The 1,153,433-nt window shown below is 40.9% G+C and overlaps 9 protein-coding genes and 1 non-coding gene across 15 annotated transcripts; 9 read left to right on the top strand and 1 right to left on the bottom strand.

The window, feature by feature from the left end:
• Nucleotides 1-30,845: 30,845 nt before the first annotated feature.
• Nucleotides 30,846-35,059, top strand: LOC136866333 (apolipoprotein E). The gene is made up of 2 exons (XM_067143192.2): nt 30,846-30,972; nt 34,382-35,059. The coding sequence occupies exons 1-2, from the start codon at nt 30,922-30,924 to the stop codon at nt 35,021-35,023; spliced, it is 693 nt and encodes a 230-aa protein (XP_066999293.1). The 5' UTR covers nt 30,846-30,921; the 3' UTR covers nt 35,024-35,059.
• A 34,500-nt stretch (nt 35,060-69,559) lies between these two features.
• On the top strand, nt 69,560-74,832 carry LOC136867297 (ATP synthase subunit b 1). Its single transcript, XM_067144448.2, has 2 exons — nt 69,560-69,694; nt 74,155-74,832. The coding sequence occupies exons 1-2, from the start codon at nt 69,644-69,646 to the stop codon at nt 74,794-74,796; spliced, it is 693 nt and encodes a 230-aa protein (XP_067000549.2). The 5' UTR covers nt 69,560-69,643; the 3' UTR covers nt 74,797-74,832.
• A 27,877-nt stretch (nt 74,833-102,709) lies between these two features.
• LOC136866334 (CAP-Gly domain-containing linker protein 1-like) lies at nt 102,710-107,376 on the top strand. Its single transcript, XM_067143193.2, has 2 exons — nt 102,710-102,781; nt 106,694-107,376. Exons 1-2 carry the CDS (start codon nt 102,731-102,733, stop codon nt 107,333-107,335), a joined length of 693 nt encoding a protein of 230 aa, XP_066999294.2. The 5' UTR covers nt 102,710-102,730; the 3' UTR covers nt 107,336-107,376.
• Nucleotides 107,377-121,995: 14,619 nt separating this feature from the next.
• LOC137499030 (uncharacterized) lies at nt 121,996-126,628 on the top strand. Its single transcript, XM_068227069.1, has 2 exons — nt 121,996-122,058; nt 125,960-126,628. Exons 1-2 carry the CDS (start codon nt 122,008-122,010, stop codon nt 126,599-126,601), a joined length of 693 nt encoding a protein of 230 aa, XP_068083170.1. The 5' UTR covers nt 121,996-122,007; the 3' UTR covers nt 126,602-126,628.
• An 18,340-nt stretch (nt 126,629-144,968) lies between these two features.
• LOC137499029 (uncharacterized) lies at nt 144,969-149,634 on the top strand. Its single transcript, XM_068227068.1, has 2 exons — nt 144,969-145,055; nt 148,973-149,634. The coding sequence occupies exons 1-2, from the start codon at nt 145,005-145,007 to the stop codon at nt 149,612-149,614; spliced, it is 693 nt and encodes a 230-aa protein (XP_068083169.1). The 5' UTR covers nt 144,969-145,004; the 3' UTR covers nt 149,615-149,634.
• Nucleotides 149,635-171,679: 22,045 nt separating this feature from the next.
• LOC136867296 (uncharacterized) lies at nt 171,680-175,001 on the top strand. The gene is made up of 2 exons (XM_067144447.2): nt 171,680-171,751; nt 174,305-175,001. Exons 1-2 carry the CDS (start codon nt 171,701-171,703, stop codon nt 174,944-174,946), a joined length of 693 nt encoding a protein of 230 aa, XP_067000548.2. The 5' UTR covers nt 171,680-171,700; the 3' UTR covers nt 174,947-175,001.
• Nucleotides 175,002-187,342: 12,341 nt separating this feature from the next.
• On the top strand, nt 187,343-194,202 carry LOC136867295 (uncharacterized). The gene is made up of 2 exons (XM_067144445.2): nt 187,343-187,404; nt 193,512-194,202. Exons 1-2 carry the CDS (start codon nt 187,354-187,356, stop codon nt 194,151-194,153), a joined length of 693 nt encoding a protein of 230 aa, XP_067000546.2. The 5' UTR covers nt 187,343-187,353; the 3' UTR covers nt 194,154-194,202.
• A 33,730-nt stretch (nt 194,203-227,932) lies between these two features.
• On the top strand, nt 227,933-233,893 carry LOC136866799 (uncharacterized). The gene is made up of 2 exons (XM_067143905.2): nt 227,933-227,996; nt 233,238-233,893. The coding sequence occupies exons 1-2, from the start codon at nt 227,946-227,948 to the stop codon at nt 233,877-233,879; spliced, it is 693 nt and encodes a 230-aa protein (XP_067000006.2). The 5' UTR covers nt 227,933-227,945; the 3' UTR covers nt 233,880-233,893.
• Nucleotides 233,894-306,490: 72,597 nt separating this feature from the next.
• Nucleotides 306,491-1,013,355, top strand: exd (extradenticle). Of its 6 annotated transcripts, none has more exons than XM_067143187.2 (10): nt 306,491-307,231; nt 308,365-308,438; nt 846,312-846,562; nt 899,130-899,320; nt 924,909-925,044; nt 930,305-930,401; nt 972,080-972,228; nt 977,031-977,075; nt 1,002,556-1,002,656; nt 1,011,310-1,013,355. In XM_067143187.2, exons 1-9 carry the CDS (start codon nt 307,035-307,037, stop codon nt 1,002,625-1,002,627), a joined length of 1,212 nt encoding a protein of 403 aa, XP_066999288.1. In that variant the 5' UTR covers nt 306,491-307,034; the 3' UTR covers nt 1,002,628-1,002,656; nt 1,011,310-1,013,355. The 6 variants fall into 6 exon arrangements, with proteins under 6 accessions (XP_066999288.1, XP_066999289.1, XP_066999287.1 ...); XM_067143188.2 differs by lacking the exon at nt 1,011,310-1,013,355 and adding an exon at nt 1,007,782-1,007,881; XM_067143186.2 differs by lacking the exon at nt 1,002,556-1,002,656 and having other exon boundaries at nt 1,007,782-1,013,355.
• Nucleotides 867,355-867,473, bottom strand: LOC136867566 (5S ribosomal RNA). Its single transcript, XR_010859741.2, has one exon. It is a non-coding gene; the product is annotated as a 5S ribosomal RNA (ribosomal RNA).
• Nucleotides 1,013,356-1,153,433: the final 140,078 nt, after the last annotated feature.

Here is a 1,153,433-nt window from a genome sequence, read left to right as displayed (position 1 = left end):
ATAACCTGGTCGGCACGGGTGGACTCGCGGATAGAAAATCATATTGCATAAATTCAAATGCTCTAGTTTACGAAATAGACAAAGCTAAAATTGGGAACTTTTGATGACTATTGTAATATTTTGTTACAACATTAAAGATATTTTGAACTTATTCTCCTGCGTACTTTCGTTCATTTTCTAATAAAACTGCTCCATGGCTGTACAATCCTGACTATTCAAGCGAGCGCTGCTCACTGCGTAGGCCTGCAGATTACGAGGTGACGCGTGTTCAGATAAATGTGATATTTTGTGTGGTTATTACTGCTGATCCCCAGACGTTTCTTCTACAGACAATTAATCCACTTTTCATTTCATGCATCTATCGCATTCGTCCGTTACCTTTCCTTTCGTCTACTCTCATTCATCCACATATTATTACCTCTGCCATCGGTGAATAAGCTGATAATTCATAAAATGATATGTTAAATTATCTGATTAAACACATTATCAGATATACTAAATAATCTGTATGCGACAAGGAGAAGGGTCAGTACCTTCCTGTTTATACACGAGTGTGGAGGATGTATAGGAGAATAAATTGGTGTAGATATCTCACTTTTGTTAGTTATGTGACTTATCAGCTTATTCATCCGGATCAGCGAATTCTCCTCCATTTTGTCCACGTTTTTAATTTTGTATTCTGTATTTGTATTCTGTCAATAACTGCACTATGAATTTCGAGTTATATTGTGAATTTGAAAGGCTAATTTATTAAAGGCCTCGAAAGGACTAAGCTTCAATTACACTTATAACTAAATATATAGGAAATAAATACTGTAACATTTTTGAATGCCAAATTTACACAGTATTTTTAAAATTACTAAACTACAGTTATACTTTGAAAAGGTAGTTGGAAATGACTAAGAAAAGCTCTCCTGTTCTACTTGGCTCATGCAAGCTATCCCTCATTTTTTTAGACATGGGTATGAATGTCAATGTATTGAAGCTTACTATTCTATTTTAATATTTCCCATTACAGAAATCGTCTAAAATTTTCGGCATTAGGCTTGTTTTCTCGTAAACTTTTAACATTTTTACTAATATATGTACGGTTAAGTCTATGCGGAATTCAACAAGGAATATGTCCATACAATGATGCACGCAATGTTAAGACCCATCTGTATATAAGTTGGGCTTTCTCCGGAAAAGAAAGGCAAAAAGGGATTTGGATCTGTGACATTTGGATGCATCTACATGATCAACAATAGTTCCTTGTTTTATTATTTACTTATTAAAAAATTATAATTGAGTTTTCCAGAAATTGTAAATAATAATTCAATAACGTATCTTAGATTGTGGTAATAATTGTTTTAGAAGACAAAAATATGATCATCCCTTTAAAAAATCAAAAGTGGGAAAAATAGTAAATAAGTGTTGAATTACAGTGTAATTCATGAAGTAATTACTAATTAAAACCTGTGAATAATACATAGGATGTTTTAGTTAAATACCATAATCAGTTTCTCATGAGAAGTGGATAATACCGTCGGTTTGCTCCTTAAAAGAACAACACCCACATCATCAACCTTTCGTAAGTCAAATCTGTTTTTGTTTTTTTTACATTTGCTTTACATTCGCACCGACACAGATAGGTTTTATGACGACGATGGGATAGGAAAGGCCTATAAATGGGAAGGAAGCGGTCGTGGCCTGAATTAAGGTACAGCCCCAGCATTTGCCTGGTGTAAAATGGGATACCACGGAAAACCATCTTCAGGACTGCCGACAGTGGGGTTCGAAACCGCTATCTCCTGGATGTGAGCTCACAGCTGCACGCCCCTAACCGCACGGCCAATCTCTCGGTCATCTGTAAGTTACCCCAAAGTGCCAATACTAAGCTTACAATATATTATAATATATCAGTTTAAAACAGTATTTTCCACATACAAAGCATAAAGAACTTCAGAAAAACTCGTTTGAAAACCAGGATAATTCACTGTAATATTATTGTGTCATTATTCAACTTAAGGAGAATTCAACTTATCGGACACTTGACAAGACACTCCACTTGGTGCGCCACGCTAATGGAAGGATGTCTTGAAGGCATAATGCCCGCAGGAAGATAACAGCATTTCTCGATAACATCAGACAAGGACGACATTATTAAGAAACCAAACAACTGGCTAAAACAAGACAGCCAATAACACACCTCTTCCATGCTGCCCACCAACCTTGGTGTTGAGGAGATTGTGTGTGAATTCAGTTTTATGATAGGTATGGATGATTAGACCTTTTTCGTCATTGTGGAAAATACATGTTTGAAAAATCATGAACTGTTTTATAATTATGAAGATCTATAGTGATCTCATGTTTAAAATGTCAGTCTCTAGAGTAGAAGATATGTGGTATTTTTAGAACTGAAGTTTGAAAACAGACCTAATCCCCAACCTTCCTAGTAATCATGTTATCAAAATAAGTATCTTCTAGGTTGAAGGGTAAGTAAGCAATCTTGCGGTTCTACGTGACTGTTTATATTGTGATCGTAGTTACGGGACCTCCAGTCTTTCGTGGAATTCGAACCACAAAGACGTCACTTTTCATTTCAAAAATTCCCATGCGCATTAGCCAGGATTCGAACCGCAGCCACGCTAGTGATACGACATCATTCGGCTATCACGCTCCTCCTGGGTTGAAGGCTGGTCTACAATAGTCACCAGGGCCCTAATATTTTGATCTTTGAACTGGTGCATCATAGATGTTAGTAACTTATACACTGAGCCAGGTAGAATCTTCTTTTTCGTTGCCTTTTACCATTCACGTGGTCGGCATTTTGTATAGATTTAGACCAGTTTTACGCCCAGATGTCTTTCTCTTTATTTTACAAGTTGCTTTACGTCACACCGACACAGATAGGTCTCATGGCGACGAAGGGACAGGAATGGGCTAGGAATGGGAAGGTAGCGGCCGTAGCCTTAATCAAGCTACAGCCCCATTATTTACCTCGAGTGAAAGTGTGAATGTGAAAACACAGAAAACCGTCTTCAGGGCTGTCGACAGTGGGGTTCTAACCCACTACCCGTGTGGCCAACTCGCTCAGTAATGTATTTCCTGATGCTAATCCTATGAAGCGGGATGTATCCACTACTGCGTGTTTCTGTAATGGTTATTAGTGTGGTATGTTGTATGAAAATGAAGATGTGGATTAAGAGGAAAACACACAACCAGTCCCCGAGCCAGAAGAATTAAACAGACGATGTTAAAATTCCTAACCCGGCCGGTAATCGAACCGCGGGGCCCCCGAACCAAGGAACACTACGCCGACCATTCAGCCAAGGAGCCGGACAAATCAACTAAGATGTTCACTTCGAATAATGATTAAATTGTTTTAGATAAAAAGGAATCTGTTTTCATTTTCAGTATTTATTGTTACTAAGGGACTCATAATCGAACTTGCAGTACTTTCCCAGAGTGTCAATATCTGTCGAGATAACGATACTATCTTAGTTTCTTTCGGTATGTGTTCACGTTGCAAGTAAAATTTTACAGTTCGTATTTGATCCTTTTTAAATTTATACTGTGGATTCAGCGTTTACATACATTAACAAATACAATTTTGTAATATTCTTTTCAATTTGAAATGATGAAGAATAAATCCAAAAATATTCAAACTTATCAAACATAGTATCTCCACATCAATTATTAATATATACTTTCATATGGTATCAAACTGAAGTTACTTTAAACTCAAAGTTATATGCTACAGTTATTATTATATGTGTTCATTCAGAGAATTGGTAATGAATTTCATGTTGTTTCTATTCTTTTTAACTTACAGAATTCACTTTTTCAAATTATCCCAAAGATCCTAGTACACAACATCTGGCAGCTTTTTACCTTTAATTTGACATATTATTCATTATCCTAGCTCAAAATCTGCATGAGATATTTTGTTTTGAATTTGGAAATCTGCATAAAATTTTAGTTTTGAGAAAATCAAGGAAGAAGTTATATAATGACATTTTTTAAGATACAAATTCTACACACCTACTTGACGTTTTAAAACAGTCCAGCCTCATAATATTTACTCCCTTCCTCGTTAGTGTTCTTATGTTCTTTTAATTTCCTCCTCCCTCTGAGATACCTTCTTATCTGCTTCTGTTGTGTATGTGTTGAGGAGACGGCGGGGGCGGGTAGAGTAGTAAGAGCTCCTCGCTATCCGCCCCTGATCTGCCTTCAGTGCGCCTCTAATGGTGTAATATCCAGGGTGTATGTCCTTTCTAGTCAATATATCTATGTCTGCAGTATTTCCACACTTGAAATGGCACACAGCATGCATCAATCCAAATTTGAGGGTGTCCAGCTCCACGTTAGTTTCTTTAGGGCACCGTCACCGCACCATTCCATTGAAACACTCATTGTTGTTCTGTATTAGTCCATGTTAACACTTATTAGACGACATAGATGGGTCTCACAGTCTCTCATACAATGGTTTCACATCGTTGTATGTATGTTTAGTCCTCAGCCCGAAAGCTGGTTGAATCCTCAACAGCTCCGCTATCAGCTGTCATAGATGGCCTAGGCATCACTGAAGAGGCGTACTAGGGAAATGAGGAGTGAGGTAGTTTCCCGTCGCTTTCCTCACCGAGCCAGAAGTTGCTATTACACATCAGTCTGCCAATCCCACTGAAATGCATGCACCAACCGACCCTATGAACAATATTTCCACACCATTCATAGCAGGGACTGGCTGCAGAAGGAATGGCATTACTAGCATCACTCATACCTCAGTCACTTTCATTTTGTCAAAGCCGAGGATAAAGCTGAGACAGATCAATGAAAGTAACAAGATTGCTCTAGCCCATACCAGAAGACATAGTGCACTGTAAACACTAGGTCCCGCCAGCAAAGGCATTTCACATCACTATGAGCGCTAAATTCAAACTGACTGTCCGCAAGAAATTGAATTAAAATGTTACCTTCCAACATGCCACGCAGTCTCTCAGTTCAGAGACAATGCACATATGGTTTTAAACCCCTCCGGAGGCCATTTTCTTACGTTAAATGCATATAAACTATTAGTCTTACTAATAAACGCTGTATAACTTTTATAAAAGTTTTATACAACGTTTAAATGCAATTTGTTAGTAGTAAACCGTGTATAAGCCTCCTGTGTATACACCTGTTACAGTTATTCACTGATTTGCTTATACAGACCAGGACCCTTGGATAAGCGTTGTATAGCAGCGAGTGCCGAAACAAGAAACAACATGTGATCAGTTTATTTTCGTGGTAGGCCTATTTACTGTCTGCAGTAATACAATCGTGTTAAAATATTTGATTTGTCCATTAAGTACACATTAAAATAATGGAAAATTACTTTGATGATCTCCACGATATTTGTAACATAGAAGGCACATAACATTTAGAGGTTATGGAGGCTCGTGAAATAAAATACTTTAAGAGTCGGAGTGACCCATTTTTCATAAATGACGAAAAATTTTAAAATGAAATATATATTTACGAAAGAGTATGCTCCAATTTTCATTATTACCACAGACAGATATGACGTAATGGAAAACCCAAGAGGCGGGTCTATATCATGCGAACTTCATGTTCTCACAGCACTACGGACATGAGCGCGGAATGAGGTTAGTAATTATTTTCAGTGAGAATAACATACCGCTGAAATATGTATAACCGAGCTCGATAGCTGCAGTCGCTTAAGTGCGGCCGGTATCCAGTATTCGGGAGATAGTAGGTTCGAACCCCATTGTCGGCAGCCCTGACGATGGTTTTCCGTGGTTTCCCATTTTCACACCAGGCAAATGCTGGGGCTGTCCCTTAATTAAGGCCACGGCCGCTTCCCTCCCACTCCTAGCCCTTCCCTGTCCCATCGTCGCCATAAAACCTATCTGAGTCGGTGCGACGTAAAGCAATTAGCAAAGAAAAAAAAAAGAAATATGTATATCACTGCTCTGTTCTTGTTTATTCGATCATTCTAATAGATTCGTACTACCACGCGGGTTCCTGAAATGTTTTTTTTCCTAGATAACCAGCAAAAGCGATCATAAAGGCGGTGAACATGAAGAAATAAATCAGTGAACTACAAGAAGATGGCCGAAATAAAGGAGCCCATAAACATCAAGAAGAAGAAGAAGCACACAGGAAGAGATTCCTATGGCTTGGAACGAGTGTATACGTGCAGTGTAGTAATACAATACGTATACCACGTTTATTATTAAGAAAAATATGCAACGCTTATACGAGGTAGAAGTTTTTCTCTTTTTTTTTTTTTTTTTTTTTTTTGCTACTGGCTTTACGTCGCACCGATACAGATAGGTCTTATAGCGACGATGGGAGAGGAAAGGCCTGAGAACGGGAAGGAAACAGCCGTGGCCTTAATTAAGGTACAGCCCCAGCATTTGCCTGGTGTGAAAATGGGAAACCACGGAAAACCATCTTCAGGGCTGCCGACAGTAGGATTCGAACCCGCTATCTCCCGGATGCAAGCTCATAGCCGCGCGCCCCTAACCGCACGGCCAACTTACCCGGCTGTATAACTATACAAGTGTTAAACAATTGTATAAGGATATTTTATTAGTAAGACTGAGTATCTCTATATTAAAAGAGTTGACTAAAAACAGCTTTGGCAAATCCGTCCGTCCGTTCTACTGGACTTATTTAATTCAATTCGGTTTTATTTTCTCCGTAATTACCCGCCGGTGAATCATGAGACAATGATAGGTCTCTAACTTCAGCCAACTTTGATTAATCATAAAATCAAATCATTTAATGATCACACCAATAATTGCAGGCGAAGGCTTACCCTAACCCGCAATACATTCTGTACTTAGCAGGTTGCTAAGTGACTAATGCTTTCATTAATATTCTAATATATGTTATATTCATCCTTAGTAATGTGATTGCATGCAGCCATGACTGATTACTACCTGTCAAGCCAGAGTATCCTTCCTCTGATGATGGCAGAATTCTATTCTCTGCCAGATACTCTTTGATTATTATTAAGATGTATTAAAAACAATGTGTACATTACAGAGCTTTACAGAAAGTGGTTGTCCTCAGTGTAAAATCTTAATGATTTTGTCCTTGCTATGCACTCCAGTAAAAGGCACTGGCTACATCGTTGTCACATAGTGTATAGATGCATTGGCCTGATGCTTGGTGAAACCCTCGTTGGATGCAGATTCTGTAGTGGAAGCCATGTACAGCCATACTCGTATAAACGCGTCGCAGTGAGAAATTTGGTTCCTTCCATTCGTCTGTATTCATGACTGGTGTAAGATAAAAATCGTTTTCAATTGCATTACCCTTTTCTTCCCTCTCTCTTATATGGACTTCATATGCAGGTGTTGAACTTTCTCTCTGATGAAACAATCTGTGGAGGCTAGGAGGTTCGTGATAGTCTAAAGGGTCTAAGTAGGTTGGTTACTTTGACTATCTCTATTCTGCTGAAGATTGGGAGACTGAAAATACTCAGCAGATGGCAGACATTTCTAATAACTTAGATGGTGCTAAGAGAAAACCGTCTACGTACGTACAGAAGGGAAGGAGGTGGCGGTGATTATTGTTTTACGAGGAAGTACAACGAGACGGAAGGTATCCAGTCAACTAGCCTTCTATATGATTATTAATAAAGTGCAGGGACAAACTCTTGATAAAGTGGGTAGTCCACTTACCCGAACCAGTATTCAGACAAGGCCAATTGTATGTTGCACTATTTCAGGCAAGATCGTTTTAAAATGTTAAGATCCAGATACGGCCGAATGGTCGAAGCACAAAGAAGAAGTGTTAAACTGCAGTACCGGTATTAATGTTCATAAAACTACTGAAAAGGGCTGGCAAAACATTATGACAGTGACAAGCATATCAAGACGAGTTGTCTGGCCTATTTGTAAGGAAAGATGAGGAACAGCACGGATCCACTAGCATATTCTTAAATGAGATCAAGCTTCAATAAAATTCCCAAAAGAAAACATTGAAAAATTTCACATAAATGTATTTTTCAACGTGAACACATACCTTTTAATGGAACTACATTGGTTTCCATGTCTAGTATAGGAGTGGTGGGTATTATAAACTCAGGGGTGTGATTATTTTCCATATCCGACCAATTTAATATTTCTCAAGAAAATGGAATGTCTTCAAAAATGTTTTATTCACCAACCCTGGGACGCCTTGTTGAAATGAATTACTAACTAGACGGCCAAGGCAAAGCGCTATATTACAGTACATTCAAACTCTTCTCTCAGGTAGATATTCAAAGGCCAATGTCATTTTTTATTGAAATTGAGATATTAACTGATACAAACGCGTTTTATCCTGACTTGCAACATGTTAAAAGGGCCAATGTCTCTGTTAAGTACTAAACGAACAGTTAACGTTTAATTAAATAAGCCCTTGCCAATAATGTTAGATTACCAATAAAGATTAGAGACCTGGCAATTTTTAAAGAATATGATAGAAAAAATTAGCGTTTAATAAGGTGACTTGCACAAAGAAAGTATAAAGTTATTTAAAGTTAGTTGTTGAAAACAATAACTGGAAAACTATATAAGCAAAACTTCAAATGCTCATAGCTCAAAAACAGGTTTTTTTTGACATTGGCCCTTTTAGAACCAAGCCACAGAAATACGCTTGATAAAGATTGATGTTTGGGGGATGGAGATTTATACTTCCTACTGTCACTTCCAACTGTCATGTTATCCATAGATCTATACATGCCAGGAAGGGAATCCGACTGTAAAAACAATTTCCAAACCAAAATTAATATGGCAAATCGCATTAACTCAGCCTCGGAAACTGTTTGAGCGTTTCCAAAAAGCGATGCGCCCGACCCTTATAGGAAGTGAGTAAGGGCTGCCGGGTCGAGGAAGGGCTCGGCTGAAGAAGCAAGTCCAAATCAGAATGAGAATTGGTATTTTAAATATCAGATCAATGGCCGGGAAAGGAAGAGAAATTGTAGACTTGATGACGAGGAGAAGAATTGACATCCTGTGTGTTCAAGAAACTTGGTGGAAGGGGAATAAAGCAAGAGAGCCGGGAAGTGGATTCAAGCTTCTGTACAATGGAGCAAACAGCGCAGGGAGAAATGGGATTGGAATTGTTCTGTCCAAGGAACTGAAAACTTGTTTGGTTGGTGTAAATAGAAAAAGCGACCGAATTATAAGATTGAACCTGTGCCTAGAAGAAGTTATTAACATAATTACTGCATATGGCCCGCAAGTCGCTTGCGAGAAGGTAGATAAGGATGTTTTCTGGAATTATTTGGAACAAGAGCTTACTGCTGTATCAGAAGGTGAACAATTATTCCTTAGAGACGATCTGAATGAACATGTGGCCATGTACAAGGAAGGGGAAATATTCAGAAGAGTGCATGGAGGATGGAGGTATGATACGAAAAATGAGGAGGGAGATAAAGTGTTGAACTTTACTTTGGCCTTAGTTCTAGCAATGTGTAACAACTTCTTTCTGAAAAGTTAGAAGCACACGTTGACATATAAATGTGGCGGAAGAGAGAGCAGAATTGATTTCCTATTTTGTAGAAAAAACACTTGAATAAGTTATGAAGTGAAAGGTCATGATGGGAGAAGTGGCACCACAGCACCGAGTTCTAGTAATGGATTATGACCAGAGTGAAGAAAATGACAGCGAGAAAATTTGTCCCAAAAATAAGATGGTGGAGACTTCAAGACCTAAGTCCTAGAAACAATTTTAAAGAGAAAGTGGTCCAAGAAGCCCAAAATGTGGTAGAAGTTCAGAAATGGTCGGAAATAAATGCAAGAGCAATAAGACAAATTGGTGCAGAAATAGTGGACAAAACATCTGGAAAAAGTGCCCCTCCAGAAAAAGAAACCTGGTGGTGGAATCTTTATGATGTCCAATCTACCATTAAGGCCAAAAAAGATTCTAGAAAGGAGTGGGGTGAATCCGACACTGATGAAGACTGCGAGGTTTATAACCAGGCAAATAAATCATCTAAAAGAGCAGTAGAAAAAGCGGAAGCAGCGGCTTGAATGGAAGTCTATGAACAACTGGAGACAACAGGCGAAGAATCAAAACTTTTCAAGATAGCATCAAAATATTTCACCCGTATAAAACAAATGAAAGATGAATGAGGATCCGTGATAAGAATAAAGATTGTATCAGGAAGAGAAGGGAGGAATATTTTGAGAAATTGTTGAATGAAGAAAATCCAACGAACCTGTCAGAGGACGGCATCCCAAATCGGAACGTTCAAATTGGAATCTGCAGGAAGGAAATTATGAATGCCATTAAGAAAATGAAAGTTTGGAAAGCAAGTAGATTGAAGAAATCCCGGTTGAAGGTGTGAAAATACCTTGCGGAAGTAGGGACAGTCATGCTATGGCATCTGTTCCAGCAGATATTCCAAGAGGAACAAATACCGGAGGAAGGGGGGGGGGGAAACACTGTAATTCCCATTTTTAAGGAAAAAGATGACATCAAAAATTGTTCTACTTATACAGGCATAAATCTCATGTCTCATACAATGAAAATCTGGAAGATAGACAACTGTTACGAGACGAACAGCTTTGCTGTATGCCTGGAAAAGGAACTATGGATGCCACCTTTGTACTCAGACAGCTTATGGAGAAGTGCAGAAAGAAAAACAAAGAACTACACATGGTATTCATTGACTTGGAAAAGGCATGTAATCGTGTCCCACGTCAGGAAGTGTGGAGGTGCTTGAGGTATACAGGAGTGCCAGACAAGTACGCCCGCCTTGATATAAGAGCTAAAGCACTGGTAAGAATCAGTGTAGGTGTGAGAGAGACGATGACAATGTGAGTTGGCCTTCATCAATGATCTGCTCTGAGTCCCTATCTATTCGAACTTGTCATGGATGTTCTCGCTGAAGACTTGAGAGAACCAACTCCTTGGTACATATAACTCGCAGATGACATCGTGCTCTGCAGTACCAGCGGGGAACAGCTTCGATGCGAACTAGAATGCTGGAGGAAAGCCCTGCTGGACGTAGGACTTACAAGTTCCTGTGCTTAGAATAAATGGTACTGAAAATAATACCTTGAATAAACTAAAGCTCCAAACAGTGAACAGTTTCAAGTACCTAGGATCCACGATATCCAGAGATGGTAATTTGGATTTGGAGATCTCTCGCAGAATACAGGCTGGCTGGGCCAACTTGAAGAAGTTGTCTGGAGTCTTCTGTGACAGAAAAATAAATGTAAAAATGAATGGAAACGCCTATAAATGAGTAGGGAGACATGCAATGATGTATAGAGCGGAGACATGGCCAGCTGTGAGCTTTTGGCTCCGTGCCGCATGATGCCATTTTGCGGCGTTGGACAGGACTGGAACTGGCGCTAAATTCAAGAAGACAATAAAAGACATGTACACAGGTGCATCTACAAGTCTACAGGCGTTAAAAGAGATCACAGAGGACATCACAATTGAGTGTGGTGTCCGACGAGGTTGTCCAGTGAGTGGACTCCTAAAACTGGAGGTCACAGAAATGAAAATGCTGCGTTAGATGTGTGGACTCTCCCGACTAGACCGACTTAGGGACAGTTTCATAAAGGGCAGTGTTAAAGTGACCGAAATAACCGAGAAAATTCAAGAAAGGCGCTTACTCTGGTATGGTCATATGCGCAGCAAGAAAGTACTTGGCTCGAGGTGAGTGGGAAAAGGGAGAGAGGATGATGGACTCTCTGTGTGAGGATCTGAGGGAAAAGCGCCTAACAGGTAAAGACATTTGAGGTAGAAGGAAATAGAAAAGACTTGCCAAAAACGTCGACCGCACATGAGTGGGATGACAAAGAAGAAGTAGTAGAAAAAGAAGTAGTACGCGTAAATACGCTATCACAACATGGGGCAATTTAAGGAGGTGATATTGAACCAATGTCACTGCTCGTTTAAAATAAAACCAAAGGTACCTTTATTCGGTTATAAACAGAACAGAAACGTTTAAAGATTCATAACAAGGGGCACAACGGTTAACCTTAAACGTAAGAATAATAATATCGACCCTTAGAAAATGTTGCATATCCCTATTTCCATTGTCTGATATCTACAACAATACCAAATGTTTTAGATTATACAGTTGCCCACATTACTTTTAATTCATAACCAAGTGAAGCAAAGCAAATTCATCTCCATACGGACCGCGAAGGCCCTCGGAGGAGCGTAAGGTAAAGACTTCCACTATCCGGCTCTTTGCTCGGCCACATTTTCCCCCAGCAAAATACTCAGTTTTACTGTAAGTTGAGTAAACCTTAGGCCTATGTGGCTATCCAGAACTGCAAACCTCGTTTCTTAAAATTTTTGCCTTCTTGACAGGGAATCGAACCAATGTCCTTCCAGGTAAACCGAGCACGTCTTTACCGCCTCGGCTAGGCAGTCCCTGATGGAATTAATACGACTGATAAATTTCATCCGAGCCCGGGCCCTGATGATCACATTACTTGTGTTTTTGTTGTTGTTGTTTTTTGTGGTGATGATGGTGGTGGTGATGTTATTGAGGGTAAAATAACGAGGGTATAACCCTCTCGTAATATTTCTTGAAGTAAGATTTCTTACCCACCGTAAAGTGAGCTAGTGATGTAAGCTGAGAATTCAAAACATTTGTAGGGCTTGCATATCGAGGTTAGAAAAGAACAAGGGAGGTCGGACAGACAGGCTGAAAGAAACCTGTCAGTAATTGGCTCCGCTGGACTCCGATGGTTTGAACACACGCCTGACAAGCCGTTTTACCCCTAACGGGACGTTACTCTGTAACTACCATAAGTTAAAACAGAAGACGGACTTCACTCACTTCCCTCAATGGTTTATAGTCTTTACCTACCTCTCGATGCCTTGATCTTCCTTGATGAATCTTTCAGTTGTAATAATCTTTTCATCGTATGTACCTTTTCCTTCCACACCAACAAAGTGATTGAAAGAAAGTGGTTATTAAAAGAGGAACTGTTTATTCAAGATCTCACAATTTCCAAGAACCATGGCTACGATTCAACAATCGATTTCATAATATATTGTTAAATAATCTTAATTGTAAAAGTATTTTTCGTAAAATAAATTAGTGATAAAGAATGGACAAATGAATTTTCTGATTCCATGGCTGAATTGTCTATGTCGAGGCCTCCGGTTCAGAGGGTTCGTGTTTCCATTCCCGGGCGGATCAGGGAATTTAAATTCGTCTGACTCGGGGACTGGGTATTTGTGTCCGTCTCAACACAGTCCTATCCATACACATACAGGTCACCACATTACCAACTACCACAAACACACCCAATAGAGAACACATCCCTAGACACGGGGCCGGAGTCAGGAAGGGCACCCGGTCGTAAAACAGAGATAAATCCATATGTATTACACAGTTCGCTCCCATGACCTCACCAGGGTGTGGAAAAAGTTGTGGAAGAGGAAGAATGAACAAATGAATTGCATCAACATCATTTTACAGTTCATTTACTTTTTGTATATTCATGTTAGCCAGCGGCCGTAGCCGTGTTGGAACACCGGATCCCGTGAGATCTCCGAAGTTAAGCAACATTGGGCGTGGTCAGGAGTTGGATGGGTTGCCACGCGCTATTAGTGGGGGTAAGGGAACGGAGGAGCGGAAAGGAACTGGCCACCCTACCGCACGTAAACTCCGGCTCAGGAACACCTCGGACCTGCCTTCGGGCAGAATAACCCTTACTACTACTACTATTCATGTTAAATTAAAATTACTTACAGCCAGCATTACAAGTAACGAACTTCATTCCGGTTCCCTACAGAGGCCGTCCTACTCGTAGGACCCGGGTTCGATTCCCGACCAAAACAGAGACCTTACTGAGGGCTTACTCAGTCTCATAAGACAAAATGAGGTGAGTCAGCAGACCCGGCCTAAGGATGTCCTCAGAGTGGCCACGTCAATGGTTGGGCAGGTCAAAGCGGTAATGGGCTCTTGCAATATGGGTGTCTTAGCCCTTGATTTTGATTTTGAAATTACAAGCATTTTTAGATTATAAATTTCGTGGTGGTGATTATTGTTTTAAGAGGAAGTACAACTAGGCAACCATCCTCAAATTGAATTTATTGGTGCAATAGTTATAGAAAATCTGATAAGTCTACGACCGAAAGGATGGTTGGATCCACAAGGACTACATACGGTTATGCGGTTACAGGGAATCCGCAAAAATCAATGGCACTGCCAGAATGAGGAGTGAATTAGTGCACTATTTCTTTTCTCACTGGGTCAAAAAGCGACTGACTACATTTAGCACATTTTATTACACTCAGACATACTAGTTTTGCTCTGAGTGCCATTACTCAGCAACTTCACAGCCATAAATGAGACTGCGACTTCGTTGAAGCTACATTTTACTCTGGTCTATCCTGCATTGGAAAAAAAGAAATCCCATGGCATAACTCCCAAGGTCCATGGCCTGCAGATTACAAGGTGCCGTGTAGTTGACGAATCCTCTCGTCCCTTACCCGTAGCTTTCTGGACCAGGGCCGCTACCTCACCGTCAAAAAGCTCCTCAATTATAATCATGTAGGCTGAGTTGACCTCGAACCAGCCCTCAGATCCAGGTAAAAATGCCTGATCTGACCGCTACCTCTACAGCGCGGGGAGAAAAAAATAATACCAAATGGGTAAAAAAAATTACAGTTCGTTATTATAACTAGTTGCATTTTTCTCCACCACATTTCCAAATCCTGGTGGAATCACGCAGTGCAGACTTCACACATTTTTACGGCATGATACCCTTCCTTACCTCAAACTTACGCGAAACGGTGAATTCAAATGTTACATTTCTATGTGGTGCTTGGTAGTGTGTTCTGGTGATTAGTGTGTATGTTAACATAAATAAAAATACCATCCCCGAGCCAGACGAATTCATCAGACTTGGCTAAAATGCCCTGGCCGGCCGGGAATCGAACCTGGGACCCTCTAAATGGAACGCTTCTTCGCTGACTACCCAAGGAGCTGGAAATAATAATAATAATAATAATAATAATAATAATAATAATAATAATAATAATAATAATGTCCGCCTCTGTGGTGTAGTGGTTAGCGTCTTTAGCTGCCACTCCTGTAGGCCCGGGTTCGATTCCCGGCTTTGCCACGAAATTTGAAAAGTGCTACTAGGGCTGGAACGGAATCTCCACTCAGCCTCAGGAGGTCAACTGAGTTGGTGAGGGGGGGGGGGGGGTGGAAGTCGATCCCCACTTCAGCCATCCCCAAAGTAGTTTTCCGTCGTTTCCCACTTCTCCACCAGGCAAATGCGGGATGGCACTTAACGTAAGGCCACGGACGCTTCCTTCCCTCTTTCTTGTCTATCCCTACTGAAATTCCCATCCCCCTCATCCCATGAGGCCCCTGTTCAGCATAGCAGATGAGGCCGGCTGGATGAGGTACTGGTCCTCTACTTCAGTTGTACCCTCCGACCCAAAGACTCACGCTCCAACCAACCTGGATGGAAAAAGGAAAGAAAGAAAACGAAAGAAAATATGTTTATATATATTGTGATAGTGCATATATCACATCCTCGCACTGTATTTAGAAGTGAGATATTATTATTGTCAGTATTCGATTAGCATTATTATTATTTAATTTGTATATTTTATTTTAATATGTTAACCTAGAAGGTAATTTGTTTTGTAAAACGGCTGTGAAAACATTTCTATTTTCAACTCGGGAACTTTGCATGAGTCATGCAGGTATAGCCCAGAGTCTGATGAGGTGGACTTGATGTTGTAGTCGGGAAGTTCTATGACTCATGCGAAACGCCCCAGAGTCCGTTGATATTATTGTCATCTGATCCGGGAGAGGTTCAGGGCGTGGACTTGACAAGAGGATCTACTCATAATTGGCTGGCCAGGATCAATCTAGACGTATCATGAGAGGGGAAGGGGAAGACTGAGGTCTATATAGGCATGTGTTCAAACTTACAACTGGTACACACGGTACTGGAGGACTGAAATAACTTCACACTATACTGGACTTCAAAATTTGGTGGAACGTGGTCGTTCTATATTCGTGGAACGTGACTGACCTATAAACTGTGGAGCGCTTAGGCATTGGGTATTTTATCACTTGTGGCGGCTTGGTATTATACGTTGGTGAAAGCTGTGGGAGTCCCGTATTTCATACTTCCCATAATTTATGTTTTGGAACGACAAGCGTGTGTTGCTCAAATGAATGTATCTTTAAACCAAGCGTTAGAGTCAGTGAACACAGTATTATAAAGGTACAGTAAAAAATGGTTTGGAGCACGAAATGGAAATTATTGAGTACGATGACTTTAAATTTCTCAGAGTAGTAATTAACTATGACAACAAGAAAGTAGCTATTACAGGAGTATATCGGTCACATGAATATCACAAACAGCGGTTTCTCAGTGCGTTTGATCATTATATCCAAGATAGATGCCATGTTGAAACCGAACTGATAATAGGGGACACAAATATAGACCTTTTAAATGAACACGACTGTGACGAATATCTCAACATGGTACAAGAAAGAAATTTTCAGTCCTTAATAAACAATCCTACTATATGGTACAAGTAAATCCTGTATTGATCATGCTTTGATTAAAAGTAGGTTGAGAAATGACGACAGTCTGTCTATCATCTCTCAAAGTAAAATTTCAGATCATTATCCTATAATAGTAAGTCTCAACATTCAAAATGCCTCGGTCCCTAATAATATACCAAATTTTCGACGTAACTGTTTTAAAATAGATCATTTTGAGCTTAAAAATCATTTAAGTAAAATAAATTGGGGAGACATCTTAAACAGCAGTGATTTAGATATCAAACTTGATAAATTCGTGAATACAATTAAAAGCTGCATGACCCTGTCCACTGTTAAATTAAAATCAAAGGAAGTCAAAAGAACAGAATGGATTTCTTACGGTTTGGTAAAATCTATTCACACAAGAGACCGACTTTATCAACAATATTTAAAAAATAAGGATAACTTGGAAATTAAAGAACAGTACAGGAAATATAGGAACAAACTAAATGATCTAATTATGAAAACGAAAACTGAGTATTATAGGAATCTGATCAATCGCAATTCAAATAACCGGGGTAAGGTCTGGGGCATAGTCAATGAAATAACACAAAGGTCAGTTAGAAAAGAAGAGATCAAGGAAATCAGATATAAAGGTGAAATCTGGAAAGATGACATAAATATCTCTAATAAATTTAACAATTATTTCATTAACGAAACCACTGAGAAAGCAAAGCATCACAGACAGATTTCCGACTCCACATTAAATATCGCTCGCAACCCTCATACTTGCTTCCTTGCACCGGTAACAGAATACGATCTGAAGAGATGTTTGAGTGAAGTACATGAAAACAAAGCTGTAGGAATAGACAATATTTCGGCTCGAATTATTAAAGAAAATATAGAGTCATTAAAGGAACCGTTGCTGAATATTATCAATCATTCCTTCACCTTAGGTTACTCTCCAAAACAGCTTAAAACAACAATAGTAAAACCTCTTCACAAGTCTGGAAATATTTATGACATTAGAAATTACAGACCCATTTCGATAACTACAACAATATCAAAAATATTCGAGAAATGCTTAAAGAACAATATTTACCAATTTTTAGAAAAACACCAAATACTTTCGCCCAGACAGTTTGGATTCATTAAAAATCTCGGAACGACTGATGCTATATCCGCCTTAACAAATAGAATATACGAAAATCTTAATTCTTCTCTGCTCTCCACAGGGATATTTCTCGACCTTGAAAAGGCATTCGATAGTGTGTCACACCGCTTGCTCCTCCAGAAATTGGAAAAATACGGCTTTAGGGGTAATGTGCTGGATTTGCTTGAGAGTTACTTGACAGATCGAGTACAGTATGTCAAAATTAATCAACATCTAAGCACACCAATGAGGATAATAAAGGGTGTCCCACAAGGCACAGTATTAGGTCCTTTATTGTTTATTCTATTTATTAATGATCTAGAGAAAACAATAGCAAATGCCGAACATACGCACGTCGTAACATATGCAGATGATACAGTCATTTATGTTGAGGGTGATAGCTGGAATCTCGTCAGACAGAGAGCAACTCGAGCACTGCTTAAAGTTAAAGCATGGTTAGATAATAATGAATTATTTCTAAACATTAAAAAGACAAAATTTATGAATTTTTCTGTAACAGATACACGAAACGATTTTAATGAATTAATTGTACACAACATCAACTGTAAATTTAATTGTAACTGCTACAAAATTTATAAAGTAAATAATGTTAAGTATTTGGGATTATTAATTGATTCGAACATGAAATGGAAAAGTCACATTACCGATTTAAGAAAGAAAATCAGAAGAACTGTTTATATATTTCATAATTTAAAATACATATCCAGTATAAAATTTTTAAGAGAGGTTTATTACGCTTTAGTTCAGTCTATTCTTAGCTACGGAATTTTGGCATGGGGAGGAGCCTACAAAAATGTAATCAATAAAATACAGGTTGTTCAAAACCTTATATTACGAATAATGTACCAGAAAGGAAGATTATACCCAAGTAGTCAATTATATGCTGAAGCAAATATATTTAATGTAAAACAGCTCTATGCCCTGGAAATATACAAATATATTAACAAAAACAAAAATATAATTGAGAACATTAAACATGAATATTCAACACGCAGTAAGATGAACCACCGTTGTATGTTATACAAACCCAAACTTAGCATAACAAAGCGCAATTTCTTGTACTTCATTCCAAAATTCTTTAATGTCCTTCCCGGTTCTTTACAAACTACTTTATTAGGTCAGAAAATGAGTCTGAAGTGTCTTAAATCCTTTGTCAGGGATAATAAAACTGTTATGGAAGAAATAACTAAATGAGAATATCACGTCACCATATCCAATTTCTATTCAATGCTCCACCATGTGCTGTTGATCATATCCGTCATTCACTCATACCCATACTCGTATTTCAGGCATCATTTAAAATATATTTCTCACTATGTAATTAATATTCTAAATTACCACACACAAGGTTTCACCTTACGTGGTATTTTACTGATATCTACTCGACTCTGATGAGGTTGGTGTGATTTTGTATAATAATAATAATAATAATAATAATAATAATAATAATAATAATAATAATAATAATAATAATAATAATAATAATAATAATAATAATAATAATTTATTTAATGTGTGCAAGAGATAGTTAGTAGTTCAATTTATTTTAAGTATTAATATGTTGATAATATGTCCTACTACTTCTGTAATATATGTGGTTTAGTTATAAGATTAATATTTCTCAAGTAATAATGTTATTAGAAGAGTTATGTATATATAAAACAGAGTCCTGTAAATATGTAAACGACATGATGAATGAATAAATACTACTACTACTACTACTACTACTACTACAATATCTGTGTGATATAATAAGTGCCAATTATACGAATATGCAAGTCGTGTTGATACAGAGATAGTGAGGGGTACTTATCTGCATATATGTGAATTGTTCAACGGACTAACCGCAAATGGTAGCTTGGTCCTTACTTTTGTTTTCCCACCGTTTGCTTTGTTGTTGTTGTTGTTGTTGTTGTTGTAAATGTGGGGTCTTCCTGCGGTATTTGTGAGTGTATATTTTGTATATTTGAGTGTGTTGATGAGGTGCTCATGCACGGATTTTATTGAGAATATAGTTAGTTATTTTAGAATCAGTAGAGTTATTGATGAACCTAGGTGCAGTTCCTACCTATTTAATCATTTTCAGAAGGTTAGCTAAGGTTTGAAGCAGATATACCAGTACGCAGCATTTATGTACACGCCCTGGGAGAGAAAGATTATCATGCTCTATCAGAATTCGAGGGATCCATTCTGGTGAACTCTGGCGCCCATACTGCGGACATTTCGATCAATTATTTTAATCAGTTTAATGCATTTCAACCATTTTATTCAGTTTTATGAGAAATTTTATTTATTCTTATTTTCATTGTTATTGACATTAATATATTACAATTACGTTTAGCCTACTAAGGAGCACGTAGAACTATTACTTAGCACCGGTTTGCTTGTTCTTCTTATATTTCTTATCTTCCCAAAACTTCCTCATCCTTTCACTTTGGGCCTGTCTTCTTTCTTGAGTCCATGCGTGTTTGAGTTTCAAATTCCTTCCTGTTGGGTTCCTGGGCATGAAGTTATGTGTATTGATTTTTCTGCCTGTATATAGTCCGTGTAGTTGCCAATGGGTCATACCGATTTCCGTGAGGTCACTTTGGGTGTCTACCAACCGCGTATTTTTTATTGTCGGGTTCAGTTGATGATGTGGAAGATTGTCTTGGTCAAGCGAGAGTCGTCCATTCGTGCTGTATGACCGCAGAATTTCATACGTCTTTTTCCTGCAGGTGAGGTGAATCGTTCAGTCAGCGAATACAGTTCTTCTGAGCGTTTGCGCATCCAGATTCCCTATTGAATCTTGGATCCAAATACCTTCCTCAGTATCTGTCGATCTATTTTCTCGATGTCTTTGACACTGATAGTAAATGAAGACATCTCCCTTGCGTAGAGTGCTTCTGTAAGAACGACTGTATGGTAATGATGAAGTTTGACTTTGGTAGAAAGCGATTTATTGTTGTACATAGTCCAGGTGATTCTGTAGGCTTAACGATTTTTTCCTGCACGAGTTCTGTTAGCTATTTTTTCGTTGCCAATGTTTCCAATAATTTCACCTAGGTAGTTGAAATGTATAACTTGTGTGATATTGCCATACTTGTTTGCAGTTCATGCCAAGATTGGGCTCTTGGAGCCTATGTACCGTGTTTTAACTGTCTCATGAAGTTTCCCGATGGCATGGCTGACTTCTTCCGGTCGGCACTGGATATTGATATGGCCCAGCTTTAAGGTCGTATACCCCTCCATACGCCAACACCGTGGAGAGACGCATCTACCATTGCGTTATTTCGTGAGGCCCAGTAGTGGGGTGTGTATGAAGATACAGCGGCCCAAGTCACCTCCTTATAAATGTAGATGGTCATCTGCCCTTATTCTAATATCAAATCATGTGATAAGCATGGGGTTATTTGAGTTAAAATTGAATTGTATTGGTGAAAACTAGAACACTCTATGTCTTAAAAGGTTATTGATTATTTTGTGTTTTAGTGTGTGCATAAAATAAACAAATTAGTTTGATATAAAAATAAATAACTTGCCAACTAATTAAGGTGCAATTTTTATTTTTGGTAAGAATGCAGCTCTACCCGAAAGATTTCAGCATTAGAAGTCAAGTTTATTCTAAAACTAGTTTTGTTTGATCCAGCTGCATAAGAACGTCTATTTTTTTAAAGGTCAAATTGAGCAAAAATCATGAATTTTTCTACGACCTTAAAATAATTAAAATTTTCCACCTCTTTGACTTGCTATTGCTCAGCCCTCCCTATTCATAATGTTCCTTCCCGCCTACCCAACAGCTGGAGACAACAATGAACTTTCAATAGTCCGTCAATGAGTCAATCTTGCTTTGTTGCGGTTTTATCACTTCTTCTTAGATTGTGTTGGACTATGTTTTGCAATATGCCCCGTGGCAGTGTCAGTGAAAGTGTAAAGTGGGTGATTATTAGCATTCATAAGGCTGGTCAGTCTCTTCGGAGCATAGGCAAGGAGTTAAAAGAGAGAAAAACTTACGTGGAACAAACAGTAAAGGAATTTAAAGCGACTGACAGTGTAGCTAATGGTCACAGATCTGGACGACCTAACAAAACGTCACCACGACAGGACAGATCAAGCTTGTTGATGGAACCGTGAATTCCACTCAATATTGTAATACCATTGAAGAGGTTATGTTACCATGAGTTAATGGACTAATGGATGATAATATATTGCTCCAACAAGATAACGCACCATGTCACAAGTTCAAGACTGCGTTGGCTTGTTTCCAGAAACAAGATGTGGAGATCTTACCATGGCCTGCAACGTCCCCCCGATCTAAACCCGATAGAGAACTTTTGGAACTCCTTGGCAGCCAGAATTCCGAAAAAAACAAAAAAACAAGGAGGATATGAAGCATCAACGTGTTGAGCGCTGGCGTACCATTACCAGGGATCAGTCCTGAACCCTGATTGACAGTATGCAGGAAAGCTCGTGGTAGCCACATTGACTACTAAATGTATAGGGAATTCTGTGTATCATTTCTGAGACAATTTGTAATTTCTTTCTAATAAAATTTTCTGTGTAATGTGCAAAAGAAGCAATTTTTGCTTGGTGTCCTTATACTTCTCTAAGCCACCGTAAGTGTATTAAGACGGAGACAAAGACCCAGAGAAATTAACTATGTGAAATCAAAATGTTCGATCCGGCCGGAAACCGAACCTCTGAACCGAATACCAATATGCTGACTAACAAAGGAGATTGTTGTTATTATTATTATTATTATTATTATTATTATTATTATTATTATTATTATTATTATTATTATTATTATTATTACCCGAAACACCGAGGGGAGTGGCCGCGCGTGTTAACGCTCTACGGCTATGGAGTCAAGCTCTGCATTCGGGTGACGGGCGGGCCTCAGTCCCACCATCGACCGCCCCGAAAATGGCCCACCGCGGCCTCCCACCCTCATTTTCAGGCAAATACCTGGATAGTTCCTATTCATAGTCCATAGCCGATTTCTTCCACCTCTTTATCCAATTCCATTCACTGTCATTCATTTCGTCTGCATTAGCTCCTCAACTGAGGTTGGCGTCAGGAAGGGCATCCGGCCGTAAAAGGACATGCCATAAAATGTCATCTCACATCATCCCCGATCCCGCAATATTCCCTGAAACAGAAGGATACAAGACTGTTATTCAGGATCAATTTTTAAGGTTGTCCAACGAAGAAGTTCGTCTTCTATCGTGATTCTTGTTTCCATCAATCTTCCTTTGAATGAAAATCAACAGCCTGTTTCCAGTCACTCAACCTGGTCAGGAATGGAATGAATGAAGCCCCATCTAGCGGCGAGGATTTTCTTTGAAAGATTGCATGCAATAAACGGTATCGCTCTCCTCTCATTATATGGCCCAAATACTGTAACTCGCGTATTTTAACGGTGTTGGCTCTCTCTTTACAGTTTTACGAGTGCCTTTACATCGCATCAACACACATAAGCCTTATGGCAACGGTAGTACATAAAGGAAAAGGAGTTGGAAGGAAGTGGTCATGGCCTTAATTAAGGGACAGCCCCAGCATTTACCTGGAGTGAAAATGGGAAACCACGGAAAACCATCTTCAGGGCTGCCAACAGTGGGGTTCGAACCCACTACCTCTCGAATGCAAGCTCATAGCTGCGCGCCCCTAACCACACGGTCAACTTGTTGGGTTCTTTTTACATTGACCAATCCTATGCATTATCTCAAGGTTTGTGACTATACCACCCAACTTACTTCCAGAATTCTTCGGTAAGTCCATTTCTCAAATGCCTCCCATCGGTTGACCATATCTCGTTTCAGTGTCCAAGCTTCCATTCTATAGAATAGTACCGAAAACGCATAGCATCGTTGCAGTCTGATTCTTAAAGCCGAACATAGATCACTGCTGCATAATACATTTCTCATTTTATGAAATGTACAAGCTGAGTAACGTACTAGAAATCAACAGATACTAGCTGTATTAGGACAGGAGTATCTTGACTGAAAGAAATGTCGCGTATAACAGTATGCACTACCGGACAGGTCACTTGAAACGGCCCTTGTAGAAGCTCCAGCAGCCCATTTACTTAATAGGAGACATCCAGAAGTTTCTCAGCACCTGCAGAATTATGAGCAAATTCCTCAAAGAAAGTACAGCGAGAATACAGATCATTCTTTTATTGAAGTACGACTGTGCTTGGTAGTTATTTATTCATACAATTAGGTTAATGAGCCAGATTGGAAGTCGGTGAGATAACGAAATAATAATAATAATAATAATAATAATAATAATAATAATAATAATAATAATAATTCAACCGAGCTCGATAGCTGCAGTCGCTTAAGTGCGGCCAGTATCCAGTATTCGAGAGATAGTAGGTTCGAACCCGACTGTCGGCAGCCCTGAAAATGGTTTTCCGTGGTTTTCCATTTTCACACCAGGCAAATGCTGGGGCTGTACCTTAATTAAAGCCACGGCCGCTTCCTTCCCACTCCTAGCTCTTTCCTGTCCCATCGTCGCCATAAGACCTATCTGTGTCGGTGCGACGTAAAGCAACTAGCAAAAAAAAAAAAAAAAAAAAAATGGTTCATGGTGTGGGTTACTGTAGTCACATCGAAGTTCGTGAACCATGGACAACGGCTGAGTGGCCTAGTAACTGGTCCTGAGAGTCGGGATACCAGTTGCTACGGAATAGGAGTGGGCATCTCGGACATATTCTGAGTCACGGCCCTCCTTGTGCTCAGGCGGCTAGGACTATACAAACCACCAGGGATTCCTAACCCGTTAGAGGAGAGATCCTCACTTGGACAACGTGCAAGTAGGCTAGCATCCTGCTTCACGAATTTACCAAGCTCAGAACATTTTAAGCAAGCCTCGGACCTATGGGAGTAACGGAGTACCATTCCCATTTGATAGGCGAAGGACTCCTTGGAAATAACGTGGCGAATGAAATGTAACTCGAAGAGGAGCTATCAATATTAATGGAGCTTATTGAAGAAAGAAAGTGGAACTTGCTGAGTCAGCAAAGAGGTTGCATCTGGATGTGCTACGAGTAAATGCTATTCAGGTAAGGGGAGATAATGAGGAAGAGATGGAAGATTATAAAGTATACTTGACGGGTGTTAAAAACGGAAGAGCAGAGTGTGGGGTAGGGCTGTTCATCAGTAACACTATTGCTCGCAACATAGTTTCTGTTAGGCACGTAAATGAGCAAATGATGTGGGTAGATTTGGCAGTTGGAGGAATTAGGACGAGAATTGTCCCAGTGTATACACCATGTGAGGGTGAAGTTGACAAGTTTTATGAAGTATTGAATTACATCGTAGTCAGGGTCAACAGCAATGGTAGGATAGTGCTAATGGGCGATTTCAATGCGAGAGTTGGAAATAGAACTGAAGGATATGAAAGGGTGATTGGTAAATGTGGGGAAGATATGGAACCTAATAGGAATGGGAAGCGTTTGCTGGACTTCTGTGCTAGTATGGGTTTAACAGTTACGAATATATTCTTCAATCATAAGGCTATTCACCGCTACACATGGGACACCAGATCCATAATAGACTATATATTAACCGATTTAGAATTCAGGAAACCTGTTAGGAATGTACGGGTTTCCCGGGATTTTTGGATGATACAGGCCACTATCTGACCTGTAGTGAACTATGTGTCCCTAGGGCTAGGATAGAGAAAGTGAAATCTATCTGCAAATCGAATCAGGATAGAAGATCTCCAGGACGATGAAATTAGACAGAAGTACATGGATGGGATTACTGAGAAGTTCCGAACATTGGACAATAAGAGGGTTCAGGATATAGAAAGAGAATGAATGGCATACAGGGATGCTCTAGTAAAAACAGCAAGGGAATGCATAGGAACAACTGTGTGTAAAGATGGGAAAAGCTAACATCTTGGTGAATAATGAAGTGAGAGCAGCTTCTAAACGCAAAAAAGAAGGCTTAACAGAAATGGCTCCAAACAAGGGCTGGTGCAGACAGGTAATTGTGCGTATATGAAAGAAAGAGAGCGAAACAAATAGTTGTTGAATACAAAAAGAAGTCGTCTAAAGATTTTGTTAATAACCTGGAAAGGCTAGGTCAGGCAGCAGGGAAACCTTTCTGGACAGTAATAAAGAATCTTAGGAAGTGAAGGAAAAGGAAATGAACAGTTTTTGGGTAATTCAGGTGAACTCATAACAGATCCCAGGGAATCAGTGGACAGGTGGAGGGAATATTTTGAAAATCTTCTTAACGTAAGAGGAAATATTCCTGGTGGTGTCGCGAACAACCGTGCTCATGGAAAGGAGGAAAATTATGTTTGTGAAATTACGCTTGAGAAAGTATAAAAGGTGGTCAATAAACTCCATTGTCATAAAGCAGCAGGAATAGATGACATTGGACCTGAAATGGTGAAGTATAGTGGGAAGGCAGGGATGAAATGACTTCATAAATTAATAAAATTAACATAGAGTGCTGGTAAGGAACCTTCAGATTGGACATAAACAGTAATTGCACCTATCTATAAGCAAGGGAACAGGAAGGATTACAACAACTATCGAGGTATCTCGTTGATTAGTGTACCAGGCAAAGTATTCACTGGCATCTTGGAAGGCAAGTTGCGATCAGTCGTTGAGAGGAAGTTGGATGAAAATCAGTGTGGTTTCAGACCACAGAGAGGCTGTCAGGGTCAGATTTTCAGTATGCAGTAGGTAATTGAAAAATGCTACGATAGGAATAGACTGTTATGTTTATGTTTTGTAGATCTAGAGAAAGCTTATGACAGGGTACCGAGGGAAAAGATGTTCGCCATACAAGGGGACTGTGGGATTAAGAGTAGATTATTAAAATCAATCAAAGGTATTTATGTTGACAATTGGGCTGCAGTGAGAATTGATGGCAGAATGAGTTCTTGGTTCAGGTTACTTACAGGAGTTAGACAATGCTGTAATACTTCACCTTTGTTGTTCGTAGTTTACATGGATCATCTGCTGAAAGGTATACATTGGCAGGGAGGGATTCAATTAGGTGGAAATGTAGTAAGCAGTCTGGCCTATGCTGACGACTTGGTCTTAATAGCATATCGTGCCGAAAGACTGCAGTCTAATATGTTGGAACTTGAAAATAGGTGCAATGAGTATGGTAGGCCTATGCTGACGACTTGGTCTTAATAGCATATCGTGCCGAAAGACTGCAGTCTAATATGTTGGAACTTGAAAATAGGTGCAATGAGTATGGTATGAAAATTAGCCTTTCAAAGACTAAATTGATGTCAGTAGGTAAGAAATTCAACAGAATTGAATGTCAGCTTGGTGATACAAAGCTAGATCAGATAGATAATTTCAAGTATTAAGGATGTGTGTTCTCCCAGGATGGTAATATAGTAAGTGAGATTGAATCAAGATGCAGTAAAGCTAATGCAGTGAGCTTGCAGTTGCGATCAACAGTATTCTGTAAGAAGGAAGTCAGCTCCCGGACGAAACTATCTTTACATCGGTCTGTTTTCAGACCAAGTTTGCTTTACGGGAGCGAAAGCTGGGTGGACTCAGGATATCTTATTCATAAGTTAGAAGTAAAAGACATGAACGTAGCGAGAATGATTGCTGGTACAAACAGGTGGGAACAATGGCACGAGGGTACTCGGAATGAGGAGATAAAAGCATAAACCGGCTTCGGTGGTGGGATCATGTGAGGCGAATGAAGCAGGAGAATAATGGGCTCTGTTATGGAGGGTAAGAGAAGTAGAGGGAGACCAAGACGACGATGGTTAGACTCAGTTTCTGACAATTTAAATATAAGAGGTATAGAACTAAATGAGGCCAAAGCACTAGTTGCAAATAGAGGATTGTGGCTACGTTTAGTAAATTCACAGAGACTTGCAGACTGAACGCTGAAAGGCATACCGGTCTATAATGATGATGTATGTATAATAATAATAATAATAATAATAATAATAATAATAATAATAATAATAATAATAATAATGCACAGGGAGAAGATAGAGAGATGGACTAGTAAAGAACTTCATGGAAGGTACTACAACCAGAGGAATGATGAGAGCATTGACAAACAACTTTCAAACTCATGACTGTCTAGCGGAGAGTTATGTCCAGAACACGAACAGACAAAAAAGAATCAACACACATATCTTATTGAAATCGCTATACCGAATGACCACAATACGAAACAAGGATACAGGAAGAAGGTCGATAAATATACTCGTCTGGCTATGGAAGTAAGAAGGACCTGGAAACAAGACAGAGTGAGAATTCTTCCTTTTCTCCTTTCTCGCACTGGATTCACACCAAAATCAGTTCCAGAAAAATTTAATGAAACTGCGGGTGTCCTTCTACATTCTCAACGAGACACAAAAGGCTGCAATTTTGAAGACCTGCAACTTCGTCAGAACATTTCTGAATCCTCAGTACGAACCATAAATTGAAAAGGCTGCAACCTCTACAACGAAGAGAATAATGAAGGCGTATATTGTCAAGTTATGAACATTATGATTAAGCTCTATTTCTTAGATGTAAAATATCGAAATACTTGCATATTACTATCTATAAAGTTGTGAAGTAAATAATAATATATGACCTCATATACCGTATACAGGTATTTGGCACCATCTGGGGTGCTTGTGCGTCAATGGGGACATTCCATTTCACTACACCACATGGCAGAGAAACCACAATTCTACTCTATACTTGCGTTTTCATTAACTTTGTCGGGTAAACAATCGAATGTTCCGGTAGAGATCTTAGAGATTTTTCACATAACGACATCGTATGACGTCCTTTTACCGCCCTTCAAAAATCGAACTACATCAGTTTAGTTTGAATCTACGATCTGGGGATCCAGCGAGGACATTCTACCATCACTCCACAGAGAGATCACTGTTTGTTATGTAACCGTACTCTTTCTTTGATACAGTATGTTAACATGAGACAAACGACTTTATTAAAAAAAAGGTATGGTGGTGGTGTTAACTAGATGTACAGCTTACTGATTGACATCGCGCGTAATTAAAATCAAATTTAAAACATTACAATTGCGAGTGACTTATTTTACCGCTTTAATTTATTTTTGTGTTTTAAATAAAATGCATGTAATTTATTTTAAGAATTCCAATGCTATCTTCATCATATTTTTGTTCTTCTTCATCATCTCCTGTAGCGTGAGACATTGGGTCGAGGGGATACAACTTGGGATGAGGACCAGTATCTCACCCTGGTGGCCTCACCTGCTAAGCTGAACAAGGGCCTTGTTCGGGAATGGGAAGATCGGAAGGGATAAACGAGGAAGAGGGAAGGAAGTGGCCGTGGCCTTAAATTAGATACCATCCCAGCATTTGCCTGGAGGAGAAGTGGTAAACCACGGAAAACTACTTCGAGGATGGATGAAGAGGGAATCGAACCCCCTCCACTCAGTTGATCTCCCGAGGCTGAGTGGACCCCGTTCCAGCCCTCATACCACTTTTCAAATTTCGTGGCAGAGCCGGGAATCGTACCCAGGCCTCCAGGGGCGGCAGCTAATCACACTAACCGCTACACCACAGAGGCGGGCATCAATTACTATATGGAGATTATTCGTAATTTAATGTGAATGTTTCTTGTTGTATTCCACATTCATTCTTATTCGTTTTGCCCCATTGTTGAAATGCCATCTGGTTGATAGCCCCTACTGCACCGTAATAATGTAATTTAACTGAGTGAGTTAACCGTACAGTTACGGTCGCACAGCTGTGAGCCTGTATTCGTGAGACAGTGGGTTCGAATCCTACCATCGGCAGCCCTGAAGACGATTTTCCGTGGCTTCCCATTTGATATCAGGCTGGGGCTGTACCTCAATTAAAGCCACGGACGCTATCTTCCCAGTCCTAGCCCTTTCCAATCCTTCGGTTACCGAAAACCTTCTATGTGTTAGTGCGACGTTAAACAAGTATCAAAAACGGTTATTTGTTTAACGTCCCCCTATATAACGGTGAAGTGTAGCATTTTTGTCGTGCAGGAGCTCATTAACGCAACTCCTTGTAGACTTAGCGTCAAGGAGGAGATCCGGCCGTAAAATCCAGCCAAATCCACATGTGCGACACAGTTCACACACGCGACCGCACCAGCCTGTGGGGAAGACGGTGAACGAAGAGTTCTTTAACGTCAAATATCTTACTGGTGAGGACTACCGGCGGCCTCACGATTTCTTTTGTCAACAAACATACCAAGGACTCTCAACTTGGCAACGTGGACTGGCGACCACGGTGCCCCTGGCTGAGTCTCGTATTGGTTATACTAGTGCCGTTTTCCAAACGTCTTTCTTCATTCAACCTCCCTTTGGTTAACTCTCCTTTGACCCGGATGGTATTAGGTTTGCGAGGACTGGAGCGTCTTCATTCCCTTCACAACTCTACCCTTTACTTTTTCGGTACCTTCATTCTCTGAACGATCGAATCTCTTCCATTTTCTCTCTGATTAGTGTTAAGAGACAATAATCAGCACCACCTCTCCTAAGAGGGAATGATTTCCTAAATATACTTCCCCGTTAAAAAGTAGTGATCCTTACCACTGCCACCTTTCTTGCAAATTCATACGAATTGAAACGTTTCCCATCATATGAGGAATTGATAATTTTATAATACAATATACATTTTCACCTACTAAAACTTCCGGCTTCATGGCTAAATGGTTCTCGTGCTGGCCTTTGGTCATAGGGGTCCCGGGTTCGATTCCCGGCAGAGTCGAGAATTTAAACCATCATAAGTTAATTCCCCTGGCGCGGGGACTGGGTTTATGTTTCGTCTTTATCAACATTTCATCCTCATCACGACGACCAGGTTGCCTACGGGCGTCAAATCAAAAGACCTGCACCTGGCGAGCCGAAGTTCCCGGACATATCCCGGCACTAAAAGTCATATGCCATTTCATTACCTACTAAAATAGTAAAAACTGTTTGTTCTTCTGGGGTTACGAATGATGTCAGTATCATCCCACATGCCGCTAGATTTCTTCAAATCCCTAAGAAACTTCCCGAATGTAGTTTCAGTTTCTCTTCTCATTCCTCCCCAAACACTCGTGTGTGAACTCCAATATCGCACTTACAATAATCGTTCATGCGTTCACTAAACATACTTTCGTATAAAACGCCCTTGTTCTCTGTTTACTTAGCCGCAGTTGTTAAAACAGAAGTTCTTTTCTCCTTGTTTCTCTTTATGTCGCGGCCAGATTCCGTCAACATTGTTAAATATATATATAGGATGTCAGTTCTTAGACATCCACACTCTACCAGCTCCTAGCATCACCATGGTCTCCAAAAGCTTTGCAGTCCTCTTCGTGGCTCTGTTCGCCTTCCAGGTGAGATTATAGAAATGTCCTCTCATATTATACATACGTTTTCATTACAAACTGTTATGCCTTTCAGCATTCTGTCTGCATGCCTCTTTCGCAACTACCTCTGCGGTCTGGTTTAGTTCAATACCTCTCTCTTAATTTCAAATCGTTGAAAACTGAGTCTAACTGACGTCGGCTTGGTCTCCCTCAGCTACTCTTGCCCTCCATGGCTGAGTCCGTTATACTCGCAGTTAGCCTATTCTCCTCACATGATCCCATGTTATAAGACGATATACATATGCAGAGTTTCATCCGTGGAGATCATTCCTGACTTAGTCTTTATCTCCTCATTCAGAGTCCCTAAGATGTAATTATTGCCACTTACTTGTACGAGTAATTATTCTTGCTAACTTCATAGTGTTTGTTCCTACTTATCAATAAAATATCCTGAGTCAGTCAGCTTTCATCCCTGTTCATTAAAGTCGGTCTGAAGACAGACCGGTGTAAAGATAATTTCACCCGAATGCTGGCTTCATTTACACCATACCGTTGATCACAACTGTGAATTCAATTGCTTCATCTCATTTCGATTTCATTTATGCTACCATCCCAAAAGAACACACGTCCTCAGTTCTTGAAATAATAATAATGGCATTGGCTTTAAATCCTACTGACTACTGTTACGGTTTTCGGAGACGCCGACGTGCCGGAATTTAGTCCCGCATGAGTTCTTTGACGTGCTAGTAAATCTACTGACACAAGACTGGTGTACAGAGTGTCCCACTCTCAGCGGGCCCGGGAGACAACATGCATGTTCCAAGTCGTACGTACATAACCACCCGCGTATTCCATTACCGGAATTATTACATTTATTGCTTATTAATGCACCCAATAGCCTTCATCATGAGTACTAACCATTTTTTTTTAATATGGTGTTGAAAGTAGTGCCCTTTAGCATTCAAACATTCCTGGCATCTTCTAATGAAATTGCTATTTACACGCCTAAGTTCCTGTTGCGTAATTAACCTAATTACTGTTGTTATATTGTTTCTAAGTTCATCAATGTTGTGACGATTCTTTCTGTAAACATTATTTTTAAGATCGTACGACTGATGTGTTAATGTCGTCGATTTTTTCTTCCGATAGAACCCTTCGCTTCGGTTTAGGAATTCCAGCCATTAAGTGATCCCGTCGTTCTTAATTTGTTTACGAGCCATTTAACTATTTCTCTATCTGGAACTGGAACCCTGGAAAATCTCTCCTGAAATCACCTATATACCTCTCTACATGACTCGGTTGTTATAAATGTATCATACATAAAAACTCTTTGTTCAAACGTGAATTTCACTGGCATTTCAACGGTGTAATAATTTAATTAGTCTGATTAATTCTACTGTAATTCAGCCACATGTGCCCTTGCAACAAATGTATCACTTCACGGTTTCACGGCTTCCCGTGACACACAAACTCGAGTAAATGACCGCTTTGTGGCTATTAAGTGAGTGGTGATGGTGGTGATTATTTTTTTAAGATGAAGTACAACTAGGCAACCATCCTCTATATAACACTAATCGGAGGGAAAAAATGGAAGAGATCCGACACTTCGAAAAATGAAGGTATCGGCAAGGGAAGACAAGGGCCACGAAGGGCGTGAAAATGAAAGACTCGCTAGGCCTCGAGTGCTCTAATACCGTCGGGGTCAGAAAAGAACAAGAGTTGACCAAGGGATGTCGAATAGGATAGATGAAAGTGAGGAGCCTGGCATAAGTAAGTGGAAGCAACGCAAGGACTCAGATCAGGGCCCCTTGGTCGCAAACCACACTACCATGTTGAGAGCCCCTGGGGCCCGTTTTAGTCGCCTCTTACGACAGGCAGCGGATACCGTTGATGTTATTCCACCACCCCCACCCACAGGGGGACGTAATGTCTTGAACATCCAAGTAGATTCATTTATTACATGAGAATGAAAGTTGGTACATTCGATTACACCGTGGAAAAATTAATGCTTTTATATTTTTTCATTGTTATTCAACACCTCAACAAGACCAGCAAAGGAAGATTCAAATGCAAGCGCGACGCCAAGGTTAGTGTTTAGCTTGGTAAAATGGATAGTACGAATTATATTTTTTCATTGTTATTCAACACCTCAACAAGACCAGCAAAGGAAGATTCAAATGCAAGCGCGACGCCAAGGTTAGTGTTTAGCTTGGTAAAATGGATAGTACGAAATATAATGGACTGCTATCACCGCTACCATTTCATAACACGTCTACTCCTGCAATGCTCTTCGCATCATAACAAATGTCCATCTTTGTGTCCCAGTACAATTAAGTTCATATTTTCCTTATTTACACGTCATAACTTGACCATTCTAACAGACACTCTGATAGTTGTTGTCGTTTTTATTATTTTTTTTATTTTTTTTACATAAGTTTACATGAACAAATTTGGGTGGTTGCTACCGTGGACTACCGTGCAAGTTCTATAAAGAAGCAAGGGCTGAGCAAAGTACGGCGCTCGTTGTGTACGAAGCCTAAGTAGACACTCAGCAGAGCACTTTGGCTTTCAATAATTAGATTTCGACACGGGGTCAAGTACCTCCCAATGATAGTGACCTAACAACTCATATGTGCGGTTGAAGTGGTAGGTAGATCTCGGCATATGAAATATTCAAGAAATCTCTATGACTATTTAAGCTAATGAATCAATGACCAATCCGGTATAAAGAATATCAGGAATTTCAACCAATCGCAGCTGCCTATCACCACAAGTTTATCGTTTTCGTTTGATTTCTTTCACTACTTTTTATGTAAATTCATCAACACTCCGCACGTATACATCTTTATAGCTTACTTGACAAAAATATATGTTGTCTTCAATAATAAGTTTCAGCAATTTACAGTTAAACTATGATAAATAACGTAGACAAATAACTATGTTTTTGATTTTTTATACTTATTCACTTATAACTTTTTACTTAAATTTGAAGTAATTAATTCCATAATCACAATAAACACAACTTGAGCTCCAGATTATATCCATATAGATTCTGCAGTTCTCGTTACATTGTTATAGACAAGTTCCCGTCGTATTTGTACTCAGATACTTAAAAATGTTCAGCCGATCACTTCAAGTGAAATGTATTTTATTCATACCTGCCTGAATGGTGAAGTTGATTAGTAGAGATATTCCATTTTACAGTACAAGTCAGTCTTAAATCCTAGGCAGGGTTGCTTTGTCCTCAATGTTCTAATGCTTCCGAATTGACTTACATGGGTGATATTTACTTCACATGACAATCTAGGTAGAGTGTGCAAGAGGAACGAAATGAGCATAAACATTATTTTTAGCCAGAGGTTAGCCAGAGTTAGTCGCTAGTCCATGTAGGTTACTAACACGGACAGCTAAAATTATCTTTCAATTACTGTTTCAGGCCTCAGAAGCCAACGTCATCGACGACATTATTTCACAGATGGGCTCATCTATGAATCAGACAATGAAGCAAATCAAGGAGAACTTAGCCGAAATGGAGAGAGCTGCCAGCAACGTGATAGACGGCATCCAAGGAAAAATCCAGGACCTGGAAGACCAAGCCGCCGAGTCCATTCAGAAATACGCCGAGCAGGCCCAGCAGCTTGATGCTAACATCACTGAGTGTCAGAACGCGGCCCAGGAGGCATTAGACAAAGTGAAGAACGCCAGTACCTCTGGCATCAGGGAGTGTTTGTCCACTCTCCGCCAAACCATGCAACCTGACCTCGATCTGTTGGACGGTGACATGCAGGAAGTTCAAGCATTCGCTACTGAGGCCGCTAAGAACTTCTCAGCATGTGGCTTCATCAACCCTTCCTGCCAAATGAAAGTCATTACTGAGGCAGCCAAGCAGGCAGGCACTCTGGGCAGTAAAGTTATGTCTGATGGCACAACATTCGCTCAAGACTTCGCCCCTGCTGAGAGCCAGTTCAACACATGCGCCCAGGCCGAGATCAGCTCTGCTGTTTCCACTACTCAGGAGACCATCCAGGAAGAGATACAGTGTATCCAGGAAAAGATCCAAGAGGCCAGTTCACAGTAACATGTAAACAATAAATAAATGTGTTCAAAATAATAACATTTGTTTCCTTCGTGAAAACAGTAGACCTACTTCTTTTTTTCCCAGTTCTGCTCGGCAGACCCATATCTCGCAAAGAAGTATGAATAGGCATACTAAAGCTACTATAGTCTGCTTCTAATCGGAAAGCTACAAGCCGCATTTCAGAAATCTGGTAAGCGTCAACGCGGCTCGAATGCTGCTAGGATTGCTACATATGTCAGCGTAGTTTAACATGAAGGGATGAGGAAAGCCTAGCACCAAAAGCATGAAAGGCAGGCATTTGTAACAATTGATAGACAAGGGTCTTGGAGGTCATTTTTTCCCCAACCCGCACCCATAAACTGCCTTAAGGGCACCCGGCACCTGCTATAACTCTAATGTTATTTGTTTTTACGTCCCACTAACTACTCTTTCGGTATTCGGAGACACCGTGGTGCCGGAATTTAGTCCCACAGGAGTTCTTTTACGTGCCAATAAATCTACCGACACGAGGCTGACATATTTGAGCATCTTCAAATACCACCGGACTAAGTCAGGATCGAACCTGCCAAGTTGGAGTCAGGAGGCCAGTACCTCAACCGTCTGAGCTACTCAGCCTGGCGGCTATAACTCTACCAGTGTTAAACGTAAGAAACATTTTTTCCTAAATGATTGAGCCAGAATATTATTGTATGTTGTCTTCAGCATATATTTTAAAATTTATGCCAGGCGGACCTTTCTACAGTAGCATTTTCCGACATGACTTTTTTTCCTTGCTGAGCAATTTCAACTCATTTCTCCCTGACATGTTCTAATATCTAACCTGTAATTCTAAAGGCTATAGCACACGGTGAAGTTTGACGTTATATACAAGCCCAGAAATTTTCAGGTTCTTAAATGTAAATGTTCCTCATACAAAGCAGAAAGTATCTTATGGAAAACGAGGCTAGCGTAGTCTTGGATCATATGAAGGATTTTCTAAATCACTAGACATATCCTCATCAATTCTTCTATTCACATATTTCAATCTTTATCTGGCCTATCTCTTACACTCCGTCTGCTACACATCGGCACTGTCGGCATTCCTCGTTCTATCATCATCTACCGACACGGTAGCATTTAATTAATTATTTTAGCTGACGTTTGTGATCACGTATAAAACAAAAAATGAAGAATATTAACACTATTTTAAGTGACAAATCAAGATCGTCCATCCACTTTATGGCAAGTGTTGTGACGCTGACAAAGTCATAGACAGATCAGAAAACGCCCACTTTAAGCTATTGGCGACAATACGGTGAACTAATTAAATTCCCCACATTCACAAACAAGGAAAGATCTTATACCCCATTTATAGAGGAACTAGCTGACATCCGCGGCTTTGCTCGCGTGGATTGTATAATTTGATAAAAGTTCCTTGTTACTGCACTAAGATATTTTCTGAAAATTCCTAAGGTATAAAAACTCACCGAAAAATTAAATGTCCGTCACCCCAGTACCTCTTTACAAACCACGTTTAGGGTATTGCCTTTTGGGGCTACGTATACCAGCCTATTGGCAAAGCTAACTCTGGATCATGTGACATAGAAATGTCCATGTGAGAAACAGCTCTCTCTCTCGAGTCGAAAACAAAGTACATGTTTCTTTTTAAGGAGATTCCAAGTAACAATTTTCACGTCTGTAATATCTGCAATTTTTGAGATATAAGTATCCCCATAAACATATTTCATCTCCTTTGTTCAGCCCTTCCCATCCTCCCCTCTTTAAGTGGACTCTCCGAAAACAACAAATATGTGCTTCTTCATTTTTAAAGAAGATTCGAAATACCAATTTTCACGTCTGTAACAGTTTCAGTACTTGAGGTATAAGTATCCTCATAAAACTATTTCAACTCCTTCTTCACTTAATTTCACCCCATCCCTTAAGTGGGTTTTCCGAAAACAAAAGAATACGTGCTTCTATATTTTTAAAGGACAATCCAAATACCAATTTTTATGTCTGTTACATCTCCAATTTTTGAGATATAAGTATCCTCATAAAAGGTGTTCAACCCCTTTTTCACCTTTCTTTTCGCCCTCCACCTTAAGAGAATTTTCCGAAAATAAAGAAATACCTGTTTCTTTATTTTGTTAAGGAGATTTCAAATACCAGTTTTCACATTTGGAACATTTTCAGTTTTATATATATATTCTCATAAAAGTGATTCCACTCCATTTTCATTCTTTTCACCCCAAAAACAAACACATACGGGTTTCTTTATTTTTAAAGGAGATTCCAGATACCAATTATCACGTCTGTATCATGCGTTTTTCAGATATAAGTACCCCCACAAAAAGGATTAAACCCCTTCTTCAGTCCTTTCAACCCCCACCCCCAATAAGTGGATTTTCCGAAAAACAAAAAAATTACGTGTTCCTTTAATTTTAAAGGAGATTCCAAATACCAGTTTTCACGTGTATAACATCTACAGTCATTGAGGTATATGTATCCTCTTAACAAGAATGCAATCCTTTTATTTTTTTATCACGCCCCCTCCCCAATTTGAGTGGATTTTCCGAAAACAAAAATGCATGTTTCCGAATTTTTAAAGGAGATACCACACGCCAATTTTACGCCTGTAACATCAGTTTCTGAGATATAAGTATCCTCATTAAAATAATTGAACCCATTTTTCACTTCTTTTCACCCCAGGCTTAAGGGGATCCTCCGAAAACAAAACTGTACGTGTTTCTTTATTTGAAAAGTAGATTCCAATACCAATTTTCACGTCTGTAACAACAGTTTTTGAGATATCAGTATCCTAATAAAAAGAATTCAATCCCTTTTTCAGTCCTACTTAACCCACCCTCTTACTGGTTTTTCATGAAATAAAAAATGCGTGTTTATTTTTAAAAGAAAATACTTTTCCCACATCTGTAACACGTTAAGTTTTTTAGATATGCTGTAGATATACTCATCTTAAAAATTCGCCCCTTTTTCCACTTCCCCTTCAGTGGATTTTCCGAACGTAAATTATCCGTATTTATTTACTTTTACAGGATATTTCAAATACCAATTTTCACCTCTCTAATATGTTACGACTTTTAGATATACTGTGTATATGCTCATTTTCATAATTCGCCACCTTTGTCACTCCTGCACATGCCCACTTAAGTGGATTTTCCGAAAACAAAAAAATGCATGTTTCTTTATTTTAAAGGACATATCAAATACCAATGTTCATACCTCTAACATCTTCAGCTTTTGAGATATGAGTATCCTCATAAAGGATATATTTAATCCCTTTTCACCTTTTCTCACCCCCCCCCCTTAAGGAGATTTTTCGGAAACAAACATAACGTGTTTATTTATTTTTAGAGGAGATTCCAAATACCCATTTTACGTCATAAACTGTTAAACTTTGAGATCGAGGTATACTCATTTGAAAAATTCACCCCTTTTCACCCCCTTAGCGATGAAAAATCCAAAAGTCCTCCCTTAGTGAGTACCTGCACTCTAATGCAAATTATCTCCAGAATTTCATTTCTTTATGTCAAGTAATTTTGGCTCGGCGATGATGAATCAGTCAGCCAGTCAGGACATGTTATTTTACATATAGACTAGCAGTTACCCGCGGCTTCGCTCGCGTGGATTTCGTAATTTGTTAAAAGTAATCGTTCGTCGGCACATTATCAAAAATCCCTAAAGAATAAAAACCGTCAGGAAAAATGAATTTCATTTACCCCAGAAACTCTTTGTAAGCCACGTTTGTGGTATTGCTTTTCGGAGCTAAAATGACCATGCGACATAGAATTGTACATGTGAGAAACAGTCTTCTCTCAAGTCGGAAAAAGCAGCATGTTTCTTTATTTTAAAAGTAGATACCAAATACCTATTTTCACGTCTGTAACATCTTCAGTTTTTGAAATATAAGTATCCGCATAAAAAGAATTCAACCCATTTATCAGTACTTCTCCCCACCCCCAGCTCCACCTAAGTGGATTTTCCGGAAGTAAAGAAATACATGCTTCTTTATTTTTAAAGAAGATTCCAAATACCGATTTTCACATCTGTAACATCTTCAGCTTTTGAGATGAAAATACCCTCGTAAAAATTCATCTTATTTTCACTTCTTTTCACTTCCGTTAAGTATCTTTTCCGAAAACGGAAAACATGTTGCTGTATTTTTAAAGGACTTTACAAATACCAAGTTTCACGTCTCTAACATGTTAAGTTTTTGTTATACACTGTAGATATAGCGGTATTCATTTTAAAATTTCACCCGCTTTTTCAGTTCTTTTCACCTTCTTTAATGGATTTTCCGAATACATAATAGCAGACTGTGCCGAAAGCCTGCAGTCTAATATCTTGGAACTTGAAAATTGGTGCAATGAGTATGGTATGAAAATTAGCCTCTCGAAGACTAAATTGATGTCAGTAGGTAAGAGATTCAATAGCATTGAATGTCAGATTGGTGATACAAAGCTAGAAAGGTCGATAATTTCAAGTATTTAGGTTGTGTGTTCTCCCAGGACGGTAATATAGTAAGTGAGATTGAATCAAGGTGTAGTAAAGCTAATGCAGTGAGCTCGCAGTTGCGATCAGTAGTATTCTGTTAGAAGGAAGTCAGCTCCCAGACGAAACTATCTTTACATCGATCTGTTTTCAGACCAACTTTGTTTTACGCGAGCGAAAGCTGGGTAGACTCAGGATATCTTATTCATAAGTTAGAAGTAAGAGACATGAAAGTAGCAAGAATGATTGCTGGTACAAGCAGGTGGGAACAATGGCAGGAGGGTACTCGGAATGAGGAGATAAAGGCTAATTTAGGAATGAACTCGATGGATGAAGCTGTACGCATAAACCGGCTTCGGTGGTAGGGTCATGTGAGGCGAATGGAGGATGATAGGTTACCTAGGAGAATAATGGACTCTGCTATGGAGGGTAAGAGAAGTAGAGGGAGACCAAGACGACGATGGTTAGACTCGGTTTCTAACAATTTAAAAATAAGAGGTATAGAACTAAATGAGGCCACAACACTAGTTGCAAATCGAGGATTGTGGCGACGTTTAGTAAATTCTCAGAGGCTTGCAGACTGAACGCTGAAAGGCATAACAGTCTATAATGATAATGTAATGTAATGTATGTAAAATATACGCTCATACAAAGAATTCAATGATTTTTTAAGTCATTCACCTCCCTTAAGTGGGTTTTACAAAAACAAAAGAATACATGTTTCTTTACTTTGAAAGAAGATTCTAAATACAAATTTTCATGTCTGTAACATCTTCAGCTTTTGAGATATAAGTATACTCATAAAAAGTATTCAACTACTTTTTCACCACACCCCCCGTTAAGTTGATCCCCCTACCCGAAAAATGCATGTTTCTTTATTTATAAAGGAGCTTCCAAATACCAATTACCGTGACTGTAACGTCTTCAGTTTCTGAGATATATATATCCTCATAAAAAGTATTCAACTCCTTTTTTCATCTCCACTTCCAAATTGACATTCCCCACAAAATGCGTGATTCTTTATATGTAAAGGAAATTCCAAATACCAATGTTCACGTCTGTAACATCTTTAGTTTTTTAGATACAAGTATCCTCATACAAATAATTCAACTAAATTTTCAGTTCTTTCACCCACCCCTTACGTGGATTTTTCGAAAACAAGAGAATACATATATCTTTATTTTTAAAGGAGAGTCAAATACCAATTTCCCCGTCTGCAACATCTTTACTTTTTGAGATATAAGTATCCTCAGACAAAGAGTTCAACTAATTTTTCTATTCTTTCACCCCTCCCCCACAACTGGATTTTCTGAAAACAAAGAAATACGTCGTATTCAATAAGTTCGAAAAGTTCTTTAGGCTTGTTTGAAATTTACATCACCGAGCTCGATAGCTGCAGTCGCTTAAGAGCGGCCAGTATCCAGTAATCGGGAGATAGTGGGTTCGAGCCCCACTGTCGGCAGCCCTGAAAATAGTTTTCCGTGGTTTCCCATTTTCACCCCCAGGCAAATGCCGGGTTTGTACCTTAATTAAGGCCACGGCCGCTTCCTTCCACTTCCTAGACCTTTCCTATCCCATCGTCGCCATAAGACATATCTGTGTCGGTGCGACGTAAAGCAAATAGAAAAAAAAATTTACATCTATATATATAAAATAAGAGTTTTGTCTGTGCATTGCTCAGAATTTGAAAAGAATGGTATTTCTGTATCGGTCATGTCCACAGTAACAAGAAAATACACTTTTTACTTTTCCGTAATGTCTGTCTGTCTGTCTGTCTGTCTGTCTGTCTGTCTGTCTGTCTGTCTGTCTGTCTGTCTGTCTGTCTGTCTGTCTGTCTGTCTGTCTGTCTGTCTGTCTGTCTGTCTGTCTGTCTGTCTGTCTGTCTGTCTGTCTGTCTGTCTGTCTGTCTGTCTGTCTGTACACGTATCACTAGAAAACGGCTAAAGAGAATTTAATGAAAATCGGTATGCAAAGTCGGGGAATAAGTCGCTACAATCTAAGCCATAAATAATTTTATTCGCGCTGATAGAAATTATAGTTTAGGAGAAGGCCTAAAATTATTCTTCAAATATTTATGTTATTAGTCGTCTTATCTTAATGAAAATTGTTATGCGAAGTCACGGAATAAGTTGCTACAATCTAAGCTATAAATAATTTTATTCACTCTGAGTGAAATGGTAGTTTAGAGGAAGGCCTAAGATTGAATTATTAAATATTTACGTTATTAGTGGTTCTATCTCATTGAAAACTAGTATACAAAGTCGGAGAATAAGTCACTACAATCTAGGCTATAAATCATTTTATTCACGCTGAAAGAAACGGTAGTTTAGGGGAAGGCCTAAAATGTAATTCTCAAATATTTGTATTATTAGTGGTCGTATCGTTAAATACTACAAAATCAAAGTTATATAGAATTCAATTTCCGACTATTTATGTCTTATACATTTTTACCGTACCGGCAATTATAACACAAATATTCATGAATTTGTATTTTTGTTGCTAAGTCCATATCAACGCCGAGCCACGAGAAAATGAGTTAACAGAAATTAATGAAAATTGGTATATAGAGTCGGGGAATAAGAAACTACAGTCTAAGATACAAACAATTGTATTGACCCTGGATGAAATTATTGTAGTTTAGGAGAAGACGCCTAAAATGTAATTTTTAAATACCTACAGTATGTATCTGGTCCTGTCGAAAAGTACTACATAACAAAAGTTACAGAGAATACAATTTCCGATCATTTATGTTTTATTCAAGTTTACCGTACCGACTATGATAACAGTGGTATTTCAGAGTCAAAAGAAAACTAAATGTGAAGGCCTACAATATCGAAAGCGCATAACATTGATCAACAATAACGTTACTTTGACCATTGTTTGTTGTGATGTTATTTCTCTCTTATGCTACCTCTCAACTCCGATAGATGGGATTACTGCTGCGTACGAGTATAATAGCCTGACTGAATATTGGCGGGAAATAGCCGGGGAGTTAGCAAACTTTCCTCTTTATCATGCCATTCCTCTGGTTCATACATTTTCTGATACAGCTGGTAACACACTGGTTCTTCATGGCATCCCAGTTATTCGATCCCTACTCTGATGCGCTGTTTTGAATGAGCAGTGTGCATACTTAAGGCAGAGGTTGACTTAGTGGTAGTAGTATGGCCTGGTCTAGAATAAAAATTTAGGCCTATTCCAAATTATAGCACCGCAATTCACTACATAACTCAAAATTCAACCCTGAAAAGAGCCGTTTCTTAAGAAAAACTTCTTCCCCTTTACTTTTATAAAATTCTACATTCATTTTATTATAAATGATCAGTGAAGTCAGATTTTTTCGCCGCCAGTGTAGTGAATTGATTTTTTCCAACTCATCGGGTACTCTAGGAAACAGATTAGCAAAAGGGCATAGTTTTTGCCCTGGGAGTCTCCACTATTCGACCCTCTCCCCGCCGAAAAAAGAAAGAGTGTTCACGAATCACGGTTGTCTGCGGCCTGGTCATTTCAGCTCTGGAACTTTGGTATGTTAGATCGGCAGTGTAGTCCTGTTCGTTAAAAGTGGGAAAATGTGTGGTGTTTCATTTGATCGAGTATTTCATATGAAAGCATTGCTTTTAATCGCACCATTCCTACTGACGTCATTGTAATATATGTTCATTTCAGTTCGGAAAACCACTAAGACAGTCTTTCTGAGGATGTGAAAAGGCAGGTGGAGAGTGAGTGTCTACCATTATAATGAAAACTCCCCAACCTGATTGTGACTGATGGTATGCAAGCGGGTCTACCATTACAGTAAAAATTCCCTAACTCAGTCTTCATATAAGAAAATGTGTTTGGTGACTTCCCCTTCGCGTTTCTAGGGTAACGTTAAGAGCCATGCAATTTAATACAATCTTGCTCACAACGTGTACACTAGAATTCCGTAGCGAAGCACGCGTACATCAGCTAGTTAAGAAATAAAAGTTACATGTATGTATGTTGTATGTTTAGTCCTCAACCCGAAGGCTGGTTGGATCCTCAACAGTTCCGCCATCAGCTGTCATAGATGGCCTAGGCATCACTGAAGAGGCGTACTAGGAAAATGAGGAGTGAGGTAGTTTCCCGTTGCTTTCCTCACCGAGCCAGAAGTTGCTATTACACATCAGTCTGCCAAGCCCACTGAAATGCATGCACCAACTGACCCTATGAGCAATATTTTCACACCATTCATAGCAGGGACTGGCTGCAGGAGGAATGGTATTACTAGCATCACTCATACCTCAGTCACTTTCATTTTGTCAAAGCCAAGGATAAAGCTGAGACAGATCAATGAAAGTAACAAAATTGCTCTAGCCCATACCAGAAGATATAGTGCACTGTAAACACTAGGTCCCGCCAGCAAAGGCACAAAAGTTATATTGCGAAAGGATTTTAAGTATTTCATGTGAACTTAAAGGAGTGCCAGTGTTGGCCTCCTAACATTTTCTTTTTGGCCAGTAACGCTAATCTTTTGTTTTTACCAAAGGCCATATAGAATGGGTACTTGTTACCCCTGTTAAACTCAATTTCATTCATTTTAAGGCAATCAGACTGTTGAGCAGTTAAGACTGAATAATGTTTAATTTTGTTAAATGTAGGCTGTGCCTTCGATAGGCCTAGAACTTGTAAATTTCGAGAATAGTCTCCTAAAGTGTGAACTTGCAGAGCAAAGACGCTCGTCAACTGATGTAAAAATTTGGAAAATCCGTCTCCTTGACTGTTGGTTGAAAGGAGCAGTAGCGCTCATGAAAAATTTGTAATTAGGGAGCTTCAAGCTCAGCTTGTTATTTGGTTATTAACTGAATATTCTGATTTTTCCTAAAATTGTTACGAGCTAGTTTTTGTTACCTGATTTGTTATTTGCTTAGCAAAGTGTAAAGTTTAAATAGAAAAGAAAAAAGAAGAGAAAGAAATATAGCTCAAATTTTAAATTTTAAAATTAATCTTCTGACTTTTGTATACTTCATCAGGGGCAGTGGTTCAATATCTGGTCCGTGGCGACCCCCATCATGGCTAGACCTCCCATGGTATCTGAGGGTACTTGGGGGTCCGGGGGACCACAACCAGGGTATCAGCAGTGGCGGCCACTCTTGCCGTCAAATTTGTAATGTACCTTCCTGATTTCTATGGCTTCATGAATACTTCAAGACTTATTTACAGCATGACAACTTACAAATGAACTAACTCTCCATCGAGAAATTGCCCCACCCCCCACCCCCGTATTCCCTCTCAACTTGATAGTGAGGTGACTATGATTTTGTAACCTTTACCTTTATCTCTTAATTTTGTAAAATTTCTTTCCATCTAGTCACCTCCGTAGTATAGGCTTAGCCTCTGTAACGTCGGCCAATTTGCCCAAAGAAAAGGGAATACATCATCGCATTATATCTATGATCATGAATGCCAATTTGTCAAGAGCAGATCTTGTGTTTTTAAAGGTCGTGAAAACAAGGAATGGTTGCGTGAGTATCTACAACCAACATATGAAATTATCGAAATGCATGAATTATAGGTGGGCCGGCCAATGTTGCACTTGACAGTTGTAAGTCATTTTGGCACCACTACAAAAAATAAAATGAAGAACGTCACCCGTCCATCAGAATCACCAATCTACTACTTTTTATGTCAGATATAGTTACGCGTTTTATTCGTGTTAATTCGTATTTAATTCCGTATAGTGATTATAATCTTTTATTTGCTTACACAAATATGAGCATTTAAAAATATTATATGGTTTAAGCGAGCCAAAAAATAAATACGAACTATTTTCAGTTGATTGTTGTTGGCAATATGGGTAGTATAGTGGTGCCATCTATAAGTAGCTTGATTACCGTATTCAAGTGTTGCCGTTTTGTCTGTCGCCGCTAGCACGTGGTCAGGTGTGATTCACGCGTTTATGAAAGTTTTGTTTCGATTGTGAGATAATTGTGAAATTTTATTTTAACGAATGCAGTGCGATGTCTCGGAAATGACAACATAGTCATGAAGCGCGAAGTGATAATCCTTTGCGCCGCGGAGTGTCCCTTAATAGTCTGGCATTAGAATTAGAGCGGAAAACTCGTGAGTTTTACGAGAGGGAGCGGAAATTCGTACGCTTGTATAGCCATCTCCCTGTTCCTACAGATCATGTTGTGGAACGCATATGTCAAACATTAGGGCTTTCAAAGCGTACTGTTGTTCAGAAGGGTGTTCGCCTCCAAGAACAGAAGGAAAAAGCGACCGGGGTACATAGCAATAGCGGAAATGGGGCTGATAATTGGGACTTGTTTCACAACACTCCGGGAAAGAAACGAATTAAGCTATCTCCTGTAACAGTAATTAATTCTTTCCAGGCCGATGCAATACGAAGACACGAGTACGATTATTACAGCTCAAAGTCCCTTCTGTCATTGTTATGGACAATGCCCCTTACCACTCCGTAATAATGGACAAGACCCCTACTTCGAGCACCCGTAAAGAACTGTTAGTGGAATGGATGCAGTAAAGAAATATCCCAGCGCATATGTGTATGACCGTATGACTAAATTAGTCGACACCGGACGAGTTGGTCGTGCGGTTAGAGGCGCGCAAATGTGAGCTCGCATCCGGGAGATAGTGGGTTCGAATTTCACTGTCGCCAGCCCTGAAGATGGTTTTCCTTGGTTTCGCATTTTCACACCAGGCAAATGCTGAGGCTGTACCTTAACGGTAGTGATGGCTGTGATCTGGAGGGTATCTAGCCTCTACCTTTGTGAATCAGGTATGAAAATAAGTTTTCTGAATTTTCGTAAATTTTATAGATTTTACTTGAAACATTTTGTGTTCGCACCGGTGTATATTATTCTAACATTTATTGGTATATTTAAATTGAGATCCTTGTCGGCCGATTTCTTCCGTATTTTCTAACATCGCGTTAATAAGAACTTCGTAGTATATTTATTTCGTATAATTTTGTGTGATGAATAATCGGTGAGTTGAAAGTTCGATTTTTGTCGGCCGATTTCATTTGTATTGTGTATCGTCGCGATGACATTAACATTTCTCCCATGTTTTTAAAAACTCATGTGTCCTGCAATAAGCTCTCGTCACGGCGGCAACATCGCTTCGTGCGCCATTGCAGTGTAACCAACATTGTGCGCAGCTGTCATGTGCAACCTTACTCCGGCCCACCTATTGGATGTCCATTTAAATCCCAAGGAGCATAGTGGAGAAGCAATTAAACAGTCTTCACGCCATGTGTGCACGCTCTTTGATTGGTTGTGTCGTAATGCATGCCGGGAGGCGAAAAACATATGTAAATTGCAGTGTCGAAATGACGACAGTGTGAAAGACCATTTGTAGAGTAAAGACAACATGTCATTTCTCTCTGATACTAAGTGTAACGTAATTGAAAAGGCAATCGTAAAGTTTTATGCTTGCAAAAAGGAACTAAGCCCTTTTAATGAAGAAGGGTTGAATGCATTACCAAAGGCATTTTTGGTCAATGTAGCTTCGATGCTGTAAACAAGATCTGGGGTAAGGTACCTCGTGAGTGGACTCAAGATCCTGTATTGTCAGAGCTTCAAAGGTGTTGTTTACACCGTGAACAAGTGCGTTTGAGGTAGGAAACCTTCAGTGAGATAGTGCCGTACATGTCAACTTATTAATGCGTAACACGGACCTAAAATAATCGAGTTGACTTCCTTATGAACACTTATCATGGCTGCGAAAAGAGTAAGCAAGCTGTCGCAGGAAAAGGTGAAGAAACGTGCCGGGAGAAAGGTGATGAAACATACTGGGCATGGACTCATCAATAAGGTAATTGATCTTCCTTTGAGCTTCATATTTATAGTTACCAGTACTGCGGCCCTGGAACTCGACTTGACCTCCGCTTGGCATGTGGTGATCCTGATATTAATATGTTAGATGCTGCCTGCAAAGAGCATGACATTGCTTATCGTCAAAACAAACCTGAACTAAGACGTGTAGCTGATCAAAATCTGCTCCTGAAAGCTATGCAGCGTGTGACGTCACCTAATGCTACACTTGCTGAGAAGATAGCAGCACTTGTCGTTGCCGGTCCAATTAAAGGAAAACTGTTACTGGGTGGTGGCATTAAACAGCGAAGACAGTAGAAATAATATATGTAAGAAATGACAGAACAGATTTACTTGAAGAAAGAAAAGTATATATACTAAAATAAATACGATTTGTGAAACATAATGCTGATGTCATTTGATTTTTAATATTAACCCTACCCTTCGCCATGTCCAAAATTAAACTTGACTTATACAGTAGAATGTGGAGCCTCCGTGGCTCAGACGGCAGCGCGTCGGCCTCTCACCGCTGGATATCGTAGTTCAAATCCCGGTCACTCCATGTGAGATTTGTGCTGGACAAAGCGGAGGTGGGACAGGTTTTTCTCCGGGTACTCCGGTTTTCCCTGTCATCTTTCATTCCAGCAACACTCTCCATTCTCATTTCATAGCATCTATCAGTCATTAATAAAATCACTTTGGGAGTGGCGACCCCATCGTACTAATAGCCTATATATGATTCATTCATTACATCCCTGACCCGGTCAATGACTGGAAAACAGGTTGTAGGTTTTCATTATACAGTAGAATAAAGGAGAGGTAGAGGTTTCAGGATAAAAAAATTAAGTTTTAAAGCACATCCTCTTTATTAATCCATGAACTGTAGTTGTTATTAAAACCAAGCCATTTGACATACAGTTTAATTCCACAACGACGAATAACACGTTCGATTACATAATAATTACGATACTGTATTTTGTTTTCTGCAGTTCTTCGATGTAGAATCCTCCTTCAATAGGCTGTCCTGAGAGATCCTGAAGTAAATACGTAACTGGATTAGTAAGCTTAACACTGCTGATTAGAAAAATTTTCGCGTTTCAGTTAGGCGTGTATCCTTTTGTAAAAATAGACCTGTGTTTGCTGATGCGAACGAAATCAGCTCTTTTAAAGCGATGGTGGCGCGGATCAGCCATTTTGATTACAAGATGAATAGCATCTAAGCGGAGTGCATTCTTAGTAACAAGACGTGGGTTTGTGCCGATACTGCGATGAGGTGTATCGTTGCAAGTAGACACGAGCCTAGGAAGCAGTTCAATCCAACGATAAGAACCTTGAACTGTAAATTCTCGCCACATCATTGTTTTGAGTGCGTTCTACAACACATGCCTTGAGATTGCTGTACGTAGAGTAGTGATGAATGCCAAGTAACTTGAGGTAAGAAGAAAAATCCTTGCTGTAGAACTCTTTACCTTGATCGGTTTAAAGAAGCCTCGGGCAGTGATTTGATTGTTCAACAATATGTTTAAATGCGTCTTTGACTTGACCTGCTGTCTTAGAACGCACAGATTGTGCTTGTGCAAAAGCAAACTTAGAGTACACATCGATGACAGTAAGTAGATACTTATACCCCTTATTGCTAGAGGCATATGCAATCATTTCTACTAAGTCTGCTTGCCAGAGATCATCTTTTCCGCGTGTAATAACGCATCTGCGACAGTAGGTGCGACGTGCTGGTTTATGTAACTCGTGTGCGATGCTTATGGATTTTCTGAAAAGGATCGTTTGTGTTCTTTTATTTTTAAAGGGGATTACAAATACCAATCTTCATGTCTGTAGCATGTTAGGTTTTTGTGATATATCTATACTAATATTAAAAAGAGGAAAATTTTGTATGTTTGTTTGTAACGTATAGACTCAAAAACTACTGAACCGATTTCAAAAGTTACTTCACTTATAGAAAGCTGCATTGCCAGTGAGTAACATGGGCTGTATTTTATTTTCAAAACAATTCGAGGTGAGGGGCATGGGGGGAGATATAAAAATAATAGGCTAATATAGGCAAAATATCGAGTTTGTCGTATAAGGACGAGACAAAGCTCAATTTAATCCTCTTGACGCAAAGAACAAAACTCGGTAAGCCCTACGGGCCCTAAAATCAACCGTTACCGAGATATTGGCACCACACTACCCCTGCTCTAGGAATCGGATAAAAGAAATGAACTGCCGTAACCATGGCAACGTCAGCTCCAGGATTCTAGACCAGCGAGATTATGCATGTACGTTTGGGCATAGCTGCCAACCAAAATTGGTACACATAAGACATACTACCTGGAAAAAATATACTGCTGTGTTAGGCACTCATAGGACTCCTTTGGGCGGGGATGGAAAGGGGGTGAAGTATAAAAATCTTATCTTACTATATATAAAAATGGATGTATGTGTGTGTGTAAATAACACATCTCCTCCTAAACCACTGGAGAAATGTCAACCAAACTTGGTACACGTATTACTTACTATCGGGAGACGAGCACTGTAGCCATCCCTAGCGTCCTTAAGGGAGGGGGGTCAGGGGGGTAAGTTACAAAAATAATCGAGAATAGTGTCGAATTCATAGTTTTCGGGGTCGCTGAGTTGAAAAGTAATACTCCAGAATTTTTAAAGTCCAAGTTCAGCCCCCTTTTAGGTGGGGAACGAAGGGGGGTAAGATATAGAAATAATTAAAAACAGTTTTGAATCCATAGATTTCAGGGTCTCTGAGATGAATAATAATACTCCGGATTTTTACAAGTCCAAGTGGGGGCAAAGGGGGTGGGATATAAAAAATAATCGAAAAACTATATATAAATTTTATCTTCTTTTTACTAAATATAAAAATGATGTATGTGTGTGCGTGGGTATGTGCGGGTGTGTAAGTGACACATCTCCTCCTAAACCACTGGAGCAATTTCACCAAACTTGGTACACTTATCACTTAGTATCAGGAGACAAACCGCGTGGGGGGTAAGACACCCCTAGCACCCTTATGGGCAGGGGGCGAGGGGTCGGTATAAAAATAATCTAGAATAGTATCGAATCCATAGTTTTCGTGGTCGCTGAAATGAATAGTGACACTCCGAATATTTTTAAGTTCATGTTCAGTCCCATTTGGGGCGAGGGTGAGGGGGGAGTGAGATATAAAAATAATCGAAACAGTGTCGAATCTACAGTATTCGGCGTCACTGAGATGAATGGTGACAATCCAGATTCTTTATCTCTTAGGGGTGGGGTTGCGAGAGGGGGACAGTCTCATTGACAGTTGAAATCCTGTACATCGTATCTATAGTGCGACGGCTAAATACATATAGTTATCACTTATTAATTTTTGACAGGATCAAACACTTTCCAGTCGTGACAGTTGAAATCCTGTACATCGTATCTATAGTGCGACGGCTAAATACATATCGTTATCACTTATTAATTTTTGACAGGATCAAACACTTTCCAGTCAATTCGAGCTTCCATAAGGACGAAGTTTTACTCGAAAATTAAACAATCTAAAACTTGAAATCAAACACATCTAACTAATTCTAAAACTACATAATAGATCGTAACATATCAATCTGTAAGTCAAAAAGGAATTCTTTAAAAATTCACTTCATACATAACTAACTGGTAATGCAAATCTTAAAGGTAAATATTCAGAAACTATCCGGGCAACGCCGGGTACTATAGCTAGTTGTAGATAATTTCGCTGCTGTAAGCATACTGGAGTTGACGTTGCCATGGCTACGCCAGTTCATTACTTTATCCGATTCCTAGAGCTGGGGTAGTGTGGTGCCAATATCTCCATAACGGTTGCTTTTAGGGCCTTAAAACATGGTTTTCGGGCCCAGGGGGTTGAAGAGTGAGGAAGGAGTTGAATTATTTATATGATACGTATATCTCAGAAAATGAAGATGTTACAGACGTTAAAATTGGTATTTGGAATCTCCTTTTAAAATGAACACCTTTTTTTTTTTTTTTTGGAAAATCCAGTTAAGGGGGTGGAAAGAATAAAAAAGCGGGTAAATTTTAAAAATGACTAACTTCTTCTTCTACCGCCTTACCCACACCTGTGGGTTTGCGGGTGCGAACTGTTTCACACATGTGGATTTGACCCTGTTTTACAGCTGGATGCCCCGCCTGACGGCAACCCTATATGTAGGGATGTAATTACTATTGCGTGTTCCTGTTGTGGTTGGTAATGTGGTGTGTTGAGTGAATATGAAGAGGAGAATGTTGGGACAAACACAAACAACTTGTCCCCGAGCCAGAAGAATTAATCACACGCGATTAAGAAACACGACCTAACCCGGAATCGAAGCCGGAACCCTGTGATCTGAAGACCTCAACACTGACCACTCAGCCAAGGAGTGGGGCAGTTTTTATAATGAGTATATCTACATTATATATCATAAACGTAACATGTTACAGATGGGGAAATTGGTATTTGTTGTCTCCTTTTAAAAATAAAGAAACACGTACTTTTGGTTTTCGTAAAGTCAGGTTAAGCTGTAGATCGAAAATAAGTGAAGAAGGAGTTGAATTCACTTTATAATAATAATAATGTTATTTACTTTAAGTCCCACTAACTACTTTTACGATTTTCGGAGACGCCAAGATGCCGGAATTTAGTCCCGCAGGAGTTCTCTTACGTGCCAGTAAATCTACCGATACGAGGCTGGAGTATTTGAACACCTTCAAATACCACCGGACTGAGTCAGGATCGAACCTGCCAAGTTGGGGTCAGAAGGCCAGCGCCTAAACCGTCTGAGCCACTCAGCCCGGCCTGAATTCTCTTTATGAGGATACTTATATCTCAAAAACTAATATGTTACAGACGTGAAATATGGTATTTGGAATCTCCTTTAGAAATAAAGAAAACATTTTATTCGACATAAAATGGGACTGTTTCTCACACATAGAGTTCCATGTCCCGTGTTCCAGATTTAGATCTGGCAGTAGCCTGGTCGTCTTAGCCCCAAAAGGCAAGGCCACAAACGTGGTTTACAAAGAGGTTCTGGGGTAAATGAAATGCAATTTTTGAGTGAGTTTTTATACTTTAGGGATTTACAGATAATGTCTTAGTGCAGTACCGACGAACAAGTAATGTTTATCAAATTGTGAAATCCTTGCGAGCGAAGCCGTGGGTAACGGCTAGTGTGCATTAAATTGAAAATATTTCAAACCATCTTTAGCCAGATCGTGTATTACAATTTGTAGAATAGTATATAGTGGTTGAGAGAGTGACTTTGCGAAAACGTAAATATTCTCGAAGCGTATGCCATTTAAAGAGGTAATGAGTGTGAGCAAAACATTTGTCTTCCCGCATCCCGATGGAACAGTTATAATACATCGAATAGTAAAATGAAACAGCGTTCCATGACGTCTTTTTGTAGTTGTACCAGAACTAGGTAAGAAATGTGACACTATGTCACTAAACGGCAGTGTGTATTGCTGCTTTATAATCTTCATGCTAACTGAATAATCAAGTAGCCCGTAGTAATATATATACATCAAATGAAACAACAAGTAACTGTTAGTGATCTCTTTGACATGTCTTAATCCAGTTTTAAAGTTGCCTTATTTGTATATTTTCTCTGACACTTTCTAGTCAGATGTTACTGTTGCCACTGAATTTGCTTATGCACCAGTTGGTCGTCTTAAGTTTAATAAAACCTTATAAAAGGTGATTACATGTTCTTTCACACCAATTTATTAAACTTAAGAAGAAAGCAAGACAATGGAAAATTTACTTCGTTCGGAACGTTTAAGCATTGACCCAGAATCCAGTAACGCTCAACAAGAATGGAAACATTGGTACAGCACGTTCAAGAACTTCATTTTGGCGTATCAAGTAAGTGACGCTGACAAATTACGCATATTGATCAACCATGTTTCACCTACCGTTTACGAATATATCAATGAAGCCAAAACTTATAATGACGCCATTAGTATCCTGGTTAGTATTTTTTCCAAGTCCGTGAACGAGATATTTGCCCGACACAAATTGGCAACTAGGAAGCAGCTATCTGGCGAAACTATATCGATATATATACAGTCTTTAAAGCTTCTGAGCAAGGATTGTAATTTTAAAGCTGTGACGGCAGAAGTGAACAGAGACGATTGTATTCGCGATGCTTTGATTGCCGGCCGTCTCGACTCAAGCATTCGTCAAAGGTTATTGGAGAATCCTAATCTTACTCTCGAGGAGGCTTCGATGAAAGCAAAGGCTTTAGAGTCGGCCCTGGAACAATCTATTCAGTACCAAGGACCTGCTTTAGTCAATACTGTCCAGGAGCATCGTTTCTCTAGTTCATCTCACTCAATCGGCGAAAGACGTGAATGTTGCTCGGCGGGTAGTGAAATATCAGGTGAGGTTGTCACCACAACAACAAAGAAATGCTACTTCTGTGGACTTAATTATCACAATAGAAACTCTTGTCCAGCAAGGGAGGCCATTTGCCGTGCCTGCTCAAAAATCGGCCACTACGCAAAGGTGTGTAAGAGCTCAAAATCTTCAAGCTGCAAGAAATCTTGCCATTGTCATACCATACTTTTAGCTTCTATTTCTCCACTGGGTTGTTTATCTAAAGCTATAATACCCATCCGTTTGAAGGAATGAAGACCAACGCTCTAGATGATACGAGCAGTTCAACAAGTTTTATTTCCGAGAAGCTGGTCCAAAAGCTCAAAGTACCTGTTTCTGCTAGCGGCCTCACTGTTACTATGGCTTCAACGTCACTTAGCTCTCTAGTGAAAGGAGCCTGTTCTGTAGATATAAAAATTGAAGACCACATTTACAAAGATGTTGAACTTAACATTTTGGCAGACCTTTGCTCTGACGTCATTTTAGGACATGATATACTTGGCCGTCATTCATCTGTAGAGATTAAGTTTGGGGGTCACAGAGAACCTCTGAGTATCTGCGGATTAACAGTCGCGAAGGTCGAACCTGTTCAGCTTTTCAGAAATATACCTCCAGGTTGCAAGCCAATCGCCATAAAGTCCCGACGCCAAACAGCAACTGATACCACATTGAACAAGAAGTTCAGCGACTTTTGAATGAGGATGTTATAGAAGAAAGCTTTTCTCCATGGCGTGCTTAGGTTCTTGTTACCCAATCAGAAAACCACAAACGCCGTATGGTAGTTGACTACTCACGAACAATAAATCAGTATACCGAGCTAGATGCTTACCCACTCCCACGTATCGAGGATATAGTCAACAAGGTAGCAAATTATGAAGTGTTCAGTTCAGTTGATTTGAAAAACGCCTATCACCAGATCCCCATCTGTGAGGAGGATCGCCCTTACACAGCATTCGAGGCATGCGGTAAACTTTGGCAGTACAAACGGATTCCATTTGGCCCCACAAATGGGGTACCTTGTTTCCAAAGAACAATAGATACGATCATCAAAAATGAAAGACTTAATGGGGTTACTGCTTACCTAGACGATATCATTGTGGGTGGCAAGACCAAGGAAGAACACGACTTCAATTTGAAGAAGTTCCTGAAAGCCGTGCAAAAATATGAATTCACGATCAACGAGAAGAAGAGCGTTTATTCGGTGAAAACAATAAAGCTACTGGGTTATATCATCTCGAATCATGAAATTCGTCCAGATCCCGACCGATTGACACCTTTAAAAGAGCTCCCATTACCAACTGACACTACTTCTCTTCGAAGAGCGATGGGCATGTTCGCTCATTTCGCCAACTTCATCCCAAGATTCTCCCAGAAAATACATAACCTTTCAAGTGGTAGTTTTCCATTAAATGACAAAGCTATTGAAGCATTCAAAGCGCTGAAAGATGATGTGAAAAATGCACTAGTATCAGCTATAGATGATAAAACTATGTTCACTGTAGAGACTGATGCTTCAGAACACACCATTGGAGCAACACTAACACAAAATGGACTCCCCATTGCGTTCTTCTCTCGCACACTAAACCGATCTGAACAACGACATTCATCCGTGGAGAAAGAAGCGCAGGCTATCATTGAATCCGTGAAAAAATGGAGACATTACCTGCTAGGAAGACATTTTCGACTCATCACTGACCAGAAGTCAGTAGCCTTTATGTTTGATACTAGACATCTTTATAAGGTGAAGAATGAGAAGATATTGCGCTGGAGACTTGAACTCTCGTGTTTTGATTATGAAATAGTTTACAGACCAGGACAACATAACGAAGCTGCAGATGCCTCCTCCAGAGTTTGTTTGGCTATTGAGTGTTGCGGACCTAAACTAAAAATCCTCCATGAAGCTTTATGTCACCCTGGTATAACACGGCTTAATCACTTTATTAAGTCGAAGAACTTGCCTTATTCGCTAGAAGATGTAAAGAAGGTCATATCAGCTTGTAAAATTTGTGCTGAATTGAAACCTAGATTCATCAGGCATGAAGGTAATCTGGTCAAAGCTACCCGTCCCTTTGAGCGCATCAACATGGACTTTAAGGGACCTCTACCATCCAAATCTAGAAACCGTTATCTCCTCATAATAGTTGATGAATATTCCAGATTCCCCTTCTCCTTTCATTGCCCAGGTGTCACCTTGTCCACTGTCATTTCTAAACTTAAGCAACTTTTCTCCATATTTGGATTGCCTTCATATGTTCATTCCGATCGAGGCTCAGCATTCATGTCCCAGGAATTGAAGACATTCTTCACGGCTGTTGGTGTGGCGACAAGCAGAACGACTTCATACAATCCAAGAGGCAATGGCCAAGCAGAAAAATATGTTGGAGTTGTGTGGGAAACTATAGAACTAACTTTGAAATCAAGGGGAATGCATATCCAACAGTGGGAAGAAGTTGTACATGATGCCCTCTATGCCGTCAGATCACTGATGTGTACTACTACCAATGAAACTCCCCACGAGCGGATGTTTAAGCACCAGAGAAAATCCAGTTATGGACACTCAATCCCCTCGTGGCTTCTGACTCCAGGTTCAATACTCCTAAGGAAGCATGTCAGGCAATCTAAGTACGGACCACTCGTGGAAGAAGTTACTCTTCTTAAAGCAAATCCCGAGTATGCTCATATACAACACCAAGATGGAAGGGAAACTACTGTTTCGACTAGAGACCTTGCACCATTGCCTTCTTCAATAGGCATTTCTGAAGAAAGGGGAGAAGAAGATGCCGGAGGAGTAATAGATGGACAACTTTCCCATGGAAGCCCAGAACATTACCACACCCCTGTCTCCCCACCCGGATCTTCAGACCCAGCTCCATGCAAGACGGATTCTCCTGAATCATTAAGGTTAGAAGAAAGGGGTCCAACCGCGTCTCCCACTCCTGACCAGCTACCGAGACGGAGCACAAGAATCCGTCGCTGTCCCGCCCACCTTAAGGACTATTATATAGGTGGGGGTGAATGATATAATTTATTTGTGTGATCTTTTGACATGTCTTAATCCAGCTTTAAAGTTGCCTTATTTGTATATTTTCTCTGACACTTTCCAGTCAGATGTTACTGTTGCCACTGAATTTGTTTATGCACCAGTTGGTCGTCTTAAGTTTAATAAAACCTTATAAAAGGTGATTACATGTTCTTTCACATCAGTAATATATATACATCAAACGAAACAACAAGTAACTGTTAGTTCATAAATCGATCTTGACGAGCAAATTCCTGTACAGAATGGTGTAACAACGATTTCTAAACGTTATGAAGAAGAAAACTAAAACTTTTGGGTGGAAAGAAATTGAAAAGGCTGCACGAAAATCTACTCGAGGGGAATACAATCCGCGAGTAGCTATTACCAAGGCACTACGTGCAGCAACAGCGAGAATTTCTCCAAAGTGCAGAGCAATGTTTTGCAAACGTGCCCGAATTATTCCTGTACCAAAACGAGGAGGATTTCTTCCTGCCCTGTTTCCTGGACTAGCAGCTTTACGTTTTTTCAGGGTGGTGCTAGTGCTGTAGCAAGAACTGTTACGGCTGTAGAAGAAGCGAAACAACGGGTGAAAGAGAGTGAACGTCATAACAAGACAATAGAGGAATTGCATTACGAGGTAAAGGAGTACACATGACGCTAGCGCCATACAAAAAAGGGCTTGGCATCTACATATCACCAAAAAAACGTCTACTGAATGCAGTGCAACATCGAGCTATAACCCACGAAGAAGTATTTACGTTTGCTAAACAACTAGGAATTCATTATTTTCGAGGTGTGTATATGCGCGATCAACTACGATCACGTCCATGTGAACGTGAGAGGGCTGTAATTAACTTAGACAAGAGTCGAGGACCTGGAATTCATTACGTTGCCTACGTAAAACGTTCATCTAAAGTATGGTATTTCGATAGCTATGGAGACTTATCTCCTCCATTTGAGCTCATGCGATATTTCGCAAGCAGTGCAGACCTGTTTACAATAAAAACCGTGTGCAAAAATTGAGTACGCGCATGTGCGGACGATTATGTCTAATGTTCTTATATCAAACCCAGACAGTAGACAAAGAGTATCAGTGTGCATGCACGTGATGACCAACGGTGTAAGAACGTTCGCTGTACGCGGAGAAGGACCCGAAACAACCGTCTACTTTAATCCAACGATCGAACTCGGTCATCAGCCACATAGTCTTGGACTTGTGCCGTTTCAAAGCTACAATAAAATCTATAACGTGCGTGATTGCCTAAACAAGTTGTATTACGATGAGTATGTGCTAACGATATTCATGACTACATTAAAAGTACGTTAATTGATCGGTTTTTTTGCTAGTTGCTTTACGTCGCACCGACACAGATAGGTCTTATGGCGACGATGGGAGAGGAAAGGCCCGGGAATGGGAAGGAAGCGGCAGTGGCCTTAATTAAGGTACATCCCCAGCATTTGCCTGACGTGAAAATGGGAAACCACGGAAAACCATCTTCAGGGCTGCCGACAGTGGGGTTCAAACCCACTATCTCCCGGATGCGAGCTCACAGCTCCGCGCTCCTAACCGCACGGCCAACTCGTCCGGTAATTGATCAGTTTAGTGATGAGGGTTATAGTAATAATAATTACAAGTTCTCAATTACTGTGAGCAACATCACACATAAAATGATTGACTTCAAATCACAACCTGATTCGATTGGACCATTGCTTGAGTTTTCACCAAGAGAGCTCATACCGAACGCACGTTGTGAGTCTGATCAACCTATAACACTCATCGATGATCATCATGTAAACTTCACTTGTAATATTATTACAGACATGTATAGTAATCAACAACCTTCACACGTCCTGCATGACTTTATTATAATAGAGGAAAGTGGTTATACTATTATTGAGAAACCGTCAGTTGTTCTTTATCATCCTGTGTCTGTACAACACGTTCGTAATATTGTGATGTTTGGGACATCACTGCATGTTTTTAATTATTGAACTATGAAATTAATTGATAAGATGTGTATATTTAATCACTGATAGGTCGTGTTTAAATTAATATGTATATATATATATATATATAGGGTTTTTATCATCCATTTCAATCATCATTTCATTTCTTTGTATCGCGGCTATAACGTATTCTGAACGAACAAATTATTGAGTAAAGTATTTCAACATCATGCATACCGGTATTTATAACTTGCAGTAAATTTTCCAATAGCCGTTGTGAGGTGACCAGAGTCAGCAGGCTAATTTCAGCCCAATTCCAGGAAAAGTACGTCATCTAGGTTACGAGAGACCTTACCCTCTCTACCTCATGAAGAGACAGTTGATACATTATTAACACCCACTTTTCAAACTCCCCTTCGGGACGCTTTATTTCAGCGGGAAAGTTCAGCCTATGTGAATGAACGTAATGAAGCAACGTGATGGATTCACAGCTATACATCGGAGAAGGGATGAGACCTCGAATCTTACTGGACCATGTGATATGGCTGATGGAGGGAGACTTTTGAACCGATATATACCACCGACAAGAGCTGGAGAAGAGATTCAGACTCTTATTAGCATTAGCAGTCGTTTTCACATTCATACTCATATTCTTACTCGTGAGCAGATTGTCACTTGTATTCGGACATTCTGATTCTGATTCTCACGCTTGGAAGATACTCTTACTACGATTCTACGTCTATACATCGGAGAAGATTTTAACTTAGTTCACTTCGCATCTGAGTATATTCTACTCAAAAGTTACTCTCATTGGGACTTGTTATCTCAATGACGAGAGGTAGTCAACGGGAAATCGGTTCTGACTAGTATAGGGGAGGAGAGCTTTTATTATGAATTTAGCTACGCTACTATTCCGTAATACGGAAGAATACAAATGTATTCTCTCCATGAACATAACCCATGGTAGTTTTGCACTTAAAATTAGGACTCATTACGACTTTATGTAAGGAGTACAGTAGGAAGTGTTAAGGACAGGAAATGTAGAAGTAGGACTGGAATCCAACAACAGAGAAGGCAGCCGGTACGAGATCCACATATCATCAGCTTCAAGACAACAGAGTCTACATATGGTGAGCTTATGGCGTAAGTTACTGCAAGACTTCGCGCAACAGTTCATTTCTAAAATTCATTTCATTCAATTTTTGATGTCGTTAAAACGCCGTTACGTCACGTTTTTCATCTTAATAAATAGCTGTTTTAATTTGTATATTATGAAATGATTATTAATGATCCTTAAATTCCAAGTTAGTGTACTTAATGATTTGTGTTCCGTTCACCTCACCCCTGGGAGTTTTTTGAGTCTCATTACGCATTATTATTATTATTAATTATCTACTTTTGTTTTCAAGCCATAAGCTTGAAGACTGGCGCCCTTGGGATACTGTTTCTGGAGAAACAATGACATATCATTTATTTATTTTAATATTAAAGTGACCCGCCACGTTATAAATTTGTCATACATCTGTGGGCCAAGTGGGTACGTCACATATTGTCGCCACAACTGAGGGGCTCGTAAATCATTAAGTACTGGTATAGAAGGATAAAATCAGTAGTTTGGCGGTAACTGTCGTGTATCCACAGTATATTTTTCTTGTGTGTTTGATTTTGGGGGTAACATGGCTGAGCAAGAGGAGAAAGACATGACGCTGCGTAGTGGACACGTGCTGAAGGGTAGTACTTTAAGTAATTCTAAGGAAGAGTTAGATAAATGTGTAGAGGAGGAAACTGATTTTAGGAGCGAAGATAGCGAAGGGAATAAGAGTAGGAATGACGAAGTTACGTTAGATTCAGACGATAGTACGATGGGGGGCGAGGCGGAGGTTAGTCCTAACAGTGAGGGTAATAATACTCAGTTACTTGAAATGATGCAGTTAATGTTAAGTAAGATAGAGGATAGTAAATCTGAAATAAAATATGAAATGGAACAAAATAAATCTGAAATAAAAAATGAAATGGAACAAAATAAATCTGAAATAAAAAATGAAATGGAACAAAATAAATCTGAAATAAAAAGGAATTGGAACAAACTAAATCAGAAATTAAAAATGAAGTAGAACAAACTAAACGAGAATTAAGTAAGGCATTGAATGAACACAAGGTTGAAGCTAATAAAAGGATGGACGAACATAGCAAACAGTTACAAGAATTATTTAAACAAAATGAAAGATTTAACAAGCAGATAGAGGAACAGAAAGAGACAACTAAGCAAAACAAACAAGAGGTAGAAAAGAAATTTGTAGAACAAAGGAGTGAATTGTTGGGATTAATGGAAAAAGAAAGCAACAACACCAGAAAGGAGTTAGAGACACAGGTGACAAGTATTAATAATAAAGTTGATACCCAAACGGAAGAAATAAAAGAATTTAAAGATCAGGTACAAAGCAATATCGATACGGTTAAGTGTATAATAGAAGACAACACTAGGGAACAAAGAGAAAAGTTTCCGATGGTAGAAGGCAATACAGTGGAAATTAAGACATTGAAAGAAAAACAAAATACTGTAGTGAATGAAATTGAAAGAAGAGATAAAGATGTAGAGAACCGCATAGCGATGGCAGAAGCACGTATACGACGAGAAGTAAGAGAAAGGCAAGGTAACACTGAGAGGCAAAGTCATGGAGGGATTTACAGTAAAGAAATCGAATTACCGAAGTTCAATGGGAAACAAACTAACCCACTAGAATTTCTGAAAATAGTAGAAAAACAGTTTGGGAAACGGATTGAGGAAGGGTTTATGGACTGGGAAGAGGCGATCGACATTATTGATAATGCTTTTGTGGGAGAGACGCGTTCCTGGTTTTCAGTCTATAAAAGTAACATGAAAAGTCTGAAGGAATTTAAGACGAAGTTCACAGACAAATACTGGAACGAAAACGTTCAAAGCCGTGAAAGAGAAAGGGTAGTATTTGGGAAATTCAAACATAATGAATGTGTCTCTATGGCTGAGTACTTTTTGTCACATGATATGATTTGCCAGAATTTAGACGGAATCACGGCTGATTCAGATGTAGTCAGATTACTGTTACGACATTTTCCAGACAGGGCACGCGGAGCAGCGTGTATGCAAAGTATTAAAACTATTCAGGAAATGGAGCAGTTATTAGGGAGTTTTGATGCACTAGGAAACAGTGGGCACAGAACAGGAAACTCACATAATTTTGTTCCTCATAGTGAACCAAGGGACAATAGGAGACAGCCAAACTACGAGAATCGTAATCAGTTTCAGCCAAGGCATAACGGTAGGGGTGGCGCACCTGAAAATAGAACGGGAAATACCCAACAAGTCAGAGGACAAGGTACTAACGAGCCAAGTGTAGGTACACGATCGCAACCTTTAAACTAAATGCAGGCTGTAATGATGGGTCAGAATTCCAGCCTTACCAGGAAGTAGTTAGGAATTGTGTTATGAAACTATTGCCATATGACCTAGATGTTAAGGAAGATCTTATGTGTGAACCAGATAATAATTATTTAGATTCGGGTGATGAAGTGATTAATCCTGTGGTTCAATTAGAAGTTTGGGGGGCGTATGTTAACGCATTAATTGATACTGGAAGTCAGAAATCATGTATTAGTTCAGAATGGTATGACTCTTTAGTTAAACAGGGTATTATGATAGAAGAGATTCCTGTTAAGTCTACATTCATTATTACAGCTGTTGATAAAAAGTCGAAACAAATATGCAAGCAGGTTGCGGTGCCGACTTGTATAGAGGGTTTTATTTCAGTGCAGGTATGTTTGGTTATTCCTCACCTTGTATTTGATCTCATCTGGGGATGTGACTGGCTGACTTTAAAATCGGCTCAGTTAGATTACGATGATGCTACAGTAAATCTGAAGTGGGATAATAAGTATGTCAAACTCGAACTGACAAATGAAATTCAGAGGAAAACGAATGTTTGTGCTATGTGGAGTGTTATTGAGGTTTCTAGATATAAGGAGAAACCCAGTGAGGGGTTTAATTTATGCCAGTTGTGGTTGAAAGAGGATCAGAAGGATGCCTTATTTGAAGCTGCGAGTAACAGTAAATTAGAGGAAGTCCAGAGGGACGAATTGTTGGCAGTGTTGTGTGAACACGCTGAGATTTTTCTAAGAAACCCGGTAAAACACATGTTTATGAACATTCTTTTTCAGTGCTGGATGACAGTCCTTTCAGCGGGCCAAGGTATGCTATCCCACACAAATATGCCAAGGCAGTTGACGATCATATACAAGCTATGTTAGCTGATGGGATAATTGAAGTGTCTAATAGCCAGTATGTAAATTCTTTAATCGTTGTGCCTAAGAGTGATGGGAGCGTCAGACATTGTATTGATGGGAGGGATATGAATAGACGTATTTGTACTCACCAGTTAAAATCACAGACTATTGAAGAGTCAATTCAGGGCTTTGAGGGTAAAAAATGGTTTTCATCTGTTGATTTAAGAAGTAGTTTTTGGCAGATTCCTTTGAGAGTGGAGGACAGGCCCCTGACAGCATTTAGTCATAAGTACAGCTTGTATCAGTTTCAGCGCGTTCCCTACGGGACGAAGACAAGTTCTGCAGCCTTAATTAGAGCATTAAATATTGCATTAGGTAATGATACAGGTGATTTCGCCACGATTTTTATTGATGATATGGCTGGAGTTTCATATCAAGGACCTTATCGTATACATAAGAAACTAGGACCTTGTGCTTATAAATTATCTGACGGTGATTGCATTTTATTGGGTTCATTCAACATTCGGAGTTTACGTAAATATATTACGAGTCCGGTGGATTTTCCATAGAGCTGGAATATAGGTCAGTGAGCCAGGCCACGCTTATCTCTTATATAATATACACCTGTCGCAGCGTGGAGTGACTGCTCTCTGGTAGGTGGAGTTTCCCCAGTTTTGTTTTGCTTGCTACACGATGTGTGTGTATACGATTGACACGAGTTCATTACCAAGGTTACGTCTGTTCTCTTTATGTAATGCCATGTATGGGTAATATAGTATTTGATTTTATATAACCGAGGATCATTAATATTGCAGTTTAAAATTTGTAAATTCCCCGTAGACTATAAGAAGTCATCATAAAGACTTGCAATAATTTTACCCTAGGCTAAAACCACGTGAATGTGTTAGCGTGTGTGAAGTGATAGTCATACAGCAAGAAAGTATAAACACTTAAAAGAGTAATACGATGCATTTTGTTTGTGTAAATTTTGTACAGATCTAAATTGAATTGTCAAGTATTGCATACACTGGATTCATGAAATCAGCAAGAGATGACGAACATTTGAGAAAGTGAGACATCAGAAACTCGCTAAAGTGTAATATTGTGTTTTAATGGAAACTTTGAAGTGTTATATATTATTTGTTATTAAGTTGTAGGTGGAATCATCAAGTTGTAATTTTGTAAAATAGTGTTATGTTGTATACAGTAATGAATGAATGTGCAGTTGTTTTGAAAACAAGTGAAACGTAAGTGGCAAAGTGTAAGTGTGAGCCCTCAACGAAGTACTACTTGTTTCAGGCTCAGAGGGGCGAATGTGATGTTTGGGACATCACTGCATGTTTTTAATCATTGAACTATGAAATTAATTGATAAGATGTGTATATTTAATCACTGATAGGTCATGTTTAAATTAATATGTATATATATATATAGGGTTTTTATCATCCATTTCAATCATCATTTCATTTCTTTGTATCGCGGCTATAACGTATTCTGAACGAACAAATTATTGAGTAAAGTATTTCAACATCATGCATACCGGTATTTATAACTTGCAGTAAATTTTCCAATAGCCGTTGTGAGGTGACCAGAGTCAGCAGGCTAATTTCAGCCCAATTCCAGGAAAAGTACGTCATCTAGGTTACGAGAGACCTTACCCTCTCTACCTCATGAAGAGACAGTTGATACATTATTAACACCCACTTTTCAAACTCCGCTTCGGGACGCTTTATTTCAGCGGGAAAGTTCAGCCTATGTGAATGAACGTAATGAAGCAACGTGATGGATTCACAGCTATACATCGGAGAAGGGATGAGACCTCGAATCTTACTGGACCATGTGATATGGCTGATGGAAGGAGACTTTTGAACCGATATATACCACCGACAAGAGCTGGAGAAGAGATTCAGTCTCTTATTAGCATTAGCAGTCGTTTTCACATTCATACTCATATTCTTACTCGTGAGCAGATTGTCACTTGTATTCGGACATTCTGATTCTGATTCTCACGCTTGGAAGATACTCTTACTCCGATTCTACGTCTATACATCGGAGAAGATTTTAACTTAGTTCACTTCGCACCTGAGTATATTCTACTCAAAAGTTACTCTCATTGGGACTTGTTATCTCAATGACGAGAGGTAGTCAACGGGAGACCGGTTCTGACTAGTATAGGGGAGAAGAGCTTTCATTATGAATTTAGCTACGCTACTATTCCGTAATACGGAAGAATACAAATGTATTCTCTCCATGAACATAACCCATGGTGGTTTTGCACTTAAAATTAGGACTCATTACGACTTTATGTAAGGAGTACAGTAGGAAGTGTTAAGGACAGGAAATGTAGAAGTAGGACTGGAATCCAACAACAGAGAAGGCAGCCGGTACGAGATTCACATATCATCAGCTTCAAGACAACAGAGTCTACATATGGTGAGCTTATGGCATAAGTTACTGCAAGACTTCGCGCAACAGTTCATTTCTAAAATTCATTTCATTCAATTTTTGATGTCGTTAAAACGCCGTTACGTCAAGTTTTTCATCTTAATAAATAGCTGTTTTAATTTGTATATTATGAAATGATTATTAATGATCCTTAAATTCCAAGTTAGTGTACTTAATGATTTGTGTTCCGTTCACCTCACCCCTGGGAGTTTTTTGAGTCTCATTACGCATTATTATTATTATTAATTATCTACTTTTGTTTTCAAGCCATAAGCTTGAAGACTGGCGCCCTTGGGATACTGTTTCTGGAGAAACAATGACATATCATTTATTTATTTTAATATTAAAGCGACCCGCCACGTTATAAATTTGCCATACATCTGTGGGCCAAGTGGGTACGTCACAATATCACACTTAAGTTTATGAATAAACATAATCAGCTTATTAATTTAGATCGGCACACGTATGTAGCTTACAAACTTCCTCTTAAACCAGTATGAAAAAAGTCTATAAAACACGGTGTATATTCAGGAGACATGCTACATGTTTGCGAAGACTCAACGAGTTAACAGATGACCTTAAGCAGATTCTCCTAGATTTAAGCTATACGCTATTACAACAAAATGGTAGAAATTCTAGACATTATGAACACTGTAGAAACTCATGAGGGTGTAGGACGAAGTGAGCTTCATTCTTATCAACCTTTTACGTTTGGACTCAATAATAATGACGAAATTCGCTGTATCATTAATCAGCAAGATGTATACACCCTACCACACGAAAGCTACCTCTATATTGAAGGACGCCTAGATAAGGCAGATAGAAGTGGACCAAGCACATCTCAACTAAACAACCATGGTCTACCTTTTCTCTTTTCTGATTAGCGTTATGAAGTAAATAATGTGGAAATCGATAGATCGAGGAATGTTGGTATTACAAGTGCAATAAAACTCTGCCCTTCTTATAGTGATGCAGAAAGTAATCTTTAACGGATGGCAGGATGGTGTGCGAAATCTAATAACAACTGGATGATTAATCAGGACGGTACTTTTTCTGGTATGTTACCATTAAAACATATTCTCGGCTTTGCTAATGGCTTTAGACGTATTATAATCAACGCAAAACAAGAGCTAATTCTGATCAGTGATCGAAGAGATTACAATTGCCTTAAAGCAGCAGAAACACCAGTAGACAGGAAAATTACTCTTCATCGTATATTGGGGAGGATTCCACGTGTAACATTATCTGATCAAGAAAAACTTCGATTGCTCAAGTTCGTAGAAAATGATACACCATTACCTATACGTTTTCGAAGTTGGGAGCTGCATGAGTATCCTGTGTTACCATCTACAAACAAGCATAGCTGGGCTGTTAAAACGTTCCGTTTTACTGAAAATCCTTTGCGTATTATTTGTGGATTTCAAACCCATCGTGTAAATTCAACCATGAAAAAGATAGGTCACAGTTTGATCCCTGTAAATTAAGAAATATTAGATGATATTTCAACGGAATTACGTATCATTACGAAACCATAGTAAGATGATAAAGAGTACAGCAAACGTGTCGGCAGCATAACAAGGACTGTAGTATAACCAGTAGTAGTGTGTTTAATTTTGTAAATAATACACAATAAATATTTCTTTAACATTAAAATGTTCTTCTTATTGCATTCCCTCTGCCTCTTCACACCTAAAGAAAATATTCTCGCCGATAGCATCTATAAAGTTTTGTGTTTACTAGAGAGTGACCTTGATAAGGAACAAGTCTAAACATGCATAAACATGTCGACGTAATCGCAGCATGATAAAACAGAATGACCTTAGTACGGCACATGCTCAGTCCCATTATTATAGAACTGCACGTAAAGTATGTACAATGCTTTACCCTCTCCCTTCCTACTATCATATATCATGTCATTTATTTCATATTATTATCTTCTCTGATAAGGTTGACGTCAGGAAGGGCGTTCGGTTATAAAATATCGATCTTGACAGGTCCAACCCTTGTCCTGGTTCTTTACAGTGTCGTGTATGAGGTGAGGTGAACCTGCAAAGTTTGCGACGGGATAGCCAGCGTCTTAACCGTCTGAGCCATTCAGCCTGACTGGGTAAGTTAGGTGGTGCTATACAATTTCTAATTACTAGATTGTGTGCCCAAAAAAGCCTTCCAATCCTCTTCGCAGTGTGGGCATATAACGCTGTTGATGGTTATATTCCGTCGGGGAGAGAAGTAAAGCCTTGAGCAGGCCCCTCGATGTTATTCGACAGGAGAAGAATATGTGCCACTACGGGGTTTTACCCTCTCTGTATATAACATGACATTCATTTCATCTTCCCTGACATCAAGTAGGGCATCCGGTAATCGATCTTAACAGATTCATCTCATTTAAAAAAAACGACACCGTACAGAAACTAGACAAGGATTGGACACACGTCATTCACCCTTAGCCAGCAGTCCGCATTTCAAATCACTCACGCTGTGACGTCACAGCTCTGTCAGGAGGACAGCGCGTTCGGTTGTGTGCATTTTTAAATCGTCCGCGCTTATTGCGTCACAGCTCTGTCACTACTCCAAGGGGGGAGACAACAAATAGTCTGTGTGATATTAGGTTACGGTTCGTTGCCAAGATGCATTTCTAAATTGCCGGCGCGTATTACATCACAGCTCTGTCACTACTCCAAGTGGGGAGACGACAAAGAGCCTGTGTGAGGTTACCGTTCATGATTAAGGAAGGATAGCACACCTACAAGTCACCTCAATAGTTTGGCTCCTCCAAGGGGAACCCGTCTGAGGTTAGGATAGGTTAACACGTAATAACCTATTAGACTCCTCCAAGAGGAGCCTCTGTGAGTGTGAGTGTGTGTGTGTGAGAGAGAGAGAGGTTAGGTCAACACGTCATAATGACGTCTCAACCTCATCTGCAGGTCATCTGTAGCTCCTCCGTGGGCGCCCGATCGATTCTGTACCTCCAAAGTCACCCGTGAGGTTAGCATTGACCACGTACGTAAGGGTATGACGACATAACCTCACCTAGCGGTCAAAAACACTGCCGTCGTACGTATGCATATGACGTCATAACCTACCTAGGGGTGGTCGAAAAGCACCCCAGACCAATTAGGCTCCTCCAGTGGCGTCTGTAAGGTTAGGCTTGCTCTCGTACGCAAGGATATGACGTTATTCCGAGTTCATTGGTTTAGAATGTACATTGCCTTACTACTCAACAAGGGATAATGGACTTGTGTTCGAAACATGCTTTGCCTTACTACTCAGTTAGAGGTCAATGACCTTGTGGAAAATGCTGACGCAGCACGCAATATTTTAGAACATACATGGCGTTACTACTCTCGTCCATCTTCGGGAGGTCCACCAGCTCAAGGTAATGGCAGATTCTGCTTAACAACGTAATAGTCATTGAAAGCTCGTCCACTGATGTAAACATTTGGGAGATCCGTCTTCTTGACTGCTGGTTGAAAGGAGCAATAACGCTCATGTAAAATTTGTAATTAGGGATCTTCAAGCTCAAGTTGTTATTTGGTTATTAATTGATTATTATGAATTTTCCTTAACATTGTTGCGAGCTACTTTTATACCTGATTTGTTATTTGCTTAGCAAGGTGTGAAGTTTAAATAGAAAAGAAAAAAAGAAGAGAAATATAGCTCAAATTTTAAAATTTTAATTAATCTTCTGACTTTTCTATTTTAACCCATTCACGCCCGCACCTTCTTTCACCTCTGTAAACTACGGTACTCCCGTAACAATTATTATTATTATTATTATTATTATTATTATTATTATTATTATTATTATTATTATTATTATTATTATTATTATTATTATTATTATTATTATTATTATTTCTCCTTTAGGGTCTTCTAGGGACCACGTGACAATTTCAATACTTCATCCTTTGTTGTTCATTCTGCTTCCTCCAATATTCCTTCATCTGCTTACTATGCCCCATGCGCCGCTAGATTTCTTCAAATCCCGAAGAAACTTCCCGAATGTAGTTTCAGGTTGTCTTCTCATTCTTTCGCAAACAAGATTGTGCGAACTCTAATATCACACTTACAATAATCGTTCATCCGTTCACTAAAATCATTTACGTATAAAACGGCCTTGTTCTCTGTTTGCTTAGCCGCAGTTGTTAAAACAGAAGCTCTTTTCACCTTGGTTCTGTTTATGACGCGGCCAGATTCCGTCAACACTGATCAATATATATAGTGTGTCAAGTCTCAGACAACCACACTCTACCAGCTCCTACTGTAGCATCACCATGGTCTCCAAGAACTTTGCAGTCCTCTTCGTGGCTCTGTTCGCCTTCCAGGTGAGTTTAAAATTCAGAAAGGTGTCAAGATTATAGAAATATCCTCTCATTTTCATTACACACTGTTATGCTTTTCAGCATTCTGTCAGCAAGCTTCTGTTTGCAAATAGCTCTGCGGTCTCGTTTAGTTCCATGCCCCTAATCTTCAAATCGTTGAAAACTGACGTCGGCTTGGATTCCTCTGCTTCTTTTGCCCTGCATGAATCCATTTTACTCCCAGTTAACTTATTCTCCTCACATAACCCCACTACCTAAGATGGTACATACGCACAATTTCACCCATCGAGTTCATTCCTGACCTATTCCATCCAGCTTTCACCACTGTTCACTAAAGTCGGTCTGAAACAGACCGGTGTAAAGATCATTTCGTCCGGATGCTTGCTTCTTTCTTAAAGAATACAGTTGATCACAACCGTGAGTTCAGTGTGTAAGCGTTGATCACCTTACTTCGATTTCATTTATTCTACCATCCTAGAAAAACGCACATCCTAAGTTCTTGAATCGATCTCCTTGTTTCAGAGTATATTCCTACTTGACATTCGATCCTCTTAAGTTCCTTCCCAACTGACATCAGTTTAGACTAGGAAATAACTAATGTTCATATGCAACGAACTGCACCTCTTTTGAAGCTCCAAGATATGATATTGCAGGCTGTAATTGGGACCAATTGGCCAAAGTGCGCACTATATTTGCATCCAGCCGAATCCCTTCCATGATTGATTTGTGCAACTCCTTGGCTGAATGATCAGCGCAGTGGTCTCCAGTTCCGAGGGACTTGGATTCGAGTCCTAACCGAACTCGGTATTCTATCCGCATGTTGTTAATTACTCTATCTCGTGGTCTGGGTACTTTTGTTCGTCTTTATTGAGACCTATTTGGGCAGGGTTCGATGCCACCACATCCCAAAGCTCAGACTACCTGAATGGATGCATGGACAACGACCCCCTTTGAAAGGCCGCGTACCTTCCGGCTCCTTCAGGTGATGGAACGTCCTCGGCTAAAAAAGAATTGTATCTACCTTAAAGGTCTACAATGCGGAGGAATATATAGGAATGCTACATTTACGGCAAATCAATAGGTGTCAGTTTTCTATTATGAGCTTTAATTGACCTCGTTGCGGCAAAATTATCATGAATTAAACAAACACTATTCAAAAACACACTGGGCAAAACCGTGTACAGAAATAAATCATAACGAATTCAAAGTTTGCGGTGAAATTCCGCTTCAGACTTTTAAATATATATTTTCACAAGATAATACGTTCACTTCCTCTTTTAATTTCCCCCCGCATAAGTCTTCAACCATCAAAGACCACATTAATAACTTCAACTATTTTGCAGTCATTAGCGAATGCGCGCACAAAGAAACTAGCGCATAATTACTTCACTTTCAAACAATGCAGTAACATAACACATAAAACACCAATTCTATGAGACGCACCGGAAGTGGCTGACTATTCTGCACAACCAAAAGACAGAAAACGACCATAGGACGGAACCTATGTCGAAACAAAGACACAAAACACATACAAACAGCTATATAGATATGATTTCCTGGGTAAGAATATATACAAAGAAACACGTGACTGTACTGGCGGGAGCCATTGTGTGTGGCGATGTCTTTGGTTTGCCTGGGAATCGAACCGGCATTCTCCTGGCTGTCATGGAAGGCACCTGAAAACTGTCTGAAAGACGTTATCTAAGGATCGTTATCATTCCTATCCGTATTACCTAGATCTAATACTTTACTTAACATATCGGTGACAACTGACACAGAGTAAATTAAATAGCTTGTTTTCTGATCTTGGGACGCGAAACATATTCTTTCAGTAGGTGAATGGTTAGCAAAGAAAAAAATGCCATTAACACAGGCCTAGGCAAACACTCGCCTCTGCCCTCATAAATTTCGTCGCACTCCCTGGTGAGTTGAGATTCTACCTTTCCCAATCTCACAAGCACTCTTCATTACTATATCTAGCTCTTCCCTGCCTTAATTATAAAACATAGATAACCATTGATTAATTTAACCCAAGAAAATTATAATGACATGCAGATATCCCTAATCGTAGTTCACTCCAGCGGTCTCCCTAACAAAAATTCTGGGCTTGGATATAGCCCAATATTACGTCCATACTATGCTTATTTACAAACTAACCCACTGTTTGTGCATCCAGCTACTTCAACAAAAGTTATATTTGTGGTCTACTTATGTGGGTGATAGAGTTGTCCATTATCCGAGCCGATAGAAAGTTCATGGACAGTTTACACGTCCATTACGCCCGTGCTGCAACGCCCGTGCTGCAGACTTGGATGTCATTCCTGGGTTCAGTCCTCGGTTCACGCTCCATTCTGTTGATCATCGTTCCCAGAGTAACTGCTACTAAAGATGAATACTCCTTTAAAAAAGCACTTCTTCTGGAAAAATTCAGGAGTATATAGAACACACACCTCCTACCACTGATCATGCTTTTATAAACTTATCTTCACTACTACAACTTCAAGTATATTTCACTGTTATAATATCTTCCCTTTTCCTTATAAGCTGAACAATTTAAATCTCTGCATTCATGATCAAAACACGGTGTGCGTTGGATTAACGTTTATAATCCGTGAACTTTCGATATTTCTAAAGCACAAATCCCAATCAAGAAAGTACAATCTCCTTCCCACTATGCATTATGCCTCACTCCGAGTGCCTTGAACACGCACTGTGTCTAAATACGAATCACGCATCTTAAGATTTTAAATTCAATAACTTCCCGGATTTGTCACTTCGTTTCCAGTCACAATCACACTGTTTCTATCATTCATCTCAACACAACTGCCTTGCTCACAAAGAAATATTTATGCCGCTGCCTGACACGTCTGAACACATGGGCACTAGTTCATCAACTCTCTGGTTGTTTTATAATTTCGGGATTTCTGCATTAATTACTGCGTCAAAGATCGGTAAGTCATACGTGAGCATTTTAGACTTCAAGGAAAATTATAAAGGGTCATTGTAATTCTGTGTCACTCAATGTGCGCAGTATAGTAGAGGCTTCGCGTCATGACGCCAGCGCTGACACCAGACGCACAGGGGGCGTGTCGAAAGAAGCGTGACTATGCGAAAACACGAAATTATACCGAGGAATACCAGCAGATGCTGAAAAGCTTGATGCCGGTGGTCAGTGAAGCAAACTACCACGCATGAAAGGAGAATTTTAAGTGTTTACGATTGCTAACCACCATACTGCAAAGAGCCAAAGGCTGAGTAAAGTGCGGCGCTTCGTTGTGTACGAAGCCGAAGTAGACGATCAGCACAGCGCTCTGGTATTAATTATTTATGTTTCTGACGCGGGGCCAAGCAACCCCCCCCCCCCACCCCAATGATAGCGACTTTGCAAGTCATGTGTGCGGTTGAAGTAGTAGATAGACCTCGGTGTATGACCTGTTCAAGAAATCTCTATGACTATTTTACTCATGAATCGATGACCAATCCAGTATAAGAATATCAGGAATGTCATCCAATCGCAGCTGCCTATCACGACAATGTTATCGTAACCTTTGATCTATTTCATTTTATTGCACCTACGTGCACGCATTTTCATGTAAATTCACCAAAACAGCACAATTACATATTTATAGCTGGCTTCACCAAAACATCAGCTGCTTTCAGTAATACGTTTCACCAGGTTACAGCTAGACTATGATATAACGAAGTCACATAGGTATGTCTTTGATCCATTTTATACGTATTCACTTATAAGGTAAGGGTTATTCTGCCCGAAGGCAGGTCCGAACCTCCGCAGAGGTGTTCCTGAGCCGGAGTTTGCGTGCGTTAGGGTGGCCAGTTCCTTTCCGCTCCTCCATTCCCTTACCCCCACCAACAGCGCGTGGCAACCCATCCAACTCCTGACCACGCCCAATGTTGCTTAACTTCGGAGATATCACGGATCCGGTGTTTCAACACGGCTGCGGCCGTTGGCTATTCACTTATAACTATCTTACTCAATTTTGAAGTCACTCCAAAATCACAATAAATACAACTCGAGCTGCAGATTATCTTTAGGTAGTTTTAGGAGTTCGCGTTATTACTACATATAATTTTCAGTCGTATTTATACTCAGGATCTTAAAAATGTTCGCCCGACCATCTCTAATGCCACGAAGTGTAATTTATTCATACCTGCCTGAATTGTGAAGTTGATTAGTAGAGATATTCCATTTTACAGTACAAGTCAGTCTGTAAAACCTAGGCAGGGTTGTTTTGTTCTCAATACTCTAATACTTCTGAAATGACTTAGATGGGTGATATTTACTTCGCATGAGCATCTACTGTAGGCAGAATGTACAGACAAGTCGAAGCGAACATAAATTTTTTTTTTAGACGGAGGTCAAGAATCTAATACTGTAGCTTGTCGCTAGTCCATGTAGGTTAATAACACTGACAGCTAAAATTATCTTTAAATGATTGTTTCAGGCCTCAGAAGCCAACATCATCGACGACATTATTGGACAGATGGGCTCGTCTATGAATCAGACAATGAAGCAAATCAAGGAGAACTTAGCCGAAATGGAGAGAGCTGCCAGCAACGTGATGGATGGTATCCAGGGGAAAATCCAGGACCTGGAAGACCAAGCCGCCAAGACCATTGAGAAATACGCCGAGCAGGCCCAGCAGCTTGATGCTAACATCACTGAGTGTCAGAACGCGGCCCAGGAGGCATTCGACAAAGTGAAGAACGCCAGTACCTCCGGACTCAGGGAGTGCTTTTCCACACTCCGCCAAACCATGCAACCTGACCTCGATCTGTTGGACGGTGACATGCAGCAGGTTCAAGCATTCGCCACTGAGGCCGCTAAGAACTTCTCAGCATGTGGGTTCATCAACCCTTCCTGCCAAATTAAAGTCATCAGTGAGGTAGCCAAGAAGGCAGCCACTGTGGGCAGTAAAGTTATGTCTGATGGCACAACATTCGCTCAAGACTTCGCCCCTGCTCGTAGCCAGTTCGACTCATGCGCTCAGACCGAGATTAGCTCTGCTGTTTCTACTACTCAGGAGACCATCAAGGAAGAGATACAGTGTATCCAGGAAAAGATCCAAGAGGCCAGTTCACAGTAACATGTAAACAATAAATAAATGTGTTCAAAGTAATAATATTTGTTTTGTTCGTAAAAATTTCATTTTTATTTCCCACTTGCTAATTGGATCCACATCTCGCAAAAAAAAAAAAAAAAAAAAAAAAGGATCAACAGTCATGCTAAAGCAATTACAGTCTGCCCCAAATAGGAAAGTTATAAGCCGCATTTCTGAAGTTTGGTAAGCGTTAACGTGGCTCGAATGATGACAGGTTGCAAATGTCAGCGGAGTTAAACGGAAAGGGATGAGAAAAGCCCAGGAACCAAGGCACATAAGGCAGCCATTTGTAACACTTTCTGTAGCTGGAAGAGCATCTTGGAGGTCATTTATCCTTAACCCGCACCCGTAAGCTGCCTTAAGGGCACCACGCAACTTCTTTAACTCCCACGTTTAATGTAAGAAACATTTTATCTTTTATTATCGGAGCTAGATAGTTATTTTTACATTAGTCTTATATATGTTATACTTTATGCCAAGGTGACATCTTTACAATCGCATTTTCCAAGAAGATATTAATTTGTTCGTTCCTGAATAACTTCAACTCATTTTTACACTGACTTGCTTTAATATCTAACCAGTAATTAATTATTAGCGTAGAGTTAATCGTTATATACAAGCCCTGAAAATGTCCACCTCTTAACTCTAACTGTTTAAAGGAAAATGTTCCTCATACAGGGAAGAAGTAAACTTATGGTAATCGATGCTCAAGTTCAGCGTAGTTCTGTTCCCAAAATATCAGCCTTTGTCTAGCCTGCCTCTCACACTCCGTCTGCTTCTACTGAGTAATCGCATTATTCCTCATCCTCTCATTGTCTATCGATACCGTAGCATTTATTTATTTATTTATTTATTTATTTATTTATTTATTTATTTATAACATATGTATATGCACACTTATAAAACAAAAAATAAACAATATTAACAATACCTACTTTAACTGACAAGTCAAGATTTTCCACCCACATTATGGCAAGCGTTTGGGCACTGACAAAGTCATAGACAGGTTCAGTAAACGCCCACTTTGAGCACTCGTCGATAATACGGTGAATGAATTGTAAGTTCCTCACAGTCACAGGCAAGGGAAGATCCTACACCCTTTTTATAAAGGAATGAACCACATCGGTCATGGCCGTTTCGAACCCTGTCAATGTGTGGTGTCAGCTAATGCTTGCCATTTCCACGGGGTCTTACTGATCCAATCCCCTTGCCACTCTGACTTTGCACAGTAGTTTTGACTACAAACTGATGTGATGTTTGTATTGACAGTGATGTACATTTCAAATGTTCGAATCCATCAACTGTGTCATCATAAATGGGAAGAGAACAGCTCAGCGAGATCTTGAGGTATTCTCTGACCAGATTACTGAGCCTTCTTATCCTAGCTTAGCTGTGATCGTGTACTTCTCTGTCATTAGTACCATAATTAGCGCATCACATTTAATAATGATTCCTTCGTTGTAGGGGGCAATGGCATCACGAGCTCCAAAATATAGTGTATTAATTTCTACAACATATTTTGGAGTTCTGGTACAAATCATGTTTTCTGCACTTACGTTTGGATTACGTTTACGGCCTTGAAGAATTTGCTTCGTTCATTTTCAGACAGGTCTGAAAACTGCCTTGATAGTTCTCATGACATCTTGTAATAATCTGTGGTGATGATGTCTGCGAACATTCACATATCCCTGATATTTGTTGTATTTGCACTAGGATTTTTATCCGATATTTCTGATATGTTGCCACGGTGTGGAATTGTTGTGTCATTACAGCATTCCTCATTGCTATCACTGTGGCGAATGCGTTTCTGTCTATCGCTAGCCTGAACAGTTCCACAGCAGAGTGAATTTCTGACCAATCTTCGCCTCCTACCATCTCCTTGTCTGCCTTCTATCTTGCCTTCCTGTACTAGTAGAGGCAACTGATAATCCTAACCTTTTGCCCATATCCCAAACAGACAGTTTTTCTACATTTAACGGCAGACAAGAGATCAAATTCACTATAGCTCTTCTTAAGATATCCATATTCGTCACTTTAACAGTCCAGATTATTTTCAGCATTCTTCGATGAACCCACACGCCAAAGGCTTCTAGTTTTTTCATGATGCTAACCCTCAATGTCCAAGCTCTACACCATATAAGAGAGTCCACCAGATGTAAGTTCTAGTCATACTTTGGCGTAGTTTCAGTTTTAAGTAGTCACTGAAGAAGTGTGGCCTATTTCTAAACAGTGTAGTATTTCTGCCCGACTTCCAATTTCAGCGGCGAAATCCAGGCAGTAAGTGATTATGCTCCTTAGGTATTTAGAATGGCGAAGACGTTCGACTTGAAGACCTTTGATACTCATGATTTTACTGCCTGAAAAACATGAGTTTATTTTATAAACATTAATACTGAGTTCAAATTCTTCAGATATGCTGATAAAGTCTAGTAATTGTTGAAGACCCTCAATGCGATTACAAACGATCAGCATGCCGGCGGTATATGTAATCAACCATATTAACTAGAACTCCAGTGACAAGGCATCCTGTGTAGCCTCTTAATTGCATCATCAGTCAGTCTTTTAACACCTCCTAATAGCTTTCCATCACTGACACTGCAATTTCGGTCGATGCAGTCTTGCTCCCATGCGCTTCAGAACATGCCCTGCGCACTCCTCTTTTGTGACAATAACATAATTCCCCTAAGGAGTCAGATCGGAAGTAGAGAGGAAGGCTTCGAATCAGTGGCGTGCGGTGAACACATTCCTTACCCCAGCTGCATATTTTTTTAAAAAAACACAGCCCCGCCACTCTCTCTCTGAAGCCAACATTACTATTTTATAAACTCGCTCGCTAAATAAGTGGAAATATAACAAGAAAACAGATCAGAAAAATAAATAAATAAATAAGACAATTTACGTATTAAAGAACTAATTAAAGTATGACTCACTTGAATAAGAACATTTTCAACTACATATTCGCACATATTTCCACATATTCACAGCAGTGACGGCAACATCATAACTTCAGCTACAGCGGATTTTAAACAATGTACTTAGAGTTCATCCGCTGACGCTTCGTAATAGAACAACCATGGTTTTCACAGGAATTTTCTGGAACAAACTCAATGAGCAAAATTTAGCAGCTATTTTAGCGTCGCGGAAGTTTTGCCGTTTCACTCGCTTACTTAGCGCAAATACAGTAGAGACAATACGCGACACTCAGCGAGATATCAAGGGACAGCTATTAGAGCACTCTCTAGCGGACTGACCTGAGAACTACTGATTCTATCATAAGAGCACGTGTATTTGAGTGTGAAGTTTTTGGTGTTATTTATGCGTTTTCAGTGAGTTTACATAATTAAATAGTAGCGTGTGTCATTCCTTGATATCTCCTCTCAACATGAGGGGAAAGGTATGTGCTGTGTTTGGCTGCAGTAACTATGAAGTAGAGAAGAATGCGCGGTGGTCTTTCTTCAGTTTCCCTCGAGACAAAAAATGTAAGTAACATTGTGTTTGCATATATATCCTTCCAGTATCGAAGAGATTTTTATAGTACTTCATAATCTTCAGACCTGCTCGACCCATATGTTAACTGGCTGAAAATAGAATACGCATATTTTATTGTATAGTGCAACAATTAAACTTCAATACCGATGTGTTGTTGTAGGTGTGACCTGTGGGTTTGATTTACTTCAGGAAAATACATATGCATATGAGAGTGGCTGGTTGTGTTCCAAGTTACCCCATTTGGAATGCCGTAATGCGTTGTCAAGCACCGAAGAAAATACGGGTGATTTAAGAAATGTACATATTTTATTGAAACAATATGATGATCAAAGACTTTAATATTACTTATCTAGACTCACAGAGCGCGCTGATGCTATGCGGAATATTGAACACATTCGCGCATCGCCATGTTGCGGGCGCTTCAGCTTCGAATGCATGGTTAGCACGTGGTAATGTTTACTGTCCCTTGCATGTTTTCGTTTTGAATCATGTCTGTTAGTGGATCTGTTGTAGTATTATATGTGACGGAGTGATACTATATTGTCTAATATCGTCAAGGAATGTGAGAACTTGTACGACACGCTAGTTAAATTTTTCGGGAATATTAAATTGAAGTAAGTTAGGCCTTACACGTGGAATGGAAAGGTGAATTCGTGTGCAACCTTTATTTGAACAGATCGCTATCAGAAGGGATCTGGTATTTCTTTTCACATGTGAGTAAAAATTGAACTGTTATAAAATGACTTTCAATGACCATATTAGAAAACTAAACAGGTTACAAGGTGGTTGATTCAGACAACGTATGGACATTAAATTTAGAATTTTGAGGCTTCTTCTTTTCCCTCTTGGCCTCTTTCCAATTCATCGGGGATAACCTTTTAGAAGTAAACAGCTTTTCTGAAAAAGCACACATATTTTTCGTACAGACGGTGTACCGGTTTACAAATTTGATAAACTTGGGCCTAGAATCCGTAAGATATGACTGATAAAGCTTGATAAAACCCTTTTAATATTAGGGTAATGTATTGCTTCAAATTATCATCAGTTATCTGAAAAATGATTTATTGGTGTCGTAACTTATATCTTAAGTTCTCCTAAATCCAAATCACACAGAAACGATCATTTAAGTTCTACTCATACCATTGCGTTATATCATATATAAACCAAACCAAACCTAAAGGCCATGGCCTACCAAGCGAGAGCTGCTCAGCCTGAAGGCCTGCACATTACGAGGTGTCATGTGGTCAGCACGACGAATCATCTCGGACTTATTCTTGACTTTCTAGACCGGGGACGCTATCTCACCCGCAGATAGCTCCACAATTGCAATCACGTAGGCTGAGTGGACCTCGAACTAGCCCTAAGATCCAGGTAAAATTCTCTAACCTGGGTGGGGACTGAACCCGGGTCCTCCGGGTAAGTGGTAGGCACGCTACCCCTACACCGCGGAGCCGGTATTTCATATTCAGAAAATGATAAATGTATCTAATATTTTATAAAGATTTTCGCAGTTATGTGCTTTTTAAACAAAGTGTGCAGAGACTTGAGTAAAATTTGCTGTAATGACTTATCAGAGAGGAATTATAAGCTATGTAGGCCTACCGTTCATAGAAGTATTTTATTTCACAGGTTTCTTTTTGTTGATACTGAAGATTATTGTTATCGGTACAGGAGTTTGTAAATATTTAACTAATGTGTTTTCCAGTCTGCTGAGAGACGGGCAATTTTTCTCTCGCGATATGTAATCGTACTTAAGTTGTAGACCGCTGTCATTTGAACATGCCTTCGTATTCTCAATAAAGCTAAAGTGTAGAGCCTAGGTTTCAATTACATGTATCTGTTCCGAATGTTCAAACATATCAGTTACAAACATGACCCTTATATTAAAATGAGCGACATGATTATGTTTAAGTACCGCTAGGCCTATATACTGCTTTTTTTCTGTTTTCGGGGACTGAATTTCAAATAGGAGTTATGCATATTTTTTTGTGGTGTATTATTCAGTCTGCTAAAGGTTTTCTTATTTTTTAATTTTCTTTTATGTGGGCCACTTATGCGCTATCCAAAGGATTTGTCTAGATTGTTCAGTACAATGCAAAATGTGTTCAGTTTTTATACATAAGTATTTTTTAATTTTACCGCAGTCTTGATATTATGTATATTTATTGCGTGTGTACATGATAGTCTGTGTAGGCTGTCATTAATTTACTAGGGCAGGTGTTTTCATATGTGCTAAATGTAAGTTTATGCATGAATTCCGTACTACGGTCTCCACAGCGAGCTGTGGAGTGCCCGCAACATGGCGGTACGCGCATGGACATATCTTCCCCAGTCACACGCTTCTGCGCAGCCAGCGGTGTGGGGCCTTGATGATGATGCAAATTTGCTTTATCCTAATGTAATGGCATTATGGCAAGTATTGCTTATAGGGAAAGTTTGAATGCTTTTGAGGCTAAATTTATAGATATTTTCTTTCTGTTAGTAGGCTTCAAGTTAAAATGAAAATTGTCCAGCTCTTAAATGTAAATTCATTGACTCATGTGTGTAAGGAATGTGCCGATATTTTTGTTGATAAGTGTTTTAATATGATACAATGCTTTTAAATGAGAAAAAAAGAAAAATCTAGCCGTGAACGTTCAGGCAGGAATTCTAAAGCTAAAAATGTAATGCATAAATGAAAGATCAAGTCCTTTCACAGCAGTCCATTTTACATCTTGATTATATGTATATTTCAGTCTTTAAATAATAACCTGTTAAATAATTCTTCATTAATTTATCCAGAATTGCTTTAGCAACTTTGAAGTTAATACCTTAGTAACACTTTATTTCTAGATGTAATTTATGTATCCATTTCCGTATATTTATACGTATATTACCAATGATATTTGAATTTAGCGCGAATTTTCAGGTCAAGCCACTAGGAGCGCCATTTGCGAATTGTCTCCCATTTTAACAAGGCTAAATGCGGAAGTGTCGCTTATTGTCTCTACTGTATTTGCTTAGCATAGGTGTAGCAACGACAAAGGAGGGAAAATATTCCTCACGACGTATATCATATTACAAAGAATGCCACAGAAATCGCGAGGAATGCTATAAAATTTCACAATACAGCCTATCGCCATTACAGGCAAAACCACTCGTACAGATCAACAAAATACAAAATTCTTGTAGGCTACTTTGCGCTTGGCTTTGTCTTCGTGCTGGGTAACCTAAATAGTTTTCCGCGTGCATCGAGAAACATACTCTACTCGTGCCATCAGTGAATCGCTCCCAAAAACTTCATACATGCCGAAATCCAAAAATTGTGGCCTTATCTGTGAAATTACAATTACAATTGATTTTATAAAGTGGCTATTTTTATTAATAAGACTATGTGCAAGTGGCTGTACCGCTTTTTCTTGTAGCCTCTGATGTGTGGCGCTGAACACTTCCGAGTGTTAACTGTTACAACTAACATGTACCCAAGCTAGCTGCTCTTTCGCCGTAAGACGCTGTTAATCTCGAGCGAGGCCAACAGCTTTCACCCCACCTCCCCAAGAGAAGAGGCTTAAAACGCATCCGTCAACCAAGCGACTTGAATTTCGCTGGGGTAGCTCTCTTTTGCGCCGGCAAAGAAACCCAGCTCGCTGGAGAGACCTAGACTGCGGTAGAGCGAACGGGATTACCAGCCAGTTGTACTTGCCGTCACTTAGCTGATAGTAGTTTTTCTTTAAAATTTGATAAAGAAACGTTCTTAGGAATAATAGCAAAATGTAAATACAAAATTGTTTGTCCCAGCAGCGCTGGGGTAGCTGGGGTTCAGTGCACGCCACTGCTTCGAATACTCATCACCCAGATAGTTTATGAATCGCCTGAGAGAGCGACTGAAAATACCTTCGATACCAGCAACTTCAGTGCCTCCACTACATTTGCTGCAATTGAATCGGTTGGTGAGAAGTAAGAAGCTAAGTCCATTTTAGGCCATTTTTCTTTTTTCACTTCGATTATATTAAACTGGCTGAGGTGATAGGAAACATGAGGAAGCTTCACTCCGTACTGAGGAGCAAGTAACTAAATTGACAAAGAATGATACCTGCAGGTATCGGTTTCTAAAGTGAACTTTGTACCCATGGTTTAGAGGGCGTATATTTCACAGGTAAGGCGACAATAAGGGTATGGTTCTAATGTATGGGACCAGCACAAAAATTGCTTGATTCGAGAACTGGAAAACATCCAATGGAAATAAGCAAGATCTGTTCTCGGTGATTTTCGATAAATGAGTAGTGTTATGAAAATGATACAAATTTGGGGTCGGGAAGACTTGGGAGCAAGTAGACGAGCTGCTCTACTAAGCGGTATGTGTCGGTGGAGAGACGGCATGGAATGACGTTAGTAGACGGACAAGGTTAAGTGGAGCTTTTTCATGTGGAAAAGCTCATAATGTAAAGACAAACTTGACATTCAAAAGGACAACTTGAAGCAAATATTCCTTGATGGGAAGACAAATTAGGAATTGGAATAATTTTTTAAGGGAAATATTGGATGAATTTCCAGGTTTTTTGAAATAATTTATGAAAAGACTAGCTAAGCCACTGAAGAGGAATCTGCCACCTGGGCGACAGCGCTAAATGCAGACCAGTGATTGATTGATTGATTGATTGATTGATTGATTGATTGATTGATTGATTGATTGATTGATTGATTGATTGATTGATTGATTGATTGATTGATTGATTGATTGATTGATTGATTGATTGATTGATTGATTGATTGATTGATTGATTGATTGATTGATTGATTGATTGATTGATTGATTGATTGATTGATTGATTGATTGATTGATTGATTGATTGATTGATTGATTGATTGATTGATTGATTGATTGATTGATTGATTGATTGATTGATACAGTAAAACATGTTACAGTAAGCGACTTATTAATATTTCGTATGTATATTCCTTTCCCCTTGGGTAACATGTATGAGATCTCCCGTAATTCCGCAGATAAACCACAAGTGCAAGACCATATTTGTGTGTGAAAACGCGAAATGTTTACGTTGTAATGTCCAGTTCTTCCCGAGCGGAAGTATTCGTACAATGTAAACAACGGTCAGACTAGTTGTCTACTACAGTTCAGTTTCTGCGTGTTAAACGAGCAGTATTGAGTGGTTCAAAAATCCCGCCTGATTGCCATGACCGTTCAAGCGTTAACTTTATATGATCTGACACAATGGTTAGCCGCTTCGAGTCCCGTTGATCGAAGAACTTTTCTGAATGTTGACTGGCAGGATAAGAGAGGTGGTGGCATCCGATTTGTTATCACCAGATGGCGTGTCAAAAGCCTGGATTCAATTTCAAAACTCTCCGCAGTGCTCATATGGATTGAGGACATACGACACTGTTGATGGGGATGTAAAGCTTTGAGCAGACCCCTTGGTGTTATTCGACAGGAACAGACTACTTGCCGACACCGGGTTTCACCCCTTCGTCACCATCCCGCACCCAGATGAGGAGGTCTCTCATGGATGTCAAGTAGAAAGACCTGCATTGGATGAGCCGAACATGTCCTCGGACACTCCCAGCACTAAAAGCTCTCTAGTAGAAATAAATGTAATTAGTTTATCTGATCTTTAGAATGATTTCCATTTCAAATATTTCAGTAGTTTTATGACGGACTTGAGATTTATTTGTTTACTAGCTGATGTACGCGTAATTCTAGGTTAGGTAGTGCAAGCCTAGACGTTGTGAGTAAGATTGCATTAAATTGCATAGCTCTTAACGTTACCCCAGCAACGCGACGGGGAAGTAACCATATGTCTTTCATCATGTGAAGTCTGGGTTACGGAAGTTTCACTGTAATCGTAGGCCTTCTTGCCTATCATCGGTCATAATCAAATTGGGGAGTTTTCATTATAATGACAGACACTCACTCTCCACCTGTCTTTTTACATCCTCAGAAAGACTGTCTAAGAGGTTTTCCAAACTTAAATCAACATAGGTCATTAAAATGACGTCAGTAGGGATGTCGCGACTGAAGGCAATGCTACTATATGAAAAACTCGATCAAATGAAAAACCACACATCTTCTCCAAACTAACGGTCCAAAGTTCCAGAGGTGGAATGAGCAGGTCGCAGACAGCTGTGGTACCTTCCCGTCGCGACACGCATGTAATTTCATGTTAGAGAAAATTTCTTGCCGCCAACATCACATGCCGCCCCAGCTCGTCCGTAGCCTCCTGTGACGAGAACCTCACTTGCCGCTCCACGCAAGATCCAGATAGATCCATAAGATAAAAGATTACCAGGAATTATGGGGGCGAGCTGGACGATGATTGGTTGGTTTAATTTGAACTGGCAGTAGAGCCAAACCTCCATGAGATACAATTATCTACTAACGAGAATACAATCTAAGTACCTAGGTGGCATTCCAGAATCGAAAATAGTGGCATTTGTTAAAAATTTAAATTGATAAACTTCATTGTTTGTCCGTATTGAACTAAGATTACAACGTTATAATTTGTTAAAAACTTTGAAATCAAGTACTCTTCAAAAGATTCAGCATATTTCCATAAGAGTTCACCGCCATCAGGCATTTAAGGTGTTGCCTGTCTTCAGGGAGAGGCGTTATTGATAGTACAGACCTCACCCTCCACAGGTTCACAATTGTAGAAAACAGGAGAGAATCTTGAAAATATTTGCAACAAGTTTTTTCTTGAGGTTAAGTCCATAATGCGCTGTACACAAGTTGACAGAAGACCGATGAATGATGTAGTCAGCTGTTGCATAGTCCGGCCAGTTACGACCAAGGTTGACGGCGAGGACGGCCGTCGTAGCTAATGTCCGATTCCGAGGAGTCAGACCCCCAATGTACCCTAAGATAACGGCCTCTCGGTATAGTGAGAGAATACAACATTTTATGGAGTAGTTTCCTAGGTATCAACCAAGGACCTTGGGTGCAGAAAACAAAAGGACTGGTATAGTGATATAGAATCCCAAGACTGTATCCATTACTACAAAAGTCCCAGTGGCACTGAGAATCGGATGGCACGACACGTCAACGGCACAGAAGCTAACACAAAACTGGACATAGGATGGAGCAGTACAGCCAGTAGCATCATGGAATACACCATCAATACCTACAAGCAATACAGAAAGCTCGTTTTCAACGCTTCGTTGAATCAAGACATTTAAAAAATACGATAAGTAAAAACATATCGAATGATTTAGCTAACCTGAATATCCACAAAAAATCAATTAATAATCAAAAATTCTACAGAGACCCTCGACGGCTCAACTTCACCTTTGACTGCAATTTACACTTACGTTGGTACCGGTAATTGTCGATTTCACACATGGAATAATGTGTTTTGTGTGTGATATGAATGAGATCTTGTATGTGTCTGTTAGGTCATCAGCGCAGAGGCTGGTTGGATCCTCAAATAGCACCACCAAAGGCTATGTTGTTAAAGGGAAAATGTAAAAACCAATGGCAGAGCCCAAATGAGACGTACTAGGCAAGATGAGGGGTGAGGTAGTTTATCAGAAGGTGCCACTGCAGCACGACTGACCCTGTGAGCAACACCTTTCATAACACTCAGACACTAGTTGTGCTCCAAATGTCATTACTCAGCACCACCCATACCCCAGCAGCTTCCATATTGTCACAGCCATGGATGAGAATGGGACTTCTTGGAAGTTACACTTTGCTCTAGCCTGTGCCAAGAGACGGATACAAATATACTACATCCATCAAGAAATGGCAACAGGCGGTGAGATCTTGTATAATAAAACCAATAACGTGTATAACAATCTACCTATTGATATAAAATTTGTAACGTGTGTACAAATTTAAGAATTCTGTAAAATTACTTATATGGAAGACATATCTTGAGTCATAATCTTGGTTGAAATATATCTGCATTATAAAATATTGTAAAGAATAATTTTGCTGTAACTAAATTTTCATATTGTATTCCTACTTAATTAAGTACATTATGTCTGAATTTTTCGACCTTATGCTATGTGTTCCTTAATGTATCTCTTCAGAATTTAAATATGTTAGAACTGTGCCTACCTCGAGCCTCGGGCTCATTAGGACCTTTTGTCGTAAGAAATAAATAAATAAAGTACAGTGCTTTAAAACATCATATGTATTCGGGGGATAGTAGGTTCGAACCCCACTGTCGGCAGCCCCGAAAATGGTTTTCCGTGGTTTCCCATTTTCACACCAGGCAAATGCTGGGGCTGTAACTTAATTAAGGCCACGGCCGCTTCCTTCCAACTCCTAGCCCTTTCCTGTCCCATCGTCGCCATAAGACCTATCTGTGTCGGTGCGACGTAAAGCAACTAGCAAAAAAAAACCATCATATATCACAAACATACCTTTATTCTATCTACTCCTAGCGAACAGCTTATCTCATTGCATGCGATTTATAGCAGTTAAGACATCTTAACTCTCCTCTGATAAAAAATCCTGGCTCCGCCACTGATTTAGGGAAATGTTCAGTAATAACAAAATGGTGGCAGACACAAGATATCTTCGGATGACTTTATACTTTAATGCTCTCTTTTGTTTCTTAGACTTCAAGTACTTTTCTGACACGTTCATGCTTGGTGGCTACATTCATTACATAATTATTTCAATAATACATTCCAAAATATTGTAATTCAATCTAAATGTTTGTGTGCACATATGTGCAATATCTATCGCAACAGTCCAGTGAGTTGTTTACGAAGGCTGATCAACAAAGACTGAGACAGATTTTTCTTTTTTTCACAGATGCTTATTACTCCATTTCAATATTTACATGATCTTCAAAGTAGTCCCCTCCTACTTCAATATACTTTTTATAGTGTCTCTGCCAGTCCTTGAACACATGTTGCAGACCATTCTTTGTCAGATCCTTGAGAATCACCTTGAGCACTGCTTCAGAGTTCTCAAATCGAATGCCCTTGAGCTTTGCCTTTAGTGATAGGAATTTTTAAAAATCACAGGGTGCAAGATCAGGGCTGTAAGTTGGATGTGGTTCACAGGTAATACTGAATCGAGCCAGAAACTGCATGACTTGATTTGCGTGTATTGTCATGATGAAGTCACCACCCAGTGCGAGAAAGCTCTGGTCGTTTCTTTCCAATGTGCTTCCTCAGTGTAGCCAATACTGACGTGTAGTAACAGTAGTGTGAGGGGGAACTGCATGCTGGTAAATCATTCCATTACAGTCAAAAAATATTATCACCATCACTTTCCCTGCAGATGGAACAACTTCTGCCTTTTTTTGGCGATTGCCACACTGCTGGCTTGTTTTCCTTCAGGATCACAATGATGCTTCAGATTTTCGTAAATTTCAGTGGCTGTATGGCTTAAACGAAAACATAATTTGATTGCGTTGTACTACTCATCTCGCGTCACCTCCATTGTCTGGTGCGCGAAATGCACGTAGCGTCTACAAAATAGAGCGTTACTACCAACCTACCGATACGAGAATGTTGCCGCCTACGGACCTTATACATAAAAATCCGCTCTTTTCAAATATTTATGCTCCAGAGAGGAAACTATCACGGAAGCTACAGGAAAAAACTGTCTCAGTCCCCGTTGATCAGCCCTCATAGATCATTATGTGTTAAAAATAAAATTAGTAAAAAAAAAGTTGTGTAACTTGTATATAACTTAAAAGCTCGTCAGTGTGTCGAATGCACAATTTTTATATAAATTTTATTATACAATGTTCCTGCAACAGCTGCAGGTTGCCCAAGGACAAAGAGTACCTTAACAACAATAATGGATATAGATACAGTAGACACATGAGATCGTATGAGGTTAAGTGTAGGCATGCTGGTAAATCATTCCATTACAGTCAAAAAATATTATCATCATCACTTTCCCGGCAGATGGAACAACTTTTGCCTTTTTTAGCGATTGCTTGTAGAAGTCCACCGGTTCTTCATAAATTCTTCTTTTGTCCGCATCGACCTCTGCTGGCTGGTTTTCGTTGGTCTCAAATCTAATTGTTGGATCAATAATGAAACCTTCAGAACAGGATGCCTTAAAAGCAATAATTATTTAATAATGTGTTTTTACATGTATATTATAGTACAATACAGTCTAAAGAGCTTGTAAGTTACATTTAACTGAGTCGACATTGGAAAGTATGGCTTACTTCTTAGCAAAATAACTTCGTATGGACTTGGACGTGCAAAGCTTTGGTCGACTTTGTAATGGTTGGGAAAGTTGTTTTCTTCAAATATCTTCCTCGCCTCTATTAATTGTCTTTGAAGGCTGCAATTTTACTCTTAGCTCTGGAAACTTATCCAACATGCTGCCTCATTAATTCACTTTTGAGAATCTCCATTGCCCACCAGAAATGAATACCAGCCATCGAAAAGAGTTTTTGCTAGTTGCTTTACGTCGCACCGACACAGATAGGTCTTATGGCGACGATGGGACGGGAAAGGGCTAAGAGTTGGAAGGAAGCGGCCGTGGCCTTAAATAAGGTACAGCCCCAGCATTTGCCTGGCGTGAAAATGGGAAACCACGGAAAACCATTTTCAGGGCTGCCGACAGTGGGGTTCGAACCTACTATCTCCCGAATACTGGATACCGGCCACACTTAAGCGACTGCAGCTATCGAGCTCGGTTCGAAAAGAGTATAACGTTGTCAATAATTGGTAAGCACTATCATTTACTTGACCAAGCTTGTTGGCTACACGGTTCGCGTAACGTAGCTGTTAGCTTACATTCGGAAGATAATGAGTTCGAACCCCATCGTCGGCAGCCCTAACGATGGATTTCGGTGGTGTCCCATTTTCCCACCAGGCAAATGCTCCGGCTGTACCTTAATTAATGCCACGTGTACCTTCTTCCCAGTCCTAGCCCTGTCCTACCTGCTCGTCTCCGAAAGAGCTAACTGACTTGGTGCAATGTTACAGCAATAGCAACAAAAATTTACTTGACCAATACCTTCATCACTGGCACAGTAACAAAGATAAACCCTGAACTGGACATGACGACCTTGGAGATGAGGACGATAAAGTATCCGCACTAAGCTGGATAGAGTGATTACTTCTAAGCCCAGCCCGGGAAATAACCTGGTACTAAAACTGAAGTTGTCATTTCTAAATATTTCGTCTTATTAAGAGGGAATTGAAACAATATCAATCAATCGTTCAATCAATCAATCAGTCAGTCAGTCAGTCAGTCAATCAATCAATCAATCAATCAATCATCAATGATTTGCATTTACAGTCCAGGGGCAGATTCCCCTATCAATTCGAAATCAATTTAACATCTCTTCAACACGTACTACGTAAATGTACGTAACACGACCTAATAGGTTAAAAGTCGATTTCGATTACAATACGGTCGTGAAATTTCAATATTCATCCCTATCAATTGTTTACCTAGTAACTTCTTAAACGTTTTCGAAGAACTTGGAAATTTATCGACCATTTACCGTGATAATTTATTCCAGTCCCTTAACCCTCGTCTTATAGAATATTGGCCCTAATTTGTCCTATTGAATTCCATCTTCACCTTCATATTATGAGCTTTCCTACTTTCAAAAGCTCCGTTCAATCTTTTCTATATATACAAAAGCAAGTCAGTTTGGAGCGATCTATATATCAAGGTATAAAAATGAAAATAGACGTGAATTAATGAGGCGCTTCCATGCATCTCAGAAACTTACAACATGGTACCAGAGAAGGCGATGACTTCAGGATCCCTAGAAAAATCGAAAATTCTCAAAATTCCCTGAGGGTGTCACACTGGGGATGGGTCTTCAAATTTTGGGCTCAGCATAAGATCGCAGTCGTATATATTTATTCAAAGCGATAACCTATAGGTTTGGTGGGCTTAAAAACTTTCAGAAAATTATCCCAAATCTAGGTGGCAACACAATCTGACAGATGAGCTAAGAAATAGAAATTTGGCGAAAGTATAACTTTTAACCTGTAACCCACGGAAAAATTCCAAGATGTTAAAAATTTAATTTTTTACCCCAGAAAAATATCGAAATGTGGAGGCAATTTTAAAGACGATATTTTTTTTGCTAGGGGCTTTACGTCGCGCCGACACAGATAGGTCTTATGGCGACGATGGGATAGGAAAGGCCTAGGAGGTGGAAGAAAGCGGCCGTGGCCTTAATTAAGGTACAGCCCCAGCATTTGCCTGGTGTGAAAATGGGAAACCACGGAAAAACATTTTCAGGGCTGCCGATAGTGGGATTCGAACCTACTATCTCCCGGATGCAAGCTCACAGCCGCGCGCCTCTACGCGCACGGCCAACTCGCCCGGTATTTTAAAGACGTTGCAGACCTTTGTTTCGAGGTATTTGGTGGCTAAACGGTAACGGATGGCACAACCTTGGTTCATTTTGGAGTGATCTACAACTTCGGTCCTATGAATTTTTGGCATATCTCTCTCCCTTATATGTTACACTTGGCTGTGTTTCTCAATTTACGCAAGTTTTGTGATATTTACCCATATAGTTTGACCCACTTATAGGAAGGAGTGTTATCAAATTGGGCACGCACATTCACACGACCGATGGCCATATGCGAGCCAAATATCATGATTCTAGCTTCCACATACGTATGCAAAAAATAATGTAAAGTGTTAAGATGTACCCAAATTTTACCCTCTTCAAATATTCTAACTCAATATAACCCACCAATATGGGAGATACGAGAAAATGGTTTAGGACTAAACATATAGAACGATAAAGGTGCAAAACCGTTTATCGAAATTATATACCTTTTAGGAGTAGTAAATCTCGAAATGAAGGTCTGCACTTATAAACGTACCCATGCTTATTTGTCATCTACAGTACGGTATATACAAAATAAAAGCAAGTCGATTTAAAGCGATCTATATATTGCGCCATTTCCCGAGTCCTAGTCTCTTGGCGTCAAAGAAAAATCCACGTTTAGGTTCGGTAGGCATCTCAGGGTTTGTAACAAATAATATGTTGTTTTTTTTTTTTTTTTACCGCGAATTCAGAAAGGATTATTCAAAGCAACGCTTCCATTCCCCAAGATAAATCTGATAGACGTCTCTATCGCTTGTCAATTGCAGTATCGGTATATATATTAACATTGCCATAATCATAACTTACATCATCATCATCATCATCTGTTTACCCTCCAGGTTCGGTTTTTCCCTCGGACTTAGCGAGGGAACCCACCTCTACCGCCTCAAGGGCAGTGTCCTGGAGCTTCAGACTCTTGGTCGGGGGATACAACTGGGGAGTATGACCAGTACCTCGCCCAGGCGGCCTCACCTGCTATGCTGAACAGGGGCCTTGTGGAGGGATGGGAAGATTGGAAGGGAGAGGCAAGGAAGAGGGAAGGAAGCGGCCGTGGCCTTAAGTTAGGTACCATCCCGGCATTCGCCTGGAGGAGAAGTGGGAAACCACGGAAAACCACTTCCAGGATGGCTGAGGTGGGAATCGAACCTACCTCTACTCAGTTGACCTCCCGAGGCTGAGTGGACCCCGTTCCAGCCCTCGTACCACTTTTCAAATTTCGTGGCAGAGCCGGGAATCGAACCCGGGCCTCCGGGGGTGGCAGCTAATCACACTAACCACTACACCACAGAGGCGGACCATAACTTACATACTATATCAAAATCTATAAATAATAATATCTCACTATCATTTATTCAGGAGATAAATATGATGGATAACTTAAATATATGATTTGCTATAAGTTTGAAAATATCGACGAAATTGAAATATTATCTTTTAAATTATTTGTTCAATAATATTTTTATCATAAAAGTTGTCACAATATTCATTGAAAAGGGTAGTTAAGTCAGCTTAGCTTTAACGTCTCATTTTAAAATTACATAGATCACACTTTACAAGTTTGTGTGGTGGTGGTGATGGTGATTATTGTTTTAAGAGGAAGTACAACTAGGTAACCATCCTCTCTTTAACACTAATCAGAAGGGAAAAAATGGAAGGGATCCGACACTTCGAAAAATGAAGATATCGGCCAAAGGAAGGCAAGGCCACGAAGGGCGTGAAAATAAAAGACTCCCTAGCCCTCGCAAACCTAATAGCGTCGGGGTCGGAAAAGAATAAGAGTTGACCGAGAGAGGTCGGATAGGATAGATGAAAGTGAGGAGCCTGGCACAAGTAAGTGGAAGCAATGCCAGGACTCAGCTTAGTGCCCCGTGGTCGCCAACCCACGCTCCAAAATTCAGAGCCCCTGGGGCCCCTTTTACTCGCCTCTTATGGCAGGCAGGGGATACCGTGGGTGTTATTCTACCGCCCCCACCCATAGGGGGAAGTCTGTGTGGATTGGACTTGTTAAACTAGATTAATTCTTCTTAACAAAAATGTATCTCACTTATTCATGAACTAGCTTCCTGATATTAAGAACGATTGCTTTGATCTGTCTTCACAAATTAGGCGCATGCAGAATAAGATCAGTTTCATTCCTGTGTAGCATTCATTGGCTACATATCATTTTATATCTTCTAAATTATAAGATAATCGTCAACATATTCTATATCTACTTTAGAAATGAGTGAGATTGTCCTAAATAGTCACGGTAGCTTCATAATTAAATTGCAATTCTAGTCTATTAATCTCATAAAATTCAATCAATCTTGCATAGGTTTGTAGTGAATACCATGGATGAAAATTCTGAGTCCTTATTAGTCATAAGATATTATCAAGAAGACATTAAAGTATATATGTCACTAATAACATGTTATATTAGCTACAATTACCTTAAGCCACTTAAATAATATGAATTTTTCATTAAAATTGCCATATGATTGAAGATCATGGGTTATTGGATTTATTTTTGATGACCAATCCCTATCAATAGCTCGTAAGTACCGTATCATGATGCCATTTCCCATGCGATATGGATTACTTATTACGTAAACATCATTATCACCACAAAATCTACCATTGATCCACGTCTGTGCTACTAAACTACTCTTTATTTATTAACATATATACAAATCCTTCCTCCAGATTCCTTCGCATTTAATATAATGCATCAATTCTTTCCTTCATATTACAATACTCTATCATTTCACATTTCCTCATATTTCTTTATATATATATTTACCGCACCACATGTCAGTATTTCTTATTTCATTTACAGTAACGCATAATTCAGTTCACTTCTCACAAAACAAAATATCATTTCACGGATCAACATCTATCTCTCATGTCTACCAATATGTATCTTATTTATACATATAGTCCGCGCACCTTTTAGCGATATTTCTTTGGACGGAGGGTGGAGTAAGGAGGGAGCTATCACGGTTCCGGTAATACTGCCAACTGAATGAAAATGAAATCTGAATTGAGTCGATAATATGATCGATCGATATGAATGTTCTAAACCTTTATTATCTTAAGCCAACAACTGTGTCATACACACTTTATGTAGCATTATATAACATGTCTCGATGCGAATCTTGTTTCCAGCATGAATTATATAGTTTGGCTTTGCTCTGTAAACAACAACAGTACTAGTACCTAAAGTGTACGCCAGATGTCACACAGCGATGCATAAGCGATTCATAGTTTGTGTTTCAAAGGTTGCCAATACGAATCTCGAAGATACCCGAGGTCAACGACATTAAAAATATAGACTGCTAATCTGATGGCCATCTTTGAATCTACTTGAACTACTGGCAGCCATGACACTTGTAGGCAAAACATATGCTTATTTCCTCTGAATCTGCCATAGAAAGACTCTGCAGAAGTCGTTGTGTGATGGAGTACGGTGTTTGAGAAGGTGTGCAAGGTTAAAATAAATAAATAAATAAATAAATAAATAAATAAATAAATAAATAAATATAGGCTATGAATTCAGTCGAATGAAGTCAGGCGAGGTTTGACCAAGAGAGGTCCGGTAGAAAAATTAAAGTGGTAAAGCTGGTAGGATACCGTATGTGGAAGGAATGCTACACTCAACCAGGGGCAGGTGTTCTCAACTTGAGAATCTGGGGTTACCCCATTTAGTGGCCCCTTACGACAGGCAGAGGATGCTGTAGAGATATTGTCCACCGCAACCAACGGACGTCTGTGCTACATTTCGCACAGCAGTTCTTAGAAAGTAGCCATAAGTAGCCAAAAGCATAAAACGTAACAAACCAGACAAAGAAGCAAAATTCAAAAATTATACCAGAATGACACTGAAGGTATGTCATGAAAAGGCAGGGTATCTTTCTCTACGCGTGTGAATTCCTCAATGAACTGCTGTACGTATAACATGTCTTTTAGGTACTAGTACTGTTGTTGTTTACACAGCAAAGCCAAACTATATAATTCATGCTGGAAACAAGATTCGCATCGAGACATGTTATATAATGCTACATAAAGTGTGTATGACACAGTTGTTGGCTTAAGGTAATAAAGGTTTAGAACATTCATATCGATCGATCATATTATCGACTCAATTCAGATTTCTTTAATGTCGTTGCCCGAGGTTAACATATTCCAGGGGGGCTCATTCCCGACTCCCGCGCTTTGCTTCCAGCATATCGTCGCCTCATGCTGACGTCACGTGGAGGTCTCTCCTGTCGGCAGCTGTAGCGGTGAACTATAAGGAACTCGCTTTCATTATAGATCTATTTTGCGGTACGCAGTTTTGTAACATTTTCCGTATTGTGTTGGTTGTTGTGTTAAAGATGAGTAAGGTTTCTAAATATAAAGTTAATTGTGCTACGGCACAATGTACTAATTGTGGATCGAAAACAACTGGTGTCTTGTACCACAGATTTCCAAAACGTGAGGAGCGCAGTACATTACAGGGAGTCTGAAAATATCGCGGTTTTGACATTTGATGAAATGAATATAGACTGACGTATTTCATACGATTCATCTGATGACCGCATACTAGGGCCTCACAGCAACGTTAGGTAGCGATGGTTCGAGGGCTCTTTGCTGCATGGAAGCAGTCGCAGTAACTTGTGACATGGGGGGCAAAAATACCAATGTGTGGAAGGAACTAAACTTGCACAAGTACAAGAGCTTTTTGGCCAATCCAGTGGATGATAAAAGCAAGGTGTGGGTGTTCTGTGATGTACCAAAGCCGCACTAGTTGGCCTTGGATGTACCCCACATCTTGAAATTATTGAGAAACCACTTTTTAGATGAAGGTTTGACGTTAGCTGATGGTTCAGAATTTCCGAAATAGACAATATAACACCTATTACAAACTCAAACAGGTGACCTATTAACTACACATCATATTAATGAGGCTCGTCTGAGTCTAACAAACAGATCCCGTCAGAATGTGAGAATGGCCGCGCAGTTATTTTCCATGCGCACGGCTCTGGCAGTGCGGTATACTTTAAACAAGGACGCTGAAAGCAACTTTATCGAGCTAGTCAATGACACCTTCGACGTGTTGAACTCCAGGGCGCCTAAAGATGAAAAGGAGTGGATACGGCTTAAACTTAAGGAGCGCTTTCTGGAGGTGATTACCTGATTACACAAGTGAGATTTGGTCAACGAAAAAGTTTGCTGAAAATAATTCATTGCCGAGTGATAGGGAATTTTTTTATCCTGATACTGATAATGAAGAAGATTTCTTGAGCTTCGTAAGCAATGAACTATGTATAGGTGTTTTTGAGGGGCCGTTAACACCTGTACCCGTAGATGAACAGAAAGAAACGTTGGAGTTGTTAAGGATGGAAGACTAGAGTCAGGACTTCGAAACTGAAGACGTAAACCAGGATGCAATTAAATACCTAGCAGGCTACTTGGCATTCCAATGCCGCTCTGTTGATGACAGTTTGGGTGATAAAAGTGAAATGTTTGCCTTGCCATAGGACGTGCCTCACAACTGGTTATCAATCATTTCAAAAGGAGGCCTTACTCGTCCAACCGAAGAATGGTATCAAAAATTATGCAGTTTGAGGTACTGTTTGGTAGTTTTAACGGGCTTTGTATTTCTAAATGTGAAAGAGTAATGCAGATTTTGACTTCTATAATAAAATCAAAATTTCCAGAAATTGAGGAGAATATTATATTGTTGTACGTCAGAACTTTCATTAGAATACGTCACCTCAACAAGAAACATCATATAGATGCTATGAAGAAGTATTCACCAAAAAAGTGTCGACTGTGGGCAGTTTCACCTTCTTCAACAACTTGCTAAGTAATCAAAACGTGAGTTTTAAATACAATTAAACCAATAACTATTCCAGTGTTTCTATGTTTGTATTGTTCTAACAGCCGGCTTTTAAAATGTAATTACTCAAAGTTTCTTCTATTTTCTATCAACAGTATTATATCGCTGATTGCATGTGGTATGTAAAATACCACTTTATTATGATAAGGCCAACCTTTTAATTATTTATCATAAATTGAAGTTATTTTTCCTAGTTATCGAGGTTTATGCTGCATGCAGGCCATGCAGGCCATGCAGGCGCACGCTTCGAGCCCTCCCGACTACGTCACGCGCGATCAACCAATGAGAGCGCTGTGAGCGGGAATGGCCTACCTATTATACTCTACCTACCTTGAACATATTCAGCACAAGGGTGTCTATGTATCGCTAAAAGGTGGGCGTACGGTATGCATTCATATTATTAACCTCTTCTGATTTATTACTGGCGATAAATGATCTATCTTTACGAACTTGATGTCCTACAACTCAATAATATTAGGTATATAATTGCTGTTCCTTCGATTTTCTTCAGATTAATACATCGTTTGACTTCCAAATAACTCTTCTCTTCTTGAAATTGTATCTGCAGTTTTCTTTCGCCTGTCTTCTCAAAATCAATTATCTCTTGTTCCCAGTGTTGGTGCTAACAATTTTAAAAGATACATTTTGTCTCGGTCACGGCCACTATGATTCGAATTGCACCTGTATCGTATAACTTGTATTTTTCTGACGATTAAATGCGTACTATTTAATTTCATTCGCTCCGTGTATTAGTAATCAGGACAATGGAACGGCACAATATAAATGTATTAAAAAATAAAATAGACCTGAATTAATGAGGCACTTCCAGGTATCCTACAAACTTACAACTTGGTTCCAGAGGAGCTGATGACCTCAGGATCCCTAGAAAATTCGAAAAATCACAAAATTCCCTGAGGAGGCACGCTGGGAGGTTTCAAACTTCGGGTTCAGCGTAAGAACGCAATTCGATATATTTATCCAAAAACTTATAAGTTTTGTAGACAGAAACGTGTCATGAAAGTCATCATATTTATCCCCTTCTCCCCAATTCAAGATGGCGGGACAATCTACCAGACGAGATAGAAAACTGAAATTTGGAAAATTATACTTCTTGGCCTGTAACAGACAGAAAAATTTAAAGATGCTTACATTTTTCACTTTGTACTCCCGAAAAAATCTATTGGAGACAATTTTAATGACGGTGCAGACCTTTGTTTAGAGATATTTGGCGGCTAACCGGTAAGAAGTATCACAAAACGGATTACACAATCGAACTCAGAATGAATATATCTACAACATATTGTCCTTTCTCCGCCTCTTATACGTTAGAAAGAGCAGCCATTATAATGAAACTTCCAAAACTCGATTGTGAATAGCAGTAGCCAAGTGAGCCTGCGGTTATCATCACAACTCCACAACTCGCACCTTACATGGGAAAGAACGTATGGAGTCCTCCCAATAGCGTTTCTTCGATAACAGTATAATAAAATCGCAGTCCCCGCGTGTACAGCAATTTACGCAGAAATCCCTACACAGTGTAGAATACCGTAGCGAGGAATGGGTACATTTGTTAGTTCGTCTACTAATGTCATTCCACTCCACATTTCCATTGACAGCTCGAAACATACCACATAGTCAAGTATCTCGTCTCCCAACTCCCAAGTCTTCCCAGCACATAGTTCGCAAATGTTCCTAACACTCCTCGTTTGTCAGAAATCACCCGGCGCAAATCGTGCTGCTTTCTTTTGGATCTTTTCCAGTTCTCGTATCAAGAAGTCTTGGGATGGGCTCCATACACTGGAACTATATTCTAACTGGGATCTTACTAGAACCTTACACGCCCTCTCCTTTACATCCTTAGTACAACCCCTAAATACTCTCATAACAATGTGAAGACATCTCTAAACTTCCATAAAAACCTCGTTAATATGATTACCCCAAAAAGATCATTGCTTATAACAACATCTAGGTACTTACGGTGTTCCCCATGAGGTACCATCACCCCATCAATTTCAAACTTTAATTGTAATTTCCATTTCTGTTTGTGCTTAGTAATTAGTGTTGTAATTAGGAAACGACTGAACGTAGTTTAAAATTATTGTAGTATATTGTAGTATCTGAACGTAGTCTGAACGTAGTTTACAATTATTGCAGTGTATTATAGTATCTTATTAGAAATTAGTGTGTTTATTCTGTTATTGTGAAATATTTGTGTAGTATAGTATCAGTACTATCTGTGGTATCTGCATTAACTCTCTTACTAGAATTCTGTTGTAGTAATTAGGATAGATTTAAGAGCAGTTTAGAATTGTATAGGCCTAATTCTTGTGTATTACTTTCGGTTTTCAGTAATTAACAGCAATTTTCATCCTGTTAGGGTGCTGTAGAAAATACTTACAAGTAAGTAGTATTGTAGTGTAGCTTATATTAATTGCCTTGTTTGTGTGATCCTTGTGAACAATCTTAGACATTTTTTTCCTTTCATTTTTATTTTGCACAGAATAAGATAAGATATTTTTACTTTTCTTCTCATTATTCCGTAAAGAATGACTAAGGAGTCCAAGTATAGGAACTGTGGGTGTGGGCAAGCATTAAGGAGTATGAGGGAGGAGTTGGAGAGTTTCAGGAAGATAATTAGGATTCTCTCAGAGGACAGGAAGGAAAGTAGCCCTCCCTCAAAAATGTACAGGATACAGTAGGAGTAAAAGAGGGATGAGAAGGAAAGGGAGGAATTGTAGAAGACAGGCGGTCTAATGTTTTAAGGGGATGAAGATTGCAGGCTAAGGGCTCTATTCAGGATCAGAATGCAGGACTGGTGTCTGTGAGAAATCGGTACGAGTCACTGCAGGTAGAATAACCGAGGCAAGACGAGAAACAGGGATCAGTTGCTGAGAAGTGTGGAAGTAGGAGGAAGTGAAAGTTAGGAAAGGGAAATGCGGAGTATTGGATAGGAAAAGAAAGTGGAACAGAGTTATGGGAGGGGAAAAAAGGGAGGAGTTGTGTTGTGAGTGAAGTAGTGCGAGGGACCGAGAGTGTATCAGACAGAAGCATTGGTTAACTGTGTTCGTACATGCGCTGACTAAAATACCACACATCTAAACCAATGAAGAATATCCGGATATGGTGCATGTTTACAGCTTCTGCAATGAGAGTGCTCCTGCTGCTGTCGAGGAATACCGGCGGCGCTTTCCGACGTGTCGAGTTCCTAATCTTAGAGTGCTTACCAGGATTTTCAGCACATTGCGTGAAACAGGTCTTCCCCCATGTTCCTATTTTCCTTCTGAACGTGTAGTTCCGAAATATGAGCAGGAACAGCCACACATTTTTGACTGGTGCAGCGTAGTCCTACTACTAGCATACTGCGACATTTTACACGTATTAATGTCCCACAAACACGTGTATGTGGAACATTATATGCGGAAATGTGTACTTATTTCAAAACGTCATAGAGGTTGGGTCGGTAAGACACATACGTGCGCGCCACTAGCCCAAAACAAAAATTGGCGTATGGCTTTTAGTGCCGGGAGTGTCCAAGGACAAGTTCGGCTCGCCGGATGCAGGTCTTTTGATTTGACATCCGTAGGCGACCTGCGCGTACACACAGCCCCCGTGCCAGCGAATTTAACCAGTTAAGGTTAAAATTCCAGACCCTGCCGGGAATCGAACCCGGGATCCCTGTGACCAAAGGCCAGCACGCTAACCATTTAGCCATGGAGCCGGACGCCACTAGCCCAAAAGCAAAAGTACATTGAACGTGTCCTATCTCGAAAGCCATTCGGAATAGGGCACATGTCCATATGAAGTTTTTGCTTCAGTTGATCGTTCCTGGTCCGCCTCTGTGGTGTAGTGGTTAGCGTGATTAGCTGCCACCCCCGGAGGCCCGGGTTCGATTCCCGGCTCTGCCACGAAATTTGAAAAGTGGTACGAGGGCTGGAACGGGGTCCACTCAGCCTCGGGAGGTCAACTGAGTAGAGGTGGGTTCGATTCCCACCTCAGCCATCCTGGAAGTGGTTTTCCGTGGTTTCCCACTTCTCCTCCAGGCGAATGCCGGGATGGTACCTACCTTAAGGCCACGGCCGCTTCCTTCCCTCTTCCTTGCCTATCCCTTCCAATCTTCCCATCCCTCCACAAGGCCCCTGTTCAGCATAGCAGGTGAGGCCGCCTGGGCGAGGTACTGGTCATACTCCCCAGTTGTATCCCCCGACCAAGAGTCTGAAGCTCCAGGACACTGCCCTTGAGGCGGTAGAGATGGGATCCCTCGCTAAGTCCGAGGGAAAAACCGAACCTGGAGGGTAAACAGATGATGATGATGATGATGATCGTTCCTGTCATGTCCCTGAATAGTGATCATTCCTCCTGCGACACCCTCGATATAAGAAAACTAAAGTCCAATAATACTGTCCTGCGGAATCCTTCTCTTAATCATTATAGGATCAGATAACGCTTCACCTACTATAATTCTCTGAGTTCTGTTTTCTAGAAATACAGTCATCCATTTAACCACTCTTTTGACTAGTCCAGTAGCCCTCATTTTCATCAGTAATCTCCTTAATCTACCCTATCAAAAGCCTTGGATAGGTCAATAGCGAAACAGTCCATTTCACCTCCTGAAACTTCTGAGTGAACTGAGCACGCATTTACCATCTCAGCTGCACAGGCCCATCTGGTACGATAAGGAAGTCGGTTTAGCGTCTGGGCTATTCAAGTCCAAATTCATATACAGTGAAACTTGCCTAAAGCGGCCATCAGGTCGCTCTTTCGAAACAATGGCCGTTAATACAGGTGGACACTGAATTAGGTAAAGTTTGGAAACAAGGAAGAGGTCTGTTCCACGGCATTATTACATAGGACCTGCTTACCTAGAGCAGGCTATTTTAAACGTAATGTACAATGCCATTGTATTCACTTAATTTTCAATAAACATCTTTCGGTGTGGTTTGTTTTGTGATCTTTTCACATTTGTTCTTAGCAACAGATTCAAAAGATTCTAAAGTTTATTCAGGGCGAGACTGAATTCTCGCCATACTATTAACCAAAAAAGTGGCACATTGGCTATATATTGCGCTATTCACTTGTCCCCTGACATATTTGTCAATTTTGGCAAGTTTCCTTTTTGAAACTCCTTTATCGCTTTCAAGATTCACTTTTCTCGTCCCCTTCAAAATTAAAACAACCCTTGACAAATCACACATTCACTGACTGAATACAGTACAAAAACGGGCACATTTTCAAACATTATTCCGACCAAGAAATATTCTTAATTGACTTCGCATATTGTCAGTTTTTTTCAATCACGACATCTCATTCACAGACACGTGTAATGTACAATTTATGTTTATTTATTTTACTGGTGGGTTACGGAGAAGAGAGGATGGTAAAAAAGGATGGCATTTATTGTACCTGAGAAGTGAGAAACAACAGTACTGTTTGAATGGTCAGATGTGAAAAAGGTCGATTTTCTTGGTGTGTATGTCAGTCTCTGAGATGAGTAATGTATTCGGAGCGGTTATTATTGACCGTTTGACACTTTGTAAAATGTGTTTGGCCGCTGATCGCGATTTCAGGTGACCGCTTAAAGAAGCGAATATTAACACGTGCTTCATGGAAAATTTATGCCGGCCCCACGGTGTAGGGGTAGCGTGCCTGCCTCTTGCCCGAAGACCCCGTGTTCTATTCCCAGGGATTTTGACCTGGATCCGCGGTTGGTTCGAGGTCCACTCAGCCCACGTGATTACAATTGAAGCCATCTAACGGTGAGATAGCGACCCCTGCCAAGAATAACGACCTAAAGGATTAGTCGTGCTGACTACAGGACACATCTGCAGGTCTTCGGGCTAAGCAGCGACCGCTTGGTAGGACATGGTCCTTCGGGGCTGGTGGGCCGTGGGGTTTGGTTTGTTTTCGTTTTATGGAAAATGTATCGGTTCCAGAAAAAACAGTGCTTCCATAACTTAATCCATTGAGAGTTGAACTTCCGTTCAATTTTAATAAGAATATTTTAAATGAAATATATTTGTCTGACTGCTTTACAATGATAATACGTCAGATAACGTGCGCGAAGGTTAGTTACCTCTAATACGTAATTAAAACAATATTCACTTTCAGTAAAATCATCGTCGTGTAAAATACACTTGCCGCATGCTTACATTAGCAATTTAACAAAACATATGTTCTTCACCTTGGTCCTGCTTGTGTCAATACCCGAATTATCTGTCGAACACAGATAGGTATATAAAGGATGATCAATTCTGGAGAACACACACTCTACCAAGCTCCTAGCATCACCATGGTCTCCAAGTGCTTTGCAGTCCTCTTCGTGGCTCTGTTCGCCGTCCAGGTGAGTTCCTGTTTAGTACATTCGTCGTATATTGGTCTTAAGGGGAGTTGAGTGCCCTAACTCCGCTACAGAATGGAACCGGCATTCTAATTCCTATCGTTTGTGTAAAAAGCCTTCAGCTAAACGACCGGCACCAATTACTCTCACGCCTTCCACTATTTTATAATGATGCCTCTTCTTCTTCCTCTTCGTCGTCGTATTCTTCTTCTTTTTTCATCTCTATTGTAACCTCTGGTGGGATCGCGTTTACGAACTGTGTTGCATTCACTCACATTTAACGGATATCGATGTTCAACCTGCACTGAAAAGTCTTATTACAGATCTTAACGACTAATAACTATATAAACTTTCGTGCCGGGGATTTATAGAATTTTTACTTGTTGCTAAAAACATGAATAGAATATCTAGTGAGATCACTCACCGAGTTCAAGCGCTCTCCCGCAGAGCGGCGCTAGTGGAGCCTAACACCAACGCTACAGGGTCAGCTGATTTAATGGAAATTACATTGATACGCAAATAATCAAATACAACACATGAATAACACTGTCAGAGAGTTATAAATACTATTATTAGTCGGCTCGAAGAAATATCTTTGAACTTTAATAAGAGAACACACGAAATAAAACGAAACATTACGAAAAGCGAAAGCAATATTGTGCTTTACATACTTCGGCTAAAGAATCCCTTTTAAACTGAGCAAATTAAACATACACCAGACTGTAAATTGACACTTTTCTCAAATAAATTAAATGAAGTAAATTACTGACCAAAACTAGTTTGAGGCCACTTTCGATAGTTTACGAGTAGACTTCGCAGAATGTCGAGCTTGCGTTTCTCTGCGGATCTCTCCCGCTCTGAAGAAGAATCGGCACTATAATGTGAGACCAGTTTTGGAATAATGTCCAAAGTGTGTTCAATACAACAGCCAGCTCCTGATGGCACAACTGACATAGCCTCAATCTAGTCAAGACACTTGTAAAAAAATATCGCCCCACATTAAATTGAATCTCTTAATTTAACCTCATCGAATACAGCTATCCCGTACCGTTTATTATCGTCCATTTCATCCTTAAAATAATCTGAAATAGCACTTAAGCGATGAGAATTTACACCATAGGGACATTTACGTCCTTTGTATAGTTTCCTCACATGGTTTTGTGGGGGAAGAGGTAAAAAATTATGCCCATATCCTATCCTCTAGGTGATGTTATTCTAATAAACTCCCCCCAAATAATCACTACTGTACCTCATACCATTGGGAGATTTTACTTGACATTTCTTTAATACAGTGTAATAATTTTCTGCTTCTTACTAAGAAATTCACAATCTACAAATTGAAATTCGGTGTCCTTAATTTGCCCCTGTAGGAAATTAATTCTAGCTTTGGCTGAGAAAAGACTGCATTCAGCTCGCATTAAATTACGAGTTGCATTCTTTAGTTTTTTCTCGTCGAGATTATTATCTTTTTGGCATCGGTAAGAGAACTAGACTGACCCTGAATTTGACTACAACTAGGCTGACCTTGAACTTGAACTTCACCGCCTACTGTTGTCATCACTGCTTCACTTACTTCGTGAATCTCGTTCCTTATCCTCTTGATACTGTCCTCACTCTTTTCGCTACTGGGTGGCTTTCGCGAGTTTACCTCAGTGGATAGGTATTTCGTTGAATTTAAAAATATATGAGGCACCGCTCCTGGTTTTATTTTCCACCTCACACGAGGAAGTTCAATGTTTTCACCATTCACAACGAAACAGTCCGCCTTTATATTTAAATCAGCCAAAAAATGCAGCTCACATATTCTGCTTTTGGCCGACAATTGCTTATCTTTTCGCGGTATAACTCTAGCCCACTTCGCAAACAGATTATTTCCGTTTGACGGTGTAAAATATCGTCTACCATCACGCTTCCTTCCGTAACCCGATTTACAACCAGGAACGAAACAGTACGCCATTTTCTCGAAATAATAGAAAACTAGTTGATTGCACACAAAGCACTGCACAGATACTAACATAGACTTTCAGAAAATATTAAAACAAACTAACAGGCGTTAAAATTATCACCACGACTTCACGCACGCTCCCTATACCTTTGCCGACAATTGGGTGCACGTGTCGTTGCAGTAGGATCGTTGAGACTGCAGCGCCACACTCCGGCAGGACCACCAACTACAAAGAGAGCGGAGTTATCACACTTGGTATTCTATTCGTCATGCTAATAGTTTAACATTGCACTAATACATCGAAGTTTTTTCGGTGATGCAAGGATAGGAAAAGTAGCGAACGTATCCTTACTTAAGGTACAGCCAGGTGTGAAAGTTGTAAACCACGGAAAACCATCTTCAGGGCTACCGATGGTACGACTCAAACCCACCATCTCCCTAATGCAAACTCACAGCTATGTGATCCCAACCGCGTGATCAAATCGCTCGGCATTTAGAGAATAAGTAATGTTAAAATTGGGTCAGCTTTGTACATGCCATTCATTTAATTGTTTTAACTATTATCAGAAAATGAAAATAAATATCTGGAATACGTTGAACACATTGTGTGTGCATGACCAAACCTTGTCCCGATTCTCTACGGGGTCGGTATGAAATGAGATGAATCGTCGTAACGAGATTTTAAGGCCGGGTGCACTTCCTGACGGCAACTTCATCGGAGGAGTGATTATGATAGTAGGATGGGTGCCGGTACATAACCTACTCCTATCAAATAGCACCAAGTGATCTGCTGAAGGCTTTACATCCCCATCCGACGGAGGAATTACCATCAACAGCATCATCCGCCCTCACTCCATATGAACATTGCGGAGAGGTTTGGAATACAATCCAGACTTTTGGTACGCAATCTAGTGATCAGATATTGTATATCACCACCTCTCCTAACTTACCGGCCAACATTCTAATGGTGAAATATTTTCTAACCAACTGAGCACGAACCGGCTAACCATGCTCTTTAGACACGCCTTAACGATGATGGCCACCAGGCAGGCTAAAACAAGAGCATATTATACTTATTAATCGATAAAAATCTAAATAAAAATCATAATTAGTATTTCTTGAGCAGAGCAATCTTCTGAATCATTGTAATACTCGAAATTAACCAGCTGTAAATTATTTTGTACATGTGTAGTATTGATGTACCTTTGCTCTGCTCAAGAAATACTAATTCAAAGATTCAAATGGGTTAACTTGAAATAAAGAACTATGCTGACAATGGACGAGAAAGAGGTAGTTTGACAGATAGGAAAGAGGGAAAAAGTTGAATTCTTCAAATATTGAAATAATTGAAGGCCTTGAAAGTTATCGAACCTATAAACGACCTAAGCCTTGCAAATCTAATTTAGCAGCGGTCAAAAAGAAACAAAATAAACCCAGGGAAGTCAGAAAAGAAAGTGATGCAGCTGAACAAATAAAGAGTAAAAAATGTCAGATTAAGCAGAGGGCCTCATGCCCTCTTCCCTTTCTTCTTCCTCTATTCTTCTTCTTCAATCCTCCCTCCACCGCCGAGTTCAGGGATGCATGTGGGGCATTGGGATAGTCGCTCCTCGTAAATGTTTGTAAACTGATATTTTATTGCAATTATTCGTCTTCCAAACTCTGATATGTGGCGCCATGTTGCCAAATACAATAGCCTACAAACACGTACAAGCCGTTTCATAATTCGCAACTGAGATCAAGCATTAGGAAAACAATACAAAATACTGTGCGCATTGTGATAATCAATGGGTTGGAAATGTATTCCCCATTTAACTATCGAGTTAAGACCTACCTCTCGGCGTTTAACGATGGTCGTGATTCCATCATCTTTATATTCAGACGAAGGTCGGGGAGGCTAGAAACAGGCTAGCTAAAAGCTAGGCCAGGAATTTCACCACTAACATAAAAATTAATCTTAAATTTTGTTTCAGGCCTCAGAAGCCAACGTCATCGACGACATCATTGGACAGATGGGCACGGCAATGAACAAAACAATGGCCACAATCAAGGAGAAACTGGCCGACTTGGAGAACAGTGCATCCAACATCATGGACAGCATCCAGGAGAAAGTCCAGGAGGTAGAAGACAAAGCTGCAGAGACCGTTCAGAAATACGTCGAACAGGCCCAGGAGCTTGGTGCTAACATCACTGAGTGTCAGAATACGGCCCAGGAGGCATTCGACAAAGTGAAGAACGCCAGTACCTCCGGCCTCGCGGAGTGTTTGTCCACTCTTCGCGAAACCATGCAACCTGACCTCGATCTGTTGGACGGTGACATGCAGCAGGTTCAAGCATTCGCCACTGAGGCCGCTAAGAACTTCTCAGCGTGTGGCTTCATCAACCCTTCCTGCCAAATGAAAGTCATCTCTGAGGTGTCCAAGCAGGCAGCCACTATGGGCAATAAAGTTAAGTCTGATGCCACCACATTCGCTCAGGACTTCGCCCCTGCTGAGAGCCAGTTCAACACATGCGCCCAGGCCGAGATGAGCTCAGCTGTTTCTACTACTCAGGATACCATCAAGGAAGAGGTACAGTGTATCCAACAGAAGATCCAAGAGATCAGTTCGCAGTAACTTGTAAACTACACATACATGACTTCAAAATAATAATTAAAAATTTTTTTTGAACATTTTATTTATTTTATTTCCCAGTTCGGCTCAATTGATCCATATCTCGCAAGAAAATATCAACAGGCATGGTAAAGCTTCTACAGTCTGCCCCTAAAAGGAAATCTATAAACCCGTATTCCAAAATTTGATAACAGCCAACGCAGTTCGAATTTTGCTAGGTTGCGTATGTTAGCATCGTTAGCGGGGATGAATTAGGAAAGCCCAGGACCTAAGGTATCTAAGGCAGGTAACGTTTTACACTTGCTGCAGTTGCAAAACTGTCTTGGAGGTCGTTCATCCTTAACCCAGCCTTAAACTACCTTAAGGGCACTCGATACCTGCTATGAATCCCATTATAAATGAAAGGTACATGCTCTCGTAAATTACTAGAGCAGAAAAATAGTTTTCGTTAGTATTTTTCACTTTATTTTTACACGACTTGTTTCAATATCCAACCTCTAAAGCTGTGGCCGATCACATCACATTAACTGAAGACTTTGCCTCTACTCAGAGCGGATCCAACTCGAGCGCCCAGGAGGGATTAGCCCTGCTGTTTCCACCACTCCGGCTACCATCACCAAAGTCCCAGTCCCATTCATAGCGGTGACAATATGGAAGCTGCTGGTCTACTATGTGTAGTGCTGAGTAATGATATTCAAAGCACGACCAATGCAAAAAAAAAAAAAAAAAAGCCAAAGCGGGTACAAATGACCCAGCGTATTAGCAAATAATGTGTTCACTTCGGAGAAGGTAGCATATTAGCTGCCTAGGTGGATCAGTGGGAGAGTGCCCGACTCATAATCCCAAGTTCTCGTGTTCGATCCCTCGGGTCGTCGATTTTTGAAAGGTGGTCAAAAATCATCGAACTCCATGCCTTTGTTGTTGGCATAGGTATTAAAAATCTCTGGTGCCGCACTCTCAGTGATATGAAACAATCCCATAAAAAATCCTCTTTAGTTTCTTAGTACCGAGCTCGATAGCTGCAGTCACTTAAGTGCGGCCAGTACCCAGTATTCGGGAGATAGTAGGCTCGAATCCCACTGTCGGCAGCCCTGAAGATGGTTTTCCGTGGTTTCCCATTTTCACACCAAGCAAATGCTGGGGCTGTACCTTAATTAAGGCCACGGCCGCTTTGGTCCCACTCCTAACACTTCCGGGTCCCATCGTCGCAATAAGACCTATCTGTGTCGGTTCGACGTAAAGCAACTAGCAAAAAAATAGTTTCTTGGTAGCAGAACATGCGGAATGAATAAATTGGTAGGCAAACCGTCTAGATGGCACCATGACAGAAGGACAGCACCTGGTAGCTTATGACTACGATTATTATTATTATTATTATTATTATTATTATTATTATTACACGAGGCAATACACACAAACACCTTACTGCCCACATAAGCGCGCCAAGTTGTATCCCGATTTTCACGGAACTAATTATCTGGCCGAAGAACTTTTTTCCTCCATAACGTACTTTAGAATGTTCTCAAGCTTTTCCCGCTGAAACATTTTTCGGGCATTGAAAACAAAAAATTCTCAAGCACCGTGAAATCTACGATTCCTGGCCCACACTCTTGTTCATTATCATTTACGTTTAGAAATGGCGTGTTTCTACATAACACAAATTTATTCTTAACCTCTAGATCCGTTGTAAACCAGATATCACGAAAATGAGGTCAGAAATGTAGAAAATGTAATATTTTTAATATGAGCTTGCGGCTGATACATCGTGAGATTGCTTAGATGATCATGACTAAAGACGTGATATTTTTCGTATTAATTTCGCGAAAGAACTTGTAATATAATTTTTTTTTCGTGTTTTATTCTTTTTTTAGTTTTTGATCATAAAAGGCTTCTTTAGTGCGATTCGTGAATAATGTATGTAAAAGGTAGATAAATAAATAGCAACAGAATTTGTAATCATCCATAAATCCTTTCTTAGTCCTAATTGAGTTTAGTTGATTATATAATAGGCACGAATCACGTTATAATTACGATTGCACCCTCATAATACGCTCTTTACTTTGTGCACATTTAGCACATTTTTATAATGGAACTCTCTTTAATTAGACGTCTCCGGTCACTGGTAATCAAATTTTACAATTGAAAAACCACGCTCCATCAAGAAATTACAAGGGAAACACAACAAATTATACGTAATACTGTACATCATTTGCAAAGGGACGGAAGTATTTCAGCAATTGACTACAGAATTTCGTCAATTTGTTTCACAACTGTATCTTTGAAATCAAGGTATACAGCAATAATATCAGACGACATAATAATAATAATAATAATAATAATAATAATAATAATAATAATAATAATAATAATAATAATAATAATAATAATAATAATTTGGGGATATTGGGTCGGGTAATGTAAATAAAAAATGCTGACGCGTTTCGATCCTGCGGCCAGGATCGTTCTCAGAGCAACAACAAAGCATTTATTGGCAACTCTCACTCCAAAGTAACCAGACTCAAGATAGAAAGATCCTGTCACAGTAGAAATATACTGTAGTTCATTCCATGGCCTCCAGATTCAAGGAGGAAGATGTCAGATTGTCGCGTGATTCTCGTCCTTTTAGTCTGGTCTTACAATCTGTCACGGAGAGGATTGGCAATATTCTCAGAAGGCACAATATCAACACCATTTTAAATCCCATATCATGATAGGCAATTGCTTGCGATCTTTCAAAGACCCTATTGGTTTAAGCTGTGCTGGAATATATACGATTCCTTGCTCCTGTGGAACGGTATATTTTGATGAAATATGTATATATTGAAATTAAAATGTAAACATGTTTGAGTCAAAATATTTATGTTATCCATGCACGGAACATTTCAGTAGAAAAAAATAAGACTTTTATGGTTGGACCACGCCCCCTTCCTGACAGCAGCAATTGAACAATTTAAAACTCAAATTGAACAATGACTTTTAATCTCAAGATTAACATCAGAAGACAGAAGCGTTGTGGTAAGTTGTGCTATATACCTAAATGCTAAGGATAATAAAAGTAATTACTATTATTCCTCACAGCTAGGGAACGTCAGTTGGACTACTCCATCTCTCCAAATTTTCGTTTTACAACGTTATTTTGACAAATATCAACGATGGTAGCTTTTGGAATTAATCATTTTAACAGTATTAGTCAATGTAATATACTCCTTCATTCATCTAAATTAAGATAAATTGGTAATCAAAGTCGATATCAGAACGTCGGATGGACTACTCCACCATACGGCAGTATTATTTCACGACATTATTTTGGAGAATATCAACGAAAGTAGACTTTTGGATTAATCACACTAACAGTATTAACCTATGTAACAAAATAGTTCTAAATTACGATAAATTGGCGATCAAATTAAATAACTTTTCCATAGAGGAGTAGACATTTCTGCCACAAAATCTTAGGCCGCCAGCGCCACCTGTCGAGCTATGAAACTACTTCCGATTACAGTGCGTGGACCTGATTGTCAAGGCCGGTAATGAGCTAGCTAGAGCAACGAGCTCGAATAATATAGAGAGTCGGAAGCGCTACCTGGGTGAAGTTAATAGAACGAACGTCCGCCATGTTTCCTGTGGTCTCACAAGCAAGGCGTTGCTCTTGAATAACCAAAAGTGCAGAGAATACGCATTTTAGAATAACTGAGGCAGAATTAAAGACTGTTAGCCGAAAGCTTAAAGCATTAAAACTCATACACTGCGAATACTGCCACTTCATAATGTTGCGGCACGAGGCCAACATCGCGATCACCTGATTCTAAGGTATTTATAAATCGTCGCACTGTGTCATGCAAATAGGCATCGAAATTGGAACAAGAGCGTTACCCTGCTTGGCTGTTGTGGTTAGCGTAAATTACAATAAAAACCTTGGACATTAACATTTATGAGATAAATTCTTAAAATGATAGGGACCTACAGTAATTTACACCCTCACTCTGATCATATTTTTAAAAGTATTGCATCCCCATGAGCACTTACCACTAGATTATAATAGTTTAATGTAATTATTTGTTGTAATATAGGAGAAATATAATTCTTTCCCATTACCATATCATACTGGGATTACTAGCTGAAAGGTAACCTTGAAAGTTACCCATTATGAAGTAAAGCCTAGTTTTAATTACCAATGAAACTAACATCTACAATAAAGGCTGCATAAATTACACAAACAGCAGTAAAATACTGTATTTACCATGCTTCATACACGTTTGACCGAAATAGGCCTACATCAAACTATTGCCCAAGCAGAAGAAGAGAGTAACACATAGCCTTCAGGACCACAATGGAGGGTGGGGGTTGGTGGGAGAAAGAACCTGAATATCAAACTTCAGTGGTTCATACACCACCAACGGCATATGGTAACAAAATGAACTCTCAAGGTCGAAAGATAAACAGGTACCAAGAAATCATCACTTATCATAAGTCAGTAAAAGGGAACATTATCGAGCACCATGCATACGCAACATCTTGTTGACAAAATATTCATAATAATAAACAAAGTGTTGCATAAAAAGCAACAAAGGCAATATTTCACTGCACTGTCGGCTACTAAATTAGTCTTAGTCTGAAGCACAGCATAAAATGCATACATCACATTTCAAGTACATATAACAGGTGGTAACATCTGCAGGAGGTTCCACATCAATCACCTCAGGTGACTTTTATTGGTTACGTTTCCTTCGAGGTGAGCGCTCCATTTTCTTTGTTTGTAAGTATGAAGGAAAATTAAATAGGGTTCGAACAGCATTCGCCAGTAAGCGCCGTTGGTCATTTGTTTCATACACCTACTTTTCTTCAAAAATAAAAACCATAAGCGACTGTACGGAGTGGAATACCATTTAGCTCTTTTCGTCCTCACAACCCATTGTTGCGTTAATTCCATTTTCTTTAAAGGAAAGCTGAAATGTAATCCGGTAAATAATTACTTCACTTTTGCTGTGTCAGTATTAAAATAGGTTTAATTACAAACAGAAATTACAAAATGTGATCTCGGCCATCATTCAGTAATATTTAAAATACGATTGTACTTGGTTTTATTACTCCGATTAGTAAAAACGGGCGCTGAACACACGGCTGGTATTCTTGAAAGCGAGAATCTATCTTTTCACTTCTTAAAATTTACGAAAACTTACGAAATGAAATTGCCATATACAATCTCCCTGTCAAGGAGCGTGTATGCGAGGATATTCAACAGACAGAAGTATTCAGTCAACAGTACGTACACTGACTGACAGAGCAAATGCAACACCAAGGAGGAGTGGTTCGAAAGGGATGAAAGTTGGGGAAAAAACAGAGTCGGCACGGAAGAATAATTGATGTTTATTTCAAACCGATATGCAGGTTACACAATGCGCACGGCATCGACTCAGTAGGATGTAGGACCACCGCGAGCGGCGATGCACGCAGAAACACGTCGAGGTACAGAGTCAATAAGAGTGCGGATGGTGTCCTGAGGGATGGTTCTCCATTCTCTGTCAACCATTTGCCACAGTTGGTCGTCCGTACGAGGATGGGGCAGAGTTTGCAAACGGCGTCCAATGAGATCCCACACGTGTTCGATTGGTGAGAGATCCGGAGAGTACGCTGGCCACGGAAGCATCTGTACACCTCGTAGAGCCTGTTGGGAGATGCGAGCAGTGTGTGGGCGGGCATTATCCTGCTGAAACAGAGCATTGGGCAGCCCCTGAAGGTACGGGAGTGCCACCGGCCGCAGCACATGCTGCACGTAGCGGTGGGCATTTAACGTGCCTTGAATACGCACTAGAGGTGACGTGGAATCATACGCACTAGCGCCCCAAACCATGATGCCGCGTTGTCTAGCGGTAGGGCGCTACACAGTTACTGCCGGATTTGACCTTTCTCCCCGCCGACGCCACACTCGTCTGCGGTGACTATCACTGACAGAACAGAAGCGTGACTCATCGGAGAACACGACGTTCCGCCATTCCCTCATCCAAGTCGCTCTAGCCCGGCACCATGCCAGGCGTGCACGTCTATGCTGTGGAGTCAATGGTAGTCTTCTGAGCGGACGCCGGGAGTGCAGGCCTCCTTCAACCAATCGACGGGAAATTGTTCTGGTCGATATTCGAACAGCCAGGGTGTCTTGCACATGCTGAAGAATGGCGGTTGACGTGGCGTGCGGGGCTGCCACCGCTTGGCGGCGGATGCGCCGATCCTCGCGTGCTGACGTCACTCGGGCTGCGCCTGGACCCCTCGCACGTGCCACATGTCCCTGCGCCAACCATCTTCGCCACAGGCGCTGCACCGTGGACACATCTCTATGGGTATCGGCTGCGATTTGACGAAGCGACCAACCTGCCCTTCTCAGCCCGATCACCATACCCCTCGTAAAGTCGTCTGTCTGCTGGAAATGCCTCCGTTGACGGCGGCCTGGCATTCTTAGCTATACACATGTCCTGTGGCACACGACAACATGTTCTACAATGACTGTCGGCTGAGAAATCACGGTACGAAGTGGGCCATTCGCCAACGCCGTGTCCCATTTATCGTTCGCTACGTGCGCAGCACAGCGGCGCATTTCACATCATGAGCATACCTCAGTGACGTCAGTCTACCCTGCAATTGGCATAAAGTTCTGACCACTCCTTCTTGGTGTTGCATTTGCTCTGTCAGTCAGTGTAAATACTGTTGGCTACAAGGTAAATGTCAAGATAGAGGACGTGACTAATGCTAAAGAAGTATTAAAATGTACCTATGACAACAATGACATTTACAGTAAGACAAAAATTTGAAAACTAAATAGGTGGCTGGAATTGATAATGATAAGATTTCTTGGGATATACTAAAGGCAATGGGTTGGGATATAGTACTATATCTGATGTACTTAATCACATCATTTTTTTCATGAAGGAGCTATACCAAATGAATGGAGAGTTGCTATAGTAGCCCCTGTGTATAAAGAAAAGGGTGACAGACATAAAGCTGAAAATTACAGGCCAGTCAGTTTGACATGCATTGCATGCAAGCTTTGGGAAAGCATTCTTTCTGATTATATTAGACATGTTTGCGAAATTAAAAACTCGTTTGGCAGAAGGCAGTTTGGGTTTAAGAAAGGTTATTCCACTGAAGCTCAGTTTGTAGAATTCCACCAAGCTATAGTAGATATCCGAGTTTCAGGAGGTCAAATGGACTGTATTGCTATTGACCTATCTAAGGCATTTGATAGGGTAGATCATGGGAGTCTACTGATAAAAATGAGTGCAACTGGACTAGAAAAAATAGTGCCTGAATTGGTGGCTATATTTCTAGGAAATAGAATTCAGAGATTTAGAGAAGGCGAAGCTTTACCTGACCCTGTAATAATTAAGATTGGAATTCCTCAAGGCAGTATTATTATACCTTTATATTTTCTTATATATTCAATGATTTATGTAAATGAATTGAATCAGAGATAAGGGTTTTTGCAGTAGGCAATGGTATGATGATAAACGCGGTTAAAGTCAGGTTCTGAGCTTCATAAATATGAAAAGCCATCTCATTCTTACAAGGTGTACAACTTTGCTTCCGCCGTTTTGTCCCCAACATTTGAGGCTTTAATGACACAGGTTACTTACACATGTATCATTCAAAGTAGTGTCCATCGCTGGCCACGACTTTCTCCCATCTTTCGGGCAGTGTTCGAATCCCGTGTCGAAAAAATTGTTCATCTTTTGAAGCGATCCACGAAACGATCCAATTTGTGACTTCTTCATGAGATCGGAAGTGTCGGTCAGCCAGGCCATGCGCCATTGATCGAAACAGGTGATAATCAGAGGGAACAATGTCTGGAGAATACAGCGGGTGGGGTAGGACGTCCCATTTTAATATTCCCAGGTAAGTTTTGACCTCTTTTGCAACATGGGGTCGAGCGTTGTCGTGTAGCAAAAACAATTTATCATGCCTCTCGCTGTATTGCGGCCGTTTGTCTTTCAATGCTCTGCTCAAGCGCAATAATTGCGTTCGATAACGAGCACCTGTGATTGTTTCACCGGGTTTTAACACCTCATACCTTGTAGTACACGACGCCGAGCTGGTCCCACCAAATTCAGAGCATGATCTTGGAGCCGAGAATATTCGGTTTTGCCGTCGACGTTGAAGCATGGCCGGGATATCCCCATGATTTTTTGCGTTTAGTGTTATCGTAATAAATCCATTTTTCGTCCCCGTTCAACGTCTCTTTGTTTCTACTCATACGGGACAGAATTTCCTTATTTCTGAATCATGCGCATGGTCTTGAGACGTTTTGAAATGGCTTGCTGTGTCACTCCCACTGATCGTGCCAGTTCTTCTTGAGTTTGACGCGAGTCTTCACTCAGCAATGTCTCCAATTCTGCATATTCGAAAACTTTCTCTCTTCCACCACTATGCCGGCCTTCGACGTTAAAATCACCGTTCTTGAAGCGTTGAAACCACTCACGACACGTTATTCCACTAATAGCGTCCTCACCAGACGTACGTGAGACTCAGCCGCTGTTTTCTTCATAATGAAACAAAACAGTAACACCTCCCGCAAATGCCGAGAATTTGGCTCGTACACTGCTATGCTCAATCGAGAACAACTTTATGATGCAGACACACATCGACTAATGCTTGAATGAGGTTATGTTGACCGAGGTCCAAGCTAACTGCCTGACGTCTGCGATCTGTTTCGTTCGACCGCTACGTACCGTTGTCACCATCCATCGGCAAACGGCGAAAGCAAAGTTGTACACCTTGTAATTACTGCGTTGATGGAGTAAATGAAATGGCGTATGGCTTTTAGTGCCGGGAGATCCCAGGACGGATTCGGCTAGCCAGGTGCAGGTCTTATGATATGACACCCGTAGGCGACCCGCGCGTCGTGATGAGGATGAAATGGTGATGGAAACAACACACACACCCAGCCCCCGTGCCAGGGAAATTAACCAATGATGGTTAAAATTCCTGTCCCTGCCGGGAATCGAACCCGGGACCCCTGTGACAAAAGGCCAGCACGCTAACCATTTAGCCATGGAGCCGGACGTTGATGGGGTGAAAGTTCTTTTTGGGAATCATTGCAAGTACCTAGGTGTTATATAAGGAAAGATCTTCATTGGGGTGATCACATAAATATGATTGTTAATAAAGGGTGCAGATCTCTGCATATGGTCACGAGGGTATTTAGAAGTTGTAGTGACGATGTAAAGGAGAGAGCATATAAGTATCTGGTAAGACCCCAACTAGAGTACGGTTCCAGTGTATGGGACCCTCACCAGGATGACTTGATTCAAGAACTGGAAAAATCCAAAGGAAAGCAGCTCGATTTGTTCTGGGTGATTTCCGACAAAAGAGTAGCATTACAAAAATGCTGCAAAGTTTGGGCTGGGGAGACTTGGGAGAAAGGAGACGAGCTGCTCGACTAAATGATATGTTCCGAGCTGTCAGTGAAGAGATGGTGTGGAATGACATCAGTAGACGAATATGTTTGAGTGATGTCTTTAAACGTAGGATAGATCACAATACGAAGTTAAAGCTAGAATTCAATAGGACAAATTGGGGAAAATGTTCGCTTTAGGAAGAGGAGTTAGCTATTGGAATAACTTACCAAGGGAGATGTACAATAAATTTTAAATGTCTTTGCGATAATTTAAGAAACGGCTAGGAAAACAGCAGCTAGGGAATCTGCCACCTGGGCAACTGCACTGGATGCAGATCAGTGGTGATTGATTGATCAACACAGTAGTTAAACTGAGAGGACTACCCCCCTGACGTTTCATCCCATTTACCATGATACCAATATCCGCTGTCCATCTCACAACATTGTCTAAGTCCACCTGCAGTCGCTCACAATCCTGCAACTCATTCACAACTCCATACAGTGTAACATAATCCGCAAACAGCCTTTTCCGTGATTCACATGCAGGGGGTACCAGGAAAAAAGGAACGAACTTCATATGGACGTATGCCCTATTCCGAATGTTTTCGGAGAAAGAACACATTTAATGTATACTCGTTTTGGGGCTAGTGGCGCGCACGTATATTTCTTATCCAACATCTTTGACGTTTCATTCTAGATGAACCTACCTCATTTGGTTACAATCTCGTTGTCTTCCTGGCATTAAACTAGTCCCTTGAACGCGTAGTTTTCCTTGGTGCGTTGTGAGTGAAGTAGTGCGAGAGATTGAGAGTGTATCTGAGAGAAGCATCGGTTAACTGTGTTTGTGCATGCGCTGGCCATCTACACTAATGAACAGTATCCAGATATGGTGCACGTTTACAGCTCTTACTTGTGTACTCATCCCGAGGTGGTGCAGCCCTTTTCAGGTACACCCCCAATGGAGGTGAGCTGCATGTACCATTTCAACCACATACCAGCCCTCCTGCCATTCTTGAATTTCTGGTAGTACCGGGAATCGAATCGGGCCCCATAGGACGGCAGCTAACAACACTAACCGTTACGCTACGGAGGCAGACAGTGCTCTTACTGCTGTCGAGGAATACCGGCAGCGCTTTCCGACATGTTCCCGAACTTAGAGTGTTTACCAGGATTTTCAGCACATTGCGTGAAACAGGTATTCTCCCAAGCTCCCACTTTCCTTCCAAACGTGTAGCTCCAAAACCTGTGCAGGAACAGCAACACATTTTAACTGGTGCAGCGTAGTCCTACTACCAGCATACTGCGACTTTCTGCACGTATCAATGTCCCACAAACATCACATTACATGCGGAAAATATGTACAGTGACTCGCATAATTATTCGGACAGACATGATTTATTATAGTTTCCTTTGTATTAGTGGTTTCAGTAACAAAAAGCACTCATATAAATTAGATACAAGTTTCTGTATGGAAAATAAAAACTAAACATCCATCATCCGTCTAATGAACACGTTCGATGAAAATATAATCATTAAAAACAAAATCAAAATCAAAACCAATATTGCACAAAATTATTCGGACACTTGCCGTTTTACTTATGGTCCTAAAGGTTCAGTATCTGGTGGGCTTTCCTTTCATTATAATTACTTCCGTGAGTCGACTTCGCATGCTCTCCACTAATTTTCGGATGTAATCGGTAGATATCTTCTGCCACTCTTCTTGAAGTCCATTTTTCAGTTATTCTCTAGATGTGATTGTTGTTTTCCTTATTTCTTTATCCAGACTGTCCCAAAGATTCTCAATCCCACTTATGTCTGATGATTGAGGGGGAGGATGAAGCACCTTTGCGCAATTAAACAATAACCACATCCTTACATTCCAGGCCATATGCTTTGGGTCGTTATCTTGATAAAATTTAAAATGTTCACCAATCCCCATCTTTTCGGCTCTCTTTTTCATATTGTCCCTCAGTATTTTAAGGTATTCGAAGTGGTCCATTTTACCCTCAATAAAAACCAATTCACCAATTCCATTCGCCGACATGCACCCCCCACACCATTACATGTCCACCACCCTGCTTCACGGCTGCTTTCATATTTTTCTCTTGAAGCTCAGTATTAGGACGCTGCCAAACTGTTATCCTCCCATCAGATTTAATTTAAAATTACTCTCATCAGCAAATATGACGTCATTCCACCTCTCATTGTCTTCATTAACATGCTCTTTGCAAACAGCATTCTCTTTCTTCGATTTACTTGATTTATGAAGGGCTTCCTTCTTGCAATATGGTCGTGAAAGTTACCTCTTCTGAGCACTCTCCGTATTGTTTCTGGATGCACTTTCTTTCCGGTGTCTGCGGCAATCTCCGTAGCGAGTTTTGGAACACTTAACTTGGGTGCCTTTTTCATTTTTCTGACGATATAACACTCTTCCCTCACAGAAAAATGCTCTTGGACGTCCTGTATGCGGTAGATGTCAATCCTGTCTTCCTTCCGGAATCTTGTGATAGTATCAGAGACTATACTTTTCTTCATTTGTAACATTTCAGCAATTTTAGGACAACTTTTACCTTTAGCATGGTGAAAAATTACTAGCTGCCGCTGTTCGATTGTGCTCTCCCTTCCTCTGCTGCCCATTTTCACCCACGTTGTACACAGCACTCTAACACACTGAATGTTTACGTTCACACTGTCCGTGGCTCTTTTACATACGACCTCTGCACAGCAAGTGACTTTTTTCCGAATAATTTTATTGAAGCACCTTAACTGCGTTCTGAGGTTCCGTGGTCACTGGTTCTCTCCTGTTTTCTAAAAAAGTACACATTTGAACGTCGTGTTGAATCTGTCAAACTGGGTTCTGTCAGAAACTGGTTTGCGTGTATGATATTTTCTCTGAAATATAGGGCCAGTGTGTAGCAAAAATTATAATTACTAATGTGTCCGAATAATTATGTGAGTCACTGTACCTATTTCAAAACGTCAAAGACGTTGGGTCGGTAAGACACATACGTACGCGCTACTAGCTCAGAAGGAAAAGTACATTGAACGTGCCCTCTCCCGGAACCATTCACAATAGGGCATATGTCCATGCGAAGTTTTTTTGCTTCATTTGATGGTTCCTATCATGTCCTTGAATATTGATCATTCCTCCTGGGACACCCTCGATATAAGGAAACCAATAACTCTTCACCTACTCAAATTTTCTGAGTTCTGTTTTCTAGAAATATAGCCACCCATTCAACCACTCTTTTGACTAGTCCAGTAGCCATCATATTCATCCGTAATCTCCCTCAATCTACCCTATCAAAAGCCTTGGATAGTCAATAGCCATACAGTCCATTTGACATCTTGAATCTTCTGGGTGAACTGAGAACGCCTTTACCAACTTAGCTGGACAGACCCATCTGGTACTATAAGGAACTCAGCTTAACGTCCGGGCTATTCAAGTCCAAATTCATATACAGTGAAACTTGCCTAAAGCGGCCATCAAGTCGCTCTTCCGAAACAATGGCCGTTAATAAAGGTGGACGCTGAATTAGGATTACGAAAGTTTGGAATCAAAGAAGAGGTCTGCTCCATCACGTTATTGCATAGAACCAATAATAATGCTATTTGCTTTACGTGCCACTAACTACTTTTTCGGTCTTCGGAGACGCCGAGGTGCCGGAATTTAGTCCCGCAGGAGTTCTTTTACGTGCCAGTAAATCTACCTACACGAGGCTGACGTATTTGAGCACCTTCAAATACCACCGGACTGAGCCAGGATCGAACCTGCCAAGTTCGGGTCAGAAGGCCAGCGCCTCAACCGTCTGAGCCACTCAGCCCGGTTTGCATAGAACTTGCCTGCCTAGAGCAGGCTATTGTAAACGTAATGTACAATGACATTTTCTTCCCTTGATTTACAATAAACAACTTTCGATGTGGTTTGTTTTGTGATATTTCCACATCTGTTCTTAGCAACACACGTTTCAAAAGATTCTGAAGTTTATTCAGATGCGAGACTGAATTCTCGCCATACTGTTAACCAAACACGTGGCACAGAGGCTACAAATTGCGCTATTCACTTGTCCCCTGATATATTTGTCAATTTTGGCAAGTTTCCTTGTTGAAACTCCTTTATCGCTTTCGAGATTCACTTTTCACCTACCCTTCAATGTTAAAACAACCCTTGACTAATCACACATTCACTGACTGAATACAATACAAAAACGGGCACATTTTCAAACATTATTTCGACCAAGAAACATTCTTAATTGACTTCACATATTGTCGGTTTTTTCAATTACGTCACCTCGTTCACAGACACGTGTAGTACAACTTACTCTACTTCACTGGTGGGTTACGGAGAAGAGAGGATGAGAAAGAAGGATGGCATTTATTGTACCTGAGAAGTGAGAAACAACAGTACTGTTTGGATGGTCAGATGTGAATAAGGTCGATTTTCTTGGTGTGTATGACAGTCTCTGAGATGAGTAATGTATTCGGAGCGGTTATTATTGACCCTTTGACCGTTTGTAAAATGTGTATGGCCGCTGATCGCGATTTCAGGTGACCGCTTAAAGAAGCGAATATTAACACGTGCTTCATGGAAATTTTATGCCGGCCCCGCGGTGTAGGGGTAGCGTGCCTGCCTCTTACCCGAAGGCCCCGGGTTTGATTCCCGGCCAGTTGAAGGATTTTGACCTGGAAATGAGACTGGTTCGAGATCCACTCAGCCTACGAGATTACAACTGAAGCCATCTGACGGTGAGATAGCGGCCCCGGTCTAGAAAGGCAAGAATAACGACCTAGAGGATTAGTCGAGCTGACCACAGGACACCTCGTAATCTGCAGGTCTTCGGGCTAAGCAGCGGCCGCTTGGTAGGACATGGTCCTTCGGGGCTGGTGGGCCGTGGGGTTTGATTTGTTTTCGTTTTATGGAAAATGTATCGGTTCCAGAAAAACTGTGCTTCCATAACTTAATCCATTGAGAGTTGAACTTCCGTTCAATTTTAATAAGAATATTTTAAATGAAATATATTTGTCTGACTGCTTTACAATGATAATACGTCAGATAACGTGCGCGAAGGTTAGTTACCTCTAATACGTAATTAAAACAATATTCACTTTCAGTAAAATCATCGTCGTGTAAAATACACTTGCCGCATGCTTACATTAGCAATTTAACAAAACATATGTTCTTCACCTTGGTCCTGCTTGTGTCAATACCCGAATTATCTGTCGAACACAGATAGGTATATAAAGGATGATCAATTCTGGAGAACACACACTCTACCAAGCTCCTAGCATCACCATGGTCTCGAAGTGCTTTGCAGTCCTCTTCGTGGCTCTGTTCGCCGTCCAGGTGAGTTCCTGTTTAGTACATTCGTCGTATATTGGTCTTAAGGGGAGTTGAGTGCCCTAACTCCGCTACAGAATGGAACCGGCATTCTAATTCGTATCCATTGTGTAAAAAGCCTTCAGCTAAACGACCGGCACCAATTACTCTCACGCCTTCCACTATTTTATAATGATGCCTCTTCTTCTTCCTCTTCGTCGTCGTAATCTTCTTCTATTTTCATCTCTATTGTAACCTCTGGTGGGATCGCGTTTACGAACTGTGTTTCATTCACTCACATTTAGCGGATATCGATGTTCAACCTGCACTGAAAAGTCTTATTGCAGATCTTAACGACTAATAACTATATAAACTTTCGTGCCAGGGATTTATAGAATTTTTACTTGTTGCTAAAAGCATGAATAGAATATCTAGTGAGATCACTCACCGAGTTCAAGAGCTCTCCCGCAGAGCGGCGCTAGTGGAGCCTAACACCAACGCTACAGGGTCAGCTCATTTAATGGAAATTACATTGATACGCAAATAATCAAATACAACACATGAAGAACACTGTCAGAGAGTTATAAATAATATTATTAGTCGGCTCGAAGAAATATCTTTGAACTTTAATAAGAGAACACACGAAATAAAACGAAACATTACGAAAAGCGAAAGCAATATTGTGCTTTACATACTTCGGCTAAAGAATCCCTTTTAAACTGAGCAAATTAAACATGGACACTTTTCTCAAATAAATTAAATGAAGTAAATTACTCACCAAAACTAGTTTGAGGCCACTTTCCATAGTTTACGAGTAGACTTCGCAGAATGTCGAGCTTGCGTTTCTCTGCGGATCTCTCCCGCTCAGAAGAAGAATCGGCACTATAATGTGAGACCAGTTTTGGAATAATGTCAAAAGTGTGTTCAATACAACAGCCAGCTCCTGATGGCACAACTGACATCGCCTCAATCTAGTCAAGACATTTGTAAAAAAATTTCGCCCCACATTAAATTGAATCTCTTCTCTTAATTTAACCTCATCGAATACAGCTATCCCGTACCGTTTATTATCGTCCATTTCATCCTTAAAATAATCTGAAATAGCACTTAAGCAATAAGTATTTACACCATAGGGACATTTACGTCCTTTGTATAGTTTCCTCACATGGTTTTATGGGGGAAGAGGTAAAACATTATGCCCATATCTTATCCTCTCGGTGATGTTATTCTAATAAATTCCCCCCAAATAATCACTACTGTACCTCATACCATTGGGAGATTTTACTTGACATTTCTTTAATACAGTGTAATAATTTTCTGCTTCTTACTAAGAAATTTACACTCTACAAATTGAAATTCGGTGCCCTTAATTTGCCCCTGTAGGAAATTAATTCTAGCTTTGGCTGAGAAAAGACTGCATTTAGCTCGCATTAAATTACGAGTTGCATTCTTTAGTTTTTTTCTCATCGATAATATTATCTTTTTGGCATCGGTAAGAGAACTAGACTGACCCTGAATTTGACTATAACTAGGCTGACCTTGAACTTGAACTTCACCGCCTACTGTTGTCATCACTGCTTCACTTACTTCGTGAATCTCGTTCCTTATCCTCTTGATACTGTCCTCACTCTTTTCGCTACTGGGTGGCTTTCGCGAGTTTACCTCAGTGGATAGGTATTTCGTTAAATTTAAAAATATATGAGGCACCGCTCCTGGTTTTATTTTCCACCTCACACGAGGAAGTTCAATGTTTTCACCATTCACAACGAAACAGTCCGCCTTTATATTTAAATCTGCCAAAAAATGCAGCTCACATATTCTGCTTTTGGCCGACAATTGCTTATCTTTTCGCGGTATAACTCTAGCCCACTTGGCAAACAGATTATTTCCGTTTGACGGTGTAAAATATCGTCTACCATCACGCTTCCTTCCGTAACCCGATTTACAACCAGGAACGAAACAGTACGCCATTTTCTCGAAATAATAGAAAACTAGTTGATTGCACACAAAGCACTGCACAGATACTAACACAGACTTTCAGAAAATATTAAAACAAACTAACAGGCGTTAAAATTATCACCACGACTTCACGCACGCTCCCTATACCTTTGCCGACAATTGGGAGCACGTGTCGTTGCAGTAGGATCGTTGAGACTGCAGCGCCACACTCCGGCAGGACCACCAACTACAAAGAGAGCGGAGTTATCACACTTGGTATTCTATTCGTCATGCTAATAGTTTAACATTGCACTAATACATCGAAGTTTTTTCGGTGATGCAAGGATGGAAAAAGTAGCGAACGTATCCTTACTTAAGGTACAGCCAGGTGTGAAAGTTGTAAACCACGGAAAACCATCTTTAGGGCTACCGATGGTACGACTCAAACCCACCATCTCCCGAATGCAAACTCACAGCTATGTGATCCCAACCGCTTGATCAAATCGCTCGGCATTTAGAGAATAAGTAATGTTAAAATTGGGTCAGCTTTGTACATGCCATTCATTTAATTGTTTTAACTATTATCAGAAAATGAAAATAAATATCTGGAATACGTTGAACACATTGTGTGTGCATGACCAAACCCTGTCCCGATTCTCTACGGGGTCGGTATGAAATGAGATGAATCGTCGTAACGAGATTTTAAGGCCGGGTGCACTTCCTGACGGCAACTTCATCGGAGGAGTGATTATGATAGTAGGATGGGTGCCGGTACATAAACTACTCCTATCAAATAGCACCAAGTGATCTGCTGAAGGCTTTACATCCCCATCCGACGGAGGAATTACCATCAACAGCATCATCCGCCCTCACTCCATATGAACATTGCGGAGAGGTTTGGAATACAATCCAGACTTTTGGTACGCAATCTAGTGATCAGATATTGTATATCACCACCTCTCCTAACTTACCGGCCAACATTCTAATGGTGAAATATTTTCTAACCAACTGAGCACGAACCGGCTAACCATGCTCTTTAGACTCGCCTTAACGATGATGGCCACCAGGCAGGCTAAAACAAGAGCATATTATACTTATTAATCGATAAAAATCTAAATAAAAATCATAATTAGTATTTCTTGAGCAGAGCAATCTTCTTAATCATTGTAATACTCGAAATTAACCAGCTGTAAATTATTTTGTACATGTGTAGTATTGATGTACCTTTGCTCTGCTCAAGTAATACTAATTCAAAGATTCAAATGGGTTAACTTGAAATAAAGAACTATGCTGACAATGGACGAGGAAGAGGTAGTTTGACAGATAGGAAAGAGGGAAAAAGTTGAATTCTTCAAATATTGAAATAATTGAAGGCCTTGAAAGTTATCGAAACTATAAACGACCTAAGCCTTGCAAATCTAATTTAGCAGCGGTAAAAGAAACAAAATAAACCCAGGGAAGTCAGAAAATAAAGTGATGCAGCTGAACAAATAAAGAGTAAAAAAATGTCAGATTAAGCAGAGGGCCTCATGCCCTCTTCCCTTTCTTCTTCCTCTATTCTTCTTCTTCAATCCTCCCTCCACCGCCGAGTTCAGGGATGCATGTGGGGCATTGGGATAGTCGCTCCTCGTAAATGTTTGTAAACTGATATTTTATTGCAATTATTCGTCTTCCAAACTCTGATATGTGGCGCCATGTTGCCAAATACAATAGCCTACAAACACGTACAAGCCGTTTCATAATTCGCAACTGAGATCAAGCATTAGGAAAACAATACAAAATACTGTGCACATTGTGATAATCAATGGGTTGGAAATGTATTCCCCATTTAACTATCGAGTTAAGACCTATCTCTCGGCGTTTAACGATGGTCGTGATTCCATCATCTTTATATTCAGACGAAGGTCGGGGAGGCTAGAAACAGGCTAGCTAAAAGCTAGGCCAGGAATTTCACCACTAACATAAAAATTAATCTTAAATTTTGTTTCAGGCCTCAGAAGCCAACGTCATCGACGACATCATTGGACAGATGGGCACGGCTATGAACAAAACAATGGCCACAATCAAGGAGAAACTGGCCGACTTGGAGAACAGTGCATCCAACATCATGGACAGCATCCAGGAGAAAGTCCAGGAGGTAGAAGACAAAGCTGCCGAGACCGTTCAGAAATACGTCGAACAGGCCCAGGAGCTTGGTGCTAACATCACTGAGTGTCAGAATACGGCCCAGGAGGCATTCGACAAAGTGAAGAACGCCAGTACCTCCGGCCTCACGGAGTGTTTGTCCACTCTTCGCGAAACCATGCAACCTGACCTCGATCTGTTGGACGGTGACATGCAGCAGGTTCAAGCATTCGCCACTGAGGCCGCTAAGAACTTCTCAGCGTGTGGCTTCATCAACCCTTCCTGCCAAATGAAAGTCATCTCTGAGGTGTCCAAGCAGGCAGCCACTGTGGGCAATAAAGTTAAGTCTGATGCCACCACATTCGCTCAGGACTTCGCCCCTGCTGAGAGCCAGTTCAACACATGCGCCCAGGCCGAGATGAGCTCTGCTGTTTCTACTACTCAGGATACCATCAAGGAAGAGGTACAGTGTATCCAACAAAAGATCCAAGAGATCAGTTCGCAGTAACTTGTAAACTACACATACATGATTTCAAAATAACAATAAAAAAAATTTTTGAACATTTTATTTATTTTATTTCCCAGTTCGGCTCAATTGATCCATATCTCGCAAGAAAATATCAACAGGCATGGTAAAGCTTCTACAGTCTGCCCCTAAAAGGAAATCTATAAACCCGTATTCCAAAATTTGATAACAGCCAACGCAGTTCGAATTTTGCTAGGTTGCGTATGTTAGCATCGTTAGCGGGGATGAATTAGGAAAGCCCAGGACCTAAGGTATCTAAGGCAGGTAACTTTTTACACTTGCTGCAGTTGCAAAACTGTCTTGGAGGTCGTTCATCCTTAACCCAGCCTTAAACTACCTTAAGGGCACTCGATACCTGCTATGAATCCCATTTTAAATGAAAGGTACATGCTCTCGTAAATTACTAAAGCAGAAAAATAGTTTTCGTTAGTATTTTGCACTTTATTTTTACACTTCTTGTTTCAATATCCAACCTGTAAAGAAGTGGCCGATCACATCACATTAACTGAAGACTTTGCCTCTACTCAGAGCGGATCCAACTCGTGCGCCCAGGAGGGATTAGCCCTGCTGTTTCCACCACTCCGGCTACCATCAAGCTTCCACCGAAGTCCCAGTCTCATCCATGGCGGTGACAATATGGAAGCTGCTGGTCTATGTGTAGGGCTGAGTGATGATATACAGAGCACGACCAATGCGTCTGACAGTTATTGAAAGGTGTTGCTCAGGGTCTAAGTCGTGCTGCAATAGCACTTTCTGGCCCAGTGGTGAAATCACTTGCAAACTACCTCACTAATCATCTTGCCTAGTACGCCTCATTTTAGAGTCGCCATCGATTTTGCGGTTTCCCTACAACCGCATAAACTTTGGTGATGCTGTTTGAGGATCCAACCAGCCTCTGGGCTGATAACCTAACAGACAGACAGTTACCTTTGTAGAATAAGGGTAATTGCAATCGCGACAAAATGAAAACAACCAATGGCAGTACGTAGTGCGGAGCGAAATTCAATTACGTGAATTGTGAAATGCTTTGACAAGGAAGCCGTACAGAAGCGCAACCCCCGAACAGACCGGACTGCTAGGACAGCTAAACATTACGGAATTTCGGTTTAAATGATCCAGCGTATTAGCAAATAATGTGTTCACTTCGGAGAAGGTAGCATATTAGCTGCCTAGGTGGATCAGTGGGAGAGTGCCCGACTCATGATCCCAAGTTCTCGTGTTCGATCCCTCGGGTCGTTGATTTTTGAAAGGTGGTCAAAAATCATCGACCTCCATGCCTCTGGTGCCGCACTCTCAGTGATATGAACCAATCCCATAAAAAATCCTCTTTAGTTTCTTAGTACCGAGCTCGATAGCTGCAGTCACTTAAGTGCGGCCAGTACCCAGTATTCGGGAGATAGTAGGCTCGAACCCCACTGTCGGCAACCCTGAAGATGGTTTTCCGTGGTTCCCCATTTTCACACCAGGCAAATGCTGGGGCTGTACCTTAATTAAGGCCACGGCCGCTTCCTTCCCACTTCTAGCCCTTCCGTGTCCCATCGTCGCAATAAGACCTATCTGTGTCGGTTCGACGTAGAGCAACTAGCAAAAAAATAGTTTTTTGGTAGCAGAACATGCGGAATGAATAAATTGGTAGGCAAACCGTCCAAATGGCACCATGGCAGAAGGACAGCACCTGGTAGCTTATGACTACGATTATTATTATTATTATTATTATTATTATTATTATTATTATTATTATTATTATTATTATTATTATTATTATTATTATTACACGAGGCAATACACACAAACACCTTACTGCCCACATAAGCCCGCCAAGTTGTATCCCGACTTTCACGGAACTAATTATCTGGCCGAAGCACTTTTTTTCCTCCATAACGTACTTTAGAATGTTCTCAAGCTTTTCCCGCTGAAACATTTTTCGGGCATTGAAAACAAAAAATTCTCAAGCACCGTGAAATCTACGATTCCCGGCCCACACTATTGTTCATTATCATTTACGTTTAGAAATGGCGTGTTTCTACATAACATAAATTTATTCTTAACCTTTAGACCCGTTGTAAACCAGATATCACGAAAATGAGGTCAGAAATGTAGAAAATGTAATATTTTTAATATGAGCTTGCGGCTGATACATCGTGAGATTGCTTAGATGATCATGACTAAAGACGTGATATTTTTCGCATTAATTTCGCGAAAGAACTTGTCCTATAATTTTTTTTCGTGTTTTATTCTTTTTTTAGTTTTTGATCATAAAAGGCTTCTTTAGTGCGATTCGTGAATAATGTATGTAAAAGGTAGATAAATAAATAGCAACAGAATTTGTAATCATCCATAAATCCTTTCTTAGTCCTAATTGAGTTTAGTTGATTATATAATAGGCACGAATCACGTGATAATTACGATTGCACCCCCATAATACGCTCTTTACTTTGTGCACATTTAGCACATTTTTATAATGGAACTCTCTTTCATTAGACGTCTCCGGTCACTGGTAATCAAATATTACTATTGAAAAACCACGCTCCATCAAGAAATTACAAGGGAAACACAACAAATTATACGTAATACTGTACATCATTTGCAAAGGGACGGAAGTATTTCAGCTTATTGACTACAGAATTTCGTCAATTTGTTTCACAACTGTATCTTTGAAATCAAGGTATACAGCAATAATATCAGACGACATAATAATAATAATAATAATAATAATAATAATAATAATAATAATAATAATAATAATAATAATAATAATAATAATAATTTGGGGACCGGGCGAGTTGGCCGTGCGCGTAGAGGCGCGTGGCTGTGAGCTTGCATCCGGGAGATAGTAGGTTCGAATCCCACTATCGGCAGCCTTGAAAATGGTTTTCCGTGGTTTCCCATTTTCACACCAGGCAAATGCTATGACTGTACCTTAATTAAGGCCACGGCCGTTTCCTTCCAACTCCTAGGCCTTTCCTGTCTCATCGTCGCCATAAGACCTATCTGTGTTGGTGCGACGTAAAGTCCCTAGCAAAAAAAAAAAAATGGGGAATTGGGTCGCGTAATGTCAATAAGAAATGCTGATGCGTTTCGATCCTGCGGCCAGGATCGTTCTCAGAGCAACAACAAAGAATTTATTGGCAACTCTCACTCCAAAGTAACCAGACTCAAGATAGTGAAGACCCTGTCACAGTAGAAATATACTGTAGTTCATTCCATGGACTCCAGATTCAAGGAGAAAGATGTCAGATTGTCGCGTGATTCTCGTCCTTTTAGTCTGGTCCTACAATCTGTCACGGAGAGGATTGGCAATATTCTCAGAAGGCACAATATCAACACCATTTTAAATCCTATATCATGATAGGCAATTGCTTGCCATCTTTCAAAGACCCTATTGGTTTAAGCTGTGCTGGAATATATATGATTCCTTGCTCCTGTGGAACGGTATATTTTGATGAAATATGTATATATTGAAATTAAAATGTAAACATGTTTGAGTCAAAATATTTATGTTATCCATGCACGGAACATTTCAGTAGAAAAAAATAAGACTTTTATGGTTGGACCACGCCCCCTTCCTGACAGCAGCAATTGAACAATTTAAAACTCTAATTGAACAATGACTTTTAATCTCAAGATCAGAAGACAGAAGTGTTGTGGTAAGTTGTGCTATATACCTAAATGCTAAGGATAATAAAAGTAATTACTATTATTCCTCACATCTAGGGAACGTCAGTTGGACTACTCCATCTCTCCAAATTTTCGTTTTACAGCGTTATTTTGACAAATATCAACGATGGTAGCTTTTGGAATTAATCATTTTAACAGTATTAGTCAATGTAATATACTCCTTCATTCATCTAAATTAAGATAAATTGGTAATCAAAGTCGATATCAGAACGTCGGATGGACTACTCCACCATACGGCAGTATTATTTCACGACATTATTTTGGAGAATATCAACGAAAGTAGACTTTTGGATTAATCACACTAACAGTATTAACCTATGTAACAAAATAGTTCTAAATTACGATAAATTGGCGATCAAATTAAATAACTTTTCCATAGAGGAGTAGACATTTCTGCCACAAAATCTTAGGCCGCCAGCGCCACCTGTCGAGCTATGAAACTACTTCCGATTACAGTGCGTCGACCTGATTGTCAAGGCCGGTAACGAGCTAGCTAGAGCAACGAGCTCGAATAATATAGAGAGGCGGAAGCGCTAGCTGGGTGGAGTTAATAGAACGAACGTCCGACATATTTCCTGTGGTCTCACAAGCAAGGCGTTGCTCTTGAATAACCAAAAGTGCAGAGAATACGCATTTTAGAATAACTGAGGCAGAATTAAAGACTGTTAGCCGAAAGCTTAAAGCATTAAAACTCATACACTGCGAATACTGCCACTTCATAATGTTGCGGCACGAGGCCAACATCGCGATCACCTGATTCTAAGGTATTTAGAAATCGTCGCACTGTGTCATGCAAATAGGCATCGAAATTGGAACAAGAGCGTTACCCTGCTTGGCTGTTGTGGTTAGCGTAAATTACAATAAAAACCTTGGACATTAACATTTATGAGAGAAATTCTTAAAATGATAGGGACCTACAGTAATTTACACCCTCACTCTGATCATATTTTTAAAAGTATTACTGACATCTACAATAAAGGCTACATAAATTTCACAAACAGCAGTAAAATACTGTATTTACCATGCTTCATACACGTTTGACCGAAATAGGCCTACATCAAACTATTGCCCAAGCACAAGAAGAGAGTAACACATAGCCTTCTGGACCACAATGGAAGGTGGGGGTTGGTGGGAGAAAGAACCTGAATATCAAACTTCAGTGGTTCATACACCACCAACGGCATATGGTAACAAAATGAACTCTCAAGGTCGAAAGATAAACAGGTACCAAGAAATCATCACTTATCATGCGTCAGTAAAAGGGAACATTATCGAGCACCATGCATACGCAACATCTTGTTGACAAAATAATCCTAATAATAAACAAAGTGTTGCATAAAAAGCAACAAAGGCAATATTTCACTGCACTGTCGGCTACTAAATTAGTCTTAGTCTGAAGCACAGCATAAAATGCATACATCACATTTCAAGTACATATAACAGGTGGTAACATCTGCAGGAGGTTCCACATCAGTCACCTCAGGTGACTTTTACTGGTTACGTTTCCTTCGAGGTAGGCGCTCCATTTTCTTTGTTTGTAAATATGAAGGAAAATTAAATAGGGTTCGAACAGCATTCGCCAGTAAGCGCCGTTGGTCATTTGTTTCATACACCTACTTTTCTTCAAAAATACAAACCATAAGCGACTGTACGGAGTGGAATACCATTTAGCTCTTTTCGTCCTCACAACCCATTGTTGCGTTAATTCCATTTTCTTTAAAGGAAAGCGAAATGTAATCCGGTAAATAATTACTTCACTTTTGCTGTGTCAGTATTAAAATAGTTTTAATTACAAACAGAAATTACAAAATGTGATCTCGGCCATCATTCAGTAATATTTAAAATACGATATGTACTTGGTTTTATTACTCCGATTAGTAAAAACGGGCGCTGAACATACGGCTGGTATTCTTGAAAGCGAGAATCTATCTTTTCACTTCTTAAAACTTACGAAAACTTACGAAATGAAATTGCCATATACAATCTCCCTGTCAAGGAGCGTGTATGCGAGGATATTCAACAGAGAGAAGTATTCAGTCAGCAGTATGTAAATACTGTTGGCTACAAGGTAAATGTCAAGATAGAGGACGTGACTAATGCTAAAGAAGTATTAAAATGTACCTATGACAAACAAACAAACCAAACCAAACCCCATCGCACTACAGCCCTTGAAGGGCCTTGGCCTACCAAGCGACCGCTGCTCAGCCCGAAGACCTGCAGATTACGAGGTGTCGTGTGGTCAACACGACGAAACCTCTCGGCCGTTATTCTTGGCTTTCTAGACCGGGGCCGCCATCTCACCGTCAGGTAGCTCCCCAATTCTCATCACGTAGGCTGAGTGGACCTCGAACCAGCCCACAGGTCTAGGTAAAAATCCCTGAACTGGCCGGGAATCGAACCCGGGGCCTCCGGGTAAGAGGCAGGCACGCTACCCCTACACCACGGGGCCGGCTGTACCTACGACAACAATGACATTTACAGTAAGATAAAAAGTTGAAAACTAAATAGGTGGCTGGAATTGATAATGATAAGATTTCTTGGGATATACTAAATGCAATGGGTTGGGATATAGTACTATATCTGATGTACTTAATTACATCATTTTTTTTCATGAAGGAGCTATACCAAATAAATGGAGAGTTGCTATAGTAGCCCCTGTGTATAAAGAAAAGGGTGACAGACATAAAGCTGAAAATTACAGGCCAGTCAGTTTGACATGCATTGCATGCAAGCTTTGGGAAAGCATTCTTTCTGATTATATTAGACATGTTTGCGAAATTAATAACTCGTTTGGCAGAAGGCAGTTTGGGTTTAAGAAAGGTTATTTCACTGAAGCTCAACTTGTAGGATTCCAGCCAGCTATAGTAGATATCCGAGTTTCAGGAGGTCAAATGGACTGTAATGCTATTGACCTATCTAAGGCTTTTGATAGGGTAGATCATGGGAGTCTACTGATAAAAATGAGTGCAACTGGACTAGAAAAATAATGCCTGAATTGGTGGCTATATTTCTAGGAAATACAACTCAGAGATTTAGAGAAGGTGAAGCTTTACCTGACCCTGTAATAATTAAGATTGGAATTCGTCAACGCAGTATTATTTTACCTTTATATTTTCTTATATATTCAATGATTTATGTAAATGAGTTGAATCAGAGATAAGGGGTTTTGCAGTAGGCAATGGTATGATGATAAACGCGGTTAAAATCAGGTTCTGAGCTTCATAAATATGAAAAGTCATCTCATTCTTACAAGGTGTACAACTTTGCTTCCGCCGTTTTGTCCCCAACATTTGAGGCTTTAATGAAACAGGTTACTTACACATGTATCATTCAAAGTAGTGTCCATCGCTGGCCACGACTTTCTCCCATCTTTCGGGCAGTGTTCGAATCCCGTGTCGAAAAAATTGTTCATCTTTTGAAGCGATCCATGAAACGATCCAATTTGTGACTTCTTCATGAGATCGGAAGTGTCGGTCAACCAGGCCATGCGCCATTGATCGAAACAGGTGATAATCAGAGGGAACAATGTCTGGAGAATACAGCGGGTGGGGTAGGACGTCCCATTTTAATATTCCCAGGTAAGTTTTGACCTCTTTTGCAACGTGGGGTCGAGCGTTGTCGTGTAGCAAAAACACTTTATCATGCCTCTCGCTGTATTGCGGCCGTTTGTCTTTCAATGCTCTGCTCAAGCGCAATAGTTGCGTTCGATAACGAGCACCTGTGATTGTTTCACCGGGTTTTAACACCTCATACCTTGTAGTACACGACGCCGAGCTGGTCCCACCAAATGCAGAGCAAGATCTTGGAGCCGAGAATATTCGGTTTTGCCGTCGACGTTGAAGCTTGGCCGGGATATCCCCATGATTTTTTGCGTTTAGTGTTATCGTAATAAATCCATTTTTTGTCCCCGTTCAACGTTTCTTTGTTCCTACTCATACGGGACCCAATTTCCTTATTTCTGAATCATGCGCATGGTCTTGAGACGTTTTGAAATGGCTTGCTGTGTCACTCCCACTGATCGTGCCAGTTCTTCTTGAGTTTGACGTGAGTCTTCACTCAGCAATGTCTCCAATTCTGCATCTTTGAAAACCTTCTCTCTTCCACCACTATGCCGGTCTTCGACGTTAAAATCACCGTTCTTGAAGCGTTGAAACCACTCACGACACGTTCTTCCACTAATAGCGTCCTCACCATACCTACGTGAGGGCATTCGATGAGACTCAGCCGCTGTTTTCTTCATAATGAAACAAAACAGTAACACCTCCCGCAAATGCCGAGAATTTGGCTCGTACACTGCTATGCTCAATCGAGAACAACTTTATGATGCAGACACACATCGACTAATGCTTGAATGGGGTTATGTTGACCGAGGTCCAAGCTAACTGCCTGACGTCTGCGATCTGTTTCGTTCGACCGCTACGTACCGTTGTCACCATCCATCGGCAAACGGCGGAAGCAAAGTTGTACACCTTGTAATTACTGCGTTGATGGAGTAAATGAAATGGCGTATGGCTTTTAGTGCCGGGAGATCCCAGGACGGATTCGGCTAGCCAGGTGCAGGTCTTTTGATTTGACACCCGTAGGCGACCCGCGCGTCGTGATGAGGATGAAATGGTGATGGAAACAACACACACACACCCAGCCCCCGTGCCAGGGAAATTAACCAATGATGGTTAAAATTCCTGTCCCTGCCGGGAATCGAACCCGGGACCCCTGTGACAAAAGGCCAGCACGCTAACCATTTAGCCATGGAGCCGGACGTTGATGGGGTGAAAGTTCTTTTTGGGAATCATTGCAAGTACCTAGGTGTTATATAAGGAAAGATCTTCATTTGGGTGATCACATAAATATGATTATTAATAAAGGGTGCAGATCTCTGCATATGGTCACGAGGGTATTTAGAAGTTGTAGTGATGATGTAAAGGAGAGAGCATATAAGTATCTGGTAAGACCCCAACTAGAGTATGGTTCCAGTGTATGGGACCCACACCAGGATGACTTGATTCAAGAACTGGAAAAATCCAAAGGAAAGCAGCTCGATTTGTTCTGGGTGATTTCCGACAAAAGAGTAGCATTACAAAAATGCTGTAAAGTTTGGGCTGGGAAGACTTGGGAGAAAGGAGACGAGCTGCTCAACTAAATGATATGTTCCGAGCTGTCAGTGAAGAGATGGCGTGGAATGACATCAGTAGACGAATATGTTTGAGTGATGTCTTTAAACGTAGGATAGATCACAATACGAAGTTAAAGCTGGAATTCAAGAGGACAAATTGGGGCAAATGTTCGCTTTAGGAAGAGGAGTTAGCTATTGGAATAACTTACCAAGGGAGATGTTCAATAAATTTTAAATGTCTTTGCGATAATTTAAGAAACGGCTAGGAAAACAGCAGCTAGGGAATCTGCCACCTGGGCAACTGCACTGGATGCAGATCAGTGGCGATTGATTGATCAACACAGTAGTTAAACTGAGAGGACTACCCCCCTGACGTTTCATCCCATTTACCATGATACCAATATCCGCTGTCCATCTCACAACATTATCTAAGTCCACCTGCAGTCGCTCACAATCCTGCAACTCATTCATCACTCCACACAGTGTAACATAATCCGCAAATAGCCTTTTCCATGATTCACATGCAGGGGGTACCAGGAAAAATGGTCAACGTTCAGGAATATGAAAGGAACGAACTTCATATGGACGTATGCCCTATTCCGAATGTTTTCGGAGAAAGAACACATTTAATGTACACTCGTTTTGGGGCTAGTGGCGCGCACGTATATTTCTTATCCAACCTCTTTGACGTTTCATTCTAGATGAACCTACCTCATTTGGTTACAATCTCGTTGTCTTCCTGCCATTAAACTAGTCCCTTGAACGCGTAGTTTTCCTTGGTGCGTTGTGAGTGAAGTAGTGCGAAAGACTGAGAGTGTATCTGAGAGAAGCATCGGTTAACTGTGTTTGTGCACGCGCTGGCCAAAATACCACACATCTACACTAATGAACAGTATCCAGACATGGTGCACGTTTACAGCTTCTGCAATGGTAGTGCTCTTGCTTGTGTACTCATCCCGAGGTGGTGCAGCCCTTTTCAGGTACACCCCCAATGGAAGTGAGCTGCATGTAGCATTTCAACCACATACCAGCCCTCCTGCCATTCTTGAATTTCTGGTAGTACCGGGAATCGAATCGGGCCCCATAGGACGGCAGCTAACAACACTAACCGTTACGCTACGGAGGCAGACAGTGCTCTTACTGCTGTCGAGGAATACCGGCAGCGCTTTCCGACATGTTCCCGAACTTAGAGTGTTTACCAGGATTTTCAGCACATTGCGTGAAACAGGTATTCTCCCAAGCTCCCACTTTCCTTCCAAACGTGTAGCTCCAAAACCTGTGCAGGAACAGCAACACATTTTAACTGGTGCAGCGTAGTCCTACTACCAGCATACTGCGATTTTCTGCACGTATCAATGTCCCACAAACATCACATTACATGCGGAAAATATGTACAGTGACTCACATAATTATTCGGACAGGCATGATTTATTATAGTTTCCTTTGTATTAGTGGTTTCAGTAACAAAAAGCACTCATATAAATTAGATACAAGTTTCTGTTTGGAAAATAAAAACTAAACATCCATCATTCATCTAATGAACACGTTCGATGAAAATATAATCATTAAAAACAAAATCAAAATCAAAACCAATATTGCACAAAATTATTCGGACACTTGCCGTTTTACTTATGGTCCTAAAGGTTCAGTATCAGGTGGCCTTTCTTTTCATTATAATTACTTCCGTGAGTCGACTTCGCATGCTCTCCACTAATTTCCGGATGTAATCGGTAGATATCTTCTGCCACTAATCTTGAAGTCCATTTTTCAGTTATTCTCTAGATGTGATTGTTGTTTTCCTTATTTCTTTATCCAGACTGTCCCAAAGATTCTCAATCCCACTTATGTCTGATGATTGAGGGGGAGGATGAAGCACCTTTGCGCAATTAAACAATAACCACATCCTTACATTCCAGGCCATATGCTTTGGGTCGTTATCTTGATAAAATTTAAAATGTTCACCAATCCCCATCTTTTCGGCTCTCTTTTTAATATTGTCCCTCAGTATTTTAAGGTATTCGAAGTGGTCCATTTTACCCTCGATAAAAACCAATTCACCACTTCCATTCGCCGACATGCACCCCCACATCATTACATGTCCACCACCATGCTTCACAGCTGCTTTCATATTTTTCTCTTGAAGCTCAGTATTAGGACGCTGCCAAACCGTTATCCTCCCATCAGATTGAAATATGTTAAAATTACTCTCATCAGCAAATATGACGTCATTCCACCTCTCATTGTCTTCTGTAACATGCTCTTTGCAAACAGCATTCTCTTTCTTCGATTTACTTGATTTATGAAGGGCTTCCTTCTTGCAATATGGTCGTGAAAGTTACCTCTTCTGAGCACTCTCCGTATTGTTTCTGGATGCACTTTCTTTCCGGTGTCTGAGGCAATCTCCGTAGCGAGTTTGGAACACTTAACTTGGGTGCCTTTTTCATTTTTCTGACGATATAACACTCTTCCCTCACAGAAAAATACTCTTGGACGTCCCGTATGCGGTGGATGTCAATCCTGTCTTCCTTCCGGAATCTTGTGGTAGTATCAGAGACTATACTTTTCTTCATTTGTAACATTTCAGCAATTTTAGGACAACTTTTACCTTTAGCATGGTGAAAAATTACTAGCTGCCGCTGTTCGATTGTGTAACATGCAAAATGGCGACTAGTGTGATGAGTGAGTAATTTTCGCTCCGTAAACATCCTACTCGATTCGCATAATAAGTTGCAGAAAGCGTTTAATCTGTGCATAGTTGTGGAACATAAATTGACAAGCGTCAGTTCTACACTCCCGTCATGGCTTTGAAAGAAGCAACTAGGAAAATAACTGAATTTGAAGAAGTGATGAAGGACTTTCAAGCTCGCTTGGACTCCGCTGTAAGTGCTGCCAACCCTCCGACTGTACTTCAAACGCTGGACGGCGAATTCCAGGCATTCAAGTCGCAAGTAACAACTGCAATTGGTGACCTGAAGAAACAACTAAGCGCGATAGAGGATAAAATTCAGAAACAGGATGAGGCATTAGATGAGGCAGAGCAATATAGTCGCCGAAATTGCCTACTGCTACACGGCGTCCCGGAAGAACCGTCTGAAGATGTATATAATAAGTCTTTGGATATAATAAAAACTAAATTTTCGATTGAGCTCTCAATGAGTGATGTTGACCGCTGTCACCGGCTGGGGCGCCGAAGCCGGACATCTGCACAAGTGGTTGCGCAAGGAAATCGCCCGATTATAATTAAATTCCTGCGCTATCATGATCGTGATCGTGTGTGGCGAGCCAAGCGTGCACTGAAGGGGACTGGACTTCTTATCACAGAGTCCCTCACAAGTGTGAGGAAAAGTATATTAAATCGTGCTAGGGACTTTTGGGGACCAAGAAACTGTTGGACTCAGGACGGGAGAATATGTGTTTTGAAAGATAACACAAAGTTTCAAATATGCACGATTGCGCAACTAAATGCCTTAGCTGTGTAGGATGAACGAGTGGACTGTTAAATTTTATTATGTGTGTTTTCAGTAGTTTACGTTTGTGTGTGAGTGAGTGTGTGTATGTAATAGTCAGTGGATGTATTCAGTGCTGTTCTCAGGTAAGCTCATTTTATTTCATGTACCTACTATTAGTTTTCCTGTTATGTTGGTAGACGAATCTATCCCTTGTGTCAATGACCCGCATTCCTCGCCTCCCCTCTTAACTCAACCCTCACCCCTCCCATACTCTGAAGCAACGGGATCCATTCTGAGGCGACAGCTGATGAATCACCCGAGAGCTCTCTCGTGTTGTCACCTAAATTCACTATCCATTGCAGCTCACCTAGAAGAACTACAGGCAATTTTCGAAAATAATAAGGTGCATTGTATTGGCATATCAGAAAGCTGGTTACGTGGAGATTTGCCGTCATGTGCTATAAATCTCGACGGATACTCGCTCTTACGACATGACCGTACTGACAGACGAGGTGGTGAAGTAGCCTTTTACTACAGGAATGATTTAAAATGCAAGATTATCTGCACCTCAGACCCAAGCCTTCCCCTGCGACCTGAGTATATGTTTGTTGAACTCGACTGTAATAAGAAAATATTAATAGGAATTGTATATAAGCCACCTAATATTAGACAAATGGGGGAATTCGAAGCAGCTTTAACTGATCTTATCTCGGTCTACGAAGATGTCATAGTCATGGGGGATTTTAAAACTGACTTGTTAAAACAAACTAGTGAATCGGATAAGTTGTGTCACATATTCCATGCTCTGAACATGGAAATCCTACCACTTAACGCTACGAATCATGTCTACTACCCTGACCACTCGACTCACACTTTAATTGACCTTATAATTTCAAATCAACCCCAGAAAGTCGTTAAGCACGGACAGATCCCAGCTCCTGGGATTTCAACTCACGACTTATTGTACTTATGTTACTCTATCAGAGGACCGAAGTATAAAGCACGCTACGTTATTTTAAGAGACATAAAACATATTGAATTAGATGACCTACGTAATGACGCATATAACTTACCGTGGGATGACATACGTAATTTTCATGACATTGACTCAAAAGTCAACAGATTCAACTCATTAGTGCTGAACTTGTATGACAAACATGCTCCGCAGAGGCAGGTAAGATTTACCCGCCCCCCTTCTCCCTGGCTGACGACCGAGATAAGATCTGTTATGGCCAGCCGTGACCGTTGGTACAGACAATTCAGACGAACACGTGACAAAGATGACTTTGAGCAATACAGGATACTTAGAAACAAAGTTAAACAGCTAATTAGAAACAGTAAATGCCGCTACTTTCAACAGTTAGCGAGAAATAATAATTTAAACCAAACCTGGAAGAAGTTACGATCTCTGGGCATAGGCAAAGCCGTAGAAGAGCACATTCCCACCATATCTCTAGATACCTTAAATGATTACTTTTCTCAGCCTAAAGTCGGACCAGTTCCATTACCAGCTAATCCCACAAACTTAGCACGCTCTTCCGAGTGCGACCAGTTCTCTTTCCACACCGTTAGCGCAAATGATGTTAAACGTGTGCTGTACTCTATCACTTCCGATGCGACAGGTAATGACGGTATCTCTATAAAATTAATTAAAAACATCATCGGGGCTGTACTACCAATACTGACTCACATATTCAACTACTGCCTGACCAATGGAGTATTCCCTAACGTTTGGAAAGACGCACTAATAAGGCCTATCCCGAAAAACAATACCTTGGATTCTCCATCAGATTACCGCCCTGTGTCCATCCTGCCACCCCTCGCAAAAGCACTCGAACGTCTGATTCATGCACAAATCACTGTATACCTGACCCAAAATTCCCTCCTTGACCCTTTTCAATCCGGCTTTAAAAAAGGACATAGTACCGCGACAGCATTACTGCGAGTTACGGACGACATCAGACAAGCGATAGACCAACGATATGTGACTGTAGCAACACTACTAGACCTAAGCAGCGCCTTTGACACAGTTAGCCCTGGGTTACTATTGCTGAAACTCCGTAGTCTCAACTTTAATATGACATCTCTTAAATTTTTTAGCTCCTACCTCACTGACCGTCGGCAACGAGTATCAGTAGGAACAATGTACTCAGGATGGCACAACAAATCCATAGGTGTCCCGCAGGGGTCGGTTTTGGGCCCACTTTTATTTGTTGTTAGTGTGAACGACATAGGGGACGCATTGAAATATAGCAAGTACCATATCTATGCAGATGATCTTCAGATTTATCATCACTCATATCCACAAGACATAGATGTAGCCATTGACAGAGTAAATTTTGACTTACGACGACTGAATGACTATGCAAAAAATAACAGCTTGTTAATAAATCCTAACAAAACTCAGGCTATTATATTTGTTACCAAAATTAACCTCAACTTGTTAAAAAGTAGACATGTACCCCCAATTATTTTAAATAACATTGTCGTGCCCTATTGTACGTCAGTAAGAAACTTAGGTGTTATAATGACTGAGACCCTCAACTGGACTGAACAAGTGACAAATACATGCCGTAAAGTGCAGAAATCCCTTTTTCCTCTCAAACGCTACTCTACTATATTTCCAAAAAATCTTAAAATACAACTGGTAAAATCCCTAATCTTACCAATTCTCGACTACTGCGACACTGTACTTACGGACATATCTCAAGACAGTAACAAGATGCTTGAACAGAGTTTGAACACCTGTATTCGATTCATATTTAAGCTGCGATATGGTTCTCACATTTCACCTTATTACAGGGAGTTGTCATGGCTTCGTGTTCATGAGCGTCGCAGTCTCCACATGTTGTCTCTTCTGCATGGAGTTCTAAACACAGGTGTACCGAATTATCTCTCTTCAAAATTTAATTACCTCCCCTCCTATCATAACCACGATACACGATCTGGCTCCTGTTTAACAATATCTCTCAGTCACTCCAGGACCTACAACCGCTCCTTTGTAGTCACTGCCGCGAGGCTGTGGAATACCCTACCTGCTACCATTAGGGATTTGCGTTCTCGTAGGAGATTTAAGATGGATTGCCGAAATCACTTTCTGAATACCTCTAGCTGACTTTTCGATGTGTGTAGTGTGAATGAGTGCGTGAATGAGCATATATTCATAATAATTAGAAATATATTTGCCAGTTATAGGTTTTTTTTCTGTGTTTCCGTCTCTTATTATCACTAGTGTTAGTTTTATATTTATTATCATGTACACTTAGATTGTAGTGTTGTACATTCTATAATGGTTTTTTATTACAATCTCCAAATTTTCTATTAGTACCATATTATTTTAAAAGATCTGTTGCATTTAAATATTATATGTACGTTAATCATTTTAAATATTGTGGTTAAGTGTAAGAGAGGGCCTTGAGCCCTAACTTCGCCACGAATAAAGACGAATTACTTACTTACTTACTTACTCTCCCTTCCTCTGCGGCCCATTTTCATCCACGTTGTACACAGCACTCTACCACACTGAATGTTTACGTTCACACTGTCCGTGGCTCTTTTACATACGACCTCTGCACAGCAAGTGACTTTTGTCCGAATAATTTTATTGAAGCACCTTAACTGCGTTCTGAGGTTCCGTGGTCACTGGTTCTCTCCTGTTTTCTAAAAAAGTACACATTTGAACGTCGTGTTGAATCTGTCAAACTGGGTTCTGTCAGAAACTGGTTTGCGTGTATGATATTTTCTCTGAAATATAGGGCCAGTGTGTAGCAAAAACTATAATTACTAATGTGTCCGAATAATTATGTGAGTCACTGTACCTATTTCAAAACGTCAAAGACGTTGGGACGGTAAGACACATACGTACGCGCTACTAGCTCAGAAGGAAAAGTACATTGAACGTGCCCTCTCTCGGAACCATTCACAATAGGGCATATGTCCATGCGAAGTTTTTTTGCTTCATTTGATGGTTCCTATCATGTCCTTGAATATTGATCATTCCTCCTGGGACACCCTCGATATAAGGAAACCAATGTCCAGTAATACTGTCCTGCGGAACCCTTCTCTTAATCATTACAGGATCAGATAACTCTTCACCTACTCAAATTTTCTGAGTTCTGTTTTCTAGAAATATAGCCACCCATTCAACCACTCTTTTGACTAGTCCAGTAGCCATCATATTCATCCGTAATCTCCCTCAATCTACCCTATCAAAATCCTTGGATAGTCAATAGCCATACAGTCCATTTGACATCTTGAATCTTCTGGGTGAACTGAGAACGCCTTTACCAACTTAGCTGGACAGACCCATCTGGTGCTATAAGAAACTCAGTTTAACGTCCGGGCTATTCAAGTCCAAATTCATATACAGTGAAACTTGCCTAAAGCGGCCATCAAGTCGCTCTTCCGAAACAATGGCCGTTAATAAGGGTGGACGCTGAAGTAGGATTGCGAAAGTTTGGAATCAAAGAAGAGGTCTGTTCCATCACGTTATTGCATAGAACCAATAATAATGCTATTTGCTTTACGTGCCACTAACTACTTTTTCGGTCTTCGGAGACGCCGAGGTGCCGGAATTTAGTCCCGCAGGAGTTCTTTTACGTGCCAGTAAATCTACCGACACGAGGCTGACGTATTTGAGCACCTTCAAATACCACCGGACTGAGCCAGGATCAAACCTGCCAAGTTCGGGTCAGAAGGCCAGCGCCTCAACCGTCTGAGCCACTCAGCCCGGTTTGCATAGAACTTGCCTGCCTAGAGCAGGCTATTGTAAACGTAATGTACAATGACATTTTCTTCCCTTGATTTACAATAAAACACTTTCGATGTGGTTTGTTTTGTGATATTTCCACATCTGTTCTTAGCAACACACGTTTCAAAAGATTCTGAAGTTTATTCAGATGCGAGACTGAATTCTCGCCATACTGTTAACCAAACACGTGGCACAGAGGCTACAAATTGCGCTATTCACTTGTCCCCTGATATATTTGTCAATTTTGGCAAGTTTCCTTGTTGAAACTCCTTTATCGCTTTCGAGATTCACTTTTCACCTACCCTTCAATGTTAAAACAACCCTTGACTAATCACACATTCACTGACTGAATACAATACAAAAACGGGCACATTTTCAAACATTATTCCGACCAAGAAACATTCTTAATTGACTTCACATATTGTCGGTTTTTTCAATTACGTCACCTCGTTCACAGACACGTGTAGTACAACTTACTCTATTTCACTGGTGGGTTACGGAGAAGAGAGGATGAGAAAGAAGGATGGCATTTATTGTACCTGAGAAGTGAGAAACAACAGTACTGTTTGGATAGTCAGATGTGAATAAGGTCGATTTTCTTAGTGGGTATGTCAGTCTCTGTGATGAGTAATGTATTCGGAGCGGTTATTATTGACCGTTTGACCGTTTGGAAAATGTGTTTGGCCGCTGATCGCGATTTCAGGTGACCGCGGTGTAGGGGTAGCGTGCCTGCCTCTTACCCGAAGGCCCCGGGTTTGATTCCCGGCCAGTTGAAGGATTTTGACCTAGAAATGAGACTGGCTCGAGATCCTCTCAGCCTACGAGATTACAACTGAAGCCATCTGCCGGTGAGATAGCGGCCCCGGTCTAGAAAGGCAAGAATAACGACCTAGAGGATTAGTCGAGCTGACCACAGGACACCTCGTAATCTGCAGGTCTTCGGGCTAAGCAGCGGCCGCTTGGTAGGACATGCTCCTTCGGGGCTGGTGGGCCGTGGGGTTTGATTTGTTTTCGTTTTATGGAAAATGTATCGGTTCCAGAAAAACTGTGCTTCCATAACTTAATCCATTGAGAGTTGAACTTCCGTTCAATTTTAATAAGAATATTTTAAATGAAATATATTTGTCTGACTGCTTTACAATGATAATACGTCAGATAACGTGCGCGAAGGTTAGTTACCTCTAATACGTAATTAAAACAATATTCACTTTCAGTAAAAGCATCGTCGTGTAAAATACACTTGCCGCATGCTTACATTAGCAATTTAACAAAACATATGTTCTTCACCTTGGTCCTGCTTGTGTCAATACCCGAATTATCTGTCGAACACAGATAGGTATATAAAGGATGATCAATTCTGGAGAACACACACTCTACCAAGCTCCTAGCATCACCATGGTCTCCAAGTGCTTTGCAGTCCTCTTCGTGGCTCTGTTCGCCGTCCAGGTGAGTTCCTGTTTAGTACATTCGTCGTATATTGGTCTTAAGGGGAGTTGAGTGCCCTAACTCCGCTACAGAATGGAACCGGCATTCTAATTCCTATCGTTTGTGTAAAAAGCCTTCAGCTAAACGACCGGCACCAATTACTCTCACGCCTTCCACTATTTTATAATGATGCCTCTTCTTCTTCCTCTTCGTCGTCGTATTCTTCTTCTTTTTTCATCTCTATTGTAACCTCTGGTGGGATCGCGTTTACGAACTGTGTTGCATTCACTCACATTTAACGGATATCGATGTTCAACCTGCACTGAAAAGTCTTATTACAGATCTTAACGACTAATAACTATATAAACTTTCGTGCCAGGGATTTATAGAATTTTTACTTGTTGCTAAAAACATGAATAGAATATCTAGTGAGATCACTCACCGAGTTCAAGCGCTCTCCCGCAGAGCGGCGCTAGTGGAGCCTAACACCAACGCTACAGGGTCAGCTGATTTAATGGAAATTACACTGATACACAAATAATCAAATACAACACATGAATAACACTGTCAGAGAGTTATAAATAATATTATTAGTCGGCTCGAAGAAATATCTTTGAACTTTAATAAGAGAACACACGAAATAAAACGAAACATTACGAAAAGCGAAAGCAATATTGTGCTTTACATACTTCGGCTAAAGAATCCCTTTTAAACTGAGCAAATTAAACATACACCAGACTGTAAATTGACACTTTTCTCAAATAAATTAAATGAAGTAAATTACTCACCAAAACTAGTTTGAGGCCACTTTCGATAGTTTACGAGTAGACTTCGCAGAATATCGAGCTTGCGTTTCTCTGCGGATCTTTCCCGCTCTGAAGAAGAATCGGCACTATAATGTGAGACCAGTTTTGGAATAATGTCCAAAGTGTGTTCAATACAACAGCCAGCTCCTGATGGCACAACTGACATCGCCTCAATCTAGTCAAGACACTTGTAAAAAAATATCGCCCCACATTAAATTGAATCTCTTCTCTTAATTTAACCTCATCGAATACAGCTATCCCGTACCGTTTATTATCGTCCATTTCATCCTTAAAATAATCTGAAATAGCACTTAAGCAATGAGAATTTACACCATAGGGACATTTACGTCCTTTGTATAGTTTCCTCACATGGTTTTGTGGGGGAAGAGGTAAAAAATTATGCCCATATCCTATCCTCTAGGTGATGTTATTCTAATAAACTCCCCCTAAAAAATCACTACTGTACCTCATACCATTGGGAGATTTTACTTGACATTTCTTTAATACAGTGTAATAATTTTCTGCTTCTTACTAAGAAATTTACAATCTACAAATTGAAATTCGGTTCCCTTAATTTGCCCCTGTAGGAAATTAATTCTAGCTTTGGCTGAGAAAAGACTGCATTTAGCTCGCATTAAATTACGAGTTGCATTCTTTAGTTTTTTTCTCATCGATAATATTATCTTTTTGGCATCGGTAAGAGAACTAGACTGACCCTGAATTTGACTACAACTAGGCTGACCTTGAACTTGAACTTCACCGCCTACTGTTGTCATCACTGCTTCACTTACTTCGTGAATCTCGTTCCTTATCCTCTTGATACTGTCCTCACTCTTTTCGCTACTGGGTGGCTTTCGCGAGTTTACCTCAGTGGATAGGTATTTCGTTAAATTTAAAAATATATGAGGCACCGCTCCTGGTTTTATTTTCCACCTCACACGAGGAAGTTCAATGTTTTCACCATTCACAACGAAACAGTCCGCCTTTATATTTAAATCTGCCAAAAAATGCAGCTCACATATTCTGCTTTTGGCCGACAATTGCTTATCTTTTCGCGGTATAACTCTAGCCCACTTGGCAAACAGATTATTTCCGTTTGACGGTGTAAAATATCGTCTACCATCACGCTTCCTTCCGTAACCCGATTTACAACCAGGAACGAAACAGTACTCCATTTTCTCGAAATAATAGAAAACTAGTTGATTGCACAAAAAGCACTGCACAGATACTAACACAGACTTTCAGAAAAATATTAAAACAAACTAACAGGCGTTAAAATTATCACCACGACTTCACGCACGCTCCCTATACCTTTGCCGACAATTGGGTGCACGTGTCGTTGCAGTAGGATCGTTGAGACTGCAGCGCCACACTCCGGCAGGACCACCAACTACAAAGAGAGCGGAGTTATCACACTTGGTATTCTATTCGTCATGCTAATAGTTTAACATTGCACTAATACATCGAAGTTTTTTCGGTGATGCAAGGATGGGAAAAGTAGCGAACGTATCCTTACTTAAGGTACAGCCAGGTGTGAAAGTTGTAAACCACGGAAAACCATCTTCAGGGCTACCGATGGTACGACTCAAACCCACCATCTCCCGAATGCAAACTCACAGCTATGTGATCCCAACCGCTTGATCAAATCGCTCGGCATTTAGAGAATAAGTAATTTTAAAATTGGGTCAGCTTTGTACATGCCATTCATTTAATTGTTTTAACTATTATCAGAAAATGAAAATAAATATCTGGAATACGTTGAACACATTGTGTGTGCATGACCAAAACTTGTCCCGATTCTCTACGGGGTCGGTATGAAATGAGATGAATCGTCGTAACGAGATTTTAAGGCCGGGTGCACTTCCTGACGGCAACTTCATCGGAGGAGTGATTATGATAGTAGGATGGGTGCCGGTACATAACCTACTCCTATCAAATAGCACCAAGTGATCTGCTGAAGGCTTTACATCCCCATCCGACGGAGGAGTTACCATCAACAGCATCATCCGCCCTCACTCCATATGAACATTGCGGAGAGGTTTGGAATACAATCCAGACCTTTGGTACGCAATCTAGTGATCAGATATTGTATATCACCACCTCTCCTAACTTACCGGCCAACATTCTAATGGTGAAATATTTTCTAACCAACTGAGCACGAACCGGCTAACCATGCCCTTTAGACACGCCTTAACGATGATGGCCACCAGGCAGGCTAAAACAAGAGCATGTTATACTTATTAATCGATAAAAATCTAAATAAAAATCATAATTAGTATTTCTTGAGCAGAGCAATCTTCTTAATCATTGTAATACTCGAAATTAACCAGCTGTAAATTATTTTGTACATGTGTAGTATTGATGTACCTTTGCTCTGCTCAAGAAATACTAATTCAAAGATTCAAATGGGTTAACTTGAAATAAAGAACTATGCTGACAATGGACGAGGAAGAGGTAGTTTGACAGATAGGAAAGAGGGAAAAAGTTGAATTCTTCAAATATTGAAATAATTGAAGGCCTTGAAAGTTATCGAACCTATAAACGACCTAAGCCTTGCAAATCTAATTTAGCAGCGGTAAAAGAAACAAAATAAACCCAGGGAAGTCAGAAAAGAAAGTGATGCAGCTGAACAAATAAAGAGTAAAAAATGTCAGATTAAGCAGAGGGCCTCATGCCCTCTTCCCTTTCTTCTTCCTCTATTCTTCTTCTTCAATCCTCCCTCCACCGCCGAGTTCAGGGATGCATGTGGGGCATTGGGATAGTCGCTCCTCGTAAATGTTTGTAAACTGATATTTTATTGCAATTATTCGTCTTCCAAACTCTGATATGTGGCGCCATGTTGCCAAATACAATAGCCTACAAACACGTACAAGCCGTTTCATAATTCGCAACTGAGATCAAGCATTAGGAAAACAATACAAAATACTGTGCACATTGTGATAATCAATGGGTTGGAAATGTATTCCCCATTTAACTATCGAGTTAAGACCTACCTCTCGGCGTTTAACGATGGTCGTGATTCCATCATCTTTATATTCAGACGAAGGTCGGGGAGGCTAGAAACAGGCTAGCTAAAAGCTAGGCCAGGAATTTCACCACTAACATAAAAATTAATCTTAAATTTTGTTTCAGGCCTCAGAAGCCAACGTCATCGACGACATCATTGGACAGATGGGCACGGCTATGAACAAAACAATGGCCACAATCAAGGAGAAACTGGCCGACTTGGAGAACAGTGCATCCAACATCATGGACAGCATCCAGGAGAAAGTCCAGGAGGTAGAAGACAAAGCTGCCGAGACCGTTCAGAAATACGTCGAACAGGCCCAGGAGCTTGGTGCTAACATCACTGAGTGTCAGAATACAGCCCAGGAGGCATTCGACAAAGTGAAGAACGCCAGTACCTCCGGCCTCAGGGAGTGTTTGTCCACTCTCCGCCAAACCATGCAACCTGACCTCGATCTGTTGGACGGTGACATGCAGCAGGTTCAAGCATTCGCCACTGAGGCCGCTAAGAACTTCTCAGCATGTGGCTTCATCAACCCTTCCTGCCAAATGAAAGTCATCTCTGAGGTATCTAAGCAGGCAGCCACTATGGGCAATAAAGTTAAGTCTGATGCCACCACATTCGCTCAGGACTTCGCCCCTGCTGAGAGCCAGTTCAACACATGCGCCCAGGCCGAGATGAGCTCTGCTGTTTCTACTACTCAGGATACCATCAAGGAAGAGGTACAGTGTATCCAACAGAAGATCCAAGAGATCAGTTCGCAGTAACTTGTAAACTACGCATAAATGACTTCAAAATAATAATAAAATTTTTTTGAACATTTTATTTATTTTATTTCCCAGTTCGGCTCAATTGATCCATATCTCGCAAGAAAATATCAACAGGCATGGTAAAGCTTCTACAGTTTGCCCCTAAAAGGTAATCTATAAACCCGTATTCCAAAATTTGATAACAGCCAACGCAGTTCGAATTTTGCTAGGTTGCGTATGTTAGCATCGTTAGCGGGGATGAATTAGGAAAGCCCAGGACCTAAGGTATCTAAGGCAGGTAACTTTTTACACTTGCTGCAGTTGCAAAACTGTCTTGGAGGTCGTTCATCCTTAACCCAGCCTTAAACTACCTTAAGGGCACTCGATACCTGCTATGAATCCCATTTTAAATGAAAGGTACATGCTCTCGTAAATTACTAGAGCTGAAAAATAGTTTTCGTTAGTATGTTGCACTTTATTTTTACACTACTTGTTTCAATATCCAACCTGTCAAGAAGTGGCCGATCACATCACATTAACTGAAGACTTTGCCTCTACTCAGAGCGGATCCAACTCGTGCGCCCAGGAGGGATTAGCCCTGCTGTTTCCACCACTCCGGCTACCATCAAGCTTCCACCGAAGTCCCAGTCTCATCCATGGCGGTCACAATATGGAAGCTGCTGGTCTATGTGTAGTGCTGAGTGATGATATACAGAGCACGACCAATGCGTCTGACAGTTATTGAAAGGTGTTGCTCAGGGTCTAAGTCGTGCTGCAATAGCACTTTCTGGCCCAGTGGTGAAATCACTTGCAAACTACCTCACTAATCATCTTGCCTAGTACGCCTCATTTTAGAGTCGCCATCGATTTTGCGGTTTCCCTACAACCGCATAAACTTTGGTGATGCTGTTTAAGGATCCAACCAGCCTCTGGGCTGATAACCTAACAGACAGATAGTTACCTTTGTAGAATAAGGGTAATTGCAATCGCGACAAAATGAAAACAACGAATGGCAGTACGTAGTGCGGAGCGAAATTCAATTACGTGAATTGTGAAACGCTTTGACAAGGAAGCCGTACAGAAGCGCAACCCCCGAACAGACCGGACTGCTAGGACAGCTAGACATTACGGAATTTCGGTTTAAATGATCCAGCGTATTAGCAAATAATGTGTTCACTTCGGAGAAGGTAGCATATTAGCTGCCTAGGTGGATCAGTGGGAGAGTGCCCGACTCATGATCCCAAGTTCTCGTGTTCGATCCCTCGGGTCGTCGATTTTTGAAAGGTGGTCAAAAATCATCGAACTCCATGCCTTTGTTGTTGGCATAGGTATTAAAAATCTCTGGTGCCGCACTCTCAGTGATATGAACCAATCCCATAAAAAATCCTCTTTAGTTTCTTAGTACCGAGCTCGATAGCTGCAGTCACTTAAGTGCGGCCAGTACCCAGTATTCGGGAGATAGTAGGCTCGAACCCCACTGTCGGCAGCCCTGAAGATGGTTTTCCGTGGTTTCCCATTTTCACACCAGGCAAATGCTGGGGCTGTACCTTAATTAAGGCCACGGCCGCTTCCTTCCCACTCCTAGCCCTTCATTGTCCCATCGTCGCAATAAGACCTAACTGTGTCGGTTCGACGTAAAGCAACTAGCAAAAAACTAGTTTCTTGGTAGCAGAACATGCGGAATGAATAAATTGGTAGGCAAACCGTCTAGATGGCACCATGGCAGAAGGACAGCACCTGGTAGCTTATGACTACGATTATTATTATTATTATTATTATTATTATTATTATTATTATTATTATTATTATTATTACACGAGGCAATACACACAAACACCTTACTGCCCACATAAGCGCGCCAAGTTGTATCCCGATTTTCACGGAATTAATTATCTGGCCGAAGAACTTATTTCGTCCATAACGTACTTTAGAATGTTCTCAAGCCTTTCCCGCTGAAACATTTTTCGGGCATTGAAAACAAAAAATTCTCAAGCACCGTGAAATCTACGATTCCTGGCCCACACTCTTGTTCATTATCATTTACGTTTAGAAATGGCATGTTTCTACATAACACAAATTTATTCTTAACCTTTAGATCCGTTGTAAACCAGATATCACGAAAATGAGGTCAGAAATGTAGAAAATGTAATATTTTTAATATGAGCTTGCGGCTGATATATCGTGAGATTGCTTAGATGATCATGACTAAAGACGTGATATTTTTCGCATTAATTTCGCGAAGGAACTTGTCCTATAATTTTTTTTCGTGTTTTATTCTTTTTTAAGTTTTTGATCATAAAAGGCTTCTTTAGTGCGATTCGTGAATTGACGTCCGAAACGGGGGAGGAGCTTACCGTCAGCTGTTTCCAATATGGCGGCGAGATAGTGACGGGATGTAAACACGACAGTGATCGGGTGTGCGTCTCTAGGATTTATTAAGTGTTCAAAATGTCTTTGGTGTCGTATGCGCAACTGTTGAGAGTTGTCGGAGATTTCATGCGTCCATTAGTGGAAGGGGAAGAAATATTCAAGCGTAATTACTTGATATGTGTAGGTAAAAAGTTTGAAACAGAAGATGAAACTGGTTGTGTTTACAATCATCCCACATCGATTCAAAACAGCACAAAGTTAATGTTGTCTTGAACAAGGGGGTGAAAATGTGAAGTGCAACTGTATATGTAAAGCGGGTTTGTCAGAGAAATGTTACCGCTGACACGCTAATTCACCTTAACAGTTAAGCTACTGTAATTTTCCACTATTAGAGGTTATGGAGTAATTTCTTAGCCAGGTGACGGGGGAGTTACCTGTTTTGTAAACTGTAATCTTGGGGAAGAATAATTCTACTAAGTAAATGTTGTAAAGCAAATAAATCTAGGCTTTATACAGGCTTGTATTGGAACAGCCCACATAAACTTAAATGTTCTTCCATTTTTACCATCAGCACAAAAGTTAGAACTTAGAACCGACAATAATAAGTATAAAAAAATTATAAGTACCTACAGAATATGCAGAGCAAAGTTGGAAAATTATAATTTAGGAGTACTATAACCTCTACAGTCACAGCTGTTTGGGGTTGAAGAATACTTGCTTTGTCCAATTCTACCAAATAATTAGGTTATGGCTTCTAATTTATGATGACCGGGCGAGTTGGCCGTGCGGTTAGGAGCGTGCAGCTGTGAAGTCGCATCCGGGAGATAGTGGGTTCGAAACCCACTGTCGGCAGCCCTGAAGATGGTTTTCCGTGGTATCCCATTTTCTCACCAGGCAAATGCTGGGGCTGTACCTTAATTAAGGCCACGGCCGCTTCCTTCCCATTCCTAGACCTTTCCCGTCACATCGTCGCCATAAGACCTCTCTGTGTCGGTGTAACGTAAAACAAATAGCAAAAAAAGCTAATTTATGACGGCAAAATACTACATATTTTCTTTCATTGATAGAAGTATTATATAGGCAATTTAAATTCAGTGCTTAATTACTATCAGTTATTACTCACATGTAGATAGTTAATTTACTGTCTGCTGTTACACATATGAAGAAGTTTACAAAGAGCGGATAACATTCTATGTGCGGCACAGAAGTATTAGGCTACAAGTTTATCAGTATTTTTGATGTAGCTAAATCTTTGTGAATACAAATTAGAGATAATAACTATCAATGAGTACAATAAACAGTACTGGTACCTACGCTGTGGAAAGAAGTCGTCTTCACGAGAATGCAGACTGCGCACTGTCATGTATCGCGCAACGCGTTTTCCAATTGACAGCGCGGAAACCCATCTTTCTCTCTGAACTTTTTGTACAGGAAAGAAGTGACCAGATTTCGCATCCGTTTTATACGATTTGCAACCGTATACAGAGCAGTACCTCCTCAAATTTGACAATTTTCTTTCTGTTTCCATCACGACATCAATGCTTCGCCATGTAAATATACCTCACCAGTCACTATGTTGCAGCTTCAACATTCTACCGCGTGGCTGCGCCATCCAACTTTTCTGACGTCAATAATGTATGTAAAAGGTAGATAAATAAATAGCAACAGAATTTGTAATCATCCATAAATCCTTTCTTAGTCCTAATTGAGTTTAGTTGATTATATAATAGGCACGAATCACACGATAATTACGATTGCACCCTCATAATACGCTCTTTACTTTGTGCACATTTAGCACATTTTTATAATGGAACTCTCTTTCATTAGACGTCTCCGGTCACTGGTAATCAAATTTTACTATTGAAAAACCACGCTCCATCAAGAAATTACAAGGGAAACACAACAAATTATACGTAATACTGTACATCATTTGCAAAGGGACGGAAGTATTTCAGCTTATTCACTACAGAATTTCGTCAATTTGTTTCACAACTGTATCTTTGAAATCAAGGTATACAGCAATAATATCAGACGACATAATAATTATTATTATTAATTATCGTTCAGGCCATCTATGGACCACCTTTTACAGTCTTTACGTTATTTTTCACCAGTCCTGACTTCACATTCTGCCAGTACTTCTTCATCCTTGCACTGACTTCTTTCTTCTGTTCTTCTGTGTAGGTTCTCTTCTTCTTCTTCACAAGTTCTTCCCCAGTCTCCTGAAAACCCTTGAACTCCTTCACTTTTTGTCTAAATTTGTTTCTGTCCAGTACGTCCTCTTTTTCTACTCCTATCCTGGCCAGGTCGGTCCTTACTTCCCGAAAACATTTTGGTTCCGTCTTCCTTAGGCTGAAGAAGCTGAAAATCCTTTTTGTCAGTCGGTTGGTGTCCATTCTCTGTAGATGTCCATAAAATTGAAGCCTTCGCTTTTTCATCAATACGACGACTTCCTCTGTCTTCTGGTATAGCTCTTTGTTGGGTCTAAGTCTCCTCTCCCCACCTTTCATTTTCGGGCCCAAGATCTTCCGGAGCATTTTCCTCTCTTTCTTTCTGATGTTCTCTAGATCTCCCTTTCCAATCATGTCCAATGTTTCTGCTGCGTATAAGCATTCAGGTCTGACGACATAATAATAATAATAGTAATAATAATAATAACAATAATAATAATAATAATAATAATAATAATAATAATAATAATAATAATAATAATTTGGGGATATTGGGTCGCGTAATGTAAATAAAAAATGCTGACGCGTTTCGATCCTGCGGCCAGGATCGTTCTCAGAGCAACAACAAAGAATTTATTGGCAACTCTCACTCCAAAGTAACCAGACTCAAGATAGAAAGACCCTGTCACAGTAGAAATATACTGTAGTTCATTCCATGGCCTCCAGATTCAAGGAGAAAGATGTCAGATTGTCGCGTGATTCTCGTCCTTTTAGTCTGGCCTTACAATCTGTCACGGAGAGGATTGGCAATATTCTCAGAAGGCACAATATCAACACCATTTTAATTCCCATATCATGATAGGCAATTGCTTGCGATCTTTCAAAGACCCTATTGGTTTAAGCTGTGCTGGAATATATATGATTCCTTGCTCCTGTGGAACGGTATATTTTGATGAAATATGTACATATTGAAATTAAAATGTAAACATGTTTGAGTCAAAATATTTATGTTATCCATGCACGGAACATTTCAGTAGAAAAAAATAAGACTTTTATGGTTGGACCACGCCCCCTTCCTGACAGCAGCAATTGAAGAATTTAAAACTCTAATTGAACAATGACTTTTAATCTCAAAATTAACATCAGAAGACAGAAGTGTTGTGGTAAGTTGTACTATATACCTAAATGCTAAGGATAATAAAAGTAATTACTATTATTCCTCACATCTAGGGAACGTCAGTTGGACTACTCCATCTCTCCAAATTTTCGTTTTACAACGTTATTTTGACAAATATCAACGATGGTAGCTTTTGGAATTAATCATTTTAGCAGTATTAGTCAATGTAATATACTCCTTCATTCATCTAAATTAAGATAAATTGGTAATCAAAGTCGATATCAGAACGTCGGATGGACTACTCCACCATACGGCAGTATTATTTCACGACATTATTTTGGAGAATATCAACGAAAGTAGACTTTTGGATTAATCACACTAACAGTATTAACCTATGTAACAAAATAGTTCTAAATTACGATAAATTGGCGATCAAATTAAATAACTTTTCCATAGAGGAGTAGATATTTCTGCCACAAAATCTTAGGCCGCCAGCGCCACCTGTCGAGCTATGAAACTACTTCCGATTACAGTGCGTGGACCTGATTGTCAAGGCCGGTAATGAGCTAGCTAGTAGTGTTGGCTACTGAATGCATGATTCGAAGCAGTGTATCGATTCATTCAAGTGTCCGAGTGAATCGATTCACAGGAAAGGCGAGCTCACGGCTCACGATTCAGCTTACTCCCAGCGGACAGTGCTGAGTGGCGCACTCACTGGATGTTGACGGGGAGCCGAGCTTCCGCTGCAGCGAGACAGTGTATCATGGCACATCGAAAGAATCGTGAACGAGCCGGCTCAGTGAGACACAAGATACACACGGCTCCTTCGGCTCACTGGACACGCGGAGAGCCGAGCTTCCGCTGCAGCGAGGCATACAGTGAATCATGGCACATCGAAAGAATCGTGAACGAGCGCGGCTCAGTGAGACGCATGATACACACGGCTCCTTCGGCTCACTGGACACGCGGAGAGCCGAGCTTCCGCTGCAGCGAGACATACAGTGAGACATGCTAGACTGAAAGAATCGTATGCTATAATGGACTCTCGAGCTCAGCTCATTTGAAAATAATACCCATTTGCATTCACTGTCCTCTTCTTACAGGGAGGTTTAAATAATAGATGGATTTATTTGCAGTGTTAAAAAGGTAGTCATAACATAATTCTGAAGTAGCTAGTAAGTAGGTAGGCTATTAGGTTATACTATTTATTAGTTTAATGAATCTTAGTATTATAACTTAATTGACTTTTGACAATTAAACTCGACTCTAGCCTGCCCTATGACTATGAGTCATGCTCATGACCACTCAAAAGTACCTGTTTTATATTGGGAAGAACGGCTCAGTATTTTCTCAGTTCATATGTCACATCGTTGCACAAGACTTCAATCATATGTGGACAGACGCAATAACAGTATGTTGAATCAGAAAACCAGCGGGCTACTGTACATCTCGAGTAGCCTATACAAAATATGACGATTTAAAAAATCCTCAGCTGATAGAAAAATACTTTTTAAAAAAGACTGAGCGAGTTGTCGTGCGGTTAATATCGCGTGGCTATGCGTTTGCATTCGGGGGGTGGTGGGTTCGAATCCCACCGTCGGCAGCCGTTAAGATGGTTTTTCCGTAGTTTCCCCATTTTCACACCAGGAAATGCTGGCTCTGTACCTTAATTCAGGCCATGGCAGCTACCTTCATAATCCTAACCTTTCCCACCCTGCGTTGCCGGAAACCTTCGATGTATTAGAGTAACTAGCATTTTTTCTAAGAAAGGAGTTCATAGTATGAAGACCAGATGGCAGCTGCGAGCACTGAATGCTGTTGCTGCTGTCTTACCAGCACATACTACACTGATGCAGTAGGAGCGGTGACCAATGAGCCGTGAATCGGATCACTGTATCGATTCAGTAACGTGAACGGAATCAAATGAATCGATTCAGTAAAATGAATCGAATGTCCCATCACTACTAGCTAGAGCAACGAGCTCGAATAATATAGGGAGGCGGAAGCGCTAGCTGGGTGGAGTTAATAGAACGAACGTCCGCCATGTTTCCTGTGGTCTCACAAGCAAGGCGTTGCTCTTGAATAACCAAAAGTGCAGAGAATACGCATTTTAGAATAACTGAGGCAGAATTAAAGACTGTTAGCCGAAATCTTAAAGCATTAAAACTCATACACTGCGAATACTGCCACTTCATAATGTTGCGGCACGAGGCCAACATCGCGATCACCTGATTCTAAGGTATTTAGAAATTGTCGCACTGTGTCATGCAAATAGGCATCGAAATTGGAACAAGAGCGTTACCCTGCTTGGCTGTTGTGGTTAGCGTACATTACAATAAAAACCTTGGACATTAATATTTATGAGAGAAATTCTTAAAATGATAGGGACCTACAGTAATTTACACCCTCAATCTGATCATATTTTTAAAAGTATTGCATCCCCATGAGCACTTACCACTAGATTATAATAGTTTAATGTAATTATTTGTTGTAATATAGGAGAAATATAATTCTTTCCCATTACCATATCATACTGGGATTACTAGCTGAAAGGTAACCTTCAAAGTTACCCATTATGAAGTAAAGCCTAGTTTTAATTACCAATGAAACTGACAACTACAATAAAGGATGCATACATTTCACAAACAGCAGTAAAATACTGTATTTACCATGCTTCATACACGTTTGACCGAAATAGGCCTACATCAAACTATTGCCCAAGCACAAGAAGAGAGTAACACATAGCCTTCTGGACCACAATGGAGGGTGGGGGTTGGTGGGAGAAAGAACCTGAATATCAAACTTCAGTGGTCATACACCACCAACGGCATATGGTAACAAAATGAACTCTCAAGGTCGAAAGATAAACAGGTACCAAGAAATCATCACTTATCATAAGTCAATAAAAAGGGAACATTATCGATCACCATGCATACGCAACATCTTGTTGACAAAATATTCATAATAATAAACAAAGTGTTGCATAAAAAGCAACAAAGGCAATATTTCACTGCACTGTCGGCTACTAAATTAGTCTTAGTCTGAAGCACAGCATAAAATGCATACATCACATTTCAAGTACATATAACAGGTGGTAACATCTGCAGGAGGTTCCACATCAGTCACCTCAGGTGACTTTTATTGGTTACGTTTCCTTCGAGATAGGCGCTCCATTTTCTTTGTTTGTAAATATGAAGGAAAATTAAATACGGTTCGAACAGCATTCGCCAGTAAGCGCCGTTGGTCATTTGCTTCATACACCTACTTTTCTTCAAAAATACAAACCATAAGCGACTGTACGGAGTGGAATACCATTTAGCTCTTTTCGTCCTCACAACCCTTTGTTGCGTTAATTCCATTTTCTTTAAAGGAAAGCGAAATGTAATCCGGTAAATAATTACTTCACTTTTGCTGTGTCAGTATTAAAATAGGTTTAATTACAAACAGAAATAACAAAATGTGATCTCGGCCATCATTCAGTAATATTTAAAATACGATATATCCTTGGTTTTATTACTCCGATTAGTAAAAACGGGCGCTGAACATACGGCTGGTATTCTTGAAAGCGAGAATCTATCTTTTCACTTCTTAAAACTTACGAAAACTTACGAAATGAAATTGCCATATACAATCTCCCTGTCAAGGTGCGTGTATGCGAGGATATTCAACAGACAGAAGTATTCAGTCAGCAGTATGTAAATATTGTTGGTTACAAGGTAAATGTCAAGATAGAGGACGTGACTAATGCTAAAGAAGTATTAAAATTTACCTATGACAACAATGACATTTACAGTAAGATAAAAAGTTGAAAACTAAATAGGTAGCTGGAACTGATAATGATAAGATTTCTTGGGATATACTAAAGGCAATGGGGTGGGATATAGTACCATATCTGATGTACTTAATCACATCATTTTTTTCATGAAGGAGCTATACCAAATGAATGGAAAGTTGCTATAGTAGCCTCTGTGTATAAAGAAAAGGTTGATAGACATAAAGCTGAAAATTACAGGCCAGTCAGTTTGACATGCATTGCATGCAAGCTTTGGGAAAGCATTCATTCTGATTATATTAGACATGTTTGCGAAATTAATAACTGGTTTGACAGAAGGCAGTATGGGTTTAAGAAAGGTTATTCCACTGAAGCTCAACTTGTAGGATTCCAGCAAGCTATAGTAGATATTCGGGTTTCAGGAGGTCAAATGGACTGTATTGCTATTGACCTATCTAAGGCATTTGATAGGGTAGATCATGAGAGACTACTGATAAAAATGAGTGCAACTGGACTAGAAAAAATAGTGCCTGAATTGGTGGCTATATTTCTAGGAAATAGAATTCAGAGATTTAGAGAAGGCGAAGCTTTACCTGACCCTGTAATAATTATGATTGGAAATCCTCAAGGCAGTATTATTATACCTTTATGTTTTCTTATATATTCAATGATTTATGTAAATTAGTTGAATCAGAGATAAGGGTTTTTGCAGTAGGCAATGGTATGATGATAAACGCGGTTAAAGTCAGGTTCTGAGCTTCACAAATATGAAAAGTCATCTCATTCTTACAAGGTGTACAACTTTGCTTCCGCCGTTTTGTCCCCAACATTCGAGGCTTTAATGAAACAGATTACTTACACATGTATCATTCAAAGTAGTGTCCATCGCTGGCCACGACTTTCTCCCATCTTCCGGGCAGTGTTCGAATCCCGTGTCGAAAAAATTGTTCATCTTTTGAAGCGAGCCACGAATCGATCCAATTTGTGACTTCTTCATGAGATCGGAAGTGTCGGTCAGCCAGGCCATGCGCCATTGATCGAAACAGGTGATAATCAGAGGGAGCAATGTCTGGAGAATACGGCGGTTGGGGTAGGACGTCCCAACATTCCCAGGTAAGTTTTGACCTCTTTTGCAACATGGGGTCGAGCGTTGTCGTGTTGCAAAATCACTTTATCATGCCTCTCGCTGTATTGCGGCCGTTTGTCTTTCAATGCTCTGCTCAAGCGCAATAATTGCGTTCGATAACGAGCACCTGTGATTGTTTCACCGGGTTTTAACACCTCATACCTTGTAGTACACGACGCCGAGCTGGTCCCACCAAATGCAGAGCATGATCTTGGGGCCGTGAATATTCGGTTTTGCCGTCGACGTTGAAGCATGGCCGGGATATCCCCATGATTTTTTGCGTTTAGTGTTATCGTAATAAATCCATTTTTCGTCCCCGTTCAACGTCTCTTTGTTTCTACTCATACGGGACCCAATTTCCTTCTTTCTGAATCATGCGCATGGTCTTGAGACGTTTTGAAATGGCTTGCTGTGTCACTCCCACTGATCGTGCCAGTTCTTCTTGAGTTTGACGCGAGTCTTCACTCAGCAATGTCTCCAATTCTGCATATTCGAAAACTTTCTCTCTTCCACCACTATGCCGGTCTTCGACGTTAAAATCACTGCTCCTGAAGCGTTGAAACCACTCACGACATGTTCTTCCTCTAATAGCGTCCTCACCATACGTACGTCAGAGCATTCGATGAGACTCAGCCGCTGTTTTCTTCATAATGAAACAAAACAGTAACACCTCCCGCAAATGCCGAGAATTTGGCTCGTACACTGCTATGCTCAATCGAGAACAACTTTATGATGCAGACACACATCGACTAATGTTTGAATGGGGTTATGTTGACCGAGGTCCAAGCTAAACTGCCTGACGTCTGCGATCTGTTTCGTTCGACCGCTACGTACCGTTGTCACCATCCATCGGCAATTGGCGGAAGCAAAGTTGTACACCTTGTAATTACTGCGCTGATGGAGTAAATGAAATGGCGTATGGCTTTTAGTGCCGGGAGATCCCAGGACGGATTCGGCTAGCCAGGTGCAGGTCTTTTGATTTGACACCCGTAGACGACCCGCGCGTCGTGATGAGGATGAAATGGTGATGAAAACAACACACACACCCAGCCCCCGTGCCAGGGAAATTAACCAATGACGGTTAAAATTCCTGACCCTGCCGGGAATCGAACCCGGGACCCCTGTGGCAAAAGGCCAGCACGCTAACCATTTAGCCATGGAGCCGGACGTTGATGGGGTGAAAGTTCTTTTTGGGAATCATTGTAAGTACCTAGGTGTTATATAAGGAAAGATCCTCATTGGGGTGATCACATAAATATTATTGTTAATAAAGGGTGCAGATCTCTGCATATGGTCACGAGGGTATTTAGAAGTTGTAGTGAGGTTGTAAAGGAGAGGGCATATAAGTATCTGGTAAGACCCCAACTAGAGTATGGTTCCAGTGTACGGGACCCTCACCAGGATGACTTGATTCAAGAACTGGAAAAATCCAGAGGAAAGCAGCTCGATTTGTTCTGAGTGATTTTCGACAAAAGAGTAGCATTAAAAAAATGCTACAAAGTTTGGGCTGGGAAGACTTGGGAGAAAGGAGACGAGCTGCTCGACTAAATGATATGTTCCGAGTTGTCAGTGAAGAGATGGCGTGGAATGACATCAGTAGACGAATATGTTTGAGTGATGTCTTTAAACGTAGGATAGATCACAATACGAAGTTAAAGCTAGAATTCAATAGGACAAATTGGGGCAAATGTTCGCCTTAGGAAGAGGAGGTAGCTATTGGAATAACTTACCAAGGGAGATGTTCAATAAATTTTAAATTTCTTTGCGATCATTTAAGAAACGGCTAGGAAAACAGCAGCTAGGGAATCTGCCACCTGGGCAACTGCACTAGATGCAGATCAGTGGTAATTGATTGATCAACACAGTAGTTAAACTGAGAGGACTACCCCCCTGATTTTTTATCCCATTTACCATGATACCAATATCCGCTGTCCATCTCACAAATTGTCTAAGTCCACCTGCAATCGCTCACAATCCTGCAACTCATTCACCACTCCATACAGTGTAACATAATCCGCAAATAGCCTTTTCCGTGATTCACATGCAGGGGGTACCAGGAAAAATAGTCAACGTTCAGGAATATGAAAGGAACGAACTTCATATGGACGTATGCCCTATTCCGAATGTTTTCGGAGAAAGAACACATTTAATGTACACTCGTTTTGGGGCTAGTGGCGCGCACGTATATTTCTTATCCAACCTCTTTGACGTTTCATTCTAGATCAACCTACCTCATTTGGTTACAATCTCGTTGTCTTCGTGCCATTAAACTAGTCCCTTGAACGCGTAGTTGTCCTTGGTGGGTTGTGAGTGAAGTAGTGCGAGAGATTGAGAGTGTATCTGAGAGAAGCATCGGTTAACTGTGTTTGTGCACGCGCTGGCCAAAATACCACACATCTACACTAATAAACAGTATCCAGATATGGTGCACGTTTACAGCTTCTGCAATGGTAGTGCTCTTGCTTGTGTACTCATCCCGAGGTGGTGCAGCCCTTTTCAGGTACACCCCCAATGGAAGTGAGCTGCATGTAGCATTTCAACCACATACCAGCCCTCCTGCCATTCTTAAATTTCTGGTAGTACCGGGAATTGAACCCGGGCCCCATAGGACGCCAGCTAATAACACTAACCATTACGCTACGGAGGCGGACAGTGCTCTTACTGCTGTCGAGGAATACCGGCAGCGCTTTCCGACATGTTGAATTCCTGACCTTAGAGTGTGTTTACCAGGATTTTCAGCACATTGTGTGAAACAGGTATTCTCCCAAGTTGCCACTTTCCTTCCGAACGTGTAGCTCCAAAACCTGTGCAGGAACAGCAACACATTTTAACTGGTGCAGCGTAGTCCTACTATCAAAATCAAATCAAATCAAAATCACTTTATTTGCAAATGAGGTGTTTACCTCGGTGGCAAATGGTACACTAAAATACATTATTGTCAAGCACTAAATATTAAATTAACAAGAGAATAAAATTTTCCTATAATACAATTTTTTATAATTTACGCTAACAATGTTTTCTATTAAACACACAGCTCATCCTTAATAAATTTACATTGTTTACAAAATTCTACTTATAATATCTCCTGTACTACTTACAAATATAGTCATCTGATATACAGTATGTGGAATTACTTCAAATGATACTGTACAACTGGTGTAAGATTAAAATTTACATTGCATTTATTTACTTTTTCTTTTCTTTACCCATTCTGGAACCTAAGTAGCATAACGACCTGCTGCGTCTTAACCAGAGCCTCTTTTACCACCACTTTTCAGAGTTCCTGAAGGGCCTTCACAGCTACCGTAGCGGTCCCAGGGCCCTCGAAGTCCCCACTGTACTTCATCCCTACAGGCAGTCCCCTACTTTGGCTGTCCAACTCCTTAGACCAGGGGATGGAATTAATTTATTCACACACATTCTTTATTTACATTAACCTGCACTGGTCGAATGCCCTCTAACATTTCATTTATTTTCTCTGTTGCTGTTTATTCTCCTTTTGTTTATCTGTACAGATTTTGGAAAAGGATCAAACACTACCCCTGGTAAACTGTTCCACTCCTTCACACCCTTCCCAATGAATGAAAATTTACCCCAATCGCTTCTGCTAAAATTCCTTCTAATTTTATATTTGTGGTCAGTCCTGCAGATATAATTATTTTCCAACTGAAGCCTCTCACGGATATCTCCCCATGCTGCTTCTCCTGTATAGGCTCTATATAAACCTATAAGTCTAGTTTTCTCCCTTCTCTTACTTAAAGTTTCCCACCCTAGTTTCTTTAACATTTCTGATACACTACTCTTTCTCCTGAAATCCCCTGTTACAAATCTTGCTGCTTTCCTCTGCACACTATCTATTTCTTTTATTAGGTATTCTTGGTGAGGATCCCAAACACTGTTTGCATATTCCAATAATGGACGAACCATACTTAAGTAACTTTTCTCTTTTAATTCTTTGTTGCATCCTTTAAGTAGCCTCATTATGACATGTAACGATCTGTATGCTTTCCCAACAATGTCATCCACATGACCCTTCCAGTGCAAATTACTTTCAAATCTTACACCTAAGTATTTGCACTTGCCATCTTTTGGGATAACTACCCCATCCAGAGTATATTCAAATTCAGTTTTAAAACTCCTGTTTGTAAATATTGTAACAGTTGATTTGCCTCCATTAACCTTCATGTTATTCTCTTCAACCCATTGTTGGATACTCTCAAGGTCCCTTTGTAATTCTGAACAATCCTCAGTGGTATTTATTTCCCTATAAACAATTATGTCATCTGCATACAATCTTATTTTTGATGTTATATTGTTCCCTAAATCATTTACGTATATTAAGAAAAGTAACGGACCGATTATACTACCCTGTGCAATTCCCTTCCAAACTTTCTCTTCCTGCGATACGTTAATTCCTACTTTGACTTTCTGAACCCTTGAATTTAGAAATGTTTTTACCCAACGTGTAACCCTTACGTCCAATCCTATTCCCTCCAATTTCTTTAATAATATTCCATGTTCCACTCTATCAAAGGCTTTGGAAAGATCTATGGCTATGCAATCTAACTGGCCTCCTGAATCCAATTGATCTGATATGTCCTGCTGAAATCCTACCAGTTGTGCCTCACAAGAAAATTTCTTTCTAAATCCATACTGGCTCCTCATGAACCAATTTTTATCATCACATATCCCTCTGATGTACTTTGATATTAAACTCTCCAGTATTTTACAAACTATACTGGTCAGGCTGATTGGTCTGTAGTTCTCTGGTTTCCTTTTATCACCCTTTCCTTTATAAATTGGTATTATTATAGATTCCTTCCATTCCTTTGGTATTACACTATTATTTATGACATAGTCAAAGAGAAATCTTAAATAAGGCACTATGTACCACCCCATTGTCTTAATACCTCCCCAGTAATTTGATCACTTCCTGCTGCTTTTCCTTGCTGAAGCAGTTGGATTTCTCTGAAAATATCTTCATTTGTGAATGAGAAGCTTCTTGTTTCCCTCTGTGTCTGTCCCTCTGTAACTTCTGTTTCGGTTTCCAACTCCTGACAATCATCTACTGAATCTCTAAATTCCCTACTAAAGAGGTTTGCTTTCTCAGTATCTGTTAAATAGTGTTCACCCTCTTCTCCCACCATTGTAGGAATTTGGATTCCTTTTCCTTTTTGATTCCTGATATATGAATACAGCTTTTTCCATTTCCCTTTGTGGTCATTACGCTCTTGAAGAATTCCATTCATATAATTCTCTTTTGCTTCCTTTTTCACTCTATTCAGTTCCCTCATTAGCTGTTTTCTACTTTCTCTACTCTCCCTATCTTCTTTGATTTTCCTGTTTACTATTCTACATTTTCTTTTTAATTTTCTTATTTCCCTTGTATAATAAACAGGGTCTGAGGTCATTTTACCCTTCTTAACAGGTACAAATCTCTTCTCTCCTTCCCACACGATTCCTTTGAATTTAGCCCAAAGTGTATCCACATTACTCCCTTCACTTATCCAACAACTGAATTGTGATTTAAGGTAAGTCCCAAATTCATCAACTTTAGTTTTCCTGTACAATTTCTTGTCTTGTGTGACCCTCTTATTAAGCCTTTTTGGTACCAGTCCTACATCCATTATTACAGCCTTATGGTCACCTATTCCTTCAATTACCTCAGTTTTATCAACAATTTCCCATGTTTTAACCAAGAATACATCTAGTAAGTTATTGAGACGAGTCGGTTCTTGTACTACTTGTGTAAATCCTCCCTCCCAAATTAACTTATTTGCCAGTTTCTGTTCATGGGCTTCACTTGCAGCTCCATTCCATTCAACCTCAGGCAAGTTTAGATCTCCCCCAATTATTACCACACCATTATTATTGTTTTTATGAGTACCCTATAATCTATTATTTTCTCAAATATTTCTATGTCTCTTTCCTCTCTTCCAGGCCTGTATGTTCCTATAATTCCCACCTCCTTCATATTATCACAAATTAATTTTATCCATAATATTTCATCCCTTTCATCGGTAAACCATTCATGTGAACAATATGTTTCCTTCACCAGAATAAACACCCCCCTCCCTTTTTATCTCCTCGGTCTATACGATAGACTGTGTACCCTTCTGGAAATACTTCTCTATTACCCACCCCTTCTCTCAACCACGATTCCACTCCTATCACCACATCAGTCTCATAAGATTCCATCAATGTACCGAATTTTAATTGTTTATTTACTACACTCTGACAGTTTACCAAGAGCAATCTCAGACCCCCTTCGTCCCTAAAAATTGACTGTTGTAATTGGGTAACTTGAAATTCCTTACTTTCCTGAGTTTCATTTTCTAGTTGGCTGAGCAGAGCTTGAAGTGCAGTTGGCTCTTTCTACTAGTTTTCCTGGTCAGTATTATAACTCAAGGGAGTTGCCTTTTTTACAGTACATATCTTATGATTAATAAAATCTAGAACAATATTTGCTAATCTTTCGTTTACCTGAATTGTTTAGATGAAGGCCATGCTTTGTGTAACAGTGTCTCTCGAAACTGCTGCTATCAATTACCTGTGTATTACGAAAACGTTTACAAATTTTAACCATATCTGTATTAACTTTGTCCACTTCAGTGTTCACACACGAGTCTCTAATCAAATCATGCCTGTGGGGCACGTTCACTACAAAGATGTTAGTGTGAGTCAGCTTACCTAGTGTACATTTAAGTTCAGAAATAACATTCTTAGCGTCGTTGTGAGCTACGTCGTTCGTCCCGCCGATGATCACTACTATATCACGACTTCCGAGATTTCTTGCCGCCTGCTCCGTGTTTTCCAATACCTTCTTCATTGGGGCCCCAGGATAGATGACTGCCGATGCTGCAATATCTTCATTGACCATTTTCTCCGCAATTCCCCTCGCCTGGCTATCACCAAATATAAGAATGTTCGACACTTTCTCCGGTGCACTGTGTGGGATTTTAGGCCTAACTTCGCCGCTTCTCGTAACGGATTTTGCGCTATACGTTTGACTGCTTCCTATACGGATACCTTGCGTATCGCTTACTTCCCTCAGGGCTGAAAATCTATTTTTGGTGTCAATTACAAAGTTGTCCTTATTAAACTGTACACGTTTCCTCCTAGAATCTGAAGCAACTTGACACCACGCGCTAGAATTCTCGGAGCCACCTGTGTTCTGAGTGTTTACTGGTACCGGTACTTTCGATTCCAGTAAACGTACCTTTTCCTTTAAAATCTCATTCTCCGCTTTTAATGCTTGTAAATCCTGTTGCAATAAAGAGAGAATTACAAGTACGTTATCATTACCTCCATCCTCCAAGTAATGAGACGCCAGCGATTCGTTGACCGTTGTAGGCCTAGGTTTGTTACCGCTATTCAAATTGCTCTCGCCACAGCTAACACAAGTCCAAGTATCTTCATTTTTAGCAAAACCAGCATTACATATACACTCAAAATGGTACCAAATTAAACACTTTTCACACTGGATACCATTCTTCACTCGCTTCTTGTTTACACCACATTTATTCCCGATTATTTCGCAAGAGAACCGGGAGCTATCTTCACTTACATCCTTCGCTGACGCCATCTTGTCTCACTGAAAAACTACCAGCATACTGCGACTTTCTGCACGTATCAATGTCCCACAAACATCACATTACATGCGGAAAATATGTACAGTGACTCACATAATTATTCGGACACCTTAATTGTAGCCTTTGCTACACACTATGGCCCTATGGTTCAGAGAAAATATTATACACGCAAACTAGTTTCTGACAGAACCCAATTTGACAGTTTCAACAAGGCGTTGAAATGTGTATCTTTAGTTAACAGGAGAGAACCAGTGACCCTGGAACCTCAGAACTCAGTTAACGTGCTTCAAGAAAATTATTCGGACACAAGTCAGTTGCCATGCAGAGGTCGTGTTTAGAAGAGCCACGGACAGTATGAACGAAAACATTCAGTGAGTTAGTGTACTGTGTACAACTGAAGAGAAAATCGCCCGCAGAGGAAGAGAGAGTACAATCGAACAGCGGCAGCTAGTAATTTTTCCACTATGCCAAAGGTAAAAGTTGTCGTCAAATTGCTGAAATGTTACAAATGAAGAAAATACAGTCTCTGATATTATCACAAGATACCGGGAGGAAGATAGGATTGAACATCTACGGCAGAAAGACAAAAAAATGAACCCAACTTAAGTGCTCCAAAACTCGTTATGGCGACTGCCGCAGCCACCGGAAAGAAAGTGCATCCCAAAACGATACGGAGAGTGCTCAGAAGAGATAACTTTCATGGCCATATTGCAAGAAGGAAGCCCTTCATAAAACAAATAAATCGAAGAAAGAAAATGCTGTTTGCCAAAGAGCATGTTAGAGAGGACAATGAGTGGTGGAATGTCGTTATATTTGCTGATGAGAGTAAATTTAACATATTTCAGTCTGATGAGAGGATAACAGTTTGGCGGCGTCCTAACACTGAGCTTCAAGAGAAAAATCTGAAAGCAACTGTGAAGGATGGCAGTGGACATGTAATAGTGTGGGGGTGCATATCGACGAACGGAGTTGGTGAATTGGTTTTTAATGAGGGTAAAATTGACCACTTTCAATACCTTAGAATACTGAGGTACAATATGAAAAGGAGTGCCGAAAATATGTGGATTGGTGAACATTTTATTTTTATCAAGATAACGACCCAAAGCATATGGCCTGGAATGTAAGGATGTGGTTATTGTTTAATTGCCCAAAGGTGCTTCATCCTCCCCCTTAATCACCAGATTTGAATGTGACTGAGAACCTTTGGGACAAAGTTGATAAAGAAATAAGGAAAACAACAATCACATCTAGAGAACAGCTGGAAAACCCACTTCAAGAAGAGTGGCAGAAGATATCTCCCGATTGCATCAGGAAATTAGTGGAGAGCAAGCCAAGTCGACTCAGGGAAGTAATTAAAATGAAAGGAAAGACAGCCAGATGCTGAACCTTTAGGATCATAAGTAAAAAGGAAAGTGTCCGAATAATTTTGTGCAATATTGGTTTTGGTTATATTTTGTTTTTTAATTATTATATTTTCATTGACAGTGTTCGTTAGAAGAATGATGGACGTTTAGTTTTTATATTCCTTACAGAAACTTGTATTTAAATTATATTAGTGATTTATTATTACTGAAATCACTAAAACGTCAAAGACGTTGGGTCGGTAAGACACATACGTACGCGCTATTAGCTCAGAAGGGAAAGTACATTGAATGTGTCCTCTCTCGGAACCATTCACAATAGGGCATATGTCCATGTGAAGTTTTTTGCTTCATTTGATAGTTCCGGTCATGTCCTTGAATATTGATCATTCCTCCTGGGACACCTTCGATATAAGGAAACCAATGTCCAGTAATACTGTCCTGCGGAACTCTTCTCTTAATCATTAGAGGATCAGATAACTCTCTACTTACTCAAATTTTCTGAGTTCTGTTTTCTAGAAATATAGCCACCCATTTAACCACTCTTTTTACTAGTCCAGTAGCCATCATATTCATCCGTAATCTCCCTTAATCTACCTTATCAAAATCCTTGGATAGTCAATAGCCATACAGTCCATTTGACGTCTTGAATCTTCTGGGTGAACTGAGAACGCCTTTAACATCTTAGCTGGACAGACCCATCGGGTACTATAAGGAACTCAGTTTAGCGTCCGGGTTATTCAAGTCCAAATTCATATACAGTGAAACTTGCCTAAAGCGACCTTCAGGTCGCTCTTCCGAAACAATGGCCGTTAATAAAGGTGGACGCTGAATTAGGATTACAAAAGTTTGGAATCAAAGAAGAGGTCTGTTCCATCACGTTATTGCATAGAACCAATAATAATGCTATTGGCTTTACGTGCCACTAACTACTTTTTCGGTCTTCGGAGACGCCGAGGTGCCGGAATTTAGTCCCGCAGGAGTTCTTTTACGTGCCAGTAAATCTACCGACACGAGGCTGACGTATTTGAGCACCTTCAAATACCACCGGACTGAGCCAGGATCGAACCTGCCAAGTTCGGGTCAGAAGGCCAGCGCCTCAACCGTCTGAGCCACTCAGCCCGGCTTGCATAGAACCTGCCTGCTTAGAGCAGGCTATTGTAAACGTAGTGTACAATGACATTTTCTTCCCCTGATTTACAATAAACAACTTTCGATGTGGTTTGTTTTGTGATATTTCCAAATCTGTTCTTAGAAACACACGTTTCAAAAGATTCTGAAGTTCATTCAGATGCGAGACTGAATTCTCGCCATACTGTTAACCAAACACGTGGCACAGAGGCTACAAATTGCGGTATTCACTTGTCCCCTGATATATTTGTCAAGTTTGGCAAGTTTCCTTGTTGAAACTCCTTTATCGCTTTCGAGATTCACTTTTCTCCTACCCTTCAATGTTAAAACAACCCTTGACTAATCACACATTCACTGACTGAATACAATACAAAAACGGGCACATTTTCAAACATTATTCCGACCAAGAAACATTCTTAACTGACTTCACATATTGTCAGTTTTTTCAATTACGACACCTCGTTCACAGACACGTATAATGTACAACTTACTCTATTTCACTGGTGGGTTACGGAGAAGAGAGGATGAGAAAGAAGGATGGCATTTATTGTACCTGAGAAGTGAGAAACAACAGTACTGTTTGGATGGTCAGATGTGAAAAAGGTCGATTTTCTTAGTGTGTATGTCAGTCTCTGAGATGAGTAACGTATTCGGAGCGATTATTATTGACCGTTTGACCGTTTGGAAAATGTGTTTGGCCGCTGATCGCGATTTCAGGTGACCGCTTAAAGAAGCGAATATTAACACGTGCTTCATGGAAATTTTATGCCGGCCCCGCGGTGTAGAGGTAGCGTGTCTGCCTCTTACCCGAAGGCCCCGGGTTTGATTCCCGGCCAGTTGAAGAATTTTGACCTGGAAATGAGACAGGTTCGAGATCCACTCAGCCTACGAGATTACAACTGAAGCCATCTGACGGTGAGATAGCGGCTCCGGTCTAGAAAGGCAAGAATAACGACCTAGAGGATTAGTCGAGCTGACCACAGGACACCTCGTAATCTGCAGGTCTTCGGGCTAAGCAGCGGCCGCTTGGTAGGACATGGTCCTTCGGGGCTGGTGGGCCGTGGGGTTTGATTTGTTTTCGTTTTATGGAAAATGTATCGGTTCCAGAAAAAACTGTGTTTCCATAACTTAATCCATTGAGAGTTGAACTTCCGTTCAATTTTAATCACGAATATTTTAAATGAAATATATTTGTCTGACTGCTTGACAATGATAATACGTCAGATAACGTGCGCGAAGGTTAGTTACCTCTAATACGTAATTAAAACAATATTCACTTTCAGTAAAATCATCGTCGTGTAAAATACACTTGCCGCATGCTTACATTAGCAATTTAACTAAACATATGTTCTTCACCTTGGTCCTGCTTGTGTCAATACCAGAATTATCTGTCGAACACAGATAGGTATATAAAGGATGATCAATTCTGGAGAACACACACTCTACCAAGCTCCTAGCATCACCATGGTCTCCAAGTGCTTTGCAGTCCTCTTCGTGGCTCTGTTCGCCGTCCAGGTGAGTTCCTGTTTAGTACATTCGTCGTATATTGGTCTTAAGGGGAGTTGAGTGCCCTAAGTCCGCTACAGAATGAAACGGCATTCTAATTTCCATCATTTGTGAAAAAGGCCTTCAGCTTAAATACCGGCACCAATTACGCTCACGCCTCCACTATTTTATAATGAAGCCTCTTCTTCTTCTTCTTCTTCTTCTTCTTCTTCTTCTTCTTCTTCTTCTTCTTCTTCTTCTTTTCACCTCTATTCCCAATGAAAAAAGTAAGATACAAACTGAAAAAATAAGCAATGCATAAAGAGAACACAATAAGCAATAAAGTAAATGGAAATATAAGTGTGGCCCTAAAAGTGATCTATGTACGTGAGTAAGAAGCTAAATATTATGTACATTACACTATAATAATATAATAATATCCACAATCACACAACCTATCATAGGTCATCATACACACGAAACAATCAACGGTATTCAACAGGTAATCTCTACATGCGGTCTTAAATTTCGATATTGAGTTAGAGTTCCTGACAGCAGCTGGAAGTGAGTTCCAAAGTCGTGATCCAGCCACAACGAAGGATCTGTTATATATTGAAGAGTGGTTGACGGGAATAGCGAGGGAAGTGCCAGATGTATAGTTACAATTATGGAATGAGGATAATAAGTGGAACTTTGAAGAGATGTATTTGGGTAGATTTTCCTTCTGATTTCGATATATAAACGTAAGTACGTGGAATTTCCGTCACCTCTCGGGTTTCATCCAGGAAAGAAATGTGTAGCTAGGGGTTATGTGAGCATCATAACTCAAGTTTAAAAACAAATCGAAGACCAGAGTTCAATGATCGTTGAAGTTTCATAGTTTGTTCACAGGTCGCATCAATGAGAACAATGTCGCAGTAGTCAAGTATTGGTAGTATCAAAGTTTGGAGTCTTGTGGCAAAATGCCCTTATGTCGTTTCAGAGGGTGTAGCGTCGCGTACATCTTTCTACATGTATTTCTTACGTGTGCAGAGCAGTCAAGAGTTTCAGTCAGGGTCATACCTAGGTTCTTAACTTCCTTACTGAACGGGATTACGGTGGCATTTAATGTCACCGGAGGAATAGCATATTTTTTATACATGATGTTTAATAGTTTCTGAGAACCGATAATGATTGTTTGAGTTTTTTTGGGGGTTGATGAGGAGAGAGTTTTCACTGGCGTACACACTGAGTTGTTGAAGGTCGGAGCTAATATCTCTTATTGCATTCGATATTTCATTTATATTAACGTGGCAGTAAATTTGGAGGTCGTTGGCAAAGAGGTGATATCTATTATACTTTATTATAGAGGAGATGTCATTTATACAGGGGACAAACAAAAGGGGACCAAAAACAGAACCTTGGGGGATTCCTGCCTTCCGGAGTCGCCACTGAGAAGCAGTATCTTGTACTGTAACATGTTGCATACGATCTGTAAGATATGCGGTGAAAAATGTTAAAGCAACATTACCGAAAAACGATTTGAGCTTCATCAGCAATGTCTGGATGTTTATCATATCAAAAGCACTGCTGAAGTCAAGGAGTGTGAGTATTGTCACTTGTCTTTCGTCCATTGCTTGTCTGATGTCCTCAGTCACTTTGAGTAAGGCAGTGGCATTGCTAGGATCCTTCTTGAAACCAGATTGCAGCGGCTCAAGAAGAGAGTGAGCCTGAAGGTATTCCAGTATTTGCGCATGTACCAATCGTTCTAACGCTTTGGAGAGAGCAGGGAGAATCGAAATGGGACGTTTTTTTAATTTCATGTGGCTATTTCTAGCCGAGTGCAGCCCTTGTAAGGCAGACCCTCCGATGAGGGTGGGCGGCATCTGCTATGTGAGGTAACTGCGTGTAATTGTGGTGGAGGATAGTATTATGTGTGGTGTGCGAGTTGCAGGGATGTTGAGGACAGCACAAACACCCAGCCCCCGGGCCATTGGAATTAACCAATGAAGGTTAAAATCCCTGACCCGGCCGGGAATCTAACCCGGGACCCTCCGAACCGAAGGCCAATACGCTGACCATTCAGCTAACGAGTCGGAATGGGACGGTAATCAGATAGGAGTTACGAACCTGGGTTTTTAGGCAGTGGAATGACATTGGCGTGCTTCCAAATTGTTGGTAATGTGCCGTTTTTGAGACAGTAATTAAAAATATGGGTGAGAATGGGTAGAATAGCGCCAATAATATTATGTATGAAAGTAATAGGAATTTTATCGACACCGCTTGCTTTGGATTTAATAGAATACAAGACTTTCTTAACTTCATTAGTGCTGACGATGCGAAAGGCAAAGCAGGGGCGATTTTGTGGGACAGGTGCTGGGACGTTATTTTCGTGTGGCCTGCTAAGCGGATTAGACTGAGCTCTCTCTTCCGTGAAATACTCATTTAAATCGTCGAGTGGAATGTCAGGTACCTGAAGCTGCTCATGTGTTTTTCCTATGCCCATGGCTCGGAGATGCCTCCAGGCACTAGCCGTATTTAGGTTACTTACTAATTCGCGAACATATTTAAATATTACATTAAACATCTTAAATTTTGTTTCAGGCCTCAGAAGCCAACGTCATCGACGACATCATTGGACAGATGGGCACGGCTATGAACAAAACAATGGCCACAATCAAGGAGAAACTGGCCGACTTGGAGGACAGTGCATCCAACATCATTGACAGCATCCAAGAGAAAGTCCAAGAAGTAGAAGACAAAGCCGCCGAGACCGTTCAGAAATACGTCGAACAGGCCCAGGAGCTTGGTGCTAACATCACTGAGTGTCAGAATACAGCCCAGGAGGCATTCGACAAAGTGAAGAACGCCAGTACCTCCGGTCTCAGGGAGTGTTTGTCCACTCTTCGCGAAACCATGCAACCTGACCTCGATCTGTTGGACGGTGACATGCAGCAGGTTCAAGCATTCGCCACTGAGGCCGCTAAGAACTTCTCAGCGTGTGGCTTCATCAACCCTTCCTGCCAAATGAAAGTCATCTCTGAGGTATCCAAGCAGGCAGCCACTTTGGGCAATAAAGTTAAGTCTGATGCCACCACATTCGCTCAGGACTTCGCCCCTGCTGAGAGCCAGTTCAACACATGCGCCCAAGCCGACATGAGCTCTGCTGTTTCTACTACTCAGGATACCATCAAGGAAGAGGTACAGTGTATCCAACAGAAGATCCAAGAGATCAGTTCGCAGTAACTTGTAAACGACATATAAATGATTTCAAAATAATAAAATTTGTTTTCTCATTGAACATTTCATTTATTTTATTTCCCAGTTCTACTCAGTTGATCCATATCTCGCAAGGAAATATCAACAATCATGGTAAAGCTTCTACAGTCCGCCCCTAAAAGGAAATCTATAAACCCGTATTCAGAATTTGATAACAGCCAACGCAGTTCGAATTTTACTAGGTTGCGTATGTTAGCATAGTTAGCGGGGATGAATTAGGAAAGCCCAGGACCTAAGGTATCTAAGGCTGGTATTTTTTACATCTGCTGCAGCTGCAAAACTGTTTTGGAGGTCGTTCATCCTCAACCCCAGCCTTAAACTGCCTTAAAGGGCACTCGATACCTGCTATAAATCCAATTTAAATGAAATATACATGCTCTCGTAAATTACTAGAGCAGAAAAATAGTTTTCGTTAGTATTTTTCACTTTATTTTTTACACTACTTGTTTCAATATCCAACCTCTAAAGCTGTGGCCGATCACATCACGTTAACTGAAGACTTTGCCTCTACTCAGAGCGGATCCAACTCGAGCGCCCAGGAGGGATTAGCCCTGCTGTTTCCACCACTCCGGCTACCATCACCAAAGTCCCAGTCCCATTCATAGCGGTGACATGGAAGCTGCTGGTCTACTATGTGTAGTGCTGAGTAATGATATTCAGAGCACGACCAATGCAAAAAATTTAAAAAAAAGCCGAAGCGGGTACAAATGACCCAGCGTATTAGCAAATAACGTATTCACTTCGGAGAAGGTAGCATATTAGCTGCCTAGGTGGATCAGTGGTCGAGTGTCCGACATCCTGGTAGTTTGGGCCTACGATTTAATAATAATAATAATAATAATAATAATAATAATAATAATAATAATAATAATAATAATAAATTTATATACGTAATTATGTTGTCTGTTTAGTGGAATGTAACTATGTTAAAGAGAACACATCTCGGTGTAGTATTGTTATAATGTTGTCACGAGCACCGGACGAGTTGGCCGTGCAGTTGTGAGTTTGCATTCGGGAGATAGAAGGTTTGAACCCCACTGTCAGCAGCCCTGAAGACGGTTTTCCGTGGTTTCCCATTTTCAGACCTGGCAAATGCTGGAGCTGTATCTTAATACAAGCCACGGCCGCTTCCTTCCCATTCCTAGGCCTTTCCTATCCCATCGTCGCAATAAGACCTATCCGTGTCGGTGCGACGTAAAGCAAATTGTTTGTGTTTTCACGAGGCAGTCGTTTAGCTCCAGCGTAGCCGCCTTTGGTTCAGAGACTCACGGGCTCAATTCCCCGTCAGATCGGAGATTTTAACCATAAATGATTAATTCTCCTGGCTCGGGGACTGGGTGTTTGTACTCTCTCCAACATCCATGCAACTACCACACAACACACAATACTGTCCTCTGCAACAATAACACGCAGTTTCCCGTACAAGACCGATGCCGCTCATCCCGTCGCTCTGCCTTAAAAAGCTACACGAAATTATTATTATTATTATTATTATTATTATTATTATTATTATTATTATTATTATTATTATTATTATTATTATTACCTACACATGGCAGATGCCGCCCACCCTCATCGGAGGGTCTGCCTACAAGGGCTGCACTCGGCTAGAAATAGCCACACGAAATTAATTATGTATTATTATTATTATTATTATTATTATTATTATTATTATTATTATTATTATTATTATTATTATTATTATTATTATTATTACACGAGGCAATACGCAGAAACACCTTACTGCCCACATAAGCGCGCCAGCTTGTACCCTGATTTTCATGGAACTAATTATCCTGTCGAAGAACTTTTGTTTCCTCCATAACGTCATTTAGAATTTTCTCAAACTTTTCCCGCTGAAAAATGTTTTGGGCATTAAGAACAAAAATTCTCTAGCACCGTGAAATTTTCGAATATTGGCCCACACTCTTGTTCATCATCATTTACGTTTAGAAATGGCGTTTTCCTACATAACCCAAATTTATCCTTAACCTTTAGATCCATTGTAAACCAGATATCACGAAAATGAGGCCAGAAATGTAGAAAATGTAACATTTTTAATATGAGCTTGCGGCTGATACACCGTGAGATTGCACAGTTAATCATAACTAGAGGCGTGATATTTTTCGCATTAATTTCGCGAAAGAACTTTTCCTATAATTTTACTTTTCGTAATTTTTTAAATTTTGATCATAAAAGGCTTCTTTAGTGCGATTCGTGTATAGTGTATTTGAAAGGTAGATAAATAAATAGCAACAGAGTTTATAAACATCTATATTTCCTTCGTTATAGTCCTAATAAAGATTAGTGGATTATATAATACGCCTAAATCAGGTGAAAATTACGATTGCAGCCTCATAATTCGTTCTTTACTATGGGCACATTTAGCACATTTACAATGGAACTCTCTTTCATTAGAGTTTCGTTTTTATGAGTTTCGACTTGACAGTTAACCGGAAGTCACACAGTGGTGCCAAAGTGCTAGGAATACAAACAGCTGTTTTATGGTACACAATACGACCGGAAATGCATATACCGGTACTGGAATATGTCCATAATCAATTATTCTTTGTAGCAACATTCATAACTCACGTAAGATGAACAACAATACACAACACATTTAGGATAAGGCTACAAGATAAAAATATGCCAATGCTCGAACAGATAAAACGTGAGAAAATTAAATTTCTACTCACCACGTAGAAAAGCTCGCGTTGCTGTTGGATTCAGTTTCCCCTAAGGAAGGCAATAGTCCTACAAAGGGAACACACCACTCATTTTTGATTCACTATTAGCATTATAATCGCCTGTGAGAATTTCTTTCTCCCAAGCTTTAATCATCTCGGATTTCGTGTGTCTCAGAACGTTGCTCCAGTCCTCCGCACTTATACGGCCTACGGCTTCGAAAATAAGTCTTTCAACTTCCGAAACTGTGAAGAGTCGGTTATTCTCAGCTACATAATCCTTCACTTGGGCCCAAATCAGTTTTATGGCGTTAAAATGGTAATTGCAAACAATTTCCCGGGCCTGGCTTCTTAGTGGAGTACCGCGTCCGAACGGCTTTATTCTCTTGGGAGCTTCATCCTTAGACGTAGGCGTCGACATGACAGAATATGAAATTCACACATGGGCCTAAAATTTACCTACTACATAACTACAGAACGAAATATTAAACTAAGCTACTATATAAACTAGATCACTATTGTGCCTTGTTACACACTATTCACTATAGTATAACGCGCTATACTAGTAAAAATACTAAACAATAGATCTATAAATTCTACACTACGAAATATAAACGGGGTATGATGCGCAAAGGTATCACCGAGATATCACTATAAAATTTGTCACAAATGGAACATAACAATTGCTTTTACACATATCAAGTGAAAAATTCCTGGCACATTAAGAAATACCGTCGTTATTTGAGAAATATGAAAACATACGTAAGGCTTGTAGACAGGACTGGTTTATGTCGTATTTCGCTGCTGATGCCGTCTTTTGTTCTTTTCTTGAGGTCCAGAGCTAGCACCGAGGAATGCGAGTGCTATGTCTGTGGATTCTCATTATCTTTGTCCATTATGAGTAGAGCGGCTAGTTCAAAAAGCAAAATGGAGGTGAACAGTATTCATTTTTCGATGAGGCAAATGAACAGGTTATTGTTAAATTACAAGACCTTAAGCTATTGCCGAAGTAGCATGATCCCTGGACCAATAAATAACTTAATGAATCAGTTAGGGCACAAGTCCACAACTCGTCGTGATCAAAGAACTTCAGCGAACAAAGACATTACACACGAAATTGTTCAACGTGAGAGACAAAAGACATACGTGTGTCACTGTGAGCGTAACACCAAATGTACTTGTAAAGTGGTAAAGTACGCATACATAATATACTCCAAAAATGAAATATTTCTTAATGTGCCAGGAATTTTTCACTTGATATGTGTAAAAGCAATTGCTGTGTTCCATTTGTGACAAATTTTATAGTGATATCTCGGTGATACCTTTACGCATCGTACCCTATAAACGAACAACCGAGCACAAAAGACACACAAAGACCGCCAAAAGAATTGAGCACAATACAACACACGGCTGATAGCATGTGGTTACAGTAAACAACAGATCGACAACACTGCTAACCGAAACTGGAATCTAACGCGCTCTATCGGAGCGATCGGCTGCCTATGATTGGCAGTTGCAGCACTCCCTAGAGAACAATGCCTGGCAATACGATTCGTGACGTCAAGCGTGGGCCCAGCGCGAGTGGATAGTAGATGAAGTTAATTCCTTACGATGATTGAAAAATACGCTGGTAAACTACATTCTACGAATATTCTTTCTCGTAGGCGCGCATATCGGAAGTGAAATTAGTAATATACCGCAATAATTAGGACGAACAATTAAAAATTAAAAATGCCAAAAAGAATAGAATTCCGTTTTTCTAAAGAGTCTTAATACTGAACAACATTAATAATATGCCTATAAGACACTTTCTTTCGTACATTTAAGAGTAAAAAATGATCAGTTCCTTTAACAAAACTGAACTTGCTGATGAAAGATAAAAGATGAAAAACAACACGTAAGTATAGCAAAAGCTATTAAATAAAAATAATAGCATATAAACTACCTTACTTACAATATATTAGTTGCAGTGAAGCCTAACATAAATTAAGGGGATGAAGAGCTCACAAAATTTGGTTGTTATGCAAAGAGAATGATTGCAGTACATGCCAACAATAGTTTGTTCATCAAGTCATCATAATTATATTCGCATTCCCTAGTGTATATAAATGTACTCGTATTATTTTGGACCCTGATTCCAATAACCGGAACAGGGGGGAAATTGAAATTAAGCTGGAAATAAAACAACTTATTAAAATATATGAACATAAATTTGAAAAGTAGCATGCCAATTCTGATGACATTAGAACTGACCTTCACCCAGACACCTCCTGAAATTGTTTTCAATTTTACTTCACCAGGTTGCTTAAAATTGAAATGGACATGAGGTGAACATGATATACTCGCAAGCAAATATAAAAGGAAATCTCTATGAACAGTAATTGCTAAAGGAGACGAGTTGCTCGACTATGCAGTATGTTCCGATCTGTCAGTGGAGAGATGGCGTGGAATGACATTAGTAGACGAATAAGTTTGAGTGGTGTCCTTAAAAATAGGAAAGATCACAATATGAAGACAAAGCTGGAATTCACAAATATTCGTTTATAGGAAGGGGAGTTAGGGATTGGAATAACTTACCAAGGGAGATGTTCAATACATTTCCAGTTTCCTTGCAATCATTTAAGAAAAAGCTAGGAAAACAACAGATAGGGAATCTGCCACCTGGGCGACTGCCCTAAATGCAGATCAGTAGTGAGTGATTCATATTCGTCTACTAACGCCATTCCACGCCATCTCTCTACAGATAGCTCGAAACATACTACATATTCCAGTATTTCGTCTCCTTACTCCCAAGTCTTCCCAGCACAAAGCTTGCAAATTTTCGTAACGCTACTCATTTGTCGGAAATCACCCAGAACAAATCGTGCTGCTTTCCTTTGGATCTTTTCCAGTTCTCATATCAAGTAGTCTCGGTGTGGGTTCCATACACTGGAACCATACTCTAACTGGGGTCTTACCAGAGACTTACACGCGCTCTTCTTTACATCCTTATTACAAACCCTAAATACTCTCACAACCGTGTGAAGAGATCTGTAAACAACTGAACAACCTCGTTAATATGATTACTCCAAAACGATCATCCCTCATATTAACACCTAGGTACTTACAGCGTTCCCCGTGAGATACCATCACCCCCCATCAACACAGTCATTAAAACTGAGAGGCCTTTCCCTCTTAGTGAACTTACAACCTGACTGTTCATCCCATTTGCCGTCCGGCTCCATGGTAGATGGTTAGCGTGCTGGCCTTTGGTCACGGGTTCGATTCCCGGGAATTTTTAACCATAATTGGTTAATTACTCTGGCACGGGGACTGGGTGTATGTGCTGTCTTCATCATCATTTCATTCTCATCACGACGCGCAGGTCGCCTTCGGGAACCAAATCAGAAGACCTAAACCAGGCCTCTCCGGAGGCCACACGGCATTTCATTTCATATCCCATTTGCCACCATACCAATATCCACTGTCCATCTCACAACAGTCGCTCACAATCCTGCAACTCATTCACCACTCCGTACAGTATAACATCATCCGCAAATAGCCTTTTCCGTGATTCCAGTTCTTTACTTATATTAATTTATATACAGAGTGTCCCAAGAGGAATGTTCAATATTCAGGGATATGACAGGGACGATCATTTGAAACAAAAATCTTCATATGGACGTATGCCCTATTTCGAATTGTTTCGGAGATAGAACGCATTTAAAATAGCCTACATTTGTTTTGGGGCTAGTGGGGCCCAAATATGTATCTTACCCAACCTCTTTGACGTTTTATTCTAGCCCAACCTACCTCGTTGGTTTCAACCGCTTTGTCTTTCTGCTAGTGATGTGCGCGAATGACGCCTGGAATCGCGAGAATCGGTTCCAACGACTCCGAGGTCGCACTCTATGTCGCATGCGAGTAATCGGTTCCGCGATGACGCCACCAGACTGGGCTGGGCGCACTCACTAGAGTGAGTCGTTCGTAAATAAGTGGGGCAAATTTGAACCTGTAATATTTAGTATTTGTTTTGTATACAGTATAGCATGATATAACACCCATTTAAATTAAATGTCTTATTGGTTGTCATGAATGAATTAGGCCACATAATAATGAAAATAACAATTTAACCTGGCAGTCTAGAAATAGCATTACACATTTCGACACTGGGTGTAACAATCGACGTTGTTATTTATGATTATACTGTATTCTGCTTCTAATGTGGTTTTCAAAAATCGCTAGTACCGGTATATGTGTATAAAGTCTAACAAGTACGCAACTTGTTTGGCAGCATATCTGTTTTCTGTTACATTTAATTTGCAATGAACATTCCATACTACTGTACTACTAAATATTATTATAAGAAACTGTCAAAATTATTATTTCTGTTTTTTTATCACTGCTTAACACTAGCTAATTCTCGTCAGTACAATTGTATTTTGATGAAATAGTAGTATTATATTATGTCATAATCACCACACAAGTTTTGATTTATTGACAATCCATACAATTTGATTGGTTTCAAACACAGAATCATGTATTCTGACCAAATTACAGTCTATTTGAATAAATAACTTCAGGATACTATAATGAGACCAGGTTATAAACCAAAACGAACTCACATTACAGAACACATTCATGATGGCACGTGCTACTTGTTCCTCGGAATCGATACCGGAATCGGGTACCCGATTCCCCAGGCTTATGAAATCGACTCTTTGCGATTCCAGTCGCAACCCATCACTACTTTCTACCATTAAACTAGCGCTGTTGTCCCTGGTGTGTTGTGGGTAACGTAGTGTGAGAGAATGAGAGTGCATCAGAGAGAAGCATCGGCTAACTATCTTTGTACACGCGTTGGCTAAAATACCACACATCTACACTAATTAAGAATATCCGGATATGGTGTTTGTTTACGGCTTCTGCGATGGTAGTGCTCCTGCTGCTGTCCGACACGTCGACTTTTTTTATCGTAGAGTGTTTACCAAAGTTTTCAGCACATTGCGTTGAACAGATAATCTTCCAATTTCCCATTTTCCTTCTGAACGTGTAGTTCGAAAACCTGTGCAGAAACAGCAACACATTGTTGAACTGGTGCTGCGTAGTCCTACTACCAGCATACTGCGACTTTCTCCACGTATCAAAGTCCCACGGGTACGTGTATGGGGAACATTAATGCGGAAAATGTGTACCTATTTCAAAACGTCAAAGAGGTTAGGTCGGTAAGACACATACGTGCGCGCCACGAGCCCAAAGACAAATGTACAATTAATGTCTTCTATCTCGGAAACTATTCGGAATAGGGCATATGTCCATATGAAGTTTGTTTTGCTTCAAATGATCGTTCCTGTCACGTCCCTGAATATTGACCATTCCTCCTGGGACACCCTCGATATAAGAAAACAAAAGTCCAATAATACTGTCCTGCGGAATCCCTCTCTTAATCATTATAAGGTCAGATAACTCTTCACCTACTCTAATCCTCTGAGTTCTGTTTTCTAGAAATATAGCCACCCATTTAACCACTCTTTTGACTAGTCCAATAGCCCTCATTTTCGTCAGTAATCTCTCCTACTCTACCCTATCAAAAGCCTTCGATAGGTCAATAGCCATTCAGTCCATTTGACCTCCTGAATCTTCTGGGTGAAATGAGCACGCCGTTATCGTCTCAGCTAGCCAGCCCCATCTAATACTACGAGAGTTAGAACTTAAATATTCGCTTACCTCAGAGCAAATGGACTCGCACTTCCCACATCACCTGCGTGCGCACAAGCGAGAGAAACACAGTCACTTGTGAGCTAGCGGTCTAACGTAACGTTGTCACTATGTTTTCCAAACAGGAACAACGGAGTTAGATCAAGATTGAATGTGCCAGAGGTCGTACAGCACGACAGTGTCATCAAGGTCTTCAAGAAGCTTGCGGGGAATCTGCATTGCCTTACAGAACAGTGGCACGTTGGGTAAAAGCCTTCAACGATGGTCGGCAAACTGTGGCGGACATTCATCGGGCAGGTCGTCCTACGAGTGAAGAAGAAGTGCATGCTCTTGTCGCGTTAGTGGACAGTGATCGAAACCAGACGATTCGTGAGCATTCCCTTCAGAACTGTTGCAGAGATTCGACAGACAGTAGACCGTTCCATTCGCACCATCAACAGAACAGGCTCTGCTAAAGGTATACTACGACTTCCACATCGCTGGTGACTACTTTGAAGGACAGTAAAGGTTGCTAACATGTAACTCTTTTGCATCTGTTGTAAATAAATAGTTGCCACGGTTTAAGTTCCAACCTTAGTATAAGGAAGTCTGTTTGTCGTCAGTGCTATACAAGTCCAAATTCATATACAGTACAGTGAAACCTGCCAAAAGCGGCCACCAGTTGCTCTTCCGAAACAATGGCCGTTGATATAGTTGGAGGAATTAAGATTACGAATGTTTGAAATCGAGGAAGAGGTCTACTTCATCACATTATTACATAGAACGTCCGGCTCCATGGCTAAATGGTTAGCCTGCTGGCCTTTGGTCTCAGGAGTCCCGGGTTCGATTCCAAGCAGGGTCGGGAATTTTAACCATCATTGGTTGATTTCGCTGGCACAGGGGCTGGGTGTATGTGTTGTCTTCATCATCATTTCATCCTCATCACGACGCGCAGGTCGCCTACGGGAGTCAAACAAAAAGACCTGCACCTGACGAGCCGAACATGTCCTCGGACACTCCCGGCACTATATGCCTTACGCCTTTTCATTTCATTACATAGGACCTGCCTACCTAGAGCAGGCTATTTTAAATGTGCTGTAGAATGAAATGCTCTTAATTCACTTGATTGACAATAAACATATTTCAGTGTGGTTTGTTTTGTCGTATTTCCACATCTCTTCTTAGCAACACACGTTTCAAAAGATTCTAAAGTTTATTCAGATACGACACTGAATTCTCGTCGTACTGTTAACCAAAAATGTAGCACAGAGGCTGTATATTGCGCTATTCACTTGTATCCTGATATATTTGTCAATTTTGGCAAGTTTCCTTGTAGAAACTCCTTTATCACTTTCGAGATTCACTCTTCTCCTCCCCTTCAATGTTAAACAACCCCTGACTAATCACACATTGTACATTCACTTATTGAATACAGTAGTACAACGGGAACCTTTTCAAACATCATTCCGACCAAAAACATATTTAAATGACTTCACATATTGTCGACATTTTCAATCACTGCTGCGTGTAATTTACAACTTCGTTTACCGGCGGGCTATGGAAAAAAAGCACGAGAAACAAGAATGCCATTTATTTTACCCCAGAAGAGAAAATTACAGTGCTATTTGGATGGTCAGATGTGAAAGGGGTCAATTTTCTTAGTGTGTATGTGTCTGTCTCAGAGATAAGCAATGTTTTTGGAGCGATTATAATTGATCGTTTCATTCAGGTCAGTTTGTGAAATGTGACTGGCCGCTTATAGGAGCGGATTTTAACACATGTTTTATGGAAAAATTATCGGTTCCAGGGGAAAATGGTTGTTTATTGAAGTGGTCGTTAAGTGAAGGTGGCCATGTAGGCTGATTTCACTGTACCGTGCGTTATTGCTAGATGTCAATGATCCCTCTTATCGATAAAGATACGATTCCGTAACTTGAGGGGGTCCTACACCGTTGAACATAGAAAAATGGCGTGTATTAAAAAATATTCCGCAGCGATGGAAATGATTACTGAAATGAAACTTAATATGACAAACACATTATTCCTTAGTAATATGCCTACATATTTAGAAATGGTATAAACCTATGCCATCATATACAATTAATGGAAATGTATTGCGGCCAAACGGTACATCGTATCGAGGTACGGATTGCGCCATCAGACGACCCTTTTAGTCACCTACATTACTGTCTTAGGCATTTTCTCGTATCCCGCCTATTTATACCATAGAAAGAGGTGAACGTTTCGATCCATGTCAAATTTCGACCTTTCTTCACAAGTTGAAAAATGGTTTTGCCAACTTTGCAGACAGCTACAGTCTTGAAACTTGTCAGTCAGGTCGACGATGAAACTACCTAGAATTTTTGTTATTTGACGTATCGCCGTATCTCCATGGGCTTCACCATAAATTGCTTAAGGAACATAAATTAGGCTGAAATTTGATTAGTGTTTCCACACATTCCTTCCGTCAGTCTTCATATAGCCAGCCAATGATCGCGCCAAGGAGCGTGCTGTATTTCGTGCATCTATCTGTCTTATAAGTGTGTGAATCAGTAAAATAATTTATGGAAATTTAACAAAATTGACCAAAACCGGAAAAATGAAGCTCAATCTGAGATAGAAGGGGGGGGGGGGGAGCGAAATACGACAAAAAGTGATAGGATCAAAGTTGTATATCTCTTCATTTTAGGACACGAAAGTGCTATCCCTTTATTAATAGCAATTACCATTCAGCCACAAGATAGCTCGAAACGAAACCTGCACCGTCATTAAATTTGGCTTAATATTTCGACTTCTTTAGTGGTCAAAATATTAAATATCTGAACTTCTTGCAATTTCTACGTGGGTTACAGGCTAGGAGCTAGAACTTCGCCAAATTTTAATTTTGTAGGGCACTGCATCATGGCGTCCGCCATTTTGTTTGGGGGAGGGGGACAAAAATTAAAAATTTGAATTTTTTGAAATTTTCCCGTAGGTTTCAGGCTAATACCTATCACATCGCCAAATTTCAAGTTTCTAGGTCATGCCGAAGTGGGTAAACATTTATCTCAGTGAGTGAGCCAACGGGTTTTATATATATATAAAAGATTATTCAAAATGGCTGTGTATCATAGCCACTATTTTGCAGTTTCCCTGATAATTACCAAACACATGAATATTTTTCTATGATTCTTTTTATTACGATTAGTAACGTTATAGCTACAGCATATACTAGAATCAATGAAGTCCACTAAGTACAACTTTTGTCCTGAAGTCATTTTCAAAGTTTTAGTCAATTTTTCGTTAATTTTCATTTTAATTATTTTTAACTTAATAAAGTACTTTCTTCAGCTTATCACAGATATTTCTGAGGTCGCTCATTTTGGTTTTGGCCGGGGGTTTAAGACCGGATGCCCTTCCTGACGTCACGTGATTCTTGAGAGGAAAATCTCGACCCAGAATTGACCGGGATTTGAATCTCATCTTTCCGGGTGGGAAACCAGCAGCTAAGGCATTGAGCTAATCATTTAATATAGCTCTATAATTTTCGTATATCTTCACGTCTTTGGTCATAACTCCGAAAGTATTCGAGACATTGACACAAATGTTGCGCTGTTATAAACAGAAAAGTTCCATTTTAAATGAAAAAAATAAATTGAAAAATCGCATTTTTGGTCGGTCAAAGATGTCGGTCCTCCCCAAATCCACTGAGAGTTGAACTTCCGTTCAATTTAAATCAAGAATATTTTAAATAAAATCTATCTGTCCGACTGCCTCACAAAGAGAATACGTCAGATAACGCACGCGAAGGTTAGTTACCTCTAATACGTAATTAAAACAACATTCACCTTTCAGAGAAATCATCGTCGTGTAAAATACACTTGCCGCATGCTTACATTAGCAGTTTAACAAAACATATGTCCTTCAACTTGGTCCTGCTTCTGCCAATACTAGACTTACTTGTCGAACATTGATAGGTATATAAAGGATGAGAAATTCTGAAGAACACACACTCTACCAGCTCCTAGCATCACCATGGTCTCCAAGTGCTTAGCAGTCCTCTTTGTGGCTCTGTTCGCCGTCCAGGTGAGTTCCTGTTTAGTACATTCAACTTATATTGGTCTTAAGGGGAGTTGAGTGCCCTAACTCGGCTGCGGAATGAACCGGCATTCTAATTTCCATCATTTGTGTCAAAAACCTTCAGCTAAACTACCGGGACTAATTACGCTCACCCCTTCCACTAGTTTATAATGAAACCACTTCTTATTCTTCTTCTTCCTCCCCCTCTTTCTCCACCATTCCCAACCTCTGGTGGGGTCGCGTTTGCGAACTGTGTTGCTCATGTGGGTTTGGTGCTGTTTTACAGCCGGATGCCCTTCTTGACCCCAAGCATACGTGGAAGGATGTATTCATTATTGTGTGTGGTCAGTAGTATGAATGTATTGTGTCTATATGAAGGGGAGAGTGTTGGGACAAACAAAACCACAGAGTACTCGAATTAGAGGAATTAACCAGATGCAATTAAAATCCGCAAACCGGTTGGAAATCGAACCTAGGGCCCTCTGAACTGATGGCTTCGACGCTGATCATTCACTCAATGAGTCGGACCCTTTTATCATGTACCCTACAATGAAAATGTCAAATACAAGACAATTATTTTGAAATAATTATTTGTGAATACTACCATAATTAGGTGCTCAATAGAGGTGAATATAAGCCATCTCCGTACAGGTGGGGGAGTGAAAGATAAAGGCTTCCACTACTCATAACCTCGGCACTAACTGGAGTAGAGTAGTTAGCTATATGCCCGGTCGCCTTCTCCATCTTGTACTCATTTTTTGCTGTTGACTGATTAGATCCTGGCAAAAGAGCCCAGAGGAAAATATTGCTAACGTTGTGGTTCCATGACTATTCAATAGCTGTGTAAATACAAGGTGTTTTTAACCTATTTCTATGTTATTTTCGAGAGAAATGTAACTAAATACTTAAAGTAGTATGGTAATTATGTTCATGAAGCTTTCTCCTATCTACTACATCATGTTACATTATAGTCTATATTTACACTATTTTATTTTGTAATTACAATGTGAATATAGCCGCTATTGTAATTGTAATTGATCTGTATTGCACCAAGAAGAGCCTTAGCTCAGGTGCCTATACTGAAATGAAATTAAAAAATTAATTATTTCAACCATTGTCGAAAGATGAAAAAATCAGGTATGGGACATGCATAAGGCTGAAAAGAACCTGGGAGTGAAACAGTTAATAAGGTGCGTTAGAAAATAGTGTGTATTATCTGTTTATTCGCACTGCACTCTTGAAAACACATCAAACAACATCAGGATGCATTAACAAGTTTTCATTTTGGGGGGGGGGTACAGAACTGTACTCGCCCGGAAGGACGTGGGTTCGAATCCCCGTCAGGAAGTCGTAGAATTTAACAAACGAGATTTCCACTTCCGGAGGTGCATATGGCCCTGAGGTTCACTCAGCCTACACCAAATATGAGTACCAGATTAATTCCTGGCGGCAAACGTGGCCGGGCGTAGAGCTAACCATTCTACCCCATTACGTGCCGAGGTTAACAATTGTGGAAGCCTTTACCTTCCACTCCTCCAAGGGCCTTCATGGCCTGTACTGAGGTGACTTTGCTTTTTTTAGAGTACTGTACACTCACGGGCAGTCAAATAGAGTTTTTTGAATTACAGTGTCTTACTCTTGATTGCCTGACTTTCCACTAAACAGAAATTCCGTCGTGAGACGAATTTCTGTAGCTCCATTAGCCTTCTGACGGTATTTTGATAAATCTTCAGTCTGCACTCAACCGCTTTTTTTAACAACAGGTTGTCGTATTTCTCCTCACCTTCTCGATATTTTCTCCGTAGTGAGAACTACTGAACCACAGGCAATGAATTCCAGAAATAAATTAAGGACAGCTACTTGTGGAGTACGTTATGGTAAGTGGGTTGTCCAGGTGGTCCAGTCGAAGGAAGGAAATATCGAGAAGTTAATTCCGAAAACAAAGAACTTGGGAAAGTATTGTACCACAAAGAAAGTACCTGATTTTGCAACACAGGCCATCAAGAATGTACAGGACGGTTCAAATACTGCTAAACGATTCACTATTAGGACAGATATATATATTTTCCTTTCATTCCCGTGTTTGACAATTTCTGCTTAATCCAAGGTGTTCTGCACTACATTTTGTGGCAAGGCCAAATGGATTGGAATAATTTCCGGTTAAATGAAAGATTCCGCTTAATAGAGAGTCCGCTTAAGACAGGAATTTACGGTAATCGCACAAAAACTTACATCCATGATAAGCAGATGTTTTTACATTATTATTATTATTATTATTATTATTATTATTATTATTATTTAAATCTAAGATATTGGGATAACCTGATGGAGAAAATTATTGCTTTAAGGCGAAATAGAATATGACAATCATTCCTTCAAAGCACTAATCATATTATTATTATTATTATAATTATTATTATTATTATTATTATTATTATTATTATTAACGATTTGTCACTCAGGATAAAGAGCTCATTTATGTAGTGTCTGCATTGAATACAATACAGAACGAAATAAAAAAGGGACCTAAACCAAAACCTGAAGTGTTCACTAACTGAATACAAGAACATATTGTGTGTGCATGTCCAAACTTTGTCCCGTTTTTCTACGGCGTTGGGTATGATGTGAGATGAATCGTCGTGGCAAGGTTTTACAGCCGGGTGCCCTTCCTGACGTCAACTTCGTCAGAGGAGTTAATGAGATGAAATGAGCCACGTGATTACGATAGTAGGGTGGGTGCCGGTGCATAACCTACTCCTGTCGAATAGCTAATTTGCCAGAACGTATTTGAGATGATAAAAATACAGTATCACTGCTGTAAAATATATTTGCCATGAAAATAAGCAAGTAGGCCTAGGTAATTTCATTAATCCGAATTCGCAATAGGCTCGATTCCCTACAGATCGGAAGATTCGTTGTCTCTGGCATCACTAGAATCCTCTCCTAAATTACTTACAAATTCGTCACATCCCACGTCAAAAACACTTTTTACACGCGGTCTCTTTTTACTCGGATATTAACACGACCAATGGTGGATAATTCTTTTTGTGAAATGTAAACACTTAAAACAGACACACCGGCGAACTCTGACGTTAGTTTTGCGACACAGTAAAACCTCGTTAATTCGAACACTGTGGGACGCAAAAACCTGACTTCGAATTACGTGATTTCGAATTAACTGCCAACTCGTGCTTCAGAAAAATGCCAACCCTTGCCGTGTCCCAAATTATCAAGACCCGTTACTGCATGCAACTAACATTTATTCACAATTTAAATCTTTCAAATACCATGGAAAAAAATATTTAGTACGCGACGCCCTTAAAATATCGTAGCTTATCGAGCTTTCCTCTGACGAGGGGAGGAAGTCTTTCGCTTCCGGCTGCATTGCAACACAGTATAGTGGCCCCATCTCCTTTAAAAACGTCCGTTTTGGCTAGGCATAAAAAAACAATGCAGTTTCATTGGCACTGACAGTATTGTTCGGTCCGTATAAATTGATTATAATTCTGAGATACGCTTTTCCGCCAACTGTTGGCATCGGCAGTGTTCGCGGATTCTGCTTCTCCGCACACTGCCTGTTACGTGATATTGTGGCGTGCTGAATACAAAAGAATTACGATTTCAGTCGAACTTAGCAACTATGAAACACACTGTCGACACACCAAAGTGAAATAAAGTGCGGAAAGCTACCGCTGCACGTACCACAGGACGCATTCTTTCGTGACACGGAGAAATTTTGAGTCTAAATTACTCTGTAAAATGCCAATTTTTAAAATGTAAATGCAGTTTTAAATTAAAAGTTCGAATTGTTTTCCGTTTAAATATGGCATATTATTATTTATTCCATCTGCGGTTACACAAAGCGGAACTGTACATCCAGCATCGAAAACTTGCCAACCTTTACGCAAATAAAACCCGCACTCCAGTTTCGTGCCTTATTTTTTTAACTATGCGACGATTATTCGCGTAAATACGGTATTAATCGATACAAATCTAAATACAAATTATATTTAGAGCCGATTTCATAGACAGCACTTATGCATAAGTGCCCCTTATAAGCCAGTTTTCATTTTATATTACCTATTTAAGTGTCCCACTTATTGCTATAAGTGGACCTCCCACACACACTTAAGTGTCTCACTTATGTTGCAGCAAGGTGAAGGATAATGATTTTGCTGAATATGTTGCATTTCATTCACAGAATGCTTTCCATGCACACAGTAGAGATGGAAAATCCTGTCGAAATGTAATGTGACCAACAATTTAAAGAAGGTTTCGTTTTAGTAAAGTGAGAGTTATGAATATTCTTATTCCTTTGACTGAGAGAGTGAACATAACCTCTAGAGGACTCACTATACTCACCATTAACGAAGATATTGTTTTGAGATTTTATGCCACCTCTTAATTGCAAGTTATTGTTATTATTATCATCACCATCATCATTACCGGTATTTCGCTTAATTAATTGGAAACGTGTTACAAGTTGATAAGTTATCAAGACTGTAGGCCCGTGGAATAGTAAAGAACTGTACTGAGTTATAAGAAAAATTAACGTGTTGCACTACCACCATTTATTTTAAGGTTGATTTGTGCTAATTATATCAGGTTAGTCAACCAATCGTTTGCCGGATTATATCAGAAGTTTCTGAAATTATGGCATCGCACATCAAAGCATACTATTTGCATTTTATTGGCAAAGTAATTAGGCCCATTACAACGTCACGGCTACGGATATACTTGTCAAATCATTAAAAGCGCTGTAAGGCTAGATATTCTACATTTGGATTAAATTTGTATAGGTTCGATACCTAGATAACTATAAACATATTGAAAATTAGACTCTGGGCATTTTCGTAGTTTGCATAGTCCACAACAAGTTTTTCCCACTTCATTCATATTCTGATGAGAAACTGCGTCGGTCTGCTTGTTCTATATTATGCACAAGTTCTTGCAGGTATCGTCTCAGCTCGCTGTTTTGTTATCCATTCTGATTACCAAATACAATATAGACGATCGCGGTCGCGCGATGTCCTTAGATAAACAAAACACAATAGATCATCCCACTATTCGGTAGCCAGAACTACACGATCCAGGAAGCATGGGCATAATATACAGCATTGCCACATCTACAGTGATACTGTATCAATGAGTGTGCTCTGTAAGTGCTGTCTATGAAATGTAAACTCATATACGTGAAAACTTATTATAAGTGATTCCTTATTACTTAAGGGTTCCACTTATGTATAGGTCCTGACTATGAATTCGGCCCTTAGTATTCGTTGAGCTGAGCAAAGGCACATCAATACTATACATGTACAAAATAATTTACAGGTGGTTGATTTCGAGTATTACAATGATTACGAGGATTCAAATGGGTTAACTTACTTGAAATAAAGAACTATGCTGACAATGGACGAGGAAAGGGGTAGTTTGTCAGAGAGGAAAGAGGAAACGAAGTTGAATTCTTCAATATATTGAAGGAATTGAAGGCCTTGAAAGTAGTCGAATCTAAAAACTATCTAAGCTTTGCAAATCTAATTTAGCAGCTGCCAAAGAGGGACAAAATAAACCAAGGGAAGTCGGAAAATAAAATGATGCAGCTGAATAAATAACGAGGAAACAATGCCAGATTAAACAGACGACCTCATACTCGATTCCCTTTCTTCTTCCTCTCGTTCTTCTTCTTCTTCTTCAATCCTCCCTCCACCGCCGAATTCAGGGATGCATGCCGGGAATTGGGATAGTCGCTCTTGGTAAATGTTTGTAAACTGATATTTTATTACACTTATTCGTCTTCCAAACGCTGATATGTGGCACCATATTGCCAAATACAATAGCCTACAAACACGTACAAGCCCTTTCATAATTTGCAACTGAGATCAAGCATTAGGGATACAATGCAAAATACTGTGCACATTATGATAATCAATGGGTTGAAAAGGTTATCCGCCTTTAACTATCGAGTTAAGACATTCCTCTCGGCGTTGAAGGATGGCCTCAACTCATCATCTTTATTTTCAGACGAAGGCTGTGGAGGCCAGGAAGAGGCTAGCTAATCGTTTGGCCAGGAATTTCACCACTAACATTAAAAATAATCTTAAATTTTGTTGCAGGCCTCAGAAGCCAACGTCATCGACGACATCATTGGACAGATGGGCACGGCTATGAACAAAACAATGGCCACAATCAAGGAGAAACTGGCCGACTTGGAGAACAGTGCATCCAACATCATTGACAACATCCAGGAGAAAGTCCAGGAGGTAGAAGACAAAGCTGCCGAGACCGTTCAGAAATACGTCGAACAGGCCCAGGAGCTTGGTGCTAACATCACTGAGTGTCAGAATACGGCCCAGGAGGCATTCGACAAAGTGAAGAACGCCAGTACCTCCGGCCTCAGGGAGTGTTTGTCCACTCTCCGCCAAACCATGCAACCTGACCTCGATCTGTTGGACGGTGACATGCAGCAGGTTCAAGCATTCGCCACTGAGGCCGCTAAGAACTTCTCAGCATGTGGCTTCATCAACCCTTCCTGCCAAATGAAAGTCATCTCTGAGGTATCCAAGCAGGCAGCCACTATGGGCAATAAAGTTAAGTCTGATGCCACCACATTCGCTCAGGACTTCGCCCCTGCTGAGAGCCAGTTCAACACATGCGCCCAGACCGAGATGAGCTCAGCTGTTTCTACTACTCAGGATACCATCAAGGAAGAGGTACAGTGTATCCAACAGAAGATCCAAGAGATCAGTTCGCAGTAACTTGTAAACTACACATAAATGATTTCAAAATAAAATTTGTTATGTTATTGAAAAATTTTATTTCTTTTAATTCCCAATTCTACTCAGTTGATCAACGTCTTGCAAAGAAGTATCAGCAGGCATGGTAAAGCTTCTATAGTCTGCCCCTAAAAGGAAATCTATAACCGGTATTTCCAAAATGTGGTAAGCGCCAACCCAGCTCATGTTAGCGTAGTTTAGCGAGAAGGGATTAGGAAAGCCTAGGACCTAAGGCATCTGAGGCAGGTATACAGTATGTAACACTTGCTGTAACTGCAAAACTGCCTGGATGTCATTCATCCTCAACCCTCACCCCTAAACTGCCTTAATGGCACCCGACACCTGCTATAACTCCAATTTAATAAAAAGGAACATGTTATTGTAAATAACTAGTTACAAATAAATTACTAGTTCTTTTTCATTAGTATTTTGCATATATTGTGCACTTTATATCAAGGAGCCAACGGCCGTAGCCGTGTTGAAACACCGGACCCCGTGAGATCTCCGAAGTTAAGCAACATTGGGTGGTCAAGAGTTGGATGGGTTGCCACGCGCTGTTGGTGGGGGGTAAGGGAATGGAGGAGCGGAAAGGAACTGGCCACCCTACCGCACGTAATCTCCGGCTCAGGAACACCTCTGCGGAGGTTCGGACCTGCCTTCGGGCAGAATAACCCTTACCTTACCTTATATCAAGGGGGACTTTTCTGCATTAGCACTTTCTTGCCCAGTGTGGAAAGCACTGGCAAACTACCTCACTCCTCACCTTGCCTATTACGCCTCATTTTAGAGCCGCCATCGATTTTGCGGTTTCCCTGCAACCTCACAAACTTTGCTGATGCTCTTTGAGGATCCAATCAATCTCTGGGCTGACGACTTAACAGACAGACAGTTTCCTTCGTAGAATAAGGGTAAAGAAATTTTAATGGCGACAAAATGAAAACAAGGAGTGGTAGTACAGTACATAATCAACCCCATGGCAATACAGCCCTTGAAGGGCCTTGGCCTGCCAAGCGACCGCTGCTCAGCCCGAAGGCCTGCAGATTACGAGGTGTCGTGTGGTCAGCACGACGAATCCTCTCGGCCGTTATTCTTGGCTTCCTAGACCGGGACCGCTATCTCACCGTCAGATAGCTCCTCAATTCTAATCACGTAGGCTGATTGGACCTCGAACCAGCCCTCAGGTCCAGGTAAAAATCCCTGACCTGGTCGGGAATCGAACCCGGGGCCTCCGGGTAAGAGGCAGGCACGCTACACAGTACATAATGGTAAGCGAATTCTTTTATAACTTGCTTTACGTCGCACTCACATAGATAGGTTTTTGGCGACGATAGGATAGGAAAGGATTAGGAGCGGGAAGGAATCAGCCGCGGCCTTAATTAATGTACAGCCCCAGCATTTGTCTGGTATGAAAAAGGAAGCCAAAGAAAACCATCTTCAGGTCTGCCGACAGTGGGGCTCGAACCCAGTATATCCCCGATGCAAGCTCAGAGCTGCGCGCCCCTAACCGCACGGCCAACTCACCCGGCAGTGTGCAGCGAAATTCAATTGCATTAATTGTGAAAGGCTTTGACAAGGAAGCCGCACAGAAGCGCCTATTATAACCCCTAACCAACCCGACTGCTAGGACAGCTAAATATTACGGACTTACGGTTTAAATGATCCAGCGTATTAGCAAAGTAAGTGTTAACACCGGAGAAGGTAGCATATTAGCTGCCTAGGTAGATCAGTGGTAGAGTGTCCGACTCATGATCCCAAGTTCACGGGTTCGGTCCCTCGAGTCATCTATTTTTGAAAGGTGATCAAAGATTTTCTAGCTCCATGCCTTTGTTGCTGGCATATTAAAGAAATCTGGTGCAGCGCTCTCAATGATATGAACCAATCCTGTAGAAATCCCCTTTAGTTTCTAGGTAGCAGAACATGCGGAATAAATAAATTGGTAGGCAAACCGTCTAGATAACACCATGGCAGAAGGATAGCACCCTGTAGCATGGGCCTACGATTATTATTATTATTATTATTATTATTATTATTATTATTATTATTATTATTATTATTATTATTATTATTATTATTATTATTATTTTTAGGTACATACTTCATTATGTTCTCTCTTTAGTGGAATGTAACTATGTTAGTGAAGACACATCTCGGTATAGTACTGTTGTGCTGTCACAAGCACCGGACGAGTTGGCCGTGCGGTTAAGGGAGCGCAAATGTAGGTTTGCATTCGGGACCACACTGTCGGCAGCCCTGTAGATGGTTTTCCATGGTTTCCCATTTTCACACCAGGCAAATGCTGGGGCTGTGCCTAAATTAAGGCCACGGCCGCTTCGTTCCCATTCCTAGGCCTTTCCTGTCCCATCGTCGCCATAAGACCTGTCTGTGTCGGTACGACGTAAAGCAAATAGCAAAAAACAAAAAAACAAAAAAGCAAATGTATTCCTATTTCGAGCAACGTCTATACCTTTAGAGCTGTTGTAAACCAGACATCTCGAAAATCAGGTCAGAACTGTAGAAAATATAAAAAATTTAAAACGTGCTTGTGACTGATTCACCGCGATATTGCATATAACTATAGGTCACTCATGTTAACAAAACAGTATTGCTCTTATGACAAGAGGGTTGCCATATCCAGTGGCTTTGCTCAACAGCATCTCGAGAAAATGATGGCACGTAAATGTGTAAAACTCGTTATTTAGAATCAAGATAAAATAGGGAAAAGGCTAAGCTGAAAATTACTTTTACGAACTCGAGGGGACTGGGATTTTAGAGGAGGCTTATTTTGGTATTCACAGCATAACGAAAAAACGACGCCAAATATAATGGTCACACTCAGTATTTGTTTGAGATAAAAGGTAGAAAAACTAAGCTAAAAATTATATTCATGAACTCATGGGGATGAAAGGAGAAGGCGGGGGGGGGGGGGTTAAGAGGGAAGTAGTGTAGCAAGGGGGATTCAGAGAAACAATGGGTGCTGAATCAGCGCTGAGTCAGCATTTTCCCACGAGTTCATTGACCCCTGGCAAGGCCATTGACCCCAGGCATACATACATACTGTCTTCGCTGGATTTTGCATAAGAAAGCAAGCCTAACCTCACAGCCGTCATATTGGAGATGTCTAACCTCACTTTTACGGTCAGATGCCCTTCCGACGGCAACAGTCGCCGCCTTGGAGGGGCCTAACCTCACTTTTACGGATAGGTGCCCTTCTCGACGCCAACTTGAGTAGTAGGGCAATGGGGATTCTCGCGACGCCATCTTGAGTAGTAGGGCAATGTGGATTCGCGTAAGAGAGTAACCCTAACCTCATGGCGAAATAGTTCATACCAAGCCGAATGACATACAAGAAGCAACCATGCAATTAAACGAAGACTTATTTAACATCAACGAATGGACTCGTAGCCACTGTCTGAAGGTAAACTCATTAAAATCGCAAGCCATCATAATAGGATCTAAAAAAGCGCATGCCAAGGTAGAAAGCATCAACATACCGGTTGTCAAGATCAATGAAACACCTATAGCACTGAAAGACTCCGTTAAGAACCTTGGAATAATTTTTAATAAGTATTTAAGTTGGTCAGAGCATGTAACAAAAATTTGTCAACGTGTATTCGGTTCATTACACCCACTATACAAACTGAGGGATTTTCTACCAATCAAAACCAGGAAACTGCTCTTCAAGGACTAATACTACCAATATTTGATTATGGTGATGTAGTCTATAATAACATAAGTTGTTCACTTGGTTCTAAACTTCAACGGGCGCATAATGCCTGCATTCGATTCATTCTAAATGTTCCGCTCCTTTCCCACATCAGCCCATTCCTCCATCAGCTGTCCTGGTTAAGATTATGTGATAGACGTAAGTATCATGCTGTTTCGCTTCTTCACAAAACACTGCGAACAGGTAAACCACATTATCTGAGAATAGATTTCAACTACCTCTCTCCTTCAGGTAGAACACCATCAAGGCCATCAGTACGAACCCTGCTGCCCATTTGTACCGGGGACCATACGTTCCTGGAATTCTCTCCCGGCTGAAATTAGAGACATAAGCAACCTAAAGCTATGCAGAAGAATGTGCTGGAAATTTTACCTACACTCAGATTAATTTACTCTTAGAAGCACCCTTAATTTTTAGATTATTAAGTTTAATGAATAAAATGTCAATGTAAGGTTAGAAACATCATAGTTTATATTTTTCGAGATATAGTTTTAATAATAGTAAATATTATAAATTAATTTTAAAATGTTAAAATGATTTTATGATGCTATACATTTCATTCAAATTACATTTCTCATTAACTTTAAATTATAATAAACTTATTTTTAATTTTCATCATCATCATCATCATCTGTTTACCCTCCAGGTTCGGTTTTTCCCTCGGACTCAGCGAGGGATCCCACCTCTACCGCCTCAAGGGCAGTGTCCTGGAACTTCAGACTCTTGGTCGGTGATACAACTGGGGAGAATGACCAGTACCTCGCCCAGACGGCCTCACCTGCTATGCTGAACAGGGGCCTTGTGGAGGATTGGGAAGATTGGAAGGGATAGACAAGGAAGAGGGAAGGAAGCGGCCGTGGCCTTAAGTTAGGTACCATCCCGGCATTCGCCTGGAGGAGAAGTGGGAAACCACGGAAAACCACTTCGAGGATGGCTGAGGTGGGAATCGAACCCACCTCTACTCAGTTGACCACCCGAGGCTGAGTGGACCCCGTTCCAGCCCTCGTACCACTTTTCAAATTTTCGTGGCAGAGCCGGGAATCGAACCCGGACCTCCGGGGGTGGCAGCTAATCACGCTAACCACTACACCACAGAGGCGGCATTTTTAATTTTAAGTAGTTATAATGTTCAGTATATTATGTTTATGCAGGTGCATAATTAGGCCTATATGGTTGATCATAATAGCAGGCTTCATAGCCTGAGCCCCGCCATGTACAGAAAGACATAAATAAATAAATAAATAAATAAATAAATAAATAAATAAATAAATAAATGGACGGGTCTACCTCATTTTTATGGTCAGATGCCCTTCCCGGCGCCATCTTGTGTAGAAGGGCAATAGGGATTCGCTGATTTTGAAGACGCAATCTTGAGTGGTAGGGCAATGGGGATTCGCATAAAAGATCATGCCTAACCACATGGAAGGGCCTAACTACACAGGGCCTAGTTTTATGCTCAGATGCCCTTTCCGACGCTATTTCGGAGGGGCCTAACTACACAGGGCACAGTTTTACTTCAGATGACGTTCCCGTCGCTATTTTGATTTTCCCACCAGAGAGGGCACATATGGCCTAACATGGTTTTACGGCCAGATGTCCTTCTGAACGTCATTTTCGGGGCCTAACTACACAGGCCCAGTTTTACGGACAAATGCCCTTCCCGTCGCCATTTTGGAGGGGCCTAACTATACAGTTGCTATCTTGGATCCGGTTTTACAGTCAGATGTCCTTCCCGCCACCATTTTGGATGGGCCTAACGGTACCGCCGCCATCTTGGCCCAGTTTACCATTAGATCTTCTTCTCGTCACAATTTTGGAGGGCCTAACTACACAGGGCCCAGTTTTACGGACTGATGCCCTTCCCGTTGCCATTTTGGAGGGCTTAACTACACAGTCGCCATCTTGGGCTCAATTTTACGAACAGATGCCCTAACTCTCCTTACAGATGCCATTTTGGAGGGCCTAACTACACTGTTGACATCTTTGGCCCAGTTTTACGCATAGTTGCCATTCCCGTCGCCATTTCTGGAAGGGCCTAACCGCAGTCACCATCTTTGACCCAGTTTTACGGACAGATACCCTTCCCTCCTTACAGACGCCAGTTTGGAGGGGCCTAACTACACAGTCGCCATCTTGGTCCCAGTTTTACGCTCAGATATCCTCCTATCCTCCTCCTCATCTGGCCTAGTCCCCCTTGGAGTAGTGACAGATCTGTGACGTAATAAGCGCGGGCGATTTAAAAATTCCGTTTTAACAAGCAGCGATACGTCGACATGGTTATGCTTGTTTAGACTTGTTCGTTATCAAGGTCACTCTCTTGTAAACTGATGCCTTTATAGATGGTATAAGTGCGAGTTTCTCTCTAGTCTCTGAGATACAGTGATAGAGGGTAGAGCGCTTTATACCATCATGACAAGAACATTAATAGATGATGCACAAGGCTTTAAAGTGAACGGCAGCAAATTTGTGTTCAAGGAGGTGGCTGTGTTTGATTGCACTGTGCTGTGGGCGCCAAACTCGTCAGTTTAGTATTTAGCCCACCTTTCTCTTCCTGTTTACAAACAGATGAAGACAAGAAGGAGGCACAATGGATGGAAAAAAAAATTAGGTCTGCAGTGGGAAGAGAAAGGAATACCTTATCGCTTTCTATCTACGTCATGAACGCTCATTTGTCAAAAGCAGATGGCGAGAAAGGGTTGTTAAAAGAAGGAATGGTTGCGTATCTAACATCAACGTGTGAAATTATTGACATGCATGAGTTAGGATGTTCACCATTTAAAACTCTTCACAAGGAGCATAGTGGAGAAACAATCTTTAGGACATGTGTGCGTGCTCTTTGATTGGTTGTGTTGCAGTGCATGCCGGGAGGCGAACAACATATGTAAATTGCAGTATCGAAATTACGTCAGTGTGAAAGAAACATTTGTAGAATAAAAACATCATGTCATTTCTATCTGATGCTAAGTGTGACGCAGTTGAAATGCAATCGTAAAGTTTTATGCTTGCATGGAACTAAACACTTTTACTGAAGAAGAGTTGAATACATTACCAAAGGCACGTTTCTTCAATGTAGCTGCGAATGCTGTAAAGAAGATCTGGGATAAGGTGCCTCATGAGTGGACTCAAGATCCTGTTTTGTCAGAGCTTCAAACGTGTTGTTTACATCACGAACAAGTGAGTTTAGATAAGAAACCTTCAGCGAGACAGTGCCGTACATGTCAACTCATTTAACTGTATCACGGACCTAAAGGTAACGAGTTGTCTTCGCCTATAAACACTTATCATGGCTGCGAAAAGAGTAAGCAAGATGTCGCAGAAATAGGTGAAGAAAGTGAGATTAGGCTTGCTCTCTTATGCAAAATCCAAGAATCGACATTGCATTACTACTATACTAGGGGTCAATGACCTCGGATGAGAACGCACATAGGTACACTACTAGAGAACAATGACCTCGGGTGCTAAATCAGCACAAAAATGCTGACGAGGTGTTTTAGAACCCCCTTTCTCTACTACTTACGAGACAGCAGCAATCTTCATCATACGCAGAATATCTTCTAGGATTCCACTTTCGTTCCGCATGTCAATTTTTGAAGCCCATATTTCCTGCGTTCAAAATCCAGGCAGAGGGTAATGCAGTTTTTGTCTCGTATAAATGTAAGTTTTCTTACCTAGATACCTTAAAGTGAAAGCTACCGATATGACTTCATCAGTTCAATTAACGCGTTTTTGCTGGTTTGTATCTTTATTTGATTTTCAGTAAAAATTCCTTTCGAACCGTTCGCCAGTTTTCTATGGATGCCCTGAACAGAATTTTTTAACCTGCTTACGCAAATTACTTATAGATATGCGGCTTTGATGTAATTTGCTTTCCACTGTCTCTAATTTAACTTTAAGAACATCGTTAGTTTTTCTTTCGTCATCTAACTGCTTTTTTCAATCTTTCACTTTCTTCAATCAGGGTCATAGTATTATCACAGACCTGGGTAGGTGGAGTGGCTGGAGGAGGTGGTGAACTTACAATAGTCGTGATCTGAATCTTTTAACAATTCGTCAGCCATTTTCCTATTGCCCCTCCTTTTCTTCCTTCTTATTCTATCATGAGACACTCGTTCTATGCTACGCAAAACACCCAAATTTCTAGAGGGAACAGCGTCTTTGTTAAGCACACGTTTGGGAGGAAGTCATAACAATTCGCTCTTTAGATCCCTTTCAAAATGGCTATCAGTAAAATGTTCGGAACACACCCGCCACAAATCTGCGTTCCACTTTCCATCACGCCTACATCTTTGAATCCACTTCTACCGAGCTCGATAGCTGCAGTCGCTTAAGTGCGGCCAGTATCCAGTATTCGGGAGATAGTAGGTTCGAACCCCACTGTCGGCAGTCCTGAAAATGGTTTTCCGTGGTTTCCCACTTTCACACCAGGCAAATGCTGGGGCTGTACCTTAATTAAGGCCACGGCCGCTTCCTTCCCACTCCTAGCCCTTTCCTGTCCTATCGTTGCCGTAAGACCTATCTGTGTCGGTGCGACGTAAAACAACTAGAAAAAAAAAAAAGAATCCACTTCTCCCTTACTTCCTCAGATTTTGGGGAAACTGAAGTATTTGGTATGACTTTTGGAGGGATCTTTCCTGGTTTTCACCCGGCTGTTAATTGCACACAGCAACCCCACACCTCGTACCAGTGCACCGAATGAAACAGTCGTCATCTGAAAGCTTCAATATCCATCATACGACATGACTTCTATTCCACCAAATTGGAGACCTGTCCACAGCATTTATTCAGAGTTTAAGCTTTAGTTGTACACTCATGTACCAAATGTTATTTGTGTATTACTTCTTTCAGTAACTTGAAACCCGAGACAAATCAATTCAAGTCAAACACAAAATAACACTGCCATAAGAAAGCAGCTATTCACCACAAGGACTAGTCATAGAAAGCACAATAAAACTATAAAATCAAAACTGCAACTCACTTGCACATATTAAAGAAACTCACACATTACTCACATACAGTATTACTGCGCAGACATTTAGCGAGACTGGACGGTCAAGGTTACTAACCTTGATGGTAGGTAACTGGTTGACGATATAACCGAGCTCATCCGAAGCCCTCCGAACGCAGAAGCCCCTGTTCTTGGCAACCTGTTATATATTAACCTTGGCATCAACCCTTCCTGCTAAATACAAGTCATCACTGAGGTAGCCAAGGGGGCCGCCGCTGCGGCCAGTGAAATTAAGTCTGATGCCACCACTTTCGGTCAAGACATCGCCCCAGCACAGAGCCAGCTCAACTCGTGCACCCAGGAAGTGCTTAGTTCTGCTGTTTCCACTACTCAGGACACCATCAGGAAAGAGATTCAGGCCCGGTTTCATCAACACATGTTAAATATATACTAACAAGTAGTTAGTTAATACGGAGTTAAATTTAACATCTTGTTAGGTTTCTTGCGTATCATCAAACTTTTCGTGTGAAATGTTAACTAATCGACTGTTAACTCTCCCAATATTGCGAACTGGTGCGAATCAAGGAGGCAGTGGTACGAACATGCTGTTTTACAACGCGCTCCGATTCGCTTTTGTTTGAGCACAGCTGTAAAGTATGGCGCGTAAAGTGAAACGGAATCGTAGTTCTAATTTTTCCTCCTTCGAAAAAGAGTTGTTAATTGAATTAGTTAGTAAATATATATAAGTTATTGAGTGCAAGCGCACAGATGGCTCGACGATAAAAGAAAAGGACGAGGCGCGGGAAAAGTCCGCGAGGGTTTCAATGGGGTAAACAGATACTTTTTCTAGTGGGTATCCGCTGTCACCTAACAAAATCACTTCGTCAATTGGCCCACTTCAAACTGTGCTCCGATATGGGAGATATTAAATATTGTATTGTCGTGTGCAGAACCAGACCACCTAGCAAGTATATCCCTGATTTGGAGGTTAGGCTCGCTAATCACCTGAACATTAACAGAGAAATATCCCTTTTGATTACGATATATTTCGGCCCAATTGCCTCCAGGTGATTGGATTCTTACATGTGTGCAATCTATTGCACGTAGAACAAACACCAGGAAAACGACTTATTTCATAGAAGTCGCGGATAATTTGCTGACGCTCTTCTACTGAAGGGAATGTTATATACCTCCTTCTCATGGATGCTATTGCTGCAGACACTCGACAAACAACTCTATTAACAGTGGCTTTAGAAATTCCAGCATTGTCTCCGGCCATTATGTGAAATTAACCAGTAGCAAAAACTCGTAATATTATCAGTACATGCAACATTGGAGAAAGAGGCTTCTCTTCGTAGGATATTCTAACCTCATTTGAATTTCGTCAACAACCTTAGCAACGACTGTTTTCGATAACCTGTATCTATGAAGAAATTTCGGATCCGTCAAATTTTCAAAGTCATTACGTCGCTGAACTCTCCTTCGATCAGGATTGTTTTGTAAAACATCTAAATAGAGCAATTCCGCCTCGAAAGCGAGATTCACAGCAGCCATTTTAGAACAGGTTGCTAAATGCTAATGTTAGCCATTTAACATTGGAAATGGCTGAGGATAACTTTAATACGCAGTTTAACATTTGTTAATGTTAACATTTGTTGATGAAACGTAAATTTTCTTAAATCGTATGTTAAAATGATTTAACACCTTGTTAAGCACTAACATGTGTTGATGAAACCGGGCCTCAGTGTATCCAACAAAAGATCCAAGAGATCAGTTTGCAATAATTTGTAAACAACAAATAAATAAGTTCTACATAACACCATTTGTTTCCTTCGTGGTCATTCTATTCTCACGCAAAGAAGTATCAACAGGCGTGGTAAAGCTGCTATAGTGTGTCCATAATAGGAAAGCTACAAACCATATTTCCAAACTTTTGTAAGCGTTAACGGGCTAGAATGCTGCTAGTTTGCGCATGACAGGGTATTTTTGCAAGAAGGGATGAAGAAATCCCAGGACTCAAGCACATGATGTTATTCTGTACAGAGTAATAAATAAGTTAAATATTGTAAGCAACTGCAAAATGACCTGGATAATGTTGTGAGGTGGACAGTAGGCAATGGTATGATGATAATCGGGATAAAAAGTCAGGTTGTGAGTTTCACAAATAGAAAAAGTCCTCTCAGTCTGAATTACTACGTTGATAGTGTGAAAGTTTCTTTTGGGGATCATTGTAAGTACGGAGGTGTTAATATAAGGAAAGATCTTCATGGGGGAAATCCCATAAATATGATTGTAAATAAAGGGTATAGATCTCTGCACGTTGTTATGATGGTGTTTAGAGTTTGTAGTTAGGATGTAAAGGAGAGGGCATATCAGTCTCTGGGTAGACCCCAACTAGAGTATGGTTCCACTGTATGGGACCCTCACCAGGATTACTTGATTCAAGAACTAGAAAGAATCAAAAGAAAAGAGCTCGATTTGTGCTGGGTGAGTTCCAACAAAAGAGTAGCGTTACATAAATGTTGCAAAGTTTGAACTGGGAAGACTTAGGAGAAAGGAGACGAGCTGCTCGACTAAGTGGTATGTTCCGAGCTGTCAGTGGACAAATGGCGTGGAATGACATCAGTAGACGAATAAGTTTGAGTGGTGTCTTTAAAAGTAGGAAAGATCACAATATGAAGTTGGAATTCAAGAGGACAAATTGGGGCAAATATTCGTTTATAGGAAGGGGAATTATGGATTGGAATAACTTAGCAAAGGGAGATTTTCAATAAATTTCGAATTTCTTTGCAATCATTTAAGAAAAGGCTAGGAAAATAACAGCTAGGGAATCTGTCACCTGGGCGACCGCCCTGAATGCAGATCAGTAGTGATTAATTGATTGAAGTGGGTATTTTCAAATGCGCTGAGAGCAGGAGTCCGTTGCAGTGTACGATTCCTTCAATGTGCCATGGCTCTGTATGTCTCGTTGCAGCGGAGGTACGGCTCCGCGCAAATGTCTAATGTGTCCATAATGAACTGGGTGTGTGTTGTGTCTCACTGACCCGTGAGTGAGCTATTCAGCACTGTCTTCTGCGAGTCAGCGGAATCGTGTGCCGTGAGCTAGCTTTCCTGCGACTCGATTCACTCGGACACTTGAATGAATCGATACACTGCTTCGAATCATACACTCAGTAGCCAACACTATTGCCTTGGATAACTCCTGAGAGAGAGAAGGTAATACTGCAGGAGAATTCGGATTGGGACAAAGGAATGAAAGAGGAAGCCGGCTGGTTGAATTCTGCACCGATCTGAATTTAGTCCTCGCTAAACACTTGCTTCAAACACCACAAACGACGGCTGTATACATGGATGAGACCTGGAGACACAGGGAGGTATCAAATAGGCAGAGATTTAGAAACTAGGTTTTGGATTGCAAGACTTTCCCAGATGCAGACGTGGACTCAGACCACAACCTGTTGGTCATGAAATGCCATCTGAAGTTGAAGAAATTGAAGAAAAGAAGGAATGCAAAGAGATGGAATCTAGACAAGTTGAAAGAAAATTGTGTGAGGGATTGTTTCAAGGAACATGTAACACAGGGACTAAATGTAAAGGCTGAAGGAAACACAGTAGAGGAAGAATGGATAGTCATGCAGAATGAGATCAGTAAGGCTGCTGAAGAAAAGTTAGGAAGAAAGAAAAGGTCACCTAGGAAACAATGGATAACTCAAGATATACTAGACCTGATTGACGAACGACGAAAGTATACGAACGCAAAAAATGAGGAGGACAGAAAAGAATACAGGCGAATAAAAGATGAAGTAGATAGAAAGCGCAGGACAGCTAAGGAAGGATGGCTGAAAGATAAGTGCAAGGATGTTGCAGGTTGTATGGCCCTAGGAAAGGTAGATGCTGCACACAGGAAAATCAAGGTAACCTTTGTAGAAATGAAAATTAGGTGTATAAATATTAAAAGCTCAGATGGAAAACCACTTCTAGGGAAAGAAGACAAGACAGGAAGATGGCAGAAACAAATACAACAGTTGTATCAAGGTAAAGAAGTAGACGATAGTGTTCTAGAACAAGAAGAGGCTGTCGATGCTGATGACAGGGGAGACCCAATTTTGAGGTCAGAATTCGACAGCGCTTTGAGAGACCTAAGTAGGAACAAGGCACCGGACTTGATGACATACCCTCAGAATTACTGACTGCCTTGGGAGAAACTAGCATGGAGAGGCTGTTCCGTTTAGTGTGTAAGATGTGTGATACACGAGAAGTGCCATCTGATTTTCGGCAGAATGTTGTTATACCTATTCCCAAGAAAGCCGGTACTGACAAGTGTGATAACTACCGTACCATTAGTTTAGTATCTCATGCCTGAAAAATTTTAACGCGTAATATTTACAGAAGAATGGAAAGACAAGTTGAAACTGAGTTGGGAGAAGATCAATTTGGCTTCAGAAGAAATGTGGGAATACGTGAAGCAATCCTGATTTTACGTCTGATCTTAGAGGACCGAATTAAGAAAGACAAGCCCACGTACATGGCGTTCGTAGATCTAGAAAAGGCATTCGATAATATTGATTGGACCAAACTGTTTGAGATTCTGAAGGTGATCGGGATCAGATACCGAGAAAGAAGAATGATCTACAATTTCTAATTTTGACGTCTAATGAAGACATGCCCTTTGAACTATAGCTCCCTCCCACTTCATATTCCTTACCTCTTCTGTGGCTGCTACCTCCTGGCGTGAAGATATTGGTTGATCCGCTCAGCTTCTTGGTCGTGGTGCGTCATCATATCCATCTCCTGTGAGTCTAGCTCAACTACTATTGGAAATTCTGCGGTTTATGTCTATCATTTGACGAATTTGAGTTTCCGTCAAAATGAGGTGCATTAGGATTAAGATATATATCCTGATGGTACGTTTTCCGTCTACGGAGAACCTCCTCTTGTTATCTGCCCTGTCTTCTCTCGTATAATAAGAACGATGAGAAAGACCTTCCTCTATCATCATGACCATCAGAGGCTAAGTCGTACAGACGCTAAGATGTTAAGATGTTCTCATATTAAGACCTTCCGAGGTAAAGACGCTCTCGATGTTAAGATGTTAAGAAGCCTAAGACGTTCTCAAGCTCTTGTCTTTGAAGTATACAGGCTCTCAAATCTCCCTCTATCTCCCATATCGCATGGTCCAGTAAGATCTGATGTTCTATCCCTTCCTCTTTCCATCGCTGTATATTCTATCCATCATCTTGTTTCGTAACGTTAATTGACATAGGTTGAAAATTCGCATGCTTTCAAAGCGTCATCAGACAAAGTTCGAAAAGTACGAGTTAATAAGTTCGAACTGTCTCTTCAGGATATGGAGGGAACTAAGCAATTTTGCAATCTTGATGATGTCACTTTCCTGGTAAAGGGCTAAAATTAGCATGGCGTGTCCGGTCGCCTGAGCTCGGGCTACTGGAAATTTACTGCAAGCTATCAATACGGGTGATGTTGTAATATCTTAATCAAGACTCAGCTCGTTCAGAATCCGTTATTGTCATGATACAAAGAAATTAGATAATGTGAAATATATTACCAAAAACCCTATATATAATATTAATTTAGAATGACCTACCACAAATTAAATATATACTGTGCCCTTCTAAGGCACCAAATGCGGTGATCTCTTCTCTCTTCTATGCGCCGGCTGCTCCTGTAATAAATGACATATAACACATACTCACCGCTGCATGTAGACTCTTCATTCTCAGTCGTGCCCGTTCGATATCCCCGGTGAGGCCACCCGCTGATTGAGGAGTGAGGGAATGAAAAGAAGGGGGTAAACTAACTAAAATGACGGTACCCAAGACTGAATTAAAGTTTAAAATAAAAGACTAATTTATTCAAATAAAATGCTGAACGTAAATTGAACTAGTGAAAAGTGTAAACTAAATGAAAATAAATGACTAATAAAATATTAAAGATTGAAGGTCTGCCTTCCAAAATAATCATAACTGCCTGAATAAACTGACTGAAGGTCAAACACCTTAATTAAATATTCCAGGCTATCTTGACACTATCTTCAAGTTGAATAAAATGACTCCGTTAAAACTCTGGTCAGAAAAACCACCTACTTGAAATACAAAAATTACATTACGGAGAAAATATCTCTCAAATATTCAAATTAATAATTTTAACATAGTTGACTCACAACAAAGTAAATTAAATTCTGTTACGTCGATCAATCCACTGACTCATAAGAGTTATAAATGTTTATCACATGGCTCATTTGGGAAAAATACCCAAATTTACATAATCTTGGACTGCATTAAGCAAGTGTATCACTTAAGGAAATAGTTCTTAGAAAACAGAACAAAACAACCATGAACATCACTTCATTTCCTACATGACCATCGTCTTATTCAAATACCTCCTGGTTAAACAAAATCAAATATTGACACATCACTCTGAGTGTATCCAACCACTCATTTAAATTTTTACTCTTCATTTACGTGTCTGTGATAGACTGGACTTCCTAAAATATAAGCAGAACTTTAGGCCAAGTGCCTGATGTTAACATTATCGAATGATAGCGATCCTTGTACATTAAAATTTCTATTGACTTTGCCGCTAACTGCATTTCATCATTAATTCAATTTTGTGGTATCACCACAAGATGGAGGCAGATACCATCTTATTTACCATTTATTGCGGCAGTTTTATACAATTGGTTCATTTAAAGATCGCTTCATTCCAAATAAAAATGTAGTGGATTTTAAAAGAAAGTTTGGTAATTACTCAAGGTGCCTGGTATGAGCATACCACTACTACTTCGACGGTGACATAATCGATGACCCAATAAACCTAACATCTGAAATGGTATTTACATCATTACTTTAATTAACGGAGAAAACACTGCTCCGATAAAATACAGAAATCAAAACAAACTAGCCTAGCTGCACTTATCTATTTACAACAATAAAATATAAATAATTCACATACGCTTGCGTCCTACAAATATACGGCAAGATACAATCAGAAAGGAAAACAAATAAACAACTGGATCCCCCCCATCGCGGCCTATTGGAAAATTAAATAAGGATAGAAATGCGCAAAAACAAACACGGAGTTACCAGAAAAATATACCCCGCTGCGAATAGCAAAATATTGCGAATTTGACGGCAATCCCAAATTTCAGACGACAAATGTCTGGACATAAAATTATATAACCTTGATGGAAAAATTACTGTTATTTCACGTCAATCCGTGATCCTACATAAATATTCAAAACACATTGATTCGTCTCTCTGTTCACCTTGTACTCTGGCTAGCATTATTTGTCGAGCATCTATTCTCCCTGGAATTATTTAAACAAATACAGGCTCCTGCCTGTAGTATCATAACCCATGTCGTAACACATTTAACGCACGTGGTTAAATTCTTCATTCCACAATTCTTATTTATTCACTTATTCGCGACGTCATTATTATTCATATTCTCACAGTACAGCCTCGCTCGTATCCGGCGGGCAAAAATATCTGTCGTGCACATTACGACTTCTTATGTAAATTCAAGACATGGTTCAAATATCATATTTCCATCATCAACGTAGATCATCAGGGATATTCATCATCTAGCTCGAATCTCTCGATCATTCACTGTTAACACATCACAAAAATCACAGAGCTGACTCATCAATGGCGCTCATAGTTACTATATAAAAAAAAATGACGAGATTGCCTCTCAAAACACAAATGTTGAAACGTGCGCAACCGCAACTACAGAAATAAATATTCGCGTCTACCCAAAAATCGTCGCAAAAATACGCGGGATAAATACAAATCGAAACCGGTCATCTGAAGGATGATTCCGCAACATAAAACAAACTGAAATGCGCAAAATAGTGAAAAAAAAATAAACCTTGAAATAACATCGCGGCGGTGTCCATAACATCACAACTCCAACAAAAGACAAATATAACTCAAAAACCATCGATCTAAAATCATGATGAAATAATAATAATAAACTGACATTACACTCGTAGATCAAAATCATAGCTGCCTAACTGTCAGAATGACATACTACCAAAATCAACCATAAAATACACGCAAACAAACATCTACATAGACAAAGCGCACAAAATAAGCCTATCTGAAAGTACAACAGAAACATTATTATTATTATTATTATTATTATTATTATTATTATTATAATTATTATTATTATTATTATTATTATTATCAGAATTATAAAACTGTGAATTATTTACAACCCTACTTAGTACTCTAAACTACACTGATCATCGATTTTGCCACGGTCCTACATATTATTTACATTATAATGATGCTCATACCTGATGGTGGAGGAAGCAGGTCGGTTCACCCACCGGCCCCCGTCATGGTGAAATTAGAATTCCATCTTCAAGCTGATGTGGTATTCCAAATTTATACACACGCAAATTTGACACATTCTTGCCATGCCGTTACACACGATTATTCTTAGCATAAAACACTCGTATTTCTCTCACTCCAGTGAAAGTTTAGAAGAAATGCCACTGCCTGTTGTGTAGACGGATGGTCTCCTCGCTATCTACCTGCAAGATCACCTGGCTCGTTTGGTCGCCGATCCCTCAGCTTTGTTTACCTTACAGCTTATAGTACATTAACCCTCCTGGGGCATAACTGTTCCGTCAAGTTTTTTTGCTATTGCGGTCTGCATTGAAGAAAGTCAAACACCTTCCCGGCTGTCTTACTAGTTTCTGCCCATAACATCTCGCTTGCCAAACAGTTTATTGAATGGTAGAAACAAGCTAAATATAGTTTATGTTGTGGAGAAGATTTTTATACTGATCTCACAAATAACGCTCCCCGCTGGTTAGAAATGTTGTTATGTCTATGCTGGAAAACATGGACTTGTTTCCCTCGACTAGTAATGTGAGCTCATTTAAGTTTAGAGTGTAATTCTTGCCTGCACTCCCTGCCTTTACAGTAAAATGTCTGTGAAAGTGTTCATTTCCTGAAATGCATAGTCTCCCAAGTAAATGATACAAGGCTTTCTAAAAATGCCTCCAAGTGTCTAATCGCTTCCTTACCAGCCAAAATAAAACTGACTAAAAATGCATTTGCTGACACACTCTGTCACTCTGTCAAAACGTAGATTCACTGAGAATACTGAAGTATCACTAAAAGTACTCAAGACAATAACTGAGAACTAGAAACACTGAGAACGACTGCGAACTTGGAATGACTGAGTAAGACTCAAAACACTGAGAGGTAACTGAGAGTAACTGAGAGTTGATTCACACTGAGAAATAACTGAGAGTAACTGAGAGTTGATTCACACTGAGAAATACTGAGAGTAACTGAGAGTTGATTCACACTGAGAAATACTGAGAGTTCGACCCTGTGGTCGCTGGGTTTTTATAAAAATTTCTCCCACCACCTGGAAAATAGTTCCGTGGAAGGGATGCGGCGTAATGATCTAGTCCTTGGGAGCGCTTTCTCGTACATCCGTAGGTTATGGTTTTCACAATTTGTACTCAAAACTTCCTAAATTCTGTCCGACTCACATGTGATATTGCGCCGTGGGAAATGATCATAGGATAATCCACACGATGATGCGCGTCCCTGGTGTTATTTTCTTCCGGGGGATGGCCTCGTTCCGCCATGCTGACTCCTCATTCCGGGTCCCATTCCTCCTCCGTTTGAAGTTGAATTTTATTAATTAGGCACTGATTAACCACGGATTGACACTGATAATTCACCAAATATTATAAAGCAGTTAGGACACTGTTTTTCACTACCACCTCGGGCTTCAGATCACGAGATACTGTTAGTAGATCTCCCGGTATGACAGCTCATTCAAATTTAGAATATTCTGATTGGCTGAGACTTTCGCGCTCTTCCAAACGTGGTGCATCCGCTTCTTCCCACGAATTGGCGGTTACAGTCGTTGGTCCTCTATTGTCCTAGCTAAATAGGTCAGGCTTCACCGCGTGCTTTTCTCGTGAGAGCGGACAGCAAGTGACCACTCCCCGGCGGTGTCATAAAATTTATTTGAAGGGTGGTTTACAATCTGGTCGTGTCTAGAGAAAAGTTCCATGGATTCTCTCGCCGTCAGGCTGGCGCCAGAAATTTCCTTTGTGACTGCTAGTTTCACAGCCTCACTGTGGTATCTCATATGTGAAATATTCAATTTAATTATGAATTAAATTAGGCAAATTCGCTTATGGGTGCAATGCCCCCTTACGCCGTTAGAAATCTTACGCGATAGTGGAAGATTTCTCGATTCAACCAATGATATTCTAGACATACTTGCAGCCATAAGCGAATGTATACTCCTAACTACGAAGTATACCTCTGCTTATGTCTGAGTTTTCCTCTGATTTCTCTCTCTAAAAGTTTGTTCTCTTTCTCGAGGTCATCTGCAATCTGTTTCATGACTGCTAGTATCTCGGCTGAGTTCTGTTCGCATTCCGGACAATTCTCTTCTGTCTGTTGATCTGTCTCAATCTCGAAATGACTGTCGTCTCCTGGGTTCGTTGATAGGGTTTCCTGGTCATCTTCTTCTTCTGCTTCGGTACATGGGTCATCCTCATCATCTTCTTCTTCCGTGCCGGAACTTGCGTCTTCTCCTGCGTTTGAGCTCCTTGGTTTTTCCACGAGGTTCACTTGAGCTGCGCCTGGTGCTATTCTGTATTCTTTAAGATTTGCCGCATTCATGATCATTTCATTTTCGCCATCTAAACTTCTTATTTTATATGCATTGTTTTGCAGATCCTGGACAATGCAGTAAGGACCGATGTACAATGGTGCGAATTTTGCGTAATACTTCCTTTCAGGATCGGAGATGGCTGGTCTACGGATCAATACCATTTCACCTTCCCTTAATGGCTTGCGGTATTTCTTTCTACGAACTCTCCTCAGCCTGCGGTCAGCTTGCTCTCTTAAGTGCTCCCGTACCTGCTGTGTACATAGTTCCGGAGATAATTGGGGTTCAGGCGGACAGTTGACGACTGGGCTCCACGTCCTGGCTGGTTGTAAGCCATTATGCACTGTGGCCGGGATTTTCGCTGTTGCTTCATGGACAGTATTATTTATGCAGTCAGTGATCAATGGGAGAATATCGACCCATCGCCAATGTTGTTCTGGGATATAAATTCTGCTGAATTTTGCGATGACTTTCATTACTCTTTCTGCCGGGTTCGACTCTGGGTGACGTGTTGAACTCAGAATATGCTGTATTCCTAATTGCCTTAAACCTGTTTTAAACTCTGCGGAGGTGAACTGTGTTCCGTGATCTGTCAATAATTTCTCCGGTTTTCCCATGGCCGGAATTATTTCTCTATTAATGCATCTTAAAACTGACCTAGTATTGGCCTTTTGCATTGGAGAAAGGTTTGTAAATTTGGAAAATACATCCATGGTGACTAATATGAACTGGTTGCCTCTCCGTGATTTCGGGATTTTTCCATAAATATCCATCGCGAATAACTCACGGGGCTTTGACGGTAGAATGGGAATTGGTTTCTGTTTTAAAAGGTAGGAGTTCGCCTTGACACGCTGGCAAGTGTCGCATGTAATTATAGCATCCCTGACAGTTTTCCTTAGGTCTTTCCAGGTGAAAGTTTCCTGAATTGTGGCGACGGTCTTATCAATACCTCCATGCCCAATAACACGGTGTACATGCCATATTAGCTCTTCCTGTAATTCTTTCGGGACGACAATCTTTAATTTAGTATGATCCTTATCTGCATATTTCAACAATTGATTATTTAACAACATGTATTCTTGTGCGGCCTTGTGAATTTCGTCATAGCGAGGGTCTCCTTGTTGAATTGCTCCTTGGAAATACTGGATAATCGGCTGTAAGATTGGATCAGCCTGTTGAAAGGTTGGTAACTGGCTCAGTCGGAGCAGTACATTTCGGTCTTCCTGTGTTAAGTCCACATAATTTACCTGCTCTTCACGTCTATTTGGGTTCCTGCTCAAAGCGTCTGCTAGAATGTTTGCCTTGCCGGTACAGTGTTCAATGGTAAAAATAAATTGCTGCACGAACAGTGACCATCTAGTAATTCTGTCAGATGAAACAGCTGATTTTAACATGAACGTTAAAGCTTTATGGTCAGTTCTTATGACGATTGGAAACCCATAAATAACTTTCCGCCAGTGCTGTAGGGCTTGGACTATAGCTAGCATTTCCAGCTCTGTAGTCGTGTAGTTCCGTTCGTGCGACCTCAATTTTCTACTATAAAAGCCTAAATAGTCCTTGGTTTTACATTCATTGTCCTGTTCCTGGAATAAGACTGCACCTATGCCCACTTTAGATGCGTCTGTCTGAAGGATAAATGGCCTGTTAAAATCGGGATACGCTAATTGTATACTCCTGGCTAACAGTTCTTTAGTACATGTGAACGCTGTCTCTGCTTCCTGTGTCCATTTCCATCTGTTATTCTTACATAGCAGGTCTTGTAGTGGTGCTACGACTTCGGTGAAATTTTTACAGTGTTCTCTAAAGAATTGACACATACCAAGGAATTGTCGAATATGTTTCACCTTGGTAGGCCTAGGGAAGTTACTTATCGCTTCTAACTTTACCGGATTTGGTCGGATTCCCTTGCCGTCTATCACGTGTCCTAGGAATAGGATTTCCGGCTGACAGAAGTGTGATTTCTTGATATTCACCTTGAATCCAGTTTCTATAAGGTTTTTAAACAGTTTACTTAAATTTTGGAGGTTTTCTTCAAAGGTTTTAGTCCCAATTATCATGTCATCGATGTACAAAGTAGTAACTGCTTTGACTTCGTCTGTTAGGTTCCTGTCAAGTGCCCGTATGAGAGCGCTGGAAGAGTTGCGCGTCCCGAACGGAAGTCTTTCAAAGACATAGGTCTGTTGATCAAACATAAACCCTGTTAGTAATTTCGACTTATCATGCAGAAGGATATGGTGAAAAGAACTGGTCAGGTCTACACCTGTGAAAACTTCCATGTCTCTAAATCGACGAATTGCGTCCTTAATAGGCATGGCTTGATCATTCTCCGGGATTAATTTGGAGTTTAATTGACGAGCGTCGAGGCACAGCCTCAGGGAATTGTCGGCTTTCTTCACTATGACAAGGCTGTTCACGTACGGGGTAGGTCGCTTCGAGATGATCCCGTTTTCTTCCATTTGTTTGATAATTTGTTTGACCTCCTCGTGGTATTTCTCTGGCACTGGATACGGCTTACGTTTGTACGGTTCCCAGTCCAAAACATTGAAAACATATGTAAAATTAGGGATAAGGCCTACCTTGGAATCGAACACGGCCTGATGTTCAATTAAGAAGGCTCTTAATTGATCTTTCTGTTCTTTCGTTCCTTTGAACTCTGCAACCTTGTCATTGATTAAATTTTCAATATCTTCTGCAGTATCAACCATAAAAATGTCGGTAAAAATCCCCTCATGGTCCAAAATATTTAACTGTTCATCCGCATGCTCGGCTCCTAAGATATCGTGGAAGTCTCCGTCAGTACTGTCATCTGCTTCGTCCTCGTCAGTTTCCGGATTTATTGCCACCTTGTCGTGACCTCCATTCCTTCGGAATCTCACCACGCCCCCTGCAAGGTCAATGACGGCATGTGTATCCCTTAGAAAATCAGCTCCAAGAATTACGTTATAGTTAACTCTGGCCATTATGATGAATGTATGACTGTAGGTTGAGCTCCCTATTGTCATTTCCAGGTATGTCTGGGACTTACAGGTAGTCACCCTGTCTGGGACGATCCCTTTTATTTTTACTGTCGAGACCGGGATCTCAGGTAGGCTCATTCTCTCTTTCAAATCATTAAACAGATTCCTCGAAATAATGCTGATACTCGCACCAGTATCTAAAAGTCCTAAAATGCTTGTTTCATTAATTTTGACTTTAATCACAGGTAGAGGTAAAATTTGTGGGCTCTCCTGCTTGAATTCATCACTTAATAAGTCCTCAGGCTGCGCTATCCATGAATCCACCTTCGCTACTTCCCACTCTTCATTCTCAATGGTAAAATTTGTGGCTGAGTCAGTGTCTACTGGAGCTACTAATTCGAAATTGAAGTTTTTTTTTTCCTAGCACCGGTCCCCTCGTACGTCGGTGCGTTCGGATTGAGTGGTCTGCGGTCCTCGCTTCCTCTCCTTCTTGTTTGCTGGAACTCGAGGCTTTCGGCCCCCGTGATGTCCGGGTTCATGTCTTGGGATTCGATCGCCTGCTTCCACTGATCGCGCTGCTGTTTGTTACTCAGGTCATTGATGTATCGGCGCCCCTCTTGATACCTCGGGTCCGAGTTCCTATCTCGCTGGTAATTCCTTCTCTCATTCCATCTCCTTTCAGGATCGCGATAGTAAGGCCTGTCTCTTCCTGCATTTTCCCATCGCCTTCTGTCACGTGAGATGTACCTCCTTTGGTACGGCTGCCTGTCTTGGTAGCGCGGTCGCCTGTCTGGGTAGTTAGGTTTTCTAAACCACGGACGTTGGATTTCTTCCTCCTGGCGTCTCGTGTTCGTCTCTCGCCGCGGTACAGCACCTGAATTCGGGCCGTTTACCTGCGCATTGCCTCGTACATTTTCATTGGTGGCATTAGCTAGGTAAGCCCTATGTTCCTGCGTTTGCCTGGTCACTCTCTGCGGTACATTATTAGTGGATGTAGCGTCTAGCTCCCTTAGAATAGCCTCAACTTGGGTTGGATCATCGACCCTCGCTGTAATGAGCATTCTCTGCACGTCCGACGGAAATTGTTTGATTATCGTCTGAACGATCTCTGCGTCAGATACTGGAGAATCTAATTGTCTCAGTTTGACGAGCTGTGTTAGAAAGAAGTCTAAGTATCGTGTGGGCTGTGTCGACATGTACTTGCGAGTGTACAAGTCCATTCGGAGTGCTTGTTGTGTGGATAAGGACCAGTACCTTTCGAGAAAAGCCTTCTCGAAATCTGCGAACGTCTTAAAAGTATCTACGAAACCGTAGTACCAGGTCTTCGCCTGTCCTTCGAGATATTTTTCTACTATGCGTAGTTTCTTTTCTTCAGGGGCTTTAATGTCTTGGAAATACTGTTTCAACTCCCTAAGATAGACTTTTGGTGTTATTTGTGACGTTCCACTGAATTTCTTCGGCTGATCGTCACTCGTACGCACGATGTTTATGATTTGCGTGGAAGCTTCCGTTCTTTGCGTACTTTCGGGCATTGTCCTCTCCATGTTAAATATTTGGGTTATCGGCTCGGTCTGTGTCGGCTCGTGCTGCGGCTGTATCCTAATCTCTCTGGCTACCTGGGACTCGGCTTGTCTGTCGACTAGCATTTTGACCAAGGTCGACAAGTTTTCGCTCTGGGTCTTAATTGCCTGGATTTTTCCCTCTATGACCTCGTTAACTTCCTGTCTTACTGACTGCTCGCTGAGTGTAATCGCACCCTCAGTTTCTGCGATCTTTTCTGACAGTTCGGTTAACCTCTTGGTAATATCCTGGGTCTCCGACTTTAAGGTCATGATTTCGTGGCTCGTTTTCTCCTGCGTCTCTCCGATCTGTACGCATACTCTATCCATTTCTTTCCTATTCTCGTCCTCAATTTTATCTATCCGCTCCTCCAAGAGTATCATACCTCGAGCTAAGTCCTTGCCTTGATCTTGCACCATTTCCCTGGTTTCCCTCATGCTTTCCTCAACAGTCGCGCTGTGGCTGTCTAACTGCTCTTGTATTTGTACTTGTGCATCGGCTAACTTCCTTATTTCTTCCATCGTCTCTTGCCTGTTTGCATTACACGCCTGCATGAGTTTATCCTGGTTTTCCCGTAACTCCTTTTTCAATTCGACCTGGCTTTTTATGAACTTCTCCTCGAGTTTTATTTCATACTGTTTAAATTCTTCCAAGACCTGCCCGTGTACTGCCTCTACTTTATTCGCAAGTTCGGCTTGGCTACTCTCAATCTTATTTACAAGTTCTACCTGGCTGGATTTAAATTCGTCAGCTAATCCTGTTTGGCTGCTTTCGATCTTATTCGATAGTTCGGCCTGACTTGATTTCAACTCATCCTGACTGGTTTTAAATTCCATAGCTAATTCTGTTTGGCTAGTTTCTATCTTATTCGACAGTTCGGCCTGACTTGATTTCAACTCACTAGTTGTTACACTTAAATCGTTAATGGTTTTAATCAACCTGTCCCACTGCTCCTGGCTAATCGACATTTTATATGCTGAGAGAATACGACTGAGACCTTCAGGTTCCCCAACATACTTCCATCACATGCAAGACACAGTAATCACCAATACAAAACAATTTTATCCTAAATTTGGATAAAATCATACAAAACATATCATTTATAATTAATACCACTACTTGTCAAACAGTACTATCACAGCATTCATATTTATCAACACTCAGTAAATCTATGTTCATGGCTGTTAGTCTGGGTACAAAATAAATAAATGTAAAGTGCAAAGTCCCGGGGATAAGCAAACTAGCCCCACGTTGGGCGCCACGCTTTTCACTCCTCACTCCGGCCCCTGTGCCCTTCTAAGGCACCAAATGCGGTGATCTCTTCTCTCTTCTATGCGCCGGCTGCTCCTGTAATAAATGACATATAACACATACTCACCGCTGCATGTAGACTCTTCATTCTCAGTCGTGCCCGTTCGATATCCCCGGTGAGGCCACCCGCTGATTGAGGAGTGAGGGAATGAAAAGAAGGGGGTAAACTAACTAAAATGACGGTACCCAAGACTGAATTAAAGTTTAAAATAAAAGACTAATTTATTCAAATAAAATGCTGAACGTAAATTGAACTAGTGAAAAGTGTAAACTAAATGAAAATAAATGACTAATAAAATATTAAAGATTGAAGGTCTGCCTTCCAAAATAATCATAACTGCCTGAATAAACTGACTGAAGGTCAAACACCTTAATTAAATATTCCAGGCTATCTTGACACTATCTTCAAGTTGAATAAAATGACTCCGTTAAAACTCTGGTCAGAAAAACCACCTACTTGAAATACAAAAATTACATTACGGAGAAAATATCTCTCAAATATTCAAATTAATAATTTTAACATAGTTGACTCACAACAAAGTAAATTAAATTCTGTTACGTCGATCAATCCACTGACTCATAAGAGTTATAAATGTTTATCACATGGCTCATTTGGGAAAAATACCCAAATTTACATAATCTTGGACTGCATTAAGCAAGTGTATCACTTAAGGAAATAGTTCTTAGAAAACAGAACAAAACAACCATGAACATCACTTCATTTCCTACATGACCATCGTCTTATTCAAATACCTCCTGGTTAAACAAAATCAAATATTGACACATCACTCTGAGTGTATCCAACCACTCATTTAAATTTTTACTCTTCATTTACGTGTCTGTGATAGACTGGACTTCCTAAAATATAAGCAGAACTTTAGGCCAAGTGCCTGATGTTAACATTATCGAATGATAGCGATCCTTGTACATTAAAATTTCTATTGACTTTGCCGCTAACTGCATTTCATCATTAATTCAATTTTGTGGTATCACCACAAGATGGAGGCAGATACCATCTTATTTACCATTTATTGCGGCAGTTTTATACAATTGGTTCATTTAAAGATCGCTTCATTCCAAATAAAAATGTAGTGGATTTTAAAAGAAAGTTTGGTAATTACTCAAGGTGCCTGGTATGAGCATACCACTACTACTTCGACGGTGACATAATCGATGACCCAATAAACCTAACATCTGAAATGGTATTTACATCATTACTTTAATTAACGGAGAAAACACTGCTCCGATAAAATACAGAAATCAAAACAAACTAGCCTAGCTGCACTTATCTATTTACAACAATAAAATATAAATAATTCACATACGCTTGCGTCCTACAAATATACGGCAAGATACAATCAGAAAGGAAAACAAATAAACAACTGGATCCCCCCCATCGCGGCCTATTGGAAAATTAAATAAGGATAGAAATGCGCAAAAACAAACACGGAGTTACCAGAAAAATATACCCCGCTGCGAATAGCAAAATATTGCGAATTTGACGGCAATCCCAAATTTCAGACGACAAATGTCTGGACATAAAATTATATAACCTTGATGGAAAAATTACTGTTATTTCACGTCAATCCGTGATCCTACATAAATATTCAAAACACATTGATTCGTCTCTCTGTTCACCTTGTACTCTGGCTAGCATTATTTGTCGAGCATCTATTCTCCCTGGAATTATTTAAACAAATACAGGCTCCTGCCTGTAGTATCATAACCCATGTCGTAACACATTTAACGCACGTGGTTAAATTCTTCATTCCACAATTCTTATTTATTCACTTATTCGCGACGTCATTATTATTCATATTCTCACAGTACAGCCTCGCTCGTATCCGGCGGGCAAAAATATCTGTCGTGCACATTACGACTTCTTATGTAAATTCAAGACATGGTTCAAATATCATATTTCCATCATCAACGTAGATCATCAGGGATATTCATCATCTAGCTCGAATCTCTCGATCATTCACTGTTAACACATCACAAAAATCACAGAGCTGACTCATCAATGGCGCTCATAGTTACTATATAAAAAAAAATGACGAGATTGCCTCTCAAAACACAAATGTTGAAACGTGCGCAACCGCAACTACAGAAATAAATATTCGCGTCTACCCAAAAATCGTCGCAAAAATACGCGGGATAAATACAAATCGAAACCGGTCATCTGAAGGATGATTCCGCAACATAAAACAAACTGAAATGCGCAAAATAGTGAAAAAAAAATAAACCTTGAAATAACATCGCGGCGGTGTCCATAACATCACAACTCCAACAAAAGACAAATATAACTCAAAAACCATCGATCTAAAATCATGATGAAATAATAATAATAAACTGACATTACACTCGTAGATCAAAATCATAGCTGCCTAACTGTCAGAATGACATACTACCAAAATCAACCATAAAATACACGCAAACAAACATCTACATAGACAAAGCGCACAAAATAAGCCTATCTGAAAGTACAACAGAAACATTATTATTATTATTATTATTATTATTATTATTATTATTATTATTATTATAATTATTATTATTATTATTATTATTATTATCAGAATTATAAAACTGTGAATTATTTACAACCCTACTTAGTACTCTAAACTACACTGATCATCGATTTTGCCACGGTCCTACATATTATTTACATTATAATGATGCTCATACCTGATGGTGGAGGAAGCAGGTCGGTTCACCCACCGGCCCCCGTCATGGTGAAATTAGAATTCCATCTTCAAGCTGATGTGGTATTCCAAATTTATACACACGCAAATTTGACACATTCTTGCCATGCCGTGACACACGATTATTCTTAGCATAAAACACTCGTATTTCTCTCACTCCAGTGAAAGTTTAGAAGAAATGCCACTGCCTGTTGTGTAGACGGATGGTCTCCTCGCTATCTACCTGCAAGATCACCTGGCTCGTTTGGTCGCCGATCCCTCAGCTTTGTTTACCTTACAGCTTATAGTACATTAACCCTCCTGGGGCATAACTGTTCCGTCAAGTTTTTTTGCTATTGCGGTCTGCATTGAAGAAAGTCAAACACCTTCCCGGCTGTCTTACTAGTTTCTGCCCATAACATCTCGCTTGCCAAACAGTTTATTGAATGGTAGAAACAAGCTAAATATAGTTTATGTTGTGGAGAAGATTTTTATACTGATCTCACAAATAACGCTCCCCGCTGGTTAGAAATGTTGTTATGTCTATGCTGGAAAACATGGACTTGTTTCCCTCGACTAGTAATGTGAGCTCATTTAAGTTTAGAGTGTAATTCTTGCCTGCACTCCCTGCCTTTACAGTAAAATGTCTGTGAAAGTGTTCATTTCCTGAAATGCATAGTCTCCCAAGTAAATGATACAAGGCTTTCTAAAAATGCCTCCAAGTGTCTAATCGCTTCCTTACCAGCCAAAATAAAACTGACTAAAAATGCATTTGCTGACACACTCTGTCACTCTGTCAAAACGTAGATTCACTGAGAATACTGAAGTATCACTAAAAGTACTCAAGACAATAACTGAGAACTAGAAACACTGAGAACGACTGCGAACTTGGAATGACTGAGTAAGACTCAAAACACTGAGAGGTAACTGAGAGTAACTGAGAGTTGATTCACACTGAGAAATAACTGAGAGTAACTGAGAGTTGATTCACACTGAGAAATACTGAGAGTAACTGAGAGTTGATTCACACTGAGAAATACTGAGAGTTCGACCCTGTGGTCGCTGGGTTTTTATAAAAATTTCTCCCACCACCTGGAAAATAGTTCCGTGGAAGGGATGTGGCGTAATGATCTAGTCCTTGGGAGCGCTTTCTCGTACATCCGTAGGTTATGGTTTTCACAATTTGTACTCAAAACTTCCTAAATTCTGTCCGACTCACATGTGATATTGCGCCGTGGGAAATGATCATAGGATAATCCACACGATGATGCGCGTCCCTGGTGTTATTTTCTTCCGGGGGATGGCCTCGTTCCGCCATGCTGACTCCTCATTCCGGGTCCCATTCCTCCTCCGTTTGAAGTTGAATTTTATTAATTAGGCACTGATTAACCACGGATTGACACTGATAATTCACCAAATATTATAAAGCAGTTAGGACACTGTTTTTCACTACCACCTCGGGCTTCAGATCACGAGATACTGTTAGTAGATCTCCCGGTATGACAGCTCATTCAAATTTAGAATATTCTGATTGGCTGAGACTTTCGCGCTCTTCCAAACGTGGTGCATCCGCTTCTTCCCACGAATTGGCGGTTACAGTCGTTGGTCCTCTATTGTCCTAGCTAAATAGGTCAGGCTTCACCGCGTGCTTTTCTCGTGAGAGCGGACAGCAAGTGACCACTCCCCGGCGGTGTCATAAAATTTATTTGAAGGGTGGTTTACAATCTGGTCGTGTCTAGAGAAAAGTTCCATGGATTCTCTCGCCGTCAGGCTGGCGCCAGAAATTTCCTTTGTGACTGCTAGTTTCACAGCCTCACTGTGGTATCTCATATGTGAAATATTCAATTTAATTATGAATTAAATTAGGCAAATTCGCTTATGGGTGCAATACATCTTTCCAATTAATTCCACAGTTTAATAAGTTTATGTACATGCTGTGATGTTCAAAACATTACAACCGGAACAGATGAATTAAGTTGAGAGGAACTGGCAGACCCAGAGCAAGATGGATGGACTTGTTCAAACCAGTATAAGAAGAAAGAACGTGGAATGGAACGACAGTACACAATAAGAATGGTGGAGAGAAATAGTATGGTATAATAATAATAATTTCGTGAGGCTATTACTAGCCCTTGTAGGGCAGACCCTCCGAATAAGGTGGGAGGCATCTGCCATGTGTAGGTAACTGCGTGTTATTGTGGTGGAGGATAGTGTTATGTGTGGTGTGTGAGTTGCAGGGATGTTGGGGACAGCACAAACACCCAGCCCCCGGGCCACTGGATTTAACCAATTAAGGTTAAAATCCCCGACCCGGCCAGGAATCGAACCCGGGACCCTCTGAACCGAAGGCCAGTACTCTGACCATTCAGCCAACGAGTCAGACAATAGTATGGTGGAGAAGTGCCACAAATGCCTCAACCCGGCTAGAGCTTGATAAGGGGAAATGACGATGTTGAAGTACAACTAGACAACCATTTCCTCTTAACACTGATTGAAAAAATCCATGAGGATATCGCAAAACAAAGAGAAAGTATGGCGTAACTGAGGAGTCCTGGGGAATAAGGGCACATAGTATTATTGTCCCATTTGTTACAGAATGTTTTATTCCGGTCGCTTGTCTCCCATCATATGCTCATCAAATTTTATTTCAACAGGGTACCTCTAGTCTACAGTACCTTTCTTTTTTCCTTAATCAGCTGTTTGTGTTTAGAGAGGAAAGTAAGCACAACTATTCCGTTAAAGTTCTTTGACAGAGAAATCATCCGAAATTGGAAGAAAGCATTTCAAAGCTACCAAAACTGTTTTCTAGTGGTTCCTGAAGTGGAAGATATTAAGATTGAAAGCCACGTCCTAGTGTAGTACAAGTCTGAGGAGTTGGTACTGAGCTATTCTTCCCAAAGCAAGAATCCCTTCAATCATGTTGCTCCATTAAAAACCAGGCATGAGAAACAGTGAAAATACTGCAAAATTGTCATACATATTAACGTTTATTGCTTTCACTTTATAATCAGGGCTTATGTATAACTTGGACAATTTAGCAAATAATAACATTGTTTTTGTTCCTAAGATTATGTCTAAAAGTAATTCGGTATAAAAGGAGCCGATAACGCTTGTAGGTAAATAGTTAACTAAAAATAATTATAAGAGGTTCTCCTCCCGTCATATTGAATTAAATGAACCACTAGCATCTTCCGTAACCATTTTTTTTTTCAAAGGTTATTTTTCGTACAACGGTAAAACTCAAACATTCAAGAATTTTGGCCCCATTTTTTCTAAAAATTTACTTTTAGCCAATAAGCTCTTATTCCCCAAACGCCTTAATTAATATGAAGGTCAGAAGGACATAAATAATAAGACACCGCAAGTTTTTTTAACAAGATTAGTGTTTAAATATTATATAAACTAAGTGATATTCATCTATTAAAATACTACTATTTATTTTACGTTCCAACGACAACCATGAGGTGGCAAAAGGCTAGGAATAGGAAAGGGCCGATGACCTTCGATGTTCTTCTTCTTCTTATGACCCCGTCTCCCTCCGAAGGTTGGCGATCCAATTGATTATGATTACACGCGAAAGGGCAGCACGGAAGTTTTCTATCGACGTATGTCCATACCACCGCCTCAAGTCTTTCAGCCAGGAATTTCTCCGTCCTCCCACAGATCTTTTCCCATCAATCTTCCCTTGAATGATCAGTTGGAGAAGTTCGTATCGTTCACCTCTCATGATGTGCCCGAGGTAGTTGAGCTTACGCTCCTTGATGGTTATGAGAAGCTCTTTCTTCTTGTTCAAGATGTTGAGGACTTCTTAATTTGTCTTCTTTTCTACCCAAGATATTCGGAGTATTCTTCTGTATAAGTACATTTCAAAAGATTCAATACGCTTCTCCAATAAAGGACTAAGCGTCCACCCTTCGAAACCATACAGAAGGACAGGAAAGACATAACAACGTAGCATTCGAACTCTGAGCTGGAGGTTGAGTTCTCGGCTGGTGAATAAGGTCCTCATGGTATTGAACATATTTTTTGCTTGTCCAATCCTGGATAAGATTTCGCATTTTGAATCACAATGCTGGTTCACTAGAGTTCCAAGGTATTTGATAGAAGATACTTGTTGGACGATGTTGTTGTTGATGTAAAGGGAGGCCTGTTTTGGTGTTTTTGAGAATGCTATCAGCTTGGTCTTGTTAATATTCAAGGATAAACCGTAGGTTTCACTGGTCCTCACGATGTTGTTTATAATGATTTGAAGGTCACTAGGGTTGCTGGCTAACACAATAGTGTCATCAGCAAATCGGATGTTATTAATGACAAAGCCATTGATCTTGATACCTAGATTAACATCTTCCATAGCCTCTCTGAACACAGTTTAAGAGTAGATGTTGAAAAGGAGTGAGGACAGGACACATCCCTGGCGGATACCTCTTCGTATAGCTATGTCCTCAATAGTAGTACCTTCGATGTTAGGTCCCTTTAAACAACAAGCATCATCATCATCATCATCATCATCATCATCATCATTAGGAGTACGAAAGAAGTGACCGTGGCCTTCACTGAGGTACAGTCTGGTGTGAAAATGGGAAACCACAAAAATCCATCTCCTAGGCTCCCCATAGTAGGTTTCGAATCCCTAACTCCCGAATGCACGCTGACAGCTACGTGATCCACAACGCGTGGCCCTTCACTCGGTCAATGAAAATACATTCAGCGATGAGTAACATTGGAGACCAAATATTCTACATAACTATGATATGCCTATAATCCAGATGTTACTGTTCATAATTTTGAAGGTATTCTCAATTACGCCAGTTTCAGCAAAATCGGCGTGTATGTGAGGAATATTAACATTATACCTTTCAAATGACCATCCCTGCAAGTTAGAGATGTATCTCTTAAACCGAAATGGTTTTCTCCATGACCACTACTCTTCAGGTTATGTGCCTTCGGAAGTGGAGATATGATTGTTATGTGTCAGAAGTATTTCCTCGACTCTGACCTCATTTAGGATCGATTCATGCATATAGTGTTCCCTATAATATACTCTCAAGATACGCATGTATACCATTAATTCGAAGATTTCTTCCTATCATGGCCAGATTTCTTAAAAAGCTACTGAGTGAGCTGGCAACGCGGTAGCTGTGAGCTTACATTCGAGGGGTTGATGGGTTCGAATTCCACCATCGACAGCCCTGAAGATGACATTGCGTGGTTTCCCATTTTCATACCAGGCAAGTCCTGGGGCTGTTCCTTAATTATGGCTACGGCCGTCAGCTTCTCAGTTCTAACAGTTTCCTATCATTGAGTCTTCGAAAGCCGTCGATGTGTTAGTTTATAGATGTTTATAGAGTACTAGAAAAGGATACTAGCTTTCAGATATGACGCTTACAATATACATACATACCACCGTTACACCTTCAAGAATTTCCTTTGGTGAGTAAAGATATTTGATGATCTAATTCCATTACCGCTGTCACAATACAAAAGTAGATTTTGTGGTCTATGAATCAAGCCATAATTCATACATACATTAATACTACACGGCTAAAACCCGTCTTGGCGAGAGAGAACCATTTCCATTATTTAATCTGCCCAGAGTTGAACTTCACTTTCAGTTCAGTTCAGTTTCAATCCAGAACATTTACAATAAAATTAATCCGTGTCCCTACGTCAAATAACATATCTGAAGATTTGTCAACTCTAACATGGCACTTGAAACAACATTCACCTTTCAGAAAAATCATCATTGTGTAAAATACACTTGTCGGATGCTTCACATTAGCAATTTAACAAAACATATGTTCTTCACCTTGGTCCTGCTTGTGTCAATAGCAGACTTGTCTCTCAAACAGTGATCGGTATATAAGGCTCGTAAATTTTGGAGAACCTACACACTCTGTACCAGCTCCTACCATCACCATGGTCTCCAAGAGTTTTGCAGTCCTCTTCGTGGCTCTGTTCGCCTTCCAGGTAAGTTTAAATCACTGTCTACCCAGTAGCCGTTCACATTCGATCGGTCTCGCCAATATTAGAAACAAAATCTGCACGCTCTGAACGTAGAATGTTATGAACCTCCAGGGCTGTTTTATATTTCTTTCTTTCTTTCTTTCTTTCTTTCTTTCTTTCTTTCTTTCTTTCTTTCTTTCTTTCTTAATCTGTTTGCCGTCCATGGTTGGTTTTTCCCTCAGACTCAGTTAGGGAACCCACATCTACCACCTCAAGAGCAGTGTCCTGGAGGGTGAGACTTTGGGTCGGCGGGATATAACTGGAGAACAGGGCCAGTTCCTCGCCTAGGCGGAAACTCCTTCTATGCTGAACAGGGGTCTTGTGGGAGGGGGGGGGGGGGACTGAAAGGGATAAACAAGGAGAGGGAAGGAATCAGCCGTGGCCTTACGTTAGGTACCGGGCCTCCAGGGGTGGCAGCTAATCACACTAAGCACTACACCACCCACTACACCACAGAGGCGGACGTTATTTTATTGAAATAAAGTTAAGGGAGTTTCATGGTCTGAATATTTCATGAACAATTTAGTTAGAGTTATTTTAAAGAGGGCAAGGTGAAGATTCAGTTTATAACATAATTTTAGCTGTTTTATATCTCTGAAAATTTCACTACTTGAAAAATTTAGAATTTGTTGAGATACACTAAAGGCACACAGAAATGGGAAAGTGAGTCCAAAATGGAATATAGGTAGCAATAAATGCTTAACTTAATAATAATAATGACATAAGGCATGTGTCTCGAGGAAGTTTCTTAATAAAATAAAAGCCAATCTAATCAGGAGATTCTAAATTTATGGAATTAATTCAAAAAATACCGGCATTTTCAAATTAGATTTCCAATTCCCCTTAAGAGGTAACAGATGTTCTATAAATATACGACCGGGCGAGTTGGCCGTGCGCGTAGAGGCGCGCGGCTGTGAGCTTGCATCCGGGAGATAGTAGGTTCGAATCCCACTATCGGCAGCCCTGAAAATGGTTTTCCGTGGTTTCCCATTTTCACACCAGGCAAATGCTGGGGCTGTACCTTAATTAAGGCCCCGGCCGCTTCCTTCCAACTCCTAGGCCTTTCCCATCCCATCGTCGCCATAAGACCTATCTGTGTCGGTGCGACGTAAAGCCCCTAGCAAAAAAAAATATATAAATATACGATTATTATAAAAATGTACCCCATCCTTCTCAGTAAAACGGCCATACCCTTTGAGATGGTCGAACTCGTACAATGCCCACGGAGTCAGTGGTTCGATAGTGACCCACAGAAATCAACAATAGATATTCCAAGAGTGGCTGATAATCCCGTGGTTGTTCCTCTTAAAAGAACAGTCTTAAGTGTTCTCTCTATATGTATAACTTCGCATATGTCCACGTTCAAGTTGTTACTGCCTATTTTAATCCCCTATAATCGTGTATATAATAATAATAATGTTATTGGCTTTACGTCCCGCTAACTACTTTTAGGGTTTCTGGGGACGCCGAGGTGCCGGAATTGTGTCCCGCAGTAGTTCTTTTACGAGCCAGTAAATCTACCAACAGGAGGCTGACGTACTTGAGCACCTTCAAATACCAACGGAGTTGGGGTTAGAAGGCCAGCGCCTCAACCGTCTGAGCCATTCAGCCCGGAATATAATCGTATGTAAGGGGCTGCCTGGCCGAGGTTCGGCTCACCCGGAAAGACGGGGTTCGATTCTCAGTCAGGAAGTCGAACAATTTAAGAAATGAGATTGCCACTTCCAGAGGTGCACTTGGCCGTGTAGTTCACTCAGCCTTCAGCCTTACACTAAAAATACGTACCAGACTGAATCCTCGGAGCAAAAGCGGCCGGCATAGATCTAACCTCTCTCTACCCAACGAAGTGCCGAGGTTACGAATAGTAGAATTCTTTACCTACCCCTCCCCCCTCACACTACCCTCACGATCGCCCAAACAACCCAGGGCTTTCATCACCTGTACGGACATAACTTCACCTTGCTTTTTTGTACTCATGTGTAAATTATTTCCAGAAAAGTAATTGAAATGAGAAAACAAATTTTAAAAACGTCAGAAACGAGCACATCGGAGTTGAGAATAAATGTGTGTAGAAGAAACGGGATTGATGAGGAGAGAGACGAACCAATCAATCAATCAATCAATCAATCAATCAATCAATCAATCAATCAGTGAATCAATCAATCGCCCCTGACCTGCATGTAGGGTAGTCGCCCAGGTGGCAGTTTCTCTATCCGTTGTTTACCTAGCATTTTCTTAAATAATTTCAAAGAATTTGGAAATTTATTGAACATGTCTCTTGGTAAATTAGCCCAATCCCTAACTCCCCTTCCTATAAACGAATATTTGCCCCAATTTGTCCTCTTGAATTCTAACATCATATTGTGATCTTTCCTACTTTTAAAAACACCACTCAAAATTATTTGTCTACTAATATCAGTCCATGCCATCTCTCCACTGACAAATCGGAACATATCACTTAGTCAAGCAGCTCGTTTCCTATCTTCCAAGTCTTTCCAAGCCAAACTTGGCAACATTTTAGTAACGCTACTATTTTGTCGGAAATCACTCAGATCAAATTGAGCTGCTTTTCTTTTGATTTTTTTCCAGTTCTCGAACCAAGTAATCCTGGTGAGGGTCCCATACACTGGGACCTCTGTATAATAGTTCGGCTCTTACCAGAGACTTATATGCCTCCTCCTTTACAGGTGGTGGTGGTGATTATTGTTTTAATAGGAAGTATTAACTAGGCAGCCATCCTCTATGTAACACTAATCAGAGATAAAAAATGGAAGGGGCCCGATACTCCGAAAAATGAAGGTATTGACCAAAGAAATACCAGGGCCATGAAGGGCGTGAACATGAAAGACTCCCTAGGCCTCGACACCTAATAACGCCGGGGTCGGAAAAGGACAAGAGTTGGCCAAGTGATGTCAAATAGAATAGATGAAAGTGAAGTGCCTGACACAAGTAAGTGGAAGCAATGCCAGGACTCAGCCTAGAACCCCATGGTCACCAACCCACGCTCCCAAGTTGAGAGCCCCTGGGGCCACATTTAGTCGCCTCTTACGACAGGCAGGGGATACCGTGGGTGTTATTCTACTGCCCTCACCCACAGGAGTATCTCCCTTACATCCTTACTACAACTCCTAAATACCCTCATCACCGTGTTTACAAATGATCTAGGCATATGTCCTTTATTTTAAATCCCATTTATGTGATTTTCCCACCTTTGTATTTACAGTGATCCACACAAGGAACTTTCATCCCATCAACGCAGTCATTAAAACTGAGAGGAATTTTCCTTTTAGTGAAACTCACAACTTGACTTTTAACCCCGTTTATCATCATCTCATTGCCTGCTGTCCATCTCACAACATTGTTGAGGTCTTTTTGCAATTGCTCACAATCTTGTGTAATTTATTTATTACTCTGTACAGAATAACATCATCCGCATAAAGCCTTATCTCTCATTCCAGATCTTTACTCGTATCATGTGTATATACATAATAAAACATAAAGGTCCAATAATACTGCCTTGTGGAATTCGAGACGGGTAGTGTATGAAGATGTAGAGAATCTCCTTGTTCTTCCGAGTTTTATGTTTCTCCCAATGTCCTCTTCCTGTTCTCCCTCTTCCAGTGCTAATATGTTATTGTACTCTTTCCATTACGTGTTCCTTTTCAAGTTCCTATCTCATTATATACGACTTGACTTCCATGGTAAGTATCTTTTTATCACATTAAACAACATTTATATTTGTATTCACTTATTTATTCAATTATTTATCTGTTTTTATTTAAAAGATTGGAAAGTTCTGAATAAAGTGTCGATGGTAACTATTATTAATGTAAGGGAAAAATACAATGAGATAAACAATTCCTATCATGTATTGTTTAGTTTGAGGAATTGTAATGGGGGCAATGCGTTTAATTCAGTTTGCACTATAATTCTAGATGAGAGCACAACTCTTTCTTTCATAATACGTTATCTGTGAAAATTTTACTGCTTTAGAAATTTAGAATTTATTTTCTGATATCTCTGAAATTTTTCTACTTCAGAAATTTAGAACTTTTGGAGATAAAGGTCCCGGTGTAGAAAGCCAAGAATAACGGACGAGAGGATCCGTCGTGCTGACCACACGACACCTCCTAATCTGCAGGCCTTCGGGCTGAGCAGCGGTCGGTTGGTAGGCCATGGCCCTTCGGGGCTGTTGGGCCATGGGGTTTGGTTTGGTTTTGGAGATAAAGGCACACACAAATGGGATAGTTAGTCCATAATTTACTCTTAGCAATTAGAGGACCAACTCTTCGAAAAATCTAGAATTCGTTTAAAGAAACAAAGAAGAGCTACGAGGGATGTGAAGCCGAATCTCCATAAGGCAGCCGCAGGTCGAATCCTATACAAAGCTTATGAGGTTTTTGAGATTAAAAATCACGCCCTTGTGATCGCATTATAATTATAAATCCCCTGTCTATCATCATGGTATCAACAGTCACGGAAACTACAAGCTTGCTTGATCTGAATGGGTTACAGAAGATGTGAAAATGAAAGACTGCCTAAGCCTTGCAGACCTATTAAAATTGCTGCGAGCGAGGAGAATATGAGTAGACCAAGAGAAGTCGAATAGGGAAGATGATAGTGAAGAGACTCACGCAGGTAAGGGGGCTCAATTGAGGACCTCTTGATGGTGAGGGATTCCTGGGGAGATTTTGTCTGGTTCAATTTCATCCAAGTTTGGTAACAATTATTCTTTTGTTCTTTTATGTTCACGAAGCCAAGATTTGTTACATTATACCACCAAAAGTAAAATACGTTATAATTAGCTGGGCTGCGTTGCTCAGTCGGTTAAGGAGCTGGATTTATGAGCCCAGGTTGGCAGGCTCGATCATGGCTCAATCTGGTGGTACAATATCTGAAGGTCATCAAATGCGTTAGCCCCGTGCCAGAAAATCTAAAACTGCCTACAGGACAAAATTCCAACACTTCGGCATAAAATTAGTTAGGAGAACGTAAAACCAGTAACATTATAATTCTGCCACTGGATCGAAAGAGTTATCCCACTTTAACTAGTAAGTTCAGATATTTTTCTTAGTGTTAAAAACATTTCAAGATATTACCCATCCCTATTTTCAATCCCAGGCCTAAAATAGGCTAGGTAGTCACTTGGCAATGAAAGATATTTTACTACTAGCATTAAAAGTTATACCTAAATGACTGTTGCAGGCCTCAGAAGCCAACGTAATCGACGACATCATTGGACAGATGGGCACGGCTATGAACAAAACAATGGCCACAATCAAGGAGAAACTGGCCGACTTGGAGGATAGAGCATCCAACGTCATCGACAGCATCCAGGAGAAAGTTCAGGAGGTAGAAGACAAAGCTGCCGAGACCGTTCAGAAATACGTCGAACAGGCCCAGGAGCTTGGTGCTAACATCACTGAGTGTCAGAATACAGCCCAGGAGGCATTCGACGAAGTAAAGAACGCCAGTACCTCCGGCCTCACGGAGTGTTTGTCCACTCTTCGCGAAACCATGCAACCTGACCTTGATCTGTTGGACGGTGACATGCAGCAGGTTCAAGCATTCGCCACTGAGGCCGCTAAGAACTTCTCAGCATGTGGCTTCATCAACCCTTCCTGCCAAATGAAAGTCATCTCTGAGGCAACCAAGGAGGGAGCCGCTTTGACCAGTAAAGTTAGGTCAGATGCCACCACATTCGCTCAAGATGTCGCCCCTGCTGAGAGCCAGTTCAACACATGCGCCCAGACCGAGATGAGCTCAGCTGTTTCTACTACTCAGGATACCATCAAGGAAGAGGTACAGTGTATCCAACAGAAGATCCAAGAGATCAGTTCGCAATAATTTGTAAACAACGAATAAATTAGCTCAAAGTAATAAAATTGGTTTTCTTCTTAAAAACACGTTTTCCCTTTCTCGATTCTGTTATTAGATCCACATCACATTAACAAGCATCAATAGACGTGATACAGCCGATATATTCATTGTAAATGGAAAGCTGCAACTGTCCATGATCAGAGGTTTCATTCCCAGTACTGACAACGGACGTAATGAACGATATTTTTCGAGACTTATGAGAAGATAGATAGATAGATAGATAGATAGATAGATAGATAGATAGATAGATAGATAGATAGATAGATACCGAAAGCGTTGGCCGTGCAGATAGGGTCGCGCAGCTGTGAACCTGCATTCGGGAGATAGTCGGTTCGAATCCCACTATCGGCAGCCCTGAAGACGACTTTCTGCAGTTTCCCATTTTCATACCAGGCAAATGCTGGGGTCGTACCTTAATTAAGGCCACGGTCGCTACCTTTCCGATCCTAGCCCTTTCCCATCCTTCCGTCACCGAAAACGTTCGATGTGTTAGTGCAACTTTAAACAAGTAGGAAAAAAAGGCATATATATAGTGTGTCTGGTAAGAGAAGAGACTCTTTCCGCTCTTGTTTCCACATGGTTTTCTACCAATTCTATCCCCTATTAACAGCATTTAATTGCATTTTTTCTTGGTAGTGGCTTTACGTCGCTCCGACACAGATAGGTCTTATGGCGACGATGGGTTAGGAAAGGCGCAGGAGTTGGAAGGAAGCGGCCGTGGCCTTAATTAAGGTACAGCCCCAGCACTTGCTTGGTGTGAAAATGGGAGACTACGGAAAACCATCTTCGGGGCTGCCGACAGTGGGATATGAACCCACTATCTCCCGGATGCAAGCTCACGGCCGCGTGCCTCTAACAGCACGACCAACTCGCCCGGTTACAAATAAATTAGAGATACTACAACACTAGTTATCAGACTGGCCTAAGATAGCCAATAAGGAAACCGTAAAAAGTGTCGTGCCTTCTCTAAAACAATATATTGCAGATGAGCAAGCGTCTAATGTTCGGAGGATGTGTTAGACGTAAAAGTCAATGAGCATGTAGTGTACAAAAAACTCTATGGTGAAGTTTCAGAAGCACTGTGCAATGGAATTGAACAATGAATTTGTTTATGACCAGATCAATTGAAAACGCTACAACACAGGAAATGCGCATGAATGTTCGTGACAATATTCACCCTCGCAGAAAATGTATTTGGGAGTAGACTGTTCTACACAGAGCGAGTTCTCACAATCTAATGAACACTGGAAGCATCAAAAGAGGAATCGCCAGTGAATACACTTCAAAGCTATATGTTTATGGTTGTTCAAACGAAATTGGATATTTCATGAAGTACCCACTCTTGAAAAAGGCATATTTAATCAGGTTTCTGAATCTCGTAAAACTGAGTGAGTTGGCCGTGCGGTCAGGGTCGCAAGCTGTGAGCTTGCATTCGGGAGACAGTGGGTTCGAACCCCACTGTCGACAGCCCTGAAGATTGTTTCCCGCTGTTTCCCATTTCCACAACAGGCAAATGCTGGGGCTGTGCCTTTTTAAGATCACGGTTGTTTCCTTCACACTTCTAACCCTTTCCTATCTTATCGACGCCATAAAATATATCCGTGTCGGTGAGACGTAAAGCAAATATTTAAAAAAAAAAAACTCCAGTCCACCAGTTCCGGATCGCCAGAAACTGAGAAGAGAGGTATTCAGTTTGTCGGAAATTTGGCATATACCTATTACAGTCAAAACAAACCGACAAACAAGCAAACAAAATTTGAAAGAAATACAGTACACTATGGAGTTATATCAATGAGCAGAAATACTACCAGCTAAAAAACCCTACTATACGCCTATACAAGAAGACAATCAAAACACCGGACGAGTTGGCCGTGCGGTTAGGGGCGCGCAGCTGTGAGCTTGCATCCGGCAGATAGTGGGTTCGAACCCCATTGTCAGCAGCCCTGAAGTTAGTTTTCGTGGTTTCCCATTTTCACACCAGGCTAATGCTGGGGCTGTACCTTAATCAAGTCCACGGTCGCTTCCTTCCCACTCCTAGGCCTTCCCTATCCCATCGTCGCTATAAGACCTATTTGTGTCGGTGCAACGTAAAACAAATTGAAAAAAAGAATCAAAACAGGACAAAATAATATTAAAACAAGACACTAAAAGTAGAATGTTTATCGACCTTAATCATTATTTTCTTTGTCTGGCTCCTTGGCTGAATGATCAGCGTAGTCACCTTCAGAGGGCTCCAGGTTCGATTCCAGGCCGGGTCGGAGAATTTAACCTTAAATGATTATTTCCCCTGGCTTGGGGACTGGGTGTTTGTACTATCACCAACCCGCTTGCAATCTATACACCACACACAACATTGTCTATAATCCACCACAAAAACGCGCATTTCCCACACACAGCAGATGCCGCCTACCCTCGTTGGAGGGTCTACCTTAAAGGGCAGCAGCAGGTTAGGATTAATTAATTAATTAATTAATTAATGCCTTTGACTCTATACTGTTCCATACCTCTGAATCATAATTTTGTGCTGTGTACATGCATGGTTACGAAACCTCGTACTTACTTCCCCATACAGAGAAGACGGTCAATTTTAATCTGTTTATTTCTGTAGACATAAACGGCCAGTTTTTGAGTTTTTCTCTTTCAACTTCGGTTGACCGAGGCAGGAGAGACGAGACTTGGTTCACCCTGAAACGTTTGAGTGCATTTCTATATGCGTGGTATAACTATCCTCTCTATTATATTTAACCATGAATTCTCGGACTACTGTGGGATTAGCCATACAATGCTGTGGAATTAGTGGACTGCAGCGGATTTAACCGAATTAATGTATATTAGAATTACAATTAAGTGAATGAATTGAAAAATCAAATTAAAATATTGTACTGAAATAACCTACTAAATAAATATGGCATAATTAACAGTCGTTTCAATGCACACGTATTATTTTCATAAACATTCTCAAACTGTGTCATATCGAATTTTGCGTTAGTATTGCGAATTTAGCTCAGTCTCCCCTACTTATTATAAAATAGTTACCGGAATGTGTTTGAGCAGTATTTTTTTTTAATCGCGCTTCTACAATAAACTTAGGCGCACTTATGTAAAATCCGAAAAGCTCTACAGCCGCTCGTGCTTCTTTGGATACTAGGATACACTTTTCTTTGTGGATGGGGAATGATATTTGACAGTAACGCTTGTTTGTAGCGTTACTAATAACAAGTAACGTAGACTCACGGTGTTCCGCACATTGAGGTACTAATCAAAGGTAACGTACTACGCGCAGGTAACACAGAGCTAGGGTATTTCTCACATTATGGCGCCTTTCATAGGCAACGCAAACCCATGATGTTCCTCATACAGGGGTACTAATCACAGGGACCCGTACTATCCCGTGCTGTTCCTCACATAGTGGGTACTAATCACAGGCAACGCAAATCTTCTGCCATCGGCTACCCACAGTTGACGAATATTCTCGCGTTTCGAGTATGTATGAAATCAAATACTTTTTGCCGGTCAATTTGTGTGTGGTTGAGTGTACACAGCCTACTTCGGGAATAAAAATGAACACTGTTGTCTACAAGGAAATCGTTCCATTTCCACTTCTGGAGGTGCGTATGGCCTAGAGGTTCGCTCAGCCTACACCAAAAGTGAGTACCAGGTTAATTCCTGGGGGCAAAGGCGGCCGGCTGTAGAGCTAACCACTCTATCTCATCAAGTGCCGAGGTTACGGATAGTGGAAACCATTACCTTCCACCCTTCAAGGGCCTTCATTGCCTGTGTGGAGATGACTTTGCTTTGCTTTTTGATTTACAAGGAAATCTTAATGGTCATTAATTCAAAACTGCTCCTGGGTGAAGCCGGAGATGGCCGCTTGTTGGATACACAATGTATGTTTAAAAAGTACGGTGAATTGATCGATATCGCAATGGCAACGTGTGGTAACACTGCGTGCATTAGCACATAGCGCTGCATAGCGTTGAATGCATGGAGCTGAAGCAGGTTTGTCGGTTACCGCCAGTCGAACGTAGTTCGTGTGGAGACTTGTTTCATAGTGCAATGGAGCGAGGTATAAACATCAAGTTTTGTTACATATTGGGGAAAACGGCGACGGAGACAAATGCAATGTTGGCGCACGTGCACGGGACAGCAGGAGTAAGTACGCAAAAAATGTGTTTACAAAAGGTTTAAATGCTTTCGGGATGGACAGGGAATTTTCGATGATGCGCCACGTCCGAGTCGACCATTAACTAGGAGAAGTGTAGAAAACATCGAGCAAGTGCGACAGATGGTGGCACAAAATAGGCGACTGTCTCTGAGAAGGATATTAGAGATATTCGGGATTAGCAAGGCCAGTTTGAACACCATCATTCACAACAATTTGAGTAAGCGGAAGATATGATCTTCATTTGTGCCGCGCACAGTGATGGACGAGCAGAACGCAACGCAGATGGAAATTACTAGAGTTTTTATTGATACGTGTGAGCGAGATCCATCTTTTTCTGAAAACTATCATCACAGACGATGGATGAGAGCTGGTGCTACCAGTTCGCTCCCGAGACCAAGCGACAATTAATGGGATGATGTTCACCGAGTTCCCGGATCTGGCACCTGCAGACTTCTTTTGGTTTTTGCTTCTCAGGGGAACCCTCAAAGACACACAATATGCTGACATACCGAACGTCCAAAGCCTGGATCCATTCCAAAAGACACCTTCGCTATCATTTTCCAGTAGCTGTATTCACGTTGCCAAAGGTGTATTGCAGCTAATGGAGAGTACTTTGAAGGCGACTAAAGATATTTTGTTTCTTACTTCTGTTTTCTTGATGTTATGGAATCATTCGCCGAACATTTTAGACACACCTTGTAAATGTGACCTTGTTTCTCTATGGAGTAAAGCGCACCCAATCCGTATTCCTGTTCGAATTGCTAATGCTGTTCTACCCTTCTATTTCCACCACTCCCTTCCCTTGCCCATTGAAAGCAATACTGTATTAGGTTGCACAATACGCAGGACACTTTCGTAGAAGGTAGTTGAACAAGCCGTTACAAGAAACAACAACAATACACTTGTTCCGACAGTGTCAGTATTCCTCCAACGAATTTTCACCATTATTATTATTATTATTATTATTATTATTATTATTATTATTATTATTATTATTATTATTATTCATGCATATGTGCATACTTAATTACAGACTGGTATGCCTTTCAACGTTCAGTCTGTAAGCCTCTGTGAATTAACTGTGAGCCTCCAAAATCTTATATTTGAAACCAGACTCTTCATCTTTTAACCATTATAAACTGAACCTAACCATCGTCATCTTGGTTTATCTCTGCTTCTCTTACCCTCCATGGCCGAATCCATTACTCACAGGTAACCTGTCCTCCTCAAATCGCCTCACGTGACCCTACCACCGAAGTCGGTTTATACACAGCTTCATCCATCGAGTTCATTCCTAACTAGTCATTGCTCCCATCGGTGTGTACCAGCAAAATTTCTCGTTACTTCCATATCTGTCTGTATCCACCCAGCTATCACTCTCGTGCATACTATTACTAAATTGTTTTCATTCCTCCCATGAACGGGGAGGTGGGCGTCGTAGACGCTAAAGCCGTCTCTCAAGCTAGGATACCACTGCTAAATGTTTTCATTCCTCGCCTGAAGGGGGAGGCGGGCCTCTTAGATGGTGACACCGTCTCTCAGACCAGGAGATTTGTATCGGGGAAGGAGCTGTGTGGATAAGCTGAGAGTATTGGCGGCCGTGCCCTATACTAGGAACTGTCCCGGCATTCGTCTTTTTGTGCAAGAGACTGAAAACCATTTTCAGGACATCCGACAGTGAGGACCAGCCCCTCTCCGTCTCTCGAATTTAGAGGCGTAGAGCCACGGTAGAGCCGTGGCCACCCCTCTTCTGCTCGGTTGGCTGGTCGGAGTGCAGAGCTGTCGGACCACAAACCAATCTGCATCCGCCGACCATTGTCAGGCCAGGACTAGTACTATTACTAAATTGATTTCATTCCTCCCCTGAAGGGGGAGGCGGGCCTCCTAGGCGGTAACGCCGTCTCTCAGGCCAGGAGATTTGTATCGGAGAAGGTGATGTGCGGAGAAGGTGAGAGGGTTGGCTGCCGTGGCCTATACTAGGAACTGTCCCGTCATTCACCTTAATGCAGGAGCATGGAAAACCATTCTCAGGACAGCCGACGGTGGTTAACAGCCCCTCTCCGTCTCCCGAATACAGAGGCGTAGAGCCAGGGTAGAGCCGTGGCCACCCCTACGCTGCTTGGTTGGCCGGTCGGAGTGCAAAGCTGTCGGACCACAGGCCAGCCGTGCCCACTTGTGGGCCGAGACCCACTCTGCATCTGCCGAATCAAAGTCGGTCTGCAAACAGAACAGTGTAAAGTAAATTTCGTCCGAGAACTTACTTCTCTCTAACAGCACTGTGAGATTTTTGCATTAGCTTCACCTACATTCGATTATACTGTACTTCCATCCTGGAAGTATAAACATTCTAAGTTCTTGAAGTGATCCACTCGTTCCAATTGTGGATTTCGTACCTAACATTCAATCCTATTTTCCTTATTCATTCATCGCTGCTGCCATCTATGGGCACGTTTATACAAGCCACTTGTCCTTCGAACCTTCAAGGCCCATTCCCACCCACTGGAATGGAATGGAATCGAACAGAATCGAATATGTTTTTAACATACAGTATGTTTAAACGAGGAATAGGGATAGCGATCACCACGAGTCGAATCGAACCGAACGGAACAGGATTCTTTGCCAAGAATATTTTTCGACTGGCGAAGTGGAATCGAACGGAATTATGAAGCAATATATTGAAGATCGGAAGGGATGGACAAAGAAGAGAGAAAGAAGCGGCCGTGGCCTGAAGTTAGGCACCATCCCGGCATTAGAGGGAGGAGAAGTGGAAAACCACGGAAAACCACTTCGAGGATGGCTGAGGTGAGAATCGACCCCCTCTACTCAGTTGACCTCCCGAGGCTGAGTGGACCCCATTCCAGCCCTCGTACCACTTTTCAAATGTCATGGCAGAACCGGGAAACGAACGCGGGCCTACGGGGGTGACAGCAAATTACACTAACCATTACACCACAGAAGTGGACACGTAGTACCATTAACGGCCTTTTTTCAATCTCTTGGGGTTGGCACTTGATGTGAATTAGTCAAGTTTTACGACGGGGTGCCCTTCCACGCGGTGATGTATTCACGCTTGCGTGTTTCTATGTAGTGCGATGTGTTGTGCGTAGATTACGAAAATACCCTGTCCCCGAGACAGAGGAATTAACCATATGCGGTTAAAATCCTCGTCCCGACTGGAAATCGTACTGGAAGCCCTCTGAAACGAAGGCTAGTATGCTGAGCATTCGTCCAAGGAGCCGGATTATTAGTAGTAGTATTTTGTTGTTATTACTATTATTATTATTATTATTATTATTATTATTATTATTATTATTATTATTATTATTATTATTATTATTAAGAGAGGAACTTGGTGAGATACCATGTTCAATGAAATGCCTGCTGGTTTAATTACAGACTGGAATGGAATTCCGATTGTAGTTGAGACAGGACAGACGAGGCGAGCACCAGAAAAAGACAGACGATTATAATTACAGAGAGCGAGGAATGTGGAAATGAAAGGGGATGCGCTTCTCTCTCTCCCCCGCCACCACCGTCACATTCCATACCCTCATTGCCGTCAATATCAGCCCCCAGTTGGACGCACCCACAGTGGTTCTTGTATCTACCTGGATGTGAATATCACATTATACATGAAAATTTGCATACGTACCAAAGGACAATAACTCGTAAAAAATGCAGATGCCTGATCATTTTTGTTACTGTTAATATGTGTTCTTGACTACAGTGCAGTAAATACGCTAGTAAACGCTACAATAACATGAGAGAAGGCCTCCAAGAAATCTAGTAGGCCTACGTCAATAGAAAATCGAATTATATTTCAAGGGGACACATAATTCCCCCATGTTCATAATATTAAATCATATAACACACAAGGAATATTTTCTGGGAAAGTCAGGCATTCAAAAATTAACCGGCGCATATCTTTAATTGAAACTGAAATTTCGAGTTTTTAAAATATTTTAATTTTTGATTTTATCTCTCTTTCACCGAACCCATTGCCTGCTCGCACTGAAGCTGGTTATTTACATTTCCAAAATTTGCTGTTAAGCCCCACCTTTACCTCTTTCTACAGGACGCTTTCTTTGCGGACACCTAGGGCCTAAAGGCAATTTCCCTGCAAGATTTCGACTTCCTACCTCAAGGAATTCCGGACATCTATTTTAAACTGTTATGTCAAATTGGAGATTGCGCGAAAAATTCAAAACTGCGATATCTCCTGAAGAATAGATGAAAATTGCATACTGTAAACGAAATTTTTATCTACTTTGTTTACTTGAGTTGAATCAACAATATATGTTTATAAGGACTAATTGATTTAAAACTTGCGTCTAAATTCTACGTTTTTTCTTTTATTGCAAACTGTAACATTAAAAAAAGGTGTAGATACAGTTTTGTATGCAACGTTGTAAGTTTCTCCGTCCGGTGCTACTACGAACATATCACGCCTGCAAAAACTTGGGAACAATCCACGTTTAGTGCTGATCGTGTGAAAAGCAAGGTGACTCTAAAATGTATTCCCACTACTTTTTTTTTGTTTACGTCGCACCGATTGGAGTGGGAAGGAAGCGACTTCATTACCGTACAGCCCCAGTCGTGGAAAGCAATATTCACAGCTGCCGACAGTGGGGTTTGAACCCACTATCTCCTGAATGCATGCTGATAGCTATGTGACCAAAATCGCGCAGTCACCTACTATCATAGTTCGGCACTAAGACTTATTAACAGATATTTCAAACGCCAATTTCAGAGGAAACTGTAAACTAAATTGGTTGGATATTTATTTATTTATTTATTTATTTATTTATTTATTTATTTATTTATTTATTTATTTATTTATTTATTTATTTATTTATTTTATTTATCTATGCTCAGACGTCTTAATGTCGACAATGAGGTAGGAGAGGGATAGGTCTGGGAAGGAAGCGATCGTGGTCTTAATTATGGTACAGTCCCAGCATTTGCTCGGTCTAAAAATGGGAAACCATTTAAAACCATATTCAGAGCTGCCGATTGTGGTGGAGGGAGGTTTGAATCCGCCATCATACGAATGTAATCTACGTGACCAGAACCGCACAGCTAACTCGCCCTGTCAGTGAGAATTATTGGAACACGTAGAATGAGAATATTTTCTGATTTATAGAATTTTTGGGATATTAGGTCGTGTTACATATATTGAAGGCTGACGCGTTTCAATATTGCAACTAAGAGCAAGAACAATGTAAAATGGAAACTGTTAATGGCGATACTCAAGACAGTAGAAGTATAGAAATGTAGTTCATTCCCGGGGCTCCAGAGTCAAGGAGGGTTGCCATGATCTACTTAGTGCATAGCGTCTCCTTTGTTAACATTATTCGGGTATTCAGAAATTTCTATCTCTTCACGAATGATTTTAGGTGTAAAAACGATGACAGATGTTGCATCAAGAATGATTTTATAGTCATTTTGTATGGCATGCTCTGCTACAGCAGACTTCTCTGGCTAGCAGAAACGTAAGTGCCTGCGATGTTCTTTAAACCTCGTTGATACCTTCCTACATGTTTGGCCAACATAAACAGATGCACAGGAAAAGGGCCCTACATTCCAGCACAGTTTGAACCAATAGGATTTTTAACAGATCGTAAGGAATTGCCTATGGTGAGATTAGGCTTAAAGATTATCTTGATATTGTGCCTTCTGAGAATATTGCCAATTCTGTCCGCGACAGATCGTACGTATAGCAGTAAGCCCAGACTCACAGGAGGAGAATCACGTGACAATCAGTCTTTTGGTTTAGGATGTAACACTTCGTCAATTTTTTTCATTGAATAACCGTTCCTTAGGAATGTTCTGGTTAGGAATTCAAGTTCACCGTTTCATTTACACTGGGCAACAAAATTTAAATTTTTGTTTGTTAAATGTAAGTGAAAGGGTGTTTCTGGTACACTTTTTTCTGCTGATTTCAAATCCGTTTTTAGAATTTTTCCATCACTTACATTTTTTGAGTAATTTTCAAAAAATTAAAAATAAATGTTGTTGTTCCTACTAAAATTTATTATCTAAACTTAAATTTCATTTACATACCTAAAAAGTATGAGAGGTAGATTTTCGGCTGAACTTAGCTTGAGGAACATCCCTTTTGAGTGACCAGCAGTAGTCAGCGAGCATATTTGGACCCCATTTTCCCTGGTAACGGCTTTCAAATTCGACGATGTCTTGATGGAAATGTTCCCCGTGTTCGTCTGAGACAGCGCTTAGATTTTCAGGGAAAAAGTCAAGATGCGAGTCCAAGAAGTGTATTTTAAGAGAAATATTACATCCCATGTGTTTATAGTTTTGTAGAAGTTCACTAATATGTTCCCTGTAATTCTCTGACCTGTAGTTTCCTAGAAAGTTTGTGACCACCTTCTTAAATGATAACCATGAAGCTAGTTCGTATGTTTTTAACTTGCTTTCAAACACTGTATCTTTCATCAGTTCTTTGATCTAAGGACCAACAAATATGCCTTCCTTTAGTTTAGCTACAGATATTTTTGGAAATTTGGTTTGGAGAAATTGAAATGCATCCGTACTATGATCAAGTGCTTTTACAAAATTCTTAATCAAACCTAGTTTTATGTGTAATGGGGGCAGTATGATTTTGTCAGATGCAACAAGAGGCTGATGAACGACATTTTCCTGTCCTGGAGTAATGACTGTCTTTTTGGCCAGTTCTTTTTATATAGTGATTATTTCTATCTCGACTATCCTACTTGCATAAAAAGCAGCAAAATTTCGTATATCCTAACTGCAAACCAAGTAAGAGAGCTACAACTTTCAAATCTGAACATATCTGCCAGGAATACTTTTCATACTGGGTAGCGGATAGTACCATTTTCATGTTCTCATATGATTCCTGTGGGCTACAGGAACTGATGAAAATGCATTTCCATTGTTAAGCAGTACCGCTTTCAAACTTCTTTTTGAAGAATCAATGAATAAACGCTATTCTTCTGGATTATGCTGCTGCCCTAGTGACTCGAAGAGACCTGTAACATCATTGCAGAAAACTAGTTCTTCCTTTTTAGAAAAAAGATGCTCAAATTCCTTTTGACGTTGGCGGAAGAAGCAGACTTTGGTATCTTTCTCTATAAGGTTCCAGCAGTTTAGTCTTGAAGCGAGTAATTCTTATTTGGCTTTAGACAAATTAAGATCACGAACCAACTCATTTAGATCTGATTGTGTAAGTAAATGAGGCTCGGAAGAAGCAGCAGAACTTTCTACAAAGGGTTGGTCATCATCCTTTTTATCATCACATAACTCTTCACCAGCATCAACTTCTTCATCTCCATGCAGCAACGATCTATCTTGTAGAGAAGGTATAGGAAGCCCTGGACCATGTAGAACCGGTCTGGTTGCTGATTTCAGAGACGGATATACAACTGTATGTTTTGACTTTGAAGATATACCAGAGATATTAGTCACACAAAAATAGCAATCGGTCAAATGATCCGTAGGTTCCCTCCACTGCATCGGAATTCCAAAAGGCATATGGTGAGTCCCCTTCATCCATCCAGCCAGTAGAGTTACACATGAAGCACAACATATGTTAGGAGCCCAATTCTGATTCAGATCCATATTGCAATTAAAAAATACAACTCATAAGTAAAGCCCGGATTTTTATGCAGTAATAGGTTAGGCTGCAAACTAATTTGGTTAGTAGGAAGTGTCGGCCACCCCCTCTTCCACAGCGTAGTAGGAGTAACATAAATTACCCCTAATATCTATGCAATCCCCACAGCACGGCGGTTGTGAAGGTAGACTATACTTGCAACTTGCTTCAGTAAGTTTGCATTCTAACCTATTAATGCATAAAAATCCGGGCTCTACTCATAAGCTTCCTTAATTAAAGTAGTAACACTTTGCCTCTGCGCTTTAAGGGTTAACTCGCCACATATATTACAGAAACTATCTGGTTTATTTTTACAGTTGCGAGGGAATTTTTCACACAGTAAAATAAAACACTACTGTATATTGTTTTTGTTTTTTTTGTGTTGTTGGCACTGAGATGGAGAGTCCCAGGGCGAAAACTATGCCCTTTTACTCATCTGTTTCCTAGGAATAGCCGATGAGTCGGAAAATCGCAATCATGCACTGGCGGGGGAGAAAGCGATCTGTCTTGCAGGCTAAGCCTGCAAGTCAGAAGAGAAAACCCCCTCTTCTCTAAGTTTTTGTTTTCAGCTAATTAAAAATCGTAGGGTAAACGGAGAAGAAGAAGTAGCATTCTTAAGAAACGGGGCTTTTCAGGGTGTGATTTCTAGGTAGTTATTGAGTAGTTAACGTTAGAATTTGGAAAAGGCCGAAAAGGTTTTCTTAAGACCTGTCATACAGGAGCCAAGGGCCGCGATACTTATAACGAGTATTCGGCTTCTTGGTCCTGATGACCTGTTTTAGTAACGTGATGCCCTGATCGGTAGACTGGGCTTGGAGAATTCTAGCCCTGGTCATCCTAGTTAGCTTGTTAATCTGAGTTCTAAAAGTCGGAATACGGACTTCTGTGCGTATCTTTCTATTAGATCTCAGAAGGGGCGCTCTTGTCATTTTTCTTAGTATTTTATTTTGGAAAACTTGTAATTTAGAAAGAGGAGTCTTGGGAATATAGCCCCAGGCCTCGCACCCATAGAGCAGTATGGGCCTAACACATGCTAAATAGAGCTTTCTCTTGATGGATATTGAGATGTATCTATTATAAAGCAGAGGTGCCAGGTTTGCCACACGAGCCCATGCTCGTTGCAGGGCCTGTTCTATGTTCCCTCTCCAGATAAGACTTTTGTCCATTGTTAGGCCGAGATATTTGATTTTATTAGACCAGGACAGGGGGGTATCGTGTAAAATAAGATGACCAAGGCTAGGCCTTCGTCGAGAAAAAATAATTGCTTGCGTCTTGCCAGCATTTATTTTAATTCTGTTCCGAAGGCACCACTTCTCGAACAGAGAGATCCAAGATTGCAATATGGTGATGGTATCTCTGTTTCTCCTTTTAGAGGCGTAAACAGCTATATCATCCGCATACTGCTGGATTTCCACTCCCTGCCACTGGGGTAGATCATTTACGTATAGGGCGTAGAGTATGGGGGAGATTTTTCCACCCTGAGGGACTCCAGCTCGTAGCCTCCGAGGGGTGGATTTTTCTCCGTCTACAGTGACATAAAATTTCCTATGTGTTAAATAGGACGTTATAATTTTGATAATATAATTTGGAATAACATGTAGGTCCAAAAGTTTGGCTATTAAATTTTCGTGCCAGACGGTGTCAAAAGCCTTCTCTACATCGAAAAATACCGCTGGCACGCTACGCCGTATGTTAAATGATCTACAAATATACTGCACGAGGCGCAGCGCCGCTAGAGGGGCGCTGCGCTTCGACCGGAACCCAAATTGTTCCGGTCGCAGTATATTGTGGGCGTTCAGGCACGCATTGAGGCGGTTGAGAATAAGTCTCTCAAGTATCTTGGAGATGTGGGATAATAGGGTTATGGGTCTGTAATTTTGAGGGAACAATCTGTCCTTCCCCGGTTTCGGAAGGACGACCACTCGGCCCGTCTTCCAAACCTTGGGGAAGTATCCCTGCTTAAAGCATGCCGAAAAAATGGTTGCCAAAAAGATTACTGCTCTGTAGGGCAGAGATTTAATTTCTTTGTTGCTAACCCTATTATCCCCGGGAGACTTTTTCTCATTTAAGTCTTTTATAACCCTGCGGACCTCTGCAGGCGTTACGTCAGATATGTCATTGTCAGGCGTCCATTGTTGTATAAAAGATGAGACCTTTCTGTGTACCTCTCGGGTCCGTAGTTCGTTTTCGTCGTCGTCATCGTCAGAAAGATCGTGAGGTACACTTTGACTTTCGATAGTATCTGCGAAGGCCTCAGCTTTATCGTAAGGGGAGAACGCTAGTCCGTTGCGGCCATGAATTGCACGCCTGGGGGGGGAGGGGCGATTCAGAGAACGAGTAACCCGCCAGAACTCGTGATCTGATTCGTTTTCGGTGAGGGTACGGCAGAATTCTTCCCATCTTTCCACCTTTCTTTCCAGTAATCTTTTTCGGACTTCTTGAGCGAGTTCGCGGTATTCCGCTCTGTCCGCTGGGTCCCGAAATCTTTGCCATCTTTTACGGTAGGCATTTTTAATTTTAATTAAATCCTTAATAATTTCGGGAGTGGAATCATCTTGGCATGTTATGCGGCTTCCCATATTAACGTTATTATTATTATTAATATGGGAGGAATGACGTATCGTACGCCCGCCATGTTGTGTGGGCGTACGATTGTCATTGTTGCCCCTATCGCTATTTACTGAATTTCGAGCAGCTCTTAGGATGTATTTACGGGCGTTTTGCATCTTATTAGTAAGATGCTCCACGGCCCGGTCAATATCATCCCGGCTGTTAATTTCGAAAGGTTGAAGATTCTTATTTACATGCCAAGTGAACTTATTATAGTCCAAAGATGAGTTTAACAATGGAAAAGATGGCTCAGATAACCTAACCCAAGAAAGATGAAAAAGAATGGGGTCATGGTCTGAATTTAATTCCCTAGGTACTGTGAAATTAATAGGTTGATTATAGAATTTTGTCACTGCCACGTCTATGACATCGGGACGCGAACCATTACTGGGATAAATAGTAGGTTCGGTGGGGGCAAAAACTCCGATGTCATTTTCCCTCATATATTTATGTAGCGTTCTGCCCTTAGGATTAGTCACTCGTGAATTCCAATCTGGATGCTTGGCGTTTAAGTCACCAATGATGAAAGAGGAGACTCTGGACGGGTTGTTTAATAATAAATCTAGTTCCGCTGTATGTAGCGGGGTCTTGGGAGGAGAATAGGCCGCAAAAATACGATAGTGATAATTTCCGTGTCTAATCTCGATACCGAGAGACTCAATAGCACCATGAGGAAGGGGGTCTAACAGGCTGTGCGTAAGTTTAGACTTAATCAGCACAGCCACGCCCCCGTGCTCATCGTGAAGCCTGTCTTTACGATAGACAGTGAAATTTTTAATTTTAAAGGGCATATGTGGTTTTAACCAAGTCTCCCCTAACAGCATTATATCAATATTGTGGTCAGAAATAAAAGCTTCAAGCTCATATTTCTCACCGACAACACTCTGACAGTTCCAAGCACAGATTGTTAAGTCCATGTCAGAACAGAATGAACCTTAAAATTAGGGCTCTGAGAAATACTGCATAGCAGCATTTATCAGTACCATAATTTTGTCCATTGTTGTCGGACATGTTCTTATTTTGGTCGCAGTGTCTTTTATTATAGGTATCAGCTTGGGAAAGTTTACTTGCCTACAGAGGTCCACGATATCCCTCAGTCCGGATAGGTCGGACGTGAGGGATGCCGCCGCTTGAGGGGCAGGGTCTGCTGTGGGCGCGCCAAGTGCGGCGGGGGCGGGGGGGGGGGGGCGGCTCCTCCTGACGCTTGGGCGAAAGAGAAGCTGGGGTCAACTACTCTTGAGGGAGGGAGAGTCTTAATTTTCTTGGTTTTAGAGACCTCCCTGGCCGCTTTTTGCTCCATAATGGAGACATAAACAGAACAGCCTCTGAAGGAGGCTGGGTGGCTTCCTCCACAATTAACGCACCTGGCTGGGGCATTGTCCTGAAGAGGACACGCCGCAGCCATGTGGTTTTCTCCGCACTTGACGCATCTCAGCATCATTTTGCAATAGTTGGCCGTGTGGCCCCACCTCTGGCATTTATAGCACTGAGATGGGCCCTCACGGCCCCTGAATGCCTCAATTTTGACCTTCGACCCGCACAAGTATTGCACAGAGTAGATGGTCTTGGAGTACTCGGTGTTGGGGAGGGTAAGGCTCATAACGTTAAGGGGTATTTCTTTTTTAGTCGTGGCGTCACGACGGGTGTACTGGTGTAAGTCTTGGGGTTCGTACCCCATCGTCATGAGCTCTTCCCGAGCCCAGTCTACCCCTACAGTTGAGATAATGTTTCTGATGATGACTTTGAGGAGCCTGTTGCCGGGGAGCTGATGAGTGTAAAAGCTGGCGTTTGACTCCTCGAAGTACTGTTTTATGAGGTTATAATCCTCCACATTTTCAGCATGATATTTCAGGGCATCACGCGTGTTGATCACCCTGATATTACCAGTGCATTTGGATCTTAAGAATTTATAGTGGCGCTGATAATCACTCTTATCAGCCACCACAATTGGGGGGATTGCAATTTTCTTCTTCGGGGTGTTCTCCATCTCAACGTCCCTCACACCATCGGGCGCAGAGCTGGTTCCAGGTTGCGCCTCTGGGGACGGAGGCGGGGCCACATCTTGGGGCTGAGTCGCAGTCGTGTTACTTATTACAGACTGCGGCTGAGCAACCTGGGTAGCTGGCATAAAAAAAGGTTGGGATGGAAGAGGGAGGGGGGGGGGGGGGGGAAATCGCCACTAGAAGGGAGGGATGCTAGTGCGCTAAAACGGTTTTCCGTGGTAACCGGATTATGCGCTACTCTAGCCGCCTTTCGGAGGCGCATTCTAGGGGCGGTTTTCCTTCTAGTTCTAATTAGAGAATTCCATGCCGGAATTTCAGCCAGTTTGCTAACATTGCCAGTATTGACTAGTTCGGAAATTAAGCTAGGGTCTATTTCATTGATATTAGGAAGCACAGTAATAGAGCTAGAGTTCGTAGATGGCCCAGAAGAACACTGAGGGGTAATATTTGCGCATTCGGGGGTGTCCCCGCCTCCCGGCGGGGCGCAAGCCATCGCCATTACTTAAAAGCACTTAAACAGGGTTTTATCCAGACACAAGACAAAAATAACCAGCAAAAACAACAAACATACACTAAACAACACCGATCACAACAACACTAGGGGCACTATCGCCGCACACCGGGAAAGGATAGCAAAATCCACTACCAGGATGGAAGGATCCCGCTCACATACAACAATGCAAATTCACACAACAATGCACTCAGAGATAAGGGAGCCCAGCACAAATACGTCTGTCCTCTTTGCATTCAAGATAAGGAGTGTGGCTGAAAGTGCTGTATATTGAACACAAACTATCTCCTTTCAGTAGACTTTGGAAGCACAACTCTATGCAGACAGTCGCATGAAAGAAATCTCTAATTCAACTGACAACTGCAATGCTTTAAAGTTTCTAATTCTTGTGGCAACAATGAATAATATAGAATTCTGTACATTCTTAAGAGAATAAAAAGTAAAAAATATAGTAAGAGTATGATAAACCAGCAATTATAATAGTTTATTAATCTTTGTTAAGGGTAGCATGCTAACCCGTAAATATGAAAACAAAGATTTGAAATTACAAAAAAAAAAAAAAAACTGTGGGTGATGGGAAGTTTCTGGGTTTCATATTCGTAATCAGCACACAAAAGTACATAAGAATCACCATAAATTATACATTTAACAAAATCATTGTTGACCAGTGTTATCCTTCTCACAGCAGTGGCGATTGGGAATTATAAGCGCGGGTGACGGGGGACAAAAACTTTACAGACAGAAAAAAGTACCCGCATTTGTTAATAATTAAAGAAAATGAAGGAACGAGTTAGCTGATAAGACAACGGAACTTATACAAATTGATTTTTTCTTTTTAATAATTCCTATAATTCCTAGTTTCAAGCCCCTACCCCCCACCAATCACCGTCACTGCTTACTGGGCTGATAAGGGTGCTAAGCACACTACGCGTTTGGAAAGGATGGTGGTAAAAAGTCCCGTGAAGTTATCTTTTAGTATGGGTAACGCAAATTGGATAAAATGCCAATAAATTGCAAATAATTTCTGATGGGTGCTTCGTTACCTATCTACGACTTGTGAAGTTCTGCACGGTATTTGGACAGGTTGTATGTATGCTATTGACAATCTTAGGAAGACCATAAAGACGAGGAACAGTTGAAGGCTACTGTCGCAAACCACGAGAAACGTCATTCAGAATCGAGCTAGCGTTAAGAAACGCTGCTTTTCTATCATTGGTGTTGGCAGGATAATTTTTAGCATTTGATATATGGACTCACTGAGAAGTTCTTCAATTTTGTTGTTATAATCATTTTTTTATTTTTATTTTTTACAGTTTGCATTTCATTACACCAACATAGAAAGGTCTTATGGCGACGATATAATCAATGCTATTCATAACCACAGTAGCATTGCCTTTATCAGCCTTCAAGACCACCTAGTCTTCGTTCATTTTCAGTTGCTTTAGAGCATGTCGCTCTTTCGAAGTAAGATTAGGACGAAGAGGCTTGAAATGTCAGACAACGGTAGCGGTTTCAAGACGAATCTCCTGAACAGTATGATACTATAAAGGTTTTGTAGAAGGTTCAACACCAAAAGAGATCTCCTCACTCGGGAACTTAAGGTGTGAAATCATAAAATGTAATCCCTTCTCGAGCACAGATACAGAAGTATTCAAAATAGTGGTGGATAGATTAACCAGTACCTTTGAAAATTTGGAGTGTTTTCTTTTGATACATCGGTGAATAATTTCAACTTTACTATTTGCTACTCTAATAAAAGTTCCACTGATGGGCAGGGATTCCAAATTCACCATTATTATTATTATTATTATTATTATTATTTGTAGTAGTAGTAGTAGTATAAGAAGAAGAAGAAGAAGAAAAGGTGGTAATATGGGCCCCCACTTTGTTTCTTAGCTATATCTTTTCCAAATTCAATAACATTTATATGAAACTTGCTGAATGTACACCTTGAAGTGTTTTTTATTAAATTACAAACCAATATCAATCATGTTGACATAATGTTAACATATATTAATTATTTTATGAAATATTGACTTTTCGCACCAAAAAAAGTTGTGCTGGTAATATGAGGCCCTTTACACAAAGCAATATGTTTTAAATTTTCAGGCATAATACCAACATATTCATTAAAACATCAATAATACACACCAGGTTATTTAATTTTAACTTTGTATTGTGCAAAATACACTGACTGACAGAGCAAATGCAACACCAAGAAGGAGTGGTTCGAAAGGGATGAAAGTTGGAGAAAAAACAGAAACGGCACGGACGAATAATTGATGTTTATTTCAAACCGATATGCAGGTTACACAATGCGCACGGCATCGACTCAGTAGGATGTAGGACCACCGCGAGCGGCGATGCACGCAGAAACACGTCGAGGTACAGAGTCAATAAGAGTGCGGATGGTGTCCTGAGGGATGGTTCTCCATTCTCTGTCAACCATTTGCCACAGTTGGTCGTCCGTACGTGGCTGGGGCAGAGTTTGCAAACGGCGTCCAATGAGATCCCACATGTGTTCGATTGGTGAGAGATCCGGAGAGTACGCTGGCCACGGAAGCATCTGTACACCTCGTAGAGCCTGTTGGGAGATGCGAGCAGTGTGTGGGCGGGCATTATCCTGCTGAAACAAAGCATTGGGCAGCCCCTGAAGGTACGGGAGTGCCACCGGCCGCAGCACATGCTGCACGTAGCGGTGGGCATTTAACGTGCCTTGAATACGCACTGGAGGTGACGTGGAATCATACGCAATAGCGCCCCAAACCATGATGCCGCGTTGTCTAGCGGTAGGGCGCTCCACAGTTACTGCCGGATTTGACCTTTCTCCACGCCGACGCCACACTCGTCTGCGGTGACTATCACTGACAGAACAGAAGCGTGACTCATCGGAGAACACGACGTTCCGCCATTCCCTCATCCAAGTCGCTCTAGCCCGGCACCATGCCAGGCGTGCACGTCTATGCTGTGGAGTCAATGGTAGTCTTCTGAGCGGACGCCGGGAGTGCAGGCCTCCTTCAACCAATCGACGGGAAATTGTTCTGGTCGATATTGGAACAGCCAGGGTGTCTTGCACATGCTGAAGAATGGCGGTTGACGTGGCGTGCGGGGCTGCCACCGCTTGGCGGCGGATGCGCCGATCCTCGCGTGCTGACGTCACTCAGGCTGCGCCTGGACCCCTCGCACGTGCCACATGTCCCTGCGCCAACCATCTTCGCCACAGGCGCTGCACCGTGGACACATCCCTATGGGTATCGGCTGCGATTTGACGAAGCGACCAACCTGCCCTTCTCAGCCCGATCACCATACCCCTCGTAAAGTCGTCTGTCTGCTGGAATTGCCTCCGTTGACGGCGGCCTGGCATTCTTAGCTATACACGTATCCTGTGGCACACGACAACACGTTCTACAATGACTGTCGGCTGAGAAATCACGGTACGAAGTGGGCCGTTCGCCAACGCCGTGTCCCATTTATCGTTCGCTACGTGCGCAGCACAGCGGCGCATTTCACATCATGAGCATACCTCAGTGACGTCAGTCTACCCTGCAATTGGCATAAAGTTCTGACCACTCCTTCTTGGTGTTGCATTTGCTCTGTCTGTCAGTCAGTGTATATATCAATTCAAATTCAAAATCAACATCACACAACAAAATTACCAAAACAAAAGTAACGTTCTGAAATTTAGTCTATTTGCAGAAATCACAAACATATGCCTCATTCTCAGCTCCGGCACATTCATTGTGTGCCCACATTTCGCACACCAAGCACTGGACCCAAATTTCACCCTTCGTATCTTGAGAATACTTCCCGTCACAGAACAGGCACTCTGCATCTTCTCCTTCGGAGGGTATAACACCCATTGGCACGTCAGGAAGTGACTAGCCTGAATCCATATCTGAAGCATCAGACTCACTTCCCGATTCTTCTGGACTTAGCATCAGTTTTCTTTTGCAGGACTTTGCATTGCTTTTGCCCCTAACTGTTTTAACTGGCACTGTATTCTTTGTCGGTTTTTGGTTCTGTTTCTTACTCTGTGCACGTTCTTGTAAAACAGCTTTGTAAGGGGATGATGTTATAAATGCTGCCTTGGAAGATTTTGGACCTTTGTTACTCACTTTTCGTTTAGGTTCGGGGATAGGCCAAATATCTTTTGGTGAAACAGCAGCTACAGTACGTGGCAAAGAAGAAGAACCCGATGAACCAGGATCTTCTAGAGTTGTGATGGCAGGCTTTTTCTGGATCTCACTCCTACCTTTACTTTCTTGAATAATTGTAGTGTCTACATCTTCGACAATTGAAGGAGCAAAACCTGAGTCATTAAACACATGGCGATTGCAGGGATAAATTCCTGTCACTTTAAATCCATTTACAGCAATCATTCCAGTTTGGCACCGCAAATAAGCACTTCCCAAGAGCTCTGAAATGTCATATAGTCCAAGCGGTCGTTCATTATGGCGCATCCAGATTCGTATATTCTCACTATAGTAGTGCTTCAGGGGTCCCATTAATGTCTTGTCAAGGGGCTGCATGGACCAAGTTCCTTTCGTGGCATCTGCAACACACGAAAAATCATGTGTAGTGTATGCAATGTGGGCCTCTTTGCAGGGGGCTCATATTTCCAACACGCATCGGGGCTCATAATACCACCCTCGCCATATTGAAATAAAATGCTCTCTAAACCCACTATCGCTACGTGTAATTTCTAATGTTATTACAGTTAAACGAATCTCTAGACTTACCAAATATGTAACACTAAATATAATGCAAACATATTTAGAGCAAAGGGTAGTAATATTACCCTACACTCTTACCTTACAAACTTTTCTTTCTTTCTTTCTTTCTTTCTTTCTTTCTTACTTTCTTCCTTCCTTTCTTTCTTTCTTTCTTTCTTTCTTTCTTTGTTAATCCGTTTACCCTCCAGGGTTGGTTTTCCCGCGGACTGAGCGAGGGATCCCACGTCTACCGCCTCAAGGGCAGTGCTCTGGAGCGTGAGACTTTAGGTCCGGGAGATACAACTGAGGAGGAGGACCAGTACTTCGCCAAGGTGGTCTCACCTGCTATGCTGAACAGGGGTCTCAACTTTTGATATGGAACTTCAGTTATGAACTTGAGATGGTTGTTGTACATATTCTATTTAATATCGTATTCATCATACTCTAAACAATAATAATAATAATAATAATAATAATAATAATAATTTATACATTCAAACTAAGCGCCTTTTAGAAATCAATCCAACGCAGCCACAGTCTTGTTCAGCACTCGAACACTTCACGTGAACCTTCTTCATGTGCTCTGGACACACCCAATTCAGGCACTTATTGTAGAGTTGAGGGTGCTCTGGTTCCTCTCTCGACTGCAAAGAAAACATCGTCTTACATGTCCTTTAGGAGGTTCCACTGGCATGGCATTCTCTTCCTGAATGCCTAGTAGCAGGTTTCCACGTACTCTTATCGCCCTTGGCACTGCTTTGCACATTATTCTCCTCTCCATTTCTGGTTTCATTAGTGTCAAGGAGAGATCTTGTAGGAATTACCTTCTGATTATCTTTTCACAAGTATTGTTTTTGGAATATACGTTCAGTGCTTTTATAGCAGCGCTGTTGCTAACGAAACCTCGCTGCAGTCCCCGTTTTCATCATCCTGGTCTTCTAATAACCACCGATATACTGTATACTGGCGGAAATAAATATCCAGACACCAAGAAGTGGTTGTGCTAGATTAACGAACGTTGGTAGGCGTGTTTATACATCTGAAAGATGACGTTGTAACCTCTTGATGAATACTGATAAATAAAATCATGCATAATATATAAATATGTAAATAAATAAAATTACTCAAAAACGTAATAAAATTAATAAAAATAATTAACCGAAATGTCCGTAGTATGGGCGCCAGAGTTCACCTGAATGGATCTCTCGAATTTTTTACAGAGCATGATGAACTTTATATCCCAGGGCGTGTACATAATGCTGCGTACTGGTACATCTGCTGCAGGCCTTACCTAACCTCCTGAAAACGACTAAATAGGTAGGAACTGCACCTAGGTTCATCAATAACTCCACTGATTCTAAAATAGCTAACTATATTCTTAACAAAATCAGTGCATGAGCACCTCATCAACACACAAAATATTGCTGGAAGACTCCATATTTACAACAACAATAATAATAATGAAAACAGAGGGGAAAACGAAAGCGAGAACTAAGCTACCATTTGAAGATAGTCCGATGAACAATGTACATGTATGAAGATAAATACCCTTCACTGTCTCTATATCAATTCGACTTACCGATTCTCATAATCGGCAGTTATCACATCACACAGATACTGTACCTTGTAATACTGTGTTCACATATTTTAACACTTGTTGTAAAGATATATACACACGTCTGTCGATCCACAACATAAATTATGGAAAGTCTGAGATGGCTTTCACCAACATATAAGGCCAGACCTCCACAAGTACTAACAACACTTAATGCGTATGCCCTCCACAATTTGTTGATCAGCCACTTTCCACGAACATAACCAGACTACGCTCCACGAACGTTTGAAGTCCAGTCCATTGCAGCCGTGTCACTCGAGTACCGTCTATCAGCACCACTTCCTTCCCGTACAGTGTGTCAGTTGTCGTTCCTTCATACAGTGTTACTGTTTGTAGTTGTAGTAGTTACATTACAATGTCCCTGGTTGCCGCCGTATGATCAACCTTTTTAGACATCAACATCCCCCTCCTCTCAGATGATACGTCTGGATTGGTGCTTGCCCGCCAATCATGAGTGATCTCTAGTCAAGACCAAGCCCTGAACTACTTCTTCCTCCCAAGACAATAACAAACTCTGGGGTTTATTACATGAGTCAACGAACTTCCCTAATACAACAACAAGCTCATTTCATCAGGCTGTATATAATTTAGTATATAATTTAGTTATACTTTACTCACCTTAGTTTAGTTAGTGATACTTTAGTTGCTTTAGTTATACTTTAGGTTGTAAAGATTTCATATGTTTAGATTTTATGTAAAATATACATTGTATGTACATGAAGTGGTTAAGTGTAAGAAAGGGCCGGGAGCCCTAACTTCGCCACAATAAAGACGCTTTAATAATAATAATAATAATAATAATAATAATAATAATAATAATAATAATAATAATAAATATAATAATAATAATAATAATAATAATAATAATAATAATATATATATGACTCATGGAATATCCCGACACAAGTACATCACAACAAACACTGGGGTAGCCACATGACTCATCCGAATTACCAGAGTTATTAAAGCAATGTTTCCCACTCGTGCAAAACAAATTACTCATACCTACATATGTGGATATCTTCCAGCTTACAAATATAAATGGCAAAATATACAAATGAAATACTGATAATAATAATAATAATAATAATAATAATAATAATAATAATAATAATAATAATAATAATAATAAATCGAATACTGACAATAATATCTCCAACTTCCACATATAATTCGGGGGTGTGATATATGTACTATCACAACGTGGATTCCAATTTCCCGCTAATCGCATTAGCGTGACGCTAGTAGCGGCCTCATGACGTTCCACAACAAGTTTGCTTTAAATACGGGCTGTACTGTGCGAGAGCGTTAATTGCCTTTAAGATTGGCCGGACTGATTGTGAATGGGTCAAGAATGCCCTTACGACGACGAAGAGGCCAGTATCAACAGCTCACTGCGATTGAACGAGGCCGTATAATATGGCTACGTGAAGGTGGATTTTCCTTCCACGCTGTTGCAGAACGACTTGGCAGGAATATCTCCACTGTACATGCGTGCTGGCAGCAGTGGTACGCTCGCAAGAAGACCGGGCTCCGGACGTCGCCGTGGCACTACCGAGAGATTAAGACTGCCGTATTCGGCGTACGGCTGTGGCGCAGCGGACTGCGTCTGCAGCAGTTGGCACCACAGTGACGCAACGAACTGTTCGAAATCGTTTACTTGAAGGACAGCTGAGAGTCAGACGCCCCGCGGCGTGCATTCCACTTACCCTAAACTACCGCCGTCTGTGACTTCAGTGGTGTCAAGCAAGAGCTCCTTGGAGGATGGAGTGGAGGTCCGTTGTGTTTTCCGATGAAAGCCAGTTCTGCCTTGTTGCCAGTGATGGCCGTGTGTTGGTTAAAAGGAGGCCAGGTGAACGCCTGCATTCCACCTGTCTGCGGCGTCGACACACTGGACCTACACCGAGAGTTCTGGCCTGGGGAGCAATTTCCTATGACAGCAGAAGCACTCTCGTGGTTATCCCACACACCCTGACTGCAGATGTGTACGTCCGTCTGGTGATTCGACCTGTTGCGCTGCCATCACGAACAGCACTCCTGGAGTATTTTCCAACAGGATAATGAACGTCCCCATGCCGCTGCTGTAACCCAACGTGTTCGGTAACGTGCCAGAAGCGACCGTGCCGGATACGACCACGCTGATATCGTGCCGCATGCGACCAATCTGTCAATCAGTCAGACAGTCACCGCTGATCTATGACAGATTGCCTATCGGTTGTTTACCTAGTCTGTTCTTAAATTATTTCAGAGAATTTCGAACATTTCCCTTGGTAAACTATTCCAATCCTTAACTCAGTTGCTTGTGTATGTATGTTGGGTATTCAGCCCGAAGACTGGTTTGATCCTCCACAGATCTGCCAACAGCCGTCATAGATACCCTAGGCGTCACTGAAGAGACATACTAGGAAATGAGGAGTGAGGCCGTTTCCCGTTGCTTTCCTCACCGAGCCAGAAGTTGCTATGACATAGCAGTCTGCCAAGCCCACTAAAATGCATGTACCAACCAATCCTACGAGCGATATTTTCACATCATTCATAACAGGGACTGGCTGCATAAGGAATGGCATTACTAGCATCGCTCATACCTCGGTCACTTTCTTATTGTCGAGGCCAAGAATGAGACTGAGACAGGTCAATAAAAGTAACAAATTAATTCTAGCGCGTACCAGAAGATATAGTGCACTTGAAACACTACATCTCGCCAGCAAAGTAATACTCAGTTTCTTATAAACAAATATTTGTCTCAATTTGTCCTCTTGAATTCAAATTCATCTTCATATTGTGATCTTTCATACTTTTAAAAGCACCACTCAAACGTATTCGTCTACCAATGTCATTCCACGCCATCTCTCCACCGACAGCTCGGGACATACCGTTTATTCGAGCAACTCGTCTCCTTTCTCCCAAATCGTAGCGTAACGGTGCAACCATGAGACCTGAAAATTACGGCATTGTGATCCTCTCTCCAAAATCTGTTCCGTTAATTTGGTGTATCAGTTACCTTCCATGCTGTATATACTGGAATGTGGATTGATTTTGTTACACAATCTAGCGAAACTTCAAAGTATCTGAATAAATGCTATCACTTCTTATGATTACCTTGAACATTTCCAAATTTTATTTTTGAGCGCAAGACTTTTAGTGCTGGGAGGTCCGAGGACATGTTCGGCTCGTCAGATCTGTACCTCTTTTTCCCGGTACACCCCACGGGAGTGAGCTACATGTACTACTGTGTGAGAGTGTTGTCTGTGGGTGTAATTGTACGGGCTAGGAATGGGAAAGAAGTGGTCGTGGCCATGCGAAAGGCTACCATCCTGGCGTTTGGCTAGAAATGAAAATTTTCGAGGATGGCTGACGGGGGATTCGAACGCAGCCGTCTCCCGAAATAGCTGTAACAGGCAGTACCGTAACGCACTTAGATAACTTGTTTGGTAACTTCTCCCAGACATGGAAACGCATCTCTATATATGGGCATGATTAGGATAAAACGTAAACGCATCGTGTTCTAAAAAACTACCAGTATTTTTTTTTCAAAAGCAACTTAGGAAGATGCTGCTCAGTCATTTCTGTTTCTCAAAAATCCAGGGACTGAACTTCTTCATCCCCAAGAACTGTGTTTATAGATAAGGTAACTGTAAAACAAATATAATTATCGGGCTGAGTGGCTCAGGCGGTTGAAGCGCTGGGCTTCTGACCCCAACTTGGCAGGTTCGATTCTGGCTCAGTCCGGTGGTATTTGAAGGTGCTCAAATACGTCAGCATCGTGTCGGTAGATTTACTGACATGTAAAATAACTCACGCGGGCCTAAATTCCAGCATCTCGGCGTCTCCGAAAACCGTAAAATGAGTTAGTGGGACGTAAAGCCAAATTATTATTATTATTATTATTATTTACAAACATAATCTTCGTTAAAATATAACTGAACTTGTGTTATTGTAGTATTCAGAATAGAATTACCTGATTGTACATTTTCCCTCGCATTCTTAGGGTTTTGGCCTTAAATATCTTTGCATTATTTATGACCCATCTATGTTTTCTCTTTGGGAGGAATATCTATATTAATGGCATTCCAGACTATACATTACTGTGATTTCATTTTCAGCGACGAGTTCTTGAGTTGGTTTTAGATATTACCTTTGTGTGTGATATAATGTATGCATGTTTTATTTGAACTTTCGTCGAAGAAATGTACTCATTAATTATTATTTATACACCTTTCACGCAGTCGTTGGGATTGTTCTCCGCAAAGATTTACGATGGCTGTATTTACCGACGACTCCAGTTCCATGGTTAAACGATTAGCGTGCTGGCCTTTAGTCACAGGGATTCGATTCCCGGTAGGTTCGGGAATGTTAACCATCATTGGTTAATTCCGCTGGCACAGGGGCTGGGATTATGTGTCGTCTCCATCATCTTATCCTCAACACGACGCGCAGGTCGCCTACAGGCGTCAAATCAAAAGACATGAATCTGGCGAGCCGAACACGTCCTCGGACACTTCCGGCACTAAAAATCATGCGCCTTTTTTTTTACCGATGACTAATTCAGTGTACGTAATTAAATGTTGTGCACGGTTTGTGGTTATAGTAGTTCGCTATTTGAACAGAACAAAGAAAAATGTTTCCGAACCTGGGAAGCAATGCTATAAATGTTTGGCTTAATTTGTAACCTTTTCTTGTTCAGATTTACCTGACCTTATCTTGGATGATGACATTGCTTGTTAAATTAAAACTAGTTTGTCAACGCCGGTCGCTAGTGGCACGGGTCGCATGCGGCACGGTCGCATCTGGCACGACACCACGTGTTCTACAGTGTGACGACATGTTGCCTTGGCCTGCTCGACTCCCCGATCTGTTCCCAATCGATCACGTATGGGTCATCATTGGACGACAACTCCAGCGTCATCTACAACCGGCATTAACCGTCCCTGTATTCACCGACCAAGTGCAAGCTGACATCCGGCACCTGTACGATACAAGGCATGAACGTTTGCATGCCTGCATTCAACAGTCAGGCGATTACACCGGTTATTAATGGACCACCATGGCGCATTTGCGATGGTTTTCCTCGCGCGGATATTAACCTGTAGTATTGTATCAATTAAGTATGTTACCTCGACAAATATATTGCCAAAATTCTTTATTACATTGTGTTTGGGTATTTTTTTCCGTCGGTGTATCTGTCTTTCCCTCATAATCGCTAGGCCATAAGACCTATCTCTGTCGGTGCAAAGTAAAGCCATAATCGCTGGAGAATAAGTACTAATTTGACCGTCACAGAACGCACAGGCCACAAAACAACCCTCCTCAGCACAGTAACTCACAAGACTGCCACTTCACAAGTAGTTCCGTAAATAGTCGCGTGGACTACATTTGTATTTTTTTATTGCTAAGGGCTTTACGTCGCACCGACACAGATAAGTCTTATGGCGACGATGGGATAGGAAAGGCTTAGGAGTTGGAAGGAAGCCGCCGTGGCCTTAATTAAGGTACAGCACCAGCATTTGCCTGGTGTGAAAATGGGAAACCACGGAAAACCATTTTCAGGGCTACCGATAGTGGGATTCGAACCTACTATCTCCCGGATGCAACCTCAAAGCCGCGCGGCTCTACGCGCACGGCCAACTCGCCTGGCGGACTACATTTGTAATCCGAGTTGACAGCAAGCGTATTATGTTCGCAGATATAAAACAAATAAAATAAAACAAATAAACCTAGATTACAACAGTGATCTTCGCGACCACTGCAGGGCTAGGGATGAGATTTTGCCTATTTGCCTATTCTATTCCTTTGTAGAGAAACGTAGACTTTTAGGATATATTGTAAATCCGTTTTAGGCTCTTTTTAACATGAATTCGTATCTTTTATTTAGTCTATAAATGCTTATTTCATGGATTTACACTTGTTTGGAGTATGATTGCCTTTTTAATGCCTTTTGACAGTCTTTTAATGAAACCAGTTTTCTTGTAATGCATGACATTCTAGCTGGTGTGGTAAACAGAATTATTTTATCGTTCCTCAACATCTATTTACTCCACTCTACAAGCAGTTAAATGTCTACAAGATGACATACAGGAAACGACGAGAAACCCGAAAGGAAAATTACATATGGCTTTCACAGACTTTTCAAAGGCCTGTGACTCAATCAATAGAATGTTACTGTTGGAAAGACTGGAGCATGTCTTGGAAAGCGATACATCTCTCTTAGTTCTGTTACGAAACATACTCGCAGTGTAACGGTTCAAATCCCGTTACAGGATGATATCTGTATTTTTATCATTTTATTATTATGATTATGATTATTATTATTATTATTATTATTATTATTATTATTATTATTATTATTATTATTATGTCAGTATTATTATTATTTTATCTGTGAGATTACTATTATTATATTATCATTCTTATTCAATTCGATTCTGCAATGCTTGTCGCTTGCATGATTGTAGTTAACTGTATGCAGGTGGATTGAAGGTGGATTTGAAAGTAATGTGTGTGTAGATTAACATTAAAAACATGTACAGTGAGAATTGTTATATATCAGATGTTGGATGTGACATCGTTACATTGTGCAATACTGCTGGGATTTCTGTCAAGTCATCGCCACGTCATGGCTACGTCATCGTGCGTATTTAGCACTGAGCTCAGATACTCAGGCCGCCCCAGGGGATTTCACCATTACATGCAACGGTTTGAGGCGGGTGGCAGTAGATCATAGTTATTTCTGGAAATTACGTAGGTGTACCATGCTGTACCTATATAAGGTGGCTGCATATTGTACAGTCAGTCACTATTCAATTCGAAGGAGAGGCGACAGTTGGTCGGAGTGTGAACGAGATGCAGAGGCCTCAGTCGGTCATTAAGTCAACGGGAGTCTACTGGAAGGAGAGGACTCAGTGAACCATTAATCTTTGGTCATTGAGAAAGTGAGGCCAAAGTTGGTCGGTCACTTAGTTGAAGATACGGACGCAAAGGCTTACCATGGAGTCATAGAAGGATACCACTTGCAATGAAGTAATAGCATCCAGACTCACAAAGAAGTCGTATGATATGGAGAAGAAGCAGTCACAGGGATACATCACCAAACTAGGCGTGACACATCTACAGTAAACACCAGATCTAAGAAATAGTCGTAATTACACACAAAGTGTTGAAGGTACAGTCAAGTGAAACAGTGAGGGATATATTTTGTATAAATTGTTAAATGTCCGGTCAAGAAGAATTCAAATTCATGCCTAGTTTCTTTTAGTTGCAATGTCATAATGTCATATTCTCATCTGTTTTGATCGCAGCAGTTCTCACTATTTTATTGAAATTATTTAGAGAATATATTTTCTTCTATCAAATGAATTCGTAGCATTATTTCAATGACAATAAAATATCTTAACCTCAAAATTAATAGGGAAACCGAACGCCAATCTCCTTTTCCCAGAACTTATATGGTATGTTGTCAACAGTAAGCTTATTACCCCACACCCTAGAGATAGTCAAAATTCTCATTCTATTATTGCTGCACTGAGTGGTAGCTGGCGCCCTTCAAACAACGTATGTGTAAGTAAGCAGGTAAGAAGTAAGTGTGAATACAAGGTTCGATGATTGTGTATTTTATCTAATGAATATTAATTTTCATAATTTCCATTTTAAATGCAGAATTTCCAACTTTTTCAATATAAAAGCAATTTTATATGTTTGTAAATTCAGTCAGAGTGTCAGGAACCTCTCAGCAGAAAACTACGTACAGATTGATGACAATCTGACAAAATCTATCCCAATAGAGCAAACGACAGGAGTGCTTCAGGGGGACCCATTGAGTTCGATCCTGTTTAACATAGCGACCATGGATGCAATAGCAACAGTAAACTCCAGTAATGTAAAAATATATGTTTACGCGGATGACATGGCGATTGCATCATCATCTCATGCAGATCTGCAAGCTGCTTTCAATAGATTAATCGAATGGGCCAGCAGAAATGACCTACAGCTGAATGCAAATAAGATAGTAGTTATGACATTCAGACGAGGGGGACAAATTGCATCATATGTCACAATTTATTATAAGAACGAAAGATTAACGACGGCCGTATCCTTTAAATACCTCGGAATGAAGCTACAGACTACAGGAACCACATTCACACTTCACATCAAGGCCAAGTTCGCAACTGCGATAATGGCAATGCACAACATCTTATACATAAGGAACCTTTCAGTGGATACAGCGATAAAGCTATTCAGAGTGAAGATCTCGCCTATTGTGAACTACGGATTACATCTAATGTGGGACCATCTTTCTAAGAGCAATCTTCTGGAATTCGAAAAGATCAAGGCAATTTATCTAAAAAGAGTACTCAGCGTATCTAAATTTACCCCCTCTCGGTTGGTATATGAGCTGGTGAGAGAAAGGTTCTTTATAGAGGATCTTTGAGAATGGATGCTATTACATTCTACACCTGCCTATGACAGTGCGTTAAAATAACTACACGACAAGAAAAAAGAAATATGGAGCAGGTTTTATACCACGGATGCTATGATGACTCAAGACTGGCAACGTCCAAATTACGACCTGCGACATATCATGACGCGATTAGCTGTGCATGGATTCCATCACAAAATATGTGGCAAGACAAGACATCACGACCCTACTAAGGACCATACTTGCAAATTGTGCAAGAAACAATGCGATCGGTGCCATCTTCGAGAGTGTACTGAAAGAACAACGTTGTCGACCTCATTTTGTAGTGAATGAGCAATGTACGATATTGTATTTATTTCTTGGCCATTGGCTGCCTTAAATTATATTATTATTATTTACCCCACTAACAATAAGGAGAATTTTCGGAAGTCTCCAGAAATTGCGCTTGGGAAAGTTCCTTCAGAACAAAGAAGGAACAATTTGACCTCGAACCTTTCCACCCCTCCCAGAAGCAGTCGATATCTGGAGATCCCAACTTCATTAACGATGGAAGAGTAGTCTTCTATCAAGTGTGCAGTAAGGAGGTAAGTTCATTTGTTCCTCTTATACTCTTGTAATTGAGGACTACGATCGCATTTCGTTGTAGCATTTATAGGAGTATTAATGTATGTATTGTGACAAAATGTTTCGTTGCAACGCTCTGTAAGCAGTGAACTTCCAGAAATGTATATCCCTGAAATATAAACAAGCATATAATTACTGGACGAAGAGCTAGAATGTTACCCCCCGACCACCGCGGTGGTCTCTTTACCACAGAGTGGAGAAAATTTAAAGTCGGTATTATGAACTGTGTTTAATTTCCTGATCCGCCTCCGTGGTTTAGTGGTTAGTGGTTAGTGTGATTAGCTGCCACCTCCGGAGGCCGGGGTTCGATTCTCGGCTCTATCACGAAATTTGAAAAGCGGTACGATGGCTGGAACGGGGTCAACTCAGCCTCTGGAGGTCAACTGAGTAGAGGGGGTTCGATTCCCACCTCAGCCATCCGGGAATTGGTTTTCCGTGGTTTCACACTTCTCCTCCAGGCAAATGCCGGGATGGCACCTAACTTAAGGCCACGGCCGCTTCCTTCCCTCTTCCTTGCCCATCCCTTCCAATCTTCCCATCCCCCGACAATGCCCCTATTCAACATAGCAGATGAGGCCGCCTGGGCGAGGTACTGGTCATTCTCCCCAGTTGTATCCCCCGACCCAAAGTCTCACGCTCCAGTACACTGCCCTTGAGGCGGTAGAGGTGGGATCCCTCGCTGAGTCAGAGGGAAAAACCGACCCTGGAGGGTAAACAGATGAAGAAGAAGTGTAATTTCCTGTGAAAATGAAATTTACCGGTACAATTGTAAAGCAATTTTTAAAACTTATTTTCTTTTTAAATCGTGAATAACTTTCACCAGCGATATGTCTGGGGTCTAATGAACACTAGGCCTACACTATACCGCCAAATTATTACTGTAAAATATTGATGGACCAGTGGCGTATGCTGAGTCCAAGACGTAGGCCACCACTATACTTAGGTTACCCCCTTGCGATGGTTGGTTTAGTGAATGTCAAGCCTTTTAACCGTTTTGAGCTGCAACGAATAACAGTTGCCTTATGGATATTACAGGATAAGCCGGGGCATAATTACCGATACTACATTGCCTTAAGAGTAAAAGTGGAAAGGTTGCACATAACTGGCCATTAACAAAAGGCAAGGAGGCGAAACTCCAACACTCATAGAAATTACTAAAAACCTAAGTGGGCTTACGGCTCAAAGATACACAGGTTAATCCCATACTACAAGAGGGTGACTAAAGGAGGAATCTTTGAAGCCAAGACGAGATTTTCAAAATTTAGAGTTTGTAAACTTTAGTCGCCCAATTGCAAGGTTGAATGGGAGACGGCAGAGGGTCACCACCCGTCTTTCCCTTACATTACATATTTCCCGGTAGGAATAGAAACAGAGTCCTCAGACTTCGCCGAAAATCCTACATTTAAACCACCAGTTCACAAAATTACATTAAAAGAAAACGGCTAAAACCTTCCCCTCAAACTACCCACATGCGCTATCACATGTTTAGGAAAATTCTGCCATTACCTTGTATCGCTGGATATTCTTCAAGCAGGCCGCGCCCCTGCCTCCCAGGCCTCCGCCAAATCACACTCTCAGGCACTGGAGCAATTCAGACAAGACGGCCCTAAAGTGTCCTGCTTATGTAGTTCTGTAAGGGGAAGCTTCCCGATTAAAGTGAACTACACTTTGCTGATATGGTGGATTCCTGTACACAACCCCGGTTTTGATTGGCTCGAGAGCATATTTACAAGCATCTGATAGTTATATTACAGTAGAGGAGGAACCAGCTGAAGTGTTGACAACTTCGGTACATTTAAAAAAAAACAGTCTTCAGAAAAAGGTTTACTAATAACAAAAATGAATGAGTATTGAATATTCACGACCGCACTGTAATCGAAACCAACTTTCATCCTATTAGGTCGTGTTAAGTACATTTAGTACGTGTTGAAGAGATGTTAAGTACAGAACAAAAATGGCCAACCAGACACCAGTGGTATCCGAACCCACAACCTCCCGATTTCGCGTCGGTGGCGAGCTATGGTAGAGTGCGTTTAAGTTGCCCTTGAGGGCCAAGTCAATGAATATTGAATTTTCACGACCGAATTGTAATCGAAGCCAACTTTCAACCTATTAGGATGTTACGTACATTTAGTACGTGTTAATGGCAGTAGTTCCGAAGCTGTAGCTTAGATACTTTCCAACAGAACAAGGTGATGTAGGCCACCATAGCTCAATAGGTAGAGCAACCGACGCGAAATCGGGAGGTTGTGGGTTCGGATCCCACTGGAGTTGGTTGGCCACTTTTGTTCTGTACTTAACATCTCTTCAAGACGTACTAAATGTACGTAACACGGCCTTTCTTCCTTTCTTAATCTGCTTACCCTCCAAGGTTGGCTTTTCCCTCGGACTCAGCGAGGGATCCCACCTCTACCACCTCAAGGGCAGTGTCCTGGAGCGTGAGACTTTGGGTCGGGGGATACAACTGGGGAGGATGACCAGTACCTCGCCCAGGCGGCCTCACCTGCTATGTTGAACAGGGACCTTGTGGGGGGATGGGAATATTGGAAGGGATAGACACGGAAGAGGGAAAGAAGCGGCCGTGGCCTTAAGTTAGGTACCATCCCGGCATTTGCCCGGAGGAGAAGTGGGAAACCACGGAAAACCACTTCCAGGATGGCTGAAGTGGGAATCGAACCCACCTCTACTCAGTTGACCTCCCAAGGCTGAGTGGACCCCGTTCTAGCCCTTGTACTACTTTTCAAATTTAGTGGCCGAGCCGGGAATCGAACCCGGGCCTCCGGGGGTGGCAGCTAATCACACTAACCACTACACCACAGAGGCGGACCGTAACACGACCTAATAGGCTGAAAGTTGGTTTCGATAACAAAAATGAAATTTCCTAAGTTCCACGTTCGTTTTTAGTGCGTGAGAGTGAGCTAGCAAATCGGTGTTAGAGCTGTCTAATTGTAGAAGACGAAATTCTTTGGGAGTTTACAAGTTCATGTCCGCTGGCATAGATGGCCTTAGAAAAGGCGCGTAGTTTAAATACCGGTAGCCGGCGAATCCCTGGTATTATTATTATTATTATTATTATTATTATTATTATTATTATTATTATTATTATTATTATTATTATTATTTCTTCGTTATGCCCGTTTACAGAGCGCGTTGGAACTTGTTAGCTTGATGATGGTTTTCCTTTCTTCTTCTTCTCCTCCCAAAATCTCTTAATGAACTCGCTATGCTGTTTCTTGCGTTCTTCCGTCCATTGTTTCCCTGTGGTTCTTTTAGCGTTTTCCGTGAACGTGTGCTTTGCAAGCAGATTCCCAAAAGCCTTGCGATCCCTGATGATATCTTCTGTGATGTTCATTTCTTTTAAGTCCTGCTTTATTTCTTCAAACCAGCTTATTTTGACCTTCTTTTAATTAATTATACCAAGCAGTCTTTTTGCATATCTAGTGTCGTCCATTCTACAGATGTGGCCATAGAATTTCAATCGTCTCCTGCGTACGGTATTGGTGAACTTGTCGATAGCTTTGTACAAATCTACAGTTTTCCTTTTGATCGATATACCATTTACATGAACGGGGCCATATATTTTCCTCAGAATTTTTCGTTCTTGTTTTTCAATTTCATCAATTTTAGAGTGGCCTCCTAGAGATGTGGTTTCTGAGGCATACAAGGCTTCCGGAAGAACAACAGTCTTGAAATGCCGAAGTTTTGCGTTTCGTGACATCACTCTTTTATTGTAGTGGTTCCATGTTATTCGGTATGCTTTCAGGAGTTGGTGGCTCTTTCTAAATTAGCTTTCCTGTCCAATCCGGATGGTACAATGATTTCTCCTAGATATTTGAAGGAAGGGACCTGTGTGATTATTCTGTAGTGGGGATCTTTGGATATTCTGGTGTCCATTAGCCATGATATGAGTCTTCTGATACGATATTTGGAGGCCTGTCTTTGATGCTATCTCATGCAACTTCTCTATGGCATACCTGGTTTCTTCACTAGTCTTGGTAAAGACAGCTAGATCATCAGCAAAAGCTAGGCACTTCACGTTAATTCTTTGTCCCCGAGTACCAATGTTTATGCCTTCGATTTATTTTCCCCATTCCCTGATGACTTTGTCTAACACTAAGTTAAAAAAGATTGGGGAGAGGCCATCTCCTTGTCGAACTCCTGTATGCTCTGATAGTTCACCTAGAAACTTCACTTGAAATGTTGTGTCTGTGAGAGTCTGGCGGATTAATTATGTGGTCTTCTTGTCCACACTGAGCTCTCCTAGGGTGTCCACAACAGTTTGTCTGTCGATAGAGTCATACGCCTTCTTAAATTCCACAAAGGTGACAAATGTGGTGGTACTGCGGCGTATCCTTAATATCGTCTTCAGACTCCAAATTTGCTCAGAACACGATCTACCTTTTCTGAAACCTTCTTGGTATTCACCAATCAAATGATCTGTGTATTATATTATTATTATTGTTATTATTATTATTAGTAGTAGTAGTAGTAGTATCTTCAGATGCACTAAACACATCACACTACCATCCACCACAGAAACACGTAATACTGATGACGTCCCACCACACAGCGTTTGCGTCAGGAAGGATACTCAGCCGTAAAACTAGGCCTAACTACGGCACGGGCTGACTAATGAATTTAGGACAGGAATTATAATAGCAATAATAATGTTACTTTCCCCCTGTGTCTGGCCTGCCGTAAAAGGCGACTAAAAGGGGTCCTAGAGGCTTTCATTTTTGTAGCATTTTTTAGCCTAATATTGCTTCCAGTTATTTGTGTCAGGCTACTCGCTTTCATATTTCTTATCCGACCTCACTTGGTCAACTGTAGTTCTTTTTCTGTCCAGACGGTGTTCGGTTTCCGAGGCCTGGGGCGTCTTTCACTGCCAAGTCCTTTATGGTGCTTGTGTACTTTAGACAATACATTCATTCTGAGCATTGGTGGAACTTTTCAAATTTTGCCTAGGGTGGTTGCCCAGTTATACTTTCCCTTGACTCAATAGAACTTGATAAACTGCATTCCTTCAGACCATTTACAAAAGAAACTGACCAATTAAAGGATGATGTACATTAGTGTAAGTAACCACCAAACACACACTTTACTACTACTACGAAACGTTTTCATTCCTCCCCTGAAGGGGGAGGCGGGCCTCTTAGACGGTTACGCCGTCTCTCAGGCCGGGAGAGTTGTTACGGTGAAGGAGATGTGCGGAGAAGTTGAGGGGGTGGGCGACCGTGGCCTACACTACGAACTGTCCCGGAATTCGCCGTGGTGCAGGAGAATGGAAAACCACGGAAAACCATTCTCAGGACAGCCGACGGGTGGGGACAGGCGTGAAGTCCAGCCCTGTGCCCCTGACCCGTCTCCCGAATGCAGAGGCGTAGAGCTACGGTAGAGCCGTGGCCACCTCTCCTCAGCTCGGTTGGCCGGTCAGAGTACAGAGCTGTTGGACCACGGACAAGCCATGGCCTCTTAAGGGACGAAACCCAAGGGCCGAAACCCACTCTGCATCTACCGACCCTCTCCACACACTTTCCTTGAAATACAATATACTGGTGATTCAAATTTTGCACAATGAATGATGATGGCATTACATAGATAATAATAGTTTCTATGTAGATACGATAACATTTTTTTTTTTTTTTTAACAGAGAACTTTGCTCTGCGTCTTCAAAAGATAATCTCGTCTGTTTACGAGCAAGACTTCTCTACAAATGAATGAAGGTTTGAATCACTTGAACTTAAGAATGCTTTACCGTTGTCTATAGTAAGTGGTACTCTCGTTCGCCACTAGAGGGCTCCCCGTGCGCAGTGTGAACCATCTCGTGATGAGGAGAATACGAATTTGGAAAAAATCGGAAAGAAATAATAATAGTGAAAGGACAGGAAAGAGAACTTCCTATACAAATCCTTAACGGCTGGCAACCACGTATTATTTAAGTGACAGAGAGTGTCCCTGTTGAAATTGTCAGAGGTTTTACGTATTTCCACAGTTTTCCGTATAATCCCAGACATGTAGTGTTTAGTGTGGGTAAGAGCTGGAACATCTGGTCGGCGGATGCAGGGTGAGTCTGGGCCCACAAGTGGCCACGGCTAGTCCGTGGTCCGACAGCTCTGCACTCCGACCGGCCAACTGAGGGAAGGCCACAGCTCTACGCCTATGAATTCGGGAGACGGAGAAGGGCCTGTCCCTACCTTCGGCGGTCTTGAAAATTGTTTTCCGTGGGTTTTCCATTCTCCTGCACTAATGCGAATGCCGAAACAGTTCCCAGTACAGGCAAAGAACGCCTGCTCCCTCACTTTCTCCAAGCATCTTCTGGTCTGAGAGACGGCGTGACCGTCTAAGAGGTTCATCTCCTTCTTCAAGGAAGGAATGAAAACATGTTAGTAGTAGTCGAACATCTTGGAACGCGACATCATGACCCGTTGATAGGGCGTGCTCGGCTATTGCTGATTTGTCTGGCTGGTTGAGACGGATATTACGTTGGTGTTCCTTGATACGAGTACCAATGGAACCGGAATGTTTGGTCAATGTATACCTTGCAGCAAGTACAGGGAAGTTTGTACACCCCAGGGTATATTTTGCATGGCTTATTACTAAGAGTGGAGCAACCTTTGTAAGGCAGACCCTTCAACGATGACGGGCACCATGTGTTACAATTACAATGTACCTTTTAAAAAAATAAGGAAACAAGATCTTGCACGAAGAAACTTTATTTTACAGGCAGACAAAAGAATACATAGTAGTACACATTGCTATTCAACATACTGTTCTTATCCAAGCTCTTGTTCCTCTACATCAAGACATCGAATATGGCAAGAAATAAATCTGCTTCCAGTTTCTGAAGAAACGTCATGACGTTCAACCCCATGCTTCATCAACGATCCGAAGAGATTGAAATCACTGGAAGCCTGGTCGGACGGTCATCGCTCAGCCCAGGTCGACAAGTTTGCCTTTTTCTAGGTGAGTTAAAGAGAATAGATCTTTGTTGGTGTCATTGGGGGGTGGGGGTGCCGTGAGGCTCCTCCCCGCCTCACAGCCCGTGGTGACCTACCTGTTTGGACAAATGACCGACAAGCGAGTACTAACGCAGGAACATAGCCTAGTACAAGAGTACAGAATAACTTGAGGTGCAAAGGCTAGTCTTCTGCCAGCTACTTCCACCCCTCCGTAAAGGAGAAGTTATGAGAAACCTCCCTAAACCCACCAGGCAATCCCATATCTCCTTTCGGCACTGGTCACCCTGTCGCGGTCGTACCAAGACATCCCCGGCGCTAGACCACTGCCGCTCAAGAGCCACTGTCACCCCCGGTCCATGGCCGCCTGCAAGGCTTTCAAGTTAGAAAATGGAGAAGGTAATAAAATAAAAAAGAAATTTTGAAGCGCGGTCGAGAGAGAATAAAGAAATAAAAAGTAGTCTTGCAAACGGCCATGCGGATGGCCAGTAATGCGAAAGCTCTTCCCAAAGGAGCTACTTCGCATTACTGCAGCCGCCACTTATAACATTAAGGACGGGCCGCATAGAGAATGTGGTGCCACACCGTTGTTGTCACAGCGGTGGTGGTGAATATTATTTAAGAGGACGTACAACTGGGTAATCATCCTCCGATAACACTAATCGGAGGGGGTGGGGGGTGGGGAGTAGAAGGCATCCGACAATTAGAAAAATGATGGTATCGGCCAAAGAAAGACAAAGTCCACTACGGGCATGAAAATGAAAGATCCCTAGGCCTCGTGACCTGATACCGTCGGGGTCTGAAATGAACAAGAGTTGATCAACTGAAGTCGGGTAGAACAAATGAAAGTGAGAAGCTTGGCACAAGTAATGTCAGGGCTCAGCTAAAGACCCCATGGTCACCAAACCACGCTCCCAAGTTAAGAGTCCCTGGAGCCCCTTTTAGTCGCCTCTTGCAACAGGCAGGATATATCATGGGTATTATTCTACTGCCCTCACCCACAAGCTCCTACAAACTTTACGTCTGGTAGAAGAGAAATAACTGACATGGCGAGCATCACATCTGGACTAGCATTCATCTCTGGTCTTCTGGAGGTAATTCCCCGTAGTATTAACGTTGTTACTGCTGATTGGTTGACTAGATACTAAGGAATAGTATAGGGCAAGGTAATTTGTGGAAATCATATTAAGGAGGTTGTCACGAAAGGTTACGGATCTCTCCACATGGTTATGAGAGTATTTAGGGGGTGTAGTAAGGATGTAAGGAGAGGGCGTGTAAGTCTCTGGCAGGATCCCAATGTATGGGATCCTCACCAGGACTACTTGATACGAGAACTGGAAATGATTCAAAGGAAAGCAGCACGATTTGTTCTTGGTGTTTTCCGACAAAGGAGTAGTATTACGAAAATGTTCCAAACTTGGGCTGGGAAGACTTGGGAGTAAGGAGACGAGATGCTCGACTATGTGGTATGCTTCGAGCTGTCAGTAGAGAGATGGCGTGGAATGATATAAGCAAACGAATAAGCTTGAGTGGTGTTTTGAAAAGTAGGAAAGAAGTATGAAGATAAAGTTGGAATTCAAGAGGAAAAATTGGGGCAAATATTCGTTTATAGGAAGAGGAGTTAGGGATTGGAATAATTTACCAAGGGAGATGTTCAATAATTTCCTAATTATTTGCAGTCATTGAAGAAAAGACTAGGGAATGTGCCACCTGGACGACTACCCTATATGAAGATCAGTGGTGATTGATTGATTGATTGATTGATTGATTGATTGATTGATTGATTGATTGATTGATTGATTGATTGATTGATTGATTGATTGATTGATTGATTGATTGATTGATTGATTGATTGATTGATTGATTGATTGATTGATTGATTGATTGATTGATTGATTGATTGTCAATGGCTTATGCTGGGATCAAGACGTGGGCTACCAGTAGACTTAGGTTACCCTTTTCGATGGTAGGTTTAGTGAACGTCAAGCCTTCAGTGTTCTGAGCTGGAGCCAATAGCCAACGGAGAAGCCTGCTGTGTTGTGAAATCTGCTTCACAAGCTAATGCCCTGGCCTCCGCTCAACCCCTGATCGGTGGAGATGGTAGCCGAATCTTTAGCAAATTAAAGTCCGGCTTTGTGGCTAAATGGATAGAATGCTTGCCTTTGGTCCCATGGTCCCGGATCAATTTTCAGAATCAACCTCGTCATACTGTTAATTCCCCTGGCTTGGGGACTGGGTGTTTATGACGTCTTCGTCATTCATTTTATCCTTGTTAGGATACCACCAACCCTACACAGATCCAATGCACCTTTATTATTATTATTATTATTATTATTATTATTATTATTATTATTATTATTATTATTATTATTATTATTAAAAAATAAAAATGCTGAATTTTAGTGGTCGTGCCCATCGTTCACTGGTTTATTAGCTTCCTCGGGAGATCAGTATTTATTTATTTCGTATGGCGTTTAGAGGGTACAGAGAAACTATATATATGCACACTTAAAACTATATACACTTAAAGTAGATAGAACAACAATCGGACAAAGGATCAATCGATGGTAATTAACTTATAATTTAATGTCCAGAGAATTTAGCCAATTAACTGCCTCTTCACTTGCCGCATGAAGTTCGTGGTATCCTCCCTGGAAACTCCGAAGTGGACATCATTACAACATGGTGGACTGTCTGAGCCACGACACCACAATCGCAATGAGGGCTGGAAATTTTTCCCCACTTGTGGAGCCAGAAGTTGCATCTTCCAAGACCGGTCCGCACCCTGTTCAACGAAGCCCAGATACTTCTTGGCAAGTTGAACCCAGCAAGTTTCCTGCAAGGGTCAGATATCAATCCTAGCTGGTCAGGGTTTGAAGCAGCCCACTCTTCCCTCCAGGCATTATTCATGTTGTACTGTGAATCAACCAGTCTCTTTCCTAGTTGCCATGATGGATGTCGAGATTTTAATCTTCCATGCTTCTGGGGTTGCAGTCCTGATGAATTGGCAAGAGTGTATTTGCAGAACACTTTAACCATACCTTCTTCAGAGCAGTTAGCCTTCGAAGGTGAGGAGGATGGATGTTAGTTAATACTGGCAGCCATTTAAGTGGTGTGGATTTGAGTGTGCCAGACACTGTCCTCATGGTATCATTCAGCTGGACATCAACTTTTCCTGTGTGTGTGTGTGTGCTGTTGATCCATACAGGGCTACAATATTCTGCAACGGGGTATACTAGGGCAAGAGCTGTTGTTCGGAGGACATTAGCATTTGCTCCCCAACTAGTGCCAGTGGTGGTGTCTGGTCCATAATCATGGGTTCAATTCCAACCAACAAAAGAGAACCTGAAAGATTGCATTTCATTTTAGCAGTTGTACCTATAAAAATACTATATTGCTCCTATAAGATCAGCCCTGCAGTGTCTTCCTACAGGGATGTAGAAGGAAACGGGAGTGAAATACCAGCCAGCACTCTTGTTATCTATAGGATTAAGCCGGAAGTATGAGATGAGGAATAGAGCCCTGCGCGGATATACAAAATAATATCCGCATCCGCTCAGCATCCACGCTTCCTTTACCCGCATCCGCATCCGCGAATGGTTATCCGCAATCGCAAACTGGGTATCCGCGGATAATTTTAATATTTAACTACAGTATATTACACCCTTGGTACTGAAACGGAAACAATAGGCCTGATACCTGGCACCAGAATACCTACAGTCACAGGTTTATGAGGGATTTTCTCTTGCGACAACTACCGACGTCCGCCTCTGTGATGTAGTGTGATCAGCTGCCACCCCCCGGCTCTGCCACGAAATTTGAAAAGTGGTACAAGGGCTGGAACGGGGTCCACTCAGCCTCGGGAGGTCAAGTGAGTAGAGGGGGTTCGATTCCCACCTCAGCCATCCTCGAAGTGGTTTTCCGTGGCTTCCCACTTCTCCTCCAGGCGAATACCAGGATGGTACCTCACTTAAGGCCACGGCCGCTTCCTTCCCTCTTCCTTGTCTATCCCATCCATTCCTCCCATCCCCCACAAGGCCCCTGTTCAGCATAGCAGGTGAGGCCGCCTGAGCGAGGTACTGCTCCTCCTCAGTTGTATCCCCCGACTCAAAGTCTGAACCTCCAGGACACTGCCCTTGAGGCGGTAGAGGTGGGATCCCTCGCTGAGTCCGAGGGAATAGCCAACCCTGGAGGATAAACAGATTAAGGAGAAGATAGACAACTACCGACGTATTGAACTTTGTTCCTTCCGTCCATTATTTGAGGGAAGGAGCCAGTTAGTCTTAGGTCAGATTTACGACTTTATGGTTCCAAGGCTCTTTATAAATCACTATTCTCCCATGCCAATGTCAAGGGGCGCCTAACCACAAGCAAAAACAAGAATATACTTGAGTGAAAATCAATAAACGTCATTATTTAGAAATTATCAGCAAAACTATCCGCACTGCCATGTAGTTTGTATCCGCCAAAACACTAACTTTGCGGATATCCGCATCCGTACAGGGCTCTAATGAGGAAGTATATACGATGAGTAACGCATGGTTGATAGTAGTGGCGATCTGACGGACCGAAGCCGGTCCAAGCTCCTATCCAATATACAGCAGCAAGCCGCTATTGGAGAGTAGAGGGGAGAGGGACGAGAGTCTGGGCTGCGATATCAGTCTCCAATGCTTAGCTCTCAGAAATACGTGCGACGTTTTGTCTCACTGCTTTCAAGTGAGAAACAATGTAGCAGATGCTTACGTTATAATGTGCTTTAGACTTCCATCGTTCTCAATTGAGGTTTGGGCTTCACCGATAGCCTTGGTAGCCCTCAGTACACGCCACTGTTAAGGACATATTTCCATGTAAATTACGAATCAATTCCTTTGTTCCCACTTTATAGTTTTATACGTCCGGAAGCATTATCCTATCTAATAGTTTTTTTAAAATGAAAAATTGCTCGTATGATAAATATACGAGTGCATATGACTGTATCAACGCAACCTTTCTACCACACCACTGTGAACAGCGATCAGCAACAATTTTTACTTCAGAGGGTAGGAGCGAATATCCCACTGAAAAACTGGAACACCCAGCATTTAAGGAAGGCCAAGAAAGCTATGTCCTGCCCATCAGGTCGATCAGATTTTGCGTTTCTGAAGACAAAGTTCAGCAAGCTGCTGCAAAACACCACAGAGTTGGAGACGAGTGACATGCCCAGTGCCCATTGTGGAGTCTATTAGGATTGTGGAAGACGTTAGAGGAAGTCTTGAGCAAATTTCTGGGAAGATAGTCTGATAGGGTCCGGCAACGAAATCCATGGTGGAGAGAGTGAAAGTAGCTAATATGCTACAAGGAGAGGTAGATGAAGCTGTAGACCTAAAACCAGATGTACTGGCTTCACTGAAGCTTTGTGCCATTACTTCATGTGATGGTGAAAGCTCCTTCTCACAATACAGAAACATTCTTCATGAAAATATAACACGATTGTTTCCTGAAAATATTGAAACATTATTAGATGTAAATTTCTTCCATAGTCAAAGTTGACGTCAGGCATGCAACCGGTCGTAAAAACTCGCTCGAAGGTCATCTCATTTCATACTCTACCCCGCAGAGAAACGAGACAAGGGTTGGATATACATATAGTCAATGAGTATGCTATTAAATTATAAGTCATATTTCCATGCCTATTTGGTGCCTACTTACGTGCCTATTTTGTCTACGGCATTAATAGCAGCTACTTGTAGTTATCATTTCTGCTGCTATGCGGCGTTTTCCTGAATATCGAAATAATTTAAGATATTTAGGCTAATATCGTGAAAGTTGGATTTTCATTACTTTATATTTCAGTAAGCAGTGTTACCGCCGTAGTTAAATTTGTTGAGTGACTTCTAAAACAGATACATAAATGACTTTAATACGTTTGCTGCGGCGTGTATTAAATAAGATGTGTAAAAGAAGCCATTTTTAAGTGTGCGTCATAAACTACTATTTACTGGGTGGGAAAAATCAGGTTGAAGAGCACAAATTTGATATTTTCATCGCCTTTGCCTTGGTTTCGGTTGACAATACTTCTTAGTGAAAAGCGATATTTGTTACGTTTCGCCCATCACGTTGCTTGAAATTTATACGGTTCACTTTCCATCTCCAGCAACAAGATGTTAAAAAGAAAGTGTGAGTCGAAGATGAGATGAACTTCGTAAAATAATTGAATACCATGAGGTTTGTACTCTTTGCAGTCGCGACGTTACTGAAAGCCGTGAAATTGCTGATGAACCGAGCATTGTTCCAACAGAGATAAAGGTGACATCGCCCATCACTTAAGAGACATATAAATTAAAATAAACATTCCGTGGTTACTAGCTCATGGTTTGATAAATTTTGAATTCAACGATTGCCAGTGATGTAAGTTTCAGAATTCATCATGGTGTGTCACCGTGTAAACATCACCATTCTTACGAATTATCTGTTGCACAGTTAATAAGAAGAAGTTTCTTTTCATAATTCTAAAATAAATACAGAATATATTGTAAGAAGGAGTACGATTCCAACATGTGAGCCACGTTTGAATGGCAGTTCTATAAAAGTCACCATTCTATTATTGCTAAAGGCCTCTTGCGGCTTAACATTGATGACTTAACTATTTCCAAGGTTGTACTAGAGAGGGCAGCACCCTCAGTTGTGAACACGGAGGGTCAGTCTTTCCGGCGAGACTGTAACTTATCTCTTTGACTCTGATGTTTGTTGTGGTTGTGAGAGTGGAATATAAAATGGACTCCTCGCCGATAGGAGTTGCTTTTCTGAGCTATAGATGGGTATATATTAGATTTAAACTCTGCCATTACTGCCATCCTTCTTTTTATTTTGACGGCTAATATTGCAGGTATTGTTTTAATATATTTTTCTACGGTTCTGCAGTTATATTCTCCGCTTTCAAATACAGCTGATTGATATGCATTCTTTTTGCTCTGCGGCGTAAATGGACCGCGTGTTTGTTGCTGTTATTGTGATTGTGTGATGTTGACAACTGGGTCTCTGATCAATTCTATTTATGTGCACTACATTCTAAAGTATTTCGCCATCAAATGAATGTATGCCCTGCGTGTCGACGCGGAGGTCCATTCGTGTCGTACGGAGTGCGTAAGCTGATGGGTTTGTGCGTGACCACTGGGTCCCTATTATTCTACTGCTAATTGTCTTTCCTGAAGATGGTTTTCCGTGGTTTCCCATTTTCACACCAGGCAAATGCTGTGGCTGTACCTAGGCCTTTCCTATCCCATCGTCGCCATAAGACCTATCTGTGTCGGTGCGACGTAAAGCCCCTAGCTAATTGTCTGCGGCGTGCACACTATCTCTGACATATGTGAGACCTTCGTTTGTGACCATGAGAGTCACACAATATGAGTTTGTGTTCAACTTATTGACGGGAGCCTCTGCTCGCATTGTTTGGCCGATACCGGAAATGTCTGAATGTTTGGTGTGTGTTGGTGAGTGAGGGGAGTGAAAAGATGGCGTATCGGTCAGCTTAATTTTTCCTTTGATTTTGTTTCCGTACCTTGTGTTTGTTTTCGGTACGGTGTTAATTATTTTGACTTGGTCTCTGTCTTAGCCGTTAGCTTGCCCATGAGGCCGCCATGTTTAGTTTCATATATTCAGGCTATGCGCATGCCTGGGATTCTCTTTGGTTTTGAATATTGTTCTTTGGTCGAGAGATGTTTTCTCTCTTTGCCATGGTGATACCTGCATTCTTGTATTTTATCTTCTCTGTGTTTCTACTTCCGGATGCTTGGGGATCTTATCCTAAGAATGGAAATTGTTGTTGAGAGGAGGATGGAGTTTGAAGTACGCGTGGGTAAACAATGTACTGTAATTAACCTCGTGGAAAGAACGACCAAACAAATCCGTGTGGATTGTATTCAGGTTAGTTCACTATGTAGTGAAATTACAATTGAGACGTTGAGCACGTCGTAAATTTAACATTATGGTTGGTGTGTTTTGAGAAATGCTGTGCTCACGCATTTACGTTACTACTTCGACTGAACCAAATGAACACAAGTATGTATCCCTTTTATATTTTAAATTGCTGGCTTCATTTTCTTTTTCTTTGAATTTTATTACATTAATAAACCCTCAATTAAATTTTATTTGAATTTTATTGGTAGTAGTATTAGTCTCATCCCTGTTGTGCATTGTTGATAAGGATCATTTGCAGTTCAGTGCTGTGTCTTAGGCCTTTCCTAGTCGCGGTCCACGCTTCGAATCTCCCGATGTGCGTATTATATTATGTCATGTATTATCGGTAAGGGAGGGATGCGGCACACAAGTTATCAAAATATATTAGTCCTGTCTTCAGTTTTGAACTTTACTACTTTCTAAACGCGATGCTTTGTCGATACAACAATATTTCTCTCTCTTCATCTTCGTGCTACTTCTCAGGGTAGGTAGTATGCTAAAGAGCATCAGATCTTTGAAGGCAGCCTGCTTGTTCATTGGTCCTCCTCGCTCTTTCTTCTCCATAATTTCAACCTCAGTAAGATTGTCAGGAAGTTTTTTGTCGCTGGGTATGCCAGATTAATTTTCCTTTTGAACTTAACAACAGAAAATTATAGGTTTCATTATTCAGCGGCAAGTCATGTAGGTAATGAAGCTGACATAAAGTGTTTCCCTACTTTACTTACTTCACCAGGATGATGATACGGAAACATATTTCTTGCATGTTTATGAGAATAGTAACGAGTCTTCTCAAGCAGTATTTGTGATATATTGGGAGTATAACAGTGTTCTTGTTTCGAAAACGTCCTAATATTCAGCGGATGCTGTTTATCGCTACTAGTAGACTATCCCAGAAAAGACGAAGGAGAAATATTGAACGCAACTAGGCAGTTTCGATCCTGACTCAGTCCGGAGATGTTCAAATACGTCAACCTCGTGTTGGTAGATTTACTCGCACGTAAAAGAACTCCTGCGGGACGAAATTCCGGCACCTCGGCGTCTCCGAAAACCGTCAAAAGTAGCTAATGGGATGTAAAAACCAAGAATATTATTATAAGAATTGAAGTGCCTAGTCATCCAGCCATGCTTAACTCTACGATGAATAAACATTTAGAACATTTAGAAGAGCTACTATTGATATAGGAGCAGACGACATATACAATACATTCGTAGCTGGCCGTGTGTAAAACAACTCGAGTGGAAGTCTACATCTGCAACCTTCAGCGTCTGCCCTCGTGACTTATTTATCGCCATTGCAAAGCATACAGTTCCTGGAAACAAGATGAGTTCACATTCGAACCTATAAGTAGTTGGTATCGGTAGAGTCCGAAGAATGAAAATATATTCATCCTCTCTTCAGCCTGTTAATAACCGTAGTTTAAATTACAAACTCGAGGAGGACTTTACATATAAGGAGAGTGTCATTACAATTTTCAGGTGTCGAAGTATTATAATACGGGCCTCCACCGTTAGGCAGAGCTTATCCGCAGTAAGTGCAGAAGCTGAAATTGAGTTAAGGACAAGGCTTCAACTTTACGAGCAAAGAATATACATTTTTCAATTTCGTTTCTTCTTTATAGAATATATCCTCTTCTGGTGAAAAAAATAATGATGTCTCCGCTTCAAAAGATATGTTCGCAAATGCACACGCATGTCATTTGCTATATTCCTCTCTGTCAAATGTCTGTTGCTCATTTTCGGTAACCTTCGTTTTTACTCATAATTCAAAAAAATCGAACGGGCCAGCGTCGGGGTCACGGCCCCACGTTTTGACATGTACTACGTACTGCGTGATAGGTACTGTCGGAATAAAATATCTAGTTAATGTGTGTTTGATATATTAACTATCGACATGTTATATCTTAATTCTAAACACATTTACACATCTTCAAGACCGTGGACTCCAAATCATTTTCCACCACCGGGGCAGTAGATGTGCTCGGCTGCGTCTCCAATAGCGCGGAATTCGTCTCACGACGTTCAGTTCGCCTCTGTGGTGTAGTGGTTAGTGTGATTAGCTGCCACCCCCGGAGGCCCATAGTTCGATTCCCGGCTCTGCCACGAAATTTGAAAAGTGGTACCAAGGCTGGAACGGAGTCCACTCAGCCTCGGGAGGTCAACTGAGTAGAGGTGGGTTCGATTCCCACCTAAGACATCCTGGAAGTGGTTTTCCGTGGTTTCCCACTTCTCCTCCAGGCAAATGCCGGGATGGTACCTAACTTAAGGCCACGGCCGCTTCCTTCCCTCTTCCTTGTCTATCCCTTCAACTCTTCCCATCCCCCCGCAAGGCCCCCGTTCAGCACAGCAGGTGAGGCCGCCTGGGGGAGGTACTTGTCGTTCTCCCCAGTTGTATCCCCCGACCCAGAGCCTGAAACTCCAGGACACTGCCCTTGAGGCGGTAGAGGTGGGAACACTCGCTGAGTCCGAGGGAAAAACCAACCCTGGAGGGTAAACAAATTTAGATAGGTAGACGTTCAGTTGCCAATCTGAGACGCTCCCGATAAGCCTTTTTATGCTTAATATCGGTAAATCTGGACTGTTTGGAATTCTGACAAGCTGCTCTACCCTCACGAATGCGTTTTTGATCATTCTGAAGCCATTTATTCATCTGTCGCGACATTTTGCGAAAGAAAGACATTTTCCCCCACTTCTTCGCAATACAGTTCAACACGCTACCAATAGTTTACGATGTATTCGACTCTACAGGGTCTTCTTATAAATCCAGACCGTCCAGCAGCGTCGCTACTCTCCGAGACCTAAGCAGCTGTGCGGGAGACGCGCGCATAGTTCTTGACCTTGAAAGGAGGGTGCAGTTGTTCGACCTAGCATCAATAGCCAGTCTGAATCTCAGCTATAAACATGGTGAGAAAGTTATCATTGCGATACCGTATTTTCATATGTAAAATATATTTTAAGTAGGAGTCGGCTCGCCTGGGACGCGATGCATCTGTTCAGCAATTTCCTGGTGAAGTGCCACCTTCATGAGCACAGATTAATGTAATTGTAAATACATTTGATACTACTAAAACTGCTCAATAAAAGAACATGCGCGCACACGAACAGCTTTAACACAGGAAAAGCTAGATGACATTGGTGCGAATCTTGAACGGTCACCGAATAAATCACTCACAAAGTTAGCTATGCCTGCTGTCATTTCTTGATGGAAACAGTACTTTTGCATCTATCTCTTGGAACAGGCCAGAGTAAAGTGTAGCTTCCACCGAAGTCCCAGTCAACATCCATGGCTGTGACAATATGGAAATTGCTGGGGTATGGGTAGTGCTGAGTAATGACATTCAGAGCATGACTAGTGCATCTGAGTGTTATGAAAGGTGCTGCTCATAGGGACAGTCGTGCTGCAATAGTACTTTCTGACCCAGTGAGGAAAGCAATAGCAAATTACCTCACTCCTCATCTTGCCTAGTACGCCTCATTTTGGTGCTACCATTGGTTTTGTGAGTTTCCTTATAACCGCATAACCTTTGGTGGTGCTATTTGAGGATCCAACCAGCCTCTGGGCTGATGACCTAACAGACAGACAAAGTTAGCACAACAAGTACGGTTTCGGTTTCTTCTGCACACATAGCTACAAAGCTGTTACGTATCAAACCGTACAGGTTTACACGGCTCCATTGTTTAAAACATGCTGATCCAGTTACAAGAGTGAGATATTGTAAGTGGTATCTTGCATCATTGAATGATCGTTTATTCGACCCAAAGCTTGTCTTCTTTTCGGATGAAACCTGGTTTCATATTAATGGTCGTGTAAACAGTCATAACTCTTCCTGTTAGTGTGCAGAAAATCTCAATGATGTGTATGAAGTAACGCATTACGAATGATAACATTTCCAGCATCTTTGATAAGGCAAGATTTCATATAAGATTGTAGATATGCTTAAAGCAGGGCGGTTGAGCGTGACGTAAGCTGGTTTGAAGCAGCTGCTGTAGTTCAAGAGCACAAACACGGTCTGGGTTTCTTAAGAGAGACTGGTATACGTAATTCCATAATTATACCAAAATAATCCCTCATAATGCTTGTGACTGCATGCCAGCTTGAAACTGAACCTGATCTGATCAAAACATCCAAATGTCATCAACTCATCAAAGTCCTCACAGGGAAATTAAAATTAGCTATCTCTATTCCCTTGTAGGAAGTGTGTGAGACAGTCTCTGATAAGCCTTCCCAAAATAATATGAACTCATGCTCCACACATGTTAATGAGTCATACACTCAGATTCCATTACTTAGCAAATTCATGGATTAATATATTTTATCACGTGCCTATGTGATTATGCGAAGTGCAATGCTATATAGTATAGGCCACCGTACTTGACTCAACAAATCTATAAAGTCATAAATTAAAATTCGCCACAAATTGTCTCTAAATGGCACCTGAAATCACCAGGAAAGTCGCTAGTGACTATCTTTGAAATTCTGTCTTTAAATTACTTCAAAAAGACTCCAGATCTAGAGGACAAATTAGGACAAATATAATTTCTAGGAAGATGAATTAGGGATTGGAATAATTTATCAAGAGAAATTCAAAGTTTTTTGAAATAATTTAAGAAAAAGATTAACAACTGATAGGGAATTTGCCATCTCGGTGATAGATCAATAATTGATTGATTGATTGATTGATTGATTGATTGATTGATTGATTGATTGATTGATTGATTGATTGATTGATTGATTGATTGATTGATTGATTGATTGATTGATTGATTGATTGATTGATTGATTGATTGATTGATTGATTGATTGATTGATTGATTGATTGATTGATTGATTGATTGATTGATTGATTGATTGATTGATTGATTGATTGATTGATTGATTGATTGCCTTTTCACCAGAGTTGTCAACACCGATGCAATACAATTAAGAGTGATTTACGAGTTCATCAGGAATGGCGAAGACGTCATAAACACTCAGCCCGCAAGCCAGGGGAATAAACATTACGAGGGGGTTGATCCTGAGAATTGAACCAGGGTCATTGGACCAAAGGCAAGCATTCTATCCATTTATTCATGAAGCCGGACTCTAATTTGCTAAGGACTTCAATTTGCTAAACCTTAGGCCAGGGGCGTAACGTTAGGGTCTGCAGGGCCTGCAATGCAGGCGGGCCTGGGCCTTTAGGGGGCCCTGCAGACTCCTTGCAAAAAATAAAAATTAAATATAATTCTGTCCGCCTCTGTGGTGTAGTGGTTAGCGTGATTAGCTGCCACCCCCGGAGGCCCGGGTTCGATTCCCGGCTCTGCCACGCAATTTGAAAAGTGGTACGAGGGCTGGAACGGGGTCCACTCAGCCTCGGGAGGTCAACTGAGTAGAGGTGGGTTCGATTCCCACCTCAGCCATCCTGGAAGTGGTTTTCCGTGGTTTCCCACTTCTCCTCCAGGCGAATGCCGGGATGGTACCTAACTTAAGGCCACGGCCGCTTCCTTCCCTCCTCCTTGCCTATCCCTTCCAATCTTCCCATCCCTTCACAAGGCCCCTGTTCAGCATAGCAGGTGAGGTCGCCTGGGCGAGGTACTGGTCATACTCCCCAGTTGTATCCCCCGACCAAGAGTCTGAAGCTCCAGGACGCTGCCCTTGAGGCGGTAGAGGTGGGATCCCTCGCTAAGTCCGAGGGAAAAACCAAACCTGGAGGGTAAACAGATGATGATGATGATGATGAAATATAATTCTGGTGGATTTTAACTTATGTCTTGATAAATTAGGTGAGCGAAGTACACACTAGCATAGAGCTTTGCGTAATCGCGTGGACGCGTGATGCAATGGTGGCGTGCCAGATGCGACCGTGCCGCATGCGACCCGTGCCACTAGCGACCGCATAATCTGTAACCGTGCCGGATGCGACCGGCGTTGACAAGCAAATTGTCATTTGATAAGTTGTGTCATCACCCAAGATAAGGTAAGCCAAACGAAGTGCAATGCCATTTCAATAAGTCCTATAAGCAGCTACTGCCCCTACTTTACATAACACTTCTGGGGGAAACTCGTTTTACAACATGAAACATGGTGATGCGTTTAGGTCTTTTCCCACCGGGCGAGATGGCCATGCGGTTAGAGGCGTGCGGCCCTGAGCTTGCTTCCGGGAGATAGTGAGTTCAAATCCCACTGTCGGCAGCACTGAAGATGGTTTTCCGTGGTTTCCCATTTTCACACCAGGCAAATGCTGGGGCATTACTTTAATTAAGACCAGGGTCGCTTTCTTCCCATTCCTAGCCCCTTCCTATCCCATCGTCGCCTTAAGACCTGTCTCTGTCGGTGCGACGTAATGCCACTAGCAAAAAAACAAAAGATCCTAATTCCCTGAAATTATTTACGACTTAGGCCTACTTACTTATCATGTCCTATTAGTACCAGGAGTGTCCGAGGACGTGTTCGGCTTGCCTGGTGCAGGTCTTTCTACCTGACCCCGTGGGCGGCCTGCGCGTCTGGATGTGGGATTATGATAATGAAGTAGGGAGAGATGAAACCCGGTTTCGGCACGTAGCCTACTCCTCTCGAATAACACCAGGGGGTCTGCTCAATGCTTTACGTCGCCATCCGACGGCCGCATCACCATCAACAGCATCATATCCCCTCACTCCATTTGAACACTGCGAAAAGGTTTGGATTTGAATCCAGGCTTTTGGCGTGCAATCTAGTGATTAGAAACTATCTCCTGCCGGCCTTCATTCTGATGGTGATTTTTTTTTCATCCAGGCTAAGTGGCTCAGACGGTTGAGATGCTGGTCTTGCGACTCCAACTTTCCGGGTTCGATCCTGGCTCAGTCCGGTGGTATTTTGTGTCGGTGGATTTACTGGCACGTAAAATAAGTCCTGCGGGACTAAGTTCCGGCACCTCGGCGTCTCCTTAAACCATAAAAGTAGTTACTGGGACGTAAAGCCAGCAACATTATTATATTCTTCTTTCGGCCAACGGCAGTCGAACTTGCTAACCACGGTGTCAGACCTTTATTTTAGAAAAGATCAAGTTAGCTACTTATAACAATCTGCCACTTAGTGACAGCCCTTAAAGCAGATCAATTGTAAGTGATTGATGGGTCGCATGCCGCACGATGCTTATCCACTCGGTCGCTATTGGCACGATAATGGCCTGGTCGCATCCGGCATGGTCGCATCTGGCACGTAACCGATGCAATATATTCATCTATGCATTTGCTACGTAATGGTATTTGAGTGCATGACTCATTCACACATGCGGAGCGTGAGTTCATATTATTTTTGGAAGGCTTATTAGAGACTGATCGTCCCACGCACACACATTCTGTAAGTGAAAGAAGATTGGTAATTTTAATTTCCGTGTGATGTTGTTGATGAGTTGGTGACAACATTTGGACGTTCTGACATTTGTCAGCATCAACTCTAAGCTCGCATGCAATTATAAGCCTTATGGGGATGATTTCATAGACCGTATAATTCAGCCGCCCCTTCCAATGTAGTTTTATGCAACCCAACTAACGTGCGATATGGTTATAAGGTGGCTATTCCCCTGCAGGCCTACTGTATGGTACTAAAGTCCAGTGAGCACATTTTGCTCACGATTCTGAACCCTACTGATAGGCTATATCGTCCGCTCGCAAAACACACACCTTGAAATCATGTAGCGACGTCCTCGAACCATGTAACTATGTTAATGTGTCGTGCCTCGTGACCGGGTGTAACGAAGAGGGGAATGTCTTAAACACCGAATCGAATGGCGTATGTACTCTACACTCATCGTACTACTAGCATGTTCACAGCAGTGTAGCGTAGGGGATGTGATTAGGCGTTGGCCTAGCAACCAACGGAATGTGCCATCGGCGGTTCGAATCCTGCATCACTCATATTTTTTTGCATCGGTACGTTTGAATACTTAAACATAGGCCCACGCTTGACACATTCAAACAGCAGGACGACGCTGTTATTCACCTTGTGCCCTCCGCATACTCCGCTTATTAACGTCTGAATTTAATCTCTGCTGTCATTCGGCATGTTTTCCACAGAGAAATACGTTGGCATGCTCCTCATGTATGGGGAAGCAAGACAAAACGCGTGCGAGGCACTACGTATGTACCAGAAATGGTATCCTGACAGGCGACCCCCGATTGCTACGACATTCCGCCGTATTGAAAGACGCCTAAGGACAACAGGCGTGATTTTCAAGCAGCTACCAGTCCGCGATAGGGCCGTTACATTGGGTGAAACAGAGGCAGCTCGTAATAATTTACACATCAATACAAGGGCGATTGCACAACAGGTGAACACAGCCGTCCGTCTGGCGAATACTGCATGAACATAAATTTCACCCATTCCATTTCGAGCTATACCAAGAGATCCATGGGCGGGATTTCGAAGCTCTAATGGAGGTTTGTCGGTGACTATTAGGCAGGCTGGACAATGATACAGCATTTTTATCGCACTTCTTGTTCTCGGGCGAATCGCGCTTCCACAATAATGGGAACGTCGATCACCACAACATGCACTATTGGAGTCCGGACAATCCTCACTGCGTGTCCGGAACCATGGCTAAATGGTTAGCGTGCTGGCCTTTGGTTCAAGGGGCCCCGGGTTCGATTCCCGGCCGGGTCTGAGATTTTAACCTTAGTTGGTTAGTTCCACTGGCTCGGGCACTGGGTGTATGTGGCGTCTTTAAATAGAAACCGAAATAAGAAAAACACCAGTAATTTTTGAAAAAGGTAGAAAAATATTTTAATAAGCTGGGTGCGACAGGCGGCCCATGAAGTACGATGGGGATTGAATGTGTGGTGTGGAATAACGGAGGATCGTTTAATTGGACCTTATTTCTTTGACGGTCATTGGACGGGCCCACGTTACCTGCACTTTCTGCGCCAGGAACTCCCACTGCTGCTGGAGGATGTGCGCTTGCACGATCGTTTGACGATGTGGTTGCAACAGAATTGAGCTCCACCACATTCGACTTTGCCCGTTCGTAACCATCTGAACGAGGAACTGCCAGAGAATTGGATAGGACGGGGAGGGCCTGTTTCTTGACCCGCCAGATCACCGTATTTAATGCCGTTAGACTTCTTCTTGTGGGGGCATTTGAAGAACGTTGTTTACTCTCAAACGCCGGAAAACCGCAACCAGCTCCAGCAGCTCATCACGGACGCCTGCCGAGCAATTACACCTGGAATGCTTCAGCGCGCAAGACGATCTAACTATCGAATCAAATCTCACTTCTGAAGCAGTAAATGTCAGTCAGTCCGCCTCTGTGGTGTAGTGGTTAGCGTGATTAGCTGCCAACCCCCGGAGGCCCGGGTTCGATTCCCGGCTCTGCCACGAAATTTGAAAAGTGGTATGAGGGCTGGAACGGGGTCCACTCAGCCTCGGGAGGTCAACTGAGTAGAGGTGCGTTCGATTCCCACCTCAGCCATCCTGGAAGTGGTTTTCCGTGGTTTCCCACTTCTCCTCCAGGCGAATGCCGGGATGGTACCTAACATAAGGCCACGGCCGCTTCCTTCCCTCTTCCTTGCCTTCCCATCCCTCCACAAGGCCCCTGTTCAGCATAGCAGGTGAGGCCGCCTGGGCGAGGTACTGGTCATTCTCCCCAGTTGTATCCCCGACCAAGAGTCTGAAGCTCCAGGACACTGCCCTTGAGGCGGTAGAGGTGGGATGCCTCGCTGTGTCCGAGGGAAAAGCCGACCCTGGAGGGTAAACAGATGATGATGATGATGATGATGATGATGATGAAATGTCAGTCAACGAGTCAAACTCAGTTTTGAACGAGCCGGAAGCTCACAGATGGCAATTCAGCAGCTTGGCCATTACACCACGCAGGCGGTCAAGACCTGTTATGTTTAAATATTACAATAATGAATAATCCCTTTATTTATATAAATTGACAGTATACTGCATTACTTCTTCCTGCTGTGACGGAATTTGCATTAGTTACTCATAGGTTTGTCTTCGGACTGAGCAGCGATCGCTTGGCAGGCCATGGCCCTTCGGGACTGTTGCGCCGTGAGGTTTTGTTTGGTTTTATTCATAGGTTTTACATTTTATTTGAGGGGGGCCGAATTTTAATTTTTGCAGGCGGGCTCGTATCACATTCGTTACGTCCCTGTCTTCATCTATTGTGTTCCCTTTAGTCTTTTCATTTAGTCCTTGAACAACATGTTCCTTGAAACAATCCCTCATTTCCTTCAACTTCTCTAAATCTCATCTCATTGCATTCCTTACTTTCTTCAAGGTCTTCAACTTCAGTCGGCATTCAGAGACCACGAAGTTGTACTCGGAGTCCACGTCCGCTCCTGCGGAGGTCTTTTAGTGCAACACCTGATTTCTGAATCTCTGCCTAACCATGTCTTTTCTGATACATTCTAGTGTCTCCAGGTCTTGTCCACGTGTACAGTCGTCGTTTATGGTGAACGAACCAAGTATTAGCAAATACTAAATTATGATCGGTGCAGAATTCTACCAGCCAATTTCCTCTTTCATTTCTTTGTCCCAGTCCGAATTCTCTCATTACATTACCTTTCCTTCCTTGGCGTACCAATGCATTCCAGCCACCCTTCACAAATAGGTTCTCATCTCCTTTTACATATTATACTAAATATTCATATATTCTTTAGATTTCTTCATCATCCGCTATTGTGGTAAGCATTGGCTTGGTGTCTATCTTGACAATAATTCGTTCACTATGCTAGTCATAGTAGTGCACCGACCGACATATTTTCTCCTGCATTTCCCCTACTTAATTTCGTGTTGCAATCACCTGATGAAAAATCCTGTTCTTCCTGCCAACGCACGTCGCATTTTATACTAAATACATTTCCCTTTTTAGATTCTTCAACCTACACCATCGATTCACACTTCCAACATTCCACACTTCGAGTCGCAGAATGTCAGTAATTATCTTCCTGATGATTGCCCCCTCTCGCGTAGTCCTCACCCCGAAATCCGAATGGGAGACTGTTTAACCTCCGGAATATTTTACGTGGAAGGAAGTTCATAATTCATTCAGAGAGAGCTGCATGCCCCCAGTACTTAGCTACGGCTGTAGTTTTCCATTGCTTTCAGCCGTGAACTGCCTGTCGTAAGAGGCGACTAAAAGGGGCCTCAGGGGCTCTGAACTTTGGAGCGTGGGTTGGCGACCACGGGGCCCTCAGCTGAGTCCTAGCATTGCTTCCACTTACTTGTGCCAGGCTCCTCACTTTCTTCTGCCCTATCCGACCTCCCATGGTCAACTCTTGTTCTTTTCCGACCCCGACGCTATTAGGTTTGCGAGGGCTAGGGAGTCTTTCATTTTCACGCCCTTCGTGGCCCTTGTCTTTCTTTGGCCGATACCTTCATTTTTCGAAGTGTCGGATCCCTTCCATTTTTCTCTCTGATTAGTGTTATATAGAGGATGGTTGCCTAGTCGTACTCCCTCTTAAAACAATAATCACAACCACCACCATCAGCAGTGTAGCAGTATCAAATTGGGCAGCCATGTTAAATATTATTACAAGGCCATAACAGTCAATCATCCGGTCTGGTCTCTCGGTAGATACCCATCCGATATGGGTGCACCCACGGCTTGGCTACCTGCTTCACGGGTATGCACAAGCCTCCCCACCACGGCAAAGTCACATGGTTCACAGGGGATTATTATTATTATTATTATTATTATTATTATTATTATTATTATTATTATTATTATTATTATTAAAGAATTTGGCAAATTATAAACCGCTTAGAACCTAAGAGTATTACAGTATTTTTATTTTTAGTTTCTTCCCAGAACTTCATACATCGGCTGATCGGCTGCCTGTGTTCCTCTGGTAACACTTTCCGAGGTTGACGTCGCAAAAGCGAAAATTCCACAAAAGTGATCCGTCGCCGGAAGGCCACCCTCTTATTTATGTCATCTGTGATCTTCAGTCTTTGTAGATCCCATCGTATCTCTTCCAGCCAATCGGCGGTGTGTTTTAATTTGGAGATGTAATCAAAAATCTTCTTAGCCTTTTCGGTGTTCATTCTGTGAAGGTGATCATAAAACTATAGTCTTCGTCTTTTAAGTGTATATGTAATTTTCAGTATATTGCGGTAGAGGTCTTCACTTTTCCCTTTCATCCAAATATCTTTATTCCTTTGGGGTCGCAAGATTATCCTAAGTAGTTTCCTTTCTTTCTTTCTTTCTTTCTTTCTTTCTTTCTTTCTTTCTTTCCTTCTTTCTTTCTTTTCCAGTTCCCCTTATTCACCTTTTTCGTTCAACGTTAAACATTCTGACACATATAATACCGCTGGTTTAATTACAGTTGTGTAGGCCTACTGCCTGATTTCTGCTTGACCAGGTGAGTTGGCCGTGCGGTTAGGGGCGTGCAGCTGTGAGCTTGCATCCGGGAGATAGTGGATTCGAACCCCACTATCGGCATCCCTGAAGATGGTTTTCCGTGGTTTCCCAATTTCACACCAGGCAAATGCTGGGGCTGTACCTTAATTAAGGCCACGGCCGCTTCCTTCCCACTCCTAGCCCTTTCCTATGCCATCATCGCCATAAGACCTATCTGTGTCGGTGCGACGTAAAGCAACTAGCAATAATAATAATAATAATAATAATAATAATAATAATAATAATAATAATAATAATAATAATAATAATAATAATTTTTGCTTGGAACAGTCAGTCAATATGTTACGAGTTAATCGTGGTGGTCGGAGATCAAGAGCATGCAGGACTCCTAAGTTTAAAATTGCCGGTCGATGGTCAGAAATGAGTTGATAATAGGTATTAATGTTAATATTGTGAGGAATATATTTAATGAATGAATGTATTTCAGATGTCTTCGTGTAAGATTCAATTTTGATAATAAATAAAAGTTGGTTATGTTGTGGCGATTATAAAATAATAATGATTTAATGTATTACCACGTGTATTCGTTGTTTTACTGCACTAATCGGTATGTTGGTAGTAGAGCAAGGGGGGTACTAAACCACCTTGTCAGCATTTTCTGTGCTGTCACCACCCGAGGTCATTGACCCCTAGTAGTAGGTTTATGCCGATTCGCGGATTTGCATAAGAGAGCGAGCCTAACCTCACAGACGCCATCTTGGAGGGGTCTAACCTCAGTTTACGAGCAGATGCCCTTCCCAACGTGGACAGTCACCATCTTGGAAGGGCCTAACCTCAGTTTTACGGGCAGATGCCCTTCCCGACGTGGACAGTCGCCATTTTGCAGTGGCCTAACCTCAGTTTTACGGACAGATGCCCTTCCCGACGTCGACAGTTGCCATCTTGGATGGGCCTAATCTCACCTTAACGGCCAGATGCCCTTCCCGACGCCATCTTTAGTAGTCACGCTGTCGGATAGAGAACTGTAAAGAGGAGGAGGAGGGATTGTGCTGACCTCTATAACGTCACGCTGTCGAGAAGGGCAGCTAGCATTAAACTAGAGTCCTTAGGCCCCTATTCTAAGATTGCGTCGAGAAGGGCATCTTGCCTTAGAGAGTGGTTTTGATAACGAACAAGTCTAAACATGCATAACCATGTCGACGTCATCGCTGCATGTTAAAAACAGAATAATCTTAGTATGGCACGTGCTCAGTCCCGTCGGAGACAGTCTGTCGGATGGAGGCGTAAAGCCTTAAGCATAAGATCACGTGGTCATAATTATGCATGTTTAGACTTGTTCGTTACTGTGGGATAGAGACATAAAGCCATAAGGTGGCCTCTTTTAAAATCACTTACGCTGTAACGTCTCGTCATCTTTCCGTCGGATGGAGACGTAGGCTAAAGCCATAAGCAGAGTAAAACTGGGCCAGACCCACACCAAAATAGTGTATAAAAGGATAGGCCCCTTCAAAATGGCGTCTGTGTATGGTTAGGCTTGCTCTCGTACGCAAGGATATGACTGTGACGTCACGTTACTTGTCTGTCGGATGGAGACATAAAGCCAAAAGCAGACCACTCGATAACACAGGTGCAACTGAGCGGACCTCTTGCCCCCTCTGGTGGGAAGATCAAAATGGCGACGGGAAGGTCATCTGACCGTAAAACAGTGCCCTATGTAGTTAGACCTCTCCAAGATGACGTCGGGAAGGGCATCTGGCCATAAAACTAGGTTAGGTCATATGTGCCTCCTCTGGTGTGAGGATCAAAATGGCTTAGGGAAGGTTATCTGACCGTAAAACTGTGCCCTGTGTAGTTAGGCCCCTTCTAAATGGCGTCGGGAAGAGCAGCTGACCGTGAAACTAGGCCCTGTGTAGTTAGGCTCCTCCATGTGGTTAGGTGTACTCTCTTATGCGAATCCCCCAATGCCCTACTACTCAAGATACCGTCGCGAGAATCCCCATTGCCCTACTACACAAGATGGCGTCGGAAAGGGCATCTAACCGAAAAAGTTAGGTTAGGCCCCTCCATGAGGTCAGGCTTGCTCTCTTACGCGAATTCACATTGCCCAACTACTTAAGATGGCGTCGCAAGAATCCCCATTGTGCTACTGCTCAAGATGACGTCGGGAAGGGCATCTAGCCGTAAAAGTGAGGTTAGGCACCTCGATGAGGTTACGCTTGCTCTCTTACGCAAATTTACATTGCCCTACTACTCAAAATGGCGTCGCGAGAATACCCACTGCTCTACTACTCAAGATGGCGTCAGAAGGGCATCTAGCCGTTAAATTGAGGTTAGGCCCATCCAAGATGGCGACTGTTGACGTCGGAAGGGCATCTGCCCGTAAAATTGAGGTCAAACCCCTCCAAGATGGCGAATGTCCACGCCGGGAAGGGCATCTGCCCGAGAAACTGAGGTTAGGCGCCTCCAAGATGGCGATTGTGAGGTTAAGCTTGCTCTCATAAGCAAAATCCGCGTCGGGAAGGGCAACTGGCCGTACAAGTGAGATTAGGCCCCTCCAAGACAGCGTCTGTGAGGTTAGGCTCGCTCTCTTGTGCAAATCCGCGAATCGACATAGCCCTACTACTAGGAGTCAATGACCTTGGGGTCTGAACCCGCATAGGTAGACTACTAGGGGCTAATGACCTCGGGTGCTGACTCAGCACAAAAGTGCTGACGAGGTGGTTTAGTAACCCGCTTGCTCTACTACGTATGTTTATTATTTTTATCCCCTGCGGAGATAGGATAATAATATAATAATAATTCTCATTTTTAGAGTTTTAACTGGTGGAAGATAAGTTGAAATTATTGCTGTTAATTGGGAATGGAGTGTAATTTGTGTTGATGTAGCTTCTAAATTATCGGTAATAGGTAAAGGAAGTTTATTTTTATTGTGAGAGAATTTATTTATAATGATAATTACTGTGTCACCTTCAAGGAGATTTTCTCAATCAGATCGATAGATGGTATATAGGAATGGTGAATTTACTTTTAGGTTTAAGTCTGGTTACTTGAAATTGTCTGTAAGAAATATTTGTAGTTCAAGTATTTGGGCAGATGTGTTGGGTCCATTTGCTTCCCAAGTCGCAGTTGACAATTAAGTCTTACTCATGAATGAATTATTGTTGCCCATGTATTCTGCAAGTCATATTAAGCGAGCTGTGTAGTAAGTAGTTGTATAGTGCGTATTGTGGTTCCATTAACGTTCATACTGTTCTCTGTAGTTCTTGTATGAGGATTGCAATAAAGAAAAGATCAGGAGGAAAAGCTGTAGTTAAAAAATCAAAGATGTTGTTACTTTCGATTGTGCAAATGGGGAACGTTTAGTAAAAGATGTGGTGGTGGAGTTTGTTGGATTAGGCTGAGAAGAAGATGGTGTAGGGCAAGGCCGTACCCAGGAATACTTTTTCGGACGGGGTTACTATTCCTCAGTAGTATCATATGACCACGAGTTCGATTTTTGGCCGGGCAGGGGATTTAAATCACGTTTGTTTAATTCCTCCAGCTCGACGACTGGGCATTTGTGATCGTCTTAATACTGTATAATACACGCAACATAAACACGTAACAGTGAATACATCTCTCCACATAGGGTTGGCATCTCGAAAGAGCATCTTACCGTAAAACAGGGCTTAATCCACATCAGCGCCGACCCGAGATAAATGAGAAAAAGGTCAGATAAATAGAAAGTCTCTTAAGGATACCTGAAACATGATCCACATTAACCGATAACAATTCAATTTACAAGTAGGCTATTTCAACATGTATGAAGTCATGTTTAGAGAGATAGGAACGTGGTTTTACGTTTATCCTTGCGTCCTCTTCGCATACTGGCCTGTCACTATGTTCGTCCTATTCCTTCTTGTTCCTACATCTCTGTGCACGACTTGATTTGACACTTGTTTGTTCTTTACCAATACTTATAAAATTAAGACAATAGACTTCATGTTTTCCGTTTTCTGTATTTTTACGACGATAATAAAATGCCCAAAATGCCAGAGATAAAATTGCCGGTCGATGGTCGGAAATGAGTTATGATATGTACCAATGTCAATATTGTGAGGAATATATTTAATTAATGTCTTTCAGATATCTTCATGTAAGATTCCATTTTGATAATAAATAAAAGTTGGTTATACTGGGGCAATTACAAAATAACAACTATTTAATTTATTGCCATGTGTATTGGTTGTTTTACGGCACCAATCGGGATAATGATATAATGATATAATAATTCTCATTTTTAGAGTTTTGTCTGGTGGAAGATAAACTGAAATTATTGTTGTTAATTGGGAATTGAGTGCAATTTGTAGTGATGTAGCATCTAAATTATCGGCAATAGGTAAAGAAAGTTCATAGTGAGAGTATTTATAATAGCAATTACTATGTCATTTTCAAAGAGATTTTCTCAATCGGAGGAGTCAAATGCCCAAAATAAAATGCCCAATAACTTGGTGTGGAGTTAAAATAGTTGAATGATAGTGAAAAAAATATTAAGAACATTAAAAGAAACAATCTGTATATCAACAAAATCAAATTTTCCATTTATGTTTTCAGCAAAATTTCTTAACTATATCCGTAGAGAAACACTGAAAGATGGCACAAGTTTTATAGATCAAATTCAATTATTTGTTTTACAAATGCTTGTTTTTATAATATTTCTTATGCATTGTGTTTCAAAACCCGTATGTGCTGTTTAAATTTGTCAAGTTAATTTTTATTTCTGGAGGGGAGGGGGTTGAGAGCTCTACATATGATTATGATTTCCCCCTTCCTCTGCATTTTTATATTTCAATAAAAATGTATCTCACATTTAATAAGTTAAGGGAATATTCTTTTATATACCTCTCTCTTTTCTACAGTTTATGATAATTATGATTTGAATGACCCCGTTCCATACTATCTCAGTGCAATCAGCAATTGCTGCATTGGAGATAAGAGGTGAATTTCTTCATGTAGGGTACTCTAACCTCTCGTTTATCTCTTCAAGTATTTTTCTCACGACAGACTTCGATAAACTACATCGCTCCGAAAACTGCTTTTCTGTGAGGTTAAGCTATATCACTCCGAAAACCGCTTTTCTGAGAGGTCAAGCATCTCATCATTACTTCCGCATAAAACTTCTTGTTTCTCACCATTGTGAAAAATCCATTACGCCACGTTTACATTTTAACAAGGTGTTAAGTAACGCTCTGTTAGCGGATTTTTTAACAGTGGTTGACGAAACTCACCCTAAATAGAACAACTGAGCACGAAACACAAAATTCTTCCAGTCATTTTTATTTTAACACGACGTTAAGAAACTTAACGGGACAAGTATGATACGATAAAGTAACGGAGAGTTTAACGGCGCGTTAGCGTTAATGAAGGATGAAACATTCTTCCCGTCCGTTAAGTCCTTTCCCTTCCTTACTTTTCGTGGAAGATCCACCTACAAAACCGGAAACGCCTGTCAGTAATTCAAAGACTTAGGGCCAGTTTCATAAACCAATGTTAAAAATCCGCTAACGGAGCGTTAGTTAACACCTTCGTAAGATTTTAACGTGGCGTTATGGAGATCGCGTCAAACAGAGCGCTAAAATAAGCTTGTTAAGTAACGTGGCGTTGACGTTAACGATCAAGTCAGCAGTGTGTAGCATTAACATTGTTCCGCTGTTCTGAACGGTTCCGATCATAATGTTATTCATTTGTCACCTTTCTCCTGTACGCTTGTTGCGCGGAATAAGAGACTCCATTTGAAACTGAACTTACTTGGTGATCGGAAGAGATATTAAATTCGACTAACTTACGCACAGAAGAAAAATAATCAATATGGAAGGTGACGGGGGAAAATATTGGAGTAGTAATTTTATTTCACTGGAGAAAAAGATTGTCAATTTACTTTCGAAAATATGTGGGAGAATTATAGAATGTAAAAAGACGGATGATGCATTCCTAGAGGAAAAAGAAAAGGCGTGCAATGGGTTAGTAAATTAAATCAATAGTCACTTGAATCTGACCACGGGGTCAGAAAAGCAAACAAGATATATGTACGATAACCTAAAAATAAACCCAAAAGAAAAAAGATTATTCGAAGGACATGTTGGAGCGGTCCAAGACAGGAGGTGGTACATTTATTCCAGCATTTAAATGATGACTTCAAAGATTATTGCCTTAATCAGCGACGAAGTTGAGACTCTTCGTAATGACATCGACCGTGATGCAGAACATCACGGCAAGCCACCATTATTTCTTTATCACGAGACATTAGAAATGTTGTTATACGAAATTATGCTTTGATTTTAAAGCATTGTTGTTATTGTGAGATATCTCTTACGCATTACCATTCGGGAGTTTTTAAGATGAATTTTAGAATAATAACTGGACAAATCATTAATAACTACAGTGGCACAATCATATTAGAAATTAGGCCTACCATGTTTTAACTACATGGTGTAGGATATATGTGATTATGATCCCTGTTATTACGAAGAGGCTTAACTTAGCTGCAGATTAATGCAATAATCGTCGAAGTCATCTATATAAATGCTGCAATAAATTTACCATCTTCGGTCTTGTACCACTCCGACTTGCCCTTCGAATAATCTTTATTGCGCCTCTTTTCAGGTTGTGGCACAGGTATTTTATTTGTTTTGCTGACCGCGTGCTCACATTCAAGTGGCTATTGAATTAATTTGCTAATTCATTACACGTCTTTTTTTCATTTAGGGATGTACCATCTGTGTACCAGCTGTGAGTTTGCATCCGGGAGATAGTGGGTCGAACCCCACTGTCGGCAGCCCTGAAGATGGTTTTCCGTGGTTTTCCATTTTCACACCAGGAAAATGCTGAGGCTGTACCTTGATTAAGGCTACGGCCGCTTCCTTCCCATTCCTAGGTCCTTCTTATCCCATCGTCGCCATAAGACCTACCTGTATCAGTGTGACGTAAAGCAAATAGCAAAAAATACCCAGTCCCCGAGCCATAGGAATTAACAAATGAAAGTTAAAACCCTGGCTGGGAATCGAACTCGGAATCCCCTGGAATCCTTGGACCAAAGACCAGCATGCTAACCATGTATCCATGCAGCCGCACGACATAAAATTAAAGTAGGTATATTGACTGCTATTAGTTAAAAGAAATTGTCAATTGGTAGTACTGGGGCTTACTTCCATTATACGGCCAGGAGACGGCATTTACTTAAATAAGAAACTTTAATTTACAGATATTAAAGATTAAGAGTGTTAATACACTCATTTAGTTCCAACATTTAGATATTTTTGGTGGGATAATCAAGTATTAGATTATTTTTCGCTTATTCAATTGTTTTCCATTCAATTATTTTGTCGATTATTCATTTCAAATTCCATTAGAATGACTGGGGCAATTGAATAGTAAATACTTTCGAAATAATCGAATGAAAAGTAATCCTAATGTTGTCATCCATCTTATAACAGGGAAATTAAAATTATCTATCTCAATTCCCTTACAGGAAGTGAGCGGGTCGGACTGTAAGACGAACGATCTTTGATAGTGATAAGCTTTCCGAAAATATGGATTTATGCTCCACTTGTATGAATGAGTCATGCACTCTCAGATGTCGTTACTTAAAATGCATATATTAATTAATATATGCATCACGCGCCCACGAGGTTACAAGAAGCGCAATGCTGTATAGTACTGACGATTTGGCTCACCAAATTGATCAAGTCATAAATTAAAATTCGTCAGAATTTTATCTAAAATATGGCGAAGTCGCTTTGAAATTCTGTCGCTAAATGACTTAAAAAGGACTCCAGATCGCTAATGATGATGCTGATGATGATGGTGATATTTTGTGATAGAGTCTCTTTCTCCAGCCAAGAAAATGAGGAAATGGTCAATACAAATGAATAAGGGTTGAAAACAATGAAGGAAAAGGTGGTGATGGTGATTATTGCTTTAAGAGGAAGTACAACTAGGCAACCATCCTCTATATAACACTAATCAGAGAAAAAATGGAAGGGATCCGACACTTCGAAAAATGAAGGTATCGGGCTAAAAAGACAAGGGCCACGAATGGCGTGAAAATGAAGGACTCCCTAGGTCTTGAAAACCTAATACCGTCGGGGTCGCAAAAGAACAAGAGTTGACTAAGGAAGGTCGGTTAGGATGGATGAAAGCAAGGAGCCTGCCAGAAGTGAGTGGAAACAATGCTTGGACTCAGCTAAGGGATCCGCGGTCGCCAACCCAAGCTCTCTCAATCAATCAATCAATCAATCAATCAATCAATCAATCAATCACCACTGAAATGAAATGTCGTATGGCTTTTAGTGCCGGGATATCCCAGGAAGGGTTCGGCTCGCCAGGTGCAGGTCTTTCTATTTGACACCTGTAGGTGACCTGCGTGTCGTGATGAGGATGAAATGATGATGAAGACAACACATACACCCAGCCCCCGTGCCATTGGAATTAACCAATTAAGGTTAAAATCCCCGACTCGGCCGGGAATCGAACCTGGGACCCTCTGAACCGAAGGCCAGTACGCTGACCGTTCAGCCAACGAGTCGGACTATCAATCACCACTGATAATCATTTAGTGCAGTCACCAAGGTGGCAGATTGCCTATGAGTTGTCTACCTAGCCTTTCCTTAAATAATTTTGGCGTGCGGCCTCCAGTGAGGTCTACTAGTGCGTGGTTCACCGCGCACCTCATCGCTCCTGAGGCACCTGCTGTCCGGAGTCGGTGAATTTTGAGACATTAGCTACTAGTTTGTAGTCGTAAGTTTCGATACTATTTGTTACTAATTTTAGCCCGTGAGTTTTGAGATGTAACTCGTTTCCTGACGGGCATCTTCGTAAACATTCTACAATAAAATATAGCCAGTGTCAAAGGATAATCTTCAAACTTCACAGCCTATCATGCAGACAAGGGGCGTATTACAGAGCGATCCGATAAGCCCACTCTTGTTCAACCTTACAAATACAGATGTAGTGGAGATACCAAATGGATTCAGAGAACGAATTTCCTGTCAGCCTATGCTGATGACAAGGTGTTAGGATCGAACAATCTGGAAGATCTAAAAAAATGTTGGGTCGATAGGTATCTTGCGCAGAAAGAAACAAATCCCAGCTAAACATAAATGAAACAGTCCACATGATCTTCAGACGGGGAGGCAAAGCTGCAACCAAAGACCAATTTTCTTTTACGGACAGGGCCCCCTCAAAATAGTCAATGACTTCAATCATCTCGGCATAACCCTTCAGAATCTTTCACAACACATGTACAGAAGAGGGCGTGGAAAGCAGCCGTAGCACTGTGCGACATTAAACTAGGCTTACTACAAAAGTTATCCGTTGATACTGCTATGAAGATTTGCAATAGCAAAATAAGTAGGCTTGAACTCATTTAGCCCCAGCTCACCAAGCGCAACCTAAAAGTAACTTTTCTAAAGAGGATCCTGTGTTTGTCGAGATATACCTACTGTAAGCCCTACGTTCGTCCAGAATGATCTTCGAACTAGCCAGGGAACCCTTCTTCATAGAGGATATAAGAATGCAGATGCTCCTGCCATCTATTCCCGCCTGCCAGAACTGCATAAAAAGAAGAGAATAATATGGCCCGACTTTTATGCGACAGATGCCATTATGTCTACAGGTTGGAAAGGGGCGGACTACGACTTCGTCATACGGTAACTCAATTCGTTGTCTACGGCTTCCATTTTCGGCTGTGTACTGTAAAATGAAATGGGGTATGGCTTTTAGTGCCGGGAGGTATCCGAAGACTTCGGCTCGCAAGGTGCAGGTCTTTTGATTTGACACCCGTAGGCGACCTGCGCGTCGTGATGAGGATGAAATAACCATGAAGACGAGCCATACACCCAGCCCCCGTGCCAGCGGAATTAACCAATGACGGTTAAAATTCCCGATCCTGCCGGGAATCGAATCCGGGACCCCTATGACCAAAGGCCAACACGCTAACCATTTAGTCACGGAGCCGGACACTGTGTACTGTGTACTGTGTACGACCCAGACGCAGACTGTATTTGTGACCTGTGTACGAAGAAATGTGAGCGCTATCACGCGGGAGTGGTGTGATAAAAGACAGGGATCATTTACTATTCTGTGTAATGAATAAGTTCTCTGCTCTCTACGCACATTTTCTATTAATAATAATCTCGTTTATTTGCCCTCCAAAACAACTATCAAATCGCAACCTCCAGCCTCCCCGGTCATTTCTTCCTCCTGGCCAACATTAGTCCCAACCAGGAAGACTCAAGTATGTCCCGAGGTGGATTTGTTTGAGTTTCAGCCTATTTAAATCTGTATCATTGGCCCCAGGACACGAAATAGAAGATAATAGATCTTTAAAAAACAAGTACATCGGATTCTATAAAACAATTATTATTATTATTATTATTATTATTATTATTATTATTATTATTATTATTATTATTATTATTATTATTATTATTATTGTTGTTGTTGTTGTTGTTGTTGTTTTACGTCCCACTAAATATTTTTATGGTTTTCGGAGACGCCGGAGGTGATTGGTAATGCTGATTACTGTTTTAAGAGGAATTAGGCAACCATCCTCCATATAACACTACAGAGAAAAAATGGAAGGGATCCGACACTTCCAAAAATGAAGGTCTCGGCCAAAGCAAAGACAAGGGCCACGAGGGGCATGAAAATGAAAGTCCCTAGGCCTCGTGGTCTAATACCGTCGGGGTCGTAAAAGAACAAGAGTTCACCATGTGAGGTTGGATAGGATAGATGAAAGTGAGGAGCCTGGCACAAGTGGAAGCAAATCCAGGACTCAGCTAAAGGCCCCGTGGTCGCCAACCCACGCTCCCAACTTGAGAGCCCCTGGGGCCCCTTATAGTCACCTCTTACGACAGGCACGGGGCAACGTGGGTGTTATTCTACATCTCCCACCCACAGGGGGATAGGAGACGCCGAGGTGCTGGAATTCTGTCCCGCAGGAGTTTTTTTACGTACCAGTAAATCTACCAACACGAGTCAGACGTATTCGAGCACCTTCAAATACCACCGGAGTGAGCCAGGATCGAACCTGCCAAGTTGGGGTTAGAAGGCCAGCGCCTCAACCGTCTGAGCCACCCAACCCGGCATAATATAAAACTGAAAAATAAAAGATAGAAGATGGCCTTAGGAACTTTGGTGATGGTGGTAGTTATTGTTTTAAGGGGAAGTACAACCAGGGAACCATTTCTCCTTAACTCTAATGAGAAATAAAAGAAATCCGATCCTTCGAAGAAATGAACGATTGGCAAAAGAAAGGGAAGGACCACAAAGGCTTCGCAAATCTAATACTGTCGTGCTCTGAAGAGAACGAGAATTGGCCAAGGGAGGTCGGATATGAATGTAGAAATTGAAGAGCCCAACACAAGTCAGTGATAATGAAGTCGGGCTCAGCTAGGGCACTCATGGTTGGCCACCTACGCTCCCACGTTGAGAACTATGTGGCTACCCCTTTTAGTGACCTCTTACGATAGGCACGGGATATCTTGTCTATGTTCTACTGCCCCCGTCCACACCCTCAGAATCGACTCAGAATTGTTCAGAGTTGAGGAACGAAAATGAACAAGAGATGAAAGTAGAGAATATTTATGAGGAGAAACTGTAGGATCAGCTCGCGCGGTCCCGATGCCTTCGTCTACACTAAAATAATTCGGAGTCCTGAACATAATTATCAGCTATGAATTTCCTTTCTTAAATGCTTGACAAGCATACCTCGAAATAATGACGGAAGCAGATGCATCCTTAATGTTTGTGAATGCCTTTCAATTGTACTGTGATCCATTATATAAAATGCTAGACAGTACCGGAAAGCAATCTTTAAAAAATTTGCAACACGTGACGGATGAAGTGAGTCAGAGGATCTGAATGAATAAATACCAGCTGACTGTGAAAATATGAGAACTCCGCGCACTCTATCGACCATCATGAATACTCTATAGTTGAGCTAAGCGTCGCAAGATGGCATGAGAAACCTATCTCCAACTGAAGTGGTCACTGCAACCTCCAAACAGACCCAGCAGATATCATTTTCTCGTGGAATTTTAAATATATGTACTTATTTATTTTTTTAAAATATATACTGTATTTGACAGGAAAAGTTCCTCCTCTGATAAACTGCGTCTATTTCCAGTCATAACTGTAAGGAATATGTTTGTCACTGTTTACTTGCAGCAAATAAGATACAAAAGATGAAACCAATTGACAGCACTTAAAAATTAATTATAACACCACTGCTCATTACAAAGGTCGACACAAAGTTTTCCTGGGGATACATAAATGAACAAAATAGGCCTAACCACGCGAACACGAAAAGTGCACCAATACCTCAAGTAATCGCAGTAGAGAATAACCATAATATCAATTTCGGTTTCTTTAAATATATTAAAATATTTGAAAAAGTACCACATATTTCATTTTATAATCCAGATCCTTTATAAAGCTGCGAAAATACACTCATTTACTTAGTTTCATGAATTATAGACAATCTCTTCGTATATTTCATTCCAAAGAATACAGTGAGCACAAGAAAGCATTTAGATCTACTAACTTTGTTAAGTAAAACTTGGTGCTGAACCAGCTGATAGAAAACTTAAGACTGAAGTTGGGTTTGTTTTGATTGCGAACAGCCCATCCCAGTCAGCCATGATGGCTGTCATTGCACTAGTTTATGGTGACGTAAATCATGATGAGGCGCCAAAACTTGATTTTGGACATATATTTTGTAGTAATACACACGAGTTTGCAAATATACATTGAAACATCCCTTTGAAATAGTAATTGGAGGACTCTCCTAATATATTTATTCTGAATTTCAGAGAATTAAGTCAATACTAACGAAATAAATAGGCATTGGATTTGACCTTGAATGAAGCTTCTCATGTGGGCGGTTCCATTGCTTCTGAGAGTGACACAAAGGCCTGTATTACCAACTTGGTTATGTGTATTGCTGAAAATAACTTATATTTGTTGTTGAAGCTGTTAATGTATATTCTGCGACTCTCACTATTCCAAAAGTAATGGTTTTCATCAGTTTCATACATAAATGTGTTTAAACAGACGACTATTCCACACTGAAAGTTGTGCGCGCGACTATCTCCCCTCACACTACGGGAGGTGGCGCTCCTCATGATTGGCAGTGTTCACGGAGAAAACAGACGCGCAAGCTCGTATTCTCATTGGCTGCTTTTCAAAGCCTCACTTCCCTAAATGGCACTTGGGCTGAAGGTTTTATGGCGTTCGGACTTTGAGTGGCATAACGTTGGAGCTTCGACCCTCCTCCCCTAATCGTGCCCCCCTGCCTGTCAAAACTATTGTGCCCAAACTCTATATTTTATTAGTGTTCTGAACTGAGTGAATCGGAGAACGCATGTGGTCGGCTTGTGAACGAATCAAAACGTAGTTAGTGTAAGTGACGATAAAAAATTTTACTTGCAGCATAGCAACGAGTGACTTGACTGAGTGTCTCATTTGGCCTGTTCCGTTAAGTCGTGTGTTTATCCAGTAATTGGCAATATTAGTGGCGGCGTCGGAGTTATTAAGACCAAACAAGTGCACGTCTGAAGATTCTAATATCTAGTGTAATCCTAGTATGGACGAACAGAGCCGTATGATGCATCCTGGATCACAGGTCGGTATGATGGCACAGCCGTATGGGATGCAACCTGTGGATCCCAATCACGGGGCACCAACTACTCCTGATCAGGAAACGAGAAAACAAGACATCGGAGAAATTCTGCAGCAGATAATGAACATCACCGACCAATCACTGGACGAGGCACAAGCAAGGTAATTTAATATTTTTCATTTTTTGTTGTAATGATCTTTCACTTATTTTGCATGATGCACATTACGGGTTTTTTTTAAATCGGTGTTTAATTCTTTGTATTGTCGGAGCAATGGCTATGATTTTAGGCCTACCGCAGACAGACATCATAATTGGAGAGTTTCTTTGTATTGCACTGAACTATCTGATATTGAATAATGTCCCTGAATCGTATACAGAGATTCTTATCAAATTTGTTTGACTTCGATGCAGGGAATATGCTATTTCTTGAAAGTAAACAAAAGGCCCATGTGCATGTGTTTCCGGTGCAACGTTGCAATCGCACTGGACAGCTGATTGAATATGCGTTTGCATTTTGTTAGGACTTATGGTGAAACACATTTGTTTTGAGTTATTGGATTAAATTTCACAATATCTAGCTTTCCTATGCCCGCTATAGAAACATGGACGAAATGTTTCATTTTTCTTTTCTGAAACTGACTTATAACCCAGTTTCTTTCATTAACTCCCAGTTCAATTTTTTTAATTGGTACATTTTTATGTTCATCTAGTCTTAGATGTAATTTGAGCAAATTTTTTATGCTACACGTTCTTCTGGAAATCCTTGTTATATTACATAATTAGTTAATTGCAAATGAATATTGTTACAAAAATGTAAGCTACATTTTGTATCCATTATAAATTAAAAATGTATAATGATAGGAGTACATTAGTTGTAAGAAAGTATTTGTCTTAACAAGGTCACCAGCCTTAAATTCCTGTTCCACCCCATAACAAAGAGTCAAAGTAACTGCAGCTATTTTAAAATTCATTGGTTAAATATGACTTGTTCTTTTAGAGAGATTAAACTTTAATTTGTAGAAAGGAAATCAATATTCTATTAGATTATAGCCATGTTTGAGTGGAATAACTCTTGCCTTCTTCAGTTGGAAGTTTCCCATTAGTGCTGCAAAACCTCAGTGATAGGATTTAGTGTTGATCCAGAAGTCAAAATGTTGGGGTACTGAATTTGATTTGATGTCTAGATTAAATTGTACATGTGTAGTACTTAACTAACCCATTGTCATTGCCATCTCCCTCTCTCTTAAAACTCTGAAAATACAAATCCTGAATTTTTATTTTGTTCATTTTTTAGGAAACACACACTCAACTGTCATCGGATGAAGCCTGCCCTTTTCAGTGTGTTGTGTGAAATTAAGGAAAAGACAGGTAGGTTCAAGAATATGGGGACATCCCTTTTGTTAGAGCCTATAATGCCTTGCATATTTGAATTCTTCTCTTTCTTTGCTTCAGTTCTTCTTTCACTTTCACTATATGTCTATTATTGACAGTGTTTGTTATTGCAGCCTAGTATTTATGAAGTAAAGAGGCAATTGAATCTAAGCCCTCATCCTTTCTAAGAACCAAAAACATAGCACATGTTTCACTATGCAAACTTCACAATTTATTGACTCTTTGAACAACTACCATAGAGTACCTTTGTTTATATAGTATTAATAGTACTTTTAGTATTTTTAAAAATAATATTGAAGGTGTTCTTACCTGGCATAGTTGTAACTTCTTTGCATTTTGCGTATAAGACAGTTTACTTTTCCATCACTCTATGATTTAAAATAGGCCTAACTGTTCTTTATTAAGTCCATGTACTAAACATCAATCCTCATTGCATAGGTATATAGGGATGGATCATTGCTTATACAATGAACAGAATGCACACAGATGTGCACAGAGGGTAACATCATTACAGTAAAGTAAAAGTGCTATAATACAGTACATGATCATTGTATCTTGCTGATCTTATCAAATAATCCAACAATCTTTTCCCAGTAGTAGCCTGTAGGACTGGAGGATGTTTTTAAAAAACAGTTTGTTAGGTATGCCTTTTGTTTTTAAACCTAATTGTAGGAAGCATAGTTCTGCATATTTCATATGTGTTAGAATTTGTCCCATTCATTTTAAATGGAAATTGATTCTCATACAATATTCCTGTGATAAAATTATGTATTTCCATGATGATATTTTTATCTTGGAGTATACACATTGAAAAACCTGCAAGAATGGTAGCAGAAGCAAAGAGTTTTCAAATTATTTTGAACATTTAAAGGAGGAAATGCAGGTTGGAAAATTACTATCTACTCAGTTGTGCAAAAAGAGTGAAATCTCTCATACAGTATATCAAGGAGAACTAACTATTTAAATATGCACAAATGTGCACATTCCATTTCATTGAAAATTATGAGTTACAATGACGTGGATATCCTGTGTTTTGTAGGGGCAGTGGGTTCTTGCACTCAAATTGTTTCTTCTCACAAGGACCATGGAAAGGAAATCAATCTGAATGCTATAGAATGCAGAAACACCAACTGACATTTGGCACACCACTCTGCCAGATACTTGCAATGAGATTATAAATTCATTGTTTTTTCTTCTGCTTCTTCCATTTACAATATAATTTACCTTGATTTAGTGCTCGCCTCCTATATTGAAAACTTGCCGCTCAATGCCCAACACAGTTGATTAGCACTCAATGGTGTTTCGGTGTAAGAGAGGTATAGGTACTGTGTTTTATTGACAGTTTAAAATTTACTTTCTGGGCTAAATTTGCACACCCCAGCGTCTGCTTAAGTGGGCGTTTACTAACTTGACTAGCCAGTTATTGAATTTTAGAATTTGCTGGGAAGAGGTCTCATAGGCTTGTGAAAGTCAGTTTGAATATTCTGTATAAAATGTATATCTCTATATAATGTATGTCTACCCCTTAGTCCCGTTTCCTGATACGTGATCGGGAATGAGGCGAGATGAAATTATTGGGCACGATTTTATGGCCGGATGCAAAATGCACATCCCTAAATTTAGGCCTAATGAATAACTCTAGAGAAATAAATTATCTTTGATAGCTCTTTAATCTTATTTGTCTGCAGCATTGAATTGATGCAGGGTGAGACTATTCAAGATTACGGTCTAAAAATGCTTGTTGCTTAAAGGAGCCTAACATCTAGAACATCAGCCCACGGTCTAAAAATACAAGATTTCAATAATAATAATAATAATAATAATAATGTCTTGGTTTTAGTCCCACCGACCTCTTATACGGTTTTTTCGCCGGGTGCTGAAATTGTTGTTCCATATGAGTTCTTTTACGTGCCGGTAAATCTACCGACACGAGGCTGGCGTATTTGAGCGCCTTCAAGTTCCACCCGACTGAACCAACTCAGAAGGCCAGGGCTATACAGTAGAGTCTCGCTCATCCGACCTTCGCTTATCCGACACTCCGTGTTATCCGACACTGGTAGTCTTAATTTGAACTTTAGGTGGATGCAATTCTGGGACACGGCGTGTGGAGGGTGCGACTGTGGGACAAGCACTGGCAGTCATGTGGTAGGATTGTTCAATGTAGTATTGGTTGGGTGCGGATGTTATAGTTTTCATATCCTCTGTGAGTATGGCGAGTAAACGTAAGAAACTGATTGTTTCTGTGGAAGATAAATAGAGTGGGTTAAAGAGACTGGACAAAGGGGAAACTCTCCAAAAAATGGCTTCAGATTATGGTGTTGGACGTGTTACAGTGGGAGACTGAAAACATACGAGGGAATAAATTGAAAAGTGGTGCTCTACCAGAGCAACAAGTGATGCACTGAAAATTAGAAAAAAACAATGAAAAATGTGAGTACGAAAAAGTAAGTGAAGCACTATTTCTTTGGTTCACTAAAAACCAGGCAAAGGGCTTGTCAATATCTGGCCCCATTCTGCAAGAAATGGCGGTGTATATCCAGAAGGAGTTTACTAAAGGGACCCTAATTTTACTGCTCGTGCTGGGTGGCTTGATCGGTGGAAAAAACGGTACGGCATTGGGCAGCTTAATATCTGTGGAGAAAAACTGTCAGCTAAATCCGATGAGGTTGTGAAATTTAAAAGACAATTTCAAGAAATAATTCTTGCTGAAGGATTATCCGGTGATCAGATTTTTAATTGCGATGAGACTGGGCTGAATTTAAAGATGCTGACATCAAAACTCTTGCAGCCCAAGCCAAGACGTCTGCACCTGCCTACAAGCGAAGTAAGGAAAGAGTACTGCATCTACGTACAATTGAATTAATAAGTCAATAAATATAGTCCCGTAAAACATAGTACATAATACAGTATAGCCTATCTGTTTGTTTTAGTTCATTTTCAAAGTTATTCCGTATTATCCGACATTTTCGGTGATCCGACGTACTCCAGGTCCCGTTTAAGTCGGATAATCGAGACTCTACTGTACTTAACGATCTAAACTCCTGAGCCTGGCACGATACTTCACATCCTTTGTCTGTGTACTTTTCCTAGACAATAAACTTTGAAAAGTCGCGAATCCATTACATACAGTATTGAAGTTATCTGTTTGTTAAGTTGTGAAGCAAACATTGTAAACCTTCGCGTTTGTCAGTCTCAAACGTGATATTCACGTGGCAATGGTATTGTACTTTGTTGAACCGAGCTCGATAGCTGCAGTCGCTTAAGTGCGGCCAGTATCCAGTATTCGGGACATAGTGGGTTCGAACCCCACTGTCGGCTGCTCTGAAGATGGTTTTCCGTGGTTTCCCATTTTCACATCAGGCAAATGCTGGGGCTGTACCTTAATTAAGGCCACGGCCGCTTCCTTCCCACTCCTAGCCCTTTCCTATCCCATCGTCGTCATAAGACCTATCTCTGTCGGTGCGACGTAAAGCAGCTTGTTAAAAAAAAAAGTACCTTGTTGAAGTCTTCCATTGTTTCTGATGATGTTCCATCGGTTTTCCACGAAGTCCATTCGTCTTCGCACATTTTTGTTATAAGCCTTGCTCGACTCGGGAAATCAGATGTCATGTGTTAAATACCTTTACAACAATTCTGCCGCATGTCAAGGCTCTAAAGGGCCTTAAAACCCGTGTAAACAGTAACACACCCACTCGCTCTGTGTGTATTTGTAAGCTACGATATGTGTTAATGAGATTATTCACAAGAGTTATATACAGTAATGCTAAGGTGTAAAATTGTATATATCGTCGTTGCGCCTAAAAAAGACCGCTGTGTGGTATATTTCGGCGTTGAACTCTGACCAGAAAGGTTTGGTATTGCATGAACGAATTTTCGTTCTAGGTGGTACACGTGCTGCGGGTCAGTATTTCTCCGACATCGTTGTCACATAACGGTATTTCAAGGCGCAACGACGATATGTAACATACGCTGATTTGGTTATGTGCAGTAACTTACATTTTATGAAACTTCTCCATCTGCCGTCCACAGATCGTAGCGATAGTTTTGAGAATATAAGTAATAATTTCCACCGTGCTTTTTTACGTACTTTGAGTTAAAAAATATGTTCCAGGAATATTGTTCATTGTTTCAAGGAAACCAGTTTTGGCCGTTGAAGATATGTTTCACACTAATATTCAAGTACTGTATAACTAACCTACCGGTATGTTGCTCCCGGTATGAATGAGTAGTGTTGTATAAATTGTGTTGGAGGTTTTTTTTTCCTTCTTGATTTGCGACCACATGTTTAGGTGCTGTTTTAAGCCGCAATTCGTATATTAGCATGAAGCTTCTGTGTTCATAGGTCATATAATTTTTACATTTCCGCCTATTGGTGAAATGGAAAATAGTTCCTCCAGTTGTCTACTGGGAGGCCCATTGTAAAAAAAAAAAAAAAAAAAAAAACGCGGCAATACTCGCTGCGTACAGTCTAGGCACTCTTGCTTCATTAGTGCTTACCTCCTCCTTCCCCTCCCCCTCCCTAATCGTACGAGAAATTCTGCTGGTTTATTCTCTTTTTTAAAGTTTTGTTATGAAGCTTTCTTCTGTGACAGTCCAGCGCCAAGAATCCTGTTTTCCATTTTTAGAACACCTCTACTTTCCCTATCTGGAACTCTTATCATAGGAGATTTGTCAGAAAAAATGGCGTTGTACACACCGATAGATGCTTCTGATTCATTCAATTAATTCGTGTCTTTCACAGTATTACTCTGAGGAATTTCCCGCGGCAAAACTCCCTGCCTACAAGTCTGGGCACTCTTGCTCCTTTGGAGCTTATCCCCAATCCAGGTCGTACGAGAAATTCAGCTGGTGGTGCGTAATGACTCGCATTACATGTTTGGGTGCTGTACATCCCTCTAAAAGAATACTACGCGTTCAACGGATGTGTTGAACTACCCTATCTGAATAAATCAATCAGTCAATACTGATCTGCATTTTGGACAGTCGCCCAGATGGCAGATTCCCTATCTGTTGTTTTCCTAGCCTTTTCTTACATGATCGATATGCAGGATTATAATAGATTATCTTCTAGGCTGAAGTTTCCTTTTAGGTCCAACCTATCAAGTCGGAGGCACTCTGACACATTCCATTATATGACTGACTGGAAAGTTGGAGTTTATTATTTATTATTTTCTTTCTTCGTTATGCCCATTCAAAGAGCGCGTTTGAACTTGTTCGTTGGCCAGATGTTTTTCGCCTTCTTTTCCTCCCAAAATCGCTTCATGAATGCACTGTGTTGCATCTTGCGTTTAGTGTACCACCTCCTACCAGTTTTCTTTTTAGATTTCTCCACGAATTTGTGCTTGGTTACTATTGTGTTAAAGCTCCGCGATCTACTATGATGTCGCCCGTGATGTTCATTTCTTGGCGGTCGGCGTTAGTTTATTGTAGCCAGTTTATTTTCACCTTCTTTGAGTTGATTAGGGGCTGCCTGGCCGACGCAGTAAAGGCGTGTTCGGTTCGCCCGGAAGGACGTGGGTTCGAATCCCCGTCAGGAAGTCGTAAACTTTAAGAAACGAGATTTCCACTTCCGGAGGTGTACATGGCCCTGAGGTTCACTCAGCGTACACCGAAAAGGAGTACCAGGTTAATTCCTGGGGGACAAAGGGGCCGGGCGTAGAGCTAACCACTCTACCCCATCAAGTGCCGAGGTTTCGGATAGTGGAAGTCTTTACCTTCCACCCCTCCAAGGGCGTTCATGGCCTGTACGGAGATGACTTTTTTGAGTTGATTACTTTAAATAATCTTTTGGTGAGTCTGTTACTGTCCATTCTATAGATATGGCCATAGAATTTCAGGCGTCTCTTGCGTACGGCATGGTGAACCTGTCAGGTCCGCTGTTCTGCTCTTAATCCACATTCCATTTTCTCTCGTGGGACCATAAATTTTCCGGAGAATTTTCTTTTCTTGTTTTTCAATTTCTATAATTTTAGAGTGACATTCAAGGGCTGCGGTTTCTGAGGCGTACAAAGCTTCCGGCAAAATAACCGTCTTGTAATGTCGTAATTATTTTTATTATTTCGGTTGTACGTCTCACTAAATACTTATACATTGCATGACCATTAGGTGCCGGAATTCTACCCCACAGCAGATCTTTAACGTTCTTCTACATGTACCGACACTAACTGTAAATCTATCGACACGAGGCTAGTGTATCTTAACACCTTTAAATATCACCGGACTCGGGCAGGATCGAACTTGGGCTCGTAAAGCCAGCGCTTTATCGTGTGCTACACTCGGTTTGACTTCTTGAATACTTGATCAGTGTTAATTTTCGCACAGTTCTTTGCTTTTTTTCATGTGCAATAAAAAAATATCATACTGTATATGAATCATTTCCCAAGAACAAAGTCCAATTACCAAGAATGTCTGGTTCCAAAGGCATATGTAAAAATAATAAAGAATGTTATTATGCAATCACTTTTCAAGTACCAACACTTCAGATTGGTACAGAAGGCATATAGTTAAAATATGAAACTGCTTGTATGAAATTTTAGTGCCTTTGTTGCTAGTTTCTACCAAGTTGAGCATGGTATGTCTCTTATCCTGTATCTTTAAGTTAGAGATCCTTTGAGTAATGTAATTTGCATGGAGTTGTGTGGGCAAGCATTTCACTCTCAACATCACTGAAGGCCCTTTTAGTCATTTTAGTTTTCTGTAGCAGAGTAGCATGTATTTTTTTATCATACATGAAATGTTATTTAACAAAAACAATGCCAATGCTTGGAGTACCTAAAGAATGTTATTATTTGAATTGAATGGTACCATTTTTATAAATTAAATTTAGACTGACTGGCTCAGAAAATTATCCAGGGAGACAACACTTGTTACCCTCCAACAACTTTGGCCAGCAGTCTGGAGTGAGTGGCTCAGACAGTAGAAGCTCATAGCCGAAGTTGGCAGATTCGATCTTAACTCAGTCCAGTAGTATTTGTAGGTGCACCTATAAACCAGCACCATGTCGGTACATTTAATGCCACATAAACAATTTCTCATAGGACAGAATTCCAGCACCTTGTAATCTCAGACAGCCCTAATAGTTACTGTGACCTAAAACCAATATTATAATTTTTAGGCAACAAAGGCATACCAATGTTATATTCATGAAGGCCCAATTCGAGAAAGATGCATGTTTACACTATTAGTCTACCACTTTTTTTTACTATTGATTCATATTATCTTCAGTCATCAACCCTGCATACCTGTGAACTTGTCTGATTACTTGTTATTTTGTAGGCACTGTGCTAGAATTTGAAATTTAATCTTCAATTGTTTGGTTGTAGAATTGGGACAAATATTGTCTCGGCATTTATCTGGATTGCATACGGAATAGTTGGTGGTAAACAGCTCTAGGATAGCTGTTATCAGCACTAGGTTTCAAATTTTGGGTATCTGAACAGTGTAGTTTTTTAGTACATGAAGCATGCAATAAAGGTAAGTGCCTGTTTGTGCACTAGACTGGAAGAATATGTAAATTGCAGTCTGGTGCTTCAGTTAGTTTTGAACCTGGTTTTGCGGTAGAGTTCTGGTAACCTGTTAGCCTTCAGCGTCAAGGAGTTGGATGTTGCATTCCTAGCATGCATATCTAGATTATATTTTACATGCCTTCTTGTGGAGGTTGTTTTGTTTGCATTAAGCCCAATGTAAAATTCAGCAATTTCTTTAAGCCCATACTTTATATTGTTCTTCCGTTTCATTTCCTTAAGTTTCTGTTACATTTGGTAGATATCACAAAAGTTGTAAGTTTATATTAGGAAGTGTGGAAATTTTACTTTCCACCATCAGTTGTTGGAATTTCTTATAACCAGAAAGATCTCTTGAATCTTAAAGATTTTTTCTGTATAGTACGTGTTGGTAAAATAGGGTTCTAGAGTGTGAGATTATGTTCATGTTGTCAATCAATCTATCAACATTGATATCTGCATTCAAAGCAGTTGCCCAGGTGGCAGATTTCCCATCTGCTGTTTTTCTAGCCTTTTCTCAAATGATTGCAAAGAATTTGGGAATTCATTGAACATCTCCATTGGTAAATTATTCCAATCCCTAACTCCCCTAACTATAAACGAATATTTGCCCCAATTTGTTCTCTTGAATTCCAATTTTATCTTCATATTGTGATCTTTCCTACTTCAAAAAAACACCACTCAAACTTGTTCGTCTACTAATGTAATTCCTCACCATCTCTCCACTGACAGCTCGGATTAGTCGAGCAGCTTGTCTCCCTTCTTCCAAGTCTTCCCAGCCCAAATTTTGCAACATTTTCGTACCGCTACTCTTTTGTCGGAAATCACCCAGAACAAATCGAGCTGCTTTTCTGTGGATATTTTCCAGTTCTTGAATCAAGTAATCCTGATGAGGATCCCATTCACTGGAACTGTACTGTAGTTGGGGTCTTATCAGAGACTTGTATGTCCTCTCCTTTACATCCTTATTACACCCCCTAAATGCCCTCATAATCATGTGCAGAGATCTGTACCTTTTATTTACAATCCCATTTATGTGATTTGCTTATCAAGATCTAATTTTTGGTAGATGTGTTATATCGTCCCTGCTCTGGCAAACTAGCGAAATTGACTAACTAAGGAATCTGTAGTTCTGAAGTTCTGGTCTAGATTTTGTTATTTATATATTGTATACCCTCTGACAAAGTCTCACATCTGCACTCATTCTGTATGCCTAACACATAAAACCAGTACTTAAATATAAACATTGATTTGACATGAGTAATCACAACTTCTTTCTGCTCTCCTAACCTTTTGACAGTTTTCAGATTTGTTAGTTTGCCAGAGCAGGGACGATATGTAACTGGATATGAGAACTGTCAGTATATTCCTGCAGTACACACGCAATGCAAGATTTTTGTGCGTTGTCATCGGCTAACTGTTCCTAAATGCCAGTCTACTTTTCAACATCTAATTGATACAGAGCAAATCCACGAGGGGTACCGTATGGTAACAGCGTCAAAGTGATAGTATTGTGTTGTAAAGAAGTGGAATCAGAGATAATGCTTTTTGCAGATGTTATTCTGTACAGTGTAATAAATAAGTTACAAGATTGTGAGCAACTGCAAAATGACCTCGTTGATGTTGTGAGATGGACAGTAGGCAATGGTATGATGATAAATGGGGTTAAGTCAGGTTGTGAGTTTCACAGATAGGAAAAGTCCTCTCAGTTTTAATTACTGCGTTGATGGTGTGAAAGTTCCTTTTGCGGATCATTGTAAATATCTGTGTGTTAATATAAGGGAAGATCTTCATTGGGGTAATCACATAAATGGGATTGTAAATAAGGGATACAGATCTCTGCGCATGGTTATGAGGGTGTTTAGGGGTTGTAGTAAGGATGTAAAGGAGAGGCCATATAAGTCTCTGGTAAGACCCCAAGTAGAATATGGTTCTGGTGTATGGGATTACTTGATTGAAGAACTAGAAAAAATCCAAAGAAAAGCAGCTCGATTTGTTCTGGGTGATTTCCGACAAAAGAGTAACGTTACAAAAATGTTACAAAGTTTGGTCTGGGAAGACTTGGGAGAAAGGAGACGAGCTGCTCGACTAAGTGGTATGTTCCGAGCTGTCAGTGGAAAGATGGCATGTAATGACATAAGTAGACGAATAAGTTTGAGTGGTGTCTTTAAAAGTAGGAAAGATCACAATATGAAGATAAAGTTGGAATTCAAGAGGACAAATTGGGGGCAAATATTCGTTTATAGGAAGGGGAGTTAGGGATAGGAATAACTTACCAAGGGAGATGTTCAATAAATTTCCAATTTCTTTGCAATCGTTTAAGAAAAGGCTAGGAAAACAACAGATAGGGAATCTGCCACCTGGGCGACTGCCCTAAATGCAGATCAGTAGTGATTGATTGATTCAGATATTTCATACAGTATTTATAGGTTAAAATGAGGTGAGTTCTGAAATTTCCCTGTTGTACAGCTATCCCCGACGAGGAAAACTTTATTTTTCCTTGCAAATACCGTATAAGTGGTGTTTTACACTTTGATTTATTATTTTGTGTGAGTGATATCTGAAGCCATTTCTTTTCTGTTTCGACTCAGTTATATTTATTCAAAAATTAGAGCCTGCCTAACGGTTATAAATTTACAATATTGGCAATAAATTACATAAAATATCTAAACAAATGTCTTTCAAAAACGAAACAAGAATACCAAAACAAACTGAAAATGTTGTGACATCCTCGCGCAGCGACTCAATCACATCCCAGCAACTGGCGGATATGTGATACTTAACTTCAAAGTATTTAGAACAGTTCATAGTGTCTCTGCTTTCCAAAATAAACTTACTTCGCCTTTGAAGACCCTCAAACCTCATTGTTGGATCAATAACACAGCCGGTGTTTTGCTTACTGTCGCTCGCGACTGTGTGCACGTTGATTTTACGGTAAAGCTATTATTACCATTTAATATATGTTAATTGATCATTCACCCAAGTTTCATTGAAGTCAATCTGTTCCAACCCAAATAGCTCCGTTGTTTGCCATAGCTCACCCAAAGGTAGGTAGGTAGGTATTGTTATTATTATTATTATTATTATTATTATTATTATTATTATTATTATTATTATTATTATCCTAAGGGTGGTAGATGGAAGTGCCTCCAGTTAGTTATAAAGACAGTCTCTTAGTACAGGAACCGTATGGTACTGGCGTGCTCTGGACAGTTTTACGGCAGCGGGTACCGTCACTCCCGTCAGATTTCTTTTGTTCATTTTGAAAGGATGAATATTTGTTCACAGATAAAAATCTGAACATTCATGGAGTATTGTAATGAAGATTTGCACATTGCGAGGTATTTTCATCCGCTGGTAAATTACCGAATTGCAAGCGAAATGGTTAGTGTAGCCTAAGTCAGATGTGAGATTCTGGAAGTGTTCTATTTAGTCCAGTCTATGATCCTTTGAGTTATTTTTATTTTCTCTTTGTAAGATCCGAAAGTTCTTACTGTTATTTCTGAATGTCAGATGCGGAATATGAAAGAAGAATGGAAAGAAATGAGCTCTCGGGCGAAACTATCTCTACATCGGTGTATTTTCAGACCGCGTTTGATGTACGGGAGTGAAGGTTGAGTGAACCCATGTCATTTTATTCGTAAGTTGGAAGGTACAGACATGAAAGTAGCGAGGATGATTGCTAATGCAAATGGGAACAGTGGTAAGAGGGAACTTAAGGTGAGGGGGGAGAAAAGCTAAGATAGAAATGAACTCGGATGAAGCCTTGCGTGTGAACCTGCTTTGGTTGTGGGGTCATGCAAGGCAGATGGAGGAAGATAGCTACATAGGAGATAATTGATTCAGCCTTGGAAAGGTAAGAGAAACGCAAGGTTACCAATGTGACAGTGGTTACACTCAGTTTTTGATTATTTGGATGTGGAACTAAACGAGACCACAGAGGTGGTTGAAATGAGAGGATAGTGGAGGCACTTAGTTAATTCACAGAGGCTTGCTGACCGAAAACTGCCGGGCTGAGTAGTTCGGACAGTTGAGGCGCTGGCCTTCTGACCCCAACTTGGCAGGTTCTATCCTGGCTCAATCCAGTGGTCTTTGAAGGTGCTCAGATACGTCAGCCTCGTGTCGGTAGATTTACTGGCACGTAATCGAACTTCTGCGGGACTAAATTCCGGCACATCGGGGTCTCGGAAAACCGTAAAAGTAGTTAGTGGGACATAAAGCCAATATTATTATTATTATTAACATTGATGCTTACTTACAGCTCAGTATTAACATCCCTTTTTTATTAGACTGCTATTGCAAAACTAGGGAACCTCTAAAACTTTAATGTTGCAAAGGACGTAGGGACAGCGTACCTCTGTGATGGACCTTGGGCCATTTATTAATATTTGCTATGCATTACAACCTCCAACCCAGCGAGTTGCCTGTATAATATGGGTCGTGTACTTGTAGGCTTGCGTTCTGGAGATGCTCATATGTGGGGTCTCGTATACATACAGGCCTAAGTTTCAGAATAATTAGACACGCAAATCACGCAAAACAAAACAAAAAACGCTCACACGCACCCTAAGCCGGGCTCGAACCAGCAGGTTCAGCTAGCTCAGTTACGAAGCCAACGTCTCAGCACCCGAGCTACATCGGTCGAGTGTATGATATAATACGATGTTAAACCAGTGCCACAACCTCGAGTGTAGGGAATGTAGGTGATGTGAGTAGTAATCCTCCCTTTATTTACCCCGCCTGCTGCCATAATCGTTAAAGCGTCACATCAATGGTCTGACATCGTGATTAGTCGGTTCGAGTTCCGTTGGTGCTCCGCGGTGTTCATATGGACTGCGGGCATCACATGACGCTGTTGATGGTGATTTGTCCGTCTGATGAGGACGTTAAGACTTGAGAAGACAGCTTGTTATTCGACAACAATCTAGTACACCGTGTACACCCTCTCATTACCTCACTTGTATCATCTCGCACCCAGTCGCACAGGTCACCTATGGGTGTCAAATAGAAAGACCTCCATCCGGCGAACCGAATATGTCCTCGGACCCTTCCGGCACTAAAAACCATTCCATAAATAAGGATGTATCAAGGGAATGATGTCTGATGCTATTTGCGTCTAGTAAGGCAGTTAACCACTATCGAATCTTGGTCATTCTGGACAAGAGGCCTGGCTTCCTAACCGTTAAATTCTCCGTGCCTTCCACAGTCATAATAGTATATGTGCGTGACTGCATGGTTCCTTCTCATCGGTATCTGAATCTGATCTCGATTGTGTGTTCATTCTCTTCTTTAACCTTCCTGTAGGTCGCTTGAGTACAAATCTGCCTAATACAGTGATGATTCTGAGCCATTTTCTAATTGTGAAAGTCTTATTTGGGAACATGCATCATTTTCAAAAATATTTTTTTTGAAAAGTACACCAATGAAATAGTACGTAAACGTATTACATTGTGGTATGTTGCCTTGTTTTCTACCATTAAAAAAATATTTAATAGTGCCTTTCCGCAAGGCGAGTGAAACGGCCTCTGACGTAAGCGGCGCGCTGTGACGTCACGATCCAGTACCGCATGGAGCTCTACCAGCCGTTGTGCATCAGCCGTTGCTAAAAGCCGATTGTTTATTATTCATGATCGCGAATAACTTCAAAATGACAGAAGAAAGGTTCAAAACAGCACAATCAGACAATCTATCATGTGTAAATGTCATCATTCTTGAAACATAGTGACTTTTGTGGCCGCAGAAATTCGCGGATAACAAGCAAGTTTGTAAGTGGCGTCTTTTATATACGTGCAATGTACTGTAACCCATAGTATTAGGATAACAACGAACCTGGATAGATATCACATCACTTTCAACATTTCCTTCTAGACTGATTCCCCTATTAAAGAATAACATTACATTTTCGGGCTTTCAGCATTAGTAAAGTAAGAAATCGGATTTCAGCACTAATATAAACATATAGGTAGCATTATAGTACTAGTCCGCTTCTGTGGTGTAGTGGTTAATGTGTGCCACTCCCGGAGGCCCGGTTTCGATTCCCGGCTCTGCCATGAAAGTTGAAAACAAATAGTACGAGGGCTGGAACGGGGTCTACTCAGCCTCGGGAGGTCAACTGAGTAGAAGGGTTTCGAATCCCACCTCAGCCATCCTCGAAGTGGTTTTTCGTATTTTCCTACTTCTCCTCCAGGCACCTAAGGCCAGGGCCGTTTCCTTCCCTCTTCCTTGTCTATCCCTTCCGATCCTCCCATCCTCCAACAAGGCCCCTGTTGAGCATAACAGGTGAGGCCTCCTGGGCGAGGTAATGGCCCTCCTCACCAGTTTCATCACCATACCCAAAGTCTCACGTTCCAGGACATTGCCCTTGAAGCGGTAGGGGTGAAATCCCTCGCTGAGTCCGAGAGAAAACCAACCCTGAAGGATAAACTGATTAAAAAGAAAGAAAGAAGGAAAGAAAGAAAGATCATAGTACTATAGGGCTATAATCTATCATTCCCAAAAAAATATCTATTTATGGTTGGGACAACTGGCCTACCCACTTCCGGGGCCCATGAAAGAGAATTAAATATCTTTGTGGAGGGAAAAAGTTAAACATGATAAAGATAAATATGACTTCATCTAGTTTTCACAAGTCGGGCTGAGTGGTTCAGACTGTTGAGGTGCTGGCCTTCTGACCCCAACTTGGCAGGTTCGATCCTGGTTCAGTCCGGTGGTAGTTGAAGGTGCTCAAATACGTCAGCCTCGTGTCGGTAGATTTACTGGCACGTAAAATAACTCCTGCAGGACTAAATTCCTGCACATCGGCGTCTCCGAAAATCGTAGAAGTAGTTAGCGGGGCGTGAAGCCAGTAACATTAATTACATTTGGCTTTTAACAAGCTGAGCATATCAGGAAAGAAAAGTGTCCTGGTGACATTTTAGTCGCTCAATACAGGAATGACTTTGGGTGCTGTGACTTTTACTTTTTTTTTTTTTTTTCTGTTTGCTTTACGTCACACCGTCACATATAGGTTTTATGGCAACGATGGGACAGGAAAGGCCTAGGAATGGGAACAAAGCGGCCGTGGCCTTAGGTACAGCCTCAGCATTTGCCTGGTGTGAAAATGGGAAACCACGGAAAACCATCTTCAGGGCTGCCGGCAGTGGGGTTCAAAACCCACTATCTCCCGGATGCGACCTCACAGCTGCGCGCTCCTAACCGCACGGCCAACTCGCGCGGTATTTTTACCCTTCGGTTTATTGACTTGGCTTGTATAACCTAAAACTTAGGCTAAGTTGGATAATATTTTAAACACCTACGTCACTATTTTCACCTGTGTGCAATTATGTTATTTATTTCATTAATATTATGATAATTATTATAATTGAGCATTGTTAACTTATAAGACCCCAACAGACAAGCATTGGTTTTGTGTAGAGTTATACATTTGTTAAATTCACGTTGTTTCCTTTCATGGTGTACACGCCTATTCTTTGTTACATTATAGAGTAGCCTATTTAGATATAGACTAAATTTCTTTACCAATTAAGCTCTTCAATAAAGACATACATAACTGTCCCATGCCAAGATATATTGGTAGAATTAGAGCTGTCAAAATGGTTCATAACCCCTTTGATTTATTATCTTGACATGGATCACACAAAACATAGGTTAGGTTTGGAGAATACTTTAATAATCAGCATTATTTAATGCACTGTTTATTACTTTTTTTTTTTTTGCTACGGGCTTTACGTCGCACCGACACAGATAGGTCTTATGGCGACGATGGGATAGGAAAGGCCTAGGAGTTGGAAGGAAGCGGCCGTGGCCTTAATTAAGGTACAGCCCCAGCATTTGCCTGGCGTGAAAATGGAAAACCACGGAAAACCATCTTCAGGGCTGCCGATAGTGGGATTCGAACCTACTATCTCCCGGATGCAAGCTCACAGCCGCGCGCCTCTACACGCACGGCCAACTCGCTCGGTGTTTATTACTTTCATATTCCAAGATGTAATTGAAGCATTTAAATAAAGCATCATACATTAAAATTTAAAGTTTTACCACTAGAACAGCTGACATGGAAAAGTGATTTGAAAATTCAAACAAATTCATCTTACGTTAAAATCTTCAAAAAAATAAACTGTAGACTTTTCCGATATATCACCAGCATTTCTCCAGCTCGCCAAAATCCATTTCTCCCTAGTTTTAGCGTCTTTCGAATGTTTATAAACAATTTGTTTGGTATGGTATGCGATGTGCTATTGCACATCGGAACTCTACACCATTTATAAGTTTTCTGCCTCACTGTCTGCGCAGGATTCATTTTAAGTCTAAAATATACCACTCAGATTATTATCCAATGTATAGACCTCGAATTTAACCATACTAGACACTAACGTAAAGTAGAAATACGCGAAGTGTATCGTGCTTCTCACAGCACACTATGTGTTAATTTCGTCTGCTAATTCAGTCAACCTGTACGATGACGTCAGGCCAATGAGATCGCGTACTTGCGTGACGTGACATTTTCGTAGATTTTTATCATGTTTGGAGTTATTATTTGTACATTCTGATCACATTTTTGAATTCTGCATGCAATTTTGAATCAGATTAGCATATTTTTAATTAAAACCCCAGATCATGCATGTTCCCTATTACACTGTGTAGGTTCGGAATACCTGATATTTCGCGTTTGCTTGCCTTTGCTTGGGGCTTTTAAATGAGAATCCCAGAGCGAAAACTGCCCTTTTTCCTATCTGTTTCCGAGAATACCCGATGAGTCGGAAAAAATGTTTACTCTATTGGTGGGAGAAAATCGATCTGGTTTAGAGGCAGTATTTTGCCTCCCGTCAGAGAATGAACCCCCTCTTTGCTTATTTTGTTTTGAAATTTTGAGGGGGTGCCTCCTTTCATAACAGACGACCCCTTTTAGGGGTTTAATTTTGAGGTTCATTAGTAGGAGAATAGCTTAAAATTTCAAAAAAATACCAAAAGAGTTTGATTTCTTATTTAAAACATGTGAGTCAAGGGGCGCGGTGTTTGAAACGTGTGTTCGTCCGACTTATTGGTCCTTGCGACCCATTTTAATAGTGTTGCTTGAGTGGTTAAGGAGGATTCTACATTTGGTCATCTTTACTATTTTGTTAATATGGGATCTAATAAGCGTAATACGAAGTTCGGTTCGTATCTTTTTATATTCCAGTCTAGGAGTTTGTCATCATTCCTAGTGTCATATTTTGAAAAGCTTGTAACGTCACGTGCTATTGTAGAGGTTTGTTGCTCACGCTGCTTTGCAAGGCGGGTTCATCTCTGTAGAGAAGGGGTTGGTGCGCGGAGAAGTTGAGGTTTGGAAGGCTGTTCAGCATTTCTCCAGGGACAAGGGTAGTTCCCTTCCCCTCTGAAGTTGAACAGGGGTTTCCAAACGTAACTTACTAACCACTATATTTAACTGGAAGCCTTTCTGGTGTAGGAAAAGGAAAGTTGTTTTTTTTTTTTTTTTTTGGTCTCAGGTTAAAAATCTCTTCAGCGCTCAAAATGTTTAAGGGCGTAATTCACCACAATCACTTAATTATGTAATAATAATACTAATAATACTAATAATAATAATAATAATCATATGGCCTCAACTACCGTGTGCAGACATTTCAATTTGACGCCATCTGGCTGTCTGCTCGTCAATTTCGACGTTCCGTTTTACTCTAGGTCCCCACTAGATGACAGACCGAGTAAACCGAAACTCTCTTGGGCGTTTATGGCTGAGATTTAATGAATTTTGTCGGGTAAACACCAAATGTGTCACCAGAGATCTTTTACATGCCGACATCGTACGACATGGAGTGTCGAATGGACTTTTTTCCGCCCTTCAAAAATCCGACTACCTCTGCCGGGTTTGAACCCGCTATCTTGGGATCATCCAGAGGCCGACACTCTACCGCTGATCCACAGAGGCAGCTACTTAATTATGTGGATGAAAATAACAACATTCCGCAGTTATTCCAGAATTATTTGAAGCGTTTCCAACCTCTTTGAAGTAAAGAACGCCTTTCTGTGAGCAGATCAAAAGAATTCAACCGGGAAAAGTAGCAAACAAGATCTTGGCCTTCAGGAGAATAAAAAGACACAAGTTCCATGGGCGAAAAGAGTCCAAAATCTGGAAAAATGTGGAATCAAGGCGGAAGACATAAGAAACGGAAGTGTTCAGGCGAAAATTGCGGCGGTAAAGGATCTGCCCGAAGAGAAGTAAAGGAAAACAGCTAGTTTTCGGAAAAGGAACGAGCAAGAGTGAGCCAGATAATAAAGAAATACTGGCGATAGAGGAAAGAGATAATAATATGAGAAGTTGTGTAATCGAATCCCACATGTGGCTGAAAGAAATATAAAATCCAGAGAAAAGTAATTGGACCCAATACAGTTATTTGATCTGATCTACTGTCCTCAAACTTGTTATATATGATCGTATTTTCGTTCTCAAATCGGTGACCTCGAGGGATTCCCTAGTTATCAATATTTTGTATTGACTTAATAGTTCTTTGGTCTGTCTTTCTTTCTTTCTTTTTTATTTGTCCATACACCGTTCCGCAACTTTCGCTTTTCTGTGATTGTGTTTTAGTACATTGTTTGGTGTTTGATGGTTTTTACTTCTTCTTTCTAGTGGTGTAACGAAGCTTTAATACGTGGAAGGTTTTCGGCGACGCAGGAGCTAGGATTGGGAAGGTAGTGAGTGGTAGTAATTAAGATACAGCCCCAGAATTTGGTGAAACTTGGGGAAATGCGGGAAACCATCTTCAGGGCTACCGACGGTGTGATTCGAACCCACCATCTCCCGAACGCAAGCTTGTACTTCCTCTTATTGTATTTTACGCTCAAGCAGTGCTTCGCTCTTAAACTGAAATGTGTTTCCTTAGGTTTCAGTATGTATGAACCATGTGACTTTATCGCGGCGGGGAGGGTTGCGTGTCTCAATCAAGCCGGTAGCCGAGCCGTAGGTGCAACCATATCGGATGGGTGTCTGTCGAGAGACCAGACTAACGAATAGTTCATCGAAAGAGGGGTAGCAGCCTTTCGGAAGTTGCAAGAGCGGCAGTCTATTTTTTTTTAATAGATGTTTGATATAGTCTTGTTGTAATAATACTTAACATGGCTTAGCTGTGTTGATATTGCTACACGGCTGAAAGCAGTGGGAAAACTACAGCCGTAACTAACTCCTGAGGACATGCAGCTCTTTCTGTATGAATGATGTACTGATTATGGCTTCCTCCTGGGTAAAATACTCCGGAGGTAAAATTGTCTTCCATTCGGATCTCCGCGTGGGGACTACACTATCAGGGGCAATCATCCGGAAGGTGGATACTGAAATTATGCGAGTCGGAGCGTGAAATGTTAGAAGTTTGGATCGTTGTGGTAGGCTAGAGAATCTGAAAAAGGAGATTGATAGACTAAAGTTAGATGTAGTTGGTGTAAGTGAAGTACGTTGGCAGGAAGAGCAGGATTTCTGTTCAGGCGACTACAGAATTATCGACACAAAATCAAACAGGGGAAATGCGGGAGTAGCTTTAAAAATGAATAAGAAAATAGTGCAGCGGGTAAGCTACTATGACCAGCATAGTGAAAGGATTATTGTGGTCAAGATAGACACCAGACCAATGCCCACCACAATAGTGCAGGTCTATATGCCTACTAGTTCAGCGGATGATTAAGAAATCGAAAGAATATATGAAGAGATAGAAGATTTAATACAGTATGTAAAGGTGATGAGAATCTAATTGTGATGGGAGACTGGGATGCAGTGGCAGGCCAAGGAAGAGAAGGTAATGCAGTAGGAGAATTCAGATTGGGACAAAAGAATGAAAGAGGAAGCTGGCTGGTTGAATTCTGCACCGATCACAATTTAGTCCTTGCTAACACTTGGTTCAAAGACCACAAACGATGCCTGTATACATGGAAGAGACCTGGCGAAATAGACTTCATTATGATTAGGCAGAGATTTAGAAACCAGGCGTTGGATTGCAAGACTTTCCCAGAAACAGACGTGGACTCTGACCACAACCTATTGGTCATGAAATGCCATCTGAAGTTGAAGAAATTGAAGAAAGGAAGGAATGCAAGGAGATGGGATCGAGACAGGTTGAAAGAAAATAGTATGAGGGATTGTTTCAAGGAACATGTAACACAGGGACTAAATGAGAAGGCTGAAGGAAACACTGTAGAGGAAGAGTGGACAGTCATTAAGAATGAGATCAGTTAGGAAGAAAGGAAAAATCACCTAAAACAGTGGATAACTGAAGAGATACTAGACCTGATTGACGAACGACGAAAGTACAAGAGTACAAAAAAATGAGGACAGAAAATAATACAGGCGAATAAAGAATGAAGTTGACAGAAAGTGCAGGACAGCTAAGGAAGAATGGCTGAAAGAGAAGTGCAACGATGTTGAAGGTTGTATGGCCCGAGGAAAGGTAGATGGTGCATACAGGAAAATCAAGGAAACCTTTGGAAAAAGGGAAAGTAGGTGTATGAATATTAAAAGCTCAGATGAAAAACCACTTCTAGGGAAAGAAGACAAGTCAGAAAAATGGCAGGAACATACCCAACAGTTGTATCAAGGGAAACAAGTAGATGATAGTGTTCTGGAGCAAGAGGCTGTTGATGCTGATGACATGGGAGACCCAATTTTGAGGCCAGAATTCGACAGAGCTTTGAGAGACCCAAGAAGGAACAAGGCACCGGGAATTGATGACATACCCTCAGAATTACTGACTGCCTTAGGAGAAACCAGCATGGAGAGGTTGTTCCATTTAGTGTGTAAGATGTATGATATACGAGAAGTGCCATCTGATTTTCGGCAGAATATTGTTATACCTATACCCAAGAAAGCCGGTGCTGACAAGTGTGAAAACCATTAGTTTAGTATCTCTTGCCTGAAAAATTTTAACATGTATCATTTACAGAAGAATGGAAAGACAAGTTGAAACAGAGTTGGAAGAAGATCAGTTTGGTTTCAGAAGAAATATGGGAACACGTGAAACACTCCTGACTACGTCTGATCTTAGAGGACCTAATTAAGAAAGACAAGCCCACGTACATGGCGTTCGTAGATCTAGAAAAGGCATTCGATAATTGATTGGACCAAACTGTTTGATACCGGGCGAGTTGGCCGTGCGCGTAGAGGCGCGCGGCTGTGAGCTTGCATCCGGGAGATAGTAGGTTCGAATCCCACTATCGGCAGCCCTGAAAATGGTTTTCCGTGGTTTCCCATTTTCACACCAGGCAAATGCTGGGGCTGTACCTTAATTAAGGCCACGGCCGCTTCCTTCCAACTCCTAGGCCTTTCCTATCCCATCGTCGCCATAAGACCTATCTGTGTCGGTGCGACGTAAAGCCCCTAGCAAAAAAAAAACCAGTTTGATATTTTGAAGGTGATCGGGATCAGATACCGAGAAAGAATTATCTACAATCTATACAAAAATCAGTCTACAGTGATGAAAATCGAGGGCTTTGAAAAAAAAAAGGCAGCAATCCTGAAAGGAGTGAGGTCAGGCTGCAATTTGCCCCCTCTCCTTTTCTATGTTTACATAGAACAGGTAATAAATCAAATAGGAATTTGGAAAGGGTATCAAAGTTCAAGGAGAGGAAATCAAAACCTGAGATTTGGCGATGATATTGTTATTTTATCTGACTGCAAAAGATCTGGAGAAATTGCTTAATGGTATGGACAGAGTCTTGGGGAAGGAAAACATGATGAAAATAAATAAGTCCAAAACAAAAGAAATTGAGTGCGGTCGAACAAAGTCAGGTGATGCAGGAAGATTAGGAAATGAAATCTTGAAGGAAGTAGATTACTATTGTTACTTGGGTAGCAAAATAACTTAATGATGGCTGAAGTAAGGTGGACATAAAATGCAGACTAGCACAAGCATGGAAGGCCTTTCTTAAAAAAGAAATGTGTTCACCCGGAACATTGATATAGGAATTAGAAAGATGTTTTTGAAGACTTTCGTCTGAAACGTGGCGTTGTATGGAAGTGAAACATGGACGATACAGTAACTAGCTCAGAAAGAAAGAGAATAGAAGCTTTTGAAATGTGGTGTTACAGAAGAATGCTGAAGGTGAGATGGCTACATAGAATCAAGATTGAAGAGATACTGAATCGAATTGGTGAGAGGAGATAGATTTGGCGAAATTTGACCAAAAGAAGAAATAGAATGATAGGGCACATCTTAAGACTCCCAGTTCATGTACAGTTGGTTTTTGAGGGAAGTGTAGGTGGTAGGAACGGTAGGGGTAGACCAAGGTACGAATATGACAAGCAGATTAGAGCAGATATAGAATGTAGTAGTTATGTAGAAATGAAAAAGCGCATGATAGGGTGGCATGGGGAGCTGTATCAAACCAGTCTATGGACTGATAACTCAAACATGTTCACTCTAGAAACATGCTGGGGATATCTTTGGAAACCTTCTCCAAAAGTGGCCCTCACTCCTACATCCAAGAGGATTAGACATAGAGGAAGGTACATAGTGATGACAAGCCTTTTTAGACTCGTTTTCCAGGATATTTAATGTTACTTTTGTGATTACTCATTTGTCTTAATGAAGGAGAGAGGTACTGTAGTTATTTGAGACTATTTCAGACATCCCTTCCTTTGTTCTTGATTGCTTGTTGGATAAACCTATTAGGTAACTAATACTGTTCCGTTCAACCTAACAAAGACTGACTAAGGTCAAATTAGGTTCAACTACTTGACGTGTCTCGTGGTACTCTCCCAGTTCCTCGCTTGGGAAGTAGAGGCTAAGGTCGACTTGCACGCCGCGGTACGGGCTAATCGCTTCCCGCTTTTTATGTCGCTCTACTAAAACAGTTGATGGCTCATTACCCGCCGCTTTGTGGGCTTGTAAACACCAGGTGGCATTGTGCACCATTCTCGCTGATGTTACTTCACATTCACCAAATTGTAGCTATTAGGAATTTTAAAACTCCAAGTTAAAACGTCAGGAGATGTTGGGTAGTAATTAAATAATGCCCCTGGAAACCAAAAGAAGAAATGATGAGATCTCGATTACGACATTTAGTATGTATCCTGAGTGATTATATGTCCACACACTTTTGGGCAATTGCTTAAGTAGGGAAGTGCCCTAAATATGATACAAAAACACAAAATTTAATATTATTACGAAGCCAAAAGGAGTATATTTTTAATTCGGTAAGATAAGCTGCTTACCAACTGGTCTGTATTTAATCACAGTAATAAATTTAGCCTAGTAAAAATGAAAATGATATAGGTGCAATTATATTTTGAATTGGATATCCTATAAGGGATTCAGTTTTTCCTATGGGATTTCCGTATAAATACCACATGCAGGAAATTGGTCTTAAAATGAAACAGAGAATGTAAAAAATTGCCTGAAGGAATTTTTATTTCGAAACTGAAGCCTATCTTAGAAACAAATACGTGGTTAGGTTACTTGATCCTAAACATACTAGCACGTACGGTATACAACAAGGAATAATTTTGATAAACCATAGGATATAAAATACATAACATGAAGAATGCCAAGACATTTTCGTAGCCCCTAAAATGATCCTAGGAGGTTACGATATAAACTCTTGGATTTCAGTTGGCATCGCCTCTCGTGTTTGTTTGCCTGGAAGGTGTGTGGAAAAGTTCGTCATAAACCACAACCGTAAATACTGTCCGTAGCCATTGCCTTTGATGGAACTAGATATCCTTGACTTAAGTACCCTCTTATGGTACCCGTCCTTCAGTCCGAACTGCTATACAGGCTGATCTCTTCTATGTAATACCTTGCCGCTGCGAACACAGTGCCCTTCGTTTATGTTAATGACTTGTGATTTTTAAGAGCATTTTTATGTTTACCAACTTATGCAGTGAAGAAATTCAAAATGTGCCGTACCTTAATTGTTGACATATACTTAACGGACGAGTTGGCTACGCGGTATGAGTCACGAAACAGAGTTTTTATTCGGAAGATGGTGGGTTCTAAGTCTGCAGTCATGAATTTGGTGGGTTTTTTTGTTTTTCCTTTGCCGGGCTGAATGTCTTAGACGGTTGAGACTCTGGCTTTCTGATCCCAACTTGACAGGTTCGATCCTGGCTCAGTCCGGTGGTATTTGAAGCTGTTCAAATTCGTCATCCTCGTGTCGGTAGATATACTGGCACGTAAAAAAAAACTCGTGCGGGGTAAAGTTCCGGCACCTCGGCATCTCCGAACACCGTAGAAAAGTAGTTAGTGGGACGTAAAAACAAGAATATTATTCTTAATAGTATGGTTTCTCCAGGGTTTCCCATTTTCACACAAGGTAAATTATGGAGCTGTACCTTAAGGCCATGCCTGCTTCCTTCCTAATCCTTCCAGTCCTTTTGTTGCCAAAAATCTTCTGAGTGTATGTGCGACATTAAACCAGTTGGAAAAGAAAAGCAGAAACTTACTTTGTGAAGTCCCTTTTGAACAACCCTCTACCACAGCAGACAGCAGTCAAGTTAATAATTGTAGTCTTGCATCATCATTCGATCCGTTCGAATCCATGTGTCGAGGCCTGCACTTACTCCCCTTAGCCGAAAGTATGATTTCTGTGCCATATAACCTGTTTACGTGTGCCTTTGCTGGCGAGACCTGGTGTTTGTGGTGCACTATGTCTTCTGGTATGGGCTAGTACAAAACAACCACCACCACCTTTCATAGGCCTGTATGTCTCATCCTTGGCTTTGACAATGTGTAAGTGACGGGTATGAGAGTTTAGTAGTAATATCATTCCTTATGCAGCCAGGTTCTCTGTGGTGTAAAAATATCGAAGTAGATTGGTTTCATGTTCCGTATTGATGTTAGACGACTATAGTAAAGGTGTTGGTTCCACCTAATCAATACCATTTTATTTTACGAACTGTTCTATTAGTCCCACTAGTTCCATGTATATAATATAATAGTTTATAAAATAAATTGGTATTGATTAGGTGGAACCAAAATCTGTACTATAGTGGTGTAAAAATGTCACTCATATGATCAGTTGATACAATGTTAATGACATAGCAACTTCTGGCTCAGTGAGGAAAGCAAGGTGGGAAACTACGTCATTCTTAATTTCCCTTGTACGCCTCTTCAGTGACATCTAGGTCATCATTATGAGCTGATGGCAGAGCCTGAGGATCCAACCAGCCTTTGGGTTGAGTACTCAACATGCCTATGTGTTTATGCACATTTATATTGAATACATACATACATACATACATACATACATAGTCTTCATTATAGACTGCTATACCTTTCAGTCTTCAGTCCGCTAGTGTTTGTGAATTAACTAAGCCCCTCTACAATTCATTTGCAACTAGCTTTGTGGCCTCGTTGAGTTCCACAACTTATCATAAAATCGTTTAAAGCGGTCTAACCATCGTTGCCTTGGTCTCTACTTCTCTTTCTCCTAGGTAATCTATCCTTCTCCTCCTCCTTTCGTCTCACATGGCCCCATTACCAAAGTCGGTTTATGTATATAGCTTATTTCATCGAGTTTATTTCTATCTTAGTCTTTATCTCCTTATTCCGAGTAACCTTCTGTCATTGTCTTTTCAAATTTAGTTTATTTTATGCATATGTCAACACAACAAATCATTCAGAAGACGAATAAATTCGCTGTAAATATTTGACTCATTCGAGACTCGTGAACTCGAGATCTCCGTATTCCTGGCGAGACGCCCCTGACAGCAGAGATACCATCGTATGAGTCTTAAGATGAAGTAGCCTCTGTAAACTTGTTCCAAGCATTGCATTGAACTTCCCAGTCGACTGATATTGCTTCTGCGTACTTGTACCAGGCTCCTCTTTCCTATCCGATTCCTTTGGTTAACTCTCGTTCTTTTCCGACCTCGACGGTATTAGATTTTGCGAGGTGTAGGGTGTCTTTCATTTTCACGCCATTCCTGGGCCCATTTTCTTTCTTTCTTCTCTTTCTTTCGCCGATACCTTCATTTTTTCGAAGGGTTGGGCGTCTTCCACTTTCCCCTCTGATTAGTGTTAAGAGAGGATGGTTGCACTACCACAATCGATTTTAATTAAAATTATTTCTAAATTGCATACTTCAGATATGTTCAGATGTTCACGTTTGTCTAGGTGGTGATCGAAACTCTTCGCAGCTACTAACAGAAATGGATGTTACGATAGTCGATTGGTTTCCATTATCGGTAATATATTCTGCGAACAGGGTCTTTTCTGTCTGCGTTCCAGACACTCATGCCAAGGGACTGACCATGGCCCTGTAGCATTACTTGGTTTGACGTTCGCCTTTCCTTTGTTCTGGGGCTATTGTTTGTGCCGCAGGACTCGAACGCTAGACCCATTTGTTCGATCATACGGCCTTATAAATTCAGACATCATGGAAATACCGAAGGGAGAATATGGAGGAATCCATAACAAGAACACCATACCAGTGTCTTGAAATTACCTTAAAACTCCTTCTTGGATCATTGCTAACCGTGGATTTCCTATTCTTTCAGACCGTACTGAAACTCCTCCGGCAGTCCTTACTCATCTCGGCTCTCGGAAGTTATCACAACTATTAGCAGTACATTTCTATAAAGACGGGTTTTTGTTTCGTGAATTATCCTGCTTAACACCGGCCATATTTTTCAGTAACAGTTTCTGTGCCATTCAGATTTGCATAACGGCTTCATTTTGAAAACGATGCTCTTCTTTTTGTTGCTGTTTTATTGGCTCTGGAGTAGCAACAGTTTTGGGCCCGGACTGTGCGTGTAACTTCGTCTCCAATCCAGATCACATCTCGCGATCTATAAACGGAACGACATGTATTTTTCCCGTAGTTACGTGCTCAAGTGGCATTGAGCTTCATAAAATTCATCTTTATGCGTAGTAAAAGATGAAGCGTTGCAGCCACAGAAAACAGAATGGCGTTGAAGTATCCGAGGCAAATATGCTTACTTCTTGAGACTATTAAACAAGGCTGCGGTTATGCTATATAACGGTTTATGAGCGGTAATTTCTGCATGGATTATCTCTGTCCACATCCATAGGCAAGCTGTTAGTTATCTAAAGAATTCGTTCACGGGTCGTAATGTTCCTTTACAGGATTTTTTTTCCGTGGTTAATTGTCATACTCCTATACAACAGAATTTTGTCGTGAAAAGTGGTTCGTTTATATGCTAATCGATTAACTGACACGCATCTGTCAGATATAAGCGCTCTTAAATACGAACTGATTGGGTTAGTATTCAATCCCTCTATCTAGAGCTCAGCATTTGAGATAATTTATGCAACCAATCTTTCGTTGGTGTCATAGAAATGGACGGATGTGCTTCTCTTCTGAGGGCGCGGAGTTAGTCTCAAGGGATTACAGAAACACCCCAGGGAGACAGTCATAACACAGATCATTCGACATATTTAATGTATACCGGTAACTGCAAAAGGATGATAATTACATTATTACAGTGATCAGAAACCCCTAAATTTACTCAACAGCAACTTATGTATTGTGGTCATTTCCAAATCCTCCAAACGGAGGACATCAAACTGAATTCATTATCATAAAATCATTAAAAGCGGAGTCTAACCATCGTCGACTTGGTCTACTTCTTTCTCCTAAGTAATATATCCTCCTCCTCCGTTCTCCTCACATGACCCGATTACCGAAGCCGGTTTATATACGAAGCCTATTCCGTCGAGTTTATTTCTAACTTAGCCTCTATCGCCTCACTCCGGGTACCATTCTGTCACTGAGTTTTCAAACTTAGTACTGTATATTTTATGCCTGACACCAACACCACAAAACATTCAGAAGACGAATAAATTAGCTGTAAATATTTGACTCATTCGAGACACGTGAACTCGAGAGCTCCAGATTACTGGCGAGGCACACTTGACATTTCGGCAGAGATACCATCGTGTGAGTTTAAGATGAAGTAGGCTCTCTAATCTTGTTCCAAGCCTTGCATTGTACTCCCCAGTTGACTGATATTGCTTCTGCGTACTTGTACCAGACTGCGCACTTTCGTATTTTCTATCCGACCTCCCTTAGTCAACTCTCGTTCTTTTCCGACCTCAACATTATTAAGTTTGCAAGGCCTAGGGACTCTTTCATTTTCACGCCCTTCGTGGCCCTTCCCATTCTTTTGCCGATACCGTCATCTCTCGAAGTTTCGGATCTCTTCCATTTTCATTCTGATCGGTGTTAATAGATGGTTGCCCAGTTATAAATTTTAAAAACAGTAATCACCACCACTTATTTTGGACAAATACTTCTGGTTGGCTAAATTACATACTCGAAATGTCCCTATCGACAACACGTACACGAACCTAAAATAACCAAAAGGACAGATCATCGTCAGATGGAGGAATGTACGTAGACCAGAAACAACGGACGGCTGGCCACCTTGAACTTAAGAGATATATTTTTAAGTATATCCGACGGGTTGGGTATAACCCTAGAAATTCTGATCACGTTTTTATTACTAGTCCAGTCTTCCATTTTCTTAGTTTACACTAGTGGACTGGTCATTGTTCGCACTCACTGTATTGGATAAAAACGTTACAAACTTTGCAGATGTGCAGCGAGTCCTTGCTGTTTTATGCTTTGTATGGTCTAAAAATTTCTCCGATTTGTGTCGTGCCAGAAACTTGAAGATATTGGTCGCACATGCTCTGGTATCACATAAGATGTGTTTTAGAATCGCATGACGTTCTTAATTGAGACTGCTAAGTCTGTATTTACAAGCAGTGGGTTGGATACATTTGGCTACGTCGCTGGCGTGGAGGATGAGGTCTAAGAATATCCCAGGGAGCGTGGGAGGCGGGGTATTCAGTGTAAGAACAGCTGGCATACAGATCAGCCTGCTCTTTAAATTAGATGCCTTCTCGCCTAAAGAATTCTTTGTGTTGCGTATATGGTGCTCTATGCCTAGACTAAATGTAAACATTGAAAATAATGTTAAAATTCATTTCTGTGCAAGGAAGGCAGGAATAACTGAAACTTGATGAAATAATTTTGGAAATGGTTATCGAATTACTTCATTTATGATGTTTATAAAGGAATATTATCTATGGTTTTAGTAGTTGTTGTGGTAGATCGGTACTGATATGGAAATACGATCTTCTATGTTATTCGGCTAGTATAATCTTTTGTTACTCATTTTACTTGCAATCCAGAGAGCGACATCCTCTTTGTAAGTAATATCCACCTAGATAATTATCCAACGCATTGACGTAGATCCAAAAGGATGTCTGCACAAGGCTAGGTTCTAATTCTAACTACAGAGCTACCTCTGTGCGATGTTTTCTTTGCATTTCATCGCACTTTTACTCCATGAAAATGTTGGGCAGAAAGGAAGTTTTGGGCTTCAGCCACCATTTTAGTTTCATTTATTACTTCTGATACCGAGTAAAATATAATATTATCAGACAAGTTCCTCGCACACAGAAACAGAATGGAATATTGACTTTGGTCGGATCTGAGTGATCGTGAAAAATGATCCAAATCATCCCACCTCGTATACTATATGATAGAATTCTGAAAATATTTGGTTACGGTTTTATTTTATTTTATTTTTTTACATCGCACTAACACAGATAGGCCTTGTGGCGACGATGGGATAGGAAAGGGTTAAGAGTGAGAAGGAAGCGTTCGTGGCCTTAATTAAGGTACAGCCCCAGCATTTGCCTGTTGTGAAAATGGGAAACGACGGAAAACCCTCTTCAGGGCTGCCGACGGTGGGGTTCGAACCCACTATCTTCCGAATGCAAGCCCCAGCTGCGCGCCCCCAACAGTTCTCTGTTTGGACCACTTACCGTTGCCGTTAAAATAACGACCCCGAAATTTGGAACATGTATTATCAAAGAGAAAATAGATGTGCTTGGAAACTCAGGTATTCGGCTCCAAAGCTCAGGGTTATTTTAGTGGTAACTAGAGCACCTGGTTTACAAGTAGTGTTCAGTTGCGTGTTTAGAAGCCATGATGCGCGTCCACAGATACGAGTATTTATCAACGTTGATTATAGCTTCGTGAGTTGCTGCAACTTGCTAACTTCTTTACTGCCTCTGCTCATTCATCGACGGGTTTCGTTACCAGGCTGGCTGGCTGCCTCCCCTGTGGTATTTCTTAAATATATAACCATTTTTTGTCGCGAGGAATGAAAGGAAATTCTTTTGCTGAAGAGAAGGGAGATAAGGAGGTTAGAATCCTTCTATTTTTCTACTTTTTGCAGAATTATTTATGTATTATAATTCATATGGCAAGGAAGTCCCACCATGGCTCAAATTGTTCAACTGCTTTAAAATATTTTTCTTTTCTTTCTTTCTTTCTTTCTTTCTTTCTTTAATTCCTGAAACCTACATAGATAATGGTATGGTATGTTGATGCATTCTGCAAAAATATTTGGTGGCACGATTTGCGAAAGTGCCTGGGACTTGGAATGATGTCTAGTCATTTTGAAGAAATATCTTAATATAACATAAAGGAACAGCACAGTGTTAAAGATGACCCCCGAAGGTCGTCGGGATCAGCATCGGACCACCCAACTTATGCTTTCTAAATTCTCCATTTTATGTATCTTAGATTACTTGCGATAATGATGGTCCGGAAATCGTAATAGTTTGACCTTTTTACAAAATGAAGTTAAATGAAGCACGGTGTTTTCAAGATCCAAGTGTGAAATGTCACGCATTGAGTTGTGTTGTATGTATTATAAATTGTGGACTCCCTTTGTTATGTATAGTTCTTGCTGCCTTTGTGCCACTCACTGTCCTTTACCATTGGCAGCTTACAACGTCAGTGACTGTTAAAAAATTACTCTCCCCTAATTCACTCTTCGTTTCTGTTCGCTCGTCTCTGTCTAGTTGTCTGTCCCTGGTGGTATTTTCTCAAGAAATCGATAAACGCACTATTTATTAAGACTAGCCTGATCGAAAATAATTATGAAATTAGTTTATATAAAACAGATTCATCAAGGCATGAGGTTAACCGGAAAAATTGGAATGAAGATTGACGCCTCGAAGACCAAATGCGTGGTCATATCAGAGTATACAAAGATACGCGATAGCATAATCGAACAAGTTAAAACATTCGCCTACTTAGAGCAAAAAATTGCTGATGGTAGGTGCCCGACGGAGATGAAGAGGCAGATTGCTGAAGTAAAGTTTGCTCTTACGCAGAAGAATAGATTACAGGGTCAACCTCCGCCTTCGTATAAGGATCCTACATAATATATTGTCCTGGACCGTATTACTGTATGCTTCAGAAACCTGAAATTTTATTTTCGGTCCTGGAAACTTTAAAAATGTGTTTCACAAAATGCTTAATTGCGTGGACAGGTAAGACGAATGCTGAAGTTCGACAAAAGAGATCTCTACTGAAATAAATAACGTTTTTCACACTTGACTCAACTATTCATTAATGGCAACCTTTGTAGTAGACGCTATTGCAGGGAAAAGGCATCGGGGAAGAACTAGCAATTCATGCATTAAACAAATGATCTTAGAAGACATTTTGAGCGGAACGCCATGCCAGTTAGTGTTACAGACCCGATCCTGAACTGAATACTTGATGATGATGATGATGATGATGATGATGATGATGATGATGATGGTGGTGGTGGTGGTGCTGTATTGAGCAACCTTCACGTACAGCATTAGAATTACCAGCTACAGTGTTGATGTGGGTGGTAGAGTTATCAACCTGCAGCCTAGCTCCTGAAATATTTTAGTTACGCCCCTTTGATTAATTAATGATGTCCACTGACATCCCACCAATCACCACTGATCTGTATTTAGGACTCAGCTTTATTCGCCTGCTAATGTCATTCCACGCCATCACTCCACTGACAGTTCAGAACATACCGCTTAGTCGAGCAGCTCGTCTCGTTTCTTTTCTCCTAAGTCTTTCCAGCACGAAGTTAGCAACATTTTCGCAACACTACTCCTTTGTCGGAATCGCCCAGAACAAATCGTGCTGCTTTTCTTTAGATTTTTCCCAGTTCTCGAATCAATCTTGGGAAGGGTCGCTTACATTGGAGCCATACTCAAATTGTGGTCTTGTTTAGGAATATAGAGCAATTTGGAAAAATTAATATTGTAAAATAAATTGTCCATTTTGTCGCTCCTGACATTCCCAAGTTTGCCCTGACGCTGAGTGTCGTCCTAGGCGATACCGGTACGTTCCTGTAAGTTGTATTATAGAGGGGTCAATCTATGGACTACATCAGTTTCTGCTCAGTCTCTTGAATCGTCCAGTGAGAAGAAAAAAAGAGACTCTCTATTCAAATGAGTCTAAAAATAATACTACTGAGGAGAAAGAGCTTTCTTCATGTGGGTTCTGACTTCTTTGGTTTTTTGTTCGTTTGTTTGTTTTGTGGTTTAACGTCTCGCTAACTCTTCAAATATATTCGGCGATGCAAGGATGTGAAATTACTAGGAATGGGGAGGTAGTGGCGGTGGCATTAATTAAGGTACAGTCCCAGCATTTGTCTGGTGTAAAAATAGGAAACCACGGAAAATCATCTTCAAGGTTGCCAACGGTGGGATTCGAATCCTCCTCCCGAATCCGAATGTAAGCTCGCAGCTACGCGACGCTAACCGCACGGCTAGCTCTCTCGAGTTCTCACTTCCCACTACAAAGGAATAATAGGTGGTATTTTGTGAATAGGTCAGGCTTGCAACCTTCATAAACCTAACCCTAATGAATTGTTATCGCACACACACACAAGAACAGTCACAATAGCCTCCCGAGTTTTTATGGTAACTTCACTCTCATTAAGCATGCGTGACTGTTTTACTGATAGGCCTAATCCCCAACGAAAAAATTTCAGCGTCACTTCCGCATTCATGTATCTTGTTCAGAAGAGCACCCAGACTCAATTCGAAACTTAGTCGAGAGTTTGGGGCTGGATCCCTTCAGGTGTAGTTACGCACAGGATCGCCATGCGAAGTTCGGAAAGACAATTTGCTTTACGCCACTACTACTGTTTCTGCGGAGTGCATGCTCACAGTGCGCGACCCTAACCTCACGGTCAGCTCGGTCCACGCGAGGTCCCCGAAATTGAAATGGTTATAAGCACGTGCCTTAATCCTAACATTACAAGGGGAGAGGCAGGTATTTCTTTATTTCCACCTTATTTATTATTTACATTTTGTACTGTATGTACGCCTATGTAAGTGGTGTTTTAGAGTATGAAAATATTGTCTGTTTTGAATTTGTCTGCTTGTTCTAATTTTTCCATTGGAAGTTTTCCTAATAAACGGAAATACGTTGAGGTTTGGTAGTTCCTGTGATCAAACAATATGTCCACCGGGCTGAGTGGCTCTGACGGTTGAGGCGCTGTTTTCTGAACCCAACTTGCAGGTTCGATCCTGGCTCAGTCCGGTGGTATTTGAAGGTGTTCAAATACGCCAGCCTCGTGTCGGTAGATTTACTGGCACGTAAAAGAGCTCCTGCGGGACTAAATTCCGGCACCTCTGTGTCTCCGAAAACCGTAAAAGTAATTAGTGGGACGTAAAGCAATTATTATTATTATTATTATTATTATTATTATTATTATTATTAATGCTGTGTCCTGAGTTCTTACCTGCCTACTCTGTCTGTGTTAAATTGTAGTGATTGTTGAAAAGTATTAAAAATATTTGGAGGTTTTATTTTGGTATTTCAATTGAAAGTTGAATTGCTAAAAGACAGAAATTCGTTGAGGTAGTCACGAAATATCCCCCACCCCAACACGCACACCGACCCACCGACCCGTTAATAATTCATGTGTCCAAATAATGTCTGGATATCTGCCTATCTGCTGACTTCTCTCAGTGTTAAATTGAAGTGATTGTTGAAAAATTCTAAGGACTTTTCTGTTTAGTTCATATAAAATAAAGTACATAAATCGTCCACTACTAAACATATTTGTACGCTGTAGTGGTCTCAAATCCCTCATTGGTAGTACATATTAATTTGAAATACGGTACTTCGTTATTGCTAAAATTTAAGAGCTTAAAAAAATCATGAACGTTTGTTCAAGTATCCTGTGCAGAATCTTGTTCGGACTTACCTAAAAGATGGTCAGTGTAGGTAGCGGCGTTCCGTTCTCAGGGAACTAGGTTCTATTCCGATGTCGAGTAGCATCTGCTTAATTCCTCTGGCTAGAGGACTGTTTGTTTGTTTTGTTTTGTTTTGTTTGTTTGTTTGTTTGTTGGTCTTAGTAGTTATACATTCTTTTCCTTGACACAGTACACAGCCAACCACCACAAAAAACACTTAATGCATATAGTTAAATGCATTCCTCCACAGAGGATTGGCGTCAAAAAATAGGAGTGGGTTCTTTTGTTACATCTGCAACCAGCCGCAGCATACTATTTTTTAAACGGTTTTGTAGTGGGGAAAGCAACGGGGAAACTACCTCACTCCTCATTTCCCTAGTATGCCTAGGCCATCTGTGACAGCTGATGGCGAAGCTGTTGAGGATCCAACCAGCCTTAGGGCTGAGGACAACCTACATACATCAAATACATCGCGATTAAGAAATATCCCGGTGGTAATAATCACTTACAGTAGTATGATAGTAAAGTTAAGTTAAAATATAATTACCCAACAACAGTAACAACAAGAGTACAAGCAATTCCATGGAAAGGAAATAATGCAAGAAATACTACTAGTTTAACATTCTAAATCCAGCATCATCATTTAGGCCTATACAAATTCGCACGCAACTTAAGTATTTCCAGTGCTTAACACTACGGCTTACAGTACTATAGGTTGAGCTTATTACTAGCTTAACATTACAACACCGTCATGTACCTTAAGGATTTCAAAATTTTACACTATACTACAGTGCCTTGAGCGGTCCATTTACTGACTATTATCTTAGCATTGTCAACACGGATATTGGAATAAGATGAAATTCAGCAATTGCGGTAGTTTTATGATCTTACGACATTGTAGACCACCGTAATTATTTGTCTTCTGGTTCGGCGATATTAGAGCATCCGAGGTCAAGGAAGTCTTTTTATTGCCACCTCCCTTCACGACTCCCCTTTTCCTCTTATTATTTTTCTTCTCATTTCGACGGTTATCTTAATTATCTCCCTGATCAATTTGAGCAGATGATCGCGCGGTTTTTTACCTTAAAACAATCACAACTACGGCCATCGTCGCACATTTAATTCGTTACCATGACTAAAAGTCTAAATTCGTGAATATCTAAGTTATCATAGCCCGCACAATAAAGATGTAAGAGAGATACATTTTTGGAAATTGTAGTTTATGTAACTTTTGCTAATTTAGATTTTTTTTTAACAATTCCGAAGATATTTGGAAGTTTGTGAAAAAGTTAATAATCGCAAATATATTATTATTATTATTATTATTATTATTATTTATTATTATTATTATTATTATTATTATTATTATTATTATTATTATTATTATAAGGTAAAGTGCATAAAACTTAAAAATCGGAGAAATTAAGACATTTCCTGTTTCGGTCCTCTTTATATTGTTTCGCCACTGTATACTAATCAATAGTACACTCTACAAATATCTCTGAACTGAAATGCCAAGTTTCAAGAAATTGTCTAGCCGTTTTCCCCTGGTGTTCACGCAACAACAAAGCAAACCGAACCCCATGGCGCCAACAGTACCGAAGGGCCTACCAAGCGACTGCTGCTCAGTCCTAAGGACTGCATATTACGAGATGTCGTGTTTGTTGGCACGACGAATCCTCTCAGCAACAATTAGACAGGTGGACAAAAATTGAACTGATCCACTTTCGACTTTTGTATATCTAATCCGAGATAAAAACGAAGTATAAGGCAAACATTTGAAGTACACAGATACAATTGTCATTTAATCTAGTATTGTGAGCTAATAATCGCATGCAGCAATAACCACTACTTCCACTGAGGATTTTCTGAATATTGATTTTGGTTCTTTTAACCAAATACCCTTTACTTGGATATTATTGAGTTCCCCTCCGAGTCTGCTTCAACAAAGAAGGGTATGTGAATGCTGTATCACCACGTTGTGAACTGTCCAGAGCTGATCCAGATAAAGTCCGGTAGCACGGCGTCTCTCTCGTACCTCCATATCTCGACCATAAAGCACTTCCCCTGAGTCCCAGGTGAATCGCTGTCCGCCCAAGGCTCAGGCGCAATCGTATCAGTGCAGTAAAAGAGGCGAGTCTTTGTCTCGCCGACCAGTCACAGAATCATTGCTCGATGGCTCAGGAATATATTTCGGTAGTCTTTTAAGTTAAGAATTATGATTGAAACTATTTCTGTACTTCGTGGTTTGAAGGAGGTGGCCTCTGCACTATATACGTATATATTAAAACCTACTTGCACGTCGGTTTTATGTGCAGTTAATATTATTTTTCAGACTTTACCACTCAATTGTACAAAAATAACATACTTAAAAATATTAGCAGTATCTTGACAACTGAGCGGTTACTGGGAGAAGAGCACATCCACAGCAATGGTATATTGCAATCATAGGTACTCGTATGTGCTGGGCCGTTCCGAGGGTTGGCGAAAAGTAATCAGTAATGGCAGGAAAGCTTGCTTTTTGGTTGTTTAAAGGGGTCTAACATCTAGGTCATCGCCCTGGCAAGAAAACTAGTAGCACAAAGAATAAAAAATATTAGTTATGTAACAAGTTAAGAAAATATTGCTAACTTGGGAGATTACAAATGCATAATAATACAGTAATAATAATAATAATAATAATAATAATAATAATAATTGAGAATATGGCCATTTCTTCGATACAAGGACCCCTGTCCGAGATATTTCACCTTTTCAACTCGTAAATGTTATTGCTAGATATACAGAATTAGATAGTGCAAATATGCACTCATGGTTTTATATTATTTTTATAACTTTTTTATATTTCTGTGTGTTCCGGCTGTGTGCAACCGAGTATGTTAGCTGCGTAGTACGCGCCGCAGAGTTGAAAGCTTGGATTCGTGAGAGGTGAATTCGATCTCCGCTATTGGCAGCCCTGAAGATGGTGTTTCATGTTTCCTATTTTCACACCAAGCGAATGCTGGGGCTATACCTTAATTAAGGTTCCGGCCACTTCCTATCTTCGTATGACGTTAGACAACTATATTAAAAGAAGAAGAAGAAGAAGAAGAAGAAGCTGTACGCAAGTGTAATTGCCATATATCTTGACATCATTACGAATACTCCAGGTTACCCGAATTTTTGTCCTCTTCAACTTATTTCAGTAGTCGCATATACAACCCGTTTGCTTCACATGTTCCCTACAAAACCGGCAATTCATACACATTGTTACATCAAACGTTAAATTTCCAAATTAGCCTTCATCTTCGTATTACAAATATTATATTGCTGTTCTTTGAATGCATGGCAGCGATGTCCTTTCATTGCCTTACGAACGTCTTCTCCTGCCGCCTCTAATTAACACATCAAGCAGTCAGCAGAGGGTGGTGGCCTCTACCTCACTTTACATGCATATTCTAGAAGTTATTGGCCCATTAAGCCGTTCGCTCCATTACCTTCGCCAGCCACTAACAGAAATACGAGGTCTTTTCAATTAATCTGACTAGCAATCCTACAACTAAGGACACCATGAAGCTCACTTCCGCTGTATTAATTCGTAATTTGATTTGTAAAATACATTGACATGGACATTATATAGTTTAATCTAATTATCAAATCCCCTTTATGTTCGTACTTATTGACTAATAACTTGATACTTGGTTTTTCATACCGGATATGACAAATAATGGCCCGTGTCGAGTTCAGCTTAATTTGTATCTGTTTGTCTAGTACATTATCACGGGAAAACTGATTGGTGGATTTTCGTGAAACTTGACAATGGAGTGTGTGATAAGGGTGAGTAGGCTATGAACTATATACTCTTGAAAAACTTCCAGCCTTATCTATCAATCAGTCAACATTGATTTGCATTTAGGGCAGTCGCCCAGTTGGCAGATTTCCTGCATTTGTTTTCCTAGCATTTTCATAAATGATTGCAGAAATTTATTGCACATCTGCATTGGTAAATTATTCCAATCCCTAACTCCCTTCCCTATAAACGAATCGTTGCCCCAATTTGTTCTCTTGAATTCCAACTTTATCTTCATATTGTGATCTTTCCTGCTTTTAAAAACACCACTCAAACTTATTCGGTTTCTATTGTCATTCCTCGCCATCTCTCCACTGACAGCTCGGAACATACGGTACCACTTTTGTCGAGCAGTTAGTCTCTTTTCTTCCAAGTCTTCCCAGCCCAAACTTTGCAACATTTTCGTAACGATATTCTTTTGTCGGAAATCACCCGGAACGAATCGAGCTGCTTTTCTTTGGATTTTTTCCAGTTCTCGAATAAAGTAATCCTGGTGAGGGTCCCATTCACTGAATCATACTCTGGTTGGTATCTTACCAGAGACTTACATGCCCTCACCTTTTCATCCTTACTACAACCCTTAAATGCCCTCATCATGGCAGAAATCTGTACCCTTTATTCACAGTCCCATGTATGTGATTACCGCACTTCACTCCCAATCAGTCATAAATCTTTTAAAATCTTATAAATCTTAAAACTCGATGTCTCTCTCTTACAGTTGGTTTTGCAAGAATAGTTTCAGAAACTTTTTTGTTCTGTACTTGTTTCCAATACATTGAAAAATAAGGCAATGTCAATGTTGGTCTCTTCGGAGAGTTCCTATGGAGATCATCCTGGCAACGTTTTAAAGGCTTTGTACATCTGTCCGTACTTTTTAAAATTAACCTGATACTTTGATTGTATACCTGTATTTTGTGCTCCATGTGAAAGTCGAGGAAGACCTAAACACAGTGAACTAAATACGCAGATATCCCCGTTTATAATCACTACATTATCGACGGGTACAACTGCTAATACAAAATACTGTATGTGTTTTGAAACGTCTAAAACCCATTTGCTGATACTCCAGTTGCGACCTATACCATCATAAATACAGTTGAAAACAGAAGTCTACATACACCCCATTATTTCTTAATTTCGTGGATGACCCTTACTGAATGTTGATTGTTTTGATACCTGCGCTTGTGATGTCCTCCCAGACAGTGAATACTTCTGTTCTTGTACTGAGAGCATGCGCTGTAAACACACACAACCCTGCGAGTCGTACTGAGCAAGGCACAAAAGACAACATACACACTTAAAGACAGTCACAGGTACCAGCCGAGATATAAGGTTTATTCTACAATTGCGTGATCGAGTTGGAAGTTTTATTCACAAATGTGCTTCAAAAGAATTGAAATACCAATTGCACAGAATGAAGTTATAACTGAATTTCATGCAAAGAGGTTTTCAATGCGAAGAAGATGAAGCCATTCAAGTGTTAAGACAGTTATTAGAAATTACAAGGCACGAAGTTGTGTACAATATCAACCCAGAAGTGGTAACCTCCAAAACTCTCTGACAGAGATAAACGGCACATTATTAGAACAATCAATTGTTCACCTAAAACAACAGCTACTGAATTGGCAGTGGATATCGCACAGACTAATGTTAAAACTGTCCATCCCATACGTTCTAAACTACACTTCCTTTTTCTAAAGGTGTTGTATTTCGACCCCTGTATGGGCTAAAACAGTTTCTGCACAACCTTTTGATTCCCCCTGTGTGTTGACAACATTACTTCTGTGATTGCATTCGGTCTGAAAGTGTCTAGATGGTCTGGAATATTCATATTTATGGTATAGAACCTTTTGTGTCACGACGCCGACGTGATGGGGCCTATTCCACAAAAGTATGGTCTTGTAAAAGTAAATTCTCTAGTAACTGGTACAAATACCAGATTTTCTGTTTCCCAAAAATATTTTCTGCAGTTATATTCTACTACTCCATACTTACAAATTACCAGTGAATTTTTATGGGTGTGTTCCACAACAGTACTCGTACTTGTAACTTACTTGTGAATTGGGAAGTATTCTTTACCAGTGAAAGGACATTATTACATAAATGTACTAGTGCTATTTAAATATGCTTATTTCAGATACATTTTGATAAATACGTAGTCTAGCAGTAGTGATAGTGATGAAAATGAAAACTACCGTCTGTACAGTTTAACACTGTATTTCAATACAATGAACGTTTTAGGTTAAGCACAATATAAGTGGAAGAACTTTTGATAGATATTGGGCATAGGTTAAAACATCCTAAGAACAGAAATAAATATCTCTTTGCTAAACAACAGTTACTAACAACACTACATTGGCTAGGGAATGGTGGTCAGTACCACTGTATTGCAGATATGCATGGGATGGCAAAATCTTCGCTCTGTAGGTCAATACATTCTGTGGTAGCTGCAATAAATGATATAAAAGTTCCTCAAATTGTTCGTTGGCCTGAAAATACTGAACAAACAAGTTACAAGAAGGACATTCCTCGAATCATTAATGAGCAGAATATCTCTTACATACGTCCAACTTTTCCCCTCAAAAGCTCCATGAGCTTTTCCCAAGTCTAATATTTCCATCCAACCATTCATTTTGTCTTGTTTTTTCAGACTCTCGCTGAATGCACCAAAACGAATATCTTTCCTTCCTTCTTTCCTTCAAAATGAATAACTTCGTTTCTCTTGACATTTTAACAATTCATGCAGAGTTTGCAATTTCGTAACAATTAAGTTTGGCGACCGAATATCGTTATTAGCAGCAACTGATTCCTAATGACAGACCAAGGCATGTCAGACTATCGTAGAACATATGCGAGGATCACGGAATAACAGAATGGGTGATAATAACGGAGTAATTTCCTATCATCAAAGAAATAAACTGAAAAATAACATCGTAGCATTAAGAAATTCACAGGAATATTAGTTCTTTCAATCTTTGCTGCATAAGTTACCTTAAAAATACGATATTACGATAAATGAGGCAAGCATAACCTAATTCAATGAATGGAATACGAAGGTAAACAGCTCATTTATGCTATGACGTAGTATGTTTATTGATATGTCGTCACTTGTAAAACTTGTAACAATTCACTGGTAATATACAAGAGACTTTCAATCTTTCGTGGAACAGAAATGTACAGCTCCATACATTACAAGAACCCACACTAGTAACTTGTAATGTACAAGACCATACTTTTGTGGAATAGGCCCCTGGTATGCTGGTCTGCACCCATTCATGGCAACAGTGGTAGTGGTGACAAAATAATGTGTGACTGACATTCACATGCACATTCGACCTAGTGACAGAGATGGGCAAGAGCTGTCAGTAGCCAAAATCCTGGGTAAATTCAGTTCCCAGGATGGGAGAAGTGCTGAGACATTGCCGGCCTCGGAAGTGTTGAACAATTGAGTAGAACTCCGGGCTCTTGAAAAAGATGGGTTGAATTGTGAAAATTCTCAAGATTGTTTATTATTTTAATTATTTATAAATTTGGTGATATAGAATGGAATTTACTCAATAGAACAGATTATGTTTACTGCCTGTCTTCTAAGCAAAATTTGAACAATATTTAGTTCCTTTCACGTCATATTTCCTTGTTTTTATCTCATACTTTACTATTTTTAGGGCATAAGTGCATTCATATTTCCAGAGATTTTACGTTATAGAAGTCCGAGCTTTAGTGATGATACTGTTCATCCTAGGTTTGCTGCATGTCCTATAGGTAGGAATTCACATGCTTGGCGAACACCGATCTGTGAAAAGGTTGTATATGTTTGCAATACTAGAGTTTCGTACTTGTTACATATTTCACCTGTTAAGCGGACAATTTTCCTAACATTTACAAGTTTTCTCCTAGTATGTTATTTTATTCTCTGTCAAGAATCAAAGGAACATCCGATATTCTGGTTAATGAAGGTGTACCTGTTTTCCCCTGCAGATGTGCGCTGTGCTGAATTTTTAACTGAGCTGCGCTTCTGCTAGCCTGTGTTAATTACAGAGCTTATAACTGTGCAGGGGAAGGGAAGGCCGGGCCGGCCATTAATCAGGTTGCCGGGGCGACGCGGGTAAACAGAGCAGCGAAACGAAACGTCTGGTGCGCTCTATCCACAGGCGTGTCTCTAGGAAGTAGAGTTACTTTAGTCTCCGGACCAGACTTCAGAATCATGCTCATAGATTTTGAACTTGTCATATTGTCTTGATCTTTCCGAATCAAACTATTGTCGCAGTGTGAAAGAAAGAAAAAAAAGAGAAAAATACCGGTGAGAATACTTTTTTTTGACAACGCCACTTGACGTAAGTTGGACTTCGGGCAAAATGAAAGGCACATTAGATAGTCAATGCAATTTTATTTACAAGTTACCGATGGCGTCAGTAAATGAATGAATAAAGAAATAAAAGCCGATTAACTGATTTGTTCTTAACGGCTCTTATGTTATTGATGTAATTTATTCCTAACTAGCTTATCTGGCTGGTCCCCTAGCAACACGAATAGCTGATTATATAGGCCGAGCATATGCTTTTTTTAATCGTAATTTTCACAATTTCGTACACCTTGTAACTTGTGCCCTAATTGTTCTAAGTCTGCCTCAGTGCTACAGTTAATATCGGGTACACACACTCCTTTATTTCTTCTGTATGATAGTGGAATACACTACCTGTCTGTCAGAGGGGCCTCACCTGCTAGTTTCAGGCAACTTTGTCACCGGTATCCACTAAACTAGGTAATAGATGAAGTTCTGGATTGTTGTTCGTATATTACTGTTGTTATTATTAAGGATAATAGAAATTAGCTAAGTTTACTTTTTGTGATTACTATAAAGCTAAGTCATCTCCGTACAGGTCATAGAGATCTTGGGATGGGTGGAAAGTTAAAGGTTTCCACTATCCGTAACCTCGGCAGTTGGTGGTTAGCTATAGCCCCCCCCCCCCCCCCCGTCATTGCCCGCGGGAATTAACCTTGGACTCATGTTTGGTTTAGACTGAGTGAACCGCAGGACCATGTGCCACTGCAGAAGTGGAAATCTCGTTTCTTAAATTTTTCGGCCTCCTGATGGGAAATAGAACCAACGTCCTTCCGAGTGAACAGAACAATCCTTGACCGCCTTGAGCAAGCAGCCCCTCCCCCCCCCCCCCCCTCATCATCATGTATTTTTTATTATTATTCTTGTTTCGTTTCGGCCAACTAAGGACCACGTCATTTCAGCTGTTTCCCTTGAGCTTCAATGTTGGTCCAGTACTCCTTCATTTGTATACGGTGTTGCTCCTTTCGCTCTTTCGTCCATGCCTTTCTAGTTTTCATCTTTGGCTTTGGTTGGAAACTCTGATGTTCTTGGATTTTTTTCTTAAGTGGGACACGCTCCTGGATATCTTCATATGAGATCCCAATCTCCTGCAGATCTCTCTGTACCTCACTGAAAAATGCCCCCTTTGCCTTTTTCTCTTGGAGGAAAGTTAAAATGCGGTTGGTTAACCGTGTTGAAGTCATTCGGGCCATGAGTCCATAAAAAGTAATCCTCCTTTTTCGCATCACATCGGTTATTTTCTCCATATGCGAGTACAACTCCTGGTTGTGCCGTCTCCTAAACTCGCCGTTGTCTTTGACTGGACCTAAGATTTTCCTCAAAATCTTTCTTTCCTTGGCCTCCAATTTCTCCATCATGCCTTTTTTGTTCATGGCGAGACATTCCGCTGCATATAGAGCCTCTGGCCGGATGCCAGTGCAATAGTGTTTGATTTTTGCATTCAGAGATATAGATCTTTTGTTATAGATATTTTTAGTCAGATGGTAAGCCATTTCCATTTTATTCATGCGTGAAGCAAAGGCTTCTTTTTCGGACATGTTAGGTTCTATCCATTCACCAAGATACTTAAATTTTTCAACTCGCTTGACTTTTCCGTGTGTCCCTTCTAGCTCACTTGGCGCCAGTTTCATGTTTGTAATGAATTTCGTTTTCTCAAAGGAGATTTGGAGGCCCGCCTTTGCAGCTTGTGTTTGAAGCTGGTTGATCTGCTTCGTGGCCACATCCAAGGAATCAGCGAAAACCGCGATATCGTCTGCAAATGCTAGACAGTCAAATGAAAGGTTCTTGTTCTTATGGCCTAGTCTGACTCCGCTTTCGGCTCCTTCATAACTCATTTCTCTGGGCCATTCACGGATCACTTTCTCAAGAACGCAGTTGAACATCAGAGGTGAGAGACCATCTCCTTGCCTGTCCGTATTTCAAAGGCATCGGAAATCTCTCCTCTAAACTTCACTTTTGAGATGGTGTTGGTGAGAGTCTGTTGGATGATCACTCTTGATTTACCGTCCAAGCCAAATTCCTTTAAGATCTGAAGTAGGGTAGTTCTATCAATTGAATCATAGGCCTTCTTAAAGTCGATGAATGTTACTACAAAAGGCTTGCTCCTTAGTTTAAGATATGAAAGGACAGATTTCAGATTCATAATCTGCTCCACACATGACCGTCCTTTCCTGAAACCTCCTTGGTAATCACCCAGCTCTGGATCTAGCTGTTCTACTGCCCTGATTTGAAGAGCTTTGGAGAGAATTTTATAGTTTATAAGTAGGAGGGAGTTGATGACATCCGACTTGTCGCCTTTCTTATGAAGTGGGTGAATTAGGGCAGATGTCCAGTCGCTTGGAAGTCTTTCAGTATTCCATATTTCATGTATGATGTCCGTTAATTTCTCCACATTATTATTATTATTATTATTATTATTATTATTATTATTATTATTCTATTACTGTAGCTGCAATCTATTTCTTTTTTCCTCGTGGTTGAAGTCCCACTATCTCCCGAGTACGAATGTAAGAAGTCAAATGTTCTACGATATCTTCAGAGGTTTTAAACACCGTCTTATGTCTTTTGGTTGCGGAGTTATTAATATCAAATCATATACCGAAGACTGTACCTCAATATCATCACATTTTTAAAGCCATCCCCGTGTTATATTTTCTCTCGTGTCCCACATTTCCAGTCGAACTGTACCTCAACCATTCGGACCAGATCTTTTACGCTCGGAAGTTACAGGCCCGAATGTGGGCACACGATTTGACTTAGACTCGCATGTATGTAACCTGATTTTATAGGCGTTGTCATGACAAAATCTCTGTCGCTGCTTCCGATAGCTCTCTTTATTTGTCGGATTTAATGCGAAGGGCTCTTTATACACTTCCTAACAGAAAAACTGATCGGACTCTTGCTCGGAAGAATCTTTTTTTTCTTTTTGCTATTTGCTTTACGTCGCACCGACACACACATGTCTTACGGCGACGATGGGATAGGAAAGGCCTAGGAATTGGAAGGAAGCGGCCGTGGCCTTAAGTAAGGTACAGCCCCGGCATTTGCCTGGTGTGAAAATGGGAAACCACGGAAAACCATCTTCAGGGCTGCCGACAGTGGGGCTCGAACCCACAATCTCCCGATTACTGGATACTGGGCGCACTTAAGCGACTGCAGCTATCGAGTTCGGTTCGGAAGAATCAGCGACAAACTTTGGATACCTCGTCCTGTACCATGGTCTCTAGTAATGAAATATTTCTCGGCTTTTTCTTTAAATACGCCTGTTGACATTTCTTGATGATGCAGTCATTTTGCATCTGTCTTGACATAGGCCAGAGCAAAATGTAACTTCCAACAAAGTCTCAATCTCATTTATGCGAGCTGTGGCAGTAGGGAAGCTTCAGAGATATATGGGTGGTTCTGAGTAATGACATTATGAGCATGAGTATTAAGTTAGGTGCTACTCATACGGCTGCTCATGCTACAATAGCCTGTCCTAGCCCAGTGAGGAAAGCAGCGGCAAACTACTACGCTCCTCATCCTGCCTGGTATGCCTCATTTCGGCGTCGCTGCGGTTTTTGTGGTTTCCCTATAACTAGAACCCTGCACGGATATATAAAATAATATCTGCAACCGCCGCGAATTGTTATCCGCGGATATTGCAACTATTTGACTGTATTACACCCAATATATTGAAACGGCAGCCCCCTACAGTAACATGTTTATGAGAGATTTCCTCTCGCGACAACTATAGCCGTATTGAGCGATTCTCTTTCGGAAACTTTGTTCCTTCATTCCACTAATTGCGGACAGGAGCCAGTTAGGCTTAGGTCAGACTTACGGCTTTATGGACTCGCGGATCTTTATATATCACCATTTTCCCATACTAATGTCAAGGTTCACACCTCACCACAAGCAAAAATAACTGCATGAAATGTATGAAAGACTCACTTGTCGAGATTTCTAGACTATACCTGAGTGAAAAATCAATAAACATAATTTTGAAATTATCAGCGAAATTATCCTACTCCCATGCAGTTTGCATCCGTCAAGACACTAACTTCGCGGATATCCGCATCCGTACAAAGCTTTACGTACAACCATATAACCTTTGGTGCTATTTGAGGACCCAACCAGCCTTCGGGCTGATGACCTAGCAGACAGACTCATTAATATACAGTTATCCAACACGTCCTTTGCCAATGAATTTGCTTAGCAGCATTTCGGGGCAGTTTGTAGCGAATGTTATCACTTAAACTCCTTGTAAAAGCGTAGAAGTGTACCCTTTCATTATCACCGTGTACTAACCAGCCAAGAACTGGATGGTCATGCTTGTACTCGGTAACTTAAGATATTCTGCCTGTCTCCTTTTGCGTCAGGAAGTGTGCAAAGCATATAGGAGGTTGAGCGTAAAATTGAAACAGACAGTTCTTTGTCTCAGCTACTGTAAAAATCCCTTGTCCTCCAAAACAGCAAAGTGGTAAACACCAAGGCTCTTGTGTTTAAATTTCTAACAATAAGTATTTAAGTCTTTATTTTACTTATCGCGAATGACTACATGAATACAATTTTGAACATTAATGAGGCTTGGTGTACTTATGTGGTCTTTCAGAAGATTTTCGTCGACCGTGATGTACCGGTATCTACGTTTTGGTCGTTTGGTATTTCGGATTTTGCAAGGTAACCGAAGATTCTGTAACTCATAAGATGAACGGACTCTGTAAACAAATAGATGTAAGCCTGCCTAGACAGCGAGGAAGTGCTTCCAGTGTAAATGTCTTTATATCTTGTCAAGATGATGTAGCTAAGAGGATGAATACTACAAAGGTCAACCTTCAGTTCTGTATGTAATCTGCATTATATGCACCAAGTTCCTCATCCAAATCTGGGCATTGGCGACAAAATCGGTGTCGGGTGAGCCAGGCCCACTGGTCAGGTATCCTAAGCCATAGTTTACTTTCAGTTAGGTGATTAGTTCCTTCCTGCTCCTCCTTTCGGCAACAACACGTGACCTACACATCCAAGTGGTGACCATGCCTAATCTTGTTTAACTTACGAGATCTCACAGGATCCAGTGTTTCAGCATGGCCATGTTACTGGCATTGAGAACTATAACGTATCTTTCACAATTCTTTAATAGATATTCTTCCAATACACACCTTGACAATAAACTTGGTGCCCATATTATGATAGCAACAAAATAGTGTTTGGGGGGCAATTTGTAAAGAGTGTTGCCCCTTCCTTTGCCTACACTCGGGGACTTAAAATGTTCAGCCGATCACTTTTTCTTGTCAAGAAGTGTTCCTGGAAATATATTCTGTAAAGTTATACCTGTAACTTTACGATGCTTCCCAGTGAGAGTTACGGCCGACCTTACTACTAAATATGACTGTATGGAGTATTTAAGCAGTCTTCGTCTTTCTGTACATGACGGTCCGACTCGTTGGCTGAATGGTCAGCGTACTGGCCTTCGGTTGAGAAGGTCACGGGTTCGATTCTCGGCCGGGTTGAGGATTTTAACCTTCATTGGTTAATTCCAATGGCTCGGGGGCTGGGTTTTTGTGCTCTCCCCAACATCCCTGCAACTCACACCCGCACATAACACTATCCTCCACCACAATAACACGCAGTTACCTATACATGGCAGATGCCGCCCACCCTCATCGGAGGGTCTGCGTTACAATGGCTGCACCCGGCTAGAAATAGCCACACTAAATAATAATAATAATAATAATAATAATAATAATATGATATTATTATTATTATTTACATGACGGGGCTCAGACTATACGATCTGTGCCGAACCATATTTTAATTATACGCGTATATACAGTACACTGAATTACAGTTCACTATAACTGTTTAATATTAAAAGTAAATTTAATTAAACATTAACACACAAAACAAATTTAATGTTATTGAAATTTAATGTGAATACTCGCGATGAAATTATTACCGAGCGGAGTGGCCACCCTTATTGACGCGCTAAAGCTATGGAGCCACGCTCTCCATTCGGTAGACGCGTAGGTTCGAACCTCACCATGGCTGTCCTGAGAATGATTCCGAGGCTATAATTCCTGGTAGATAAATTTTAAAAGAATAGATAAATAAATAAATAAATAATTTTATCTCTACCATGATCTTTTATTTTATTTCACTTATCTTTAAATCGCATGAGGTTTTTAGTTTAGGAGGAGGTTTTTTCGAAAATTGGTGTATTTCGTAATCACATTATCGATCAGAATAAAACATAATCACGCAGTCCATGTTAAAAGGACACTGTGCTATTATGTCCAATTCTTTTTACAATTTAAGGGGTGAATGCGCAGTTTTCATGATTGTTTTGAATTTAAAAGCATACGCCACGTACCTACCCACATATTTATTCTGGATCGGTCGAAACTGGCTATAAACTGCCAGGAGCTGAATCCGGGTCTCTTAGACTAGAGAAACAAAGTGTAAAAGGCATTAAAACTAATAAGGTTTATTGACATAAGCTTAGCAAGACAAGATTGAGATGTGGGCATAGAACAAGCAGAATGGGGAAACACAGGAAGTTGAGTACTCACATACATAGTTTGTGAAGATAAATCAATCGCAATCGAGTCGTTTGACTCATCAAACTGGATCTCGAAATTTTACACTGTCGCAACAGAGGTATCATTAAAAGTCACACAATTATATTCAGTCATTACCAGACAGTGGTAATTAAAACGTGACCCAAAGTATTTCTTTCTTAGAGGCCAGATGTCACAAAGAGGTGAAAGTAGCAACTTTCACACAAGAGAAATATTATCACGGCTCCCCCAGATAAAGTCATGGCTTTTATAAAAAGAAACATGGCTCCTAACAATCTCCATAGGGACTGTATCCCCAGAAATCAAAAACGCCAGTGAAGCAATGTTGGCAGAAAAGAAAGCAAATATGGAACACAAGGCGGTTAAAAAGGAGTTGCTGTAGTTACGGAAACAAATAAACATTAGTCATAAGAAACAAGTAAAATGAGAGTAAAATCCCGAAATAAGCATGGAAATCAGCTGAGCAAGCCGGAAACAATAGCGAGATAAAATAAGAATAATGATAAAAGCAAATATCCATAAGATACTGAAATATAACACAGGTCCGATAACCATACTACACACGCACACACAACACAACACAACACAACACACACTCAGAGATCAAATATGCAAAGCAGAATGAATAAATAATATAATATCAAGACACGTTACTATAAGAAACGTAACAGCATGACAATAATCAGTCGGTGGCTCATGAGCTTGATCTGAGAGCACAGATCAGATCTCTGGGTCGCCGCAAATAGGCCTGGTTCACACAGTCGACACCATAACCAAAATGACTTACACGCCGCATGGCACGCATTCATATCGCACAGCAAAGCGAACATGAATCGTACAGCATCAGTGTTAAACCATTTTACAGAACATAAGCTCAAGCCAGACGTCGAAGCCGAAGAGAAATAAAAGGTCTCCAATCAAAACCCACAAACTCATCACACACACGAAACAGTCGGATCAATGCTACCTTTCGCTCAACGTAGGAACGATAACATAATAAGCAGAAATGAAGAAAAAGGAAGGGCTCTCAAAAAGTCTGCAGCAAATAAATAAAAGAATAATACACAGAACAGGGATCTCTCACTAAACAAAACCAGCATAACTATGGCAAGCCAAGGAAGGATATATAGGTTAAATACCTGAAGATTGAATAAATCAATTGCATTGTTTCTAAGTAATCATATTCATTGACTCTGAACTGAGAGAGCCATACGAGGTAAAGTGTGAATCTTTTTGAAATACCATTTATATGAGATGAAAATCATCTCGTAGACTAACGTCTCCATCTTTTTTATCCAAGCCATTGTCCCCCGATCAGAGATCACACGAATCAAAGATAAGCTAGAAAGAAATGCTTTGGCAATCCTCCGTTACATGAGGTGCCATCTGTCCAATTGGAATGAACTACACGTCAAGTTGGGCATAGAGAATACTAACCAGTCACAACTGACTGATCTATGATATCGTAAGGAATGCGCTATCAGTAAAGTAAGATATGAAGGCAATGAGGTGCGGCACAAGCAACATGGCACAGCACTGGTATATACACTGACTGACAGAGCAAATGCAACACCAAGAAGGAGTTGTCAGAACTTTATGCCAATTGCAGGGTAGACTGACGTCACTGAGGTATGCTCATGATGTAAAATGCGCCGCTGTGCTGCGCACGTAGCGAACGATAAATGGGACACGGCGTTGGAGAATGGCCCACTTCGTACCGTGATTTCTCAGCCGACAGTCATTGTAGAACGTGTTGTCGTGTGCCACAGGACACGTGTATAGCTAAGAATGCCAGGCCGCCGTCAACGGAGGCATTTCCAGCAGACAGACGACTTTACGAGGGGTATGGTGATCGGGCTGAGAAGGGCAGGTTGGTCGCTTCGTCAAATCGCAGCCGATACCCATAGGGATGTGTCCACGGTGCAGCGCCTGTGGCGAAGATGGTTGGCGCAGGGACATGTGGCACGTGCGAGGGGTCCAGGCGCAGCCCGAGTGACGTCAGCACGCGAGGATCGGCGCATCCGCCGCCAAGCGGTGGCAGCCCCGCACGCCACGTCAACCGCCATTCTTCAGCATGTGCAAGACACCCTGGCTGTTCCAATATCGACCAGAACAATTTCCCGTCGATTGGTTGAAGGAGGCCTGCACTCCCGGCGCCCGCTCAGAAGACTACCATTGACTCCACAGCATAGACGTGCACGCCTGGCATGGTGCCGGGCTAGAGCGACTTGGATGAGGGAATGGCGGAACGTCGTGTTCTCCGATGAGTCACGCTTCTGTTCTGTCAGTGATAGTCACCGCAGACGAGTGTGGCGTCGGCGTGGAGAAAGGTCAAATCCGGCAGTAACTGTGGAGCGCCCTACCGCTAGACAACGCGGCATCATGGTTTGGATGGTTTGGGGCGCTATTGCGTATGATTCCACGTCACCTCTAGTGCGTATTCAAGGCACGTTAAATGCCCACCGCTACGTGCAGCATGTGCTGCGGCCGGTGGCACTCCCGTACCTTCAGGGGCTGCCCAATGCTCTGTTTCAGCAGGATAATGCCCGCCCACACACTGCTCGCATCTCCCAACAGGCTCTACGAGGTGTACAGATGCTTCCGTGGCCAGCGTACTCTCCGGATCTCTCACCAATCGAACACGTGTGGGATCTCATTGGACGCCGTTTGCAAACTCTGCCCCAGCCTCGTACGGACGACCAACTGTGGCAAATGGTTGACAGAGAATGGAAAACCATCCCTCAGGACACCATCCGCACTCTTATTGACTCTGTACCTCGACGTGTTTCTGCGTTCATCGCGATCTCGCGGTGGTCCTACATCCTACTGAGTCGATGTCGTGCGCTTTGTGTAACCTGCATATCGGTTTGAAATAATCAATGATTCGTCCGTGCCGTCTCTGTTTTTTCCCCAACTTTCATCCCTTTCGAACCACTCCTTCTTGGTGTTGCATTTGCTCTGTCAGTCAGTGTATTTGTCAATATCATCTTCCTCAGAAGACATCTCGACATCTGACTACCCGAGTCTAATGTATATGTACGTTGCAGTTGTTCGAAACCGCCGCAGACTTTTTGTCTCGGGCAGTTCCAGGCAGTTCGCCGCAGTGTAGTTTCAGCTTAATGGGGCATAGTACATCTCTGGAAACCTGGCATGCAGGAGTGATTTTACCGATAATCCTGAATTATCATGAAGTCCGTGCGCGTACGTTTCATAGATTATCCGCTCATCCAGTATTGTTGCTTGCATTTAAAGCTGTTTTGATGTAGTTTTTACTGTTTAGCTCTAAATAATCCACAGGACAGTAATTGTGATACATGTTTAAGCCCATACTTCCTTAAGCTGTCTTTTCATATCCTATGTTCTCAATCTCATAATGTTGAGTAGAGCTTCCCGTATTTCCAGATTAATGTTTTGGACACTTTTACTAAAACGCGCTGTACCTTAATTAAGGCCACGGCCGCTTCCTTCCCACTTCTATCCTTTCCCTGCCCCCATCGTCACCATAAGACCTGCTGTATCTGTGTCGGTGTGACGTAAAGGAAGTTACAAAAAACAAAACAAAAAAAAAAAACACGCGCTGTGTAAAACTACCAGAACGTAATTCAAACTGTATTTTTAAAAGACCTGAATTCTTAATATTTATGGATAAGTCGCCTTGACAGTACATAGTTCGATAATTAAGTGCTTGTTATCTTAAAGTGTAGCGTACTGTTGAAATACCGAGACTGTGTCGGCCACCAAGAAGTCACCATGTTTATTAGGCTACAGATTTCATCTTCGTATCGATCGCTGATCAGGAATGAAAAATTAAAATCCTCAGCCTATTTCCAGTCATTCGACCTGGTCAGGAATGGAATGAATGAAGCCCCGTCTAGCGGCGAGGATAGGAACTGTGTGGGCTGCCGAAGTCTGTCGTACTCCTCTGACTGACCAGATGAAATGAAATGATATTGGAATGTGTCTTTGGAATGAAAGATGGCAGTGAAAACTGGGGTACCCGAAGAAAAACCTGTCCCGCCTCCGTTTTGTCCAGCACAAATCTTACATGGAGCGACCTGGATTTGAACCACGGAACCCAGCTGTGAGAGGCCGGTGCGCTGCCGCCTGAGCTACGAAGGCTCTCTGATCAGGGAATATACAGTGTATTTGAGAAGTTACAGCTGTTATTCAAATATCAAATTGCATGCACTTACGCCTTAAAGCGTACCAAAAGATTGTCCAAAATTTTTTTAAATACCAGCAGCAAACTGGATACATACCCAACATTTGTATTCTTCATATTTTTACAGCGTACTGATCGCCCAAGCTGTTAAGTTCAAATTTCATTCAATTACAAAATATTTCGAAGAAAATACAATTCAAAATAACCGAACACAAAATCACTTATTTTCGGCACAAAACGTGTGAACAGTACTTGGAGAACGGCTAAAACTATTATAATATGACCCAAAATATGCTTTTACACTATATTTTTCAAGTGATTTAATAAGTAAAATAAAAATGTGCATTTATACGACGAAGAAAAAATGCTAAAGTTAAGTTTATAAAAAGAAACCAGGCGCTATAGATTGTCCGAGCTCTGCTTATGAGCTTTTCTTACGGAATGGACTGGCGAAGACTTTATATCGAGGTTTGACTTCACTGTGGAAAGGGAAAAGCCGTAAAGGAAACTCGAGTTATGTTTCTGTTGTCACACAGCAGATCTAGCACTCCCTATGAGGTGGAGGGAGATGAGGATTTGTGTAAATACAATGCCATACTATAAGGCAAACAAGCGTGCTGGCCAAACCTCCCTTCGGATTACCATTAGTATGCCGCCTTGGTGTCGGTGTGTGACGGGTCTGTTTGGAAAGCAGCTCTGCGTTCTAGAGCCTTAGTATCCACAGATCAGTGTCGTCTTCCTTGCGTATTGAACGACACTCTTAATATATCCATCATACTTATTTTGAATGTACTACAAGCATTTTTGCGAGACTTCTTGGTGTCCAGGTACGTACATTATCACCTGGGCTGGAATTTCTATATAAGCACATATTTGCTTTTTTTTTTCATTAGCTGCAGTAAAACTGTTATATCATTACGAATTTCGGTATTTAGAGTGATTTAAAACACATTTTATTTTCCATATTTGTCCATATTTCCAGCTTTAATACTTAAAAAAACATATTTGCGGAAAACTCTCATAATTTAAAATTACTGTATCGTAGCATCAGTAATTCAGTGCTGGATTCTAGTATTTGTATGAAATATGCATTTGTTTTACTCTCTTTCTGGCTTCAGCCTTGTCATTTAACCCACTGTGATGCATATCCAAAAGGTTAAACTCTTTTGTAACGTAATTTAAATTCTTATTTTTTTTTGATGACTTTCATGTTTAAGCAATAAATCTTTAAACTATACAGGTCTTAACATTTTGGTAACACTAGAGACATTATTTAAATTTTCACAATTTTCAACATTTCACTTACTATTTTGATTTTTTTTTTTTTTAGCCTATATGTATGTAGCCTACATATTTAGGCATTTTTATTTCTTATGTATCCTAGCCTTGCTTATCACCTAGATCAAGCATGGTAGACTGAGCCGTATGTAGCGCTGGCCAGACTGTTCTGGATTATAGGCAGCTGTCACTACTCATCCCTCCCATTGTGGGTGGGGGGTGATAGAATACATCCACGGTATCCCCTGCCTGTCGTAAGCGATCAGGAACTCCCAGCTTGGAAGAGTGGGTGACTACGGTTCCTCTAGCTGTTCTGCCATTGCTTTCACTTATTTTTGTCAGGCTCCTCACTGTCATCTTTCTGATCTGACCTCCATTGGTTAGTTCTTGCTGTTTTCCAACCCCGACGGTATTCGGTTTGCGAGGCCTGGGGAGTCCATTTTTACGCCCTTTGTGGCCTTTCCCTTTATTTTGCCGATACCTTCATTCTTCGAAGTGTCGGACTTCCATTTTCCTTCTGATTAGTGTTAATAGAGGATGGTTACACAGATGTACTTCCTCCTAAAACAATAATCACTACTACCACCACCACCACCACCAATCACTACGCAATGAAAATGTGGGCTTAGAAGGTCGCATGTGTACGCCAGTTGCGTTTAGAACAATCTGAACAAAATTAGTGAAGTCACAATACAGGACAAGTTAGTTTCGGGTTTCTTTTATTTTTACAATGTGGGCTATATTTTAATCTAGATCAGGGGTTTCCAGTTTGTAAGGGCTCGAGGGCCATTCTGGAAACCTTAGTCATGTTCGCGGGCCGCACTTGAATAGGCCAGTTTTCGTAAAATTATGCAAATAGTACAGAAGCACCATTATGAAATAATATGTATAGTTCAATTGGAAGGAGGGTTTGAAAATTTTAATTGCTTAAAACATTATTTTAAAATTGCATAACTGAGTGAAATTTGGAGCCGGGCTGAGTGGCTGAGACGGTTGAGGTGCTGGCCTTCTGACACTAGCTTGGTAGGTTCGATTCTGGCTCAGTCCGATGGTATTTGAAGGTGCTCAAATACGTCAGCCTCGTGTCGGTAGATTTACTGGCACGTAAAAAGAACTCCTGCGGGACAAAATTTCGGCACCTCGGCGTCTCCGAAAACCATCAAAGGTAGTCAGGGGGACGCAAAAATAACATTATTACTTGAAATTTGGATTTTAAATGTTTTAAAATCAAAAATAATCTATTGAGAACAAGTGAATAGTTGAAAAGAGGAACTAGTATCAAAGAATAATTAGTTTTGACTTGGGTCTATAAGGTGTATAAAAAATCGTTTTTGAACCAGCTTTTAAATATTTTTGTGACTTTTCTTCACGTTATTTCTTAAAGTGCTCTCGCGGGCCGCCTTTTGGAAACCCCTGATCTAGATTCACTGTGAATAAAAGCATAATCTTATCAATTGATAATTATCAAAGACATACATTTTTTTCTTGAGACGAAATGTCTTGTAGGCTATATGTGCGTTAAATAAAATATTTATTGTATGATTTGAGTCTCCGTGGCTCTGGCGGCAGCGCGCCGGCCTCTCGCCGCTGGGTTCTGTGGTTCAAATTTCGGTCACTCCATGTGAGATTTGTGGTGGACAAAACGGAGGCGGGACAGGTTTTTCTTCGGGTACTCCGGTTTTCCTCATCATCTTTCATTCCTGCAACACTCTCCAATATAATTTCATTTCCTCTGTCAGTCATTAATCATTGCCCCAAAGGAGTGCGACTGGCTTCGGTAGCCGGCACAATTCCTATCCTCGCCGCTAGATGCGGCTTCATTTATTCCATTTCAGACCCGGTCGAATGACTGGAAACAGGCTGTGGGTTCTTTCATTGATGTATGATCAATGTAATTTTTTATTAAACATATGTCTTTTTATAAATTCATCTCCCCATATCTCTTTATCTCCATGAAATGGACCTGTTTATACGCTTTCCTAATTATTTTGAGGAGAATATACAGTAATTCATACAATAAGGATGTTAATTATCATAGTTTCTCTGTAATTCCACTAAACCTGTATTAAATCTGTTTAAATATGAATGAACATACTGTTTTTAATTTTACGTGCAATATGAACATTCATTTATAAATATCCGAAAGTTACAGTGTTCGGTGTGTACAGCTGGCGCCGCTTAGGTACAGCACGCTGGCCAGGGTGAAGTACGTTACCAGCAGCCGTTTGTCATAACTGCTATGATTGCAGCAGCCCTTTCGTAGCGGTCAGCTCCTTGACACAAGACCGACTCCAATGCTCAGACCGTAACATTAAAAAACATGGCGGCCGAAGTACCCGGACTGCTGGTACTGGCTAACACGAAAATATCACGTACAAATTTTACTAATGGGAGCATTTAACATGATATATGTAACATTATAAGGAAAATCACTTGTACTTGTGCATGCATTAAAACTCTTTGCCAACAACTACCCATCACATATAATAAACTAGAATCACATATATTCAACTAGAATAGATGGGCAGCACCACAGTAAAGGAGAACTAGAAGTTGATTATTTTTAAATTTCACTTAGATAACGTTTGCTCTTTAGATTTCTTGCCACTGGATAGATGGAAATACACGATAGAATGGTTAAAATGATATTTATGACATAATTTTGGATTTTTAAAAATAAATTAAGGTGCGAAATTCCTCAATTTATCCATTCTCATGAGAACTGTGAAACATAACTTCTTGTGTTTGTTTCGAAGTGTTAGTTGATTTCTAAGGCTCAGCACCCAATGGACGGTAAGTACAACCGAAATGATCATGCTAACCTAATTAATGGCCCTGGTGATGCTAAGCTTTCCTTTCTATGAACTCTTAAAACGTATGTTGACATAGGCATAGCGCACCTCACACGGGTAAACTTAGTAATGGAACATTCAGACACTCAATATATGTTCTTATCCATTGAGGTACACGAATGCAAAAGCTCTATTGACTCTAGCCATTGGTGTCTTTAACCTACATGGACGAGCTTCACTTTGCTTGATACCGTAATAGTTAAACACAGCATGAATCAGAAGATCAAAATGATGTACAGCCGCTCGCAAAATTATTCGTCCGCGCTCTTCATGTCAGGACAATAGCCAGTAGCACCAATATAATAAATATAATAAAGAAGTTTGCCATCTGAACATCTGAGTACATAATTTATAGCGCCCTAAGCACTGGCATTTGGAACAAATAGAAAACAATCACACTGCTTCCAGAAAAGTCACGTTGCAGAAGTATTCGTCCACAATAAGAAGTCAAGGAATGTTCAGTCGTTTTCTAAATATCAGTAGTGTGTCGACCGTCCTTTAGAACCAATCACGGCTTGAAGGCGTTTCGGCATGGATGTCGCCAGTTTTTCTGTCACTTCCGGGCCTATTTCGTGCCATTCTTCCATGAAGTATTGCTTCAGAGTTTTTTTATTTGGAATACGCTGCTTACTCAGTGTACATTTTAATTCCGCCCGTAAATGATGTATGGGGTTTAAGTATGGGGAGTTGGGTGGTGTCTGCAGCACATGAGGTGAATTGTAGAGTAGCCATTCCCTAACAACACGAGCAGTGTGCTTAGGGTCATTGTCTTGCTGGAAGAAGTACCCACAACTAAGACCTAATTTTGCCACGCTGGGTGTTAAGTGTTGCTTTAATATATTCAAATATACCATCTTATCTATCCGTTCAGGTATTATATGGCAGTTGACTACCCCAGCCGCCGACATACACCCGCATACCATTATGGAATCTCCTCTATATTTTGCGGTTGGTTGCAGATTTTGACTTTGGAGCTCGGCGTTCTTCTTTCTCCATACACGTCGCTTTCCAGAGCAATTGAATAAACAGAATTTTCTCTCGTCCGTAAACTACAAGCATTTCCATAATGCTGGTGGCTTCATAACGTACTGTTTGGTGAACGCCAGCCTCTTCTTATGGTTCACCTCACCCAGGGCTTCTTCCGGCTTGTACTCTCCTGCAAACCAGCTCTGTGTAACACACGTCGTACGGTGTCGGTGCTGATGTTCTTCCCAGTGGAGGTTTGTACTTCTGTTCGAAGCACAGGTCCGGACACATGGGGATTTTTCTGGACGGTGCGTATTATGCTTCGCTCTTCGCGTGTTGTCAGCTTCCTAGACCGCCCAGTTCTTGCTCTATTGATTAAGTTGCACTGGTCTTGTATCGTTGAATTATACTTGCGACTGTAGTTCGCGGTATTCCTGTTTTTCAGCAATTACTCTTCACGAATTACCAAGTATGTGGAGTTGGATATTTCGTTGGCGTTCAACAATAGTTCGTTTCCTTATCTTTCCCATCGTACTCGGGGCATGTGCTAGATGTCTCACCGACACTGTCCGTATCACTGATGGCCTGAGCTTGGTGATGTGTCCCCCTTCCTCAGTGCTGTGTTCGTTACACAAGATAATGCACAAGGCGGACGAATACTTTTGCGTTGCCATTTCCTAGCCCAACCACACTCATTCTTTATTACAGTGTATATTCTGCCGGTATTATAGTACATATATATTGCATATTCACTGCGTATTTGTTTCTGAACCTATCCGATGCCTTGTAATGCAGTTTTGGTGTTCAGTATATGAAAAGGACACATGGACGACTGTATGTACACTCTTATTTTATCATCGACTTCAAAATAATCACGGTGTATATTCCTAATCCACTTCTCTCTTAATGTTCTTTTCCTTAGAAAAGTTGTATGGGAGTCATTGCCGTAGTTCGACTTAAACCCGGTTAACTAGACGATCAAAACAAACATATTCTCACATTACTGCTTACAATTGCAGATCTTACAAGGGGACATTCCCTACTCGTCACCACCGATTTCGCTCAAATTTGTAGAACATGCAAGGCTTGGCTAGAAATGAAAGTTCCCAAAGTGGGAACTCCAGATGGCCAAGCGTATAGAAAATAAAAATATAAATAAAAATGTTGACGCGGCTCTCGCACCGTATAAGCCACTTACGTTAGTGCGCACGCCGAACACTAGTTGGCGTAGTAGTAAGAGATTGGACTGTAATTCAATGGTCGTGGGTTCAACTCCCCGTGTGGAGAATAATTTTCTCAATTTTTATATTATTCATTTATTTTACTTTATTTTACTTATTTTTATGCAAAAGGCATATAGGACGTCATTTTTTAATGAGCGCGCAATTGTAAATTTGGAGTTGCGAACTTTCCCGACGTGTTCAAACAAATTCTTTTTTCTCTTTTATTGGCTATCTCCACCCCCTTCCCTCCCCCCCCCCCCCCGCCCTGGGGAATGTGCCATAAACGTGAATAGTCGTTTCGCTGGAAGATTCGTTTTCATCTGACAAGTGAAGGTTGCTCCTGGCGGCTGTACACATACAATAGATTCTTGGCACAGGTAGACAATGACAATGAAATCCCAATATTTTACCTTTTCTATGCCTTTTTCGTATAAATAAATTAAAATGAATAATATAAAAGTTGACAGAAAAAACCAGTCTCCACACGGGGAGTCGAACCCACGACCATCGAATTGCCAGTCCGAGCTCTTACCGCTACGCCAACAACGGCTCGGCGTGCGCATTAACGCAAGTGGCTTATACGGTGCGAGAGCCGCGTCAACATTTTTATTTTTATATTTATTTTCTATACGCTTGGCCATCTGGAGTTCCCACTTCGGGTACTTTCATTTCTAGCCAAGCCCTGCATCTTCTATAAATTTGAGCGAAATCGGTGGTGACAATTAGGGAATGCCCCCTTGTTAGATGCCCACTGACTCATTTTACACTTACATTCTACAAATAAACTAACATTTTTCATCAACTTTCATGAAACTGAACCGACTGTATACGAAAACAACGAACCCAGGTATCCAACATACCCGGCTACTCGATTAGCCGTCTTGAAACAGTCGAGAGTAGTATTAAGGTCTAAGGAATGGAGTCCGTCTTGTTTGACAGACCTGACCTAGATCGTTAGCATCAATGGTAGGTACCGGTAATCAACGGGCGCAGTTACCTCCAACATTTCAGAAACTTATGATCTTCGACTACGAAGAGATATTTAACGTAATCGGATTACCTGTTGGGGATTTTGATACATTTTTTAATTCGGTGTGCAGAATTTTGAAGGAGAAACTGTCTGTAATTGGCAGCAATACTCTGCTTTGCCTGGCTAAATGAAACTACTTCTCCATTTGATTCGGAATTGAAAAACAAACATCATTTTGCGGTAATCATTTAGAGAGAAGTTAAATTATTCCCAGTGGAGACTTGACTTTAATCTCCACACTGATAGTACTGGTGATGATTGTGTTTTTTTTGTTTTTTTGCCAACGGTTTAACGGTGCACCCACTCAGATGGGCTTTTGGTGACAGTAGGATAGGACTTTGAAGGAAACGACCGTGGTCTCACTTAAGATCCAGCCTCAGCATTGGCCCGGTGTGAAAATGGAAAACCATATTCAGGGTCGCCGGTAGTGCGGTACGATCCCGCCATCTCTTGTATGGTCATCCTGGGTAGTGCAAAACCGCGATTCGTCGCTGAACACAGTGCGACGTCATTCATCAGCAGTCCATGGTTGCCGGTCACGGCACCACTCCAAACGTAGCCGTTTGGGTCGTGGTGTTATCGGCAGCCTATGCATGGGACGGTAATTCCCTAATCCGGCTGCTGCTAGTCTCCGCCCTTTGGTTTGGGATGACAGAATGTTGCAGAGAGTCCATTACTTGTTCTCGGATGGCAGGCGCAGATGCTAAGGGGTTAGGATGTGCTTGGTGCTTAGTACGGTAGTCCTCCCTTGTGGTGGTCAGACGTGGTCGGCCGGAGTATGACTACCCTCACGTTCCAATGCAATCCAAAATCGGGTCACTGTCACATCCAAATAACCCACAAATCTGGAGCTCCGCCCGAATCTGTTGAGCATTATAGCCCTTCAGCCCATTTGGGTTTTGAGTGCTTCTTCTGCAAAGTATTGATGTGGATGCCCTCGTTAACAAAATCGCACTGGTCAGGATGTGACCTGCACCCGCTATGGGTGACTAATGTAGTATGGCCTTGGGCCTCTCGTATTTGAGGCCTTCAGTGTAATGATGAAATGAGTGTGTTGGGTTTGGAGTTTAGTCCAGAATATAATTTCCGGGAAGTCTTTATGTATTCTGGTACTAATCTCGCCGTATCTTGAGCTCAGCATGGATATCATGGTTTCGTTTAAACTACGGGGCTCCTGAGATGAGTCGCACAGCACGGTTTTGTACGTGTTGGACTTGTCTAGATGTGTTTTTTTTCGCCATACCCCAGGTCGGACTGGCATACTCGAGAATTGGCCTTAGGGAGGACTTGCACAGCGTCACTCAAGAGAAAGGCCTTTATCAGCCTTCATGAAAGGGATTGCGACTGAAAGGCGCTTGTGTGCCTGAGCAGAGATGTAGTCAGTATGGTCTTTGAAAGTCAGTCCGCTATCTAAAGTAACACCCAGGTATTTTGTTTTGTTCTTCCAATTAATCACTTCGCCAAAAAGGATTAGCGGACTGGTGTCTGTTCTTAAACATTTCGAGAAAAGATGATGCTCTACATTTATTGGCATTAATTTTGATTCTCTACTTTCGAAAGTGGAGAGGGCGGTCTGAAAATAACGTTGTACTCCGGGTTGTTGCCAAGAGACAGAGGAGAGGTTGTATAATCGGCGTAATTATACATTTTCGTGTGTGTTGGCTTAGGTATGTCTGTCATATAGAGATTGAAAAATATAGGGAGATAACTCCATGTTAGGGGCTCCCGCCAAGATGGGGTGGACCGAGCTCGATAGCTGCAGTCGCTTAAGTGCGGCCAGTATCCAGTATTTGGGAGATAGTAGGTTCGAACCCCACTGTCGGCAGCCCTGAAAATGGTTTTCCGTGGTTTCCCATTTTCACACCAGGCAAATGCTGGGGCTGTACCTTAATTAAGGCAACGGCCGCTTCCTTCCCACTCCCAGCCCTTCCCTGTCCCATCGTCGCCATAAGACCTATCTGTGTCGGCGCGACGTAAAGCAACTAGCAAAAAAAAAAAAAAAAAAATGGGGTGGGGGTCCGACAGGGTTTTTACTTCTACCTGAAATTTACTTTCTGAAAGGTAACTAGTCAGGAGGTTAGGCATGTTTGGCGGGGATTTCAAATAATTTTAGTTTGTTGATAAGGCCTTCGTACCATACCTTGTCAAACGCATGCGAAATGTCTAGAAAATAGACTCCCGTGTGCATCCTCTCATCAAAATGTTTAGTTATTTCCTCCGTGAGCCTGGTAAGTTGGTGCACCGTAGAATGCTCACTTCGGAAACAGAACTGTTCGTCATAAGTAAGTTTTTTTTGATTTGATGATTGTATTGAGCCTGGTTAGGAGTAGAGTTTCAAAACGTTTTGATAACATGGACAGGAGTGAAATACAGTAAGTCTGTAATTCGAATCGAATGCAGGATCTGAATGTGCTTTGGGGATCATGATGATTTTAGCTCATTCCAGGACTTGGGGGAAATGGGAGTAACGGAAAATGATATTGAACCGTTTTGTGGTAGATGAGAGGGCCTTCTTCGGGAGATTTTTTTTAGAAGAGTAGCTGATATTCTTATCGAATCCAAAGTTTTCGCGGGGTGGGTGGGGGGGGGGGGAGAGGTGATGGCTTTAAAATCAGGTGGGAGCTTAGAATCTTAGAGGTTTTCAACTTTGTCCTCGACAAGATCGATGACATCATCGTAGGGGCCGTTTTGAGTACATGCAGACTCAAGGGGACACCCCCTTTACACCGTGCCAGGCCTAGCAACACTAAACACGAACAAAACTCAGCCGTTCTACCTGTTATAGAGAGAATTGCAACTCTATCATTTGCATACCCGCCGATGATGTGTACGTGTATGAAGTTACATTGACATCCGACCATTTCTTCTGGGTGCTTGTCAGGCAATCCTCTTTAACTCGAATCAGAAGAGATGAAGGGAAGAGCCAGCCAGGGCGTGAAAATGAGACTCTTTGGACGTCGCATTCCTTACACCAACGGAATATGAAGAGAACAAGAGTTGACCAAGGAAGGTCTGATAAGAAAGTTAGAACTGAGGAACCCGGCACAAGTAATTGGAAGCTACGGGACTCGTGGTCGCCATCCAAATTACTGTTTACCGGTTGTGAAAAGTCGTTCGTTCGTTCGTTCGTTCGTTCGTTCTAATTTCTCTAGAGTAGTGTTTCTCAACGGAGAAAACTTGGAGAAGACTGAAGGAGTACATTTTTTTTAAAGCTGTGATATCGCTAATAGTATGTAAAATAAGCGGTACAATATTGAGTGAAAGATGACTACCTTCTGGCAACATGTTGAAGAGGAATATTAGCAGCTCCAGGACATCGCTTTGACGGAACTTCTTCCCTTTGCGTCTATTTATTATTATGAAGGTGCAGTTTTTCATATCTAACTGAAACAAAAAGTAAGGCTTGAAACAGATTAAACTCCAGAAATGATTTAATTGTAGCTGTTAGCACAATTAAACCACCGAGCGAATTTGCCGTGGGATTAGAGTCGCGCAGCTGTGAGCTTGCATTCGGAAGATGGTGGGTTCGAATTCCGCCTTCGGCAGCCCTGAAGATGGTTTTGCATGGTTTCTCATTTTCCACACTATGGATATGCTGTACCTTAATTAAGGCCACGGCCATTACCTTCTCACTCTTATCCTTCCGTCGCCGAAAGCCGACGTGTTAGTGCGACGTTAAACAACAAAAACAAAAACAGTTAAGCCAAGAATGGATCGAATGATGTCAGAACAGGCTCAGATTTCCCATTAACTTAGTTGTCCATGAGCACCCTTCCATTTTCGTAATATCTGGAATTTTAACAAGCAAGGCTCTGAACTTTAATGTGGCTGTGAGTTGTTGTAATTATTACTTTCCCCCACTGTCGACAGCCCTGGAGGTTTTCCTTAGTTTCCTATTTTCACGCCAGACAATGCTGCGGCTGTACCTTCATCAAGGCCACGGTCGATTCCTTCCCACTCCTAGCCCTTTCCTGTCCCTTCGTCGCCATAAGACCTGTCTGCGTCAGTGCGACGTAAAGCAAGTTGTAAAAAAAAATGTTTCTGTTTTAAATTAACAAAATAACCATGCCAATTTCACGTTTCATATTTGGTATTCATTACTTTTACCCCTGCATGATTTAATAAAATAATTTAAATTTGTCAGTGATAGTGTAATATTTCTTTTAATAATGGTTGTAACACGCTTTAGCTTGTTATATAATTATAATACAGGGTGTATCAAAATTCAGTACTCACACTTCTAGGGTTTATAGACGAGACTGAAACAGTTTACTAAAGTTTTAAAATCAATAGTTGAAGTACATTTTGAGGTGGTTTAGAATGAGAGTATTACATGTCAATTTAATGTGTAATATATTTCATTTTTAAAAAAGACTGTTCAAAAATTATATCCTTCTGCTACAGTATACGCTATGCAGCGATGTGTCATTGTCCGTTGTACCCCCAGGCATGAACTGCAGGGAGTACGCTGTTGCAAGCAACGAGCTCCTCGCGGATTCAATTTGAGTCCCATACACTCTCGCTTTGCTCTAAACGAATGAAAACGTACTGCGTGTTGTCACAGCACAAACGTCGAATTCTGAAGCCATATTATGTTTAACAAAATATTTAATATTAATGATTTTGATGAATGCGAGAGATAATTAATTTTTACCCGTACAGTACAGTTTCGCATGTTGTCGGCCATTAATTCGTTTTAGACCCATGGTTATTTTTTAAAAAAAAGTTCGCTTCGATCCCTTTTATCATCCCTAGAAGTTCAAGTATTGAATTTTAATACGCCGTGTATTTGCTAGGGTTTATTGAAAACCTAAGTAGGTAAGCTTACAGAAAAGGTTTAGAAACACTCCTGTAACGGAACAAGTGTAATTCAACAGAATAAGGAAGCAAAAGGAGTGAGTGAGCCTCACCTGGCTGTGGTCACGTTAATTACAATAACAGCACCACACCACCCAGATGATTCATGTGATCGCGCTCTCGCGTGCTAATGCGCAGATCGTGTGCACACGGCAGCTCTGATGTATAGCCAGCCACGTGGTCTCGTTAACCGCGGTTCACAGAATTTTAAGTCACTACCATTAACAGCCAGGGGCTGCCTAGCCGAGACTATGACGGCGTGCTCGCTTCGCCCGCAAGGACGTAGGTTCGATTCTCTTAGGAAATTGATAATCATCGTCGTCGTCGTCGTCGTCAGGACCGCCGGATGACACTAAAGGTTGCGCAGAAACTGAAAGAGCCCGTAGAGAGGTCGAAATACAATTACCTTCGAATACGAATGTGTGGTCTAGGACGAAACCCTACGTCAGGGTAAGCCTGGGAACAACATATTGAACTTTTGTTTCAGAATGTTCTACTTATTTGAATAATATTTAACTGGCAATGAATCGATAATAGTTTGTGCGCACGGTGAAGTTCGACACTGGACACTGAATGTTGTTTACAGTAACTTCGAATTGACGCCCACCATATTCAGTACGGGCATCACATCGACGTAGTAAACTCCGGTGGAATTCTGTTTCTTCGCCAACGTGCTCGATTTTAATTTCTTGCCAAATATATGTGGAGGTTTCTTTATTTTTCTTCTCCTAGAAATAATGTTTTCGCGGTGGGTTTTTGATGAACAACTGGGTAAGAAGGGAACTGGATTATTTTCGTATTTGTCGACTTTGGTCAGTCTAGTCCTCAGATAATAATTTTACGAGTTACACAGTTTTTCGGAGTTGCAGGTACACCACCCATGGTACCTGTACTGTTTTTCAGAGCTCACATGCAGTCTTAACTGGTGGTGCACATAAGCTCCATCTAGACACAAATGATGAAGATTTTGTGTAATACTGATATGTGCTGTGTCGTGTGTTCGTCGGAATGCGATGGTGAAATACAGGACGATCAATCCCGGTTAACCGAACGGAGGGAGGGGGGCGAGGGAGCCTTTTCGGATAAGCTATGAACCTTATTATTATAATGTAATTACAGTATGTCTTTCTGGAATGTTTTGAAGACCAAACGAATTCAAAATTCTCTGTAGGGTACACTGTGCCCTTTACTAAAGTTAAAATTACACGTTTAGGTCTACAGAACATTAATATATTCTTAATATGAATTACTCATTCAAAAATCTGATTTTTGTTTATTTCTTCCGTCCTTCCCAACGTTTTCGAGCAGCTATGTCCCGCTATCTTTCAGGTTACGTGCCAGAAGCGATCGTGCCGCTAGCGACCGAATGGATTAAGCATCGTGCCGCATGCGACCAATCTGTTAATCAGTCAGTCAGTCAGTCAGTCAGTCAGTCACCGCTGATCTGTATTTAGGGAATCGCCGAAGTGGCAGATTGCCTATCGGTTGTTTATCTAGTCTTTTCTTAAATAATTTCAGAGAGTTTGGTAATGAATGTATGGATGAATTATTTCATGAATTTATTTATTTATTTATTTATTTATTTATTTATTTATTTATTTATTTATTTATTTATTTATTTATTTATTTATTGATAGTACGAAGGTACACAGGCTGAGCTCAATTGCGATCCTTCATGTCATATCTGTTTTAAACTTTAAATATATCAAACAAAAAACAATAAAAATTGTAACAATAATAGCAAGAAGAAGGAAAAGTACAAAACTGATAAACCAAACCCCGTGGCGCAACAGCCCTAAAGGGCCATGGTCTCCCAAGCGACCGCTGCCCAGCCCGAATGCCTGCAGATTATGAGGTGTCGTGTGGTCAGCACGACAGATCCTCTCGGCCGTTATTCTTGGCTTTCTAGACCGGAGCCGCCATTTCACCGTCAGATAGCACCTCAGTTGCAATCACGTAGGCTTAGTGGACCTCGAACCAGCCCTCAGGTGCAGGTAAAAATTCCTGACCTGACCAGGAATCGAACTCGGGGCTTCCGGGTAAGAGGCAGGCACGCTATCCCTACACCGCGGATCCGGCAGAAAACTAATAAGCAGAACACAATTTAAAATTATTACCAGAAATAAAAAAAACAATATAGGCTATACATCAGCCACAGAAAATTACTGAACTATTTAGGGAAAGAACACGAACTAAAAACAAAAACTTACCGAGTAGGCTACCTAGTATTCCAGCAAAAAAGAATTGAATAATTATTTTGATATAGTAAAAAATAGCCTTTATTTGCTTATTGAACAATTTAGCGCCAGAAAATAAATCAACTCGTGCACTAATTGAATTATAAACCGATAATGTTTAACTAGTGGCGAATTAGAGTGATGAACTCTTCTAGATCTTGGGATGTGAAATAGTACTTCCTGTCATCATGTTGCTTGTGGTATACATGAAAAGGAATGGAGGTAAGTAATTCTTTTCAGTCAGTTTTTCCATTCAAAATTATCCTCAATATCTGTAACGAAATTAATGTTCTTCTGTTTTTCAAAGACGAGAAATTGAACAAATTTCTTAAATATTGGGTTGAAATGACAAATGGACAAAATACTTTGAAAGTTTTATGGTACAAATGTCTTAGAAATTTATTTTGTACAGTCTCTGTGTGACGTGTTTGGTCCTTTTAAAGGTGGTCCCAGATTACCGTTGAACATTCTAACTTGCTTCGTACTAAACTTATATACAACTTAACAATTACTTCCGGTGGAGTAAAACCAAGCATCTTGTTAGATAGACTAATTACTTTACCATAATGAGAAGTAGAAGATGCCCAAGATTGGACCCATGTGGCACAAAAGAACAACTAACAAAGTTATGTGAAATTTCTCTTCTGAAACAAACAGATTGCTGCCTAAATTTTAAATAAGAACTTAATAGTTGAGTGATGGTTTAGAAACTCCAAAACTGATGCAGCGTTGTCAAAAGAATTTTATTGTCCACCTTATCAAAGGCCTTTTCTAGATCCGTGTACTGTATATTACATCGATTCTTCTATTTGTGTGTCATCATCATCTAGGTATTCTGCCTTATGGCAGGTCTTGTCATGGGATGAACCTCTTTCACTGTTGCCTGTCCTGCGCCAAGTTTTTCATGTCCGAATATTTATTTCCTTGGATATTGTCCAACATTTGATATTTTTTCCTTCCTCTTCCTCGTTTGCCTTTCACCATTCCTTCTATTCCTTCTTTCAGTAAACAGTCCCTCCTCAAACAATGTCCGATCCAGTTCATTTTTCTCCTTCTAATGATCTGTGTGTAATGCATTGTAAATCTTTTGAGTAAAACCCAGCAAGTTAATAATGACAGATCTGCCAGGCATAAAGCCATGCTGACATTGTAATAGCTCTACCTGAATATGGTCGTAAATCTTAGAATACCGTATGTGCTCGTATACCTTTGCTATAGAATTAATTACTGAAACAGGGCGATAGTTTGTTATCTCTGTGTACCCTCCCTTTAGAATTGGAATAATTTTTGTCATTTTCCACTTTTCTGAGAAATATGATTTCTTTAAAGAAAGATTGAAGATGAAGGTTAATTGATCAACCAGTATGTCAGCACAGCCCTTGATAATGCATGGTAGAATGCCATCATCCACTGGATTTCTTACGTTTTTACTTTTTATTTATAACTGTTCTTACTTCAACTATGTTATGTGAGTGATGTTCAGTTTACCGATCCTGCGAAGAACATAAACTGCATTCAAAGAAAGATGTTCCACTTTATAAGTAAAATCCGTGTTGACATACACCGATGCGAAATACTCGTCAAACCCGTCTGCAATGTTTCCAGGTGTATAACAATTTTAATTCAGTAAAAATGAACATTTCCCTTGGTAAATTATTCCAATCCCTCACTCCCTTTCTTATAAACGTATATTTGCCTCAATTTGTCCTCTTGAATTCCATATTGCGATCTTTCCAACTTTTAAAAGCACCGCTCAAAATTATTCGTCTACTAATGTCATTCCACGCCATCTCTCCACTGACAGCTCGGAACATACAGCATAGTCGAGCAACTCGTCTTCTTTCTCCCAAGTCTTAGCGAAACGGTGCAAGCTACATACCTACAAATTACGGTATTGTGATCCTCTCTCCAAGATCTATATTGTTAATTTGGTGCATCAGTTACCTTCCATGCTGTATATACTGGAATGTGGTTTGATTATGTAACATGATCTCACGAAATTTCAAAGTATCTGAATAATTGCTACCATTTCCTATGATTATCTTGAATGTTTCCAAATTTTATGTTTAAACGCATGACTTAGTGCCAGGATTGTCCGAGGACATGTTCGGCTCGCCAGATCTGTACCACCTTTTCCCGGTAAACCCCATGGGAGTGAACTACATATACTGTACTACTGTGTGAGGGTGTTTGTGTTGTCTGTGGGTGTAATTGTAATTGTAGGGCTAGGAATGGGAAGGAAGTGGTTGTAGCCGTGAAAGGTACCATCCCGGCATTTGGCTGGAAATGAGAGGGGAAACCACAAAAAACCCTTTTCAAGGATGGCCAACGGGGGATTCGAACCCAGCCGTCTCCCTAACACGCACTGAGGTAACCTTTCTGGTAACTTCGCCCAGACATGGAAACGCAGCTCCATATAAGGACATGTAGGATAAACCGTAAACGTATCACCATTTTCGTGTTGTAAAAAAACTACTAATTTTTTGCAGTAATTTCTTCAAAAGCAACTTAAGAAGAAGCTGCTCTAACATTTCTGTTTCCCAGAAATCCAGGGACTGAACTTAATGATCCCCAAGAACTGTGTTTATAGATAAGGTAACTGTAAAAGAAATATAATCACCGGGCTGAGTGGCTCAGACGGTTGAAGCGCTGACCTTCTGACCCCAACATGGCAGCATTTGCCTGGTGTGAAAATGGGAAACCACGGAAAACCATATTCAGGGCTGCCGACATTGGGGTTCGAACCCACTATCTCCCGGATGCGAGCTCACAGCTGCGCGCGCCTAACCACACGGCCAACTCGCCCGGTCGGTGGTATTTGAAGGTGCTCAAATACGTCAGCCTCATGTCGGTAGATTTACTGGCACGTAAAAGAACTCGTGCGGGACTAAATTCCAGCATTTCGGCGTCTCCGAAAATCGTAAAATTAGTTAGTGGGACTTAAATCCAATAACGTTATTAGTATTATTACTATTATTATTATTTACAAACATAATCTTCGTTAAAATATAACTGAACTTATGGTATTGTAGTATTCAGTATAGAATTACCTGATTGTACATCCCCCTCCCCCGCATTTTTAGGGTTTTGACCTTTGAATATATTTTGCATTATTTATGACCCATGTATGTTTTCTCTTGGGGAGGAATATCTCTATTTATGGCATTCCGAACTATACATTACACTGATTAAGTTTTCAACGACGAGGTCTTCAGTTTATTTTAGATATTACCTTGGTTGTGATACAATGTATGCATGTTTTATTTGAATTTTCGTCATAGAAATGTACTCATTATTATTTATAAACCTTTCACGCAGTCGTTGGGATTGTTCTCCGTAAATATTTATATCGGCTGTAGTTACCGACGCCTCCGGCTCCATGGCTAAATGGTTAGCGTGCTGGCCTTTAGTCACAGGGATCCTGGGTTCGATTCCCGGCAGGTTCGGGAATTTTAATCATCATCGGTTAATTCCGCTGGCACGGGGGTTGGGTGTGTGTGTGTGTCGTCTTCATCATAATTTTATCCTCATCACACGCGCAGGTTGCCTACGGGAGTCAAATCAAGGGACCTGCACCTGGCGAGCTGAACATATCCTTGGACACTCCAGGCACTAAAAGCCATACGCCATTTAATCTTTTTTTAACCGACGACTACTAATTCAGTGTACATAATTAAATGTTGTACACGGTTTGTGCTTATAGTAGTTCGCTATTTGAACAGAACAAGGAACAATTTCATTCCCAATCCGGTAAGCAGTGCTATAAATGTTTGGCCTATTTTCTAACCTTTTCTTGTTCTGATTTAGCTTACCTTATCTTCGATGATGACATAGCTTATTAAATGAAAATTCGGTTGTCAACACGGGTCGCATCCGGCACGGTTACAGATTGTGTGGTCGCTAGTGGCACGGGTCGCATGTGGCACTGTTTCATGTGGCATACCATCTTTCATTAGGACGTCGGCCGGCGTTGATTCATTGCAATGTTCAACAAATCTTAGAGCCACCTAAAATAACACGACATGTACGTGCAATAATTTCTGTGTTGCTTTAAAAGAAAAAAAAGTATTTCGGTTAACCCGGGTTAGGTTGACCGCAGCTTCAGTGTAATGCAATGTATGTATGTATGTATGTATGTATGTATGTATGTATGTATGTATGTATAGAAATAGAGGTCTGTCGAATCCCTTTTGATTTTATTACTCATATTTGGCCGATAGTATTTCTGCAACCTCTTCATTTTTAACGTTTCACACGAGTCTTCGGGGTATGTACTAAATTTTTTCGCATGTGGAAATCATTATCTGCGCACTTTTTATCGATAGATTTGTGTACGGGTTTGAGGAGTAAGGAGGGAGCAATTCCGGTTCCAGTAGTACTGCCAGCTGAATGGAAATGAAATCAGAATTGAATCGTTAATATGATCGATCGATATGAATTTTGCTAAACCTTAGTTATCTTAAGCCAACAACTGTGTCACACACACATTATATAATATTATATAACATTTCTCGATGCGAATGTTATTCCTAGGGTGAATTCTATAGTTTGGCTTTGCTGCGTAAACAACAGTACTAGTACGTAAAGGTCGCACAGCGATGCATAAGCGATTCATAGTTTGTGTTTCAAAGGTTGCCAGTACGAATCTCGAAGATTGCCGAGGTCGACCAATTCAGCACTAGGGTGTAAATCTATCCAGAAAAGGTGCGCAGATAATAGTGTGTCATGCAAAGATCACACTTATTACTTAGTGTCACTATGTAAACAAGCATCAGAACCAATGTTTCGTCTTTTTTTCTTAACGAGTTGTTATAAAGTCATTTGTATACAGTTAGCACTGTTGGGACCCGAAATGTTTGGGTGTAGAAATTCACTTCGCCAAATCGTTATAACCTATAACTTCGCCTTCTAAAGTAGATGCGTTGAACATAGATCAGTATGATTTATCTTCATGACGAGAACAGTCGTGAATTATTTTCTGCTGGCCTTGTTTTTATAATTAGTTTGTAGTAGGCCTATATCTATGTAATACCTCTTATCTCCGAGGTCGTGATAAGAACCGTGACTCAAATACAGGTTAGAGCGTACAGATTATGTTCGCTAAGGAACAAACTGTAAACAAGCGTATGTCCATGCAACGCTCTCTGCTGGCCGAACAACCTTTCCTGGCAATCGTCCGACTAAAGTTAGTTGGAATCCGATTTCCTAGTTCTTAATCACTCCCACGCAGAGATTGTCGGTAATCATACTGTTCAACGTACTGCGGTGATACCACCGGTTCAGTTCAGTGGTACAATTCATGGAATGTCTACCACAATTGTTCTAAGATTTCAGGAATTCCAATAAAATTAAGGGTAAACGTTTATTTTCAAATTATGTTATCAGGTTTATCCTATAAATATAAAAGCGTACGGCTTATGGCCGGGAGTGTCCGAGGACAAGTTCGGCTCGCCAAATGCAGGTCTTTTGATTAGACTCCCGTAGGCGACCTGCGTGTCATGATGAGGATGAAATGATGATGAAGACGACACTTACACCCAGCCCCCGTGCCTGCGAAATTAACCAATTAAGGTTAAAATCCCCGACCCTGCCGGGAATCGAACCCGGGACCCCTGTGACCAAAGGCCAGCACGCTAACCATTTAGCCATGGAGCCGGACATCCTATAAGTAAAATGTACGGATAGCAGTTGCCCCCCATGTACTTGTTTAATTCTATTGTACTAGAAATTATACAGTAATTTCTTAGTTCATCAACAAGTGATTCATCCTTAAATCTTCATTTGCCGCCTGAACACTGGCAGCTTTGTTTACAATGAAGATACTGTCGAAGTCGGTTATAACGACCCCGAAGGGACCGCCACTCAAGATCGTTATAGCCGGTAGCCGCACAAACTGGATTTTTTTTCCTTCCTAAAATATATATCGGCAAGTATTAAGTTTCACACGTACATGATTAATTTAAAAGAATTAAGGCAAAGCTTCAAAAACGTAACTGAAATACATACTGTATATACAGTATGGTACAATACTTGTGGAGTAGGACTGCAAGGAATTTAGTTATCTTTCACTTCAAGAGTAGGTCCGTTGATCGGCACATTATTTGTTCTTTACTGCTTAAACCATCTAAGTAAAGATTCTTCAATATCTTTATGCTCAGATGATCTGGTTTGCTTGATTATTTAATTTTTTTTCTGAAAAGACACTTTTCTCTGTCCTTCCAATTTGCGGAAATCGTACAGTGCGATACTCCCAAATCCTTCCCGATGCTGACATGTGTATCCCCATGTTCCTCGCCATATTATGTTTGAATTTTCTTCATCATTACTTTCCTTTTCTTCTGCGTCATCTTCACAGTGACTCGTGCCTTGACTATTTAGCATACTGATTTGAAATCTTCTACAATAATAAGCCTTAATTTGTTGTCAGCAATCCCCAAATATGTAACAAACAAATATCAACATCGGACGTTATAGCCGATACATTTATCAGAAAATTTGATCGAAATACGTCGTTTTATGTGATATGTCGTACTAAGCGATTTTTTAAATACGGTGTTTATATAGGATTTTGACGGGACCGTTAGATTTCACCGTTATATCCAGTACGTTGTTAAAAGCGATGTTGCTGTAAACGGTTTTGACTGTATTTAGAGGTTGGATTCCAAGGCTGCAAGGACCTAAAAATGACTAGATTTCAGGCAATATAGAACTGAACTTATAATATTTTCACTATACTAAGAATTGTAATATGTTAAATCTAATAATGCATATGTTTCTATACTCTTGTGAAAGTACCATGGACTCCTCTTCAGTTTCTCTGTTGTTGCCGGGCTGAGTGGCTCAGACTGTTGAGGCGCTGGCTTTCTGACCCCAACTTGGCAGGTTCGATCCTGGCCCAGTCTGGTGGTATTTGAAGGTGCTCAGCCTCGTGTCGGTAGATTTACTGGCACGTAAAATAATTCCTGTAGGACTACATTCCGGCACCTCGGCGTCTCCGAAAACTGTAAGAGTAGTTAGTGGGCCGTAAAGCAAATAACATTATATTATTATTATTATTATTATTATTATTATTATTATTATTATTATTATTCATCTCTGTTGTCCTTTTCACTTTGGAATTCCTCATAACTGCCAAGATGATTTGTTTGTAGCCAGTACCACTTCGCATACCGTTCTCACACAACGCTCTTGAAAAGTATCGTGCATATACGTGTACGGTGTGAAGTTCCTATTTACCTGATCGTGAATTACTGTCTGGTACGTATTATTTCTCCGTGAATACTTAAAACAGCATTTGTCCCTTTATTTTTTATTTAGCTAGAACTACTGGACATGCGTTCCATTAATGAATAGCATTTTCTTGTTGAGTTTCAAGTTTTGCCTCAACTCTGAGGAAGACAGAATTACTACTGAGTATGCATTAAAATCACTGGACTTTATTTAAGATGATACGAGAATTAATTATCTTTCTGACGTTTTCGGCTTGGACCTGCTGACACTGAAATTCAGCATTATAATATGTAACCCTATGGATTGGGGCGGTAGGGGTAAAATACATCCACGATATCCCCTACCTGTCGTAAGAAGCGGCTGAAAGGGGAACTGCACAGTGGGTCTCAACTGGGGGCATGGGTTACTTACAACGGGCCCCCTAGCAGAGTCTGGCATTGCTTCTACTTTCTTGTGCTAGGCTACTCACTTTCGTCTTTCCCTTGGCCAACTTTTCCGACCCCGACGGTATTAAGTGAGGCCTAGGGAGTTTTTCATGTTTACGCTTGTCGTGGTTCTACCCTTTTTCTTTTTTTTTTTTTTTTTTTTTTTTTTTTTTCACGATACGCTTAAACTTCTCTTTTATCTGATTAGTGTTAAGAAAGGATGGTGACCTAGTTGTACTTCCTTTTATAACACTAATCGCCGCCACCACCACCAATCAGAATCTAAGCAAAACCGGACACAAATGTTCGTGCGCAGCTCTCTCTCTCTCTGACGCTCCAGATCTGACGGGCCTTGGTCTACCAGGTGACCGCTGCTCAGCACGAAGATTACGAGATGACGCGTGGTCACCGCGGCGAATCCGCTCGAACGTAATGCTGGGGCAGCGTTGCCAACCTCCGAGATGGTCAGGATCCTTCAGTAACCCCAAAAAGATCGTATTTTTTCAAGAAAGGATCGTACGACTTAAAATAAATAGCGAATATTGTAATGAAGTCTCTTTACAGACGCAATAACTCACTTACGCAGCAGCTTGCATCTCAGGAAGCTGACTGGTTCGATTCTTGGTTAATAATATGAAATTTCCGAAAAGTCGAGTACCTCTGGCTCGGGCCGCACCTAAAAGTGTACATTCCGCGGATTACGTATAACACGATAGCTAGGTGCCCCCAAAATCTACGCATTTTAAGGGGAAAACAGGACAAAATTTACGCTACGTCATAGGATCATACAATTGACGTACGATGCGAGGGTTGGATCGTACGATGGTACACATCATTGAATTATCGTACATGTACGATCCAGATCGTACGGTTGGCAACGCTGTGCTTGGGCTTTCTAGACCAGGGTCACTATCTCACCGTGAGATAACTCCTCAAATGTTCTCACGTAGGCTGAGTAGATCACGAACCAACCCAAAGATCCAGGTAAAATTCCCTATCCCGGTCGGGAATCGAACCCGAGGGGGGGGGGGGGGAAGAGGTAGACTCTCTACCCTGGACCGTGGGGCGGGGAGGTATGCCTCCATGGCGTATGAACATAAGAACTAGCCATTATTTACCGCTAAATACAGGTAAACGAATTTCATAATATTTCGAAATGGCTGATTGGGATCCTAAATTCTTTTACACGAGGGAAAAATTAAGAACTGACGTATACGGTAAAGCCGAGTATCTTCCTACAGCGGAGCACGCTTCATGTAAATTCGTCCTCCCGACTCCTAATGAGTCTTCCTCTCGAAATCCCCTCGGGAGGGATGATTCAGACCTGTATCTCTTTCCTTTGCGGACCATTAAACATTCCAATCAATGGTCTAGTAATTGGAAACTCTACCAAGAACTTTAAATAACGGAGTTGTGCACTGAATGAATACGTGTAATACCTGACGGTAATGGCAGTGTTTATCATAGTCTGAAGAAGTTTACAGTACATTTCTCTTCACTCTTGCGATAGTTCTACCCGCCTGGTGGCCATGATCGTTAGATCTATATGATCTGACACCGTAGTTATCCGGTTCGAGTCCCGTTGGTCGAAAAGTATTTCACCATCAGAATGTTGACCGGCAGGCTAGGGGAGGTGGTGATATACAATTTCTAATCACTAGATTGCGTGCCGAACGCCTGGATTAAATTCCAAACCTCTCTGCAGTGCTCGTATGGAGTGAGGGCATATGACGCTGTTGCTGTATACAGAAACCCTGGCAAATTTTGCAGAAAGGTAACAGTACAACTGGGAATATCCAGACGTTCCGTTCAACAGATTCTTAAGTGACCTCCAAATGTACGCGTACAAAATGACCTCTGCATAAGCTCACTGATGAACCCAAGCGGCATGGATTGTTTGCCCACTGGGCGAATGATAACGTTTGGTTTTCTGACGAGACTCTCTTTCATTTGGACGGTGGTGTGGTTAACAAAGTGGCACGCTTTTCGGCTGTTGAAAATCTACAAGTGCTTCGTGGAAAACATCATGCTCCGAGGATCACAGTGTGGCTCGCAATTTCCAGTCACGATCTTACCGGATCCTTTTTTTATTTGAAGAAATTGTGAACAGTGAGCGTTACTTGAGCTTGCTCCGCAATAACTTCGTTCTACAGCTTCTTGCTCGGTGGTTTATGCAAGATGGACCAAGGCCGCACACTGTGCGAACATCGTGTTGGATTTCTTACACGAATGTTTCGACATGCGGGTCATTTCGCGCAGGTTTCCAGGTCCCTCCCCAGTATTCCAGATCTCAACTCATGTGACTTTTTTCTATGGGGGCACCTAAAAGAAAATATTATTCCAAAATGCCCGGAAGATACTTATTCTTCAAGTTTGCAATGAAATCTTGGAAGACATGTACCGTGGGGTAATCGCTAACTTCAGTATTCGCTTGAATGAAGTTAGAAAGAGAAACGGTGGCCATATTGAGCATGTGCTGACTTAGAACAAGTTTCCATTATGCGCTTTTTTTTATGGTATATGTTTGAGATTATATTGACAATGGCATTTGTATTCAATAACAAACCGGTGGATCCTTTCGTACGCCACCCTATATTTGATGTAATTATGTTACCTCTAAATATTTCAACTCTCCTGAGATGTGAATTGGAACCGTCGCTGATTGGTGTTTTCCTGCCACCTCCCACTTATGCTTGAGGGGTTTGGGGAGCCTAAAGACCAAGTAAAAGTGGTGGTTGGTAGTGTGGTATATTGTAGTTAAGTTTGTGTCGTCATCCCGAGGTGTTGCAGTATTTTTCTGGCACACCCCCAGTGGAGGTGAGCTGCGTGGACCATTTCAACCACATACCAACCCTCCTGCCATTCTTAAATTTCTAGCAGTATCGGAAATCGAACCCGGACCCCGCGGACGGCAGCTAATAACACTAACCGTTAGGTTACACTACGAAGGCGGACTGTATGTAGGCTAGGTGAAGAGAAGTGTATTAAGACGAACACGGACGCCTAGTCCCAGAGCCAGAGAAATGAACCATACGCAGTTAAAATTCCTCAGTCCAAACATTGGGCCCTCTGAACCATTCCATCAAGGAGCCACCGCATCTAGGAAGGCAAGTTCAGACTTTTCATGAGTTTCCGATTTTCTCGACGAGAACCGTGCCTGACCTCCAGAGAAACAGATTGAAATCCAGTCATGGCAAGCCATTTTGACGCGAATGCACTGTGGAAAGAAAAGTGGGTCTTCAAAGTCAGCCCTCGGCGTAGATTATTCGTAGAAGAGAATAGAACTGTTCCTGGGTTTGATCTTCCGAGAAAACTTGGACTGCACTTAATATGGCCCGCACCAATCAGCGAATCTCTGGAGAATCCCTCTTCAAGTGGAGTAAAATTCCATCCCGCTAGTATGACTTGTGGTGCTCGCCCTCAGTGTATTCAGCTCATCACGTATCAGTGTGTAGACTTCGAGCATATGAAAGAGAAGCTTCAGGCTTTCTCGCAACACCATCTGTGGATAGTCACTGTATCTACGAATTTAATAATTTAATTGTTCCCTTGCCATGTGTGTGATGTATATATTGTAAATATTTTGTTCAATTTTACATTAATGTTATTACTGCGTATATGCCATATGATAGGTAGATAGATAGATAAATTAATTAAATAAATGAATAAATGAAGTCAAGGAGTAGATTTGAATGGAACTGTACTGAAACTCCTGGAATAACTTGTTCTCGAGTTACATTACAGTCGACTAGGCTACTTCGTATTTTTTTTAGGTTTTCTATTGCAAATTTATCCTCGTTTTAGTCGGAATATTTCTAAATTGAGAGAATCCCTGCCGACCAACAAGATATATGGAAGCAAAACATTCAATGAAATAAAATTTTAAAAGTAACATTTCAGGTGCTTAGACGTTTATTGCACGTTTAACAGTTATTGGAACAAATAGCCATTCTAGGCAATACCCTCAGATTAGTAATAACGAATAACTGATGAATGGAAGTGTCACCATTGTCATTTTTAAAATACAGTATTATGATTTAATATTTTCTGTACAGTGCCAGTGGTACCATTTTTTTCCCTGATAGCACGGAGTCTCTTCGGATTATCCGAAATTATGGTTTGTCGGAGTTTTAATGCATTTTCTAATTGAACGTACAGGAATGTATACGTGATGTTTACATGAAAACATCAAATATTTCTTTAAATTAAGTTTTTGAGGCCATTTCTGATTTTTGAAGCATTCGACTATATTTTTTTATGCGTTTATTATGTGTTGAGAGAATGTTCTCTAATCCTCGCAGGATGTGATCGGACTATATTCTGTCGACCAGCGATTGAATTGTCTGCAATGACAAATGCACTCACTCTTATAGAGAATCCAACTCATATATAATCGGTCTATATAGACATCAGTCCAATGTTCACAGCTATTTAGTATATTGTTAAACAATTTTTATTTACAGTGTCTTTCAAACCTGTCTTTAAAAATCGTGCATTCCTATTCTATGAGTAAGATAATGCATTTCTTCATGTAGTGATACTTATATTGGCTTGTTTGTTTGTATATTGAATATGTCTTAGTTTTTTATATCTTCTGTTTGAATTAAAACTTTGAGTCCAAACATTTTTATGTAATTAATTCCATGCATCTTTTCTTGTAGGTAAGTGCCGAAACTGTATGCAGCAGGACGAATGTAGTAAGTTCCTCTACCATTCAGTCGTTATTGTCTTGTTGTAAGACATGCTATTGTTTGTGCTACCGACACGTTGTTTGTGACCGGAGGATGAGGAATCAAAATGTTTTATACAGTAATGTTGATATCCTTAGACTACAGTCACCACTATATTTGTTAATATTCTTGTAGAAACTAGAACTAGAACTTTTAATAAGAATGTACTCTGTATGCAGTGAATTACGTTTTCAAGTCTGAGGTTCTCTTTTTCGGTGGTAGTATTGGGCATTTTATTTCTAGTACAGAAACGACTTTTCTGGTTGTGGCAACTCTGGGAATTTTGTCATCAGTTATCTTAAAATATATTTTGGACTACTGATCTCCTAGTATTTGATTCGTTCTGTTTCATGTATAATACACTGTTCAGCACGTGAGTTCATCAGAGATTATTTGAACATCAAAAATAAATTAACAAAGGCAAAGCAAAATCATCTCATTACACGCCATGGAGGCCCTGAGGGGGGTGGAAGGTTAAAGGCTTCTACTATCCGTAACCTTGGCGCTAGGTGTGGTAGAGCAGTTAGCTCTACGCCCAATCAAAAAGCAATCAGTTATTCTAGATCTTGAAATGTAACTGAGAATCAATGACAGTCTGAACCTTATTACCGATCAAGTTTGGAGCCTTGATTTTTAATTGTTTTGTTGAAACTTCTATGCTTTAAACTTTCTAACGACATTAGTTAACTGTACTAGAATTAATTCGGAATAAATAAATAGGTTAATAAATGAATCAATCTCATAGTGCATTTCCAAATTTCTGTAATATTATAGAAGTCTCCTACTGCATGCTTTGGTGTGTAATATTAATTGTACCTGAACACAATTTAGTGAAATATTGGTAAATTAATTATGCTCTCAATATTTATAGTCCCGTTCACTTGCCCCTATTAACTGTAGAAAAGCAATTGCACAGTCTCACCTGAACTTTATTGATAAATAGCTCTGTGGCCGAGGATATTATGGTTGAAACTCCTATTGTGAAGTTACTGTCAACGTATCTATAAGGGACGTCACGCTACACTAGTTCTTCAAGCTAGTAGCATCTTACCTTGCCATGTATATGTTTTTAAATGTTCACTCAGTATTTCACCAAGATCATTAGGATTTAGTAACCAAACAGCATGAGCAACGTAAGTACACAAGCATAAGTGGGGAGAAGTGAGTTCTTTTTTCAAAGGTTGCTGTTCATTAAATCAACAAGAAGTATACTTTATATACATATTATCTAACTGAATGTATTTTAGCCGTTCGATTTCAAGAATACAATGGACCTAGTTCGCATGTTTACTAACACCATGTAACGCTGCCGATGCCTTTGCTAATATGGATTTATTGTTCAACATTTTACTTATAACGTGTTTTATTTTGTATAGTCTCTCAAAAAAGAATGAGCGCATAGTATTGTATGTTCATCACATTTGATATTTTATCAGACTTAATTTTAATGATCAAAATATAATTCACCTCCCCTCTAAAGACAAACCCTTTGGATACCCTCAACAGACTCTAAATAGGTTCAGCTTTTTCTGAAAGAAGTGTATCTGCGAGAAACTTATACAATACCATGGGCTCGTTCTTTTTTTTGAGCGACTGTACGTGTAGCGGAGCACATGCGTGCCACTAGTTGATAATAGTAATGCTAATTTCATTTTAATCTAGCATTTAAATTATCGCCTTGTATCTTAGAGACTGGATCCCTCATTCTTCGAAATATCAGGCTGGAAATAATTAGGGCCATGAAAGCAAGCGACATTCTAGGTATAGGATAAGCTTATACCGTCTGTTATGTAAGAGAACTGGAGATGACACGGGAAATTGGACAAGGAACATGAGAGGAGCCCAGTAGCAATAATAATAATGATGATAATAATAATAATAATAATAATATCATACTATCGTCTCGAAATATGTCCCGTATGCTCTTCATATGCTGCAGCGTATGGGATAGTCTGTAACTCGGATGGTCAGTTGTGCAGAACATGGAGCTTGAATGCTGAATAATTCATTGTTTCCTCGTCTTGATTTATATTGGTTATGTTTCCGTGAACCAGGCTGGGAGACGTTGGGCACAGTTTGGAATAGTAACTACTGTTGTAGTTTCCCGCAGAATCTCAATGGCTCGTTGTGCAGAATGCTGTAACATCCCATGTTGCAGTGGTACAAGTGGTACCCACAAGAGTATTGTTCCCTATTTCGAAACTTTCTTTGTATTGTTGAACTAGCAAATGAGTATTCGTTTCAATCTGTGTGCGTCTTCTAGCACACGCTTGTGTTGTAACAGTTCCTGACTTCTTGTTGGGTTGTCCGGAAGGTTTCGAGCATTCTGTTTTTTTCTTTGAAAACAAATATTGTAACCACTGTTAGATGATCATTGACTGTCTCTCAGGGAAGATCGATCCGTTGTGTGAAAACTGTATGTTGTTATAGAGTTTTGGAAATTTTGAGTAAGAATGGCATTTTTTGGCATGGGGTTCTGTTCTGCGAAGTGTGCCCCTCCCCCAAGAAACTGCAGAAATTTGTATCATCAAACTATATTCGAAATTCAAAGCCGGATTTTTTGTCCGGGAGGATCTTGGCAGTGCATGGCGTTGTACATAATTGAGGCAAACTCAAAATTAATATCGTGGCTGTTAACAGGGAAAACGTTCTCAAAATAATACGGAACTATACGCTTTGAAGTTGTTTCTAACAAATGATGGCTGGATGTATAGAATGTATTGCCTTCGTCAATACCGTGGGGAAATGAGCCTGCTGAGCAGAATATTCATGAAAAGTACAGGTTATACTAACTTTCTGGCGTGATTCAAAGACATTCTTTGTTGCGAGTTACAATCAGATGATCAAATCGGATGTGTACTGCATGCGTCGGAAAAGTACACTGAAGCACTCCCGATGGAGGTGGTAAGCGCTAGCGAACAAAATAGGTATTGTATTCCTCCATGAATGGGCTAGGCCTCAAGTGCCCTTGTTCACCCGACTGGATTTCTCACCACACCTGTCTACTGTACTAGCCGGGCATTGCACTCTCTAACGATATCTCCGAAATTCTTGGAACAGTAAATACACTTTGTGCTACTTCAGTGCTGTCAAGGATTCATGAGATGAAATTTTCAGCTTCCAGCCTGCTCAACTGCAGGCGGAATTTTAAAAATGCCAGTAAGATAAACTAAAGTAATGGAGTAGAAGGGAAGCCATTTCGATGAATGAAGGCACCCGTGTTCACTACTACCTGAAAACGCACCTCATAGAGGGAGGCACGTTACAACGGGATCTAGCAAATCGGGCACTACTTCCTTCATATTTGCGCTAGGCGCGTCTTATCGTCCTGTACTGTTCCAATCCTATCCGATCGAAGGACAGTTTTTGAGGTATGTGATTTGGTTTGCGATTAATAACTCCGAAGGGGGACGCACATGTAGAATACACCTGTGGTATCCCCTGCCTGTCGTAAGAGGCGACTAAAAGGGGCCCAAGGGGCTCTCAACTTGGGAGTGTGAATTGGCGACCACGGGGCCCTTAGCTGAGTCTTGGCATTTCTTCCACTTGTGCCAGGCTCCTCACTTTCGTCTATCCTATCCGACCTCCCTTGGTCAACTCTTGTTCTTTTCCGACCCCGACGGTATTAGAGCATTCGAATCCTAGGAAGTCATTTTCACGCCCTTCGTGGCCCTTGCCTTTCTTCGTCCGTTACTTCATTTTTCGAAGTGGCGGATCCCTTCTTCTTTTTTTCTCTCTCTCTTTACCCCCATGTGGGTGGGGGACGCAGACGAATAATACACCCACGGTATTCCCTGCCTGTCGTGAGAGGCGACTAAAAGGGGCGAGCAAGGGATGATTGAATTAGAACCATGAAACTACTTTTGATTCGTACCATCATGCGGGGAACACCATGGGTTGCCTGTACTTGCGAGTAGTACCACTAAATTAGGTACGAAATAGGTTTGTGATTAGTAGCAGTAAAGAGGCTGGCCTGTGGGTTTCCAGTACCCTTGCGTCGTACCCATGTGAGCAACACCGCGGGTCTGGGCGTAGCCTGTGGGTTGTACCGCTATATGAGCGGCACCGTGGGTCTGCGTTGCCTGTGATTAGTACCCACTATGTGAGGAACACCACGGGATAGTGCGAGTCCCTGTGGTTAGTACACCTAGGTGAGGAACCTTGTCGGTTTGCGTTGGCTATGAGTGGCGCCATTGTGTGAGAAACACCATAGGTCTGAGTAGTACCATCTTGTGTGGAACACCGTGAGTCTTCGCTACTTTTGATTAGTACTCCAACATGACAAATACCATGGTTCTACCTTACTCGCGACATGTACCATTCTGTGGGGTCTTTGACGTGGATTTTACACCCCTTTAGACATGAAGCATCATTGTGCTTTATAAGTGGTCCGTTGGTCAGTTATACTATTATTTACGATCTTTTTTTGAGTCTGATCCACCGGGACTTTGAACATTTGTTATTTCATTTCGTACCATTAGGGGCCGATGACCTCGATGTTAGGCCTCTTTAAACAACAAGCAAAAAAAAAATCCGAAATCAAAACACTTACGAAGGTAGTTATGATTTCTAAAAACAGAGCATTTGACGCCTTGCATTCGCGTATCAATATGTCCCGAATCCCAAAAGAATAGCATGTCAAGGGACGAGCCGGAAATGTGAAGTTGAATTTCCGTTTTACTCTGCGATTTTACCGCCTAAATATCAGTTCTTAGTCCTTATATGGGGTACCATTAGGTAACTATTGAGTGGTTGAACGACTCTTGCTCTACTACCCTTAGGTACAAAGTTGTGCCAGGTGGAATATGTGATAATTTCTTAATTTGGATCATATCGACTGAGTGTAAATTCCGACCCCTGACGTATGACTGAATACAAAATCTTACGCCCAATTTAACTGTACTGTTGCGGTAGACTTATGACATTCAGGGCAGAAGTTACATGGTGTGGGAAGTTTCGAAGATTATTTGATCGGTTTGAAATATTACATTGTCGTGTTTGGTATCATTGAAAACAAAAAAAAGTTCAGATAGGATTGAAGTGTGCCATCACAACTCTTCTCTGACTTAAAAGTTCACAAATTATAACCTCACGGATTCATACTATCTACGTAAATGCGTGCGCCAGTTGGTACGAAATAATACGGAATGATACGGATCGCGCATGCTTGGGCTAGGCCTATACAATTAGCCACCCGTGTCGCAAGGTGACAGAGCATTTGAAGTCAGGCTTGAGTTGCGTGATGTTGTGAAAACCCAGCGGGACAGTCTCTCCCTTGTCCCCACGTATTGTTTTGTGGTTATTGATGACTTTAGAATAGATTCCTATATTCCTGCTGTGGAATCTCTATTCAGGAAAAAGAGTTTCAAGAAATGTAAGGAACAAAAACTGTATATTTCCATTCTGAGATACAACTTCCTGTATTGAGTCTTATTTGGAAATCTCAAAGAAAAAGCACCTACGATCGTGAATTAAGAATAGAGAGAAACTATACCGAAGGCCATTGCATGCAAGAAAGGAACAGAAACAAATTATTCCAGCTAAGAGCATATTGAGGAAGGCTAATGACCCCGAGATCTACTGATCTTATCTGGCTGGAGTATTTTTAACAGCGTTCACGCCCACAGCCTGAAGCTTGCTCCTCATGTTGAAGACCCAGTGGGATACACTTGTATCATTGTGTGCTAGGTAATGCCTTTTAAGACATGCAACTGTTAGAGAAAGAACCTAAACTCGGGTTTGAAGATAATATTGTTCCACTTAAGTATCTCAGCTAGCAGCATAAATAATAGAGGCCGATTTTATGTTGGACTGTGTTGATAAATTTCAAACTATTTCATGAGCTATAATGTTGTGAGGTCGTGAGTTCGACGCGTTCTTTGTCTTCAGAACTTCTTGCAACAGTTAGTTAATTCCAATGTCAATTCAAAATTGCAGTTATTGACTGTAAATGTAGATACTCAAATGATTCGCTCTCAGTTGTACAGTATCATCTGCATTTCTAAATAAAATTCCTAAATGGACAACGGCCAGCTGAAAAATTGTATGCTTTTTATCATACCCGTCATCCATGTTTCTTATGTGTATGAATTGGTTGGTAGTCTATCTCTTTTAGTTACCCCTTGTCTAAAGAGAGCTGTCAGTTTTTGGATTCTTCCTCATTTTTACCTGTACGTAATTAGAGATCGCAGGTGGTCATGAACGTGGTACATCCAGATTAGTTGTTGGCATTGGTTTTTTGAGGTTCACAATCCAGTTAGGGGTAAATTCCCTTCAATTTGTCGTATTGGGCGTTCAAAAAATATGAATAGGTAAGTTGCTTCAAGGGCGTGCTACATTACAAAATAAATAACAGCATATGCTGAAAGACGAAGACAGACTATTCCATCTACAGTCAGTATCACTTTTACTCTGCTATAAAAGGGCCCACGGATTTTATTCCTAGAAAATCATGATTGTTTCTTATGTTGTAAATTTATTTTTGTCCTATTTGCATCCCTTCTGTTCTAGGATCAGTGAAAAATAGTGTGTGAGTAGAGGAAATAATCGGGAGGTGACGGTCTCTAGTCTCATAGGTCTCATTAAAATATGGTCTAACACTATCATGTTCCACACGAAAGTTCAATATTACCTTATACTTGTCGATATATTCATCATACCTCACATACGAAAGCCTGAACGAAAAAGAACTATCATTTAAAATAAGCTGTTAAAGAAAAACACTCCATGCCTTCTCAGAAACTTTTAAACATTCCAGTTACTGGGGAGATTTTTATTTTTTGTTAAAACATGGGAAAATTGTAGACTAACGTAAGTAAAGAGCGCGGTAGGAGCTGTGAGTACTCCTCGGCCACAGCAGCTGCCGTGTGCGCCAGACAATACGTCCGACACCCGGGCTGAGCTGCTAGAGTTTATATGGAGTTCGTTACTTGATTGGCCTACATTTCACGCTGGTAACTTGAGTATACCTGATCAGTCACCCTTCCAGATGCCTATATTGCTCTTAACTTCGTGCATATAAGACCTTTAATTCAGTTTTTCTTTTAAGTTCTTAAATTGTAGATTCAACTCGGTGAAGGTATGAATACTGCCAACTGTCTTTCGTTGCAACTTCTGAGCCTCTTTCATTAGGTCCTCGGAACGAAAAACGTCACAGCTCCCCTCGAAATGGTGTCATGTACTTTATCATTTATCTCGTGTTAAGTACCTTCCGTTTTAAAATCTAACATATATTTAAGTTCTGAGTCATTAGACGAAAATTGCGAGACTTTTCGAATTTAAATAACGGAAAATGATACTTGCTTTCACATTGGTGTTTGGAAGGTAACTAGAAATGAAGATGAAGCTTGATCGGGTTTAGGAGTAGGCACTACTTTCGCTGTTACGTTTTTTTAAGTAGGTACTATTTTTATTGACAAGGTGTTTTATTCCAATCGACTGGGTTAAGTTTTCAGGCAATAATAATAATAATAATAATAATTTTAAAAAATTCGTGTGGCTATTTCTAGCCGAGTGCAGCCCTTGTAAGGCAGACCCTCCGATGAGGGTGGGCGGCATCTGCCATGTATAGGTAACTGCGTGTTATTGTGGTGGAGGATAGTGTTATGTGTGGTGTGCGAGTTCCAGGAATGTTGGGGACAGCACAAACACCCAGCCCCTGGGCCATTGGAATTAACCAATTAAGGTTAAAATCCCCGACCCGGCCGGGAATCGAACCCGGGACCCTCTGAACCGAAGGCCAGTACGCTGACCATTCAGCCAACGAGTCGGACATAATAATAATAATCATCATCATCATCGTATGGCCTCGGCTACCGTGTGCAGACATTTCGATTTGACGCCATCTGGCTGTCTGCTCGTCAATTTCGACGTTCCTTTTTACTCTAGGTCCGCTAGATGGCAGACAGAGTAAACCGGATCTCTCTTGGGCGTCTATGGCTGAGATTTAATTAATTTTGTCGGGTAAATACCAAATGTATCACCAGAGATCTTTTACATGCCGACATCGTACGACATGGAGTGTCGAATGGACTTTTTTCCGCCCTTCAAAAATCCTACTACCTCTGCCGGGTTTGAACCCGCTATCTTGGGATTCGAAGGCCGACACTGTACCACGGATCCACAGAGGCAGCTATTCAGGCCATGAAAAGAATCATTTCGGACTTTGCATCTTATTCATACTTGAATTTGCTGTCGGTGAAGTGATGAATGTCCCTTAAGATAGAGCTTGCTGGGAGCTCTTGGCTCTTCCGTGGGAGGAGTAGATCACTGAAGTCCGTGTTCATTTAAACTAGGGGTGTATGAAGAGTTCTGATCACTGTTTCCTTTTGTACTTTGGGTCATTCCATAGTGAGCTGAACTGTCTGAAATACTTGGCATAAGTCATTTGACAGGGCAGTGTTACATAGTTCACTCGGATCTGTGGAATTTATTTCTTAGTTAGTTCGAAGAAAGTATTTTCAGTAAGTTACGTTTCCATAATAAAAGGGAGGTCGAATTCTACTCCGATGCTGAAATTAATTATTTTAAGTAAAAGTAGGAAGTGCCGATGGCTTCGGTGTCGCGGGCGTGGTTGACGAAATAAAAAATCTGGGACTTCAGCTATAAAGATGTGAGCTACTCCGGAAGAATTTTTTCAGTACACGACCCTGTCGTGAAGATTCATAGTCTTACAAATCAGCAGACACAAAGTTTGTATAATACTACATTTTCAAACGACTGGAGGTATAAAATTTAGCGCGGAAACGAAGTTGGTGCGAGGAATAGTGATGTAGAGTAGGATATAAGTTTCCTTGTCAGGTGGCATTTTTAAGATTTATTCTTCATCATGAGCCATGAGCATCCTTCAGTGAAATAATATCGGCTTTAGTTGCGTTCGATATCGAAACTGAAAATGTGCGTAAATCCATTTTATAGTGCAAACTGCTTTCATTTGTATGTACTTTAGCTTATGTTAAAAAAATAAGGTAAAAATAGCATTAATGAGCATGGTCAAGCCAATTGAAGAGCATTGAAAGTATCCTGCAGCATGTGAATGCTCAAGGCAAGCTTTATGCGATCTCTTGTAAAGTAATGAATTTACAGTTTCAGTATTGCATAGGTTCATTTTTTTAAGAGTAGCAACTATTTTTCTAGATAAATAGCGTACATCCAAGGTTCTGGGTAGCCACCAGCGTTGCGTACGATAGTGTTCCCAGCGACTCGGGGGCCTTTTGGATACCGTTAATCTTACGGATAAGTCGAAGTCTCATGGGAAGTGGTAGAGCACTTCCCAGCCCCAGCATCTGTACAAATCAGACACCGCTCCTGCTGGATTCGCCCGTGTATTGCCGTGCATCGCTGCAACTTCGACCAAAGGAACCACTACGTAACAGTTAAAGACGTTCTTCAGGCAATCGATCTCTCGCATCCCACCATCCAGAGACTGGGCAGTGCCCACGGTATCCGAAGTCTTCCGCGTAACTCGGAACACGTTGTACGTAACACGGGAACTATCCTCTAGTCACCGTGGTACGTAACGCTGGTGGCTACATCGAAGGTCTGTAAAACCTAGAACCTTTTATGTATGCTATGTATCTATAATATAAATAGTTGTTTCTACTAAAAACTCAACCTATGTTTTAGTGTAACGACACTAAGCTGAGTTGGTTAAAAAAGAGAAAAACCTTCAATAAGGGTCTCCGAATCTACAGGACCGAAATACGAACAGAAAAAGCAGGCTACTCAAATACGGGGTTTTGAGGAAAAAGAAGAAAGAACGACCACGCGACATAAATGGTCGGAGCAAAGGAAACATGCCCACTCGTTGCGTATGAAAGAATACTGGGCTAAAAGGAAAGCCAACTAATGTTCAATTGTGCGTGGTCTTAAGCGAATCCTTCGTGAATAAGAAAAAGGAGGGAGATAATGTCCTCAGTTATGGTCTTGACATTTTGATTTTACGAAATTTAGGCAGCTTGCTTGTCAGTTTTGACGTTCTGTTTACTCTGCCAGATGGTAGAGAAACTGGAACTCCCATGGTTGACGTATTGCAGAGTTTTCGTTACATTTGTCGAGTAAACGCAGTGCCCCGATTGAATATCTGACTACCTTTGCTAGGTTTTAAACCGTAATCTTGCTGTCAGGAGGCCTACAGCTACTACTGAACCTCAGAGGGAGCTAGGAATTAAGTGCTTAAGGTCATTCCTATCAGAATTAAATATGCTTGTATTTACTAGGATCGTGACTGAATACAAAACTTCGGTCATTACAGAAAATTACTCGGGTATTAGGCCTACAAACCAAAAAACCTATGGCGCGAGGTCCTTGGTCTCTAAGCGAGTGCTGCCTAGCCAGATGGTCTGCGGATATTGGAGTGCCACGTGATGACATTCTCGACCCTCAAGATGTTCCGAGCAGTGATATTAGTTCTTTTCTTCGACAGTTTTGGGACTTTCTGTGCTCCCCTTTAGTCGTAATAACTATGAAGCAAAAGTTTCGATTTTATACTTGTCGCGCTCTCCACCTGCTCAAAATGGGGTAACTTAATTTTAATCGCGTTAAAGATAAGTATAATGCGTTACAGTTTAATTATGGTATGATGTGTGACGAGTTGAGTGTACGTGCAGTTATTGTGAAACGAATAAGTAATTATTGTTTGAAACTAAAAATGGAGGTCGGAGGTGAAATTGTAAGAACATTTTATCAGTACCAAATGAAACATTAGGGCTACTGGATGGATGAGGTAAAGAAACTACTAGCGTCGTAGGAATAGGGTACTATTAGGGCAGAAATCTATCAAGGGATGACAAGAGATTGTGTAAGATGTAGTTCAAAGAGTGAAAGACATACAAAGACAAATAATGACAATGTAATAGAACAAGAACATTGGTAGAATTCTATAAAACCAGTAAAATTATAACAATAAGGACCGAAATCTATACTATGACTTTGTATGTAACTGGCAATCTCGAACTACTGGACCGATTTTCAAATTTCTTTCACCTTTTGGAAGATAATGTTATTCGCGGTAACATAGACTATGTATCATACCGGAATATTAAAGGATTCCCGCGTGAACAGTGATTGAAGGGAAAAATAATAAATCTGAAAATGTCTGTTTGCCTGTCGGAGTTCGAAATTGGCAAGCTTTTATAGCTGATACCTATGTTAACACATAAGCCCGCCTGGTGGCCATGATCGTTAAGGCGCTGAAGTCTAAAAACGGTCTAACACTGAGGTTAGCCGGTTCGAGTCCCGTTGGTCGAAAAAATTTTCACCATCAGAATGTTGGCCGGCAGGGTAGGGGAGGTGGTGGTATACAATTTCTAATCACTAGATTGCGTGCCAAAAGCCTGGATTAAATTCCAAACCTCTCCGCAGTGCTCATATGGAGTGAGGGCATATGACGCTGTTGATGGTGATTCGTCCGTCGGATGGGGACGTTAAGCCTTGAGCAGACCCCTTGGTGCTATTCGACAGGAGTAGGCTATGTGCCGGCACCGGGTTTCACCCTCTCCCTACTATCATATATCACGTCATTCATTTCATCTCTCATTAACTCCTCTGATGAGGTTGACGTCAGGAAGGGCATCCGGTCATAAAAAAACCGCCACGACAAATTCATCTCACCTCATACCCGACCCCGTAGGGAAACGGGACAAGGGTTGGACAAACAAACAACAACCTATGTTAACACATAGGTTGCTTACTATCACGCTCTCTTTTAAATGGGCTATGTAGCGACAGAAAATGTGAAGCAAGTCAGAGGAAAACGTACGCTTGGAACCCTTAAATTTGAATACACTGTCTAAACGGTTAGTGTACAGTGTAGTGTACAAAGTGTACTTGAAATTCGATTTCCTAGAAAAATTTAATATGCATTTTCTTTGTATCTAATAGCTTTCGCGGAAAAAAAAAAATGTTTTGCTGTGTTTTGGTGCCTGCTGTATCTGGGTCTCTTTGTCTTGGTTTCTTTCACATAAATACTACTCGACGGACCGTGCTCAAATTTTGGAAGCATACAACTGGAACCTTTAGTTATCCATATAGGGTACTGGCTATTACAGTGTATCTTAAGAAAGCAGTGCAGGGAAATGAATTGTGAAGCAAGTAATAGGGAAATGTACGCCTGGGGACCCATGAAAGTGAATACCCTGCTTAAACTGTTAGTCCTAGTAAATAATAGGATCAGTGCATGTACTTAAAATTCGATTTCCTAAAAGTGATTGTGCAAGTATTTCCTTCGTAAATCTAACAGCATTCCAGAAAAAGATGCTTCTCTGTATTTTACTAACTCTCAAACGGGCCATATAGCGAAAGAAAATGTGAAGCAGGTCATATTACGCCTGGCACCCTTAAAAGTGAATACGCTGCATGAACGGTTAGTCCTATTAAACATTGGAGCAGAGCAGGTGTGTTTAAAATTCGATTTGCCAGAAATAAATTATATGATTTTTCTCTAGTCATTTCCGAGAAAAGAATGCTGTTCTCTGCCTTGGTGTATACTTTTGAAGGTTGGAGTGTGATATCCTTACTTTGAACGAATAACATAAAGCACAAATTGGCGGAAGATAAACCATTTAATTCGAAAACAGTTCACACATTAGCTTGTGATTCACGGCGCTCACTCTTGCCTTATCTTTACTTTTCGTAGAAACCAAGTGCAAATCATATACAACTGATTCCACTTCAATTTGAGGACCGTATACTAGCGCCATGTGTGGGTCTTTATTTTGAGAGCCATTGATTGGCAAGGAACGTCAATATAATGCATAAATGACACAACAATAAGAGTTTTACTCAGTCACAGCCTTCCTGATTCTTCACATTCTCCAAGTTATCGACAATTTTTAGCTAAACGTCTTGGAAACATACTATTGTTTAGAGAACCGTTTTACACGATATCTATACTCAGGCCAATTATCCCATATTCCAATAATAAAACATGATTACTAATCATTTATATTTTGTCCTTTGAATTTGTATTTACGCTGATACGTATTAAAAACCCGCTTTATTGCTTTAATATTGCTGTCATGTTGGTTTTCTGTCCATCGACAGATCCTTTAAGGTTTTCGGAAAACTTCAGATACAGTCTTCCTGAGGATGTAAAAAAGGCAGGTGGAGAATTAAGTGTCTGCCATTTCAGTGAAAGCTGTCCAACTCTATTGCGACTTGCAGTTGGTAAGGGGGCATCCCATTGCAATGTACAACTCCCTAACCCGGTCTTTACATGAGAAAGAGCTGTCCAATTTAATAAACTCTTACGACGTGTAGTACACTACTTCACCTAGAATCCTGTATCCAGAGTAAAATTCCCGTAGTAAAGCACGGGTACTTCAGCTAGTAATAACTAAAAGAAAAATGGATGGATAATGTAGTGGTTGATGGCGGTTTGTAACAATAAAGCTTATAACAGAAGAAATAAGCATTAATTTTACTCTCTGTTATTTACAAAATATAATTAATTGTTTGATTGTCTGATTATTCAGGACAACTTCCAAGTAACTTTTACCTAGTAGTATATCCGCGAAGGATGTATGGGATACACATAAGTAAATTCCATTTTAGTTACTTTTTAACATTTTTTTGCTTGGAATATATTTAATAATTAGCAGCTAACTGCAGGTATTAGTAATGATTAAATAAATTAATACCCTCTTCTTCCTATCTGCTGATCATCCATGATTGGGGAAAAGAGCATTCATTCATTCATTCAAGCCTTTTGTCGTTTCAAAACATTATCTTGTAAAACTTATGTAATGTGACGCTGATTTTTTTCGTATGGACTCTTCACTTTTGCCAGACCCGCGGCCTTGGGGTAGCGAGTCTGCCTCTTACCCGGAGGCACCGGGTTGGATTCCCGGCGCGGGGATCTGGATCTGAGGACTCGTTTGTAATCCACTCAGCATGCGTGGGAGTAATTGAGGAGCTATCTGATGGTGCGATAGTGGTCCGATCCAAATAAATGCCAAGAATAACGGCCGGGAGGATTCGTTGCGTTGACTATGCTTCATCTCGTAATCTGCAGGCCTTCGGGCTTGGCAGGCCATAGCCCGTCACAGAGAATTAAACAGCCTGGTCTTTCTGGTGCGCCACAAGCTGAAGATTTGTCATCATGCAGCAGTGTCTTTGATACTAAGAAGATGGTTTTCCGTGGTTTCCCATTTTCACACCAGGCAAATGCTGGGGCTGTACCTTAAGGCCACGGCCACTTCCTTCCCACTACCAGCCCTTTCCTGTCCCATCGTCGCCATAAGACCTATCTGTGTCGGTGCGACGAAAGCAACTTGTAAAAAAAAAAAACTAGAACAGTTATTCAGTTGCGTTTCAACTTAAGAAGGCTAAGGTTCATATAAAACATGCACTGCTATGTTTAAAAAACTGCAGGGTTTAGTTGGACCAGTAGTCACCGAAACTTAGTACCAGTACTGTAGTTCGAGAAAAATGCTCAATGAGTACCAGACGTTCCTATAAATATTAGAAAGCGGTGATATACCCAAAAACTCATGAATATCCTATTGATAAATAGTTCTTCTCATTTATCGATGAAAAATACTGTCTTTTCAGGTCCGGACACCCCTGTCATTTTGTGATTCCCACTTGAGTAGTATTGTTGCTTACGCCAGGCACACAAGCATGTCTCAACACCAAAACAAAAACAAACAAAAATTCTATCCTCCCCCCTTTTGTAAGCAGTATCCATGGCGGACAGTAAACGTGCCTTCAGATGAATGAATGAAATTATCATAATCTATTAGAAGTGCTCTTTCATGAAACACGCAGCAGTCTTAATGAGTTCAGCGGATTACCTCAGCTTCAGGAGAAGGAAAATTACAACAGAACTTCACCCCTGTGAATCCGTGTGGAAATGATGAAAAGTTAAGTGAGCACCGGTTGTTCATATTTTCCAACAGCCCTGAAAAAATGCTCAGAATTTTCTAGCTGATTGTGGAACATAGGAATTGTCAACGACAGTACATAGGTTGTTTTAGTACGTTACAAGTTGCAAACAGCGAACTGCCCCCTCGCTATCAGGAGATGTATGACGATAATTAGAAGTTGTGACGCGTCGATTGCAGGCACAAGATTTATACGTACGATGAAACCGAATGGGCGTGCAGTGCGTGCCCGATAGACATCGGGGAACATCGTGCATCTACTGCTCAATGCTCTTCTCAGAGTTAATTTTAAGGTAAAAGGGAAATTCTGTCTAGTATCGAAGTATTATTATTATTATTATTATTATTATTATTATTATTATTATTATTATTATTGTGTGGGTTACTGTAGATACGTCCTAGTTCGTGAACCAGGGGGAACGGCTGAGTGGCCTAGTAAATGGTCCTGAGAGTCGGGATACCAGTTGCTGGAGAATGGGAGTGGGCATCTTGGACATATTCTGAGTCATGGCCTTCCTTGTGCCTAGGCGGCTAGGGCTATACAATCCACCGGTTGTCCCTAACCCGTTAGAGGAGAGATCCTTACTAGGCCTATGTGTAAATAGGGTAGCATCCTGCTTCATGAATTCATCGAGCTCAGGACATTTTAAGCAAGCCTCGGACCTGTGGGAGTAACGGAGTCCCACTCCCATTTGACAGGCGAGGGACTCCTTGGAAACAACTTGGCGAACGGAATGGAATTCAATGGGGAGCTATCAATATTAATGGGACTTATGGAAGAAAGAAAGTAGAACTGGCGGAGTCAGCAAAGAGGATGCATCTGGATGTGCTAGGAGTAAGTGATATTCGGGTAAGGGGAGAAAACGAGGAAAGAGATAGATTATAAAGAGTGTACTTGACGGGTGTTAAGCAGGGAAGGGCAGAGTCTGGGGTAGGGCTGTTTATCAGGAATGCTCTTGCACGCAATATAGTTTCTGTTAGGCACGTAAACGGGCGAATGATATGGGTAGATTTGGCAGTTGGAGGAATTAGGACGAGAATCGTCTCAGTGTATTCACCATGTGAGGGTGCAGTTGAGGATGAAATTGACAAGTTTTATGAAGCAATGAGTGACATAGTAGTCAGGGTTAACAGCAAGGGTAGGATAGTGCTAATGGGTGATTTCAATCCGAGAGTTGGAAATAGAACTGAAGGATACGAAAGGGTGATTGGTAAATGTGGGGAAGATATGGAAGCTAATGAGAATGGGAAGCATTTGCTGGACTTTTGTGCTGGTATGGGTTTAGCACTTACGAATACATTCTTCAAGTATAAGGCTATTCACCGCTACATATGGGAGGCTAGGGTTACCAGATCCATAATAGACTATAAGAATATATTAACCGATTTCGAATTCGAGAAATTTGTTAGGAATTTACGGGTTTTTCGGGGATTTTTCGATGAAACAGACCACCATCTGATCTGTAGTGAACTAAGTATCTCTAGGCCTAGGGTAGAGAAAGGGAAATCTGTCAAAAAAACTAATAAGGGTAGAAAATCTCCAGGACGAGGAAATTAGACAGAAGTACATGGGTATAAATAGTAGAAAGTTCCGAACATTGGACAGTAAGTAGGTTCAGGATGTAGAAAGAGAATGGGTGGCACACAGAGATGCTAGTAGCAACAGCAAGGGAATGCCTAGGAACAACTGTGTGTAAAGATGGGGAAATAGCGAACATCTTGGTGGAATGATGAAGTGAGAGCAGCTTGTAAGCGTAAGAAGGCTTATCAGAAATGGCTCCAAACTAGGGCTGATGCAGATGAAAGAAACAAAGCGATTCAAATAATTGCTGAATCCAAAAAGAAGTCGTGGGAAAATTTTGGTAATAACCTGGAAAGGCTAGGTCAGGCAGCAAGATAAACCTTTCTGGACACTAATTTAGAATCTTAGGAAGGGAGGAGAAAACTAAATGAGCAGTGTTTTTTGTAATTCAGGTGAACTCATAATAGATCGCAGGGAACTACTGGACAGGTGGAGGGAATATTTTGATTACATTTTCAATGTAAAAGGAAATGTTCATCGTGGTGTCGCGAACAATGGAGCTCATGGAGAGGAGGAAAATTATGTTGGTGAAATTACGCTTGAGGAAGTGGAAAGGATAGTAAATAAACTCAATTGTCACAAAGCAGCAGAGATAGGTGAAATTAGACCTGAAATGGTGAAGTACAATGGCAAGGCAGGGATGAAATTGGCTTCATAGAATAATAAGATTAGCATGGAGTGTTGGTAAGGTACCTTCAGATTGGGCAAAAGCAGTAATTGCACCTATTCATAAGCAAGGGAACAGGAAGGATTGCAACAACTTTCGAGATATCTCATTGATCAGTATACCATACAAAGTATTCACTGGCATCTTGGAAGGGAGGGTGCGATCAGTGGTTGAGAGAAAGTTCGATGAAAACCAGTGTGGTTTCAGGCCACATAGGGGCTGTCAGGATCAGATTTTCAATACGCGCCAGGTAATTGAAAAACGCTACGAGAGGAATAGACACTTGTTTATGTTTCGTAGGTCTAGAGAAAGCATGTCAGCGTATCGAGGGAAAAGATGTTCACTATACCGGGGGACTATGGGATCAGAGGTAGATTATTAAAATCAATCGAAGACGTGTATGTTGACAATTGGGCTGCAGTGAGAATTGATGGTAGAATGAGTTCTTGGTTCAGGGTGTTTACAGGGTTAGGCAAGGCTGTGATCTTTCACCTTTGCTGTTCGTATTTTTACATGGATCATCTGCTGAAAGGTATAAAGTGGCAAGGAGGGATTCAGTTAGGTGGAAATGTAGTAAGCAGTTTGGCCTATGCTGACGACTTGGTCTTAATGCCAGATAGTGCGGAAAGCCTGCAGTCTAATATCTTGCAACTTGAAAATAGGTGCAATGAGTATGGTATGAAAATTAGCCTCTCGAGATTAAATTGATGTCAGTTGGTAAGATTCAACAGAATTGAATGTCAGATTGGTGATACAAAGCTGGAACAAGTCGATAATTTCAAGTATTTAGGATGTGGGTTCTATCAGGATGGTAATATAGTAAATGAGATTCAATCAAGATGCAGTCAAGCTAATGCAGTGAGCTCGCAGTTGCGATGAACAGTATTCTGTTTACATAGGTCTGTTTTCAGACCAACTTCGCTTTACGGGAGCGAAAGCTGGGTGGACTCAGGATATCTTATTCATAACTTAGAAGTAACATACATTAAAGTAGCGAGAATGATTGCTGGTACAAACAGGTGGGAATAATGGCAGGAGGGTACTCGGAATGAGGAGATAAAGGCTAAGTTAGGAATGAACTCGATAGATGAAGCTGTACGCATAACCCAGCTTCGGTGGTGGGGTCATGTGAGCGAATGGAGGAGGATAGGCTACCTGCGAGAATAATGGACTGTTATGGAGGGTAGCAGAAGTAGAAGGAGACGAAGACGACGATGGTTAGACTCATTTTACAACGATTTTAAGATAGGAATGTTGTTATTCCTATTCCCAACAAAGCCGATGTTGACAAGTGTGAAATCTACCGCACCATTAGTTTAGTATATCACGCCTGCAAAATTTTAACACGTATTATTTGAAGAAGAATGGAAAACCATATTGAAACTGAGTTGGGAGAAGATCAATTTGGCTTCAGAAGAAATGTAGGAACACGTGAAGAAATCTTTACTTTACGTCTGATCTTTGAGGATCGAATTAAGAAGGACATGCCCACATACATGGCGTTCATAGATCTAGAAGAGCCATTTGATAATATTGATTGGACCAAGCTATTTGAGATTCTGAAGGTGATCGGGATCAGGTACCGAGAAAGAAGAATTATATACAATCTATATAAAATCAGTCTGCAGTGATAAGAATCGAGGGCCATGAAAAAAGCAGGAATCCAGAAAGGGGTGAGGCAAGGCTGCAGTTTGTTCCCCCTCCTTTTCAATGTTTATATAGATCAGGCAGGTAAGTAAATTTAAAAAAAAATTGGATAGGGAATCACAACCCAAGGAGTGGAAATCAAAACCCTGAGATTTGCCGATGATATTGTTATTTTATCTGAGACTGCAGAAGATCTGGAGTTGCTGAATCGTATGGATGGAGTCTTGGGTGAGGAGTAAAAGATGAAAATAAATAAGTCCAAAACAAAAATAATGGTTTGCAGTCGTACGAAGTCAGGTGATGCAGGAAATGAAGTGTTAAAGGAAGTGGATGAATATTGTGACTTGGGTAGTAAAGTAATTAACGATGGCAGAAGTAAGGAGGACATAAAATGTTGGCTAGCACAAGCAAGGAAGACCTTTCTTAAGAAAGGAAATTTGCTCACTTCGAATATTGATATAGGAATTAGAAAAAAGCTTTTGAAGAGAGTCGTTTGGAGCGTGGCATTGTATGGAAGTGAAACATGGACGATAACTCTCTCAAAAAGAAAGAGAATAGAAACTTTTGAAATGTTGTGTTACAGAAGAATGCTGAAGGTGAGATCGATAGATCGAAGCACGAATGAAGAAATACTGAATCGAATTGGTGAGAAGAGATCGTTGAGGCTAAATTTGACGAGAAGAAGAGATAGAATTATAGGACACATCTTAAAACACCCAGGACTTCAGTTGGTTTTTGAGGGAAGTGTAGGTGATAAGAACGGTAGCGGTAGACCAAGGTATGAATATGACAAGCAGATGTAGGATGCAGCAGTTATGTAGAAATGGAAATGTTAGTACAGGATAGGGTGGCATGGAGGGCTCTGTATCATACCAGTCTATGGTCTGATGGGTCAAACACAACACCTGTATACGACGATTAACTCCGTCTGATAAACACCAAAATGTGTCGCCAGAGTTCTTTTACATGCCGACATCGCGCGAGATAGGGTGTTGAATGGAAATTCTATCCCACCGTTAAAAAGTAGGATTCTCTTGGGTTTGAAACCGCGATCTGGGAATCCGGAGGTCGGATCACTACCTTTGCATTGAAGCTGGTGATCAGTTTGGGATATTATTATTATTATTATTATTATTATTATTATTATTATTATTATTATTATTATTATTATTATTATTATTATTATTATTATTATTATTCCTCTCATTCTTTCTCTTCATTCTTATTTTGCTTATAGCAACATCTATATCTTTTCTTTCTATCAATAAGCAGCCGCGTGGGTGGGTACATAATTCCGCCTGAGTTTCTTAGTGGTTAAGGATTTCACTACCTCATTTTTGTTGGACTTCTCATCTCATTTCCTAACATTTTTCACTGTTTTTGCAACTGTTAACACTCGTCCGTTATCATCTTTAACATTGATCTCTTTCGGAAACTCTTAAACTGTCTTGTCAGTATCTGAATATGCCTGTGATTATTGGATAACAGTGGATCTTTCGGTTTGACGAAGTAATATTGGTCCATCCATCCTGACACGCGGATATCTGCCTAGTGCATTTAAGGAGATATGGATTGGATTGGGATTTTGAGATTTTGGACTTTCATGGTCAATTTAAAAAAAATAGAAAAAAAAATAGAAATACTGTATGAACCTCCAAGTGTCATCTTCAGAATGTCATATAAATCATGGTTGCATTATAAGTGGAAGTATTTTATTAATTTAAAAAATGTCATAAACGGAATGTCGTCTGCTGATAGCTATCATGGCTGCCATCTTAACTGCCAAAGTTTGACACAGTTATCTGAAGTTTTCAAAGCACAGTAATACAAATATAGTGCTTCTGTATCCGGGGAAACCAGATGACAAAAAGGGGGCTACCAAAAGAACTTTGCTGGAACAGTTTGATGATGATGATGATGATGATGATGATGATGAGGAGGAGGAGGAGGAGGAGGAGGAGGAGGAGGAGGAGGAGGAGGAGGAGGAGGAACAACCAGCTATGGGACAGGCTTGTTTTGACTCTTTTTCTTATTACTGGTTTAACATTGCACTAACACATGGAAGGTTTTTGACGACGCAAGGGTGAGAAAGGGCTGGGGTTGGGATGGTAGGGGCCGTAGCCTTAAGGTACAACCCAGCATTTGCCTGGTGTGAAAATGGGGAAACCGCGGAAAGCCATCTTCAGGGTTGCCCACGGTGGAATTCGAACCCACCATCTCCCGAATGAAGATTACAGCTACACAACTCTAACCGACGCTCAGTATTTTGACATTCTAACTTGGGAGACTTTATTATTATTATTATTATTATTATTATTATTATTATTATTATTATTATTATTATTATTATTATTATTATTTGTTGTTGTACCGCGCACGGACACAGACATGTCTAATGGCGACGATAGCATTGGTAAGAACTAGCACTAGGAAGGAAGCGCCATTGGCTTTACTTAAGGTGCAGCCTCACATTTGTCTGGTGTAAAAATGCGAAACCACGGAAAACCATCTACAGGGCTGCTTAAGGGGTGCGAACCCTCTATCTCCCGAATGCAAGCTGACATCCACGTGACCTAATCCGCGTAGACACTCGCTCGGTTAGGAGGCTGCTTTCCGTAAGTTTTTGTTTCGTAATGTACCTTTTGTCAGTTCTTAAATTACGTGGGGATCTTGATATTCCCATAGTTTTTATCATATGAATATATCCTTGCGTATCGCCATAAGCGAATGAACATCAGTAGTAGTAGTAGTAACACCTTTCTAGTCATATTCGGTCTATCTCTCACTCTTGGTGCGTTCATTGTGTATTTTGTGAGCCCTGGTGTTCATCAGAGCGTTCCGTGCTGTGCGGTAATCTGGCCGGGACCGGGTTTGTGCCCCGTGACGCAGTCTTCCTGCCATCTGCAGTACGGTAGCTAAACCTAACGACCTGGCACGGTGCGTCAGCAAGCTGTGGTCCACGCTACGTGAAAGGTTTAGAAAATGTTTACTGAACACGTATTCTGTATTATTATTATTATTATTATTATTATTATTATTATTATTATTATTATTATTATTATTAACATCCCACTTCATGGCCGATGCAGAACCGGGTTTTAACCGAAGTCCAGGACTTCAGGTACTGTAGTAAATAGGGTGCGAGAAGCCGTGTAACGAATCCTTGATTTTAACACAACTCTACGCCACCGTGCGCTGCATTTGATGACAAGGAAGCCTTAGTTCACTGGTTCGAATCGGGGCCACGGCGACCATTTTTTAAAATGCTCTTTATTCGGGGGGTCGACCTAAGACGATATTTTACCCCTACTTTGCACCATATGTTATGAACCTGTGTTTATTTGGAAATGGCGGAAGTGTAAAGTGTTGAATGTGAGGAAAGGAACATTAAGGACGACACAAAGACCCAGTCCCAAGCCCAGGGATATTAATCATTTACTTAAAAAACCCTGACCCGGCCGGGAATCAAACCCGGGGCCGCTGGGTGACAGGCGGACGCCTTGCCCCGTCCCCCCACATCCTGCGAAAGGTTGAAGATTCTCTCCAGGAAGATACTGTCGGTTTCTGTTTAATTTTCTATTCAGAGTCACGTAGATCCGATTATATAGCATAATAATGTAGACCATCAGATGGTCGTTGTTTAGTACGTACTCGAGGCAAAAAGAACAGCATTTTTCAGCAATCACCCAATAGTAAGTAATTGTAAAATTATGCCATTAAGTCCGGGAGAGCTATATAAACATTCAAAGGATTTCTGCATGGAATGCGGGTTTGGTTGATATGCTCTCCTCTTCGAAACATACAATATAGAAATGTGCAAGTAGCTTCATTGTTGGGGTTGAAGGAAGCTTCTGCTTGCTGACTGGAAAATGTAAGATCAAAAGTTATTGTAGTCTGAAGTGAACTTCGAAAACGCCAGTATGCATATTAGTAACTTTAGACTCTGTAACATACTGGATTTATGCAATATGCTAAATGTGCATTTATATTTATTGTACTGGTACTTTATGTCCGCGTAGCAACTTTTTGTAAACTAGAATAAATAATCATGAATAGCGTGAATATTTAACCTTAATTTGTTTAATATCGTTCTTGATATAGTAATGTAACTGATTCTCGAATTGTATATTATTTACCAGTTGGAAGGAGGTTGGACATTTTAAAAAGGTACAGCATTCAAGAGGACTTAGGTACGAAATATTTTCTGAGCAGCTAGCAAGCAGTACGTGCCTGTGGAAAGCTCGAGGGAGTCGCTAGCTGGGCCTCTGTTGTCCACTCATCATCCACCGCGCTAAGCTCTTGTCGGGAGACGTGCAGCAGTGTGTTTATCTCGTGGGTCACGTGACTTTGCTGGTCGCTCACAGTTTTTCTGTCTCTTTATAAATTGTTAGCTGTATAAAATGATCTCTAAATTTGGAGTCTGTTGGAAGACGTAAATACCTGGAATTGCCTTGCTGTGGTATTACTCCTTCGAGATCCACGAAGCCTGTTGAAGTACATCGTTGCCAAAAAAGTGATTTGTTTCTTTCTTTGTTTCAATATGAAACTTGCTTTTGCAGTAGTTACTAGTTTGTATCTCAACTTCCAATATGTAAATGCCGTGGAATAATAAGTTATAGATTCTATGCCGACCCTGCGGTCTATCGGTAGCGAGCCTGCCTCTTACCGGGAGGTCCCGGTTCGATTCCCAGCCAAGTCAGGAATTTTAAGCTGGATCTGAGGGCTGGCTTGAGGCACACTAAGCTTACGTGAGAACAGTTAACCCTCGAAGTGGCGGTCATTTATCGTGTAATGGCAGCGATATTTTAATGGTGTCGCAGACCCTTAGTACAAATTGTGTTAAAAATCGTTGACATGTTCTACATACATAAACATCACACCCTTTTATCCTCAAAAGTACAAGGAATAAGATGATGATTATACTAAAGCTGTTATTTATCATCCACAAAGTGTAAGACCAAAAATATGTTGAATTTGTTTATATTATTAATTTTTGCAAATGTTTTGCTATATATAATATGTTTATATTTAGGTAAATTAAAAAAATGACATACAAAAGAAGCACCAGTTCATAGTAAATAGGTGCGACCCAGTATATAGCTTATAATACTGTTCTTAGCTGGAAAAATACGACAATTGTATGCTACCACTTGTATATTTCACTCAGAGTGACTTGGGTGGTTCTTTCCTTTTACTCCACGATTGTCAGGCCTCCAGAAGTGCGCTAGTTTATGATAACATCCCTGGTGAATACCACCATTACATCCTCGACACCAGAATGTAGACTTCTTCTCCTTTACTTTCAAGCACACAACACATAGGCGATTGTTATTCTGTGGCAATTTTTCGAGAGCATGAGAAGGGCCTCCTGCATGACCTGTTGGCCTCACAACTGGAATTGGGAACTGTTCATTTAGCAATCCCCTAACTATAGTGATAATGAAGTCTCATCTAGCTAAAGGCTTATCAGTGTTCTTTATGTACAGGACGTATGTGTCAAATAATGTCATATCTAGAAGATTTGAAAAAAACTGCTTCCAGTACCTTCTAGTGGGTCTGTAACAAGTGGCATGGAAAATGCACTTACCTTTATTACCCACACCACCCATGAAGTTATTGTACTTATGAATCAGTAGTGATTTCAACCCCTCATTTCCCTCAGTGTAACATCCCGTTGTTTCCTTGTTTTCGTCTCTTTATAAGCAACCAGTAGAACGTCACCTTGCCTAAAGTAAACGATTTTCCTAGGTTCAAGTTTTGTACCTAAAACAATCTGAGACAGTCCCTTTGAAGATTTATTCACTGTTCCTGTGAGGAAATGATTCAGTATTGCTGAGATGAGTGCATATCAACACTTCAGATTGATATCAGAAGGAAAACTGGCGACTAAAAATAGCTGGCTCAGCTGAGACATTCTTGTGGCCGGCCGCTGAGTATGTAGCAGCTAGCACAAGACAGCGGAATTATGACGCTACTTTGGCAACGATTTACGCTAGATTAGTGTAAGATGTTATTATACAAACTATTTCATGATTATGGCCGAACATTTCTCCTTCAATTGATTCGTAATTAGCACATTTCGATGAATAATAATAAGATTATCGAAATAAAATAAAGAGCATGTCAAAACGCCTGATATCAGGCGTTGCCACTGGGCAAACGCATAAAACGCCTGATATCAGGCGCTTGCCACTTGGAGGGTTAAGGAGGTATCTTGCGGTGAGAGAGCAGCCACGTTCTAGTAAGCCAAAATTAACGGCCGAGAGGATGAATCATGCTAATCGCTCGTCATCTCGTAATCAGCTGGCCTTCGGGCTGAGCATCGGTCCCTTCCTAGGCCATGGCCGAAGAGAGCTGTAGTGCCACGGGTGTTTTTCTATGTTAGATTCTTTATCTCTTCTAACTTTTGTGAAATATATCAATATTGTGGGTCCAGCCTATGTACAATTCTTGGCCTTCTAGTCTGTCTGAGACCGGGCGAGTCGCTATGCAGTTTGGATCACGTAGCGGTCAGCTTGTATTCGGGAGATAGTGGGTTCGACCCCACTGTCGACAACCCTCTAAGATGATTCTCCGTGGTTTCCTATGTGCATAACAGGCTGATGCCGGGGCTGTACCTTAATATCACGATCGCTTCCTTCCCACTCAGCACTTTCTTATCCCATCATCGGTGCGACATAAAGCAAATTTTGTAAAATAAACTATAAAAGATAAGTGGAGCTTCTACGGTGTGTAGAATTAATTAGTTCTTTTCCCGGGTTGAATCGTGTTGTTGTTTTCTCTACAGTTTCGAATACATTGTAGTATTCTTTGTCAAGGCGACTGAAATACATCACAGTGTGATTGCTGCCTGGGAGACTGATTACCTCGGATCGAGTAGGGGTATTTCAGTCGCCTTGACAAAGAATACTGCAGTGCATTCGAAACGTCGGTAAATTGTTCGGAATGTACAAACAACAACAACACGAGTCAACCTGGAAAAAGAACTAATTAATAGGAAAAGAGTTTCTTTTTCGAATTTGCCTAAGGTGGAGGTGCGTAACCAACTGTAATCAGTACCTACGGTGGAGCATATTATGAACAGTACAAGAAACATATCTGCTGTGTTTTAAGGTGAATCTGTCTTTGATCATGTTTTGCAGTTGGTTATTTTTTTTAAAAGATTAATCATTATTGTTTCAAGGTAGCTACAGGGGTTACAAGCCTGTAATCTTTCACTTTTGTTGTTCATAGTTTACGTGGATCGTTTACTGGAATATATAAAGTGGCAGAAAGGGGTTCAGTTAGGTGGAAATGTAGCAAGTAGTTTGGCCTATGTCGACCATTTCGTCTTAATGGCAGATTGTGCACAAAGCTTCAGTCTAATATATCGGAAGTTAAAATTAGGTGCCTTGAGTATATGAAAATTCATGATTTCCAAAACAAAAGCGATGGAACGATTGCAGAGAGGGTACTCGAGGAATGAGGAGGAGATAAGGCCAAGTTAGGATTGCACTCGATGGATGAAGTTGTACGCATAAACTATCTTCAATGCTCGGGTCATATGAGATGAATGAAGGTGGATAGTTGAGATAGGAGAGTAATGTACTCGGTCGTGAATGGTAAGAGAAGTAGAGGGAGACAAAGATGGCCATGGTTAGGCACAGTTTCTAATCATTTTAAGAAATGAGATATGCAACTAAATGAGGCCACATGTCCGTCATTCGCTTGATATGAGCGTTTCTTTTCGGTGACCATGATTGTCGTTTCTGAGGCTTGACAACAACGTTGGAAATAGCTTTCAGTGGTTTCCCATTTTCGGCTCCATGGCTAAATGGTTAGCGTACAGGGTCCCGGGTTCGTACCCGTGACGTTAAATCTCTAGTAAAATATAATAATGTTGTGTGCGTCCAACCCTTGTCCCGCTGCTGTACGTGGTCGGGTATGAAGTGAGATGAATCTTTGTACCTAGTTTTTACGACCGGATACCCTTCCTGATGTCTGCCTCATCAGAGGAGTTAATGAGGTGAAATGAATGGCATGATATGTATGGTAGTAGGGAGTGAGTGAAACCCGGTACCGACTCATAGCCTTCTCCTGTCCAATAGCACTCAAAGGAGTCTTCTAGGGTTAACGTCGCCGTCCGACGGACGAATCACCATCAACAACGCCATATGTACCCACTCCATATGAATTCTGCTGAGAGGTTTGGAATGGAATCCAGGCTTTTGATACGCACTCTAGTGATTTATTTTTTTATTTTTTTATTTTTTTTCCGACTGATGGGTCTTGAACCGGATAACCACAGTGTCAGACCATATACAGTAGATTTGACGCCTTAACGATCATGGTCACCAGGCGAGCTCATTAAAAATAAAATATGTTTCAGTACTGTTGCCATTAATGCTTTCACGGCCCGTACTTATAGACATGATACTGGCTTTTTGGCTTATGCCCTGTCAAGAAAATAAGGTGAAATTCTTTACGTTTCGCAGAGAACTTTGCTCTGCGTCATCAGAAGAAAATCTCGTCTGTCCACGAGAAAGGCGTCTAAAACAATGAGGTTTGAATTTGGACGTTACCCAATAGAAGGGGAAATGGTACGAACATTCGTCACCAGATGGCTTCCCGGACGCGATACAGCGTTCGAAGCGGAAGCTGACGGAACCATCAGAATCGGTCAGAGAGGGCCACATAACAGGTGTACGCACCAACGAGCTAGAATAACATAGAGGGGCTGTATGCCTGTCATCAGCGCTCCCTGCTTGAAGCAAGTTGATAAGGGGCAGCCATGTTAACGGTTGTCAAAACAAAGCGAATTGGTGCGAGAGCATATGTTGAGGTGACAGGGAGATCGTGCATGCCAATTTAATTCCCTAAGTTTTAAGAAGTGAAAACATAGATTCTCGCTTTCAAGAATGCCAGCCGTAAGCTCAGCGTATGGTTGTTCTAATCGGAATACTAAAACCAAGGATATATCGTATTTTAAGTAAGTATTACTGAACTATAGAGGAGATTCCTTTTTGTAATTTCTGTTTGCAATTAAATCCATTTTATTGTTTACTTAGCGAAAGTACGGATAGCCACGGTAATTATTTGTCGAATTTTGTTTCAGATTTCGTTTAAAGAACAAGGAATTAACGGAACAATGCAGTGTGAGGGCGAAAAGAGATAAATGGTATCCCACTCAATTCAGTTGCTTATGCTCTGTACATTTCCAGCCCTATTTAATTTTCATTCACATTTACAAATAAAGGAAATGGAGCGCCCACCACCAAGAAAACGTAACCACAAAAATCACTTATTTCGTTCAAACGTACACTAAGTATGATAAATACAGCATTTTACTGCTATTTTTGAAATTTATACAGCCTTTACTGTAGATGTCTGTTGCCTTGGTTTTTAAAACTATGTCACACTTCATAATGGACAACGTTCAAGCTTACCTTTCAGCTAGTAATCCCAGTATGATATGGTAATGGGAGAAACATGATATCCCCTCTATATTATAATAAATAATTACACTAAACGATTATTGTGGTAAAGTATTCATGAGCCGCCTCTTTGGTGTACTGGTTAGCGTGAGCAGCTGCCACCCCTGGAAGCCCGGGTTCGATTCCCGGCTCCGCCACGAAATTTGAAAAGGGGCACGAAGGGCTGGAACGGGATCCTATCAGCCTGGGGAGGTCAACTGAGTAGAAGTGGGTTCGACACCCACCTCAGCCATCCTCGAAGTGATTTTCCGTGGTTTCCCACTTCTCATCTAGGCAAATGTCGGGATGGTACCTAACTTAAGGCCACGGCCGCTTCCTTCTCCTCCCCCACAAAGCCCCTGTTCAGCAGAGCAGGTGCTGCCGTCCCTCACAGTTGTATTCCCCGACCCAATGTCTCACGCTCCAGAAAACTGTCCTTGAGGTGGTAGAGGTGGGATCCGTCGTTGAGTCCGTGGGGAAAAACCAACCCGGGAGGGTAAACAGATTAAGAAAGGAACACAGTACTCATGAGGATGCAATAATTTTAGAAATATGAACAGAATGAGGTTGTAACCTATTGTAGGTCCCTATGATTTTAAGGCTTCCTGTCATAAATATTTATGTCCATCACTTTTATTCTAATTTACGCTTAACCACAACAGCCAAGCAGGGTAACGCTCTTGTTCCGATTTCGAGGCCTATTCGTATGTCACTGTGCGATGATTTCGAATTACCCTACAATCAACTGATCGTGATGTTGGCCTCGTGCCGCAATATGATGAAGTGGCGGTATTCGCTTTAATGCTTCAAGCTATCGGCAACGGTCTTTAATTCTCCCCCAGTGATTCTAAAATGCGTATTTTATACACTTTTCGTCATTTAAAGACCATGCCCCCTTGCTTGTGTGACAACAGGAAACATGGCAGACTTTCGTTCTATTAGCTTCACCCAGGCAGCTCTTCCGCCTCTCTATGTTATTCTAGCTCGTTGGTACGCACATATGAAGATATGACATTGGCACAAACCTGGAATGAAACATCTGGCGATGAGGAACGTACAAATTTGGAAAACACCGAAACGAAATAACAATAGTGAAGGGACAGGGAAGGGAACTACCTACGTAAATCCTTAATGGCTGGCAACCAGGTATTAATTGATAGCCACTGGCTACGTTCCTACGTGCCGCGCAAAATGGCAGTCTGTTCATCAGTGAAGGCGACCTCAGCCAAAAACACAATAAAGCTGAATTTTCTCGGAAAGCATTGTAATTACAAAAAAAATAATAATTTCGAGGCCACATGGTGTGCTTCATTTCGATAGGGCCAGCCATTTGCCCCTCATTTTAGTTGATGTAAGGCAGAAGTTGCCCAATTTTGGGACATACTCCTGTAAAATCTCCCACTAGTTTGAAACAGTAAAATATACCAACATCAAAGGTTTCAAGCTGCATCCTTACCTAATTTCAGCTCAGTGGGTCCGGTAGTTTTCGAGCCTGTCCGGAACAAACAAACAAACAAACAGGCAGACACCTTTTTCATCTTTAGTAGTATAGATAGATAATGTGTGTATTGGCTGATGATTAATTAAACTCGGTATTATCAGCCTTCGATAACACAAGCTTGTAATGGGTTGCAATCGCACATTGTAACTTAATAATGAAATACAGTATATCTCTGGTGAGATACAGTGTGCCCAATGCACTGTATCTTCTGGTGAGGTATAGAACAATTTTGTTACCGATACTATCATGTCTCAGTTTCATCCATTGCTTTCAGAGTATGAAAGTGACTGCCGTTTGAGTAATGTTACACACACCATTCCCAATACAGGCAGTTCCTGTGATGGTGTGGAAATATCGCTCATAGGGTCGGTTGAGGAAAACAACGTGAAATTACACCACTCCTCATTGCCCAAGTACGTCTCCGCAGTGACACTTAGATTATCTGTAATAGCTCTTTGTGGATCTATGAGGATCCAACCACCCTTCGGGCTGAGGACTTGACATAAAATGATGTTGCTAATTAATGTTCGGGAAAGAAAACTTTGACGAGTGCTAAATAATGATTATTTTAAATAGCATTTTTAACTACAGCCCTTGATAGCTAACTGCACCATGGAGGATCCTGTAAAATGTAAAGAAAATGCTGCCGCGCGGAACTTCACCGGCCGCAGCTGATGAATACAGTACGTACACTCGAAATCTTCAGTATCTCGTGGTCAGAAATATTCATTTCAGGCAAGAAATCAGTACAGCCCTCAGAACCACCCAGTACCTGCTTACATACTCTCTCTCCTTTGTCACATCCATCAGACGCGTTAACACATGCACACATCTGAAGAGTGAGGGAAGGTGGAGGAAACGGAAGTACGAGGATATCTAGCATGAAAGAAACACACGCGGAGGGGAAGGTACTTGCTTTCCCGCCTGCCCACACGTCCCACTGGCTCGACAATGAAAGGAGGAACTAGACGCCTCCTTCAAGGCAACAGACGTAATGTGTATGTCAACTCATTGAGGGTCAAATTCTCCAGTTTCTTTGTAATTCTTATGTGCGAGTTCTGGCTGAAATGTTAGCGGTCTCGACTATGACTGCATTATCGAATGGCATCGCGCTCAACCACTGTAAGAAAGAATGGCCCTTATTTTCGTCAATATAGGCCCTGTTAAATACTACTACTACTACTACTAATAATAATAATAATAATAATGTTATCCTCAAAAACCAAATTTAAAATAACCTGGCATTAAATAATTATGATTATCAGAGACGCAAGGGCGTTTGGAAAACCGTTCCTATGAAGTTGTCAGCGGTGATCAAACAATGAAATGCCATATACTGGGTTGGGATTACATCGTGCACACTTCATTGCAATTAAATTACAGTTAATTAATTGTTTACCTTGACTAAGAAAAGCTAGTATAGCCAGAATATTTAACCATAGAAACATCTTAATCAGTTCCCGAAAAAATGGAGTTGGGAGTGGCCTCTGAGTGCGCAACGTCGCAAGCCACACCTCCTTGAAGACGAACACATGTGACGTTGTCTTGGTTACTTCTCCTTCATCCTCAAGGTTGACCGAAATCTTCGCCCAAACATTACCTGTTTCCTATTCCACCCGGAATTCTTGTGAGCGCGATTGTACATTTGACCATTGAGCACGATTGATGAGCTCACGTTATGCTCTGGTCTGAGTTGGACCATTCACCTTCTAACTTCCAAGTCCTTCATGGAACAGATCCTTCTCACAATAAAGGCCATAGTAAATATTTTTTCGGCTAATTAACCTAGTATATGTCTGCTAGGCACACCTGAAGTTCATTTGGTGAGTCATACATCCCGTGTGAACACAAATCTCGTTTGATTGGCTGCAAACACTAAACAGGTTTTTACTAATTAACTTGTCCGTAGGAGGTGTTCTCTGGAAACATGCGACTCAGCAAGGGATGGGAGCTGTTAGACCCGAATAGTTAAGATTCTCTGTCTGAAGGCTGAAATGTAAGCAGAACGCGAAGTTAGAAACTTTCGACGCCGTTATAGATATTTTAACAATTGAATGTTTTCATGTTCATTGCTTTTAACATCTAAGTGCAGTGCATTACAGGAAAATATCTTTGCCAGTTTTCATTAAATCCAGTACTGGTTTTATTAAATAATAAGTCATGGAAAAAATACTTAATTGAGGACCTCTCGTAATAATCGTAATAGCCGTGAAAGGTAATGCAGTAGTATATATATATATATATATATATATATATATATATATATATATATATATATATATATATACACACGCGTGCGCAATCGGAGATTACTCCATACATTTTGTTTTAATGTGATACTTACTATTGTTGCTTATAACACACAAAATTGGATGTTGGGCTTAAATTGTCATCATCACAACATTCATATTATCTTCAAGACTTGGTTGTCTACTTTTTGCTTTGTATTGTCGCTATAACTAAGGTTTGCTCGCACATACAAGAAATTGAGAAGCATAAAGTTAGGCCTCTTGTTTTGTATGTGAGGTTGGGGCACACTTCCGTTTATGTAATCGTAAAACTTGCAGCTGATATCTCATTTACAAACTGTGTGGAAAAGATAAAGAGAATCATTGTAGGCGCTCAGTATTGACAGTCGGTCTTTTGTACTAAAATTTCGGTTTTCTCATGGAACTGGCTGAAACGACAAGTTCTGCGTTTACATGACTTATATTTTCTAAATATAAAATAAATTAGAACCCCGTACGTCCGTCCGTTGCGTGACAAATACGTAGTGTCTATACTAATGGTTTTACCTGTCTGACTTTTTGGCTCAATGGTCAGCGTACTGGCCTTCGGTTCAGAGAGTCCTGGGTTCGTTTGCCGGCCGGGTCGGGGATTTTAACCTTCATTGGTTAATTCCAGTGGCCCGGGGGCTGGGTGTTTGTGCTGTCCCCAACATCCCTGCAACTTACACACCACACATAACACTATCCTCCACCACAATAACACGCAGCTGTCTACACATGCCGCCCACCCTCATCGGAGGGTCTACCTTACAAGGGTCTGCACTCGGCTAAAAATAGCCACACGAAAATATCTACTAGGTACAACACACACTACCGACCACTACAGATACACACAATCATAAAATCATCCCTCCACATAGACTTTGCGTCAGGAAGGGCATCCGGTCGTAAAACTGGGACAAATCTTCAATTGTCGAACAGTAAATTGGAAAAAGGTCAAGAAGGGGATTTACCTGTAGTTATGTCAGAGAAAATGTTGAATTTGGGTTCCCTTGGAAGCACTTTTTACAGTTCTCTATTAATGGCACAAGCAGTTTAGCTGGAAATGTTTGAGAAGGAGAGAGAATCCACAAGGAATAGCTGCCATAGAACAAGGGGTACCGTACGGTAACAGCATCAAATAGATGATGTTCGCACTATTTATCTTAGGATAAAGTGAGCTTATGTGTATATTTTTAGTTTTGAATTTCCCCTGTTGTAGCCCTACAGCTATCCCCGATCAGGAAAACTTTATTTTTCTTTACACATACCGTACAGATAATTATTTATCATTGCCAATGAACCTCGTAAAACATCTAAACACATATCTTTTATATACGAAACAGGAATACCAAAACGAAGGAAGAAATTCATTGAAAATTGAAATCATTTCCCACCAACTGGCAGGTATGTGATACTTTTCTTCAAAGTACTTAAAACAGGGTTCGTAGTGTTTCGTCTTTTCAGAATCAACTTCTTTGGCCTGTGAACTCTCAAACCTTATTGTTGGATCAATAACAACGCCGATGTCTCCTTCCTGTCAATCCCGACAATGCCTGCACGTTTACTGAATCCATCGCTAGAGATACAGTGCACTTCTTCAAAGACTTCAAATCTGCCAGAATTCAGAATGTTTCCATAGTTGCACCTTCTCACGAAGGACATAACTTGAAATTGAAAGCATTTTTGATCACGTTTCCTGGGAAAAATGCATACACATATTTAATCAAAATGTCTAGTTCAACATTGACAGTTTTTCATTGGTTGACTTTTAACAATGTTGATAAGAGAGGAGTGATTCGCATGGATGTCGCATTTACTGACCACTTAAATAGTTTTAGAAATCAATTTCTCTCACTATAAACTCATTTTAATGAGGTATTTGCTTTTGACAATACATGTAGAAGAGATGAAACAGAACATAGGTTTGTTCGCTTCCAGTTTTCAGTAAAATTCACCTTTCTGTTGACTGGAATAGTTTTTAAGAATTCTAAAAAGATATATATTTTTTTCTCGTTTTCTAACACAACACACTCGCCCAAAGTGCTGATGATAGGTGTTGCTTCATCTAGCTTCAACAATAGCTTGAAGGTGCCGGAGCAAGCTGCACACGCGGTCCTTGGTGGAAACCTGAGGAATCGCCTCCCACTCTTCATATAACTATCCATAGGAGTCGAACACATGTTATATCTCGCACGTGTTTTGAGATCGAAGTCGGGGCTGCCAATTGATCAGGCCGAGTTTGTTTCCAAACTGCACCACGGAAGTCTCCGGTGCAGCGTGCAGGATGCTATTTACCATCTTGCATTAGTATGATTTTTGTTTTCCAACTAACTGTGCATATCGTATCAATATCAACTGATTTCCCAAGATCTCGTTATACCAGTGTGCATTTAGCTCGTAATCGTCGATCATGGTGACATTGACAAGCTCTGTGCGTGCCCAAAGACTAATGCTTTCCCACACCATAACTGAACCTCAAACTCCTAAGGTGTATAAAATATTAAGATACAGGGAAAACCGTGACGCATCCTGAACAGTTCCCACGGGGACATCGTAACGCCTCCAGGCTACACATCACCTATTACCTGTTAACACGAAAAGTAATTGATTTATCCTTTTAAAATTGGTTGATTGGTGTTAGCCCATTTGCATGCTGATGGCTGCTTTTAAGGCTTCTGGTTTGACGAGTTTCTCAACACATTCAAGCGGAATGTTTATTGAAATTTTTGATATGCGGTTACAGCACTTAAAACTGCTGTAACATTTTCAGAGCAACTGGGTTGACAAAATTGTGGAGCATCTCGGAGTAATGAGGGTTATCTGGTCGTAATTTATGTTGGGAAGATTATAAACGATGTATAGTTGTGGTTGTCCTTTTAATCAACACCTTCATATAAACATGCGCCTTTCTTAATTGTGCTGGTGTTGGAAAAATTGATGCTGCGGTGACAGAATAGAATGCATGCTACTATCTTTCAGTGGATCTTGTCTAGAGTACATTAGTAGTGCCGGTTCATCTGCGTGAGTCGTGTAGCGTTGCGTACTAATTATCGACTGAGACTATAACAGTTCTTTGTTGAGTGAAACTCTCGGTTCATGATCATGCTTCCCACCATCAGAAAGATGCTGGAGTTGACTGGAGTTTCGAGCCACATCCGTCATACATTATTAACCTGACATTGCACTCTACTATTTCCAGTAGTTCGAATCTCGTCAGACTTCTTTTCAGAGAATCTGCATTGATGATTTCAATACTATCGGATAGAACTGAATGTCTTCGCCATCAAGCTAGTCCAGTTCTTTACGAAAGGAATTATAAAATGCCAAATTATTGTACTAAAATCATAGAAAAGAAATGGAAGATAATAAGAGGAATAAAGACATATCTACATGTACAGTAAGTTAATGTGTACGAAGACCCTTAGGACTTCAGTCTATTATTATTATTATTATTATTATTATTATTATTATTATTATTATTATGTCCGGCTCCATGGCTAAATGGTTAGCGTGCTGGCCTTTGGTCACAGGGGTCCCGGGTTCGATTCCCGTCAGGGTCGGGAGTTTTAACCATAATTGGTTAATTCCACTGGCACGGGGGTTAGGTGTATGTGTCGTCTTCATCATAATTTCATCCTCATCACGACGCGCAAGTCGCCTACGGGAGTCAGTTCAAAAGACCTGCACCTGGCGAACCGAACTTGTCCTCGGACACTCCCGGCACTAAAAGTCATACGTCATATCATTTTTTCATTATTATTATTATTATTATTATTATTATTATTATTATTATTATTTAGTCTGTCTTTTTGCTGCCGCGGTTAGCTCCACGCTCCCTATTCATTACCACGTTTCTCTGCCAGGCTCCAGGATATATTTTTTCCTCTTTCCCTTTACAGTGAGGCGGCCGGAACCAGCGCGGGTTGTTACTTTCATTCCGTGCCGGAAGATAGCGCTCTGATTGACGTGTGCAAGCCGTGACGAGCACTGCCGCCTACTGCCCCCTCAAGTGTGGGAAACATGCGGGCTGCGAGCGAGGAACATGTCTGATTCGCGTTATACGCAAAAGAAGCTTATGATGGTGTATAGTTATTCGCCATACTTACAAACATGAAACTTTAAAATTATTATTCTCGATTTCTATACTAGACTGTTTTTCCCCATTCTCCTTTTTAAGACGAATGAAAATCCACAGCCTGTTTCCGGTCATTCGACCGGGTCAGGAATGGAATGAATGAAGCCCCCATCTAGCGGCGAGGATCGGAAATGTGTCGGCTGTTGAGCCTGTCTCACTCCTCTGGGGCAATGATAAATGACTGACAGATGAAATGAAGTGTTAATGGAGAGTGTTGCTGGAATGAAAGATGACAGGGAAAACTGGAGTACCCGGAGAAAAACTTGCCCCGCCTCCGCTTTGTTCAGCACAAATCTCAGACCGGGATTTGAACCACGGTATCCAGCAGTGAGAGGCCGACGCGCTGCTGCCTGAGCCACGGAGGCTTCCTTTTTAAGACGAATATAAATATTTATTTTCTCCTATAATTCAGGAGCTCCGCAGTGTTTCTTACAGTTTAATTATGTCAGCAACAGGAATATGAATTAAAGTACTCGTTGCTATTATTAAAATGCTGTTAACTTCCAATTTGATCCGTACGTGGTCACTAATGGAATCATTGCCAGGAGAACATATCGCTCGCTTGATTCATTCTGTTGCACGTTACCTTCCACATTTATGTGGGGTCGGTGGATTACTTTCCCGTCGCCACGCGCTGGTCCTAGAAAATCACAGCCGATGTCGCCAAGATTCGAAACCTAGTACTCTTATATTGGGAGTTGAGTCAACTTCTGCGCCAATGCGCCCTCCTGTCGGACTTGGTTTATGATTTCACGTTACGTTCACTGTAAGCTCACTGTACATGTGGTAATTTTTTCGATATCCGAAGACCGACTGCGTAGGCCCATAGCAAGCATATTATTTGATGATGCGCTTACAGTCTGTCATTTGGTTATGGACTGGAATTCCTGCAGGACACGCGTCTGTAAAGTCATTTGCCGAGGTTGGTTGTATTCCCAGATATCACCACGAAAGGTTTGTCGTTATTGGAAATCCACAAAATCCGTGGCAATGCTAAATTGAGGTGTTCCAGGCACAATAATTTATCAAACATTTGAATATACCATTTCAAAAGATGCGAGCAAATTACGAAATCCAAAGATGGGCGCACAATTATTTACTGCTTACAACTGCAATTGTTAAATTTTGCTGAACGTCAACAGAACGTTCTGCATAAAGTGACCTTTCAGTTTGGACCTCAGAGGGAAGTAGTCAGTTTTGTAAATTCAATTTCATTCTCTTTGCACGTCACCTTGGATGAATTTGGTTTTCGTGATATCGTGGAATCTTAAATATGCAAGTTGGCCTTGCCCATTTTTTAAAATATTCTGTCCGTAAATTATACCACCATTTTGGAATAATAATAATAATAATAATAATAATAATCCCAGTCCCTCTCCTTTCACGAGCTGAGGGTTTCCCTTCACTTGTAACCATTATTAGGGTGTCCGTACATCAATAATGGAAAAAGAGTACATCCGTAATACTTTTGTTGTGTACTGAATCGATCACGGGAACAACCCTGTAAACAACAAAAAACTAAAATAAATGGAGGAAAACTAATATATTTTCGCTACATATATTGTACATGGTGTTATTTTTCCATCATTACTTCACATTTGACAAAAATGTTGATTGTAGCATTTTTTTCATGTAGAAGGAAAATAATACTATAGAAATGGATTCGTAAAAAACAGCTTCATAACTTGAAGTTTAATGTATGGAAGCAGAATTTGCAGATATTATGTTAAATCTGGACTATTGTGCATCTGGATCGTATTTCAGACGGACATTCGGACGCACCATGTGAAAATTAAATTGTCCTAACTAAATCCGGACATCTTCTCACCCTAACCATAATATAATGTCGGTACGTATCGTTAGATGCGACTAAGGTGTTACGATGCTGTACCGTATGTCCCGTGATATTTCTGACCCGGGTTTCTGTCGTCTTCTTCCCATTATTTACGGATACGCCTGCTCTCTTTTGCGTACCTTCTGATTCCGGACCATGAACTTTATAGTTTCAACTATGATGTTCGGGCTTGTTGTTAAGGGACCTAACATTAGGTTATCGGCCCAGTTTCAACTCTGTAGGCCTTTTTGAATCTATTTTCTTTCGACGCTGTTATTCTGCGGTGGATTTTTAAAACCGTGGTACATACAGCACATCAAGAGCGTACTAGACCAGTGAGTTGGCCGTGTGGTTAGGGTCGCATTCGAGAGAGGGTGAGTTTGAATCTCATCGTCGGCAGGTCTTAAGATGGTTTTCCGTGATTTCCCATTTTCACATTAGACAAATGCTGGGACTGTACCTCCATGCGTCGCCGAAAACCTTGGATGTGCTAGTGCGATGTTAAACTACTAGCAAACAACCTCCTAAGATGACTGCTGTCCAGCCAGGTGGGCTGCAGATATTGGAGTGCCACGTGATCAACGTGACCTTAATCTCAGTCTATTGCTCGGCTATACTGCCTCTCATATCAACTGCTCATTTGTTTCAGGAGGCTGAATGACCTCTATTTTAGCCCTCAGTCCAATCCAGAACGTACATTCTGAAACTGACGGGGAATCAAACCTTCGGGTAAAACCTCTCCTCCGCGAGCCTGACATCACCACGGGCCGATATCTTCGATGTGGGATAGCTTAAAACTGTTATCAATCATCATCACTGCTTTTCCCGGCTGCGTGGCTGAATGGTCAGCGCATTGGCCTTCGGTTCACAGAGCCCCGAATTCGATTCCTTGCCTGGGTGGAGATTTTAATCTTAAATAGTTCATTCTCTTGGCACGAGCCTGGGTGTTTGTGTTGTTCCCAACATCTCTACAACTTGCACACTTCACGTGACGCTATCCTTCACCACAATAACACATACAGTAGTTTCGTATACATGGCAGATGCTACGCATCCTCGTTCGAGGGCCTGCCATACAAGGGCTGCACCAGGCTGGCAATAGGCACACGGAATTCATTATTATTATTATTATTATTATTATTATTATTATTATTATCATCATCTCATTGTATGGGTTGTTCAATATGAAACCCATATCCTAACTTTGCGTATGAAAAATTGTAAATTGGACTGTATCCTGCAAACGGAACTACAGTACCTTGTTCACCCCGTACCTTCTCTCGTATTCTGACTTCCCAAATATCGTTGATCCTTGCTGCAATAGCAATGTGTTGAAAGGCAATTGCACGTACCCTCAAGCGATACTCTGTTAGGATGCCGAAAAAAAATTTGCTGTTTGGTTTCAATGTTATATTATCGACTAGCTATCAACAGCGAATATGCTACCTAGTCACTGTTGGTGTCGAACTCATCCCCCGTGGTACTTTCAGTCAGTTCATGAGATATTCGTTTTGATTTCATTATCTAGTCACGATTACCATACAATGAGGCCGTTGTTGGCTCGGTATCGGTTCAAGAAGGAGAGCAGGCTTTGTGGATCGATGTCGACAAGCCAAGCCAGTAGCGGGACGCGCAGCTGCCGCATCAGACTCTGTGCATGCTCCAAGCGAGTACCATCCTTCTGGATCATTATACGTAATGCCTCTCTTCCCTGCAGAGTGGCTCACACCTAGTGAACTATAACGGTTCTTACACCAACTCTATTATTAAAGGCTGTCTTGACCTGACAATCGAATTCTTTCAGTTAACTAATCTTGGTGTGCCACTTGCTTTTTACCACGGTGGCCATGATTCGAATTCCGGCTAATACATGTTGAATGTTTGGAATGAGAAGTCGCGTCCCTGTGGTTCGGATTCCACTTACAACCTAATGTCCCATTGCTATGATCTGTACAGTCGTACAGCGTTATGAGCACAAGGGTTGTTGTACTGAGCAAGTGGCTGTGCGCTTTGGGTCACGTAGCTACCAGCTTGCATTCGGGAGATGGTTCGAACCCCACTGTCGACAACCTGAATGTGGTTTTCCGTGGTTTCCCATTTTCACACCAGGAAAATTCTGGGGATGTACCTTAATTAAAGCCACGGTCGATACCTTTCCACTCCTATCCCATTGTCGCCTGAAGATCTGTATCTGTGTCGATGCGACGTAAAGCCAATTGTAAAAAAAAAAAAAATCAGAACTCGCGATTCTAATTTTTCTATGGTATCATATGCATTTTAACATAAATAAATAAATGTTTAAATAACATTAGAATAAATCTTAAATTAAAACAGTATAATTTGTTTTGAGATTTAAAATTTAGAATACACAATACGATGAACTACCCTATGCATGTTGAAATATTCCCTACATATCTTTCAAAATGTACCAATTATTGGTGAAAACTTGAAATTTAGTTTTGCACAGAACAGATTACACGAGGCTAAATTAACTCTATTTAACCATCTTTTAATGAGTGATTTTTTAAATAAAAAAAATACGTTGTTTGTTATGCGTTCAGTCGGACTCGGAAGATTGCAGATGTCGAAAGGAGTTCGAATACAAAAGGTGAAAGTGAAGAAACTGGCTTAAGGAAATTGAAGCAGAGCTAGTCTCAGCTTTATGTCCTGTTGCCAGCCCATGCTCCGAATTGGGGTGCTCTGTATTATAAGATGGAAACGTGGATTTTAGTAATAAATAATTATTATTAGTTTGTAAACCAAACTTTTCCGTTCACTGTTTATCGTGTATAATATACATTTCATTATTAAGTATTTCTGATAAACATGCAGTGCTATAAGTATTGTAAAAACTATGAAGGAAACACTTGAGTAGAATGGGCGCCAATTTTTTTATTCGGTTGTAAAGTTACTTAATTTTGGTTTTATGGAAGATATATTCAATACATTGTTCATGTGTTAATTTGTTATTGTTTACTGAATTATGTGTGCCACTCTGATTTTTACTGGATAGGCCTACTACATTTCTTTGCATATTGTAGCCTACTTTATGACATCGCAACATTTTTTAATGTTTTCAATCAACACTAGTCCTCATTCGGGGCAGTCGCCCAATCGCATCAGTTGTTTGCGTAGTTTTAAATAATTTCAAATCATTTGGAAATTTATCGAATGTATCTCTTGGTAAATTATTCAGATTCCTATCTCCTCTTCCCATAAACGATTATTTGTCACAATTTGTTTTCTTGAATTCGAACTTTGTCCTCATGTTGTAATCCTTCCTCCTCTTTAAAAACGCCACTCATCCTCTGTTAATGTCATTCCACGCCATCACTCCACTGACAGTTCGGAAAATACCGCTCAGTCGAGCAGGTAGTCTTCTTTCTCCCAAGTCTTCTCAGTCCACAGTTTGCAACATTTTCGTAGTAGGCCTACTTTTTTTTGTCGGAAATCACCCAGAACAGATCGAGCTGATTTTATTTGGACTTGTTCCAATTCACGAATCATTAATCCTGGTGAAGGTCCCATACACCGGAACCATACTCTAATTGTTGTCTTACCAGAGACTTACATACCCTCTCCTTTACATCCTTCCTACTACCCCTAAGCACCTCCATAACTATATCAAGAAATCTGTAAACTTTATTTACAATACCTTTTTTGTAAATACCCCAATGAAGTTAAATTGGTAGTAATAGAACATTATTGGAGAAAATTTCAGGCTTGACTTGACCTATGAATTATAGGAATACATTTGTTAATCTTGCCTGTTGAGTATTATGGAAGACCTGTATTCACTCTGCTAACTGGCTCATCAGCGAGAATGGTATTAATAAGTGTTGGGAGTTGAAAATACTGTCGATGGCATCGCCAGTGTGATTGTGGAGGCGGGGATTGGGAGCAGCGCACGTGTCAAGGCCCTCTGTAATAAAGCCATACCAAGCCCTCCAATGATAAATAAACAAGGCTCCTAATTGGTGTGCAGTGCGGACGTCGCGCGGCAGTTGTTTATCGGTACGACGTGTGCGCTGGTGACGTGACGGAGATCCAAACGGCCGCTTAGCGCTTTCTGCTGCTGGGCTGCATTGTTCGGCTCCGCGTTGTATTCGATCACTGGAGTTCTTCATGTTTTTGTGCTGGTCAAGCTCACATCCGCGTTCTTCTAACATGTCACCATCACGAATCCTCGCAAAAACCCTGCTGATGTGCGTTGGAAGAGTTATGTCATATTGTTAGGAATAAAAACAGTCCATTTTATTGATCTAATTTAATCGAGGATAACCCAGCCAGTGTTCTCTCTCTCTCTCTCTCTCTCTCTCTCTCTCTCTCTCTCTCTCTCTCTCTCTCTCAATCGCACTATTTTACCTGAAAATAAATTACAACACTTCACGAATTACAAGTCTCTTGTCCACACAGCGGGTCTACGGCTGGCTAGTATTTACCTGGAACGGACGATTGACGTGTTTGGTATGTCTCACTTTTCGCCTGGCTTCGCACGCACCAACTACAAGACGGCAGTTCTTGTAGTTGGGTTCGAATCCGCATCCGTTGGCTAACTCAGTACACGACTGCTGTGCACTTCGCTTGTCTCCGGACAAGACCTATAATATGCACAGTGAACTCGCGGGGCTGTACCCAATACACCTAACCACTAGACAACGAACAACTCGACTATTCCAACACACACTACCCAAACACTCCTCTTATAGCGCCGAGCCTGCTTTTATATACCTGATACCTATTCGGGCAGAGTAGGAACGTTCTACTTTCGCCTTCCAGAAAATCCATACAGACGCCAGACGAAAAGCACAATGCAAGCAGAGGCCGTTGTATGCCCTCACGCCGGCCGGGAACTCCCCCAGCCCGATTCTCTCATCCCTTCCATGAAATATCAGCGGCTGGCAATTGTATGAACACGTAACAATATCTTCATCTTGCCATGTTAATGCTTACGGTTAACAGATCGTAATGACAAGGTATGGCGACTGTTACTCGTCTAAACTACAGTGTGTAAGGTATTTTCCATTTATTTGTTCTGTATCTCCTTTGGTCCATATTGTTTCTCCCAACGGTATCCGTGTGGCCTTTTATTTATTCACTCAGTTCAACCTGATACCACTAATTTCGGGAAAGCTGGAAATTTGTTTTGCGGCGATTGTCAATAAATAAATAAATAAATAAATAAATAAATACATTTATTGTAAATGTATATTTCTCATGATGATCATCATCTTCATCGTTGACTATCTCCAGTTGCCCGGGTGTTGTGTAAGAGCTCTCTCTATCTTGTCTGTCCATGAACCACTGTTCTCTTATAATCTTCTCCCAATCTTGTCCTCTCTCCTCGATATCTTTCTTCACCAGATCTATCCATTTTCCTCTGGGTCTGCTCACTGGTCTTTTAACTTCTCTTTCATATTCTCTTCTCGCAGTCCTGCTTGCACCTATCCTTCTTACATGACCAGACCACTTCAGTCTTGCTTTCTGAATCCTCTGTAGTAGGGAGTCTCCCATTCCCACCTCCTCTCGGACTTTTTCATTCCTGCACTTGTCCATCATGGTGCGTAGGAACTGCATTTCTGCAGCTTGGAGTTTTGAGTTGTCTTGTCTCGTTAACGTGGTAGTTTTTAAGCTATACGTGAGGATGGGTATATAATATGATTTATATAATGTCATCTTTGCTTTTAATGGTACTTGATTATCGTATAGCAGTTGTCTTACTTGGTGGTAAAATTGAGTACCGGTACTTAAACGTTGGAACACTGTCCAGTTTGGTGTCATTTATTCTGATTTGTGGTTTGTCATTTCCCCTCTGTAACTTCATCACCGCCGTCTTACCCTTGTTGATATTTAAATCATACATCTTAAGCTCTTGACTCCATTTCTGCAGCTTTTTGTCCACATCGTTTTCGGTTTTACCCCAGATCACCACGCCGTCTACAAAAATGAAAGCTTGCAAGTCCTGCTGCTCCTTCCTTTTTAGAGCTTTTAGTTTGGCATCCATCTCAGTGATAAATAATAGAGGTGATGAAGCACTGCCTTGCTGTACTCCTCTTTTCGTTTCAGTTTTAGACCATGATAGAGCAGAGTAGAAGCCTACGTGGCTCAGGCGGCAGCGCGTCGGCCTCTCACCGCTGGGTTCCGTGGTTCAAATCCCGGTCACTCCATGTGAGATTTGTGCTGGACAAAGCGGAGGCGGGACAGGTTTTTCTCCGGGTACTCCTATTATCCCTGTCAGCTTTCATTCCAGCAACACTATCCAATATCATTTAATTTCATCTGCCAGTCATTAATCATTGCCGCAGAGGAGTGCGACAGGCCTTGGCAGCCGGCACAATTCCCGAGCTGGTCAATGACTGGAAAACAGGTTGTAGGTTTTTATTTTCAGAGCAGAGTAATTCTACGGTAGTTGATGCATTTCCGTCTACTCCCCTTCTTGAAAAGAGGTACGATTATACCCTTCTTCCAATCTTCTGGGATAGTGTTTTCCTGCCATACTGTGTTAGGGAGTCTTTATAACCAATGGACTGCTGGAGTTATTGCTGCTCGCAACGTATCTGTACTTAACTCATCCACTCCAACTGCTTTCCCTTTCCTCATACTTTTCATAGGCTTTTCTATCTCCAGCCATGTAATTGGGGGTTCTACGCTTCCTACTTTCCTCGTTAATACTACAGGGTCCTCACTGCTGTAGTTCTCGCTACTCCATTTAAGAGATTATTAAGAAAGGTCTTCAATTCATTCCTGATTCCACCTTCTTCTCGCTCTAAGGTCATGTTGTCCCATTCTATTGCCTTTATATCCTTGTTCACACCTGTTCTTGACTAACCGGTACAATATTTTCCTATTTCCTCTGCTGTGTAATTCCAATTTATCCACAAACTCATTCCATGTTTTTTCCTTCTCTTCTCTTACTACCCCTCTTGACGATTAGTTTCTTTGTTCTACAAAGTCCTGTAGTCTATTAACTTCTTAACTTAGGGCCTACTTGGTCTTGGATAGTTTTTTTTTGTTTTTCTTTATCTAGGATCTTGTTTGCTTGATTTCTTGCTTTAATGGCTGTTTTGACTTTGTCGTTCCATCAAGGTGCCCCTTTTTCCTTCTTTGTCGATCTTGTTAACCCACAAGAGTTCTTTAGCTTCTCCCACAAATCTATCTTCAAAAATTTACCACTCTTCCTCTACCTCCTCTACTGCTGTTGTTTCTCCCCGTGGTAGGTTTTGTTGTATTCTATTCTATTCTTCCTAGAAGACCTGAGCTTTTTCTAATTTCCATGTCTTTATTTTTTCGTTTCTTCTTTGTTTTCTTCTGAATTTCATTTGTTATAAATAGTCCAAGTCCATGATCAGCAAGCTACAGTCGCTGTCCATACTTTCGCTGGGAATGACCTTGACATGTCAACCATCCCCCTCCCCCTTTGTTTTTTAATGACATAATCTATCAAAGATTTATGTTTGCCATCCCAGCCATACCTTGTTCTTGATGATCATGCCATTTCTTCTACATTATTCTTCTGTATTATTGTTTCCAAACCCATGTGGCCCAACGATATCCCTACAGCCTTGTCTGTTTGCTCCAACTTGTGCATTTAGGTCTCCAATAATGATATCGTTTTCTTCATCGATTACATCTAAGTCTTGAAGAAATGTTTCTTTATCATCAGCAGTGCATCCAGTCTGTGGAGCGCACACTTGTACAATCACGTAATTTGTTGTGTGATTCATCCTAAATGTATAATATTGCTCTACAAAGCTGTAATGTCTATATTTAGGCTCATAAACTGCAATTATAGGGAGAACGATTTTCTCTTCTGCAGTTTGGTCTCAATACCCCATAGCAGAACTTTGGCGCGCTTTGCTCAACATTTATCAGAAAATACGTCCTTGAAGGGGGAGGGGTACAGGGGTTTCGGGCCAGAAAACCTGAAATGAGATTTTGGTACTAGTAGACATATTACAGCCACACATGCGTGTCGCTTTTTCTACAATTCAAAACACTCGAAGCTAAATTGGTTACCTCCTACGGGATAATAGACCATATCGTCGAGTGTTGGGCGGAGGTTAAATAAACTCCTTTAATTCTGTGCTGGTCCCCTATTGTAGAAAATGCCACTGAAATCCAGGAGGCAGTACCTGTTCTCCAGGTTAGGGGGTGGCCTCATTGACACTTGGCAGTTAGGTATAATGTGTGTGTTTTTTGATTCCACCATAATAATAGCCTGTATGAAGCATCAAAGTGAATCAAGACAAAGAGCTAAGGAATATCCCAGAAGCGAAGCGCATCTCTTGTCTCCAGGGAGTTGCGAGAAGTCGATGGAGGTCAACGATCCCACTGTCCTATCCAAGAGCGTCCTGGATAAGGTTTGCAGAAGAAGAAAAATACTAGTTTTAATCTGATTAGCTTCAAACTTTGCACAAACGTGCACCTACCTTATACGTTCATCATTTGAAGAATACATTTTTAATATGATATACAACATGTCAACTTGTGGAAATATTAACTGTTTTTAAATGCGATGCCACTTATTAACAAAAAAAATGTAGTTGAAATATAAGCTTTTAATTAACATCATACTGAAATTTATATCTTTGACCTTTCTAAGCTTAAAACCCAGTTTTAAACCAGTAAAGAAAAGAAAAAAATGGTGCGCTTGGAGAATTTTGAGAATACCGTCTTGAATAAAAGAGCTGTCATTCCGAATTTCTCAGTATAAACCCAATTCTAAATGTTCTTAATTGAGTCCATATTAGTAGTCTCAACAAATTTGTAGTAAATCAGGCTAAAGTTATTCAAGGCAGAAACTTCACTTGAGCGTCTTCACCGTTTTGCGTCTAAACGATGTAAATGTTGAGGGGAGGGGGGGGGGGCATTTACGTAGTGTAGGGATGTGGCCAATATGAAGATAAGAAACTTCGTCTTTTTTAATGGCTAGTTGAGTAGTTAAGCCATTTTGCAGTGTTCATTGTCGTATTAGCCGTGGGGGAGATTCGTGCTTGTTGAAAACGGATTTTTGGACTCGAGAGCCAACGTAGGATGTATGTTGAGAATCTTGGCTCCAGTAGATGCGACATGATGGATGTTTGACTGTTGAAGAAGGCCTAATAATAATAATAATAATAATAATAATAATAATAATAATAATAATAATAATAATAATAATAATAATCGCCGCATGGCTTCAGCTATATGTGCAGGCATTTCAATTTGACACCGTTTAGGTTGCCTGCTTGTCAGTTTCCATAATCCGTTTTACTCCACCAGATGGCAAAGTAAATGGGATCTCTGTTACGCGATATGTGACTGCGTTCTAATTAATTTGTCTCGTAAACTCGAAATTACTCACCGGAGACCTTTTACTTGCCAACATCGTAGTGTCGAATGAATTTTTTTTCCGCCCCTCAAAAATCCGACTACCTCTGCCGGCTTTAAACTCGCGATCTTGGGATCCAGATGCCGACACTCTTCCACTGATTCACAGTCGACCTTATAATTATTTTATTTTATGTTTATCATCGCACTAACACATCGAATGTTTTCGGCGACCCAAGAATGGGAAAGGGGTAGGATTTGGAAGGTAACGTCCGCAGCCTTAATTACGGTACAGCCGCAGCATTGGTGTCGTGTGAGAATGGGAAACCGCAGAGTGAGTTGGACGTGCGCTTAGGGGCGCGCAGCTGTGATGAGATTGCATTCAGGAGATAGTGGGTTCGAACAGTACTGTCGACAGCCCTGACTATGGTTTTTCCGCTGTTTCCCATCTTCATACCAGTCAAATGCTGGGGTTCGGGCTCGGCCGCTTCCTTCCAACTCCCAGCCCTTCCTATATCCCATCGTTGCCATAAGACCTATCTGTGTCTGTGTGACGTAAAGCTCATTTGTAATTTTTAAAATGGGAAACAATGGAAAACCATCTTCAGAGCTGCCGACGCAGGAATTCGACCCCACTATCTCCCGAATGCAAGCTTACAGCTACGTGACCGTAACCTACTAGCTCGGTAATAAATCATATCTGAATTTGATTAGGTAGAGAAGGAAACGCAGATGTGGTCTGCGAATTCGATCTTACGAGACAGTAACAAGTTGGTATTGCTTGCTGCAGGAAACAGAATAGTACACTACCAGATGGCATTGTAAGCCAGATCTCTGTTGGGCGATCTATCGCGGAATTTAAATTAATTTAGTGGGGTTAATACGGAATGTATGCCTTTGCTGGCGAGATGTAGTGTTTACAGTGCACTTTGTCTTCTGGTATAGGCTAGAATAAATTTGTTACTTTCATTGACCTGTCTCAGTCTCATTCTTGGCTTTGACAATATATGTGACCGAGGTATGAGCGATGCTATTAATATCATTCCTTATGCAGCCAGTCTCTGTTATGAATGGTGTGAAAATATCACTCAGTGTTGATTGGTGCATGCATTTCAGTGGGCTTGGCAGACTTATGTAATAGCAACTTCTGGCCCAGTCAGGAAAGCAACGGGAAACTACCTCACTCATTTCCGTAGTATGTCTCTTCAGTGATGGTTAGGTTATCTATGGCAGCTGTTGGCGGAGCTATGGAGGATCAAACTAGCCTTCGGGCTGAATATCCAATATACACAATACGGAATGTGTGAGCAGACATATTTTACACGCTGATGCCATACAACATGGAGTGTCGAATGCACTTTCTTCCACCATTCAAAAAAGCCATATAGTTTATCCTTGCCAGATATGAACCCGTGGTCTTGGGATCCGTGAGGTGACATTTTACCACTGATCTACTGAGAGTGGTGGTTTGACATAATGGTTCTCATAGCGTCAGATTGTGTGTGGTAGACTGGTGTTTTATGGGGTTCTTATGAACGTCAGAGATGCTGTATGATGTTAGTGTTGCCTGCCGCTGTATTCATTAACTTAATGCACCAAGCAAGCCTTGCCTGCTCACGCACGCTACCACAAAAACTGAACTGTCAAACTGTACATAGGAGAGGGGGGGGGGGGGGGGCAGGAGGAATCCGGCCAGCAAGCCAACATTACCATAACACGTCTAGCGGGTCTCTTGAGCTCGCCACCCTCTGCGCGCTACGTAAAGGTCCTTGGTTTTAGTAAAGGGTTTGTTTGTCCACCGATATACGTTTCTGGACTAGTTGAACCAATCTATCCCAGTCGTCAGTGGGCGGTTGTGTTTATGCCGATTCCAGTTTACTTTTGAATAGTGATGGGACATTCGATTCGTTTTACTGAATCGATTCATTTGATTCCGTTCGCGTTACTGAATCGATACAGTGATCCGATTCACGGCACATTAGTCACCGCTCCTACCGCATCTGTGTAGTACGTGCCGGTAAGACAGCAGCAACAGCATTCAGTGCTCGCAGCTGCCATCTGGTCTTCATAATATGAACTCCTTTCTTAGAAAAAAAATGCTAGTCACTCTAATATATGGAAGGTTTCCGGCGACGCAGGGTGGGAAAGGTTAGGATTAGGAAGGTAGCAGCCATGGCCTGAATTAAGGTACAGTCCCAGCATTTCCTGGTGTGAAAATGGGGAAACTACGGAAAATCATCTTAACGGCTGCCGACGGTGGGATTCGTACCCACCATCCCCCGAATACAAGCGCATAGCTACGCGACACTAACCGCGCGACAACTCGCTCAGTCATTTTTGAAAATATGTATTTTTCTATCAGCTGAGGATTTTTTAAATCGTCATACTTTGTATAGGCTACCCGAGATGTACAGTAGCCCGCTGGTTTTCTGATGCAACATACTGTTGGTTAAAGTTATTGCGTCTATCCACATATTATGATTGAAGTCTTGTGCAACGATGTGACATATGAACTGGGAGAATACTGAGCCGTTCTTTCCAGTATAAAACAGGTACTTTTGAGTGGTCATGAGCATGACGCATAGTCATAGGGCAGGCTAGAGTCGAGTTTAATTGTCAAATGTCAACTAAGTTATAATACTAAGATTCATTAAACTAATAAATAGTATAACCTAATAGCCTACCTACTTACTAGCTACTTCAGAATTAAGTTTTGACTACCTTTTTAACACTGCAAATAAATCCATATGTTATTTAAACCTCCCTCTAAGAAGAGGACAGTGAATGCAAATGGTTATTATTTTCAAATGAGCTGAGTTCGAGAGTCCATTATCGATTCTTTCAGTGTAGCATGGCTCACTGTATGTCTCGCTGCAGCGGAAGCTCGGCTCTCCACCTATGTCCAGTGAGCCGATAAGGAGCCGTGTGTATCTTGTGTCTCACTGAGCCATGCTCGTTCACGATTCTTTCGATGTGCCATGATTCACTGTCTCGCTGCAGCGGAAGCTCAGCTTCTCGTCAACGTCCAGTGAGTGCGCCACTCAGCACTGTCCGCTGGGAGTAAGCTGAATCGTGTGCCGTGAGCTCGCCGTTCCTGAGAATCGATTCACTCGGACACTTGAATGAATCGATACACTGCTTCGAATCATGCATTCAGTAGCCAACACTACTTTTGAAACTCTTAAGCAGCCCGAAACCAAGAATAGACCAGGAACAAGTGGCTCGGACTCCTTTTCTTCGCTCTCTGCGACATATATATCTAGAACAGGTGCAAAATTAGTGCAGTGGCTTGGAGACTTAACCTTTAATAATTAACATAGATTGTTGCCTAACACAGACGTGATGTCTCAGTGACTGCTTACTGAAGATGTTATTCTTAAGGATACAATATTAACTAAAGGAGTCAAACCCAATTTTAATTTTAGAACTCTTTTCTTTAAACTAGGCGAGGTGAGTAGCTCAGACGCTAGAGCGTGGCCTTCTGAGCCCAACTTGGCACGTTCCATCTTGGCTCAGTCCGATGGTATTTCAAGGTGTAGGTAGATTTATTGACATTTTAAAGAACTCCTGTGGTACAATATTCCGGTACTTCGGCGTCTCCTGAAAACCGTAAAAAACTAGTTAGTGGGACGTAAAATGATGATGATGATTATTATTATTATTATTATTATTATTATTATTATTATTATTATTATTATTATTATTATTATTTAAACTATCAATCATCACTATCATTTTTCATTTTGCAATAAAAAGACATTTTGTGCCTGTAAATTGTAATCATTGCAAACAAGTGTTCAGATGTCAAATTTTGAAAGAATAGGCGCCTTTTATCATTCTGAGTTTAATGTTAAAGTCGTTCATCTCTCGTTGCATTTTTGCCTATAGCATAACATTATTGCGGGTTCTCAATCAACATATCAAGGTTGTCGGACATGTCCAGTGTTGCCAACTTAGCGGATTTTCCGCTAAATTTGGCGGAATTAGAAGACTGTCGGCGGAGAAATATACCCTTTAGCGGACAGCGGATTTTTTGGCGGAATTCTAGATTTATTATCGCGGAATTTAGCGTTTTATCCATTTTACTTTCTTTTAAAAGAAATTGTACTCCAGTCTGTCTCTGAGCTATTCTGTATTTCTTGTCAGGAGCTAGCAGTCGCATGAGGAAAACGTTATTTGGATTTGATGTTATATCATTTGTAATGCGTGGGTAAGGGTTACTTATCTCTTAGTTGACGAATGTCGACAGATAATGAAACTGTGAGAGCGTAGCATTTATATTTATGCTATGAAGGATCACGCAAAGCTCTAACGATTCTGTTTTCTTAGTTGCCAAACAGCTCTCATCCTTTCTCCGTGAATCATTTTTCGTTCTTCTGTCCACTTTGCTCCAGTCTTCTTTTTCACTTTGTTCTCTGGTTGCACTTTCCATCCATTAATTTTTTTCCTATAGAGGTTTCTATCCGCGGTGTCAGTTGAGTTCATCTGGGCTTTTTCCAGACCCTTCTTCACTTCCAGTACCCATGGAATATTTTTTGGATGTTTTATGTAGGTGAGAATCTTGTATGTCAGTCTACTTGCCGGCAGTCTGCGGACGTGCCCATAAAATTTCAGACGTCTTTTGTGGATGTCTGCTGCAATGTTGGAAAGCTCTTCTGTCACTTTGCGTGACCTCGGTCTATATCCATCTTCTGTTTTTCGGGGGTCGAGAATATTTCTCAGATTATTATTATTTTTATTATTATTATTATTATTATTATTATTATTATTATTATTATTATTATTATTATTTGAGATCGGATTTCTTGGCGGAATTTTAGCGGATTTTAGTAGTATTTAGCGGATCTTGAAAATATAAGTTGGCAACACTGGACATGTCCCTCTCCACCGTGCTCTCTTCCTGCTATCAACTATGGATTTGCGGTCACTCGGACCGCTATAAAACACCATCACTACTACTACTACTACTACTACTACTACTACTACTACTACTACTACTACTACTACTACTACTACTACGAGTTCCCATCCTTGATGGGTGGGACTTCTCCAGATTGTGCTGAGGCTTTGGCTTGCCAAGACGACAGGTGCCCAGTCGGATGGCCTGCAGCTGTCGAGGGGCACGTGATCAGCTTGACGACATTCTCAGCCATATCGTTTGGCTTACATAACCAGGCGCTTTGAATCAGGCAGCTCATCATTTGGACTGTCCAGGCTGAGTGAACCTCCTTCCAGCCCTCAGTTTCGAATTAAAAATCCTTGAACCGAGTGAGGTGGCTATGCGGTTTGGGTCAAGTAGCTGTGAGCTTGCATACGGGAGATAGTGGGTTTGAACCCCAGAGGTGGGAGCTTTGAAGATGGTTTTCTGTCGTTTCCCATTTTCATACCAGGCTGTACCTTAATTACGGTAATTAAGATAAGTCATTTCGTATCCCCTCGTCGCCATCTGACCTGCCATCGGTGCGACGTAATACCAGTAGAAAAAAAAAAACAGATGGAACTTGTGACTGGGAAGATCTAAATTCTATTCCACGAAAGTGGGAGATTATTATTATTATTATTATTATTATTATTATTATTATTATTATTATTATTATTATTATTATTATTATTATTACCGTGGTTTGGTGGATTAGCAGAGGTGAAAGAAAGTGCTGGGATGAACAGGTCTCAATCTTCGAAATTAAAGTTAATTTAAAATTTAACAAGGTTATATTTTCTTTTTAAGATCAAGAAATAACAAATATAACAGGTACTTAGTACCCTAGCAACAAATCGAGAATGTACAACTACAGTGATTACAGGATTTGGGCTCCGAGAGCCAGACACACACTTCTTGAGCTATAAGCCCAACTTGACACATATACGAGATTCAACAAAGGGGCAGAAGACCCCAATCATGCCCAGGAGCTCTTGCTCCCAATTACACAGTAAAGCCTCCTCGAGGCACGCAGAAATCAAAATTTTAAGAAAGAGCAACCCGCTCATAAAGTTCAAGCCTATCAAAGGCCACACCAAACTCTACTTCCAAGCTGTCCTCCAAGTACATGAAAACAGGGGTAAAAATACCCAACCTACTGAGGCCTATTAAGTAAAGAAACAGGTCAATTACATGGCCTCCAAAATACCAACTTGAGAGGAGGCGAAACTGCACTCCTAATACATTTCTTTAAAAACCTATTTGGCACTAGGCCGCTTATGCAAGGGCTAATCCCATACTAAAGAGGTGACACGATAGGAAAACTTATTACATTACGAAACGAAGAAAAATGGTTGAGAAACGTAGTCACCTCAAAAACAATATGAAAGGGAGCTCGAGAGGGTTAGGCACTCTCTATCCCAATTTGTAGTTTAAGGAGATAGAATTTATACCAAGAGTATATTGCATTTTAGAGGAAAGTTACATGGTAAAAGGTTTCGAACCCGCCCCGAGGGTTAAACTGCTGAGCTGGCAAGAAAATAAGTTATAAAACGGCCATTACCTGTTGGTTGAACTGCTGCCCGAAGAAAGAGGCGCTTCCCGCCCCCTGCTACGTACTTTACACACTGATAGATGTTACTGAAGACCCGAAAATCAGCAGTTTATATACCCTCGCGGAACATTCGAGACCTTTCATGAATGAGAACACCCACCCGCAAGCCTTTTATTGGATAATGGCAAAAACTATTACACTAGACGAAGAAGAAACCCCTTATTGGTGGAAAATTAATTACAGAAATTCTTTATTGGTCAAATTCAAAACTGGCGGAAAGAAAGGGTTACTATTGCCAACTTAAACAATGACTGAAAGAAATTTAACAAAGAACAAACTTATGAACCCAAAATTTCTCCAAAAACACAGTTCTTTCACTTCGCACTATGGTGCATAATTGTAGTCCTTCAGTAGTGCCATCTAGAAGAGAATGCCCACACTTCTTACTACAGGCAGAACAAAAATACATCGAAAACGACACAGTTCAGAAAACTTCAAAATTTACAAGTAGGGACATCTTCTGAGAAACTTGAGAATTAACATTGTAGTTAAAGTTCAGGCTTCCTCCAGTAGAGGAGTTTCAACCGGCGCAATGTTTGAATTAGCGGAGCGGAGGTGTACCGCCCGGTACAATTATTATTATTATTATTATTATTATTATCATCATCATCATCATCATTATCCCGATGATGACCGTGATGCTGTTACTCGTGATGATAAGGATGACGACGATTTTATAAATATTCGCTCCTGAGTAAATAAAGTAAAATTTGCGTTCAAAAGGTAAGTGCGAATGACGTGAGGCGTGTAAATTACTCCCTTAAGTCGGATGCTCCGAGTAATGACGACATACTTTTATCCTTTATGAAAAGCCTCATTACCTATTCTACCGCATATATTTAATCAGTATCGTTTGCACGGAGAGTTTTCCTAACTGTGTGGAAGTGCGATATAGTCGCTCTCGTCCCTAAGGATAATTCACGTAGTGTACCATCAACTATCGCACTTCATCTATTCTTCGACCCCTTTCCCAAGTACAAGAACACTTGATACACGAGCAAGCTTTCTCTTTCTAGACTAACTACTCACTGCTTGACCATTACCCATCTGGTTTCAAAAAAAAAGGACACCGCACAGCGACTGCCCTACTGAAAGTACTGATGACATCAGACACGCAATGGACAGCTGACAAGTTACTGTACTTGTTTTTACTTGATTTTTCCAGTGCCTGTGATACCGTTGGTGCTACTTCCGAAATGGGATTTTTCTAAATTTCAACCAGACTGCAGTAAAAATGGCATCGTACCTCACGAAATGCCGTCAATGTGTTGCAGCAAATAACGACAGATTTTAGTGGCTTAATAAACCCTTCGTAATCCCTTGGGGGTCTGTCCTTGGACCAATGCTATTTGAAATTTACATATGCGATGTTGCCAGATCTGTTACTGCAAGTATCATCTTTATGCTGGTGCTCAAAAATATTTTTTTTCTTTTTTTGCTATTTTGCTTTACGTCCCACCGACACAGATAGGTCTTATGGCGACGATGGAATAGGAAAGGCCTAGGAAGTGGAAGGAAGTGGCCGTGGCCTTAATTAAGGTACAGCCCCAGCATTTGCCTGGTGTGAAAATGGGAAACCACGGAAAACCATTCTCAGGGCTGCCGACAGTGGGATTCGAACCCCCTATCTCCCGGATGCAAGCTCACAGCTGCGCGCTCCTAGCGGCACGGCCAACTCGCCCGGTCAAAAAAAAAAAAAAAAAAAAAAAACAGTTCAACGACATGTTAACACAGATTTAAGCCTTGCAAGTAACTACGCATCTAATAATAACATTAAACTGAATCCCTTCAAAAACAAAGGTAACAATCATGGGCACTTCTAAAAACTTTAAAAATCTGGAAACAATCTGGCATTCCTCCTGTAGCACCAAACAGCTCCAATGTAAATCAGTTACAAATCTTGGTGTGGCTTAAGTAAAACATTTAACTGATCGTAGCACTTGATGAATGTGTTGAAAATGATGCTATATACCACGCCTGCATTCCCTGAGGCGGTACACAAATATATTTCCTCGCTCCCTGAAAATAAAGCCCAATCAGTTACTCAGTTTTTCTTTCCGCTTTTCAATTGTTGCCATTCTGTTACTCAGTTTTTCTTTCCGCTTTTCAATTGTTGCCATTCTGTTTTTATTGACATAAATAATGAACAAGGTATGAGTGCCCACAATGCATGCTCCAGGTAAGCATTCGACATACGTCCCTATGAGCACATATCTCCTTTCTGTAGACATTTACCTTGGTTACGCCTGGACGACAGACTAGGCTGCATACGACTACTTTATTGTAACAGGTGCTCTCTGAAAACTCTTACTTACATGTCCTCTAGATTTCGCTACCTTCGTTCCCTGGACCTGTTGTATACCTGGTCATGTCATACACTAGAAATCCCTATACATCGAACCACAACATAAAACTCATCGTTCACGGTCACCGCTACCAGCTGGTGGAATGAACTCCCCATTAACATTACGGACGCTAAAATGTAAAAGAAAATTCAAAGCTCCCTGCCAACGTGATCTTATAAGCCCTTCCAGTCTATCCTCAGTGTGAATGGGGGATACATAAATGAGAGTGAAAATGGTTGTTTATTATGTTATAGAAAGTAGCCATGATAATTTATACCTTTGGTTCTAAAAAGTTTAAATATGTTTAAGTTATATTATGTAGGTATTAAAAAAATATTATATTAGTGTGTTTTATATTTTACTATTTCAGCATGATATTTTCATTTTAATATAGGTGTTTTATAGTATATAATCCATTAATTTCACAGCACTTCCTATTGCCGAAACTGCTAACTTTATTTTTTTTTATTGCTTATCAGTAGTGCTCACGTTATTTACGTGTAAGTATATTCTGTTTCTTGTTCGTAGTCATTGTTATGTGGTTAAGTGTAAGAGAGGACCAGGATACCTAACTTCGCCCGATTAATAAAGACATCTAATAATAATAATAATAATCTGTAACTCGTATAGGATAACGTAGTTATAATACATGTCTCACTAGTTAAAGATGTGCTGTGATTCCAAGTAGTAATATAATATTTCGTTCATCTAGGTACGTGTTAGTAAAACGTTCTGAGGAACAAGCTTATGTGACCCGCGAGGACTGAACCTGTTGGTATGGAGAGCCTTAGAGGAATGCAGTCGACATGCGATCCCAATCTCCAGCTGTTGGGAGCTGATATCATCTTGAATGTGTCACTGGCTAGCGTCCATGAACTCTTGACCTCATAGAATGGATCGGGGACATAGTCACACGCTCTCTCTTTGAATAGTAAACAATTTTTAGAAGTAGAAAACATACGTAATCAACTCCCCCGTGGAACAGGATACAAGCAAATCGATTTATCTATTCTTCAAGATGGAAATCCCCTTCTAGCTGCGAGGGTGGGGCACAAGTCATTGCAACTATTATTTTTCCTGACAAATGGACGGCGCTACCATACAGTGATCATATTTCCTGGAAAGCATGACACTCGCAATATACAGACACAGTACGAGACGGCGGTGTACTCGACTTACCACGCACAGGGCGCTGGGACATCAGTAGTGAGTGCGGAATGGATGTGACGAGGTAACTTCTGCGCTGGGTGTGGGAAATATTGGAACGCCCGCCATACTCGCCGGACTTGTTTCCTTGCGATTTTGGTGTCATCCCCAAAGTGAAAGAACCATTGCGTGGGGTGTGGTTTGGGACACGAGAGGGCATTATCAACACTGTGAAATATGAAGTTGCAAAATTCACACGTGGTGAGGTGAGTGGTATCTGACCTGTGGATCACTGTCAGCGTGCAGTAAACAATCTAAGGCACCACTTTGAAGATTTGCTGTTTTGAAGGTTACTGTACTCTGAGAATAAACATTATGTAGCTCCAAGGATTTCATGGCTGGCATTTTCCTCGCTTTATACCCCATACCTGGTAAACCTACTCAGCAGTATTAATACATTCCCCTGCACCTTACGCTCCCCACTCTCATCTGTATATTTCCATTTGTCTGATAGATCCCGCGTTCGTGCGATTGCCGTGACTTATGTCCCATCATCGTCGTTCTACTGTTGGAAGGTAGGCTAGATAACAGATATCGAGTACAGTCGAACCTCGATATCTCGAATCACCTCGGGAGCTATATTTATTTCGACATCGAAATTTCGGGATATAGAGAATACCGTTTTGGAGCATGTATAGCACATAGTTGAATCTTATGTATCTACGGGCTTACACTGAATACATTATTTTTAACAGTAATTTACGGTATCACTTTGATTATAACACTTATTATAAATAGTAACTTTTTAGAAGACAGGTTACAGTACATACAGTAGTGAAACAATAAACATACCTCCGTTAACACCTTTGGAAAAAAATCCGTTAGTGTCTTCTGTTTGTACGGTTAATCTTTCCTCCCTTCACGTTGAAATTTCTCGTCAATACCACGCCGCCGTGATTCGTAAATGAGCTTAACATCCGCGACTTCGGGAGTTTCTTTCGTACGTGACCGGTTATTAATTCACACCAGAGAACAACAACGCTTCGCCGATTTTCCGATCACTAGAAGTTTGTTTTTCGGTTTCCGTCACATTAGCTCTCAGAATCACTGTTAACTCTTTCATTACTTGCTAACTGTTCCTCACAAACCACCAATTGCACAGTTAATGTTGCACAAAATTCTAATTACAGAGTATTCTTTGCTTCAAGAGAGGAAATGTTTGCTTCGAGAAATTCGTGCAACCGAATTTCGAGTAATAGAGAAATACGCGTGAAGAATAGGCCAAACGGCCGGGAAAATTGTTACTTCGAATAATGGAGATTCGCGGTCCGACTGTATTTACGTGTTTCTATTTACGGCTGTCGTGTACTTTTGAGCTATCCGGATTGTATCAATGATTCTTCTTTTTGCCTCCAGTGCACATTATTTCTATGGGAATTGTGGTCATGAAATGAAATGGCGTATGGCTTTTAGTGCCGGAAGTGTCAGAGGACATGTTCGGCTCGCCAGGTGCAGGTCTTTTGATTTGACTCCCTTAGGCGACCTGCGCGTCGTGAGGAGGATGAAATGATGATGAAGACGACACACACCCAGACCCCGTGCCAGAGAAATTAACAAATTAAGGTTAGAATTCCCGACCCTGCCGGGAATCGAACTCGAGACCCCTGTGACAAAAAACCAGCACGCTAACCATTTAGCCATGGAGCCGGACATTGTGGTCATATTTCTACTCGATGGCTGAAAAGGCAGCTCAGAAACTGAAGCAGCCTGTAGAGGCGGGGGGTCTAAATTCAACAACTATCGAATAGGAACGTTTAGTTTGGGACGGCTCTCTGTGTCAACCGAGTCTTGGGTGTGATGGCTGCTTTGAATGTGGTGGGCGTCAATTAGAACAGCTTTTTGAACAACATGCTGTGTCCAGTGCCTAACTTCACTCTGTCAATTCTACAATGTAGAGCATTGTGGAAGAGTAAATAAATTGTCCAGTATGTCGTTCTAGTTGAAATTCGACCCGTCTATGGGCTGCTTCCGTTTTTGCACAAGCTTTAGAAGCACCCGGTATAAGAAGTTCCAAGACTTCGTTGCAATTCGTTTCATTCACACTACCCACTCTGTGGGTTATGCTGAATACATGAAACATCTCCTATGTATAACGTTCAAAGTAATAGCTCTTCGTTAAAGAAGACACTTGTTCAATACTGGACGTTAATCCGTATATTGAAATTAACTTATAGTTCCTTTAATTTTTTAACTTTATAATCTTCATATTCTTCGCCGCAGTAGGCCTATGCAGATTCGGAAGCGACAATCTAGATATAAATTTAAATACTTTGTTTTGAAAAATTATACCAATTAAGATAAATGAACGTCGTAATGTAGTAATTGAGATTGATGAGATTTGAAGTAACATCCATCTGCAAGGAGCTATGCGTATTACGCTATTTGCTTTACGTCGCACACACACAGATAGGTCTTATGGCGATGATGGGTTGAAAATGGGAAACCACGGAAAACCATCTTCAGGGCTGCTGACAGTGGAGTTCGAACCCACTATCTCCCGGATGCAAGCTCACAGCTGTGCGACCCTAACCGTACGGCCAACTCGCCCGATATGCGTATTATGGAAACCTAAAATTTCCGTCGAGATGTGCATTCATTATTTTCTTTCCTTTCTCAGGAAAACGCCGTGCTGTTCCTTGATGACTAAAGACAGATTTGTCTGCTGTGCTACTGATATTGATTAGAATATCTTTAGAAAAATCGTTAGTTACTCTTGTCAAGAATGGCATATCGGCCACACGTCTTTTTTGTAGCGCCGAACATACGCGTGCACGGTTAAAATGACGAAATCTGTAAAGGCATCATCGGCGATGGTAGGTCAATGTAAACAAAGCAAGAGTTCGGCTTGTCCTTCTCAATCTGTGGTTTCGTAGAGCAGGCAGGTGCATTGAGTGTCTTATGTTGATTATCCACGCGCGGTGGCGAACACTTATTTACAGGTTTAGGTTTTGAAGATTAGTTTATCACTGAGTGTACGACACGTAAAATTATTTTTAAACAATGCAACATCTATATATGAGTTTTCTCTGTACATTGCTCAGAATTGAAAAGAACGGTATTTTTTTTTATCGGGCGTGTCCACAGTAACATCTCATGTATTTATGTATTTATGTATTTATGTATGTATGTATGTACGCGCATCACGAGAAAATGGCTGAAGAGAATTTAATGAAAATCGGTATGTAAAGTCGGGAAATGAGGCTCTACAATGTAGGCTATAAATGTTAAAAATGGGAAAAAATGTAAAGGAACGATCCCTTGAATCATAACGATCGCTTGAAGAATAATTCAAGGAGGAGTCGTGAGAGAAGGAAGAGCTCTCTTTACATTAATTGCTTTAACATCACAGAGTCGGGAGAAAACTAAATGTGAAGGCGTACAATACCGAAAGCTCGTAAAATTGATCAACAGTAACATTACATTGACAATTATTTGTTGTGATGTGATTGGTCTCTTCAGCTGCCGCTCATCTCCGACAGATGGGATTGTTGCTGCGTCCCTAGTAAAACAGCATGCCTAAATATTGACGGGAAGTAGCTGGGGAGTTATAAAACTTCTTTTTTCTTAGTATGCCAATCCTCTGGTTCATACATTTTCTGTTAACTTTTGGTACGTAACACACTGAGTCATCGTGTGTGTCCACACATCTCTGCCATCTCTACTCGGAGGTGCTGATTGGAATGAGCAGTGTGCAGATTTAACGGGATATGGCAGAGGAGCGTTCATAGCCGTTTGGCCTGCTCATTCCGCAGCGAAACACGGGCACGTCAGCTAGTGAATGTATATATATTTGCAATTTCAGTATCGGTAGTTTTGTAGGTTTGTGTGACATATACACATACATGCCAAAAGTCGTAGGTTAGCAATATTTAAAGGCCACAGTACCATGAGATCTTTGAAGTGCCCTCACCTGTATCCGGTGTGCTCTGACGTCACGAAATTGGGACCGAGCAAGTGGAGGCATGGTTTTGGTCACATAGTTGTAAACTTGCATTCGGGAGATATTGGGTGCGAACCCCATTGTCGGCGGCCCTGAAGGTGGTTTCCCCATTTTCACACCTGACACATGCTTGGACTGAACCTTAATTAAGGCCACGGTCGCTTCCTTCCCACTCCTAGACCTTTCTTGTTTCATCGTCGCCGTAAGATCCACCGGTGCCGACACGACGTTAAGTGTTTAAAAAGATCGAGGTTGGGTGTAAACACCGTCTGTGCTGATCGTGGCAAAGCGACGTGAATTGTCTTTCGAACGAAGCATGACACTTGGGGCCAGATGGATGTAATATTACATTGTCGAAGTTGTGTGGACATTTACCATTCCTCGGTCCACGATGTCACGTGTGTATCTGGAATACCTCAGGGGAGACATAACCACCCACGGTGAACAGCGCAGTGGCCGACCACGGATGCTCAACGATTACGATTAGCGGCGTCTGACTAGAATTATCCGAGGTAACAGACGAGGCACGCTGGTTCAAATCACATCCACATTTAATGCAGGAGGTACTAGACGCATATCCACGAAGTCAGTGCAACGTTCTTTAATGTCATTGGGACATGGGAACAGAAGACCTACCAGAGTGGCCTTGTTAACACCAAGAAACTGGGGGCGTGGCGTTAATAATTGGACCGTGGAGGACTGACGTCATGTAGCTTGGTTGGTCTGATGAGTCGGACGGTCGGATATGATGCTGACCCCATCAAGCCATGTACCTCAGTTGTCAACAAGGCAGCGTACAAGCTGGTGTTCGCACCGTAATCCGCTGATCCACCTGAACAGATCATTGACTTGTGACTGCTACGTTGAACTGCTTGGTGACTATTTGTAGCCTTTTATGAACATCATTGGGATATTCCAAAAGGATAATGCACTGTGCCCAGGTTGTCCAGAATTGGTTCGAGGAGCGTTCTGGAGAGTTCCGACGATTGCTGTAGTCGCCTCGTTCGCCTGATCTGAATCCTGCCGAACATTTATGGCACGTGGTTGTATGGTCCATTCACACCTAATACCTTTCAGGAAGCTGAGTAGCTGTCCAAACGGCATGGGTCCTAGGTGTCTTTTCCACCGTGGGAGCGATGCCACGAGCAGTTGGTGCACTTAGCCGAGCCAGAGGAGTTCTTACACTATACTAGACTCCCATCCCATGAATTTTGGCATGCTAATGTATATTGTATAAGTTGTATGAAAATAAAACATTTTAAGAACATCGACCATTCAAAAGAAAGGAAATGAATTACGGTACGTAACATCTTTTCAATAGATACAAATTTGAATTTTGCCCCGAAATATCACGACTTAAATGTTTTTAAGTAAGGAGAATTTAATTTTAATGTTGTTTTTAGTATGTATAAAACTTTCAAACTATGTAATAAAATGGTGAACAACTAGGAACTGTCCCGGTATACAACAGTATTCTGCAAGCTATCAAATAGACGTCACAGTCGCAACAAAATGACTCATTTTCATGAAGGGTCTGGATGTGGCACAGGAGCGCCCAGCCCCTACCGTGTGGTGAAGAGTGAAGTGGTGTTTACTCAGCATGCTCGTGACCAGAGGTGGTAGCGTGTGAGGTAATTACAGGCTCTGGTAATGAGTCACTTGTCGCCAAGTTTAGCCGTGCTGCACGACATTTTACTGGCTCACGACAACTTGGAGTAACGTTGCGTATCAGCGAGTATCACACCTGAGCTGCCCTTGAGCCCAGTGTCGTCCAAGAAGTTATTTCCGTATTACTACACGGAATTGAACGCTGCATTCCTATAGCATTTCTCTTCAATCCCTTGCCCTGCGTTTCATGTTTTTACTGTCCTGATTTGCTTGCTCAAATTCTAACGCTATAAGAGTAACCTCGTGAAAAGTTTTCTCCACTAGAACTTCAGCTGATTGTCCTCCTCATGGTCTCTGCCAAACCTTTCCCTCCGTCACAAGCTTCTCCAGGCTGCCTGTTCTTCTGACGATATGTCAGAGATCTTGTGTCTTTTTAAGACTTCAGCCCGGAGGTTGATTGGATCCTCTAATAGCACCACCCCGAAAAGCCTATGACGGCGCCGTAATTGATGAGTACGAGACATGAGAAGTGAGATGGTTTGTCATTGCTTTTCTCACCGGGCCCGAAAGTTGCTGCACGACCAGTCCTATGATTGCTCCTTTCATAATATTCAGATACCTCCACTAGTCGTGCTTCGAATGTCATTACGCAGCACGCCCGTATCAGCAGCTTTCATACTGTCACAGCCATAAATCAGGCTGAGATTTCGGTGGGGGCTACATTTTGCTCTGGTCTTTGCCAGGCGATGGATGGAAAGACCTGCATCCATCAAGAAATAGTAAGACAGGTGTCCGAGAATTCCGGAGGTAAACCTACTATTTTTTCTAATAGTAGCTGATCTTTTCGAGTAGTTTGGATGATTAATTCTTCCAGTTCGGTGTTCAGCCCTAGAAATGCTGAGAATTTGTTGGTAAACCCACATCCCACAGCTCTCAATTTTCTTATTATATGTCTGTTTGATTGTCCAGGTTTCAACACCATAGATGAGAGTGTAGAATACGAGGGATTCAGCCAACGTTACCTGTCTACAAATAAGACTGTGGCTGATGTCTGTAGCACTACGGTCCTTCTTCGGTGGAACACAGGAATTCACCATGCTTTAATATCCTCTATGCCTTCTATCAATGACGTTCGTTGTGATTTCTTCTGTGAGTCTCGTGAGTTGGTGAACTGTAGAGTGTACACTTTTGAAGCCGAACTGCTCGTCGTTCAGGAGGTGTTTGTTTTCAGTAATTGTATAGAATCTTGTCTGTAGGAAGCTCTCGAACATCAAGAAAACTATGGACCATAGTGATATGGGACGATAGGTTTGTGGGAAGGTAGGGTCTGAAAGCGGTTTAGTTATCATAATTACCTTGATCAGTTTCTATGGAGTAGGGAAGTGGGCGTAGAGGAAGGTCGAATGGAATAATTTTGTGATGCATGCCAGGGCCATTTTTGGGAGTTCTCCAAAGAATCTCTACAAATTTTCATCTCGTATTGTTATTCGTTAGGTTGATAGAGCTGTTCGAAACACAATGAACACTTCTTAATGATAGTTAAAATAGGGTCACATAACTATCAGCTTGAATTCGGGAGATAGTGGGTTCGAATCCCACTGTCGGCAGCCCCATTTTCACACCAGACAATTAAGGCCATGATCGCTTCCTTCCCATTTATAGCCCTTTCCTATCCCATCGTCCCCATAACACTTATCTGTGTCGGTGCGACGCAAAGCAAATTGAAAAAAAAAACACCAAGTAGTAGGAAGAGAGAGGGGTCAAACCCGGTGCCGGCTCATAGCCCACTCCCGTCGAATATCACCAAGTGGCCTGCTCTAGGCTTAACTTTCCCATCCGACGGACGAATAGCCATCAGCAGGGCCAAATACTGTCACTCCGTATGAACGCTGCGGAATTGAATCCAGGTTTTTAGCATGCAATCTAGTGCTTAAAAATGGTATACCACCACCACCACCACCTCTCCTACCCTGCCCGCCAACATTCTGATTGTGAAAATGTTTTCGACCAACGGGACTCGAACCGTCCAAAAGACTGAGAGACCATAAATAGACTTGACGTCTTATCGACCAGGTGGGTTTGGAGCAGTGTTGCCAACTTGGCGGATTTTCCGCTAAATTTGGCGGAATTAGAAGACTGTCGGCGGAGAAATATATCATTTAGCGGACAGGGGATATTTTGGCGGAGTTCTTGAATTATTATAGTGGAATTTAGTGTTTTATCTATTTTACGTTGTTTTTTTTTAATTTGCTCTCCAGTCTGCCCCAGAGTTATTACGTATTTCTTGTCAGGAGCTAGCAATCACATGAGGAAAACATTTTATTTGGATTTGATGTTACGAGACCATGGTATCATAAATTTGTAATGCGTGGGGAAAGGTTACTTAAGTCTTAATTGACGAATGACGACAGATAATGAAACTGTGCGAGAGAGTGGTATTTATATTTACGCTATGAAGGAAGACCGTTTAATGAACTCTCCTCTTCTGTTGTTTCCCTTGAGGTAGGGGATTCACCTTGTTTGCACCCGGCACTAAAACGCCTACAAGTTTTAGCTCGCCGGCTCTCAGGCAGGGGGTTAACCCTCGGACACTCGCGCTAGGAATAGACGCAGCATCATTCGCGCGGGCTACTTATGTAGCCCAAATTGAAATTCAATCTGAATGACTTGTACGCGTGGTTTTTATGTTCCTTTGGTAATAATACCCTAAATAGTAGTATATATAAATATTCTAAGCCAAATTTGAAGACCATATGTAGGTTTTCCTTTTGTTGAGAAGAGAAAATAAAAACCCTTGAAGAAAAATTTGATTGCACCTCACACTAAGGGAAATCTACCATTGAAACAGAAATAAAAGAATTCCAGCTTTTACATTCATATATATATATATATATATATATACCTAAATACCTACATTAGAACATATTTTCACGGTAGATAAATAAAAACAATCAGGTTAAAAAACTGTCTTAGAGTTTCTGTGAACATTTTAAGGAATTTTAGCACTCTATCAAAGCACGTATTTCTTTATCAGTAAATTGTGCACCACGATCACGTTCAAACTTGTCTCTCAATTCACCTGTATAAATACTTGATGCTGTGGTAATCATTTGTATTATATTTCTATCTATAAAATATTCTAAATATTCAAGTTCAGTTTTCACACTACGAAAAATTCCCTGAGGGCCACGAAAGTGCACGATCATATTATGGGCTCTTTTACGCAGATTAGTACGTGGATGATCCCTTAGCCACTTTAAATTGCCCTTGGCAATGAATCATCTGGAATTATTGCTGCCGGTACCTGCATCTCATTTGTCGCTGGACTGATTGTACCTTCTTCAGATTCAGTTTGGCGTATTTCGTGTGTAAGTATATCCTGTTAACTATCGTCACTATCACCGCTAACAATACTATCACTACTTTCATCTAACCACTGACTGATTTGAAAGTCATCTATTTGGCCGCTCGGTCATTCTCAGCACTGAAACAACAATGCTCGCGCGGGCTACTATTGTAGCCCAGACCATTTCTAATCCGTCTGGTACCTAAATGGCGTGCCTAGTCAAGCCGGAAACACACTCACCAGTTAATTGCAACATTGACAGGCAGCTATAGAGAGTATCAATATTCCTAGCAAAGAATATACTCTGTACTACAACGAAATAAGTCACTGGGCTACACCTGTAGCCCGCGCGAGTATCCGCGGGTTAATCCCAGTGAAACTCACAGATCAGGTGAGTGCAGGCATTTACTTTTATTATTATTATTATTATTATTATTATTATTATTATTATTATTTAGATCGCATTTCTTGGCGTAATTTTAGCGGCTTTTTAGTAGTATTTAGCAGATTTTGAAACTATAATTTGGCAACACTGTTAGAGCAGGCATTTTGAAGTGTACACACTAAATTGTAATTTTATTTGTGTAAATGTTTAACATTGGAGCAGAGTAGAAAGTTCTAGGGAATTGAATATAATGACCTACCAAAATGGGGATGTTCATTAACGCAGGCCTTCTCGCTTTTGTGTCGGCCGTGATGTGAGATGACGGTCGGTCATTCGCAGAGATGTTATCTATTTACCGCAGGCGAGCCAGAACCTACGCTGACGGAGCTAAAGAAAGTGTCTATAAATTGTGACGGCCATATTGATTAACATAATTGCACAATTGCGTGCGTGCGAGCATCCAATTTGCATAGCGCGCTGGGTTATTAATGTGTGGCTCGGCCTGCACAGGCTGCGGCGCGGTGAGGACAAATCTCAGCTTCGAGGACCCGTGTCAGCAATCTGTGTGGAATGGAACTATAGGTTTCTGATATTTATGTTAAGAAAGAAATATAAGAAGATTGAATGCTGAGTATGAAATTCGAAACTCGAACACGTAGATCAGCTATAATTAACTATAATTAAATAGGTCTGTTTTCGATCATATTTTGCTGTACGGTAGTGACAGCTGGACCTAGGATATCTTATTCTTAACTTTGAAGTAACAGGAATGAACGTAGCAAAGAATGATTGCCGGTACAAACTCGATTGATGAAGCCGTACGCATAAAGTGGTGTGGGGTCATGTGAGACGAATGGAGGAGAGTAGGTTACCTGAGAGAATAATGGAGTCGCCCATGGAGGGTAAGAGAGATAGAGGTAGACCAAGGCAACAATGATTTAATAATACGTGGTGTGGAACTGATCATGGCCGCGGAGCTAGCTGCAATGGAGGCTCTTAGATTATTCACAGAGGTTTTCAGACTGAATGACCACTGGAAGTCGTAAGAGTCTATAATGAAGATGTGTTTCGGATTCTTCTTTTGCTTCTATATCAGGTGTCGTCAGCCGAGAACGAAATACCTTCGGAGCCAGCCTACTCGGCGCTTCGGAGGGGCGGGAGTTATCGAGTGAGCAACGTAGGGGAAGTTTGTGACGTCATACATACCGAACTCCGTGCTGATTCACCGTACAAGATCGTTCATGCCATGTTTCAAATCTGAAGAGAGACATACTTAATCGTACAAGAAAGAGTAACCTGCAGCGAATTAAGGACCTAGCTGATGAAGTTCAACATCAGTTAACTTACTTTCATAGTCACCACAGTACAAGAAATAAACTGAAGTTTATGTTCGTTTAAGAAAATATATAAACCAATGGCATAAATTTTTTTTTCTAGTAGTAGTAGTAGTATTTATTTATGAACAAACAGGCTTTCCGCCCCATTACATGTTCACAAAGCAATAAGACACAATATTAATAATTATAATTAAAAAAAATAATAATAATAATAAAAATAATGATAAAATAATGATAATAATAATATAATACATAAAAATAAAATAATGAAAATAGAGATAATAGGAATAAATAATAACAAAAATGATAACAATTCTGTAGCAGTCCTCGGCTCGAGGATCCAGCAAACTCATCACTTGTCCTTATGCCTACCGCAACTTTCGTCACATTCCTTTTCCCTGACCTACTCCCGATCAATACCAAAACATCTACAGTCAGCACTTACATTCTAACCAGCCATAACACAAACAAAAGTCCTCCACGTTCACAACAATAAATAACACAATCCTAACCCAGCAGAAAATCATAATAACTTACAATCAAATTTCAACACTGGTCTCCCTCCCCACTTACCTTAAATACCACTTTTATTTCAATGCATTACTACCTCTCATGTTGCCACTAGACCATTATTTAGCCATGCTTGATCTCATTTTAAAACCCAAGCCATGCTCAGCATTACATTTGCTATCGCAACCACCACTCATTCCGTGTCCTTGTGGATTCAGCACATACGTCATCTTCATTGTCCTCTAACTTACTCTCTGTCCATACCATAACAACCAACATTCCGCAATTGCCCTTCAATCCATCATACACTACATTTACCAACCCGCACTTAATACAATCATCTCTCCAACTCCAAAAGTTTCAGCAATAAATTAAACCATCTCATTACCAAACCATCTTCGCCTATACCAACACTTCTCCCACACCACATTTTTTTTTTTTTTTTTTTTTTTCGATAAATCTAAACTAATTCAGCAATAAATAAACCATCTACATACCAACTCCCGGATTCCGATACCACCTCTTATCCACCGTTTCCATTCCAGATCCACCTCATATACCTTCCACAATACACCACTAAATCTAAATTTACAACATCTCAGATTTACAAAATAACACCGCTTAACACCGCTTCTCACCATATTTCAACCATAGTCCTCAATAACTGCGACCATTTTATACCACCACTTCTCCAACACCTCATTTCAGCAATATGACACATCTTACCTTAATCGTATCTAGATACCAGGCCATCTTCACCTTAAAATACCAAACACTCATATACCATCTCTTCACCAACACCACATTCCAATCTCTACCATCCAAAACTCTTGTCCCTCTTAACACTCACTTAGTTAGCATTAAATAAACCTCCTACCCAACCAAAAGCTAATACAGCTACCCTTCAATACCAACACATCGCTTCATATACCACCTCTCAATCTCATACCACACTATCATGCTATCCTCTCTCTTATATACATCCACAATAAATATACCACTTCACCATTGCCACATTTCGGCCTTCACAAATAATTACCATCATAACCTAATAAATTTACAGTGAATAACAATTACTGGCATATCGTAAGACTTACCAATCAGCGTCAACTCCAAATATCACAATAAATATATCACTTCACCCTTGCCACGTCTCAGCCTTCACAAATTATTTACCATATTTCAGTCTTCACAAATAGTTACCATCCTAGCCTAATAAAATTACAATGAATAACAATTACTGACATATCATAAAACAAACAGACCATGCCATCCTGACCTCTTACCCAACTCCCCTAACTAAATACTCAGTCCCTATATACACTAAACCATTAAAATTTTAACCTACTATCTCCTTCCCTTATACAGATAACTATTCTACCCCCCTATTCCCCTGCCCACCCTCTAACTCACTCTCCTTCATTTTACTCTCGCAGGCCTTTTTTGTCGCACAAAAATACCTGTTCAATTCACCCCCTTTTTCCCATTGTTTAAGAATCCATCTCAGTATTGCGTTCTCATCCCCTCTCCCCAGTACTTCCCGATTCTCGGCACTCAATAATCTGTGTCTTAACCCCCTCGTTCCCTCACAGTCTCTTAGCAAGTGAAACTCATCATTCACATCTCCACAAAGTACACACCTTGTCTTATCCCTGCCCTGTAACCAGCCCTTATTCCTTGGCAGACCTAAAAGCCACCACATCATCCCATATCGATTTGACCTATCAACGTATCTAATATTCAACCCTGCTATCTCCTCTATTTTCGTCAAAACAATCAGCGAATTTCTTAGTCTGCTTTCCCCCAATAATTTCTGCCTGTGGATATCCCTAATTCTCCTTTCTAGTATTTTCATCCCTCTCACTTCTGTCTTTGACCAAACCTCCCCCCACAGGTGCCCTAATCCTATCCTCTCTAAATATCCTTTTATTTTTTCCAACCATCCACCCTTATACATGCTCTTAAATTGCTGTACATATGCAGCCTGTAAAACTCTCCCCCCTTCCTGTCTTTTTAAATTCATCCAATATCTAACTATTCTTTTCACACCCTCTGATTCCAAATCCTCCCCACACATTAATTCCGCCCCTACGTTTGCTGTACACCTCGGTAAGCCCATCACTAACTTAGCAAAACTACTAACAATCTTTCTTAGTTCCTCTCTTTTTTCATCCAGCCCCCAAACTTCTGCTCCGTATAATACCCTCCCCACTATTACCGACCTGAACACGAGTCTCAGTGTTTTATAACTGATCCCCGGGAACTTGAGTAGCAAATTTCTGACTGAGGCTAAGGCTGCCAAGCCTCTATATTTCATTCTTTTGATCTGGTCACTCCAAGTTCCTTTATCATTAAAAATAACTCCTAGATATTCCAGCTTCCTTACCTGTTCCAATCTTTCTCCCTGTATTACCCAATTCCCTTCCATCTTTCTTCTTTTGTTCACCTGTACTATCAATATTTTAGACTTATTTCCATTAATTTTCAATCCCCATTTCCTCGCAAATAGCATCACTGACTCTAAGGCCCTATTCATCGCCCCTGAAGTTAACGTCATCAATAACACATCATCCGCAAATATCAGTCCTGGCACTTCCAAACCATTAATTACCGGTACAGCCCATTTTCCTGCCCCAAACCCCTCTAAAATATCGTTTATAAATAAAATAAACAGTATGGGCGATAACTTGCAACCTTGTTTTAAACCCACCTTGGACTCCAATGGTCCACTCATTCTCTCTTCTCCCAATTTTACACAAAACCTGACGTCCCTGTATATTCCTTCCACTGCCCTCAACATCTTCTCCGAAATCCCTAGCCTACCTAATTTCTCTCGTAGGGCCTCTCTATTTACCTTATCAAAAGCTTTCTCAAAATCTATTGCTGCTACATAAACCGTACTTCTATTCATATTCTTATACTTTTCTAAAATAGTCTTTACTATCATTATATTATCCACTGTTCTTTTCTTTTTCCTAAATCCCCCTTGGTAATCTGTCAAAATTCCATTTTCTTCCGCCCACCCCCTTATTCTCTTCGCTAGCACCCCCGTATATATTTTACTCAGAGAATCCAACAGAGATATACCCCTATAACTGTTCACATCGTTCCTACTACCCTTTCCCTTGTATATAGGGCATATAATTCCTGTTACCCATTCCCTAGGGTAATTTCCTCCCTCGAATATCCTATTGAATAGTTTCACCATGCCCTCTATCATTATCTCATTTTTACTAATTTCCTTCCAAAACTTATTATTTATACCATTACACCCCCCGGCCGACTTCGCTCTGGCTCTACTTATCACTCCCCGGATTTCCTCTCTTGTGATTTCTTTATCCAAGTCATAAATTGCCACTCCCCTATTACTCCAAATTACTTCTTCTCCCGAACCTCTCCATCTATCACCCCCCTTTTTTCCTAGTAATTCCTCGAAGTGCCTGACCCATTGCACTTCCTCAATACTCGCTCTCTCCATATTCCTTCCACCCTTAATAATTCTATTAATCTTATCCCAGACTCTCTCAAAATTGTTAGTCTTGCAGTCATTATTTATGGCTTCCATTTGTTCCTCTAACCACGTCTTTTTTGTCTCAGAAATTTTCTTTTTATACTCCTTCCTCAATCTACAGAAAAACTCCCTTTCTTGGCTTCCACCTTTCCTTCTATATTCTCCTAAAGCGTCCATCACCCTCCTCCGCAATCCTTCACACTCCCTATTAAACCATTCTTCTCCCTCTTTCTTATTTCCTTTTCTAGCTTTCACCTTCTGCGCTATCATCTTTATTGGATGTAGCAACAATTCCAAGGCTTTATCAGTATCATTCTCTTCTAACGCCCCTTCCCACCCATATTTCAGAAGATGTAACTCCTCCTTTACTACCCTATTCCAATCCCGGCCTACCTTCTCTGTCCATTTGTACTTATTATAACCCCTCCCTCGTTTATCCTTTGTCTCATTTTCCTTCATTGTACGCTTCTCTACCTCTCTTTTCAGCATAACCCTCACCGGGAAATGGTGTGACTCAATCCAATCTCCTATTTCCATACTTACAACTTCCTCAATCATCCCTTCCGAGCTCAGAACCATATCTATCACACTACCCCCTTTCTCCGTAACATATGTCAATTTCCCCGTCCTGTCACCCTCTATCCACCCATTCAGAATATACAAGTTTCCCACAGCACACATCTCTAGGAGCTTCTCTCCATAACTATTTGTAATTTTGTCCTCACTCCTTCTGCTTTCTAACAAACACATTCCATCCTCCCTACTATAAATTGGGCTCTGTTCTCCTATTCTCGCGTTCCAATCCCCAAATAACAACATATCCTCCTCCCCTGGATACATTCCCCTTATCCTACCAATATCCACCAATAACTCTTCAAAAAAATATTTATTTGCATATTCTGAATTACTAGGATGACAGTAAACAAAAGCTAGATTTATTTTCTTCCTCCGTCCCTCTCTCTCTCCCAAATTCAATCTCAGCCATATGGTTTCCATCATATCGGTCTCTATATCCTCTACTCTTTCACTAATTTCTTCCCTAATTAGAACTATCATCCCTCCTGGTGCTCGTCCCTTATTCCTCTCTTTTCTTCTATATTTATATTTTATCTCAAACCCCTTCCATGTAATCTCCCTCCCTGTTTCCAACCACGTCTCTAAGAGTGCCACAACATCGAAACTTTCAATTACTTCCCTAACTTTCTTGTTTCCTAATTTGCTCCTTACTCCTTCAATATTCACACATCCTATCTTCCAAAATTGTTATAACTTTCCCTCCCTCCCTTCTAGGTCTCCCACTCTATTCTTACTTCTAGTATTTATCGACCTCTCTCCCTCTGTATCCTCCATCCCTTTACGTACTTTTCCCCATATGTCTTTTAAGCTCTTACTCCTGACTTTACTCATAAGTTTTTTACCTTCTTGTCGATCTGTCTCCTCTTGACCTTTCTTTTTCGCTACACCACTGCACCCTGCACTCACCTCTTCTTGCTGCTCACCCCCACTCTCCCCCTCACTATTTTGGACTTCTGAATCCATCTCCCTTTGTCCTTTCTTACTCACTGCACCACTACACTCTCCTCTCCCAGTTTCTTGCGGTCCACTCTCACCGTCCACTTCACTATCTTGGTCTTCTGTCTCCCGGCTGCACTGCCCATTCTCTTCCGAGACGCCCTGCTCTCCTGCCACGTCCCTCCTCCTCTTCTTTTCTTCTTTCTTCTTCCCATCTTGCCTTGACCTCTCACCACTCTCAACCCTCTCGTTTTCGTCCATTTCCTTTAGCTTAGAAACTGAATGAACTCTGACCCATCGCCCGTTCGTCACCTCCAACCTCAGACCTCTTATTCGGGCCTTTAGCCCCTGGTTCCTCGCTCTCCAAAGGTGCCTATTCAAGATCTTCGCGTTTTCACTTCCTTCTCTTCCCATGTCTCCTTTCACCCCTATTTTCCGCCCTTGTAAATTCTTGCTGTTTCTTAACACAGAATCTGCCATTAGGGTTGAGAACAATGTAACCCTAATTGGCCTCCGACCTTTGATTCTACCAACTCTCTCTACATCATCAATGTCTACCTCACTAAAGTTTACCTTCATAACATCACGTATAGCTTCCACCACCTTAAATATCAGCTCAATCTTGCTCTCTCTCGCCCCTTCCTCAATTCCATATAAAAATATGGCTTTTTTCAATCTCTCCTGCCTGTACCCCTCCGCTTCTTTCTTCATCTTCATCACCTCGTCTTTCAGATGCTTCACTTCCCCTCTCAATAACTCGATTTCTTTCTCGTTATTGACCACTCTCCTGCTCGATTCCTCTGTCTTCGTTTCAAGCCATTTCTTCATGTTCCCTATCTCCCTTCTCTGCTCCTCCATCATGTCCTTTATTTCCTGCACCTTATCCCATTGACACTTTTCCTGCATCACTTCACTTACAACCCCCCTGAGTGCGGCCAAATCCTCTGCGCTAAATTTTCCACTGGTATTTGGGCCTGGGTTCACCTCCACCCCCCCAATAACCAGTAACACTGCTATCACTGTCACCACCAGCACCGCTTCACTCATTTTCAATCCGTCCGTCACCAATCCATTCCTGACCTCCTTCTTCTGCCTTGCCTGCCATTTCCCAATAGCGGCCCGGTACTGTTCAATGCCAACCATGATTACAGCACGCACTTCGCTACGCAACCTCTCTCCTCGACTGCTCGAGCTAGACTGACGAATGGCATAAATTGTACTTTCATGAAATAAATATGACTAATCTCCGAAATCCTTGAGTTCTAAACGCAGAAAAAAAAAAATTTTAAGGAAATTTTGTATACTTGAATATTTTTCACTAGTCGATGAATCATTTTGTCCGACTCGTTGGCTGAATGGTCAGCGTACTGGCCTTCGGTTCAGAGGGTCCCGGGTTCGATTCCCGGCCGGGTCGGGGATTTTAATCGCTTTTTAATTCTTCTGGCTCGGGGACTGGGTGTATATGTCCGTCCCAACACTCTCATCATATTCAGACAACATACTACACTACCAACCACCACAGAAACACGTAATAGTGCTTACATCCCTCCATAGAGGGTTGGCGTCAGGAAGGGCATCCGGCCGTAAAAACGGGGCCAAATCCACATGTGCGACGCAGTTCGCACCCGCGACCTCACAAGTGTGGGAAAAGCGGCAGGAGGAGGAGAAGAAGAAGAAGAAGAAGAAGAAGAAGAAGAAGAAGAAGAAGAAGAAGTCGATGAATCATTTTCTTGCCCTGTTTCACTTTATAATCTGTATCCTGTTCATTCTACATAATTCATACTCCAAATAATAATAATAATAATAATAATAATAATAAAACAAATTCGTTTGGTAGCGTTATCCCTGTGCGGTCATCGCAAGCAAGATTGAACTCTTTCTGCTGCTCCGTTCTCCACCGATGGCCAGCCGTCACAGCGGAGGATCTAGTGCTTGCTCCCTAGAGCAATGAGCTGATGACCTATATTATAGAAAGCTGGCGACCATCACGGAGTATGTTTACCTGGTTCGTGTTGCCTATATCGGACTTCGTGGATGTCGAACCACGGTCGAAGTTTCCGTGCCAGGGTATTCCTTTTCACCAGAGCCCTCGTTTCCCTTTCGTGATCAGTTGTATCAGGCTCTATTGTAGTTGTCATTTCGGAAGATGTGACAGAAATAAGCTGCTCTTCTGCGTTTTGCGAGGGTTCAAGATGTCTCATTTCCCGGCGCTATTGAGTATCTTCTCGTTGGTGACGTGGCATACCTATGGGATCTTGAACATGCTGCTAAACATTCGCGTTTCAAAGCCGTGCAGTCGAATAAAAACGTAAAAGATTAAAGAGGTTGGGAAACTATTATTGAACAATGAAAGGAGAAATATAAAACCCACGCTTTGGGATAAGTATTCGAATAATAATAATAATAATAATAATAATAATAATAATAATAATAATAATAATAATAATGCAGAGTTTATTTGTGAGTGTTCAGTGTTTCCTCGGCGGACACGCAAGAGTTTTCCTTGACAAACCGACCAACTTAGAGGCATAACTACGGTCCGCGTTCCTCTAATTATGAAGGAAGGGTGGAGGTCGTGAAGTAATTGGACCAAACTTTTCTGCGTTCTGGATTCTAAATTTCCAAAGCGGTTCTGTTGTATTCTCTACAAACTTGTCCTAATTTCATATGGCTATTGCTAGCTTGATGCAGCCTTTGTAAGTCAGACCCTTCGACGAGTGTGGACGGCATCTGCCGTGTTTGGGAAACTGCGTGTTATTGCGGTAGACGATAGTGTTGTGTGTGGTATGATTTGCAGGGGTGTTGAGAACAGCTCAAACACCCAGTCTCCGAACTAAGGAAATTCACCATTTAAGATAAAAATTCCGCGACGTAGCCGAGAATCGAACTTGGCAACCTCTGAACTGAAGGTCATTATGCTCAGTCAAGGAGCTGGATTACAAACTTGTTTTTATTTATTTATTTATTTATTTATTTATTTATTTATTTATTTATTTATTTATTTATTTATTGGTTTTACGTCCATCAAGGATCGGCACCCAGGCCACTGCTGTTTAAAATTGTCATCAGTTACTTGACGGGAATTTTGATTTTAGTTTCGTATTTGGACCATGTTGTACGGGGATGACGTCTTAATAGGTGAGAATCGAGTAGGGATCGAGACAATCACCGAGCGATGGCGAGCAGTACTGGAATCAAATGGGCTGACTAACAGTCGAAAGAAGAATGAGTAAATGTGGTGTAACTTTGCGGATCCCGAACAAGTTGTACCACAGTATACAGTTTTCTTGGATGGCTTGCATTCGGGAAATCGTGTGTTTGTACCTCGCTGTCGGTAGCCTTGAAGATTGTTTTCCGTGTTTTACCATTATCACACCAAGCAGATGCTGTGTTTGTACCTTAATAAGACCACGGTCACTTCCTTCCCACTCCTAGTCCTGTCCTGTCCCATCGACGCCATAAAACCAGAGCGCGTGAAACAGATAACAAACCGAGCAAGTTGGCCGTGCGGCTAGGGTCGCACAGCTGTGAGCTTGCTTTCGGAAGATAGTGGGCTCGAACCCCATTGTCGGCATCCCTGAGGATGGTTTTCCGTGGTTTCCTATTTTCACACTAAAATGCTGGGGCTGTACCGTAACTAAGGCCACGGCCACTTCCTTCCTATTCCTAGCCGTTTCCTATCCCTTCGTCGCCATAAGACCTATTTGTGTCGGTGCGACGTAAAGCAACTTGCAAAAATGCAAATAGCAAACCACTAACTATGATAGAGAAATTCAAGTATGTAGGATCAGTCATCACTGCTGATGCCACGTCGGTTTTGTGAAATGGCGTGCGATAAGTGGATTCATGTGCGACAGGCAGATGGCGTTCATATTCAAGGGCAAGGCTTGTGAATCATCCGCCCTGTTTTTCTGTACGACTCTGAATGTTGGACCAAGAAAACGAAGCTTAATCATCAAATGCGTGTGTTGGAGATGCGAATGCTGTGGTGGTCTGTTGACATTGTTTTGAAAGCTCGGGTCTGAAATTAACACCAGCCAGGAATGTGTAAGGTCGCTCCTATAAGCGAGAAGCTTCAAGAGAAGCAGTTTCGCTGGCACGGTCTTATAAAATGAACCCTACCTTGTATATTGTTCTTTGGACAAGGAGGAACCCGAACAAGGCGACCTGAAAGATCTAATGACCTTTCTTACAGAAAAAGAAGAAAAAACGAGGTACCAGGAGATCGGGTGGTAGAAAGAAAACGATGTAGCTTCAGAACTGGACGTGCTGACTCAAGTACATTTTGGAGTGCCTAGTTGTTAGGCGCCATGAAATAAGAAGAAAATTGGTTTTACGTCTCACTAAGTACTGTTGCGGTTTTCTGAGACGCCGAGGTGCAGGAATTTTGTCCCGCTCGTATTATTTTACGTACCGATACGAGGTTGCTTATTGGAGCATCTTCAAATACCACTGCACTGTGCTGGATCGAACTTGGGTGCACTACACACCATTAGTGTTACAAAATTAAACGGTCGCCATTTGTATTTAAGCAATGTGTTCTATTGCAAATTAGCTATTATAAACCTTTCTTTAATCTTCAGACCAATGGAGAGTGAGCTGACCTCTTTCCCGTTTCTTCTGCTTCTTCACCTCTTCTTGAACGCTTTTTCAACACTCAGGTTGGGACATGGGGATGAACTGCGGAATTGGCCCTAGTTTATGGCCGAATGCCCTTCCCGGCTCCAACCCTACGTAGATGGATATAGATATAACCCTCCCCCTCTCCCTGACCCGTCCACCACCTCCTGGCGCTATCGACCCCGAAGGGCCTTTGGCTTACCAAGCGCTGCTCAACTCGAAGGCCGACAGATTATTAGGTGAAGCGTGGTCAGCGTGTCGAATCGTTATTTTGTTATTCTTGACTTTGTATATAGGGGAATGGATACGGATGTATATTTCACTGGTGGTTGATGGAGTGGCGTGTTGTATGTCTTTGAAGAGGGACTATGTTGCAACAAACACATACGCCCAGTCCCGGGTCAGAGGAATTAGCCAGATGAGATTATAATCCTCGACCCGGCCGGGAATCAACCGAGGAACCGAAGGCCTCGACGCTGACCATTCAGCCAAGGAGACGGACTTCTGCCTCTTCACCCCTGCTGTCTCTTTCCTTCTCCGAACATCCAAATCTGATAAGTTAGATTAGTACTTACTCGTGGGAAATGCCCAAGTTTTTCTTAATGGCTAAGCTGTTATTTTGACGCCTTTCTGTTCTATTTCTCTCTGTTTGCGCTATTCCTAGTCTTGTGTTTCTTACCAAATTGTCAGACACCGAACTCGATAGCTGCAGTCGCTCAGTGCGGCAAGTATCTAGTATTCAGGAGATAGTGGGTTCGAACCCCACTGTCGGCAGCCGTGGAGATGGTTTTTCCGTGGTTTCCTCTTTTCACACCAGGCAAATGCTGGGGCTGTACCTTAAGCCCACGGTCGTTTTCTTCCCACTCCCAGCCATTTCCTGTCCCATCGTTGCCATTAGACCTATCTGTATCGGCGAGACATAAAGCAACTTGTATAAAGAAAACTGCCAGAAAACAAAATTCATGGTAATAACGAGCGAAAAATCGCCGACGTTGTTACCACTCTGGACGGAAACACCCTATAAAGGGTGTCACCACTAGCATGGCCAGGATCGGCCAGTGGGGCGGGGTGTTGTGGTGGTAATAATAATAATAATAATAATAATAATAATAATAATAATAATAATAATAATAATAATAATAATAATAATAATGGGGTATGGCCTCTGCAGAGGCCTGCTGCAGGTCTTTTTCTCGTAGACGGCCTATTAGGCGACCTGCATGTCTGTGAAGATGAGGGCCCTACCTAGGATGAATTCTAATGCTGAATACGCCACACACACACCCAGCCCCCGAGCCATTGGAATCAACCAATTCAGGTTAAAATCCCCGACCCGGCCGGGAATCGAACCCGGGACCCTCTGAACCGAAGGAGAGTACGCTGACCATTCAGCCAACGAGTCGGACAGGTGTTGTGGTTACAGAGTGATGGTAGATCACAATGAAGGTGCAGGAATGACTTGTCATTATAAGGACACTGATATAAGTGTATTGCAGACCTCTTGGTTATGTACTTATCTCTGAATGTTTATTTAGTTTGTCAATCAAAAGCACAATAGACATCACAATGAGTGTGTTTCTGAAATTGAAACATCTCGTGTGCAACCGTGACCGATTAGAAACTCGTTGGTGTGTCGTAAAGTCGTATGTATTACCGGTGCTGCTTTGCGATGCCGAAGGATGGACTCAAGGCTTCGTCAGTGAACGGACTGTAGGCCTTTGAATCCTGGATGTATCCTAGAATGTTGAAGATGCCATGTCACCATCGTAGAGGTATTAATCAGTCAATACTGATCTGCATTTAGGGCAGTCGCCCAGATGGCAGATTCCCTATCTGTTGTTTTCATAGCCTTTTCTTAAATGATTGCAAAGAAATTGGAAATTTATCGAACATTTCCCTTGGTAAGTTATTCCATTTCCTACCTCCACTTCCTATAAACGAATATTTGTCCCAGTTTGTCTTCTTCAATTCTAACTTTATCTTCATATTGTGATCTTTCGTACTGTTTAAGACACCACTCAAACTTATTCGTCTACTGATGTCATTCCTCGCCATCTCTCCGCTGACAGCTCGGAACATACATCTGCTCTTAGTCCAACAGCTTGTCTCCTTTCTCCCAAGTCTTCCCAGCCCAAACTTTGCAACATTTTTGTAACGCTACTCTTTTGTGGGAAATCACCCAGAACAAATCGAGCTGCTGCTCTTCGGATTTTTTCCAGTTCTTGAATCAAGTAATCCTGGTGAAGTTCCCATACACTGGAACCATACTCTAGTTGGGGTCTTACCAGATACTTCTATGCCCTCTCCTTTACACCTTTACATCCTTTCTACAACCCCTAAATACCCTATTAACCAAGTGCAGAGATCTGTACCCTTTATTTTCAGTCACATTTATGTGATTACCCCATTGAAGATCTTTCCTTATATTAACACCTAGGTACTTAAAATGATCCCCAAAAGGAACTTTCGCCCCATCAACGCAGTAATTAAAACGGAGAGGACATTTCCTATTTTGAAACTCACAACGTGACTTAACCCCGTTTATCATCATACCATTGCCTACTGTCCATCTCACTACAACATTATCGAGGTCATTTTGCAGTTGCTCAAAGTCTTGTAACTTATTTATTACTCTGTACAGAATAACATCATCTGCAAAAAGCCTTATCTCTGATTCCACTTCTTTACACATATCATTGATATACTGTATATAAGAAAACATAGTGGTCTAATAATACTGCCTTAAGGAATTCCCCTCTTAATTATTACGGGAACAGATAAAACCTCACCTACTCTAATTCTCAGAGTTCTATTTTCTAGAAACATAGCCACCAATTCAGTCACTCTTTTGTCAAGTCCAGTTGCACTCATTTTTGCCAGTAGTCTCCCATGATCCACCCTATCAAAAGCCTTGGCTAGTTTAATCGCCATACAGTCCATTTGACCTCCGTGGTATTCTTCCGCGCTAGGAAATCATGTCAAGTCTTAACACTCGCACGCAGGGAAGTGGTTTATTCAGGTCACATCTTCCGAATTTACAAATGCAGCCTGATACAACTGAACATAGAAGGCAAGGTAGAAGGAAAACATAGACGGTGGAGAAGATTCTTCTGGTCGCGGAATCTTCGACATTGGTTTCGACATCTACAGTATACCGTCGAAACAGTTTATTGCGACATCGCTTTTAACGACGTATTAAATGTGTATGTATATTGGGTATTCAGCCCGAAGGCTGGTTGGATCCTCAACAGGTTCACCATTAACAGTCATAGATGGCCTAGGTATCACTGAAGAGGCGTACTATGGAAATGAGGAGTGAGGTAGTTTCCCGTTGCTTTCCTCACTGAGCCAGAAGTTCTGACGGTCCCGTCTATCCTTTATAAATGATTTTTTTAAAATCGCTTAATACGGCATCTAGCATAGCCAAAATCGGCGAGTGAGGCGGGGTGTTGTAGTTACAAATGAAGGTGCAGGAATGACTTGTCATTATAAAGACACTGATACAAGTGAATTGCAGATCTCTTGGCTATATAAATTATGTCTCTGAATGTTTACTTAGTTTGTTTGTTGTCAGAAATACAAGAAATACAATGTATCACACTGAACAATCTGAACAATTTCTACAGTTTGGAAGGACGGACGGAAAATAAGTATCTTTTCGAAGAAAAATGTTGCAAAATCAAGCGGGCCAGATCATCCGAGCACAAAGAGGTAATTGCTTAACGTCGCACAGACACAGATAGGTCTTATAGCGACGATGGGATAGGGAAGGCCTAAGAGTGGGAAGGAAGCGGCCGTGGCCTTAATTAAGGTACAACCCCAACCTTTGCCTGGTGTGAAAATGGGAAACCACGGAAAACCATCTTCAGGGCTGAGGACAGTGAGATACGAATCCACTATCTCCCAGATGCAAGCTCACAGCTGCGCGACTCTAACCGCACGGCCAACTTGCCCGGTCGAGCACAAAGATATTGAAGAATCTTTACGTACATGGTTTAAGTAGCAAAGAAATAATTTTCCAGTCAGTGGACCTCCTTTTGAAGCGAAAGCCATTGACACTTCTCATTGCCCTACTCCACAAATACAGTTATTATTTCACTTATGTTTTTTTGAAGTTTTAACTTAATTCTGTTAATTAACCATGTAAGTGTGCAGCCTAAAACTAACAACTTTGATATTTTTAACAACAACAAAAAACTGGTTTGTGTGACTGTTATAAAGACCTTGCTTGGTGCTCCCTTCGGAGTCTTTATAACTTTTTTTCGGCTGTATATAAAACATAAGGGTTTTGTCTGTACATTGCTGAGGATTTTTTAAAAAGAACGGAATTTCTGTATCTGGCGTAAAGTCGAGGAATAAAGAACTGCAATCTAGACTACAAATATTTTTATTCACACTGGGTGAAATGGTAGTTTAGGAGAAGGCCTAAAATTTAATTGTCAAAAATCCATGTTACTAGTGGTCCTATCGATAAGTACTGCGCAACTATTCATGAATTTCGATTTTTGTTGCTACGTCCATATCAATGCCGAGCCACGACAAAATGGGTGAACAGAATGTTATAAAAACCGGTATGTAAGTCGGGGAATAAAGCACTACAGTCTAGGCTATAATGGTGGTTGAAATGGTAGTTTAGGTGAAGGCGCCAAAATTTAATTTTTAAATACTTATGTTATTATGCAGTTTAATAAAATCTTATTCAGAACGTATACACGACTTCGCCTAGAATTCTGTATAAAATGTAGAATTCTGTAGGGAAGCACGAGTCGAGTACACTAGCTACTCTAGTTCATGATACGGCAAACGCGAAATGGAGAAAACGGTATATAATGGTCGCCAACCTTCTATGAGGAGATGTTCTGGTTGGAAAGTACGTTTTAAACAAAAAGTTTTGAAATTCCAATTTACGCCTATTTTTCACTTGGACCCTTTGGCAGGTCGAATTTACGCTGTCGATTATGGGTCGTGCCTCCAACAGAAAGTTCTCGCCCTATAGGATTAAGTGGGGAAACTACCAAGTATGTCGTTAGTAAAATATGTTTAATGTGAACCCAGGACACAGTGTGTGAGGTGTGTTTGTGTGTGTGCCACACGTCGACCCGAAACAGAGTATGGGCGTAGGAGGGAGTGGCGTGTCGAGCGCGGATGGAATAGCGAGCACATCCAGGCTATTAGATTAATGTATCTCGGACGTGGTAGACAGATTCCATTTCGCTAAAGCACACACACAAAGCTGCGCACACATGCCATGCTATGCCATGCCTTCTCCCTTTTCGTTTCTTGCTGCTCCCATTTTAACCCTGCAACCACAGACATAAATATCCATGGATCCCGGACTAACACGCTCTCTCACTCGCAAATAAAGTAGAGAGAGGCAGGGTCTGGTCCCGCATAAACACGCCAAACACAGTGTTCGCTCGCTCGCTTCCTAAACATTCCGCGATCGACTGACTGCATGCTACCTGACGTCATCCCGCTGAGTACGGTATCTGCGACAGAGTACAATACATAATTTAATTTACATATTTGTAATTTATGGAATATTCAATGATTTATAAATTGTGGATGAACCTTGCGTTAATATAATTTTCCAATGTTGATAGGAGGAGGAGAATCCTGTGGCGGAATCTAACTTCTCTGATAGTCATTCAAATTAATACTTTTAAATTGCCTATTGTTGGTTGACATCTTGACACCTACAAGACTTTTTTTTAAGAAATACATAAAAATTCTAATTTTAAATGTGGTGGACAGTTTGTCTTCAGGGTATTCATACTGCAAGAAGTGCAGATTGAACCTACGGTATGGTAGACTTACGAATTGTTTAGTAAAAACAATTATTGTTCATTGTGAGAAAACGTGAGTCATTATCACGGATCGTGACTTTCGATTTCCAAAATTTCGCATAAATTTGCCGGGAATTTTAACCGCTGCCGCCTCGGTGAAAAACTACTTCTGAACGCTAAGTTGAGCAGTAATTTGTCTAAGTCCCACTACCGTGGTCGCTTTAGCGATCGTCACCTGGGCTGTTTGGGAAAATAGATAGAAGAATAATAAGTATAAATTGTTGGTTGATAGTAATGTGTATGTTGGGTATTCAGCCCAAAGGCTGGTCTGATCCTCCACAGCTCCACCACAGGCTATCATAGACAGCCTAGGCGTCACTGAAGAGGCATACTAGGGAAATAAGGAGTGAGGTAGTTGCTTTACTCGCCGGGCCAGAAGTTGCTATTGCATATTAGTCTGCCAAGCCCACTGAAATGCATGCATCAACCGACCCTACGGGCGACATTTTCACACCAGTCATAACAGGGACTGGCTGCATAAGGAATGGTATTCTTAGCATCGCTCATATCCCGGTAACTTTCATATCGTCAAAGGCAAGGATGAAACTGAGACAGGTCACTGAAAGTAACAAATTGCTCTAGCCCATACCAGAAGACATGGCGCACTGTAAACATCACATCTTGCCAGCAAGGGCTCTTAATAATAATAATAATAATAATAATAATAATAATAATAATAATAATAATAATAATAGATGCGAATTGAATATATTGGCATATTGGCATTCGTAGGAAAATGTCTGTTATTGAACGTTAAGTTGGCAGACCAAATCATTGCGGTGTTGTGCCATGGCTGTCGTGTTAGTTTTTTAATCAATCTGTTTGTTTCAATGACAGGTGTTAGACTCGGGTGGTGATGATACTACTGAGTTATAGCGTCCCGCTATTTCAGTACACTGTCCAGTTTACTTTGCTAGATGTTAATGCGTAAAGGAAAAAATGCAATAATGTCCTAAAACACCAGAAAAGAGTAAAATTTGAATAATTGTTCTTTTACAGCCATATATTAGATATTTATTGTAGAGCCTCTGTGGCTCAGGCGGCAGCGCGCCGGCCTCTCACCGCTGGGTTCCGTGGTTCAGATCGCGGTCACTCCGTGTGAGATTTGTGCTGGACAAAGAGGAGGCGGAACAGGTTTTTCTCCGGGTACTCCGGTTTTCCCTGTCATATTTCATTCCAGCAACACTCTCCAATATCATTTCATTTCTTCTGTCATTCATCAATCATTGCCCCAGAGGAGTGCGACAGTCTTCAGCAGCCGGCACGATTCCTATCCTCGCCGCTAGATGGAGCTTCATTCATTCCATTACTAACTCGGTCGAATGACTGGAAACAGGCTGTGGATTTTCATATTAGATATTTATTGTAGCACTCCTCCATTCCGAAAACAAACCTTTCCTTACACAATCGAAGAAGAAAGAAGCTACTGCACTTGCTACTATGTCTTTATTCCAAGAAATAATTTGGCGTTGTTTCTTTCTTCGGTTCCATGTGTCCGAGTTCGATTCCCGGACGGCCGAATATTTTTCAACTGTTTGGTTAATTCCTGTACTTCAGTGACTGGGTGTTTGTGTTTGTCTTAATACACATCTCCATTTACATACAAAGAAGCAGGCAATAGTGAATACATCCCACCACATGGGGTTGGCATCAAGAAAGGCATCAGGCTGTTAAATTGGGATAATTCCACAAAAGGCTAGGAAGGATGAGGCTAGATAGACAAGGGAAAGGGTTTACCTGGTTTCGTGAAATAAACGTATAATCTAGCTTACGTATGAAGAAGTAAATAGTCTTTTAAATACAGAAATCTCGTAGGAAACACTCCACTTCTTATGAAGACTCAAAATGAAAATTTTAAGAACGTTAACAGTCATGTCATAAAATGTCTAAAAATACTTTGAGTGCGATATCCCTCAGAATAAAAAAAATGTTATATGGTACGAAAAAGACAATACCCTCCAAGTCATTCAGATTTTCCGTGGTTTCCCATTTTCACACCAGGCAAATGCTGGGGCTGTACCTTAAGGACACGGCCGCTTCCTTCCCATTCCTATGCCTTTCCTGTCCCATCGTCGCCATAGGACCTATGTGTGTCGGTGCGACGTAAAGCAAATAGCAAAAAAAAAGGAAAAGAAAAAAAGAAAGGTCATTCAGATTAGCACCTTTTCCCCTTAAACATGTTGTTAAATAACTGATCACTAAAACTCAAATTTCTCTGATGTGTGATATTTTTATGCCGGTCTCGCTTTCACAAACTCAAACTCTCTTGTATTTTTTGCGAACACAATCAGTATGTATGCACTATTAATTCGGGGAATAAAGCACTACAGTCTAGGCTGGATGAAATGGTAGTTTGGGTGAAGGCGCCTAAAATTTAATTTTGAAATACTTACGTTATTATGTAGTTTAATAAAATCGTATTCACAACGTATACACGACTTCGCCTAGAATTATGTATACAATGTAGAATTCCGTAGGGATTACACGCATATTTTACTACTATACTTTATCACTGTCATATTTAACAAAAATGTATAAAAGCTATTTTTTAAATACTATTATTGTTTTAGACGGGTTTTATTTTGTGTTTAGTTACTTTGGATTTCTTTTCTTTACATATATTTTGTGGTTAAATGAAGTTTGAAGATAACAGGTTGCGCGAGTAGTAAGTTGCCATAATGGAAAAGTTAAAAGAATGTTAGGAATATGGTCAGTTTACTGCTGATCGGCTCGCCTACACCTCCATCATATCTCTCAAACATTCTCTCTTAAGTGGTTCCAATTCTATTGTTGCATGGTAGTAATTCTGAGCATTTAGTGACTGTTGGTTAGGTTTAGGACAGGTGTAGTATATACTGTATGCAGTCATAATCCTTTCGTCTTTTCTGAAGTGGAGTTATGTTTATGCGAGAGAATTAAGCTGCTGCATACTGCTTCGAAGTTCATTTTTTAAATAAATTTTAATTTGGAAAAGGAAAAATGATCGATTCTACCATCTACTTCGAAATATTCAACCAGTGGAGGCCGGCAAGGAGAAGGGTTGCAAGGGTGGGGGTGTTGGTTATGACACTACAGTACCATACGTTTTGGACGAGTACCATCTAAATTTTATACTGTGGCGTGGCGGGAATGGTAAATAAACACACAACTGGTAGCGTTTACTCTTGAGATTCATTAACTAAGATTTTCTTACACAACTGGCACACGACGCTAATTCGCGCTGTCTCTGTCCTCAGTGCTGTTACACCGTAGGGCAGTTCACGATTATACTCGCTGAACATCTATAGCGGCCGCACAGTTCAGTTTTCGCGCGCACAACAGTCGTACAAGTCTGTACGTGGAACACAGTCCGCAAAAACTCACGACGGTCTTCGTTCACTGTTCCGCATTCGTCGTCTGTACACAAACAGCACTCGTCGAACAGTCCACTCGCTGATCCAGTATTCCATAGCAGCCCTCCAAGGCATTACATTCGCTTCACATCACTATTATATGTCTGATAGATTCACTAGTAGAACTGAGCACAACTCAACCGCTGATGCTCCTCGGGCCTGCATTATATAGGGAGGTAGTCTCTTGCTGATACTTCAGACGAGAAGAAAGCCCCAAGGAGTTCTGGAATCCTAAAACTCTGGGTTTACCTTTCTACAGGGACATTGTTTTATCTATGACGGGGATTGTCACTCGCCCAGGCGCCAGCACTGCGAGTTTGTCTCCCGCCAAGCACTTTGCCGCAGTGCGCTTCTCTGTGCCACAAGTTCTCCTTTGCAGTCTGCTGAGAGCTCTATCAGCGTAAGGTTCAGTTTAGTCAATTGTTCAAGTGTTTAGTGCTCAGTGTGTTGTTCCAATACCATTTTCGTTACATGAGCGCGTGTATATACATAATACCTTCATAAAGTACAGGAAATCTTGCTCGGAAACACTCCGACTCTGCCGGATTAGCGCTGGCCGCACTACGGCAAAGCAATTGGCGGGAGTCACTCTCGCAGCGCAGGCGACCGGGCGAGTAACAATCCCAGTCATAGATAAAAATAATATCCCTAATGAAGCATGTTTCATACTGGCATAAACACCACAAAACGTAACAGCTAAATTTTAAGAACTGAGAGAGACGCTGCAGAAAGCACTAAGCAACTGTAGTTGTTTCTCACACCTCCGCTAACTTGCTGCTCTCAAGATCTTACATCAAAATGGCAGACACCGTCACAATAATTATAATACATAAGCTATATTGTAGAATAAACGTTATTATTAATAATAATTACAAATTAATAAAAAATAACATAATTCTTACTAAAAACTACACTGGGGGCCCTGTGAGTTGGGGCCCACAGCGCGTGCCCAGTGAGCACATGGTTAAAGATGGCATTGGACAAATATGTCAAACACGGCTTTATAGATTTAAATAAATACTTACACAAAAGTTTGCAAAATATTTACAGCATGTTGGAGTATTTTCTTGAAGTATCTAACATTTTTGAGATATCGTAAAACTAAAATTTCTGCCTTCTGTAATCTCGGGGTTTGGTAACGTGTGGCCTGTTGCCAGGATTCAGTAGTCGCCTCACTAGAGAGTGACACGTGAACTGGGGCGTCGCCTCACCGCTTACATTTAATGCAAGTCAATTTGAAGCCAGATGCAATCCTCGGCCCATTGCCATTCAAATATAGAACTAGGAAAGATCGCCACGAAATTCCTATTAAGTGATTTTGAAATTCGTTCCGATGCTCATTTGTGTTCGGCTCAATGGCTAAATGGTTAGCATGCTGGCCTTTGGTCCAGGAGATCCCGGGTTCGATTCCTGGCTGGGTGAGGGATTTTAACCTTCATTGGTTAATTCCGATGGCTCAGAGGCTGGGTGTGTTTGCCAACATAATAATTGGAATTCATCATGGACAAGCCCCCATCCTTGTAGAAGCGCAGGTGGCCGAATATGTGTCAGCTTGGACGACCCGCACCAGACCTCTCCGGAGGCCACACATTATTATTATTATTATTATTATTATTATTATTATTATTATTATTATTATTATTATTATTATTATTATTATTTTGTTATGTGACCTCTCATAAGCATGGCATATAGTTAATAATTCTCCCACCGAGCAAGTGCCTGCGCGATTTGGTCACGTAGCTGTCAGCTTGCATTCGGGAGATAGTGGGTTCGAACGCCACTGTAGGCAGCCTGAAGACGGTTTTCCGTGGTTTTCCATTTTCACACGAGGTAAATGCGACGTAAGAAGGACTTTATAAAACACAAATTCATATCACTCCCTCGGTGCTTATTAAAGCACGGGACACTTCTTGCACCTCCTTTCATGTGCCCTTTATTGTCATTCCCCTAGGTGAAAAACTTGTATGGGCCACCCTGTGTATAGGATTCTTACACTAATAATGGGTGTCCGGACATTTCGTACCACGGACATTCCGTACCACTTCATTTTTGAGGACATTTCGTGCCACCTACGTCGTTATCTACCTGCGAACATTTTCCCCGTAATCCCCAAATATTTACGTCAGGACAATTCGTACCACTTGATGTTATTTTGGAATCGCATTTCCACGCCAGCTGGCGTAATGAGCCTTACAGACACACTTTAGAAATCAGAAACAAGAATAATTCACAGCATTTACCGAAGAAAACTTCTGTATTATTTTAATAATTGCATTTTAAACTATACTTATCACTTACGTAAATATCATAAGAAAGTTGATTTTTTGAAGTACAGTATGCATCCTCAAACAAAGCAATACAATGGAAATATACATCGTGTTCGTGTGCAATGTACCTGACGAGCATAGGGATGGATAATATTTCTGTTATTGTGAATAGTTATAAACTAATGCATTATTTCAGTATCAAGTGCGTGAAAAGAATATTCTGATGAAGTGGCCGATATGGGCTTGAAGGTCACGCGGAAACAGTAAATTACTGAAAGGTGGAAGTAGTTAGGTCCCCGCGAATGATGATTACGAGATAAGAATTAACACGTGTGCCAGTCAAATCAGTAGCAGAGTTGCCACCTTTAGTACTTTAGTACTAGATCTAGTACTTCATGATCACTTTTAATACGTTAGTTCTTTTTATGGAAATCTAGTACCTTTTACTGGGGTAGAGTATAAACTCTTCTACTGCAGCAAAAGAACAAGAAAGAAATTGGTAAGAAGTTTCAGAGCCATATTGAAGTTTGCGAACAGATTTTTAAGACGGTTGATTTTGTCATCCTATTTTAAGAAATCTGACCATGGCGAACCTGCAAAATTACTAATGAGATGACAGTTTCATCAGTATAATCGCATTAGCTATATATTTCCCTATTGTAATTACAGAAAGTGTTAATGAAATTACATAGGAAATAGTGGTTAGCTAAGTCCACAGAAACTTAAAAGCTTTGCAGTCTAGTGTGAAAATGGGAAAGCACGGAAAACCAACTTCAGGGCTGCCGACAATGGGGTTCGAACCCACTATCTCCCGGATGCAAGCTCACGGCTGCACGCCTCTACAGGGCCAACTCACCCGGTGGTTTTGAAATTAAGCATCCTGTAGGCGACTACACCTTTCCAAATTTGACGAATTTTGTGAAGGCAGTGTTCTGTTTACTACATTCTTCTGCTACACTAGAACGTTTTTTTTTTTTTTTTTTTTTTTTTTTTTTTTTTTTTTTTTTTTTTTTTGCTACCAGTAAGACCAAATTGAGAAACAAACTCCATACTGTATGTTGAATGGGCTCCTCCTGACAAAGGAGAAAGTAAAACATTCGTCTGCCCATAATTTTCACATTTCAAAACAGTTTATTGCTTTGGCAATGTTTTCCAAGGATTAAGAGAAGAGCAAAATATGAAGATCAAAGCGGTAAGTTCTGTTCTCGCTTAATAAATGTGTATTTTTGATAAGTATACTTGCTTTCTATAACTTACTTCCTTTATGAATAACCATATTCCAGTGTAAATAAATTATTTAGTGCTTTTTTCCATAATCTAGTACCTTTTTACGGGAAAATTAAGTACGAAAATATTCTTCCCGGTAGCAACCCTGATCAGTAGTGGTCATTCCGTGAGGAGGCTACTGCGCCGCTAGTGGACAATGGATATACAAATGAATACATTCATTAGAATATAGTTTTTACTTCGCAATAAAAGTCATTAACTGACACTTCGCAGGTAATCAGCCGGTCAAGTGGTACGAAATGCCCCAGAACCCTAATAATGTCCTAATATAATGTGAATGAATAATAATTTAAAATTCGGAGTAAAACTGAGATAACGTGATACTGCGAGTGAAAGGTTTGAGTGATACGTTATCACTTGAACGACACCCCTGTCAGTATTGGTCACCCCTTGCTGTGTCTATGGGGCCAAGATCCGGCGAAAACAACCGCACCACGTTTATTATCTGGTTGCAGTATTTTTTGCGCTATTGCGCGCTAATCCGGGTAATTGAAACTTTAAATGATATTGCATATGAAATCTTTGTGCGTAGCGCTGTTATTTCCTGCAAATGAACATGTCACGCGCCTGTCAGAGCTGATGATGCATGGCAGGTGAGAAGGAAGGAAGTCGGCAACCACTCCCGCGCTCTCGTTCAGCGCTTTGTAATCATGAAACTGGGTTACTACCGTGAACAACAAAATTGATAGTTTGTAGCTCGGATTTGTGGTTCCCGTGTTCGCACCTGACACCTATTGGCAAATATTCTATTGTTGCAATTCCCCGTAGACATAGCACTTGGCAAAAACTTTCAAGTTACTGCGTCGAGGAATACACAATCACCGCGCCTTGCTAGGAAATCATGTTTTCTTTTTTAACCTCGCAAAATGCAAGGAAGCAGTCTATTTCGATCACATTTTCCGAAATGACTTTTTCATCCTAATACAACTTGTCATGGAGTGATGTTGGTGGTAATTATTGTTTAAGAAGAAGTACAACTAGGCAACCATCCTCAATATAACACTGATCAGAGAGAGAAAATGGAAGGGATCCGACACTTCGAAAAAAATGAAGATATCTACCAAAGAAAGACAAGGGCCACGAGGGACGCAAAAAATGAAAGACTCCTTCGACCACAACACCAAATATCGTCGGGATCGGAAAAGAACAAGACTTGACCAAGGGAGGTCGGATAGGATAGACGAAAGTGAGGAGTCTGGCACAAGTAAGTGGAAGCAATGCCAGGGCTCATCTAAGAACCCCATAGACGCCAACCCACGCTCCAAAGTTGAGAGCCCCTGGCGCCCTATTAGTTGCCTCTTACAGGGGTTACCGTGAGTGTTATTCTGTCGCTCCCACCCACAAGGGGAAAACTTGCCGTAGAAGATGAGATAGAAAGGAAACGTGGACATGGGCGGTGAAGATTAAATTAGATGTAGTACCACAGCCACAGTCCGACTCGTTGGCTGAATGGTCAGCGTACTGGCCTTCGGTTAAGAAGGTCCCGGGTTCGATTCTCGGCCGGGTCGGGTATTTTAATTGCTTCTGATTAATTCTTCTGGCTCGGGGACTGTGTGTTTGTGTCTGTCCTAACACTCTCTTCTTCATGTGTAGACAACAGACTACACTACCAACCACCACAGGAACACGCAATAGTTACATCCCTCCATATAGGGTTGGCGTCAGGAAGGGCATCCGACCGTAAAACAGGGCCAAATCCACACGTGCGACGCAGTTCGCACTCGCGACCCCACAGGTGTGGGAAAAGCGGTAGGAAAATAATAATAAGAAGAAGACCATGGTTGCCACACGTCCTGGATTTTACCGGACAGTATCATATTCGTGTCAAATGTCCCGCTTCGCGGGCATTTCGTATCCGAAACGGCAGTTGTCCCAGATTTCGCCACATTGTGAACCTCGAAAGAAATACGCCAGTGTTTCCATATCAACGGTTTTGTTTCTTTCGTAGAGGGCAGATTTGTTTCTTTTTAAGGTGTGTATTAAGCCTGAGCTGTTCACAGTAGCGTGGTCGGTATCGGCTGATCAGGGGGGGGGGGGTATATAGGTACATAATGAAGGTGCGTGTGTAGTGCCCGCATGCATGACTTGTCATTATAAGCACACTGATACAAGTGAACTACGTTGATATTCAAATTGCACTACACTACAAAATCTTCCATTTAAATAAATAATACGCCCAAGGTCAACAGTTTTACAGCGAATTGTATGTTCAGTTTAAAATCTAAAATCCAATTTTCGAGGCTTCTTAGAAAATAGATTCAACAGATCTGTTGGTTTTACAATTATGTATCTGAATGTTTAGTTGTTTGTCAGGTTCTGTTTTTCTTTTTGTAAAAATTGCTTGGGGAAGGGTTCAACGCGCCCCCCCCCCCATCTCCGACTTCGCCCCTGCCTATTTCCCTCAGTATATTTGAGTCAGGCAAAGTTCTTATGAAAGTGCGAATAATAACATTCCCTGTCAAAAGCTGGTTAGAGGAATGAAAAATAGGCTGTATTGAAACAGAATGAGCTGGTATGAACAATCAAATAAGTTGCAGTAGGCATTTAGTTTATTTCGAGTAACTGGCAACTCCGACGATACAGCAACTCTGATATGGAAAACAAAATAGGAAAAAGTACTGCATGATGGTCGCCAGTCTTCTGTGAGGAGACAGCGCACCAAGGGCTATACACTGCACTTGATTTAACTTGAGTGACCGGGCGATTGGCCGTGCGGTTAGGGGCACGCAGCTGTGAGCTTGCATCCGGGAGATAGTAAAGGGGCAAGAATCAGCAATGCAATCCGCTTAATCACGGCGACCCTTCAGGTCTTTCGAACTGTTCTCAAGGCCATTCCACTTCAAATACTTATATATGCGTACTCTCACACGCACTATGAATCTTACGCATACGTTATTAGATGGCATTTTGCGTGATTGATTTCTTGAAGAAAACTGAATTCCTATTCATAAGTTAGAAGTAGCGGACATGAAAATAGCGAGAATGATTGCTGTTACAAACGGGTCGGAACAGTGTTTATTTCTGAAACATTCGCGTTCGATATCAACGACGCTTTTTCCACGTTGTTTCAAGATAACTTTCGGATTTCATGCTTGCAAAGCAAGAAGAATGTAGCACTTGCTAAATAAATGTACTTCAATTTTGGATGTGTCGGAAATTCTTTTGAACGAGAACATACAACAGTTCGCAAATTGCTTTACTTGAAAGATCCTAATGGACACTATATGTTGAATTATTCTGGTAAATGCATGGTAAAATTTGTTCAGCAAATTATATAGCTTATTTCAGTTATATTATTCAGCTACCGTAATTAAATTGAAAATAATGTTAACGCAAATTTGCACATTCCCATTGTATGATTCAGCTAATTAAACTAGGGGAAAAAAGGAATCGATTGGCTTCAGTTACCTGTTGGCTGTATTCATTGTGTAAACAATCTTTTAGCATCTCTGTATTACTAAAATATTTATTGGTTAAGGTAATATTGTAGTCCGTTATTTTATTCTAGGAAAAGTCTGGTGATTTAGAAACTTAGAATACATTCTTATTAGTCCGTTTCTTCAAATGGAATCACCTTTCACAAGGAACCTTCCCCACCCGACCCCCTTACAAAAACACGATTCATCGGCAACTTCTTATAGATATTCGTTGGTGCGTATCTGCTAATGAGTACAATATTATGACCTTGTGTCACGCCGATAGAATTTTTTCAAAACAAAAACATTTAACAGTTACATTGTACGAGTCAAATCGCCTTTACTGCTCTTCTTAGGAGTTACAGTAATGGTGATAAAAGTAAATAATGCTAATTTTCTTTTACAGGCTTTTCCGCATAAAACTTGACCGCTCGCGTGCAACTGAGCCAAGGCTGTCTGTTTGGCTCGCTTCTTGTCTTTAAGTTTTCACGCTGTAGTCAGTAGTCTGCGTTAGTCTCCAAAGGTGGGAAGATAGTAACCTTTAGAGCAACGTATTTTTATATGCAAATTTCGTTATAAATACGAATCGGCTCGTCGCGTTCGTGTGGAGTTTTATCAGGAGGTTCACCGGGCAATTACCTCCTTCCAGAACTTCACGATTTTGTAAATAAGTTTGAGAGTTCTGGTTCAGTGCTGAATCAGAAATACACGCGAAGAAGTACAGTGTGCTCAGAGGGAAAACTAGGCGAAATTGTCGGAAAACTTCGCCACGAAAATCACTACCGAAATTAGTACAGCAAGTTGGGGTTTCAGCGACTTCTGCACATACAGTAACAAAATTATTAAAACTCAAACCTTAAAAGTGTACACGTCTTCGTAATTTGAAACCAGCTGATCCCGCAGCACTTGTGCGTTATTGCGTATGGTTTCTATCATCAGTCAGTCGAAATGTCTTTACGCGGTACAGCTGCGGAAGGACTTTTCCAGTATGTACTTTCTTATGCTATAGATGTTGCCAAACTTTTATGACACATTCCTCACACGTACGAGAAAACCCCACGAACCTACTACGCTGGCGTAGCAGGGGGAGAGGTGATACTCCCACGTGGCGTGTCCCAGGTGGCGTATAGGGGGTCCTAACCGGCTTCCCTGCGGACACCTCTCGTGGACCATACACACAACCCTCTGTGGATGGGGGACGCAGACGAAGTATACACCCACGGTATCCCCTGCCTGTTGTACGAGGTGACTAAAAGGGGGGGACCAAGGGATGATCAGATTAGAACCATGATACTTCTTGTAAAATTAGTACCATCACGCTGGGAACACTCTGGGTCGCTTTTACTTGCGCTTAGTACCACTATGTTGGGTACACAATAGGTTTGTGATAAGTAGCGACAGTGTGTGCTCAGGATGCATTTTACAGTACCTGTGATTCGTACCACTACATGAGCGGCACCGTGAGTGATCGACACCATGGTTCTGCCTTGCCTATGCTTAGTACGCACTGTGTGAGGAACACCGCGCGATAGTGCGAGCCCCTGTGGTTAGTCCACTTATGCGTTGCCTGTATAGGTTCGCGTTGCCTATAAATAGCGACACAATGTGTAAAACACCGTAGGTCTGTGTTACATGTGCGCATTACATTACCTGTGAGTAGTACCATAATGTGTTGAATATCGCGAGCCTACGCTACTTTTGTTTAGTACCGCAACATGGCAAATACCATGGTTCTACTTTCCTAGGGATAAGTACCACTATGAGGGGCCGATGACCTGGATTTTAGACCCTTTTAGACTACAAAATGCATCATCGATTTAATATTGTGCTTTAGAAGCAGTCCCTTGGTTAGTGATGCTGTTGTTTAACGCTAGTTTCTGGGACTGTGGGGCATTGCGGGTCGGATCCACTGACTGTTTTAACTTCATATCCATCCATTCATTCTTCGTCCTCACGTTTTGAATTCTGGTCGGTCGAGGATTATGGATTTTTAATTGTTCTTGTATTTCGTCTCATTTCGTGCCATTAGGGGCTGATGACCTAGATGTTAGGCCCCTTTAAACAACAGGTATCATCATCATCATAAGAAGAAGAAAAAGAAGAAAATACTTTATGTGAACATGGGTGCGGAAACGCTGTGTTTCCAAGTTGGACTCATTTTCTACAACTCGGCCTAGTACATCAATCATGGGAAACGCATACGAACAGAATGTACCAGCATACCTTACGAAACTCTTCTTACATGAAATGTTCAAAATGCCCTCCGTTAGCATTGATACACGCATAAACCCGCCAACAGCGCATCCGGGATTCAATCCGGGGATTCTATTGGGAAGGAATCCTCGTCATTTTCTTCCTACCCTTTACTGGTGTAGTTGGACTGATTCTGATATCGTGCAAACTTCTATTTAAATGATAAAGATTTATTAAAAACACCTGGTCGTTCAGCACGTGGCAGATAGCAGTTCAGCTGGGGATTATTAGCTGACAAATGATATGTGGTTTAATTGGCAGCAGCTTATTGACTTATGGAAAATACGTTGCCATTTGTATTTCACCACCACGAGGAATTCAAATTAATTTCTATGCACGAAAATCCTGAGAAATTGTCGGCGTATTTCTATGGAAAGATTGTTGTGCAGAGAGATTCCATTAATGTGTATTACTCCTTTTCAGAAAGAAAAATGGAAATGTCGGTGTTTGAATTATATTTGAACAGTTTAGTTGGTACATTGGTTCTCTGGGCGAAGAAATGGGCATTCTAACTTGATTGTAGTTGGTTGTACTCACCCAGAAAGCATGCTTTTCTCATTAGTTCCTTGCCATTAACATGATGTGATAATTTAGACTAATGATGACTTGTGAACCAGCGCGCCTAATTGATAAGATTCTATGTGCGCTAACGTTTTCTTAGTATTAGCCACGTTAGTTCCGTTTAATGTGTACAGTGACATGGCTGAAGAGCTTAATAACAGTCTCTTGTTGTATGCTGGTGGTGATGGTTGATCACTTGCGTTCGTCATCGTCGGGTGAGTGAGTCCTAAGATTGCCAGATTTGTAAAACCAGAAAGAAGGGCACTTCATCTAAATCATAAACTTTTTTCTGGTTGATCCACCATCATCACTGCGATGTTCATACATTGTACAAATTTGAAGTTTAACCTTCACTGCATCAACATCAATCTATTCCTAACATTTGTCCACAGATATGACGTTAAATATTCTCTCACATTCTGGATTGGAGTTTTAAATAGAAAAATTAATGAAAGAGGCATTTATTTTATAAAGTTCTCTAATACCGGTACTAATTTATATTTTGAAAAGTTGTTCGACTTTATTCGATTTCAAACATTTTTTGTGAAAACGCAACAAAGGAGGACGCCATTTTTGATATTCCAGAAAACCGGACCTTGGCAGACCTCTTCGGACCACAGACCAGTTGACACTCCTCGGGACTGCCCTCCGTTCTTTTGCTTATTTTTACATTTAACTTCTTGGATTGTCTGTATTTTGGTAACAAGAATATGATGCATATTTGTTCCTTCTCGCAGCCCGCAGCCAGTATTGATGTCTTATTCGGTATTTCCAATATTTTACACTGCTGTTTTCGTTTAATTTACCTGTGAATACTCCCAACTTACGTACGTCCGGCTGTTCTTTCCTACTTTTTTCTCAAAACCATGTTTTAAATCTTTCCTTTCTAAATATACGGCATGTTATAATTAGATCTTGAAGAGGCCAACCTCATGATTCGTTTCCTGTGTCATTGTTGTTGGATTGTGTGCTAAAGTCGTGTTTTTATATGTTGAGTTTTATCCAGCAACGACTTTTTTCTGGTAGGCCTACTTAGTTTATCATTTCCGTGACTACTGATTTTAAGGACATGTGCAGTATCAGTATTTTACCCATCGTTACTGGCAGTCTAACTATATTTGGAGATACTCCGTTAAGACGCATCTTGGTGAGCAGAATTTCTCACATTGACATCTGAGTTGCAGCCCAATTCGTACGACCGATTGAGTTGGCCGCCCGGTTCGGGTCGCGTTGCTGTGAGCTTAGGTCTACTAAATTTGGGAGATGATGGGTTCGAATCCCATTGTCGGCAGCCTCTAAAATGGCTTTATATGGTTTCTCATGTTGACACCAGTCAGAAGTCTGGGGCTGTTCCTTAATTAAGGGCAGGGTTGCTTTCTTCCAGTCCTAGCCCTTTCCCGTTCTTTGGTTGCCGAAAACCTTTCATGTGTGAGTTCAGCGTCAAACGTTAAACCGCTAGCACAAAAAAAAAAAAAAAACGACTCGTAAGAATATACTTTTTGTAAATAGAATGCTTGAATGCTTCAAATGATGAGAATTATGCGTTCTTTTGTTTGGAACAAAGATGAATGCTAGAAGTGGCTCAACAGAGACAGTTTAGTTACCATCTCGCCGTCGGACATCATCAGCTGCCTCTGTGGATCTGTGGCAGTGTGTCGGCCTCCGGATCCCAAGAAAGCGGGTTCAAACCCGGCAGAGGTGGTCGGATTTTTGAAGGGTGGAAAAAAAGTCCAACACTCCATATCGTACGATGTCGCCATGTAAAAGATCTCTGGTAACACATTTGGTGTTTACCCGACAAAATTCATTAAATCTCAGCCATAGACGCCCAAGAGTTTCGGTTCACTATGCCATCTAGTAGGCCTAGAGTAAAACAGAAAAACAGAACGTCGAAATTGACGAGCAGACAGCCAGATGGCGTCAAATCGAAATGTCTGCACACGGCAGCTGAGGCCATACTATTATTATTATTATTATTATTATTATTATTATTATTATTATTATTATTATTATTATTATCGTCGAAATGGCATCGTACTAAATACTGAAATTACGCTTTTTATTATTAGTAGGTATGGCAATTTTCTTCCGTATTCCTATCTTAAGTCCGCCTCTGTGATGTAGTGATTAGGGTGATTAGCTGCCACCTCCGGAAGCCCGGGTTCGATTCTCGGCCTGCCACGAAATTTGAAAACTGGTACGAGGGCTGGAACGGGGTCCACTCCGCTTTGGGAGGTCAACTGACTAGAGGAGGGTTCGATGCCCACCTCGGCCATCCTCGAAATGGTTTCCCACTTCTCCTCCAGGCAAGTGCCGGGATGGTACCCAACTTAAGGCCACGGCCGCTTCCTTCCTTCTTTCTTGTCTATCGCTTCCAATTGTCCCATCCACCCACAAGGCACCTGTTCAGCATAGCAGGTGAGGCCGCCTGGGCGAGCTACTGGTCTTCCTCCCCAGTTGTATCCCTCCGACCCAAAGTCTCATGCTCCAGGACACTGCTTTGAGGCGGTAGAGGTGTGGGATTCCTCTCTGAGTCCGAGGGGAAATACCAACCCTGGAGGGTAAACAGATTAAGAAAGAAAGAAAGAAAGAAAGAAAAAGAATTCCATATAGCCTGGATCCCGTATTCGTAGGGTTCTTGTTGTTTTTTCCTAGTGCAGGTATGATCAGGTTGGATTTACGACCTTGAAAGTATGACGTGAAGCGACCGTGACGTAGAGCGCGGAGTACCTGTCTATCGGTATATAGCTGTGTTCTAATTCTGCCTCAGCGTCGGAACGTTCTGGTCAACTTGTATATGACACAGTCAAGCTCTGGCACTGTTGTGTCCTGATAAGACATGGAAACGATCTGGGTAATATTTAGCGAGGAGAGAGAGTGTTGTAGTGACATTGGAACACGCATAGTTACAAGATCGTGAATTCAACCTGGTCATCACTCTCCTAGTAGGTGAAGGACCGATAACCTTCACCTGGTTCATTCCAATAGGTCGGCTACAGGGCACTGCGTGTAGGATGTAGCGAAAAGACTTCTATCCCTTCCTTCCTTCCTTCCTTCCTTCCTTCCACAACACACCTGCCAATACCGAGAGTGAAGTCGCGTGAAGAACCAGTAATAATAAAAACTTGGTCGCCTGTTTCAAACATTGTTCGTCGTTGGCGGCTTGACGATCGAACATTTGGCGCCCTGACCTAAATGCTTGCCGAGGAGGATCAGTTAGGATAACTGTCGCCTTAACAGTGAAGGAATGATGATGATGGTGATAATGACTGTTTTGATGATTGTTTTAATGGGAAATAAGGAATTAATCAACCCGTGGTTATGATGTGCAATATTGAAAGAAGACTTTACAAGCTAGTCGTCTTAAATGGAGTAGTTTTGAACTGGCTGTTGTAAGCACAAGAACGTGGATGTAGTTAATTCTTGAGTGTAAGGGACTCAGCATAGAACTTAAATTTTGTTTCAGGAAAGTGAAAAGAGTTATCGGTCTCTGTGATAAGGAAACTATTTCACTGAAATTTGGGTGAATGATCAAATAACATATCGAAAGTTTAATAGTCGTTTTGCCGTAAAATCAGCGATAGTGTTATAATTGTTAAAAATATATCTGCGGCTCGGAGCAGTTAGGTGATGACGTAAATGTACTTGCATACGCGATACACAACGTTCCATTTAAAACTGCTGCTACAAATTACTATATTTTAAGTACGTAGATTTTTATTTTACGGCAGAATGACTGTTCCCATTAAGTTAACGATTTTTTAATTGATCACCCTGCCAAGTTTTATTGCTATCTGTCTGGTCTAATACCAGCATTTTCCTCGTTAGAACGAGCGTTCCAGGTAGACAAAAGGGAACCTTGAAAGGTGAAGATGAAAGATTCATTGGAGCCGTTGATGTTCATCTCAAAGCCCCGTGGTTGACTCACGTACTATACTGCTATGAGCTATCTAGGGTTAGTAATAAAATGTATTTACTGTAGTTTATTTAGTTAAAAGAAATTCGTTGAGAGTTGCATTAGCATCCAGCAGCCTGCTGTATTAAAAGCGTGTTGCTTATGGGTGGGGCGCACACTACATCTACATAATGAGCTACTGACGGAACCTCCCAGCTCTAACATTACCTACTGGCCTACGACACGGAACACTCTTGAGTATTCTAGTGGCTACGGGATGAATTGAAGGACTTGGGTTAAAATGCCACGAAATGCAAGTCTTACACCCGAAAGACGTTCTTAAATTCCAATGTTTCATTGAATATTTGATAGCTCCTCAGAAATACCTGAAGAATTACTCTTTGCACGTAAGCTACTCTGTGTGTATCCAACCCTTGTCCTGTTCTGTACGGGGTTGGGTGTGAAATTATATGAATCTTCGTTGCAAGTTTTTACGACTGGGTTCCCTTCATGACGTCAACCTCCACAGAGTTTTTTTTTTTGCAAGTTGCTTTACGTCGCACCACAGATAGGTCTTGTGGCGACGACGGTACAAGAAAGGGCTCGGAGTGGGAAGGAAGCAGCCGTGACCTTAATTAAGGTACAGCCCCAGCATTTGCCTGGTGTGAAAATGGGAAACCACGGAAAACCATCTCAGGACTGCCGACGGTGGGATTCGAACCTACAGTTTCCTGAATGCAAGCTCACAGCTGCGCGATCTTAACCGCACGGCCAACTCACTCGGTCAAGGAGTCTACTCAAGACTTAACGTCCCCATCTCACAAACGAATCACCGTCAACAGCGATAGCCTATACGCTCTCTGTCAATTTGAACACCGCGGAGTGGTTTGGAATTGAATCCAAGCTTTTGGCACGCAGTCTAGTGGTTTTTCTCTTTTTTTTAATTTCATGTGGCTATTTCTAGCCGGCCGGGCTGAGTGGCTCAGACGGTTAAGACGCTGGCCTTCTGACCCCAACGTGGCAGGTTCGATCCTGGCTCAGTCCGGTGGTATTTGAAGGTGCTCAAATACGTCAGCCTCGTGTCGGTAGATTTACTGGCACGTAAAAGAACTCCCGCGGGACTAAATTCCGGCACCTCGGCGTCTCCGAAGACCAAAAAGTAGTTAGTGGGACGTAAAACAAATAACATTATTATTATTTCTAGCCGTGTGCAGCCCTTGGGGCAGATCCACCGATGAGGGTGGGCGGCATCTGCCATGTGTAGGTAACTGCGTGTTGTTATGGCGGAATATAGTGTTGTGTGTGGTATACTGTGTTATGTGTAGGATGTTGGGGACAGCACAAACACCCAGCCCCCAAGCCATTGGAATTAACCAATGAAGGTTAAAATCCCCGACGCGGCCGGGAATCTTAACCCGGGACCCTCAGAACCGAAGGTCAGTACGCTGACCATTCGGCCAACGAGTCGGACAATCTAGTGGTTATGTAGGCTAAGCATAGTCATTAGGGGTGTAGCCTTACTCTTTTTTTCTTTTTCTTTTTTTCCTATTAATACTGGAGGTAGTAATTTATAGTTACTTTCTAACTGTTGGGGTTCGATTCAATGTCGCTAACCATACAGTTTAGGGGCGCCGCTTGCCGATTCGACAACCTATATTTACCGCTCATCTCGCATGTTGGCACTATTTAGTCATAATTTTGTCGTGACTTGCCAGATTGTACATACTGCCATTGCCGTGCTGTGAAACGTCCTGAAGATACCTTGGACAGCTAAAATGACCAATATAGACGTTTTGCACCGTATGAACAAAGAACCAGAAATTCTCACTACCATCAAGAGAAGGAAGCTAGAATACTTTGGTCATTTGATGTGGAACTCTAAATACCACTTTCTGCAAGTAATACTCCAAGGGAAAATTAATGGAAAACGTGGTCCGGGGAGAAGGAGGACATCATGGCTCGGCAACTTGAGCCAGTGGTTTGGGGTGACAAAGCTTACTCTGTTCAGAACAGCTATGAACAAACATCAGATCATGCTACTGATCGCCAACGTTCTGCGAGGACATGGCACATGAAGAAGAAGAAGAAGAAGAAAACGTCACTACTATTGCATTTTCGAGGATAACTAATTCATTTTTACTTTTACTATAGGTTTGTAAATGAATTTGGATAACACCAGGTAAGTGGCATTGTTGCATGTTCGAATAATGCATTTTAATAAAGTAGTTGCTGTGAAATGACGAACGCAGCTGTTTATTAGTACGGTTTTATTTCGTCCAATTCTTACGCGTAGAATTCAGTTAGGATGTCTTGAGAAGCAAGAAAAATCTGCAAAACTGCTCCGAAAAGGAAAGGAACATTACTACCTCTATTCTATCATAAGTTTTTGGCATAATGAGAAAGTTGAAACGGAAGGACATTTCGTTATCAACATAACCTTGTCTTGTCTTGTCTCGACTTTGGTACGGTTTGCAGAGTTAGCCTTCGTGTATTCATATTCGTATAGACCTACCGTATTTACCCGAATAATCCCCGCATAGATTTAAAAAAATTGAGGCAAAAGATTTGGGTGCGGTTTCTTTTTTTGTATCAGTGTTGGCATTTATTTTTTTCAATATGAGCCTTCCTAAGTTAGAGTGCGGGGATTTTTCGGTGGCGGGGATTATTCGCGTAAATACGGTATGTTTGCTTGTGTTTATTATTACAGCGTGGTTTCACTTCAGTCAGACATTTAACAGCAGATTTCAAGAAGGGAGCTTACGTATTGTTTACACCATTGTTTACACCAGGCAAACACCGGAAGAGTACGGTTATAGTAAAGCGTATGTCAAAATAATGAGAGAAATATACACTGACTGACAGAGCAAATGCAACACCAAGGAGGAGTGGTTCGAAAGGGATGAAAGTTGGGGAAAAAACAGAGACGGCACGGACGAATAATTGATGTTTATTTCAAACCGATATGCAGGTTACACAATGCGCACGGCATCGACTCAGTAGGATGTAGGACCACCGCGAGCGGCGATGCACGCAGAAACACGTCGAGGTACAGAGTCAATAAGAGTGCGGATGGTGTCCTGAGGGATGGTTCTCCATTCTCTGTCAACCATTTGCCACAGTTGGTCGTCCGTACGAGGCTGGGGCAGAGTTTGCAAACGGCGTCCAATGAGATCCCACACGTGTTTGATTGGTGAGAGATCCGGAGAGTACGCTGGCCACGGAAGCATCTGTACACCTCGTAGAGCCTGTTGGGAGATGCGAGCAGTGTGTGGGCGGGCATTATCCTGCTGAAACAGAGCATTGGGCAGCCCCTGAAGGTACAGGAGTGCCACCGGCCGCAGCACATGCTGCACGTAGCGGTGGGCATTTAACGTGCCTTGAATACGCACTAGAGGTGACGTGGAATCATACGCAATAGCGCCCCAAACCATGATGCCGCGTTGTCTAGCGGTAGGGCGCTCCACAGTTACTGCCGGATTTGACCTTTCTCCACGCCGACGCCACACTCGTCTGCGGTGACTATCACTGACAGAACAGAAGCGTGACTCATCGGAGAACACGACGTTCCGCCATTCCCTCATCCAAGTCGCTCTAGCCCGGCACCATGCCAGGCGTGCACGTCTATGCTGTGGAGTCAATGGTAGTCTTCTGAGAAGAGCGGACGCCGGGAGTGCAGGCCTCCTTCAACCAATCGACGGGAAATTGTTCTGGTCGATATTGGAACAGCCAGGGTGTCTTGCACATGCTGAAGAATGGCGGTTGACGTGGCGTGCGGGGCTGCCACCGCTTGGCGGCGGATGCGCCGATCTTCGCGTGCTGACGTCACTCGGGCTGCGCCTGGACCCCTCGCACGTGCCACATGTCCGTGCGCCAACCATCTTCGGCACAGGCGCTGCACCGTGGACACATCCCTATGGGTATCGGCTCGGCTGCGATTTGACGAAGCGACCAACCTGCCCTTCTCAGTCCGATCACCATACCCCTCGTAAAGTCGTCTGTCTGCTGGAAATGCCTCCGTTGACGGCGGCCTGGCATTCTTAGCTATACACGTGTCCTGTGGCACACGACAACACGTTCTACAATGACTGTCGGCTGAGAAATCACGGTACGAAGTGGGCCATTCGCCAACGCCGTGTCCCATTTATCGTTCGCTACGTGCGCAGCACAGCGGCGCATTTCACATCATGAGCATACCTCAGTGACATCAGTCTACCCTGCAATTGGCATAAAGTTCTGACCACTCCTTCTTGGTGTTGCATTTGCTCTGTCAGTCAGTGTATAATACCAGCCAGTTACCCGCGGCTTCACTCGACTGGATATTGTTACTTGATAACGGTAATCGTTCCTCGCTACTGTATTAAGACATCATCTGAAAATCCCTAAAGTATAAAAACTTACCGAAAAATTGAGTTTCCTTTACCCCCTGAAACTCTTTGTTAACTACGTTTGTGGTATTGCCTTTTGGGTCTAATTTGATGATGCGAAATAGAACTACACATGTGGGAAACAGTCTTTTCTCAAGACGAATAAATAAATAAATAAATAAATAAATAAATAAATAAATAAATACACTTTTCTTTAGTTTTAATGAAGATTCCGAATACCTACTTCCACGTCTGTAACATCTACAGTTCTTGAGATATAAGTATCCCCATAAAAAGAATTCATTCCTTTATCAGCCTTTCCCCCACCCACACCGAAGTGGATTTTCCGAAAACAAAAAAGTACATGTAACTTTTAAAGGAGATTACAAATACCAATTTTCACGTCTGTAACATCTTCAGTTTTTGAGATATAAGTATCTTCATAAAAATAATTCAACTCTTTTTTCATTTCTTTTCACCCCCGTTAAGTGCCTTTACCGAAAATAAAAATACATGCTCTGTATTTTGAAAGGATATTCCAAATACCAATTTTCATGTCTGTAGCATCCTCAGTTTTTGAGATATAAGTATCCTCATAAAAAGACTTGAACCTCGCTTTTCACTCCATTTTAACCTCCCTTAAGTGGTTTTTGCAAAACAAAAAAAAACGTTTATTTTTAAAAGAGATTAAAAATACTAATTTTCACGTCTGTAACACGGTACGTTTCTGAGATATACTATAGATATAGTCTTTTAAAAAACTCCACCCCTCCCTTTGTCACTCCTGTTAACCCCCCCCCCCGTCCTCCCAATAATTGGATTTTTCAAACAAAAAACATGTTTCTTTATTTTTTAAAGGAAATTCCAATTACAAATTTTAATGTCTCTAACATCTTCAGTTTTATGACGTATAAGTATGCTCATAAAAGGTACTCAACCACTTTTTCGCCTTTTTTCACTCCCCCTTATGAGATATTCCGTAAACCAAAATAAATACGTGTTTCTTTATTTTTAAAGGAGATTACAAATACCAATTTTTACATCTGTAAACTTTTAAGTTTTTGAGATATGCATATAACCGTACTCATTTAAACAATTCACTCCCCTTTTCACCCCCTCAGTGACGGAATATCCAAAAATCCTCCCTACACTCTAAATGTATCCCCAAAATTTCCCTGTGGACTCAGGCGAAGAATACACTCACGGTATCCCATGCCTGTCGTACGGACGAGGCGACTAAAAGGGGCGAGCAAGGGATGATTGAATTAGAACCATGAGACTACTTGTAATTAGTCCACCACACGGGGAACACCATGGGTCATCTTTACTTGCGCGTAGTACCACTATGTTAGGTACACAATAGGTTTGTGATTAGTAGCGACAGTGTGTGAAACAGGGTGAGTTTTACGGTACCTGTGATTAGTACCACTATTTGAGCGACACCATGGGTCTGCCTTGCCTATGATTAGTACCCATTATGTGAGGAACACCACGGGATAGTAAGAGTCCTTGTGTTTACTACACCTATGTGAGGAACACCATAGGTTTGCGTTGCCTGTAAATGGCGTATTACATTACCGATTACCTGTGAGTAGTACCATAATGTGTGGAATACCGCTACTTTTGATTAGTACCGCAACATGACAAATACCATGGTTCTACTTTCCTAGCGATAACTGCCATTATGAGGGGCCGATGACCTGTATTTTGGACCCCTTTAGACTACAAAATGCATCGTCGATTCAGTATTGTGCTTTAGAAGCAGTCCCTTGATGAGTAATACAATTGTTTAACAATAGTTTCTGCGAATGTAGGGCATTGCGGGTCGGATCCACTGATTGTTTTAAATTCATATCCATCCATTCATTCTTCGTCATCACGTTTTGAATTCTGGTCAGTGTGGATGATTTTAGACTATTTAAATTTTTATTACATCTCTTTTCGTACCATTAGGGGCCGATGCCCTAGATGGTTGCCCCTTTTAAACAACAACAATAATAATAATAATAATAATAATAATAATAATAATAATAATAATAATAATAATAATAATTGACTTTAAAAAAGCCTTTGACTCTGTTGATAGGGAAACCCTAGATAAAGTAATCCGTGAATTTGGAGTTAAAACTAAATTGGCAAACCTAATTCGTGAAACACTTACAGACACTATCTCGAAAGTAAATTTTATGGGTGAAGTATCTCGACCTTTCAAAATAAATACAGGTGTCAGGCAGGGCGATGGTCTATCTCCACTCCTTTTCAATTGTGTCATGGAGAAAATTGTAAGAATTTGGAATGAAAAACTGAAAGAATCTAAAATATTGCCACTCATGCTGGGGAAGAAGAACAAAGGTGTTGCAATAAATTGCCTAGCATTTGCAGATGACTTTGCCATACTTTCAGAAAGCCTTACAGATGCAGCAATGCAAGTCAATCTCCTTGAAAAGACAGCCAACATGACAGGCTTGAGAATCTCTGCCGAGAAAACAAAATTTTTGACGAATATAAAAAGTGCCCCAAAGTTTTTAGCAACGGATATTGGTCGAATAGAAAAGGTAAAGAAATTCAAATATTTGGGTGAGACAATTCAAGAAAATGGTTTAGAAAAATCTGCTATAGAGGAGAGGATACAAAAGATGGAAAGAGCATACGGTATAACTAAGAATACTTACAACAAAAAGTGCTTATCAAGGAAACTTAAAATAAAGCACTACAACACAGTAGTGAAACCAGAATGCCTTTATGCCAGCGAATGTCTAGCACTGAACTACAAGCTTGATAAATTAGAAATATTAGAAAGAAGAATTATAAGGAAAATATTAGGTCCTCCAAGAATTGCAGAGTTTTGGAAATTAAGAAGTAACAATGAAATTTACCAGAACGTAGAAAACATATCAGAAACAATAAGAAAAAGGAGATTGCTATTTCTTGGACACATTTACAGAATGGATGACAATAGACTAACTAAACGAATCTTCAAGTACCTTTGGGAAAAGAAATCAACTACCACCTGGATTCAAGAAGTCAAGAAAGACCTGGAAAGGAACAACATACGAGAAGAAGAATTATTGGAAAGAAAGATTTTTAGGAAGAAAGTCTTACAAATGGAAGGATTCCAAGGGAGGAAGGAAAAGAAAACAGGCACAAAGTGGACTGAAGACAGGAAAAAGAAACACAGTGAAACAATGAAAGAATACTGGAAGAAAAGGAAAGAACAACTAAGGAGGAACAATTGAAATTGTAACGTGGTCCTTAGAAGGCCGGAACGCAAGAAGAAGAATAATAATTTCATGTTTTAGTGTCTAGTAGTTTTGGCTCGGCGATGATGAATCCGTCAGTCAGTCGGCCAGGACATGCTATTTATTTTTGTGTAGAGATATTACATTGAGAGAGGGTGTTTATTTCCTTAATTTCTAATTGAGCTTGGAAACAGACTTACTATGAATATGATTTACTTGGGTAAGGGAATGTTTACTATTGATGCTCACATTGATGTTATAGTTCGTTATGGTTATGTCCGGTGATTGTAGGGCCTATGCCAGAAAATTGCATAGCATACTTAGAAGACAATAAAAGCCTCATTGTTGGAAGAAATGTAGAAGACACACTAGGTTTTCCTTCCAGTTTGATATGGATTTCAACCCATAGTTGCTCGCGTATGAGCCTCCGTGACTCAGGCGGCAGCGCGCCGGCCTCTCGCCGCTGGGTTCCATGGTTCAAATCCCGGTCACTCCATGTGAGATTTGTGCTGGACAAAGCGGAGGTGGGGCAGGTTTTTCTCCGGGTACTCCGGTTTTCTGTGCCATATTTCGTTCCAGCAACACTCTCTAATATCATTTCATTTCATCTGTCATTCATTATTCATTGCCGCAGAGGAGTGCGACAGCTTCGGCAGCCGGCACAATTCCTGTCCTCGCCGCTGGATGGGGGCTTCATTCATTCCATTCCTGACCCGGTCGAATGACTGGAAACAGGCTGTGGATTTTCAGTTACTCGCGTCTGGTTTCCCGTGAGATAACGGTAGCGTTTCAGCGCTCCCTGCGAACACACTGTAAAGCTTGTCTGTATGAGCATGGGCCGACTAGATCCCTCACTGCGTTCCTTTAGTTAGCTAGAGCGACGCATCAAGTCGGCCGTGGTATGAGCGTATCTGGAAAAAGCTTGTCTGTATGAGCTTAAATAGCTTAAATCTGGATTTTAGTCTACCTTTTAGAAGCTTTTAAGCTTAGCCTAACGTAGATGAAAGCTTATTGGTTATGCTGATTTATTATTTGAAGCCCCGTGTTAAGTCATTTCTAGTACTTTCCGAATGCGAAATATCGTAATTTCTCTTAAAGTCCTTCGGCTCACCGATTCATATTTCGGTCGTTCAACTCCACCAGTGTCTAAGGACGCCTGCTCGTTAGTTCATCCCTGACTATAACTGCTGCGGTTGGCATTTCATGGCAATGCAAATGAAAATCTAGTCTGTTTTCCAGTCATTCGATCGGTCTTTAGCGGGGAGGATAGGAATTGTGCCGACTGCCGAAGCCTGTCGCACTCCTTTGGGGCAATGATTAATGACTGACAGATGAAATCAAATGAAATAATATTGAAGTGTGTTGCTGAAATTGAGGATGACAGGGGAAACCGAAGTACCCGGAGAAAATCCTGTCCTGTCTCCACTTTGTCCAGCACAATTCTCACGTCGAGTGACGGGGATTTGAACCACGGAACCCAGCGATGAGGGGCCGGCGCGCTGCCGCCTGAGCCACGGAGGCTCTTCGTGGCATTATATGTGAGAATTTTAGTGAGGAGTCGTATATCTATAAAAGTATGTTCCGAGAAGAGAGCCATAAATTTTTATATAAAGGCCAAATGCAGGCAGGCATTTATACCAGTAGAATGGTGCACTTGTTTCTGCTTTGTCCTACGAAGGAGGCTTGCAGTGGTATCTCAACTCAACGGCGCACTAGCTGCCAGTCTTGGAAACGTGGTAATCCAACTGACGAGCCCGCTATTACACTGGGGCGAAACGCTGGTAAGTTTAATATTGAAAAGGCCAAAGGAGCTGTATAAGTCGTGTATCCCGTTCATCCTGTAAATTGAATCATGTAAAATTACATTTTCGTTCGCTGAGTGAAGGCCATTACGGGCCGATGAAGTCTCCTGTCTCGGGTGACATTACAAGGCGTTGTGTATTTTGAACAGAGTTCTTGGGCGACTGTTGAAAGAAGGTTGAGCTGCTCTTGGCGAGTGCTGTACGCGCCAAGGCCAGCCGGCGGACCTCTCAGACCATTCGCTCGCCCCATCGCTCCGGCCCATAAATCTGGTCACGTTCTCGTAATAGCCGCTAGCCTTGGCGTCTGCACCAACTCTTTCTTCCAGCGAGCTTCACCTTCTCTTAAACAATCCTCACTACGAGAGAATGAGCACTTTGACCATGCGCATGTTATTTAAATTTCTATCGTTCACTTTCATTTTTGTCACCTCGGTGGTATGGTGCAGTTGGTTTTAATGTGTATCAAACTGTACGCTGAAATTGTTTGCTGCATGCGGCTTAAGACTTCCTGTTCTGCGAGCCTCTGTTGTTTTGTGGCTGCCGGGCTGAGTGGCTCAGACGGTTGAGGCGCTGGCCTTTTGCCCCCAACTTGGCATGTTCGATCCTGGCTCAGTCCGGTGATATTTGAAGGTGCTCAAACACGTCAGCCTCGTGTCGGTAGATTTACTGGCATGTAAAAAAAAAACTCGTGAGGGACTAAATTCCGGCACCTCGGCGTCTCCGAAAACCGTAAATGTAGTTAGTTAGTGGGACGTTAAGCCAATAATATTTTTTATTATTTCTTGTGTCCCTCAGTCCTGTTGGTAATCTCATGTATTGGACCAAGAGGATTGGTGCACTTACCGCCCTTCTCTGGCGTAATTTCTCCAGGACGTAACTGGGGTTACCATTTAAAAATATTAAAAACCCTGGGGGTTTTGTGGATATTCTCTATCGTAGCAATAACTATAGGCGTTCTTTATGTAAATATTGTTTACTTTTTGAGGAAATATTTCTCCCTCTCTGCGAGCCTTTCGAAGAAAACACTTTTCTTGATTTGGTACTGCTGTAGAATTGAAACAATCAGCAAATTCTTGACATAATGATACATTTATCATCTACGTAACCAAGAATATGTAATTAAAAATATCCTTTTCATATCCGTATCATGTGCCGGGATTGCATTGAACAGTTATCAAGAATGCAATACATCTTCAGAATATCTGCTGATTAACTTTTTTAACCATTCTGCTTCACATACATTTCTTCCTTAGCGCAAAAACAGGAGTTCTGTCGAATAATCTCCATTAAATTTGCACGTAAAAAAGTTATCCTTCGGCATCTTCACTCCATTCTCTAAGTCAGAGCAAAGAAAAAGGGCCTATTAATGTATGGATGTTCTCCAAATTAACCGCTACCAATGGAACCTGGAAAGTTCTTTTTGCTGTGATTTTTATATCCTCTGTTGTTTGAGGCATGTTAAATTTTTTGTAGGCTATTTGGTATGGTTAACAAAAGTAGGATCTCATCTCGTATTCCTGCCCCCACCCGTTCCACTAATAAAGGAAAGTAATTCATAAAGCTGTTCTGTTCATTTTCATGTCTGCTCTAATATGTATAAAGTTTGTTTGTGTTGTGCAAAATGCTGAAATATAAGTTAAACCAAAAGAGAACATTTTTTTTTTTTTGCTAGTGGCTTTACGTCGCACCGACACAGACAGGTCTTATGGCGACGAAGGGATAGGAAAGGGTCCGTGGTCTTAATTAAGGTACAGCCAGCATTTGCCTGGTGTGAAAATAGGAAACCACGGAAAACCATCTTCAGGGCTGCCGACAGTGGGATTCGAACCCACTGTCTCCCGGATGCAAGCTCACAGCTGCGCGCCCCTAACCGCACGGCCAACTCGCCCGGTAAGAATGCATTTAAAATTATATTTAAAAAAATAGTGAACACAAATGTTCGCAGAAGTATTTTTGAAATATTAGTCACCCCTGGAGAAAACATTACAAGCATCGTTTAATATCGTATAGGGGCCGATGACCTCGATGTTAGGCCCCTTTAAACAATAAACATCAATATCGTTTAACTCCGCCTTTGTACTTGATAACCGCCGGGATTCGGTTGAGGATTTGATCGCGCAATTGGATGCCGGTATGCATCAGTAGACTAAGCGCCATTTGACGAAGATTGAGATTTTAGCGCCAACTTGTAGAGGAAGGCTTGAACTATTTATAAAAAATTCCCCACTGCATTACAAGAGGTCGTTAGTTGATATTAAACAGAAAACCTAAGCGACAAAGCGGGAATCAGTTAAAATGTAAATTGCATCAGTAGACTATGCGACGTTCCAGTTTGCATCATTAGACCAATCGCCAGATTCCTCACTTTGCGCGCGGATGACAGCGAGGGCGCTCGCGTTTTCGATAGTGCTGACATTTTTACGTGGTGATACAATGAGTGGTTTATCAAGTGACGAAGTTCAGCGATGTATCAAGTACTTACAAAAGTAAGGAGAAAGACAATGCTACTAATGCAGCTTGCTACGAAGGTTGCGTCTGAGAATCATTCTCTAGAATTTGATGGTGAATCTCAGGAAGTAAATCTAAGTCCAGACAGGGACGACCAGGGGGAAAGCAGAGTTCCCTTTCACCAGGCATTAATACCTTTGTGGCCAAAAGGAAAACTTATCTCTGAAACCAAACTAAGAGACATTAGTTCGCTGATGCACCTAATACCTACAGATGCCAAACAATTTTACCAGAATCTTCAAGCAGATTCTGACATCGTGGATGACGTAGATGGATTTAATGGAGATCCTGATTTCGATATTGAATGAACTGAGAGCAACAGTCGTATTACCTGTCCAGTGTTTTGTGTGTATTTATGAGAGAAAATATCTTTAATCACATTTTCTGTCTCAACCAGAACAAAACTTACCCTTAGGCTTAAAAATATCACGCCAATACTGTACTCTCAGAATATAATAGGCCTATCGTGAAGGAAAATCCATTCAAAAATTGTATAGACTACAATGTCTTACCATTTGTATTTGACTCCGATAAGTTGAAATTCCTCAAATCAGTAAGTCGTTAGACCAACGACTTTAGAGAATAGCTTCCCTTCTAGAATTTCTCCAGCCGGGCTGAGTGGCTCATACGGTTGAGGCGCTGGCTTTCTGACCCCAACTTGGCAAGTTCGATCCTGGTTCAGTCCGGTGGTACTTGAAGGTGCTCAAATACGTCAGCCTCTTGCCGGTAGATTTACTGGTATGTAAAAGAACTCCTGCGGGACTAAATTTCGGCACTTCGGCGTTTCCGAAAACCGCAAAAGTAGTTAGTGGGACGTAAAGCAAATAACATTATTAGAATTTCTCCATGTAAAACTTAATGGATCAAGCACTTAGCGGGCCTTTTCAGACAGTAGGAGAATCAGTTTTTAATCATGGCTGCCGCCACGTTATATTTTTTGAAGTTTTACTCAGTAGGTACTCAACAGTTAGGGGTTATTTGTGTAGCATCGTGATACATTATTCGCACTTGAGAAAATACTTAAATTGCATCAGTAGACTAAGCGCCATTTCTTCAAGAAAATGTATGAAGTGCGACTGTAAAAATGTTAAAATTTGGTGAGAAGGTACAATCTATTATCCTACAACACCAGTAATACCATATTTAGCAAAATTATGTTCGCTCGAATTTACACATAGAACCAAATTTAAACGCGATTATCTCGCAACCAACTTTTGGCGCTTGGTCTAGTGATGCATAACGGCATCCAATTCCACCAAATTGCGGGGATGCTGATGTTGGAACAGCAGGTAAAACGCCGACATGTCCCACAGATTTTCAATGGGGTTCAGGTCAGGTGATTTTGCAGGCCAATCGATATGTAATAGGGTGGGGGAGTGTTCATAAAGCGAGTCATATATGCGTCCAGCCCGATGAACTTTGCTGTTGTCATCTTGACAAATCGGGGTATCAATAGCATACTCATCATGCACATGTTTACTGAAAGGCAACACCTGATCATCCAGAATGTTTAAACAAACATACTGGTTCATGTTAGTGGTCACCTCATTGAGCGGGCCCAGTCCACGATACGAAAAACACCCACAAAACATCACAGACCCACCTCCGGCTTGAACCTCACACATCCAGGATGAAATCCCTCATTTGATCTTCGGTGCACTCGATGACGTGCGTCATTGGAATACATGCCCCAAAAAAAAAAAAACGTGATTCTTCAGACCACATTGCATTCCGCCAATCAGCTGCTGTCCACGTTCGATGATTTCTAGCCCATTGAAGACGCACAGTAGCCTATCGTGTGTCTGTGTGAGGAATGGCCTCTTGCGAGGTGACCTACTCCAAATGTTCATTGCATGCTGTTCCCGTCGCAATGTTCTCTCACTGACAGGTTGCGATGGACCTTCATTCATTGACTGCAGCAATTCATGTCTTGTTTGTTAGCGATTTGGATTCACAAGCCGTGAAACGCGTCTCCGGTCCCTCTTAGTTAGGATATTTTTCCGGCCACAATTTTGACGTCGTGTTTTGTGGCCACGTGTAATACACCACTGCTTGTAGACACATTGAATAATCCGCTGCGAAACACCAAAGAATCCAGCAACTTCACGCAGCGTATGGCCTCGGGCACGGCCAAACACGATTGCTCCTTTTTGCCACTCGGTCACATTCTTACATCTACTCATGCTGACATACACTGTCCGTTGAAACATTAATGCACTGATCGCTACTGCCTTATGCTTACGTAGAGGCAGTGCGCGTGCGGTTGAGCATGGGACTCGTTCGCTGCGCCGTCTGCACAGGCTTAACGATCCATCTGTGCGTGCTCACTAGGGCGGCTAAATTTTGTCCGGTGAGCTTAGTTCAACTATTTTCAAATCTTTCTCGCTACATTCTGACTTTTACCATTCAAGGCACGTCCACTTGCATGCGCTACACCAATCTCGAGTGAACTCGGCACTGTAGATTAGGATAAAAAATAGTCCTTTGATATTTTCATGAACTGATCGCGAATCTGGGATAATATAGATAAAACCTGAGATTGTTTTTAAAATATACTTGTTTCACACGAATTTTCAACTCTTCCACTATATATTTTTATGGCCGCTTCTTTTCCAGTTTCAGAATAGTAACAAACCATTCTTTATTTTTAGAAGAGTCAGGAAGGGATACATCTCGAAAAATAATTTCTCACTCACAAATGTCTCGAGAATAAACTGCTCGAATAGGAAGATATGCCCTGTAGTTTGCAGAAAGGGACAAAATAGGAACGTTATCAGTGTATATACGTAGGTACTGTCGTACGCTTGTTTGTTTACGTTGTGGTATGAGACTCTAATTGCTTTTTCCTTTCTTTTTCAGGTGAGTTTCTCACATGGCTCTTCTTGGAGGTCTCAACATTGTAAGTAGTAGCGTGTACGTTCGTCTTTGGAATAGTTGTGTATACACGTTTTTCTGAAGTGGGCTTGTTATTGTGGCTAGATGCCTTTGTTACAGTTCATTTTTACAGTTTTCGTGTTTTCCTTTAAGTGCTTACAAAGCAATTGATAGCAATGCTCACAGTAAACTGTGGGCAGACTGCGCTAAGTAACGTGTTTTGAAACGTTCTTCAAACATCTAACTCGCCACACTCTTTCATTTTGCCAGTGCATCATATGCCAAGCAGCATTGTGTTCAAACCTACCCTTACCGTTTCACAGATAATTCACCCGACTTAGATTCATTGACTGTGTCATGCAATTACGCATTAACCAGTTGACTTCCTTACACTTAACATATTATATTGAAAGATGTGTAACCAACACTCTCGTAAAAGCATTTTCATTTCGAAGCGAAACATGTTTCTCTTTCTCAGTTTCTTATTCAATTAAAGCTTACAAAATACAACTACATTTTTTCGACAAAGTAATATTAATGGCGTACGGTCTCCGGAGAGGTCTGGTGCAGGTATTAGGAGGTTGACGAGCATGGGCGACCTGCGCGTCTATGAGGAGGGGGCCTTACCTAAGATGAAATCGAATGTTGAAGACGGCGCAAACACTTGTCCACGAGCCAAAGGAAATGACCAATGAAAGTTAAAATCCTCGAGCCAGTGGGGAATCGAACCCGGGACCCTAGGACCGAATACCAGCATGCTAATCAGTTAGCTGTGGAGTCGACTTCGAGAATGTAATGGTAATATTTTGTATGCATTTTAAAAATAGCAGTAGAATTGCTAAGAGCACATATTTCTGCTGTAGAAAATAGATTAGTTGCTATGTAATGTTTGTATGTTTTTCCAACACTTGCCTGTTTCACTTCGGAGTTGAGTATGAAGTGAGATGAATCTTCATAGCGAGTTTCAACGACATGATTACCTTCCTGACGTCCCCGTTATCAGAGCAGTTAGAGATGAAATAAATGGCGTGATATATGATACTAGAAAGGGAGAAGGTGAAACCCGTGCCAGCATTCTCGAGGCCGAATCACCATCAACAACGTTATATGCCCTCACCCCACAGTGCGGAGAGGTTTTTTTTTTTTTTTTTTTTTAGGGGCTTTACGTCGCACGGACACATAGGTCTTATGGCGACGATGGGATAGTAGGAAAGGCCTAGGAGTTGGATGGAAGCGGCCGTGGCCTTAATTAAGGTACAGCCCCAGCATTTGCCTGGAGTGAAAATAAACCACGGAAAACCATTTTCAGGGCTGCCGATAGTGGGATTCGAACCTGCTATCTCCCGGATGCAAGCTCACAGCCGCGCGCCTCTACGCGCACGGCGGTTTGGAATTTACTCCAGGCTTTTGGCTCGCAATATAGTGATTAGAAATTGTATGCCACCATCTCTCCTAACCTGCAGGCAAATATTCTGACGGTGACATTTTTTCCGACCAGCGGGACTCGAACCGGCTAATCATCGTGTCAGACTAGATTGATTGATTGATTGATTGATTGATTGATTGATTGATTGATTGATTGATTGATTGATTGATTGATGTTTGTTGTTTAAAGGGGCCTAACATCGAGGTCATCGGCCCCAAATGGTACGAAATGGGACGAAATGAAATGACAACTTAAAATTCCCAAATCCTCCACTGACCAGAATTCAAAGCATGAGGACGAAGAATGAATGGACGGATATGAATTTAAAACGATCAGTGGATCCGACCCACAGTGCCTCACATGCACAGAAGCTGGCACAAAACAATAGTATTACTGACCTAGGGACTGCTTCTATAGCACGATGCTGAATCGATTATGCTTACAGTCGAAACGGGCCCAAAATCCAGGTCATCGGCCCCTCATAATGGTATTTATCGCTAGGAAAGTAGAACCATGCTATATTTCATGTTGCGGTACTAATCAAAAGTAGCGGAGACTCGCGGTATTCCAACACATTATGGTACTATTCATAGGTAGTGTAACGCGCACTTGTAACATAGACCTATGGTGTTTCGCACATTGCGGCGCTATTTGCAGGCAACGCAAACCTATATAGGCAAGGCAAACCTATGGCGCTCCTCACATAAGTGGACTAACCACAGGACTCGTACTATCCTGTGGAATTCTTCACATAGTGGGAACTGAGCATAGGTAAGGCAGAACCATGGTGTCTTTAATTTCATGGTGTCGCTCATATAGGGGTACGAATCACAGGTACTGTAGGACCCACCTCCTGATTCACACACTGTCGCTACTAATTTCGCAAGAAAATGCAACCCATGGTGTTCCTTGCGTGATGGTACTAATTAGGGGTCAGACTATATAGACTTAACGAATTAACGGTTATGGCCACTATATGTATATAAAAACAAGAGTCTTGTCTGTGCATTGCTTAGAATTATCCACTGACTGACAGAGCAAATGCAACACCAAGAAGGAGTGGTTCGAAAGGGATGAAAGTTGGGGAAAAAACAGAGACGGCACGGACGAATAATTGATGTTTATTTCAAACCGATATGCAGGTTACACAATGCGTACGGCATCGACTCAGTAGGATGTAGGACCACCGCGAGCGGCGATGCACGCAGAAACACGTCGAGGTACAGAGTCAATAAGAGTGCGGATGGTGTCCTGAGGGATGGTTCTCCATTCTCTGTCAACCATTTGCCACAGTTAGTCGTCCGTACGAGGCTGGGGCAGAGTTTGCAAACGGCGTCCAATGAGATCCCACACGTGTTCGATTGGTGAGAGATCCGGAGAGTACGCTCGCCACGGAAGCATCTGTACACCTCGTAGAGCCTGTTGGGAGATGCGAGCAGTGTGTGGGCGGGCATCATCCTGCTGAAACAGAGCATTGGGCAGCCCCTGAAGGTACGGGAGTGCCACCGGCCGCAGCACATGCTGCACGTAGCGGTGGGCATTTAACGTGCCTTGAATACGCACTCGAGGTGACGTGGAATCATACGCAATAGCGCCCCAAACCATGATGCCGCGTTGTCTAGCGGTAGGGCGCTCCACAGTTACTGCCGGATTTGACCTTTCTCCACGCCGACGCCACACTCGTCTGCGGTGACTATCACTGACAGAACAGAAGCGTGACTCATTAGAGAACACGGCGTTCCGCCATTCCCTCATCCAAGTCGCTCTAGCCCGGCACCATGCCAGGCGTGCACGTCTGTGCTGTGGAGTCAATGGTAGTCTTCTGAGCGGACGCCGGGAGTGCAGGCCTCCTTCAACCAATCGACGGGAAATTGTTCTAGTCGATATTGGAACAGCCAGGGTGTCTTGCACATGCTGAAGAATGGCGGTTGACGTGGCGTGCGGGGCTGCCACCGCTTGGCGGCGGATGCGCCGATCCTCGCGTGCTGACGTCACTCGGGCTGCGCCTGGACCCCTCGCACGTGCCACATGTCCCTGCGCCAACCATCTTCGCCACAGGCGCTGCACCGTGGACACATCCCTATGGGTATCGGCTGCGATTTGACGAAGCGACCAACCTGCCCTTCTCAGCCCGATCACCATACCCCTCGTAAAGTCGTCTGTCTGCTGGAAATGCCTCCGTTGACGGCGGCCTGGCATTCTTAGCTATACACATGTCCTGTGGCACACGACAACACGTTCTACAATGACTGTCGGCTGAGAAATCACGGTACGAAGTGGGCCATTCGCCAACGCCGTGTCCCATTTATCGTTCGCTACGTGCGCAGCACAGCGGCGCATTTCACATCATGAGCATACCTCAGTGACGTCAGTCTACCCTGCAATTGGCATAAAGTTCTGACCACTCCTTCTTGGTGTTGCATTTGCTCTGTCAGTCAGTGTATTTAAAAAAAGGTGTTTCTGAATCGATCGTGTCTAGAGTAACTAGGAAATGCACTTGTTTAACTTTCCGTCATCTCTATGTATGTATGTATGTACAGTATGTATGTATGTATGTATGTACAGTATGTATGTATGTATGCATGTACATATATAATAAGTATATAATTAGAAAATTGCCGAAGGGAATTTAATGAAAACCAGTATGTTAAGCCTGGGAATAAGGCACTATAATCTAGCCTGTAAATATTTTTATTCACGCTGAGTGAAATGGTAGTTAATGGGAAGGCCTAAAATTTAATTCTCAAAAATGTTTGTTAGTGGTCCTATCGATAAATACTACATAACTAAAGATACATAGAATTTTCGATCATTTATGTCATACATTTTTACCGTGCCGGCTATGATAACTGAGATATTCATGAATTTCGATTTTTGATGCCGAGTCCATATCAACGCCGAGCCACGGATAATGGGTGGAACAGAATTTAATGAAAGGCGGGGATAAGGCATTATAGTCTAACCTGTAAATAATTTTATTCACGTTGGACGAGCGCCTAAAATTTAATGTTTAAATACCTATGATGTACATAACAAAAGTAATAGAGAATACAATTTCCGATCATTTATATCTTATACAGTTTACCGTACCGACTATGATACTAGAATTCATTAATTCGACTTCTGTTGCGTAGTCCATATCAACGTCGAGCATTGCGAACATGAAAGTATTGTTCAGTCGTGTTAACTGGCGATGATTTTTGTCATGATTGTCTAAAGGTGCAAAATCGGCTGTTCATCGGTCCATATCGACAAAGAAAATGTGATGATGATGGTGTTTAAAAATGAGAAAGAAATCGCGTAGAAACGATCGCTTGAAGAATGAGACAAAGGAGTCCCTTTACGTTAGTTGCCCTAATATTGCAGAGTCGGAAGAAAACTAAATGTTAAGGCCTGCAATATCGAAAGCTCATAAAATTGATCAACAATAACATTACATTGACCATTGTTTGTTGTAATGTGCTTTGTCTCTTCTGTTGCCAATCATCTCCGATAGATGGGCTTACTGCTGCCCACCGAATAAAACAGCCTGAATATTGGCGGGAAGTAGCTGGGGAGTTAGCTAAATTATTTTTTTTAACATGCCATTCCTCTGGTTCATACATTTTCGATAACTACTGGCACGTAACACACTGGTTCATCGTAGTATTCCAGCTATTCGATCCCTACTCTGAGGCGCTGATTGGAATGAGCATTGTTGACACTTAACGGAATGCGGCAGCGGAGTGTTCACAGTTGTCTGCGACCTGGTCATTCCAGCTTCTGAACTTGGCAGCGTAGTGCTATTCGTTAAAAGTGAGAAAATGTGCCGTTTTTCACTTGATCGAGCCTTTCATATGGTAGCATTGCTATTTTTTTTTCACAATTGGCTTTACGTCGCACCGACACAGATAGGTCTTGTGGCGACGATGGGATAGGAAAGGCCTAGGACTTGGAAGGAAGTGGCCGTGGCCTTAAGGTACAGCCGCAGCATTTGCCTGGTGTGAAAGTAGGAAACCATGGAAAACCATCTTCAGGGCTGCCGACAGTAGGGTTCGAACCCACTATCTCCCGGATGCGTCCCTAACCGCATAACAAACTCCCCCGGTAACATTGTTTTTATCCGCGACGTTCCAGTCGGTTAATATTATATTCTCACAATAATACTGACGTCATTGTAATGAATGACCTATGTCGAGTTCAGTTTAATATTTTTCTATTTCTGTTACAACATCAGGGAAAATGGGTGAATGGACTTTAATGAAACTTGGTATTACAGCCCGAGTAGGATTTTTTAAAGTTTCCCAAAAATGTCAGAAGGGGCCTAAAGCATAAAATTCGATGTATCTCTTACGGTTTGTATTACACGAAAATCCCCCCCCCCCCAAAGGGGCAACAGTCCCGAAGGGCCATGGCCTACCAAGCGACCGCTGCTCAGCCCGAAGGCCTGCAGATTACAAGGTGTCGTGTGGTCAGCACGACAGATCCTCTCGGTCGTTATTCTTGGCTTTCTAGACCGGGGCGTCATCTCACCGTCAGATAGCTCCTCAATTTTTAGCACGTAGGCTGAGTGGACCTCGAACTAGTCCTCATATGCAGGTAAAATTCCTCCTGACCTGGCCGGGAATCGAATCCGGGACCTCCGGGTAAGAGACAGGCACGCTACCGCTACACCGCGGAGCCGGCACACGAAAATAGCTCACGGTGAATTTTTCTTCTATGCCTTTTTCTGATACAGTGAAAAATAAGGGAAATTCCAGTGGCAGTCACGTGAAAGTCCAAGAACCGGTAACTGGCGCTGTAAAGAGAACCGCTATGGAGATCGTTTCGGCAACGTTTTAAAGACTTTGTACACCTGTCAGAATTTGTTCGATATTAACCCGATACTTGGCTTTCTTTTATACTGGAATGATGAGATCAAATCAAGATCAGCATTAATGAAAAAATATATGAAACTGCAAAGGGCCCCGGAGAGCAAGATAGTACTCGTACGTCACGACAAGCCGCTGGCCGAGATAGTCATGCACACTTAGGTGCCTTAGAAGCTGGCGAATAATCTGAGGAGCGGAAAAAATGCTAGTGGGTGTATTTACATCCGTAACTAAGCATGTTTGTCTGGTTACTCCCCAGGGTTGATTTTTCCTTCGAACTCAGCGAGGGATCCCACCTCTATCGCCTAAAGGGCAGTGTCCTAGAGCGTGAGACATTGGGCCGGGGATAAACTGTGGAAGAGGACCAGTACATCGCCCAGGCGGCCTCACCTGCTATTCTGAACAGGAGTCTTGTGGAGGGCGGAGGGTGGTGGGTGGAAGGGATAGACAAGAAGAGGGAGGAAGCGGCCGTGGCCTTAAGTTAGGTACAATTCCGGCATTTGCCTGGAGGAGAAGTGAGAAACCACGGAAAATCACTTCTAGAATGGCTGCGTTGGGAATCGAACCCACCTCTACTCAGATGACCTCCCGAGGCTGAGTGGACCCCGTTCCAGCCCTCATGCCACTTTTCAGATTTCGTGGCAGAACCGGGAATCAAACCCGCACTATTCTTCAAGGGAAGAAAGGGTGCATTCAATAAAGCATTAGGAACTTCATATGAGGTTTGTGAGCTCGAGATAGTTAAACCTTCATTCTTTGAAGTACATTTTAAGCAAATAAAATTTTTGCCTGTTCTCAGGTGTTCTGTATTAAAAGTATTCATTAAATTTCAGTTTCTTACGCTCGAGCGTATTAGGGAATATGCAAGCAAATATTTAGTAGGGGAGACGTCTGGTGATTGACGCTAAGGACAACTCATTTAGCGGCCTCACAAACTTTTCACTTGCAAGGAAGACAGCTCCTGTCTGTCGTATGAACGGATATTAACGGTACTCAAGTCAAACACGATGGAAATTAAAGTCGCTTTTATATGCGAGGCGCTGTGCTGATGGCGGGTAATTAATCACAGAACGGGACGAGGCGCCTTCAAGACGTTGTGCAGGTCAGGACTGCTTTTACACTGGAGGACAGGTTCCAGTATTCCTCCATAAGCAACCCCATTACCAGTGGATGTTCGGTAATTCTGTACTTAGTCTTTCATAGCCAGGGGTTGCCAACTATCTTGAATTTCCTGGGTGTTTCTCGAATCTGAGCAAAATATCCCGAGTCCCGGATGAAAGTCTTTCGGGACGCGGAATATCCCCAATTGGGTTTGTTGTTCATGAATTAATTTTAATTGTACATCACACGCATTTGGAAATGTGTTCAAAGTAAACGAAGCTCGTGGTCTGTTTAGTGTGTCTTTTTTAAAATTAAGGTACAGCCCCCAGAATTTGCCTGGTGTGAAAATGGGAAACTACGGAAAACCATCTTCAGGGCTGCCGACAGTGGGATTCGAACCCACTATCCTCCCGGATGCAAGCTCACAGCTGCGCGCTCGTAACCGCACGGCCAACTCGCCCGGTAGTGTGTCTATTGACGAGTTGTTGAAAGCGATTAGGCCTAATATTAGAGAGGTGTGTACGAGAAGTAGCTGAAACACCGCCCATTATCTTCGGAAGAAAAAAAAATCCGCACGCTTGTCACTCGCTTGACTGTTCGGCCATCAGACGCCTATGCGTAAAGGGTTTCCTCAGTTATGAACTTTAAATGGACAAGTGCTAGAAACAGATGTAGCGTAGAATTTATCGAAGCAGAAATTCAAATTTCTTCAGAATTGGCTTTCCGTTCGGACGACTGAGGATTGATTCAGAGTTGAAAACTGGTTGGTTTTTTCACCCGGGTGAAAGTCTCTCGAGAAGGGCATCCAGTCTTAAACCCTTGGCCAAAACCCAAAATTAGCCGAGTGGTTCCAGTGGGTCAAGAAATATCTGGGATGAGCTGAAGAAAGTTTTCCGGTCATTAAAATGGTCTTAATTCACAATAGTGCTGATCCCAAATTATTGCAAAGAAGGCTAGGAAAGAAGTTAGGTGCAAATCATTGCAATAAAAAGTACAAATGAAAGATCTCGTAAATGATACGAGGTAGAAGAGGATGTAACGTAAAATCATACATATAAAGAGAAAGTAAGATATTGCATTTATGTCAATGCAGGTACTTGTAAGTTTTAACAGTTGTAATATTAATAATAATATAGAATTTGATCATACGAGGGTATTTATAATATTAGAAGTTCAAAGGTCAGTATTTGTGTCTCCAATTTTTAGCAGTTTTAACGTACTACAAAATGAATATGAAAAACACGCACACGCGTGTGTGTGTTTTTAGTGCTCAGCCCAGAGGCTGCTTTTATTGTCAAGAGCTGAGCCATCAGCTCTCATAGATGGCCTAGGAAAAACTGAAGAGGAGTGCTAAGCAAATGAGCAGCGAGATATTTCCCCGTTGATTTCCTCAGTGAATAAATAAATAAATAAATAAATAAATAAATAAATTAAACAAATTAAATGAATAATATAGGCCTAAATCAAATTATGCAGCATACGAAAAATTATGGAAAAAATACTGCATCTGCGATGAGGTCTCATTCGGTTCGTTAGAACTCAGGAGTGAAAAAATGCTTAAAACTCAAAATGTTTGTTTATATTTTTTTAAATGAAAAATTAAAAGCATTATTAAGTAGTGTTTAAAAACTGGTGTTGGCAATATTGATTACGTGGATGCGAACTGTTTTGTTCGTCCTTTCGTATAGTCACGGATTGTTCAAATCTGAATGCATTCAACAGTGAACACAACATTCCAGTTCGCTGTGTGAATTAGTTAAATATTGTTTATGCGAATCGCACTGCTGATAGCGTGATTTCTCTATAACAGTACTGTAGTGCATAGTGAGTGAAGTTAAGAGGATGGTGTTTTTGAATAAACGACTTTGGCAATACAGAGGGGTCGAGAAAAATGTAGACACTCTTCGATAGTTAATGTCTTTGGAACCAAATGATATCGTTGCAGTTTTTGCCCGGTAGCGTAGTCCATTGTTTTCTCAACAGATGATGGTCACGTGAACGGCGCGACAATCTTGGCGCGTATGTTCCATCCGATGACAGTGCAGCAATGAATGAAGTAAGATTGTCGTTTGAGCAGTGCAAGGCCGTATTGAAGTGGTACTGGAGGTACGAAAACATGATGGAGGTACAACGGAAATGGCGTAAAGTGTTGTGAGATATATTATTGTCAGTATTCAGTGTATTATTATTATTATTATTATTATTATTATTATTATTATTATTATCAGTATTTCAGTTGTATTTTATTCTTAATATTTGTAAGTTGGGAGGTCTCCATAATGTGGTACGAATAATTTGTTTTGTACAAACTAATGGGAAAACATTGCTATTTTAACTCAGGAAATTCGTATGACTCATGTGTATATCCCAAAGCCTGATGAGGTGGACTTCTCATTGGAGTCGAAAAGTTCCGATGATTCATGTGAAACACCATAGTGTCCGTTGACGGTGTTATTGTCTTGGGGCCAGGAAGAGATTCAGGGCATGATCTTGACTAGAGGATCTACTCATGATTGGCTGGCCAGGAAGAATCTAGACGGATCATGTAAGAGGAAGGGGACACTGACAATTTATGATACGGTACTGGAGTGACAGTGCTGCACTATAAAGGACTGGACTTCAAACGTTTGTGGAACGTAGTCTTATTATGTTTGTGACCTACAATAGCGGAGCGCTTAGGCACTGGGAATTGTAGCACTTGTAGCGGCTTAGTATTATACTCGTATGTCGGTGAAAGCTGTGGGATGCTAAATCTCAAACTTTCCAGAATTTACGTTTTAGAACGACAAGCGTGTGTTGCTCAAGTGAATATATCTTTAAAACAAATGTTAATCAGTGAACACAGTATTATGAGGTGCCGACAAATTATGAGAATCTACAAGTCGTGTTGATACACAGACAGTGAACGGTACTTATCTTCATATATGTGAATTGTTCAACGGACCAACTGCAAATAGCGGCTTGGTTCTAGCTTTCGTTTTCCCACTGTTTTCATTGTTGTTGTTGTTGAAAAATAGGAGTCTTCCAGTAATATTTTGGTGCCTATTATATGTATATTTTGGTGTGGTGATAAGTTGCTCATGCACGGATTTTATTGAGAATACAGTTAGTTATTTGGGGATCACTGAAGTTATTGATGAACCTAGGTGCAGTTCCTACCTATTTTGTCGTTTTCAGAAGGTTCGGTAAAACCTGAAGCAGATGTAGCATTACGCAGCATTACGTACACGCCCTGGGAGAGAAAGAATTATCATGTTCTATCAAAATTCGTGGGATCCATTCTGGTGAACTCTGGCACCCATACTACGGACATTTTGATTAATTAATTTTATTAATTCACTTATTTCAATTTTTTTTTTTTTTTTTTTTTTTTTTTTTTTTTTTTTTGCACCGACCGACACAGATAGGTCTTATGGCGACGATGGGACAGGGAAGGGCTAGGAGTGGGAAGGAAGCGGCCGTGGCCTTAAGGTACAGCCCCAGGATTTGCCTGGTGTGAAAATGGGAAACCACGGAAAACTATCTTCAGGGCTGCCGACAGTGGGGTTCGAACCTACTATCTCCTGAATACTGGATACTGAGCGCACTTAAGCGACTGCAGCTATCGAGCTCGGTTGAATAATTTTATTTTTAAGATTATTTTATTATTCACAAACAGTTACAGTGTACGGAACTCAGCCACCAACACGTACAACAATATATCGTATTAAGGAAAGTTTGACAGAAGTCGGCTACACTGAACGAGCTGCGGGAAAACATCGAGGCGTCCTGTGCGGCTATCACACCGGCAACACTGACAGCCGTAGTCGGTCAGCAGTTCAGTGGCGTCGATGTTGTTTGGCTGCTGAAGGGGGTCACATTGAACACAAAAATAACCTTCCCTCGTGCAAGAATTATAACGGTATGTCATTTAGTTCCATTATTATTGACTATCAAAGAGTGTAGTGACCAAGTGGATTCCAAATGTCCGTTCATACTGCCCGGGTTTGTTCAGATCAGCATGTACTCAAAAAGGAAATCTCAGCGACCCGGTTCACGTTGTGAATTAGTGAAATAAAGTAGAAAGTTTTGTGTATGTGATTCTCACTGCCGACAACGATCAATTTTCCTGCAATAATAGTGGAGCAGTGCAGTGAGGTTATAGGAAGACAAGGCCGCGATTTTTGATATTAACCAACTAGGCGTATTGCAGAGAACTGTAACTGCCGAGCATACAATTTAAATTTCTGACTAATGTGTTCTAATAGGTTTCTCTGCGCTTCGAACAATATTGGGAAGTAATACTGTAACAATACTTCACACGTTCTTTTGTTACAGTGGAAGCCATTTCTTTTCAGTTTCGACTTTTTAATCTATGTGTGAAGTTTTGCATTCAGTCAAAATGAATGCAGGATTAAGAAAATTGGAAAATACCTTAAAAATATACCATTTAATTAAAAACAGAATGGCGTGTTTCGTTCTTGCAACAACAGTTTCGTTCTCTTCACACTTTTAATTTGTATTTTTAAAATGATTAATATTATGAACAAATTAATGTAAAAGTATTTTTGTTAACATTCTATGTACAGCTTCCTTATAATCGTTGACATTTTAGAACATTCCTTAATGATGTACTCTTATTGTTCTTCCTCTCTCCTCATTGGTCCAGTTAGGACTACAATGCATCGTCTCTGGCGTCTCGCCAGCTGGTTTCTTTACCTCTTTGAGTTTACGTATGTTCCGGTGACGTCATCGACGTTCGGGGAGCTGCACGGTAGTTGTGTGAATATTAAGAGCTGAGGTAGAAAGAAAGGGAAGATAAGGGAGAGTAGAGATGGGGGGATCTGATTCATTTAGTAGAACCGATTCATTTGAAACGATTCGCCAAAATGATTCGTTCATTTGAGTCGTTCATTCGATGACCACGTGACTGAGAGCCGGAAGCGAAACCATGGACTCAGATGAACCATTCCGTTATGTTCTTTATAACTGCTACTGCTTTACAAGTGAAATGTTGAAGGTAATCGCTAGCATTTCAACAAGAATAATATCCTTTTTAGAGGTCACAGTCGAAAAATGGTACACCACTCTCAGACTAATCCTTTCCAAACTTAAGTAGGTTAGGAAATGTCGATGCTTAACTGTGATTTTAAGAAAGTTATGTACAATCATCAAAGCTACCATTCGAAACTATACGACAGTCGAATTTGAAATTTATAGTAGATATGAACTTTTTTTTTTTTTGTGGCAATTCGAAAGTGAGTATTGACAGCAGCTCACCATTAGTTCTTTACTTTTGAGTGAATAAATATTTTAAAAATATCTGAAAGCAAATGTAAACGTGATCCCCTGACTGTTAAATAATCAACCGTGACAAAGTAACTGCTACGTTACGGTTTTTTGAACTTCGATTGCTCTTAACAACATTCGTTACGATTTTCATTAAGTTCACAAGCTACTCACTAGATAGCAAATTTAGGCAAGTCATTCACTCTTTGTAATATGCAGCGCAATAATAGGAAACAAATCTGTGCCAGGGCTGAGAACGAGAACGGGGAAGCTTCCATGTTCTACACGTTAGTTCACAGTACTTAACGAGAACGGGAACGTAGAAGTAAACTTAACCTAATATTTTGCAACGAGCTGGAGGTTGAGTGTATATTATAGTTCCGTGAAGTGTATGACTTGGAACGACGTGATCACTTCTTATTAAGAAAAAAAGAAAAATTCCTGTAAGGTTAGGTTAGGAGTATTTGACTTGTGAACCGGACTTTTAGTTCAGGTTAAATAAAAAATAACAGAGGCGTTCTTCACAAGTTGTCATAGATTCAAAAATGGTGGATGCCCGATTTGGCGATACGAATCAGAACGAACGAGGAATCAAGGAACGAGTTGCGGCTGCCATCTCTCGATTCAGCTTTCGATTCACAAAAGAATCGATTCATTTCGTACACTGAATCATGATTTAATCGTTCAGTGCAATAATTCGTTCTTTATGAATCACTCGTTCAGAATCTCCCCATCTCTAAGGCAGATGGCAAGAACATATTCAACAATTGTATCAAGGGAAGGAAGTAGTTGATAAGGTCCTGGAACGGGAAGACGCTATTGATGCTCATGAAATGGGAGACCCAATTTTGAGGTCAGGATTCGACAGACCGTAGAGATTTAAATAGGAACAAGGCATCTGGAATTGATGGCATACCCTCAGAATTACGGATAGCCTTAGGAGAAACCGGCATGGCGATATTATTTCATTTAGTGTGCAAGTTGTATGATACAGAAGTAGTACCATCCCAAGAAAGCAGGTGTTGACAAGTGTGAAAACTACCGCACCATTCGTTTGGAATCTCACGCTTGCAACATTTAACATTTACTATTTACAGGAGAATTGAAAGACAAAATGAAGCTGAGTTAGGAGAAGATCAATTTGGCTTCAGAAAAATAGGAGAAACACGTGAATAAATCCTGACTTTACGTCTGATCTTAGAGGATCGAATTAAGGACAAACCCACGTACATGGCATTCATAGATCTAGAACAGACATTTGATCATGTTTATTGGACCAAGCTATTTGAGATTTTGAAGGTAATCGAGGTCAGATACCGAGAAAGAAGAATTATTCACAATCTGTACAAAATTCAGCCTGCAGTGTTCAGAATCGAGGGCCATGAAATAGAAGCAACAATCCAGAAAGCAGTGATGCAAGGCTGCAGTTTGTCCCCTCTCGTTTTGAGTGTTTATATAGAACAGGCGGTAAAGGGAATCACAGCGGAATTTGGAAAGTGAAGCAGAATCCAAAGAGAGGAAAAGAAAACTCTGTAATTTGCCGATGCTGTTATTTTATGAGTCTGCAGAAGATCCGGAGAAATTGCTGAGTGGTATGGACATAGTCTTGGGGAAGGAGTACAAGATGAAAATACGTAAGTTCAAAATAAAAGTAATGGAGTGCAGTCTAACGAAGTCATGCAATGCAGGAAAGTTTAGATTAGGAAATGGTCTTAAAGGAAGTAGATGAATATTGTTACTTGATCCCATGATGGAAATGAAGCAGCCTGGGCCTTAATTAAAGAACAGCCGCAGTGTTTGCTTGGTGTGAAAATAGGAAACCACGGAAAGCCATCTTGAGGACTGCTGATGGTGGGGGTTTGAACCCATAATCTCCTGAGTACAACCGTACAGCTGCGTGGGTTTTGCCGCGCAGTTATCCCACTCGGTCTTAGGAGTCTAAATATCATTGCTTTGGTCCAAGAAATATTAAGCTGTCGGGGTAAATTTGACAGCCTCGCATCATCTTCTTTCTCTGCCGCTTTCCCCACACCTTCGTAGCGTACGGGGTGGGTGCGAAGTGTGTTGCGCCTGTATACTAGGCTTAGTTTTACGGCCGTATACCCTTGCTAAAGCGGAAGAATGTAATCACCATGGCTCGTTTCTCAGATGGTTCGTAGTATGATGTTGCGTATGAATGAAGAAGTGTGGATTAAGGTGAACGCTAACATACAGTCCCCGAGGTACAAGAATTAACGTCATGCGGCTAAAATTCTCCAATCCGCCAGGAATCGAACTCGACTCTGAACCGTAGATGTCAATTCTGATCATTAAACGAAGGAACCGGACTGACGAATGCTAGTATATGGGATGGATATGTTATTTTACTTTCGAACAAGGCAGCTGTGTCCTCAGATTTACCAGGGTTATGCACAACTTTATTGTTTTAAAGAGTTTGCGGCAACTTCATTATGAAGGCTGTGTCGTTTAATATTTTACTGGCTATAAAACGGATCAAAGTCGGCCGCAGGTCGTCCGTGACGGGCTGCTCCTGCACAGTGTGTCTGTCTCTTTATTTTTGAATGTTCCTGGATTATGGTCTTGATTGTGATTTCTCTTCTAAAATATTACTCTAAAAATATCGGTAAATTACATGTGGAAATAATGATTCCGGAATGCTCCTATCCTGTCTTAGAATCATAAGAGTATCATGTAACTTTTAATTACTCTTGCTTGTTTAGGGATATAATCTTCAATCCATTGTACTCTACCCGGATTATCAGTTTTACTTCCCCGTCTCTCTGAGAGGATGATTAATGCAAAGTAAAGCAAAGGCATCTCCGTACAGGTCATGAAGGCCCTTGGAAGGGTGGAAGGTAAAGGCTTCCACTATCCGTAACCTCGGCACGTGATGGGGTAGAGTGGTTAGCTCTACGCCCGGCCTCCTTTGCCCCCAGGAATTAACCTGGTACTCATTTTTGGTGTAGGCTGAATGAACCTCAGGGCCATGTGCACCTCCGGAAGTGGAAATCTCGTTTCTTAAGCCGGCTTTACATTTACGAGTGACTCGTATACGAGCGCTCGTATCCGAGTAGGAAACTCGTTTACATGTATGGTGCTTACTCTTATAAGAGTACAGTTTCCAATATGGCTCCAAGCAGACGAAAACGTCTTGCTCTGGCTGATATCTTGCTGTTGTGTTTTAAAACAACAATAGAAAAGCTAAAAAAGTCAGAAGCGTTTGGGTTAAATAATCCTTGAAGAAAAGATCCGTTTTTGGAACACAGGGACATTTACCAGTTGATTTATTAAACGAGGGAGGAGATGGTTACAGAAACTTCTTAAGGATGGATTTTAGTACATTTAAAATGTTGCACCATTTGGTAAATGGGGGAAATGACTTACAGTACAGGTACCGATATGCTAAAGACTGGCATATTATTAGTAATTCATGTTTGCCAGGCTGCTCCTCGTATCTCCAAAGAAAATACTCAGTTAAGAAGTTGTATTAGTTCTCAGCTGCAACTGGCAGTGACTCTGAGATATTTAGCTACCGGAGATAGCTACAAATCATTAGAATTCTTGACGCGTATATAAGCCTCAACTATTTCCTTGTTTGTTTCAAAAGTTGTTGATTTTTTAAACTAGATCCGTAGTTATGTTTAACATTTCCGCTATACCTTCATAGGCCTTATTTCTCGCATTGACGTCCCGATATTGAGAACACTTAACGTCCCACAGGCACTCCGCACTGTAGTATCAATCAATGAACTCCAGATTTTCACCAGACATCATGCAATATTTAGCCTCCGCCATTTTAAAACAGTCGAACTCGGATGCAAGTCGGAAGCCTCTCTACTTTGATCGCTACTCGCATACGGGCTATGAGTTCGTACGAGTCATCGTTTACATTTACGATTTCTTATCCGAGTCAGTCCGAATAGTCCACTCGTATAAGAGTTACTCGTAAATGTAAAGCCGGCTTTAAATTTTACGACTTCCTGACGGGGATTCGAACCCACGTCCTTCCGGGCGAACCGAGCACGCCTTTACCGCCTGAATGATTAATGAAGACAAGGAAATCACTTATCAGTTCATTGAAAGAAATTCTGGATAAATTCGCTGACAGTTTATCAAAAAAATGTATTCACTCAGCGTTCACTGTAATTCTCACACCGAACAGTTCGGAGAAATGAACTTAGAAATTAACTTCGGCATCGGAAGTCGGTAAAATCTTGAAGTTGTTGATACGAAGAAGTCATGTGGTCCAGAGCACATTCCAGGAATTGTGTTACGTGAGTGTGCTGAGAACTGGCAATCCTACTAGTCAAGATAAAGATACATTGCCTGACAAAGAAATGTAAGCACCCAGAAGAAATGATCGGGTGTCAATGCAACTTCGTACACATACACACCGGGTTTGTAAGTGATTAGAGTTGCAATTCTCTGTGACAGGTAGAACGACTACCAGAGTGCATTAGTGTTGTTCGTGTTTATTGTTGTTACCAGACCTGGTGTGGTATATAATACGCGTGAACAGCGTCAGATGTTGAGTGATCACTGAAAGACACCGAGATGCCACGTACTCGTGTGAGACAGCGTTATTAGAGTTTGAAAGGGGCCTAATTGTGGGCCTCCATTTGGCTGGCTGGTCGAATCGTACAATATCCAGATTTGTGGGGCATTCGGATGTGACAGTGGCCCTTTGTTGGCCTGCGAGGGAACGTGAGGGCAGGCATACTCGCCAAGGTTCCGGTCGACCACGTCTGGCCACCGCAAGGGAGGATCGCCGTATTTTGCACCAAGCACATCGTAACCGCTTCACATCTGCGTCTGCCATTCGAGAACAAGTAATGGACTCCCTGAAACATTCTGTGTCATCCCGCACCATTGGTCGGAGAATAGCAGCAGCCGGACGAGGGAATTACCGTCCCATGCGTAGGTTGCGTTTGGAGTGGAGCCGTGACCGGGAAGCATGGAGTGTTGATGAACGGCGTCGTATTGTGTTCAGCGATGAATGTATTTTGCATGAACACTTATTTTATGATGAAGATTCCAGAGTCTGATCAAAATACTCGAGCGTCACTCTTATGTACCATGTCCCACTAAATTTAATGCAGGGAAAACGGGAATATCCCGGGGAAAACGTAGGGAAAATACAAGGAAAACATTTTCTTTGCTATTTTGCTTTACGTCGCACCGACACAGATAGGTCTTATGGCGACGATGGGACAGGAAAGGCCTAGGAATGGGAAGGAAGCGGCCGTGGCCTTAATTAAGGTACAGCCCCAGCATTTGCCTGGTGTGAAAATAGGAAACCACGGACAACCATCTTTAGGGCTGCCGAGAGTGGGGTTCGAACCCACTATCTCCCGGAGGCGAGAAAACACATTTAGATTCCTAATGGGAACCCTGAAAGTGGGAGGGTTAATGTATTTGTACTTACCCTTAAAACAGTGGTCGCCACGAAAGTCCTTTTAAATATTAACATGATCAGCATGGTGTGCTCTGAATGAATGTTCCTATCCTTAAAAAGTCCACTGACATGGGCAGGATTCGAACTCGCGATCTTCGGTAACAGCGCCGACATAGCAGTAGGTTATTGTTGGTCACCCACCGCAGATGCTTATAAGATAGAGGTCATGGCTCTCTGACAGTGAACTCGACGTCACCATGTCTGTTATCAATTGCGAATGATCTTTGATCCTTAGTAGTGACGCAGTCGGTAGGCTTATGTTTTCAATCTTTCAAGTACAGAGACAGAACAATAGTGTTCGCGGCTTTTACCCGTTGTTGCATTGTGTTCAAACCTAGGTCTGCATGCGTCACATGAATTAGACAAAAGCACCTGGCCAAATGTAGCGAGTAACAGGAGTTATCTGAAGTGTGGATGACTAGTCGTATTTACTCGGTTATTCGTTTGAGCTATGTATGATGTGGTGGTGGCGAAGTCATTGAAGACAAGTAGGTCATTGTCAGGAGTAAGATTTATAATGTGATATGTTGATTTATTGTTGAATTAGAAATCTCTATTACACTACCCGCCTAAATGTAATAATCTTATTGGTTTTACGTTCCAACAATGGTGTAATTTAGAAGACTTGTTTTTCAAATACAATTTACCGATATTTTAATTATCTTTATACTTCTACCACTTCCGAAACACACCAGTGAATAGGCTGTGATAAAAATAAATTGTTCGAATTATTGAAAGTGTGAAACTCTCTGAGGTTGATGAAGGCAACGTAATGTTGAATTCACAAACACCCCCCATGGCACAACAGCCCCGAAGGGCCATGGCGTACCAAGCGACCGCTGCTCATCCCGAAGGCCTGCAGATTACGAGGTGTCGTGAGGTCAGCACGACGGATGCTCTCGGCCGTTATTCTTGGTTTTCTAGACCGGATGCTGAATTCACACTCTACGAAAATTTCTTACATATTGCTCCATTCCACTTAAGTCTGTTATTGTATTGAATACAGCTGTTTGGATCATATACTCTGTGTAGTCTCTAAACTTTAGGCTATTATTATTTCTGGCCGCAGGTGTTTCTTTGAATGTGGGAAAATAAAGCATTAATAATATTTATTATATACTGTATTGTTTTGCTTCAGTTAAAAGAGAGGAGGCATACACCCCCATACATACGTCTCTGCATCACATTCAGGGGCGGCCGTACCTTATGTGCTGAAGTGCTGCAGCACATTGCCTATTTGAAAAATAATTTACTTTAAAAATATTATCTGCAATTAAATACAGTGCATTGAAAAATACGTCAGCCAAAGAATAAGTAATCATTCAACTCGTGCGCTCCACGCCGGGTGGCTGTGCGATCACAGCTCAGCAAGAATTTCTAAGCTTTTTGCCAGAAAGCAGGAACTCTGCCTTTTGCGCATGCGTGCCCAACTCTTCCGATAGGCTGTGGGAACAACAGCCAAGACCGGCAAGAAATCACTTCACAGCGATTCATCGTTCGACCACAGAAATGTAGCACTAGTCACACTTGCATTACGACCTCTCGACTCAGCGGTAGTATTTAAGAGGGGATCGCTCAAAGTAAACGGGAAAACAAAATACTGTAGAGCTGTTCCCGCCAGGTCTTTTAATACCAAAGAGGATAGAATACTCCCAACTTGCCTATTCCATAGCCTCCTTCGTAAATCGATGAACTATAAAAATTATACATTTTATGTTGTCAAAATAAGGACATGATATTGTGGTTTCCTTTAATAAAAATATCTAGTTTATAAATGACACTATAAAAACATAACATGTAATTTTGCATTACGACGTTGCTGGTTTTATTTCAATGATTTTGGTAACATTAGGAAGTTCTGTTTTTGCGAGCTCTCACCAAGTGTTTGGGTTCGTGAATATTTTGCCATTGCAGGTGCTATTGTGTGTTTAATTATACAGTTAGTTATATATGTTAGGGTTGTTTGCGTGTTTGTTCAGTGTGGAAAACTCGGTGGAGAGCCTCTTGAAAACCGCGTACCGGTATGTTTCTCAATATTTGTATTTTTTTGGAGTGGTGATGGTTTACAGCACACAACTAATTTTCTGCACCAGCCGCTTACTGATCACATTGACTACTTTTACGCGCAGTTGCAGGAAGTTTGTCCCGCAAGTGTTTTCGTAATACTACTTACACGAGATTGGCGTATTTGACCACCTTCAGATTCCACCGGTCTGAGCTGAGATCAAACCGCCAACTTGGTTGTAGGAAGCCAGCACTCCAACAGTCTGAGCCACTCAGACCAAATTCCTTGTGATAACAGCTGACAGGCTAATGATATCCTCCTTATGTTCTTTCCGGAATGGAGCTGAAAACGTGCACTGTGCGGAAATTCGAATACCAGCGCTGTTGCTTTTTCTCCGAGTTTCATTCCCCGTTTACAATAGGAAAATGCTGGAATGGTATCTTATTCCGAGACCGGGTCACCTATTTCAATTTTTGTCGCAAATTGTTCGATATAGAAATTATTATACTTCCCAAAGTAAGCCGTATGTTTCTGTACAGAAGTACTCTGGGGTGATAAGCAAATTGTCTTATAACCCTAATACAAAGAAAGTACAACAGAAACTATACTGCAATCTCATAAATAAGTAAATAGCACTTCATTCTCAGAAGCAGTGGTCTAAAACACGCCCAAATCAGAGGACGTGTAGAACAGCGGAACCATAATAAGTGGTTTAAATTCCAGAGAGATGGTGTGCACGTAGGCCCAGCGGTGCCCTCGTATGTGTGACCGGCCAGGGCAGTGTTACGCAATGCTCGGTCGGTGCAGAGCCGTCATACGAAGTAGAAACGTGTACCCAAGTGCCACTATCCCTCGCCGACATCACAGGGTGGAATATCAGCATGTGAGAGCGTTCGAACGGGACAGAATCATTGGGCTCCGGGAGGTGGGTATGTCGTTTCGTGACATTGCTGCTCGTACAGGTCACGCTGCTTCAACAGTGAGGCGTATTGGAACCAGTGGAGAGAAGAGGGCCGTACACAGCGTCGACAGGGTAGTGGACGACACAATATGACCACAGCGCGAGATGACCGCCATGGACAGAACAGCGTCGTCCACAGTGTTGGCTCGTCGTTGGAGCACTGGAGCGGGTGTGGACATATCTGCATCAACAGTTCGACGCCATCTTCTGAGGGCTGGACTGGTGGCACGCATGCCAGTGCGTCGGCTTCCATTGATCAGCAACCACCAACGACGCAGACTGCATTGGGCATTTGAACACCGACGCTGGCGTGGTTAAAATATAGTGTTTTCGGACGAGTCCCGCTTCAACTTGTCCTACGGTGATGGCCGCATACGCTTTAGACGCCGCCATGGTGAACGCAATCGGGGATACTGTATTCTTGAGCGACATAGCGGACAAACACCAGGTGTGATGGTTTGGGGCGCCATTTCCTATAACATAACATAGATCTTACCTCCTACGTTTCGAGGCTGAAAAACTACCTCTACATCAGAGAGGTTTTACAGCCCCAGGCACGGTCTTTCCTGCAGACCGTTCCACACGCCATATTCCAGCGGGACAATGCCCGGCCGCATGTAGCGAGTAATGTGCAAGCCTTCTTCGAAGAACGATGGGCACCTCTGCTTCCCTGGCCTGCCCGGTCGCCTGACATGTCGTCCATCGAACATGTCTGGGATATGGTCGGTCGGCAACTTGTTCGTTCAGGTCCGGCTGCAGACACTGTTGACGCGCCTACAAACCTTGTGGCAGAACATTCCCCAGCAGCATGTTCAGGCGCTCATTGATCCCATGATACGACGTCTAGCGGCGCGTAGTGGCGCTGCGCCGTACTGAAGCTTCTCAGTCACCGTGCATGTATAGGTATGTAATTGTAATCATTTGTGTCTATGTCCCTAATTTGTGGAATAAATTGCACTGTGATCATAGCTCTCTGTCTTGGTGTTTTCACGATCTCCAAACAGCAGTGTACAAAAGCTGTTAATACATTTTCAGCATATATCGCACCTCCGCAAGAATAGTGACACAGCTCAAAAATGAACTTTTCCGATAAAACAAAGATACCATATCAAATCTAGGATATTTTTATCAGACTATTTCTATATGATAAAATTTAGCATATATTACAATACCGGTACATCACATTTTCAAAGAATTTCAGTTAAATAAATCACAGCTAAGATGTGTCAATATTCCTGACTGACGATATTCAGTATATTGAGGGTATAGCGGCACTTGTGATTTTTCGCAAGAAAGGACACTTTTCTATATCGAAAGGGTGATTATTTTTGCATATGATGCATGTTGTAAATAAAAAATGATATGTTTTGAGTTGCACCACTATTCTTGCTTGGGTGCGACATTTCCTACCTGTTCACATCTAATAGAGATTGATATGAGTGTTGACTTTTTTTTACTACGACAGTAATTTATAAGGATCTCGAATGACAAACAAAAATGTAATACAGCTCAGATATTGCCTTTCGACTTTCCAGATGGATAGGTCGCGAATGGGGGCTCTGAAAGGAATTGGCACCTAATTTTCAAAGTTCCATCTCAAGAGTACCCTTCTTGGATAACTGATTTCATGGTTGAAAGGTAATATTTATGCTGCCAGAACAAGAATTATATTAATCAAAGTTTGTATCGATAGCCTTCAAGCAATTCGATTCCGAATTATTTACCTTTACGGATTGAAAGAGCCCAGGCTGTATGTTATTAGTTGTTCAACGACATGGTATTGTTAAATTTACGGAAACTGCATGTTTTAATTTACAAAGTCTTCCCTAAGTTGGAGGTTGCCGCAGTGAACAACGCATAAGGAGTCAGTTCAATTTATTATTTACTGAACTTTAATAAAACTCCGTCCTTGCTATAGAATGCTCCTTGTGAAGGAACTGTGAAGTGCATTTCTACCTGGGAGACCCCCTGCCTTTCTGAGTTTGTTTCCTCTCCACGTGGACGGCCAACCAGACACAATCAAACAGACGCCTATGTTTATTTTATGAACGCACGTCTTGCACCACCGGGAGAACGTCATATTGGGAATGGAAAGGAGGAACGAGAAGTTCTATCGTGGAGTGGTTTTCCATTCTGAACCGCAGGATGTGTGTCTCTTTCCAAGAAAAAGAATCCGAAATTAGAATTAAAACGCACATTGAACTACAAATTCTACCTTGGTCGTGCTTAATCGAGGGAGAATTTATTTGTAGGCTGTAAGCGTTTCCTGGAATAATGTTTGGATAACGAGTGGTCACACATTGTGTCGAGATTTTTGAAATTAATTAATTAATTTATTTATTTATTTAGATTATGGCCATACGCACTTGTGTCGTTTGGGTCATCAATCCGTGGAGTTCTCCATGCCACCCTGTTCTCTGCTGACCTGCTCATTTCTGCGTAACTACTGCATCCTACATTTACTCGAATCTGTTTGTCAGATTCATACCTTGCTCTACCCATACTGTTCTTACCGCTTACACGACCCTCAGAAACACACTGAACAAGTCATGGGTGTCTCGAGATATGTCAGATTTTCAAAATCGTTCTCGTTTCACCTACTGATACAGTATCTCCGTATTCGGTGAATAAATCAAAACAATGCTGAAAGAAAAATGAAGTTGAACTTTTGAAAGTAAATACGTTAGTATTTGGCGAATAGGAATCGGATGTTGCTTTCGTTGAATCAGAATTCCTAGAAGAAGAGCCATCTCCTTTCATGACACATGCTGACCTTTATTTTGACTGTAACATGAGACTTGTGTTATGTCTCTGACAGCAATTCTGTGCAGTTTCTACTCTGTGTACACTCTAATCACTTTATCTTACACAGTATATATCGGTTATATCCAGTAAACGTTGGTTCACATTGGTACACGAAGTATGTATACCTTCGCATTTGGGTCAGTTATCTTGGAGACCTGTGAATCTTCGCCCCTGAAAGTTTGGCAGTATATGCTCCTTTATTATGCTCTGTCGAATGGTCTTGATATGAACTGCAAACTAAACTGACATTTTCGTGACGTTCCCTGGTCACAGACGCATTTCTCAACGAGGGAACAACAAATAACAGAAAGAAAAATTAAATTATGTGTAAAAAGTAGAACATAATATGTCTCAGTCCATCACTACGTAAGGGTGTAATAGCATGCAATCCTGCCTCCAGAAGTCTCCGTTTTAGCCATCGTGACGTAATTGATGTTGGCTAAAACCCAATCAATCTCTTGATCTGGCCCATTCATCACAGTGGTGACATTATTTGGGTCTTCGGCCGTCAACTTTACCGTCTATAATGCATCTCTGTACTGTACGTTTTCTTGGCTGAATGACCAGTGTTGAGGCTTAAGGTTCAAAGGGGCCTCGGTTCGATTCCCGGCTGCGTTAGGAATTTTTAACTGCGTATGGTTGTCTTTTTCAGGGTCTAGGTGTTCGTGTTTGTCCAAATACACTCTTCTTCATATGCATACAACACACAATTTTTTAAATGCTATTTATTCGGGGCGGCAACCTAAGATATTTTGCACCTACTTCGCACCATATGTTGTGAACCTCGCTGTATTTGGAAATGGCGGAAGTGTAAAGTGTTGAATGTGAGGAAAGGAACATTAAGGACGACACAACACCCAGTCCCCACGCCAGGGATATTAATCATTTACAATTTAAAAACCCTGACCCGGCCGGGAATCGAACTCGGGGCCACCGGATGACAGTAGGATAAAAATAATTAAAATCTTTCGACCAAGAACACCTACAATGAAAACTGACAAAGTGTCTCTCCCGAAACACTAAAATGAAACACTACCAAGACAGTCGTCCGTCCTGTAGACTTGCATGATTAAGAATATCTTAATATTCATCAGGAAGGGACTCACGGACAAGCTCAAAATCCAGGAGAGAAAAATATCGAGGAAGATATTAGGACCACTCAAGGAAGGGAACGAATGCAAATAGCGACTCAGTCAAGAGCTCTACAAATGCTGTGAAAAAATCACAGATATGGCCAGGAAGAGTCGCCTAGCATTTTATGGACACGTCTGCAGGATGCATCATGCCAGATTGACCAACCAGCTTCTCGTTTATTGGCAAAAATGAAACGAAATGGCGTATGGCTTTTAGTGCCGGGAGTGTCCAAGACAAGTTCGGCTCGCCAGATGCAGGTCTTTTGATATGACTCCCGTAGGCGACCTGCGCGTCGTGATGAGGATGAAATGATGATGATGAAGACGACACATACACCCACCCCCGTGACAGCGAAATTAACCAACTATGGTTAAAATTCACGACCCTACCGGGAATCGAACCCGGGATCCCTGTGGCGAAAGGCCAGCTGGCTAACCATGTAGCCATGAGCCGGAAAGAGAGGAAGACCAAATCACCGTGGTTGATGGAAGTAAACTAAGCTCTGCAGGAACTGGGAGGAGCAGAAACAGATCGGGCATCTTTTAGGAGGATGCTTAAACAAGAGATTCCAGAACAAACCACCAAGAAGGAAGACACGTACCCTCTGAACAAGGGAGAGAAAGGAACAACACAGCCAGAGGATGCACAATTACTGGTCAAACATCAAAACCCACCCCAAACGCAATAGTTGAATATCGTGGTCCTTAGTCGGCGTATACTAAACAAGAAGAATTATCTACGTAAGTTGTAGGAAGTCACTGTCTGTAATTTCGTTTATTTTTCTAATTTTTCAGATATTTGTCTGTTTCAGGTCAACTCAAGACGGAATCGGTGGTTTTTAGCTTCCTTGTCTGCTTGTCAGTTCCACCATCGCCGCCAAACGGCTGGATAGATCTCAACCAAACTTCATATTTAGAGTATACTCATCCAAGAGCACTCGATCAGAGAAAGTTGGTTCAACGTCCGAAATATCGAACTCTTTCACCAATGACTTCACAACCCTCCAAGGATCTATGTCTCTCTTCGCTAGAGCAACATTCTAACGCATACACGTTTCGCGTTGGCTATTATTATTATTATTATTATTATTATTATTATTATTATTATTATTATATTGTTCTATGAGGCATGTAGGCATGTCGCGTTCTATCATCTCCACTTAGTGGATACATTGCAAATAATGTTTTCGTATAACACACGATCTTATTGCGAAGTTACGTATTGTCGTTGCCGGGACAAAACCTCCTATGTGATATACTGACCCGCAGCACATACATTATGAAGAGCGAGAATGTCTTGACTACAATCACACAATATTGCACCTTAGATGACAGAACCTTAGTGGCCAAAGTTCTAAGCTAAGATTCACATAGGAGGTTTTGTCCCGGCAGCGACGATGTGTTTAATTTTACCCAAAGTATTTGAAGCAAAATGATTGGTTTAGGAACGTACGGGAACAGTCCTATTTTTCGGAAACCTGTGTGTGAATTTACACCCTCAAAATTGTGGGAACTTGCACTCCGTAATATGCTTTATAGAATGGTCTTTGTCTGAATCGGAAACTAAATAGACACTTTCGTGACGTTCCGTTGTGAGGTGACGTAAGATTATCTCAGCCTACCCCCACGGAACCCACAGCAGCTAAGGAGAGAACATTGTTATGGATGAATGAAAGCATGCATGAATGAATGGACTGAATTCCTGCATGCATGTAAATAAATAAATAAATAAATAAATAAATAAATAAATAAATAAATGAGTCCTCTCGCCAAGTCACGGATAACCACCAGCTGGGGAGAGAGCTTAATGAATGAATGAGTTCTCACTTAAATTCACAAGCAATTTAATTAATTAAAGTGACGACGGCAATACAACAATGTATCTATTACTACGTATAATATTATATTTAAACATACTAGTAATTATATCCAATTCTTCATGTTATCACTGCCCCCGCCCCCCGTTTTTTTTCTTGTCCTAGATGTAATATAGTGTGTTACGTAATCTAGGACAAACATGTCTCTTATCCTTCATTATTTTCGTTAATGATCGTTTTATTTGTATTATTTCCTGTTGCCGCATACTTTTTCAAATACAAAAATCCTTGCAGTTTTTCCCTTTACAGTCCACTCGTTATTAATAATCTGACAATTGTGTAAAATTCTTTCTCTCTTTTTAATTTTGCTTTATATTCCGTACCTAAATATTTTACTCTGATTGCATCCGTCTCCCTATAAACTCTCAATGGATGCGCCTCTTCCATTGTTTCCCCACAAAGTATACAGCGGTTCACGTCATGTTTCTCTCCTTGACCTTTGTTCTTACCATACCTCTTACTTCTCTGTTGGGAAGCCTTTTTTCTTAATTGGCATTTTTGGGATAATTTCACAGAATTAAGCTAACGTCCTTTCAGTCATACATTCTTTCAAGCATCGTGTGAACTTTCGTTAGCTAGTTATCTATCAGTTAAATGTTTCATCTGGTGTTCTAACATCTACTGAAGAGGTGATGACATGTGATTTGAAGTGCGAGATAAGATGCTAGTTGTAAGATATTTATCTGTTTGCTAAGTGAAGATAGCGCTTGTTTGTGATGTAGTTGGTTATAATCTCCAACATTACATATGTACTTACTGCAAGCCTCAAGGACTTCTACAATTACCGATGTAATAGGCTTGTGCATGTTCCAGATATCCAGTAAGTAATAGTAATCCTATATGAAAGAGACTGAAGTGATTGAGACAACTATTAGTTATCAATTCCGAAGTGAACGGCTCTTTCTTCTGACGGAGAGCATGGAGATTAGCATCACGAAACTGAAATGAAGGTCTCGGCGACAGTGTGTGTATGAATATCTATTTATGTAACAAATACCGAAATGTGTGTGTGTAGTACTCACGCGACGTGATATTCGGTGCGTTGGACAACACGTCGAGTGCTTAATGCCTACTTTTTGAATGCGCCGCATTCAATATTTTTTAGACAACCTAATTAGGCTATTATAGTTACTTTTCTAGTAAAAACTGGTTGCTGTGGAGTTGTTTTTTGTCAACCACGCCGTTACTGTTGAACATGTTATTCAAACTTAAGTAAAAAAGTAAAATTAAATATAAATATTATGTTCAAAAATGGGCGAATCCGAAAATTCTGATATAGTAAATATAAAAAAAGTCATATCACAGAAATCCAAGGAGTTATTCAAAAGAACACGCGGAAGGTTAATAGGTTGGTGTGTACAGTCGCTCAAAGGGAGGAATGAGCGCATGGTATTGCATGTTCCCCGCATTCAATATTTTATCAGACTTAAGTGATCAAAATGTAGTTATTCTCCCATGTACTTATAAATCCTGTGGATACCCATAACAAACAGAAAATTTTGTTCTGGCATATTTCTCGAAGATACGTTGCACCCAGTAATAATGACAATAGGTCGAACCATGTTAGGCACCTTGAAACAAGCATCATCAACAACATCAATAGTTCGAACTCCACTGTCGGCAGGTTTGGAGATCGTTTTCTATGGTTCCCGATTTTCATACCAGAAAAATGCCGAGACTCTGCCGTAATTGAGGCCACAATCGTTTCCTTCTCACTCCTAGCCTTTTCCAATAATAATAATAATAATAATAATAATAATAATGATAATAATATTTGTTTTACGTCCCATTAACTACTATTTTACGGTTTTCGGAGACGCCGAGGTGTCGGAATTTAGTCCCGCAGAAGTTCTTTTACGTGCCAGTAAATCTACCGACACGAGGCTGACGTATTTGAGCACCTTCAAATACCACCGGACTGAGCCAGGATCGAACCTGCCAAGTTGGGGTCAGAAGGCCAGCGCCTTAACCGTCTGAGCCACTCAGCCCGGCCTTTTCCAATACCACCGTCACGATAAGACCTATCTGTGTCGGAGCGACGTAAAGCAAATTGTAAAAAAGAAAAGTGATAATAATTCTGTTGTGAACATTTATAATAAATGAAAAAAAAGCAAAGTCTCCTCCGTACAGGCCATGAAGGCCCTTGGAGGAGTAGAAGGTAAAGGCTTCCACCATTGTTAACCTCGGCACTTGATGGGGTAGAGTGATTAGCTCTACGCCCGGCCGCCTTTGCCCCCAGGAATTAACCTGGTACTCATTTTTGGTGTAGGCTGAGTGAACCTCAGGGCCATATGCACCTCCGGAAGTGGAAATATCTCGTTTCTTAAATTTTACGACTTCCTGACGGGGATTCGAACCCACGTCCTTCCGGGCGAACCGAGCACGCCTTTACCGCCTCGGCCAGGCAGCCCCTAAAATAAATGAAGATATTAAAATATTTATTTTGAATATTTCCAATTTTATGCAAGCAAAATTTTACATGTAAGGCACTAATGCGTAGATGCAGGTCATTCCGAAACTGATGTGAGTAAAAAGTCACTAGTATAATTCCCAGTCTATAAAACGGCTAAAAGAGAAACTAATAGTGAACGGAATGTGAAAATAGCTTCAAAACAACGTTTCTCTTATAGTGAGGATTGGGTGCAATGGAAACCTTTGTTTCAGAAGAAAACATACTATTTGATTAAGTTAATTCGACCGATAGCAAATACTGTAAGTAGTATAACTGTAAAAACTATCCAGCCGTTTTGAGGCTATATTTAGTGTTTTTATTGACTATCAATGCGATCTTCTCTTACACCGAGAACTTGCTCCTTTCCTGTTCTCTATGATGGTGCTGATGAAGAGATCTGTTCCCGCGGAGCATGCTAACATTCCTTAAAGAAAGAAAGAAAGAAAGAAAGAAAGAAAGAAAAAAAAGAAAGTAAGAAAGAAGTTAGCTATCGGGAGAGACTTGAGAACGGTATTGGTCTTGGAGAAGGACATGACTTGACCAAGAGATATAGGACAGGAAACACGAAAAATATGTTCTTATTATTGCAAATAGTGCTGCAACGTTATCCTAACCCGCTGGGGCTATCATTGGTAATGTGTAATTCTCTTCATTCTGTCCGAGAACACAATTGGTTTACAGTAAGGTATTATTATGCGAGAATCAGTTTGGCGATCACTTGATTCCAGCTTAACGGAGCACTAATCACTGGACTTCACCGAAACTACTTGTCAGTGTATGGCGATCACTTGATTCCAGCTTAACGGAGCACTAATCACTGGACTTCGCCGAAACTACTTGTCAGTGTATGGCGATCACTTGATTCCAGCTTAACGGAGCACTAATCACTGGACTTCGCCGAAACTACTTGTCAGTGTATGGCGATCACTTGATTCCAGCTTAACGGAGCACTAATCACTGGACTTCACCGAAACTACTTGTCAGTGTATGGCGATCACTTGATTCCAGCTTAACGGAGCACTAATCACTGGACTTCACCGAAACTACTTGTCAGTGTATGGCGATCACTTGATTCCAGCTTAACGGAGCACTAATCACTGGACTTCACCGAAACTACTTGTCAGTGTATGGCGATCACTTGATTCCAGCTTAACGGAGCACTAATCACTGGACTTCACCGAAACTACTTGTCAGTGTATGGCAGGTGCGCGCAGCAGTCCCTTTCTAATCCACTTAACTACTTTGACTGGTGTGCCTCGAGAAGCAAGTCACTCTGGACAACATAGGCTATTGTCATGTCTCTTGGTGTTAGATAGGAGACAACTGTCAATGACATACGGAGATAATTTTACAGGAGATGTGCTGGGACACTGGGAGAATGGAGTAAAATTCATTAATCGGTGTTTCCCAAAACATGTCTCTGTCCAATTCAGTACTGAGACATTTGATAAAATAGGTTTGAGATATAAACAAGGAAATACAGCATAGTTTTTGCTCTGTGTTGTTCTGTACTCAAATGAATTCCAGTTTGCTCACACTCAGAGAAACCATCCCAGTTTCCTGAAAACTTTTCTTGAACTACAGCATAAGTTCTCGTATCTCAAAACAGCTATTTTTTAAGAGTGTAAGTTTTGAACTAGGACAGCGATATATGTTTTAATGTGTGGTCTTTATTCTGTTATACTCTTTATTCTGTTATACACTATTCAATTTTTTTTATTTTTTTAAATCCTGATCTGTTGTACCGAGCTGTCATTCTTTGGTTTGTTAGGGATTGATCTTAATGTTCGTACTCTGAATCTGTGACATTGGAGATATCAGGCGGCGTAATCTGGAACATTAATGCCAGGATGCAACATACCACCCTGCGCAGAAGTTATCACAAAAATAACTTTGGAAGAGAAAGAAATTGTTGCTGTGGCGAACTTCGCGTTCTACTGTAGTTATAGTGCCGTGCTCCTTGCAGTCTGATGTTATGCTACCCTGCAGTGCTACACCGAAGCACTAATTGCCTACCTCATTGTCGACTCTGACTGGCGCTGCTTGCTATGGACGACGAGAGCTCTAGACGGTGGTACAAAGGACTGTGGAGATGCTTTACCATTTTAGGAGCTGCAGACATAATGTCTATTAATCTTGTGTCCTTGATTTCGGTTCATTGGCAGAATGGTCAGCGTAATACAGACAGCACTATCAATCCACCACAGAAACAAGTAATAGCCGAATACATCCCTCCGTTGAGGGTTTGCGTTAGGGAGGGCACCCACCCGTAAAAATGGGCCACATCCGCATCGAGTGCTGACACCAATAAATTGAAGAAAAGAAGAAGAGGAGGAGGAGGAAGAATGGTCTCTTGTGCTCGAATGCATAGAGACTGTTTTCTAAAGTGTATTATTTATCAGTGTCTGGTTTGGACCCAAAGTTTTGGTAGTATCTCGGAACTAGAAATAAAATAACGTTCTCGGACTGGAAGAGCTTAGGCAAATATCGCACTCCAAACAACCGCTATATAATCAGTTTTAGTTTTACACTTTGGTAACATATTTCCATTATTATTATTATTATTATTATTATTATTATTATTATTATTATTATTATTATGAGTAGTCGTTTATGTAATCAGTTTTGTTTTATTCATTTTCAAATTCCTTCGTTAAATAAATAGGTTTGTTTTATTTTAAATGTCTTTTGCGTTGAATTTGATCAGAGAGGATGGTTACCTAGTTGTACTACCTCTTAAAAACGATCACCACCACTAATACCGAGTGAAGTGGCCGCGCGTGTTGACGTGCCACGGCTGTGGAGCCAAACCGCATTCGGGAGACGCGTGGGTTCGAACCCCACCATCGGCTGTCTTGAGAATGGTTTTCTGTAGTTTCCCATTTTTACTTCCAGGCAAATGTTGGGACAGTTCCTATCCAAGGGCCATAGCCGATTCCTTTCACCTCTTTAGCCAGTTTCATTCACCATCATTCATATCATCGTCACTAGCTCCTCAACTGGGGTTGGCATCAGCAAGGGCACCCGGCCGTGAAAACATGCCACATCAATTCGTCTCACCTCACCCCCGACCTCGTATGAAGAAACGGGAGTAAGGAGTAGATATACATACAATAATAGTAATAATAATCATGACCTTTCGTCTACTACTGCGCGTTATTTTATAATGAAAGGCATCACTTATTAGAATGTCAGTAAATCTACTGGTACTCTCTCATTTAACTACTCTTAAATGTCGTCATACTCTGACCTGCCGTGCGTGTATCCTATTCCTGTCCTGAACATTAATGAAGTATGCGTACATGCAGCGCAGAATTCATATTTGCGCTAATCCTTTCGTTGGTGGAGGAATACAGAAATTCACTAAGAACCATAGCTTGTTGTCCGACTCATTAGTCATTGGTGTTGGAGCTCTCGACAAGTGGGATCAGTGCGCTGTAGACCCCGAAAATACGTTGTGATTCATTGACGGCCATTCGTGGTTTTCCATAATTTTTCAAATCCAAGATGTAGTGCGATCTCATGATTGCTTCCAGCACCATTTTTATTTAAGATAGGTACGTTGGAAGTATGGGAATAAAACATAAATATCACATTCTACGGCCTGTGGCCACACAAGTAAACCCTTTGTAGTCCTCTTTCAGGTTTACTACTACTACTACCGTTTTGCCCATGTCCTGCTTGCGGGTGCGAACTGTGCCGCACATGTAAACCTGGCTGTGAACGACAACCTTATGTGGAGGAATGTATTCACAATTACAAATTTCTGTGGTGGTTGGTAGTATCGTCAGTTGTGTGTTTATGAAGAGGAGCGTTTTAGGACAAGCTCGAATACCCAGTCCCCGAGTTAAAATAATTTTTTCCAGGCTACTTTACGTCGCACCGGCACAGATGGGTCTTATGGCTACGATGGGATAGGAAAGGGCTAGGAGTGGGAAGGAAGCGTCCGTGGCCTTAATTGAGATACAGCCCCAGCATTTGCCTGGTGTGAAAATGGGAAACCACGGAAAACCATCTTCAGAACTGCCGACAGTGGGGTTCGAACCCACTATCTCCCGAATACTGGATACTGGCCGCAAGTACTGCAGCTATCGAGCTCGGTGTTAGAGGAATTAACCAGACGCGATTAAAATCTTCGACCCGACCGGAAATCGATCCCATTCAGCTGAGAAGCTATTTAGGCTAAACATCTTTGTGGCAATCACCATAAACTGAATTTTTAAGGGCTGCCTGTCCCCAGATCGGCACATTCATCTTCAGAAGATCTACGTGTATATTAGCGACGCAACCATCAGAGGATTACTATAGTGTTTGAGAATGCAATACAGTATATCAGTTCGTAGTATGTTGTGAAATTTTTTTTTTTATATAAATTATATACATCTTAAAATACAGCTCGAAAAGTAATAACAAAACAGTTAAGTAGACGTGATGCTGAAGTCAAGCTACAATAAATAGTGGATGACATTGTCAGAAGGAAACTTGCTGATTCTGGTGAATTGTAATTGAATAAATTCTGAAGTGCGAGGTTAATTTTGTTCCGTTAACGTGGAGTCATCCGGATGAAAGACACGCCATGTCTATACATTCCACCCTTCATTCTCTTGTTCTATATTATTTCAGTTTGGTGCAGTGTGCTTTAGACGCTAATATGTATTCATGGAACGAATTTCAGTGCCTGAGAAGTGGAACCGTTATGTGAATCTGGCTTTTATGCTCATCCCTTGGTCTTTTGTGCGCCGTCCTGCACCTGTAAGGGACGGTGCATTCCTTCTTTGTGAAGAGTCTTACCTGCTTGGGTAGGCTTAACCTGGAGCGACGTTGCCAAGTGTAATTCTCTCTAAAGCGATTTGCTGCCCCTGGACCTCGGTCAGCTTCGCGCTGATCTGACAGCCCGTGATGTGACTTCACTTGACTCCCGCACGGCTTATAGCACCCACTCCCGTGAGCTGCCAGTCATTGATGATAATCCATTAAGGATTGTTTAGAGCCGTACGCACTAGACCTTTCGGAGTATTAAGGCTCGTAACACTAAAGTATAACTATACTAGGTGATGCTACAAATTTTCCACATTTCGTGCTCCATTGCCCGTCGATACACTACCTCGGGCATGTAAACGAGTTCTGATCCATTTTCCTAAATTCAGTAGAACCTCTCATGAAAATTTGACAACATTCTCAGAAACCAATCAACATACATTCTGATTTGATTCATTAGGTTATTATTTATTCAACATAACAAAGAAAAGCATAGAATTTAAACAGAATGAAAATGAAATAACCACAGGAATACGTAGTGATATGATTTGGTTGGTGTTATTTTTTAATGTGCTTTATTTCACACTGACACAGATGGGGTCGTATGGCGACAATCGGATGGGAGTAGGAAGGAAGCGACCGTGACCTTAATTAAAGTACATCCCCAACATTTGCCTGGTGTGAAAATGGGAACCCACGGCAAACCATATTTAGGGTTGCCGACAGTGGGGTTCGAATCCACCATCTCCCGAATGCGGTCTGACAGCTACGTGACCCAAAAAGCGCTGCCACTTGCTCGGTGGTGCTGTTAACAAAAAGTGACCAGTTCAAAGAGTTATGTACTGTGTAAGTTCTCTGATTCAAACTCCAGAATACGAACTGTAGTTTTCGTTGTTTCTAGAGAGAGAACAAAGAAATTATCAGCCCCCAAAACTTAACTTGACTAGGAGCTCCATCTCCTCGAAGAGTGACCATCTTACAATTAGTCAATCTCTTGGTGAACTCTAATCGAAGGGGTGTGATGGGGGGTGGGGGGTGGAAGGAGTCCGACCTTTTGAAAAATATGAAGATATTGGTAATAATAATGGCGTGTGGCCTCCGGAGAAGCCTAGTGCAGGTCTTTTGATTTGACTCCCGTAGGCGACCTGCGCGTCGTAACGAGGATAAAATGATCTTGTAGACGGCACATACACCCAGTCCCCGTGTCAGGGGAATTAACCAATTACGGTTGAAATTCCCTACCCTGCCGGGAATCGAACCCGGGACCACTGTGGCCAAAGGCCAGCACGCTAAGCACTTAGCCATGGAGCCGGACAAGATATAGGTGAAAAGAAGGAAAGTACTACGATGAGTGGGAATATGGAAGCTCCCTAGGCCTCGCAGACTTAATACAGTCGTGGTAGGAAGAGACAAGAATTGACCAAGGGAGCTCTGATTGGAAATATGAAAGCAGGGATACTGGCGCAAGTGTAGGTAATGCTGGATTCGACTTGGGGGCCTCCTGATCGCCAACCCACGCTCTCCCTGGGGGTCTCTGTTTTAGTCGTCTCTTATGACAGGTAGGGGATACTGTGGATATGAAGATTTCTTCATCTTCACAAACGTGCAGCACTGTCGTCGAGGTCTGAAAATAACAAACAGTAGAAAGAAAGGGGCGTAGACAGGTGGTAGCGGTACTGGATTTAGTCGGTACTCCATGGTGTGCCACACACGTACCTCAAGCTTTTTAATAAATTATATATATATATATATATATATATACTAGCTGATGTACCCGTGCTTCGCTACGGGATTCTCAAAAAGACTGACTTTGTGGTTTTCCTAACTTGAAATCAACATAGGTCATTACAAAAACGTAAGTATGAATGTAGCTATTAAAAGCAATGCTATCATATAAAATGCTCGATCAAATGGAAAGCCACACGTTTTATCAATTTTAACGAACAGTGCTGCGGTTAGATTGCGGTGCCAATCTAATAGTCCAAAGTTCCAGAGCTGGGATGACCAGGTCGCAGATTGCCATGAACACTCGTCTGCCATTATTCCGCTAAATATGCACACTGTTCATTCCAATCAGTGCCTCAGAGTAGGGATTGAATAGCCCAAATGCTATGATGATCCAGTATGTTACGTACCAGTAATATCAGAAAATTTATAAACCAGGGGAATGGCATGCTAAAGAAGAAAGTTATCTAACTCCCCAGCTACTTCCCATCAATATTCAGGCAGACTGTTACACTCTGTACGACTGGGCGAGTTGAACGTGTGGTTAGCGGTGCGCAGCTGTGAGCTTGCATCCGAGAGATAGTGGATTCGAATCCCATTGTCGGCAGCGCTGAAGATGGTATTCCGTGGTTTCCCACTTTCACACCAGTCAAATGCTGGGCCTGTACCTTAATTAAGGCCTAAGGCACTCCTAGCCCTTTCCTATCCCATCGTCACCATAAAACCTATCTATGTCGGTGCGACGTAAATCAAATAAAAATACTCTGTACGCAGCAATAATCCCATCTACCGGAGATGAGGGGCAACAGAAGACACAAAGCACATCACGACAAACAATGGTCAATGTAATATTATTGTTGATCAATGTTATGAGCTTTCTATATTGTAGGCCTTCACATTTAGTTTTCTTTCGACTCTGTGATTTGTAAAATATTTTATACCATAAACTGTAGTTTCTTATTCTCCGACTTTACATACCGATTTTTATTAAATACTGTTTACCCATTTTCTCGTTACTCGGCGCTGATATGGACTTAGTAACAAAAATCCAAATTCATTAACATTTTTGTGATCATAGCCAGTACGGTAACAATGTATAAGACATGAATAATAGGAAATTTAACACTATATAACCCTTGTTATGTAGTATTCATCGATTACACCTCTAATAAGAAATATTTGAGAATTACATTTTAGGCCTTCCCCTAAACTACCATTTCACTCAGCGTGAATAAAATAATTTACAGCCTAGACTATAGCGACTTATTTCGTGACTTTGCACACCAATTTTCATCAAGATAGGACTACTAATAACAACAATGTTTAAGAATTATATTTCAGGCCTTCCCCTAAACTACCATTTTTCTCAGCGTGAATACAATTATTGATAGCCTAGATTGCAGCAACTTATTCCCCAACTTCGCATACCCATTTCCTTTAAAATACGCTAATAACATTAATAGTTGAGAATTCAATTTTAGGCCTTCCCCTAAACTACCATTTCACTCAGCGTGAGTAAAATGATTTATAGCCTAGATTGTAGGGGCTCATCCCCCGACTTCACATACCGATTTTCATTAGACCACTAATAACATATATAGTTGAGAATTCAATTTTATGCCTTCCCCTAAACTACCATTTCACTCAGCGTGAGTAAAATGATTTATAGCCTAGATTGTAGAGGCTCATCCTCCGACTTCACATACCGATTTTCATTAAATTCTCTTCAACCGTTTTCTCGTGATGCGTGTACATACATACATACAGACAGACAGACAGACAAACAGACAGACAGACAGACAGACAGACAGACAGACAGACAGAAATTACGGAAAAGTAAAAAGTGCATTTTCTTGTTACTATGGACATGACCGATACAGAAATACCATTATTTTCAAATTCTGAGCAATGTACAGACAAAACTCTTATTTTATATATATAGATATACATTACAATTTCCTTTACATCGCACCGACACAGATAGCTCTTATGGCGACGACGGTATAGGAATGGGCTAGGAGTTGGAAGTAAGCGGCCATGGCCTTAATGTACAGGCCAGCATTTGCCTGGTGTGAAAATGGGAAACCACAGAAAATCATCTTCAGGGCTGCCGACAGTGGGGTTCGAACTCACTATCTCCCGAATGCAAGCTCACAGCTGCGCGACCCTAAACACTCGGCCAATTCATAAGTGCAACTGCAAGTGTATCCAAGTCTTTAGTTTTCGTGTAGGCAAGAAGTAAGAAAATGTTATATATTGTCTGCTTTTGTCTTTGAATTGTCGTTCGTAGTATCTTCTTCAAACTTTCATCAAACATAATCATCCATCGAGTACGACGGAGTATTTATTTCATCCCATTTTCTACACTACTTGAAATTAATGGGGACAAATATATTTTCCGTTACAATTTCCGAGGTATGAGATTATAGCCTACGATTTAACAGTCGGTATGTGTTCCGAAGATTACATACGTTGTATTAATTATAGATTACCCGTAGCGTTATTTTTGTCTTCTCTGGTATCGAACTAATCTGTGGCACTGATACTGATCAGAAGAAAGAAAGCAGCGTGTAGTCCAATTTTATATATATATGCTATTTGCTTTACCTCGCACCGACACAGATAGGTCTTGCGGCGAAGATGGGATAGGAAAGGCCTAGGATGGGAAGGAAGCGGCCATGGCCTTAATTCAGTTAGATTAGTCCTTTGCCCATATTGTCTGTATAGAACTTCTTGACAAGGATTAGGTCGAATTACCTATTCTGGCTTCAGTACATTTTTCCTTGGTATTTCAATGTTGCTCTTTCCAAAGCGGCAGTATTGATATCCAGTTTTGGCTTACCTGCTTGGGTTAATTCGTTGTTCTTGATCTTCCCCGCTCTTATTCGAAAGTGTTATTCTGATAATTGCACACATTGCTTAATGTCAGAGCAATTTTATGTGGCTGTAAAATAATAATAATAATAATAATAATAATAATAATAATAATAATAATAATAATAATAATAATATGGCCTCGGCTATCGTGTTGTAGTAGACATTTTGGATGGGCACATTTCAGGCTGCCCTCGTAAAAACCGGGACTCTATCGGGCGATCAATGACAGTTTGTTATTTTATCGGGTAATCACCAAATGTATCACAATAAATCTTTAACATGCCATCGACATTGTTCGACTTGGAGTGCCGAATGGACTATTTTCGCCCTTCGAAAATCAGACCACTTCTGCCGGGTTTGTACCCCGCGATCTTTGAATCCGGAGGGCGATAGTCTACCATTGATCCACAGATGGAGTTAATGTGTTTATCATTGTCTTTGTCATGGCTCAAGTTATATCCCAAATAGTTGAAATATTGCACCTGTTCAGTAGATAAATTATTATGAAGTACTGCTATGTTTTTCTTAAAGGTGATTTCCCTCGAAATACTCGATTTACTTTGAGAAACTGATTTCTATAAGTTGTATAGCTGAAAAATGCTATTTTCTTGGAAAACGTTCATTTGTAACTCCAATTTTGGTATAGTAACCCTGACTTAAGAGTCCCTGGTCATCTAGGTTGGGGTTGTGCGGAAGGTTGGTAATGTCCCATATAAAATCCCAGTTATTCATAAACGGAGCTAAGATTTATTTGCAATAAAAATGCCTAAATATGTTCATACATATAATTCAAAAATTGTCAAAATATGGATATATTTTTTTATAAAATCGGTGGAAATAACTTGAGGATTTGTACTGTGTCAAATATTCATACTTATAAAACTCATAGAGTTTATTGCGTAAATATGAAAGCCAAAAAATAAGAATGTAAATTAAAGCAAAAGAAGAAAACCCTTCTGACACGGATCACATCGAGTTGGGTGACAAGGCCAAAACCAACAAGAAAGAAAGAATGTGCAGAGAGCATAACTCACTTGTCACATTTCATAGAAATGTTAGAATCCAGCTTTGAACTATTGATGCTAGCAAAATAGGTTTTAAATTAATTTTTGATAAGAATAACTTTGAAACCAGAAATTTTGGAACATACTTACATAATTCAACATTTTATTTTAAATATGTGTGTGTTTTTTCTCAAATACAGTATGTAAAAGCATGTTCTAAAGCTGGAAATATGGACAAATGTGAAAATTAATGTTTTTAACACTCTAAATATCCTAACTCGTAAATGTATGTGAAACGTTTCACGGAATGAACAGACAAATATGTATTTGAATAGAAATCGCAGCCATGCTCAAAAGCTTCAAAGAATAATAGGTATGAAATAACATCCTTTACAAAATTCGAGTGATTAAAACTACATTTTATGTTGCTGGTTTCCTACAATATTTTTGATGGACAAATGGCTAGTCTTGGAGGCCAAAACCCACCTTTCTTAGCTTGTGGTTAGTTAAGCGACAGGAATTTTGAAATAGATGCCTGGGAAATTGATGGAAGATTCTTTCCGGGTATTTTAGAGTAATACTGTAAAAAGTTTGGGAACTTCTTTGTAATGCCGAATATCGGGTCTACTGACGATTCAGGTTATACTGTCGTGAAACGTAGCCATTATTATTCCTTGGCTATGATCACGATATCAACAGTCGCATACAACTAAAAGTTATTTACTTGTAAAGTCAATTATTCTGACTCGGCACTAACTAGCTTCAATTAAGAGATATTTTGGTCCTCAAGATCGCTATACTAAACCATCTATCCATTTGAATGATATTGCACAATTTTTTTTATTCTGTTCACTTATGCGTGCACAAAATCTAAACATTGTAATTATCAAAGCCCGGATTTTCATGCCGTAATAGGTTAGATTGCAAACTAAATTTAGTTAATAGGAAGTGTCGGCCACCCGCTCTTCCATAATATAGCAAGAGTAACATAAATTATAGGTGTTCTGATGGGCCGTACCCCTAATGTTTATTTATTTATTTATTTATTTACTTATTTATTTATTATGGCTTCTTTCATGTGGCGAAGATAGGGCACACAGCCCTCTCTTACACTTAACCACAATACAACAAATAATATTAAGGTTGCCTATTACTAATTATACTAATTATACTACTTATACTATTTCCTAAATTAAGCTTAAGTTACACACCCACACAATATGCAGCCTATGCAAACCCCATAGTATAATCGTTGTGAAGGTAGACTATACTTGTGCTCGCTTCAGAAACTTTGCATTCTAACCTATTAATGCATAAAAATCCGGGCTCTAGTAATTATCATTGGGAGAGAGATTTGATTTATTTATCTTTGTATATAATGTGTGTTTATGTTATGAAAATAGCTTGTATACAATTGCTTTAATCAGATGATGTCTCTATTGATATTAATTGCATTAATGATGTGGGATCAGTTTCATGCATAAAAGGTGAAGCCTCTTCCCCGTTAACCGTGGAACTTGCTGTATGGTGCTAATCATGGTCAAACACGGGCTTGATCTAATTCGTAACTGAAGTATCGTCTTCTTTATTGACACATGAAATAACGCGTTACAGAAATGTGATAATACTGTAAGGAAGGTGAACCGGCTCCGCGGTTTAGGAGTAATGAGCGTGCCTTTACCGGGAAGCCCCAGGTTCGATGCTGGGTCAAGTCTGGAATTTTTACCTGGCTCCGAGGGCTCCTTGGAAGTCTACTCAGCCCACGTGAGAACAATTGAGGGGCTATCTGACGATGACGCAGTGGCCCTAGTCTTGAAAGGACCAAATGACAGCCGAGAGGATTCGTCGCTCTGAGCACGTGTCACCTTATAATCTGCAGGCCTTCAGGATGAACAGCGGTGGCATGGGAGACCAAGGCCCATGAGGGCTGTAGCGTCTAATAGGAGCCCATCTGCCCCAATCGCTGTTTACTCCAAAATGTAGTGTTGAGCAGCTTACATAACCGAGCGAGTGGCGGCGCAGTTTGTTCACGTAGCTGTCAGTTTGCAAATAGTGGGTTTGAACTCCACTGCCGGCAGCTCTAATGATGATTTTCCGTGGTTTCCCGTTTTCACACCAGGCATACGCTCGGACTTCAGTCAAACCGCGGTCGATTTCTGCCCCATAATCGCCATACGATCTATCAGTGTCGCAGCGACGTAAAGCAAATTGTAATTTTGAAGAAAGGAGAGTAGCTTACGAAATTAATAAAACTGTGTTTTTAACTTTCTGTATTAGGCTAAGATCACGTTATACAACAAGCGCAAAATAATGTATAAAATAAGTCGAGTGCTGGTTTAGAGTTTAATTTTAAAACGTCTGTTTTATTGTTTTAGATCACTTTAACGTTGGACTAATCAAATTTCCCCTATATTTCGTCCGATAAATTAGCTACATGTTAGATTGAGAGTCTGCAGAAGTGATACTACAGAATTCACCTTGTGCTACTTCTCCGAAATTCAGATAACTGTTCTAGTGTGTCTCAAACTAAAGTTCATCAGATGAAAGTCGTGAAATGACCGAACCTTATACCGGATTTTATATTATTTTCTTATAGAAGAGACTTCAAAGGATTCACAGAAAAGAATTGTATTAAGTGTAGGCGTCTTAAGTAATAATTAATTTTACAGCACAATACATTACGGTACGCTTTATTACACTCCCGAATATAGGCGGGAAGTTAGGTATTACGGACGGATTTCCACTTTCCTAATAAATAACACACTTCGTAGATGTGAAGTGCTGACCACTGTATTTACTAGACGTCGCGTCGACGAGTCGATTGACTCGGGGCTTCTGAGGAGTCTCTTGGAAATGTTCCTGAAAGCAGGTCAGGCTGAATTCTTTACATATTTCTGGTTGTGATCTGCATTTTCATAAATCTGAGGTATAGCCTCTTGGTTTTTGTCGCTTGTGTGTAAATGTATATCCTCGTTTTCGCACTTAGGGCTGCACATCAGCGTTCGTGCGGAAGGCTACGATAAGAAAAAATATTTCAACAAAATTCCTTCAGTCGTGGATCTATTTTCCTTTCAGAATGAAAATAAAGGATTAAGTGACCACCACGTACGAGGAGTATAATGAAGAAATTCACAATTTTCTCATTTGCGTATGATACCGCGAACTTGAAATGAAAATAACTATGAAACATTTGGCAAATTAATGGTTTTCAGTATCTTTAAGATCCAATCTGTATTACGGCACTAGTAGCGAAAAGGAAATAGAAGGGGAGCGTGATTTCCTCACGTTTACAAGCAAAAGGTAAAGATCTAAAATAAAAAATATGCGTACACGAAAATTATATAACATATATAAAACTGCATGTATGTATATATATATATATATATATATATATATATATATATATATATATATATATGTATGCATGTATGTATGTATGTATGTATGTATGTATGTATGTATGTATTTATTGGTGTCCGGTTATAACTCGACAACCACTGGACGAATTTTATGCGGTTTTCGCTGTTACTGACTCAGACGGTTGAGGTGCTGGCCTTGTGACCCCAGCATGGCTGGTTCGATCCTGGCTCAGTCTGGTGGTATTTGAATATGCTCAAATACGCCACTCTCGTGTCGGTAGATTTGCTAGCACGTAAGAGAATTTCTGCGGGACTAAATTTCGGCACCTCGGCGTCTCCGAAAACCGTAAAAGTAGTTAGTGTGACGTAAAGCCAATAACATTATTATTATTATTATTATTATTATTATTATTATTATTATTATTATTATCTTCGCTGTTACCTAGAGGATTTACAGAGGAAGGTTTTCTTGTATAAAAACTGAATTGTGATGAAAGGAAATCGAGGAGTAACGGTTCTACGAAACAACTCGAAGAAAATGATGCTATGTGCAAATTTATCGGCTTACGCTGCCTAAACTGCTAACGGTATCCACAAACTGTAGGCTATACGTACAAATTGTAGAGCATAGAAAAGAACTACAATAACGTCCGTGAGATCACGTACATAATATCTTCAAAAAAGTTCAGCCACAGTAACATTTCGGGTTTTTTTTTTTTTTTTTTTTTTTTTTTTTTTTTTTTTTTTTTTTTGGCAATAGGCACCATGCTCTTGGCACGGGAATAGCATTCGCGAGGCTCGGCTTAGCCCTCCCTAAACCTTTGTAACTCGAGAACGGGTGGACAGATTTGTAAGTGGTTGACACTGTCTAAACCATTCAAGATATCGACAGAGTGCATGCGTAAGAATTGTAGGACAAAAATGTTCTATAAAAAAACCTCCGTGGGATCCCTTACTTATCTCTAAAAGTTCGGTCACAATTACGTATTTATATTTGATAACTGTAGTAATCCTGTGCTGAATACAGAAAGCTCATTCTATAACTCGAGAACCGCTGTGGCGATTTTTATACGGCTTTTGCTGTCGCGAAGAGGATCTCCCGAGTTAGATTTCCATGTCTAAAATATTTGAACTGTGATGACGCCGAGTAGTAACGATGTCTGAGAAACAAACGGAAGAAAATGACGCCAGGTGGAAAAGAACATTTCGACTTTCGCTGCCTAAATCGTTAAGGATAGTATTGTAGAGCATATACAACGTTGTACGAAGGGTCTTGGGTACCAGATACCTATCTTTAAAGGTTCTACGAAACTTACAGTTTTTAGGTTTGTTAACGGTAAAAAAATCCTGCGCTGGCACGGGAATAGCATTCTATAACTCGATAACCGCTGTAGAGATTTTTATCTTGTTCTCGTTGCTGTTTAGAGGACCTCGAAGGGAAAGTTTCCATGTATTAAATATTAAATTGTGATTAAATAAAACCGAGCAGTAACGGTGTCTGCGAAACAACTCGAAAAAAGTGACGGCACGCGAAAACTCTCGGCTGAAGCTGCATAAACTGTTCAAGATATCCGCAAACGTCATTTAGACCTATAGGAATTGTAGAGCATGAAAAGTCCCGAGGGTCGCATACCTTTCAAGAACAGCTTTTATATTTGTTTGTTTTTTTGTCTTTTTGCTAGTGGCTTTACGTCGCACCGACACAGATAGGTCTTACGGTGACGATGGGATAGGAAAGGCCTAGGAGTTGGAAGGAGCGGGCCGTGACCTTAATTAAGGTACAGCCCCAGGATTTGCCTGGTGTGAAAATGGGAAACCACGGAAAGCCATCTTCAGGGCTGCTGACAGTGGGATTCGAACCCACTATCTCCCGGATGCAAGGTCGTAGCCGCGCGCCTCTAACTGCACGGCCAACTCGCCCGGTTTTTATATTTGTTAAGAGTAGAAATCATTTATGGGGAAGAGTATTCCTGAGACTCGGCTTAACTCTGCTTAAGCGTTTAAAGATGTCCTCAGACTGTGTGTAAGAATTATTTAATACGAAATGTTCTGTGGAAAATTCCGCGAGACCTCATGTGAATGAGGAAGCCCTCAACTAAACAGCTACATGAGCCGGGCTGAGTGGCTCAGACGGTTAAGGCGCTCGCCTTCTAACCCCAACTTGGCAGGTTCGATCCTGGCTCAGTCCGGTGGTATTTGAAGGTGCTCAAATACGTCAGCCTCATGTCGGTAGATTTACTGGCACGTAAAAGAACTCCTGCGGGACTAAATTCCGGCACCTCGGCGTCTCCGAAAACCGTAAAAGAGTAGTTAGTGGGACGTAAAACAAATAGCATTATTATTAAAACAGCTACATGCTTTCTTGTCTTTACCCATGTGAACCAAATTCGTTTGTAAATCTCTGTTTTTAAACAATGGTAGGTGAAGAAACATTATTCCCGTACAAGTTAAGACGAGGATGTAAGTCAATATTGATAAAACAACTGCAAATAATACCATTCAAACTTTTGCATTTTCGGAAATATCACCGAGTGACGAACTTAACCAACCAAACCAACAAACACAGTTGCGTATATTTAACATTAGCATTGGAAGTATTATCTCCCAGAAGGTTTCATCTAACGTCTGGCAGTCAAGGTTTACGCAAGGTGTATTCAAGTCCATTTGACTGCAATAGCTAAAACTGGTCCACTCTTCTATTCTTTTAGTGAGGTTTTTACGCAACTCGAGGGATACGATCGCTTGGTTTAGCAAAACCTGGACGGCGCGGGTCGAGCAGCGGGTAAGAGCTGTACATATATATCATAAAAATTGCGAAGTTCATTCCAGGTAATATGGAAGTTCATTTTCTAGCTTATTTTAGCAGAGTATTATGAGGTTCGTTGAGTTTTCACGCAAACATGACTTAAAGATATCCTGTTGTAATATCACAGTAGTACAAACTGAAGTTCTCAGTAAAATGTTAAAACTTTCTTTAATTGAAGAAACATTTGGAAGCAGAATGGATCTCCTTTCTGAAACTGTGTGCCCTTCGTAACGTGATGATTCGCAATCTTAAGAAATAAAAGTCGGTAACGGTTGTAGCGGGACGAAGTACAGCAAGACAGCAGTAAAGGTGTTTGCCACTAGGATCTCGGGTACGCTTTTTTCCACCCCAAGTTGCGATGTGGACACAAGCAGTTATTAACATATCATGCTGAGCTCCCTGGCGCGACGGCTGATCTAGAAAGCGGCTTAGCGGACGGCGGCTATGTAATCCTCTTTACCCCTCTGACTGTGATGGCAAAGAGCAAATATTCCGGAGAACCCAACCGTCACTTCCTTGAGATGTTTCTCTCTAGAGGACGTTGTAGTATTCCCACCTCGACATTGCGAGGGTAGAGCCAATTTCCATTCCTAGTACGAGGACGATTCAACAAATAATACAACATACGTGTGAACTTAATTAACTTATACATCTATACTAATACATGGAAGTTGAAGTGTAGGAAGATAGGAAGGTGGAACGGAGTCATGGGAGGGAGAAAATGGGTGGGGGGGGGTATGTTCTGCAGCCGTCAGGGAATATCAGAATGACGAGGAGGGGAGGGGATGTGATAAGGTGGGTGGGATTGAGGCTCTGGTTATGTGGGGCTCCGTTGTTAGGCACGTGGAGAAAGTGTGTGGAGGAAACGGACCAGGATAATAAACCAGGAATTAGGTTAAGATATTGAGGAAAGGTACCAGCAACGTAAGACTAGCAGAAAATCGTTGGCAGTATGTGGGACGGCACGGGAGGAGTTTAAGGGAGCGAAGATTATCAGTGGGATTCGGCGTACGAGGAAAGTGGAAGGAAATGAGGAAATGGCAGTTTTTCACTTAGGTACCAGCAACGTAAGACTAGCACAAAATAGTTGGCAGTATATGGAATCTGGTTACGACGGCACGGGAAAAGTTTAAGGGAGCTCAGATTATCAGTGGGATTCGGCGTATGAGAGGTAGCCTACTGTCTGGAGGGTGATCGGACTGGGTATATGGGAAATTGGGAGTCAGATTTAGAACCTAATGGGTGGGTAAAAGATAGGGATCTGCTCTCAGGTGATTAGGGAGATACGTTCAGGAAAACAGTGTGCATTAGGGAACAGTGATAAGAGTACAGGGAGTTGGAAGTCAAGTAAGCATGGCAATTGTTGAGGAATGACAAAACAGGTATGTACCGCATCTTTAAAGATGGTAAAGAATGGTTAAGACTTGCTATATTATAATAGAGAAATATGGATTAAGAAGGAGGTGCAGGTTGGAAATAAATAGTAAGGAATGGTTGCTGAAGTAAGGGGAGGTTAAAGGAATTTACTAGGAAATTGTTTTTAGCAAAAATGTCAGCTGATGGCAAGCATAATATTGGCAGTCATACGACTGTAGTATAAAATGGAAGGTAGAAACAGGTTCCAGAAAGGGCATTTCAGGAATCATAAATGGCCAGGGGGAGTGCATATGTGAGGATGTATAGAAGGGAGAAGTATTTGATCAGCAGTATGTTAAGATGGTTAGACATAAGGAATACATTGGACTCCGTTTATTGTAATCACGGATAATGTTATCAACCGTATTATATAATCACTTTTATGAAGTCCCGTACGGACAAATACTTTGAAAATCTTGTGATCATGAATTCGGTTTGTGTTATCATATTTGTTTTCGAGGATTTCGTTTTCAAGTATGCGAGTATTATCGCTCCTAGCCTGAACACGCTTACTTCTTCAAATATGAAACTGCTTAAGGCTGTAAAACCTCCAAGGAACGAGTAACAGTTTTATGTTGTGCGAGTATGTCCGGTGTAAAGAAAAGAATGTTAGTGATTGGGAAAAGTAAGAACCCACATTGCTTTAAAGGCATAAATAAGTTTCCAGTGGACTATCATTCCAACTCTAATGCATGGATGACTGCCCTGATTTTCAAAGAATGGCTACTGTAGTGAGATAATAGGCTGGGCCGTAAAATGGTTTTGCTGGATGACAGCTGTGCAGCACACATTGAGAATTGTGAGCTCAAGAGCATCAATGTAGTTTTCTTACCGGTGATACGACTTCATTAATTCAACCATGCGTTCAAGGAATAATTCGAACCATCAAAGCGTATTATCGCCATGAAATGCGCACAAGAATCTTATAAATCATAGAGGACTCACATAAAACTAGTGCCAATGGCCTTGCCAAAACATCCAGCCTTCTCGATCCCCTGCATCTTCTAGTCATGTCATGGGATAATGTACCAGAAGTAGACGAGGATGTTGCCAACAGGCTTAACGGAAGATGAATTTCAGGAATGGATGAACATTGATAAGGGCATCATTACAGATACGAAACAGACATATGTGAGGCAGTTACTTCCGCAGAATTCGATATGAGAGGTAAAGAACACGGAGCAGAATATAGTGATACTGATGATGACGATGTTGTCGAAACTTCCCGAACACCAACGAATGCTGAAATTGACCATTGAATTAATGCAAATAGTTTTACATCTCACGAACTATTTTCACAGCTTCCAGAATCGCTGGGGTGTCCGAATTTTCTCCCACATGAGTTGTTTACGTGGCAGTAAATTTATGGACAGACGTATTTGCACCTTTAAATAGTACCGGACTGAGCCGGGATCGAACCCGCTAACTTGAAACTTGGTCACGATGACCATTCAGCCAAGGAGCCAGGCAGCTGTAAGTACAGTTGAGGGAGTTTTTAAAAGAGGTGGGATGAGGTCGTCCATACAAGAGCAACTACACTGAATGCTGGATGCTCTGACAACTTTACAGTTTTTAATTAGAAAAATTGGACTCTGAAAGGTTTTTAAGCCTCAGTAGAGGAGTGATAATGAAACGTAGGACGTAGAGTAGCGTGAGTAAATTACAAGTGAGCCTTGCAGGCCTGTCACCAGGAGAGAGGTGCCTCAGTGACAACAAGCTGGAATGACTTGATGTTTGGTAGGCTACTCGTTACAGGAGAGGATTCTAGCCCAAGTTAGAGATGGAGCACTAAATTTAAAATACGTCAGAGGTAGCTGGAGGCTGTGGCAGGTAGACTGTGTACCGCTTTGTTCAGCTTCAGTAACTTAGTGTGGTGTAAAGCTGACAGACGTTGTAATTGTTAGGCCTGCCTTTGGGCGACATGCCTTGGTTATCTAACTTTAAAACATGTTCTAAAAATACCTGTTACGCTGGATAAGGGCAGCTGGAGCCTCGGGCGCTGTTGTGCCACTAAAATCCTCTCTTTAAATCACAAGGAGCCTGCAGGGACTGAAATGTTTACGGTTCGATTTATTTTGAAGCTGTTACATTGATTCTTTCGGAATAAGAGCAGATTTTAAATTAAGGACCTTTGTTCTTGTGGCAATCGACCTTAATGAAATACACACACACAATAATTAAAATCCCATGTGATGGGCAGGCTTAGCTTTATTCAGATTCCTACGGATTTACTATCATTTTAGACATAATAATAATAATAATAATAATAATAATAATAATAATAATAATAATAATAATAATAATAATAATAATATGACCTCAGCTAACCTGTGCAGACATTTCAATTTAACACCATGTAGACTTCCTGGGCGGTAGTTTCGACGTTTCGCACCATTCTCCCTGGTGGCAGATTAAACCAATTCTCTGTGGACGAACTATGGCTCACTTTTAATTAATTTCGTCAGATAAGCACCAAATGTGTCATCGGAGATCTTCTACATGTCGACATAGACACATGGTGTGTTGAATGGACTTGTTCCCGCCCTGTTAAAATTAGACTACCTTTGCCGGATTTGAACGCGATCTTGGGATCCGGAAGCCAAGTTCTACCAGTGATTCACAGAGCTGCTCTTTGTTTTGTTTTTTTGCTAGTTGCGTTACGTATGAAGTGAGATGTATCTGTCCTGGCGGGTTTGATCCTCTGTAGCTCCTCCAACAGCTGTCATAAACAGCCTAGGCGTCACTGAAGAGGCGTACTAGGGAAATGAGGAGTGGGGTAGTTTCCCGTTGCTTTCCTCACCGAGCCAGCCGTTGCTATTACATATCAGTCTGCCAAGCCCACTGAAATGCATGCACCAACCGACCCTATGAGCGATATTTTCACACCATTCATAACAGGGACTGGCTGCATAAGGAATGGTATTATTAGCATCACTCCTACCTCAGTCACTTTCATATTGTCAAAGCCAAGGATGAGACTGATACAGGTCAATGAAAGTAACAAATTTGATATAGCCCATACCAGAAGACGTAGTGCACTGTAAACACTACATCTCGCCAGCAAAGGCATGGCCTTACTGTAGATTTTGGAAATGTGATTTGTGTGTTCGCTAGTACGAAAGCAAAAAGTTGATAATTTGCCTAGGGGAATTTCGGGTTGTTGCAGTGGTAAATTGAACTTGGTAACTTGATACCAATATTGTGGCGTATTCTTCGCGTATTTAGTAGTTTTTAAGGTTTGCACGTTTATTCTGTTTCTTAAGAATCTGTTAACATTTTCTTTGTATATTAACTTGTTACAATATGGTTACTGAATACTTTTTAAATTTGCTTTACGTCGCACCGACACAGGTATTATGGCGACGATGGGATAGGAAAGAGCTGGGAGTGGGAAGTGGCCGTGGCCTTAATTAAAGTACAGCCCCGGTATTTGCCTGGTGTGAAAATGGGAAACCATAGAAAACCATATTTAGGGCTGCCGACAGTGGGGTTCGAACCCACTATCTCCCGGATGCAAGCTCACAGGTGCGCGCCCCTAACCACACGGCCTACTCGCCCGGTAAATACACTTCTGGCGGCATGTATAAACAATAAGGGGGTGTAAAACATTCTCTCCCAGGGGTGAAAAAAACCTACGGGCGTGAGTATCGCTAGTGAATGATTAGATACCGACTGTACTGTTTGTTTAAATTAAAACGCAGTTTATTGGAACACTTCTTCAGAGTTTTGCCTCATGCTTTGTGTTTATCCCAGATTAGGTGTACAAAAGTCGCAAGTAGATTCAGTTCAGTTTAGTTTTTGATTTTCTGTTTGTTTTGGCGACATCACGGTCGATAACAGCTTGACAGAATTTCTCGAAACTCTGTTTCTAAGGTCAGGGATAGCTGGGTTGTGTGCACTACCGTATTTTCTCGCCTTAAATTTGAAGGGCCTACCTTAGATTAAAAGAAATACTGACGTAATTTTTACATTTTTAAATCGTTCGGATTACTGAATTCCAAAATTCGCATTTACTGGTAACGATCTATATAGCTCAAAAATGAAGTGTTGCTGAAAGAGTGTATCTTTTGTGACAATGTGTACTACGTTGCAATAAAATAAAAACATAGAACACATTTTTCGGTTAGGAAAATGATTATTATTCTTTTTTGTTTTTGTTTTGGACCAATCGCTGACCCCCCATAATTTCTCCATTAATATTAGCCACATATCAATGTTTATTCAAATCTCATTCCATAGGCAAGGATCCTTGAGGATTGCTGTGGACGCAATGCTCGTGGTTCGTGTCCAGTAGAGGCAGCAACGTGCTCCCCTCTGCTATCGAGCGGGGATGAAAAATATGTTTACGATCCTCTTGTTTACATGAGTTATTGACCATTAGCAGCAGCAGTGACAAATGGCTGGGGACCCGTATAAAACACTCGCTGTCGACATTAGCACTCCACCAAGCTACCTGCCCAGTGTTTCACATAACCTGCTGGGTTTGTTGTCGCTACCTAAACACTTCACTCATTTGTTGATTTTGTAGACGTTCTTTTTTCTCTGTCTTATGGGCTTTAATTCCTATTAGGTCTTGTCCACCAAAGTAGTGAAGTGCTGATCACTTGTACAACATTGGCCGAATAGGATCTCTTAAAACTCATGAGAGGAATTCATATCATGTCGTACATACACACATGCATTCCGTGGTTTCCCATTTTCATACCAGGCAAATGCTGGTGCTGTGCCTTAAGGCCACGGCCGCGTCCTTTTCCCTCTTACACCTTTCCTATCGCATTGTCGCCATAAGACCTATGTGTGTCGGTGCAACGTAAAGCACATTTAAAAAATACATACATACATACATACATACATACATACATACATACATACATACATACACGGTATACTTTCATTGTAGACTTAAGCCTTTCAGCGTTCGTCTGCAAGACTCCGTCAGTAAACTAAACGTCTCCACAAATCTCTACTTGTAACCAGCTCTGTGGCCTCGTTTGGATCCACACACTTTAAATTATCAACACTGGGTCTAACCATCGTCGCCGTGGTCTTGCTGTGTTTCTCTTACCCTCCGTGGCCGAGTCCATCATTCTTATAAGTTACCTATCCTTCACCATGCCTTCATATGACCCTACCACCGAAGTCCGTTTATATATGCAGGTTCATTCATAGAGTTTATTCCGAACATAACCTTTTAACTCCTCATTTCGAGTACCCTTGTGCCTGTTTGTCCCGGCGATCATTCTCGCTACTGTCATGTTTATAACTTCTAACGTATGAATAAGATACCCTGAGTCTACCCAGCTTTCACTCCCGTACAGGAATGTCGGTCTGAAAATCGACCGTTGTAGTTTCATCAGTTTCTTCTCTTGTCTTGAGGTAGACAACAGTCATGTTAGCTTTGATTGATTGATTGATTGATTGATTGATTGATTGAGCGTGTGAGTTGGCCGTGCGGTTAGGGGGCGCAGCTGTGAGCTTGCATCCGGGAGATAGTGGGTTCGAACCCCACTATCAGCAGCCCTGAAGATGGTTTCCCGTGGTTACCTAGTTTCACACTAGGCAAATGCTGGGGCTGTACCTTAAGGCCACAGCCGCTTCCTTCCCACTCCTAGGCCTTTCCTATCATATCGTCGCCATAAGACCTATCTGTCGGTGCGACGTAAAGCAAATTATAAGAAATATTAAAAAAAGCTTTGATTGAAACTTTTCAAGCCGGGCTGAGTGGCTCAGTTTGGTGGTTTGGAGGTGCTCAAATACGTCAGCCTCGTGTCGGTAGATTTACTGGCACGTAAAAGAACTCCTGCGGGACTAAATTCCGGCACCTCGGCGTCTCTGAAAACCGTAAAAGAGTAGTTAGTGGGACGTAAAACAAATATTATTATTATTATTATTATTATTATTATTATTATTATTATTATTGAAACGTTTCAAGAATGTACGTTTACTGATATTGTTTATCGGTATTGAAATAAGGATTTCTTTTATACTGACTCCTATCCATCGAGGACAAAGTTGTCCTCCATATTGTATTCTTCACGACCACGGAACAATGAACAGTGAAGTAGGTATTCGAGAGAAGAGCGTGTTGTGATGACTGCCAGGCTGCGCATTCAAAGAGAAGCAAGTTGAATGTAGTTTCCTTTCGCGTCCGGAAGTGACATTGGTTCCACCTTCTCTAAGATGATGATGGTCTGTCACGCTGCAGAGAAGTGGCTTGACGAGGATTCGACAGAACAGAAAGATGAAAGAAAAATAAGTCTTCTTTACCATCATACTCAAAAAGTACAAAAGTGAATGTATGTGTTCCCGCTAATGTGTTCGTATCACTTCATCTTACGATAGGGTTGCTATATTAAAAGGTTCAATATCCGGGACATGTGAAAAAAAAAAAAATAAGAAAATTAATGTGGAAAGCGTGTAGTAATGTGACTGATAGGTACCTCGAACTTTGCAGATAATTTAAATAACGTTTTTCTTCAGCCTTAACATTGTATTCATTTAATAATAATAATAATAATAATAATAATATATTCAGCATATCACTAGGAAATAGGTTTTGTTGGCTAGAGTGTAGAAGGGCCTGGTCTACCTTCTTCACTTTGGTTTCTGTAAAAACCAAGCGAGATCGCCGTGTTCGAACCCCACTGTTAGCCTCCCTGAAGATGGTTTTCCGTGGTTTCCCATTTTTACACAAGGCGAATGCTGGGGCTGTACCTTAAGGCCACGGCCGCTTCCTTCAAACACCTAGGCCTTCCTATCCCATCGTTGCCATAACACCTATGTGTCGGTGCGACGCCAAAAAAAAAAAGTTTCTGTAATAGGAATACTTGCTGAAACTGTAGTGGTTTTTTTTTTTTGCATGTGGTAAAATTGCTCACTGTACGTTCGAAAAATGAGTTATAAGTATTAAACTCACTTTAACAGTGTCAAAATGTCAATATTGGTAACCGCTTGTTCTTGAAACGTTTCAGAGTTGAAATAATAGTTATCGAACTTAAGAACGTGAGAAAAAAGAAGCGAATTCTCTGACAAAACTATCTGTACATCTGTTCATTTCGTTTACATAGTAATATGATCTTCCGTCGCTCCAGAATAAATTCATGACCAAAAACACTCTCAACCAAAGCATTAAGGCCAGAAGAGACTGAGAGCTAATTCAACTACAGTCTCAAAAAGCGGTTTAAAATTTTACATATACTTATTTTTGAATGTCAAATTATCATTTTCGCCAAACGAAAGTTTGATATACATAATGATTGTTTCAACTTCATCGGTCCCATACACGGTGATCCATACACGAGATACGTGCATAAATGCGTGGTAATTTTTGGACGTCCCATTGCATGAAGCAAAAACCAGCGTTGAATTTTCAATTTTGATAAAATCAAGCACATTTATGTGTCTCGAAAAGCACTGCCCGGACACCAGGACAGATGATAGTCTAGTAATGCGGCAATGTCCCGGAAAATTCGAAACATATAGCAGCCGTATCCTACGAGAAAGCTATAGCAGTCAATTTTTATTATTTCGAGGATGGCTTCGTTAGTCAGTACCTTCAGACGCAACAACATTTTTTTTCCCCAAGACTCCAAGAAGTTGGTATGGTAAATTCTTTCATAAATTTTAGGCTGTTCCATTGGAGTAGTATGGGACGAAATGTATCAGTTCCAGAGAACTTTAGAGGACATGTCTTTGTTTTACGAAAACTTATTGGCATTCCCTAGCCAGCGTTTGCGGTAAACGCTTCTAAATAGAACGTTATTAACGTAAATCCTTTCTTGCCTCAGGTAGTAGATCCAGGTTATACATCACAATTTATGTGATTTATTTATAATAATGCTTGCTTTTCATGCTACCTGATACGATTTCTTAGCACAAGTCAGCTATTGGATTTCCTTTGTTCATTGCGTAGTAATCAATTCGTTTCTTCATCCTTTCCCATTTCTTTGATTTTTAGTGACCTCCATCTGAATTTGCTTTGTGCGAATTGATCTTGAGATAGAATACAAGAAAAGTGTCATCAGTATGACTATGACAACTCGCCGCGATATGAGTTCGAACGTGGTAATATAAGTTCGTATTTCTCACTCGGATGGAGTATCAGCGTAGGTAACAAGCAACTATGAATTACAATTTTCCGCTAGTAATGTCACATTTCTTTGTCCTAATCCCGCGATATTCGGAAATCTTATTTCTTCACCACGTTAACATTTGTTTGCGAATTCTCTGATATATTTAGGCAGGTGGTTGATGATTATGATTAATAATACTAATAATAATAATAATAATAATAATAATAATAATAATAATAATAATAATAATAATGTTTTTACGGCCACTAACTAGCCTACGTTTACGTTTTATAGAGACGCGGAGGTGCACAGGGGGTACTTGAGCACCTTCAGATACCGCCGGAATGAGCCGGGATCGAACCCGCCGGTTTGGGCTCAAAGACCCGTGCTCTACCGTCTATTATTATTATTATTATTATTATTATTATTATTATTATTATTATTATTATTATTATTATTATTATTATTATTATTATTATTGATGTTGATACAGACGTCATCACTAACATAAAACATGTCTTGACAACGTGGCGGGTAGCAGCAACAGCGGTTCCTGTGATAAAATAAAAAAAGTGGGGTCACTCCGTCCGAAAGGTCAATATTCAAGACAACGGTTCGTCCATCCATGCTATATGGCTCTGAATGTTGGACGACGAAGGAAAAGGATGAACAGAAACTTAATGTACGTTGCTGAAATGAGGATACGATGGGCTGGTGGTGTGACCAGGCTGGACAAAATCCGAAAGGACTTTATTCGCTATTTTCTGAGGGTTAACACCTATTTTGAAAAAAGAAAAAAAAAAAGGAAAAGAAAACAGACTGGTTTATTCATATTGGAAGTAGACCAGAGTAGTAATGCAAGTAGCGCACAGAGCTGAGAGAATGGCGCATTAGAGAATAAACCAGCAAAAAAAAAAAAGTCTAGAATTGTGAAGGATTTGGAAAGTTCCAATACTGATTCTACTATGCTCCAAGACAGGAAGTATTCGAGGAGAGCGACCAGAAAACCCGACCTCGTTTAACCAGGACAAGGCATGGATAAGAAGATTATCATTCAACGGTAAAGAAGTCTTGATGGATACAGTTATTCAAAAACTTCTCATGGGAGAAAATATTAATGTAACTGAATATAGGAATGTGGCAGGTACCATTTATCTGACGCAGTGGATAGTGTGTGAAGTTGGAATGGCCACGGGTCAGCGTATGCATCAGTATCCCTGATACAGGTATGTAGCGAAATAGCAAGTGTAGACACCTGTCGAGGCTCTGGGACACTGATGAGAGTAGACGGCGAGCTTCTCGAGTTGAGCTCTACTAGACTTCATTTTCTGCTCGCTTCGATACACCCCATAAGCTGCCATAGTAGGAGCGAGTGAGCGATTGATGTGATGTAGCGGGATCAAGTTTGGGGCTGATTTACTTAGGCGTGTCACTTCCAATAAGAACCAACCTGCCAGGCCACTGCTCCCTCTTCATACATGGCTTCACATATTTTTGTGCAGTTGGGCCACAGATGTCTTCCAGTAGTTGAAACCCCTGTCCCTTTTTGTGGCCCTAATCTCGGATATCTGCGAAGTCCGACTTGACTTGTTAATAGGACTTGATGGTTCTTATGTCGCTGATAATTAGGAAGCAAAAAGTTCTTCGCTGGAGTCCGGGTTAAGAAAGGTGTTGTGCGTGTAATGTAGGAGGCACAATACAATTGAAAAAAATCTCGAACAGATTTGTAAATATGGTAAGTTCAGCTGAAGTTCTGAAGCATGACGTAATTTCAGCCGAAGCCTGATGAAATTGTCCCATCGTTGATGGTTACCAAACTGCAAAGAAGGTAGCTTACATTTGAAAATCTAGAGATATCCTCTCTGTGCTTCGTTCCAGAATTCGATTAAGGGGGGGGGGGCAGAATTGAAAAGCTGCCATTTTTCCATTTTTTGTCATGTCTTTGTTTTTGTATTAAAAAATGTCAGCGAAATGTGATATTTCTATTCGGAAATTGATCGATGCAGTTGAGAGATATATTGAAAGGTATATCGACGTAAATAGCCTTTTTCGGATTTTACATTAAAACAAATTAGTTCCCGTGTATGCCAGAAATCACTCTGGAGACTACGGTTGTTAGTATTGCCTACCACTGTTGGCAGCCCTGAAAATGGTTTTCCGTGGTTTCCCATTTTCACACCAGGCAAATGCTGGGGCTGTACCTTAATTAAGGCCACGGCCGCTTCCTTCCAACTCCTAGCCCTTTCCCGTCCCATCGTCGCCATAAGACCTATCTGTGTCGGTGCGACGTAAAGCAACTAGCAAAAAGAAAAGAAAGTATTGCCTAAAATGTTGACAACCATAAGTCATGGCATTACTAGCATCGCTCATACCTCACTCACTTTCATATTGTCAAAGTGAAGGATGATAGACAGGTCAATGAAAGTAATAAATTTGTTCTAGCCCATGCTAGAAGACATAGTACACTGTGAACACTACTGTAGGTCTCGCCAGCAAAGGCGCAGTTTACAAGTGTTGCTTGCAAATTTCTTGTTCATAATTAGTGGGAAATATTTTCGTATACACAAATAATAAGAAATTCTAAGATACATACATGTATGTACATTATAGACTGTCAAGCCTTTCATCGTTAAGTATGCAGACCTCTGTGAGTTAACTATGCATCGCACAATCGTACGTTCGTATCAAAAACGAGTCTAACCATCGTCGCGTTGATCCCCCTCTGCTTCTTTTACCCTCCTTGACGGAGTCCATTATTCTCCTACGTAACCTGATCTCAATTTACCTCACATGACCTTACCGAATTCTGTTTATATGTTAAACTTCATCCTTCGCGTTAATTCCTAACTCGGCCGTTTTCTTGTTGTTTAGAGTACCTACCTGCCATTGTTCCCGTTTGTTTGTAACCGTAATCACTCTCTCCACTTTCATGTTTGTTACTTCTAATGTATAAATAAAATACTGAACATACCAGGCTTTCACTCGTGTAGGGCCTACAGTAAATTTGGTCTGAAAACTGACCGATGTAAAGCTAATTTTCCTACAAAGTACCGTTGATCGTAACTGTGAGCTCATTGCATCAGCTTTGCTGCACCCTGATTCAACTTCACTAGCTATACTACCATCTTGGCAGAATATACATCCTGATCCAGCTGGTCCAGTTTCGTATTCCGTACCTGCATTCAGTCCTCTTCGGTTTCTTCCTTACTGAATTCATATCTTTGAAATGCAGATTATCAAATTCTTAATTTTAAAAAAATCTCATCACTTCCAACCTCGTTCTTGGTGTGCCTACTGTATTTTTTGAGGATAAAAGTCTGTGAACTAGGAACTGGCAGCGTATTCAGAGACTTAGTGCGAAACTTCGACGAAGATTAACAAGTCCATGGTCAGTTACGTTTGGCTTCTTATTTAATTACAGGGATGTGGACGAACAGTGACGTGAGAGAACGTGGTATGCATGTCAGATACAATCACAACGTGTCAGTCCCGTAGCTCACATCGTTAGCTAGTGATCAAAAGCTTTAAATTGGTCTGTCATCAAACCAAATGGACATTTCACACTTTTGTCCCGTGTTGGTTTGACTGACACGTTGCATGCCGCGCAGTAACAGCTGTGCAGATCAATGACACAGCGGGAGGGTCGGGGGTGACACACACACACACACACACACACACACACACACACACACACACACACACACACACATATAACTTCAGTCACTCTGAAACATGTTCGTTCGAAGACGTTCAATCTAAATGTAGTGTTTAGGACTACATTCCCCAGCTACTGCACAAACCCAAGATCGCGCCGACAAATTGTTCGAATTTCTACACTTTATCTTTGACAATACTTTACTTCAATACTTTACACACGTTTCCTGGTGCTTGGTTGATGAAGTTATAGAACCCAAGAAGCTCGATGTGAATGATTATTTAGCATATGATTATTGTAGTTGGTGTACCTAATATTAAAGCGTTATGTACATAGGTACAAATCCACTGATTTCAAGTTTGTAATAAAAATACAGTTCCAAATCCTTAGCGAATCCACTGATTAACTTCGTCGGTCACAATGTGGAGGTCTGTCATATTATCCTGGAAAGCTTGGAGAGAACACTCGAACACTGTGTGATCCGTACTTTGCAATTTATCACAATGACCCTCAAGTTCGCAAAATTAGGTCATTGTTATGCATTAATCTTTTGATGTAACAGACAACGAGTGCATTGTAGTAATGTCTAAAGTAATGCAAGCTCCAGCTATTCGCGACTGCCTTGGAAAAGTAGTTTTTCATTATTTCGTGATTTACTCTTTATGCTGAGTTATCAGGTGGCCTACTAACAAGGGAACTGTTTGGGTTAGGTCAGGTAGATGCCAAAGGAACGTGGATGAATGGTCAATTAACATATCCTAAATTTAATGGCAATAATCATTTTTGCCGTAAAATCAGTAGTAATATTATTAATTGTTGAAAAATAGCTGCGGGGCTCGGAGCAGCTAGTTGATGACGTGGGGCCTTGCACTGAAGAAATATAGCGATACGTCTATTTTTAAGTTGCATAAAACACTTTATACCGAAAATAAGATAACACGAATACAATATCATGTCCTACAAACCTCGTACGTTGTGTACAAAACCAAACCAACCCCATGCGCCACAGTGCTGATGTGCCTTGGCCTACCAAGCGACCGCTGCTCAGTCTGAAGGCCTGTAGATTGCGAGATGACGCTTGGTCACTGTAACGAATCCTTTCGGCCATTGTTTTATCGTAGTTTCACCGTCAGATAGCGCCTCAATTGTAATCGCATAGGTTGAGGGGACCTCGAACCAACCCTCAGATGCAGGTAAAAATCTCTGTCCTAGCCGGGAATCGAACCCGGAAAATGGGAAACCACGGAAAACCATCTTCAGGGCTGCCGATAGTGGGATTCGAACCTACTATCTCCCGGGTGCAAGCTCACAGCCGCGCGCCTCTACGCGCACGGCCAACTCGCCCGGTTTTTATGTTTATTAAAGATGTCACTACTTTAGACTTTGGAGTGCCGCCTAAGAACTTGGATTGTGTTCACGTTAGTAGAGAATTGCTACTGTTTAGGGGTTGACACAAAAATAAATTTAAGTACGGTATTTTGTTTCTAAGTTGCCACTACTGTCTGTTCCATTAAAAACTACCAGTCAGCACTCAGCTCGTCCCTATAAATTCTGCTTATCTTGGACCTTATATATCTATCTATCTATCTATCTATCTATCTATCTATCTGGATTATAGTTGAGTGAATGACAAGTCAGATACCCCTCACAGGAGACTATGGACGTGCTGGGGCAGTATGTAAGGTAGGTGGATTGATTTCTCTAACTGGTGAACTCAGTTGCATGTGGAGACAGGAAGATGCCAGCGTTCCCCTCTAGCATGTAGCAGGGTGTGCCGCGATTACCGTAGTTTAAAATGGAGTGTTTCTTATTTCAGTTTAGTTGTAATATGTAGGTCTCTTAGGCTGTCTGCGGACGGAGCGTAAGTACCGTAGTGGGTATCGTGTAATTAAAATGTAAGAGTCTGTCCCCGTTTCCCTTATTCACCTTGCTTTTTGGTGGCTAAGGTTTCTTTAGTTTTCTAAATTGCCCTCTGAAATGTTGGCTAGTAAATTCTTTCCGTCTTAGTCACTAACGTAGTATGGCTTATCCTCTGTATCACCGGGCCTTCTGCCCCATTAGGTTTTATGGCAAGTCATGTCACGGGATTGCTTGAGTGGTCAACATATTTATTCTACGGCTATGTAGTATGGGCTTTTGCTCCTGTGTCCTAGATAATTATGATCTCTATAACGTTATTGCTTCCCCTTAGAGTAAGGGCAACGAATGCCCATGCTAAATATAACTTACGAGCTTTTTATTCTGTTGAAAACACAATTCAGTATAAATATTACACTATTACGTACCTGTAAAAATAACCACTATTAAACAAGGAATATAAATCCACACTATTAAACACAGAATGGCATGTTTCTTTCTTAAAAGAACGACATCAGATTCTATCAAGTAACACTATTTTAAGAAAACATGTCATTCTGTTTTTAACAGTGTGTATTTTTATTCCTAGTTTAATAGTACGCTGTTTTACAGGTATGTTATAGTGTAATACTTGTCTTGAACGTGTGTGTTCGTTAGACTGAAAAGCTTTTTAGTTGCACTTAGCTGAGTTGACATCGGAGGGGATGGCTTCGTTCTTAACAAAACATGTCATGCGAATTAGTTCTAGCGGAGTGAACTTTATGAAAATATAAAAGTCATGGCCGGTCTGGCCATTGGTAATAAAATTTAGGAGTTCTGGCTCCTCTACTTTGTACTCTTGAACAGACACGAAAGCTTCAGCTTCTTGGGTTAAACCAAACATTTTCTTATACCAAAGATTATCTGCACCAAATATTCTCTGTTCCGAAGTTTAGGTCAAAGACTAACTAGTCTCGTATACGTACACCAAATGTGATCTGCCTATGATGTGTCTAAGACCGACAAGTCTTGTAGAATGGGAGCTCCTTCTCCTCTGTTAATTATCAAGCTGTAAAGCTTTTTATCTTTCTAATACTTTATTCATTGTAAAATTTTGTTTTTTGTTGCTTTGAAAGGAGAAGATGATCAGGAAAGATAATTTTTGGAATACATTCTATTTTTTAATATTTTTTTGTGGTCTTTTGTCCAGATGTCCTCCGCTCTGTCGCTTCTTCCCCTCTACTTCCATTAAACTAAGTTACAAGCACAAACGAGGAAACTGCCGAATTCTTGTTCAAAATAACTCTTTTTTTAAAAAAAACAGCGCATGAGAAATTGTTTTGCGTGCCTGGTCTCATTGGAGATGTTAACTAAAAAAAGGGGATGGTCTTCTCGGTTCTCTCTTACGACTTGTTCAACGTTGTCTTTTTTTCTGCTTTAAAACTCTCTAGTCGTAAGGCTCGTGGGTTAGTACAGTTGGTAACACAGGGACGCTAGTTCTTACGTTAATGGTTTTAGTCGTCCCTCGGTTGAGAACTATTTAACGATGGCGATACCATATTCTCTCTCTCTCTCCCTCTCTCTCGTAGCATAATGTCAGTTGATCAGATGTCATCCTGAGAGTTGCACCGTCGGGACTGCTCCATTTGCTGTGTTGGGCACTGGAGTTGCCTCTAGAGTATAAATTAGCTGCCCGGTCGTCTTGCAGCTTGTTAGGCTCCTATGACGGGGTTGCCACAGGAGACGTTCACTTGTCTTTAATCAACTTTTTGTTGTTCTCTACACGGTAGAAATTCATGCATGCATAACGGTGCTGTTTTCTTGAAACCTGAGAAATTGTCTTATAAAGAATTAACACCTTGCTTCTAAAATTAGCGGTTCTTTTTAGTCCAGTCAAGTGGCCATAAAGTTCCAAATGCAGTTGCACCTGTTATTCGCGATAAGATTACGCCTGCCATCGTAATACCTGAATTCCGTTATACTTCAGCGTTGCGCATGGCGTCAGTTAGACCTACAAGTGTAACTAATTTGCGTTATCCCTCATTCACAGCCATGGAAGAACTTTGCTTTATTGAGGATGCAGAGAATACTGGAAATCGCACAAGAAGAAGAAGAAGTACGAAATAAGCGAAAATTATATTCACGACAGTTGAAGACAGTGAAACTCCACTTTCAGTAAGTACAGTAGTAATCGCCGGGTGTTTGGGGGCCAAAAAAGCAAAGCATTTGGACATCAAAAATAGGCTACATGATCTTTTTCCTACTCTCGGTTCTAATAAGTTACTGATGTTACGTAGCAGAATAGACATTACACGAGCATGGTGTATGAGAAATACGATAGAACACGCTAGGCTGTTCCATGGTGATGTCCCAAAAATGAAATTTCAGATTCTGTTATAGTTTTCCGTCATACCGATTATTTCTCTGACGTTTATTCGGAGTTCATGCAACTAGCTCTGAACCATTTCCTTCATTGCCGATGCGGAGATTATTTCAGCGAGGGTATGTAACACATTATGCATTTGTGTTTTCAGTGCATTCTGAATGTCTGTATTTGCGGGGCTAGGACGGGGTTCTTTTACAGGATTTATGTAAAGGGAGTGTGTGGAATTGCTGGAAAAGACTCTGTTCATATACCTGTATATACAGTGATCTCGAAGTAGAACAATCAAAAAGAGGTCTTGGAATTCTGTATTCGATCAGCCTTACGTTCAGATCATAGGACAGTTTCTCTGTACCGGGAGCGAAATAAATGTTTTGCGGCTAAATCATAAACATAGTCAGTTTTCTGAGCGAGTACAAACTGCATTTTCTGTGATAATCAATTAGCGAAAATAATAATTAGTGGTTCCGAGGTGACTATTTTGTTCCATTTGGAAGCCTTTTATTTTAATATCAACTATCCGCCTCTTTTGGTACGTTTTTTAAGTCCAGGGTCTGTTTTTGCGGACTAGGGACATTCTTTTCTGTTTATGAAATTAACCAAGTAGGTGTTTAAATTATTCCTTATCCCTCTTCTGGACATGGAGGTCACTTCGATAGATTTGTCGTAAAACTACAGGCAATAGGAGTTATAGTTCTTTATTCGATTCCAGGTCATGACAGTATGGAATGTATACTCTTTACCAAGAGGTGGGAATTGTGGAGTAGAACTGGCCACTCTTTCTCTACGTTTACTCTAAATGTGAAAGATAGATCAGTCAGGATATGTTGTTCTGTCACAAAGGTACCTACATGGACCTACAAACTTCTACAATCGAGCGAACCGGCTACGTAGTTTAGGCCGCGTATCTGTAAACTTGCATTCGGGAGATTGTGGGTTCGAATACCACTGTCGGCAGCCCATTTTCACAGCTGGGGCCTATTCCACGAACGAACTTTGCAACTTTGCACTTTGCACTTTTCAGTTCAGATTTTGTTCCACTATCGCTTTTCAGATTTAGCTTGCAAAGTGAAAAGTGAAAAGTTAGAAATCTTTTCACTTTTCAAGCCTGTTATCTTCCTCTATTGGTACAGAAATGCAAAGTGCAAAGAAATGAAGTGAAAAGTTTTCATAAATCTTGCAAAGAGATGATTCCCTTTTCATATGTTAATTAACAAGTATGTACATTAGTTTCTCGGCGTAGAATTTGGTTTAGTGATATAAACACGTCACGACGTGAGCTTTTGTTAGCATCAAGTGAGGACAGTGATGAAGAATCCAATAATGGAACGTACAAAGACAGGATTAATTTTCATAACCTCACTTCGACGTAATAACGCGAGTGATTTCGTATTAACCCAAGAGGCTGACTACATTCTTGAAATGATCGGTAATTTATTGAAAGATAAAGAAGTAAATTTATTTCCAAAAAAGAACAAATTCTTATGTTTACATTTTTTAGTAAATGGTACCCAGCTGTACTGTGTAACAGCAAAACATGGGACATCAAAATCAATTGTTTGCAGAACTGTTACCAAAGTCGTAGATGTTATTGTAAATGTAATATTTGCTAACAGTACCAAAGAGGATAGAATAGAACAGTACGTTGGCCTGATAATCCACTTAATATAGCGACGGGATTTCTAATGAAGGGTGAATGTCCTGTGTGTGGATGTGTTGACGGTACTCTCGTTAACATTGATGTGTGTCATCATTTGAGAGGTTATCTTTAAAGTTGTCAAAAAAGGATGTCACGTTTCTCCTTGACAACTTCCAGCACAGTCAGCTTCTTGTAATAACCTTTCTTTCCCACGATAAAAACTTAAACGGTACGACAATTATACCGCCAAGTTCGCCGCGAAAAGTAAAGCATTAAAATCATAGAGTATTAGGCCTATACAGTTTGCTCATAGAATAAACTCGATCGGATCACTCATTCGCAAAGACTTTTCACTTTGCGAAGAAATTGAAAAGTACAGCCTAGTTCATGGTGGAACAGAAAGACTTTGCACTTTGCAAGAATTGAAAAGTGAAAAGTGCAAAGTTGAAAAGTTGCAAAGTTCGTTCGTGGAACAGGCCCCTGGTCATTGCTGGGGCTGTACCTTAAGGCCACGGCCACTACCTTTACAGTCACAGGTCTCTCCCACATTTGAGTCGCCGAAAACTCTCGGATGTTTAATGCTATATTAAACCACTAGCAAAAAGAACTGAACTATTTTACCATTACCCACAGCTTCACACGCTGCCCATTCTTGGAATACACGCCCTCGCTGAGCTACAGTGTAACGAAGGAACTTCGCTCGAATTAATTATTGCGGACAGGGGTCAGTCAAAACTATAGCCGACTGTAACTTAATATATTCCTTGTGAATCCTGGATAGCATCGATCTCACAAATGTTGATCTCTGGAAATTCTAATCGAAGTGATGTCCACATTAAATATTTCTCTTGTCGATGGGAGGTAGCAGTAACACTGAACTCACCCTTGAAGGAAGATAATGAAATGAAAATGTAATGTTCCCAGGTATTCATGCAATTTTTCCAACGAATTTACATAGTTTAGGAAAACTTACCTTTTAAAATTTCCTCTAAATCTTTTCCTTCCTTACTGTCATAGTCAGAAGCAAGACTTCAGTCGGTTGACTGTGCAGTTGCAGACAAGCTTGACAGGGCGTTGTTTGGAAGTTAATATATTGTTTAAACATTCGCTGAAGCTATCCATGATGATTATTTTTTGTTAGAACACCCCCGTTATGCTCTGAAATTTCCCCTTCCACATGTCCACGACGCAAGTATTCTTCTCTAGAGTAGTGTTTTAGAATTGAGGCACCATGTAAGTCCCTTGCCTACTCTGAGGCCTATACGTTTTTCGATCGTCTCCTGCGAAATTTTGCTTCAGACCTGCCCACACATCATGAGCGGTATACGAGTACTTTAACTTCTAAGAAAATATTTGACGTTTATTTTTTACTAACTATAGATTTTTGTGATCGTTTTTCTCGCTTTCCCGCTGCTGTGACTAGATGCTGATTGTTTCAAGGAAGGTTTAATGCTTTAGTTTGATCTTAATGAGGCGGGACATGCGTTTTCAGCGTTTGGAAGTCAGTTGTATGCAGATCTATTCAGAGATAAAATTATACAGCTAGCAAAAACTTAAAACTGGCCGCTTTCTAGAACCCAAGTTCCCTTCGAGTACCTTTGCTACTATTCGGAGATGGGCAGTATTGTATGTTATGTTAGTCTGGCGTAGTCTAATCCCTATTGATGGTTTTAATGGATGGTTTCTGCATGTCACTATTGTAACGTAATGGTGAAGTTTTGCACCGATATTCTTGAGGTATGTTTCCAGTGCAAGTCTTCCTGTACTGTCATTAAATCTCAGCTACTGATACAGGGAGGCATGCGGGAGATGGTGAGTTCGGATCCCACAGTCAGCAGACCTGACGATGGTTTACTGTGGTTTCTCATTTTCACACCAGGGAAATGATGGGGTCATGGCCGCTTTCTTCCCAGTTCCCTTTCCTACCATTGGATTCCGAAAACCTTCCATGTGTTGGTGCGGCGTTGAATCAGTAACAAGATAAATAATAAATAAATAAAGAACAAAAACAAAAAACAAGGGAGCATAAATGGGTGGTACACGCACGCACATTAATGGTGTCCCGACATAAACAATCAACACTGCCCCACTCCAGTACTGAAAAGGAGGGGAGAGAGTAAAGGGATAGTGTTGAAGGCCACTCCAGTACTGAAAAGGAGGGGAAGGGAGTGAACAGCTAGTGCTGAATACACAGTGTGTGTATTCCGGCGTTATACTGTAACATTGTAATAAGATGGCTCCTATCCTTGCACAGGTAAATCTAGGTCGTATTATTGGCATGTGGGAGGCTCACATGGTCCCTCAAGCAATAGCACAAGCAGTCTTAAGACAGTTTGGAGATGGATAGAAATATGGCAAGAACGAGATGAAGGATTGGTAGACCCGATATAACGCAGCTACAAAATATTCCTAACTAGTATAAAATACTTTTCGGTTAAAAACCTCCTTTACCTCTTAATACTGTAATTAACAGAGTAGACTACTTTTTACATTTTTTAAATGTTAAAATGCTATTTGTTTGGGGCGTCGACCTATAAAGTTCTTTTGCCCCTACTTGCACAGTATATGAACCTGCATGTAATTGGAATTGCGAAAGTGTTGAGTGTTCAATGTGAGAAACGTTAAGGACGACACGAACACGCAGTCCCCAGGCCAGGGATATAATCATTTACAATTAAAACCCCCTGTCCGGGCCGGCTATCGAACCCGGGGCGGTCGGACTCATTGCCCCGTACACCGCGGGGCCGGACGAGTAGGTAATCTAATGCTGTACTTCAATACATCCGCCACTGTGCCCATTTCGATCACGAAGTCTTGTAGCGGGCTGTCTGCATGTAGTCCATGCAGCAATGCGTTAAGCGAGAAGGTGAGTCATTGTGCCTTCGACACTACCCCTTCACTCCCTTCCCCCATGTTTTGTACTGGATTGGCCTTCAACACTACCCCTTCACTCTTTCTCCTTCTTTTCAGTACTGGAGTGGGGCAGTGTTGATTGTTTATGTCGGGACACCATTAATGTGCGTGCGTGTACTATCTGCAGTAGACTCTGCAGATCCCTAAATTTTGCAACGCCCATTTTTCTCGTGTATTGGGATGCTGCACAGTCTTCAAAGGCTTTAATGATGACCACTAGATTTTTGAAAATATACTTTACCAGTGTTTCACTAAGGTTATGCTAATGTCTGATGTATACACAAAGTTCCCCCCCACCCCCCACCCACCATCATGTCACGTTATCATTCCTGTCCTTTTATCAAAACACTCGTTAACCTCACTACCTGTTGCATCAGTCTTGGAAATTGTAACTATGGAAACAGTTTGAGCAACTGGTTCCGATTGGCTTATTTCAGTCATATTGGCCAATGAGGAAAGCTGACTAATAAGGGTAGCGACACACGTGACACGGGCCTCTTTTCCGCTACGGATGTCCGTAGATCATAAACAAGTCGTTTTATTCATCTTATTTATAGGGCATGAGTAGGAGATACATGGTTGTAGTTTGTAACTGTAACAGACTGCGTGATGATACAAACATCGCAGAATCACCGGCCATGTGCCTCTTTTCCACCAACCGAGCTCGATAGCTGCAGTCGCTTAAGTGCGACCAGTATCCAGTATTCGGGAGATAGTAGGTTCGAACCCCACTGTGGGCAGCCCTGAAGATGGTTTTCCGTGATTTCCCATTTTCACACCAGGCAAATGCTGGGGCTATACCTTAATTAAGGCCACGGCCGCTTCCTTCCCACTCCTAGCCCTTCCCTGTCCCATGCTCGTTATAAGACCTATCTGTGTCAGTGCGACGTAAAGCAAATAGCTTTTCCACCAAGTCAAAGCTCGTTTGCGACCCTTGCAAGTGGCAATGAAGGCAGGGACCCCCGACCACAGTTAGGTTCCTTCGTCCCATGTCAACTGGTTGGTAGTTAGCGTGTATATATGAACTTTGTTGTGTGGAATTCAAATGTAACGCCGTTGCAATAGTTTTTATCCTATCTTCCAGTGTTTCTAGGAAGGGTAGAAAGAGTGACCTTCAGTGAAGTGGTTGAAATGTGGTTGTGGCCATTGTAATTATAAAGCGAGGTTTGATAGGGTGCTGGGGCTACTGAACGTACACAGAAAGGAGTCTGTCATTCGTCCTGGCACGCTTGTGAGGGCTACGAGAAATGTGGTGCTATATATCGTCGCTCCTATGCCAAAACCACGAATGTAACAATGCTCTTCCAATCCATTATTTATCTTAAGACTGGTCACGTCTCCCGGCCACATATTGATATGCACTCCATCAGAACAATGTTGAGTTCATTTTCCTGTGCGCATGTGTAAAGGAAAATGAACCATAAATACATAATATTCTAGGAGTGCGTAAATATGTCATGCAAAAATACATTCCTACAGTGCGGTACAGTAAGGTTCATTTTTCTTCAACGCGCACATAGGAAAATTAACTCAACGAAAGTTGTTCTGATCGACTGTATATCAATATGTGGCTGGGAGGCGTGACCAGTCTTAAGGGAAATAATGGATAGGAACTGCATTGTCACATTCATGGTTTTGACGTAGGAGCGACAATATTTTGGCATGCAGTATTTAGGGGGGCGGAGGGGTTTGGGGATGTGGGAAAGGGGGGGGGGGGGTCTATGGGTTAGTGAGAGTTTGTTAGGAAGGAAAGGAGGGACTTCAGGAATTCTATAATGAAGTGAGGCCGAGAGGCGGAATTCGTTGCGATATGGGGTGTACGGGGTTAATTTTGAGGCTTAGGAAAACGGGAGGGCGGGGGGGAGGGGGGTTTGAGGTTGTAGTTGCAGTCTTGATTGAAGCTGTCGCCTGCCGTAGTATATCTAAATGCCTTTTTTGAAGAAGGGGCAGCCAGGATACGAAGCTGCGTGATTGCCAAGGCTGTTTGCGTACTTTGCCTGCTCCCGTGGGTCCCTTAATTCCGAGTATATTTACTTTTTTTGGACAAAAGTTAAAGAAACACTAACTAAATACAGACCATCATCAATCATGCTTTTAGGACTGTCGCCTAACTAGCAGATTCCCTATTTTATTGTTAACCTAATCTTTTCTTAAATGTTTTCAAAGTAGTTGGACATTTATTAAACATCTCCCTTGGGAAATTATTCCAATTCCTAATTCCTTTTTTTTAATATTTACTCCAATTAGTTCTCTCGAATTGCAACTTTATCTTCATGTTATGATCGTTCTTAAGTTTAAAAACCGTATTCGTCTACTAAAGTCATTCCACGCCATCCCTTCACTAACAGCTCGAAACATACTGCTTAGTCGAGCAGCTCGTCGCCTTGCTTCCAAGTCTTCCAGCGCGAAATTGGCAACATATCACAGCAGTGCCCGTTTGTCGGAAATCGCCCAGAATAAATTTAAAAAATAACGCTATTGGTTATACGTTCCATTCACTACTTTTTCTGTTTTCGGAGCCACTGAGGTGCCGAAATTTTGTCCCGCAGGAGTAATTTTACTTACCAGGAAATCTACCGACACGGGGCTGGAGTATTTGAGCACCTTTAGTACCTCGGCCGGAATCGAACCCGACTGCTTGAACTCAGAAGGCCACCACTCTGCCGTCTAAGCTACTTAGCCCTCACCTAGAACAAATCGTGTTGCTTTTCTTAGGATCTTTTCCATCTTAATTATACAGGTGATCATACAGCATTCGTGCGCAACATGCACCCGGCAATAGTGGCATCGCTTTCGAAGAAAATCTCCTACACCCAACATCATTATTGGTTAAAAGAATAGTCTCAAATACTGATACCGTAGGCCTACATATTTATTAAGGACGGCCCGTTGCCTGTTCCATGTAATACCCTATGTTGTTCTAATGTTGTTGTTTTTTTCTTCCCTCCCCCCCCCCCCCCCTTTTCAAGGATATGTAAGGTGTCGCCGTTTAACCGCATTACTCTCCTTTTATATCAATTTACGAATAAAATAGATCAGTTTTGTCCGTTGACTTAACTAATGATTTCAATGTCAAAGTGTATATTTCTTGTTTTTAAGGTCGGAGACAAAGGTTGATTGCTGTTAATCTCACTTTGGAAAGCACTATATTTTGATCCAGTGACTGTCCTTGCGAGCACTGACTGTCCCGCCCCCCTGCGGCGCGAGCGAACACCTGCGGGCGGCACACAATGTCGACTCTAATTGGCTGGCGTGCGACATGGCAACATGGACCTGGCTGGGGCCGTGGGAAGCGAGATGAGGGCTCCAGGTAACTTTCCTTCCTCCTACCAGGTCGAAACCAGGACCTGTCGGTAAAGAGTCGAGCTATTCCTGAGTTCTCTGCGGCGCACAGTTTTCTGCGAAAGTGTGATTTCTCTAGTCTGAAATCTAACCCAATTCATGTGTTTTCGTGAAGTCTTTTGGCGAAACAGGGCTGTGAGTAGTCACGGTGTTTACAGTTGATAATCATACAGTCACTGTAAACATCCATTGTTCAAGTCCAAGAATGTTTGCTGACGGTCTGGGTGCCTCAGACAATAGAACTGTTGGCATTCTGAGGCCATGTTGGCGGGTTCGATCTCACCTCAATCCAGTGAATTTGAGCGTTTACAGATACGCCAACCTCATGTCAACATTTACCGGCACGTAAAATAACTTCTGCGGAACAAGATTCTGGCTCTTGGAGTCTCAGGAAACTCGTATAAAATAGTTAATGGGACATAAAGTCAATAGCATATTATTATTTGATCAACTTAACGTTTCTCAGATGAAGACATAATGTTCCTTCTAAAATGTTTAAGTTCTGTAAGTGGTCCGTTAGTTATTAAAACTTACAGTTCTGAACACTCCAAGTTGATGGGAAAATGTCAGGATCGTGTACTGTACACCGTAACCTAACTTGTTTAACGTTTTTCACCAATCCCTTGTCGCTAATTGTTTGGTATTGCATGCCTCTCCGCGTTAGATAGTGTTGGTCTCAGGAAGGGCATCCGGCCGTAAAGTTGGCCTAAATCCATACATAGTGCCGACCCCTTGCAAATGAGAAAAGACAAGAAGAGAGATAAAAGAAGAATAAAGATAATTTGTACGAGTTAAATCACGAACTCTGATTGGATCGGTCGGCGTCCACCCTGAGTATTTCTATCTTTTTTGAATTTTCAACAAAATGCAAGCTGATTAGAAGGATACGTTATTTCGCGTTTCGGTGTCTAGTTTATTTAATCCTCACGTAATTACAAACCTACAGTACTCTTCAGTGCACACATCCGTTTTTCGAACTCAAGCCCTAGGTTCTTGTCATTTCGCATTGAAGCCCTGGATAGAATTTATACCACGAACCTGCTACGCTGGCGTAGCAGGGGGAGAGGTGATACTCCCAGGTGGCGGATAAGGGGGTCATAATCGGCTTGCTGGCGGACTTGAGGGAAATAAAATACCTTTCGCGGACCAAACACACATCTCCTGTGGGTGGGGGGAGGCAGACGAAGAATTCACCCACGGTATCCCCTGCCTGTCGTAAGAGGCGATTAAAAGGGGTGACCAAGGGATGATAAAATTAGAACCATGAAACTACTTGTGATTAGTACCACCACGCGGGAAAAGCCATGGATCGCTTTTACTTGCGCGTAGTACCACTACGTTGGGTACCGAATAGGTCTGTGATTAGTAGCGAACGAGGGCTCGACGGCTTTTACAGTACCTGTTGTTAGTAGCACTATATGAGCGACACTATGGGATGAAGGAACCCATGGTTCTGGTTTGCCTATGAGTAGTACCCACTATATGAGGAACACCACGGGATAGTACGAGTCCCTGTGGTTTGTACGCTTAGGTGATGAACACCCTAGGTTTGCGTTGCCTGTAAATGGCGCCGCAATGTGCGAACCAGCGTAGGTCTGTAATAAATGTGCGAATTTCATAACCTGTGAGTAGTACCATAATGTGCGAAATACCGCGAGTCTACGCTACTCTTGATTAGTACCGCAACATGTCAAATACCATGGTTCTACTTTCCTAGCGAGAAGCACCATTCTGAGGGGTCGCCGACTTGGATTTTGGACCCCTTTTGACTACAAGTATCATCGATTCAGTATTGTGCTATAGAAACAGTCCCTTAGTCAGTACCGGTACTACTATTATTCTACGCCAGCTTCTGTGCATGTGAGGCTCTGTGGGTCGGTTCCACTGATCGTTTCAAATTCATATCCATCCATCCATCCATCCATCCATCCATCCATCCATCCATCCATCCATCCTTCGTCCTCATGTTTTGAATTGTGGTCAATGGATATTTTGGGGCTTTTAATTTATCATTTCATTTCGCACCATTAGGGGCCGATAACCTCAATGTTAGGCCCGTTTAAACAACAATCATCATCATCATCATCATCATCATCATCATAGAATTTACAATTCACATGTAACACTGAACCACCTGTTAGTCCATGCAATTACCAAAACTCTTGTGATCTCAGAGGATCTGGTAACTGTCCTACTTCGACGAATGGTTAGAATTTTACGGCTAATCGCAACATTGTATGGTTCTTACGAATATTGAAAGAGGAATTGGGAAATGCATTTAGAGAGGAAGTAGGAAGAATTTTTCTCAGAATTTGAAACACGATCTTCATCTTTTTACTTTCGATTACACTTGTTAGTTTGTAGTTACTACAGTTCATTGAAAATCTGTTGGTGAGGATATGTGTGTTTGCAGCGACTGTACCACAATAAGCTGTGATTTATTCGATTGAGAGCCGGCAGTGTAGTATGGCGCAGTAACGTGGCAGTAAAACTAGGCTCGTAATTTCGACCCCGCTCCCCGCTATAAAACTCTTGCAAGCAAGCAACAGGTCTCTTCTTTGAAGAGCACTCACGGGCCAGATGTCTGCAGGCTTGTTGGGTCCACTTTTAATGTGGCTTCACTCCAGCTTATGAGCATTGTACTTTTCTCCACGGGGTGAGAGTGGTACTTGACAGTGACACCTTTTGCATATGACTGAAGGAAACAGTGTAGTTCGCCCGGTATCGGCTTTTTATATCGTGGGCTCACAAGCAAAGCACATTGTCATTTTTTGAACTTTCGACATTTTCACACTGCTTAATGTGATTTTTTTCCCCGCTCTGTTCACTAGTGATAACCATTAAGTCGTACTAGGTCGTTTTGCTCACTGAATGTTCCAATTTCCAGTTTCTTGCTTAGACTTGAGAGAGGAATTTCTTTCAATTAAAATACAGTAGTACAATTTCAGCTACACGGCGCTATTCTAGATACTCGAACAAGCCAGTTGAATAATTTTAAAGAGAAATATTCTTATTCTGAGAGCCGGTAAATGAAATGGCGTATGATTTTCAGTGCCGGGAGTGTCCGAGGACATGTTTGGTTCGCCAGGTGAAGGTCTTTTGATTTGACTCCCGTAGGTGACCTGCGCGTCATGATGAGGATGAAATTATGATGAAGACGACACATACACTCAGTCCCCGTGCCAGCGAAATTAACCAATGATGGTTAAAATTCCCGACCCTGCCGGGAATCGAACCCGGGGCCCCTGTGACCAAAGGCCAGCACGCTAACCATTTAGCCATAGAGCTGGACTGAGAGCTGGTATTGGCAATGAAAGACCGAAAATTTTCAAACCTGTTTTTCTCAGAGGTGAGATTTTTGACGGAATTTGGTTTGCTTGCAAACCTGCGATCTCTCTCTCTCTCTCTCTCTCTCTCTCTCTCTCTCTCTCTCTCTCTCTCTCACACACACACACACACCTTGGAGTAAACGTGAGAAGATTAATTCATATAATCAATTGTGCTATGGTTAATTCGCAGTTTGTCTACTTGGCTGTGTTTACCCAAGTGCACCTCCTTTCATACCGTACTAAATGTTGTGAAATTATAATTTGGAACAAAATCAACAAACAATTTTCGTACATGTAACGTTTGGTGTGCAAAACCACTGACGTTGCATAAAGTAAACGTTGTGAAGGAGAAAATAAAAATGAACGCTTTATTCCTGGTAGATAGGCCTATAGTCCTGTCACATCACAATACTGCCTATTACATCATCCAAATTTAATCTCATCTTCAGAAGTTTATGATTGATTTCCTGTTGCCTTCTGCATTCCATTCCGTTTTAAAATATAATGGTCCGTTCACCTTTAGAGCCAGTGTATTTACCCGTATACAATAGAATACACTTTTTCTCCAGCCGCTACTATCTTCATGGAGATTCTGTTAAGCTGCCTCTGTCTTTTCTTCGTCAGTGCTTAACACCCCTCCCTTTTTTTTTCTCTGGGCGTTTGAGTGGCAGCGTCCTTTCGTACATTCCCAGATATTGTCTCTACGACAGGTACCACAGACTATGGCTAACTCGATAGAGATGGCTGTGGACAGACAATTACATTTATAAACTGTGTAAAGTTGCCTCATTACCGATTTTCCCTTTTTTGTACACAGATTGAAAGTAATGACTTCGTTGTTATAAGTAACCTTACGGACATTTTACACGTAACAGGCACGTATCGGTGAGATGGTCAGCTCTATGCAGTATAAAAGGAACTAATCACGACATACCTAAGAAAAATCATTCCAGATTATATTTATTAAAAGTACGCAGTCTCAAATTATTCAGGCAGTCGGTAGGAGTGAAAGAGTACTATGTAATTCCTCTCTATTCAGTTGATTTAAACTTGAGCGATCACTCTCGTTTTGAGTTCTTTCGTTGTGTGAAGGCACTCGCCACCTCTCTGTATCGAATAGATGTTATCCATGTTCCTTAACACACATGCATACTTCATCTACTTTTTCTCGTCAGACCGTTTTAACGCAGGCTCGTGCTGATTTGAGTAGGGCTGCGAGGGTACAGTGATACAGACAGCAAAAACGACAGGTGTCCACAACCAGAATAGAAGTCTTGTGCAGCTTTCATGGGACACTGCGTTGTACACGCTACGACCCTGTTGACATCTGCAACATGCATGCGACAGTGTTGACAGAGAAGAGCACGCGAGTTCTACAGACCGGACAAGCTTGTGTGCATGGGTTTTTAAGCATTGCCTGTCAAACCTCATTTTAGGGTCAGACTGTGACTGAGTTCTTTTTTCAACAGTTGTTCTTTAGCAGTAATTTGATGGAGTTCGTACCAACATTTGGATTTCAATGAAATAGGTACTGTAAGAATAGACACATAGGTTTCTTGTTGAGCCACGCTGACGCTTTGACAGAACGCAGGCTTTCTGAGCCCAAGTTGGCAGGTTCGATCCTGGCTCAGTCCGGTGGTGTAGTGAATTAGTTAGAACACAAGATATGCACTGTGCCATATTTACTCACAAGTTAAGGAATACAGTTATACATAAGATCAAATAAGTCAAAGTAGTCGATAGTTATTTGTAAGACTTGTGTCACAATTTCTTGCATTCTCCTCACCCTGCTCAATCTCCTGGGGCATGACCAATTTAATCGAATGGGTTGTCGTGGCTCCTGTAGGAGTGCGAAATACCACCGTCTTGATCACTCCTCCCTGCCACCACGGAGCTCCTGTATGTGTTTAGGTCTGTTGGCCTTCTAAAGAAGGGCTTAGTCACCGACACTTAATCCTGGCACTTTTCGTCGTGAAAATCTTTATATTCCAGCAGATACTCACGCCTTCGTCTAGCACAGGGATGATTTATTGTCCGGCCGCGCGGTGTAGGGGGGCAACGCGTCCGCCTGTCACCCGGCGGCCCCGGGTTCGATTCCCGGCCGAGTGAGGGGTTTTTAATTGTAAATGATTAATATCCCTGGCCTGAGGACGAGTGTTTGTGTCGTCCTTAACGTTCCTTTCCTCACATTCAACACTCTACACTTCCGCAATTCCAATTACACGCAGGTTCATATCATATGGTGCAAGTAGGGGCAAAAGATCTCTAGAGGTCGACGCTCCGAACAAATTGCATTTAAAAAAAACACATGACACGCCTGCCACAGCATATTTTAACATTACTACGCTTTAATAAAGAAGTATGTCACTATTAATTCTAAGTCCATATTTTTTTTACAAATATTATTAGGCTAAAGCAAAAATATATCTTTTCCTAAATTTTTGAAATATAATTTGCAATGTTTGCAAAATAATATCGTGAAGCATTTAGTCGCATGGATTTATATGAATACCTAAATGATGTCAAATGAAGGGGGGTTTCATGATGATTTTAAAGGAAAACAACCGGTGGCACACTAGACAGTAAAAAACAATAAACAAGACCTTAATTGACACGGAGTCCAGCATCTCCAGATCGACTAGGTTTTGTCGCGCAGCCAGCTCCTTGGTCAAATCTGTGACTGACTGATTCATCGCAGGTTCCGGTCCGATTGTAGTCGGAATAGGATGAGGAGGGTGATGTGCTGTCCGATTGTGTGTGTCGGTGTTAGTACGTTTTCTCCATCTTCGGTGATGAGCCTTGAATTAATGGCGGTTTCTATGTTTATGAACGTAGTGTTGAAAGCTTCCTCATCGATTTGTGTTTTCCCAAGCACTTTCTGCAGACACTGTTTGGCTGTGCCTCCCATCCTCAACATCTCCGAAGACCTTAAAAGTAGTTAGTGGAACGTAAAACCAATAACATTAGTTTTATGTTCTCTGGAAAGCTCCGTTTGTCATTTCTACTGAAACCAGTACGATTTTTATAGCGTTCTTCAAAATCATATTGCGATATATCACGGTCATCGTAGTGGTCCTGGTGGGTCAGAACAATATTCTCGACTGATCCTTACGAGGTCGAAAGAAATCAAAGCAGAACAAAGTTTGCCAATACACCTTAGTCTTATACAGGGTTTAAAACGTCACAGGTTTTTATTCTTATTGTAATTATTGGCTGTACACATCTGCCGTGGGACTTCTCGTTAAATTACGTTCTGTGTGGCCGGAGAAAGCGAAATTATGTGGACTATAGCCGAGTAAGTATAGTCACTGGTTTCTCATCAAGGCGGTCGCGTTACTTATGTTCGAAGTGAAAAGTTGTGTCCCTGTAGTTGGAAATAATGGACACGATATCAACAGTAGCATACAATTACAAGCTCACTTGCAGTGTTGCCAACTTATATTTTCAAGATCCGCTAAATACTACTAAAATTCCGCCAAGAAATCCGATCTCAAATAATGAGCAATAATAATAATAATAATAATAATAATAATAATAATAATAAATGTCTGCACTCACCTCATCTGTGAGTTTCACTGGAATTAACCCCCTGTCTGCGAGCCGGCGAGCTAAAACTTGTAGGTGTTTTACTGCCGGGTGCAAACTAGGTGAATCCCCTACCTCAAAGGCCACACACAGAACAGGGCAGTTCATTAAACGGTCTTCCTTCATAGCACAGATATAAATGCTACTCTCTCACAGTTTCATTATCTGTCTTCATTCGTCAACTAAGAGATAAGTACCCAAAGTACCCATTCCCCACGCATTATAAATTTATACCATGATGTCATAACATCAAATCCAAATAACATTTTTTCCTCATGTGTCTACTATCTCCTGACAAGAAATACGGAATAGCTCGGAGACAGACTGGAGTACAAATTAAAAAAAAACGTAAAATGGATAAAACGCTAAATTCCGCTATAATAAATCTAGAATTCCGCCAAAAACATCCGCTGTCCGCTAAATGATATATTTCTTCGCCGACAGTCTTCTAATTCCGCGAAATTTAGCGGAAAATCCGCTAAGTTGGCAACACTGCTCACTTGCCTTGAAACTTTTATAATGCATTGGTTCTTCGGTTTGAAGATCGTTCTGTAAAAATATTGTAAACTTTAATTCACTCATTCCAGGGAATAACAAGGTAAATAAAAAAGTGAAAGTTGTCAAGGGAAGCAGTTTTTGTTTTTAAACAATAGAAAATCACCGATTCACCAAATGCTGTCAAACCATTGTACGTTATATTAAACAGCTTTTTAAACAATGATTTGGTTTGAGTTTGTTTAATTCAAAATATTAATGAAGTATCTGGTTTGGATCGTGAATGAGTGACTTCTTCTCTGTTGACCAGGCATTATTTTCTGATGTGGACCAGTCAAAACCACAGTGGTGTAAGTCACATTTGTGTATTGTTAGATAGTAAGATTTAACAGTTATATATACCAAAGGCAGCTGTGTAAATTCACTACCAATAATTTATTTACAAGACATAATGTCAACACCCACAATACCAACACAAAATATACTACACACAAAACAAACTTCTCTGGTACACACAAAACAAACAAACTTCTCTGGTTGAAGCCACTTTTATTAACAATTAGCATATGCCCGCGACTTTGCCCGCCTTTGTTAATTGAACCGTTAGATGTTTCTAAGCTATTTATTTAAAAGCAAATTAAACCATATTTATTAACGCACATCGTTTTGACGCAAATTGGGTAAAACACATTATTTCATTTTTATTATATTGTTACTTTCAATGCTTAAGATACCGGGTTGATGGATGGTACAAATAATATTAAAACCATGTAAAAGACCATGTTATATAATACAAAGTATATTGTTTCCTTATAGAGCTTCGGAATAAAGTATATTAATGTCCTTCCATTTGGAGGTAAGATGTATACTGTATTGTGTTTGCCTTTCGAACTCTTGAACAGTCCACGTACAGTTGACAATGGCAAAAGCACTGTTTTCGAAGATGGAGTCCTACAACTTTAAGCGCTTGTCCTATGTCAAAATTTCAGCTGTGTGCCGTAGATTTGACTGGGCTTTGCACGCGCACGCGCACACACACACACACACACACACACACACACACACACACTTCCGAATATTACGGGCTGGTGGCACCTCGTGTCGCGGACCGAAAATGGCTTCCTACTCAATGGACTTACATTCCGAGGAATACTACTTCGCCCGCAGCATGCTCAGTAATGATGGTGGCTTCAATAGTATTCGTCATCAGTTTGAGCCGTGTTCATTGCAGAGCATCAACAGCGTCATATGCCCTCACACCATATAAGACCAAAAACGGTTTCCTACGCCCTGGACGAAAAATGGCTCCTTGAATATTGTGTTCTCTACCTATCTTATGTACGTTGCCTAGCGACAGTGACTCAATGCATTTAATCTTGGTGATGGCACGTTGGATTGTCATATCGCAATGGACGTTTTCCGATGGTTTTTCGTTCATAACTCACCAACGAAAGCGAAAATGAAAATTCCGGCTTCGAGGTGCATTCGGACCCCCTTCCGTCTACTTATGTTCAAAATTTCAGATCTCTGCGTGCTGTAGATTTTGCTGGGCATCGCGCACAGACAGACAGATAGACACTTTTATAATTATATAGATATTCAGAATTTTAACAAGATAGCCTAACCTACCTGGTTCTTACCGGTTACTGTTTTGTATTCAAGTACGATTTGACTATTTCTTCAGTGTTATGACTAAATGACTTACCTTGTTGGTGTCAAAAGATAGGCAGTAGGTTAAAGCAAAAATTTAAAAAGAAATTGTAAAACGGAGACTTACCTGGTTTCCCCCAGAATGAGTGAATTATTAAATCTGACTTTGAATTATTAAATCTGACTTTTAGTGAAATGTAAGATACATTTTAGTTACTTAAAGCCCATTATTTAGGAGAAATTCTAACAGCGCATTTGCAGTATTGGTTCTGTTTTTGTTATATATAAATAGTTAAGGCTCATGTGCTATTGTAGTTATAAATTTTTAATTATTGTTTCTCTTTTTCTAGGTACGTGGTTTGGACTAGCTGGTGATCGTGAAATACGTATGTAATGCATGCCAGGAGTTGGGAACTTTTGAAACTATGCCTCTGCTGCAAATGTTATAGACCTCATATATTTTAAAATAAAGCTATATGTTGTGTTCCCCGAAGCAGAAGACTTGCCGCTTGGAAGTGACAGTCGTGTACAGAAATGTCATCGAGTTGGATCGTGCTGCTCGGGACTGACTCGTAGTTTGTTACATCCAGAATACTCTACATATGCCTATCACCTACATTACTCCTAATAGAGATTGCAGCAGCAAAGATTGCGATTAACCAATCGCAATACTGTTCTGAAATAGAAGGATTTGTTGCAAGAGGTATGGAACTCCAAAATTAAAAAAAAAAAAAAAACAGTGCAGGATGTTAGTAAAATATAAAAATTTCCTAGGACTCGAAAATGCATAATGCCAGAGTAGGAAGACTAAGGGAGAATGTAAAGTAAAGATTAAAAGGATTCTGGCAGTAATGAAATTCATGCCACACTTGGCTAACCCTGTAGTCGCCACGCACCATCGGGAGTTGTAAGTCCACGGAAGAGATGATGATGATCGTAATGGCCTCAGCTAGCGTGTGTAGGCATTTTAATTTGACGCCGTCTGGCTGCTCGTCAGTTTCGACGTTCCATTTTACTCTAGGCCTACTAGACGGCAGAGTTAACCGAATGTTTCTTGGGTGTCTATGGCAGAGTTTTAATGACTTTTGCCGGGTAAATAACAAATATGCCACCATAGATCTTTTACACGCCGACATCGTACGATATGTAGTATCGAATGGATCTTTTTCAGTCCTTCAAAAATCCAACTACCACTGGCGGATTTGAACTCGTGATGCTGGTATCCGGAGGCCGACACTCAACCACTGATCCACAGAGGGAACTGGAAGAGATGATGATCGTTGTTTAAAGGGACCTAACATATAGGTCACCGACCCCTCTCCGAAAGAGCCGTTTCATTCTTTATATAGTCGAAGTTAAGGACCACTTGTTAGTCACCTACATACTTGTGAACTGCGTATCTTTGAAGATCCTTTCATCACCACACTACAGTATTCTTTTCTTGTACGAAGCTGGAAACGACAAACCTTATTTGTACCTGGTGATTCAGAAGGTTGCACAGGAACTCAGGTAGTCCAAAGACGGGTCGAAGTACAGTAACTTACGAGTAGGAGTGTATCGAATAGGACAAACCTCTGTGTCAGGGTAAGCCTGGGCATGTCACGAACGATATAATAGACAATTTATTTCATTTTTTTCAAAATACTCTACATTCCTAAACAACACATAAACGGCAATCCTTGAAATTGTATCGTTTCTGCACATAATGAAGTCAGACATACGAGTCCCTCTGTTCACAAAACATTAGTCCGTGAGGTTCATTTTAAAGGTCCAGGATTATCATCCATATGTCAAATCCATCCGAATGTCTAACTGATGGAGTATATAAAGAATTGCTTAACTACGGATGTGAGGTCCCAGGGAATGCGCTGTTACAAGAGTCGCCTCCAGGAAAAATTGGCAGCTTTGATCACAATGTGAACACAAGGCTAAAAGTTAGGAACCTTGATGGGGAAAGATTTTCAAGGCGACTGATGCAAGTGAAGGGCGGAAAATCCTGACGGGGACCTCACGTCGGTAGTTGAGGGTTAGTGTTTGTTGGATTGTTTGGAAACGAGTACTTTCATAGTTGGATTGTTTAAAATATGACCTTAAGAAGGACAAATTTGACTTTAAAAAAATAACTAAATATGACCCAAAAATTCATTGTCTATGGTCCCTTTTAAATTAAGTCACGCCGGGCTGAGTGGCTCAGGCGGTTGAGGCGTTGGCCTTCTGACCCCAACTTGGCAGGTTCGATCCTGGCTCAGTCCGGTGGTATTTGAAGGTGTTCACATACGTCAGCCTCATGTCGGTAGATTTACTGGCACTTAATAGAACTCCTGCGGGACTAAATTACGGCACCTCGGCGTCTTCGTAAACCGTAAAAGTAGTTACTCGGACTTAAAACCAATAACATTATTATTAGTATTAACTTAAGTCGCATGTGAAAAATTTGTCATCCTAATTATTTTTTGTTTTCTGAATATTCACATTTAAATACCGATGTTTGAGTTTGCCCTCTTCTCTTCTGCTGGTAAATCCCGTCATAGAAATAAATTGTAAATGACTCGTATTTATTTGTGTGAAAGCCATTTACTCAGCGACTGGTCTTTTCTCGTTTCATACTTACTACTGTAAATGCACAGCTGGAGCTGCTGTCAGATCCCCCAAATATGACTCGAATATGACGTTTCTATCAACAGTGCTCAAATTATGAACAAATATCAAAATAAGACCGAAATACGTATTTATATTACTAATAGAAATGAGAATCGCTGGATGTGCATTAAAAACCCGTTAAGTATCCAAATAAAGTTAGGGACCAAAATGACTTTTCGTAAACGGTCGAGCCGTGGTCATGAGTACCCATATGCTGTCAAAACCACCGTAAAATTTTCCCTCTACTGTACACATTACCTAGCGTCACTCCAGCCCATACATCCCATCGTGTCCTGTTCTCAAGCCCGTACAATCCGGTCGCTGTGCGTCCGTCTCATTCCACATCTGTGAAATGGCGGGCTGCTTCAGGACGATACAATCCCGCAATGGGACCGAGTAGGATACGTGACGTGCCTTCCCGTGCAGACCTCTAGTTAGAATCCACCATCCAGCGGTATAAAGAACTACCCCTCCCCCCGCCCCTCCCACCTTCATAGCTAATGGTTAGCACTATTAACTGCCGTCCTCGGCGGCCCGGGTTCGATTCCCGGTACTGCCAGAAATTTAAGAATGGGAGGAGGACTGGTATGTAGTTTGAATGGTACATGCAGCTCCCTTCCAATGGGGGTGTGCCTGAAAAGAGCTGCACCACCACTTACTTACTTACTTACTTACTTACTAAGAACTATCCCCGGGCCGGGGCACGTAACCTCCCCCTCTCCTCCCTCCCCCTAAGTTCCTCCCGAATGCCAGGGAATAGCTACATGGCACGAACCGCTCAGCCAGCTCACTCATCCTAAAATTTATAGCAGTTGGCAGCTGAAGATGTATTATTATTATTATTATTATTATTATTATTATTATTATTATTATTATTATTATTATTATTATTATTATTACGTTCTTATCAACAAAGCATTTTGTGCGCTCATCCTCCAATATCCCAGTATTTCCCTACTGAGCATGGTAGTATATCCCGGTTGATCCTGTTCATTTACTGTATATTCAATGTAGGTAAAGTTTAGAACAACCAAATTCCGTTATTGAAACTGCCCACGGTCATTAGGGTGCGAGTGTGATGTAGTTTTTACAACAAGCGCCACGCATTTAATAGTTTTCTCTGTGTCACGTTGATATAAGGAAGTGCTGTTATTGACCTCGTGATTTACACTTCAGTTATTTGTATCTCGGGAGATGCGACCGAGTATTTGCTGCGGGCTAATAAAATCTGACTTTATAGGCGCATCATTCAGTTAACCAACAGTAAAGAGTCCCTTTTCTCGGTCACCAGTTTTTATTGCAGGATCTCCAATCATGTGTTCACCGCATTTATAGTATAGATGATATTTTTCACCTGAAATTGTTTCCCAGCAGTATATTGTTAACATCTGTAGCAACATAACGTTACTCTCATGATTATCGTGCGTCTGATGTTGGTACACTGTCTACAGTGGCTGTATCGATGTGGTTTTCCCTTGACATTTTATAAATATCTCTCCAGGCCGGAGCAAGTTCAGATCGACTCTATTTTCAACAATCATGATTCCGAAAATGTTCGAAGGAAATTGTGTGTTAACCGAATATCTCAGGAGACATGCCAGTACTGCATCAATTCTACAATTTATATCGAGAGAAATGAAGGCTCTTTCAGTGATTGAAGAACACGACGAATTTTGGTTTCAAAGACCATGTTGACAGATCACGGAATGTTTTTGACTGAGTGCGTGAATGTTGTACCCAATACGGTACACGAAATGAATCTGGAGAACACGTGTTTAGAGTGTTGGTGAATAAATTCTTCAAGAAACTCCTATTACACCTTGTCACGATCAGTAACGGCGGCCACAACACGCCAATTGAATAGTGCTGCAGGACTAATTATGGATTTCAAAATTCTTTCAGACTACATCGGCTCCCTAAGTATAAGCTCTAGATCCACGATTTCCACCTTCGCCTCTGCCCGTTTATCCGGTCTGTCTTTGTCACCACAAAAAGCAAGCCTGCACAGCTGGCTGCTACCGGGCAACGTGAGCACGTTGCCCGAGCTAGCTTATAGCAATACTAAACTTGTAACATGGACATGCTAACCCACTAGTTTGGTTTACATGCACGAGGATCATGTGATCAAACTAGTTCATCATACAAGTGCTCAGTTCCTCACACTGAATGTTACTGCGTTGATGTAATGAAGTTAATTTGTAACGTGAGATCTTATACGGGTTTTAGAGGCAATCTTCTTCTTCTACCGCTTTTCCTACACCTGTGGGGTCGCGGGTGCGAACTTTGTCGCACATATGGGGTTGGCCATGTTTTACGGTCGGATGCCCTTCTTGACGCCAACCATATATGGAGGGATGTAATCACTATTGCGTATTTCAGTGGTGGTTTGTAGTGCAGTGTGTTGTGTGAATATGAAGAGGAAAGTGTTGGGACAAACACAAACACCCAGTCCCCGGGCCAGAAGAATTAATCAGAGGCGATTAAAATCCCCGACCACCCCCTGTGGGTGGGGGACGCAGACTAAGAATTCACCCATGGTATCCCCTGCCTGTTGTAAGAGGCGACTAAAAGGGGCGACCAAGTAATGATCCAATTAGAACCATGAAACTACTTGTGATTAGTACCACCACGCGGGGAAAACCATGGGTCGCTTTTACTTGCGCGTAGTACGACTATGTTCGGTACCAAATAAGTTTGTGATTGGTAGCAAACGAGAGCGCGACGGCTTTTACAGTACCTGTGATTAGTAGTACTATATGAGCGACACCATGGGATAAGGGAACCCATGGTTCTGGCTTGCCATTATATGATGAACACCATGGTATAGTAAGAGTCCCAGTGGTTAGTACACTTATGTGATGAACACCATAGATTTGCGTTGCCTGTAAATGGCGCCGCAATGTGCGAAACACCGAAGGTCTGTAATACATGTGCGAATTTCATTACCTGTGAGTAGTACCATAATGTGTGGAATACCGCGAGTCTACGCTACTCTTGATTAGTACCGCAACATGACAAATACCATGGTTCTACTTTCCTAGCGATAAGTACCATTATGAGGGGCCGCTGAGTTGAATTTTGGACCCCTTTCGACTACAAGTATCGATTCAGTATTGTGCTATAGAAACAGTCCCTTGGTCAGTACCGGTACTACTATTATTCTACGCTGGCTTCTGTGCATCTGAGGCACTGTGGGTCGCTTCCACTGATCGTTGTAAATTCGTATCAATCCATCCACCCATCCATCCATCGTCCTCACGTTTTGAATTGTGATCAGTGGATGTTTTCGGGCTTTTAATTTGTCATTTCATTTCGTACCATTAGGGGCCGATGACCTCGATGTTAGGCCCATTTAAACAACAAGCATCATCATCAAAACCCCGGCCCGGCCGGGAATCGAACCCGGGACCCTTTGAACCGAAGGCTTCAACGCTGCCCATCAACCAGTGAGTCGGACCACGGGCTTTAAAGGCAATGAGTAATGCAAAATGTTGCGTAATGAAGGAAACTGTGTGATAAAAGAAAGTTGAATACTTTTTCGAAGTTCGATCATACGCTGTAGTGGGCTCGCCACCACCGTCAAGTCTGACACCGTGGTTGGCCGGTTTGAGTCCTGTTGGTGAGAAGAAATTTCATATCAGAATATTGGCCGACAAGATAGGAGATGTGGTGGTATACAATTTCTAATCACTAGATTGCGTGTCTGGATTGCCTGGATTCAATTTCAAACCTCTCCGCTGTTTTCGTATGGAGTGAAGGCATATGACGCTCTTGATGGTGATTCGTCCGTCGGATGGAGATGTTAAGCCTTGAACAGACTCCTTATGCTATTCTACAGGAGTAGGCTATGTGCCAGCACTGGTGTTCACCCTCTCCCTTCCTACTATCATATATCACGTCATTCATTTCATCTCATTAACTCCTGTGATGAGGTTTACGTCAGGAAGGGCATTGTGTTGTAAAATATCACTACGACGATTCATCTCACTTCATACCAAACTACCCCCTGTGGCTCGGGGACACAGCTGAAGACTACTCCCACGGTACCCCCTGCCTGTCGTAAGAGGCGACTAAAAGGGGCGACCAAGAGATGATGAAATTAGAACGATGAGAATAATTGTGATTAGTACCATTACGTGCGGAAAACCACGGGTCGACGTTACTTGCGACTAATACCACCATGCGAAGAAAACCATTGGTCTACGTTGTATAGGAGCAGTGCCATTATGTGAGAAACCTGTGGGTCTGGGTGTTGCTTATGATTGAGGTCATCAAGTGTATTCCACTGGTTGGTTCCACTGTGTTCATAATGGGTCTGTGTTACCTATGAGTACTACCTTTTTTTGAGGAACACCATGGGTTTACGTTGCCTGTGGTTAGTACTTCTGTGTGAGAAACACCACGGGTTTAGCTGACCCCCGTGATTAGTACCACTATGCGAGGAAAACAATTGGTCTGCGTTACCTGAGAGTAGTACCATTAGGTGAGGAACATCATGGGCTTGTGTTGCCTGTGGGCGTTACCATAATGTGCGATACACCGTGGGTCTGCATTGCCTATGAGTAGTACCACTATGTGAGCGACGCCATGAGTATACGTGGCCTTTGATTAGTTCCACCAAGTGAGGAACACCACGGGAATAGCGGCGCCCGTGATTAGTTCCATTATGTGAGGAGCACCATGGGTCTGCGTTGCTTTCGATTTGTGCCCCTATGTGCGAAACACCATGGGTTTGTGTTAACTGCGTGTGGTGCCATTGTGTGTGACGTACCATGGGTTTACATTACCTGTGATTAGTACCACCATGCGAGAAACTCCGCGAGCCTATGTTACCTGTGATCAGTATCACTGTAAGAGGGACATCGTGGTTCTGCTTTACTAGTTATTAGTACTATTTTGAGGGGCCAGTGACATGGATTTTGGACCCCTTTAGGTAATAAGCATCATTCCAATGATTAATACATGGTAAATTGGATCCACGACCCAATGTTTCACGTTCATTTTCTCATCACCATTCGTTTTAGATTGTAGTCAGTGGATACATTTTGAAGTTTTAATTTGCATTTCGTTACACCTCGTACCATTAGGGGCCCATGTCCTAGCTGTTAAGCCCTTTAAACAACAATCATCATACCCGACTCGTAGAAAAAGGGCCAAGGGTTGGACAACACATGAGCTGTAGTTGATTTTGGAAGAAATATACAACAATAAATAATGCTATTTGTCTTAACGTCCCAATAACGTACTTTTACGGTTTTCGGAGACGCCGAGGTGCCAGAATGTTGTCGCTCAGGAGTTATTTTACGTGCCATAAATCTACCGACACGGGGCTGACTTATTTCAGCGCCTTAATCGTCTGATCCACTGAGCCCGGCAGAAATACAGTCTACAGAAACGAAGTAAAATGTGTAGGACTGCATCAGCAATGGGAAATGTGAACTAAAATGTGACTTTTTGTAAATAGTGAAGAAAAGTAGACTGTAAATGAATAAAACATTACTTAAATTTTATATTTTAAAATAAAATACTGCACGAGCAAGTTAACCAATTACTAATAAGGTGAGTTTTGTTGAGAAATCCGATTGCATCTCCTCAAATTAGAGGGATTTTTGTTTACAATTGGCTTTATGTCGCATCGACACAGATAGGTCTTATGGCGACGTTGGTATAGGAAAGGGCTAGGAGTTGGAAGGAGGCGGCCGTAGCCTTAATTACGGTACAGCCCCAGCATTTGCCTGGTGTGAAAAAGGGAAACCACGGAAAGTCATTTTCAGGGTTGCCAACAGTGGGGTTCGAACGTCGATTATTTACAGCTACCGAGGTCAAAGGTTTTCAGTATACTACTCTGCTTAACAAACTAACCACTGGTGACTGCTCTTCAGTGCATTACTTCCGGTTGGTAGAGAAGACTCTGTTTGAAAAGTTGTCGGTATAATATATAATATAACAACATAGCATTTCTTTCATAAATATTCAGTTGGGCATGCTGAAATGCATTGTACATTACAGAAAATTGCATAAGCTGATAACTCATATCCACTCAGCAAATGTCTAAGTGACCTTTACTACTTCAAAATTTGATTAAAGAATGACAGAATAGCGCGGTGTCCCACGTTTCATTCGATGGCACCGCGGCGCATAGTTTGTAAACGACTGTTCTACTTATCAATGACGATAATAACTTCTTTATTAGTAAGCTTTTTTCTCATTTCTCCAGCGTGAATATAGCTTGAATGTTAAAAAGGCAAAGTGCTTTTGCAACCACTGTCTCGAGTAAAAATTACTCAACAGTGTTAGAGATATAAAATTTGTGTTTTGCACGTGCACTTGTTTGTTAACGTAGAGAACGCCAAGAAAGAGGGATATATCAGGTTTGGGCTGACAGCTGCTTTACCTGCGGATACCAGGACGTAAGAATCAAAATAGCGAGCGAGCATACCGAGTCTTTAGAGCGCCTTAAGGTGCGTTTTCCAAGGGGCGACTGTAACCCGCCACGGCGGCCAGAGCCGTACGACTGGGGTCGCCATATACTGTACGTTCGCGACAGCAGCCGCAAGCGACGGGCACGTGGAATGTTTTAGACACGGCTCCAGTCGCCAGTCGCGCAGTCCATACGAAGTATTGTTAATGTGGTGGGCTATCTCGGCACGAAAAGAAGGAAAGTCAACAGTATATTTGCATCGCACTATGAGGAAGGATGCTATAACACTTTAAAAACAAGCATCTTAAGTGATGAGACAAAGTTCAGAGAATATTTCAGACTGAGTTAGTTTAGTTATATTCTCGAACTGATAAAAAATTAAATTTTGAAAACTCCGTGCAATCGGCACAAGAAGCCCATCAGCCCAGCTGAGAAACTTGCACTCAGTCTCAGGTACGGACATAACAAACCCAGCAGAACAGTACTCAGTATTGAAGGTACTGGAGACATTACAAGACATCAACCACGTATATAGCTGAGTAAAAGTTTTTACAGTAAGACATAACGATCAGTAAACCTATGGTCGTAACAGACATGAACAAGTTTTTTATGCTCGGATACTAAGTGGCAAAGAGCTATATCATGCGAGTGACTGAACACTCCCTCGACTTTTCGTTGCTTCGACATCGTACCCAAAATCAGTAATTAACTACTACATAACAGATATCAACTGTCGCGGCGATTGCGGCTTCAGCAGCCACACTGGTGCAGTGAGCAGTGCAGACCAAACTCCAACTACGCATGCGCGGAGGTGGAGACTGCCAGGGCCGGATTAAAGGGGGGGGGGGGGGGGCTAAAGGGGCTGCAGCCCCGGGCCCCACGTGCCAAGGGGCCCCGGCCCTTGGCCGAACCTAAAATTGTATAAAAAGGTCTGCTGCTCCACCTCCGTGCATGTATATGAATATTTACGCTCGCAAAATATCGAACACCCACTCTTCCTTCCTTCCTTCCTTCCTTCCTTCCTTCCTTCCTTCCTTCCTTCCTTCCTTCTTATCAGCTGTCCGCGTTAGTATTTCATCACTGCTAGAATCAATTACCGTCCGGAGACACGAATCCTCGCTACTTACGCACTGTAGTTATTGTTGACGAAAATTTAAATCTGGCAGCTTGCGAGTACGGGCAGAGGGGGAAGAGGTCTAGGAAGGGAGTGAGAGGGGACAGGGGAAGCACGGTGGAATGCGTATGCTATATTATATCTTTGCATCAGGAAGAGAGCTTCCAGTTCACCTCTGATTATTGAACCATTCGTAAGTTAAATCTGTAATGTTCTTGTAAAATGGATAGGAAATATCCCAGTGGTGCCATAAAACGTAAGTTCTGTTTTGTATGTCGATTTGATAGTGATGATGAGACAAATGTAAAATATGTTTCGGCATTATGAAATATTAACATGAAAAATAGAGAAAAATTGTAGCCTATTTCAACACTTCCTTATTCATCAATTTAAGTGGAAGTAGTTCTATAACGACTTCAGTATGCTAGTCTTACGTGATGTTATGAAGAAGGGACCCCACATTTTTAAATAGCTCAGGGCCCCCGGCACTGGAGACTGCTGTCGCCGTGCGGCTGCAATCGCCGTTGCGGCTACAATCGTACCTTGGAAAACGCACCTATTAGCCTCTACTCTACGTCGTTGCCTTCCTCACAACTGTTCAGGACCTTTGTCTCCACCGACCGAATTCAAGATCTGCGACTCTACAGAGTGACTGTCAGATCCGAGAAAAATATCATCTTTAGCCTAATGCGAAAATCATCTCGACTTGAACGAAAACGTTTCTAGAGAAATGTTTCCGCGCTTACACACATTGGCTGTACAAATCTTTGGCATATGCAATACTACGTACCCGTGTGAGTAGCTGTTTTCTTGAATGAAATTTTATACGATCCAGATCCGTTCTTCCATATCAGACGTTTACCTCAAAAACTGTTTCGAGACTAACAAATGCGCAGAACCTAATTCCAAACATTGATAATTCATCCAACACGAAAATGCCAGGCGTCTTGAAGCCGCCCCGAATGCATGTGATAAATGCGTCAGTATTCAACATTACGTACCGTTTTGACCGGACGAGTTGGGCGTACGGTTAGGGGCGCGCAGCTGTGAGCTTGCATCCGGGAGACAGTAGGTTCGAACCCCACTGTCGGCAGCCCGGAAAGTAGTTTTTCGTGGTTTATCATTTTCACACCAGGCAAATGCTGGGGCTGTATCTTAATCAAGGCCACGGCCGCTTCCTTCCCATTCCTAGGCCTTTCCTATCCCTTCGTCGCCATAAGACCTATCTGTGTCGGTGTGACGTAAAGAAAATAGCAAAAAAAAAAAAGAAAAATAGTAGTGGTCACACCGTGCGAAGGCTTCTGCACCAGTAGTGAACAACGGATGTACAAATGAATACATGCAGTAGGATATAGTTTTTCCTTCGCATTATTTCCCACTCTTTCAAGTGGTACGGAATGTCCTCTCCTAAATATGTTAACGTCATTAAATGACATTCCGCAAGTAATCAGCCGGTCAAGTGGTACGAAATGTCCTAGGACCGATCAGAATATTTCTTTTTCTTCTGAGCAACATGATGCAACCGGAATTATTGTTGATGGAACTATATTGAATCGCATTAGACTGATGGTGGTAGGGGAAGTGGAGGACCATATGTTGGAAATCCTTGCCGTGAGGCCTAGATGTGGCCATCTTAAGTAAGCTAGGTTTATGTCAGCGTGTAGTTTACGAACGGTGTATAATGTGCAAGCGGTGAAATGGCTCCCGTATCTGCTCACTTCTTCGAACTAATTTAAGCCGAGTTATCAAATTGAAAGGAAACTTTTCGCGTTACACCCATACGTTGTGGCACACGCTTGCTCTCTAGATTGTCGCCGTGTGAGTTTTATGCCATCATCTCTGGTGGGATTTTCTTGTTCTTCTGAGCCCCTAGTTTCATTAACTGGGGTCATCAGAGATCGGGCGGCTGTGGTCCGGCCGCGCTCAACATGAGACCAGCTCCGTGACGTGCATCTTGTCCAAGGGGAAATCGCGTACTGGGGAGATCTGTGTAAGTAAACAAAGAAATATGCATATTAATAATTAGGTAATCATTCATACCCTCGAGCCTGAGCCTTGCGTAGCGGTAGGGGTAGGATGATTGAAATTCCCAATCTGTTTGGTCACTAATTTCATTTTGACGTGGGGCTCGTGGGGCGTTGACGTTTGGTATTTTTATGTATTGAGGAGGGCGAGATTGTTATTGAAGCGACTTAATTAGGTATGTTCAGTGGGATTTTTCGTTTAATTTGGATTGTCTGGACCGATTTTTGACGGGGTTCGAAGGCAGAACCTTGGGATGGGAGGTTGCGATCTCTAGGTTTAATGGGGAATGCAGTGTTTAAGTAAAATCACCAAGCAGAGTGGCCCAGGCGGTAGAAGGGCTGCCCTATTTAACCTAAGTTGACGGGTGGTATTTGAAGGTGCCTCTTATCGATAGATTTACTGTTTAGTAAAATAACTCCTGTGGGGCTAATTCCGGCACCTCGGCGTCTCCGAAAACCGTAAAAATAGTTTGAACTTCAAACTAATATTAATTATAAATACATTTTCGTTACAGACTTTTGCCTTTTAGCGTTTGTCTGCAAGCACAATCGTCCACAATCGTCTATTTGAAACCAGCTATGTAACCTAGTTTAGTTCCATACATCTTATCTGCCTTATCTTTAAATCATTAGAAACTGAGTCTAACCATCGTCATCTTGGTCTCCCTCTAGTTCTCTTACTCTCCGTGACCGAAGTCGATTTATGCGTACAGCTTCATGAATCGAGTTCATTCCGAACTTAGCCGTTATCTCCACATTCCGAGCGCCCTCCTGCCATTGTTCCCACCTATTTGTACCTGCGATCTCTCTCGCTACTTTCATGTTTCATACTTCTAACGTATTTTTACGATATCCTGAGTCAACAAAGCTTTCACTTCCATACAGCAAGTATTATCATCAGGCTTCTTGGCTGAATGGTGGCGTACTGGTCTTTAGTTTGGAGAGCTCCAGGTTTGATTCCTGACCGGACCGCGGATTTGAACTGCGTATGGTTAATCCCTCTGTCTCGGGCAGTTGATGCTTTTGTTCGTCTTAATACACTTCTTTTCATCGACATGTAACACACCACACCACCAACCACCACAGACCTATGCAATAGTGATTGTGTCCCTCCACTTAGGGTTGGCGTCAAGAAGGGCATCCGGCCGTAAAACAGGGCTTTTTTTTTTTGTTCAAGTGCCGACCGTTGTAACTTGGATAGGAGATCAGGGAGAGTATTATCACCACCACCACCACCTCTAAAAATCATCCAAACCGAGAAAGTTTGCTGTTTTACTGGGCGTTGTGTTCTGAAAATGTCACAGGACCCACTGTTTTACGTGCAGTCTGAATAGTGGGGGCGTGATTTTTCATTCAAAAGAAAGCAAATGAAAGAAATACCTTCGCAAGGGGAAGATTTGCCAAATTCTTCCGCTAATGACTTACACTATAGGTGGTAAAAAGAACTCCTACAGTTATGGCTGAACTACATTTGCCTGCTGGCTGTGGAGACCCCTAGATGAGTGGAAGGTTTCCATCTTTAACCGCCACACCACGACAGTCGTGGCTGGAAGTTTTTGCCATCAGAAAGAAGCTGAAATATTTGTCTCGGACATTATCGACTACGACGATACGGCGTTCCAACTTCCTTTAAAGCTCTGGATTTGTAACTGCCAGTCTCGTTGCTTGCATTATTGAATTGTCTGTTCACTTAATTTTCACCTGAAATAAGTTTTAATTGTAAAATTGTTATTAGCTTTACGTCCGACTAACTACTTTTATGGTTTTCGGAGACGCCGAGGTGCCGGAATTTAGTCCCGCAGAGGTTCTTTTACGTCCCAGTAAATCTACCAACACGAGGGTGACGTATTTGAGCACCTTCAAATACCACTGGACTGAGCCAGGATCGAACCTGCCAAGTTGGGGTCAGAAGGCCAGCGTCTCAACCGTCTGAGCCACTCAATCCGGCGAAAATAAGTTTTAAATCATCCGAATACAGTATGTGCTTTTCAGTGTAAACCTCTATTTTTCTGTGAAAGAACTTCCTTTTTGGATGATTGTTAAAATCTCTTTTCTTTGAAACGTATTATCGTAATTAGAGAGAGAGAGAGAGAGAGAGAGAGAGAGAGAGAGAGAGAGAGAGAGAGAGAGAGAGAGAAGGTGAAATACTGTTAACGAATGTCAGAATGGGTATCTCTGAAGGACATAGACAATTTTTTGTACCGGTATCAAGAGCTGTCTCGTCGAGAAAAGGAGACCAACAGTCGTCAGATCCATTCCCATAGAGTATGATTTTAAAATTACAGAGATGTGTTCTGTGAAATAATATGAGCATAACATAGCCTACTGTATTACACTTGTGCAGTAAATGTGTTTGCTGTGTGATAACGCAGTTTGTAACTCTATCAAGGGCTTGTCAATTGTGGAAGTATTGAGATGATGATACTGTGAGCGTGTGAGTGGTTCTCTGCATTCTGATTGTCTGGGAAGAATGAGTCAGAAGTTACAAACTGCTGTAAACACACTAGTGTAACCGTAGACTGCGGAAAGGCATACAGTACGTATTGCTCATTGAAATGAGGTATTCTACCTGTGAACTGAACGTTGTATGTTGTGGTACTATCTACCGCGTATCCCCCTGTGGGTGGAGGCGGTAGAATAATACCCACGGTATCCTCTGCCTGTCATAAGAGGCGACTAATAGGGGCCCCAGGGGCTCTGAACTTTGGAGCGTGGGTTGACGACCACGGGGCCCTTAGCTGAGTCCTGGCATTGCTTCCACTTACTTGTGCCAGGCTCCTCACTTTCATCCAACCTGTCCGACCGTGTTCTTTTCCGACCCCGACGCTATTAGGTTTGCGAGGGCTAGGGAGTCTTTTTTTTTTTCACGCCCTTCGTGGCCCTTGTCTTCCTTTGGCCGATATCTTCATTTTTCGAAGTGTCGGATCCCTTCCATTTTTTCCCTCTGATTAGTGTTATGTAGAGGATGATTGCCTAATTGTACTTCCTCTTAAAATAATAATCACCACCACCATATCTACCGCGTACACCTGTTTTATCTCTCAGTGTAAGTTTCCTTCACCGCTACCGGCTACGCGCTCGCTGTCGTGTCTACTAAGCTCGCTCTCATCGCCTTTTTCAGAAGGTTTGTAATACTTTCACAACTGCGTATTTCTTCGTAACGAACTACTTCCCAGATATGCTGCTTGCACGGTCTGTATTTTTCTTTTAAAGATGACTGCCCTAGTATTCGTTACAACTACTTCCAGATACACCATCTACAAATAAAAGTACCAGCTGTTGGACATCTCAATGATTGACCTCATGATGGGGCCTAGAGGACCCATTACGCTTCATTTTGCCCAGTTCTGCCGACAGTTTGGCCTAGATAAGACCCTAATAAAGGAAGTTTGCAGTCATCACTCTGAAGGGTTCCATACCAAGTAGCGAGTTTAAGATACAGTTTATATTCAATTCATGCATTTCCTAGTCCGCATGGACAAAGGAAGAACAGATTATCCAGCAAGTTGGCCGTGCGGTTAGAATCGCATAGCTGTGAGCTTGTATTCGGGAGATGGGATTCGTATCCCACCTTAACTAAGGCCACAGCCACTTCCTTCCCAGTCTTAGTCCTTTTCCATCCGTCCGTCGCCGAAAACATTCGGGGTATTAGTGCCACGTTACCGCTGGCAAAAAGACAGAGAGAAGAAAAAATGAAGTAAAAGAAGCACTGTGACGCCTTGACTCAGAGACGCCCGTGTGGAAGTCAGGGATGCGGACCACTGGACCAGCATGCGGCCACTGGATCAGCAGTGTTGCGGATGCTTGCACGCAAATTGGCAACAAGTACGTAGGCTGTTAAATTGAAAGGACCATTTTCTCGTTAAATACGAAACAAAGGCACAACGCTTGATCACGAATCTGTTTATTTTTTATGTAGATCAACCTCCGAAAGTTCGAAAGAAACCGATAAACCTATAACTGTGGCTTCTCTTTATGAGTATGGGATTACGTTTTTCAGAACATTTCTTCTCAAGGAGCAGTCTTCATGTCAGGTTGAGCGCGCTCTGATCATAGCTTCTCCCCTCCTCTCTTTCATTATTTTTTCCTCCGCCCTCCACACGGTCGTTATCGACATTGCCCTGTCGCGAGCCATCCGTCTAGCGAGGAGCGCTAATGCTTTGTTCCCCGCATTCCCGATACGGTCACTACGGGGGAAGCTAGCACCTTTAACACTGCATCCTTCAATAACCGAGAAGCTCCTGTGACGTGTTTCTTACATTTCATTAGTTATATTTTAACTATAAATGGCATACGTTTTATTATTCGACCTTACTCACGCCTTTTTAGAGGAATTTTCACTTGTCCCTAGTATCAACTACCAAGGGATTAAGCTTGGACATTGTGGTGTTATTAATATGTCGTAACTGTTTACATTGTGTTTATAATATTATTACTCTTACTATATTACTATACTAGCATGTGCCCGCGGCTTCGCCCGCGTCTATTAATTCAGCCTTTAAAAGTAACCGTGTATTTAAAAGCAAAATAAAAACCATTATTTTTAACACGCATCGTTTTTACATACATTGCATGAATTACATTGTTATTTTTAATTATGTTGTTACTTTTAATGCTTAAGATACCGGGTTGGTGAATGGTACAAATAATATTAAAACAATATAAAAGGTCATATAATATAAGTAAAAAAACCTGTTGTTTCCTTATAGAGCTTCCGAATAAACTATATTAAGTGTCCCTCCATTTGGAGCTAAGTTGTGTAGTGCCCTTCCAACTCTTGGAACAACCCACATACAGTTAACTATGGGAGTAGCACAGTGTCCGAAGATCTAGTCCTACAACTTAAGGCGATTGTCCTCGTGCCTTGTTGATGCTCATAGCGAAATTCAAACGAGCGGAGAACTGCAGGCGTCTGATTCGAAACGGTATATCCGAATGGATGATTTGAATCCGAGAAATGGGAACTACTTCGCCCGCCTCATGTTCAGTCATGATGGTGGCTTCAATAATATTAGGCATCAGTTTCTTGACTGAGGGTCGTGTTCCGTTGCAGAGGGAAGGAGGATTCATATTCCTGAAATATAAAGTTGAGCTAATTGAAAAAAAAAAAATATTGTTCACGTTTTATTGCTGGTGTGACGAAATCCTCGTATTCCCTAAAGTTTTAAGTGAATGAAATGAATATTGGGTAAACATGAAACAAAAAGTTTTTAACTAAAACAATTAAAAGTAATAATGAAAGCAGGTCTTTACCTGTATAAAGATTCATCCAAGAATTCACCTATGTGTCGTAGATATGGTCGGGCATCACACACATACACAAACAGTTCCTCTTGTCGGGAATCGAAAATGGCTCCCTAGGCCATGGACTTAAAATGGCTCCTTGACTTGTATTACCTATCTTACGTACGTTGCCTAGCGACAGTGAATCTATGCATTTAATCCCGGTGACAGAACGATAGAGTGTCATATCCCAACACACGTTTTCAGCCGTGTTTCGTTCATAACTTACCAAAAAAGCTATAATTAAAAATCCGGCTTCGAGCTGGATTTGGACTCCCATCCATCTACCTATGTTAAAAATTTCAGATCTCTGCATGTCGTAGATTTGGCTGGGCATCGTGCACAGACTGAGTGACTGACTGACTGATAGGAAGGAGGAAAGATAGAAACTTCCTTTTTTAAATTATTATTATTATTATTATTATAAGATTACTCTAATAGACAATTACTTTCTCTGAAAATGTTTTAAATGCACAAATAGACAAACGAAAGACACAAATAGACTTGTATTTCACACTCTGAAGTTATACTTAACAATGGTTCATGATATGACAGCGGTCGAGTTTAAGCATACGGCTGTTGATAAACGCTATCCGTATGTTGCTTTCAACCAAGTAGGTCTTGCGAAAAAACGTATTCTGCGTTAATGATAATAGCGTGTGGGCTCCGAAGAAGTCTGGTGCAGGTCTTTCGAGTTGACGCCGTATAGGCGACCTGCGCGTCTATGTGGGTGGGGCCCTACCTAAAATGAATTCTAGTGCTGAATACCGCACACATACACACAGCCCCCGAGCCATTGGAATCAACCAATGAAGGTTAAAATCCCCGACCCGACCGGGAATCGAACCTGGGACCCTCTGGACCAAACGCCAGCACACTAAACATTTAGCCGTGGAGCCGGGCTATTCTACGTTAATATTTACAGCTACTTACCATAGGAACTACAAATTACGAATATTGCTTTTTCTCTAAGGATTCAACGCCAGTGACAATTTGTTGCTCACATGTATAGAAGAGATGACGACGATGATGATAATAATGTTTGTATTAAATCCACCTAACCATTGTATTTGTTTTCTGAGACGCCGAGGTACCGGAATTGTGCCTTGCAGAAGCTCTTTTACGTGACAGTAAATCTACCGACATGAGGCTGGCGTATTTGTGATGACCTTCAAATACAGCCGGACTGAGCTCGGATCGAACCCGCCAATTCGGGCTCAGAAGGCCAGTGCCACTCGGTCTGGCTAAAGAGTTAACGCACCTGACTTTCTTGTAGGTGACGGCCTTAGTAATTCAGACGGTAGAACACGAGCTCTCTGAGCCCGAGTTAGCGGGTTCGATCTCGACTCACTCCCGTCGCAGTCCTGTTCGAATGTGTTCAAATACTCCACACTCGTGTCGGTAAATTTTCCAGCACGTAAAGAAATGCCTGCAGGACAACATTTCCGGCACTTCGGCGTCTCCGAAAACCGTGAAGTACAGTAGTTAGTGGGACATAAAGCCAGTAACATTGTTCATTACTTCTAGGTTATATTTCGGATCTTGAATGAGCCTAGCATTTACGTCTCGATGAATTTGGTACTGCCAGCCCCGTAGCATAGGGGTAGCGTGTCTGCCTCTTATCTGGAGACCCTGGGGTCGATTCCCGACCTGTCCCAAGAATTTTCATTCGAGACTGAGGGCTGGAAGTGGGGATTCACTCCCTCTCGTGAGACCAGATGCGAGGAGCTGGCTGATACGAGAGGCAGCGGCCCGGTCACGGAAGCCAAGCTATGCAGCTGAAAATATCTGACCGCGTGAGACTTCAGCATCTGCAAGCCATCTGACTGGGCATCAGCCGTCTTGGCAGGTTAAGGCTCTTAAGGGCTGTTTGGCACGAGTTATTTCAGTTTGAACTTCGTCGCATAATAATAATAATTTCGTGTGGCTATTTGTAGCAGAGTGCAGCCCTTGTAAGGCAGACCCCTCCGATGAGGGTGGGCGGCATCTGCCATGTGTAGGTAACTGCGCGTTATTGTGGTGGAGGATAGTGTTGTGTGTGGTGTGTGAGTTGCAGGAATGTTGGGGACAGCACAAACACCCAGCCCCCGAGCCAGTGGAATTAACCAATGGAGGTTAAAATCCCCGACCCGGCCGGGAATTGAACCCGGGACCCTCTGGACCAAAGGCCAGTACGCTAACCACTTAGCCACGGAGCCGGACCGTCACATAGTGATATTACGCTAATTAATCTTTTCCATCAGACTTCTTGGATGCTTTGTCCTTTATAACATTCGCCATTAATCGTCAAGCATTTCGTACAAAGGTTCCTTTTCAGAACATAATAAAGACCTTTCTCCAGTATTTATCAGTTTCCTATATAAGTTATTAAATACAAAGGAAACCCGTGTCACTTGCCGAAAACTGCCGTTAAGAACTTCAGCTGATAAGAATAAGATAATCTCTGGCAGGTTTTATAGTGCATCCTGCTGGCTGTGTAAAGTTTCGGGAAGGTATCCTTTTTGGGATATAGATATCTTTCATGGGAAAGACTCATGCCATTAGATTACTGACTCGGTAAAGAATCTCTCTCAGAACGAAGTGCCGCCTCTCCGGTGTCTACAATCTGTTGTTAGATATATTTAGCACATGCAGTTTCTTAATTTTTTATTTACTATCGTTGTGTTGTTGGCAGAAAGGTATTCGAAGTTAAACTCCTCAAGTTGGTAAGAAAACAAGTTGGTAAGAAAACAATCTTCATTATAGACTATTACGCCTTTCAGCGTTCAGTCTGAAGCCTCCATAATCGTCTGTTTGCAGCCACTCCTGTGGCCTCGTTTAATTCCACACTTCTCATCATTATGTAATTGAAAATTGAATCTAACCATTGCCACCTTAGTCTCTCTCTACTTCTTACCATCCATGGTCGAGACCACTATTCCCCTAGGTAATATATCCACCAATTGCCTCACATGGCCCACCACCGAAGCCAGTTTATTCGTACAGCTTTATTTTTTAAGGCCGGCTCCGCGGTGAGGGGTAGCGTGTCTGCCTCTTACCCGAAGGCCCCGGGTTCGATTCCCGGCCAGGTCAGGGATTTTTACCTGGACCTGAGGGCTGGTTCGAGATCCACTCAGCCTACTTATTTTATTTCATTTTAGTTTATAATCTGGTTTGAATGAGAACATGTATTTGGGCGGAAGCCTGTTTTGTTCAGCAATAATACAATTCCGTACAATTCCACTCAGCCTACGCGATTAGAATTGAGGAGCTATCTGACGGTGAGATAGCGGCCCCGGTCTAGAAAGCCAAGAATAACGGCCGAGAGGATTCGTCGTGCTGACCACATGACACCTCGTAATCTGCAGGCCTTCGGGCTGAGCAAAGTTCGTTCCTAACTTGATTTCCTCATTCAGAGTACCCTCTGCCATTGTTCCCAGCTGTTTGTACCAGCAACCCTTCTCGCTACTTTCATGCATGTTAGTTCTAACAGATAAGATATCCTGTGCCCACTCAGCTTACACTCCCGGACAGCAAAGTCTGAAAAGTTAGTTGCGTGGATAATAAAATATTATAACACTTTTATTTAGAATGCATGTTTGTATTTCACTGTTATAAAAAGCGTATTCTACAAATGATGTTTTCATGAAAACAGTTTCTTAATTTTTTATTTACTATCGTTGTGTTGTTGGCAGAAAGGTATTCGAAGTTAAACTCCTCAAGTTGGTAAGAAAACAAGTTCTTAGGCACGTCTGTTCTAATGACAATCAGTTTGATATAGCCATAACCTCATTGTGCTAATTATGTTTTTTAGAACGTTTTCTTCAATTTTACAACCGGCAGACATTGTAGTCTAACCTTCTTTCCTTGTTCAGGAGTGTTTTCTCCCCTCTATATCGCATTGTAGTGTGTCGCTGACTACTGCGCCCTGCTCTTCACACAGGGAGCCATATATCTGCTCTCCATGTATATTTATAACTCCGGGTCTATGCTAACTGTGCCGTGCTTTTAAAACCCGCCATCATGTCCCCGTGTTTTTTTATTTCTGAGTGCTCTCTTGCTTTTTATTTTCGCATCTATTTGGCAGTGCAGGCCATGTCAAGCATTTGCCGTGCGATATATTACAGTGGTGTTGGCCGGACCCAACATCTGGTCGTTATCTGCCCAGCCATGAATATGCAGAGAGCATAATGTCCATATTGCTCCCTTCCTTCTTACTTCTCCACCTACCTTTTATATCTGCATGCCGCTGACCAGTAGGAACGTGGGTTCAGTAACACTTTCCTCTCAGTAGTTTTATGTTAGCATCATGAGACTAATTTCCAGCTGCACTTGCTTGCATCGCAGTTGAATGGAGAAGGCTTGAACAGTGCATACAAAATTGATGATTAGCAGTTATCCACACGGATGTTCTGTATCACAAATACTGTGATCAGAGTATCTGTGATCTTAATAGTATCGACTACGGTAACTTATGTTTGCAAACTAAGATGCTTATAAGGCAAAAATTGACTGCTCCAAACTTGAGAAGATTAGAAATATGAAAGCCAGATTTCTGAAACGAGTTCATGTTACAAAATATACAGTAAACCGATTCACATATGCAATGGCTAATGAACAATTTTTCTTGGAGGACATTAAGTCTATATTATAGACTCCCGGGTACTGTTGCATCGATCGAGGTACTAGAAGAAAGACGATAAAAAGCACAACAAATACCAGCTGAGTTCTTCAATACGGAAGTAGCAAAGACTAATGTCTGGAGAGGGCCTAACTACAAATTACGCCACATATACACGCGCTTTGGCATCCAAGGGTTCCGTGGGAAGATATGTTTGACGAATGGATTTCAAACCCCAAGTGATGACTTTGTGACATGCCTTGTTCTCGTTATCACTTGGTAACAATCTCAGTGCATTTGCTAAAGACTGGTGAAAGAATTGTGAATAATGTACATGATTCGCTACATATCTATGGATATTACATTAAGTATGTAATGCTTGTGTAGATTTCACATTATACATGCACATTGTGCGTAATAAATATTAAATACATTATTTGTCTGTAGATCAAAAAACTGCAGGGTCATTTGAAAGTGAACAATTGGCGTGTCGTAATCCTTTTTAGTTTTTTCCTTCTTCTTCCGCCGTTTTAGCGACGCCCTGTTGGGATAGGGTGTGTGTGTGTGTGTGTGTGTGTGTGTGTGTGTGTGTGTGTGTGTGTGTGTGTGTGTGTGTGTGTGTGCGCGCGCGCGCGCGCGCGTCATCAGCTGTCATAAATAGCTTAGGCGTCACTGAAGACACGGACCGGGGAAATGAGTGAAGTACAGTAGTTGTTAGTATTTAAGAATTTCATTATAATAGTTGCGGTGAACTTCTGATGTTGAGTATTAAAATATCAATTTTGTTCTTATTGATTGATGAAAGGTCATGAAGACAATGATCATGGTGATTGTATTTTCTTTTTCCTGGTTCTGGCAGGCTTGAATATGGTATAATGTGTAATGATAAGAGATATAAATCTTTTGTTTGATCATCTGGGGAATGTGTACGCGCAGACGTCATTTTAGAACTGAACTGAGAGAGTCATGTTTTCGGGAACTGGGTTAGTTAAAAAAGGATGTCGTCAAGCTGTGAAACTCCAAAGCTGAGTAGCCCTAGCTTCAGCTGCGGTAATGAATTGGGAAATCGGGAACATTTTTGCTGGTTCTAGCGTGTGCTGTCGTGCCGTGCGGCCTCGCGTGCGGACAGCATTGACGCGCGATGACAGCTGCTCGGCGACACGATGTCATGATGACCGTAATCATCTCTTCTGACATGCTTCGCTAAACACGTTACGTGGGCCTGCTGCGTGATTTTCGCAACTCTTTCTTCTGACTATACGTGGAAGTGATATAAAATAAGTATATCCTCTTGTCGTGAAGTGGTCATCAGTTTCCAGTTATTTCAACATGCGAAGTGAAAAGACTGAAGGCGTGTGCGGAAGGGGAAATACCTAAATACAAGCCTGATAAACTCCCGCCTGGTAACCATGATTGTTATGGCTTCAAGTCTATATGGTCTGCTACCGGTGATTAGCCGGTTCGAGTCCCGTTGGAGGAAGGAGAATGTTGCCCGACAGGGTAGGAGAGGTGGTGGTATACAATTCCACATCACTAGATCAAGGCTTTCCGTAGTGTTCATTTGGCACTATTGATAGCGATTCCTCCGTCGGATGGAGACGTTACGCCCGAACAGATCCCTTGGTGTTATTCGGTTCTAGGACATTTCGTACCACTTGACCGACTGATTACCTGCGAAGTGTCAGTTAATGACTTTAAAATATTTAGGAGATGACATTCCGTACCACTTGAAAGAGTGGGAAATATTCCGAAGTAAAAACGATATCCTACTGCATGTATTCATTTGTATATCCATTGTCCACTACTAGTGCAGAAGCCTCCGCACGGTGTGACCACTACTGATGTTAACTTTCCGTCGGGAACAACTGATCTCATTGGCACACGTGTTAATTCTTATATCGTATTCGTCATTCGCAGGGACCTAGCTACTTCCAACTTTCAGTAGTTTCCTGTTTCCGCGTGACCTTCAAGCACATATCGGCCAGTTCATCAGAATCTTATTTTACTTACTTGATAATGAAATGATGCGGTAGTTTATAAATATTCACAATAACTTACTAGTAATATTATCCATTCTTGTGCTCGCCAGGCACATTGCGCCCAAAACACGATGTGTATCTCTATTGTATTGTTTTGTTTCAGGATTTGTACTTCAAAAAACCGACTTTCCTATGATAATAATTACGTAAACGTAAGTGATAAGTATAGTTTAAAGGGCAATTAGTAAAATAATATACAGTAGAAGTTTCCTTCAACAAATGATGTAATTTTTTTGTTTGTGATTTCTAAAATTTGTCTGTCAGGCTCATAATACCCGCTGGCATGGAAATTAAATTCCAATTTGACATCAAGTGGTACGGATTGCCCTGGTTTAAATATATGAGGATTACTGGAAAACCGTTCGCAGATAGATAACGACCTAGGTGGTACGAAATGTCCTCAAAAATCAAGTGGTACGGAATGTCCGTGGTACGAAATGTCCGGACACCGTGTTATTCTACAGTAGTAGACTATGTGCCGACATAGGGTTTCACCCTTTCCCTACCTCATAATCATCAATCATCATCCAGACGCGCAGGTCGTCCATGGGCGTCAAATATAATAGTCTAAATTTGCCCCTGTCATTAATTTCTCTGTGCGGGATACCGATTTCCCTCGCATTCTTTTCGCTTTCCTTGAACCACCTCGGCCTTGTGTAAGCTAGAATGAAATTCCATATTCTTGTTTACCGGTCATCGGTTATCCTGAAGATGTCAGTAGAATAGCAATCTCTCCTTAATCTATGCTGTGATTGGTTCTATCTTTGTTTACAGCACTTCTTTGATCTCATCAACCCACCTGTTTCTCAGAATCTTCCTTACTATCTTACGCTCTTTTTTCTAGTCTGTCGGTCTGTCCTTAATTGTACATTTTATTGTTATATGCTTGGCACAGGCCAGAGTAAAGTGTAGCTTCCACCGAAGTCCCAGTCAACATCCATGGCTGTGACAGTATGGAAGCTGCTGGGGTATGGGTAGTGCTGAGTACTCTCATTCAGAGCACAGCTAGTGCATCTGAGTGTTGTGAAAGGTGTTGCTCATAGGATCAGTCGTGCTGCAATAGTACTTTCTGGCCCAGTGAGGAAAGCAATGGCAAACTACCTCACTCCCTCATCTTGCCTAGTACGCCTCATTTTGGCGCTACCATTGGTTTTTGCGGTTTCCTTATAACCGCATAATCCTTGGTGGTGCAATTTGAGGATCTAACCAGCCACTGGGCCGATGACCTAACAAACAGACAGACAGATGCTTTCATTATTTACTGTTATTAAAGCCAATTGTATGAGCATTCTATTTGTAAATAATTCGGCTGGTACAGTGACACGGCTACAACTCAAAATTTGTCGATTTGTTCTTAATGATGCAGGCGAAACAGGCAGATCGGTCTCCTTATTCCGGTAAAGCGACATATCTGAACCTCCAGTAATTCCCGGCAAGTGGCAGTAGTGTCACATCTGAGCAGCGCGAAATAGCGGTGTCCTTCGTCAGCTGAACCTACACTTTTTTGAATGCACCAGTAGTGCGCGAGAAGTCGCAGAGGAATGGTGCGTAGAAGTGTGTTATCTTGAGTTGTGTCACTTTCTGCGTACTATTTCGGAATTGTTATGTAAATTGTCTCTCACAGATGTTGGCGAAATGTCATTTATTTATTTATTAAAACGATTATATATTAAATTCAATTGCAATGGATATGGTTTAGGATTGAATGCAGTTGTAGGAATGTTTTCCATTTTTACTTGTGACAGTTCTGAAGCCGCAAGCGAGAACCGTTAATTCTTTCATTTTCCATTTGTGCAGTTTGAACAAGGAACTGTGTGGTCTGTCAGGATAGTGTGCTCAATGAATTTTTTTCACTTGTACTTACCCTGCCCATCTTTGCTTATAATATGTAGGCCTATGTCTTATCCGTTAGTCCCATTTCCTGACAAGGGTTCGGGAATCTTGCGTATCACATAATATAATACTTACAATATATATTTGTTTATAATGTAATATATTTCATGATGACACTGTATTCTCGAGGAAGATGTCTTCTCTCCATTCACATGGCGTGTAAAATGATGTAGGGTACCCATTAGTTATCAAGAAATCATACTGTCTGGGATGTCCGACTCGTTAGCTGAATGGCCAGCGTACTGTCCTTTGGTTCAGAGGGTCCCGGGTTCGATTCCCGGCCGGGTCGGGGAGTTTAACCTTCATAGGTTAATTCCAGTGGCCCGGGGGCTGGCTGTTAGTGTTGCCCCCAACATCCCTGCAACTCTCACACCACACATAACACTATCCTCCACCACAATAACACGCAGTTACCTACACTTGGCAGATGCCGCCCACCCTCATCGGAGGGTCTTCCTTACAAGGGCTGCACTCAGCTAGAAATAGCCACACGAAATTATACTGTCTGGAATAGATCAGATGAGTGGTGGTGCATGATTTAGCTGAGATTTTTTGAATGGAAATACTTCTTTTAAGATACTCTGTTTAAATCTCGGCAGGTATTTTTTTCTCGATCGCCCGTGGTACAGGTTAAATTTCATTTTAAAAAAAAAACACCTTCATTCCAACTGTGAAGGAGGCCATTGGGCCACTGCCTGCGTCAGATGACTTGACTCCCTGTGGGTGGGGGATGCAGATGAAGAATACACCTACGGTATCCCCTGCCTGTCGTAAGAGGCCACTGAAAGAGACCCCAAGGGCTCTCAACTTGGGAGCGTGGGTTGGCGATCACGGGGCCCTTAGCTGAGTCCTGACATTGCTTCCACTTACTTGTGCCAGGCTCCTCACTTTAATCTCTCCTATCCGACCCGACCCCTCCCCCCTGGTCAACTGTTGTTCTTTTCCGACCCCGACGGTTTTAAGAGCATCCGACGCCTAGGGAGTCTTTAATTTTCATGCCCTTCGTGGCTCTTGCTTTTCTTCATCCGTGACTTCATTTTTCGAAGTGATGGATCCCTTCTTTTTCTTCTTGTTTTATATCTCTACACCCTGTGGGTGGAAGACGCAGACGAAGAATACACCAACGATATACCCTGCCTGTCATAAGAGGTGACTAAAAGGGGTGACCAGGGGATGATTGAATTAGAACCACGAAACTACATATGATTAGTGCCATCACGCGGGGAAAGCCATGGGTCGCCTTTTCTTGCGCGTAGTACCACTATGTTAGGTACACAATAGGTTTGTGATTAGTACCTCTATATGCGGAACATCACGGGTTTACGCTGCCTGTGATTTGTACCGTTAAGTGAGACACACCACGACTCTGGGCGTTGCCTGTGATTAGTACCACTATATGAGCGACACTGTTGGTCTGCATTGTCTGTGATTTTTACCCACTATGTGAGGAGCACCACGGGATAGTACGAGTCTCTGTGATTAGTACACCTATGTGAGATCCACCATGGGTTTGCGTTGCCTATGAATGGCGCCATTATGTTGCGTTACCTGTACGACGTACAATACTTATGAGTAGTACCATAATGTTTGGAACACCGTGAGTTTACGCTACCTTTGATTAGTACCGCAACTTGAGGAACACCATGGTTCTACTTTACTAGCGATAAGTGCCATTATGAGGGACCGTTGACCTGTATATTGAACCCCTTTAGACAACAAGCATCATCGATTCAGGCTTGTGCTTTGGAAGCAGTCCCTTGGTTAGTAATACAGTTTTTGGGAAGGTGAGGCATTGCAGGTCGGATCCACTGATTGTTTTAAATTCATATTCATCCATTCATTCATTCATTCATCATCATGTCTTGAATTCTGGTCAGTGGATGAATTTTGTGCTTTTAAATTGGCATTGCATTTCCTCTCATCTCGTACAGTTAGGGACCGATGACCTAGATGTTAGGCCCCTTTAAACAACAAACATAATAATAATCATCATCATCATCAGGTGACTTGAACCACACGCACTGTAGTACTGTAATTTGGTTCGGTTCGTAACTGCACGGATAGCTCAAGGGTTTGCTATCACCTGGCGTTAAGCATTGTTTTTAGAGAGTTGTCTAAAGTAGTTTCGAATAATATCCCCTGTAACGGTTCGTTAAGTGCTAAATAACATACTCCTAACTTTATTGATCAGAAATACCGAGATCAGTCACATAAGTCCGATTTTCCAGGGCTTACATTTCAGAAAAATCATTATTTAGCGGGAAGTGAAGTATTTTGGTGAATATTGGAAGGTTGAAAGAAGAGTCTGACGTACTTTCAAAATGGTGACACATTGCTCCTCTACCTCTCCCTTGCAGCGTGGTTCAGGTTATCTAAAGTTGGGATTTTTGAATGAAAATATTATTGTAGAGTTTGAGGGATGTTCCACCAGTCAACACTTGTAAAATATATTAAATTTATTGGGCAAAGACCGGTTTCGACTCCCTTGGAGTCAACATCAGTTATTGTTGAATATCAAATCAAGGGGAATCTGATAACAATCATTAGGGTTGCCTACATACAACTCGATTGGTTGACATAAGACGTCATTATAAAAATTATACACATAATGGCGATTGCCTAAAAACACATCAATGGATTGCAAAACATACACCTTGAATTGTAACGTACGCATGGTATACAATACTTAGAACTTAAAAAGTTCTTATTTCTGGTTTAAACTGTGGTCATGGCATGTGTTTCATGTCAATGTATAAATTTTCACGTCAGTGTGTCAACTAGTGCATTTGTTTCCAATAGATTGAAACAAGACCAACAAGTCTCCGTGTTCCACGAACACACGACATTTTTTTTTAAAACCAGAACCAAGAACTTTTTAAGTGCCAAGTAGTTTATGTCTTTGTGTGCATTTCATTTCAATGTGTATATACAGCATTTCATCCAGTTTAATTAGATTGAAACAAGACAAACAAGTCCAAGAACATTTTTAAAGCGCCGTATGTTTCATATCATTATGTGTATTTGTATATATTTTCAACCAGTGTTCCGTGTTCCATGAACCCTAATGATTGTGATTTGATTCCCCTTGATTTGATATTCAACAAGAACTGATGATGACTCCAAGGGAGTCGAACCGGTCTTCGCCCAATAAATTTAATGCATTTTACAATGTGTTGAATGGTGGAACATCCCTCAAACTCTACTATATTAGTTATACGTTAACACGGAAATGAAAATCATAACCTACGATGAAAATTATTGTTCATTGTGTGACAGATCAGTACCGTGTATAGCCACATCAGACCCTAATGCATGGGTAAACACGACGAGATATACTTAGCACCAGAGAATCCTATTTGTTTTGGAACAGAGTATCCCATTATTGGATAACAGCTTCAGTCAGTTGCTTAATGTTAGCAGGAGGATTAGGACGGTAGGCAGTCGCCCTCTTCAGTTCGTTCCATTCATGTTAAACACATTACATGTTTGCAGAATATAACGGGCCCACCATTCGCAGTATGCCATGCGTCTCAAGGAACTGATTGACCACTGTAGATGGGCACGAGCATTATCATCTATTAGCTTAAAGCCCTCGCTCATACTGGCAGAAAATCGTGTAACTACGGATTGGACGATGTCGTCTCTGTATATCAGACCACTCATGTTACACTGGATAGGAATTAGAGACGTATGTCGACTAACATGATCTCGCCCCAGATCATGACGGAACCCCTTACTGCTGACGGCGCTCTAGGACGAAGGGCTCGTTCCATCTCTCACCGGATCCCCTCTGAACTTTAATGCTCCTGTTGTGTGGGTTCAAGCTTATAGCGTTCGCTTCCACTGTTTCTGATGCCATGGGCAATGAGTTGTTGCTCATCTCACATGAGCTGTCCGATTGTGTGCTTAAAGAGGATCTTAACGGCACAAGCCGCCTTGATAACAGTCCGGCTTGGGCGCAGTCGATTTTGCACGGTCTGATCTGACACATTCACTCCGGTGGCTCTCCGAAGATCCTGGCGGAACGAAGTGGCAATAGCAGCGAGCTCTACGAAGTGCTGAAAGCCACAAATACCGATGCTCCTTGTAAGTTTTGCGTAGGCGTCCCGTCCGTTGTATCTCCCTGAATTGTTTCCAATATCTTGAGGGAAACGGGAAGTGTTAAACGATAGAAAAATGTAACTTCCGATGTTTAGTTACATATCTCAGTAACTAAAATAGGTAATGACTTGAATGTTCTTTTGATATATTCAGAATACATTCATCATGATATGAGTAAAATATGAAGCTTCTATGTTTAATCTTTTGTATCAGAGAGAATATTACAAAACTAATATTTTTAAAATTGTTAACAATTCCCTTATCGGATGTACCTTTTTCTGAAAAAAATACTTAAACCAGACCCAAGAAACTGTACATGCATAATATTTTAACCTTTTTTGAGGTGCTAAAGTAAAATTATTGTCCTACTGTTCACAGGAATTGAGAAATTATTTTTATTTCCTAGTTGAAAACTGAAATTTTCTGTAAAATTTTCAGTGCTCTTCAAGCTGGCCTTCATGAACTAATCATGATATCTGATTAAACGTACTTCCCCAAGCAGATCTGTATAGTGTCTAAGAGACTACCCAGTTTCAAATACATTGAAAGTTTCTGAGAAAAAGGTACACATTTTTTTAAAATATTACTTAACAGAAAATTCAAAAAGAATGTTTGGCTGGTAGCTGGCTTCTAATGATATTCAGCGTGCAAGAGTTGCATTTAAACCTAATTTTATTGCCTCAATTCTAACTTCAGCACAGTAATTGATACGCCAAATTCTTCAGGAAAGATTGGAGAATTGTTAAGGTAAAAAAACAAAAATTGATATTTTTGAGCCTATCACACTTTCCTGTTCCCTTAACGTCACTCTGACTCGCTCCAGTGCATAATGTAAACATGTTGGAGGTACCGTGACACATGCCGTGTAAAATCGTAATATGCAAAATGTTTTTGAGGACTGTATTTTACTCCTAGTAAAATTGACCCAATTAGTCTGTCATCTATTGTGACAGATTACAACTTGTAAAATAGTCCTACGTTTTAATATGTATCAACGGTGACGCGCGCGCGCGCGCGTGTGTGTGTGTGTAGGGGGAGGGGGCTTGCTGTGGACCAGGATTAACACTTTTAAGCATGAACATTTGGTACTAGGAACCACAAATCACAACTCTTGTGTATATACATGCGTGTATTTCCGTATGTATTTCATACTGAGTTATTAGCGTTGACAATGAATTTGAGGCAACCTTTCAACTATTAATACCTTATTATAAATACACCCATATGACCAAAAATGAAATAGTATTTTTTATCATTGTTACATTTAAAAAGTAACACTTATCTTTTCAATAAAACAAATTCAATGCAAATACAATACGACACACACGCCCTGAGTTATAAATTTAACGTTGAGAGTTGTACTGAACTGTATAAAAAGGTACTGAAGACAGCAGCGGGCTGTTAATATTACTCGGTATCAACCGTTAAATAAATTACAATTACAGAACCTGAACAGTGTTGCCGACACAATGATTTTTACGTTGGCGGAACTCGTGAAATCTATTTCCGTATACTGGTATAAAATTAAAATTAAGTCATGGGCAGCAAATCGAATTCGGGACATTCCGTGCGTCCCGAAATACTTTCATGCGGGATGCAGAAACTTTTGCTGAGATTAGGTAATGTCCTGGAGAAATTCGGAGCGGGTGGCAACCTTGCTGTGGACGGACCAGTAGCTACAACCAAGAATGTAGCCTACGAACTGATACTGGCTTTGATGAAGTCCAACGCGTATGTAGTGCGGTATAGTCATGCAGCAGAGTTTATTACGACATAGAGGTCTATGAATGGTAAAAACGAATAGGCCTGAGCCTTACAGGCGACAGTTTATCATGAAGACAAGAATGCTGGCTGGTAAAATGTTCCCATCTCTATGGCACAGTCGGTTAGTGGTTGTCCTTCTCTTCCAAAGCCTCATGTGTTCGATCCCATCTAAGATAGGTCACACTTGAGTGGTTAACACTTTGTGTCCTGGTGGTACTTCGAAATACCATCTCAAATTTATCCTATATAAAATTACAGAATGTAGGAACGTAGAGTCATGGGCGGTACTCTGCAGTATCAAAGGCATTGAAAAAACTTTAGGTGGTCTAATTCATGAATGTGATACTACAGAACAGCACTTCTGATGAGCTACCCAAACATGCATCAGCCACAAAATCATAACTGTCGTTGGTACTTATGTGTTAATTTATATTAAAATGTTCTATAGACACATACCTTGCTTTATGTCGGTTAACTGTGACCATTACGAGTGTTTTGCGCTGCGTTCTGCAGTGACTGATGGTAGCCTACTTCATATCACAATTCGGATTCTTGAATTTTAACAAGGTATATTTTGTGTCTTATTTGAATAGCATTAAAACATGAAAAAAGCTCATTGATATTATTTCAGTTCCTCAATTCTTGGATTTCAAACACTACATCTCCGTGGCATTGGCTTCTGGAAAGGTAAAGAACTCCTGCGGGATCAAAGTATGTCCCTGTACGTATGTAAAGACCGTTTGCAGATAGAACGGACATGAAATAACTTTCTTATGATATAGAATTTACATTTTTTACCATGAATGTAATACGCATTTATTTTATCATTCGTGCATTTTATCATACATGGTACGGTTTTATAAATGCAGCTTATAGGAAGTTTGTGGGTTCGACGCCTGTGTTGAGCGGTGATGATTTACGTGTCGCGCCGGCCGCTATCGGACACATCACCATTATCGCGCGCCTGACAATTGAGCCATCAATCAGCCCGTCATGTGCTCCGCGCGCTGCCCGAGTTGTTTGTTGTCAACAGCCCCCGCCCAAGTAATACTGCGGCCTTATGAGAGTATTGTACAAAGGAAAGAACTCAAGCAAATAAAAGTATCAGACAAGGAGTGGATGTACTCCACTACGACGAATATTGTCTGCGGAAAGTATTACAGGGAAAAAGAATTTGAAATATTCCCGTCGTGCTGAGTGGCTTCTGGCCTTTTGGCCCCAACATGGCAGGTTCGATCCTGGCTCAGTCCGGTGGTATTTGAAGGTGCTCAAATACGTCAGCCTCGTGTCGGTAGATTTACTGGCACGTACAAGAACTGTGGGACAAAATTCCAGCACCTCGGCGTCTCTGAAGACCGAAAAAGTAGTTAGTGGGACGTAAAGCCAATTATATTCCCTACGTCCTATAAGTGACCACGAAAAGACAACGGTAACTTTTATCACTGCTTGAGGCATTTATTTAGTGCTCTTGAGAACAGGAAGTGGAACTTCCTTTGGGATACCTGAGATAGTGTCCTTATTCTTTCGCCAGTGGCGTCCGAAGGAGTTCGTATCACGACTGCTTCTTTCCAACCAGTGCCCCCCTTTTTTCGAGTGTTTGTTTTTACGAGCTACCCTCTTTTATAGGCACTGTATCTAGACCTTGAGACTTTTCCTCGTGTGGGGAGGGGGCGGTAGAATACGTCCACGGTATCCCTTGCGTTTCATAAGAAGCGGCTGAAAAGGGATCCCTGGGGCTTTCAACTTGGGAGCGCGGTTTGGTGACCACCGGACCCCTAGATGAGACAGATTGCTTCCAAATACTTGTTTCAGGCTCTTCATTTTCCTATTTGACCTTTCTTAGTTAACTCTTTGTTCTCTTCCGACCCTGATATTATTAGGATTGCGAAGCCGAGGTAGTCTTTCACTTCTTCTCTCTCTTTTTTTTTTGGCCCTTCTCTTCCTTTTGCCGAATTTGTCTTCATTTTTCGCTTCTTTAGTGAAGATCGGGCGAGTTGGCCGTGCTGTTAGGGGCGCGCAGCTGTGAGCTTGTATCCTGGAGATACGGGTTCGAACCTCTCTGTCGGCAGACCTGAAGATGGTTTTCCGTGGTTTCCTATTTTCATACCAGACAAAATGCTGCGGCTGTACGTTAAGGCCACGGCCGCTTGCTTCCTTCCTACTCCTACGTCTTTCCTATCCCATCGTCTCCATAAGACCTATCTGTGTCGATGCGGCGTAAAGCAAATTAAAAATATATATAGAAGCCGGTAGAGGGCTGGTCTTGGAGTCCCAGTTGGTGAGTTGACGGGCTCCATCTCAGCTCAGTCCGAAGATATTTGAAGATACTCAGATACGCCAGACTCGTGACAGTAAATTTACCAGCATGTAAAAGATCCTGCGGAGAAAAAATTCCGGCACCTCAGCGTCTCCGAAAACCGTAAAAGTAGCACGAATTTACATGCTCTAACGTGGAGTTACTCCGTTTAGACTTCATACATACTCGTACGTTAATCAGATCAAAAATTAGATGTATGGCTTTTCAGGCGTTTGCTCTATTAACCAGCATTTCGTCTTAGGTCTGACAGTAGACACTAGACTCGTACGTTGTCATAAGTGTAACTTACACGCCAAGTTTTACAAGTAGCATTTGCTAGTTTCCGAGAGATTAAGTGAAGGTTTTTCAACAGCTGTCCAAGGTGGCATTTCAGCTTACGTATGTTTGTTTTTTCTTCTATACTCCATGCATTCACTCATTTAGACTAGATAAAACGAAGTCGTCCACCCAAGTTACACAAATGGATGAGAGTGGTACAGTGTTGCCCAAACGCTCGTTTTTCGTCTGTTCTATAAATATAAACATTACTTCGTTCATTGTTTAAGTAATGCATTTAACCCATAATAATTTATACTGCCAGCTTCGATGTTACCATGAGACTTACAGTGGAAGCATCGTGAAACTTGTGGCTTTTTGGTAGATAGTTACCTGACAAAGTCCAATCTTTGAAAGGCATTGATGTCAACGACCGTGTAAATTATGAAGATATAATTGAACATTTTGATACCCCTCGAAGTTAGAGGGGTGGGGCCCTTCGTTCCTTCAAATGACCAGGTTCTGGAGGTGAAAATCGGGTATGATTGTGTACTGTAGTAGGGGTCGATTCCTGACCGGGTCTGGAATTTTAAGCGCGTCTGGTTAATTTCTCTGGTTCGGGTGTTTGTCTTGATACACATTTATTGCCCTACTTCAGAATTGTTTCACGTACAGATTTGTGGATAAAATTCAAATACAGGTATAATTACTTTCATTCTTTACCTTCTAAGAAATTTGACCTGGAATTTGTGTGTATCAATAAGTCGACTTACCTTCTTCATTAATTAATTTATAGGAATATATTTTTCTGTGGACTAAGCTAGATTTCTGTATGTGGCATATCTAAAGTAGACTTCCTGATACAGGCGACGTCTGAGAGTACAAGCACGACGGAAAGAAAGGAGCACATTCTCTTGTAGATTAGTTGGCTAGTAAATACACATAAGTTAGTCTACACTTTGCCAATAAAACTGTGCTGGTCTTCGTCTTCAGGAAGTTTTAAGAATGAATTGCTCTACATTCTGCATGTTACTTTCGTAAACACAATCACACAAGTTTACTGTCAAAAGTGTTTATTGGACAGACGCACATTAAAGATGCCTGTTATACACCATAAAATTTTTCTTTCAGTTCAGTACTTCACAAGAAAAATTTGTCAAATTTTGTCATAGATTGTTAAACATTGCTGAATGTTTAACAAGATTTGGAAAGATTTGGCAAGGTTTGAAGGCATTTTGTTTTAACATGGAGGAAAAGCAAACAGCAGTTGTGGTTCTTGGACTAGCAGTGGGATACATTCTTAAAAAGAAGAGACACCCGCAATAAACCATAATTGGCATGCGAAAAATATCAATGTCGTTATGTTCAACATATTTTTTGCAATGTATTTAAACTACCATAACATGATTTGCATAGGTTACTGTATGTTACATAGCATTTACGCACATTAATTGAATTAAAATGATAGCAATGCTACGGAAGTTCATATCTTATTACATGAAAACATATTAGGAATTCCATCATAATAATATGAGAAGATAGCCATAAATCGAACATTGCCGATAGCGTTTATTTATAGGTTACCGTACGGTAATACACATAACCTTGAGATATTTATCTTGTAATTTCTTCGTGCGCTGCCATTTTACTCATTTTGTTGTGGTATTCTGCAGAGTCCACTGAATATAAGTAGGGATGTGCCTCATACTTAACAATTAGATACACAACATCCCTCGGTCATGAAGACAAAGCCACTTTTTGTTGTTTTGATTCTCAACAATCCCAGCATTCCTGGCGGCCTAGCGTGCAACGTTAACTCATACAATATGTTTTACGTCGCACCGACACAGATAGGTCTTATGGCGACGATGGGACAGGAAAGGACTAGGAATGGGAAAGAAGCGGTCGTGGCCTTAATCAAGGTACAGCCCGCAGCATTTGCGTGGTGTGAAAACGGGAAACCACGAAAAACCATCATCAGGGCTGTCGACAGTTGGGGTTCGAACCCACTTATCTCCCGAATACAAGCTCACAAATTCTTTGATCGATTAGAACATGTTCTAATTCACTTTCAAGGCTTCTCAAGTATTGCAAGCGATTTGCTGAATTTGAAAAGATTTTTCAAGGTTTGATAGCAATTTGTTTTAACATGGAGGAAACGCAAACAACAGTTGTGGTTCTTGAACTAGGTCTTAAAAAAGAAGAGATACGCGCAATAAACCATAATTTACATGAGGAAAATATTAATGCGGTTATCTTCAACATAATTTTTGCAATGTGTTTACTACCATAACATGGTTTGTAGAGGTCATGTTTAAGCTGGGAAGACTTGGGAGAAAGAAGAGAGCTGCTCGACTAAGTGGTATGTTCCGAGCTGTCATCGGAGGGATGGCGTGGAATTACATTAGTAGACGAATAAGGTTTTTTTTTTGACATCGCACCGACACAGATAGGTCTTATGGCGACGATGGGACGGGAAAGGCCTAGGAGTTGGAAGGAAGCGGCCGTGGCCTTAATTAAGGTACAGCCCCAGCATTTGTCTGGTGTGAAAATGGGAAACCACGGAAAATCATCTTCAGGGCTGCCGACAGTGGGGCTCAAACCCACAATCTCCCGGATGCAAGCTCACGAATAAGTTTGAGAGGTGCTTTTCAAAGTAGGAAAGATCACAATATGAAGATAAAGTTGGAATTCAAGAGGACAAATTGGGGCAAATATTAGATTATAGGAAAGGGAGTTAGGGATTGAAATATCTTACCAAGGGCGAAATTTCCAATTTCTTTAAAATCATTTAAGAAAAGGCTAGGAAAACAACAGATAGGGAATCTGTAACCTGGGCGATTGACTTAAATGCAGATCAGGATTGATTGATTGATTGATTGATTGATTGATTGATTGATTGATTGATTGATTGATTGATTGATTGATTGATTGATTGATTTGACAAGTAAGCTTGTGAAGTATTGAAAATTCTTGTGAAGTCTTATATTTGACTAAAATTTGATCGTGTACAACAGGCTTAAGACAAGAAATGCCTTACTGCAAAAGTCCACAGCACGGGTGTACCATTTTCACGCTGATTCTTCCGTACAAGAGGTCCGGCTCAGTTTTTATATCGGAATCTCGAAGTGTTCGTTATTACGCAAATTTACAAATGTTTAACTATGGCGTAAGGTGTTGTATTATGCTATACAGTCACATCTGTTTAAACCTGGACCACCCAGACCTTTTCACATGCAAGGCCAGTACGTAAATTGAGCTATTGATCGCGGGTCACATGTGCAGTATAGCTAACAAATTTATATAAAATATGGTATTTCATGGAATGTCGAAATGCCAAGGGATTTTAGCTAATGCTTTTACTTTAATTTGTATGGTGTATTAACCAGGTTTGCAAAGCGTGGTGCTGTAGGTGCAAAAGCGCATAAAAAAAAATCTCTCTTCTAATGAAAAGTGTGGAACTTAATAAGGTTCTGATGTATGGTGACGCAATTTACCACGCAAAAGTAGGGTGGATAGATCGTGGTTCAACATTGACTAGATTTTTTGTTCTACGAGAGGGGTATTACGCAAATTTATAAAAAGAAGTTCACACTTGTGAATTGTTAGGAGATCCCGACTGGTTGTTCTGTCTAGTATTTTTGGTTGGTATGACCAAATATTTGAATGATTTGAACGTGGTATTGCAAGGGAAAGATAAACTTATTAATGACACATGCAGTGCGGTTAATCTATTTCAGTTGCCGTGCGGTTAGGGGCACGCAGCTGTGAGCTTGCATCCGGGAGATAGTGGGTTCGAACCTCACTGTCGGCAGCCCTGAAGATGGTTTTCCGTGGTTTCCCATTTTCATACCAGGCAAATGCTGGGGCTGTACCTTAATAAAGGCCACGGCCGCTTCTTTTCCATTCCTAGGCCTTTCTTGTTCCATCGTCGCCATAAGACCTATCTGTGTCGGTGCGACGTAAAGCACAAAAAAAAAAAAAAAAATCTATTGCAGTTGAAATTGTTCATTATAACCACTGAAAACTAAACCCAAACACGTATTATAATTACTGAACTACAGTTTAGGCGGGCTGGATGTGGTCACCAGGCCCAGTTTGGAGGGCTCTGGTTTAAACTCTCGGCAGTATTCATAAATATATTAAACTATGAGACGATTAATATTATGTATTTATCGCGGCTAATTTATATTCGTTATACTGTCTTGTTTGAGGCATATGGAGATCCTTAAATACTATCCCCCTTTCGCTTTGTTCAGCACAAAATATCTCATGCTTTCATGGGGATTTGAAGCGATACATGACGGTGAAGGACCGCCGACTAACTGGCTAAATCACAGAGCAGCTGTAGAATCCATAGCTATGTTACCAAACGCAAGTACTGTATTAACAATGAACACAATCACCTGCTATAAGCTGGTCTTGCTCGCTGCCCCATAAAGGGACAATCTCACGTGAGAATAGTCCGGCTCCATGGCTAAATGGTTAGCATCCTGGCCTTTGGTCCAAGGGGTCCCTGGTTTGATTCCCGATCGCGTCGGGGATTTTAACCATCGTTGGTTAATTCCGATGGTTCAGGGGCTGGGTGTATGCACGGCCATCAACATTAGTATTCATCGTAGGTAGGGCCTCATTCTCACAGACGAGCAGGTTACCTATCGGCGTCAACTCGAAAGGCCTGCACCAGGCCTCTCCGGAGACTACACGCCATTAGGCTATTACTTCACAGTAGTAATTGTCTATGTTCTAGAGTACTTGAAACTGTTCATGATGTTGATGATGGAACATCATCTGTGCCAAGAGAAGGGGAAGTGCTAGCAATACTGTAGTGCCTTGTTCCGCCGCTTACAGTGCTTACATTATTATTCTGTTGCTTATCTGTCCGCATTCCATTGCTCATGTTCCTCCGGAAACTGTTGGTCTCCTCTTACTCCCACCAAAGTATTGTCATAAACCATATATACTCCAACCAAAATACAGTTCTATATTTGCTTTAGTCTCTAGATCGCGAGGTTTTAACGTTTTGAAGAGGGTAGATCTGTTCCGTTCGTAATTAATAACTGTTTGCATTCGGGAGATAGTGGGTTCGAACCCCACTGTCGACAGCCCTGAGAATGGTTTCCCATTTTCACACGAGTCAAATGCTGGGGTCGTACCCTAATTAAGGCCACGGCCGCTTCTTTCTCGCTTCTAGCCCTTTCCTGCCCCATCGTCGCCGTAAGACCTATCTGTGTCGGTGCGACGTAAAGCCAATTGAAAAAAGTACAGTTGAGGTATTCAGTTCAGAGTACCCTCGGTTCGATTCCAGGTCGGGTTGGGGATTTTAATTGAGTCTGGTTAATTCCTCTGACTCGGGGACTGGGTATTTGTGTTTGTCCCAACACACTCTTCTTCATATTCGTATAATAGTCACACTACCAACTATCTCTAAAGCACACAATAGTGAGAATATATCCCCCAAGATAGGGTTAGCGTCAGCAAGGGTTTCGGCTGTAAAGGAGGGCCAGATCCATATGTGCGATCCACGACCCCGCAAGGGAATTGTTCTCATATCCTCCTTTAAGTTCCATGATGCTAGTTTGATCCTCCTCATTAATTTTCACAGTGGAAAGTGAAAGTATTATAATTTTGATGACGATGTTAATACTGAAGGAAGCATTCTGACATTTCTTAGAGGGAGGTCCGTTTACTGCCTGCCTGGGTGGGAGTAAGGGAGTAGGGAGTATAGTTGCCGTGGAAACGTGGGTGGGTCCGCTGCCGTTGCCTTGGAGATAAGCCTGCTGGCCGGCTCGTGTTACTTAGATTTGCCAAACATCTTACTTCTAAGTTGTGTACAACAGAAGAGAGTGGTCTGAACGAACGAACGAGTTAGTCGGATGCGAGGAGAAGAAGAAAGGAATGCAGGAATGTGGCAACACCATGTAATGGCACGTGCAATGTTCCTCCCTCCAGCTCTCTTCCAGATTACTTTCAATATTATGGGTACACCTTCAGCCAAGAGTGCTTTTCAAAAAAATATTATTGTTATTATTATCAGTCAAATTATTCAAAGGAAAACCATAATTAGCCAAACCCTCAACATTTAATCTGGGAATTACCCGCTTATCGATTACTGTCCTTTTGCGAAATTGATGGAAGTTCCACTGCAGTTTGACATTTTTGCAGTGAAAGACCGTTCACATAAAGGAAAAAGGAATGGTCTTCTAGCCGAAAATGGATGAGACGTCTTGAAATTTCGATAGTAAATGGTGGAAACATTTTTGATTCGAGATTTCCATAGCTTAGTCCTCAGTAGTTTTCTTCAAAAAGTCAGAATATTAATATGCAGTATGAAAAGTTCAATGCCAGACTCGAGAAAGGAACATTTCGCTGCTCCACCCTTCGAATCTTACGTGAACTGTAGAATGCAGTGTGTGAGGGTTGCCGAAATGAAACAGACTTTAGTGCGAGCGTTGATATTCGAAGAACATTGCGCATGCGACGGCGGGTGGCTTCGTATGTCAGGAAGAGTTCTGCTGTCGTCGGAAAGTGTTTATGTGCTGTTTGTATGTGTGGTAGCAAAGTGACTAGGTACGGTTTTGACATGAATTTGTTCAGAATTGCTTATCCAAATCAAAAATCGTCCGCGACCCATTTAGGGTCCTATGTCTCACGGCGATGGAGGGAAAATGTATTTATTCAACTGGCTGTTAATTTGCAGTGTGATAATATCGTATTGACATCGACGACTAGTTTTTGTCCTAACTTCTGGTGTTAAGTGGAAGGGAAGGAGGTGCGACTTGAATGTGGAGACTGAGATGTGGTTGTGACTAAGGGACAGGTCAGGGACTGTGTGTAGTCTTGGGAAGAAAGAAAATAAAAGAATAAAAAACAATCAAGGGATGCTGGTTCGTAGGCAATGGTGGGTCCGAGGCGCCATTGAATAATTGTTCCACTGCCAACCGGGGACGTTCGTTGGGGGTATCAGTCATCAAGTGGACCGCTGGGACACTGCTTGAACTAACATGCGTCTTTATTTAGGCAGATATATCATCCGTCACTCTTTAATTCTCGTATGTTCACGTATTCCAAACAATGAACCATCACATAACCCAACAAAAGTACGTTACATTTGAGCAACCATTATAGGTACGTACCTGAGTGACCGTCAAACTACAAAGAAATGCAAGTGAGGTTGTTGATCTAGTTGTTTTGTCCCATAAAACAAACACTACCATGCAAGTGGATGTTACCTGATGACACTAAATGTAGGTGGGAGTGAGAGGCGTCGGATTTGTCAGTTATATGCTAATATAAATAAGCAATATTATTATCACTACATTTTTCTCCAAGTTTGCAACAGCGTTGAAATTGCTGGAATTTGTAGAAATCGTATGATTATTCAGTTGAAAGAGCATTATCATTCCCATACAACCTCAGAAAGAACGACAACGATTTTCCGTGGTGGAAGCCTTTGAAAGTCCCGCGATACCTTCCTCCATTCTAGACTCAGACAATAATGCAAATACGTACCGGCAAGTAAGAATTCATTTTCCCCACTTACACTGTTGTTGGTGTACTGTTATTACATCGTTTGTTGGGAAGTAAGTCTGGTTTACCGTCAGTTTTGGGAAATAAATAAGTTTAACACAGTGTCAGTAGTTTCATAGCGGCAAACATAAACGACGCAAACTCGACGTATTAACCAAATCGAATGTATTTATTTTTAAATCAAACGTTGATGTAGAATACGTCCTTCGTATCGTTCGTGTGCTGTGCCTGGTACACATTGTTTGAAAATCTCACGAACGATACAAATAAATGTTTAACTACTTCCATATGTCACTAGTCACAACACAGGCCTGGCTTGGACCAGAGTAATCAAAATTTCAGAATCAACATCAGCCATTTCACAAAATTCAACAATTAATTCAACAACCAAAGCAATGCACTGAGCATTTTACGAACAAAACAAAACGCTACAATATTTATAGGCCACGCTGGAATAACGATGAACGACATAGTAGACCAACTAGCGAAAGAAGCCACAACATGTGAATTCCGCCTTTACAAACAGTTACCAAATTCTATTTTCCTACCCACAATCAAACAACAGGTCTACAGTGTATGGTCTGAGTACTAGGAAACGTCACAGCTTACAAGAGAAAAGCACTTTGCTAAAATTCATCCCACCATACCAACGCAAATCTGGTTCAAGAAATTGAAACTAACTCGCAGACACCTTTCATCTTTAATAAGAATGTCTCTGGATCATGGATGCTATCCAAGTCATCTACACAGGATCAAGGTCTTAGACACCTCTCACTGCCCAGAAGACCCTGGAGGGCCGGACTGAGTGGCTGAGACGGTTGAGGCGCTGGCCTTCTGACCCCAACTTGGCAGGTTCGATCCTGGCTCAGTCCGGTGGTATTTGAAGGTGCTCAAATACGCCAGCCTCGTGTCAGTAGATTTACTGGCACGTAAAAGAACTCCTGCGGGACTAAATTCCGGCACCTCGGCGTCTCCAAAACCTGTAAAAGAGTAGTTAGTGAGACGTAAAGCAAATAGCATTATTATTAGACCCTGGAGGAACAGACGACTTGAACCACATCATACTGTCATGTAAGAAGTACTCCCAACAGCAGACCTGTTAGTGAGGTTAAATAACCCACTGCCAACTTCAATTGCCATCCTGTTATGAAACCTAACTCCACAATTACGCGCCGTAATTTGTCAATATTTATGAGACTTTCGTATTAATTTATAAGTTACGCCTTTTTTTTTTTCATTCGCGAAATGTATGTACCGCTACCGTACATGTATACTCTCTCACTCTGTAAATGCTGGCCGCATGGTTTTCCGAGGCCTAACGCCATTAATAGTATTATAAATGAAAAAATGAAATGGCATATGGCTTTTAGTGCCGGGAGTGTCCGAGGACACGTTCGGCTCGCCAGCTGCAGGTCTTTTTTTACTTAACTCCCGTAAGCAACCTGCGCGTCGTGAGGGGATGGATAATGATGATGAAGACGACACATACACCCAGACCCCGTGCCAGCGAAATTAACCAATGGTGGTTAAAATTCCCGACCCTGCCGGGAATCGAACCCGGGGCCCCTGTGTCCAAAGGCCACTACGCTAATCATTTAGCCATGGATCCGGACAGTATTATAAAAATGTAAGCCTACAAACTAAACTAAACACAAGTATCTCTCGCGTGTAACCTCCTCTTATGGCTGGCATACGTTTTAAAAAACCGTTCGTTGTGAAAAGCATGCGTTTAGTTACTAGCGCCACCGACTTAACGGCAGCCGTCAATTCCAGTGGCTATGAACTTCTACGCCACGGCACGGCAACGGCACCGTGCCGTGACCGTGTAATGTGAACGGTGTAATGCTCTTCTTCACGCCACTGAAAGAATGTGGCCGTACACTTTTTGTCGTACGGCGAAAACCGTGTAGTGTGAAAGGAGTCTCACGACCCGCGCTAGCCGACGGCAACCCCTGTCATCAACGTGTCGTACACCATTGGCGGTGTTTTTTCCCGAGTCCACGTACTCACAGTACACTTTTCATACGGTGGCCCTTGAAAGCCCATTGCCTGCACGACTTCAGAGATAGTGGCCCGTATTTCTGGCCATCACAGTCTCGTGCCTTACCCATCATGTAGTTGACTACTCGTGCAGCCCGTGCGAGATCTGACGTCCTCGCTGTTACTTGCCACGCCTTCCTATTATATTCACCAGGCCGAGCAGAGCGCCATTTCCCCAATGCGGTAGCTATCTCTAATTCAGGTTCTCATGAGCGTATATGATAGGCTATGATACAAGGACTTAAAAAACCCCTAACATGCCGGGCGATGTACAGTAAGTACACCACTCCGAGTTTGTCTTTGAAGATGTAACTACTGCTGCACTCGCCTCGCGAAAGGGTTATTAAATAAATATTGTCGTTACATATAACTCGGTCTAGTATGCCATAAACCTGCGGCCATGCCTCCGACTCAGTCAGCCTGTTTTTATTACGTAGAATGTGTGCAGTGGGAAAATATGTGCAATTCGTGACGAAAAAGGAATTGATCAGTCTCGAATTCAGTTGTTGCCAGCCTTCTCTATCACTCGGCTGCAAAACTGAATACCTGCCGGTAAAAACGTTGTTAACCTCAAAATGAAACTTTGTCTATTGATACAACGTTTCTGCACCCACACGATCCGTGGCGAAATTTAAAAAAAGGAAAAAGGTGCTTAACGTTCAAGTTTGCCAACATAGCTTCCTACATGCCTCGCTCTGACCGCATACATCGTTTATGCATGGAAACCCATCATTCTAGAAAAGTGAGAGTTACAACGTTTTTGCCGGCAGGTATTCAATTATCCTCGACTGGTCACTACTTCTTAATGACAAATGACTATATCCAATAGTTCTCACACAATGATGTACCTCGGACAAAGCTTATGTAGCCTCAAACACACAGTAGTGTTGAGGTAGGAAAATACATCTTGACCAAGGGGGCTCGGACAGTAAAAAGAAGGGTCCTGGCACAAGTAGGTTAAAGTAATCCCAGACTCTTCTGAGTTTCCATAATAGCCAAGAACCTGTGTGGGTTATCATTTTTCAAGTGGGTTCTCACATTTTTGTCATGCCATGGTTACTTAATAATTTGCAGTTCGAAAGACCCCCCCCCCCGAATCTACTGCATTTGGGAGATCTGATGTCATAATATTTAGGAGAAACATCCCTTCTCAGTGTTATGTTTTTGACTATATCCGGCCCATGTGCATGTGCGCAGTTGTAGTGTTTATTGATTAGCTGCAGGTAATATCGGCAGGTGCAGGGCTCGGCTTGAAAAATGCTCTCCACTCCAGTGAGCCGGTGATTAAACATTGGCCAGTATTAGCCTGAGTTATTCCTGTAATCCTACTGTCAAGGTAAGCCCCTGGGTGATGGAAGCCAAATACGAGCCAGTCTTCGCACACACTAATAGCAAATAAGCCGACAAAGAGGCGAAGAAAAGCCTATCCCATTCTGGTAACGCACTATTTCAGTAAACATTGGCAATATGAACTTAGGCGTAATATTCAAATAATACAGCTCGGAAATAAATATAAAATCTGAAGGAAGTGGACAAAATGTTACCTCTAACAACCAAACATTCGTAGCCAAGTACGCTACTATCCATTATTTAATAATATCCTTGTTCGAAAAATGTTTTTTATATTAAAAGCAGTATTTCCGTTTCAGGAGAAAAGATCCAAGTAATCGCTACTTTCAGCTAGTGAATGGAAACTCATATTGAACACAAAGGAACCACTAGCCAGTGGTTCTTTTGCATGAACTACGTTTATTCATTTGATTTCAGTAGAAAGGAGCAAAACAGGAATATAAAAATGGTTGAAATATTGCAAAGGTTGCCTGTAGACTCATCTCACTTTGAAAACCATCAATATGAAATATGCGATTCCCGAACACAGTTTTTCGACCAACGATGTCAGTGATAAAGAATGGCATTGCAAAACATGCAAAGACTTCACCTACCCTATGACTACGTTCAAGTTGAAATGTGCTAGAAAGACGAAGCCATTTGTTGCAACCGAGATGTAAACCGGATAATTTTTGACGTCACAGAAGCTAGAAAAACTCATCTTCTGTAGGAGAATTAAGAAAAGTAGAATATTAACTGACAGAAAATTCTAGATATCAGGTTAGGAGCCTTTCAAATTATATTTTCAAACTGATTTTAAATCACAGTATGCAGTAGTTAACCTTGAAAGAAATCCAATAAAAGGAAGATAACAACCGAGCGAGTTGGCTGTGCGGTTAGGGTTGCACAGCTGTGAACTTGCATTCGGAAGATGGTTCGAACACCACCGTCAGCACCCCTGAAGAGGATTTCCCATTTTCTCACCGGGAAAATGCTGGGGCTGTACGTTAATGAAGGCCACGGCCGCTTCCTTTCCACTCCTAGCCCTTTCCTATCCCATCGTCGCTATCTGTGTCGGTGAGACGTAAAGAAGATTGCAGAGGAAAGGAAGCTAGCAGAAAAATATGTTTCAGAAACTCTCTTCAGTTAATATGGGAAATGTGAAAACATTGCAGCTCCTAAATTAAAATATTGGATGTCTTTATTATTACATGTGATTCCCAATTATGCCAAGGAATTATGCAATGGAATATAATATTAATAGTTTTTGTGTTTCCCCGAATTTTGAACTTTAAAATGAGTCGACAGGTTCAGTTTGGTTTGTACCATGTGATCCTGCTTCTTGCCCTGTTAAAAAGAACTTCTTTCTATTGAAGAATAAAATAATAACCTTGTATGGTGTTTTTATTTCTCTATAATTCCTTCAGTATGTTAACAGTAATTCAGAGGAAAGAATTAAATCACCAGTTCCTTTCAACACTTACAGCCCTTCGATTACCTATAAAGCAGAAAAGAGCCAAGCCTAAAAAATGTCAATGGCGAAATAAATGCATTAAATAAAACAGTAAAAATAATTCCAAAAATTATGAAAGGATGTGCATAGATCTAGTCTATTCCAGGTACTTGCATATTTATAAAATTGGTTTAACTTTGACTTCAGTTTTTTCGAAATTACTTCATGATGTTTGGCCACCCCAGTCAGACGACAAAACCAGCATTTACGTAGTGACGGAGCACCGACCTTGTAAATGTACTGTTGGTCAAAAAATGAATAAGCGTATTGTATAGTGTAAGATGTAAGTTCCCCGCAGGTAGGGTCTACACTTTTCTCAGGAAGAAGTGAACCTATAGATGCAATGTTTGTTGACCACGGGTTTTTTTTATCTAAAGTCTGATGATATATTGAACGAGAGGAACATTCAATGCCATGCGCTCATTCTATTTGTGAACGAACTATACAAGCTGTCAGAAAAGTTAAATGCACAATCTCGCTGCATAACTCAAGATCTAACGTTTCAGTTACTATCCTGTTTTTCGGAAATCACTTATACCTTGCAGCAGGCAAGTCCGGTCTAGAAATACGGGGTGGTGCATTTTATTTTATTTTTACAATATGCTTTACGTTGCATCGACACAGGTAGGTCTCATAGCGACGATGGGATAGGAAAGGGCTGCTGGGAGTGGGAAGGAAGCTACCGTGGCCTTAATTAAGGTACAGCCCCAGCATTCGCCTTTCCCATCCTTGCGTCGCCGAAAACCTTCGATATGTTAGTGCGACGTTAAACTAATAGGGACCGAGCTTGATAGCTGCAGTCGCTTAAGTGCGGCCAGTATCCAGTAGGCCTATTCGGGAGATAGTAGGTTCGAACCCCACTGTCGGCAGCCCTGAAAATTGTTTTCCGTGGTTTCCAATTTTCACACCAGGCAAATGCTGGGGTTGTACCTTAATTAAGGCCACGGCCGCTTCCTTCCCACTCCTGGCCCTTTCCTGTCCCATCGTCGCCGTAAGACCTATCTGTGTCGGTGCGACGTAAAACAACTAGCAAAAAAGAAATAGGGAAAAAATAAACATGCCAAGTTAAACTCAGAAAGCTGTGTGAGCCACTCTGCCTGGCTCAAGAAACTGTTCATGATTCTTCCTGAAGTTATTTCGATAAGACATCCTACACATAGTACTTTCGTGAAACTCAAATATTGCGGTTCTATTTATTGTCATTTCAACTATTTTTATTATTTTATAAAAAATAGTAGTCGCTAAATTTGTCATCAAGACTTTTTAAAATTAGCTTTAGAAAAAGTCGCTGTACACTTCTTAAATCTTAGAGCTAGCGATTCATCGTAAAGCCCAAAGTTAAAACCAAATAAAACAAAACATTAAATAAACAAACATTTGTCAACAATCTTAAATAAAGAGTTCCATATACACTATAAGCATTATATAATCCTATCAAAAACTTTCGTGCTTCATACACCTAGACATACAAAAAGGTAAGCTAAATATAAGCTAATGGGTTCATACTGGACAGCATACCGAATTGGCGCCATTCCAGCGAACGCGCAAGTAGTGCCTTGTCGTTCCAACCCGCTATAGATGTATCTTGTATGATGTAATTGGAAGTGTTGAGCAAGGGTTTTAAAGATGTGGCATTATGGCAGTGGGTATAAGTTCAGACGCGTTTGAAATAATTTGTGCAACACGTAATGGCAAACTGGGCACTTCTACGTTTGTTTGTTTTTTTAGTGGCACAGGCGCTGTTGTTCTTTCATGACTAAAATCAGCTGTCGTTCTCAAGAAGTGTTTCATTCATACGAAGCGCCTCCTTCTCCGTGTATTAGTTTTTTTTTCCTTTCCATCCTATACAATAATAGCTACACAAGCTGCTTCGGACATATCCACATCACATTAGAAGTCGAGCCACTAATATTTGCGCAAATCTGTTGCAACGTGTGTGTGGCCATACGTGTTGTACAACAGCAGTTTGTACAATATTTTAGACCGTGCCACTTGACGCGGGGCGAAATGTTAGCGGACCAATAAGATCGCCAGCTAGAACATAATAATCACAGACCATTGGTACTAAATTTGCACCTACCTACACTTGTGTGATTCGCTTTACTCGACATGTATACTGGAAGTGGACCGAGAGAAATTGTAGTGAACACCAGCACTAGTAGCTGTATGACTTACTTTAAGATGAATCTTACAAGTTACTTAAGATTTGACTACATACGCCAGTTCTGTAACTCGTGTAATCGACAGTCTCCATTACTCTTATTAGCAATAAATCTATTTCTACTTGTGCAATGTGTATAGTGTTACATTAGAATTTTAGGCTTTCGGCAACTCTTCTTAATGTGATTCTCCCAGTTTGTGACTATTTTAAATAGAAGAAATGATAGGAAAGTTCCACGTATGAACTCCAAACCAATTAAATATTATGCTGGTACGTGCGACGTCCTTTGTCCATCACATAAAGATATGTTTCTGAAGAAAGAAGCGGAACATGCTTCGTTCTGAATAATCTATACATATAAAATAACAGTTTTGTCTGTACATTGCTCAAAATTGTAAAAGAATGGAATTTCTGTATCGATTGTGTCTATGGTCAGAAGGAAATGCAGTTTTTAATTTTTCGTCATGTAGGCTATGTATGTACGCGTATCGCGAGAGAATGGATGAACAGAATTTAATGAAAATCGGTATACAAAGTTGGAGAATAAGGTACTACAACTTAGGCTATAGATAATGTTATTCACACTGGGTGAAATTGTTGTTTAAAAGGAAAGGCTTAAAATGTAATACTCAAATATCTGTTATTATTGATCCTGTCGATAAACACTGCGTAATAAAAGTTATAGATAATACAATTTACGATCGATTAGGTTGTAGGCCTATACACTTCCATCGTACGGGCTATGATAACAGAGATATTCATGAATTTAAATTTTTGTTGCTTAGCCCGTATCGACGCCGAGCCGCGAGAAAATGGCTGAACAGAAATGAATGATAATTGATATATAAAGTCGAGGAATAAGGCAATACAGTCTATAGGATGTAAATGATTGTATTCACGTTGGGTGAAATGGTAGTTAACGGGAAGATCTAAAATATAGTTCCCAAATATCGACGTTTTTAATGGTCGTGTCGATATTTGCTACATAACAAAAGTTGTAGATAATACAATTTTTCGATCATTTATGTCTTATATAGTTTTACCGTACCAGCTATGATAACAGAGATATTCATAATTTAGGCTTTCCTTGCTTAGTCCATATCAACGCCTCTGACAGCGACAGGCATGCCCACTTATGCACCTCATAATTTGGGGAACAGTATGAGCGTTGGGAAAAGATATAATCATGCACATACAAAGTAATTGTCCCATCCACGACGGGTACTACAGCTAGTCTGCTGTAAGATACTATACGGTCTCCGTTTGAAGTTCCGACTCCTCCTCCCCAATCAAATCTTTACTTAACCTTCTATTTCGAATTGTTGCATTGTAAGGAGTTGTAATATCAAAAGCACCTTTATGGCTAGGCGTGTTAATCTCCGTACCTTGAAAAGACTTGGAGGAATTGAGTTCGGGATTCGAATTCTGACAATTATAGCAGATTTTTTGAAAAGAACAAGAGTTGACCAAGATAGGTCAAATAGGATAGATGAAAGTGAGGAGCCTGACAAAAGTAAGTGGAAGCAATGCCAGGACTCGGCTAAGGGCCCCGTGGTTGCTAACCCACGCCCCAAAGTTCAGAGCTCCTGGGGCCCCTTTTAGTCGCCTCTTACGACAGGCAGGGGATACCGTGGGTGTTATTCTACCGCCCCCACCCACAGGGGGATACTCGCCTTAGTATGTGATATCTATTTAAGTCACGGACAGTATTTTTGGTCACTTTAATTTTTATTAGCAGTACGGTATATTAGTTCGTACACCCTAATTCCTCAATTAGAATGCACAACTCTCTCTCCCTCCCTCTCTCTCTCTCTAGCTCTCTCTCTCTCTCTCTCTCTCTCTCTCTCTCTCTCTCTCTCTCTCTCTCTCTCTCTCTCTCTCTCTCTCTCTCTCTCTCTCTCTGTAAACGTACGGGACTGATAAAATCGATATCCGCAAAAATATTGATATATTACTTGTAAAATGTGTCTGAGAAATGACCCGGTGTCTTTCCATGTGCCACGATCCCGTGCCTATCTCTGCGTTTATTAATGGTGCTGTGTTAGGTTGCCAATAAAGTGTATCCGTTGTGGCACGCGATTTGTCAAATTACAAATTGTCAGCCCGATAAAAGTTTGGTTGTAAAAGATCGTTCCCATAGCCCACTTCCTGTGTGTGTTTAATGCGAGTTCCGTATGGCAATTGTTACTGCCGTTGCCCTGGTTCCAATTGTTGCCGCGCTCTCCCCCCTAGCGCTGCCCCCAGAGCCCCATTTCTCATGCTAGGAAATTGGAATCTGAAGGTTGTTGACAGGTACATAATATATTTTATTAGGCTTGCTGCTGTACAGTGGCGCCGCTAGTGGTGGCGGCCTGCGATAACGAGGATTAAAAACAAAACTACGATTGCTATTCTGCGCCGCTAATATTCATGGGCTAAATCTGTTTTTGAGGGAAGGGGAGTGTTTGGGGAGGGCTGTGGATAGCAAGCCAGGGCTCGCAGAACCAAGCTTGAGCAATTATTTGGTTGCGGAAGTTTGCCAAAATCAGTACCTGAAAGCTATGAAAGATGTGTCATAATTCTTAGACTTCACTCACAACAAGGCCTAGCTGGAATAGTAGGCCTATCAGTGTCGTGTCTACTGATCGAAGCAGTTTGGCCCATTCGGTTTGGTTTTCACGTTGAAAATAGAAGGCTCGCTCGGGACTCGAACTTGTCTGGCGGGTGGCCTCATTAGGAAGACTATTCCGAGCGAACCATCACCTGGAAATATAATAGGTTACGTATATGATAAATCATACAGCAATTACACTAGAAGAATACTAAATGGTCTATTCATTCAACACTTCCTTGCCTAATTCTAATTTATCTAGTTTTTATGTTCTCCGTTACGGTCAAGGGGTAAAAATGGTAACTTCCTACTCTGGTTGGCCCGGGTTCGATTCTTGACACTTTCTGGAATTTGTGATAGGTTTGAATGACTGGGTTAACTCAATCCTAGGTAGGTAACAGTTGAGTAGAGATTATGGTGGCGATTTAGGGGAAATGCACCGTGATAATCTGTTTTAGTTGAGTAGGGACCGAGCGAGTTGTCCGTGCGGTTGGGGTCGCGCAGCTGTGAATTTGCATTCTGGTGATAGTGGATTCGAACTCCACTATCGGCAACCCAGAAGATGGTTTTTCGTTGTTTCCCATTTTCACACCAGTCTAATACTGGGGCTGTACCTTAAGGCCACGGCTGCTTCCTTCCCACTCTTAAACCTTTTCTATTCCATCGTCGCCGTAAGACCTATCTGTGTCGGTGCGACATTGAAGAAAAAAATGAGTAGGGAAGTGAGTTAAGATTTCACTTGTTAACAGTGCTTCTCCTGGTGAATTCCGAGATGGTACCTAATATACTAGCAGCCCGCGCAGCAAATGTTGAACATAAATAAATAAATAAATAAATAAATAAATAAATAAATAAATAAATAGTAATAATATTTCCAAGGTACGTGGACAAACTGCAGTCGGTCTTTGTGATGTAGGTGTTGACGTTGGAACATTCCAGGCTGTGCAGGATCGGCCGCGTTTGTGAAGACGTCCCGTAGCAGAAATGGCAGTATATTCAGTAGCGGTGATTAGGAATTAGAGGTAGGGGTGAGGCGAAAATCTATAGACAACAAAAAGTACCCGGTTTTGTGGAATATGGGGGTTGGTGGCATATAAATAATAATAATAATAATAATAATAATAATAATAATAATAATAATAATAATAATAAAGGCTAAAAATTGGTAATTTGTTTGATGCGCTCTACCAAAGGAATAATATTACACATGTATTACAATTAAATGGAAGTACGGCGTGATTATCCAATTAAAAATTGTTTAGCATTTAACTACACACTAAGAAACTAACACACACTAAAGTGACTGCCAGACTGACAAAAGCGCGCAGCAAGTGGGCGAATAATCATACCTGTGTCCATGACCTTCGGAAAAGAAAAAAAGAAAAAAAATCCCTACCCTTCCTCACAACATATCAAAGTCTCCACTACTTGCTGTGGCGCTATACAGATCGGTTAGCCGCGACGAACGACATTTTGTGCTTATTTCCGCTAATAATTTTTGTTAATAATTAAATTAAATAAAGGAAAGAATTAGTTGATCAGACAACAGGGCTTGTACAATATTTCGTTCAATAATTCCTAGTTTCAACCGGCTAAAATGGAATAAAAATGTAATGTTTTCTCCACTAAGTGTGGGGGGGGGGGGGGGCACCCGCCTCGTCCCTCCTAATCGCGCTGCTGAGTATATTGATCTGTGTACTAATAATAATAATTATAATAATAATATTAATAATAATAATAATAATAATAATAATAATCGTATGGCCTCAGCTACAGTGTGCAGACATTTCAATTTGACGCCATCTGGCTGTCTGCTCGTCTATTTCGTCGTACGATGTCGGCATGTAAAAGATCTCTGGTGACACATTTGGTGTTTACCCGACAAAATTAATCTCAGCCATAGACGCCCAAGAGAGTTTCGGTTTACTCGGTTTGCCATCTAGTGGGCCTAGAGTAAAACTGATCTGTGTACTTAATGCTATGTAGGGAAGCTAACTCTATAAGTTCATAAGAACAAATATTTAAGCCACCATTCGCATCAACGTCACACTAGCGTCTTAACAACATGCTAACACGCTACTGCTTGAATGTTGACCAGAGAGGGCGTCACCCACTAGATGGCGCGCCCCACTCCTTCAGGGTGGGGAATTAAAACATTGACATGAATGCCTGAAACCGGCATTCTCCCGCATAGCGCTAATAGCGATAATACTAGCCGATACTAGCTGCCGTGCATAGCGGAGGGCCTTGGAACTAAATCTGCTGCTACACGGTATATACGTAGCGGATGGCCTTGAAATTACAACTACCACACGATACCTAGCCGCCCTAGTTGCGAACCATGGTAACTAGTGGAAGATCTTTGTACTAGTTAAAGCAAAATTAATTACGTAGGAAAATCAGTAATTCTATAAAAACAGCTGGTTTTTCCGATGACCTTCAGATTGTTCGCTTTAAAATATAGAGTTGCTCATTGAAATCTGTTCAGCCGTTTTCTCATAATTTCCATTATCGGAAATGGCTTATTACATTTAGTTAGATATGCATGACCAGCTTCCTTTCCCATTACTGGTCATAATAACTACTAACTTAGAGATACCGCATGTTTATTATATGGATAGGTTTCGCACGCGCTTCTGCTCTCTGTCGTATGTAAAGGCAACCCAAGACTAAGACATTACGTAATAATACAGTTTATCCAAATCAGTACCGCGGTATAATGAGAAACGAAAATCCACGGTCTGTTTCCAGTCATTCAACCGGATTAAGAATGGAATGAATGAAGCCCCCATCTAGCGACGAGGATAGGAATTGTGCCGGCTGCTGCACGGCCGACTGGATCCTTCGCTGCGCACCTTCAAGTCGGCCGTGGCTGCTGAAGCCTGTCGCTCAAGGAAATGCCCCCTATGGAAATGCCTCAGTATGATACTCTAATTTTACGCCTCAGTTCTGTTCATAACTTTGGTCTTCCACCGCTAGATTCCGCGATGCACGGTCAAAAGAAATTTCTGTTTGAGCCACTGCGCTAACAAAATCGATGTTACTTTAGTTAAACTCTAAGAACAGACACAGTTGGCTAAACGATACGGGTCGTGTAGCTGTGGCGTTGCTGTCGGGTGCATTCAGGAGACAGCCAACTCGAGCTATTTCTCGTACTCTGTGTATTTTCTTTCAGTGGATTATTCTCTTCAACTCTCTCAGAAGTTTTACTGATAGTAGGTGTATGTCCTTCTGATATTAGAATTGCGTATACATATTGGATAAATCACGTGTACTCATAGTAGATCCCAAAGCAGGTGGAAGGAATAATTTGAAAATATTATCAAAGTAAAAGGAAATCTTTCTGTTGACGTCGCAAACAACCGAGCTCGTGGGGAGGTGCGTGGTGAAATTACGCATGAAGAAATGAAACGAATGTTCATATGGATTTGGCTCAGTTTTCCAACCGGATGCCCTTCTTGATGCCTACCCTGTGTGGTAGGAGGTATTCACCATTGCTTTTTTTTTTTCTTCTATGGTACCGAGCTCGATAGCTGCAGTCGCTTAAGTGCGGCCAGTATCCAGTATTCGGGAGATAGTAGGTTCGAACCCCACTATCGGCAGCCCTGAAAATGGTTTTCCGTGGTTTCCCATTTTCAGACCGGGCAAATGCTGGGGCTGTACCTTAATTAAGGCCTCGGCCGCTTCCTTCCCACTCCTAGCTATTTTCTGTCCCATCGTCGCCATAAGACCTATCTGTGTCGGTGCGACGTAAAGCAACTCACAAAAAAAAAAAAAAAAAAATCTGTGGTAATTAGTAGTGTGGTGCTTTGTGTGTATATGAAGAGGACTGCATAGGGCAAACACAAATACAGTCCTCGAGTCTGAGGCATTAACCTGACGCGATTCAGTTCCCCGACCCGGCCGAGAATTGCACCTGGCACCTTCTGAATATTCAGCCAAGAAGCCAGACTCCGAATTTAGGAAGTATTATTTTATATCCTTTCAGAATATCATTTTATACAAAGCCTAGTACAGTGGAACCTCGATATATCGAATCAACTCGGGAGCTAATTTTATTTCGAGTTATCGAAATTTCGAGATATAGAGAATACCGTTTTTGAGGAGCATTTATAGCACATAATTGAATCATATGTATATATATATATATTTTTTTTTTTTTTTTGCTAGTTGCTTTACGTCGCACCGACACAGATAGGTCTTATGGCGACGATGGGACAGGGAAGGGCTAGGAGTGGGAAGGAAGCGGCCGTGGCCTTAATTAAGGTACAGCCCCAGCATTTGCCTGGTGTGAAAATGGGAAACCACGAAAAAACCATTTTCAGGGCTGCCGACAGTGGGTTTCGAACCTACTATCTCCCGAATACTGGACACTGGCCGCACTTAAGCAACTGCAGCTATCGAGCTCGGTACGGATTTATACTGAATATAATTATAACAGTACCGGTATTTAAAATATACAGACTATTTTATGGCATCACTTTAATTATAACTAGAGCCCGGATTTCCATGCAAATGCCTGTTCGTAAATAAACTGGTTACACTTCTGAAACTTCGCAAATATTCGTTTTATGACTAATCAATTCCAAACAACCATACTTTTCCCGTGCATGTTTGCATGTTTTGGTCTTTTGGGGAGAAAATTCATGCATAATGCATATTTTGAAAATTTTGGATTTAATGGTGAATAATTGGACATTTAACTTATATGATTTTTTCGCATTTGACGCATATACTATGTTAACTTGCATGATAGTGCCTTTTTTGAACATGAGTTCGCAGAATTTGGGACCGTATGTACACGTTATTTGTCTATTATTGAGAGAGAAAGAAAATGTATTCCTGGTATACTACTTGACAACCAAAGTTAGATGCAAAGGGGTCCTATAATACAGTTAGCCAAGCACTCTCTTATCCGTTGCTTGAGTAAACATTGACATAAGCGGGAAGACTCCACGTCAGCTGCTCTAATCCTTAGAAATAAGGTGTCACAGTGAAACTGAACCCTAAATTTTGCATACTAAATGCTATTTCTTTTTTCTTCTATGTTAGACGAAGAAATTAAAACTTGAATCACATTACTGTTACGCCGCGTTACTGAGATGGCAGCTTACAAACCTTGGTTTTGCACTGAATTTTGTTTTGTTTTACTGGAATTTCCTACCCTGAACTCTAACTGTTTACGCCTCTGAGGACAAAATAATTGAGAAAAGAAGGTAGTTAGAAAGCAGCACGCTTACATGCTTCAAATTGTAATTTATTGTTGGACTGTGCTGTGAACTGTTGGTGTCATGCCACCTGTTAAAATTCTACGAAGAGACCACGTGTCTAAATGGAGTGAGGAAAGGAATTGCAAAGTCAATTTTTGAAAAGAGATAACTCTAAGTATACTTCGTCCTAAATGCAATCATTTTAGTATGAACCTGTCACTTCTTGTGACGTAGAAAGATCATTTTCTGTGTTCAGGAATGTTCTGTCAGATAAACGAATGAACTTAAATGAAGACAATGTGGAGAAATTAGTTGTTGTACAATGTTTCAAAACGAAGTGAAAATATAACAAAGTTGAACGGAATTTTGATAGTGCATATTTTCCACTTTATTGTGCATGTTTCGTCATTTGATAGTGCATGAATGCATGCATATTTTTAGATTTGATAGTGCATGGAAATCCGGGCTCTAATTATAACCCTTATTATAGTAACTTTTTAGAAGACATGATACAGTACATACAGAAGTGAAACAAGAAACATACCTCGGTTAAGACCTTTGGAAAAAATCCGTTAGTCTCTTCTGTTTGTTACTGTTAAGCTTTACTCCCTTCACTTTGAAACTTTTCGTCAATACCACGCAGCCGAGATTCGTAAATGGAGCTTGTCATCCGCGACGTCGGGGGTTGCTTTCGTACGTGACCGATAATTAATTCACACCCGAGAAACATCGAGGCTTCGCCGATTTTCCGATCATTAGAAGGTTTAGTTTTTCGGTTCCCGTCATATTAGCTCACAGCATCATTGTAAACCTTTCCTTACTTCTTACCTGTTCCTCACAAACCACAAATGCCGTATTTGCACAGTTAATGTTGCACAAAATTCGAGTTACAGAGTATTTTTTACTTCAAGGGAGGAAATGTTTGCTTCGAAAAATCGAGAATTTCGAGTAATAGAGAAATAAATACCCGTGAAGAATAGGACAAACGGCCAGGAAATTTAAATTACTTTGAGATACTGAAGATTCGAGTAATGAAATGAAATGTCGTAGGGCTTTTAGTGCCGGGAAATCCCAGGACGGGTTCGTCTCGCCAGGTGCAGGTCTTTATATTTGACTCCCGTAGGCGACCTGCGCGTCGTGATGAGGATGAAATGATGAAGACAACACATACACCCAGCCCCCGTGCCATTGGATTAACCAATCAAGGTTAAAATCCCCGGCCCGGCCGGGAATCGAACCCGGGACCCTCTGAACCGAAGGCCAGTACGCTGACCGTTCAGCCAACGAGTCGGACATTTGAGTAATGGAGTTTCGAGATATCGAGGTTCGACTGTATTTTCATTCACAAAACATACTTCGTAGTTATGAGAAGATGTAGTAGTTATGCGCGTGATAGTATGGAAATCATAGTATTTCGTTTCACGCTCCGTACACCTGGAAGTCCTTTATATCTTGTCTGAGCATTGAAAGCATTATTCAAGTATTATTTCGTTCCTAATCTTTCCTCGAAAAACGATAAATACTGGGGTTATGGAAGACCCTAGCCCTTTCCTGAGTGTGTGTGACAGTTTGTGATCTAAATGTGAAAGACGATGACAAAGCTTGTTTATTCCACGAAGTTTTTTTGTGGCCCTGTCTGTGGTGTAGGTCGTGGACCTTAGTCTCCTGTGACGTCATCGCTTCCGCGGGATGATTGATTGAGAGTTTGATATATACTACATTGGGCCAGGTCTGGAATAGCGGTGACGTAATTCCTTTGAAGCCTCGCGAGTGTAAATAATACAGAGGAGGAGAGTAAATGTTACGGTACTTTCCTCTTTATCACATTAGATTACGGGAAACTTGGAAGGCACAGTGATTATATTACATACATTTATCTCTTTAGTGCGAAGCTGGTCTATGTGATATTTGTTACCAGCAAATTGATAACATTGAGGCGTGGAGGGTATTGTCTCCCTGTTCAAGCTGCTGGTAAATATTGAACGTACACTCCATCCCTACCAAATGGTGCTACAACCTTGATGGATAGACCTTGGTCTACCTACCAAGCGAGCGCTGTTCATCATCCCGAAGTCTTCCCGTAGGTTACTAGGTGTGGTCAGCGCGACGAATCCTCTCGGCCGTTATTCTTGGCTTTGTAGACAGGGGCCGCTATCTCATCGTCAGATAGCTTCTCAGTTGTTCTCACGTAGGCTGAAAGGACTTTGAACCAGCCCTGGGATGCAGGTAAAAATTCCTAACCTGGCCAGGAATCGGACAGTCACGCTACCGCCAGAGCATGGAGCCGACTAAAACCAAGTGCCTTATCCAAACTTGGACATTGGCGACCCATTCATTATCCCTAGAGAAGCCCGAGGCCACTGATCAGGCATCGTGAGGCGCAGAGTGGCCAGTTCCTTTCCTCCTCTAACCGCGTGGATTGCCCATCCAGATGGTAACCACGCCAAATGTTGCTTACCTTCGGGAGATCGTATAGGATCTGGTGTTTCAACATGGCTACGCCGTTAGCGTTGGCGTTGCTTTAGATGCATGGATATATCTGTGTAGTCTTGATTTCATGATCGGTGTAATTAGTATAATTTTACTTCAGCAGCTCGATAGTAAATTAATAATAATCAGCTAAAATACGAAATAATCTGAAATATAATCTACATTGAATTTATCACCTTCATAGCCATGCTCATTACTTCATGCGCCTTGATATAGGCCTGACTGGGAGGTGTCACCTTCCGGGGACGGTGAGCTCGAACCGTGGAGCCCTCTTTTCTGGTGTTAATTTCACGTTGATGAAGGTGAAGAAGTAAATTAGTTCAGTCTAAAACGAACCTGTTTAAAATGCCAATGGCGTGTCTGTATGATACACTTGTATGAATCATAGAAAATCTTAATTGTGCATGGAAATTCTGATGAATTCTCCCCACGATACGCTTGAATTCTCCTTGGAATTTAACTTCATTAGCTAGCATTATTCTCGAAGAGGACTTTGCACTAGTAAACTTGGAAATCTTCACGAATGCTGAATATTGTAAGGCGTATCAGTGATGGTAAGTGTGACAAGGCTTGTAATTCTTGCATCACTGGAAAGAAAGTTTCTGTTTGTTCGAAGCTCCAGTTTGTGGCTTAGAAGAGCTAATTAGATGTCGCAGTGACGTAAGATGCGACCGTCTGAGTGCTTGTGCATTATTGAGGACCACTTTCTTCGTGGCGGAATACATGGACTTACTCTCTCAGACAAGAAGATACGGAACATAGCCTCATTATGTACATCTTATCTGATTCGCGTAAAAACTTGCTTTATATATGAACCTTGTGTGAGGGTATATTGTCAATCACTCAATCAATCACTATTGATATGCATTTAGGGCAGTCTCCTAGGTGGCAGATTCCGTATCTGTTGTTTTCTTAGCCTTTTCTCAAATGATTTCAAAGAAATTGGAAATTTATTGAACATCTCCCTTGGTAAGTTATCCTAATCCCTAACTATTAAAGAATATTTGCCCCAATTTTTCATTTTGAATTGCAACTTTATCTTCATATTATGATCTTTCCTACTTTTAAAGACACCACTCAAACTTATTCGTCTACTAATGTCATTCCACGCCATCTCTGCACTGGCAGCTCGGAACATAACCACTTAATCTAGCAGCTCGTCTTATTTCTCCCCAGTCTTTCCAGTCCAAACTTTGCAACATTTTTGTAGCGCTACTCTTTTGTCGGAAATCACCCAGTTGGGGTCCTACCAGAGACTTATATGCCCTCTCCTTTACATCCTTATTACCACCCCTAAACACCCTCATAACAATGTGCAGAGATCTGTACCTTTTATTTACAATCCTATGTATGTGATTACCTTATATTAACAGCTAGGTACTTACAGTGACCCCCATACGGTACGTTCACCCCATCAACGCAGTAATTAAAACTGAGGTGACTTTTCCTATTTGCGAAACTCACAACATGACTTTTAACCCCGTTTATCATCATACCATTGCCTGCTGTCCATCTCACAACATTATCGAGGTCATTTTGCAATTGCTCACAATCTTGTAACTTGTTTATTACTCTATACAGAATAATAACATCCGCAAAAAGCATTACCTCTGATTTCACTTCTTTACTCATATATATCATTTATATATATGACTCTGTTGATGGTGGTTTGTCCGTTCGATGGGGACTTCAAGCCTTGAGCAGACACCTTGGTGTTATTCGACAGGAGTGGGCTATGTGCTGACACCGAGTTTTACTCTGCCTCATTATCGTCACCAGCACACACACAGACACACGAAGCACTTCATTGACATTCTTTAAATCAAATGTTTGAAATATTCATCCCCTGCCTGAATAGAGATGTCAGTTCGTCGTCATATCGACTTGTGAATAAGCGTCGACATTTCGCATGTAGTTCGTATTGTTCACAATTCGCTTACGGAGCGATGACGTAGCATCGTTCAGTTCAGCCAAAACAGTTACTTACTTAATCAACGTCTGATTTAATTCCTGAAAATGAACTATTACTTACACTAAGATCATACTAGACAGTGCAGAAATGCATTTCCGGGCCCATGTGGATACGATCTAGTTCTTTCCGGATGTGAGGAATCTCTTTCTGAAATGTTGCCGCATATCCTTTATTATACAGGGTTATTCACGTAAGTTGTTACACGGACATAACTGCGTACAAGTTGAAACATCTAAGTATTTTAAAAATCGGACCGTTACTTTTTGAGATATCAATAAGAACGCATTTGGGTTTTTGCTTGCCGCTTCAGACAGCGTACGGTCGGCCAAGGACGTGTTGGCACGCAAGCTGTTTTCTAGCATTGATTCCAGCCACAGAACGGATACCAAGCATGTACTGTAAACTATCGTACACATAATGTGATGTACCGTAACCTACCCTGGGTGTGTAACGATATTGTATGACTGGCGAACACACCACGGGGAAGGGACATTATTCATTTTTTTTCCTAGAAGGAGCTCTTCCGGTGTCCTGTATTAGGCTTATTTATCAATCCATATAGTAGTATGTACTGTACACTCAAACTAGTCACAACTATAGCTTTCGTTATGTTCCTTTGAAATAAAAGTAATTAGTTTATTCCTTTCAAAACATCACACCTCCCTCTCCTGTCATGAGTTCGCCTGTCATACACACTTCGGAAACCCATCACATGTGTACGATATGCTTACATTCCTGGTATCCATTCTGTGGCTGGAATCGCACCCAAGAACCTGCTTGCGCGTCAATATGTCCTTGGCTGACTTCACGCTGCCTGATGCGGCATGCAAATCAGCGCATTCTGTTTTTATTAATATCTCAAAATCTAACTGTCCGATTTTGAAAATACTTACATATTTGAACTTGTACCTAGTTAAACTTTTAGACTAGCTGTATGAATTTATGCCGTTCTGTTTAAATCTCGGCTATTAATCATCCCATGAGAATACGTAGCACATTATTTTAAAAGCTCCTGGGTACCATTTACGAATATGAAAACAGAATGCCGATATATTTAATGGTTTAGAAGTTATTTCCGTGTAACATCTTAGGTGAATAACCCTGTATAGTTTCTTTCTGTCTAGTAAAGACGAGGAAGATTTGACTGCGAGTTTGTATGTATGTATGTATGTATGTATGTATGTATGTATGTATGTATGTATGTATGTATGTATGTATGTATGTATGTTGGGTATTCAGCCCGAAGGCTGGTTTGACCCTCCACAGTTCCGCCAACATTTAAAAATTATCCGTTCAGCAGTTCGTCACACAGTACTGCTCTCTGACAGTCATTCTGACACCGAGCGAGTTGGTTACGCGATTCGAGATATGGTTTCCCGTGGTTTCTCTTTCTTCCCCGTTGAGGGGGCTTTACTTTAATGAAGGCTAGGAGACTCTTGGTGATTGATGAGTTACAAGCATCTTTCATATGAGCTTTCTCGAAATTCTACAGCCTGGTATTGAAGTTGTAAAAATATCCGTATAGAATTCCGTATCCGGCCATTTTCTTGAGTATGATGTGCATCGTCCTACTATATTCAGAACAATGCATTCCGTGAGGTCTTGAAGAGATGCCGCTAACATCAAGAATCTTAGGCAATGGGTCTAAGAGCTCTCCAACTGTGAAGATAGGACGCAATTACTGCTGTTCGTCCTCAACAATGAAGCGCGCCAATGCGGGGACAATTGCAGACACCCTCTAAACTTCCAAAACATAGCTGTTAGATGACAGCGTCGTGCACAGATGTTCTCGAGAAGTGTTTATTCGCTGTAGTTCCTGGGATTTTACATTCAAAGTTTATGATCTTTACAAGATTGTTAGGAGACTTATGATGTAGAAAGAAGATATGAATTTTGGCTGGTTGAACGACAGCATAAGACACTTACTGCCTTTGAAAATAGTAATCTTCATTTCTACTTTTTTTTTTAACCAGGGATGTGAATCAACCACGAAAGATCAGGAAATTCTGTATTTTATTTTACACCCACAGCTGTGTCAAAATTCAGTACTCCAGCTTCTAGGGGTTATAGAAGAGACTGAGATATACGTTTTTTGATTGATATCCATGAGTCTGAAGCAATTATTGACTGACAAAATCAGAAACTGTACTCTTAAGGGTACAAATTAATTATGTCGTTCATCGAAAACATTAGTGTGTATGAGACTCCAGTTGAACAGCTGCGAACTCTATACAACACATGCGTACAGGCAATGACACGTTGTTGCAGAGCGTGTATTGAAACAGGAGAACGCAGTTTTGAACGATTTTTATAAAAGAAAGTTACTATTAATCACTGGTGTTTTCTGTTTTCCTGTACGGTTGTTGAGACCTGGACTGTGAAGGCTAGTGACAAGAACTGAATATATGCCTTTGAGATGTGGTGTTGGCGGAGAATGCTCCTTATACCATGGACAGAGAGAAGAACAAATGCCTCCATTATAGAAGAACTGAGCATCACAAAACTTTTATCTTCCCGCGTTAGTGAAAGTTACCTCCAGTTCCTGGGACACATTTTGAGGAGAGGAGACAATTTAGGAAAGACCATTCTGCAAGGTAAAATTGAAGGCACCAGACCAAGAGGCAGAACAACAAGTAGATGGTTAGACCAAGCAAAACAAAATCACCGGTCTACCTCTTCACAATATCTTAAGAAGAGCTGAAGATCGCTCACGATGGAAAAATCTCGTTAAGGATGCAGTTACTAATGATGTGAAGACATGAGGTCACGACACTCAGCAATGAGTAAACCGACTGATGATGATGACTACTAATTTGACGTATAATAGTCTTATATTCACCCACCTCAAACTATACTTCAGCCAGTGAGTTCTACCATTGGTTGATAAAACTTATCTGCTTTTGTCCCTTTTATCATCCCTAGAAGTTTGAGTATTGACTTTTAATACGCCGTTTATATCCAGGGTGTATCTAAACATTTGTAGCAAACGTTGGGGTTATTCCTCGGATAAAAACAAGACAGAATGTCCCTCTGTACACATGCCCTGCAATGCCTTGGTATTAAAGTACAGGCTTTGTACATGGCCACTACCATACTGACGTTTTTGTCGTCCATAATACATTTTGCTCACCGACAAGGCCACACATGGAAGAGATGAAGTCATAAACTTGTGTAAGACACACACGTGGGCAGTTGAAAATCCCTGTAGTACGCTTGTCGCTAATCATAAACAGCGCTTTCGACGCAATGCTTGATGTGGCAGTATCCATGATCAGGTGATCCGCCCATACGTGTGCTACCCTGACGACTGAATGGACCTGCGTACCTGACCTTATTTGAAGGACACATTCGCTGTACTACTGGAACATGTGCCCCTAGCAATTCGCCGTGCCTTGCGGCTTATGCATGATGAGGCTCCAGCGCACTTGTTTGCATGTACGCCTGTATTTGGACAAAACCGTCCCATGACTGCCGGGCGTCGAGGTCTTGTGCATGTCCTACCCGATCACCTGGCATTAATCCACTGGACTTACATCTGTAAGGACACGTGAATAGTGTGGTATTCTCTACCCCGGCTAACGATTTCAACAGCGCACAATAACGCCTGTGCAGATATTCGACAGGGCCCAGGTATCTTCGAGCGCCTTCACCAGTCCATGTTGAGGGTCCTCATGATGGATATTTTGAGCATCTCCTCTGATGTTCATCCTGTAGCTCCGACCCGTGTAACTCGGTAATAACATATTGTAGATCATGTGTTCATAGGGGCACTTTTTCTTGTTTTTGTCCCAGGAATCACCCCCGACGTTGTGATAAATGTTTATATACACTCTGTGTAGTCTACGAACGCTTAACATCTTACTAGTATTGTTCAAGATGGACGTAACGCCATTCAATTAATTTATATTAGAATATGGGAAGGAGGCAGCTGTACCCTGTTCGTTGGATACTATCCCTCAGTTCACTTGGAGTTGAACTGGAGAAACAACGGAAAACCACTTGTTTGATAGTCGCGAGGAAGATTTCTACTTACTTCTCTTCGCCTCAGTAGGCCTGCTCCCGAGACTGCATGCACTCCATTTCAGATCCTAAGATAATTTTTCAATCCATAATATACCCAGGCGAACCGGGCGGTTACTTATTATGCCAATACCAGTACCACAGCGGTGGCTAACTTAATTTGAAAAAGAGAAGTTCGGTGCGCTCTTTTTAATCCTTTCTCTAGTAGTGATCAAAGAGGGCCGGATGAGCAAAGATGCAGCCATCCTTGCATTCACTTTGAGGTGAACCGGAGAATCAACGGAAAACCACTTCTTTGGTGGTCGTGAGGAATAAACTTCAGCTACAGAATACTGTCGTCTGAAATTCTTGGAGAGGGATGAATGTGTTGGTAGATACAAGCTAGCTCGGAGTAAGAATCCTATCCGGTGTATGCTCCAAAAAATTAAGACCTACCAAATACATAATTGACAAATACTGGTAACTAGGAATAGCAAGAAATTTCAACTGCGTTTGGATGGAATGTATCAGTACATCACTCTTTGCGTTTGTATCGTTAGAAGCTTGGCGCACGCAGAGGCAGTTCCTCCCGCCCTCTATTTAACTGAGCCCGGTAATCACCATATTCGACAGCTCGCCCAACCTCCTTCCCCCCCTCTCTCTCTCTCTCTCTCTCTCTCTTTTCTTGTTGATGTACACTCGCGTTCCGTCAGTAACCACTTTTCCTCGTAGTCCAAGATCGAAGCTCGCTTTGTTCAGTGTATGAGCATTGATCTCCTCGTCACTAGGTCGTTACTTCGTTCTTATTTCATGTATGGGGCAGTCACCACAGCCAGTGGGCCCGAGGAGCAATTAAATTAGAGATAACTGTCATTTTGGTTAAATGGCGCTGTGGTACGCCCGACAAATGTAATAGTTCGGCGTGGTATATGACTGTGACGTCTTCAGATCTCTTAACTAGCCCTGTAGGTAATAGGTGTGCACAGGATGGGTAAGACACGAGATCTCGGCGCGTTAGATCGCGGCCAGATTGTTGGTGCCATACGTATGGGCTATTCCGTGTCGAGAGTATACTACGAGCATGAGGATTCGGACAAAACCACCATCGCCAGGGTCACCTGCCGTGGAGTACAACGTGTGGATCACAGGGGTCATTGTCGACTAACTTGGGTTGTAATAGCTGGTTACAGTGCAACAGATTACTCGGGAATTCATTCCTGGATAACAACGAAGTGTGCACATCCAGGACTATCTCCTCGCAATGAGGTACAGAAGCCACCGTCCCGTTTGAGTACCACTGCTCACCGCACGTCACAATGCACAACGAATGACATTTACACAGGGACACTACCATTGAACTCTCACAGCATAAAGCTATATTGTCTGGACGAATGAGTCGCGGTACCAGTTGTACACGCCGATGGCAGGGTACGACTGCGTCTCCAAGCCCTCGAGGCAATGGATTCGTCTTTTCAGTATGGTATAGTTCAGGCCGGAAGTAGTTGTATCATCGTAAAGGGACTGTTCGCGTGGGATGAATAGGGCCCCTGATACATCTGAAAACGTCCCTCACCGACGGTCGATAGAAGAACCTGCTGTCAGATCATGTCCATCCATTTGTTCACTCCCAGTACATTGTAGAAGACCTGTCTGTACAGTAAGACTGCACCGTCCAGTCGTTCCCGAATTGTGACCGATTAGTTTGAAAAACAGTCCACGGGCATGATGATGGTCCAACTGAACACGTCCAAAATGCTGTCGAGAGAGAGGCACACGACGTTGACCCTGCTCCGAACAATATCTGTGCATTACGGGAGGCTGTGCAGTGGTCATGGACCAGTATAACTTCCCATGCTTCCAGTATCTTGTAGAGTCCCTGTCACGCCGCATTGCCAGCCGCATCAGGGTGAAAGGTGGTGCCACATGCAGTTAGCAAAGTATCTCAAATTTAATTATTCATCAGTGTACAGGGTGATCACAAAGTCGCATTACTCCCTATGTGTTACGTAGATGGTAATGAATTGTTGTGGGATCATGGCAGAGGACACCTTTTTGAGGTATTGTGACTACTCGTTATTATTTATTCCAGGGTGTCTCTATGTACACCATCGTTTTCATAACAGAGTATGATTCTCCCCCATGTACGATGTGATATTCTCCTCAACATTGCTGGCGTGATGGTAGTAAATGCACGTCGAACAGCATCCTTAAGTTCGTCAACTGTCTCGTAACGTGTGGCAGCAACCTCCTGTTTAATGAACCCCCATAATGCATTATCACAGGTTGAGAGATCAGTACTTCGGGGTGGCCACTCCAAAAGCGCAGGCAAATGGACAGAAGCACATCCAATCCACTTATCAGGCAATACCTCATTGAGATATTCTCTAACGGCAATAGCATATTGGGCTGGTGCTCTATCTGAAACCTTATAGTGAAATCATGCTGAATATCTCTCATTGGCTTTCCTGTATGCCCACGTGCTCATTACGACCCGTTCCTCCATGGTGTAAGTGGACTCATCCGCCATGATTTAGATGTATATGAACACCTACAACAATAAGAAAGTACAATTCATTAACATCAATGTAATACATAGGTAACACGATCTATATAATACATAGTGGTTAATGGGACTTCGTGATCACCCTGTACGTTACTACGAGTAAGGCCGGCCGTACACGTTGCGGTGTACCGGAGAGGTTTACCTGTACAGTTGACCTGCACAGGCGACGACTTCATACACGGTACGGTTTGTCCATCAGTTGACCTCTCGGATTCCTTCAACTTTGTCAATAATTTTGTATAAGCGGCATCTCTCAGTGAACGATTGTGATACTCCTTGCTCTTCACACGCCACAGACAAGGTTCAGATTTGTACAACTCGATAAACTCCTCTAAAACTTGAGTTCGCTTACGGTTTGACATGTTTCGTATAGTATTCTATCAAAACAAAAAATCACCGGTAACCAAAAAGAAATTGCAAAACAAAACAAACCGAGTGGTTTTGTAAAAACAAATAAACAGAACTCAAGACCCTCTTCCTGCGCTTGTCCTGCTTCAACTGAGCTGAAACCTGTGCAGGTCTTGGGTGAATCACACAGACGTGCAGTTATGTTCAACTGCGCAGGTAACGGAATTTTTTTTCAATTCTTCCTGGCTCGCCTGTACAGGTCTGGCGACCTGTGCAGGTTCATCGAACGTAGGTGCCACCCACGCTCCGGTTTACCTGCGCAGGTCAACTGTACAGGTAAACCTCTCCGGTACACCGCAACGTGTATGGCTGGTCTTAGTCGCGTGGTTCGGGTTACGTAGCCGTGAGCTTGCATTCGAAAGATGGCGGGTTGGCAGCCTTGGAAATGTTTTTTTCGGTATTTTCCTATTTTCGCACCAGGTTGTTCCCTAACTAAGGTAACAGCTGAAAAGCGAGGATTCGCATATTTGAGATGTTTACGACTACATGAAACACGTTCGCCCTTGTAACGTACAATATTTTGCTTTGTATTGTGTTAAATTTATTTTTAGGTCAATAATATTAAGAACACATTATGCTCAGTTCAGGGCCCACGATTCAAACTTTCGGCGCCATCCATGACAATCGATACCGTTCGAGGATCTGTCGATAGATGCATCAACTCCCCACATGCCGCAGTGTAGCAGTCTAGAAGCAGACCTACCTAAATAACCGTTTTACATGCAGTGAAAAAAGGTACGTTTTTGTTATGCCTGTTGCTCACGGTAAAATTTTCTGTCAAATTTATTGTACAATAATTTAATTTTATAAAATTTCTGTTGCTCACGATTAAATTCAAGTTTTATAAAACCTTTGATGAAACTTTTCATAAAATAGGACATCTATTTCGTAAAATTAATTTTACGAAACGAACCAATCAGCGAAGCTGACATCACGATGATGCTGGCGCTACGTCGTAAGTAGATTGTGAAGCTCGATTGTAAAGAAACTTCTTTGTAAAATGGCAGGACCCGGGTGGACTAAGGAAGCTGTTAGTGTTTTACTGACGAATACCAGAAATATCCATATTTGTACGAGGTTAAAACGCCACTTTACCACAATAGAAATGCAAGAAGAGAGGCAGAAAACACAATCGCCAAATTCCTATATGAATGCTGGTCTTCTAACCTCTACTAATTTTCGACCAACGACAGCAATCCTCTACCTTCTTCTCTTCTTTTGATCCAATCCCGAGTCCAGCATTTCCTGGCATTTCTTTTCTTCGATTTTACCACCGTACAACATACAATTGCAGCTAAAGCAGCAAGTTTTGCTTTGTTGGAGCCATACTCTCTAACACACTGTACGTTGAACAGCTGATTTTTGGTTTATAAGTTTATCGATAGATGGCAGCACATACACATTTTAGTTCAGAAGTGATTCATAGATGGCCATCCTGATGTTTCCACGGATTTTATAAAATAATTTTACCGTGAGCAACACAACTTGTTTTCACCAAATTTTTATAAAATTAATTGTACAACGAATTTTACGAAACATTTTACCGTGAGCAATGGGCATTAGTTGAAGTTGAGTGCAATAACTGCAGTAGTCTATCGTGAAGTTCCACTTTCCATTTTGGAGAACGTAACGATATAAAATGCCACATAGTGTGGAACTAATGAAGTTGATAATACAGTATTCTTACGTACTGGGATGATAGCAGCCGTGGCCTTAATTAAGGAACAGCCAGGTGCGAAAATAGGAAACCACGGAAGATTAAATCATGAGATGACTTGTAGTTGAGCAGGAGGCAGCCGCGTGGTCTGTATGTTGGGCAGCTGTTCAAACATGGCTGCGATTTTGTCACGTTGATTTTTGTTTTTACAAGTTGTTTTACGTCTTAGTCCGACTCGTTGGCTGAATAGTCAGCGTACTGGCCTTCGGTTCGGAGGGTCCCGGGTTCGATTCCAGGCCGTTTCGTGGATTTTTAATCGCTTCCGATTAATTCCTCTGGCTCGGGGACTGGGATTTGTGCCCGTCCCAACACTCTCCTCTTCATATTCACACAACACACTACCGTACCCTACCAAGCACCACAGAAACACACAATAGTTATTACATCCCTCCATATAGTGTTGGCGTCGGGAAGGGCCTCCGGCTTTAAAACAGGGCCAAATCCATATGTACGACGCAGTTCGCACCCGCGATCCCACAGGTGTGGAAAAAGCGGTAGGAAAAGAAGTTGCTTTACGTCTTACCGGCACAGATAGGTCTTATGGTGACGATGGGACAGGAAAGGGCTAGGAGGGGTAAGGAAGAGACCGTGGCTCCAGCACTTGCCTGGTGTGAAAATGGTAAACCACAGAAAACGATCTTCAAGGCTGCCGATTGTGGGTTCGAACCCACGATTTCTCGAATACAAGCTACGTGACTCAAAGCGCGCGACCACTTGCTCGGTAACTTTGATTCCAGCCCAGACAAGTACTGAACAATCACTGCACCATGCTCGTAGGAACAAATGGTTTCAACTGAGGAGCCGACACTGCGGGAACGCGTTGCGACAAGGGCACCCAGCCTTGAACCCCAGGCTAAATCCTAATCTGAGCTTATGTGTTCCGCCTTTACTACACAGACGTGGAAAGGTGGTATTAAAAAAAGTGAAAGATACGACCCACTCAGGGGATGTAAACTCTGCCGCAACAGATGTTAATTACAATTGGGGAGGGCTGGGCTGAGTGGCTCAGACGGTTGAGCACAGGTGGGCAGGTTCGATCCTAGATCAGGCCGGTTGTATTTGAAGGTGCTCAAATAGCGTACTTCTGCCTCGTGTCGGTAGATTAAGTGGCATGTAAACTCTGTGAGACAGTATTCCAGCACCTTGACGTCTCCTAAAACCATAAAAGTAGTTAGTGGGACCGAAAACCAGTAAGATTATTCTTTAGCGCTGGGAAACGGAAACCTAAAATAAATATTGATCACTTCTGCTTCATAAGAGTAATAATAACAGCGTATAGTCTCCGAAGAGGCCTGGTGCAGGTATTTCGAGTTGACACCCTATAGGCGCGTGTATAAGGACGGGGCTCTCTACCTGTGATGAGTTCTAATGCTGGAGATGGCACACACTTCCAGCCCCCGAGCCATTGGAATTCGAAGATTAAAATCTTCGACCCGGCCAGAAATCGAACCCGGCACCCTCGGGACCAAAGGCCAGCACGCTAACCGTTTAGCCATGGAGCTGGACATTGTATGTGTATATATATATATATATATATATATATATCGCACCGATTCAGATAGGTTTTATGGCGACGATGGGACAGGAAAAGGCTAGGAGTGGGAAGGAATCGATTGTGGCCTCGATTAAGATGCATCCCCAGCAATTGCTGGGTGTGAAAATGAGACACTGTCTGCGGAGGGTGGGGTTCGAACCCACTATCTCTCGAATGCAAGCAGACAACTGCGTGACCCAAACCGCGCAGCTACTCGCCGTGTGGCTGTTGCTAATCTGCTGCAGCCTTTTTAAGGCAGGCCCTTCGAGGAGGATTTCATTCTCTATTCGTATTGTCAATAAGGTTTTGTTCTGATATTTTCCTAAAATTCACCTAACTACCATTTTGTTAAATGCCGTATCTATATTCTTTCTTAATCCGTTTACCCTCCAGGGTTGGTTTTTCCTTTCGGGACTCGGCGAGGGATCCCACCTCTACCGCCTCAAGGGCAGTGTCCTGGATTGTAAGACTTTGAGTAGTACGGATACAACTGGGGAGGAAGGAACCAGTGACTCGCCTGATATGCTGATGAGAGGCCTTCTGGGGAGGGGGAGGGGGAGGGGGAGATTGGAGGAAGGGATAGACAAGGAAGAGGGACGAAAGCGGCCGTGGCCATAAGTTAGGTATCATCCCGGCATTTGCCTGGAGGAGAAGTGGGAAACTACCGAAAACTACTTTGAGAATGGCTTAGGTGGGAATCGAACCCATATCCACTCAGTTGACCTTCCGAGGCTGAGTGGCCCCCGTTCCAGCCCTCGTACCACTTTTCAAATTTCGTGGCTGAGCCGGCAATCGAACGTAGGCCTGCGGAGGTGGCCCTTAATCACACTCGCCACTACACCACAGAGACGGACAGTATCTATATTACTAGAATATAATGTTACGTTGGAGGGTACTTCCCTCTTTGGTGTCTTTATACCTAATAATTTAATTCGCATTTCTGAGGTTGCAAGATTTTACTTTGGTGAAAGTTGGACATTAATATGGTGTAATATGACATTGTATATTGTTTTATCAAAATTATATCGTTTTGCTGACCCACAGATATGTAATGCGCAAAAATGTCAAAAAACTATAAATTGCGTTTATAATATGACGTCTTATTGTGACCAAGTTGTCTTTCCTCTTCGTGCTTCAAAACCATTCATCATACGCAGCCCTCCGGTTCCATGGCTAAATGGTTAGCGTTCGATTCCCGGCAGTCTCGGGAATTTTAATCATCATTGGTTAATTCCGCTGGCACGAGGGCTGGGTGTTTGTGTCGTCTTCATCATCATTTCATCCTCATTACGACGCGCAGGTCGGCTACGGGTGTCAAATCAAAAGACCTGCACTAAAAGCCATATACATTTAATTTCCATCATACGCAGCTGAAATTACGCTTGGGACACGTGAGTAAACTGTACTTCTATCTACTAAGACTCATTTTCGATGTGGTGTCGATTGGGACGTTATACTTAGGTACGATAGGTTTTAGTATTTTAAAACTAATAAAAAATTTAGCAATTTAGATTTTAAGTTTAGCATTTATTATTATTATTATTATTATTATTATTATTATTATTATTATTATTATTATTATTATCATTCTGTAGCGTTTTGCAGTGGAAGGGATTTTTCGGATGTTAAAACTATCAAGGTATCAACCGTTGGATTGTCTACATTTCCGCGTCTGTGGTGTAGTGGTTAGTGTGATTAGTTGCCACCCCCGGAGGCCCGGGTTCGATTCCCGGCTCTGCTGCGAAATTGGAAAAGTGCTACGAGGGCTGGAACGGGGTCCACTCAGTCTCGGGAGATCAACTGAGTAGAAGGGGATTCGATTCCCACCTCAGCCATGGAAGTGGTTTTCCGTGGCCTCCCACTTCTCCTCCAGGTAAATGCCGGGATGGTACCTAACTTAAGGCACGGCCGCTTCCTTCCCTCTTCGTTCTCTATTCCTTCCAATCTTCCAATTTCCCGCAAGGCCCCTGTTCAGCATAGCAGGTAAGGCCGCGTGAGCGAGGTACTGGTCATCCTTCCCCGTTGTATCCCCTCGTCCCAAAGTCTGACGCTCCAGGACACTGCCCTTGAGACGGTAGAGGTGGGATCCCTCGCTGAGTCCAAGGGAAAAACCAACCTTGCGAGGTAAGTGGATTAAGAAAGAAAGAAAGAAAGAAAGAAAGAAAGAACGAGAATTTTGTACATTTTCCAGTCTAACTTTAAGGAAATATATAAAACTGAAGTGAATTTGTGTACATTAACAAACTTGTAGATACGCACAAAATATATACAGTTGAATAACTTGATTTTGGTGGGCATGTATTCCATACCAGGGCTAACGCAGAGACCAGTCTACTATTTTTTTTCTAGGTGGTTGGTAGGAATAGGGGAATAGGGAAATAGGGTAATTTGTAGTGCGGTGCTTCCTGCACGTTTGCCGGCTATCCGCGTGCGTGTGGGAGGACACTGAGTAGATTTAGAGGTAAATAATTTAGCTATGTAGTTTTAGGAGAGATGTAGTGCCTAGTGTTTGTTTGTATTTTTTGTTTTTGGGTTTCGCTCTGTCTGTCTTTATTACCTGTAAAGCCGATGGTGTATTCTAGGGTGGATAATAAAGATATGTATGATATGAATAACTTGATTTTGTCATTGAAACACCGACTGAACAATAAAGAATGTCTACATTGTATCATTTGGTCTGTCTCTGTGATAATTAAATGGTTCTTGATGAAAAATATTGCTGCATCGACGCTATTAATAGTGTATAATCAAGTTTTAATTTCGTGGCCATTTCTAGCCGGGTGCTGCCCTTGTAAGCCAGACCCTCCGATGAGGGTTGGTGGCATCTGCATTGTGTAGGTTATTGTGGTGGAGGATAGTGTTATGTGTGGTGTGTGAGTTGCAGGGATTTAGGGACAGCACAAACACCGAGTCCCCGAGCCAAGGGAATGAACTATATAGGGTTAAAATCTCCGACCCGGCCAGGAATCGAACCCGGGACCCTCTGGACCAAAGGCCAGCACGCTAACCAATTAGCCATGGAGCTGGACATTAGTAATGTGAAGGTATAACTAATTGAAAATATAATACAGACAACACACACACACTTATTATGGCTATTTTCTTCTTATACTCGAGGATGTTTAATCAAAATGTAATTTCACTCTTACTCAAACGTTTAGCATTTTATACTCAATTTTATTCTTAACCCGAATTAAAAAAAAAAACTGTCTTATGACAAGCCCGTTGTGAGGGTCAGTTTCGGCAATGGAGAATAACTATACAATAGCCACTGATATCGTGTATTATTGTGGATTGTGTTAAGTCAGCCTCCCTGTACAAAACATCTGGAATTAACTACAATAACCAAAAAAAAAAAAAAAAAAAAAAAAACGCGTTACCTCCAGGCTTCAGCTATGGAAGCTCCAGGAGGAAAGTATCTGCATATAATAGAAACAGAGAAAAATACTTAACTCCATTCTTAGAATTGGAAAGCAATTTTGTTTCCTGCAGTCGTGTAGAAATGTCGGGTGACATCATCTTAGCATAGGCTATGCTACGACTCTCATGGATAGCCTCTACCAGCGCCAGTATTACATCGTGTCTGAACAATATATTTCTATATAGTCGTATAGACTTATCACATACCTTAACAAACTTGTCTATGAATGTGCGAGTGAAATAGTGGATTTCGAAAGTTTTACGGCCGAGCTGAGTGGCTCAGACGGTTGAGGCGCTGGCCTTCTGACTCCAGCTTGGCAGGTTTGATGCTGGCTCAGTTCGGTGGTATTTGAAGGTGCTCAAATACGTCAGCCTCGTGTCGGTGGATTTACTGGCACGTAAAAGAATTCTTGCGGGACTAAATTTCGGCACCTCAGCGTCTCCGAAAATCGTAAAAGTAGTTAGTAGGACGTAAAACCAATATTATTATTATTATTATTATTACTATTATTATTATTATTATTATTATTTTACGTTCCAAGTTAAAGCTATGGAAGCAGAACAATTGCTTAAGAAATGCGTAAGGTGGGTATATGGCATCCAGGAAAGGCCTAGGAGTGGGAAGGAAGCGGCCGTGGCCTTAATTTAGGTACACCCCCAGCATTTGCCTGGTGTGAAAATGGGAAACTATGGAAAACCATCTTCAGGGCTGCCGACGGTGGGACTCGAACCCACTGTCTACCGGATGCAAGTTCACAGCTGCGCGCCCCTAACCGCACGGCCAACTCGCCCGGTCCGTTATATTTTAATGGATGTGTCTATTATTATTATTATTATTAATAATAATAATAATAATAATAATAATAATAATAATAATAATAATAATAATAATAATAATAATTGCATATGTGTAGATATTAATTGCATACAACTTGTGACATGATAGATATCTGTGTTTAAGTAGCAAGTTTCTTTTCCTTCGTTCGTTAGTTAGGTGAATCACTGTTCCAAATCGTCTCGTTTAACGCGGATGCGTTTCTGTAGGCGAATGATCACGACTTCCATCGAGGGAAGGTTGCCGTCGCACTGTTATATTATAGGAATGCACGTGAATCGGTTTTTGTTGTGATCATGAAGACACTATACTGAGCGAGTTAGAATAATTAATAATTGGCGGTTGCGTGTTGCGCACAAGGTCCCGCACCTGTTCCGCTCCCCGAGAGGCGGTCTCATTGGAGCCCCGCCCTCAGCTCAAGCTCCACCCCTGGCCGCCCACAGTTTCTTCGCCTGACAGATTTATACGCAACCGGCCGGGCTTTTGGGTTAGATACACTGCATCCATTTTGACTTCTCCCTGCAGTGCTGGGTTCTGTTCTCATTCGTTTTGTTACCTTATTTACCGACTGTCAGATTAAAACCGTGCATGTTTCAAACACGAATCTTTTAAAAATTGTTTCCTTCATTTGTGCTTCTCGACACACCTATAGCAAGAAAGCTATTCTGGCTGCTAGCTTGAATCTCTTGTTGCTCTACTGCGGAGTAGACGTCGGACATGTATGCACGTGAGATGCGTTAATCTAGCCGTTTCATCATGTGTGCCTTCGTTTCGAGATATGTCGGATGTGGTATTTATTACACCCCACTCTTCTAAGAATTGATTTTGAGCATACGTTTTCCACGATTGATGTTTCTTTTGGTATTTGAGATACTGAAATAAATATTACAGCGGACTGAAATGGTTACCGCCGGACTGATTAGCTCAGACGATTGAGGCGCTGGCCTTCTGACCCTGGCTCAGTCCGGTGGTATTTGAAGGTGCTCAAATACGTCAGCCTCGTGTCGGTAGATTTACTGGCACGTAAAAGAGCTCCTGCGGGACTAAATTCCGGCACCTCGGCATCTCCAAAAACCGTACAAGAGTAGTTAGTGGGACGTAAAGCAGATATTATTATTATTATTATTATTATTATTATTATTATTATTATTATTATTATTAAAATGGTTACCTCTCTCTCCTTTAGCATCACACTTTTTTTCGAATGAATTTTCTATATACGTCGTATACCTACTGTGCGAGAACAATTTCGAAGCATAGCAGCAAAATGCTTTAGAATGGTAATAACAAAGTTGCTCTGCAAAATGGTTTGAAACTCCTAGGTTTCTGTATTTTCAACGAAGAATTTTGTAATAGTACCCCACGAACCAAAAAGAGACCTATCCGTTTGATGTTATGAGACTGTTTACCTGTCTAAAAATTATAGGCCTCCATTACAATTATTTTTACCTTATCTGCCATTGACAGTGAACTCGAAATTTTGAATCAAATAATGAAGTCAATTATTTCCACGTCAAGTTCCGTTCGATTGAGTGCACTAATGTCTTCTTGTGGTGGCGGTGGTGTATGTCCTCGGTATCCTCTGCCTGTCGTATGAAGCAACTGAAAGGGGAACCTCCAGGGGCTGTCATCTTGCAAGAACGATTTGGCGACCCCAGTGGCCCTAGCTGAGTTTGGCACTATTTCCACTTCGTTATGCCGGGCTCCCCACTTCATCCTTCCTATAGACCGCCCTTAGTTCTGATCCCGACAATAGTCGGTTAGGTTTGCGAGACTTTGAGTGTCTCATTTTCAGGCCTTTCGTGTGCCTTCTCTTTATTTTCCCGATGCCTTAATTCTTCGAAGAGTCATACCTATTCCTTTTTTCTTTCTGTTTACAGGACGAGTTGGCCGTGTGGTTAGGGCCGCGCTGCTGTGAGCTTGCATCCGATAGATAGTGAGTTCGAACCCCACTGTCGGCAGCCCTGAAGATGGTTTTCCGTGGTTTCCCATTTTCACACCAGGCAAATGCTGGGGCTGTACCTTCGTTAAGGTCATGGCCGCTTCCTTCCCATTCCTAGGCCTTTCCTATCCCATCGTCACCATAAGACTCATCTGTGTCAGTGCGACGTAAAACAAATAGCGAATATATATTCTTTCTGTGTAGTTGTAATAGAGGTTTTGCGTAGTTGTACTTTCCTTTGACACAATAATCAGCACCACAGTCCCGTAGGTCGAAGAACAAAGGACAATATCTCGCGTAGAGTAAGGTTTGATTTTCAGTAACTCGCCCGTAGGAAAAACTCCCAGAACTTGGGAATGAATAGGGTCTATACTCACTGCAGCAGTGTATGTTGGTGGGTTGTACCAGAGGAGCAATCCACGAGAAGACAATGTTGTGATGCGACCATCGCTGCCATCATCAGTATGGCCCCTCCATTCGATGTAGGCCTTAAAAATCCTATTCGGTAATTCCTTCTCTAATGGAATGTTGGAATGCACGTTGCGATATAGAAATAACGCATCTAATGCACCCGTTGCTGCACTTGTTCTTCTGTTCCTTCTTGGACCGGTTGCGTAGGAAATTCATATAGGCTACAGTCGATTTGTCTGTCTCTGAGAGCTTGAGACTCCAACATAAACATAATCCAACCTCGTGCGTAGAGGAGGAGGTAGGAATATGAGCTATTGTAGCAATATGAGATTGCAAGGTTTACGTCTCTGTACGGTACTTATTTCGAAAGAGTTGTAAACTGTGTTTTCTAGCATCGCTAGTGTATTTTTTCAACAGCCGGTCACTTTAATCTCAACTGTAGTCCGAGGTGGATGTTTCTTGGTAGTAGTCTGTGGAAATGTTTTGTACCTTTTCACTGAAGTGTGGTTTACGTCAATAAGTTCTTTCGCGTATTAATTAAAGTTCTAGAAAATCAGTGAGGATTTTTTTTATAAATATTCAGATGTTTTGCGTTAGAAAATAACAAAATATAAAATGGTGGTATGACTATTGAGAGACTTGATTGGTAATATCATGAGCTTGTCTCCTGTTGCTACCACTTTTTGAACATATGCGGTTTATAATGCTGTAATCAATTTTAATACTACCGAACAGGTTAACCCAGTGCATTTTCGCACGGCCAGGTATAGCTCTGTACTCGGGTGACATGTAGGTTCGAATCCCCCGTCGGCCATCCTCGAAATGGTTTTCTGTTTCAACTCCAGGAAAATGCTGAGATGGTACCTTTCTATAGGTCACGACCGCTTCCTTCCCATTTCTAGTCTGTACCATAAATCCGACACCCACAGACAACACTCTCACACGGTGTGGTACCTGCAGCTCACCCCACCCAATTGAGTGTACCGGGAAAGCAGCTGTAGAACTTCCCAGCATATCAGCAGACTCTCCGGCACTAAAAGCCATACGCTTAAAACAAAAACAAAATAATTCTTATTTATGATGCTACGAAATACGTTAGAAAAGGAAGAATTAGAACGTGTCAGTTGGTGCATACAATCCGTCTGTCTGGATGTAAGCAAAGATCTTAATAAAATGATTTAAACACTTCATCAGTTTTGACTAACCTTCAGAAGAACCTTAGACTGTTCGAAAGATGATAGGTTAGAATCCCACCGTCGGCATCCCTGAAGGAGGTTTTCGTTGGTTCCCCATTTTCACTGAGGCTGTACCTCAGGCGACGGCCGCTTCCTTTCCAATCCTATCCCTTTCTCATTATTGCGTTGCCGAAATCCGTCAAGTGTGTTAGTGCGACGTTACCACTACAATAATAATAATAATAATAATAATAATAATAATAATAATAATTGTTACGGTGATACCGTGGTTTACAGAGGTGAAAGAAAGTGCGGGCATGAAAGGGCGGATATAAGACAGTCAGAAGTTTAATTTAAAACTTTAAAATTAGAGTTATATTGCTTTCCCTTCTTTTTTTCTTCTATTTTCAAATTTTGAACACTTACACCTTACTGAGCAAGTGACAATAGATCAGGTACAATTCTAACTCAAGAGCTTGCGTAACAAAATTAACAGAAAACAGCAATTTACAACATGAGCACAACTGCTCCCTTAACAAACAGTCAGGGGACGGGTCTCCCAATTTCTTTTACATCAAGAGGAAGGGCGTTATTGCCCTATCAATTTACACTTAGATATCTGTTTTCAAAATTTTCCAGGCCTATCAAAGGCACAACCTACATTTTACAAAATTAAACAGTATTCACGGTCTTAAATGCTCAACAGTCTGATATCTTTACCATGAAAAGAATGAAATAGAGATTGACAGGGGTAGCAAGTACCCATTCTACAAGGCCTTTCGTAAAAACAAAAGGTTAAAGTTACTGGCCCCAAAAATCAAAATGGTGATGAGGCGGACACTTGCACTCTTTAAAATTTACATTAGATGCATAAAACTCTATTTGAGCTTGAGGTCCGACGTTACAGAGGTTAAGGCCATACTACGGAGGTAACTAGATGGAGAAAAATATTTAAGTTGTAGAAATTACAAGATAGAAATTGACCGGGCGAGTTGGCCTTGCGGTCAAGGGCACGCAGCTGTGAGCTTGCATCCGGGTTCGAATCCCACTGTCGGCAGCTCTGAAGATGGTTTTCCGTGTCTTCCTATTTTCACACCAGGCAAATGCTGGGGCTGTACCTTAATTAAGGCCACGGCCGCTTCCTTCCTACTCCTAGGCCTTTCCTATCCCATCGTCGCTATAAGACCTATCTGTGTCGGTGCGACTTAAAGCAACTAGCAAAAAATATATATATATATATATATATATATATATATATATATATATATATATATATATGGAACATGTTACAAAGTCATAGTCACCTCAAAATCAAGTTGAGAAGAAATAAGAGAGGCTACCTCACTCTCTATTCCCTGATTTCGGATAAGTACTTTCGACTAGTTTGAAATTACATTAGGAGTTTGAAATTTGAATTTTAGAAAATAAAGTTACATCACTAAAGACTTGAAACCTTCCCCTCGAGCTAGCTTTGAAAGACTATCAGATTTTAATCAGGATCTGCCATTACCTTGAGCTGGTGGACCTCTCGGAGATGGACGAGGCGCCTCCGCCTCCTTTATAAATACACACTAGGCTGGGGCGATCACTAAGGCATCCTGGTCCGAAAATGGGCCCGCTTTTATAGTAGAGGGGAAAGTTCCAGAAAACTCTGGGCTAAGGCCCGACACACACCCCATTTTCATTGGATAATCAGATAAATACCAGAAGATTTTGATTTTTAGAAACATAAATGTACAAAAATTTTCATTGACCAACATCTTACGTTAGCGGGAAGAGAGAGAAGTGTTGTAAACTTTTGAAAATATAAAAACAAACGCTCAGCATTCCAGTTTAGGAAACCTTTGCATACAAAATTACTCTAGAATTTTAATTATTCATCTTCACACTAGAGAGCACAACATGAGTTTATAGTAGCGACCTCTGTTGAGAAATGTTCAAATTTCTTGCACTAGTTGTTGCAAGTTTTATATTTTAGATGGCATTCTCCAAGGCGCTTAATTTAAATGCGCGGGGTGGGTGCACCTCCGGTACTATAATAATAATAATAATAATAATAATAATAATAATAATAATAATAATAATAATAATAACAAGAAGAAGAAGAAGAAGCAGAAGAAGAAGCCTACTTTAGCCTATCAATTGGGGGTGTAAAGCAGCAGGCTCTACAGTAATAAATTAATCGCCGTACAAAAGTGACTTGGTTAGCAATACTCCGCAAAGTATTAAGGACAAGAAAAACTATTCCAAAGAGAAAAAATGACAGAAACAGATGACTCATCAAGTGACACATTTCGATTAGATAATGAAGGTTTTAACGAATCTGGACGGTACCAACCAGGATCAGAAGATGCAATCTGCTTATTTTGGGACTTTAGGGGTGAATTGTGGATTCAATACATCTTGTGCAAAATGTGGGCTTGTACAGGTGCAGCGAGTGCAGTCTACGTTTGTGAATTATTGTAAAACTAAATTAAGATGTAGTTTTTACTACAAATTGCTATAATTAGTTAATACATCATCTTTACTAGGCCTTTAACCATTTAATACTATGTATGTTCATTGTAAGTTTAAGTCAGCAAAACTCCTTGTCTAACACTCGGTAGGAATTTCATAATTTTGTTTAATGAAACTCAGTACTGCCTCATATATAATTTGAAATTCTGTGAAATTGAGTTTATTTAGAAAAGAATTCGAAAATTCGAAATACAATAAGCTCTACAAAATTCACATTCGTGCATCACATTTTATGTAGGCTAACAATATTATTAATCAGTTTCCTTTTAGGCCTGTTTGTTTATTTATTTCTTTTGAAGGTTCAAACGAAATTGGTGAGACTTGCTCTATGGCGCTGTTAACGTTTGCGGAAACATTCGTTGCCTCACCCACACTACACTACTATGTGCTAGATTTTACTGAAGCACAGTTTACAAGATTTCATTGAAAAAAAATACCCCTCCCCCTCAGTGGTGCTACGGCCCTTGGCTTACCAAGTGACTGCTGATCAGATTACGAGTTGACGCGTAGTCGCAGCGATGAATCGTCGCGGTTTTTATTCGTAGCTTTTTAGACCGGGTCCGCTATCTCACGGTCAGATACCTCGTCATTTGTAATCACACAGGCTGAGTGAACCTCGAACCAGCCATAAGTTAACTTTTAATTGTTACTAGTTTCATGTAGAATCAAATAACAGGGAATCGATTGAGCCACTCACGAGGATACGTTCGACTAGGACTCGTTAACAGCGCCCACGTCTTCATTTGCATCTTCACTGTAGCGGATTTCATTCATGGGCACGAATTTGTTTAAATAAATATAACACGAAAAGTTAAGTGTAGGTAGTGCGCTTCTTCGTGTCCCTTTCCTTGTAGGAAATGAAAGGTGTTTTAATGAAATACAATACGATAAACATGCAGTTATTTGAATTAAGTGAAGCATTAGAATATAATAGAATACTCCCCTCTCTGAGTCTCGGGTCACCTGAAGCTTGGGACATGCATATACAACATTAAACGTTTACAATTAAACTTATTCACTATTTCAATCTATTTCTAGATTGTATTCTGTTATTTCTTTTCGGATTATTTGGTTAATTTTATCCTACACGTAAGGTGAAGGATTAACGTCATAGTAGACGTTCGAAAGTGGATCATGAAGTAATAATAATTTCGTCTGGCTATGTCTAGCCAAGTGCAGCCCTTGTAAGGCAGACTCTCTGATGAGGGTGGGCGGCACCTGCCATGTGTAGGTAACTGCGTGTAATTGTGGTGGAGGTTAGTGTTATGTGTGGTGTGCGAGTTGCAGCGATGTTGGGGACAGCACAAATAGCTAGTCCCCGAGCCAAGGGAAGATTAAAATCTCCGACCCGGGCGGGAATCGAACCCGGAACCCTCTCGGCCAAAGGCCAGCACGCTAACCATCATTAAATGATAATACTATTAATAATTCCTTCGATTGCTACTGAGGTTTGGATATACCAGTGTGTCAAAATATTTCCCAATAGGATTAGTTTGATATACTGTAATCCAAGAAGCCAACAACAAAGAATTGTCTGATTTAAATACTTTCGAGTGGTACAGACCTCAACTGGGATCGAATTCGCTTTGTTAACAGAGGTTGAATAACCGACTGAGGCACAGAAGTCCTCATCTCAACGTGACATCTTTACTAGGTGGATGTTCAGGTGATATACTAGCAGGAAATACGATCGCTGAGGAAGAGCTGTATGGAAGTGTCCTTGGTGCGGTCAGTTCGCTTCCGTTAACCATCGGTGTCTACTTTACGTTTCTTTCCCTTACCGAGCGAATTGGTTGCATGAAATGGACCGTGTAGCTGACAACTTGAATTGGGGAGATGGTAGGTTCGTACCCGTCTTCTGCACCTCTTAAGATTATTTTCAGCGATTTTTCATTTTTTTAGTTTATCAATTTGGAGATGGTCGGTTTTACAATTAATATTTTATTTCACGTTCTAAATACGCGTAGCTCTCCACATATTCTAACTTCCCATTTACTTTATCTCCAATTTCAGCTTCCAGTAGTAGTGTATACCCCCCTGACCACAAGATCGCGGGAATCCGGCAGAGGTAGTCTGAAATTTGAAGGGCGAAAAAAAAAAGTCCTTTCGGGCACTCCCGTGTCTTGCGGTGTCGGCGTATTTTAAAAAAATCTGTGGTGACATATTCGGTGTTTACCGGACAAGATTTATTAAAACTGAACCATAGATCGCCCAACAAAGATCCGATTTACTTAGCTATCTGGTAGAGTAAAACGGAGCGTCGAAACTGACGCAGAGACAGCTTAAATGGCGTCAAATTAAAAAGCATGCACACAGACTTTACCCCCTTATCTGGGAATTCAGCCCAGTTTTACCGCCGGATGCCTTTGCTAACGCCAACGCTATGTCAAGGGATGTATTCATCATTGAATGCTTTTGTGCTGTCTTATAGTGTGAATCGTGGGGTAGGGGTAGCGTGGCTGCCTCGTACCCAGAGGCCCCGGGTTCGAGGTCCACTCAGCCTACGTGATTAGAATTGAGGAGGTATCTGACGGCGAGATAGCGGCCCCGGTCTAGAAAGCCAAGAATAACGGCCGAGAGGATTCGTCGTGCTGACCACACGACACCTCGTAATCTGCAGGCTTTCGGGCTGAGCAGCGATCGCTTGGTAGGCCAAGGCCCTTCAAGGGCTGTAGTGCCAGGGGTTTTTATTTTTAGTAGTAGTAGTCCTAGTAGTAGTTCCGGGCAAGTTGGCCGTGCGATTAGGGCCGTGCGGTTAGGGCCGCGCGGATGTGACCTTGCATCCGGGAGATAGTGGGTTTGAACCCCACTGTCGGCAGCCCTGAAGATGGTTTTTCGTGGTTTCCCATTTTCACACCAGGCAAATGCTGGGGCTGTACGTTAATTAAGGCCACGACCCGCTTCTTTCTCACTCCTAGGCCTTTCCTTTCCCATCGTAGTAGTAGTAGTAGTAGTAGTAGTATATCCAGTTTCTACTGTTCATCTCTCTATCCTACCTTATTTCCGGTGTAGGGCAATCTTCCTAATTCTAGCTGTGAGATTGCATTCGGGAGATGGTGGGTTCGATCTCACCGTCGGCAGTCCTGAAGATGGTTTTCCGTGGTTACCCATTTTCACACCAGGCAAATGCTGGGGCTGTAACGTGAGGCCGCTATCTTGCCAAATGAATGGAGAGTTGTTACAGTAGCCCTAGTATAGAAAGGAAGGTGTGCTAAATACAAAGCGGATAATTACAAGTCGGTCAACATTACATGTGTTGCTTGTAAGCTTTGAGATATCATTCGTTCTAATTATATTAGTCTCGTTTGCGAAATTATTTACCGGTTTAATGGAAGGCAGTTCAGGTTTGTATGTACAGGGTATGTTCAGTCCCGCAGCGATTCCGCTGGTGGGATCTTCGACAGCTCTGCCATCAGCTGTCATAGATGGCCTAGGCATCACTGAAGAGGCGTACTAGGGAAATGAGGAGTGAGGTAGTTTCCCGTTGCTTTCCTCACCAAGCCAGAGTTGCTATTACATATCAATCTGCCAAGCCCACTGAAATACATACACCAACCGACCCTATGAGCAACATTTTCACACCATTCATAGCAGGGACTGGCTGCATAAGGATTGGCATTACTAGCATCGCTCATTCCTCAGTCACTTTCATATTGTCAAAGCCAAGGATAAGACAGAGACAGATCTATGAAAGTAACAAAATTACTCTAGTCTATACCAGAAGACATAGTGCACTGTAAACGCTAGGTCCTGCCAGCAGAGGCATAGTTCAGGTTTAGGAAAGGTTATTTCAGTGAGGTAGGGGCTGCCTGGCCGAGGCGGAAAAGGAGTGCTCGGTTCGCCCGGAAGGACGTGGGTTCGAATCCCCGTCAGGAAGTCGTAAAATTTAAGAAAATAGATTTCCACTTCCGGAGGTGCATATGGCCCTGAGGTTCACTCTGCCTACACCAACAGTGAGTACCAGGTTAATTCCTGGGAGCAAAGGCGGCCGGGCGTAGAGCTAACCTGTCTACCCCATCACGTGCCGAGGTTAACAATGGTGGAAGTCTTTACCTTGCACTCCTCCAAGGGCCTAGGCCTGTACGGAGGTGACTTTGCTTTGCTATTCCAGCGAGGTAGGATTCCAGGAAGATATAGCGGATATTTTAGTTTTAGAAGGTCAAATGTAGTGCATCGTTATTGACCTATCCAATGCTTTTGATAGGGTGGCTCATGGAACATTGCTGACGAAAATGAGGGCTATGGGCTGGTTGAACAGGTGGCCAAATTTATAGCCAGCAATCACAGCAATACAGTGCTTTCTAGACCGCGAAATGGGATGGGTTCCTTTTGGAGATGGGTGCTTCATATATATACATATGCTCGGAATTCTACTTTTCTGTTTAGCCATTTGTTGATGAATTACTCAGATATGGCAGGGTTTCTAAATCAGTGCTGGGAAAAACAGGTACAAAAGAGTCCAACATATTTAATTTTCCTGGAACTACACACGTATGTGCTAGCGGGTTTCTTTCGTTTTTTTTTTTTTTTCTTTTTTTTTTTTTTTCAGTACTGTGAAGAAAACGGTGTTATTTCATATTTGATTTATACAGTCTGGTTACCAAGAATAAGTGTGTTACTTGAAGTGTGTGTGAATATTTGGCACTCGAATGCTGAGAATTTTAAATTGATTATATTTGTGGTTATTTTATGATACTGGTACGTTGTAACTTTGCTGAGAAGCAGTCTATGGGTGGAAAACTGTAGGGCACGAACAATATAAAGTGCCCATATTTTGCTAATAAAATTTGATGTAACATTTTCTTTTCAATTTGTGCCTAGGATTCGCTGTGTGCAAACTATCTTGTCCGCGAGACATCCGAAATGGTTAGGCTTAACACTTCATGATCGTTTCTACTAGCGGAGACTCTTAATGCTTTGTTTCTTTGTTGCAGGTAAGAACCAGTTCTTCCGCTTCTCAGTTCGTGAGCACTTTGCGTGGCACCCTGATCTGTGAGTATATCATGTGTACAGAGACCAACTCTAACCTGAATTTGTTAACTTATATCTGGAGTAATAACTTACAGTGCATGTTACGATTTCTAGAACTCCGTCGAAACAAATTTGGGATAAATAAATTTAGAAAATACCTGAAAAAGGAAAAAGTACCAAATTATTCTTGAAAACGATAGTTACCTAGAAAAAGTTTGCTATTTGCTTTACGTCGCACCGACACAGATAGGTCTTATGGCGACGATAGGATAGGAACGGTCTAGGAATGGTAAGGAAGCGGCCGTGGCCTTAATTAAGGTACAGCCCCAGCATTTGCCTGGTGTGAATATGGGAAACCACGGAAAACCATCTTCAGGGCTGGCGACAGTGGGGTTCGAACCCACTATCTCCCGAATGCAAGCTCATAGCCGCGCGCCCCTAACTGCACGGCCAACTCGCCCGGTACCTAGAAAAAATGACTGATTTAGTTTTCGAAAGAACATGGCCAGATTCTATCAAAACACACTTTTTTTTTCTTCGTTAGGGTCTATATACTATGTACCACGTTAAGTATCATTCATTTCATTTCTTCTCCTTCTTTCGATCAGCCTAGTATTTCTTCATTCTTTCGGAACGGGCTTCTTTACGTTCTTGCGACCTGGTGTTGGCGGTTCGTTCCCTATTCGTGTGATCTTGGTTGATCGTTTCATCTCGGAATCCCGTAACTTTGTTGATTTGCCTTCCTGTAATAATGTCTGTTACATACAGCATCTCGTGGTATGTTCTTTTCGTCCACGTCTTCCTTTATTATTATTATTATTATTATTATTATTATTATTATTATTATTATTATTATTATTATTATTATCAACCTGTTATTATGAACTGATTAATATTAATCAACTTTCTTCAGGTTATCCCAGTTATTTCTGGGGTCGCTTGACCCACCCAGGCTTACTTTGGTTTAGGCCGCGGTTGTAAGACCGGATGCCTTTCCTGACACTACATGATTCTTGAAATGAAAATCTCGACTTGGAATCGACCGAGATTCGAACCTCAAACTTCCGGGTGGGAAGCCAACAGAATCCACTGAGCTAATCACGCCGCCTCCCCCCCCCCCCCCTCATAGTAATACTATTCATCAATTCATAAGAATAGGTAATAATTTAAAATAATAATAATTAAAAGCGTGATTTGATAGAATCGAATGATAATACTTCAAAAAAGAAACATGCCATTCTTATAACTAATGGGATCGGTTATTAAATGTTTTCTTTTTCGGGTATTTCCAAATTTATCTAACCTGAAATAGTTTCCACATATGAAGTACCTCACAGTTATAGATTAACTTGGTAAAAACTGGAAATAACTACTGCAAATGATACGATTTCGTCACGACACCGAAACAGGTGAATATCGTCCTCCGTAACAAATTGTTCTCTGATACGGTTGGGCTAAACATAACAGGAAACATCAAGGGCAGAGTGTTCCAATAATACTTCAGGAAGTATACTTGACTGAGTGAACCTTCAGAATAAGGTTAGTAGGACAAAGTCTTGCAAATATATTTTGGAAAACTATTGGGTGTATGGACGTAAGTGTGCTGTATATCGGTACGCTGGTCCTTTTCTCCAGGCCAAGCCTAGTGGCTCGGACGTGAGAGTGCTGGTTTTTTGAGCCCAACTTATTGGGTTCAATTCCTGTGGTGATATTTGAAAGTCCTACAATACTCCAGCCTCATGTCTATAGATAGCGTGTACTTGACGTGATATTATGATAGCTCTACTATAGCTATTGGACGAATGTGGCACTCGTATTTTTAATTAATGCATTAATGGTACCCCAGGGTCCCAAGGACCCTGTGTTTTACTAACTTACCTGGGTGTGCAGAAGAAATTGACCACGTCCACATCTCAGAGCTGCTTCTCATCAACTAAAATGAATTTACATGGAACAACAATGAACTACCGTTACAGACGAAAGAGTAACGTAAATTCAAAAGTTGCGCGGGGTCCTCAGGACCCAGCCGTATCAGTTAAGGGTTAAATATCTGTTGCAGTGTGTGGTGCATATGGCTCAGCTTATGAAGCGAACATGAATATTTCATTAGACAGCTCGAGGAAGGAGCTATTCCCTGACTGGAATCTTAATTGCTGCCACGCTCATCATCTCCTGCATGATTGTGTGACTAAAACCCAAGTTTGATGCTTGATATGTTGAAGAAATTTCCCTTCCAGAGGTTTCTGGTGCGACAGCTGTGATCTCTTTATTAAAAAAACAGCGACATGGAATCTGGAAGTGATTCATTCGAATATTAATTGATCTTTGTAACTTTTCCTTAAAATTATCCATAGCCAGAAGGTTTATAATATTTTTGAGAATCTTTATGACCCCCTGTGGGTGGGAGACGCAGACGAAGAATACACCCACGGTATCCCCTGCCTGTCTTAAGAAGCGACTAAAAGAGACGACCAAGGGATGATTGTATTAGAACCATGAAACTACTTGTGATTAGTACCACCACGCGAGGAACACCATAGGTCGATTTTACTTGCGCGTAGGTCTGTATTGCATGTGCGAATTTCATTACCTGTGAGTAGTACCATAATGTGTGGAATACCGCGAGTCTACGCTAATTTTGATTAGTACCGCAACATGACAAATACCATGGTTCTACTTTCCTAGCGATAAGTACCATTATGAGGGGCCGATGACTTGGATTTTGGTGTGCACGTGTCTGTTCAGCTAGCCGTTAGTAGTTTGCGGAGGCTGTCGCACGGGCTAGTAAAGCACTAGTGGCGAGCGAGTCAGAGGCTAGTGAGGTTGGTCATGACCACCTTCACTAACCGCGAGTAAAGCACTTGTCGGCGAGCACTAGCCCTCGAATTTTTGGGTGTCAAACTAAGCTAGTAACCAGCGAATACTCTTCGCTAATCACTAGCTGATAGTAAACTAGCCTAGTGTGACGCAGCCTGTACGGGAAAAACTCCATATTGGCACAGGAGGTCTCGGGATCAAGTGGCAGTACGTAAACTGTAATATGAATTAATGTTATCGTTTTAATCCTATACGTCTTCCTTCCCCATGGCACTACAGCCCTTGAAGGGCCTTGGCCTACCAAGCGACCGCTGCTCAGCCCGGAGGCCTGCAGATTACGAGGTGTCGTGTGGTCAGCACGACGAATCCTCTCGGTCGTTATTCTTGGCTTTCTAGACCGGGGCCGCTATCTCACCGTCAGATAGCTCCTCAATTCTAATCACGTAGGCTGAGTGGACCTGGAACCAGCCCTCAGGTCCAGGTAAAAATCCCTGACCTGCCCGGAAATCGAACCCGGGGCCTCCGGGTGAGAGGCAGGCACGCTACCCCTACACCACGGGGCCGTGAAACATATTAATTAAATAAACTGTGATGTAAAAACACAAACCTTAATCAGCATTTTTCAACATTTTTTTTTTTCTTCAATGTTTGGTATTATATTTTGGGCTGAATGTATTCTGAGAGTGCATTAGAGATTCAGATCTGATACATTACTTCCGTTGGCAGATTTACATACGTTCATGCGCGAGAAGAGCTAAACACTCTTCATATTTATATTGATCTTAATTCTTACTGCGATAAATGGTACATTGGCTTGTTAGGTTGAATCTTTTCAACTGGTTCAAGGTTTTGAAATATATATTAAACATTTTTTCAATCCTTCAGCATCAATAAATAGAGACAGAACTTCCCATCCATTTCGAAATGACTAGTAAATCTAGGACCTTCGTTTTGAATCACTTACAGCATACTGGTGATAACTTGTCAGCCAAACAACTTCAGATTCTAAAAAGTGGCATTTTAGGTACCAAAATAGTTCTTACACATCTCTATATACGTGCTATGAAATGTGAAATGGCACTAAAAATTTGCTAAATAATGGCACTAATACAGAATGTCCACAAAAAAAAAAAGAAACACCGACAATGCTTAGTACGTTGTGCGGGATGGCGGACTGATCGGTTTTCAAGAAGGATCCCTTGTCCGGAAATGCATGGTTAGGGCGCTAGAGAGCGTCGAAGTCTGAGAACAGTTTGTTCCGATTTGGTGTCTTAATACGGAAGGGGTGCCACTCTTTAGCCATCTGTGTACTGCGAATGGACGATCTCAGCCTAATAACATTCTTGCGCATGAGCTACATTCCTCCACACAGTCACTGATGCGCATCCTACTGCCTTACTTGTGTACTATAGTCTGCCAGTATAGGAACGTTGTTAACAGCAGTGCGACATGTACCAGTACACAGCTACGGAAACGACCGGCATGGTGCTTGCATACGGCAAAGCGGATTACAATGGTATAGCGGCTGCAAGATTGTATGCGGAACGTTTTCCAAGCAGACGTACTCCACATCATTCCACGTTTGCGGCCCTCGGGAGACGACTAAGAAGCCGGACGGTTCCATGTAGGTACTTTCTGCCTGAGGTGTGTCCATTGTACAGTAAAGAACTAGAAATTCGTGCTTCTTACTTGCGATTACGTACTATCCCCATTCTAATGTTTGTCGTATGTTAGGTGCCAAAACGTGACGCGGGTCGTCCACGCTCGGCTCGAACACTACATTTTGAGGAGGTCGTGCTGACAATGTTCGAAGAGGACCCATCCACCAGCATTCGGAAGTGGCACAGGCCTGCACAAAGGTAAAAGTGCCTTGTTGTCTATGATCAGCAGCTCCATGCATACCATTTGCAGAAAGTCCAGGCATTACGGGAGGAGGACTACCCACGGCGAGTACAGTTTACAACAATGCATACTCTGGCACAATTCCTGAACTTGGTGCTATTCGCCGATGAATGCACTTTTTACTAGAAACGGCGTATTAAACTTGCACAACATGCATGTTTCGGCGGACGAAATTCCGCGTGCGCAGGTGATTCGAAATCACCAACACGGGTTCGGTATTAACATCAGGGCTGGGATAATTGGTGTCCATTTCTACAATTCTGCCAAAGAGATTGACAAGACAGATCTACCTCACATTTAGGCCTATTAGAGATGTTCTGCCTACGCTATTGAATGAAGTGCCACTAAATGTTCGGCAGATGATGTGGCTGCGATACGACGGAGCTCCAGCACACTTTGATGTGCGGAATCACTTCGACGTCACATATCGAAATCGCCTGATTTGACACCTCTCGACTACTTTCTGTGGGGTAGTGTGAAGAGTATAGTGCATGACACTCCTGTAACGTCAGCGAAGGACCTTATTGCTAGAGTCCACGGAGCGATTGACATTCTTCAAAGACAACCGCACGTATTGGGTCATGTGCGTGATGCTCAGCACCACCGATGTAGGCTCTGCAATGGCCTAGGAGGTACACATTTCGAACCCCCGTTTGTAATGAGCCCGATGTGCTACTCATGTTGGTTTTATTGACGACATGTGCAACGCACACCCATCTCACATTTCGATGGGCTACAGCGTCCCAGCCGTGCGTTTCTGGATATGGGTTTCTTTTTGAAACCTGATTAGCTTGATTTCCCGCACAACATACTACGCGTTGTCGGTGTTTTTTGGGACACCCTATGTAACGAGGTACGACATTTCATGAATATTAAAAGGAAACTAACACACTTTTCACGCTTTGAACGCCTCCGTGCACAAATTGAATACTTTGTTTTGTTTACAGTTATTTTATACATCACTCTTTCTGTAGTTTCCCTCACAGTAGATGACAAGCAATTTTTCTGGGTTTACATTGAAAAGTTATAGTGTTTAATTCAGAATTAACTGAAGGCAAAAAACGTGCGTTTTACATCGACTGAAAAAACTGGGCACTATTTTAGATTTGGAAAATACGTACGAACTGATAATTTGGTTCCATCTTCATTGTTCGTTCCCATTAAAACGCTAGGGGCAAAGTTTCATATCTTTGTCCAGTGTTTTTCTGCAGCATCATGCCCAACCTTTTTCAGCTGATTTTGATGAGTTTATATTAGGCATTACGCAGTTACTTACGCACGCAGGCAATTCTGAATACTTGCTAGTCAAAGGACGAACTAGTTTCTGGTGGAAAAGATGTGCCGTTGCTGTTTTTGTAGAAGGTAGAATTTTGGAACGGAATGGGAAGGGTCGAGCTTTAGGTAAATTCCTATTATATCGATGGCTGGGAAGGGGAGTTATCAGTACTGGCTGTTAAGAGAAATAGATGACAGCTGCGAAAATACGACTAGATTCGACAAAAATAGGCTCCAACATCAAAATGAGCACTTTAGAATCACTTTTAATTAGGCCTAATTGTGCATGACTAGGACTCTGAAGTTGAGGTTGAGGAAAAGTCCCCTTGTTTTGGTTTTTTCCTCGAGTGTCCGAAGACGAGACCCATTCTGGGTCATTGTAGGCCAGAATAGGGCGGGTTTTATTTGTCCATTTTTGCCTTTTTCATTGCTTCTTGGCTTATAGCTCATTTTTAGCCCTTTTTTTATAGGTCTTGCCGGCTTTATTTTTTTGCAACTCCACCTTCTTTTGACCAAATTTCTACAGCTCATTCTCAGTTCGAAACATCGTTAGTTCATCTGAAATGAAATGGCGTAAGGCTATTAGTGCTGGGAGTGTCCGAGGATATGTTCGGCTCGCCAGGTGCAGGTCTTTTGACTTGACGCCCGTAGGTGACCTGCGCGTCGTGATGAGGATGAAATTATGATGAAGATGACACATAAGCTACACCCAGGCTCCGTGCCAGCGAAAGTAACCAATTATGGTTAAAATTCCCGACCCTGCCAGGAATCGAACCCGGGACCCCTGTGATCAAAGGCTAACACGCTAACCATTTAGCCATGGAGCCGGACACCTCTTAAACGTATTTTCCGTAGTAAGACAGAAAAAGAAATGAAAATGAAATGAAACATTGAAAATTTTTTTTAATATGAGTGTTTTTCAAGAGGAAGATCTCGCTTGCTTAAAGTATGGACCCTTAGCTTCCGTTGATGATGTGGAGAGACGTTTCTCGATGTTTTGCAACGTGCTGTCTGAAAACCGACGATCCTTTACACCTAGGAACCTGGACATGACTATTGTGATACACTGCAGAGCCAACTGAGATACGGTTTACGAGTTCCAATTTCTGTAACCGTAGTGTGGTTAAGCCAGATATGATTTCTTTCTCCAGGATGTCCATTGCGGGTTCGCTTTTTTAACAAATACGGAATTCCATTCTTTTAAATCATGTTAATCTAAAAATATATGCCTGAAGGAAGTATTATTTCACTCATATATTTATCCACTGTGTGTTGCATACCACCAGAATGTTGCATAATAAAAGATATTCCTTCGTTAAATATGTAATTAAAACTAAGATTATGTAGCGCATACGTATCTACCGAAATGTCACTGTAATATTTGTCCCAAATGGAATATAATAATTCCTTTTACACAAATGAAGTGAAAAATCTGCAGTAAATTAAGAAATACCGTCGTTACTAGAGAAATATGTATACGTACTTACGGGCTGTAGACAGGACTCCCTTATGTTGTATTACGCTGCTCGTGCCGTCTTTTGTTTCTTTCTTGAGGTCCAGGGCTAGCACCGACGAATGGGAGTGCTGTCTCTGTGAATTCTCATTATCTTTGTCCATATGACTAGCGCCGGCAATTCAAACAGCAAAATAGCATGATCCCTGGACCAATAAATATATCATTTAATGAATGAGTTAGGGCACAAAACGAATGAGCGACATGAAGAAAACGTCACCTAATTAATTCAAACAACTTCAGTGAGCAAAGACATCACACACGAAAGTGTTAGACAAACAAAACACATACGGAAGCGCTGCGACGTAACAGAAAAAAAAAAGTTTTAAGGTAATAAAGTATGTATCCATATCATTCTCTGCAAGTGAAATATTTCGTACTATTTTTTAATTTACCGCAGATTTTCGGCTTTATTTATGTAAAAGGAATTATGTTCCATTTGGGACAAATATTACAGTGACATTTCGTAGATACATAAGCGCTACGTAACCAAAACTAAAATTACGAATGAATTTGGATCGCATTTTTACGTCCTTTTTTCCAGTTTTTAAGGCTTTTCTTTATATATTTTTAGGTCTTTTTATAGGTCTTTTTAATACAATTTATAAATCTTCAACTTCCGAGCCTTATTCATAATCTCAAGCGTGTACAATATGTTTCCAAAAAAATAGGTTTTTGCCTAAATTCCGTCTTCTGAAGGTAACGCTGCTGGAGAGTGACGTTTCAAACTTCTGTCAATGCAGTGTGCTGCTGCCAATAAGCAGCATCCTCACGGCTCTGCTGTAGAGGTTTGGCTTATAGAGTGGAAGCAGAATTCTGTAAGATGGACTTGTATGGAAGGAAATTCTGCTGTTTCAGGTGATACGCTGAACTGGCACCTCTGTCCTGGGAGTGCATCGCGCTTGATAAAAAGGAATGACTGAGCCAGTCTGCACTGTGCTTCGTCTTCCTGTTCTCTTGAGTAATCGCCGAGGGATAATTTAATGCTTCAGCCCGATGGGCTCTCGACGTACAGTGTTCACCCATGTTCAGTTTCTTTTAGTAGAAGGATATGAAGATGATTCTTTATCTTCCTTTTTAATGGTACCGTTATTTAAAAATTGAAACGTATTCTAGCAGTGGGAAAAAGGAGGTTTCTCTCGATAAGATCCATGCTATTGTATGTGAAATGCTGCGTCATTTCACCATGCATAGGGAAGCAGTGTGTGCTGTAGGTAATCTCAAAATTTCATTATGCATTAGATTCTGCTGTTAAAAAATGTAGGCCTAATTTGATTTCTGTCCCGTAGGAGTTCTTTTATGTGCCAGTAAATCTACGTGCACGAGACTGTCGTATTTGAGCACCTTCAAATACTGTACCACCGGACTGAGGCAGGATTGAACCTGCAAAGTTAGGCTCAGAAGGTCAGCGCTCAACCGCCTCAGCTACTCATCCCGGCAATTTAATTTCTGTACGATATGATGTTTACCTGCTCAGCTTCACTGAGGTATCGAAATTATCGAGAACCCATCTCTAATTTTAACCCTCACCGGGCAAGTTGGCCGTGCGGTTAGGGGCGTGCAGCTGTGAGCTTGCATCCGGGCCACGGCCGCTTCCTTCCAACTCCTAGCGATTTCCTGTCCCATCGTCGCCATAAGACCTATCTGTGCGGCGCGATGTAAAGCCACAAAAAAAGATGATAATAATAATAATAATTTATTATTATTTTAACCCAACAATGGGGTGTGTTAAGTGTGGTGGCTTAACTGCTGGCTTTCCGTCCAGATGCCTGAGGTTCTAATCCCGGTCGACCTTGGGTTGGAGTTTTCATTTGAAAAATCACCTGATATCAGGAATGGCATCCGAGCTGAAGAAAGTTTCATAGTTTCTTTGGGTTCTGCCAGGTCACTTCGTCGGTTATTCCTTGTACATACACGCAATGCTTGCACTATTATTTGCCCCAGTGCTGAGTTCCTTACTCAGATGTTGTCAAAGGCCATGAACTTGACGGGAAATGGAAAACCTTATTTCTGTTTGATACATATTGGCCGTCTAGTCTAATAGAGGGAGGGACATGTTGGCTGGCATAGTATTTAATTTGATCCCATTTCTACCTGCTTGACTCGTACATCATAAACGAATTTCAAAGTATATCACTGGGAGACCACTATGCCACGTTCGCGACAGCGAAGCTAGGCTATTTATGTATTAAAAATGTACGCTAATTTAATAGTAATCTATAAGTTGAGCTTGGAACGATGGTATTTATTATTATTATTATTATTATTATTATTATTATTATTATTATTATTATTATTATGATTATTATTATTATTGCCGGACTGAGTGACTCAGATAAAGGAAGCGCTGGCTTTCTGAGCCCAAGTTGGTGGATTCGATCCTGGCTCGGTGCGGTGGTATTTGCAAGTGCGAACTGTGTAGCACATGTGGATTTAACCTTGTTTCATGGCCGGGTGCTTTACATGATGCCAACCCTATATAGAAGGATGTATGTATTCATTATAGTATGTTTCTGTGGTGGTTGGCAGTACGATATGTAATGGGAATATGAAGAGGAGTGTGTTGGGACAGACACAAACGTCCAGTTCTCGAGCCACAGGAATTAACAGGTGCGTGTTGGTAGATTCAAAAGCACATAAGAGAACACCTGCGAAACAAAATTCCTGTACCTTGGGCTTGTCCGAAAACGAGAGGACAGCTATCGGGACGTAAACCTAGTAATAGTAGTAGGTTTTTTGCTAGTGGCTTTACGTCGCACGGACACAGGTAGGTTTTATGGCGACGATGGGATAGGAAAGGGCTAGGGGTTGAAAGGAAGCGGCCTTGGCCTTAATTAGGGTACAGCCCCAGCATTTGCACGGTGAAGATGGGAAACCACTGAAAACTATCTTCAGGGCTGCCGACAGTGGGATTCGAACCCACTATCTCCCGGATGCAAGCTCACAGCTGCGCGCCCCTACCCGCACGGCCAACTCGCCCGGTGGTAGTAGTAATAATAGTCTGAATAGTCGGCATTGAAGCCGTCGGTTCAATGAATCTCGGGTTTGATTCCCGACCAGGTTAATTTCTGTGACTCGAAAACTGGATGTTTGTGTTTGTCCCAAACACTCCGCTTCATATTCCCACTACATACCATACTACCATCCAGCACAGAAACATGCTATAATGAATATATCCGTGGAGCATCCGGCCGTAAAACAAGATTAAATCCACGTGTGCTACACAGTTCGCACCCTAGAACATAGCATCACGATTCCTATTGGCTGTAACACCAAAAATATCATGAAAACTGGAAGATTCTAGATCGTTACACGTCAAAATTAAGATTGTCGTACATTTTGTTTAACACATCATCACCATTCTCCTTTTAAAAAAGAAATGTATTGCTGCCAAATATGAGACGCAGAAAGAAACGGTAGTGAAAGCCTGTTTACGGATAGGGTGTTCATGAAGTGTTCATTCGTTCAGATGCCTGCAGACGTGCACACTGAATGTATACAACTCCATACAGAAAAAATATGTGGCTTATTGAGCCCGCCTGGTGGTCATGATCATTAAGGCGTCTTGAGTCCCGTTGGTGAAAACGAAATCCACCATTAGAATGTTGGCTGGCAGGGTTAGGAGAGGGGGTGGGGGTATATAATTCATCATTACTAGATTGCGTACGAGAAACATGGTTTGATTCGTCCATCGGATGGAAACCTTCATCCTTTAGCAGACCCCTTGGTCTTGTTCGACAAGAGTAGGCTATGTAGCGACACCGGGTTCACTCTCTCCCTATGGGAGAAGCAGAATAGATCTAGTTGGTCGCAGTGCAAGGTCATGCAGTGATCCACACCCTCAACCCCTTGTAATTTGTATCTTATTGTAATAATACTCATTTTTAATTGAAGTTACTGCTTATGTCTAAATGAAAATGTTGCTACATTGGGTAGATTCAGATAATCGGTTTTGTATTTGAAGGGTGTTGTCATAGTGTTGACAAAATTGAAGAAACACGGGCGAGAGTATAAAAAAGTGACAAACTTAAAAAAGTCATTATTTCAGATGTAAGAACTAGATTTGGATACCGAGAAGATTTGATATTTTTTTACGAGGCAGATTTGTAGGATTCCAAACCGAGTGAATTGGCCGTGCTGTTAGGATCCATAGCTGTGAGCTTGCATTCGGGAGATAGTGGGTTCAGACCCCGCTATCGAGAGCCCTGAAGATGGTTTTCCGTGGTTTCCCATTTTCACACCAGGCAACTGTTTGGGGCTGTACCTTAAGGCTACGGTCGCTTCCTTCCGACTCATAGCCCTTACCCATCCCTTCATCGCTATAAGACCTATCTGCGTCGGTGAGACGTAAAGTGAAATTGTAAAAATAAATAAATTTTAAAAATTCAGAGTAGAATGGGAGCGGATTTATAAAACCCATCAGTATCATACTTCTTCCTGCCCTTCGTTGTGGTGGGTCTCTATCTTCGTATCAACATTTCGACACATTTAAATTGACTGGTGCTGATGCATCAATTTAGCGGAGTCGAACTCGCACCCATGCTTCCTGGCACGCGGCACACGACACGACCTAACCTCTCGCAGTTCTCTGCTTTATACGAGCTCGTTTATTGCGGCCATAAAATCCGGTTTTACATTGTCGTAAAATTAATAGGAAAATTGTCCTGCCGCGCTGGTTTACGAGCAGCGGCCTCTCCAGGGCGCATTAGCCTCTCCCCACCACCTCACTAGCTTTTAACGAACAAAAAACATGACAAACATTCCATCGGCGTAATGCACATTACCTTACTGAAGTCTTCCAGAGAGAAGGCTCAAGCTGCCCTACCTCATTACGCGCTGACTTAGTACTGTTGCTTTGTGTTGCATGGTTGAGCAAAACGATCTGGTCAGATTTGAAAGAGGGACTTAAAAACAGATTTTGAAGACCTTCCTCTCATTCTCGTCTGGCGTACATTCTGAACAGTGACGGGTATATTCGCAGCGTGCTGGGGTTCTTCTCTTGACTTAAGGTGATTTTTGCTGATCATGGTCAGTACTGTATACATGGTTCGTATGCATAGTGGCTAATGCCCACCTGGTGTCTGTGATCAAGTCTATATGGTCTGACACCGTGGTTATTCGGTTCGAGTCCCGTTGATCGAAAAACTAATTACTATCAGAATGTTGGCCGGCAGGGTAAAAGAGGTGGTGGTATAAAATTTGTCACTAGATTGCGTGCCAAAAGTCTGGATTCAGTTCCAAACCTTTCCACAGTGTTCTTATGGAGTGAGGGCATATTATGATGCTGTTGATGGTGATTCGACCGTTGGATGGGGACGTTAATCCGTGAGCATGTCCCTTAGCGCTATTCACCTGGAGTAGGCCATATGCCGGCAGCGGGTTTCACAGTCTTCGTTCTTGCTACCATATATCACGCCATTCATTTCACCTCTTTAACTCCTGTGATAAGGTTGACGTCAGGAACGGCAATCAGTCGTAAAAACTCACTACGAAAATTCATCTCGCTTTATGTCCGACCCCGCCGATAAACGCGACAAGGGTTGGACCCACACATATAGTGGTGACGTGTTTTAAGGAGTCTGTATGTTACGGATGTGTCGGGCTCCTTGGCTGAATGGTCAATGTAGCGACCTTCGGTTCATAAGGTCCCGGGTTCGATTCATGGCCAGGCCGCGTTTGATTCATTCCTGTAACTCGGGGACTGAATGTTTGTAATCGTCTTAATGCATATCATCATTTACATACAACTTATCACACTATTAATCACTACATTGGGTTAGCGTCAAGATGGGCACCCGGTCGTAAAGTTAGGCTTAATTCACATTAGTGCCAACTCTAGATAAGATTCCTAAAACGTTTGTTTACGGAACTGAGAATATCTTGCACATAGGGTGAGGGAAATGTTTGATATATGTATTAGAACGACATATTTTTCGAGCGCTTTTAAGATGGATACATATAGGCGAGTTTTCTTTCTTGTCATTTTGTTTTATTAAACAAAACAAAACGAGTCAGGGACACAACAGCCATGTATAGTATTGGCCAGCCAGATGACTTGCAGATACTGGTGTGTCACATGGTCAGCATGACTATATTTTCAGCGGGTTTCTTGACCGGGTCTGCCGCCTCTTGTATCCGACAGTTCCTTAGTCTCACAAAGAAAGTTGATAAACTCATTTCCAGACCTTTTATTTACAGTACGGTGTTTTAGACTCCTCCGAGAAAATAATAATGAAATTGTGGGCATTTTGGTTAGTAATAATAATATATGAACTGGAGAACCACAAGCAGCAGCCATTAAAACTAATTTCTGTTTTACTAATAAATATATCGAAATAGAAAAAGGAAGCAAGCGTTTAGTTTTACGTGACTGTTGATATCGTGGTTATAGTCGCTGTCCTTCAGGTTTTACATGCAATCCGAACTTTTCATTTCAAAAATGGCACACGCATTGGCCAGGATTCGAACTGCGGCCGCCTTGGGGAGAAACCAGTGACTATGCCACTCGACTATAACGCCACTACAATCTCTCCCTCTTTCTCTCCCCACCGAAATTGAATTAGTCTGTATTTACCGTTAGAAAGTGCTCGGTGAAGACGAATAGCATCTTATCGCCCCATTGCCTCTCAGACCTATCGTTGTGATTGTTGTTTCGTCACCTTGTTCTTGTATTCAAACTGTTTTCTTGCCGCCTTTCTTTTAACGCAGAACATGTTTTTTTGGTCAAAAGCGATGCAGGGACAGTGTTATTAACTGCCGTATAACGCATACTATGGTCATAGTTACCGTAACTTCCGAGTGTGATAAATAAACCTGTTTATACAGCATATAACGTGTTTTATTTATCTATTGCTGCATTTTAAACATTGTTAGGGCAAATAATAAGGTAATGTTTGAACAAAGTAGTAATAATTATACACACATTGTGGCTAGTAAAAGTACCGGATAGAGAGATGCCAGACATAGAACATGAAGTTCAGAAAAACGTATTTAATACCGAGCAAAGTTATTGCAAGGAGCAGAAATTTGGGGAATATATGATGGAATTATAGCATTACATGTAGTCGTAAATAAATGTAACACACCGAGCGAGTTGGCCGTTTGGTTAAGTGCGCGCAGCTGTGCGCTTGCATTCGTGAGACGTGGGCTCGAGTCCCACTTTTGGCAGCCCTGAAGATGGTTTTCCGTGGTTTCCCATTCCACACCAGGTAAATACTAGGGTTGTGCCTTAATAAAGGCCACGGCCTTTTTCTTCCTACTCTAGCACTTTCCGGTCCTATCGTTCCTGTAAGACCTTTCTGTATCTGTGCGACGTAAAGCCAATAGAAAAAAAAATAGTGATGGGATTGATTGAGACTAAAAACGGGGTCTGGAAGTGAACGGCTAGACGTAGCGAATCGGCACCAAATGAAACATCAAAACGAGGGCTATTGGGTGAACGGGGTGAAGAAGATACTAGACGATATAGGAATGAATTGATCAATAGATGACAGGAAATTGTGTAAGCAGGTTGTCCAGAGTGTGAAAGACTCAGAAAGGGAAACCACAAGGACTGAATATAACAAGAGAACACTAGTAGAATTGTGTAAAATAAGTGAAAACATGTATAAGGAGGCAATTGTTAACAAAAAAGGAAGTGAGTGGGATAATTTGGTGGTTGATGGGAGTATACAAGAATAAACCAGTAAGAGAGGAAAAAGAAACTAATTTGATGATTGATGGGAGTATGCAAGAATAAAGCCGTAAGAGAAAAAGAAAACTAAAACCAATACATCTTACGCAATGAACATCTGGAAGTGGTGCATTTGTTATACACTTGTAAAGAAACAAGAAAAATCAGGTAAATATACAAGTGGAAAAGATATAGGTATAGGCTATTGAAAATGAACCTGAGCTTGACACTCTTCCTAAAGAAAATGAATATGGAAAAAGGAATCTAAAGAAGGCAAAAACACAGAAAATACATTTAGTTAATATGGATGTACATAAGAAGGTATCCTTGACTGTTTAACTAAGTCAAGAAAATACCTCAGAAGGATAAAATTGTCCAACTACGTCCAGGTAATATTTATGGGATATGTATTGGTATGATATATAGGCCTACTAGCAAATGTACGCGTGTTTCGCTGCGTTATTCTACATTGTATACGGATTTCTACGTAAATTACTGTACACGTAGTGAGCAAGATTTAATAATAATAATGTTATTGACTTTACATCCCACTAACTATTTTTACGGTTTTCGGAGACGCCGAGGTGCCGGAATTTAGTCCCACAGGAGTTCTTTTACATGCCAGTAAATGTACAGACACGAGGCTTACGTATTTGAGCAACTTCAAATACCATCGAACTGAACCAGGATCGAACCTGTGAAGTTGAGGTCATAAGGCCAACGCCTCAACTCAGCCCGGCGACTAAGATTTTATTACCCGGGCTGAGTGGCTCAGACGGTTAAGGCGTTGGCCTTCTAACCCCAACTTGGCAGGTTCTATCCTTTTCTAGCTCGTCTGGCAAATTGTGTCCGCCATCTTAATTTGGGGGGAGAGGTAAAAATTAGGACTTTCAGGAAGCTGTTAAGCCCATGAATACTATAGGTCTTCGCTTTGGAAAAATACACCCCTTCTTATGCTTAGTCCCAAATTTCAAATCCGGAAATGTGTTTGATCCTGCCTCAGTTCGATGGTAAGTTGTGAAGAGGCGTCGCTCGTGGGAAACTGGAAATCTGCAAAGCTAGTGTCGGCAGATCTACCTGTAGGCTACATAAATGAAGTCCTGCGGCACAAAATGTCCGTCTCTTCTCTGCCTTCGGAAACCTTGGGACGTAAAGCAACACTATTAAAAGCAGCCTCAGGCGCACTATATTTTCAGTGACGTTCAGTCTTCGAGCTGAACCCGACCTGCCATCAGCATCGTTCCCCAAATGTCTTCCTAAATCTGAGAACATTCAAACGGGCCTCCGATCAGAAGCATTCTCAGACGCCCTAGACGTGGACTGGTGATTTTAGGCTTTGAACAAACATTTTCCACTGGCAGCTCGGTTTTTAGATGTCATAGACAGAGGCACCAACTCCCAAAAGTGTCACAACCTACCTACTCACTGTAAATAAGCTCCAATTAACGGTACATCATGCGACTTGCTCGGCGAAATCCTAGACTAAGAAGGAAAAAATGCACGAAAGAAATAGTGCATAGTATCACTCAAAGGAAAGAGTCATGGTTTCGGGATTAGCATTCGCATACATGCGGAGAATTTAAGGAAGTAATTCCGTTAAGAAAGTTGTCATTAATTGAAAATAGAATAATAACTGAGGATAATAACTGCAAAAACCGTGTGAACGTATTGGAAAAAGGAAATGACCCTCACTAAATTCTGATGATATGAGTTACGGATTTAAGAATTGGTAACAGAGGAGAAATTTAGGGGCAGGGATTCGTAGGTATTCTGATAATATGACTTATGGGGTTCTTAATTAAGCCTAAAGTGGCAAGGCAGAGACAAGAAATTAAAGCAGGAAACTGAAGTAGAAGAGAAACATAATGCAAATTATAGCAAATGCAAGAAAATACCTTACGGTGTGAAATAATGGGCTACACTCCACGGCATTGAAATATTAACAGCCACGCTTAGTACTATTCGAAGACGATTGTAAATTCTAACGGTATTCTGCATATATCCCGCAGAATGGTGGCTTGACGTCTCTCTTGCCTTCTACCCAACGAACGACCGCGTGTTTACAGGAATGATGAAGAAAATTGCACCAGGTCACCTTCCTGCTGGCAAGCAGCCAGAGAGACGTTGCCATGGTAACCGGTAGAATCGTTGTCAACCTGCGAGGACGTCCGGAGCATGAAACCCGTAGAAAATTGTGATTTTCGCCGTCATTTAAAGATACGTGAATTTATGTAGATGACAAAATATGGTAAGGGACGTTTCACATGTAGTGTACAGATTTTACGGAAAATTAACAGTGTGTGAGAAATCAAAAAACCCGCCGAAGCAAAAGTCTGCTATTGTCTCGTAATTCCACTACTACCGAAACTATTCTGCTACAAACCCCCCAATCTGTCCCTTGATTTTTAAATCATATAACTTACATATCAAAGTCTGCTCCTGGATGAGTACACTGTAAATATGAAGTTTGGTTTAGATGTGTCCAGCTTTTTCGCCGTGATGGTTTCGGGATTAGCATTCGCATACATGCGGAGAATTTAAGGAAGAAAGTAATTCCGTTAAGAAAGTTGACATTAATTGAAAATGGAATAATTCTATTCTTCTAACACGTTGTTAATCGGAATATCTTTGATAATTGGAATATCTTTGATATTTTTAATACTAACAAAAGCTAAAAACCACTGAACGGTCTTGAGTTGATCTAAAATGGGCAAATATCTGAAAAATTGGCAAAATATACGAAATAACGGCGGACCCTCTACAACTTTATTTACATAAATAGTACACCTTTTTTACAACTGGTTTTATGTCGCACCGACACAGGTAGGTCGTATGGCGACGATGGGACGGGAAAGGGCTAAGAGTAAGAAGGAAGAGGGCGTGGCCTTAATTAAGGTAAGCCCAGCATTTGTCTGGTGTGAAAATGGAGAACCATATTCAGGTCTGCCGAGAGTGGGATTCGTACCCGCTATCTCCCGAATTCAAGCTCACAGCTGCGCGCCCCTAACTGCACGGCCAACTCGCTCAGTAATTACTATTCTTCTAACACGTTGTTAATTGGAATATCTTTGATATTGTTTAATACTAACAAAAGCGAACCGCATGTAATTGTTACGATTACAATAAACGAATGTTCTCTCCGTTTGGTGGTCATCCGTGGTTTGAAGAGAAAGTATCCTGTTCATTCATTCTACACACATTGTAAATAGTTACGTATGATAATAAAATAATAACCTAAAAATTAGTACAGCCGGAAAATAAAATACCATTTTTCATTGACACGTTGTCCGACTCGTTGGCTGAACGGTCAGCGTACTGACCTTCGGTTCAGAGGGTCCCGGGTTCGATTCCCGGCCGGGTCGGGGATTTTAACCTTAATTGGTTAATTCCAATGGCACGGGGGCTGGGTGTATGTGTTGTCTTCATCATCATTTCATCCTCATCACGACGCGCAGGTCGCTTACGGGTGTCAAATAGAAAGACCTGCACCTGGCGAGCCGAACACGTCCTGGGATATCCCGGCGCTAAAAGCCATACGACATTTCATTTCAGTGACACGTTTGTGTTGTTTCATTGTTATAAAATAACTCATGATATTGTCATAAAAACGTTTAAAAATACTAAAATAGTAGGTCTATGGTTCTAAACTGATACTAGTGAACTTTCTCAGTTGTTGAGGAAATATCCATTAGTGTATATAGTTAGGAGCATGAAGTCTCGGGTGATCGATCCGAGACCAGCGTGCCAAGCTCCCTAGGGAGGGAGTGCTCTCTAGGAATCCCAACTATCCATTCTCATTTGGCATTGGCCATACGGGTCACTCCCCAGACAGCGTTCTTTTTGTCTTCCTTCTTCATCTCTTCACACAGGGGCTGCGAGCTATTATGTTGCACTTCTTGACCGAAGTGGCCCCGGTATTAGTCCTACATTACTTTATATGGCATGAACAATTTATTAATATGGCAAATGCTATAGACGGTATTAATGTAATACACCAAGCTGTGTGCGTATCAGCGTTGCCAACCCGCCGAAGCAAAAGTCTGCTATTGTCTCCTAATTCCGCTATTCATATCGAAGATATAATCGTCGATTAAACATTTTGTTCAATTTCTCTTTTCTTTACATTCTCGAGAGTAAACGTTCCTTTTAGTGTGAATCGACATTTCACAACAATTCAGTTTTAAAGGGAGGATTCGGTCCTCCACAATGTTAGTGAATTATATCTCGAGCTCATTTGATAGTTATTAATTTGTTTTGTTTTGTGAGTAAACTGTATTTTTATCCCTAAACGACACGAATGGAAGAAAAAGCGAACGGAGGAACTACTGCAAATCTTGCATGTACGTTTCTCTATTCAGTGAATACATTTTATTATTCTACTCCGTATATGAACTAAATTTAAGCAAATATGCATACAAGTAGCATTCTTTATATCTTGCATAAATTGTTGTGTACATTTTCAATCAACTAATAAGAAGTATCTTCTAGAATGAAAATACCAGACACCTTGTGACTCCTGTTTGAGTATTTAATTCAAGCGCTGAATTGATTAGGAATGAGTCCCAACTAGAATCTAATGTAACTCATTTAAAACATGTTTGATTGATAGACTAGGCCTCATTTATTACGTTGCACCTCAGATACTAAAATAATAGAAGGAATGTCTCGGTGCGACGTACTCAAACTGTAAACCATGTTTCCTTGGTATGTTCGTAGAAGGCGTCGAGTACATTTCAGCCACTATCCGCCAGTGAAATTAATAACCATTCGTCACTCGTGCTATGACGTAGTCATTTACTCTCCAACTTCAATGCCTTAAGTTGATCATTTTAGGGTGTTAACACGTAGTATTCTATATTTCATCAAATGGTTGTACTTTGTAGTGGTACACAGTGGAGCCTTGAATGAAAATATTTTGACGCCAAAAAGTGCTTTCCTTTATACCGCCTGCTGGGGAATGTTGAATAAAGTGACTGCTCTACTGTTGGTATGAGGTTTACCTTGGTTTTCCTTGCTCCTACTGGCAGAGGAAAAGAGAGTCCCTGGACGCTCGTTAGGGCGGCGCGGCCACATTTTTGCAGCTCGTCACGATGATGGCGAGCGGGCATGCATGGCGGCTCTCGGCCCCAGAGAGCGGTAGTGCTCCCTGCTTGCTTGCTCGCTCGAACGTGAAATGGTGTGCCTGCCAATTAAAGCCGCGGTGCGTTAAGTACAGTGATTGGTCTTGGTCTTCTCTGCTCTTCCTTCTTCATCAGTTTCTCTCACTTTCATTCGTTCTTTGATCCAAACACCAAAAGCTCCGTTATTTTCAATATAAGTGATTTGCCGGTTGTAAATTGCGCCTGGCCGATTTAAGTGCATTAACAACGGAAAATCTCAGAATGAAAACGCTTGGGCAATATTAACACTTTTCAAAAAATTTCAAATATTTTGCCGTTTTCGTACAACGTAATATTGCACGTCATATTAATCTAAATTATCGTATGCAACCATAATTATCTTAGAAGTTGGCATCCCTCGGACAGTACCACACAGTATTTCATAGACTGTTTTTGAAAGCACTGTTTTTTTTTTGTATGGCATTTGGATTAAGATCTGGGTATTAAAAGATAGTGATTTAACGTCGCTATAACACGTAGAAGGTTTTCGGCGACGCAAGGATGGGAAAGTAGCGACCGTGCCCTTAATTAAGGCACAGCCCCAGCATGTGACTGGTGTAAAATGGGAAACCACGGAAAACCATTTTAAGGCTACGGACGGTGAGATTCTAACCCACCTCCTCGCGAATGCAAGTTCACATCTACGCGGCCCTAACTCGCTCAGGGGTCTGGATGGTGTTGGTGGTAGTAGTGGTATTAGTAGTTGGTGTTTTAAGAGAAAAATAGCGAGATCATTAGCTCCATTTGGCCAGTATGTTGTATCTAGCAGTTTGTGTCCAGCGATGGTTGGTCGAGATACGGTGGCGAGGGCTGTACGGCAGATGCAGATGCGTATGGTATGCATAGGTATTCTATTGTCAACATGTGCCATTAAGAAACTTCAACCTGTGTACTGTATGTAGCTTCAACGCTACTGTTTCTCATACTTGGAGCCCTCGAGTCTGTTGGTGAGCAGCCGCCGCTACTTGTCATTTCCGTCAACCGTCTCTGGTCCGTATGATGCCTGTACACTGGTGCCCGACTATTAGTCAGTCCTAGCTATGAGAGTAGTTGTCCTTATACAAGGTATTTCAGTAAAAGCCTGCAAAAATTAAACAGGAAATGAATGGCTGACGTCAACCCTACATGGCGGGATGTAATCACCGTAGCGTGTTTCTGTTGTGGTTGGTAGTGTGATTGTTGTATGAATATGAAGAGGAGAGTGTTAGGACAAACACCCAGTCCTAGATCAGAAGAATTAATCAGACGCGATTAAAATCCCCGACTCGGCCGGGAATCGAACCCGGGACCCTCTGAACCGAAGTCCTTAAATCTTACCAATCATCCAAGGAATCGGTCTGTGAGTAATGTAAAAAATAAATATAGACTAAAAAATACGCGTAAAAATTGGCTGTAAACATAGTAAAACAGCTGTAGGCTACATATTGCAAAAACTAAATCTAAATGTATACTTGCATATACGAGGTTTGTCCGGAGAATACGTATAAATCCGTCGGGGTGACGTATCACGTATCGTGGAGGCGCCGCCAGGTGGCACTGCTGTTGTCGCCAATCTTCTCAACGCTCAGTTCGAGTCGGAGAGCTCTGCGTGTCAGTAGCAGTGTGCGGCTGCTTGTTGAAAGTTACCCGTTTTCACCTGCCGTCGGTATGGAGCTCTCTCTGATTGAGGAACAGCGCGTCAACATCAAGTCTCAGAGCTCGTGTGGCTCGAGTTCGACCGGATTTGGCACAAGGGGGCAGGTGGATCCTTCACCACGACAATGCGGCCGCTCACACGTCGCTCGTTGTGCGTGAGTTTTTGGCCCGAAGCTCAATCACAGTGACAGACCACCCGCCTTATTCACCCGATTTAGCCCCTTGTGACTTCTTCCTGTTCCCGAAATGCAAAATGGTGCTTCGGGGGCGGCACTTGGGTGATGTGGAAGCCATCAAGGGGAGAAAAGACACGGCAACTGAACAGCATCACAACTGAAGACTTTCAACAATGTTATCAACAGTGGAAACGGCGTTGGCAGAAGTGCATCTTGTCTCAGGGAGAGTACTTTGAAGGAGACCATATTGTAATACTTGAATAATTGTCAAATAAAGTTATTATTCAACTTTTATACGTATTTTCCGGACAAACCTCGTACACTAGTGTCCAAAAGTTAAGCATAAGTTACGAGTAAGCAGGGCAACAGGAAATGGACCGCAAATCTCACGATATATGTATCTACCAACCTTACGTGTTCGCTCTGTATAGGAAAGGAGTGTTCCCTGCTTTGACTAGCGACGTAACCGCAAGGTAAACACAGCCAGTTCCCTCAGTCGTCTTTGCCCTGTTATACTCTGCGGAGTGTAGCCTCGTGGCGAACGTGACAACATAATGGCACTCGACGCCATTTGGACCCCATTTTGCAGGGTAGAATAATCGGCCGCCTGCAAGCAGGCAGACACAGACCGAAGTCGCCATACCCTTGAATGTGTCACAAACTGTCATTTCCAGGCTTTGGGGACGATTTCGAGACACAGGAGATGTTAGTCGTAGGCCTGTAACAGGTCGACCAAGGGTAACCACCCCACAGCAGGACCAATATCTGGCCTTAACCGCCCGACGGAATCGAAGTGCACCTGCAAGACGATTGTCGGCGGAGGTTACAGCCCTGGCATTAATTTAGGTATAGCCCCAGTATTTACCTGGTGTGAAAATGGGAAACCACGGAAAATCATCTGCAGGGTTGCCGACTGTGGGGTTCGAACCCACTATCTCCCGAATGCAAGCTGAGAGCTATATGCTCCAAATCGCACTGACACTTGTTCGGTCTCAATAAAGTAATTTTGCGTAGTCCTCCATTGCTAGGCTATTTACTGCTTTTTTTTTTTCCAGTGGCTTTACGTCGCACAGACACAGATATGTCTTATGGCGACGATGGGATAGGAAAGGCGTAGGAGTTGGAAGGAAGCGGCCGTGGCCTTAATTAAGGTACAACCCCAGCATTTGCCTGGTGTGAAAATGGGAAACCACGGAAAACCACCTTCAATGCTGCCGACAGTGGGATTGGAACCCACTATCTCCCGGGTGCAAGCTCACAGCCGCACGGCCAACTCGCCCGGTATTTACTGCTTTTAGGATATACGGCATTTACATTATTTTTTTAGCGTAGGGTAAAAACCTTAAATTTTGGGCCATAGAATAGATTGTCTTAAAACTGACTGAACAGGATCGGGTACTGCGTCAATTTAATATCCTGCTGGCAATGATTATTTTAAGTCATTTGAAGTGGTTCAAAGCTTTCTCAGCTAATTTGACTGTCGTTTTCAGTTTCCTGTCATATCTATGTAAATGACGTATTTTCTTTCCTAAGTGCATACCTCTTTGTTGCAACTTCTTTCACCATCTCAAGGAAATAAAATCATAACACGGAATGTTTATATTTACTGTACTTTGAACGTCGTAAATTGATAGACAGCAAATTGGTTCACATTGGTGAGGTTTTATATCTTATGACGTACTCGTTGAATGGCTATGATAGTTTGCTCATATGGTGACTGGCACAAAACTCGGCTTCAGCAAGCGCATGCATTATAGTACGTTATAGTACGTTAGCTAAGCTTCAAAGCTCATTTCTTAAATATTGCGCTCCATACGCTACATCTTTAAAGCAGTTAGTAGATCTACTTTTGCTATGTGTAACAAAATGTCAATTTACCTAATTGAATGATAGGCATTCCGTCACCGAACGAGTGCCCGGCTCCGTGGCTAAATGGTTAGCGTGCTGGCCTTTGGTCACAGGGGTCCCGGGTTCGATTCTCGGCAGGGCCGGGAATTTTAACCATCATTGGTTAATTTCTCTGGCACGGGGGCTCAGTGTATGTGTCTCCTTCATCATTCGTTCTCATCACGACGCGCAGGTCGCCTGCGGGAGTCAAATCAAAAGACCTGCAGCTGGCGAGCAGAACATGTCTTCGGACACTCCCGGCATTCAAAGCCATACGCCATTTCATTTTTTTTTTTTTTTCACCGAACGAGTGACTGCGCGGTTTGGTTCTCGTAGCTGTCAGCTTGTATTCAGGAATTAGTGGGTTCGAATTCCACTGTCGGCAGCCCTGAAGATGGTTTTCCGTGGTTTCTTATATTCACACCTTAGTCAAGGCCACGGTCGATTCCTTCCCACTCCTAGTCATTTCCTGTCCCATGCTGACCTATCTGTCCTCCGGCGCCTTAAAAAAAAAGAAACCATTCCATCGAGAAAATAACCCAAACATGCGAAGAATGGCCGAATCATATCTCTATCGTGGAAATTCTGTTCGTAGAACGAAGCATCCACAAACAAAATGTGTTAATTTCTCTCCCCAATCTGAGCGGTAAAGAGTTTTTGTTTTGTTTTTTTAGAAATTGCTTTACGTCGCACCGACACAGAAAGGTTTTATGGCGACGTGGTAAAGAGTTCTATCTCGTGTTTATAGATAGTAGTTATTACTATCATTGCATAGGCCAGACTGGTGGAGATGATCCATTTACTTCACTGAAAGAAGGTGTTCAGTTAACAGTTCAGAGATGATGGGTGGTCATCATTGTATTGTTTTTGTAATCTATATGATGTTCCAATTTCAACCTTCCAAACGGTCTCGTTTTCTCAGTTGATGCGAAGGGCGACAGAACTCACGGATTGGGCGTAGTTCGACGTCATACCAATAGGTGAAAATATGCGCGTCAACATGGGGAACGTGGCAGTCAATTCACTCAAAGGAACCTTTAAAAAGTACAAAATTCTTGGTTTTATGTTTCTTATAAGGGGGAGATATCATATATCTGGTGCTAATTAGGATATTGAAACGTTCTTGTTTTCTCAATATCACCGTGAAAGGCAGACGGAATAGAAATCTTATAGGGTAGGGGGCCCTATACCCGGACGATTCCGATGTTTTTGGATATAGCACATAGCAGTGAATATTTCTACCACTGAATTATATACAGTTTTATATCATATGCCTTAATGATACTAGTGGGATTAATAACATTTAAATAATATTACATAGTTACATAAAACAATATTTTAAATATTCATGAGGTATATTTTTGGGCTTATGCCGTGTAATTAATTATAAAAACACACTCAACGCGTTTCGAAGGGAACCTTGCCTTTCTTCATCAGGAGACACAGAGAAAATGAAACGACGCATAACAGGTTGCTAGGAGAAAGCAACAAGGAACTTCAAATGGTGCCCTAAGATGTAAACGGGACGCCATTTTAACCCCAGATAGAGACAACGAATGGCAACAGTAAAGCCTTACTCTCTAATGGTTCTGATAATAGGTAGCCATGATTCGCTAAGGTTGTAGCCTGTATCGCGGTTGAAATTATCTGGGTGTTTACGTATTTCAACCGCCTCCCTGATAATTCTTGGGCGATATTGCTTTATACGGGCAAGAACATCCACTTCTTGGAACAAAACATCATGACCGGGTGTTAAGGCATGATCAGCAACAGCTGATTTATCAGGTTGGTTGAGTCTGATACATCTGGTATGTTCTTTGATGCGAGTACATACCGTTCTTGAAGTCTGCCCAATATAAACCTTGCCACAAGTACAGGGAACTCTGTAGATACCAGGTTGTTGCAATTTAGGCAAACTATCCTTAGTTGGTCGCAGGAGTTGCCTAATCTTAATTGATGTTCCAAAAATAGTTCGTACATGGTACCTACGTAAGATTTTAGCAATACGATCCGTCGTGTTATGTATGTAAGGTAGGTAAGCAGTTCCTTTTACATCTTTTTTCTTAACAGACGTCCGATTATGTGTCGATTTAAGAGCCGTTTAGATCAAAGCTCTGCTGTAACCGTTGCTCTCAAAGGTGGTTCTCAAGGTGTTAATTTCCTCTCGTAGAGCTGACACTTCACAAATCCTCCTGGCCCCGGTCAGATGGGCAGATGCCCAGAAACATGGTATCCTTAAAACTCTGACTACGACGGTTTCGTTCCCCACTATTCAACTTAACACATGCACAGTAAATTACTATTTACATTTCATACGGTTTTATAACACATTTTCCACACACAAAATCACGCTTTCATGCTGTTCCTACACATACTTCCTGAAACCATATCTGGCACAGAACGCACTGAGTCCATGATCCCATTCGTGCAGAAACGTCACTGAAATAGTCAATACCACAAAAGCACATATGCCCTTATAATTTTTTTATTTTTCAGGACGGGGTTGAGGTAGAGCCCCATTTTCCCCTCTCTTGGACACCCCACTATAACCGAAGCTGGTCAGCCCTGAGGGTCATATCAAGTCTGTCGTGTTAAGTGTTAAATTGCCTGATAAGGGTACCTGATAAGGGTTCATTCGTCAGGTACGCAATGCACAATGGGCTTAAAGAAATAGGTTTTGAGGGAGCGTTTTCCCTGTAACTGTATCTCTCATTCCACCTGGCATTAGAATAAGAAGCAAGTGAGAGAAGTCGTGTGGTTGCTGGGTAAGGGGTGCGAGAGGTATGCATTGCTGCCACGCATATGCCTATCTCAAGTCTCATAGCCTGTCAATAAACACCTGCTCCGACCGTGGTGACTCTTGGAAATTGAGGTGTTGTTTTCAAAGTTTTAAAGTGGTAGTACAATTGTGCCTTAGTCACACATTTACTATAATTATAAGTATTCGGTAAAGAACAGCTTAATAATGAACATGGATCTGATTTTTCTGTAGCGACTAATGTTTGTAATGAGTACAGCATCTGTTACTCGTGCCGTACCTACAAGCTTATCGTCAGACGCAGATAGTATCTTGCGTTTATTGTGTAATTTCATCATATCAGAATATCTAAAGCGCTACTATACTGATATGTGAAAAAAAAAAGGTCAGACCTCTTTTTCTTGGACACCCCTTTAAGTTGAATTGATTGTTCGAGAACCAGAGTTATCAAACCTATAAGGGCAGTTATATTTAATAATAGTATTTTTATATGTCGATGGTCTCTTTAACCTGTACAATTAACCAGCATATATCACTGATATGTATTGGTATCTGTAATTGGGAACAATCGAGCGTCCGGAAAAGGAACAAGTCCGTCCATCATTCAAATTTCGCCCCATGATCACACGTGCCGTGACTTACATCACGGCCGACTTCATGCGGTGCTCTAGCTACGTATACTTGGACCCGCGAGAGTTGAAGTCTGACGTTTAGCGCCACCGGCGAGAAAAAGTTGACTAACGCTGCTCGAAAATGGTCTGTTGCTATGGCAACGATAACAGAGATGCCACTTTTTTTTTTTTTTTTGCTAGGGGCTTTACGTCGCACCGACACAGATAGGTCTTATGGCGACGAGATGCCACATTTAAGAACACCATCGCCACGTGGGTTGGCTTGCTCTCAGTCGCTTTTATGATACTATTCTGAGTAGTACTGTGTTAATTGTTGCTGGTTTATGTAATAATTTAAGTGTTTGTTTCCTGAATATTATTTCGTTGTTGGTTTATTTTTGGTAAGTTAATCAGTGGGTAGTTGTAGAGTTTTATTCTCTATTTGACATGTGCATTTTTTGAGGTTATTCTCAGTTTAGTGAATATGAAATCTCATATTTGTCGGCAATAACGTGTGCTGTCTTAAATGCAGGAATTATTAGCACGAGCTTAGGAACGGATCAAAGTTTATTGAATTGCATTAGGGCAACACAGTGTATTAAATATTCAACCTGTATGAAAGAGTGATATGCCGCAGATTGAGGTAACTATGACAACGCAGCATACTTCGTAGTTACTGTTTTCGCCGCTCAAATGTCAGACTTCAACTCTCGTGGGCCCAACTATAGGAGCGCAGCGAGGGATCCAGTCGGCCGTGCTTACATATTACCACTCACACCTTGCCTGTTTATACCTTTCATCTTCAATACTACAAATTTTCTTACTTTCAGGTTGTACATTTTCTCAGTTTAAGTGGAACGAAAGATCAGAATAAATATACAGTCAAGGAAAAGTATAGGTCTATTTTGATGTTGTCTGGAGCAAGAACCGCCCGAGCCCTGCCATTCACTACTATTTCACTCTACTGCCAGAGGGTGCTGTCATCTAGTTAACTGTGTCGAAAACACATCTGACGCTTATTTCAAATGTAAACCACATAGATGTTACGAGTGTCCGGAAATAGGAGCTGTCCGGGTAATGCCCCCCCCCCTACCCTATATAGATATTTTCCAATGACTGAAATTACACCTGTGATTTCTATAAATAAGAACTAGGCTAGCGTGTCTTTATATGGCGCATTTCGTTTCAAAGGTGCCATTATAAAGTCCTTCACCGAGCGAGTTGCTGTGCGGTTCGGTCCATCGAGAGAATGTGTTTTCGAAACCCACTATACGTACCCTGAAGATGGTTTTCCGTGGTTGCGAATTTTCACAGTAGGCAAATTTTGGCTGGGGCTGTACCTCAGTTAAGTCCACGGTCATTTCCTTCCCAGTCCTAGCCGAAACCTATCCCATCGTCGCTATAAGACCTGAGTCCGTGTGACGTAGAACCTTTAACAGAAGTCCTTCGAAAATGTACCGCTTCTTGATTATTCTAAGTCTATTCTAATACTAAGTCATTGTGTGGGATATTTCGTGGATGCAGTTTTCAGCGATAGAGAACAGCAAAGTACGGATGTGGCAAGTTGCTTCTGTCGCTATGCATTTACAATGGGAATAGAGCTTTGTCTTTTGTTAACACAAGTTTTGATATGTGATGAAATACTGTTATTGCTTGTCGAGTGTATTAAGTTGGTGCGAGGTGTTTACTTTCACTGCCGCGTGATCAGGATGGCGCCAGCTGTAATTGTTGGAGGGGCTTGTCCCCAGGGGCCCATTGCACGGAGATAATCCCACCACCGGGGCCCACCCCCAAAGAACATAAATTTCACAATTCTTCCACGCGGCGCCGAAAACTCTGGATGGCATTGAGTGGAGAGGGTGGAGGTGGGGTGCTTGTACGTGCGAGACGGCGACTACGAGCTGTGACAGCGGAGAAGGGGAGATGGCAGAGCTTTGAATACAGCTCGCTGCTGCCTGCCTGGCATACCGCCAGCTGTACATCGCACTTGAGATCCTTTCATGCTCTGACAATAAGTAGCAGGTACTTGCCCGAGGGCCAATCAGCGGGACATACTAGCAGGACAGCCAGTTAATGTAATGTTGTCTCCATTGAAGGCTACAGGTCAGGTATTTCATATCTGCAGACTAGCTGGAGTGCACCATATTCTGCTAGTCTCGAGCAATTCGACATGTCGCTTGCGTTAAGCTGATAAATAACTATTATGCCTAGTAACCGCACAGCAGCAAATCAAGGAGAAAACATCCTTGACGTCGTCATTGGTGTATATTCTTTTTCCTTCCGGCGCACATTATTTGTTGCCTGGAACAAAGCGTGAAAAATATACCATGGTCCAATACGGTCAAGTATCTTGGCCTGAAGCTTGATCGCACGCTCACGTGGCAATGAAATATTGACCAGGCTTTAAAGAGAGCTGGCGCTCGAGTTGCAGTACTGCGCCCTCTGCTGTGCAACAGAAATCTGAGCGATATCAAACGGACGCTGTACCTCACATGCGTCGGTCCGATATTACTCTACGGCCATGAAGCCTGGCATTATATTCCGATATCGTCACTGCGTCGCCTTCAGGTCTTTCAGAACAAGGTTCTACGGCGCATGACCTATTCTCCATGGTACAAATCAAATTTGCTATCCATCGGGATCTCAATATCCCAACACTAAAACAGCAAATTCAGAAACTTGTTCTTCGGACGAAATCTCGAACTTCACAAACCCAGTCAACATATGAGGGCATCGCCCTGCTCAAACGTGTCCTTAGGACCAAGAAGCCGAGTAATCGCTTCAAGTACAGAGGCCCTTGGCTCCTATACAGTCCAAATTAATCTTTCCGGCCATCTCTACCATATGATCAAAATTCTGTTTCTTTGAAAAGGTCTAACCCACTTACTTGGAACTAATGACCCAGCGATTAGGGGATTTCAGTTCTGATCTACGGCAGTAGGACAGAGTGATTTCTCCCCCACCAGTGTAATAATCTAGCGTTTTTTCTGTTCATCAAACACTCCCCGAATACTGATGAGTAAGAGGGTATTTTTCGCCCTGGGGCTCCCATCTGTTCGATACCATAGAAAGAACCATTTCCACAAGTACTTCTCCTGTTCCTTTTGCCACACCATGGTTGGATTGTGGGTGCGATCTATGTCACACGTGTGGACCTCACCCAGTTTTACGACCAGATGCCCTTCGTAGCGGTTTAAAATCGTTGGCCTGGTCGGAAAATATCCGGCACCCTCTGAAACGAAGGCCTGTGTTGTCTGTTCAGCCAAGGAGCCGGGATGACACTTTCAGTCAAGAAAATTAACTGCCTACAGTTAAAATTCCATGGTCTGGCCGGGAGTGGAACTCGGGACCCCGAGGCCCGAAGGCGAAGACTTCTGACAAGTCAGCCACTGGTCAAGCAATGCCTAGAACTGAAACACCCACTATATATCCCAAGTCGATACCAGCCGATCTTGTTTCAGTCACTACCACCACCACGAACACCACCGCTACTTTTTCGTTCTCTATTGCAAGCGGTATACCCGCTGAAAATAATTTCATGTGGGAGGCAAATTATGAATGTACTCGTAAATATAGTTCATCTCATAGTGACTGGCTTCTTTATTATGGCATGAAACACCTTAAGAAAACTGAAAAGTATGATGGCATTAACGTGTCTAGAACACATTTAACAAACATATTTCAGAATCGGAAGGCGATGGTTAATCTTTCCAAAAAAGTATCTTGCACAGTGTCTGAATCGTTATACTACCGGAAGAGCCGAACAGTTCCTTAAAGTAGGAAAATATCATTCATGAAGCGATGTTGAATTATTGAAGCTGCAACCGGTAACTCGTTGTGCACAAATGGATCGACACACAACCAGAGCTTCCAAAAAATGTTCGCCGCTTCTAGCCGCCGTGATTACACTCATATGTATATGTAGCCAACTTTTGTAACAAACGTAACTTGAAGTTGCACCGCTTCGGAATGGATTACATACATACTAGCATGCTATTGTAACGATGTAGATTTCGTTTATATATGTTATAGGAATGCGGTTTGTCGAAGTAATGTATTGTGCATCGTCTAGTACCAAAGGCCAATGTCCAGTGTTGCCAACTTATATTTTCAAGATCCGCTAAATACTACTAAAAATCCGCTAAAATTCCGCGAAGAAATCCTATCTCAAATAATGAGCAATAATAATAATAATAATAATAATAATAATAATAATAATAATAATAATAAAATGGCGTATGGATTTTAGTGCCGGGAGTGTCCCAGGACATGTTCGGCTCGCCAGGTGCAGGTTTTTATTTGACTCCCGTAGGCGACCTGCGCGTCGTGATGAAGATGAAATGATGATGAAGACGTCACATACACCCAGCCACCGTGTCAGCGAAATTAACCAATGATGGTTAATTCCCGACCATGCCGGGAATTGAACCCGGGACCCCTGTGACCAAAGGCCAGCACGCTAACCATTTAGCCATGGAGCCGGAAATAATAATAATAATAATAATAATAATAATAATAATAATAATAATAATAATAAAAGTAAATGTCTGCACTCACCTGATCTGTGAGTTTCACTGGGATTAACCCCCTGCCTGCGAGCCGGCGAGCTAAAACTTGTAGAAGTTTTACTGCCGGATGCAAACTAGGTGAATCCCCTACGTCAAGGGCCACACACAGAGAACAGGCCAGTTCATTAAACGGTCTTCCATCATAGCATAAATATAAATGCTACTCTCTCAGTCTCATTATCTGTCGTCATTCGCTAACTAAGAGATAAGTAACCTTTCCCCACGCATTACAAATTTATGATACCATGACCTCATAACATCAAATCCAAATAACATGTTTTCCTCATGTGACTGCTAGCTCCTGACAAGAAATACGGAATAGCTCGGAGACAGACTGGAGTACTAATTAAAAAAAACGTAAAATGGATAAAACATTAAATTCCGCTATTATAAATCTAGAATTCCGCCAAAAAATCTGCTCTCCGCTAAATGATATATTTCTCCGCCGACAGTCTTCTAATTCCGCCAAATTTAGCGAAAAATCCGCTAAGTTGGCAACACTGCTAATGTCAAGGAGGTTTTCCACACGTGCCATTACCTCCAAACTAGATTTCCCTTCTGTAATAAAAAAAAAATATTTTTCGGTTATATTTCCTAACCCCTCCCCCACTGTACCCCCGTACTTGATAGGGCTGATGATCTCTACATTTAATAGTTAAAATGAGCATCCAGTCATCCAATTAACTCGGAACGGAGTACGTTTATATACCTCACAATTATTGTCACAGGTTTGTGTTTCAAACCTACAGTCACTCTTATATACATGTAAGTAAATTAGTCACTCTTATATACATGTAAGTAAATTAATTATCCTCAGCTCTTTTGATAAGGGCATTCTGTGTGAGGAGGTCGATGATCGTAACATGTGTTTTAGCGAGTATGGTGGTGGATTGCGTGCAGACCTTCTCTGTACCTGGTACTGTTCCGTGCTGCTCGCCAGGGATGATCAAATTATTGTGTCTAAAACATTCCCATCTACAACAATAATTGAAGACATGGATGGAAGAAGGGCGTAACTCAAAAAACACTCTTTTGAGATAAATGAGTTTAAAGAATTACAACATCAAACACTTTTCTCAGAAATACAAAATTGTGGTATATTATACTTAACTACATTCTTGATTATTTCATAATATGTACATCAAAAATATTTATACAATTTTTGGTTTGTTGTCAATTTTGTATTTTGGAGTTACGCCCTTATTCCATTTTCAAGAAACATTTTCATTGCAAATTAATGTTTTTTACATTGTTGGAAGCATGTAGACAAGTTTTACAGGTTAGAACATTTGATAGGGCACAACATATTATTAGGGGAGTCACTATATCGAGAATTTCCTACTCCCACAGGTTCAGCTCCCCGGAAAATATTTTCAAACCATGCACGTGCATCTGCGCATAGAAAGCTTACTAAATCTTTAACAACTTTTAATTTTCTGGATTCAATACCTACACGAGGGACTGGAAAGCTATCCAAATTATCTTACAGACCATATATCCATCAATAACTGAAACTTGTCATGAAACGTAATATTATAATTCTGGCTTCCTGATACAGTTCCTTCAGGAGAGTGACATAATATGACATACTTTGTTTGTGGTGTTGCAAATGACAGTGGGCTGAGAACGGCAGATCATTCTGATAGTAAGGATTTAGTATCCGAATCATCTGAGGTTTCATTTGGTAAATATTCACTGTCATCTGCTGAAATATCAGATGTTTCTCCTCCTGACATTACTCCTGCGTCAGCTGTTTCGAGTCTGATGACTGATGATTGCTGGCTCGCCCTAAGTCAGCCTTGGAGCGTATTTTAAGTCGGACATGAGTAATATTTGGAAGAACGGCGCAACTCAATATAGCACATCACACGCCATCTATTGACACTACCGATAAGCCATTTAGGTAGTATCTAGAAGAGCCTCCAAGGAACGTATATATACAATTTACCGAATAACGCCACAACCTGACTTAAGCCCTTCTTCCATCCATGTCTTCAATTGCATATATTGGATATGTCGACATAAGCACACACATTTATTCCCTCTCTAACATTCCCATATTCACACAAGGCATATGCTACCTTAATTAAGTTCACGGCCACTTCCCACTCCTAGCCCTTTCCTGTCCCAGCGTCGCCATAAGACCTATCTGTGCGACGTAAAGCAACTTATGTATATATACAACATTCCAATTTATTTAAGCAAACTAAAAATGAAACTGTAATATGCAGAATTCTTGGAGGGACGAACGAGCTTTTCTTACTTATATCCTTGGCTTGGACAACGTGAAAGAGACCGAGGTATGAGCGATTCTAGTAGTACCGTTCCTTATGCAGCCAGTCCCTGTTATGAATGGTGTGAAAATATCGCTCGTAGTGTCGGTTGGTGCATGCATTTCACTGGGCTTCGCAGGTTGATATGTAATAGCAACTTCTGGCTCAGTGAGGAAAGCAACGGGAAACCACAGCACTCATTTCCCTAGTATACCTCTTCAGTGACACCTAGGCTATCTATGACAGCTGTTGGTGGAGCTGTAGAGGATCAAACCAGCCTTCGGGCTGAATACCCGGCATACATACATACATACATACATACATACATACATACATACATACATACATACATACATACATACATAAACTGGGGAGAATGCGTTGAGTGAAAATTCATTCGAGATGTTTGAGCGGCTTGTCAGAATTTGAAGTCGAAAACGACCTATGCTAGCGTCAGAAGACTTGTCCGTGCGTCGTGAAGCGAGTTCGGCTGATACTGGAGCCCCAGCGGAGCGCATCTACTGGGCCAGTGGTGGATGATTTCGAACTCATGGACTTTGTCTTGATGAGTACATTTGTTTAGAATCACAATGAAATGTCAAACTCTGCTATCTAAATACTTTATTTCGACAGTACCTATCACTTGGTACCTATTCTACGTCAAACTTGCTGCCGTAATCCCGACATAGCCCCGTTAAAAAAAAACCCACTTTTCTCTCCACTTAATTTTCAGTCGAGGTTGAGGACACCCTATTCTACTGATCGGACGGGAAGGTACTGTGTTAACCCCTAAACCAGGGGTTCTTAGGCCCCTAATTAGGCCTGTTGTGATTTCGACTGCCCGTTTAATATAACATACATTTTGCTGTCCAACAATGCAAGCTAAGTAAATACTAAGTTTTGGCATTGCATTAGAAGATTTTTTTTTTCCTCCTACAATATCTTTCTCGCGGAATGTGGAATGCAGGAGCGCACAAAATATAGTGTTGCTACAGCACTGGCTGATGATGATGATAATCATCGTCATCATGATTATTATTATTATTATTATTATTATTATTATTATTATTATTATTATTACGCCTCTTTTTACGTCTACGAAACGTCCCTCCCCATAAGAACTGATGCAGATAGAGGTTTTATTTATTTATTTATTTATTTATTTATTTATTTATTTATTTATTTATTTATTCACGAAGCACAAGATACAGCTACACTGAGCAAATTTCACTTGCACTGTCAACAGACTATTTAACAAACGTAAACTTTCATAATAAAATATAACAAACATAACAAAATATAACAAGATCAAGTACACATCCTACTAATAACTGTCCAAATCGAAAACCATGAGAATGTCCATGTTCATAGCCAAGTCGTCGTGGGTCAAGATGGCGGTGTAATCCCTTCACATCAACTTATCTTTAAGATACTATTTACACACCTCTCGAATACACTTTTATTTGATGCTATATCAAGCTCTTGTCTCCTATTAATATTGTTAAAGAGTGTTGGGAGGCGGATTAGGAAAGATCGTTGAAGTATTGAGTGCTGAGTGTGGGGAATGTGGAGAAGGTCTTTGGTTCTGGTGGAGCGGGAAGGAACGCGGAGAGAGAAGAGAGAAACAAGATGTTCCGAGCGGTAATGTCCATTTAAGATCTCGTGGAGGAAACTCAGGTCAGCTACCTATCGCCTGATGTGCAGCGGTGACACATTCATTGCCATTAATACCTGCTGCGTAGACAGATTTCTGAGCTTGGGGTTTCTGTTCCTTACAATTGCAGAAAAGAAGGACACTGCTCTGTCTAACTGCTTAGTATTGGAGGGGGAGGCTGTTGTCCAAATCGGAGAGCAGTAGTTTAAGAGAGGTTGAACGATCGTGAGGAAGAAGTGACGAAGAGCAATGGGGTCAGAAATTTCTGTTTGTACGAACACAGCGAAACAAGTCATTGTAGAGTCGAAGAAATAGTCATGGGAACATTCCTGTAATAACCTAGAAAGGCTTGGTCAGGCTGCAGGGAAACCTTTCTGGAGAGCAATAAAGAATCGTATAAAGGGAAGGAAAAGGGGAACGAACAGTTTTAGGGAAATCAGGTGAACTCACAGGAGGTCCTGGCGAATCACTGGAAAGTTGAAATGAGTATTTTTTAAAATATTCTTTCTATTGAAGTGGTGAGCTGCTGAGTTCGTGGAGAGGCCAACAATAATGACAGTGAAATTACGTCTGAGGAAATGAAAAAGATGGTAAACATTGTCACAAAACAGCAGTAATAGATTAAGTATGAAATGGTTAAATATGAGAAGGCTTCATGGAGTAATACGCTTAGTATGGAACGTTAGTAAGATACCTTCTGATGCGACGAAAGCGGTAATTGCACCTTCGTATGAACAAGGGAACAGAAAGGATTACGATCGGTGGTTGAGAGTTGAATGAAAACCAGTGTGGTTTCGGACCACAGAGGGGCTGTCAGGACCAGATTTTCAGTATGCGCCAAGTAATTTAAAAATGCTACACAGGAGGAATAGACGATTGCATTTATGTTTTGTATATCTAGAAAAGATCCAGAGAAAATATGTTAGCTGTATTAAGAGATTATGGGAAAAATAATAGATTATTACAAGCAATCAACTACATTTATGTTGACAGTTGGACTGCAGTGAGAGTTTATGGTAGAATGAGTTCATGTTTCATAGCGCTTACAGGGATTAGGCAAGGCTGCAATATTTGAGCTTTTGTTTCAGAGATTACGCGGATCATTTACTGAAAGGTATAAAATGGTAAGAAACGATTCAGCTAGGTGGAAATTTAGTAAGCAGTTTGGCTTCTACTGATGACTTGTTATTAATAGCAGTCTAATATCCTGGAGCTTGTTAATAGGTGCAGTGAGTATGATATGAAAATTAGCATTTCCGAGACTAAAGTTAGCAGGAGGGAAGAAACCTAAGAGGAGTGAATGTTAGTTCGGGGTTACAAAACTGAAACAGGTAGATCATTTCAAGTATTTAGGATGTGCATTCTCTCAGGATGGTGGGATAGTGAGTGAAATTGAACCAAGGTACAGCAAAGCAAATGCAGTGAACTCACAGTTGCGATCAACGGTATACTGTAAGAAAAGGATCAGCAACTCCCGGACGAAACTGTCCTTACACAGGTCTGTTTTAAAGTCAGTCTTTAAAAGAGGACGAGGGAGTAGGTAAATGATTGTCTTGCCGCCTTACTACTTGTCTTTTCATCAGATATTTTTTTGCGTGCTCATTTAAATGTCTTGGACACTGATATAGCTCTGACGTCTTGCTGCGGATTGTTCCATTCACGAATTGCAGCGACTGCGAAGGAGTGCCATATACTGCGGAATTTTGATTAGGTATAGTAAGAATATGGATGTTCTGTGCTCTTGTGGGTTTTTTCGCGGCTTAGAGGGAGATTTTAGAAGCGTTCTTTATGGAGAATGGATATTTAAAATTCGTTTCAGTATGGTTAGGCAGTGAAGATTACGTCTGTCTTGTAGACGGAGCCAGCCGATTTTGGTGTAAGACGATGACCATGATCTGTGTATTTTAAAGTCACAGATGAACCTTACCATGCATTTCGCGTGCGTTGTAACATCTCTAGTTATTCATCAATGCCATCGTTCAAACTAATCGCAGTAATTAACACAACTAGCTTTTCAGTTAACATTTTCTTGATATTAAATGTGTATGTTCAGTCTTCAGCCCTAAGGCTGGTTGGATCCTCAACAGCACTGCCATCAGCTGTCATAGATGGCCTAGGTGTCATTGAAGAGGCGTACTAGGGAAATGAGGAGTGAGGTAGTTTCCCGTTGCTTTCTTCACCGAGCCAGAAGTTGCTATTACATATCAGTCTACCAAGCCCACTGAAATGCATGCACCAACCGACCCTATGAGCAACATTTTCACACCATTCATAGCAGGGACTGGCTGCATAAGGATTGGCATTACAAGCATCGCTCATACCTCAGTCACTTTCATATTGTCAAAGCCAAGGATAAGACAGAGACAGATCTATGAAAGTAACAAAATTGCTCTAGCCCATACCAGAAGACATAGTGCACTGTAAACACTAGGTCCTGCCAGCAAAGGCATTCTTGATATTAAAGGGAAATATAAATTTGAACTTTATTATTATTATTATTATTATTATTATTATTATTATTATTATTATTATTATTATTTCTCCGTTAGAGTCTTCTAGGGACCACGTCACAATTTAATTGCTTCATCATTTGTTGTTCCTTCTCCTTCCTCCAATATTCCTTCACCTGCTTACTATGCCTCCTTTTCCGTTCCTCGGACCGTTTTGAGCCTGTTTTCTTTCCCTCCCGACCTTGGAATCCTTCCATTTTTAACACTAAGCCCTATCTTTCTAAAAATCTCTCTCTCTCTCTCTCTCTCTCTCTCTCTCTCTCTCTACCCTTCAAATTCCCCTTCATCGTACCACTAAATTTAACAAACCTTTTGTTTGCACTGCATCCCGTATCTTCAATGTCTTTAACCTTCACCGTTTCGCAAATGACAGGAACTGCACCCAACTAAAGCAGTCCTTAACATCTATCTTCCTGGAGGAGTACGCAAGGGGCTGAGATCAGGTATTCTTGTGTCCAATAATAAGAAATATGTATATTTCTAAGAAAATTGTTTCTGTTTTTTATATTCCTGAGATTCTTGTAGCCTAAAATATTAAAAAATCGAATGATATGCTTTTCTACTTCTTATATGATTTATGTTTTAACTTTATTGGAATTGGTATCTGTATTTTAATTTTAAGTTTAATTTTAAGTTTAATGTTTAATTTGATATTTTAATATTCTAAAATGTAGTTAGTATATTCATAAACTTGTATTGTGTTATAAGTAGACGCTACATAAAGGGGCTTTTCAGCCTCAGTGGCATGTATATCATCATTATCAATAAATTCAATTCAAATTCAATTCTCTCGCTCTCTCTGTTCCAAAGATATTTGAAGAACTGTTTGGTTAATCTGTTGTCATCCATTCTGTATAAATGTCCAAAAAAAAATATCAGTCACCTCTTCCGGATTGTTTCTGTTATGTTTTTGTATTCCTGTATAGTTCATCATTACTTCTTGATTTCCAGATTTCTGTAGTTGTTAGGGGACCGAGTATTTTCCGTATAATTTTTATTTCCACTACTTCTAATTTAGGGGCTACCTGGCCGAGGTGGTAAAGGCGTGCTCGGTTCGCCCGGAAGGACGTGGGTTCGAATCCCCGTCAGGAAGTCGTAAAATTTAAGAAACGAGATTTCCACTTCCGGAGGTGCATATGGCCATGAGATTCACTCAGCCTACACCAAAAAATGAGTACCTGGTTAATTCCCCATCACGTGCCGAGGTTAACAATGGTGGAAGTCTTTACCTTCCACTCCTCCAAGGGCCTTCATGGCCTGTACGGAGGTGACTTTGCTTTTTACTTCTAATTTAGTCGGTTTGTAATCCAGAACTAGGCATTCACTCGTGTATAGGCATTCCGGTTTGACATCTGTGTTGTAGTGTATTTTGAGGTTTTTAGATAAAACATTTTTTTGTTGTAGATATTCCTAGTTATACCGTATGATCTTTCCATCTTGTGTATCCTTTCTTCTACAGCGGACTTCTCCATATCGTTTTCTTGAATTGTTTCGCCCAAATATCTGAATTTCTGTTATTAGAAGTTCTGGAGAATTCTTTATATGTGCTTGTCATAAATTTTTTTTTCTACATAAATTCTTAAACCTGTTCTGTTGGCTCTTTCTTCCAAGAGATTGACTTGTATTGCTGCACGTTTCAGGTTTTCTGAAAGTATGGCAAAATCATTATTTTGCAAATGCTAGACAGTTTATTTCAACACACCTGCTTTTTTTTTTCCAGTGTGATTGGTGATAGCTTGTGTTCTTTCAGTGTTTCATTCCAGATTCTTACTATTCTAGGACGCAGTTGAATAGGAGTGGAGATAAACCATCACCTTACCTTACACCTGTATTTTGAATGGTTTAGATATTTCACCCATAAATTTTACTTTTGAAATGGTGTCGATGAGGGTATTATTATTATTATTATTATTATTATTATTATTATTATTATTATTATTATTATTATTTTGCTATGGGCTTTACGTCGCACCGACACAGATAGGTCTTATGGCAACGATGGGACAGGAAAGGCCTAGGAGTTGGAAGGAAGCGGCCGTGGCCTTAATTAAGGTACAGCCCCAGCATTTGCCTGGTGTGAAAATGGGAAACCACGGAAAACCATTTTCAGGGCTGCCGATAGTGGGATTCGAACCCACTATCTCCCGTATGCATTATTATTATTATTATTATTATTATTATTATTATTATTATTATTATTATTATTATTATTATTGTTGTTGTGGTGGGATGGTTTCTTTTCGGCCGTGCTGTGTTTATGAATATTCATGTGGCCGCTGACCGCGTTTCCGCAGCCAGACGGTGTTCATGGACCGGAGGAGGTGAAACTAATGGCAGGAAAGGCTCTAGCGCTTGCTCGTGAAAGTGTTTTGAATAGGGAGCCAGCGAGTTATCGATCGCCAGTGCTGCCGGAACACTACATTTTATGTGCTCGTACATTCCACATTAGGCTGCATGCCGGTACGTGGGCTTTCCGGTAAGAACTAATCCATGATAGGTCGTTAATAGAGGAGACATATTTCAGATTGGTCGAAACCTTTTTATATGGAGGGCAAGTTCCTCGCGTTAATGTATTTAAATTATTTTATAATCGTATTTTCAATAAATGTTACGAGGAAATTAAAGTTACTACCGACGTTGTTTTTTTTTTTTAATTTAGCCGATAAACTAACAGACATAGTTGAGGAACAACGTGATATTCCCCTTATGGATGCGGGCGGTTTAATACAGTACATCCACGGTATCCCCTGTCCGTTATCGGATACGCTGAGGGGGAACCCCCAGAGGCTTCTAATTCTGGGAGCGTGGGTTGGCGATCACGACGTTGCTTCCGCTTACTTGCGCCAGAATCCTCATTTTCTCCTTTGCTTGGTCAACTTTTGTTGTCTTCCGACCCCGGCAGTATTAAGTTTGTGAGGCCTAGACAGTGCTTCATCTTCTCTTCCATCTGACCTTACCCTTTACCGATACCCTCATTCTTCGAAGGATCGAGCTTCATCCATTTTCATTTTTGATTAGTGTTAATAGAGAAGGTTGCCCAGTTGTACTTCCTCTTAAAACAACCGTCGCCACCGACGAACAAAATGTTAGGTGCGCGCGACTTCAAAATTCTCAGTGCTTTTCTTATAGTATAATTCGCGTGACGAAACTACCTTCTGTACACATTTGTATTACACAGTTAATGGATGAAACATTCACGATAAACCTGTTTTAAAATAGCATACATTATAATTATATATCAAATAAGAGAGAGAGAGAGAGAGAGAGAGAGAGAGAGAGAGAGAGAGAGAGAGAGAGAGAGAGAGAGAGCGTGTCGTTTCTCTGCGGTGTTCGGTATGAAATGAGATGAATCTTCCTAGCGAGTTTTTACGATCGAATGCCCTTCTTGACGTTAACCTCGTCAGAGGAGTTATTGATATCAAGGGAAGATGTGGAACCCGGTGTCGGCACATTGCCTACTCCTGTCGAATACACCAAGGGATCTGCTCAGTGCGTAATGTCGCCGAGGAACGAGTCGCCATCAACAGCGTCATATGCTCTCACTCTGTATGAACTTTGCGGAGATGTTCGGCTTTTGGCATGCCATCTAGTGATAAGAAATCTTACACCGCCGCCTCTCCTACCCTGCCGGCCAACGTTCTGACGCTTGTTTTCCGACCAACGGGAGTCGAATCGGCTAAGCGCAGTGTCAGACCATATAGACTTGACGCCGCGCCGGTAACTATCATAGCCCTCAGGAGGCGATTATACCATAAATAAATGTTTATACAAAACAGACCTTTACAGCAGAAGTAATCATGCTAAGTAATGGTCGATGAAGGCATATTTTCAGGCTTTAGATGATGAAGACCGAGCTCGATGGCTGCAGTCGCTTAAGTGCGGCCAGTATCCAGTAATCGGGAGATAGTGGGTTCGAGCCCCACTGTCGGCAGCCCTGAAGATGGTTTTCCGTGGTTTCCCATTTTCACACCAGGCAAATGCCGGGGCTCACCTGTGTCGGTGCAACGTAAAACAAAATAGCAAAAAAAAGTTGATGAAGATGAAACAGTCCATTGACGACTAATCATGATAAATGTGTGAATTTAGACGTATTTTGACGTATTATTTTAACTTTTGAAATGTCTTCTTGGTTAGGGGTGTTAAAGTTGCCGAAACTTTGTTCCCTTTATATAGTAATCAACTATAATTTTGTGCATATATCAAACATTTAGTACAGACGTCGTATTATGTACGTGCGATTCGACCAAACATTCCACTTAGGCGAAGGAATCTGCGGCAGTCTCACTCGACGCCATGTGTCAGCTGGAATAATGAAGATCTCAGAGTATTGAGACAGACGTCCACGTCAAGCTTTAAAAAGTGCTCTCAAGTAATTAGCATCCGAAATGAACGACTGTGTTGGGGCCCGGAGATCTTCTTTGGCAGCGCTAATGCGCGTGTCACAGCCAATTGCTCGTCTCCGAGCGGGCACGAGCCTCCTGTCCTCAATCTTTTTTCCCCTTGTTTAGTGATTCTCGAACTGTGGCAAGTTATATTTTCGATCACGGATAAAATCTAAACTTCAACTTTTGAAACACTGAATAAGACATTTAACCTTTTCAGACACGATTTTTTGTGTGGTATTTCAGTAAGCTGAGACGGGGTAAGTGTATACCTGAGTTCATTATTTATTTATTGCGTGAACTTTGTTTGACGTTTAATCTTCTTCTTTTGCTTCTTCCTGGCTTTCTTTCCAGTATATTGGCGTCGGCACGTGATTGAGATTTAGCCCACTTTTACGGCCAGATGCCTTTTCAGACGCCAAACTAATGTGGAGAGATGTATTCACTATTGTGTGTTTCAGTTGGTAATGTGATACGTGCTGTGTAGGTATGAAGAGAAGTGTATTAAGATGGCTGGGCTGAGTGGCTCAGACAGTTGAGGCGCTGGCCTTCTGACCCCAACTTGGCAGGTTAGATCCTGGGTCAGTCCGGTGGTATTTGAAGATGCTCAAGTAAGTCAGCCTCGTGTCGGTAGATTTACTGGCACGTAAAAGAACTCTGCTGGCATTAAATACAGCCATCTAGTCGTGAGTTTGACAAAAGCTCTCTATAGCAAATATCCATAAATTCACAAATGTCGATGTGTTTTGAGATTCGGATTGTATGGATGGAAACATAGTTGAAAAGTTCCACCACAATTACCTCGATAACAACAGATAAGATGTCCGCAGCAGTTGAAACATAATGTCTTTTCACACTCCCATGGTTTATTTCCACAAAAAAAGGTGTTTAAGTTGACGCCACAAAATGCTACACAGTTTTTGACATTTATTTTAAGATACGTGAGCGCTGAAATGTATAAATTCGGTATTGTTTCTGACCTCTTATGTACGGAATCTATATTAATTAGCATAGTTGTTATCCCTTCATTTCATCAAAATATTGGACAACTTCAAGGAATACTTTGACTGCCTTGATTTCCACCATCAGTTGTTAGTCTGTAAAACAGAGTTCTTGTCAAGTCCGAGGTGCAAACTGTTACGGAACGAGAAGAAATAATGTGTTTGATTATTGTTGTGGCTTCTGTTCGTGCAATACATTGTTTCTTTTTTTTGCAATGAGAGAATCGGAATACATAACCGAACATAACTTCGTCGCAATGAAGTGACTTGAATGAGTGGTAGTGTGTACAGTTGTGAATGCCGTTGTCAGCTCAGCAACAGCAATTAGTGTTTCCTCTCTTGTATCCGGTTTTACAAAAAAAAAAAAAAAAAAAAAAAAAAAAAAAAAAAAAAAAAAAAAAAAAAAAAAAAAAACACTCGTGAGCTTTGAACTCGAGGCCTCTCGCTGAGTATTTGTTTTGTGTTTTTTTAACCTGAAAGTGATGAGTAACCTCAGATTTCCCACCGTGCTCAATTGAAAAATAACAGGAACAAAGTTTGCAGAATGCTTCCCCATCCGCCTACCTACCTCTCTTCTTTAAAGGTCATATTTTATGTACTCATTATTGAAACAGCACTTACGTGTCGGTTGTGGCATCACTAACACGACACACTAGCAGCTGGCAAGATCAACTTCCACACATTAACGCATATAGCAACGCTACAAAAATGGTCAACTGTTCTTGAAATTAAAGTTTCGCCAAACAACCACCAATTTATATTGAAAAAAAAAAAAAAAGGAGGAAAGAAATCGGGACATTTAACGTTTCGATTTAGCCCTCTTGGGACACCGGACACAGAGTACAAACAGGATACTTCCGATTAATCGGGATGCATTTTGCACATGGAACATAGAAATTGGCTAGGCGTACTGAAGATAAGTAATTTAATGTTATTTGCTTTACGTCCCACTAACTACTTTTACGGTCTTCGGAGACGCCGAGGTGCCGGAATTTAGTCCCGCAGGAGTTCTTTTACGTGCCAGTAAATCTACCGACACGAGGCTGTCGTATTTGAGCACCTTCAAATACCACCGGACTGAGCCAGGATCGAACCTGCCAAGTGGGGGTTAGAAGGCCAGCGCCTTAACCGTGTGAGCCACTCAGCCCGGCACTGAAGATAAGGAAGACAATTCAGAAAAAAGTATAGTGTCTTGGGATCACGTTGAAAAAATACAAATGACCGTTGCAATTTCGTCAAGTATACGTCTGTAACTGAAAACTGTCCTTCAAGCGAGCTATGAGTGAGTAAATCTACGTTTAAGATGTAAAATGATTAAGCATAACAACAAAATTGCATAACTTCATAAATACGAAACTTCCTTGTCTAATGGTTTCTAAAGCACAAATATAATTGTATCCGTGATTTTAAACGATATGTTCGGCTATGTAATCGCATGGAAACACCGTATCTCTCGTTAGAGTTCGGAAGTTAAGCAGTCCTGGAGGACGTCAACCCCTTGGTAGAGCACTGAATCAGTGGATGGGAAACATTGGGGATGACGTGCAGTTTGTAGATCTCGAGCTCGAGGATGTCCATGACCGAGCCCCGTAGAAGAGCTGTAGCAGAACAGCGGACCCCGTGCTACGGGACAAACTCTTAAGAAAAGAATTTAAAAAAAACTGGTCACCCATTCAATAAATACTGTTATCGCAGATAGGCCTACTATAAATACAAGAAAAATCAAGCAACTGTGTTAACTTGAATTAACAGTCCACTCCTAACATTTCTCTGACACTTGGTGCGTACAGTTATTACTTTCGTCCAATCGAAAGGATCTTACCCAAATTCCATTCTAATTAAATTGCTCTATGAAGCCATTTTATCCCACCTTGCCACTACTGTATATTGTACTACAAAACAGCATCCCTATGTGTCACCAGTTATCTTTCGGTAGCTTGGATCTGCTTACTCTTAAGGAACTTTTCACTAATCTCACTAATCCTGTCCGTATGCAGCTTATTTCATCGTGTCGATACTTCTTCACACTTATTCGTCTGGAGATCAGATATTAGTCTACATCGTTGAAATATATTGTTAATTCTGGTGGGTGCCGTATTGAAGTCTCTTCTGTCTTAAGTGTAGCGGTGCTCATCCTTCTTCAAGAATTAGCAAGTATAGTTCATTTAAACAAAGCTAAAAAATTATTAAATTCTGGTGGATGGCATTTTAAAAATCTGTTTTGAAATAAAAAATCCTTCGTTCGGTTAGTTAATACACGTTGTTCTCAGGATCTTAAGCATTCCGATCCGCGTGTATGGAGGCTACGTTCTTGTAGGATTTCAACTATGGGCGTTAATGATTCATCAATAGTTCTCAGCTCTTCGGAAGTCTCCAAATGAGTAGGGAAACTGTGTCCCCATTAAGCCCCGTGCACTGTGATTGAGCACGGAGGCTGGCAGGCTCGCGTCGCGGGGCGCTAACGAGACGCTGTCGGGCGTCGCGACATGGCGGGGGCGCCGTCGTAAATTAGCGCCGTTAGCGCCCGGCACGGACCGGACGTCTTGCAATTAGCATGTTACTGCTCCTCTTTGGTGTTGGGTCACATCCAGGGTCTGATCCTGTACCGTCACCTGCTGCCTGATTTACCCCTCTTCCAGTTTGTGGTTGGTTCGTGCGGTAGTTACTTGGCCGGACTAGCCACACAGCATTCTCTTCCTTTCTCTTCTACTCATCGTGAATACATTGAGCAGCCTCCTCCCACACATTCACCACTGGGTTCCTTAAATTCCTTCAATGTAAAAATGCAATGGTGTTTTGTAACTATTATGATGTTTTTAAAGTAAATTTGTTCTGTTTTAAGTTTTCCAGTCTATCGAAAACTTAAAGGTTTTCTTCTTAGCCTATTATTATTATTATTATTATTATTATTATTATTATTATTATTATTATTATTATTATTATATAATTCGCTGGGGCCATCAAGGACCACGTTAAGTCTTGTTGCATTTGACACTAAACTTGGCCTTCTTTAGAGCTCAAATTTCCCTCATTCTTTGTGAGTGGGCCTGCTTACGCTCCTCTGTCCAAGGGGCACCGTGTCATCTCTTCGGTTGCTCATCTCGGTTTACCCCGTTCGTCAGTATTTTCTTGCGGAAGCGATATCTGTTAAGGGCGTCTTCAGCTGAGATATGCAGCATTTGCAGGTCTTCTTTAGTATTTCTAAACCAGGAATTGTGGTTTTGCGGTTTGAATAAAAAAAGTGAAATATCTCTTTAGTTAACTTTCTTCCGTCCATTCTTTTCAGATGACCGTAAAATCGTGCCCGTCTTTTTCGGATTGTATCGGTAATTTTCTGTATTTTACTGTAGACTTCTTCGTTGGATCTCTTTTGATGTATTGCATTTCTGTACTTGACCCCAAGATTCCTCTCACAATTTTGCGCTCTTGTTTCTCCAGTTCTTCAAGGAGTCCTTTGTTGGCATTTAGAGACAGGGTTTCGGCTGCATATAGAACTACTGGCTTCAGAACAGTTTCATAGTGACGTATCTTGGTTATTTTTGGAAAGGCATTTTTTGTTGTAGATTGTGCGGGATGTTTGGTAGGCTATTTCCAGTTTGCGTACTCGCTCCTGAAGCGCTTCTTTGTCCAGTCCATTTTTCATGATGATCTCACCCAGGTATTTGCATTTGTCTACTCGGGTGATGTCCCCGTATTTTGTATGGATTTTTGGTGGGGCCTCATTGATGTTAGTCATTACTTCTGTTTTCTCAAACGATATCTGTAGATCAGTTTGTTCGGCAATTTCCTTTAACAACTTGAGCTCTAGTGGTTTCTACGTCGTTTGAGAGAATGGCAATATCATCGGCAAATGTTAAACAGTCTGTTGCTATCCCTTGGATTTGGTTCCTATTCTTAGTGGACTGTAGTTGGTTTCTTGTAATCTCACCCGCCAGGTTCTGATGATCTTTTCAAGAACGCAGTTGAAGAGTATCGGGGATAGCCCATCACCTTGTCGGACTCCTGTTTTGATGTCAAAGGCATGCGAGACACATCCGTGGAACTTCACCTTGGATGTTGTATGGGTCAGGGTGGCTCTAATTAATGCCAACAGTTTCAAATCAACTCCAAATTCATTTAAGATGTTTAGCAGGACTTCCCGGTCAGTGGAGTCGTACGCTTTCTTGAAGTCCACAAAGACAAATGCATACTGCTTGGACCTTAGTGTACAATATCTGACGATCGTTTTGAGATTTTGGATCTGTTTGGCGTTTGAGCGACTTTTTCTGAACCCTCCTTGGTATTCACCTATTTAATGTTCGACTTGTGCTTCCAAACGCTCCAGGATGGCAAGTGATAGAATTTTGTTAGTAACGGGTAGCAAAGATATTCCTCTGTAGTTGTTGATGTTCTTCATGCTGCCTTTTTTGTGTAATGGATGGATCAAATCTATTTTCTAATCTTCGGGTAGGGTCTCCTTGCTCCAAATTTCTTCTCTTTCCTTTTGCAAGATATCAAGTGATTCCTCTGGGGCATATTTCAATAGTTCTACTACTACTACTACTACTACTACTACTACTACTACTACTACTACTACTGAGTCTTTCCCTGGTGCTTTATTTTTGAGACGGGCAATGTGGCGCTTGATTTCATCTCTGTCGGGTGGTCTGGAATGTGGGTACCTGAGTAAGGGTTCCTTGGTCTCAATGGGGCTTTGCGGTTTAGAGCAATTAAGTAAATTCTTGAAGTAGTCTGCCAGATTGCTGCAGTTTTCTTCATTTGACGTCGCCAGTGTGCCGTCCTTTCGCTGAGAGCATAGAGATGGTGGTTTATAGCCAGCGAGTTTGCATTTGAAGGCTCTGTAGTACTCTCTGCTTTGATTCTTCCTAATGTTTTGTTCTATCTCTTCAATGAGAGATTTTTCGTATTTACGTTTCTCAGTTCTGAACACCCTAGCTGCTTGGGCACGTTGGGTTTTGTAAGTTTCCCAATTATTATTATTATTATTATTATTATTATTATTATTATTATTATTATTATTATTATTATTATTCATATGGCCATATGGCAGTTTTGGACAATTGCACTGCAGATACCCAGTCATGGAATCGCTGACCTTCAGTAATACGGTATTCCCGGTTTTTGCTCTTGTTTACTATATGCTGTACCGGGCAAGTTGGCCGTGCGGTTAGGGCGCGCGGCTGTAAGCTTGCATCTGGGAGATAGTGGGTTCGAATCTCACTGTCGGCAGCCCTGAAGATGATTTTCCGTTGTTTCCCATTTTCACACCAGGCAAATGCTGGGGCTGTAGCTTATTTAGGGCCACGGCCGCTTCCTTCCCACTCCTAGGCCTTTTCTATCTCATCGTCGCCATAAGACCCATCTGTGTCGGTGCGACATAAAGCCACTAGCAAAAAACTATATGTTGTATTGAGCTGTTTGCTTCTCGACACCAGTCACATTTTGATGAGGGTATTTTCCCCACTTATACAGGGCATCTGCGCACCTTCCATGAGAAATGAGATCTGCACATTTTAATATCTTCATTCAGAGTTTTGTGAGGTTAAGAATTAATTTCTACCTTTGTGGTTCTTCTTTTTTGAAGTAAATGTTCAATATTTACCATACTAAATATAACTTACACAGTTGTATACAGCCATCTACAGTAGATTATGAATGAAGGTCTAATCTTCTGCGCTTGCTGTCTGTCATAAAATAACAAACATCTCCACGTTACGCTCAGTTTCTGCACTCTGTTACTGTACCTTTTCTTCTTCTTCTGCATGTGCCATGACCTCGCAGAACGTTGGCGATCAGTAACGTGATCTGCTGTATGTTGATAGCTCTTCTGAATAGAGTAACCTTCGTTACCCCGAACCACTGGCTCAAGTTGCCGAGCTACGATGTTTTACTTTGTCCCATGACAACGTTTACCATTAATTTTTCCTTTGAGTGTTACTTGTAGTAGAACGTGCTATTTACTGTTCCGCATTATATGACCAAAATATTCTAGCTTCCTTCTCTTGATGGCAGTGAGAATTTCGTTCATACGGTGTAAAATTTATATATTGATCAATGTATGTTGAAGTACGAGTATATGCTTCTCAGCACCAGGCATATTTTGATGAAGTATTCCTCCTTTCCCTCTTTCCCGCCTACAGTTATGGAAGGCGTCTGCACATCTTTCATGGCCTGTCCGGATTCCTACTTTTAAGTCTCTTCCTGATTACACGTTCCTACTTTTATACCCTGTAGGCTTATCCACGCCCTAGGTTTGCAGAGCTAGCGAGTGCAACCCAAGCGTTCAATGCATCTCTTCTTGTGAAAAACACAATTTCCATCTGAGTCATAAAATAACACAAGTGCTCATAACATGCCGTCTGATCTCAGTCAACTACAATATTTAAGTCGATTCTAAGACGAACAATAATCTAATTATAATGTTTAATGAAATATGCACATATTAATCGTAAATAATAGCAGCTAAGTTTCATAAATTTATGGGTTAAAATATGAACATGTTACAATGTAAATAATTGATCATCTTATTCTTATTCTTCTGCCTGGCTTTTTACCAATTTATTGTGATCGGTACATCATGGGGATTTTGGTCCAGTTTTACGGTCAGATGCCCTTCCTGAACCAGCCTTATGGGGAGGAAATATGAACCATGAATACATTTACATATATTGTGTGTGTAGATCTGTGAAAACGATGTTCTTTGAACGAAGTCTATATTTTGACAACCTAAAATTTCTAAGGCAGTGACTTGGTGGGAATGTGGTCCTGTGAGATCTCGGTAAAGCAGCGTCTCATATATTGAGTTCTGGCTAAGAAATCAGGAGTAACTTCAGTAGCTTCTTTGAAGGCTTGAATAACTGTTACCCTCACCCCTCGATTTCATCTCACGTTGATTCATCACGGTGTGATAATAGGTGCATTAGACTTTGCGTTACTGTTTTCCTGCATAAATTGTAGCAGGTATTTGAGAATTGCATCGGAGAAGCAGACGGTGTAGTGACATACGTTCTTCTATTGGTCCACATAGGAAGTGGAAAGGGGCCCTCCTGGGATTGATGCGGATGGTACGTTTGGATATGGTTCCTACCAAGAATGGCGGTACCAACTTTGAGATGGTATCCAATATCGTTGAGTGCCGCCCTCAGGGAGGATCTAGCGGGCTCTTAATCTAATCGGCTACACTTAGCGAGATTGGAACGGCACTGAATTATTTGCAGCGACCGTGCAGTCAATAATGGAGCAGTCCCGCTCTACCTTTGAGTTGCTCCAACCCACTCTCCCAACAGCCTGAATCTCATGTACCTATTTACGGTTAATTGACTTCTGTTTGAAGTCTTATCCCGTTAATGAAAATATCCTTCTGGCGGTTGTTGATTGTTGCATCTTTTTTAATCCCTACCCCTGAACATTTGACTTATTTATTTATTTAATTTATTTATTTATTTATTTATTTAGTTATTTATTTATTTATTCGGGTCAGCAACAGCATAACGTCGAATTACAAACATCCGAAGTTTGTACAATAAATTGAAATATAAGACAATATATAAGGCATGTTATTAATGGATCTCTTGGTTAAATAATTTCTCATAGCTAAAATAACACCTGCGACAAGAAATAATAATATAATAATACGTCAGCATTACAAACACACATGTCTTAAGAATGCTGAAAATATAAAAATGAATTATTGTAGAAGTTCTTTGAAATATGTCTTAACTCTTTGCTTTACGTCATGTTCCCTTCATCACCCGAGTTAGTTTCATTATTTCAAACAGTTTTTAAAAATGCGCATATTAAATGATGTCTCACATCTAGTAGTACTAGTAACAGAAGTAGGAGGAATAGTTTTCTTATAGCTCATCAGCTTTCAAGCTGATGAATCCTCAAATAGCACCACCGAAGGTTATGAGATTGTAGGAAACCTGCAAAAACCTATGGTGGCGTCAAAATGGGGAAAGATAAGCGAGCATGTTTGCCATTCCTTTCCTCAGTGGACTAGAAAGTGTTATAGTAATACAACTGACCCTGTGAGTGACATCTTTCATAACAAAATGATTGGCAAAATACTGCATCATCAAGAAATAGCAACAGGTGAGGTGTAGGTAACAGTAGCAAAGTGCCGATAAATTGCATTTAAATAACCCGTCTTAGAAATGAGCCCTCCCCCAACCTTGACGAAATTCTCCGAATGTTACTGCAGGTGTGTGTGTGTGTGTGTGTGTGTGTGTGTGTGTGTGTGTGCGCTTGTTTGTTGAGTAGTCACTCCGACGGCTGGTCAGATCCTCAACAGCTCCGCCATCGGCAGTCACAGGTAGCCTAGGCGGCACTGAAGAGGCATACAAAGGAAATGAGTGATGTAATTTCCCGTTGCTTTCCTCACCGAGCTAGAAGTTGCTATCACATAGTTCTGCCAAGCCCACTGAAACGTATGCACCATCCGACCCTGTGAATGACATTTTCACACCATTCATAACAGGGACTGGCTGGATAAGAAATGACACTACTGGCAACGTTCATACCTGTCAAAAGCCAAGGATGAGAAAGACAGATGAACAGGAAAATGAAAGGAACATTTTTTTCCAGCCCATACCGGAGATATAGTGCACTGTAAACTCCAGCTCACGCCAGCAAAGGCATGCTACTTCTCGAGCGGATGTAAAAATATCCTCTGTTTTCCTTTGATTATTCCTTTCAAAGAATATTAACATTAAGGCAATAAATTGGATGATAAGGAGAAAAAAGAAAGGAAGAACGAAAAGCAAGAGGCTTGTAGTTTTACGTGATTGTTGTTATCGTAATCACAGCCATGGAACCTCAGTTTTATTTGGAATCCAAACCACAGGGGCGTAACTTTTCATTTCAGAAAACTCTCATATACTGACCGGGATTCTAACCGCGAACTCATTGGTGAGAAAGTGGCAATAGTGTCACTCGGCTACCGCGCCCTAGACAGAAAGAAATTATTTCATAAAGAAATAGGAAAGGCAATGGAGGCAAGATGAATTAAACAGTTCCTAGAGCACACAAGCCATTGGAAATTGAAATGAACAAGAATTGAGTAAGAGAGGTGAGTTGGAAAATATGATGGAAGGGGTCTGGCACAAATATTAGCAAGTACAGTAATGCCAAATTCTGCCATTCCTTTCTCCTTGGTGACGAAAACCATAGTTGATGGATGGATATCATGCTTTATATCCAAGTATAAGTAAATTTGTAATGAGAGTTCCATGTAAGAAAAGAATAAATGATATTAGCTGCTGATAAATAAAATTGAAATGAGCTATTGCAACTTACATAGTCAATCACTGATGTGCTTATTCTCTGCCAGAATTTATGCTAGTGTTCATGCAGTGTGATGAGTTGTATGGAAACTCTAGCCATTAGTAGAACGTTGGGGAATCTGGATATAGCCTGTTCACTAATTACTATGGAATAAAACAGTATATTTCTTCAAGAGAACCTCCGTGGTTCAGACGGCAGCGCGTCGGCCTCTCACCGCTGGATACCGTGGTTCCAATCCCGGTCACTACATGTGAGATTTGTGCTGGACAAAGCGGAGGTGGGACAGGGTTTTATCCGGGTACTCCGATTTTCACTGTCATCTTTAATTCCAGCAACACCCTCCATTTTCATTTCATAGCATCTATCAGTCATTACTAAAATCACTTTGGGAGTGGCAACCCCGTCGTACTAATAGCCTATGTATGATTCATTCATTACATCCCTGACCCGATCAATGACTGGAAAACATGTTGTAGGTTTTCATTTTTTCATTTCTTCAAGAAACATCCAATAAGAATCCGACGGTATTTAATACTGAGGTCTGCCATTCGGTGCAGTTCTACAAATATACTATTTTTGGAATCTCTAGAACTGCTGTAGGTCTAAGTTGTGGTGTTAAGGCCACAAATAGATGGGTAACGTCTTCATTCATAACGAAGTTAGAGCTCAAAGCCCTCTCTTACATTTAACCATAACTTTAAAATTATACAGTTATGTAATAGAAATAGTAAAAATTCCAACAAACCATAAGAAAATTAAATATAATAGTACTGCAGTAGGCCTAATAGCAAAAATAGGTGTCGTGATAGTAGTGGAAATATTCATATATAAACTGTACAACATGACAGTATAAATGAAGATAACAATAGTAATAATAACAAAGACGAAATTGCACTAGCAAATCGTATGTTTACTCTTTCGTCTCGTTTCCTAACAGGGGGTTGAGGATGAGATTAGCTGAAATTATGTGGCATGTTTTAACGGCCGGATGCCCTTCCTGACGCCAGCCTCGGTAGAGGAACTATATGTAGATGAAATTAATGATAGTGGATGAAATTGAGTAAGGAAGGGGCCATGGCCTATGAATAGGAACTTTCCTGGCATTTGCGTGGAAGTGAAAATGGGAAGCTCTCGCACCCGAATGCAGAGCTACAAGAAACATCCATAGGCGTAGCGCGTTAAGACGCCCGGCCAGTCCGCGCAACGTCATGTAACTAGCAGACAACTTCTATTTTTTCCGGGCGAGTTGGCCGTGCGCTTACGGGCGTGCAGCTATGAGCTTGAATCCGGGAGATTGTGGGTTCGAGCCCCACTGTCGGCAACCCTGAAGATGGCTCTCCTTGGTTTTTCATTTTTACAGCAGGCAAATGCTGGGGTTGTACCTTAAGGCCACGAGCGATTTCTTCCCACTCATAGGCCTTTCCTATACCATCGTCGCCATAAGACCTATCTGTGTCGGTGCGACGTAAAGCAAAATAGCAAAATATTTTTCTTGTTGCGTTCCCCACAAAGTCGGAAGACGGTATTATGAATCAGTTTGCCAAGCCTCATAATACGACTGACTACGTAAAGATGATGTCACTAGCTGCGGTCACTTTCATATTGTCAAAGCCAAGGATGAGAGTGGGGTAAGTCAGTGAAAGTAACACATTTGTTCTAGCCCATACCACAAGAACTACATATATAGAATCAATATTGGCTGTTGCTGACGTGGCCCAAATCCATTTCTTTGCAGTCAAGGAACGATGATTTCAGACCAAGTCGTAATAGATAATTAGCATATAGTAAATGCAGGGGACTAACCACCTAGCCCGAACTGCATTTGTTGCATAGTTACTAACCCTCTAGAAAAGGCAGAGTTTTATTCCGGGTGTTTAAAATGTCACTCAGTGCTGCACGTAGTAGAGTTTGTGGTGGATTACTTGACAGTAGAAAAGCTGTACACACGTAATCAGCGTTCGTTTTGATCAAGAAGTCTCATAAGTGCTTTACTTTCGTATTCCTTCTGACAAGAACCGAAGCTAACGAATTTGTTCAAACATCATTTTATGTGATGTCGTCTTTATTGACTTGGCGCGTGCTTCTGAGCTATTACCGGACGTGGTTTAGCGTGCACCTCTCTTTTGTTAGCTCTGCGTAGGGCGATTAACTTCTTTATGGCATAGATCTTTACTCTCAAAGTTTCTACACTTAGTCTTCTCGGTGTTGGCAGAAATCGTTACACCCTGTTGGTCTTATATCAAGTTATCTTGCACACATAGTACAGTACATACAATCCACGTGTTATGTTTTGATAGGTGCAGTAATTGTTCATCTGGCTCTTGGTACATGCCAGAGCAAGATATAGCTCCTACCGAAGCCCCAGTCTCGTCCATGACTATGGAAGCTGCTGAATTAGGCTGTATGTGATGCTGAATAATGATATTCAGAGCACTAGTGCGTCTGGATGTTAAGTAAGGTGCTACTCATAGGACCGGTCGTCCTGCAGTAGCACTTTTTAGCCTAGCGAGGAAAGCAGTGGCAAACTACCTCACTCCTCATCGTGCCTTTTATGCCTCATTATGGCGCTGCCATCGGTGTTTGCGATTTTTCTATCCTTTAACCCCATAAGTTGGGTGGTGGTAGCCTTCGGGCTGAAATCTTAACAGACTGACAATACATACTAACATTCTTTCTTACTAGAAATTTAAACTGATGTATCCAATTAAAGAGTTTCAATATCATGAACCTCTCTTTAAACTTCAGTTGAGTACTGTATACGTTTACACATCTCTACCTGCCTACCTTCTTTTCGCTTGCCCTGTTTTATATAGGCTCCCCAAGGCAGGCACTGGGTTAAGAGGCCCGTCTGCTGGCATTTGGCTCTTGAAATTTACGGCTGCCATCTCGAAATTAAACCCGTTTGTCATTTGTTTGTGGCGTCGGGACGCCCAGCAGCGCTGCCACCTGGGGGGTGCTCGGCGGGGGCTGAGGGATTGAGACGTCGCCCGCGGAGTCGCCAGGCCCGAGCTGGATTAGCTGACAAGTGGCTCACTACATCCAGCTGGGTACCTGAGCCTGGTACTGATTATGACAAGTTCAGTTCTTCTTGACAGTGATCGAAAATTACTATTCATCGTGTAAATTACCTTGACATATAAGCGTTAGTGTCTGTATTAGTTAATTTGTTATAATACATACTGGGTCTTGAACCCGTCGTTGCCATCTGGCGGAGATGAGTGGCAGCCGAAGAGAAAGCACATTTTAATTGACGACAGACTATTGTTGGTGATTACTGTTTTAAGAGGAAGAACAACTGGGCGACCATTCTTTCTTAACAGAAGGAAAAAGGAAGAGCTCTGGCACTTTGAAGAATTAAGGTATCGGTAAAAGAAATGGAGGGGTCTCAAAGGTCGTGAAAATGAAAGACTCCCTAGGCCTCGCAAACCTAATACCGTCGGGGTCGGGAAAGAATTGACCAAGGGAGGTCGGGTGGAATAGATGAAAGTGAGAAGCCTGACACAAGTAAGTAGAAGCAGTGTCTGACTCGGCAAGGAAGACTGTGCGCGTCAACCAACGCTCCCAAGTTGAAAGACCCTGATCACTCGTTTAGTCGCCTCTACGACTGGGAGGGGATACCATGGATTTATTCTACCGCCCCCACCCGCAGGAGAACGGAGATACAGTTAGAGTAATGCTATTGTTGGTCGATTTTATGGGCTTACAACATTGTTGGCCACCGCGTTTCATTTTCTTCCGTCTCGGTGATGTTACAGCATCAGAGCTCATGGGCGTGATTCATTGCCACCTTCCTTTATGGTTCCCTTTTTTCGTGTTATTTTCTTCACGTCTTCCTTTTCATTTCGATGGTTATCTTAATTATTTTTCTGATCAATATTTATTTATTTATTTATTTATTTATTTATTTATTTATTTATTTATTAAATGTGCCACCAACAGAGACGCATTCCAATTATAGGTGGCTTTTACAAGCTATTTGACATAAATAACACATAAATACCAAAAAGAAGAAAATACGAAAATGCTATGTAAATGAGATGATAATGCTCTGTATGAAATGGGTGAAACCGTATCTCATATAAAGAAGTCTGTTACTACATTTAAGAAAAATGTAACCAAATCATGTAAATATTATAATATAAACAAATCACTTCGACGACCTCAATTCTTTATATTTACATGTGTGTCATATTCATTAGCAAAGTCAAGATCTATATGATATTGTTATTGTATGTTTCACACTTATTGATAAACGGAGAATTCTTAAAAATACAGTTCTGTAGACTGGAGTTATAAACAATTGCCGAAATCTTAAATTTCCTTTTCTAACATTAAAGCATAACTCTTGAAGCAAACTATTATCGTCAGTTAATGCATTAACAACTTTATACAGATAAATTTGTTGAGCTATTACACACTTACTGGCTAGCGATACATATTTAAATTCATTCAACAAAAATTCACATGCAACATAATTTCTAAAAGGGAACATCTTTTATTTTTTAAATAATAAATATATCTTAAAAAGCATTTCTGCACTCCTTCAACTTGATTTCGATAAGATTTATAACATGGAGACCAAATTATACATGAATACTCAAGTTTTTATCGGACAATACTATTGAACAATAAGGTGAGTGCATACGTGTTAGAAAAATCTCTTACATTTCTAATTAAAAAACCTAATTTCTTGTAGGAATCATTAACCATTGTATTAATATGCTGATTGTATTAATATGGACTGATGGTCGCGTGTTTTGTCTCTTACCCTTTCCTTCAGTTTTTATATAGAACATGAAATAAAGGAAATCAGACAGGAATTTGGAAGTAATCACAATCCAAGTAGAGGAAATCAAAACTCTTGAGTTTTGCCGATATTATTTTATCTGACTGCAGAATATCTGGATAAATTGCTGAATGTATGAACAGAGTGTTGGAGGAGGAATACAAGATGAAAATAAATAAATTCCAAATTAAAGTAATGGAACTCCAGTCGGATAAAGTCAGGTGATGCAGAAAATGAAGTCTTAAAGGAAGTGGTTGAACACTGCTACTTGGGTAGTAGAATTACTAATGATGCCAGAAGTAAGGAGGACATAAAATGCAGACTATTACAAGGAAGGAATGTTTTTCTTAAGAAAACAAATTTGCTCACTTCAAACATTGATATAGGAATTAGAAAGCCGTTTTTGAAGACTTTCGTATGGAGCGTAACATTCTATGGAAGTGAAACATGGACAATAACTAGCTCAGAAAGAAAGAGAATAGAAGATTTTGAAATGTGGTGTTACAGACGAATTCTGAAGGTGAGATGGATAGATACAGTCATGGATGAAGAGATACTGGTGAGAGATCGATTTGGTGAAATTTGACTAGAAGAAGGTATAGAATGATGGGACACATCTTAAGACGACACCCAGGACTTGTTCATTTAGTTTTTGAAGGAAGTGTAGGTGGTAAAAACGACAGGAAAGACCATGGTATGAATATGACTAACAGATGAGTAGATGTAGGATGTAGTAGTTACTTAGAAATGAATGAGGTTAGCGCAGGATAGGGTGGCATGGAGAGCTGCATCAAACCAGTATATGGATTGATGACCCAAACAACAACAACAACAACAACAACAATAATCCGAGATAAAAACAAAGAGTGAGGCAAAAATTTGACGTATAGTGATAACATCGTAATTTTATTTAGCGTCTCGCGAACTGAAACCTTATTGTTTCCACTGACTGCAATATTCTTATTTTCTGAAATGGTAATTTACTGTGGGGATGAACCATTTAGTTTCTCTTTCAGCTCATTACGTAATGCTTTGCAGCCTGTCTGTAATACACATGTAGGGCCCCTTAGGAAGCTTTTAATATGTTGCAGAAAGTGGTGTTTTCAGTTACGGTGGCGGTGTTTTGTTTTGGACAACCTTTGGTTACTAGTCCTTCGTATTCTTAGGGGAGTTCAGTAGTATGTGAAATATTTAGTTTTGGGTTAATGTGTCAGAATTTTCTTGAGAATCTGATGTGTTCACTTCGGAGACATTCATGATGGCCTTTGTTTCCGTCCTCTTCTCCACATCGACGTCCCACTTTCTTTCTTTCTAAGATCATGTTTAGGCTGTATTTGTCATTTCGGAAGATGACACGTTTACAGGCAACTTACCTGACTTTTTCCAGGGTTAACCTTTCACATGATTTCCCGGCACGGTGATGTGCTCTACCCTTCGGATCTTGAAATTTTGCAGTATATCCACATTCCTAAGACCTATAGTCGGTTCATGGACTAAACCTTTTCTGTCCATCCTTCGACAATGTAAATGAAGTGGCGTATGGCTTTTAGTGCCGGGAGTGTCCGAGGACATGTTCGGCTCTCCAGGTGCAGGTCTTTTGATTTGACTCTCCTAGGCGACCTGCACGTCGTGATGAGGATGAAATGATGATTATGAAGACAACACATACACCCAGCCCCCGTGCCAGCGAAATTAACCAATGATGGGTAAAATTGCCGACCCTGCCGGGAATCGAACCCGGAACCCCTGTGACCAAAGACCATCACGATAAAAATTTAGCCATGGAGCCGGACTTCGACACCGTAAAGCATTTCTCGACACGCCACTGCGTTTCGAATCGGAGGCTACAGTTGCACACAAGATGTTTTAATTTCAGAATGCCGATTCTGGTTTTGGTTTTTACATACGGATGCCATTCTAGTGTTAGATGGGCCTGCTTGAAATGTGCTATCCTTTCGACAGTGTTTCCGTCCAGGATGATAATTGGTGATGTACAGTAACATGGATATGTTTTTTGGCTGGGAGTTTATCTGGGATTAGCGTAAGCAATTTAGCGTCGAGAGTTTTACATCGACAAAAAAAAAAAAAAAAAAAACCGACATCGTAATCAGGCAATCATTATACGTTATATGGATGGAAAAACGACGTCATTTTGGGGGATGGAAAGGCATGCTTTTGGAAGATGTTTTTGTTGGACGTTTTAGACCAGTGTTGACAGGTCTCCGGAAATTTACGATCTTCCGATTTTTTTTTGCTACACAGCAGAAAACCGGAAAAAACAAAAAAATCTCCCGAAATCTCTTCTAATCCATATTTAAGGAAAATGAATTATAATGATTAAAGGTGCATAATATATTTGTGCAGAGAAACTGTTTCCTCGTCTCACTGCGTGACGTTTTATCGGTAACATCACTCGTTAGGTACTTCCCCGCATTCATTTTAGGCTCGAATGACGTAATCTCTCTCCTCGTATTGAACTCAAAACTCACGTTTGACTGCATTATTCGAAGGGAAATCCCCGACCCGCATATAGAATTCAAAATCTGCATCCTGTTACGACTTCAAAACTGGCGCACAATTTCTACGCCTTATGAATAACTGCATCTACAGAAAAGGTGGGAAGAAAGAGAAAAGAAGCAGCATAGAGTTGCCAGTGAGTACAGGTGAGTGAGATTGTGTATTTTCCTCATAACTTCAAATGAATAATAAAAAAAAAAAAAAAAAAAAAAAAAAGCGAAGTCACCTCCGTACAGGCCATGAAGGCCCTTGGAGGAGTGGAAGGTAAAGGCTTCCACCATTGTTAACCTCGGCACGTAATGGGGTAGAGGGGTTAGCTCTACGCCCGGCCGCCTTTGCCCCCAGGAATTAACCTGATACTCATTTTTGGTGTAGGCTGAGTGAACCTCAGGGCCATAGAGCACCTTCGGAAGTGGAAATCTCGTTTCTTAAATTTTACGATTTCCTGACGGGGATTCGAACCCACGTCCTTCCGGGCGGACCGATCACGCCTTTACCGCCTCGGCCAGGCAGCCCCTGACTAAATTCTTTAATTTAGTTATATTATACATTTCATTGCTCGAGAAACTACCGAAATTTTCATTAAAACTCCCGAAATATTTACGTACAATCTACCGATTTTTTATTTGTAGACCTGGCAACACTGCTTTCGACGTATAAAGAGAGGCTGTAAACAAAGCAACGGTAAAACATTAATTAAAATTCTGAACGCTGCGGAAAAAAGAAAAAAATATTTATTTCCTTCGATTTATCGGAACTTCCGTGTGGGTGAGTGAAAGGATGCACTGTACCCCCTGCATGTCGTAAGAACAACCAAAGAACAACCAAAGAATCTGTACTCGCTCTCTCGACGCCCCAAAACATATGCATGATTCTGTGTTTTTCCGTCTAGGGGAGAAACTTACATATCTCTTTTTTGTATACTCGCGATCTACCTTCAGTGGATAGATGCATTGGACATATTCCTTGCCTGTCATAAAAGGTGACGTGGGTTATTTTGTACTGCACATGGGAGCGTGGGTACCATAGCTCAATCTGTTGTTGCTTCCGCTTACTCGTGCCAGTCTCCTTTTTGGCATCTTTCCCATCTGACCGCCTTTGGTTCAAGTTTTATTCTCTTCCGACCCCAATAGTATTAGGGTTGTGAAGCATAACAGGTCTTTATTTCTCACTCAGTTCGGAACCCTTGCCTTTCTTTTGACGATTTCTTCATTCTTCGAAGGATCGGAATTCTTCCTTTTATTTTTCTTCTATAATAATAATAATAGTAATAATAATAATAATAATAATAATAATAATAATAATAATAATTCCTCCCTCATTTTGGCTATTTCTAGCCGAGTTTTACTTCAAGTTATTGACATGAAAATATGTTATTTGTGAAATGATTTGCAAACTAATCGCTTAATAGCTTAAAATCAGATGTCTTTCTTACTCGTTTAGTAACGCCTAAACTACAGTATCAGTTGAGGTAAAATTCGGTGTCCTTATATACATTCTGGTCAAAGTCAAACCTATTCTGACTTTTTCCATTATTAACAGTTTCGGAATGGCGGCCGTTAATAGGCTTATGTATTTACTTAACTCGTGAATCTTATTCACAACAATAATAATAAATTATTATAATAATATTAATAATAAAAAATGGACTTAAATGCACTTAAAAATAAGTTTTCATATGCACTTTCGTGTAACCAATCAATCACTACTGATCTGCATTTAGGGCGGTCGCCCAGGTGGCAGATCCCCTATCTGTTGTTTTTCTAGCCTTTTCTTAAATGATTGTAAAGAAATTGGAAATTTATTGAACATCTCCCTTGGTAAGTTATTCCAATCCCTAACTCCCCTTCCTATAAACGAATATTTGCCCCAATTTGTCCTCTTGAATTCCAACTTGATCTTCATATTGTGATCTTTCCTACTTTTAAGGACACCATCCAAACTTATTCGTCTACTGATGTCCTCCCACGCCATCTCTCCACTGACAGCTCGGAACATACCACTTAGTCGAGCAGCTTGTCTCCTTTCTCCCAAGTCTTCCCAGCCCAAACTTTGCAACATTTTTGTAACGCTACTCTTTTGTCGGAAATCGCCAAGAACAAATCGAGCTGCTTTTCTTTGGATTTTTTCCAGTTTCTGAATCAAGTAATCTTGGTGAGGGTCCCATACACTGGAACCATACTCTAGTTGGGGTCTCACCAGAGACAAATATGCTCTCTCCTTTACATCCTTACTACAACCCCTAAATACTCTCATAACCATGTGCAAAGATCTGTACCCTTTATTTACAATTATATTTATGTGATTACCCAATGAAGATATTTCTTTATATTAATACCTAGATATTTACGATGATCCCCAAAGGGAACTTTCACCCCCATCAACGCAGTAATTAAAACTGAGAGGACTTTTCCTATTTGTGAAACTCACAACCTGACTTTTATCCCCGTTTATCATCATACCATTGCTTCAAATGATTTTCCTGTAAATTACGTAGTTACCCGTTAGGCACACGTTCCAGAGCATCTAAAACTAATCAACAATGATATTGCACTGACTGTTGTTGGTTGAAGTACGTATTGTGTCTACTGCTGCCTCTTATCCCCACTAGATAACAGTTTTATAAAACTTCAACGACGGGTCGAGCAGCTAGTTGATATACAAAAATGATCGTGACTGTGGCCTCGGGGGGAGTGTACCAGTATGAGTGGTGGCGACTGTCCCTCGAGCAGACCGTGGTATGAACAGCGCTCGCCGGCCCTTGCCGGTTCTTGCGAGGTTTGTCCCGTCCCGTCCCGGCCCCGGCACCAAGTGAGGCGAGGCGAGGCGGCTCAGATCAATACGGAGACGAACAATGCTGGCCACACGTTCTGCAACACACGAAGCTGATGGCCTTCAAGTTCTCGTACTACAAGTTCACCAGATTCTGGACTAATAGAGAGTGATGGGAAGGCTGCTGCATAAATTGTTCTTTTGTCTTTCTTTATGTGAGAGTTACTGGCGGTAGCATAGAACGTGCCTTCATACTGGATGTGACACAGAAAAACGTGCACTGTTTCCTGCGCCACAGCCTGTCTTCGAGATAGATTGAAGTTTACAGTCCCACGACTGATCAGTTGCCATAAAACTTTTCCATATCATCCTGCTATTTTGTGGCTTCCTTCACTGACACATGATTATGTATCTGAATGCCATTTACATTTGTTTAAGGGAGCCACTGTATTTCTTGGTCTTTCCCCGTGGTTATTTTCCTTCAATGAAGCCTTCTGCCCTGCTACAGTTCTCATCAAATTGGAGTGGTACAATGTGTGACCCCCCACCATGCAAGGTGTCGGTTCTGGATTGTGTGAAGGATTAATCTCCGTTGGTTCATGGTGTTTAGAATCCTGGTGTTTGACATGTCCCTCCACTTCACATTCAGAATACGACCACATTTCGACGGCTTCAAGGCGGCATGCAGCATTCTCAGTCGTAGAGAGAGACCGTTGTTGACTGGCCCATAGTTTTATATAATAGTTGTTTTGGCAATACGGCATTTAACTTCAGTGGTGCACCTTTCATCCACTGTACTCTATTATACATCGTATTTTAAAAATATAATCGTAAGAAAGCTATCAAGCTTGTAGTGTTGCGTGATTGTTGATGTCGTGATCATTGCCACGAGATTCCAGTTTTATGCAGAATGGTAACTACGGGTACTTGATTTTTCATTTCAAAAACCTCAATGCATTTGCCAGGATTATAAAACCGCGCCCACCTTGAAAAATCAGAGACGATGCCACTCGACTATAACGATCCCAGTCTAATGGACTTTACTCATTGAGTCCCATGAGTTTTTCATTTAAAGGAATGCTTTTCACAGACTCATTGTAAATTAAGGATAGCCTGTGATAATCTGGAGATAGAAATACAATTTGTATAAAACCTTATAACTATCCAAGTGATGGCACATTGCGATACATAGTAATATTTGGTACTTCGAAGACATTGAATTTCACTTCTATTTCACTGAAATTCTCCAGGGAAAATATATAAACAAACAGGACTATCAACGTAAACGTACTCTTTGTTGTAAATGTCTGGGACTACGTATGATTTGTAACTGTTAGCCTACGGTAAGTAAATCCATTGAGTCACCTCGCTGAAAGGTAATTTTAGACTACCTACCAATAAGTAATTGGACACCTGTCCAGAATGTTTGTTCGGTGCTTGTCATCTCGTTAGAACCTCGTAGTGCCACCTCTTGCGGCTATAACAGCATCTACCCTCGACGAGTGTGTGCAGGATATCCACTATGATTCATCGCCATTCCGAGAGTTCGAAAATTCATTTTGACCGCTCCTCCGGAGACTTCGCCCGGCGGTCCAATTCGTCCACACCACCACCACCACCACCACCACCGAATCTCCTAATTGGCATAAGCCGGTTCCTTGGTAGACGCCACACTAGTGTTCCCGTCCGTCCCATTTTTGATAGAATATTCAGACTTTTTTTATATATCCCGCTTTTTTCTTTCGTAAATATCCTTTCTAAAAGAAGTGCATTAGGCTGATGGACTTTATTCCATTTTGAATATGCAGCACTCCTGGTGGCGAATTAATGATATTTTGATGATGTATATCAAGTTGGTAATTCTAATAACGATGCTCGTTTTTTTCTCTCCATGTTTCTGTTGGCAATGTTACATACACTTCATCAAAGGATTAGTAGACGACAGCGTGGAAAGTACATTTTGCATTTGACATGGAGGTCGTTCAGATGTAGTCAACCACATGGGAACGAAAAACATAAATTTGCTGTTCAAGCTTCCAACAGCAGCATAAGGAACTATGTGATAGCGAAAACTGAAAGTGAAGTGGAAAATCAGTTATCCTTGGCAGTACAGGAAGCAACCTTCGCTTATCATACTGCTGTGTACAATCACAGCTACAAGTCCATCGTGAGAAAACTTTTCAACGGTAAATTCAAGTGTTCTCAAACGAAGTGCAAGGTAACAATCACAGGTGTTGTTGCTCCATTTGCAGCAAATTAGATCAATGAGGAGCTAAAAGATGCTTCATATCGGTGTTAATTGACTCGTCCAACCATTTGTAAAAAAAAAGTGTCTGTTGTAGTGAGATATTAACATCCGGAAATAGATGTGAGAATGAGGGTGTTGGAGTTAGTAAGAGTAGGCGGTGAAACTTCAGTAGTTCTGTTTTCTTACTTTGTTGAGGTGTTACTAAAGTTAAATCTTCTTGAAAAGGTTAAAGCTTTATCAGCATACATTACAAATGCGAACTTTGCTGGAAAGAAGAGAAAGGAAAATAATAATTTGTATTCTAATATGCAAGCAAAAACGGCGAATAATTTTACATTTGTTGCCCTGCACATATGATCCATAATGCTGTGCAGAATGCTGCGGACTGCTTACCTTTCGATGTTCAGTTTATAATTAACAAAATCCATCAGCATTTCCACGTTTTTTATGTTAAAGTTGAAGAACTTAAATCCTCTTGTGAATTCACCAATATAGAACACTAGTGGTTGATCCCGCGGTTATTTCCATCTAACCTATCCGACCTCACTTGGTCGACTCTTATTCTTGTTATTTTCTTTCTTTGGCCGTTACCTTCACTTTTCGAAGTGTCAGATTTCTTCAGTTTTCCCTCTGATTAGTTAATAGGGGATGGTTGGTTAGTTGTAACTCTTCTTAAAACAATAATTATCACCACCACCACCACTATCATCTCTCACCCCCATGCCGTTGGAGCTGAAATTGGACTTAAAACAACATCTGAAGTGCATTTATTCATCTCAGCGACCCCGAAAACTATGGATTCTACAATAATATTTCACCCCCTTTCAACCCCACACCTAGGGGTGCTATTCGGGATGAACTTGACTTAAACAGCATTTTGAGTGTCATAGTTCATAGAAGATAAAGAAGATAAAATCAGAAATAAGTTTCAAGGAACACATTATAAATTTTCACATATTGTTGGGTAGGCAACCTGCTGATCGGGCTTGTCTTGCGGTTTGCTTATCTTCCCCTATTTTATTTTTCACCCCTTAGTGCCGAACTACCAATCAGATTTTGTTCAAACCACTTCATAATCCCTCTCAGATGTAATAAGAACAAATTGTGAAAATTTCAGCGAAATCGGTCCAGTAGTTTTTGAGTCTATTAGCTTCAAACATACCAACATCCAATTTCATATATATAGATAAGACTGATTTGGGCAACAACAAGACAAGGTGTCTGCCTCTTTGTCCTGCAGTCCAGAGACTTATGGACATTTTCCCATATTTTCTTTCCATCGACACATGTCAGCCTCAAAACTTTCTTTGAAAATCCTCTTTCCTGCATTTCCTTGCCAGCCAATTGAAAACCTTTTCTGATACTATCAAATGTGTTGAAAAGCAAGTAGAGACAATTATAGAAGCGAAGAATGTATACACATTGATAGAAAAGTTACATTGCAAAGAGTCAGAAAAAGTCCTTACCACTGCTCAGGAAAATCAGTTACAAGAACTCGAAAGCGAAGGACACATAACAGTTGAAGAGTTTCAAAGCTGTGCAGAAGATTTCTATGATACCAGCAGCGAATATATTCAAGAGTATTGTACGCCATTTCTCACACCTCCTCAGGCTATGAATTGGATCTACTTGAAGGGAAAGGAGTCTTTGGTGTGGAAAAACGTACAAGATAGCTACATATTCATGAAAACTTTGTCACCAAATATCAGTGTTATGAAGAGAACTTCTACGATGAGTTTGTATGTGTGAAAAACATATTATGAAAAGAAGTTTCAAGTGTGGAGTGAGCCGAAGGATCAAAGTGTCTGTGACGAAAGGAGTGAAATATTTGCTCATTTTACTAGAAACAGGATATAAATACTAACAATATGAAATACCTGGTATGTTTCCGTTTGGCTCTGCCAGGATTCAATGTAGCTGTCGAACGTATTTTTTAAAAGAAATGCATTGTGGAAAAATGAGAAAAATAGACGATTCAAACAGTGAAAGCTTTAGTAATCATTGTAAAGACGCATTTTAAGCATTTGTCTTGTGTTGATTTCTGTGATCAGATATCTAAATAACAAACTTCTTGATCAGATTCTTAAATCTTATATATATTCTAATATATCATAAACATTGTGGCTACTCCGACCACTACTCTTATACTTTCATATCTTCCACATAATATAAATAACATTTGTTTGAGCGCCAGTTGCTTTTTTAAGAAAAACAACAAAATTCGGTAGAGCATACCTCTTATATCAATTATCTCAAGGCGTGAGGTGATAAACTCACATATCTGGCAATATACAGGGATATGGATCAGGACAATATTAAATTACTGTTGCATTTCCACAATTGAGGATTGTACATGGAACTGGAATCACTTATTATAATTAAAATAAAACTGAGTTTATGACTATAATTTACGTCACAATGAACAATCATTGACGTCTTTTAATTTAACTAAAGAAATATATTGTGAGATTTGCGGTACAAAGAAAAGGAAAATTTAATCTAAACAAAAAAAGCTATTGGCATGAACTTGAAGTGCGATGTGATATCGCCGCTGATTACACTCTTCTTCATGTTATGAATGCATAACATGTCTGATGCTTTAGTTACCTGTTGTCTGCATACACCGCTGTTGAACTTGAAATTCTTGGGAAAACCTGTGAGCTGAAGTCGGGAGCCGTCTGCTGTAATCTTCTTATGTCACAAGGAGTTGGCCTACATACCATGTACGCGTGTAGGGAGCTCCAATGTAATTACGTCCACTCAATATATTATAAGAAATTGTAAAATATTCTTGAAGCACCTTGTGAAGTCCATCCTCACAAGAAGATGATGTTTCTTTATCAGCATAGTACCCGTCTCTGCTCGGATACAACCACCACTTGTAGACCTCCTCGATTATTACTTCTTCAAACACAACTCTTAGCTCTGACCATCACACTAAGACCACTTCTTCCATTTGATACATCTGACTGTTACATATGATCTGCACGATATGAACTGCTTATGAACTGAGTACTATGAACTGAGTACTGTGAACTGAGTGATATCATCTGAACTGAGTACCTCTCCCTACCGTAGCATCACCTTATATCACCTCGCGATGACGACTCATCTCCCCACTCACTGTTCATCCCTTCCACTTCCACATACAGTAGCTGGCGAATACTGACACTTGGTCGCAATCACGTGTCCACGCACTGATGTCATCAGTCATGTGTCGTCTAAGCGTACCCAAGCGGACCAAGAATGACTATACCGAATGCGTCACCGGGAAATCTCCTTGCACAGCTAAACATAGCCTCGATTGCAAAATACTATGCCAGCTCATCTAGCCAAAGTTACAAGCCACAGCATGACAATATGAAACCAACAAATCTCACTTACTACAATACAGAATAATTACAAATAAATTTCACTTAACCTATGATTAAATACAATAATATCCGTGATACCTAATTATTACAGTCTAAATGATGAGAAACAGAATATATAAAATCTAATGAATCAGGTTAATAATAATAATAATAATAATAATAATAATAATAATAATAAATACAGAATGGAGTCTGTAACCCTGTTGTACGGTTACAGAACGCCTCCCTCATGAAATAATCGATTAAATGAATCGATTGATTCATGAAATATCTACACAATCACCTGAAATCGAGTACACCATAGATACATGTATAAAAATGCCCTTTACAAATTTGGTACATAGTATCATCCATCTGGATGTTCGTTGTTACACATATAAAACATTTATCAATTATCATTTTCACTTTGATTATACAGTATTATTTACATACAGATTACATTTCTTTCTCACTTCTGTCGTTTCAAACGTTCATTGAGTGTTCAAAAGTAATTCTCGAAGACATTTCATTATATACACTGTCTCCAAGCACTGGAGTTTATTGCACTGCCGTGCTCACTTAATATCACAACACACGCTAATTTCACTGAAGTCCTGTTCGCAATGCCAGCTTCATAAAACATGGTGAATTAACATAATAATGAAAATTAATCAACAAACTCACATGATAGATTTCTTATATTGTATGTGCCTACGATATTTCCTTCCTTGTCTTCTAATGAATAAGCACATTTCCCAATCCGTTTCACTACGGTGAAGTATCCCTGATATAACAAGAAAAACTTAGAAAATTGACCAGCTTCTGCTGATGACGGGAGTGGCACTCTGAGTAAAACCTTGTCACCAAGCTCAAATTCATCCAATATAATCCTACAAAAGTTATCATGCACAATCTTACCGTGTTATCCTTCTTAGGTATAGTAACAAGTGGATTCAAATTACGACTACATGATGGTTCAATTATATTATAATCTAGCATAATGTCAATCTGCTCTTCAACAGTGCTAGCGTATTTTAACGGAATAGGATATTTCGGTCCTACAAAAGTTGAGTTATCAATAACATTAAATTTGTGTTCGTAAAGATGTGTTCTACCAGGCCGATCGCTAAAAACATCACTATGTGATATCAATAATTCACACAATTCGTCCTTCTGACTTTCCGCTAAATTACATTTCTCCACTGTCTCATACAATTCATCTCTAGAATCTCTCTGTATGGACACATGGCAGACATCAATATTTTTCCTAATATTAGGAATTTCACAAGATCCTTCCGTACTAGAACACACTTTATTCGCACTAATTTCTGACAAAACATCATATGGTAAACTGACTTCCCTGCTACTCTTTCCCCAAATAAGATTGACATTACACAGATCAAAATTTAATTTAGCCTTGTGACACGTTAACCAGTCGGTACCTAAAATAACGGCATAAACTAAATTAGGCACAACTAAGCATGGTTGGAAAATACATTCTCCACTTATGCTAATGGGGACAGCTATTTGTTTATTCACTCTTTGAGACTTGTTTCCAACAGCTGTTACGATGAACGTATTCCTCACTGGAATTTCCGCTACCTCATACTTCTCTCTTAAAACTTCCTCATACAGCTTGGAATTTACACATGACTTCTCACTACCAGAGTCCAACAAAATCTTAACTTTTCTGCCCCATATCAGCAGTTCAATCGTCGGTGTAACAGTAACACTACTTAAATTATCCTCATTACATAATATAAGATCACTTAACAAATCTTGCCTTATATCTAAATTTAAATTACACTTATAAAATTTATTGTCTACGATTAAGTCGTCACTTAAAACATTTGAATTATTGCTACTTAGGTCACAATCATGTTCACTTACAACTATAGGCTGGTCGACATTAACATGCTTATCTACCTTATACGTGAACTCACCATTTACGGACTGTCTCAGTGACCTGTTTATACAGTCCGTTGCGCGTTTAAAGTACTTGGTTCGGTTACAACTTGTTGGTTACACACCTCAGTCGGCCTCCCCTGTTGCCTATTTCCTCTAGCGTCATTATTATTATTATTATGGCCTGTATTCTCCCGCCTCCCAGCTTCTGGTTGATTACCATAATCACGCCTCCCAGTCCTGAAATTTTCCGAACTATTCTGATAATTTCTCTCCCTGTGGAAATTATTATTAGGTCTCTCCTGATATTCTCTTCTGTAGTTACGATTATTCATAGTCCTGTCCTGATTATTAGATTGGTTACCCCTTCCTTCTACATTCCTATTTAGTGTCCTATTATTATTCAAGCTACTACCTAAAGCATCAAAACTTTCCAACAAAATCTCCATTTCCTTAATAGTCTCCACTCTTTGCATACAAACCGCTTCTCTTATTCTATCGGGATAGTGCTTAGCCATAAGTCTAACTATATCAGCCTCAGGTCCAATACATTCTAAATTTCTCCACACCAAAACATGAGCCAAAAAGTATTCAGTCATTCTAACACCCTCGTTAGAATTATACCTGCCAAACATTACTCTCTCTCTCTCTCTACTCTGAACACCTTCACTCCAAAATTTAGCCACGAATTTCTCCTTAAATTCAGTTAGACTAGACATCGAGCTTTTATATACTTGAAACCAAGACTTAGTCTCTCCTACGAAAGCATTAGATAAGATCTCCAATACAGTTTCCCAGCTAATAATATTGTCTCTTAATTGAACAGAAAATTTCTTCTCTACTACTCTCATAAATTCCATCGGGTTAAATTCTTTCCCAGAAAACTTAGGTAAATCATGATCTCTAGTGATTAAACCATTATTTACAATTATTTCACGTACATTTCTACTATCACGCACTTCTTTCTGGAGTACTCTCCGGCAACTCAGAAATTTTTCTTCCAATGTTTCCTCAGCCTTTTCTTCAATTTTTCTTAGCTTCTCCTGTAATTTTTCTTCCGATTCTCTCACCTGTGATAATGATTTTTGTTCACTCTCTAGATCACCTACTTCTCCAAGTTTTCTTTCCACATGTTCTACCCTACTAATATATTTCCTAGTTTCTTGCCCCACTGTATTGGTTATCTTTTCAAACCTTTCTTCTACTAACTCATTGATTTCTCCTTTATTAGACTCGATCTTGGCACTTAATTCATCAATCTTATGCCCTTGTTTGATGCATGTCTCACTAACTTGCTCTATTTCCGTATGGAGATTGCTCCGACCCAATTCCATCTCAGCTCTGATGTCACTACACTCCCTATTTACCTTACTTTCTAAATTATTAATTTGCTTACTTATTTCTAACACCTTATGATCTATCTTATTACTAACATCATCGATCTTCTTATTAATACTAATACCCTGAGCTTCAATTTTCTCACTAATGACCGCTTCAATTTTCTCACTCATAATATTATTTTGAGATTCAATTTTCTCACTAATAACCGTTTCAATTTTCTCACTCATAATATTATTCTGAGATTCAATTTTCTCACTAATAACCGTTTCAATTTTCTCACACATAATATTATTCTGAGATTCAATTTTCTCACTAATAACCGTTTCAATTTTCTCACTCATAATATTATTCTGAGATTCAATTTTCTCACTAATAATATTATTCTGCTCAACCATTTTGGACATCAGCAAATTAAATAAACCAAGGTCAATCACCCCTTTACTTTGATCTTGCGTGACAGCGTTTTCCTCAGTTTCTACTATTTTCTGACTTTCAGCAGGTCCCATCTTAGTCACCAACTTCCTATTTATGTTACCACCTTGGATTTCCTTGGACACAATAACCTCAGCCTCATCACCTGACTGCATATTGCTATCCTTGTCCATCTTCGGTTTCCTACTAATTTTTCGCGATCTCAAAGCTATTTCCCCTTGCAATTCCTCTGACATTACCCCTTAAATACAAACTTCAACAAAATAACCTTCCTAACATTACTCGGTGAATTTAACATGTGCGTACTCATTAAAAGAACTGATCCATGTATATTGCCATTCAGAAACACTTTTTCTGAACCTTTCGAGTCCCACGTTGCTGGCGACACGTTGTGGCTACTCCGACCACTACTCTTATACTTTCATATCTTCCACATAATATAAATAACATTTGTTTGAGCGCCAGTTGCTTTTTTAAGAAAAACAACAAAATTCGGTAGAGCATACCTCTTATATCAATTATCTCAAGGCGTGAGGTGATAAACTCACATATCTGGCAATATACAGGGATATGGATCAGGACAATATTAAATTACTGTTGCATTTCCACAATTGAGGATTGTACATGGAACTGGAATCACTTATTATAATTAAAATAAAACTGAGTTTATGACTATAATTTACGTCACAATGAACAATCATTGACGTCTTTTAATTTAACTAAAGAAATATATTGTGAGATTTGCGGTACAAAGAAAAGGAAAATTTAATCTAAACAAAAAAAGCTATTGGCATGAACTTGAAGTGCGATGTGATATCGCCGCTGATTACACTCTTCTTCATGTTATGAATGCATAACATGTCTGATGCTTTAGTTACCTGTTGTCTGCATACACCGCTGTTGAACTTGAAATTCTTGGGAAAACCTGTGAGCTGAAGTCGGGAGCCGTCTGCTGTAATCTTCTTATGTCACAAGGAGTTGGCCTACATACCATGTACGCGTGTAGGGAGCTCCAATGTAATTACGTCCACTCAATATATTATAAGAAATTGTAAAATATTCTTGAAGCACCTTGTGAAGTCCATCCTCACAAGAAGATGATGTTTCTTTATCAGCATAGTACCCGTCTCTGCTCGGATACAACCACCACTTGTAGACCTCCTCGATTATTACTTCTTCAAACACAACTCTTAGCTCTGACCATCACACTAAGACCACTTCTTCCATTTGATACATCTGACTGTTACATATGATCTGCACGATATGAACTGCTTATGAACTGAGTACTATGAACTGAGTACTGTGAACTGAGTGATATCATCTGAACTGAGTACCTCTCCCTACCGTAGCATCACCTTATATCACCTCGCGATGACGACTCATCTCCCCACTCACTGTTCATCCCTTCCACTTCCACATACAGTAGCTGGCGAATACTGACACTTGGTCGCAATCACGTGTCCACGCACTGATGTCATCAGTCATGTGTCGTCTAAGCGTACCCAAGCGGACCAAGAATGACTATACCGAATGCGTCACCGGGAAATCTCCTTGCACAGCTAAACATAGCCTCGATTGCAAAATACTATGCCAGCTCATCTAGCCAAAGTTACAAGCCACAGCATGACAATATGAAACCAACAAATCTCACTTACTACAATACAGAATAATTACAAATAAATTTCACTTAACCTATGATTAAATACAATAATATCCGTGATACCTAATTATTACAGTCTAAATGATGAGAAACAGAATATATAAAATCTAATGAATCAGGTTAATAATAATAATAATAATAATAATAATAATAATAATAATAATAAATACAGAATGGAGTCTGTAACCCTGTTGTACGGTTACAACATGAACATTGATCAGGTCTATTTTGAAATTCTGATCTTCTAATCGTAAGTGCGATTGTGATTTATAGTACCAGTATAGCCTACACATGGTAAATTTAATTCTGTTTTTTTCTAATTTCCAACGTGTGTCGCATTTTGATAAAATATCCCAGTTTCTCAAGTGAAACATAGAAATGTCTCGAATTTTTTATTCAGAAATAAATTATGGAAATCCTACCGGACACCCATACTCGTCGGACCGAAATAATGTGAATCTCGAATCACCACCCCACAAAACAAATTTCGCCGGGCTGAGTGGCTCAGACGGTTAAGGCGCTGGCCTTCTAACCCCAACTTGGCAGGTTCGATCCTGGCTCAGTCCGGTGGTATTTGAAGGTGCTCAAATACGACAGCCCCGTGTCGGTAGATTTACTGGCACGTAAAAGAACTCCTGCGGGACTAAATTCCGGCACCTCGACGTCTCCGAAGACCTTAAAAAGTAGTTAGTTGGACGTAAAACAAATATTATTATTTATTATTATTATTAAAACAAATTTCCATTGTTTCAGTGTCCAAATGTTTCGTCAAATAGGCCTTAGGTTGCGCTATTCCGTAATATCCGAGTAGATGGGCCCCTGCACGTAATATTTCGACGGAAACAGATACTTCTGTTGCTGAATAGACATCGGTTGTACCTCCCCCCCCCCACTTTTTTGACAGTTTAACGTTTTATGGTTCTGCGTTTTCTGTTGGTGAAAATTTGTGGTCGTCCAGAACGTGTACCGTTGGCATGATCCCCATCCACCTTCCACTTACGCAGGAAGAATGCTGCTGTTGATTTGGGCCTGTTTACCTTCACTGAAATCGCCTGCTGGACAGACCACTGAGGTGGCAGCTCACAACCATGCCCTTATCGAAGTCCCATAGTTCTGTACCTCGTGCCATCTCCTTGTAAATTGGTTCTGGTACGTTCTGAAGCATATGTTAGCCAGACAAGTCAGTTGACGTATTAAATTATCAACCATCATGGGTGCCCCTTTTTTTTTAGATAGTGTAGTGCAGGGTAGGTAGAATTCGTTTAAATAAATGGAATGAAATGGCCAGTCTTCGGATTTGGAACAAAGAAAGTAGTCGGAATTATTCACAATACATATTTAAAAGAAAACTGGAATCGTACACAATTTATAATAGTATACAATGGGCAGGAGTCGTAGGCTATTTTATGTAATAGCCATCTAATGAGTAACCTACTGGAGTGCGAGGTCGCAGGTGCACTGTCTAGTTACGACCATTCGAAAATTTCACTAGCAACAATGGTGAAAACAAAATACACAGTTCAAAAGAATCAGGGGAGCGTGTTTTGTAACGTTTGGTACGTGAAAGTTAATTTCGTAGATGGGGGTTCCTATGGTTGTACAGCATACCTTGAAACCTTAGCTATTCAGGGTATATCAAATCGAAGTTATACTCCATCTGTAGGCTTAGCCATTCATTAAACTGTCAGGTGACCCATCAAAACAAAGTGAATAGCGGTGCGTCCGTTTGTCGTTGTGAGGTACCCAGACTACTACGGTCATTTGAGCACGTTGTACGAAAACCAGCACATCCCATGAGACATCTTAACGAGGTTCAAGTCGCAAGGGCCGTCACTTTGATCTAGGAAGGATGGACTTTTTGTCGTGTTGCTGTGGATCTCAATGTCTCTCCGTCAGTTATTCGACGCTTGTGGAATCACTACAGTGAGACAGGCCAGTTCACAAGGAGGGTTGGACAAGGTCGTGGACGCATAACAACTCAACAGGATGACCGATATCTGACCATCTGTGGGTTGCGGCGTCGTTCAGCAACTTGCAGAGAATTGCAACAAGACCTCAGGAGGCTCACTGCAGTCTGACCAGACAGTAAGGAACCGGTTAAGAGAAGTGTCCTTAAGACCCAGATGTCCTGTTCGAGTGTCCTGTTTAACGCAGCAACATCGCGCAGCTCGCTTTCTGTTTGCCCGTACTCACGCCAACTGGCAACTTCGCCAATGGAGACCTGTGTTGATCACAGACGAGTCGAAATTTCCCCTGACACAGCGTGATGGACGTGACCGTGTATGGAGACGCCGTGGTGAGCAGTACATGCCAAATGTTCAGGATGGCGACCGATTCGAACAAGGTTCTGTGATGATGTGGGATGGCATCGTTATTGATGTCCGTAAGGATCTTGTCGTCGTCTGTGGTAATCTTACCGCTGCAGTGTACATCGAGCAGATACTGCTACAGCATGTGTTGGTTGCTGGATACGGTGATGACCCTGAATTCGTACTCATGCACGACAATGCCAAGGCTCATGTAGCGCACAACACCAGAGCTGTCTTACGTGAACTGGACATTCAAGAGATGGAATGGCCGGCAGTGATTCCCGACCTTAATCCCATCGAGCATGTGCGGGATAGGCTTGACAGAAGTGTTCGTGGGCGTCCTGTTCCACCACAGACTCTCCAAGACCTTGAACAGGCTCTCATTGAAGAATGGGACCTGATACCGCAACGTGACCTACGTCGACTTACATGCAGCCTGCCACTTAGGTGCCAAGCTGTGATAAATGCTCGTGGAGGATATACACCGTACTGAAGCTCTCCAACTGTGATAAAAAATCCATCCTGGAGGACTGTTATCACTTTTTCACCCCTATTTGGACATTTCCGTTTGTGTTCTGAAAATGAACGCGAATCCACCGATGTTCTTTTGTATCCTTCAACGGTAAAGAATAAAGGTTTGGTTGGTAATATACCTGGATGTGGGGTATTGTTTTGTGGGGCATGGCGTACGTTCTGAAACATTTTTTGAACTGTCTAGTAGCTGCCAATGACTCACCATGTGCGTAGGAGAACGAAATAAAATTAATGTACGGGGAATTTATTTGGTGCACTTAACAAAATGGGCATCACGGGCGTTCACAAAATGTTCGGAGTAAAACGTCAGCTTGCTCCAGGAATAGGCAGTCCGGAGTAAAACGTCAGCTTGCTCCAGAAACAGGCAGTTCGGAGTAAAACGTCAGCTTGCTCCAGGAACAGGCAGTTCGGAGTAAAACGTCAGCTTGCTCCAGGAACAGGCAGTCCGGAGTAAAACGTCAGCTTGCTCCAGGAACAGGCAGTCCGGAGTAAAATGTCAGCTTGCTCCAGGAACAGGCAGTCCGGAGTAAAGCGTCAGCTTGCTCCAGGAACAGGCAGTCCGGAGTAAAACGTCAGCTTGCTCCAGGAACAGGCAGTCCGCAGTAAAACGTCAGCTTGCTCCAGGAACAGGCAGTCCGGAGTAAAGCGTCAGCTTGCTCCAGGAACAGGCAGTCCGGAGTAAAACGTCAGCTTGCTCCAGGAACAGGCAGTTGAAAAATGCTGCGCCATAGTGATCATAAAATTTTCGCGCTACAGCAAAGTGGGAGTTGTAAAGCGTTCAGGAAGATCAGCTAGGTATCTACGCCATAATGCATAATCATATAGACAGTGGCGTGCGGTGAACATATTCATCACCCCAGCTGCAAAAAAGTTTTTTTTTAATATATAAACAATCGTAGCCCCACTACACTCTCTAAAGTCAACATTACCATTTTATAAGGCTGCATTTTTCGTGGAAAGGTCTACCTAGGTAAGATCTTTCAAGAATATTTTCAACCACACGCTCGCACATACTTCCAAATTGATATCCACGGCAGTGACGACACCATCATAACATAATGTGTAGCAGATTTTAAACAATGTACTTACAGTTTCAGCCGGTGACGCTTCGTACAGTCATGGTTTTCACAAAAATACACTAGGACTATTTGTTTTTTTTTACTTAAAAAGCCTATTTAATCTGATCATCAGAATTTAACGGGTATTTTACCGTCGATGAAGTTTTATAGTTTCACTCGCAAACTGAGTGTACGTGCATCAACGACAAACGAGGGAAAATACTTGTCACGGCGTATAACACACGTTATATTCATGAAGAATGTCACAGAACTCGCGAAACCTTCATCTATAATCCAAGAGGAACACTACAGAAATTCACTATATCCCACAATCACAGACAGCCAAATACAAACCCAAGACTAAAACATATTCTTCTATAATACGATTGATTTCATATACTGGCTCTATTTTTATTAGCAAGACGATGTGCAAGTGTCTTGGACCGCTAGGAAAATCATATACGTAATTGTAAACTGTTATTTGATTCTTCTTTCCTGTCATGATCTGAACGTTTCGCTAGACATCCGTATAAAGGTAGGCATTTTTCACATTTTCGTCGAATCGAATATTTGGATCTCTAGTACCGTTCTCATTATAAAATAGGTACACTCCTGCTCTTCGTTTAGATATACCTCTTATCTTTAAATCATTAGTAACAGAGTCTAACCATCGTCGTCGTAGTCTCCCTCTGCTTTTCTTACCACTCATAACAGAATCCATTGTTCTCCTAGGTAATCTATCCTCTCTTCCATACGCCTCATATGACCCCACCGCCGAAGTACGGGTACAGCTTCATCCACAGAGTTCATTCCTAACTTACCCTTTATCTCCTCATGCCGCCGAGTACCCTCCAGCCATTGTTCCCATCTGTTTGTACCAGATATCGTTCTCGCTACTCTCATGTATGTTACTTCTAACTTATGAATAAGATATCCGGAGTTCACCCAGTTGTCACTCCCGTAACACAAAGTTGGTCTAAAACAGACCGGTGTAGAGATAGTTTCGTTCTAGAGCTGACTTCCTTCCTACAGAATACTGTTGAATGCAACAGCAAGCTCACTGCTGTACCTTGATTCATTCTCACTATACTACCATCCTGGGAGAATTCACATCCTAAATACTTGCAATTATCTACCTCCAACCTGGCATTCAATTCTCTTAGATTTAAAGTAATAATATTGAATATTTGCATTTGTTTTTTCTTAAGGCGCCTTCTCCTAGCGCAGGTTGGCGGTCCACGTGATGTTTACGTAAGGAAAACAAGAATACATTTTATTCTTCATTATGCCGATATTTTAATATGAGTGGGGCAAGGCAACGACAAGCTCATCTTAACACATTATTAATCAATAGTTGGAAACTTTATTGCTTCACTGATTCAGTCATTGGCTTCGTGTGTCTGATATGGTGTTCGATGAGGCAAATAGGGCCTACAGGTGGATAGGTTACATACGAGAATAATGAACTCGACCACAGAGGTTACTATTAGCATTGGGAGACAAAGACAACGATATTCAGACTCGATTTTAATTATTTAAAAAGATGTGTAGAACTAAACGAAGCCACAGAGCTTGTTGCAAATAGAGGACTTTAGAGTAACATAGTTAATTCACAGAGGCTTGCAGACTGAACAATAAGTCATATGTCTATAATGAAAATGAATGAATGAATGAATGAATGAATGAATGAATGAATGAATGAATTGGTTGGAAAATGCTACTTTCCTTTCCAGCCGTTCAAAGTGCGTAATTCCCTGCGTCTGTTAAGGACATTTAGAGGTCCCAACTTCCTACTTTCACCCTTAGACCTTGACTGATCTGAGAAGTGTGGATGCGCCCGAACGTGGCAGCCGGCGAGGCGAGATTAAAAGTTTGATTTATATAGCGAGAGAGCGCTGGGGAGGGCGGTGTAATTAAATGGTGTTTATCGTGGTCGCAGGTAGTGGCGGTAGCTGATCGCTCTCTTCATCATCCATGCTGCGGGACCTTATCGTAGCTTCTTCACTGATTGTCATGTGTCAAGTACTGTATTCCATGAGTATCAAGATTCATCTGTACAATGTTTCATAGGATTCCTTGGCTTGTCAGAACGAAGTGGGACACAGTCACTCCCGTAGGTCTGATGTTTGCCATCGTTAAAAATCGAATTAAAAATATATATAATTAGGCCTCCTGATAGACGCCAAATAAAGGGCCATTTTCAAGGAAAACTGTTCTTTCACATTTACGGTATATGCCTTACATCTCGTTCAAATACAAATTGGCCTGAAAGGTGACATTGCCTAATTTTAACCTTTTATACGTAACTAATACTTGTACAGAAGGTGCTATATTCAAGATGAATAGCATGTTTGCTCTTAACATTCAGTAACTTTTATGAAATGAAAACCTACTACCTGTTTTCCAGTCTTTGACCGGGTCAGGCATGTAATGAATGAACCATGTATAGGCTGTTAGTACGATGGGGTCGCCACTCCCAAGGTGATTTATTAATGACTGATAAATGTTATGAAATGATAATAGAGAGTGTTGCTGGAATGAAAGATGACAGGGAAAACCGGAGTTCCCAGAGAAAAACCTGCCCCACCTCCGCTTTGCCCAGCACAAATCTCACATGGAGTGACCGGGATTTGAACCACGGTATCCAGCGGTGAGAGGCCGACGCGCTGCCGTCTGAGCTACGGAGGCTCTCTCAGTAACCGTTATATATTCATAAAATTGAAAAGATAAGATATTGCAACATTAGGTCTACCTGGTGCATTTTCTGGCATACTTGCAACGTGTTGTTAATGTATTCTCCTACCTTTCCCCTTGTTCTGATAGCATAGTGTTACCGAAGGTTTAAGAAGAGATGTTATAAATTTCTACGAGACATTTCGAAAGTTGTAAACTTGAACGTAGCATTGGAGAAAAACCGGGATACGCTGCATGGGAGAGATAGCCGCAAGTTCTATGCATGCATACGTCTCTCGGGATAGAATGTTAAATGTAATGTATAAGAATGAAGAAATATACTCACGTTCAGTATTTAAGTATCATTTTTTTAATAATAGGTTGATGATATTGAGTGATCTGTGAAATTGTACTCCAGAATCTAATTGTATCTTGAACACTAGCTTGGAGTACATCTGTATACTCGTCCAGACGTCCACATCCATTGCCTCCAGTGCAGATGCGGTGGAAGTGCTGGAGTCATATTCAGACGTAGTCGACTCAGTGCGCCGCGTTGAGTTTCTCTCGCTCTTTGTACACGCATGCACAGAAATGGTGTCCCGATGTAAACAGAGCATGGCGTCCCCCCCACCTCTTTCGCTCAACGCATTGCTGTAGGTAGACAGCCCGTTACAACACTTTGCTGTGATTGAAATGGTCACAATGGTAGATGTACAGTAATACACACACTCTGTGCCTTCAGCACTACCCCTTCATTCCCTCCTCTCCTTTTCAGTACTGGAGTGGGACAGTGTTGGATTGTTTATGTCGGGACACCATTTTTGTGCATGCCTGTACCTTCTAAACCTCTCGGCTTCCGTAAGTTTCAGCTTGTTCTCTTCGTCTCGATGGGCACTGTCGTTCGCTATTCGTTCCTTAAATTCTCTTCCTCATTTGCCCTGCATATGCCTTGAATTTTATCTCAACTTTTGTCATGTTTTTTTTTTCTCTCCTCAATTTACCCTTGTCGATTGCTGATTATAGTTTGGTTCGATACGAATCGTCAGACATCACTGCAGACTTCTGTCCTTCGCATTCTCGAGTTATACTGTCTCGAATGCCGCGCAACCTGTCAAATCGTGCTTCGAATTCCCTCCTCCCACGTCGCTGGATGACGTTACCTACTCCAACTCAAGGTCACACTGAATACATTGATCCTTCATCTATCGATCATTGGAAAATGTCTTGTAGTTTAGAAATAATCATAGGTGTGACAACTCACCTAAAAATGTGTCGAACGCTTTCTGGGTTGGCTCCCAAGTACTGAACCGAAATTACAGATGTATTCACTTAAAAAAATCAAAGCTGCATACATTATAATAGACACCCTGTCTGAACAGGTTAGAGTGCGCTAGGTAAATTTCTGTGAAGTAGGGCGTTTCCACTCTTAACGGGTTAGGGACCACTGATGGATTGTATTGCCCTAGCCGCCTGAGCACAAGGACCACGGCTCAGAATATGTCCGACATGCCCACTCCTATTCCGTAGCAACTTGTATCCCGATTGCCAGGACCACTTACTAGGCTACTCAGCCGTTGCCCATGGTTCATGAACTAGATAGGACAATTTCGAGTGGTCACGAGCATGACAGTCAGAAGGTAGGCTAGAGAGTTAAATTAATTGTCGAATGTCAACTAAGTTATAATACTGATTCAGTAAACTAATAAATAGAAGAACCTAATAGCCTACCTGTTTACTAGCTAGTTACTTTGGAATTATGTTTTGACTACCTTTTTAACACTGCAAATGAATCCATATATTATTTAAACCTCCCTGTAAGAAGAGGCCTGTGAATGAAAATGGGTAAGGGTGTTAAGGTCTGTACACACCAACGCGGGATGCGGGAAGGGGGAGCGGGAGCGAAACCTACAATCCCGCGGTCGCTGCGAAGTTCGGCCTTGTCTTCACACCGGAGCGGGAAACAGTAGTTGAAATGGATTCATCTCATGAGGAAGTGCTTCTGCTCCTGAAAGCTAGTTGAGGCGTAGGAAAGCAGTTCATAGAATGAAGACCAGATGGCAGCAGCAAGCTTTGAATGATGATGTTGCCGTCTTATCAGTAGACACTACACAGATGTAATAGAAATGGTGACTCTAATGTGCCGTGAATTGGATCACTGTATCGACTCAGTAACGTGAACGGAATCAAATGAATCGAATATCCCATCACTGTCCTGGTCATGTCCTACGCGTGTGTCAAAAATGGATCGAATCGGTCACCCATGCGCCAAAGCCTCTCCTTGTTAGATGTATGGACGGATTTCTCTAAAAACGTTAAGCATGTGATGATGTCTTCGGTCTCTAAGAAAAGAATAGTTACTTAACATAATTCTATAGGGGCCGATGACCTAGATGTTTGTCCCATTTAAACAAGCATCAACACCATCATGAAATAAATCTATAAAATAATTCTAAGTATTAGAATTAAACAGTGTATGAATGTAAAATCTTTTGATATCGGTATTTGTATGTGTAATTAAGACTAGGATTGGAAAAGAAGTGTCCATGTGTAAACAGCTACCCACTATCTCCCAGGTGCAAGCTCACAGCTACGCGCTCCTAACTGCACGGCCAACTAGCCCGGTGGACGGAAAAGATTACGATCTTGGTACAGTTGCAAAGGTCTATTAATTACAATATTAATGTTTTAAAAAAGTATTCTACAATGGTTCTTCTGCCCTCATGGCGTAAATTTTCCTTAAGCTAATAAACAAGAGACAAAAGGGATAGAGTTTCAGCACACAGTAATAATTTGCATGAAGAAAGGATTTCAGTTCGAAAAATGTATCTTGATGGGGTTTACCATAGTTTTTCACTCAATTCGAAAGAACATAAGGTATATCAAGGTTGCAATTATGGGACTATTGTTAGCCTAGTGCAGCCCTTGTTAGGCAGACCCTCCAACGATGCTGGGCAACATCTGCCGTGTATAGGGAACTGCTTGTTATTGTAGTGGAGGATAGTGTTGTGTGTGATGTATGAGTTGCAGAGATGTTGGGGACATTACAAACACTCAGTCCGCGACATAGGGAAATAACCACTTCAAGGTTAAAATTTCCGACCCGGTCGGGAATCGAACCCGAGACCATCTGATCCGAAGGCGACTACGCTTTAACTCAGCCAAGGAGCTGGGCATGGTAGTAGTAGTTTTATGGTGCGTAACATTTGTTTCAAGTCAGAAATACCGCGAGTTACAAAAGGCAACGAAGCCACACCCTTTCCTTGCTAATTAAACAATCGATGAAGCACGCAAATAACAGACTGGACTTCACTTTCAACAAGCTCTCCTCTGTGCATCAGTGGTAGAATGGCAGCCACCTAATCTCGAAATCGCAGATTCAAACACGGTAGAGGTAATCCGAGTTTTGAAGGTAAGAACACTTCCTCTTGGAACTCCGCGTCATACGATGTCTTCATGCAAAAAATATCATGGGACGCATTTGGTGTTTACCCGACGAAATTAATTCAAACTCAGCCATACATCGCCTAACAGAAAACCGCTTCTGTGCCATCTGGTAGAGCAAAATGGCATGTGAAAATTGACACACAGGCTGCCTAGATGGCAACATGTTAAGACATCTGCACACGGTAGCTGAGACATTATTATTATTAGCAACGAAAAGCTTGAACACGATCACTTGCATATTATGTACGGATATTACTTCCCTTGCTTCTGATTACTTTCATCACAGCTGCATTGTCAGCACGTGGAATGAGAAAACGAGGAAGCCCAAGTGGACCGCTATTTTCATTGCTAACATTTATTGAGTGGTTTTTCCTTTTTTAATTTTTTTAATCCCAGGTTTGCTTGTACCCTCGGCATTCTGGAATGATCTTTTGTCTGAAATAATGCGCACCTCTCTCTAGCCGTTTCAATACTTACGCAACAATACTCATTCAAACATCAAATTAATAGAACAGTTTACTAGAGTGTCCTTTCCTGTAAATTCGGGATCATTAACGGAATCGTCTCACAGTGTGTGAGCTTTGCTTGTCAGTCTATTAGAGATGGCTGCGCGTTTCAGGTTGTGTAGCTGTGAAGTATGTCCCCCTGCCTCTCAAGCCACTTTAATAGATTCCGCCATCACCGCCGCTATAGCCTGACTTTGCTCCATTCTGGTAACAGAGGAGGATTGGGGCACCTTACCTTGAGTGAAGTTGTTGAGAAAGATCTGCTGCCGGATGCAGTGGTGGGTCCGGGGCAGGGCGGCAGTGTGTACCGATCTTTACCGATGCATGTATTCAGTCATCCATCACGCAGCCGTGTTCACCCTCACCTCAAAACACGGTGTGTATACACTTTAATGCTGACAGATTTCAGTGACGTCGGCCAAACAAATAATGAGAAAGTTGTAATACTCAACGTAACTTTGGGATAATTGTACCCGTCGTTGATGGGTTAGTAGATGAGTGCGAGCAGAAGACACACTCGACTAAAAATAATAGTCGGTCAGTGTAATGTTATTGTTGATAAATTGTAGGAGATTAGTACATTGCTATTGCATTTTGGTTTCTTCCTGCTCAGAGATATTAGACTTTCTTTTCTCTCCATCCCTCCCCACCCCTCATCCTCCTTCCCTCCTTATGATTCCCTTTTGCTTTACGTTTTTCTTCTCATTTTTATCACTCAATCTTTATCATCTTCCTGATGAATAGGGGTATAAGACCCCGGAGTTTTGCAGCTCATAAGAACAATCACAGCCAACACCCGGAATGCGCGTTCCCATGACGACAGAAACAATATTTCCATGTCAGCGATGCTTGCCGTTGACGGTCATAGTAATAAAAATTATAAATTCGCAGAAATAACCATTACTGTACCTTGAACGGTAAAAATGTATCGGATAAAATTGATTGGAAATTAGATTTTCTATTATTATTATTATTATTATTATTATTATTATTATTATTATTATTATTATTAAGAAGGAAATATCGTGGATCACAGAGGTGTAAGAAGGGTGAGGGTTGAATGGGTGGACAAGGAATTAACTAGAGCGTAACTTAACACAACAAATTTTGAAATTTTATTTCTTTCCTTTTTTTAAAAAAATTTAAAACTGGTAAATAGAAAATGTCAATGAATAGCAGAAATATTGATGAGCTCGTCAGCTCTAGCAGTAACAAGGACTTCAAAGTCTGAATATCGGGTACAAAACTTGAGAAAATTACAAATTCTAATTTGCACAGAAAAGAGCTGGATTGCTATTGGTAGATACAAAATTTACGAGAGCACGATTTGCTCCAATTCTTTACACTACAGGGGAGTCTGCGCTCCAGTTATATCATAGTCCAGCCTAGTAGAGCCATCAATTTTCTTATGGTGCACTTATAATCTATCGATTGTCATTAAGTATTTAAAGTATTTACTCACCGTTGCTCTGGTGTGGGATTATCTATTGCTCAACAGTTTGTAAAACACTATTCCTAAAAAGAACTCCAAAAAAACTTTACTCAAATCAATAAATTTACAGAGGAATAATTGCCCATACTAATTGGCCTTAGTGTAAAAGGAAAAAGGTTGTACATGACTGGCCATAATAAAAGGCTAGGAGGCGAAACTCTTGCCCTCCGTATAGAAATAGATAATACCGTAAGTGGGCTTATGGCCCAATGATACAGAGGCTAAGCCTGTTCTACACCGGGATGACTGAGAAACATTAAATACCAAATAAGTGTTAAGAATTTTAGAGGATTAGAAACTTTAGTCACCCCTTGTGAAGTTGAATGGGAATCAACAGAGGGTAATCACTCCTTGTTCCCTTACATTACATATTTCCCAGTAGGGAATAGAGCAGATTCCTCAGACTTGCCGAAAATTCTAAATTTAAACCACCAACCTGAGATTTACATGGAATAAAAGAGTATGAAACCTTCCCCTCAAGCTATCTGCGGGAGTTATCACATGTTTATGAAAATTGTCATTGCCTTGAGTTGCTGGGTCTTCCGAACGCCGCCCGCGGCCCCTGCCTCCCTTAGGACACGCCGCACTCAAATAACTGGAGCAATGAAGACCATACGGCCCTAAAGCGCCCTGCTTTTATAGCATTTTTGAGGAGAACTTTACTGATAGGCTGGATTCCTGTATACACCCCCAATTTTAATCGGTTAGAGAAAATATTTACAAAATTCTGATAGTTTGATTGCTATTGAAGGAGGAACTAGCAGAAGTGTTGACAACTTTGATACATGAACAAAGCAATTTTCGAAACCTAAGGTTTGCTAACTGTAAAAATGAACTTTCCTTTAAGAATTAATTATCGTTGATCCCGCCAGAGGAGGCACTTAAGCCGATGATAGAGACATCTAGCAGTTGAAAACCAAAGTATCTTCTAATACATTAGTTCACGTTAGATTACATAGATGGCCTTATAGAAGGCGCGCAGTTTAACTGGCCGGAGAATGTGTACACCCGGTATTATTATTATTATTATTATTATTATTATTATTATTATTATTATTATTATTATTAGACATTTTAGATAGATTAATATCTCCGAAGATATTTGAAAGTTTGATCGCGAGTATCTCCGTTAGTATTCCTTTCACGGCAAAAGCGCATGAAACATAAAAGATGCGCGACTTTTTATTGTGCACGCGTACAGCTATTCCATGCAGCTAATATCCTTACGATTTCTACGCCTCTGTATACTAATTAAATATATTATTGTATAGCTCAATCCGGCTATCTTTGAACTTAATTATAAAGTTTAGAAAATTCTCTTCACTCATTATCCCACGATATCAACACAAAAACAAACAAACAGAAGAGCACAAATTGAACTGAACCTGTTTTCGAATTTAGTATACCTAATCCGAGCTAAAAGCGAGGGATGAGGCAAAAATGTTCAGATGTGCGGACAAAATTATAATTTTATTTGTTTAGGTAGACTGTGTAGTAGCGTCATCAAAGAGAAGTTTTGCCGGGCTGAGTGGCTCAGATGATTGAGGCGCTGGCCTTCTGACTCCAACTTGGTAGGTTCGATCCTGGCTCAGTTCGGTAGTATTTGAAGGTGCTCAAATACCTTAGCCTCGTGTCGGTAGATTTACCGGCACGTAAGAGAACTCCTGCAGAACAAATTACTGGCACGTCGGCGTCTCCGAAAACAACAACAAATAGTGTGACGTTAAAACAATAACATTGTAGTGATTTATTTTCTTCAGCTTTCCACTAAGTCTTGAAGAGTGTCGGAATGGTTGTCTAATATTTAAATCACGGCAGATTGACTATGATTGTTAGCCCTAACTAATTAACTAGTACCGACATCAAAACCGCGTAGACCGAGCTCGATAGCTGCAGTCGCTTAAGTGCGGCCAGTATCCAGTAATCGGGAGATAGTGGGTTCGAGCCCCACTGTCGGCAGCCCTGAAGATGGTTTTCCGTGGTTTCCCATTTTCACACCAGGCAAATGCCGGGGCTGTACCTTAATTAAGGCCACGGCCGCTTCCTTCCAATTCCTAGACCTTTCCGCTCCCATCGTCGCCATAAGACCTATCTATGTCGGTGCGACGTAAAGCAAGTAGCAATAATAAAAACCGCGTAGATTTTACACTCCTGTGCAGCAGTACTGGTGTCAGATATTCCATGGCTAATGTGATGACAGGCTCAGATGAAGGATCAGAGGGAAAAGGCAGGTAAGACAACTTTTGTCAGTAACCGAGTTATATTGTGCATCGGACCAAGCTTAACTTGTTTACAACATTTCGAACTTCAGTTATTCAAAGTATAATGATTTCGTAACTTTTTATTTGTTTATCTAGTAGCGTTTTGAAATTAAAATTTTGCTTTTCTGAGTTCTGAAGGAAGTTGAATTCCGATTCCCCCCCCCCCCCCCGATGACGTAATAAATGCATATGTACTGTAGAATTATACCGATAGTTCTATCTTAAAATTACTCGAACGGATTTTCATGCTCTAGTAACCTGTTTTACCATCACATATAGTAAATGGATATAACAGCGTAATATTAGGTTTTTAATATTTCCGTATCGTATGTAATAGGAGGTAAAATAGTAAAGTATGAACTCTTGGTCGTCTGTGTATAAACGCGCATGCTCTTACTATAATCTTTTATTATTCAACGGCGGTTTTCTATTCAGAATTGCTCATTTCGTCGTGCTCTGGACAGTCTGTGTAACGATAGCTGAACAGGTATATTTCGATGTCTTCATTGATCATTAACCTGGTACTTACTTTTGTTGCAGGCTATACACCGTTCTAAAAGTGGAAGTCTCGTTTCTAAACTTCTTGACTTCGAACCCACGTCGTTCCGTGTGAACAGAGCCCGCCTTTAGCGTCTTCACTAGGCAGTCCCCCGAGTAGTGCTGTACTAATATTAATTTCTGTAAACACGATAAGTTTTGGGTTGCTAGTTGGAGAGAAAGAAGATTGTTATGGCGAAGATCACCAAGCGATGAACTCTGGACAGTATTGACAACTGTTTGGTACAGGAACCTATCATTACTTACTCGTTATGCTCCCCACCTCAACCACAGCAACTGATCTCTGTCATTAAGCCTCAGCCGTTTGAGATGTGTATGATTATTGTGTAAGAAGGCGTGAAACGAATATGAATGCTTTGGTGAAGTCGTTAAACTGTTGATGATAGCTTAGCTCGGCTCTCCTGCACCAGGCAGGTGTGAAAGATTCAAGACTCTCCCCATCCTCATGTATTGAATTCTCACATCATTCAGGGGATTTCTGATCCAATTTTCAGTTGTTATTTTCGACATGTACGATTCGTTCACGTATCTTACGTAAACTACAGATTAAAGATTAAGTGTAAATGCTTTTAGCACGAATATGAAGTTATGGTGGTTGACTGTTAATACTTTTATAGATGAATGCTCAAAGTTCGTTTGTAGATTGAAGGAAATGTTGTTGCCGGTTTCCTTGCTTTACAGAGGACTCCGAACGAAGAAGAGGGGAGGTAACTTTTTTACGTCACACCGACACGGACATGTCTTATGCAGACCATGAGATAGGCACAAGGTACGACTGGGAAGGAAGTAATTCCCTGACGGGAAAATACCATGGAAAATCATCTTCAGGGCTGCCAACAGTGGAGTTCGAACCCACCATTTCTGAATGCTTGTTCACAGCTACGGGACCCAAACTGTGTGGCCAACTTGCTCGGTTAGTGAGATAATTAAACTGCCGCTCAGATTAATTCATTGAGATCTGAAATAGCCCTTGAATCAGTCTTTCTCTGCCCCCCACCCCCACCTTCTCGTCTCTCCCTCTGGATTTATACAGCGATATTCATAACACAGCACCACTGTAACGTATACAGTAAATTGTGTACATAAGAGCAAATCGCTCTAAACCAGGCACTGTCAGCTTGGCCTGTACTTCTGTTGTGTGCAGGGCGTCGACGGCTGAGCAGCGGCGTTTCGTGCATGCGGGCGAAGACAGCTCATTCACTGCAGTGTTCAATAGCGGATTAATTGACAAATCATTTTATCATTTGTTGCTACATTTTAATAAACTAAAATTAGACCTTGTGATATCGAGGAAAATTTTTTCCGTTGCAGCAAAATATTAAGTTGTGTTACTTGGACAGCAATTAGTTATGACTTATGGCTAATGTCAGCTTATTCATATTTGCTAGTTTTGCAATTTTTGTCTGCTTTTTAATACAATATTTAATTTGCTGCTGTTGAAAGGACTACTTTTCTGTGTTATATAAGTATCAAGGTGAAGAATAAATGTTGGTATAGTTTCAGGTACAAAGTATGTCATTAATGATACACCGTAATTTATTATGAGACGTATTAAACACAAGAATAATATGACACAAACATACTTTTGGGTTCGAGTATTTAAAATATAATCCCACAGAAAAGATCAGTGTTTTGATCTTCACAGTTACCGTACTTCGAAACAATAACATCTATTTCGTTCCAAACTAATTTATTAAGAGTAGGCCTAAGTCTTATGATTCCTGTCCCAAAATGAAAATGTGTATTTCCTTTGAAATACAACATTTGCTTCAATGTAACTATTATAAGTACGATAGCCGTTCAGTGGTTGACTGCCTGACAAGGCGTCACTGTTTCTCCTGATGCATCCCTCCTTACTCTGCTGCACATAGACCACGTGAGGGGCAGGCCCGTGCTGACGGGTAACTCCAATCTACGCCATAGTGTAGTTCACTGAGTTGATTGCTCCTTCTCTAAACAAAGGGTTTTGCTTTCGATATACATCCCCCCCCCCCCTTCCTCGTAAATGATGAGTGTCCTTATTCCCTCCAAGGCATAAAAATGGGAGCCTCAGCTAAATCCTCAATGTTAATGCAATTTTGGAAGTATGAAACTTCTTAAGAATAATTATTTAATTTAATTTCGCACAATGTGCATAATTTTAAGAATAATTATCGAGAATATAACTGTAGTTTTGGTAGGTGTAATGGAATGCGTTTGACCCAGTCTCGTGAGGATGGTTCAAAAGCTCCCTAACAATAACAGTAGTCTATCGTCTGAAATCGGGAGGAAGCAAAATGTTTAACTACCGAGCTCGATAGCTGCAGTCGCTTTAGTGCGACCAGTATCCAGTATTCGGGAGATAGTAGCTTCGAAACCCACTGTCGGCAGCCCTGAAGATGGTTTTCCGTGGTTTCCCATATTCACACCAGGCAAATGCTGGGGCTGTACGTTAAGTAAGGCCACGGCCGCTTCCTTCCCACTCCTAGCCCTTCCCTGTCCCATCGTCGCCATAAGACCTATCTGTGTCGGTGCGACGTAAAGCAAAAAAAACATGTTTTACAGTGGAGGGTTCCATTGCACCGATCACATGTGTCTATAGTCTGTAGGCCATGCACGAGACGGTAGCCATCTCGAAGATAAAACGTCGTGAAGGCCTAACCATCAATTGAAATAAAATTGTGTGTAGCTCAATGCTGTGCTCTTATTAATATCAGAAAATTATTGGAAATATTATACATGCACGTTCCATTAGTTTTTACAGTTGTGTTGATTATAGTATCTGTCAAATGGAAAGAGTTTTGGCCTCAAAAGGCTACTTATTCATTATTGTCCAACTAAGCGACTGCTTTGTTGTTGAGAACCTACCATCTCAATGCGTTGCTCTCCACTGAAAATCGTTAAATATCATTTGCGCCAAGCCAAAGTATGTTTACATTAAAATGATCACAACGGAAACAGCTTCCCATTTGACACAGAACGACACGGTCGCTGAGAGTAAATTGCAGTAATCTGCTGCTCCAAGAACGGTTTCTCTCGTCCAAGCAAATAGACTGGAGTTTCTATACTAAATTTGCAATGATATGTAATTAAGTAATTTACGAGTGCGGTAATTTTGTATTCTGGTCTTTTTGTTTAAGTAGTGAACTTCGGACTTCATATTCAATATATATATATATATAGAGTTCTGACTCTCTCGTGCATATACTTCTTTACTATGATTTTCTGGGGATACGTGTTGGAGGAATACCTATGCTTAGTAATATGAAAACTTCGATTAAAATTAGACACGCCAGTTTGAGGATTTTGTTGTAGCGCCTGTTAGGGTCCAGTTTGTCAGCGAAGTCGCTGCGGTAATTATAAAACAGGCTGTAAACGGGCATCCCGTGATGAGCCCGGCTGAATACAGACCGCCACCGCACCACGTGCTCCCGGAGACCGCACTGCCATGTAATTTATGTGGCGCTCATATTTCGGGCGCGCGTGACAAACGACACACATCCGGCCGGGGCAATAGAACCGCGCGCGCGATGATAATTTCCCGATACAGCCAGAGGTGGCGCCACAGGCCGCTTGACAAGTGACGAACGGCGCTCGTCATCCGCCAACCGCTGTTGTGTTGCGTACACTCACCGCAATTAGAGAGTATACTTGAGCATTGGTCTACAGTGGCACTGTTGAATTCCTGTTGAAATTTGAAGATGCTTCCTTCTTGGTATTCGTTCCTATTTCAGTTTGGTCATCAAGAGCTGTAATCCACTGAGAATAATTTTGTTCTTCGAAACTGCCATTTACTGACATAGTATTCGCAGTTTTCTCTTTAACGACCGGCGACTCAATACGATCCGCCGGCAGTGACCAGATATACGGCTGTCTGGGGTCCACTCGACTGACGACCACTAGCAGATGGATCTTGGCCAATAGCCTTGCCTGGCAAGTGACAGACTCCACTATGGACTTACGAAGCGTGCCGGTCGTTAACGACGATATTGCGAGAACTAGTATATATTGCAGTACCTCACTGTAGTCTGGTATCCTTTGTTATCAGAAGAGAATTTTCATTGTACTATTTAAGTGATGAGTTAAGTGAAAGTTTATTCTCGATGAGTCTTCAGTGACCGTAAACGAAATCCTGACTTCGATGCATGCATTTATACCGAGCTGAGTGACTCAGACAGTTGAAGCGCTGGCCGTCTGACCCCAACTTGGTAGGTTCGATCGTGGCTCAGTCCGATGGTATTTGAAGGTGCTCACATACTTCAGCCTCGTGTCGGTACATTTACTGGCACGTAGAAGAACTCCAGGGGTACAAAATTCCGGCACCTCTGTGTCCCTGAAAACCATCAAAAGTAGTTAGTGGGACGTGGAACGATTATTATTATTATTATTATTATTATTATTATTATTATTATTATTATTATTATTATTATTATTGTACCGGGCGGTACACCTCTACTCTGTTTATTTAAAAGTTGCGCCAGTTGAAACTCCTCTTCTGGAGGAAGGTTGAACTTTATCTATTCTATTAATTCTCTACTTTCTCAGAAGATGTCACCACGTGGAAAATTTTGAGTTTTTGAACTGTGTCACTTTTGATGTGTTTTTGTTTCGCTTGAAGTAAGAAGTGTGAACTTTCTCTTCTAGAGGACACTACTGAAGAATTACAATAGTGCAACCTAGTGCGAAATCAAAGAACTATTTTGTTGGAGAAATTTTTATTTCAAAAGTTTGTTTCTTGTTAAATTTCTTTCTGTTATTGTTTAAGTTGGCTGTATACCCCTCTTTTTCCCCTTAGTTTGGATCTAGCCAATCCCGAATTTCTTTAATTAATTTTCCACCAATAATGTGTTTCTTTTTCCTCTATGTAGGGGTTTCTTTTCCCGAACCAATAAAGATTTTGTGGGAGGGTGTTTTATTTCCCCTAACGCCTAGAATTTTCCGCGAGAGGATATAAACTGCTGATTTTGGGGTCTCCGGGCCACTTCTGTTCCATCTTTCAGTGTATTAAGTACATTGCAGGAGGCGGGAAGCGCCTCTTTCCTCGGCAGCGATCTACTACCAGGTAATGGCCTATTAATATCTTCTTTTCTTGCTAGGTCGGCAGTTTAACTCTCGCGGCGGGTTCGAAGCGTTTTCCATCATGTAACCTTTTCCTAAAATGTAACTACTCTTTTCTTCTTTTCTTGTAAAGTTACATATTGGGATAGAGAGTGCTAACCCTCTCGAGCTCCCACTCACATTTGTTTTGAGGTGAACTTATTTTCTCAAACTTTTCTTCGTTTATGTAATGTAAAGTGTTCTTCTCTAAGTCACCTCTGTAGTATGGGATTAGCCCTTGCGTTAGTGGCCCAGAGCCAGATTAGGTTTTAAAAGCAAAGTGTATTAGGAGTGCAAGTTCGCCTCCTCTCAAGTTGTATTTTAGAGGTCATGTATTAATCTTTTCTCACCTAATAGACCTCAGTAGGTTGGGTATTTTACCCCTGTGTATATGTCCTTTGAGGACGACTTGAAAGTTGAGTTTGGTGTGGCCTGGGAGAGGCTTAACTTTAAGAGCGAGTGGCTCTTTTCTAAAACTGAGAGTTGTATGCCTCGAGGAGGCTTTGCTGTGTAATTTGGAGCAAGGGCTCCAGGGTTTGAGTGGGGTCTTCTGCCCCTTTTGTTGAAATTGGTATATCGTAAAGTTGAGCTAGTTGCTCAAGAATTGTATTTTCAGGGCTCGAAGCCCAAATTCTTTAATCCCTGTAATTGTACATTTCAAGTTGTATTTCGGCTACTAAGTACCTGTTCTATTTGTTGTTACCTAATTTTGAAAAGAAAATATAACCTTGTTAAATTTTAAAATTTAATTTCTCTTTAGTAGCTTGAGACCTATTCACCACCCAGCACCTTCTTTCATGCTTAACTACCACTTGTTACCGAGTTTTTGTGGTAGTTAAGCATGAAAGAAGGTGCTGGGTGGTGAATAGGTCTCAAGCTACTAAAGAGAAATTAAATTTTAAAATTTAACAAGGTTATATTTTCTTTTCAAAATTAGGTAACAACAAATAGAACAGGTACTTAGTAGCCGAAATACAACTTGAAATGTACAATTACAGGGATTAAAGAATTTGGGCTTCGAGCCCTGAAAATACAATTCTTGAGCAACTAGCTCAACTTTACGATATACCAATTTCAACAAAAGGGGCAGAAGACCCCACTCAAACCCTGGAGCCCTTGCTCCAAATTACACAGCAAAGCCTCCTCGAGGCATACAACTCTCAGTTTTAGAAAAGAGCCACTCGCTCTTAAAGTTAAGCCTCTCCCAGGCCACACCAAACTCAACTTTCAAGTCGTCCTCAAAGGACATATACACAGGGGTAAAATACCCAACCTACTGAGGTCTATTAGGTGAGAAAAGATTAATACATGACCTCTAAAATACAACTTGAGAGGAGGCGAACTTGCACTCCTAATACACTTTGCTTTTAAAACCTAATCTGGCTCTGGGCCACTAACGCAAGGGCTAATCCCATACTACAGAGGTGACTTAGAGAAGAACACTTTACATTACATAAACGAAGAAAAGTTTGAGAAAATAAGTTCACCTCAAAACAAATGTGAGTGGGAGCTCGAGAGGGTTAGCACTCTCTATCCCAATATGTAACTTTACAAGAAAAGAAGAAAAGAGTAGTTACATTTTAGGAAAAGGTTACATGATGGAAAACGCTTCGAACCCGCCGCGAGAGTTAAACTGCCGACCTAGCAAGAAAAGAAGATATTAATAGGCCATTACCTGGTAGTAGATCGCTGCCGAGGAAAGAGGCGCTTCCCGCCTCCTGCAATGTACTTAATACACTGAAAGATGGAACAGAAGTGGCCCGGAGACCCCAAAATCAGCAGTTTATATCCTCTCGCGGAAAATTCTAGGCGTTAGGGGAAATAAAACACCCTCCCACAAAATCTTTATTGGTTCGGGAAAAGAAACCCCTACATAGAGGAAAAAGAAACACATTATTGGTGGAAAATTAATTAAAGAAATTCGGGATTGGCTAGATCCAAACTAAGGGGAAAAAGAGGGGTATACAGCCAACTTAAACAATAACAGAAAGAAATTTAACAAGAAACAAACTTTTGAAATAAAAATTTCTCCAACAAAATAGTTCTTTGATTTCGCACTAGGTTGCACTATTGTAATTCTTCAGTAGTGTCCTCTAGAAGAGAAAGTTCACACTTCTTACTTCAAGCGAAACAAAAACACATCAAAAGTGACACAGTTCAAAAACTCAAAATTTTCCACGTGGTGACATCTTCTGAGAAAGTAGAGAATTAATAGAATAGATAAAGTTCAACCTTCCTCCAGAAGAGGAGTTTCAACTGGCGCAACTTTTAAATAAACAGAGTAGAGGTGTACCGCCCGGTACAATTATTATTATTATTATTATTATTATTATTATTATTATTGCACGCATTTACTCCGGCGTCTTTCAGATATGTTCGAATTTTCCGGTACTCTGCCTGCCAGAGCAGGATACAACTCGAACAACTTCTTGAACAGTAAAAACATAGATATTTGGTGTGTGTATTACATACTGGCCTGTTAACTTTTGCCGGGTACAGAGTCGTGGAGCACGCGAAATGGAATGTGTGCTGTACCAGCTGGATGTGAACCACTCCGTTTTTTTATTTGTTTTTCCACACGGCTAACGGTATTGTGGTACTTAACTTAGTGATTTGATTTCCCCCTTGTATTGCAAATCTTAATAATAAGAAAAGTGTCAGTCAGTGAGAGAACCTTTGGCCAAACCAGAAAGACGAGAACAAATTAAAGACTGTAGTCATGTCCTTCTGAAATCACTGCAAGCGTAGCGGCTATGCTGCAAGTCGCGGATACGTGATCTGGAATATCTCTTGAGATCTCTGCACAGAACAAGTTGAAATGAAATGGAATGGCGTATGGCTTTTAGTGCCGTGAGTGTCCGAGGACAAGTTCGGCTCGCCAGATGCAGATCTTTTGATTTGACACCCGTAGGCGACCTGCGCGTCCTGATGAGGATAAAATGATGATGAGAAAGACGACACATACACCCAGCCCCCGTGCCAGCGAAATTAACCAATTATGGTTAAAATTCTCGACCCAGCCGGGAATCGAACCTGGTACCTCTGTGACCAAAGGCCAGCACGCTAACCATTTAGCCATGCAGCCGGACTGGAACAAGTTGTTCTCTTGGAAAGTGCAGTCCATAAGCGAGAATATCACGTTCGAGGCAGACCAAAAGCGCCAAAACACCATGCCTAATGCGCAGCAATTTTAAGAATAACACAGAGTCAGTAAACCCGAAAAAATAAGATTATAACATAACATGGTGGTACTCACCTTATTGTTAAATCTGGTAACATCCACACCTCGCCTAGTTTAATATGAGTGTTTTACACATAGTTAAATTCATGTTTGAAGAACATCATCACTAAAAGTTTCACAACACAGCTTGTGAAATAGACTAAGACAAGCTACAAAAACAAAGACTGAAGTTCAGCTGAGTATGTTCCCTACTGGAGTACGCTAGTATAATGTACGCATTGTTGCCACATTTCCGCCTGACATCACTTGGGATGTCGCTACTTAGGACATTAAATTATAATGCCTGTTACACAAGCACACAAACGCGGAATTTTTTCGCATTTATGATTGTCACTATTTTCTGGTGTTTCGCGCTTCTATCCTGTTCCGCTGTTGAGGCCCTTGAGTCAGTTCGTATATTTTTTCCACCAACGACTAGCGTTATATTGAGTTATATAGGAATTTCTGAGCATTTAATGTGAGGGATATAGATTTTATACCTTTTTAAGAAAGACCTTAATTAATCGAAATATACCGTTACCTATTTTTTTTCCATGAATTTAGTTCACTTTGTGGGCAATTTTGTATTCCTATATTACTGGAAAAGTTTGGCGAAGAAGTCCACGTTGTTGTTGACAGCTTTGACGTCGCAGAATGGAGGAACTCGGGGAGGTTAAAGCAAGTTCGGTCTGTTAGCGCCGTTTAGATCAGGTTTAGAATGTGATAAGATAATCCCATACAATCTCGTGCAAGATTCTGCCAGTGAACGATTCGTTAGGCCTCGCGTTGTCTTGGTGGAACATAATTTCTTATTTGTTTAGTACATCTAGCGTGTCCTCTTGAATGTGTTTTTTTTTGTGTGTGTGTGATTTCTGGAACTACTTTGGCACACATCCGAGTCGATAGTCTAGTTGACGGGAACTGCGGTCTTATGATGATGAGAATGAAGATTGCTCATGCTGAACCAAAAATTTAATGGACTACAAGTAAATGCCGTCTATAGTGTGCGATTGTAATACTACGGAATGACCTCTTAACTCCTAACGGTGAAATCGTGAGCTCGCACATTCTTACATGAAACTGAAATGAAAATGAAAAAATACTAGATGTATATGATGACTGGGTGCCCGTGTGCTAAAATAATTTCGGTACTCCATCCATACTGGTAGCGAATTGTCACACATTTGAACACTTTCATGTCTACATGAAGATAAAATTTGCTATTTTATAATCTAACTGAAATTTGCAGTTGTGCTACTATAATTACGTCTGCCACTTCTTGGTGCTGTCTTTCGCTGTTACGTAGCGTTATACAGGGTCTTTGTTTATGCTTGGCAAGGACTTTCTCGCTCGACCTTGGTCGCCGATGACAGGCCGCTACCGGCCGCTGGCGCGCGCGGTTTCCGGCACTTCTTGCAGTTGCTGAGAGCTGAGCTCCGAGATAGTAGGGCGTTCAATGAAGCTACTGCGTACTGTATGTCGTATTGTATAGTGTTTTATTGTGATTGTGTATAGAGCTGTAATGTTTGTGAAATATTCGTTACGTGAACGTGTAGGCTACATCTGCACAATACTTCATTAAGTGCAGAAAATCGTGCGCTAGGACAAGACAAAAATATCGAGTGAAATTTCTAGGAGACCCATTCCTATCAATCGGACAACAAAACAACTGGCCAAGAGATTCAAACGTACAGGTTCAGTAAACAATAGACGTAGAGGTCGTTATCTCCTTACTGAAGTGTCTTTGGTACGAGGTTCATAAGAAAAAATCTGTGGCCCCCTCGTAGCCAAGATTTAACGGCATGTGAGTTTTATTTGTGGGAAATGTTAAAAAATGTAGTTTTGGGAACAACCCTCACACACTAGATGAACTTAAAGACAATATACAAGTTGCAATTGCATCCATCAGTGCTGAAGAACTTTGTAGAGTAACCGAAAACTTCCTTAGGAGATACCGATTATGTTTGGCAGCGCATGGGGAAGATTTTCACCATATACTGTAAAAATGGTGAGTAAAATGTATGATAATGCATGATAATGATTTTGAGCATAAACTGTAAACATGGTGAATGAATTGCATGATAATGATTTTGAGCACCGCATTCTGCAGTACATAGGCTACGCACGCGTGGTAGCCGGCAACTGAACCGTCACTGGCGGCCGAGGTCGGGCTAGAAAGTCCTTGCCAAGCATAAATAAAGGCCCTGTAGTAGGCCTACTGTATAATGTAGAACTACATAAATATTTGTCTTGCATATTTTCGTACGCTCCTATTAAGAGGGATCATTTTGTCCAGCCTGTTGAAACCTTGTAAATCAAGCCGTGCGCAATTAGCCTAAATAACAACTAATTTTTAAATAATTCTAGTTTGATTTCCGAAGATAGTGAAAGGCTGTATGACGTGGAGAAGTCAGTCGTTTGAGATTGACATTGTGATCTGCTGCGCATCCGAACACGTGGTTCCTCTCTCCCGCTTGCTCTGGCAGCTGGAAATGGGCTCACATTTACGGGGCTGTATTTCACTTTTACGGTACATTTGCCATATTTTTCTCTCCTTACTTGTGATGCTCTAGATTTTTATGATATTGCGTCTTCTTCATTGCGAGGACGTTAACAAAATGCCGGTCATAAAGCGAGCCGGGCTGTGACCACCACCGCCCCTGTTTGACCCGCCCCGCCCTGCCCTGCCCTGGCCTGTCCGTGATTACTGACGTAGTAAAACTCGAGGAAAGTCGAGATGGCCTTAGAGGCTAACTTCAGTCTGAATCCAACTTTCTGTTGGTTACCGATTGTCCGAAGACGTCTTTGCATCTTTGCATTCCCAGGTATCGAATTGTGAATTAACACCCCGTTGACGAGAGTCCTGCATGAGCATGACCGACTATGAAGGTCTTCATTAAAATTAATGGAATAGCCTAATGTCCGGCTACATCGACAAATCATCAAACGTTTCTGAGTAGTATTGTATATTATGGCAGAGTATGAAAGGTCCGGTGAAGTCTGTTTATGTTTGTTCCACCGAGCGAATTGGCTACGCAGTTAACGTCTCGTAGGTGTAGTTTGCATTCTGGTGATAGTGGACTTGAACTCCACTGTCGGCAGCCTTCAAATTGGTTTTCCGTTTTGTCCCCCATTTTCACACCAGGTGAGCTACATTCCGTCCTTTGTGTCTGTGACGACCTTTTAGTGTGACTGCAAAGGAAATGACGGAGAAAAACACACACCGAGCTCGATAGCTTAAGTGCGGCCAGTATCCAGTAATCGGGAGATGGTGGGTTCGAACCCCACTGTCGGCAGCCCTGAAGATGGTTTTTCGTGGTTTCCCATTTTCACACCAGGCAAATGTCGGGGCTGTACCTTAAGGCCACGGCCGCTTCCTTCCAATTCCTAGGCCTTTCCTATCCCATCGTTGTTGTTCTTCCTTTTTTAATAGCTATTGTACGAGAAAAATTGTTGGAATTATTATACACTATATATTATTTTATTAACATAACGAGAATCCAGTGAGGATACAGAAAATACATTATCCGAATCATTTAGGTCAAGAATAATACTCACGGTTAAAACAATCTTTCAGTTTTTAGTTACGAATTGCATATGCCTGTAGATACAACCTATATGTCGTTTAAGAACAATATCACGCAAGAACAAAATGAAAATTTTACACCAGAAAGAAAACATTTAAAACGTTAAAAAACTTAATTTTTTGTATATTGTCTCATGTAATGAAATGTTCAAGTAATTATAAGTAAGAGAATAAAATGCTTGATTGTATACGTTATTTGTCCATATTAGTTACGTTATTGAACCGCCGCATTTGGCTGTGTTCTGTTCGCTGCCCGGTCCAGTTTCCCTTTGGGAAAAATGTTCATATAATGTCGGTCATGGCCATCCATCAACGGTTGGTAATTTTAAATACTACCTGTCATAAGACAGCCTGCACGGCTGCTAGGTAACATTGTCTGGTTATTCATCCATCCATAGCTTACATTAGAGCTTGCACGGTTGCTAGGTTACACTTCCGTCACATATTTTGTTACACGACACTATTTCGTTTCGTTTCGGATGACCCCCTAGTATCAGTGCCCCTCAGGGTGCAGGCACCAGTGCATTGCACGGTGCACGGTACAAAAGAAGACTTCGCTTGGTTGGCCAGAGTGCAGACTCCCCACTCCTCGATTTGGAGCAATAGCGCTGTCTCTCTGTTTCCCCACGCCTGTCTCGCTCGCTCTGCCTGTCTCCCTCTTCCTCACTTGCTCCGTAACGCCCCAAATTAGCCGAACCGAGCGGGACCGATGCACTGTGCACAGAACCTCTGCGCCTCAGTTTGCACGCGTGAGATTTTGGGCGTTTTAGAGGCCCTGCGCCTAGCTGTAAGACATCTTTGTCAACACTTTATTGTACTTCGCGCATCCACAGTCCAGTGGCCTGACTTAACTACACTAACTTCAACAATAGTTCTTTTATCGAAGAATCATAGTATGTTATATACTGGTGGAATGATCGTCAGTTATTGTTCGTTAAGTCTCCACAGGTGAATGAGATCGGTACACGTATTGTATGCTTCTGAAACCTAGACAGAAATCGACCGTCTGAAAGCATTTGAAAAGGGGTGTTTTTTTTAGGATGATAAAGATACCTTGAAAGGATGTGATCATGAATTCCAATGTCTTTGAGATGGTAAGCCGGAGGAGATTTTTAGTACAATTCTTACGCAAGCGTTGTTTGTTCTGGTGGGGACATGCAATGCGCCATTCGGAATTAATACACACGGTAGCAGAAGGTTTCATGGAGGACGACCGAGATACAGAGGAACGGACAGCTATGCGGTAATGAAGACTACTCCGAAGGCCTACCGAACTTGAAGGAACTTCATGGCAACTGACCAGTCCTAGGACTGATTACTTATGCTGTTGATGGTGGTGGTGAGTTTGGGGAACACGCGAAACTGAACGAGCCGTGGGAACAATTGTTTAGATTCTTGTCTCTTGTGCGCGAAGTTCCAAACACAGGTCCTTTTTTAGTCCATCGGCATTAAGAGTGGTTAATGACTGTCATCTAGAGAAGAGAAGGAGAGTGGTTGATATCTGTCCATGCTACCACTACATCTTAACTGGCCCCTTTCCTTTAAGATCATTTAATTATAGAACGTCTCTTGTTCTTCTCTATATCACTACGTGATGAAAATAATCTGCTCACTGATGTAGGATCCAATGGCAAACATCCTGATCCTCAGAAAACAAGTCAGTTTGTGAATGAATGGGACACACGATACAGCATGTCTGGCGTAAAAAAAAAAGGGCTACCGTGAAACTCTGATGTGTGGGTTGTTCGGAATCGTGGCCACTCGAGAACAAGCCCTTGGCAGAAATAATCCTGTTCCATCTTAGAGTTGTCACCTGATGATCATTTGTCAATATTGACCAATATGCTGTTGATCTTCGGCCGAAGATGTCATCAGAGCTTAGGGATGTTAACCAGATATGCGCCTACGTCCAAGCATGAAACAGGCTCACCCAGGATAAATAGATCTATTTGAACATTGTTACAGCAAAAAAAAAATGACATCGCTAAATTATCAAAGTGGATGCGGTTCGAATTCCAGTCCAAACATTAAAAAAATGTATTTCGTGGGCGTACTTCGATATATTTTTCCGATATCAACCTTAGATTCAGAACTCTTCCTCTGCTCCCCTTTATTCAATCAAGAGACCGAACTGGATGGTGATGGTGCATCTGTGGTCATCGAACTCGTTACTGTCGAGTCTCTGTTTAGGTGACGGAAAGTAAACTCGTGTCCTCACATTGCTTGAAGTGGCGCAGTATTTAGGCTGCTCATATTCTCATATTAATCCTTGAGGTATAGTCCTCTCCGTGTAAGGACGTACCCTAAGGGTGCAACCTTACCCTTTCTCCCCTGTAATGTTAAGGTATCGATTTATAGTTACTTTTCTTGCTGTTGGGTATTTTTCAGGTCTTTTTCAGTGTCGGTAACCATACAGTTTAGGGACCCTACTTGCCGATACGACGTCTTACATTAACCGTTAATCTGGCACGTTGGCAACGTTCAATCACTGTTCTAGCATGAATTGCGTGTTGCCACCGCATCGCCGTTAAAGTCACTAGTGATACATTTGCGAGAATATTTAAAGCATATTTTCTTTTTCTGTGGGATTGCAAATCTATTTGGCTAATACCAAGTAAGTAGAATTGTGGCATGTTCGGATAATGCATTTATTAACATTGTTTGCGTGAAATGATTACAGTGCTCAAGTACGTCAGTCTCATGTCTAGATCTACCGGTACACGAAATAACTCTTGCGGGACGAAATTTTGGCAGTAGAACTTATAACATTATTATTTTCAAATCCGCAGTGAACTTGAAACCTGACCTAATTTCCGTTCACGGAGCTTGGCACATTAGTATTCCTATATGTTTCCTGATAAGCTTGAAGCTATAACCAGCCTGCAGGCTGAAAATATGCCCAATAATTTCTCTCCTTACTGGTTACCGGTGTTGAAGAGAGAAGGAAATGTTCGCGCAAAAGAAAGGGAAGTCATTGGATGTCTGGAACTTTCTAAAATCACACTGCAAAGACTTATTAAATAAATTGCATCGTTTAACACGCCCCTCTTGTCAAGAATATGGTTATAGTACGCCTAGTGTATATCAAAATAAAGACGGATAATTTGAGTGAGAAAGTGTGTTTATTTCCTTAATTCCTCATTGAGCGTGGAAATCGACGAGATATTCATAATTATCTTGATTTATTTGATCTTATCTTTTATCATTTACTAGGGTAGGGAAACATTGATTATCGGTGTTTCCTACATTGAGGTTAGTTTGTTATGGTTATGTCTGGTGATTTTAATATGTAACCAGGCAGGTTGGCAGCAGTGATCAGCCATTACAAAAAAGAGAAAAGAAGAGCATCGGGTGGCGATATTTACTTTCTGGGGTATTTCCTTACGTGGAAATTACTATAGTGTAGCTATTTTCAGGCAGTGAGCTAAAACAAGGAACCGAGTGAGCTGACCGTGCGGTTAGGGTCGCGTAGTTATGAGTTTGCATTCGGGAGATGTTGGATTCTAATCCCACCATCGGCAGCCCTGAAGATGGTTTTCCGTGGTTTCCCATTTTCACACCAGGCAATGCTGTGGCTACGGCCGCTATCTTCCCAATGCTAGCCCTTTCCCGTCCTTGCGTCGCCGAAAACCTTCGATGTGTTAGTGCGACGTTAAACTACTAGGGGGGAAAATGCTAAAAGCAAGAATAAATGTGCGGTTTTCTATGTTTCTCGCATTTAATATTGTATCAAACTTCATTTTAATGATTTAACGAAATATAACTTGCCTCCCTTGTAGATACAAACCATGTAGATACCCACAACAAACATAGATTTTCTGAGAAAAGTACTGCAGCTCTTGTTCCAATCTCATATGTCTGGCAGTATCGGCAATCGAACCAAGGCCTCCTAAGACGACAGCTAATAAGCGCCAACCGTTGCGCTGTGGAAGTGAAAGAATTCGAAACTATGTTGGGTATTCGCCCTAGACCATGACATGTGGTAGGTTGTTTTAGAATCAAAGAGAAACACTCTTAAAGAATTACCGTCGTCGTTGCCAGAATTGTAACTCGAACCTATGGATGATCCTCAAGACACTGACGTCGTTGAGGGGGTTTGTGTGCTTGTTGATCCAGAGGGCTGTGTCGGCTCGGGTTACCCATGCTGGATTGGCCTCGGTGTAGGGCCAGACTAAGAGGGTGTCCTCCGAGTTACCTGAGAGGTGTCTGTGCTCTTTATTCTTCATTTCTATTTCCTTTCTTCCTATCCTAACCTCCTGAATTTTCAATTCTCTTAGTGTCTCTCCAACCTCTGTGCCTGGTGTTCCTTGTCTTTCTTTGGCCGGTGCCTTCGTTTTTCTGGGTGTTGGACCCCTTTCGCTTTTCCCCTCTGATTAATGTTAATAGGGGATGGTTGCCCAGTTGTACTTCACCACCACCACCACCACCACCACCACCACCATGATCCACTTCAAGTATATTCTGCTATATGTCATGGTTAAACAGTAATAGATTGCGCATCCCGGAAAAAAAGTAGGGAATGCCTTGTAGTAACTAAGTAATAAAGGAATGAAATGATATTTTGCATTTGTATACTATGGAGTGTCGTCCTTCAGCGGTTTTTCCGCAAGTCACGTGCACTTCCTCGCGGAAAGGGAGTACCCTATGAAAATTTTTGGGCTATATATTTTAATTGCGGACTTCAGTATTGTTTAAAATTAGTCATTCTTGTGGAAAATGGCAATTTGAGCGAACCTAGGATAAGGCGAATTTCCAGAGAGGGTTGCATTATATGGGGTATTTTATTGTAGGAAGCTTATTTTTTGTTGCGGTTGTGTAATTTGTCAAGCATGATTAGTGCATGGGCACGGTCTCGCCGTATCGCGCTGTACTCACGTCAGCCTCGCTATTTGCCCACCATCAATCCCTCCCCCCCCCCCCCCCCCCCTGTCTCTTCCGAGCCTGCATTTGCTTATGTCATTGGATGGCAATGCGATTGCGATTTCAAAGACACTACAGTTTACCAATACGAACAGGCACACAGTGTGGCGAATTCTACTCGGTAAAACTGCCTACAATAACCACCTAACCCCGAAAGCATGAAATAGAGATATTGACGGTTTAAGTTTTTGGACACAAAAATATTTTATATAGAGGTATGCTATAACTCTCAAAAATATTATTTTTCCTTCTGACATTTACCAAACTACTTGAGGCCGATGCTGTACGTGGCTAAGCCCAGTTTTACGGCCAGATGCCTTTCGTAACACCAACCCTATGTTGAGGGATGCATTCACTATATGTGGTGGTTCGTAGTGTGGTGCGTTTTCTGTTGTTTGCTAGTGGTTTAACGTCGCAAGGTTTTCGGCTCCCTCCCGTTGGTACAGCTTCAAACAGAACCCTGTCAAGCATAACTACCACACCTTCAAGCTCTTCGTACCAACAAAGCTACCGGTGTCGACACTATAGGTCCTCTTTTCCTAAAAAATACTGCCAGCACTCTTTGCGTCCCTCTCTCTAAATTATTTAACAGATGTTTTGCCGCGGGCTATTTTCCTATTACCTGGAAACAGGCAAATATTGTTCCACTTCTCAAATCAGGCAACAAATTAAATGTTTCATCTTACCGACCAATTTCTATTCTCCCCACACTATATCTTTATCTCCTCGCATTCACTTTGCCGTATATCTTAACCAAGCAGCATGGTTTTCTACCAGGTGGCTCTTGTCTAACAAACCTGGCCACTCTGCATAGCTTTGCATCACACGCCATTGCAGCTAAATCACAGCTGGATATCTGCTACGTAGACATTTCGAAAGCTTTCGATTCTTTAGACCGTACTCTGTTGCTCCATAAACTCTCCGAACGATTTAATATACATGGCAGTCTTCTGACCCTTCTTGCTGGACCGTTGGCAGAGAGTGGTAATATCAGGCACTTCATCCTCATGGTTACCAGTCACCTCCGGTGTCCCACAAGGCAGTACTCTTGGCTTCTTGCTGTTTTCTTTGTTTATGGCTGATCTGCCGTCCGAACTCAACGAAACAGCCAATACCCTACTCTTTGCTGACGACTGCAGTCCTCACTTAATGCCCTCTCGAACTGGTGCCGTACTTAGAAACTTATCCCCAATCCACAAAAATGCAGCCACATGACCATAGCACTACGTAAATCTCCTCTACCGACATCATATTACCTACTCGACAAGCCCATCACCGTAGTTACGCAACAGCGTGACCTAGGTGTAATATTTAATACAAAATTACAATTTAAGACCCACATAGAAACATATACAACCAAGGCTATGAAATTACTAGGCATCCTCTATCGCTTCACAGAAATTTCTGACCCCATTGCTCTTCGTCACTTCTTCCTCACGATCATTCAACCTCTCTTAAACTACAGCTCTCCTATTTGGACAACAGCCTCCCCCTCCAATACTAAGCAGTTAGACAGAGCAGTGTCCTTCTTTGCTGCAATTGTAAGGAACAGAAACCCCAAGCTCAGATTTCTGTCTACGCAGCAGGTATTAATGCCAATTAATATGTCACCGCTGCACATCAGGCGACAGGTAGCTGACCTGAGTTTCTTCCACGGGATCTTGAATGGGCATTACCGCTCGGAACATCTCGTCTCACTCTTCTCTCTCCGTGTTCCTTCCCGCTCCACCAGAACCAAAGACCTTCTCTACATTCCCTACACTCAGCACTCAATACTTCAACGATCTTTCCTAATCCGCCTCCCAATACTCTTTAACAATATTAATAGGAGACAGAGCTTGATATAGCATCAAATAAAAGTGTATTCGAGAGGTGTGTAAATAGTCTCTTAAAGATAAGTTGATGTGAAGAGATTATACCGCCATCTTGACCCACGACGATTTGGCTATGAACATGAACATTCTCATGGTTTTCGATTTGGACAGTTGTTATTAGTAGGCTGTGTACCTGATCTTGTTATATTTTGTTAGGTTTGTTATATTTTATTATGAAAGTTTACATTTGTTAAATTGTCTGTTGACAGTGCAAGTGAAATTTGCTCAGTGTAGCTGTATCTTGTGCTTCGTGAATAAATAAGGGAGTGAAAGGGCTGGGATTGGGAAGTAGCGAACGTGGCCTTAATTAAAATACAGCCTGTAAATTTGCCTGGGGTGAAAATGGGAAACAACTGAAAACCATCTGCAGGGCTGCCGACAGTGGGATTAAAACATACCATCTCCCGAATGCAAGCTCACAGCTACGCGACCTTAACCGCACGTCCAACTTGTTCGGTTGTGATGTATATAAAGATGAAAAATAACCAGACGTGGTTAAAACACCCGACCACCCGGGAATCGAACTCGGAGCCCTCTGAACCGAAGACTACTACGCTGGCCATTTATTCAAGGAGCCGAACATAACTCAAATTAGTAACGAACCTTAAAACAAGTTACAGTGATGATGATGATAATGATACGAATTCATTGTTATTTTCTCTTTTCATTTCTAAAAGTATCTAATGAGTTAAGATCCGCTTTACTCCGTATTGTTTCCCCGGAATGTTTCTAAAGCATACCCCTCTTAAAATATAACATTGAAAATGTAGGAAGCGTGCATTTCTATAGATCAGCATACAAAAATTAATACTTTGTTCTCGCAAATGGACGACGAATCAGATGACTGGGAGAGCCACACAGCGTGAACTCTCCTGGGAGTATGCAAGAACATTATCTTGCTGGATGAGGGCTCTTAAGCACTCAATTAGGAAAGGCAGGGCACGTTTGTTATTGGCTTCTCAACAACACGGGCACTATACGAATCCCGGCCAAAGCAATTAGATTTTTCTCACTTTCCCGTGGTTCGGATTCCTTGTCAATTTGGATCAACTGTCACGTCAATCTACAAACTTACTTTTGTAGGACATTTGATCGCAGTATTTTTTCAGTGTACGGCTGTGCGGTCTATGCGATCTTTCTTGTCACTGCGAGTGGCGGTTGATGATCATACGTTGCTTAACGGGGTATTCTTAGAACTCCATCGAATTTCCTATCTATGTTTCAGTGAAGTTTTCCAGGATGGTTTTTGTTTTCAGTGACTACGTTAATTTTGATATTTCCGTGCGTGGTCGATAAGTATTTTAGTGATGTTTACGTATACTAGCCCGCAGTACGTGTTTTCTACCACGATAATCTTCGATTGTGATGTGCTGCGGGTCAGCATTATAATACATCACTTGTTGGTCGAAAGAAATATTTCAGGCTAGTTGTTCCCAAACGTGCGTACGTACACGGAGAGTAGAAATAAGTCTCATAGGGAGACAACGGAAGAGCATAAAAGCGTTTTCTACCAATTATCGGACATTCTTGAACAAATGTAAAGTCAGTGATGTCGAGCGTTGAAGGAGTCACGTGTTTCTCTAAGACAAATTCCGTTGACATTTATGTGTAGAAATGAATCCCCCTACGTTCTCTGCATGATATTAACATGATGACATGACGGGGGTTAATAAGTCTTGCTGTTGGGTGTCGTACATGAGGTGCTGCAAAGGTATAGGCCTAACTTACCAGCTCTTCTATTTTACAAAAATACGTGAGAGTCTGTGCGTTTCCGAGTGCATGGGAGTTACCACAGGAACAGTAACAAGAGAATGACAGCAGCGATTGCTGCGGGTCCTATAGAAACCATTTGCATTTACATACTATGATCCTTGAAATGGATGAACAATCGTTTTCATTGGTCAGCTTTGAAATACGCCCTTTCCACGTCGTGGGCGTGAATTTATTCGCTGTTGACGATTAAGATGCCAGATACCATACCACCTGGACTACATTTACGAAATAAAAAACATACGCCTCAACCCAAGATCGACCCCTCAACCTCCTGCATGCTAACCCAAAACTCTATCCACTGCACCAACTGGACAGCGCGACCAATATGTGATGATAGAGGTAGTTGCCTTACATGTGGTTACAGTGTTGCCAGATTGCCACTATTCAACGGCCTTTTTCTGCTGGATATACTCGCAGGACGGAACTTTTGTGAGAGGCCTTTTTTTATTGCTGGCATGTGAGGAGTCGCGCTGAGACGCCCCGTGTGCGTGAATTTCGGTTCATCCTGTATATATATTGTAACGTAATAGAAGATCTTGTTGGAGAAAAACCTCTGTTGGGGCTCCTAATCTGTTCATTAGAGATATCCAGTCTTTGAAAATTTAGAGATATGTAGAAAACGTAAAACATGATTTCGTTGTACGTTTCTTGAATATTTTTATGGGAAAACGTGCATAACATTTGTATTTCTTTTTACTTGAGTTCGCCTTATGAAATAATTTCAGTTTTGCCTTAGAACATGTATTTCTTCAGATCGCCCTTTGTAATCACACCACCTCATGTATGTACCACAAATTGAGAGCTACTGGTTGAGGCCAGTGAAAATAAATGTAAACTGTTATTATTAAATGTTATTTTTGATTTAATATTGTTTCTTTTATATTTCAGGTGAGTCAGGGGGCTTTTATTTCCGGTCTACAGACTGTAAGTATTTGTTTCACAATAAGTTGACACCATGAAGTCTCTTCTTAAGTATAGAAAAATATTTGGTAATGTATTGGAGCTGAAATATGAGAGCTTGTTCATGAGACTTGAGATCTTTAAAAAAACGTAAAACTTCTTGAGGTTTGTTGCGAGCTCAAAATATACCACAGGGATTTATATGGCAATTGAGAAACCCTAAAATATCCCTGGCAACGCTATAATGAGACTAAGTGTGAGGTACTTTGTCCGCGTTTTCCTCCCTGACCTGAAAAGTCCCATTGCAGTGCCACTGATCTTGTAACACAGGGGTTTCCAAACTATGGCAATTTTGATTGGCCCTCAAAACGAATCCAAAATTACAGTTACTAGCCTATATTCAATATTTGACCTAAAAGTAAAGAAACACACGGAAGTAATTTGGTAATTACTTTTAAATATTGCCCCTAATACAAAACAGTACATTATCTAAACTAGATGACGCTCAACACTGTTGTATCGTGGAGTTCTGAAATCAGCCACTAGAGGTAGTCTATCTATCTTAATCTGTTTACCCTCCAGGGTTGGCTTTTCCCTCGGACTCGGCGAGGGATCCCACCTCTACCGCCTCAAGGGCAGTGTCCTGGAGTTTCAGACTTTGGGTCGAGGATACAGCTGGGGAGAATGACCAGTACCTCGTCCAGGCGGCCTCACCTGCTATGCTGAACAGGAGCCTTGTGGAGGGATGGGAAGATTGGAAGGGATAGACAAGGAAGAGGGAAGGAAGCGGCCGTGGCCTTAAGTGAGGTACCATCCCGGCATTTGCCTGGAGGAGAAGTGGGAAACCACGGAAAACCACTTCCAGGATGGCTGAGGTGGGAATCGAACCCACCTCTACTCAGTTGACCTCCCGAGGCTGAGTGGACCCCGTTCCAGCCCTCGTACCACTTTTCAAATTTCGTGGCAGAGCCGGGAATCGAACCCGGACCTCCGAAGGTGGCAGCTAATCACGCTAACCACTACACCACAGAGGCGGACCACTAGAGGTAGTTTGGTATCTTTTTTTGTTCAGAACACAGTCTGCTGGATCGTTGGCGGTGAACAGAATCACAGTATAATATTTTTACTTTTGCTCGTCGAACTGAAGATATTGGGAATGGTATTCGTAGACAGTTAAATAATTGTTGCTTGTTGTTTAAAGGGGCCTAACATCTAGGTCATCGGCCCGCCAGTTAAATGACAATGGTAGAGGTCTACAATAACTTTCAATTGCTGTGGGCGAATCAACCGTTATCACGGATTCAGATTAACTGCTTGTATTTATTCGTTAAGTACAAATAATTTTGAAATTGTCGAGAAATTGAGTGCAGTTCATAGCATAGGAAGTATTACCCCTCCTGGGGAAGATTTTTCCAAAATTTGGACTGAAGTGGAAAAGTCGTAAATGTGTTAGTACTGATTGCGGATGCATCCTATGTGGAACGAAGACTGGCTTGGTAGTAAACATCTGTAAGCAGTTGAGAAGTTGGGGCACAGTTGACCGTGACTGCGTAATTCATCAGCAGAATCTATGTGGTCAGTCTTCGCAATTGTCTGATGTGATGAATATTATTGTAAGTACTGTGCATTTCATCCAGTCGAATGCATCCAGGAACTTCATTTCTGAAAGTAAAAGTAAATACCAGGAGATTCCTCTCATTGTCTGGTTCGGTACCTTAGTAGAGACAGTCCTGAAACGATTTTTCGAGCTTCACAAAGAAATTAACAAATTCTTGAACGAGAGAAAATGCCCAGTGACTCTCCTTTCAGATCATCATCGTAGTGGCATGTGGTCTCCGGAGAGTCCTGGTGCAGGTCCTTCGAGTTGATGCCTGATAGTCTACCTGCGCGTCTGTGAGAGTGGGGTCCTACCTGTGATGAACATTCTAATACTGAAGACGGCAGATACACCCGGCCGTAAATCAAACCTAGGACCCCTTGGACCAAAGGCCAGCATGGAGCCGGATTTCTTTCCGATGATTTGTGTTTGTGGAAATTAACTTTCGTTGTAATACTGACAGAGAAAATTAATTTTCTAAATGCAAAACTTAAAAGGAGTGAACTCTCTTATTACTGATATTTATGCACATGTGAAAGGATTAAAACAAAACTCGTTTTCAAGAAACAGACTTCTACTTAATGCTTCTCTCATTTTCCTCTAAGTGTTCAGTATACAAATGAAGCTGTCACATATTTCCGACTTGTTTTGCTTTATAAGTTTTTTGTGATCTAAAGGGGCAATTCCAGAAAAGGATTTATGATTTTGATGTATCAAGAAACTTAACATTGTTTCAAAATCCATTCAGTTGTGAAGTTTACCTCCTGAATTTTATTTGAAAGTCATATATCTTTCTCCGAATGAAATGCGTAAAGACGTATTCAGTGAAGGAAATCGCTTGAACTTCTGCAAGGCACTGGCTAATGAAAACTTCATAAACTGGAAGAATTTCTCTCGTGCCATGTTTTCTGTATTTGGATCTATACATGTGAGAAAACAATTCCGAAAATGAGATATGTACAATCTGCATATCGCCTTCATTTTATTGATTGGAAAAACTGCATTTGAACCAAATATGACATTATATTCAATAAAGTCAGGTGTGTGCAAGTCCGTGAATATTTGACTGACTTGAACGAACTATTCTGTACTACATTTTCTTTGCTAATACAACCAGGAAAAATACTGTATTACTTTGGAGTTGATCTTCTTTAATGAGGCCCTCACCCTCTTCTTGCTTAGCCAATACGACCTACTGACGAAAGATCACTTGCTGAAATTAATTCGCAAACGTTTTCACTGTTTCTGGGCAAATTGGTGTAAACTGCCTCCTGTTCACTTGAGGTATTGTGTTGTACATAAGTTGCGTCTTCTTTGCCTAAGGTACGAATCTTCAAATCCGTCGAAATGACGTCTTGACCTCCTTAACCCACTTCGTGCTCGCCTTTATTCCTAGAGAACCCAGTATATTCAAAATTATTTTTGGCCAGTCGGCTTTCGTCCATTCATACTAGATGTGCATGAAATTTTAATCGCATTATGCCCGTGATATTTTCGGTGTACTTACACGTGTCCTCAGTTTGTTTTCTTCCATACCCCATCTGAAGTCCTTTGTGGTCCTAAAATTTTCCTCAGCATTTTCCCTTTCTTTCTCCTCGAGCTCTTGCATCTCCCCCTTTTTTATTCACTGTAATGTTGTAAGATACTCCGCGCCGTACTGCTCCTGTGGTTGTACTATGGCACCTTAGTGTTTAATTTTGGCCTCATGCGTTATTGTCCTTATTTTTCCAGAACTAGAACCGTTTATTGTACCTGTCCTGTGTCCACATGTAGGCCAGCTCCATTTTTCCTGCTCTTTGTATACCTGTATTATTGCCTGGAGACCCCGGGTTCGATTCCCGGCCAGGTCAGGGATTTTTACCTGGACCTGAGGGCTGGTTCGAGGTCCACTCAGCCTACGTGATTAGAATTGAGGAGCTATCTGACGGTGAGATAGCGGCCCCGGTCTCGAAAGCCAAGAATAACGACCGAGAGGATTCGTCGTGCTGACCACACGACACCTCGTAATCTGCAGGGCTTCGGGCTGAGCAGCGGTCGCTTGGTAGGCCAAGGCCCTTCGAGGGCTGTAGTGCCATGGGGTTTGGTACTATTATTATTGTTATTATTATTATTAGTAGTAGTAGTAGTAGTAGTAGTAGTAGTAGTAGTATTGGAATTTGATAAGATAATAATGCAGTGGATTCTCGGTTCCCTGTGATGATTTGACTCTTTTCTCCCGCCAAAGCGCGTCATGTTGCGGACGGTATGAGGGAGTGAAGAGGCTGGCTGCTTGCTCTTTACGGCACTTTTATGATGTTTAGACTTGTGTAACTTTATAGCTCGTAAAGATTGCTCGCGCGCTCTTCCTCTCTTGCACTCGCTCTCGCCAATTGAATTCCTCTCACCTCGTTGTGTTGTTACCAACCTTTATGTCGGAGGGTACCACCTCTCCACCTTGCAAATGGCGCGTGGAAATAGCGGGAATGTCTTCGGAAGCTACTATTGAGTAAGGTACTCCTTAGTGACGGCTTTTAATGTTTTTGAAATCGCGGCAGCTAGAACATAAATTATCACTCAGTTTTTTCGACGTTTCTTATGGCCGTTGCTGTTACATTGACAATAGATAGATAGAATAGATGTATTTATCATCTATCGGATATTATACCAATTGAAGTAGATACAGTAAAACTCTGAACAACAATCCTGACTATATTAACTTTTTTGCTATTGGCTTTACGTCGCACCGACACAGATAGGTCTTATGGCGACGATGGGACAGGAAAGGGCTAGGACTGGGAAGGAAGCGACCGTGGCCTTAATTAAGGTACAGCCCCAGCATTTGCCTGGTGTGAAAATGGGAATCGACGGAAAACCATCTTCAGAGCTGCCGATAGTGGGGTTCGAACCTACTGTCTCCCGAATACTGGATACTGGCCGCACTTAAGCGATTGCAGCTATCGAGCTCGGTGACTATATTAACTAAAAGCCATGCCGTTCTGAGTAGCTCAGACGGTAGAGCGCTGGCCTTTTGGCTCCCAAGTTGGTAGGTTCGATCCTGGCTCAGTCCGGTGGTATTTCAAGGTACTCGAATACGCCAGCCTCGTGTCGGTAAATTCACGGGCACGTTGAAGAACCTCTGTTGGGGGGGGGGGGGGGGAATTCCGGTACCTCGACGTTTCCGAAAACCGTAGAAAAGTAGTTGGTGGGACGTAAAATCAATAACATTATAATTTATTAACTAAATGCCATGATGGTGATGGTTGTTGTTGTTTTTGTTGTTGTTTAATCCGCGATCGCTCGCGCATCGGCAAGTCACGCGATCACTCGCGTTGTTAGGTGGAAACTAACATCAGTATTTCTCTTATAAAATCATTAATTTCGTATGTTTCTTTTCGCTTTTATTTTATTTTAATGTTTTTATTGCATACTGATAATTTTAACATCTTTTATGATTTTTATTGAATGCGGCATACAGTCAAACTTAAACATGGGGCCGATGACCTCGATGTTAGGCCCTTAAAACAACAGCATCATCATCATCATCATCAAACTTAAACTTTTTTTTTTCAAATAAAATAGCACCAACTGATAAAAGTAGCCTATAAACGTATCGGATTACTTACTAAATCACAAATGCAATTTGAAATATTTATGAAGTCTACAGTATATTAGTTTTCGGTCTAAAAGACAGGTTACTTCATCCTATGGCGTTCATGTTATTTTCAGCATCTTCACACAAGCAACACATAATTATTCCCAGAAAAACTGATGTGATCAACGTAATTTTCATCTAACAACCAGCTAATAATTTGCTGTCTTTGACTCATATTGCCGGTTATAATAATAAAAATAAATCAAATTGTAGAAAATCACACACACGTGATCACTCTCGCTGTTAGGTCTCTCCTAACGCTACTCACTGGTTTCACACACACACACACACACACGACCGATTGCGCTGTGAAATAGCAACTATGTCACAGCTACTACGCAAATACATCATGGCGTGCTCGAAGGAACGAATGAGGCATTTTCAAATGGACATCGATTCAACGCTAAGGATAAAGGAATTGTTGCAAAATTTGTAAAAATGTTAGATTGAACCTCATAGCGCGAGTGATCGCGGCTTAAGGGGGGCGAAGTTTGGACGCCTGGTTCTCTCGTACACTCATATTTACAACACTTATCTGCAGATACATTAACCTATAATCTAATTTTACTTTCCACTAACTCCTTTTTCGGTTCTCGGAGACGTGAGGTGCCTACATTTTATCCCTCAGGTGTTCTTCTACGTGTCAGTAAATCTACCGAGATGAGACTGGCGTATTTCAGCACCTTCAAAATAAAGCACTGCCATCGAACTGAGAGGGAAATGGGATAGGATCGAACCCGCCAACTTGCTCATGAGACCAGTGGATTACTGAATTTTGGGTTCTGATGGCGAGGAGTGTGGTTACTATAAATTCTCTGAACCTGGAATGCCCATTTACCGTAGATCATATTTATGATGTGAACTGTCACATGGTATGAATCTATAATTGTTTCTTAAAGGAGTCGTGGCAAACATTTGTGTGTTCTTCGTCTTGGCCTTTTCCCAGTTTCTTGGGGCCGGCACGTGTGACTGGGCCCAGTTTTACGAACGGATGCACGCGAGATGCATATAATTATTACTTTTCTGCTTCTTCAGTGACATGATTTTTAAAGCGAATCATGGATAACAGTCCATTTCTAAACGGTACCTTTGTTAGATCTTTTAAAGGATTGAATCCGTTCTAAGTACAGTTTGTATTATATTTTTATTCGCTAATGGGTTAATGTCACACTAAGGCATAGAAGTTTGCGGCGACGATGGGATGGGAGAGGGCTACAACTAGAAAGATAATTTCGTAGCCTTAATCGTGGCCTGACTTGAAAATGGGTAAAACATGGAAAGTAGATATCGAACCCACTATCTTCCATATGTAGACGAACCGTAGCCAACTCGATTGGCAGACCATTTGTTCTTCTCCATCAGGCTAATGCCCTATATTTTTTAAAGCAGTCGAGTCTGTAGCGGGACATCAGACTCGATTCGATTGAGTGAAGAATATTTGGTCACCCGGCTTTCAGGAGACTGTTAAGTACTAGATCGAGTAGAGAACAAGTCATCTCTAGTGGGGCACGGAAGATCGTATGTAGACGTTCTACGTCGTGTACACTTAGCAACCATTTCAGGAGAGTATATAACACGTTTCCATTGTAGTTTCAGTGACGTATTCTAGTAGAAAGTCGCGTATTCGCATGTTGCACTCAATTCTACGCACAGAACATTAAGGACACTGGGCACTCTTGCGATGACACAGTCGTATTTTTTATTTTGACCCTTTACAGTTGTTTTGTTCTCTGAATCCAAATAGGTTCTGGGAGTTTTGCTGCCTGTAAGTTAATTTAAATCGTCATTAAGAAATGGCGCCTCATGGTCCACGGCCACATTGAATGTCATCGGTGCTCTGCTGGCTAAACATATACCTAACGCAAAATATTTCATGGATTTGAGCCTTCGTGAGTGATGCAGATATGTTAAAGAAGTGTTTGCAGGGTGAATTAAATATTCCAATAAGAGTTGCAATTACTGCCTTAGGGAAAGAATATAAAGGCATGTTTTTGTTGGTCTAGATGCTGACAAGACGTGTGTTTCACTTGTGTGCAAAAAATCGGATGGCATTTGGATGAAAAATAATTGAGATTGCTTGAATGAAGCCGAGTATTTTTTTCTCTAAAAAGAGTTCGTGTTATTCTTACAAATTGTAGTAATATTCTACGGCCATCAGTCAACTCAGAATAAGCATTCTTTTATATATTACAAGGTTCTCAGCCATAGCTTTAACACAGAAAGAGGAATTGTAATTATGTCTGCTAATGTGTGTAATTCGCATACTCAGGAGTACCAAGTTTCCGTAAGACATTTAGTACTTGTAAGTATATCTATTTGGAAAGTTACCTAAATGTATATTGGGACTGCAAAAAAGAGGTCCGACTTACATTAAAGATACAAATTTCCGAAAATGATGTGTTTTGCTGTGTTATAAACTCCTAACTTGACATGAAAAAAATAATTCAATTATCGTAAGGTGGTACGTGTTTCCTTTGTTTTTGTATGGAGTTGAGTCCTGGACATTAAACAAGGCGTCTGAGCAGAAGATCGAAGCCTTTGAAATGTGGGTTTATAGACGGCTATTTAGAATGTCATGGGTTGACCACGTGACTAACATAGACGGATTGAGTGGAATGAATAAGAAGAGCTACTAAACAGAGGAGGCTGGAGACGTTCGGGAATATCATCAGGAATGAAGAAAATTACCCAATACTCTTGTCATGCAAGGGAAGATGTTCGGGAAGAGAGGTTGAGGACGAAGTTAAAATCGAACTTATATATTAAAAAGTTATATCGCCTCACCCTGTTCATGAATTACGAATTCGTATCCTTTGAGAAAAATCATTTCTCTCTTGCTCTTGCTAAACTTACGGGGCTTACATTATTTTCAAAGTTACACACCCTTCCTTTCTTTGAAGAAATAAATATAAATTTCGTTACATCCCATTCAGTCGTCAAGTCATTTTGGTTTAAATACCATCGCTTCCAGTGCAATTCGGTTCACTCAATGCTAGTGATAGCTTATTGTACTCATTGTTCTATGTGAAGCGTATTTGTTCGCCTTTATCCTGGTTGGAAAATATGGAGCCGACTAAGGATAGCGAGGGATATTCATCTTAGGCTTGTCTTTAGTTTTATCAGTTTTGCCATAAACCTTGGTACATACTGCTTTTAGTTTTTTTGAAACCAAGCTGGTTCCTAGAATACATCGCCCCATAGAAGCTGATAAGCCGAGTTACGTGTTCGATACAGCAGCGGCTCATTTAAAACGCATTTTCTCACAGAAACAGTTCTTAATGTAGCTCATTAGAGGGGAGGGGTTTGAGGAGGGGCGTGCTAATGACCTGGTCGTTAGGGGCGGACCAACATGCTTCTATATTCATAAACTGTCTAATTACAAATAACAGTATCTGCTGCCATTTCTGACGTATTATCTTATAAAAGAAGATATAGTTAGCCCTCTGAAAGTTTGTCCACTGGAATCTACAACGCAAACATCGCCTGCAAATGTGAATATTTCACAGTGTTTAGGGGGCATAAATAATCGTGAGTTCGTTATGATGGAGCTCGTGCACCTCGCTTCATAGCTTTCTCAAATTTGTCTCACTGTACGTCGACTAATTATCCCCCTTCTCGGGCTGCAGTAATAGCAGTGTTTTCTGATAAGGGACCTGCCTAGCGGAGGCAGTAAAAGCGTGTTTATTCCACCGGTAAGGACGTGGATTCGACTCCTTGTTAGGAAATCGAGAAATATGACTTCTGTACTGGAGTCCACTCAGTTTTCTGTAAGACTGGGTTCCACCCATTTGTATGTAGTGGTAGGGCAAAAATAACTTTGATAGAGGTAATCACTCGCTGTCACTTGTCGAAATTTCTAGTAATAGGGTACGCTTTAAACTTCGGCGGCTCCAGGGACTTTACTGATAAGGACTGTGCTTTCACCGATGCTTTTCTCCTTGCGTTGTGTGTATTTTCTAATATAGGTTAATTTTTTGCCAAATACGTAGTGTAATATGTAGTCCTGCTACTTGGTTGAATGTTCAGCGTAGCGGCCTTCGATACACATGAGGACGGCTTCGATTTTCAGCCGGGTCTTGGATTTTAACTGCATATGGTTAATTCATCTGGGTGATATGTTAGTCTTCAGTTACATACAACACACCACACTATAAACCACTACTGAAACACGCAATAGTGAATACATCTCTCGACATAGTGTTGGCGTCAGGAAGAGCATCCGACTCTAAAACTGGGCTAAATCCATATTATGAGCTGACCCGAAGAAGAATACAATTTGATACACTGGAGACGGAAAATGAAATATCTCGCTATCTAAAAGAAAACAATAGAATGCCCAGTTCCTCTAACCATGCATCTTCTGTTTGTGTGGCAGCATGTTAGTGGCTTGGATTATTCTCTTGTTTCACTGTCAGGAAACGTACCTACATCCTGCCATTGTAGCAGATAGAAGTCGCAACTCTAGTAAGAGATGTAAAAAAATCGAATGATTGCCGGCAGCATTGCTATAGATGTACTGATGTAGAAAGCATGTGGTGTCAGTCCAACAATTCCGATGGGCGTGTGGTCAAGGAATTGTGAATACGAAGCTCGGAGTGGTCATTCATTGATCATCAGTATCGGATGTGTGGGCCCTATGCTCTTTCCTTGCGTTATGGTTAGGTTCGATAGCCGTGTATGTACAAACGTCTGCTTCCATAACGAGGTCTCTAGGAGTACACACTTTTCCTTAAGATTATTTCTAATGGGAAGGGTCATATATATTTTGGACCGCCGTCTTACCCAGAGACCCCAAGTGCGATTCCTGGTCAGTCATTGATTTTAATTCTTGACAGGCTAGAACGGTGTTCACTCAGCCTCGTGAGACGAATTGAGGAGCTGCCTGATACGGTCGTGCCACTCTTAGTATCAGCACGCCATATGGTTGGGCGCCATCTGTTTTTATTTTGTTTATATTTTCTGACGATACTTCATGTCATTCAAATGGCTTTTGGAAATTCAGATCAGTGCTGAAATGACTTTGAAAACTAAATTGTCTCAAACTGCTGTTATATACAGTATAATGTTCATACAATATAAATTATGGTTCATACAGTTCATTTGGAATTATGTCCATATAAATACAGGTCCATAGTAAACAAATGTTATTGTTATTATGTTCACTTCCAAAATGTCCGTTTTACACGGTATCCACAGTTTTCAATGTCCATTATGTGTAAAATACTTTTAATTGAGCCTATTACTTGTATGATGTAAGTACCAAATTGTTTTTGACATCCAATAAAAGAGGTGTCTTTAAAAATTGAGCAAATTGTTCGTGATTGTGATTCCCATTGAGAAAGGTGAAACGTAGACACACGTGTGAGAGAGGCTTGTCTTACCGGCTGAACTGACTTGTTTCCTATCCGGCTTCCCTTGGTCATTTCTTGTATTCTCCCGACCTAGATGGTAATTAGGTTTTCGAGACGTAGGACGTCTTATTGTCATGCCTTTCGTGGCCCTTCCCTTTCTGTTGTCGATGCTGTCATACTTAGAAGGGTCGGTCTCTTCTATATTTCCCCCCTCTGATTAACGTTCGGAGGGGATGATTACCTAGGTTTAGCTCCTTTTAAAACAATAATCTCTACCACAACCGTCTTATGCCATCAATCGGCAGTTGAAAGTTTTATGTTATGACGCGGTCAATGTACAGTATTAGTTGTGCATTTTTGGCTTTGTTTCTTTCTGTCAATGCATTTGCCACAAGACAGAGTACCAGAGACGAAAGAATAATAACTGTATAATACAAGAATGCTATAATGAACATTAAGTATTGATGAACGGAAAAAAAAGAACAATAATAAACATTACACTATAGTTCTCTCTAAATTGTGTACATTTACTTAAGTCTACTCTTAGACCATACAGATGGCTTTTCAAGATATGTATGGGTCCCTTCAAAGCAAGAATTGAAGAAAATTGAGGAATTATTTTGAGATTGTTGCAGGGCTGCCAATTATTAGTCCGTTAATTGTAACGTGCTGCAAGAACAATTTCCTCTTAAAAGTAGACCTATTCCACTGTAAGTTCGCAGATATCTTTCTTTTCTTGGTCGACCAGCTGAGCTGTTCTTAACCAACTTCAGAGCGTACTATGTAATTGGGCCAGATAGTGGGTTCGAACCCCACTGTCGGCAGCCCTGAAGATGGTTTTCCGTGGTTTCCCGTTTTCACGCAAGGCACTGTGCCTTAATTAAAGTCAAGGTCGCTTCCTTCCCACTCCTAGTCCTGTCCTGTTCCATCATCGCCATAATAAAACCTATCTGTGTCGGTGCGACGTAAAGCAACTTGTAAATAAAATATAGTTAGGCCAGTGATGAAGCCTGATTTGTTCTTATCAGTTGGAAGAATGTCAACTCGTCTTGTACTCCCGTTGTCGGAGATGCAGTTAACTTCCTCCAAGACTTCAAAATTCTTTTCAGCAATTGAAGCCGCTGTCTTGCTCTTAATTCTGTGGTAGCGGCCATTCCGTAGTTCTCCATTGTGGACATTGTTTCCACCGCAGATGGGATGTCGCACTGCATGCCAACAGAGCTGAATGTACAACTTCGTCACATTGGGCTTTAGTGATGAAGGCAGGTAATGAATGGAAATGACCTCATGCTTCCATTCTATTCGTGTTCTCCATTTCCCACCTTACGACGAAATCAATTCACTTCAGTATACGTAAAGTATTTCATGATCATGAATGGTACCTATCGTTCTAAACGGTTCTGCGATGCTTAGTCCGTATGGAAATAACAGTATTTCACTTTGTGTTGCGTTTCGTATGTTTACGTTCTTCGAAATAATGTGAAAAGTGGAGCTTCATGATTCTGTAGTTACTTGGCGCGCTCAAGTTCTATCCACATAAAAAGAAACCACCTGAAACCTTTTTTAATGCATGTAAAACAGTTACAGTAGAACTCCAATTATGTGAAGTAATTCGGATTTGGCATGATCCGGATATGTAAAAATACTGATAATTGGGTCACAGCTACACATACCATGTAATTGTGTTATGAAATTGCAGTAGGTTTCTACATGTGGTAAACTTTCAAATATCTGAACGCAGAAATAATTATGACCAGGCAAGTTGGCCGTGCGGTTAGAAACGCGAAGCTGTGAGTTTGCATCCGGAAGATAGTGGGTTCGAAACCCACTGTCGGCAGCCCCGAAGATGGTTTTCCGTGGTTTCCCATTTTCACACCAGGTAACTGCTGGGGCTGTACTTTAATTAAGGCCATAGGCGCTTCCTTCCCACTCGTAGCCTTTTCGTATTCCATCGTCGCCATAAGACGACTTGTCTTGATGCAGTCGAAGTCCACCAATCCTGATACTCGTCTGCTGGGAATTGTTTCTTTTGTTCCAGTTGATTATGACTTCTAAGGTTCCAAGTTTTTGTATTTGTACATATTTTAATAGACATTCACTTTCTGGTAGCTCAGAGTTTACGGTTTTGTAATTAAGTCTTAAATTCTAACTCTTTTCTAGTAATTCTCGTACATGCATGTACAACCACTAAAGCGACTTTCTGCAAAGACTTCGTTGGAGGTACTGATGACCATCAGTTCATGTTGAGCATCTCGAACTGTAACATTGAACACAAAATCAGCGTCCTGTCGTTTATAACTAGAAGTATAGATTTATAATAAGATGTGCGTGAGGGTGGTACCATACATCCATGGTATCCCCTGAATGTCGTAAAAAGGGACGTACTAAAGGGCTGTCAACTTGGGAGAGTGGGTTGGCGACCACTGGGTCTCTAGCTGAGACTGCTTCCAGTTGTGTCAGGAGCCTCGCTATCATCCCTCCTATCCAACCTCTCTTTGTCAACTCTTGTTCTCTACTGACCCCGATAGAATTAGGCTTGCTAGGTTTAAGGTGTCTTTCATTTTCACGCCCTTCGTGGCCCTTCCCGCTCTTTTACGAATATCATCAGTATGAATGGTCGGAACTCTTTCTTTTCTGATTTAGTGAAAAGGGAATGCTTGCCTACTTTTACTTTATTTACCTTAAAACAGTGGTTGCTAAACTAAGGGGGACCAGTGATTTTTTAGGGAGGCGGTGGGGGCTCAGACGACTTATTCAGAAGGAAAAAATGGAACATGTGACCGGGTAATTAATATACCCCTGGCATTAAGATTTGTGAGAATTGTTGTTTTATGACCATTGACCTTCACGTCTAATATATCTCTTCCGTGAAAGCACATATTGTAGAGTTTGTTTCCGTACGTTTCTTCTGTCCATTCATCCAACACGTCTCTTCCGGTTTTATGTCTATATGATGAAGCTCAGGTTCAGAAGGTAGATTGTTTTGAAAAATGTTCAGGTAAATTGTTAGTGAAATTACATGATAATTGAGTTACATGTTTACTTTAACTTCTCTTCGGGGCAAAACTCTGGATTTGAAGTTGCAATTTGATATTGGAACTTATTTGAGGAGTGATAATGTTTACATATTTCAGTATACATTCTTATTTTAACCATACATTCTAGTCACTGTTGTGAATTTTGAAGTACTCTAATTTATTCCACATTACTCTCAAATGTAAGTACAGTAGTGTCCCGATAATCCGGAAAGTCAGTTAATCCGAACTAAATTATTTTATTTCATGTATGAAATCAATATAAAATGATATTGCTTTCTGCACTGCGATAGTATTTCGAGGCCGAAATCGAATTCAAATAATATAACAAAGTTTCATATTGTTTGGTTAGACAAAAAAAAAAAAAAAAAAAAACGCTCTACAAATATCGGTCGCTAACCATTTCGCTTTACAAGTCGGTTATGTCTCTTTCGTTATTACACGCCAATCATTGTAGTTGCGGTGCAGTGCTGAATTACAGAAGTAGATTCTGATAATGGACTGTGGCCTATGAATAGGAGCTGTCCCAGCATTTGTCTGGAAGTGAAAATGGGAAACCATAGAAAACCATTCTCAGGACAGCCGACGGTGAGGTTCGAACCCTCTCATCTCCCGAACGCAGTGCTTGGCTACATAATTGTAACACGTAAACACGCGCGGCCACTCCGTTCGGTAAATCTCCAGTGTAAGTGCTTCTGATAAAAATATTTGTATTAACTCTGTTGAATAGGAGAGGGGTTCAAGGGATTTGCTGAGCTTATATAGGTGGAAAGGTGGGGGGGGGGGGGGGGAAGGTTCGCCACGTGGAAAAGTTTGGCAACGACCGCGTTGAAAATAATCACTACCACCACCATCACCTCTCGTACTCCGAGCGACTTGCCACTTTGGGTTTGAGTCGAAAGAAGTTACTCTTTCAGCCTCATAAAAGTCCATGTGGCTGAATCCCCCGGTGCTGTCAGTAGTATGATGGGTTGCCGCATGTAAGGTCAACTTTGAATTGTGCACGAGACGGAGTATGCCATTTGAGAAATGGACTGGTAACTCAGTGTGTAGCGAGAGGGTGGCAGCGTCTTTAATTACCCGCCGCCGGAAATTAAAGCGCGACGCGACTCGTCCTTCGTGTGCTGATAGCCGGTGATAGCTCGTAGGAGGGGTGGGGGAAGGGGGATTGGCGGCGTTAGGGAACTGAAACACTCATTACTTCACAAATAGACAAGCCTCTTCGTGCTATTACGTTGGTTTTTTCTTCGAATTCCATATAAGATAACGCCCTTTATTGTGGAGAATGTTTCTTCGCTGGTGTAACAAAGCACATTTTGTTTGGGAAGGATTAATTTCTGCTTTGTTATGTTTCTCACCAGCTCCGTTGTGTAGGACTAGCGTGCGTGTCTCTTACTCGGAGACGCTAGGTTTAATTCCCCGCTCCTTCGGCGATTTCAAACGCGGATTCGGACCTGGAACGGAGTTCACTCGTTACGCTGACCTCGTGACACACCAGTATCTGTAGATCATTTGACTTGGTGACCCCGTCTGGTGGCTATGACACCGGCAGAGGATGTCGTTACGCTGACCGCGTGACACTCCAGTGTCTGTAGATAATTTGACTGAGTGAGTCCGCCTGGTGGCTATGATCGTTAGGGCCTGACACCGTGGTTACCTGGCTCGAGTAGTCCCGTTGGAGGAAACATATTTTACCATCAGAATGTTGGGCGACATGGTAGGAGAGGTGGTGGTATGAAACTTCTAATACCTAGATTGCGTGTCTAAAAGCCTGGATTAAATTCCAAACTATCGGGCGAGTTGGCCGTGTAGTTAGGGGCGCGCAGCTGCAAGCTGCATCTGGGAGATAGTGGGTTCGAACCCCATTGTCGGCAGTTTTGAAGATGGTTTTCCGTGGTTTCCCATTGTCACACCAGGAAAATGCTGGGGCTGTACCATAATTAAGCCCACGGGCGCTTCCTTTTCACTCTTAGCCCATTCCTATTCCATCGTCCCCATAAGACCTATCTGTATCGGTGCGATGTAAAGCAAAATTGTAAAATAAATATATAAATAAATTCCAAACTGCTCCACACTTGCCGGACCTAGTGGCTCAGACGGTTAAGGCGCTGGCCTTCTGACCGCAACATGGCAGGTTCGATCCTGGCTCAGTCAGGTGGTATTTGAAGTTGCTCAAATACGTCGTCCTCGTGTCGGTAAATTTACTGGCACGTAAAAGAACTGCGGGACTAAATTCCGGCACCTCGGCGTCTCCGAAAACCGTAAAAGAGTAGTTAGTGGGACGTAAAACAAATATTATCAATTGCTCCACAGCGGTGTTCATGTGGTATGAGGGCATATGACACTGCTGACGGTTATTCGTTTATTGGATGGGGCCTTGAGCAGACTCCTTAGTGCTAATCGATCGCGGTAGGCTATGTGCCGACACTGGGTTTCACCCTCTCCTACCTCATCATCACCACCACCACGCACTCAGACGCGCAGGTAACCATAAGCGTCAGATAGAATAATCTTCACCAGGCCTCGTAATCAATCGATCGATCATTTCACTACTTAGCAGTCGTTTCGGCAGGTTAAAGCCTTAATGGGCTGTAAGTGCCACATAGGAAGGTAAGTCTTGCGTTATACTGTATTATCCATGTAGCCTGCCCATGGTAAGGGCGAGCAAATAAACTTGCTCGTCTTGATTCGTACAGAAATTCTTCTCAGTATTTATTGGGACTAAGTGAACCTAACAGATGTTGTTTATTTGAATGTAGTAGCTTGGATGATGATCCACATTTGCTGCTTTTCGCGATTGGCCAGTCAAAATGTTTGGGAACGGAGGCCTTTTTACAACTTTAACGGAAGACTCTAATTTTAACAGACTTTAACTGCGAACATGATAAGGAAAAAATTCTACTGTATGGGTGTCCGGATATTGAATTTGTTTTATGGTGATGATTATGATAATGGGTAATTCGTTTCTTGCTGGCTTAATAATGCAGCCTGAAGTGCTACCTGCAACGAAATGGCAAAACCACTGTGTATTGTCTGTGCAGTAAGCAATCAGAGAGCTATTTTGTTTCTGAAATCTTGAAAACTCAACCCTTTCTTCTACGAAACACCTCATTCAATCGTTGAATTTCAAGTGCATGTACTAATCCGAATCTAAAAAGTTACTTGCATTGTTGAAACTTACCAGAAAAATTCACACTAATGCATCAGGCTATTGATAAAGTGCTTCTAGCCCCTATCTAAAAGTGCTTACACAAACGATGACCATAAGCTTTGAGATTAATGTTTTATAATTTCGGTTATGTAGTGTAAAACATTCCGCAGTCATTGACGCATGGAGTAGGTGACTTGCGATTCACCGTGTAGCGTCCTGTTCCGTTCCGTCCCGTCCCGTCCCGTCCCGACGCTGAGCGAGCAATCGGCCAGAACCCGCGTCGACTGAATACAGAGTGGAGTGTGTGTGGGCTTGAATAAGAGCGGGTTCGCTGCTGTACAAGGAAACTGCACCACACAAACGTCGGACGAGATATGAGTTTATCACTAATGAAAAACTTTCACACCAGGGAGAGATATATACTAGGTGTTTGGGAGATAATAACCTAACGGAAAGTAGCGATGAATGTCCGGAGTTATATATATAATTTAGCGAATGGTTTGTCCTTTGTCTTAGGGAAGAGCTTGAAGTAGAGTGCGATGTTTGTGAGGTGGGTAGTAGCTTCGTTTGCCCCTCCGCTTATACCACCCGCCGTACCATGCTTCAGGCAATATGCATGAGTGATATGCAAGAGGCAGTTTTAAGTACCGCAGCCGTACACTTCACTTCACTGCGGTTTCAGGACGTATGCATGTGTAATGTGCAAGAAACAACTCTATGTACATCACTGCATTGCAGCTTCAGGTAGTATGCATGCGTAAGTTGTGTTTAAACATTCTACGTACAAGAAGCGAACGTTTTCACACTGGAAAATATTGTAATGTATGTCAGCAGAGCCCTTAAGTCTTTAATCATTAAATATTACCTGAGCTACTACCATCTCATTTTCAACTTCATTTCTTTAATTTTTGAAATAGGAATGGTTGGTTACTGTAGTTACGTCCTAGTTTGTGAACCATGGGCATTTGGCCTAGTAAGTGGTCCTGAGAGTCGGTAATCGAGTTGTTATGGAATGGGTGTGACCATCTCGGACATACTCTGAATTCATGGCCCTCCTTGTGCTCAAGCGGCTAAGACTGTACAATGCACCGGTGGTCCCTAACCCGTTAGAGGAGAGATCCTCACTGGGACTGTGCAAGTAAGGGGAGACAGATTTTCACCGAGCACGCTCAGAACGTTTTAAGCAGGTCTTGGACGACCTATGGGAGTAACGCAGTCCCACTCCCATTTCACAGACGACGGACTCCTTGGAAACAACTTGGCGAATGAAATGGAAATCAATGGGGAGCTATCAATATTAATGGGGCTTATGGAAGAAACAAAGTAGAACTGACTGAGTCAGCAAAGCGAATTCATCTGTATGTGTTAAGAGTTAATGATATTCGGGTAAGGGGAGATAACGAGGAAGAGATAGATTATAAAGTGTGCGTGACAGGTGTTAAAAAGGGAAGGGCAGAGTGTGGGGTAGGACTGTTAATCAGAAGTACTATTGCACACAACATCGTATCTGTTAGGCATGAAAATGAGCGAATGATGTGGGTAGGTTTGGCAGGTGGAGTAATTAGGACGAGAATTGTCTCAGTGTATATTCATCAGGTGAGAGTGCAGATGAGGATGTTGACAAGTTTTATGAAGCATCTATCGACATTTTAATCCGCATCAACAGTAAGGATAGCGTTAAATGGGGGATTTTAATGTGAGAGTTGGGAATAGAACTGAAGGCTACGAAAGGGTGATTGGTACATGTGGGGAAGATATGGAAGCTAATAGGAATGGGAAGCGTTTACTGAACTTCTGTGCTAGTATGGCATTAGCAGTTACGAATATATTCAAGCATAAGGCTGTTGATCGCTACACATGCGAGGGTAGGGACACCAGATGCATAATAGATAATATCTTAACTGACTTTGAATTCAGGCAATCTGTTAGGAACGTGCGGGTTTTCCGGGGATTTTTGATAATACGAACCACTATCTGACCTGTGGTGAACTGTTTATAGGCCTAAGATAGAGAAAGTGAAATCTGTCTGTAGACGGATAAGGGTAGAAAATCTCCTGGACGAGGAAATTAGACTGAAGTACATGGTTATGATTAGTGAAAAGTTCCAAATAATGAAAAATAAGCAGGTTCAGGATATAGAAAGGGAATGGGTGGCATACAGGGCTGCTGTAGTAGAAACAGAAAGGGAATGCCTAGAAAAAACTGTAAAACTGGGAAAAAGTGTACATCTTGGTGCAATAATGAAGTGAGAGAAGCTTGTAAACGTAAAAAGAAGGCGTATCAGAAATGACTCCAAACAAGGACTCATGCAGACAGGGAATTGTACATAGATGAAAAAAACACAGCGAAACAAATAGTTGTCGAATCCAAGAAGAAGTTGTCGAAAGATTTTGGTAATAACCTGGAAAGTCTAGGTCAAATATTAGGCAAACCTTTCTTGGACAATTGTAATGAATCTTGGAGAGGAAAAAGGAAATGAATAGTGATTTGGCTATATCAGATGAACTCGTAATAGAGCCCAGGAATATTTTGTAAATCTTAACTTAAAAGGTGGCGTCTGAGAGTCACGAACAACCGAGCTCATGGGGAGGAGGACAATGATGGTGAAATTATGCTTAAGGAAGTGGAATGGATGCTACATAAATTCCATTGTCATCATAAATCAACGGGAATATATCTAATTATACCTGAAGTTGTGAAATATAGAGGGAAGGCAAGAACGAAATGGCTTCACTGTGTAATAAGATTACCATTGGGTGTTAGTAAGATACCTTCTGATTGGACAAAAGCAGTAATTGTACCTATCTGTAAGCAAGGAAATAGGAGGGATTGCAACAACTATCGAGGTATTTCATTGATGAGTATTCCAGGTAAGGTGTTCACTGGGATTTTGGAAAGAAGGGTGCGATCGGTGGTTGGGAGTAAGTTCGATGAAAACCAATAGGGTTTCAGACCACAGAAGGGCTGTCAGAATCAGATTTTCAGTATGCGCCAGGTAGGTCTAATTGAAAAATGCTGCGAGAGGAATAGACAGTTATGTTTCGTAGATATGGAGAAGGCATATGACAGATTACCCATGGAAAAGATGTTCGCCGTACTGGGGGACTATGGAACAAAATCACTCAAAGGCATTTATGTTGACAATTGGGCTACAGTGAAATAGTTGGCTAGATGGCAGAATGAGTTATTGGTTCAAGGCACTTAAAGGGGTTAGACAAGGCTGTAATCTTTCACATTTGGTTGTTCATGGTTTGAATGAATCATCTGCTGAAAGATATTAATTGGCAGGGAGGGATTCAGTTAGGTGTAAATGTAGTAAGCAGTTTGACCTATGCTGACGACTTGGTCTTAGTGGCAGATTGTTCTAAAAGCTTGCAGTCTCATATTATCTTGGAACTTAAAAAAATAAGTGCAATGAGTGTGGCATGAAAATTAGCCTTTCCAAGACTAAATTGATGTCAGTAGGTAAGAAATCCAAGAGAGTGGAATGAAAGATCGGGGATAGAAAGCTTGAACAGGTAGATAATTGCAAGTATTTATTTAGGATGTGTGTTTTCCCAGGATGGTAGTATCGTAAGTGAAATTGAATCGAGGTGCAGCAAAGCTGATGCAATGAGCTCGCAGTTGCTATCAGTAGTGTTCTGTAAGAAGGAAGTCAGCTCCCGGACAAAACTATCTTTACATCGATTTGTTTTCAGACCGATTTTGCTTTACGGGAGTGAAAGCTGGGTGGACTCAGGATATCTTATTCATAAGTTAGAAGTAAGAAATGAAAGTTGCGAGAATGATTGCTGGTACAGACATGTGGGAACAGTTATTTCAGGAGGGTACGCGGAATGAGGAGATACAGGGTAAGTTAGGAATGAACTCTGTGGATGAAGCTGTACGCATAATTCGGCTTCGCTGGTCGGATCATGTTAGGCGAATGGATGAGAATTGATTACGTAGGGAAAAAAATGGTCTCTGTTATGGAAGGTAAGAGAAGGAGAGGGAGACCAAGACGACGACGGTTAGACTTAGTTTCTAATGATTGGAAGGATAAGAGGTAAAGAACTAAACGAGGCCAGAGAACTAGTTGCAAATAGAGGATAATGGTGGTGGTTAGTAAATTCACAGAGGCTTGCAGACTGAACGTTGAAAGGCATAACGCCGGGCTGAGTAACTCATATGGTTGAGGCGCTGCCCTTCTGAACGCAACTTGGCAGGTTCGATCCTGGATCAGTCCGGTGGTATTTGAAGGTGATCAGATACGTCAGCCTCGTGTCGGGAGATTTACTGGCACGTGAAAGAACTCCTGCGGGACTAAATTCCGGCACCTCGGCGTCTTCGTTAGTGGGACGTAAAGCCAATAACATTATTATTAAGGCATAACAGTCTAATAAATGTGTAATGTATGTTTGTTGCCACGAACCTACTACGCTGGCGTAGCAGGGGGAGAGGTGATACTCCCACGTGGCGCGTCCCAGGTGGTGGATAGGGGGGTCCTAACCGGCTTGCCGGCGGACTTGAGGGAAATAAAATACCTCTCGCGGACCATACACTCTACCCCTTGCGGGTGGGGGACGCACGGTATCCCCTGCCTGTCGTAAGAGGCGACTCTAAGGGGCGACCAAGGGACGCTGGTATTAGAACCATGAAACTATTATTATTATTATTATTATTATTATTATTATTATTATTATTATTATTATTATTATTATTATTATTTCTCGTACAGGTGTTTTGAATGTGAGAAACCAACGAAGAGATTCAGGTAAGAAAGTAGAAGTTCAGGTGTTGGGGGGTGGGTTGGGGAGTGTAGTGTGTTAAATTTGATAACCTTCACCTAAGGTCAAGCGGCCTGTTAACGGTCACGATCCATCTCTTAGCTGGACTTCCAGTAGAATGATTTCCTGTTGGTTGGTATCGTAAGATGTGTTTGGGATTCTCTCCCTTCCCATTCTATTGGCATGACTCTTCCAGTTTTTCTGGGGCATTTTAACACATTCTGCTTTCAGTTCATCCATCACTTACCACTTCGTTTGGTCCCATCGTGTGTATCCTAGTACATTTCATGAACGTCATCTCAGTACCGGTGATTCTGGTTTCGTCTCTATTCCTGATTGGCCTTGCGTCACTGCCGTACAAGAGAACTGGTCTTTAAATATGCCCTCGTGTGTTTCTCTAGTCTTAACATATATACGGACGCCAGTACATGCACCTCTGCCATGCGAGTTATCGTCACAGACTTTATACATACCAAGCCCACGGACTGTTGACTGCGATGACCAAGCATATGAACAATGGAACTACATTTCATCTCAATACGGGGATGATAGATCCTGGATTCGAGTTGCATATTTATTGAGTTTGGTAAATGAGGACAGGAAGAGCATTTCTATCATCTGTTTAAATCTAGGACGAGAATGGAGAGAGAATAAGTGGGTGTTTGAAATTTTATTTAGACGATCCCTCTATGTTGCAGTTGGCATGCTACGGATGTACTCCGGCATAAGCCCCTCAGCAGCCGATGTAGTGCGGGTGGACCGACTGGACAGCGTGAGGGGAATTTTTAACGGCTGTTGTTGTCCTATGTTGGCGTGAATTAAAACTCGTGTAGGAGTAGTCTTGTGGTCGTGTACAGGAAGATGGAATCTATTATTTTTGAGTGCGTGGTTTGGAATGTGTTATCTTTTCGGAACGACAAACTTCGTTGTATTATTTTCTCCTTATTAGGTGTAGCCTAACTTGAAAGCTTTAAGTGGTGATGGTTACTTCTGAAACAAAATGATCAACTTCTTCTCTCTTTTACAAAATGACTTGGTGCATTGCAGTTATATATGAAGTTAAAATGAATTTGTAACTTTCATTTGTTTGATTGAAATGTGTAATTATGCATCAATTTTGCATTTGTGCAATTTATTTTACTCATATTTAAGAATTTACACTCGATTTTTCATTCTCTCTATACTTCAGCGAATTTTTATTTTATTTATTCATTTATTTGTTTATTTATTTATCCATGTACGGTATTTTTATTTATTTATTTAGTTAGTTAGTTAGTTGTTTTGCTAGCGGTTTAACGTCGTATAAACACTTATGTTTTCGGTGACAAAAGGATGGAAGTGGTCTAGGATTGGAAAGGTAGCGGCCTTGGTATTAATTCATGTACATCCTCAGGATTTACGTGATGTAAAAATGGCAAACCACTGAAAATTAGGGCTGCCGATGGAATGTATGGTCCGCATTGAACTGCGAATTTCTATCCACCTTTATTTAACTCCATATATGTTAATCCTCCTCGCGTAACATCCATCGTCCTTCAAGATTCTAGAAACAGAAGAGCTTTCTTCTAGCATCTTACTTCGCATCGACATTTATTTCAAGTTTATAAACATCTTGAGAAGACAATGTTACGGTACTGTAATTTCAATTGATCTCTGAATGAACAGCAGCATCGCTTGAAAACCAACCTTTTTCGATTTCCATGACCAACAACTTAAGTATTACTTTTACAACTTGTTACTTTTATACGGCGCACGGGACCTTTTTATGGATCTCTATTTTTTAACATAATATAGCGCATCTCTGGATTCCTAAGCCTCCACGCGCAACAATTACCTTCCTTCAAGTTCCAAAAAACTGAAGAGCCTTTCCAGCATCCATGAGTTTTTACGTCTGTGAATATCTTAAAAAACGACGTAACTTCATCTCAATTGTTCTTCGAATATACAGCAGCAAATTTAAGAAGCCAGCATATGTTGAATTCCTTGACCAACAACTGAAAAATTTCCATCCCTATCAACTTTATAATCCTACACGGCGCACTGGTCCTTAATCGTAAATAAACGACCTGACTTCGGCTCAGTGGTTCTTCAATTGGATACCAGTATCTTAAAGGAGCCAGCATATTCTAATCTCCTTATCGAGCAACTCAAGAATTATTTTTAACATCTTTTTAGTGCGCACTGGACTTTTTAATGCTATACGGCGCACTGGACTTTATTCATAAATAAACGACGTAACTTCGGCTCAGTGGTTCAATTGGATACCTGCATCTTAAAGGAGCCAGCATATTCCAGCAACTCAAGGATTCCTTTCTATAACATCTTTTTAATATGCACTGGACTTATTATGAATCTCTTTCAGAGTTATTTTTTAACATAGTGCTGCACAATATCTCACATGGATGTACTTTTACGAAACCGTACTTGTCTTTACATTGTTTAATTTCTTCGATATTTTGTGTTTTAATTTTGCTTTCGGCTGACGATGACCTGGTACTAGGTCGAAACTAGTCCCTAATCATTTATGTAATTTGAACGTTTTACATTTTGTATTGAAAAGATGGACCCAAATAATACATTAATTTACTCTATTGTAATCACAGTTCAATACGGATCTATCATTATGAAACTTATTTCATTTAATTTGTCGTAGTATTCTGGATCCTCGTGGTCACATGTAATTTCAGGCAGATTAATAATAAGAAAAGTTTACTTCATATTTATCTGAGAAATGTAATAATAACCATTTGTTTGGGTTTATGCAGCCCTCCATGCCACCCTTTCCTGTACTAATCTTTTCATTTCTACATAACTACTACATCCTGCATCTACTCTAATCTGTTATGTTCATACCTTGGTCCACCCCTCCCGTTTTTTACCGTCTACCCTTCCCTCAAAAACTAATTGAACAAGACATGGGTATCTAAAGATGTACTCTTATCATTCCCTTCTTCTAGTCAAATTTCGCCAAATCATTCTCGTCACCAATTCGATTCAGTATCGCTTCATTTGTGATTCGATCTTCAGCTTTCTTGTGTAACACCGCATTTCCAAAGTTTCAGATCTGTTTCTTACTGAGCTCGTTATCATCCATGTTTCACTTCCATACAGTGTCACGCTCCAGACGAAAGTCTTAAGAATGACCTTCCTTGCTTGTGCTAGTCGGCATTTTATGTCCTCCTTACTTCTGCCATTCCTTATTCTACTACCAAGTAACAATATTCATCTACTTCCTCTAAGACTTAATTTCCTAATCTAATATTTTCTGCATCCAAAACCAACCAAACCCTATGGAGCAACAGGCCTGAAGTGCCTTGGCCTACCAAGCGACTGATACTCAGCCCGAAGGCCTGCAGATTATGAGGTGTCGTGTGGTCAGCACGACGAATCCTCTCGGTCGTTGTTCTTGGCTTTCTAGACCGGGGCCGCCATCTCACCGTCAGATAGCTCCTGAATTATAACCACGTAGGCTGAGTGGACCTCGAACCAGCCCTCATCCAGGTAAAAATCCTTGACCTGGTTGAAAATCGAACCCGGGGCCTCCGAACAAGAGGCAGGCATGCTACACCTTGTATTCATTCCTTCACCAATGTGTGTCCATATTAAGCAATCTTCACATCTTCTGCAGACTCATATAGAATAACAATGTCATCGGCAAATCTCGGGAGTTTTGATTTCCTCTCCTTGGATTGTGATTCCTTTTCCATATTCCTCTTTGATTGCCTTTATCACTTTTTCTATGTAAACATTGAAAAAGAGAGGGGACAGACTGCAGCCTTGCCTCACTCCTTTCTGGATTGCTGTTGCTGTTTCATAGCCTTCGATTCTTATCACCGCAGATTGATTTTTGTACAGATCGTAGATAGTTCTTCTCGGTAACTAATCCCGATCACCTTCAGAATCTCCAATAGCTTGGTCCAGTCAGCAATATTGAATGCCTTTTCTAAATCTACCAATGTCATGTACATAGGCCTTATCTTTCTTAGGTCGATCCTCTAAGATCAGACGTTCCTACATTTCTCCTGAAGCCAAACAGATCTCCCGGCTTCAACTTGTCTTTCCATTCTTCTGTAAATAATACGTGTTAAAATTTTGCAAGCGTGAGATACTAAGCTAATCGTGAGGTAGTTTTCAATAATAATAATAATAATAATAATAATAATAATAATAATAGCAGCATTGTTCTCTCTCTCTCACACACACACACACACACTCTCTCTCTCTCTCTCTCTCTCTCTCTCTCTCTCTCTCTCTCTCTCTCTCGCTCATGTATCTCTTCTGGAAACATTTCTATGCAACATCAGGTGCAGGCTCGTATCGTCTGATTTATACCTTTACCTCTGAGCGGAGGCGGGGCCACCATTTACTTTAGTGGGCGGTGCAACTCGGGTGTGGCGAGTCCATTCATAAATTCAGTCTACACTGCGTACGTCGACTGCGTTGCATGCAATTGCTTACTGAGGGAACACGTAAAATGTAGTGCTAATTTTCGTTAGTCATTTCCGACTAAAGTGGCCGTTGAAGACAGGAATACGAATTGACAGCGTGAAATAAAGATTGCCCTCGTTTGGCGGAAATTTTAATTCAGCACAGTGCGGGTCTGAGAACCTGCAGTCAGGTGCTGTGTACAAGTATGTATTCCTATCTCTCTACTTCTTATTAGTAATGTGATTTTTAACGTTTTAAAATCACAAATGTAGCATTTTGTAGAGTTTGTTTATTTGTAATTTAGTGATTTATAACCTAGTGAAGAAAGACATAAGAGTTTGAGGTAATTCTGATGAATATGTATTTTTATAATATTAATATAAAATTAATCCGGTCTAGAAAACCAAGAACAACGACTTAGAGGATTCGTCGGACTGACCACACGTCACTTCATAATCTGCTTTTGAGCAGAGCAGCGGTCGCTTGTTAGGCCAAGGCCCATCAGGGCTATAGCGGAATAGGTTGTTTTTGTAACAACCGCATTTGCATAGAGCTAACAGTAAAATAACAGTGCATAAAGTATAATCAAATCGAACATATAATAATAATAATAATAATAATAATAATAATAATAATAATAATAATAATGTCAGACTCGTTGGCTGAATGGTCAGCGTACTGGTCGTCGGTTCAGAGGGTCCCGGGTTCGATTCCCGACTGGGTCGGGGATTTTAACCTTCATTGGTTGATTCCATTGGCCCGGGGGCTGGGTGTTTGTGCTGTCCCCAACATTCCTGCAACTCACACACCACACATAACACTATCCTCCACAACAATAACACGCAGTTACCTACACATGGCAGATGCCGCCCACCCTCATCGGAGGGTCTGCCTTACAAGGGCTGCACTCGGCTAGAAATAGCCACACGAAATTAAAAATAATAATAATAATAATAACCGCATGACCTCAGCTACCGTGTGCAAACATTTTAATTTGACTCCCTGAACATTTTAAATTGATATAGGCTCCAGCATAACAAAAGAGAGACAAATTTATACTGATCCAATATTAGAATAATAGAAACAAAATATTCTTGATTCAATGACACTGCTGACGGAAATCGTAGAACATACCTGAACATTTTGTTCCGTCTTTCGTGTTACGTTTGTGTTGTACTTACTGATGTGTCTAACACCGAATGAGTGACTATGCGGTTTGGGTCCCGTAGCTTTCAGCTTGCATTCTGGAGCTAGTTGGTTCGAACCTCGCTGTCGGCATCCCTGAATATAGTTTCCCGCTTTTTTTAACACCAGGCAAATGTTGGGGATGTAACATAATGAAGATATCAGTCGCTTTTTCCTATTCCATCGTTGCCACAAGACCTATCCATGTCAGTGCGACGTAAAACAAATAGTAGTAGTAATAGTAGTGAAATGCCTCGCAGCATCTACAATCTTGGTAGGACCCCAAATATATTAGGCCTACAAGGTTGCTGGGGCAAACTTTGGGTATCTGAGCTTGACAGGCAACAGCATTTGCAGGCAATCCAAGAGGCACACACTCCTCGGTTTTAACTTTCCAGAAGAATAAAAAGCATAAATTAAGTTGCCCTGCATTTTTGCATTTTTTGAAAAACTTTAAAACTGGTTTACAGGTCGAGGAAAATGAAAATTCAGAAGTACAAGCCTTTATAAGCCTTTATAAGCGTTATATCGCTATAGCGAAAAATCAGCACACCTGATCATTAGCGTAGCAATACCCATTTTATTCCGAACTCCCTACCTTCTTCTAATATTGCCACTGGTGATGTAATCTGTATGGAGAAAATAATTTGGTACTCATCGCGTTCCTGTAGCTTAAGACCCTGTACGTGTTAAGCCAATACTCGTGTACTTGAACATTTGTGGTATCGGCTAATAATGGTTGCAGCAGTGGTCTCTAACTTGAGAGGAACGTTCTTCATCTTTACTGGCGGATCGGCCTGTGTAGTTCAGACGGTAAAAACGCTGGTCTTCTGAGCCCAAGTTGGCGGGTTCGATTCAGACTCGTTCGGTGGTATTTGAAGGTGTACGTAAAAGAGCTGCGGGACAGAATTCCCGCACTTCGGTGTCTCCGAATAGCATACAGTTACTTGGTAGGACGTTAACCCAATTACATGATAGAACGGTACTGGCGAGGAGGAATTTCACCTTATTTGAAACCAGACCTGTGCAGTTCAGGTGTCTTCTACTGTACCTTACAAGAAAAAATCGTCATATACCAGTAAAATTGAACTCTTATTTGCTTCTATGAGTTCCCAGGGTATGTAGAGTATACCACAGAAGTGTTAGTTGTGATGCTGTGCTCTTCAGTCCGTAAGCGCACCTGCCTGTACTCGCTCGCCAGAGCTCAGCAATATCGATAAATTCTCATTCTGGGTGTGCTCGCTGTAAACAGAGCTAGAGTACAGCATTGGCCCAGAGCATTGCAACGTTCTGCTGTGTGACCTGTCTTTAAAGAAAATCGCACGCGCACATCCGTCTCGTCTCATGGATCATATACTCGTGATGACGGGGCCCTAACTGCCTGTCATGTTGCGTTATGTTATTCGTATTAGGTTCCTCGTCTCTGTCCGATCTCCGTTAGTCACTTTTTTCTTTCCCTGTCCCATCATTGGTTAATTTCGCTGGCATGGGGGCTGGGTGTATATGTTGTCTTCATCTTAATTTCATTCGCGCAGGTCGCCTACGGGTGTCAGATCGAAAGTCCTGCACCTGGCGAGCCGAACATGTCCTCGAACACTCCCGACACTAAAACCCGTACGCCATTCCATTTCATTTCATTTTCGCTGTCCGGCGAGACTTAGGTAGATCTTATTTTGTCCGATATTCCCATTGTTCCAAAGGTCTTTTGTTCCTCTTCCTTATTCAATGATGAACGCAAAACTATCTTCTAATGCCTCATAATTTGAATAGTCAATCCCTAAATTAAATCCATCAAAACCGCTTTCAGCTGTTGGTCGTTAACGCACGTCTCCTCCTTCTTTGCTGCTCCTGTAAGTCATATTTTATTCCCAAACTAGCTGATGTATCCGTGCTCCGCCACGGAATACTCAGAAAGACTGTCTTTTGCCAACTGAAGTCAACGTACTGTACGTCAGGGCCTCTCAGGGTGCATGCGCCTGGTGCTGCACTGTGCACGGTGCAAGAGACGACTTCGCTTGGTTGACCCGAGTGCAGACCCCCACTCCTCGATTTGGAGCAATAGCGCTGCCTCTCTCTTCCCCACGCCTGTCTCGCTCGCTCCCTCCCCCTGTCTCCCTCTCTCCCTCTTCCTCACTTGCTCCGTAGCGCTCCAAATCCGAGCCGAGTTGAGCCGAGCTTAGCCGAGTAGCCCAGAAACGAAGCGTTGGTCCGAGCCGAGCGGGATCGATGTAGTCTACTGTGCACAGGAACCTTGCGCCGCTGTTTGCACGCGTGAGATTTTGGGCCTTTGAGAGGCCCTGCTGTAGGTCATGACAATGACGTCAGTAGGAATGTAGCAATTAAAAGCAATGTTATATAAAATATTCGATCAAATGAAAAACCGCATATTTTTTCACTTTTAACGAACAGTACTACGTTGCCGGTCTAACAGTCCAAAGTTCCAGTGCTGGAATGACCAGGCCGCAGACGGCTGCGAATACTCCTCTACCATTATTCCGTTCAGTCTGCACACTGCTCATTCCAATCAGTGCCTCAGAGTAGGGACTGAATATCAGGAATGCTATGATGAACCAGTGTGTTACGTACTAGTAGTATTAAAAAATTTATGAACCAGACGAATGGCATGCTAAAGAATATAGAGATCTTACTCCCAGCTACTTCCCGCCAATATTCAGGCAGGTTGTTATACTCGGCACGCAGCAGTAATCCCATCTATCGGAGATGAATGGCCACAGAAGACACAAAGCACATCACAACAAACAATGGTCAATTAATGTTATTGTTGATCAATTTTATGAGCTTTCTATATTGTAGGCCTTCACATTTAGTTTTCTTCCGACTCTGTGATATTAGGGCATCTTATAAAATTATTTATTGCGTAGCCTATAATGTTCCTTATTCCCCGACGTTACATACTGATTTTCATTCAATTCTGTTTACCCGTTTTCTCGTCAGTCGGCGCTGATATGGACTTAGCAACAAAAATCCATATTCATGAATATCTCTGTTATCATATCCGGTACCGTAAAACTGTATAAGATATAGTTGATCGGAAATATAATACTATATAACTTTTGTAGTATTTATCGATGGAACCGCTAATAACATAAATATTTGAGAATTACATTTTAGGCCTTCCCCTAAACTACCATTTCACTCAGTGTGAATTAAATTATTTAGAGCCTAGATTGTAGCGACTTACTCCCCGACCTTACATACCGATTTTCATTAAATTCTCTTCAGCCGTTTTCTGGTGATGCGCGTACATACATACATACATACATACATACAGATAGAGCTCACGGAAAATTTAAAGAGTGCATTTTCATGGTGCTGTGGATACGACCGATACAGAAATACCATTACTTTTACATTCTGAGCAATGTACAGAAAACACTCTTATTTTGTATATAGAAATTATACATTATTGTTATGCTGTTGAGGCTGTCTGTAAACATGACACTGACAGGTTTGGAGGAGCGGATGTCCTGTGACTTATCCCGTTCGCTGTATAAAAATACTACAGTCTATACATACTCCGTGAAGAGAGCAGTTTGGCTTTCTCATGCCATGCCATGTTCCTCATTTTCATCTTCCCTGTCCGACCTTCTTTGTTCAACTATTGTTATCTTTAGACCCGATGATATCTAGGAGATATCTAAATAATTTTTCGTTTCCACGCTCTTCACGGCCCTTCTTTCTGTTGCCGATAACCTCATTCTTCGAAGGGTCCATTTTTTCCTCTGATTAGTGTTGAGAGCGGGTTATCCTGTTGTACTTCCGCTTAAAATGAATTTGTTCTAGCCCATACGAGAAGGCGTGGTGTAGTGAAAACACTGTGTCTCACCAGAGATGGATCTGAATATTTCGTAGTTCTTGTTTAGGTACGATTCAAACTAGAGATTAATTTCTCAGTAGTTGACACATATACTTTTCCTTGGGAGTGCTCCCTCCCCCATACACTTGACGCAGTGTAAGACCGAGGCCAATGCTTCTATTTCTAACCTTCAGTAGATGACGAAATATTGAACCAGCAACACGAACCTTCTTCAAGATTGTTCATAATAAGATGGCAATGGGATGTAATCTGCAGCGAGGGTTGTTCGCTGGTGTGTGTCGGTTTCTAAGATGTATGGTACCTCAAGAAGTGTCAGTGGATACGTATCCACAGTTCGCTGCATTTCTGTGCACTCTTGATGGAGCTGTACCCGAGACTGGGGGTGAAGTGGAATTCGATCCTGTGCTGGCTTCGTTTTCCCTCTTTTTTCATTACTCCCCCCTGCCGTCCATTGTTTGGATTGCTTTTTTTCTTTCGCCCGCCCTTCCGCCAGACCATACAGCGAGTATTTTTTTCAAAAGAGACTTTACGTTCCATGTCATTACCGACGTTTTCCAATAGATGGTAACTGTACGAGCGCACTGGTTCTAATTTGATAACCCTTCGGCCCTCGCCTTCTCGACTTGACTGACGTGTCTCGGATAACCGTCCACCTCCACCCTAGCGGATAGGAGCTGCAAGAGAGAGAGAGAGAGAGAGAGAGAGAGAGAGAGAGAGAGAGAGATCAGAATGATCATGTTTTGTTTACTGAAGGGTTGTCTGTACATAGCCGCAGTTTTGTAATAAAATATGAAAAAGTACATCTACTGATTGATGGACATATTTCTATGAACTACATATTTGGGTCATCAGTCCGTAGACTGGTTGGACGCAGCGCTCCTTTTCATCCTATCCTGTACTATCTCATTTCTACGTAATTACTCCATACTACATAAACTCCAGTCTGCTTGTGATATTCATGCCGTTTTCTCCCCTCACCGTTCTCACCCCCCTCCCCCTACAATTCCCGCTGAAACTAACAGAACAAGTACTGGTGTCCCAAGATGTGTCCTATCAGTCTGTCACTTCTGCTCAAATTTCATCAAATCGTTCTCTCACAAACTCTATTCAGTAGTTCGCATCTGCGATCCAGTTTACCCTCTCATCTTCACCATTCTTCTGTAACTTCAGTTCTCTTTCTGTCACTGAATTGGCTACGTGCCACGGAGCTTTAAACTTGCATTTGGGAGATAATGGGTTCGAATACTTGGTTGTACACTAATTAAGACCACGGCCGCTTGCATTCTTTTTCCTACCCCGTCGTCAGAAACCTATCTCAGTACGACGTTAAACCACTAGGAAAAAAATCAAGGTCGTTTTTAGAATCTATAAACTTGGTGCAGTCAACATTATCCGGTGCCCTTTTAGGTCTACAAATGCTATGCACGTTGACTTGTCTTTCCATTCCTCTGTAAATACTACGTGTTCACGTTTTGAAAGCGCGTCGTACCCAACTGATGATGTACGACATTTTCATACCATAATATTATTTTTAAAATCGGAAAGCACCGGTATGTATGGGTTGATCTTGACACTATTGTGTAATACTGCGTACTCGAAGAAAGGAGGGTGTGCTTACTTATCTGAAATGGCAGACAAAATGCAAAGCAAACTCATCTCCATGCCGGCCATGGTGGCTCTTGGAAGGGTGGAAGGTAAAGGCTTCCACTGTCCGTAACCTCGGCACTTGATGGGGTTGAGTGGTTAGCTCTACGCCCGGCCGCCTTTGCACCCAGGAATTAACCTGGTACTCATTTTAATAATAATAATAATAATAATAATAATAATAATAATAATAATAATAATAATAATTGTTACGGGGATACCCGTGGAATGCAGAGGTGAAAGAAGGTGCGGGCTGGAATGGGTCAAACTACAAAGCCGAGAAATGAATTAAAATTTAATTAAAGGTTACATTTTCAAAACAGCCAAACTTAACAGTTTTGACATAGAATTTCCAACTTTAACCATTAACAACAAGTAATAAGGTACCAGTAACAAAATTTAAGTCTAGGAACGACAAGATTTGGTGGTATAACAGAACTTGGGCTTCAAGCCTTCACTTTACATTTTCTGAACTCTCAGCTCCCAAACACATATTTACCACAGAGCAGAAAACCCCTAATAACATGGAGCACTTGCTCCCACCTTCGAATATCAAGCCTCTCTGAGGCACTTTTACCACAAATAAAAGAGCTAACCCGCTCTCAATTTTTCAAGCTTATAAAGGTAATACCAGACTTTTACACATGATTGCCATCAAGGTAAAACTTACAGTGAAACAGGGGTATCTTGTACCCAACCTATTGGGCCTTCGTTGAAAAAGAATAGGTTAAGTAATTGGCCCAAAATGCAAAACAATGGAGGCGTAAATTTGCACTCCTACACGAAACTTCTTAAAACCTAAGAGGCACTAGGCCGATGAAGCAGGGGCTATTCCCAAACTATGGAGGTGACTCGTATACGGAATAAATTTAATACATTACGGAAGAGTGGAAGAACGGTTACGAAAACGTCACCTCGAATTCAAAATGAAGGGGAGCTCGAGAGGGTAAAGCACTCTCTATCCCCGATTTTCAGTTAAAGTTATATGAAGATTTACAAAATTTTACATGTTTAAGAGATAGGTTACATAATAAAAAGGTTTCGGACCTTCCCCGAGGGTTAAACTGCTGAGCTAGCAAGAAAATCAAGATGTTATACGGCCATTACCTTTGTGAAGTGCTGCTGCCCGAAGGAAGAGGCGCTACCCGCCCCCTGCTACACTTCCATACACTAGGCTAGATGTAGTTCGAGTGGCCCAGAGACAGGAAAATCAGCAGTTTTTATACTCTCGGGGAAGATTCGAGACCTTTCATGAATAATTAAGACACACCCACAGGCGTTTATTGGGTAGCTTATACTTACACATCCAAATCGAAGAAGAAACACGATTGGTCAAAAATTAATTACAGAAATTCTGGATTGGCTCAATTCAAAACTGGCGGGAAGAAAAGATTAATATTGCCAACCCACAAATGAAAGAACGAAATTTATTAAAGAACAAACTTATGAATACAAAATTTCTTCAAATAAAGTTCGTCCACTTCGCACCAGGGTGCATGGTCATAGTTTTTTTGTAGAGACATCTATCAGAGAATGTCCACACTTCTAGATTAATAGAAAACAAAACACGTTGAACTCCACACAGTACTGACAACTTCGTAATCACAAAATTTACGGTAGTGACATCTTCTGAGAAAACTTATGTGTTGATCCAGTTTTTAAAGTTCAGAGTTTCTCCTGTAGAGGAGTACTTATTGGCGGAAGATTTAAAATTGCGGCGTAAAGGTGTACCAACCGGTATAATAATAATAATAATAATAATAATTTTACGGTTTTTCGGAGACTCTGAGGTGCCGGAATTTCGTCCTGCAGAAGTTCTTTTACGTGACAGACACGAAGCTGACGTATTCGAGCATCTTCAAATACCACCGGAGTGAGCCAGGATCGAACCTGCCAAGTGAACCTCAGGACCATGTGCACCTCTGGAAGTGGATGAAATGATAGACACGTTAGTTTACCAACCCGGTACTGCTTTTGACTGAGCAAGAGAATTTGGATATTATGGATTTTGAGTGCTAGCGCTTAAATAGAATTGTCGAAGTGCATTTTTTGTAATATCTGGCTAGCTCAGAAAAGACGTGTCACGTACTAAGGCTTTGTAGAGAAAGTGCTGAAAGCATCAAAGAATCAATAGGTTGAAATCAAAGTACAAGCTGTCATAATTAAACAGATATCGGGGTAAGCGAATAAAAGCGGACAAAGAAGAATTTTGGTTTTATACGAAAAAACACAAACTTCATTCATTCATTCTTTCCTTCTTTCTTTCTTTCTTTCTTTCTTTCTTGCTGTTGATATAATTCGAAGCACCTGACCCAGAGCTACTTCGGACACATTCCCGCTTCGATGTTGTGAAGCTTCAAAGGTTATGTGGTGGTGGTGGTATTTTTCTTCTTCTTCTTCTCCACGGCTGTTTCCCAGTGCCTTGGGGTTGACACTGTGTGTTGGTTAAGCCCAGTTTTACGGCAAGATATCTTTCCTGACGCCAAACCTTTATGGAGGGAAGTATTCACTATCATGTTGGTTGGTAGTGCGGTGTGTTTTGTGTACTTGAAGATATGTATTAAGACAACACAAACACCTAGCCCTCGAGCTAGAGGAATTAACCATACGCGCTTAAAATTGGTGGTTCGGCCGGGAATCGAACGGGGAGTCCTCTGAACCGAAAGCCAGTACACTGACCATTCAGCACAGTAGTTGGACGTATTACACGTGGTTCTATGTGAAATACTCGAAACTCTGAGTAACAAACGGTTTGCAAAACTGTTTTGCACCCAAGACTAAAATTTTCCACTACTCATAGTAAATTTCATTTTTTTTCCAATGAAATGTAACCTAAGCTAGAACTTGCATGAAATAACTTTGCACGAGCTTGAAAGCCATTTCCTCAAGAACGAACTTTACGTAGCCTACAACCTTGTACGTAACTCTTGTTCCATGTCTAGGAATAATTGTAGTGAGATCGACCGTGTTCTGATGAAGATAGGCACTTTCAACGTCGTACATATTGATACCCATAAGTGCTTGTGTTCCCAAGTTCAGCTTGGAAATAAGAATCAAAATGACCATAACAAGCAATAATTTTTAGTTTTGTACTCAAGTTTGTTACTGGAAGTAAAAGAAACAATTGGTTTAGAACACCGATAGTTTACGATATCTAAACGAAAACTAAAGATATAAACAGCAAAATCAATAATTTGGGTGCAGAACTGTTTTAAACGGATTTCCATTGGTTTTGAAAATTCTTCAAGTTTGTAAGAAGTCGCCGGAAATTACTCACTGATGTGTGTTAATCTGTTCACTTGTTAACCTTTCCCCATTGTATATCAACACTCTATTTTCTTCGATTTGGGTTCGGATCCGTTGATTGTATGGTAGTTCCACATTTCAGCCTTCCGGCAGTCTGGTCCCATTCGATGACTGGCTGTCACGACCAACGAGCTAGAATGTATTATATCTCGACGCCACTTGGTTACCAAGAGCCACAAGTCATATGCAATGTCGCGTGTCAAATCGTCATGAGTGCTCTCTGCCTTGCCGAATGACGGGAGCGTAGAACATCCGTTGGGTCTACAAAGAACAAGAGTTGGGTTTGGCGGCTATTTTACACAATCAGTTGACTATGTTACTGTCTTTGTGGAGTTATGCTATGAACTCACGGGTCAGCAAGCTCAGTAAACAACCACCTAAGATTAGTTCATAATTTGACACCGCCACAGTGAAATGCAGAAACAAATCGCTATCGATCGGTTTGAGTCCTGTTGGTCGAAAAAGTATTCATCAGAGTGTTAGCCGGCGGGGTAGGAGAGGTAGTGATACACTTTTTTAATTTTTTAATCACTAATTTGCGTGCCAAAAGCCTCGATTCAATTCCAAACATCCCCGCAGTGCTCGTATGGAGTGAGGCCATATGACGCTGTTGACAGTAATTCGTCGTCGGATGGAGACTTCAAGCCTTGAACAGACCCCTAGGTGCTATTCGACAGGAGAAGGCTATGTGCCGTCACCGGGTTTCACGCTCTCTCTCCTTACTATCATATATTACGTCATTCATTTCATCTCATCTCCAGTGATGAGGTTGACGTCAGGAAGGGCATTCTGTCGTAAAATTCCCTACGAAGATTAATCTTCATACCCGACCCCGTAGAGAATGGGTTAAGGTTTGGGCATACTTACTTACTTACTTACTTACTTACTCTATCCTTGAAATATATTTCCTAATGTCAGTGCACCTTGCCAAGGCAGTAATTTTGTGCGAAGAAAGATCTTCTCGTAGATGCACTGTTTAGCAGACAGAAATGACTTACGGAAACACAAAATCTGCGACATTAATGTACGGAAATCCCGTTCAAAGCTTTGAAGCATATTTGTTGCAGTATGGAAAGTTCGAGGCATCGCAGCATCGATATTCTAATTTTTTACGAAGTTTTCGAAACTTCGCTATATCAACAGCCTTACGTTACTTATTACCGGGATAAAGTGATGAATAAATGAATAATCCTTCAGCCACCAGTAGTACTAACCTTGAGGAACGGTACTATAGTCCTCGTAATGGATGGTGATGCACTCTGGCGGCAAACATAGAGTTCCTAATCGGGAGAGCAGTACATACTTGCTCTATTCTAGCATGGGATTTGTATTGATATTACCTTCTATCTTCTGTAATATGACGTCCAAAACTGATTGTGGTTCCACTGTTTCTAACAACAATTAATACTTGTTCCGGGAGTTGGGTGTAATTTTACGTACAGCAACTCTCCTCCTGGAACTAAATCTTTTTCATATTTCCGAACGACAAACAAAATGTGATCAGAAGGAAAGCGTGGACTCAGTCTTTGAAACGAATCACGAAGGATGAATAACCGACGACACCTACGAACAGTTCCAGTATTTACATCAGTCATTTTATAAAATGAATGCTTTGAGGAGATCCTGACAGCCCTGTGTATGTAGGCCTACTTAGATTATATCCGACATCAAATTCAAACAGAAAATTGGAATTACTAGGGAAAAAATCATTGCCGAGTGTTACAAAAGACGAAAATGACATAGACAACACAGCCGAAACTTTCACAAGTATTAATGCCTGATTATTGACACAAATGCACGGGTTTGTAAGATAATTTTAATAACCATCTTTTGCTCATTAGAATGCAGTACCAATTAACAATGAGATAATTACGGACAATTGATTGACAGTGGGCGAAAATATCATAAAAGGTTTCTATAACTTCTGTATTTCTTCACCTTTCACATCACTTTGTTCCCGAGCACGCATTGGTTCTCACCACTGTTGCAAGCACGTAGTTTTGGAACTCTCTTTCTCATTATTTACAAATAAACACATGGCAGCAATGAGCTTGCGCCTTTCTGACAAGCCTGCCTTACATAGTTCTCAGATACCAGACATCTATCAGAGTTAGCCTGAAGAATATTTGTATACAGAAAATGTCTTCGAAGAGTACTGTGTTTTGAAATTAGTGTTAATATTTCTGCTTTTAAACTTACAACGTAGTTGCTGTAAATTAATAAATGGAAATATGCAACAAAAACTGATTTTTTTAAATCTTCACAAGACACGGTGATTTATTAATATTTGTCTCCCGTGAACACAGGCTGGATATTTCTTCCGTTCTTTCTTCTACGTGAAAAATATCGGGATTGTCATTCAACTGCTCTCCTTTGCTTAATGCAGAATCCTCGAAATAAGCCGGGTTTCGTTTCACAATCTCATCGAAATACTCCCCAGACTAATGATTGTCTACTACGTGGTTCGCTACTCTCCCGTCTAGGTTCACCTGTCATTGCCGCTAGGGGCGCCACGAGTACCAGACAGCTTCATTCGCACGCGGCTTATAGCTCATTCCGTGTTGAGAAAACAGTACAGCTCTTATGGATCTACAAGGAGTGAACACACCCCCTCTTAGACCCTCGTAATTCCTCGTGGTTAAGGAATATTATAATATAATATATGTTGTATTATGAAAGAAAGGCCAGAGGAAAGTGCAGCTTCCACTGAAGTCCCAGTCTCATCCATGGCTGTGACAATATGGAAGCTGCTGGGGTATGGGTGGTGCTAAGTAATGACATTTGGGGCACAACCAGTGTCTGAGTGTTATGAAAGGTGTTGCTCATAGGGTCAGTTGTGCTGCAGTGGCACCTTCTGGTCCAGTGAGGAAAGCAATGGCAAACTACCTCACTCCTCATCTTGCCTAGAACGCCTCATTTGGGCTCTGCCATTGGTTTGTGCAGATTCCCTATAACTGCATAGCCTTTGGTGGTGCTATTTGAGGATCCAACCAGCCTCTGGGCTGATGACCTAACAGACAGACATGAAAGAAAGAAAATGGGTGAGGCTTTTTTTTTTTTTTTTTGCCAGTGAGTTATTAAAATAATTACTTAACATTCTCTACTTAATAAATACATTCGCAGGGAGGAAGCACAATAGCGGGAACAGCCATCGTTTTGTTGCCTGCCTTCATTTTTTCTGAGTTGCTCTGGTACATATTACGCGCAATCCGTTACGCTGTGATTCGCCGTCAGCTTATCACTGTTGAAGAGAAGTAATCTATTTATTTGTGTGTTCTAATATTCTTGTACTGTACAGCAGTTGTTACTGAAGATTTTGATGCTGTGGTGTGCAGCGATACATCACGGCATGACTTGTACTGATACAGAAATCCGCTATGATGTTTATCTGTGCTTGGGTTTGTTATTTAGTTGTTTTTAATTAAGCGCATTTTATTTTTGCCACATTTTATCACTTTTTTTACAGACGCATTTAATTGTTGCCATTCCTTTATTGGGACGATATGACGGCACAGTAGTACCCGGCGTTGCTTGGAAAAATTTATTAAATGCAATTAACTGCATCCCCCACCCCGAGTCTATGAAAATTATCTGTTGCCTATTTTCTCCCAGTTTGCCTTGAACTTCAGTACTAAGGCTTTACTGTATATGTGCAGTCGTTTATCTGTGTTGCTGTAAAAACCGAAATAAGCTCTCCTCCCGCCCTATAACCCCTGTACCCTAGATTTTAAAAAAATGCAGCTTACTTTCTTTCTCCCTTTTATTTTGAACTTAAGGTACTGAGTTTCACCAATATATATGCCACGGTTTTCCCGTAATGCTGTTGAGCAGAGCCGTTCGATATGGCAATCTTGTTGTCTTAACAGCAATACTGTTTTCTTAACTTGGAATGAGCTATAGAATTCTCTACTTATTGGAGTAAAACATGCATAAAAATGAAGTTACTCAGCTCTAGAACGTGTTACTTTAGGAGAGGTTTGGCGAAATGCCGCGCATGTCGGTGGCGTTGATGGAAAGCAGCGTTGTACAAAGGCTAGGGCCTACCGAGCAGCCCTCTGAGAAACCGTAGCGATTTATGATTGATTAGCCGAGTGGGTACTTTCTAAGCGTTGTACACAATTGTCTTACTTTGTTACATTTATTCGCCTGTTAGGTGGCCCAAGAAAATAATAATAATAATAATAATAATAATAATAATAATAATAATAATAATAATAATAAGCCTCATCAAGATGTAAGCTCGCTCGAGGTGATTCTGCTGAACTGTTCGAATTCTAGTCAGAGGGCAACACTACTAGAGTTTGTAAAATGTCATTTGTCCTGTCAGTTACTTTGTCATAATGGTCAGGCCCCTCGCACTACGAATTTCCTTGTGTGGTGCTCACTTATGCTACCTTACTGTACTCATACGTGTGTATTACAGCGGTATGGAAGCATAGGGACAAAGTGTATGCTCAATTTTCCCCTCCTCCTGTACTGTCCCCTCTAGCATGAGCTCGCTTTAAAGCTTTAAATTTCAACCCAAAATGGGCTCTAAATCCCTAGTCTGGCAGTGGGCGGGTGGAAGCAGATCCTGGCATTAGGCGGCCTTCAAAACAACGTGAAGGATTTGACTAAATAAAGCCTAGATTAGCGCTGCCTGCAGGACACCGTGATAAGGCTGGAATACAGTTATCTCCCAGCAGTGTCCGGTAGAGTGGCCGTCTCATTCACATTGATTTCGCAGAGAGAGACCTTCAGTGGAAGACTTCGCTTACTTCGCTTATATTTTCTGCACTGATCAACAATTTAAGAATTGTATAGAATTAATTACTTCACTGTTCAAATAGGTTTATATTTTTAAAGTTTAGTTCTGGGAGCCAAATTCTGGCACCCAAATATTATTTAAGACTGGCGGTAGTTGAAGATCATTTCTGCTTGTTTATTTACGCTGATAACTTCGCCCTGGCCACCCGGAATGCAACGGTTGACAATGTGAAAGTGGACTTTGGCAGTCCACTAGAACAATTCGGAGTATATTATAAGGCTAATCGCCTGAAACCAAATATATTGAAAACACAACTTTGTGCTTTTTATCGCAAAAAGGGTGATATCGAAGAAGCTTTTCTGGAATAGTACCCCTCTTGAACATTGCTTCACTCCAGAATATATCGGAGTCCATTGGACTCTTCTCTTATCTTCAAAATACACTGCTGTAACACCAAGCAGAAGGTTAATAGAAATGCCTAATGTAGCCAAAAGTCTCCGGGCAGACCACTGTTAGGCACACTCTGCGACGTCTTGCTATCCATCCGAGGGCATATAAGTGCAGGCACAGTGCTTCAACATCATAGACGTGTTTTTTTGCCAGAACAGTCAACGTAGAGAATTGAGCGGATTCGAACGGAACATGCTTTAGGGGCCCACATGTTCGGACATTCCGTCAGAGAGATTTCACGGGAGTTACGTGTGTCCAGGTCCAATGCTAGCTATGTTATTTTAAAGTGGAAAAGTCAGAAAAGCACTGAGCCCAATCATCACATTGGTAGATCTAAGAAATTAAGTGGTGGGGACCGCCGAACTCCAAAGCGTACCGTATGAACCTATCCCCAGACATCCTGATTTACTACTGCAGAGGGCAACCGTTGCAGGTCAGGGACAGAACGGTCCGTCGAGAGGCGATAGGACTCGGTTTTCAGGGTCGTGCTGCCGCCCGGAAGCCACTGATAGCATGCACGAATGCACGACATGGTGCAAACACCTCCGTTATTGGTCCGAGCAGTGGAAGAAGTTTCTGTGGAGTCGCTCATGAGTTACGGTATATGCTGTGGCACTCAGATGGGCATGTGTGGACCTAGCGGATGCCTAGCGAACGGTATGTGCCTGAGTGTGCTATGGTGAAAGTGAAATTCGGTGAAGGTGGTGTGATAGTATGGGGAATATTTTTCTGGTTTGGGCTCGGACCATTAGTTCTGGTTGATGGTACAATGAACGCAGATATCTGTGAAAGCATTTTAGACGGTAGCAAGCTTCCACACCGGAGCAACAGTTTGGAATCGGATATTTCTGAACCCCATCGAACATCTTCGGGATGAACTAGAGCGTCGGTTGCGTGCCAGACCAATTCGTCCAAAATCCCGATAACAACTATTCACCAAATTTCAGGAAGAATGGAAATATTCCACGTTCAGTGGATCAAAACTTAGTGGAAAGCCTTCCGCGAAAAATAACGCTGTAATAGTAGCAAAAGGAGGTCCTACACGCTATTAGTTCCATGGCTGGTGTCTTTAGAACAAACAGTAAGGGGTGTCCTTAGACTTCCGGCCAGATAATGTAATATCCTACGGAAACTTAAGAGGTACAAACTGGAATGTAAAGCCCCCACAGCCTTAGCTATCTGCTCTTATGCTGCAGAATATGCCTGCCGCGTATGGTATACAGCACGTCGCATCATGCCAGATGTGTGGATCCAGCTTTGAACGAGGCATGCAGGGTGATCATAAGCTTTCTAAAACCGACTGCTGTGGATATGTTACACTGCCTTGCTGGCATTGCACTTCCGATCATTCGCCGGAAAGTTACTGTGGGCCCTGAACGACTTAAGACTAGCTTCCTCTTTGCCTACCAGCTGCCTCATTCGAGTCTAAAATCCCAGAAAGTGTTCTCCATTCATCAAAGGCCTTGGAAGGACCTCCAGACTTCTTCCGAGGGCGTCAAAAGTTCAAGACAGGGCGCAACTGTGTGGACTGCGTCCAGCTCGCCACAGCAGGGACTTGACTGTGTGGAGATTTGATCGAGAGCTCGTGTCGGTAGATGCAGATCTGCTCTCTGGCAATGGATTTTCAAGTCAGAAGACACCAAGTGCATTCATGGTGAAGAACAGACTGTTCCGCTTTTGTGTTAGTGACCTTTATGTCCATTGTCATGTTCGAAACAAAACTGAATGCTTGTCAATAATAATGCCAGAGGTATAGCACAGTTTTGGACAAATAAATAAATATCTGATTCCAGTGTTGTATTGTATACATAGGCTATATGCACTGACATGCCAAAGTCGTGCGGTATGGGTCTAGTACCGTGTAGGCCCTCTAGCTCGGCTAAGTGCAGCATCTGCCCGTGGCATCGATTCCACAAGTGGAAGAAACACCTGTAGAGAGATTCAGACCCATGGCATTTGGATAGCTGTTCACAACTTCCTGAAGGGTCTTGGGTGTGAATGGACCTTATTACCACCTTCCATAAATGCTCGACAGTGTTCAGATCAGACGAACAAAGTGGCTACAGCAGTTGTTGAGACTCTCGTTAACGCTCCTCGAACCAGTTCTGGACAACTTAGGCCCGATGACACGGTCCATTATTCTGCTGGAATATCTCATCGTTGTAGGGATACGTGAGGTCTATGAAGGGTTACAAGTGGTCACCAAGCAGTTCAACGTAGCAGTCACTTGTTAGTGACCTGCTCAGATGGATCAGTGGATCCAGCCCATGGCACGTGAACACACACACACACACCATCATTATGGAGCTACCACCAGCCTGTATGGTGCCTTGTTGAGAGCTGGAATCAGCCGGGCTGAGTGGCACAGGTGATTAAGGCGCTGGCCTTCTGATTCCAACTTGGCATGTTCGATCTTGGCTCAGTCCGGTGGTATTTGAAGGTGCTCAAATACGTCAGCCTCGTGTCGGTAGATTTACTGGCAGTTAAAAGAACTCTTGCGGAACTAATTTCCGGTTCCTCGACGTCTCTGAAAACCGTAAAAGTAGTAACTGGGACCAATAACCTTAAATTATTACAACTAGGGCCCATGGTTTCATGCGGTATGCGCCATATCCGAACCCTATAATCAGCTCGAAACAGGTGAAACAGCGACTCATCGGACCGAGTTACATGTTGTCATTCCTCCGGGGTCAAATCAGCTACTTCACGCGCCCAGGTGAGCTGCTGTGCCCGATATTGTGGTGTTAACAAGGTTACTCTGGTAGGTAATCTGCTCTCATATCCCACTAACATTAAAGAACGCTGCACTGACTTGCTTGTATATGCGTCTGGTGCCTCCTGTATTGAGTGGGGATATGATTTGAGTCAGTGTGGCTTGTCTATTACCGCTTAGAATTCTAGCCAAACGCCGACAATCCGCTGGTCTCTGTGGGTGGTAACGCCTTCCGTTAGGTATTCCCGATACACACGTGACGCCGTCGATCGAGGAATGTGAAGTGTCCGCACAATTTCGACAGTAGAATATTCTATACATCTGGCCCTCACTATCATTCCCCTTTCAAAGGGCGATAATTCACGTCGCCTTGAATCGACCATCTCGGACGGTGTTTGCATTCGCTTTTGAGGTGTCAGATCACACCGGATAGAGGTCTGGGCACTGCGAGGACGTCACGGTACGGTGGCGCGTGCGATTATTACCTTTAAATACTGTTTTTTTTTTTTTTTTTTTTTTTTTTTTGCTAGTTGTTTTACGTCGCTCTGACACAGATAGGTCTTATGGCGACGATGGGACAGGAAAGGGCCAGGAGTGGGAAGGAAGCGGCCGTGGCCTTAATTAAGGTACAGCCCCAGCATTTGCCTGGTGTGAAAATGGGAAACCACGGAAAAACATCTTCAGGGCTGCCGACAGTGGGGTTCGAACCTACTATCTCCCGAATACTGGATACTGGCCGCACTTAAGCGACTGCAGCTATCGAGCTCGGTTTAAATACTGTTATCCCATGACTTGTGGTATATCAGTGTATGAATGGAGCAGTGCGAACTACTTCTGGCTGGCCACCACGAGGATTGGACCGTTTAAAGAGCTGGTGTCGGCAGACATAAAAGTACATACATACAGAGAGGGTGGGGGAGAGAGGGAGATAGGCGGCAGGCACTGCTCGTCGAAATTTATAAATACGTCATAATACTCGGTTCAAAGTTTCCGGAATTCATTGATAACACCGAACAATATACATGATGTCTCAAATCTTTTGGGTCGAATTGAAACTGGTAATAGTGGGTCCACAACCAATTGTATTGAGATACGGAACCAATGGTCGGAGATGCATATTTATTGTGTTATGGACATACACAGCGTACACTGCATAACAACGTTTTATTCATAGTAATTGTTTTAAGTGACGACCGCCAGTCTGAGTCCATGCATGGCAATGGCGTATGATGTTCTGCCGGACTTTCTCCAAGATCCCTGGTGTCTGTTGTACCAGTAGGCAGGCAGCTTGGACCTCTAGCAAGCAGATCTTCATCCGTTTCTACGGGGGTTTCATATACCAACGACTTGACGTAACCCCAGAGAAAAATGTCCAGAGGTTTGAGATCCAGCGACCGCGCTGGCCAAGGGACAGGACCTCCCCTTTCAATCCAATGAAGAAGGTGCGTGTTGTTCAGGTGGTCGTGAGCATTAACATCGAAGTGGGCTGGTGCACCGTCGTGTTGAAACCACATCTTTTCGCGGACAACAAAGGGTACAGTCTCCAGGAATTGTGGCAGCACATCTCGCGGCAACACCAGGTAACTTGGACCAGTCAAACGGGGAGGCAGCAAATAAGGTCCTTGGACAATGACCGCTCATACGTTGACGGAGAATTGTTGCTGGTGGCCACCGATCCGGGTGGCGTGGGGACTGTCCTCACTTCGGACATGGCTGTTGTGGCTGTTGAAAACACCATGACGGGTGAATAAGGCCTCATCCGTGAACAATAGAAACTGTACAGAGTTCGGCACTACAGCACTGCGTCGGATAATCCATTGGCAGAAGAGAACGCCGGTCTCAAAATCCGTTGGTCACAGTGCTTGCACACGTTCTTTTTTTTTAATGTCGTGTGGCTATTTCTAGCCGAGTGCAGCCCTTGTAAGGCAGACCCTCCGATGAGGGTGGGCAGCATCTGCCATTTGTAGGTAACTGCGTGTTATTGTGGTGGAGGATAGTGTTATGTGGGGTGTGTGAGTTGCAGGGATGTTGGGGACAGCACAAACACTCAGCCCCCGGGCCATTGAAATTAACCAATTAAGGTTAAAATCCCCGACCCGGCCGGGAATCGAACCCGGGACCCTCTGAACCGAAGGCCAGCACGCTGACCATTCAGCCAACGAGTCGGACACACGTTCTTTATGATAGGGGTGTAATATCCGTTCCGCCAGTACTCTCCACACTGTATCCTTCGAAGTGTACGTTTCATGGGCACGTTGAAGGGTGCTTATTGCTGAGTGGTCGGCCACACGATCCAACACCATCTCCTCAAAGTTTGATATTAAGTCATATCTTTGGCGGGAAACTTGGCCGGCTCTCTGTGGCGTGAACAATCCCACCTCTCGTAAGTTGATATCCACGAAGATAAACGTCTTCCAATTAGGATGGCGCCTGTTGGGAAAGCGTTCTCTGTCCATTTGTGCTTCTTTACGGGCACTATATCCTGCCGCACCATACGTTAAATGCATGTCTGCCAACTCTCGTGACGAGTAACGTTCTTTTTTTTTTTTTTTTATGCTACGGGCTTTACGTCGCACCGACACAGATAGGTCTTATGGCGACGATGAGTAACGTTCTATCTTTGACTACGCGACATGCACTGTACACAGTAACACACCTCACCATGGATGCATCACAAGCTGCCTGATGCAGTGGACAACTGACACCAGGGATAGTGGTGTGGTTGCAGCACAGACTAATGCGCCGCTGCGATGCATGTGGTCGTCACATGACTCACATGCTATGAGCTAATTTGTGTGCAGTAAGTCTTTTGGATCGTCAGGGGTGTACGCTGTTTATCACATGCTGCCTGTTCAGTGTACGACAGACATCCGGGATCTTTGCAAGAGTGCGGAAGAGCTGCTTGCGCCGTTGCATACATGTATTGAGACTGGCGGTCGCTACTTTGAACAATTACTATGAGCTTTGCGGAGTACACTGTGTATGTCCATAACACGAAAAATACGCATTTCCGACCATTGGTTCCCTATCTCAATATAATCGGTTGTGGACCCACTATCACCTGTTTCAATTTGACCCAGAGGTTTGAGACACCCTGTACATACAAACACTATTGCACAGCATACCCTTCAAAAATTGTTCCCTTCTGCAACTAGGCTATATACTTTTGCCAATGTATGTAAAGTTCCTGGAAGCTATTTTGTTAAACCAGTTTCAGTGCTCTTATCGCGTTGACAGTAATCTCGTCAGCATCCATGAATTTCCGTCCCTTCAGATGTTTTCTCAGGCATGGGAGCAGAAAGTAATCAGGTCGTGGGAGATCAGGGATTAAGGTAGGTGCTCTAAAGCAGTTCTACTGTGTCTGGCAAAGAACTCTTTTACGATAACTGCTCAATGTGCACGTGCATTGTCATGCAAAAAGAACTAGTTGTTTTGCTCCCATTTTTCAAGACGACTCCTCACTGCGTCCCTGAGGCGATGAAGGATATCTACGTACAGTTCTTTCTTTACAGTAAGGCCGTTTGTAATGAACTCATAATTGAAGAAACCCTGATAGTGAAAGAAAACTTCCAACGTAACTTTGCCTTTGGCAGTATCCCCAAGAAAACTTTGTTTCCGAGGAGGTGATTTCTTCGACTTCCACTCACGTGACTGTCGTTTAGGCACCGGCTCGTACAAATAACACACCTTTCGGGAAACGTGATGCATATTTAGATGTTTGTGAAGAATTACGTGGAGACTTGGTACTGAAATTCCGACATCTGCTGCTATCTGTCCTATACTTTTCTGTCCGTCATTCCTCACAGCATTACACACACACACACACACACACACACACACACACACACACACTGAACTTTCTCTTCATTTGTTGCATTTGACGGATGGCCACTGCGTGGGTCATCTTTGACGCTAGCACGCCCATCAGAAAAACGTTTGTACCACAAGTAAACCTGAGTCTTTTTCGTTACTTCTTCGCCTTGAGTTTCTTCAAGCAATCTTACTGTCTCTACAGGAGATTTTTATAACAAAACACAAAACTTGAACAAACATTCGCAAAGAACACACGGCTGTTATGCAACAACAACAACAACAATCGCTATGATCGCGGGGACTTAATTGCACCAATGTCATTATTATTGACAGCAATACTATTCTTTGGTATTTATAAATGCGTACGTATTGCGGTACCATTCCGGGAACTTTTTGAACCTAGTAATAGTTACACTTCGACATAACGACACTAGGCATGACATATTCATTCATAAAAGGATGAATGGGAAGGTTGTGTATTGTGAATTAGGTTGATGATGAAAGTGATGCAGTGGATAAGAATGTGGAAAACTCGTTATGGAAGAAAGCTGTTGTTGATTGTTATCTACGTTTTGGCCGGCGCTGGTGGTCTTCTAGTTAGCACGCTAATGTCTTGTAACCGGGATTGTGGGTTAGATCTTGGCCGTGATCGGGAATTTTTGAAGTTCATGTCATCATGTTAAAAATCTTAGTTGATGTAAAGTGCTTGCTGTATACAACGGCAGTGGCGCAGTCTGTCGGTGAGAACGGAACATCGAAATTAATACTCAAGCCGCCTTCCCGCCTGCAACTTTCATGTTCAGCATCAGAGATTATTCTAATAATAATAATAATAATAATAATAATAATAATAATAATGTACCTCTTACAGTTCTGGTATCGTTTGAATGATTCGCATTTCGTAAAGAGCATTGGTCTCCGAAACGCATCCAGAAGACCTGCAGGCATTGAAGTCTCGTGGTCAGCGTAAAGACATCCTCAGTTGTAATGTCTCTGATTTCAGACAGCTTCTCAGTTAGGTTTCACGATTCTGATAAGGAAATTGTTTGGGTTGGAGCAGACAGACTGCAGCGAAACGTTACCAGTACCGCATGTCTGCCGTTGTTACTCGTACATAGACTTTTCGTAGCATGAGAAAATTGAGTTATTCTGAACAGAAAAGTGGCAGTTTCGTCGGTGCTGTTAATATAGTATAATCATAACCTGCATGTTCATGTAGGTCAATAGATGACCAGGATTTCATACTGCGTAATATTGTAGCTTCCATTGTAGACGATACTGAAGTATAAAACCCTACTAATTTGATATATTCATATACGGTACGTGTTAGTAAAATAGGTTTGTAGAGCATGAAATTATGTTTGTTGTCAAAATCTCATTTTCGGTACAAAGTATTTTATTCAACGAGGGGCAGACCGAGAATAAAATGCCGAGTTTTTTTAATCTCGCTCAAAAAAATTCCTGCCCGAAACGTTGCGTGATAATTATTTTCCGTACTCGGAGGCTATGAGATACTTGATGTCCTCTTGTAAGCCGCACGTATTCCCGGTACACTATAAAGTGGTTTTAAGCCTGTATATTGTAACTTGTCACCATTACATCTTAGAACATACTAGGTATTATACAACTGCCACTCTTAACTAGGGATCCCAGTTTTTTCATGACTGTGTAAGAATTTATAACTATAGGGTCATGATGTTAAATTGGCGTCTCTCGCCAGTTTCAAAACTAATGACTTATTTTTTCTACGAACTCATTTGATAGAATAATAATTTTGAGTCGTCTTCCGAACACACGATTCTTGATAACCTGAAGGCTGGTCTGGCTTTGTTGTTTTTTTCTGACCATATGCTATGAACTTTATTAAATATCTGCATGCAGAGCATCTGTAGGAGCACAGGAATTTCGGCGATTGCTTCTTTAAGGGCCTGTTGTGTTGAGCTAATTGCAGAGGGGCGGGCGCGTTACAGACGGCTATGAATTATTCAGCCGGCGGTGGCGAGGGGCGGCGCCATGTAGATGAGCAGAGAGAGGCAGCGTCTGACAGCGCGGCCGAGAAGCGAACAATTTAATATTGCAGAGGGCATTCAAGTGTAACTGAGACGGGTACAGACTGTTCCACAATAACGGCGAGTACAGGCGGCCATGCAATATGTGCTCCACATAGTTCCTTGATCTGAGATTCAGTTACTTGATTTAACGTATCCAGCAATATAACGGCATTTGGTAGCCTGCCTGGTGGTCATGGTTGTTAAGACGTCCAGTCTGTATATTCTGACACCGTGGGTAACCGTTTCCAGTCTTTATCGGAATGTTGGCCGGCAGGGTAGAAGAGGTGGTGGTATTCTATACAATTTCTAAGCACCAAATTGAGTGCCAGAAGCCTGGATTTAATTCCGAATCTCTCCGCAGTGTTCATATAGGCATATGACGCTGTTGCTCGTGATTCGTCCGTCTGCCTTGAGGAGACCCATTGGTGTTATTCGACTGGAGTATGCTATGTGCCGACACAGGGTTTCACCTCCTCCCCACCTCATTATTACCACCACAAAACCAGACGCGTCGGTCGCACATGGACGGCAACAGACCTGCATCAGGCGAGGCGAACATGTCCTCAGACACTCCTGGTACTAAAAGCCATACGCTAAATAAAACTATATTTGATGATTATGACTTATTATGTAATTCTAGCGTATTGACCATAATTTTACAACCTGACTAATCTAGCATACTCGCGCTTTCACTCGTTTTTTATTTATTTTTTACGGAGATGCCATCTATTTGCTATAAAATTACTTGCTGGATAGATCTAACATTCGCACGTCCTTCATTGTGATTTTCATTGGTATCAAGTTATTTGCAAGTTTGTTGTGTGTTTCACTTCTTTCTTTCTTTAAAAAAAAATATTGCAGTGACCTTTGTCCAGGAGACATTTGCTTGTAATCTGTGTACAAAGTATAGGCCTATAAACGAACCCATACACTCGTTTTAAAAATATTTATTATAATCGAGTATTTGAAGAAATACATTTGTCGTTGTCCACGATTTAGGAGCCCAGGTGCCGTTCATAATCCATCTTAGGAATAGGCCTACACATTAAAAAGCGTAGTTGCTAAAATAACGAAACTGCCTTTATATATGATCCTGCCATAGGGAAATCCAACAACTTAAGAAGTCTCTTTGAGTTTATAAAGCATTTTCGGTACAGGTGCCATGTTAGGAGAGCTAGCTGACTGAGCGAGTTGGCCGTGCGGTTAGGGCTGCGCAGCTGTGAGCTTGTATTCGGGACATTGTGGGTTTGAATCCCACTGTCGGCAGACTTGAAGATGGTTTTCCGTGCTTTCCCATTTTCACACCAGGCAAATGCTGGGGCTGTACTTTGATTAAGGCCACAGCGGCTTCCTTCCCACTCCTACATCCCGTTCCTGTCCCATCTTCTCCGTAAGACCTATCCGTGTCTGTGCGGCATAAAGCCAATTGTAAACAAAACAAAAAATAGAGCTAGCTGAAAACTAATGTAGCATTACTGTCCAAGAAGAAGTCGTGGAAAGTATAGTAGGTTGTTGAGAAGGCGATAAGAGTTGCTTCTCGTGTAGCCCTCCATTGCTCATCGTAGCAAATCTGAATGACTAAAGGAGAAATATTTTTTGAAGCAGAGAAACACAAATATGTTGCCCCTACCTGGTCCTGAAGCGTCCTTGTGTGGAGATGACTGATTGGCTAGTTGTACTTTTTTCCAGGTTTTTAAAATCTTTATTAGAATTCTTCAACACTGGTGCTCGAGTTGTAGAAATTGACTAAACGAATAAAAGTAACACACGAACTGTTGTGAGTGGTTCTGAGTTAGTATTGAAGGATTCATGAAAGTTACAGTTGGACATTTATCGACAATAGCGTGTTATTTACGTTTATGTCCGGCTCCATGGCTGAAGCACCACCCTTGTTAAACACTTGTAGCGTGGCACCAACTTTTGAATGCCTGTGTCATATGAGTTTGCCGCCCAAGACCCAAACCACATATAACAGCCATCTCAAGAACAGCGTTGTTGTTAAAACGTTGTCCTGTCAGAAATATCTGCAATTGGGCGTGGTCGGGGTAGTATGGACGGTGGTCAGATATGTCCCACACGAATTGCTGCAGAAGAGTCGGCGTGTCCCTCGTTGTATGGGACCGTGCGGCTCTTTCGGAACTTACAGTTGAACAAAATATTGTACCGAGGTACCTGTGTTTTTTTGCTGTTAGAGAAGCTGAATATGATTAGTTAGTTTAAAATCTCACTTCGGATTTTAGGTAGACCTGTTAGACCTTTGACAGGTGTTTGCCATGATAAGTGTTGAATCAAGACCAACTACAATGTCTCAGACCTTAACCGACCTATCGAAACTGTCCATAATGGCGGCAGCTGGAGTGCTAGCATGCGTTTGTTTTGATTTGTGTATGCCGTGTTGTTACCAAATATTTACGGAAATTTGAATATTATTAATCGTACATTATATTTATTTTTAGTCTTAAGAAGGTTATAGATACTCTTTCATTGCCGTAATAAGTTGTTTGTTCTTAAAGAGCTGATTTATTCTATCAATATCGCTGGTGATTAGGTTAATGTTGATTCTCGTGTTCTTCTCTGAAAGTTTTTTCTTCATTTTTAGTTTCGTATGCAATATGTTTATAGTTTAATGTGCTGTGTGCCTGGATGTAAGTAAGAACTTCAGTGTTCCCGCTTCCAGAAGACCTAGTATTACGGCAAAATTGGGTTAAGAGCATTCGTAAGGAAAACTTCGATCCGAATCATAGGACTAATAATGTTGTGTACATTAATCATTTTATCATTTTTGAAATCAAATGTATTGTCAGGGAAGATATTATTTATTTACCCATAGAAGGTGGTGATCTCATTCGAGTGCCGCGCAAACTTCCGACGTTAAAACTAATGATGCCTATCCTAGCATTTGCCTTATCAGCCAACGTACGGTATCTTAATACAGAGAAAATTAAATCAGTCCCAGAAAGATCCGGAAAATCATGACTAAGATTTTTGATTTAGAGACTAAATTAATCTTAAACGTTGGTGCAAGAATGATGTAATTAATTTTCAACGTTTTACAATGAAAATGCGTAAACTAAACGTAACCCCATATCCCGTGAGTGAACGTGAGGATTACGTTTTTTATATAAAATACAATTATGCCATCAATTCTGGTGAGTTTTAAGTTGACGAGTGTTTCAGATGGTCATGTGTATCATACAAATATCGCTTGTACCTACTTAACAATACAGGTGGATTCTGGGGGGTTGAAATTTTATTGGAGAAATTTGTTTGCGTGTTTTACATAATGGGCTGTGGTTAATGGTAGTGTTACATAGTATTTCATGTAAGGTTAATAATGTTCTTTGTTGAGATCTATATCTCTTATTTGCTGACCGGAGATTCATATGTGAAATATTTTTATACTCTGTGCCTGTTTCAACCTGACGTTGATACAATTATTTCCCCACCCCCTGAAATTACATTTAGACTTACAATACGCGATAACGCTACTTTTGGTGTTTAATTATTCATATTTTGAGTTAGTGAGTTGCATTTCATGACGTTTGACTTGTGATATTTTCTTTAGGTGACTCGAAATAAACATGCATAACCTTCCCCTCAACCTCTCATATCGCACACCGATGTCCGCCATGTTTCTTCTGGATTACGGTCTGATGTAATTGTAGTTGGTCTTGGTTGAATGTTGAATCGTATTGATGGTGAAATTGAAGAATAAGAGATCCTCTTGCTGGCATAATTGATTTATACCCTCTATAAACACTACTTTTCGTCTATCTTGACTAATTGTGAGAAGAATTTCCTCACTAGAAAGAAAGATCACTGGTGTTTTAAAACTTTGCGGGTGGTTGCATCGGCCTATTCATTGTGATTGGTTAATTGTTCATCTTATCTCGCATTATGATATTGATATCCCTAAAAGAACTTTCTCGCTTGTAGTAAATTTTCACCGAGCTCGATAGCTGCAGTCGCTTAAGTGCGGCCAGTATCCAGTAATCGGGAGATAGTGGGTTCGAGCCGCACTGTCGGCAGCCCTGAAGATGGTTTTCCGTGGTTTCGCATTTTCTCAGCAGGCAAATGCCGGGGCTGTACCTTAATTAAGGCCACGGCCACTTCCTTCCAATTCCTAGGCCTTTCCTCTCCCATCGTCGCCGTAACACATATATGTGTCGGTGCGACGTAAAGCAAAAAAAAAAAAAAAAAAAAAGAAAAAAAAAAAAAAAAAGTAAATTTTCAAAGAATTCAGAATGGAGTTAAATCTGATCGGGATGTGGCAAAGCGTCGATAGCCAATACTAGACACAGGACAGGGTCAGGCATATCTTCCTGTGACGTTATGCATGTTCCTCTTTTCGCCCTTTCTGCGTTAATTTCCCTTTGTCAACTATTATTCTCCAATTCACACTTCTTGTTTTAAAAAATCACTATGAGTCTTGTCCCGCCGTGGACGCGATTCATCTTTCACTAGAAACCAGCATATCAAGTACTGGGTGTGATGAAGAGGCAAATGTATTTTTAGTGAGAAGAGACGTTGTTGTTGTTGTTGTTGTTGTTGTTGTTGAGTATTTATCCCGAAGGGTGGTTTTGATTCTCGAAATCTCCGCGATCAGCTGCCATTGATGGCCTAAACGTCACTGAAGAGGCGTACTAGGGAAGTGAGGAGTGCAGTAGTTTCCCGTTGCTTTCCTCTCTGAGCAAGAAGTTGGTGTTACTTATCAGTCTACCAAGCCCACTGAAATGCATTCACCAACCGACTATATGAGAGACATTTTCACACCATTTATAGCAGGGACTGACATTACTAGCATCGCTCTTACCTGTCACTTTCATATTCTCAAAGCCAAGGACGAAACTGAGACAAGTCATTGAAAGTAACAAATTTGTTCTAGCCCATAACAGAATACACTGTAAAATCGAAGTCTCACGAGAAAAAGCTGAAAGACACATTATTATTAACCCTCTCGGTTGTTTCCCCTATGGCTGAAGATCTTCCTTGATATTTTTTGTGAGGTTTCTCTATGTTCTCCTCCTGAAGTTTTATGAATACGCTAACAACTGTAGGTCAAATTATACTTTTGATTTTAAGAGACCATCGTAGCCACACACTCCCACATGATTTTGTACAGGGTATCTTGCCCAATATCACCAGTTGGATGGAGTCCTTTACTTGCACTGTGGCCAAATAATAGAAGTTGTCGTTGGAGACAGAAAGTGAACAACTTCCCAATTTTCGGTTCGTTTTAAAAATTGAGTCTTGGCCGTGCGCGTGGAGGCGCGCGGCTGTGAGCTTGCATCCGGGAGACAGTAGGTTCGTATCCCACTGTCGGCAGCCCTGAAGATGGTTTTCCGTGGTTTCCCATTTTCACACCAGGCAAATGCTGGGGCTGTACCTTAATTAAGGCCACGGCCGCTTCCTTCCAACTCCTAGGTCTTTCCTATCCCATTGTCGCTATAAGACCTATCTGTGTCGGTGCGACGTAAAGCCCCTAGCAAAAAAAGAATTGAGTCGTTGGTTTTATGTTCTGTCCAAGAAATCCGGAGTATTCTTCTCATTATTTTCATTTTCTCTCGGTTGATCTCAGATCCAAGTCGACTTTCATCTTAAACTTTCTTGAGTAGAAAATTCTTCCTCGTCTGCTTTGATGAGGGTAGTATCATCAGCGAACCTCAAATGTGAAATCTTCCTATCACCAACTGTTACTCCTCCATTACGTCCTTCAAGTGCAGATGCACCTCTTATTACATATTCTCCACATACAGTACATTAAAGAGAAGAAGGAATTGGATACAACCTTGCGGAACTTCTTCTTCTGCCGCATTTCCAACACCTGTGGGGTCGCGGGTGCGAACTGCGTCGCACATGTGGATTTGACCCTGTTTTACGACCGGATGCCTTTCCTTACACCACTTCTATACGGAGGGATGTAATCACTATTGTGTGTTTTTGTGGTGGTTGGTAGTGTACGTGTTGTCTGAATATGAAAAGGAAAGTCCCCGAGCCAGAATAATTGATCAGACGCGATTAAAATGCCCGGCCCGGTCCAGCCCGAAATCGAACCCGGGTCTCTCTGAACCGAAGGCCTCCGCGCTGACCATTGAGCCAAGGAGTCGGATCTTGTGGAACTCGTTTGTGCACTTTGAAATATTCAGAACATTTCTTGTTTGTTTACCCGAACATTAGCGGCGTTTGCCTCATAACAGATTTTTTTATAACCCACGCTGGATGTTTTGAGTTTCCATTTCTCCAAGGGCTGCCCACAGATTTTGCCATTTGAAGGAATCGAAGGCCCTTGGTTAGTCTAGAAAGCATGCCATCATGAGGATGTCGAATTCTGTTTTTCTCAGTCAGTTACTTGTCTTATTTGGAATCTGTTCTCTGGTACCTTTTCCTTTCACAAAATCCCATCGTTAAGAGGGAATTTGCCATTGTACGAAGTGAGTCAATCTTTCTTTCAGAATATACATTATAATCTTTTACTTGCATGGAAAATTAAGGTCATTATGCTTTAGTTAATAATAATAATAATAATAGATCTGACCAGTTCACAAATGCATTGTCCTCATTCTGAGTTCAAGAGAGGGGAGTGTCATGCACGATTGTAATTCACAATCCTTGTAGATAAGAGTGTAACGACTTATTTTCACTAATTTGTAAGGCATCTAGGCATATAGACTATAGTTATGTAGACTGTATGAGTCGTTGGTAGGTAATTTCATCACCACAGATATCCGACCTGCTTCTTTGAGCATAAGAGCAGGTAAAATGTATGGGATACGGGTAATCCATCCATTTTTTAGGGGTCCTGATATTTTCTTACTCACGATAAATTCGAGATTCGAAGAATCTTCAATAATGATGACCATGTTGTTTTCTGTCGATCATCTCTGTCTTAAGAGAGCAACAATGTGACGTATCTCTTAGACTGCCCTGATTTGTTGCGCGACTGTGGGTGTATTTGTAGTAAGAGACGAGCGCGTGCTCTGTTTGTTTACCTAGCGCAGGCCGGCGCGCTGCTCGGAGATCCATAAGCACCCATTACCCACAAGAGCTTCATCCCTTGTGTTTTACCGACCCTAAAACCTTCTCTGGGTTTACAGCTTCCAGAATTGGTCATAACCTTGACAGAGCCGGGACGGGCGGTTTAACGACACAATTGCTTTATGAATCCGGCTGGCGCGACACTTCTTACGACAGTGACAAATGACTGACAGCTGGCGTCAGGCTGGCTGAGGGAAGCGGTAGCCGGCCCATGTGGACCACTGGAGCAAAATTTGACTTCCTATCATATAATGGTTAGTCCTGCTATCGAAAATATACCAAAATACGAACTACTTGCAACACGCAGTATGTTCAGATATGTGTAAGTTCTTTTGAAAATATTCTGTGTTACACATGTTTGGGATACGGGAGATGTGTGCATGGTGGACGTAGGGTAGGATCTGATGCCATGCATGACAAATGTGACAGGAAATAGATCAAAGCTGAAACTATTTCACCGGAAGGATTTGAGAAACAATGGTGATGGGACGAGCGTCTCGACGGTGATGGATGTCAGCGCCTCTTCCTTTCCCTCGTACAGGCTGTCCGGATCCCCTCCAATCCTTTTATTAGCACATACATGAAACGTGAGATTATGTATTATGTACATACATTTAATATTCTTCGGTCATGAGTACTAGGCAATCAACTGCGCTGGAGGAACAGTTTGTAAGGAATAATAATAATAATAATAATAATAATAATAATAATAATAATAATAATAATAATAGTATTTGCTTTAGGTCCCACTAACTACTTTTACGGTCTTCGGAGACGCCGAGGTGCCGGAATTTAGTCCCGCAGGAGTTCTTTTACGTGCCAGTAAATCTACCGACACGGGACTGTCGTATTTGAGCACCTTCAAATACCACCGGACTGAGCCAGGATCGAACCTGCCAAGTTGGGGTTAGAACGCCAGCGCCTTAACCGTCTGAGCCACTCAGCCCGGCTTTTTAATTATTATCAAAGTATAGTCCACCTCTCACGTAAATACAAACCATGTGGATACCCAGAATAAACATATCTATTGGTTCAGTTGTGTCTGAGAAAAGTCTGCTTACGAGAACCTCATACCTCAGATACGACTACTTTCGTTGAGAATATCGTTGATCATAACTGGGAACTCACTGCATTCTCTTTCTTTTTTTGTGACAGTAAGTTATTTTATCACCTTTCAAAATGTTCAGAACTTGTTAGTTGATGACGTTAACTTATTCCGTTACTTTCGGAAAAGGAATAATATTCCCATTACGATGTGATGTAAACCCAAACAAATATTTTGAAATCTGGTTTTGTGAAATCTCAGCAACACCATTTTGGCCTAGTTCTCCATTGTTGAGTTGTAGAACCCATTTACCATAGTTGGGATCTCCAGCAATTCCACTATTTTTAGGTTTAAGATCTTAAGCTTGCGCCATATGGTAGACTGAATACGGGTCGGAAACAGCGAGGATATAAAATCCTGCTGGCACTGACATTTGAAGTCGTTTGAAAAGGTTCAAAACATCTGCAGCTAATTTGATTGTCGTTTTCGATTTCCTGTCGTTTATGTAAATTTCGGATTTGCTTTCCTCCTTTTTGTTGCAACTCCTTTCAACATCTCATTGAACTCAAGTCAAAATACAGAATTCTTGTATTTGCTTTAAAGTTGTAAATTGATCAATAATAGAGAGCAAACCGTTATATTTTTGGTCCAGCAATATGGCGGCCATGCGTGTCCTTTTGCTTCGTCCCTGGCAGCTCATTGGTAATATGTTCTATCTTATTCTGTTCCCGTTGGTTGGTACCGATGGTATTGCCGTATTGCTGATATGGTGACAGACACAAAACTCGGCTTCAGCGAGAGAATTCATTGTATTATGTGTCGCCATTTCTCTTTGTCCTCTTGAATGAAGTCCCACGAGCACCACAGAGAAGGCCACTTATATCCCATGTAAAATCAACTGTGGATGGATGCAGTGTGACTTTATGCCAACCGGTGAAGATGTGCGCGTCAACATTGCGAATATGGCACAATCACTTCGCTCAAAGAAACGTCTCTTTAAAAAGTACAACATTCGTGGTTGTAAGAGTTTCATTGTATTTTTCTTGTAAAGGAGAGATAACAACCGGTGTTGCTGAAACGTTGTCATTTTCTCATTATCGCTGCGAATGACGGACATAGGAATTTTATATGTATAGGTACAATATAGATAGTTCTGCCATTAATCGTATGGAGTAGGGTAAAATAAAAACGCGAGTTTGCTGTGTTAATTGATAATATTATTGTCGTGTTCCCAATTGCTGTAGTTACTCCATTTTAAGACATCGTAGGCTACAGTTTATTGATAGAATCGTGGTGTTCAGTTATTTGTGGAGATTTGATCGTGTGCTGTAGTGGAGAAGGCCATATGGTAGGTCGGCTTCAGGTCTATTCAGAACCCACTTATCACAAGAGCACTAGCTTCTAAGCCAGAAACCGACACTCGACAGTGTCACTTTCAGCTCTCTGATGTTGATTAACTGTCTGTTGAGGTGATAGTGGGAAGATTTTTTGTATGTATTTGAAAATACCACTTGATAGAGATTTGTCTTACGTCAGCTTATACGGAGTGTAGGAAGAATTGCCGTCCAATAACCACTAGCCATGGTTAAATGGGCAGGGCAATTAAAACGAGTATGAGAAGCAACCCTCTTACTCGTAATTGTCATCTTGAGTCAACTGGAGGATGTAAGGTAATGTATCATCTTTACCTATAAGTGGCATCATCAGTATCATTCCTTGCTTGAAGCTCACTACCGGTAATCTTATCAGAAACGTGCTGAGGAATATATGTTTCTAGATCTCCGCTAAGGATTCAAAGAGAAAAGGACATAAGATAAACGATGGGCTTCCGCAAGGATCTGAGTTAGCTCCTGTTCTCTTCAATTTCTGTACATATGACTTACCAGAAACCAAGTCAAGGAAATTAATTTATTCTGGTGATATTCCCTGAGCAAGTCAAGATCAAAGTTTCTCTGAAGCAGAAACAATACTTAAGTCAGAACTGAAGAAGTTATTTCCAACGATCCTGTCTCCAACTTGAGCCTAAAAAAACCCAGTTGTATCTACGTTCCACCTCCACAATTGATATGGAGGTTTTAAGCCAGCCGTCACATCCACAGGACAAACAATTCAACACTGCATCACAGCCAAATACCTAGGAGTAACCTTAGGCGGATCATTGACATACAAGACCCACATTTCAGATGTTTCTACCAAAAATAAAAAAAGGAATAACACACTCCAGAAACTAAGAGGGACTTAATGGGGAGCTAATGTTTCCGTACTCCGATCCACTGCTCTGAATCTTTGTTACTGAATACTGCTCCTCAATCTGGCTAAATAGTGTTCGTATCAAAATAATGGATACCGAACTAAAAATCAGACATACTGGTTGCATTCGTCCTACCAACACACACTGGCTACCTGTCCTAAGCAACATACTACCACCACCGTCACTGAGGAGAGTAGAATCTCTACTCAAGACACGAAAGAAAATTGCAAATATCCACATTTACCAATCCAAGCAGCTACAAAGAACTACAGTACAAGGTAAGCGACTGAAAGCTAGGCAACCATCATTGCACACGGCAAACAACTTTCCCCGGAGCTCTTTCACAACCTCAGATGCCTGGAAACATCAGAATATTCTTCTGTTTTACCACGAAATCGTTCAAAATGTACGTGTTTAGCCAGCTGGGTTCTACCTTCCCAGACTTAATTGGAGAATACTCAGTCGAATAAGGTTTGATCAAGGCAGCTGTGGCGAGCAGTTCTAGACAGTTCAACATGTTGCATTCGAGCTTTCCATGTTGTATCTTTCGTCTGTTATGTAGGCCTACATAACTTGTAAATACCTCTGTATGCTAAATTAAATAAATAAATACATAACCTGTTTCGTTTTCAGATTTCTCTTAGGATTTCACTCTTCATGTTTGTATTAGATGGGGGTTCTTTTGGACCTCGCTGAGGTTACCTGGGAATATGAGAGGGAGTGAACTAGTTACGCATGAGTATTCGTTACGCTGTTGACGTGACACTCCCAATATCTGCAGTCTTCTTGGATGGATAAATGCACTTCAAAACTTACCATTTTCACTTTTCTATTTCTTATTTTTAATTTCGTTTCTTTTCCTTAGATCTCATAAAATCCATATCAGTACTAATAGTTTCATATTCTAAGAGTTTCTTTTATATATAACATACTATCCACCTTTTGAAGTACTAAAACAAAATCATATCATTTGTTACCTAGCAACAAATTTTATTCTTTGAATAACAACAATTGTGAATTATACTGCATCATTTTTTTAACCTCAAGATCTACAGCAAGAGTGCTAAGATATCTACAAAAAATTATCTGCACTAAAAAGTGCTACATGAACTTCTATTTTTAAATCTTCAAGAAAAGTGTCATAAGTGTTACAATTGTGTTGACTTCTTGCCATTTTTTTGTATCGGCTGATGATGACATGGACATATGTCGAAACCGATCCCATAACATATTAAACATGTTGCTACATTAATGTGTGCAACAATATTATTGTATTGAATAGGTGGAACATCTTTCTCTTTTTAGCATTTTGCTCCTTTTCCCTAAAACCATGTTAGCTTATAGTCACCAATATTCAGCAAATAACCTCTCGACGTTGGCATCTTACAACGGGAAGCTGGAGCTATGGGGATCACCGATTTCTTTCAGACTTGATTTCGTCGAAAATATACATACTTGTCTTTGAGTATGTGTCTTTGGCCCTTACTAAACGAGAAAATGGCCCTGTAAGTTTAACAGCCTGTTAGCAGTTCGGGTTATAGTATATGTAGTACTGCTACCGCCTTATTATTATTATTATTATTATTATTATTATTATTATTATTATTATCCGTACGGCCATGCTGCCAACTCTGTACATTTAGAAAACAGGAAGGTCAAAGAGCAACATCTTTGCAGCATGGGACCTTTCATGGCATTATGATTAATTGGTGATAGAAAGCCACGGCACAAGAACTTGTGTTGGATGAGAACAGTTTAATTACAGACTATAGAACAAACGTATCACAATGTTCAATTGGCTTCACTTAAAAATTTGGCTATTGCTTGATATATACGGATGTCATAGCTGCTTAACGACGGAACGGAAGTGGGAAGTGGAACTTTGAGGTGTATAAGCGTTTGATATAAATTGGTTACTTGTGGTTTGTATCTAGTGCATCCTAAAATTGTATGGTTGAGGTCCGCTTCTTGATTGGGGTCAGAGGGACAATTTTGGGGCTCGATAACTTTGACTGGGATAAGATGCATGTCCAAGTCTCATTCTGATAATTGATGTGATATGGCGGCGAGTTAGAGATTTGGATTGAACCATGGTTTCTGTGGGATGTGTCTCTGGATGCTTGCCTTTGATGAGTTGAGTTGCTCTTTTGTAAGCCGTTCCTTGATGTGGCTTTGGAAGTCCGTGTATGGTAGGGGTAGTGCTTGGAACTGGCCTTCTGTGATGCTCTGCTTTACCAGTTGGTCTACTGTCTCATTGTGTATAATTCCAGTGTGGCCTTTGATCCACATAAGATGAATTTCTTTTCCGTTCTTCCTTAGCTTGTTATATACTACTTAGGATGTATTTATTCGAACGCGTGTACCTGCATGGTTGTTCTAGTTTTTGAATTGCACTCTTGGAGTCCGTGAGAATTAATATTCTGCTGAAGTGCTGGATGCCGTACGTGATAGGTGAGTTAATGGCAAGTATTTAAGCTGTGAATATTGAGGCTTCGTTGGGAAGAGAGAATTTCTTTTCCTTTGTTATTAGTCGTGGGAAATACGCACATTAATTATAACCTGTATCATAAACTCGTTTATTATCGTCCTGTCTTGCCACCCGAAACTTGACAAATCTTGGCTTTTTCTGTTATTTTTAATTCTACTCTTATAACCACTGAAGAGATGGAGAGAGTGAAATTGTTTACGTTTTACAACAAAAAAATCCAGGATAATAGTAAAATGCTGGTGTTTAATCTGCGCATTTCGTGAAAAAAGTAAAAGTAAACATGATCCGGTAGCGCGCCGCGAACCCGAGACAGATAAGCAGGATGTTAAATTTAGAGACTAGTTTCCTCGTTAAATAGTGGCCAATGACAAAAACCTCTGGACACGTATCAGTTTATATTTGACGTAGATAAACCTCTGGAAGTTTGAACGAAAGCGGTGACCCCATAACTGTGACCTCCCCGTGTTAGATTGTATCCTGGACCGACTAGCTTTGAATGTGGGTGAAAGACTGTCGAGGACCTGCGGTTCCCTGCAAGTTTTATGCTGGCTGATAGCCTCGTATAGCTCTTTTATATGATAATGTTAAGAGTGTTCCTGTGAGGGACGGCCCATAACTCTCAGCTCTTGGCAACTGATCGGGGACACACAAGAGCTGGTGATAATTGTTCACTCGCAACATGAGTTGCCCCAGCCTCTTTGGGCTGATGGCCAAAACTCTTGTCCCTTCCCTTCGTGTATTGCTTTACTAGTGTCGTGACTACCTCGAATAACTGTTTTACTTGGTTTCAAACAAAAACACTTTAAAACAGAAGCGCCTCTCCTTTGTTTTGAGCCGATCTCGTGTGCTGGACAGCGAACAACTTTGTGTTAGGAGTCTTCCCGCTTGTACTGTCATAATGTCTAAGCTTCACGTGAAAGATTGTTTTATTGTGAAGGTTTGTTTTGTTGATTACACTTTCAGTCGTACGAATTTTTATCAGTGCTTGAATAGCTTATGTTGAAGTGCATGTTCGTATTATGAAGTTAAAAACATGACTTCGTACTTATAGCAGATATTTCTATGGGATAGTAGGAGGTGATTAAAGAGTGCGTTATCATAGGGTTGCTAGCTCCCTCTGCGGATGAGTGGTAGAATATCCGCTTCCGGGGATACATGGATCGCGCATTCAAACCTGGTTCAGGTAGATGGGTTTTTGATAGGCGCGACAAAGTTCATTCAGCACTCTATGTACGATGTCGGCATGATCAAGATCTCTGGTCACGTATTTGTTGTATATCCAACAACATTAACCCATAACTGGATCGCCTGTGTCCTGGGAATTTTGTTTCTCTCTCCCCTGGGCAAAAGTTTGACCAGTTGACTTGAAATTCTCAGTAGTGTCCTAACGTCCAGTGAATTAGTAGCTGTAGCGTGAGTCATTGGTTTTGTTGCGTACAGTTGTTAGTTTCTCATCGTTAACATCCAAGTTCAGCGGACACTTGTGATTCGTTAGTGCTTGTATTTCGAGGTTTTTGTTTGTTGCTGGTCATAATGGGCTGATATTCTTACTGGTTTACTGAAAAGCGATGACAGAGATCAGTGATCAGTGATGAGCTGTGTGTGAACGTAGTGACCATGATACAAAGTCGAACGAAAATGCTGCTGATGATAGCAGTGTACAGCCAGTTGGGAAGTGCTTTTATGATATGACCAACATAATACAGATGGTCCAAAACTCCAACTGTTCGTGATAGGGCATGTTAGATTGATATAATTCGCCAATACATTTTCCAGGACCCAGGAGCGATGCAAAACATCTAACTGGGAAAACGCCTATATTTTGTTTCGATCGCCGTGTCGTTTTTCTTAGGTTGTTTTAGTAGGTACCAGAATGGTTTAATAAAAAATGCATTCAAGAAATTATATCTGGAAGGAAAAATGGTGGTAGGCACTAGAATTGTTTAATTAAAAAGTAAACTAAGAAACAAGTTACACCTGAAAGAAAAAATGTCTTCTGAACTCATTATTTAAACTTTGTAGTTCTCACTTTGCAAAAGTAAAAATTAAATGCACAGTTGCGTTGTGCATGTTTTGTGAAGTGTACAAAATGATCAAATTTTCTTTTTCGTCCTATCTCTAGCTGTTTGAAACTAAATATTAATAAAGTATGTTCATAACAAAAGGGATAAAATATAGTTAATAAACCATAGTTATTCATTTTCAACTTAACATTTATTGTAAAGTAACTAATTCAGATGATGCATCCCATGGAATCAACTGATCCCTAAACATAACATGGTTTAGTCGATCCAGTTACAGGTGAATTAAAAACTCTGCCATAGATCGCCCGACATAGTTCCGGTTTCTCTGCCATCTGTTAAAGTAAAATGGTATGTTAAAATTGTCACAGAGGTAGCCTAAATGGCTTCGGATCAGAACTCCTGTAGGTCATAAGGTAGCTGAGACCATGCCTTACTACTATTATTATTATTATTATTATTATTATCGAGTTGATTATTTCCTTGTTTCAGCAGTTTGTTATTGAAAGAGGTGTTTGTTATTGAGTAGAGCATGACAAATGAAACACTCCGTAAATTGAAATTCAATCACTACCTGACCCTGGGTGTCATCAACATACTGACCACGATGCTTCTCATAATGATTCCGCTGAGCTAGCTGTTAGGCCTTTTAAAAACAATTACAACAACAATAACATCAATCGTCATCTGCTTATGATCTAATCAGTATTTTTCTGAGTGGGTAATATGAGTATAGATGCAATTCCTTGGAGTAAGATGTTGGAAGAGAATATTCGAGCTACGTCAAGTATGTACATCGCGCCGAACAAGGCGTTCTAAATAATTAGTTGAAAATTATATCGCTCATACCTCTTCTCTTGATGTCTCTTCATGAGAGTTCCATATTAATTTAATATAACAACTTAAAACATTTCCACCAGACGAATATGTGCTCTTAATTGTTACAGCTGCAGGTTATTCCTGGTTCTTTCTCTCTGTATTTACCTTGCCTCTCTGTTGTTTCAGTCCTGAGTTTGAGGAACACACAGGAAGAGGAACCGCCAGATCCACAGCTCATGAGGCTGGACAATATGCTCATAGCAGAGGGAGTGGCAGGTCCTGAGAAGGGTGGCGGTGCAGGGGCGGCAGCGAGTGCTTCTGCGGCGGCGAGTGGTGGACCAGGACAACCAGACAATGCCATCGAACACTCGGATTACCGAGCCAAACTGGGTCAGATCCGTCAGATCTACCATCAAGAGCTGGAGAAGTATGAACAGGTTAGTCACACTTCAGAATCAGTGTCACCTTTTACTCTCTCTCTCTCTCTCTCTCTCTCTCTCTCTCTCTCTCTCTCTCTCTCTCTCTCTCTGGTCGCATTCTGCGTATGCTAAATTTTTTTTTTAATGTTATCTTCTTCTTCTTCCCACATCCGTGGGATCTTTGGTGCGAACTGTGTCGCATATGAGAATTTGGCCCTGTTTCACGGCCGGGTGCTCTTCCTGACGTCAACCCTATATGGAGGGATGTAATCACTATTGCGCGTGTCTGTTGGTGGTTGGTTGTGTGGTGTGTTGTCTGAATATGAAGAGGAGAGTGTTGGGACATACACAAACACCCAGACCCCGAGCCAGAAGAATTAATCAGAAGCGATTAGAATCCCCGACCCAGCCGGGAATCGAACGCAGGAACCTTTGAACCGAAGAAAAGTACGCTGACCATTCAGCCAGCGAGCCGGACATAGGGCTGACTACATCTCAGAGGTGGAATAAGATGACACTTGTACCACATGCCTATTCAACTTGCATCAGTCAGCTACCCTTCGGCAGTATGTAGCCTACTACGTATATACAGAATGTAACAATAAGACAGGCCAAACATTCAGGAGACATTCTTCACACGACTAATGTTCTTTTGGAACTCTGTCACTGGTTACACACGTGAATCACGTTGTTTTTTTTTTTTTTTTTTTTTTTACAATTTAGGCTACCTTACGTCGCACCGACACGAAGGAAAAGAAAATGTTATATAGACTTGGTTCCGAAAACTCTTTATTTCCATGTTAACTCATTTTCTACAACTCTGCACAGCGAAACACACAAGAAAAGAACGTACCAGCATACCACTTGAAATGTTCAAAATGCCCTCCGTCAGCACTGATACATGCGCCAACCCGCCGTCGCATTGAATTGCGGAAAGTGCATGAAATGAATAACATCGTTGGCCTCGCAAATCTAATACCGTTGGGACGGAAGGGAACTAGAGTTGAGCCAATGTAGTCATATAGAAAGAGGAAAGTCTGACGCAAGTTAGTGGATGTAATATTACTGATCTAGGGGCGTCGTAGTTGGCAGCCCCTGAGAACCATTTCCATCTCTATATTCCTTACAATGCCAAAAAAACTTCTAAGTAACTTTTTGTTGTCAAATATTTATGAAATCCAAACAGTTTGGATGTTTGAAATTACACTTCTTATTGGTTTTTATTGGCTCTCTATTGTTTCTCTTTAAGCATTGAGTATCAGCTAAGGAAAACGGTGTTCCCACGCATATTACTGTGATAGAACTGTCTTTGCTGTGGCTGGTGAATTGTCGATATATTGATTGCGGAAGCTTGCGATTTCGATTGAAGTTTTGCTCCCAGTCCCAAAATAGAGGACATGTGCCAACATTTCCAAAAACTTGCCGATTTTTTGCGATAAAAGAGGACATATCCGGGAACATATCGTTTGATGAGATATTGCTGTAGCTGTTTCATTTTAGAAATATGGTACATCGTGGCCAACTGTCCGTATACATGCTATGTGTGTGATTTTTAACACATATTCTGTACGGTTACCTCTGGGGGCTACATAACAAAGGAAATCCATCTTGTAGATACGAGTGTGGTGAATATTAATAGCTGGAAATAGATTCCTAAAGCGCCGTAATTTGCTACAATCATGTTATGAAATAACTGCGTATATTTTGAAGAACGGAGTAATCAGTAACCTTGAAGTGAGCTTCTAAGTTTTACTAAAGCTTCTTATGTGCTGTTACTAAATGGCGGAAGTTCGCCCATCTACGATTGAATACTATTTATGATGACTGTTGGCATCCCATCATCAAGGTCAAGTGGAAGAAGTACTATTTTTTAATGCTATTTGTTCGGGGCGTCGACCCATGTGGATCTTTTGCCCCTACTGGGACCATATTGTATGAACCTGCGTGTAATTGGAATGATGGTAGTGTGGAATGTTGTCAGGAATATTAATCATTACAATTAAAATCCCCTGACCCGGCCTGGAATCGAACCCGGGGCCGCCGGGTGACAGACGGACGCGTTGCCCCCTACACCGCGGGGCCGGACAAGAAGTACTATAGTCAAACTGTAAGTCAGACTACTATTCTTTTGGAAATCTTTAGCAATGGCTACACATGCGAATCACGAAATTATTGTGTTTCATTTATATATACTGTATATGTATTACAATTAGCTTTACGTCGCACCGACATAGATTGGTCTTACGGCGACCATGGGACAGGAAAGGAAGCGGCCGTGGCCGTAATTGAGGTACAGCCCCAGCATTTGCCTGGTGTGAAAATGGGAAATCATGGAAAACCATCTTCAGGGCTGCCAACAGTGGGGTTCGCACCCACTGTCTTCCGAATGCTGGATGTTGGCCGCACTTAAGCGGCTGCAGCTATAGAGCTCGGTAGAGCTTGGAGAATACCGGAACATTATCTTAATTCAAATTCAGTTCAGTTTTAGTACATATTTTGGTATTAATAGTTATAAAACTTGAATTAGTCAAGTCGCACTACATAGTAGTCTATATTTTGTATGGATTTGTCGTAACACATTTCAGTTCTTACGTAAATACTTTACTCGATCCACGAAAGTACGTTTTCGGGTATGAGTAGGACCTACCATCACATTTGAATTCACGAATCACTATACTCGACCCGTGATATATCCTATTTCATTCCACAACTAGCACTAGATTCCTTTCCGAAGTCTGTCTTCCCGGCGCTTAAGTGTTACTTCAATTTTTAAGGTCACAGTATGATTCTAAATCAATAATTAATATTCGACGTTCACTCCAATTATTATTATTATTATTATTATTATTATTATTATTATTATTATTATTATTAATAATATTGAGGTTTATTCCCAGTAAATGTAGTCAATAAAGGGGCATCGATAACATCTATGGCTGATTTGACGTATAACTGTGTTAAATTTTAAAAAACAAAACCAGTTAGCATGGCCGGAAGTACTGCTTGGCTATGTGCTCTCTGCGAATAATTGACGAAGATTAATGTTGTTCCAGTCAGTGAAAACTATTTACCTACAGCAAGAAAATATGGTAATAGACTTCAAGGAATTCCAGGTGCCCGATGTGAAGACAAGTAAGTGTTAACCAGAAAGAATAATTCATTGTTGCTGTGGAGGTAAAATATTCCGATTGTTTCCAAAGATTTGCAATACGGTTTTCCTATTCATTCATTTTTCATAGTTACATTTGACGCTGGTCCGCCTCTGTGGTGTAGTGGTTAGTGTGATTAGCTGCCACCGCGGGAGGCCCGGGTTCGATTCCCGGTTCTGCCACGAAATTTGAAAAGTGGTACGAGGGCTGAAACGGGGTCCGCTCAGCTTCGGTGAGGTCAAATGAGTAGAGGAGGGTTCGATTCCCACCTAAGCTATCCTGGAAGTGGTTTTCCGTTGTTTCCCACTTCTCTTCCAGGCAAATGCCGGGATGGTACCTAACTTAAGGCCACGGCCACTTCCTTCCCTCTTCCTTGTATATCCCTTCTAATCTTCCTATCCCCTCACAAGGCCCCTCTTCAGCATAGCAGGTGAGGCCGAATGGGCGAAGTACTGGTCATTCTCCACAGTTGTATCCCCGACCCAATTTCTCACGCTCCAGGACACTGCCCTTGAGGCGTTAGAGATGGGATCCCTCGCTGAGTCCGAGGGAAAAAACACCCTGGAGAGTAAACAGGTTAAGAAAGAAAGAAAGAAAGAAAGAAAGAAAGAAAGAAAGAAAGAAAGAAAGAAAGAAAGAACATATGACGCTAGGGCCATCTTTTTTACCTCGAGATTGCCGGAAAGTTCAATATTTCAGAAACATTTTAGACCTAACTCGTACAGACTTTTTAATGCAGAGCTTCAGGAACTCTTGAGTTTCAGAAGAGACTGATATTTTAGGAATGTAATTTGGGTCATATATTTTCATTGTTTAACAGCTTGTTTATTATATCACGAATCAGAAACGTGGGACCGAGAAAGTAAATTACCTGCGCATTTCGGGTCATGCACTCGGAAGAAAGCGGGTTCGAACTTTGGTGTCGGCAACTCTGATGGGTTTTTCCGTCGTTTTCCATTTTTACAGCATGCTTATGCTGTTAATAATAATTTCGTGTGGCTATTTCTAGCCGGGTGCAGCCCTTTTAAGGCAGACTCTCCGATGAGGGTGGGCGACATCTGCCATGTGTAGGTAGCTGCGTGTTATTGTGGTAGATAGTGTTATGAGTTGCAGGGATGTTGGGGACAGCACAAATACCCAGTCCCCGAGCCAAAGGAATTAACCATTTAAGGTTAAAATCTCCGACCCGGCTAGGAATCGAACCCGGGACCCTCTGGACCAAAGGCCAGCACGCTAACCATTTAGCCATTGAGTGTGCTGGTGATATGCCTTAATAAAGACCATGGTCGCTTCCTTTCCAGTCGTAGCTCTCCTATCGCAACGTCGCCTTAAAAACCTGTATTAGTCAGTGCGACGTAAAACCAATAGTAAAAAGAACAACGAAAAAATTGTGGGAACGATCTTCTTGTGGCCGGAGCGGGGAGGGGGGGGGGGGGGAGTCCTACACCATGGTCGCAGAAAATTCAGTAGACTAAGCCTGTTTCTTCGGGTTTAGGTAGCGTGGTTGTTAGTGAAGAGGACCTAACATTTCTACCCATTTTTATCAGTTGTTTGTGTGGTTTCACCTCCAGTGTGCGTGCCAATCAGGGTCGGTAATGACACGGTGCGAGTCCCTACTCAAATTACAGTAATCTTGTGACCCAAGTGGGCAATTTAAGCTGCACGCAGGTTCCTCGTGTCTACAATGTCATTGCTAATGGATAACTTACTTAGCGGCTTCGCGCACGCCACAGGGCTGACCAGTATTCTAAAGGAAAATATTTTATTACTGCCATCATGTCAGTGAAATGGACGGCTGTCTTACTATCCAGTCTAGCTATGCGAAACATTTTATTTAGCGCAACCCCGGACCTTTGCTCTTCCTTCTTTGGCACTGAAACTAGATAATAGGACTTTCTGCAGTACTAATAATAATAATAATAATACTGATTATAATGTTAGCTCACGGACGAAACTATGTTTACATCGGTCTGTTTTCAGACCAACTTTGCTTTTCGGGAGCGAAAGCTGGGTGGACTCAGGATATCATATTCATAAGTTAGAAGTAACAGACATGAATGTAGCTATAATTATTTCTGGTACAAACGGGTGGGAACAATTGTAGGAGAGTACTCGGAATGAGGCGATAGGGGCCAAGTTAGGAATGAACTCGGTGGATGAAGCTATGCATAAACCGGCTTCGGTGGTGCGGTCATTTGAGGCGAATGGAGGAGGATAGGTTACCTAGGAGAATAATGGACTCTGTTATGGAGAGTAAGAGAAGTAGACGGAGACCAAGGTGACGTAGGTTAGACTCAGTTTCTAACGATTTGAAGACAAGAAGTGTAGAACTAAATGAGGCCACATCACTAGTTGCAAATAGAGGATTGTGGTGACGTTTAGTAAATTCAGAGGCTTGAAGACTGAACGCTGAATGGCATAACGGTCTATAATGATGATGTATGTATGCTAATAATGGTACGGAAGAAAACAGAGTTCCAATAATACTGCCTTGCGGTATCCGAAATTATGCTGCTTTTAATTACCCGAATTCTATTATTTTTTTAGAAGTTTAGCCTCGTATTCAGCCACTCTTTTGCCTAGCCCAGTAGCCCTAATTTTCTTCAGCAGTCTCCATGATCTACCCTATAAAAATCTTTGGATAGGTCAATAGTGATACAGTCGATTTGACCTCTTGAATCTAAATTGCTATTTCTTTCTGGAATCCTGAAAGATGAGCCGCACTGGAATAATCTTTCCGAAATCCTTACTGCTTTCTATAAAACCAGTTAGTACTTTCGCAAACGCGCGTAATGTAATCAGACAAAACGCTTTCTCAGAGCTTACAATTTTTTTTACATTATTTAAGAAAGTACTGGTTAAAAAACTGATAGGGAATCTGCCAGCTTGGCGACTGCCTTAAATGCAGGTCACTGGTGATAGGATTGATAGATCCAACACATGTCAAGCTGACTGGCCTGCAATCATCCGCTGTACGTTTATCACAGTAATCAAAGTCCGCCTCCGTAGCGTAACGGTTAGTGTTATTAGCTGCCGTCCTCGGCGGCCCGGCTTCGATTCCCGGTACTGCCAGAAATTTAAGAATGGCAGGAGGGCTGGTATGTGGTTGAAATGGTATTTGCAGCTCACCTCCAATGGGGGTGTGCCTCAAAAGAGCTGTACCACCTCGGGATGAGGACACGAGTTTACTTCACAGTAATCAAATACATATTTCAGATATGGCACTATATCCCAACTATCCCAACCCATTGCTTTTCTTATATCCCCAGAAATGTTATCGAAACCAGCTGCTTTCCTAGCTTCAATTTTTGTATCTTTTTGTAAATGTCTTCATTATCATAGGTAAATTTCAGCACTTCGCCAGCATTAATCACATCCTCTGCCTGGAGATATCCAACTATCTTTACGTACTGTTATCTGAATACTTCTGCCTTCTGAAAGTCTTCACATACATACTTCCCTTGTTCCGTAATGATCCTTGGAATGTCCTTCCTGGAATTTGCTTTTGCCTTAAAGTACTTTTACATACTTTCATTTTCATCTTTTCACACTCTTCAGCAATTGCTTTAAACCCATCCCATACATAGACTGTTAAAATTATTATTTACAATTTCCCACTGATTATAATTGCTTTGTTCAGACTTCCTCACTTTCCTTTTATGAGTCATACGGTGTTGCCTAATAGTCCTACTTTTACATCCATCCTATCGCATTTTTTAAACTACGATAAAAACAGCCTGTGATCACTTAAACCATCTGTCACTTCAGTTTTTCTGTAGAACTCGTCTGGTTTTATCAGCACTTCTAGAACAGTTTCTCCTACTAGTTGATTCCATGACGTCCTGATTCAGCTGTCTTTCCCGAATTAACTTATTCAACATTTGTTGGTCACGCGTTCTGTCATTCGGATTTCCTTCCCAATTAACATTTAGTAAATTGAGAGCATCCGCTACAGTAACTGTGCCGGTCTCCTTATAGCTGATTATCTTATCAAATAATTACGCGTCAGCGTAACCCGTTCCACGTCTTTACATCCCAAAAGACATCAAGTTGCCTGTAACCTTTAGAAGTGAGCCTTACACATAGAATTTCATATTTCTTATCCTAGACTTTTTCGTAGCTTACAAATTATTATTTCCCTAGTATTAATACTCATCCTTCCTACCGTTCCTAAACTGTCTATACGATGAACACTCCAGGTACCATTCCTATCCCGTCTCTTCCATAAATACTCCAGTTCCGTGAGAAAATTTCCGTGTAATAAGTCTCCTCTGCCAAGCCGTCAGCTAATCATTAGCTAATCTCCCCCCCCCCCCCGTTTAAATCCCGCCCTGCACCAAGACGTTCAAGTCCTCATTTAGCCCTCATCAGTAACCCCCCACCCCCTCAGCACCAACACCCACTCTGACTTCCCCAACTTACCTCCCAACAATTATGCACAATTCTACAACTAATAGTTAAGACAGCAACATCGGGCGTGGTCACCTAATGAATGGGTGACCCTCCACCTGATTTTGCTTCTCCCCCTCTCCGTTGGCCTCTGGCATCAGAGAACCAACGTCCCTCCCCCCCCCCCCCCAACATTCGCCCTACTAAGGGCAATATCCGCCCCGTAAGGGGCGAAGGCCATATTCTTGTCAGTTCGATCCCTTACAAAGTATCCACCTTTCACCACATCCTCTATGTTTCCAACAACTTAGACTTCTGAAATAGCACTCAAGGCCGAATAGGTCGACGGGCTATAATTACTCACTGGTCCCTAGGGACCTCTGAGTTTGGTGGTCGAAAATTTCCGTATCCATAGCCATGATTCTACTCCTATTACAATATCTGGTAAATATACAGGCCTATCTATCTCATTGCTTCATTCTGTTCTTTTCTGTTCAAATATTGTACAGTTTAAAACTAACAACTTACTTGACTTCCAGCTCCCTGAAGTGTCATCACTGCTCCCTAATCCGCCCCGTTTCCCCTTAACGTACCTGCGTATAACTCTTCTAAACAAACCCCCTAACTTGTACGTACCATTGCTGTTCATGTGAAGGCCATCTGAAAGTAGATTCTTCTCTCCTACCCACCCATTACAGTCTGCAAATTTCACTTCTAAGTTCCCATGTACCCACTCCATAGTCTCATTTAAATGCCTTATCACCCTCCACTCAGTATCCCTCTTACAGACTATCCCACTGATAACAATCACCGCTCTCATGATTAAACTCTGCTTATGAAATTGCACGTATAAATCGGCTTTGGTGGTAGGGTCATGTGAGGCGACTGGAGTAGAAGAAGTTACCTAGGAGAATGATGGACTCTGCCATGGAAGGTAGGGAAGGTGACGATGGTCGGATTGAACTAAACGAGGTCATAGAGCTAGTTATAAATAGAGGATTGTGCGGGCGCTTTGTTAATTCAGAGACTTACACGACTGAACACTGTAATGTAATGTATGTAAGAGTATATTAGCATCCCATGATGGAACAGGAGTGAGCGCTGAAATTCTATACTTCCAGAAAACTGTTCTTACTCATGTGCATTCATAATAGGTATCAGCAGCAATACAAGTCTACTAGCCAAGCATTCGCTTGCAGAATATGGTTCCTCTCATTTCAGTCGCTGTTGTACGAGTCATTAGCCCTTGAATGTTTGATGGGCTCCTGCCCGCTCTACTCGCCTCAATAATTCACAGCCCCTTTGTTTGCGGTCGGACGGGACCGCTCGCTCTAATATATTGGATTTTTGGGACATAAAAGCCGCGCTGCGTTTAGGTATTAATAGTGCATGACGCGAGGAGCCGGGTCCGCTCTACCTGCAGGAAATGGAGAGGAAAATAATTTATTGTGATGTGCGCGGCCACCACGAACTGCCCAACGATAACAAGTGACACTAAGCCACAGACAACTTCAGAACGGCCAACACAACTCTCTCAGTAATCCTCTATCAATCAAAAGGAACTCGGATTATTTACGAGTTATTTACAACACTTGGCTAGCAGTGCAAGCAATGGCAAGTTTTTACTCATGGCAGCTAACAGCTTGTCGCTCTTTTCTGGGTGAGATAACTTTTCCTCACAGAAATGAAACACGAGGTTATTCGCTTGTCAGCGAGTACGATAGCAGTAGTTGATCTGTCCTCCTTGAGCATGCTCAGTGATGTTTCCCGACCGGTATTGGGCCTTAACATCAATTCTACCGGGCCGCGCGAAACATTCTCCTGGATCAGATCGTCTCTAAAATCTAACTAAATAAATATGTGTAGCAACTATCCGTGACTAAGACACTTACTTTTAAGTGATTAGGGACTTTTCAGATATAGACATTTTTCAACATGGGGAAAGGGAATACCGCTGTTTATTATTATTATTATTATTATTATTATTATTATTATTATTATTATTATTATTATTATTATTATTATTATTATTATTATTATTATTATTATTATTATTATTATTAGCACCCCCTGTGGGTGGGGGAGGCAGACGAAGAATTCACCCACGGCATCCCCTGCCTGTCGTAGGAGGCGACTAAAGGGGGCGACCAAGGGATGATCCAATTAGAACCATGAAACTACTTGTAATTAGTACCATCACGCAGGGAACACCATGGGTTGCATTTACTTGCGCGTAGTACCACTACGTTACGTATGCAATAGGTTTGTGATTAGTAGCGACAGTGTGTGAATCAGGTGGTGGGTCCTACAGTAGGCCTACCTGTTATTCGTACACCTATATGAGCGACACCATGGTTCTGCCTTACCTATGATTTTTTCTCATTATGTGAGGAATTCCACGTGATAGTACGAGTCCCTTGGTTAGTCCACTTATGTGAGGAACGCCATAGGTTTGCGTTGCCTACAAATAGCGCCTCAATGTGTGAAACACAGGTCTGTGTTACATGTGCGCATTACACTACCTGTGGATAGTACCATAATGTGTGGAATACCGCGAGTCTCCGCTACTTTTGATTAGTACCACAACATTACACATAGCATGGTTCTACTTTCCTAGCGATAAATAACATTATGAGGGGCTGATGACCTAGATTTTGGACCCTTCTCGACTAATAGGCATAATCGATTCAGCATCGTGCTATAGATGCAGTCCCTTGGTCAGTAATACTGTTGTTCTACGCCAGCTTCTGTGCATGTGAGGCACTGTGGGTCGGTTCAACTGATTGTTTTAAATTCACATCCATCCATCCATCCATCCATCCATCCATCCATCCATCCATCCATCCATCCATCCATCCATCCATCCATCCATCCATCCATCCATCACGTTTTGAATTGTGGTCGGTGGAGGATTTTGTGTTTTTAATTTGTCGTTTCATTTCGTCTCATTTCGTACCATTAGGGGCCGATGACCTCGATGTTAGGCCCCTTTAAACAACAAGCATCATAATCATATTATTATTATTATTATTATTATTATTATTATTATTATTGCTTTATTTACATGGCGTGACTCCGGCAGTACAGCCTGCTATCCTGCCAAACCATGTCGTAATAATGTGCATACAGTTCAACATATATTACACACACACACACACACACACACACACACACACACACACACACACACACACACACCATGTAATACTAAAGTTTACAGATAGTTATAAAAATACATTATGACCGGTGATAAAATTTCCTGCAAGCCAATTATAACAATTGGCGGCGAATCCACTGTTCTCGAAATTGTCTATTTTGCAGAGGTCGGCAATCTGTTAACTGGAAAGTAGAAATAAATAAGTAAATTAATAAATAAATAAACAAAAAATACTCGCATTGAAGATTAAGGTTGTCTGCATCCGATTCTCAATAGTAAATACCGTCTCTTCGCAAGTTCGCACTGAATAGTGTGACCAGATGTCACAAAAAGGAAAGAGGACATCGTGCACCAAAATGTAGGACATTCAAAGAAATGTAGGACATTACAGAATAAAAATTATTTCATAATTTCATTTCATATAATGTTTAATTTCGTGTTAATTAAAAAACAATTATTTATAAGCAATTAACAAGTGATTTAGTGGGTACACCCATTACGTGTCTAACTGTATATTTCTGATGAGCTTATCTTCTTTAAAACCCTTTGTTGATTAGAATATAGTTATAGAAGTTCCTGATATTCCACTTAATGTCTAAATACAAAATCGCTTTGAAAGCAAGTCGCCAAAATATGGCAGTTGAAATTACTATTAACACAAATGGAAGACACTTTGGAATTACTGAAAATTCCTGGAGGAGGCCGAACAGAAGTGTACAATGTAGGACATGTGAAGGAAAAGGAGGACGTATGGTCACCCTGGTTTTCCAATATGTATGTAGCCTATGTATTTGCTTGTTTCAAAACCCGAGAGTCGTGATTATTTTTAAGTAACAAGCGTATCGATGTAAATCTATATATTAAAAAGAAAATGAAAACTAAAGTCAGTCAGTCCGGCCATTCTATCCGGTGGATTTCCTTAATTTTTTAAAACTGAAAGGTATTCATGCACAGATTTGTCATCAGGTACAGTACTATAAATCACTTAACTTCCACCTTCCTCAAATTATTTGAATTTTCAATTTTTTGTCTCTTTGAAGCAATCATATCTTTGGTTCTAATTGAGGTACGGCGTTCGTTTTGGCCTAAGAACACTCAGTAAATCAAGCTTTTTCATTTCAGCTCTTAACTATTCAAATTGGTTGATTCTGAGGAAAGTTGCGAGTGCACATTCAATTTGACGTCTCATTTCTTCAACATTTTTTCTCATTGAAGCAATCGTATTGTTTGTTCTAATTGAGGTACGCAGTTCGTTTTGCTCTAAAAACCCTCAGTGGATCAAGCGCTTTCTTTTGAGGTAATAACTACTTGAATTGGTAGATTCTGAGAAAAGTTATGAGTACATTTGTCTCCATGACGAAGATCTTTGAGGGACTTTTTAACAGTTCGGCGCGTAGTGTTGTTCCAAGGAACGTTTAATTGAATTTCTTTGTGTGTTGTATTTTCAAGTGTTTTGTTGACATAATATTACATTCTATTACCATAGCAGATCATGTGCTTTATTTCATTAACTGGAAAACTTTGCAAATACATCCGTGAGGATACACCACCATACTTTGCACATTGCGGGCGGAGCCAGCGGGAAACTGCTAGTATTAATATGAATAAAAGATGAGGGATTTTGGTCATAAGATATGTATTTCTGGGGTTATTTTTGACGCAACGACTAGTGATTCTTCCACCTGAAGTCTACAAAACTATTCATCCACCTCAAGTCCACAGAGCGATTTTCAGCATGAGCAAAGAGAGAAGAAAACTACCCATACACTGAAGAAAGTTGCGTTTACTTCTAAGTACATGGAGAACTACCTATACTTTGGTTTCGTACAGTACTCGGACACTGATCAATTGCCACGACCATAGTATGTCGTTTGTGCTACAGTTTGGGAAATGAAGGTATGAAGCCATCGCGACGTTCTCTGCATCTCAATACAAAACACTCCAATTTAGTTTCCAAGATTCTTAATGTGTAATAGAGATGCACTTAAAATAGAAAACTAAATTATTTCCCGAGTTACAACCACTGACCCTTCACTTTAATATCATTAAAGGCAGCCAAATTTAAAAACAGTACTATTCCATTGGCGAAGAATTCGTTAAGCCTCGTTTGAAAGCTGCTTGTAATGAAGTTTAGGCCAGGCGATGGCAAGTAAAATTATGTTCCATTGTCGAATGATACACTTCAAACGCGGGTGTCTGATATGACAAGATACACAGAAACGCAGCTGAAAACAATTAAGCAGTTTTTTAACTAGATGAATCTACCGAGCGGAGTGACTGCGCGCTACGCTATGGAGCCGGCCTCTGCATTCGGAAGACGCGTGGGTTCGAGTCCCACCAACGGCTGTTCTGAGAATGATTTTCTGTGGTTTCCCATTTCCACTTCCAGGCAAATGCTGGGACTGTTCCTATTCATAGGCCACAGCCGATGTCTTCCTCCTCAACTGAGGTTGGCGTCGGGAAGGGCATCCTACCGTAAAACATGCAATGTCATCCTCGACCGCGTATCAAGAATTGGGACTAAGCGGTAGACATACACGACTAGATGAACCTACAGACGTCCAGAAGAACAGTATTTTACTTACGTACGTGAACGATATTGACCGTGGTCAAAATGGCTGGAAGGAAGACATTTTAACTCTTTCTGAATTACCTACTTACACTACTACCAATGAAGTTTTGAAAGTCACCGTTTCTTTCAAGTGTGAGGTATCAAATAGAAACATTGCGTTGGAGATTTTACTGACAGCGCTCACTTAATGGTAGAAATTCAGGTTTAGTTACTAAAATTAAGAATATAGCGGGCAATAACTTGTCGATAGTGCATTGCTTCATTAATAGGCAAAACCTTGCCTCCAAAGTAAAGGGCACCAGAGGTTTTTAAAATCAGTCCAAATTTTCTGTACACAGCCTAAATACTTTCTGTCAGTACACTTCAAATTCGTGCCTCATACTTCGTTTTTATTACGGGTTAGATAGCCTACATACGAAAGTCGAAAGTGGATCCGGTTCAGGTTTTTCCTGTTTGTTTGTTTGTTTGTTTGTTTGTGTGAACATCACGGAATAAGGGCTTGACAAAATTTCTTGAAACTCGGTATTTAAGTTCTCGGTTATCTGGAGAGTGCTCTGGTATGTATTTGATTAGTACACAGTGGCCCAGCATAGCATAGCACAGCACAGCACAGGACCAAACAAGGAAATGTCAAATTTCTCCGTTAATATTAGCTCTATCGAAATTCAGTACTTTATAAAATATAATTTCCGATTTTGTAAATGCTTGTTTTATAATAACAAGGGAGATATTCGCAATTTTTACATTTTTCGCAAGCTTCCAAATATCTTCAGAAATATTGGTTCCATCTAAAACTTGTACATAAAAAAAGGCGTGATCATCAGCCCAATATTGATCAGGAAGATAATTACGAAAACCATCGAAATAAAGGAAAATCGAAGAAAATAATACGAGACAGCAAGTCATGAAGTGAAGCGGAAATAGGACACCCTTGACCTTGGATGCCCTGATAACGTCGAGCTACTGCGGCGGCCTGCAACGTCGTAGGAGCAGATCAACTATAACATTACACTCACAATATCACACTGCCTGTTGTTAATATCGAGATGTTTTCTCGCTCTATCTCTTTCTCTCTCTTCGGCTGCCACTCATCTCCGCTAGATGGCGTTACCACTGCAATTGTATAGACGGCTCAGTAGGTAGGTAGGTAGGTAGATAGGTAGGTTGGTAGGTATTTATATAATAACAGCGCTAGAAATAAAAGATGGTTAAACGCGTTGGACTACGACCATCAAAATCTTTCTTTACATTCGGGAGTTCGTTGGCTGTCCCGCGGTGAAGTTCTGAAGAAGTTGTAGGCCTACGAACTCTGAAAGGGAGATGAGCTGTTTCTAATTGATAACAAAAGTGACCTCTCGCCTTACTTCTTAGATACGAAATGGGTAGCCAGCTTAGCATATCTCGGTGATACTTTCTTACATAAACGAGTTGAATTTAAAATTCCAAGGACCAGAAACAATATTTCATGCGCGGAACAAAATCGAATAATTCAAAAATAAACTAAAGTTCTGGCAGAGTGTAATCTTAGAGGAAACGGTAACAAGTTTCAGTCGTACTTTGATTAAATTATAGAAACAGACAATTTAATTTCACAGGATTGAGTCTCTGATATTATTGTAGTGCTCTTGAAGATGATGATACAGTTTGAAGAGTGCTATCCTGAACACGAGGATCCCCGGAGGCAAAACAATGTGGACTGTGAACCCTTTTGTTGAATTCGGACACCCCTCTCCCATCAGCAGGGCACAGACACTAGCAGTCTCGACGAAAACTATATGTTAATCAACGTGATTATTTACCACTGAGTGTGCGCTGGCTGGAAATGCCAGCAACTTTTTTTTTTTGCTAGTTGCTTTACGTCGCACCGACACAGATAGGTCTTATGGCGATGATGGGACAAGGAAGGGCTAGGAATGGGAAGGAAGCGGCCGTGGCCTTAATTAAGGTACAGCCCCAGCATTTGCCTGGTGTGAAAATGGGAAACCACGGAAAACCATTTTCAGGGCTGTCGACAGTGGGATTCGAACCTACTATCTCCCGAATACTGGACACTGGCCGCACTTAAGGGACTGCAGCTATCAAGCTCGGTCAGCAACCTTAGTTGGGTGATTTTTATAATATAGCTTGATAGCTGCAGTCGCGTAAGTACGGCTAGTATCCAGTATTTGGGAGATATTGAGTTCGATCCCCGCTGTCGGCAGCCCTGAAGATGGTTTTCCGTAGTTGCCCATTTTCACACCAGGTGAAGGCTGGGGCTATCCGTTCATTAATGCCACGGCCGCTTCCTTCCCTCTCATAGCCCTTTCCTGTCCCATCGTCGCCACAAGACCATCTGTGTCGGTCCAGCGTCAAACAATGCGTAAGATTTTTATAATCACTTAGCTATTTAGTCATTAGTGCGCGCTTGGAATAAGGAAGGGATCACTATTAGCTGTATTTTTTACTTCACCCCGGTTTGGTTTAAACGCGTGACTATCGTAGTAGGAAGTGTAAATGAATACGAGAAAGGCGTTTAGTTTACCATAACTGCTGGATATTAATATACAACTTGGTCATTCAAATGGATGGTATCTATACGATCACGACCTTTGTGCTTTCCGAAGTGATGTTTATAACTGGATTTATTTTTCACTTCAGACGAATCCTAAGAGGGTTCTTATTTGAAATACCGAAAAAAAGAAAAGAAAAAAACCCTAACATGATTGATGTCAGTCGTGTACAGAGTAATTGTATTTAAATAAATTAATAGGAATCGTTAGTCGAAATCCGGACGTGGTTAAATTTCTTAACATTTTGTGTGTGTGCAGGGGTAGGGAGCCTGCCTCTTGCCGGGAGGCCCAGGTTTCGATTTCCGACCAGATCAGGGATTTTCACATGGATCAAGGGCTGATTCGAGGTCCGCTCAGCCTACATGAGAGCACTTGAGGAGCTATCTGACTGTGAAATAGCGACCTGCGGTCTAGAAAACTAAGAATAAGGGCTGAAAGGACGACGAGTTCCCCCGTAATCTGAGCAGTGGTCGTTTGCTAGGCCAAGACCCATCAGGCTGTAGCGCCATGGAGTTGGTTTGTTCGTATCCGGGCAGTAACAACGGCCATCTTAAGAGTTGATTTGTCCTTGGTTGTTTTCACCTTCTCTCCAGAAAAGATCTAGGTTAATAACTTGTTTAGTATCCTAGGCCAAATTTGGAAACTTCTGAAGTCCAAATAATTACCATTTCAAAGTGCACAGTGAGCCAGGTTAAGTCAGCGTCTGCAAGAGAGCACTGATGACTTCGGACCGGGGTGAGCTGCTCAAACGGCAGAAAACTCTCCTTCTGAGCTCAAGTTGGTAGTTCGATCTCGGCTAAGTCCAATGGTATTCGAAAGTGCTCATATACGTTGGCCTCATGTCGGGTGATATACTGGCTCGTGAAACAACTCCTGCGGGACAAAATTCCGGCACCTTAGCGTCTCCATAAACCCGTAAAAGCAGTTAATGGGATGTAAAGCCAATAACATTATTCGTGATAACTTTGGATATCTTGTCAGCAACAACCATCTTTATAAGTTCTTCGGCGCTATAGATATAGTTTATAACCATGGGATTCAGTCATCAGAGGCGAAAGTTTCTTGGTAGGAATCAAATATTTGGACAGAGGCACGCTCCACGGCGTAATCCAATAATTCTGAAAGTGCAATATAGCCTATGAGTCCTGTCACCATTTCGTCCTGCTTGGATCATAGTGTGCAAGGAACGCTCGGGCGGGCTTGTGTTGTGGGTGAGGTTGGGGTGGGGAATGCGGATTGCCAGCTGAATTATGCCGGGCTACGGATGACGGGGTTTTGTTCGCCGGCTGCAATATGCGGTACAGCGCGCCTTCCGCCGGGCTGCGGTACGCTGCGGGTACAGTGCTGTGCAAGAGAACAGTTCTAGTATTTCAATCCCTTTACTTACTTTCTCGTGTTTATTTTCTGAAATACAGTAATAGCATGAGCTGGCATTTTAAATATTATTGTTTGATGCAGGCAGTGCAAAATAGCAATTCCATTGTGTGTGGGTGAAAAACATTTGCCAACTGTCCGGTTTTCTACCGAGCGATCTTCAGGTTTAAGTTAGAATGTCCGGGCAAGTATGTCAATTGGACGGGAAATATCTGGTTTTCTCAGCTTTCATCAATAATAAATAACATAATTCCGTGAATATTAGTGCACCGGGTGAGATGACCGTGCGGTTAGGGGCGCGCAGTTGTGAGCTTGCATCCGGGAGATAGTGGGTTCGAACCCCACTGTCGGCAGCCCTGAAGATGGTTTTCCGTGGTTTCCCATTTTCACATCAGGCAGATGCTGGGGCTCTCCCTTAAGTAAGGCCACGCCGCTTCCTTCCCACTCCTAGCCCTTTCCTATCCCATTGTCGCCATAAGACCTCTCTGTGTCGGTGCGACGTAAAACAAATATTAAAAAAAAAAAAGTGCGTGACCTAGTGGAAATCTAGCTGTTCAGAAATTATATTTGCTCCCACTCTTAACTCACCGGTTTTAAATACTGCTACGACGAACGATTGTGTAAAGTACGTGCGCTGCGTCGTTGTTGAAAAACTGGCGTGCATGATTGGAAATGTGGAATGCTGAATAATAATAATAATAATAATAATAATAATAATAATAATAATAATAATAGTATGGCCTCAGCTACCGTGTGCAGACATTTCAATTTGACGCCATCTGGCTGTCTGCTCGTCAATTTCGACGTTCCGTTTTACTCTAGGCCCACTAGATAGCAGACCAAGCAAACCGAAACTCTCTTGGGCGTCTATGGCTGAGATTTAATGAATTTTGTCGGGTAAACACCAAATGTGCCACCAGAGATCTTTAACATGCCGACATCGTACGACATGGAGGTCGAATGGACTTTTTTCCGCCCTTCAAAAATCCGACTACCTCTGCCGGGTTTGAACCCGCTATCTTGGGATCCGGAGGCCGACACTCTACCACTGATCCACAGAGGGAGCTTAGAGGGACCTAATAGGCTCGAAATTCAGGAATTGGTTTTTCAAGGGAGACGATAAAATCGGGCTCTCTAAAGTGTATCGAGTAAGTTTTATGATCAAATACGATTCTGTGAAAGTGGTGAAATATCACGCTATTTGAATATTGAATTTCCGCGACCGCATTGTAATCGAAATCAATTTTCAACCTATTAGGTCGTGTTATGTACTTACAGTATGTGTTGAAGAGATGTTAAGTACAGAACAAAAATGGCCAACCGGACACCAGTCGAATCCGAACCCACAACAATTTTTGTTCTGTACTTAACATCTCTTCAATGCGTACTATAAGTACGTAACCCGACCTAATAGGTTGAAAGTTCTTTCGATTACAATGCGGTCGTAAAAATTCAATATTCATTGACTTGGCCCACAAAGGGCGGCTTGCACGCACTCTGCAGGGTGATGGCAGTAGTGCTAGCGCAGTAGCTTAGATCCTTTCCAACAGAACAAATATGATCTTAGATCAATTGGTAGAGCAACGGGCGCGAAATCCGGAGGTTTTGGGTACTGATCCCGCTGGTCTCCGGATGGCCTTTTTTGTTCTCTCCTTAACATCTCTTCAACACGTACTATATGTACGTAACACGACCTAATACCTTGAACGTTGGTTTCGATCACGCTATTTCATGAACTTATGTTTAAAATAAATGTGCGATAAGAATTCTACAGTTTTAAAATATTTCGTGCCATCTGGAACGTGTGACAAATTAGAGCAGCAGAACGTATATTTACGTACTATGGAGTAAATATAATTTTAACTGCAGACTTCGCTCCATTCCTCAAATCCAACAGTGGAGAACTTCTAAAAGCTGCTTAAATACAGCTTAAAATGGAGGACCTTCATGTGGATTTGAGTCTGCCATCCAGGCGCAATCTAAACCAACAAGTAAGTCGCCTAGCATAGGCCATATAATTTGAGTATGTGTGGTTTATCTTCAAATAAGCTATACAGTGTCAATAATAATAATGATAATGAGAAGAAGAAGAAGAAGAAGAAGAAGAAGAAGAAGAAGAAGAAGAACCTCCGTGGCTCAGGCGGCAGCGCGCCGGCCTCTCACCGCTGGATACCGTGGTTCAAATCCCGGTCACTCCATGTGAGACTTGTGCTGGACAAAACGGAGGCGGGACAGGTTTTTCTCCGGGTACTCCGGTTTTCCCTGTCATCTTTCATTCCAGCAACACTCTCCACTATAATTTCATTTCATCTGTCAGTCATTAATCATTGCCCCAGAGGAGTGCGAAAGGCCTCGGCAGCCGGCACAATTCTTATCCTCGCCGCAAGATGGCGGCTTCATTCATCCCATCCCTGACCCGGTCATTGACTGGAAAACAGGTTGTAGGTTTTCAATAATAATAATAACAATAATAAAAGAAGGAGAAGGTGGTGGAGGTTTATGAAGATGTCAGTGTCTGGCTCTAAAACCAATTGACAACGCTAGGATGAAAATTAGTAGGAAAAGGACCTATCAGTACCATCCCTATGTTCGTAGATACAAACTCTCCACTGTCTTGCTAAATGGAAGGAAGAGAGAACAACGTTGAAGGGAACTTCCACAGATAATTCTCAACTCATTCAGTAACGGAGAGAAGTCGTATAATAAGTGAACTGTACGATTCAAACTTCTTCTCATGTTTAGATGGCTACTAAGTTCACCACATCTAGGTTTCGGAGATGTTGCATCAATGTAAATAATTTTAATGGCGAGATTAAGAAAGTACCGCCTCTGTGGTGTAGCGGTTAGTGTGATTAGCTGCCACCCCCGAAGGCCCGGGTTCGGTTCCCGGCTCTGCCACGAAATTTGAAAAGTGGTACGAGGGCTGGAACGGGGTCGACTCAGCCTCGGGAGGTCAGTTGAGTAGAGGGGTACTATAAGTACCTTAACTATCCTCGAAGTGATTTTCCTTCCCACCTAACTTAAGGCCACGGCCGCTTCCTTCCCTCTTCCTTGCCTATCCCTTCCAATCTTCCCATCCCCCACAAGGCCCCTGTTCAGCATAGCAGGTGAGCGAGGCACTGGTCCTCCTCACCAGTTCCATCCTAGACCCTAAGTCTCACGCTCCAAAACACTGCCCTTGAGGCGGTAGAGGTGGAATCCCTCGCTGAGTCGGAAGGGAAAAGCCAATTCTGGAGGTAAACGGATTAAGAAAGAAAGAGATTAATAAAGTTGCCACAGAACTTGGTTTAAAAAAACAAACAAACCCCATGGCACTACAGCCCTTGAAGAGCCTTGGCCTACCAAGCGACCGCTGCTCAGCCCGAAGGCCTGCAGATTACGAGGTGTCGTGTGGTCAGTACGACGAATCCTCTCGGCCGTTATGTTTGGCTTTCTAGACCGGGGCCGCTATCTCACCGTAAGATAGCTCCTCATTTCCAACCATGTAGGCTGAGTGGACCTCGAACCAGCCCTCAGGTCAAGGTAAAAATCCCTGACCTGGCCGGGAATCGAACCCGAGCCCTCCGGGTAAGAGGCAGGCTCGCTACCCCTACACCACGGGGCTGGCAGAAAGGGAATTGAGCCAACGGCACGTGGTGTTCCTAAGCAGTCACCCATCCAAGTACTGACCACGCCCAATGTTGCTTAACCACGGTGATCGTACGAGAACCGGTGTATTCAACATGGTATGGCCGTTGGCAACTTGGTGTTAAGCTACCTTGAATTCCATGTTTACTACTACTACTACTACTACTGGCCGGGCTGAGTGGCTCAGACGGTTAAGGCGCTGGCCTTCTAACCCCAACTTGGCAGGTTCGATCCTGGCTCAGTCCGGTGGTATTTGAAGGTGCTCAAATACGGCAGCCCCGTGTCGGTAGATTTACTGGCACGTAAAAGAACTCCTATGTGACTAAATTCCGGCACCTCGGCGTCTCCGAAGACCTTAAAAAAGTAGTTAGTGGGACGTAAAGCAAATAACATTATTATTATTATTATTATTATTATTATTATTATTATTATTATTATTATTATTATTATTATTATTATTATTATTATTATTACTCTCCAGACACGACAGTATAACTTCCAAAACAGTGCGTTCACCGAGCTAAGTAACTCGAGACTGTAGAGCGCTAGCCTTCTAAGCTCAAGTTGGGGTGTTCGATACTGGCTCACTCCAGTGGTGTTTGAATATATTCAAATACGCCAGCCTCGGGTCGGTAGACTTACCGGCATATCAAAAAACTTCAGAACGAAATTCCGGCACCGCGACGTCTCTGAAAAAAGTAACCGTAGTTAGTGGGACGTAAACCAATAACATGATTATGGCCACTGTAAAACTGTGCGTGAGGTACAACTGGCTCTTAAAGATATCGTTGAGAGGCACTTACAACAACGCTAAACTTGACTGCATAAATGGACTCGCCTCTTCAGCTGTTGCCTTGGACGAGTGTGATAAAAAGACTTCAGGAATATTGCATTCGTGTCTCTAATTTTGGACTTTCCAGCTATCCAGGCTAACACCTGCCTTTGTAGCATGATATTTAATGCTTTTTGTAGTATTTTTATGTATTGTAAAGGGCTCGTGTTTCTAATTTTGTAAAAACAAATGCCAGATATGAGATTAACTTCGACTAAGGGTGATAGGGCATGCAACCCACCTCTTCCTCCGTTGCGGAAAATTCCTGAGCACGCTGTTACTTAATAGTTGTGATATGAAACTCTGATCACGATTTTAAACCATATTATTTTAACGTGATGTTAGAGACTAATGCCGTAGGGCCTTCACTGCCAGAAGAGTTGCATCTGGCTATTGATTAGAGACTTCGTTTGGCTAAAGACTAATGCCGTAGGGCCTTCACTGCCAGAAGAGTTGCATCTGGCTATTGATTAGAGACTTCGTTTGGCTAAAGACTAATGCCGTAGGGCTTTCACTGCCAGAAGAGTTGCATGTGGCTATTGATTAGAGACTTCGTTTGGCTAAAGACTAATGCCGTAGGGCTTTCACTGCCAGAAGAGTTGCATGTGGCTATTGATTAGAGACTTCGTTTGGCTAAAGACTAATGCCGTAGGCCTTTCACTGCCAGAAGAGTTGCATCTGGCTATTGATTAGAGACTTCGTTTGGCTAAAGACTAATGCCGTAGGGCTTTCACTGCCAGAAGAGTTGCATCTGGCTATTGATTAGAGACTTCGTTTGGCTAAAGACTAATGCCGTAGGGCTTTCACTGCCAGAAGAGTTGCATCTGGCTATTGATTAGAGACTTCGTTTGGCTAAAGACTAATGCCGTAGGGCTTTCACTGCCAGAAGAGTTGCATCTGGCTATTGATTAGAGACTTCTTTTGTCTCTGATCTAGGTGCATCACTGTTTCAATTTCCTGGAATGATAAATGTTGAAAATATGTTCCCCCTTGTCTTTCGGAAAAAATTGTTGCGATAGTTACCGTTCAAGATCATACCAGAAGTTGTGTATGGCAGTGAGTGTTAGCTGTTCGGTAGATTAACCGACTCACTGCAGGGTCTATTAGGGTAACTTGAATACCGCTATCGTGAGAAATGTGGTCTTTCATAACGTTCATGACTGGGTGTCAGTTTGGTTAGAACGTTATCCTTCAAACATTTGATAACTATGGGAAAGAACATGGGGCTCTAATGCTTCAACTCGTCGCTCTTCGGTTATTGGCCTATTTCTATCTAAAGCTGAATTCTATGCCCCCGTGTGGTTAAACAGCCCTTACATCAGGAAGATTGGTGTTGAAATCAAAACAATGAGATTGATCTCCGATCCATTTAAGTGCACCCCTACTCATTGGGTTCCAGTTCTGAACTACATTCCTCCTCCTTATTTCCGCAGGTGTAATGTTTTGGTCAAAAGTACCAGAAGATGTTCCAAAATCAGGATCTTCCTATTCATGCTGACATACCTGACGGTTGTCTTAACCAGACTTCGTTCAAGGCAGCCTCCTATGAAAACAGCTGCGAGACTAATCAGCGAGAACTTTGACATAGTTTGAAAGTGGTCCCTTGATTGGAAGATTTTCGCTCCTCGGGAGTTTCAAGATATGCCATCAGTCATATCTGTCTAAAGTTCCTGGATTTGATTTATCTTGCGGGATATGGTCAAGACGAAACCGGATCATTACCAACTCTGGAGATCATGTGGGCTCTATTCAAGTGGAACAAGCTACCACCAAAGTGCGATTGTGCAGCCGATAGACAAACAGTGAAGCATGCCATGCAGGATTGTTCCATAAGAGCCTAAGGAGGAGGACCTCAAGGATTTTAGCTTCCTGACTTCTGCATCAGTAGACTAAATTTGGAAATGAGATTTTAGATTGTGATAAACTTTGTTGTCCTTTTCTGCTTTTTCTACAAAATGTAATTGTGTACCCTACGATTGTTATTTATTATTAATAATAAACTTTTAAACATCGATCAGTTTAAATGGAAAATTCAGATATATTATTCTTACGCATATTTATGTAGGAAGGTAGTATTTTACATTTGTTGTATGCTGATGAGAGGCGTGCTCGATTCGCCCGGAAGGACGAGGGTTCGAATCCTCGTCAGGAAGTCGTAAAATTTAAGAAACGAGTTTTCCACTTCAGGAGGTGCATATGGCCCTGAGGTTCGCTCAGCCTACACCAAAAATGAGTACCAGGTTAAATCCTGGGGGCAACGGCGGCCGGACGCAGAGCTAACCAATATACCCCCATCACATGCCGAGGTTAACAATGGTGGAAGCCTTTACCTTCCACTCCTCCAAGGGCCTTCGTGACCTGTACGGAGGTGACTTTGCTTTGTATGCTGATGATGTGATGGCATGCGAGTCACCGTCCACGCTCCAGCGGTTAGTTTAGGATTGGAAAACAGTCCTGTTGAATACTGTTTACGGCTGAACATAAAACCTGGTGAGGAATAGGAGAGGGAATGTCCCTTTTGTTTCTCGTGACAGCGTCTTGTGACAAGTCTGGCTTAGTTGATAATGAGAAACAAGTGTCGTCTTAGCGGGCAATTGTCATGTCAGTAAATAAATACATAAATAGGAAACATAAAAACAGACTAACTGATTATTATCTTTGCGGCTGCTATGTTATTGATATTATTTACTACCTGATCTACCCGTGCTCCGCTACGGGATTCTCAGAAAGACTGGCTTTGTGGTTTTCCTAACTGAAGTCAACATAAGTCATTAAAAAACGTCAGTAGGAATGTAGCGATTGAAAGCAACGTTGTCATATAAAATATTCGATCAAATGAAAACCCGCACATTTTCTCACTTTTAACGAACAGTACTACGGTGCCGATCTAACAAGTTAAAGTGCCAGTGCTGGAATGACCAGGCAGCAGACAGCCGTGAACACTTCTCTGCCATTATTCCGTTAAATATGCACACTGCTCATTCCAAACAGTGCCTCAGAGTAAGGATTGAATAGCCCGAATCCTGTGATGAACCAGTGTGTTACGTACCAGTAGTATCAGAACATGTATGCACTAGATGAATGGCATGCCAAAGAAGAATGTTATCCAACTCCCCAGCTAATTCCCGCCAATATTCAGGCTGTTATACTCGGTACGACCGGCGAGTTGGCCGTGCGGTTAGAGGCGCGCAGCTGTGAGCTTGAATCCAGGAGATAGTGGGTTCGAACCCCACTATCGGCAGCCCTGATGATGGTTTTCCGTGGCTTCCCATTTTCGCAGCAGGGAATCGCTGGGGCTGTACCTTAATTAAGGTCACGCTTCCTTCCCACTCCTACCCATTTCCTATCCCATCGTCGTCATAAGACCTATCTGTGTCGGTCCGACGTAAAGCAAATTTAAAAAATACTCGGTACGCAGCAGTAATACCATCTATCGGAGATGAGTGACAACAGAAGACACAAAGCTAATCACAACAAACAATTGTCAATGCCCTGTTATTGTTGATCAATTTTATGACCTTTCTATATTGTAGGCCTTCACATTTAGTTTTCTTTCGACTCCGTGATATTAGGGCGGTCCGCCTGTGTGGTATAGTGGTTAGCGTGATTAGCTGCCACCCCCGGAGGCCCGGGTTCGATTCCCGGCTCTGCCACGAAATTGGAAAAGTGGTACGAGGGCTGGAACGGGGTCCACTCAGCCTCGGGAGGTCAACTGAGTAGAGGTGGGTTCGATTCCCATCTCAGCCATCCTGGAAGTGGTTTTCCGTGGTTTCCCACTTCTCCTCCAGGCTAATGCCGGGATGGTACCTAACTTAAGGCCACGGCCGATTCCTTCCCTCTTCCTTGCCTATCCCTTCCAATCTTCCAATCCCTCCACAAGGCCCCTGTTCAGCATAGCAGGTGAGGCCGCCTGGGCGAGGTACTGGTCATTCTCCCCAGTTGTATCCCCCGACCAAGAGTCTGAAGCTCCAGGACACTGCCCTTGAGGCGGTAGAGGTGGGATCCCTCGCTGAGTCCGAGGGAAAAACCGAACTTGGAGGGTAAACAGATGATGATGATGATGATGATGATGATGATGATGATGATGATGATATTAGGGCGTCTTATAAAATTATTTATAGCGTAGACTGTAGTTCCTTATTCCCCGACTTTACATACCGATTTTCATTAAATTCTGTTTACCCTTTTTCTCGTGACTTGGCACTGATATGGACTTGGCAACAAAAATCCAAATTCATGAATATCTCTGTTATCGTAGCCGGTACGGTAAAAATGTATAATACATTAATGATAGAAAATGTAATACTATATAACTTTAGTTATGTAGTATTTATCGATAGGACCACTAATAACATAAATATTTGAGAACTAAGCTTACATTTTAGGCCTTCCCCTAAACTACCGTTTCTCTCGGCGTGAATGCCATTATTTATGGTTTAGATTGTAGCTGCTTATTCCCTGACTTTGCATACCGATTTTAAGTAAGATAGGTCTACCGGTACTAATAACACACACATTTGGAATTTAAATTTCAGGCCTTCCCCTAAACTACCTTTTCTCTCAGCGTGAATAAAGTTATTTATGGCCTAGATTGTAGCGACTTATTCCCCGACTTTGCATATTGATTTTCATTAAATTCTCTTCAGTCGTTTTCTCGTGATGCGCGTACATACATACATACATACATACATACATACATACATACATACATACATACATACATACATACATACATACATACATACATACATACATACCGACTGAAAAACAGAAATTACGGAAAATTAAATAGTGCACTTCCTTGTTGCTGTGGGCACGACCGACACAGAAATACCATCCCTTTTAATTTCTGAGCAATGTACAGACAAAACTCTTATTTATAGATTGCGAACTGACTTATAGATTGCGAACTGACTTATCAGGCTGGTCTCCTGTCGATGCGGATGCATAATTATATAGCTCGAGCATAGTTTGGTAATTTTCAACATTTCATACACCATTATAACTGTCACCCTAATTATATTTTCTTAAGTCTACCGAATGGTAACGTTATGTCGGGCGTAAGATTCTCTATTCTCTGATACGCACATGGGTCGGAATTTACATTCAGCAGTCAATATGAAGCAACTTAAGAAATTCTCACATTTGCTACCCCGATTAATTTTGTCCCCTAAGGGTTGTAGGAGAACCTTTCTGGTACCATAATCTCGGACAAGATATTTCTAACGGTACCGCACTTGAAGGATCGGAATTGATATTTAAATGGTCAAATTGCTGATTTTTCAGCAATTTTGTTGCACATTTTCATTTTACATAGTCGCTTATTCAAAACCTGTACTTGTATTCGCGGCTGTTGCTTGTATCATCAGTGCATAGACTGCCCTCTGTGTCGCCCTGTCCTGTGCTGACCTTTTAATTTCTATATAACTACTACATATTACAACTAGTTCATGTCTTGGTTTCCTTCCCCCTGTGGGTGGGGGCAGTAGAATAACACCCACGGTATCCCCTGCCTGTCGTAAGAGGCGACTAAAAGGGGGACTCAGGGGCTCTGAACTTTGGAGCGTGGGTTGGCGACCACGGAGCCCTCAGCTGAGTCCTGGCATGTCTTCCACTTACTAGTGCCAGGCTCCTCACTTTCATCTATCCTATCCGACCTCCCTTGGTCAACTCTTTTTTTTTCTGACCCCGACGCTGTTAGGTTTGCGAGGGCTTTCATTTTTCGAAGTGTCAGATCCCTTCCATTTTTCCCTCTGATTAGTGTTATATAGAGGATGGTTCCCTAGTTGTAGTTCTTAAAACAATAATCACCACCACCATCACCTCTTGGTCTCCTCCTACCAAGTCCTGGGTATCTTGACATGTGTCCTATCATTCTATCTCTTGTGGTCAGATTTTGCCAGATGGTTCTCCTCTCACCTTTAGAATTCTTCGGTAACACCATATTTCAAAAGCTATATTCTCTTCCTTTCTGAGTTTTTGTCCATGTTTCACTTCCGGACGATAGTCTTTAAAACATATGTCTAATTCCTGGACTTGTGTTCTAAGTGAGAAAATTTATTTTCTTCAGCAAGGCCTTCCTTGCTTGTGCTAGTCTGCATTTTATATCTCCTTACTTTTGTCAGCGTTAGTTATTACACAACCCAGGTTACAGTCATCATTGACCTACATTTAGTGCCGTCGCCCAAATGACATGATTTCTCATCATTTGTTTACCCCCTCTTTCCTTAAATAATTTCAAAGAAGTTCGAAATTTATCGAACATCTCCCTTCGTAAATTACTCCAATCCCGAATTCTTCTTCCTATAAACGGATATCTGTCCCAATTTGTTCTCTTGAATTCCCACTTTATCTTCGTATTATAATCTTTCCTACTTCTGTCATTTCACGCCATCTCTCCACTGACAGCTCGGAACATGCCGCTTTGTCGAGAAAGTCTCCAGAGTCTTCCCAGCCCAAGGTTTGCAACATTTTCGTAACACTATTATTGTTGGAAATTGTCTCGAAGGAACCCTGCTGCTTTCATTTGTATCTTTCCCAGTTCTCGAATCTAGTAATCCTGGTGAGGGTCCCATACACTGGAACCATACTCTAATTGGGATCTTACCAATGACGTATACGCCATCACATCATTATTACAATTTCTAAATGGCCTCCATAAATATATGAAGATATATGTAACCTTTATTTACAATCTCGGTGATGTGAGAATCCCTTTGAAGATCTTTTCTTATATTAACATTTACTGTAGGTACTTACTGTGGTCCCTATTAGGCACTTTGTTGCATCATCGCGATAAATTTATTGTTCTGGCGTGTAGCTAAAGCCTTAAATTACCTAGATATATCAGAATATGGCATCACATATAGTTTGCCAGAAAAAAGCTTCTACACGCTGATTTTCGTAAGGTTAGCGTTCCGTGCATGCAGACCTGCGGAGTGAGAAGCTATTATGTCATAAGACAGAATATCTTGAGTGTGGAATGCAGGCTAAAGGAACGATAAGTATTGATAGGTGTCTTCAACTACCTCGGATTCCATCTGACATACGGCTGTGACGCTTCTGTGAACTTCAGCACAGAGATAGTGTGAGGAAGCAGGTTTCTAGGGTACTGTGGTAGTAAAATGCCCGTGTACCTGTCACAGATCTGCAGGACAGGCATGTTTTATGGGACAGAATGTTGCCCCATTGCAAGAATGACGTACTGGTAAGTATCTAAACAATTATTTTGCGTCCATTGAAAAACGTTTATGGTGGTATTTTCATTTTAATGTTGGTAGGATAGGAGTGCAGTAACTAACTACAATATCGTTAAGCTCCACATTATTTTGAAGAACGTGAACGTATGAAATGACACATAGTATACAGTAAGTTACGAATTGGTTTAGTTCAAATTTAGTTTCAACACAGCTACCTTTCTGAATTTCCAACGGCACGATCTGCACACAGGCTCCAACAACGCATACATAAATTCATTTCGACAGCACTTCGATGTAATGCTAAATACTAATGTAGAGATGAGCACAAATGTCGCATTATTAGTTACTGCACGAGTCTGCTGTAGCACTCATTTGTGCTACTTGTTACAATACGTATTGCCGACTCTCATTTTGTGTTAACCCCCTGACTTCGCATACACACGACGTCATTTGTGGTTGTGTCCGCGTTATCAGTGCCCCTGCGCGAGTTACGACACGTGACAACCTGCCTACTCAGACATGCCTCTAGTAGAATAAAATTGAGCTAATTTGTTTTCTTTGAGCGAGTTTTACGCTAAAAACCTACAAGTTACTTGACACCTTAATGTGGTGTTCGTGATGAAATGAAATGGCGTATGGCTTTTAGTGCCGGGAGTGTCCGAGGACATGTTCGCCTCGCCAGGTGCAGGTCTTTTGATTTGACTCCCGTAGGCGACCTGCGCGTCATGATGAGGAATCGAACCCGGGACCCCTGTGACCAAAGGCCAGCACGCTAACCATTTAGCCATGGAGCCGGACGTGTTCGTGATGATCCACATTCAATGTACACGCTTAGTATCGGTACCGTAGGATAATTGTTAGGGTAGCCTCGTGGTAGGCAGTGAAGGTCCACAAGGTTTTGGATAGAACCTTTTGAGCTTTGGCTTAGCAGCTACCTCCACATTTGCGCCGAGGATCCCGTAGCCCAGACATAAGACGATTATCTCAAGGAGATTTAGAACCTTAATTTGAATTATGGATGACAATTTCAAATTGTCGTCAAATCACTCAAAATTGAGTCTACCATCGTCGCCTTGTCTCCGTCTGTCTCCTACCCTTTATGGCCGGGTCCTATCCTGTTCTAGGTAACACATCCTCCTCCATTCGCCTCACATGACCCACCACGGAAATCTGTTTAAGCGTACAGCTCCATCCATCGAGTTTATTCCTAACTTAGCCTTTATCTTCTTATTCAGAGTACCCTCCGGACATTATTTCCGGCTGTTTGTGCCAGCTATCATTCTCGCTACTTTCATGTCCGTTACTTCCAACTTATCAATAAAATATTGAGAGTCTTCCTAGCTTTCACTCCCGTACAGCAAAGTTGTTCTGTAAACAGACCAATGTAAGGATAGTTTCGTCCGTCAGCTGTCTTTTTTTCTTACAGAATACCGTTGATTGCAACTGCGTGCTCACTTCATTAGCTTTACTACACCTAGATTCGATTTCATTTGGTATTTTACCATCTTGGGAGAATATACATTCCAAATACTTCAAATAATCTACCTATTCCAGTCCTATATTCCTGACCTGACATTAAATTCTCTTAGTTTTCTTCCGTACTAACATCATTTAAGTCTCGGAAATACTCGTTTTTATACCATACTCACTGCACCTCTTTCAAGGTTCCAAGATGTTTGATTGAAAGCTTTCAGTAGAGTGTCATTAAAATCAAGTTGTGGGCATAAACGAAATTGCGTACTGCATTTCCACCCTGCTGAATCCCATCCTGCCATGTTATACCCTTCAGTGAGTGATCCGTGTACAGGTCTACTATGAGCAGAAACAGTGAAAGATTGCAGCCTTGTCTAGCCCCTGTAACTACTTTGGACAAAGAACTATTTTTACATTTGATGAGCATGGTAGTATAAAATCATACACCATTTACTATTAACTCTCGGGAATGATGACCTTTATATCTCTAGCCCCAAAATGAAGCATTACAGAACGTGAAATAGCTTAACTGGATGAGACAAATATCTGCACAATAAATAGATTTCATTGTAGACTGTATAGTTTCCTTTACTGTGTTACTGTATGTTAGTAAAGTAGGGTTTAGAGAGAGAAGGGTTGGAAGGGGGAGGGGGTTAGCGCGCTACGTCCAGTTAATTAACGTGGGCTGTTATTTATTGGGCAGCGGAGAACCGGCGAGCTCGCGCACCTGCTACAGCCACTCGCTCAATCAATACCCAGACTAACCTAACCTTGTTGCCAGCTTACACTATACGCCAATTTAGTCTTCTTTTGTACATACGGAGGGGCTCACAGTTGCTTGCTGGCTTAACTATGTTCGTCTCTTGACGTTTGCTGATAGTCACTTAAATACACCTACCTTTATTGTTGTATTTTCCACTTTGTATGTCGTGCTCAGGGTAAGAATCTGCTGTTACCTTTTCTGACTTTTCCACAATCTCTATTCTGTACCATATACCATATTGCTAATGCAGTATTAACCCTTTCTTGACCGTTAGGACTTTCAAATCCCACCCTTATATAACCGCTTTAGTAATATATTGACAGCACATAGGTTGCTTGCCGAAAGGACTTGCTTGTCCCATTTGTGAGGTAAAACAGAAGTCCCTGTAGTTTCAACACTTGTCAAAAGATGGCATTGAAAGTATGATATTTAGAGTGTGTGTCGTAGATGAAGATGGAAGAATATGTTGCCATTCCACGAATTGTTATCGAGTACCATAAACACGGAAAGTTATCTTTCATACAACCCAGACATCATAATTACAACAACTGTATTACATAATACTCAGATAACTAACCATGTAGTTATTATGGAGAATACAGATCATATTGCCAGATTTTTTCCCCAGTTGGTCACAAAAGAAAAATACCGGTATACAGAATTCAGATACTGGTCAGAATTTGTGCTCTTCCATTTTAGCTTATGTCAGTATCATGATATATAACAAGTCAGATTTTCTTATTACTGCAGCGCAATTTAATTTATTACTCAGTGGGACTCAAGAATGTCGTATTTTTTAATATTATGGATTCGTGTGTTTAATAAAATACCATACACTATGTCTCGATTATCTTAAACCAACATTAAATTCAAACAGAAGTTTATTTTATGCTCAGTGTCAATATTCATACCGTGAAACGTAAAAACTTCTGCGGGACTAAATTCCGGCACCTCGGCGTCTTTGAAAACCGTAAAATAGTAGTTAGTGGGACGTAAATCCAATGTTATACCGTGAAACGTTCCTCGAGGTTGTTTTAAACTATCGATTGATAATGGTTTATAAACTACAGTACATACTGTGGCTACCTCAATAGCCGCTAGGGCTAAGACCACCGAAATAGGGCTAGAACGTTGAACTGTTCATTCCTCGGGTACAGTCATCTTCAGTGTGCTTTCCTCCATGCCCTTTCAGCCCGACCACATTCTCTCTCTGCCTCTATCTCTCTCTCTCTCTCTCTCTCTCTCTCTCTCTCTCTCTCTCTCTCTCAACCATGATTCCAATTAATTATGTAAATAGAAGATATAAATGGGCTACTGAGTGAGGATTACTAGTCCTTTTCTACTTAAAAGTATACGGAGATAATTGATGTCCAGTATACAGTGTGGTCAGCTAAACATGAGGGAAGTCATTGGGGATGGACAGTGCACCCCAAAACGTCCCTTGAACATTTGTCCTACGGTCAATCGTTTACGACTTAAGGTCTTCCAAAGTTTGTATGGGAAGTATTGGTAATAGCCTTACCTCGCACATCCCATGTCGAATAGCTGTCACCGTGTTGGTGTACCAGCAGGGATACTGCTTTCTAATGCAAGAATTCCTCAAAATGTCCTGCATGCAATTGAATGCACGCGTGAACACGCCACCTCATTGCCTGTCGGACACGTTCGAACACGTGAGGCCGCCACACACAAAAAGCTAAGATAAGCTACGTTAAGCTGCGCTATGCTAAGCGATACGAAGCTATGTTGTGCTGTGTCACTAATAAAAAGTTAAGCTAAACTATGCTAGGCAGCCGTTTGAAGATGGCGGGTTAGTTGAAGAGGTGTTTTATTGGTCGCTGTAGTGGAAGTCAAAGAAATACAAAGTAACCGAAAGAGAAGATTTCTGTATACGTCAAATTGCAGGGAGAATAATTCATGGTGAATTCCATCGTTGATTAAGACATTGCATGGAAATGATTAAGAATTAAAAATAACTTTCGTCTAAATCAGGAACAGTTTCACGAACTCTCTGTTACTGAGGATATAAACAAAAATTGAATATGAAGTACCCAAATTATAGAATGTAGGGTAAAAATGTATATAAAAGCAATCAGTTTCCAGAGTTTCATTTATTTCGTGCCAACAGTAGTCTTTCATGGTTATATCTCTTTGGTTGAATATACTTGTCTGTCAAATTATTAATCTTTTATCCTTTGGTCTAACTTCCATGATAATTAACAAGCACAGTAACAGTTAAGCATTGTAATAGCTACTGTACTGAGGTAATTCACGAAAGCCACACGCATAAAAGGACTGCCGGGCAAAAAAAAAAAGTGATTGTGCGCATGCGTGAAGCCAGCGACAGCTATGAAAGTCGCCTCTTTGGCGATCTGTAAAATTTAGCTCGGTAGTTACGTAGATATGAAAAGGTTAGCACAGGATAGGGTGACATGGAGAGCTGCATCAAACCAGTCTATGGACTGATGACTCAAACAACAACATGGTTTAGGTTAGCGTAGCTTAGCATAGCAGTCTGTGTGTGCCATTCAATATAACTTCATTGGAGCGATTTTTCATTGGATTGCGTAGCATAGCTTAGCTTTCTGTGTGGTGGCCTTTATCACATGCCAACCTTGTTCCACGCGCTGGCAATGTCCATAACGGCATGCCTGATTCCAAACTTCATCCTAAATAAGAACAACCCCCCCATTCCAGTTAATTCCAAACACAGGCGTAGCTCGTATGCGATCGACCTTACGGCATATATTCATTCATAGATACTTTGTGTTGTTTTGGGGTGTACTAATCCACCGCCCGATTACTTCCCACATGTTGGGGGGCATCTTGTATAACTTGAATTCGATATAGTAGCTCCTTCTGTGGATCAGTGGTAGTCCCAACATCGCTGGTTCAAACCTGGCCGAGGTAATCGGATTTCTGAAGGGTGGAAAGCGGTCCATTTGACACTCCATGTCGTACGATGTGGGCATGTAAAATATATCTGGTGATACATTTGGTGTTTACTCGACAGAATTAATGAAAACTCAGCTGTAGGTCGGTCAGTAGAGATCCGGCTTACTCTGTCATCTGGTAGAGCAAAGCCCGGGCTGAGTAGCTCAGACGATTGAGGCGCTGGCGTTCTGACCCCAACGTGGCAGGTTTGATCCTGGCTCAGTTCGGTATTATTTGAAGGTACTCACATACGTCAGCCTCGTGTCGGTAGATTTACCGGCACATAAATACTCCTGCGGGTCTAAATTCCGGAACCTCGGCGTCTCCGTAAACCGCAACAAGTTGTATTTGGACGTAAAGCCAATAACATTAGAAGAGTAAAACAAGTAAAATTCGTTGTATAATATATAATTTAACTTCATGTGTGAGAGTTCTCTACAGGGCGAGTTGGCCGTGCAGTTAGGAGCGCGCAGCTGTGAGCTCGCATCCGGGAGATAGTGGGTTCGAATCCAAGTGTCGCACTGTCGGCAGCCCTGAAGATGGTTTTCCGTGGTTTCCCATTTTCACACCAGGCAAATGCTGGGGCTGTACCTTGAATAAGGCCACGGCCGCTTCCTTCCCATTCCTATGCCTTTCCTCTCCCATCGTCGCCATAAGACCCATCTGTGTCGGTGTGACGTAAAACAAATAGCAAAAATAAATAAATAATAAGAGTTCTCTGTAATCGTGGCGCAGAATATCTCACGACGCCGACGATGCGAGGCGTTTGATTCTCGGACATTTATGTTCCCAGATACCAGGGTTCCTCAGAAGTAACATCATTTCCTTAAAAATGTGAGGTATCTGTTAGAAATTTTAACACGGTATGTGAAAATGTCACGGGTATGGAAATCCACAGCCTTTTTCCAGTCATTCGACCGGGTCAGGAATGGAATGAATGAAGCCCCAGTCTAGCGCCGACGATAGGAAATGTGCCGCCTGCCGAAGCCTGTTCCACTCCTCTGGGGCAGTGATTAATGCATGATTAATGAAATGAAATGATATTGGAGAGTGTTGCTGGAATGAAAGATGACAGGTAAAACCGGAGTACCCGGAGAAAAACCTGTCCCGCCTCCACTTTGTCCAGCACAAACCTCACATGGAGTGACCGGGATTTGAACCACGGTATCCAGCGGTGAGAGCCGCTTGAGCCATGGAGGTTTCTCATGTCGCGGGTATATGCTATTAAAATTTTATAACAATAGTTCTTGTCATTTCATTATAACTATCTCCCAAAGTTCAGGTTTGCTCATAAAAGATAAGATACACTTTTTTTTTTTTGTTCTCGATCCCAAGACGGCTTCGATTTAGTACAAAAATTCATATTTCCATTCGATTATTAAATAAATGTAGCTTAATTTCCAAGTTTGTTTCGTGAAAATAGACCGGCTGGTCCTCCTTATATTCAGTTTCAAATTCAGGTGCGCTTACTTTTTGCGCTGACCCTTTTGTGTTGACCGTGTGACAGATCATACGAGTTCATCATTTTGCCTTTTACTCTCTCCTCTAAACTGCAAGGCCCTCTTCCTATATTCGAATCAAACTCACAGTCCCTAGTTCTCTTCTTCTTGGTAGAAATTCTGTGATGATCTAGACCTCCGAAATCAAAATTAGAAATATAGAATGTATGGTGATGTGCATGTGACGGGCCGGCCCAGGGATTTGCTCCCCACTAATTGGCACGTAGAGGAGAATCAATCTTTATTAATGGCTCTCGACTTCGGCTGTAGAATTATAAATCAGTCTGTAGGGAAAGTACAAGGCATCAAGCGTGACGCATATCCAGAGGGATGTGTCAAGTGTACATTAATTTGTCAGAAGTCTTTTTACAAGAGCCATTTCTCTAAAATGGTTGTTTAATTTTTTTTAATTTCGTGTGGCTATTTCTAGCCGAGTGCAGCCCTTGTAAGGCAGACCCTCCGATGAGGGTGGGCGGCATCTGCCATGTCTAGGTAACTGCGTGTTATTGTGGTGGAGGATGGTGTTATGTGTGGTGTGTGAGTTGCAGGGATGTTGGGGACAGAACAAACACCCAGCCCCCGGGTCACTGGAATTAACCAATGAAGGTTAAAATCCCCGACCCTGCAGGGAATCGAACCCGGGTCCCTCTGAACCGAAGGCCAGAACGCTGACCATTCAGCCAACGAGTCGGACTAAAATGGTGATGATTTACTGTTTCTAAAAGCCTCTGGTCAGGCAGCACCTTATTATTTGTTGAGTTTGGTTGTAGCTGTTGAAGGATTCGTAGAGGTGGTGACTGTCCTTTTAAGGCCCATTTTGTAGGCTTATATTTAAGAAAGAGTGTTTCAAGACTGCCATAACATCAGCGTACGTAACTATTTTGGTTCATCAAGAGGTATGAAAATGGCAGCAAAGCACATGTAAAAATTAACATATCTGACAGAACCTTATTACAATGTACACGTAAGATATTACTTTTGAGTCACCATTATTCTTATAATAAAGTTATTAACACTGGTACCTGCAATAAAGACTTGCAGTTTATCTAAAAACTATTGTAACCTATTAAAAATGTCCTTCAGAAAGAAAACATTTACCCCCTCAAAACCTGAAGGTGACCGAGTTGGAGGTGCTCAGATACGTCAGCCTCGTCCTGTGTCTCCGAAAACCCTAACAATGTAAATAGTAGAACGTAAAAAAATAACAATAACATTAATCGTTAATTTGAAGTTGGTTAGTTCCGTACTAATATTTTAGAGAAAAATATACTTTTTGCAAGTCTTTCTTGTGGCTTTTAGGCGATTAGAAAAGTGTGTTGAGTTTGATTTGCTCTAACTCTTCTATATTCCTGTCAAAAGTACTCCTAAAGATTTAATAATGTCTAATGGTAGTTGAAAGTTGAGAGGGAGTGGTAGTTAAATAGCCATTTAATTTAGTTTGTTTTAGTATTTTATTCTTTAATTTATTTTTTCAGCGGACTAAGCCGGAATTGAACCCGCAAACTTAGGCTCAGGTAGCCAGTGCTCTACTATCTGAGCTAGTCAACCCATCAAACATTGGAAACAGTGCCAGGCTGAGCTGAGGTATTATGTATTTTTGGATTCAGGAAAGCTTAGACTACTCTATTCAAAGAAATAAACCAACCAAATTATGAATTGTTGATTGGTTTCTACGTCCAAGTGGCAAATAAGAGGCAAAGCAACGAACATCTCCTAATATTAACTGAGCTCAAATTGGTTCCATCCCTTTGAGAATGAAGGTCTGTGAAGTCTCGCAAATCTAACACCATGGGAGTCAGAAAACTCTACGAGTTTAATAATAATGTTAATGGCTTTACGTCTCACTAACTACTTTTTCGGTTTTCGGAGACGCCGTGGTGCCAGAATTTAGTCACATAGGAGTTCTTTTACGTGCCAGTAAATCTACCGACACGAGGCTGACGTATTTGAACACCTTCAAATACCACCGGACTGAGTCAGGAACGAACCTGCCAAGTTAGGGTCAGAAGGCCAGCGCCTCAATCGTCTGAGCCACTCTGCCCGGCATACTACGAGTTTACCGGTAGAATTTGAACAGTAAAGAGATCAAAGATAGAAATAATAATAATAATAATAATAATAATAATAATAATAATAATAATAATAATAATAATAATAATAATAATCATTGTTTTACGTCCCACTAACTACTGAACGGTTTTTGGAGACACCGAGATGGTTTTGTCCCACGAGAGTTCTTTTACGTGTCACTAAATTTACCGATACGAGGCTGACTTATTCAAGCACGTTCAAACACCACCGGACTAAGCAGAAATCGAACCCGCAGACTCAGGTGAACAGTGCTCTATTCTCTGACCTACTCAACCCAGCAAAAATTTGATACAGTGCCAGGCTGAGCTGAGACTCTTTTCTTCTTTGTATTGACCGTTGTTGTGACATTTGGTCGTCATCCATGTACAAAGAACAGCCACAGCACACATACAAAAAAATACATTGTCAGCTCAAAGTACATATAAGAAATAAAAACCAAATAGTCCACATTCTTCAAGTACATAAAACCACACAGAATCTCTCTTCCGGGAGGTGCGGGGGAGAACAAACAAAACACTGGCAACAGTGCGATGAGCACAAAAAGTCAAATTCTTATAGCTGAGACTCTTGACAGTTCCAAATCTGTCTCGCGAACTGTGAGCCCCTGAGTAGCCTGTCGAAGGATAACAGGCTCCCCTGTCCTAGTGTAAAAATGTATGTGATGAATGAGCCATATATCTTACTGGAGACACTCCTCGAAAGAACATTGAAGAGAAATATAATGGTTCACTTTTCAGCAGAGTAAATTTTGCTAGTAGGTTAGAAAATTAACTGGGGAAACACTTTCCATCAAGAAGACACGTTAGTCTCTCCTTGTTGTCTGTATTGCGGTCGAAGGTTTCTTGTTTGATGCTTATCTTTCATATACAGTATAAACCGGAAGTGGAATTAATTTCTGCTTCTCTTTAGATACATCATACAAGAAAGTTTTTTTTTTTTTCATTAGAAATGTTTGTTGTGCGTGAAAATACTTTGTATTCCTATATCTGGTTTCAAATAACAATTCCTAGCAGGGAGCAACATACAGAAACTTACATGTTTATATTTAGTCAGTAATGTTGTTGGTTTTTTTAATAGTGTTTGAAATCATAAATTTCACGTTTTCGTGTGTACATTTAGCGTTTGTTGCGTTTATACATGTATCATTTAGCATTTTGAAGAAAAACATAGAATTAGGGTTAACTCGGATAAATAGGTCTTTGATAATATTAATGTGACATTAAAATCGCATTTGCATTGAGCTAATATTAAATTAAACCAGTGATCTCCCGATTACTAGATTCGAGCGCTGCCCACTGAGCCACGCGTTTGCCTGACACTTTGATAACGTTAAATTGCTATACGGCACTTCGGATTTGTCAAGTCTATTTTCTCGAGTGTGTCTGGATATCTGGTCCAATGGCTTTGGGACATTCGTATTCAAGGGGTCACCTTCACGTACCATAAATATGAGAAAAATCCGTGACCCGTCTACCTGAAGATCCCCTATTAGTCGGGATCGAATCCGCCGACTTTGAGGTCTGCCGTCTGAGCTACTTGCCCGGCTCTCATACAGAAGTTTGCTATTTGCTTTACGTCGCATCGACACAGATAGATCTTATGGCGACAATGGGATAGGAAAGGCCTAGGAATGGGAAGGAAGGGCCAAGGCCTTAAGTAAGGTACAGCCGCAGCATTTGCCTAGTGTGAAAATGGTAAACCATGGAAAACCATCTTCAGGACTGCTGACAGTGGGGTTCGAACCCACTACCTCCCGGATGCAAGCTCACAGCTGCGCGCCCCTAAGCGCACGGCCAACTCGCCCGGTCACACAGAAGTTGGGTCCTCCGTTATTCATGCAGGGTCAGTATCTTGTGGGCCAACCTCTCCGGGTTCATCCCCTTGATATGTCCATAGAAGCTTGTCTCCTTTTATTCGTAGTAGTACTAGTTATATAGTCTTTCAAAAACTCCTGATTTGGTCTCAAGCAGGAGGTGAGTCGCTCCTTTAGTGACTTCTTCTTTGGACCTATTTTGTTTTTCTCTAAGGGATCTTCTTTCTCTTCGTTTGTCAATGACTGAATTAGTCACTCTTGTCAGGGTTTCTGGTGCATAGAGACATTCCGTCTGACCACCGTACTTTAATTTAGTTTGAATGGAGATGAACTTGCATTTGTAAGTTCCATGGCATAGTCTGAAAGCCACCTCCATTCTCCTCAGCATCTCTTTCATTCCCATTGAAGGAGAGAATATCTTCCAGGTATTTAAATTTCTGAGTATGGTGGATTTACTCAAATTTAGTTGCAGTTGTGTTCCTGGCATTCTTTTTGTCAAAGTTTTTTTTTTTTCCTCAAGGAAATTCTTAGTTTAGTTTTAACATCCACATTTTGTAATTTTTCAACCTGCATCGTGGCCGTGGAAAGGGGTTGTTAAGATAGAAGTACGGCATCGTCCGCAAAGGCTAGACGGTCAGACATGAGCGCGCATTTTCAACAACCAGAAGTGATCCCATCGTGGGTTTCACTTATGTCATTTTCGATCTCCGGTCTCTGATGACCTCTTACAGGACGCACTAGAAATGCCTCAGACCTGTTTTATCTTAAACGGTTTGGAGAGTTCATCCGTGAATTTAACTTGTTATTGCCCCTCGAGTCTCCATGATTTCTAAGGCGTCAAATCTTTAATGGTCTGATGAAAAAAAAAATCACTAGGCCTATCAGAATGTTCGGTCTCGAAAGCCAAGAATATCGGCCGAGAGGATTCGTCGTGCTGACCACACGACACCTCGTAATCTGCAGGCCTTCGGGCTGAACAGCGGTCGCTTGGTAGGCGAAGGCCCTTCAAGGGCTGTAGTGCCATGGGGTTTGGTTTGGTTTTTATCAGAATGTTGGCCGGCAGAATATGAGAGGTGGTGGTATACAATTTCTAATCACTAAGATGGCGTATTCCATTCCGTACCTCTCCCCACTGTTCGTATGGAGTGAGGGCATATGACGTTGTTGATGGTGATTCGTCCGTCGGATGGTGACGTTAAGTCTTGAGCAGACACATTGGTGTATTCGACATTAGTAGGCTACATATGTGCCGACAACGGACACTCAGTCATGCGATAAATAAATAAGTTAACACTTATTTATATTATTATTTACATTATTATTATTATTATTATTATTATTATTATTATTATTATTATTATTATTATTATTATAAATCACCGAACGAGTTGGCCGTACGGTTAGGGTCGCGCAGCTGTGAGCTTGCATTCGGGACAGAGTGAGTTTCCATTTTTCACACTTGGTAAATACTGGAACTCTACCTTAATTAAGGCCACGGCCGCTTCCTTCTCATTCATAGCCCTTTCCTATCCCACCGTCGCCGTAAAACCTGTTATGTGTCGGTGGGACGTAAAAGCAAATTGTAAAATTGATTATAAATATGATATGAAGAGGACATAGTCTAATAGTGTAAATCTACTGTAAATTAATTTAGGTGTTTTGTTTACTTTGATTGGAACTAGCCTATATCTTTGCGAGGTCTGGCTGATGAGCACCCATTATCTGCATGCTTCTTTCGGCAGGTATGAGAAAAAGTCCACTTTGAATGTATTTCTACATGACTTGGTTTGTGAATTTTTTATTACTTCATTTTATGCCCTTAAGTGTGCGTCTGTACGATATGTAGAACGATGAATACGCCGCAGTTCCTCGCGTACTTGAAGGGAGATACCATTTTACAAATTCGTTGAGCAGTGCAAAAGGCTGTTCTTTTAGTATGACTTGTTAACTGTTTCTATGTTTTGGGTAAATTTGGTTTTGTAGAACCGTGTATTTACAGCAAAGGGGCGTGGTAGCAGAGTGGCATTGGCCGCGGTTTGATTCCCGGTCAGATGCATGTGAGGGTGGTTTTGGAATTAAAATAGTCGCCTTTTAGTGGTTCTAATTCCACGTAAAACTGGAGGTCCTGTGACTATGACCTACTTATGATCACGATATCAGTAGTCACGTGAACTACCATCTTACTTTGCTTTTACTGTGCAAACGATAATGCCTTCTAACCTGATCTCTATTCTACAGTTTATATGCTACGTCAAAGCTTGTAATACTGGAAGATAAAGTACGAGTATGTATCTGCCATTAAATGCCAACGTTGAAAATCAACTTACTGGTTTTATGCGATAACGGCATTACCTGGCCTTGCAAAAATTAACTGTTGGGTTGTCTTTCTTAAAATTTGCTTTACGTCGCACCGACACAGATAGGTTTTATGGCGACGATGGGATAGGAAAGGCCTAAGAGTGAAAGGGAAGCAGCGGTGGCCTTAATTTAGGTACAACCCCAGCATTTGTCTGTTGTGAAAATGGGAAACCACGGAAAACCATCTTCAGGGCTGCCGACAGTGGGGTTGTATTTTAAGAAATACTATACCGAGCGAGTTGGCTTGCTTAGCTGTGAGCTGGCATTCAGAAGACATGGGTACGAACCCCCTCCCTGTCGGCAGCCCTGAAGATGGTTTTCACTTGTTTACCATTTTCACACCAGGCAAATGCTGGGGCTGTACCTTAAACAAAGTCACGGTTAGTACCTTCCTACTCATAGCTCTTCCCTGTCCCATCGTCGCCATAAGACCTATATGTCTATGTACGACTTAAAGCAAATTGCAAATTGAAAAAGAAAAAAAGTACTCTTCTGACACCAGTAGAGCATATGCAATGCTATGACAAACATTCGCAGTTTCATCTGCTATATTGGCCCCGGAAAGGAGCCCGTAAACTCACAAATTAGCATTGTTAAGATGTCCTTGTGTTTGTTCCGCCACAGTATTCCATGATGCTCACACCCACACTCATTAATTGCTTTTGTCTGTGGCCATGTTTGAGACTACGTGATTTAACTTGATTAGTAGAGGATGTACTACTACTGCTAAATCAAACCCCATGTCACAAGAGACCCGAATGCCTGCAGATTACGAGGTGGCATATGGTTAGCACGACGAATTCTCCCGGCCATTGTTCTTGGCTGTCTGAATTTATCGAACATGTTCCTTAGTAAATTATTTCAGTCCTTAATTCCTCTTCCTATAAACGAATATTTGGCCCAATTTGTCCTTTTGAATTCCAACTTTATTATAATTATTATGTTCTTTCCTACGTATAATAACTCCATTCAAACTTATTCGTCTGTTAATGTCATTCCACGCCATCCGTCCACTGACGGCCTGGAACTTACCACTTAGTTGAGCAGCTCGTCTCCTTATTTCCAAGTCTTCCTAGCCCGAAGTTTGCAACATTGTCGTAACAATACTCTCATGTCGGAAATCACCCAGAATAAATCGCGCTGCTTTCCTTTCAATCTTTTCCAGTTCTAGAATTAACTAATCCCGGTGAGGGTCTCATAAACGGGAACCATACTCTAATTGGCGTCTTACGAATATACGTACTTTTCTTTGCATCCTTACTACTACCCTTAAATTTGCTCATGACCGTACGAAGAGATCTATCTGTAATCTTTATTTACAACCTAATTAATGTGATTAATGAAGATGTTTCCTTCTAGTAACACCTACAGTTGGTAGCCTATTTACTGCACAGTCATCCCTATAAGGTAGCCTACCCATCAATACAGTAATGAGAACTAAGAGGACTTGGTGAAACTTAGTCTGACGTTTCATCTCGTTTATCATCGTACTATTGTCTTATGTTCATTACACATTGTCGAGATCTTTGTGCAGTCGTTCACAATTACTACACTAGTGTCCAAAAGTTAAGCGTAAATTACGAGTAAGCAGGGTAACAGGAAAGAGACAGCAAATCGCACGACATATGCACCTGCCCACCTTACGTGTTCGCTCTGTATAGGAAAGAAGTGTTCCCTGCTTTGACTAGCGGCGTAACCGCAAGGTAAACACAGCCAGTGCCTCTGCCCCCATATTCTCTCAGTCGTGTTTGCCCTGTTATACTGTGCGAAGTGTAGCCTTGTGGTGAATGTGACAACATAATGGCACAACGACGCCATTTGAACCCCATTTTGCAGGGTAGAATACTCGGTCGCCTGGAAGCAGGCCAGACACAGACCGAAGTCGCCATACCCTTGAATGTGTCACAAACTGTCATTTTCTGGCTTTGGAGACGATTTCCAGACACAGGAGATGTTAGTCGTAGGCCAGTACCAGGTCGACCAAGGGTAACCATCTCACAGCAGGACCGATATCTGGCCTTAACCGCCCGACGAAATCGGAGTGCACCTGCGAGACAATTTTCGGCGGAGCTTGCAGCCGTCTCAGTGGTTGCCGTTTCCCGGCAAACTGTGTACCGGAGGCTCAGAACAGCAGGGCTGTTTGCCCGACATCCAGCGGTGTGCGTCCCGCTCACTCCAGCACGGAGACGGGTCCGTTTACTGTGGAGCCGTCAACATCGAAACTGGACAATGAATGAATGGAGGCATGTGCTCTTCACAGATGATTCCCGCTTCAGTTTGCAGAACGATTCCCGTCGCACATTAATCTGGAGAGAACCGGGTAGCCGATACAACCACAGGAACATCTTGGAACGGGACCAGTATGGTGGTGGTGGCGTCATGGTGTGGAGCGACGTCATGTTGAATGGCCGTACGGACCTGCACATCTTCGTGGGTGGCCCGAGGAACACTGTTAACGCTCGGAGATAGAGGGATGAGGTACTGAGACCACATGTTCGACTCTTCAAGAGGTGCGGTTGGTCCAGATTTCCTCTTAATGGACGACAATGCCCGTGCGCACCGCGCTGCTCTGGTGCATGAATTTCTGGCTGGGGAGTTCTGCGGATCTGAATCCTATAGAACATGCCTGGGATGCATTGGGGAGGCGAATTGCATCTCGTCAGCCTCCACCAAGGACCCTCCAAGACCTTCGCATTGCCCTTTCGGAGGAATGGGATCGACTGCCACAAGAGCTAATGGACCATCTGATAAAGAGCATGCCACGACGCTGCGAAGCATGTGTGGCCGTTAGAGGTAACCATACACCCTATTAACAGCATATTTTGTTGTGGAGGACATTGCCAAGTTTTGTTAGTTGTTGTCAAAGGTATACCTTAGCTATCAGAACCTTTCTGACACTGTTGTTTTTTTTTTTTTTTTTTTTTACAAGTTGTGTGGCATATGGTGTGTGATTCAGCTTCCGTTTGTGCAGCAATCCGTCTGACGTTCCTGTGGGTATGACCTCGTTTAGTGATTATGCTTAACTTTTGGATGCTAGTGTATATATGGTGCATTGTAACATTATTCACAAATAGCCTCATGTCTGCGATTCCGGTTCTTTACTCGTATTGTTTATATATGCGAGTCGGATTTTTTGACCATAAAATTGTCTTATGGCTGGAGATCATTGAAAATTTGCGTTACGAAAACTAGCGTCGCAAAATGTGTGAGGGAAGTATAACCCTAGCAACCACGCCGGCTGTAATGTAAGAGCTGGGCGGACAGACGGACGGACGGACGGACATTGTTACCTAGCAACCGTGCGGGTTATGTCTTATGGCTGGTGGTCATTTGAAATGAGCCGCCATTGATGGATGGCCATGACTGAGAGACATATTTATAATAATTTGATTTTCGCAAAGGGAAAAGTTTTTTTAGCAGTATAAGTTCAAAACTATGGAATTTGGACTCATACAGCAAATAAATTCTTTAATATGCCCTTTTTACAGTATACTGACAAAGTGGGGTTTGTCGTAGTTCAAAAATTACCCACGCACCAAATTGCGTGGTGAACGAAGTCACTGAACGCTTCAGGACTTAGTGATGTACGTCCAGCGCACATGGTCCTTATTCTGTTTGCCATTTTGGAACACCGGAAACTTTTTTATATTTAAAAAAATACCTAGTAATTTCTGTGTTCTCTATAACAAATGAGTTCAATGTTCTATAAGTTTTTAATAATTACTCTTGTAATCATATTGAAAATTTGTCCGACTGAAAATTAAGAATTATTTAAATATGAATCCAAAATATTTAGTCACTGATTTGGAGTAGAAAAGTAACAAAATATTGGCTTCGAAATTTCGTTTTAGCAGTAATGTCTTGCTTTTGTATTGTTGTCCATATTATAAAGCGATACTTCAGAAATACATTATTTTTTCACTGGACATGAAAATTTGACAAATGTTGTGTCCAAAAGCATTATGAAGGTTTGTCTATATGCTTCCAAGAGCAATTTAGTGAGAGATCAAACGCAAACCTTTAAATATATCAAAACTACAAATATGGATTTCCGTTATTTGGGAAATAAACAGCTCCTATAAGAAAACATAATACATTTCCAATAATACTGCCTTACTCACTACAGGATCGGATGATGATTCTTCAGATAATGCTTCTCTGAGTTGTGTGTTGAAGTCAGAATTATTCGATTATCGATATTATCACGACTAGATAATGGATACCAAGGTCTGCCTAGCCGAAGTAGTATAGGCGTGCTTGATTCACTGGAAGGGCGCAAGTTCGATTCCCCATCAGTAAGTTGAAACATTTAGAAACGAAATGTTTTCCACTTCTGGAAAGGCACATGGGACTGATGTTCATTCAGCCTAGTTCAAAAATGAGTACAAGGTTACTTCCTGGGTACGAAGGTGATCGGTCATAAAGTTCACTACTCTATTCTTTGTGCATCAGTGGTTGAGTGTCGGCCTCCGGTTTCAAGATCGCGAGTTCAAACCCGCCGGAAGTAGTCGTATTTTTGAAAGGTGAAAAAAAAAATCAGTACCTTCGACATTCCGTGTAAATGACCTGTCGTGACGCATTTGGTATTCACCCGACAAAATTAATTAATATTCCACCATAGATCGCCAAGCAGAGATTTGGTTTACTGTGCCATTTGGTAGAGTGAAACGGAACGTGGAAATTGACACGCTGGCAGCCTAAATACGTCTAATTAAAATACCTGGACACTGTAATCGAGGTCACATTATTATTATTATTATTATTATTATTATTATTATTATTATTATTATTATTATTATTATTATTATTATTATTATTATTATTGCCAACTGCTGCATAAGTCATGGAATACTGCAAAGCGTGCGAGTGCGAACTGCCTAATGACGGGGGCTATGTGGAGTGCAAGGGGTGCGGAAATGCATGGCACTATGATTGCTCCGCCCTGAAAGAAAATTCGTACCGTGCGATGAGCAAGGACAAGAAAACAAAATGGCGATGTGCTGAATGCAGAAAGAAAGTGGACACTAGCAGTAACGCAAAAAAAAGCGATGACTTGACGGACATCAACAAAAAATTAACATTAGTTGTGGACTTGAAAGATGCAGTGAATGAAATGAAGGAAGAACTGAGGGAAAGTGTTAAAAGTCAGAAGTTCATTTGTGAACAGTATGAGGACATTAGGACAGGAATGCAGAGCATGATTAAACAGATAAAGGAGTTGGAAAAGAAAGTGTAGTGTTTAACAGATGCATGCAAAGAAAAGGATGATATAATTCATGAACAGGAAATTAGAATACAAGAACTTGAGCAATATTCCAGAAATAGAAACCTTTTGCTACATGGTATTCCAGAGAAAGATGAGGAAGATGTTGAAGAAATAGCATGCAGAATTGCAGCAGAGCTGGATGTTCCATTGTGTAAAACTGAAATAGATGCAGCACACAGAGTTCCAACCAGGAAAGAAGGAGTACCCAAACCCATCATAATTCAGCTACCAAGGAAGAAGAGAGACCTAATGCTCGCAAGAAGGAAAAGCAAGACCATCCTTAACTCCAAAGTTATTGGACCAACTGAAGGAGGGAAGGTACTTGTCACGGAGCAACTGTCCCCTTACATGGCTAATCTTCGCTGGGAGGCATGGAGACAGGCGGACATCAAAGGATGGAAGTACGTATGGGTGAAGCAGGGAAAGCTGTTCGCTAGAAAGGAAGAGAAAACTACTCCGGTAAGAATTCTTTCAAAAAAAGACATTGAAAAAATCCAGTAACTGGCTGAAAATATCAATATTTAATTTTACTCTAGTGTATCTTAAATTTAGTTATGGATGTTAGTTACATTGATAATTGTAGTTTATTACTAGACTCAAAGGTATACAATAATTGTGATGAATGGCTACAGATGACAAAGAAACAAGAAAGTGAAATGTCCCTACTTCATATGAATATAAGATCAATTAGAAAATATTGGGATCAGATGGTTATAATATTAAGACACAGCAGGCCACTGGTAGATGTGCTAATATTTAGTGAAATAAATGTAAATAATGAAATGGAAATTGAGCAGTATGAGTTAGAAGGATATAGTATGCATTATTCAATAAGAAATGTTTCTAGGGGTGGAGGAATAGTCATTTTTGTCAAGGAAGGGTTCATATTTAAAGAAAAGAAATGTATAACAAATCAATTTGAAAATTTATCAGGGGAAGTTTGGATTAATGGAACACTATATGGGATCATTTTGGCAGTATACAGACCACCTGACTATAATCCAAAGGATTTTGTGGAGGAGTTAGATCTTCATTTACATAGTATGAATGCCAGAAACTTAATAATTATTGGGGACATGAACATAGATATTCTGAAAGACAGCAGAGTCACATCCTTGTACAATAATGTGCTAGCAGATCATCAGTTAGTTCATTGCATTAACAAGTTCACAAGGGAAGAATATGTAAATGGAAAACTAACACAATCCTGCATCGACCATGCATTGATTAGGAGTGGGAAAAATGTAAGAGATTCTTCTGTAATTCAGACTAAAGTTTCTGATCATTATATAATAACTGTACAGATATCATATGATACTAGGTGTAATAAATATGTTCCTAGTGAAAAAGTTATAGATAACATACAGGAAAGGGTGAGTAAATCCATGTTAAGAACAGAAATAGAAATTATTGCAAAAGAAATAAATGAGAACATGAGTTCAGATGATATATACATGAACATTTGCAATGCAGTTAACAAGGCAACTATTGAAACGAAGGATACAAAAAAACAGAAGAGAAGGAAAGACTCTCAACCATGGCTGACGGGTGCTATAATAGAAAAAATCAAAGAAAGGGACAGACTTTTCAAAAGATGGAAAAATGCATCAAATTTAAATCCAGAAAATAAGGAAAATTTAAGGAGGTTATATAAAAGAATGAGGAATGATATAATAGCTGATATTCAAAAAGCAAAAAGAAAGTATTACAGATTGCAGTTTGAAAGTTGTAGAGGGGACATGAAGAAAACTTGGGAAGTATTAAATGATGTGCTAAAGACTAAAAAGAAATGGACAATAGAAGAAACGGTAAGACATTATTTAGGAAGGCAAGACTCACTAGAAAATATAGTTGATAACTTTTCAAAAACATTTTCAGAACAGCTAGACAAGGTAGTACATGAATGTAGAGTACAACGAAGACCATTGCCTAATACAGAGAGACTTTCATCATTTTATCTACCACTAGCAAGTACAGCAGATATAGCACACATAATTGAAGGAATGGACATAAATAAATCACCAGGCATGGATAAATTAACAGTTAAACATCTGAAAGATAACATAGACATAATAACACCAGTAATACAGAAGCTAATCAATACAATAATAGAGACAGGTATTTTCCCAAAGGATCTGAAGACTGCCATAGTGAGACCTATTTACAAGCAAGGTTCACATTTACAGTATGGAAACTATAGACAGATATCTATTCTTCAAACTATAGGTAAAGCAGTTGAAAGATACATTGCTGATCACCTAATCTCATATTTAGAAAAATTTAAAATTATTGATGAACATCAATTTGCTTATCAAAAACACAAGGGTACAAGTAATCTTCTTGAGGAATTCTCCAATTTGATCAATGGGAAGCTAAATCAAAGTATGCACATTTTAGCTATGTTTATTGATTTCTCAAAGGCATTTGATTCAATTTCCCATGAAAAAATTATTGCAGCCTTAAGCAAAATTGGGGTAAGAGGAACACCACTAAAAGTTTTTGAAAGTTATCTGACTGACCGAACGTATAGGGTAAAAATTGATAATATATATGGAGAAATAACTTCTATTAAAAGAGGTGTTCCACAAGGAAGTATCCTAGGACCCATTTTGTATATTATTTTTGTCAATGATATAAGCTCATGTTTTAAAAAATGTAAATATTTCATGTATGCAGACGATAAACTAATTGTATCAGTACATAAAAACCCAAAAGTAGCAGAGAAGCATTTACAAATGGAGTACAACTACTTTCAAGAATGGTGCCATGATAAGGGTCTAATAATTAACACTTCAAAAACAAAAGTCTTGTACATTTCTACCCCAAAAATGCAAAGAGAAAACATTAAGATAACAGGCCATTCAGTTCAGTGCATTCACGATGGTGAACAAAAATCATGCAATTGTGACTATGTAATAGAGGAAGTTGATAACATGAAATATTTAGGTATGGTAATAGATAGATATTTTTCATGGAAGCAACATATTAATAAGTTGTGTGAAAGACTGAGGCTAAGCTTGTTCAAAATGCAAATGGTTAAGTATATAATACCTCATGATAGCTTAAAATTGGTTTATCATTCACTTGTTGAGTCACTTATATCATATGGTGTAAGTGTATGGGGATCAGCTTCTGTTACAGACATAAACATGGTACAAATGTTACAAAATCGCATTGTCAAAGCATTCTTTTGGTATGAAAACAGAGGAATATTTAGCTTAAGTGAGGATATGTTAACAGGGATGTACCAGAAAGAAAGGTTCTTGAGAGTTAAACAACTTTATATGTACAACATAATTAAAGAAAATTACTGGAAGCCACAATATAGAATTGTTAATGAACATACACATGGAACAAGACTGAGGCATATAAGTTATTTTCAGGTCATGAGGTACTACAACAAATATGGATCCAGAACACTGCAAGTTGTAGTTCCTAAATTTTTGAACAAGTTGCCCTCAGAATTGACACACTTGAAAACCAAATATCAACTAAAAAAACATGTGAAACTATGGATCATAGATAATAAAATTACAGTTTAAATATTTGTTCATGAATGAAAAATGTACCAAAGACTTATCTACTTTGAGTGATACTTTCAGGGATTAAGAAAAACTCACACCACAGGACAAAATTACAATGCTAATGTAAATATACATACCTTATTAATGTTGTAAACAGTAAGTATTGCAACAATGTATACAAATGTGAAACAACTACACCGGCAGATAAGCACATCAAGTGCTTTGCAGGTGTAAATAATTGCAAAGATAATGTATAATATCCTACTGCATATTTGCAAATGTATTTTAGATAAGTTACAAATAAAATAAAAAATAAATAAAAATTAAAAAAAATAAAAAAAATATTATTATTATTATTATTATTATTATTATTACCGGTGTTGTTATTGAGGTTGCTGATGGTGGAAGTATTTGCCTTCCACTCCTCCAAGGGCCTTCATGACGTATGTAAATATGGCTTTGCTTTGCTTAACAGACACAAATATTTAAAAAAATCAAATTTTCCATTTCGTATGTTTTCATTTATAAGTTTTGACTAGACAGTCTGTGTGTGTTCAATTTTTGAGCCCTATGAATAAAGTAAACGACACTATATATCGAGCGTGTCTCTTGTTCGTACATTCAGTGAAGTTATGTAGTCCCGACATTCACAGGTAATGCCGGAACTACGATTCTCTGCTCGAGCGGGCGTGTGTATTATTAGCGGAGGAAAGTCCACAAATGTATGGTCGTCGTGCCGTCCGCAGTAGTGGAGGGGAAACGCGTCTGATTCGTAAGCGGAATATCGTAGGTTCTATCCCCAGGCTCCACAGTGAAGGTTTATGTAGGCCTATATAATAAAGTGATACAGAAGCGTCTACTCTAAACGGTTAGAGAGCTCGCGCCATCTAGCCGTCTTAGGAACGTTGGTTCTGTACGAAATTTCTGGTGAAATGGGCGACAACCTTGTATTTCTGTTATGGCATAAAAGCCAGATGTTTCGGGTAGAATATGACCGAAATATGAAGTGTGGACTTGCGTTCCAGGAAGTCTTAAGGTAATCAAGAGTATGTATGTTGAGTTTTCAACCCGAAGGCTGGTTAGATCGCAAACAGCCTAGACGTCACTGAAGGGGCGTTCTAGGAAATTGAGAGTGAGGTACCGGTATCTTCCCGGTACTTTGCCCGGAGATGGATGTGGCCTGCATATATAATATTCTGACGTCTGGAGGGGCGAGGCAGAACTCAAATCGAGCGAGAGGTTTGTTCCATAGAAGACACGACTATTAAGTTACATAATAAGATGTGTAAATGCTACGACTGCCGCACATTGCTGCGTTTTAACGAACAGCAAGTTGTGAAACAGAACACACACCGGGTATTTTCCTATCCCAGTCTTTGTCGGTGCGACGTAAAGCAAATTGTAAAATAATAATAATAATAATAATAATAATAATAATAATAATAATAATAATAATAATAATAATCCCCAGCAATGTTACATCGCTGTGTAACCTACCTGTGGTGGGACTTGAAGACCCGCTTTTCGGTTGCGGCACTCCATGGCCATGGAAAACATTTCTGCTTAATGATTATACTTATTTGCTTAGATCGAACCACTCCCCATTTGAACGGGATGTGAACTCAGTTGTCATCCTGGACATTGAAATGTTGTCTAAAAGACGCCAACGAGTGGGTTTGTGCATAATTGTCTTTCTCTCTATATTTATTTTTTAAATTTTCGCCTCATACTTTTTTTCTTGGATCAGGCATACAGAAGTTGAAAATAGATTCTGTTGCTTTTTTTAATTTTTTTTGGTCTCACAGGGCATCAATGTAAACTGCTGGAAATAACTTTATTAAACTCAGAAGGTGAGGGAAGGATGGATTGGCTGTAATTGATTCGATTAGTGCAGAGAAGTTTGAAACGATCCTTTAAATATATCCATTATAGTATTATATGTATCGAAGAATTGTGTGAAGGAAAGAGTTCGAGATCTCTATGTGTTGTTTACGAACCTGCTTTTGTTTGTTTCAGGCGTGCAACGAGTTCACAACGCATGTGATGAACCTACTCCGTGAGCAGTCCCGCACGAGGCCCATCACGCCCAAGGAGATCGAGCGCATGGTCCAGATCATTCACAAGAAGTTCTCCTCCATCCAGATGCAGCTCAAACAGAGCACCTGTGAGGCTGTCATGATCCTACGTTCCCGCTTCCTTGACGCCAGGTGAGCTGCTTTCTTCTCCGCTGTGGAGAGCGAAATGGTTCATGTCTCTCTATTTTCGCCCTTCTTGTTCCTTACCTTTCCTTTGCCAATAATTTTTCGAAGGTTGGGTCTACCACTTGTTTCTCTTCAGTTCACTGTAACCCATTTCCCTTCATTGACGGCTATAAATGTTATCATATATTTAATTGTCCGGCTCCATGGCTAAGTGGTTAGCGTGCTGGCCTTTGGTCACAGTGGGTCTCGGGTTAGATTCCCGGCAGGGTCGGGAATTTTAAACATAATTGGTTAATTTCCCTGCCACGGGGACTGGGTGTATGTGCCGTCTTAATTATCATTTTATCGTCGTCGTCGTCGTCATCATCATCATCATCATCATCATCATCATCATCATCATCATCACGACACGCAGGTCGCCTACGGGAGTCAAATCGAAAGACCTGCACCAGGCCTCTCCGGAGGCCACACCCATTTATTTTATGTTATGTGTTTAATTCGGATATGTCGTACTGTGATCGTTTATTTAGTTCAATTGAAAATGGAAATACACAGCCTGTTTCTAGTCATTCGACCAGGTCAGGAATGGAATGAATTAAGCCCTCGTCTAGCGGCGAGGATAGTAATTGTGCCGGCTGCCGAAGCCTGTCGCACTCCTCTGGAGCAATGATTAATGAATAACAGATGAAACAAAATTATATTGGAGAGTGTTGCTGGAATGAAAGATGACGGGGAAAACCGGAGTAACCGGAGAAAAACCTGTCCCGCCTCCGCTTTGTCCAGCATAAATCTCACATGGAGTGACCGAGATTTGAACCACGGAACCCAGCGGTGAGAGGCCGCCGCGCTACTGCCTGAGCCACGGAGGCTCAAAATTGTAATTAATTTTATGTTCTCAAGAATTATTGCTAGTGTATGTACGGACCCTGTTCTTATCCGAAGGCCATTTCTCTAATGTATAGGGACTACATTGCGTTTACAAAATAGGTCATTGTGTTTACTGGAAGTCCTTTTTGAATCTTCGGCCCTTAAATTGCATCAGTCATAATCATTAAAATCAATCAACACTGATCTAGTAATAAGTGTTAAGAATTGATGTGTCCGACTCCTTTACTGAATAGTCAGCGTTGAGGCTTTCGGTTCAAGGGGTTGCGAATTCGATTCCCGGCCGGGTCGGGGATTTATATCGCGTCTGATTAATTATTCTGGCTCGGGGACTGCGTGTTTGTGTTTGTCCCAGCATTCTCCTCTTCATATTCCTTCCATATAGGGTTGACTTCGGAAAGGACATCCGGTCGTAAAACAAGGCCAAACTCCCATGTGCGACATAGTCGCACCCGCGACCCTACGATTGCGGAAACAAACGGTAGAAGAACAACGTAGAACAGCTTAAAAAAAGCTATTTTAGCATATGACACACAGCATTCTTCTGAGATTGACTTGACCTACTATTTAACGGACACCCTGTACAGTAGCTGTACGGGCTTATATGAATGGTGTGGAGGCTTTTGACATTTATTTCAACAACCTCTTTGCCGACTTAGTTTGGGAACAGCAGAATCTTGCTTCAAAAGTATCTTTCGTTTCGTATGGGAAACAAACAGACCATCGGCTTCCGACTCCTTTTTAACTAAAAAGAAACGCTGAAGCGTTATCCTCCAGACGGATAACTGACAGGCAGACAGGCACCCGAATTTAACACTACTAGGATCGTCAAATTTTTAAAATCTAGTTTGTCGTAAAAAAAAAAAAACAAAAAACCCGAAATATCAAGTTTGACAATCATATGTGAAATTATCTGTATTTTTCTAACAAAATTTTAAAACTAGGCTGATTAATCACGTTCTCGGCCCACAAGTGGCCACAGCTGGTCCGTGGTCCGATAGCTCTGCACTCCGACCGGCCAACCGAGCAGAAGGGAAACCGCAAAAACTGATTACAACGCTGTAATGAGGCATAGACGGCAAGTAAGGAATAAGGTAATTTGCTTTCTTCATTGGACCAGAGAGTCCGACTCGTTGGCTGAATGGTCAGCTTACTGGTCTTCGGTTCAGAGGGTCCCGGGTTCGATTCCCGGCTGGGTCGGAGATTTTAACCTTAATTGGATAATTCCAATGGCTCGGTGGCTGGGTGTTTGTGTTGTCTCCAACATCCCTGCAACTCGCATAGCACACACAACACTATCCTCCACCACAATAACACGCAGTTACCTACACATGGCAGATGCCGCCCACCCTCATCGGAGGGTCTGCCTTGCAATGGTTGCACTCGGCTAGAAAAAGCCACACGAAATGAATGAATTAATTAATTTTAATTAATTAATTAATTAATTAAAATTGGACCAGAAAGTGCTATTGCAGCACGATAGCCCCCTTTCCTAACATCCAGATGCACTAGTGCTCCGAACGTCATTACTCATCACCGCTCATGCCTTAGTGGCTTCCATGCAGTCACTTGAGACTTCATTGGAAGCTATATTTTGTTCTGGCCTATGCCAAGAGACAGTTGCGAAAATACTATATCCATCAAGAAATAGCAACGAGCGGGTCTTGGATTCTACTGAACCGAGAAGAATAAATGTTTATCTGCATAGTGTATGTCAGCCTGCTGCTGTATAACTTGTTAGCATCTAAAATCCAGGATCTGGCTGTATCTGAAAGGTATTCAAGGGACCGAGACAGCGGTGGAAGCTGTTCTTTAGCGGATGTTAGTCCAGACGGCGAGGGTGTTGTGATTTTTCGTCCAGAACTAGTGGAAAGACACATTGTTGTTGGGCTTCCAGTTTAACGTGCTGTCGCTCCCCGACTTAATTCCCTCGAACCCATCCGTTATTCTTCCGCCGCTATTTGTATGCAAATTGGTCGTGCGCAAGCCGAGAGCAATATTAAAATTTCAGCGAAGCCTTTTACCTACATACTCAAGATTCGGGCTGTCGCAATCAGTCACCTCACTTGGGGCCAATACATCCTTGCACTGTGCTCGCACTCGCAATTTGACAAAGTACCGTACTGCATTAACAATCCGTTATTCTAAATTTTCTGGGAAGTAAGAATTGGCTTCACATTCGCTCCTTAATTCAAAGTTTGAAATTGAAAAGTTCGGTAATAATCAAAGATAAAGATGATGGTGATAATGATAATGAAAGAAATTATCGCTCATGGCATCATAGAATTCTAATAGTCTACATTCAATTAAAGTAGCTACTTTGTTCCACATAACATGATGAGATTGTAACCAAGCCTTTACTGCAGGTAGTCTAAAAGTACCTCTTGTATGCTGTTTTGGAGCACCTTTATTACTGTGAACAATTTAGTCTAGAAAAGTTTGAAATTGAAAAAGTTGGGTAATAATCAGTTATGATGTTGATAAGAAAAATCATCGCTCATGCTATCATGGAATTCCGATACGGGTACGAACATACTTCTAGTAAAAACAAAAGGAAAATATAGCTACTTTCTAGAACATAACATGATGAGACTGTAACAAAGTCTTTACTACAGGTATTCTGAAAGTACGTCTTGTATGCTGTTTTTGGCGCGCCTTTATTACGAACAATTTATTCTAGAAGTGAGTCACTCTTGTTAGTGCGTCCGAAAGTAAGCTAATACAGCCTGTAAAATAGTATTGGTGCGTGCAGTTTCTCCAGCAAATACCGTTCTTGACACTTAAGTAGTGTGGCTTGCTCTTTATAAATAGAGCATTCGTAGTATTATATTAGATTTGGGACGTATCCAATAATATGCCCACATGATGCTGAAACATGGTGATAAAAACCGCAGTAAAAAACTTGTCTTATAAGAACTTAAATGAGCTTTCATTCGATAGACGGTGAGTTCGAACCCCACCGTTGGCAGCCCTGAATATTGTTTTCCGTCGTTTCCCATTTTCACATCATCTGGGAGTGTGCCATAATTAAGGCTATGGCCGCTACCTTTCCAGTATTAGCGTTTTCCCCATCCTCGCGACGCCGAAAACTTTCGATGTGTTAGTGCGACGTTAAACCACCAGGGGGAAAAACTACTTCAGTTCAGCCTTCACTGGGAATTTGTTGAGTAATAATAATAATAATAATAATAATAATAATAATAATAATAATAATAATAATAATAATAATAATAATCTTTAGACTGTAATTCTTGCACCGGGCGAGTTGGTCGTGCGGTCAGGGACGCACAGTTGTGAGCTTGCACCCGGGAGATAGTGGGTTCGAACCCCACTGTCGGCAGCCCTGAAGATGGTTTTCCATGGTTGTGCAATTCACAGGCAAGTGCATCTAAGGAGATGGAAATCTGACAATGTCAAGCAAGGTTAACAGATGTATAGACGACTTGAACATAGAGAATGTTGGCCAGCAAAAGAAGAAAAAAAAATGGCTCTCTGAAAATGCAAAGAAAACCGTGGGAAAACCGTGGAAATAGTTACTACAAAATATGAAATGTAGAAAACAATCAGTCTAGTTCCACAATGCATCTAAAATTCTGCTGCTTATAATAAAGATGAGGAAGATTAAATTAATAGTAAGATCTCAGAGTCCCAGTTTGGCTTCGGACGGAGCTTAAGCACAAGATATGCTATTGGCTGTGTGAGAATCCTCATGGATAGAATGATATCCATGTAGGCTTACTTCTAATTTCCTCATTCTTGAGATTTTCTACCCGTATTCGTCTGCAGACAGATTTCGTTTTCTCTCTGCTAGGCGTAGAGATCCTTACTTCACTACAGATCAGATAGTAGTCCGTATCATAAAAAATCCGCGGTATACCCGCACATTCCTAACAAATTTTCAGAATTCAAAGTTCGTTTAAAATTGTCTTATGGAGTTGGTGCCCTACCCTCCCATGCGTAGCGGTGAATAGCCATGTGCTTGAAGAATTTATTCATAACTGCCAATCCCATACTAGCACTAAAGTCTGGTAAACGCTTCTCATATCTTCCCCACATTTATCCATCACCTTCTCATATGCTTAAGTTCTATTTCTAACTCTCGCATTGAAATCGCCCATTAGCACTATAACATCCTTGCTGCTGACCCTGACTACGATGTCACTTAGTGTTTCATAAAAATTTGTCAACTTCGGCCTCATCTGAACCTTCACATGGTTAATAGGTTGAGACAGTTATTTTCTTAATTCCTCCACTGTCTAAATCTACCTACATCATTCGCTCATTTATGTGTCTAACGGGAACTATGTTGCTTGTAATAGCATTCCTGATGAACAATCCTACCTGACACTCTGCCCTTCCCCTTTTAACACCTATGACGAACAAAAATCTCCTATCTCTTCCTCGTTATGTCCCCTTACCCGAATATCACTAATTCCTAACACATCCAGACGCAACCTCTTTGTTGACACAACCAGTTCTACTTTTCTCTTCCATAAGCCCCATTAATATTGATAGCTCCTCATCGAATTCCATTTCGTTCGCCAAGCTGTTCTCAAGGAATCCGCTACATTATTTTAACATTTAAAAATAAAAGAAGAAAAAATTGGAAACATGCTCGAATGGGGTCCATGCGTCTTTTCGTATGGGGGAATTTTGTGCCATTTGAGCGTTTTCAGTTTTCAACGAAAGACATTCCTAGGAACTTTATTCCTAGATCCCGTTGTATTTTTCCATGCTACTGACATAACTGCGTCTATATTATTAATGTTATTAGATACTGTATTTGTAATAATCTGAAGTAACTTAATTGCTTTATAAATGTGTGATTAGTCAGCAATCTGATCATGGAGGTCTAATTCATATTTGATCATTTTAAGTGTTGTTCCATTGTCCCATTAATGAAAAAAAGGATTTAACATAGTCCAGTGCGGACCGGCACTTACTATATTTGACGTTTGTACAGATAGAGCCCCAAGTGCTATGACTCATATGGCATACCCCACCCCCTCTACGGCGCAGCCCGCGGCTGATTGACAGCTGGGGGAAGCCACGCACGTCTTACTTGTAGCAGTCGGAGTGGTACAGTCGTCTGCTCCTCAAACTTGATCGCCCTGACACCATTTTCTGATATCGGTTTCAGTAAATTGTAGTATATCTGGTGGTATTTGATCCTGGATGTTGCACCAACATTTTCAGTTTTTATATGAAAAAGCTTACAGAAACAACAAGAACCTCTCATTAAGTAATGAACTACATTCCTATTAAAACTGAAATATCCCGGCAGTTAAACACAGAAAAGAAGAGGCTAATTATACAGTATAACTAAAGTTATTTTCACCTCACTTGAATTGAAAATTTGCCCTCCTGTTTTTCATTGATTCAAAATGTTAATATTATGGTTTGGTGTGGCGTACCCTTGTGACTTGGAAAATAAATTACCGTTGCGAGAGAAGAGAAAGCAGGAATTAATGGAATTAATCATCTCCGCAGAATGGTGGAATCTAACAGGGACATTTGGATTTCTTTTCTCTCTCGGAAGGGGTTTGCTGTTCTCGTGCAACAGCCAAGGAGCGATACTAGCGATACTACGTACAGGCTTAAGCTCGACCCTCTGAAATTACATTGCGCCGCGCTGTCCGCTAGGGAGTTGCCGTACGAAAGCAAACCCCCTGAGTTCGTTTCGAAGCCGGGCAGAGTTTATTGGTCCATTGCGAAGCATTGGTACTTAGAACGATCAAAGATGGTTGATTTTTAACATATTTAAGAATATATGTTAGGTTCATTAAAGTAGAAAATTAGAAAAGACGACAAATGAAGTGGAAAATTACTGAGAGTTGTACAAGACTGCAAAAATGCACCACCCCTGCTTAAAACGTATACGCGAGTAATACTATATCCATGTTTACTTCAAAATAAATTGTTATTCTTCTTCTATATGAGCGGTTATTGAGCGTTGCTGGAATGAAAGTAATGGTAAGCTTCAGAAATCATGCTGACCTTCACCGTCTCTAGCATAATTTCCGATGGTTTTCATTCGGAATTCAGTGGTGCAAGGACCTCGTCTAGCAGACTGAGACCTGGCAAGGTGTATGCTACTATTCTTCTCTCTAAACTTTTCCCTAATGCTATGGGATCGACACTTCGTTTGGCTTTGTTATACGGCCGGTTGCTCCTTCTTACACCAGCGCTATGTGGAGTGATGTAATCACTATTGAGCTTTTTTTGTGGTTGACGGGATAGTGTGCTGTGTGTAGATTGTGTGCATTGAGACAAGCACAAATATCCCGTCCCTGAGCCAGACAAATTAACCACACGCAGTTAATATCCCCAGCACTGGCAGAAACCGAAGGCCACTGCCTTTGACCATTCAGTCAGGGAGCTGGAATAATAATAATAATAATAATAATAATAATAATAATAATAATAATATAATAATAATAATAATAATAATAATAATAATAATATAATAATAATAATAATAATAATAATAATAATAATAATAATGTTGAGTGGGACTCAGTGTACGTAATGAGAATTAGTTTTGACAAAGAAATGTCTAGTGATGGTAGTGCACATGTCTGGACTTGAAAGAAATGTAGGCCGCCTGTTATCTGCTACATTTGCCTATAGGAAGTTACAGACGTTGATCGTGTCTGATATTGTTACGTGAAGTCATAATGAAGGGTTGGTCTTTCCAGTATTGCCTATTTCTTCTTCAGGCTTGTATGTATGTATGTATGTATGTATGTATGTATGTATGTATAGTCCTCGTCCCGAAGGCTGGTTGGATCCTCAACAGCTCCACCATTTAGCAGTCATAGATGGCCTAGGCATCACTGAAGAGGCGTACTAGGGAAATGAAGAGTGAGGTAGTTCCCGTTGCTTTCCTCACTGAATCGTAAGTTGCTGTTACCTACATATCAATCTGCCAAGCCCACTGACCCTATGAGACCCTATGAGCAACATTTTCACACCGTTCATAGCAGGGACTAGCTGCATAAGGAATGGCGTTACTAGCATAGCTCATACCTCAGTCACTTTCATATTGTCAAAGTCAAGGATAAGACTGAGACAGGTCAATGAAAATAACAAAATTGCTCTAGCCCATACCAGAAGACATAGTTCACTGTAAACACTAGGTCTCGCCAGCAAAGGCATCTTCAAGCTAATGCACGCAAATAAATGGTTAGAGGTCCACTAGATTCAGCATGAATTATAAGCTATATTTAATTTCCATGAATCGAACCAAAATTCCTCACCCGCTTGCGCAGATTGGTGTGAGTCGAAATCGTAGTCCAGAAACTTGATAATCTAAATCATTACATACACTGGTTAACAGGCATAGGCTACTGCATACTCTAAGTATACAGTGGTGTTAACCAAGGTATCCTAAACTTTTCCATCAAGTAACATCGATGATCGAATTTAGTCCTATGTAAAAAAAGTTTTTTGTATTTTTAAAATAATGAAATTAATCGGTCCCACTAGATTTAGCCCGTCCCTGTTATGAAGTACCGCTTTGTCCTCTCCAGAATATTAGTGCTAGTTGTAATGTATTTGCTAAAGGAAGTATCAATACGAATTCTGCAACCATACAGGTTATTAGACGTGTACCAAATACAGTACTTGGACTGTTAAGGTCCATTATCCAACCCCGTGACAATTTTAGCTCAGTGTCTGTTCCACGCAAAATTGCCGATGCCCGTGAAGTCGAGCGTGGCCCTATACGAAGTACGTGAAAAAAGCGACCATTGATTTAAAAACGAAATAAGTGGCCAGTGTAATGAAGACGGGAAAATTCGGAGGATCGCACAGCTAAACCCCCCCCCCCCCCCGCTCTCCTTCCACTCATTAGAACTGTCCTGCTTCTTGTAGTGTTAACTTCAAGTGAATAATACAGTAATACAGTATAATCTAGTTTTGTGTCTTGGTATGGGGGTGTTATCAACTAATACAGATAAGCCGTACGCGCACCAGATAAAGCGGCGATGTGGCGCTGCTCAAAGGAAAAACCAGAGATGACCAGGGGCCTATTCCACGAACGAACTTTGCAACTTTGCACTTTGCACTCTCTATTCAGATTTTGTTCCACCATCACTTTTCAGATTTGTCTTGCAAAGTGAAAAGTTAGAAATATTTTCATTTTTCATGTTCCTGCATCGGTACAGAAGTGCAAAGTGCAAATAAATCAAGTGAAAAGCTTTCAGATATCTTGCAAAAAGTCAATTCCCTTTTCACCTGTTAATTAACAAGCATCTACACTAGTTTATTGGCGTAGAATTTGATTTAGAGATATAATCATGTTACGACGAGAGCTTTTGTTATCAAGTGAGGCTAGTGATGAAGAATCCAGCAAGAGAATGTACAAAGACAGGATTAATTTTCATAACCTCACTTTGACGGAATTTCGTGAGTGTTTTCGTTTTACCCCAATACAAGCTGAGTATATTCTTTAAATGATTGGTCATTATTAATTGAAACCTGCAGCAAAAAGTCAATCCCTTTCGGAAAAAGAACAAATTCTTGTATGCTTACATTGATGAGGAAATGGTGCCCAGCTGCACGGTTTAGCAGCAAAGCATGCGACATCAAAATCAACTATTCGCAAAACTGTTACTAAAGTCGTAGATGCTATGTAATATTTTCTGACATAATACGTTCGCCTGATAATCCACTTAATATAACAAATTAATTTCTATTGAAGGGCGGCTTTCCTTCTGTGTGTGAATGTGTTGACCGTACGCTCGTTAATTTTTATGCCCCTATTGAACACGAAGAGGTTTATGTTGATAAACATGGGCATATTTCTCTCAATATTATTTTTAAAGTTTCCAAAAAAGGATGTCTCGTTTCTCCTTGACAACTTCTAACACTGCCAGCATCTTGTAATTATCCCTCTTTTCCATTATCAAAAATCAAAAATTTGAAACTACCGGTACCACATTTATATCATCTTCAACGTACAAAAAAGACCATTAAAATCATAGAGTATTATAAAGTAAGTATTATAAGTATTTTAAAGTTTCTCAATTATTGCAAAGTGCAAAGTCTTTCTGTTCCACCATGACCTAGGTATTATTTTTCAATTTCTTCGCAAAGTGAAAAGTCCTTGCGTAACAGTGAATCGATCAAGTGCAAAGATGAAAAGTTGCAAAGTTCGTTCGTGGAACAGACCCCAGGAACACTGAAGACATAAACGTGGTGAAATTCTGATTGCTAATGACCGAGCAAGTGGCTGTGTGGTTAGAGTCGTGCAACGGTGAGCTTGCACTCGGGAGATTGTGGGTTCGAACCCCACTGTCGGTAGCCCTAAAGATGATTTTGCGTGGTTTTCCATTTTCACACCAGGCAAATGCTGGGGCTGTACCTTAATTAAGGCCACGGCCGCTTCCTTCCCACTTCTAGCAAATTCGTACCCCATCGTCGCCATAAATGTAATTGTAAAAAAAAATCTGATTGCTTATGTCGCTTAGTGTGTAGTATGAAGCCCTGGATCCTGCCTGTATGCGAAGAAGCGAGCTCGCGAAGAAGACACGTGGGTCTCTAAAATTTAGCTCGATAGTATTGATGAAGCTATCTGGTATTTTTAATTTGTTGTTGTTGTTGTTGTTGTTGAGGGCAAGTCAACGAGAGTCCCGGGGCGAAAACTATGCCCCCCTACTCATCTGTTTAAGGGGAATACCGATGAGTCGGAAAGTCTCTGGTCTGTTACACTAGCGGGGAAAAAACAATCTGGCTGAGAGGTGGTATTTACCTCCCGTCAGAGTGAAACCGCCTCTTCGCTACGGGGAATGAAATCAAAGGCGGGGTCGGAGAGCTATGCTATTCAAATACAAGCCTTATTAACAAACGGGCCATTTCAGTGGTTTAATTTAGAGGTAAATTAGTGAGAAAATAGTGTTAATTTGGAAAAGGCCGAACCATGGATTATTTCCTGTTAAAGCAGGTCATAAGTGATCCAAGGGCCGCCGTGCTTCAGACGAGTCCGCGGCTTCTTGGCTCTCTTGACCCGCTTTATGAGTAGGTTGCCAGGGTCGGTTGTATTACTAGAGGGGATTCTAGTTTTGGCCATCTTAGCTTTTTTATTAATTTGAGTTCTAAGAGTCGGAATGCGAAGTTCAGTTCGTATCCTTCTGTCGTGTTTAAAAAGCTTTTTCAGTACTTTGAGGTACAAGTAAGCTCCTTAGCATTATGCAGATCTTTTATTTTTTGTTTATCGTTTTATTTTGATAAATATTATAATGCCCCTAGTAATTCCCATCCCAGGCTTTGGATTGGCTAAAAGACAGAAACATAACTCATTGAGGGGAGAAAAATAAATTACAAGTTTTTCAAAACAAGACACTCAGAATGATGACACGACTTATCAAAGTAGCCTTCAACAGCCCCTTATTTTACTGACCGCGTTTTTCTCGACACTGCTGTATGTACTACAGTATTTATTGAACTTGGATAAGACAGTCTCAGCAAGTGATTGCTGAGTTCATTCGATTTTTTTCTCCTCTTGTGTGAGTAATTTCAGATATTTCAAAAGAGAGTATGTAATGGGGAACGATGGACTGTTGATGGAACCATGATTGAATAACAAGGGAAATCATTATAATTTTGAAAAGAGTAATTTAATTTACCCTCAAAAAACATTGTGGGAACTAATATATAGTTACCCATCCGAATCAAGAAGCCCAAAAGACATTGTGTGCTGATGAAACAGGCAGGCAAGCGGAGGAGGGCTGAATATGCATGAAGCGCTTGCTCCCAGTTTTCATTAGCAAGTTGCCAAGGAGGAAGACGACTAAGCAGGAGTGATGCCCCGGAAAAGAGAAGAGCTCCAAACTTTGTCAGGCGCTGCCCTCCGGAATTAGTAGCTACAAGCTGCTGCTTGCTTGGAAATTTAATACACTCATAATTAGATTCGCCCTAAACACTTTGGCGGTAAACAGAAAGGGCACGCTAGGTGGAGTTTTTCATAATTTAATGCTCTTCAGATATTTCTTCTTGCATTTCCGTCAAGTCGATGGCTGACTCTCCTTCTCAGTGAATAGCAAACTTGTGTTTTTTTCATAGGCATACACATCTTAATACATCCAGCCTTACCGCAAGTATTATATTAATTTATGTAGCCTACTTAATTATACGGTAAATTTCCAAGTTCTTTGAACTCATTTAAAGAGAGAGTAGTTAGTCAATTAATAGGGAATCTGCCACCTGAGCGACAATCCTAAATGCAGATCGATGATTGATTGAGGTGATAAGGCAAGATGTATGGTCCATTTCACTACAGTTTTTCTTACAACTGTACGCTGCTGAGACAGAAATTGCGCATCCAAGCTGCAACTGATGACGCTAGAGTCACTGCCAGTATGCAGTTTAAGGGTAAGTGAGAATAGTGGGTGTGTACGAGACCTTTTCGTACTGCAGTCTGCGGGCAGACTGTTGATGCGTGCGCCTTGTGTAACAGGGTCTGCGCTTGGTCGACAAGAAACATTATCACAGTAGTTGCTCGAAGTGGCAACACAACACGTACACGTTGTTCTCCGACTGTGATAAACTGTAATTAACAAACCTAATGTAATGAACCGTATGTCTTGGCTTACTATGCCCTTTATCATCGCCTTAGTCACTTCCTTGCCTTTTGCCGTAAAGGAAAGGCTCTCCCTGTAGGGTTATATATTGGCTGGAAGATCTCGTGCGACTACCTTATTGGCAGTAATGATCGGTTGTCTGAACTCGGTGCCCATCTAGCTTGATTTAAATCATTTAAAGGGAAAGAAATCACATAGGCAAGATCTGGTGAACATGGAGAGTATGGCACAATTGTGACCTATTGCCTTGCCAATTTCTCTTGTACAAGCACAGCGTAGTGTAGAGAGGCGTTGTCATGTACAACAACAGCTAATTCTTTCTCCGTCAAAGCTCAGGGACGCTGTCAACGAACTGCATTACATTGGTCTATTTTTGGACAGGACTTGATGTTTGCCCAAAGTCTTCCTAACGAAATCGTAGATGGGTATTATAATGCAGGCTTGTTGACAATAACATCTTTAAAAAACGTGTTGGAGCATTAGGAAGTAAATTTTGAGTGTAGTACGTCATTAGGGTCGAGCGCCCAATGAAACAACTTCTAGGAGTGAAGAAATGCACATACTATATAAGCAAAGAAGAGAGCTCGAGAGGAAAATTCTTCATTTTTGCAATTATGCACAGAACGACGGTACAACTGCGAAACAGTACTACTTCATTACGAAAATGACAAACCACTTATCGTTGAAATGGAGTATGTATCAGGAGTTTTGTACAAGTTAAGGAAAAGAAACCTAAGAACCACGAACAAATTGTTCTCGGTGACGAAACAGGACCTATTTGCTTCTGATTGACAGAGGGGACTCGACGTAGTTTTTATTGATGGGAAATTCAAAAGCATCAGCACTCAGTATTCTCGCGGTGACACTCTTAAGCATCCAAGAAGTAGACCCATTTGTTTTGTCTGAGACTTGATTAGGCAAAGAAGGTAAATCCCATGTTAAATCTGGAGGAGTTTGCAAATCTCTACCAAAAAATCATTTTGCCGGGGAAAAAGAGGTGGAGTTATTTACGGTAGAATTAAGTGCTAGCGCAAAAACAGGTAATTCAGAATCCCAATGGCGTTGATCTTCAGAATGGAAGATGGACAACAAGACCTTCAAATTTCTATGATATCGTTCAACGAGGTTGGCTTGGGGGTGGTAGGGTGAAGTAAAGACCTTTTTAATACCTTTGGCAAAGCAAAAGTTATAAAAATATCGTGAAGTAAAAAAAGTAGCTTGTATCTTTTTACATCTCAACATTTCGTATTGCAATTAGGCTTACATGGTAATGAGTAAGACAATATAATATTTTGCCCATTAGATCATTTTTGTCTTCCCTTTACGCATTCAACAACTCTGTCTCCTTGCACGGGGAAACTGACTTAAGATTTCACCAAACACGTGTTTCGCGAAACCGTTTGTGATTTCATTTGCTAGAAGTGAAACGAACTGCTAGTTGTAAAACTTGCAAATTAACCTTCGAATAAACTAGAAACCTAATGCAGTATTAGCCATGGGCGTCCATATGCCAGTTTGTACGGGGGGGGGGGGGTGTAGACCTGGGTGGTATGTAGTATTTTTAATATTTTGGAAGATGAATGACGACTTGTATTCCGCGGTAGAATAACAACCACGGTATCCCCTGCCTGTTGGTGGGGAGCGGTACTATCACTTCTACATAATGTACCTCAACAGCTCTGCCATCAGCTGTCATAGATGGCCTAGACATCACTGAAGAGGCGTACTAGGGAAATGAGGAGTGAGGTAGTTTCCCGTTGCTTTCCTCACCGAGCCAGAGTTGCTATTACATATCAGTCTGACAAGCCCACTGAAATGCATACACCAACCGACCCTATGAGCGATATTTTCACACCATTCATAGCAGGGACTGGCTGCATAAGGATTGGCATTACTAGCATCGCTCATACCTTAGTCACTTTCATATTGTCAAAGCCAAGGATAAGACAGAGACAGATCTATGAAAGTAACAAAATTGCTCTAGCCTATACCAGAAGACATAGTGCACTGTAAACACTAGGTCCTGCCAGCAAAGGCGGTTCTACGTAATAGCGACTTCTAAATAATTTATTTGCTTGAAAGAAAAACACCTGACTACATTAGAATTTTTCCTTTCACTGAGAGCTAGTGGGGAGGGGGGCGCACCCCCCTCCCCCCTCCTTGCCCCCGGGCGTGGACGCCCTTGGTATTAGCGCATTATTTTATTAATAGAACTTCCCCCATGAGAAGGCTATAAGGACAAAGTATTTCAACTACACGGTATTTTGTCTTCTAAGTTTGCTAGTATGCCAGATAGAAATACCCATCAAAAGGCTCAGGAATAAGTTTAACAGTAATTCTAGAGGAAGATAGACGGGCGACTGCCCTAAATGCAGATCAGTATTGATTGATAGATTTCGGTGGCAGGACATTTCGTGTTAGAGTTGATAATGGTGGGGTTGATAAAATAATAATAATAATAATAATAATAATAATAATAATAATAATAATAATACCATATAGTGTTAATGTATTTCGAGCTGAACTCCATCGTATTTTAATTTTACGTATAATCCTCAGTGAACTGCCATAAAATTGGCTCGTCTCATGAAAGAACAACAGATACAAATTATTTAACTGTTTTCACTGAGGTAGATAATAACAGAGTTACGACACATTTGGAGCGTTTTTAAAACTGCTCCACTGGATATTAACGACCCGCCCAAACAATTGGCGTATTAACTAACCGCAAGCAGCGCGCCAAGATGGAGCTGATAAGCGGCGAGCCATTGGCGGTCTGATTTATAACGCGGCATGTGGTGTGCTGTACACAAGGTGCGAGACATTGTCCATGGTGCATTGAACAGTATTGCAAAGTATGCTGAAATTTTGACTAGCTTGAAGTACTGTATGGAAATTGGCAATGCTTCCATAGTAAAAACTTCCGCAAACACGGGTAAAACTGCACAGAGAAGACAGAGGACCTTTGAAAGTGTTAAATTTATTGTTGTATTTACGTCATATTGCAGTTTGTTAGATGCATGTATGTAATTTATTAATACATGACTAAACGTTTATTCATATACATACATTTACGATTTATTTCATTGTTGATACCACCTCATTTAATTTCAATACATTTATCATTCCTCCGAAGAACTGTTGACACTGTTGTGTTTCAAATTTTTGTCCATATCCATTATTTGACTGATATTTCTAACAAAGCAACCTCGTGTTCACTTTACTCCACAAGCTATAAAAAAGCAGCCTTAGTCTCCGACGTGAATCAGTCGAATGGGACGAGCGCGAGCTGGACTCAGACTATACCTCATGTAGCTGTTTGCTATTACGTATCATATCTGGCCCAGCTGCCCAATCCAAGAACCGTCAAATTTTAGGCAACGAACTCGCACCACAGAAGAAAACCAAAGTGAAGTCTGCCCTCTTTAAAAGAAAGAAATCCGTTAGTATTAGTAAGTTGTGGATATAAGGCATATTTCTTTCAAGGTTCAAAATATGGTGAAATAGGAGTGATTGCCGTCTCACATAGAAACTGCCCGAGATGTGGCGCATTTAGAATGAATACGGTGCTGTCCCGTAAAATTCAGGACGTTGGAAACCCTGGCGCAAACTTCAAGGAGTGTCCTTAAAGTACCTCATGTAGCTGTTTGCTATTATGCATCATATCTGGCCAAGCTACAAAATGTGGCAGGAACTTTGCATAGTCCATCGTTCATTGCGTTCACTTCTGAGATTTATTTCGATATAATGAAAGTTTAATTATTGTATCATAGCCATATTAGTTATTTGGTTTGATTTCGTAGTGCTTTTATACTTAATAACTTCGTAGTTTCTTTAACCAAAAGCTGCTTATATTCCAAAGATTGATCCAGGTGTCTTCAAGCTTAACTGACGAATAATTCAATATATTTAATCGCTTATGCCATTTTCGCATTGCACACATGTCAGTGTTTACAACCCGAAATGTTTGCTGCTCAAATTTTCTGTTTTGTATGGTTGAATTTCAGCCTCGTTGTTGCTTTGTATTAACCAGTAAAGGGGGATCTGTTTGAAGAGACATAAGATAAAAAGAAACTACAACATGATAACTCGTGTTATTTATTGTTCAAATATGTTTGAGTATCATATTCTAAACCTCCTCCCCTGCGAACCATGTGACCTTGGCGCGGTGGGGAGGCTTGCGTGTTCCAATGAAGCAGATAGTCGAGCCGCAGGTCCAACCATATCGGATGGGTATCTGTCGAGAGACCAGACTAACAAATGGTTCATCGAAAGGGGGGTAGCAGCTTTTCGGAAGTTGCAAGGGCGGCAGTCTAGATGATTGACTGATATGGCCTTGCCTTGTAATAATACTCAACATGGCCTAGCTGTGTTGATACTGGTACACGGCTGAAAGCAACGGGAAACTACAGCCGTAACTAACTCCCGAGGACATGCAGCTCTCTCTATATGAATGATGTAATGATGCCTTCCTCCCGGGTAAAATATTTCGGAGGTAAAATAGTCCCCCATTAGGATCTCCGGGTTGAGACTACACGAGATGGGGCAATCATCAGGAAGATGGATACTGGCATTCTGTGAGTTGGAGCGTGGAATGTAAGAAGTTTAAATCGTTATGGTAGGTTAGAGAATCTTAAAAGGGAGATGGATAGATTAAAGTTAGATGTAGTTGGTATAAGGAAAGTACATTGGCAGGAAGAGCAGGATTTTTGGTCTGGCGATCACATGATTATAAACACAAAGTCAAACAGGGGAAACGCAGGAGTTGTTCTAATAATAGGTAAGAAAATAGGGCAGCGGATAAGCTACTACGACCAGTATAATAAAGGATTATTGTTGTCAAGATAGACACCAAACCACTGCCCACCACAATAGTGCAGGTCTATATGACCACTAGTTCAGCAGATGATGAAGAAATCGAAAGAATATATGAAGAGAAAGAATATTTAATACAAAATTTAAAAGGTGACGAGAATTTAATTGTGATGGGATGGGGGACTGGAATGCAGTGGTAGGTGTGCCACACCTATTACCTTCATATTTTACTTTCTGATACCGCATTCTTTACGATGGCACAGATCAGTCGGTTGTGACTGGTTAATGTTCTCTAACTTGACGTGTAATTCATCCCGAATAGACAGATGGCACCTCATGTAATGAAGGATTGCCAAAGCATTTATTTCTAACTTGTCTTTGATTCGTTTGCTGTCTGATATGGGGGCAATAATGGCTTGGGTTAAAAAGATGGAGGCGCTGGGCTACGAGATGATTCTCATCTATTTCAACTGGTATTTTAAAAAGATTCATAATTTACCCAGTATGACTCTCTGTTTTGAGTCAATGTATTTGATTATTTAGAATCTATGGATTCTGTTCCTTCAAGCTTCAGGTATTTATCTTATTTTCCTTTCCTTGGCTTGCCATAGCCATGCTGGTTTAGTGTGCTGAGAGGTCCCTGTTCTGTATATTACAGTATTCTCTTATTTATTTGCTGCTGACTTTTTCAAAATGTTCTTCCTTTTCTTCATGTCTGCTTGTTATGTATTCGTTCCTACGCAGGGGCGGAAGGTAACACTGATCCATTTGATCCATGTGTGTGATTTGTTCGTGGTTTTTGATTGGAGACCTTTTATATTCTCTTCGGCTTCGACGTCTGGCTTGAGCTTATGTTCCGTAATATGGTTTAACGCTGATGTTGTACGATTCATGTTAGCCTTTATGTGCGATATGAGTATGTCATGTAGCGTGTGTGTTGTTATTTTGTTATGGTGTTGACTGGGTGAGCCTAACCTCTATTGCGGCGACCCAGATATCTGATCTGTGCTCTCATATCAAGCTCATAAGCCATCGACTGACTCTTGTCATGCGGTTACGGTTCTTACCGTAACGTGTGTTGATACAATATTATTTATTCTACCTTGCATATTTGGTCTCTGCGCGCGCGCGCGCGTGCGTGTGTGTGTGTGCGTGCGTGTGTGTGTGTGTGTGTGTGTGTGTGTGTGTGTGTGTGTGGGTGTGTAGCCGTTGTGTGATTATCGGATCTGTGTTATTTTTCAGTGCCTTATGGATGTTGCTTTCATCATTATTATTATTATCATTTATCTAACCATTGTTCGCGGCTTGCTCAGTCAATTTATTTGCCTATTTCAGGATCTTACTCTCAATTCTACTTGTTTCATTTGTCTCATGTTTATTTGCTTCCATAACTGTGGCAATTCCTTTTAACCTCCTTGTGTTCCATATTTGGGTATTCTTTCTGCCAGCTTTGCTTCACTGGCGTTTTGATTTCTGGGGGATAAAGTCTCTTTAGAGATTGTTAGGAGCCATGTTCTTTTTTAAATAATTGATTTAAGCCTTGCCTTATCTGGGGAGCTGTAATATCTTTTTTCTTGTGTGAAAGCTACTACTTTCGCCTCTTATTGACGTCTTGCCCTTGGGAAAGAAATGCTTTGCATCAAATTTTAATTGCCATTGTCTGGAAATAATTGAATATAACTGTGTCACTTTTAATGATACCTCTGTTGCGACAGTGTAAAATTTCATGTGATTGAGTTTGAGTCAAACGACTCGATAGTGATTAAGATACCCTTACGGACTATGTATGTGAGTATCAGTCTCCCTGTATCTCCCCATTTTGCTTGTTTTGTGCCCACATTTTAATTATTTTGCTAAGCTTATGTTAATAAACCGTATTCATTTTTAATTGATCTCTGCTTTGAGTACATGCCTTTTTTAATACTTTATTTCTCTAGTCTAAGAGGGTCGATTCAGCTCCTGGCAGTTTCTAGCCAGTTTCGACCGGTCCACAGTAATAGGTAGGTAGGTGGGTGGTGTACAGGCCAAGGAAGAGAAGGTAATGCAGTAAGAGAATTCGGATTGGGACAAAGGAACGAAAGATGAAGTCTGCTGGTTGAATTCTGCACCAATCACAGTTTAGTCCTTGCTGATACTTGGTTCAAATACCATAAACAACGGCTGCACACATTGACGAGACCTGGAGACACTGGAAGGTATCAAATAGATTTCGTTATGATTGTGCAGAGATTCAGAAACCAGGTGTTGGATTGCAAAACTTTCCCAGGAGCAGATGTGGACTCTGACCACAACTTGGAACCCTTGGGCATTTTACTTCTTGAGCCCAAAACGAATGACATCATCGGACGGCAGATTGGCGTAGAATCAATCAGTGAGTAGTTACGCGAATGCCGGCTTCGCTGGTATGGACACAACATAACAGCACCGTCCATAGTGTCGCAAGCACTGCCTACCATTGCGATGTGCAAGGAATCCTTGTGGGCGTCCAAAACTACGATGGCAAGACACCATCAACATGGATATGAGGGAAGTACAACTGTGGTCGCAAGATGCAACGAACAGAACCAAATGAGGTACAGAGGTCCAAAAAGTGGGCCTCGCACCGACGGGACATCATGAAAAGAAGAAGAAAAGGGAATAGAGGTGTTGTGTAGAGGCAGTTTTGTGGTATTGGTTAAAATTTGGTGACTAGTTTATAAGTATATTGGCTGTGCATTATTATGAGGCGATCTGCAGGATTACAGTGTTTGAAGGGATGCAAGCGATAAATTTGGAGACTTGATCGTTTGTTGGCATTTGTACCTTTTCGGGTTGTACGTTTGCAGACTTGTTTCCTGTTGCAGTGTAGGTGATGGTCGTTTGTTGTCATCACATTGCCAACTACCACAGAAACACAGAATTGTGAATACATTCCTCTACATTGGTTTGGTGTCAGGACGTAAAACTGGAGGTAATCCACATTAGTTCCGACCTCAGAAAATTGGGGTAATGACCGGGAAGACCACTTATAACATATCAAAGTTTGGCGGCTGATCATTACGCTGTTTTGTCCTTGGAAACAATCACCTTCAACAGCATTTAACATTTTGATCTAAATAGCTTCTGCTCATTTTTGAATTTGCTATGTTTTCCTCAATTATTAGGTGAAAATATAACGTGACGATACTTGAATTTGCCATAAAAAATATCTAATTTTGAACGGTGTAGAATGTAAGATAATCTTAGGTGTAATTATAACAGAGCCCACGCTATCTGTCCCGCATGGCGCTCGCTGTTCACTTATCTCGCGGTCCCGTTCCGTCCCGTCTTTGTTTCAGCCTGCCTGTGCTCCCGCCCGCTCGGCAATGGATCAATGACGTCGCCTCGCCCCCTCCTCCTCCCTCTGCCCACCCACTCGGGGTTTTATTAGGAAATTCCAGGCGGGGTGGAATGCGCGTTTTACTGGCGGTCCGCGCGCTTGCAATGTGCCGGGAATTGATTCCTAATGGCGCCTCTTATTGCTCGGTAATCTTTATGTGCGTATCACCCATCCAGAAAACATCTCTCACTCTCATTCAACTACAAGGTTAGCGACCTTTGGCTGTTGGAGAATAAGAAGACTTTTTATTTCGTTGGATTGACTACGTATGCTAAAATGGAAAACCCGACGAGATATTTATTCCATAATGATCTGTTTCTTCTCGTTGACCGGGTGAGTTGGCCGTGCGGTTAGGGCCGCGCAGCTGTGAGCTTCCATTCGGGAGATAGTGGGTTCGAACCCCACTGTAGACAGCCCTGAAAATGGTTTTCCGCGGTTTCCCATTTTCACACCAAGCAAATGCTGGAGCTGTACCTTAAGGTTACGGCCGCTTCCTTCCCACTCCTAGGCCTTTCCTGTCCCATCATCGCCTTATCTGTGTCGGTGCGACGTAAAGTAAATTGTAAAAAAAAGTTAAAATTGTAAAAAAAAAAAGTCTTCTCATTGGGGTTATCGATTAAATACACTACATCTTTGTGGAGAATTGTGTTATCAGATGCCCTTTGCAGTTAGTCATCCGAAGGGAGAGTCACCTACGCAGTCCGGCCCCATGCCTAAACGGTTAGCGTGCTGGCCTTTGGTCACAGGGTTCGCGAGTTCGATTCCCGACAGGGTCGGGAATTTTAACGATAATTGGTAAATTTCGCTGACACGGGGGCTGGATGTATATGTCTTCATCATTTCATCCTCATCACAATGCGCAGGTCGCCTACGGGGATCAAATCAAAAGACCTGCACCTGGCGAGCCGAACTTGTCCTCGGACACTCCTGGCACTAAAAGCCATACGCCATTTCATTTCATTTCATCTGCGCAGTCATCACCCTCGACTAGTCAGAAACACCATTTAAAAGAGTGTCATAGTTTAAGTACCTACGATTCTGTGTAAAAGAAGAATTAGCATCCGGATGTGAAAATCGAAACCAGAAATGGCATTGCAAAAAGTGTGCTTCTGTAATTAAAACTTATGTCCAACTGTGACGGCTGGTTCAAACTCTCATTTGCGTTTGCTGAAATGCTGTATGTTACCAATTACAAAAAAATTAAAGGGGGTTTATAGACAGGGAATTGCAGTGCAAGAAGGTGAAATCAAAACTCTGAGATTTGCCGATGATATTGTTATGTCATCTGAAGGGGTGTGATTAGCTCGCTGTTTAAGGTGCCGCCTTCCCGCCCGGAAGGCTTAGGTGGAAGGAATCCATGCTGGGTCGAGATTACATCTCAAGAATCACGTGGTGTCAGGAAGGGCATCCGCTCTTAAACCCCCGGCCAAAAATAGCATGAGCTTGGGTGGCTCCAGCTACCCCAGAATTAACTGGGAAAAGCTGACGAAAGTTTATTGTTATTTCATCCGAGTGCAGAAAATCTGGAAAAATTGCTGAATTGTATGGATGCAGTCGGTACAAGATGAAAATAAATAAATAAATAAATACATCCAAAAACGGAAATGATGGAATGGATTCGAACGAAGTCAGGTGATGCAGGAAATACAGGGTCTTTATGCTTGGCAAGGACTTTCTCGCTCGACCTTGGCCGCCAGTGACGGTTGCTGCCGGCTACCATGCGTGCGTATGTACGGCAGAATACGGTGCTCAAAATCATTATCATGCATTTATCATGCAATTTACTCACCTTTTTAATAGTTTATGCTGAAAATGTTCCCCATGCGCTGCCAAACAAAATCGACATCTCCTAATGAAGTTTTCGGTTACTCTACCAAGTTCTTCAGCACTGATGGATGCAATTGCAGCTCTTATATTGTATTTTAGTGTGTGAGGATTGTTGCCATCAACTACATTTTTTAACATTCCCCACAAATAAAAATCACTTGCCGTTGAATCTAGGCTACGAGGGGGCCACAGATTTTTACTTACGATTCTCGTACCAAACACGCTTCAGTAAGCAGATAACGACCTTTACGTCTATTTTTATTGTTTACTGAACCTGTACGTTTGAATCTTTTGGCCAGTTGTTTTATTGTCCGATTGATAGGAATGGGTCTCCCTGGAAATTTCGCTCGAAAATTTTGTCTTGTCCTAGCGCACGATTTTCTGCACTTCATGTAAATATTGTGCAGAGATACACGTTCACGTAACGAATATTTCACATACATTACAGCACTATACACAATCACAATAAAACACTATACAACACGACATACAGTACGCAGTAGCTTCATTGAACACCCTGCTATCTCGGAGCTCAGCTCTCAGCAACTGCAGAAGTGCCGGAAACCGCGCGCACCAGCGGCCGGTAGCGGCCTGTCATTGACGGCCAAGGTCGAGCGAGAAAGTCCTTGCCAAGCATAAATAAAGACCCTGTATTAGATTAGGAAATGAAGTCTTAAAGGAAGTAGTATAACAACTACGACAGACATAAGGAAGACATCAAACAAAGACTAGCAGAAACAAGGTGGTGTCCTTTTGAAAATTGATATAGGGAGATGTTTTTTGAAGACTGGAGTGTGGCACTGTTTGGAAGTGAAACATAACTAGCTCTGAAAGATATACGTTGCTATTTGCTTTACGTCGCACCGACGCAGATATGTCTTATGGCGACGATGGCATAGGAAAGGCCTAGGAAGTGGAAGGAAGCGGCCGTGGCCTTAATTAAGGTACAGCACCGGCATTTGCCTGGTGTGAAAATGGGAAACCACGGGAAATCATCTTCAGGGCTGCCGACAGTGGGGCTCGAACCCACTATCTCCCGATTACTGGATACTGGCCGCACTTAAGCGACTGCAGCTATCGAGCTCGGTTCTGAAAGAGAATATCAACTTTCGAAATGTGGTGTTAGAGAGAAAAAGATTGCTGAAGGTGAGATAGGTAGATCGAATCACGAAGGAAGAGATACTGAGAAGAGAACGATTTGACGAAAGTTGACCAGAAGAGGAGACACAATGATAGGACACATCTTAAGACACCCAGGATTGTTCAGTTACGATTGTGTTTTTTTTAGGCAAGTGTATATGGTACGAACGGTATGGTAGATCAAGTGACGAATATGACAAACAGACTAGAGTAGATGTAGGATGCAGTAATTACGTAGACAAGAAATAGCACAAAATAGGGTAGCATGGACAGCTGCAGCCGGTGCAGTTTTATGTTGTGGAATGGACACTAAAATCTTCAACAATGAATAGACTGTCGATCTTGGAAACTTGGATGTTTCGTGGAACGTTCAACTACGAAGAGGTACTCCGTTGTGCCAGGAAGCCTTGTGAAGTCTTAACTGACGCAAGAACGTCCACAATATGACAACTCTGGTATGGGAAACATAACATAGGAATAGTGGAATTAGTTGTCAGGTACACTAATTTCATTCTCTCTCTCTCTCTCTCTTGTGGTGTGTGTGGTTTTTTTTTTTTTTACGTCGCACCGACACAGATAGGTCTTGTGGCGACGATGGGACAGAGAAGGGCTAGGAGTGGGAAGGAAGCGGCCGTGGCCTTAATTAAGGTACAGCCCCAGCATTTGCCTGGTGTGAAAATGGGAAACCACGGAAAACCATTTTCAGGGCTGCCGACAGTGGGGTTCGAACCTACTATCTCCCGAATACTGGATACTGGCGCACTTAAGCGACTGCAGCTATCAAGCTCGGTCTCTTGTGGTTTAACGTCGCATTACTACATCGAAGGTTCGGAGACGCAAGGATGTGAAAGATCGAGGATTGGGAAGGTAGCGGCCTTGGTCGTAAGGTACGGCACCAGCATTTGCCTTGTGAACGTGGGAAACCACGGAAAACCGTCTTCAGGGCTGCCGACGGTGGGATCTGAATCCACCATTTCCCGAATGCATGCTCACTGCTACGCGACCCTAACCGCACTGCCAACTCGCCCGGTGGTAGATTTACATTGTATGATGTATTTCTGCTCATTGTTCAGGGAAGAGTGGTTGTCAGACTGCTTGGATGACTGGTCAGCGTTGAGGCCTTCGGTTCAGAGGTTCCCGGGTTCGATTCCCGGCCAGGCCGGGGATTTTAATCGCGTGTGATTAATTCGTCTGGGTCTGGGATTGGTTGTTTGTGTTTGTCCCAACACTTTCATCATATTCAGACAACACACTACCAACCACCACAGAAACATGCAATAATGATTACATCCCTTCGGATAGTGTGGGCGTGAGGAAGGGCATCCTGCTGTAAATCAGGACCAAATTCACATGTGCGACACGGTTCGCACCCACGACTCCACAAGATGTGGGGAAGAAAGCGGTAGAAGCAGAAGAAGAAAGTCCAGGGAAGAGGGATGGGGTTGTAAGTATATGCAGGTTGATTCGCCAACTCTTAAAAGTCTCTGTAATTACTGAAATACCCGAAACTCGGTGTTTTATTCAGATTATTATTATTATTATTATTATTATTATTATTATTTATTGAAATATGTTGTTGGTGGAATTAGCGAACTACATTACGTTCATGTCGCTGGAATTTTATGTTTGAACTTTGTACTATTTTCAGAGCAACGTGAAATTTGGAGAGCTCAGCTGTTCGTGCGATTGGAGTAACGACCATACGAATTTGGATTATTCATTGAAGATTTCTCAAATAATATTCCTAGATATGTCTACCGCTGTTTTCAAATTTTGGTATCGCTATAAGATTTTAATTCGTTGATGATATCACTGTGGAGCGTGAGTTTGTAAGGCCAAAAGGAAGTACTCTCACGAACTTCCCGTTTACTTTGATGAGCGAAATATTGACGGACAGAGAGATAACTTGTCATTAGTTTATGCAGTTTTTACGAAATAAATGTGAACCCTGGATTGGTAATGTGTATTGGTTTTTGTGTGTCCACAGAAGAAAACGTCGCAACTTCAGTAAGCAGGCGTCTGAAATCCTGAACGAGTACTTCTACTCCCACTTGAGCAACCCATACCCGTCTGAGGAGGCTAAAGAGGACCTGGCCCGCAAGTGTGGCATCACTGTATCACAGGTAAGTTAAGATTACGGGCGGTATAAAGTCGTCATTTCAGGCAGGAAATGTGGCATCAGTTATCATGTGCCGAGCTCGAAAGCTGCAGTCTCTTAAGTGCGGCCAGTGTCCAGTATTCGGGAGAAAGTGGGTTCGAACCCCACTGTCGGCAGCCCTGAAGATGGTTTTCCGTGGTTTCCCATTTCCATACCAGGTAAATGCTGGGGCTGTGCCCTAATTAAAGCCACAGCCGCTTCCTTCCTATTCCAAGCCCTTTCTGTCCCATCGTCGCCATAAGACCTATCTGTATCGTTGCGACGTAAAGCAACTTGCAAACACAAACAACAAACAAAAGTTATCATATACAGGGTCTCCCATATAAACCAAGACCGTCCAAGCGGCGTTTTTACTCTGCGATACGTAAGCCGCAGTATTGGAAGCGCGCGCATAGTTCTTGACCTGCAAGCAGCGTGCACGTGTTCGACCTCGCAAACATCAGTCGCCAGTCTGTAAACATGGTGGGACAGTCATCATTGCAACACCGTATTTTCGTATGTAAAAGTTATTTTGAGTACGAGTCGGCTCTACGGGTACGGGATGCATTTGTTAAGCAATTTCCTGGTGAAGTGCCACCTTCACGAGCACAGATTCATGTAATTGTAAATAAATTTGAAACAACTGGCGCAGTGCTCAATAAAAAAAAAAACATGCGCGCACACGAACAGTTTTAACAGAGGAAAAGCTACATGACATCTTGAACGGTCACCGAATAAATTACTCACATAATTAGTACAACAAGTAGGGGTTTCGGTTTCTTCTGCACACGGAGCTACACAGTTATTACACATCAAACCGTACAAGTTTACTCGGGCCTGTTGTTTAAAACCTGGTGCTTGTGTTCTTTTCGGATGACCCTGGTTTCATCTTAATGGTCGTGTGAGCAGTCATAACTCTCGCTATTAGTGTGCAGAAAATACTAATGGCGTTTATGAAGTCCCTCGTTATGATGGGAAGATTGGTGTTTGGTGTGCTGTTAGTACAAGACGAATAATTGGACCTATTTTTTTTCGAGGCGGTATTAAATGCAGGGAGGTACCAAGATGACATTTTGGTGCCGTTCTTCCATCAGTTAACGGAAGAAGAAAATTCAGCCCCTGCTCATACAGCAGAAGAGTCCCTTCCTACAATCCCGGAAGTGTTTGCAGACAAAGTGATCAGTGCTGGTCCTCCTCGTTCTCCAGATCTAAGTGTGAGATTTTTGCTTATATCGAACAAATCCTCAAACATTGGAGGAACTGAAAGGAAACATTACGAATGAAATCAGAAATATTACAGTGGCAGAACTCATTCGCGTCAGCCAAAATGTGGTTATCAGATACATTACCGGTATAACGCAGGAAGGACGATACTTTCAGCTTTTTTTAATTTTTTTTTTTTATTTTTTTTTTTTTTTAGGGGCTTGACGTCGCACCGACACAGATAGGTCTTACGGCGACGATGGGCGATGGGATAGGAAAGGCTTAGGAGTTGGAAGGAAGCGGCCGTGGCCTTAATTAAGGTACAGCCCCAGCATTTGCCTGGTGTGAAAATGCGAAACCACGGAAAACCATTTTCAGGGCTGCCGATAGTGGGATTCGAACCTACTATCTCCCGGATGCAAGCTCACAGCCGCGCGCCTCTACGCGCACGGCCAACTCGCCCGGTCAGCATCTTTTATAAGGTAAGATATATGAAATCTTATGCACGCTTAAAGCAGGCCGGCCGCGCGCGACTTAAGTTCGGCTAAGGCAAATGTCGTAGTTCAGAGTACAAACACCGTGCGTTCGGTTTTAGTTTATATGGGAGACCCTGTATTAATCTTGTACAGTTTATTTGTGCTCTTCATTTAGGGAAGAGGGGTTGTTGGTCGGATATGAAGGGTGATTCAAACCACGCAGTATTGTTACGATTAAAACATAGTCTGTTTTATCGATAAAATTAATTTTAGATGACCCGGTTATTACACACACACACACACAATTATATGTGAGAGGGAATGTTAGCACCCTACGTATTGCTGTCTATTTATAAAGACACTGTCCTCCTCACAGTAGGTAGTCTGGCTTGGTAATATTACCTGAGACGGCGATAATCCGGATTGACAGCTCGTCTTTCTCTTCACTTCGCACGCTCAATCATTTCACTCTGCAGATGCACGGAGACAGATTGGAGCGCAGTCTCTTAGCAATCACGACGCACGACGACTGTTCCTTGATTCGACTCCAGATGAGTCGGGAAACTCGCACGGTCAACACAGTTCTGTTAACTTGCAGACAACACAACTGCTCCACACAGTGAACTACTTAACACTAACAACTAAACAGAAGCCACATAACAGCAACTGTGTTAACCAGCACTACAATGCTCCTTACTACAACGTAAGTTGAACCGGTCAAGCTGGCCGTGCGGTTGGGGGCGCGCGGCTGTGAGCTTGCCTCTGGGAGAGAGTGGGTTCGAATCACACTGTTGGCATCCCTGAAGATGGTTTTCTGTGGTTTCCCATTTTCACACCAGGCTGTACCTTGCCACGGCTGCTTCCTTCCAACTCCTAGGCCTTTCTTATCCCATCGTCGCCATGGGGCCTATCTGTGTCGGTGCGACGTAAAGCCACTAGCAAAAAAAACCCTGTAAGTTGACACTGCTCCAACTCTACTCACACCAACTGTTTTACATGCCGACTCCTTGCCTGTACATATACAGTACTCCAGTCAGTTCTCCAAGGCAGTGCATACACAGTACTCCGCCTAAATCTGAATTGTAAACAATATCTCAGACTATAAATTCTCTTCTGAAACTACCAGCAATCACATCATCTGCTATAGGACCTGATGAAATACCCATATTCATAATAAAATACATAATTGATACTATCTTCCTGTCATTACTCGTATATACAACACCTGTCTCACAGGTGGCCTCTTTAGCCTCATGAACGCATAGTACACGTGTAATTAACTGACTGTTTTAATAAATACTCACCTTTTGACCATTTACAGTCAGGTTTCAAGAAGCAACACAGTACAGCCACTGCCCTATTGAAGGTTACAGATGACAGGTGACACTACATGGCACTTCTTGATTTTAGCAGCTCCTTTGACACAATAAACATAGAAATAACGTTTGCTGATGATATTAATAATGGTATTGATTTTACATCCCACCAACTACTTTTACGGTTTTTGGACTATTGTTTGTTAAATTGAAATCACTTCACCTTTTCAGACAGATCTGGGATTCTTTCTTTTATTTCTTACCGAATGAAGACAATGTGTAGTTCTTCAGAATAGGTCATCTGAGTGGGTAACGAAATATTCAGGAGTGCCACTGGGCTCAGTACTAGGCCCACTTCTCTGAGTAACTACATTAATGACATATCGACATGGCTAAGACACTGTGAATACCACTTGTATGCTGACGATATACAGATCTAGTATTACTCCAAAATTTCTGACTTAATTTAAGCAATAGATTATATGAACTCTGGCTTCAATAATATCTGCATATATGCCTATTTTAATTAATCCATCCAAATCTAAATTGATTATTCTGGGGCAGGTGGAATAAATTAGTGCAGTAAAGAACAAAAACTTTCCTCCACTCACTTTATCTAGTAAAATTATTCCATATGAAAACTTGTTAACAAATCTTAACTGAGGACAAAACATTATCAGTGTCCGTAGAAAAAAGTGCATGCCTCCCTTGACCCGCTATAATATCATCAAAATATGCTGCCACTGAAAGTGAGAATTAGGCTTTAAAAATGCTATTATACTTCTTATATTTTCCTACTGCGACGTAGTACCAATTGATGCCACAAGAGAACAACTAAACCAGTTAAAACATACTATGAACTCTTGTATTTTATCTTCTCCTTATGCTATGAAGTTCAGTGTTTCTCCTTATTATCATCAAGTTTCCCTTCTAAAATTTGAACAATATAGGAAACCTCCATGTTGGCAGTAAAACTCTTTTGAATATTAAACAAGAATATTCCCCATCTACTTATCTTCAAAACTGAATTGCTTATCCTCCTTCCACCAGCATAACACATACTCCAGTAGAACCCTTGCTATTCCTCTCACAGCAGCATATAACAACAGCACGCTAACACGACAATACTCCGACACCGACTCTGGTGGGACACAGACTACACCAACACTGACGACAGCCAGCAACTCCATTCAACTTCATCTGCTACCGATTGTTCATGGCCAGATTCCTTCTCAATATCCTGATCAATGAGTACTAGAATCTTCGTAGCTCAACCAGAATGGGAAAATTCTCATTTCATGTTCCAGAAGGCACACAGGGAAAACAGACGAAAAGAACAATAGAGGGAAGTACTGTCACTATGCCCTCAGGCTAGGAGCTCCCAGCTGACTCACTAGTTCCTTCCAGGAAATGCCAAAGGAGCTAAACACGGAGAGCTGACACGTAACTGTTGTATGGGACAGCAAATGGATTATTTTTCAAGAGCGAACCTATGTCAGGAAATGCTAAGTTTTAACGCTGTAGGACAACAAAGTTTGACAACGTCTATCCCCATGTATGAGGCGTTGCCAAAATTTGATGCCCCACAGCTTTCAAACCTTGCATTTTCGGACATAGGTACCCGTTTGAAAAACAATCGGTTTGCCATATCACACAACATACCAAGTGGTGTTGGTGTTGTTTTTGAAATGTTCTGCATTATATCCAATGCGTCCTCGCATAAAGGAAGCAACTCATAAATTCAACAGGATTATTTCTCCGGCACTTGGATATTTGGTAACACTGAGAATTAAATTATGGAAATAGCACTGGACTACCTTTTGCCATTTTATTCAACTTCTAGTTTCAGATAGCACACCAGTTCTGAGAAATTTTCAATTATGTAAACGGTAATTCATTTTATTACCAGAACAAGTGTCAGCTGAACTGCCTGTGGATAGAGGATTGTTGAAGAAAATTGAACTGAGAATGTTGTTCTCCTTTGGGGTTTGAACTCACACAATGCAGTCCTCTCTAGAGCTCATGTAATGCTGTATATTACTGCACTAACTGAACACCTGACTGTGAGATTTGAAGGTTTATTGATCCCAGAGGATTTTTTTTTTTCCTTCAGTGTAACTAGGCTTGTTAGTTCCTTTAACAAGATTGTCCCATTGCTGTTCCAAATTTTTCCTTTCATATTTGAAACTTTTTTGACCCAGTTTCAATTTTTTGATATCTTGAATGAACATAATAATTTCTCTGTTCACAGGTGTCCAATTGGTTTGGTAACAAACGGATACGATACAAGAAGAATATAGGGAAAGCACAGGAGGAGGCTAACCTCTACGCAGCCAAGAAGGCGGCAGGTAAGTCATTCATTACATTTGTTTACATTTTAAGACGATCACAAATAGTCTAGGGGAGGTTTACTTCTGCTGTGATGGTCATGAAGGTAAAATTATTGATACCCTCGCCTTCTGGGTCTGAAATCACAGAAACAAATTATAGGGTATCGGCTGGTTTTTCGTGGTACCCAAAATACAGAGGAGACACCTACAACAGTAGTTACCGTCTCCTTTTAGGAGCCTCCTACGGGTATAGTTCCTAAGGGCTCCTGGATATGAAACGCATGTTTTGAGGCCCATTTTGTAGGTTCATGTATATGAAAGTGTTTGTCCCAAGACTACCTGACCTTGCTCACTTTTAAAAATCCATGCATAAATCTTCATTTTAGACTGTTATGCCTTTACGCTGAATCTGTTGTCGTCTGGGTCTCCCTCTACTTTTCTTCCCCTCTATGACCGAGTCCAGTATTGTCCTAGATAACCTATCTTCCTCTGTTCACCTCGTACGACTCAACAACTGAAACCGGTTTCTGCGTACAGCTTCGCCATTCAAATTAATTTCCAACTTTGCCTTAATCTCCTCAAAACCAAGTATTGTGTTGCCTTTGTTCCCACCTGTTTGTACCAGTGATCATTCTCGCTACTTTCATGTCTGTTGCTTTTAACTTATGAATAAGATATCCTGAGTCCACCCAGCTTTCACTCCCATAAAGCAAAGTTGGTCTAGAAACAAACCTGTGTAGAAAGAGTTTTGTCCAGGAGCTGACTTTCATCTTACATTATACTGTTGGTCGCAACTGTGAGCTCACTTCATTAGCTGTACTGCACCTTGATTCAATCTTGCTTACTTAAACAACCATCCTGGGAAAATACACATCCTAAATACTTGAAATTATCTAGATGTTCCAGCATTGTATTCCCAACCTGACATTCAGTTCTCTTAGGTTTCTTACCTACATATATCATATACTCCTTGCCCTTATTTTCAAGTTCCAAGATATTAGACTGCAGACTTTCAGCATAATTTTTACCATTAAGACCAAGTCATCAGCACAGGCCAAACTGTTTACTACATTTACACCTAATTGAGTTCCTCCCTGCCAGTTCATGCCTTTCAGTTGATGATCCATGTATACTATGAACAACAAAGGTGAGAGATTACAGCCTTGTCTAATCCCTAGAAGTACCTTGAGCCAAGAACTCATTTTACAAACAATTCTCACTCCAGCCCTATTGTCAGTATAAACGCCTTTGATTGCCTTTAATAATCTACCCTTAATCCCATAATACTCCAGTACAACTAACATCTTTTCCCTGTCTGTTCCTGTTGTAGCATTTTTCAGTTATCTGGCATATACTGAAAATCTGATTCTGTCAGCCCCTCTGTGGTCTGAAACCACACTGGTTTTCATCCAGCTTCCTCTCAACCACTGATTGATCACATTCTCCCTTCCTGAATGCTAGGAAAGATCTTGCCTGGTATACTGATCAATGAAATACCTCTATGATTGTTGCAATCTTTCCTGTTCCCTTGCTTACAGATGGGTGCAGTTACTGCTTTTGTCCAATCACAAAGTTCCTTTCTAACATTCCATGCTAATCTTATTACTTCATGAAGCCATTTTATTCCTGCCTTCCCACTATATTTCACCATTTCAGAACTAATTTCATGTACGGTACTGTATTCCTGCTACTTTATGACAGTGGAGTTCATTTACCATCCTTTCCACTTCCTTAAGAAGCATAATTTTGCGAACATTATTGTCCTTCTCCCCAAGAGTGCAGTTGTTTGCTATGTCACAGGAACAATTTCCTTTAACGTTGAGAAGATTTTCAAAACCCTCGAATTGTCCAGTGATTTCCTGGTATCTATTATGAGTTGATGTGATTCACCTAAAACACTATTAATTTCCTTTTTCCTTACCTTTCTAAGTTTCTTTCTTGATGCAGGAAGGGTTTTTCTGCCACTTGAGCTAGCCTTTCCAAGTTATTACCAAAATCTTCCCTCGACTTCTTGGATTCAACAGTTACTTGTTTCGCTCTGTACAACTCCCTGTTTGTGTCAGTCCCTGTTTGGAGCCCTCCTTTTACGTTTACAAGCTGCCCTCACTTCATCATTCTACCAAGAAGTTCACTTTTTCCTACTTTTACACACAGTTGTTATCAAGCATTCCGTTGCTGTTTCTACTACATTATTCCTGTATGCCACCCATTCTCTTTCTATATCCTGAACCTTCTTACTGTATATTGTTTGGATCTTTTCACTAATGATATCCTTGCACCTCTGTCTAATTTGCTCACCCTGGAGATTTTCTACCCTTATTCGTCTGCAGACAGATTTAATTTTCTGTATCCGAGGCTTAGAGAGGCTTAATTCACTACGGATCAGATATTGGTCAGTTTTATCAAAAAATCCCTCAGAATACCTGCACATTCCTAACATTCCTAATACTAGCAGAGAAGTCCAAAAAATGCTTCCCATTCCTACTAGCTTCCATAACTTCCCCACATGAATCCGTCACCTTTTCGTATCATTCAGTTCTATTTCCAACTCTCGCATTGAAATCGCCCATTAGCACTATCCTATCCACGCAGTTGACCCTGACTACGATGTCACTCAGTGCTTCGTAAAACTTGTCAATTTCATACTCGTCTGCACCCTCGCATGGTGAATACACTGAGACAATTCTCGTCCTAATTACTTCAACAGCCAAATCTGCTCGTATCATTCGCTCATTTACGTGCCGAACAGAAATGATGTTATAGATGTTGATTCCCAAAGGGAACCTGAAATACTTGTATTTGTATTGGTATTATGTTGGTATCAGAAATGATGTTGCGAGCAATAGTGTTCGTGATGAACATGAACATTGGCCCTTCCCTTTTTAACACCTGTTAAGACTACTTTATAACCTCCATCTCTTCCTCTTTATCTCGCCTTACCCAAATATCATTAACTCCTCACACATCCAGACGCATCCTATTTGTTGACTCAGCCAGTTCTACTTTCTTTCTTCCATAAGCTCCATTGATATTAACAGTTGTCCATCAAATTCCATTTTGTTCACCAAGTTATTTCCAAGGAGTCAATCGTCTGTCAAATGAAAGAGGGACCCAGTTACTCCCATAGGTCTGAGGCTTGTTTTGAAACGTTCTGAGTGTGCTCGGTGAAAATTGTGTGAAGCAGGATGGTACCCTACTTTCATACAGTCCCAACGTGAATCTCTCCTCTAATGTGTTAGGGATCAGTGGTGGATTGTATAGTCCTAGCTGTCTTGTTCTTGAACCTGTTATACCATGCACTGATTTTATATTGGTATGTCAAACATCGGATGTGATATTAAGTAGCCTGAAAATGAAAGATACAGTTGGTTCGTACCATTGGCTGGTTACATTCAGGTCCTAAAATCCGACGTCTTGAAATATTTTGCACAACTCTTATTGATTTCGGTTTCGCACGACCATATTTCTTGTATGAAGTGTCTAAATTCGCTCTTCGGCTTAAACGAACCCTGTCAACACAACTGCAAAATAACAATAAAAGATTATGGTAACGACAGATAAAGCTTATGAACTAACACGAAATTGAAGCTAAAATTTCTAATGAGAAAGATTCTTATACTCTAATCGGACATCATTACTCACGTTTCTTTATCTCGTGGAGCGACAGTGTACCGAGCTCGAAAGCTGCAGTCGCTTAAGTGCGGCCAATATCCAGTATTCGGAAGATAGTGGGTTCGAGCCCACTGTCGGCAGCCCTGAAGATGGTTTTCCGTGGTTTCTTTTTTTCACACCAGGAAAATGCTGGGGCTGTACCTTAAATAAAGCCACGGCCGCTTCCCTCCCACTTCTAGTCCTTTCCTGTCCCATCGTCGCCAAAAGATGTATCTGTGTCGGTGCGACGTAAAGCAACTTGCAAAAATTGAAGCGACAGTGACCCCGAACACACTTTTCCAGCTTTACGGCTCAACATTTTTTAAAAAAAATCAGAGAAAGCACCTGCTAATAATCACACGGGTAGCAATCGTTCTTCTGAACGCTAAACTATTGCTTCAGCTTAAATCACTTCGAGCGCTTGCGGTGGCAATCGCCAATTTAGCGCTAATTGTCCGTTACCGGTATTTCACGTCAGTTACTTTGAGAGTTGTACATTTTAAAACTACTAAGAATATACCTTAACCTTGGAAGCCATCTTTTAGTGACAGATTTGTTTGTTCTGATGAGAAGATTGGAATGCCTAATTCTTTCAAAACTTTCTGATAATTATGTGCAGACACATGATTTTTTCGCGTTAATTTATGTAGAATTTTGCGAAAAGCAAAAACTTCTCGCATTATTTTGTGAAATAGAACTTACCCTATCGCTTGAATTTTACCCTACTGCTTGAATTTTGCTTTCATTTTCTGAAATTATTCCTAGAAAGCTCCATTAGTGTGATTTGCGAATTATTTGTGGGAAAGATAGATATGTAAATAGCAACAGTATTGATAATCCTTCATTATTCCTTTGCAATAGTCCTGATTAAGATGAGCAGATTACATAATACATTACGTTATAGTTACAATTACGTCCTTGTAGACAATTCAAGTTTTGCTTTGAAAAAACATTGCACATTAATAATGGAACTCTCATTAGCTGTCTCCGGTCATTGAAAGTCAACTACTACCACTAAAATGTTTTCATTCCTTCCCTGAAGGGGGAGGCGAGCCTCTTAGAAGGTGACGCCGTCTCTCAGGCCGGGAGATTTGTTCGGTGAAGGAGATTTTCGAGGTGAGGGGGTTGGCGGCCTTGGCCTATACTAGGAACTGTACCGGCATTCGCCTTAGTGCAGGAGAATGGAAAAACCACGGAAAACCATTCTCGGGCCAGCCGTGAGGTCCAGCCCGGTCCCGTCTCCCGAATGCAGAGGCGTAGAGCCACGGTAAGGCCGTGGCCACCCCTCCTCTGCTCGGTTGGTCGGTCAGAGTGCAGAGCTGTTGGACCACGGACGAGCTGTGGCAATTTGAGGGCAGAGACCCACTCTGCATCTACCAGTTGACAGTCCAATTTTACTTTGACAGTAAACGTTCCTTCATCAACGGTTAAGCAGGGAACCCAAATCGATTTTAAAGCATCATTTGCAAAGTTCGGATGCATTAATTTTTCTTCTTCTTTTAGTGCCTTCTCCATTACTGGAGGTTGGCCACAATCACAGGGAAGTCAGCACGATTTTCGGCTGTCCTCATCAGTGTGCTCGAATCTAGTCCAGTCCAGTCTCGTCCTCAGCTATTGAGTGTTTCCTTCGACCGCGACCTCTACGTTCATCAGTTTTACCCTGCATGATCAACATTCGTTCTCTCATCCTGCGCCGAGTATGACAGCATTGGAGACGTACTCAGTCCACGAGATTCGTAACATCCTTCGTAAAACCCACATCTTGCTTGCAGAAACTGAATTATTTCAGCTTGTTCGCCGCGGTTTTCTTCAAGTTGTTTCAGAATTTAACCTTTTAAAAGCAAGGTATCCAGCAATAATATCACAATGTATTAACTTTTTAAAGCCAGGCAATTTTTGTGCTTTTTCATTCATAGTCAAAACATATACAGCTCGACTGAATTACGTTAGTTGGATGAAATAAGTACTGTAATTCAGGAGTTCACGTAAGATGTTGGCAACATTTGGGGACATGTGTTTTTCAATTTAGTGTACAACCGAGGCACCAACATTTTGCAAGAGGAGTGTCACTTCATTTTTAACTAATCACTTAACCCGTCAGTAATTTTACAAACTACTGTAGTTCACCAACATGTCCAGAAGCAATTATATTCATTCTTCCCTTTAGCTCTGTTATTTTTTAAACCAGAAAATGGGAATATGGATAACTACACCCTTCTAGATCCAAAACTACGTTTGCGATAAACACACATTTTTTTCAAAAACAAATGCTACTTGGGATTTTATCTGGTTTTAAAATTTGGTGTCATTCGGTTCTGTCAATCAGTTTGCCACAGGAACGGATTTTTTTGTTAATTTCGCTTACTTATCGCAAAATAAGTACATTTCGCTTCAGTTTCACCGGTCGCTTTAATTCGCAAAAATAATATGACTGTTTTCTTAACCAGAGTGATATGATTTCGTTAAGATAATTCAAAATCGCTTCAAATCTTCTTCGTCATGTTTATCGTTAGTGCGAGAAAATCATACCTCTTAGTTGTGTGTTGGTGTTCGATAGCTTGTTCTGTGGCTGTTTCATCTCGCTAGCCCATCGAGAAGTTTAGACTGTATGACGTACATTGTTCCCAGCTTTCGAATTTCTAAGCTCTTTCATACAAATATTTCCCGTACTGTTGGAGAGCAGTAATACGGAGTGCTATCAGTACCTCACTTAATGGTAATATATTGTTACGAATAAAACTCTATCTATTTCATTACTCTAATTTATTTCAGGATGGTCTAATAAATGTGCGCGCGCGCGCACGCACACACACACACACACACACACACACACACACACACACACACACACACATTTAAACACAAGCAATTCTAACCAGTTGCGAATGGCCACACTAATTACCAGTCTATTTACAAATCTCTCTGACGGCGCAGCAAGGGTCCAGCCCATTCCTTTACCTGGGATGCTAATCCTTACTTTCACTTTTCCAAAGTCCATTCACCTACAGCCGCTGTGCGTAGACAGCTGGATTTGAACACAGTGCCACTGGCTATACAACACACAACGACTGTTTGTTGGTTCGTCTCCACACAGTCCCATGCAGTGAACGACTAAACAGCTCAACAGTATTCAAAAGCAGGACGATACTCACAACAGCGAAAATTAACACAGGTCCATTTATACTCGCACTCACGATAGCGTGTTCCCTCGCTGGCTCACGGCGATTCTCAGTCCACAGAATTACACGAACACATAGTACAGCCTACCGTTCTGTCGCCTCCAGTTACACAGTCACTGGTCTCTCCGACACCACAACAACGGCACCTCGTTCAGACCTCGGTGGGACACTGGCGACCGCCAGCACCTCTGTCGCCTCAGCCCAGTCACGGAACCCCAACTCACTGAGCGTCACACTGACTCCCCCACGGAGTCCAACTCTGACTATTCTCCGGACCACCTTTTAAGCAGACTAAAGCGGAAGTGAGTGTATAGACCAGGGGATGGCGCGGGCGACAGGGGCAGCGCCTTCGGTGTTGTCACACGGTAGCTGAGGGGGCAAGAGGGGTGCGCTACTCAGATCGAGTTTTGGCAATGGTGCAGTCAATGCGGAGCTGTCATACTTACTCACTCAGTGGATGTCCTGAACACGTGTGCTTCGCTTTTACAAAAACAGTGCATGTGCGTATTGTGTGCTAATTCATAATTCTTGTAGTCTCTTGTACGTTTGTAGGTTTCTTCTTACTCGTTATTTGATATTATTGTGCGATGGATCCGAACAGAAATTCACCAGACTGTTATCAGTTGAAGAAGAAACGCAAGATTTTTACTTCCGGCGAGAGAAATATGATTCTGTCTGTTTATAAGCATTTCCGAGCGAATAGTATTGACGGCGGGATTAGTTTACCTCGTGTGCTGACCCCGGTTCTGATTCTGACTTGGGTGTGCAGCCACTCGATAGTGACACAGATTAAATACTGCGGCACTAGGTAAGCTAACGCTGAAACCTGCTGCATGATGATGATAATAATAATAATAATAATAATAATAATAATATTTTTATAAAAATATATTTGTAACAACTAATATATTGAAATTGTACTGGACAAAGCGGAGGTGGGACAGGTTTTTGCCTGGATCCCCAACTTCATCAGTCAGTTCCAAGTTAATTCCAGTACGAGTAGGCCCATACATAATCCTCACTTCTCTCCCTTTTTCATAAATCGCTCGTGAGTAGCAACTCATTTCAATCAGAAATCAGGCCATATATTTAGATAATAATAGTGAATAATAAATAATTATATATATATACTTTATATTGATAATAATAATAATAATAATAATAATAATAATAATAATAATAATAATAATAATAATAATATGTCATAATACTTTTATAGTCCGCCTCTATGGTGTAGTGGTTAGCGTGATTAGCTGCCACCCCCGGAGGTCCGGGTTCGATTCCCGGCTTTGCCACGAAATTTGAAAAATGGTACAAGGGCTGTAACGGGGTCCACCCAGCCTCGGGAGGTCAACTGAGTAGAGGTGGGCTCGATTCCCACCTCAGCCATCCTCGAAGTGGTTTTCCGTGGTTTCCCACTTCTCCTCAAGGCAAATGCCGGGATGGTACCTCACTTAAGACCACGGCCGCTTCATTCCCTCTTCCTTGTCTGTCCCATCCAATCTTCCCATCTCTCCACAAGGCCCCTGTTCAGCATAGCAGGAGAGGCCGCCTGGGCGAGGTAGTGGTCATTCTCCCCAGTTGTATCCCCGACCCAAAGTCTGAAACTCCAGAACACTGTCCTTGAGGCGGTAGAGGTGAGATCCCTAGCTGAGTCCGAGGGAAAAGCCAACCGTGGAGGGTAAACATATTAAGAAGAAAAAGAATATTTTTATAAAAATATATTTGTAATAGCTAATTTATTGAAATTGTACTGTGAAATTGTAGTTAGTACATTAAAATTGTGAAAGTCTCCGTGGCTCAGGTGGCAGCGCGTCGGCCTCTCAACGCTGGGTTCTGTGGTTCAAATCCCGGTCACTCCATGTGAGATTTGTGCTGGACAAAACGGAGGCGGGACAGGTTTTTCTCCGGGTACTCCGGTTTTCCCTGTCATCTTTCATTCCATCAACACTCTCCAGTATCATTTAATTTCATCTGTCAGTCCTTAATCATTGCCCCAGAGGAGTGAAACAGGCTTCGGCAGCCGGCTCAATTCCCGTCCTCGCCGCAAGATGGGGCTTCATTTATTCCATCCCTGACCCGGCCATTGACTGGAAAACAGTTTGTAGGTTTTCATATTTAAAATCTAATTCAGTAAATTAATTGTTTAAAGTTGTACGCCGTTAAAAAACTGTATGGGATTCTAACACGCATACGTTAATGTATTAATTATTTTAAATTCATTCGAGGTTCAATCCGCGAGCTGTGCTGTATTATAGTGGTGGAGTACAAATTTGAATCGCGCGCCGGGTCATTTGGCAACCACGGCGAGTGTGACGAGACAATGACGTCACTTCCGCTTTAGTCTGGTCAAAAGATGGTCCGGAGAATAGTAGTAGTAGTAGCAGCCGTCTCATTGGAGCAGGCTGGGCCTGCTCCGTGAGGATTGTAGCCCATCAGCCTATTGAGGCTTTGAGTGCTGTTTCTGGGATTATTGTTGTACTATACTGGACTGTTTTGGGATAATGATGGCCGAATTGAATTAGCTATTGACTGGTCCTCTAACTGCCTGTCCGTGGCTAGCCTCCCTTTTTATAGCTCGCGTGATTGGATCCAGAAAGTTCACGATGTCACTACAGACAGAACATTCCCGTTGAATCTCCAAGGAACTCTCAAGTAAGCCGGCCGCCGAGAACAATACACGGAAAGGCCGGCCCCACCCCACAGGCCGGCTGGGAGAATCCACGTCGTCTGAGTCACCAGCCCCTTCCTGGAAGTACCGAAAGGAACTGCCACGGGGCTGGCACGTAACAATATTGTTCTGTTATAGAAAACACTGTTACTGACAGTGAGAGCTGTCTGTCGGTTCGGGCCGTGTTGCTGTCGAACCCCACTATCGACACTTCTGAATATAGTTTACTGTGGTGTCCTGATTTGACACCACGAAAGTGATGGGGCTGTACCTTAATCAAGGCCATGATCTCTTCTTTCCCAGTCTTAGCCCTGCCCTGAGGACCTGTCTTAAGTTGGTTTGACATAGAACCAATAACAGCATTATTATTTTTTTTTGTTGTTGTTGTTGTTGTTCATTTTCATTTACGATTGAACTGCATATAGGTCTAAGCAAATTCACTGTTAGTCGTTTACCCAGTCGTTTCTTAAATGATTTCATAGAAGTGGGAAATACATCGAACATCACGCTTGGTAAATTATTCCAATATCTAATTCCTCTTCCTATGAAGGAATATTTACCCCAGTATGTCCGTTTGAATTACATCTTTATCTTCATGTTATGATATTTCTAAATTTTGTCCGGCTCCATGGCTAAGTGGTTAGCGGACTGGCCTTTGGTCACAGGGGTTCCGGGTTCGATTCACGGCAGGGTCGGAAATTTTAACCATCATTGGTTAATTTCTCTGGCACGGGGGCTGGGTGTATGTGACGTCTTCATCATCATTTCATCCTCATCACGACGCACAGGTCGCCTACGGGGGTCAAATCGAAAGACCTGCACCTGGCGAGCCGAACATGTCCTCGGAAACTCCCGGCACTAAAAGCAATAGGCCCTACGCCATTTCATTTCATTTCTAAATTTTAACTCCAAGCAAATCAAACCCAAAACCCATGGCGCAACAGCCCCGAAGGGCCATGGCCTACCAAGCGACCGCTGCTCAGCCCGAAGGCCTGCAGATTACGAGATGTCGTGTGGTCAGCACGACGGATCCTCTCGGCCACTATTCTTAGCTTTCTAGACCGGGACCGCCATCTCACCGTCAGATAGCTCCTCAATTGTAATCACGTAGGTTATTTTTGTTTTGCTATGGGCTTTACGTCGCACCGACACAGATAGGTCTTATGGCGACGATGGGATAGGAAAGGCCTAGTTGGAAGGAAGCGGCCGTGGCCTTAATTAAGGTACAGCCCCAGCATTTGCCTGGTGAATCATGTAGGTTAAGTGCACCTCGAACCAGCCCTCAGATGCAGGTAAAAATCCCTGACCTGGCCGGGAATCAACCCGGGACTTCCGGGTAAGAGACAGGCACGCTACCCCTATACCGAGGGGGCTGGCAAATTTTAACTCAACTCAAGCTTATCCTTCTATAAAGTAATGTAATTTCACGCTACCTCTCCGCTGACAGCTCGGAACATACTCACCGATTACAGTTGCTTTATGCGGACCTATTTACTTCAGTAACTTAGCATGTATGATGCATCTAAAACAACAGTTCGAGAGACCGCCACAGTTTCCCTTCCAGAGAGCGCCACAGTTTCCCTTCTTCATCTCTTGAATTTAGGTGGAACTAGTAATACGCCTCGCATTAGGTCTAAATTGGTGCGAGGAGTCATTACTTTGCATGTATTCTGAAAGGGAAATACCAAACGGCGCATTGAATAACACACACAGCGGGAGGGGGTGCGGGGGTTAATGGAGTCTGGTTGTATGTTTAGTTTTCGGCAGTACTGTTCTGTATTTCTTTTGCTGGCGCTGATGGGAGATATGGATCAGAACTGTCAAAAGGATGCGGGTTATATTGTTAACTGTTGACACGTGTGCAGACCGCAAGGTGCAAAGCAGCTGCTGTAGCTGACGTTAGCACATCAACAAATTAAATTTCAATATTCAAGTCTCGTCAAACGTACATCCGTATAAATACTGGAAGGAACCTTGTCCTTAGTTCGTATGTTCTCAAAGATGTTTAATCTCATAGTTTCTAACTAGTTGTTGGCGCAACCACGTTGCCTTTGTATGATTATACATTGTTGTCGACCTCTCGTGCAGGGCCGGATTTAGATGTTTGTTCGCCAATGTAGATCAACTTCTTCTCAGCGCCCCTTGCTCAGTTCAGATTCGCGCATATTTCGTAATCTTAACCTTAATACATGCACAGCTTTACAAAATATAAACCAACAGAAACAAGCATATAGTAGATATAAAGGTATTAGAATTCCAAAAAGAGTCTGTACTATGCTAATCTAATTAAAATATTTATGTTCGCCGGGCGGAGTATTTCACACGCTAAAGCGCTGTTCTGAGCCCAACTTGGCAGGTTCTATCTGGCTCAGTCCGGTGGTATTTGAAGTTGCTCAAATACGTCAGCCTGGTGCCGGTAGATTTACTGGCACGTAAAAGAACTCTTGCGGGACAAAAATCCGGCACACTGGCGTCTCCAAAGACCGTAAAAGTAATTCGCGTTTTCGTTCTAGTTCGATGTTTTGTTTTCTTTTAGCTTTTCTGAACGGGTACTCTTGGTGCACAATAGTGGACACTACTTTATTTTAATTATATTTAGACTACATAATAAATTAAAATCAGTGCTTTATTGGATCATACCTCATAGTCGAACGCAGTTCTTTCGTATCGCTACTAGTTTTTAGCAATAAAGCTAATATTTACAAACACAATTCAAATTTTGAAGTAATTCTTTTTGTCGTGCTTTTCTAGAAGCACACACTATTTAAGAAGCAATAATTTCGACAACCTGTTTGAAGGTGACTGTTTGTGATGTCATTCTCTGTGCATTATGCATGTATTCGATAGTCGCTCCTGAGTCATTGTGGAGGTGAACGAGTTTTATACGCACTTTAGGCCTGGAATGGATCTTTCACCGCTGCGGTTAGAGAGGAACATTGTTAGGGCGATCCCTATATCTGGGTAAACGCTATGGCCCGGTTGTATAAAGACATCTGACTGGAGATCAATTAAGAACTTAGTTCTGAAAATGAACTGAGATTACGACTTCATTGTGTTGTATAAAACTGAACTCGGTTTACACATATGTAGTTCAAATGTAATCGGAGTTCAAAAAAGTGGACGTGGCAACACCGCAAAACAAATGAAATACGAAATAGCTCGGCCCTTTGGATAATACATAAATGGCGGGATTGACCTGGCCGTGACTGCAAACAAATGAAATACGAAACTGCCGTGACTGTCGAAGAAGGAGAAGATCATATTGAAAACTCGCGAAGTAAACATGGAAAGAACTTCAAAGGAGCGTTCTGCGAATTTCACACCGAAATAAAAGGACGATCTGGTGGATATTGTACTATCAAGGTACAAACATATAATAGAAAATAAAAGAACCGATATGGTGACATCAAAGTTGAAAGAGAAAGCCGTTGACTTGTCAATTTAAAGAGATCTCCAACAACCATTTGAAAACTTCTTGTAGCATAAAACATACACATAGGTGACAGGGGATAATTTCTTTGAGTAGGTTTTTAATAGTGTGTCCCTTAACTTCAGTTCCAGTCGTTCCTCAATATCTTTCGAGAAACGAAATCTCGTTTTGAACATTTGATCACCCATTTCAATCATCGGATTCCGTCTGTACCGAAAGACGCGAGGAGCTCATCGTAAAATCAACTCTTCTTCATCAGACGAAAAGTCGGAATAATCTGATATCTCTGCTAAATAATATATATATATATTACACAGTTGCTTTGTTTTGTAAACTTGAAACATAATTTAAAATAATTCATTATTGAAGCAGTATCATAAAACTAAGTAACAACAACGTGTTGGTATGGCAGTAGGCTATTGTTTATATGCTATTCACATAACCTCACTTCTGAAAAATCGAGCGATCTTTAGCAATATTATTTAACTTCTAGCATTCAAGATATTTATAACTCATCTCGATATTATTAAGGTGCGGTATTCTTACGCAAATGCGATACAAGGAAACACTTCTCAAGTCTTCAGAGCTAGTTCAATGTTTAATATGAATGATAATGATCTAGGTTCAAGGAGATTAACCGACGAATATTCGCCAGTCAAAACTGAACTTAGATCGAGATGAGATGACCTTAGATTAGCGTTTATACAACGGAAAATCGAAGTTCAACTTGACTGGCAGCCATTTTTCCTCGTTAAACTCAGATCAAATGTTTTATACAACCGGGCTTATGAGAGTTATTTTCCTTTAACCAGTCAATAACGATGCATGGTGTGATGAAATTTTACATGTCCCTGAAGTTCAGGGTCATCCTCGTATGTGTCTACCAAAAGTTTGTGCTATTTAATATTTTTCGAGACGTCATTTCAGACAATTTTAGAATAAATCTCAGTGCAGTCACATGAGTCAAACGTATTGGTCCTCCACGAATCCGCAGCACTCTTGATGCTTGCTCAGTACCAAATCATTGAACATTTCTTGAAGCAAACGTTCCCATTCCTTGATGGCAGCATCTTTTAGAGTCTGCGTCGTTAGTGGTGGATTTGACGGTGGGAAATTGTTAAGAAAGGTCCACGCATGCTTTTACAGTTCATGTCCATGGAAGACTTTGGCTACTCCATTCTGCAGATCCCACGCCCCTCCAGGTATCAATTCACAGTTGCTGTACGGTGTGGACGAACGTTATCGTCCTGTAGAGTAAACCAATCTCCTACAGTCTCTGCAAAACTACTTACTGTGGGTGGGAGAATGTTGTATTCCTAAACTGCGGTCGTCATGTTTCCTTGAATGTGAACGAGTGGTGTACGGCGGCCGAACATGATACCTGCTCAGAGTAGTGCTGAACCTCCGATCTGCTGACGTTCTTCTGAGGGTGATTAATTGTACGTTCCCCTCTTGCCCTCCGTATGCACAGAGAGTGGTCATTCGCACATCAGTAAACAAGCTGGTGGACCATTGGGCCCGTGTGCAAGTCTGCTGTGCTCTAACTCATCGAAGGCGAGCCACTCTGTGATGTCGAAGTTTGAAGGGTCTTCGTGAATACAGTCCCGCATCATAGTCAGTTGTACACACTTCGGGTACTTGCAGTAATTCCTGTGACGTATCGAAGCTCATGATGCATAGTAGTAGCTGTGCGTGTAGTTTGTCTACGTGCAGGTATGGGTATATACCGGTCTTGAGCTATTGCTGTTTTGCGTGGACGGCCCGTGATATGTCGGATCTCCTACTGAATGGGTGTCTGGAAACGTTTTCTACAATCTGGGGAAAACGCTTAGATTCGTGTGAACAATGTTGGGGACGTAAAATTATTATTTTGATGCGATGTGCCGTAGACAGTGTATGAGGAGGGCGTTTAGTGCACAGTGCATACAGGAGAGGCACGCTGACAACCTTGCTTGGACGTCACCTCAGCTCTATTGTTCTGGATTTGTTTACCAGTCCTGAGTCGCTATGATTTAATAGTCATTGGTGGGTAAACTGTAAAAATGCTTCTCTTTTTGTTTGGTGAGTGTAGGCAGTGCGTTGCACATTGTTCATACCTAGCCTATAGATTAATTTCCTTAAAGTTTCCTTCAAGACCTCTTTACGTTCCAGAAATGATATAATCATTATCATAGCTCTGGCCTCTACAGTACTTTCTGTCGATGCCATGCTGAGTCATACTCGTCCATTCAGTACTGGTATTCTTCGTGTTTTCTGATTTGTGTCCTGGAATTGCTAAACATTTTAGAAATCTTTTTTGCATTATCCGTCAGATAATAGATAACGGAAAATAAGTGTTAGTTGATCAAAATGGGTAATGGTGTAGGGTCGACGATTATGTAGAATATTTGGAAGATTGAATTTGTTCAGTTACAGTTCCCAGCACTTCATCTGCCATAACACGTTTTTTCGTAGATTGTCATAGATATGAAGTATGACCACTTCACTTCGTGCATTGCAGTAGGATATACTTCGTTAAAAATTCATCAAACTCCGTAATTAATCCCAAAAAATGTATGAAGTTTGCTGAACCAGATTTTTCATCAGATCCATGCAGTGAAAATTCTCGATCTGAGTGTTCAGTCAGTTTTCTCTTCACCTTTTCTGGAGCTTTCCTCTTAGATATAAGTATAATTATGGCAGAACTATGTTCAGATGAGTTTTCTTGTTGATTAATACGCACATTTACATTCTCCCAATCTCTGAACCCGGAATTAGAAAATTGAATGTTGTTTTCACAGAAGAGACTACAAGGCTCTCAAAACATCGCATCCCTGCTTTCGGAATACATTAGCCGTTCCCTCGTAACCTCCTCATTAACAGGCAATTTACATCTGAAGAGAGATTTCTAAAAATATCGTACTCGATCTGCGTAATGTCTTTTTGATGTTTCATTATCCGATTCGACATTTCTACATTCACCACACCATACATTGCAACGTGATCCTTGGTAGCTTCATTGATCACCTATTCAGCAGAATCAGGAATTCATTTAAACTACTCGTCTGTGCATGTGCCTTTTTATTTCGTTATCTGTTTGTTTTGTTCTGTTAAGTAATTATTACTGCCGTTTGTCGGCAAGACATACTGTTTAAAGTGAATTATGTATTCTGGTATGATTTAGAGTAAAGTTGTTGCTGTCATCGTTCTGTCTCATCCTTCCCTTTGACAATATCGAAGGGACTGTGGTATAAAAGATGCTAATAATGCCATTCCTTACTCAGCCGGTTCATGTTATGAATGGTGTGAAAATGTTGGTCATATGGTCGGTTGGCAGACTGATATGTAATTGGCAACTTCTGACTCTGTGAGAAAAGCGACGGGAAACTACCTCAATCCTCTTTTCCCTTGTAAGCCTCTTCAGTGACGTGTGGGCCATCTTTGACAGCTGATGACAGAGCTGTTGAGGATCTGACCAGCCTTCGTGCTGAATACTCAACATATTGTACATACACATGCACGTAACTATTGGACAATTGCAATTATTGTAAAGCAGTTTTACAGTTGGAAGGAGATATTCCTGCAATCGAACGCCTCTGCCTTTCCCTCCACTAGCTTCAGATGTAACTGGAGATGAAGGAACTAAACGTCTTAGTTTTATCATTGTACAGCATTCCAGTTCTTGTTCTACCTACATGGAGGAATATATTCACTATTGCATGTTTCTGCGATGATGGGTAGTGTGGTGTATTGTCTGTAGATTAAGTGAAGTGATTTTATTTCTAATGTTTTTTTACGTCCCACTAACTACTATTTTTATGGTTTTAGTATTGAAACTAAAAAATATGCCGTCCCCGAGCAAAATAAATTAACTATACACTTTAAAAACCACGGCAATGGCGGCGAAACGAACCCGGGGTTCTGTGTACCGACGGCCAGTTCGCTGATCATCCGGATGATGATGATGATGATGATGATGATGATGATGATGATGATGATGATGATGATGATGATGATGATGATGATAATAATAATAATAATAATAATAATAATAATAATAATAATAATATCTCGCGCTGGAGAAACATTTTACTCTTCAAATGCAGCTTGCCTACTATATCAGTCTTGTAACACCAACATGATAGTTGGTTTTGTGGTGTCCTACCTGGGGAACGTTAGGGTGGAGACGTTATATAGTCAATAGTGATGGCGCCGGCAACGCTCGCCGGAAGTCAAGCCCGCGCTGCCAACTTTAACTCTTTCTTGTTCGCTCGCCTTCTTTTTAACCTTCATTTCTTGTTGGCCTTTCCGTCGCCAGAACTCTTATCTTTGTTCCCCCATTTCACTTCCGAAAAAAAAAAAGTTGATGGAAGTTTTTGAAGAAAAGTTCTTTATATGAGTTTCTGCTTCTCTGGGTCCTGCCGTTCTCACCCCCTATTCCTTCCCCCATTCTTTCCATTTTATTTTTGTCGTAGAAATCATTCGGTGTATTTTTAATCTCTGCGCTGTGGGTAGAGAGAGAGAGAATTGTCTGAAATATACATCTATCAGACTTGTACTACATCGCCACAGCTTGCAACAAAGCGTTACTTCTAAATAATTAATAATAATAACAATAATAATAATAATAACAATAATATCTACAGATTACAAGGAGAGACACTATTGGTGGTAAGATCATACATCGCGCTGTTACGATCAAATATAATTTGGTCACAATATCTTTGGAACCGTACTACCCGCGTAGGTTAGAGCTACCGTATTAGAAAACCACAGATAGATGCTATTTTGGGACAGGAGCATCTTGACTGACAGAAATAACAGACCAGATATTACTCTATGGGTCCACTGTCAAACATGTTTGGATTTTGCAAAGCCGTGTAGTTCAAATATTCGGTCAACTTAGCAGACGAAATTCCGCCTCCGTAACGTAACGGTAGGTGTTATTAGCTGCCGCTCTCGGGGGCCCGGGTTTGATTCCCGGTACTGCCAGAAATTTAAGAATAGCGAGGACTGATATGTGGTTGAAATGATACATGCTGTTCATCTCCATTGGGTGTGTGTCTGAAAAGAGGTGCAGACGAAAATACAGAAATATCATGTATTAGCACAGAATGTTAAAGCCCAGTGGCGAGTGGACCAAATATCTATAATATCAGTTCTGATTGGATCTATAGGTCTGGTGCATAATAACCTGAGGCAGTCCGTGAGGAAATTATTATTATTATTATTATTATTTTCCGTGGTTTCCCACTTCTCCTCCAGGCAAATGCCGGGATGGTACCTAACTTAAGGCCACGGCCGCTTCCTTCCCTCTTCCTTGCCTATCCCATCCAATCTTCCCATCCCCCTACAAGGCCCCTGTTCATCATAGCAGGTGAGGCCGCCTGGGCGAGGTACTGGTCATACTCCCCAGTTGTATCCCCCGACCAAGAGTCTGAAGCTCCAGGACACTGCCCTTGAGGCGGTAGAGGTGGGATCCCTCGCTGAGTCCGAGGGAAAAGCCGAACCTGGAGGGTAAACAGATGATGATGATTATTATTATTATTATTATTATTATTATTATTATTATTATTTATTATTATTATTATGAGGTTTATAGAAATTGGTTTAGATCCTAGTTATGTTTCGCTTGTTTGCAAAAGATGAAGATGATGATGACTATGTGGCCTCGGTTACCATATAACAGCAATTTTCATTTGCCGCCATTTACGCTGTCTGCGTGTCCATTTCGACGTTCCGTTTTACAGATGACAGTGAAACTGGAACTCTCTAAGACGACCTGTGGCTGATTTTTAATTAATTTTCTGGCTAAACGTAAATGTGTCACCAGAGATAGTTTACGTGCTTTCATCCTAAGATAGGTAGGCCTAAAAATGCCGATTGGACCTTTTTTCTTTTTTTGCCTTTCAAAAGTACGACTATCACTACCGCGTTTGAACCCGCGATCTTGGGATCCCGAAGCCGACACTTTCCCATTGATCCACAGAAAGAGAGAGCTGCTTGTTTGCGGTTTGTGAATTATATGGCTGAACTATATACTGTATTTCTGATCTCTTCTGAAAACCATTAGTAATATACATCGATGAACCATTGCGTTATGACCACCCCAATCTGGGATCATTTAGTGCTGCTGAAGCGGGAAGAAAAACACGTGACATGCTGGTAGCTTGCTGTCAGTAGTATCTCCGACGTCAGAATAGGAAAAGCAGCTGATCTCTCCGCGTTTGATAGAGACCCAAATTGTGATGGCATGGCGCCTTGGTACCAGCATTTCTGAAACTGCGCGACTTGTGGACTGCGCTTGTGCCGCTGTTATAAGCCCGTATCGAAAGTGGTACAACGATGAGTGTCGTGTATCGACAGCAGCTCATTGATGTCAGAGGCCAGCGGAGGCTGGGGCTAATTGTTTGGAGCGACCGCGGGGCCACAGTTCGAGAAATCGCCAACAGGTACAACGATGGTACCTTCTTCCAAACTAGGTCCCTTAATTCTGGTAGAATCCATTCACTTATCACTTATCTTTTAGCACCTTTTTGCTACTCGCCTTGCATTTGAAGCTGCCCACAATTTCAAGGTTCTTACCTCCAATATTATTATGATTCCTTAGGGTTAGGATTGCGCAGTTGTGAGTTTGCTTTCGGGAGATAGTGGGTTTTGATCCCACTGCCCGACGCCTTGAAGATGGTTTTCCGTGGTTTCCCATTTTCACGCCGGGCAAATGCTGGGGATGTACATTAATTAAGGCCACGGGCGCTACCTTCTCAATCCTAAACTTTTCCCATCCTTCCGTCGCCGAATATCTTTGATGCGTTAGAGCAACGTTAAACAGGTAGCAAGCAGGTAATAATCCTATCACCTTCTTGATATCACCATCGTCTACTCATGAAATATAAATTTATTATTACCATTATCAATTGGCTGATTACACGTAGGATATTCATGTACTGCTCAATATTCTGAAGGTTTATTCCGAAGTTTAAAATTTCTTTTCTGTTCGGCCCCATTACCTAAAGGAACTCTGCATTACTTTCCTCTACTTTGTAACTTTTACATAGGCACCATAGAATTGTCTAAACTTTCAGTATTTATGAACTTATCTCATTAGGAGAAAATATAAAACCTTCCGAGCTGTAGAGTGATCAGGTATGTTTTTCGCCGTCATGCGGTGTTTTTACTATGGCGAGTGCGCGTTTGTCGCTCCCTGTCCGTTAATTCTCTGAAAAAAGGGAGTAGGTATTCTCATAAAAACACAATCAACTGTGTTCTCAAAAATAAATCGTCCGCCACTGATGGCGCACGATATATAGATTATTGCGTCATTGAGGGGCACTTCATGTACGAAGTCAGGTTTATCCGCACTCCATAAACGATTATTTTGTGCACACGCACATAAACCATGGAGGTGGAGCCAGGTCTCGTCCGAGAATAATATTAAATGTGGATGTATTTGTCCGTTGCTTGCATTTTCCAGACAAAATGTGCGCCTTCTTTGAAGAGCTTGTGCCTCAGTTATTTTCCACAGACCCATATGAAATCCGCACTTGTGCAAGACGACAGAATGACCTTTTAGGATAATTTTCCAAACGATGATCAATGTCATCTATCCTTATGCTTGACACTTCCGGCATGCTGAAATTTAATATTATGGATTGTTTTACGATTTGGAACGTCTACACCCGGGAATCTTCTTGAACCGGTCTTTGAACGTCACGAGCTGACTGAGTTGACACACATGAATAGTATGTAAAGACACGCGATGTCGTTAAAAACGTATGACCCATAATACACTTCGTAACTAATTACAGAATTAACAGAACAACAACAACAAACACACTCGCTCACTTGGGAAAAGCTACACTACGACTGCGACATCGGACGTGTCAAAGTTCAGCCAACAGGGATGCATGCGCATGCAAACAGATGCGTTAGGAAACAAAACACACCGCGCCATCCCCTTCCTGCACGCGGCGAATGAGCGGTGAGCTCACCCATAGAAAAAGCACGGCGCGCCGGAGTAAAATATGCCTGATCACTTTGCAGAAACAGATCAGTAATGGAATTTGTGGGATCCGTACTTTCATCTCTGTGAAACCACAAGCGTAGCACGATGTGGAAGTTCTTCTGAATCATATTTTTGTTATTCGTTGCTTATAAATGTAGGGAAAGGGTGTAATCCATTTTTTCAAACTCTGTCCTGTAGGAACACCTACACGTGATAAAGTATTGTGCGCACCACACGTAAGTATTGTAAGGCATTGAATGTTCAAATGGGTAATAGATATCCTTCCAACAGAGAAATTAGAGGTAGACAACCTTCTAAATAAGAAAAGCTATTTTCCAAAATATATTTTATTCTGCGGGCGCCAAGCAAAATGACTATTTGTATATTTGAATTACCGAGCTGGACAGCTGCAGTCGGTTAAGTACGGCCATATCCAGTAATCGGGAGATAGTGGGTTCGAACCCCACTGTCGGCACCCCTGAAGATGGTTTTCCGTGGTTTCCCATTTTCACACCAGGCAAATGCTGGGACTGTACTTTAAGTAAGGCCACGGCCGCTTCCTTCCCATTCCTAGGCCCATCCCATCCCATCCCATCGTCGCCATAAGACATATCTGTGTCGGTGCGACGTAAAGCAAATAGCAATATATATATATATTTGAATTTTCATCTTAATAGTGACATTTTAGATAAATAAACAAAACACAAATTGTAATATCATTCTACAGATTTAAATATTTGACCCTCAGACTTTGAGGCATGTTACAGATTGAGCCTCTGTTAAAAGCTGAATTATGGAGGTATTAATGGAATTATTTAATAAAACCCAAATTAGCATAAATATAACAACTCAGCAATTTGCGAATATTATTGAAGTACTGATATAATTAATTTAAATCTTGGCACTGCATAGCGTCAGCCAACTTGATGTCAGGAATATGACTGGAGATCGCTGTCCGCAAATCGTTATGATGATGAAAATCAGTGAATGTTGATGTGTATTTTGATACCGAAACCAGTAGGCCTACTGTAACGAAATTGAGTTTCAAATTGTTCGGCTGATGAACACTACATAACAAAGAAATTTAATTCCCAATAATACTCGACAACCATCCTGTTATGTATTAAAATAGTTAAAATAAAAAATGTACAAAACATAAGGCGTGTGTCTAAAATCTGTGAAGAGGGACGGACCCATTATGTTCTCAGGCACCGTATCGCCGACCCCTTGTGTAGATAATTGAAGTGGTGAGATGACTGCTCCAGCTCCAGTTAAGACTTGAAAGTAATTATAAAATGGATGTGTTTGCAATTTTAGAGCTGATATGACGCATTTCGCTGAGAGCTGCTATGCCTCTGCAATATCCAGTGAGGTTGTGTTAACGAACCTTTGAATTATTGTTCCCGGTTTTCTTGATCACAATGCTATATTATGAGGGTTGCTCAAAGGAGTTACAATCGCGTAGATTATGAATCAACAGGCAGTGCTTTAATCACACCCTCTCCTAAGATCCACCCGTACGTTATAACTAGAGCCCGGATTCCCATGCACTATCAACTCTCAAAATATGCATGAATTCATGCACTATCATATGGCAAAACATGCACAATAAACGGGAAAATATGCAGTATCAAAATTCAGTTCCTTTTGAAACATGGTACAAAAACTACCCTAATTTCTCCAAATTGTCTTGATTTAAGCTCATCCGTTTATCTGTTTATTCTTAAGCACAGAAAATTACCTATTTACGTCGCAAGAAGTGATAGATGCATACTTCAACGAAGACATTTGGACAAAATGAGATTAAATTGTACGTCTTTTGCATTTTCACCACATTACGCCTTTTATAAGCTTGACGTATTCAAAATCAGGATTTTAACTAATTAATTTATTCAACTTATCTCTAGCTGCGGCAGCTGCGTCTCCATGCGATGATTGCAGACACATTTGAATGTCCTCAATAACTGGTAACGATTGCCTGCTGCGATAACAAAGACGTGTGACGAGTGAGAGTTCCGGGTAGGACATTCCAGGATAACAACGGTAGAGAGTTCAATGAAAAACCCGAGTTTGTAAGCTGCTATCCCAGTAACGCGGCGTCACAGAAGTGCGATACAAGTTTTCTTTTGTTCGTCTAACAGACGAAAAATGAGCCGTCAATTTACGGTTCAATTTATAGCAATGTACAACTGTAAAACTGGGACACCTTATTCCTAAGAATTAGAGATCGACGTGAGGCCTTCCAGAATACGTCATTATTTACTGAAGTAACAGATAAGAAAGTGTTTGGTTAGTTGGATTATAGGACTTGTACCGTATGTAGGCTACTAACTTTGATTGTCACATAGGATGCCAGGAATACATTCTCTCCGTCTCTCAGTAATAGACATACTATAACCTATAACGTGGAAAAATTGTCCCAAATTCTGCATACTATCATTCAGAAAAGGCAGTATCATGCATGTTAACAATATATATTCGCCAAAGTCAGAAGAAAAGTCCATATTATACAATATTAAATGTCCAAATATTCGCTATTAAATCCAAAACCTTCCAAATATGCATTATGCATGAATTTTCTCCTAAAATGGCCAATACATGCAAACATGCACGGAAAAAGAACGGTTATTTGGTATTGTTAAGTCGCAAAACGAATATTTGCAAAGTTTGAGAAGTGTAGCTAGCTTATTGAAAAACATGCATTTGCATGGAAATCCGGGCTCTAGTTATAACCTTCCGATTACTTTGATCGATTCTTTTCAGTTTATTCCGCGTGATTTGCTTCGTTTTTTTTGAATAGTTAAACATAATCTAATAGGCCAGCACTTTCTGTTGTAATAATTGTACACACGCATATCCATTATAGATTGTTACGCCTTTAGCATTCAGTCTTCCAACCCCTGTGAATGAGCTAAACGCCTCCACAACCCCCTGTTAACGAACATTGTGGCGTAGTCTGGTTCTAACCATCGTCGTCAAAACCTGCCTCTGCTTCTCTTACCCTCCATCGTCGAGTCCATTATTCTCTTAGGTAACCTCTCCTCACATGACTCTTCACCGGAACCTGATCTGTGCTCCCGGCTAAGCCAAAGGGAGTGCCGAATTGATATCCAGGATTTCATTTTAATGGCCTATTCCTTTCAGCTCTTCCAGTCTGCTGTCTACGGCACTCACAGCCGCGAAGACTAAACTTCTTCAGTTGAATCGAGTCCGCCTCCGTATCGTAACGGTTAACGCTATTAGCTGCCGTCTTCGAGAACCCAGGTTCGATTCCCGGTACTGCCAGAAATTTAAGAATGGCAGGAGGGCTGGTATGTGGTTAAAAATGGCACATGCAGCTCACCTCCATTGGCGTGTGCCTGAAAAGAGTTGCCACCTCCGGACGTCTTACACATGTCCTTCGCCTTCTTCTGTGGTGTGTAAAGATTAAGTTCAAGAGAACAAGTTTGACGACAGAAACAATTTGGTCTGTGTCATGGATTTAGAATGAGTGGTTGGATGTAGAGAAACGAACCCACTGCAAAAAGAAAATATTTAATTTGACAGCTGCGTTGCACATAAACCATGGCAGTTTACTTTTATGAACTTCAGTTTGGATGTTGAATTCAGTACAGCTTGGGCTGATGGCACATTGACATCTTTAGTCACAAGTTTTTAACTGTAGAACAACGCAACCCATTTAATACAGGTCTGCTAAATGTTTGCTTACAGCTCGACCTAATCGTATTGTCTGTCTCAAATCATTTTCATTTGGAACAGTTTGAGACGCAGCGTGGGTGCCCACTTTGTTGGTGTTGAGAGTGTAGTGTGTATAGCGGCTGAGAGAGAAGAGAGGCAAAGGAACGAAATGGAGTTAATATATCACAAGTCGGTAACGTTGGTCCTGACAGTCTGAATGGGCCGAGCCGGGCGGGCTGCTTGTGCCCTACTGAGCGCATTCCTCCTTGATCAACGTCTCTCTTATACACTTCACCAAGGTCGTCATATCACGGGCTGGCCACAATCTTATTCATTCTTTCAGATTGTTTTTCGCCGGCTCCGCTTCTGCCCTCACATCACAGCAAAGAATGGGCTGATCAAAGTCAGATAGAGATGTCAGACCTGCCAAATCTCTGTCCGAATGTATGGTCACTCCGCCATAACTCGCTGAGTAGAGCGTTCCTCTGAATGAGAAGCTTGTTTGGTTTTTGTGGGAGTCTTATTCGTCCTCGTGTCCTGATGAACTTCATCCGGCATCTGGGACGTGAATTGTCCCGGTTTTTCATTATTCATAATTATCGGTTTTAGATTTGCCGCGGCGCGTAACGTAAACGTGATATTTTTAAACATATGTCTTTATTCAGTCGAGATTGCATAAATCTGCTGTGAGAGCAGTACGAAGAAAGGCAGCTACAAGTATTTTAATGCAACGAAAAATGTCTTTTGTGTGGAGTGATGTACGAAATAGGTTAAAAATTGGAAACAATTAGTTCTTTAGAAATAGTGAAAACTTGTAAGGACTCGCATTGTTCTGAATTTTTGTATTTTACGAAAGATCTTCAAATAAATAAAATACTGTAATGTAAAATAAGCAGAAAATTTTCTAATACAGTAGGCCTATCTGTAAAACAAAACTTTTTATATTTGAATTTAATGTTATTTTAAAATGCATAGAGCTTCCGTGGCTTAGGTGACAGAGCGCCGGCCTCTCACCGCTAGGTTGCGTGGTTCAAATCCCGGTCGCTCAGTGTGAGATTTGTGCTGGACAAAGCGGAGTAGGAATAGGTTTTTCTCCGGGTACTCCGGTTTTCACTGTCATCTTTCATTCGAATAACACTCTCCAATATCATTTCATCTTTCAGTCATTTATCATTGCCTCGGAGGAGTGTGACGGGTTTCGGCAGCCGGCACAAATCCTGTCCTCGCCGCTAGATGGGGGCTTCATTCATCCCGTTCGTCACCCGAACGAAAGAATGGAAACATGGTGTGGATTTTCATTATTTTTAAATGCCGAACGCCACTCACCAAAAATATCCCTTTTTAATTTTTTGTAGCCACCCCTCAGTTGGAATTCTTCGCCAGTATTACTTCACCTAACCCATTTCCCTGCAATATAAATACGAAATGCGATACTGTGACTATTTCATTCAATTATGATTTTGTAAATTAATTTTACCTTCGCGCGTAGTGCTAGTGAACTATAGACCATATTGTTATCGGAAGCCTCCGTGGCTCAGACGGCAGCGCGTCGGCCTCTCCCCTCTAGATACCGTGGTTCAAATCCCGGTCACTAAATGTGAGATTTCTGCTGGACAAAGCGGAGGCAGGACAGGTTCTTCTCCGGATAGCCCGGTTTTACCTATCATCTTTCATTCCAGCAACACTCTCCGTTCTCATTTCATAGCATCTATCAGTCATTAATAAATCACTTTGGGAGTGGCAACTCCATCGTATTAATAGCTCCATCGTATTAATAGCCTTTGTATGATTCATTCATTACATCCCTGACCCGATCACTGACTGGAAAACAGATTGTATGTTTTCATTTTCATTGTTATCCGAAAGCTATTTCTCCAATGTAGGTACTGTATAGGGCCAGTGGTGGAACTCGGGGAGGAACAGGGACGAGGAGGAAGATGTTAGACCGCAATTATGTTGTAGTGTAGTAATGTTTATAATGGGTAACCGAAACAAGATTTTTAAAAGTTATCGTTCTTAAAGAGAATTAAAATAATGGTAACTTGACGAAGAAACCACACTCCCCTGAATGGTGAACAAATAAATATACAGAGAAACAATGCAGTTATTTATAAACTTTATAACGTTCACAAAACATGAACAAAATACATTCAGTTCACTTCGTGCCTAAACAGAGCTTTACTCACTTCGACTCCTATACAGCTTTCCCGCCGTTTTATTTTTGGATATGTATCGAAATTTCCGATTCGGTGACTTATCGAAATGATCGCGATTTTATGCTGTCATTATCAACTCATGTTTAATAAAAGGAACGCATCGCTAATGTGCTGCAGTATCTTTCTCACCTGGTTGAAGAAAAAATACAGGAACACCGTTCCGGCGCGTTCCGCCAGGAAGAAAGCCCTGTCTAAGGCCTCCGTTGCTTTGCATGAAGTTAGGTTATTCATAAAGAGCCCTTTTTACATCTTCAGTCTTTAACTTGTATTGCGATTTTTGTAAATAATAATCAAGAAGTGCTAGTGAGATTCTTAAATTCGTGAGAAAGAAGGAAGAATTTCCGAATTTCTTATTGATAGTAGATAAGATGGCGGCTCTGAAACACCTGATAACGCGTTGAACAAATGTGGCGATTCGGGCGAAAATTTCATAGTACTAAAACTTCAATGAAAAGGTGGTAATGAAAAGTGTAACGTGAATATCGTTAGTTGTCATACTAATTACTTAGCATATAAATACAGTAAATAACAGCATTTCTTGGCACAAACATAATCGTATGTAAAAGGGTTAAGGAAAGTGCCCATGAATAAACATTCCACTAGACAACACCTAACATACCTCATATTGAGAATCATCACTTCTGGAAACCTGCCTGAAAGAAGACCAACGCTACTGTAAGTTACACTTCGTCTCACATGTTCTGTGATATGTTGAGTCGTCTACCTGTAGGCTAGTTGGATCTTGGATCCCTAATAGTTCCCCTAGGTAGCCGGGCATCACTGAAGTGGCGATCTTGGGAAATGTGGAGTAAAGTAGTTTCCCGTTGGTCTCACAGAGCAGAGCCATCTTAAATGCTGGATTAATGATCGCACGTGGCAGCTCAATGATCAGAGGAAACAAATGGAAAAAAAAAACAAGTTTGTGCAGCCAAGGTAGATACTCTGAACTATATCGTGAAATTCAGCGTAATTGCCGCGAAGACAAAGTATGTCAGGCAGTCACCACTTTGGGGCTAGTTCAACAGCTGTCAATTGACTGATAGATGCTATAAAATGAGAATGGAGAGTGTTGCCTGGAATGAAAGATGACAGGGAAACCCGGAGTACCCGGAGAATAAGCTGTCCCGCCTCCGCTTTGTCCAGGACAAATCTCACACGGAGTGACTGGGATTTGAACCACGGTATCCAGCGCTGAGAGGCCGACGCGCTGCCGTCTGAGCCATGGGGACTCTATAAAAATTAGAAATATGTACATTAATATGTAGCTAAAATTAACAAAATATTTAGTTAAAGATGTAATAAATAAAAATATGTAACTTAATATTTAAGCTTTATTTGATGTATTCTTGTACATAGAAAAGGAAACAAAATCGAAAAAAAGTTAAAACTGCAGATGTTATTCTACCCCTAATTTGGACCTGGAGACACAATGACTAATTTTTCCAAATTTTCTGCGGTCATCGATTGCCTTCTATCTGTTAGGATAGCCTGTTGCACTCCTTCCAGCAGCTTGTTCCAAAAAAAAAGCGCAAGGTTCTTTGGGTTCCGACTGAATTGAGACTTCCTTTAAACACAGCAATTGTTCATACTACATAGAACAAGTCCAGCTTTCTCAATTCGTCAAGTCTATATTGGTCATATTGGACAATTCCCTCTGCGCCATAGTGGAACTCGCTCTCAGAACTTTCCAGAAACTTAAGATTTCACTCGAATTTAAGTGTGCAACACTAGTTCAACCGTCAACCTAAGACTTTGGCATCAAGAAATTTTAAACGACATCACAATGATTTTATTCATCTGCTAATTTTAACATATTTTGGTTATATTCAGTGTGATTTATGTATAAGGTTTTACTTGTATGTCATTCCATCACCATCCATCCTCTTGTTCATCCATATCATTTTAGATTATGTCTTTTGCTTGTAATTTTGGCTAGGCTGATGATGGTCCAAAAAAGGATCGAAACACTATCATATTGTATTGTTTTGATAAACGTTAATGATTTTAAGTATTGAGAAGGTGGAGCAATAAATCTTGTATAAATTTTAAGTCTTAACTCAATACGGAACCCAACCATGAAGTTTATTACTTTAAATGATCTGTTAGGATATTCTTGTATGTTGGGTATTCAGCCCGAAGGCTGGTTGGATCTTCAACAGGTCCACCATTAGCTGTCGTAGATGGCCTAGGTGTCATTGAAGAGGCGTACTAGTAAATGAGGAGTGGGGTAGTTTCCCGTTGCTTTCCTCACTGAGCCAGAAGTTGCTATTGCATATCAGTCTGCCAAGCCCACTGAAATGCGTGCACCAACTGACCCTATGAGCGACAATTTCACACCATCCAGAGCAGGGACTGGCTGCATAAAGAATGGCATTACTAGCATCACTCATACCTCAGCCACTTTCATATTGTCAAAGCCAAGGATAAGACTGAGACAGGTCAATGAGAGAAACAAATTTAGTCTAGCTCATACCAGAAGACACAGTGCACTGTAAACACTACATCTTGCCCGCAAAGGCCTAGGATGTTCTTATATGTAGAAAAAGACCTTTCAACTTCACATGAAGTCACTGGTGCGGATTTCAATTTGCCCGGCAAAGAAATATTCAATTGTAGACTTACTCAAGCAAGGAAGGTCCTTATAACGAGAGAATAAATTTGATCTCATCAAACACAAATATCCTTATAAGAAAAATGTTTCTGAAGACTTTTGTATGGAGTGTAGCCCTTTATGGAAGTGAAGCATGTGCAATAACGGAAAGAAAGAGAAAGGGCGCTTTTGACATATGACATTAAACCGAGGACTGGGAAAGGGATCACAAAAGAAGTCTGAGAGGAAAACAGTGTGACACAGTTTGTGCAAGGGAAGATTGATAAACACAGCTGGAGACACCCAAGACTTGCACCATCAACACAGCTGAGGGATGCTATTCTTTTACAGAATACCTCACTTTAAATTATTTTTAGATGTTAGAGACGTACAGGCTTTTTAAACTATTTCCAAGTGTTTAATTAAAAGAACTTAAATCGATGTATAATTAGTGAAAAAAGAATTGTTTACTTTCAAATATGCTACATCCTTCAAAATATTTAAAATATGTAATATTTATCAAAATATTTATTATGCATCGAAATATGTAAAAAAAAAAAAAAAATTGCAACTTTAAACTCTTGGAATAATGATCCTTTTAGTGTGATTCGCAGACATTTTAGCTTATCTTGTAGCTACACATGTGGCAACAGAATATGCTACTACTACTACTACTACTACTACTACTACTACTAAACGTTTTCATTCCTCCCCTGAAGGGAGAGGCGGGCCTCTTAGACGGTGACGCCGTCTCTCAGGCCGGAAGATTTGTTACGGTGAAGGAGATGTGCGGAGAAGGTGAGGGAGTGGGCGGCCGTGGCCTATACTACGAACTGTCCCGGCATTCGCCTTAGCGCAGGAGAATGGAAAACCACGGAAAATCATTCTCAGGACAGCCGATGGGAGGGACCAGGCGTGTAGTCCGGCACTATGCCCCAGACCCGAATGCCGAGGCGTAGAGCCACGGTAGAGCCGTGGCCAACTCTCCTCTGCTCGGTTGGCCGGTCAGAGTACAAAGCTGTTGGACCACGGGCAAGCCGTGGCCTCTTAAGGGACGAAATCCACTCTGCATCTACCGACCACGGAATATGTAATAGGCCTACTAATTACTTATAGTCCGGGCTCTAGTGATAATGTTGTGAAGAAATACTGACCCGCAGCACATGTATCATCCAAGAGCGAGAGTTCTTTGACATTCCTCGCACAATATTGTACTTTAGTTGACCTCACCGGCCTAATTTCTAAGCTGAAATATTTCACATTGTGGATTTTGCAGGCGCAACGGCGGTATAACTTTGGAAATGAACTGAATAGACGGAAAGAGTGCTGTGAAGAAGAAGAAGAAGAAGAAGAAGAAGAAGAATTAGTTTTACATCCCACTAACTACTTTTACGGTTTTCGGAGGGAAGAATAAGAGAATGAGACAGTACAGTAAATGTTGACTGAAGTAAGAAGTCTAGTTCTCTTTCAAGAAACAAAAGAGACAATCACATCGTTGCTATCATACAAAGCACCTGGTTCTGAAAACATAACAGGTGAATTATTGAAAGAAACTGGCTATATTGGTGCTCTAAAATAAGGAGAAACGGCAAATGGCCAGCTGGGTTATATTCATCTTTATCCATCCGCTTAAAAATGGTTCGACAATGAAATGCGATAATTACACGACCTTATCTCTAGTCTCGCATGCTGGCAATATCACGTTGTAATGTTCTGAAAGAGAGGCTCTAGAGTTCACAGAGTCTCCTGAAACAAGTTGGTTTCGTCAAAGTGAAAGGCGCCAGAGAACAGCTACTCAACATCCGACAGCTAATCGGAAAAAAAAAAAAAGTAGAGAATCCTGGCTTCCTGTGACCGTCTGATTTTTTAGATGATAGAAAAGCCTTTGACTGTGTTCAGTGGGAGAAGTTATGGCATGTTTTATTGGAAATGGGAGTTCCCAGGCATCTTGGCTGGTTGAAATAATCTGTCTCTCTCTTCTACACTGCAATTGTCAGGATACATGCTAAGTTGCTTGAAATTTTCAAGACACAAAAGGATGTTCTCAAGGCGGTCTGTTGTCGCTAGTGCTCTACAATATTTATGGTGAATATATCATGATAGCTGCACTGAACGAATGGACTAGAATATTTTCCACTGGTGGCAGGAAGATATCGAATCTCCGATATGCAAATGACACCGTATTCATTGCGTGGATGACGCAGACATGGCAGGAGCTTCTGTACCTAGACAGAAATTAGATCATCAATTTGGGTTTCAGATCAACATGCAAAATGTCAAAATGTTAGTTGTTAATAGGGGGGGGGGGGGGGCAAACCGACTGAAATCAACTCACCCAGGGAAATGAAAACAGTTTCAGAGATGTTGTACGTTGGTGCCATTAAACTAGCAATAACAGTTGTGAAATAGAGGTCAGGAGAAGGATTGCCATGGCCAAGAACATCATGACTCAACTATCTCATATTTGGAAGGAATGCTCCATTTCAGTCAAGCTAAAGATGACGCTGGTTTAAACTCTGGTTTCTTCCTCTGCGGCGCTGAAACATGGACCTTGCGAGCTGCAATTCTAAAGTGGATCAGCTCATTTGAGATGTGGTGCTGGAGAACGGTGTTTCGCATTTCTTGGACAGCATTTCGTACCGGTGAGTCCATCCTGAAAGGACTGAGCATCCGTATCAGGTTTTCATCAGTGTGCCAGCAAAGAAATTCCGATTTTTGGTCACATCATGCGACACAGAGAATAGGGCCTTGACAAGCACATAATTTTAGGTAACGTGCCTGTGCGTGAAATATTATTCATGTTGTCAAAATCTCATTTTTGGTATAAAATGTTATGTTTTATGAGACTTCTAAATAGAACCATCGCTATATTTCAACAGTGCCTGCGTATTGTCACCCAACTGCTCCGAATCGGCTAGCAATTTTTAGCTATTGATTATGATCTTCCCATTGATTTTATGGCAAAATTATTATTAACATTACATTTAGGATGTGTTAATTGACCATTTGCCCAAGTTTCATTGAAATCTGTCTGGTCCAACTCAAAACAGTTCCTTTGTGAGGCAAGGAACACACATATTGCTCTAGTCCATACTAGACATAGAGCAGTGTAAACACTGCTTCTTACCACAGTTCCATCTAGGCTACTAAGAGAAAAACGTCCGTCTCTTTTTTAATTTTAATAAAAACTGTGCGTTGGGAACGAAGGAGTCTCGGGCCTTGCGTATCTGTAGACTAACTGTAGGATCACATTACCCGTGAAAGTTTTTCAGTATTATTGTTAGCGCTGATTTTGTTGTAGACTACACATCCCTGTGAATTTTTAAACGAGCTTTTGGTGCTGTGCTTATAAGAATTAATTTAATTTAATATCAAAAACTGAATTTACATGGCAGGTCCTGCAGAAGCTCGATATAGTAATTCTCAAAGCACGCTAAACCGCGATCTTCTGTAGGATAAATTTAATTATTGTTACCCAGTTAAAGGGAACTCGTGTTGAGATAGGCTCACAGGGTAATCTACTGCGGCGTTTATAATAACTTGTGGCGCTAAGGGATATATTTTAATTCTTCAGCGTTATTCTGTGAGGTTGGGAGCCTCAGGGACTACTGGACATAAATTGGCTCGTAGTCTTCCATATAGATAATGAGTATATCAAGGTAGCATTAAAATTGTCAGTGTGCCGGGCTGAGTGGCTCAGACGGTTGGGGAGCTGGCCTTCTTACCCCAACTTGGCAGGTTCGATCCTGGCTCAGTCCGGTGGTATTTGAAGGTGCTCAAATACGTCAGCCTCGTGTCGGTAGATTTACTGGCACGTAAAACAACTCCTGAGGGACTAAATTCCGGCACCTCGGCGTCTCCGAAAACCGTAAAGGAGTAGTTAGTGGGACGTAAAGCAAATAGCATTATTATTAAAATTGTCAGTGTATGTTTAAAATGTGATGGATTGGTTGATCCAGCGCCAGTAAATAGAATGAGATTGTCTGTGTCGGTAATTGCTGAGGACAACGAATTTTAGAATATAATTTGAATTTGTGGTATAATGACGACCTCATAGGCGTAGTTAGGTAGGTACCGGTATTGTCTTCTGACTCAAGAAAAATTACCGAGCTCGATAGCTGCAGTCGCGTAAGTGCGGCCAGTATCCAGTACTCGGGAGATAGTAGGTTCGAACCCCACTGTCGGCAGCCCTGAAAATGGTTTTCCGTTGTTTCCCATTTTCACACCAGGCAAATGCTGGGGCTGTACCTTAATTAAGGCCACGGCCGCTTCCTTCCCACTCCTAGCCCTTTCCTGTCCCATCGTCGCCGTAAGACCTATCTGTGTCGGTGCGACGTAAAACAACTAGCAAAAATAGCAAGAAAAATTATAATCCTGATTGAGGTCGATGGCATTTTAGGGTGTTTAAATGCAAGAACTTCGTGCGGCTGACTTCCAGCATATTAAAGAACTCGTGAGAGACAGAATTTCCCTTAAAATGTATAGTAATTGAAGGAACGTTTATTATTATTATTATTATTATTATTATTATTATTATTATTATTATTATTATTATTATTATTATTATTTATGGATCGGTATTACTGTTGGCTAGATACTGGAAAGCTTACAACACGGTTTCGCCTTACATATCAAAGACGTGTTCTTTAATTCAACTTGTCTCGCATAGAGACCACCCAACCTTTCTGGTGAAATATGCGTCATTTGCAAGGAGAATCATTTTGCTGTTAGCGTAACGCTATCTACACCGAAATATTGTGTTCAACCCAGAGGCTGGTTGGATCTTCCAGTAGCACCACGAAAGGTTATGCAGTTACAGAAAAACCGCAGAAAACTATGGCAGTACCATAACTAGGCGTACTAGGCATGATGAGTGAGGTAGTTTCCCTTTGCTGTCCTCACTATACAGTAAGGATATTCATTCTTTGTTGACCATAGTTACCACTGCTATCTCGTTCTTTTACTGGAAACCTCGTTTAGTCACGCCTCATATCTACCATTGTCGTATTTGAACCATCTTTATAATGCAGTTTGCTGTCACGATCATGTTGATCTGAACAGTTGGATGGAAGTGTTTGTTCTCGTCCCTTTTATAAGAGGAAATCTCATTCATCTCCGTACAGGCCATGAAGGCCCAGGGAGGGGTGGGGGTTAAGGGCTTCCACTATCCGTAACTTCGACACTCGATGGCGTAAAGTGGTTAGCTCTACGTCCGGCTGCCTTTGTACCCCATGTATTAACCCGGTACTCGTTTTTGGTGTAAACTGAGTGAACTTCACGGCCACGTGCCAGTCCTTATATACGGGGTTTAATTCCGTAAGGAACACTAAGTGACCGGATTTTGGTATGTTGTATGATCTTAGGAGCTAGCTCATTTTTCAGGTCTTAATTCCTCGGTTCCAGTAAGTAAGTAAATGTAAAATACTGTTACGAAACAACATCACGTAGGCTTCTTTGTTGAATTTGTTTAAATATTGTCTTAACAGATTGATTTATCGCTTTATAGAAGTACGGTATGTTTAAACATTCTCAATAAATTGGGGCTGTTGCCCCAATAAGCCACTTGTATACTTGTAAATGGCATAATATATTCTGTTTATTTGCATAATATAATCAAATACCCCAGGTCTCATATGTGTTGATTACGAATATTATATGTGCATGGGACGAAGAGAGGTAAACTCTTAAAATAATTATTGGTTTGTAGTGGTGTGTATCTAAATTAAAATGAAGTTTATATTATTTGGAAAAAGAATCCGAATAATTTGCTATTATTGGCGGTCATAACTCATAGTGAAGCATGCAGGCATATCTTCAGCGTCACATGTTGTTATAAGCTGGCTGAAGAGTGATACAACGAAGAGAAAGCGAAGATAGTAGGCCTAAGTATAGAAACAATGTAAAAGCTATTGTTACAAATAAACCTCCATCTCCTTCATTACTCAAATTTATTTCAGGATGACCTCATAAACGCACACACACATATTTAAACACAAACAATTCTAATCAGTTATGAATGGCCACACTAATTACCAGTCTATTTACAGATATCTCTAACTTACGGTGCAGCAAGGGTCCAGCCCGTTCCTTTACCTGGGACACTAATCCTTACTTTCACTTCCCCCCCCCCCCCAATTCCAGTCACCACCTACAGCCACTGTGTGTAGACAGCTGTATTTGAACACAGTGCCCCAGGTTATACAACACACGACGACTGTTCCTCGGTTCGACTCCAATGGCAGTCCAGTTTTTCACACAGTCCCATGCAGTGAACGACTAAACAGCTCAACAGTATTCAACAGCAGGACGATACTCACAACGGCGAACATTAACAAAGGTCCATTTATTCTCGCACTCTCGATAGCGCGTTTCCTCGCTGGCTCACGGCAATCCTTAGTCCACAGAATTACATGAACACACAGTACAATCTTTCGTTCTGTCGTCTTCACCAACACACTGGTCTCTCAGACACCACAACAGCAGCTCCTGGTTCAGACCTCGGTGGGACACTAGCGAAAGCCAATACCTCTGTCGCCCTCAGCCCAGCCACCGAACTCCAACTCACTGAGTGTCACACTGGCTTCACGCCGGAGTCCAACACTGACTCCGAGTCCAACATTGATTGACTGTCCGCGGCTAGCCTCCCTTTTTATAGCTCGCGTGATTTGATCCAGAAATTTCACGATGTCACTACAGGCAGAACATTCCCGTTGAATCTCCAAGGAACTCACAGGTAAGCCGGTCGCCGAGAACAATACACGGAAAGGCCGGCCCCACCCCACAGACCGGCTGGGAGATTCCAGGTCGTCTGAGTCATCAGCCCCTTCTTGGAAGTATTGAAAGGAGCTACTACGGGGCTGGCACGTAACACTACCAAGGTTCTCCATATGGGCATTACTGAAACTCTTTGCACCTGGTTCTGGAAAAACCTCAGCCTCGGCCATTGTTTTCCCAGTCGGCGTCAAAAGGAGCGGAAAAGTCTTTTAAGCACAGTTTTACTCACCCTCCAACCTTGTAGATCCACCCTGTAAATGACGCAACCGAGCTTCCTCAAAAGAAGCATTGCTGCTTTCCACCTCCACTACAATTTAAGTGTATACTAGTATACAAAGCAGTGCGTAGGTGCTTTAGTTCTCTTTAGTACTTTTAGGTTTTTACGTAACTATGGTTAAGTTATAAAGTCTAAGGGAATTAAGGAAGTCGTAATTTCTTGAATGCTTCTATGAACAGATGCATTTGTGCGGAAATAAGCAGTCAGTGCCGAGGTAGGCAACAACTTCCTACTTTCAAGCTCAGGCACGCGCTCTTAATAGCTTTCAAGTGTGTTATGGGACAGAAGCAAATGTTCCGCTGCCACTCAATGGCTCCCGGTGGGGGATACAATGGCCTTGGCGACTATGCCTGAAGTTCTTCTTTCTCTTATTCGTCTGTAAGCTCTACATCGCAAAATTACCTTATCGGTTTGTGAAATGTATGTTGATACTTGTAAATCGGATATACACTAAGTCCCGAAGAGATATCCTTGTTGCGTCTTTAAGACCCAATCAACGCCGTTTCTGATTCATTTTCAGCGTTACTATTTTTGAACACATCGTCATCATCGTATGAAAGACGCCAATCTAAGCTTTCTCAGAGGCCTAGTTGGAAGGCCTAGAGAATGAGGGGGGAGGGGCCTGGAGATGTATTTTGTCAACCGTATCACTTCCCGTGCTCTCGGTATGGGTTTGATGCTATTTACTCTCCACGATTCGGACCACATTTCTTTTGAACTTACCTTATACATCGGGTGCTGATTTTTGCATATTTACTACTTAAATTATGATACTTATCTGTGATGACGATATTTGTTTTTAAGTGAAAAATTTCGGGATTAACAGCTTTCTAAATACTTTCTGAGCATTTTCATTGGAAGTTATTCCCGATATCTCTGTTCAGAACGAATTGAGGTTTTTACTGGCAATAATTGTAGAACAGCAGTAGCCTACTTCTTAATTTCATCAAGGTGATTATAAAGGGTATATCAGAATAACTGTTCTAATTTTCTGATGTGATAGAGCACATGAAATAAACATTTTCTTCTTAATAGTGTCTGGAAATGCTTTGTTTTTGAAAAACAGAGCTCATCACTCACATCTGGTTGCATTTATTTTTTATCTATTCTCGTTACTATGAAAATCTTCGGTTCAAAGGGTCCCGGGTTCGATTCCCGGCCGGGTCGGGGATTTTAACCTTCATTGGTCAATTCCAATGGCCCGGGGGCTGGGTGTTTGTGCTGTCCCCAACATCCCTGCAACTCACACACCACACATGACACTACCCTCCACCACAATAACACGCAGTTACCTACAAATGGCAGATGCCGCCCACCCTCATCGGAGGGTCTGCCTTACAAGGGATGCACTCGGCTAGAAATAGCCACACGAATTTTTTTTTAACTATGAAAATAATGAACAATTGTGCGCGGGTTAGTTTGTTGCTGTGTCACAAAATATATTCTGTGACTGAACATACACACATCTGTTAATTTAAGGCATTTAAATACATCGCTATACAAATATTGTATTAGCAGACATGCATAATGCATGCGGAGCAGTTTATAGCAATGCTAATTTGGCAAAGCGAATCTACGAGGGGCAGCACACGCAGCGCCGTATTCCTTGCCATACAAAATTTTCAAGACTGGATTAACGTCTTAGAGATTTTGGCCAATTCCAGGTAAAGAAAGTAGATGCATGAGCGAATCGAACCGTGAGAGTATTGGACTTTGAAGATGAGGTTTTTCAGAGGTTTGAAAATCATCCACCTACTAACACTCGAACTATTACCCATTCGATGGCACCAGTCAAATGTCTATATGGAGAATCTTGAGTGAGTATGAACTGCAACCATTTCATATCCAGAAAGTACAGACATTAATCCCACATTATCGTAAGAGACAACTTCCTGAATGGTATTTACGTACAGTTAACAATGAGCTTGATTTTACTATACTTACAATGGAGGATGGTTGCCCAATTGTACTTTATCTTAAAACAATAACCACCACCACCACCACCACCACCACCACCACCTTACTGGACTTATACTATGGACTGAGGAGGTGCATTATGTTTTTCAACAGATGGTTATCACAATACACACAACAGTCACATTTGGAGTAACACGAATCCTAAAGCTGTGGAGAATATCCACAATCAGTGGAAATTTTCTGTGAATATTGTATATCTGCGCGATTGAATGAACATGTTCGTAGTATTTTTTGTCTCGGAAATACTTCCGGAGCTGCTACTTGAAGATGTCCCGATTTATATTCGGAGAAACGTGATCTTTCAGCACGATGTTGCATCCGCACGTTTCAGCTTAAAATTATCGAAATTATTTAAATGCATATTTTTTGATTCGTATTTGGAGAGGTCTAGTTGCTTGGCCGGCATATTCCTCAGATGTGATTCAAGTTGACTTTTGTGTTTGGGGTGGTTATGAAACGTTCGTCGACACAGCAGAATAATTAGTTGCTAGAATTATTCTTGCTTTCGATGATCTTAACCGACCACAGTTATTTCCAAGGATTCGTCGTTCGGTCATACGGCGTTATTTACTTTGTTTGTCAACAATGGCGGTCGCAGTTTTGATCAGTTCCTGTAGTGTGTGAGTATCATTTTCTTCATATGTGGTATTAGCTAAAAATGACTGTAACTATAGAAAGCAAATAAGGTAACTTTCCAATTTCGTCATTTTTCCTTCTTATCACTGTAACTTGGAAACTAAGCATTTCCGGACATTATTTAAAAAAATGTTTATTTTCATCTCCTGTGTCACATCAGAAAATTATGTATAGTTATTATGGTACATCCTGTCTGTTGTGCATATCGCCAATGTATCACCTTGTAGGCCTATATATAATCATATACAATATACAATCCCTGTGATCTGGTATCTGTACTTCACCGAATAGAGTAATTCTTGTGTAGATGTGAGCTTCAGTTCGGGAGATAGTGGGTTCGTACCCCACTGTCGGCGGCCCTGAAGATGATTTTCCATGGTTTCCCATTTTCACACCAGACTGGGCCTCAAAGCCACGGACGCTTCCTTCCCTGTCCTAGATCTGCCAGAGTCGGTGCGACGTAAAACCGATAGAAAAAGAAAAAAGAAAAGGTAATCCTAATCGAACACGTTATAAGATGCCTGTGTTCAGTTCTATGAACACGGAAATGGTCAAGTGGGTAAGCTTTCGGAATTCCAAACTCCGTTAATGTTCCACGTAATCACAAATAAAGAATATATTTTCACATCGAGCGGAGTGGCCGCGTGTGTTGACGCCACGGCTACGCAGCCAAGTTCTTCATTCGGGAGAAGAATGGGTTCAAACCCCACCGTCGGCTGTCCTCAGAATATGTTTGTATGGTTTCCCATATTTCTTCCAGGCAAATACCGGGACAGTTCCTATTCGTAGGCCACAGGGAATTCCTTCCACCTTCTTACCCAGTTTTATCCACCGTCGTTTATTTTATTTTCATTAGCTCTTCAACTGAGTTTTGGGGTCAGGGAGGGCATCCGGCCGTAAAACATACCGAATAATTTCCGCTTTCCTCATCCCCGACCCCGTATCTGGGAAGGGAACTGAGGGGTGGAATATATTTTGTATTTCAGACGATGGCTCTTGTTGGTCAACAGATATTGTTCTGTTGTATTATTGGCCCTCCGCACGACTCCACGGCTAAATGATTAAGAGTACTGGCCTTTAGTCCAGGGGGTCCCGGGTTCGATTCCCGGCAGGGTCGGGGATTCTAATCTCCATTGGTTAATTCCGATGGCTCGGGGGCAGGGTGTGTGTACTCTCTTCATCATTAGAAATCAACAGACGTGCAGGTTACCTTGACGGCGTCAACTTGAAAGACCTGCACCCAGGCCTCTTCGGAGGCCGTACGTTTGGTAAAGTTCTTACTAAGTATGAAGACAGTGTGAACATTTCAATGCAACCCCTCTCTTCATTAAGCTGATCTAACACCAGACTGGGCATATTGCTGGATAAGTCAGAACAAATCTAGGAACCATCAAGACAGTAAAATTCACTTGCTTAACTGTATATTATTGATCAGTTCGGTTTCTTTACCTTCAGCCGTCACCACTGATTCCTTCTTACAAGTCTATATCCTTCTGAGTGAAAATACCAGTGCCGTACTGATTTAATAATAATAATAATAATAATAATAATAATAATAATAATAATACTTGCTTTACGTCCCACTATCTACTTTTACGGTTTTCGTAGACGCCGAGGTGCCGGAATTTAGTCCATCAGGAGTTCTTTTACGTGCCAGTAAATCTACCGACACGAGGCGGACGTATTTGAGCACCTTCAAATACCACCGGACTGAGCCAGGATCGAACCTGCCAAGTTGAGGTCAGAAGGCCAGCGACTCAACCGTCTGAGCCACTGATTTTGCAGGTTCAGAATCTTGTTGGCTTGGGCCATTCCTCATGAGGTGATTTATGTTGTATGCTTGCAGTGAAGATCTCGACATATATTTTAATAGATTCATATTACTAAACTCCATTTCACATGAAGTTGTTGACGTTTGCAGCAATGCTGATGAGTTTCCTGAGTTGCATTCGTAGAAACAATTTTGGCAACTAGATCATGTAGTGGTAACTTCTGTCCAATTCCTCTACATTTGTACCGCTCATCCCTCTAGTATGAATTTCAACATATTTTTCTCTTCTTTATAGGCCAGTTTTGATTTAAGTGAGTAGTCAGTAAATTCAGTTCAGTACCAAAATCTCGAAGGGCAGTTCCTGATTTTTATATGCACTTTTTCTGTCGAGTTTTTTAAAACGCCACCATATTTTTATTATTTTGTGTCTAGAGTAGAAAGAATTCCCGGAAGTATTATGTTGCCGTCAGATTGAAATTTAGCAGTGAAAAATTACACAATTTTAGGCGTCTACGCACTTTATTTCGTCGCCATGGTGACCGATGACCTGGTGTTTTTCCAGCTTTGTAGTATGGTAATTTAGGTTGGCGAATAAATTTTGAGCACATTGTTTAATTGTGATTTTGTCGAACACTACCATGTGTGTTGTTTAATCTTTATAATTTAAAAATACTGGTGTATGCCACTGAAATGCCATACTATTCTTGGTATGGTTGTTACAGGTGGTCAGATGCCATGACATTAATGTCGAAATTTCCAGTGAAAACAGTTTAATAGAAAGCATGGTTTAATAAATCATTTTCTTATCGGAAAGCCTTCTACTTTGTACACACGAGTCTAATTTGAGTATTGTGTGTTGCAGGCGCCTCTCCGTACAGCCTCGGTCCCGCCTCCCAGGGGACCCCCACCCCTATGATGTCCCCCGCGCCCCCTGGTGGCCCCCAGGACAGTATGGGCTACAGCATGAGCATGAACGGGGGGGACTATAGCTCCTCCATGCCAGGCTCTCAGGTACGTACTAACTTACAGCGCTAGATATCTGTTCCAGCTAAATATTATGTGAACAGTTTTCTTGGTTTTCCACAACTCTGGCTGGATGTGAACTTCATCAACCTCCCTTTGACCTCTCCTTTAACTTGGGACCACGTTTATGTGGGGTCACCGAAGCTCTCAGGGTGTCGGAGAGATGTCGAGACTTGATGGGAACTTAAGGGCGGATTTGTTTTTCCCCTGAAGTCACCCTTATTCGAACTCAGGTCACTTTGCTTGGGAGCAAAATGTCTAGACCACAAGTCCTATAGCTTGGAATTTATGTTAGTTGAAACTATATTAATGAATTGTTTCAAAACTTAAAGAACTAACAGTATCCAAGTCTTCAATTAATCATGGCTGGCTAAAAGTATGTTCTCTATGAGATGCTGAAAGGAACCTGCATTAAATGGGCTCCCGTTATCACGGTACCTAGCGATTCTGTCAAAAATTGCCAAATTGTAAAATAACGAATAAGAGATTAATATTAGTATAGTAGGCGTGGTTAGCTTAGTCGCGCATTTGCTGGCTTCTCACCCGGAAGGCTTGAGGTTCGAATCCCGGTCGATCCTGGGTTGAGGTTTTCATATCACAAATCACGTGGCTCCAGAAAGGGCACCTGGCCAAAACCAGAATGAGACTGAGCGGCTCCAGCGTCCCCAGAAATATCTGGGATAAACTGAAGGTAGTATTTTTAGACTAATATTTTGACGATCATGAAAGAGAGACAGGATTGCAGATTAACTCTTAAAGACGTGATTTTTAGAGGTGATCAATATTTTCTTGATAATGTGATACTGCGATGCAAAACATACTTGATGTTTATGAGGGCTGGGTTTAGAGAGAAGTCTGCTCGATGATTAAAAATATATCGTAATAGTAATAGATCATATGATGTGTTTTCTAGAGAAGTTCCTTAAGTGTCAGGTCTGCGGTCTAGGGATAGCGTGCCTGACTCTTATTTCAATGCCCCAGGTTCAATTCCCGGTCAGACCAGGGATTTTTACTGGACCTAAGTGTTTCTTCGAGGTCCATTTAGCCTGCGTGAGAACTGTTGAGGAGCTGTCTGACAATGAGATAACGGCTCCGGTCTAGAAAGCCAAGAATGACTGGCGAGAATAGAGAAAACGTAGTGCAAAGCGACTGACGACAACCGGTAGTTAAGGTTTTAATCCAATACATTGGTTACCAAACTAATAGTACTGTGTGTGTACCCGTGGAGACATAGGTTCTGTAGTATTGAAATTCACTTACCCGAATAAACTTTTTAGAATTAAACAGAATTTTTTTCTACGGTGCGCGTCTTGACACGTAATTCATGCTTTTCATAGTTCATATATTACCACCTGTTCTCGTTTATCCGATAGGTAACAGTTAAATGTTTTAAAATTATTGTATATATTTTTTTTAATATAAAGATACATGAATGTTGCACAGATTGGGATTTACGGATCATCATCCGTTAAGATTATATAACTTGGCAAATTAATGTCAAAGTCACCTCCGTACAGGCCATGAAGGTAAATGCTTCCACCATTGTTAACCTCGGCACGTGATGGCCGGCCGCCTTTGTCCCCAGGAATTAACCTGGTACTCATTTTCGGTGTAGGCTGAGTGAACCTCAGGGCCATATGCACCTCCGGAAGTGGAAATCTCGCTTCTTAAATGTTACGACTTTCTGACGGGGATTCGAACCCACGTTCTTCCGGGCGAACCGAGCACGCCTTTACCGCCTCGTCCAGCCAGCCCCTGGCATATTAATGTAGGTCTGTTAAATATAGTTCTCATCTCTGGTGGTACTCTGAAGGAAAAGTTTGGGAATAACTGGTATAGGTGACTTGTCGTTCATTGAGATTCAGTTGAAGAGGCATTGATATAAAGGTAGTGTAAGAAAGCGAAGTACAAGTATTACAATGGACAGAATTGACTCCTTCGGGTTCACAAATCTAATAATTTCGGGAGTCGGACACGTGTAAGTGTAGGATAGAAGAAAAAAACAGTGAAGAACCCATCACAAGTGGAGCCCCCGGATTGATACACACGTCTCGCAATTCTGTCTGCTCCAAGGGGCTGAGAAAGTCTCTCGAATTTGTGCAGTTGGTGGTTTCCGGAATTGCACAATACTCCTACCTATGTGTAAGGGTGGTGATTTTTAACGTTTTGAAGTCATAAATTTAGCAGTTTGATTTGCACATTTAGCATTACGTAGCATTTATAATTTAGAGTTTCAAAGTAAAACATACAGGTAGAATAAAAGTTTTTGTGATACATACTGTAGATAATGTATTTTGATAATATTTAATTAAAATGGCATATGTATAGAGCTAATAGTTTACTAAAATTGTACATTTTAGATTTTTAATTAAAAAATAGCACAGTTATGTTAATGAAAACTCAGAATAGTAAAAATAAAATAAATAAAATGAACTCAAGTCATGTTTATGAATCAGTGACACTGTTGAAGGAATTCATAGAATATACCTGAATGTTTTATTTTTGTCATTTGTATTCTTCTGTCACGTACAATTAAGTTGTGTTTATCCTACTGAAACTTTCAGCATCTACAATTGTGGTAGGACCCCAAATACATTACAGAGCTGCGTGTGCAAATTTCCAGAGGAAGAATAAAAAATATAGTTTTTAAATCTTAGTTTTCGTATTTATATCGCATAATTTCATATTTTATCTCGTTTTCAAAACACATTTGAAAGTGGATTACAGATCGAAAAAAAATTGAAATACAAAAGTTATACTTCTCATGAGCATTGCGCATAATATCGCTATTGCAAAAAGAAAAGCTTGTGTGAACTATTTCATATTGTGAACTTGGTATACACCCCTTATCTATGAAGATTGAGAAATAACATGCCGCGTTAATAATAATAATAATAATAATAATAATAATAATAATAATAATAATAATTCATTCCATTCCTGACCCGGTCGAATGACTGGTAACAGGCTGTGGATTTTCATTTTCAATAATAATTGTACGACCTCAGCTACCACGTATAGGCATTTGTAGGCTATTTGACGCTATTTAGGCTATTTGCGTGCCATTTTCGACGTTCCATTTTACTGTACCGGATGGCAGAGAAATAGATCACTTTTTGGCGGATCTATGCCCGAGTTTTAATTAATTCTGTCGGATAAACACTAAATGTGTTGACAGAGATATTTTGCATGCCCTTTCACGTGCCAATGCCATGACATGGAGTGTCGAATTGATCTTCTTCCGTCCTTCATACCGGTGTTCAACCCGCGATCTTGGGATCCCGATGCTGACACTCTCTCACTGAACTACATACCACAGTAAAGTTGGCTTTACATTTTGGAAATTATCAGTTTCATCCTCTTCCTCCTCAACATTCTTCGCGGGTGGGCGTCATTGTTGAGGAAGTTTTATGAAGTTAAATTTGTGGTGAGTAAACTTTCTTCCTCACGTTCCTTTCCTCGCATTCAACACTCTACACTTCCTCCGTTCCAATTATACGCATGTTCATATCATATGGTGCAAGTAGGGGAAAAAGGTTTCTATAGGTCGACGCCCCGAACAAATATATTTTTTTTTTCTTAGAAACACGGATATAAAAATATTTTTACAATATTAAATAAATTGTAATAATATCAATATGACTCTTTGTTCTTCACAAACTGTTCAGCACCAGTGAGATGCCGTTCAGGATGGAGGAACGAACGATAATTTCTGAGACCTTATTCTCCATGTTCAGTTCAACTGGTAATGGAAATGAATGTTGTTTGTATTTGTCTTGTTTAGCTGTGATAAATTAGTTTTGAATACGATCGTAGTCCCTTTCTTATTGTAAATTTTAAAAGCGCCAGAGGGAGTAAATGTAGGCTTCCTTCATGTTGCCTAGTACTGTATGGGCACTTACATTCTTCCGGAAAATACCTTTGTTGTACAAATTCTTCAATAAATAGAGCTCTCTAAATGTTGATCTTAATTTCCTTTACTTTGCTGCGTCGTGTAATTGTATTTTGCTAACTTAAGTACATACATACTGTACATCTTCATTAGAGACTTATGCCTTTCGGTCTCTGAATTAACTAATCGTCTCCACACTCCTCAGTTTTGCACTTGCTCTTTGGCCTCGTTTAGTTCTACACCTGTTATCATCAAATCATTAAAAGAAACTGAGCCTAACCGTCGTCTCTTTGTCTACTTCTCTTACCCTCTACGGCCGAGTTCGGTATTGTCCTAAGTAACCTATCCTCTCCCATTCACTTCACATGACCCCACCACTGAAGCTGGTTTATATATACAAATTCATCCATCGAGTTTATTCCTAACTTAACCTTTAATCTCCTCATTTCGAGTAACCTACCACAGATCGTACTTGTTTGTACCAGCAGCCAGTCTAACTTATGAATAAGATATCCAGAATGTACCAAGCTTTCACTCTCGTACAGCAAAGTAAATGAAAACAGACCTATGATTAAATGCTTTTGCCTTCAAACCTGATTACATAATGTGTAATTCGTAAAGTGAAATTAATACACTTGGGGAGAAATCCCCGTGTTTGTGCCCTCTGTAAAATCTGATGAAAACATGAACCTATTAAAATGCATGAGCCAATTGGGTGCTACACTATCCACAGTGGTTAATGTGCAAATTAAAATATTACAGATTTTAAAATCTCTGCTCTGGACTCATATGTGTGTGTAATTGATATTTCCTCTGGGTGAGTAAACCATACAATATATTTAAAGGGAATAAACAATAATACTCTGTTTTGTAACTGTTTTGTTTGTTTGTGTTTCAGCCCCCATACACGGACGGAAGTATGGGCTATGATCCCATGCATCAGGTGAGCGACTATTCTGACTGATCTGTAGGTATAGCCCAGCTTTTTTACCTTACTCTATTGTAACTACCGCCATCACAACTGTTCTCAGCTGTGATTACGGTTCTCTAGCTTTAGTTCGAGTGAGCGACACAAATCATCACACCAGTGACTCTCAGTGTCTCATAAACAGCAACATATCACTTACCTATTCTTCAACCAACTACCAAGAAATTAAAAATCGGTGGGTTCTGTTAAAGGCTCATGCCGATAGATCCTGACAGTCTATCTCTGATTTAAATAGTAGTCTAACTTGGACTTCGGTCAGCACCACTCCGTGATAAACAGCATTTCTGCATTGCGAATGTTTCATAATCTACAGTCCGGCCTGTTGGTGTTTTGTTCAAATAAAAAAAGGTGGTTCACAATTTTAAAATATTTTATATATTTACCCGTGGATTATAAGATGGTTGAACATTTTTTGGCGTAGGGAAACAGCTAGCAGGAGAAAGAAACGAAAACGCAGTACTTGCACATTTTCTTAATGATGTGATGAAGTTGAACAAGGACAAATCTATACTAGTTATTAAATTAATACATTATTTTTGCGTCTGTCTTTTGATACACGCCAGAGCAAAATGTAGCTTCTGCGGAAGTCTTAGCCTCGTTTATGGCTGTAGCAGTGTGGAAGCCGCTGAGGTCTGAGTGGTGCTGAGCACGGCCACTAATAATAATAATAATAATAATAATAATATTTGCTTTACATCCCACTAACTACTTTTTTAAGGTCTTCGGAGACGCCGAGGTGCCGGAAGTTAGTACCGCAGGAGTTCTTTAACCTGCCAGTAAATCTACCGACACGGGGCTGTCGTATTTGAGCACCTTCAAATACCACCGGACTGAGCCAGGATCGAACCTGCCAAGTTGGGGTTAGAAGGCCAGCGCCTTAACCGTCTGAGCCACTCAGCCCGACACGGCCACTACTAATAGTGCGTCTGGATGGTACAAAAGGAGTTACTCATCAGACCGATCGTAGTAGCACTTGCTGGCCCAGTGAGGAAAGCATGGCAAACTACCTCATTCCTCACCATGCCTTGTATGCCTCATAATGACACAGCCGCTGGTTTTTGCGGTTTCCCTATAACCGCATAACCGTCGGTAGTGATTTTCGGGTATTCAACAGACTGAATACACAGTTATTAAATAGAAATTACGTTAATACGGTTAATTAGCATAGTATGCTCAGGACACACACTGGTCGAAATCAAAGATACATTACTCAGGAGTCGATCTGTCACATAAAGATGCTGTGTTCAGTTATGGTGATAAAGTTGGTACATAGTCGTATACGTTTGTCTTTTATGTCATCAGCCCAGAGGTTGGTTGAATCCTCAAATAATACCACGAAAGGTTATGTGGTTATAGAAAAACCAATGGCGGTATCAAATGGGGCTTACTAGGCAAGATGAGAAGTGCGTATGTTTGCCATTGCTTTCCTCACTGGGACTAAGTGCTTTTGCCGCACGACTGACCCTATGACCTTTCATAACAAATGTTATTACTCAGCACACCGGGCGAGTTGGCCGTGCGCGTAGAGGCGCGCGGCTGTGAGCTTGCATCCGGGAGATAGTAGGTTCGAATCCCACTATCGGCAGCCCTGAAAATGGTTTTCCGTGGTTTCCCATTTTCACACCAGGCAAATGCTGGGGCTGTACCTTAATTAAGGCCACGGCCGCTTCCTTCCAACTCCTAGGCCTTTCCTATCCCATCGTCGCCATAAGACCTATCTGTGTCGGTGCGACGTAAAGCCGCTAGCAAAAAAATAATTACTCAGCACAACCCATACCCCAACAGCTTCCATATTGTCACAGCCAGGGATGAAACTGGGACTTCGGTGGAAGTTACAATTTACTCTGGCCTGCGTAAGTACTGCGTCTATCAAGAAATGGCAATAGATGGAAGTCGTAAAATTCGTTGGTCCCAAACTTTAAATTGATGTAGATGCTGGACGATACTGCTGAAGTAGGCACGCTATTACAGATCGAATTATCGATAGTCACGCGGTGGATATTCTTTTCTGCTTATAAAATCACTTCGACTCATTGAACGCTAGGAATGCATTTCCCTCCTTTAGGGCAATACCGAAACTTACCAAGGGAGGCTGCGGGAATACGGAAATGTCGTGTAATAAAACATTTCGCTCCGAACACAGTATAGTCGATTCTGAGACTGATGAAAATGCGTGGAATTCATCCGATAATGCCGTGTTCCATGGTTAAATGCTTAGCATGCTGGCCTTTGGTCTAGCGAGTCGCGGGTTCGATTCCCGGCCGGTTCGAGGACTTGAACCTTCATTGGTTAATTGCGATGGCTCGGGGGCTGAGGGTGTGTGTGTCGTCTTTATTACAATTCATCATAGGTAGGGCTCCATCTTCAGACGCGCAGGTCACCTATGCGACGTCAACTCGAAAGACCTGCATCAGGCCTCTTCGGAGGCCACACGCCATTATTATGATTATCTGATAATAGGCCTACTTCATTAATAATACGCCAGCTAGTACAGATCTATTTTGTTGAAATTGTCGTTATAGTTTGTAATTAAATTGCGTTTAAAATGTCCTTCTGTCGAATTAGAGTCGCTTTCCTTCCTACGATTTGGACTTTCTTAGAAATTACTGTGCCAGTGCTGTGGTTTCCTGCCAAAAGTATTCGAGCTGCGTCTTTGCCCAACATTTGGTGGTGCGCTGTTGTCCATGTAGCATTATTTGCCGCTATTCTTCACAGAGATAAGTTGTTAGGTTCTTCGCCTGATACCGTAAGTCTGCCTGCGTCCTATCCTGTGAACTCACTTATTAATTTAATTGTAAGTTGTGAGCTTGTGGTGTGCTGGCGTTGTGTCGCGCCGCTTGCCCGCCCCCAGCATGCATTGCGCGTGTTGACAAAGCTTCGAGCACTCTCCACGTCAGCCATTAACACCCCATTAACATCCAGTGATGAGATGAGCGAACGTTTAGCGGCCGCCAAGGAGTTCGCCTACCTTCCCTCGTCTCATAGAAAATTAATTATCTTTATGCTATGTTTTCCGATGTTCGCGATACGCACGAGATGGTTTTTCAAATGCCGTTACTAACGATGTTCCTGTACTCAATTACGAAGTAATTTTACCGGAGTTTCTTTATAAACACTCAAATTTTTGTTTAACATAAAATACTTTTAAAATCAGACCTATAAAGCACATCATTTCATTGTATCTCACGAAGACCAGACATGCAAACAAAGCTAATCAATATTTCGTATGCAAATCAGTATTTAACTAGGGAGTCCATTTTATTTGATGAAAATGAGGACTTTGCAAAATGTTTGAAGAAAAAGGGCATTTCTAAGAAAACACAATTTTTGTCGACAAAATTGTTATGATCATTCACATTTACCTTTGTATTTTACCTTGAAATGACCCGAACGACTTCTTCTTATTCTTCTTATTCACCTGAAGTAGACGATTCTTTCTCCCCATTCTTTTCTGTTTTGTTTACTTTTCCAAGAAGTGCTGATTGTTTTAAGACTCTCATATAGTTTCGCACATGATAATTTATTGAAATCTGTCTTGACAGTGAGCAAGGCTCTGATTATTTCAGATCTCAGTCTGTTTTTATCATTTGATCGTAGACTGTTCAGTAGGGGAAAAATATGTTTCATAACAGCATTTGACCCAGGAATTGCCAAAATCCTACCATTTGAACCATGTTCTGAATTTTAGTGCTTTTACTGTTTAAGTAAGCTAACATTTTACACCACCTTTCAGAAACTAACTACAAACCAGCGTAAAATACATTGGCAAAGCGTCATTGAAAAAGTGGGACATTTGAAATAAATCGCAACAGTGGAACATTTTGCCAAAAAAAAAAAAAAAATCGGGATGATTAGACACCCTTTTAGTAAACATGCCGTTTAATTATCTGTGTTAAGTAGTAATTTTATAAATCTAATAACTTTAAATGCTGCAGAAGGCAAATACTACACTTTATCTTTCAGAAATGTGATGGTTCGTGATATATATTGGATGTAATGTGCTATAGCTTTCTTGATAATGATCACAGAACCTTTCTTCACTTGTATTAGTAATAGGCTTGCTTGGCGCCCCCTTCTATTGTATGTTTAGTGAACCTGCAGGATAGTAATAAAAACTCGAACTTTACTAAGGATTAAAGGTGGTCTATTATTGATCTATAAAATCAGCATTTGTAAGGTTCGAGTATGAAGTGAATTGTTAAAAACATGTTTTCGTAAACATTTGTATAATGTTAAATTGCTAGTCTACGTAAAGCCAGTCGTCGGAATTTTGTCACGCGGTTGTTCTTTTACCCGCCGGTACAGTTACTAACACGAGCGTGGCGTATTTAAACACCTTCAAATAGCATTAGACTTAGCCGAGATCCAACTTGTCAGTTTGGTCTCAGAAAGTCTGCGCTCTACCTTCTGAGCCACTCAGCCCGGTCTTACTAATGTTTATGTCCGTGGCTAGTATGGTAGATAATATCCTGGGTTTTGTATGAAACTGGCTTTAAAAATCATGAGAGATGCTTCTAGAATGGCCGAGAATGGGCTTCGAATCCTCTTCTCTTAGTTGTGCTCCCTAGCTGAAAGCACCTCATTCCAAACCTGATACCAAAATGTTTATTCCTCCAGGGCAGAATTGGAAATCGAATCCTAGCCACCTGATCGGGGAAAAATCTTGTCTTGTATGCAAAAGCTGTTATAGTGCACTCATTTGCAAAAACATGCATTTAAAAATGCGCACCATCAAGGATACATAAATGGGTACTGGCAAAGGACATGGTAGTATAAAAAAAACATCGGAATATGTACCACGCCGAGCATTTATTGCAGGGTGCACTTAGTATAGTGCAGCACGGAGACGGGCAGCGATACGGTTGGGCATGGTGGCCTACAGACGTCGGATATCCCCCTGAAGAAGATCCTGCCACAGATGAAGCAATTGTCCCTCCAATTCTGCCGTAGTTGTCGTTGGCCGAAGTTGCCGTCCATTATGGCCCCAAACGTTCTCTATGGACGAAGACGAAAGGTCTGGAGACCTTTCTGGTCTAGGAAGTATGTTGACATGACGAAGGCAAACCTGTGGTAACCATGCTGTATGAGGCTGGGCATTAACCCTGCTGGAAAGTGTCAAGTTGCACCAGGAGAGGAGAAACACACTCAGTGCGGCAGAATTTCATGGACGTATCGCCGCGCCGCGCCGTCAGGGTTTCTTCGATCACCAACAGTGGGGAGCGGGATTCGTAGGAAATGACACCCCAGACGATGACAACCTCTCATTGGAACGGTGTGCCGTAGTGCAATGAAGCGTGGATCACGGCGGTGGTCAGGACGTCTCCAGGCTTGTATTCAGACAGAACCGTCATTCGTTATTTAACACCTCATCTCGCCAGTCCGTAATTTTCCAAGTTGCCCGTTTCTGCTATAAGTTCTGAAGTGCTCGTAAATGCTGCGACGGCGGATCATGCTCTGATAGCCGCCTGAATCAGATACTGATGGACATGGCGTATTTCTAGCTGCTATGATATGTCCCTGGATGGTGTACTGTGACGCCCGTGGAGTGCTTACGGGCTATCGCATGATGAAACCAGCCTCAGTTAAGGCCACGGCCGCTTCCCTCCTATTCCTAGGCCATTCCTGTCCTATCGTCGCCATAAGACCTATCTGTGTTGGTGCGACGTAAAGCAATTAGCAAGAAACCAGCTTCCGTATTGATCGACCGTCGTGATCGAACCCAGCCTTCTCGGCTCGTGTGTGTACCCACACGTTCCCATAGTGTCCAACACCGAAGCACACTTTAGCCAGAACGGTTCAAGTACGCCGAAACGTCCAACCAGCCTCTCCAAGTTCGACGGTGTCCGGCTCCATGTCTAAATGGTTAGCGTGCTGACTTTTGGTCCAAAGGGTCCTAGGTTCGATTTGCAGCCGGGATGGGGATTTAAACTTCCATTGGTTAATTGTGATGGCTCGAGGGCTGGATGTGTGTGCCGTCTTCATCATTAGAATTCATCACAGGTAGGACTCCATTCTCACAGACGCGCAAGTCGCCTATACGGCGTCAGTTGGAAAGACCTGCACCAGGCCTCCTCGGCGGCCATGCGCCTCTATTATTAGTACGACGATGCGACTTCTCCCAAACTCGTCTGGCTGGTGAAAGGCTTGTCGAATGTGTAATCGGGGTATGCTGCGTGTTTACTCAAAGCTCTGTGGCTCACACTGCTACTAAGGCCTTAATCGGTGTCTTGCGTCTGTGAATGATGGAGTGACATATAAGCCCCGTAGGGCCGATTGTATAAACCGTTTGATCATAGATCAGAGACGAAATTGATCTCGGTTCACGCAAAACTCGAACATTTGTATTGTATAAACGTTAACCTGAGATCAATTCGCATTGAACTAAGATCAACTTTGACTGGAGAAATTTCTCCGATCAAACTCTTTGATCTTAGTTCAAGGAGTTGTTTTCTACTTGAGATACAAGAACAGCTGATTGTTAATAAAAATATTACCTGTGTTTTTACGATAAATGGAAAAGAACAAACAACACTAAAGTCTAACCTCATTGCTAGCTATAGTTGTCCGTATACAGGCAATATTACGCTTCTTTTACTGCAGTGTAATGTAATAATTTTGTAACATAACCTCGGTAAATTGCGTACGTTATTATCTTATCTCGTTCGTATTTTACAGATATCTGATTACTCTGATTTCTCGGATATATCTTCTTCTGATGAAAATCATGAATTTCGTCGGGCTCCCCGTGTGTTCTGTGAAACAGGAAAGCCAATGGGAGAATTAAGTGATAAGAAGTTTAAACTGAGGTATCGCTTGGGAAAAGATACAGTGGAACAGCTAGAACTCAGGTTGCGTGATAATCTAGTTAAACCTACCTTTGCTCCCAATGCACATGTTGTTACTAACTTTGAGATTCTTTGCCACGGGAAGTTTTCAGTTCGTTGTTGGTGATTTACTACATGTAGACGCAGCGACAGGCTGCAAAGCCATTCATCGCGTATCTAATCTTATTGCTGCACTGAAACACGAGTTTATCAAAATGCCTTCCGAACAAAATCACGTGAGGAAAATCATGCGTGATTTTTTTCGATGTAAAACACTTCCCTGGTGTTACAGGCGTTATAGATTGTACCCACATACCTATAATATCTCCTGGGGGTGGTAAGGCAGAAGTTTATAGGAATCGTCATGGGTGGTTTTCGTTACATGTTCAAGTTATTTGTGATGCTAGGCTCAGATCTCTAAATATCGTAGCAAGATGGCCAGGATCTGCTCACAATAGCAATATATTTTCATTAATTCACGAGTGCATGCTCAGTTTGAAACAGGCGACTTCCCAGAAGCCATACTCCTGGGAGACATTGGCTGTCAGTGTTGTCGTTACCTGCTGACTCCAGTACTTCATGCCGAAACAGCTGCTGAGCGAGCTTATAATCCAGCCCATAAAGCAGCCAGGTCAGCAATAGAAAGAACATTTGGGGTTGTGAAAAGACGGTTCCCTTTTCTCAATATGGGGCTAAGAATGAAGTTAGCTCGTTCCAGTAATCATAGTTGCAGCATTCGTCTTGCACAATATCGCTGTAAATGCAGTAGATGATGTCCCTGAAAGAGATGAGGCTGTGTTCGCTGCAAGAAGAGCATTCAAACAAATTCCAGTACCTGCTGCAAATGACGTTCATGGAGGAGAAAACTCTGCTGTAAGGGCAGCAATTATTAATGTATTTAGGTAACAATATTTACAAAAAAAATTACAGTTGGCTATTATGAAAAGTGGTTCAAACTAAATTATACAAACAGTTTATCTGCAACAAAAATAGCCAAAAAACATAATGCACTTTACAACTGTATGCGTCTAATAATGCCACTGTACTTTGCAATTAAACCCAGTTTTCCTTATTGTCCAGGCCTAACTTCCTCCTTTTCATTAAAATTTCCACTTTTTAAAGTTCATTATAAAGTTTTAAGGTCTCAGTTTCATTTTTATGCTAGGCGACCGTGACTTCGTGAGCACATCAGCTGTTTTCGAGGTCGAGGTGTGGAGATCAGCTGATTTGGAAGCAGGAGCCTGAAATAGAAGAAATAAAGAAGTGTAGGTCTATTGCTTGCCGACAAATTTAACTTACATAATACAGGATTAATGTATGATTTCTCTACTTGATTGTTCAATACAAATATTTTAGTCATTTTTTCTTTATTTCTTTCGCTCGGCACACAGAATACGAATGAAAACATTCACACTGCTCAACGCGACTCGCGACACTCGGCTGTTTTTGCGCTGTTGCCAAGCGCTCGCATATGAACTGGGATCAAAATTGAACTTCGATTAGTTGATCTTAGATCAGTGTTATACAGCACGACACCGGTCTGATCTCAGATAATTTTCTGAACTTAGATTAAAACTGATCTCCAGTCAGTGATGTTTATACAATCGGCCCTTAAGTGACACTTCTGTGCAAGTTATCAACATTTAAACGAAAATGGGATACATGACGATATTGTGTGGAAACCTCCGTTCTACTCGCGCGATTCGTTCATGGTGCGCAATTATTATTATTATTATTATTATTATTATTATTATTATTATTATTATTATTATTAACAACCGAGCGGAGTGGCCGCGCGTGCGGGTAAGTTCGGACCCTACTGTCGGTTTTCCTGCGAATGGTTTTCTGTTGTTTCTCGCTCTCACTTCCATGCAAATGCCAGGACAGTTCCTATTCGTAGGCCACTGTCGATCCCATCTACGTCCTCGCCCAATTTCATTCGCCATAATACATTTCATCTTGTCCGGCTCCGTGGCTAAATAGTTAGTGTGCTGGTCTTTGGTCGCAGGGGTTCCGAGTTCGATTCCCGGCAGGGTCGGGAATTTTAACCATAATTGGTTAATTTCGCTGGCACGGGGGCTGGGTGTATGTTTCGTCTTCTTCATCATCATTTCATCCTCATCACGACGCGCAGGTCGCCTACAGGTGTCAAATCAAAAGACCTGCATCTGGCGAGCCGAACTTGTCCTCGGACACTCCCGGCACTAAAAGCCATACGCCATTTCATTTCATTTCATTTCATTTCATTTGTTCCTCAAATGAGGTTGGTGACAGCCGTAAAAACCATACCACAGAGTAATTTCATCTTACGTCATCCCCGACCCCGTATCAGCAAACGGGACGAATGGATTGACACACACTACAGTGTTTTTTTTAAATTATTATTATTATTATTATTATTATTATTATTATTATTATTATTATTATTATTATTATTGAGCTCTGTGTGAATTAAAGTTTGGGATCTGGTGCTGCTATCCACCTAGTTTTAACATGATTTCTGAAATTAATTTACTCTCAGTAATTTGATGATTTTAAAGATTTATGTAGAAATAAATTGCATTACCAGTAGGCGCTTACTACTTTTATCAGTTTTAAGAGACGCCCACCGTGCCGGAATTTCGTCCTGAAAATGCGCCCTAAAATGTGGTCTAAAACATCTAAACACTGAGCGAGACTGCCCTAGGATTTGATCCCGTTATCTTGCATAGAATACGAGCGCCTGATCGGCGACAGAGACGTTGTTATTCCAGCCAGAGGAATTGGGCGAATAGTGGTGCAAGGAGTCATATATGCACATTCTGTATCTGTTCTATCAAGAGCCTGTGTATGATCTTGAAAGTTCTTAATTTTCCCGTGTTCAACAATGCGCCTGCTTTGTTCAATATGCTATGCAGTCGGCTATGAATGAATTTGTAAATGAGTCGCTGATAGCCTGGCGTCATTAGATTTTATAGAACCTGTTTGGAAGGCAAGACTCTCTACGAACAGCCAGAAATTAATTTTTATGTTCATTTTCCTAACACAATTGATATTAATTGGTGCTAATAGCTTGTCGCTTATGTTACACCCTGACCCGCCGTCGTGTTGAGTTACGGCCTTTTACCCTCCTATTATTACTGTCTTGATCGTGGAGAGAAATGTACCAAGAGTCCGCGTTTGACAGTTTGTACGAAGACCATCGTTCCTTTGTCGAGTGAGAAATGAGGGAGGGTTGAAAATGTACTGTTAAACAGCATATCTCACTACTCTGGGGAAAAATATCATTCAATATTCACAGCAAAAAAATTGAGTACACGTGTCCTATTTTGAGTCATTTTCGAAAGAAAGAAAGAAAGAAAGAAAGAATTTGTGAATATATAAGTTAAAAATTGTTGATAATCACTTCTGAACATTTCCTTGTAGTGATAAAAATGTATGTTTATAAATATTTTCCAAAATTTCATCATCTTAATCAGCATTTTTCATAATGTCCGGCTCCATGGCTAAATGGTTAGCGTGCTGGCCTTTGGTCACAGGGGTCCCGGGTTCGATTTCCGGCAGGGTCGGGAATTTTAACCATAATTGGTTAATTTCGCTGGCACGGGGGCTGGCTGTATGTTTCGTCTTCATCATCATTTCATCCTCATCACGACGTGCAGGTCGCCTACGGGTGTCAAATTAAAAGACCTGCATCTGGTGAGTTGAACTTGTCCTCGGACATCCTGGCACTAAAAGCCATACGCCATTTCATGTTTTCATAATATCTCATGAAAATACAGTAGCTTGTTGCCTATCCACATGCTTCCCAACGTTCCCTTATGTTTGATGGCACCCATTACTGGAGTGAGCTATTGTTGTCCTGTACCCACTTTTACATATTTCAATACTCGTACAATACCATAAGCAATTGCTCCAGATTTTTTTTTTTTTTTTTTTTTTTTTTTTTTTTTTTTTTTTCCGAGACAGTGTTTTCAGTGCGGTGTGTCTTCTGGCATGAACTGAACAATTTTGTTACTGTCATTCATAAGTCTCAGTTCCATCCTTGGTTTTGACATGAAGAAAATTACTCGCGTATGACAAGTAATGCCGTTCCTTACGCGGCCAGTTCCTGATATGAATGGTGTGAAATTGTCGCTCGTAGAGTCGGTTGGTTCGTGCATTTTGGTGGAATTGGCAGACTGATATGTAAAGTGGCTAAGTAAGGAAATCACAGGAAACTACCTCACTCCTCATTTCCCTGGAAGATTTCTTCATTTATGCCTGTGTTAACACAGCTGATAGTGCTGCTCTTGAGGATCCAACTAGCCTTTAAGATAAAGACTCAACATACAGTTTAACAGGAAGCTAACGTAAGAAATTGGGTGTGGAAATCTTAATGGCCAGTGATACCTTGTACGGCACCTCTTCATGGAGCAACGTTTTCTTCATCACTACAGCAAATGTGGGCAAACCCTGTTAATTTTCACTATAGAGGAGAAGAAATGTTTCGATATTTTAAAAATTACAGTTCTCTAGCAAGCTATAATGTTTGCTAAACAGGACACTTGTTCGCTGTCGCCGTCATCAAAAAACACCGCATGGGAGGGAGAGAAAATGTTTGGAGGCACAATATTCCGAGAATTCAAATAGCTCTTCTTTGTAATGATTTAGAACGAAATATTTCAACCTAGCAACATTTCCTGTTGGAGTGGTTAATGCCGTAATCTCCCAGAATATTGGCATTTCCTGCTAGGACACATTGTAGTTTTCTGTAGCAAAAAGTACTATATGTCACTGGTAATGTAGTCTACTTTTATTATTTCGGCTTTACAAAATAGTAAAAATATTGATCTGTGACATTGTCATTTATTGTCATTGTGTGGTATTCAAAATAAATTAAAAATACAAACAATCTGGTACCAATCAAGTCAAGAGTTTGTAAAATAATTGGGAAAGCTGCCTTCCCTTGTTATTGCAAAATAAACGAGGCCTTACAAAAGAAACAACAGAAGTCCATGGTGTTACAGCCCTGATGGGCCTTGGGCTACCGAGGGCCTGCAGATTGAGGTAACACCTGGTCAGCGCGATGAATTCTCTCGGCGGTTATTCTCGGTATGATAGACCAGGGCCGCTATCGCACCGTCAGATAGCTCCTCAGTTGTCCAAACTTTGCCTGAGTGGACCTCGAACCTCCTCTCACGTAAGGTAAATATCCATGACGTAGACAGGAATCGAATCCGGGGCCTCCGGTCTACCCCTAGATATTTTTTGTTATGTTTAACTTTATAATATTGTGTTACAATAATTGAATTACTTACAACTCCGAATGTTCTATCGGATGCCGTTTGATTAAATCCTTTACGTTATAACATGCTGGCTGCACAATATTAAGACTTAGAATAGGAGCAGTTCCATCGTTTAACTTTTTTCATATAGGCCTGCGTTTTTAATTTTGGAAGTTTCCATTATAATAATTTTGTATAGAAGGCTATTCCAGTATTCTATAGGCTCGATATCGGCGTGGACCTGACGGCACTGATAATTGCAGTAATCATTCATTCATTCATTACGTTTTGGCATGCTATAGACCCGGTATTTCTAATCTCGATCTCTGTGTACATTTCTCTCCTCATGTCTTAATGTTATTTCAAATATATGTATATAGTAAAATATATTTATATATAGTAAAAATGTCTTGGATATCTCTAGAGCACTGGAAATTAGTAGTCTAGAAATTTTCCATGATGACGGAATCTATAATTTTCCTAGGGTATCAAGTCATGTCTTATACGTCCTTTAATATTTCAGCAAGTGTTCGTATTGTATGTTTTCCTTCATGATACTGGTAAACAAATCTGCGTGTTCTCTGGTAGCGAGTGTCCTGCCTTATTGAGGCGAGGGCGATGATGGTGCAGCCTGGCAGGTCGGCGACAGTAGCTTCGGACTCTTTCGCCCGGAAATTAACTGCAAATTGAAAAACTCTCCGCCCTCCTCCCTCTACCAATCTCGGGACGAGCTGTGACTGCCGCCTCCTGCCGAGAGTCCGGTGTAAAGAAGAACAGTACCGATCATATAGACGCGGGGGGGAAGGGCAATATCGTGAGCCTTATAACTACTTAAACACTTGATTCACTAAGTCTGAGATAACATTATTTTTGTGAAGAACCAGTACAGTAACAGTGTGTGCCTGCTGACGAAGAGAAAGTACCTCAATATAAGATCTGTTTTTTCTTTTTTTCGTAGCTTTCGATTAACAAATCAAAATATTTAAAAGTATTATAATTCACTATTAATTTACTTCAGTTTTTTTTTTGGCCACAAAAAGAAATAAAAAATATCGAATTGTGACGTTGACTTCCATTCTCTCTTTTTCATAATTGAAAATCCGAAACTGGTACCATTGTAAGAAATTAGAATTTGTTAAATATATTTTAAACGCTTTGTTGTTGTTGTTACAGAATAAACATTGGATGTTATTTTCAATTGTTTTTAATATTGTTATGTTTTAACTTCTGCAGTATCAAGATAAAATAACAATATACTCGGAAAATCTATTGATTGAATTCCATTTCGTTTGCCAAATTGTTTCCAAGAAGCCCTGCACTGTTAGAATGAAGTGGGACACTGTCACTCCCACAGGTCCAAACATTGCTTGAAATATTCTGAGAATGCTCAGTAAAGTTCAGTAAAGTAGGGTGCTAGCTTTACTTGCAAGCATTGTGTTGAGATGTGCTTTATACTCAATTTGCTGATAGTGAAATCCATCGCAATAAATTCTTCACTACTGGTACGGTATCTTATATTTCGAAATAGATTGACAATCGTCGAGAGTTGACAACTATGGGGTAGTTCTTTTTCCTTCTTTTATCTCTTTTCTTCTTCATATAACCTAACCTAACCCCATGGCACTACAGCCCTTGAAGGGCTTCGGCTTACCAAGTGACCGCTGCTCAGCCGATTGCGAGGTGTCATGTGGTCTGCACGAGTCATCTCGGCCGTTATTCTTGGGTTTCTAAACCGGGGCCGCTATCTTACCGTCAGATAGCTCCTCACTTCTAATCACGTAGGCTGAGTGGACCTCGAACCAGTCCTCAGGTCCAGGTAAAAATCCCTGACCTGCCCGGAAATCGAACCCGGGGCCTCGAATTCCAGCCGATGTCCATAGTTCTTCTGAAATGCCTTTACACAATGAATGTCTGGTTTTAAACAACAAAGCCGAATGTTGTTGTTAGTCATGCATCCACCGGGCGAGTTGGCCGTGCGCGTAGAGGCGCGCGGTTGTGAGCTTGCATCCGGGAGATAGTAGGTTCGAATCCCACTATCGGCAGCCCTGAAAATGGTTTTCCGTGGTTTCCCATTTTCACACCAGGCAAATGCTGGGGCTGTACCTTAATTAAGGCCACGGCCGTTTCCTTCCAACTCCTCGGCCTTTCCTCTCCCATCGTCGCCATAAGACCTATCTGTGTCGGTGCGACGTAAAGCCCCTAGCAAAAAAAAAATCACGCATCCTTAGATTGGTTTGATGCTGCTCTCCATGCTACTCTATCCTGTGCTATCCTTTCATTTCTGTGTAAGTACTACATCCTACATCTGCTCTAATCTGCTTGTCATATTCACACCTTGGTATACACCTACCGTTCTTACCACCTACGTTTTCTCAAAAAACAACTGAACAAGTCCTGTGCCCTATCATTCTATCTCCTCTTCTCGTTAAAATTAACCAAGTCGATCTCATCTCACCAATTCAGTATCTCTTCATTCATGATTCGATCTATCAATCTCACGTTCACCACATTTCAAAAGCTTCTATTCTCTTTCTTCCTGAGCTAGTTACCGTCCATGTTTCACTTAAATACAATGCCATGCTCCATACAAAAGTCTTCAAAAACTTCCAATTCCTATATCAACGTTCGAAGTAAGCACATTTATTTTCTTAAGAAAGGTCTAGCTTGCTTGTGCTGGTCTGCATTTGATGTCCTCCTTACTTGTGCCATCGTCAGTTATTTTACTACCCAAGTAACAATATTTATCTACTTCCTTTAAGACTTCTTTGATATTCTTTACCGCCTGTTCTATATAAACATTGAAGATGGTGGGGGGGGGGGGAGGACAAACTACAACCTTGCCTCACTCCTTAATGGATTGCTGCTTCTTTTTCAAAGCCCTCGATTCTTATCACTGCAAACTGATTTTTATACAGATTGTAGATAATTCTTCGTTCTCGGTATCTGATCTCGATCACCTTCAGAATCTCAAATATCTTGGTTCGATCATCATTATCAAATACCTTTTCTAGATCTACGTGGGATTGTCCTTAATTCTGTCCCCTAAAATCAGATGTAAAGTCTTGCTTCACGTGTTCCTACATTTCTTCTGAAGGCAAATTGATGTTCTCCCAACTCGGTTTCAACTTGTCTTTCAATTCTTCTGTAAATAATTCATGCTGTCTTTCCATTTTTCTGTAAATAATACGTGTTGTCTTTCCATTCTTCTAAAAATAATACGTCTTAAAATTTTGCACGCGTGAGATACTAAACTAATGGTGCAATAGTTTTCACATTTGTCAGCAACGGCTTTCTTGGGAATATGTATAACAGCATTTTGTCTCTTGTATTTTTTTTTTTTTTTTTTTTTTTGCGTCGCACCGACACAGATAGGTCTTACGGCGACAATGGAACAGGAAAGGGCTGGGAGTGGGAAGGAAGCGGCCGTGGCCTTAATTAAGGTACAGCCCCAGCATTTGCCTGGTGTGAAAATGGGAAACCACGGAAAACCATTTTCAGGGCTGCCGACAGTGGGGTTCGAACCTACTATCTCCCGAATACTGGATACTGGCCGCACTTAAGCGACTGCAGCTATCGAGCTCGGTTTGTAAAATCTTGTAAAATAAGTATGGGGATGAATGGTCATCAGATCGAACTCTGGTTAGATTGCCGAGACACACTGCCTTATTTTGAAGAGTTGTAGGAAAAGACACATGCAAAGAATGAGCAGGGTGCCCGGTTCCTTTCCCTTATGGTAGGCAGTAGTACATTAGTGCGAAATGAAAATTGAAAACCTACAACCTATTTTCCAGTCATTGACCGGGTCAGGGATGTAATGAAATGAATTATGTATAGGCTATTAGTACGATGGGGTGGCCACTCCCAAAGTGATTTAGTAATGACTGATAGATGCGATGAAATTAGAATGGAGAGTGTTGCTGGAATGAAAGATGACAAGGGAAACCAGAGTACCCGGAGAAAAACCTGTCCCGCCTCCGCTTTGTCCAGCACAAATCTCACATGGAGTGATCGGGATTTGAACCACGGTATCCAGCGGTGAGAGGCCGTCTGAGCCACGGAGGCTTACATTAGTACGAATGCAATAATTGAATAGCTTGTTAGCAATTACAAAGATGCTTCAATAAAATAAGGTAACAACAGCTCTCAACGGAGAAACGTTATTTTACAGTCAAATATGAGGATACACAGTAGTAAGGCACTGATACACATTACTATTCAACATACTATCTTGTCCAAGCAATTTTTTCCATTGGTACACCAGTGCATCGATGTCGGCATGGTAGAAATCTGCGTTTAGTCCCTGCAGCCATGGCTTGACGGCATGCCGAACGGCAGTATCGCCATTGGATCGCTTACGACCCAGATGTTTCTTCAGCGGTCCGAAGAGATGGAAATCGCTGGGTGCCAGGTCGTGGCTCCAGGGAAGAAGGTCCGGATGGTCGATTTCCTCACCAGCAGGGGTGACAGTGGATGCTGCCGTTTACTGTGACACATTAGAGCCTTCGTCGGTAGCAATTGGCAGAAAACGACCTGGACTAACCTCAACAGGCGTGGTATTGCTGCACAACGCTAGACCACATGCAATTGATAGCACTGCACGGCGTGAATTGTTACGGTGCTTCTAGTGGAAGTAGTGGGACGTAAAACTGTTACTACTATTATTATTGCAAAATATTGTTTAGAATGGATCTCTTATTGCAGAAACCAGACTAATAAGTTTCCTTTTCTTTTAGCGTATGGCTTTTGGTGCCGGGAGTGTCCGAGAACATAGCTGCTTTTCCCGGTAGTCTACACGTACCATTGTATGAGTGTTTGCTGTGTGTGTAGTTGTACGGGCTAGAAATGAGAAGGAAGTGGCCATCGTGGCATTTGCCTCGAGGTGAAATGGGAAACTACGGAAAACTATTTCGAGGATGGCCGATGGGGGATTCGAACTCACCTGTTCCCGAGTGGACAAGCAGTCATAACGAGCCGTACCTTAACATACTGAGCTCATCTGTTCGACTTTTATGTGTATGGTGTAAGACAACGTTATACGACGAAGGACTAGTTTTGCAAATGGTCTTTTCAAAGATCTTTGCCATTGTCTCCCTTTTTCTGCAGATTAACTGGGACATTCTTCTCACTGACTTATATTCATTTTGCTGGAAATGAGAATGAATGAATGAATGCTGGTACATCTATAGATCTACATAAAGTCTCCGGTAAGTGTTTGTCTTACGTTTTTGCTGGCTGATTTCAAGAACTACCGAACATATTTTGATACTGTTTTCGTCGTTTTATCGTGGAAGGATTAGGTATATGAAATCTGAATTACTATGAAAGGAAGCCGAGCAGTAGCGATTTTCGTGAAGGAAGAAAGGCCATCTGAGCATTTTATTGGCTTACGCTTTCTAAACCGTCAAGGATATACGTCAATTTTATGCGAAAGAATTATTTAGCACAAAAAGCTCTACAAAAAATCCAGGACTGTGTATTATATACTGTGCCCATCTGTAAAAGGTATCCCTCAGTAAACGTGTTTATATTAGTTTGCAATAAAGGATCAACCTTAAAGTTATAAACCATATTTTAAGATTATATAACCCTTATCAAAATAGATCGTTTGTTCACCTCAATAATCTTATTAAGATAAACACACTTTACAGGATATAATTCGCATGAATGGTTTAGGAGTTACCGTCGTTTTAGTGAAAGCGCAGGAATGGTTAATGGTCAAGCTAACAGGCAGACGGCCCGAAGGGCCTGGGGAAAAAACGTCTCGCTGAACTGTCTGCAGCCGCACAAAGACTGAGTATTAAGTTCCTCACAGGTAGCCTGCACTTTTCTCAGAACAATTGAATCTGTAGATATGTTTGTTATGTGTATCCACAGGGTTTGTATCTGCATGAATCTACATTTTGGTAACAGTTAAAATTAATTCGGATAAAACATTAAATGTGAAGCCCGCTTGGTGGTCAAGATCGTTAAGGCGTCGAGTTGTTATGGTCTGACACCGTAGTTATCTGGTTAGAGTCCCGTTGGTGACGGCGCTGTTGATGATGATTCGTCTTCGGATGGGGACGTTAAGTCTTTAGCAAAGCCCTTGGTGTCATTCGATAAGAGTACGCATGTGCCGACACCGGATTTCACCCTCTCTCTACATCATCATCATCATCATCGTCATCATCCTACATCCAGACGGGCAGGTTGCCAATGACCATCAAATAGAAAGACCTGCACCATGCGAGCTGAATATGTCCTCGGACACTCCCGGCACTGAAAGCTAAATATCTACATTAAATGTGAGAAACAATATTTCTTTGAGCGATTATACATAGGCCTACATCTGGAGGAAAACAACTAATGTTGTCTACAAGGAAATCTTATAAGGCCTATCACCATAAAATCAAAGCTGCTACTGTGAGAAGTCGGAACGGATCGCTAATAAATACAATAATGTTTTAAAAGAATACTTTGTTTTGTCAGTTTTCTTGTGCATATTAGCAGAAACGGAATATCCTCTCATATAGGATGTTTAAGTTGAGATTCTAGAATTTTATTGTATATGATTATGACATTTTGGTCCTGGCATGTTCTAGCTGCTACTCTATAATCCTCAAGTATTATGAAGTGGAATGTACCATTCCAGCATGCTTGCCAGTCAATCAATCAATCAATCAATCAATCAATCAATCAATCAATCAATCAATCAGTCACCACTGATCTGCATTTAGGGCAGTCGTCCATGTGGCAGATTCCCTATCAGTTGTTTACCTAGTCGTTTCTTAAATTGTTTCAAAGAATTTGGAAAGTTATCAAAGATCTCCTTTGGTAAATTACTCCAATCCTTAACTTATATTTACTCCAGTTTGCCCTCTTGAATTCCAACTTCATCTTATTTTGATCTTTTGCACTTTTAAAAATATCTTAATTCTACTACTATCATTCCACGCCATCTCTCCACTGACAGCTCAGAATATACCGTTTAGCTGAACAGCTTATCTCCTTACTACCAAGTCTTTCCAGTCCAAACTTTGCAACATTTTTGTAGCACTACTCGTTTGTCGGAAACCACCCATGACAAATCGAGCTGCTTTTCCTTTGATTGTTTCCAGTTCTCGGATCAAGTCATTATGGTGAAGGACCCTTATACTGGAACCGTACTCTAATATTGTGGGCTTACCAATAACGTAGGTATATATCTTCTTCTTGACATCCTTACTACAACCCCTAAATACCCTCATACCCACATGAAGAGATCTTTAACAGTTATTTACAATCCCGTTTATCGTGATTACCCCAGTGAATATCTTTCCTTATATTAATACCTAAGTACTCACCCCATCAGGACAGTACTTAAAATTAAGAGAATTTTTCTCTGCTTGACTTTTTCATCCTGTTTGCCATCATACCATTGTCTGCTGTCCATCTCACACCATTGTTGAGGTCTTTTGGCATTTGCTCATAATCCTGTAACTTATTTCCTTGACGTCTCAAGGGTGTACAAACTCCTCGGTTTACGTTTCCGTTTATTCTTCGAGAAGAAGAATAAAGACATAAAGTTTTTTTTTAACATCGGTTTTGCATTTATATCGCATTAGTGCATTTTGAGTAAAATTCACATTCTAATGATAATGTTATTGGTTTTACGTCCCATGAACTACTTTTACGGTTTTCGGAGGCGCCGAGCTGCCGAAATTTAATTCCGCAGGAGTTCTTTAACGTGCCAGTAAATCTACCGACACCAGGCTGACGTATTTGAACACCTTCAAATACCACCGGACTGAGCCACGATCGAACCTGCCAAGTTGCAGAAGGCCAGCGCTTCAACCGTCTGAGCCACTCAGCCCGGCGAATTTTCACATTCTATCGCATATTCAAAAGATATTAAAAATGAGTTTACAGTTTGTGAAAAATGAAACTGCAGAAGTGTAAGCCTTTATAATGATTTTGCGCAATATCGTTATAGTGAAAAATGACCACTCCTGAGATATTGTGTGTATCCTCGTGACATTATGACCGCCTTGCAGATCCTGTGGTTCCAGAATTTTTGTGGTGTCGGTGATTAATTTTTTAAAGAAAAATATGGGTTAGAACAAAGGATCATGGAAGTTGGAGAAATGAAGAACTTCTGAAGCATCGGAAATCTATTATTATTGGAATCAGAAAAGGCAAGAACTGAGTTAACAGGGGCCAAGGCAAGGGTTGATGGCTTCCTTTTCGACGATACTACTTTGGATATCCAAGAGGAGATGTTGTGAAAGCTTTTTACTGCCATGTGTAGTAATAGTCTCGAGGATGATTTCAAAAAATATTTTGGTGGTGGGTTGATTATTGTTTTTCTTCTCTCTTTCTTAATCCGTTTACCCTCCAGGGTTGGTTTTTTCCTCGGACTCAGCGAGGTATCTCACCTCTACCGCCTCAAGGGCAGTGTCTTGGAGCGTGAGACATTGGGTCGGGGGATACAACTGGAGAGAATGACCAGTACCTCGCCCAGGCGGCCTCACCTGCTATGCTGAACAGGGGCCTTGTGGGGCGATAGGAAGATTGGAAGGGATAGACAAGGAAGAGGGAAGGAAGCGGCCGTGGCCTTAATTTAGGTACCATCCCGGCATTTGCCTGGAGGAGAGGTGGGAATCGAAACTCGCCTCACGACGGCCGGCCGCCCTTAACCTCGAGACTCTCCCGATAAGCCTAAGTGTGGCGTTGACTTTTTATTTTTTTAGAATACTGAAAAGCCGCTCTGTCCTCTCGACCGTGTTTTCGATCATGAATAAGCCATTTATTGTCCATATATCATGACATTTAACGAAAGAAAGAAAATGGTCACTTCTTCGCCTCACAGTTCATCGAATGTTCACTTTTTTTCGCCGTATACTTAAGAACTCGGTGAGATAGAGGACATCTTATGACGTGCTACCACGCCGGAGTCCAAAGCTACAGTCATTGTTAGCAGTGCGAAATGAAATGGCGTATGGCTTTTAGTACCGGGAGTGTCCGAGGACATGTTCGACTCGCCAGGTGCAGGTCTTTCGAATTGACCCCCGTAGGCGACCTGAGCGTCGTGATGAGGATGAAATGATGATTATGATGACGCATACACCCAGCCCCCGTGCCTGAGAATTTAACCAATGATGGTTAAAATTCTCGACCCTGCCGGGAATCGACTCTGTGACCAAATGTCAGCACGCTAACCATGGAGCCGGACGTTAGCAGCGCGGCACGACGATTTTAGTTCCTCAAGATTATGCTGTTGTTTCACTTGATGATGTCACACCAGGGTCCTATTCTTGTTGCTAGATACACTGGCCCTTCCTCTTACAACGAGATATTGAACATTGTCGTTACGCTGTGTTGTAGTTTCGATTTTAACTTTTCATATTTTGTTACACACATCGGTGCATTTACGGTTCCGAAACTATAAATGTTCCACGTCAGAAGGTTCTGCTTAAAATAGATAACTTATGGGTCGATTAATATCTTTTATCTTTCGCTCACACGTTTACTGACAAAAGAAAAAAAAAAAGAAAACAAGAGTATACTGCTGTATGAATTATCAAGTACGCTATCAACTTCAAGATGATAATGATTACGATGATGATTTATCAATGGTGAATTGTTTATGGTCTTATCTCAACATCATACACTGTAGAGAATCCAACAAACCATGCATCAGAAAGTGGAATAATGGCCGTACTGCTGTCAGTTACAAAATAACAATTATTAACAGGTACCAATTTAGAAGCCATTAAACCGAGCTCGATAGCTGCAGTCGCTTAAGTGCGGCCAGTACCCAGTATTCGGGAGATAGTAGGTTCGAACCCCACTGTCGGCAGCCCTGAAAATGGTTTTCCGTGGTTTCCCATTTTCGCACCAGGCAAATGCTGGGGCTGTACCTTAATTAAGGCCACGGCCGCTTCCTTCCCACTCCTAGCCCTTTCCTGTCCCATCGTCGCCGTGAGACCTATCTGTGTCGGTGCGACGAAAAACAACTAGCTAAAACTAGAAGCCATTAAACAATGCCAGCTAATGTTACACTCTTGTAGGGCGATGAGAAATCATTGAGTACAGTTCTATGAGTGAACGTATCCTAGTTTTGAGGTAGCTTACTGTGTGGATCAGGGGTAGAGTGCTGGCCTACGGATTCCAGCATCGCGGGTTTAAACGCGGCAGATGTAGTTGGATTGTTCAAGGGTGAAAAAAAAGTCCGTTCGGTACTTTAATGTCGTACTTTGTTGGCATATAAAATATCTTCGTCGACACATTTCGGTGACAAAATAAATACAAATTCAGCTGTAGATTGCCCAGTAGAGGTACCGACGTTGAAATTGACCCGTACGCAGTTTAAATAGTGGTGGATGTAAATTGTCTACACACAATAGCTGACGCTATTTATGATTATTATTATTATTATTATTATTATTATTATTATTATTATTATTATTATTATTATTATTATAGCTTTACATATTTCAGTTTTCTTTCCTCCATCTGAGGCTTAATCACCTTGTGTGAAATTGTGCTCAATAAGTCATTGCTTTGTCCATGGAATTAACATTTTGTTCATATTATTTGAACCTGAGGTCAGTGGAATCTAAAATGTGTTTTGAAATTCAAATTTAATTATTTTTCCTGGAATCTATCTATTCACATTGTTAAAAGTTTCAAGAATATTAAAATGTTGTACCTTCATCTAAATAATGGATCTGCTTGCGGTATATGACACAATAAGGAAAATACTCGCTTGGTAATGTGTACCTATGTATAAGGGGGTGTTAAAAAACTCATTTTTTCATCTGTTCGGTGAGGGAGAGTTGTTTCAATTTTAATAGCTTGCTCTGAAAAAGAAAATCCACATCATAATCTGATTAACCTGTTTATGAATGTCTTTGAATCTCTGTAAGAAATTTGGAAGAAATCTGTGCGGGTACAGTCATGTTGACCAGACATAGTCCTTTCTCCAGCCATGCCTTAATTTGTAGCTTTTTGTCTGGTGTCTGGGAGGATTTTTAGTAATTCCAAAATGTCCTCCATTTGAGAGAATAGAAATTTCAATTCACATATTTTGCCATTTACTTTCAAAACAATCTTGTATTAAGAAATGTTGCTATAAGATAGTATGTCAGTAAGTCTTACATAAGTATATTCTAAGTCAACAAGGTGTTTTAAAGAAGAGAAGTTTGTCAGAAAAATACAGTTGAGCCCATAATGACTGTGTGCAGTAAACAACTTATAATCATTGACTCTTTCCATTAAGATGCATTATTTTTTCAACTTAAGGTGGCTTTCCCTGGACATGGTCTCATAAGTATAATTTGAAAACAAATATTATATGAAATGAAGTCAATATAGGAGTCCTTTTGGCTTTTATTCCATAATGCCCTACATTTTTCTTGAATGTCTTACATTTTGGGACACTTTGTCCTTTTTTCTGTTTGACGTCTGGTCACCCTGGCTACAGTGCATTGAAAAATTTCTTTCAATCTCTGAAGTAACTAAATTCTGTTGCTTCTTACCACACCTACATATTATAACCCAGTTTTACTTTTTAAAACTTATAAAACTATGGTGGTAAAACGTATAGGAAGACAGGATTAATATTCAAAATTGTAGTCTTTTGTAGACCTGGCTATTTTAAAAAGGAGCCAGAACTCTTATAATTTTTTTGTACATCATGACACAGGTTTCCTGATTCTCCCACTAATAAAAAAAAAAAAAAGAATGTACACTTGCAAGGGCTGGTGGTAGTGTTTGGATGCACTGCTTCATTGCCTTTTTGTTCCATACATTGGTGCTACACTAAAGGCTTCACCACCCAAGCACCTGATAACTGCAAAGTAACACTGAAGAACAGATCAAAAGAAAATTTCACATTTCTGTCCAAGGAAGAAGTGTGTTTTTAGTCCTTCACTCAGATTTATTGTCTGAAAGTTCTTAAATTTTAAAGACATTAGTTTTATTTTGGTATTCTTTATGAGCTAATCAGACAGTATAAATATGTCATGTACTATTTGCCAAAAAATCATGGAGTGGTGGAGCTTTGCTCAAATTATTGTAATATTTTGAGGGTTGTACTGAAAGTCATGAGGTTTTATCTATCCCCACTTTATGTTAATGGTGTTCACACAGTGGTAGGAACTTGTTTGTTAGTAGATCATTCTGTGCTAACTTTGTCTCTGTGATTTATCTTATACCTTACTTGAGACTAGCACTGTGTCTTGCATTCAACTGTTTATTTCTCTTATTCCTGTGCTTGCACTACCGTATAGGGTGACCAGAATGACCCAACTGTTAAGTAGGACGTATACCTGAAAATGGTGAAATGAAATGTGAACTTGGGTTTTAACCATGTGTGTTTTTGATGTATCATAATATATAAGCAACATTCATATAGCAATGGCCAATAAAAAACAAGGAAAATTTAGAAATGCCTTATTTAACAGAATAAATAATGTAGACCTAACTATTAATAATAAGAAACAGTGTAATCTCATTTTGAAGGAGTGTAATTAAGTACATATTTATAACTCGTTCATTAATTTTCATTCAGTTACACTACAAAAGATAGTAGGTACAGAATGATGATTATTCTTTGACATTGTATGAACCAATCATTCATATTTCTGACTTGAATGTATTATCTTCAATAACTGATGCTGTGTAAGAAAGAAGTTGTAGAATTCAGTACACTTTGTCATAGTGGAAGCCATTTCTTTTCATTTGTGATTCAGTTAATTTATAACTGTTTGAAACATATAATCTGTTGTTATATGTTTTATTTTCCAGATATTTTATAAATTTTATTCATAAATTAGTTTCGACAGACTGAAGAACCTAACAGGCTAAAAAATTCAGTACATTTGTAATTCGTATTACGCTTATAATAAACATATCAAAATTTTGTCATGGCTTGCAAATTGGTACTTTTTAATGGAAACTGGAACAGGAAATGTTTCGTATTCCATCTTCAATAGAAAGTAACTCATGTTTTAGACCAGGTCTCGACACTTATTAGATTTCATAGAGAACAGGCTAGACATAACTTAAAATTGATATCTCACAGGACTTTTTAGCAGGATGATATTAAAAAGGATATTTTTAAGATATTCAATACTTACACAGACTGCAGGAAAAGGGATTGAAAAAAGGAGTATCCTGTGGAAAGCAGGACATCTGGTCACCCTACTGTAATATGTCCTGCTTAATTATCTTCATTATTTCTATTGTTCATAGCAGCATCTTCCACTTTAGGGACTTTCACTTTAGTCACTGGATTTTGAGTAAAACAATGTGACTTTCAGTATGATCAGTAAAGTTCAATTGTTAATTTTTTTATGTTTTTTGTCTGAGAGAGCCTACGGAGAGTTGTTGTTACTATTTCAGTTGCCCAGACGAACCCTGTCTGATCATCCGATCAGCTTCGCGGGGCTGTTTTCCAGTGGCACTCAAAAATGATCATACTAGGGTTTGCAATAGCTGAAATGGTAAGAACATCTTCATTATCAGGCCAATTCACACCTTTGACTCATATGCTCTTGTTTGTGAAGCTCATGTCCTTCACTGTTCTAAACATTTTTTCCTTCTTCAAATTTGCTATAGAAGTTAGGTGAATGTGGGTCAGTGGCGTAGCATCAGGGGAGATTTTGAGACTTGAGTCTACTAAAAATAAATAAATATTACATAAATAAATAAACTACCAACTTATAAATTACTACTACTACTACTGCTGCTGCTGCTGTCATGCATTATCTTTTGATGCCTTACGCTGTGCCAAGTCTCGGCTTGAGACTTTAATGGTCACAGTTGCAAACAAATGTGAGTTATATAGCTGTTCCACTAAATTTTGACCTGATCATTGGGATGAGGCAGATTTATTTTGCAAAAGTGACATAAAACTCGGCATTTGAGACCGTGGAAGGTGTGTTTGGGATTTTAGTCCCATAGTATACCTGCTTCCTAGAAGAGAGCAGCGAGTTGATAGTAGGGGATGGGGGACGGGCAGCAGGGTAGGCCAGAATTTTTGTTAATTGCTCAACTTTTATAGTGCAGCATTGATCATGTATTAGAGGTGCAAGTGATAACCAGGTGTTTACATTGTTTTGGGATGTGGAGGAACGATTCCACTGACTTAATATCACATTTCCTTAATTTTAAGAGATTAATTTAATAACATTTTTGTTAAATAATGATACGACTATCCTATTAGTATTTTATTCTAAAATCATACTTCATGTTATAATAATAATAATAATAATAATAATAATAATAATAAGTGAAATCAAATTTTAAATAGTTAAATTATTTTATTGAGGATTAGATTTTAAATACAATGTTGTCCATGCGACTGTGTATTAAAAAAAAAAAAAAGTTAAACCCAGTTTACCCATACCATTTTGTCACGCTACGCCACTGATATGTGTAACTTCAGCTGAAAATCTAACTTCACAATGACAGTTCCGTGGGATCAAGGTGAGTACAATGATGTGTGGACGAAGACGAAAATACTAGTTAGCATTATAATATTATTAAAACTGAGATCACCCTGGACATTTCTGCACTGGTATTACATGTTCAAAATATGATTGCACTCAACCATACCAGGAATTTCTACTTGATTATGTCTGGTACTCTGTCATCTGGCTCTGTTATCAAGTACAGTAATGTATTAAATCTAAGACTGCTCAGTTAGTTATTCCCTGGTGATACAGTGGTTCCTTTTGCTCTAACGTCACAGTCCTTGAATGATCAACAAGTACATTCCATTCTGAACCAGTCCTATTCTTTTTGCATTTGTAGCACTCACAAATTAGTCTGTAAAATTCATCTGGTCTTGTCGGTAATGTGAGGCTCGTGTGATGACTGTATTTTGTCCTCTGATGCACCTGCTACTTGCCCCACTGTCATCTACCAACTCAAAGAAATAAGCAAATAAGTAAATAAACAAACAAACAAATACTAGTGCAGTCATATTTTGAATATGTTATATATTTAAATTTTACCTCTGGATGTTGAATGTATAGAGCAGTAAGTACGGTATGATGTGGAGGTGCTCTGTTTTGTCTCCAACCCTATAGCTTTAAGTTTTCTCACTCTTTAGTCTCTAATTGGACTTGGTCCCTCGTAATAAAGTGTGATACCCAGTGGATTCATGTAGGACATTCTTGATTTATCTTGTCATAAGGTTTAAAGTAACTCTGGATATTTTTAAAATGCATTGTTTCCAGTAGATGAAGCAAGAATTTGACCTTTGAGATATGATATATTATTTCCTAAATTGATGCAGATAACTTTTTAAAAAAAGCATCTAGGGTAGGATGGGGTCCAAGTTCATAGAAACAAATATCCTTAACAGCCGTTTTGGTGTAAGTACACGTTAACTTTCTGAAAGTTCAACAGTTCATAGTACAATTACATTGACTTGACCTGTAAGGTGAGTTGTTCTTGCTATTTTTAATTTGTGATTGCATTTTCTCTTACAATTTAATGAATGTGAAGCTGACATATTGAGTGGATTTTCTGTAATTAATTGGTACTTTTATGGCTAGTTAAAGCTTTGTGCCTTATCCATGAGTGAAACAGTACACTAAGTTACCAGTACATCTGTAATATTTTGCATTTTCCCAATGAACAGCAGATAATTTTATTTCCTGTTAAATTTGTGCATTTTGTTGTAAATAACTGGTGATATCCACATCTGAATGGCCACTCACATGCAGAATGTAATGTAACTTTATAAAGATTTCATCATTTGCTAATGTATTGCTCAGCATTATCATTCTATGATAATATGTATTAGAAAGTCACCCTTCAGACCTTTGATCTGGGCCGAGTATGCTGACAGTGATTTGTTAGGGTTACTCCCACCTAGGGTTGCCATATTCTGGATTATAAAAACCAGGGCACGTATCGTAACATAACCTCTGCAGCAACTACTTTTCATTCTACTGTCTTGTTAGTTTAAAAATTACACAAGTAGAGCTGATGTTCTTTTAAAATAATTATTTTGTTATTGACACAGTCCTTAATGTTGCTTCTAGTTCCATAGTTAATTGATAATGGCAAGGAAAATTGAATGAAAACTACCACCTATGATTTTTTTTTTTTTTACAAGTTGGTTTATATCGCACCGACGTAGGTAGGTCTTGTGGTGACGATAGGGCAGGAAAGGGCTAGGAGTGGGAAGGAAGCGGCCATGGCGTTAATAAGGTATAGCTCCAGCATTTTCTTGGCATGAAAATGGGAAACCACAGAAAACCATCTTCAGGGCTGTCGACAATGAGATTCGAACCCACTATCTCCCAAATGCTGGATACTGGCTGCACTTAAGCGACTGCAGTATACTGGTGGTGGTATTGTTATTAACACTAATCAGAAGGAAAATGGAAGAGGCCTGTCATTTCAAAGAATGAAGGTATCAGCAAAAGAAAGGGAAGGGCAACAAAGGGCATGAAAATAGAAAAATTCCTAGATCTCACAAACCTAGTACCATTGGGGTTGGAAGAGAACAAATTGACTAAGGGAGGTGAAAAGGAAAGATTAAAGCGAGGAGCCTGGCAAAAGTGGAAGCAATGCTGGACTCGACTAGGGGAACCATGGACATAAGGATACAGAGTGCCAAAAGAAATATTGGGGCCTGGACCATAGATACAGCAGAAAGAGTGAAAAGAGCAAGCGTTAAACAGAAATTAATCTTGAAATCTCAATTGATAGTTGCACCGAAAAGCCTACAAGCATTACACAGGTTGTGTATGAGGCATACTCTCTAGTGAAATTCAGCTAAACCTTTGTGCAGTAATCTGAATCCTTGAAATTTTGTTTTTACTGATATTTTTTAAGATAGAAACAAAAATGTAGGTTTTGGCTATATTTTCTAGCCATCTTACCATGTTAAAGGGAGGTTACACCCGGCTTTCTGGGATGTACGACAACCGTTCTCCCACCAGACCAGGCGACCATAATACTTGTGTATTAGAGTAAGTGAAGTCGAAGAAACCCTTGGGTTTAAAGAATTTAGACCACAGTAACATGGAAGCTGCTATGAGGTTGTATCATAAGCTGGTGGGGATTTTTTAACATTTTTCTAATATTTCTCAACCATTCTGCTGCATTTGTAATGTATTTGTTGGCTGTCCAGATCTGGAAGAGATATGAAGAGAGGACAGAATACAGTATTAAGATCTCCATGGAATTTCTGAAAATAATAAATAACACCCATTGTTGTTCACAGACCTTACAATACAGATTTCATTGTAGAAACTTACAAGTTAGTTTGACCAAATTATAGATAGCACAAATGTGTGTATTTGGATAAAGGTGTTCATATTGTTTTTAAAATGTGGCCATTTAGGTAACGCTTAAAACTAAACAGGCATTTTGAGTGTTTATAGCTCTGTATCTGCAGTAGTAACATAAAAATTTCTCAGAATAGAAGTCAGAACTTACATAAATCATCCTCAGTACTGAGACACTGCCAGAGGATAGGATCATTAATATGTTTTTGCCCCAACATAAGTAGCACAGTTGATTAGCTGTTGTCCTACTGTCCCCAAGATAGTAGCAAGTTTGATCCTGTCTAAGGTCTTAATACATGACAATATCATGGTTTCCAGCACGTTAAAGAATATGGCAGGCCACCCTGGCATTTCTTAAAAGCTGTAGCTATTGAAGATACGATAAACAGATAATCTAAAACACAACACAAACTATCAATTGCCTTTATATCAGCAACTGACTGCTGATCTTACTATGTGAATGTTATTGTCATGGTGCAAGGAATATCATAGTGTTCAATTGCAGTTTTGTTGTTACTGCAGAGTCACCAGGACTATAATAATATTTTCCTTCATTGTAGGAAATTTGACTCAGATTTCTGTTTCATTTTCAAATCCATCATCACTTAATAAGCCAAGAAAATTAGAAAATGATATTTTTATTTAATCACTGCTATGGTTTTAATATTTTAAAATGAAAGTGGACTATGCTGCTTACTTGTATATTTTAAGTATTACTTAAATGGTCTCTATGAAAATTGTCGTTTTTAATGGTTATTTTTGTTGAGGGAACCAGCTTATGCCAGTGGGTGCACACATATTGAAAATGGTTCAAATTCACTCATAGCTCACCGTGTGGAAGAGATCCCCTTCTTGTGAGTCCTTCAGTACTGACACAACTGATGAACCTTAAATATACTTTCTAAGTTCAGAGTGGATTTTCTTGTGTTATGGATAGGGTGCTCTTCCATCGATGAGAAAGATGAGAGCAATGTTATTCTTCCAAAAGATTTTTTTTTTTTTTTTTTCCTGTCTTTCATTTAATGGTTAGAAGAATATCTTGGATCAGAAGTAAATGTTACCTGTAAATATGTAAATATCTTTAGTGTTTGGTACCTCATCTTCCTCAGTCTTGCCTGCTTGTCCTTGAATAGTCAATAAAACAATCTACTTCATGGATACAAGCTTGGGCCATCCAGTTGTCAAAATACATATAAGGGATGTTGATTAGCAATTCCTTCTATAATGGAAATCTCTTACAGTACTTGTTGTGTACTACCCACTGGCTAGCTGTGAATAGGGAATAGTACATTGGGTATGTACGTGTGTTGTCTTGCAGGGCGGGCATGTGACGCCCAAGTCGGGCTCACCGCCGCGGCCGGGTTCCGGGGGCTGGAACCCGCAGGGCCCGCCGCCGCGGGAGCAGATCCCAGATTTCCCGCCGGTCCAACCTCTGCATGCAGACGAAGATGAGAGCGGGGATAGCAGCGACCCAGAATCTGTCAAGAGACAGAAGCTCTAGGGCCGTCATCCAGCCCGCCCGCCGCTCGCTGCCGTGTGACCCTACCCAGGCTTGACAATAATGCCGATGCAGTTCGCTTGCCAAGAAGACGGACTTAAACAATGTTGAATGTCGTGTCACGAGCAGCGAGCGCAGTCAGCTAGCGGCCTACTTCTGGAACAACGAATGTCTTTGCTACAAGGCAGCTGCTTTACTTGTGGAGGGCTTGCTGTGCCACATGGGACATACTAGGGCCCTGTTTTTTGTGTTGTCTTTTTAATGTAGTTTTTCTTTCTTTTAAAAGACATATGTTTTCTCTCTGTCAAAGATATGAGGGCCATTAAGTTAGTGGTGGTGGGAGTGTTTTCTATTGAGTGCAGCCTCAAGCCAGACACTGAAGTTCGCCTTAATCCTCGAACAGCATTGGTGGTCCAATTGTTTTTGTTTTTTGATGTGAGCTCTATGTATACGATGTATTGTGTGTGTGTGTCTCGTGGCATATGCGGGGTGTCCACGAAACAGAGTTTTGAGTTGGGCACCCCGACATGGCAGTCACGGTGGCATGGGGGAGGTTGTATACGTACACCACTCTAGGATAGTGATCACGACAGTATACAATGAAGCTAAAGCAATCAATGTGTCACATTAGTTGTCCCAGGTGTGACAGAGACGCTGGCAGTCTCAAACGGTGTCATGGCTTTGTGCAAAACTTGTCTCTTTGGGAATTGAAATTTGTGATCCAAGCTCGAAACGTTAATTTTTGTACAAAATAAATATGCAGCTGACTTCTTAACCACAACTCTTTCTCTCAGGTAAAGTTTGAACTAACTTGAGAGACAGAATCTGTGTGCTGTGCTAGTGATCAGACCCAGAAAGTTACTCCAGCTCAACTACATGCAGTCTTATTGACCGTATTCAATATTGTGTTTTTTAGCAGGGCTAATAGAAAATACATTAGTAACATATTTTGTACTTATGAAATCATTGTTGTGTAGTGACAATTATTTTATGTCAGTATACATAATTCACAGGTGATAGTTTTAATTTTCATGCTGGAGCACCTTTCTGGACTGGTAGATAACTGATAAGAGATAATGAGATACCAATATTGGGAGATGATCGTTGTTTGTATTGGGTGCTTCAGTGTATTTCCTCACCATACATGGACTCCATCACGCACACTTAACATTACATGCCTGTTCTCTAATGCATTCTCTATCTATATTATTTTTCAAATCAAGACATTTTGGTCTACTTTAATTTCTATATCCAGGGAACCTTGTAAATTTGTTCCAAATACCAACTTTGCTTTACTTCTCCATGTGAGCATGTGTGGTTATGGAGAGCTCTTTTTACCAGTAATGCTACCACCTAGAAATGGTCCGTTGATGCTGACTCCGAGTGGCAAATGAACACAGGTATTGACTTGAATGATGGAATGATACACTTGCCACTGAACACTTTGACTTAGCTAGGGGTTGGTCCATACTATTTGGGCTGCTTTTAGTTTGGATGATAGTTCTAATGCTAAGGCAGCTACAGAGCCAATGTTCAGGCCATCAGATCATGAAAGATGACCTCATTGCGACAGGAAGCTTGGACCCAAAGCATTTGATAGGCACATAGAATGACCAGAGGAGAACTTCTTTCTTACTTCAAGCCTTTCTTTGACTTGCATACTAGCCAAGGGTTTTGGTATTTGAGACTTCTGTTCTTTATAACTTACCATTTTCTGTACCTGTTGAATGGTTTGAGTCTCTATAACATGTTTCATGATTTGATGGCCTCAACATTGTCCCTGCATATGTCAGCATTAGAACCATTTCCAAACCACAAATAGCTCAAATAGTACAGACCAACACAAGTTGCTTCTCATTCCATGAAGGCTGATCTTTCTTGAATACTTCTTTTTGGAGTTTCTTACTATGAAGTATAACAGTGGTATTAAGCCAATTCTGTATCTTGAATTCATTGTTTTGAAGAATTGGATTATTTTTCTTGTTAGAGAATCTTTTTTTATTTTTTTATTTTTTTTATATGGAGCTGACTTTGTAACCACTTCTTGAATAAATGGTTCATGGTAACAAGATGGAGGAGGAGCACCATCTTCTGTCTTTTCTTTGCCTTGAGCAACTCCCCTCCAACACTTAATAGGGAGTATCAAAAGTGGTTTGGGCTCTTATTACATGGTAGTATGATGCACAGTTTTTGTAGAGAAGGTTAATTTTTTTGTTTCAGTTAAATGGTATGTAAACTGTATGTTGGCTGATGACAATGGATATGGAATTACTGTATCTTCAGGGCAGGTGATTGATTGCCATATATTACCACACTAGGTTAACTAGGTTATCTTCTTGACTGTTCCATATTTAACATATTTCTGAATTGAACCCTTACTCTAATGTGGTGTGACATATTTTGCATATCAAATAGTCATAATGAAAAAGCCCAACCATTTGATAACCATTTTTCATACATTCAAACTAAAGGGAGATGGTAGTGTGTTTGGTGTGCATAGATGGAGCTATTAGCTCTTGATCGGAAGTTTGAAAGCAATATCAAGTATATTTTAATGTGAGAAATTCTGTCTGCTTCAGTACATCAGCATCACAGTCATATTAGTAGCATGCCTTTGTTTTATATCTGCATGTTTCAGTATAAACCGAAGTAATTTTCAGTAATGTGAACAAATGTACGAGTTCATTACCTCTGCTACTTCCTTAATGTTTATTGCAATGACAGAGTTACTTGTAAATCAAGAGGCTAAATCCAGAGCTTATTACTGTCATTATCGTTGAGTGTATTTTTCCTTTTTTTTTTTTTAAATTGAATTTGCTAATATGGAGGATTACTTTCTCAAACTGTACCACAGTAAATGTAGTTGGGTTTTTTAAACCATAAATCAACCAAATATGTCCATCAGTGAAGACTTTACTCGGATTGGTGATTTAGGAAGTTAAACAATTTCGAAGTTGATTTCTGAACCAACTTGTAGCATTATCATTTAAAAATGCAGATTTGGCATAAACATGAAGTATAGGAGGAGAAAAAAGAAAAAGAAAATTAGTATAGAAAAAAACTATAGAAGGAACATTTTAAAGTAGTCATTAAAAATACCATGAAATGTTACTGATATGGATTCAGCCTCTTCTTTTCTGTTCCATTTGTTCTATAAATCTTACTTGAGAAACTGTTATTAGTTTTTAATTTGAATGTTAGTTAGACAGTATTATTTCTAAAATTAAACCTTAATTTTTCATTAGATTATATTAACTTTTTATTTAGTTGCGTGGAACAAAAATAATTTTTATGAGGGTTTAAATATTTTTTTGTGAATAAGTGTTGTTGATGTATTGTGATGTGCAGGACGATGAATCCCCGTGACAGGAGGCAATGTGAAGAACCCACAGCACAGTATACTACTTCAGGAACATTTTTGTACGTTTTATAGTCGAATGGGGCAGCTGGTGGGACAGATCTTCCTTCCTCTATCAGTCCTGGCCACATCCATGCTTTAAGGGAATATAGTGCTTCTAATTCTTAAGTCACCAGTTGCTTGTGACCACACATATCCCCGAGGCTGCCAATCCTCTAAACTCAAATTAGTGCATTTAGATGTACAATATTTTAGCCGTGTCAAAGAACACAGTAGATGTCATTTGATTTAGGAAGATCAGTGTATATATTTTGTTCAGGATATGAAGTTTTATTTTGCAAAAATGTCCCTTTGATATTTTTTCATAGACTCATCTTTTCAAATAAATGTATTTCCAGTGAAACTTCTCCTAACAGACACTTACAAATAGCAGACTCTTGTAGATAAGACATTTTTAAATTCTCTGGCAAAAATACATGGACATAATATATGAAAAAATTTCTTCTCAGTAGCAGCCATTATCAATATTGGATGTGGGCATGACAAAATAGGATTGGATAAAATGTTCTGGATAATAGATATAAATTAGAGTAATTTTGATAATGGAAATAGATTTGAGTGTGTATATCCCTGTGTATTGTATATCGTTAATAATGAGGGACTTACATTTATTTCAGAAGTAGAAATGCATCTAGGAAATAAACTTTATAGTGCTTCCACAACACAAACTCTCATATCCATATTTCTTTAAAAATAAGAAGTGAAGTTAATGTCCTGTCTTTTCATTTTTATCGAGAAGTTTCACTGATGTACCCTATACTACTTGTTTTGTACAACTATATTGAGGCCTACTATTAAACTTAGTTTAATTGTTAGAACATTGTTTATTCCTGTACTAAAACTACAACTGTGAGTGTTCATATGGAAAATGTGTCCCCAAATATGTTTTAATTTTCCTTATAGCAGACAATTCTTAATAATGGACATTTTGTAAATCCTCAAAGATGTCCGCTATGAAGAAATTTCACTTTAGTATGATTAATCCTCCACTTTCTGTGAGGGAAAATTGTGATATTGAGAATTGTCAACAAGAGTTTGTATAAAATCTATCTAACCTGCAATAAAGTAGAGATGGCAGCTGTTTGGAACAAGCCTTGTGAATAAGTTTGTTACATTTAAAACACATCTATCACTGTATTCCCTTGTGGATTAGTTCTGGTAGAGAAAGGAATTCTAGTGTTTCATATTTGGCGTGTGTCCCATGTGGATTGTGTCTTTTGATAATCTTCATCAAGCTATACTGATGACCTGACAAATGTCTTTCTTGCAGCATTAATTGTATCCACACCAAAATATTTCATTCATTCTACAAATTAAATTACTGCATTTATAGGCCTATGTATGTAGATAGTCTTGTTGAGACTCGTTATGTACCATTTGGTGGATAATGTTACTCAACATGTTGTTAGACACACAAAGTGAGAGTATGATTTTACTACATTTTCTATGCTAGGTTGTAATGCTTGTTTTTACTCTGTATGTATATATGAAGTGTTTTGTTTAGTCAACACGACACGCTCTGCTCTTAGAACCACAAGTGCTCCACAGTTTGAGTTTCCTTCAGTTCTAGCACTGGAACTCAATCCCCAAGAATGTATACGATTTTTCAATATCAAATTATAGATATTCTATACTTATATACTAAGATTAACTAAGATAACATGTACTTATTTTGTTTCACCAACACCTAGTGTGATGTCAGTTGTATTCACCAAGCCATGCTAGAAAAGATAAGCAAATTCAGTTTGGGTAGAAAACTTTTTCTTGACAAATGTGTAGCATTTAGAAGAAAAAAAAAAAAAGTACTTGAAAGCAAAGGTGGTTTCTATTGATATATATATATAAAAACAATGTGTGGACCCATCTCTAACTAGCCCCATCACAGTTAAATGTACCTTTAATTTCCTGTAAAATATGAAGCACTGTGTGATTTCTTTATTGTATTTTATGTTGTTATTAAAATTTAATTTCCCAAATATGTTTTTATATTTATTGTCATTTATATAATTTTCTTTTAAACAACACTTGTGCAAAAAGAAAAGAAGTCAGTGTGTAGAGGTGGAGAATGGGGGGAGGGGGTTATACTGTAACTATAAATTATTTATATTGCACAAGTCGCTATACATAGTGTAACAGTTTCAGAAACCTAATCACAACTATGATGCCTTACCTTACCTTTCTTGTGACTTTCCTTTTTTACATTGATCACAGGTTTACATGTCATTTATTGCTGTAAATTGATAGGCCTATTGATTTTCCAGTATTTTATATACAGTGAAACTTGTCTTAAGTAGTCACAAGTCATTTTTTGAGAACATGGCTGTTCGAATAGGTGGCCACAATATCAAAGTTAATGTTATATTTGAATGGGAGAATATTATTACTGTGACTGCTGTCAGCTTCTTAGCATGGACACACTTAACCACTGGTAAAGAAAATCATTCATTTCTCCGTACTTCAATTCTCTTTTCATTTTCATACCCTGATGTTTTTTTCTCTCACTACTTTAAAAAAAACATTCTTTTGTTTTTAGGAATATTATGCACTTCACTTCTACGATATTTGAAAATTTCAGCCAGTTTCCATGAATAAATTTCTTCTCCATTTTGATAATCACTTTCCTTCAATTTAAATGGCATTGTCCATGCAGTATAAAGCAATATAAATCAATATATTTTTCAGCCCTGTTTGTACATAGGTGACAGAATAGGGAGGTTGAAGAAAATTCATTTCCCATTTTCACACCACGCTGTACCTTAATTAAGGCCAGAGTCACTTCCCACTCCTAGCCCTTTCCTATACCATCGTCGCTACAAGACCTCTCTGTGTCCGTGAATCATAAAGCAAACTGTAAATAAAAGAAAAAAAAAAAAACATTTAATGCTCCCTCCAAAAGTGCAAGTTCTGCTGCATGAATTCAGTTTGTTGGTCAGCTGTGAAGAACACCCACTTCCAGGGATGAGCAGAAGAGTGTACGTAACATACAGTACAAAATTGTGTTTGGCTGCTACATACAAGTCAGTGTAGGTACCAAATTTGTGGCCACTGGCCATGGTGGAAGAGACTGCTAAAATTGAGGGCATATCTGTACCTCAGAATTAGACTGTTATAAGTCACAAATGCATAATTTTACAGGAGAAGAAGGAAAAGGAATGTGTGATTCAGAATTGTATCTATTTACAGATTTATTTTCATAATTATGATAGTCTATAAAGATCATCATGGAAAAGTGTACATCCTGGACCCAATTGTCAGATTTGAGACAGACACCAACCAGCCTGAAAACGTTGATGGGAATAAAATCTATATACGAACCCACTGCAGACTACTGCAAACAGAAGTATCACCTTGATGAAATAGAAGATGTTGGCCTACTAATTGTAGCCAGAGGGACCATCCCAAAATTCTTCGATATCTGCAGAAAACTAGGCCTTCCGGTAGACATTATAAAAGACATTTGGCTTCATACATATATTAAAAAAATCATTTGTATGCTTCCTAACTTGTCTCTTCTATGTAATATTGCAAATGTCCATTTATCTATCATAAATATTACCCTTTTTACTGGTTTCACTGTTCATCCTTTTGTTTATATCTATTTTTTATTTTATTCTACACGACTCATTGTTTATGTATAAGCTGTTCGTTTTGTATTGGATTTGGTAAGCTGTGTTGAGAGGCAGCCTTGAATTCATGGAAGCATTTAAAATATAAGTAAATTCTTATTCATTTTGATTTAAGATCAAGAGGAATTGCAGGGAAATGAAAAATATTAATCTTTTTAATTTTTTTTAACACATTGAAGATTGAGCAGGTGAAGTTAAATCTCACACTGTGGACTGAGCATTTTGGTGTGTTTTCACATTTTTGTACAAAAATAACTGATAATCTTACTTACAGTCACAAACCTATTTTGGATTCAGCAATGTTTGAGCTACCCATGGTTACCTTGTTTTTCAAAATTGGAGCAAAACCACTAACTTTTATAAATAAATTTAAAAACTCATTCTTTCTACTTCAAATTTTTAAAAATTTTCACAATGCATATTAAAAACATAAAAAGTTATGTAGTCGCATGCACACACACACACACACACACACACACACACACATGATATATTTATGAAACACAACATACATACTAATCATTAAGAAATGAAAAATTTACATTAATTGTGGAAATTGGCTCTAGTCATCAGCGCACGAGACCAGGCAGCTATGAAGCTGCCTCGGTAGTACCAACTTAATATCATAAGAGAATTAGGTTCCGTTGAAGTGTTGCTACCTGGTATTTTTTAATAAACTACAAGCACTGTGGAATGTGTTCCAGCACTGCTAATGTTTGTAGGACGTTGAAGCAGATATATGTGCACTAGAACTCATTGTCGTCCACGGAACGTTACAAATGACGTACAGTGTATGTCGCTCATCTTCAAAGTGTTAACAAAAATATTGGACTTTCAGCTGTATACTGTACCACTGGTACTATCTTCACAACTGCTTGATTTAGACATAAAATACTCTAACCTTAGAAAGACATCGGTTTCCATGTCTCAAAATTGGACATAATTGAAAAGTTTGGACTTAACAATGGTTTGCCTCTGAGATACAGATATTTACACAAGCCTTATGGGAAAATGAATTGGTTCCAGAGAAAAATGACCGCTTCATAAAGTGACTGCAGAGTAGAGGTGACTGTTTCGGCAGGTTTCACTGTATTCATAAACTTAAAAAGAGCTTGCCCATTACATTTGATCTGATTAGTTTTTGAAATTCTTATTTCTTTTTTTCAACTTTCAATAATGGTTTCACCTTTGCAAAGAAAGAGGTTTCTACAGGAAGAGTGAATTAACTACTGGAGAGTATATAGTTAATGACCACGCATGATTTTTTTGTTTGAGGCATAAGGAAGTATCGTGTGAAAGTGATGGAGCATGTTGTTGAAGATACGGAGTTGAGGAATGTTTTGATACTTACTACAGACCTCATATGTGGTATTAATATGTTTTAAGGATTCTCTTTTACTTTTTCTCTCTTTTCTTTAAAATTTTTAGTGCAGACTTTGTAGGTGTGGTTGTCACTTGACTGGGTAAATCTGAGAAGACAAGTTGTTTACAGTAGTAATGTTGGATTCTTGTGTTCAAAATTTCCAGAATGAAGGGAATGTCTTGAATATGTCCACAACATGGTATAACACCAGGGTTGGGAGAATCCTTGGCCTGTGATGCTCCTCGTCTTCTCTAATCATTTTGATTGCATTGTAGAGTTATTTCTTGGACATACTGAAATTTGAGTCAGATTTTTAATGTAGGACATAGTTTTAACATCATAAAAATGACTGAACCTGAGATGGATTTTACTGTATAAAGATTCAAAGAAAATTGAAAAAAGCACCAATTTTAAACAAAAACACATTCTAACAGTATAACTTGGATAATGCATATAATCTACCTTGACGTAATAATATCACCAAAGCCTCTTTATATTTCTTTGTTTTAGGATGATGCTTATTGTGTGTTGTTTTATGGAATCAAAGAAATTCTAGAATATCACTGCTGTAAATATTAGGAGGTTTGTAGGTAGGCAATGTAACTAGTTAGCTGAAATAAGCTGATAAATATGACTTATTAAAATACCTCTTCATCAGTGGGTTTTTAATATTATTTTGTATAGCATTGGGATGAAAATAAAATTTATATCATTTATGAACATATGCACATAAAAAAGACTCATTAAGTTGATGATCATTAACAACTACAAAATGTCTCATATCAGTGTCCAGCACTTTTAGTCACTGCACAGTTTCATCACTGACTTTGCTGAAGTCCAACATTGCCCTGTTGTAAGTGGGCAGTGTATGACAATATGGAGAATGGTATAAGGCTCATTACCACAATCCCCATAAGGGTTCTTAGATACCCTCAACTTATGTTTCCAGTACTGGCATCTACCATCTTGCGTTCTTATTTGATTTATTGATGTCCACATCTTTTTAGGTAGTTTGAATCCAGATGGATGCTTAATTGCTGTGCCATGCTGTATCCAAATTAAATTGTTCTCTAACTAACCTTTTGCCTAGTAACCAAAAGGGTTTTCTTTACTTTACCCTAAGATTGTGGGATGTACAGTCTTGATGTATTGGAAGGAGAGGATTTTCACTGTTATTGTCTTTTCAGTGCCTTCTGTCTTTTCAGCAAAGGAGGTGGGTTGTTTCATAAAACTGATTACCTTTGTAGGGGCTTAAATGAGTAAAAGATGGTCTTAAATCTGCTGTAATTAAAGCTGCACATTGATACCTTCAAAATTAATAGATTTGTTGTATTAAAAAAAAGAATAGAGGCACGGGTGTTACGTTTCTGACAGAATCTGGAGAAATTTTAATTTCAAATGAAGGATTGGAAGGAATTTCCAACAGTCTTGTATTTCTGATAAAATTATGACCTTGCCGTTAATAAAAAAATTTGTATGTCATAACCACAGAACTATACAGCCAGTACTACTTCTGATGAACTGAAGATGTGGAATATCTAACTATAAAATTTGTTTGCTTCAGTCAGTCATTATAGGGCACGAGGAGAAATAGCTGTTGGCTGTGAAGCACACCAGAATTATCCAAAAGACTTCACTAATTTTGTTTAAGCTAGAGGGGTACATCTTTTAGATAGGCCTATAAGTCATGTTTCTGTTGATATTTAAACATATGAAACATGCAATAAATGCGAATATCTCCATTCTCGTACGGAAAAAAAAAGACCGGACACAAAAGATGAAACATTATATATTTCATAATTTCCATTATGTACAGTTTTTTGATGTAGTTACTATTAATGGAGAAATTTGATATTTCTGTGGACAAGGGCTGTTTCTACGAGACTTGTCTTAAATATATACATATCTGGTTAACCATCGGTATCTGTGTTTCCTCTGTGGTTCTTACCCTCCACGCTGAGTCTATTAGCCTCCTAGAGCGTGTCTCCACTGTTATTTTAAGCCTGAACATTTTAATCTAGAAATTGATCAGAATTTTACATGTTCACACTGAATATCTTTGCCATTTTCTATTTTTATTGATCAGTCAATCACCAGTAATCTGCACTTAGAACTGTTGCCCAGGTGACAAGATTCCCTATCAGTTGTTTACCTAGTCTTTTCCTAAGTAATTGAAAAGATGTTAGAAATTTATTGAAGATCTCCCTTGGTAAATTATTCCAATCGCTAATTCCTCTTTCTATACAAGAGTATTTGTCCCCTTGCATTCCAACTTTATCTTCATATTATGTTCTTTCCTGTTTTTAAAAACTCCACTCAAATTCGTGTACTAATGTCATTCCATAACATCTCCCCTCTGACAGCTCGGAACATGCTGCTTATAATATCAATATAATGGTCCGTTATTGGACATTATAAATTTTCCAGCTAACTCACTCTTGGTTGCCTGCGTTTCACCCTCGTCTGCTAAGTTGGGCTCATCAGTTGGTACTTAGCACACTTACCAAGACGCAAGGCTAGTGCATATCGTGGAGGCCACTGCATAGGCTACTTGAAGCCACCAGCAGTGCCAATGCACCATGAGAGACTGTCTCACTTCCAACAATTGATGCCTGCCTGGCCATCAGATGATATAGATGTTGATTCCCTTGCGTCTTGGTAAGTGTGCTAAGTACCAACTGATGAGCCCAACTTAGCACACGAGGGCGAAACGCAGGCAACCAAGAATGAGTTAGCTGGAAAATTTCGGACCATGATATTGGTATTATAAATTTACTCATTCAGGACAAATATTTCATGTTCCCTATGGGAATCAACATCTATATCACATGCCGCTTAGTCGATCTGTTGAGTCTCCTTGCTCTCAGATCTTCTCAGCCCAAAGTTTGCAACATTTTCGTAACGCTACTCTTTCATGTTTTTGTCCCCCTTAAAATTGCTATGCCACTGCATTCTGATTTTTAAAATAAACTTATAGCACTCTCCTGATAGACTACTCCTCTAGCCGAGCATGTGGCTGTGCGGTTTGAGTCACGAAGCTGTCAGTTTGCATTCCGGAGATTGTGGGTTCGAACTACACTGTCGGCAGCCCTGAAGATGGTTTACCATTACACCAGGCAAATGCTGGGGCTGTACCTTAAGGCCAAGGCCACTTCCTTTCCACTCCTTGCCCTTTCCTATACCATTGTCGCCATAAGACCTATCTGTGTTAGTGCGATGTAAAGCAAATTGTAAGACTATCCCTGACTTAAATACCGAGTTACAATAAATTCTGTCAAGAAGCTGTTTTCCAGTGATGTTCGGATAAAATGTACATACAGACAGATAAAAATAGATCTGAACATATTGCCAATTTTTGTATACTTAATGAGACCAAAATTGTAAGTACACAGGCACACCTATAATTGTATTATGTAGATAATAATAATAACAACAACACAAACTTCTATGCAGTGTGAGATATCTGCTATTGTAGGCGGGTAAATAATAACATGCAAATGAACACATTCTTCTAAATCCAAGCAGTATTATCGCGTCGCATCAGAGAAAGACAAAGGTAAGTGTTACAGTCCTCTCTTACACTGGTTATCCAATGAAATATTCTTCTTATTGTTTTCAAAAACTGAAATAAAACACTTTGGTAAGAAAAAAAAATCTTTATCCGCTGCCACATGTAAATTAAAAATGTCCAATGTGTTCTGACGATTCTAAACACTCCGTTTATTGAGGAAGAGTAAAGCTGGCATTGTTCGCCTTTACTCGAATTATCACCAGGCAGAAAAACTATAACAAATTAACCTGTTAAGGGTTTCATAGTAAATATAACATTTTTTATTGAGACTTCCTGAAGATCATAAAATGTAATTTTAAATTCTAACATTTTGCGACACACAAAAAATGTGCGCGCGCACACACACACACACACACACACACACACACAGAGGTTGAGAACTTCTGGGCCTATGCTACCAGGTGACAGTGAAAACGTTACTCAGTTTTAATCCAGCTGCGGCATTCATGTTTCGAGAACTTCTTGAGTACTAACCGTTCGGCCGGTCTGTCACAGAAGACGCTTTTCTTCGCAGCACAGCACATGAGCAAAGTGTTGCATGAACGAGTCCATGTACAGTGCTTATAAGCAGGAAACTCGGATTCCATTTCCAGGTGTATACACAAATTTGTTGCCACTAATAAAGAAACAGCCCTCATATTTTTTATGTTGTGCCACCGAACAATTTATCTTTCTTGAAGGTAGGCTGAAGTGACCGCGAATTTTTGGCCAATGATATCATCTTAATTCATCAATACTACCACTCTTCATAATCTTCTCCTTTGCCCATGTATAGAAATTAAATTCACAATGGAGAAGGTTTGCAAGATAACTTGTTAGTATGCTGACAGCTTATATGCATGCAGTCACAGCGCTACTTGCACTGAAAGTGATTGCCGCCAGCTCATGGTGGTTCGAAATCTATAGACAAGAGTGTCTACCAAGGTTATTGATTAAATGTTGTGGATAGCAAAGACATTTTTACAGAGGAAATCATCTACAGTAGGATTCTCAGGTTCACCCAGTACCTATTGTGAATGTTTGCCCGAGTTATACATTTTTTCTAACTTTTGAAATATTAATGTACATGTGTTTATGGTTAACCTTTATTAAATCAAATTCTTCTTTTTTTTTTTTTTTTTTTTTTTTTTGTTAAATTCTAAAGCATAAGAGTGATAGTGTAAGTGCAGAAATGCATGTCTCAGTATACGTCAAGAACAAAACAAAACCTAGAGTCCAGGTCCATTTCATACACATGTACACGAGGGACTGGGAAACTGACACACAACTTTTGTTAATAAGAAACATCTTTTTCATGCTGTCACCATTAGTGAGTATAGTTCTAGGGCATCAGTTTTTCAGTCTCCCAGAAGAAATATTAGGAATATTATATATCAGAGAATGAGTATGATTTTTACTAAGAGAGTGTGATGATTTGTCAATTCTATGACAGAGTTTTTCCTTCTCTTCATGTAAGTTAATATTGGCATCTGTATGTAATGTAAATTTATGCAGTTTTCAAAATATAATAATGGATGTTGATTGAAATGTTGGACTTTTGTGCATGATGATTCCCGAAATGTACCCTTTTATTCCTTTCCACAAGGCAGGTACTCCAGCATTTTTCATCCCACATCAGATTTGAGGTAGGAGGATTCTCTTTTCAAATATAAGTTGTGAATTGAATAATGCTGTTATGACTGTGTTAGTAGTTCTTTACAGTTAATTCAAAGCAAATATCAGGATCAGAATCAGAATCAAGTGTACTGATGACAAATTAAATATTTGCAAAAAAACATAACATACTGCATTTACAGAGTCTATTTTGCACTCCAGAATCTTTCTATGGAGCTAAATTTATGCAAGTGCTGAATGAAAGGGCCCATGAACATCAATTACAGTGGCATATGCTGGGATCAAGACGTGGGTTACCATTAGACATAGGTTATCCCTTTCCGTTGGTTGGTTTAGCCTTAAGCGTTTTGAGCTGCAGCCAATAGCCAATGGAGTAGCCTACTTTGTTGACAAGGCTCCTTCACAAGCTACTGCTCTGGCCTCTGCTACTGTCATTACTCAACACCTGATCAGTGAAGATGGTAGCCTAAGGTTTAGCAAACTGAATTCCGGCTTTGTGACTAAATGGATAAAATGCTTGCCTTTGGTCTTATGACACCAGTTCAATTTTCAGAATCGACCCCATCATACTGTTAATTTTCCTGGCTTGGGGACTGGGTGTTTATGACGTCTTCGCCATTCATTTCATCCTAATTAGGTAGTCACCAACCCTATACAGATGTCATGCACCATTATTGTTATTAAATTAAAATTTTGAATTTTACAGCGGTCGTACCCATCGTTCACTGGTTTATTAACTTCCTTTTGAGATCAGTGGTGGTGTCCGATTCATGATCATGGGTTCGATTCCAACCAACAAACGATAACACTAAACCTGAAATATTGCATTTCATTTTACCAGATCTACCTATAAAAAGTAAACTATTAATACTCCTATAACAGCAGCCCTGCAGTGTCTTCCTACAAGGATGTAGAAGTAAACCAGAGTAAAATACCAACACACTTCTCTATATCATTAAGTCAGAAGTATGAGGTGAGAGGCACGCATGGTTGTTAGCAGTGGCGATCTGATGGACCGAAGCCTAGCACAACTAACCCCCCGGTGCCCGCACCTATCGGACATCCAGCAGCATGACACGCGCGGGAGAGGGACGCAGCGCTTGGACTGCAATATCAGTCTCCCATTCCTTGCTCTCAGAAATACGCGCGACGTTCTTTCTCATTGCTTTCAAGTGTTGTAAATGGAACAATGTGTCAGATGATTACATTATAATCTGCTTTAGACTTCCATCGTTCTCATTTGAGGTTTGGCTTCACCGATAGCCTTGGTAGCCCTCAGTGTATGCCAATGATCAATTATGATTGTCAGTTTAGAACACGCTGCGAGGCACAGATCTCGCGAGATCGTTATGTTCGTGTTCGGTTTTATCACTACAATAAGAAAGAAATGTGAAGAAGCAGAGTTGAGCTCAGAAACGATTGTGGAACTCGCGAACCTCTTTTCGGTATAACAATCCTACAACAAAAATGCCATGAAAAAAAGATACCTATTTTAAAATGACATTTGACGGTCAGATATGAGGAACGAATTGTTACTTGAGTATTCAATCTATACTCCAATGCTATTTTCAAGAAAACAAGTGCTGTTTAAACAGTTTTGAAATGAATGCTAACACGTTTGTTAACACCGTGTTAAAAATGAAACCTGTTAAGATTCTTACTTTTCTCCCAACGAGCTAGAAACAAGTCTATAGAGTGTGTGTTGTACCGCAATATTCGAACGCGCCGTCCGTTATATTTTAAGGGACCGAAACAAGTGCGCGTGGTGGTGATGAAGAAAGGACACAAGGCGAAGGAAAGAAAAACATTCCACATTCTTCAAGACGAAGCATAATTATGCATTACATAGAGGAGGAAAATCAAAACATGAAAAGAAATCAGAATATAGGCCTACTGCCATTAAATATGTTCAGCATTACGATACATTCAGAGAATGAAAATAATAGAACAAAAAACTTTGAACAAAATAATATGACACGATGGAGAAATTATTCACATCAATTGGAACTGATAAAAATGTACTGAAATGGCTCATAATAAAACGAGCAATGATATAATAACAGTTATAGTAATTATTAAACAGAACTATAGTGGAAGTTATTCATATTCCGTGGTTAATAATAGTATTCCTTCCTCCCTTTTTATGTTAGTGGGGTCAGCATTTGATATGGATTTGGCCCTGTTTGACGCTCGGATGTCCTTTCTGACACCACACTATGTGGAGGGGTATTATTCACTATTGCGTGTTTCTGTGGTGTATTGTATGTAGATGAAGAGATTTGTATTAAGATGAGCACAAACACTCAGTCCCCAAGCCAGCGAAATTAACCATTCGAAGTTCAACTCCTTAACCCAGCCGGAATCAAACCGGGGACGCTCTGAACCGAAGGCCAGTACGCTGAACAATAACAATGATAATAAGGGTAATTGACAGAAAATAAGTATTCTAGTGCCGTAGAGGAAAGCGTTTGGAGTGAACAGTACTGTAATCAAATATCCCATATTTAAGATGTTTAGAAAAGTCATCTTTTTTTTCTTTGTCTGTTTTCTTGTTTGATGGGATTTTGGTGCAAATCAAGTGATTATCGTCGCAATTAAATGATTTTTATTGGTCATATAAATGCATATTTTGGCTATTTTTGTCATAATGTCATATTTTGAGCTATTTTCGTAAAAACGTCATATTTCGGCGGTTTGACGACAGCTGTAGCTGTGCAAAATCATCCTCAACTTACCTATTGCGAACTAGCATGCACAAAACTGCTTCTCGGTATCACATCTGCAGTTAATACAAGTAGAATACTCTGCCTTTTGAATCAAGACTGCACAGGAATTTTTTTCCAACAGTTTGTCAGAAAGTCTGGTGTATATTCAACTTTGGAATTATATCGAGTGCAATTACTCGTTTAGAAGCTGCTAGATTAGAAATGCATGCAAGTATTGAAATTGTGAGAAGTGTTGAACTTTCAGTACAACAATCACATGGGATCGTTGGGAACAGTGTAAAACGGAAACTTCAAAGAGTGCTTAATTAAAATGACTGTTTTTGCTGTGTGTGCAAGGTAAATGATGTTCTTAGATGAGAGGGTACCAGGATATTTCAAGATGAGAAGAATGAAAATGGTACGTGAGTTTACATTGTATGCCCTGAACGTATTGAAAGACATCTACTTATTTCGTTTCGTGGTGTTCAATTTAAACTTTAACGCATTTCGGTAATCTTAATGAAATCTGGGCTTAAACGTTCCAAAATATTGTAAAAAATACTGTATATTGATTTCTAGTTTTCTCGTATTTCAAACCACGAATTCAGAGAACAAACAAGTTTTTACTTTTAAATTGTTGTGTGATCTGATAACCTTAGCGAACTTAGTACTTTACAGGTATGTATTCACAAATGTTTCATAAATGAATCGAGGACAATAGACTGTGAATAACTGCTAAACATGTATATTCAGAAAATTCATGTGAAAGTAAGAATAAAGTTAACAAATGTGCATCAAAGGAATTACCGTTTCGATTTATAACTTATTTTAAAATTGCCATATTTATAGTCTATTAATCATTTTCGGGTCATATTTCGTAATTTTACGTCATATTTCGTCACTTTTGAGGTCATATTTGCCTGCTTCTTTGGGCTATTTTTAGGTCTTAAACATCAGAGCCCTAATTATTATAACAATAGGCCGATTCCTGGGCTTAATAGTCAACGTAGTGGCCTGAAGTTCAGAGGAGCTCGGATTCGATTCCTGGATGGTGTGGAATTTTTAACTTTGGTTAATTTTTCTAGCTCGGGGCCGGGTATTGTGTTTGTCTTTATACACATATTCATACATGTACACCCCCATCACACTACGAACCTTCACAGAAACACGCAATAGTGGATATATCCCTCCGCATTGTGTTGACGACCAGAAAGGCATCCGGCTGCAAAAATGGGCTAAATGCTCACAAAGTGTCGACCCCAGGTAATTTGGGTAAAGGCCAGGAGTAATAATCAAGAGATCAAAAAGTTGTTAGACAAACTGTTAAAGGACCAGTCCTACTTGTGTTAATGATTGTAAATAAGGTGGCTAGAAAATTCGTACATATGGCGCTGGACAGCAAGCGTTTTCCATCATCGTTTTCACTACATGTTTACCTTCTGAGAAAAATATAATTATATTAATATAATAAAACTAGCTGAAACCCGTCAAAACTTGACTGTCAATGGGGTAAATATTTAGTGAAGAATTTCCACATATAAAACATTTTTTGGCAGTATTGCAACTTGAAGGACGCCAAAAGTTCGCACTCTTTACATGGCACAATTTGGCATGGCTGAATACTGACCGAGGTAAATTGAAACCTGCACGTTCCAGTGTTTCCCCTTGAGCTTTACTGATCGTGATACAAAATGCCAAGCGAATTGTCAATCAGTTCAGCCGTTTTCTCAAACTCGCTGTAACAAAAACCAGCCTAGTTTTAAATATATATATAAGATGATATAAGGAAGAGCTACAAAGAGACAATAGCATTGCACTGAATAGCATCTTTACGAATAAGCGACTCTCTGCAATACAGCAGAGACAAGAACAGATGACCAGGAAGACGTCAGACTGCGCATGCGGGCTTGCGCCCTTCCACTTCCCCTCTCGCATCGGGTGCCTCAGCGCTCCCACAGTCCAGGTGGCTTTAAAGTACTGGCGCGCGCTTTGGCCAACCAGAATGCTACATTTTTATTTAATAATTTAAAAATAAACGGCAAGGATGTTTTATACTTTAAAAGACACCCTGCAAATCAACAGGCCAAGAGTTTACGTCAGAATGCTTTACGATGTCAATCGGTTCAGCCGTTCTCTCAAACTCGCGGTGACCAACATCAGCCTTGGCTAAGCGGTCAGCGTACTGGCCCTCGGCTCAGACGGTCCCGGGTATAGTTAATTCCTCTGGCTCCGGGACCGGGTGTTAGTGATCGTATTGAAACAACTTCGTCGACATACAACACCCACATTACACTACCAACCACCACAGAATAGATAATTGCAATGAACGAGTCTGAGCTCAATTTGTTTGATTATACCTCTACACTTCTACTGCCATGCTAGTTTGGTCGGTTACGTTGCGTTTCGACCGAATTGCACTTAGTCCGAAAACAAATTTCGTAGGAAAATTCTATAGTTCGTCCGCTGTAGTGTTAAACGAGTTAGTAAACAAGATAATGAGTTGCGTTTCGTCCGACCTTCGGTCAACCCAACGGGACCGGGAGGGACGGGACGCTGGCATAGGCGGATCTAGGGAGGGGTTAAGGGGGGGATGTAGCCTACCCCCCCCCCCCCACCTCCTCTAGTTACGTTAACAGTTTAAAAGTTTGATTAAACTTTCAAGATTTTCGGGCTCAAGTGTTTGTTGTTGGATCAAATATGTTACATAAATTTATTGGAACCCAGGCACTGATTTTAAATGAGCAATCTCTGGCATTTTACACACTGCTTCAGCCATCAACTGAACTTGTACATACAAAAATCTGTGATATTAGGCGAATTAAGAATATGTTAGGAATTTTATCATCAGTGACAACATTTGTCTCTGCTTCTGTGAAAAGAATGTCTGCTCTTCAAAGAGTGTTATTAGTGAACCTGATATCAGTGGGTCAAGAAAGACCAAGTCCCACCCATCGAGTAGAAATATATGATGGCATCAAGATCCAGATAGTGAGACGTTAAGTACAATAAAGCTTTTGCCTCATGCGGGGTTTTGAAAAGAAATGAATTATCATTAGGTTGGAAACAGCTGTTCACTATTTGGTCCACGCTGTGAAACTAAGCAAGTTCTTGCAAAATCCTAAACAATATTTATCATCTGCATTGTCTTACATAGGCACCGTAATAGGAAGGTTGAGCATATTGAGATAAAATACCGATGAAAGGTGTAAATACATTTTTGTTGCAGCAAGTGATATAGCTGCTTCAGTGGGTGAAGAAATCCGTCTCCCACGTATTTGTGGCAGGCAAGTTCAAAGAATGAATGTGTCAGCTAAGGATTCTGAAAAATACCTCAGGAAGTTAGTAGGCTATTCTTGCCTTTTGTCAACCCCATAATAAGCCTTTGTGGTAATGTTTGCAAAGTGACCCCTTTAACAGGGGTTATTCCCAGTAATTTGACTCAGTTTTCAGTACACGAAATTATTAAAGCAGCAGAGATGTATGAAGCAGATTGCACACCAACAAGTACTAAATTAAGAGCAGGAATATCACTATGGAGAGATAATTGGAAAACGTCTCATCCAGAAGAGAGCAGAAGTTCTATGTAATGAAGATTTCTTTCCCAATATTAGAATATTGCCACAAATATTTGCCACCCAGCCAGTCATGGGAGCCTCTACAGAGAGAAGTGTCTCTGTCCTACGTAAGATAAAAAAAACCTACAAGTACAATGAGAGAAAACCAGATTTATGTCCTTGCATTAGCAAACATCCATAAGGAAAGGGCCATAAATATTGAAGATCTCTTAAGTCAAAATCACGAAGGCTTGATAATTCTAACTAATCGAATGTTTGATTGATGTGAACTGCTAATAACAGTAAAGTTGAAGTAGTACTTTAAACACTATTTAATATAATTTTATGGTGAAATAAGTATCAATAAAATACCTTAACTAGCGTGTACTGTACTCAACTTGGGAAATTTCATCACTACGGAAGTAAAAGGTTCCAATTACTCGTTTTTGCGTTTTATTATGGTATTTTTGTAATGTAGCCCTTCTCTTTAGGAAACATCGGTGGATGTAGAGTTAGTGTGGACCTCGGCCCACAAGTGGCCACGGCTGGTCCGTAGTCCAACAGTTCTTGACCGGCCAACCGAGCAGAGGAGGGGTGGCCAGGGCTTTACCCTGGCTCTACGCCTCTGCATTCGGGAGACGGGACAGGGCTGGACCTCACGGCTGGCCCCAACCGTCGGCTGTCCTGAGAATGGTTTTCCGTGGTTTTCATTTCTCCTGCACTAAGGCGAATGCCGGGACAGTTCCTGGTATAGTCCACGGCCGCCAGCCCCCCCTCACCTCCTTCACCGTAACAAATCTTCCGGCCTGAGAGACGGCGTTACCGTCTAAGAGCCTTAAGGGGAGGAATGAAAACGTTTCAGTAGTAGTTTAAGGGAATCATGGATCCGCCTCTGAACGCAGGTACCTGAGTCAAGCCACTGGCCTTGCAACATACTGATGATGAGTCCAGAAATTTTAGTCATAGTAGATGGGCACACCTACGGCCAGGAAAGAAGAAGGAGGCAACACTTTCTTATTAGCTGACGACTGTGAAGGTGAGAGGTTATTAATATCTGCAAGTTCCAGAGGAAAATAAATATTCAAATAACAAAAACATGTTTTCTTGGATGGAATATTCAAGAGCGTTAGGGCGGACAAGAAAAAGGTTTCCTATTTTTGTCTATTTGAAGCTATCGTTTTAAGTAGTGCCGCAATGGGCTTCCAAAACAGTGAATATTGATTTTAAGGCATAAGCTACAGAAACAATCAAACATATTAACAAGAACTAAAGTACAAGGTTGTTTTTTCTATATTTCACAATGTCTTTGGAGGAAGGTAGAGAACATTGGGCTTTCAAGTAAGTACAAATCAGTGGCGACTCCTGACTTCTGGTTTAGGGGATGTAACCGAAAAAATGCAAACAGACCGTCATTCCAAGAACGTTTTTCAACAGAAAACAACGAACAAGACCTATTTAAGATCTCACATCCACTAATCCAATGGTCTGTTTCATGAATATTTCTGTTCAAATGACGAACACACGACTTAAGTTGTGTAGTTACATTCAGAGTTGGACGTGGTTGTCCTTCATTTATTTTCTGCTTTTCTCCATGAAAGAAAGTATACTAAATGGGCTCTTAATAATAGTTCGATTAGACAATGGTTAGAATTGCGCGGTAGAAACGCGCGACCCTACACCAATGCCTGCTGAACTACTCTCTGACCAGTGTGATGCCATTTCAAAATCGCATCATTCCCTCATTTTCTTTGTTTGATATTCACACTACAAGCGCACGAAACTGAATCATTTCATTACTAGAACACGCATTTGTCATGTATCGTCATTTATAGCACAAGATAAGAACCACTCACAAGCAAGTACTCCAGTATTTCACGAAATAGCGAATAAATTGAAACCTGCACGTTCCAGTGTTTCCCCTTGAGCTTTATTGATCGTGATGCAAAATGCCAAGCGAATTGTCAATCAGTTCAGCCGTTTTCTCAAACTCGCTGTAACAAAAAAACCAGCCTACTGTTTTAAATATATATATATATAAGAAGGTATAGGAAGAGCTACAAAGACACAGTAGCATTGCCCTGAATAGCTTCTTTACGAATAAGCGACTCTCTTCAATACAGCACAGACTAGAACAGATGACCAGGAAGACGTCTGATTGCGCATGCGGTCTTGCCCCCTTCCACTTCCCCTCTCGCATCGGATGCCTCAACGCTCCCACAGTCCAGGTAGCCTTGAAGTAGTGGCGCGCGCTTTGGCCAACCAGAATGTACATTTTTATTTAATAATTTAAAAATAAACGGCAAGAATTTTTTATACTTTTAAAGACACTGCAAATCAACAGGCGAAGAGTTTACGTCAGAATGCTGTACGATGTCAATCGGTTCAACCGTTCTCTCAAACTCGCGGTAACCAACATCAGCCTACTGTTTTAAATATATAGTTTGCTACAGGTTTCTGTCTGGCTCCTTGGCTAAGCAATCAGCGTACTGGTTTTCGGCTCAGACGGTCCCGGGTATAGTTAATTCCTCTGGCTCCGGAACCGCGTGTTAGTGATCGTGTTAAAACATCTTCGTCGACATACAACACATCACACTACCAACCACAGAATAGATTCTTGCAATGAACGAGTCTGAGCTATGCTAGTTTAGGTCTGTTACGTTGCGTTTCGGCCTAATTGCACTTCGTCCGAAAGCAAAATTCGTAGGAAAATTGTACAGTTCGTCCGTTGTAGTTTTAAAGTCAGTAAATAGGATAATGAGTTGCGTTTTGTCCGACCTTGGGCCAACCCAACGGGACCGGAAGGGACGGGACGCAGGCATAGGCTGATCCAGGGAGTGGTTAAGGGGGGTTTTACCCTACCCTCCCCCCCCCCCTCCTCTAGTTACGTTAATAGTTTAAAAGTTTGATTAAACTTTCAAGATTTTCGGGCTCAGGTGTTTGATGTCGGATCAAATATCTATATATTTAAAAAAATGTATGAAAACTAAAGTCAGTCATTCCGGCCATTCTATTCGGTCGATTTCATTCACTTTTTTAACTGAAAGGTATTCATGCACAGATTTGTCATCAGGTACTATAAATCACTTAACTTCCGCCTTCCTCAAATTATTTGATTTTTTAATTTTTTGTCTCTCTGATGCAATCATATCTTTGGTTCTAATTAAGGTACAGAGTTCGTTTTGGCCTAAGAGCACTCAGTGGATCAAGCTCTTTCAATTCAGCTCTTAACTATTCAAATTGGTTAATTCTGAGGAAAGTTATGAGTGCACATTCAATTTGACGTCTCATTTCTTCAACATTTTTTTCTCATTGAAGCAATCATATCTTTCGTTCTAATTGAGGTACACAGTTCGTTTTGGTCTAAAGGCACTCAGTGGATCAAGTGCTTTCTTTTGAGGTAATAACTACTTAAATTGGTAGATTCTGAGAAAAGTTATGAGTACATTTGTATCCATGACGAAGATCTTTGAAGGACTTTTTAACAGTTCGGCGCGAAGTGTTGTTTCAAGGAACGTTTAATTCAATTTCTTTGTGTGATGTATTTTCAAGTGTTTTGCTCACATAATATTACATTCTATTACCACAGCAGATTATGTGCTTGATTTCATTAACTCGAAACTTTGCAAATACATCCATGAGGATAGTAACGAACAACACCACACTTTGTACATTGCGGGTGGAGCCAGCGGGAAACTGCTAGTATCACATAAATTGATTGGAACCTAAGCACAGATTTTAAATGAGCCATCTCTGGCATTTTACACACTGCTTCAGCCATCAACTGAACTTGTACATACAAATAAATACCGGTCACACGCGATAACTTACAGGATTCCACCTTGCACCGCCCTCTTGACGGGTGTGGCTGTTCGTTCTGCATTCCAACCCCACGAAAGAGATCAACTACCAACAAGGGTTCAATGCTCGTGCTGCCATCTCTGGAGTAGTTTGGCAATTAGCAGCAGTCACCAATCAGCCACTCTCGTTCACCGAGCACAGAATAATTTCATCCTCATCATGACGTACAGGTCGCCTATAGGCGTCAGTTCAAAAGACCTGCACCTGGCGAGCCGAACTTGTCCTCGGACACTCTCGGTACTAAAAGCCATACGCCAATTCCATTTCAATCCTTGAGATGAATGAATTTCATCAAGTGTACTAATGAGAAATATTTCCCTATTTTTGATTGATTTACTTGGCTCAACAATTCTATAATGATTTGGCCTATTTACCTCATACTTCTGGGATATCTTTATTATTGACCGTGTATTATTTTGTTTATAGGCCTACAGACTGTGTATATTTTTATTGGGTATGATATGTGTGGATGTATACTGTATATGGTATCTCTAAAATAGGTCTTTATGAAAATGTTCCATTATTTTTAGCTGCACCTTGCAAATCGGCGATTCGTTTGAGCTGAATACAATCTGATATAACAGGCTATTTGTGCTCATATTTCCGAATTTTTAACTACCATTACTGCGATTAAAACAGTGTTCTGGAGTGTCCCGTGCTTATAATTATGACTAAGGCGCTTTTCTACTGCGTTAGATATGTTAACCAATGAAATAATGTTACAGAAATCTTTTAAAATGACAGACTCTGATAGGAATTAACGTGACTCGGATAAGAATTAACTAACACTGCGGGTAATACCAACATGGCGATGCGCGCAAAACTCGGCTTCAGCGAGCCAATGCGTTGCGGTAGGCATTGCCATCTCTATGTTATTCTGTGCTCGGTGCTCTCGTTTCATACATCTCTGAGTATCGATAACTGTGCGTTTGAATTTTATATAAATAACTTCCATTAAAATATGAACAATGAATATTTATTTTTCTTTGAAAATACAAGTGATGTAACACATCAATCGTAGGTATGGGGAATTCGCCACTGGTACAAATCCAATTAGGAAGTTCGGAATTCAATCAGGATGTATACTGCCTTAGCATTCTTAAAGCCAACGGAAGTGGAAGAAGGATGGATTCATATCCACAGTAAAAGCAAAGCAGTCTCCGTACAGGCCATGAAGGCCCTTGGAGGAGTAGAAGGTAAAGGCTTCCACCATTCGTAACCTCGTACTGGTACTCATTTTTGGTGTAGGCTGAGTGAACCTCAGGGCCATATGCAGCTCCGGAAGTGGAATTCTAGTTTCTTAAATTTTAAGACTTCCTGACGGTGATTCGAATCCACGTCCTCCCGGGAGAACCGAGAACGCCTTTACCGCCTCGGCCAGGCCACAGTGAGGGAGAAGGAAATGAAACTGACTGTATGTTTCAACTAATTTGTGGACCAGCGGTTGAAAAATCCAGATTTCAACATGTAAAGTTCCTACCAAAGGAGATACAGGGAAAATAACGTGGTAGAAGAGTGGTTCCTCCGATTGTACTCCGTCGTGGAAACCAGGCCTGCGAGTAAAGATTTGATTATGCATTAGAAATTAGAAGAAATAAGTAGAACAGTCAGACTATAAGATTGGAAGAATGGAACTGAATTTACAAGGGGTGAAAAGAAAGAAGAGTCCGCCTCTGTGGTGTAGTGGTTGGTGTGATTAGCTGCCACCCCCGGAGGTCCGGGTTCGATTCCCGGCTCTGCCACGAACTTTGAAAAGTGGTACGAGGGCTGGAACGGGGTCCACTCAGCCTCGGGAGGTCAACTGAGTAGAGGTGGGTTCGATTCCAACCTCAGCCAGCCTCGAAGTGGTTTTCCGTGGTTTCCCACTTCTCCTCCATGCAAATGCCGGGATGGTACCTAACTTAAGGCCACGGCCGCTTCCTTCCCTCTTCCTTGTCTATCCCTTCCAATCTTCCCATCCTCCCGCAAGGCTCCTGTTCAGCATAAAAGGTGAGGCCACCTGGGCGAGGTACTGGTCATCCTCCCCAGTTGTATCCCCAACCCAGAGTCTGAAGCTCCAGGATACTGCCCTTGTGGCGGTAGAAGTGGGATCCCTCACTGAGTCCGAGGGAAAAGCCAACCCTGAAGGGTAAGCAGATTAATAATAGGAAGAATAAGAAAAGAAAGAAGAAATATGTGTCTATGGACAATAGAATTTTAAGAGCCACTGTAGCAATGGAGCAGTCAGGAGAGACACATTTTTAAGAAATGTCTCTTTCTTCACCAAATGCTTTATGATGACGGAAGGAATGCTGCATGAGCGATTTGACAAAGCTATCCTGGCAAGATTTAGTGTTTACAGTGAATGCTGAATCAATTTGTTACTTTCATTGACCTGCCTCAGTCTCATCCTTGGCTTTGGCTATATAAAAGTGACCGAGGTATGAGCGACGCTGATAATGCCATGCCTTATGCAGCCACTCCCTGTAATGAATGGTGTGAAGATGTCGCTCGTAGGATCGGTTGGTGCATGCCTTTCAGTGCGCTTAGCAGACTGATATGTAATAGCAACTTCTGCCTCGGTGACGAAAGTGACGGGAAAACTACCTCACTCATTTTCCTACTATGTCGCTTCAGTGACGCCTAGGCTATTTATGACAGCTTTTGGCGGAGCTGTTGAGGATCCAACCAGCCTTCGGGCTGAATACCCAACATGCATTCAACATACATTGGGTTTTTTAGCTCGTTCAGCAGTACCACTCAGAACGGTGTCGTCCCATTTGCGATCACTCAGGTAGAATACAAGACTAATTTATTTTTAACGGGTTAAGCATTGTCCCATTGGCGATCACTCTTATCGTGACATACAAACAGTCGGGTTGCTGTGAGGGAATTCCTTACTGAAGGACTGGTACAGGAAGACATCCCTCAAGAAACTGGCGAAACTACATACTAGAATTCCTACGAATCGTATGTTGAAAATCATTAAATTACTTATATTTACCGTTTGAGACTGATGCGTTAATATCGGTACTGACAGAGAATAAACAGGATTCAAATGAAACTTTTATTTAGAGTTACCAGATGGTTGTGGGTGTCAAGGTGGTTAAATGGGTTTTAAGAAGTAGGCCAAAAGATGGGCGTATTAAAACCATTGACACTTTGCTTCTTCGATAGTGCTCCTTTTTGAAGCAATTATAGCTCATCTCAGACTTGTTAACTTACACTTTCTTATACAATAGGGGACACTATTAAATTACTGTTTAAATAATGCTCAGACTGTTCAAACATTCATGCTGACACTTTAAGTAAACAGCTGCTCAGTATGTAATTAGCCTACTTTCGTCTATCTGTATGTATGTCTACCCCTTAGTCTCGTTTCTTGATACCGGGTCGGGATGAGATGAGATTAATTCATACGGTATGTTTCAACGGCCGGATGCCCTTCCTGGCATCAACCTCAGTTGAGAAGCTAATGAAGATGAAATGTGTTATGGTGAATGAGATTGGGTTAAGAGGTGGGAGGACTCAGCTCTGGCCTATGGATAGGAACTGTACCGGCATTTGCCTGGAAGTGAAAATATTAAACCACAGAAAACCATTCCGAGAACAGCCGACGGTGGGGTTCGAACCCACGCGTTTCCCGAATGCAGAGCTTGACTCCATAGCCGTAGCGCGTTAAAACGCGCGGCCACTCATTCCTTCTTTCACCTATATAAATAAAATGATAATTATTGTCTGTAAGCTCGGATTAGATGTACAAGATTCCAGAACTTAATGTTAAGAAAATGTTTAGATTAAAATAAGTTAAAGCAATGATAATTCTGTAATGATAGTGCGAAAATATGATATTGTATTCGGGAAATAGTGGGTTCGAATCCGACTTTCGGTAGCCCTGAAGATGGTTTTCCGTGGTTTCCTATTTTCACAACAAGGAAATGCTGGGGCTGTACCTTAGTTAAGGCCACGGCTCCTTCCTTCCCACTCCTACCCCTTTCCTATCCCATTGTCGCCATAAGACTTATCGGTGCGACGTAAAGCCAGTGATAAAAAATGCGTGTCACCAAACATCCCTGACTTTTCCGTAAATTCCTGTAACAGTGAATGAAAATGAAAACCTACAACCTGTTTTCCAGTCATTGACAGGGTCAGGGATGGAATGAATGAAACATATATAGGCTGGTATTACAATGGGGTCGCCACTCCCAAGGTGATTTATTAATGAGTGATAAATGCTATGAAATGAGAATGGAGAGTGTTGCTGGAATGAAAGATGACAGGGAAAACCGGAGTACCCGGAGAAAAACCTGTCCCGCCTCCGCTTTGTCCAGCACAAATCTCACATGGAGTCACCGGGATTTGAACCACGGTATCCAGCGGTGAGAGGCCGACGCGCTGCCGTCTGAGCCACGGAGGCTCCTCCTGTAAGAGTATCCATTATATAAAGCACAAAGCTTGCCTTTCTTGGTCTCAATGACCTGCATGTCATAAGTAAGCACGCAGATAACAACAACAAAAGCTACATCAACGATGGATGTCTGCAGCTGGATTAATTACAGTATGTTAAAAACTGTAGACTAATATTATCTCAAACCTCAAGAGAGAGTGAACGGGTTGGAAGAATCCTTATCACAAGGTTGTGTGGAGTACGCCTTAATTAGCAGTCCCCCTGCCGTATGGACATTGGAAAACCCTGATAGGCTGCTGATAATTTTACAGTGGTCGCAAATGGGACACGAACTGGTCTTTCTTCACATTCTTGTTTACCACTGTAATGGGAGTGATCGCAAATGGGACACAACCCTCAGAACACGGCACGTCTGGCGCAATGACACTCCGTCGCTAGCCGGTACAATACGCGCTTTTCCTCTGGGTCAACATGCCCATCGTGAACTGACTGAAGCAACCAGTTACAATACCGAACCCTAGCGAAACTGTCAGGCTCTCATAAATATTGGGCAGTGATGGAATTGTACGGTTTTGCTTTTAACAGTTTTGTTGCTTTGTGGGCAGATGATAATGACACATTAGCTTGTACGGCGAGACGCGACAGGGATTTTGTTGGAGTTCTTTCCAAGAGAGCTCCTATTTCGTCAAGCGTTTCCTCGGTTAAAACGGTTCATCTCCTGCGTGATTTCTTCTTAAGAATGGACTCGGTGGTGCGGAACTTCTTTACTAATTTACGTACCGTACTCCTATGAGGAGGGAGGATGCCAGGACATTTGCGAATGGATCGAAAGCGGCACTCTGTATAAGAAGAATGCTTCGCATAGCACAACACAATGAATACACGCTGTTCTACTGTACACATCACTCGTTAAACACACGATTACTTTAATATTCCTACAGAAACATCCGGCACCATGGCTAAATGGTTAGCGTGCTGGCCTTTGGTACAGGGGTCCCGGGTTCAATTCCCGGCAGGGTCGGGAATCTTAACCATCATTGGTTAATTTCTCTGGCACGGGGGCTGTGTGTATGTGTTGTCTTCATCTTCATTTCATCCTCATCACGACGCGCAGGTCGCCTACGGGGGTCAAATCAAAAGACCTGCACCTTGCGAGCCGAACCCGTCCTGGGATCTCCTTCGCAAGAGACATACAGTTCCCTATTAGTTAAATAGCATTGTATAATTATGACAAGATAATTTGGAACATTATAATTTTCGAAAAGTTTGACTATTAAATTACCTTGCCAGCCAGTGTCAAACGATTCTCCTGCGCAAAAAAAAAAAAAAAAAAAAAAAAAAAACCAACAACTGCCGGCACGCTGTTTTAAATTGGATGATCTTGAGACATACTGATTGAAACTCAGCGCCGAAAAGGGTCGCTGAGTTTCGATCGGAACCCAAGTTGCTTCGGTCGCAGTATATTGTGCGTAGGTAACCAACGAGACGAGAGGGAAGAAGTATATCCTATAACTTAGAGACATGTGATAACAGGACAATCGGTCGATGATTTTGCGAGAATAATCTATCCTTCCCCGGTTTTGGAATTACAATAATTTTGCCTGTTTTCCAAGTCGTGGTGAAGTAGTCCGTTTTGAACCATGCCGAAAAGATAGTGCCCAAAAATATGACTGCTCTGTATGGCAGTGATTAAATTTCCTTGTTCGATATCCTGTCTTCACCAAGATATTTCTTCTCATTTAGGCCTTGATAACCCTCCGGGCCTCTTCAGGCGTGATGTTCATGTTATTGTCTGGAGTCAATAGATGTTTGAAATTTGAGGCTTTTCTGTGTATCTCACTGGTCCGTCGTTCGTTTACGTCATCGTCAGATATATCGTGAAATATCGCTTCCAGCATGTTTGCTAATGCTTCAGCCTTCTCAAGTTAGTCCCTGCTCTCCGTGGATTGTGAGTATGCTTGTCCTAGCATCAGTAAAACTTCAAGTCCTGCGGTAAACAGAGCCGTCAGTAGCGCTTAATTCAGAGAGCCGAGATTGGAATGCAGCTGTACCGTGATGCTCTAGCAGCATACGCAGGTTGCTTCTTGGCGATTCCAGAGATTTTTCAGGCGAAGATCCTGGTTTCGTTCCATAGGCGTCGAACTCTGTTCTTGATTTTGATTTGCTGCAGGAACTCAAGGGTGAGGATCCTAACCTTAGGCTTCCTGCTGGTTGGTCCCACGGTGGAACTATTTGCTGCATTCCTTATTGCATCCGTGGAGTTTACTGCCAGTAGATCAATGTCTTCTTTAGAACGAATGCTAGGATTGCCGTTAATAGATTCGCTTAAGGTCCTGCGGTAGAGCTGCCAGTCGGTCGAGCGGAAGTTGAGGGGAATAACGTCAGGTTCGTATGTAGGTGCAGCATCTAGTGACAGTAGACCTGGTTTGTGGTCGTAATCTAGGACGTCTTGGGTGAGTAAGCTGGGGTAGAGGTTTAGGTTTCTGGAGAGGGTGATATCGAGGTAGTCAGGCGAGAGGTTAGGGTTATAGGGATAGTACGTGGGTTTATTGGTGGAGTGGATAAAGGCGTTGTTTCTATAGCAGTAGGTAGCAAGGACTTCTCCTCTAGAAGTATTAGTTCGGTTCTTCCATCGAGTGTGTTTACAGTTGAGGTCTCCCGCAAGGTTTAACTCTCAGGATTTTATCGAAGTCTGTATAATGCGCCACTTTAGGCGGTAGGTAGCACGATGCAACCGCCAAGGGTTCTCTACTGGTTTCTGTTCTACTATTGTGGCCTCAAATGAGGCTGAGGGCGGCAGGTGTATTTGAGTATTCTTCTAATTAAAATGCACGTGCCGCCGCCGGGTCTGTCTCCGGGGCGGTCGTTACGGTGCAGATTGTAGTTTTGTACGTGTATTTTATGGGGCTTTTGGTGGGTTTCGCCCACCAAGATGATGTCTATGTGAAGTCATTGAGCTTTTAGGGCGAGCTCGTCTGTTTTGTGAAGTGGAGAATCTGCGTTCCAGTAGAGGATTGTTGCGGTTATGCGTACGGCGTACTTCCCATCGCTGAACCATGAGAGGGCTGCTTCCAAAATAATCTCAAGATTTTCGTAAACCGTAGTGGCTGAGCGAAGGTGCTTGAGGGTGGTCATGATAAGGGAGATGGTGCCCTTAATGGAGGGGTCTCGTAGCATTTTTATGAGTTCATTATAATCTGATGTAGTATTTGAACTCGCAGTGGGGTTGGGGGAGGAGGGAGTTTTCTTTGCGGGGGAGGGAGGGATAGTTTGAAGATGAGAGGGTAGGTGGGGTAAGGGAGGTGGTAGGCTGTGGAGGCAGGGGGGTCGGGTCCATCGCCTGGGCGAATGTTACACCATCCTTCTTGAAAGCTGAGTTACGGATGGGGATTGGGCGGGAGCATCAATCCTATTATAGGGTAGTCTGTTATTATTACCCTGTAGACTATTATATTAAGGTAAGGTTTGCATTTTCTGTATCTAGCGGTGTGTTTTTCACTACAGTTAGCACAGGTTGGGTTGAATTGTTTCTGCCCGCGCCTAGGACATTCAGAGGCGTAGCGTGCCTGCGATCAAATCACGCACGTAGGGCCGTCTCCGAACCGCTGGCAACGGAAACATTGTACCGGGCCCTGAGGACCGCGGTACTTTTCGATGGTGACGATGCTGCCTACGAGATGAGTTATCTCGTAGATAGACGATTCTTAAGCGTTGGTACCATTGTAGGTAACCAAGAACAACGGTATCTTTTGTTTTGACCACTGTGAGGTCAGTTGTTTGATTGAGGCTATGTCATTGCCGCGGGCACATCTTGCACCTCCGTGAGGTCTTGGGTGGAACCCAGCCCTCTGATTACCGCTTTGCGGTAGCTCTTGTCAAGTAGTGGCCTTGTGTCGCATTGCCACATGCGGGCACTTACTATTTGGTTGACAACCTCAAAGTATTCCTTAGTGCGGGTGTCAACCCTAACCCCATCGTGGAAATATTTGAGTCTATATCCACCTGGTTCTCTCGGAGGAGGCGGGTGAATTCCTTTATATCTTTGATATCGTTCACGTATACGGCAGGAATCCATACACGTGCCGTTTTGGCTGTGGTTGGTTGGCTGGCGTCTTGAGTAGATGTCTGTTGGTTCGGGCTGGATGGTTCCCTCGGGGCGTGAACTGTAGAGGGGGGTGGGGGGTAAGAGCGGGAGGGGGGACTTCGGCCTGTCAGCTATTCTTCTTCTTCTTCTTGACGTACCGTTCAGTAGAACCTCATTAATTCGGACTAATTGAGGTCGTCCGAATTATTGAAAGCCGGGATTAAACAAAATAACTAATGAAATGAGCCAAGGTACATATCTAAACACTCTGTTCAGTAAAAAGAACGTGCATAGTACAGTACTTTAGAGTTAAGAAATACACATTTTATTTAGTACACGAGACATAATGCAATACAGCATTAGGCCCTACAAAATAGAATACATAGTACAGTGCAGAATTAGAAAAGGCACACCTTCATTGACCACACTTGACACGCTTACTGGTTTGAAGAAACTGCTGATCTTTCGTTGTCTTCCTTTGACATTAATTTCTTTAATAATTAACTCACGTAGATGTCTCGAATATTCATAATATGTGTACCGGGCGGTACACCTCCACGCCGCTAGTTCAAATATTGCGCCAGTTGAAACTCCTCTACAGGAGAAAGCCTGGACTTTAAAAAACTGTATTAACTCAACAGTTTCTCCGAAGATGGCTCTGTGTGAATTTTGATGTGTTTTTGTTTATCATTGATCAAGAAGTGTGGACATTCTCTAACAGATGTCTCTACCAAAAACTATGATCATGCACTCTGGTGCAAAGGAATGAACCTTCTTGAAGAAATTTTGTATTCAAAAGTTGTTGTCTTTACTAAATTTTGTTCTTTTATCTTTGGGTTGGCAATATTAATCCTTCCTTCCGCCAGGTTTGAACTTAGCCAATCCCGAATTTCTTTAATTAGTTCTCAGCCAATCATGTATGTCTTCTTCGATATGGATATGTAGCTCTAAGCTATCCAATAAAGTTTAGGGGGTGTGTCTACTCATTCTTGAAAGGTCTCGAATTTTCCACGAGGGTATAAAACTGCTTATTTTCTTGTCTCCGGGCCACTAGTATTACATCTAACTCAGTGTGTGAATATGTAGCAGGGGGCGGGAAGCACCTCGTTCTTCAGACAGCAGATCTTCAACAAGGTAATGGCCTTTTAGCATCTTTATTTCTTGCTAGCTCAGCAGTCTAACTCTCGGGGAGGGTTCGAAACCTTTAATATGTAACCTATTAAACATGTAAACCCTTTTCCCGGTAAACTTCAGCTTTCTTGAACTTGAATTCGGGGATAGAGAGTGCTTTACCCTCTCGAGCTCCTATTCATTTTGAATTTGAAGTGACTATGTTTTCATAACCGTTTTTCTCTTCCTTCTTAATGTGTTAAATTTATCTTGTATACTAGTCACCTCCATAGATTGGGATTAGCCCCTGTGTGATCGGCCTAGCGCCACTTAGGTTTTAAAATGTGTATTTAGGAGTGCAAGTTCACGCCTCCAGTTCTCTCTGTACTTTGGGCTAGTAACTTAACCTATTGTTTTTTTCTTTTTCTTCATGCGAAGGCCCTGTAGGTTGGGTACAAGATACCCCTGTTTCGCTGTAAGTGTGCCTTGAGGGCAGTTAGTGTAAAGTTAGTTTATGGCCTCTTAAATAGGCTTGAAAGATCGAGAGCGGGTCAGCTCTTTATGGTGTTGTGGTAAAAGTGCCTTAGCGAGGCTTGAGATGTAAAGTCGGGAGCTAATGCTCCATGTAATTAAGGGTTTTCTGCCCTTTGGTATTTTGTGTTTGTGAGCTGAGAGCTCAGAAACTATACTTGGGGCTCGAAGCTCAGATCTTGTAATAACCCCTTAAATAGTGTGATTTCTTTGTACCTGATTTTGGCTTGTCGTTGACTTGTTAAGTTTTCAAATTCTATGTAAAATTTTGTTAACTCTTGTTGTCTATTGAAAATATAACCTTTATTTAACTTTTAAATTCATCTTTCGCACTTGTAGTTGGACCCATTCCAACCCGCACCTTCTTTCACCTCTGCTGTTCCACAGATACTTCGGAACAAGATGCAGATATGTTTTCATCGTTGTTATGTTCAGCGTATTTAATGACAGTGTTTAGATGGTCTTGAATTTCATCAAGTTTTGGCTTAGGGTTCATAATATCACCTGCTTCATCCTGGTCATATTCTTCCGTTTCAGAGCTTTCTGCAGCGATCACACTTTCAACGATCTCCTCCTCTGCGTTTGCAACATTGCGCTCGTAACTCAGCTTTATATTGTGATTGTATTATTATTATTATTATTATTATTATTATTATTATTATTATTATTATTATTATTATTATTATTATTATTATTATTATTATTATTATTATTATTATTATTATTATTAAACGGCTGTCCGGATTAAGCGAAGTCCGGACTAATGGGTCGGTGTTAATGAGGTTCTGCTATATTTGGTAAAGCCGTCCTTATCCGTTATCTCCACCTCAGTTTAGTCCGGCTACATGGCTAAATGGTTAGCGTGCTGGCCTTTGGTCACAGGGGTTCCGGGTTCGATTCTTGCTAAGGTCAGAAATGTTAACCGTAAGTGGTTAACTCCCCTGATATAGGGACTAGGTATATATCCCGTCTTCATCATCATTTCATCTTCATCACGACGAGCAGGTCGCCTGCGGGAGTCAAATCAGAAGACCTGCATCCGGCCTCTTCGGAAGCCACACGCCTTAAAAAAACTCAGTGTAGCTGGAGCTTCTCGCTCTGGGGCGGAGATAAAGGGGAGCTTCTGATGCTCGCCGGTGATTGTGAGCCCCTGGGCAAGGCCAACTAGATAGACAGACCATAAGGCTCCCCCTCCACTTCGGGCGCTACGTCACACAAGTCGCCAGCCGCTTCACTTCTCGCCAGTGACTTGTAGGCTGATCTGAACCTCGCAGCAGTGAGGCTATCGATGGTGTTGAATGATTTAAACGTGTGTGAACATTGTGAATTATGGCCACGTCGTGTTGTATACCTGGTTGTAGAATCAACTAGAGTTCAAAACAGCCTAATATTTCAGTGTTTAAATTTCCTACTGACTTGTTTCGGAAACAAAAGTGGATCATAGCAATCCATCGAACCGAATTCGTCCCATCAGCAAGCTCAGTTGTGTGCATAAAATTAGGGACGATTCTGTTAAAAGACCTGATGAGTCTATTTTAACTGTAAAATCTAACCATTTAAAACTCTCAAACGACGCTGTTCCTAAGTTTGAAAATGTGCCTGCCTATCTGTCTAAAAATCTTCCGACACCGAGCAAAAATCCTATTCAAAGACAAGAAGAAATTGAAAAACGGGAAGAGGAAGGAAAGAAAGAAAGCTGAGGAAAAATATAATAGGATCAAGGACTTTGCTGACGTTCAGGGTAATTTCAGTATTAAGTGCAAATTAGATTTGGACAAAGTTTTCGTCAATTTTAACAGCCAAAGTCTCTGTATTTTCAAAATGTATATGACTGAGGAAAATATTTCGAAAATTGGTACTTCCTTAACATTAAACAAGGCTCTTGATTTTAAAGCCAGTAAACATGATATTTTCATGAGTGATAACCCTGATATACTTGCAGTAGGTGACGGGGGCAAAATATTAAAATGGTCAAATTAGAAAAGTATTTGTAACTTCCTGTTTAGACCTGCTCGTAACTCAAAAGTGACTGTCCACGACAAAATAGAATCTGTACACAAAATAAACGATGAAATTGAAAGTGAAGTTGATGAGTGTATCATTACTGATAAATTATAATTTTGTAAGGAACAGTTAAATATAGCCTTTGCAAAGAAACTCCTGTATACTAATAACATGGTTCACTTCAATATTTTTCGCATTTCCTGGGGCGTAAAAGAAGATAAGACAGTCAACGTTTATTACAATGCCTCACCCGGTTATTCAGTCTTTTACTGCAAAACTAGGCACGGGAAATTCGGGTATTGATGATTCACATTGGAATTACTTGAAAAAGAAGCTAAAATTGTTAAAGGAGCATGAAAGATTTTGTAACTTGTTGGATGGAGTCTACGTAAAACGTGAGCTGAACTATAAAGGAGGAAAGGTTTTTTTTGTTTTTGTGTTTGCTAGTCGCACCGACACAGATAGGTCTTATGTCGACGATGGGATAGAAAAGGCCTAACAGCTGGAAGGAAGCGGCCGTGGCCTTAATTAAGGTACAGCCCCAGCATTTGCCTAGTGTGAAAATAGGAAACTACGGAAAACCATCTTCAGGGCTGCCGACAGTGGGATTCGAACCCACTATCTCCCGATGCAAGTTCACAGCCGCACGCCCCTAAACGCACGGCCAAATCGACCGGTAGGAAGAAAGGTAGAGGGAGTTACTTTTAGTAGTAAAAACGGAGAAAATAACATTAGCTACAACTGCACAAACTTTTATGTTGTCATCCAGTCTTTAAAAAAATAAAGACGTTGTTGATTTGTTTCCATGTACGAACCTAACGTGACATTTCTCAGAAGAACTAACTTTGCAAGTCTTTATAACAGATAGGCCTATAGCTTATAAGGTAGCATGCATCATTTCTAATAATAACAGTGTTAGTAGGAACATGTTTGAAAAGCTGTGCAAAAGCAATTTACAAACCACTTTTCAAAACCCATTTGACGAAACACAAAAAATAAATAACTGTTTGATGCTGGTCATTTATTTAAAATCTTAATAAATAACTGGCTTAATCAAGCTGACAACTTATCCTGACTTTGACAACCCTGAGTCAGACAAAAGAATGTCTATCTGAGTCTATCTAGTGCGGCCTTGGCTTGCTCCTGCCCTGGACCAAAAGGTGTTGTACAAGACTTTTAGAGCTACAAAATGTAAACCTGTATACTAATGTTTTTACATGAGGATTCTCAGAGAAAAATTCTGATTTCGCTTGTCAACAATGTTCTGGAAAATGAAAATGTCATGTTTAAAACATGCAGTGATTAAATAAATAGTTTTAAACATTATTATTATTGAATAACAATAGAAAAGTTACCGTAGACAAACTCATGGCTAGGGCCCGGATTTATATGCACTAAAAACCTGAAAATATGCATGCAAATATGCACTAAAAAGTTACAATATATGCACGGAAAATAAGGAAATATGCTCTTAAAAACATGCAATTGTATTCACTTACCTATTTACAGATATCATTTATTGCAAAAAGAAGCATCACAATAGGTAACTAGTAGTCTTTCAATGTTTTCTGGAGACAAACTATGTCTATTGTCTGTCAAAATGAGTTTATAGGCTGAAAATGATCGTTCTACATCAACTGACGTAATTGGACAGTACTTATACATGGGCACCAACGTTTCGGAGCATACATCTGGCAAGGATACCCTAGTTCCACTCAAGTATTGACTAATTAACTTAATCTTCTTCAGTCCTGGGTTCGAATTCAACACCTTTTCTAACTTGCATTTAATCTTCTCTCCAATTTCGCCTGGAGCGTAATTCAACGAAGAGGCAGCTTTTTTCAACGAGATCAAGTGATTCATGGAGGGGAGTACCAGAAGATTCTAAGCTCTCAATGGCTTTTTGGAAGTTTAGAAAAATGTGCATGAATGAAATTCACATCTTGATAAACAGTAGCGGTTTCAAACACACCTTTTGCATCACGGACACACGCAATATGTTCATCTTCAAGTTTTGTAACCACTTCTTTCACTTCATTAAAATGTTCCTGATAAAATGATACTGCAGATAACCATGTCCCCCACCTTGTCAGGACAGGTTCAGGTGGCAAAGGAACTTCAGGTAGACAATCTTTGTAGAGCTGGACACGAGCTGGTGCTTTCAGAAACAGTTTCTTCCCACATCCAATTAAATTGTTAACAGCTGGAAACTGTGCGCGTATTTCTTCTGCAATGCGGTGTAATCCGTGCGCTAAACAGGTTACGTGTATGAGTTTTGGATAAAATACTTGGAGGGCCTTTGCTGCTTTCAACATATACGAAGCTGCATCTGTGAGTAGTACACGCACTTTACAACAATTAGTCTCAATTTCAGATGGCCACAATAGTCGCAGACCGGGCGAGTTGGCCGTGCGCGTAGAGGTGTGCGGCTGTGAGCTTGCATCCGGGAGATAGTAGGTTCGAATCCCACTATCGGCAGCCCTGAAGATGGTTTTCCGTGGTTTCCCATTTTCACACCAGGCAAATGCTGGGGCTGTACCTTAATTAAGGCCACGGCCGATTCCTTCCAACTCCTAGGCCTTTCCTATCCCATCGTCGCCATAAGACCTATCTGTGTCGGTGCGACGTAAAGCCCCTAGCAAAAAAAAAAAAAATAGTCGCAGAGAATCATTTACAAATCTTGCTATTGTGCTATGGTTGGTTTTCTCTAGTACTTTACAAGCAAGAAGATGTGGCTTACCGGGTTCGTCTGGATGTAATTTACCAACCACGAAATTTGCTATGTAACGGCCACACGAATCCGTTGTCTCATCCACCGATATCCAGACACAGTTACTTCCGATATCAGAACGGATCAATTCCAGGGTAGATTCATATAGCGGAGGTAGGTAATTTTTCCTAAGAGTTGATTCATCTGGTATTTTTTGATTTACGCAATATTTCTCGAGAAATGATCGCAGAACTGGATTGTTTAATTTATTCCATGGAATGTTGCTGCATACGAAAGCCCGACAAAGATCATTTGAAAATGTATTAAGACTACAGGACTTGGGCTTTACCTGTGTAAAAAGTAGTTGTTGTGGTGTGCTGTTCTTCTCCTCCTTTGCTTTAATATGTGCAGTTGTTTTTGAATGCTGTTCAAGCTGAAATTTCTTTTCACATTTCACTTCCTTTGAGCAAACTTGACAGTACACGATGACACCATCTGTTGAATAGTCCCTATTACCCGACACCCACTGATTTAGTAAATCTCTTCTGCTGCTCTTTTCCTTAGGCATTTTTTAAAAACTAACATTTTTAGAAATGAGATGCAGGGCACTAAAATGGAACGTAACTAGTGAACTGAAGATACTTCTGTCCTGACCAAGTGCCCAGCCCCCTGAGATTATAATCTGCTGTGGTAGAGAAAGGAATTCAGGGAAGTCCAGCCTGCCTACCCACACCTAAGCTATCCGTTGCCAATTTCAGTTGTGAAAGTAAAGTGCCGTTACACAGACAGTCGAAAATACCAACTAGCGAGGGATGCACATAAAATAGGCAACTAGCTAGGGATGTACAAAACAGATTTATTTTAGTAGTTCTTGTAATTATCCTTAAATTCAGACATTATATACCAGAATATGCTGTTACGTCTAGAATATGCACTAACCCTCAAAATATGTCAAAATATGCAATTGCATATGCGCATATGCATTTTTAAAAAATCCGGGCCCTACTCATGGCTAAGAAGAAGAAATCCTCAGGAAAATAAAAATGTATAAACTGAAACCTTAGGAATTGTTAGGTAAGTTTTAAGTTGCAGTTTAATTTCTAAGAAAGGATACAGACTATTGTTGTGAATTGCCATCATGTATTTTCCTAGTAACATTACAACTATTTGTATACGCATTATGCGTTCTAATCTTTTACATGATACCGTGTTCAGTTACAGTGACAGATGTCAGCATAATTTTACGTAAAGAAATGTTCATATACTGCCCAGCCAGTTTTCTCCCCGTATAAAACTCATGTAGTATACAAGCTTAAGTAAAGCCACAATTGAAGGAGTGTTCAATTATATCGTTAAGGTTGAATAAATGAACAATATCATGGTGAAAGTGAGAGTGGGCCCTACACTGCCATGCTGAACGCCAGCCACTCTCGTGACGTCACGGTCCGAGCCTTGCGGCCTTGCCCTGGGGCTGATACGTGACGTACTAGGGGAAGTGTTGACGTTCGTAGTGTGGTTCAGCGGTGGGAGAAACTGTTTCTCTCCATGTCTTAACGTGGTGGTTTTGCGCTTACGGGGTGGCCCGGAGACCTTGACTGAAGCTATGTAAGTCACTTGCAGTACCCTTAGGGATGAGTTTGGGTTACCAACTTTCCTCATTGAAAGTGGTTAATTTAGGAAAGGTTTTAAAATGGTTTGTCTCTTGTCGAGGCCAGAAACCAGTGGGTGGTGAAGGGCAGTGCCTACCTGTGTCGCAGTGACCATTTAGTCATTTCCGGAAAGCGATAATATAACAGCGTGAATTGGGCTGGGGATGGGGAGGGATTCGAACACCCTAAGGCGGACCCAGGGACTGCGCTACGGCTTATCTCTGTGAATCAAGGTTATGTTGACACTGTTAATAGGTTTCGGCGAGCCTCACAGGGGGTCGGCTAGCGAACCCAGCTACGAGGGCAAGATACACTGACTGACAGAGCAAATGCAACACCAAGAAGGAGTGGTTCGAAAGGGATGAAAGTTGGGGAAAAAACAGAGACGGCACGGACGAATAATTGATGTTTATTTCAAACCGATATGCAGGTTACACAATGCGCACGGCATCGACTCAGTAGGATGTAGGACCACCGCGAGCGGCGATGCACGCAGAAACACGTCGAGGTACAGAGTCAATAAGAGTGCGGATGGTGTCCTGAGGGATGGTTCTCCATTCTCTGTCAACCATTTGCCACAGTTGGTCGTCCGTACGAGGCTGGGGCAGAGTTTGCAAACGGCGTCCAATGAGATCCCACACGTGTTCGATTGGTGAGAGATCCGGAGAGTACGCTGGCCACGGAAGCATCTGTACACCTCGTAGAGCCTGTTGGGAGATGCGAGCAGTGTGTGGGCGGACATTATCCTGCTGAAACAGAGCATTGGGCAGCCCCTGAAGGTACGGGAGTGCCACCGGCCGCAGCACATGCTGCACGTAGCGGTGGGCATTTAACGTGCCTTGAATACGCACTAGAGGTGACGTGGAATCATACGCAATAGCGCCCCAAACCATGATGCCGCGTTGTCTAGCGGTAGGGCGCTCCACAGTTACTGCCGGATTTGACCTTTCTCCACGCCGACGCCACACTCGTCTGCGGTGACTATCACTGACAGAACAGAAGCGTGACTCATCGGAGAACACGACGTTCCGCCATTCCCTCATCCAAGTCGCTTTAGCCCGGCACCATGCCAGGCGTGCACGTCTATGCTGTGGAGTCAATGGTAGTCTTCTGAGCGGACGCCGGGAGTGCAGGCCTCCTTCAACCAATCGACGGGAAATTGTTCTGGTCGATATTGGAACAGCCAGGGTGTCTTGCACATGCTGCAGAATGGCGGTTGACGTGGCGTGCGGGGCTGCCACCGCTTGGCGGCGGATGCGCCGATCCTCGCGTGCTGACGTCACTCGGGCTGCGCCTGGACCTCTCGCACGTGCCACATGTCCCTGCGCCAACCATCTTCGCCACAGGCGCTGCACCGTGGACACATCCCTATGGGTATCGGCTGCGATTTGACAAAGCGACCAACCTGCCCTTCTCAGCCCGATCACCATACCCCTCGTAAAGTCGTCTGTCTGCTGGAAATGCCTCCGTTGACGGCGGCCTGGCATTCTTAGCTATACACGTGTCCTGTGGCACACGACAACACGTTCTACAATGACTGTCGGCTGAGAAATTACGGTACCAAGTGGGCCATTCGCCAACGCCGTGTCCCATTTATCGTTCGCTACGTGCGCAGCACAGCGGCGCATTTCACATCATGAGCATACCTCAGTGACGTCAGTCTACCCTGCAATTGGCATAAAGTTCTGACCACTCCTTCTTGGTGTTGCATTTGCTCTGTCAGTCAGTGTATGTTGGTTGCTATTTGGTAGCAAAACAGATAAATTTAATTGCTCTTTCGGAAGGGCTACTTAGGTGCAGGCTGGTATGAGTGGCTGTAGGCGCGATCGCCCATTGGATGGGTGACCGAGATGACTTACAGCTGTGTATAATCCTTTGTGACACGGTTACTAGACTTGACTGTAGGGATCATCAGTTGGATGTCCGACTCGTTGGCTGAACTGTCAACGTACTGGCCTTCGGTTCAGAGGGTCCCGGGTTCGATTCCCGGCCGCGTCGGGGATTTTAACCTTAATTGGTTAATTTCAATGGCACGGGGGCTGGGTGTATGTGTTGTCTTCATCATCATTTCATCCTCATCACGACGCGCAGGTCGCCAACGGGAGTCAAATAGAAAGACCTGCACCTGGCGAGCCGAACCCGTCCTGGGATATCCCGGCACTAAAAGCCATACGACATTTCATTTCATCAGTTGGATGCGCAGTAGCAAGCAACGCCTCCTGACGTCACATGGTCACCAAGTTCGTTAAACCAAGCAAAGCGCCGTTTGTCTAGTGATGGTGTTTATCTTCTTAACAGTGTAAGAGTAGTTTTTCTGTGCTGTGTTGTGCCATGGTGTGTTGTGCTGTCGCCGGTTGCTTTAAGCACGATAGACACCAGAAGGACTTAGAAATTAAATTTAATCGTTTTTCAAAGAACAGCGACTTTAAATTAAAGTGGATTAATGCCTGTAAACGGACTGACTCGTTTACTGTTGGGAATGCACGTGTCTACTCTGTACTACGACTCTGACTACATAAGGGACTTTAAGAATGAGTTATTAAGCCTTCCAATTAGACGTGATTTAAAGCCTGACGCAGTACCACACTTAAATTTTCCACTCAGTAGTAATGATTTAGCGAGTCAGTCCTGTAAAGGTCGTGAAATAAGGGCACAAAAGCGCAATCATCGTACAATCGCAGGTACCAATTGTAGCAGAAAATGTTAATAATGCAATCTTGAGGAAGGAATTAGATAACAAAAGTAAACATCAATGTTTCTGTGATGAGAAAATTGCTGAAGTGACTGCATAATTGGAGTTAATTAGACTAAATTTTTTTGACTTAAAACAGCAAAATAAGGATCTTCAGGACCGTCTTAGTGCAGCTAATACCGAGATAATAAAATTAAAAAATAATCAAGTTTTTAGAAAGCACCGGATTTAGAGCAAGTTTATGTGACATGGGACCTTCAGATAGGAAATGTATGACTGATCTGAAGATTTCGTGGCACAAACCGTCGCTGGAAAACCCATCAAGTAAAGAAAGTAACATATGTTTTTTTTTTTTTTTTTTTTTTTTTTTTTTTGTGATGTGCCTCATGCACTTAAATTACTGCGGAATCACCTTCTTGATTAAGGATATCAACTCGAAAGTGAGCGATGTGTTAAAAAAGAAGCATTTAAAAATAACTGAAATGCAAAATGAGGGCGAAGACCTACAATATGCGCATAAGCTTTCAATGAAGCATATTCTTGCGACTGGAACGGGGAGGCAAAATGTATGGAAAGCCGCTGAACTGTTATCACTGACTTTGGGTAAAGTAATATGCCATAACTTCTCAGAGCTCAGCTATGTAGGAGAGACTGTAATCACGATTAATAGTGGATTTGACGTTCTAAACTCCCGTGTCCCTGTGTGTGGTACAAACAGCTTAAAGCGTGCCTATGGGAATTGTATAGAGCAACAAAATCATGCTCTTGACAAATTATTCGAATTAATTTTCACCATGAGAATAATTGGCAAAAACAAACTTCTTCGTTTTCAAGAAGGTTTTCTAATGTCTATAAATAGCCTTCATGGTCTATTTAAGGATGTAAAATGGGAAGACTGCACTTACGTAATGGCGGCCAATTATAACCAGGACATAATTGAGAGCTACTTCTTCCAGATCCGAGGACTTGGTCGTTTTTATGATCATCCTCTCCCTACTATTGTATCGCAACGAATTAAATCATTCATTTTAAGTCGGAATGCAGATGAAGTGCTAAGCAGCAAAAACTGTCCAGATGAAAAACATGTTCAATCTCTGAGCGCAGACATTTTGTCTGCGCAAGATGAGGTGTCTCAAAACTTCATACTTGATAATGACGAACATTGCCAAGCAGTGTCCAACCAAAATGGAGAGCTTGTGACAAAAATTGTGATGTTGACGATAATGTTGAAGATGATGATGATGATGATGATGATGATGATGATGATTTCACTTCAGCTGTCAATGGACTTCTGGAACATTTTCAAGATCAAAATAATGCAAACGTGTCTGTCGAAGTAGTTAGAGAGAAGACCGAGCTACTAGAAATGATTGGTTGATATGGAGCTTATAGCGTGAAGAAAAAGTATCCCCAGAAAGCCAGTATCTGCGAAATCCAAACCGTGAATATTTCCCCTTCACCTAGAATTTGGCTAGAAACCATTTCAAGAGGGTACTTCATGAAATCCACGGATGAGTGCATTAATTCTATCATTAAAATGGAAAATTGATTTAGTGCCTCCCATGGAAACTACATTAAGAGATGTACAGGATTTTTTAGGTTGTTAAAGGAAAAATTAAGGAAAAAATATCCTGATCTTGAAGATTTTGTTGTTTTATGTTTTGTTAGAAACAGAAAGTTCATAAGAATGAAAAACATAAACAAACTTTGGCACATGAATTCTTACAAGAAGTGTAAATGGACTCCAAATGAACAAACGAAAAGTGAAAAAACTAAGAAAGTTGTTAGATAGACTGATTTTAAAGTAATGTAAAACAACCAAGTAAAAATCTAGTTGTAAATATTTTGTATTGTATATAATGTAAATATGTATACAGTTTTACTACCATCATAATAGTTAGGAGTATTTATTAGGTGTTTTTAAATATTGATCTTTTGATCACATTTTCTGACTGTCAGGGTTTTCTCCGTACCATAGCTCTATATGGCCTAAGCTTATGGAAGCCTCTTTCCCCCGAAAAGGAGTTGAGGTTGACGTTTCTTCAGGGGCTTTTTTAACCATAATTCCACCGGACAGTACACATTCATAAATAATTATTTATACATAAATATAATATTAGGTGTTTACAATACGACTTAACACCAACAATCCGCCAAAACAACGGTAAAAAGCATTCCGTGCGATTGGCCATGTTTCTTTAATTTTAGTAACGGTTTTAGAAATAAAACTACGTACAAAATCGTTTTAAAATCACTGGATGGATAGAAAATACGAAAACCGACCCGTAAATACTGTATTTGCGAGGCGAAAGATTATTTAGTAATGAGAAAGCTACTGGATAGTTCGTGTTAAGCAGTGTTATTCCATTACTTGTTATGTTATGAAAAATACTGAAATACATTGCAACATAATTTTCTACACATAACAACTGGCAATTATATTTGACAAAATGGAAAAATATTAAGCAAGTGGTTAAACAAGAGCAAGCAAATCCTTAACAGAAACGCACAATTAATATGGGTCGTGTACACTACAAGCCCAGCAGTGGGGGCCAGATGACGTCACAATCCAAAGCGAGCCTGTGCGTGACCCCTACCGTCTAGTCGAGTAAGTAACCGTGCTTTGTGGTGTAGGTCAGGGCGGGGAAGCAGTAGGCTAGTCATTGGCAGTGTAGGTCTGCCTTCTTGGGCAGGATGGCAGTGTGGAGACCCCTACGCCAGGCCACTCGCAGTGCAGCTACGTTGAGCGTGGTAATGACTGGTTGGGTGACCGGCGTACTGGCTCGCCGTCTCCTCTGGCTGGTTGTGTCTCAGTGGCTGTGTGGCTCTCGGGACTGGTGTGTAGGTGGTCATTTTGTTAACTAGTACACCGCTAGATGAAGAGAGTGTGCGAGGCTTTATAGCCCGACAGCGATCTAGGAGCGAGTGATGGTCTAGATGAGCAAGGTACACTTCGTAAACATAGAACGGGAAACTACGGACTTGGTGAAGGATAAACTTGTAAGTCACGAATACAGTGTAAGGAAGCCAGTAATCAAAGGTGATCTGTTAGAACAGTTTTCTATTGTAATCAATGAATCAATCAATCTGCAACATCAGTTCACTAATTTTACCATTACCTTGCCAGAGATGCAATCGATGACGACGATCCATTCAGTTTGTGCGTAACCTCGGCCGAGGTAACACGGCAAGCGGCGTTTAGGTACTGTGTGGTTGTCGCGTATTGCGAGTGTGTGTTCCTAATATATATTTTGTGTAGTCTTTGGAAAATTGCATATAAAATCATGACAAGTATAAGTAAAAACACCATTAAACGTGTTTTCGAAGACAGGATTGATAGGCCTTCGCCTTTAGAAATCTATCGTTGGATTAGTAACGAACTAACACTTAACAGAGACCAAGTGATTGCAATGCACTTAAAATAACGGGGAAAATGTTGTGTACATAAAACTAGTATCTGTGACTCTTTATGAAAACCTTCTAGCACGTCACGAAGAAGTGAAAATTTTTCGTTTAGTTAATGGTGGTACCACTAAAGTAACGATTTCGGCAGTGGACACTTTAACTAAACGAGTACGTGTGTTCAACCTCCCTCCAGCAATAATCAATGATCGCCTTGCACGAGTTCTCTCTACATATGGAGTAGTCAAGGACATCCAGGAAGAACGGTGGAATGGAGCCTACGAATTCACCGATGTACTGTAAGTAATGGCATACGAATTGTAACAATAGAAATTAAGTACCATACACCGTCTCACCTTATGCTGAATGATTGTAGAATTCTACTATCGTACGAAGGACAATCAAAATTATGTTTCTATTTCAAAGAAACAACACACCTCCAAACAGATTGTCCCAATAGGAAATCTCGTCCCGTGGTGAGTAGAAAACAAACATACAGCTCTGCAGTGGCCGAGTCTGATGGGACCAGTACACTAAGCAATACAACAGATGCAGAAGTCGAAGCTCTCTCGCCTTAATACCCAACCGTATTAGAGAGTATTACTCACACTCCGCATAAAATACAACACGACTTTCAAGAAACCTCCCAACCAGCTGACAGCATAGAGATCACATCTTAACCTCATAGTACAGGAGAAGCAATCATGACACTTTGTAGTGACAACTTTGAGAAGGGGAGGAAACCATTCAGACACCACAGGAGACTGTAGATTATGCAGCAGCCGAAGAGAACCCAGGTAGAATGAAACATAAGTAAATACACCAATGACACGAAAAATATAGTCTGAGGGTATGGAAAGTCAGGAAGACACCCATATAACAGGAGACACTCAGGTAACAAAACAGAATACACACGCAGATTTGAAAACCATCCAATCACAGACAACAAACAAACGAAGTCTGCTTCTTTGCGCAGTGAAGACTAGGAGTTTACATTTACATCAGATTCAGAAAATTCTCACATTCCTGACCCTTTAATTGATCCTATCACAAGAAAAGGACCGAGTGTTAGTGAAAGTGCAGTGACCTCGCTAGCAGGTGACAAGACTACTCCGAATACGACAGGCAGTAACAAGGACTCTCACAACTTACAGATTAAAATTGTCAACAAATAAGTTGCACGTGACGAATCAAAACCGTACAGCACCCACATGCGTAGTACCTCACGGAGTCGGCTTAAATAACAGAAAGTGGAGACCAGTGTACTGACCAGATCAGCTTGATCAAATCCTCCTAATAGGATGAGTTTTACAATTACTTTGATTATCCTCTTGTTTCTCACAGATGATTTCCTACGTTGTGTACCCACCTTGAATATAGACGGCGTCAAAAGTCTGACCACGTGAGCTCTCCTTCAGGATTTGCTCAGGGTTCATGACATAGATATCCTGTTTCTTCAAGAAGTTAATGATCCAAACTTAGACTGGTTGTCGGGATACGAACATAAATTAAATGTTGGTTGATCACTTAGAGGTACGGCTATAATCTATATAGCAGGACTGACTGTTTCTGAAGCGGAATTTCATCCCAATGGTCGAATTATTGCTGTGAAATGTGAGGACACTCTTTTTATTAATGTTTATGTTCTGTCAGGTTTCCAGAGGCGTCTTGACAGAGAACGCTTATTTGAAGATGACATTAGATATTTTGTGCTGAGCCCTATTAATAACATAATTTTGGCCGGTGATTTTAACTGTGTATTAAGTCCGCGCGATCAAACTAAACATTTCAATAACTGTCGCAGCCTAAAAAAATCTGGTTGTGGGATTACACTTACATGACGTATGGGAACTTAAACATGGAACAGACGTCCAATTTACATTCTACCAGGCTGGGTCAGCTTCCAGAATCTATAGGACATACATATCACGAGAGATAATAAATATGCTACACAGTTCTGAGGTTATACCGGTGCCATTCAGTGACCATCATGCTCTCATCTTCCGTTACTCAACAATAGTACGACCACCTGTACATGGGTATGGATATTGGAAACTTAATGCGTCCTTCTTGTACGACCAAGATGTCCAAAATGACTTTCGAACACTATGAATGAAAATGCGTAGTAAACGATCTAAATACCATTACCACGTGGCATGGTGGACTGATACTGTTAAACCAGAAATTAAGCTTTTTTTCAAAAGGTTTCCAAACAACTGGCAAAGGAAAAGAGAAATGCATTGGTTTTTTATCGGTATTATGAAGTTTTATACCAGTTTCAACGACAGCAAGCCAGTGGAGAAAATGTCACTAATGAAATGAAAGACATCAAACACACAATCATTAATATTGAAGAGAATTATCTGAAAGGGGCATTCATCCGTGCAAAAGTACCCTCAGTAGATGAAGAAAAGCGTTCATCACTATTTCACATTTTGACTGAAAGACGTAAAGGGAAGAGAAAAGCAATTACTAAACTCCGGGATGAGCATGGTCACATAAAGTCCGATATGAATGTCATACTCCAAATTGGTGCAGACTACTTCACAACACTATTCAATGACGACCCACACATTAATCAGCACTTTTACAGCATCCTACAGCACGGTATGCCAACATTGAATAAAGAAGATGGGTCAAGTTTGATTGCAGACATTACCTCGGAGGAAATACTCTCTGCACTTTCCCAAGCACAGCGTCATCGCTCTCCAGGCCCAGATGGAAAATTTTATGAATTCTACAAAATAATGTGGGACATAATAGCGGAAGACCTGTTGAAAGTGTACCAAGAGATACTAGAGAGGCCACACATCCTAACGGAAGATTTAACGTCCGAAATAATTATTTTAATTCCCAAAACCACACGACCTCTAGGAATGAAAGACTTCAGGCCGATCACTTCGCTAAATACAGATTACAAGATATTCACTAAAATAACAGCATCTACAATAAAACTGCAGTTGCAACAGATCATCGGAAAATGGCAATCACGTGGGACATCAGGTCAAAATATTATCTCCAATCTGTTAGTGCTGAGAAACATAATTCTGTTACACGACAAAGCCTCATCGATCCTTCCTCCCACGACACTAGTAAGTTTGGACTTTCATAAAGTCTTCGACAGAATAAAGCATCCGTATCTATGGTCTACAATGCAAACTTTCTCCTGTTCATCTAAATTGATTTGTGCATTAAAGGACTGTATAGAACAGCCACCTCAAGAATCATTATAAATGGACATCTAACTGTGAAAATACCTATACGGAAATCAGTTCGTCAAGGATGTCCCCTCTCTATTCTTCTGTTCATCGTAGCGTTAGAACCATTTCTTCACCGAATAAATCAGTTTACAAAGTATAACTGGCCTGACACTCAGTGCGCAAAAAGTGACAGTACGAGCGTATGCTGACGATGTTTGTATTATCCTAACAGAACCATCCGACGAAGAGCGAACTCTAAATATAATCCACAAATGTGGGGAAGATTCAGGATCGAAGGTAAATAAGAAAACGTTCGGATGCTGCTTCTTGGCCGACACCAATTGCCTGCGCCTAATAGATCACTGCCCATCGTAACTAAGTTGAAGATCTTAAGAATTGTTTTCCAACAAAATGTTAAAGATATGTTAACCGAGAATTGGACGTCGATAACTAATAAAGTTAGGAACACCTTAATGCAGCAGCATACTAGGTCTCTGGATTTCATCCAAAAAGTATGGCATATTAATGTGTTTGCTTTATCCAAAATATGGTACTTTGCTCAAGTTCTACCTGCAACAAAACAAATAACACAGCGTATAGGCTTTGGATAGGTTCTCTGTATCGGGTGAGACGTGATTAGCTGTACTTGCCGACTACACATGGAAGACTAAACCTAATTTGTGTCGACCTGAAATGTAAGGCTCAACTGGGAAGGACGATACTTAAATCACTATCAGGGTTGCAAACTCGGAACAGAACTGACATTTCTTCAACCTTCTGAGCCTGATGTAAGAGCTGGTCGACATAGGCACATACATCCTGCTTTCCGAACCATCATTGGTATACTTGACAGTTTCCCGCATGACCGAAACGAAAAAAGATAATTTCACTCGACGAAGAATTTCTACACTAACCTGCTGAAAGAATTACAGAGACCAGTGCCGATTGAACAAAAATTCCCTCAAAGAAAATGGAAAATGTGATGGTCAAATGCTAACAACAGAGTGGAGATCATCAGTCTACTCGGTAATTAACGACATCGTTCCAACAGCAACAAAGCGCTTTCGTCGCAACTTGTCTGAAGATAATAAATGTGGACATTGCGGCGAGCTCGATAGCACAGTGCACCGAGTAACATCTTATCGGGAAGAATCGACCTGTCTGGACATGGACTGTCAACACAGTGCGGAAAATACAAGGTCTGTCTTAATTTTCGAATGAGCAGCTAATGATTGGAAAACTTCAACTGGTGGAAAAATCAAAAGTGAATGCTGTAACTTGGTTGATAGCGGCGGCAGTGCATTGGAATTTGATGTCATACGATAGGGGTGAATGGAGGTTAGTGGACTTTATCAGTTTAATCAAGACTGCTCGTTGGTAAATGGTAAATAAAACACAATATAGAGAAATTTGCGAAACACTTATCTCATTTTTAAAGAAAGATTTTATTTTATTTTATGTATTTTACACGGCGATGTAATGAGAATTGACAACATTGAGATAGCTTTGTATTTTTTCAAAAGATTATTATTCTAAAATTTGTATCTATTTCTTTAAATCATAAAGTGCACCTTTTGGTTTATGTTAGTCTCAACACTCTTATACAGTTTTACAGGTGTGCTTATGGCCTTCGGCTCGCTACATTTCTTTAAACTGTCATGTTGGTTTTTCTTTTTAATTGATTGATTTGAAATTTGATTTGTAATTTGTAATTTTGTAATCTTGGAAAGGTTAATAAATAAAAAATGTGGAGTTAAAAAAGATCTATTTAAACGGAGGAATAAAAACTGTACCCTTTATCCCTGACTTGTAACAATTGCACGAAGAATATTTTTTTATTCCTGCATCTAATGCAGCAAGTTAGATGAATTTTTGTACTGCTGGATATCTTTTGCCAGATAAAGCTATCTTGATTCAGATAGAGTCAATGATATTTTGTTGATACACAACAGCCGCTTGTCGTTGGTTCGAACTGCACTGTCGGCTTTCAAGAGAATGGCCTTTTTTTTTTTTTTTTTTGCTATTTTGCTTAACGTTGCACCGACACAGATATGTCTAATGGCGACGATGGGATAGGAAAGGTCTAGGAAGTGGAAGGAAGCGACCGGGCCTTAATTAAGGTACAGCCCCGCCATTTGTCTGGTGTGAAAATGGGAAACCGCGGAAAACCATCTTCAGGGCTGCCGACAGTGGCTTTCCCGATTACTGCATACTCGCCAAGAGAATGGTTTTCTGTGGTTCCCCATATTCACTTCCGTGTAAATGCCGGGCAGTTCCTATTCATAAGCCGATTCCTTTCATCTCCATACCCAATTTCATTCACCATCGTTCATTTTTTCTTAATTAGTTCCTCAGCTGAGGTTGGTATCTAGAAGGGCATCCGACTGTAAAACATGCCATATAAATTCATCTCATCGTATCCCCGACCACGTATCAAGAAACGGGACTAAGAGGTAGACAAAAACACAATAGCCGCGTGTAAAAGATTTCGTTCGCAGCTGGAAAGAATATACTATTATTCTTATTTCACACAAAGACATCAGGCGGTAGCGCACCAGCCTCTCACCACTGGGTTCCGTGGTTCAAATCCCGGCCACTCCATGTGAGATTTGTGCTGGACAAAGTGGAGGCACGACCGGTATTTCTCCGAGTACTCTGGTTTTCCCGGTCATCTTTCATTCCAGCAACGACCTCCAACATAACTTCATTTCCTCTGTCAGTCACTGATCTTTGCCCCAGAGGAGTGCGACAGGCACCCGACACAGTTCCAATTCTAGCAGCTAGATGGGAGCTTCATTCATTCCATACCTGACCCGGTCTATGATTGGAAACAGGCTGTGGATTTTCATTTCACAAAGACATCAGTTAATGAGGGAACTACATTTAAGTTTGAACCAATGGGAAAAATACGAATACATATCAAATGTTGTCCCCTCTCCTTTTCAATGTTTACATAGAACAGGCAGTAAAGGAAATCAAAGAGAAATTTGGAAAGGGAATCACAGTCCAAGGAGAGGAAATCAAAACCTTGAGATTTGCCAATGATATTGTTATTTTATCTGAGACTGCAGAAGATCTCGAGAAGTTGCTGAATGGTATGGATGAAATTTTGGGTAAGGAGTACAAAATGAAAATAAATAAGTCCAAAACAAAAGTAATGGAGTGCAGTCGAACGAAGGCAGGTGATGTAGGAAATATTAGATTAGGAAATGAAGTCTTAAAGGAAGTAGATGAATATTGTTACTTGGGTAGTAAAATAGCTAACGATGGCAGAAGTAAGGAGGACATAAAATGCAGACTAGCACAAGCAAGGAAGAGTTTTCTTAAGAAAAGAAATTTGCTCACTTCAAACATTGATATAGGAATTAGAAAGAAGTTTTTGAAGGCTTTCGTGTGGAGCGTGGCATTATATGGAAGTGAAACATGGACGATAACTAGCTCAGAAAGAAAGAGAATAGAAGCTTTTGAAATGTGGTGTTACAGAAGAATGCTGAAGGTGAGATGGATAGATCGAATCACGAATGAAGAAATACTGAATCGAATTGGTGAGAGGAGATCGATTTGGCTAAATTTGACGAAAAGAAGAGATAGAATGATAGGACACATCTTGAGACACCCAGGACTTGTTCAGTTGGTTTTTGAAGGAAGTGTAGGTGGTAAGAACGGTAGGGGTAGACCAAGGTATGAATATGACAAGCAGATTCGAGCAGATGTAGGATGCAATAGTTACGTCGAAATGAAAAGGTTAGCGCAGGATAGGGTGGCATGGAAAGCTGCATCAAACCAGTCTATGGACTGATGACTCAAACAACAACATTAAATTGTCATTGATAGAATAGCTGAAATGTAAATGAATACAAAATACTAAATCTAACAATAGAATCCATAACACAACGATCATAAATCTTTGTTAATTTTTCTTGCTCTCTTTCGTTATTCTTAAATGATTTTTCCTTTTCCAACTAAGAGCCAGTTTAATTTTGCATCTATTTAAATTATTGTTATGTTTTACCCTAATACATAATTTGATAATTTGAGATCGGTCTAGTGTACAGTGACAAAGACAATATTCGATATTTCGCCCATATTAACCTATTATTTTTATATCTCCCCACGTCGCCTCCCTTCCTCGAATTGTTTTTAAAATAAAATGTCCCTCAGGTATAATTTATATTTACATTAGTAAAATAATTTTTAGAATCGGTCCAGTAGTTCCTGGTATTAGCCGTTACATACAAACAAAGTTCACCTCTTTATACACTAGCTGTTACCCACGGCTTCGCTCGCAAGGATTTCGTAATTTGATAAAAATGACTTGTTCCTCGGTACTGCACTCGGACATTATCTGCAAATCCCTAAAGTATAAAAAACTTTCCGAAACATTGCATTTCGCCCCTTGTAAACCACGTCTGTGGCATTGCCTTTTGGGGCTAAGATTACTAGGCTACTGGCAGACCGAAATCGGGAACATGCGACATGGAGCACTATATGTGAGAAACAGTCCTCTCGTATGTCGAAAAAAAGTTTTCTTTATTTCTAAATGAGATTCCAAATGCCAATTTTCATGTCCATAACATCTTAGTTTTTGAGGTATACGTATCCTCATAAAGAGAATTCAACTCCTTCGTCACTTATGTTCAATCTACAGCTTAAGTTGATTTTCCGAAAACAAAAGTACGTGTTCCTTTATTTTTTTAAAGGAGACGTCTGTAACATGTTAACTTTATAAGATATACTGTAGATATACTAATTTTAAAAACTTCCCCGCTCCTTGGCGTTGAGGTCTTCGGTTCACAGGGTTCCGGCTTCGATTCTGGGCTGGGTCGGATTTTTTAATCGCGTGTGATTAATTCTTCTGGCTCGGGGACAGGTTGTTTGTGTTTGTTCCAACACTCTCCTCTTCATATTCACTCAACACACCATATTACCGACCACAACAGGAACACGCAATAGTTTTTTTTTTTTTTTTAGCTAGTTGCTTTTCGTCGCACCGACACAGATAGTTCTTATGGCGACGATGGGACTGGAAAGGAAGCGGCCGTGGCCTTAATTAAGGTAGAGCCCCAGCATTTGCCTGGTGTGAAAATGGGAAACCACGGAAAACCATCTTCAGGGCTGCCGACAGTGGGGTAAGAACCCACTATCTCACGAATGCGAGCTCACAGCTGCGCGCTCCTAACCGCACGGCCAACTCGCCCGGTCACGCAATAGTTTTTTTTTTTTTTTTTTTTTTTTTTTTTGCTAGTTGCTTTACGTCGCACCGATGCAGATAGGTATTATGGCGACGATAGGACAGGAAAGGCCTGGGAATGGGAAGGAAGCGGCCGTGGCCTTTGTTACCGTGTTTTAGCGGTAGGTAGAGGCGTAAGAAGGTGCGGGCGTGAATGGGTTTCAAACTACGGAATCAAAGTTAATGTAAAATTAATTTAAAATTTAACTAGGTTATATTTTCTTTTCAAAAACAAAGCAATAACATACATGGCAGGTACAATGTAGCAAAACAAGGGGAGATACACTATTTACAGGTTTTGGGCTTCACGCCCTGACTTCAGCGATCAGCTCAGTTTTACCACAAACACAAGTTTTAACAGAGGGGCAGAAAGCCCCATTCATCCCTAGGAGCCCCTGGCTCCGAATTACACAGAAAAGCCTCCACGAGGCATATGACACTCCATTTTCAAAAGAGCGATCCGCTCTTAAAATTTAAGCCTCTCAAAGGCCACACCAAACTCTACCTTCAAGCTGTCCTCTAAGGACGTATTCACAGGGGTAAAATACCCAACCTACAGAGGTCTATTACATGAAAAGAAGGTTGATTACATGACCTCTAAAATAACAATTTGAGAGGAGGCGATCTTGCGCTCCTAATACACTTGTTTTTTAAAACCTAATCTGGCTCTGGGCCGCTAACGCAAGGGCTAAGCCCATACTACAGAGGTGACTTAGAGAAGAACACTTTACATTACATAAACGAAGAATAGTTTGAGAAAATAAGTTCACCTCAAAACAAATGTGAGTGGGAGCTCGAGAGGGTTAGCACTCTCTATCCCAATATGTAGCTTTACAAGAAAAAGATGAAAAAAGTAATTACATTTTAGGAAAAGGTTACATGATGGAAATGCTTCGAACCCGCCGCGAGTGTTAAACTGCCGACCTAGCAAGAAAAGAAGTTATTAATAGGCCATTACCTGGTGTTGATCGGCTGAAGAAGAAAGAGGCGCTTCCCGCCTCCTGCTATGTACTTAATACACTGAAAGATGGAACAGAAGTGGCCCGGAGACCCCAAAATCAGCAGTTTATATCCTCTCGCGGAAGATTCTAGGCGTTAGGGGAAATAAAACACCCTCCCTCAAAGTTTTTATTGGCTAGGGAAAAGAAACCCCTACATAGAGGAAGAAGAAACACATTATTGGTGGAAAATTAATTAAAGAAATTCGGGATTGGCTAGATCCAAAATAAGGGGAAAAAGAGGGGTATACAGCCAACTTAAACCATGACAGAAAGAAATTTAACAAAGAACAAACTCTTGAAATAAAAATTTCTCCAACAAAATAGTTCTTTGATTTCGCACTAGGTTGCACTATTGTAATTCTTCAGTAGTGTCCTCTAGAAGAGAAAGTTCACACTTCTTACTTCAAGCGAAACAAAAACACATCAAAAGTGACACAGTTCAAAAACTCAAAATTTTCCACGTGGTGACATCTTCTGAGAAAGTAGAGAATTAATAGAATAGATAAAGTTCAACCTTCCTCCAGAAGAGGAGTTTCAACTGGCGCAACTTTTAAATAAACGGTGTAGAGGTGTACCGCCCGGTACAGACCTCCCCCCCCCAAAAGTTCCTCCAGGGGTGACACATGAAATCAGTTTGAAACAAAGTCCAAGTAATGATGAAGATAGATAGCAGAAGCATTTACAAGATTTCTTAATTCAGTTTCAAAATGTTGTTGTTGCAGGTGAATGAAAGTCTTTATGTTTGTAGAATTTGAGTTTCTGAAGATAAACTTTTAATACTTAAAGGTGAAGAAAAATTTTGCAATGTCCACCAAATATTGTAGTTGAATTCCCAAGTGTAGTTATTGCTTATGGTGACTGTCCATGTAGTTGATGTAGATTGAGTCGAATGGCCGGACCGGCCGTTGCAGCTTGCGTCCAACGGAGGCCGCTCGGACCCCTCAAGTACCCTGAGATACCGCTCGCCCGCACTATGAGGGGAGCAGAGGTGTTGAAGTACGCCGCGCCCGCGGTGAACAGATACAGGCTGCGGGCATGTAGCAGGTCGTGCGCCGCACATCAGCCTTGGCCGGGAGGAGAGCTCCGGCTCGCCGTGCACATGTCGTCCTCGCTGGAGAGGAGGGGGCCCATCCCCCTCCCCAGTCGCTGCACGGCGCTGCGCGGCTGCGGGGGCGCTGAAACATTAAAGCTAGGCGGCAGAATTGTGTTGGACAATCATTTTCTTTGAGGGTACAGGCTTGTGGAGAGGTTGAGGGGCCAGCGGCGTGTAGATATCCATGGCATTTACTATTATGAAGCCACAGTGTAAGGTGGAGCAGGAGACGGGAGCTTGGTAATGGCCGTGGCAAGAACAGGATGGCAGTTTAACGGGTCGGGGCAGGTTTTACACAAGGCTTACATCTAAAACCAAAATATTACAGAAGGGGCAGAATGCCTTAAAGTGAAACTCAAAAAAAAAATATAACCTTCATATCCTTTCAAAATAATATGAAGCAAGTTAACACAGAAATTACACCGGTTTCACCTGGGACAGGTGAACTCTAAATATCCTCTCGGTGGCTGGATTACTTAGCAATAAGGTAACCGGCGTAAGAAAATCGAGAATGATACAAGGCCCATGAAATCTGGGGGCAAGCTTGCCCGCGGGAACAAAATTTTTGACCATAACCTGGTCACCTACCTTCAAGGCGGTGGGTCTCCGTCCACGATCATACCTTTCCCTAACCTTTTCATGAGATACTTTAAGATTAGCTTTAGCCTTCTTCCAAAGATCTTTAATGTTGTCCGGATCTATTGTCTCGGGCAGAATGTCATTCAGAGACCAGAGGTTAGAGAGCGGCGTGTTGGGAACGAACTTAAACATCAAAGAAGCTGGAGTAAATTTGTGAGATTCATGAACCGCCGAATTCAAAGCAAAAGCTAACCAATGCAGGGACGTGTCCCACCTAGAATGATCTTCATGATGATAGGCAATAAGTGCGGACCTGAGATTACGGTTAACCCGTTCAGCCAGAGATGGTTGAGGGTAATAAGCAGATGTGGTTACATGAGAGATGGACAAGTCAAAACAGAATTTACGAAAAAGATTTGATGTAAAAGCTTTAGCATTATCAGATACAATATATTGGCACGGACCAAAAGAAGCAAAAATAGAATTTAGGCAAGTAATGGTGGACTGAGCGGTAGCCAGCTTAGTCGGAAATAACCAGGAAAATCTTGTAAAACCATCTACACACACAAAGATGAACTTGTTGGCATTACCCTTTGACTGGGGGAAGGGTCCCACATAATCGATATACAGGCGTTCCATGGGGCGCGACGCTTGATGAGAAGACAAAAGGCCTACTTTAGTGGACATGGTGGGTTTACTGATCAAACAAGATTTACAAGCTTTTACAAGTTCTCGAATTTCACCGTCCATACCTTTCCATATGAACATTTCACGAATCTTTTCACGAGTTTTAAAGATTCCAAGATGCCCCCCCAATGGGGTCTCATGATAGTATTTGAAGATCATAGGTACAAGAACCGCTGGAACAACAACTTTCATCAACTTATCATGCCTCGAAGGGCAACATAGAACACCATTCCTTAGAACATAAGGGACAGCATGTTCCCCAGAAGAAATGGTTTCCATTATCGGAGCCAGCGTCGGATCTTCACGTTGGTATTTCTCAATATCCCTAAAAAGCATGGGAGCATCTGTTAAGATGGCATTAACACCAGATAGTATGGACTCGGAAGGTGATGAACTGTCGACCGGTTCGTGGGTCTCTACGTCGTTATGAAACATACGGCTGAGTCCATCAGCAACAACATTTTCGGTACCTCTGATATGTCTAACATCAAACTGGAAGGCGGAAATACGAATAGCCCAGCGGGCTATACGACCAGTACGACGCGGCCTACCTAAGACCCAGCTTAAGGCTTGATTATCTGTCTCCAGGTCGAATTTAACGTGTTCCAGATAGAGACGGAACTTTTCTAAGGCAAATAAGACTGCCAAACCTTCGAGCTCATATATGGAGTACTTTGCTTCTTGAGCCGAGAGAGTCCTAGATGCATAGGCGATGGGGCGCCTCCCTAGTTCAGTCTCTTGAAGAAGGACTGCAGCTACCGCCGACGACGACGCGTCCGTTTGGACGATGAATTTCTTCGAGAAATCAGGCATAGCAAGTACAGGGGCATTACAGAGAGCTAATTTAAGATCTTCGAAAGCGGCTTGTTGAGAAGGTCCCCACTCGAATTTGATGCCTTTCCTACGAAGAAGGTTTAAGGGCGCCGCTCTATTAGCGAAGTTAGGAATAAACTTCCTGAAGAAATTCACCATGCCAATGAATCTAGCGATACCTTTGATGTCCTTAGGAGGTTTAAAATCACGGATGGCCTGTGTTCTAGAATGATCGACAGCTACACCATCAGGTGACACAATATGCCCTAGGAATGACATAGAGGGCTTAGCAAAGGCAACCTTGGACAACTTAACAGTTAACCCAGCCTTACGAAGGCGATTGAGAACTTCTCGCAAATGATCCAGATGTTCTTCAAAGGTTTCGGAAAATACGACGACATCATCCAAGTAGTGATATAAGTACTCAAATTTGATGTCGGAAAAGACCCTATCTAGTAGCCTAGTGAGCACAGCTGCCCCCGTGGGGAGCCCGAAAGGCACGCGGTTGTATTCATATAAATTCCAGTCCGTGGCAAACGCTGTAAGATGTTTAGACTCTTCGGCAAGGGGAATTTGGTTGTAGGCCTGATTCAAATCCAAGATCGTGAAGAACTTGGCCTTACGAAACCATGAAAAGCAAGAATGAAGGTCGGGAAGGGGCACAGATTGCAACACCACCTTCCGATTGAGAGCCCTGTAATCAATGACAGGCCTGAAGCCTCCTTGGGGTTTCGGGACTAGAAAAATAGGCGAAGAATACGCTGACTTAGAGGGCCTAATAATACCATCCTTCAACATCTGATCGATGATTTCTTTCAGAGCCTTCATTTTAGGTGGAGATAGCCTATACGGTGGAAAACGGACAGGAATCGAATCCGTGACCTCAATTTTGTATTCAATAAGGTCAGTAACACCAAGAGTATCAGAGAACACCTCGGGAAACGACTGACACAGTTTCCGAATACTATCAGCCTGCTCCTCAGGTAGATGTCTAAGGTCTAACAACATCTCATCCTGGGTAGGCGAAATAGATGAACATGATACAGAATTACACTTTAACAAGGGAATTCTACAATTGGACGCAAATTTGAATGTGCACGACCTACTCTGGAGATCGAGCACAAGACCAGTGTGAGAAATGAAGTCCGCTCCCAATATGATGGGGCAAGACAAACGCTTGGCCACAAACAATTTGATCTTCCATGTAAATTTAAAAACCCGAATTTTGACATGTAAGGAACCTAGAATTTCTAATGGAGATGAATTAGCCGAAACATATTTAACAGGAGATGAGTCATAGTCAGGGAGTTTACAAACAGATTTCAATTTAGAATACCAATCAGCCGAAATAATGGAACAAACACTGCCTGAATCTAAGAGAGCGGTTATAGGCTCGTTATTCAACTCAATCCTAAGAAAAGGAACAGGTGCGGGGGTATCCGCCGCAATCCTAAGACACTCTCTGGGGCATTCAAAAAAAGAATTTGAAGATTGCTCATTCCCTGAATTCTCGACCCTTTTGCCCGGGGCTGAGCCTTGGAAAGCAGAATTAGTCGACTCAGCCGAAGCCGCTAGTCACTTTTTATTATTGGCATAGGTGGAATTTGCACCAGAGCAGGAGGGGGTGCTATTTGAGTTTGGGCAATTCTTGGCGATATGTGAGAAGGCCCCACACTTAAAACAGCCTTGTGATGACCCTGCTCCATTCCTTGTCCCACTTGACTTGATCAGAGGACACTTATTCCGCAGATGTTCAGGCGACCCGCAAGCATAACATTTACGGGGATTGACTGGTCGGCGAGGTGGAGGCCGAGTGTTACTAAAGGAAGGCGGGGGTTCTTTCGCGACACGCAAAGAATCGGCGTATCTAACTCCTTCCGCTGAGACGGCCAATGCTTCAAGTTCAGAGAAGGTTTGCGGACACGCCGCGAAACACAAATATGACCTGTAGGATGGCGAAATACCTTCTACAATAGCCTGCACAATCTGATCTTCAGGAAAGTGCAGAGCAAACACCCTAGTGTAGAATTTGATATCTTGAATGAAATCAGCCAAGTTTTCATCCAAGCGCTGTACACGGTAATAGTACTTCTGAATCAGGGAGGACCTGGCCCTAGCCGGGATGAAGTTAGCTAGCAAATGGGCATGGAAATCCTCAATAGATGATTGCTCGGCAATGGCTCTTACGATTTTATCAGAGAGAATACCAATAGCATACGGATAGATAATTTGCAAAATTTGACATGGCGAAAGAGAAAAAACAAGAGCATGATCCTGAAATTCCACTAGAAATCTTAAAAATGAAATTACATCACTGGTGGTGTTGACGGAAAACTTAGAGATACCTCTAAGCAACATTGCCAATGGATGAGGCAAGCTACTGAACCCAGGTGACATAGTCGTTAAAGGTTTCAATGGCAAAGAAGTTAATTCCGAGCGGATGTTACCCAATGACGCACGGCGTTCAGATTCGTTGTTCGATGGGGCAGAGATAGTTTGAGCAGCAACGGTTATCCTATTGACTTCTCCCTGAGGAGGCTCTTCATCACTACCTACGTTCACTGTGGCGGGTTGATCAGTTTTGGGAGGAACTTCGCCGGTTAGCAATTGAGTGACCTTATTAGACAATTCAGAAATAGTTTCAAGGAGCGTATTAGCGTCCTTCCTCTGAACGTCATTCACCTTTAGAGACAACAGATCATTAACTCTATTTGCAAAGTGATACAGCCTGCCTTGCACACGCTTAATTTGATTAGGAGACGGATCGTTTTCATCAAAAAAGCTGACTACAGATGCTAGCCCAGTAATATTCTCGACGATCGTGGAAAGAGAATCATCAATTTCTTTCTCTCCCAAATTGGGGATGGAAATGGGCAAATCAAGGGACTCTCTAAGCTTGTTGGTGTCGATTGCAACCGTGCCTCCAGATTGCACATTTCTGATAGTTAACTCGTATATCAACTCCTCTTTGCGCAAATAGTTAAGGAGGAGAACATCGCGAGGGCCGGGCATGATGACAGAACAATTTTGAAAAACTCAAAAAATTCCAGCAACTGAGACAATTGTTAGAGTTCGAATCAAAGCAATGTTTAGCCGTCAAAAGGGGCTAAATTGAGACCCATTCAACCACGCTCTGCTACCACTTGTTACCGTGTTTTAGCGGTAGGTAGAGGCGTAAGAAGGTGCGGGCGTGAATGGGTTTCAAACTACGGAATCAAAGTTAATGTAAAATTAATTTAAAATTTAACTAGGTTATATTTTCTTTTCAAAAACAAAGCAATAACAGACATGGCAGGTACAATGTAGCAAAACAAGGGGAGATACACTATTTACAGGTTTTGGGCTTCACGCCCTGACTTCAGCGATCAGCTCAGTTTTACCACAAACACAAGTTTTAACAGAGGGGCAGAAAGCCCCATTCATCCCTAGGAGCCCCTGGCTCCGAATTACACAGAAAAGCCTCCACGAGGCATATGACACTCCATTTTCAAAAGAGCGATCCGCTCTTAAAATTTAAGCCTCTCAAAGGCCACACCAAACTCTACCTTCAAGCTGTCCTCTAAGGACGTATTCACAGGGGTAAAATACCCAACCTACAGAGGTCTATTACATGAAAAGAAGGTTGATTACATGACCTCTAAAATAACAATTTGAGAGGAGGCGATCTTGCGCTCCTAATACACTTGTTTTTTAAAACCTAATCTGGCTCTGGGCCGCTAACGCAAGGGCTAAGCCCATACTACAGAGGTGACTTAGAGAAGAACACTTTACATTACATAAACGAAGAATAGTTTGAGAAAATAAGTTCACCTCAAAACAAATGTGAGTGGGAGCTCGAGAGGGTTAGCACTCTCTATCCCAATATGTAGCTTTACAAGAAAAAGATGAAAAAAGTAATTACATTTTAGGAAAAGGTTACATGATGGAAATGCTTCGAACCCGCCGCGAGTGTTAAACTGCCGACCTAGCAAGAAAAGAAGTTATTAATAGGCCATTACCTGGTGTTGATCGGCTGAAGAAGAAAGAGGCGCTTCCCGCCTCCTGCTATGTACTTAATACACTGAAAGATGGAACAGAAGTGGCCCGGAGACCCCAAAATCAGCAGTTTATATCCTCTCGCGGAAGATTCTAGGCGTTAGGGGAAATAAAACACCCTCCCTCAAAGTTTTTATTGGCTAGGGAAAAGAAACCCCTACATAGAGGAAGAAGAAACACATTATTGGTGGAAAATTAATTAAAGAAATTCGGGATTGGCTAGATCCAAAATAAGGGGAAAAAGAGGGGTATACAGCCAACTTAAACCATGACAGAAAGAAATTTAACAAAGAACAAACTCTTGAAATAAAAATTTCTCCAACAAAATAGTTCTTTGATTTCGCACTAGGTTGCACTATTGTAATTCTTCAGTAGTGTCCTCTAGAAGAGAAAGTTCACACTTCTTACTTCAAGCGAAACAAAAACACATCAAAAGTGACACAGTTCAAAAACTCAAAATTTTCCACGTGGTGACATCTTCTGAGAAAGTAGAGAATTAATAGAATAGATAAAGTTCAACCTTCCTCCAGAAGAGGAGTTTCAACTGGCGCAACTTTTAAATAAACGGTGTAGAGGTGTACCGCCCGGTACAGCCTTAATTAAGGTACAGCCGCAGCATCTGCCTGGTGTGAAAATGGGGAAAACCATGGAACACCATATTCAGGTCTGCCGACAGTGGGGTTCGAACCCACTATCTCCCGAATGCGAGCACACAGCTGCGCGCTCCTAACCGCACGGCCAGCTCGCCCGGTACACGCAATAGTAATTACATCCCTACACATAGGGTTGCCGTTAGGAAGGGCATCCAGCCGTAAAACAGTGTCAAATCCACATGTGTGACACAGTTCGCACCCGCAGCCCCACCGGTGTGGGAAAAGCGGTATAAGAAGATGATACTCATTTTAAAAATTCACCCGATTTTTAATTCTTTTCACCGCTTAAGTGGATTTTCCAAAAAAAGTGTGTTCATTTATTTTTAAAGGAGATTCCAAATACCAATTTTAACGTCTGTAACATCTTCAGTTTCTGAGATATATGCATCCTCATATAAAGAATTCAACTCCTTCCTCACTTCTTTTCATCCATCCACCTCACCTCTTAAGTGGATTTTCTGAAAACAAAAATGTGTTCTTTTATTTTTAAAGGAGATTTCAATTACCAGTTTTCATGTCTGTAACATGTTAGGTTTCTGTGATGTATTACAGATCATTTTTCTGCTGTAGAATCCTGGAGTTGGCATTCCCATGATTACACCAGTTCATGTCTTTGTCCGATTCCTAGAGCAGGAGTAGTTTGATGCTAATATCTCCGTAACGGTTGGTTTTAGGGCCTTAAAAAATTGTTTTCAGGACCGTAGGGCTTACCGAGTTTTCTTTATATCAAGGGACTTAAATTTTTTTCTGGATATCCATCGCTAAAGGGGTGAATTTTTAAATGAGTGTATCTGTATCTCAAAAACTTAACAGTTTAAAGACGTGAAAATTGGTATTTGGAATCTCCTTTAAAAATAAGGAAACATGTATTTTTTGTTTATGGAAAATTCTCTAAGGGGGCTGGAAAAAGGTGAAAAAGGGGTTGAATACCTCTTATGAGGCTATTTATATCTCAAAAACTGAAGATGTTACAGTCATGAAAATTGGTATTTGGAATCTCCTTTAAAAATAAATACGCATTTTTTGTTTTTGGAAAATATACTTAAGAGGGGGTAAACAGGAGTGAAAGGGGTAAATTTTTAAAATGAGAATATCTACAATATATCTAAAAAAACGTAACATGTTATAGACGTAAAAATTGGTATTTGGAATCTCCTGTGAAAGTAAAGGAACACGCATAATTTGTTTTCTGAAAATCCACTTAAGGGGAAGTGTTAAAGGGGGTGATTTTTTAAAATGTGCATATCTACAGTATATCTCGAAAACTTAACATATTACAGAGGTCAAAATTGGTATTTTTAATCTCTTTTAAAAATGAAGTAACGCATATTTTTTGTTTTCAGAAAAACACTAAAGGGGAATGGGTAAAAATGACTGAAAGGGGGGATTTAATTATTTTTATTACGATACTGGTATCTACAAAACTGAAGATATTACAGACGTGAAAACTTATGTTTAGAATCTCCTTTAAAAATGAAGGAACACGTATTTTTTTTCCGGAAAGTTAACTTAAGTGGGCTGTAAACAGGAATTAAAAGGGGGGTTGAATTCTTTTTTATGAGGATACTTATATCTCAAAACATGAAGATATTGCAGATATGAAAAAATGCATTTGTAATCTTTAAAAATAAAGAAAAATTTTTGTTTTTGATTTGGGAAAATCCACTTAAGGTGGTGGGGTGTTTGAAAAGAAGAAAAGAAAGTTTTGAATTATTTTTTTATAAGGATACTTGCAGACGTGAAGATTGGTATTTTTAATCTTTTAAAAATAAAGTAACACGTATTTTTTCTTACGGAAAAACACTTAAAGCGTGGGGGTTGTACAATGGACTGAAAAAGGGGTTAAATTCTTTTTATGAGGATGCTTATATCTCAAAAACTGAAGATGTTACAGACACGAACATTTGTATTTGGAATCTCCTTTAAAAATGAAGAAACACATATTCTTTTGTTTTCGGAAAATCCAATAAAGGGGGGAAAATGAATTGAAAAATGAGTTGAATTCTTTGTTGAGAATACTTCTACCTCGAAAACGAAGGATGTTATGGACGAGAAAATTGGTATTTGGAATCTCCTTTAAAAATAAGGACACACTTATTTTGTGGTGGGGAAGGGGCGTGGAATCCGTGTCGTCCCAAAACTCACGAGTTTCAAAACTCACGAGTCTCAAAACTCACGAATTCCAGGAAAAGGATTTATAAGAGCAAGTTTCTCTACCTTGGCCAGTCTCAAAACTCACGAATTCCAGGAAGAGGATTAGTAAGAACAGGTTTCTCTACCTGGGCCAGTCTCAAAACTCACGAGCAGGGCCAGTTCTTTGAATGGATAAATGTCCACCCTATTAGTGATGGGATAATGGAATACTTTTAATAATCCAATAACTTCTATACGATTATTTAAATAATCGAATGAATAATCAAATCAAATAATGGAATGAGTTTCAAATATCATTCAGTTATATGCGCCATGAATACATTTTTCTCTTTAAGTTTGTCGGGTAGATAATCGACTGAAATAAGCGAATAGATGAACTCTTACGAAAAATAGAAACACGCCTTTTTTCCAAATGAATCTCCAAATGTTGAAACTAAATGAGTGAATTAACTGTCTTGATGTATATCTCTAAATAAACTTCCTTATTGAAATAAATGCCGCCTTTTCCGCATAATGGATCTAAGCCCCAGTACTACCAACTGACAGTTTCTTTTTACTGACAGCGGGCAATATACCTACTTTAATTTGATGTCGTCTGGCTTTATTCATGAATAGTTAGCATGCTGGCCTTTGGTCGAAGGGATCCAGGGGGTCTCGGGTTCGGTTTCTGGTCGGGTAGAAGATTTTAACTTTCATTAGTTAATTCCTTTGGCTCGGGGACTAGGTGTTCGTGCCGTCTTCAGCATTAGACTTCACCTTAGGTAGGGCCTCATCCTCACAGACGTGCAGATCACCTGTACGGCGTCAACTCTAAAGACCTGCAGCAGACCTCCCGGAGGTCACACGCCATTATTATAAATTTATGTGAAAGGGGAAAAATATATTATATGAGCTTTAAGACAACAGCAAAATATCTTTTTAAAAAAATAATATTTATACACCTCTGTCTCTTTCATTCACCACCCATTATTTTACCCCTGTGGGTTGGGGAGGCAGAATAACATCCACAGTACCCCCTGTTTGTCGTAAAAGGCGACTCAAAAGGGGACCCAGGAACTCTTAAATTATTTAAGAGAAGACTAGATAAACAACTGATAGGCAATCTGCTACCTGGGTGACTGCTCTAAATGCATATCAGTAGTGATTGGTTGATTGATTGATTGACTGATTGAGCAAGAGAACGTGGGTTGGCGACCTCGGGGCCCTTTGCTGAATCCGGGCATTGCTTCCACCCACTTGTGGAAGTCTACTTGCTTTCATCTATCCTTAGTCAACTCTTGTTCTTTTCCGAACCGCGACGGTATTAGGTTTCCCGTTAAAACAGTAATAACCACCACCAAGTCCGGCTCCATGGCTAAATGGTTACCGTGCTGGCCTTTGGTCACAGAGGTCCCGAGTTCGATTCCCGGAAGGGTCAAGAATTTTAACCATCATTGGTTAATTCGGCTGGCACGGGGACTGGTTGTATGTGTTGTATTCATCATTAGTTCATCCTCATTAGGACGCGCAGGTCGCCTACGGGCGTTGAATCAAAAGACCTGCACCTGGCGAGCCGAACACTCCGGGCACTAAAAGCCATACACCATTTCATTTTACAGTACCACCACCAACATTCATTGTTTTCAACCCTTACTGATTTGTATTGACCATTTACACTTTTTCTTGGCGTGGGAAAGAACCAAAATCACTAAATATCACCATCATCATCGATCTGGAGTCTCTTTGAAGTCATTTAGCGAAATCATTTCAAAGATAGCGACCAACGACTTCGCCATATTTTATAGAAAATTCTGACGCATTTTAATTTACGACTGGAGAAATTTGGTGAGCTAAGTAGCCAATACTATAGCATTGCACTTCGCGTAACCGCGTGGGCGCGTGATGCAATATATTAATCTTTGCATTTTATGTAATGGCATCTGAATGCACGACTCATTCATACGTGAGCAGCATGAGTTCGCTTTATTCTCGGAAAGCTTATCAGAGACCGTTCGTCCTACCCGTGCACTTCCTGTAAGGGGGTGGAGATAGGTGATTTTAATTTCCCTGTGATGAGATTGATGTGATGATGACGTTAGGATTACTTTTCGTGCCATTATTTCGAAAGCGTTCACTATCTATTTGCCCCAGTCATTCGAATGGAATTTCAAATGAATAATCGAAAAAATAATCGAATCGAAGAAATACTGTAATTGAATAAACGAAAAATTAAGCAAATGGATTAATAGAATAAAATTAAATAATCGAATAATTTGTATTCGATTTTTCAATCACTACAACCTACCCACATAACGACTGTAGATATTTGAAAATTTAATCGGAATTGTGTGACAAGGTCCATTGTTAGCGCCAGCCGGAACTGCGTGCCCTCTTGTAATTGGCACCTCTCTCATCAAGAGGTGGGCCTGTCGTGTAGCCTCATACAAAGTATACGCGACAGGGGTTGAGAAACCCACGGACGCCATGGACCCGCGCGGATAACCGCACTCGGCCTTTCAGATGAAGGCCTAGTTCCATAAGTCGCTGTAAAGCTTTGTCTTTTTCAATGCATTTTATTTTTATGTATTTTTATATTTTTTTTTCTTTATACTATTTATATATTTCTGTCAATTGGTTTAGTATGGTTAATTTGGTTCAATTGGTCTTTTTTCACTATTTCCATTACTTTTATCTACATATTTACATGATTAATTTAACAAGAAAAGATTTACTTTCTGTCTAATCCATCTTATGGATGAAGGAAGTGACTCTCAGAAATGCACCTACCTCTCTTGTCTCCTCATATTCTTTTGTGTTTCGTTCGATCCTCTTATCAAGTTGGTAGTATTTATTTCTTCTTTTTAAACCTTCTAGGTTCAACTCAATCCTCATAATCTTCTTATCTGATTTCTCAGCTTTTTGCTTAAGCCCTTTTATTAAGTCTTTTATTCGAGGGTGAGGTCTTCCCAGAACATTGTTTATTTGGTGATTCCACCCCTCCACAGAATTGTTTGTTCTGTGTCTTCTGTTATTAGCAGTTCCACGTTTCCACTGGAACTAGTGGATTTTGTAGCGAATGATCGACAAAATAGTCAAAAAATATCGTCAACATTTGGTCTTCGGGGGCGTTACTATGAATGTAGATCCACCCCTCGTCTACATCCTCAGGCGGCAGGAAGGCAATTGTAATTGTTTGTCGGACTTCCTGATTCGTTTTGTAGGCTTCAGTGAGGCCGACTTCCTGAACCTTTCGCCAGAGACTTTGACATAAATGGAAGAAGCATCCTTGCACTTTGATAGAAGGAAATACTTCTTTTATTGCTTTGATAGCGGCTGCCTCAAAGTCGACGTTTATTTCATTTGGGTTCCATTCTGGGATCTCATGTTTTGTGATATTAAATAATCTAGCGTATGTTCCCGTGGTCTTATTAGGGAGAAGAGCAAATATGACAGGTGTTATGTTTGTTTCCTCGCTGGTGCTTCCAAGATCAGCATGTATTGTATATAGCTGTGAAAACTAGCTGCTGCAACTTTTGAAAGTACCATCCATTAGAGAAGTCCTATGCGCTTTGAGACATTCTCTTCCATTTGCGCTTGAAAATATTAATATTCTTTCTCCATCCCTGTTGTCTGCAAGAAGAAATGTACTGCCATCGGTCATGCGTAGAGTGTCTTCATCTAAATTAATGTCGTTTCGATGTTTTGGCTCTTTTTGGACTCCCTGGGCTTTATTTCGGTGCCTGTAGAGTGATGATTTTACACTGGAAAATTGAGGTACCCTGGTGATAAATTCATATCCTCTTTGCTGCAAGGATTCAAATTCTTCTGTGTAGACCTGTAACAAAAAATATTATCCTTACCTTCTTGTACCTAACTTATAGTAATAACCAATAGTACCAATATGTCTTAAGTACTCACTTACTCGGAACAACTATATAAACCATTTCTATTAATGCTTGTTGTTTGAAAGGGCCTAACACCTAGGTCATCGGCTCAATTTCTATTGAAACTACACAGATAACAGGCTGTTAGCTACAATGCACGAGCAGACACGTGCGCGATTTTTAACGGTCTTTAATTTCGTCTGCGGACCCTTCAAAAATAAAAACGAGTGAGTTGGCCGCGAGTTCAGGGGCAAGCAACTGGGTTCGAACCCCTCTGTCGGCAGCCCTGAAGATGGTTTTCCGTGGTTTCCCATTTTCAGACCAGGAAAATGCTGGGGCTTTACCCTAATTAAGGCCACAGCCGCTTCCTTCCCACTCCTAGTCCTTCCCTATTCTATCGTCGCCATAAAACCTATCTGTATCGGTGCGACGTAACCAACTTGTAAAAAAAAAAAAAAAAAAAAATGTTTAACTTACCTGTGTAACTCATGTTCCATGCTCTTCGCGAACTCGTTTCTTGGCCTGGCTGACTGCTTTGTACACATCGAGGCTTGCTTCATCAGGTACACACTGGTGGACTGTTTCACTAAAAACACTATTGTCACTTGCAGTTATCACTTTACCGGCACACGCGGATGACAGTCTTTTATAGCAAAACCATACTGTTTCGCCCGACTTGTTCTCTCGTTGCTTGTAAAACCTATAACCATTGTACACTAAATTTATTTTACCCTTTTGTGAAGAAATGAATTGCATGTTCTGCACTGTTCGATGGCACCAAGCAAAATAATTGAATAAAGATCAGTGTTACACTTGGGGAATTTGATCTTTGGTAGGATGATAATTCCTGTTAATAGTACATGGGAAATACCATTCTAAAAGTCGGTGGAAAAACATGGGTTGAAGGGAAGCGTGATTCATCGCGCAGCTCGTCCCTCCTGCGGTCATCGCAAGCACCTGCTGTCCGGAGTCGTGAATTTTGAGACTCATTAGAATGTTTACTTTAGTGACCAGTTTGTATTCGTGAGTTTTGGGACTCATTAGAATGTTTACTTTAGCGACCAGTTTGTGTTCGTGAGTTTTGAGACTATTTGTTACTAATTTTAGCCCGTGAGTTTTGGGACTCGTGAGTTTTGAGACATAACCGTGGAATCAACATAACGGAGGGGGGAGGGGGCTGTAAAAGGAGTTGAATTCTTTTTATGAGGATACAAATAAGAAATGGACTTCAAACAATCCACCCCTAAGGGGGTTTTGACTTGGCGGTGAGGAATGATGACAAAAATATATAATTCATATGAAACCGTTTGAATTATGAATTTAAAATTTCAAGTGATATCCTAGGTGTTAAGGTAGCCTCCGTGGCTCAGGCGGCAGTGCGCCGGCCTCTCACCGCTGGGTTCCGTGGTTCAAATCCCAGTCAATCCATGTGAGATTAGTGCTGGGCCAAGCGGAGGTGGGACAGGTTTTTCTCCGGGTACTCCGGTTTTCCCTGTCAACTTTCATTCCAGCAACACTCTCCAATATCATTTCATCTGTCAGTCATTAATCATTGTCCCAGAGGAGTGCGACAGGCTTCGGCAGCCGGCACGATTCTTATCCTCACCGCTAGATAGGGCTTCATTTATTCCATTCCTGACCTGGTCGAACGACTGGAAACAGGCTGTGGATTGTCATTCATTTTCATCCTAGGTGTTAAATAACAATGTTTGAAACAAATTTAACCGATCAGAGAGTTAAATGAGAGTTAAGATCCGAAAACAAATATATTCATACCTTTCTCCGAAACGGTTAAACGTACGAAGACAAAATTCCAAATAGCGGGATATATTTTAAATCCTAGGTGTGAAATAGGAAATGTTTTTTTTAACGTTTCACACCTACAGTGTTAAAATGAGGTTAGCTCCGTAAACTAAATGTTCATCCCTCCAAACTGTTTGACGTACAGAGTTGTAATTGTACGAGAAGTGTCTTCTTTTATGTCCTAGGTGTAAAAGATCGTATTGAACCCTTTGGTCCATATTGAGGGATACCTACCTTCCTTACCTATCAGCAAAGTTCATGAGATCTGTCTCTTGCGTCGTATCGGGTTCTTCGTCACTTGCTGAGGTAAAGGTCGGGTTCAGTAATTCTAATCTATCTACTGGAATGAAAGGTCTATTTAAAAGATTCCTATTTATTCAGGAAAATTCTGAATAAATTCTATGTCAGTGGTATCATAGAAGTCAATTGTGTCCACTGGACACCACAATCATTTTTACATAAACGTCAGAACACTGGTGTGAGACTTTAACGTAACTGCCTGACGGGCATTCTTACTAGAAACCATTGTCTCAATTATTAATCATTTAAGAAAGGAAAGTCTGGAAATCCTTAAATTCGGCTTCCACGTGAGACCACATGTACCATCATAGTGATTCGTTATGGTCCAGCCCTCGTAACACGAACTCTGGACTCCGGTTATAATTAAGGCCGTCCAATCGGTGTGTGCCACACAGTGGTTCTACGGCATGGACCCTTAATTGAATCGATGTGACCTGCGTCTAAGTCATGGACCGACATCTAATCTTCTAAGTTACTTTAAAGTCATTGTGGATGATGACCGCAAGGAAATGATGCTACAATGGCATATGGCCCTAATCTAAATCACTGAGGTTGATGACCCCCTGACCATCCAAGTTTCTAGGCTGAAGGCTAAACACAATTAAGTTACATCGGTTGATGGCCAAAGTTTCCACTTTACTATCCCCAGCACATTCACTGCTCAATCAATCAAAGTTCAATAATTACAACAATAGCAATGCTCACAAACTTTGTGGCAGTAAAATCCATTTCCTTCGGATATATCCCTTTAATCGTTACTTTATATTTTAATATTCCCCCAGAAAAACAAACTAAAATTTCCAGAATACATCTCCAAGTTATTCGCTTGATTAAAGTTATTCAAAATGCGGTTTCACTGAATTTAATAATTAAATAAATTTAAATGATTTAACGAAATGTTAACGAACAACAAATTTTATCTCCGCGGACTCTGGTTTCTTCACAAATTTCTGCGCAGCTTGTGATGTGAATTCAATATTGCGATGTTTATCTGGCTGGAAAAGAATTTTTACACAATTCATGTCCAGTTATATATCTTATCTTGTGATCTCACACTTTTTAAAATCTAATCTAGTCCTAACCGTTATTAACACTTGGATATCCTAATAATCTACGTACAAACCAAACACTCTCCATATAATTACGATGTCATATCTCGTCATACCATTATGAATTTTGCACACCCCTCACAGACAAACCAATTATCACGACCACCGCTCTATATTTTGGACAACCCTGAATTTGGTTACTCTGTTCCTTATACTCGAAGTTCATGGTTTCAAATGTTCATTACGTCCCCAATTACAGTATTTCACAATACTCAGATCATTACCGGCTATGAATTTCAACTAAATCCAGCATTTTAACGTTTCCCTGGCCGAGAATACAGTACAATCTCAACTCCACGCCTGTCCCGTTATCATAGCTGAGGTCTCTCATCCCCCGAGTTCGCTTGGCAGTTACACGAAACACCTGGTTTATTCACAGTTGACTGGCTTCTCAAAATGCTCCCTTTAAACTCTGCCGACATAATTAAACAAATACGATATTCTAACCAACAAAATGCACAGGTTATGCTTCAAGATGCCCACACTAATTACACGCGTCGCCAATTATTACCGCTATGGATTTCTATGAATTTCTTTCCATTCTCAACATTATAAAATATTCATCGGGCTATCATGACCCGGCTTCAATGACAGGGCTCTAACCTGATTCGCACATCTCATCTCAACTCATATAAAACATTCCTCGGGCTTCCGTGTCCCGGCTTCAATGACAGGTCCAACCTGATTCACAAATCTCATATCAACAAAATAACCTCTGTTTCCCAGCTCCACAATTATCATCGACAAAGAACTGGAATAAAATCCTTACTAGAAATCTCGACGTCTAATATCGCACAATGCATTAATCATGAATAACTTCGCATAAATGATATCGTATTTAATAACTTGATTTTTTATGAACAAAGTGACTGAAACATTCTACTAGATCTTTTTATTGTCAGTCAGACACAGTTTAAAATGAGCTTAGAAAAACGTTTCTCTCCGTGACCAAATTCATCACCCTAGGTTCTCACCCGACAGCGCGCTTCCACTCGATTGAAAATGAGTAACCATGGATTATTATTATTAACGTCAAATTGCAGACAAAAAAAATACGTCGACTGAACATCTTAATTTGGCATCACAAAATATAGGCAGTACACTCACACGGATGACGATCTACATTGGACGTGATATCACTTCGGAACCCTATTCAGTAACTTTTTTACAACATTATACGGCACTCGCAAGACTTCAAAAATTTATCCAAGTGGAAAATGAAACAAATGACTCTTTAGTCGTATTCTCACATTTACAAAACTTAGTAGGGGTGACCACTGCGTCGTATATCCCCATTCAAATACACTTTTAGAGATCACGAGACAAGATATAAGAGGTAGTAAGATGGAAAGTCACCTACCTCATGTCGTCACGCCAGTGTTCGTCATAGGGCTCACCTACGACCCTGGCACTTTATTTAGCCATTTTTACATTCATGGCTTCACAGTTTATTATTATTTTCTTCAGGTTTCCTGGAATAAAGCATAAAAAAAGAAAATACCCTTCACTTTGTGACTTCCCCTCTTTGAGAACAATCATTGAACGAGAAATGCAACCATGCAAGATAAGGGCGCCAATCTTTAAGTTGATGACTTAAAGATAAAAATTTATAATCATGCTTGGACGGACTCTTATCACAGGGGTGGGGTGATAGTGCACTAATCATTAAGCAGGAGAATTAGAAATCGAAAGGCTAATTGAGGCAGATTGATTAAAGTAAACTAGGAAAATACTATTTATTATATTGAATATAAATGACGACGGTTTAACGAGAACTGAATTTAAAATAGGAAATGAATTTAACAAAAAGTTGAATGACTCTACTTCGCGAAAACTTGCAATATTTTTAACTCGCTTGCTCACCATGTAGTCTTGTTCTGCTGGTCCTTGGAAAGCTTCGATCCTTGTAGCTGGAACATCACCGGTCGTCTTTGAGATATCTTCATCTGCAGCTAAGTTCCATTCCTGCCTTGCTAAGTGCACCGACCACTAATTGGAAGATGGCTTCGACACTAACACTCCCTATTATGCTCTATCCCATATATTGGAGATGAGCCCTAAATCATAGTTAGAAAAACCTCCTTGGGTTATGTGGAGAGGATACTCAATTAATAATCCTTCCAACTTTACTGAAAATGTGCACTGAAGTTTCATTTCTATCTAGTTTAATACTACCTATTGTCTTAGACTGGTATAAACTGGTCTAATACAGAGCTGTTCGTACTTCCTGATGAGAGTGGCTATACACCCCTCATTCAGAAATTCCTAAGTACCATGTCGTGGTAACGAAGTAATTAATGTAGAAGTGATAAACTATCACACTAGTCCACCATGGTACCACAACCATAAGACAAGTTCTCAGACCTACAGCGAAATACAAGATAGAAGAATCAAGAATCCAGAAGAATAATAATAACGAATGCAGAATGATGCCAAGAGCTCCAACACGCCCTTTTATAACCTTCTCTGGCTCTAATTACAGGTCGCTACACGTGGTCCAATCAGTTGACACGTCTCTCCCCACTCCAGATATTAGAGTTGATGGGTCCCAACCAAGATATCAACTGTTCTTCTATTAGCCCTTTCACTCAGTATCCATGGCAACATGACGCTCCTTTGAAAATATAGGCGGTGATCAGTTTGAATTATTCTGGTCGAAATACGGTAGCTGTCGTTACAACGCTTGAACACGTGCTCGCTTTTCCCAGAATTTGATGTCTAAATTTGTCCTTCCTTCTTCCTCGGTGATGTGGCAAGATAGAGGAAAATCTACTGCAAGTTAAATTTAAACGAATGTCGCAAGAATCTAAGTTAATATTAGGATATTCAGCCCTCGTTTACAAGTCGTAGTTACAAAGTAATGAAATGATAGTGAGCAAATGATCAACCATGAATTATAATACAATTACATACCAAGATAAATATCATGACGTTAAATTCCTGAATTAATCACACATAATAAAATTAACATAATTACACTGTGACGTCTGGAACGTTACAACTTGTTTGTTGAGCGCACACGATGGACTATAATTGTTTCCGCACACGAATTAATTAATCACATTAAAATTTATTCAGTACTTTAACCGTCCGATCTGGTACAATTATTTCACTCAAGTAAACTATCCTCTCATGGACTCAAGACCTAGCCACACTGGCTGAAATCTGCAGTTGAACTCAGTCTACTTTCGTTGTTTGATTTCGCAGAGCAGCTCAACAATTTTTCGTCCGCTTTGTATCACAAATGCCGGAGAAGGAGAGTTCGTCATGGCGTCCGTTCATATTTATAGCAGTTACCCCCTCTCTTCGGATATCTCCCTTTGCCGCCAAGAAAATTTGTATAAATTTTCTGACTTACCTAAACTGTAATTTCAAGAGTTTTGAAAGTGACTACATGCTTGCTACATTTCTGGCGGTAGTGTTCATGGACATTTAACAATTTTACGGGTTCGATTTGCGAGATGATTGACCTTCTTTGATAGGCACTATATTTTTTTGACTTGGCTTGGTCACGCCATGTACACGCGCTTTGAAATAGTTCATAAAAATGACTTGAGATTCTTCCGCCGTCGACACGTGTGGTTGACGTCACGTACCCCAGAGCGTGGGACCGAAGGTAATCACCCCCTCGTCACGTGTCAAATCCATGCTATCAAGAATCCAACTTTTAGTTTAATTGTTACATTATGCATAATGTTCTTAGGGCACAAAGGTCATGGGTTCAGTATACTTCAAAATATTTCTCCCCTAAGGGGTTTAGATGGTGGTTGATTCTCAAAAACACAATATCCATTCTTTCGAAACCGTTTCGGGCAGAAACTGATTCTTTTTAAGATGGGTGGTCTTCTATATCCTAGATGTTAATAAATATTTAAAAACACTCACCCCTTAAAAAGTATTCATTCCTCCATTACTGTACGACGTACAAAATCAAAATTTCAAAGATTGGTCGCTTTTACATCCTAGATGTTAAATACGATAGGGTCAAATGAGTGTTAGATCAGAAAATAAATAACCATTCCCCCAAACCAGTTTGACGTACGAACTGACGGCGTATTTTACATGCTCAGCTGACAGTGGTCTCTCCAAAATGTAACAACATACATACATACATACATACATACATACATACATACATACATACATACATACATACATACATACATACATACATACATACATACATACATTATCATTATAGACTGTTATGCCTTTCAGCGTTCAGTCTGCAAGCCTCTGAGAATTTACTAAACGTCGCCACAATCCTCGATTTGCAACTAGTGTTGTGGCCTCATTTAGTTCTATACTTCTTATCTTTAAATCGTTAGAAACAGAGTCTAACCATCGTCGTCTTGGTCTCCCTCTACTTCTCTTACCCTCCATAACAGAGTCCATTATTCTCCTAGGTAACCTATCCTCCTCCATTCGCCTCACATGACCCCACCACCGAAGCCGGTTTATGCGTACAGCTTCATCCATCGAGTTCATTCCTAAATTAGCCTTTATCTCCTCATTCCGAGTTCCCTCCTGCCATTGTTCCCACCTGTTTGTACCAGCAATCATTCTTGCTACTTTCATGTCTGTTACTTCTAACTTATGAATAAGATATCCTGAGTCCACCCAGCTTTCGCTCCCATAAAGCAAAGTTGGTCTGAAAACAGACCGATGTAAAGCTAGTTTCGTCTGGGAGCTGACTTCCTTCTTACAGAATACTGCTGATCGCAACTGCGAGCTCACTGCATTAGCTTTACTACACCTTGATTCAATCTCACTTACTATATTACCATCCCGGGAAAACACACAACCTAAATACTTGAAATTATCGACCTGTTCTAGCTTTGTATCACCAATCTGACATTCAATTCTGTTGGATTTCTTACCTACTGACATCAATTTAGTCTTCGAGAGGCTAATTTTCATACCATACTCATTGCACCTATTTTCAAGTTCCAAGATGTTAGACTGCAGGCTTTCGGCACAGTCTGCCATTAAGACCAAGTCGTCAGCATAGGCCAGGCTGCTTACTACATTTCCACCTAACTGAATCCCTCCCTGCCATTTTATACCTTTCAGCATATGATCCATGTAAACTACAAACAGCAAAGGTGAAAGATTACAGCCTTGTCTAACTCCTGTAAGTACCCTGAACCAAGAACTCATTCTACCATCAATTCTCACTGAAGCCCAATTGTCAACATAAATGCCTTTGATTGATTTTAATAATCTACCTTTAATTCCATAGTCCCCCAGTATAGCGAACATCTTTTCCCTCGGTACCCTGTCATATGCTTTCTCTAGATCTACGGAACATAAACACAACTGCCTATTCCTCTCGTAGCATTTTTTAATTACCTGGCGCATACTGAAAATCTGATCCTGACAGCCTCTCTGTGGTCTGAAACCACACTGGTTTTCATCCAACTTCCTCTCAACGACTGATCGCACCCTCCCTTCCAAGATGCCTGTGAATACTTTGCCTGGTATACTAATCAATGAGATACCTCGATAGTTGTTGCAATCCTTCCTGTTCCCTTGCTTATAGATAGGTGCAATTACTTCTTTTGTCCAATCTGAAGGTACCTTAGCAACACTCCACGCTAATTTTACTACTCTATGAAGCCATTTCATCCCTGCCTTCCCACTATACTTCACCATTTCAGGTCTAATTTCATCTATTCCTGCTGTCTTATGACAATGGAGTTTATTTACTATCCTTTCCACTTCCTCAAGCATAATTTCACCAACATCATTTTCCTCCTCCCCATGAGCTTGACTGTTTGCAACACCACCATGATGATTTCCTTTTACATTGAGAAGATGTTCAAAATATTTCCTCCACCTCTCCAGTGATTCCCTGGGATCTGTTATGAGTTCACCTGAATTACTCAAAACACTGTTCATTTCTTTTTTCCCTCCCTTCCTAAGATTCTTTATTACTGTCCAGAAAGGTTTCCCTGCTGCTTGACCTAGCCTTTCCAGGTTATTACCAAAATCTTCCCATGACTTCTTTTTGGATTCAACAACTATTTGTTTCGCTCTGTTTCTTTCATCTACGTACAAATCCCTGTCTGCCTCGGCCCTTGTTTGGAGCCATTTCTGATAAGCCTTCTTTTTACGTTTACAGGCTGCTCTCACTTCATCATTCCACCAAGATGTTCGCCTTTTCCCATCTTTACACACAGTTGTTCCTAGGCATTCCCTTGCTGTTTCTACTACAGCATCCCTGTATGCCACCCATTCACTTTCTATATCCTGAACCTGCTTACTGTCTACTGTTCGAAACTTCTCACTAATCATATCCATGTACTTCTGTCTAATTTCCTCGTCCTGGAGATTTTCTACCCTTATTCGTTTGCAGACAGATTTCACTTTCTCTACCCTAGGCCTAGAGATACTTAGTTCACTTAGTTCACTACAGATCAGATAATGGTCTGTATCATCGAAAAATCCCCGAAAAACTCGTACATTCCTAAAAGATTTCCTGAATTCAAAGTCTGTTAAGATATAATCTATTATGGATCTGGTACCCCTAGCCTCCCATGTGTAGCGGTGAATAGCCTTATGCTTGAAGAATGTATTCGTAACAGCTAAACCCATACTAGCACAGAAGTCCAGCAAACGCTTCCCATTCCCATTAGCTTCCATATCTTCCCCACATTTACCAATCACCCTTTCGTATCCTTCAGTTCTATTCCCAACTCTCGCATTGAAATCGCCCATTAGCACTATTCTATCCTTGCTGTTGACCCTGACCACGATGTCACTCAATGCTTCATAAAACTTGTCAACTTCATCCTCATTTGCACCCTCACATGGTGAATACACGGACACAATTCTTGTCCTAATTCCTCCCACTGACAAATCTACCCACATCATTCGCTCACTTACATGCCTAACAGAAACTATGTTGCGTGCAATGGTATTCCTGATAAAGAGCCCTACCCCAGACTCTGCCCTTCCCTTTCTAACACCCGTCAAGTACACTTTATAATCTCCTATCTCTTCCTCCTTATCTCCCCTTACCCGAATATCACTTACTCCTAGCACATCCAGATGCATCTTCTTTGCTGACTCAGGAAGTTCTACCTTCTTTCTTCCATAAGCCCCATTAATATTGATAGCTCCCCATCGAATTCCATTTCGTTCGCCAAGTTCTTTCCAAGGAGTCCCTCGCCTGTCAAATGGGAGTGGGACTCCATTACTCCCATAGGTCCGAGGCTTACTTAAAGTGTTCTGAGCTCGGTAAATTCATGAAGCAGGATGCTGCCCTACTTGCACATAGTCCAAGTGAGGATCTCTCCTCTAACGGGTTATGGACCACCGGTGAATTGTGTAGTCCTAGCCGCCTGAGCACAAGGAGGGCCACGACTCAGAATATGTCCGAGATGCCCACTCCCATTCCATAGCAACTGGTATCCCGAATCTCAGGACCACTTACTAGGCCACTCAGCCGTTGCCCATGGTTCACGAACTAGGACGTGACTACAGTAACCCACAAACATGAACCATTCCAAAATGTAAAACTTTGAATAATAACTTTCAGTTTAAAACCGTAGCGAAACGCGGGTATCTTGCTAGTCTCTCTATATAAAAGGCTAACTTCGACTGACTGTAATCAACGTCCAGCCAAAACTACTCGACATAAAGATTGGAAATTTTGAGGATACATTTATACTACAGTGTGGGTGCTCACTCAGGGAGCATTCTTGGATATTCCGTCTCTAAAGGGGTGATAAGGAGTTCGAACAGTTTAAATGTGTATATCTATATCTCAAACACTTAACAGTTTACAGACGTAAAAATTGGAATTCGGAATCTACTTTAAAAATACAGAAACAAGTATTTTTTGCTTTCGGAAAATACCCTTAAGAGGGCTGGAAAATGGTGAAAAATCGATTGAATACTTTTGTTCGGATACTTATATCTCAACAACTAATGACGTCACGGGCATGAAAAATGATATTTAAAATCTCCTTTAAAAATAAATAAACACGTTTCTTTTTCCGGAAAATCCACTTAACGGGGGTTGAACAGGAATGAATAAGGGTGATTTTTAAAATGAGCAAGAATATATCTAAAAAATGTAACATGGACGTGAACACTTTTTTTATCTGGAATATCCTGTAAAAGTAAAGAAACATGCATAATTTGCTTTCGGAAAATCCACTTAAGTGGAAGTGAATTGGGGTGAATGTTTAAAATGAGCACATCTACAGTATATTTCAAAATCTTATCTGTTACAGACGTAAAAATTGACATTATTAATCTCTTTAAAAATAAAGAAACACGTATATTTTTGTTTCTGGAAAAAACACTGAAGGGGGTAAAAAGCATTGGAAATGGGGTTGAATTATTTATGTTAGGATACTGATATCTCAAAAACTGAAGATGTTACAGGCGTGAAAATAGGTATTTGGAATTTTCATTTAAAATAAAGAAAACGTACTTTTTGTGTTCGGAAAATACACTTAAGGGTGCCTTGAAAAGAAGTGAAATACGTTTTGAAATATTTTTAATATGATACTTATCTAAAAAAATGTAACACCGTGTGTCTCTACATCGACTATTTTAGCGAAGTCGCGTATAGTTATCCGTTTCAGGTGTAATAATGACAATATGCATATACTTAAGCTTTCGTTTCTGAAAGTCCTCAGTTTTATCGCTCTCCCTAAAATAAGAATGGCGGCACAATCTGCCAGACGATCTAGAAAATTGAAATTTGACAAAATTATAAGTTTATAATTTTTACCTTGTACCCCCCGTAAAATATCGAAATATTGAGGCATTTCGATGTATTTCGTGGCTAAACGGTAAGTCGTATCACAAAACGGATGGCACAATCTCCGTTCAATTTGGAGTGATCTAAAACTTTGGTACTATGACTTTTTGTCGTATCTCTATCCTTTATGCGTTAGATTTGGCTTTGTTTCTCGATTGTACGTAAATTTTGCAGTTTTTACACGTATAATTCATAGTTTGACTTACTTACAGGAATAACAGAATCATCAAATTCGGTACGAACATTGGCCCTCCTAGTACCCATATGTGAGACAAATTCTATGTTTCTAGCTGTCATGTAAGTATCCGAAAAGTAATGCAGTGTGTGAAAACCTAACCCATATTTTTCCCTATTCAAATTTTCTAACTCAATCTAACTCAAAAATAGAGGAGATGGCATAGGATCAACCATTTAGACTGCTAAAAGAGGCGTCTTATGGTGCAATCCGTTTGTCAATATAACGTACCATTTAGCAGCAGATAATATGTAAATGAAGGTTTGCAATATGGTAAAAATGCATATGCTTTCGTATGTCGATCTACGTATATTCATTGAAGTCGATTTTTAGGGATCTAGAAGGAGCGTGTCTGCCATTATAATTAATACTATACAAATCGATAGTGACTGTCAGCAGGAAGGCGTGTGCTATTGTAATCAATACTCCCCACATCGACTTTAATTGGCAGTAGGAATGGGGTCCTTCTCCAACTCCTCTGTAACTGACATTAATAAGGAGGGACTACCATTGTAATGAATAATTCCTTTCTTGATTTGACTGGCATAAGGCAAGGGAGCATGCGATTTTCTTCAAACCTCCCCTACCCAATTTTGTCTGGAAGTTGGAAAGGGGGCCTGCCATTTTAACGAAAGGTCCTCAAATCGATTGCGACCGCACAGTAGACAAGGGGGCCTTCTATTGTAATGAAAACTTCCCAGCTCGATTGTGAATGGCAGTAAGCAAGTGAGCGTGCCGTTATCATCACAAATCTGCAATTCGCACTTTACATTGGAAACAACGTACGGGGACCTCCCAATGCTGTTTCTTAGATATCACTAAGAGACATGCGATTTAAAAAAATCTTATTCACTGCGTGTATAGTAATTTAGTTCGATATCCGTATACAATGTAGAATATCGTAGCGAAGCACGGGTACATTTGCTAGTCTTCAATAAAAACATAAATACTTCATGCCCTAGTAGGCCTACATAAATTAAATTTCTTAATGAAGTGTGAATAACCACCTACAGATAGAAATTATGCAGTCTTCATAACAAAACAAAATTAATATAATTTTCTGTTCGCAAAAGGAATATTCATAAATGCTGAAATACTCTTCTCAAACGCACACAGTTTGACAATTAGTACTTCGTATGCATTCTCTGGGCATTTATAACTGCTTGAAGCCTTTGTGACATGGTGCTTACAAGGTTTGATGTGGTTTCGGCATCTATTTTCGCTCATTCCTTCTTCAGATGATCAATGAAATCTTCTTTCGACGAGCATGTCGGTTCCCTTACTCTCCGCTCCAACAAAGCCCACAGATTTTCTATGGGATTGATGTCTGGCGATTGTGGAGGCGTTGGAAGTTGCTCGCGAACATTATACAACAGCCATTCTTTAGATATACGAAGCGTGTTTTTTAAGTAAGGTCCGTTTTTTGTAGACACTAGTAGTTCGCGCGCATATCGCAACGAGCGCGTGCGTCGTGTACTACTGGCATGCCTCGGGAAAAACTGTGCTCAGTTTCAGCTCTGTAGCTAACCTGTACGGTTCTGTTCTGTGCTTTCAAAATGTTTAAGATTATCAACTCGCCCGCCGCATGTGAGGTTCGGTCAGTGATACGGTTTTTGTCAGCAAGGAACCTGTCTGCTGCGAAGTGTACGGTGATACTGTTATGAGTGAAAGCAAAGTGCGTAAGTGGGTACGACAATTCAAAGATGGCCGTGACAACGTCCATGATGAGGACCGCTCCGGTCGCCCTTCTTTGATTACGGACGATTTGGTGGCTTCAGTTGAAGCAAAGATTCGTGAGAACAGGCGCTTCACAATAACAGGTCTCTCAAACGAATTTCCTGACGTGTAGAGATCAGTGCTTTACAACATTGTTTCTGAACACCTAAAATTTAGGAAACTGTGCTCCCGTTGGGTCCCGAAACTCCTAACAGAGGACTACAAAAACCAAAGGTTTGAGTGTGCGATGAAGTTCTTGACTCGTTATGACGAAGAAAGTGACGGCTTCTTGAGTCAGATCGTAACTGGAGACGAAACATGGGTTTCTCATATCACGCCCGAGTCGAAGCAACAGAGCATGGAATGGAGACACACACACTCGCCTGTAAAGGTGAAGGCCAAATAGACTCTGTCCCAGCGCAAAATCATGGCGTAGGTGTTTTGGGATAGGCATGGTGTTTTGTTGGTCGACTTCATGCAACGAGGAACCACTATCAATGCAGAAGCATACTGCCAAACCATGATAATGCTACGCAGAGCGATTCAAAACAAAAGACGCGGCATGCTGACAAAGGGAATTGTCCTTCTCCATGACAATGCAAGACCTCACACTGCAGGTCAGACCCGTGATTTATTGGACAGTTTTGGCTGGGAAGTTTTAGACCACCCACCCTACAGTCCTGATCTTGCGCTGAGCGATTACCATCTGTTCCTCCACCTCAAACATCACCTCAGTGGCAACCATTACAATGATGACGACGATGTGAAAACGGCAGTGAACTCTTGGTTATCGGAGCAGGCGGCAAGTTTCTATGAAGAGGGTATTTTAAAATTGGTTACGAGGTATGATAAGTGTTTGAACAAACTTGGCAACTATGTCGAAAAATAGAGTGAAGTATGTACTTTCTGAATATAACTTTACTTTTTTGAAATAACCTTTCGTTGTGTACTTATTTTTAAACGAACCTTTTTTAAAAACACGCCTCGTACAAGCCGTATGCTTGGGATCGTTGTCTTGTTGAAAAACGAACGAGTTTTCAATATTTAACTTCGCAGCACTGGCCAGCGAATTATCACGGAGTTTGTTCACATTTATGCTGTAGTGGTCATATTACCATCAACAACAACCAGTTCTCCCACCCCAGAGTAGCTCATGCATTCCCACACTATGACATGACCTCCGCCATGCTTGACAGCTGGTACAATGTTCTTAGGGTCAAATTCTTGATTTGGTTTACGCCACACATAGCTTCGTCCAACAGATCCATAAAGGTTAAACTTTTCTCATCCGATAATGAAAAATGAAAACCTACAACCTGTTTTCCAGTCTTTGACCGGGTCAGGGATGTAATGAATGAATCAGATATAGGCTGTTATTACGATGGGGTCGCCACTCCCAAAGTGATTTATATTAATGAGTGATAGATGCTATGAAATGATAATGGAGAGTGTTGCTGGAATGAAAGATGACAGGGAAACCCGGAGTACCCCAAAAAAAAAAAAAAAAAAACTGTCCCGCCTCCGCTTTGTCCAGCATAAATCTCACATGGAGTGACCGGGATTTGAACCATGGTGTCCAGCGATCTCATCCGATAATACAACCTTTTTCCAGTATTCCATGGATTTGTCGAGATATGGGCGAGCAAACTCCAGTCTTTTCATCCTATTGCGCTGATTAATGAATGGTTTCCTTCTTGGCGCTCTGCCTTTTAAGTCAGCTTCTTGAATGGAATGCCTTATGGTTTGAGGTGTTACTTCCTTGTCTGTTGCTGTTGCGAAGACTTCAGCAAGCATTTGGCCGCTCACTCTCGAGATCTTGCGCGCTTGCTGTACGACATATCGCGACTCTCGGTCCGTTAGAGCTCCAGGACGTCCAGAACTTGGCACATTCGCCGTAGATCTTGTTCATTTATATTTGTTCACAACGTACTGGACAGTAGCATGCGAGAGGTTCAAGGTTTTTTTTTTAGCAATGTTTCGGTAACTAAGTCCTTCTTGGCATAAGGAAATTATTTTTCTTTCACACCTGTATTCGACACATACGATCGACGACCCATTCCTGTACACCGGTAGTTCCAGGCACTATTACTCCTGTTAAACTGGATACCTGATGAATGATTTGTTTTGAGCCGTCAGTCGGCGACGTTTACATACCATACATGACTAAGATCTAATTGTATGACATTTTTTGTGTACCTTTAAACAATACTTTGTCATAAACAAGGGAATATAGTACGTACACCCACTGTACATCACAATTAATTACGTCAAATTATAGTGCATTTGTATTGTTTGTATAAATCGCTTACCGTTACTTTCCGTTTGGGTACCGTTTGCAACCATCTATGTATTAATACTTATTTTACCCATTGTTCATGTTACCTGGTATAGTTACATAATGATGATAGAACATAATGGAGGATACGGACACTGATACAAGTGAATTATGTTGATACTCAGATTGCACTACGCTACAAAATATTGCATTAAAATACAGAACGAGAACAGTATGGTCAAGGTCAACAGTTTTACAGCGAATGTTCAGATTACAATCTAAAATCAAATTTTCGAGGCTTCTTAGAAAATAGATTCAAGAGATCTGTTGGTTTTAGAATTAACTCTCTGTGAATGTTCAAAAGAGCCAACACAGTGAGTCGAATATCACTTGTTTATTGTCAGTTTCCGTTTATTTTCTTTTATAAAACTTCCATGGAGGTGGGGGTTTCTAACCACCAGTAACGCCTCCTGACTACGCTTCTAAGACTTACGAATGTTGAAAGTGCTTATTTAATAATAATAATAGAATGTATTCGTAACAGCTAAACCCATACTAATTTGGCCTATGCTGACGACTTGGTCTTAATGGCAGACTGTGCCGAAAGCCTGCAGTCTAGTATCTTGGAACTTGAAAATAGGTGCAATGAGTATGGTATGAAAATTAGCCTCTCGAAGACTAAACTGATGTCAGTAGGTAAGAAATTCAACAGAATTGAATGTCAGATTGGTGATACAAAGCTAGAACAGGTCGATAATTTCAAGTATTTAGGTTGTGTGTTTTCCCGGGATGGTAATATAGTAAGTGAGATTGAATCAAGGTGTAGTGAAGCTAATGCAGTGAGCTCGCAATTACGATCAGCAGTATTCTGTAAGAAGGAACTCAGCTCCCAGACGAAACTATCTTTACATCGGTCTGTTTTCAGACCAACTTTACGGGATCGAAAGCTGGGTGGACTCGAGGATATCTTATTGATAAGTTAGAAGTAAGTCATGAAAGTAGCAAGAATGATTGGTGGTACAAACAGGTGGGAACAATGGCAGGAGGGTACTCGGAATGAGGAGATAAAGGCTAATTTAGGAATGAACTCGATGGATGAAGCTGTACGCATAAACCGGCTTCGGTGGTGGTGTCCTGCGAGGCGAATGGAGGAGGATAGTTTATCTAGGATAATAATGGACTCTGCTATGGAGGGTAAGAGAAGTAGAGGGAGACCAAGACGACGATGGTTAGACTCGGTTTCTAACGATTTAAAGATAAGAGGTATAGAACTAAATGAGGCCACAACACTAGTTGCAAATCGAGGATTGTGGCAACGTTTAGTAAATTCTCAGAGGCTTACAGACTGAACGCTGAAAGGCATAAAAGTCTATAATGATAATGCATGTATGTATAATAATAATAATATGAATTTTTTTACATGAGCATGAAAAATCAGCACTTGTTGCACATCTACTTGACACAGGTCATTGACCATCAAATATACAAAATTCCCTCGCTGTTTTACAGATACACCCGAAAGGGATAAGAAAGAACATTTTAGAAACTCTGGAAATTTATAGGCATACTCACACATACTCAATTATAAAACTGAAAATGAATATTTAAAAACTAAGCTTCAGCAGCAACTGAATATTTCTGAGTTGACTCAACATAGATGTAACAAATTCATAATGCACATAGTCACTAGTCTTTAATAAAACACTATAATATTGTTACGAATAAAACTCCATCTGTTTCATTTAATTTATTTCAATATGACCTAATAAATGCACACACACACATATATATAAACACGCCCAATTCTAACCAGCCGTGAATGGCCACACTTACTAATTACTGTCTATTTACAAATCTCTCTTCCGTACACACACCAGGGAGTCCCGGCCGGCTGGAATTACCTGGGGACTGCTATAATCCTTATGGCTGGTTTACACGTGGACAGTGTTTAGTACAGTAGTAAGTGGTAAGTTACTACTTAACTCACGTAGGCTTGTTTAAACGTAAGACAGCGTTTAGTACAGTGGTACATGACAGTTTGTCACTCAAGCCACGTGATTCAGTCGTTCCTGTGTTGTCAACTAGATCAGAGATAAGATGGACGGCCATCAACAACGTATTAGATAACATTTTAGAGGAAGTTGAGGATGAGGTGACCAAAGTTAGGAGAAAAAGAGAATGGGAGCGAAAATGGATTAACAGAAGGAATAATCTCGGGGCAAAGTACAATTCTCTTTAAAGAATTAACCGAGGAGGATCGACAGGAATATGTGTTATCCTTGCGAATGTCACAAGTAACATTTAATGAGTTACTGCATAAAGTTGAACCAATGATACAAAAGACAGATACCATCATGCGTAGTGCATTATCAGCAAAGCTGAAACTGCATATCGTGCGGTTCATTCTCGCGATGGGAAATAATGTCCGAAGCCTTCATCATTTCTTCAGTTTCCAAAGCCAGTATATCTTTAATGATTCCGGAAGTATATGAAGCTATATATATATACTGCTCTGAAAGATTTCATACAGGTGACGAAAAATACAAACACATATTGGTTACAATATTATATATAAGCAATTGTTTAGCAAAACAACTATTATCAAAGGTTTATTGCTTTTAAATTTCAGTGAATACACAATCAAACACCTATCACAATAATTAGTATTGTTTCAATTCTGCAGTGACTTAAAAGCTTCTGTCCATCTAGCCATTGTTGTCGGCAATCAGAATGAACGATCAAAAGAAAAGAGGAACTCACAACGATGATCAGCTCCATAGTTTTACCCACTTGACTAAATTGCGCCTGTTCGCACGTGGTAAGTTGCAAGTACAGTGCTCCCCCACTACTCCGATGGGTGCGCGCGCAGCTGGTGAGAAGTCTACTTGAAAGGAAAAATAGACTGGATTCTATTCCACTTGACTAAATTGTTACTTAATCGTTTACTTACCACTTACCACTAAAGACACAGTTCACACGCTGCAAGTCACTTAAAATTAAGTTAAAAATTTAGTTACCACTAAATTACTGTCCGCATGTAAACAGGCCATAATGGCTTTCCCAAGTCCAGTCAACTCGTATAGCAGTTGTGTGTAGACCGCTTGATTTGAACACAGTGTCAACGATGACTGCTCATTGGTTCGATTCCACAGACAGTCCAGTAATTCACAGTCACATGCAGTGAACAAGTAAACAACTCAACAGTATTCAACAGCAGGACGATTCTCATAACAGCGAACATTAACACAGGTCCATTTACCTTCACACTCGCGATAGCGACTTTCCTGGCTGGCTCACAGCGATCCTCAGCCCAGAGAAATCCACAAGCACACTGTTCTCTCAGGTAGTACACGTCTTCCGTTCTGTCGTCTCCACCTACACACTGGTCTCTTCGACACCACAACAACAGACTCGCTCGCAGGGGCCTTGCATTTATACCTCGATGTTAGGCCACTATAACATTCAGGGTTCGGCTGGAGATCAAACTTCCCGTCATATCTTCCAGAAATCGCATGGAGTAACTGAACGAAGGGAACAATTAGAGGAAGGGCCGTGGCATGTCCTCGGGCGGGCTGAAAAGTTCCCCGAGCTGGCTTAGTCATCCCCTTTCAGGTAATACCGAAGGGGCTGCGACAAGGCTGACGGTCGCTTGAGCACGTAACAATATTCTTAGGAAACAGCTATGTGGTAAATACAGCAACAATCAATGTCACAATTTCACTACCTGACGCATTGTGGAATACAAAATTAATAAAATGATAAAAACTGTCACTGGTAATAATTTCATAACGAATAAATTATCTATATTTACCAAGATTGTCACCCTCAACTTGCATAAGCTGTTCTTCCAACCACAAACCTACAACTTTAATGGGAATGGAACAGGATGAAGGAAATCTGAGCACAAAGTAACTAACACAGTTTGTGTTTCAGGTTTATACTCTATACCTACACAAATTAATTTAAAACATAAGAAATAGATGGATGCGCACACATGTGCATTCACTCGCACTGAGAAGTATATTAGCAACCATTTTTGTTTAAAGACAAGGCACTATGTTCACACTAAGAACACAGATTCACAAAATCCTGTCCGCGTGAAACGCGGTCTTAGTATAGAGGAATATTTCAATCACACTCATCACACAAAGTCACTACCGAAATTTGTCCAGGACGCAAGTTAAAAAGGAATTATGAGTTTCATTCTTGAAAGAACATCAGATTCTATCAAATCACACTCAAGTATATAGAAATGTATAAAAATGTATGTTTATTTCTGTTTAAATACTTAGGAACTTGAAATATGGAACTTATCTTAATGAAGTCCTCTTTTCTCTCCACTCTAGCGTAGAATGCGAGGTGTTGAAAAACTGTTGCCCTGTCATTGGTGCGAGTCCAGCTGGCTAGCCAGTCCATTGACCTTCCGCCACGCACGCTTCACGCCCTGGTTAGGTTAATGACAAGCTGTATTTTACTTTTAGGTGTTCTATTTCAGCGCTCCCATTATTATCACCGTAGTGTTACAAATATTTTGTAGACTATACAAGGGTTCTTAATTAGCACCTAATGGACTGCCTATTATACCCGTAATTTTCTGTTATGTCCGCCTCTGTGGTGTAGTGGTTAGCATGATTACCTGCCACACCCGGAGGCTCGGATTCGATTCCCGGCTCTGCCACGAAATTTGAAAAGTGGTATGCGGACTGGAACGGGGTCCACTCAGCCTCGGGAGGTCAACTGAGTAAAGGTGGGCTCGTTTCCCACCTCAGCTATCCTCGAAGTGGTTTTGCGTGGTTTCCCAGTTCTCCTCCAGGCAAATTCATGGAAGGTACCTAACTTAAGGCCACGGCCGCTAACTTCCCTCTTCCTTGTCTATCCCTTCCAATCTTTCTATCCCCCGGCACAAGTTCCCCCCTTCAGCATAGCAGCTGATGCAGTCTGGGCAAGGTACTGGTCCTCATCCCCGGTTGTATGCCCAGACCCAAAGTCTCACGCTCCAGGACACTGCCCTTGAGGCAGTAGAGGTGGGATCCTTCGCCGAGTCCGAAGGAAAAAACAACCCTGGACGGTGAACAGATTAAGAAAGAAGGAAAGAAAGAAATAATTATCTGTTATGTCATTTAATTTTGGAACAGTACTTGCAGTTTATGTCCGCCTCTGTGGTGTAGTGGTTAGTGTGATTAGCTGCCACCCCCGGAGGCCTGGGTTCGATTCCCAGCTCTGCAATGAAATTTGAAAAGTGGTACGAGGGCTGGAACGCGGCGAATGCCGGGATAGTACCTAACTTAAGGCCACGGCTGCTTCCTTCCCTCTTCCTTGCCTATCCCTTCCAATCTTCCCATCCCTCCACAAGGCCCCTGTTCAGCATAGCAGGTGAGGCCGCCTGGGCGAGGTACTGGTCATTCTCCCCAGTTGTACCCCCCGACCAAGAGTCTGAAGCTCCGGGACACTGCCCTTGAGGCGGTAGAGGTGGGATCCCTCGCTGAGTCCGAGGGAAAAGCCGAACCTGGAGGGTAAACAGATGATGATGATGATGATGATGATGAAAAATTGGCTTCTTTAAAGCGTTTACTCATTTTAGTTCATCCCGGAGTACCTACGGACAGAGAGAGAGGTTAGATGCACAGATCAGAACTGAAGGTAGGACAGGCCACAAAGAGTGGTTTACTCACACTGACATTGATGGAACATAGACAGAAAAAAAAAATGAACATAACGAAAATATGATTATAATTTTAAATTTCGACTCTAATAAAGAAGAAACACAAATACCTGAAGAGAACTCGGCAGACTCATTAACGTGTTCTTACCTCACCACATCCAGAAAACTCCATATATGATACAGGCTTCCGCGATGCTTACACTTATAGAGATATTCTATCGTTTGGGATAAGATATCAAACCTCCGAAATCACTGCGAGTACTTACTGAATATTTTAACACAAACAGACATGAATAGGTAATGGCGATTATTTTCCTCTTAACGCGATTTACTTCTCAGTTCAAAAACTTTAATTACGGAATCTGAAGTTTGCACGATAACAATAATTACTATATGGGCAGACGATTATAAAACTAGTGAAATAAAATCATAAAATCTACATTAGGGTCTGATAACGGAAGTCGTTTAGACATCACTAAGTAGTGTTGTCAGCACGAAAAGTTACGGGATGTAAACCATAAAACATACAGGAACTCAAACAAGAAATGTAATGAAGTAGTCTACGAGCGAAAAAGTACATACGTGTTGGTATCAATGAAAATGACTCTGATGGTTCTAAAGAACAATAGCAAGTCCCAATATACACTAGTGCGCATGCGTTTACAACCAATCAGTAACCAGGAGCAAATCGTGGATTTCTAGTCTGTTGATAATTGTAGGTCCAAGTGCGGGCTAGTGGTTGGGAATACGTCGAAGACAGCGGTCGGCCAGAGCCATTACCCTGTCTAAAATACAGGGAGGACTCAGGCCCCGATTTACAAATGGGCGGACTAGGCATTTGCCCAGGGCGCCAGTTTTTGAGGGGCGGCGGCCGGCGGATCGAGTAATTATGGCCTGCGTGAATTACGTCTTAAATTAATTCCACTCAAATTACTTTTACATTCCACAAATTATTCCAATTGTTTTATTAGCCTATATAAAACCTTTAAACTATTCTAACTTTAAAACCTGAATTTAATATATATATTTAAATTTTATGAAGAAAATGTGTCTTATTTCCAAAATTATTTAGTTACATACAAACTATCAAACTGAACCAACGGCTTTTAAATAAAAATAAAAACAGCCTGATTCTTATTTGGCTGTTACCTGTATTTGGCTTGATAAGTTTAATTATGAGAATTAACTGTATTTGTATAATGTGCTGTTTTAAAACTAATATTCTTGAAAACTGTAATATTTAATTTGTAAAGAATTATTTTTTAGAGGAACAGAAAGCGAGCAGGGGGGGGGGGGGGGGTAAATATTGTTTGCCCAGGACGCTAACTACTTGAAATCTATGTAGGTTTGTTTAAATGCAGGTCGTTGACCCTTGCCACACGGGTTGTCTACCTCACAGGCGCTACCCCCATCTTCAATTCAACCCTTGAACACCTTACCTTACTCATATCTTATTTCTTCTCAATCATCGATTTAACTCCTTATTGTTAGGACTCTATGACAAGCATGCTCCCGTTCTGCAGGCAAGGGTTTCTTGCTCTCCTGCTCCGTGGTTAAACACTGAGATAAAAGCAACAATGGCCCGCCGTGATGCTTTGTTTCGCAGGTACACAGCAACAAAAGAGCAAACGGATTTCGAACAATACTGTCGTTTACGGAACAAAACTAAACAATTAATTAGAAACAGTAGGCTAAATTTAAATATATCAGAAATCAAACCAAAAACCTCAATACAGTTAATGCGTGGAATCAGTTACGTTCAATAGGAATAGGAAAAATTAAAGAACCTCATATTCCAACAATATCGCTGGGCACACTTAACCCTCATTTCACTGGTAAACAAATTAAAGTAACTCGACCCCAATCCGGAATCCCGTTACACGAAGATGGCAATTACTTCAATATTGAACCAACATTCTCATTGCGAACTGTCGGTATAAATGAAGTAAAACGAGTCTTAAAATCCATTAAATCTCAAGCGAAAGGAGCAGACCATATTCCAATAGGCTTCATAAAAATGTCTTCGGCGCAGTATTGCCATCATTACCCATATCTTCAATCTCTCTCTCTCTCTCTCTCTATATATATATAAAATAAGAGTTTTGTCTGTACATTGCTCAGAATTTGAAAAGAATGGTATTTCTGTATCGGTCGTGTCCACAGTAACAAGGAAATGCACTTTTTACTTTTCCGTAATTTCTGTCTGTCTGTCTGTCTGTCTGTCTGTCTGTCTGTCTGTCTGTATGTATGTATGTATGTATGTACACGCATCACTAGAAAACGGCTAAAGTGAATTTAACGAAAATTTGTATGCAAAGTCGGGGAATAAGTCGCTACAATCTAAGCTATGAATAATTTTATTCATGCTGATAGAAATGGTAGTTTACGGGAAGGCCTAAAATTTAATTTTCAAATATTTATGTTATTAGTGGTCCTATCTTAACAAAGGTTGATATGCAAAGTCCGGGAATAGGTCGCTATGATCTAGGTTATAAATAATTTTATTCACGCTAATTGAAATGGTAGTTTAGGGGAAGGCCTAAAATTTAATTCTTAAATATTTACGTCGTTAGTGGTCCTATCTCATTGGAAACTGGTATACAAAGTCGGAGAATATGCCACTACAATCTGGGCTGTAAATAATTTTATTCACGTTGAATGAAATGGTATTTTAGAGGAAGGCCGAAAATTTAATTCTCAAATATTTACATTATTAGTGGTCGTATAGATAAATACTACATAACCAAGGTTATATAGAATTAAATTTCCGACCATTTATGTCTTATACATTTTTACCGTACCGGCTATGATAACACAGATATTCATGAATTTGTATTTTTATTGCTAAGTCCATATCGACGCCGAGCCATGAAGAAATGGGTTAACAAAATGTAATGAAAATCGGTATATAGAGTCGGGGAATATGAATCTACAGTCTAAGCTATAAACAATTTTATTCACCCTGGATAAAATTATAGTTTAGGAGAAGGAGCCTAAAATTTAATTTTTAAAAACCTATGTTTTTGGTCCTATCGAAAGTACTACATAACAAAAGTTACAGAGAATACAATTTCCGATAATTTATGTTTTATTCAGTTTTACCGTACCGACTATTATGAGCGGTATTTCAGAGTCGGAAGAAAACTAAATGAGAAGGCCTACAATATCGAAAGCGCATAACATTGATCAACAATAACATTACATTGACCATTGTTTGTTGTGACGTTATTTGTCTATTATGCTGCCTCTCAACTCCGATAGATGGAATTTCTGCTGCGTACCGAGTATATTAGCCTGATTGAATATAGCCGGGGAGTTAGGAAACTTTCTTCCTTAGCATGCCGTTCCTCTGGTTCATACATTTTCTGATACAGCTGGTACGTAACACACTGGTTCATCATAGTATTCCAGTTATTCGATCCCTACTCTGACACGCTGTTTTGAATGAGCAGTGTGCATACTTAAGGCAGCGGCTGACTTAGTAGTAGTAGTAGTAGTAGCAGCAGTAGTGAAATGGAAATGGCGTATGGCTTTTAGTGCCGGGAGTGTCCGAGGACAAGTTCGGCTCGCCAGATGCAGGTCTTTAGATTTGACGCACGTAGGTGACCTGCGCGTCGTGATGAGGATGAAATGATGAAGAAGACGACACATACACCCAGCCCCAGTGCCAGCGAAATTAACCTGACCTTGCCGGGAATCGAACTCGTGACCCCTGTGGCCAAAAGCCAGCACGCTAACCGTTTAGCCATGGAGCCGGACAGTAGTAGCAGTAGTAATAGTAGTAGTAGTAGTAGTAGTAGTAGTAGTAGTAGTAGTAGTAGTAGTATGGCCTGGTCTAGAATAACAATTTAGGCCTATTCCAAATTATAGCACCACAATTCAGAAAAACTCAACATTCAACCCTGAAAAGAGCCGTTTCTTAAGAAAAGCTTCTTCTCCTTCACTTTTATTAAATTCTACATTCATTTAATTCCAAATTATCAGTGAAGAGGGTGTTTCTCCTCTGGCTCTGAGGAAAAATTTGCCTCCAAGTCAGATAGATTTTTCCGCTGCCAGTAGAGTGAATTGATATTTTCCGACTCATCGGGTACTCCTAGGAAACAGATTAGTAAAAGGGCAGAGTTTTTGCCCTGGGAATCTCCACTATTCGACCCTCTCCCCGCCGAAAAAAGACGAAGAGTGTTCACGAATCACGGCTGTCTGCGGCTTGGTCATTCCAGCTCTGGAACTTTGGACTCTCAGATCGGCAGTGTAGTCCTGTGCGTTAAAAGTGAGAACATGTGTGGTGTTTCATTTGATCGAGTATTTCATATGAAAGCATTGCTTTTAATCGCACCATTTCTACTGATGTCATTATAATGTATGTTCATTTCAGTCGGGAAAACCACTAAGACAGTCTTTCTGAGGATTTAAAAAGGCATGTGGAGAGTTAATGTCTACCATTATAATGAAAACTCCCCAACCTGATTGTGACTGATGGTATGCAAGCGGGTCTACCATTACAGTGAAAATTGTTAACTGAATCTTCATATGAGAAAAGATGTTTGTTGACTTCCCCGTCGCGTTTCTAGGGTAACGTTAAGAACTATGCAATTTAATACAATCTTGCTCACAACATCTACACTAGAATTCAGTATACAATGTAGAATTCCGTAGCGAAGCACGGGTACATCAGCTAGTTACTGTATAAATTCAGGAATTTTTCCAGACATGTGGAAGGATGCTCTAGTGATTCAAGTATTAAAGAACACCACATCAAATTATCCATCAGACTACCGCCCTATATCAATGCTCCCTCCGCTTGCGAAAGCCCTTGAACGACTAATACACGAGCAACTAACTGAATATCTCACAAATCATTCACTACTAGACCCATTGCAATCTGGCTTCAGGAAGGGCCACAGAACGACGACAGCACTTCTTCGGGTAACAGATAATATCAGGCTTGCTATGGATAAAAAAAGGCAGGTGACGGTACTCACGCTCCTTGATTTTAGCAGTGCATTTGATACAGTCAATATACAACTCCTCCTTTCAAAATTGTGCTCCCTTGGCTTCGACCGAAGTGCGCTCAATTTCTTTATATCCTACCTCACAAATCGTCGTCAGTGTGTCTCAGTAAACGATGTTAGTCCAAATGGGCTATCAGATCTGGCGTGCCTCAAGGATCTGTGCTAGGACCTTTATTATTCAGCCTGCATATCTATGATATTTCATCCCCCTTGTCCACTGTAAATACCATCTGTATGCTGATGACTTGCAGATATATTGCCATACTAGTGTAGATAGTATATGCGAAGCGATCCAACATATGAATACAGATCTACAACGACTCACAACGTATGCCAGAAACAATGCCTTACTCATCAACCCACGAAAGACCCAAAGCATAATAATTGGATACAAAAAATTACTATGTGCTCTAAATAGTAATCACAATCCTCCTCTAATTACCATTGATGATACCGAAGTGCTATATTCCAAGTCAGTTACAAACCTTGGGGTCACCCTAAATGAGACGCTGACCTGGAATGAGCATATAACTAATGTGTGCAGAAAAGTACATGCATCCATTTATCCTTTGAAGCGTCATAAAAATGTTCTCCCACTAGACCTTAAATTAAAACTCATAAAAAACACTTCTATTTCCAATCTTTGACTACTGTGATAGTTTATTGACTGACCTAACCAGTGAACAAGCAGCAAAGCTACAACGTGTACAGAACTCTTGCATTCGATTTACCTTCCAGCTCCGACATGATGCTCATATAACACCATACTACAAAAAGTTGGGATGGCTACGTTTAAATGACCGTAGAAAAACCCACCAAATGACCGTCGTCTATCAGTTGCTTTCTTCAAACAGCCCCACTTATCTATCGTCCAATTTTAGGCTTCTTTCTTCATTCCACGAAATTAACACTCGTTCCGGATCACTACTTGTAATAGCACCGCATCGAACAAATGCCTACAGCCATTCATTCCTGGTCTCTGCTTCGAGGTTATGGAATACGATCCCGGAAGATATTAAAAAGTCTTGCTCGTATAGGACATTTAAAACAGCCTACCGTAAATTCCTCCAGAGTACATACAGTTGACTCGAATGAATGTAAGAGTGAATGACGTGTGAATGACGTGTGAATGAAACCAAAAATTACGTACTAGATCTAAGTTCTTAGGATATCCCATTTACGTTCTTACTACTCTCATTTAATGCTATAGACTGTTCCTAGAAATAGACTAAAGAGTAACATTAATTTTAGTATACTCAGATTGTAACATACTAATATTCAGTTAATTTATTTTAGCCATATATATGAATACCTTTTCCTTTAAGCTACAGTGGTTGATCATATTATTAGGGCCACTAGGTGAAAAAGGAGGAATTTATGTTTGGATCATTATTCTCGTGTAAGTGTTTACTTATTGCTTATTTTTATAGTTTGATATTATTATTTACGCATTTCTAACGTAAATTCGACAATCAGCCCTACATTAAGGAGCCTGATAATGAAAACTCTGGTCAAGAATTGAGAAAGGCGCCAGTTATGTTACAGTTCCTTGCTGACTGTTGTTGGAGTAACACACGTGATTTATTGTAGATTTGTTTCCTTGCATCTCTTGTGCGAATTTTGCTCTCTATTTGATACAGTGAGGTGAAAAGAGTAGAATACAGTTAGTTATAGTTCGGTATATACTTAAAAATACTGGTATTTAGAAAACAAATATGGGGAAAGCTAAAGACCTTTCTCCCAGTAAAATTTCGGAAATAAAAACACTTGTAAAGAATACTGATTATTGGCATAGAAAAATAGCATCTATAACTTCTGTTTCAAAGTCAACAGTGGACAGAATTAAGAAAAAACTTGACCAAGGCATGAATTTGTCACCTAAACGGGTGGGTAAATGTGGCCATAAAAGAATCACTTCTCCACGAGCAGAGCGCCAATTAAGAAATATCGTCATTAAACACAGAAAAGCTCCAATGAAAGTCATTTCTACAAATATTCGACCAGCGGGGATCAACGTATCTTCAATGACAGCTCGTCGGAGGATCAAAGAGCTGGGTTTCGCTTGTCATCGTCCAGCAAAGAAACCACTACTGACACCAACCATGATGAAGAAGCGACTATTATGGGCAAAGCAACATCAAAATTGGACTGCTGATGATTGGAAAAGGGTAAGCTGTTTACAAAAATTATAATTTGTTTACTTCCTCCCTGTTATGCTCAACCGCACTTGGCGTAAACAGGTTTTTATACAAAACTACACATTTTTCAGGTTGCCTTTCGGATGAGTCATCAATACACATCCTTGATGACAGATCTGTATTTGTGTGGAGGCGCAAGAGTTATAAATACAATAGTGACGGCATTGTGAAGACCGTTAAGCACCCGTTAAGTATCATGGTGTGCTCCATCATCAGTAGTAATGGAACCGGCCGCCTGTATATTGTCGAAGGAACCATGAACCAACACCATTACATTAAGGTTCTAGAGAAACGGCTACTTCCACAAGTTCGTGAATGGTTCTCAGATGGCAAATTTGTGTTTATGCATGACTCTGCACCTTGTCACAAGGCTAAAACTGTGACAAAGTTCCTTCTGGACAACAAAGTGAAGATTCTGGTCTGGCCTGGCAATTCTCCTGACCTCAATTCGATCGAGAACCTTTGGGTGCTAATGAAGAGGAAAATTTGTGCTCATAATATCACGAATAAGATCCAACTGATCGAAAGACTAATCAATGTGTGCCATCATCATGATGAAATTAAAAATAGCTGCCTCAGATGCATTTATAGTATGCCAGATAGAGCCCAAGCGGTAATTGCTGCGAAGGGAGGTGTTACAAAATATTAGATTTTCCTAGTTTCCTTAGTTTTTCTTGATTTTTATTAACAATTCAAATGTGAAATTGTGTAATATGTTTGTCAAAAGTCAATTTTAGATTGATTAAATGTGTATCAGTGAAGTTTAATTGTGGATGTCCTATAAAGATTGAAAATTACAACTTTCACCTAGTGGCCCTATTAATATGATCAACCACTGTAGTTGTAGATATATTCTTTAGGTTATAAGTTGATACTTTTTTGTTATTATCCACTCTCCATTTATCCTATAATTTTTCATTAGTAGTAATCTTAATTAATTGCATTATTGTAATTCCTTATCTGACTTACATATCTCAATAACAGTAATTGATTACAATGATATTTTAGATTAATACTGTAAAAATAAAAAAAATTGAATGTGGTTAATTGTAAGAGAAGGCAAAGAGCCCTAACTTCGCCACTTAATAAAGACACAAATAATAATAATAATAATAATAATAATAATAATAATAATAATAATAATAATAATAATAATAATAATAATAATAATAATAATAATAATAATAATAATAATTTCCTGGACATCGTCGTTACTTCATATTTTCTCAACCGCCATATTTCATATTTGCTTTACAGTTTCTGAAGCCGTCCGTGTCTCCGCCATGACATCATCTACGCAGGTGTTGTATCCAACTGGTCCCTTTTGGCTGCTCTGCACCTCTCACTTCCTTGGTACTCTATTATTCTAAGTTATATCCATTTACTATTACGTAAACTTGTCAGCCCGACCGGGAACCGAACTCATGTGTCCTGCAATCGCACTCCAGTGCCTTACCCCGAGACCACACTTCATTGTCGAGCAAATATCCAGAAATCATGAGTAATAATAATAATAATAATAATAATAATAATAATAATAATAATAATAATAATAATAATCGTATGAAATGCAATAAATGAAAGTCTTAATAAAATCCATTTCTACAAATAAAATTATCGTGAAGTTTCGTTTAGCATGTACCCTACTATGTCCGCCTCTATGGTGTACTGGTTAGTGTGTTTAGTTGCCACCCCTGGAGGCCCTGGTCCGATACTCGTGGGAGGGTTTTTTTAACCCCCTGTGACCTACCCTTGGCTACGCCCCTGCCCAAGGAGAATGGAAGTATGAATACCAAATATGAATTGGGCTATAAGTCGCTTATTGTAACGTTTTATTGTACACATACTTACGTCCATGTCTGTATATACAGTAGTATATGCCGAAGAGGCCGTATCCCCCGCTAGTAGAACTAACATCAAATACCACGACCACTCGGAAAAATGTTATATGTTTGAGACTATGTGTACAATTGACATGGATGGGGACATTTTTATTTATATATGGAAACAAAAGTAATATATACACGTGATGTGAGTATAATGGTGTGTCAGTAAGAAAGACGAAAACGCGTTGCTTCTGCGCAGGCGACGTCACGCGGGGAGCACTGCGAAAAACTGGCTCCACGGTTACATGGCTTGCCGCAGTTGTATTTTTAGTGAGATAAACATGCGTTATGTATTGAAATACGTGCCGCATATAATTGAAGCTTTGTTATTCTTCTCATTAATCTGCTCGGATCACACTTTTGAAAATGCCGGGCTATGCAGTAGAAGGCTGTTTAAGCTCTTGCAGGAAAACCAAAGGATCAAACACAAAATATTTTTCATCCGCGAAAAGTGAACACCTTGCCAGATTGTGGGAAAACGCCTGTCGGTGCAATGATAAATTTAGTGCGAAACTGGTTACGTATTTATAACATATGATAAATTATTATTGTCTTTATTCAATACATGCTGTGTTAAGTTAATACAAAGTTTGTTATTACTGTAGGTCGAGTTTGCTCGCTTCATTTCGCCATGACGTGCTTTGAAATCCCTTTAAGACAACATCTTCTAAATTATCGGAATGAAAACAGCCGGCTATTAAAACCGGATGCATGAGTATATAGGCCTAACTCCTAATGGTGTCAGGAAGGTTGAGAGGAAAAAAACAGAGAAATAGACACAAGGATCTAGCTGAGCTTCTAGGATCGCCGGCTGCTGAGTGAAGAAACACAACAAATACATGTTTAAATGTTATATAACATTCCCCGTTTTTTTCAACTAAAAGAACTAAGGAGTTGGATGATTTGAGAAGAAAGACCCTACCACTGGAAAGAGAAATAGTGACCTAATGAAAAATATGAACAGCTATTGAAGAATGAATGGGAATTACTACAACAACTAAAAAAGGCAAATGATATTTCTGAGAGAATTATTTCAATGTTCGGACATACTTTTTCTCCAGGGAAAATAGAAGTTTTAATGAACCGTGAAAATAAAATAAAAGAATTCGTTGGACTTCAGACGATAAATGAAATGAAATGCCGTATGGCTTTTAGTGCCGGGAGTGTCCGGGGACATGTTCGGCTCGCCAGGTGCAGGTCTTTTGATTTGACTCCCGTAGGAGACCTGCGCTTCGTGATGAGATTGAAATGATGATGAATACGACACACACACCCAGCCCCCGTGCCAACGAAATTAACCAATAATGGTTAAAATTCTCGACCCTGCCGGGAATCGAACCCGGGACTCCTGTGGCCAAAGGCCAGCACGCTAACCATTTAGCCATGGACCCGGACTTCAGACGATATATCAGCAGCTATATCATTGCGAAGTGTCAGTCCAAAGACATACCGTTGCCTAAGAGCCCGCCATTACCCGTTTCTGACTCCTTCAACATTGAACTCATGGGCAGCATGTATCATTGTAGAACAGGGTATACTACGCGATTTGTTTTAATGGAATCCAAGGCCCGTGAATTAAGCCGCCAAGAGCATTTAACTGTTCTGGTATTTGATGAAATGTATTTATCGAATGAAATTTGCATCGATAAGAAACTGTAACAGAGAGTAGGACCACACAAGACTAGTCAAATTGTCATAGCTTAGAGGCTTAGTTAAAGTGTGGATGACTCCAGGGCGCATGAATATGCTCGAAGCTTTCGAAGTTATGCTATCAACAGAAACATAAGCAGGAAAGCTTGAAATACATTGCTGGCTATATCGCTCACAATTTTCGCAACAAATATTCCTATTTAGGTACAACTGTTCGGCAGCCATAAACAAACAAACTGGTTCCAATGTGTCTCAAGAGGAAATTTAATGAGTTCCAGTTACGAGTTACTGAAAGTTACAAATATACTGGAGAAATAATGTAATGACCTTCGCCGTAACTATCTTTGCGGGGAACCCTACATATTTGACAAAATAATAGAGAGAACCATGAAGCAATTACCGCCAACGGTGAAAATTCCTCGAGAAGTGATTTTGACCTTAGCGCACACAAGATCTTGTGTTCGCTTAAAACGGTTAAACATGAAGAAAATTAGATAATATACTCCGAGAGAAACGTCCAAGAAAATGTCAAACATTATAAACTGCTAGAGCTATAACGTTTATGTGTAAGGCATTCATTACATGAATGTAAGAGTAAAATACTTACGAGGGAACACATACATGTGTTACACTCGGATTCGGTTGAAATTTGGTAGAAATATTCGTGGGAGGCAGTAGAATGCTAAGGTGAAAACTGCATGTGCCCAGCGCACGTTTAAACGCTAAAATTGAACAAGTAAATAGTCGTAAAATTAGAAGCGCCGCGGGAGTATCGGGGTGTGGCGGAGAGGTAGGGAGGAGCGAAGGAGCGGACGTGAGCCAACCGGGCTGTGTCGAGCTGCCAGCAGCCAGGTAGCGTACAGTTAGCGCGTTCCCCTTAACTTCCCGATCAGATGTGCAAAACGTAAATATGAAAACAGCACACGAAACAAGTGTACAAAGGATGACGTTTGAACAACGATGCCAATAAGGTTTGAAAAATTCACGCCCGAGTTCTTGTTACTCGTTGTAATTAGTGCAATAGTGATTGTTTACAAAAGGTGGACAAGGCACAGATACTGTGTGCACCATGCACATCTTACAGCGCTGTCGCTTTTACAAGTATTACATTGATTATAGGAAGGCTCTTCTTTGAAGCAATAACCGACTGGATTAACAAATTGTGAAGGTTTCTTGTTAACATAGCCACATTTGTACCAACTGTGCTGCTACATGCTACGAAAACGCGGAGAGGAGAACTGGTTGTGCGTCAAAGATTCCACTTTTAAAAGGTTGTTCCTTAAATGTACCTTGATGTCTAACGAGTTTAACAAAATTAAATCGTACAAAATACGTATAAATTGCTTCCAAATGCGGAAGCCCAAAACATCTAACGGGTGGGTAAGTCCAGTGGCTCATTCCGGAATTGTTTGAACATTAATGATTTTCTTACTCCCTATTTTAGCATTTAAAATATTTCCTTCTTTCTGTCCGGTCCAGGAATCGAGAACTAAAACACTGTACTCTGGTACTAGCTCACAATAAACATCCCGTAACCATTCCTGTAAAAGTTCTTTGGTCAATTTTCCAGACTTTGAAGGCAAAGTGTACACATTTGGTGCGGTAAATAGTTTTTTTTAATATTAGGACCAAATTTGCCATTTTTTCTTTCAAGACCACTAGCAACTTCGGCAGGAGTTGTCCATCTGCCCAAATTATTGGCTGTATTGTGTAGCTATGAGTGAGTGAATTCATAGATTGTGCTTCCGATAATAAGACTTTTTCTCCTCGTTCATTATGGGTCCTGCCAGAATGGAACTCTTCATGAAAACCAGACTGATCAGTATTAAACACGCACTCTGGGCCGTGACTTTCTATTAATTTCGACACTTGTTCCACAAACAGTGTCGCGTTACAGTTAGTATCTTCTTGTTCAAATTGGTACTTTTAGATACGAATTTGCAAACCTTTCTTGATCCAATTTTGAATTTCTTTTTAAAACTCATTACCCAGGAATGAGACGCTCGAAACGTGTCGTAGCTAACTAGACGAGCCTACTTTAAGGCCCAGTTTTTAATATTTATATCGTGAACAATTTTGTTTCGTTGTCTACTTTCTTTGAACTTTTGATAAGTCTTCTTCGTAACAAATTTAATTTTTTCTCCCATTGTGCCACCGTTTTCCAACTGTTGCTACCACGTGTAAAGCTCTTCCAGGCACTTTTATTTACGAAACCTGTGTTTCACTGATGCGAAGCTCCTCTGTTTCGCCAATATTTGATGACCTTCTTCTTAGTTATTGTGATTAGGCATCGTTCAGGCGTTGTTGTGGATGCAGGGTTAGGAGCAACATTTTTGGAGACGAGGTCAAATATCGATGTTTCAATATTGTCTTCCTCGAAAACAAAGTCATCATCTGGCATATCCAATGTGCCATCCAGTTCGACTGTCACATCGGTATCCAAAACCCTGCCGGCAATTATACTTGTAAAACGGAGACAAGAACGCAATTCCTGTGAACGCTTGTTTTTATCGTAAAAGTAAATATATATAACTAGATTGATCTACTTACGATATAATTCCAATCCCAAATTCCTTTCATCTTCAGAAAATGGGGTCTTTTTTGTCACACTCTGCAAAACAATTCTGAAGGCACACTACTACATTCAACGGATTGAATGACTTCTGTAGTGGGCGTTTTGTTGTATCTAGGTGTAAAAAAATCAATTATTACCATGCATGGTTAAAGTAAATATACAGTCAGCATTCATAAAAATGACTATAAGAACGTCCGATTTTACCTGTCATGGTAAGAACGTTGTCTCATCGGACGACTAATCAATGTGCACCTCTTGATCTGCTTTGACGTTTCTAATCGGGAAGATACGAGGTATGTGCGAATTGCGATATAGTAAAAAAAGAGTGGTCGGGAAGGGGGGGGGGGGTGGTGGTGGTCATTCATTCGACTCGAGCGAGCAGCCCGACTATACGCTGCTCACGTCCGCTGCTTCGCTCTTCCCTACCTCTCTGCCACACCCCGATACTCCCACGGCACTTTTAAATTTACGACTATTTATTTGATCAATTTTGGCGTTTAAACTTGCGCTGGGCACATGCAGTTTTCACCGTAGCATTCTACTGCATCCCACAAATATTCCTACCAAATTTCAACCGAATCCGAGTGTAACACATGTATGTGTTCCCTCGTTAGAATATGAATGACATAATAATAAACTGACTGTATTGACATATTAGTGGTCTCTCGATTGTAAACGAATACATTTTGAACGACGCGCCCTCTTCACAGAGCGAGAAATGTTACCGCCTTCCTTACTTTGCTACCAGGGTGACGTCACTGCGGATGCGCAGTGACACACCATTATACTTGAACATGCATATATATATACATACATGCGCTGAGTGGTTAACATTTTTGTTAAAGAAAATATCAATCAGTCCCGTAGTTCTTCATTCAGCTTCAATCAAATATTGTGACGAAAGTTTTCATATCTCCACGACTACTTCTTTTCATATTCAGATTCAAGGGGAATGTTCTGCCTCTAGCCACCTCGCAAAAATTCTGGCTCAATAATCCGAGCTATAAAAAGGCAGGCTAGTCGCGGACAGAGAGTCAGTGTTGGTGATGGACTCGGGGTCACAGTTAGTCTCCGTGGTGGAGTCAGTGTGAGACTCAGTGTGTTGGGGTTCGGTGGCTGGGCTGAGGGCGACAGAGGTGTTGGCTGTCAATAGTGTCCCACCGAGGTCTGAACGAGGAGCTGTTGTGGTGTCGGAGAATCCAGTCAGTAGGTGGGCTGGAGACGACGGAACGGAGGACGTGTACTACCTGAGAGTACTAGGTGTTTTGAGTATTTCTGTGGACTGAGGATCGCCGTGAGTAAGCGAGGAAACCCGCTATCGTGAGTGTGAGCGTAAATAGGCCTGTGTTAATGTTTGCTGTTGTGAGTATCGTCCTGCTGTTGAATACTGTTGAGCTGTTTAGTTGTTCACTGCATGTGACTGTGTGAGTTACTGGACTGTCTGTGGAGTCGAACCAACGAACAGTCATTGTGTGGGCCGTAGCCCGATTTCAGATCCAGCGGTCTACACACAGCTGCTGTATGAGGTGACTGGACTTGGGGAAGTGAAAGTAAGGATTAAGCGTCCCCAGGTATAGCAACGGGCCGGACAGCCTGCTGTGCCGTAAGGAAGGGAGATACTTGTATATAGACTTGTAAGTATGGCCATTCATAGCTGATTGGAATTGTGTGTGTGTGTGTACACTTATTGGGTCATCCTGACATAAATTAGAGTATTGAAACAGACGGAGTTTTATTCGTAACAATATATATCTAGCCTACTGTCATTCTGAACGCATATAGATCAAATAACTATAGTTCTATAGAATCAGTCAAAATAGTTGTTTTTACAATTTGTACATAGAGGAATTGCCACCGAACTGAGTGGCCGCGCTACGGCTATGGAGCCAAGCTCTGCATTCGGGAGACGTGTGAGCTGTCGGCTGTCTTGAAAATTGTTTTCTGTGGTTTCCCATTTTCATTTCCAGGTAAATGACGGGACAGTTCATATTCATTGGCCATAACCGATTCCTTCCACAACCTTACGCAATTTCATTCATCATCGTTCATTTCATCTTCATGAGCTCTTCAATTGAGGTTGACGCCAGAAAGTGCACCCGGCCGTAAAATCTTGCCATATAAATTCATCTCGCCTCGTCCCCGAACCCGTATCAAGAAATGAGGCTAAGCGGTAGACAAATAACAGCGTAGAGGAATAATTGTCTTGCGGTTGTATCTATCAGTAGTTATTATTATATTGTGTTGAGTGCAATTCAGCACAGCCGTTTTTCGTAACTCACACAAGAGCTGTAACAATGTTTATTTTACAATAATGGAAGCAATTGAAATTGATATCAAAATATCATATTTTAGTTAGAATATGTTATTTTTATGATGTGTAGTGCACCTGAGATCGTATTATACACAACTTTTGCTGAATATTTAACTTTTATCTCACATTTATTCGACAACAACGTATGATGCCTATAAGAAGTTGGTATAGCAACAGTCAGTCAACTGAGTTTCGAACGAGTTATCATCATCATTTTCCATTATCCAGCTTTAGCCGTGTAGGGGCAAATATGGTTCTTCTCCACTTTCTTCGGTCCTTCCACCACTCCTCCAACACTGTATCCCAGTCCAGGTTTCTTTCTCTAATACTACGTGGGATTGGGTCCTTCCATCTCAATCGTGGTCGTCCGCGGCCTCTCCTTCTTTGCATTTCCATCACCTGTTTTGGCGTTCTTTCATGTGGCCAAACCATCTTAGTAAGCTCTTCTCTATTCTATTCTATCATTCATTTTTTCCACTCCAATTTCTTCCCGGATTTTCTCATTCCTTATTTTGTCTCTTCTATTCTTTTGTATCATACTCCTCAAGAACTTCATTTCGGCTGCCTGTGTTCGACTCTCATCCTTTGTCATTGTCCAAGTTTCTACTCCGTAAGTTGTTATGGGTACGCAATACATCTTGCACATAGTTTCCTTTGCTTCCATTGGCGTATCTTTGTCCCAAAACATGTTTCTTACACTAAGGAAGAAACAGCTTCCAGCTTAAATCCTCTTACTAATTTCAGCATCCAGTCGAGCATTCACCATTAATTCACTTCCCAGGTATTTGAACGTCTCCACTACTTCTAGGGGCTTGTCTGCAAGTCTAATCTGACCTTTCCCTTCTTTCTCCCCTCTAGTCATAACAAGTTTTACTCCTTTCTACACTTATTTTCAATCCACATTCTTCGATCTTCCCACTAACCACATTCAACTGTTCTTGAGCCTTCATATCCTCTTCCCCCCAAATCATAATATCATCTGCAAATTACATTATGTTAATTTATCTTCCTCCATATGTCGCTTTTGCTGTTCTCATGATGCCATTCATTACTATTGTAACCAGAATTGGCGATAGAACACTTCGAAGGGTAGTTCGTGGAACGTCATACTTCTTTGCAGCCACAGCTACTGGCATTTCACGCGAGATATCCGCAGCTGCATCCTCCAACTGCTTTGCATCATAAGCCCAAAATGTTTTCTTTTCTGAAGGCATTCTGGAACCTGCAGGCAATGTCGCGAAGAAGTTAACATTAGAAAACCACTATAAGGCCTTTATGATAGAAATACCAGTGAAATAGCACCCCCTCTCATTTCAAATTACTTTCAATTTTCTCCAGAAAATTAACTGAAACCTCTGTGAATAGGCTGGTCGAAAGTGACCGGGATGTGATTCAGTAGTGGCCACTACTTGTATATAACAGCGAAATTAAGACAATATTAAGTGGATTCATGTACGAGTTCATGGAAAGCAAAATCAAGTTGATATGTTTGTAACGTTCCTATCCCAGTAGTGGCCACAAAACCTCATAGCAAAAGTAAGAGCTATTTCGAGCTAAAACCATTACAAACATTATCTACATATTTGATGATGTGGTTACAGTATAAAAATTCTATTTCAGATGGTTGCTTTCTTCCATAACAAACAAAATCTCATACTTACTTTCTTAAGAAGTGTTAGGAGACAGCTGAAATCTAATGACCTGAGGTCGCCATATTGAACTCATGATAGCAAAATCCCATGATGCTGAGCACTATGTTCGTTCTAATTCTTACCACTAGATGGCATAAGCTCCATGTTCTGCAAGTTTAAAGCTAATAGGAAGTCTCCAATTCTTATTATTTCATATTTTATCCTTGAGGTGGCCACTACTGGTGTCTTTACCTTAGTATATTCATTCTTTAAATCCAGAAATTAAGTCATTGTTCTTAGTGAACTTTACAGTTTCGGAAATACTTACTCGAATATTACAGTACTGTTAGTTCACACTTCAGTCTTACACAGTCAAATAATGACCCATACACAGATTTTAAAGAGTCTAGAAGTTCATCTGGAAATATTATTCTGTAGTTAAACTTTGGATGGCACACAAACTGAAGAAAACAAAATTTTGAAACTGAGCCCTATCTTGAGCATCCAGAACAGGTCCATAATAAAAAAAACCAAACCCCTTGGCACTACAGCCCTTGAAGGGCCTTGGCCTACCAAGCGACCGCTGCTCAACCCGAAGGCCTGCAGATTACGAGGTGTCGTGTGGTCAGCAAGACAAATCCTCTCGGCTTGGCTTTCGAGACCGGGTCCGCTATCTCACCGTCAGATAGCTCCTCAATGCTAATCACGTAGGCTGAGTGAACCTCGAACCAGCCCTCAGGTCCAGGTGCCTCAAGAAATTATATGTAATTTCCCTTGTTTAAAGAGTCGCCTGATTCATCACGGCACCTCACTGTGTGTGCTTGTATAGCCAAGAAGCAAAAAGCATCAATTAATCTTCTTAGCATATCCCTTTTCTTCTATACTTCTCATTGTTTATTTACATTAGCTCTGTGGAGGGAATCAACACGAACGTCGATTTCCCCGCTTTCCAAAATGTTTGCACACGCGGGCATAGAACGCGTAGGTTTGCTGTTATAAACGTTTTTCCAATATCAGATAATCGGTGTCGGTACTCCAAATTAACACCAAAATGCATAAAAACATACCGACAAAACATTACAATCACCACAGTTGGCTTAATAATGCTCCTGACCCGTTAAATAATGCAGGGAAAGATTGTGCATGATCGCTACAATTTCTTCTGCGGAACTGCAGCCGCACGCAAGGTTGCGATGTTTCTCCGCATCCCCACCACTCCCATTCCAGACAACATCGAGGATTAAAAAAAAAAAAAAAAAAAAATATATATATATATATATATATATATATATAAAAATATAAAAAAAATACTAATGGCGTTAAGCCTCGGAAGACCATGCGGCCAGAAACATTGAAAGTTGAGTGCGGGTTCCAGCCAGCCAGCAACTTTCAACCCTGCTTTCAACTCTCTACGTCGTTGGTTAAAACGATCATTTGTTCATAATATTAAAGGATACAGTCCACTGTGTTAAATATCAAGCAATTTCACGTTAAACGATGCATCTTCTGCTTTATTTGAAAGCGTGCGCGGCACGCATCGCGCCTTAAGACCGAACGCACGTGAATTGCATAACTTACTTCGGAAACGCCACAAATGACTAACGGGTACCTCAGCCCTCCGCGAACTTTAAAATATATGAGGCTGAGTACCGGGCTTTAACTCATAAGAAGAGAAATAGTTGTAAACAACCTTCACACTTGGTATTTTCCAGAAGAAAAAAAAAAAAAAAAAAACTGCTTCAATTCCACCTTGCTGGGCTTCAATTTGAAGTACGGACAGCCGGTTGTTCATGCCAAATTTGACAGTTTTATGTTTGTACAATTAATTATGAAGTTTTCTTTGTGACTTTTAAGCATGCCATCTCGCTTAGCAGTCTCAAAGAGACTTCTTAAGTACTGGCCTTAAAATCGGTGAAAATTGTGTTCCTATACTTCTACAATAATTTGCCTCATCTGCACAGATAGGGACAACATTGAATGCAGATTTTTGATACACACATTTTCTTTTGGATAAAACAGTACCAGTATCACTAGTCTGAGGATGATGATGTTTTGGTGTCCTAGCTGCAGCTGTCACTTGTTTGAGTGAGAAGAAAGTCTGAATACTGAAGGTACAGATTTAGACAGAAGAAACCTATAAATTTTGTTCCCAAATGCCTGCTACAAACCATTGACGGTTCCGAAGGAGTTCACACAGTACCTGGTTTATCACCTTGTCAAGAAAGAGCTGAAATCCACTTAGTTTTTGATTAACAGGAAACTTATGAAACAAATTGGATTTACACTTTCCCTTACGAAATGTACAAAACAGAAGACAGCAGTAAACCATTTTTACGAAAATGCTCATTAAAACAACCATTACTTGCAATGTCACTAATGACTGTAATGAATTAAACACGCACGAATGCTGAAATTAGGGTGGTACAACCACATTACAATGTACCTCGGCTTTTTACAAAATAATTCATGTAGACTTCATGAATAGAATAGAATACAATAGAATGGAGCATCATTTTTAGCACAGAGCTGCTTATATTTCCCAACTTTGTATAATAACATAGGCAACGCTTAATACACATCTCATCTACACACATTACCAACCACTACGTAACATGGAGAAAAGAGTACATCCCTCCACGTAGGGCTGACAATGTATACCTGGGCCAAATCCAAATGAAGTGCTCAAACAATTTTTGCTTAAAACACTTTATTAAATACAATAGATGCACAAATATATGCTCAATTTATTACAATATTGCAAATATTTGTAGCAAAATATACTTTCAATAAACAACAGTACTGTATATTATGAAAAATGCATAATAATACTTGAGCATACAATGTATTATAACACTCAAAAGATCTTAAATGGTCTGGATACATGATGTGATACAAATCCAAAGTAATGAATTGGCTGCTCTGAACCTGTTCAACATTACCTGAGATTTCAGACCTTAGTTTGGGTGTTAATCTTTCCTACCAATGCAAATTGCTATTCACTTTCAAATTTCATCTCTGAAAGATACAACTTTTGTCATCCATTGTGCATTTTTCTCTCTCTCAACATTTTTACCCTCTTTTTATGAAGTGTACTTTCATTTGTATGTCAATTTCTATCGAATAGTTCTCAGAAATCTGGAGGCTCCAAATTTTCAATCCTATGGCAAATTATATTAGCAATTTCTTCACTGATAAAATTTACATTTATGTGTAGACCCGCATCACATATACTCAATGGGATACATTTATTACATTTCTTTACACAATGAATGTTCATTACTCTATTTTTCAATGACTAGTCTTCTGGCAAGTTTGAAACTTATTCTGATTAAGCCTATGCAACACTACTGATGGATTGCTATAAATAGGAAATGTAGACTCTAAACTGCTAATGATGACAGAAGAAAGTAATTCAAATTTTATGACAGTTTGAACCAAGCCTTTTTCCCGTTCTACAAGCTAATGTTTGTGTAAACACGTAAAACACATATCAAAGTTCTTCGATACCACAACACACAGTACTGTACAGTATTTCTACTCTTAAAACTGTACAACTTCTAAAAATTATCTAGGTTCTTATTCACTGATATAATTTTTTTCTCTACCACACATCTAAGATGAAGATGATGCTGGACATATTCAGACTGATAACACAAATGATGGCTAAATTCCAATTGTGCTGCTGTCTAGCAACAAACTCGGAATTCTGCTGGATGGTATGGCCGAGTTAATTTAATTTTGTCAGATGACGCCGAGTGTGCTACCTGGACCACAACACCAGGCAGTGAAATATTTTAACCAACGTTAAGAAAGGGATTGACAATAATTGATAATCATGGTTTTACAGCATAATTACTATAACAACAGAAAGAAAGTTGTGTGATATATCATGAACGAGTCACATCCTAATTGTCAGGTACCTTTAAATGAAACTGCCTTGAAAATTGGTCGGTTAAAAGATTGTTATTTGGTAGCACGGGAGGTATTACAAAATACACATGGAATATTTTGAAAGGGATAGGTATCCCTTGAAATACATCCAACAATATAATCACAATGGGCATTATCAAAGACTCACTATGCATTCTGCACCATCACCTCTATTTTTCATGCTTGTCAATCAAGTTCTATGAAGTGCGAGTTTTAAACAGGTCCATTGGCGGTTGGTGCATGAAGGGCTTTCAGGTGCCGCCCTGCCGTCTTTTCAAAAACACTTCACATAATTTCACTCTGTAACTGATTACATAAAGAGACGGACAAATGTAGCGAAGTCAAACTTACGGTGGTGTGCTATTCAATTATACAATATAATCTTTATTATTTTGGTTGTAATCATTTCGCCTTTCTATTTTCAAAGATATGGCAAAGGCTTTCAGACCGTGGCTGCTGTCCAGCAACTCTTTAGTCTTAAGGTGCTCGGGCTGTGGCAGGAAAGCCCTCAGTAGGTTCCTCGAGTTAGCTAATGTGCAGGGTGCAGGAGCCTGGAAGGATGATATGAGCATGTCAGGGGAAGGAAGAGTGCAGGCGGGTGTAGGGTCTGTCCGGTGGAGCCCCCAGTAACATCGCCAATCACATTACAATGTACCTAGGCATTTTCCCCCATGTCTCACATTAACTGTTGTTACAAAAAAATTTACAAAACAATGAATTCCATTATACTGACTACTGAAACAATTCAGTTCTACAAAGAAGCTAAAATAAAGATTTAAGGTAACCATCATTTGTAGGTTGGTCAAATTAAGTCTTCATGCTTTGAGAAAGCCTAGAAAAATTTGTGTGTGCACTGTTTTCATGAATAATGTTATTGAGGTTTGAGATCAGTGAAACAGTTCAGTGCCATTATAGTTGTGATTGCAGTAACTGTTAATGTGTGTGTATAAATACCATTGTAGTATAGTTCATTAATTACTGTTATAGTGCAAGTGTTCAGCAGATAAAACTACCATATTAGCTTAAATACCAGTGTACATTATACCTTCAGTATTTAAGTACTGTGTTAATATTTTCATTTGTGTGTTGTGTTTATCTGCCTAGTTGAAAACTAAATGTTAAGGTCTTAATTTAAGAAGACAACGTAGATGAATTCTGTAAGTAGAATATTAAGTAGCAGCAGGAATTTAAGTTTTGAACCTAGGCTAGAATTAAAGAATTATGAATGTTTGTATACTGAAATGCTGATGGGCCAGTTCTACATAGATCTGAACTCCCCTACTTGTGATCAAAAAAGCTGCAGTGATGCATCAGCGCTATAACCGACTTGATTAATTAGGTGACTGTTTAGCTCTTCAGAGAACAGTAACAACCTTTAACCAATACAGAAATATCTATTTATTTACAAGGAAGATTAAAAAGAAGACATTTCATAGCATCTTTACATGTTCTGGAAAATCCTACTTCATTAACAGGAACATCATGTCAAGATCTAGTACTTTTCAGAGGGTGTATTTGTGAAGATTCAACCTCCATCTCTGCCTACCTCCCATCAACAAATGTACACTTCCATTACTTTCTGTTCTATAAAAATTTAGTCATAAAACACTCTAAATTCACCTTTACATGTAATAAATAAATAAAATACAACACAACCTGTACAAAGAGATATTCTACATTTTTAAAATATACTCTTAAAATCATGTTCAGGTAGGCAGTGTCCTTTGAGTGAGGTAGATAATAAATGTGTTTTCAACAAACGTCAAAAACAATTTTTGGAATCATTTCAGATACCTCAAGGAAAACTAAATGTATATATTTCTTTATAAAAACAACAATTCTTCTAGATCACTTAAAATTCATGTAAGCTACCTTTCACACCACACCCATTAAAATAGTCCGAAGTTCACTAGTTGATTGAGACTGTCGTGGGATTCAACAGTCAAACTATCACTAGGGCTCAGATTTCTATGACTTAAAATTTCAGAAAATACACCTGCACGTATGCCCTAAAACATACCCAAACATGACAGAATCACATTTCTAACAATGTTTTGTCCCTTTTCACTTCAACAATTTTCTACTTGCAAAAACTTCAACTACAAAATAGTTCTTTAAAAAATCCTTCACTCAAACAAAATCCTTTGGCATTGTTGGGATAAAACATTCGAATAATACTCTGAAAATGGCAGCAAGTATTATAAATGACCATAAATAATCTTTTATACAATTTTTTAAGCTCAAATATGACTTAATGACAAAAAATCACATTTTATATTACCACTAAAAACCATATCACCGTGTTCATGAAAGCTGTGAACGAAGACCACGATAAAAATATAAGGTCATAGAAATCCGAGCCCTAACTATCACTCTTACACTCTGAAAGCAGGTTGAAACTTATACAAACATGAACTCCAACTCAAGCACTTTTTGATGATTCACTCTTCTAGTAAACACTCTATAAAAATTGTATTCTATGAGATTCAGAGCACCAAGAATATACTATACATGAAATTTATAAGCCATAAAATTAAGAATTTCACCTATATATTAAAAATTAAACTATTTAAAATGAATCAAAAGTAAATGAGCAAATATTCAAAGCCACACTGAGGGGTACAGTAACACATATTCCAAAAACCCACACACATTACTGAGCTAAGATCAAGACAGTCTTTCAACAGATTTAAAATTACAGCAATTGAAACAAGATGTATAATAGGTATTATTACAAACCACAAATATGGTAAATATGTCATACATTTTAAAACAGATGATTTACAATATACAGTAAGGGTTCCAATTACAGGCAGGTAGATATAACAGGTATTTACACACAGGATTCTTATCATGACTGTAAGATCACTCTGTATTGGTCTCGGGCTACATTATCGAAGTTATAAAAGCCACTCACTTTTAATAAATATAGCAATCATATAAATTTGATTCCATTTCATGTACACACCTGTTACATAATTGCATGAAATGACCAAATGACCAGCAGAAGCCGATTACTAGCCATCCCTTTCCCGACTTCTTGAGACATATATGTAGGCAAATCAAGAAGTATCTGCAAATTTGCTCTAATTGTCTTCAGGTTGGCTCTATGGCGTAGCGTGCTCATCGGCCGCTAGATGGCACCGCTGGGTAGGTTTCAGCGTTATCAGTTCAGTACAGCTTGCGCTGTTGCGATGTAAAGATGCCTGCACCACTCTCTGTTTGCACCAAGGAAGAACAGCATTCTGTAATCTGTGTTTTGTGGTCTGAAGGTGTACCAGGATCAGAAATTCATAGAAGACTTTCAGCACAATACGGGGACAATGTTCAATGTTTTGCCACAATGAAGTGTATCAGTGGATTGAACAGTTCAAAAGGGGTCCACTAGCATGAAGGATGAGGAAAAAAACACCTCAAATGCAGCATCTGAAGAATTTGAGCGGTGTTTGTGAAACGGTGGACCATGTGCATTGAAAAGCAGGGTGATTACCTTGAAAAATGTTATCAATAAAAAGTGTGTATTTTTTTTGTAGTAAATTATAAGAATTGATTTGCAGATACTTATTGACTTGCCCTCATATATTTTATATCAAAAGAAAATGTTACTTTCACAAACAATATTCCCTTATTAGAACCTGAATTTTCATATATGGTATACTTCCCCTCCCTTCTTTATGCCCTCCTCTCCCTATGTACTCCTTCGTTTATATCGCCTGCTTCCTACAACAAGTCAGTGTTTGTTCCCTATCCACTCCTTTATTTACATGGCCTGCCTGCTTCCTCCCGCAAGTCAGTGCGTGTTCTACCTCAGACATTACGAGGTGAGTCTCATGAATAATTTTTCTCCTTTTTAATTTCTTTTCTGTATATTTATTCATTCCTAATTCTGGCTATCATTTCCAGATATACTCCTTTGCCTGAGGTCCTAAGTGAACTTTAAGACATCATATCAGGACAAGATCATAACCATAAATTTTGTTATTCCTGCAATATTGTCCTTGTCTGTTATACATATGTTTTAGTTATAACATAATCTGTTTAATTTTATTTTGTTGAAGATGGCCACTAAGTGACAAACTAGTCTCAAGTTTTACATAATATCATTTACTTGATATATTATATTGAAAAGGTCAATTTATTCTTATAATTGCACTTCAATATGGAACAAAAAGGAAATTTATAGCTCACAGTGATCTCGTGGTAACGGATCTGCGAGTTTTGTATTATGATCGTAATGGTACTATCACGTATGCCAATGATTCTGATTCGGAGAATCTTCCCAGAAGACCAAAAGTAATCCTGGATAATGAAGTACATCAGTTACATAAAGAAAGATTGAAGATTACGAAGAAAAAAATATGATCATCTGCAGTAGATAAAGCCAGTGCTTCCCAGCTTTTCCTGGCAGTTCTATGAAAACATTCCTTTTAAAATGGAATGAAGAGAAGTTTAGTCTCATAAGGAAATGGAGTTCCTCTGTTGTGTTTACATTTTCCTTGTTTTAATAACTAAACAATATTTCAATTCCCGTGTTATTGTAAATATATTAGTTTGCTTTAATAAAAGGTAAAAGTTTCTCCACAAGACCCTTCTAATTACATAGTATTGTATGTAAATACCTTGTATCTGCAAAATTAAATGAGGCAATACTTCACATCAACATTTTCATTCAAAAAGTATATTCACAGTTTCTAATGTGGTGTAAATTTGAACATGCATTTTAGTGTCTGTGAACCAAATTTTAAAGGTATACACCCCAACAATAAGGAATAAAAGTTATTTGCTTCACATGTAAAATGAGAATTTTGTAGATACGAGGTATTGCACTGACACCGTTGATGTGTTCGTTCTTGGCCGAGTTTAAAGATAGTCCAAGTAGTGAATGAAGGATATTGCGCTTGGAAATGCGTGCAGCAGTACCGGCTCCAATGAGCACTCCACAACAAAGACAATAACTAACGATATCCGTGTGAAGCAGTTTCTCAGTGAACTATTAGACGCTGACTTAGATCAACTGTATGCCATGCACTGATGGTCACGTTCCCTTATGAAGATTTAAGTTCAAAGGTTCTCTTCAGCAATGAGTTTGCCATCCATCGCACTTGGCGTAACATAAATGCGGTGTTCTGGGCAAAAATACATCCTCATTTGACATATGAATTGGAAAATAATCCACATATTGAGGGCCGATATAGAAATGATTACCTTGTTTGCTTCCAAATTTTACAATGGGTCCGTTATTCCTGCAGCTTATTTAAGAATCCTGGAGAAGGGGTTAATACCACAACTGAAACACAGGGGCGACAATATGTCACACAGGACAAGGAGGATTATGTTTTGAGCATCAAGGAGCACATACAGATACACTTTCAACCTCTTTTAACAAAACACAATTTTCAGGTATGGTCATGAGCTCTTGTCATAATTCTTTGTTTGGTGAGGGACTAAGATGGCAATTGGCTGACAGCGACTGTAAAAGTGTATCTCCTTGGTGTATGAATGATGCAGGGGTGTGTGTTATTTTTTTCTGTCAAGATCAGTTTTGTAAAAATATTCAGAGACTTAAATTTAGTTAACAATGATTTTTAGTCATTAATACACATTTTTCCTCCAAACTTTGGAACATGTTTTAATAAAATATAAATTCCTCCATTGCTGTACATGCCTTCCACTTGTGCTACTTTGATATAAAAGCCAGTTTTAATATTCATTTAGTACGAGCATGCTTTTTTCAGGTGTTTGTGTTAAACTGTGAGTGTGATAATAACAATAGATCTTCTATTGCTAATGTTAATTACATAATATTTGCACAATATAAATAGTGAGGTCTGTTTATAACAGAATTCATTTGATGATCCATTTTCTTTTCCCGCGATCAAACAAAGTTGAAAGAACTAATGCTCTAGAACTGGGCCTACACCGAGCTCGATAGCTGCAGTCGCTTAATTGCGGCTAGTATCCAGTACTTTACATAAAAACAATATATATACAATTCTCCACCTTATCAATACGAATTTATTTTACATTACAAATATTCAAGACTAGTTTCGACCCCTATGGGGTCATCCTCAGTTGACATGCATTGTAAATTGTTCATAAAAACATCACGTATAGTGGTAAAAGTTAGACTAGTTTAGGCTGATCATTAATGTTTGGTATGTCTAGTACATGACTAGTGTGCATTGTTCATAAAGACATATATTACCTTACTGCTACTACTATCCAAATTTAAATTATATAGTATGGAACACAGATATGTTTGTGTAACTCAACAGTGACAAGTTCAAATATTTACAGAATTGGCTGTTGATTAGTCACATGATATTACAGAACACAGGCTTGAACATTTTTGATTTAAGTGTCAGTGCAACATCTTGCTTTTATACATACTAGAAGCTAAATTCATTTTGTAAAGTCATTACATTCTGATTGGAACTTAGTGTGAGGTTAAAGTTGAATAAAATATATGCTAATGTGGACATTAAAATATTGTTAAAATGGGCATATAATCAAAAACAATGGTATGTATGCCACACATGTCTAGTATAAAAATTTTTAATAACTTTAATATCTGTAGCTGCCAATAGATCTTCAGATAAACAACAGCATTACCTAATTTGCAGTGGATCATTATAATACTAATTACTTATACATCTTATATTTTTATGGATCCACTTTGTTGGAACAATATATATACAAATCCATTTATGCCAAATCAGTGTATATGCTGTACTGCACACTAACAGCATCAATGTAATGAGTTTTTATACTAGACATGTGTGGCATACATACCATTGTTTTTGATTATATGCCCATTTTAACAATATTTTAATGTCCACATTAGCATATATTTTATTCAACTTTAACCTCACACTAAGTTCCAATCAGAATGTAATGACTTTACAAAATGAATTTAGCTTCTAGTATGTATAAAAGCAAGATGTTGCACTGACACTTAAATCAAAAATGTTCAAGCCTGTGTTCTGTAATATCATGTGACTAATCAACAGCCAATTCTGTAAATATTTGAACTTGTCACTGTTGAGTTACACAAACATATCTGTGTTCCATACTATATAATTTAAATTTGGATAGTAGTAGCAGTAAGGTAATATATGTCTTTATGAACAATGCACACTAGTCATGTACTAGACATACCAAACATTAATGATCAGCCTAAACTAGTCTAACTTTTACCACTATACGTGATGTTTTTATGAACAATTTACAATGCATGTCAACTGAGGATGACCCCATAGGGGTCGAAACTAGTCTTGAATATTTGTAATGTAAAATAAATTCGTATTGATAAGGTGGAGAATTGTATATATATTGTTTTTATGTAAAGTAATATCCATCAATACGGAAATGAAACTTATAAACAATAGTGGAAAAGCCAACCAGGCAAGAAGAATAGCACACAGATATCAAAATCTGAAGATTAAGATCACAAATATTGTCAAAAACATCACTTTCTTAAAACAATGCCTACTTAATAATCTAACTCCTAAATTTCTTAGGAAATATAATAACAAACATAGAAGCACATATCAAACCCAAAATACCCAAAATAAAACCAATCGAATATGGCTGAAAGAAGAAATTAAATTCATGTATAGGAAAAAACAACACCTAAACACACAAATGTATGAAGCGCACCTTAAAGCCTCACATGAGCTACCACACACATACTGGAGCAATTTCCAACAAATAACTAATGAAAAGATAGAAAACATAGCCATACAGAAGCAGAATACCTTAAACAAGAAACTTAACGCACTCAAGACATCACTAAACCAAACCAACCATATACAACATAGACAACATATTACTGTTTCTACTGATAACAACCAACATATTTTCCATCCCCCACTCCAAAACCTAACTAACACAACATTCAATGAAAAAGAAACAATCATACTGAGCAAGGGACCAAAACATAACTGGAAAAACAATTCAGTATTTGAAAACATAGCCACCATTATTACTGAAACAGAAGATGCCCTAAATAAAATACCTCAAGAAAAACAAAATGAAATTAGATATGAAATCAAAAAAACACTACCACAATATATTGATAAGATCACTCAAAAACCTCAGAATCAAGATATCACAAACCAAACACAAATTAAGGTACTCAAAAATAAAATACAGCAAAATAACCTAATAGTAACAAAGGCAGATAAAGGAAACACTACAGTTATTATGGATAAAGAGGAATATATAACAAAAACAAAAACCTGCTTTCAAGATGAAACCTTTCAAATTAAGACTAAAGATCCCACTAACAGTATCCAGAAAAACTTAAAAATTCTCCTAAAAAACACCAATTTTCTTATGAACGAACAGGAAACTGCAAAATTAACCACTATGAATCCAGGGATACCTACAGCTAAAGCTTATCCTAAGATCCATAAAAACAACATTCCTATGAGACCCATAATAAATTATAGACCAAGCCCTATTTATAAATTATCCAAATACATACAAAAATTCCTCAAAAAACATTATGTTTTTCAAGCAAACAAAACCATAAAAAACTCAATAGATTTCTGCAACATTACTAAGAATATTAGAATAGAACATTTTTACAAGCTAGCTACATATGATATAACAAACATGTATCCTAATATACCCACACAAAAAACTATCACTATCATAGAATCCAACCTTTATAACCACAGTAAGCTAAGCAAATTGGAAATAGATGAATTTATTAAACTTCTACAATTTGCTATCAATAACAACTATTTCAAGTTCCATGACACTATTTATCAACAAAAAGGATTACCTATGGGATCACCAATATCAGGCATAATAGCTGATATATATATGGATCACTTAGAACATCAAGAAATTAAAAAAATAGAAAATATAATCTATTGGTGCAGGTTTGTCGATGATGCATTTATAATCATGGACAACAGACATACTAATGAAAACATAATCCTAGAACAACTAAATAAAATAGATCCCCACATTAAATTTACCATGGACACTGAACACAACAACACCATAAACTACCTAGATATATCCATAACCAGACATAACAACCACCTAACATACAATATATATAGGAAATCTACCCATACATCAAATACAATAAAGATAGACTCCACCCACCCACATGCCCATAAAAGAGCTGCATACTATAGTATGATTCATAGAGCATACAACATTCCACTTTCAAAAGAAAATCTAAATAAAGAACTAAACACAATCCATGAAATAGCAAAACAAAATGGATACAAAAGAGAAATGATAAACCGGATCATCAATAAAGTCAAAAATCAACCTAAAACCAAGCTAACTAGAATCACTAAAAATAAAAAAGAATATGCACTGTTTACTTATAACAATAACCATATACATCCCATAACAAACATCTTCAAAAAACAAGGCCTAAAAATAGCATATAAAACGGCACGCAACAACACCAACATACTATACAATTCCAAATTAGTTAATAACACGAATAAATACAATCATTCAGGAGTCTATCGCCTAAAATGTAACGACTGCCAAGCCAGCTATATAGGACTTACCGGTAGAAGTTTTTTAATACGATATAATGAACATGTAAACGCCGTCAAGCACAGACATTTTTCGGCTATGGGTCAGCATATTGACGATCAAAAACATAATTTCACAGACATTAAGAACGACATGCAAATCCTTAACATGAACCCAAAAAGTCCCTTACTCAGTATAATAGAAGAATTTTACATAAATTTAGACAAATATGTGAATCCAAACTCCAACCTAAATGAAAGTATAGACAGAAATAACATCCTTTTTCATGCAGTAATTCCCTTATTAAAAGATTTCTATATCAAAAGAATAAACAAGCAAAAATCGATATGTTCAAATCAACCGCCTCAAAACCCTCCCCCCTCCAACCCCACTCCTATTACTAACACTCCACCTATCCCCCCAAACCTCCCCTCCACCGCCGCTAACTACAATCTCAGAGCTACGCGCACCAGATCCCAACAGGCAGCTACTAAGAACGCACGGCTCCAGCACTTTACGTAAGTAAACGACATACGTTTCACTATCACACTTTCTATCCACAACATTATCACACTTTTATTTCTATTTCCAGACACTCCACCTTGGTTGCTCATTACATACAAGCTTCCAGAACTAACCAACGTGCACCAAGACGCATAACTTTCACCATATTTGACTAATGCCACCAATCTTAAACATCGCGTCTACGGAAGAAAACATGTTCCATTAACATTTTTAATAACTTTAATATCTGTAGCTGCCAATAGATCTTCAGATAAACAACAGCATTACCTAATTTGCAGTGGATCATTATAATACTAATTACTTATACATCTTATATTTTTATGGATCCACTTTGTTGGAACAATATATATACAAATCCATTTATGCCAAATCAGTGTATATGCTGTACTGCACACTAACAGCATCAATGTAATGAGTTTTTATACTAGACATGTGTGGCATACATACCATTGTTTTTGATTATATGCCCATTTTAACAATATTTTAATGTCCACATTAGCATATATTTTATTCAACTTTAACCTCACACTAAGTTCCAATCAGAATGTAATGACTTTACAAAATGAATTTAGCTTCTAGTATGTATAAAAGCAAGATGTTGCACTGACACTTAAATCAAAAATGTTCAAGCCTGTGTTCTGTAATATCATGTGACTAATCAACAGCCAATTCTGTAAATATTTGAACTTGTCACTGTTGAGTTACACAAACATATCTGTGTTCCATACTATATAATTTAAATTTGGATAGTAGTAGCAGTAAGGTAATATATGTCTTTATGAACAATGCACACTAGTCATGTACTAGACATACCAAACATTAATGATCAGCCTAAACTAGTCTAACTTTTACCACTATACGTGATGTTTTTATGAACAATTTACAATGCATGTCAACTGAGGATGACCCCATAGGGGTCGAAACTAGTCTTGAATATTTGTAATGTAAAATAAATTCGTATTGATAAGGTGGAGAATTGTATATATATTGTTTTTATGTAAAGTAATATCCATCAATACGGAAATGAAACTTATAAACAATAGTGGAAAAGCCAACCAGGCAAGAAGAATAGCACACAGATATCAAAATCTGAAGATTAAGATCACAAATATTGTCAAAAACATCACTTTCTTAAAACAATGCCTACTTAATAATCTAACTCCTAAATTTCTTAGGAAATATAATAACAAACATAGAAGCACATATCAAACCCAAAATACCCAAAATAAAACCAATCGAATATGGCTGAAAGAAGAAATTAAATTCATGTATAGGAAAAAACAACACCTAAACACACAAATGTATGAAGCGCACCTTAAAGCCTCACATGAGCTACCACACACATACTGGAGCAATTTCCAACAAATAACTAATGAAAAGATAGAAAACATAGCCATACAGAAGCAGAATACCTTAAACAAGAAACTTAACGCACTCAAGACATCACTAAACCAAACCAACCATATACAACATAGACAACATATTACTGTTTCTACTGATAACAACCAACATATTTTCCATCCCCCACTCCAAAACCTAACTAACACAACATTCAATGAAAAAGAAACAATCATACTGAGCAAGGGACCAAAACATAACTGGAAAAACAATTCAGTATTTGAAAACATAGCCACCATTATTACTGAAACAGAAGATGCCCTAAATAAAATACCTCAAGAAAAACAAAATGAAATTAGATATGAAATCAAAAAAACACTACCACAATATATTGATAAGATCACTCAAAAACCTCAGAATCAAGATATCACAAACCAAACACAAATTAAGGTACTCAAAAATAAAATACAGCAAAATAACCTAATAGTAACAAAGGCAGATAAAGGAAACACTACAGTTATTATGGATAAAGAGGAATATATAACAAAAACAAAAACCTGCTTTCAAGATGAAACCTTTCAAATTAAGACTAAAGATCCCACTAACAGTATCCAGAAAAACTTAAAAATTCTCCTAAAAAACACCAATTTTCTTATGAACAAACAGGAAACTGCAAAATTAACCACTATGAATCCAGGGATACCTACAGCTAAAGCTTATCCTAAGATCCATAAAAACAACATTCCTATGAGACCCATAATAAATTATAGACCAAGCCCTATTTATAAATTATCCAAATACATACAAAAATTCCTCAAAAAACATTATGTTTTTCAAGCAAACAAAACCATAAAAAACTCAATAGATTTCTGCAACATTACTAAGAATATTAGAATAGAACATTTTTACAAGCTAGCTACATATGATATAACAAACATGTATCCTAATATACCCACACAAAAAACTATCACTATCATAGAATCCAACCTTTATAACCACAGTAAGCTAAGCAAATTGGAAATAGATGAATTTATTAAACTTCTACAATTTGCTATCAATAACAACTATTTCAAGTTCCATGACACTATTTATCAACAAAAAGGATTACCTATGGGATCACCAATATCAGGCATAATAGCTGATATATATATGGATCACTTAGAACATCAAGAAATTAAAAAAATAGAAAATATAATCTATTGGTGCAGGTTTGTCGATGATGCATTTATAATCATGGACAACAGACATACTAATGAAAACATAATCCTAGAACAACTAAATAAAATAGATCCCCACATTAAATTTACCATGGACACTGAACACAACAACACCATAAACTACCTAGATATATCCATAACCAGACATAACAACCACCTAACATACAATATATATAGGAAATCTACCCATACATCAAATACAATAAAGATAGACTCCACCCACCCACATGCCCATAAAAGAGCTGCATACTATAGTATGATTCATAGAGCATACAACATTCCACTTTCAAAAGAAAATCTAAATAAAGAACTAAACACAATCCATGAAATAGCAAAACAAAATGGATACAAAAGAGAAATGATAAACCGGATCATCAATAAAGTCAAAAATCAACCTAAAACCAAGCTAACTAGAATCACTAAAAATAAAAAAGAATATGCACTGTTTACTTATAACAATAACCATATACATCCCATAACAAACATCTTCAAAAAACAAGGCCTAAAAATAGCATATAAAACGGCACGCAACAACACCAACATACTATACAATTCCAAATTAGTTAATAACACGAATAAATACAATCATTCAGGAGTCTATCGCCTAAAATGTAACGACTGCCAAGCCAGCTATATAGGACTTACCGGTAGAAGTTTTTTAATACGATATAATGAACATGTAAACGCCGTCAAGCACAGACATTTTTCGGCTATGGGTCAGCATATTGACGATCAAAAACATAATTTCACAGACATTAAGAACGACATGCAAATCCTTAACATGAACCCAAAAAGTCCCTTACTCAGTATAATAGAAGAATTTTACATAAATTTAGACAAATATGTGAATCCAAACTCCAACCTAAATGAAAGTATAGACAGAAATAACATCCTTTTTCATGCAGTAATTCCCTTATTAAAAGATTTCTATATCAAAAGAATAAACAAGCAAAAATCGATATGTTCAAATCAACCGCCTCAAAACCCTCCCCCCTCCAACCCCACTCCTATTACTAACACTCCACCTATCCCCCCAAACCTCCCCTCCACCGCCGCTAACTACAATCTCAGAGCTACGCGCACCAGATCCCAACAGGCAGCTACTAAGAACGCACGGCTCCAGCACTTTACGTAAGTAAACGACATACGTTTCACTATCACACTTTCTATCCACAACATTATCACACTTTTATTTCTATTTCCAGACACTCCACCTTGGTTGCTCATTACATACAAGCTTCCAGAACTAACCAACGTGCACCAAGACGCATAACTTTCACCATATTTGACTAATGCCACCAATCTTAAACATCGCGTCTACGGAAGAAAACATGTTCCATTAACATTTTTAATAACTTTAATATCTGTAGCTGCCAATAGATCTTCAGATAAACAACAGCATTACCTAATTTGCAGTGGATCATTATAATACTAATTACTTATACATCTTATATTTTTATGGATCCACTTTGTTGGAACAATATATATACAAATCCATTTATGCCAAATCAGTGTATATGCTGTACTGCACACTAACAGCATCAATGTAATGAGTTTTTATACTAGACATGTGTGGCATACATACCATTGTTTTTGATTATATGCCCATTTTAACAATATTTTAATGTCCACATTAGCATATATTTTATTCAACTTTAACCTCACACTAAGTTCCAATCAGAATGTAATGACTTTACAAAATGAATTTAGCTTCTAGTATGTATAAAAGCAAGATGTTGCACTGACACTTAAATCAAAAATGTTCAAGCCTGTGTTCTGTAATATCATGTGACTAATCAACAGCCAATTCTGTAAATATTTGAACTTGTCACTGTTGAGTTACACAAACATATCTGTGTTCCATACTATATAATTTAAATTTGGATAGTAGTAGCAGTAAGGTAATATATGTCTTTATGAACAATGCACACTAGTCATGTACTAGACATACCAAACATTAATGATCAGCCTAAACTAGTCTAACTTTTACCACTATACGTGATGTTTTTATGAACAATTTACAATGCATGTCAACTGAGGATGACCCCATAGGGGTCGAAACTAGTCTTGAATATTTGTAATGTAAAATAAATTCGTATTGATAAGGTGGAGAATTGTATATATATTGTTTTTATGTAAAGTAATATCCATCAATACGGAAATGAAACTTATAAACAATAGTAGTATCCAGTATTCGAGAGATAGTAGGTTCGAACCCCACTATCGGCAGCCCTGAAAATGGTTTTCCGTGGTTTCCCATTTTCACACCAGGCAAATGCTGGGGCTGTACCTTAATTAAGGCCACGGCCGCTTCCTTCCCACTCCTAGCCCTTCCCTGTCCCATCGTCGCCATAAGACCTATCTGTGTCGGTGCGACGTAAAACAACTAGCAAAAAAAAAAAAAAGAGAACTGGGCCTCTCGAACGACCAAAATCTCAGGCGTGCAAACCGTTTACCATGTATCGGTCCAACTTGGCTAAGATCTGCTCAACTCTGCTCAGATGTGGAGCACTGCACAGCAAGGGAGGAAGAGGGAGACAGACGAAGCGAGCGAGACAGGCATAGGGAAAGAGAGAGACTGATTTACAGTACTTTCTCCAGTAAAATCGTGAAAGGTACTGTACAAATGCATCAAGGAAAATTGTAGCATTAATATATTATTCATATGTAGCTACCAGAAATAAACCTTCAATGTATTAGGTTGTGTTCAGTACATATAGTACATACCAAAGAGATGTTAAGTAGAAAAAAAAAAAGGTCATCCGGACACCAGCGGGATCCAAACCACGTTGGATATCTATCCAACTAAGCTACGGCAACCTAGGTCATAGCTGTTATATTGGAAAGGATCTAGGCTACAGGTCAGCCATTACACTGTAGAGTGCATGCAAGTTGCCCATTGTGGCCCAATTCAATGAATATTTCATTTTTCATAACTGTATTCTACTTGAAATAAACTTTCAATGTATTAGGTCATGTTCAGTACAAATAGTATATACTGAAGAGATGATAAGTACAGAAAAAAATGCCCAATGGGATACCAGAGAGATCTGAGTCCACAACCTTCCGATCCTTGGATCCTCTATCCAATAACTAACAATAACCCACAGATCTCCTGATAACTATTAATGGCTCTGTAAACCACTGCTCTAAATAAATCACTATTGTTAATTTTTAACATTTGTTACACTTTATTTTACAGGTAGCAGGTAGGGACCCTTTTCGGAGACAGCCCTACCCAGGGAGTGGTGCCCCTGCCTGTGTGAGTTCCAGAGCACACTGACCCGGTGTGTAACATCTGGAAAGGGTCCTAGCTCAGGGTTACAAGTGAAGACCTCAACGACTTCTACAGCGGAGAAGGTGGACTTCGGTACGGTGGAGATGGCGGAAGAGGCAGACCTGTATTCAGGGATTAATATGAGTACAACCTGCTGCCTTGTAGGTTGAGGTGACTGGACACCAAAGGCTAAGGGAGAAAACCCTGAAAGAAAATCTCTGTCTGTGTTAGGCTCAGCAGGTCAACAGAGGGATTACTGAAGAAGTTGTTTTCAAGAATAATACGAGCCTCGGATGTAGGAATTCACGACGACGACAACATCAGTTTGGTGCGAATGATGGTTTACAGCTCGATGTTACACCAGCTACCCAAACCAAACAAAAACAAAGTATCAGAATGGGGACATTAAATATCCTGACATTGACAAACAAAACTGAAGAGTTGGTCTACCTCATGGAAAGGAGGAAACTTCTGATCATGGGCCTGAGTGAAACAAAGTGGAAGAAAACTGGGAAAATGAATATCAGATTGGACTATAGTCTCTACTGGTCTGGAAATGAAGTAGAGTCTAAGAATGGAGTAGTTTTTTTAATACATAAAGACATAGATGCTTGTAGTGAAGTTTAGTGAAAGGATAATTAAGTACAATGTGATCCAAGTCTATGCTCCACAGGTAGGATGCTCAAAAGAGGAAAAGGCCAACTTCGTTAATAACTTGGAAGAACACACTGAGTATGACAATTTAATTGTAATGGGTGATTTTAATTCACAAGTTCGCTCACAACGAACAGGATATGAATCCATATTGGGCCCTCATGGAATGGGAAACAGAAATGAAGAGGGAGAATATATGCTAGATCTATGCATGAGAAACAACCTGATAGTGAGTAACACTTGGTTCAAGAAAAGAGACTCCCATAAAATCACAAGATATAGCTGGGATGATAAAATAGGTACAGTAATAGATTATATTCTGATAGATCAAAATGTATGGAAAAATGTCAATGATGTTAAGGTCATTCCAAGTGAAGACCTTGGTGGAGACCACAGACTGTTGGTTGCAGTTATTGCAGAGAAAAAACTTCCCAAAGTCTGTAACAAAAGAGTCCCAAAAATAAAAACTTGGCGACTAACCGAGCCAAGTGTAAAGGAAGAATTCAGGGAAGGTGTCCGCAGGTTGTTGCCAAGAGAAGAACTGAAATTGGCAGATAAAAAATGGGATATTCTAAAGAAGGTTGTGGTTGGTACAGCAGAAAAAGTATGTGGATGACAGAGTCAAATAAGAAAACCTAAAGAAACTGCCTGGTGGAATGATGATATTAAAAAGGCTATCAATGACAGAAACCGTGCAAGAAGATCCTTATATCAAGCAAGAACGCGGGGAGATCAACATGAAATAGAGGAGAAGCTGTCACTTTACAGAAAGAAAAAATTACACGTCAAACAGTTGGTTGTAGCTGAAAAGCAGAAATGCAAGGAAGATCTGGCTACCAAAATAATGCAGGATGGAAATAAAAACATGTTATACAGTATTGTTAAGAATAGAAGAACTCAAAATGAATCTATCCAATCTGTAGAACTTCCTAATGGTGAGGTGACTAGGGATAAGACCAAAATATTACAGGAGTTCCAAAGGTACTTTGAAACTTTGCTGAACTGTTATGAAAATGTCACCCCATTAGACGACGAACCTTATGATTTTGGCAGCACAAATACCACTAATCTGACATGGTTGGAAGTAGAGACAGCAATATCTAAGCTGAAAAACAACACATTAACTGGATCAGATGAATTAAGTGTTGAGATGATCAAAGCACTAGGAAAGGTAGTGGATGTACAGGGTACTAAATAGAATCTGGAAAGAGAATGTAATACCCAATGACTGGAAGCAAGGAGTCATCATCCCATTGTTGAAAAAAGGTGATAGAAAGAAATGTACCAACTACAGAGGTATAACTCTGCTGTCACATGGCCTCAAAATCTACGAATCCATCCTTGCGAGCAGGATTAGAAAATATGTTGAACCTACACTTGAGGAGGAACAACATGGATTTAGACCTCATAGATCAACTATAAGCCTTTGCTGGCAGGACCTAGTGTTTACAGTGCACTATGTCTTCTGGTATAGGCTAGAGAAATTTTGCTACTTTCACAGATCTGTCTCTGTCTTATCCTTGGCTTTGACAATATGAAAGTGACTGAGGTATGAGCGATGCTAGTAATGTCATTCCTTATGCAGCCAGTCCCTGCTTTGAATGGTGTGAAAATGTTGCTCATAGGGTCAGTTGATGCATGCATTTCAGTTGGCTTGGCAGACTGATATGTAATAGCAACTCTGGCTTGGTGAGGAAAGCAACGGGAAACTACCTCACTCCTCATTTCCCTAGTACGTCTCTTCAGTGATGCCTAGGCCATTTATGACAGCTGATGGCAGAGCTGTTGAGGATCCCACCAGCGGAATCGCTGACGGACTGAACATACATACATACATACATACATACATACATACATACATACATACATACATACATACATACATACATACATACATACATACATACATACATACAGATCAACTATAGACCTCATTTTTGCCACCAGAATGCTCTATGAAAAGTATTGGGAGAAAGGTAAAACACTTATAACTGTTTTTCTGGACATTGAGAAGGCATATGACCATGTACCACGCAGGCATATATGGGAATGTTTGAGACATAAGAAAGTGCCCGATTACATCATAGCACGAGTACAACGATTATATGATGAAACCAAGTGTTGTGTCCAGGTCCAGGATAGGTCAGGTTGGTTTGAAATGAAGAGTGGAGTCCAGCAAGGAAGTTGTCTTTCACCACTTCTCTTCATAATCATAATGGATGAAGTTTTAAAAGCGGTTAAGAGAAAGGATCCAACAACTAATGCCCTGGTTTTTGCTGATGATGTAATGGTATGGGGTGAGACAGAAGTGGATGTACAAAGTAGACTAGATCTTTGGCATGAAGCTTTTACAACCTTTGGTCTCAAAATCAGCAAAACAAAGACAGTTGGTTTAGTGATGAGTAGAAACTCTCCAACTGTTCATCTAAGAATTGGAGATGATGAGATGGATATTGTAGACAACTTCCTGTATTTAGGTAGTGTTCTGTCATCAGACAATACCATACATCAAGAGATTAGTAACAGAATACAGAAAGCTTCCAGATTCTATCACGCTGTACATCAAATACTTTGGGATGAAACATTTCCATTAGTTTCCAAGATCAGCTTGTACAAAATATATCTAGTACCTATACTGACGTATAGCAACACTTACTTCAGGCAACAGAAATGAAGTTTTTCCGTTCTTGTCTACAAAAAACAAAAATGGATAAAATAAGGAATGTGGATATCCGACGACAGCTTGGACTGGAAAGAAGCTTGCTGGAGACTCGTGAAAAGAATGAACCCTTACAGGACTCCTTGGACATACTTTGACCACAATGTTCCTGGGAAGAGACCAAGAGGAAGACCTCGTGATGTTTGGGAAAAACAGATACTGAAGGACTTTGAAATTAGGGATGCGAACTGGTGTTGCATATATGAGCAGCATCTGTGGATGGATAGAACAAACTGGAGGAGACTCGTACACAACCACACCCGGCTTGCTGGAGCGAAGAAATGATGATGATACACTATTTATTTCCATCCTGATTTTGTCTCATAATGGTGTATTAATTTCCCATGGGGTTAGAGATATTTAACTAAGTTCTGCATTCAACATTCAGCAACTCTCAAATAAATGTCTATGCAAGTTTCAGAGTCAGGCACTTATATAACCGGGTAAGGGGTTAACATACATCACATTCTATCAAAATTACTACTGACACAAATTACAAATTTCCACAACCATTACAGAGAAACTTTTAAAACTAAGTTAATATAGGACAATCACTATTTTAAAGACTTGGAAGAAGTGATAGACAGACCTAGCCAGTAACAGAGAGAGCAAGAGAAATAAAAATTCTGGTATGTGCATTACAGATCAGGTGATAAAATGGAGGAAGTTGGCTAAGATGGCTGACATATCAAGAAAGAATGCCAAAATAAACTAAATTATTACAAACAGAAGGAAGGAGAAGCAGGAAGACACAGATTGTGATGTTCATACAGTATAAAGCTATCCGAGGCACTAGTTTCGTGAATTACAGCAATTAAATTAACGATAAAATTTGTAACAATGCACTCTAAACTTCTGCAAGTATTAACTATAAAAGACATACGGTGGTCGAGGCATGAGAGAGAGTGTCAAGGACAATACAATGAGGAAACTGCGGTGGAAATAATTCAGGGAAAAAAAAAAATATATATATCTTCTATTGCAAACTACGACCCTAATAATGAATTTCATAACTAACCAACAGTCTTCCCATATTGAGCTTGTGAATCAAGAAGATGTCATGGGATGAATGGAGATGAGGAGCAGAAAACCGCGGTGAAAATGATAACGAAGGTGTTGAACGCATTTCTCACAGAAACGACTGATGCTATTTTTATAATAATAATGTTATTTGCTTTACGTCCCACTAACTACTTTTATGGTTTTTGGAGACGTCGAGGTGCCGGAATTTAGTCCCGCAGGAGTTCTTTTACGTGCCAGTAAATCTACCGACACGAGGTTGTCATATTTGAGCACCTTCAAATACCACCGAACTGAGCCAGGATCAAACCTGCCAAGTTGGGGTCAGAAGGCCAGCGCCTCAACCGTCTGAGCCACTCAGCCTAGCAAGCTATTTTTATAAGACAAGTTGAATTAATTAAATATTTTTATCACATCATTACAACAACTTTGTCATTTCTAACCTAAAATTGTGATTTGTGACATATTCCATCTTATCCACAAGAATTTTGCTATCCGAGGGACCCTTGGTTGCAATTATAACTCGGAAAAGTGGCTTTGTAATGTACCTGTAAGAGACGTGGACTGCAACAACGCGAAAGATGAATACAGGTGAAAAATTACAAGTGTTCAACCAACACGGCTGCATCTGGATAAAAATAAATTATATCTGCATTATGCAAAATCACTGAGATTATGGAAAAGACATAGTAGCCTAATAACTTTTCTAGACATATAATAAATTCACCAAGACTTCCGATGTCAAAGATTTTGAAAGGGCAAATTGGTATAGACATTTTACAAAAAATGATAAATGCTTAGTATCAAAACTGTGAAAGATATTAGAGTTCAATTATGACAAACAATTATCAGAAATGGTTCCAAACAAGGTCTCATGCAGATATAGATGAAAGACAGCAAAACAAATAAATGCTGAATTCTAGAAGTCGTGGGAAGATATTGGCATTAACTGGGAAAGGCTTGGCAAGAGGGCAGGGAAACCTTTCTGGACAGTAATAAAGAATCTTAGAAAGGGAGGGATACGCCTTCCTTTTATGTTTACAAGCTCTCTTCACTTCATTATTCCATCAAGAATTTTGCTTTTCCCTATCTTTACACACAATTGTTCCAAGAACTTCCCTTGCCATTTCTACTACAGCATCCCTGTATGCCACCCACTCTCTTGTAATTGCATACATTTTATTACTTAGAAAGTAACTTTAATTCAAGATTATAATAAATAACAATAAAATCCAGCATTTATGAACATATTAAGTCATATTTCACAGACACATATGCTATATTATTTTACAAATATATTTTCTTACAGAAGAATTTAGGATTTGTTCTATTTTGTACTGTCAATTGTTTTCTTAGACTATGATTATTTCTGTATTGCTTTCTAATAGGATTTTAGCTATTTTTCTATATTATATTCCTCTTTTTCTTCTCCTTCATTTACATTCTAAGACAACTCCAGTAAATTTAAAATATGCTGTAGTTTCAGCTCTGGTACCAGAAAGGGAGAGTGAAGATGGATCATCTGTATTTGCCGAAAGCTCAAATGTAGTGGAGAAACTTGTAGCAGACAGTTTATGGCAACATTATTGATGCAATGAACAACAGACCATTTCAAATGCTGAAAATTTCTTCTTTCATCTCAAAACAAAGTGAAGCAAAGGAATATCAAGCAGTAATAAAACACACAGAGCATAATTTCTGTTTCATTTGCATGCTCTCTGACATTTCTGCATCTCCATTCTCCCATTTTCATGACCTTATCTCCACATTTCATAGAAAATTTGTTTTTATCAATATAAATAAATAAATATTTGTACATTTCTAACATGTTCCAAATATAGATAAGATGGCTGGAGGTCTTTAGATATGACCACTGCGTCCTGACTACTTTAACACACTCCGGTCTGGACTCTGAAATCTGTACCAATCACTATGGTCTGGGGATTTACGATATATTTCAAACTTTTCCCTCTGCAACCATTAGAGTTATTTGTAAGCTTATTTTTTTTTTGCATTAGATTGGGGTGACTTTCTATATAAATTATACAAATGAAAAGCTTGTTTCCAAAAGAAACTATATCCACTTTAAACCACACCCGGGTGACTGGAGTGGGACACTGATGATGACTATATCCATTTTCCAACATTATTATTGTTGTGTTGTTCTCATGTAACAAGCAGTTAACTGATTCCGATTTTGATGTTGGTTTGGACCAGAAAGTTCCATATCCCACTGAAATTAATACCGTAAAACTTAATTTCGTTCCAATATGTACTATATCCACATACGGTAATAGATTGTTCCAAAGTTTTGTGACAAGAGGTACTTTATCCAATTTGAATTCATAATGTTGAAATGGGTTTTGTGTCAGAAAGTACTATATCAGCTCTTCACGGGTATCTACTTTTTTGGTATTTTTAATAAATATACTGTATAGTTGTACAGGATCAGATACAGCTCTCACTGAGGGAAAATGTAGACCCTATGGATTCATTTGGCAGCACCGTAAGTACTATTTTCATTCACTTGTTTTGTTCATTGTTATTGGTAATAATGCAGTTACAACATTGTCAGTGGTTCGTATTTTTAATGATTTCATCTTTATTTTACATAAATAAGTAGATTTCATTGATGTTATACATGCTATCAAGTTTCAAGAGTCTGTGGATAGTACAGTTAAAATAATATCAGGTGGACAGAGTGAATTTAGTGATGATAACTGGGACTACTTCAATGAGACACCACCAGGACGTTCTAGAAGAAAAGGGGGAGGGGAAGGGGGGATCCTGCTCAGTGGAAAAATAATATTTGTAAGAAGACAAAGTGGAAAGGCAAAAATAAAGGCTGTAGTATAGCATGCAATCACTTAGACCAGAGGTCCTCAGCTGGGCGCCCGTTGAAGCTAGCACAGTGCGGCCGGGCTGGCGTGACGTAAATGCGGGCAGCTTACGTAACACACATACGTCACACTGAAATGAGGGAACAAACACACTTTGCAGGGAGGCGAGGGAGCATTGACATTCAACTGTGATTATGCAGTTCTCCTTCACCACTCACCGAAGTGCTGATTGAGATACATTATTTAAAATAAATTGAAAATGATATGGATTTCTGCCCTCTTTCTTTAATTATTTTCTGCCTCCATTTCAAATTCGGGCATCGCAGCAGTGATCGAGAGTGATTGAGAGAACCTTGCCCATCCTTCATGGCCTGTGACGTAGCCACGCCACTGTGGATGAATATCATACACTGCGCTCGCTGCCTGCCAGCCTGCCCGCACTGGGTGCCCGGGGGACGGAATGCCCAGCGCGAGCACCTATGACTTAGACAATTCCTTTTGTAAAGCAGGTACATTGACCCAGGATGAAACGCACACCTTCCTCGAAAAATACTGGAAAGTGACTACTACTCCAGATCAAACTAAAATTATTCAGCGACATGTTTCTGTCAATATCGTCAAGAGACAACAGGTAAATAATTATGCAGATCAGAGAATGAAAACATACAGCACAACATTCTTTGTTCCAGGAATAGGTGGTCCTATTCAGGTATATAAAACTTCCTTTATGAGCATTCTTTTAGTGAACCGCAGGAAGATTGAACTAGAAGCCCAGCAGATTACTAAACCAGATGAAGAAATAGAAGGAAAAAAGGGGAGGATTTAGGCTGAGCCAAGCCCAAATTGAAAGAAAATGCAGAATTGTCAAACATACAAAACAGTTTAAATGTAAAGAGAAACATTATGGTATGGTAGAAACAATGCTCCTAGAAGTTTCCGTTTACCTTCCCACCTATGCATTAAAAAAAAAAAAATATAATGACTGATTGTAAATGTGGTATGTACTGGCATGTTTTTACTCATGGCTTCAATCTAGGATTTGGTTCTAAAAGGACTGATATTTGTAGTGAATGTGTAAGGTTAAAAACAGAAAGAAGACTAGCAAAAAGCCAGGAGGAGAAAAAAGAATGGATTGTGAAATATTTAGTTCACATAAGGAGTAACATTTTCTGTAAGGAGCTGAACCTTCAGCCAGCTGGGAGTGTAACCATTGTAATCAATTTAATGCAAAACCAACCACTTCCTAAAACTGAAATTCGAGAAGCTTACTATTCTCATCAAATGTGGCATTACACATCTGCTGTTGCGATACCTGATGCGAATGGAGTACTGAATAAAGAAAACGTCCATTTCTACCGCTGGTTGGAGTCAGAATATGGGCAATGATCATGTGAGATTGTTTCTTGTGTGTGGCATTTCCTTGATTTTTGGAGCACCTCTTAGCAAAACTGAGTTCCATATGCATATTTTGTGACAGTTGTATGGGACAGAACAAGAACTATGAAATGTTGTTTACATTCATTAAATTCTGTCAAAAGCTGGTATAGACTTGAAGGGGATACTTCACGTGAGAGGACACTCATACTTGCCAGCTGACAGAGCCTCTTGTGTAGTAGAAAGGCAACTGAGGAAGAAAAACCAAGTACTTCATCCAAAAGAATATGATGAAATTTGATTATCTGTAGGTACGCTCCACTCACAAAGAGAAGTGACTACGAATGGAAGAAATCCTCAAAACCTTTCCTGAAAAATGATGAAGGTTTTAGTATTTCTCATGTCAAAGTAATCAGTTTAAACCATGAACAATGCAATTTCGTTACTGTTCCACAGTTCTATGCAGATGACACAGGAACCCAGCACAGCATTCTAAAAACTAAATACAGGAGTGTTAAGAACATTGTTCTACCTCTGAGCCAAGTAAAGAATTATTAACGATGTCAGAAAACTTCTAGGAAAAATGGGTATTAATTGGCAGGTGGATGCCTTCTACAAGGGCTTCCTAAATGTTACAGGTGAAAGAGGGACTGATTGTGAAGAAGTAGAGAACATTGGCTGTGTTGACAAAGATCCCTTCTAAATGTCTGTCACTTTTAAATTGTAATTTATAAACTGATTAACTTATTAAATAGGTACGGCGACATACAGTACTATGTATATGTGATTTTTTTTTTTTTTTTTTTTTTTTTTTGCTATTTGCTTTACGTTGCACCGACACAGATATGTCTTATGGCGACGATGGGACAGAAAAGGCCTAGGAATTGGAAGCAAGCGACCGTGGCCTTAATTAAGGTACAGCCCCGGCATTTGCCTGGTGTGAAAATGGGAAACCACGGAAAACCATCTTCAGGGCTGCCGACAGTGGGGCTCGAACCCACTATCTCCCGATTACTGGATACTGGCCGCACTTAAGCGACTGCAGCTATCGAGCTCGGTATGTATATGTGATAATGAATATGATGTTCAGATGAAAATCTTTGGGACACCCAATCTACTTTGTTAAATATTGTGAATAAATTCCTTTCAAAAAGTACTCCATTCATTTCAAGTTATGCCAAAAGGTACTACATCGATTATAAAGACTCAAATGTACTAAATCCGTCTGAAGCAGCCTTTTGAACAGCTAATAGCAAATTTCATATATAATATACATTAAAGTGAAATGCACCTCCACAAAATTTAATTTGTTACGTACATGGATAAAATGTCACCAAAAAATCATGATGATGTTCTTGTTTTGTTTTGGCCGACTATGGACCATGTTAATTCGAATCCAGCTTCATCTGTTTCTGGGCTTTAATCCTCGTCCAGTACTCCTTCATCCTTTCACCCAGCAATCTCCTCCTTTCTTCTGTCCATGGTGCTTGGGTACGGGATGTAACTTTTTCTTGAAACCTTTTCGTGGCCTTGATCCTTGACTTGGAAGCATCCCTATTGCTGATTTCCGTTCCTTGTATTCCGATTTCTTCCATTAATTATTAAGAGATTTTCCCTAATACTGAAAAATCTTTCAGAGTGGATAGAGTACCTTTTAGAAACAAGCTTCTTAAATGTCAAATACAGGTTGCAGGGATTATTTTTCTATTTGAGAAAATAATGACATGTTAAATGGAGCAGAATATATATATTTTTGACAAACATCATGAATAAACAACACAGTAATTATACATGGCAGTACAGATTTTTATCAGTGCAAAGGTTCTCTTTCAAACATCTCTACACTGAGCAGCCATGTTTAGAGAGCAACGTTTCAGATAATTTTCTGAGATGGAAATGTTTGGAAAATACCATACATCATTGACTTGAGCAGTAGTACTGCCATCTGGCAACATATAACTCACAATACAGCTTCATGGAATATTATACAACACTCTAAGGCGTGCAAACAATTAGCATATCTGCAAAAAATGTACACTGACAAACTGAAAACTTGCAAGTTCTATTAACTGTGCTGACACTGGAAAATGGCTTCCATAACAAATTTTAATGTCTTGACAAAGCCTACTGCAGGCTATGCTTACAGTGCGACCGGAACATAATTTCTGCCGCTGTGGATTATGCTCACACTTAGAATGTGTTAATAGGTTTCCCATGTGCACATATAGGAAGAGTTACTTTGGATTGCAGTTGCAGTCTGCAAATAACAGCTTCTAATCAAGTTATTGTACTTCACCTCTATATTCGCAACTTGTATTAATAGATAAGTCTGCTTATAAGTTTATTTAATTGACATATAATATACAAATGCAGGTAACATTTTTTCAGAACCTTGTCTTAATCATCAATTACAATAAATAACAATTGTTCAAAATTCCAATATACCACATTCATCAATAAATAAAACTTTATACCTAAGTTATACATAATCCTGAAAAAAGAATATCCAGATTATGTTGCTTACTTTATATATACCAGATTGCTTCCAACACTTGGCTAATGTCATGCGTCAGCAACTTTCTTACACTGCCTTCAGAGAAATAAAAGCTGTAAGTTTCTTATTTCAATGTGCAAGACAAATTAAAAATTATTTAACTTTTTCAAACATTATTGCAGTGGATCTTTCAAAGCCAGAATTAAAGGCAGTTTAATGCAAAAGAAATGGTAACAGCTAGATGTCCAAATAAAATCTTTGGGAATTAGCATATGGCATAGCTAATGAACAGTTAGAATACTTTCCAAGATCTCATGAGCAAGAGAGACTATGGCTCTGTATCTCTCATGACTTCAAGAATGGTGAGTTAAGTTCTCCACTCCCTTTCTTCAGTTTATTGAGTTCGTATGTCTTTGTGTGTGCTAAGTGGTATTTTTTATTTAATCTCCAGAATTCATGCCAGAGAATATGAAAATGTGATGCTAATACAGTAGTCCTTTTAATTCCCACAACAGCTTTGTTTTCACTTATTTTTCAAAGCTCTGACATCTCCTTCTAAATCTCAATAGGATGTCCAGTGTATGCTACACTTTCCTAAGCTACAGCAAGGTCTGTGTAAGACATAAGTTATTCACACAATTTGTGTAACATCAATATTGAGGATTTCCCTGCCCGATCTTTATGATGGTGGAAGACTGTCCTTCATGTAATACATGTATCTTCTATATTATTACAGTACCTGACAGAGTGATGCCATGGTTTATGAGCCAAAATATATAATTTTTTCCTTCTGTTGGTTTAGTCAAAATTCTGGAATTCAAACAGACTTTCATGATGACAAACTTTTAATTTGGACTGAAACAGCAAAGCAAACTTTATCATAGACAGGACAAACAATGCACTGATAAATAATTTGTTAGTCAAATTATGATACAGAATTATTTTCAAAAGGATATAAAGAACTAAGACTGCTTTTGTGAAAACTTTGGTATACTCTTGATAGTGATATTTTACTGAACGAATTTTCCACAAGAAGTCTGCAACTTTCTATAATTTTGCTGTATAGTTTTTTTTTTTCATTGACAATTGTTCAATTTATTGAAAATTAATGAGCAGAATCAAAGAACAACATTCCTTCATGAATTCTTCTTTGGGTTGTTAATCATGTCATAATTACCAAGTGACATGTGAGTGCTGTTGAATACATATATTTTGATTTTCCACCTCCATTGGAAATCCTTGGTCCATGGTTCATGCAGAACTGTTTCTTTACACAACTCTATTTTATATTTCTTTGAGAATCCAGAACCAGCACCAGGCATACATATTTACATATTTAAGCAGTAATGGGTAATGCTTTATTTATGAGAACAGTTACTGATCTGTTAGGGTCTTGCATTACACTGGATACTAACTGGTCACAGGAAGAGCCAATAGCATGGTAAGAAGCAAAATACAGTAATTACGAAAACACTTCCCTGGATGAGAAGTCATCTGGATTATCCAGTGACAAAATATAGGGTGATTCACTTACTCTGAATATTCACAGATGCTGAACCAAGTTTATGGTAGATGAGTCAATATCTTTTTGACACTCTACCAGCACAACACTCACTTCAAGATATTTGCTTCCAACAAGGACAAGGATATCAGTAATGATGATGCCACATTTTTGCTCCCACTATCAAGACCCCTACTGCACAATACCTCAAGTACCAAGATGAACAGCATAATGTCTGAAGGCAGTTCCACTATCATACCTCGGAATACTTCATACAAGCATCTCAATGCTAGAATTATGAGATAATTTTGAAGGAATGTGTACATCATTCATCTTCTGGCCAACAACACCCTCAGCATTAATGGGTAAGGTCAATCAACTCATCATAAAAATGATCCTGCAGGGACACACTGCACACTAGTCCACAGCCGAACTTAATCATATACTCCTCTGTATCCAGACTAGAACAACTATGGATTTACTATTGAGGTGGTAAACAATAGGAATGGATACAACTACAATCGACCACAACCTGATGGCTAGTATCCTGCACAGTGATAAAATCTTGTGTCAATGCATACCCAGACTAGTACACCCAGCAGACCTCACTTACGCTAAGGATTACAAGATACTCCTATACCTGCCCACCAGTCTTGGTATTTTCAACATGAAGTGAAAGTCTGTGGTTATTCTGTCAACATTCTGACCTACTTAAGGGTAACTATTTGCAACACGACACATCTCTATGTCCTGGATGAAACTGGCAACTTCCGAAGATAACAGCAGCTAGCATTGCTGGGTAATAGGCTGCCCAGTGTTTCAATTCCAGCTTCTATTAAGAGGCAAATTCTTCCTTGCACAAACATTTAGAGAACACCGAATGCTGAACAAATATGGACCATCATACTGTCAAAGCATTTTTCCAATACTGCTCTGAATAGCATAGCAGATCTTTGGTGTAGAACTTGGAATCACCAGCACTGATTAACCAGGTGAAAACAGCTGGGACTACTATGACGGCCTTCTGGGCTGGGCAATGACTGCAGTTTATTGTATCATATGTATAAATCAAGTCACTGTGTTTAATGATTCTTCCATAGCTTAGTTTACCATGGCCATAAGATGTAAAAAAAATACAGGTTTGTTATATTGGAAGTTAACAAAGAAACCAACACAGAAAGCCATAACCCTCCTGAGGTGATCTGTCACCTTGCTGGAGAAAGTTCTATGTGAGCAAGTGCTCTCTTCATACTGAACAACTCTAGCTGAAGCATCAATGTAAGAAAATCAACTTGACATAGCAGAAACCAGAGTGTTGAAGCAAAAGGACACCTTATCTATATAGAATTATAAGATACACATCATTAAAACCACAGTAAATGTCTTCACACTACTGTATGAATAAATTTTGCCACCACATTAAAGATAACCACATTCTGGCCAATCAATTACAGTTTCACATCACAATTAATATGCTAATCAATGAAACACTGCACATACATCAACTCAAGGAAGTTGTGATCCTTTCCCAAACATCTGGTACATATAATTTTTCTCAAATACCTACAGTAGGTACTTTTAAGGCACAATTCTATCTTTGCCACAATTCCCCTCTAATGTGGCAGCACGTCCCAAAAATACTGAATACTCAAGGTAAATCACACAAGATACACATTAAAAACATTGAAGCAAAGTCATTAAAATGTAATATAAAAATCACACATCAGCAATACAATATCATACATCACCGGGATTCACATCACTGGAAAACAGAGGCCTGGTAAATAAACCCTGCATACCATGTGCGATGTTTGGAGAAAAATCTTGAGATAGATCATTAATTGATGAATGTATATGTCAAAGGATCGAAGTAATAACATTTCTTTTCCTTTCTTACTCCAATAGGTTCTATGAGCCATTGCCTATGTCCTATGAATGGATTGTAGTCCAAGTCAAGCTTCTGTATTAATGGTACTGTAATACTGCCAATACATGGTATATGTAAATTCATGTCCTCGGCCTGATGTGGTGTAGCTCTTTTCAAGCCAACCACCAATGGAAGTGAATTGCATGTACTCTTAACCACATGCCAGTCCCACTGTCCATCTTAAATTTCTGGCATTACTGGGCACTGAACCTGGGCCTCTGAGGACCGCAGTTAATAGTGCCAATCGTCACACTATGGAGGTGGACAACACGTCATGTGTCGCATGTACTGACACACTGTTGTGGCAAGTTGTATTCAGAAATAAATTCTGTGTTTTTTTCCCCTTTTCTTTTGAAAACGGGTAAAGTTTGCGACAATGAAACAGTCCAAATGCAAACAAAAGCCTGGTAGAGAGAGGGAAGATAAAAAAATAAATGTTTTCTGGTGATGATTATATGAAAAAAAAAAAAAAATTAAGATTTTTGAAAAATGTGTTAACTTTCAAGCATTTTTCTGTGGGGTAATGAAAAATATCAATTTGGTAGAGCAATTCTTTTTTGTATAATAGGTTTATGAAAATTTCAGCAAACAAGATTTGGAGAAAAACACTGAAATAATCTATATCAATGAAACCTTGGTTAAAAAAAAAAAAAAAAACAGTTCAAGAATACCCCTGCAATCCAGTGCATGCCCATCATCATTGCTGGCACCTAAGTTTCTGATGAATAAATATATATAAATTACATAGTAACACTTCTATAATTTTGAGGTTGCCTAAAAGACAAAGCATACTTTGTACTACCAACTAAAAGGGCATAATGGAAAAATAAAGAAAAACAATCTATTGAATTTTTGATTTTAAGGCAGAAAGTGCAATACTACAATCTTTAGGGCTGCTGGTACTAGGATCCTTATAAGTGTACCATTTCATATTCACAGATTCTTGAGAAAATCTTAGAGCAGATGGCTTCAGGCCTAATAGGTCCACAACAGACCTAATCTTCAGTGTCCGTATGTTAATGAAGAAATATTGGGAAAAGGGCAAATATCTGTTCACGGTTTTCCTTGATATTGAAAAGGCATATGGCACCATTGTAAGAGAGAAGATATGAGAATGCCCGAGAAAAAGGAATGTGCCAGGACTGGTGAGGAAAGTTCAGATGCTGTATGAACACTGTACCAGCTGTGTGCAATTGGGTGATGGACATTCACCCTGGTTCCAAACCAGAAGTTGAGTCCAGCAAGGCAGTGCACAATCCCTATTATTGTTTATCACCATCCTGGATGACATAATGAAGAACATCAAGAACACCAAGAACCTACTGGACGGACATTGTAAAGATGGACATTGTAAGATCGGGGAAGGACACTGGAGAAAGTCATTAACAACAGAACGTATCTCAGTAAGACAGAGTGGAAGAGACTCGCCAACAGTACCTGGAAATCTGGAATTATAAAATGATGATATGTTTTTCAATTCATGTTGTAATATTACACTTGCTTGGCTTCGTAATACTTTGAACTATGTATTACAGTACATTTTGTATGTCAGCAACTTATTTTATAATTCCCCCTCTCTCTCCCATCTCCTAAAAAGCACCATATATTTTGGTATTTGGATCCCCTGACACTTACACCATTCAATTAAGGATTAAGATACATACAGGGTTCTGGCATATGGTGATACAATAGGAGTTATACACATTTTTAAAGAGGATATACTTTTCATTAAGAATACTACTGAAATCTCTCCACATCAGGTAAGAAGGCTGTCAATTAACACAGTAGAAGATTTGATCAAATGCTTTACTAAACCTGGAAGAATCTTGGCGATAGATTACACAAGTCAAGGATATGAGTAAGAAAGTTACTCATGAATGAAAGTGCGTGCAGAAAGGTCATCTGATATCATAAACAAAGGAATCAAACTCCATCAACCTGACGACAAAGTTATTACTCAATCTATGAATGAAAGTTTGTAGAAAAATCTAGCCATTCAATGTGGCCAATGCAATCTGACATACCTACCAGGCATAGGAATGAGAAGTATCAGATAAAAATTTCACACTTTGTAAGCCTTGTCACAATAGTGAAGAAATCTAGAAGAAACAATGTGGTGAATTAAGACAATGAATAAAGGCAATTTTTATGCTGTATTAATAAATTAGGAGCAAGACTGCCAGATTTCCTAATTTTGACACACCTCCCCAATGAGATGATTTATGGCAGTTTGCCATTTCCCAGCTGAAAACTAATAATTCCCAAATTTTCCCTCTTTATGGCAACAAACTTCATAAAAATTCACATTCAACATTTCAAACTTTTAATTAAAAAATGTTTATAACTTCCTCGACTAGGTACAAGTAACCATCAATTTTTCTGTATGAATAATAATAATAATAATAATAATAATAA

This window comes from Anabrus simplex, chromosome 3, assembly GCF_040414725.1.
Source record: "Anabrus simplex isolate iqAnaSimp1 chromosome 3, ASM4041472v1, whole genome shotgun sequence".
Lineage (NCBI taxonomy): Eukaryota > Metazoa > Arthropoda > Insecta > Orthoptera > Tettigoniidae > Anabrus > Anabrus simplex.
The sequence above is the reverse complement of the archived record's forward strand: the minus strand, read 5'-3'. Positions and strand labels throughout refer to the sequence as shown.

Excerpts from the sequence above, each read along its gene's own strand:
- LOC136866333 (XM_067143192.2), top strand. The coding sequence starts at position 30,922 with ATGGTCTCCAAAAGCTTTGCAGTCCTCTTCGTGGCTCTGTTCGCCTTC. Across the intron at positions 30,973-34,381 it reads TGGCTCTGTTCGCCTTCCAG|GCCTCAGAAGCCAACGTCAT; the intron begins GTGAGATTATAG and ends TTACTGTTTCAG.
- LOC136867297 (XM_067144448.2), top strand. The coding sequence starts at position 69,644 with ATGGTCTCCAAGAACTTTGCAGTCCTCTTCGTGGCTCTGTTCGCCTTC. Across the intron at positions 69,695-74,154 it reads TGGCTCTGTTCGCCTTCCAG|GCCTCAGAAGCCAACATCAT; the intron begins GTGAGTTTAAAA and ends TGATTGTTTCAG.
- LOC136866334 (XM_067143193.2), top strand. The coding sequence starts at position 102,731 with ATGGTCTCCAAGTGCTTTGCAGTCCTCTTCGTGGCTCTGTTCGCCGTC. Across the intron at positions 102,782-106,693 it reads TGGCTCTGTTCGCCGTCCAG|GCCTCAGAAGCCAACGTCAT; the intron begins GTGAGTTCCTGT and ends ATTTTGTTTCAG.
- LOC137499030 (XM_068227069.1), top strand. The coding sequence starts at position 122,008 with ATGGTCTCGAAGTGCTTTGCAGTCCTCTTCGTGGCTCTGTTCGCCGTC. Across the intron at positions 122,059-125,959 it reads TGGCTCTGTTCGCCGTCCAG|GCCTCAGAAGCCAACGTCAT; the intron begins GTGAGTTCCTGT and ends ATTTTGTTTCAG.
- LOC137499029 (XM_068227068.1), top strand. The coding sequence starts at position 145,005 with ATGGTCTCCAAGTGCTTTGCAGTCCTCTTCGTGGCTCTGTTCGCCGTC. Across the intron at positions 145,056-148,972 it reads TGGCTCTGTTCGCCGTCCAG|GCCTCAGAAGCCAACGTCAT; the intron begins GTGAGTTCCTGT and ends ATTTTGTTTCAG.
- LOC136867296 (XM_067144447.2), top strand. The coding sequence starts at position 171,701 with ATGGTCTCCAAGTGCTTTGCAGTCCTCTTCGTGGCTCTGTTCGCCGTC. Across the intron at positions 171,752-174,304 it reads TGGCTCTGTTCGCCGTCCAG|GCCTCAGAAGCCAACGTCAT; the intron begins GTGAGTTCCTGT and ends ATTTTGTTTCAG.
- LOC136867295 (XM_067144445.2), top strand. The coding sequence starts at position 187,354 with ATGGTCTCCAAGTGCTTAGCAGTCCTCTTTGTGGCTCTGTTCGCCGTC. Across the intron at positions 187,405-193,511 it reads TGGCTCTGTTCGCCGTCCAG|GCCTCAGAAGCCAACGTCAT; the intron begins GTGAGTTCCTGT and ends ATTTTGTTGCAG.
- LOC136866799 (XM_067143905.2), top strand. The coding sequence starts at position 227,946 with ATGGTCTCCAAGAGTTTTGCAGTCCTCTTCGTGGCTCTGTTCGCCTTC. Across the intron at positions 227,997-233,237 it reads TGGCTCTGTTCGCCTTCCAG|GCCTCAGAAGCCAACGTAAT; the intron begins GTAAGTTTAAAT and ends TGACTGTTGCAG.
- exd (XM_067143186.2), top strand. The coding sequence starts at position 307,035 with ATGGACGAACAGAGCCGTATGATGCATCCTGGATCACAGGTCGGTATG. Across the intron at positions 308,439-846,311 it reads TGAAATTAAGGAAAAGACAG|TCCTGAGTTTGAGGAACACA; the intron begins GTAGGTTCAAGA and ends CTGTTGTTTCAG. Across the intron at positions 925,045-930,304 it reads GTGGCATCACTGTATCACAG|GTGTCCAATTGGTTTGGTAA; the intron begins GTAAGTTAAGAT and ends CTCTGTTCACAG.